We start from the raw sequence: 993,629 nt of genomic DNA, 5'->3' as shown, positions 1-993,629 counted from the left end.
CGGCTTCTGGTCTCTAGGGCAGGTGCAGACCAGCGTGGGGAGGGAGGGCCGTGGAAAGAGGAGGCCCCATGGTGGTGCCTCCCTCCTCCTGCTTGGAAAGGCTCCTCCAGGCCCCAGCCCTTGCTGTCCCAACAGGAGGGCATTCTGGGGCCATGCCAGGGTGCGATGGCTGAAGGGGAGGAGTTGGCTGGACAGGGGTCTGGTGGCTGTGGGGCCTCCCCATGGGGCCCCTGCTAACCGTCCGGCCCTCCTCACCCATGGGCAGGGGCTCATAGAGGAGAGAGGCAGAGGCAGGAAGGAGAGCAGCGGACTGTGCTCATCCCTCAGCTAGGCCTGTCCCCTCCAGGCTGCGGCCAGGACCGCACAGCCCCCACCGAACACAGGTGCGGGACGTCCGCCAGGCTTCTAGATTGTTTCCAGATTGCTGCTGAGTTTGTTTCAACAGCAGATGCGGAAGCCCGGCTGCTGCCACCGCATCCCAGTGCCCTTCCAAAGCCACCTGCTGCGGACAGAAGCAGTTTCATACACAGAGGATTCCAGAACAACCAGAGGCGAGCCCTGGACAGGGAGAGCAGGAGGGGCTCTGCGCACGGGCTTGGCTGGCAGTCGGTAGGTGTTCACCAGGGCAAGGGCAAGGGGGGCACTCTTGCCGGGGAGCTGTGCAGGCAGAGGTGGGCAAGGGCAGAGCCGTGTCCACAGGGACCCACTGGGAGCTGCCATCTCACACAGAGACAGGGTCCTGCCAACTCTGGATGCAGGCAGACTGGAGCTGGGGGAAGCCAGGAGAAGGAGATGGAGACAGATGTTTGCAGGTAGAGAGAGATCCAGGTCATCTTTTCATGAAAAAACCCAGCTTCATTGAGATATAATTCATATACAATGAACTGCACCTACTTCAAGTGTACCATTTGGTAAGTTCTCCCATCTACACTCCTGAAACTGTCCTCACATCAGATACCGAACATCTCCATCATCACCCTCAAAGGGTTCTTCAAGCCCCATTAGATACTCCCTCTCTCCCGCCCCGCCCCCATCCCAGGCAGCCTCCCATCTTTCTGTCGCCATAGATCAGTTTGCATTTTCTAGAGCTGTAGATGAATGGGTCACGTGGAATGTGTTCTTTTGGTCCGGCTTCTTGAGTTCCGCAGTTATTTTGAGATTCGTGTCTCTGTGTGGTCGTGGTTTGTTCCTCTCTTGCTGAGTGGTATCCACTGTATTCTTCAGCTCCTGCGGGAGCCTTGAAAACCAAAAGCCACAATCACATCAACACCCAGCAGCCTGGAAGCGCCGGGAGTGGCAGATCGGGGTTGGAGCTCCTTCGAAGGCTTAATCCTGAGAACTGTCGTTATTTCGCCGTCTGGCGGTTCCCTGGAGAACCCTACTTGCAAGCCTGCCCTCATTTGACCTGCCTGGGAGCTCCCCCCGTAAGAAAAGCCTTTTTCTCAAGGGGATTTGTCAAAAATGATGTGGAAGAAATTGCCTAATTTCATGGCTGAGGAGGCACATGGCCGTTGGAGCAGACACTGGGCTCACCAAAAGGCTTAGGAGGAAAAACTGGGCGGTGAAAAGTGCAGAGGTGCGTTCAGAGGCTCCAACGTGTTCCCGGGCTCCTAGGAGGCCGTGCACGTTCCCAGGCACCCGGGAGGCTGTGCACATTCCTGGGCTGTGGAAGTGCTCAGCAAGGACCTGGGGCAGCTGAGATCTCACCTCTGGGTGACCTTGACGCTCTGAGCAGCAGAAAGTGCAGGCTAGGGCAGAGATGCTGCTGGTCTGGCTGAGTGTTTAAGGTACCCCCATCACCCCACAGAGCCCTTGGCAAGGACTGGGAAGCTCTGGCGTCGAAGGCCATCTCTGTCCAATCATTAGCCACCCACCGCACTGCTGAATGGAGTTTGCAGGGTCCACACACAACACAGAAAGCAGACTCCAGAATTAGTCCAGAGAAGTCACTAACCAAACAAAACTGCAGCCACAAAACCTGGGTAAAGGGAGAATCTGATTTCCACAGTAGCCACATTATGTTACCTAAAATGTCCAGTTATTAACAAAAACTTACCAGACATGCAAATAAACAAAAAATTATGGCCCATGCACAGGGGAGAAATCAACAGAAACCTCCTGAAATATCCCAGAGACTGGATTTATTAGACAGAGACGTTAAATCTGTTGTTTAAAACATGCTAAATAAACTAAAGGAAAGCATGTCTAAAGAATTAAAATATGAGGACGATGATCTCACTGCATAGCACCTCTGCGTCTGCAGGCCAGAGCCACCCCACCCTCCAAAAGTTGCCTGCAAACAGCTACCAGATTAGAAATCGGTCTGAGGAGGCACTAGGAGCCCCCTCAAGTCCAAGGGAGCTGGAATGAAAGCAGCAGTCAGCCTGGCCTCCGAGGAGGCGGTGGCTTCAGGCAGAGGGGGCAGTCCTCAGGCACTGTTGAGCTGGGCACACCCTGCTTTAAGGATAGATCCAAAAGAACAGAAATGACAAAGAGCCCGGCGCAGTGGCTCACATTTGTAATCGCAGTCACTCAGAAGGCCGAGGCAGGAGGATTGCTTGAGGCTAAGAGTTTGAGACCAGCCTGAACAACGTAGTGAGAACCTGTCTCTCCAAAATAATAATAATAATAATAATAATAATAGTAATAATAAGCTAGGCTTGATCCTGTAGTCTTAGCTACTTGGGAGGTTGAGGCGGGAGATCTCCTGAGCTCAGGAGTTCATCAAGGCTGCTGTGAGCTATGGCCACGCCACTGTACTCCAGCCTGGGTGACAGAGCGGAAAAAAAAAAGGGGGGAGTTGGGTATTGGGTGTGGGATGGAACCTGGAAAGGCACAGCCTTTGTACACCGTGCAGGGCTCTGGGGACAGTCGAGAGATTGCCACTCTGTCTGCTGCTGTGACGAGTCACTGCCCACAGCCCTGGGGATGACGATCCTGCCTGGTCAGCCCTGCCCTGTCTGCCTGAAGGTGCCGGAGCAGCCTGAGGGCGGGGTTCTCCTCTTGTTTGGTCTCTCCCTCAGGGGATGCTTCCAGAGGGGCTACTGGTCTCAGGAGCAGCCTGGCAGCCTGGCAGCCTCACCCCCAGCCTGCATGGCCCGCAGGACATTTGCTTTCTCTTATCAAGACCAGCCCTGTGAACAGAGCCAAGTGCTTCGTGTGGGCGCCTGGCAACTGAGCCACCCTGCTGGCTGCCACGCTCTCCCTGTGCTCCGTCTGCAGTGACAGGGGAGGGACTCCACCAACCCACACAGGCCCGATGGTGAGAGGTGACAACCTGCTAGCAGCCCTCGCTGGCTCTCGGCGCCTCCTCGGCCTCGACGTCCGCTCTGGCCGCTCGAGGAGCCCTTCGGCCCGCCGCTGAGCTATGAGGGCCCCTCTCTGGGGCTGGCCGAGGCCGGAGCCGGCTCCCTCTGCTCCCGGGGAAGTGTGAAAAGAGAGGCGCGGGCGGGAGCCAGGGGTGCGCGCGGCGCTCCTGGGCCGGCGCGGGTTCCGGGTGGACGCGGGCCCGCGGGCCCCAGCACTAGGCGTGCCCGGCTGGCGCCTGCTGGGCTTGATTGGAGGCTGGGTCCCGTGCGTGGACCGCCGTTCCCTCTTCACGGGGTCGTTGGCCACGATGGCGGGTCTCCGTCTTTCTCGCTTCCCCTCTTTTCCTCTTGGTTGTCGGGGACGAGCTCCCTCTGGGCTGCCGGAGTACCTGGGCTAGGTGCCGCAGAGTCCCCGGCGAGTGACAGTAAGAGGTGAAGCGGGCTGGGCTGCCGGGACAGGTGAGGACTTGGAGAACTTTTCTGTCTAGCTAAAGGATTGTAAACACACCAATCAGCGATCTGTGTCTAGCTAAAGGTTTGTAAACGCACCAATCAGCACTCTGTCAAAACGGACCAATCAGCTCTCTGTAAAATGGACAGATCAGCGCTCTGTAAAATGGACCAATCAGGTCTCTGTAAAATGGACCAATCAGCAGGATGTGGGTGGAGCCAAATAAGGGAATGAAAGCAGGCCACCGGAGCCTCGGAGAGGCAACCGTTTGGGGTACTCTTCCACACTGTGGCAGCTTTGTTCTTTTGCTCTTTGCAGTAAGTTTTGCTGTTGCTTACTCTTTGGGTCTGCACTGCCTTTATGAACTGTAACACTGACCATGGAGGTCTGCAGCTTCACTCCTCAAGCCAGCAAGACCAGGAGCCCACTGGGAGGAGGAATGAACAACTCTGGACACGCCACCCTTAAGAGCTGTAACACTCACCGCGACGGTCTGCAGCTTCACTCCTGAAGTCAGCGAGACCACAAACCCACCAGAAGGAAGAAAATCCGGACACATCTGAACATCTGAGGGAACTCCGCACACACCATCTTTAAGAACTGTAACACTCACCACGAGGGCCCGTGGCTTCATTCTTGAAGTCAGCAAGACCAAGAACCCACCAATTCTGGACACAACAGGACACACACATGGGAGGGGGAGGCCAGAGGGAAACCTAGCTGGCTTGGGGTGGGAATTTGAATCCCTGAGCCCATCTTCTTCTTTCACCACTTTGTCCGGTGACATTAGGACCAACCAACCAATGCCATTATATTTCTTAGTTTACAAGAAAATGTTTGAAGTTCTCATGCACAGAATCACTTAGCTTCTTGCTTTTTACAAGTGGTTGATTAGGAGTATTCAATACAGATTTTGTGTATCACTATAAACAGTTCACAGCATGGACTACTGGTGTTCTCTTTACTAACTGAAATGGTGTCATTAGCACCTTTAAATCTAATCCATTTAGAGAGCCAGTTCCGGAAACCTCAGAACCAGTTTGGAAAACTTCCGTTCTTCTGAAGCCATTTTTGGAACCACATCTGTGCTAGGTTCTCCAGGGAAACAGAACCAATATGTTTTATTTACTATGGGGACTGGCTCATATGATTCTGGAGGCCTAGAAGTCCCTCCCTCTCAAGATGTGCTGTCAGCAAGCTGCAGAACCAGGAAAGCTGGTGGTGTCAGAGTCTGAAGGCCTGAGAACTGGGTGGGGAGTGGGACAGACTAAGGGGCCTTTAGTCTCTGGGTTGGTGTGGTCCCCACAGGTGAGCCTTTCGTGGAGAAGGGTGGAGAGGGGATCTGGAAGGGCCAATAGAAGATACTCAGCACTAAGAGACCTTTGGACTCAGACCAGAACTTACACCATTCATTCATTCAGTCGGTGAAAATGTATTGACCACTGTATCAACCAGGATTGTGACACAAAAACAGATGGCACACTCAAAAGAGGATAATTCAAGAAGGGCTTCTTTAAGGGACTATTTCCCAAGATGGGAATGGAGGGGAACCTGCAGGGCTAGTGTCCTACCCTCCAGCAGGCAGCAGCTAATTCCTGAGGGGATAAGGACGTGGTTGCGAGGACATGGAGGGAAAGTTCTACAGAGGAGGCACAGTGGGCTTCAGGAACACCCTGCTTGAGAGGCCTGTGAGAGGTGGGGAATCAATACCTGACCTCGCTCTCCTTCCATCTCTCCCCAACCCACAGGGGTTGGTGTGGGCCCCACAGGCGAGCCTCCCGGGGAGAGAAGTGGAGAGAGGACCTGGAGGGCCAGTAGAAGGTATGCACACAAGTATCTACAAGGCACCAGGCATTTTTTGAGCATTTGGGATTTGTCAGCAAACAAGTCAGACAAAAAACCTTGCTCTGGTGGAGGGAACATTCTAGCAAAGGAAGGCAAATGACAAGCAGTAAGTACAATAATCAAGTAAAATAGATACCAGGTTAGAGAGTGATAAATGCGATGGGAAAAAATACAGCAGGTGAAGGAGGTTGGAGAGTAGGGGGTGGAGGGCCCACGCAGCACTTGTCCTTCACCCTGGAGGGGATCTGTTACATGCCCCAGATTGCTGGTCCCCTAGAAATGTTACTGAGGCAGCCTCTGCATTTTTGCAGGGATTGTTTTCTACTGTTTGACATTCACGTAACCTCCTAACGCTGTCTGGGGAAGATGCTACCCCCTGCTCTCCCCGTCTTTCCTGCACTCTCAGCAATGGGATGGGCTGACTGATGCCCTGTGGGCTGGAAAGCTGACCACAGTTGCTGCAGACCAGACCCCCTCACATAGTGAGTGCTGGGCTGAGGAATCCAGGAGAGCCCGAGGGGGGACACTGAAGGTGTATCGTTGGCCCTGCCAGCTGCAAGTGAACTGCTTCTGATGAATTTTAATAGGGAGAAAGAAGTATTTGCTAAGAATGGCAATCCTGATGCTCAGCCTTCAACTCATCTTGTTATTAATACCATCAATATCCCATGAGGCTCATAAAACGAGTCTTTCTTCTTGGAAACATGACCAAGATTGGGCAAACGTCTCCAACATGACTTTCAGCAACGGAAAACTAAGAGTCAAAGGCATTTATTACCGGAATGCCGACATTTGCTCTCGACATCGCGTAACCTCAGCAGGCCTAACTCTGCAGGACCTTCAGCTATGGTGTAATTTGAGGTCAGTGGCCAGAGGACAGATCCCGTCTACATTATGAGTGAAGCGGAGAGCTACTGCAGGGTTCTGAGCAGAGTCCTAATTTATATTTTAGAAGAATCATCATGGCTCCTAGATTAGGAATAAAACGAAGGGGCCCAGGGATGGAAACGATGAGTCCAGTTGGGTTACTGCAAAGATCCAGGCCAGAAATCCAGGCACAGTGGCACACACCTGAGTCCCAGATAATTCCACCTACTGGTCCTGCTCTGTGGCCTACTGGTCCGAGTCCAGCCCCGACTGATTTCTGGGCCTGTAATGTCTAAAAACGCTCCCTGCTGATGTTTTGCAAGTGACTGTGTTACTTGAAGGCAGTTCCTAGGATAAACTAGTCGCTTTATCATTACAGAATCATTCACTGAGCATCAACTATGTAACCAGCATTGGGTTGGGTGCCAGAGATCCAAAGCTAAGACACCAAAACCTGCTCTCCAGGAAACGAGAGGCTGAGAAGAGGGCCAGCAGGTGTCTGTCAGTACTTGGAGCCGTGAGAGCAGGGAGTGGGTGCTGGGCTGAGGAACCAGAGGTAATGGCCCTGGGGACGCCCGGGAAGAGATGAGTTTTGAGGCAAAGGTAAGTCCCGGGAAGCCAGGGGGTGAAGGAGACCCATGGTGTGAGGAAGGGCTCCCATAGAAAGGATGCGCTGGCAGGGTCCCCAGGCTTCCTGTGTGGAGCTGGACTCTGGAAGCACTGAGTGAACGGGAACCCAGGCTGCAGGAGAGTCTCCACTTTGGCCCGAGGGTTACTGTGAAAAGTGCAGATGTCCCAGGAGCCCTATCAGGGAGTTTACGTCATTAATCTGATCTTGTATCCATTAAAAATATATCCTAGTGTCTATCATATTTAGGCCCTGGATTACCCTGGAATATGTTCAGGACGCCTGTTTTAGAGATTCTAATGATTTAAATATTGGTAAATTTTTAAACTAAGTATTTTCTGTTAGGCTTTTAAACACTAAGAATACTAAGATTTTAGGTATGAAAGCATTTACCTTCAGCTTTAGTGGTTAAATTTTGGTAAGAATTGGAAAATCATTCAGGGATCCCTGACTTAACAATTACGTGGATCATTTCAGGCATCAGTAAGGAAAAGTTAACATGAAGAAAACAACCTAAGCGCACACATTAAGAAATAAGCAGAAAGTGCTAGCAATGAGATGCTTTTCAGCTCTCACGTTTTACTGAGCAGTGCAAAGTCAAATTGAAAAACAGGAAATGACATATTACGAAATAGACATATAAAATTTAATTCCTTTGGTTTAAAATACATCTTCAATGATACAATTAAAAATAACACGCAAGACAAAATCAACTTCATAAAAAATACAAAAGTTATATGACCCATATCCCATATCTTATCTTAGAAAACCAGCAATTTAGTTCCCATACTTCATTAGAATACTTTAACCTAAGACTGTAACTACCAGTCCATTTACACGAATGACCTAGTCTAGTTCCCTGAACCTAAAGATACCCGTGACTTTGTTATAAAATTACATATTTTAGTATTTTTATATACTTAAATGTGTACAAAATGTTCCCCTGCCATAGTAACATATTTTTGTGAATTCATGAATGTTTTCTAGAATTGTTAACATACAAGATAATCAAAGCACGAAGGCTCTGATGCGTGATAAAATAATCATTTCTCAAAACAGGAAGATGAGAACTGCATTTCGAGTTGTATCACTTGGTACGCAATACTTGCAATCTGTGTGCTGTAATTACAGTGTTTCTTCACTCTAAGTGCATCTGACTGATACTAGCATAACAAAAGACGTGATTGCAGTAGTGTTTTTCTTTTACTTCATTTGTTAAACAGTGCAGAAATCCAAATAACAACATTCTCAACAGCAAACAGAATCTCTGTCATTTGAGAAGGTTTTGCTATGCTACAGAATGCCTGTGTTTGGAAAAACAGAGAAAAAGGTTTTTAGCGGGTTCCACTAAGCACAGTATTCTATCTGCTTGGTATACACGATCAAAAAATAACTTAACCTTTGTCTAGGGAAAGTCTTTAAGGTAGCTCTTACTGCATATCTTCACTATATGTACACAGACACCATATTTATATATTATATATTTATATAAGACATGTATGTACACATTTACAGACCTTCAAAAATATATTGCACTTATATACAATGCAGCTTTATCTTAACTGATTTCATACTGTAACCCATTAAAATTCTTCATGAGAAAGGCAGTTGATATGTCCGAGAAAGTCGCAAAGGAAGATTTCAGTAACATGCCCTGTTTAGTAAACATCTGGTGGAGAGTGAGAGGGTAAGGGAGAGAGGGCTCCCCCCGTACTCTTCAGGTGCGCTCCCGCTAACGTGAGGCAGTGGAGTTGTACTGAATTCAGGCAAGGGCACGAAATCCTTAAAGCCAAGCCTATCGCCTTTTCTGACTTCTGCTAGCGAGCAGGCCCACGACACTGTAGGCACAAGGCAGAGATCCCAATATTTTGATAAATAACGTAGCAGATGTCCTAAAGCTTCCCAGAGACTCTGTTAACTCTTGGAATAAAGTTTTCACTTTAAATCCTGTATATATCAGGAAATTCAAACATAATGGTATATGGATTTCTCTTTCATCTGAAAAACACCAATGCAATAGATTAAATGCTACCACCAAGCCAGATGCAGCCCCGCCTCCAACCTGCAAGGAACCCATTCCCTCGACATAGACCTGTGCTGGCGACATGGCTGACTGGGGTTACCTGCAGTTGCCAAACCGTAAGATCTAGAAACACCTGCACTGAACTCCTGGGGAGCTGTGGCCCGCAGGCCTTTAGATCTCCGTCAGGGTGAGCTTGTAAGACCCCCCGGCTTCTTCAATCTGCAGCTGGAAGGTGTCCTCATTGGAGTAATGCTTCACAATGTTGTCGTCCATGTTCACCAGGATCCTGGATGGGGGGGGACAAGACCAACCAACTTCACTGCCACTTGGTCCTGGAGTCAGACCTAGATTGACCTGTTAGCTCTCCCACTTACTAGTTGCAGCATGTGAGGCAAATTATTTAAATCTCCTTAAGCCTCAACTTCCTCATCTATAAAATGGGGATAATAATAGTACCCATCTTATAGGATTGCTGAGAGAATTGAGTTAGGAGGAAATCAGGTGATATATTTATATCATAGCATTTGGAAAATGAAATATACTGGCTTATTTATGATTATTATTTCCAGCATGTATTTCATAGTTGTCACTTGGTAAATGGTACTTGGCTCATACCTGTGATGCCAGCACTTTGGGACGCTGAGGCAGGAGAATCACTTGAGCCCAAGAGTTTGAGACCAGCCTGGATAACATAGCAAGATCCCATTTCTACAGAAAAATTTTAAAAACTAGCTGGACATGGTGGTACATGCCTGTAGTCCCTGCTACTTGGGAAGCTGAGGTGAAAGGATGGCCTGAGCCCAGGAGTTCAAGGCTACAGTGAGCTCTGATTGCACCACTGTACTCCAGCCTGGGCGATAGAGTGAAACCATCTCTAAATGAATAAAGCAAAAGCACATCAATAACACTAACTTACATGATGTGAAGTCACAGCCCCCTGACAAATTACACACTCCAGCAAGTGAGCCTCAAAGTTTAAATGAACTACTATTATCAAACAAAAAATAAAGAATACAAAAACAAGAAAATAAACAAAAATAAATTAACTACTATTAAGTCCAACTCTTTCCACTAGAACCATCTAGAAATTTCCCATTAGAATTTGTTTTAAAACTAAGCCAAAAAATTCTTATGCTAGCCACTGCTTATCCATGCCAAACATCATAGACAGACAAAAAAGAACTAAAAATACTAATTTCTAGACAAAGCAGCAACGTGACATAACTTGGAAATAGGATCCTGAGCAGGAGGGTAGAGCAGGGCATGGGCTGCAGAGGCAGGGAATACCAACCATGGCCCCGAAAAGCCTCTTGAACTCTGAGCCTCAGCCGCCTGTCTATAAATATAAACAAGCCCTGAGACCAGCTCAGAAAGAAGACGTGAAGACCAAGCGCAGCACCGTGGGACGTGCCCAACCCAGTGCCCGGCTCCAACGGGCTCGACACACGGAGGTGCTGCCCTGGCCATCCTCAGTGGCGCTGGCCACACACCCTGGAGTGTGGAGCCATGGCACTGCTGCCAGGCATGTGGAGGGCAAAGAAGGTGACTTGGAGAAACAATACACAAAGATCTCCTCAAGGCAGATCAATTTTATCTAAGTAATTTCGTATATAATTTAGAAAAGCCACATTCCAGCACCCAGGTTTCTTTGGCTGCTTCTGGACTGGGCACGATGCACACGTGTCACACTGGCACAGGGTGTGTGTCACTGGCACAGGAGGGTGTCACTAGCATGCACGGTGTGTTACATGGTGCTGGGGGGTGTCAACAGCACTGGGGGGTGCGTCACACTAGCACTGCGGGGGGCATCAGCACTTTCCGAGGTACACAGGACGCAGTGGCTGCTTACCCCTTTTTACACTTCTTGAATATTTTCCCAATCTTGTCATGGGGAACATCGTATTTGTCTGAGATCTAAAAGAGGAAAGAAAAATAATTACAAAACCCTGTATCAAGGCTTTAGAAACCAAACAACAAATATATATATATGTATATATATGTGTACATATATATACGTATATATATGTGTACATATATATACGTATATATATATGTGTACATATATATACGTATATATATGTGTGTACATATATATACGTATATATGTGTGTACATATATATACGTATATATGTGTGTACATATATACGTATATATGTGTGTACATATATATGTATATATATGTGTGTACATATATATGTATATATATGTGTACATATATATGTATATGTATATGTGTACATATATATGTATATGTGTACATATATATGTATATATATATGTGTACATATATATGTACATATGTATATATATACATGTACACACATATATACATATGTATATATACGTATATATATGTATATATATACGTATATATATGTATATATACGTATATATATGTATATATATACGTATATATATGTATATATATACACACACACACACACACACACACATGCATAGTCACTCGACTTTTTGTTTTTCAAAAACGCAGACACAAAGACATGGAAAAGCCCCAGCTCGTGTGCTGGGGGCCTCCAGCTCTCCTCAGCCCGGCTGCCCCTCACTGTAATGAGCTTCTGGGGAGCTGTGGCTGTCTTCCTTTCGGGACATAGAGGCTATTTTTAATATTTTTAAAGAGAATGGGTGAATTGCTCCAAGGACAAACAGCTGATTCACTCTAGATCAAACGTTACACTTGTCATCCAGACCATCCTCAGGCTGGCATCACCAGCTTCACCTCAAGCCACAGAGCAAAGCTCAAGGTGGCACTGAGAAACAGAGCCTCAGGTGGCAAACGTGCAGATCCTGCCAACCTTCCAAACACGTGTTTCAGACCAGACCCCAGCTCCAAGTTCTCACCACACAAACCCTTTTTCTTTTCTGTACGAGTGGATGATAATACTTTGTGTTCTGACATGTAAGACCTGTCATGAGTTCCTCGTGAGCCATGAACAGTTATGCTGGCCCAGTAATTCTGCATCCTCTTTACTCTCCTCTTTCCCTGTAATCAGAATTTGCATGTTTTTTGTTTGTTTGTTTTTTGTTGTTTTTTTTTTTTTGAGACGGAGTCTTGCTATGCCAGGCTGGAGTACAGTGGCGGGATCTCAGCTCACTACAACCTCCACCTCCCTGGTTCAAGTGATTCTCCTGCCTCAGCCTCCCGAGTAGCTGGGATTACAGGCGCCTGCCACCAAGCCTGGCTAATTTTTTGTATTTTTAGTAGAGACAGGGTTTCTCCATGTTGGCCAGGCTGGTCTCGAACTCCTGACCTCAGGTGATCCTCCTGCCTCTGCCTCCCAAAGTGCTGGGATTACAGGTGTGAGCCACCGCACCTGGCCAGTTTGCATGATTCTTAAGACATGATGAAGGGTCATCAAAAGGCAAGAAAAGAGAAACCCAGGGGACATCCTAGGAGGCAGGAAGTGACAGTGGGAACGGCGCTGCCTGTGCTGTGGGCAGGCAGGGATGCACTGAGTGACACCCGTGGACTTGGGGCGCCTGGCTGAGAGACCGCACAGCAGCTCCCCAAACCCACGCCCCATCTCCCTGCTTTATTAATCTTCATGGCACTCATCAGTACCTGAAAAATGACCTCAACTTCTTTGCTTATTTTGGTGTCTGTGTCTTCCTAACTACAAAATAAACTCCATTCAGCACTGTGTCACTGACGCGCATAACTCCAGTGCCCGCCACAGTGCCTGGCATGAAGCAAGCCCTTTATCAAGATGTGTTAAATGAATTCAACACACTACAGTCATCAGAGGGAGCTGGGGGAGATGCTTTTAGCCCAATTATGGACACACTTTGAGCTTAAAGATCTCTACGGTCTCTAGGAGACAGGCTGGTAAATATCTGCACTCAGTGCTGATGACATGCGTTTTTCCAGTGCACAGCTGGAACGGGAAATTAACACAGCAGCCTTCCATGTTTCCTCTCTTACTGATATCCCCACAGGGAGCATGGGGTCAGTTTATTCCAGCCTCGTGCTGAGATCCTCGTAAGATGGACTTACGGCCATCACTGGTTACACGTCTACTTTCTCTGCAATAGGCTGTAGTGAGGTCTTGATGCAAGTTCAGTAATTTCCTAGGATTGGGAGTTTTAAAGGTAGACTGAGGAGCCACTGTTTTTATGTATGAAGTTTTTAAGATTGTACTTGATTAAAAATCACTTTTGTTAGCTTCTAAGTGGCTTGCTAAATGGCAATCTCCCTTTAACCACGTATATAAAAATTAAACATTTCATAGGCCATCACAGATGCATTCACTTCAGTGGAACAGGTGTGACTGAGTGACTGTGTGAGTTAAGACCCCTGGGTGAGGATAAAATGTGGGACGCACGACGACTCGAGAAAGGTGTCAGGGATTCCAGAAGGTCTGACAAAGGATTTGGATCATCTGATAAAGTGTTTCAATGAAATCCTATGTACTTGTCCTTTCATTTTGTACAGGGGATTACAGAGTTGATCCTACTTACAGCTTCCATCAAGCCCTTCAAAGATGGGGTTTTGAGCATCAGGGCATCAAAGACTTCTTCTGACTCCTTTCGAACGTAGAGCAGCACTAATCAATCCCCAACCAGGAATAAGGAAGGGAAAAGAGAGGAAAAAAAGGATACAGTTCACATGAGCAAAAGAGGAAAACAGACCACGGTACCAGCTAAAATAAAAACCACATTCACATCAAGGATGACAAGCATCAGCCAATATCAATTCTGTCTTAAGGAACACAGGTTTCAGCTTCTCTGAACTTTGCTCTAAGTCCTAGCTCAAGCTAGATGTCAGTCTGATGGAAGAATTCCCAAGCAAGTGAAACTGGGAAAAATGTGCTTGAACCATTTATGCTTTTGATAGATTCTGAACTCACTTCTGATTTAAAACTCCCACTAAGAAATGGAAACGAACACACCTCTCTTTGGTTCTTCTATCCGGGCCAGCTTGGTAGAAGGAGGGACAGCAAAGTCATCTTCTGTGCCGTACGGCCCCCTTTTCAAGACAGAGCTGCAGTGATCCAAAATATGCCGTTAGTGATTCAACTTAACCAGCTGCATCAACATTAAGGTGTTTTAGAGCCTGTCATGGAACTAGATTTAAAATGACTTTCATTCTTTATCTGGTCCAGCTTCCTTATTTGTGGATGAAAAATCAGGCTAAAGGAAGATCCTGACTCCAGGGCTCATGGATATTTACAGGCAGACATGGGACCACACTCAGGTTCCCTGCAGGTATCTGCACTCTCATCAGATAAAGCTGCCTTCTCGAAGATGAGGCGCTTTGGTTTTTTTTTTTTTTTGTGAGACAGGGTCTCATTCTGTTGCTCAGGCTGGAGTGCAGTGGTGCAATCATGGATCACGGCTCACTGCAGCCTCAACCGCCCAGGCCCAAGCAATCCTTCCACCTCAGCCTCCCAAGTGGCGCACACCACCACACCCAACTAATTTTTTTATTTTTGTAGAGATGGGTTCTCCCTATGTTGCCCAGGATGTTCTCAAATTCCTGGGCTCAAGCGATCTTCCTACCTTGGCCTCCCAAAGTGCTGGAATTATAGGCATGATCCACCACGCCTGGCTGTCTGGTGCTTCTTTTCAGGAAACACTCTATGGAGGAGGCAGGATCTGAGATAACCTTGTACAGGCAGTGACAAAGGAGATGATGTTTCAAAACACTGAGGAAGTGTGAGCAGGAAAATGCAGGGCCAGCCTGGCTCAAACAGAATGGCCCACAGGAAGCCATATCTAGAAATTTCGGGAAGCCGACTCTACCGTGAATGTCCTGATCATTCAGCTCTAAGGAATTAAATTTTACATGGCAGAGAAGAGGGAATAGTTGAAAGGTCTGTGAGACTGAGTGTGGTACCCAAAGTGTGTTGGTACCCAAAGTGTGTGGTCAAGACTGGAGGGGACCCCAGGACCTTCAAGCAGAAAAACCAGGGGAAGGAGGCTGGTATAATCCGAGCACAGGATTCCACAGGTTTAAAATATGGTGGTATCATGGAAGCCAAAAGGTGAGAACAGACCAAGGAGAGTCTGAGGAGAGAAAAACTCAGATCGAACGAACGCCTGGCTACCAGGGGCACCTGGCATGGAGGGTCCAGCAGGTGGTGTCACGGCAAGCAAGAGAAGAGGTAGATAACTGAAAGTGAAGGGAGGGAGTGCTGGATTTGGAGCAGAATGGCCACTTCAGGAGCAGGGGCTGAGCCTCCGAGACTCTGCCACCTCAGTTCCTAACACACAGCAGCCGTCTAGTGAAAGTGCCGGCAGGACTCAAGCCTGAAACACTAAGAATCAAAGGGGCAGTGCAGGCCTCGCCTTCAAAGAGAGGCACGATGGGTAACGTGTGGGGCATGAATGTCCCCAGTATGACGGTTTAAGCCCTGGGAATGGATGGAAGATGAGGGAAGAGGGATGCTGAGGAATGAACTTCCCATGGAAATCTTGGCTCTCTCCATCAGGATGCACCTTTCTGAGGGCAGATAACAGAAAGAGGGAGGCTGAGGCGGGAGGATTGCCTGAGACCAGGATCTCTACAATAATAATAATAATAATAATAATAATAATAATAATAATAATTAGATGGGTGTGGTGGCATGTGCCTGTAGTCCCACCTACTCAGGAGTCTGAGGCAGGAGGATCACTTAAGCCCAGAAGCTCAAGGCTGCAGTGAGCTGTGACTGCACCCCTGCACTCCTACATGGGCCTCAGAGCAAGACCCTGTCTCTAAAAGTAAAATGAAATAAAAACAAAAAGAATCTTTGCCTTGTTGAAAAAGTCCCAGAGCCATCAAGAAGGTTCTGATAGCCCAAAGAGGGGTAGCGTCAGCCCCCCTCCACTAGGCAGCATGAGTAGGGGGCTGCCCGGCACAGGAAGGCAGAGCCCAATTCTGGGACAACCTGAGCATCAAAGTAAATGACTAATGAATCACAGCTTATTGAATAAAACAGGAAACTATGAGTTCATACTGATAGCAATAAATGAACGAGTAAACTGAAAGTTTGATGGGGAATGAGATATTTACAAAGCTACAATGCACCTCCCCAGACAACACTTACTATAAAAGGAGCCACTTTGCAGTGGAGAAGCTGGCAGATACCAGCTTAATCAAGTGACCAAAGAACACCATTAGTAACAGATAAACTGACATCAAGCGCCATCTGCTAGGACACACGGAGAACCCAGCCTGGCCTCTATGACATCCCTGCCAGGCCTGGAATCTAACCATGAGAGAGCAGCAGACACACGCAAACTAAGAAGAGTCTACAAAACAGCTGGTTGTAATCTTCAAAAATATTTGGTCAGAAAAGTTAAGGAGTGGCTTAGTTCTAGACTGAAGAAGATCAACAAACATGACAAACAACTACAATGTGTGATCCTGAACTGGATCCTTTTTTGCTATAAAGGACATTATTGGTGCTAATGAAGCAATGTTAATATTCTAATCTTGACTGTGACACAGGAGGATGTCCTTGTTGGTAGGAAATATATACCACGATATTCAGGAGTGATGGGCCATCAGGCTGGCAACTTATCCTTGATGGCTCAGGGAAAAATGAGTTCTTTGTACTGTACTTGCAGTTTTTCTACAAGTTTGAAATCATTTCCATTATTAAAACAAAACAAAACAAAACATAAATCTTACCCTTCACCCTCCAATTCTTCAGAGGCAATGGGAAGGACCTAAGACCAAAGGAATAGATTGCTTTTCAAATGTATGCTCAAAATGTTTGGCCATAAATGAATTATTCCTAAAATGGAAATAATTTTGAATTTCACCAATCTAATATAAAATCCTTTAGCCTTAGTTTTCAATAACAGATTCTTACAGATGTCTTGAACTCCTTTAACTCAGTGGTTGGGCCAAATCTGGTCTAAAGCCAGTTCATGTAAATAAAGTCTTTACTGAAACAAAGCCACGCTCATTCATTCACATGCTGCTTATGGCCATGTGTGCACTAGTTCGGCAGCACTGAGCAGCACAGTGGAGACCACGGGGCCCCAAAAGCTGAAAACCTTTACGGCCCAGCCCTTCACAAAAACAGTGTGCTAACCCCTGCTCACCTCCAGCTTCCCATTAGAAACTAAATGTACTGGCCATGGCCCCAAGAACTCTGACGAATCTTTAGTCCTTATAAATCTGTCCACAAAGTGCATGAAAGACTGTCTTTTTGATATTTATTTGCACTCAGCATAAAACCATGCTTCATTCTACTGAAGTTTCTATCCCTTGTAAGCCTTTGCCACAAAACAGGGCGTGACCATTTTTTAAAATTTAGTTTTAGTTGCCAAGACATGGCCATTGGTAACTACACGTGGCAAGGACGGCTCAGTAACTGGAACTGTGAGAAAAGCCTTCGGATGTTCTTATGTTATAAGAGCTCCTTAACCTAGGTATTGCCCCAAGTTAAGTTTAAAAAGATGACAGGCTCAAACTCCAAATTATGCTACTATTCTAGAATCTTTTAAATGAGCTAGGATATGTAGGTATGAAGAACGAACGAATGAATGAATGAATACAAACAGAATAAAGCTGACAGGCTGCACTGCACCTTGAAATCAGCGATGCTTACCATTTTTATTGCACGGGCATCATGTCACCCCAGCAGAATATTCCAAAGAGCTGACTAACTGGTCAAACCTCACTCAATTTTGGCTTCTGTTTCCCATGAATAATGCCAAAGAATTTCCTTTTGCCATGCCTTCCTTCCTGGTAACCTCCCCTGGGATCCTGGTTACCTACATGAGTGCCCCGCTGCAAGTTGGCAAAGTGCACGTCAGGAATGAAGAGGACAGGCTGAGTATCGAGATCAATGAAGGGTTTGAAAACTGTGATATCCATTCGCTTGTGAGAGGGAAGCAGTGGCACTTTAACATCAGAAACTGAAAAAAAAAAAAATTAAAAAAGAGGAAGCCAAGGTCAAAGGATTACATACAGACTGGATGCAGGCCACAGAGTGCTCGCCTCTGAGTAAGATACTCCAAGTGTAGCACTCTGTAAGATACAACAGGGCACGCTGCCTGCCTAAGAATCCCAGTTTATGTAAAGGAATTTGTTGTGTGTATTTCCACTAAAATCAACTGAATGTCTTATCAAATCAAAAGGGAAAAGGTATCTTCAAACACACACAGACGCATATCCACAGAAGATTTGCGACAGAGGCAGAGCGTATTTAGTTTTCATTGGAAAGGCTAAAATGTATAATTGTGTAAACATAATTTGGAAGAAATTTCACCTCAGCTGTCCTCATTAAATAATTTACATTCCAACACTCATGGACCCATTGACTTCAGAACATATCAAGAAACTCGACAATGAGGTGAAGTGTAAGCATGCCCATCCAATTTTTAATTTAGTAAGTTAGAGACTCCATCTTCCCCAATGATCTGGCTGGCCCTGAAGTACTCAGTAATGAGGTCTCCTAGTTAGTCAGCTGCTCTCTGAAGTGTCACTGGGAGTTTGTACTTTGATACCAGTAGGAGAATCCTGACTAAGGTGTTGCAGGGCAAATGTCTGCTGAGCCAGACAGACCATTCAAAAGAGCTGCCAGAAGCCCATGTACTACAGATGGAACCCTACAGGCACAGAACAGCACTTTCTTCATTTTAGATACAAGATTTTGTGAATATGAATACTGGTCACAATTAAAAAAAAAAGAAAACAAAGCCTTCCTGGTGAAATGTCCAAACAGAAGCCCTATAGATTCTGCAAATATTAAAATACTATACTTTAGATACAAAATATGATCTTACTTGGAGTTAAGACATCTTGAATTCTCAAGACCATTATTATTACTTTAAAAAATCTAGATAAGTCCCAATTTTAACAGTGATTCATGCAGAACGTGTTGTCATTTTTCAAGACTGGAAACAGAAGTCTGAACTAGAACTGAGAGCCAAAAACGCTGAGGTCGGGAAAACCCAGGGATCTATCCTGTAGTCCCCAGGAAAACCCCTCCCGCTGAGCTGGCATCTGCTGCTGATCTGAGGAAGAGGCAGTGCCACACTGCAGAACAGGAAGAACACCCACTGTCTTCTGCGTGCAAACTCCAGCCACCATTCTCAATGGAAAAGGTCTGAAGCTTGCCGGGAACATTTCTACTTACAGGCATTCACCTGGGAGCTGGGGTCAGGACACTTGCCTTTTCTTTTGCTTTGCTTTCGTTCTTCATCCCTGATTTTCCGCTCAGCTCCCTGTAGGTTAAGAGAAGACAAGATATGATTCTGTTTTCCAATCTTCTTTAAAATATTTAACTCTTATCCTGACCAATGGAAGAAGAAGCCTTTCTCCCTTCTCTGGACAGGAACCCCATTACTTACTATATTCATGAGGCTTATCATAGTAGTTTCTTCTAAAAAGATTAGTCTTAAAATTATTTTTAATTCTATGAAATCACAGGGAACAACATTTATTTGAAAAACAAATAAAGCAAAATTCCGGCCGGAAGCGGTAGCTCATGCCTGTAATCCCAGCACTTTGGGAGGCCGAGGTGGGTGGATCATTTGAGGTCAGGAGTTCGAGACCAGCCTGGCCAACATGGTGAAACCCCACCTCTACTAAAAATACAAAAATTAGCCAGGCGTGGTAGCGGGCACCTGTAGTCCCAGCTACTTGGGAGGCTGAGGCAGGAGAACTGCTTGAACCCCTGAGAGGTGGAGGTTGCAGTGAGCTGAGATCACACCACTGCACTCCAGCCTGGGTGACAAAGCGAAACTCTGTCTCAAAAAAAAAAAGCAAAATTTCTCCTTATAATGGATGTGGTCGTGTTAAATGAAAGCTGAGAAAATCTGTGAGTATACCACATGCCTGCAAAGACACAAGGGTATTTTCCCTTTGTCCAGTAGGAAAAGGAAATGAAAGAAAAAACCCAAGTTGGCCCTACTCTTGAGTATACTCTCCTATATGGCCAAGGTTATCACTGAAGGCTGTGATTCAGTCCAAGGGCCTGGTATCAACCATGTGGCAGATCTAACCAAGCAGAATTCACAAAGTGAAGATGGAACTAGAAATATGCATCATCACTTAAAAGAGAACAAGTGGGCTGGGCGCGGTGGCTCACGCTTGTAATCCCAGCATTTTGGGAGGCCGAGGTGGGTGGATCCCTTGAGGCCAGGAGTTCACGACCAGCCTGGCCAACATGGGAAACCCTGTCTCCATTAAAAATACAAAAAATTTAGCCGGGCGTGGTGATGCATGCCTGTAATCCCAGCTACTCGGGAGGCTGAGGCAGGAGAATCAGTTGAACCTGGGAGGTAGAGATTGCGGTGAGCTGGGATCGCACCACTGTACTCCAGTCTGGGTGACAGAGTGAGACTCCCTCAAAGAAAAAAGAGAAAAAGTGTACTCAGAGTCCTAGAAAAAGACACTCGTGTACTCTGTATATCAACTGCTCAAAGACCGATAGTACCATGCAGCTGAACCCACAACAACAAAGTTCAAAAGAACCATATTAGTAACAAACACGGCCCAAAATCAGGCAATGAAGCATATTTAAAAACATTACATTTAATCATTTTGCTTGACTTATTGGAATTAATTTCTGGATGGTACAGATTTCTTTACATAGTGCTCCAGTTAAGGATGAACTGGTAGCTTATTTTTCTGTTAAATAAATTTGCTGAGAGCAAAAAGAGGCAATAAAAATCCCACTGATCTTATTAGCATTATTATATAATAAGGACCACATTTTAAAAACAGAATATAAAACCACCTTCTGCCTTTTCTAGAAGGTGGTAGCATACTAACATAGTAAATATACAACCTGCTTATAAAAATTGCTATGTAACATTGACACAACAGTCCCTCCCTGACACAGAAAAACAGGTAAATATCCCCAATCTCCTAGCCATTATTGTATGAAGTTGGTCTGGGTCTCTCTGTCCCTTCTAACAAGTCTAACCATAACTTCATTCTGATGATAAACACCACCCTCCTCCAAAAGGTGGAGGGTGCAGTCCTATTACAAAATAGGACTGTCCCTCCTTATTTATCTGTGTATCTATAAAGAATAAGGTATTTCTGTTTCTACATAACATGGAGTAACACAGATCAGATTTACCCTCCACCCTGAAACAACAACAAAAACCAGACGAAATGCAGAAACAAGAACGAGAAGGCCCTGACCAGCAGGCAACTAAAGAACAGTGATCCCTGGGAGACAGGAACCCGCGGCAAGTCCTCAAACCATGCTGGCTGCTGCCTTCAGAGTTCCCAGGCCATGGCATGGGAATTCTCATGTATTCTCAGTCCAGGTGCCCAGGTTTGAGGAGACAGAGCTGGAAGTCCACAGAGACCAAGGCAGCAGGACAAAGTACCAAAGAGGAAAGAGCTCCGAGATCTTCAGTGAGCCCCACTCCAGTACGTGGCCGGGTACCAACAGGTACACAGGTACCAGGAAGCTGCCCAAGGCTGGGGGTCAGGGTTGGGAACTGACATCCGAAAAGATTAGAGAAACAGTGCCCGAAACTCACACAGAGCCAGAAACAGTACCTGTTCCCACCATATGGGATGGACTGGAAATCCCTGTCATGAGGATTATTACAAGGAAGTAATGTGAGAAAACTTGTAATGAGCAGGGCACTTGGTAGAATATTCAGAAAAATCCTGCTCAGGAGCGCGGGATGATTAGCCTTACACTGAGCACAGCTCCAGATCCGCCTAGCAAATCATAGACATAAGATCTTAACGAGCAGATGGTTTCCGAGCAACTTAACCAGATTTCAGGACAAAATTCAAGGAGATTCACAATAATACAAAAATGTCGAGCACCCAGGAAGGTGAAAATCACCAAAATGCCACACAAAGAGTAAACATCATCCAAAAAATCCAAAAAAGGCCTCAGGCTCATTCACTGTGCTCAGCCACTGTGCTTTGTGTACCTGATGCAAAAGCCAGGGTGACAGACCAGGCCTCTGACAGCAAACATACTTCCAGTTACCTAGCCCCTCTAAAAATCTCAATAAAAGACAAGCTCCCTTAATAGGATGAAAAGAACTGCCCCCGTCCCCTGCCAAAAATAGGTCCAATATTTTTGAGTAGGAAAAACTCAAGATCTTGCTGTCTTAGTTCAATGGAATGTCCACTCATCCACGGTTGCTCCCCAGTTTCGAGCCAGCACAAACTTTCCCCTCAAGACTCGACGCACCTTCCAGACTCTCCCTGCATTGAATCCAGCTCAGCCCCTGGCTCTGCACTGGGCAAAAGTAAGCCTCTCTTCTCCAGATAAAAAAAGAGCCACACCAGGGAAAACAGGTCATGCAGAGATCCCTCTGGGCCCTGCACTTTTTCTTCTTGCCTCCCTGTGGCTGTAGAGAAGAATCCGCACCTCTCCTTCCCCATGCTTATTGAAGGGCCTTTGGGGAAGAGGGCTGTGAAGGCACAGCACTTTGTGATTCAGCCACTCGGACACAGCTAAGGAAGAGCTCCCGTGCAGGGGTGACTGCCTACACTTCCAGCAGCTGGGCTCAGAGGGTCCTGTGTGCACCTCCTTTACTTATCAGACATGCCCAACAAAACGTACTTATCAACCCTTCTAATCTATCAGTTAAAACGTAATTTCAAAAATCTCTACATAATGTGTCTTTGCAAGGCCAAAACAATAATTAAAAGCTATTTTAGGCCAGGCATGGTGGCTCACACCTGTAATCCCAGCACTTTGGGAAGCCAAAGTGGGCGCATCACATGAGGCCAGGAATTCAAGACCAGCCTGGCCAACCTGGCGAAACCCTGTTTCTATACAAAAATTAGCCAGGTGTGGTGGGTGTGCATCTGTAATCCCAGCTACTGGAGAGGCTGAGGCACAAGAATCATTTGAACCCGGGAAGCAGAGGCTGCAGTGAGCCGAGACTGCGCCACTGCACTCCAGCATGGGCGACAGCACCAGACTCTGTCTCAAAAAAAAAAAAAAGCTGTTTTACATTTTGGGAAGCCAAGATGGGAGGATCACTTGAGGACCGGAGTTCAAGACCAGCATGGGAAACATGGCAGGACCCCCATCTCCACAAGAAAATTAAAAATTAGCTGGGTGTGATGGGATGTGCCTGTAGTCCCAACTACTCAGGAGACTGAGTTTGGGGGATCGCTTGAGCCCAGGAGGTTGAGGCTACAGTGAGCAGTGATTGCACCACTAAATTCCAGCCTGGATGACAGAGTGAGACCTCATCTCTGATAAAGGCTGGGCGCGGTGGCTCACACCTGTAATCCTAGCACTGTGGGAGGCTGAGGTGGGCAGATTACCTGAGCTCAGGAGTTGGAGACCAGCCTGGGGAACATGGCGAAACCCTGTCTCTACTAAAAATACAAAAAACTAGCCGGCCGTGGTGGTGTGCACCTGTAATCCCAGCTACTGGGAAGGCTGGGGCACAAGAATTGCTTGAACCCAGAAGGCAGAATTGCAGTGAGCCGAGATTGCACCACTTCACTCCAGCCTGGGAGACAGAGGGAGACTCTGTCTCAACAATAAATAAATAAATAAATAAAAATAATTTTAAAAGTTATTCTATATTAGCAGCTATATTCTCATTTTGACATTAAATATTAAAGAGACCCTGGTCTTTTTCCATGAGTGTGTCTCAAACACTTGTTCCAAGCATCCCTGCCGATCTTACCTTGTCACAGAAGACCTTGATCTGGCAGTAGGCCCGGTGCACAGGCTTGTTGCTGCGGTTGTTGTAACTATAGGTATCAACTTGAATGTTAAGAGGCAACCCCTTCACTCCCTTCTGGGAAGAGAAATCTGTGCTTAAGCAGTTCACAGAGATGAAAACCTGCCAAGGGAAGAGAAGGTTCCATAAGCAACAGGCACCAAGTCAAACCTAGCACAGCTCATGAAAATATTAACATCACTGAAATTACTCAAGTCTATTTTAAATGAGAAGCTCAGCTTCTCATTTTTTAAAAAAGGGTTTTTAAAAAGAGGTGATCAGGGGTTTATTTTAAAACTGCTTTTGGTCATAGAAATAGCAGACCTTAAAGAGGAGGAAGAGTCGGCAGCTCTGAACCTCTGCTTATGTTCCCTTCCAGAATCCCTATTTAATATCAGCTAGGACAGGGGAAGAGGCTGGTTAGCTTTCCTGATGTCATTTTCCAAAGTTACCAATAGCATAGCTCCCTCTGCAGCTGTTCTGTAACTTAGTAAAAACTTCCTAGGAATCCACCTATATTTGCGTTGACACCACCTCTTAGGATAACCTGTAGTACTCTGTGTCCTCATATTTTAGAACTTATGACATCAGTGTTCCTCTAATCCACAATTTTTATAAGATTCCAATAAAGTTCTCTCTCAATCTTTGCCCATGCAGACTAAACAGTCCTCATTTCTTTCCAGTTTGTTCTTATTAACCTTTTGGTTATCAAATCACATTGGGCCCAGTGTTCAAGGGATGATTTGTAATTTACAATTATTTCCATACTCCTTTCTAGGTATGGAAATATCAGTGCAAGGGTCTTTTATTTAAACATAACTGGATTCTTTACATGCCCAGATTAAACCTAAGACAAAAGTGGTAACGTTTGTTAATAGGCTGAGAACTTAACGATCACTAAACACCCAGGAATGTGTTCCTCATTCAAGAAGTTCCACACAGATGTGGTCAAAACTCCCTAGAATAACCCGGGAAGATGTTATGCTGGTGGGTCTATTTCCATGAGAGAAACGAAGAATCCAATTCCTTAAGCAACAGTTCTACTATTCAATCATGAAATTACTTCAGAGAAACTGTCTAAACCAGACTTTGAGCTTCTCAACCCACAGTTTCAAAAGTCTGCTTTCCTATCAGTGCCCAAGCCACCACTTCCCACAGGAGCAATTTTTTTTTTTTTTTTTGAGACAGTCTGGCTCTGTCACCCAGGCTGGAGTGTGGTGGTGTGATCTCAGCTCACTGCAACCTTTGCCTTCTGGATTCAAGCCATGCTCCCACCTCAGCCTTCCAACTAGCTGGGATCACAGGTGTGCGCCACCACGCCCAGGTAATTTTTGTATTTTTTTTTTTTTTAGAGACAGGGTTCCACTATGTTGCCCAGGCTGGTCTCCAACTCCTGAGCTCAAGCAATCCTACCATCTTGGCCTCCCAAAGTGCTGGGATTACAGGCAGGAGCTACCACACTCAGCCCACAAGAACAATATTTAAAGATGACTTCCAAGTGCAGTAGGTTAGCACCGGCTACACTCACTCCAGCTGCTAGCATGTGCCTGAGCAATGCACTAAGCCGGCGAGAACCCATCCAGGGGGATCCCCCACCTTCGAAATGGAAGGCAGGAGATGTCACACCCTTCTCTCCTGGGCTCCAAATCAGTTATCTCCCGCACATTTTCTCAAAAGTTAAAATAAGCTGAGTCACATTATGAATATGACATTGGAAGCTGCTACTTAAGAGGAACCCAGTGTACAGCAAATAAACATGTGCCATTTCCCCACTATTTTTATCACTGTGGATTTTAAAAATGTTTTTGAGCTCCCTTTCAACTAGTTTTAGAATTTACTGCGGATGCATGTGCACCACATAGTGGACATTATTGGAATTACAGTTTTTAAAACTAAGACTGGCCCATTTCAGACCCTTCAACCCCGTGAGCTGACAGGGGAAGATTCCTTCTAGCCCCTGGGTCAACAGCCAAGAATGGGTCCACCACAAGCAGCACTGGGTGTCACTGGCTGAACTAGGGCAGATGGGGAAAAATTTAAGTTATAATGGGGTTGGGGGGCAGCTATAGTAACTTTTTTTTTTTGAGATGAAGTTTTGCTCTTGTTGCCCAGGCTGGAGTGCAATGGCGCAATCTCGGCTCACAGCAACCCTGCAACCTCCGCCTCCCGGGTTCAAGCGATTCTCCTGCCCCAGCCTCCTGGGTAGCCAGGATTACAGGCTTGCACCACCACACCTGGCTAATTTTGTATTTTTAGTAGAGACAGGGTTTCACTATATTGGCCAGGCTGGTCTCGAACTCCTGACCTCATGATCCGCCCACCTCGGCCTCCCAAAGTGCTCAGATTACAGGTGTGAGTCACCACTCCCGGCCACATTTTTTTTTTTAAACACTTCAAGTACAATCTCTAAATCCACAAATCAGAGGTAAGGAGAGTCTGTGGAATGCATTCAGGTTTAAAAAAAAAAAAAGTCCATGCAAACAACTAAGCAAAGTAACCAAACCACCATATATTTTTCAATTTACAACCAATGGAAAATCCGAATTTTTTCTGTCATTCTAGGCCACGTGGCTCAATTCCTAGTTCAAAAACAGCTGCCTGGGAAAGTTCGACTTCATCCTCACGATTCCAGGAAGTGATATTCCCTTTACAAGAAGATTTCACAGTAATCCAACCCGAAACCTAACCTCCCCTTGCTTCCCAGTTTCAAGTTTCTATTCAAAAAAGAAATGAGCAGGGGCCAAATCCCAGGATCGGGGCAAACATGGAGCTTTGGCACAGCTTTGCCCATGCTGGTGTGCATTCATGATGATTTGCAGTCTCTTACTGATATACATTTCTCTCTTATTCTAAAAAATCAATTCTTCCCAAACTTGGCAGTTTTCTAAATGTATTAAAGAAAGTTGACAATGGTCCTAATTCAGCATTAAAAAAAAAATGCTACCTTGCCTAGATAAATACACAAACATCCCAGGAGAAGGTGACAAAGCTGTGAAACGTAAGCACTGCAGGCCAGGAACATGAGAGACAAGAACAGTGGGCCGAAGATGCCAAAGAGAAGATGGGGCCGGTGCTCACGATGCCCCTGCTCTTAGGAAAGGATCCCAGGTAAGAACACAGATGATCAAGGGGATATGCTGGTGTGGAGGGGACATACGTGCCGGGTTTAACCCTCAACCAAAGTCTACAAGGGGAGCCACATGCACAGCCGCTTAGGTCTGAACATCAAAGCATTTGAGCTGGCCCCTAACTAAGCACTGCGACCCAGTGCAAGGGTCCTTACCTGTCAAAGGGCAGGGTGAGTTCGTGGATCTCTAGATGACTACCTCTGGACGTCTATGATTATATACTTATATTGACAAAGGATGAATCCTATATCCATACTGTTTTTACTGGTGACAATAATTTTGTGTAATACATTTACCTATCAACTTTTTATAAGTCATATTAGTTTAAAAATACCAAGTAAGTTGCCAGTTAAAGTCATCACAATAACTACTTATGTAAAACTTAAGAATCTCATACGGCAATGGCTCTCAAAGTGTGATGCCAGGAGCATCAGCACGAGGGAACTTGTTGGAAATGAAGATCCTGGTGCCCACCCCAGACTCACTGAATCCGAAAACTCAGGGAGAGTGAAGCGGGAGGTTAACAAGCTCTCCAGCTAATTCTATGCACACTAAAGTTTCAGAATCCTGTCTGTACAACAGTGCCTCACAACTCTGACTGAATTAGAATCGCCTGGCAGGACTTTAAAACATACGGATGTCAGATGTCCTGGCTACACCCCAGAGATTCTGATTTCATTGTCCTGGAATGGGTTTGAGATGCTGGGACTGTTTTTTTTGGTGCTTCCTACCAAATTCGAGTAATTCGAGTGATTGGCCAAGATAGAAACCACTGCGGTAACGTGATTAGTCTTCTAGCTGCTTATACACTGTGATCCACAAAAGGTCTACCTTGGCTCCAAAACTCTGAGATTATTAAAGCAAGTTCCAATACATGGTTTCCTTTCCTTAAAGAGTTAAGATATTTTTATATGTATTTATATGTATGCCAGCAAGTTTTTAACATTAAACAAAATTTTTACAGAGGCATAGCCCTATCAAATAAGAATATTCATGTAATCAAAAGAAAGATCTAGGTTAAAGCCATTTTGTTCAACCCTGCTATTCAATAAGGTCATGCAAATCCTCAAATACTCAAGAGTTCTTAAGATATTAACCACAAAAATAAACAAGTACACACACATTAAACTCTCCCGCTTATTTTTATTACTCATGTTATGTTTGATTTCATAGGGATTTGCATTTGTGGATGAACTTGTGTGTTCAGCTGAAGGCTGAAGTTGTAACTCTGAACCACAGGACAAAGCATGATGTGATGTCTTCCTCACTAAATGGCAATGTCCTTGAGAAGACCCTGTCTTAATCATCTCTGTGTCTCACGCCTGGCTCATAACATATGCTTATTGCATGCTTTTAATAAAAGGAGGAAAATGCATACTGGGTAGTAAGTAAGTATAGCTAAGAATAAATAAAATGTAGATATATAAAATATCTTTTCATACCCTTATCTAAATCAGAAGCGACTATTTTTCTGTAAAGGGCCCGACATTATTTTCACATCCGTAGGTCATATGCAACTACTCGACTCTGCAGTAATAGTGTAAAAGCAGCCACGGATATGAGTGTGGTCGTGTTTCGATAAAACTTGATTTATATAAGCAGGCACCTAGCTGGCCCGCGCCTCAGAGCTGTCGTCTGCTGACCAGTGATCTAAACCATCCTCTAAGTTGCTTGGACATTAATTTATCCTTACATCATCACGATGGAGTAAATAGGGAGGAGGTGTATTTCCCTGTTTGTAATTGAGTATTTCCACTTTCCGCATAAGCGACTTCCTGGCAAGACATCCAGTGTGTGCTGTGCCCATGTGTCACTCGCCTGTGGAAACACACTGTCCCTATCAGCCCAGCCCACACTCATGGAGGGGACCAGGTAAGTTCTGAGGGAGAAGTGCAGCTTCCGGGGAGCTTTATGGTCAGGAGGGTGGCCTTCTTTAGTCTGCAACTGAACAGTTTTGTTTAATGTTAAAAAGCTGCTGGCATACACATATGGCGAGTGTAGAAACACAAGCCAGAGCTCTCCCTTGGGTCCAGTGGGAGCAACAAGATGGGCACACTTTGTTCCTCAGTTTTAACACTTCCCATGGATTCTACCTAATGGGCAGCCCCGAGTGAGCAAGACCACAGGGCTGTTCACCCAAATCCAGGTAAAACCAGGCTCGGACCATTCCTATCCTGCAGACAAATTATCACTGTGATTACAGAAAACACTCCACTATCTTTACAGAGGATGGGAAAGAGGTAAAAAGTAAGATGAATGAGCACACATCCAACTCCTCCTCTATAAAACATACAGGAATGCACGCACACTTAAAAAGCCCCATTTCAGAATCGGAGTAGGCTGAATGATTTACAACCTTCCTTCTCTAGAAAGATGTGAAGATCTCTGACATAAAACTTTAAGAATTCAAAAGATGACCTTTTCTGTTTTCATACTTCCTTCCCAATTATTTTGAGAGAAAACATTTGTATTCAAATAATTAGAACATTAATCTCAAAAGATGAGCAACTACTATTCCCACCCAAATTATTGGAAGAGAAAAAAACTAACCACAAACATAAACTGCTGAACAGGCCAAGGTGCTCTACAAGATTCCTTTTTAAATGTCTAGCCCATTTTTCTAAGGACAGTTCCTCATTCCTGACCAAGAATTTATGCACTTAGAATGTTTCAAAATATTTAATTCTTTTTTTTTTTTTGGTTTTCAAACCTCAGTTTGAAAATGAGAGGAAAACAAAATAAAATGATTTACATAATCAAAGGATTAACTGATACAGACTTTTATTCTAAATGCTCACAAGCACAGAAACCAACAAGAAATCAGATCTTGAACGAATTTATAATGATTCTTCCAGGAAGCACCGCGGCAGCCACATAAGCGCTGTTCACACCTGGCTGCGTCTGCCAAGTTAGTCCTCAAAGAGAAAACAAGGAGGAAAAAGACAAAAAAAAAACAAACCACCAAACCCAGTGTGCTCAAAACACAGATCACCATCAGAGGTTCATTTCACAGCAGGTATAGGGAAAGTAACTGAGAATCAATTTTATAAAACCCCCAACACACCCACTCCTTTCGAGCTTTTATCAACACCACAAACCAAGACACAATTCCAGTAAAGCTTGCTAACTGTCTAGTCTAAAGAGAGTAGTCAGGAACGTGAACTTTAACAAGTGAATTTAATTTGTGGAGAGAAATTATAGAAATATTTTTAAATCTCCTAATTCACAGAAAAGAATGCATGAACAAAGCACTTGGAGTCCATGAGTCAAAAGTTACAAAAACATCAAGTGGTGAAGTTAGGAGCTAAGGGATGCAAATGTTTAATACATATCAGGGTATTTTTCATGAACTAGCAAAAAGGCTGTTGCTCTTTAAAAATTACCACAATGACAGTAATACTCATTCTGTATTATCATTCACCTATAAGAAAATAATCCAACATCCAAATATTAGTCTTAATTTTTTTTTCCACTGAGAAATTTAGGTAGAATTTTACATGGTTTTGTAACGTTGCTGCTATAATGCTGAAAATAATTTCCATAAGACTTTCATAATATAGTTTGCTCAACTGAGTAGAATAAAACAATTTCAAAATTTGAGCACTGGCCAGGCAGTGGCTCACACCTGTATGTGGGAGGATTGCTTGAGTCCAGGAGTTTGAGACCACCCTGGGCAACATAGCGAGACCCTGTCTCTAAAACAGAAAATAAAATAAATTAGCTGGGCATGGTGGTGTGCACCTGTAGTCCCAGCTACTTGGGAGGCCAAGGCGGGAGTATGGCTTGAGCCTAGGAGGTAGAGGCTGCAGTGAGCTGTGTCATGCCACTGCACTCCAGCCTGGGCAACAGAGTGAGACCCTGTCTTTAGAGTAAAAAAAAAAAAAAGATTGAACATTTAGATCCATTAAGACTAATATGAAGCAACTTTATGACAGTTTGGATAAGGTTTCCTTTTTTTTTTTTTTTTGAGAGAGAGTCTTGCCCAGGCTGGAATGCAGTGGCGCGATCTCGGCTCACTGCAACCTCCACCTCCCGGGTTCAAGCGATTCTCGTGCCTCAGCCTCCTGAGTAGCTAGGATTACAGGCGCGCACCACTACATCTGGCTAATTTTTGAATTTTGTTTTTTGAGAGGGAGTTTTGCACTTGTTGCCTAGGCTGGAGTGCAATGGCGCGATCTCAGCTCACTGAAACCTCCGCCTCCCGGGTTGAAGTGATTCTCCTGCCTCAGCCTCCCATGTAGCTGGGATTACAGGTGCCCGTCACCACACATGGCTAATCTTTGTATTTTTAGTAGAGACGGGGCGTCACCATGTTGGCCAGGCTGGTCTCAAACTCCTGACCTCAGGTGATCCATCTGCCTCGGCCTCCCAAAGTGCTGGGATTACAGGCATGAGCCACCATGCCCGGCTGGTTTCCTTTTTAAAGACCTGATTTTCAAACTAAAATAGAGTAAGTTCATAAGACCAAGTGAGATGTCACAGGTGCTCATCGAGGCAGCATCATCTCAGTGCTTGGGAAAATGAAAGAGCCTAGCTAGGAAAAACCACTAATAGCCTTCAATGGTTCTCTGCAGTGTGAAGGCAGGAATCCAAATTCTCAAGGCCTTCCAAAATCCAGCTCCAAATGTCCATTCTCGTTCACATCTCCTTTACAGGCACTTCCAAACTCTGGGGATCTTCATTTTCTCTGCCCCTGAATTTTAAAATACCCTTTCCTCCATCGTCTACTGACATACATTTCCCTTATGGATAAAGATCCAGCACCAACGGATACACCCTTTCTCATCACCATCCCCTCATCTGCCCAAAGGGAATCCCTCACACTCTCAGCTGTGTCCACTGCACTCTATGTACAGCTCCCTTTTACCACTTACCAAGTTGGACTAAGTAGCTTTTTCCTTCCCTCAAACTCCCTGTGAGGACAGATGATATGGTTTGGCTGTGTCCCCACCCAAATCTCATCTTGAATTGTAGCTCCCATAACTCCCACGTGTTGAGGGAGGGACCCTGTGGGAGATAACTGAATCATGGGGGCGATTTCCCCCATACTGTTCTCGTGGTAGTGAATAAGTCCCATGAGATCTGATGGTTTTATAAGGGGTTTCCCCTTTTGCTTGGCTCTCATTCTCTCTCGCCGGCCGCCATGGAGGACGTGGCTTTCGCCTTCCGCCATGATTTTGAGGCCTCCCCAGCCACATGGAACTGTGAGTCCATTAAATCTCTTTTTATTTATAAATTACCCAGTCTCGGGTATGTCTTTATCAGCAGCATGAAAATGGACTAATACACCAGACTATGAGATTCTTTAGGGAAATGGCCACTTCTCTATACTCTCATTGCCTCGGTCAAGGTCATCACCTGGATCAAGGACACGGAGGGCGGAGTGAGAACCTTAACATTCACCTCTGTTTAACTCCTGTCCCTGTAACACTGCAGTTAGTAAGTTCCCTAGGTCCCTTGAAGGCAGGGATGTTGTTCATTTTAAAAATTTATTCCAGCTGGATGTGGTGGCTCATGCCTGTTAATCCCAGCACTTTGGGAGGCCGAGGCGGGCGGATCACTTGAGGCCAGGAATTTGAGACCAGCCTGGCCAACATGGTGAAACCCTGTCTCTAACAAAAATATAAAAACTTAGCTGAGTGAGGTGGCGCATGCCTGTAATCCCAGTTAGTCGGGAGGCTGAGGCACGAGAATTGCTTGATCCCCGGAGGCGGAGGTTGCAGTGAGCTGAGATCATGCCACTGCACTCCAGCCTGAGTGACAGAGCAAGACTTCGTCTGAAAAAAAAAATTTCTTCCAGTGTTTATTATTATCTGTTATTAAATGGTACTGAATTAAATACTAGTAATGAGAGACAGAAAAACGATGGGCATACAAAATCTACATACTGTCTCCAAATCTTATTTCAACAAGTTTCAAATCCTCATAAAACTTATAAATACATAACAGTGCCCCCACCAAATAAACACAAACAATAAAAAGAGCTAATATAAAGTTACAGAAATTAAACATTTTCTTCCAACCTCTAGTAGAGGACCCCCTAAACAATAAAATGGCTACAAATCAGGCAATGAAATGAAAAAGAGACAGATTGCTTAATATTAGGCAATTGCCAAATATTAGTGTCACTTCAGAATCTTAATAATGTATTCCTAAACATTTGCAGTAGCTTACCACAGTCTATGTGAAAAAGACAACATTCCTTAGCATTCAAGCTATTTATGTGACTCCAATCCACCTTTCCAGCCATACTTTGTACCCCACCTGTAACAGTATTTCCCAAATGTGAATACTACACACATCCTCTTTAAAAGGCAAAAGTTGCTTCACCCCTAAAAATATACCCAGATCTGAGTCTGAGAAATGCCACTCTATTCAAATGACTGCAAAACGTCTGATCACCCAGCACCCCAAGACCTCATGTGGCCTTTATCTGGCCTCAACCCCAAACCTAAGCGCACACCCTGGCACTGACGTCTCCTGGCAGCATTTGACTCTGGTGGCATGCAGGATACGCTTCTGACTAAAAAGTCTCATCACTGACTTGAAAACACATTACACAGCCTCAAAGAACCTCCAACCCCAAGACCCTTGGGGTCACAACATTACACAGCCTCAACGAACCTCCAACCCCAAGACCCTTGGTCCACAGACCCCATGGATTGGAGACAAGCTCCTTGCGAGGGCACCCCAGGGCCTTCCTCTGCAGTCCCCACCACTCCTGGCTCAGAAGACATCAAAGGTCACAGCTCATTCTGGGTTCTGCATGCCAGCCTGGTTCCCACTATCCTTTAGGAACCCCCACCACCACCCCCGCCGAGGGTCACTTGAGAAGTGTGACGAATCTTCCTATTCCAAGTGAGGTTCCCTTCCTTCGTGTCACCTGCAACCCTACGCTTACTAGAGTGCAATCCTCCCACTGAGTTCTGAGTTTTGGGTCATGGATTACTCATCTTTCCATTCCAAGAGCATCTTGGCAGTGCCTGGCCAATAAGAAATACACGTTTCCTGGACGAATGACTCACTTTCCTGAACTCCAGCCAAATAAAACTACATGCTGCTGTGGTATTTGTGCTACTTTTATACCATTCTTTGACCCTCAAAAACACCTATGAAATTGGTACTATTTTGGACCCATTTTACAGATGAGGAAACCAAGACTTAGAGGTTAGGTAACTTGTCCAAATCCACAAGTTATTTGTGTTTATTATTTTTTGTTTTTTTGTTTTTTGAGACAGAGTTTTTTTTCTTGTTGCCCAGGCTGGAATGCAATGGTGCAATCTCGGCTCACTGCAACCTCCAACTCCTGGGTTCAAGCGATTTTCCTGCCTCAGTCTCCCAAGTAGCTGAGATTACAGGCACGCATCACCACACTCAGATAATTTTTTTTTTTTTTTGTATTTACTAGAGACGGAGTTTCACCACGTTGGTCAGGCTGGTCTCGAACTCCTGATCTCAGGTGATACACCCGTCTCGGCCTCCCAAAGCGCTGGGATTACCGGCAAGAGCCACCGCGCCCGGCCTGTGTTTATATCTTTCTTTTAAGCTGACTTGAACTCCTAGGTCATCTGGGTAGAATCCAAAATGCCAAGCAGTATTTTACACATACTGAACAGTAAATATTTGCTGAATACTTAAGTTGACTATTTATATCCCCTGAATCATTTCAGAAAAGATTATGGTATTTAGAGACTGCCTGAGATACACTGAGATATACAAGGTAAGTGCCAGGGTAGAGATAAACCCACCTCACAGGCTATGACCTGGTTTTCTATTGTGTGTATTCACTTTTAGTTTTCAATTGCTATCTCCAGTGACTATCTTTCTGTTACAGAAGCTGCAGGTACCTAACAATTTTTATTTGACAAATACAGGTTTATCCCTTCAATGGTGCATTTACAGATGTGGTAATGTCTGTGACTTCAGACTCCTCTGTGACTTAGGGCTGCAGAAGACAAGTCTGCAGCTGTTGCTTCTGTACTACACAGGCCTTAGAAGGTGAAAGCACCTCCTCGGACTAAGCTGTTCCAGCTGCCCCTTTTCCACTTACATTCACAACAGCGACTCTATGAGGGGAAAGATAAGGAAAAAGAAATACGACCCAATCAAACATCTTTTGCAAAAATATTCTGCAGCTCCAGCAAAGACTTTGGGGATTCCCTCAGCTGAAAGTCCACTTCCCTGGAAATCTTAAGAGCATGTTTTTACCCTCACTTACAATATGGACCAGAATACACAGTGTAATCTCCTCTGAGGTCAGGCTTTATGCTTCAGTCATTTTCTTATTCCTCTGCAGTGCTTACATAGAGAAGTGCAACGAACAATTCGCTCAATGAATGAATGTATAGTTCGGGAAGCTGACTCCCTGCAACATGACTTCCTAAGCCAGTTCTTCCACAGGGTAGCAACAGAGTGATCACCTTGCATAGAATTTCCTGGATGTTAGAAAACAGTCAAATTGGTCAATAATGAGACAGAGAAAATAAAAACTTTGAGGAAGTGTTTTGCTTTTGTGAATCAGAGGGTGATCCACAGCAGGCTTCTGGAAGCACCAGCCCGTAGAGCTGAGTGCCTGCTGGCCCACATCAGTATCGCCTGCTGTCATGTGTGTATTATCACGCCCAACTCAAAAGCTTCAAGTGAGTTCCAACTGCCTGGTAAATATATCAAGAAAATATCTGCTAGAAGGAAGAAAAGAAAAAAGTAATGTAGGTGGATTTAACTGTGGAAGATGCTTCAGAAAGTTGGTCACCGAAAAAAGTTTTACATTCCCAAAATGCACTTATCCTCACTGCCTACCCTAAAAACATTCACCTTTCACGAGAATATCACAAAGCACGTAGTCTCTGGCTTTCAATATCTTTGAACTCAAGAGACAGTGTCAAGCTGTGATTGAGCCTCAGGCTTTGAAGATATAGATGGCAAAAGACACACAGTTAAACAGGTGACAAAGCCAAGGCCAGGACCCAAGTCTCCTGACTCCAACCTCAAGGCTCTTTTCTCAAAACCACACTGCCACAGTGACGGATAGAGAGCCAGAGAAGCACCTTGTGGAAAAATTGTTTGGTGAAGTAGATGAACTTAGAGAAAAGGGCGAACCCCAAACGGTTCTGAGCAGGTTGTTTTTTGGTCATGAGGCATGAAATTAAAGGTCTCTACATTTCGAACCAAATAGCTAGGCTGTTCCAAACTTCCTGTTTGACTTCACATAAGTCATGAGTCCAGCTGGTGATGTGGCTCCATGAGACAGTAGCAGCGGTCGTGGACACAGGCCCAGTTGCCTCTGGGAGTCTTTATCATTTTAACCCATCTTAGTATTTATTTAAATTCAACTTAGTCAAATTCCGACATATCATTTCAGAAAGTAACCTATCTACTAAATTGAATGTAGAAACCCTAGGGAAATTTCTAATTTAATTCTCTAAATCAGTCAAAAAGATTGCTCTAAGACAGTTCATAGAAATCTAACAATCAAAATTAAAATGTGAGGTCCATAATGTAGTTTATTCTAACTCCGAATCCAACAGCACTAAAGAGAATGAAATCACCATTTTCTAAGACATTTATATACAGTTATAGAATTCAACTGAAGTCAGTAGAGTGGGAAATAGTTTAAACTAACAAATCAAAGTTGAATTAGCCAGGAACATTTTACTAAGTAATGATACAGCAGACACTTAATCATCATAGCATTCCTTCCCCAACCCAAAATAAACAAACAAACACTGATGACCTTCCTTCTCTCTGGGCTTTGTGGTCCCCTGCTAGTCCTCCATGTGTGCGGGCTCCATTAATTCGTGAGGCCCAAGAAGGTACTGGGGACTGAGTCACAGACTCAGAAGCAGAACCCATTCCCACTGAGAGAACCCCAACACGCCTGCTCTGATGGTGGGAGGAGACCAGCCTCTCCCAGGGCAGAATGCTACCCCCCAAGAAATAAAAGACTTTCAGCGGCAGCCAGCATTTGTGTTATTTCTCAGGCTATCCAATCACCATCAAGGGAAAAGAAAAAGAATTGGCAGGAGGCGGGCAGGGAGGACAGAGATGTGGGAATAGAGAGGCACTAACTTGAAATCTTCCCACATCTATGTGGGGCGTTTCCCTGAAGAAAAACAAAGACGAGTCAGCAGCCTGGCTGTTGCCTCAGCACCACCTTCCCACACCGCCCACATGTGGGCTTGGTTTCTGTGGAGTGCAGGGAGCCAGGGAAAAAGTCACAGAGATAAAAAGACAGACAGAAAAAAAAACCACTCTGGAGGTACCTGCACACGGTTCTCCCCTGTGTCACGGTCCTGTAAGCAGGAGCTGGTGAACCTAAGGACACTTGGCATATACAGTGATTTGGCACCTGTTGTTCCAAACAAGTACAATGTTTGCTCTGAAATATGCAGAACTGGATGCAGGTGTGACACAAGGCACACAGGCCACATTCCATCCTCACCAGGCACGGAACACGGCAGGCAGGCCCATGGGCCAGAAAGGAAGATCTGGCGGGCAGGCTGCCTTCCAATCAGAAGTTCTCTTTCATTTACAAGGAAAAGCTAAAAGCAAAATCCCTAAGTTAATGTAGGGAGTGCCCTGTATTTACTAAAGGATTGAGGGTCTTGTGGGCAGAAGAGCTCCACATAAAAGAAATCTGAACTCCAAGCCCCCATGCCGCCTTGAAATTGCTATGCTGGGTAAGTTCAGTTACTACTAATAATGGCAGGTCACAGTCCAGCTCTCTGCTTTAGTTTCCGAGTAGCAAAACTGGTCGAAAAGACAGTTTGAGAAAGCTACCACCGACAGAATTTCCAGGAAGGACCTAGGAGAAGGAGGGTTAAGGTGACAAGCTGTCAAAAAAGAAAGTTCTATAGAGGAGTCAATTGTTTCTTGACAGTGACAGGGTGGAGGAAGGGGAAAAATTTGACCAAAAAAAAAAAAAAAGAAAAAGGAATTCAAGTGACAGCCCAGATGCAGGCTACATAGACATGGGTGCTTGAAACCTGTTTCACAAAACGCAAGTTTCACTACCAAACTAAAGCTTTCTTCAGCTGCCAAGTCCCTCCCTGGTCCAGAGACAGCTTCCACTTGGCCCTTACCCTCCGGCCTGCGCGATGACAAATGTACGCTTCTGTTACCTGTGGATTCCAAGTTCTGCCATGGTTCGATGTACTTATTTTACATCTGCATGGAACATGTTTTCAAGCCAAAGTCCAACAGACTTAGCTTTAAAAAAAAATTAGAAGTTTCTAGGAGAAATCATCCTCACAATCACCCCCAGAACAGCAGCTTCGTCAAAGCAAAATGTCCAATTGCTAAATAAAGACTTTATTCTGTATCAGCTAATTAAAGGCATTCTCTACAAATTTCCAATCAAGGAAGTTTTCTTGTTATTTCCAATACCGGTCAAGCTACAACTCTAAAGACTATTCATTCCCTATAAAGGAATGTGACTATCTCGATTCTGGTACAAAAACATTTCATTGTTTATTTTAATAGCTATGTATTGCTAAACTGCATAAGAAAAAATCCCTGGGATCAAACGAATCTCAATTCAGATGCCTCCACAGCTATACCTTGAGTTTTCCTTGGGGTCTTAAGGATAGAAATGCATGAATAATCCATCTCAGTCTAGTTAGCTTCGTAATCTGCCGAGACACTAAAAGCCTCTTCTCCTTCATTTTAAAAGTAACAGTGCTTCCTGACATCTTTTTCTATTTAGGCCAGGGAGTATGCCCTTTAGTTTTAAATCTCCTGCCTACATTTGCAATCGCAAGTAGGATGTTTGACTCACTTCTCTCCCCGCTCCTTCCTCCCATCACACTGGAAATTTAAAGTTGTGAAACAAACCAAACCTGTCCCTGCCTAATGGAACCACACGTGGCAACACCTTATTTTAATGGCAGACTTGACGGGTGCTTCACTAGAATGGAATTCTGATAAATGCAAGCAATATGTTCAGTCCAAACAAACTGAAAATTATTCTCATAATGAATTCCAAATATTATGCTTAGACAAAACAACAAACTTATTAAACTCATAAACCTGCATCCCACAAGCAGAAAGACTTACATTCAGGTTACCAGGATGGTTACACCCCTCTTTTACAGAATGGACTCTACAAGCCTCAATAATCCCTCACCAAGAACTCCATCAGCTTTTGCTGAGACAAGGAGACAAAACAGAGAGATACCGGTTTCCCATCCAAACACAGGCTCCCTCATGGAAAAGCTTCTTGGTACTTAGCTGGGCTCCAAATTCTACTTTAATCCTCTTTCCTTTGTAACATGAGCCTTTCCATGACATAAACCATTTGGCTCTAAAGGACAATCCTTCCAAAGGCCTCGGAGTTCCTTCTTATAGCTGATAGATTATAATGAAAAGCACAGCGTCCTCTGTTCTGACAGGGTTTTCTTCCCCCAGGGAACAAGGCGCTCTGATTTTGTCCTGTCTCTGACTGCCCCTTCCCCTTCTCCACAGGCTGAGACAGCACACTGAAGGGAAAAAATGGACGGGGACTGAACTGGGAAGAGACAAAAGTATGTTGAAATTGGCTCTGGCACACCCAGAGATAAGATCACGCCATCAAGAAAAAGACGAAGTTCCATCTCTCTGCGAGCAACCTGCTCACAAACTGGGACAAAGAGCTTCCTTCCGAAGGTTTGATAAAGACTTTCCAAAGCAACCAAGTTCCAAAAACAGTTCTTCAGGAGAAATGCCCAAATCTCCAGGGTGTTTTAGCGTGGAATGCACAACACAGTAAAACCAAGTCAGACTCTACATCTATCTACTTCTCTGACGCCACTTACTCCAGCAGGAGCTTGGCACGTGTCTGGCAGAAAGTTCTTGCTGTTAACTATTTTTAAAATTAAATGTGTGAATGAAAGCTACAACATAATTCACCTTACAGTGTAAGGATTTAGATGTTACCACTGGAAAAACCTCTTATTTTATATTCCCAGGATTCATTACATCCTTTAAAAGTGTGCTTACTGGCTGGGCACGGTGGCTCATGCCTGTAATCCCAGCACTTTGGGAGGCCGAGGCAGGTGGATCACGAGGTCAGGAGATCGAGACCATCCTGGCTAACACGGTGAAACCCCGTCTCTACTAAAAATACAAAAAAATTAGCCGGGCATGGTGGCGGACGCCTGTAGTCCCAGCTACTCGGGAGGCTGAGACAGGAGAATGGCGTGAACCTGGGAGGCGGAGCTTGCAGTGAGTCAAGATAGCGCCACTGCAGTCCAGCCTGGGCGAAAGAGTGAGACTCCATCTCAAAAAAAAAAAAAAAAAAGTGTGCTAACTATTCATGAAGGTCATACCTATGCACAGATGATCAGAGAAATCCTGCAATTTCCTTTGACCGCAGCTGTTTTCCCATCTGCCATACTGGGTAGCTGACTCTCTCAAAGGTGTCCCTACACCACCCCCAGACATCCCCTCCTTTAGTGCCTACTGGCTCACAGGCCTCCCTCAGAGCTGGCTGGTTTTCACTGGATTCCAATACAGCAGCTTTTTAGTTTATAATTTCTCCTCTGTGCTTAAATGTTACTCATCCAACTCAAACGTTATAATATAATCCAACATAAATTATTTCTTACTAGCAAAGGTGTTCTTATTTATATTAGTGAGTCCATAATGTTGCTCTATTAATAGTAATACCTACATTTTTAAGTAATCTTCCCTGTCAAGAATGTTTTCTATCCATTTCAAGGTCTAGAGTTTAGCTTCCTCAGAAGGCCTCATTTGGATGTCCAAGCACCAAGCACGTAATAGCATGGAGTACTGGGTGCTTTTTATGGGTGCTGGGCAGGCAGCCATGCCCCACTAACTATGGACATAGGTGAGGCACCTTAGCACAGCACCTAGCATATAACAGGCATTCAAAGAAGTTAATTCTCTCTCCCTAACTTCTTTTTCCTCTGTTTATTTTAGATCTTCAGGCTTCGAGAGGCCCTTGCTTCTTATCACTCAGCAAATCTCAATGCTGTTGTAGACTCTTAAGATTTACAACTCAGGCAAGAAATTACACTCTAGGCCAAGATGCGCAGTCCATTCAGTTCAGCCTATTCTAAACTCGCTTGTTTTGGAAATACTGAAATTGTTGCAGAACAAATAGCCCCAATTTATAAATTGCGTTCCCAAAGTTCATTTTTAAAGTGGGATAAAAACATTTTTCCTAAGAAAACATGATGTCATATTTAAGATCTCAGGCTGTCCCCACAAATGGGGACACTTATGCCACTATCTACCTGGCCTGCGGAACTAGTGGCAGGAGCCTAGATCCAGCCCACGCCTTGTCCACAGCAGGCTCTCGGATATGTGCTGGGCTCAGTTCTGAATTCCTGCAAAGCTGCATCGCTGGCTCCAGAGAAAATGTTGATCCAGCTGAGTCTATGTGTATCTTTCTCCCATCTCGCTGTATGCACCCCTCCCCTCAGCTCCTAGGCCTCTCTTCTGCAGGAGACCAGTGCCCTCATCTTGTCCTGCAAATCCTAAACTTCAGCATCTTACCAAAGCTCCATCTTTTAATGCTTCAAAGGCAATTGCTTCTTCTCTCTGCAAAAATTACCTCAAGCAGCTAATCTCAGCTGTGCATCAGGAAGAATACTGATTATTTCACAATGAAATGTGAACGCCTCATGGCCTTTAACCTGTCCAGAGACCTCTGACTCTTAACTACCCAAACAAATCTAATTTTGTGGAAGGACAATAAAAGGAATGAAATACGTCTACACAGCAGACAAATCCCACTAAGGGCCTGTTTCTGAGACATTTCTGCTTTTCAAAAAGCAACTTCCTTCTCTTCCACCACTTTGAAAACGAACAAATTTTCACAAGTTCCAAAACTTCCGAAAGTTTCCATGACAATGGCAGACATATGTTTATGGTGATGAATGGAGTGCACACAGGGCCAGTGTAAGATAGGTCCTAGCTTCGTCAGTGTTTTTCCCAAAGTGGAATGTAAGCCAAAGCATTCACAATTCAACCCAAAACATCCTCAAACTATCATCATTTCCAAACGGAGAAGCAGAAGCTACAGGTAAGATTCAGATGTTGACAGATTTTCAGTTTTACTCATCCTGGCATGGCCAAAAGGGTACATTAGAGATCACTAAAAGGGGAGGGGAGGAAATGCCACATAGCTCCAATAAACCCTTATGTTTGTGAGGGAGAAAGAACTGGAAATCATATTAACAAATACCACATAAATATGTACAATTATTATGTGCCAAGTATAAATCTTACAATTAAAAAAAGAAATCAACAAATGCATCCTAAATGAGAACAAGAAAGTGGGCAAAGAAAGTAGATATTTTCAGAAAACAGTAAAAAAAAAAACCAACTATACAGGATTCTGCATGTACACTTGTTCACTCTTGCTGCCCTGAGGCATTAATTACTTTAAGAATAAAAACAGAAAACATCAAGTTGGCCAGGGAAAGCAAAAAACCTCGATACTTAATTAGAACACATGCTTGAAGTTGCTGCCTGATATCAGCTTCAAAAAGACAGCAGCCTCATTAAGAAATGGCACAACACCCTTCTGGCGGCAGGCAAAGGCTTAAAATCACGTCAGTGCTGGGGGTCTGAAAGGGGAAATGAAACTGAGTTTACCTACATCAATTAGCAATGCTATTAAGGCTACTTAAGCCACTCCTCCAACAATATTTCTAATACAAATATGCTGCAGGCCTTCAGAATAAAACAAGCCATTATCCCTACCCGTCATCTTGGCTTTCATTACTCCCACCCCAAAGAGTGACACATCAAACAAACAAAGCGCCCTGCCCATGCGCTGGGCCTTTCGGCCAAGATCTCCAAGCCTATGACAAGCGCTTATTAATCCTGACCACACCCAACGAAGAAGAGCTGGCCACTCTAACCTCGTGACTCTCCTGGGGGATCAAGGGGAAAGGACTGAGCTAGTGAACTGAGGGACTAACCCAAGGTCATGGATAAGTTGGAAAAGGGAACTCAGGACTTATGGGCTCTTTATCGCCTCCTCCACAATTTCTCAGTGAGGCCCCAATGGCAAACAGCAAGTAACACTCCAGTTTGCTTTAAGAATAAAAGCATCCTGGGGCACAAGGCCAATACTTTTCATAGGCTGTTCGTAGTAGCCAGTGGACTGAGTCCTATTATGATATTTAATTTCAAAACAACTGTAACAACAATTATATAAAATGGAAAGTTTCTCTATTTATTGCTTAGCCAAGCAACAAACTCCGGACTATGCAGCCACCTGACAATTGTATGTGACTGAGGTGGTTGGCAGGAAAACCCTTCTAAAGCCACAATCACCTAAAGCTTCCTCACTGCCTGGTGGGCCCAACTGCCTAGAGTCTGCAGCCTGAAAGGCACATGTTTGTCTTGGACATGATGACAACGATAAGAAAGAAAAGCAATTATAATACAAGCAGAACATGGCTCTCAAGACCCAGTCACATGATTTTCAAAAGCATTCTGGGGCAGGATAAAATGAAACCCTAATAGTCAGCACCTAATACAGTGTCTTATTCTAAAAGTTACTAAAATTCTTATTGAATAAATAAAAGAAAAAGTAAAAAACAGAGACTGAGAAAGGACAAGAAGATGAACATCACTTCTTTCTACCAGGTCTCTGAGAGAATGCTATACCTAATATTGTAAGGAAAACTAAAGATCAGTCTTCTGTTAACAACTGTCTGAAAAATCACCTATGTTTCTATTGAGTTTTTTTTTTCTTTTTTTTGGGGGGGACAGGGTCTCACTCTGTTGCCTAGGCTGGAGTGCAGTGGCGTGATCTCAGCTCACTGTAACCCCCGTCTCCCGGGTTCAAGCGATTCTCCTGCCTCAACCTCCAGAGTAGCTGGGATTAGAAGCGTGTGCCACCACGCCTGGCTACTTTTTGTATTTTTAGTAGAGACAGGGTTTCACCATGTTGGCCAGGCTGGTCTCAAACTCCTGGCCTCAAGTGACCCACCCGCCGCAGCCTCCCAAAGTGCTGGGATTACAAGTGTGAGCCACCACTTCTGGCCTCTATTCAGTTTCTTGAGCTCCCAGTTTTTAAAGTAATCCAAAGAAAGAAAGAAATACAGGAACTCTAATAATTGAGTGGAGAAGGATCACACTCACAGGGAAGAAGGCAGGGGCAAGGCAGAAAGGACTTAGGAATATGCTGAATTTTTCTTCAAGGGCACAAAAATTCCCATTAGAGTCGCCCACAAGGAGTAACTCTAGCCAATTAGAGTTACTCCAACTGAACTGGAGGCAACTCTTCAATGGGAAAAGCCCAAGACAGAAGAATCTTAACACAGAGTCATATTTACAAGGTGATGATATGAAACAGAGTACTACTAATAATCACTTATATTTAAGAGCCTTTCTCAAAGCCACTCCAACAGTTTGATGGGCATTGTTTCATTACTCCTTACACCTCCTTCAATAGAGGGAGGAGACAGATATCACCTCCACTGTGCAAATGAGGAAATGAGGCAAAGCAAATGAGGAGTCAGACTCAAGGCTGAACAGGCAGGAGTGGCAGAGTGCAACTTAATCTCAATGTTTCACACACTGGACTCTGTGCAAAGGATGGCAACAAAAATGATCTGTTTTGGAGGAGGGGAGAATAAAAAGGGAAGAGGATAGTTTCATAACACCTGAGAATGAAACACATAAAACTGTGAAAAAAAAAAAAATCAGTTGTCAAATCATTAAACTCCTCCCATTTCTCAAATGGCTGGACATAAGGCGCCCAGACCTCACCACCCACCTTTGCTTCATCGTTGATGTCCCATGTGAAGGAAATGGCGTTATACGCAATCTCCTCGATGTTACTGATAGTGTTGAAGCTTTCTTTATAGTCAGCTACAGGAAGCGGTGGAAGAGAAAATGAAAACTCATGAGTCTTAGTTTCAACATGGGATCCCAGCAGTTCAAAATAAGATCTAGTTTTTAGCATTATCACCTCTGGACAATTTAAATTAACATTTTGTTCGATTAGAAGAAGTTCAAAATACGAAGAAAAAGAATCACAGAGTTTTTGTAATAGAGGCAAGCTTAGACATATTTAATTCAATCTCATTATGTCACAATTAGGAAATTTAAGTCTAAAAAGTTTAAATAACAGTCCCAAGGTCACAAAACTACTCTGTAGAACCAAGATTAGAACTGAGTTCTCATTCTCCTGAAAAGGAAACAAGAGCATTACAAAAGGTAAAGAAAAAAAGTAACACTAATATTAAACAGCCATCTGTGATACAGACAATGGTTTTACATGAAAATTACATACATGGCAAGAACAGAGGTCTGTGTAACGCTACTTCAGTAAATACAGATTTGCACAGGTTTGCCACTACAGCCCACAGAGAGGTTAGTTACACGGTTTAGCACGTGACTAGGGAAGACTGTTAGGCAACTGCACAGCAGCAATATCTTTCTTTTACTTGTTTTTTTCTCTACCTCCATCATCTCCAAATAATAATCAGAATCTTTTAAAGAAGATATTACCCCTTAAAGCAATTGCAGACTGAACAGTGGGGACATTCTCAGGTTAGCCAGCTACATGGCTTCTGGCCCTAGTGTCCTGTGGAAAGCCACCACGTGGGCACATGTCCCATTACTGCATGGGAGCAATGGTGAGAGCACTGGTTCCAGGAGGCCGAGGACAGTGTTTGGAACAGATCAGTAGCTGGCATAAAAATTCAAATGCTTTCGGCAGGAAGCTGATCACTGCCAAAAATAATTGGATTTAGAAAACTGGATGGCTGCACCTCTGGGAATAAAAGCGGGCTCTTGAGCTGCTTACCTATGTCAATGCATCTTTGTTTAGCGGTGTGCTGCCGGGAGTGCCAGTACTTCCAATGCCTTAACTGATCTTCTCTGCTTTTGTCTTCAGCAAAAACCACCATGATCACACTCTGTGAAAGAGAATGCATTACAACATAAAGACACTAAAGGGTGAGTATGTTTTGGAAAACGTATTTAGTACTATATTTTACAGTGAAGGCTTAAAGCTGCAATTTCAGGCGGTCATTCAGAGCTGCTTCAGACCTGGAAATGTTAGGCTCTGACTAGCTTTCCTAGAGAACAGGACTAAGAGCAGAACTTACTCGAACTTTGCTGATGGGATGATGGATTCCTTCACTGCTGCTCACCTCCTTCAAGGTGATGGGATAGAACTGGCCTTTGTTCAGGTACGTCATGGTACTGTCTCCTGGCTTCTGTCGAAGTGATTTTGAAGCTTCTAGGGTATATTCAAAGTTGTTCCTAAAGGACAAAAAAAGTCACAGGTCTCTAAATCTACTCTCGTGGAAGCTTGCTATACATCATATTATAAATAGCATTTGCTATCTTTTTCACTTAAAGAAAATCTGAAACAAAAGTACTCAGCAGCTAAAAATTCTCAAGTCTCTCAGAGGTGGAAGTACAAATTGCCGATTAAAAATTCTATGATGTGATGGATGTCAGTAATCGGACATCCTGAGTTTGAGGGCTCGAGATATTAAAGATACTGATAGGTGGAAAGGACTTTGGAAGGAACTTCTCACAAGACATGCTGCCAATCTGATATTTATCCAGCAGAGGTTTCAGACAGGTGGCTGGTGTTCCTCTGACTAAATTCCTTTTGGCCTATATAGCATTTTTTTGTTGTTCCTACTTGTAATTTAAATGTCTTTAATAGGCAGGCACTCCACAATTCTCGACATTACCTATTACCTAACACTACCACTCATATATGCCCCTAAAGTTGTTTAAGAACCTTCCCAGGCCACGGCTCAGCAGATTACACCTATTTTTGTAACTAAAGTTTTATTAGCACATAGCCACATCATTTGTTTACACATTACCTATGGCTGCTTTTGCACAATGGCAGACCGGGGTAGTTGCAAAAATATACAGAGGTTGTATGGCCCACAAAGCCTGAAATATTTACTCTCTGAGTCTTTACAGAAAAAGTTAGCTGACCCCTATCCTAAACCCTAAAGGTATTTCCATTTGGGACTCCTGCATCTTGAGGCAGATCTATAAGGGAAGTCTCAATTCCCATAAAATCTTAGACACTTTTAAAACTGTAAAATATAACACATGTAAAAAACACATAAAACAAAATATGAGTTCCTAATTAACTTGGAAAATATTCATACTCCCAGAGTGAGATACAATTTTGTGAGGTCAAAAGAAAGTTGTCAGCTCAGAAAAAAGTTGACTTCATTTATTTTATCATTAGTGAGGCTGATTTTAAAAAAAAAAAGCTTTTATCACTTGATATTACTCCTAAATTCTCACCTAATTATATATATTTGGCAACAGAAAGGACCTCAGAGACCTAATTTAATCCCCTCATCTCTCCTATTAGATTCCATTCTACTACCATCACATAAAGAATCCAAAAGAAAGAAAAAGCACCAACACCAAGAATTAAGGAAACTTGAAACATAGTTCAAAGAGTTCAAAATTAAAAGCACTGAAGCAGATGTCCTCTACCCAAGACTGTACCACAGTAAAAGTAGTAAGATAAGGGGAAAGCCTGCTAAAGCCACCTTTGATTTATCAAGTTAACAAGAAAGGAATAAGTTATAAAAGCTGCAAATTAAAAATCAAATTAAAAGACATCTATTACCCAGAAACACTGTCAAAAACATAGTCCTCTGAATTCATGCCAGGCATCCGCAGACTGAGATCCGAGGGGAAGAAAACCTGAAATATCAATGTGATAAGCCACAACTATTTAACTGGTTATCATGCTTACTAAAGACCAAGCTCTGGTACCGCATAAAAGTATGTGGCTTACAGCAACCCACTATCCTTTCCATATTTATTTTTGAGTAAAAATTTTGATTCTACAAATACTTAAAAAATTAAAACAGAGAAAATATCCACTTTTATATGCCACTCAAGTAAATTACAACAAGCTGTGTAGGTACTCCCACTAAGTGCTTCTGACTCACGACCCCCTTTTCTGTCTTTCACACACATCCCAACTCTGTTCAAACACTAGGACCTGCAACCAAAATTTCATGACTTTTAAAAGTCACCCTATCATTATACCAAGTTAAGACACAGCATCAAGTTCACACCACAGCTGAAGAGATGTGGTGCATTTTCTCAGGAAAGGCTAACATTCTGCCCCTAACTCCATACGCAGAGATGGATGCTCTTTACCCCACCAAGTCACTAAGTATGGTTTCTAACACCTTTAGTCCCTAACTTTTAGCTGAGTGAGGTATTCATCACCATAAAACCCCCAGAACTATTTGGAATTAATTTGTAAACCTCACACAATGCATTTGTGCTCTCCCTGACTACATTACCAACCAAGAAACACCAAGCAAAGATATAATAACTCATTTTATATGAGCTCCAGGGAGCTTGTTTGGCACTGGGAGAAGTGCTGAAAACAGACTAGGAGAATCTACCTGTGGTCAACAGAAGATTATGTATGGGGTTCTCTTTCTCCAGCAAATCCCTTAGCTGAAATCATAATTGTTAACTCAGCTGCTGGTAAGATTAGCCTTGCATCCTTGATAATAACTTCTGGTTGTATAGGTTTAGTTTACAAATTATACCCATGGGCCTTTTCTCTTAAAAAAAAAATCTTTTATTCCTAATCCATTCATTTCAGGCTGAGTTTCATGCTTACATAACAAGGAAAAGGTGGAACCCAATACTTATACAAACACGCAGGCGTCTTAGGAAGATGTTTTTGTTTCCTTACCTCCTGAACGCCTTCCTTGAAGGTCTCTGAGAAGGTCGAGTCTGGAGTTCGCCTTTGAGCATTTGGGGCTTGAGCACCAGAGCTGAACTGGTCAGTATTGAGATTCCGATCGAAAACCACCACCCGCTCAGTGGGCTCAGGATGATACACTGCTGGGGGGATTCCCACAGCGAAGCCATGTGGCTGGGTTTCTGTCTTGATGGAGTGGGTAGGCATCGTTGCTATGGAGACAGTGACTGTCGTATCTGGAGCTGTCAGATGGCCTCTCTTATCAATGCCCAGCTGGTTGCCATGGGGAAGGACAATGTTAAATGGCACATTTTTCAGTACTTGCACTCTGTTTTCTCCAGCAGAGATGAGGGGCTGCTCTGTCACAATTGGTATGCTGTTTCTTTAAGAAAAGAAAACTGCTTTCAAACGCGATGCTGATGTAGTTCTTTGACAATTTTTATTTTCCTAATGGCATTGGGCTGTTGGGTCCTGTGCAATAACACTTGACAGAATAAACAGAAAACATCAAAACTACCCATTACTAGATAAAGGGAAAAAGGCTTTCTGGTTATCGGTCAAATAAAATCCAAACCTATTAAGTAAAATTTCATTCGAAATACTAAGGGCTCAGAGCTCTCCTCTAACAAGCTTTACTTTCCATAATCCTAAAAACAATTACTGTGTTTTACTAGAAACCTGAAGCTATGCGATCTGATCAACTGGGGTTACAGCATAGACGCCAGGGTCAAATTGCCTGGGTTCAAGTTCTGTGTCACCTGAGCAAGTTACTTCATCTCTTAGTAACTGAATCCTCATCTGCAAAATGGGGACAATAATGGCATCCATTCTCATCAGGTTGAGATGAGATGATACACTAAAAGGTGTATAATAATGCCTGACACACAGTCTTCAAGAAGTATGAGCTATTATTACTTGGTCACCACTTTTCCTACCACCTATGCCATTTGGCTTTCTCCTTTTTTTTTTTTTAATTTTTTATTTTTTTGAGACAGAGTCTTGCCCTTATGGCCCAGGCTGGTGTGCAATGGCGTGATCTAGGCTCACTGCAACCTCCGCCTCCCGGGTTCAAGCGATTCTCCCACCTCAGCCTCCCGAGTAGCTGGGATTACAGGCGCACGCCACCACACTTGGCTAATTTTTGTATTTTTAGTAGAGACTGGGTTTTACCATGTTGGCCAGGCTGGTCTCGAACTCCTGACCTCAGGTGATCCACCTGCCTCAGCCTCCCAAAGCGCTGCGATTACAGGCATGAGCCACTGTGCCGGGCCTGGCTTTCTCTTTCACCCAAGAAAACCTATTGTTACATTGCATCAGTAGACACATCTGCTTTTTATAAAATTAAATTTTGGTTTGATAAATAATTTGAGCAATACAAGATGATTTCCAGTGGGTAAAATGAATGAATTTTCAAAGCCCCCAGAAATCATATAGGCTGAAGCTTCAAGAAACAGGCAAATTGAGAATTCTGTACATTTCAAGATCAATAAAACTGTTTGAACCCTGAACCATAAATTCACTCCCAGGAATTTATCCTAAAACGGAAAAAGTCTAGAAAGTTGTTCCTTAAGACTTCTTAATAGTGAAAACTAGATATAGCAGCAATTGTAAGGATATTTACAGTTTGCTTCAGAATGTTCCAGCAAAAATAAATAAAATAAAAACATGAATTAATCTCAAAGTTGAAGAAGAGGGAAGAACAAATCAAACAAGAGGAATTGTGTTGATAACTGTTGAGGCTGGTCATGGATACATGTGGGCTTATACTGTTTTTCTATTTTTATTATGTTTGAAAATGCCCATAATGAAAAGTAAAAGATAAAAGCCACAAGTCCTCTTCCAAAGGATAATTATGAAGATTAAAATACAGAGAAAATGTTTATGAAACAAACTAAGTAGAAGAAAGTACACTACCAAATCCTATCTGTGAACACAACTACGCTACATAAAATTTGCATACACATCAAAACAATGAATAAAGCAATCATCACGATAATGGGATACTGGGTGATGATCATTCTTCCTTTAAATATGTTTCATTCCTTGATTGATAATAAAACACAAGACAATTTAAAAGGTGTCTTTTTAAAGTTTTTCATGGCTAGCCAAACGTTAATTAAATTTTCTGAAAGTTTTAATCTAAAATATTTCACAAATAATTTCAACAGGAATTTGAATACAATTTAACTTGCTTTATTCAATTTTACTCAGGCAGTTGTTCAAGAGTCACTGGTGCTTAATTTTTTTAATAGACCACTGCCACACATCCTTCTAAAGAAAACCTCAAAAACAAATAAGCAAATACTGAAGTTATTACTAAAACTATCCCTTTGGAGGAGGAGAATGTTAGTGCTTTCATCCTAGAAAAGGCAACTACTACGCCCAAAGAAAAAAGGAAATTTCAGAGCAACAGAGGCAAATCAGTGATGAAATCTGAATTTAGATAGTAAGAGTCCAACTTACCTATCTCTTTCACTAGTGGTTGTTCATTTAAACAAACTCCCATTTTGCTGTTACAGAAACGTGGCATTTCCCCCTGCACTCTTTATGCTGTTAGGCACTGAATGTTACCTTTTGCTGTGATCTGGCTCAGGGTGCTCCACCTCTGGCTTTGCTGTTGATGACCTTCTCTCTCTTGGAACCTGATATTAGCACACATGAAAAGAATTTAGCTCTTATCCAGTGAAGTGCAGTTTACCCAAAGATACAGCCTTTTATTTTTCAGTAAATTCAATCATTCATTTATCTACTGGTTGCCTAGCAAACACCAGGCTATGGGGACACACAAATTATAATATCTGCCCTCAACGAGCTTAAAATCTAGTCACCCATCTGGTTGATATGTAAAAAGCAACTGTTATTGAGTTGCCAAATAAACTCAGGGCATGATAAATTTATTTTGTCATGGAGTTTGGGTCTCATCTCTTAAAAAAAAAATACCTCCGCTGGCCACAGCTGGTGGCTCATGTCTGTAATCCCAGCCACTTTGGGAGGCCAAGGTGGGAGGATTGTTTGAGCCCAGGAGTTCAAGACCAGCCTGGGCAACACAGTGAAACTCATTTCTACAAAAAAAATTTTAAAATTAGCCAGGCGTGGTAGCATGTGCCTGTAGTCTCAGCTACACAAGAGAGACTGCGGTGAGAAGATCGCTTCAGCCCGGAGGCAGAGGTTACAGTGAGCAGAGATTGCGCCACTGCACTCTGGCCTGGGCGATAGAGCAAGACCCTTCCTGACTCAAAAAAAAAAAAAAAAAGAAAAAAAGAAATACCTCTGCCCTGGTTTTACTCGTTTATCTACACAACATTAGAGAAGAAGCTACTGAAAACACAACGGAGCTCTTCCAACTTTCTCAGTGCTCTTTCCTACCACCCTCCATTCAGATCAAATGCAAAAGCAGAAGGAACAGCCATGTTAACCCTTCATTTCTTCTAAGATCCAAATGAGGGCTTCATATGATCACTGTCTTTAGATACGCTGGGATTCATACGTCCATCACCCAAAGGACAAGTCTAACTCAGTGTTCTATTCCTTTTTTGGTTCTTTTCTTTGCAAGGGAAGTGAAAAGTAGGCAAATGTTAGTGAGTGTCCTGTAGAAATAACTCAACTGAGATTTAACCCCATTGCGCACTCCAAAATGGCTAAGGTGCTTAAAAATGGCTTTCAGCGTGAAAATTCTATTCCTGCATCCTTGTTTTCACCATTAAAGACAAAACACTGCTGGCCAGGCGCGGTGGCTCACGCCTGTAATCCCAGCACTTTGGGAGGCCGAGGCGGGTGGATCACAAGGTCAAGAGATCGAGACCATCCTGGCCAACATGTTAAAACCCCGTCTCTACTAAAAACACAAAAAATTAGCTGGGCATGGTGGCACACGCCTGCAGTCCTAGCTACTCGGGAGGCTGAGGCAGGAGAATTGCTTGAACCCAGGAGGCAGAGGCTGCAGTAAGTTGAGACTGCGCCACTGCACTCCAGCCTGGGCGACAGAGCGAGACTCTGTATCAAAAAAAAAAAAAATACTGCTTCATGTATTAACAATATGCTTTTCAAGCTTTATCAAAATTATTATGTAATAATGACTGATGCTTATACAGCCAAAGACCTGAAACAAATAATTCAGTTTATTTGAAAAAGAAAATAGGCCAGGCACAGTGGCTCACGTCCGTAATCCTAATACTTTGGGAGGCTAAGGCAGGAAGATTACCTGAGGCCAGGAATTTGAGACCAGCCTGGGCAACATAGTGAGACTCCTCTCTACAAAAAATTTTAAAATTAGCCAGGCATGACCTATAATCCTAGTTACTCAGGAAGCTGAGGCAGGAGAATCAGTCAACCCCAGGAGGTTGAGGTTGCAGTGAGCTATGACTGCACCACCACACTTCAGCGTGGGCAAGAGCGAGACTCTGCTTCTATTAAAAAAAAAAAAAAGAAGAAGAAGAAGAAGAAAATAAATTTACACCTATCACAAGAAGTCTGACAAGTAAGTACCACTAAAATTGTCACCCTTCATGGACAGACATGAGGATTTACATGCTTCTGAGACGCAGGAGTAGTACACCTAGTGTTATCACACGGGCCTTTCTGGCACAAAACTTGTACCAACGAGTTTCTCCCATTCTCAAAAGTTTCAGTTAAAAATATGTAACTTCATAATTAATGTTTTAGGAACTTAATTTATAGTAAGTCAATAAAACAAGCTATAAGAACAGATATATAATAATTTCCACTTCAAAGGAACTCTTCATGGCTATGTTTCCCTGGTAAGAGTTTCTTCTAGCATCATTAGTTATTACACAAGTTTCTGCTCATATTCAAAGAAAAAAGAGCTTACCTCAATCCCTCAGCCCCAACTTAGTTAGACGCATGGCCTCATACTAGGAAATAATCACCCCATTTTTTTTTTTTGAGATAGGGTCTGTCTCTGTCACCCAGGCTGGAGTGTAGTGATATGGCATGATCTCAGCTCACTGCAGCCTCCAACTCCCAGGCTTAAGTGATCCTCCCACCTCAGCCTCCTAAGTAGCTGAGACTATAGGCATGTGTACTAACCGGCTAATTTCTGTATTTTTTTATTTATTTATTTTTGGTAGAGACAGGGCCTCATCATGTTGCTCAGGCTAATCACCCTAATTTTAATAATAAAACTATCTCCTAGGCTTCTTTCACCTCTGTATTTCTTGTATTAAGGAAAGAATACAGTGCCAGAATGTAGCCAATGGCTAGCAACTGGCGATTCTGGGTAAAGGTATTCAGGAATTAATTATCCTCTTATTTTAAGTTTTATGCAGGTTTGAAAGTTTTTAAAACAAAAAGATAGCAAAAATAAACTGTAAAAAATATACACTACATTCATGAGAAGACACTGTCATTAAGAAGCTTCTGGTAATCCCAAACAGATCCTGTTTTTATACAGGTACTGATGACAACACAATGATTACACAGGTTAGTCACACAGAGTGACAATGAGACAAAGGCCCTGTGGCAAAGCTGTGCTTCAACTCAGTCTGCTGTTTTAAGTAGCACCCTAAAGACGTAGCCACCCCCAAATGTGTGTTTCTGGTCAGAAGGAAGAATGGAGAGGTGAATCCAGAAGGAGAGCGGTATGCACGCTGCATTAGAAAGACAGTGGCCTCGGCCATGGACCAGACTAGGGCCCCAGATGCACACATCCTAGCTGTGACCTCTGAGTGAGAAGTCGCACGCAGGCTGGTAACATGTCTAGCATAATAGTGGCAGCTAGTGTTATCAGGACAATGATGATGAGACAAATCAGTAGTGTCACTTCCAGATAATGAAAATCATGTAAAATTCCATGCAGAGTATAGATTATATTTAATTAAGAGTACTCCAAATCTCTAGAAACAGGCAACAAAACATATCCTGATCTTGGAACTGGACAGTCCTAGACTACAGAATATGATTTCAAAGGCTCTGTAGTATCATTTAGGGAAAGGAAATCATCCTGACTACCCAGGAACAAAGGTGAAAAGGTAAATGACCCCTGCCCACTTTCCATGGCACTAAGAACCACCTTCAGTGAGATGCTCAAACCCAAGAAGGCACATCTAGCATCTTCTTTTACGGTAGCTTCACCTTCTGGATAGAGCCACAGCAGCTGACCGCTTTGCATGTTTTAAAAACAACCCTTTGATTCTACAATCACAGATTTTTAGCTTCGAATCACAGTAAGTCAAAGTACTCATTAAACTATTTATAGTCACTACAGAAGCAACTTGCATGGCATTCTACCAGCAAATGTCTGTTTCTATGCTGCTGAATCAAGTGCATTGGAGACTGCTGTTAAGGGTTTTAAAGGCAGGCAAACCCACCTTGTAGTAGTCATAGAGCAGGCCCAGCGCAGCGGCGCTGTCTTCATCTCCATTGATGCTCATCATCGCTTTGGTCGCTGCAGTGAGAGGGTTTTCCAGGAAGGATTTCCAGGCCTCATCCTCACTAGTGTAGGACCGCCGCTGTGGATAAAGTGCTTCATTCTGAAGAACCAACACTGGCCGTTTGCTTCAGAGAAATTAAAAAAAAAACAAAAACACACACTTTTCTACTGCAAGGTATCATAAGCTACCAATTCCTTGACATTCCTATAAAATAGCCTATTGTTTCATCAATGACCCTAGGAAGTCAAATTAAGACAAGACCAGAAGACAAACCACGTAAGTGCAGACCAATGGGTCCCACAGTAAGACATAAAGTATCTAGGCAGCCAGAGAACTGGCAGTTCACCTACACGTGGAACCCAGGGTATACTATTTGGCAAAAAAGCGAAACAAAACCATCCCCGAGAAAATGCCAGGCTATTCAAATACTTTCCATAAACAAACACAAGGACACAGTAAAGAAAAGAGAATACTTGTTCTCTTCCAACACACAATCAGGACTGTCCCCTCTTGAGAAGAGCGTGTGCCGTTCATCACACTGCTACATGTTATTCCCTCTTTCTACTGTGGCTGCCATGCCTTAAAAATTCCTACCTGAACACAGTGGGGAGGGGAGAAGCAGCAGAAAGAAAAAGGGATCCTTCACGCAATCCTCCAGGGTATATGAGAAAGCCAGAATATTCTACTGATTACCAGCAGATTGAGCATGGAATGTGGCCAAAGGGGACTGTAAATCAATAAAGAGGCATAATTTTCTGGCATGGGAGTTAACTGTTTATCTTAGAGATAAACACTTAAGGATATCCAACAATAAATGAAGCCACTGAACAAAAAGTTTTAAAAAAAATAGGTGGGAAAATCTGGCTTTTAAAAAATCTTTGCTAGTTTTCCACATTGCACAAGAACTGTTTCATTTTAACACTGTAGTTTGGTGGGAAAAATCCAAAAAAATCAATGGCGATCTTAGTGAAACCTTACAGAAGATTTAATTTAAAAGATTAAAGCAAACATTACTAATTCCAAAAACTTGAAATGTAAACAGTCTCAACAACTGTTCGGTTGGTACTATTTAATAAGTCAATAAAGAGAAAAAATGGAACACTGACTCTAGCAAAACAAAGCAGTTTATTTTCAAGGAGAAAAATAAATTTTAAATGTTTGGAACTCCTCTGAATTATTACAATTCTAACAAGCAAATTGAAGGACTGGCTCTCATTGCAACACACAAATGAAATATGTAAATGGCCTAAAGGTGACCTGCCTATTTTAAAAGTGAATGTAGAAAGACTGATTATCTTTTCAAGTAATCAACAAAGGTTAGCGTTTGGGAGTCACCCAGGGCCTTTAAGAACAGATACAGATTTAGAAAAAGGAGAACATCTTCAAAAAAGGGGAAAAAAATCCAACAATGTATCCTCAGTCAAAATGAAGTGTTATTTGAAAGCCAATGTTTTTACTCACGTTTTGGCATAAACGTTACATTTGGTAAGAAAGTCTTGAGGTGGTATACTATTTTAACACAAAACAAACATAAAAGACTGTTCAAAGCCAGCAGATCATTTGTCTAAAAATGGAGAAGATTGCTTACACAAATCTCAACTTTAAAGAAAATAAAGAAATATACAAAGTGGCATTCCCTGAGCCATCAGGACCAGAGTACAACAGCTACTGAACGGCTGGTGCCATGGACTGATTGACTGATGTACTGCTAAGCTATAATTAATAGCGTAATAGCTACTTCCAGAAGACTATGACAGCACTTGGCTGTTCAATTCCCTTAATGCTAGTTTTCAACTTCCCTTCTTCTCCCACCCACATCCCAAATTTGTACAAGCAATAGAAAACAGAGAAAGAAATGGCTTTATGTTTGGAATCACCCTGAAGGTGTTTCATATTTCCAAAGCCTGCCTAAGGCCAAAATGTTAGCTTTGGAAAATTTGCCTTATCTAAACTATACGTCAAGAAATAAACACAAAACCAGTTGCCTTTCTTAGTCCACTTCCTCATGACAGTCAGGAAGTAGGCTTCAGTCGCCGAAGGCTCATCATCACTTTCAGGTGAGCCTTAAACTCCGCGTCTGCGATCTCTCAGACTTCTGAAATATGTTTCAGGCAATAATTTAACTGCATATTCTACAACATAAGAGTAATCCATTTAAGATACTCCATACAAAATATCTATCTCATCCAGAAAAAGAACACACTGACAAAAACCGATCCTTCACAAATAACTAAGAAACTGGGAGGGGTACCTATCTGCCTTAAACTTCCTGATCTGAAATATACTGACTGGCCTGGTGCGATTTCCCTGTTTTTTCTTTAGTAAGTTTTTAAAATTTTTAGGACAATTTTATATTTTCAGAAAAGCTGCAAAGAAAATACAGAAAACTCCCTCGCCCAGTTAATCCCCCATGCCTTATTACACTACCACCTCACATTTGTCGAAATACGCTTTTAAATCACACACTCTAAAAAGCATATTAGCTTGTACAGTACTTTCTCGTTTAACACCCGGATTTCAAAGTTTCATCCTCTTGATTCTCTCGAGCACTAAAAACACGGTAATCTGTAATTACCATCAATGATGCAAGTGGCAAAATAACTCCTACAGCCGTTTTCCCACTCATGCCGCCAGCCAGGGAAAAGAAAACGCCCGGACATCGGGGCACTTCAACCTTTCCCTACATTTCTGTTTTGGAGGTTCCAGCAGGTCGCCGAGTGACGAGCCTGAGACCACAGATTACCTGGAGAAGTCCACCTGTCCCGACGCGGCGCGAGCCCCACCAGGCTCCCGAGGCCGACCGGGCAGGAGAGGGGGGCGGGGAGGCCCGGGGGCGTTGGCTGCGCCCCGACCTCGCGCCGCACCCGACCGCGCCGGGGGCCCGGACCCCAAGGTGCGCGCCCGAGGGGACCCAACCTGGCCGCGGAGGAGGGGAGGAGGGTGGCCCCTCCGGTGTCGAGTTTCCCCGAGGACAGGGTCTCTCCTCCCGAGGCTCCGACCGAACAAAGAGCACGGCAGGGCTAAGGGGCAAAGGCCGTGGCGGCGTGGAGTGGACAGCGGCCCCCGGCTCGCGCCCCGCGCCCGCCCGCCCGCGCGGCCTCGGGTCTGCGCCCGGCTCGCTCGCTGCAGGTGCGGCCCCTCAGCGCGGCCCCCCCGCGGCGGCCGGACTCCTGCGCCTCACTCACTTGTCGTACTCCTGTGTCATCGCGCCCGCTCGCCGCTGCCGGGCCGCAGAACTGGACTTTCGGGTTGGGACAGTACACCCGATCCGGGGGGAGGAGGCGGCGGCGGCGGCTGCGGGTCCGGAGCGGCGGCCCCGACGGGTTGGGTTTGCTTTTCTCGCTCTGAGCCGGCTCCGCGCGGGCTGCGCGCACTGGGCGCCGGGCTCGGCCGCTCATTGGCTGGCGATGCGCCGGCTGGGGGCGAGGCCTCGGGGCTGGGAGGCCGGTCGCGCCTCCTGATTGGTCGGCGAGAAGAGCGCCGGGGCGGGGCTGACGGGGACGAGCGGCGCGGGGCGGGGGGCGGGGGCCGCGCGTTCCGCGAGGTTGCGCCCGGGACTGCGCTCCCGGGGCTGCGCGCCCGACTCGCGGCCGTACGCGCCTGCCCTGACAGGAGAGGGAGCGCTGCGGCTGCGGCGCGCACCCGCCAACCTCCGCGCGCACCGAGAGCGCCCCCGCTCGCGCCCCGCCACCGCCCCCGCCGCCCCCGCCGTCCCCGCCGTCCCCGGCCATCCCCTTCGCGACGAGCCCCGGCCGTACAGCCGCCTCCTTCTTCGCTCACTCAGGCCTCCGCGCCCCGTGCCCACATTGCCCGCTGTTCCGGCCCCAGCGCCCCGCGCTGCCCCTGCGCTCGCCCGGCGGGGGCGCCTCTGCCGGTCGCCGCGCTCCCCGGTCGCGCGTCTCACCTCTCGGTTCTCGCAGGCTGTCACGCCCGAGTCCCGTGGCTTCCCCCGAGAGCCGTCTCCGGAATGTCCCTTCTCCTGGCCCACCGCGGCCGCGCGCTTTTAGGATTTCTTGCCCTCGCAGCTCCCGCGGTCCCCTCGGCGGCAGTCCCTGGGGCTCCGCGATGTCTGTGCCCCGCAGCCTCCCGGGCGCCACTTCCCCGCGCGGCCGCCCCACGCTGCCCGTGCAGTCGCGCGCCCCGGGCCGGCCCCGGGCACCACTCCACCGCGACGGCCCCCACTTGTCCTTCCCGAGCTGCCGTCTTTCCCAGGGTCCGCTCACTGAGTCCCCACATGCCCAGCGTCGGACCTGACCCTCGGACAGGCGCGGCCCCAGACGCCGGGGACAGGGCAGTCAACAGAACAGACACAACTCCTCGCCTTCCTAGTTGGGGTAACGGGCAATACAAAAACAAGTAAATGGTGTGGCTGGTTGGAAGGTAAAGCAGGCAGGCCCTGGGGAGGCGGGGAGGAGCGAGGCTTTCAGGCTTGAAGGAGATGAGGGGCCACGAAGGTGGGACTGTACCTGAGGCAGGGACCCTGGTGTGTTTTGTGACCCTTGAGGAGACCCGGGTGGCTGGTGGGGCACAGGGAGGCGGGAGCTGCGGTCAGAGATAGTGGGCGCAGGGGAGCGGATTGAGCAGGGCCTTGCCGGCTTCCGTAAGGACTGTGGCTTTCCCTCTGGGCTAGGTGGGGACGCCTTGGAGGGGCTTGGAGCAGGGTAGTGACAGGGTCTCACATTTTAAAATAGTTCTCTGCTGCTGCGTGGTGGGGACCAGGTAGGAGGCCATTGCCATGATGCAGGCCGAGGGCAATAGAGTGAGGTGGTGGGAAGTGGCCGAATTCTGGATATGCTTTGAAGGTGGGACCAGCAGGATTGTCTGAAAATTGGATATGGGGTGTGAGAGAAAGAGAGAATCAAGGATGACTACAGCGTTTCCAGCTGGGCAACTGGAGGAATGATTTGCCATCCCCTGGGATACAGAAGACCTGGGGCATAGAAGATTTGGGGGAGAACGAGAGTCTGTTTTGGACGTGCTAAGCTCAAGATGTATGGGAGATAAAAATCCATGAATCAGGTGGGCTCCTGGGTACGAGGCTGGAGTGCAAGGGAGAAGTCTGGGCTGAAGCTCACATCTGGGCGCCGCCCACGTCTAGAGGCCATTTAAAGCCATGAGAAGGCAGGAAGGAAAGAGGATGGGACCCATGCTGGATCCAGGAGCCTCCGACACAGAAAGGCTGGGAGGAAGAGCCAGTGGAGGAGACAGAAGACGGGGACACCGAGGTCGGAAGCAATGGAAGCGTGGAAGCCAAGGGAAGGAGGTGAAGTGAGGAGCAGCATGAGGTCACAGGGCCCTCCTGCAGCCAGCAGTCCCTCCTCTGTGCCCTGGTCCAAGGCCTTCAGGGACCGGAATCGGCAGCCTCACTTGAGACCGCCCTTCGCAGTTTCTGTCCTCTGACCCCGGGCCCAGCACTGGATCCATGCAGCCTGTTGTTTGTTCTTACCACTAGTTTCCTGTTTAAATCATTTATTATTTTTTTCTTTTCCTTTTTTTTTTTTTTTTTTTTTTTGAGGCGGAATCTCCCTCTGTTGCCCAGGCTGGAGTGCAGTGCCGTGATCTCAGCTTACTGCAACCTCTGCCTCCTGGGTTCAAGCGACTCTCCTGCCTCAGCCTCCCAAGTAGCTAGGATCACAGGCGCCCACCACCACGCTCGGCTAATTTTTCTATTTTTAGTAGAGATGGGGTTTCACTAAGTTGACCAGGCAGGTCTCAAACTCCTGACCTCAGGCAATCTGCCCGCCTCGGCCTCTCAAAGTGCTGGGATTACAGGCATGAGTCACCGCGCCCTGCCAAATCAATTATGTTTTCTAAGCACGCTAATTTAAGAAAAATGCTAGTCAATAACAGCACAGATGGTCCCAAATAGGGTACAAGTCATCAGGGTGGTGCCAAAGTGACTGACTTGGGAACAGTGTCCCTCTACCTGCCTTTCTTCTATTTCCTCTGACCCGGCTCCACACTGCCACTGGAGTGGCCTTTATAAAACACAGATTTCTTGTCACTCAGTTATACTCACCATAAAGTCCACACTCCTGAGCTCAGCCTCCCCTTGGCGGCCCAGCACTTCCCTTACTGCTCACTCCCAAGCACCGTCCCCGCATTCCCTGCTCCTTCCCTCCATGCTTGGCCCACTCCACTCAACTTCCAGCCTGGCTCATTTCCTCCAGGTGGCCTTCCCAACCCTCTAGGCTGGACAAGGTGTCCTGTGGGATCCACAGCGCCTTCTGCATTGCCCATCACCATGTTTGTCTTATGGGCTTTCCTGTTTGTGTCTGTCTCCACCAAGTGTGAGCTTTTCCAGAGAGGGCAGCGGTTGTACCACCTTCATTTTTATGTTCCTGGTGCCTGGTATATACATAGAAAATATCCAGCAAATGTCTACTGAATGGATGCAGTCCTCTGCAGGCATGCGTTCTGCGCCCAGTCTCCTCCCTTCTGTAGCATAGCTAGGGCTCTTTTAAATGACCCCCCCCACCGTTGCAGAAGATGAAAGTCCTTGAGCCTAATACATGGTAGGCACAAAATAAATAGGGGATGAATGAAGAAATATCCAATCATAAAGCCAAAAACAAGAACAGGAAGAGCCTGAGGTTATTAGACCATAGCTGTAGTAATTAAAAACATTGGGTCTATTTTGTCAATTTGAATATGGGATTGTTTAGTTTGTCTCTAATAGCTCTCTAAAACAGAAATGAAAATCTCTATCTATGACCTGTTGCCATGAACCCTGTTTATTTCATTTTATTTTATCTGAGACAGGGTCTCACTGTGTTACTCAGGCTGGAGTGCAGTGGCACCATCACAGCTCACCGCAGCCTTGACTTCCCAGGCTCAAGTGATTCTCCCACCTCAGCCTCCTGAGTAGCTGGGGCTACACGTGCACACCACCACACCTGGCTAGTGTGTATGTGTGTGTGTGTGTATGTTTTGTAGAGACAGGGTCTCACCATATTGCCCAGGCTGGTCTTGAACTCCTGTGCTCCAACGATCCTCCCATCCTCCCAGCCTCCCAAAGTGCTGGGATTACAGATGTGAACCACCATGCCTGGCCTACCCTCTTCATTTTTAAGTTCTTTACTATTTGTTTAAATTATTAAAGTAATATATGCACATAGTTTTTATGGAAGAAAAAATGCTGGGCGTGCTGGCTCACGCCTGTAATCCCAGAGCTTTGGGAGGCCGATGTGGGCAGATCACCTGAGGTCAGGGGTTTGAGACCAGCCTGGCCAACATGGTGAAACCCCATCTCTAACAAAAATACAAAAATTAGCCGGGCATGGTGGTGGGTATCTGTATTCCCAGCTACTCGGGAGGCTGAGGCAGGAGAATCGCTTGAACCCAGAAGGCGGAGGTTGCAGTGAGCCAAGATCGCGCCACTGCACTCCAGCCTGGGTGACAACAAGACTCCATCTCAAAAATAAAAAAAGATAGAAAGGGATTAGGAACGGGACAAAGAAAGGAGAAAGGAAGAAATTGAAGCTCTGCAGAAGGATACAGAATGCAGTCCCTGGCCTCCTCCATTCCCAGCCCCTAATCCTTGAGACAACCACTGTGAACAATTTGTGTTGATCTTTCCAGATATCTTCTGTCTGTACAAGCACTCACATGGTTTATTTTCTTAGACAAATGGGATTCGGACTGCACAATCTTCCACAGCTTGCTTGTTTTTCCTTTCTATGGTTTAAACATTTTCCACATCAGCACATAGAAATCTAGTTCACTTTAAAAAATGGCTGTATGGTGTTTCCTTGAATGGCTATATGATAACTTGAATGTATTGGTGAGCAATTAGGGTTTTTTCCCCTAGCTTTTCTTAATTACAAACATTCACAATAACACATTCCTCTAACTACATTTTTGCACACTTGATCAGGTATTGCCATAGGATAAATTCCTAGAATCGGAGTTACTGAGAAAAGGGAATGCACAGCTGCCATTTGGTTTTTTGTTTGTTTGTTTTTTGAGATGGAGTTTGGCTCTTGTTGCCCAGGCTGGAATGCAGTGATGCAATCTCTGCTCACTGCAACCTCCACGTCCCGGGTTCAAGTGATTCTCAAGCCTCAGCCTCCAGAGTAGCTGGGATTACCAGTACCTGCCACCACACCCGGCTAATTTTTGTATTATTAGTAGAGATGGTGTTTTGCCATGTTAGCCAGGCTGGTCTCACACTCCTGACCTCAGGTGATCCACCCATCTCGGCCTCCCAGAGTGCTGGGATTACAGGCATGAGCCACTGCCACCGCACCTGGCCTGCAGCTGCCATTTTCCTGGCTCTTGCCGGATTGTTTTCCAAAAGGCTGCTCTTATTTAGATTCCTACCACAGAATATCAGACTGCCTACCGTGCCGCACCCTAGACAACCGTGGGCAACATTGAAGTTTGCTTGGCTAGTCTATTCGATGAAAAATGGGATCTCGTTGTTTTGAATTGCTTTTTTTTTTAAGTTATGAGTGAGGTTTTTCATCTTTTTATTTGTTTGGCAATAATCTTTTTAAACTCAAAGGTAGTGTTTTTTCAAAGAAAGAGGATCTTTGAAGGTACCTTCCCAAGCCATGAGTTTCAGAGTAGAGAACTAATTTGGGACCCCCGCTCCCATTGGAGACCATATGGTACGGTACTAACAGGCTCATGGGTGCATTGAGTGGGGTTGGGAGGTGGCTAGTAGATTTAGAGTTACAAGACCTGGGTTCTAGTCCAGGTTCTTCTATTGACCAGCAGGGTGATCTCAGTAGAGTCACTGCACCCCTGTCACAGAGTTCTCTGAGCGCGTCCTGAATCTCAGGCACCTGGCATTGCCTGTGCTTTTCCTCTCTCCCTTGCCACCCAAGTTACATCTTTAGTGGCCAACTTCAAATGCCAGCTCTTCCAGGAACCCTTCCCATCCCAGTAGGAGGACTCCCCAAGCACCTCCGCTGTCCTTCGTGAAGCCACTCATCGCAAGTGGCTCTGCCTTTACTTGACTCAGTTCCGCACAATTCCGAGGGAGGAACTGAGGCAGATACAGATTCACATGCCAGGGCTGCCTCTGATTTTTATCTTTAGTCTACTTCGCTGCCAGTCCTTGCTTTTCTTATCTGTAAAACATGGAAAATACATCAAGAGACGTGGAGTTAACTATGAATAAAGTACTTAAAGACTCACACAATGCCTGGCAGACAGACGCTGGCAGATGGCGTTCATCTTCTTTAAAGACTAGGCAGTAGGAACCCTGTCCAATTCCTCCACATCCTTGTTGGTTGGACATGTTACCTAATCCATGTGTGGAATTCCCCACATTCAGGGACTTCAGCCCTGATGAAACAGCCCATATTGAAGGGACATCTCAGGGGGCTGAAAGATGATGGCAGAGCCTTCACCCTGACATCCAAGCACCTGTCCCCCCAGTTCATCAGAACCCGGGGTCTCAAGGTCGTGCCAGTGCGAGATGAAAGTCTTTCCACTCCGGAGAAACTGGTGTGGGAGGCAGGGAGTGTAAAATCTCCACCCTCACCACCAGCTCTGTGACAAAGTTTCTTACCCTCTGAGCCTCACTTTCCTCAGCTGTGGGATACGGGATAATCATTCCTATCACCAAAGGTTGTGTTTGTTTTGGTTTAAGAAAAGTATCTCAGACAATGCCAGGCACATTTCAGGAACTAGGTCAATATTAAACTTTCCACCTCCCCATTTTCCCTCACTGTAGCATAAGCTGCTTAAGGGACAAAAACTATATCTCATATTTTTAAAACGTCCTCATCATCTGGCATAGAGACAAGCATATGGTAGATGATCAACAATTACTGTAGTTATTCAGGATGATAATGACATGTACCTTCTTTTGGCAGAATTCAGTGCTCAATGTGATCACATACCTGAGCTCATTTGATTCTTAAAACAACCCTTGGAAGTAGACAGGGTTCTACCCACCTTGTAGATGGAGAAACAAAGTCCAGAGAGATCAAATAACGCAATTCAGTCTCATAGTCAATAAGTTTGGGACTAGAACCCAGATATCTTGTTTCCAAACCCCGTATTTTCCTTCTAGTGGTGGTACTGCCAATGGGTGGGTGTTTCTGCATGAGATTTTGGGTTCAGCCCACAGCACTCATTACAGAGCACCTGGACACGTGGCAGCCGTGGCAGGTGCTAGTGACAGTGTCTGGCTCAGAAGATGGCATTTGATTACTCTCTAAGTTGATTCTCAAACTTAGAGAACACACTGACTGTGGATTAGCTCTCGGTTGTTTGGTATCCACAGGCTCTGTTTTCCTGTGTCTTCCGTGACACTGTCTTGAGCGTGCTTGCTTATGAAGGTTTGACACCCGTCCCCACCATACCTGCCTGCCACTGCCAGGATGACTGGAGTCTCAGGTGAGTCTTGTCAAATACTTGGGACTTGACCCAGACCCAGTTGCCAAGAAGCCAGCAGCCAGCTCTCCCTGTTTCAGAATGTAGGCAGAAGCAGCTATGTCATGTTGGGTGTCACCCACTTGTTGGCAGCTAGAAGAACCTAGGTCTCTCACATTCTTTTCCTGTGGCTTCACTGTAGAGTGATCATTCCAAGGGAGGCTCAATAGTTGCAACACAGTTACCAAAAAGCCCTGGGCTCAAGCGCCCTGGCCTTAACCTCCAGTGAACCTCTCTTGCTTCTGACTGACACCGAGTGGGGTGGAGCCATTTGGCTCAATGCCATTTCAAGCAAACACCCCAAACAGGGGAGCTGAGAGGCTGTGGTGAGGCTTGCTGGCTCACAGGTGCATATTTCACTCTTTGAAGAAAGGGTTATTAATGATCAAACATCTCTATTATAAAATAATGTCCATTTAAAATTGTTGGAGCTGCTGGGTGTGGTGGCTCACGCCTGTAATCCCAGCACTTAGGGAAGCCAAGGCAGGTGGATCACCCGAGGTCAGGAGTTCAAGACCATCCAGCCTGATCAACATGGTGAAACCCCGTCTCTACTAAAAATACAAAAATTAGCCGGGCATGGTGGTACATGCCTGTAATCCTAGCTACTTGGGAGGCTGAGGCAGGAGAATCACTTGAACCTGAGAAGCGGAGGTTGCAGTGAGCCAAGATCGCGCCATTGCACTCCAGCCCGGGCGACAAGAGTGAAACTCCATCTTAAAAAAAAAAAAATTGTTGGAGCATCTCACCACATTTTAGTACAAGAGAGATTTATCTTTGCTTTATAGGTAGGGAAAAAGCAAAGAGGGATTAAATCATCCAGCCAAAATTGACATTTTATTAACTGTGTTTTTACAGTAATCCCTCCCCAGCTGCCAGCTCCCTTACTTGAAGTCTGAGCCTTTTGCAACCCATGTTGATATGTCTTTTCTAAACCATGATATTACTGATTTCAATATCTGTACTTTTGAGTTGATTCCCGTAGTATTAATATAGTCACTGATTTTAACATTAATTTTAACTTAAAGGTTTTGTTTTAATCTGCTGTGACCAAATCTGGAATCACTATAGCTGTAAATAAGTAGATTTATCTAGTATGTTAAATGAACAAATGTAAAATGTTCCATACAGCACAGGAGCTTTCAAATCAGTGGGCATCACTGTTGGTGATGATTAGAAAAAGGAAGAGCTAGAGGCTGAAAAAAGGTAAAGGGAAAAATCAGGAGTTTTTTTTTTTTTCTGAGACCGAGTCTAGCTCTGTCGCGCAGGCTGGAGTACAGTGGCACGATCTTGGCTCACTGCAACCTCCGCCTCTTGGGTTCAAGCAATTCTCCTGCCTCAGCCTCCCAAGTAGCTGGGATTACAGGCGCCTGCCACCACGCCCAGCTAATTTTTGTATTTTTAGTAGAGACGGGGTTTCACTGTGTTGGCCAGGCTTGTCTTGAACTCCTGACCTCAGGTGATCCGCCGGCCTTGACCTCCCAAAGTTGCTGGGATTACAAGCGTGACAAGCGTGAACCACCGTGCCTGGCCAAATCAGGAGAATTTTGTGATAAGCATCAGAGGGAAAAGAAGGGAAGCAGGTCTTGGAGTTTTGGGATTGCTCTTCAGGAGTGGCAGAGACTTGTGTGTGTTGGGCCTGAAATTATCATGGGCACAACCATGCTCTCCTGGTTTAGAACTGGGGAGCTCCTTGAGCATTATTTACTTAGGTATTGTGGTCCTTTTAATAAAAGTTCCTCAAGGCATCATAAAACCTCAAGTTACTCTGCTCTGGGGCCATTATGGGGATCAGCAGACGGCAGGCACTAACTGACACGAAATTAGAGAGCTGTTCGTGTAGATGGAGGACCAGGTAACATGCAAAAGCCAAATCTTAGTATGCATAGGATTCTTAATAAAGCTAAATAAATGTAGTCATCGCATTGAAAATGCAGAGAAGAGCAAACCTGGAAAGTTTCTGATGAGCTGGTAAGTGGAAATTAATTGTATAAAACTTGTAATTACAAACTAGATGTGTAACATTTCCTAGATATGCTTCTTTGGTATGTGGCCTCTATTATCATTGTGATATTTTTCCTGTAAGATCTCAAGTTTCTTAATCTTAAAATCTACCAAGCTGTCAGGTTGGGGAGGGAGCGCTAACAGTAGTGCCTACCTGCCCTGTGGGTACTGGCATCTGTGTGCACAGAAAGCTCATGGGCCAGCACAAGGAGGCTCCATCTAGAGACCCAGGCATGTGGCACAGACGGTGCATGCCCTTACGGAGGTCTGAGCTCTGTGCTCGGAAACCATGAACTCTGCTTGGGGAGCTGAGGTAGGGAGGGTTGAAGGGAGATGGCATAGAGCAAGAGTCCTAAAGGAAGAAGAGAGAGAAGGACATTTCTGATAGAGCATACAACACAGGCAAAGGCCTCAGGGTGTGAGAGGCCATGGCTTGCCTGAGATCGAGGGCGCAAGGCAGGGCGGGGGATGGGAAAAGTGTTGGGGCCACACTCTGATAGCTCAACCAGAACACACTGTCTCTTGCCTCTAGGCAACAGGAGCCTTGGGAGGATGCTGCATATTGTGGGGGTGGGGGGGGTGGGGGGTGGGTTTAGACCCGATTTGGGAAAATAACTGGCAGAGGGGCAATGTGTGTTGGAGGGGAGAGAGCTTTGCAGCTCCTGGGAGAACACGAGGAGCGCCAGAGCTGGGCAGTGACTGTCGAAGGAGGGCGGAGTCCAGAGGTGCTTGGTGGTAGAAAGTCAGCGAAGTGAGGATGAGATTTGGAGGTGACAGGGAGGGAGGGGCTGGAGATTTATGACTTGGCGCAATTAGGTGGACGGGGCTGTCACTGAGTCAGGGAAGGCAGAGGAAGAACAGGTTTGGGGTGGAGGCATGGAGGAGGGGTGGTGAGGATATATGCTAGTTGTAAATGATCTAGTTTTCTTCTGAGCAGCTTTTGGGCTCCTTAGATTCCAAACTGACATCACCAGGGGTTGAGTCTTGGTGAGGCAGCACGGTAGGCTGGCCAAGCCCACAGACTTCAGCCAACAGCCTGGAATCAGAGCCCGGCTCCATGCTTACCAACACGGCCCTGGGGATGTAATTGAACCTCTGTGTGTCTCCAGGTCGTCCTTTGTACAATATTACAGGACCGTAGGGCTGCTAAAAGTATGGATAAAAGAGTCCATACATGTGAAATGCCTGGCCCACTCTAAGCACTATATAAATATTTGATATGGCCACAGGAATGCCAGGGGCGAAACTTAGGCCCATTTCCTCCTTCTGTCTTCAAATAACTTCAGTTTGACTCAAAACCAACATTTGTAGGCAGACAACTGAGCCCATTCACAGAATGGTGAAATCACTGAATAGTGAAAACAGTACAGCAGTAGCTGATCAGAAAGTGGGAAGCTTTTTGTAATTTTCCCCTTTCTCATCACTACTTTCATCAAAGCATTTACTGAACATCTGTTGGATTTAGGGTTCTGTAGGAGCCATGTCTCACGAAAGCCTGTCTAGTTAGTAAACCAGGACACACATAAGCAGGCTATGATAATGTCAAAAATAGGCTGTGCTGTAGGTGCGGAGGAATTGAAGAAAGTGAGTGGAGACAGAATGATCTGAGGGGTGCAGGATCCTGGGTCCCTACCCTTCCTGGGCAGCAGTGGGAGATGGGAGGGCGTGATAGAGCTGGGTTCTAAGAGGCCATTCCACAGCTCTGACCCTTGGGCTGTGGTGAGGAGGGGCAGGCGAAACCAACATTACTGACTTTACTACCTGATTCCCATTCCACATGAGGGCCGTGGGCTGCACTTAGCACGGGGCAATTGCAACAAAACAAAACAACAAAAAACAAAACCAGTTTTAGAGCGGAAGAGCTGACCCTGTGAACTGCTGTGGCAGGATGGACAGTGGAGGGGGAAGAGGCACAGAGCCCACCTCCCTACCCCCGGGGGCTCTGGGGCCGGAGCAGGTGACCGCTTGGGACCAGAGGAGCCTTTCCAGGGAGATTTTTATTCTGGTGTCAGTTGCTAAGGAGAGAAAGGTAAAAATAAGTATTCATGTTTTACAACATTTTCTTATCCTCGAACATGGCAAAGAATACATTTTTTTCCTACTTTAAACCTTGGGGGGAGTTTTAAAAATTCAGGACCACCTTTTTCATTGTAGGTAATGTTTAACTTACTTACTTAATTTAAATTAATGTGGACAACAATGGTGACAAAAGGCAACTGCGTTTAAGTGGTATTCTAACTAAAAATTCCTTTGGGAGTGTCTGCAAGTCACCCAGTTCAACGCAAATATCCATAAAACATGTACTAATTGTCCCAGAAGGGAATGATTGTTTCAGAAGGGCAGAAGGCCAACTGAGCTGAAATACCAGGTTCTTAATTTATAAAGTCAATAAAAGCACTCTTTTGTAAGCTCTTCTGAAGTCATAGCATATTATCAGGTAAGTCTGGCACTAAAGCTCTTTATGCTTAAATACTTCACAAGGGCACGAAACAAGGGAACATACACTTAGAGCTGCTTGAATTCGTTTTGTGAGAGACTTAATACTGTGTGAATTTACTCAGCTTTCAGGAACACAGAGGCATTTTAATTTTTTTAAAAAGTCACCAGCTACATACTCAAGATAAAAACACACACTCTTAACTACCTGCAGTTTATAATAATCCACAGAACTTTTACAGCAGGCCTACTTTGGAAACTGTATTCAAGGTCTTGCTGAAGATTCGGGAAATCATGCTCCTTTCTTATTTAAACAATATGTTGTCTTCTTGTGTGAATAGAGGGATGAATTAATACTCCTTTTTTTTTCTAGGTGGCTTTGTGCCAATGGAGGGAAAAAGAAAGATAACAAGGAACTAGACACTGTGGGTGAACTCCTGGCCTCCTGCTGCGAGGCGCCTGAGGACCCTGGGCTCTCCCTCCTCGGTTTGGGCTTCAGAGGACCCTGGGCTCTCCCTCCTCGGTTTGGGCTTCAGAAGGTGGCTCCACTTCTGGGTGGCAGTGACAGGCAGACCTGCTGAGAGCCCAGAGAGAAATACTACCCTGCAGGGAGATAAGGTCATCAACCTGCCACCACTGGTATATTCCCATAATAATGTCCACTGGTCCCAGTCGAGAGGCACCCACTCCTTTTCCTCTTGTCTAACACAGGAGTCTCGAGCTGCCTAAAGAAACCCATTTTTGGGAAGAGGATTAAAAACAAACAAACAAACAACAAAACTGTGCTCCAAATGTATATAACCCTGTAGATTAATGAAACATTTGGGCCAAAGTTCTGTATTCTCATAGGCAAAGACTCTCATAGTATTAATATATTCACTGATTTTAAATTATTTTTAACTTAAAGGTTTTGTTTTAATCTGCTGTGATGAAATCTTGGATCACTATAGCTGTAAATGAGTAGATTTATCTAGATATGTTAAATGAACAAATGTAAAATGTTCGATACAGCACAGGTGCTTAATAAGTTGGCTTCAGAGCCGTGTTTTTCCAACATGTTCTGATGATCCAAGTTTGATACTTAAGACAATTAAAAACAAGAAATTTAACTTAGTTTCAGCACATGTATGGTATATATATTTGTATGGCTATGAGCTTAGGCTGGTCGTAGACATAAGACAATTGAAGCACTCTTTTCCACAGGTATCGGCCGCATTCTGTTTCACTCCCTATAAGCATTTGATTTTGCACTACAGGTATTACTGAGACCATGTGGAATCTCACTTAGTTTTATTTCCCTTTAGGGTAGTTGCCTAAATCATAAAATTATGCTTCACTGTAGTGGTAGGAAATCTAATTTATTTATTTATAAGATGGAGTCTCATTCTGTTGCCCAGGCTAGAGTGCAGTGGCATGATCTCAGCTCACTGCAACCTCTGCCTCCTGGGTTCAAGCGATTCTCCTGCCTCAGCCTCTCAAGTAGCTGGGATTACAGGCACCTGCCACAAACTCTCAGCAAATTTTTGTATTTTTAGTAGAGACAGGGTTTCACTATGTTGGCCAGGCTGATCTTCAACTCCTGACCTCAAGTGATGCACCCACCTTGGCCTCCCAAAGTGCTGGGATAACAGGCATGAGCCACCCTGTGCCCACACCTGGCCAAGAAATAATCTAATTTTTTTAAAAAGACATAAAATGTGTTCATGAAAGAGATTCCACCCAAATCAACACATAAATCACTCTAGTGGCAAAGTAGTTTATTTATTATGTTTCCTTAAAGGAGATTAAGACTCGACTCCTCTCCCAGCCGGGGCAGCCCGGGAACTCAGCGCCCCCCTCCAGTGGTGCCCAGAGCCTCCCAGCGCCATGTCCATCTCTCTTCCTCTTGGCATCCATTGTGGCACTCAGCCCACCTCTGCCTCATTTCATGATTGTGTGCTTTTGTAGTTTAGAAACAGCTGCGGCAAGCATTTAGGTAAAGGCCTCAAGCAGACAACCTACAGGGTGCTCCGTGTCAGTGCAGGTGCCTGGGCAGAGAAGCTGCGGCACAGCTGCAGAGGTGGCCCTGGGGGTGGCGGGGGCCTCTGCTATCAGGAGGATGTGGAAGGCCACTGTGGGGCAGCCCTGCACGGGACAGAGGGCTTTTGGGACCACGGGAACTGAGAGGAGCCGTTAGGAGGGGGTCACGGGCTGCAAGTTCCACAGTGGGGCCCTGTTGTCCCAGCCAGCAGAAGCACCAGTGACTGTCCCACCCTGGAGCCTGGAGCGAACCAGAGGACTTGTTAAAACAGATTGTTGGACCCACACTGTGTTTCTGGATTGGGAGTCAGGAGTAGGCCTGAGAATGTGCATTTCTAATGAGTGCCCAGGTAATGCTGATGTCACTGGTCCAGGGACCACACTTTGAGAACCAATGTGATAATCAAGAAATGTCTTTTGAATCAAATTTACTAAAATATTCATAAACCTTTCTCCACCCGAAGGATGCAAACGAAAGGGAGACACAGAGACTGTCAAAGCTATAGGCAGTCTGCAGGTGATGATTTTATTTTTTTAAATGTGGTTTGGAATCTGGAGTCTGAGACCTGGACCCAAATCTCACCACAGCTTTGTGCTGGCTGAGCACCCTGGGAAGGAAGGTAACTTCACAGCGGAACCCCTAGCCCCACACCTATTATCTAAAGACGATTGCATGGCCCCCAGAACAGTGGGGACTGAATTTCGTATGGCAGGACCTCATCTGAATATACAGTAGGTGCTCAATACGTGCTATTACCCTCTTCCCTTTTTGGCAGTAGACAGATAAGCTTTTTCTATGACTGATACCATTTTTAGATGTGAAAACACTGACTCCTAGAGAGTAACATTTCATCACTAGCCTTCAATGGTAATTCATACAATTGGAAATGCATGGAAAGCCATATTTTTCACTTCCTTCTCCTCTCTTGTTAATCTTATCTCATATTCATGGGTGGCCCAAAACTTTTCATAGCTTTGAGCGCTCTGTCCCAATATTTTTAAGTACATGGAACTTGTTAGCAACTTTGATTTTTTTATTCAAAGGAAGTGCCATAACACTTCAAATCATGTCAATTCCATGACACTCATCTTCAAAAAAGATCTTTCAGTTCAAATCTTAGAAAGCAAGTTTTTAAATTATAAAAGATATGCTTCTTATATTCTCCAAATCCTGCTCCTGAACAGGGATATTGTTTCAATAGTTTGTTCCTTTTTCACAGCTGAGCAGTGTTTCATTGTATGGATATCCACCATGTGTTTATCCATTCACCTGCTGATGGCTGTTTGGGTTGTTTTCCCTTTTTTTTGCTATTCCAAATAAAGTTGCTATGAATATTTGTATACAAGTCTTTGTGTGGAAACATGCTTTTATTTTTCTTGGGTAGACACCTAGTAGTGGAATGGCTGGGTCACATGGTAGGTCTAATTTTCACTTTTAAGAAACTACCAAACCAGGCTGGGCGCAGTGGCTCACATCTGTAATTCCAGCACTTTGGGAGACAGAGGTGGGAGGATCACCTGAGGTCACGAGTTCAAGACCATCCTGAGCAGCATAGCAAGACCCCATCATCTTTACAAAAAAATAAAATGTCTATTGAATCAAATTTACTTAATATTCACAAACTTTTCTCCACCGGAAGGATGTGAAGAAGGGGAGACAGAGACTGTTAAAGCTATAGGCAGTCTGCAGGTGATTTTTTTTTTTTTAATGTGGTTTGGAATCTGGAGTCGGAGACTTGGGCCCAAATCTCACCACAGCTTTGTGCTGGCTGAGCATCCTGTATATAATTTAAATCAATGTGTAAGTCTCATTATAAAAAGTTACAAAAATTAGGCTGGGCACGGTGGCTCACGCCTGTAATCCCAGCACTTTAGGAGGCCAAGGCGGGTGGATCACGAGGTCAGATCGAGACCATCCTGGCTAACACGGTGAAACCCCATCTCTACTAAAAATTCAAAAATTAGCTGGCGTGGTGGTGGGCGCCTGTAGTCCCAGCTACTCAGGAGGCTGAGGCAGGAGAATGGCATGAAGCCGGGAGGCGGGGCTTGCAGTGAGCCGAGATCGTGCCACTGCACTCCAGCCTGGGCGACAGAGTGAGACTCTGTCTCAAAAAAAAAAAAAAAGTTGCAAAAATTAAAAAATATTAAAAGTTGTAGTCAGCCAGGCGTGGTGGCTCATACCTGTAATCCCAGCACTTTGGGAGGCTGAGGTGGGAGGATCACTTGAGCCGAGAATTTCAAGACTAGCCTAGGCAACATACTGAGACCTCTGTCTCTACAAAAAATAAAAAATTTAGCTGGATATGATGGCACATGCCTGTGGTCTCAGCTAGTCAGGCTCAGGAGGAGCATTTGAGCCAGGGAGTCAAAGCTGCAGTGAGCCAAGGTCACACCACTGTACTCCAGCCTGGGTGACACAGCAAGACCCTGTCTCAAAAAAAAAAAAAAAAAAAAAAAAAAAAAGAAAAGAAAAAAGAAAACCTTACAATAAGTGAAACAGGTAGAGAGTAACAAAATACATTCAATTCAAAATGAACTCTCTAACCACTGCTCACATCCCCACTACGGTGTACTCATCAGAGTAGTCAGTGATACTTTTATGATATACGTTGGATCACATCATTCTTTTGTTTAAAAATTTCCAGTGGCTTCCTGTGACATTTGAGAAAAAAGCCAACCGTGGTAAGGTCATCCTTACCGTGACCTCAGAGCAACCTCTACCATCCCACCTGCCCATCTGCTCTCCCTCTCCCCTTTATCCACAGTGCTCCAGCCACTCTGGACACCCTGCCAGTCCTTGACTGCATCCAGCATGCCCCTGCTCAGAACCTCTGCACATCTTTCCTCTGCCTGGGCTGATCTCCCCCTGGATGGCTGCATGGCTGCTCGTGCTACTGTGTTCCAGGCAAGTTGGTCTCTGCTCTAATGCCACTGCCCCAGAGGATCCTCCCTCAGCCGCCCTTTAAAAAATGGCCTACCTTATCATTTATCTTTTCTTGCTTTTTCTTCATTGTACTTAATTCCCTCAAAAATAATATATATTTTTACTATCAGCTTTCACCTAGTTGGAACCTATGATCTTTAAAGGTGGGGGTCTTGTTCAGTGCTGTATCCCCAGTGCTTAGAACATGCCTGAACACAGGAGTTGCTATCTGTTGCATGCATAAATGAACTCAGAACAAGAATGCCTGATTTTCCAATGTCCATACCAGGTTTTACACATCTTTATAATCTTTGCCAATCCAGTATGTGGGAAACAGTATTCATTTCAATTTGTATTTCTTGAGTATAAGTGAGGTCGAGTATCCTATGATGTTTTTTGGCTTGGCCTTCAGAAAACTAATTTTTCTTTTCTTTTTTTTTTTTTTGAGACAGAGTCTTGCACTGTCACCCAGGCTGCAGTGCAGTGGCGCAATCTCGGCTCACTGCAAGCTCCGCCTCCTAGGTTAACGCCATTCTCCTGCCTCAGCCTCCTGAGTAGCTGGGACTACAGGCGCCCGCCACCATGCCCGGCTAATTTTTTGTATTTTTAGTAGAGACGGGGTTTCACCATGTTAGCTAGGATGGTCTCGATCTCCTGACCTCGTGATCCGCCCACCTCGGCCTCCCAAAGTGCTGGGATTACAGGTGTGAGCCACCGCGCCCGGCCTCAGAAAACTAATTTTTCATATCCCTTACTCAGTTTGCTTTTTTCCTTTTGCTTTGCAAGAGCTATTGATACATTAAAGAAATTATTTCTTTGTCCACCATATGCTGCAAAAATTGACTTTGCCATTCCAAGATCATCAAAGCATTCATATTTGTTTTCTACTAATACTTTTATATTTTTACATATGAAAGATTATGTTTAGATCTTTGATCCATCTGGGATTTACTCTGGGGCATAAAGAATAATGAAGGGATCTAGTTTAAAAAATAAATTTAGCTTTAAAATACGATGAGTATACATTTCTGGATACAATTATACAATTTGCTATTGTTTTAACTTTCTCTTAGAATGTTCATACTCTGAAAAATAAAATCAAATGAAGCTCACCTGCTTTACAATATACATTTTTCTAAGCACACTTGATATATATGTAAATATGTGTCAGAGTCTATACATATATATGCAGTATTTTCCACAATTCTCTGGAATGTTATATTAAAATCTGATGTTATTATCACTATTAAAATATTTTTCCAGAAAGTTTCTATTTCATTTTCTCAATGTCGTCTCACTTTCTTGGATCTTGATTTCTTTCTTTTTACACTGTATTTTTTCTCAAAAAGTTTCTTCTCAACTAAGCTCACTTCTTCATGGAGAAGGGAAGTCTTTATTCTGAGCAGGAAGGAGAAGAGATTTAGTATAAACTGATAACTCAGAGAATAATTTGATTCTTCATAGGTTGTCACATGTGTACAATAGCTAGAAGGGAAAAAGAAAAAAGAATTTATCTTTAGATGGTAACCAAGAAATGCACACACTAACCCCTGAACATCCCCCCAAATAACTTAGCAAATATATATGGTTAGGCTTAAAACAGGACCCTGAGCTGGAAGGAAACTTAGAAGAATTTGTTAACTCCTTAACTGCACAAAGGAAAACATGTTCACACTGTCCATGGCCACCACACAAGGGCCACAGGTGGTGCTAAGAGCTGGTCCTTCAACTCTTTGCTCAAAGTTTCTTCACTCCAGATGGGCCACCACTCCACTTTCTTACCATGGTCAAGGCAAACAAAAGCACACAGGGAGAGATTCTGAACATATTTCTAAAACAAACTAAAGAAAACAAATAATTCCTGACTTCCACCCAAAATAAGACACTAGACTTTATAATGTAGCTTGCAATACTATATGTATTGTGAGAGAAGAGTTTACCAAGCAATTTCCATTATTTTAAAATAGGAAAGCCTTCCGTTACAAGATGGCTGAACAGGAACAGCTCTGGTCTGCAGCTCCCAGCATGATCAGAAGACGGGTGATTTCTGCATTTCCAGCTGAGGTACCTGGTTCATCTCACTGGGACTGGCTGCACAGTGGGTGCAGCCCACGGAGGGTGAGCCGAAGCAGGGCGGGGCATCACCTCACCTGGGAAGGGATTTCCCTTTCCTAGCCAAGGGAAGCCATGACAGACTGTACCTGGAAAATCGGGACACTCCCACCCAAATACTGCGCTTTTCCAATGGTCTTAGCAAACGGCACACCAGGAGATTATAACCTGAGCCTGGCTCAGCTGGTCCCTCGCCCACGGAGCCTTGCTCACTGCTAGTGCAGCAGTCTGAGATTGACCTGCGAGGCAGCAGCCTGGCAGGCGGAGGGGCGTCCACCATTGCTGAGGCTTGAGTAGGTAAACAAAGCGGTCAGGAAGCTCAAACCGGGCAGAGCCCACTGCAGCTCAGCAAGGCCTGCTGCCTCTGTAAACTACACCTCTGGGGGCAGCACACAGCTGAACAAAAGGCAGCAGAAACTTCTGCAGACTTAAACGTCCCTGTCTGACAGCTCTGAAGAAAGCAGTGGTTCTCACAGCATGGTGTTTGAGCTCTGAGAACAGACAGACTGCCTCCTCAAGTGGGTCCCTGACCCCCGTGCAGCCTAACTGGGAGACACCTCCCAGTAAGGGCCGACTGACACCTCATACAGGCAGGTGCCCCCTGGGACAAAGCTTCCAGAGGAAGGATCAGGCAGCAATATTTGCTGTTCTGCAGCCTCCACTGGTGATACCCAGGCAAACAGGGTCTGGAGTGGACTTCCAGCAAACTCCAACAGACCTGCAGCTGAGGGACCTGACTGTTAGAAGGAAAACTAACAAACAGAAAGGAGTAGCATCAACATCAACAAAAAGGACATCCACAACAAAACCTCATCTGTAGGTCACCAACATCAGAGACCAAAGGTAGATAAAACCACAAAGGTGGGGAGAAACCAGAGCAGAAAAGCTGAAAATTCTAAAAACTGGAGCACTTCTTCTCCTCCAAAGGATTGCAGCTCCTTGCCAGCAACGGAACAAAGCTGGATGGAGAATGACTTTGACGAGCTGACAGAAGTAGGCTTCAGAAGGTCGGCAATAACAAACTTTTCTGAGCTAAAGGCAGATGTTCAAACCCATCGCAAGGAAGCTAAAAACCTTGAAAAAAGATTAGACGAATGGCTAACTAGAACAAACAGCGTAGAGAAGACCTTAAATGATCTGATGGAGCTGAAAACCATGGCATGAGAACTATGTGACACATGCACAAGCTTCAATAGCCGATTCGATCAAGTGGAAGAAAGGGTATCAGTGATTGAAGATCAAATTAATGAAATAAAGTAAGAGAGAAGTTTAGAGAAAAAAGTAAAAAGAAACAAACAAAGCCTCCAAGAAATATGGGACTATGTGAAAAGACCAAATCTACATTTGATTAGTGTACCTGAAAGTGACGGGGAGAATGGAACCAAGTTGGAAAACACTCTGCAGGATATTATCCAGGAGAACTTCCCCAACCTAGCAAGGCAGGCCAACATTCAACTTCAGGAAATACAGAGAACACCACACAAAGATACTCCTTGAGAAGAGCAACCCAAGACACATAACTGTCAGATTCACCAAGGTTGAAATGAAGGAAAAAATGTTAAGGGCAGTCAGAGAGAAAGGTCGGTTACCCACAAAGGGAAGCCCATCAGACTAACAGCTGATCTCTCGGCAGAAACTCTACAAGCCAGAAGAAAGCGGGGGACAATATTCAACATTCTTAAAGAAAAGAATTTTCAACCCAGAATTTCATATCCAGCCAAACTAAGCTTCATAAGTGGAGGAGAAATAAAATCCTTTACAGACAAGCAAATGCTGAGAGATTCTGTCACCACCAGGCCTGCCTTACAAGAGCTCCTGAAGGAAGCACTAAACATGGAAAGGAGCAACCGGTATCAGCCGCTGCAAAAACATGCCAAATTGTAAAGACCATCAAGGCTAGGAAGAAACTGCATTAACTAATAGGCAAAATAACCAGCTAACATCATAATGACAGGATCAAATTCACACATAACAATATTAACCTTAAATGTAAATGGGCTAAATGCCCCAATTAAAAGACACAGACTGGCAAATTGGATAAAGAGTCAAGACCCATCAGTGTGCTGTATTCAGGAGACCCATCTCACATGCAGAGACACACATGGGCTCAAAAAAAAGGGATGGAGGAAGATCTACCAAGCAAATAGAAAGCAAAAATAGCATGGGTTGCAATCCTAGTCTCTGATAAAACAGACTTTAAACCAACAAAGATCAAAAGAAATAAAGAAGGCCATTACATAATGGTAAAGGGATCAATTCAACAAGAAGAGCTAACTATCCTAAATATATAGGCACCCAATACAGGAGCACTCAGATTCATAAAGCAAGTCCTCAGAGACCTACAAAGACTTAGACTCCCACACAATAATAATGGGAGACTTTTAACAACCCACTGTCAGTATTAGACAGATTAACGAGACAGAAGGTTAACAAGGATAGATATCCAGGACTTGAACTCAGCTCTGCACCAAGTGGACCTAATAGACATCTATAGAACTCTCCACCCCAAATCAACAGAATATACATTCTTCTCAGCACCACATCACACTTACTCCAAAATTGACCACATAGTTGGAAGTAAAGCACTCCTCAGCAAATGTAAAAGAACAGAAATCACAACAAATGGTCTCTCAGACCACAGTGCAATCAAATTAGAACTCAGGATTAAGAAACTCACTCAAAACCGCACAACTACTTGGAAACTGAACAACCTGTTCCTGAATGACTATGGGGTAAATAACGAAATAAAGATGTACTTTGAAACCAATGAGAACAAAGACACAACATACCAGAATCTCTGGGACACATTTAAAGCAGTGTGTAGAGGGAAGTTTATAGCACTAAATGCCCACAAGAGAAAGCAGGAAAGATCTAAAATCGACATCTTAACATCACAATTAAAAGAACTAGAGAAGCATGAGCAAACAAATTCAAAAGCTAGCAGAAGGCAAGACATAACTAAGATCAGAGGAGAACTGAAGGAGATACAGACACAAAAAACCCTTAAAAAAATCAATGAATCCGGGAGCTGGTTTTTTGAAAAGATGAAAAAAATTGATAGACCGCTAGCAAGACTAATAAAGAAGAAAAGAGAAGAATCAAATAGATGCAATGATAAAGGGGATATCACCACCGATCCCACAGAAATACAAACTACCATCAGAGAATACTATAAATACCTCTATGCAAATAAACTAGAAAATCTAGAAAAAATGAATAAATTCCTGGACATGTACACCTTTCCAAGACTAAGCCAGGAAGAAGCTGAATCTCTGAATAGACCAATAACAGGTTCTGAAATTGAGGCAATAATTAATAGCTTACCAACCAAAAAAAGTCCAGGACCAGACGGATTCACAGCCGAACTCATCAGAGGTACAACAAGGAGCTGGTACCATTCCTTCTGAAACTATTCCAATCAACAGAAAAAAGAGGGAATCCTCCCTAACTCATTTTTATGAGGCCAGCATCATCCTGATACCAAAGCCTGGCAGAGACACAACAAAAAAAGAGAATTTTAGATCAATATCCTTGATGAACATTGATACAAAAATCCTCAATAAAATACTGGAAAACTGAATCCAGCAGCACATCAAAAAGCTTATCCACCACGATCAAGTCGGCTTCATCCCTGGGATGGAAGGCTGGTTCAACATACGCAAATCAATAACATAATCCATCACATAAACAGAACCAAAGGCCAGGCACGGTGGCTCGCGCCTGTAATCCCAGCACTTTGGGAGGCTGACGTGGGTGGATCACGAGGTCAGGAGATTGAGACCGTCTTGGCTAACACGGTGAAACCCCGTCTTTACTAAAAATACAAAAACTTAGCCAGGTGTGGAGGCGGGCACCTGTAGTCCCAGCTACACAGGAGGCTGAGGTAGGAGAATGGCGTGAACCCGGGAGGCGGAGGTTGCAGTCAGCCGAGATTGTGCCACTGCACTCCAGCCTGGGCGACAGAGCGAGACTCCGTCTCTAAACAACAACAACAACAACAACAACAACAACAAACAGAACCAATGACAAAACCACCTGATTATCTCAATAGATGCAGAAGAGGCCTTCGACAAAATTCAACAGCCCTTCATGCTAAAAACTCTCAATAAACTAGGTACTGATGGAACATATCTCAAAACAATAAGAGCTATTTATGAGAAACCCACAGCCAATATCATACTGAATGGGCAAAAACTGGAAGCATTCCCTTTGAAAACTGGCACAAGACAGGGATGCCCTCTCTCACCACTCCTATTCAACATAGTGTTGGAAGTTCTGGCCAGGGCAATCAGGCAGGAGAAAGAAATAAAAGGTATTCAATTAGGAGAAGAGGAAGTCAAATTGTCCCTGTTTGTACATGACATGATTGTATATTCAGAAAACCCCATCATCTCAGCCCAAAATCTCCTTAAGCTGATAAGCAACTTCAGCAAAGTCTCAGGATACAAAATCAATGTGCAAAAATCACAAGCATTCCTTTACACCAATAACAGACAAACAGAGAGCTAAATCATGAGTGAACTCCCATTCACAATTGCTACAAAAAGAATAAAATACCTAGGAATCCAACTTACAAGGGATGTGAAGGATCTCTTCAAGGAGAACTACAAACCACTGCTCAACGAAATAAAAGAGGACACAAACAAATGGAAGAACATTCCATGGTCATGGATAGGAACAATCAATATCGTGAAAATGGCCATGCTGCTTAAGGTAATTTATAGATTCAATGCCATCCCCATCAAGCTACCAATGACTTTCTTCACAGAACTGGAAAAAACTAAAGTTCATATGGAACCAAAAAAGAGCCCGCATTGCCAAAACAATCCTAAGCAAAAAGAACAAAGCTGGAGGCATTACACTACCTGACTTCAAATTATACTACAAGGCTACAGTAACCAAAACAGCATGGTACTGGTACCAAAACAGAGATATAGACCAATGGAACAGAACAGAGGCCTCAGAAATAACACCACACATCTACAACCATCTGATCTTTGACAAACCTGACAAAAACAAGAAGTGGGGAAACGATTCCCTATTTAATAAACGGTGTTGGGAAAACTGGCTAGCCATATGTAGAAAGCTGAAACTGGATCCCTTCCTTACACCTTATACAAAAATTAATTCAAGATGGATTAAAGACTTACATGTTAGACCTAAAACCATAAAAACCCTAGAAGAAAACCTAGGCAATACCATTCAGGACATAGGCATGGGCAAGGACTTCATGACTAAAACACCAAAAGCAATGGCAACAAAAGCCAAAATAGACAAATGGGACCTAATTAAACTAACAAGCTTCTGCACAGCAAAAGAAACTACCATCAGAGTGAACAACTTACAGAATGGGAGAAAATTTTTTCAATCTACCCATCTGACAAAGGGCTAATATCCAGAATCTACAAAGAACTTAAACAAATTTACAAGAAAAAAACAACCCCATCAAAAAGTGAGCAAAGGATATGAACAGACACTTCTCAAAAGAAGACATTTATGCAGCCAACAGACACATGAAAAAATGCTCATCATCACTGGCCATCAGAGAAATGCAAATCAAAACCACAATGAGATACCATCTCACACCAGTTAGAATGGCAATCAATAAAAAGTCAGGAAACAACAGGTGCTGGAGAGGATGTGAAGAAACAGGAATGCTTTCACACTATTGGTAGGACTGTAAACTAGTTCAACCATTGTGGAAGACAGTGTGGCAATTCCTCAAGGATCTAGAACTAGAAATACAGTTTGACCCAGTGATCCCCTTACTGAGTATATACCCAAAGGATTATAAATCATGCTACTATAAAGACACATGCACATGTATGTTTGCTGTGGCACTATTCACAATAGCAAAGACTTGGAACCAACCCAAATGTCCTTCAATGATAGACTGGATTAAGAAAATGTGGCACATATACACCATGGAATACTATGCAGCTATAAAAAAGGATGAGTTCATGACCTTTGCAGGGACATGAATGAAGCTGGAAACCATCATTCTGAGCAAACTATCACAAGGACAGAAAACCAAACACCATATGTTCTCACTCATAAGTGGGAATTGAACAATGAGAACACTTGGACACAGGGCGGGGAACATCACACACTGGGGCCTGTCGTGGGGTGGGGGCAGGGGGAGGGACAACATTAGGAGAAATACCTAATGTAAATGACCAGTTGATGGGTACAGCAAACCAACATGGCACATGTATCTATGTAACAAACCTGTAGGTTGTGCACATGTACCCTAGAACTTAAAGTATATATATAAAAAAAAAGTTAAACCTGAATCTGATCAAATCTCTAACTAATGTTAACTGCCAATCTCTCTTTTTTTTTTTTTTTTTTGAGACAGAGTCTCACCCCGCTGACTGCAACCTCTGCCTCCCAGGTTCAAGTGATTCTCCTGCCTCAGCCCCCCAAGTAGCTGGGACTACAGGCATGCACCACCATGCCCGGCTAATTTTTGTATTTTTAGTAGAGATGGGGTTTCACCATGTTGGCCAGTCTGGTCTCGAACTCCTGACCTCAGGTGATCCACCCACCTCAGCCTCCCAAAGTGTTGAGATTACAGGCATGAGCCACCGCACCTGGCCATAACTGCCAATCTCAAACTAACTACATCAACATATAGGCTATCCAGGGATAGAGGAAGAGGTTAGATGGCATCATATGGCACTGTCTATACACAAAATCTGGACTATGAGAAATTGTATGGGACACATGACCAGGATTACTCAGTAAGTACATTGTAAGAAGAAAAAAGAGAGAGATAAAGAGGTGGGGCCTTAAGAACTGAAACACTTATGAGCCATGTCAACCACTTGCAATATATGGGCCTGATTTGGATTCTGAGTTAAACTCATTTAAAAAATTTTATGACAATAGGGAAAAATCTAATCACTGACTGCATATTGGAGAATATTAAGAAATGACTTAATTTTTTATATCTGATTAATGGTATTATGGTTTTACTTTAAAAAATATGATGTTTGAGATCTGTTTCCAAATAATGGGGGGCAGAGGGGTAGAGTAAGCTGGAGCCTGGGTGAAGCAAGTCTTGCCATGTCACAGTTGCTGAGATTGAGTGACAGAGACGGGGGGTTCTTTATACTACTCTACTTCTGAGTATACCAGAAATTTCCCATTATCAACTTTAAAAAGCAAGTAAAGAAATAACATATAGAAGCTATAGACATTGAGATATTATGATTTACATAATATATACGGCCCTAAATTCCTGAATGTCTATGTTTGCACCATAAAACTCTGCCACTTGGTTGGGCACAGTGGCTCATGCCTGTAATCCCAACACTTTGGGAGGCCGAGGCGGGCAGATCACGAGGTCAGGAGTTTGAGACCAGCCTGACTAACATGATGAAACCCCGTCTCTACTAAAAATACAAAAATTAGCCAGGGGTGGTAGCGCATGTCTGTAGTAGCAGCCACTCGGGAGGCTGAGGCACAAGAATCGCTTGAACCCAGGGAGGTCGCAGTGAGCCAAGATTGTGTCACTGCACTCTAGCCTGGGTGACAGAACGAGCTTCTGTCTCAAAAAAAAAACAAACACCCCAAAACAAAAAAACCCAAAACCAATCAACCAACCAAACAAAACCCTCTGCCACCCATTAGCTGTGACTATGGGTAACTACTCTTGGTTCTCTCATCTGTAAAACGGAAAAAAATAACAGTACTTACACTTTTCTTTTTTTTGAGACGGAGTCTCACTCTGTCACCCAGGCTGGAGTGCAGTGGCACAATCTTGGCTCACTGCAAGCTCCGCCTCCCGGGTTCATGCCATTCTCCTACCTCAGCCTCCTGAGTAGCTGGGACTACAGGCATGCACCACCATGCCCGGCTAATTTTTTGTATTTTAGTAGAGATGGGGTTTCACCATGTTGGCCAGGATGGTCTCGATCTCCTGACCTCGTAATCCGCCCACCTCGGCCTCCCAAAGTGCTGGGATTACAGGTGTGAGCCACCCTGCCCGGCCTGAGTACTGTTTTTTCACTATAGTTTAAAAAAATAGTTAAAAAATAATTTTTAAAAAATTAAAATCACATTTTTGTGGGGCTGCCAAAGCACTTCCATTTCCTGTGGAATACAACTAAAGACCACTGCTCTGCCTCATCTGTGGAACTCCCAGGGAGGTGACGGCCACCACCTACAAGAAGTCAGGTCTTCTGACCTAGCCAACTGTTATAACAATTGGAGGAATAGTAAGGGCATTTCAATTCATTGAAATTGTTAACTCTGCCTCAGCTAGGAAGAATAAACAGCCTCCCATACCTGAAGTACTCTTGTGGCCTTTCTCTGCTTAGTTCCCAAGCTCTGAGTGTTTTCACAATTTTACAGCAAATGTTTTGTTTCTTCTGAACACTCAGAAATGAGTCCTTCTGCCTAACAAAATTCGATACATAGCTAAATATTTGCTCTCATAAGCATCACTTTTCATTGTAATCATTTTCAATGGTTGTCTTAGAGCATATTCGGCATATTTTAGCCTTTACAATGATATTATTACAGTTGCCTGTTTTTATTGTAGAAACATTAGAAAACATGCTAATAAAACCCACCACGAAGGCACACAGCGTCTTAGGACAGGTGCTGTGCTGAAGCAGGGATGTGGTCCCCTTATTTAGTGGCATGGAGCCATGAACTTCAGGCTCTGCGACTGGAGCTCTGTCTGCTTTGGATTCTGATGTTGGCTCCCCTATTGTTGTCAAAGGGTGTCATTTATGTTTGCCGTCAAGATGTCTATCAGCAGAGTGCTTCTCAGACCTCTCCTTTTGTTTCTTTGATGATGAGGAGTTTGGAAATCAGACAACTCAGCCTAAGGGCAGAGTCAGGGGCTCTGAGCGAGGGGCTAAGGGGCTCTCTGAGAAAAAAGGCTGAGTTTTAGTCACGGTCTCTGTGGCATTTTTACTGCCCAGCTGAAGCCTTTTTTGCTTCCTCTGCAGTTCTAGGCTCTGGTCTAGAACAGGTAAGGTTGACAGATAAGTTTGGTGCCTAAAGTCATGGTATCACTGAAACTTCATACAGTTAGAATTTAGTTTTATACTTCATGCAGAGAAAAAAATCTCAGCAGTTTCATCGCTGACTATACTAAGCTCTATGTATAACTCACTGCATTATACTGCAGTATTAAATCTGAGATAATCCACAATCCACCCTCCTGCCCTGTGAAAAAGCACAAAGGTACGGATCACGACATAAGCTGCTCAGGACCAACTCTGCAGCTGGAGGAGGCAGGGCATGGCACACCATGTCTTCACTTGGAGTTGTGGGCAAGCACTCTTCACTGGGGACTATAACTCTTTCTCCTCTTCAGGATAAAATCTGAAAATCATTGACATGACCAATGCAAAGGAATCGATTACCTCAGACATGGCGCTGACCCTGGGTTGGGGTTCTGGCCTTTCCCCGTGGCTGCTATTAAGCAGTGCCACTCTTAAATCAATTTTTTTTTTTTTGAGACAGAGTTTCGCTCTTGTTGCCCAGGCTGGAGTGCAATGGCGTGATCTCGGCTCACTGCAACCTCCACCTCCTGGGTTCAAGTGATTCGCCTGCCTCAGCCTACCAAGTAGCTGGGATTACAGGCATGCGCCACCACATCCAGCTAATTTTGTATTTTTAGTAGAGACAGGGGTTTCTCCATGTTGGTCAGGCTGGTCTCGAACTCCAGACCTCAGGTGATCTGCCCGCCTTGGCCTCCCAAAGTGCTGGGATTACAGGTGTGAACCACCGTGCCCGGCCAACAGTGCCACTCTTTAATCGTTGTAGATGCAGCTCAACTTTTTTTTTAAGCAGCAAATCTTAATATAGACAACTTTATCATCTCCCACTGTATTTTCTACAGTTCAATTATCTTTGATTGATACCAACTTAAGAAATAATTTTTTTTTTTTTTTTTTTGAGATGGAGTCTTGCTCTGTCGCCCAGGCTGGAGTGCAGTGGTGTGCTCTCAGCTCACTGCAACCAATGCCTCCCGGGTTCAAGTGATTCTCATGCCTCAGCCTCCCGAGTAGATTATACACGTGCACCACCACACCCGGCTAATTTTGTATTTTTAGTAGAGGCAGGGTTTTGCCATGTTGGCTAGGTTGGTCTCGAACTCCTGGACTCAAGTGATCCACCTGCCTCAGCCTCCCTAAGTGCTAGGATTACAGGTGGAGCCACCAAGCCCAGACCAGGAAATAACATTAGTTAACAGAAAATTAGCTTTGTTTAAAATAATAATGGTCATACTTATGTTTGATTGAGTACTTACTATGTGACACACATCAAATACCTCATTCAATTCTCACAAGAACTTGGGGTAGGCCCTATTTTCCATTCATTCATTCAATAAATACTTGGTGGGCACCTAGTCTGTGCTAGGCCCTGGTCTAGCCGCTGGGATTTTTCATTAAATAAAACAGAGTCCTCCTTACATTCTAGTAGTCCTTACATTCTCAAGGCCCTTACATTCTAGTGTGGGGAGATGGATAAATAAGCAAAATAAATATATAATAATATATTCTATTAAATAGTGATGAAAACTACAAAGAAAAATGAAATAGGCCAGGGGACAGAGAATAATGAGGGGTGTTGGGGGAATGATTGGTGCTATTTTAGGCAGGATGGCTGAGAAAAATCTCTCCAAGGAAGTGAAATTTGAGCAAAAACCTGAAAGAAGTGAGCCCATGTGGATACATGGGGGAAAGAACATTCTAGGCAGGAGGCAGAGCAGGTACAAAGGCCCATGTGGGGAGTGTCTGGTAAGCTCAAGGAGCAGCTGGGAGGTCACTCTGAACATAGGGTGACAGCAAGGAGGTCAGAGGACAGCAGAGGGAAGGTCAAGAGGGCCGTGTTGGCTCCACAATGTTTTTTGGGTCTTCCTTTCAATGAGATGGGAGCCACTGAAGGTTTTGAGAAGAGGAAAAGATCAGTATTATCCCCACATTTACAACTGGGTCAGCACAGCTGTAGAGAAGTGAGTAACCTTCCTACAATTAGCAAGTGGCAGACTTAGGATAGAAACAGCCCGATTCTATGATTCTATAGCAAGTCCTCTTAGCTACTAGAAAATTTCCTCTTGGGCAATTTCTATGTCAATATGGGGATGAGATTACTTTAAATATAGTCACAATGAGAAAAGCCTTTATGCTTTTATTTTTCACACGTTAATTACTGAGAACTTTAGTGAGGGAATATTAGTCTAGTCTTTTTATTTTTAACAGGAAGACACTGAAAGGTAAAGTAACTTCAAAGTCACAGAACTATTTTATTGAATGGCCTTTTCGCTATTATTATATAAAACGGAACTAAAAGTTAAAATAGGCAAGGAGAAAAAAACTTCATGGCATAGCCTGAATCTTTTTAGTTTTTCTCCTCAAACTTTATTATAAAAAATTTCAATCATACAGCAAAGTTGAAAGAATTTTATGGTAAACACCTGTATACCCCACTGATTATCTCTGTAATTTTTAATCCATATACTCCTCTCTACAGCTATTAAGACACTACAGAAGGAAAGTGGGGAAAACATACTCTTATTAAAAAAATCTTCTCTTCAAGTGGACTTGGAAAACAAACTTCCTGAGTTACCTTTGTATCTATCTAGGACTTAGGATAATGACTTATTTTTATCAAGTACTCAAAAAATACTTTTGGAGTTGATTTTCAGTACAATTAAAGAAAAACGAATGTGCTCTGGGGAGTAATATGTTCTTCACTATCTACTGCCTGAGGAAATTTTCTGAGTCATATGAAAATAGATGGCTGGGCGCAGTGGCTCACACCTGTAATCCCAGCACTTTGGGAGGCTGGGGCAGGAGGACTGCTTGAGCTCAGGCATTTGAGACCAACCTGGGCAGCATAGGGAGACCCTCGTCTCTGCAAAAAATAAAAAATTAGCTGGGTATGGTGGTGCACACGTGTAGTTCCAGCTACTTGGAAGGCTGAGGTGGGAGGATTGCTTGAGCCTAGGAAGTTGAGGCTGCAGTGAGCCATTATCGTGCCACTGTACTCCAGCTTGGGTGACACAGCAAGACCTCATAAATTACTTAAGAATTTACACTGTATTATTCCAATATCGACCGTTTATAGGGAATATATAACTCTTCTGAAAAAATAAAGCAAAAATAAGAAGGCAGCCTATTACTAAGCCGGAAGTCTAAGAGCCAGTATGCCACAGAGCCGATCATTAATTAAACCTGATGAAGTCAAAAGCCTGTGTCTTACTATTTAGACATACAAGTTTTCCACTATGTCCTACACAGATTCCTCTCCTCAGTGCAGCTTCCCATCTTTAGTCCTATTTTATCCAGACCCAATAACCATAAAAGCGCGTGTTGTTTTCTAGACTTCACATGCCCACACTCGACAGATACGAGGACAGAACATAAAACATGAAATCAAGGGGACAAAGTTGAATGAAGATCAGAGTATTTCACTGACCAAGTATCTCCCTGCAGATTTTTTATTAGTTGTAAGGGGAAACATAGTAACTACACTGTGGAAAAACGACACAGCACCTTGACTGGGTGATCACTATTAACACCTGAGGGGCAAATGGACCCCCCGCCCCCCGCCCCAGTCTACAGACGCCATACCCTGAGAAATGATACCCTGAGGAGGACACGGCACTTGTTTTGGCCAGGGATGCAGAACCTGAATCTAAACATGAGGAACCATCACAACCATACTCAGAAACATTGTGTAACATCACTGACATTTCTGAAAAATACAGCTCAATGTCATGAAAGACAAAGAAAGGCTGAGGGACAATCAGATTAAAGGAGACCGAAGAGATAAAATCAATCAATGCCATACCTACTCCTGAACTTGATCCTGCTATAAAAGGACACTGGGGGTCTAATGAGAAAATTGGAATATGGACTGTGGGTGAGATAAAGGTATCGTATCAGTATTAAGTTTCCTGAGTTTGATAACTGTACTGTGGTCACTTAAGAGAATATCCTTATTTTTAGGAAATACTTAAGGAAGTATTAAGAGGTAGAAAGACATGATAAAGGTAACTGACTCAGAGAAGTGATATGTACTAAAAAATACAGCACATTCTCCTGATCAGCATTTACAGCCACTTCTATTGCTTGCCTGCCACACTGCAGGTTAATTTAGCTAGAGGGGATAGTTTGTGCTAATTGCCCTGTATCCTCTTTCTTGATTTTTACCAGCTTTCCTAGAACTCCTACACAAGACTCAATGTATAATTCTGATTTTCGTGACTTTAAGCTCACCAGCTTCTAATTCCAACAAAAAACCTATCTGGCTCTTATACAGTCAACTACTTCAATTATATGTGACTTTTTCTAAAAGCATTATTACCATCTGCAGAATTTCTGTGTACTAAGCCAATATAATGAATTCTTAGTCAGCAGTGATTGGCCTTTCTCTTTCAGGACTCCCTGAAGGCTGTGTCCATGGAAACACGTTCTATCAGTGTCCTCTTCAGTCCAGTTGAACTGAAAACTTGAAGGGCTTTTTTTTCCAGCAGTTGCTGTTGACTCGACCAGTGTGCTAAATTGTTTCTGTAGATTCACCACCATTTCTGGAACCGGAGAAAAAAAGGAAACAAAATAACAAGTAATGTTAAATCACAAATAAAGCCTGGAATTTACTTGATAGGAATGTACCAATATTGGTTCCTTAGTTTTCGCAGATGTACCACAGTAATGTAACAGGATAACGTTAAGGGAAAATGAAACTGGATGAGGTGCATGGGGGAAACCTTACTTCAAAAAGAATGTACAGTCTAAAAGGAATTCTATAAGCAAAGAATTTCCAAAATCATAACGATTTAGGATTTTAGATTTTGGCAGGAACTGAGGCTCTGTTTTGAAGAACGACATATTCCTGAAGTAGATTCCTGCAGAGATTTCTTGCAGAGTATGATGCTCCTTTGGATGTACATGTGCCCTGGAACATTTGTTTAAAAAAAGTAAAAAACTTAAGCATTCAACATTTCAAGTCCAGATATTTAATTTTTCTACAACTGTGTTGCTACTTGGTATTAAAAAGACAAAATTTGACTTACCTCTTTTTTTATATGCTACTGGTTTGTCGACAAATGAGTAGTAGAGTGGCTTTTCACTTTTCCACAGGTACCTGTACAAGGTAAAGAAACAGCTGGAGCAGGACGGAGATGAAACGGACATAAACACATTGTCTGAAGCACTATCTGAGATTTCTGATATTTCGTTATAGCTCTGGCTTGGAATGGCCTACTGGCACATGTCTATATTGCCTATTGAACTTAGGCCCTAGAAGGAACCACTGACCAACAGCCCAGGCCAAGAGAATGGTGTGCTCCTCTCAAAAGCCACCCAGATGCTGTGACATCTTGAAGAAGCTATTAATTATACAAAAAACATAGAAACTGTTTCCTTCACCATAAATTTCCCTTGCTGCTCATTCTCATAAAGTGAAGCTACCTCAGAAACAACTGTTCCTCATTGCCTTTGTCCCAATGCCTTTTTGCTGAGAGTTGTTAGTAGTACTTCTGATTCTGATAACTTACACACAGTGAACAGTAAATGCGTCTCTCTGGCATCTGATGCCAGGAAATCTATTCTATTCCTGGTGTAAAGGAGAGGAAAAGACTGGATTCCAGGATGACACAGTCCCAGTAGTCCCTGTTCTGACTCAGCCTATTCTTGCCAAGGGAAGGATGGCCAGGGAGTTTCCACTGTAAAATGGGGATCCTGGATTGCTCTGGCTCTTGGGGTTCCCTCCAGGACAAACACTAAGAGCCATCTAAGGTTCCTACAGATGAGGGTGATCAGTTCCAGACTCCAAAAGGAAGTGACATGTTCTATTTCTAGTTCTAGTGGCTGTTGCTAAACTTTGCCAAGCAGACGCTGCTGCTCTGGAACAAAGACAACAAGGTTCATTCTTGGTCTCATTTTTATTATTTCTGTGTTCCCTAGAGCAGAGAACTTTCATAACTTATAATAATTTTAAAAATCCACCTTCTTCTTAATCCCAGGCCATTTTCTTATTTTGAAAGACACTGTGGCAACAAGAAAGAGTACTGAATCAGAAGACCTGGCTCCACCATTTTCTTTTTTTTTTTTTGAGACGGAGTCTCGCTCTGTCGCCCAGGCTGGAGTGCAGTGGTGGGATCTCGGCTCACTGCAAGCTCCGCCTCCCGGGTTCACGCCATTCTCCTGCCTCAGCCTCCCAAGTAGCTGGGACTACAGGCGCCCGCCACTACGCCCGGCTAATTTTTTGTATTTTTAGTAGAGACGGGGTTTCACCGTTTTAGCCGGGATGGTCTCAATCTCCTGACCTCGTGATCCGCCCGCCTCGGCCTCCCAAAGTGCTGGGATTACAGGCGTGAGCCACCGCGCCCGGCCGGCTCCACCATTTTCTAGTGGCATGACCTTGAATGACAAATTATGGAGGTTCTTAAAGGCAGAGACTGTCTCAGCCATCCTTATGCCCCTAGTGTTGTCAGGGAGTGGTAGAGAGTAGGAACTCATTTAAACATTTGTTGAAGAATAATTGGGTGAATAAATGAACAAAGAAATGAATTTAGCATCTCTAAACTTATCCTCTACTTTCACAGGGTTATTCTGAAGAATAAGATGCTGTATGTATTGGTTCTTTAAATCCTATACAATAATTAGAATTATTATTAGTACTTGACAAAGTGCCTGGCTAGTAGATACTCAAGAAATATCTGTGAACTTTCCAGAAAAACAGATTAAAAATAGGAAGCCAGAAATACAAATATTTTAAAAATCTGTAGCATCTATAATAATTTCTCACCATTTATTTTTAATACTAGGAAGTAATACGTATATAAAAGCACACATTTTTAACAATATTTTAGTAATATCATTTAGCAAATAATCATTTTAACCGATTTAAGAACTGATTTTTTCAAGAATTTTAAAAAATACTTGATCAAGTCAGTAAAATCATGACTATACATAAAACAGATGTTGACTTTTTATTTTGAATTTCTGCAATGATATTAAATGTTAAGAACAGAAAGGAGTCGGGCGCAGTGGCTCATGCCTGTAATCCCAGCACTTTGGGAGGCTGAGGTGGGAGGATCACCTGAGGTTGGGAGTTTGAGACCAGCCTGACCAACATGGAGAAACCCCGTCTCTTTAGTAAATACAAAATTAGTTGGGCATGGTGGCACATGCCTGTAATCTCAGCTACTTGGGAGGCTGAGGCAGAAGAACTGCTTGAACCCGGGAGGCGGAAGTTGCGGTGGGCCGAGATCGTGTCATTGCACTCCAGCACTCCAGCCTGGGCAACAAGAGCAAAAATCCATCTCAAAAAAAAAAAAAAAAAAGAACAGAAAGGAAATTTTTCTAATCATTAGGTAGCAGTAGAGATGTAATTAATGTTATACAGGAGATGGTTTCCTGAAAATCATGTGAAACTAAACTTTAGTGAACCATACCACATTTAAAATATATCAGAGAGTTTGTCATTTAATGTTATGGTAAATGAGTTAGCGATTCTTTAAAATATATTTTTTTGCCATTAATTTTCTTAAATAATAAAATCTCAAAGGATAAAGAAGTTCCCTGAACAGTCTAATCCCAATCCCTGGGCACACTCACTGTTAAACATTCCTTGTGAATACCTAATCTAAATGGAAGTTTCTTATGCATTTACAGTAAATGCCTACACAAGTGGCAATCATGCCACAGATCAAGAAAGCATTATGATGCCCTTGGGGTGATATGCCCCAAGAATGGGAAAGGTGATCTAAAATAAAAATACTCTTAAGTGTTCAGATACCTGAAATGAAAGCTTCTTCCAAAATTGACTTTACCTTGCCTGCCTTTTCTCATTACATAAAACTACAAAAGGAGACACATCACAAACCATGTTTTCCAGTTACATGTTATCTATATATTTCTCTCTTGTCTGTCTGCATATGTTTCCTCATTTTTAAAAATTAAGGTATAATTTACATTCAGTAAAATTTACTCTTTTCAGTGTAGTTCTGCTAGCACTGACAAACACATACAGTTGCATGTGTGTACTCACCACAATTACTACGTAGAACAGTTCCATCACTCCAAAATATCTCCCACATCCCTTGACAGTCAACCCTTGATCTCAGGCAACTACTGGTCTGTTTTTCTGTCCCCATAGTTTAGCCTTTTCCAGAATGTCATATAAATGGAATCATAGCATAAGTAACCTTTTGAGTCTTTCACATAGCATAATGCATTTAAGATTCACTCATATTGCTGGATGCATAAGAAGTCTGTACTGCTAAATGGTATTCCACTGTACGGATACAACAGTTTAGCTAGTCACCAGTTGAAGAACATGTGGTTTGTTGCCAGTTTTTGGCAATTATGAATGAAACCATTAGAAACATTCCTATGCAGATTTTTGTGTGAGCTTGTTTTCATTTCATTAGGGTAAATATCTAGGAGTGAAAAACACTGGATAACATAATAAATGTATGTTTAACTTTGAGAAACTGACAACTTTTCAAAATAGCGGTACCATTTTGAATTCCCACACTGGGAATGATCAGTTTTTGTTTTTGTTTTGTTTTGAACCATTCTAATTGGTATATAATGATATGTCATTGTCGTTTTAATTTGCATTTCCCTATTAATGATGTTAAACATCTTTTCACATGCCATCTTGATATCATCTTTGGTAAAACGTCTTTTCAAATATTTTGCCCATTTAAAAAAATGGAGTTTTTTTCTTATTGCCTAAAAATTCTTTATATACTCTAGATACAAATCTTTAAACGGATATGTGATTTGCATTTAATTTCTCCTCGTCTGTAGCTTCTTATTCGTTTAAGTTCTTTTGTGGAGCAGAGGTTCTTACTTCTGATGAAGTCCAATTTACCAATTTTTTTTCTTTTATAGATCATGCTTTTGGTGTCACATCTAAGAAATTTCTGCCTAACCCAAAAGGGAAGGCAAAAATTAGCAGTGAACTCAAATTAAAACCATAATGAGATATCACTATACACCAATTAGGGCATAGAGATTTTCTGCACAGGCTTAATTTTTCTCCATGTTCTTCTCAACATCTTCTATAACAGCTAGAAGTCATCAAAGTAGCCTCTTACGCTGTTTTAGGTTTTCAACTATTGTTTATTAGTGTTTTTCATAATCTCATGCATAGGAACCCATGCTCAGATATAGAAAATGTTTTAATAATTTTCATCTGACAACATGGATGATAATATTCAGAGAAACAAAGAGAAAAATTAGACATGTATGTCAACATGGGGGTGGGGAAGGGTGAAACCGACAGGTGGCCACCACGCACTGAGCTCTGGGCCTGAGCAGCAGTTGGTAGTGCTTCGCATATTACTCAGCAGTGACTCACACTGCACGTGTGTGTCAGCCCTCAGCACATACTCTAGGAAGAAGGACCTTGGAAACGGGTCCCCTCGACAGCCTCCACCTTGGGGCCCGGTACCTCCCTGGAAAGTGCCATTTTATAACCAGACTTACTTTCTTTGGCCAATAAATTATTCCCTAAAGTAGCTAAAAGCCGGTAAGTCTTAAATGTGCAACTGACATAACACTGCAATAATGAACTGGGCCTCCAAGAGCTATGTTTAAAGTGTAGGTTGGTGTCTGGCTTGGGGTAAGGAAAGCCCTGTCACCACTGAGACCCCAGGGAGGAATGGCCCCTAGGCACCCAGTCCTTAGGATCCGTCAGGACTAACCCCAGCTAGCACCACAGAAAGGAAGGCTGATTCTCCAAAATGACCTAAGACACATAACAAAATCTTGTTCCTGCTGCTATTCTTGTGCCCACTGAGAGCCACTGACTGAAGAGTCACTCCTTCTCTGATGAGGAGGCAGGGAGCCTGGTTTCCTGGGAATCCATGGGCTGTTGGGATAAATTCACCTCCACCCCTCTTCTTCATTGTGCATCAATCCTGCCTACTGAGAGGGAACCTGTCACACTTCCCTGCTATGGAAAGGATCATCTCCACAGTGCCTTTTCTACCCCAAGAGTCTGTTTTTCTATTTAAAAGCCCTCTGAAATTTAGAGGAAAAATAATCTAGTTCTACTCTCATACTGGAAAATTGGGTCTTAATTACAGTATATAAGTGGGCATTATTATGTCTATTTTACTGATGAAGAAATAGGAGCTGAACAAATTCTCATTTCAACTAATATGGGGAACCTTGATTTTTCTCAAAGGATATAAAATTACTGAGTCGAATTAGTATTACTGTAAATTTACATTAAATACAGAGATGTTACCTTTTTCTTCAAAGCCTCAAAGAGACTCAGACTCAGCAAAAGGTTAAGTAACTGGCCCATGGGCACACAGCTAGCTTGTAATGCAGACAGGATTCAAACCTAGCGCTGCTTATGCTCTCTTCTACCCTACCACAATGAGCCCACATCAGAATGACAGTTCAAAGAAAGGCAGTGACACTGGCTGAATCAAATGGACTTGCTATCTGCTTTCCTTTGTTTTAATTTTCACAGGGATCTTTATTTTGGGGGAACATTCCAATTACATATGTTGCAAGGTAACATTTGTAATCTTTTTAATATTGGGAAGCATAGATGAGAAATGACTAAATTTGAGAAAGGGGAAGAGGGAGGAGTATTAGAAATATAGGCAAGTCTCATGCAAATTATAAAAAGTTAAATTATAAAAAGTATACTGTGGTATCCTGCATTGGATCATGGAACAGAAAGAGGACATTAATAAAAACACTGGTGAAATCCACATCAAATCTAAACTTTGATTAATAGTAATGTAAAAAAGAGAAAAGTTAATTAGAGTGTAGGGCTAATATTTCCAGAAAAAAAAGTCACAATGTAGATAAGTGTATACTGATGAAGCTTCAGCTTTCAAATGTAAAGTAACAGACACAGAAGTAAGGCAGGTGCATCTAAACCAGGAAGGAGAACATACTTGGCCCTTGCTTCTTCCCATTTTTGTTTTTTCTCATCAAAAGCTTTCTTCATAATTTGGTACCACTTTCTGAAATCAAACCATGGCTTATCTGAAAGAAATAAAATCCAAGATTATTAACCAAATAAACCACACTATAATAATATACATTGTTCATCTGAGTTTTCATTAATTGACTGCACTGGGCAGTTGGTGTGAGTGTGTGATCAAGATGTAGACATTAGAGAGACAACAGAACTGAATGCAGTAAAGTATAAAAACTCACTCCTCACTCTTTCACTCCATACAGGGATTATTCTCCATTATTCTCTGGCGAAGGCAGTCTCTTTCCATGCCTAACTAAAAATCTTTTCAACTGGTCAATATGATAATTGTTTAATCCAATATGACCTTGTAGACCATACAGCCACAGAAGAGAGGAAACTACCGAAAGAACTGTAAGAACAGAGGAAAACTATAGTAATCAATAGAACTCACGGTTCTTGGACCTGGAGTAAATCACAACTTTTCTAAACCTCAATCTCCCCATCAATAATGCTGGGGGCAGGGGATGGTGATTAGCAGACAGAGCAGAGAGAAATGACAGTGATCTTTGCCCTGCTGACAGCATGGATTTATTTTGAGGCTTACAGGGAGACAGGTCAAAGCGCTCTGTTTATTCTACATGTCTACGTAGTAAATTATCATCTTTTAGCATTAGAGGGGATGTTAGAAGACAGCTAGTTCAACCTTTCACTCTACATAGAAGCCAACATGAGCAATGTACAGAAAGTAGTATTTTATTTTGCACATATTCTGGAAAGAACACACAAACTGATTGCTTCCAATAAATTCAAGCCTCTAAAACCAATGAACATAAATCCTAATGAGAACAGAACATTAAGAAACTGGAATTGAATTTAATAATCCACATATTCACCACACTTCACTGAGTTGCTCTTAGGCTAGTCACTATGTTAGGCACTAAAGATACATTAAAAGAAAAAAAAAAAAAGATATGATCCCTCCCTCCAGAAGCTCACACTTCACTTGTCTATCTGTCTATCACTTATAAAGTACTTATTAGATGCCAGATACTCTTCTAAGCACTTTACAAATATTGGCAATCTAATAGGGACAGACGTACTTAGGCCATTAGTTAGACCTCAAGGCACTAAACATCTAGCAAAAGTCTGAACAAGAGTGACTGCGGCAGGAGTTATTAGTTCTGATTTGGGAAGAGGTGAAGCATTGTGAAGTGGATAGGTGTGAAGACCAGACAGAAGAGTGGTGTTTATGCTGCATCTTCAAGAATAAAGAGGCATTTGCCAGGGACTGAACAGGAGTTGGGGTAAGAAGGAAAGAGCATTTCAGATAGAGGGACCAACAAGAGCAAAGGCTGAAAGCATCAGAATCGACAGGATGGTCACAAAGCTGCCTGTAAATTCATGATCTAGCATGGCTGGTGAGTAGAAGTTGGGAATACAAAGCAGCCTGGTCTTACATATAATACGGACTCACTGATATTTTTTAGTACCCTAGAGATACAAGTAGGTAATTATATGAAAAAACAATACTGGTACAATATACAATTTGTATACATGTGTTTATGTGTATATGTGTATTTTTCAAAGTTGTTTGCCTACATTTATTCCATCTTTTAATCTATCATCTATAACCACTTTGAATTTGAATGATAAAAAATTAAAATACCTTTTTTGTTCTTTTCATTATGCTTTTCAGCAAGATTAGACAAAGACCTGGAGATAACAATAAACAAATCAATTTATTTAGAAGTCATGTATTTGGAAAGATAAATTCTGAATTCTTCTGAGAGAAAAGTGTAGAACAGTATTTGAAATTGATACCATGTTTTAATGGAGAAGCAATCACTGAAACAGAGGAGGAGACACTATAAATACTGTCACTCTTTGTTGGCATCTGGGAGGGGTGACATATTAAGATTCCTTTACTTTCTAAAATAATCTTTGAGAACACATATTGCCAGGAGCCTAAAGGGATATAGATAGAGATTTATGAAGATACTTTAAAACTAGGAAATCAGTGGAGCAATGAGGAACATTGCTACCTAAAGAATAACAGGTATAAAACATGATCAAACAACTGACAACCAGCTGAGTCAAAGTACTGTGTAAGAAATAATTGTGACTACTAGTCAATGTTCTGTAACAATTGAGAGTCTCCATTTTTTGAGATAACATATAATTAGGTAAATACAGTACAAATTTTTTCTTTAGCTCTTTTTTTAAAGTGTCTTCATGACATTTAAAGCTTTCTTAAAAAACTAAGATCAGCACCATAAAATGTTACTTGTCATAAAATTGACGTACACTTACCACTCGAAACTGTCATCCAATAGAAAGAGCAGTTTCAATACCACCACAATGATAGCTACAGCTTGTACATCGTACTTAACAGTTTTTGCCATTTTAGCTATAGGATCAAATGTCAGAAAATCCACTTCTCCCATTCCAGTCATTTTTACCACGTGGCAAGTTAAGCTATGCATTTCATCTGAAGAACAAAACAGTAAAATGTAAATTATTTGCCAACTAGACCATCCCCAATGTATATATCCATAAAATAACCTTTATCTTAAAACACGACACTATGCAAGAACTCAGAGACCCACATTTTGTGAATAAAACATCAAAACATGGCATCCATATAGAAAAATGAATGGTAGAATCTTAAAACGGCGTATCATTCCCTATTCCGACTTCCTAAAACATCTACTATTTCTAGGACACATCCTGGCATCTGGCAGCCACATACCAGTTGTTTCATCCACATCTCTTGTCTGTGTTTCTATAGCAGTGTTTGCTCACCTAAAACTAACTCCCTTATGAGACCAAAAGCTTCTCTAGCAATGTATGTGCACTGGCTGGCATCCTGGCTAGCACACTGGAAGCCCTCAACAACTGTTTAACTAGATATATTGCTTTCCTAAAGAAATTATATGTTCAGCATAGACTACACCTATTACTCAAGACTGAATAATGTGGGACTTGGAACCAGAAAACCTAGGACCTATATTTAAGCTTTCCAATCACTAGCTTTGTGACTCTTGGATCAGAGTCACTTAGCCTCAGTTTCTTCACTTGTAAAATGGGTTATAATGAGAATAAATTGAGGTTATGTTCAAGTGAATAGACTTTGAAAACTAAACAAAAAATTTCTGTACTTCCCAATCTAAGTATGTAAGCTGTGACCACACAATTTCAAGTATGACAGCCATTTTTTATAAGAGATAATGAGCTTGCATGGAACTGAACTGAATCTTCTACATGCATTCAGTCACCATGTCCTGTTAATTCCATTCTCTCAATGTGGCATATAGTACCATGGTTGAGAATAGACTATGGAACCAAACTGCCTGGACTAGAGTCCCTGCTCCATCACTTACTAGCTCTGTGACCGTGGACATGTTATACAACCTTTCTGTGCCTCAGTTTTTAAACAATCTATCTAAAATAGGAATAAGAATAGTACCTGCTTCATAGCTGTTGTGAAGACTAAATTAATGAATATACCTAAGGCACTTGGATCAGTGCTGACTGCTTTCCAATCCATCCCCTTTCTTCCCGTCACTGTTGCTCCTTAGGCCACCCTTATAACTGCTCTCCCTTTCTCTAGTCTTACTCTCCTGTGGCCCAATCATCGTATTCCCCTGCTCTCATGAACTCACTAAAGCTTTTAGCTCCCAGCCTAATCTCCATAGTTCCCCCAAACAAGCCATATTCTCACTTGCCTCTCTGCTTTGCACAGCTACTTTTGCCCCTTTGCCTAGAAAGCCAGTTTCTTTCCCCCATTCCTCATCTCAGGCTCTGCCTGGCTGAAGCTCACTCATCTTAGAGAACTTGGTTATACCAGTGACCTCCTCTAAGAACAGACATGATACCACAGCCTCCTGTGACTGGCCCTCTTCTGAGTGCTAAAGCAGATGTCCTGGCATGTACCCTTCTATTGCACAGTTAAGGGTTTATCTTTCTGTTTCCCTCTTAAACTTGAGGGTGACTCAATCTTGTTTTATTTGTCTTCCTAACTGCTACAACCCACACATAATTCGTACTAATTACACGTTTATGATAAAGAATAAAACACAAAATTAATTTCTTTCTTGAAACATTTAAGTAAAAAAGTTTTGCTGATTAAAAAATGCTTTGTTAACATAGAAACAGAACACATATAACAATGATAATTCAAAATATCGCATCAAAGTATTTTTCTGTCTACCAGATTCTGGTAGCTTGGCTCAGGTTTTCACTTGGCTTTTATTCTTCCAACAAACATTTATTGAGCAACTAGTGTGTTCTGGGTACTTAAGACACAGACACAGTCCTCTTCCTCAAGTCCTTTTCCTAATGAGAATGCAGTATGCTACAGGCTATGACAAACATGGGATGGTGCTTTCAGGAAATGCAAACAGTCCAACAAGGCTTTAGTGTTGAATGTGAAGAGGCTGGCAGAGCCAGACAGTGCAGGTCTTTGTGAGGCAGAGAATTTGGACTATTATACTATTAAGATAATTTCAATTTACAGGTGTCACCTGAATTTACTCCTGGGCTTCATTCAGATGCAAAAAGATTAGGAGATAGAGAATTAAGCTCAATTCAACAAGCATTTACTGAGTGTCTACTAGGTACAAGATACTGTGCATTAATATAATGGAGGAAATTAGAGAAATGAATGATAGGACTCTTGCACTCAAACATGTACACTTCAAACATGGAAAAAATTAATTTTAAAATACCTTCACTAAAATTTTAACCATTATCTATATTGGGTTGTAGAAGCTACAGTCTCTTCTCAGATAATTTAAAAATCAAAACCATATTAGTATTATTATTCTAAAAAAATGACATTTCTTGAAATATTTCTCTTCTTTTAAAATTAATATCTTGGCCAGGCGTGGTGGCTCACGCCTGTAATCCCAGCAGTTTGGGAGGCCAAGGTGGGCAGATCACCTGAGGTCAGGAGATCCAGACCATCCTGGCTAACACAGTGAAACCCCATCTCTACTAAAGATACAAAAAATTAGCCAGGCGTGGTGGCGGGCGCCTGTAGTCCCAGCTACACTGGAGGCTGAGGCAGGAGAATGGTGTGAACGTGGGAGGTGGAGCTTGCAGTGAGCGGAGATCACGCCATTACACTCCAGCCTGGGTGACAGAGTGAGACTTTGTCTCAAAAAAAAAAAAAAAAAAAAAAAAAAAAAAAAAAAGAATTAAGATCTTGAACTGCTCCGCTTATGCCAAAAGTACAGACTAATAAGAAAAGCAACTGGAAGAAATGATGAGAATGGTAGCAAGAACAGTATAGGGTCTTGGAAGGGAGCAGAGGGTGGGAAGAGCACAGGCCCTGGAAGGGGAAGACTGGGTTGTAGGAATCTACTCTGCCATCTACCAGCTGAGTGTCCCTGAACTGCCCTAAGTCTCATCTGTCAAGGGGAAGCCTGCTTGCCCTCCCTTCCCACCTTCACAAAGAAGAGAATTTATATATGGGCACTTTGGAAACTTCAGAAATTACATACATGAAACAGAAATTACATAAATGATCATGAAAGCCATCAGAAACTCTATCCAGCAGGCTCGTGGGTGACAATGGGAGGAACCATAGTAGAGGGTGGAGAGTGCATCTGAGCTCATTCATGGCCATCAAAGGGGCAGCGCTTACTCAGGCAGGGTGTGTGTGACATACTTGCCGAAAGCTTTCCCCGAGCCCCAGAGGCTACCTGGTCACCTTTAAAGGCGTTGAGGAGGGGCGGCTATTGTCTCAGCATGTTTAAAACCGCTTTTAGCTTTCTGGGAACCCTAAACCCTCTCTTTGTAAAAGTGCCACATACATAGATCTCTTCTTTTTGATCAATGGCACTGCACAACTGACGGCATTACCGAGAGCAATATTTGTAATTACAAATGGCACATTCTGGAAATACTCTTGTAATCTTATGTATGGGTGGTTTGCAAACCAACTGTAAACATTTTAGAATCTACATCCTAAGGTATAGGGACTATCGTAACTTAATTTGTAGATCTATTTTTTGTTAAAAAAAAAAAAAAACAGGCCAGGCTTGGTGGCTTATGCCTGTAATCCCAGCACTTCGGGAAGTCAAGGCAGGAAGATGGCTTGAGCCTGGAGGTTCAAGACCAGCCTGGAGAACATGGCAAGACCTCATCTCTATTAAAAATAATAACAATAAAAAAAACTAGCCAGGTATGGTGGTGCGTGCCTGCAGTCTCAGCTACTCGGGAGGCTGAGGTGGGAGGATCACTGGAGCCCAGGAGTTCAAGGTTGTAATAAGCTACAATCACGCCACTGCACTTCAGCCTGGTCAACAGAGCAAGATCTTATCTTCAAAAAATCGCAAAAGCTTATTGCACTCCCCGTGCCCATTAATAAGTAATACAACTCAATATAGGATATTTATAAGATACATAAAGGTAGGAGAAGAAAAAAATAACATGTGTTACCCTAAGGTAGAAATAGCCACTTTAACATTTTGGTATATTTACTTCTAATATTTTCATGAATGTCTTCATTTTCTGTAGCTGTGGTTACGTTATACATAATTTTGTAATTTGGCTTGTTCGACTTTTTATTATAACATAAACATTTTCCATGCTTTTATGAACTCTTCATAAACATTATTTTAAAAGCTACATACCTAAAGTTCCACTGAACGTACACAACACTGTTTACATAACCCTTCCCTTTCTTTTGGATATTTGTTTCTGATTTTTCAATATTATAAATAAAGAGACTAATGACATTTATGGGTAATTTTTTTCTATATTTCAAATTATTTCTATTGAACAGACTGTGAGAAGTGAAATTTTTCTACCTCCATTTTTTATAATACTGCCTCCAAAAAGTCACTTAATAAATATCAAATGACAATAATGTCTCTCTGTATATTGTAACGGATTTATTTCTACTCCTTACGCACAGGAAATGTTAGGCAAGAAATATGGTTAAACTATAGATAACAGCCAGAAAACCTATCATCCCCTCTCTGTCCAATAATAAACACGTGACATAGATGCTTGCTTGCTATTAACCAGGCTGCATCAGTTATATTTTGATAATCCCTGGTATTCCTTCCATAACCCAGTATTCTCTCTATAAACTCAGGATTTAGAACATAAGACAGCATACAGGAACTTTCCACACTTGAGAGACCCATCAAAGAAGCAGAAAGAAAAAAAAAATCCAAAATAGTAATTCTGATCTATACAACATGTCCAAATGCAGAAATAAGATCTTCCAAATTCTGGAATCTTAAATAATTACTGATTTCTGGAATCTCAATAAGAGCCATATTCCTTAGCTTTAGAAATGTTACATTTGAAAAATTTAAATTATTTTTGTTCCTGTTTTAAAAAATATTTTTAAATTATGACAATACTTACATTTATATATGTTACTACATATTTATAGTCACATTTATAGTTACTATACATACAATTTCATATATTGCTTTTTTCACATAACACATGTATTTTACTCTCCTATTAACAATACATTCAATCACATTTTTTACATGCTTCAGCAATGGTATAGTCACACCACGTTTGTATTTTCTCTTAAGAATATAAGTCCAAAATTTCTCACATTTCTAGTCTAACAAGAAATTCAGGACTGGATTCCACCAGCAGATTCCACTGAGGTTACCTGTGTGTTGGTATACTATGAACCAGGTATAGTGAGGCTCTTTTTACATTCTATGTTTCACTGCCTTAAAGAGTTCAATATGATCTGACCAGACTTTGATCTCCATTTGTTTTATGGACTGGATATATTACCAAGCAACAAAAATGTTACCACAGATTAGCTTCTAGGATTTTTTTAAAAATTAGAATTCATTATGTAATAATAATGCCTCATGCAAATTAAAAAGTGCCGTTTTGGGATGGAGGACAGGTCATTAAAAACATATACTGAAACATTTGGTACTTTACTTGCACTTAGCAAACTTACCATAAAAATCAAACATATTCTCTCAAGCATAAATCCCTCACACCAAAACAGAACTCTTATTTCTGAAAACTCTATTTCTGAATATTGTCCCTTTAATGATTTTAAAAGGTCTGAATTATTTTAAGAAAGGATTTTGACATTAAGTTTCATGTAACCATGGACCTTTTCAGGTGGTTCTAATAGTCTGTGATTTGAAAAGATTCTATACTCTGCTTATTATTACTCTACTAGTTAAAGTGTCCCCACAATATATGTCACACACTTACCAGGGAGGTTGACTTCCATCAAGTATTTCATACACAGTATGTTGGGATGAAGATAGCAGTCTTCAGTTATGTCTGGAAAACGAGGCAAATCTAAAAATGTTCCAACTTCTACTGTTTTTTTGTAGATGTCCTCGTAGTCAGGCCAAGACTGAAATAAAAGAGAGACCATCATAGTTGCAATTTTTGCAACAAAACTTATTTTTAAAAATATGTTCTGATTTAGAATGGCTATTATTAAAAAGTAAAAAAATAACAGATGCTGGTGAAGTTGTGCAGAAAAAGGAACACTTATGCACTGCTGGCAGGAACGTAAATTAGTTCAGTCACTGTAGAAAGCAGTTTGGAGATTTCTCAAAGAACTTAAAACAGAGCTGCCATTCAAGCCAGCAAACCTATTACTGGATATATACCCAAAGGAATATGTCATTGACACATGCACGTGTGTATTCATCACAGCACTATTTACAACAGCAAAGACATGGAATCAACCTAAATGCCTACCAACAGTGGACTAGATGAAGAAATTGTCGTCTATATACACCATGGAATATTACACAGCCCTAAGAACAAGATCATGTCCTTTGCAGTGACAGGGATGGAGCTGGAGGCCATTATCTTAAGCAAATTAATGCAGTAACAAAAATCCAAATACTGCATTTCTCACTTATAAGTGGGAGCTAAACATTGAGTACACAGGCACACAAAGAAGGGAACAACAGACACAAGGGCCTACTTGAGGGTGGAGGGTGAGGATCAAAAAACTACCTTTACTGTGCTTGTTACCTGGGTGACAAGATAATCTGTACACCAAACCCCCACCACACTCAATTTACCCATGTAACAAACCTGCCCATGTGCCCCTTGAACCTAAAATCAAAGTTGGAAAGAAAAAAAAAATTTCTGATTTAGCAAGTAATATGTTCCAAGCCAAAGTATTTGGAATGCTTAAGAAAAGAAAAAGGAACAGATAAAACTAATATGCACTTACTGAATAAAATTTGGAATTTGGAGAAAAGCATGAAGGGAGAAAACCCCCATAAATCCTTAATATTTTAACTCAGCAATTTTAAGTCATAAATACTAAATGTTAAAAGCCACTAAAATTCTATTTGGCTCTTAAAACTCTTACTGGGTTTTCCCATGATATGGTAAAATCACTACTTCTTGCCTTAGAAGAATCTGGAGAAAGGATGAAAGCTACAACCCAATCAGAGTTATAATGTTGTCATGACTGCTCTGATACACAACCTCCCTCTCACCTTTCCCACCTGCACTCTCTCATTACTCTTCAAATTCATAGCTAACAAATGCGGCTCACTGTTACATAATATTCACGTGCTTTCCACATGGGAGTAACACCAGGTTTTAAGTCTAGTAGTTAAAAATCCACAATTCAACTTTATACTAAACTCGCACATATAAAAATATATAAGATTCTCTTACAAAGTTCAGAAAAGCTATGAACAAATATTAATATATTCTGTCTAGCACTTACTTTAAGAACTCGAAGTTTTTTGCATATACCATTTGTATTTTTGCAATTTATAAACATTCCTAATATTAATACTGCATGTAGTTTTTCACTTACTCATCTATTCACATAAAAAATTTAGTTTAGAGTGGCCAGGGTACGGTGGCCCACACCTGTAATCCCAGCACTTTGGGAGGCCGAGCCGGGCGGATCATGAGGTCAGGAGATTGAGACCATCCTGGCTAACACGGTGAAACCCCCTCTCTACTAAAAATACAAAAAATTAACCGGGCATGGTGGCGGGCGCCTGTAGTCCCAGCTACTTGGGAGGCTGAGGCAGGAGAATGGCGTGAACCCAGGAGGCGGAGCTTACAGTGAGCCGAGACTGCGCCACTGCACTCCAGCCTGGGCGACAGAGCCAGACTCCGTCTCAAATAAAATAAAATAAAATAAAATTTAGTTTAGAGCCTATTCTATGCAAGGAATTGTGCAAAGTACTTTGAGAAATAAAAACATGAATAAGATAATCTCAGAAATAAAAAGATGAATAAGACAATCTCCTTAAGCAGTTGACAATCGAGAAAGGAGATAGAAGGCTTGGATAAATAACTATAGTACAACACACATGTGCATGTAGGATTTCAGAAAACCAACATTTCTGATATGGTAGAACAGTATCAAAATTGAGCCTAATACAAAAATTTTGAAAATCCATTTTGCAGTATCTATTAAAGTTGAGCATATGTACCTCCTAGGTCAAGGGAATTCTACTCCTAGCTATGTATACTCAGCAGAAATGCGTATGCATGCCCATAAAAGACATGTACTAGGATGTTCATAACAACACTATTTGTGAAAACTCTAAGCTGGAAATTACTCAAATGTCCATAAATTACGTATCTAGAATAGATAAGTGAATTGTGATATAATCTCACAATAGAACAGTGTTCAGTAAGTGAATGTGCTACATGTAACAATGAATCAATCTTCAAAACATAATGTTCAAAGAAAAAAGCCAGATGCAAAAGAGAATGATTCCAGTTATATAAAGTATAAAACTCAGTAACTCTGTCCCCATCTTCTGTACTGTTAGAAGTCAGGATTTGATTACTCTAAGGGTGGGTAGGACATGACTGGAAGGGAGCACCCAGCAGAGCTCCTGGGGTGCTGGTAACGCTTCTCCATGAAGCTGGGTGCTGTGGCTGTGTTCAGGTTATGAAAATTCATCACACTGTCTATACATTTATGATGTGTAGACTTTCCTACGTGTCTATTTTACCTCAATAAAAAGTAAAAAAAAAAAAAAAAGCTTCATATATCACCTTTGTGGGAGAAATCATTGCTCAAATACAAAGGTGGAAAGACCTTAATGGTACAGGGGTATATGCTTAACGGAGACAATTACACTGTTAATTTTTAGAATTTATAACTATGCTTGATTTTACTTTGCCTGAAGCTAAAATCTTCCCTGTATTATATTTATTTTGGTACAACTATTTCAATAGCTAAACTCTTACATTTCCTTAGGAAAAATGCCTTCAGTTTATGTTATATTATCAACATATGATTGATCTGTAGCTGAAGAATACAAAGTAATTTTCTCTTAATCCAAAGTAGCAATGTGGCATTTTAAGTTTTTTTTTTAATGTTGGGATACAGTTATTCTACTTGTACACTAAAATACTATTAATTGTATTTTAATCTGTGAATTTTAAAGAGAGAAAAGAAAAACATAAGTTCTCAGTGAACTTTGAAAAGAAGGTGTCTTCCTTTTTATTTGTAAAATTAATTAATTTAGACCTCTGGTTCATTCTGCACAGAATTTGAAGCATCTTTTCAAGCTGAGACAATTTAACATTACTAATAAGATTTACAGCAATCTTAATCCTTTTAAATAATGCAGGTAAGAGATGCAATTAAGTACTTTTATCTGCAAACAAAACACTAGAGCAGTAAATGTTCCCCTTAGAAAAAAAATCATCTAAAAAATGATTTAATGGATGATAAATTCATGACAAGTATGTGTAAGGTCACTAATGAGAAGCAATTTGGTAGGCTACAAGGATTTAGCATCTTTTCAAAACTTCCACACTAAAAGCTGATACATGAAAGTCAACATCTGGTGACAAAGAGGCCACTATTCTTTCGAATATGAATTGAGGAGAAAATAATTATTAAGTGTGCATATCTACCTATCTATCCTATAGATTAGATTCCAGATTCTGCTAGTCTCAATTCAGTATTACAGATTTCATTTTTTAAAATTTCTTTTATTTTTAAACTGAACCAACTTTTCCTTTTTGAGTAACACTCAAAATATTTTTTTAAAGGTGGCTAAAGGTTTTCAATCCTATCCCATTTTCTTTTAACCAGTCTTGCCTCATTGTTATGCATTTAGGTTGTTTCCCATTTTTAAACCAGTATAAAGAATGCTATGATGAATATATGTTAGCAACATTTAAATTTGATTATAAAAATAACACATCAACATTATAGAAAATTTAGGAAATATAAAATTCTATACTAAAAGATAATAAAAATCTCTGACAACTTAGAGAAACCCTCTGTTAGGATCTGGGTGGACTTTTCTCTCAGCTCATTTGGGCACATCCATATTTATAACATTGGGATTTAAATTCAACAGCCTATTTGACATCTCTACTTGGATTATCTTTCTAGTATGTCAAACTTCTATATCCCAACATCTTCCACATCCCTAAATTTTAATCCCTCCAGCAGTGTTCCTTACCCTGTCGCAAAAAGCAAACATTTAGGAACATCCTTGACACCTCCCTTTTCTCACACACCACATTCATTCCATTCCACAGACTGTTTACTCCACCTCCAAGCCTGGTCTTCAGTGATAGTCTTTCTCATCACTTTAACAACTCTACCCCAGACCCGAACTATCAAAAACCTCCTGACAGCCCTATATCTGCTTCTAGCTCTTTGCAACTGGGAGCCAGGGTAAGATTTTATTTTATTATTATTATTATTTTTGAGACAGGGTCTCACTCTATTGCCCAGGCTGGAGTGCTGTGGCATGATCACAGCTCACTACAGCCTTGACCTCCTGGGCTCAAGTGATCCTCCTGCCTCAGCCTTCTGGGTAGGCTGAGACTATAGGCATGCACCACCACACCCAGCTAATTTTTTGTATTTTTTGTAGAGATGGAGTTTTGTCATATTGCCCAGGCTGGTCTTGAACTCCTAGGGTCATGCAATTTGCCTGCCTTGGCCTCCCAAAGTGTTGGGATTGCAGGCATGAGCCACTGCATGCAGCCCAGGGTAAGATTACAAAATGAAAATCTGGTATGTCATTCCCCTACTAAAATCCCTCTAATAGTTTACACTGCTCTTAGGCTAAGCTCCTGCCTGTCTGAGAGCTTTTGTACAAACTGGATTAGGAATATAGTTTCATCTCCTGAATTTTGACCTAACATTATGTTTTGTGAGAATTTTCTAATGCCACGAGATAGCCTGTGAGAACATTATTTTGAGTGACTGGAAAACATTCTTCTTTATGAATCCATCATTTCCTTATTACTGGATATTTATGTTAGATACACATATCATGCATCATATTAAGCAGCTAAGAAAACGTGCTTTGATAGGCTGTTTTATGATTTAGGAAAATATTCATAGTACAATGCTCAATTTTTAAAATGCAGGAGACAAATTTGTATACATGCTTCAATCCTAATTTTGCAAATATGTTTATGCACATTAAACAAGACAATCAAAAATAGCAAATGTTAATGGCATTCATGAGAAATCAGACTGTGATTTTCATCTCCTTCTTTGTACTTCTCATTATTTTCTACATTCCTTCTAATTCTGAATACATTACTTTTGTAATAAGAAAAAAACATTCAAAAATATATTGTGGTTGTCTAAAAAATTAAATATAGACTTACTATATGATCCACTAATTGCACTTCTGGAACTGAAAGCAGGGATGCGAACAAATATTTGTATACCAATGTTCCTACTGGCACTGCTCACAATAGCCAAAAGGTAGAAACGACCCAAATGTACACCAATGAATGGATGAACAAAATGTGGTATGTATGTATGTAAATGTATATATATTTTATATAAGACAAAGCTGGATATTAGCAAGTAGTATATATAGATTTTGAATGTTTTATATATATCATAGAATATTATCCAGCCTGAAAAGGAATGAAATTCTGACACGAACTACAATATAGGTGATCCTTAAAGATATTATGCTAAGTGAAGTAAGCCAGACGCCAGACACAAAAAGTCAAATGTTGTATGATTCCACACGTATGAGATACCTAAAGAAGTCAAATTCCTAGAGACAGAAAGTAGAATGGTGTTTACCAGAGGCTGGAACAAGTGGGGAATGGGAAGTTGGTGTTTAATGGGTATGAGTTTCAACGTGGGAAGATGAAAAAATTCTAGAGATGGATGGTGGTGATGGATGCACAAAAATATAAATACACTTAATACCACTGAGCTGCACACTTACAAATGGCTAAAATGGTAACTTTTATGTATATTTTGCCACCAAAAAAAGTATAAAATGGAACCTAAGTTCTCAGACAAGGTGGCAGGAGAAAAAAAAAAAGAAAAAAGGAATGTAAGTAATGTCTGTCTAAAGGAAAAAAAAAACACATGTTAAAGAGGTCATAATTAGAAGTGTAATAAAGCTGGAAATTTAAAAAATTCAGCATATATGAAATCTACAGACATTCAAAATCTATACCACTTGCTAATATCTACTTTTATCTTACACGAAACCTCTTATAAATACACTTTTGGGGGAAATACGGAGTTATTAAACTATAATTATTAAAAATGTAACACCAAGATATGTGTCTACATTTCCCAGAATAAGAAGCCTGCCAGAATCTTCTCCATTAGATACACTGTACTCTGTCAATGACTTACAGAGAGAGGAAGGATACTTCTATCTTTTCAGCCTTGATTTTCACTGTTTTCATATATGTTAAACTCACAGACCAGTTTCTCAATAGATATAGTTCCCAAACAGTTTTAAACAGAATCCTGTTTAAAACAACACATACTTAATAAGGTATAACAGCATTTTGTTTTATACTGACCCTTTGGTTATCTGCTAATTCTACCTCAAATCTTCTGTGGAACAAGGTGGAATAACAAAAGACAGACATAGAGATAAGGCTTATATAATGCACTGCTCAAAGCGTAATCTCCATCAGAATCACTTGCAAGATGCTTACGAAAAACATCTTCTTAGAGCCCACACTATACTTAACTGAATCAATTTCTGACACTGGGTCTAAGAATCTGCAGTTTAAACAAGCTCTCCAGGATATTCTTATGCATACTAAAGCCTGAGAGCCTCTAGAGATTAATGAAATTGCTATGGATCCCCAGAAAACAGAATATGCCGGTTGTAGGAAACAAAAAATAAAATGCAGAGGCTACTTTTCTTGTAGACAGGAGGAAGTGCTCAGATAGTTTTACTCTCCAAGTTTGGAAAGAGAAGCACACATACACATTCCAGTGAGGCTGAGATGATGGTAGCTGGGGGCGGGGTGGGGGGTTGGGGGAAGTGGGCCAGGAACACAAGAAAACACCAGCTGGCTTCTCTCCCTCATGCTGTCTGGGAGGGAAGAGTAGAAATGAGGGAACCTGATCATTATGTTCACTTCAACTTCCCTCAAGTAGATTTGAAACCTGTCAGGTTATTATTCTAATAAAGATTGTACAAAAAATCCCAAGCATTACATGTGGCCTACAGAGTAAGAAGGTGAACAAATCTAGAGTCAGGTTTGAAGATTCTGGGCAGATCAAAACAATCCAATAAGGCCCTCATTTGAAGGTGCTTAAGAAGTGACTGACAGCTCTGGACGAGTCTTTTTCTTCCTTCAACCAAAAGAAACCCAGTTTCACAAAGGGTGTAAGATTGCTCCAAGCAAAATGAATCATCCTGGCTAAGTGCCACGCAGTGGGTTTGGCTGACCCAGTATTACATCTTTTCTTTTTACTCATTCAGGGAGAAGATCAGAATGCTGTTGATCAACATTCAAAATATTGGAGATGTACTTCAGAACAAATTTCCAGTTTCCTCTTTATCCCTTCTTGCTGCGTCTAGTGAGGGATGATGAAATGACTAATTCTTGAGAGGACTGAGAAACACTGCCAAGGACTGTGGTAGAATAGTATCTATGTTACATATTATCTATTTTTAAACTGATCTGTAGGTTTAAAATATATCAAGAAAATCAAGGCTGAAAAGATAGAAGTAGCCCTATTTTAAGTCACTGACAGAATAAATTGTATCTAATACAGACAAGTATATCTAGACCCAATACTTTGGTTCAATCAGTGATCTGATTATTTGGTATGCTGTGAAGAGATGGTGCCCCTGAAAGGTACTAGATTTTCAGTTTATTCTACCAGGTAAACTGAAAGATTTTTGCTAGAAGTAAATAGGGCTTCAAGTCAGCACCATACTCCAGAAAGTTGAGTCACAAATGAAGCAGCAGAAGAGGCAGAGGCAGAAAAAGGAGAAGAGGGTTATCTCCAAATTAATTTAAGTAAATGAAATGAACTGGCTATCTACTTGGGCTCAGGAATCACAACTCAGAAAAAGGAGATGGCTGGAAAGACTAAAATTTAATTTGCACACCTATCTCCTCTCCTGAGCTCTGCTCTGCTCTTAAGTCAGGATAATGGCAGGAAGACTCAGACTCTCATGGCCTGCTTAGAAAAAGAAAAACCACATCAACACTCTCTGTATTCCATGTCCCTCTGCTTTAAGTGAGTTTTGCCAGATTTGTTGTTATTAAGACAGAGGGGCCACTGAAATACTAACAGAACAACTTAATGGAAAGAAAGCTCAGCTGGGATAAAGGTTTGAAAAGGGTTTTTAAAGCTTTTTTTTTTTTTTTTTTTTTTGGTTTTTAGATGTGCTCTCAACTTTCTGGAATAACAAAAATAAAACAAAACCAAACACAGAAGGAAAACAGTCCCCAGCAGCCCACACACAAAACTCCACTGGCATATCTTCATCGCCATCTCCTAGCACAATTGCACCTTTTGTCATTTCTGGTGGAGGTACAGCTGCTGAAGAAGCCAAGACTTAGCGGAGAAAGCTAAGGCATGGAAGGGGGGAAGAAAATGCTTCCTTTGTTAATGAAAAGCCGTTTCCATTTAAAAGTTTCAACATACTATAGAATAGTGAATGCACTTTTGTGAGCAATAGCAAAAAGCACACAATGAAGAAAAGCTGCCTGTCAATTAAATCAACAGTCATCTGAAGGCAACACAAACCTCCTCTTCTTGAAAAAAGAGGGAAGGAAGGGAGGGAAGCAGGGAGGGAGTGTGGACATTTACTACACTTGGCTGAGGATGTGTCTAAAAGGAATAATAAATGTGACATACAGGGCTTCTCGAGTGATACAGGTCCATTTCATTACAATAGTAAGAAATCACAAGTTTAACATGTTTTTTAAAAGACCACAAAGCTACAATAAATTGTTCCAGCATGCATTAAAAACGGAGTGCTTGGGAAAGCATTTTATTGAATTTCACAAATATTACAGCGAGTTTACTTTCCTTCGTGAAGCAATACTTTAAGACAGGTAAGGACAGGCTAGAGTTTCTGTTACACAACAGCAGGCTCCTGTGATAAACCTGATTACAATACCCTGTCAGAGGCAAACTTCCTGCTCAGCTATTTAAAAAAAAAAAAAAAAAAAAAAAGAGTGCAGTGCCTCACCCTTACTTATTCTTATTGTTGTTTTGAGGCAGATTCAACTGAGAAAAAGCTAATGCAAAGTGCACCTGTTAAACCAAACTGTTATCAAGACTCTCCATAACAAAGGAGAATTAACAAGGAATAAAACTATCAGAAGTAATGACAAAGCACTGTAATTATTTATGGAAAAAGAATAAAATGAATTCCACATGTATCATGATGCATAAATAGTTCACCTTGCATTTTTAATCTGCTAGACTTTTCTTAATGACAGTAAACCTACCATGTAGTAGAAAAAATACTTTTTTTTTTTCTTTTGAGACAGGGTCTCACTCTGTCGCCCAGGCTGTAGTGCAGTGGCACAATCACAGCTCACTGCGGCTTCCACTTTCTGGGCTCAGGTGATCCTCCCACCTCAGCCTCCTGAGTAGCTGGGACCACAGGCAGGTGCCGCCACGCCCGGCTAATTTTTGTGTTTTTTTGTAGAGCCAGAGTTTCACCATGTTGCCCAGGCTGGTCTCAAACTCTGGGGCTTAAGGGATACTCCCGCCTCAGCTTCCCAAAGTGCTGGGATTACAGGCGTAAGCCACCATGCCTAACCACAAAAAATTTTTTTTGTGTTCAAAATCTAGTCTTCTGGGAGTTTGTGGTGAACACATTGCTTTATGTGAAATATAGTCTTGGCCCTGAGGATGAGGCCTTTTTAGAAACGCGTTGTCAACTTGTACAGACAAACACAAACCTTATGAACAAATACAAAATTATGAACTGCTGACCAATGAGGATTTGCCAACTGAACAGGAGATAATAATTTGTTTTGGCCCCAGGATCAGAGCTGGTAAAAACCTATTGGAGTCCTCCTTAATATGTGCCTGTTCTCCAAACGCTCTGCTGATTGTTGCATAGCCATGTTCCAATTTCACATATCTGTGGTAATGAAGTTTAAAAGATGGTATCGAGAAGACTAGATAATCTCAAAATAATTTCTATTTGATTTTGGAAGGGTCATGTGATTACTCTTGCAGCAGATTTACCTCTGCCGTTACTCGGTTTAGTTTAGGCTAGTGTAACACCAGGTTCCCATTCTCTCCTCCTGGGAGGGACAGGTGAGGGAAGCCCCAGGTATACTGGGTACTGGGGCATACTGGCCCAGGATGAAACAAAATCACAGGTAATCCACACAAAATTATCAGCTTCACTTAGCAAACATGAGGTATGATTCTAAAAGAAATATAAATGTAGCCTCAGATACATTTTCTAGCCTGAGTAATTCACTGTTGGTTTCAGCATACTGGTAAGAATATGAACTGCTAACTTTTTCATATGAATGATACTGACACACCCATAACTCTTATTTTTAAATGTCCTTGCTAACAAGCAGAAGTTATATCCTTTATATATTTACCACTAAAATTTAATAGAATGTTTTTTCTTTAAATTTCTCTTAACCAAATGCCACTATTTAGTGGCCTTCTGATATATTGTATAATAAATATATCAGAAGCAGTCTAGAAATTTCCTACCTATGTGAGAAAAACTCCCCAACAGATCAATTTGAATTTTTCTGAAAATAGTGTTTAAACTTACTGTTTTATAGCTATTTCAAATCATGTAATCAATAAACACAGACTGAGTCCTTATTTTGTAGACGGAATTATAGTAGGTCTTATAGAATCTATAATATAGATAATAAAATAGAAGCATTAAATACGGTCTTTATGCTCAATTTACACTTTTAGTTAAGGATGTAAGACATATACAAACAAATCATGCATGACATACTGTCTTCTACTCCTCTCTTTTATAAATTCTATTTAGACAACATCCTTTAGCTGCCTTTAAAATTCTGAAAAATGCAAAAGAATACATATACTATATCTGTAAGCTATGAAGCCTGGTAATAATAAATGCCTATGAATCCACTACCCAACTTAAGAACTAAAACATTGCCAATATGGTTGTATCTACTAGTATACTTCCTCCCTATCCCATCCCTCTGTCTCTGCCTCCAGAGGTAACTAGTTTACTGAATTTTGCTCATTGTTAACTTGCCTTTTAAAAAGACAGTATTATACCATAGTATGTAGTTTTCTGAGCTTTGCCTTTTTTTTAAAGTTATGATTATTATTTGAGACAGGGTCTTGCTCTGTCGTCCAGGCTGGAGTGCAGTGGCATGAGCATAGCTCACTGCAGCCTCGACCTCCCAAGGCTCAAGCAATCTTCCCACTTCAGCCTCCCTAGTAGCTGAGACTACAGGGCGAGCCACCACGTCTAGCCTGAGCTTTGCCTTTCACACTCTATATAATGTTTCTTAGGTTCATTCACGTTGCTTGCAGCTGCAGTTCATGAATTTTCATAGTGGTTTACTGTACCATTATATGACTATATCACATTTTTTCCATTTTCCTGTTGATAGACATTTAGATTGTTTCTGGTTTTGTTTGGCTTATTTTTTCATTACCTAGCTACCTTGTTTTAGTCTTTTAAAGTACTCAGGAGTAATGGGTCAGGATGGATATAACTTATAATCAATGACGCAGAAATAAAATTACACAGATACACAAGTAGGTAGGTAGACAGATAGGAAAAATGGCACAAATGATCAAACAATGGCATAAAATGCTAACAACAGTTAACTCTGGATACAGGATATATGGGCATTCTTTGTACTACTCTTAGTTTTGCAACTTTTCTATAAATCTAAAATTATTCCAAAATAATTTTTTTAAGTGCTCTCCAAGATGTAAGTGAAAAAAAGCAAAGTGCAGTGGTTGCTACCAAGATGTAATTTCATATTATTTTCTATGCTTATATCTTCCACCAAAATCTCTAAGAAGTCTCTCTGCTTTTTTACCCTGTCCCTTCACTCAAAATTAATTTAAAAAGATGAAAGGTAAGTGTTGGCAAGGATGCAAAGAAAAGGGAACTCTTGTACATTGGTGGTGGGAATGTAAATTACTATAGCCATCATGGAAATGAAATGGAGGTTACTCAAAAAACTTAAAACAGAACTACCATATGACCCAGCAATCCTACTGCTGGATAATATCCAAAAAAAATCAAAATCAATATGTTGATGGGGTTCACTGCAGCATAACTCACAAAAGCCAAGATATGGACTCAACCTAAGTGTCCATCGATGGATGAATGTAAGAAAACGTGTACTGATATAGAATGGGAAACTATTCAGCCTTAAATTCAGAGGGAAATTCTGTCATTTGCGACACCATGGGTGAACCTAGAGGGCCCATAAGTAAAATAAGCCAGGCACAGAAAGACAAATACTGCATGATCTCACTTATATGAAGAATCTAAGGCTGGGTGAAGCTGAGGAGGGAGGGAATGCGGAGTTGTTGGTCAAAGGGTACAAAGTTTCAGAAGACAGAAGGAACAAGTTTTGAGATCTACCGCACAGCAGAGTGACTACAGTCAATAATAATGTATAGTCATGCGTAGCTGAATGACAGAGATACTTTCTGAGAAATGCATCATTGGGTAATTTCATTGTGTGAAGAGTGTACTTACACAAACCTAGATGTTACAGCCCAGTACACACCTAGGCTATATGAGATAGCCTACTACTCCCAGGTTACAAACATGTATTGCATGTTATATACTGCTGAATGCTGTAGGCAACTGTAACACAATGGCAAGTATTTATGTATCTACACATAGAAAAGGTACAGTAAAAATACAGTATAAACAAACTGTACACCTCTATAGGGCACTTACCATGAATGAAGCCTTCAAGACTGAAAGTTGCTCTGGGTGAGCCAGTGAGTGAGTGGTGAGTGAATGTGAAGGCTTACAATATTACTGCACACTACATAAATGCTGTACACTTAGGCTACACAAAATTTATAAAAAATATGCTTTCTTCAGTAATAAATTAACCTTAGCTTACTGCATCTTTTCTATATAAACTTAAAAATAATTTTAACTTTTTGACTCCTGTAATACAACTTAGTTTAAAACACATACTGTACAGCTATACAAAAATGTTTTCTTTATATCCTTATTCCATAATGTTTTTTTCTATTTTTAAAATTTTTATTTTTTGTTTTTTTACTCTTTAAACTTTTTTGTTAAAAACTAAAACACAAACATACACATTTAGCCCAGGCCTATATGGGGTTAGGGGCAATAACATGCATGGAGCTGTCATCTTCTGTGGTAACAATGCCTTCTTCTGGAATATCTCCTACGGAACCTGCCTGAGGCTGTTAACTTTTTTTTAATAAGTAGAAGAAGTACACTTTAAAGTAATGATTACAAGTATAGTAAATACATAAACCAGTAACAGTAACAGTTATTATCAAGTATTATGTACTCCAAATTATATAAATGTATTAAATTATCACATGTATCCCAGAAATAGGTACATGTATCAGGCATCAGTTAAAAAAATTAAGCATACCAAAAAAATTCTTACACCTTACAGGGAAATAAAGGTGGAGAATAAAAGAAACAGGACAGTAATTTTAAAAAAGTATTCTGTATCACACATAATTATATATGGTATACTTTTCTACCACTGGCAGTAAAGGTCTGTTTATAGAAGCATCACCACAAACACACAAGTAATGTGTTGTGCTAAGAAGTTATGAAGTCTACAACATCACTAGGTGACAGGAATTTTTCAGCTCCATTACAATCTTATTAGACCACCGTTGTATATGTGATCCATTGTTGACTGAAACAGTTATACAGCACATGACTGTATTGTATAATTTAAAGTAAGAGAGTAGGCCAGGTGCAGTAGCTCATGCCTGTAATCCCAGCACTTGGGGAGGCTGAGGCGGGTGGATCACCTGAGGTCGGGAGTTCGAGACCAGCCTGACCAACATGGAGAAACCCCATCTCTACTAAAAATACAAAAAAGTAGCCAGGATTGGTGGCGCATGCCTGTAATCCCAGCTACTTGGGAGGCTGAGGCAGGAGAATCGCTTGAACCTGGGAGGTGGAGGTTGTGGTGAGCATAGATTGTGCAATTGCACTCCAGCCTGGGCAACAAGAGGGAAACTCCGTCCCCAAAAAAAATAAAATAAGAGAGTAAATTTCAAATGTCTCACCATAAAAATGATAGGTGAGGTGACAGACATGTTAATTAGCTTGATGTAATCATTTCACATGGTAAACATATCTCAAAATATCACTGTACCCCATACATGTATTAATTATAATTTGTCAATTAAAAACAATATTACTTCAAAAAAGAAAAAAAATAGATCAACAAAAGGGATTATTACTAGGGCAGGTATTTAGGGGAAAAGATTTAAGTAAAGATCAGATTAGTGACAATATTCATGAACAGAGACTACAATTTTTTTTTAAAAAAATCCAAGAATGAGTGAGCAACAACATGCTTTCAGGCATCTGAGAAAGAACTGTTCAGGTAATACCTAAAAAGCATCTGAATACTGACTCTATTTCTAAATGTCTAAAAATTAGTATTTGGAACACTTCTGTTTCTGCCCATGAAGGATTACCAACCATGGGAACTGAGCTTCCACCGTATCCAACAGAGAACTGGAAAAAATATATGAAAGAACAGGTTCAAGCATTGGACAACAGACAGCATGGACACTAATCCCTTAGAGAAGAGAAACAAATGGCCCAGCTTACTGCCTGGAGGCAGTTTCCAAACTGCAGTGCAGTGCAAGGGTGGGAAGTGAAACAGAGCTCAGTGGTCTTGATGAGCAGAGGAGACAGGGACTGGAGTTTCTGGAAGCTGAGGTGGCTAAAATTTGCAAGCTTAGTACCACAAAGGACAAAATTGCATAGACAGAGAGATCCAGAGACCTGCAAAGGGGCCCTCTCATGTGTTTTGCTGAGTATCAATATGTGCATGTATGAGAAAATATCTGAGGCCAGGGAAAAAAATAACAGGAAAGCAGTAGAGCAAACAATTTCCAAAGCTCACGGAAGGCAAACAGCCAAAGTGCAGAGACTTCGTAATACCAGAGGCATTGGGTAGAGTCTTTAGTAGGGATACGCCTTAGTAGTGAGGCTAAAATAGTCCCAGAAAAAAAGGGACTATTAATAACAAACCACACACAACAAAACTTAAAAACAAGCTTCTAAAGGATTAAACTGTTCTTCAAGTTACTTAATTATACACTAGAACAAAAAATCTAGCACTCTACAACATAAAAATTACAATGATTGCATCTAATAAAAAAAAATTACCAGTCATGCAAAGAGGCAGGAAAATATGATACATAACCAATCAATAAAACAGACCCAGAAATAACAAAGACAATGGAATTGGCAGACAAGGGTTTTAAAACATCTATTACAAATACTGTCAATATAGCCAAGAATATAAAAGAAAACAAGAACATAATGAGAAGAGAAAGAGAAGAAATAAGACTAAAATGCAAGTTCCAGAAATGAAAAATGTAGTATCTGAAATGAAAAACACATTGAATGGGTTTAATGACACATTAGAAGATACTCAAGTAAAGATCACTGAATCTGAAGACATAACAATAGAAATTATCAAAACAAAACATAGTAAGCAGAAAGGCCAGAAAAATAAAAAGGAAAAGCCTCAGGGAGCTATGGTACCATATCAAGTGGTCTAGCATGTAATTAGTATCCCAGAAAAAGGCAAGGGGAGGCCAAAAAAATTTAAACAAATAATGGATGAAAATGTCCAAGTTTGATGAAAACTGCACACCCATAAATCTAAGGTAAATAAAACCCAAGCAGAAGGCTGGGTGCAGTGGCTCCCCACCCGTAATCCCAGCACTCTGGGAGGCCGAGGCGGGTGGATCACCTGAGGTCAGGAGTTCGAGACCAGCCTGGCCCACATGGTGAAACCCCATCTCTACTAACAATACAAATTAGCCGGGTGTGGTGGCGCATGTCTGTAATCCCAGATACTCAGGAGACTGAGGCAAGAGAATCGCTTGAACCCAGGAAGCGAAGGTTGCAGTGAGCCGGGATCATGCCACTGCACTCCAGCCTGGGCGACAAGAGCAAAAATTTGTCTTAAAAAAAAAAAAAAAAAAAAAAAAAAAAAACCAAGCAGAAGAAACATAAAGAAAACTGTGACAAGGCACATAATAATCCAATTGGTGAGATCCAGTGATAAAGAGAAAATCTTAAAAAGCAGCTAAAGGAAAAAAGGCACATTATATAAAGAACAGTAAAGATAAGAATTATAGCAGATTGACATCAGAAATTAGGCAGGCCTGAAGACAATGGAATGACATCTTTAAAGTACTGAAAAAAAGGTATGAAACTAGAATTCTATACCTACTGAAAATATCTCTCAAAAATTAAGGCAAAGTTAGGACTTTTTTTTAGAACAAGAAAAGCAACAATAATTCACTGCCAGCAGAACTGTACTACAAGAAATGTTAAAGGACGTTTTTTAGACAGAAATTGGGATCTAAATAAAAAGATTACCAGAAATGGCAAACACATAGGTAAATATAAAATGATTTTTCTCATTTTAAATCTCTTGAAAAGATAAATGATTGCTTACAGAAAAAAAAAATCCCAATGCATTAAGGTAGAAGTGAAATGTTTGACACTAAAGGATGGGAGGAGGGAAGTGGAAATACTCTGTTGTAAGGGTCTTACTCTATACAAGTAATGGTATATTATTAGTTGAGGTAGAATGAGAAAAGGTAAAGATGAATACTGTAAACCCTAGAGCAACCACAAAAAAACACAGAGAGGTATAGTTAATAAATCAACAGTGGAGATAAAATGAAATTATTAAAAAATTCTTAATTAAGCCTGGGCATCACTGCAAGACCACGTCTCTAAAAAAAATTTTTTTTTAATTAGTTGGCTGTGGGGGTATTTGCTTGTAGTCCTAGCTACTAGGGAGGCTGAGGCAAAAGGATTGCTTAAGCCCAGGAGTTTGAGGTTACAGTGAGCTACGATCATGCCACTGTACTCCAGTCTGGGTGACAGAATAAGACCCTATGCCTTAAAAAACATAAAACAAACAACAACAACAAAAAATTCTTAATTAATCCAAAAGGCAGGAAAAGAAGAAAAAAAGAAAAAACAAGAGATGAGACATGTAATAGCAAGATGGTAGATTCAAACCCAACTATACTGATAATTATGTCAAATGTAAATGGCTTAAACACACGAATTAAAAGGCAGAGATTATCAATTAGATGTTTAAAAATCAACACCCAATGACATACTAACTACCAGAAAACACTTTAAATATAAAGACACAGATAGGTCAAAAATAAAAGATTGGAAAAAGATATGCTGTGCAAACATCAATAAAAAAAACTTGGAGTGGCTATATTAGTATCAGACAAGTAGAAACAGCACGAGGAGAAAAAAGTGACATTAGATAATGATAAAGGAGTCAATTTATCAAGAAGACAAAATACTGTAAATGTTACACACCTAGTAATAGAGCTCCAGTAACAGAAGCAAAAACTGATAGGATGTGAAACAAAAGTTGCAATCATAGTTGGAGATTTCAAAACTCTTCTCTCAGTAATTGATAGGATGAGTAAAAATTAGTATTTGAATGGTTTCAGATCAAAGAGCAAGTAAACATAACTCATTTCACCTCTTAATTTACAAAACTTGTCTCAAATTGTTAAAACTTAAAAGAGGAAGGAAACAGTTTAGATGTGATACAATACTGAGAAAATAATATTTCAGGTTGAAACTGTGAATTGCCGTCAGAAATAAATGCGACTATTATAGTTGTAGGTACTTCTTACCACACTCCCCATAGGTGGGCAATATAAATCTTTTTTTTTTTGAGACAGAGTCTCACTCTGTTGCCTGGCTGGAGTGCAGTGGCACAATCTCGGCTCACTGCAACCTCCGCTTCCTGGGTTCAAGCGATTCTCCTGCCTCAGCCTCCCGAGTAGCTGGGACTAAAGCTGTGCGCCACCACGCTCAGCTAATTTTTGTATTTTTAGTAGAGACAGGGTTTCACCATATTGGCAAGGATGGTCTCAATCTCCTGACCTCGCGATCCGCCTGCCTCGGCCTCCCAAAGTGCTGGGATTACAGGCGTAAGCCACTGCGCCTGGCCGGCAATGTAAATCTTAACTGAAGGAATGAGCTAGGCTTCTGGGCAATGTAAGCCACAATGGCTATTATAGAAACAGTCTCTTAATTTGGTGTATTATATCTCTCTCTCTCTTGCAGTCCCCTAAACATTTAGTAATAATGGGATCTATTACTATTTGAAAGAACACATAGAAGAAATTTTTGAAAATAATTACTTTTAAATAGTGAAATTTGAGTGTCTATGTGAGTACATTTAAAATGAAACTAAACCTCTTAAAAAGGAAATTACTGGTTAGATACCATTTCCAAGCATATAAACTCAGCACAGGAAGCAATATCTTTTGCAAAAAGTTGAATACATGGTAACTGAAATTATAAAATACCACCATGAGAAACAAGATACATTATCCTTTCCCATATCCATGGACTTCCTCGAACCTAATTTGAGAAAACCTAGAAATGAAGGAGCGAGTATAGCTCAGAAGTAGAGCACTGGACTGCAGATCAAGAGAAAATCTAGAAATGAACACATTCAAAAGTTAACAGAATCTTAAAATGGAAACTTAATTTTCCAAAATGGTATGTCTTTTTTTTTTTGATCCAAACAGCTTGATTACCCTCTTAATCCCTATCTTGCGGGAAAAGTTTTTCCAGTCTGGAAGGGAGCCTATTGCCATTTGAATACGTCAATATGTCTGCATTTTGAATATACTACCTCAAATAATCCTCATGAAAAATCCTAATGAAGAATAGGTTTACTTATTCCCAAGTCATATTTCTTCTTAGGTTTGTTTCCTTATTGGAAAAATAAGAAAAGTGGACTAAATGATTTCCAAATTTCCCTCCAGCTTTAATAATCCATGATTCTACATAAAATATTCTGATGTCTGTTCCTGAGGAGCTTATAATTTGGTTAGTGAATTAAAGATAACATGATGATTTCAGGCACTAGGAAAATATACAAATAACCTTAACTAAGCAAAAATTATCAATATAACTTGAGTAGTGAATAGCTCTGAGAATTGCTGGAGATTAAGGGAGAGAAGGACAAAGTGGGGGGGGGCGTGGGGAGAAAGAAGGGAGACATACAGAAGAAAGACATTGTTATTAACCAAGACAAAGCTGATAGCTAATGCAAAAGTAGTAACTTAGTTCCACTAGTCGCTCTAGGAAAACTGAATAACTGTGAAGACATAAAGATTCACACCTAGAATGAGGGAACCAAACGTCCAAGCTTGCTTTCTGCTCTCCAAATCTATTGGAATTGCTCCCACTCAAGTTGTTCTAAGGGTGAAACCAGTTTTGCTGTAAAAATCTAATGCTTCTACAAATCACTCATAATGACTCACATTCAAAATAAACCATGAATTAACTACATTTATGCAATATCCTTTACAGTTTTTCATGTGGAGGATCAATTATTCTTTCTGTACCAGTGTCACCTTCTATTTGTGTCATGTATAGTTTACAAAGTTCTTTGACATCTGTGATCTCATGTGATCCCTGCTAAACCTCTGCATGATAAACAGTTCAGCTGATATCCCAATTTTACATATAAAGCAGACACCTCAGACAGACAGAATGCCTCGCCAAGGTCACACAGATGGTAATCTGACTTAGAACTACAGTATTTAGGCTTTTTACTCACTGTATCATCTTTTAGCCTGTTTGCCTACTTTTCTGCCCTTCTCACTATCCTAGTTCTCCAAAACACTTAAATAGGTTCTACGAAGATATACTAAGAATTTGTTACACTATACTTCTACAAAGTACTAATTTTGGAGCGCTGAGCCAGAAGGAAATGGACAACTAGAAATACAGTTGAATATGCATGGAACATACCATAACATTTTATCTCAGATTATTAAATATTGGCAGAATTTGCACTGAGTTAGAATGTGGGTCACTATGAATGATTTAGAGTGGGAAGCTCCTCTCTGAGGGCAGGTTGTCCTGAGAGCACAAGGATGCCCACGTCCACAGCTGTGGCTTGGGTGGCTGCAGCAGCACCCAGGGAGCTCCCACCCCAACTCAGAAGGGATGACCAGCTTTAGAGAGAAGCAACCCACTCCAGGGCCCCCTCTCTGCTGAGAGCTGGGAAGACAATGGGATGCAGAGAGGAATAACCTACTCCAGGGCCTCCTCTCTGCTGAGAGAGCTGCAAAGACAATAGGACGACCTGCCTGCAGACAGGAGCTTCCCATTCCAGAGTCTCCTTTCTGCTAGGAGCTGAACGCTCATCAGGATACCCTGGCTGCAGAAAGGAGCTGCCCGCTGTGGGAGACTGAGCTGTTCTGTCGCTCAATAAAGCTCCTCTTCATCTCGCTCACCCTCCACTTATCTGTGTACCTCATTCTTCCTGGTTGCAGGACACGAACTCAGGACGCACAGAATGGCAAGGCTAAAACAGTTGTAACACAAACAGGTCTGAAACATGCCCCTTGCTCGCCATGTTGTGGGCAAAGAGAAGGAAAGAAGAGCTGCGGTCCTTTGGGGAGTCCAGACCTGGGAGCTCCTCGAGCCAGGGCTGTGACTCCCTCTTTGAGGCCCTGTGGTTCCTGGCATCTCCAAGCTCCCAGGTACCACCGTGTTCCCCAATGCCAGCTGCGGAAACTGCTTGCAGCGCGACTGGTCCGGTCGCAGCCTCGCGGATCGCTGGCAATCATGCTGGCACCTGGAACTGCCTGCCCCGCTGCAGCAGGTGGCATATCTGACTGGCCAGACCCCATGCTTGCTCACACATCCATCACCATTCCATGCCTGACTTGCCCTTGGCAGGCATGAGACCCAGGCCGGTAGCGTGAGCCAAGCACAGCCTGCCAGGCGGAGTGGGCGAAATGAGCCTAGTGCAAAACTTGGGCAAAGATGCCACCGGCCACAAAGGTTTTCCAGCCAGAAAAACGGCACCCCAAAGATCCCGCAACAATATGACATCCTTCCTATTGCCTTTGATATTATAGCATAACTACAAAGAGAATTATTTTACAAAATATTCAGGGGCTCTATCAGCTTTGCCAGGGAGTACTCTTAATCCTTTGACATTCAAATTTTCCCTTTGGAAGCACCTATTGTGCCATCCTCATTATTGGTTTTCTCTTCTTCAACTTTAAATTCTCTGCCAGCTCTGTGTTTGTCAATGGATTTGCAAGCAGTTCTCCTACATTAATTTCAAAGATAACATGAAATGCTGAAACTTCCATAAAATTTGCAAATTCACTTTATGTCTGCATTTATTAACACTGACAGGCTGGAAAGGGATAAACCTCAACATTAAGTTGAACATCAAAGGGTATCTGAATAGAGGTTACCCTTCATCAAAGTCAGGCCACTATTAAACAGCACTTAACAAATGACTCTTACACCGCCAACAATGTCAGGGTCATGAAGTTCTATGAAAATGATTCCTTAAGTAGGTGAATGGAGGAAAATCTTTAACATTTAGTACATCAAAAAAAACTTCTGATGAGAACCAAGGGGAAATAACCTTTGAGTACCACCAATAGTGACACAAACTCATAATCAAAGGACAGAAACCCTTCCATTGGAGACATCTGAAAACAGATCTAGAAAAAGACAAACTAACATAAGTGAAGAACTTAAAATAGTACCTTTAGAAACACGGTAATAACTTTCTTCTCTTTCTTCCATAGCAATATAGTGTGCAAATAACAACAACAAAACACATATTTTATTTTTAAAAAATTGAAATTACCTAAAGGTCTCTAGATAAAAGTTCTCAAGTTTAGTCTCAACAACATACCTATCTGCAATGCACACACATCACACTACAGCTATATTTTGAGGATAACCTAAAGGATTAGAGGAATCCACATAAGGAAAATAAAAAATAATAAAATTCTACTCTTCGTTAAATTATGACTGATGTTCCATATTGGGATAAAACACAAAACACCAAATAATAAGTCAAGCAAGAAATAGAAATTATCATACCACTCTTGTGCCTTATCAGAGACTAGAAAGTAAAAAAGAAAATAACTTACCTCTATACCAAAGATTCCTCTGTCACGTCCATATAATTTCATCTGTTCTGGAAAATGCTGAAAAGCATTTATGTAAGGAATATGGTCCTCTTCAACAAACCTGTATTTTTAAAAAGAAAAAGGTTTAATGAGAGTTATATACTGATATAGCAGAGTAAATGCTTTAAGAAAAATCTCTTAATTCAAAGACAAGGTAAGAATTAGTTAAGCATATTCTATTTCCCACGATTTTAAGGATAATAAATCTAATCATATCTATTATTCTCTTTACCCATATGTTGGCCTATTTAGCCAATTACTGAATGATTCTCTTAAGTTCCTGTCTAAATAAATATGTCTAAGAAGGACTGCACACAGTGGCACATGCTTGTACCCCTAGCTATTTGGGAGGCAGCAGCAGTAAGACTGCTTGAGCCCTGGAGTTTCAGAACTGTAATCCCAGCACTTTGGGAGGCCAAGGCAAGCGGATCACGAGGTCAGGAGTCCGAGACCAGCCTGGCCAATATGGTGAAACCCCGTCTCTATTAAAAATACAAAAATTAGCTAGGCATGGTGGCTTGGCCTGTAGTCCCAGTTACTCGGGAGGCTAAGGCAGAAGAATCGCTTGAACCTGGGAGGCGGAGGTTGCAGTGAGCTAACGCCACTGCACTCCAGCCTGGGCAACAGAGCAAGACTCAGTCTCAAAAAAAAAAAAAAGTGTTCAAGAAGTGTGTATCCTACTTGTTAGTTCACCACTAGGCTTTCCAACATGGCATTCCCTGTATCCCTAGCTCCCCTCGCATGATAGGCTCCTACTCATAAATCACTCCTTCAAGGAGGTCTACCTTGATCCCCATTTTCTGTGACAGCCTACCTCCCTTGTCTACCCTTCTGTCTCCAATACCTATAATGGTACATGTTAGATGTTTGTTGCTGAAAGAACCATTAAGGAGTGGGACCTTGCCTGTTTGCTCACCACTCCACCCCAATGCCTGGTACACAGTGGATCAAATATTTTGAGTCAATTATTGAGTTTGAAGAAAATAACACATACACATAAATAGACAAATATATTTATTTAGGATTCATTAATTTAACAACAATGTATTGAATACTATATACCTAGTCCTATTCTAGACTGCAGGGAAACAGCAGTGAACAAAACAGAAGAACATTCTTGTTCCTATGGAGTTTACATTCTAGTGAGAAAAGAAAGATACAAAACAGATGAGTAAAATCTATAGTATGTTAGGTAGAGTGAAATGTTAAGGAGAAAAATAAAGGAGAACTGAGAATGAGAAATGGGGGTCTTGCAACCATGTCAAATATATACTTATACCTATATATATTTAAAATAAGAAAATTAAGGAAAGTGAGCTAAAGACAGGAATAAGTACACAAAATGCATTGCCTTGAAGAGCTGGGCTGACATTTGGCTTTCAGCTTTGTAACACTTAAAGGACAAAACTGATTCAACACTTTTTTTTTTTTAAGACAGAGTCTCACTGTCGCCCAGCCTGGAGTGCAGTGGCATGATCTCAGCTCACTGCAGCCTCCACCTCCCAGGTTCAAGTGATTTTCCTGCCTCATCCTCCCAAGTAGCTGGAATTACTTACAGGCACCCACCACCATGCCTGGCTAATTTTTGTATTTTTAGTAGAGACAGGTTTTCACCATGTTGGCCAGGCTGTTCTTAAACTCCTGACCTCAAGTGATCTGCCTGCCTTAGCCTCCCACAGTGCTGGAATTACAGAAGTGAGCCACCAGGCCCAGCCTCAAATTTAATTTCAATTAAAAATGTGTTTTAATTTTTACTCTACTGAAAGTTGAGAAATATTTACATAAAAATGGTGTTAAAGGTTCCCCAGCTAAGTTTTTATTAGTATATTTCGTTTATATGATAGTATTTATGTGCAGTAATCAGTATTTGTATTATTGTGAAATTATATTTTTGGTTTAATATTATTTTATATACAAGATGTAATGTATACCTGTCACTTTTTAAGCTGCCTAGTATTCCACTATGTTAATGTGCTCATTATTTATGTAGTCTTCACTCCTATGTGATAATACATGCCAGCACTATGTGGAGTGTTAGGAGTCTGCAGAGATAAGTAAGAGATGAAGGGTCTTCCACACTCCCACCCTAATAGGTCAGACAAACAGCCTGCACATGAGTCAGTAGAGACACTGTCTCAAGCAGCACAACAGAGGCACAGTCAGTTCTGTAGGAGCAGAGGAAGAAATGAGAGACCTGACTAGGGGAAGCAGAAATGTCCGCAAAGAGCAGGTCTTCGGCATCTGGAGTTCTAACAGTTTTTCACCATTTATAAATAGTTCTTTGAATCTCCTTTTAGAAAAGTATTTGTTTTTCCAAAAAAAAAAAAAAAAAAAAAAAAAGCTGCTTACTCAAAGTTCTGAACAATCTATTTCCCTTCCTAGGTATTATCAGCTAGTTCTCTAGATCAATCCAGGAAGTTGACAGAAAAACTGGTGTAGACTAAAAGCATCTCATATGCCTCTCCTGACCAACAGAGTTTAGCCATGTCCCCTGGAAACACTGTCTCTACTTATAATTATGTAATTTTCCAAAGTTTCAATCTATGATGGGTTAGAAATTTAGTAAACTCATCCTTTGTCTCAGATCACTGAAAAAAACCACTGCATTAGAATTAAGTCGTGTCTACCTGTAAAAACAGATCCTGAACCCAGTCACCATTACCACTGCCATAATCCAAGCCACCATCTCTTGCCTGGAGGATAGCAAAAGACCACCTGGTCTCCGTGCTTCCACCCTTCCCAGAACTCATTTTCCACAGCTGCCTGAATGATCTTTTAAAAACATCAATCAGATCGTATCTCTCCTGCTGCAATCTTCCAGGGGCTTACTCTCACACTGGAAACCCGCAGTTCCCCTGGGTATGAGGTTTCCTTCCAGAGTGATATGTCCTGAAAATAGAGACTGCACAGCTTTGCAAACTTTGAAAACATATTGAAAACCACTGAATTGTATATTTTTAAAGGGTGCATTTTATTATATATAAATTATACCTCAATTTTTAAAAATCCAAATTCCTAACTTGGTTTACAAAGACAGATATCTGCCTCTGATGATCTGTTCACTCTCATCCTCCTACTCCGCCCTAGAATTCTCTGACTCCAGTCACACGAACTCTCCTCTGCTCCTTCATCACACAGCTCTTGCTTTAGGGCTTGGCACTAGCAACCTCCTTCTACCCGGAATGCCAGTACAGCAGTCCCCACTCATCCTCTTTTTTGTGTTGCATGGTTTCAGCTACCTGTGGTCTGAAAATATACAATGGACAATTCCAGAAATAAACAAGTCATAAGTGTTAAATTGTATGCCATTCTAAAGAACATGATGAAATATCATGCCATCTCTCTCTGACCCACCTGAGATGCGGGTCCTCTCTTTGTCCAGCACAGCCAAGCTGTAGCGCCACCCAGCCATGAGTTACTTGTAGTTCATTGGCTCATTCTCAGATCTACTGTCAGAGTGTTGCAGTGCTTGCATTCAAGTACCCCTTATATTTTACTTAATAACAGCCTCAAAGCTCAAGAGTAGTAGTACCAGTACACTGTAATAATTATTCTATTTTATTATTAGGTATTGTTGTTAATCTCTTACTATGCCTAACTTATAAATTAAACTTTATCATAGGAATGTACACATAGGAAAAAACATAGTGTATATAGGGTTCCGTGCTATCTACATTCTCAGGCATCCAATGTCTTGGAACATATCTTCTGTGGTAAGTGAGGTCTATTGTACTCCTGATATTCACACTGGCTCTATTTTCATTTAAGGTGCAGAGTAAATGCCACCCTCTTGGTGAGGCCTTCCCGAATAACCAATCTAGAGTAGCCATCTAGTCATTTTCTATCATACCATCCTATTTCAATCTTCTGAATAGCCTTTCCCTGTCTGATCCTTTTCTTATTTATCAGGTTAGTGCAAAAGTAATTGTGGTTTTTGCCATTAACTGCAATGACCTTTGCACCAACCATATGTATGTGTTTGTTTTTTCCTCCTCTGGTCTTGAAATTTGTGAGAGCAAGGACTTGACCTATATGATTCACAACTGCATCGCAAGGGTCTAGATGCCAGAACAACACCTGCATATAGTAGATATTCAATACAAATTTACAGAATGAATAAGGGCTGGCTATTTTTATTCATTAATGCCATTATTGCTAGGTAGGCAGGGTCCCTTACAGGCTATTTGCAGGGTAATGAATTTATCCTAAGGACTATGGATGCTGCTAGAGGACTTAAAAAGGGAGTGACATGCACAGTGTTAAGGTATGTGGGTACTTTGGCCAGGCTAATAACATACTCCCTTAAAACTGTGTTCTTTACATATTTTTTCAAAGTTTGGCAGTGGTTCTCAAACTTTGCCATCCATAAGAATCCTCTGGGCCAGGCATGGTGGCTCATGACATAATCCCAACATTTTGGGAGGCCAAGGCAGGAGGCCAAGGTAGGAGGCTTGCTTGAGGCCAGAAGTTTGAGACCAACTTGGGCAACATCACAAGACCCCAGCTCTACGAAAAAATAAAAATAAACAATTAAAAAAAAAAAAAAAGAAGAAGAATCCCCTGAAGGGCTTATTTTAAAGCAGAGATTATCAGGTCCTACCCCAGGGTTTCTGATTCAGAAGGTGTAGGATAGGTCTAAGAATTCACATTTCGAACCAGTTCCCAAGTGATACTGAAGCTGTAAGTCAGGAGGCCACATTTTGAGAACTTATGACTTAGAGCTCTTTCTGGGAGAAAAGCAAAGGAAGAATATCAATGGTGACAGTCTCTTCTCCTATAGCCCCAAGCAACTAAGCTCTGTTCCCAAACTTGTGTATTCCACAGAGCAAAACAAAAGCCCCCTAGCTAACTAGATTTAATCTCCTTGAAGGCATTTTAGAATTCCCCTTGGTGGGGGAGGAGAGGGAAAGAGAGAGAGAGGAGAAAAGAGGGAGGGAGAGAAGAGGGGTGGGTAGTATCTTACCCCTATTATTCCAACCACATATAATATTCTCCCTGAGAAGAATTCCAGGTAAATACGACTTTCTCCACCTTGTTAGATTTCTAGGAGAGTTCTGTTAGCCCCTTATAGATCGTCCTGGGTAGGATGGCTAGCCCCTTTATCCAGCTCTAATGACATGATTAGGTTTATGTTTTTGTAAGATCCTTCTGGTTATCAGGAGGAAAATGGATAGAAATGACACAAGATTACAGACACAGAGCTCATCTGGGAGACTGTTAAGCAATCCAAATGAGGGTAGAGAGGACAGAGAGAGAGAGGGAATGCAGAGAAGAATGGTTCTGTGAGTTTTTGGACATATAACTGAGTGGACAATTGACCAACAGTGTACGTAGAGGGGAAAGAGTCAAGGATGATTCCTAGGCTTCTGGATAGGATGCAACAGGGTGGATGGCATTTACTAAGAAAGAGAACACTGGAAAAGGAGCTGGATCAAGGAGACAGATGATGAACCTCTAGTCATGCTGATTCTGAGATACCATAAAGACATCTAAGTAGCTGTGTCCAGCAGACAGCTGTATATATGAATCTATGGGTCTGGCCCTCAGTAGACAAGTCTGGGCTAGAGATATAAATTTGAGAGTCATCAGTATAGTGGTAATTAAAGCGTTGGGAAAAGATGAGATCACCCAATGGGGGCATACAAAACAAGATCAGGTTTTTAAATTAATAGTAAAATTCACTGAATCATGGGCTATCTGCTTGTAGAGTTAATCAGACCTGAGGAAAGCGTTTTTATTTGGTTGATGTGGCCAAATTCAAAGGCACTATCATCATTTACTGGAGGCATTACATTTAATCAAAGGGGCTGAGCCAATAATGACGATGATGGTGGTGATGATGAAAACAAAAACAGTAATGACTAGCACTGAGGTCTTATTATGTGCCAGACACTGCTCTACGTGCTTTCCATGTAGCGCTAATTATTGAAAGTAGTTACAACCCTATGAGGTAGTTATTATTAGCCCCATTTTACCAACGAAGAAACAAAAGCAGAGACAAATTAAATGACTTACTCAAGGTCATATAATAAATAAGTGGCAAAGCCAGGATTCAAACCCAGCAGTTTGGTTCCTAATTTGTGCTGTTAAAAGCACCCTACATATTGATTAAACCCAAATGTTACTATTCAGAACACATATAAAGCAAGGAGAAAAAAATCAGCACATAAGAATTTTGGCACGTCTATTAAGTGAGAAATTCTTACACATAAAACTGTAATTTATTCATTAACCAAAACACTCTGTAGATTATCCTGAAAAATATAAACGCTTACTATCTGGATAACACATCCTTTCAACAGTTTTGTCTTCAACTTTTCCTTACAAACATAGACAACCTATATTTTAGCTCTTAACACCAATATATGCTTTTGTGTAACTACAAATAACCATTTTGCTAATGTAAAGATCACCTGTTTATCTTTTCTTAGAAATGAAAAATATTTACTAATATTACTCAGGTACTTAAATGTCACTTTTCTCTTCAAAAGATTATATTAGATAATTAATTTTCCAATAGCCCATGTGTGGTAAGTACTATAATTTCTACTACATAAATAAGAAAATCAAGAAGATGAATTACTAGCCCAGGGGGGATTACATTTCAGAATTAGAATTCAGGCTACTCAACCTTTCCAGTTCCTTCCTCAAGTTAAGCCTTCTTATAAAAATCAAAATATCCGAAGTTTGTCTACTTAGTTCATGTAGTAACCAGCAAAAATATTATCATACAAGAGGTCTAGCTAACCTCAAAAGATCTGAAAGTGTTATTGCTTCTCTCTGCCAAAGTAAGGACAGATAACAGAAGGCAAGTGTCTGTGGCATGGTCATCTTCACGATTCCCTTCTCCTTTCGTTGTGAGTATTCAACTCCATCCAGAGATCCAGAGCAGACAGACGTTTCTTAGGAGATAAATGGAGATTTTTAAAAATCCAGTGAACTATTTGGATAACAAAAGAAAAACAGCAAAAAATCTAAACAGGCATTTTAAATATTGACATGGTTTGGCTGTGTCCTCACCCAAATCTCATCTTGAACTGTAGTTCTCATAATTCCCACGTGTCATGGGAGGGACCTGGGGAAAGTAATTGAATCATGGGGGCGGGTTTTTTCCATGCTGTTCTCATGAGAGTGAATACATCTCACGAGATCTGATAGTTTTATAAAGGGTAGTTCCCCTGCACACGCTCATCTTGCCTGCTGCCATGTAAGACGTGCCTTTGCTTCTCCTTCACCTTCTACCGTGATTGTGAGGCACTCCCAGCCATGTGGAACTGTGAGTCCATTAAACCTCTTTTTCTGTATAAATGACCCAGTCTTGGGTATTTCTTCATAGCAGTAAGAAAATGGACTAATACAATTATCTTAAAACTAGTTATAAAACCTTTACAAAGAGCAATTTGGCAATAAAGAGTAATAAAGGACTAGAATAAAATCAGCCAAAAACGTAATCATGGGATATCTGTAGGAGTGGGATGGGACAGGATTCTAAAGACGGATTTGAGCCAGGCACAGTGGCTCACGCCTGTAATCCTAGCACTTTGGGAGGCCAAGGAGGGTGGATCACTTGAGGTCAGGAGTTCGAAACCAGCCTGGTCAACATGGTGAAATCTTGTCTTTACTAAAAAATACAAAAAATTAGCCGGGTGTAGTGGTGGACGCCTGTAATCCCAGCTACTTGGGAGGCTGAGACAGGATAATTGCTTGAACCTGGGAGGTTGCAGTGAGCCGAGATCGTGCCATTGCACTCCATCCAACCTGGGTAACAGAGCAAGACTCTGTCTCCAAAAAGAAAAAAAAAAAAAGAATTTGAACGTTTGAATTTTTTAATAGTGAACATAAACCAATTTTTTAAATAAAGGAAAGGATACACAATTACAATGCACAACAAAAGATGTGTAACTGCTTTGACTCTGACCTCAACTCCCATGTCCCCTTCTCTACAAGGCCTCTCCAAAACTCCAAAACTTAGCTAGAGCAGCACCTTCTTCTATCCCCATCTTTCAGGTATCCTCTACCATATGACATTATGGTATCTTCATTCATTCACCAGATGCTTATTCATCTCATTCTTTGTGCCACTCTTCTATGTCTCAGGAAATGACAAGTGAATAATGTCTCATCTCTCTTAGAACTTATATTCTAGTAATGGGAGACAGACCAATAAACAAACAAACAAGAAATACAATTGGCAGAGCCAGGTGCCATGGTGTGCACCTGTAATCCCAGCTACTAGGGAGGATGAGACAGGAGGATCACTTGAGCCCAAGAATGCGAGACTAGCCTGGGCAACACGGAGAGACTTTCTCTAAAAAAAAAAAAATTACATTTGACAGATAGTGATGCTACATAGAAAAATAGCAATGTAGAGTCATAGTAAGTGATGGGAAGGGAAGAGAGATGCGCTACTTTATATGGGTGTCAGAGAAACCTCATTGAGAAGGTGATATTTGAGCAGAGACCTGAATTAATTCAGAAAGTAAGTCTTAAGGATGTTGGGAAGAATACCAAGTATATTAGCAGGAGTGAACTGCAGGAACAGCAAAAAGGCCAGTGTAGTGAGAGCATCATGGGATGCAACATAATATAGTTTCTACGTAAATCTACCAAGATTGTGAGGCCTCCCCAGCCATGTGGAACGATGAGTCCATTCAACCTCTTTCTCTTTATAAGAACAGAAATTTCTGAGGGAAAGTGGTGGGAATGATACTGAAGAGAGATTAAGAACTACATTATGTAGAATTTTGTAGGTCATTATTTGTACTTTGGATTTTATTCTAAGAAGTTTCTGGAGAGTTTTAAAACATGGAAGCAACAGGACCTCATTTATGTATTTAAAAAGGTCACTCCAGCTGCTGAGGGAAGAATGGAGTTACGGGAGGGCAGGAGTAGAAACAGAAGACCACTCTTCCAGGAAAGCCATGACTGGTACTTGGACTGGAGCGGTAGCATTGCAGCTGGTGAGAAATGGTTGCATTCTAGATAGATTTTAAAGGCAGAGTCAAAGGATTTGCTGATAGATTGGATGTAAAGCATGAGAGAAAAGAAAACAAGTATGATTATAAGGTTGTTGGCCTGAGCAACAAGTAGAATGCATTGCCATTTACCAAGACAAGGAAGATGGCCAAAAAAAAAAAAAAAAAAAATCCAGTTTGATGAGCGAAATCAATGTTAGAATTATGTGTGTTAAGTGTGAATCTTATTAAATACACCAACAGAAATGTTGAGTCAGCAGCTGAATATAAGAATCTATACTTTGAAGGAGAGGTGGGACTAGAGATAGGAATTTTAGTTTCAGCATATAGTTGGTGGTTGGTTAAAGCTATGGTATTAGGTGAAGTCACATAAGGAGTAAGGGTAGAAAAGCAGCAGGACTAGGAATGACCCTGAGAAGCTACACTTTCTTAAACACAAAGTCTCAAAATAACTCCTCAAAATCCCTTTCTCCAAATTCTGTAAGTCCTTTCTTCATAGCACTTATCAGTGACTAAAATGTTCTTTATTTGGTCGTTTATTGCCTATCTCCTCCTACTACAATATAAACACCCTGAAGGCGGACAGTCTTGCCACCATTATGTCCCAGTGCCCAGAACAGTCTCTAGCACAGAGTAGAAACCTGATGTGCAAATAGGCCCAACAGTTCTACTTTGAAGATTTCATCCCAGTGAAATGATTTGAAAGCCATGCAAAGGTTTCGGGTCAAGGAATGCTGTGGCAGCACTGTTTATAATATAAAAATTTAGAACAACCTAAATGCCAGGAATAGAAGTTTAATTAAGTAATTCCATGCAATGGTATACTACAAAACAATGTCCATAGAACTTTAAGATCAGTGGTTCTCAAAGTATACTCCTGGACCAGCAGTATTAGTATCACCTGAGAACGTAATGGAACTGCAAATTACTAAGGTTTAACAAGCTCTTCAGGTGATTCTGATGGATGCTAAAGTTTAAGGACCATCGGTTTTAAATGAATATATAAAGTCACAGATTTCCATAAAATAAATGTGTGTTGTGTACACACACACAATTTTTTGTATATTCCTTATAATATGTAAGGACTTCCAGTTAAGGTGGCAAATTGAAAACACGTTAGCCTCTGCTCTCTCCTGCTACAACAATTATAAAGAGAATTTTTTAAACATGTAAACCTGAGGACAAATAACATGAAAAAGGTGACAAGAACAATAAAATTTTAGAAGTCAGAAAGCATACAGATAGGTGATTATTGGCTTAGCAGTCCTGGGAAAGCTAGATTCAAAGTCAGCAGTGGGGAATATGCCAAAAAGCAGTTTTCACTGGGGATCCCTAAAGAAGGCTCAGGAATTGGAGAAACTCATACCCCTAGAAACTGGATGAAGGCAGGCCTAACACCAGGATGACTGCTTAAAATCCAGATTAAGAAGCAGTTAGACATCCAGATTCTTTTTTTTTTTTTTTTTAAGATGGAATCTCGCTCTGTTGCCCAGACTGGAGTGCAGTGGTGTGATCTCAGCTCACCACAACCTCCAACTCCCGGGTTCAAGCCACTCTCCTGCCTCAGCCTCCTGAGTAGCTGGGACTACAGGCGTGCGCCACCACACCCATCTAATTTTTTGTATTTTAGTAGAGACGGAGTTTCACTACGTTGGCCAGGATGGTCTCAATCTCCTGCCCTCGTGATCCGCCTGCGTCGGCCTCCCAAAGTGCTGGGATTACAGGCGTGAGCCACCACACCCAGCCAGACATCCAGATTCTTATCCCAAATCCATGCAGCCAAGTGATGCCCCTCCCTAGTCTTGGCCAAAAACTGGAAATTTCTTCTCCAGAGAGAAGGGTCTCTAGAATAAGGCATGCCACTCACATGCACTGTTGAGAAGTGAAAACAGGAGGCTTAAGTGAAAGTTTACATACTGAATACTAAAACAATCCCCCATTCCCCTCCGGTCTTCTTCTTCCTACCCAGTTTCCAGAACAGTGACAGCCAAGATTACAAACCCGCCAAACAGAAGACTCAAAGAGATTTCTCTGAGGAATCTGATCAGCTCGGGGGGAAAAGATTTAAAGATGATAATGCTGGGGTTCACTGAGAAAATAACCTTGCAAGCAGAGCAGAGCTGACAAGACTAACCACGGAAACAAAGCCTTTTATCAACTTTTTAGTCTCCCATGTTTAAGTAAGAATAGCTATCTTAGGCTCACTAAACATTTGAAGCCTTTCATGTAAAAAGCAGAGGCCAAAACAATCAAGTCAGGCATGAAATATCGTTAATATTCTCTGTGAAATAAAAGATGCTCCACAAAAATGAGAGGGTAATCCAGGAAAGAAGAAATGGGATGCAGAAAATAAAAAATTCCAACAAAAGAAAAATGACAGAATCTCAGGATGGTGGTAAAGAGAGATCCTGGCCAGGCACAGTAGCTTACGCCTACAATCCCAGCACTTTGGGAGGCCGAGGTGGGCAGATCACAAGGTCAGGAGATCGAGGCCATCCTGGCTAACACGATGAAACCCCGTCTCTACTAAAAATACAAAAAAAAATTAGCTGGGCATGGTGGCGGGCGCCTGTAGTCCCAGCTACTCGGGAAGATGAGACAGGAGAATGGCATGAACCCAGGAGGTGGAGCTTGCAGTGAGCCAAGATCGTGCCACTGCACTCCAGCCTGGGCAACAGAGCAAGACACCATCTCAAAAAAAAAACAACAACAAAAAAGGAGAGATCCTAAAGTCAGCCAGGCCACAGGTCTAGAGATATCATTCTAGATCAGAGCAGATCAGAGGCTCCAGGGAGACTTCTTCCAGAAGATGAAACTGATAGAATGCATAAGATATTAAGAGATTATAAGAACTGGAAGTGTGGAGATACATTAGTAATAAATTATGGATTAGTAATAAACAGAAAACTAAATAAATAACAATTATCAACTCCAAGAAAACCACAGGATATACAGAAAAAGTAATCATAGTAAGCTATACAGCTCAGTCTAAATAATGTGTATACATTTATAATAATTTAAGCAGTAAATACTGATCTAGTAAAAAATTACAGCAATTATATTGAGAAGAGAGAGAATGAGAAATGCACATGCATGTACTGGGGACTATGTGCAGATAAGGGACAGTGAGGAATGTGTGAAAGAGCTAAAACAGAATTGAATAGCTAATGTCCCAAACTAGAAATCAAGATGTAATACTAGAAGCACGTGATACGGAAATATGAAAGTCACAAAAGAGTTGAAAATGAATGCCCCTTGGGAACAGGACATTAGCTGAAGGTAGACTACAAATTTTATTTTTTTTTAAGACAAGGTTTTGCTCCGTCGGCCGGGCTAGAGTGCAGTGGGATGATCACAGCGCACTACAGCCTCGACCTCCTGGCTCAAGCACTCCAGCAACCTCAGTCACCTGAGTAGCTGGGACTGTAGGCATGCACCACCATGCCTAGCTAATTTTTATTTTTTGAGAGATGGAGGTCTCACTATGTTGCCCAGGCTGGTTTTGGACTCCTGGGTTCAACTGATCCTCCCTCCTTGGCCTCCCAAAATGCTGGGATTACAATAGGTGTAGTCCACTGCCGTGACTGGTGGACTACAACTTAAAACAATTTTTTATTTTTACGATTTTTTTATAACAAGACTTATAGAATGATTTGTAGAGTTTTGATTTAAAAATTTATTTATTATTATACTTTAAGTTTTTAAAAATTTAAAGAATGAAGAAATAATTCAAATTTTTACAAAAACAAAATAAATTCTTTCCGTATACATACATGAAGAAAAACTTTCTGGAATGATCTACAATAGCAGTAGCGGTAATTTCTAGTTGGTACAGTAACTGGTGATTTTATTTTCTTCGTGACTATCTGCATTTTATAGTTTTATATTGAGTTTCACTAATAATTACTTCTTTTTTTTTTGAGATGGAGTCTTGCTCTGTCACCTACACTGGAGTGCAGTGGTGTGATCTTGGCTCACTGAAACCTCTGCCTCCCGGTTCAAGCAATTCTGCCTCAGCCTCCCAAGAAGCTGGGACTACAGGTGCATACCACCACGCCTAGCTAATTTTTGTATTTTTAGTAGAGATGGGGTTTCTCCATGTTGGCCAGGCTGGTCTCAAACTCCTGACCTCAAGTGATCTGCTCGCCTCAGCCTCCCATAGTCCTGAGATTACAGGTGTGAGCCACTACGCCCGGCCATTGATTACTTTTAATGTAAAAACTAAAAGAAAGCTCTAGGGATCATCATTTATTAAAAAACAAATAAGCAGGCCGGGCACGGTGGTTCACACCTGTAATCCCAGCACTTTGGGAGGCTGAAGCAGGCAGATCACAAGGTCAGGAGTTTGAGACCAGTCTGACCAACATGGTGAAACCCCATCTCTACTAAAAATACAAAAATTAGCAGGGTGTGGTGGTACATGCTTGTAATCCCAGCTACTCAGGAGGCTGAGGTAGGAGAATCACGTGAACCTGGGAGGCGGAGGTTGCAGTGAGCCGAGATTGCACCACTGCACTCCAGCCTGGGTGACAGAACTAGATTCCATCTCAAAAACAAAACAAAACAAAACAAAAAAAAATAAGCAAACAAAACTGTTACACATAGGTAAACAAAACAATCATGATGCTTTAAAAGGAGCTAATATCTTCTTTCAAAAAGGTTCGATGGTTTTACAGTCATGGTCTTCTGGGAATATTTGAGCTCAGGCTTGTCTGAAAAGGTGGAGAAGAAAACTCCAGAAATTCCTTGTTGCCCAATTAGTCAATGATCCTAACACTTTACACCAAAAGTAACTTATTTGATATCTGTGTCACTGTGCAGTCCAGGAAGAGATGTGGATACACTGATAAAGGAATGAAGGCCTATATTTTAATCTTAAATACATTCCTTATTTATTTCAAGTTATGGAATTATATCAGAAAGTAAAACACACATGTAACAAGGTAAATTTTACTCAGCTTGATTTAGTCTATGCTTAGAAACTGGACATACCATCTTTGTCTATTTTACTATATGGCTACATAATAACATTTTTCTGCTACAACTTTTCTTTGAAGACGCTGAGCCCACACATATAGATCTTTCTGAAGCAGCCTCCTTCTTTCTGGATCCACTTGAACTTTATGTCCCTTTAAAATCACACACAAAAAACTCACATGGAGACAATGTGCCTTTTAAAAAATTGCGCTAAGATTTCACTTAGTTTGTCTTAGCCATATGATTCAGCAAGTCATTCTTCCTTGCTAGATTCTTCCTCGCTAGACCAAGTTCCCTTTCCTTGGATTATCAGAAGATTAGACTAAATTATTTTTAAGGGGCATAACAGCTTTAAAATTCGAAATGGTTTGGTTCTCATTTTTACCTGATTGTGATGCTTTGCTGACGGGGAAAGGTTTTCGAGTGTGGATGTCAGACTGAGACTCCGCTCCACTTTCAAGAAAAGGAGGACAGCTGACATCACTTAGCAGCTCAGGCTCACTAGCCCAGTCTGAATGACTTAGATTATCTTCTAATACCTGTTTGCAAAACAATATAAATAAAATTATTGTGTAACAGTTTTAAACAGTTAATTTCTGTGAACTTAAACAACTCCTATCACAAACACCCTAAAAGAAACCACTCTAGAAAACTGCAACTGCCTGCCAAGTCCCTTTACTTCTGAAACACGCTCCTGACAGCTCCCAGCAGTGCTTCTTGGAGAGGAGTCACAGACAAGGATGGGCGAGGAAACCGGCTGCCAGCCCTGCCATCAGGTCTCCTTCTTCCATGAACATCTCTCTTACAGCGCTAATATCTTCACCACTGAAAACATCGCGCATCAATGACCCCACACATGCTGGCTGGCTTCTTTTTACCAAACCTACCTGGGGAATTTTTGCTTTGTATCTTTGTTAATTCTGGTTCTCCTGCCTGAACTACGCCTTTTCCTCCCTCTCCCTAACTCATTACTTACTCATCATGCCATCTTTCCAACCCACTCTTCAGTGATTTCTCCTTTCCTTGAACTCCTGTAGCATATACGATTTGTAACATGTAATCAACAAGGATATACTATCTCATACTACTGTTTAACTGTTCACACATGTACTGTTGAAACAACAGAGTGTCCCTAAAAAGGTCAGCTGGCTGGCTACCTAAAGACCTCATTAGCTGACATTACCCAGGCAAACCGATCACAGTCAAAAAGCCATGATTTCAACCCTGCAGGCCAAGAAACTTGATCTTATTACAGGAAGATAAGACTAAGACTCCTGGTAAAGAGGCTCACAAGACAATGAAGCAAGAAAACCCAAAAAAACAAAAAAACAAACAAAAACCTCAGAGAATGAAGTAAGATGCTTGTGTCCTCTGTCAAGCATATCCCCTCCCTATAGGGAAGCCCTGTGAGAAGGAGGCTACACCAGAAAGCTGGCTGATGAGCATGAACACAGAGAAAACTTCCACAGGTTCCCACAGGTTACCACTGCCAGCAACTCTACCACATACTCTGCCTCTGCCTGATTCTTCTGGACGATTCAAACTCCTGTTTAAAGCCAGTTTCTCTATTTGTGCACTTGATCCCACCTCTCTGTACACTCAAAGATATCTGTTCAAAGATTCACATCTACTCTTTCTCTCCATTGCAAATTTTTCTTCTCTCCTGCATCATTCCTATCACTACACAAATATGCTATCATTTATCCCACTTTATTTAAAAATTTTTTTATTATACTTTAAGTTTTAGGGTACATGTGCACAACATGCAGGTTTCTTACATATGTATACATGTGCCATGTTGGTGTGCTGCACCCATTAACTCGTCATTTAGCATTAGGTATATCTCCTAATGCTATCCCTCCCCCCTCCACCCACCCCACAACAGTCCCCGGTATGGGATGTTCCCCTTCCTGTGTCCATGTGTTCTCATTGTTCAATTCCCACCTATGAGTGAGAACATGCGATGTTTGGTTTTTTGTCCTTGTGATAGTTTGCTCAGAATGATGGTTTCCAGCTTCACCCATGTCCCTACAAAGGACATGAATTCATCATTTTTTATGGCTGCATAGTATTCCATGGTGTGTATGTGCCACATTTTCTTAATCCAGTCTATCATTGTTGGACATTTGGGTTGGTTCCAAGTCTTTGCTATTGTGAATAGTGCCGCAATAACCATACGTGTGCATGTGTCTTTATAGCAGCATGACTTATAATCCTTTGGGTATATACCCAGTAATGGGATGGCTGGGTCAAATGGTATTTCTAGTTCTAGAACCCTGAAGAATCGCCACACTGACTTCCACAATGGTTGAACTAGTTTACAGTCCCACCAACAGTGTAAAAGTGTTCCTATTTCTCCACATCCTCTCCAGCACCTGTTGTTTCCTGACTTTTTAATGATCGCCATTCTAACTGGCGTGAGATGGTATCTCAATGTGGTTTTGATTTGCATTTCTCTGATGGCCAGTGATGATGAGCATTTTTTCATGTGTTTGTGGGCTGCATAAATGTCTTCTTTTGAGAAATGACTGTTCATACCCTTTGCCCACATTTCATGGGGTTGTTTGTTTTTTTCCTGTAAATTTGTTTGAGTTCATTGTAGATTCTGGATATTAGCCCTTTGTCAGATGAGTAGGTTGCAAAAATTTTCTCCCATTCTGTAGGTTGCCTGTTCACTCTGATGGTAGTTTCTTTTGCTGTGCAGAAGCTCTTTAGTTTAATTAGATCCCATTTGTCAATTTTGGCTTTTGTTGCCATTGCTTTTGGTGTTTTAGACATGAAGTCCTTGCCCATGCCTATGTCCTGAATGGTACTGCCTAGGTTTTCTTCTAGGGTTTTTATGGTTTTAGGTCTAACATGTAAGTCTTTAATCCATCTTGAATTAATTTTTGTATAAGGTGTAAGGAAGGGATCCAGTTTCAGCTTTCTACATATGGCTAGCCAGTTTTCCCAGCACCATTTATTAAATAGGGAATCCTTTCCCCTTTGCTTGTTTTTGTCAGGTTTGTCAAAGATCAGATAGTTGTAGATATGCAGCATTATTTCTGATGGCTCTGTTCTGTTCCATTGGTCTGTATCTCTGTTTTGGTACCAGTACCATGCTGTTTTGGTTACTGTAGCCTTGTAGTATAGTTTGAAGTCAGGTAGCGTGATGCCTCCAGCTTTGTTCTTTTGGCTTAGGATTGACTTGGCAATGAGGGCTCGTTTTTGGTTCCATGTGAACTTTAGTTTTTTCCAATTCTGCGAAGAAAGTCATTGGTAGCTTGATGGGGATAGCATTGAATCTATAAATTACCTTGGGCAGTATGGCCATTTTCACGATATTGATTCTTCCTACCCATGAGCATGGAATGTTCTTCCATTTGTTTGTATCCTCTTTTATTTCATTGAGCAGTGGTTTGTAGTTCTCCTCGAAGAGGTCCTTCGCATGCCTTGTAAGTTGGATTCCTAGGTATTTTATTCTCTTTGAAGCAACTGTGAATGGGAGTTCACTCATGATTTGGCTCTCTGTTTGTCTGTTATTGGTGTATAAGAATGCTTGTGATTTTTGCACATTGATTTTGTATCCTGAGACTTTGCTGAAGTTGCTTATCAGCTTAAGGAGATTTTGGGCTGAGACAATGGGGTTCTCTAGACATATAATCATGTCATCTGCAAACAGGGACAATTTGACTTCCTCTTTTCCTAATTGCATGCCCTTTATTTCCTTCTCCTGCCTGATTGCCCTGGCCAGAACTTCCAACACTATGTTCAATAGGAGTGGTGAGAGAGGGCATCCCTGTCTTGTGCCAGTTTTCAAAGGAAATGCTTCCAGTTTTTGTCCATTCAGTATGATATTGGCTGTGGGCTTGTCATAGATAGCTCTTATTATTTTGAGATGTGTCCCATCAATACCTAATTTATTGAGAGTTTTTAACATGAAGCGTTGTTGAATTTTGTCAAAGGCCTTTTCTGCATCTATTGAGATAATCATGTGGTTTTTGTCTTTGGTTCTGTTTATATGCTGGATTATGTTTATTGATTTTTGTATGTTGAACCAGCCTTGCATCCCAGGGATGAAGCCCACTTGATCATGGTGGATAAGCTTTTTGATGTGCTGCTGGATTCGGTTTGCCAGTATTTTATTGAGGATTTTTGCATCAATGTTCATCAAGGATATTGATCTAAAATTCTCTTTTTTTGTTGTGTCTCTGCCAGGCTTTGGTGTCAGGATGATGCTGGCCTCATAAAATGAGCTAGGGAGGATTCCCTCTTTTTCTACTGATTGGAATAGTTTCAGAAGGAATGGTACCAGCTCCTCCTTATACCTCTGGTAGAATTCGGCTGTGAATCCATCTGGTCCTGGACTTTTTTTGGTTGGTAAGCTATTAATTATTGCCTCAATTTCAGAGCCTCTTATTGGTCTATTCAGAGATTCAACTTCTTCCTGGTTTAGTTTTGGGAAGGTGTATTTGTCGAGGAATTTATTCATTTCTTCTAGATTCTCTAGTTTATTTGCGTAGAGGTGTTTATAGTAGTCTCTGATGGTAGCTGTGGGATCGGTGGTGATATTCCCTTTATCATTTTTTATTGCGTCTATTTGATTCTTCTCTCTTTTCTTCTTTATTAGTCTTGCTAGCGGTCTATCAGTTTTGTTGATCTTTTCAAAAGACCAGCTCCTGGATTCACTGATTTTTCGAAGGGTTTTTTGTGTCTCTATTTCCTACAGTTCTGCTCTGATCTTAGTTATTTCTTGTCTTCTGCTAGCTTTTGAATGTGTTTGCTCTTGTTTCTCTAGTTCTTTTAATTGTGATGTTAGGGTGTCAATTTTAGATCTTTCCTGCTTTCTCTTGTGGGCATTTAGTGCTATAAATTTCCCTCTACACACTGCTTCGAATGTGTCCCAGAGGTTCTGGTATGTTGTGTCTTTGTTCTCGTTGGTTTCAAAGAACATCTTTATTTCTGCCTTCATTTCGTTATGTACCCAGTAGTCATTCGGGAACAGGTTGTTCAGTTTCCATGTAGTTGAGCAGTTTTGAGTGAGTTTCTTAATCTTGAGTTCTAGTTTGATTGCACTGTGGTCTGAAAGACAGTTTGTTATAATTTCTGTTCTTTTACATTTGCTAAGGAGTGCTTTACTTCCAACTATGTGGTCAATTTTGGAATAGGTGTGGTGTGGTGCTGAAAATAATGTATATTCTGTTGATTTAGGATGGAGAGTTCTATAGATGTCTATTAGGTCCACTTGGTGCAGAGCTGAGTTCAATTCCTGGATATCCTTGTTAACTTTCTGTCTCATTGATCTGTCTAATGTTGACAGTGGGGTGTTAAAGTCTCCCATTATTATTGTGTGGGAGTCTAAGTCTCTTTGTGGATAACTAAGGACTTGCTTTATGAATCTGGGTGCTCCTGTATTGGGTGCATATATATTTAGGATAGTTAGCTCTTCTTGTTGCATTGATCCCTTTACCATTATGTAATGGCCACCTTTGTCTCTTTTGATCTTTGTTGGTTTAAAGTCTGTTTTATCAGAGACTAGGATTACAACCCCTGCCTTTTTTTGCTTTCCATTTGCTTGGTAGATCTTCCTCCATCCCTTTACTTTGAGCCTATGTGTGTCTCTGCATGTGAGATGGGTTTCCTGAATACAGCACACTGATGGGTCTTGACTCTTTATCCAATTTGCCAGTCTGTGTCTTTTAATTGGAGCATTTAGCCCATTTACATTTAAGGTTAATATTGTTATGTGTGAATCTGATCCTGTCATTATGATGTTATAGCTGGTTATTTTGCTCGTTAGTTGATGCAGTTTCTTCCTAGCCTTGATGGTCTTTACAATTTGGCATGTTTTTGCAGTGGCTGGTACCGGTTGTTCCTTTCCATGTTTAGTGCTTCCTTCAGGAGCTCTTTTAGGGCAGGCCTGGTGGTGACAAAATCTCTCAGCATTTGCTTGTCTGTAAAGTATTTTATTTCTCCTTCACTTATGAAGCTTAGTTTGGCTGGATATGAAATTATAGGTTGAAAATTCTTTTCTTTAAGAATGTTGAATATTGGCCCCCACTCTCTTCTGGCTTGTAGAGTTTCTGCCGAGAGATCAGCTATTAGTCTGATGGGCTTCCCTTTGTGGGTAACCCGACCTTTCTCTCTGGCTGCCCTTAACATGTTTTCCTTCATTTCAACTTTGGTGAATCTGACAATTATGTGTCTTGGAGTTGCTCTTCTCGAGGAGTATCTTTGTGGCATTCTCTGAATTTTCTGAATTTGAATGTTGGCCTGCCTTGCTAGATTGGGGAAGTTCTCCTGGATAACAACCTGTAGAGTGTTTTCCAACTTGGTTCGATTCTCCCTGTCACTTTCAGGTACACCAATAAGACGTAGATTTGGTCTTTTCACATAGTCCCATATTTCTGGGAGGCTTTGTTCGTTTCTTTTATTCTTTTTTCTCTAAACTTCTCTTCTCGCTTCATTTCATTCATTTCATCTTCCATCATGGATACACTTTCTTCCAGTTGATTGCATCAGCTAGTGAGGACTGTGCATTCCTCACGTAGTTCTTGTGCTGTGGTTTTCAGCTCCATCAGGTCCTTTAAGGACTTCTCTGCATTGGTTATTCTAGTTAGCCAATTGTCTAATTTTTTTTTCAAGGTTTTTAATCTTCTTTGCCATTGGTTTGAACTTCCTCCTTTAGCTCGGAGTAGTTTGATCTTCTGAAGCCTTCTTCTCTCGACTCGTCAATGTCATTCTCCTTCCAGCTTTGTTCTGTTGCTGGTGAAGAGCTGCGTTCCTTTGGAGGAGAGGCGTTCTGATTTTTAGAGTTTACAGTTTTTCTGCTCTGTTTTTTCTCCATCTTTGTGGTTTTATCTACCTTTGGTCTTTGATGATGGTGACGTACAGATGGGTTTTTGGTGTGGATGTCCTTTCTGTTTGTTAGTTTTCCTTCTAACAGTCAGGACCCTCAGCTGCAGGTCTGTTGGAGTTTGCTGGAGGTCCACTCCAGACCCTGTTTGCCTGGGTATCAGCAGCAGTGGCTGCAGAACAGCGGATATTGGTGAACCGCAAATGCTGCTGCCTGATCGTTCCTCTGGAAGTTTTGTCTCAGAGGAGTACCTGGCCGTGTGAGGTGTCAGACTGCCCCTACTGGGGGGTGCCTCCCAGTTAGGCTACTCAGGGATCAGGGACCCACTTGAGGAGGCAGTCTGCCCGTTCTCAGATCTCAAGCTGCATGGTGGGAGAACCACTGCTCTCTTCAAAGCTGTCAGACAGGGACATTTAAGTCTGCAGAGGTTACTGCTGCCTTTTGTTTGTCTGTGCCCTGCTCCCAGAGGTGGAGCCTACAGAGGCAGGCAGGCCTCCTTGAGCTGTGGTGGGTTCCACCCAGTTCGAGCTTCCCAGCAGCTTTGTTTACCTACTCAAGCCTCGGCAATGGCGGGCGCCCCTCCCCAGCCTCGCTGCTGCCTTGCAGTTTGATCTCAGACTGCTGTGCTAGCAATCAGCGAGGCTCCATGGGCATAGCACCCTCCAAGCCAGGTGTGGGATATAATCTCCTGGTGTGCCGTTTGTTAAGCCCGTTCGAAAAGCGCAGTATTAGGGTGGGAGCGACCTGATTTTCCAGGTGCCGTCTGTCACCCCTGTCTTTGACTAGGAAAGGGAATTCCCTGACCCCTTGCAGTTCCCGGGTGAGGCGATGCCTCGCCCTGCTTCGGCTCATGCACGGTGTGCTGCACCCGCTGTCCTGCACCCACTGTCCCGCACTCCCCAGTGAGATGAACCCAGTACTTTAGTTGGAAATGCAGAAATCACCCGTCTTCTGCGCTGCTCATGCTGGGAGCTGTAGACTGGAGCTGTTCCTATTTGGCCATCTTGGCTCCACCCCTCTATCCCACTTTTTAAAAGCTCTCCCTTGACCCCAGCAACCATGCAATTTCTTTGTACTTGTTGCAGCAAAATGCCTTGAAAAAGTCCAAATTTGTTGTCTCCAATTTCTCTCCTCTCAGTCTACCTTATATTCCATTCCAATCAAGGTTTTGATCCCACTGCTCCACTAACCACTTTGCAGCCCTCTTCCTTCTTGACCTAGTGACAGCATTTATCACAGCTGATCACTGCCCTCTTCTTGAAACACTTTGTTCCCTTGGTTTCCAGAGTGCTCATTCTCTCAGCTGTCCTCTTACTTCACATTGTTCCCAAGAATTTTTTTGCCAGTTCCTCTTTTATCCCAAACATCTTAACCGTAGAATGACCTAGGGCTAAGTTATTGGTCCTCTCTCTGTCTTCATACCTTGGTGATGTCATCCGGTCTTACAGTTTTAAATACTAGCTACTATCTTCAAATTTTAAAATGTCCCCTCCCATACCACATTTTAACATCCTAGAAATCAAGATTTATCTTACAATCACTGGCATGTCAAAATTGAATTTGTAGCACTCTTTTCTTTCTTAGCAGTACTTAAAATAATGGCGTATGTTACAAACAATAGCATGTTAGATTTCATGATTATAATATAAACTAACAGCTTCGAAATTTATGTCTCCGGCTCAGACCTCTCTCCTGAACTGCAGACTTTTACATCTAACTGCATGCTTGAAATTTCCTCTTGGATGCTGATATGGTTTGGCTCTGTGTCCCCACCCAAATCTCATCTTGAATTGTAATCCCCATGTCTGGAGGGAGGGACCTAGTGGGAGGTGACTGGATCATGGGGGCAGTTTCCCCCATGCTGTTCTTGTGATAGTGAGGGAGTTCTCATGAGATCTGACTGTTTTAAAAGTGGCATTTCCCCCTGCACACTCTCTCTCTCTTGCTGCCATGGAAGACATGCCTTGCTTCACCTTTGCTTTCCACCATGATTTAAGTTTCCTGAGGCCTTGCAGCCATGCAGAACTCTGAGCCCATTAAACCTCTTTTGTTTATAAATTACCCAGTCTCAGGTAGTATCTTCATAGTAGTGTGGAAACAAACTAATACAGGAAATTGGTACCAGGAGTGGAATACCACCATAAAGATACTGGAAAATGTGGAAGCAACTTTGGAACTGGGTAACAAGCAGGGGTTGGAACAGTTTGCAGGGCTCAGAAGAAGACAGGAAGATGAAAGAAAGTTTGGAAATTCCTAGAAACTTGTTGAATGATTGTGATCAAAATGCTGTTAGCGGCCAGGTGCGATGGCTCATGCCTATAATCTCAGCACTTTGAGAGGTGGAGGTGGGCCTGACCTGTGGTCAGGAGTTCAAGACCAGCCTGACCAACACAGTGAAACCCCATCTGTATTAAAAATACAAAAAAGTAGTTGGGCATGGTGGCATGCATCTATAGTCCCAGCTACTCGGGAGGCTAAGCCACAAAAATCGCTTGAATCCAGGAGGCGGAGGTTGCAATGAGCCAAGATGGTGCCACTGCACTCCAGCCTGCGCAACAAAGCAACACTCTATCTCAAAAAAAAAAAAAAAAAATGCTGATAGTGATATGGACAATGAAGTCCAGGCTGAAGTGGTTTCAGATGGAGATGAGGAACTTATTGGGAACTGGAGTAAAGGTTACTCTTGCTATGTTTCAGCAAAGAGACTGGTGGCATTTTGCCCCTGCCCTAGAGATCTGCAGAACTTTGAAGCTGAGAAAGATGATTCAGGGTATCTGGCAGAAATTCTAAGCAGCAAAGCATTCAAGAGGTAACCTGGCTGATCCTGAAAGCATTCAGTCATGTGTGTTCACAAAGAGATTATCTGAAACTGGAACTTTTATTTAAAAGGGAAGCAGAGCATAGAAGTTTGGAATATTTCCAGCAGGACGACAAGGTAAAAAAGGAAAACCCATTTTCTGGGGAGAAAATTCAAGCCGGCTATAGAAATTTGCATTAGTAATGAGGAGTGAATGTTAATAGTCAAGACAATGGGGAAAATGTCTCCAGGGCATGTCAGAGATCTTCGAGACAGCCCCTCCCATCACAGGCCCAGATGCCTAGGAGGGAAAAATGGTTTTACGGGCCAGGTCCAGGGCTCAGTTACTTTGTGCAGCCTCAGGATATGGCGCCCTGCATCCCAGCCACTCCAGCTCCAGCTGTGGCTAAAAGGCACCAAAGTATAGCTCAGGCCATGGCTTCAGAGGGTGCAAGCCCCAAGCTTTGGCAGCTTCCACGTGGCGATGGGCCTGTGGGTGCATAGAAGACAAGGGCTGAGGTTTGGGAACCTCTGCCTAGATTACAGAGGATGTATGGAAATGCCTGGATGTCCAGGCAGAAGTCTGATGCAGGGGCAGAGCCCTCATAGAGAACCTCTTCTAGGGCAATGCAGAGGAGAAATGTGGGGTTGGAGCCCCAACAGATTCCCACTGGAGCACTGCCTAGTGGAGCTGTGAGAAGAGGGCCATCGTCTTGCAGATCCCAGAATGGTAGAGCCACTGACATCTTGCACCATGCACTTGGAAAGCCAGACACTCAACTCTGGCCCATGAAAGCAGCCTTGGGGGCTGTACCCTGCAGAGCCATAGGAGCAAAGCTGCCCAAGACCTTGTGAAACCACCCCTTGCATCAGCATGCCTGGATGTGAGACATGGAGTCAAAGCTTATTTTGAAGCTTTAAGATTTAGTGAATGCCCTGCTGGGTTTCGGACTTGTATTGGCCCCTTTGTTTTGGCCAATTTATCCCATGTGGATTGGGAACATTTACCCAATGCCTGTAACCTCATTTCATCTTGGAAGTAACTAACTTGTTTTTGATTTTACAGGTTCATAGGCAGAAAGGACTTGCCTTGTCTCAGATCAGACTTTGGACTTGGACTTTTGAGTTAATGAGTTAATGCTGGAATGAGTTAAGACTTTGGTAGACTGTTGGGAAGGCATGATTGATTTTGCAATGTGAGAAGGACATGAGATTTGGCAGGGGGCAGGGGTGGAATGATATGGTTTGGCTCTGTCCCCATCCAAATCTCTCATCTCGAATTGTAATCCCCACATGTTGCGAGAGGGACCTGGTGAGAGGTGACTGGATCATGGGGGTGGCTTCCCCCATGCTGTTCTCATGATAGCGAGGGAGTTCTCATGCAATATGATGGTTTTTAAAGTGGCAGTTTCCCCCTGCATGGGCTTGCTCACACGCACGCACTCTCTCTGTCTCTCCTGCTGCCATGTAAGACATGCCTTACTTCCCCTCTCCTTCGGCCATGATTACATGTTTTCTAGGGCCTCCCCAACCATGTAAAACTGAGTTAATTAAACTTCTTTTGTTTAGAAATTGCCCTGTCTCAGGTAGTATTTTTATAGCAGTGTGAAAATGGACTAATAGATGCTAACAGCTGTCTCAAACTTAACATGTCCAAAATGGAACCACTGACCTTCCTGGCCCACTTACCCTTCAGCTGATGGCAACTCTTTCCTTCCAGCTGCTTAGGTCAAAATCCTTAGAGTCATCATTGACTCCTATTCCTCTCTTTCTCTCACATCCAATCCGTCAGGAAGTTCTGTTGGCTCTATCTTCAGACTTTATATAGAATCCTATCACTTATCACCTCCAGTTCTACCACCTGGTACCAGCCACCATCACTTCTCATCTACACCAGTGCTTCTCAAACTTTAGTGTACTGTGTATAGGAAGCATCTACGGACTTCTTAAAATGCGTATCTGCATTCAACTGGTCTTGGTAAGACCTGAAATTCTGCATTTCTTGCCCTAGATATCCCATGGTTTACTCTCTCACTTTCTTCATCACTTCAGCTCCCACATCAGCAAGGGCCTCCATGACCACCTTTTATTAAATAGCACCCTTCCCCAGTGTCCCCCTCTCTATATTTGCTTGTTAATTTGCTTCTTCTGCACATTTTCAGTAATTTACCTCACCCAAGATAATACAGCTCAAAAGCAGGGACCAGGCCTCTTACTGTTCTCAAAACAGTTATCTCCAAAGCACTAAGGAAATATTTAATGGATATACTTGAGAAAACTATGCTTCTAATTAAAAGTAATTGTTTCCATTTCCTTTCAAAATAGAGTATAGCTGTACTCTTGAAGTAGAAATTACCTTACTAATTCATACATCAGCTTAATATTTTACTTATTGCTTATTTATTCACCAAGATTTTAGCGTGATGCTAATATTGCTTTACACGAGAATTTACTCAACTCTAGAAAAACCTTTTTTTAAAAAAAACTTAAGTTAACCCAAAAATATTTAAATGTCAGAGAATCCCAGGTTCTGATGCATATTTTCTATGTGTTAGGCAAACTCCCAGGGCATAAATACAATCAACAAATACCTTAGATATGAAATTTTAAAGATCAGGTTCTTAGTAGTTTAGGCAATTCTTTCCTTTCTTTTTCAAAGTGTTACCTTAGAACCATATAGCATCTTCCGATTTTCTTGGGAAGTATCTCTCTCATGTATCAAGACAGTATAATGTTTCATAGTTCTATGATTATAAAATATTATCTTTTCTAGTAAATTCAAGTTATTTCTCTTGAGTTTATTTAAATTCATTATCTCATATTTTAAAACATTCTCCAAACGAACCCCTCAGGTTATTCCCCTGCCTTTTTTTTTTTTCAGTTAGCTTTCTCAGGTTGGCCCCCACAACTGCCCGCCAGGATAACATTTAACCATCACTATCCCGTACGACTTGACTACTCTAAACTTCTCATTCTTAGGATTGGTATCACATGAGGATACTGAAGGAGCTCAGAGGTTATCTCTTTTGCTCATCTCTGTAACCTACTCTTCACCCAGACCTGGGTTTCTCAGTACTGGGTCTCTCAACTCTGGATGTGAAACCTATGAGAACCCAAGCAAACAAGGAAACACTGGGCCAAATTCCCAAGCCCTTAACAAATGTGTATCAAACAGATTCAGAATCTCTTCTAGCCATATGAAGAGTAACTATAGATGGTCCCTTACTTGTGATGTTTTGACTTTACTACGGTGCAAGCAATATGCACAAAGTCAAAACTATACTTCAAGCACCCATACAACCATACTGTTTTTTACTTTCAGTAAAGTAATCAATAAATTACATGAGATATTCAACCCTTTATTATAAAATAGGTTTTGTATTTGATGACTTTTGCCCAACTGTAGTCTAATGTAAGTGTCCTGAGCATGTTCAAAGTGGGCTAGACTAAGCTATGATGTTCGGTAGGTTGGGTATATTAAATGCATTTTCTTTTTTTTTGAGACAAGTCTCACTCTGTTGCCCAGGCTGGAGTGCAGTGGTGTGATCACAGCTCACTGCAGCCTCAACCTCCTAAGCTCAAGCAATCCTCCCACCTCAGCCTCCCAAGTAGCTGGGACTATATAGGGCATGTGTCACCATGCCCAGTACGTATTTTTTAATTTTTTGTAGAGTTGGGGTCTCATTATGTTACCCAGGCCGGTCTTGAACTTCTGGGCTCAAGCAATCCTCTTGCCCTAGCCTCTCAAAGTGTTGGGATTACAGGTATGAGTCATTAACACTCAGCCTGCATTTTCAACTTAATGATAGTTTCAGCTTACAATGGGTTTATCGGGATGTGACCCCATGGCAAGGGGCATCTGTACCACACATCAAAAATTATCCAACTGGCTGGGCGCAGTGGCTCACGCCTGTAATCCCAGCACTTTGGGAGGCCGAGGAGGATGGATCATCTGCGGTCAGGAGCTCAAGATCAGCCTGGCTAACATGGTGAAACCACATCTCTACTAAAAATACAAAAATGAACCAGGTGTGGTGGCGGGCGCCTGTAATCCCAGCTACTCAGGAGGCTGAGGCAGAAGAATTGCTTGAACCAGGAAGGCAGAGGTTGCAGTGAGCCAAGATGGCGCCATTGCACTCCAGCCTGGGCAACAAGAGTGAAACTCCGTCTCAAAAAAAAACCAAACAAATGAACAAAAAAAATTATCAAACTTGCTTTTCTTAGAAGTAGAATCATCCTCGACCCCAAATAAAATGTTACATGGCACATTTATAAAGCAGTTACAAAGAAACTGCTAAAAACAGCTGGTGGATATGGGAGAATACCCAGATTTTATTTTTCTTCACATAAAGGCTTCTGAGAAGATATGATAACTGAGCTGAATCTTGAAATGCCACATAAAGTAAGTAGGTATTCCAAGCAAACAGAATAAATACATTATTAAATTAAAAATTATTTTAATAGTACAGTGATAGAAACTATCTTCTATCTAGAAAATCAACCACAAATTCCTTTATGTTTCAACTAGTCTGATAAGATGTCAAAATTAATTCCATACTGCAGGAAAAAAGTGAAGAAAAAACTTTATTCCAACGTTTAAATCAGTGACCCCGTCCTCTAGACTGTAACAGAAGCCTCTTAACTGAAAATCCTCTGACAAGCATCATAATCTCAGATACTCAAACTGGTCATGAACCCATCTTCATCTCTACATCTCAACAGACATGTTTTTTAATCCAACTTTTCAGACTTGTGACTTACCGTAGGTTTCCTTCCAGTGGTATAAACTGGGTTCTTACAATATGCCTGCTTGCTCTTCTGAAGGTAGCGCTTCCAAAAATTATGTAAAACATCGTTCTAAGGTGGAAGGGAAATGAGTGGTGGGTGATTCAGGTTATGACAACAAATGTACAGGCACATCTACACCACAGCTCTCTTGTACTTTAAATATTAACTTACATATAAATTTCCAGTAAATGTTTTATGTGGTATTCACAAGTTGAGAACAAAATCTCTGGGGTCTGTATGTAGCATCTATCAGAACATTGAGTTCCACAAAATGCACACTAGGGATTAGTATGTTGAACCAGTAGTTCTCAGGCTTAAGTGTGCATCAGAATCACCTGGAGGGCTGGTTAAGTCTTCCATCTAAATGTATTCTTACCTGCCTTTCCTTAAAAAGAATTATAATATCATCATAGTGTCAGGTACATGAGAAATGCTGAAAAAATCCTTCTTAATTTTAGATAGAGAAAGACATTAAAATCACCGAGTTGAGTCCTTTTCTTCTGCATATTAAGTAAATTAAGGATCAGAGTACAAAGCAACTGATACATGACTACACTTTTAGTTAGGGGCAAAGCTGTTACCAGGTTTACTAACCAGTCCCAAGTGATAGTGAAACTAAACAAAAAACTTTTCCGGCTGGGCACGGTGGCTCACTACTGTAATCCCCAGACTTCAAGGCAGGAGAAACTGCTTGAGCCCAGGAGTTCGAAACCAGCCTGGGCAACATGGTGAGACCTCATCTCTACAAAAAATCAAAAAGTTAGCCAGGTATGGTGGCACATGCCTGTAGTCCCAGATACTTGGGAGGCTGAGGTGGGAGGATTACTCGAGTCTAGGAGGTTGGGGCTGCAGTGAGCCATGATCAGGTCACTGCACTCCAGTCTGGGTGACAGAGCAAGACCCTGTCTGAAAAAGAAAAAAAAAAAGCAAACAGAAAGACTTTTCCATTTATTCGTCATCTACTAGGTACCAGGTATCCCTTAGCTCCAACACAATATTGTAAGACAGCTATTAGCTTCATTTTACCATTGAAGAAACTGAATAACTTGTCCAAGATTACCCAGCCATTAAGCAGAAAAACTATCAATAGGATTTGGAGTCAGTTCTGATTCTGGAGCCTGTGTACATGGCATAATGCCACTCAACTGATCAGGTCTAAACAGTTATGCTCATTGGCTAATTTCAGAAAAATTGTTTTCAGAATTAACCCCTAATGAGGTGAGCATAAAGCTACATAGGAACAAACCCTGCTACAGCTATATAGTGTAACTATATAAAACTGTTTCTAAACATTTATACATAAAATGACTATGTAAGCAGAAATCAGATCACAACCCCCCCACTATCAGCTATCATACCTAATGCAATGACTATTATGGGTTAGCCTCTGTTGCTTCATGCTTCTGAATTTTTAATTCTTAACGCCTTTCAGGGTAGGCCCAGCATCCATTTAGGCCATGCACTGAAATCGTGGTTGTTCTGTTTGGACTTGCCCCAACCACCAGTTTGAACAGCAAAGGCTCCTCTACAAATCTTTCCTTGGTGACTGCAGCCCATGTTGATCTTTCTCTGTTCTTTTTTTGCCTTTAATATCACTTATGAGGGCCAGGTGCTGGGGCTCATGCCTATAATCCTAGCACTTTGAGAGGCCGAGATGGGCAGATTGCCTGAGCTCAGGAGTTTGAGCCCAGGCTGAGCAACATGGTGAAACCCCATCTATACTAAAATAGAAAAAATTAGCTGGGTATAGCAGTGTGTGCCTGTAGTCCCAGCTACTCGGGAGGCTGAGACAGGAGAATTGCTTGAACACGGGAGGTGGAGGTTGCAGTGAGCGAAGATCATGCCAGTGCACTCCAGCCTGGGCAACAGAGCGAGACTCCGTCTCTTAAAAAAAAAAATCACTTAGCATATCACCATATAAATTCATGTCTATTCATTTCACATATGCATAAATCCCTCTCCCCAACTAGGCTGGACCTCTCAACACTTGGTTTCCAATGAAGCATATGAAGCAAGTGAACAACTTGTTGCTAAATAACTGGCTTTTTAAAGCATTCCTTAAATGACTTTTACTAGATGAAGGAATATGAAATTCAAATAATTGCAGAAATACTGTGTTGCTCCAGGAAGGCAGCAAAGTCAAAGAGTGGTCCCCAGACCAGAAGCATGGGTGTCCCATAAGAACTTGTTAGAAATGCACATTCTTGGGCTCTACTCCAGACATACTAACTCAGAAATTCGGGGATTAAGGTCCAGTGATTGGTGTTTTTTCAAGCACTCCAGGTGATTCTGATGCACTCAGGTGAACGACTGGTTTAGCATATCGCTGTCCAAAGTGCATTCTGTGGAACTCAAGTCCTGATGGACGTTATGTACATACACCAAACGATTTTGTTCTCAAATTGTGAATAACACACAGGACATTCCCTGGAAATTAAACAAGCACATTAACACACAAAAGGTACTAATAAACCCCCAAAGTTATTTGAGTTTTACTTTGTTTAACCTGTTGTTTCCTAAGTATCTGAAGACTAAAACCTTTAAATTTTTCTTTTGGATGTATTGCTTATTTACATCCTGTAGAACACACTTCCAGAACTGCTAACCTACTAAAAGGATTAAAGCAAAAACATCAGAAAAATTATTCTTCCAGTAGCCCTAGTGTTACTACTGATTTCTCCTTAGTTCCACTATAAGTCTTACTGTTCTTTAAACAAAAATATGTAAAGCTAACATCTAGTCACAAATGTACTTACCTTTAACTCTGGGCCTACTCCAAGGTTCTTTAAGGCTTCTGCTTGTTGATAAAGAATATACTGGAAACCTTCACACACATACCAATCCCAGCCTTTTTCTAAATGACAAATAGCATGTTTTAGCATATACATTCCTAATTTACTAACTTTAATGCTACTACAGTTACAATTTGTGTTTTACACATTGCGACTTGAATTTTTCTTTTTTTTTCAATTAACCCAGAACTTAGCAGCTTAGCATCTTGAATTTTTTTGTACCATTCAAGAGGGCTTCCATTCTTATATTCTCTTGTTTCCAACCTGGCAATGTGTACACAAATGCTGAAACTAAATATTTTGTATAATTTCCGATTTCAAATGTTTTCCATTATCTGTATTTTTCTGAAATATTAACCTAAGAGGCAGAAAAATGAATAGTCACCATGTTAAAAAAAAGTGAAACGAGTTTTAAAAATGTCTATTTTCCCGAACAATGCCCAGCAGAATCCTAAATGATGAACGATGCCCAGCAGAATCCTAAATGAAAGGACTAAGTCACTGCTTCCACCACTTTTCTGTTCCAACTCACAAGGGAACAGTGAACTGTTAGTGAATGAGTGAACGAATGTCACGATCTCATGATACCGGAGTATAGAAAAGGGCAGTAAGAACATTCAAAGAAAATAAACTGCTCAATGGCATTCTGCTTTTCCTGAAATGGTTCTAGGTTATAGGGAGAAAATGAAAGCAAGGTACTAATACTGATCTCAGCCTAGGTGCCAAGTGTGTGCCAGGTATCTTACGTGGGTTATTTTCTGGAATACTCAAAACTACCCTAAGAGATTGTGAAGAAACCTGCCACCACAATAGACAGAGTTACATGTTTAATGACAACTACGAGCTGAAGGAAAAGTCTGTGAAGACCCTTATGTTTTGCCCCTCACTGCTGGACAAATACTGTAACTCTTCCAAAAGCTTGTTATCAGTACTTTTTACACAGAGCTTCTGAGGTGTGTTACTGACTTCAAGATCTCTTCTCTGCAGAATGCCAGAGGACTTCAACTCTTCTCCCTTACCTGAATGTCACAAAGTCTCCCCACCTCTGCTAACTAACCCAATTCCTTCCCAGAAAGGGTCTCGAATTGTCTCAAAAGCCAATAATTTTGATGGGTCCATAAGTCGAGGAAGTTTAAACTCTTCAAGCTATATGCATATACTCCCTCTTCCTGCATACTGTTCTTAGAAACTGATAAAGTTGTATTTTAAATTTTGAGTCTGTGTTCCTATTTTCCATAATGGATGGCATTTTATTCTCATTTTACAAATGAAGAAATTAAGGGTGATGAGGTTGACTATAAGATACTTAACACCTAATATAAAGCACCTGAAGTTCCTTAAGAAATGCATGTTTAAACTACACATTTTAACTATTTAAGTAGGTCAAGGCAAAATTAATCAGGTTTTACTCCAATAAAATTTAAAAGTTAATCAGGTTTTAGCCTAATAAAAAGTCACTACTAAAGGCTAAGCAGAAACATGAGACAGCACCTAGGCAGTCACTGTTAGCATCTAAGAATGTCGGTGTATTTCACATATTTCATAAACACACACACACACACACACACACACACATATATATATATATTTTTTAATGTGTGTGTATCCTTAAAGCTATCTCATGTAGAAGAGTCCCCATTATCATCAGCCTGGTTTCAAACTTGGGGATTTGGTCCTAGCTACCTAGTCACAAAAATAAAAACCATCAGTTAGACTTTACCTAAGATCCTTCTCAACAATGGTTAATTATATGTACTCACTGGATTAATGAAATACTTTGCCTTTCAAAGCACACTCATGTTGAGGTCATTTTAAGGGAAAATAATTTTCCCAATTTTAAAAAGGTGTGTTCAAAATTCAACACAAGAAATGGATTTCTAGAAGTTGAATATCATATTTAACTCACCTAACCTAACAATTCCACGGTTGAATTATTTCAGAAAATAAGCATTTTTTCTATAAAAGCACCAGAAATAATATTCACCCACAATGAATACAGACATAGGATAGAAGAACGTATGCCAGTAGATAAAATCTGGCATTTTCTCTAGAACCTACTTAAAATTCCATTCCATGTCCTGACATCATGAAGGTGAAAGATGTGAATAAAGAATGTTAAGTACATATGAAGAAAGAACTTACCAGTATTGTTTTTTTTTTTAAGCCCCCGGTTGAGGGCTTTTATTTGGGTATTAGGAATAAGATCAGTGTTTGTAACTTCCTGATATCTCTGCAGGAAAGAGAAAAAGACCATTAAAAAAGATCGTTTTACATCCCCCTAAGCATTTTTCCAGGTATTTTCTGGAAAGTATAATAAACCAAATTGTGAGTGCCAGGACCAAGGATGGTAAAATCTTGGGAAAATTATAAACATTTAACATTCTAGTTAATGTTGATGTTGTTTTTTCATTCAAAATTTCTCAGTAACTAAAACAGTGCCTGGAATACAGTAACCATAAAGTGTTTGTTAAATGAATAACTTTTATTTTAAATCACTTTTTAACTTTTACAAACCAAGCCAAACTAAAAGTTACATCTACTCACTTTTTTCTCCACACAAAATACACTTTGGTATGAAAACAGTTTTATGTATTTTTTGTAACTGGTAATGCCTAAACTACAGACAGATTAGTTTTGGCCTACTTTTCCATGTCTTTGAATAATACTCTAAAACTGCTTTCATTTCTGAAATTATAAAAGTACGTATTACATTTTATTTTTAATCAAACTTAGAGAACTTTAGAATGACTAAAATGGTTAGTATAATTCATATCAGAGTCTTCAATCTTAACTGCTCTCAAGGGCAAATATCAAAGATTCTGGCTCTCCCACAACTAAAAATAAAGTGTTGAGTCTTTTTTTTTAAATGGGGCCACACTTTATTCCATAAAGTAGAATAAATGTTCCCATTATTGAGTCTTTTTCTTTTTTTTTTTGAGAGGGAGTTTCGCTCTCGTCGCCCAGGCTGGAGTGCAATGGTGCGATCTCTGCTCACTTCAACCTTTGCCTCCCAGGTTCAAGCAATTCTCCAGCCTCAGCCTCCTGAGCAGCTGGGATTAAAGGCATGCGCCATCACGCCTGGCTAATTTTGTATTTTTAGTAGAGACGAGGTTTCTCCACGTTGGTCAGGCTGGTCTCAAACTCCCAACCTCAGGTGATCTGCCCACCTCGGTCTCCCAAAGTGCTGGGATTACAGGCATGAGCCACCGTGCCCAGCCCCCATTATTGAGTCTTAATGCCAGAAGAAAGGTGAGGATTTTTAACCAACAGAGGACATTACTGTTTTTCTAAATTTAGAGATTTGGAATGAAATTTATCTTTAACCCTCCATAAGAATAAAAGAAATGTCTCTACCAACAGGATTTTTGGAACGTAGTCTCTCTAATCACAGAAACCATATTCAAAGCAATTTTGGTATACTGGGTTGGCCACACTGAAAACATAAGACACGTCAAAATAAATACAAAAGCCATTATCTAGCAAAGACAGTAAAACTTGCAAAGGGTAGCCAGGAAAAAAAGACTTAAAATCTGTACTAGACAAAACGTGAAAGAGCAAAAAACCTGAAAAAATGAAACATCCAAAACTAGAGCTATAATTAATTAAATTACCAAATGGCCATTATGGAATATTTACAGTCTATAAAAAATGTCTGCAAATGTTTAGATAAAAGTATTTTTCCAAGTTGTTACGGCAGAAGATTGAACAGCACTCACACATCCCTTTCTCCATTTCACACACAGGAAAAAAGAGACAAATGTAGAGATTACTGGTGATTTTAGCTTTCATCTTCACAATTTCCAAATTTTCTATAGTAAACATGCATTGCTCTTATGATCATAAAAATCTCTTACATTCACACAAGTCTAGCCTACACCTTTTTAAATATCCGTGAAACTCTTGCAAAAATATCTATTGTCTAAATTGAACAGATTTATGACCTTACATTTTTTTTTCCTGGATAAAATATACTAGGATAACATTTTGGTTCCTTTATCAATCTGGAAGGCCTTTCCCAGATTGCAGAGCGTGTCTGGAGCTTGACAGTTACATGCCAAGGAAGAGGGGGCAATAAAAGGGGCAGAAAAATAGGGCAAGTTGCACCATGACTTCCATTCTTCACAGCTGTAACTGTCTCACCTGCCATTCCCCACCCACTGTATTTCAACATCACCATCGCCACACTGCTCAGCTCCAGGGAGCCCCTACCACATTATATTCTCACAGTCCATGTGAAGAACATGCCTGGACCGCCATAAAGCCAAGAATAACTACTGAAGTTGTGCAACACGTAACTTTTTTTTCCTTTAAGCCTGTCGTCTGAAAGGAAGGCACTGAGCTAGGTTCTTGGTCTTTATAAAGATGTTGTCCACCTTCATGAACTCTACATTCTTGACAAATTACTCCACAGGAGTTGACAGTCTTCCAAATGTGGAGCTAGGGAGAAGTATTAGGATCTTTCAAACTAAAAAATGACTGCAGCAGATTTGATCAAACAGAATCAAACGGAAACAGTATCAAAATCAAAAATAGAAAAGCAATTAGTTAATGTAGTTCAATTCCTATAAAAATAGTATGCTGACTTCATCTACTAATGGCAAATACTCCATTAGACATAATCTTTCTTCACTGGGTTTACACCTGCACTATAGTACAAAAGCAACAGTGAGTAAAACTGCTAGCTCCTTACTACACAATGAGGGTGAGGACCAAACTGCACATCTGTCAGGTGCACAATCTGACACACACAGACACACACACAAAATATATCTCCATGAAACCACCACTATAATCAAGATAATAAATATCTCCATCACCCCAACAATTTCATCAAGTGAGCACATATCTTTTTAATATTCTGTATGACTAAACAGGAAGCAGAGATAAGCATTCCAGCTGCAGACTCAAGAACACTGCCTCAAGGAAAAGCACTTGTGTGACACACCTGCAAGCTCAATTCACCAGTTTTGTCAAGGGAAAATGTTTTTCCTTTTACTCATTTAATATATTTTGTCCAGGTTTTTCATTGTTTAGGGGACAAAGGTAAGTCTGGTCTCTGTTAGTCCATCTTAGCCAGAAGCAGAAGTCTACACAGTTACTTTTAATGTCCCAAATTTGCCTTTCTTAAGCCTGTATGGTGAAGGTAACATTTGTTCCTTCCTGGATCTGTAGACTTTGAGGAAATCCTTTTCCACTGAGGAGAGTCCTGGCACATTTAGCCTGTCCAGCAGCAGACTCTCTACACCCTTGATCACTTTGGTGATGCTGGCCCGAAGGTGTGTTCACCACAATAGGACCTAGCACTCACAATGTGAAGGTAGCCTCGTTTACCAAGGTTACACAGGACAATATGACAATCTCTACTTTAAGAGGCAGGTGTGATGGGTAAAATGAACACTGAAGTCAGAAGACTCACATTCAAGTCCTGGTACTTGGGTAACTTTGGCAAACTCACTCAACTTCTGAGCCCTATCAATAGGCTCTCACAGTTAGTGATGAGGAGGAAATGAGATAATGGATCCAAAAACTTTGTAATCTGTAAGGTACTATACAAAGGTAAAAGGATAACGAAGAATAATTCCAATATTCCCAACAGTCCTCAAGCTTTCTTTCTCTTTTTTAGACAGAGTCTTGCTCTGCTGCCCAGGCTGGAGTACAGTGGCGTGATCTCGTCTCACTGCAACCTCCGCCTCCTGGGTCCAAGCGATTCTCCTGCCTCAGCCTCTCAAGTAGCTGGGACTACAGGCGCATGCTACCACGCCTGGCTAATTGTTGTATTTTTAGTAGAGACGGAGTTTCCCATTGTTGGACAGACTGGTCTCAAACTCCCGACCTCAGGTGATCCACCTGCCTTAGCCTCCCAAAGTGCTGGGATTACAGGCGTAAGCCACTGCGCCCGGCCCAGTCCTCAAGTTTTCTAACATTCCATCTTCCAAACCTCTAAGCCACCATGACACATTTAAAAAAATGTAAATAAGTACTAACTGATAAAAAGAAATGCATCATCTTCTAAGTACAATTTTAATTATTTCCCTCAACCACATACTCTGAATAAGAAATCATTTATAAATGTGGCCCAACATAATTTCAAAAACTCATCCTCAATCTAATTCACAAATCCCTTAACCTATGTGTAAGTACCTAAGACCACATGCATCCTTGGAATGTTGGCATTGCATGAGTGACAAAAATCAACCCAATTCTTTGGGACTTAGACTACATATCAGGCTGAAATGGCAATTTTTAAAACATAAGCAAATTCATAAATGATATTTGTTACTTACCTCTGTAACATTGTGGCAAGAAGTGCAATAATATTTGCCTTCATCAGTAAGACCCCATGAGACAGCAGCACACTGAGTACAGCGTTCTTTAAACTCTTCCTATGGGAGAAGAGGACAGAAAAGGTGTTCCCATCAAGCCACATTCAATACATCGTACCTAAACCTTGCAGTTCTATTTAATGGGTTCCTGGCAACTTTATTAATAAAAAATCATAGACAATAAAAAATATGTCAGAGAGATTATCCGCAAACAAGGAGAGGCGCGGTATGAAACCGAATTAAACTACTGGAGAAAATTTATTGAAATATGCAGTGTGACAGGAAAAAAAAAGAAAAGGAGGTAGTAGGGGTAAACTGGAACCAAAGATGAGTAAACAAAGCTCCTTGAAAATACTGTGAGAAGATGACAAACAAGTATAGAGAAGACTTTTAAAAAATGCAAATACAATTTGGAACTCCTCCAGGACACTAAAAGCGCATACCACAGAGGAACTAGATTTGTAATGGTTTCAAGTTTCGATTTATTCACTCGGCAGCATAAGGGGTATCAACTATGTGTGTACCAGGCTTTTTACTAGGTGCTGGGGATTCAATGGTGAGCAAAACAGACCAGACATGATCCCTAGTCTGGGTATACGCTAGCTAATGGTGAGTTACAATTATTCATTTCATCAGCCTAGCATTTACAGAAGTTAGCCAACCATCATCAGTAAACATTTTTTAAGCCTCTACTATAAGACCGTACTGCTCCTGTATATACAGGCCTAATTCTCTGATCCCCAACTCTTTGGAGTTTGACTTGTTGTTAGCATTGATCTAATTATCGAGTATCATTTAATACCATCAAAGCGTGTGCCATTTGGCCGAGGGCGGGGGATCACCCCTATAATCCCAGCACTTTGCGAGGCTGAGGCAGGAAGATCGCCTGAGCCCAGGAGTTCAATACCAGTCTGGACAACATAGCGAGACCCCTGCCCCTACAAAAAATTAAAAAAAAAAAAATTAGCCGGGCTTGGTGGTGCATGTCTGTAGCCCTAGCTCATTGGAAGGCTGAGGCGGAAGGATCTCTCGAGCCCAGGATTCGAGGCTGCAGTGAGCCGTGATCGTGCCACTGTACTCCAGCCTGGGGGAAGAAGTGAGATCTTGTCTCAAAAATAAAAAACAAAAATGTGCCATTTTACGTAGTACCTAAAACAAAACAAAATGCATGCCAAATCAATTTTGGCAACTTGGTAAAGTGTTCAGTGACCCCGTACTAACACTACGATGAATGATAGCTGGACAATTTGGGGAGTTCCCAAACCCGAATTTAGAATCCCTGCTGGAGACAGTGGCAAGGATTCCCGGAGAGACCGACAGGGGTTACCCGGCGGCATCTCAGGTTCCAACCCCTGCCCCTCCCTCACCCACCCCAGCATTAAAGGGAACTTGTGGGTGGTCCAGTCTCGAGGATGAGCCCTGTGGGTGGCCACCCCACAAAACCCACAGCTTCATCCTTAAACACACCCATAACGACAAACACCACACCCTCCCTCCCCCACAACCTCGCCGAGCCAGAAACTCCAGCCTCTTTACCAAAGCCGCGCGCGCATGCGGCCGGCCAGCCCCAGTCCTTAGCCCGCCCTGCAGCCCTCCGCCCCGCCTTCCTCCAGCCGGTGGCGTCGCCGCCCCAACCCGCGGCGTCCTCCGCCGCTCCTCCTCAGCTTCTCTCTCCTCCGGCCCCGGCGATCGTGGCCCGCCAGGTGCACCGCCTCCTTACCGCCTCCTCGAGGTCCATCGCGGCGCCGCGGGAGCTTCCACAGCCGGGACCCGTTACCCGGGTAGCGAGCGCAGCTTCCGGGAAAGGCTGGAGAAGCTTCCGGCCGGAAACGCGAGATCCGCGCCTAGGATTCCGTGCGCCTGCGCGGCAGGGAAACCGCGCGCTCGGGGGCGAGGCTCCGCAAAGCTCGCAGACCCCTCGCGGACTACCTAACTTTCCTACTCTTGAGAACCAAAACCAACCAATAAGAAAGTGGGCGACGCCTACTGCTGAGTGGTTTGATCAAGCTCCGTTCCGACGATCATTCATTCCAAGACAGACTTGCTCCTCCGGCGGCACGGGGGGTCGGACAAGGCCGTGCTCGCGAGCGCGGGCTCTGTCCTCTGTGGGTTCCGCCCTCCGTGGGTTCTGCCCTCCGAGTCTCGCCCCTTGCTGGCTTTTTTAAGGGGAAGCCTCGGGGCTTGGAGGAAAGCTCACGGGCTGTGAGTTAGACCTAGGTTTCTAATCACGGCTCTCCTGCTTACTTGTGCCTCAGTTTACTCCTCTGTAAGAATTAGATGTTATCTGTGAGCCCCTTATAATTGAGTCTCCACCGGGCGTGCTGGTTCACGCCTGTAATCCTGGGGAGGCTGAGTCGGGAGGATTGCTTGAGGCCAGGAGTTGGAGACCAGCCGGGGCAACAAAGCGAGACCCCTTCTCTGCATAAGTAAATAACTGAATAAATAAATGCATGAGTGAATATAATTGAGTCTCAGTAAGTGCTCAATAAATTTAGCTCTTATTGTTTCTTCATCTAACACATTCATTCCTTGTTTTATTTATTAAACAGGAACTGGTTTGTGTCCTGGGGATTCAGCAGTGAACAAAGTAAACAAAAGTCCTTGCCTTCATGGAGATTGTATTCTGATGGGGAGAGACAAAAATAAATAAGGAAAATATGTGGTATGTTAAGTGGTGGTGAGTTCCAAGGAGAAAAATAAAGAGGAGAGGAGAATGGGAACAACAAGGTGATTTCAGTCTGAAATGTGATGTTCAAGAGAGATCTCATTGAGAAGAGGATTTTTGATATAATCGTACATCCCAAGAAGTTAGAAAAAAGATTAAACTGAAAAATAATGGGATGAAGGAAATGTTTAAAAAAGAGAAATTAATAAAAGAGAAAGCAAGCTTCGATAGGCTCCACAAAGGCTTGCTGTGGTGGCTGGTGCCTGTAATCCCATCACTGTGGGAGGCGAAGGCGGGCAGATTGCTGGAGGGCGGGAGTTGGAGACCAGCCTGCCCAACATATTGAGTCCTCATCTCTATAGGCTGGAGTACAATGGTTCAATCTCAGCTCAGTGCAGCCTCCACCTCCCAGGTTCAAGCAATTCTCCTGCCTCAGCCTCCCAAGTAGCTGGGATTATAGGCACGCGCCACGACGCCTGGCGAATTTTTGTATTTTTAGTAGAGACGGGGTTTCACCAGGTTGGCTGGGCTGATCTCGAACTCCTGACCTCAAGTGATCTGCCCACCTCGGCCTCCCAAAGTGCTAGGATTACAGGCGTGAGCCACCACGCCCAGCCTAAAAGATATTTTTTAAGAAGAGAGTCTCAACCAACTAACATTAGCTCTTTGAAAATACTAATACATTCGATAAACTCTGGAAAGATTGATCAAAAAGAAAAGAGCCCAGCTTGGTGATGCACACCTACAGTCCTAGCTACTTGGGAGGATGAGACGGGAGGTTTGCTTGAGCTCAAGGCTGCAGTGAGCTATAATCGGGCCACTGTGCTCCAGTCTGAGCAACGGAGCAAAGAAAATCAAAATAAACTGATATCAGTGGCATCACTAACCAATATGTAGGGGCATCACTGCAAATACCACAGACATTAAAAAGATCATAAGGGCATATTCTGAACAACTCTAGGCCAATAAATGTGAAAATTCCACCAATTTTTTTTTTTAAGACAGTCTTGCTCTTTCACCCAGTCTGGAGTGCAGTGGCACCATCTCAGCCCACTGCAACCTCCGCTTCCCAGGTTCAAGCAATTCTCCTGCCTCAGCCTCCTAAATAGCTGGGACTACAGGCGCCTACCACCACACCTGGCTAAGTTTTGTATTTTTAGTAGAGATGGAGTTTCACCATATTGGCCAGGCTGATCTTGAACTCCTGACCTGCCCACCTCGGCCTCCCAAAGTACTGGGGTTACAGGCATGAGCCACCACGCCTGGCCAAATTCTACCAAATTTTTAAGAAAGAAATAGGCCAGTCATGGTGGCTCACGCCTGTAATCCCACCACTTTAGGAGGCTGAGGCAGGAGAATATTTGAGGCCAGGAGTTCGAGACCAGCCTGACCAACATGACAAAACCTCGTCTCTACTAAAAATACAAAAATTAGCTGGGCATGGTGTTGCACGCCTGTAATCCTAGCTACCTGGGAGGCTGAGGCACAAGAATTGCTTGAACCTGGGAGGCAGAGGTTGCAGTGGGCCAAGATCATGCCATTGCACTCCAGCCTGGTTGATAGAGAGAGACTCTGTCTCAATAATAATAATAATTTTAAAAAGAAATAAATAACACCCATCTTATACAGATGCTTCCAAATAATGAAAAAAGAAGAGCATTTACCAGTACATTTTAGGAGACAAGCATGACCTTGACACCAAAACTTGACAAGGATATTTCAAGAAAAGTCAAAATTAAAAAGCAATTCCTCTCATAAACATACATGCAAAAGTTCCAAACAAAACATCAGTAAATTGAATGTACATCCTGTTGTACTCAGCAATATATAAATAGGATAATAAATCACAGCCAAGTTAGGTTTATTCTAGGAATGCAAGTTTGTTTAACATCGAGCCTGTAATCTCAGCATTTTGGAAGGCCAAGGTGGACAGAACACTTAAGCCCAGGAGTTTGAGATCAGCCTGGGAAACATAATGAGACCTCATTTCTGCAAAAAATTAAAAAATTAGCTGGGTGTGGTGGCACAGTCCAATAGTCCCAGGTACCTAGGAGACTGAGGTGGGAGGATCGGTTGAGGCTGCAGTGAGCTGTGGTCACGCCACTGCATTCCAGCCTACATGACAAAGCAAGACCTTTTCTCAAAATTAAAAAATGTTAAAAGAAAAAGTAGAGAAAAAAGAATAAAGATTTAAAAAATAAATAAAAGAGAAAAAAATAAATCATACAGTAATCTAGTGTGATGCAAGGATAGACCAAAAAATTGACAGAACTGAATAGAAAGTCCAGAAACGGACTCATAAGTACATATAAAATAATCTGATTTACAACAAAGCTGCTACTAAAATTCAGTGAGGAAAGAATAGCTTTTCTCCTTTTTCTTTGTTTCTTTTTTGAGATAGAGTCTTGCTCTGTTGCCCAGGCTGGAGTGCAATGGCACAATCGCGGCTCACTGCAACCTCTGCCACTCAGGTTCAAGCAATTCTCGGGCCTTAGCTTCCCAAGTAGAGGTAGCTGGGACTACAGGCATGTGCCATGACACCTGGCTAATTTTGTATTTTTTAGTAGAGATGGAATTTTGCCATGTTGGCCAGGCTGGTCTCGAACTCATAGCCTCTAGTGATCCACCCACCTCGGCCTCCCAAAGTGCTGGGATTATAGGCGTGAGCTGAAAGAATAGTTTTTCAATAAATGGTTCTGAATCAATCAGACATGCATATGAGAAAATTATTGACCCCTTTCTCACACTGTACACAAAAATTAATTCAAATAGATCCTACATGTGATAGGTAAAACCATAAAGCTTCTAGAAAAAAAAAGTGGTAAATATCTTTATGATTTGGTGTGGAATAGACTTCATCAACAGGGCACAAAAAGCACTACTCCTAAGAGAAAAGGTCATTACACTGGATTTCATTAAATTAAGAACTTCGATTCATCAGAAGACATTGTTAGGCTGAGCACAGTGGCTCACGCCTAGAACCTAGCACTTTCAGAGGCCGAGGTGGGAGGATTGCTTCAGCCCAGAAGTTCAAGATCAGCCTGGGCAACATAGAGAGATCCTATCTCTACAAAATTTTTTTAAAACTTAGTTGGGTGTGGTGGGCATGCCTGTAGTTCCAGCTACTCAGGAGGCTGGGTCGGGGGGATTGCTTCAGCCCGGGAAGTCAAGGCTGCAGTGAGCTGTGATCATGACACTTCCCTCCAGCCTGGGTGACAGAGACCCTGTCTTTAAAAAAAATTAAAAAAAAAAAGACATAATTAAAGCAAACTAAAAACTGAGAGAAGAAATTCACAATACATATTCGACAAGACATGTAACAAAGGTTTCCTACCGATCTATTAAGAAATAATAAACAATCCAGTTAAAAATAGGCAAAAAGATTTGAACAGGTATTTCATAAAAGATAACAGCTAAATGGTCAATAAATATATGAAAATGTACGCAACGTCATTACTTATCAGACAAGTACAAATTAGATCAGGCTTGGTGGCTCATGCCTATAATCCCAGGATTTTAGGAGGTCAAGGCCTTGCCTTCCACCATGATTGTGAGGCTTCCCCAGCCACATGGAACTGAATAAGTCCATTTGAACCTCCTCCTTTTGTAAATTGCCCGGTCTCGGGTATGTCTTTATCAGCAGTGTGAAAACAGACTAATGCAGTGCGTGAGAAGGGAGAGGATCTGCAGCACCATGGAGGGGTCAGCCCTAGCATAGAGGGTTCATCTGCTGCAGAACCAGGAAAGAAGGGAGAGCACGTGGGACAGCGCAGGTGCATGAGGTGGAAGGTCTGTTCTCTGAGCTTCATTGAAATGGAAGCAAGTCATCAGTTGAGAGTGGGAGTGGGGAGGGCTGTGGGAAGTTTGAGAGGAGACCAGAGGTGTAATAACTCTTGGAAATGGAAGAATGGAATCAGGAATCTAGCAAAAATTGCAAGCAGCATGAGGGCCTACTTGACATTTGCAATCATAAATATAAAGATAAGGCAGTCAAGACACCCAGCCATTCTGATGCTCACTTTGTTAAAACATTCCCTTTACCCTGAAGGGACAAATTAAGTGTATTCCCCATTTCAAAAATATCTGCCAATACTACTGACAACTACTTGTCATCCCAGGAATACTTACTTTCCTGTTTTTTAAAAAAGAAGGTAACTAGCTCATCTGTGGGTCTGGCAGGTCTTTGAAATGTTTTGCCATGAGGTATCCAAAAGCCTTCTGTGGGGACACAGGACTTTTGTGGATATTCATGCTCAGTCCAGATGACGGCGATTCCTGCGCTATATCTGCACAGTCTTGTCTTCATAAAATTGACTATATCCTGACACACTCCAGCAGTGTGCACCTTCTGCCTTTAACTTCTGCTGCCACTTGATGCTGGTGGATGAGGCGGTGGGTGAATTGCCCCCGCGGTGCTGTCAATGTCTTCTCTCAGAGCTCTTCTAGTATTCTAGGTTCTTTCATGGTTACACAGACACAATTTTTTTTTTTTTTTTTTTTTGAGATGGAGTCTCGCTCTGTCGCCCAGGCTGGAGTGCAGTGGCGCGATCTCGGCTCACTGCAAGCTCCACCTCCTGGGTTCACGCCATTCTCCTGCCTCAGCCTCCCGAGTAGCTGGGACCACAGGCACCCGCCACCACACCCGGCTAATTTTTTCTATTTTTAGTAGAGATGGGATTTCACCACGCTAGCCAGGATGGTCTCGATCTCCTGACCTCGTGATCCACCTGCCTCGGCCTCCCAGAGTGCTGGGATTACAGGCGTGAGCCACCGCGCCCGGCTACACAGACACAATTTTACCACAAAGTGTTGTTTATAAAAAGAAATGGTTTATTGTCTAGAATAGGTGTTTCCTGGTGCATCTTCCCATTACAAGTGGTTTTTTTTTTTCCCTATGTTCCATTGTGGAAATAGAATCTAGCAGCTCTCATGCAGAGACATGTTTGAAACATCTGCATCTTATCCAGCAGCATTGCAAAGCTTTGAATGGCAGACCAGTGTAATTTTTTCTAAGATGTGTCTCTTCTAAATTTTCCACACTGTTTTCTACATCTTCCGGTGGTATTTGTGACAGTATTTGTCATCTTGTCTTTTGGCCATAGTTATCATGACAGGATGATAGAAAACAGATACAAATAAAAAACAATTTTAGAGAGGACTAAAAACATTGTAAGAAAAAACACCACACAGCAAGGTATATACATATGTATAGGATGACTTGGGTGGAAGATAGTGAAGAGAATTTTTGTAGGGTCATCAGAGAGACCTCTCTGAAGAAGGGCCAGTTGAGCAGAAATGGGAATGGAGAGCTGGGCGCGGTGGCTCATGCCTGTAATCCTACACTTTGGGAGGCTGAGGCGGGTGGATCACTTGAGGTCAGGAGTTCATGACCAGCCTGGCCAACATTGTGAAACCCCATCTCTACTAAAAATACAAAAATTAGCTGGGCATGGTGACACGTGCCTGTAATCCCAGCTACTCGGGAAGCTGAGGCCAGAGAATTGCTGGAACTCAGGAGGGGGAGGTTGCAGTGAGCCGAGATTGCACCACTGCATTCCAGCCTGGGTGACAGAGCGAGACTCTGTCTCAAAAAAAAAGAAAAAGAAAAAAGAAATGGGAATGGGTGAGAGACTTGCAAGAATATGAGGGAATGAGTCTTAGGGAGATGAAAATGCCAGCTAGATGAGGACCCAATGGCCAAAGGTCTCCTGGGCCTACAGGGCTGATGTTTAGCCAATGCACCCATAGTGCCTGTTCCATTTGTTAAAATATTTACACCGGCTGTCCCCTGAAAGTCTCACCTCCTGGCCACCATCATTGGCTCCCACTGGGGAATGATGGGAAGAGAGGACAGACTCCTGGTGAGCCAACTGGTGGCCAGCCAGCCGGCTATGACTGCCTTGGACTGTCCACTTACCTCATATCTGGGTGTGGAGATTACAGCCTTCATGGGATTCGGGCTTAGAGAGAGCCAGGGAGAGAACTTCCTCAGTAGGGGCCCTACCCAGGCCCCAGCCAGGAATTGAGGGCTTCATTGGAATAGTGGATGCTCCATGACAGGAGGGAGGCTATGGGGGAAGGAAGGGACCAAGGGGATGATTTGGGGCCTGAGGACACCAGGGTGCATGGGACTCCCTCTTTTCACTGTTCTTGTTTAACCTCATCTCCGTTTAAGGGGACATGGTCGTTAAAACCCACCACACACCTTTGAGTCAAGGGTACTGACGTTGATTTTATTAATAAAGTGAGAGCTAATGCATGTTTAGCATTTTGTGAGCCAAGCACCAATCTAAATGTATTTTGCTCATTTGAAGTTATCATCATCATCATCATCACCCCATTTTACAGATGAGAAAACTGAAACAAAGAGAAGTCATTTAAAATTTATGTAAGCAGCTGAGCCAGTGAACAAAAGAAAGCAGCCTGGTGGGGACACACACCCAGTTTGAGCCACCATACTATGACCCTCTCAGGAAGGATTAGGCTCAACCTAACTAAATGTGACATTTCACCAAAGACTTTTGTGACTTAGCCAATAAAAAGATGTTGAATAACAAGCTCAGATGAAATTGGATAAGGATCCAAAAAAAATTTTAATACAATTGTTCTTAGTCCACCAGAAGCTCAGGAACAATTCATTATCATAAAAATATTGTTATTTAGAGAAATTCTCTATTTTGAGACTCTTAGTTACCTAGAAACCACTGATTTGAAGGGAAGTTACTGGAGGATTTTGGAGCATTTCCGTCTGTCAAATCATAACTCTGATTAAGTCATCATCTCATTAGTGAGAATGTATCAAACAAAAGATCATACCAACAACTTGTTTTTCTTTTTTAAACTTTTAAAAACTTTTTCGATTTTTAATTTTTGTGGGTACATAGTAAGTATACGTAGTTATGGGGCACATGAGATATTTTGTTACAGGCACACAATGCATAATCCATCATGGAAAATGAGGTATCCGTCCTCCCAAGCATTTATCCTTTCTTACAATCCTTTCTTCCAATTACACTCTCTTAGTTATTTTAAAATGCACAAGTAAATTATTATTGACTACAGTCACCCTGTTGTGCTAGCAAATACTAGGTCTTATTCATTCTTTCTATTACTTTTGTATTCATTAACCATCCCCACCTCCCTCTTCACCATTCCCTGCCCCTGACCAACTACCCTGCCCAGACTCTGATAACCAATCTTCTACTCTCTGTCTCCATAAAGTGACTTGTTTTGATTTTTAGATCCCACAAATAAGTGAGAACATGTGATGTTTGTCTTCCTGTGCCTGGCTTACTTCACTTAACATAATGACTTCCAGTTCCATTCATGTTATTACAAATGACAGGATTTCATTCTTTTGCATGGCTGAATAGTACTCCATCGTGAATATGTACCACATTTTCTTTATCCATTCATCTGGTGATGGACACTTAGGTGGCTTCTAAATCTTGGCTATTGTAAACAGTGCTGCAATAAACATGGGAGTGCAGGTATCTCTTCAATATATTGATTTCCTTTCTTTTGAGTATATACCCAGCAGTGGGATTGCTGGATCATATGGTAACTCTATTTTTAGTTTTTTGAGGAACCTCCAAACTGTTCTCCCTAATGCTTGTACTAATTTGCATCCCCATCGACAGTGTTTGAGGGTTCTCTTTTCTCTACATCCTCACCAGTGTTTGTTATTGCCTGTCTTTTGGATATAAACCATTTTAACTGGGATGAGATTGTAGGTTTTTGTTGTTGCTGTTGTTGTTGTTTGTTTGTTTGTTTGTTTTGAAACAGAGTCTTGCTCTGTTGCCCAGGCTGGAGTGCAGTGGCGCAAATTCAGCTCACTGCAACCTCCGCCTCCCAGGTTCAAGCAATTCTCCTGCCTCAGCCTCCTGAGTAGCTGGGACTACAGGCACGTGCCACCACACCCAGCTAAATTTGTATTTCTTTGGTAGAGACAGGGTTTCACCATGTTGGCCAGGATGGTCTCCATCTCTTGACCTCACGATCTGCCTGCCTTGGCCTACCAAAGTGCTGAGATTACAAGCGTGAGCCACCGCGCCCAGCCGAGATCGTGGTTTTGATTTTCATTTCTCTGATGATTGATGATGTTGCACAGTTTTTCATATACCTGTTTGCCATTTGTATGTTTTCTTTTGAGAAATGTCTATTAAAATATTTTGCCAATTTCTTTATTGGATTATTAGAATTTTTTTCCTATAGAGTTGTTTGAGCTCCTTATGTATTCTGGCTAATAATCACTTGTCAGATGGATAGTTTGCAAATATTTTCTCCCATTCTGTGGGTTGTCTCTTCACTTTGTTGATTGTTTCCTTTGCTGTGCAGAAGCTTTTTAATTTGATGTGATCCAATTTGTCCATCTTTGCTTTGGTTGCCTGTGCTTGTGGGGTATTAATCAAGAAATTTTTGCCAAGACCAATGTCCTGGAGAGTTTCCCCAATGTTTTCTTTTAGTAGTTTCATAGTTTGAGGTCTCAGATTTAAGTCTTTAATCCATTTCAATTTGATTTTTGTATGTGGTGAGAGATAGGGGTCTAGTTTTGTTCTTTATTGAAGAGACTGTCTTTTCCTCAGTGTATGTTCTAGGCCCCTTTGTCAAAAATTAGTTTGCTGTAGGTGTGTGGATTTGTTTCTGGGTTCTCTATTCTGTTCTGTTGGGCTATGTGAGTGTTTTTATGCTAATAGCATGCTATTTTGATTACAATAGCTCTGTAGTATAATTTGAAGTCAGTTAATGTGATTCCTCCAGCTTTGTCCTTTTTGCTTAGGATAGCTTTGGCATTCTGGGTCTTTTGTGGTTCCATATAAATTTTAGGACAGTTATTTCTATTTCTGTGAAGAATGTCATTGGTATTTTGATAGAGATTGCATTGAATCTGTAGATTGCTTTGGGTAGTATGGACATTTTAACAATATTGATTCTTCCAATCCATGAACATAGAGTATGCCTCCATTTTTTGGTGTCCTCGTCAATTCCTTTCATCAGTGTTTTATAGTTTACATTATAGAGATCTTTTACTTCTTTGGTTAACTCCTAGGTATTTAATTTTGTTTGAATATTGTAAATGGGATTGGTTTTTTGATTTCTTTTTCAGATTGTTCACTGTTCACACCAATTATTTCTGAAAACCAATAAATGACTTAGAGTATTAGGCTGATTTGATGTGTGCTCTGTGTTATATTAATATCATTTTGTAAGCAGTTTTTTTTTCTTTTTTTCTTTTGAGATGGAGTCTTGCTCTGTCACCCAGGCTAGAATGCAGTGGCACAATCTCGGCTTACTGCAACCTCTGCCTCCTGAGTTCCAGCGATACTCCTGCCTCAGCCTCTGGAGTAGCTGGGATTACAGGCTTGTGCCACCACGCCCAGCTAATTTTTGTATTTTTAGTAGAGACAGGGTTTCCCCATGTTGGCCAGGCCGGCCTTGAACTCCTGACCTCAAGTGATCCTCCCGCCTCGGCCTCCCAAGGTGCTGGGATTACAGGTGTAAGCCACCACACCCAGCCAGCAGCTTTATTATATAGATAAATATAGTTTGGTTCATTTGGAAAATAGAAGATAATATATTTAAAATTTTTGATTTATATAGAAACTTATATATGACTATGCATTCCTCTACCAGTTGTTAAATATGGGTATTTTGAATATTCTGTCTGGGACCATGGTTAGGTATTTTGATCTAATTCTAAGTCAGTGGAAAAGTCATTGAAGGATTTTGAGCAGAGGAATGATGCAGTCTGATTTACGCCTACTCAGGCTGACTATAAAGGATAAGGGCACAATGGAGATGAGTAATTGGGAGGCTGTACCAGGAATCCAGCCTAAAGATGTATGTGGTGCCTGTTAGGACACTAGAGAAGGGCAATGAGAAACAGATGTGTTTTGAAGGTAGAGCCAACAATGGACTGGATGTAGTTGTGAGCAAAAGAGAGGAATCAAGGATGCCATGCTGTAGTGAGTGGAGGAGACTACAAGATCACTGTGAGCAGATATTGGGGTGAAAACTCAAGATTTGGGACAAAATTTGACATGTCTATTGGAAATACAAGAGAAAATATTGAGGAGGAAGTCAACACATGAGTCTGGAATTCCAAGGAGATGTTCTGGCTGGAGATATGAATTTGGAAGTCATCAGTGTCTATGGGGAATATAAAGCCATGGACAAAGTGAAGACACCTAGGAAGTGAGGGTAGATGGCAGGTGGGAGAAGACAGCCCAGGGCTAAGTCACAGGACACCATAGCATTAGATGTCAGGGACAGCAGAAGCATCCAGCAAAGATGATGGAGAAGGAAGAGAACCAGAGGAGTGTGGTGACCGGAAGCCACATGAAGCAAGTTTCAAGAAGAAAGAAATGTCAAATGCTATTAAGAGTTTGAGTGAGTTCAGCATAGGACTCAGCAAGATACACAGCATTGACACGGTGATTTCAGGAAAGTGATAAGGATGAAAGTTTAATTGGAACAGGTTTAAGGCAGAATGGGAGGAGGGAAAGGGGACACAAGTGGTGACAACTCCCTGAAAGGGGGAGCAGAAACTTGGGCAAGAGCGGAAAGGAGCTGAAGGGAATATGAACGACTGCAGCATTTTGTATGCTAGTGGAAATCAATCGTGGGTTACGTTGGAGAGAGGCAGAATTACAGGAGTGAGCCCTTGAGTGGTGAGACGGATAGATCTGGCTCTGATGAGACCACCCCAGGGGCTGCATTATTCTTATGTGACCAGGTCACGGGAATTCAAGGAATGTGGCCACAACTCAGCTAGGCTGCATCCCTGATACCCTGATATTCAGGTGTGGCCACATTGGAGCTGGTCCCACTGCCTCCTCCTCACCCCCTGATATTGCCAACATCCCAGGACTTAGAACTCAGGACAAGTCAGCTAAAAGTTTAGCTAAAGAGGTGTGGCAATAGCTAAATGCTACCTTGAGGCAGCAGAGCAGGGTCTCTGGACTCAAGAGAGTAGATTTAAGTCCTGGCCCTCCTACTTCCCTGCTAGCTATATGGCCTGGACAAATCGCTTCAGTGAGTCTCAGTTTTCTTATCTGCAGTATGGGGGTGATAACTTTATCAAACCACCTTATGGGGCTTGAAGGCACGAATGGGATGATGGATATACAAGGGCTTTGTCAAAACTTTGTACACGGAAAAGTGAGGTATAAAGACCATAAATTGTCATTAGGCTTATTTTACCATATCATCCCCTGTTCATTCCCACAAAACAGCTTTGTGGAGGAGGCATTTCTGAAGACAAATTCCTGTGCCACTCCATTGTGGGCTGAATTTTCACTAGACTTTACGTTTTTGAAAGCTAAAGAGCAACTCTTGGCTCATTGCAAGAGCCTCCCTATTTCCTCACTGACATAAGCGTATATCACGTCAAGATCATCAGTCAAAAGGGAGGGGTAGACATATGATTATCTTCAAAGCTTTCTGGGAGCCTATTAAATGCTAATCACAAGGCACAGGGATGATCCAGAAAGCAAACATCATCCTTGCTGCTTCTCATCCACCCTCCATGTTCCTGCTAGAGAGAAGAGAGTATCCAGCACTTGCCCTCTGAATGGATCCTCCAGGCGCTCCAAGGCCTGCTGGTAGCCTGGTCTGCCCATAACTGAAACTGAAACCACTTGCAGTTTGCATAGCCCTGGGGAAGGATAAGGAGTGCGTATTTGCTAGGCACAGACTCTGTCAGGCACTGTACCAGGCCCATTACCCAAATGATCTCTTAACTGTTGTCATTAAACAGTAAAGGAAACTGAGGCTCAGGAGGACTAATCAGGTCACCCAACCAGCAAGAGGCCAAGAGGGAACTTAACTCAGTTCTGCCTGTTCCAAAGAGCCTACTTTTTCTGCTAACAGACCAAGTGCTTAATAAAGGTTTTTTTAGTGAATGAATGGATGAATGAATAAAGTACTCTGGATGCAAAATCACTTTGTCAAAGGAGCTCAACAGCCAGAAGGCACAGCCCCAATTAAACAGAAGCAAAACAACCTTCTAAGAGTGTGGCTTAAATAACTCAAGAGTTTCCCAAACTCAGGAGCGATAAGATCTCAGGCAAGTTGCAGAACCTGTTGGGGACTGGTTTATTCCATTTATAGGCTTGGGGCAAACCGGTCTTGCTCCTCCCTCCCTTCCAGGAAGGAGAGTAACAGAGCCACAGAAGTCTCATTTTAAATAAAAGTCTAGGGCTGGGCACAGTGACTCACGCCTGTAATCCCAGCACTTTGGGAGACCGAGGTGGGTGGATCACAAGGTCAGGAGTTTGAGACCAGCCTGGTCAACATGGTGAAACCCCGTCTCTAATAAAAATACAAAAATTAGCTGGGCATGTTGGTGTGTGCCTGTAGTCCCAGCTACTCAGGAGGCTGAGGCAGGAGAATCACTTGAACCTGGGAGGCGGAGGTTGCAGTGAGCCGAGATTGCGCCTCTGTACTCCAGTCTGGTGACAGAGCGAGACTCCATCTCAAACAAACAAAACAAAAAACAAACAAACAAAAAACAAGGGAGTAACCAAGAAAAGAACACATGGACCAAGATATCAGGAAGCAAGAGATCCAAAATATGGATGAACCCCCAGGATGATGGGGACTAGAAACCAGAATGACATCCACCCAGCATCCAGTCTCAACAGAATAAATGGAAGAAAGGCTGGCTCTGAGAAAGAGGTCTCTGGGAATTAGAGGAATATATGCGATGTTTGAGATAATGGAAAACATTACTGATGGAGTTGAGGCTGACTTGTTGGGGCATTAGGAAAAATTAATGGTGGGTGTGTAGAAAATCAGACAAATGAAAAAAAGGTGGCAAATGAACAACTCTAGTAAAAATGAAGAACTGAGGAAGAAAGGTGTTATGGGCATTAAGTTACTGGTTTTCTAGTGAATGACATCTGCACAATCATAATAAAGTATATCCTAACTACTGATATAACTAACACTGTTTTATAACTATATTGGGGGGATGGTGAAGAGGAAGTGGGGAGATATGGGAGATCAGAGACCTTATTCATCATTGTGGGAACTCATTCACAGTCTCAAAATGTCCATGAATATGCGAAGGAATAGGGATAACTCCAGCCCCACGACTTTAACTAACATCTATAGGACTTCCAAATTTAAGATGATGAGGGAAAAATGTTCCCACTTATTTTTTCTCTGAAAAATTACCCCAAAATAAGAAAAGTAACTAAACAGAAACACAAACTCTATCCTTGTAACAGCAGACATGGCAGTCCTGAACCTTTAAATGTGAAGCAGCTAAGTGGCTAGAGGAATGACAAAAAAGTAGACAAAGAGGAATTCAAATGTCAGCAGAAGTAGAATTTATATACAACAACATTGACCGATTTTAGGTGTACAATGATGAGTTTTGACATCTGTATACAGCAGTGCCACCAGTACCAAAAATGTAATTTTAAATTCTATACCCAATCCCGTAACTGCTAGCAACTACTGATCTGCTATCACTATAGGTTTGCCTTTTCTAGAACTTCATGTAGTGGGCGCATACAGGGAGTTGTCTTTTTTGCCTTAGTAGTGCTTTGCAATTCATCTATTTTGCTGCATGTATCAGCTCATACCTATTAATTGCTGAGTAGTATTCCACTTAGTAATTTTTCTTTATCTATTTACCAACTGATGGACATTTGGATCACTTCCAGTGGCTACTCTGAACAAAGCTGCTGTGAAAACTCAGGCACAAATCTCTGTGTAGACATGTTTTCACTACACTTGAGAAAATATTTAAGAATAGAATTTCCAAGTCATATGGTAAGTGAATAGTTAACTTTATAAGTGAATGCTAAACTTCTCTCCTTTCCTTTCCTTTCCTTTGCTTTGCTTTCCTTTCCTTTCCTGTCCTGTCCTGTCCTGTCCTCTCCTCTCCTCTCCTCCTCTTCCATCCCCTCCCCTCCCCTCCTCTCCTTTCCCTTCTTTTCTTTTTCTTCTTTTTTTTTCTTACTTTTTTTTTTTTTTTTTTTTTTTTGGGACAGCATCTCACTCTGTCCACCCAGGCTGGAGTGCAGTGGTGCAATCACGGCTCATTGCAGCCTAGCCCTCCTGGCCTCAAGCAATGCCTCTACCTCAGCCTCCTGAGTAGCTAAGACTACAGGCATGTGCCACCATGCCCAGCTAATTTTTTATTTTAATTTTTTTTTTTTTTTTTTTTTTTGTAGAGACAGGGTCTGTCTATGTTGCCTATGCTGGTCTTGAACTCCTGGGCTCAAGCGATCCTCCTGCCTCAGCCTCCCAAATGCTGAGATTACAGGCATGAGCCCTTGTGCCAGCCTAGGCTAAGCTGTTTTCTAAAATGATTGTACAGTTTTGTATTCAGCAGTGTATGAGAGTTCAAGTTGTTCCATTCTAATGCTTGGCATTATCAATCTTTTGAATGTCATCCATTTCAGTGTGTATGTAGTGGTATCTCCTTTTGGTTTAAATTTACATTTCCCTAATGACTAATGATGTTCAGCATTTTTTTCATGTGCTTATTCGACATCTGTGATTTTTTTTGATAAAATATCTGCTCAAATCTTATACACAATTTTAATTGTCTTTTATCATTACTGTGTTGTGAGAATTCTTTTTTTTTTTTTTTTTGAGACAGTCTCACTTTGTTGCCTAGGATGGAGTGCAGTGGTGTGATCTTGGCTCACTGCAACCTCTGCCTCCTGGGTTCAAGTGATTCTCCCACCTCAGCCTCTCAAGTAGCTGGGATTACAGGCACGCACCACCACACCAGGCTAATTTTCGTATTTTTAGTAGGACGGGGTTTCATCATGTTGGCCAAGCTGGTCTCAAACTCCTGACCTCAGGTGATCTGCCCACCTCAGTCTCCCAAAGGGCTGGGATTACGGGCATGAGCCACCATGCCCAGCCATGAGAATTCTTTATATATTCTGGTACAAGTCATTTATATAGTCTGGTACAAGCCAATGAGACTTGCCTTTTCATTTTCCTAATGGTGTTTTCAAAGAGCAGACATTTTAATTTTTGATGAAGTCCAAATTTGATGTAGTTTTGTATTTTCTTTTGTAGTTTTTGCTTTTTGTGCCCTATTTTTAAAATAGTTGCCTTGCCCAGGATCACTAACATTTTCTTCTGTTTTTTTTTAAAGGTTTATAATTTTAGCTCTTACATATAGTTTATGATCTGCTTCAAGTTAATTTTTGAATTGGTGTGAGGTAAGGTTAAGATTCATCTTTGTACATTGAGTCAACCAATGATTTCACTACCTTTTATTGAAAAGATTGTCTTTCCCCCCATTTAATTGTCTTGACACGTTTGCTGAAAATCAGTTGACCATATGTGTGGGTGGGTCTATTTCTGAATTTTATATTCTGTTTTATTGATCTGTATGTCAAAATTTACTTGAATACCAAACTATCTTGATTACTATTAGCTTCATAGTAAGTTTTGAAACCAGAGAGCATAACTCTTCCAATTTTGTTCCTCTTCACAATTGTTTTGGCTATTCTATGTATAAAATTTTTTAAATTTCTTATTAAATTTCTTTCTTTATTTTATTAAAATTGAGATGGGGTCTTGCTATGTTGGCCAGGCTGGTCCCAAACCTCTGGGCCCAAACAACCTTCCATCTTGGCCTCTTAAAGTGCTGGGATTACAAGTGTGAGCCACCACACCTGGTCTGCTTATTAAATTTTTTTTTTAAAAGACCTGCTAAGATGTTGAATATTATTGTATTGCATCTAGAGAATCAATTTGAGGGAGAACTAGCGTTTAAAGAATATTGAGTCTTTCAATCCATGAGTGTGGTATATCTTACCATTTACACTCACCTTCCTTCATTTCTCTCAGTAATGTTTTATAGTTTTCAGAGTATACCTATTGCACATATTTATTAAATTTATTCCTATTTCATAACTCCGTATGTGTGTGTGTGTGTGTGTGTGAGAGAGAGAGAGAGAAAGAGAGACAAAGAGAGAGAGAGAGGTTCCTTTATGTTCTGAAAGTTTAGCAAAAGAAAATTTGTTAATTAAGGATTGCGGTTAGCTGAATTCCAGTTAGGTAAGATTTTACCATATTTGGTACTCACAATAATGCCTTCAAATTATATCACACCCCATGTTCAAAAACCTTTATTGGGAAATAATCAATTTACAAAGGGAATAATTGGAAGCAACTGGATGGGCTGATTAGATAAGTGATGTTCTCTTCTTGCAGTGCAGTCATACAAATCACATTATGCAACAATGATTTTCAGATGGAGTCAGGGTGTCTTACCAGGTCAGGCAGGCGTCACGTCTCCTGCTTCTGCTCTGATCCCGGGAGCTCTATTTTTACCCATTTTGGCTCTTGAGGTCCCTAGTAAAATTTTATTTCAAACAGAGCTCCAATGAAAAAAATTTTTAAAGATCATTATTGAAAAAGAATTTTTAATGACTGAGAAAGATGATAATAGAATTATAAGCAGATTACAAAAGAATGTCTCTTATGTCCCTTTTGGGGGAAAAAAGAAGAAATACATGTATAGGAAACAATCAGGGCTGGGTGCAGTGGCTCACGCCTGTAATCCCAGCGCTTTGGGAGGCCAAGGTAGGTGGATCACAAGGTCAGGAGTTCGAGAACAGCCTGGCCAATATGGTGAAACCCCATCTCTACTAAAAATACAAAAATTAGGTGGGTGTGGTGGTGGGTACCTGTAGTCCCAGCTACTTGGGAGGCTAAGGCAGGAGAATCACTTGAACCTGGGAGGCGGAGGTTGCAGTGAGCCAAGATCGCACCACTGCACTCCAGCCTGGGTGACAGAGCAAGACTCTGTCTTAAAAAAATAAAAAAGAAAAAGAAAAAGAAAAGAAAACAATCAGAAGGCTACACATATATAAAAATATTTATAACAATTATTTCTGTGCAACTGGCTTATGAATTATTTCTAGATGTTTGTCCTCACTTGTATTTTTCTAAATATATATAGTGTAGCATGTATTATTATTCTCTCATGAAAACAGAATAAACTAAAATTCCTTAGTATGTTACTCAAACTCTCCATCATCTGACATAAAATGTTTTTCTAGACTCTTTGCTAAGCCTCAATTCATCAGGGTCACGGGTTCTAGCCTCAAAGAATTATTCACTGTTTCCTGAATACACCATATGTTCCCTGGTCCACACCATTTCAAGGGCTATGTTCTTAGTCAAGAATTCCCTAATCACGCACTACCACTTCCTATAGGAATTCAACCACTCAAAATATATATAATAAAATAAGTTAAAGCAGTAAACAATATTCAAGTATACTACACAGAGAGTATAACCAGTTAAAGAAAAAAATGCAAAGAGAAAACTGGAAGGAACGCTGTAAATAATGCATAGTGATGGCCCCTGCATACTGGGATTATAAGCTTTCTGGTTATGTGTTTGTTTGGCTTGGCAAATCACTTTACCCTCTGAGTTTTTGATTCCTTGCAGCCTGTGGTAAGGATTAAATGAGAGAACGTGAATGTGCTCTGTAAACTGTAAAGGGATGTTGGAATGTGAGCGACACATTTGAAATGTGAACTGTGTGAAGCTGTCCCCTTTGAGGCTGAGGCTCCATCACCCCACATTGTCTACCATGCCCCATTCAACAAATGGCTGCTGATTTAAATCTTACACTAATTCTGAAAATAGAGCAAAAATCCCTTTGCATCCTGAAATGTTAACAATAGACCTGAGATTTCACAAAGGTCTGTGCTCCAGAGGGCCTAGGATTTTCATCAAGATTGGATTTTCCTCTGCTGTTCCCAGGACTTGTGGCCTTCATAAGCCATCCAGTCCCCAGGCCAGTAATCCATGGACTCTGGTACAGCCCAGGGGTGCCCTTCAGTCTTATTAAAAATAGAAAACTCTAGGCCAGAGAAACACTTACACTGAAGATGGCTCTGGAGCCCTGGGCAGAGTCACTCACTCCCCACCTCTCTAAGCAAGGTGATGCCTAGAACAACCTGTGTGCAAGTCCACCTGCCCATGGCCCTTATTAACCGAACAGACTCCAGGAGCACCGAGAGGATGGCCGGCCACCACCTCCCATTCCTCAGAGGGGACACTGAAGTCACAAGTGGGGAAGCAACTTACCAAAAGCATATGCTAGTTAGTGCAGCTAGCTGGCACTGGAACCAGAGCCTACCCAAGTGTTGTTCATTTCAGCTGAGATTGCTTTAGGGAAGCAGGGATTCTACTCTGCTTGATACCCTCAGCACCAGGCACAGCCTGGCCACAGCTGGTCCCCCTGAATCTTTGCTGGACACAACTGTGCATATGGAGACATCAGCATGTCACTTTCCTTGACACCCAACTACTGCCCCCAGAAGAGATTCTTTCCAGGCTAAGAAAGACCCCGCTGCCTGTCCAGGAGTGGGGCTCAGTAAGCCATGAAGTGATTTACAAACATCGGCCACCATGGTTTATTACAGGTAGAAGCAACAGTGAAAATCACGACGGTGAGACCAAGCAAAGCAGATGGACTGAAGGACAAGGACAACTCTGCCCAGCAGAGGGAGGGGAAGCCCAGGCTGGACTCCACGTGGCCGGAGCTTCCAGGGTTGGTTTTTATTTTATTTTATTTTATTTTATTTTATTTCATCTCTTTTTGAGACGGAGTTTCGCTCTTGTCGCCCGGGCTAGAGTGCAGTGGTGCGATCTCAGCTCACTCCAACCTCCCCTTCTTGGGTTCAAGCAATTCTCTTGCCTCAGCCTCCCGAGTAGCTGGGATTACAGGTGCCCACCACCACACCCGGATAATTTTTGTATTTTTAGTAGAGACCGGGTTTGACCATATAGGCCAGGTTGCTCTTGAACTCCTGACCTCAGGTGATCCGCCCGCCTTGTTGGGATTACAGGCATGAGCCACCCTGCCTGGCCCAGGGTTGGCTTTTAAAGACAGAAATCCTTACTTTTAAAGACATCTTTGGACTTCTTTTTTTTTTTTTTTTTTTTTTTTTTGAGACGGAGTCTTACTCTGTTGCCCAGGCTGGACTGTAATGGCACAATCTCAGCTCACTGCAACCTCTGCCTCCCAGGTTCAAGCGATTCTCCTGCCTCAGCCTCCCGAATAGCTGGGATTACAGGTGCCCACCACCACGCCTGGCTAATTTTTGTATTTTTAGTAGAGACAGGATTTCATCATATTGGCCAGGCTGTTCTCGAACTCCTGACCTCAGGTGATCCACCTGCCTCAGCCTCCCAAGGTGCTGGGATTACAGGCGTGAGCCACCGCACCCAGCCGTCCTTGGACTTATAAATGCTGACTCAGGATGCTTTAGAACAGCGTAAGGCCAAACAAAATAAGTCTAACCCTGGTGTCCAGTAGTCTGCCACCTCCAGGATGGACATCTCTCTGACTGATGGCAACCGAGTCTAGGCTCTTGACACCCAACTACTGGGGCAAAACCTCTGGGGTGTGAGGGAAAGATCGCTGCCAACAGAGGGACCCGCTTCATCTGCGTAAGCCTCAGGCTCCTCATTTGCAAGACAGAAACCATAATATCTACCCGTAGGGCTGTTGGGAGGGTTAAATAAGGTGATGTAGGGGAAACCGTAAAACAATGTACCGAGTGTAAATATACAAATAATAATGTCAGTATGTAATATCTTTAAGCCACTAAGGTTAGATGATTCTGGGTTTAAGATCCACAACCCTGGCCAGGTGCCGTGGCTTAAGCCTATAATCCCAGCGCTTTGGGAGGCCGAGATGGACAGATCACTTGAGGTCAGGAGTTCAAGACCAGCCTGGCCAACGTGGTGAAACCCTGTCTCTACTAAAAGTACAAAAATTAGCCTGGTGTGGTGGCGTGTGCCTGTAATCCCAGCTACTCGAGAGACTGAGACAGGAGAATCGCTTGAACCCGGGAAGCAGAGGTTGCAATGAGCCAAGATCGCGCCATTGCATTCCATCCAGCCTGGGCAACAGAGCCCAGAGACTCCATCTCAAAAAAACAAAAACAAAAACAAAAACGAGACTATTTTGGGGGGATAAGCATTTGTGAGTTCAGAATGAACCACGTCCACATTGCAGTCTCCACATATCAGAATTTTCATACAAAGGGCACCATGTGGAAGAGAGAGAATGGAGTGTTGCCACCACAGGGCCATGTGTCTCGGGGTAAGTTCTTTCTTCTCTCTCTGGGTCTCAGTTTTTCCTCAAGAATATGAGTGATTGAACCAGCCGCCTTCCAGCTCCGAAGTTCTTAGATGTTAGCCTCCACATCAGTCCTGTTTAACAAGGGCGAAGGCAACAGATGCAGACGGGCTCCTCTGGGGTCCCATTCTGGCATTTCTGGCAGGCAGGAGAGAAAGGAACCTGACAGCCTGGAATCTTCCATGCCCTGACTCACGCCAGCTCAGCTTCACAGTGCCCGGCCTGTGCCCTGCCCTGGGCCCTTTCTACACGGACGGCTGGCACAGCAGCCAGGCCCTCATGAGCTGGTGCTGTCACGTCACAGCCCCAAGGCCTCTGCCTTGTCCCCAAGCACAGGTGACCCAGGAACAGGACTCTTTGAAGGAGTTGAGGTGGGGGCTCAGTACAGACATGGGCTGCCTTGGCCTAGGATTGACTTCTCAAATTAAAGTCAGACAGATGGGCTGCTGGTGAGGGCCTTGTGCGGCCTCCTAACACAGCAGGGGGCATCGCAGGGCAAGGGTGCTCTCCAGGTAAACAACCCACTCCTGGGATAATCCATTAATCCATTCACCCACTCAGCAGGGTGGATCCCTCACCCAATCACCTCTTAAAGGCCCCACCTCTTAATATGGAAACATTGGGGATTAAGTTTCAACATGAGTTTCGGAAGGGACAAACATACAAATCACAGCCACCTGGGTCTGTACTTAGGACCAGATCACCGGTAATAGTAATCACAGCAAAGTCATCCCTCACTGTCCATGGGGGATTGGTCCCAGGACCTTCTGTGGATACCAAAATCCATGGATGCTCAAGTCACCAATAGGAAATGGTGTAGTATTTGCATATAACCTACTCATGTCTTCTGTATACTTTAAATTATCTCAAGATGACTTATAATACCTAGTACAATGTAAGTGCTATGTAAATTGTTGTTATACTGTATTCATGTCTTTTTGGGTTTTTGTTTGTTTGTTCGTTTTGAGATAGAGCCTCATTCTGTCACCCAGGCAGGATTGCAGTGGCTTGATCTCGGCTCACTGCAAGCTCTGCCTCCTGGGTTCAAGAGATTCTTGGGCCTCACCCCAAACAGCTGGGATTATAGGCACATGCCCCCACTTCTGGCTAATTTTTTGTATTTTAAATAGAGACCGGGTTTGGCCATGTTGGCTAGGCTGGTCTCGTGCGATCCTCCTGGCCTCAAGTGATCCGCCCACCTCAGCCTCCCAGACAGCTGTGAGTACAGGCATGAGCCACTGCGACCAGCCATTTATATATATTTTTAATTGTTAAATTGTGTGGTGGCTCACACCTGTAATCCCAGCCCTTTGGGAGGCCAAGGTGGGTGGATTACCTGAGGTCAGGAGTTTGAGACCAGCATGGCCAACATGGTGAACCCCCGTCTCTACTAAAAATACAAAAAATTAGCCGGGCATGGTGGTGGGCACCCGTAATCCCAGCTACTCGGGAGGCTGAGGCAGGAGAATCCCTTGAACCTGGGAGGCAGACGTTGCAGTGAGCCGAGATCACACCACTGCACTCCAGCCTAGGCAACAAGAGAGAAATTCCATCTCAAAAAAAAAAAAAAAAAAAGAAAAATTAATAAATTGTTATTTTTTTATTTTTAAACATCTTTTTCAAATGTTTTCCATCTGCAGTTCATTGAATCCATGGATAAGGAAGGCCGACTGCCCTGGGTCCCGGCCTGCGCGCAGCGTTTCCCAAGGTGCTTCCACACACATGGTCTCCTTATAGAGTGGCCTCCCTCACCCCGAGGGGACAGTGAGGGAGACGGAGGCTCAGAGAGGCTTCCAGATTCCGCCTTAGACACAGTCATCGGGCGGGTTGGCAGCAACTGGCTTGCCGCTCCCTGAAATGCCATGAGCCGTATGTACTGTGCGCCTCCAAGGTGGCTGGCATCGTGCTTAACGCTATCTGCAGAGTCGTTCTGTCTTTACGGCACCTCCGTGGGGCATGGGTTGTTTTACTAAGGAGAAAAGCAGGAGACCGAGAAGTTGTGTAACTCGCCCACGTTCATGAAGCCACTGGGATCTGGAATCATCAATCGGATCCTTCTAAGTCCAGAGTCTGAGCTCTTACCCCTTCCCCTGCACCTGCTCCCCGCCCCCACTCCCGCCCCCACCCCCAGCTTCCTGAAGGAGCAGGGCGGTCTCTCCCAAAGCCAGCATTCCGATTCTGTGACTTCATCTGTGATTTCATCCTGGGAGTCGGTAGCAGCCCTCTTAGGTTTGCTCTCATGACCTCACCCTTTCTCTCCTAACCACTTGGCACCAACCAGCTTTCCTCCGCGTGACCTTGGGCAAGTCCTTTAACCTGGCTGGGTTGGTTCCTGGTGTATGAAGAGAGAAGAGAGGCCCACGGTGACTGCCGACACCTGGCAGGCTGATATCCAGGGCTCCTGTGTGGGCTTGTGGGTCTCCCTGGGACCAAACCCTGTGTGAAGAGCAGGCTCCAGGTTGGCTCCGTGTCAAGCAGGAGCTTGAGAACCCACAGGCCCGTGTTCTAGAAGCATATACAACCCCAGATCCGCACATACCAGCAGAGCATTAATGTCTCCCCACCACAAATGCCAAACGCTAGAGCTGAGAACGCTGGAGGGACCCTGGGATCTTTAGTGGGCCCAGCGTTGCTGCTGAGGAGGCCTGGGGACCCATGGCCGCACCGAGGTATGGTCAGGCCTGGTTCTGACATCACTCAGTTCCCCAGCTCTGTGCCCCAGCCACCCAACGGATGACACCTTGCCGAGTGTGGCGGCTCCCGGGGTTGCTCCTGTGGAACAGGGACTCCGAGCAGAAAATTCTCTGAAGGCAGGAACCACCTAGGGGTCTTGGGTCCTGAAAGGCGAACATCCTCTTTCGCCACCTCCAGGAAGCCCTTTTCAATATTTCTCACACTTGGGAGGCTAAGGCAGGAGGATAGCTTGAGCCCAGGAGGACTGAGGCTACAGTGAGCTATAATGACGCCACTGCACTCCAGCCTGGGTGCCAGAGCGAGACCTTGTCTCTTTAAAAAAAAAAACTGGGCCGGGCGCGGTGGCTCACGCCTGTAATCCCAGCACTTTCGGAGGCCGAGGCGGGTGGATCATGAGGTCAGGAGATCGAGACCATCCTGGCTAACAAGGTGAAACCCCGTCTCTACTAAAAATACAAAAAATTAGCCGGGCGCGGTGGCGGGCGCCTGTAGTCCCAGCTACTCGGGAGGCTGAGGCAGGAGAATGGCGTGAACCCGGGAAGCGGAGCTTGCAGTGAGCCGAGATTGCGCCACTGCAGTCCGCAGTCTGGCCTGGGCGACAGAGCGAGACTCCGTCTCAAAAAAAAAAAAAACAAAAAAAAAACAAAACAAAACAAAAAAAAAAACAAAAAAAAAAACTGGGGAGGGGAGGCGGGCGGGACATGTAATTTGGACATAGAAACACACAGGAAAATGCCATGTGAAGATAAACACAGATGTGGGGGATGCTTTCTGTTTTCCCCTATGGTTGATGTTTATTCAATTTATTTGTTTTGGTTTTTCTCTGTTTTAGGGATCACCCCTCCCCATACAATCTGACTGAATTTTACTTACTGAATAAGTAACACATTAACAATGTTACAAAAGTTTGTTGAAACGATGCAAAAAAGGTATACTCAGGGAAATATCCTTCTGTCCCCTTTCCCTTCTATTCCATTCCCTCCCACCTCTGTAGGTAATTAATTTCATTAGTTTCTAGTTTATCTTTCTTGTGTTTCTTTTTGCAAAAATAAACAGATTTGTATATTTTTAAAAATTTCTCTTTCTTACACAAAAAGTAACATACCACATGTGGATTTTATTTTTTCTACCTGCTAACATATTCTGAAAATAATTCCATAACAATTTATAGAGCCCTTCCTCATTCCTTTTTCAGCCGCCTTCTTAATTCACTAGGTTGCTTTAGGGGAATGGAGGCAGAAATCCAGGCGAGTTTGCCACCTTTGTAACAACAAAACCCTAATGTTCTTCTTTTCCTAATCATTGCTATTGAAATATTAAGCACCATTTATTTCCCTCCCTCCCTCCTTCCCTTCCTTCCTTCTCTTTTTTTTTCTAGCTTAAACACACATAGTAGATAGAAGTCTACTGCTTGCCAGGTCTTGGTCAAGGTGGCTGTTCCTGGGCGTGGGTAGCTTTCCTCCACTGAGTGACTCAAGGATTGAGGTTCCTCCCAGCCTCTTGCTCCACCATCCCCTATGGTCTCATCATCATCTGCAAGCAGCTGGGAGAAAAGGGTTTGTGAAGGAAGCACACTCACACCTTACTTTTCAACTAAAAAAGTCAAAGTGCACAAATCACGTACAAAAAGTGCACAAGTCATAAGTATATATCTTGTTGAACTTTAACAAAGTGAATACATCATGTAAATCACTACCCATGTTAAGAAACAGGACATTATAATATTATCATCATCCAGTCCTTACCTCCCAAAAGTAGCCAGTCTCCTGACTACCATGCATTAGTTTTGTTTGCTTTTGAACTTTATATAAATGTAGTCACAGTTTATACACACTCGGGTCTGGTTTCTTGGACTCGAGACTCATGTCATTGTGTGTAGTGGTATTAATAGTTTGCTTCCCCTTCATTGTCATATAGCACTCCATTTTATAAACATATATTCATCCATTCTCTTGTTGATGGACATATGGAAAGAGCAATGGCTGCTGAGTACTGTACTTGTTTCTTGGTACATCTGCATGCATTTCTGTTGGCTGTAAACCTAGAAGTGGACTTGCTGGCTCATAGGGTGTGCAGATATTCAATTTAGTAGACAGAGTTTTGATGTTGTTGCCCAGGCTGGAGTGCAATGGCACAATCTCGGCTCACTGCAACCTCCGCCTCCCGGGTTCAAGCGATTCTCCTGTCTCAGCCTCCTGAGTAGCTGGGATTACATGCGCCTGCCACTATGCCCAGCTATTTTTTTTGTTTTTTTAGTAGAGATGGGGTTTCACCATGTTGGCCAGGCTGGTCTCGAACTCCTGACCTCAGGTGAACCGCCTACCTCGGCCTCCCAAAGTGCTGCAATTACAGGCGTGAGCTACTCTGCCTGGCCATCTTTTTCTTCTTTTTTTTAAACTCTGGCCAGAGGAATTATAGAAGGTTCTTGAGAAGCTGGCTTTAAAAAGACCATACATAGGCCAGGCACAGTGGCTCATGCTTATAATCCCAGCACTTCGGGAGGCCGAGGCAAGAGAATGACTTCAGATCAGGAGTTCAAGATCAGCCTGAGCAACCTAGTAAGATCACCAGCTACACAAAAAATTTAAAAATTAGCCAGGCACGACGATGTTTGCCTGTAGTCCTAACTACTTGGGAGGCTGAGGTGGGAGGATTGCTTGAGCCCAGGAGGTACAGTGAGTTGTGATCGCGCCACTGCACTACAGCCTGGGCAACAGAGTAAGACCCCGTCTCAAAAATAAAAATAAAAGCCTATAAACAATGATCAGGACCAGGACTGTACTGGGGGAGAAAAGGAAAAGAAATGTCGGGGAGAGGGAGTCCACGGGCAAGATCTGCAGGCCGCAAAGTGACTGGTGGATTTTAGGAATAGTCCAGACTAGTGTGTAGGACTATAGGCCCCTGTGGATTGGACATGGGCAAGCTGTCCTTAAGAAACATCTGGCCAGGCATGGTGGCTCAGGCCTGTAATCCCAGCACTTTGGGAGGCCGAGGTGGGCAGATCACTTGAGGTCAGGAGTTCGAGACCAGCCTGGCCAACATAATGAAACCCCATCTCTACTAAAAATACAAAAAAAAAAAAAAAATTAGCCAGGCATGGCAGCTGGCGCCTGTAATCCCAACTACTTGAGAGGCTGAGGCAGGAGAATTGCTTGAACCCAGGAGGTGGAGGTTGCAGTGAGTTGAGTAGCAGAGCAAGACTCTGTCTCTCTGTCTCTCTCTCTCTCTGTCACACACACACACACACACACACACACACACACACACACGCACACACAGAGAAACATCCCAGTGTGGTTAAACCTCTGGGCCTCTTCCTGCCTCTGATTTTCATCAATGAGAATGGGAGAATATTAACTTCTCTCACAGGATACAGAGTATGTTAAGGAGTCGTAATTCATCAATGTTGTATTGGTTTTTCTCTTTCTTTCTTTCTTTCTTTTTTTTTTTATCCTTTGTTGGTGCTTTGCTGTCTGTGTGGAGGACACAGAGAGTCATAAACCACGATCTCCTCTCTTCCAGAGTTCCTTCTTGGCGTTAGAGTCATCGGCCGGCTGTGTTGTAGCCAATGTGCTGAGCTTTGCGGCTCCTGGAGCTAGCTCCCTTCCTCTCCGCTGCCTCCATGCGTGGAGGTCACTTGCTGGAACGCAGATGTGTGCAATGCCCAGAGATCCAAGTAAAATATCTCAACCGGTTCTTGTGGTTGTGGAAACACCTTTGGCTCCCAGATGGTTGACACTGACAAACAGAAGTCCCTGCTCCGTCTGACATCACGTGGCTCAGCTGCCTTCTCAAAAAGTGAGCTTCCTGTGTGGATAAGGCAGCCCCATAGCCAGCCTGGCAACAGACAGCTTCATGAGAAGGGAAAAGATGAAGACGGATTCCCGGGCGAGGCCGACAGTGAGGCCGACAGTGGATCCGCCATTCCTGCCTGAGCCTCTTCCACAGCTGTCCTTTTTAGAGGTCACCAGACCTTCCTCACACAGACCTCATGGTGCCCGCACCTGGACTCATTAGAAGGTTCTGTTGCCTTAGCTTAGTAAATTTTCATGGAGAGCTTTAAGTTTTTCTTTTTGCATGTTATCCTCATGGTTGTACTCTCCAGGGGGCTTGTTCCTTCGGTAATTATCTTTAATGACGGTATTTCCATATTGACGCGAGGTGGGTGGGGTGTTGAAGAGAGAGGGAGACTCGAGACGGTGCATTGACTCTGGATTACATTAGAGGGGTTAGATGGATGAGTGTTAGTTACATCCCAATCAGAACATTTGCACCACTAGGTTTCACCAAATGCCAATCATACTGGACTGAGCTCCTCTGCTCCTCTCCCTGAAACATTAACAAAAAGTCATTAACAAAAAGCCTTCCTGTTCTGAAGGCAAATATCTATCTATCTATCTCATCAGTCTTAGGGCTGGAAGAGATGCAGCTCTGGGCTGGCTCTGATGCGGACTTGTCACAAAGGCTTGGGTAAGTGACTTCATCTTGCTAGGGAGAAATGGTCCCTTGTCCCACGTTCAAATGGTCGCCACCTTCCAGCTATAGTAGGATCTAGGGTGGGGGCAGAGCTGAAGGCTAACCCTGGGCCAATGGGTCAACATGATGTCATGTGCATTAAGCAGGAGATTGTCCTTGGGGACCTGAGAAGACGCCTAGGGTCAAAGGAAGCTGATTTTTCTGGTTATTAGAATGGTCCCATTTCTCTGATTTCAGGGACTTCAGAAGACTTCTAGATTTGGTCTCCCCAAAGCCTGAAATGTCACTAGGGGTCACCCCCTTGACTAAGAGTTTGCTTGCTGAGGGCTCCTGTTAAAATGCTCAGCGTCACCAAGCAGGGCTGTTTGCATGCACAACGCCTGCTCATAGACGCACATTCACCTGCAAGCTTCCCTGGCTGTCTCTTAGCAGAGCCTGGACGGAATGGGATTAGGGAGGCCAATTCTGAAAGACTGAGCCTGAGGCCGGGGGACAGGACATTGGGAGGACATGTCCTTGTATGGCCTGCTAGGGAGGGTGTGGCAGACAGTGAGGACAATGGGCGGGCACGCCAGGGCAGCAGACGGTGGCCAGCTGCTCTTGGAACCGTCCCTCTCCAGCCCACCTCTTTGTACCATGCTTCAGTGCAGGACACTCTCACCTCGAATATTGCAGCAGCCCCTTCCCTGGTCTCCCGTAGCGCCTACCCCGCACTGAGGCGTCCCTGGGGAAGGGAGAGGCCAGGCGGCTGGAGTCTGCTTCCTATGGGGGCTGCCCCTGGTCTCCGGCCTTCTCCCTTCTCCTCTCCAGTCCTGCCCTCATAGGTAGCGAGAGGGGTCGAGGGCCTTTAAGAAGCTTCCCGAGATCTTCTGAATCCTCAGCAATCTCCTGCCCTGGCATTCAAGGCCTGCCTGTCTAGGATCCTGTCTCTGCAGCTCTGCCCACGTGACCGTATCCTTGGAAGAAAAAAAAAATGGGGATGCACAAAGTGACCAGCACAGGGTATTCGTGATGACCGGGGAACAGAGATTGAGAAAGCAAGAGCCTTCCTGGCAAATCTGGGTTCAGACGCGGCAGAGGTGGGTACTGTGCCTCCAACACGTTTTCACAGCTCAGTTCTCACGGAGTCCCCATCACTGGGCTGACTGAGCCCCTCATCCTGAAAGGCCAGGGGGCCTTCTTTAGCGAGGCCGTCTCGCTCTCCGGTGTCCCCCTCCGCCCTTGCTGGTTCATCCAGAGGGGCCAGGGCGCTTAGCCCTAAGTGAGGGGTTGACGGCGCCACCTGGTGGCACCGCGCCTCCATCGCGCTGAACGCTGCTGATTCCAAAGCTTCGGGGCTCAGGGTCTCTGATGGGAAGACCTCACTCTTTCAGCCTGTGTGTCCTGGCTTCCCAGGCCATGGCAGTGCTGGGGCACTTAAAGTACCTTTGGGCCTCCACACAGACTTCTAACTCAGGGTGGACAGAGGAGAGAGCATTCTGGAACCTGCTGGGCTGTCCCAACCCCATCCCCTGGGAGTTTCAGCACAGGATGCACTGGGACTGGCCAGGCCTTTGGAGGAAGGGCGTGCCCGGGGGTGAGACCACAGCCCCCACTCGCCACGGCACCCAGGGGTTCCCAGGGAGCCTGGGCAGCCTGTTGGCCAGAGCTTGGGATGGAGGCGTCCCTGGGGAAGGGAGAAGCCAGGCAGCTGGAGTCTTTGCTTCCAGGAGAACCACTGGCAGCCTTCCTGTGGGTGCTGTCCTGGGATCGGGACTGGGCCTGGGTAGCATGCGTCCTGCCAGAGAGGAGATGTGGGCAGAGTTTGGCCAGGCCACTCAGGCATCCCTTTCCTGTGGGCGGGTGGGCTTCCCTTCCTGAGCCCCAGACGTGCGAGATCATTGCCAGGACTTTCTGCCAGCAGCCATGGCAGTGATAGGACACTGAAAGCACCTTTGGGCCCCCACCAGGATGGTGGACAGGGGTCCTTGCCACCCCCTCCTCCCCCACGCTCCCCCCACAGCACTGTCTGTTCCCTGGACGCTGTGCTGAACCTCTGCTCCAGTGCTCGTCTTGGCTCCAGCCTCATAGAATCGCCTTCCCTTTCTTCCCAACCAGCTTCTTCAGCTCGTCTTGGCTCCAGCCTCATAGAATCGCATTCCCTTTCTTCCCAACCAGCTTCTTCAGCTTCTTCTTTCTTCTTCTTCTTCTTCCTCTTCCTCCTCGTCTTCCTCCTCTTCCTCTTCTTCTTCTTCCTTTTTCTGAGATGGAGTTTCACTCTTGTCGCCCAGGCTGGAGTGCAATGGTGCCATCTGGGCTCACCGCAACCTCTGCCTCCCGGGTTCAAGTGATTCTCCTGCCTCAGTCTCCTGAGTAGTTGGAATTACAAGTGCCCGCCACCACGCCCAGCTAGTTTTTGTATTTTTAGTAGAGACGGGGTTTCACCATGTTGGCCAGGCTGGTCTCGAACTCCTGACCTCAAGTGATCCGCCCACCTCTGTGTCCCAAAGTGCTGGGATTACAGGCATGAGCCACCGTGCCTGGCCTTCCATCTAGCTTTGATTCACCTCAACAAACGTTTTCCAATTCCCATGCCCTGGGCCTGGGCGACCTGAATCCGTTCCAGCCCTGTGAGCTTATGGTGATGCTGGAGAAGTCAGGCGGGTAAACAGATCCTATCAGTGAAACTGCCCTTCCCTGAGTCAGCCTAAGCCCCACTTCCTCTAGGAAACCGTCCCTGCCCCACTGTGCACAGTTGGTTTGTTTGAGAGCAGGGAGACGCCCAGCTCCAGTGGGGGCTCAACAATGCTGCCCTAGCCAGGGAGCAGACACCTCACTGCTGCCATGTGTGGAAAGTCAGGGGCAGGGGACTTCTCTGGGGTCTGGTCTGGGCCCCTATGTGTGGCCCCTCGCTAATTTCAGGCCCAAGTGGCTGGGGCAGGCACAGGGCCCTGAGAGTCTGGGGGCAGCTTCTCCGAGCTCTCAGGCTGTGAGGGCCTGAGCGGCCAGCCCTTCTCCAGGGCAGCACTGGGAAGGGTTCACAGGCTTGCCAGGTTAAGGCCCGCCACCTGCGATAATGGCCCGGATTTGGATTCTGCTACTACAAGCATAAACATGTGACAGGAGGAGGCCAACAGCGGCTAACAGAGCAGTGGCGCCCGGAGCATCTGCCGGGAACCAGCAGGACACACAGGAGGGGGACACCGGGGCTCCCGGGGGGAACTGGCCCGGCCGCCGGGGCAGGATAACAGGACTGAAACGGGTCTGCCGGTTCTCTCTGGCCAGCTGCAGGACTTCCCACCCTTTTCCCAGTCAGGGAGTGTGTGATACTGCGCCACTGCCACAGAGCACAGACTGGGGTGGCTGAGACTCCGCCATTTACTCCCTCACAGTTTGGGAGCCAGGAGGTCCAAAATCAAGACAGGGGCAGGGCCAGGCCCTCTGATATTCTGGGCAGAATCCTGCCTGCCTTTCCAGCCGCTGGCCTGGCCGGGAGCCCCCGGTGTCCTGGCCTGCAGCGGCAGTGCCTCGGCCTCTGCCTGTCCCCACGAGGCGTCTCCCTGTGTGTCACTGTCCTCATGTACCATTGTCTTCCTCTTATAAGGACAGTTGTATTGGATGACAGTCCGTCCTAATGGCCTCATCTGAACTTGATTACTCTGCAAAGATTCAGTTTCCAAATAGGTTCACCTTCACAAGTACTGGGGTCAGGACAAAAACATCTCTTTTTGGGGGGCACAATTCAACCCTGAACGGGGGAGAAACTGAGCTTTGGTGAGATGAGGGGCAGAGCCTGGCACTACGAGTTCCAAGCTTGACGTTTCTTTCCAGTCCTGAGTTTTAGCTTAAAAATTCTTGCATTTCTGCATTATTCTCTATTCTGAGTCATGTTTGCTTTAACAGGAAATACAGTATGATTTCTTCAAATCTTTGCCACTTCAACATGAAGAAACGTGTTTATCCTGTGGCTCCAAAATCTTCAATGTGTTTCTGAATTTTCTCAAGGGAATTTCTCCCCAATTAGAAAAGTATAAACCAACCTGGATTCATGTAGTTCTCATAAAAATCCAGGCTAGGCACGATGGCTCAGGCCTGTAATCCCAGCACTTTGGGAGGCTGAGGCAGGTGGATAACCTGAGGTCAGGAGTTCTAGGGCAGCTTGGCCAACATAATGAAACCCCATCTCTACTAAAAATACAAAAATCAGCCAGGCGTGGTGCACGTGCCTGTAATCCCAGCTACTCGGGAGGCTGAGGCTGGAGAAATGTTTGAACTCAGGAGGCGGAGGTTGCAGTGAGCGGAGATCACACCACTGCACGCTAGCCTGGCCGACAGAGCGAGACCCCATCTCATAAAAACAAACAAACAAACAAGCAAACAACAACCCAGTGAAGTATGCATAGTTAACAGAAGAGGAAATCGAGAGGTTAATCTGCTAAGGTCATACCTCATAGGTATAGGATAGGTATACGTAGGGGAGTCCACGTGAGAATTCAGTTCTTTTTTGGCTTATTGATCAGGTTAGGGTTTTGTTTTTTTTTTTGGAGTCTTGCTCTGTCGCCAGGCTGGAGTGCAATGGCACAATCTCGGCTCACTGCAACCCCCGTCTCCTGGGTTCAAGCGATTCTCCTGCCTCAGCCTCCCCAGTAGCTGGGATTACAGGCATGTGCCACCATGCCCAGCAAATTTTTGTATTTTTAGTAGAGACGGGGTTTCATCATGTTGGTCAGGATGGTCTCCTGACCTCGTGATCTGCCCGCCTTGGCCTCCCAAAGTGCTGGGATTATAGGCGTGAGACAACGCGCCCGGCCTGTTTTGTTTTTTACCATAAGTGCATGATGAGGGGAGATGAGGAAAGGGGAAGAGAGAGAGAGCACTGTGACCATCCCCTAGCCCAGGAGAGAGATTTGTATGCCTGTTGTGAAAAGCAGGGATGGGAATTCTGAAATAAAAACACAGTTGGACAGTTTCCCACGGAGTGGTAACATAAACCCACCCAGGCCAACCATATTCAAGTGCTGTCTATCTACCCAAACGCCCATGTCAGAAATGCCCTCCGGTGCTTCCATGTAGAAGGGAGAGAAGCACTTTTACATTTTAGTTCTGCTTGTTATTTGGAAGTTATTTTAAAGGTCATTGAAGTGGGCTTTTTGTTGTTGTTGTTGTTAACAGACAGCTGTTTCCAGCCACTGCTATGAACCCATCTAAGTGAAATTGTGAGGACTAAGGAGAGAGGCACCCATGACTGCCTTAATCCACTCCTACCCATCGTCTCTTCACCCATCCACCCATCCTTGCTGCAGACCTTTACTGGGCACCTGTGCCAGGAGACCATCACTGCCCATCAGAAGCTCATACAGGGAGAAGCAGTGGCCACAGCAGAAGGCGTCCCGGGTCCTAGAGAGCACCTGGAGAACAAGGGAGAGCTGCAGAAACCGCCCTGTCTGCATGTGTGCCCTCATGTTCTTGGGTGCATGTCTGTGTTTGTGTGTGTGTTTGCTTATGTGCATGTGCAGTGTGTGTGTGTTCGAGACAGAGCGAGACTGAGAGTGCAAGTGGGTGTAAGCACACACACCCACCCGTCAGCCCTGCCTGTCTGCTCAGAGTTTTGCCTGTCACCCGGCCACGCCCTGTGACCCCCCTCCTCGGCTGGGTGCAGCCAGGACACCTGTTGCCAGCTGCGAGCACCTGCCTGGTTGCTGCGCCCGTGTCCTGTGCATGTTCCAAGCCAGCCCCCTGGGGTAATCCAGGCCATGACTCAGGAACGTCATGTTGGGACACCCGAGACCCCCAGCCCCTGCCCTAGGGGTCAGGGCAGCAGGTCCCATCTCCCTTAGCTGGGCTGGGCCCAGGCAGCCTGTATCACTGTTTGCTCCAGAGGCTGGGTGCGTCCTGCTTGGGGGCTGTGTGAGGCCCGCTTGTTTTCACCCACAGATTCCCAGGGTTCTCAAGGCAGAGGAAAGCGACAATTAGGGCAACACCCATGTTGGTTGGATCAGAGTGAATCCCAGGCCTGCTTGGGAGGCTTTAGGCACTCAGCTCGGCCATCTCTGAGGGTAAGGGCATGTCAGCCACTCTGCTGGGGCATCTCTGTGCTCAGCACCATGTGGGCTCATCACAGACACAAGAGTGCGTCCTCTCAGAGGGAATGGTCTGGCAGGTTTTGCCTGTTTTCCTGCTCACAGGTTGAATTTCTTGGCCAGCATCCCATAGCCAGGCCAGAGCGGAGCAGGGCTGCCTGCTGCACCCAGTGGCTTCTTGTCAATCTCGGCCTCTCGTTCCCTGCCTGGGAGAGGGTCTCAGTGTGAAGGGCAGAGGGGTCTTCTGGAACCAGCCAGTGCTGTGTCGGAGAGAAAGACCAGGAGGAAATTGGAGGGGTACAGGCCTGAAACTCTCCCGCTGCCTTGCCAGGCACCCAAACCTGCTTGACCTGAGTGTCTTTCCGGCGGCGGGTGGGGGGGAGGGGGGTGGGGCGTGCTGCATCGCTTACTTTGCCTGTGTCTTAGGGGAGCCTACCCATTGCCCTCCAGCACCGGCGAACAAAGACCCCCACGGTGGCCAGGCCTGTGCGGGGTGTAAACAGTGTCCCAGGGTGTCTTGGTGTCCTCACTACTACATCCTCCACGTTCCAGAGGAGAAACTGAGGCCCGAGGACACCCAGAATTTCCCAGGGTCACACCAAGGGGAAACAGGTGACGTTGAAGTGGACACAGGGTGATGAGAGGGGTGCAGAAAAGGAGATACCCTGGCATGCCAAGCCTGGGGCTGGTTGTCCACATCCAGGAAGGTCCCTGCAAGGTTGTGGCACCTTTTCATGGCAAGCAGACGCAGCACCATGAATACCCACAGCCACTCCTAAGGGCCCCTTCATGCGGTGGCTGTGCCCAGCACTGGGCACGCAGGAACCAAGGCCCAGAGAGTTCTGGGTGGGTGGGGAGAGCTAGAGCCTTCCTTCTGGGCTCCAGGGCTTTTCAGTAGCACCACTGGCTTTCTAGAAGGTTGCTGTGTGATTGGAAACTTGTGCTTTGAGATACGATTATCTGTGTGGGGAGGAGGTTGTACTGGAGTCAGCAGTGAGGGGTGGCAGCACTAGGCCAGAAATGGATGTGGGGTCCTCTTGCGTGGAGCTGCCACTCCCCCAGCCACTCTGTCCTTACAACCAAAACCCCAAAAGGGGGCTGAGCCGGCCCTTGTGAGTGAGAGTAGAGGAGAAGGAAGGGGCTGTGGGGGGAGAGAAGCACATGGAGCTGGCCCACGTGGAGAGAGGGACCCTGGGTGGCAGGGTGGCGTTGGGGGAGATTTGCCATCAGAGTGACCTTAGTGACTGTGCCACCTCGACCCTGACCTGGGCAATGCCTGTGAGGGCACTGGGGCCCAAGGTCCCAGAGGAGCAGGGGAACTAAGATGTGGCTCTCACAGAACCTCAAATGTATCTCCAGACATCCACATATCTGCACCTGACACACATTTCTGGAACAGCTACTTGGCCAAGCACCACCAGTTTGTCTCTATGCCCCTCTTGCTGGGGAGCCCAGTCTGGGGCAAAGGAAGGCACAGGGGCATCCGCTCCAGGCTTTCCAGAATAGGCAGAACACAGAAGGGGTGCCCGCCGGACACGCGGAGGGAGGAGATGAGAAGAGTCCCCAGCGCCAGAAGGGGTGGAGACGGCCTTGCTGGGGCAGGGCCACAGGTCACCTGCTGCTGGGCTCTGGCTGCAGTGGGAAACAACCAAAGTTTTAAAAAGAGGGTGAACCTCTTAGGAAAGGAAATGACATTTATAAAGAGGTAGGGACGTGGGGGCAGGGATGATGGCCTTGGTGGCCACAGCTCTTAAACCAGTGGGGAGGAGGCAGCCACGCCAGCATGGTGAGATCCAAGCCGCAGTGACGGGGCTGCACTCGCTCCAGGTAGATTGCTCAAATGGAAGCTTCTGGATGGATAACTAAGGCAGCACAACCCCCAGTCATTGTCTGAGGGCCACCCTGGGGGATGGAGCGAGTGCAGGCCAAGTGGATGCAGGGCCCACGGCCAGTTTCCAGGGTGAGCTGCAGGGCAAGCCGTGGGAAGCCCCAGAGGCAGACGCTGAGGGATGGGCACCCCAAGAGAGTCCAGGGATCCGAGGCCACCTGGGTGGAGCCCGGACAGCGTCTACTCCAGGGAGCAAAGCTGAGGCAGGAGCCGAGGGCTTTCCAGTGGATGTGGAGACTTCGGCTTACTCCCGCACTGACTTTATCCCATTTCTGAGCCTGTCGGCACGTGTAGAGCATTTTGGGCTCAGTTTCTCTAGAGACTAACTGTGGCCTCCCATGGGGTGGGGACAGGACAGTCTCCCGGCTGCATGGAATGGGATGCCGACCGAGGGACGGGCTCTCTCTTAAAGACTTGCCACCACACCTCTCTTGTCCATGCCAGGCTTCTGGGGTCCCCTCTGCTGCAGGTGCTTCGGGAGTCTCAGTGGTTCTTCAGGGCAAAGCTGGCCCTGACCGTGTGCTGCATGCCCGGAGGTCTGACATCGGTGCTGCTGAGTGGCCTGCCGTGGTTCTCTTGGTTTCCCATCTTGCAAAGAGTCGGTGAACTCTCACCTGCTCTTGTCTCCTCGTCTCTGTGCCCTGTCCTCCTGCGGGGCTTGGGAAACCATAGGTGATAAACACATGAGCCAATCTGCCATCTCCACTGGAGCCAATGCTCTTTCTGTGTTCCCATTGGCCTGCCTAGGACTGAGGTCAGCTCCAGGGTCAGAGGCAGGACTGGAGTTGGGTTCTAACTGAGGCAGAGACAGGGCTTGGGAGAAGAAATCAAGGTGGAGGGCAGAGGCTCCAGGTCTTTGCCAGGCTCACCTCAGAAGTGGGTGTGTCAGGCTGTCCAGAGTGGAGTGCACAGAAGCTGGGGCTTTGACAAGGGCAGGGTGACCAGTCCAGGCTGGCCTCAAAGGCAAGAGCTTGACTGCAGGGCCAGCAGGCGTGTGATGTGGGTGGGCCCTAAGGAGGCTGAGGGAGAGGATAAACTGTGAAGAGCCAGCAGCCCAGAAGCTAAATGCAGGGAGGCAGAGAAGACAGGAGAGATGGAGGCTTGCAGGACCTGGTGGTTGGGGAGGGCCAGTGACCAGGTGTTTAGAAGCAGCACCTCCTGTGATTGGGGCTGAGGGTGAACTCTGCTTTCAAGCAGAGGTGGTTTGTCGTGGGTCTTCCATGATGACACCAGGTCAAGGTAGGCTGTTAGCACTGAGGCCTGTGGGAAGGCGAGGCCCGTGGGCAGAGTCCCAGAATGGGAGGAAAATGAAGACAGCCACTGCAGGGACTTGGGTGTCATTCTGAAGGAAGCCACTTAATGGTAAATGGAGCAACAACATGGTAGCCTTTCCTCTGGGGGAGCCCAGAGACAAGGGGGGTCTGGGGAGGCAGGCAGGCAGGCAGGCAGGTCAGGCCAGGGAGGGGCTGTGCCCAGCAGGGAATGGATGGCACACTCCCTCCCAGAAAGGCTGCTGCAGGGCTCAGCACTCTGAACCTTAAAAGGTTTACCCAACAGAGCCTCCAGATGCTCAGAGTCTTGCAGGCTCAGAACAAGAATTGTCAACTTGCCAAGATGAATCTGTCTCTCGGGGGAGGACCCACACAGAACAAACGTTTGTGAGTGATGTATACAATTTATGTTGAGGCATGAATGTTAGAAGAACTGACTTTTTGCATAGGCATGACCAGAGCATTTTTCTTTCTAGGAAGCAGAAGTTTGCTTGGTAAACATGGAATCGGAACATGGGAATTGGGCCACTGGGATATTCAATTGCGTCAGACCATTGTAGCTGATACTCCTGGACAGAGGGGCTTTGCCAACTGGACAGATATATGAAGTGTTGCTGACCGAGCTCCTTGCTCTGTGTGGGAGGGATCTTGCCAGCTCCAGCCTTGGTGGGTCTCCTTTTTCTGTTTCCAAGCTTAAATAAGCACTTGGCTGTTCTGATTAGCACTTTTAAAAGCTGTGTTAATAAGTTCAATTAAAATAGAAGAATCTCTCATTCTGTCATATCGGGTTTTTTTAATTGCAAACCAATAAAACTTAAATGAACTTGAGCAAAAGTTAATTTATTGGAAGGATATATGGGAGACTGTACTAGGGTTCTCAAGAGAAACAGAGACTGAAGCAGACAGACAGACTGACTTTAACAATGATCTCACACAATTGTGGGGGCTGGCAAATCTGAAATTTGGCCAGCAGGCTGGCAGGCTGAACATTCAGGCGAGTTGATGTTGCAGCTTGAGTCCAAACTCAACAGGACGGCAGGTTGGAAACTCAGGCAGGACTTCTGTGTTGCAGTCTCAAGAATTCCTTCTTCAATTTATCTATCTCCTCTCAAATTTAAGTCCTGGAGGCTGGAAGTCTGAAATCAAGGTGTCAACAGGGTTGGTTCCTTCCAAGGGCTCTGAGGGAAGGGTCTGTTCCAGGCCCCTCTCCTCAGCTTGCAGATGGCCATCTTCACCTTTATGTGGCATTTTCCATGTATATGTTCCTGTGTCCACATTTCCCCTTTCTATAAGAGCACCAGCCATATTGGATCAGGAGCCCACTTACTGTTAACTAATTACATCTGCAATGATCCTAGTTCTAAACGAGGTCACATTCTGAGGTACTGGGGTTAGAACTTCCACATATGAGTTTTGAAGGAACCATCTTAGTTTGTTCAGGCTGCTATAATAAGATACCATAAATTGAGTAGCTTATAAATAGCAGACATTTATTTCTTGCAGTTCTGGAGGCTGGGAAGTCCAAGAACAAGATGCTGGTGGATGTGGTGGCTGGTGAGGGTCTGCTTTCTGACTCATACATGGCACCTTCTAGCTGTGTCCACACTTAGTGGAAGGGGGTATGGATGAGCTCCCTTGGCCCTCTTTGATAAGGGCACTAACCCCATTCACAAGGGCTCCACACCCTTGACCTAATCACCTCCTGAAGGCCCCACGCCTTATACCATCACATTGGAGGATAAAATTTCAACATATGAATTTTGAGGGGACATAAATATTCAGAGCACAGCAAGACAAATTAAACCATAACAGGCCCAGGTGTAGTCCAGGTGCAGTGGTTCACGCCTGTAATCCCAGCACTTTGGGAGGCCAAGGCAGGCAGATCATCAGAGATCAGGAGTTCGGGACCAGCCTGGCCAACATGGTGAAATCCCATCTCTGCTAAAAATACAAAAAGTAGCTGGGTGTGGTGGTGGGCGCCTGTAATCCTAGCTACTTGGGAGGCTGAGACAGGAGAATTGCTTGAACTCGGGAGGTGGAGGTTGCAGTGAGCCGAGATTGCACCATTGCACTCCAGCCTGGAAGACTCCATCTCAAAAAAAAAAAAAAAAAAGAGTTAGCCGGGTGTGGTGGTGCACACTTGTAATCCCAGCTACTCAGAAAGCTGAGAGGCAGGAGAATCACTTGAACCCAGGAGGCAGAGGTTGCAGTGAGCTGAGATCATGCCATTGCACTCCAGCATGGACAAAAAGAGTGAAACTCCATCTCAAAAAAGAAAAACAACAACAACAAAAAAACGCCATAACGGAACATAATTCAAATAATAACAGGAACCAAGTTCAGAGGGGGCTGGAACTCAGGCTTGGGCATGGCCAACACCCAGGATAATTCCAGAGGCTTTGGAGCAGGGATCGCAACCTCTGACTCAGAGCCCAGCAATCAGGGCAGGCAGCTGTCTCTTAGCCCCTCGAGAGGACTGAGGCACCGCAGCCAGTTTCTTTGTCCCTCTTTTCAATAGCCAGACTCCAGGAGGGAGCAGTGACTGACCAGGCTGCGTAGGAGCCTGTCCCTTACCTGCAAGTGGGTGGCAGGGGCAGGGGGCAGGTGGGGAGAGAGGGCCTCGAATGGTGGTCCCACCAGACCCTCTCCTGTGTGGAAGAGGTCATTCCAATTTTGCACCCTGGGATACTGATAGGAAGAGGAAATGCAGGCAGGTAGCGAATGTGGCCAGCCCTGCTTCTTGAGTGACTCTCCCACCTCTTCCTGGATGCTTAGGTGTTGATTCCATGGCCTAATTCTCAGAGAGCACGGGCAGATGTGGATGCTGAGGTGCACAGGTATTGGAGCTGTTGCCCAACGTCTGGCTGGGAGCCAAGAAGCCCAGGTGTCCCTGACAGTGCACCTTGAACCTGGGCCCGCCGTCTTATGTGGAGCAATCGGCCAAGTGTGTGCCGAAGACCTTCCAGTCCAAATGTCTACAGTGGCTGTGTGTGCAGAGAAAGCGCTGGGCTCGGTCCCTGGAGCCGTTTCTCTAGCTCTCACATTTCTTTTTCCCCATCCTCTTGTAAGAAACTAAGGCAGTGCCCTTTCCCGGCTTCAGGGGAAGAGCTGAGGCCAGGTTTCAGGTGGGCCACGGAGGAGAAAGTACTGGGCTCTCGGGACTTCTCTCCCAGGGCCCTAGAGGATGTGGCTGGCATTCCCCCTAGGGACAGCACCCTGCGCTGCCCAGATGCCTGTCCCCTCCTTGATGGGGAACACGGAGCTTTCCTGGGCTGCTGGCCTACCAATGCCAAGAGGCTGGCCCACAGCCCCTCCAGACACAGCCAAGAGCCTTGCCTGGAGCCCAGTGTCAGCTGCAGGGCCTGGGACATTTCCGAGGAATCAGAGGCAAGGATGCCAGAGCTACGAGGAGCCTTAGATTCAGAAACAAGGCTCAGAGAAGGCAGCACCTCAGATAACTGGCTCAGAGAAGGTGGCCCCTCAAACGCTGCACAGCCAGCCCCAGGCTGATCCCATGCCAAATCCCTGTTCCCTCAACATGGCTCAAACTGGAGTCCCTCTGGATCTGTTTGGGAGTCCAAAATTATTTAGAAAGACTTTTTTTTTTTTTTTTTGAGACAAAGTCTCTCTGTCACCCAGCCTGGAGTGCAGTGGTGTGATCTCGGCTCAATGCAACCTCTGCAACCTCTGCCTCCTGGGTTCATGCGATTCTCCTGCCTCAGCCTCCCAAGCAGCTGGGATTACAGGCATGTGCCACCATGCCCAGCTAATTTTTGTATTTTCAGTAGAGTCAGGGTTTCACTATGTTGGTCAGGCTGCTTTCGAACTCCTGACCTCAAGTGATCCGCCCGCCTTGGCCTCCCAAAGTGCTGGGATTACAGGCATGAGTCACCACGCCCGGCCTAGAAAGACTTAATTGTGAGTTTGTAATCCAAGAAAATAAATCTAAAAAGAATACTATTTGCTTATTCTGATCAGGCCGACAAACCCCCAGGAGCTGTCTGGGCTCCCAAGACCTGAGCTGCCTTGAGGTTGGAACTGTTTTAACTACGGCAGGCTCAGTGAGAGAAGAGCCGAGAAGCCGGCGACGACATGGCCCAGGGATGTGGTGGGGGAAGGGGCTGCAGTTCTGCGGGCTCTGAGGTCTGCGGGTTCCAGACAGCCTCAGGCAGCTCGCAGCCCTGTGATTCATGCCTCATCTTGGCTCAGCAAATGGAGCCCCAAGCCAGAGGCAGAATTTTCTAGGCTGTGTGGCAAGAGAACTGAGTGTGCGGAGGTTGGGGGTGGGGGCTTCTGCCAAGATAGGAGGCTCTGACTTCCCCAGGGCAGCAGGAGAGCCAGGTGCCTGGATGAAGCAGGGAGCAAGGCTCCGGGAGGTGGGCCCCGGGGCAGCCCTGCTGAAGCCCACCGTTTCTCCTGGGTCTGAAATGAGTCTATTTCCCTGAAAAGCAAACTGGAAGACTCACAAAGAGGAAACGGGCCTCGAACACACACACGGCACCCTCTGCCCTAGATCCCCATGTCTGCCATGTTTCTACATCCTCCCCGGGTGCTGTCTGCCCCCACCCACTGAGAGGCCAGCTTCCGGGAGAGCTCAGGGTCAGGCAGTGCCCAGGAAGCCCACCACAGCAGCCCTTTGAGCCCAGGGTGGAGGTTGAGTCTCTGTGCTGTTGGTCACGAATTCTGTTTGGGCTTCTGCGAAGGCATGCCTTGCCCCGCCCTGGAGGTGTCGACAGAGTGGCCGGGAAATTTAGGTCAGCTCTGGGCAAGTCCCTGCAGGTGGGATCTAGTGACAGGAGAGACGGGCCTGGCTGTCAGCCGTGAGCTCTGCTGGGGACTGAGCACCCACTCGGATGACACATCCCCATTTCCTGGGCCCGCCCAGAAACCCTTCCCCTGGAGACAATGCGCTGTGAGTGGGCGTGGGAGCTGAGGAGCCCCTGGACCCAGCACTGCTGTCCGACTGCAGGCTGCCGCTTTGCCCTCATTCCCTGGGGCCTGGACCGGCTCGGCTCGTGGGGCCCCCTGCCTCTGATTCTTCAGTCAGTGACTTCTCTGAAGTGCCGGTCCAGCTGACCTGGGACCCTCTGTGGGATCTCTGCTCAAAGCACAGGCCTCCTGCTCAAAAGCCCCCTCCTCGGAGAGGCCTTCCCTGGCTCCTCAGAGCACTCCGGCCCCTCCACCCCCACCAGCTGCACCGTCCCTTGGGATGTTCACAGCACAGACACAGGCACAGTCCCGGAGGGGGTGGCTACGTTGTGTTTGTTTGATGAGGAATAAATAAATGATGTTGGGTAAACCCTCCCAGTTAGTAGACTCCTCCTCTCACCCCCTGAAAGCTTAGACTAAGGGTCTCTTAGGCTTCTGCCAGTGAGGAGTCCAAAAGGGACAAGAGGCTTCAAAAAGAGGACAAGCCCCCAGTGGACTCCACTCAAGCTGGGCTCCGAGAGGCTTAGGAGGCTTCCAGGTTCCACTGGCAGTGGGTATGAAAATCCCTTTGCTACAAGTATTCTGAAGCCATGCCTGAATTTCTCCCATTCATTCACTCATTCATTCACTCTTCATTCATTCATTCATTCATTCATTCATTCATTCATTCATGCCTGCCTGCTCATCTATGCTTGAGTGGAACAGGCCCAGCTGATGTCCTGTGTGTACCCGGCACAGCTGCCACAGCTCCCAGCCCATCCACTCTGCCAGCCCACCTGGCCCCACAGGGCCAGGCCTGCAGGTGTCCTCTCCCAGGCAGGGGGCAGAGGAGGCAGCTCACTTCAAAGGGCCCCTGGCTTTGCCTGGGTCACAGTCTGGAGCTCCCCACTAAGAGCCGAGAAGCGTGGCCCTACAGAGGGTCCCAAAGCCTGAGGAAGGGAAGATAGGGAACTGCCCAGAATTGGGTAGCACTACTTCCCCATTTTACAGACGAGGAAACTACAACTTAGAGAGAAGAGGTTTCTGGCCCAAAGTCACACAAAGTCAAAATTGGACCCTGGTCAACATGGAAGGGGAGGGAGTGGAAAAGAGATGGCAGGGGAATGGAAGGGAAGGAAGAGAAAAGAAGTCTCTGGAATCGGCATGGGAAATGAAGAGACTCCCCCAAGGCCCTGTCCTCATTTACCCTCTGCGCCTGGCCCTTCCCTGCCCTGCCGGCTGGATGTCCAGGGACCCACCCAGCCCGACCTGCTCTCTGCCGCGCTGCTCACACTCGGCTGCTGTGCGCTCCTGCCCTCTGGTGGCAAGATCTGGAAGCGCGTTGTCACTGCATCCCAGCACCTCTAGAGGGGAAACTAGGAGCAAGTCAGTTCACCACCCACTGTGTGCAAGACACTGAGCTGGAGACCTAGGGAGGAGGGAACACAGCCCCGTTTCTGAGAGTGCAAAGTTTAGGGGACAAGACAGACAGGCAAACAGACCACGGCAACACAATGAGATAGGGACTTGGCTGGGGGAAGCTCAGGTTGTTTTAAACCTAAAACAAGCAGCCCCCAAATCTATGAGGAAGAGCCTGCCTAGCAGAAGGTCCCACCATGCCCAGGAACATTTGGGCAGCACCTGCTCTGAGGGCTCTGGGCTGCCTGGCTGGGGTGGGACAGACCCAGAGTCCTTTCTGATCTGTCTGCAGCGAGAGCCCTGGAGCCAGAGGGGACCCGAGGAGGTTTGCAGGCTGTGGTCTGGGCAGGAAGGAAGGGCTGAGGTCCCCACCCTTCTTCTCCCTTTCTTAACCTAGTGCAGACCCAGCTGAAGCCAGCCTCACAGGGTTAACAAGAACTGCGGACAGTCATATAGCTATAATTAAGCATTCATCAGGCTGTACTTTGACCCACTTCCTTGTAACCAAAAGTCACGTAGCCCTAGGTACGGACAGTTCACATCCCCATGGTTCCTATTGATAGGATCTCTGACCTTAGAATCATAGGAATTTTGTTTAAGAATTGCTTAAGCAGATCCTGAATTCCATCAGAACAGCTGATGCCAACCAGCTCGAAGACCCCCACAGAGGAACGGAATCCGCGTGACAGTGAGGTTTCTTCATCTCCTTGTCCCGTGACTGCACTCTTCGACCAATCAAGGACCTCCACACTTTGACCCACTTCAAAACCCTTAAAAATTCGAGCCCCGAACTCCCTGGGGAGATGATGGATTGGGGGTTTCCTCCCATCTCCTCACTTGGTGGCCCTGCATTGATTAGACCTCTCTCTCTGCTGCAATGCGGCATCTTGCATATTGACTTCCTGCACGGGTCAGGCCATGAACCTATTACGGTTCCAGAGCTTCAGGCTGGAGAGGCAGAGTGACAAGAGGGTTCAGTAGAAGGCTGGGAGCCAGACTGCCTGGGGTCTTAACAGCAATTGCGTCCTCTGGGCTTCAGTTTTCTCTTGTGTGAAAAGGTAATAAGAACAGTGCCCACCTCTGAGGGTCGCCCTGAGGGTTAAACACACTGATACAGAGAAAGTGGGCAGAATGGTGTTTGGCCCATGGTCAGGGCTGATCATATCTGCTCTTGCCAATAATGCCAACTCACCAGCATCCAGCCCTCCTTTCTTTGGAAGAGTTTCCCATCTCACTCTCATGGCAGATAGTACCACCCAGAGTAGGTGCAGAGGCCCAGAGAGAGGAGGTGTCTCACGTGAGGTCACTGGGCGAGCAGCAACTGTGTTGAGCCTGGCACCCAGGCCTCTGGGCCTAGAGGTTGCAGCCTGGATTCCCAGCCCCCTTGTGTACCTTCTGGGCATCCCTGACTTCCGAGTCCCTGAACTGCCCTCCTCAGTGAGGAGTCTACTTTGCTACTTATTAACAGACTCTCTCACAGGACTGCTGGGCAGGTGCAGCCAGTTTCAGAGTCGCAGCATCCATAGCATTTGCTGAAGCATTGGCTACAGGCAACACCTGTATTGCATTTGTCTTCCTGGAAGATAATGAGCTCTAAAGCTTCACTGTGAAAAGTGTGGTCCCTGAGCCAGCAGCATTGGCCTCACCTGGGAGCTGGTTAGAACTGCACAATCATAGGCCCCTCCCAGACCTACAGAACTGGAATCTGCAGTTTAATGAGAGCCCCAGGCAGTATGTGTGCACCTTACCGATTGCCAGGGAAGGGTGTCTTAAGCAAATGGACTAAAGTGGGAGAATGAACTGTAGATGTGTCCACCGAGCCTGCCCTGGGCAGCACATGTGCCGGCACCCGTGCCAGGGTCTGGGAATTCTTGGGGGAGTCGGCCGAGGTCAGCGCCTTCAGGGAGTCCCCAGCTCCTGCTGTTAGCAGGTCTTCACGCGACCGCACATGCTGGCCAGACAGTGCTGGGAGGGAAGGAATAAAGGCCACGGGGGCCTGTCTGCTCGGAAGAGTCAGAATCTGGGCTGAAACTTGAGGGAAGAACCGGATAGGCCAGGCAGACGTGGGGGAGGGCCTTCCAGAAAGGGGACTCCCTGTACCAATTCCTGAGCTGGGTGTTTTCAGAGAAATGGGTACTTTGCAGACCTTACCCTAATACTTCCAGGTGCTGAGGCAAGAGTAGAATTGGAGGCCCACCTACTCTAAGTCTAAATATCTGCAAGTCATATAGCTGACAAACTATTAAATAAAATGTGTTCCAGCCTCTTATAAATATGCCTTCACAAGGATCTGGAAGGCCAGCTTTAAATTTAGTATTTTTGGACTCCTGGGAGTTCGGCACTACAACACAATGGTGTGGGGTGGGCCAGCCCCACCTGCCCCCTTCTGCTCTGTACCCTAAGTATGCACACATTCATGCATACATGCTGTGTCCCAGCCTGCCATCGTCCACATCCCCTTGTCCCACGAACAGCTGCCCCATGGGATATGCAAACCAGGTCAGCCTCAGGAGGGCAGACCCTGGGAAGAAGTTCAAGAAGGCCCTGGAAATGTGGGGAGGAGCATGGGCTCTGGGAGGGCACACCCCTTGACCTCATGAGAGGACCCCAGCTGAAGGGGCTCTGTGACGCTTAAAGTATGACACACCCTCAATTTTAAGACACATTTCAGAGACACATGTACTATATTTGCTGTCCAAAAGCCTTCTGGTTCTCTGACCATAAGAATTTGTTTAAACCTAATGTTTCATTGAATCTCTACATCAATTTGGGAATTATTAATAATAGGAACAATTTAAAATCTTCCCCATGTTGAATCTTGCAATCCATACACATAGGACGTCTTTCTGTTTATTTAGTTCTTTAATTTCTTTCAGTGAGGTTTTGTAATTTCCACGTAAAAGCCTTGCATCGTTTTGCTAAGCATTTTTATATTTGTTCCCCCTTTTACATCTTGAAAACCCTCTGTGAAGGCAGCATGGCGGTCATTATTAACCACACTGTGTAGAAGGTCAGAGAGGTTAAGAAACCTCAATTAGCAAGGGGCAATGCTGGGACTGGAGCTCTCATCCTCAGCCCCCTGGCAGAACCGGGCCTGGCCTTGCTCTGGTGAGGGTGACTTGTTCTAGCCCCTGCTATGTGTGTCCCTCTCCACCAGGACGACTGCTGAGCAGGTCCCAGCCTCCCTTCCCCCACTGACTGGAGAGAGGGGCTGGATGCTCGGGGGGTCCTCCAGGCAGGAGCAGGCAAGGGAGGGGAGCCTCTGGTTGTAACCAGGGATTCTCAGCCTTGGCTTTAATGGAAATCACCTGAGCGCTTTAAAAACTACCAGTGTCCAGACTCCACCTCAGACCAATTCAAGTCAACCTCCTACAGCCAGGGCCAGGGAACCTGTGATGATCCAAGTTGTTTAGCTGAGTGAGCAGCCAGGCTGGGAACCACAGGTGAGATGTGGGAGTTGGCTCAGTCAGTCCTGACCCATCCACGCCACCGGAGCAAGCGTTGAGGAAGGCAGGGCAGCCTGGGAGGGGAGTTCAGGTTTTATCTATTTAGAGTGTAGGTCTCTGTTGCTCAGGCTGGAGGGCAGTGGCTCAGTCATGGCTCACTGCAGCCTCAAGCTCCTGGGCTCAGGCAATCCTCCTGCCTCAACCTCTCAAGTAGCTGGGGGGACCACAAGCACGCGCTACCACTCCTGGCTAATTTTATTTTTCGTTTTTGTAGAGACAGGGTCTTGCTATGTTTCCCAGGTTGGTCTCAAACTCCTGGCCTCAAGTGATGCTCCCGCCTTGGCCTCCCAAAGCACTGGGATTACAGGCATGAGCCACTGTGCCCAGCCCAGAGCCCGGACTTTAGGCTTACACTCCAGGCTGCAGTCCCAGGTGTGAATCTCCAGGTGTGAGTCCCAGGTAAGTTCTGTGACCTTGGCTACTTCATGTCTCTGAGCCTCAACCTACCTATCTGTAAGACAGAGACAATAACACCTGCCTTGAGAGGTGGGGTCTGGTCCTCCGAGCCTAGGCTGGCCTGTGTAGGGTACAGCAAGGTGACTGTGCCAGCCTAGACTGGGCCTGGACTTTACAAGGATTGGTGGTTTCCACCTTGGTCTCTTGAAGCCAAGTTCAACCCTCAGGTGTGGAGAGGCCCTGAGAGTCCATGGAGAGGGACAAGGACCCAGTCACTTCCTCGTCCTGCTGAGCAGCCAGCATGAGGGCAGCTGTCTGAGACCTTCCAGGCCAGCCCCTCCGCCAGCTGCACACCACTTAGTGACCCCAGTCAATGCCACAAGGAGCAGAAAATTGCTCAGTCCAGCCCCACTGAATTCCTAACCCACAACATTGTGAGACTGAATAAAACGGGGCCGTGTGTTACGTGACTGGAGGGAACTGTGACATCTGTGATTGAGTCACCTTCACATCTCATACATCAGAAACCAAAGACAGGTGTGTTGACCTTTGTCCTCTGGGCACTTGCAGGCTCCCCTCCTGCCCGATGGGATGCGCCAGGGTTGTGTCCCCAACTCTGCAGCTGGCTGTTGTGGCCACAGCTGTTCAGATAGGCACCCCGGGCCCAGCTCCACTTCTGGCAAGTCTCTCCTCATTGTTCTGGGTTCATCCTGTCTGTTAGTGGGGAAGGCCTGTCCACCTTAATATTACAGAGGCTGACTGCATGGTGGGCACTGAGCTAGGCCCAGGGCACTGGGGGGCCACAGCTTGGAGAAAAACAGATGCAAACCCTCCCCCTAGAGCTTGTAACCGTGTGAGACGGACTGACGTTAAACAGGTAAAATGTAAGTACAGATGGACGCCAAAGAAGACAACAACACACTGGGGCCTTCTCGAGGGTGGAGGGAGGGAGGGAGGGCGGCGAGAAAGAAAAAACCACCTACTGTGCTTATTACCTGGGTGGCAAAATAATCCATACACCAAGCCCCCATGACACGCAATTTGCCTATATAACAAACCTGAACATGTACTCCTAAACCTAAAATACAAGTTTTTTAAGAAGTGGACAAAATGCAAATAACGCCACCATTGGCAGCTCTGAGAAGGTTGTGAAGGAAGGGCGATCTGGGGCTGAGTCTCACGGGGGCCTCGACCTGCTGCCCCAGGGGTGAGGGTGTCAGGGTGGGCTGGGCTGAGCTGAGAAAGGGGAACAGGGTTACTGGGTAGAGGGCAGAGAGTGTCCTAGGCCAGGGGAAGAGGGAGCTCAAAAGCAGTGAGGGATGGAGGAAGATGGGTGACCGGTCCAACACACACAGAGGGGAGATCAGAGATGGGGGAGAGGGTGGCAGGCAGAGCGGGAGGCCCTGCAGTGCGGTGGGCAGGGGGTGCCCTGGTGAGGGCTTGGGCCTTGGGCTTAAGGACAACAAGAAGCCATTGAAGAGCTTTAGGCCGGGGCGACCACGGCAGGTCTGTGCTCCTGACTGTCCTCTGGGTGGTCAAGGTCAAATCAGAAGGTAGATGAGAAATTGCTTTGAAAAGTACAAAATGGAATACAAATATAAGGTGCGAGTGGTATGAGGGACAGATGTCAGTGAAGGGCACGGGCTGGGAGTCCGGGGAGCTGGTTCTCCACTTAGATGCACCCCACCCCTCCCTGTGGACCTCAGCATTCCCATCTGTGGAGTGGGCGTGGCTCCAGCTCAGAAGCGCCTCACCTGGACCAGGTCTCCATGTTGGCTGCACCTGACCTCACATCCCCAGCTGCGAATAGGCTGCTTACCTGACTGCCTGTGAGGAGAGTGAGGCTGAGGGGCAGCAACTTACCCGAGCAGAGGGAGCAGGCTCAGCCCCTCACTATTTCCTGGCTCAGAAGGAGGAACAGGCAACACGCAGGGCCACAGACTTGGCCGCACTGCTGGGCTTGAGCCTGGCTCTGCCACTCCCGAGCTGTGGCACTTTGGGCTGGTTAATTAACATCTCCGTGCGTATGCGTCCTCTTTTGTGCCATGATGACAATGGTGCCTGTGTCAGTCTGTTCTCACACTGCTATAAAGAAATACCCGAGACCAGTCAAGGAAAGAGGTTTAATTGACTCACAGTTCTGCATGGCTGGGGAGGCCTCAGGAAACTTAGAATCATGGTGGAAGGAGGAGCCAACACCTTCTTCACAGGGCGGCAGGAGAGAGAGAGAGTGAGCAAAAGCAGGGAAAACTGCCCTATAAAACCATCAGGTCTCATGAGAACTCACTTGCTATCAGGAGAACAGCAGGGGGAAACTGTCCCCATGATCCAGTCACCCCCCACCCTCCCCACGTGGGGATTACAATTCAAGATGAGATTTGGGTGGGGACATAGAGCCAAGGAAGGTCAGTGCCCACCTCACAGGGCTGATGCAGAGTTTAACTGAGAGCAGCAGCTGGCACCTAGGAAGCCCCGCGTGTGCTGTTTGTCCCTTAGCCTCAGGGGGCAGGGAGGCCTTCCCCTCATGGAGAGCATGAGTCCTGTGGGGGCCCCGAGCTCTGTCCGGATGCAGCAGCTGCAGGTTATTTATTTTTGAGACAGTCTCCTCTGTCACCCAGGCTGAAGCGCAGTGGCACCATCTCAGCTCACTGCAGCCTCTGCCTCCCAGTTCAAGCAATTCTCCTGCCTCAGCCTCCTGAGTAGCTGGGACTACAGGTGCGTGCCACCACACCTGGCTAATTTTTTCTATTTTTAGTGGAGATGGGGTTTCACTGTTTGCCAGGATGGTCTCGATCTCCTGACCTCGTGATCTGCCCGCCTTGGCCTCCCAAAGTGCTGGGATTACAGGCGTGAGCCACCGCGCCCGGCCACTGCAGGTTATTTTTAACTGAGGAGGCTCTGCCAGCCCTTGCTGTGAGGTTATTTTGAGCACAGCTGCGGCTGTGCTGGGCTGTCCGGATGTTTTTGAGGAGGAAGCAGGTCCGCAGTGCGGAAGAGCCTGGGAAACCCCCTATGTCCAGAGGGTCCCCCCTTCTCCACTCTGGAAACAACAAAGCCATCTGAGGGTGGTCAAGGCGAGGCAGGATTTCCCCTTTTGGGGAGGGGCCCTCACTTCCCCCAAGGGCTTGTATATCCCGAAGCCAGGTTCGCAGGTCTGGCTGGGGGCTGGTTAGGCAGCGGAAGATCATCTTCCATGGGAATCCCAGGGCACTGTGTCCCCACCACCTTTTATTTTATTTTTTTTGCCACAGAGTCTCGCTCTGTCACCCAGGCTGGAGTGCAGTGGCACAATCTCGGTTCACTGCAACCTCTGCCTCCTGGGTTCAAGCGATTCTCTTGCCTCAGCCTCCTGTGTAGCTAGGACTACAGGTGTGTGCCACCACACTCAACTAATTTTTGTATTTTTATTAGAGATGGGTTTCACCATGTTGGTCAGGCTGGTCTCGAACTCCTGACCCCAAGTGATCCACCCACCACGACCTCCCAAAGTGTTGGGATTACAGGCATGAGCCACTGTGCCTGGGCTGTCCCTACCTTCTTTAGGTGTCACTCAGATGCCTGGACCCTGGAAACCTGGGTTGTGTCCACTCAGCCCTCCTAGCTCCACGGCTGGAGAAGGCTCAAAGTCTTGCCCAAGTTTGCCGAGTTCCCAGGACCGCTGCAGCCTCTGGGCTCTGTTCCCTCAGGAATTCTGCCCAGGTGTAAATCTCAGCCCCTCTCAGTGCTTCTCTCCTGACAAGAAGACCTCCCTGGGCAGCACTGACCACCTCCACACTGTGCAGTGGGCACAGCTGCCCAGTACTGAGGGCTCTTCCCCACCGCCCAGCCTTCTCCATCATCCCGTGCTCTGTCTCCCCCTGTTACCCTCCTCCCCCATCTCAGGGGCCTCCTCTACCCCTGCCCTGCTTAGGAACAAAAATAGCAGATTGTCCCCTTGGTCTTATGCAGAACAGCCCCCACCGTCCTGGAGGCCCAGAGCCTTGACCTGTCACCCACACCAGGCGCCACTCACAGTATTTTCTGGACAAAGACACTCCTCTCTCCCTTGCCAAGAAGAATTCTGGTGCCAGTTGCTAAAGAGATGTTTTTAAAAAATCCTTCTCACCTTGTTATATAAGTACTTGGATTTAACCTTTGTATATATTTAGTCCTTTGACTTCTCATCCTATTTGGGAGACTGCATTTGGAGACAACAAAACATAAGATAAGGGCTGTTCTCTGATTTTTGGCTGCTGTTGCCAAAATGTCCCTCTCCACCTCTCTTCATGCATTTTTTTTTTTGAGACAATCTCACCCTGTCACCCAGGCTGAAGTGCAGTGGTGCCATTTCTGCTCAATGCAACATCCATCTCCCAGGTTCAAGTGATCCTCCTGCCTCAGCCTCCTGAGTAGCTGGGAGGCGCCTGCCACCATGCCCAGCTAAATTTTGTATTTTTCTTAGTAGAGATGGAGTTTCACCATGTTGGCAAGGCTGGTCTTGAACTCCTGACCTCAAGTAATCCTCCTCGGCCTCCCAAAGTGGAGGATCACAGGCATGAGCCACCGCACCTGGCCAAAGGTGACATCTTAGACCTTACAGTGTAGAATCTGAGCACCTTAGAGTCTTAGAGATGACCTGGTCTGATGTTTGATTGATTGATTGATTTTTTTTTATTGTGGCAAAATGTATGTGTGTGTGTATATATATATACGTGTATCTATACACGTATATATATATGTATACATACATGTATATATATATACACACACACATATACATATATATACACACACACACACAGGATTTACCAGTTTAACCATGTTTACAAGTGTCCTGTTCAGTGGTGACTGATTTTTGTCGCTGAGTAAACATTTGTTCAGATGAAATCTTGAGCAGAAGCCTGATATAAAACTGATCACCATACTGCCAGCCCTGGAACCACAGCCTGAGCAAAGGCCAGCTCTTCCACCAGAGGCCAGGAGCAGGGCTGCGGAGTGCAGGTGCAGGGAGCGGGGGCTACGGCAGTGTGGCCTGTCCTCGCTGCAGCCTCATCTGGCTTCCAAGACCTCTTGGCTCCCCATCAGGCATTTGGTCCCCTCATTCTTCCCCTCTAGGACAGTCCCTGATATCCCAAGGGACCTGTGTCCTGCTTCCAGGTGCCTATCCGGTCCCCCAGACCCAAGGGGAAATCACTGCAGATGGGCAGGTGATGGGCAAGGGGGCTCTGAGCTGAGCCCGCCAGACAGGCCTAGAGAGGGAGATGTTGTTTAAAGAAATAAGAGGTGGGCCGGGCTCACACCTGTAATCCCAGCACTTTGGGAGGCCGAGGTAGGTGGAACACTTGAGGTCAGGAGTTGGAGATCAGCCTGGTCAATAAGGCAAAACACCGTCTCTACTAAAAACACAAAAATTAGCTGGGGTGTGGTGGTGCGTGCCTGTAATCCCAGCTACTTGGGAGGCTGAGGCACAAGAATCGCTGGAACCCGGGAGGTGGAAGTTGCAGTGAGCTGAGATCATGCCACTGCACTCCAACCTGGGTGACAGTGTGAGACTCTGTCTCAAAAAAAAAAAAAAAAAAAAAGACAAATACGAGATGACAAGTTCAGTGGAAAGAAGTCCCCACTGCTGGGACAGCCACTCCACAGAGCACACTTCTGAAGACTTGGCGCCCTTGTGGACCCCAGGCAACCGGGGAAACTGCATGCCCAAAACCTGGTGGGGTCTGGTTGTGGTTACACCCAGGAGAATTTCCTCTCCCCTTCAGGAATGCTTAGATTGAATGGGGACAAAGCAGCTCCACTGAACATCCATAAAACCTTGAGACATGGCCTGTTCCATGGTTCTCCCTATTTCTCATGAGTGAAAAGTAGGCCTTCTGTGAGGCCCTTTGGTCCTCTGCCCCTGCCCAGCAGATAAGCAGACACAAATGAGGGAGGGGCCTTCAGGAACAAGGACAGGGGGCAGAGAGAGAGGGGACTTTAAAGAGGGTCCTATGACCTTGTAGGCAGGCTGGGCCTGCAGGAGACAGCTAACATGAGAAGGAGGACCCTCACCTGGGGATGTGGCACTCAAGTCCCCTAGGCGGCCTCCGTGCCCTCCACATGCCCTCACGAGCTTTTGAGCACACAAGGGGTCCTGGCTGGGCCCTGCTTTGTTCCTTTAGGTTTCCTGGAGGCCCAGGAGGGCCTGAGCTGCCTCGGCCTTTCCCACTACCCCAGGGTGCTGGACATGGGATCACAGTCCATTTGAGCAGTGGCCAGAGTAAGCGACAAGAAGGCACGGGCTCATGGAGCCTGGCCTCCGCTCTCCAGCCCATGGCGGACTGCCCTGGTGGCTGGGCACTTGTTTGGGCTTCCATGTGGTCAGTTGTAGTCAATAGGACACTGGCAAACACGGGCAGAGCTGCGGGGCCCCTTGTTGCTGAGGAGGGCCTGCTGACGGCCAGTGTGTGTCCTTCCAGCTGGGCCTGGGGCTGCTGTGCCATGCTCTGCTGGCGTGGTCTGAAAGATGAGGCTCAGGGCTCTAGGTTTGCTTGGAAGATTCTGGTAAATGCTGCTATGATTGACTTTATGTAAAGACCAGACATACTTTAAAAAGGGAAAAAGAACTAGCCAAGAGACTTTCCGCCTGAGTCGAAGAGTCAAGTCAGGGAGCAGCTTGGAGCGATGCCACAGGTGGGGAGCCCACGATCCCCTGCCATGGAGGTCAGGCCCCTGAAGTTACAAACTCTTGGCAGCACTTGATAAACATGTGGCAGTTCTGCCTTTTCACTTGATGATGAGGGAGAACCTCTAGAAAAAAAATAGATAATGACCCCCAAACCTTCATTCCATGTGGTGACGTGGACTCACCTTGGTGCACAGACAGGACCCCTGAATGATGCATTGAAATCCCACAAATCCCAAGTGACTGATGCCAAACACATCCTGAAAGCATCTCCGAATAATATGGAATGACTTCTAAAGAAAATACCAATGGTTTGGTTAAAAACCTTCATCTTCACTCTTCTTCAGGAAAACCTGAAACTGCTGAATTAGTTCCTTTTGCATTGCTATGAAGGAATACCTGAGGCTGGGTAATTTATAAAGAAAAGAGTTTGGGAGGCCAAAGCAGGCGGATCATGAGGTCAGGAGTTTGAGACCAGCCTGGCCAACATGGTGAAACCCTGTCTCTACTGAAAAAAAAAAAAAAATTAGCCAAGCATGATGGCGGGCACCTGTAATCCCAGCTACTTGGGAGGCTGAGGCAGGAGAATTGCTTGAACTAGAAGGTGGAGGTTGCAGTAAGCTGAGATCTCACGACTGCACTCCAGCCTGGGTGACAGAGCAGGACTCTGTCAAAAAAAAAAAAAGAAAAGAGGTTTATTTGGCTCACAGTTCTGCAGGCTGAACAGGAAGCACAATGCCAGCATCTGCTGCTGGTGAGGCTTCAGGAAGCTTCCAGTCATAGTGGAAGGTGAAGAGGGAGCTAGTGTGTCACATGGCAAGAGCAGATGCAAGAGAGAGAGGGGAGAGGCCAGGCTCTTTTAAACAATGAGATCTGGTAGGAACTCATAGAGTGAGAACTCAGTAATTACTGCAAGGACAGCACCGAGCCATTCATAAGGGATCCGCCTCCAAGACCCAAACCCCTCCCTCCAGGCCCACCTTTAACACAGGGGATCACATTTCAACATGAGATTTGCAGGGAGGAAACATCCAGATCAGGCCGAGCACGGTGGCTCACACCTGTAATCCCAGTATTTTGGGAGGCCGAGGTGGGTGGATCCCCTGAGGTCGGGAGTTCAAGACCAGCCTGGCCAACATGGTGAAGCCCCGTCTCTACTAAAAACACAAAAAGTAGCCAGACGTGGTAGCTGGTGCCTGTAATCCCAGCTACTTGGGAGGCTGAGGCAGGAGAATCACTTGAACCCAGGAGGCAGAGGTTGCAGTGAGCCGAGATCAAGCCACTGCACTCCAGCCTGGGCAACAGAGCAAAACTCCATCTCAAAAAACAAACAACCCCAAAAAACATCCAGATCATACCAACTGTTCTCCCCAGCAACTACAGCACAGAAGGCGAGAGGACAGGAACGAAGGCATGAAGGCACGGAGAGAAGGCTTGGAAACCAGAACATACACATGGGACAGGATGCGGTGACAGAGAGCCCGTAGAGACCTCTGACTGAACGGTGCTGGAGATAAGCTGTCATGCTCGCTTTAGAGAAGATCGCAGCTTGGAATCAGACAGAAAGAGGGCATTGGAAAATGGAGACCAAGACAATCCGTCAGAAAATGATTTGAAGAAACGATCAATGCGGTTAGCTTAGACGATTCTTTAAGAAGGCTTGAGGGAGAAAAGCCAGATAAAAGCCACGTGAAGAAAATCAAACAAACGAAGCGCTTCCAGTTAAAATGAAGAGTCTGCAAACTGAGCCAGCATCTTTGCAGTCTGCAAGGCCACAGCTTGCAAGTGAGACTCAGAGGCTTTAGGCGAAACTCCCCAACCTGCCTGCCCTCCATAAGAACATCAGGAGAAACTCGCAGAAAAGTCATCGAAGAGGAAATTTACTGCTTAGAAATGGAGAAGACACTTTCCAGTGCGCCTGAAAGCGTCAGCCACACACCCGAGAAGCGCGACTCTGCAGAAAGATGCCCAAGACCTTGGGAAGAACCTGGAGGGAACCGCCTCCTCCTACGGAAACCACTCAAGAAAGGTGGCTGGAGGAGGCGGAGCTTGTAGTGAGCCGAGATCGCGCCGCTGCACTCCAGTCTGGGCGACAGAGCGACTCCGTCTCAAAAAAAAAAAAAAAAAAAAAAAAAAAAAAAAAAAAAAAAAAGGTGGCTGGCAGCTCTTTCCACGGAGAAAAAGCTCATTAAACTAAGAAATGAAAGTGACTGCAGTAGAGAGAAACTGGGGGAAGCGGAGTTTAAGTTCTAGCATTTCCCGAAGGGCCCTTTGTCCCTGCACGGCCCTGGATGACTGGGGACCTGGGCATCATCAGGTCCCCAGGGAGGAGGTGGGCCAAGCTGTGAGGGTTCTCAGACCCAGAGCCACATGCAGGCATAACTCAGCGTTCACAGCAGCTGGCCCCGCAGCAGAGGATGTTTGCCTGTTTTTTCCCTTTAAAAGTAATTTTGAGCTGGGTGCGGTGGTTCACGCCTGTAATCCCAGCACTTTGGAAGGCCGAGGTGGGCGGATCACCTGAGGTCAGGAGTTCAAGACCAGCCTGGTCAACATGGTGAAACTCCATCTCTACTAAAAATACAAAAATTAGCTGGGCGTGGTGGCGCATGCCTGTAATTCCAGCTACTTGGGAGGCCGAGGCACAAGAATCGCTTGAACCTGGGAGACGGAGGTTGCAGCGAGGCGAGATCACACCACGGCACTCCAGCCTGGGTGACAGAGCAAGACTCTGTCTCAAAAAAACAAAACTGTATTTCCTAAAATAGTGTTCTTTATATATTTGATAACTTTTTGAAAAAGAGATGAGGTCTCGCTCTGTCGCTAAGGCTGAAGTGCAGTGGTACCATCATAGCTCACTGTAACCTCAAACTTCTGGGCTCAAGAGAACCTCTCGCCTTAGCCCCCTGAGTAGCTGGAACTGCAGGCATGTGCCACCACACCCAGCTAACTTTTTTGTTTTTTGTAGATACAGGGTCTTGTTATGTTGCCCAGGCTGGTCTCGAACTCCTGTGCCCAAGGAATCCTTCTGTCTGCCTCAGAATCCCAAAGTGCTGGGATTACAGTCATGAGCCACTGCGCCTGGCCCATGTACTTGATGATTTTAATATAATCCTTGTAAATACATTTTTTTCATTGGCCCTCTGGAATGAAATAGTTAAGTATGGTAATTTGATTGAGACAAAAGATCCACTGTTGTACTTAATCTTAGCCAAAAGGCCGAGAAGTGATAAAAGGTCCTCTATGGCTTAAACCATAATTGAACTTTGACATGCCCAGATGGAGACAGGAGAAACCATAAAGAACATTTCTATATGCTATGCACTGTTATCAGAACTACATAAAACACCCTAATATTTACCTCAAAAGAGTTTTGCAAACCGTACCAAAAAAAAAAAACCCAAAAGATACTCCTAACTGAACCTATCAGTAGTTTTATTCATTTTTCAACAAATTCATAGGCTAAAGGAGTTAACATTTTCCTACCATTACTTTCTTGTTTTAAGTTTCTTTTTTAAAAATAAACATTATTCTGCTTATAGTATTCTTTGTCACTTAAATGCTTAAAAATTGTATACAATAGAAGAGTTCCCTAGAAAAAAAAAATAAATATCATTTTCAGGCCCACAGTGTCCGCTGAGGGTGCCATGGAGTCCTTCAAGGGCCTTTCCCCAGGTTTAATATAATCCTTCCAGTTGGAGAAACAGAGAAAAAGTAATTTTCTAAAGGAACACAGCAAATACAAGCATACCTTGGATATATTACAGGTTCAGTTCCAGACTACTGCACTAAAGCAAGTATCGTAAAGTAAGGCCCACGATGTTTTTGGTTTCCCAATGCATATAATAGTTATGTTTACAGTGTACCAGAGTCTATTAAGTGTACAAGAGTATTGATAGCATTGTGTCTAAAAAACCTAATGTACATTAATTTACACATATGTGGTTGGGCGCAATGGCTCATGCCTGTAATCCCAACATTTTGGGAGGCCGAGGTAGGCAGATCACTGAGGTCAGGAGATGGAGACTAGCCTGACCAACATGGTGAAACCCCATCTCTACTAAAAATACAAAAATTAGCCAGGTGTGGTGGTGTACGCCTGTAGTCCCAGCTACTTGGGAATGAATATTCCAGATCCTTTGTTGTCATTTCAACAATGTCCATGGTGTCTTCATCAGGGGGAGATTTTGTCTCAAGAAGCCACTTTCTCTGCTCATCCATAAGGAGCAACTCCTCATCCACTCAAGTTTTATCATGAGATCACTCACGGCTTCAGGCTCCACCTCTTATTCTAGTTCTCTCTCTTTTTTTCTTTTTCAACTTTTCTTTTAGATTTAGGGGCCACGTGTGCAGGTTTGTTACTTGGGTACTTTGCATGATGCTGAGGTCTGGGGCATGACTGATCCCGTCACCTGGGCACTGAGCATAATACCCAACATTTTTCAACACTTGTCCCCTTCCCTCTTTCCCCCGTCTAGTAGTTCCCAGTATCCATTAGTACTTTTATGTCCATGAGTACCCGATAATTAGTTCCCACTTGTAAGTGAGAACATGCAGTATGTGGTTTTTGTTCCCACATTTATTTGCTTAGAATCTAGTTCTCTTGCTGTTTCCACCACATGAAGCAGTTACTTCATCCACTGAGCCCCTCAAAGTCATCCACAAGGGGAGGAATTAACTTTTTCCAAACTCTTGTTCATGTTGATATTTTGACCTCCTCCAATAAATCATGAATGTTCCTAATAGCATCTAGAATGGTGAATCCTTTCCAGAAAGTTTCCAGTATATTTTGCCCAGATCCATCAGAGGATTTACTATCTATGGCAGCTATGACAGCTATAGCCTTATGAAAAGGATTTCTTAACTAATTCCACTTGAAAGTTGAAATTACTCCTTGATCTTGGGCTGCAGAATGGATGTTGTGTTAGCAGATATGAAAACAACACTAATTTCCCGTACATCTCCATCAAACCTCTTGGTGTATCTCCATCAAAGACTAGGTACATTGTCAATGAACAGTAATGTTTTGAAAGGAATCTTTTTTTCTGAGCAGTAGGTCTTAAGAGTGGGCTTAAAATAGTCAATAAACGATGCTGTAAACAGAGGTGCTGTCATCCAGGCTTGAGTGTTTCATTCACAGAGCACAGACAGAGTAGATTCAGCATAATTCTTAATGACCCTAGCATTTTTGGGATGGTAAACAAACATTGGTTTCAACTTAAAGTTACCAGCTGCATTATCCCCTAACAAGGCAGGCAGCCTGTCCTCCAGAGTTTTGCAGCCAGGCATTGACTTGTCCTTTTTAGCTATGAAAGTCCTAGATGGTATCTTCTTCTAATAGAAGGCTGTTTCATTTACATTGAAAACCTGTTGTTTGGTGGAGCCCCCTTCATCAAGGATGGTAGCTGGATCTTCTGGATGACTTGCTATAGCTTCTTCACCAGCACTTGCGGCTTCACTGTGCACTTTTATGTTCTGGCTTCTTTCCTTCAACCTTGATAGGGTTTGGATTTGTGTCCCTACCCAAATCTCATGTCGAATTGGAGGAGGGGCCTGGTGGGAGGTGATTGGATCATGGGGAAAGATTTTCCCCCTCCTGTTCTCTTGATAGTGAGTGAGTTCTCATGAGATCTGATGGTTTAAAAGTGTGTGGCACTTCCCCCCGGCTCTGTCTCTCCTGCCAACATGTGAAGAAGGCCCTTGCTTCCCGTTCGCCTTCTGCCATGATTGTCAGTTTCCTGAGGCCTCCTGATCATGCTCCCTGTTAATCCTGTGGAACTGTGAGTCAATCAAACCTCTTTTCTTCATAAATTACCCAGTCTCAGGTAGTTGTTTACAGTAGTGTGAGAACGGACTAATACAAACCTTACGAACCAACCTCTACTAGCTTCAAGCTCTTCTTCTGCAGCTTCCTCACCCCTCTCAGCCTTCATAGAGAGTTAGGTCCTTGCTCTGGATTAGGCTGTGGCTTCAGGGAAGGTTGTGGCTGGTTTGAGCTTCTATCCAGGCTACTAAAACTTTCTCCCTTTTGGCAATAAGTCTGCTTTGCTTTCTTATTATCCATATGTTCACTGGAGTAGCACTTTTAATTTCCTTCAAGAACTTCTTTTTCTCTGCCTTCACAACTGGGCTGTTTGGCACAAGAGGCCAGGCTTTCAGCCTTTCTCAGCTTTCAGTGTGCCTTCCTCACTAGCTTCATCATGTCTAGCTGTTGAAGTAAAGTGAGAGACTGACTTTTCACTTGAACACTCAGAGGCCATTGTAAGGTTGTTAATTTGCCTAATTTCAATATTTGTTGTGTCTCAGGGAATAAGGAGAACCAGGGAGAGGGAGAAAGAGAAGAAGTGAGAGAGAGAGAGATGGGGGAATGGCTGGTCAGTGGAGCAGTGAGAACATATGCCATTCATTAATCAAATTCACCATCTTATATGGGCACGATTCATGGTGCCCCAAAACAATTACAGTAGTAACATCAAATAACACCAAAGGTTGCTGATCACAGGTCAACAGAGCAGATATAATAATAAGGAAAAAGTTTGAAATATTGCGAGAATTACCAAAAGGTGGCGTGAGACACAGGGTTAGCAGGTGCTGTTGGAAGGATGGTGCCGATAGGCCTGCTTGACACAGCATTGCCACAAACCTTCAATTTGTAAAAACTGCACAGTATCTGAGGTCCAATAGAGTAAGCAGTGCCTGCAATCACGGCACAGACATGAGAACCCAGGCTTCTTTTTCCCAGCCCAGCAAGGGTGGCTTTGCGCTGTGAGTTTCCTGAGAAGAAGGCTTCTCTGCTCCTATCTGTGATTCTAAGAAGATTTAATCAGCTTCCTGGTAATTTCCGAAGTGAGTAAGAAGAGCCTCTTGTTTCTACCTGTTTGCAGCCTGGCGTGCTGTTACCTTGGCAACAGCTGTCACCAGGAACCTCAGCTCCTTCTGGCATGTCACATCCTTTATTGCCGACATCAGTGTGCCTGGGTCAAGGGTAAAGTGGTGTGGGCCTCCCAGGTCCAGTGTGGGGGACCTTCCGCTAAGAACTGCTTATTTATAACCCACAGAAAATTTGCCCTAAAAACAGGACTTCCGTGCTCACCCAGATGATTTTCTTTTTATATTCTACAGGGGTTAGTAGAGAGGCTCTTGCCATTTGAAGAGGTTGCTTTTCTTTCTTACCAGTCAGTAGTAGCTTGAGATTTTAAAACTGAGTTGTTGGCCGGGTGAGGTGGCTCACGCCTGCAATCCCAGCACTTTGGGAGGCCGAGGCGGGCACATCACCTGAGGTCAGGAGACCAGCCTGGCCAACATGGTGAAACCCCGTCTCTACTAAAAATACAAAAATTAGCTGGGCGTGGTGGTGCGTGCCTGTAATCCCAGCTACTCCGGAGGCTGAGGCAGGAGAATCGCTTGAACCCGGGAGCTGGAGGTTGCAGTGAGCCGAGATCACTCCACTGCACTCCAGCCTGTGCAACAGAGTGAGACTCTGTCTCAAAAAAAAAAAAAAACAACAACAAAAACAAAAAAAAAAAACAAAAAACAGATGTTCAGATCCAGTGGGAAACCCACCCCACCTCATTATATGGACAAGGATAGTAAAACTCAGAGAGGAGAACTGACATGCTCAAAGTCCACGTAATGTATTGATGCAATGCAGGACTTGAACTTGGCTGAAGTCCTGGTTGCCTTTAGGGGTTGGCGTTACCGCAGGTTTGGCTTGATGACAGTAACATCACGTAGAAACCCTCATCGCAGTGGATGGGCACAGGCTTGCTTCTGGACTCTATTAGTGATGGAGACATATTCTGGGGCTGCCTGAGTCATCTTCCGGGAACCCCATTTTCCTGGCGCCCAGTACTCCCTTTCCACACCTCCCAGCCGCCAACCAGGGGTTGGAAATCGGGAGTCTACAAGGGTCAGGCAGGGGACAAAACCAAGTGACATGGACTGGCTGGGGACAGTCGAGCTGGCTCCTCTAGCCGCTGGGCCCACACCCCATGTCTGCCTGTCCCTGCTTGGCCTGTGCGATGCCTGAGGCTAGAGGTCTGAGGTCTGAGATCTGCTGTCCCTTAGCCCTGTCAGGTTCAAGGTCCTTCCTTCTCACAGGAACCTCCTTCACTTTCACCAGTGCTATAGGAACCCCCTGAGGTCTGGCTGTGCCTCCCAACCCATCCTGGGCCCGGTCCATCTGTCCAGCAGCCTCTGTTACAAGGGCACGGCCCCTGTCCCCTCAGAACCTCCTAACTCCAGGTGGGATCACCTGGGAGCCAGGGAAGACCCGAGGCAGACAAACCCGGGTCATCCCTGCATCTAATCACCGACAGAGCAGAGCACTCTCATGCTAAAGCAGAAGGTCCCAGGCAAGCCTGGATGAGTGGTCACTCTAACTCTAGTCTTAGAATAAATACCTGTAAACAGCAGTTCAGGGACCAAAAGCCAGCCTGCCATGTCTTTTATATAGCCAGCTGCCTGAAAATGGTTGCTACATTTTTAAATAGTTGAAAAAAATCAAAACAGGAACGTTTCATAACGTGAAAGTTATATGAAGTGCAAATTCCAGGACCGATAAAGTTTTATTGAATCACAGCCATGTTCGCTCACTTTTGTGTTTCAACAGCAGTGTTGAGGAGTTGCAATCGAGACCACAAGCCTGCTGACCACAAACCCACTGACCTAAAAGATTCCCTACCCAGCCCTCAGCAGAAACATGTGCCAACCCCTAAAAGTTCTCTGTGCTCTGAAAAGTGAACTTTCAGTCTCAAAGTGAAGACCTTTTACTTGGCACAGGGTAGAAACCTCACCTCCTTCTCTGAAGCCATGAACTCATTCCTCACTTTGGAGATGGGAGGCTGCAAAGAAACACGATTTGAAAGCAAATTGCAAATCCATCTTGTTAATGTCTTCAGCATATTGTAGCCATTATACAGACAGGCAAACAAAAACCACGCAAGCTGAATAAAACCGTCTGTGGCCAAATGCGGCTCGCGAGTCCCTAGCACGCAGACTCTGGGCTTCATGAGCTTCTCCGGCTTCTCCTCCTGACTCCAGGGCTCTGCCAGCTGGAGCCAATGCCTCTTCCTGCCTCAGCTTCCCCGGCTCTCTAGCATCCTGCTCAGGCCACACACGCCTCCTCACCAGCCTGCCTTTGAGAGCAACTGTGGCCTGGAGGGAGGCGTGGCCTTGGGGCCACAGGTTTAAGTTCTGCACCAGCTGCAGCTTACTAGAACGGGGCTTTGGGCTCCAGCAGGTACCCATAGGGGTGGCTTCCTGGCCCAGCAATTCCCTCTCCTAGCCATCACAGGCAGAGGCAGGCTGGGTCTGGATTTCCCTTTCCAGTGAGTTTGGGATCCAGGTTCATGGAGCCTGGGACTTGCATGGAGCCTCCACCAGGCAGGTGCCCTGAGAGAAGGGCAGGAACTTCTTGCTTCACTGATCCACCCAGAGCCTCCGTGTTTCCTGCTTCCTGTGAGTGGTCGCTCAGCACTTTGATCCTGTGAGCTGGGACAGTATCTTTTCATACATTTTCTGGGTTTTTTGTGGGTTTTTTTTTTTTGCTAAAGCTGATGTCTGTTTCTCGCTACTCTAACAACACTTAACACATATAATAATAGTCGGATACATACTTGTATCAATTTCCTATTGCTGCTGTCACAGTTACCACAAATTTCATGGTTTTAAGCCACTAATTTGTTATTTTGCAAGACACATTTACTATCTTATAGTTCTGGAGGTCAGAAGTCCGCAGCAGGTCTCCCCGGGCAACAACTGGGGCACCAGCAGGCCATCTTCCTTCCGGAGACTCTGCGGGGAGGCTGGTTCCTTGCCTTTTCCCACTTCTGAGGTTGCCCCGGTCCTTGGCTCATGGCCCTCCCTCCATCTTCAAAGCCGTTTCTTATAGCCATCGTCAACCCCCACCACCCCACCCCATGCCACTCCCTGAATCCAGGCAGATTCTGTAGTTGCTCTGGCCAGTGAGAGGCAGCCAAGAGAAGGCGGGTGGTGGCCGGGCCGGGCCTCGGGAGGCCAGCAGCTTCCACTACCTCCTCTCGTGCTCTCTGGGAGCCCTGATCCACTCCAGGAGGAGGCCAGTCGTCTTGCACTGTCAGGGACATCATTTTCAAACAAACAATAGATGTGTATCAGGGCTCGTGCCCAGACTTTTTTACTATGTGTGCTATAGTGTGGCCCCTCTGGGGGAGACTGGAAGGGAAAGGAGGTTGGTAGTGAGGGGATTGGCAGAGGGTGAGCTAATGAACTCTGTCCTCCTCATAAAAATGAGCCTGCTATGGCTTCTGAGCAGCAGGGAGCTAATGGCTGTGGCTGGGCAGAAGGTCGCTTAGGAGGGTGGGCTGCGTGGACAGGAAGGGAGTGAGGCCGACAGCAGCAGGGAAGCCAGGCAGGGGCTTCAGCGGGTGCTGTCTGGGATTTGGAGACATCTGTAGGGAGGAGGCTGGGAACAGCAGTGCTTGTTCCCGAGGGTCTGTGATTCTGATATTCTGTGATGCTAAACACCGTGTCTCCATAGTGCTCTGATCTGGTGATTTGCAGAACCTCTCGCCCAGCAATTCTCAAATCCTCTGATTCATGCAGTGCTGACCCAGCCCATTTGGTTCCTGCCAACCCCTGGCCGGCCCACGACTTCCCCAAGAAGCTGAGGAAAGGCTCCATTTTTATTTATTTTCTTTTTCTATTCAGTCAGGCAGGTGTTAGGGGGAGCCCTACCTTCCACCCAGGATGCCCAGATCGGGAGGATCCAGGTCAGGAAGGTCTGGAGGTAGGTTGGAGTAACTGGGAGTGTTTGCCCGTGTGGGTGACCGTGTGTGTCCATGTGTGACTGTGTGTGTCCATGTGTGCTTGCATGGGCCCATGTGTGCCCCGAGTGTGCCCAAGTGGGCCTGTGTATGCCCATGTTGTGCCCACATGAGCTCGTGTGCCCCGAATGTGCCCATGTGTGCCTTTGTATGCCTGTGTGTGTGCCCACGTGAGCCTGTGTGTGCCTGCATGTGCCCATGTGTGCCCATGTGTGCCCATGTGTGCCCGCATGTGCCTGTGCACCCATGGGCTGAGTGAACTGCCGACTCCTGCCGAGGTGGAGAGGAGAGCTCCACCTTGAGGAGAGGAGCTGGCAGTGCTGCCTGGCCTGGGACTGTCAGCCACTTCTTCAGCCTCATGCCCTGGAATGGCTTGCCTGAGACTGTGGTCTCACATTAGGACCCTCTAGAGACTGAGCACGTGGAGTGGAAACTTGGAGTGCCTTTCCTTAAGCCACAAGCCATATGCCATAGTTACCCACTGAGTGTCATCATCTCCACAGTTGACAAAAGGCATGAGGGACATGGGAGACAAGCAGGGTGGCCTTGGATTAGTAAGACAGGGAGCGGTGGGTGAGGGAGAGGTAATGCCAGGGAGCAGGGCCACTAAGGACAGAGCTGAGGGCACGGACAGGGCCAAAGGCAAGGCCAAGGACAGGGCCAAGGGCAGAGCCAAGGACAAGGACAAGGACATAGTCAAGGGCAGGGCCAAGACAGGGACAGAGCCAAGGGCAGGGACAGGACCAAAGGCAAAGCCAAGGACAGGGCCAAGGGCAGAGTCAAGGACAAGACCAAGGGCAGGGTGCATTTAAAAGGGGAGGAAACATTCAGCAGAAGCTGGGGCCTTTTGAAGGTAAATTGTAAAGGGACTCAGGTAGACCTGGCTTAATTCTGCCCCATACCTGACTCTGGGTTACCTCTGCCAGTCCTCACCCTCTGTAGGGCTCCATGTCCCCACTTAGAAGTGAGAAGCCTGAATCAGGGGACTTCTGAAGGCCCTGCTGACTCTCCTGATCCCTGGTCCCCCGAGGTGGGGTCTCCTCCTCCGCCACCCTCTCAGCACCAGCTCCCGGGGGGACGCCCTGCCATGCCAGGGCATTGTGAGGTCCAGACAGGAAACAGGCAGAGCCTTCGCCCTGTGCCTGGGATACTTGCTGCCAGCTGCTGGGGCTCTTTCCAGGCCTTGGGTGACCCTCTCTGCCCTGCCAGCCTCCTTGCAAGGGGAGGCTACTTCTGAGATGGTCCTAGGAGAGGAGGAGGTAGCGTGGGAGGGGTGCCATGCCCACCTCCACTCAGAGCCCTCTTCTGGCTGCTCCTTGGCCCACCTTGGGGGGTTGGCGAGCTCTTCTGAGAAGGAGATACTGTGGGTGACAACCATGGCCGTTGTTGGTTATGAGAGGTGGGGGTATGATGCAGCATCCATCCATCTGTCTATCCATCCATCCATCCATCCATCCATCCATCCATCCACCCACCCACCCATCCATCCACCCATCCATCCATCCACCCACCCACCCATCCATCCACCCATTCATCCATCCATCCATGCATTCAGCATTTATTAAGTACCTATGGTGTCTATAGAGAGCATAGCACCCTCCGTGGATGAGTCTACACCCTTATCCTGCCTGTTATTCTTCTTTGAGTCGTCGTTCATCTGTCCACTGTGTCCCCCATTAGAATATTCACTTATACAGGCTTTGTCTTTTTTGATAAATGCCTAAAGTCAGGCCTGGCGCTTTTTTTATGACTAACACGTAAGTGTACATTTTTAAGCCTGGCATTTAATAGATGCTCAAATGTATTTCTTCCATGTACAAATTTAACCCTCCTCCCCTCAGTACTCCTGGGAATTAAACTCAATTATAGATAAGGAACCAGGCTCGGAGAGGCAAAGTGCTTGCTCACGTTTCACAGCCACAGTGTGGTGGCAGGAGAAGCCAGGTTTCCAGATCTGGGCCTCACCCTTTCCACCACTCCACACTTCATGGCCAGGGCAGGGGGGGCAGAGTCACCTCTGGCTGGCTGTGAGGTGGGCTTCCTGGAGCAGGGGCCGTGGACAGGTGGTTGAAGGGTGCTGCTCCCCAGCTGGGAAGGAGTGGGGAGGACAGCCAGGCTGAGGGGACATCTCTAGCCAAGGCTGGGGGGCAGGATGGTGTATCTGGCCTCCAGGAGGGAGGAGGGAGGCAGTGCAAGATCCAACCAAGCCCTGCCAGCCTTCCCCGGAGCCACGAGCAGTCCTCAGTCCCTGCCGTTATGCACTGAGTCTGACTTGTCCCTGTGAAAGTAACCAACAGCAAGACCTGTCCCCAAACACCTTGGGCTTAAAATGCTTTATCCCAGGCTGCTGTGCCCAGGAGCACCTCTACTGTGCAACGGGGAGCCCCTCCAACCCCCTGCAGGCCCAGAGGAAGGGCTGGTTCAGCCAGGCCTGGGGGTCGGCAGGTCTGGGCTCCCCGCTTGCTCTATCCCAACCTGCTGTGTAGGCTGAACTTTCCCCTTCTCTCCCTGGAGCTCAGAGTCCCCATGGATCATCAGCATGGCTTCTGCAGCCCTTCGTTGCCGTGGAACTCTAGTGGCCTCACCCAAAGCTGACACCCCTGTGGCATTTCATGGCATCCGAGGCGTTTTTCACATTTGACACTGGCCCTCTGACCATCCCAATGGCTCCATGAAAGGGGCTGGCTGAGGTTAGAGATCTCCCTACCTCAGGTGAGGAAACGGAGGTTTGAGGGAGACAAAGTCATTGCCCCACGTGTCTGGGTTGGTCCATGGCAGGTCCTTGTCTGGAACTCTCACTTGTCCCATGGCAGTGAGGACTCATCCCACAGTGGAGAGCAGGCAGAATGGCGACACGTTCCGTTTCCTGAGACCCCGACCAGGACCCACCTCTGAGGTCCTGTTGTGCCCCCTCCCCGAGGGACTCATCCTGGCCAAGGAAGAGAAAGGAAAAAGGACACCCCCAAAATACATTGCAAATGATGTCCCCCTTTCTCTTATCTAAACCTCACCTTTCTGTTTGGGCCGACTCACTCACAGGCGGCCTGCAGGCTTCCGGACAGAAGTGGCTGAAGCCAGCCCTCAGGTCCACTCTGTCTGGCACCGGGGAAGAACACGGAGGGTGACTTACAATCTGACCTCATTTTTAGGAGACACTTTTCTTTTTCTCTTTTCTTTTCTTTTTTTTTTTTTTTTTGGAGACGGAGTCTTGCTCTATCGCCCAAGCTGGAGTGCAGTGGTGTGATCTCAGCTCACTGCAACCTCTGCTCACTCGGCTCACTGCAATTCTCCTGCCTCAGCCTCCCAAGTAGCTGGGATTACATGTGTGCGCCACCATGCCCGGCTAATTTTTTTGTATTTTAGTAGAGACGGGGTTTCACCATCTTGGCCAGGCTGGTCTTGAACTCCTGAGCTCAGGCAATCTGCCTGCCTTGGGGTCCCAAGAGATTTTTCTTTTTAACCCAGTGAAGATGATTGTGCCTGGAGCTAGGTATTGGGGCATGCTGGGTGTGGGGTTGGCATCTTGGTTTGGGGGCTTTTTAGACGCTAGGACAGCAAGCTTGGTCTCTTCTGGGGCCAGGTGGGAACTTGCTGTCTCTGCCTAGGTGAGCTCAGGTGCTGTCCCCACAGCAAACCTGCAAAGCCCCATTTTTCCTGAAGGAGAAAACTCAAGTTCAGAAGGGAAAAGTCAGTTGTCTGAAGATACACAGCTAACACGTGGAAACTGGGATCCCAAGCAGTCCTGTGTAGACGTCCTTCTGCCATCCCCACTCCTGCTGCCGTAGTCACTGCCTTTAAGGACCACAGAGATGAGCCCTGGGACCGGAGTCACGGGCAGGAGAGTGGATCTCGGGGACTGGAACTGCAGACTCTGCCCCTCAGTCCAGGCCCAGGCTCTCAGAATGACGTGTTCTCCCGGGAGAAGTGGGACGGCCTCCGCGTGAGCTCCCTCCTTCCTGCTCCAACTGCTCCTTAGCCTTTTGGTAGAAGTCAGAGTCCTCGGGAAGCTTTCCTGGGGCCAGGCCAGTTGCCTCTGCAGTGGCTTCTGCGGGTAGAGATGGGATGACCACATCTTGCCTCCTGGGGAATGACCCCTGAGCCTCTCTTATGGGTTGAATTGTGTCTCCCAATTCCCATGTTGACATTCTAACCCCCTGGAAGTCCGAATGTGACTGTATTTGGAAACAGGGTCATTGCAGATGTGATTTGTGAAGATGAGGCCACTCTGGAGTAGGGTGGGCCCTTACCCACTATGACCTATGACCAGTGTCCTTATTTTTATAGGACATTTGGACACAGACACAGGCCATGTGAGCATGAAGGCAGAGACTGGGAGATGCATCTAGAAGCCAAGGAACGTGGAAGATGGCCAGCAAACTGCCAGACACAGAGGGAGAGGCCTGGAGCAGTCTCCCTTATAGCCCCAGGAGGAACCAACCCTGTTTGCACGTTGCTGTTGGACTTCTGGCCTCCAGAACTGGGAGACAACACGTTTTGGTGGCTTAAGCCACCAACGATATTCATGCAGCCCCTGTGGAGGTCAAGGGATTTGTTCCAGAGCTCTGGGCAAGTCACTTTGCTTTTTGAGGCTTCCTAGCCTGTAAAGTGGGGAGTGGCAGCTGTCTGCAGCTGTCAAGATCAAATGAGGTAAAGAAGTCTGAAGAGAGGGGAGGCGGAGACGCTGACCTCCATTTCTGCCCTGCTTCTGCCACTCCCTAGCTCATGGCCACTTGCCCGCTACTTAATAATAGTAGTTACCTCCCAGGATGGTTTGGGACCAGCGGCGTTATTTGATAGAAATCACCTGGAGAGCAGCAGCGCTCCCCAGAGTTTTGCAGTTCTTGTTCATGACAGAGCCCAGCGGAGGGTCCAAGCGTGAGGGAGGAACGTCAAGGGCAGTGTGGCGGGTGCAGGAGCTGGAGGGGGCTTGGGGTTTGGTGGTTGACCTTCGACCTTCTCCAACAGAGATGCAAATGTTACAGATGGGGTCTGGGGACAGCCAAGTGGGGAGAGGTGGACTGGAGTTGAGTGTGCTCTGGTTTGGAAGTGAGACCTTGACTTGTGGTGGCCTCACCCTGTTTGGGTGACATCTCTGTTCAGAGCTAAGCCCCAGGGACACATGGCAAGGAAGACAGATGGGAGTGGTGGCAGTCGGGAGCCTCGGCGAGATTCTATCTGGTGCTGGGCTGGAGCCGGGGAATGGGACCTTCTTCTGACAGCTCTCTGGCTGCTTCCGATGGAAAAGAAGCTGATCTGTGCGATGCGGGCTTGGTAAGATACCGAGGAACAAGGGGCGGGAATGCTGCAGAGCACGGTGGGGAGGGAGAGCCCCTGACTGGCTGTGTTTTGGGGAACTGATCCAGATTTTCAAAGCCACAAGATCACCCCAACGGCAAGGAGTAGGCTGGTGTGTCCCAGCTTTCCCTCCCCAGCCCTTTCTTCTCACACCTCTTGGCGATTTGGTTTTCTTTCCTTTCTCTAAGGCCTGTCTTTGAAAGATGGAAATGTCCATAAGTTGGGGGTCTACGGTGTGTCCGGTCTGGGGACAGAGATGGGACCCCCCAGAGACACCGAATGCAGGATTCTTTCGACATCTCCAAGAGGTGCTGCTGTAAGACCCCCGTGTGCCCGGGAGGAAAGAGAAGCTGGTGGACTTGGGGAACCACCCGAGTCTTGTGGGAACAGCGGTGCGCTGACCACCCATCTGAGGGCTAGGTGCAGACTGGCCTAAGGCAGGGGGGAGGCTCCAGGATGACGGTCACTTGTCATTTCTCCGTCGGAGGCTCGGGGCTTGCGGCCTCTGCTTCACAGCTGCTGCCACAAGCAGGACGCTTCAGAGGCCCAGGCCCTACCTCTGCGCCCACCTGCCACTTTCAAAAGAAATCTAGAGTGAAAGGAAGAGAGTTTCTATTTTTGATGAGACACCAGTGAAATGGAGGCTTTTTAAATAATTAAAATCCAGAATACATTATTTATTCAGGTCGGATATGAAGCTGCCTTTCCTTTTAGGAACATCAGCCCCACCCGCACATTGTCACTCATTTCCTTGTACCCTGGCAAGTCATTCACCCTATCTGGACCTCAGTGCTCTCCTCTGTAAAATGGGTGGAACACCAGGCAGGGGGTTGGGCTCTAAGGGCTTCCAGGGTCTAGAGCAGCCCAAAGACCCAGCCAAAGCGGGCCTCCTCCAGGAAGCCCTCCCACCTTCCCTTTGTGCTTCTGCAGCACTCTGCCATCCCCTGTCAAAGCTCTCACCACCTCCATGGCTTCACGCTTACACACCTGTCTTCCCACCAGAGTCTGAGCTCCTTGAGTTCTGGGACCGAGTTGGATGAATTTCCACATCCCCAGGCCCAGCACAGGGTGGGGCGTAGAGTCTCAGTGATTGTTGAATGAATGAATGAATGAATGAATGAGGCTCCAGTGTTTGAGCGAATGTGGCTTCTTCACCCTGCTGGGAGGCCTGGGTTTGGGAAGCTTCCCCTAAGTGTAGCTGGCCACTCATCCCTGGGAATTCTGAGATGATTTTCCCTCTGAGGACTCAGCTGGGGAGGGAAGACATAGGTTACCATGGCAACAGATTTTTTTTTTCCTGCCGGAGCAAACATTTCTACAGAAACCTCAAGAGATGCCAGCCAGTGCGGGGCGCTGCCTGTTTCTCCCACGCCCTCCCTGGCCTCTGAGCCCAGAGCTGGCCCTTCTCACTGGGTTTCTCAAAGCTGCCCACTGTAAGGCTGTGCCTGAGACCTAGGTCAGCCTTGGCCTCACATCCCCCGCCCCGTGCAGGCCCTCCCACCGGTCTGTTCACAGCCCAGGCTGTCAGCAGTGGGGGAGCCAGGCCCAGAGAGGGGAGCCATAGGGTGCCCTCTCCCAGCCCAGACAGGCTTCCTCTGCCATCCACCAGTGCCCTCCACCTCAAACCCAGGTGACAGCGCCTTCTTCCCCCTCCCCCATTCACAGGGCCCCGGGAGGCTACCAGGGGGCCACCTAGAGGAGCTGGGAGGGGTGGGGGTCCTCTGGAGAGGGGCAAGGTCTCTGAGCTCAGATCCTGCCAGCTCAGACCCATGGACCTCGGGTCCTGCTGGATCCCGTCTGGGACCCTGGGGTGGGAGGCCCCAGGAACAAAACTCAGAGAGGCCTTGTGACTTTCCCCAGGACACACAGCGAGTGAGGGAGGAGGCAGGAGTTGAGCCCCGGTTTCTCTGGAGACAAGGCCCAGCCTCTGCCTCCTGTCCTGCCAGGCTAGACTCCACCTTCCACTGCCTGGAAACAGGGGACAGATGGCCCCTTCTGGAAGCACTGGGGGTGCAGAGTGCCTCGCGAGCACTGAAGGTGTTGAGGGTCTGGCTCATGCCCTGCACTGCCCGTGTGTGGACTGCAGCGTGGAAACAGTGCTCAGAGAGGCTCCGTGGCCTTGCCCCAGCTCGCAAGTGGTGGCGTAGGACGCCGATGTCAGTGCTGTCGGGCTCTGTGACACTGTGCTATCTGTCCACGCCCCTGGACCGTCTTATTGAAGACAGGCAAGGAGGAGAGAACAGGGAAGGCGGAGGGGTGAGTGGCTGGTGGGACCACAGCCCAGGCCAGGGCCGGGGCAGGGAGCAGGGGAGGGCCTTTGACACCAGGCAGCTCCCTCCCAGAGGCCATAGGCACATGGAAGGGTGAGGCCGGGAGAAGCAGTTGAGCTCAGTGGCCCAAAGCAGGGACTCTGGGACCTGCCAGACAAGAGTCAAATCCCAGCTCCACCTCTTCCCAGGGTTCGTTTGCACTTGGGACAGCTGTTTCTTTCTGATCACAGCTTTCTCACTTGTAAAATGGGGAGAGCATTCAGTGGCTCCACCTGGCGGTGTATGAGGATGAATGAGACGGATGCATTTGAGGGCTGCTCTGGGGGAGGCCGCTGCTCTTTCGTGATTTGAATCCCATGCAGTCCCTGGGCTCCTCTGCCGCTCTTGCCTCTCTGTATCCCGGTACTTGGCCCTTAGCAGGCACTCCCAGGAGCTGCTGGAACAGGCTGAGTCCTGGCGCTTATCCGAGCTGTCTTGTTTGCACGTGCTCGTCTCCCACCCACTCACTGGTGAGCTCCGCAAGAGTGTACTTCTCTCCGTCCCTGGAGCGCCACGGCGTGCTGGTGCATAGTAAGCATCTGTCCATGTCTGTCCAGTTGAATTTCTTGAGAGTCATTTGACCTTCTCAGCAGCTCTGGAGGTAGGTCGATCAGGGTTCCTCATCCCATTTCACAGATGTGAAGACCCAGGTTGAGATTCACTGGGCAGGTTGCTCATGGTCCCAGAGTTGGTCGACAGGGACAGGCATCCTGATTTACTGTTTGACTCCCAGTCCTCTGTGATTCCCATTCCACTAGGCTGCAAAGGAGGGACCAGTGGAAAAGAAAGAGAGGTCAGGTGATGCCAGGAGGTGGGGAGAATCAGCTAGACCCTCCTCAGCCGTTTTCCTAAAACCAGCCACGATCCTTAGCTCCCCGCCTCTGCTTGCCCTCCCTGATAGCTTTGCCTTGGCTGTGAGCTCAGCACAGTTGCTGGTGGGGGACAGGAGTGGGAGTGAGTGGCACTGATGGGGGAGGCAGAGGCCCCATAGTCTGTGCTCCCAGCCAAGACCACAAATTCATGACCATTCCAGAGCTCCTCAGCTTCACCCCCACCTCAAGAGCCCCCCCGCTCCCATCCTGGAGCCTCCAGCACTGCCCAGTCCCTCCTGAGATCTGTGGATCTGCGGGCTCAGCAGCCGCCCACACGGAGCTCGCCTGCAGTGCTGCCTCTCTGGCTGTCATCTCCATGGCAACGCCCACCACCCCCGCTCAGGGCCACTGTGCTCTGCGCACCTGAGCCTGACCTTCCTTTCCAGCTGCCCATTTGAGTGCGGGGGGGACACCCACGCACCTGCTCAGGCCAAGACTCAGAGCCCACTCACATGCCTGCCCCCACCCACAGGTCAGAGTGGCAGCATGTGGGCATACACAGGTGTGTGTGGGGGGGGGCATGGGTGTTAAACACACCAACACCTCATTCGAGTCCTTGAGCTTCTGTGAGAGTCTCTGGCACCTGGGGGCCGCCAGCGATGACTAAATGTGTGTGGTATCTGTGTCCCCGGTATGGGTTTGCTTTTGTCAGTGTGCCTGTGCCTCTTGGGGCCTGTGGTGCTTCCTGAGTGTCTGTCTGTATCCCTGGCAGAGTGGCGGAGGCACGGGGGCACCTCCCTGTGTTTGTCAGAGAGGCGGGATGGCAGCCCCTTTTTTTCCACTTCCCCAACGACAGGAACATGACCTGGCTTTGGCCCACTTTCTAGGGACATCCAGGCCCAGCAGTGGCTGAAGGAGACGACTTGGGAGCCATCTTTGCTGGGCTCTCCTCAGGGCAAACAGCTCACCAAGGGCACAATGAGCTTTGGCCCTGGGATCCACGGCATTTTCTCCCAAGGCGCTACCCTGATTCCATTTTCCTAATCAACGAAGGGGAGCCACAGAGGGCCACGGGCAGCACTACAGGGTGCAAGAAGCGTCGTCTCATTCTGTTAACAGCTGGCCGTGCCCCCTTGCACGGGACACAGCTTCCCTGCCTGGTAATGATTCCTTATGAACTCCAGTTCCGACTGTCCAGAAGTCCATCAAATGGTGATTGGCTAAATACTCAGTTCTTTTGACACGAGCCGCCTCCTCTCATCCTCATAATGGCCTCAGCCTCGTGGGCTGTCTCATTCTCCCCAGCTGAGAAGGAGGGAGCCGAAGTGCTGAGGAGTGAGGCCGCAGGGGACGCTGTGGAGACAGGATTCAGCTCCCAAGCCTTTGCTCTTCTCCTGCCTGCTCCCTCCAGCGCTCTGCTCACCTGCCTCTCGGGCCAGATTGGGCCCTCTGTGCTGGCTGCTGCCGCCCAGCCAAACCCCTCCCAATCGCCCTCAGCCACCAAGGCCAGGTGTTGGGGCAGGGAGGGGTGAGCAGTGGCGAAGGGCACCAGCTGCTGTGCTGGGAGGCCCCTGCTTGCCCTTTGCTACCGACAGGGCTTGAGATCAAGGGGAAAGTATCAGAAGGGAAAGGCAAAAGGCAGGCAAAGCTGTCCGGCTCCTCCTGGCTGGTGGGGAATGATGCATTGAGTTCTGAGATCAAGGGCTTCATTAGGGATCAGGCCAGGCATGTAGGACAACATAAGACCAAGGTCCTCAGAGTTGGATTCAAGGAGGTGGGAAAGAGAAGGAGGGGAGCCCCGGCTGACAGGTACAGGGACTGGGGTTCAGAGGCCGGCTCTCCTGTTCCACGAGGAGCACAAGGTGTGTGTATTCACGCATGCGTTCACACAAAAAGGGGAACTCGTCAAGTCCAACTCACTCACAGATACCCTCTGCAATGTCAGAACAATAACCGAGGCACGACCTTGCGTCGAGAGCTCAGGGTGGGAGGGACCGATCCTTCCCTAGGGGATGGGGGAGCCACAGACCAGGGAGGTCAGAAGAGGAGGGAGCACGCGAGCTACTTGTGGACGTGGTGGGGGACCTGGAGGGTCCACACACCGGGGCAGAGAGCTCCAGGCTGAAGGACGGCACAAGCAGAGGCAGGGGGCTGACAGAGCTGAGGCAGGTGGGTGAGAGGGGACCTGGCTCTGAAGCACAAGCAGAGCTTCTCAGATCTCGGGGACCTTCCTGACTCAGCAGAGTTGGGGGGCCTGAGCCTCTGCATTTCTAACAGGCTCTCAGGTGATGCTGATGTGCTGGTTTAGGGACCACACTTTGAGCTGCAAGGGTGTGGGCTGAGATGTCAGACTGTCTGGGTTTGAATTTGGATCTGTCCCCTGTTGTCTGTGCTAGTGGGCAAGTGATGACCTCCTCCTCCTGCCTGAGTTCCCTCACTTATAATATGCAGATAATCATAATAATAATGCTTACTTCAAGGGGGTGATTGTGGGGACGAAGAGGCAAATACAGTTGACTTTTGAACAACAGCGGGGATTAGGGGACACTGGCCCCCACCCCCATGGAGTTGAATATCCATGTGAAGGCTGGCGCAGTGGTTCACACCTGTAATCCCAGCACTTTGGGAGGCTGAGGTGAGAGGATCACTTGAGCCCAGGAGTTGAAGACCAGCCTAGGCAACATAGGGAGACCCTGTCTCTACAAACAGTAGAATAAAAACACTCTGGTATGGTGGCATGCGCCTGTAGTTCCAGCTTCTCAGGAGGTTGAGGTGAGAGAATTGCTTGAGCCCAGAAGGTCGAGGCTGCAGGGGGCCATGATTATGCCACTGCTCTCCAGCCCGGGTGACAGAGGGAGACCCTGTCTCAAAAAAAAAAAAAATCCATATATAACCTTAGACTCCCCCGAAAGTTAACTAATAGCCTACTGTTGACTACAAACCTTACTGATAACATAAACAGTTGATTAATACATACTTTATACAGTATATATAATATATATACACCGTATTCTTACAATACAGTAAGTTAGAGAGGAGAAAATGTTATTAAGAAAATCATCAGGAAGAGAAAACATGCTCACCATTCATTAAGGGGAAGTAGATTCATCTTTGCTGTGTTCATATTGAGTAGGCTGAGGAGGGGGAGGAAGAGGAGGGGTTGGTCTTGCTGTCTCAGGGGTGGCAGAGGCAGAAGAGGTAGAGGAGATGGGAGGGGAGGCAGGGAGGGGAGGCAGGAAGGGCGAGTGTATAGTATAACATTGATGGAGAAAAATCTGTGCATAAGTGGACCCGTATTGTTCAAGGGTCAACTGTGTATGTAAAAACACTCAGATCAGGGCTTGAGAAATGTGTTATTGTTCTAAAACGCTAGGCTGAAGAAGACCTGCTTTTTGGCTGAGGAATGGGTCACTGTTGAGTTTTAAGCAGGGCAGTGATGCAAGCAAAGTCTCCTTTAAAAGAATGTCTGTGGACAGTGTTGGGAACCGAGTGGGAGGTGGGGGACAAGCCTGGGAGGTGTGAACAAGTCAGGGCCCTGCTCCAGGAGCGGGAGGAAGCAACAAGCCTGGGCCACGGGGGCAGGGCTGGTGGAGTACAGACACTGCTGGCTCAGCTCTAACTGGAGTGGGCCCAGGGCTGGCCGGCCGCTCTGCACCCTATAGGGAACCTTCTGGGCTGGGGAGGGAGCCCCCGCCTGCGGGGCTGCTGCTGCGTGGTCACTGTGCTGACATGCCCAGCCTGGGGGCAGGTTTCTGCGGCTTGCTGGGCCCTGCACCATTTCCCAGTCCTCAGCCTCCTGGGCCTGCAGCCTCAGGTCGGCCCAGCTCAACTCTCCTGCCAGGAGCTTCCCCGACTTCCTCAGAAGAGAAGAAATCTTCCTCTGAGGTGCCCTGGTGTGTGAGCGTGTGTGCATGTGGGTGTGTAGAGGCAGGTGTGTGTGTACAGATGTGAGGGTATGTGCACACATAAGCATATGTACATGTGTGAGGGTGTATACGTGTGTGAGGATGTGCACACACGTAACAGTACACACCCTTACACATGCACACACAAGGCCCCCGTGTGCCCCAGCTGCCGGCCCATATTCACTCTTTGAGGAGAGGCTCTGTAGTGTTCAGACTTAATTTCTAGGAAATTACTTCCCTGTCTGCCTGTGGACTTTGAATTGAGAGATTCCAGTTCGCCAGGCAAGCCCAGCATGTGACCCTCTGCAAGGCAACAGCCCCTGTGTCCTTTAGGGGGTGCACTTACTCATATGTCCTCCCGCCCCCTCTAGGTTCCCACCAGAGGTAGGGACAGTCAGGGAGGGCCACATACTCTTGGCAGGCCACTGTGGGCACTGCCCTTCACTCAGAGAAAGCTTCCTTTGCTGCTTCCATTGGGGTGATTTCCTAAATGAGGGACTGCTTGGGAGGAGGAGTTCAAGGCAAACGTTCTACTCCTGGGATTTCTGAAACATCTGTTAGAGGGTCACTTCTCAGTCTACAGAAGATAGGGAAAATGCCACTTCACACCAACCCCAGAACCATGGGCTGGGGTTGGATGTGTCCAACCACCTCTGTTCAGGAGGTTCACCTACCCAACGTGCGGCCACCCAGCCTCTGCTAAAACTCCTGCCTGTTGGCTGCCTCTTCCCAGGAAACCCCATCCACTAGCAGATACCTGCTAGAAAAAAACTTGCCAAAATTTGCATTCAGGCATCTTTCATTTGTTTGTCCTAGTTCTGACCTTGGTTCTCCACACCCTATATGACAAATGTGTCTTTCTGCCAAATCTTCTTCCCTTCTTCTGCCAAAATTTATCTAATTCTTTCAGCCCTTGAGTGTAGAGCCTGATTTTACTGTCCAGGGGACTTCTTCAGGCATCCTACTGTTTGCTGAGGTCACACCAAAACTGTCACCCTCCAAATGTGGTCTTTCCCCCAATTTGGGGCTTGATTCTTCTGCAGCCTGTTGACTCTGTTGAACTTTGAGTCAACTGGAGACCAAGACTGCAGATCTTCTGTCTGCTGGCTTCACTGGGACCTTCTCAGCTGCAATGAACACAGATGCCAGGCTGAGGGATTGTATTCTCATGATATGGACTTTCTGAATAAGGGGGCAGAAATGTGACTGGGCTTCAGGAACAAATGAAGCAGGGTTCTAGTTGCCTCTCTTTTCTCTTGCTTTTCTCTGCACCTTCCTTCTCGCTGAGTCTGTCTCCCAGCCAGCCTCCTCCACTTCGGGGTCACAAGACAAAACACAGCCACAGTGTCTCCGTAGCTGATGTGCTATGCTCAAGCCACCTGGAGACGCCTGGAATCTGTAAGCCCCAATTCCAAAATCATCAGGAAGGTTCTCTGGCCCAGTTCGGGTCTCTTGCCCACCTTGCACCAATGAGCCACCTGCTGTGGTTGTGGCTGCTGAGTAAAACTGGGAGAAACACGCTCATCTGTGCAAACCCAAACAATGGACTCAGAGGACAAAGAACAGCAAAAGTGAGACTTTTAATAGAGGTCTTGCAAGATCGGGTGGCCAGTAGGCAGGCACATCTGGGGCAGCTACAGCAGGTAATTTATCTCCTAGCACACAAGTCCCTCCCCCAGTTCCTCATGGTTGAGTACTGTGGGGTGACAATCTTCCTGGATGTTGCCTAAGTGCCATTATCCCCCTTATAAGGTTATACCCTGTCCTCTTCCCCTCTTAAGTTTCAATTTCCCAATAATAGAACTTTCTTCCCTTTTATGGGCTGACCCCTCTTCTACATTCTGTTTGTTTATCAAGACCTTCCAGGTGCATGAGCTGTGCCATTTGTTACATTCACGGGCTGGCTGCCAGTGCTTAGATTTATCATGCCTTGAAAGTGGACCATTTAAAATGTTTTCTGACAAAACCCTATGCAGACAGGGGTAGGTAAGAAGAAGCTTCCAGGGAAGCATTGCTGGGCAATCTTGAATCTTGATTACTTTGTCCAAACAATGTATTACCCTTTCCAGTTCTGTGTCTTTTGCCAATTTGTTGAGTGGTCTGCATGCTACACCTTCATCTTGGCTATCAGCAAAAATGTTGAATAGAACAGAGTTGAGGAGAGATCTTCTACCCCTCACTTAACATTTCCTACCAGGGGGACATGTGTCTGCTAAGTAAACCATTTGATAATGATTAGTCAGACTACAGAGCCCTGCTTAGCTGGCGATAATACAGCCATAATGACACAGGGCAGTGTGGAAATGACGTGGCACTATGGAAAATGCTTAGCATGTAGCAACGGAAAAAAGTGGCATACAAAATTAAATCATGAATATACAGGGGAAAAAAGAGAGGCTAGAAATATTTTTAAAAGACAGGTAACATGAACTATATTTAGGTAGCACAGCAGGCAGAATTCTGAAAGAGGGCTGCTTATGGGTTTTGGCCAGCCTGGATGAGATAACCTTGACTCCAGCTGGCAGGACGAGCCGCCTGTGCAGAGATCTGTCTCTTACAGCACCTGCAGGGATTCGCTGGGAATAACTGCACGCAAGCCCAGGAGGAGGCATAGGTAGAGTTAACATGGCCATGAATGTGTACAAGGTGCTAGGAATGGAATAGAGTGAGTTTGGTTATTAATTCCTGCAATTCCCTTCCAAAGCACCAAAGGCAAGGCAGCCAGTGTGGTAAAGGGAGTATTTTCCATCCTGTCTGCAGCCCTGTGCTGCTCAGCCAAATCTCGCTGACCCCTTCCCTGGGGTGTTTCATTCTCCTCATGTCCAGGGCCCTAGCGAGCCCACAGGGTCTGTCTGTGTGACTTAGAGAAGGATGCCCCTTCTGGACAGACGCAACACCATGGGCACACAGTGTGGTGAGCGGCAGGCATGCTGGAATCTAGCCCTCGCTCACCTTTCAGCTGGATGTCCTTGCACAGTGGACAACATGCACAACCGTATGTGCTGGCCCTGCCCATGTACCACACGATCTGCTCAGAAAACCTGGAAAATGCCTGATCCTGGCACAAAGCACAGCCCTTTAGTCCCAGTTCTTCGCCAGGTGATTTCCTCCAGGCCTTAGTCTTCCCGGACAAGGCCTTAGGCTTTAACAGTGGGGAAGGCCTTCTGGTGCTGCAGCCCCTGGGCGACTGCTCTCTGGGGTGAGGGCCCAGCCAGCAAGCCCATGACCATAGGACTGAGGACATCCCTTCCCCTGTACCCACCTTAGTCACCTCCCACCCGGCACTAGTGGGTCCTCACCAATTTTATTTGAATTGAGCCTAGTTCATTCTGGAGGTTGAGACTAAACATCCTTATTGAGCAGGTGTCTTGGAGACCCCCGAAGGCCACAGGCTTATTTTTGCCCCAAGAGTGCAGTAAGATCCTAAAATTGAAGTGATCTTTCTTGCCCTCCTAGACTGACTAAAAGTCCTGGTGGAGACAGGCTGAGGAGTCCTGCACTTACGTCTGAATGTTCTGTTAGTTGGGTTTTCACATTCAGAGTACACTGTGGAGATAATCACCTTCTAGCTTTCTGGAAACTTCCTAGGTTTACTCCCTGGTGCATTGCTCCTCCAAGTTATAATTCTAGAAACTCATTCCTTTGCCTTTGGCAATAATAACCCAGATCCCGGGACTCCAAATGGAAAAGAACAGGCTGCATTTCCAGACTTCTGGTGTGGAGGGGGAAGCCAGACAGAATCATTCTGGCTGTGAGCTGCAGCGGTGCTGTCCATGCCAGGCCAAATGCATCAATCCCTAATGATGACTTGAAGCGTTATTAGGATCCAGGTGACCTCGTCATCACAATCCTCTCTGAGCGGTAAAACTGGAAAAAAAAAATAAGGCAGATTGTGCTTGGGACTAGGGAGCCCCTGAGACGAGTTACACCCAGCACTTCCAATGTCTGGGAGCCCCCAGGAAGCACCCTTTGGAGAAAGCGTAAGTCAGTTCCCTAAAAGGAACTAAAGATGTGTTCCATCCCACTGTGCAAACCAAATTAATGCTGCATGCTGAAGGCCTTCCTTGCCAAGATAGAGGTGGATTTCTATTAGTCACTGAGGGCCATTTGCCTGGATGCAAATGGCCTTGCTGAGCTGGTGCGATGTCCAGCTGGGGGTTTTGGGGAGCAGTCAGCCCCGTGCATGTGTATTTAATAGTCATCAGGGCTTTCTCTTTTGGCTTCGAGGCTAAGCTTATTATCCAAGGAACAAATGGAATATGAAGGCTGCCTCAGCACCGCCAGAGCCCATTAGGAGATGTGCTATGAAGCAAAGGCGGCGCGTTGACAGGGCTGCAGAGAAAGAACTTGGAAGCAGAGGCAGGAAAGGGAGGGCGGCTTCCGTCCCAGCATCCCTGAAATGGCTTGCTGTGAGTTCAGCAAGCCACACTGACACCACGCACCTTCCCCGTGCCTGGAGCTCATCTGCAAACAGATTATCTTGCAGACAGAACCTCCAAAGGGCCCTGTCATCCTACAGCACATCGTCATTCTCACTCAGAAGCAGGGGACGTGGGGCCTTTTGTCTAACACTCAACAACATAAACGTCTGTTTTCTGTTTTTCTCCCCTCTACTCTTTAGACAATAAACAAGAACCATCTGACATTTTTCTTAGCTTGTATATTTCAAACTCAATCCACCTTAAGCATCCTACCTGACCCTCCCCAACCCTCCTTCCCTCCCGTGTTCTCTTTCCCTTTGGAGTCCTTACAAACTCTCCCTCTAGTTCGATGGTTCAGAGAAGACTGAGAGCTGGGCCTGGGCCTTGAAAACTTCCCAGTGGTTTTCTACTGCACTCACACCCTCAGGCACCTGGTGGGGTAGATCCCACCTTTTCGATGTCCCCTTCTCTCCACCGCGGCCACCTACTCAGACCACTTGCGCTTTGCACCTGGAGCATGACAGTAGTCTCCTAACTGTCCCTGACCACAAGCCACACCCTCTGCCATCTTTCCTCTGTTTGCTGCCAGAATGATGTTTCTGAAATACACAAGAGACCTTGTGGCTATCTTTCTCCCTCCCTCTCTCTACCCCTGCTTTCCTCCCGCCTCTACCCTCCTCTACTCCCTCTTTCTACCCCTGCTTTCCTCCCGCCTCTACCCTCCTCTAGTCCTTCTTTCTACCCCTGCTTTCCTCCCGCCTCTACCCTCCTCTACTTTCTAAGCATCTGCTATGACCAGCCATTGTTCTAGGTTTACAGATCTACAGGGTGGGGCAAGAAGACATCATATCCTCTGTCTTTTGGAGATCATAGAAACATTTGCTCTGGGGAAATGCTAAGTAGCAACCTACACCATTAATTGTTTAAAAACGACTGTGACTCAGTGCCAGGAAGAAGACTTTGTAAAAGGTAATGTGAAAATGTTTTCCCTGCTCAGAATCTTCCAGTGGGATGAACATGATGTGTCAATGCAAGCTTATTATTGTAACAAATGTACAACTCTGGTGGGGGCAGGGGCTCTATGGGAACTCTCTGTACCTTCTGCTCAATTTTGCTGTAAACCTAAAACTGCTCTTTATAAAAGGTCTTCTTTTTTTAAGTCTCCCAGTGGCTCAGCATACAAAACCCATGACAGAGGGCTGGGCTGAGCTTTTCCCACATCCACTGTGTTCCCTAAGGTCCGTCTCCGCAAACCACTCCTTGTTTGAGTACCCAATGCTCCCGTGCCCCAGTTCCTTCAACAGCCTCTCTCTACTTCCTGCATCTTCTTTTCCTTCCCTTGGCTACCTTCTCCTTTGAGAAACTCAGATGTCACCTCCTCCAAGAAGCCCTCCCTGATATAACCAGGCTGGATTAGGTGCCTCCCCTCTGTGCTCCCAGACCTCCCTCTGCCTGTCACTGTCATTGCATCACCTTGTAACTGTACATATCTGCCACTGCCACCAACTCCCACTGAACTAAGAGTGCCCTTAAATAGGGACAAACAGAATCTTTTAGCATAGTTACTGAAACACATGTAGGCTTCAGTAAATGAATGGATGCAAAATAAAGCTAATAGTATCTGGTTAGAAAAATAGATATCTTTGAGTTTTTACTAAAGTTCTAGGGATTGCAAGAATGAGCTTCCTGCCTACCTTTGCCTCTAACAGCAATGCTGCAGTTGAACCTGACAACCTGTTACCATGATGTAGAGAAGCCAATGCAACAGAAGAGAGTAATGTTTAATCTAGTCTTTGTGACTTGGCTCTCGTATCACTAAAAATTGTATTTGTGATAAGTAAATAAGAGTCATTAAACATCAAATGCAATTTAAGTGCTCCGGAAGGCATGCTCCTGGGTTTCAAAACCTCTGTGGATGTAAAGAACCCCCTAGAATAGGAGTTGGACAGTCCTGGGCTCCTGGTCAACTCCCACACTCAGTCCTTAAGGTGGAGGTCACATTGTGCTCCCTCACAGGTGGTCCAATGAGACCATGTGGGTGGAAGCACTTTGTAAACATAGGGGCTCAACAAATGCTAAATGTCACTCATGAAATTGCATCCTAAAGCAAATAAATAAGCACACTTCTTTTGTCTAAATAGCTATGTGTAGCCTTGGAGTTCTGGCTAGGGAGTCACCCAACCCCTGGTTTTGCCCCTTGTGGCAACATCTGAGATGCTGGATACAAAGTTGGATACAAAGCAGGGTGGGGTCTGTTCTGTAAAGAGCTACAGGCAGCTGAGGGCTCAGAACGGTGGACACTGTTGGAGAGACCAGAGAGGTGAAGTGAGGAGACTCCCTTCCTTCTTTCTTTCTTTTCCAGAACCCACATTGACCAGAGACTTTGCAGCCAGCTCACCCCTCCAAATCCCCGCCCTGGAGTCCCTGACCCAGGAATTTCTGCATCAGGCTGCTCAAACCTGAATTTGACAAAATTTCAAAGCGCTGTATCTTTATGTTGATAAGACAACGGATAAAGTGCCATACTTGGAACCTAGATCACTCAATGTTGCCTGTAGCTGAGTCCACTTCTGTCACTCACCCTGCATTGCCCTGCCAGGAGCAAGGGAGAGAAAGCCAGCCAGAAGGCATGGGCATGGGCTCAAATCTGGCTTCTCCTGTGGCCACTGTGAAAGTTGATCATACAAAGGTCACTGTTGTCATAGCCAAGCAGAGTTATGAGACCACAGGAAAAAGCACTTGGACCACGTAACATTGCTCCAAGAGTATAACTGTCTCCAACCCTGGCTGCTGGAACAAGTGTTGCAACCTGAAACCGGTTTGATCTAATAGCTACAGAAACAACCTGCGGAAATCTAAGACTAGTTTCACCCACTCACCAATCAGAGCTTGCCGGATCCCCAAAACGTTGCTAGTGCTAATGAACTTGCTTTCCTAACAATCCATAACATTTCTCATTTTTATGAAACCTACAACCTTCTCTTTGCTCTTTGGACATACTGAAGACCACCCAGTCTGTGTGTATGCCCCAAACTGAAATTCTTGCTCCCCAAATAAAACATTTTAAACTTAGAGATTTGTCTGTATATTTTATTTGACTTTGACAGCACCAGGGGCTCCGGCACAAATCTCCTCCTTCAAGCCCTTTTCTACACAGTCCCGTGGGTCTACCCTGAAAGAAGCCTGATGACGGCTCAAAGACACAATGTTACTGGGAGGTAAATTCAGGATTACTTGACCGAATGGCCCACCCGAGGTCACGGAGGCTGCTGGAGGAACAGAAAATGGTCTTCACCAAGTGAAGCATTGTCGGTCTTGGCCTGTGTCTGGCTGGAGAATGTTAAAATTCTGGGGACACAACAGAAAAGGCACAGTTGTGGGGACCAGGCCAATGTCAGCGTGAGAACTGGCTCCATCCCCCTCCCATGAACCAGCTCTGCGGCCAAGGCAGGTCTGCATTTCCTGGTCTGTGACACGGAGTCAGTAACATTGCCTACTTCCCGGGGCTATTTCCAGAGAAGTGAGGGAATGGGTGTGGAACGCCTGCCATCTGCGGAGCCCCGCATGAAACGTCTCTGTCTTTCCAGCCAGCCCTGAGCCAGGGAAGGGACTGGAAGCACAGCGGGTGGCTGAGGCGGGCTTTCGGCAGCTTACCCCCAGCCTTGCCCCTCCCCGCCTGCTGAAACACAATCTATGGTTGTCGCCTTCCTGGAGATGTTAGCCGCCCCCTCCAGAGGTGGTTCCAAATCTATTTCTCATTTGGCTGATTTAGGAGAGGCTGCGAATCGGTCGCTATGGTTTCTTTATTTTCTCCTGACAGCTTAGGAATCATTTTTCCAATTATTCCCAGGGGAGGAAAAAGAAGTGGAGGAAGCCAGTGTTTGGAATGAGGGGAAGCTCACGGATCTGAAATGCAACCTCTTCTGCAGGAGACCCGGCACAGCTACCGGGACCCATCACCTCCCTGTAGGAACCCCGCCCAGCCCCCTCCAGCCAGCCCTGCGTGGTTGTGGCCCCACTGCAGAAACGCCTCCGCTTAACACTCCAGCCTCTCTTCTATTCGGTCAGGCCACAGCTGCTGACTTTGTGCCTGCTGTAGCAACCCCGAGCCCCCAAATAAACCCTCCCTCCCAGGGTGGCCTCTCTACGGGGGGAGACAGACGGTGACCAAAAGCTATCAGTTAAATGCACAAACAGGACTTAGAGGGTGGAAAGTGACAAGAAGAGAAATATGGCAGGAAAAAGGGGTGGGGGTGAAATTTTACACAGAGCCATGGGGAAGGCTGCTGAGGAGGACCTGCAGGAGTGGGGGGCTCCCAGACAGGAACTGTGGCCCACTGCACGGATATGGGCAAGTTTGGAAGGGAATGAGCCACTCCAAGCCTCAGCCTTGGCCAGCCATTCTCAGGTCCAGGCAGGAAAGATGCCAGCAGTCCCACATCAGCTGAGGTGTTCAAACACAGTGGTGTCCCCTAAGCAGGGAGACTGCAGAGGGGATTCAAGCCCTGGGCAGGGGGCTAAAGTAGGCCAATCCTGGTTCTGCAACTGTCCCTGGCCCAGCAGCTTGTTGGCTGTGTAGCGTCTCAGGCACTCCCTAAAGGTCAAGGAGTCTTGGCCGAGACTTCGGCTCACCCCAGCCCAGCTTCTGCTCCTGGCCGGGAATGGTGTTTCCTAACCACACGTCCATGGAGCAGGAAGGTACGCCTCCACCCGCTCCCATTCCTTCTCCACAGCTTGCCACAGGGCAGTGCTGGGTTTAGTTCCTCTCCTTATTTAGAGCTGGGGCGTATCAGGTGTGCAGCTGGACAGGTACCAGCCAAGGCAGAGAATGCAAGTCAGCCACGGGTGGCATGTCGGGAAGCACCAGAAGGTGCCAACTTTGGCATCCAGGGCCTTCCTGGACCTGCTGAAATTTGGTCTAAATGTGCTCTTGTACCCGTGTGGAAGGGCTCAGTGCAGCCTGGGTCTGGGATTTCAGGGAGCAGAGTATGATTCTGGATGGGTGATTTAGCCGCAAGTGAGAGTTTTTACTGAGCCCAGCAATGGGCAGAGCATGGTTCTGGGGGTGGCTGGCTTGGGGGCGACACAGACAGGTAAACCAGTTGTCCGTGTGAGTGGAGGGGGCAGAAGTTGATAAGAGCAGGGAGTGACGGGCAGGGGGGTCTGGGAGCTCATTTCTCATAATTAGGTGTTTTCATGGTAGCTTTGTGCTGCCGCCGACAGAACCCCTTGTTGGGATGAACTTGTAGTGGGATGATATTTTAATCTCCCATATTCTGTTAGTTTGCCAGAGCTGCCCTAACAAAGTACCACAAACTAGGTGGCTTGAAACAATAGAAATTCACTGCCTTGCAGTTCTGCAAGCCAAAAGTCTCTGATCAAGGTGTGAGCAGGGATGGTTCCTGCTGGGGCTGTGACGGAGACTCTATTCCAGGCCTCCCCAGCTCTGGGTGGTTTTCTGGCCACCTTTGGCATTCCTGGGCTTCTAGACACGTCACCTCAATCTCTGCCTTCGTGTCCACGTGGCGGTCTCCCTGTGTGTGTGTCTGTGTCAAAATTTCCCCTTTTTATAAGGATACATTCATATTGGATCAGGGCCCACCCTACTCCAGTATGACATCATCTTAACTTATCACATCGGCAATGACCTAGTTCCAAATAAGGGTCCTTCGGAGGCACCGGGGGTTAGGACTTTGTATTCGTTTGCGGGACTGCTATAACAAAGTACTGCAGACCCAGGGGCTTAAACAATAGAAATGCATTTCTGCCAGTTCTGGAAGCTGGAAGTCCACGACCAAGGGGTCCGCAGGGCTGGTTTCTTCCGAGGCTTCTCTCCTTGGCTTGCAGAGGAACGTCTCCTCCCCGTGTCTTCACCTGGCCTTTCCTCCGGGCATGGCTATGTCCATATCTTCCCTTCTCGTAAGGACTCCAGGCAGATGGGATTACAGCCCACCCACATGACCTCATTTTAACTTAATTACACTACTTCTTTAAAGGCCCTTTCTCCAAATGCAGTCACATCCTGAGGTACAGGGGTTAGGGCTTCAACATATGGATTTTGGAGAAACACAATTCAGGTCATAAGACTTCAACATATCTTTTTGGGGGAAACAGTTCAACTCATAACACACACTGTGAAGCAGTTTTATCTCTTGCTGCAAACATTTCCTCAGCTCCCATTCTGTGCTGGGCCCCGTGCTAGAAGCCGGGGGAGCCGTAGCATCACCCTTCCAGGAGCCCCGTCTGCAATGGGTGACAGACCAGTCGTGACTGTAGCTCGTGTGACAGCTGCCAAACTAGAGGCTCAAGGGTGAGGGGCTGGGAGAGCTGAGAGGAGCCACACTCGCTCTGTGGGGAAGTGAGGCAGGAAAAGGTAACTGGACAAGGCTGACTGGGAGGTGGCCAGACCAGCAGGAGGGTGGGGGTGTTTCAGGCAGGGGGGCCACACTTGCAGACGCTCAGAAGCACCAGGGAGCCTGGCACATTCCGGAAACTGCAGCTGCTTCCTCCGAACCTTCTGGGCATCTGCGAGGCCCTCCTGACCTGGATCCCTAGCACCCCGACCCAGTTCTGTGAAGCGTGTCTCTGGGCGCTCCTGAAGGCAGGACTGAGAGCTCCTGTCCCTCCCCTTGCTCCGTTTCCATGTTCTGGGAGGAAAGAATGAATGGAAGTTGCGAGAAACTGGGCTCACATGTTCAGCAGTCGGCATTGACTGAACAGTCCTGTGCCAGGTGCCTCACTTGCCTTGCATTTTTTTTTTCAGTGTAAATCCACCCTTTATTGCCTCCAAAAAGATATTTTCTACAGCTTTACCCAGGTATAACTGACATTTAATGAAGCAGTACAATTTGATGAGTTTGACATGTCTACACCTGTGAAACCGCCCCCTGAAGCCATGTGCCCCTCTGTCGCCCGTCCCTCCTGCCCCTGCCCACCCTCTCTCTCCAGACAGACTCTGATCTGCCTCTGTCACTGTGATGAGTGTGCATTTTCTAGAAACATCTGAATGGAATCATTCTTCACACACTCTTCTCCCATCTAGTATAAGGAGGTGACGTGGAACTTTCTGAGAAATGGTCAAACTGTTTTCCAAGGGGGCTATGCTGTTTTCCGTTCCCGCCAGAGAGGAGTGGGGAGGTCAGGGGGGCAGCTGCCGTTCCGGCCAGCACTGATTGTCTGTCACTGTCGCCGTGGGCGTGTGGTGGCATCTCACTGTGGCTTTCATTTGCATTTCCTGGTGGCGAATGACTCCGAGGTTTGGTTCTCACGGCCTGCCCGTGAGGTAGGAGGTGTTGGCCCAGTTTCCCAGGGAGGAGGCTCAGGAGCAGAGCCATGGGGTAACCTGCCCGAGGCCACCCCGCCCCGAATGGGAGAACCGAAGCTGTCCCTGTTGCTCACCTTCTTCTTTCCTGAGCTGGTAGATCTCTTGTGACCCCATTAACTCTGAGCCCCACCGGGTGTCCGGTCAGGGCAAGGGACAAGCTGAGGGAGGAAGAAGGAGCCGCCAGCTTCCCCGCCCCAGGCTCTCTGTCTTCAAAAGCAGCAAACACGCCCGGCCCTCAGCATGGAGCCTGGCCAGGGGCCCCTTCTTTTCTATCAGCCTCAAGTCACTAGACGCCCATAGCGCGCTCCTCTTCTCTTCTATCAGCAGGAGCAGAGTCCCCCAGCGAAGTCTCCCCGCTCCCCACAGAGCCCCTCCAGCCCGGCTCCCTCATCCCTGGAGAGGATCCCAATCTCCTCAGAACTCACCCTCCCACGGCTGCCTCTGCTGTGGGGACTCCCGAGGCTGTGGACAAGTGGCTGGAGGCACCCCCCGTCGGAGGGGCGGGTGGCAGGAGCGCCTCTGGGGCGGGGCAGCCACCTGGGGAAGAAAAGGGGGGGCCACGGGGCCCTTGGGTGCCCGGCCCGCCCCATACACAAGGCCAGCTTCCCTCTTAGCACACAGGGCTGTGTCCCTGACACAGATTAACCAGACCCCAGAGCGGGGGAGTTGATGGCTCTGAGATAAGCTTGTGCCCCCCACCCCAAGTCATGGTGTCAAATCTAACTTAAGGGGTTTCTCAGCCAAAATGCCGTTTGCCACCAGGACTGTCCCAACAAAGGACTTTCCCTCTCCCCTTGGCTACTCTTTCTCTTGGTCTTGGTCCTTATCGCGATCCTCAGCAGCACAGGCAGGCTGTGTGTGTGTGTGTGTGTGTGTGTGTCTGCACTTGCACACGTGGTGTGCCAGCAGCTGCGGAGTCATTTGGGCCTGAGTTCTACGACTGAATCCTGTTCCCCTGCGAGGCTTTGTCCCGTTAATGAACTCTCTGTGATTCATTTCACTTCTCTGCATAATGGGCATGACACAGCCTGGAAGTTGGGCGTGATAAGTCAGTTAAAGGGGAAGTGTCATGTCCAGAGCCTCTGCCTGAGCCTGCACCAAGCAGGCACCTCCACAGGTTTTCTCCCCACTTGTGCCCCTTACTTTTGCCCTGGCCTGCGTCCTGAGCCAAGGGACGGAAGGGAAGGTCTGTGGGTCGGTTCCAGGCGGGGGTAGAGCCCTGAGCTGATGAGGGTTCTGAGCCTGGGGTCCACCCTGACAGTGGAGAACCTGCAATGCTGGGCCAGGAGCCTGAACTTCAGGCTGCCAAAAGTAGAGTAACTCAGCAGGGGCGAGTTCCCAGGGCCCGTGTCCCCTTCCTTCTCCTCACCTCCAATAGCAAAGGGAGGGGTCAGCGGCTGCCCGCCTGTGATAAATCCGAGAAGGAGCCCGGCCAGCCCAGATGTAGAAAACGGCCGACTTGCTCTCGGAGTTTTGTAGCTGCTTTGACTAAAAGCAGCATCACCCCCACCACACCCCAGTGCAGAGAAGTGAACCAGCGCTGAGTCACAAAGCACAGCCCCAAACCTGCCCTGGGCCACAGCCCGCCCACCGCACCCCCAGCTTCCTGAGGTTGGGTCATGGGAGCAGAGACCTGAGAGATGAGGAGGTGCATTGAGGTCTGGGAGGAGCATGCTAAGCCCATGGGATGGCAAGAGCAAAGTCCCCCAGCAAAGGACAAGAGAGCGGCCAGGGCAGCCGTGCCCGAGACTGAGCCTGGAGGGTGATGGGCAGCAGGGACTGTCCGGAGCCTTGTTGGCCAAGGATGAGTTCAGTTCTCATCTGAAAGCCACCAGAAGGTTTTAGGCTGGGGAAGGGCAGGATCTCATGCTTTAGAAAGGCACTGCTGGCTGGGCGCCGTGGCTCATGCCTGTAATCTCAGCACTTTGGGAGGCCAAGGCGGGCGGATCACGAGGTCAGGAGTTCGAGACCAGCCTGACCAACATGATGAAATCCCATCTCCACTAAAAATACAAAAAAAATTAGCTGGGCATGGTGGCACGCGCCTGTAATCCCAGCTACTCAAGAGGCTGAGGCAGGAGAATCGCTCGAACACAGGAGGCGGAGGTTGCAGTGAACCAAGATCACACCACTGCACTCCAGCCTGGGTGACAGAGCAAGATTCCGTCTCAGAAAAAAAAAAAGGAAAGAAAGAAAGGAAGGAAGGAAGGCACTGCTGGCTGCGTGGTGGAAACCAGTCTGCTGGAGGGCAAGAGTGGAAGAGGCCATTGCAGTCACTCAGGCCAGCGGAGACGTGGGTCTGGCCGGGCCACGGCAGTGGAGGCGGGAGGAGCGTAGGGTGCAGGGTGCATATTCTGGCTGCAGAGCGGGGTTTCTTGGGGCGCTGCTACCGACATTTTGGACTGGAAGACACTTCACTGTGGGGTCTGGCCTGTGCACTGTAGGGTATTTAGAAGCATCCCTGGCCCCAATCCACTAGAAACCCATAGCCCTACCCACCCCCAATTATGACAATAAAACATGTCTCCAGACATTGCCAAATGTGCCCTGGGGGCCACGGTCCCTCTGGGCTGAGAACCACTGCTGCAGAGCCTGCAGAACTCAGGGCTAGATTGTGCATGGATTTGGAGCGAAAGAGAGAAAACAAGCACCACCAGGGGTTTCTCATCTCAGCAATTAAGTGGGGCAGTTACTGAGTTCAGGAAGCCTTGGAGCCAACGGCCGCTGTCAGGTTGAACACTGGAAAACAACATTGGAAACTACAGTCTGGAGCTCAGGGAGTATCTGGGTTGAAGGGAGAGACGGGAATGTTGCTGGGGTGCAGCTCTCCAGGGACAGAGTGTGGACGGAGAAGAGCCAAAGAGACAGCTCCAATGTCACAGCCTCAGAAAGAGCGGACACCAGGCCAGTGGGCCTCACAGGAGCCAGGGGAGACACTTGCAGGAGCAGGAGCAGGAGCGGTCTGCTGGGTCAGATGCGGGGATGTCTGAGTAGCATGCGGACAGTGAGCTGGGTGAGGAAGGAGGGAAAAGCTAAGCCCCTTCCCAGCTGCAGGCTTCCTACCTGCAGCAAGCTCAAGACAGCAGAGGCAAGAAGACTTCATTTTCACTCAAATTCAGGACGGGACATTTAACCTTCCTGCAGTGAGACAGTTTTTATTAACTAAGAGCAACCAGAAACGTAATAGGATTGCCTGAGTTTGCAGCAGTGGCCGAGAAGAGGTGATTCCCCTGACTAAATCAGGACAGAGGAAGGAGTTGCTTTGTGATTTGATCCTGAAAGTGCTGCTAATTCAACGCATTGGCCACATTTGGTCTGTAGGCACAAGGCCAGGGTTGAGAGAGCTGCTGATGGGGGACCTGTGATGGCCTGGAGCCCAGCCCAGCCTGTCAGCTGTAGGTGGGACTTCCCAGACCCGTCCAACCCAAAGCTCCACCACAGAGAGGAGACAGCCATGAACTTGAGTACAGGTAAAACAAAGCAGAATTAGTGAGTGCTACCATCAACCTACATGCTGAACACTGGGGAGAATAGAGGAGGAAGCCACGAGTCTGACAGGGGTGAGGAAGGGTGGAAACCAAGGAGGGCTGCTCTGAGGAGGTGACACTTAAACTGGGCCTTGAAGGGAGAATTTCAACAAGCAGAGAAAGGAAATCATTTTTTGTGAGTTTTTAGGGTACTCCCTCCAGTAACTCCCCTCTCCCCCAACTCAAATGGACTATTGTGATATGGCCAGAACAAAGCTAGGCACTTTCTTATCTAGATTTTTCCATTTCACATGCAAAAGAGAAAAAAAAAATCACCTCTGATTTTTCTCCTTGGGATGTTTCATTCTAAAAAACTAATTCATTCAACATTTATTTATTAAGCACCAACTACATACCAGGCACGATTAGCATTCTGTGTTTTAACTCACTTATCCTCCGTAGTCCATGGAGGTGCGTACCAGTATTATCCCCATTTTACAGATGAAGCAACTGATGGACAGAGAGATTAAGTAACTTGCCCAAAGTCTCACAGCAAGTACCTGCAGAGCTGGGATTTGGGCCCAACTCTAATAGTTGGGGTCCAGAGTCTGAGAGCTGCACCATTACTGTCCGTGGCCCTTTCTTTCATGGAAAACTCAGGGCGATTGGCCATTTGCAAAGGAGGAAGAAAATGCACCTGCCGCTTCTTTGATCATCTTCCATGAACAGGTGCAATACTTCCCCGGGTCTGAGGCCAGTTCCTCAGTTCATTCATCCCACCTGTTCCATGAACAGGTGCAATACTTCCCCAGTTCATTCCATGCCACCACAACTGGCTTCATGGCTCTAGTTTGTGGTCAAAGCATCTGCTCCCACCACTTCTGGGGCTAAACTGGGAAAAGCGAAAGCCAATGTAGCAGGCCTGGGGCAAGGGCTGATCTCTCCTGGAAACCAGGAGACAGCTTGGAGAGCTTGGGCTCCAGACAGGTATCTATCACAGGCCAGTTGGGCTTCCCTTGCAGAACCTATGGGAACCTGCAGGATGAATTAGCTAAAACTCCCCGTGGCCACTCCAATGCTAAAAGCCATATAGCTGGTCCTCTCAGCCTCCCGTGACTTCTCTCTTGTCCACATGCCCCGCTGGGTCCTCCCAGCCACCCGTGCCCTGCCATGCAATCAGGCGTCCAGCTCCTGCTGACCTTCCTGTCTCCCCTCCATCACCTTATTTCAGGTCCTCAGCATTTCTCACCCAAGCAGTTGCAATAACTTCCTAACCAGTTTCCCAGTCTCCAGGCCTGCCACCCCCTAACTCCCAATTCATTTCTTAAAGTGAAGCTTTATTGTACAGCTTCCCCTCTGAAGAAACTTTGGTGGCTCCCCAATATCCTACTGAAATAAGTATAAACTGCTCAACTTGGCAATCAAGCTCGCGTTCATCCATCCCAGGCCACCAGCCCCCTCTCTTACTGATCCCCTCCACCTCCTCTGATCTGTCCTTACCCATCCCCTTGCTGCCCCTACCCCCCACGATCAGCCCCACAGCTTTCTCTCCACCTCTCCATGTCTGAATCTGTTATGATCCAGCTCAAGAAAGACTTCTTGGACCATCCTAGATGAAAGCAATCACTTGCTTTGAATTTCTGAGGCTCCTTTCATCAGGTATATATTGCCTTGTTTGATTCTCCAGACACCCATGAGTTGCCTAATGCCACCCTGGTGTTCTTCTCCCTGCCCTACATAGGCTGGGCACAGAGGCAGTGAGAACAGCATGACACAGGCTTTGGGACCACCAAGCTCTAGCTCTGTCATTTGCAAACAGCTTTACCTGGAGTAAGTCTTGAAATACCTCCTGTAACATTTCCTCTTCTGTTAAGTAGGAATAGAAAACTACTTCCCACGCTCTACGAGAATTAAATGGGGGCAATGCATGTAAATGCTCAACAAATGACTAGGACGAGAAGGGAAGGCCCAAGGCAGATAACCTCCCCTCTGTTCTTTCACATTCGCATCTATAGTTTCACAGGGTTTTTTTCCTCCTAGTAAAATTAGATCCTGACACATATTCAAGGAACACTCTGCAGCTGTTTCTCCAAGAACAGAGAGCCTGGGGATGCCCCATCTTCAGCCCATCAAGCCCCAAGTGCTTAGTCACCTGCTTAGCCCAGACATGAGGGATGCCATAAAGAAAAGCAAACAATAACACACCCGTGACAAAGCCATTTACTAAATTAGTAGGGGCAGGGAGCATACAACCCTGAAAGAGCGATTAAACCTTGCATTTGCTCCAAGCCTATTCCTTTTCCACATCTGCATTTGCCAGGTCATCTCTTCCTGACAGTCTTATCCTTTTTGTGCCATGGACCCCTTTGGTAGTTTGGTGGCTGCCAATAATGAATCAAATAAAATAATACATAGAATTACTGTCTTAATCTGTATTCTGTTGCTACAACAGAATATCACAGACTGGGTAATTTGTTTTTTTAAAGAAAGGTTATTTAGCTCACCGTTCTGGAGGCTAGGAAGTCCAAGAACATGGCACCAGCCCTTGGCGAGGGCCTTTGTGCTGCATGACGATGCATCCCAGCAAAGGACATGGTGACAGAGCAAGAGCAAGATAGCCAGAGAGCTCCATTTTATAACAAAATCACTCCTGTGATAATGAACCTACTCCTATGATAGTGACATTGATCCATTCATAAAGGCAAAGCCCTCATGAATCCATTAATCCATTCAAGAGGGCAAAGGGATTAGGTTTCTAAAGCCCTAACTTCTGGGGGACACATTCAAAACATAGCAATTATGAAATAAACCAGCTACTATATGTTGAAAGACAGTGGCTCATGCCCTTAATCCCAGCACTTTGGGAACCTGAGGCGAGAGGATCACTTAAGCCCAAGAATTCAAGGTTGCAGTGAGCTGTGATCACACTGCACTCCAGCTGGCAACAAAGTGAGACCCTGTCTCCGTACATACATACATACATACATACATAAAATATATTTCTGAAAAGCTGAGGAGTCTGTGAGAATTGAAATTAAGTAGGCAGGGTTTATCCTCAAGCCTGATGTGACTTCTGTCTGAGTTGTAGAATAAGGGGCCACGTTTAAAACTAAGTAAGAACTAACAGGCAGCTTCATAAACATTTCAGAATCCCGTGACCCATGAAGTGAAGTGAATTGACTCTCTGGGGGTAGGGGAGGGGTCTCTGAAGATGCTGTGACCATCAGCCACATCTTCCCCAGGGCTGGGGGCATGAGCAGCCTTGGCCAAGCGGGGGGACATCCCAGTGCCAGGCCCTGGGATAGAGACACAAACCCACTGTGACACCTTTCACTCCAACAGACCTGCTGCATTCTGTGCTGTGCAGGGCCAGCTTCATGCCCATGTGACCTGCAGAGTTGTACAGAGCCCCGCACTTCCAAGGCTCCTGTAATTAGTTTAATGTTGTCATCATGTTAAAAAAATTTTTTTTATTTTTTGAGATGGGGTCTTTCCGTCGCCCAGGCTGGAGTGCAGTGGTGCAATCATGGCTCACTGCAGCCTCCACCTCCCCAGCTCAAGTAACCCTCCCTCCTCAGCCTCCCAAGTAGCTGGGACTACAGGTACATGCCAACACACCCAGCTAATTTTTAAATTTTTTGTTGAAATGGAGTCTCACTCACTACATCGCCCAGGCTGGTCTCAAACTCCTGGACTCAAGTGATCCTCCCACCTTAGCCTCCCAAAGCACTGAGATTACAGGCATGAGCCACTGAGCCCTGCCAAAATTCCTAATAATTTTTGAACAAGGGGCCACACATTTCATTTGGCACTGGGCCTCCCAAACTGTGTAGCCTGGTCCTGATGCCATGACAGGAGGTTTGCCTTGTGGGTCACAGGAGGAACACTCTGCCTTCCAGAACCCCTGAGATCAGGGGGGGCAGGTTAACATGAGGACGGGTCCTTTGGATAACTGGCTGAGCCTCCCCAGGTGAGAGTTCCACACCAAGGACTTAGGACTAGGCCTAGGACTAAAATGGTAATTAGTACGAGAGCTGTGCTTATTATTAATTTGAGGTTGTTTGTTTGGAAAGCTCATGGTAAAGGCAACAGTAGGGCGATGTCTAGATCAAAGAAGAGGAATGTAATGGCCACCAGGAAAAACTTTATAGAAAAGGGGGGTTGCCTGGATTATCTGGCACTGCCCCAGGAAAAGCTTGGGAGCAGATGGCTCTCCCACCCCCACTCAGAGTAGACGACAACTCCTTGGGCTGCCCAGACTGAGGGAAATGTCACTTAAGAGTGGCCAGGCCTCTCTGCTTGGATTCTATGCTCCAGGGGGGCGCCCAGTGATCCCATTTCCCGGCCCTCACAGCCTGCTCTTGGAGTGTGGACTCAACTCAGTAAATACAGCCACAGTGATGGGATGTCACTTCTGAGGTTAGGTTATAAAGGACACAGCAGCTTCTGTTTTAGTGGCACTGTCACTTGCTCATTACCAAATCACTTACTCTGGGGAGTCAACTGCCCTGGAGACACCTATGTGGAGTCTGGAGGTGGCTGGGGGTCCTTGGGGGCCCTAGCCAACAGCCATCCTGGAACTGAGGACACCAGCCACCAGCCATGGGAGTTCCCCATCTTAGAAATGGATCCTCCGGCCTTCCGGGATTTCAATGATGCAGATCTAGCCAACGACTTGACTGCAGCCTCGCAGGAGAGTCCGAGCCAGAGGTACCAGCTAAGCTGGGCTTCCGACCCTCAGAAATTGTGTAAGATCATAAAGCTGTTGTAAGCTGCTAGGTTTTGGGGTACTCACTATGGGTCCATAGGTAATGCATCAGCCTCCAATTTCTCACTGCCCTACCCCCACCCCCAGCGGTCCTGAGCCCCTAGAAGAAGAGCCGGGACGTGATCCACGTGGTCACTCCAGCATGGCCAAGCACAGGCAAGCATCTGCAGACTTCTGGAAGGAATTGCGGCGAAGCATCTTCGAAGGATGTTAGAGGCCCCCAGGTGAAGATAGAACCAGAGGATAGGATTTGCTTCAGTAAAGGTGATTGGGATCATTGTTTTCTTCTTCAGGTGCTCTGGCCAGGGAAAAGATGAAATTCACACCTGTTATATTCACTTATCAGCTTAATTCTCTCCAGGTAAATATTATGAAGTTGTAATATGATCCTGTGGCCCCTGTTCAAGAATTTCGGCTCATGCCTGTAATCTCAACACTTTGGAAGGCCAAGGTGGCAGGATCACTTGAACGAGACTCTGTCACTATAAAAAAATTTTTAAATTAGGTGGGTGTGATGGTGTGCAGCTATAGTCCCAGCTACTCTGGAGGCTGAGGTGGGAGGATTGCTTGAGCCCAGGAGATCAAGGCTTATCTAATATTTACAAAGCACCTACTAAGTACCATGCACCTAATCCTTATAAAAGCCCTGGGAGGTGAAATTGCCAATCTCATTTTTGGATGAAGAAACTGAAGTCAGAGGACAAGGAAGTTGCCAGGGTTGCAAAGCTAGTGAGTGGTCCAAAAGGAATGCACACCCAATGTGCCCTGATTCCCAGTTCTAGGCCTTTCCATGGCACTGTGCTTCTTCACACAGTGGGTGTGGGGAGGAAAGGGGATGGCGGTAACAGGGGGAGGCACCACTTCTCTAAGGTGGTGGGAAGGGAGAGACATTTCTGGATTCATGAGGACACCTGTTGGCTTTCTCCTTGGACCCTTTCCCCTCCTGCTGCAAAATAGACAGGACACTCACAGGGGACCAAGAGTCAGGGCAGCCACCAGCGCCAATGGTGCTGCCTGCAGAAGGGGCTGAGCTGGGCTAAAGGCCCCACTGAGGTGGCCCAGGGAGTGACCTTGAAGATAGAAGTCGGCAGAAGAGGGGGATGGGGAGGACTGTGGTGGGGAAAAGACAGACCTTTGTTCTCAGGTGCTCCAGGAGGGATAACAGGACTGTGAGGTGCGGTGACAGGAAGGCAGGGTCGCAGGCAGGGTCACAGGCAGCATAGCTGTCGGCTTTCCAAAAATCAGAGCTGCCTGTAGACAGGCTCCCCTGGAGGCGGGAGCTCCTGTGGCAGGTGTGGACTCCAGCTTGCACAGCCTCCTGCCGGGATTGCAGAGGGGTCACCCTCCAGTGGGACAGGCTTCCAACATTCTTCAGACACTTTCTTAACATTTTATGAAACCATTTTATTACAAAGCCTCACATGATCATGATTAGGCTTTTAGTATCCGTAATTGAGAAAATGTGCAAGAATGAAAAGCCACTATAAATTTCACATTGCCTTTCCAAGGATATATTTTATTGAATATGACAGCATCTGCAGATGTGTTTAAAATGGTCATAAGTACAGGGCAAGGCTTGGACTGGGGCCAATCCTCCGTCGGGCAGAGAATCATGGGGCAAAGGACCTGGTGGTGAACACCTCCCCCACTAGACCAGTAGCCGGGTGGCTTGGGGCTGCATCTCTGCTGAGTCCCTGAGCAGATCAAGACCGGCTTCAGTTCCTGTCCCGGTGCCAGAGGACCCCTCCTACAGCAGCCTGCCCCAGGAGAAGAGTTCTTCCTGCAGGAAGTTCATGGTTCCCAGGCAACCCTCAACAAAGCCGGATCCCTGCAGATGACCCCTCTCAGCCTGCCCACCCAGAAAGGGAGCCCACAGCCCCTGGACTGGCCACCCCCACCATCGTCCGACCTGCTGAGGGATGTGATGAGAACAACTGTTTTACACTGAGGCCTTGTCACATGCCAGGTGCCTTGTCAAGCTCTTTGCATGCAGTAGCTGATTTACACCTCCATTACCTGGGTAGGATTATTCACCTCATTCTACCGACATGGAAACTGAGGCACAGAGAGGCTACGTTACCTGCCCAAGGGAATATAACTAATAAATAGCAAAGCTAAGGTTTTCATTCAGACACAGACAACTCTGGAGCCTGTGCTGTTCATCTCTAGGCAGGAATAAACTAAGAATTTGGGGCGTTTTATGCTGCAAGTATTGAAAAGCCTAAAACTCCCCAACCCAGTGGACATTCCCTGTGGCTGCTGTGAGGAGGAACCACAAACTGAATGGCTTAGAACAGCACAAACGTGTCCCCTCACACACTGGAGGCTAGAAATCTGACATAGGAATGTCAACGGGGCTGTGATCCTGCTGAAGGCTCTAGGGGAGGACCCTTCCTGACTTTTGTAGCTTCTGGTGTCATCAGCAGCCGCTGGCATTCCCTGGTTTGCAGGTGCCTCACTTCAGTCTCTGCCTCCCTGTGTGGCTCTCTCCCTGGTGTGTGGTGTCTCTGTCTCTTCTCCTCTTCATATGACATCAATCTTTTTTGGAGTTAGGGTCTGCCTTACTCCAGTATGACTCCATCTTCACTAATCACATCTGCAATGACCCTATTTCCAAATAAGGTCACACTCTGAGGTTCATGAAGAACATGAATTCTGGGGGGACGCTATGCAATCCAATGCACCCAACAATATCATTCAAGATAAAAATAGTCAACAACTTTATAAGAAGTGTAAGAAAAGTCCAGAAGGCTTCTAATTTTTTTCCTATGATGAATTTGATTTTTAAAAACAATTTTTGGTCAGGTGTGGTGGCTCATGCCTGTAATTGCAGCATTTGGGAGGCCGAGGCAGGAGGATCACTTGAGGCCAGGAGTTTGAGACTAGCTGGGGCAACATGGCAAAACCCTGTCTCTACTAAAAATACAAAAATTAGCTGGGCGTGGTGGTGCGCACCTGTAGTCCCAGCTACTCGGGAGGCTGAGACAGGACAATCCCTTGAACCCAGGAGGCGGAGGATGCAGTGAGCCGGGATCTAGCAAATGAACTCCAGTCTGGGTGACAGAACTCCGTCTCAAAAAAACCCAAACAATTTTTGTCAGGAAAAAAAATGTTTTCACTGTTGTTGCTGGCCTTGCTGGTGCCCTAAGCGCATGCTCACTCAGCCTCTTGGAAGCCATCATGGAGGAATGGTGACACTCAAGAAAGTGTGTCCTCTCAGTGAGCAGCCCCAGGCAGGGGCGGTAGAGCAGTTTCCACAGCCCCTCTTCCTGGGACCCCGCTCGTCCCAGCACCACTTGGCCTCATTGAGGACTGCTGTCCTGGCTTTCTCACTGTTCACATGTTGCCAGCAAAGCTGCCAGCTCTCTCAGACCCCACGTGTGGCTGCAGACCCCTGGCCCCAGCTGGACATCTGGAACTTAGGACCAAGACATGTCAGTTCAGTCTTAACTAATAACTTGAATGGAGAAGCTGCATTTTTTTTTTTTTTTTTTTGAGACAGAGTTTCGCTCTTGTCACCCAGGCTGGAGTGCAGTGGTGAGATCTCGGCTCACTGCAACCTCCACTTCCTGGGTTCAAGTGATTCCCCTGCCTCAGCCTCCCGAGTAGCTGGGACTACAGGCGCCTGCCACCATGCCCGGCTAATTTTTTGTATTTTTAGTAGAGACAGCGTTTCACCATGTTGGCCAGGCTGCTCTTGAACTCCTGAAGTCAGGTGATCCACCTGCCTCAGCCTCCCAAAGCGTTGGGATTACGAGAAGCTAAATTTTGGGAGCAGTGGTGACTACATGTCATGCCACATGGACAGAGAAGGAGGAAAATCTCATCTCCAGGAAAAGAAAAATGCAGATTCACAAAGAGAAGCCAGGATGAGACTCAGGTGGAGCCGAACCATGAGTTCCCATTGCTCCTGAAAGCCAGCTCAGTTCTTACCCTCAGATTCTGGGAGACACCCCCAAATCCTTACAAGAATTCCCCTTTGCAGTTTGAAGATGGATTTCTGGAACCTGTAACTAAAATAGTCCCAACAACTGACCCCACCCATAAACCAAGCACAGGTGCAGGCCAGAGGCACAGCTGAGTGCCTCCTCCAAGTGGCATCTCCAGTGACCTTACACTGGTTCCTGAGATGGCCCCAAGTGAAGTACAGCAAAGGAAACCTCAGGACAAGACATGTCCCGATCCATCACTGGAGCCTGAGGTCCTCTTTCTGGTTAAACACGTGAGGCAGGTGCTACTCTTCTCCTTCCTGTATGGATGAGAAGGGCTCAAAGGGTTAAGTAACATGATTGAGGTAACACCAAGGTGAGTACATTTGCCTTAGTCCATTTGCATTGCCATAAAGGATATACCTGAGCCTGGGTAACTTATAAAGAAAAGAGGTTTCTTTGGCTCATGGTTCTGCAGACTGTACAACAAGCATGGTGCCAGCATCTGCCTCTGGTGAGGGCTTCAGGCTGCTTCCACTCATGGCAGAAGGCAAAGGGAAGCCGGTATGTGTAAGAATCACATGGGGAGAGGGAAAGCCAGAGAGAGGAGGAGGAGGTTCCAGGCTCTTTAAACAACCAGCCTTTGAGGGAACTAATAGACCAAGAACCTACTCATTATAACAAGGACAAGGACAGTACCAAGACCTTCATGAGGGATTTGTCCCCATGACCCAAACACCTCCCATAGGCCCCCACCTCCAGTATCGGGGATCAAATTTCAACATGAGGTTTCGGGAGACAAATATCCAAACCACAGTAGCATTACAGCCAGAATTCCAAGTGTGGCTGACTCCAGCCGGTGTATCTGTTGTTGTTCACACGTTACACCCATGAGTCGTCATCCATGCCACCTACTACCAGTGGACAATGACCTCGTGGTGCATGTACCCTCAGTGATCCATCTGGCCACTGCAGAGACAGGTGAGCTTGAAAAGGGGCCACCATGGCCACAAATCAGAAAATGCAGGATCACAAATGGAATTGTGGGATACAATTCTTTGGCATAGAAAGGGCCAGGCAAAATTATGACACAGTGCATTAATAATTAATTAGTGCTTAATCAGGAGCTCTACATAGCAGTTCATTACCCAAGGACACTCCCCATTATAACTGTAGCAAATGGGTCTGGGCAGGCAGCCCTGCCAGCCTCTTTTGAGGCTCACCAGTGACTTTGAGGCTCCCCTTCCAGGGCTGAGGTCACTAACCTCCCCTAGACCTGGCGACCAGTAGCTGGTGTAAGAGGTCCCCAAGAACAGGGGTGATCTGACTCACCCTGGAGAAATTTAAGACACGCTGGGAAGGCAGAGCCCTTGCTTAAAAATAACTCCTCAGATTTCTGCAGTGGCGGTACCATAGCCAATGAGGTTTGCCTGAGACATGATTATTGCTAATTGAAAACTTTTCCCTATAGCTTGTCATGACAACTTGAAATATAATTGGCATCGAGAATTTTTGAGACTCTCTACAGAGGCTGAACAACCAAAAAAACATAAAAATTTAACTCCTCCTCAGCTTCACTTTGGCACAATGCCAGAAGGACCTCTATTAAGTTGTGCACATTTGTGCAGCCCCCCACCCCCCAACTTCAAATACAAATGCCCATCAGGGAGCTAAAACCTTCTGCATTCGTTGGTTGGAGGAGTCCCCACTAGGGTATGAGTGTTGAGGGTGTAGGGGCAGGAACCACATGTGAGTCGTTGTTGTATTTGCCACACTATGTGACAGGTGGGTGGATGGATAGATGGGTGGATGGGTGGGTGGGTGGGTGGGTGGGTGGGTGGATGGGTGAATAGATGGGTGGATGGGTGGGTGGATGGGTGGATGGATGGGTGGATGGATGGGTGGATGGGTGGGTGAATGGATGGGTGGGTGGGTGGGTAGATGGATGGATGGATGGGTGGGTGGATGGATGGGTGGGTGGGTGGGTGGATGGATGAGTGGATGGATGGTAGGATGGATGGATGGGTGGGTGGATGGATGGGTGGGTGGATGGGTAGATGGATGGATGGATGGATGGATGGGTGGGTGGGTGGGTGGATGGATGAGTGGATGAATGGATGGATGGGTGGGTGGGTTGATGGAGAGACAGGAGTGAAAAATACACAACAGAGGGAGAGGAAAATCACAGTCTATCCTTGCTTGTTTCCAGCAAAGAAGAACGTAGCTCCTGACTGGCTGCCACATATGTGTCTGAGCAGCGAGTTCCAGGGACCTTCTCAGTGATGCCGATGGCCTCTCCAGGCAAATAGCGCAGGCCTGGCCGGTATCCAGAAGGAACTCCAGGCTGCCTCTCCTTCCCGGACGCACACCCTCCCCTGGGGAAAGACCCCAGACAGAGCCCGCGGGGCCTACAAATAGCAGAGTCCCTGGCTCTGAGCACAGGCAACGGAGAGGGGACGGGAAACGGGACTCGGGCGCCAAGTCACTCCCCTGCCTCGCCCTGGCGGAAGGGCAGGCGTCACACCTCTAGGAGGAAGGCAGATGTGAGAGGGCTGAGCCCTTCCGGGGGCTCAGAGGATCAAAGGCACTGACATCCTAAGAGAATTGGAAACCAGAAACAGGGCCGGGCGCGGTAGCGCACGCCTGTAATCCCAGCACTTTGGGAGGCCGAGGCGGGCGGATCACGACAGAGCGAGACTCCGTATCAAAAAAAAAAAAAAGAAAAAACAAAATAGAAACCGGAAACAGGATGAGCTGGGTCTGCAGAAGCGGCGTGTGGGACCCATTCCCCGCAAGGGCTTTGTGGATAGGAACCCAGCACAGACTTCCCTCTTATCAACAGGACCGAGGCATGAGAACACGAGGGTCAGCCTGGGCTCCCTGACCGCAGTCTCCTCAGAAGGGAGTCTGGACAGCGAGTCTTGCCTCTGCTGCTCCTCTGGGGCCTCCTGATGCCTGGCAGGGAGAGGAGCCACCGTGTGAGGGTTTCTGAAATTAAACTGTTCTCAGAGTCGCAGCTGTCAGGAAGGGACAGCAAGAGCCAGCTGACAGGAGCCTGAATCTTTCCAACGCAATCCATCTAGGATGGGAAAAGAAAGACCAATTTCCAGCCTTGCCAGACTCCTAGGGATGGGCTGAGCATGCAGACTCTGTCACTCACCAGCCGCTGACCTTGGCCAAGCACCTCATTGTCTCTGAGTCTTGGTTTCCTTATTCATAAAACGATAAAAGTCCTGATCTCACAAGGCTGATGTGGGAGCCAGAAATAGCGATGCTGTGTGACAGGCCCGCAACCCTTCCAGTTCCTCTCCCTCACCAGCAAGCCAGAGGCCTGTTTTATTCAGGGTTTCTGGCAGCCACATGCTTCAGGAGAAGCAGGACTCCCTGGGAGCCTAGCACAGTGTCTTGATTGGTCTAAGCCAGTCACGGTGACCCAGTGATTAGTTTATGAACGGGCGTGTAACTTCATTCTGACTAACAAGACACGAGAGGAAGTGTCTGGATGAATTTGGGGAAAGTTTCCCTTACTCTTAAAAAAAGAGCTATAAAGAAGGGGCTTTCTCTCTTTCTGACCTTTGGGTGTGGTTGGGTGAGAACATGATACTTAGAACTGCTGCAGCCATATTGTGACATAAAGGGATAATACCCAACATAAAAGCCAAGAGGCTAACGATGGCAGAGTGTCGAGATGAAAAGAAGCCAAGTCCTTGGTGACAGCCTTGAGCGGTTGAATTAATTTCCCTTGGGATGTCCCCAACTTGAGACATCTCATTAAGTGAGAGAATGCTGTCCCAAGGTCAGAGACACGGGACAGTGGGGGTCAGGGGCAAAGGCTCTAGAGCTTGACTGCCCAATCCACCACCACTACTACTGAGGACTTTTGGCTTGTTTATTTTCTCTCTCTTCTCAGTTTCCTCATCTGTGAAATGGGGATGGTGATAATAACCGTATCTGGTTTATGAGATCATTGTGAGGATTTAAGGGGTTAATGTGTAGAAAGTATTCAAATCGCGTCTGGCACATGGTAAGTGTCATGTAAGTGTCAGCTATGACTATTGCAAGCCATTTTGACTTTTTCTGTTATTTATATCTCAAAGTATCCTCTTAAAGTCCTCATGGAATAGGTGCTTGGTCAGTAGTAGCTGTGTGTTCACAAGTTTCTGGGCTGAACAACTGTGTGCGCCACTGTATGTGCACAGAGATAGTACTAATGCAAATGTCCCAAGGAGCTTCTCGAGTGGACATCACTGGACTCCTGCACCCCATCCCCAAGGGGAGCTTCTGCAGGAGGGGAATAAGCAGAAAGCAGGAGAAGGCATTCCAAAGTGCCTGGTGGGGACTGGGGGAGTGGAAGTGGGGGGCACTAGGAGGAGTGGGGAGTACCAGAGGAAGTGGGGGGCACTAGGGGGAGTGGGAGGTACTAGGGGGAGTCAGGGGTACTAGAGGGAATGGGGGTACTAGGAGGAGTGGGGGGCACTGGGGGAGTGGGAGGTACTGGGGGAGTAGGGGGCACTAGAAGGAGTGGGGGTTACTAGGACGAGTGGGGGTACTAGAGGGAGTAGGGGGTACTAGGGGGAGTGGGGGATAGTGGGGGAGCCAGGGGTACTAGAGGAAGTGAGGGGTTACTGGGGGAGTGAGGAGTACTAGAGGGAGTAGGGCACTAGGGGGAGTAGGGGGTACTAGAGGAAGTGGGGGGTACTAGGGTGAGTAGGGCACTAGGGGGAGTTGTGGGACATTTGGACAGAGGCCAAATGCACAAAACCTATTCCAGAAAGAGCCAATACACTGGCTCAGCTGAAGAAGAGCCTGGGGATGGAAGAGCAAGGAGAGACAGTCCCGGAAGTGCAGGCAAGGCTGAGAACGGGCCGGCCTCGAATGATGAAGCGTTAGGATTCCGTCTTACAGGGCAGCAACACCAAAGGTTTCTGAGCAGGGCAGCCTCGGCAGTGTGGCTCAGGGGAAGAGCTGCTCACCATCTGCATTCATCTGCTCAGGCTGCCATAATACAACACCACAGGCTGGGAGCTTAGGCAACAGAAATCTATTTCCAAACCAGTCCTATTGGATTAGGTAACTGAGGTCACACTTATAACCGCCATTAACATTAGTTACCTCCATAAAGGCCCTATCTCCAAATACAGTCAGTCCTGGGTAGGATCTTCAATGCGTGCATTTGGGAGACAATTTGGTCCACAGCACCATCACTCTTTGGGATGAGCTCTAGAGGTGGATGTGGGAAACAGACACCGAATAGGAAGCTGCTGTCTTAGCCCAGGTGCAGAAAGAAGGAGGGGGCTTCTGAAGGCAGAAGGCAGCAGTAGACACAGAAAGGAAGGTGAGCATAAGAGCTGCTGAGAGGGAGGAATCTCCTCACACAGTTCAACACAGTAACTGCTATGTGACCCAGCAATTCCACTCCCAAGTATCTACCCAAAAGAATGAAAATTAGGGACCCACACAGGTACTTGTACACTCACGTTCATAGCAGCATTATTGACCATAGCAAAACAACCCAAATGTCCTTCAACAGATGAATGGATACACGAAACGTGGCATATTCACATAATGGAATATCATTCAGCCATAAAAAGGCATGGAATTCTGACACATGCTAGAATGTACATAAACCTTGAAAAGGTAGGGACAGAAAGGGGTGATCCCCTTTCTCCCCATCATAAAGGGTCACAGCCAACACCCCTACAACAAAAAGCATGTTAACAAGAGAAAATCATAACAAAGGTATTATGTGCACAGATGTGCAAGAGTGTTTACAAAACATGAACTCGAAGAGGGACCAGATGGTTGAGGCTTAATGCCCTCTTCATAACAGAGAGGGGAGTGGGGAAATGACTAGGCCCAATGCTCAGACAATGGTTAGTAATTGATTCTCTTTCAGAGCTAGATGGGACAAGTTACAGGAAGGTGAGAGGCAGAGCTGCACAGGAACAAATGTCTTACTGTGCAGATAAAGATCTCCAGGTGATCTCTGGGGTGAGCTTCCTTCCTTGAAGACAAGGACTCAATGTTTTCATTTCTACATCCTCAGAGTTGGTGCAGGTCCTGGCATGGGTGGACCTCTGCAGTTGCTTAATGGATCCATATAATCCAACTAAATTCATACAAGGGCAGGCCCAGCAGGTGTTCCAACAGAGTCAGTAGGGGACGTGCTAGATGAGCATAAGGAAGTTAAAGAAAGTTTCTCCAGAAAAGATAATAGTGACATTGTAGTTTCTTGGAAGAGGTGCCATTTGCCCCAGGCCTTGAAATATGACAGTCATGTGGGATAAAATTATGATACAACATCCCCTATTTAGGGGTCAGGCTTCTTCCCCTAAACTACTTCTGCAGTTTTGCCCCTCAAGCTTGATGATAGGTATTTCTGAAGTTGCAGAGAACTGTTCAGTATTAGAGCAAATCCATCCCACACTTCTTCCCAGAGCACCCAGAAAACAAAGACCGCCTTGGTGGAGGGGAGGTCTAGGAAGAGGGAATGGACAGGGACATGGGTCCCCTAAACAAGGCAGAGTGAGCTTCTGGAAACATGAACCTGCTCACATCACCCCTCTCTTCTCTCCCCCTTGCCTGTGCCTGAGTCATAAACCCTTGGCCTAACATTTGAGGTTCTTTACCATCTGGCTTGTTTTGGCCTCTCCATTCCAGCACCACCCTGCCCCAAACCACAAAGCCCCATCAGACCACTTCCCCACTTTGGCAAACATGCTAAGCTCTTCTGTGTCTCTGCACTTCATCGTGTTATTCCCTTAGCTTACAATGCTTTTCCCCACCTCCTTTACACCTGAAAACCCTACTTGTTCTTCAAGTTCCTCCTCTGTAGTCCTATTTTGATGCCAAGTCCATTCCTGTTTCGTCTGGGCTTCCCCAGGCTTTCTTTACCTCTCTCTAACTCCATTATGACACCTGACATCTATCATTTGATCTGCCATATGAGGCTTAGTTGGTTCCCTGTCTCTGTCCTCACTAGATCCTGAGAACCTTCAGGGAAGGATAATGTTTTCTTCATCTTTTAGTCCCCAGCACAGTACCTGGTACATAGTGGGTGCTCAGTGAAACTGCCAACACATTGAATGGAGCTCCCCCAGACACACAATATGGGAGACAAGCCCTTTGAGAATGCTGCTGGGGGTGTGATTGTAAAAGAATCACACAGGGGGTCTTGGAGTATAATCATTAAGTCTGAAGATAGATAGAATATATTTGAAAGGGTATTCTAGAAAATCAGTAACAGTAGTTGCTGCGGGGAAGGAGAGCTGGTGACCAGGATAAGAGGGAAGTTAATTTTCACTCAATACTTATTTAAATTTTTACCATGTGAGTAGGTTTGTAGTTTATTTTGAATTTTCTTTGAAGACAATTATGTAATTTGTGAATAATGGCAATTTTTTTCTTTCTAGTGTTTACATGTTTTATTTTAATATTTTTATTATACTAAGACTCCATGAAATCCAAAATAGAAATAGTGATAAAGGTCATATTGTCTGTTTTCTCATTTTTAAATAAATATTCTTATCATTTCTTTCGGTTAATATTTTACTTACATCTTTAAACATCCTTTTACTTTTGACTTTGTTCTTATGTTGTTAATAAATCTCTTCTAACCACCATTTTTTCAGCCATTCCAATGATCTTTGTCTTTTATCCAGATAATTTAGTCTGTTTACATTTATTGGGAAATAATTGACATATTTGAATCATTCCTACCATCTTATTTTGTGCTTTCTAATCATCCCACTTATTCTGTTGGGTTTTTTCCCTCTTTCTTACCTTCTTTTGTATTGTATTGATTGATTTTCTTATTCCATTTTTTCCCCTTCTGGTTTGGAAGTTTACACACCAATTATTACCCTTTTGGTACTTATCTAGATATTTTGATATGCATAATTTCTGAAATAGAATCTAAAATTAATCGGCTAGGCACAGTGGCTCATGCCTGTAATCCCAGCACTTTGCGGGGGTGAGGTGAGTGGATCACCTGGGGTCAGGAGTTCCAGACCAGCCTCAGTAACATGGCGAAACCCCGTCTCTCCCAAAAATACAAAAATCAGCCAGGTGTGGTGGTGCACGCCTGTAATCCCAGCTACTCCAGAGGCTGAGGTAGGAGGATCGCTTGAACCTGGGAGGCGGAGGTTGCAGTGAGCTGAGATCATGCCACTGCACTCCAGCCTGGGAGACAGCACAAGGCTCCATCTCAAAAAATAATAATAAATTAATTAATGAAATGAAATGAAATTATTCAACATTTTTATCATCTTCCCAAACAACAAAATAACCTCAGAATGGTTAGAATTTTCTTATTCAGCCTAAATACTATTGCTGAGCAGTATATTAGGCCTATGTTTTTAGTTTTTAAAACTTCACACATTGGATACTATAATAATAATAATTATTATTATTTTGAGAGAGGGTCTCATTCTGTCTCCCAGGTTGGAATGCAGTGGCGCAATCATTGCTCACTGCAACCTCAGGCTCACGCAATCCTTCCATCTCAGCCTCTTGAGTAGCTGGCGCTACAGGTGTGCAACACCATGCCTGGCTAATTTTTGTATTTTTTGTAGAGACGGGATTTTGCCATGTTGCCCAGGCTGGTCTCAAACTCCTGGGCTCAAGTGATCCACCCACCTTGGCCTCCCAAAGTGCTGGGATTACAGGCATGAGCCACCATGCCCTGCCTGGTATTATAATTATGATTTTTAGTCAATATTTGTTTATATTTACCCAAAAGTTTATCATTTTCCTTGTTTTTCACTTCTGCTTGTATCTCAGATCTTCTTTCTGGGATCATTTTCCCTCTCTTAAAGTATATGCCTAGTTTAGAAGTCCTTTTAATGAGAACCGTAATGAACTATTTCCTTTATTCACTGAAATGTAATTATTTTCCTGCTTTCTCAAAAGCTAGGTTCACTGGGCATAATTTCTAGGCTGGCAGTTATTTTCTCTCTGCACTTTAAGATGTATTTTGTTGTCTTCTGGCTTCCACTGTTGCCACTGACATGTCAGCTTTCCATCTAATCATTACTTCTTCGAAGGTAATCTGCTTGCTTTGAAGATCTTGCCTTTGACATCCTGAAACTTTGCGATGATATGTCCAAGAGTGTATTTATTTTTATTTATCTTCATTATTGGATCTAAGGATTTGTGTCTTTCATTACTCCTGGAAAAGTTCTCAGCCCATTGTTTATTTGCTTCTCTTGCCTTCCCTCTATTCTTTCCTGGAACTCCTATTAAATGTGTATTAGACCTGCCGGCTCCATCACTCAAATCTTACTTTCCTTTTCATACCTTTTCCTTTCATTTTTCTCCTCTGGGCTACATTATATCTCTAGTGCTACTCTATAGAGCTCAGATCTATTCTCCTGTTCATAAATTTTCTCGTTACCTGAATCTAACTGCTGATTTCTGTTGAGTTTCTAACTTCAATTCTTATGTTTTTTATTTCTAGAAGTTCTATTTGGTTATTTTTAACATTTTTTGGTAATTATTTATTTATTTTTATTTCTTTAAACACATCAACCATAGGTATGAGCTGAATAAAAGATCAAAATTTTAGAAATAAATAAATAAAAATAAATTCAAACAAAATGGACCAGGCACAGTGGCTCATGCCTGTAATCCTAGCACTTTGGGAGGCCAAGGTGAGCAGACTGCTTAAATCCAGGAGTTCGAGACCAGCCTTGGAGACATGGCAAAAACCTGCCTCTACAAAAATACAAAAATTAGCCAGGCATGGTGGTGTGCACCTGTAGTCCCAGCTACTTGGGAGGCTGAGGTAGGAGGATCACTTGACCCAGGACACAGAGGTTGCAATGAGCCGAGATCACATCACTGCACTCCAGCCTGAGTGACAGAGCAAGACCCTCTCTCTCTCTCTCTCAAAAAACAAACAAACAAACAAAAAAAAACCAAAACACTCAGCGCTACCTGTTTTGTATTCCATGTCTGGTATTTCCAATATGTGCAGTCTTAAGGGTCTGGTTCTGTAACTGACTTTTCTGCTTACTTGTTTGGCATGTGTCTTGGGATTTTTAGTTGACAGCTCATATTCCTTAGAACTTTATCTATGGAAATCCATTGAGGCCTGGCTTTAAGTGCTTTTCCCTCAGATAGGATTCATGTTTGCTTCTGCCAGGCGTTGGAACTCATGCTATCTGTGTGGCCTGAAAAACCCAAAGCCAAACATTCACTTAAAGCAGCAACAGGATTTTTGTTTAAAAGGCAGCTGGGGCCGGGCGCAGTGGCTCATGCCTGTAATCCCAGCACTTTGGGAGGCCGAGGCGGGCAGATCACGACGTCAGGAGATCGAGACCATCCTGGCTAACACGATGAAATCCCGTCTCCACTAAAAATACAAACAATTAGCCGGGTGTGGTGGTGGGCGCCTGTAGTCCCAGCTACTCGGGAGGCTGAGGCAGGAGAATGGCATGAACCTGGGAGGCAGAGCTTGCAGTGAGCAGAGATCGCGCCACTGCACTCCAGCCTGGGCGACAGAGCGAGACTCTGTCTCAAAAAAAAAAAAAAAAAAAAAAAAGGCAGCTAGAAGGAAAAAAAAAAAAGTGGCAGTAGGTTGCTAGAATTCTGGCCCTAAACCTGAGTGAGATTTGGGGCTTATGCTACAAATTTTCAGCAGACAATTTTTCTTTTTTTCCCCTAAAGCCAGAGTCCAGGCACAGACAGGCAAGAGTCCCAAACACCTTTCTTGGAAGTGCTGGTGGTGGCTTTATGCTGGGGGTGGGTCTCCAATGTGACCTTCCACCTCGAATCAGTCTCTGGTATCCCTCCTATGTGACCCAGTATCTGCCCAGGCAAACCCCAGCCTCAGTGACCACTTTTCTCTCTGGATTTCTGTTTTCTTGACTTTCTGGCCTCCAGTGACGTTTTCCACCTTTCTGCCAATTTGGCCCTGCTTTTTCAAGGGTTTCCCCCCAATTTGATCTAGGATTTGTGTGCATTCTGGCATCTAGACTCTCATGTTTGTCTTTAGAAATAAATGGTTTCAGCTGGGCACAGTGGCTCACACCTGTAATCCCGGCACTTTGAGAAGCTGAGGAGGGAGGATCACCTGAGCTCAGGAGTTCGAGATCACCCTGGTCAACATGGTGAAAAACCCCGTCTCTACTAAAAATACAAAAATTTGCCGGGCATGGTGGTGTGTGCTGTAGTCCCAGCTACCTGGGAGGCTGAGGCAGGAGAATTGCTTGAACCTGGGAGGCTATTGCAGTGAGCCGAGATCGCACCGCTGCACTCCAGCCTGGGAGACAGAGTGAGACTCTGAAAAAAAAGAAGGGAAGGAAAGGAAAGGGAAGGGGAGGGGAGGGGAGGGGAGGGGAGGGGAGGGGAGGGAAGGGAAGGGAAGGGAAGGGAAGGGAAGGGAAGGGAAGGGAAGGGAAGGGAAGGGAAGGGAAGGGAAGGGAAGGGAAGGGAAGGGAAGGGAAGGTTTCTAAATCAGGTTGGAAGGGTCTGAGGTAAAAGCCACTAATCCTAAGATTCACGAGCAAGAGTGTATGCCCGGGGGTGGATGCTGGCTGGACGAGCTTCTCCTGAACAGATATCCAGGTGGCTGCGCAGCCTGATCTCTGTGCTCTTCTCCAGCCAGGGCATGGCCTTGGAGGGCCCTGGGAGCCCCAGGGCAGTAGGAGGAGACTTATCTGGAGTTTCAAGGACACTCACATAAGGAAGACTCTCAGAGCCAAGTACCTAACAGAAGGCTGCCTCCATGAAAACAAAGAGGGGGTCAGAATAGGTTACCGTCCAGGCAAAACAGAAGAAGATCTTGGGAGCCAGGGTTGTAAGTGGAGGATTGGAGAGGAAGGGGATCAAAGAAGGAGCCGCTCAGAAGCAACGTGTCAGGAGTATCAGAGAGTGGCCCTGTACCTACCTGTATCAAGAGTGCGCACTGCTGGCCGTGAGTGATTCCGTGGCACGCAGTGCATGGGAGGTCCAGCCTTGTTTAAACGGCCGTGGTCAGACCAGAACCGAGATTGTCATGCAAGCTGGTTCCATTAGCAGATCCAAGGTGCCACAGAACTGGAATGGCGGTAGGATTAGCCAATCCTCAGCTGGAACCAAAATAGGGGACGGAGCCCAAATAAAAAAGGCTTGGTTTCCTGAGGGCCCGGAGCCCCCCGAGAGAACCACTCTAACATTGAAGTGCGAGAGTGGATACACCGGGAGCTGTAAGGGGAGCTGGGAGCAGGGCCCACCCCTGTCCTCCTGTGAGCTGCAGCTGATGAAGCCATGTAGCGTGAAGGGGCCACTGCAAGGGTCCCCAGCAGCCATAGAGTCTGCAGGAGAGGCATGCCTTGTCCAGGAGCCTTCTTAGGCTCACAGAAGACAATGTACGGAGAGGTCCCACAGCAGCACCCCTGGCCAGTCCCCAGCCCTGGACTCAAGACTCGCAAGCATCAAAGTTGCAGACAGGAAGCTTCTGGCAGACTGTCCACCCTGCAGGGAGCCTCAGAGGTTCATTTCTTTGCAAGGCAAAGAAGGAAGAACGTGGCTCTAAGCCTGCTCTGCACCTTTCATTCTCCCCCATCATCCACCGATACATTTATAAGGGATAAAAAAGGCTAAACTGTGATTGACTCTGAAAGTAGAAAATGAAATTTCCTTAAATCCACCTGTATTGCCAGCACTGGAAAGATCAAGCCACATGCAATCAAGGAAATATTACACTAACTTTGCTGGGAAGAAGGGAAGAAGACGATGAAGGGGGATGCCCAGCAACACCTCTTGCAGACTGGGAATCATTCAACAGCAGAACATTTCAGAGGTGATGGAATTTTAGGGCCAGGCTGTTTCTGAGTCACCCAGTTCAATACCTTCGACTGCCATGTGGGAAAAGTGAAGCCCAGAGAAGTGAAGTTTCTCAGTGACTCAAAGTTACTTGGGGGCATCTAGCCCAACCCTTTCATTTCTTAGGCGAGGAAACTGAGGCTGCAAAAGATTTGCCTCAGACAGTTCAGCAGCCTGGGGCACAGCATGACCAGGCCTCCTAATCTGATTCTCTTTCTTCTTTGTGTCCCATCCCAGAATTACCAATCTTCCTGTATGATTGAGACATCAATCCACAAGTGCCTGTGTCTCCTTCTCCACGATATCCAGAGAGTATCACAACCAGTGACATCCAAGACTGTCACAACCAGGAATAACAGCCCCCTCAGTTTTCTGGTGAACTTTTCCATGTTTTCAAAACTCTGCATTGATGCAGTGGTTTTACAACATCAGAATTATATGTTTTCAGGAGCCACTCTTACAAAACATGCAATTTTAAGAGGAACATTGGTTGTAAGCATTAACAATTATCCCCGATCCAATTAGGAAGCAGAGCTTGGCTCCAGGACAAGCCAAGATTGCTAAACCTTCATGACAAATTTGCATAAACACCCTCCTTTTAAATGAAGATGAAAAAGAAAGCCCAGGCTTCACATGGCAGGCTTTGCTTCAACATAAGCCTCACAGAATCTCGGCTCTAATTTGTTTCTCTTCCAGCTATACCAGCTCTTTGCAGAGATCAAGAGGCAGATTTTTGGAGCCAGAGCTGGTTCTTAATGGGTCTCCAATCTCAGATTCAGTCTCAGACCCTGACAGACGCTGTGTGTGTCCCTGGTCCATAATCTGGCCAGTGGTTTCTGGGCAAGGAAGAGCAGGAGGAAACAGCCCATTGCCGGGGACCCAGGCAGTGTACTCCCAGACTCAAGGAAAGGAGCACCTGGGACTAGGACACCAGGGTGGATGATGACCAAATGGCTAATCTGAGCCTATGCAGGAAGGACCCAAACGGAGTTGGCAAAAGACCGGAGCAAGAACATGTTCTTTGGTTTTATGCTGAACTGGGTTCAAATTATTGGCCAAGGCCTGTGTATTGGCCTGTGACCATGGACAAGTTGCCTAACCTCCCTGAGGCCTTATTCGGCTCATCTGTTAATTAGCACTAGCAATAGACACCGCAGGCCTGCTGTAATGATAGAGACAGTAGAGGCCTTGCCACTGGGAGGGTGGACAGAATGACTTAGGGGAGAGTGGGGTGGCTAAATCTCTCCAAGTCTGGAAATTAGTGAACTCAGCTATGGTGACACTAGAATTCTCAACTTGCTCGGCACTTGACCTGGAGTCTGCCTTCCTCACTGGGGCTCTCTGCTCCAAACACATCTGAGCACAACGTCCCCGCCAGCCAGATTTGGCGCTGCTCTGATGGGGATCAAACATCAGACTGTTTTTAGAGGGCAGCAGTGTATTGGATTAGAAAGAGCCCTGAGCTGGACGCAGTGGCTCACGCCTGTAATCCCGGCACTTTGGGAGGCCGAGGTGGGTGGATCACCTGAGGTCAGGAGTTCGAGACCAGCCTGGCCAACATGGTGAAACCCTGTCTCTACTAAAAATACAAAAATTAGCCGGGCGTGGTGGTGGGCACCTGTAATCCCAGCTACTTAGGAGGCTGAGACAGGAGAATAACTTGAACCCGGGAGGCAGAGGTTGCAGTGAGCCGATACCATGTCACTGCACTCCAGCCTGGGTGATAGAATGAGACTCCGTCTCAAAAAAAAAAAAAAAAAAAATTCCTGAAGGTGGGGTTGAAGACCAGGGGTGAGCTCCTCTCTGGTCTTCAGAGCTGTCACTACAGCCTGGCATTTCCCATCTTTGGGGCTCATGCTTAGTTTGTCTAGAACAGTGGTTCTCAGCGCCAGCTGCACGTTAGAATTACTTGAGGAACTTTAGAAGGATGTCCATGTCAGGTCTCACCCCCAGATATTTTGATTTATCTGGTCTGGGGTGGGGTCCAGATGTGGGTATCTCTTCAAAGATTCTCAGGTGATTCTGCAGCCAGCTTAGGGAACCCCAAGACTGAATGTTCTCCAAAGTCTCTGCCTTGCAGGCATCCCCTTCAGTGCTGCTCGGGGGAACCTATGGTCAGAGCACAGGTCATTCCGCTGTCTTGCTGTGCGGCCTTGGAAAGTCATGCCCCCTTTCTGGGCATTAGCTTATCCCATCTGGTAATGGGGAGTGGGGACACTAGGGTCTCTTTCTGATTTCAAATTAGGTGAATCTGAGTCTTGCAGCTTTGTGATCCAGAGACCCAGACACCTGCTACTAGGAAGATTCTCCAGAACTGAGCTCCACGAGGCCCCAGCTCGGTTTCCCTTGGGAACCCAAGCCTGGGAGATTTGGTAGACTCCATACTCTGTGGCTTCTAAGACAGGCTTGAGCAAAGAACTCCAGTTGCTCCTTTCCTTGAGTCTGGGAGGACACTTCCTGGGTCTCTGGCATGGGCTGTTGCATAATAAAGCAGTTTAAGCCATAAACTTCCTTGTGTTCACCTGCCTTTCTTTTTTTCTTTTTCTTTTTTCTTTTTTTTTTGAGACAAGGTCTGGCTCTGTCGCCCAGGCTGGAGTGCAGTGGCACGATCTCGGTTCACTTCAACCTCCACCTCCCAAGCTCAAGGGATCCTCCCATCTCAGCCTCCCGAGTAGCTGGGACTACAGGCTGTGCCACCACACCTGGCTAAGTTTTTGTATTTTTAGTAGAGATGGGGTTTCTCCATGTTGTCCAGGCTGGTCTTGAACTCCTCGGCCAATCTGCCTTGGCCTTCCAAAGTGCTGGGATTATAGGTGTGAGCCACCGTGCCTGGCCTTGTCTGCATTTCCTGATGAGGAAATGAGTATCTCTGAGTACAAATATGAGATACATAGAAGATAAAGAAAATGCTGCTGGAGGACTGACTTGGGCCTTTGGACAACTCACTTCTCTGGGCCCCAGTTTCCCTCTTGACACAACAAAGAGAGATTTCCAGCCACCATGAGGAGGAGGCAATGCATGTAAAGTGCTTGGCACATAACACATGTTCAACTAATACTCACCACTGCAATTTTATGACCGACTGCTATCTCTCAGGGCCAATTGATTGATGGATGGATCTCTTTCTTCTTTTTAATTTATTTATTTATTTATTTATTTATTTATTTATTTATTATACTTTAAGTTTTAGGGTACATGTGCACACTGTGCAGGTTAGTTACATATGTATACATGTGCCATGCTGGTGCGCTGCACCCACTAACTCGTCATCTAGCATTAGGTATATCTCCCAGTGCTATCCCTCCCCCCTTCTTTCTTCTTTTCTTTCATTTACAGCTTTATTGAGATATAATCGATATCAAATAAACTGCACACATTTAAAGTGTACAATTTGATGAGCTTGGGCATATGTGTACACCCATGATCCAGTGATTCTTAAACATTGTTCTTAAAGCCCATTACATGTTTTCAGCATTTGACATTTCCAAGCACGTGTTTATTCTGGAGGTGGCCAGAGTGAACATCCCATCCTAGCGTTAACAGGAAAGTCCTGATCCCAGGCAAGTGGGGACAGCAGGTCACTCAAGGGGCCGAACATGTCTAAGTTGTCACAGAGAAGGAGGCATAAAGTGAGCAGAACCGTAAGGTGTGTGACTCTGGACTATCACTCGCCACTATATGCCTCGGTCTCCCCATCTGTAAAATGAGCGGCCTAGACTAGATAGTCCAGGTCTAACGTCTCTTCCAAGTGTGGCATTCTGTAATCCATTGGAAAGGGATTGCAGGGATGGCCATACCTGGGCATAGGGAGCTGGCTTTCCAGATGAGTACAGTGGCATGAGTGAAGGGGAGCGAGGAACTAGGCATCGGAAAACGCAGCAGGAACTTGTCAAGCATTAGTAACATAGGGCACGCCTCCTGAGAACACTGAGAGGCACGTACCACTAACTGCTCTACAGATGAAGAAACTGAGGCTCAGAGAGGTTGAGTCACTTGGATGCAGCTGTGTTAACTCCGCGTGGAAGCCTTGCACTTTGACCCAGACCCGTTTGCCTGCACTAAGCCAGCGGACCATGCTACAGAAATAATGAGCGACCGTTACCGAGCCCTGCCTTGCTGCAGGAGCCGTTCCAAACAGTTACAGGTGTGAACTCAGCTAATCCTCATAAGCAGTCCTGGGAGGCGAGTGGTATTACTATCCCCATGTTACAGATGAGGAAATGAGCACGGAGAAGTTAAACAGCTTGGCCAAGGCCACACAGCAAGAGAAAGAGCTGGATTCAAACTCCAGCAGGCTGGATTCAGAGCTTGGCCCTCGACTCCTGGCCGCACTGCTTCCCTGGGCAAATGAGAAAGTCCACCCGGCTCTGGAGAAGGCAAAGTGGAAAGGCAGTGAGGCAGGGTGGGTCTTTCGCTCGACAAGGCCTTAGTTCCCTGTGGGGCTGTGCGTGAGGTTTAGAAGTGCTGGAGTAACTCAAAGGTAAGTTAGAAATGGTTTCAAAATGTATCATGAGCAGTGCTGCTGGACGCATTCTTGGACGTGTCTCTTGGTGAACATGCAAGGGTGTTCCTACCGAGTGCAGATGTGGGAGTGGAACAGCTGGGGCGTAGGCACGCACAGGTTCCACTTGGGAGGTGCCTGGGCAAGGCTGCCCTGAAAGGCTGGGGTTTGGGTGGAGGCAGTGAGGGGGCAGCCAGGGAGAGGTCTGGACATCCGCGTGCTCGAGGAAGGGCAAGGTTGCCAGTGTGCCTGCAGGAAATGAAGGGGAGGGGGTTCAAGAGGTGAGGGGTTAAGGTGACTCAAGGTGACTCTAGGCTTTTGGCCTGAGCTTAGTGCAGGAAGGACCTTGTCAGGGTGAGCTCAGTGGTGCAGCTCTAGACGTGGTGAGTTTGAAATGCCTGTTAGACGCCCAGGTCGGGCTCTTGAGGACACTGTTGGAAACATGAGCCTGGCGTTCAGGGAAGGGGCTGGGCTGGGGTCTCTGAGTGCAGATAAAAAAAAAATAACAGCACATGTACATGCAAATGGGAAGAATCCACTCGGTGGGGGAAATGCAGGATGCAGTGGGGAGGGGAGGGACTGGGGGCTGGTACGAATCTGTGTCTTGGGAAGGAGCATGGACAGCCCCTCTGGAGGAAGGAGAGCGTCAGGTGCAGATGCGGGCGAGCGTGAAGACATGCGAGGGGGCCAAGGCCAAGTCACCTAGGGGAGCTGAAGGGCATTAGGGACATGCAGGGCTGCTGGGCAACTCAAGGGTTCAGTGGTTGGGAAGTCAGCTGGAATTTGAGTTCAGTGGTGGTTGCTGTCGCTGGTAATGGCAAGGTTAGGTTTTGATAATGGGAATGGAGACGACAGTGGGGTTCATTCATTCAACAAATACAGATGAAGCATCTTCTATTCATCACACCTCTGCTAGACCCTGGGTTCTAAGTGGGGAACGAAATAGACTTATTAGTTTATTAAGTTCAGAATTTTCTGTTACATAAATTTCCATTAATCACAGGTTAGTATTGTACTAACAACTGCCATTTATCGAATGATTGCCACATGTCAGGTTCTAAGCTAAGCAAATGTTCATGTTCATACTTTATCTCATTTAATTTTTATACCAAAAAGTTTTCACTTTCAAAGTTTTACAACATAGTTGGGCATTTGACTAGGACTACTTAAAGGTGATTTCTAGTTCACCTATTTTTTCAGATAGAAGTGGGAGTGGATTAAAAAGTCAATGAAGGAAGCCAGGTACAGTGCCACACATCAGTAGTACCCTCTATGTCCCGGCTTCTCCAGCCAGGTTCCCGGGCCATCACCCCAAGACTGAGAGCTTCTCTGGTTCTGAGGCTTTGGACTTGCACTGAGCCATGCTGCCAGCATCCCAGGGTCTCCAGCTTGCAGACAGCCTGTCATGGGACTTCTCAGCCTCCATAACTGTGAGGCAATTCCCCTAACAAATCCCTTCCCATCTATCTATCTATCCACCCAGTCATATGTCATTTAACAGGGATACAGTCTGAGAAATGGGTCCTTCAGCGATTTTGTTGTTTGGCGAATGTCAGAGTACACTTACACTTGCCTATAGGGCATAGCCTACTACACACCCAGGCTGTATGGTAGAGCCTGTTTCTCCTAGGCTACAAACCTGTATAGCATGTTATTGTACTGAATACTGTAGCAATTGGAACACCATGAATGGTATTTGTGTATCTAAACACATCTAAACATAGAAAAGGTACAGTAACAATACAGTAATTTTATGGAAGCACTATGATTTTATGGGAGCACCGTCGTATATACAGTCCGTGGTTGACTGAAATACTGGTACGCAACGTATGACTGTATATCCCCTAGGTTCTGTTTCTCGGGAGAACCCTAATACACCCCTGGATTTTTATTTTCCATTCCTCTTACCATCAGTGAAGTGAGCATCTTGTCATATATTTCAAAGCCACCTACGTTCCCTTTGGGGAGAACCATTTGTTAATAACCAGTACCCAATTTCCTATTGGTTGTTAGTGTTTTTCTTAATGAGTTGTAGGGGCTCTTGTGATTATTTATTTTTAGCATTTATTCATTATTTCATCCATTTAGTTACATTTTTCTAAAGCTTTTTTTTTTGGCTGTATATAATAAAAACAAGGCCCTTCATTTTATTGAAAAGTTGAGCCTCAAGTTGCTCGATTGTGTAATGAGGATGGAAGCATGTGGGCTCATGGGCCCAGGGGCATCAGCCTCTTACTCACCTCTGGGTAACAGTTCCTCTCTCCCTTTTGCTCCTCCAATCCTTGCCCCACTCATTTCCATTTTGTCCTTCTTTTTCTTTTTTTTTTTTTAATTTTTGAGATGGAGTTTCGCTCTTGTCACCTGGGCTAGAGTACAGTGGTGCAATCTCGGCTCACTGCAACCTCTGTCGCCCAGGTTCAAGCGATTCTCCTGCCTCAGCCTCCCACATAGCTGGGATTATAGGCATGCACCACCACGCCCGGCTAATTTTTGTATTTTTAGTAGAGACGGGGTTTCACCATGTTGGTCAGGCTGGTCTCAAACTCCTGACCTCAGGTGATCCACCTGCCTCAGCTTCCCAAAGCACTGGGATCACGGGCCTGAGCCACCGCACCCGGCCTCATTTTGTCCTTTTAACCCTTCTGATGCCTTTGTAACCCTCTCCCCATGTTAAACTCCTCCGAAGTGCCTAATGGTTTCTGACTCCCTGGACACTGACAGACACACTCACCATGACCAGAAGGTGCTCTGAGGTTTGGCCCTTGCTTCTGACTTCATCTGCTACCTTTTGGCCCCTTAGTTTAAATACTACCTCCTTTGAGAGGCCAGTCCTTACCATACTACTACCCAGGTAGGTTTACCCCACAGACACATTAATCTCTTACTCTTGTCAAAAGACAAAATTACCATGAATTTAGTGAAAGATCTCAATTGGCTTTATTTGTGATTCTAGAATCAAGCAACACAGTATTCCATGAAACAGAGTACGTGTTCTGATGTGCTGAGTGGAGGTTGGCTTTATAGACAGAAAGGGCTGAAGAAAGCAGACACAGAGGACAAAAAGTGGACTGGTCATTTCAAAGTCCCTGTCCTTGTAAGATGGGGACAGGGAGACAGAACAATAGGAAATTAACTTATTTGTTAACTTCAGCCAGGCTACCTTTTTATGTGTAAGGATTAAAATAGAGGGAACTTTATGATCATGTCAGTGGAAGATTGAAACTAGCCTGTTTGGGAAGTTGGCTGTCACCTCTCTGCTGATTTCTTGAGCGGTCAGATAACAACTTAGTTTCAGTTTGGTGATGCGGGACTTCAGCCTGGGTGACTCCACTTTGATGTTTAGTCTGGCCTGTGGGGTCCTCGTACAGGAGCTTAGTTCAAGTCAATGGCCTTCCATAACTTTTGTTTAGCGCTCCACGCCCTGTGCCTCCCCTTCCCTGCGCATCTTGCAGTTTGTAATATTTTATTTTATCTTTCCTTGGCTTCCTGGCAAACCCTGCATAAACTATAAAGTCCGTGAGAGCAGAGACAATGTCTGTCTGCTTCATCATTGAATCCCTGGGACCTAGAATGACTCCCGACACGCAGTAGGTGTCAGGCAGTCTAATGACTTAGACAAAACGTTCCAGATGGTGAAGATAAATTGAGATCATGGACAGGCAAATCCTGAACATACGCAACAGACCATTTGGATATTTCTTTTATCATCATTATTATTGGTCTTGCTTTATTTCTTTCAAATCTTTCCACGTCCCCACCTTATAAGGACAGTAACTTCGAAATGGCCATGGAAGGATTTGAAAGGAACTAGGTCCTTCCAGACCTAATGACTCCTTCAAAGATTGGAGACATTGGTTTTTTTTTTTTTTCCTAGGGACTTCATTTGCAAGGGAGCACACCTCGTCAGTGCTGAGCAGGGGGAGGCAGCTGCAACCCAGGTTGCTATGGCAATACCTGGCCGATGGAGCGTGGAGCCATGTCTGCCTAGAAACCCAGCCCGCTGGGGTGGGCCGCCCTCATGTCTGTGGCAGCTTTAGGGTAACACAAGGACTTGTCCATATACTTTAGGTGTGGTGAGCCAGGGAGCTGCAAGCTCCCAGGGAAGCCAGGCCCCTGGCCTGTGGTCCTCAAGGCTGTATGTGTGGCTCTCTGACAAACAAGAACAAAACATCTGTGCTTGGCCATTAGCGAACCATGAGCAAATACAGAAGGAAGGTGAAGACCTGAGATCAAATCACTTGCTGAGTACCCAGTTGCCCCAAGGAGAGCAGGCAGTGGCAAATGCCCCAGGCTGAATCCTACCCCCACCTGCTTTTGTAAATAAAGTTTTATTGGAACACAGCCACATCCATTGATCACATATCGTCTCTGACTACTTTTGTGCCACCACAGCAGAGACTGCATGGGCCACAAAACCTAAAAGATTTCCTGTCTAGAGCTTTCCAGGAAAAATTTATGGACCCCTAGTTGTGACGGGTTTTAAAGTGAGGAAAGGGAAGAGACCTGAGATAATTTATATGGCCTTCTACCGGGGCTTGTTTTTCATTTTATATTTTTATTATTTATTATTATTTTTTTGGAGAAGGAGTTTTGCTCTTGTCACCCAGGCTGGAGTGTAATGGCATTATCTCAGCTCACTGCAGCCTCCGCCTCCCGGGTTCAAGCAATTCTCCTGCCTCAGCCTCCTGAGTAGCTGGAATTACAGGCGTCCGCCATCATGCCCAGCTAATTTTTTGTATTTTTAGAAGAGATGAGGTTTCACCATGTTGGCCAGGCTGTTCTTGAACTCCTGACCTCAGGTGACCCACCCGCCTCGCCCTCCCAAAGTACTGGAATCACAGGCATGAGCCACTGTGCCCGGCCTCATTTTTAATTTTTTTAACATTCATCCAGTGCTGCTTTGTGGCAAGTTCTTTTTAACGCATGATCCCATTTACTTTTCACAACCGCTCCATTTTACAGACAAGAATAACTGCAGTTGCCAGAGTTAGCAAATATTGCATGCAACATTCTTATACTAAAAAACTATTTATTGTTTATCTGAAATTCAGATTTTTGTTTGTTTGTTTGTTTTAGGCAGAATCTCGTTCTGTCACCCAGGCGGGAGTGCAGTGTCGTGATCTCGGCTCACTGCAATCTCCACCTCCTGGATCAGGTTATTCTCCTGCCTCAGCCTCCTGAGTAGCTGGGATTACAGGCGCCCGCCACCACGCCCAGCTAATTTTTGCGTTTTTAGTAGAGACGGGGTTTTGCCCTGTTGCCCAGACTGGTCTCGAACTCCTGTCCTCAGGTGATCCACCCACCTCAGCCTCCCAAAGTGCTGGTATTACAGGCGTGAGTACCGCGCCTGGCCTGAAATTCAAATTTAACTAAACATCCTGTATTTGATCTGGCCTCCCTATTAATGACACAATCAAGGTCACACAACCAGTAAGTGGAAAAGCCATCATTACACCCAGGACTTAAAGCCCTTCGTTAAAAATATTACCATAAGCACAGGCAGGCTGTGAAGAAGTCACTAGCTTAGAGGGCAGAATGAGAATGCAGGGTCTACCGTGCAGCAGCTGTGACTGGGGTGGGCAGGGCATCCAGCTTTTCCAAGCTTTGGCATGCGTCACCCATGAAGTGGGATGATCAGCTCCCTCTCCCATATCTCACTGATTAAAAATAATAATAAATCTCGACCAGGTGTGGTGGCTCACACCTGTAATTCCAGCACTTTGGGAGGCCGAGGCGGGCGGATCATCTTAGGTCGGGAGTTCGAGACCAGCCTGACCAATATGGTGAAACCCCGTCTCTACTAAAAATACAAAATTAGCTGGGCGTGGTGGCGCATGCCTGTAATCCCAGCTACTCGGAAGGCTGAGGCAGGAGAATCGCTTAAATCTGGGAGGCGGAGGCTGTGGTGAGCTGAGATTGCGCCATTGCATTCCAGCCTGGGCAAAATCAGAGTGAAACTCCATCTCAAATAATAATAATAATAATAATAATAATAATAATAAACCTCTCTAGCTCTCTGAAGGATGACAGCGTATGAGAGAAAATGTCTGGGGGCCTATGGAGATTTTGCTGAGGAAGTCTCTAGTTATTGAGAAATGGCTCCTATTCTCCAAAAACATCAGGAAAAACTTTTTCTGAGAGAATTCTTCCTCTTTCAAGTCCACAGGGCCAACAGCAGCATCTGCCTGGATAACCACACAGATGTGGGCTCAGCCCTTCTTCCTTGGCTGCTGTCAGATTCTAAGTTAGAAACCCCTCGAGTAGGAAGGCTGGAGCTCCCCGGCCCCAAGGTCACCCCCAGGAGTGGTCCAGGGCCAGAGATGAATTGGAAGGCCTCGCTTCCCTCTTCCCCTCCCTCTGACCTCTGTGGTGGAAAGCTAATATGGTTTGACTGTGTCCCCACCCAAAACTCATCTTGAATTGTAGCTTCCATAATTCCCATGTGTTGTGGGAGGGACCTGGTGGGAGATAATTTGAATCGTGATGGCAGTTTCCCCCATACTGTTCTCATGGACGTGAATAAGTCTCACGAGATCTGATGGCTTTCCTTATCAGGGATTTCTCCTTTTGTATCTTTTCATTTTCTCTTGCCGCCGCCATGTGAGAAGTGCCTTTCACCTCCTGCCATAATTCTGAGGCCTCTCCAGCCATGTGGAACTTTAAGTCCAATTAAACCTCTTTCTCTTCCCAGTCTCAAGTATGTCTTTATCAGCAGTGTGAAAATGGACTAATACAGAAGCCTTCAGGCTCCGCCTTGCCCTCTGCAGCTGGGGCCTCAGAGAACCCTGGTGGGTGCAATGAGTCCCTTGGGATTCTGCTTGGCAAAACCACCAGCGTGGTTTTCCTCCATCATAATCAATCCTAAGCTCCTCAGTGTGGCATCCAAGTCCCTTCAAGACCCTGACCCCACATTGCTTCCCAGGGCCACCTACTGCCACCCACCTCCATTCCAGACAGTCTCCCCAGAGGAGCTGGGGAGGGGTGGGGACCCTTTCACCTTCCTGTATTTTTCTGGGAAATAACTTTCCCACCTTCTCCATTCATCAAAGGCCTCTCTGGACCCCAGCATCCAACCCCTGAGTCCCCCTCTCCCAGCCACTTAAACCCCTTCCTCTCTGCTGTGTACCTTTTGTGTGGGCCTTTGATCATTCTGTCCTATGTGTCTGTCCATCTCCCTCTTTTGTTTTATTTTATTTTAATTGAGACAGAGTCTTGCTCTGTCACCCAGGCTGGAGTGCAATGATGTGATCTCTGCTCACTGCAACCTTCGCCTCCTGGGTTCAAGCAATTCTCCTGCCTCAGCCTTCCAAGTAGCTGGGACTACAGGCACCTGCCACCACGCCCGGCTAATTTGTTTCTATTTTTAGTAGAGACAGGGTTTTGCCATGTTGGCCAGACTGGTCTGGAACTCCTGACCTCAGGTGATCCACCTGCCCCCACCTCCCAAATTGCTGGGATTACAGCCGTGAGCCACCACGCCCAGTCCATCTTCCTCTTTAAACTGCGTGCTGCACAAGGTTGGTTTATCCATCTGTGTGTCCACCCAGAAACTAGCATCCAGGGCCTTGTCCACTGTGAGTGCTGAATGGAACCACCCTGCCAAAGCAACACTCTCTCTCTCAGAAGGGCAGATTTAGCTGAAAACACATCTTCAAGTTAGAATGCCTCCCACAATCCTCAACAAAGCTGGTGGGAGGAGGATGCCCCCTTGGACTGTGGTGCAGAGAGGGTTGTATGGGATTGAGGGTCTGGGCTGGGGCAGACACTTTGCAAACATTATCTCAGGACTCCTCCTAGCAACCCCATTGTCATTACAGTATTATTACCCCATTTTACAGATGAGCCACTGAGGCCATGGAATAAATTACTCCAAGACAGGAGCCCAAAAATTAGGAGAGCCCTAGTCTTGCCTGAGGTTCTCTTGCCCAAGACAGCCACCCTCTCCCTCACAAGGCCCTACAAGGTGGATAAGACCAGAGCTGGTCATGGCATCCCCCACTACCACTTATTTTTTTTGGAGACAGAGTCTAGTTTCATCACCCAGGCTGGAGTGCAGTGGCATGATCATGGCTCACTGCAGCCTTGACCTCCTGGGCTCAAGGGATCCTCCTACCTCAGCCTCCCGAGTAGCTGGGACTACAGGCGCATGCCACCATGCCCAGCTAATTTTTTTCTTCTTTTTTCCTCTTATGTATAGAGACAGGGTCTCACTATGTTACCCAGGCTTGTCTCAAACTCCTGGGTTCAAGCGATCCTCCCACCTTAGCTTTCCAAAGTGCACGCATTTTCATTTTTATGATAAGGAAACTAAGGCTTACAGAGGTGACCTCTGTGCCTCCTCCCATAGCCAGTAAGGGGTGGAGTGAAGACTTACCAGCACCTGGCACAAGATACTTGTCCCAAAACATTGGTGACAGAGACTTAGTGAATGTATAACGAATCAGCTGTGACTTCTGTGCTCTGCCAACATTCCACATCTCGGGGGCTTCTGGTTCATGCAGCCCTCATTCCAGAACTCAGTGCCCTCAGAGCCTGTCAGAAACCCAAGGTGCTAAAGGAAACCATGTCTCCTGGGCTGTGCACCCCAAATCCAACATGCATTTCCCTCAAATCCAGAAAGGCTCTGAGCCAGGCCAGAGTTTCAAGTCAGGGGCCATCGAATCCACAGCCCTGTTGAGGGCCTGCTCTGACTGAGGCAGGGCCAGGTGCTGCTGCTAACAACGGTCTCACCCACCTGCTGGGATGGGCAGAGCATGGACTTGCTTCCACTGGGATGCAGGGAAAGCAATTGAGTCTCCGAGGCATTAAATAACTCAAAGCCCTGCTCCTGGTAAGGGGCAGAGCCTGTGTTCTTTCTTCATGCTGCAACACCGTAGGTGACCAAATAAAATTAGGTTTAAACCCAGTGCCGGGGCACGCAGGACAGGATATCATCAAACATTGCCCGTGTTTGTAACAAACAGAAATCTTCCCACAACCATGGCTGTCTCCCTCATCTCCTTCCCTGGGCTGGAGAGCATCACCAAATAGCCATGCGGTCATCCTATGGACACCTGCACACACATGCAAATGATGATTCAGGAGTTCGATTGCCAACTTGTCCATACTAAATTCTCCTGTTCTGTGCCAAGGATATCACACTGAAGTATTTGGATACCTATCATTGGCCCCCCTAAAAACCCCCACATGTAAGCCGTTCCCCATTCTCTCTCCATAACAGTGCATATCAGGAAATGGTGGGCGAGATAGATACATCACTGGCTTTGCAGTCAAGGACGCTTGTTCAAAGAGAACAAGAAACTTGCATACCAGCCCGAGAAGTTAATTGTGCGAGCACTTTTACATCCACCCTTCCCACAAGTACTGCTGCTTATCACACTCCTAGTGCATTCCTCAAGCAACCCTAGAGGAGGTGGGACAGGAAACACTCTCCCAATCTGGAGGTTGGAGAAACAGACTCAACAAGGCAACCTGATTTTCCCAAAGTCCCTCAGCCAGTAAGGAACGCAGGCAGGGCAGGCTCAAGGCCCTGAATTCCTGCTCTTCCAGTCAGAGCTGCAATCCCTTAAATTCACATGGACCAAACCATGGCTTCCAGAGGCCACGGAGCAGCTAGGAGGATGGGCAGGACGTTGCAGAGCTCTCGACAGCCAGACTGTGTCCAATGAGTCCTAATGAGCCCGGTTTAAATAGCACTCCAGAGAGTGTGGAAGGCCCCTACTCAGAAGCACTCCAGCCCCGGAAGAGACATACCTGGAAGTTCTGGTTCTCTAGGGAACCAGAGAGAACACCCTGTACCAAGCGTACACCACTTCCCATCAGCCACTTACTGGCGCACATCAAGTGCTGAGAGCTTGGGCTTTGGAACCAGGCACATCTGATTCACACCCAGCTCCCCTGGCCAGCCGCGGGCCCCTTTCCCATCACCCGAGCTCTCCCTGCTTCGAGTGAGGACTGAAGAAGAGAGCGTGGCGGAGGCCCCAGTACTGGGAAGCGCTCACCCATGAGAACCTTTACAGACTTTCCCATGACATATGCTTAACATGCTCACTGCAGATAAAGTACAAAATAAAGATAAGGGGAAAAAAGCCATAAAAGTCTTACCACCCATAATCTTACCACCCAGCTGCCCACTTAACATATTTGTGAACATCCTGCTAGACGTGTGTGTGTGCGTGCGTGTGCACTCTCTAACAGCACTGTGGTGATCTTAAGTAATCCCTCAAAAGGTGCCTTGGTTTTTTTGCCCTATAATTCTGTCGGTTATGTTCAATTATTCACTATTACAGACAGAGCTATTAGGAGTGAACAATCTTGTAGCTAAAGCTTTGAGCATTTTCTAATTTCATACATTTTTCTTAGAAATAAAACTTCTGTGGCAAATGTGCTTTTGTGACTTTTGATATATATTGCCGTATTTTCTTTTTTAGAGATAAGGTCTCACTCTCTTGCCCAGGCTGGAGTGCAGTGACACAATCATGGCTCACTGCAGCCTCAAATTCCTGGGCTCAATGATCCTCCTGCCTCAGCCTCCCAAGTAGCTGGGACCACAGGCGTGCACCACCATGCCCAGCTAATTTTTAATTTTTGTAGAGATTCGGGGTGGGGGGTCTCGCTATGTTGCCCATGCTGGTCTCAAACTCCTGAGCTCAGAGGATCCACCGACTTTGGCCTCCCAAAGTGCTGGGATCATAGGCGTGAGCCACCATGCCCGGCCCTATATTGCCATATTTACAGTCTTCTTGATTTCATAGCCAAAGCATTGTGTTTTCCTATTATTTTAACATGAATTTTTAATCATTAATGAGGTTAAGTTTCTGTAGGAATGCTTATTGTATGTTTACACTTTTTTTTTTTTGAGATGGACTCTCGCTCTGTCACCCAAGATGGAGGGCAGTGGCGTGATCTTGGCTTACAGCAACCTCCACTTTCTGGGTTCAAGCGATTCTCCTGCCTCAGCCTCCCAACTAGCTGGGATTACAGGAATACGCCACCACACCCGGTTAATTTTTGTATTTTTTTAGTAAAGATGGGGTTTCACCATGTTGGCCAGGCTGGTCTTGAACTCCTGACCTCAGGTAATCTGCCCACCTTGGCCTCCCAAAGTGCTGGGATTACAGGTGTGAGACACCATGCCCGGCCTATATTTACACTTCTTATCTTGGGTCTGTTGTCCATTTTTTTCTGTTGGAATATTTTTCCTGATTTATTTTTTAGTAAGTGTTCTTTTATATTAAGTATACAAGCCCATTAGCTATTATATGTGAGGCAAATATTCTCCTATTTTTATTTTTAGTGGTAACAATAATAATACCTCTCTCTGTCCAAGAAGCTATGCCTGAAACTAGGATTTTACCTACTGTGTTTGGTAAAGGTAGAATTTGAAATAGCTCATGTGGAATCACAAAGCCCAGTGTTGAGACTTATACTAGGAGCCAAAGACTGGCCAGGCTGTGTGTGTGTGTGTGTGTGTGTGTGTGTGTGTGTGTGTGTGTCTGTGTGTTGTGTGTAGTGTGTGTTGTGTTGTGTGTGTGTGTGTGCTTAAGTCACCAGGTCAGATTATCTAGATTTTATTTTATTTTATTTTATTTTAATTTTTTGTAGAGATGAGGTCTCACTGTGTTGCTCAGGCTCGTCTCGAACTCCTGGGCTCAAGTGATCTTCCCGCCTCAGCCTCCCAAACTGCTGCGATTATTGACATGAGACATAGCTCCTGGCTAAGATTACCTAGATTTCAAAAGATAAACACAAGGTAAGACAGAACTCATCCACCAATGCCCACCGGTTGTTAGATCTCATCATGTCTGCCTCACATGTAAGGTTTTTCCGCCAATTATGTTTTCTTTTGAAGTCATAACTTTGCTGATCACACACGGTAGTCCGGATTTCCTAATCTGACATCTAATTTTGCAAACCTTAACTAAAAATATAAAATAAAATCTGTGTTTGACTTAGGAAATCTTTTTTTACTTAGGAAAGCATTTTATTGCATATATTCTTTTTTGATACAACATCTTAGTGAAGTAACCAGGAAATAAACTATTTGTCCTCATTTTATAGATGGGTAAAATGAGGCTCGGGGAATAGAATTATCAATGCAAGGTCATTAAGGGGTGGAGACTACACTCAAACCCTGACATTCTGACTCCAACTCTGAAAGATTCTTCGTGAGCCCACAGTGGTTTGGGGCCCAGGAGCAGAGCCAGAAACACTCGCTGCTTACAACCAGGTGATTGGGCTGCTCAGCGCTGGGGCCTCATTTCTCTGTCTGCATTATCTCTGCAGCATTAGCTAAAGTAAAACACCCACGTGGGCATCAGGGATCAGTGACACTGTGTCACTGCAGTAGGCTTGTCCTGTCCTGGCCAACGCCATCAGTGTGGTAGGGAGTCACCCACTCTTGAGCTAATGGGGCCACATCCCCGAAGTCGGCCTCCGAACGGTCATCCGTGGACACCCATCTCCGCAGCACCTCTCAACAGTGACAGTTCTCATCTCTGTCACAAGTGTCTCTGGATGATTTCCTGTCATTTTCTGCATGAGCGTGTGGGTAAATGCTTCCACTTTCAATCACTTTGAGCTTGTTGACAAGTGGCTTGAATCTTCTTTGTTCATCCATCAAAAAGTTGTCAAACCCTTCCCTGTGCCATGCATTTTGTGGCCTGATGGGGATGGAGAAAAAAAAAAAAAAAGGTGAGAATCCTGGCTCCTCAGGAGCCTTCTGTCTAGCAAAAGACACATATGAGCAGGGTCCCAGGAGAGGAGGGAGCAATCAAGAAAGCTGAGCTTCCCAGCGGTGATGTTGGACTGAGCACTGCAGAATGAATAGGAGCTGGCCAGAGGGAGAAGAGGGAAAGGCTCAAGGGAATGGCCCAGGCAAAAGCATAGTTACAGGAGTGAGGCTTGGTGTGATGGTGGGACGAGCATCCGGCTGGGGGTGAAGCAGGAGCTAGACTGGGGGCTGCAGGTTGTGAAGAGCCCCAGGTGCCAGGCTGGGGAGCTGCTTTTATCCTGTCCTCCCAGTCACTCCTGCATGGGGGGCAGGTCAGATGTGACTTAGCTGCTGACCTCAGGGCACACATAGGACAAGGGAAGGAAAGAGCTGACCACTGGCATCCTCCCATGGTACTGGCATCCAAAATGGATCACTCTGGCTGAGAAATTCCCCTGCTTCTGCAGTCACAGCGGGCGGTGCCAGGGCTCAGGGGTGCTGATGCAGTGGCCCAAACCACCCAACATGGTGGCCGATTCCCATTTTCCCTGGGCCTTCAAGGTATGAGCAGGATGGTGTCTACCTCGCAGGCCGGAAGTCTTCCCCTGTGGGACTAGAAAAGCATCTCTGCTGCCTTGGGGTTGATTTTTTTCCCCTGCTATCTAATCAACTTGCTGCTCCACAACTGATTCAAATTATTTCTCAGCCCTAGGTCAGGCTCTTGCCTCACTTTCAGACCATGGCAGACATTGCTCCACACTCAGGGCTAATCCTAATCTTGCTACCCCACTGTGTGACTGGCTTCCATAATCACAATCGTAATAGCCGTAAGGGTAACACCTGCCTTTCCTGAGGGCTTCCTCTGTGCCAAGCGCCACACTAGAACGGTTCACCGTGCTCGTGGCCACTGTGCTCCCCTGCCTCCCGCTCGTTCTCCCTCCACCCTGGGCTACTGTTACCCAGCAATGGGCTTGCTGCCTGAAGCACACAGAGGCCAATATTATGGCACTGGCTTTTGAGACAAGCAAAAGCTTTATTGTGAGCTGGCTTGCAAGGAGACAGGAGGCAACACCCAAATCTGTCTCCCTGAGCTGGGGTCTGGGGTCGGGATTTATAGGCAGAGAGTAACAGTGAAAGAGAGAGGAAGGTGCAAAGAAGCATGATCTGATAGGTTCATGCAAAGAGGCCGTGACAGGTCCTTGGCTCTTGGCCAGGTGCAGTGGCTCACGCCTGTAATCTCAGCACTTTGGGAGGCTGAGGCGGGCGGATCACTTGAGGTCCGGAGTTTGAAACCAGCCTGGCCAACATGGTGAAACCCAGTCTCTACTAAAAATACAAAAATTATCCAGGCATGCTGGTGGGTGCCTGTAATCCCAGCTACTTGGGAGGCTGAGGCAGGAGGATCGCTTGAACCCAGGAGGCGGAGGCTGAAGTGAGCTAAGCTTGACCCACTGCACTCCAGCACTTCGGCAACAAAGCGAGACTCTGTCTCAAAAAAAAAAAAAAAAGGTTCTCGACTCTTAAGTCTGTGCAGCAACAAAAGAGGGCAGCAACAAAAGAGGGCACGCCGGGCTTCCTCATTCGGTCCCCATTCCTGGATCCTAGTACTTAGTTTCCACCTGTGGTTAACTTTTTCCATTCCAGCCGGCTCTGGGGTCATGAGTCAGGCACACTTAGTTCATCTGGGCATGCTCAGGTTACCTGCCTTGCAACCTGGGGCTGTTTCAACAGAAAAACAACTCATCATTTTGTTACTGATAAAGTTGAGCCAAATTGGACTGGTTCTGCAATTAACCTGCCTTCTACTAATGATGTGGCTTTTGAGGCCCTGTACAATCCAGTGCTTTGTCAACTAAGCCAAAATTCAAATCTGAATCAGTTGAGATATTGGGTTTGGCTGTGTAGGTGTAACAGATGTTCAGAGTACCAGCAATTTAAACAAGATGCAAGACTTTCCCTCCCACATAGAAGTCTAAGAAGGCACGGCGCCTCTGCACTGCAAAGCCAGCAGGGACCCAGCCTCCTTCTGTCTTATTGCTCTGCCACCCCCAAGGTGTCGCCTCCTCACGGAGTCCATGAAGGAGCACTGCCACCACGTCCCTCTGAGGGCATGCAATCCAGGAGTTGCAGGGTTCACTTGCATTCAGATCTTATGGACCAGGCCTAGCAGTGACGCTGCAGCTAGCTGCAAGGGAGCCTGGGAAACGTAGTCTTCATTCCAGGAGACTGGGTAAAATTCCTTCACTGTGGAAGAAACAGCGAACAGATGCTGGGGTTCAGCTAGCAGTCCTTTCACCACTGTTTTTCTGTGTGGGTTGTTTCTGATCTTCCAAAATGCAGACACCCAGATGGCATTGGCCACTTGAGAGATGTGATCAGGGCAAGGCCAGTGAGGAAGAATGCAGCAGGGGTTGGGGGAGGCTGGGAGAGCCATCAGCCCACGATGCGGGCCTGGCCCTGGGTGAAGGAAAGAGGGAAGGAAGGAAGGTTGTGTGCAAGGGTGTCACAGAGCAATGCAGTTCTGAGCTCAGCAAGACAGCCAGGGATCCTCCAGCCAAAGTCTTCCATCACAGCAAGCCTGCATCTCCCACCTTTCCTCCGTGTCTCTGCCAGGCCAAGCCATGGACTAGGAGTAGCCCAGGGGAGGCGTAGCCTCATGGAAATGGGCTTCCAAGGGCAGCAGCAGGGCTGCTGGTCACTGTCGCTCCCACAGTCAGAGTTCTGAGAGGCCTCGCTCACGGCCCCTGCACTGAGTAACCTGGGCCAAGCTGCTTCATTTTTAAGCCTCCTATTTCCTCAACTATAAAGTGGGGGTAGTAATTTCTAACTCACAGTGTGGGCGTTTGAGATCATATCTGTGAGTTTATTTCTATGCCAAGCACACATGAAGCTCTCAAACATTGACTGCTGTTATTATTGTTGTCAATGGTGATGTCATTGTCATTATTGTATATTGAAGGCTCTCAGGCAGTGGACAGGTGTGAGCAGAGCTGTGCATTAGAAACGGTCCCATGGCACTCAACTTGCCTCAGTCTCTTCCCTCGGCCCTCTGGGAGTATCGGTAACTCTCAAAAACAAGTCCCCTCCCTCTTTCTGAAATGACTTGCCAGAAAGGGCCCAGGCAGCAAGATGTATAAAACAGAACTGGAAATGGAAAACTCAAGGCCAGGGGAGGGGGCAGGAGGAGCCACACAGGGTCTCTCAGCTTCAGCAGGCACCAGGCACCGTGGCTCCGTGCGTCCCAGCAGCATCCCAGCCTCCCAGGGGCTGCCTCCTGCCTCAGGCCCTGTGGGAGGGTCACAGGTTTGTGGGAAGTGGTTTCTCTTTCCAAAACTGCTGACTAATAAGGGGCATTAAAAGAAGCGTGGGCCAGGCGCTGTGGCTCACTCCTGTAATCCCAGAACTTTGGGAGGCCAAGGCAGGCGAATCACTTGAGGCCAGGAGTTCGAGACCAGCCTGGCCAACATGGTGAAACCCTGTCTCGACTAAAAACACAAAAATTAGCTGGGCATGGTAGCGCATGCCTGTAGTCCCAGCTACTCGGGAGGCTGAGGCAGCAGAATCACTTGAACCCAGGAAGCAGATGTTGCAGTGAGCCGAGATTGCACCACTGCACTCCAGCCTGGGTGACAGAGCAAGACTCCGTCTCAAATGGTTTTTAATGTCCTTTTTGCCTAAGGAAAAAACATCAAATACTGCAACCATAGAGCAAGACTTTTGTCTCTTGTACGCACTAATTTACTCGTTAAACATTTATTAGTGCCCACTGGATGTCAGGCATGGGGAAAACAGAAAATGCGACACAGCCTCCACTTTGCAAGCTTTGGCCGGGCATGACTCAAGCCCACAGGGGAGCCTCAGCCTGGGTGGTTTCACAGCCAACTCCCATGGAGCCCCTCCACAAGGGCCCTTCAGGGTCTGTCATCCAACCATGTGTTGGTCCTTCCATCACTAGGCCCTCCTGGTCCTGTTCCTTCTCTGTGAGTGAGATGGGCAGCCGTTATTGCAGAGTCTGAGCTTTAAAAGGGTCACTGTGTCTATGATGGGAATAGTCTGGAAGGCAGAGGGGAGGGCAGAGTTAGGAGGTGGTGATCCCAGGGAGGAAGCTAGAGGGAGCAGCATGGAGGTGGAGATGAGGTTGAATCCTAGACACATGCTGAAGGTACAGCCAACAGGGTTACACATCTGTCTTCGAGCTCCCCAGGCCTGCAGACAAAGGCTCGTTCCTGCCACAGAAGGCAGCACTGACGGGGGTGGGGGCACTGCCACGTCCTGAGCCTGCAGCCTCCCCATCATGACACCCCATCATGACAGCCCTCCGGGTGGCCAGAGTGACCCCTTTCATTTGGACTTTGATTTATTGCCCCCTGGAGATAACATCTTCTGCTTAAAAAGGAGATTAATTGGAAATGCTCGTGTTTAGAGTACAAATCTTTTTTTTTTTTTGAGACAGAATCTTGCTCCGTTGCCCAGGCTGGAGTGCAGTGGTGTGATCTCAGCTCACTGCAACCTCCGCCTCCCGGGTTCAAGCAATTCTCCTGTCTCAGCCTCCCAAGTAACTGGGACTACAGGCGCCTGCCACCACACCTGGCTAATTTTGTATTTTAGTAGAGACGGGGGTTTCACCTTGTTGGTCAGGCTGGTCTTGAACTCCTGACCTCAGGAGATCCACCCGCCTCGGCCTCCGAAAGTGCTGGGATTACAGGCATGAGCCACTGTGCCTGGCCGAGTGCAAATCATTTTATTTAAAGACATTCCAGATGAAAGCCAGTGCAGACAACAGTGGTGTTCTTGCCTCAGCTGAGCAGCCTCTGTTCTTTGCAAACAGAGCTGGTTCGGATTTCTCTGGATGTGTTTGGTTTTGCCCGTGCTGACACTTCACCCCTGTGAATCCTGCAGGGCTGCTCCTGAGCCAGCCACCTCCATTTACACAACAGTTCCATGGAAAACCTGAGAGGCGACTGCAAATACACACGCACACACACACACACAAGGTGCAGAATGTTTTCCCTGACTGATCATTAGCTTATTTCTGTGCGTGTGTACACTGTGTTAGAAAAAGCATTTGACTTGATATAACAGCATCTGCTTTTGAATTTTGTCTTTACCATGACCTTTAATGTCTCTGGCGAGACATTAAATTCTCAGAGCCTCAGTTTTTGCAGTTGTCTAGTGGGGCTAGGTGGGCTGCTGTATGCATTAAACTGGAAGAGATCATGCTTGTGAGGCCTGGCCCAGATGGCAGTGAGTGAATGCCTGGTATGTTTATCCTCCTTTGGGAAATTGATCAGCTATTCTTCTTTTGGTTTGGGAATACATTTTGGAAAATGTTGGCCTAAATGTAAAAGTCATTCCTCCATCATGCATGCATTCAGGACAGGAAGCACTGATCCATCACCTACTGAGTGATTGGTCACAACCTTGGAAGGTCATGACCAACATGACCTTTCCATGTTGAGGAAACAAGAAAGGCACTGTCTTACCTTTTGGGGCTTCAAGGTGTAGTGGGGGCAGAAGACGAATGACCAGCCTTTGCCCAGCCCCCTCAGTTAGCCTCACACTGCTCCAGTGCAACAGTCCTGAAATGCAAAGCTCACCCACCAGCTTGGCTTACACTCTGCATGGCTCCCTAGGACCTCACAGTCAAGCCTTTGCTGACCTCAAGCCGTCGGGGCTCTGGCCCCCACTGGCCCTCCAGACCCAAATCCTCCTTGCCCTTCACCCTCCTGCAGAACCTCGCCTCTAGAACACACCCTCTGTGTCCTTGCGTGTAAATCCCCTTGAACTGCCTGTGGGCCTCTGACCACCCAGCTTGGATTCCTCCTCCCTTCCTGCACAATCTCACCCTTTCCTACGTGTCCCTTAGACCCATCACAGGCCCTGATGTTTGTTAGGGACATGTCTCTTGCTGGGGACCCCTTGAGGGCAGGGCCTATGTTTTATTCATTTTGATTCCCCAGGGCAAAGCCCAGGGCCTGGCACAGGTGCTCAATCAATTCATTTGAATTGTACATTTGCTTTAAGAAACCGCCTTCTTACTTTATTTTATTTTGTTTTATTTATTTTTCTGAGACAGAGTCTCACTCTGTCGGCCAGGCTGGAGTGCAGTGGTGCAATCTTGGCTCACTGCAAACTCCACCTCCCAGGTTCAAGTGATTCTCCTGCCTCAGCCTCCTGAGTAACTGGGATTACAGGTGCCCACCACCACACCCAGCTAATTTTTGTATTTTTAGTAGAGACGAGGTCTCGATCTCTAGACCTTGTGATCTGCCCACCTCGGCCTCCCGAATTGCTGGGATTACAGGCGTGAGCCACCGCACCCGGCCAATATAAATTTTTTTTAAAGCGATTCTTACCTGGGGATAGTACTGCCCTTACCTTAGGAGGCATTTGGAGCTATGTGAGGGCATTTAATTTTTTAGTTTTGGTGTCATAGTGACCGGGGGTGTTACTGATATTTAGTACCCATGCTAAATATTTCGAAATGGGTAAGATGCACAATTTTAAAATTATCCCACTCAAAATGCCAAATAGCACCTGTATTAGTCTGTTCTCACACTGCTAATAAAGACATACCCGAGACTGGGTAATTTATTAAGGAAAGAGATTTAATGGACTCACAGTTCCACATGGCTGGGGAGGCCTCACACTCATGGCAGAAGGCAAAGGAGAAGCAAAGGCATGCTTTACATTGCGGCAGGCAAGACGCATGTGCAGAGGAACTGCTCTTTATAAAACCACCAGATCTTGTGAGATCTATTCACTATCACGAGAACAGCACAGGAAAGACTCGCCCCCCTGATTCAATCACTTTCCATTGGGTATTTCCCACGACATATGGGAATTATGTGAGCTACAATTCCAGATGAGATTTGGGTGGGGACACAGCTAAACCATATCAGCACCCCACCGAGTTAGCCTGTTGGCCTGACCATCATCCCCGTTTGACATCTGGTGAAGCTGAGGCTGGTGAACTCATTCGGCTAAAAAGTGGAGGAAGTAAACTGTTGCTCTCTGCATCCCATGGCTATGGGGTGTCCTCATGGAAAGAGGCTCTAGATGTAAGGACGTGGAAAAAGCGGTTTTCTCCCTTGCTTTATCCCTACCTGCTGCCCCCATCAGAAGAGCCAGGCTCTGTCCTATGCCACAGAAGGTTGCATTACAGCCTCGCTCCTCCCTGACCTTTGTTTCCTTAACAGCCTGAATGAGCTGGGGAGCCCATGTGCTATGTCTTCTGGAGCGGAGGGGAGGGGGCTTCAGGCGCCTAGGGAGCAGGTGAAGAGCCAATCAGGCCATATGACTGGCAGGTCCTCAACCTGCCTGATGACAATGATGCTGAGGAGGGGAGGCTGGGCTCAGGGTCCAGGGTCTCTGGTCATCAATCACCCCCAGGCCCCAGGCTACAGGCTCAGAAGCAGCAAGTTCTCCTCAGGGCCTGAGGTTGGAGCTGGGGCAGTGGGTGTCTTAGCAGGAACCAGCTTGGATTTTGCACATTACAGGGGGTATAGGGAAGGGAAGAACCAAGGAATAACTGATACTACAAGTCCCCCAAATGGCAGGATGTAGGGGGCAGGAATTTGATTTTTTTTTTTTTTTTTTTTGGTTTTTGAGACGGAGTCTCGCTCTGTTGCCCAGGCTGGAGTGCATTGGTGTGATCTCGGCTCACTGCAAGCTCCGCCTCCCGGGTTCACGCCATTCTCCTGCCTCAGCCTCCTGAGTAGCTGGGACTCCAGGCGCCCACCACTACGCCTGGCTTTTTTTTGTATTTTTAGTAGAGACAGGGTTTCACAGTGTTAGCCAGGACAGTCTCGATCTCCTGACCTCGTGATCCACCTGCCTTGGCCTCCCAAAGTGCTGGGATTACAGGCGTGAACCCCTGCACCCAGCCGGGAATGGGATTTAATTTGATTTAGGAATATACATAGCCATGTACCCTAGAGAGTCACACATGAGCCTGCTACTGGACAGACAGGGAGCACGGGCAGGGAGTAGGGGGCCTTGCCCAGGCCACAGCCAGAGAAAGCTGGGGTCTCATCTCCCTCCCCACTTTCCAGCCACCATCCCCCACAACAGCAAGGCAGGCCCACATTTCTGAGGTCTGATTTTGTCGAAGCCTCAGATATTCTCTAGAAATGTCAACAAATGCCCCTGGAAAACCACCCTCCCTCTCCTGTCTCCAGGAACCCAGGGCTTACCAAGAGGAAGTTACATGCGCTCACTCATTGACCTCACCTACTCCAGCAGGGGGTGGAGATTAAGACCAGAGAAGTTCCTCAGCTTGCCCAAGCCTCCAAAGGTCAAAGGCTAGCAGTGAGTCAGACTCAGATCCAGGCTTCTGGGCTCCCAGGTCTGGCCCCTCTGCTGCCCCAGCCTCCACTGCTGGGCAGCTGAGGTCTCCCAGAGTCCAGGGTGAGCAGAGCCAAGTGGGAGGGTTTCAAGCTCTCTAGCTGTCAATTGCCATTTGTACTTCCCCACCTGATCACCGCACTCTAGATAGGTAAACTGCATCCCTGCATCCCTAGAGGGTGACAGTAACTGCCAAAATAGGGAGCAGTGGGGTGGCGGGGGATGCTCAGGGACCATGACACATGGGTGGTGACCATCAACCACCAAATATCCCCTGGAACAAGTTGTAAGAACTCAGTGCCAAGAGACATCAGTGGGTGGCACTGAGGAACCAGAGGTGATGAGCTCACCCCAGGCAGTACCTCCCACCCAGATGAGCAAAGCCACACTGTAAAAGTGGCGAGTGCATCCGAGGGTTTCTCAAGCTGACTAGGACACAAGGGAAACCAGCCAAAACCCCCAAGCCGGGCGTGGTAGGTGTTGGCAGCCCGGAGGTGGGGAGTGGTGGTGGCAGGATGCCTCGTTTCCCAGGCAACACAGTGGAAACTGTCCCACAAACACCAACCAGGGGGGTGGGGGGGCACAGAAGGGTGGGCAGGGCTGACATCTGAGACGGGAATCTGCTTAGCTACTGCCAGAGGCCTGCCTCCTCTGAGTGCCTGGGGCCCTGGCCCCACCTCCGGGGATGCTCTCTGTTGGCTGGGTTCTGCACGTATTTATTCTTTCACTCAGTAAATGTTTACTGAGCCCCAGTGTAGACTGTAGTGGGAGAGCATGGGCTCTAAAGTCAGAAAGACTGGGGTCTGGATCTCAGCTGTGATGCTTCCAGTTATGTGCCCTTGCAGGCTACATCGCCGCTCTGAGCCTCAATGTTCTCATCTGAAGAATGGGAATTATTCTACCACATTCAAAGGTTGCCATAAGTATGAAATAGGAGAGTAGATGGCAGATAGTCAGTATTCAGTGGATGCAGCTATTATTGCCTGGCTCCATGCCAGACACAAGTTAGGTCAACTGGGGTGGGTGACTAGGGGAAGGCAGACATGGAAATGTATTAGATGCACTCCTGCCCTTGGGAAGCTCTCCTAGCCTATCGGGTGGAGGAGCCTGACTAGAGTCCTAAATTAGGTGAGTAGAACATCTGGAGAGCCATGGTAGAGATGAGCAAAGTGCTGGGGAGCACCTAGGAGAACCCCAACTGGGGGGTTGGGAAAGGTGTTGAAAAAGCATTTCGGTTAAACTTCATCAGACAAGAAATGAGTAGGAAAGGCATTCCAGGCAGAGAGAACAATGTGTACAAAGGCAGGAAGGCAAAACCTCAGCATGGGTTGGAAGGACAGCAAGTAGATCAACTGAGATAAAGCCTAGGGTAAATGATTTTGATAGTGCCACAGGGACTTGGGGAAAGACAGGAGAGAGAAGATGGCCAAAAATAGGCAGGGATTAGATGATAAAGGACCATTTGACTGAACACTTTGATAACTTTTTAACAGAGGAGTTACACAGGATTGAATTTAGAAAGACCACTCTCTTAAACCAGAAGTGTATTGATCGTGCATATATAGACCTACAGAGCAGTAAAACAGAATCGAGTTCAGGAAAATACGCATGCATATATAGGAACTGGATTTATGACAGAATGGCGTCATACATCAGAGAGGAAAGGACATACTATTCAATAAATGGTATTGAAGCAATTAGTTATCTATATGAAATAATGTATAATTATATCCCTCCCTCACACCATATCCAAAAATAAATTCAAGACCTAAATGTGACAAAAATACTGTAAAATAATTAGAAGAAAATTTAAATCAAGCATAGACTTGTAGTTTCACTACAAGGCTTTTTCTCTGACCTGAGCTGTCTTCTATTTTGGGGGAATCACTACATCCATTGAAGACAATATTTATGACATTGGCATAGACAAAATATACTTAAATCAGACACCAGAAGCAAAAATTATAGGCTAAAAAAATTATCAAATTTGACCACATCAGAATTTAAAACTTCATATAAATAGCTAATTGCTTCAATACCATTTATCAAATAGTATGTCCTTTCCTCTCTGATGTATGATGCCATTCTATCGTAAACTCAGTTCCCATATATGCACAGGTCTTTTCTCTGTTTTATTGCTCTGTGGATCTATATATGCTCTATCAATACACTTCTGGTTTAAGAGAGAGGTCTTTCAAAATTCAACCCTGTGTAACTCCCCTGTTCAAAAGTCACCGATAAAAGACACCATAGACAAAATTAAAACATAAGTATTGATTGGAGGAAAATATATGCAAAACATGATAGACAAAGGATTGGTATCAAGGATGTTTAAAGAACTCCCATAAAATAACAAGGAACAGACAAATGGGCAAAATATATGACTAGGTAATTTACAGTAGAAGAAACCCAAATGGGTTTACTCAACAGAATTAGGAATCAGAAACAGGCAAATTACAACAAGATACCACGGTCACCCATCAGATTAGCAAAACAAAGTCTAACAACATCAAGTGTTGGAAAGGTTGAGGGAAATGGGTCTTCCCATATACAATGGATGGGAGTGTAAATTGACACCATCATTTTGGAGGGCAATTCAGCAGTATCTAGGGAAACTGCAAGTGTAACCCAGCAAGGCTCCTTCTAGGTGTTTAGATAAATGCTTGTACCTGAGTACACAAGGCAACAGGTATGAGGGGGTGATCACAGTGTTGTCTGTAATAGGGAAGAACTGGAAACCATGTACATAACCATCAATAGGAGAAGGCATAAATAAATTGTGAAATGGTCCTGCAGAGGGATTCCAGACAGTAGTTCGGGGGATAGACTAGGGTTATGCGAGCACAAATAAGAGTAGATCTCAAGATGTAACAAAGAATGGATGCGCATGAAACACACTAATCTCACAGCACCAGTCTGTCACATAGGTAGTAATGAAGAGAAAGGAATAAACTGGAAATGGAAGCTGGGAGTTGACAAACAGAGGAGGTGATGTGAACTAGCACAGTGGAATCAGTTCCCTCAGTGGAAACTAGAGTCTCAGGATTCCAGACTGGGAAGGAGCCTCTGAGGGTCCATGATCCAAAACTCTCCTTTTCCAGACTCCCTATTTCCCACTCATCCTCATAGATGCCCAGGCTTTTTCTCTGACCTGAGCTGTCTTCTATTTTGGGGGAATCACTACACATATTGAAGACAAGAGGACTGACCCTCGAAGAAACCAAGATGGCAGCAAAGGTAGTTCCCAGTCTAGGCAGCGAGTTGTAGTAATCAAGGACATATTGAGGCCCTACCATTAGCCCAGCATTGAGATTTTAGATTGAGTTATAAAGATGGGCAAGGTAGATAAGATGTAAAACAGAACAGAGATTGCCAAGCATGAGGAAGCACAAGGGAAGTGCAAGTTTCAGCAGGTCTGGAGAGGAACCCAGGAATCTGTGTTTTTAAAACACACTTAAAGTTATTCTGTTCTAAGTAGTCCACAAACCTTATTTTAGAAAAAATGTCATAGCATACTGGCGCTGAGAGGAACTTAGAGAATGTCCAATCCGATGTCCTAATTACAAGTGAGAAAACGGAGAACTAGAGAACTGACTTGTCAAAGAAAGCTAAAAAGCTACCTTAGTGGAATACGAAGAGGAACACTGATATTAAACCCTATCCTACCTCAAGTATAGACCCAGAAGGCACTTCACCTACATTGTCTCAATTCTCCCAACAATTGAGGCTCAGAAAAGTTAAGTAAGTTGTCCAAGATCTCTTAGCCAGACAGCAGTGGGGCCAAACTCATACCTAGCTTCATCAGACTCCAAAGGCTAAAAAGTCTTTCCAAAGGAAGCACAAAGGCAAGAAATTGACTTATTTTCATAAGGTTTCACCAAAAGAGAAGTGCTAGAGTTTCCATTTCCTCTCCTAGTCTTTTTACTTTTTCATGTTGGAGGGGTGGGTAGAAGAAGGTTTGGAGTTGTTCTCACTCTTCGGTGAACCTTTCCAATCGCCCGTGTTCCAGCAGGGTTCAGCCCAACCTCAGGCCAAAGCCCACAGAACCATCTGGAAAAGTGCAGGTCTGGAAACCTCCTCAGTCAGCCTTTTTTAAAAAAACTTAAGACCTGATGAGTCACTGTGGAACCAGTCACAGATAGGCATGTGCCTTCTTCAGATGCCTTGGTCCGTGGCTGTAGGGAACGTTCTCTGCAGAAGTGTAGATCAGAAGTCCCCCCAGGTGGGCCCATGATGATGCATACAGCTCGAGAACACACGGTTCTGCCCCGGGCCACTCAGTGTGTCACTCGGGATGCTGAACAATGTGAGATCCTGGCTCCAAGGTAGTTATGTTCCCCAAACATACTGTTCGTTATCTCCTCACTTCTGTGCACACCTTTGAACACCTTCTGCTGCAGATGTCCTTTCTCCTCCAGTTGGTGAACGCCTGCCCCTCCCCTATGGTCCATATAGAATAGCTCCTTGTATAGTCACGTGACCATACTGACGTATGCTTGGGGCAACTGGTGAAAATAAGCTTTAGCTAAATAACTTTGATGAAGATCTAGACAAACAGAGCAGGACAGACAGAACCGGGTCAGTCCAAGGATAGGACTCCTGGATGAGTAAACCATTACTCTATCAACCCTCTTCAGGGACATCGCAAAAAGAACAGTGTCTTGCACTGACTAAGCAGCCTGGGACAAGTCTCTTTCCCTCTCTGAACCCCCGAATCCCCTCTTTAAAATGGGGACACTGGGGCCGGGCGCAGTGGCTCATGCCTGTTGTAATCCCAGCACTTTGGGAGGCCAAGGTGGGTGGATCACCTGAGGTCAGGAGTTCGAGACCGGCCTGGCCAACATGGTGAAACCCCTTCTCTACTAAAAATACAGAAATTAGCTAGGCGTGGTGGCGGGTGATACCAGCTACTTGGGAGGCTGAGACAGTAGAATCGCTTGAACCTGGGAGGCAGAGGTTGCGATGAGCCAAGATTGTGCCACTGCACTCCAGCCTGGGCAACAAGAGTGAAATTCCATCCCAATAAATAAATAAATAAATAAATAAATAAATAAATAAAAATTGGGATACTGGATGTTTCTTACAGGTCCCCCAGCTCTGACAACTTTATGGCTTCATGACTCTGGGTCCCCTTTCTCTTCTCCTGAGGGTCATCTGGTGCCCTGGAGAGTGTATGTCCCCACCTGTTGATGCCGGCACTGGCCTCTGCCCTCACTGGCCTCAGCCTAAGGTGGGGCTCACTCTGCTTGGTTTTCTAGTTTCTCCTCTTGGTGTCCCCTCCCTCGGTCTTCTGGAACACTCAGCTGTGGAACGCTCGGCAAGCAGGGATCTCTCAGGCCCTTATCTTGCTGTTCCTACCATGCCACCCTGTCTCCCTGCCATCCTGCTCCATGACAGCACAGAGGCCCTGCACAGCCCTCTCCTCCCAGAGTCCCAGACAGCGTGCAGAGCACCTGCTCAACCTACCTGGGGTCTGTGCTGCTCCCACCCTCACCCTCGCCAGCCTTCTGACCCTTCTCTCAGGGACTCACAATAGCAACCCACTTACTTCCTTTTCAGACTCTCTCTAAACTCTTTCCCCCAGCCTGAAAAGGCGCTCACCATCTCTCTGTGATGGAAAAACCACTGGGTGGTTCGTGGCGTGAACTCTGTGCTCTGAGGCCTTTGGACTTTGTTCATAATATTGAAACCAGGCTGCTGGGGAAGGTGGCAGACAGAACATCTCATTTCACTCCCTCCCAAAAGTCCACCAGAATGATAGTAAACAGATTCACACACACACACACATATGCACAGACATACATCCAACCACACACATGCACACACATACGTGCACACACACAAATAACAGGAGAGCAGACCACGATGTTTGCAAGCAGATGGAAGAATGGTAACAGACTTAGCAGGCCCCAGAAAGCAAAATCTCCAACCCACACTAGAGAAAATTGAGAACCAACTAGATGCACACCTTGGAATTCTCAAGAAATCAACAGTATCAAGAACCTCTGGCACTCAAGTAAACGGGTTACTAAAATAAGGAGGATTGACTCAAAGGATCCAGAAAAGTAGTTGAGTCCCAAGGTCCCCTCTTCACTCATGAGCACCTGCCCTTTCCCTCCCCAGGAGAAGATTGGAGGTCTCTTCTCAGGAGAAGAGTAAAAGTGGTTCTTGGGATTGGGGGATGCAGGCACAGTTGAGGACATACACTCTCACCACAGATGGCAGGTTTAAGCGAATACATGAATGCTGAATGCTCAGACCACTGCCCCCATAGCAGACCTGAGGTCTGAAGCTGGGTCTTTGCCTCGGTGAAGAGACTGGAAATGTCTTCTCTAGAGAACTGAGCCACGGAGTGCACCTTTCCTCATTAGGCATTCAGACACACACCAGACCTCATCTCTGGGACATTTCAGAATACTGTGGACAAACAGAAGATCCTGCAAGCTTCCAGAGACGGGAACAGGTCACTTTCCAAAAGCTAGGAAGTAGAATGGGCTTCATTTCTTTTTCTTTTCCTGTTTTTTGAAACAGAGTCTCGCTCTGTCATCCAGGCTGGAGTACAGAGGTGCGATCTCAGCTCCCTGCAACCTCCACCTCCCGGGTTCAAGTGATTCTCATGCCTCAGCTTCCCAGAGTAGCTGGGATTATAGGTGTGCATCACCACGCCCAGCTAATTTTTGTATTTTTAGTAGAGATGGGGTATCGCCATGTTGCCCAGACTGGTCTTGAACTCCTCACCTCAAGTGATCCACCAGCCCTGACCTCCCAAACTACTGGGATTACAGGCTACCACACCCAGCCCAGAATGGGCTTGATATCCTATAGCAACCCTGGAAACTAAAAGATAGGAGAGCAATGACTTTGGAATTCAAGGGATACTGGTTTATGATCTAGAATGCTACAAATAGCTAACCTATTCATCAGGGAGAGGTTAGAACAGGACACGTTCAGACACACAAGGACCCAAAAGGCTTACCTGCAATGACTCCGTTCTCGGGAAACCTCTAGAGAATGCCCCCCTTTAAAAGGAGGGGTAACCCAAGAAAGAGTCACTGGGCACAGAAAACAAGCACCCCCGCATGGAAAGGCAGCTGAGGGTGGTCCCTAGATGAGGCACAGGCAGATGCTGGGATGACAGGTGCGCTCTGGACACAGGGCGCAGGTAGGAAAGTGCCTGGAGAGACTGACCATTTCAGGAAGATGAACCTAGCAGTGCCTGGTACATTGGAATGTCTCGAGAGGACCTTGAGACAACTGGTGAAAAGTTTGGAGTTGAATTGGTGATAAGCACACAGAAAATTAAACCATAAAAAGACAATTATTAACTTCAAGGATAACAAAAATTTGAGTAGAGAAGGAAAACTAGTCATGATATTTACTATATTTTTTAACTGATCTAAAGTATTTCCATGGCTTAATGACATATGGTGGCTATGAATCTAACCAAAATTATATCATAATTCCATAGGGATGAAAGAGTGTAGGAAGGTGTATAGCAGATGCACCTGACAGCAATAACTCAAGCACACCCTGAGAGTGACCCTGTGTGTGTTCTGCATTCTGAGCTAAGGAATCTTGGAGTGGCCAACCTGAAAATTCCCTCCTTATCTATAAATGGCATCTGAACCCCTGGTCCGTTCCTTTGAACACAGGTTGTACAAGGAATCGAGAAGCCCTTTGTTTTGGGTTAAATGAAGGTTGCTAGGTGGAGGTTGCTAAGTGAAAATGCTACATAAACTGCACGCTTTTTACAAACAGTAGCAGTTCTCCTGTCCAGCTGCCACTCCTGAACTGTCCTGTAGGTAAGCCCTCAATAAACCCTACGTTTCGTTCACTGGATCCGGGTCTCTTCTTTGGCCTCCTGGACACGGTGTGGTACCATCCCTTAGAGACAACAGGGGTTCGGCCTGACTGAAGGATTCACATGTGTAGGGGTAGCAGAGGGTGGAAAATGAGCTTAATTTCCACCTTCCAGAATGAGAAGTCAGTGATGGGGTCCACACTGAAAAATTAAAAAGTGATTATGCAGCCGGGCGGGTGGCTCATATCCCAACACTTTGGGAGGTGGAGGTGGGTGGGTCACCTGAGGTCAGGAGTTTGAGACCAGCCTGGCCAACATGGTGAAACCCCATCTCTACTAAAAATACAAAAAAAATTAGCCAGGCGTGGTGGTGGGCGCCTGTAATCCCAGCTACTTGAACGTTGAGGCAGGAGAATCGTTTGAATCCAGGAGGCAGAGGTTGCAGTGAGCCAAGATCGCGCCATTAAACTCCAGCCTGGGTGACAAGAGCGAGACTCCGTCTAAAAAAAAAAAAAAAAAAGTAATTATGCAAGCCTGTCTTCTAGAGATAGACAGGCATCCCGATAATCAGCTAAAAACACTTTGGGAGGCCGAGGTGGACGGATCTCTTGAGCTCAGGAGTTCAAGACCAGCCTGGGCAACATGGCAAGACGACCATCTCTACTAAAAATACAAAAATAAATTCGCTGGGAGTGGTCGCGCATGCCAGTGGTCCCGGCTACTTGGGGGACTGAGGCAGGAGGGTCGCTTGAGTCTGGAAGGTCGAGGCTGCAGTGAGCTGTGTTCAAAGCGAGACCCTGTCTTAAAAAAAACCAAACAACAAAAAAATCAGTAAGCAAAGTGAAAGAGGCTACTTCAAGGAGGGAAATAGGGAGCAGGGGCAGGAACTGCTGTTGTGTTTCTACAAGACACCTTCTAGAGCTATTCTCTTTAATATATGTGCATAAAACACAAAGGAAAAGGAGAAAAGAGGGTGGTGGCCCTCACTTCTGTCTTTGCTCCGTGAGAACAGTTGCATTCCTACATGGAAAGCTCTTGGGGAACCCGAGGGGCACGGGCAGATTGACTGGAGTCCAACTTCAGAGCCGGAGTCTCTGGCATACAAGCTTTCTAGTGGCAGCCAACAGCGCGGAGGCCCACGACCAGTGAGAATGAAGCCCCTGAGCCTGGCCCCGCAGCGCCAGCCCCTGACCAAGCTAAGCATACGAGGCCACTCAGCACAGGACGTGTAGGTTCTGTCCCAGTGATGGAAACTGCATGGTTCCAGTCTCTCTTCCCGGGGAAGGGGGCACCACGCAGTCCGGCGAAGTGCAATTCCCCCCACCCTGCCCACCCCAGCCCCGAGCACCGGCTTGGCACCCACTGGGTGCTCTGAACATTGGCAAATGCATGTCATGGACAAAACACTGAGCTCTCAAATTTGGTATGTGTGGCCGGGCACGGTGGCTCACACCTGTAATCCCAGCACTTTGGGAGGCTAAGGCAGGTGGATCACCTGAGGTCAGGAGTTCAAGACCAGCCTGGCCAACATGGTGAAACCCCGTCTCTACTCAAATTACCAACAAAATTAACTGAGCGTGGTGCCAGGCACCTGTAGTCCCAGCTATTCAAGAGGCTGAGGCAGGAGAATCGCTTGAACCAGGGAGGCGGAGGTTGCAGTGAGCTGAGATAGTGCCATTGCACTCCAGCCTGCGCAACAGAGTAAGACTCCGTCTCAAAAGAAAAAATAATAAAATAAAATTGGTATGTGTGTCTTTTTCCTCTGGTCCTCACATCTTCCATGTAAAGGAGATGGATTTTTTTTTCATATTCCTTTCTTCAGACAAGATAAAGGGGTGTTTTTATTTTTTTCAAAGCCAATATTGAGAGTCCAGAAGATGAAACAATGTCCCAAGGTTGTAGGGCTCCTGCTTGTGGAGGTGAGATGTTCTCAAACTCACTGTGCTGGCCCTCACCTGACCACAGCAAGCCCGGCTTCCTTTCACGTCACCTTTCATTCCTGCTTCTCGGAGGCCTCACAGAAGCCGCCCACGGAGAGGCAGGGGTGGGAGGCCACGGAGCACTCGAAGACTTGGGCAGCGCTGGCACAGGACAGTGCAGTGAAATGGGACACACGGACCTGAAATGGGATGACCAGCGTGCCAGCCTTTGTCCCTGCAGTGGCTGCACACAACGATTCACCTTCGTGACTGTTTCAGAAAGCAATTTAGGAAAGCCTGCGAGAAACTGGGTCAATGTGCAGGCCTGAGTGATGACAGGCCCAGGTTTTCCTTGGGAGAAAATTCTCCTGCAGGGACCCAGCTGACGAGGGGTCCAGGGTAAGCATGAATCTACGCGGATCAAGCCCTCAGCAGGATTAGGCTTGTCACTCACACAATCTGTAGGTGTATTTGTGGGATGAGGAGACCTGGAAACTGAGGCTCAGACATGCCAAGTTACCTGCCTAGGAAGTGGACAGCGCCCAAGCTTCTTCCACCAGAGCACAAGGACCAACCCAAGCGGGGTTCCTGGGAGTCAGAGCTTCCGAAGGTGGCTTGTCCTGGACTCTCATCTGCAGCATACCCAAGACTAAAAAATGAGCTGATTCAAGGGAGGGTGTTAGCCGGGTGGCGGGCCCGCGGGGAGCCCGGTATTTTTAGCCATTTTGTCATACAGACCAGGATGGAGAGATGAGAAACCGCAGGGACTGGCACAGGCCTCAGGATGAACTCACGAGGCCCAAAATAGGAGGAGCCCAGCCTCCTGATGCCTGTCCAGGCCTCTGTGCTGAGTCAACCACAGAAGTGCCAGTTGCTTTCTTGCTTTCTTTTTTTCTGGGGCCCCAAATCTCTTTTAGAAGGTATTAAATCAAAGAGAGATTGAGCTAGAAGGAAACTTAAAAGATTTTAGTGTCTAAGCCCTTTCTTTGACAAATGAGGCTAAAAGAGGGGGAGTTTCCTGTAAAGTACTGGCAGGACCCTCACCCTAGGCCCCTTGACCACACCCTGTCTCTGCACCATCGCAGGGCAGAGGGCCGAGGTGGAGTGTGGAGGGCGTGGCCCCGCCGTTAGAAAGCCCTGGGCGTGGATTCCGTCTCGTTGCTCACAAGCTTGGCAGCTTCCAACTACCGCTTTGCTTTCTCTGTGATGCTCATTTCTCAAATCGGGATATTGCGGATTTTTGAGAGATTCCAAGGGGACAACATACAAACATGACTTCTCGTCCTCTTCCTGTTCCACCAACTTCAGGGAATTGGGAGGAAGGAGATCTAACAAGCTGCTGTAGGAGTCCCCGGTAGAACCCTTCCAGCAGCCATTCCCTCCCTCCTCCCCCCAGGAGAACCTGATTGTGTCCAGCATCCTCTCCCCCTGGCCAAGTGCTTCGGGAGGTGGTCAGCGCCCAGCACCAGGGTGCGAGTAAGACGATCCTCAGCCACTTGCCGGCCAATCAGAAATGAAAGGGAATCTGCTGGGGCAAATGGTCCCCGGACGTTGTCATGCATATGTGACATCTGGGCCTAGGGCAGCTTTGCCAGGAAGGGCCTCAACCTGAGGGCTAAGGACAGCAGAGAAGAAAAAAGTAAAGAACTGGAGTCCATGGCTCTGGACTGCTTGTCACGTGAGATCACAGATTGCTCACCCTCTAAGCCATTCCCCTTGGAGGCTTTTGATATTCGAAGCCCACCCAGATCATTCTCACTGCAATGGATGAGTCTGAACAGAAGTACAGTTTTATTTTTAATGCCAAGGCTAACTCAGGACTGAACTCTCCTTGAGGCCCTTTCAAAAGATGGTGCAATTTCATTAATCCAGCAGTCTCCTTGGTCATGCAAAGTTCCTGACCATCCTGGTGCTCCCGATGTGCCTGTGTGTTCGTCTGTGTTGCACTTGGATCCCGAAGTCAGGTGTCCCAGTGATGTCAAAAGAAACTGTGAGGCCAGGCACAGTGCTCATGCCTGTAATCCCAGCACTTTGGGAGGCCAAGGCAGGCAGATCACCTGAGGTCAGGAGTTCGAGACCAGTCTGGCCAACATGGTAAAACCCCACCTCTACTAAAAATACAAAAATTAGCGGGGTGTAGTGGTGAGCACCTGTAGTCCCAGCTACTTGGGAGGCTGAGACAGAATTGCTTGAACCCAGGAGGCGGAGGTTGCAGTGAGCTGAGATCACACCACTGCACTCCAGCCTGGGCAACAGAGCCAGACTCCATCTCAAAAAAAAAAAAAAAAAAAAAAAAGAAGAAGAAAAATTGGAGGGACTGTTTGTTCACTGCCTCCTGAGAGCTTCACGTGACCTCTGGGGGCACACCACCAGAGTCTGTGTCCCACCCTCCCTCGTGGGTCAGGTCTGGCTGTGGGGAGCCTGCATTTGTCCCTCCCAGTGGCAGCCAGGCCTGGGCTTTCTCCTCAAACTGTCTCCCTGCCCCTTGGCCCTTTCACACTGAACCACAGAGTTTAATCTGGAAGAGGGGCTAGAGAGAGGGACTGTGAAGATGGTGGCCAAGCCAGGTGAGGCAATGGTGGGAGGGAGGGAGATGGGTGACAAGATTCAATTCCTGAACTGTCAAAGGTGAGGTCTCTGCTGGTCTCAGGACTCCATTCTCGGCTCTAAAGACCCAGGCAAGCAGATGTCATTTGAAGGCCAGAAATTTGGGAAGACATAAAATCAATATTTATTGAGCAACTACTGTGTTCCAGGAACCATCCTTTATGAATGAGGTTGCTATGCTATCCCCATTTTACAGGTGATGAGACTGAGGCTCAGAGGGTGGAGAGCACCAAATCGAGCATCAAATCCAGGTCAGAAATCTGGTGGGTTTAGCTCCGAAGCCTGTGCTTTCCACAGCACCGACTGCCCTCAGGCGTCACATTAAGGACGCACAGAGTAAACTGGACTCATGACAGCTTTCATGTGAGAGCGATCTCACTGCACTTGGCTTTTTAGTAAGAGGCAAAAGATTTATATGATCTGAAGAGAAACCTTTTTTAGGAAAATTAAGCACGATGGGTTCCATGTGCCTCCCTACTGGGAAGAGCGAGGCTGCTGGCTGCAGTGGGTGGGTGGCTCTTTTCCTGGACGGGTCCTGCTTCTCATCACTCTGCTAGGCTAGGGGGAGCCCCAGGCTCTGCTACCTCCACTCCCGCCATCACTAGCTGGTCCCCACCACCAACCCAGGAAGGGAAGCTTATTGGAATAGCACAGTATGTCTGTGTATGCAAGTGGTTTTGTGTGTGTGTGTGTGTGTCTGTGTGTAGCTAAAACTCAAGTCTTGGTTGAGGAGGGAGTGAAACTAAAAGGTCTGTATATTTATTTGACTAGGCCCAAGTGGGGATGTGTACGTGGGTGTGTGTGTGCTGGTGTGTGTGTAACCTAATGTTGTTTGTGTCCATGAGGCTGAATTTCAACTCAGGATCCTGCATCCCAGCTCCTTCTGGCCAGCATGAGGAGGCTGGCGTAACTGGGGAGGAATCTGCTAGGACTCGCTGTGAAGCTACACTGGTTTCCTCTCAGATGGATCTGGACTGGTCTGGATGAGCCACAGATTCTGAATCCCCCAGGGGCCGCATTTCCTTCCTATAATCCCTTTCTGTTGTTAGACCGCGCGAGTGAAATCAGATTGAGGCTGATTTGCAGGAAGCACCTGAAACAAAATATTCCGAGGTTGCCTCAGGACCTGCCTGGGGTCCTGGGGTGTCAGGGCCACAGAGTCCACAAAGGAGCCAAAGGGACTAAGCTGCACTCTTCCTGCCTGGGGCCAAGGCCTGAGCACCCCCTTCTCACACTGCCTCCCCACTGCCCTCCACCAGGAAAGACCTCACCAACAGGAGCTCAAGGAGCGTGAACACCAAGGGGGCACACAGCATTTATTTTTCCTGTCCCTCTCAGTTGTCGTTTGTGAAGGAACACTGGAGCCAGTGCTTCCCCACTCTTGCCCTCGCTTTTGTTTTTTGTTTTTTTGGAGACGGAGTTTCACTCTTGTTGCCCAGACTGGAGTGTAATGGCATGATCTTGGCTCACCACAACCTCAGCCTCAGCCTCCCGGGTTCAAGCAATTCTCCTGCCTCAGCCTCCCGGGTTCAAGCAATTCTCCTGCCTCAGCCTCCTGAGTAGCTGGGATTACAGGCATGCGCCACCACACCTGGCTAATTTTGTATGTTTAGTAGAGACGGGGGTTTCTCCATGTTGGTCAGGCTGGTCTCGAACTCCCGACCTCAAGTGATCCACCCACCTTGGCCTCCCAAAGTGCTGGGATTACAGGTGTGAGCCACCGTGCCCAGCCTTGCCCTCGCTCTTAATGACCCCCAAGCTCTATCTATAACAGGGACGAAGAAGTCCATCTTGTTAACAAAAGTTTGAGCCTCCATCTCCTTCCCAGAAACCCCCCTACCTTCCCCTTCTCAGGCCTAGGAAGGCCTCGCGGCAAGTGGAAGGGGTACTCCTCTGAGTGTTGGGGCCTCTGTCCCTCATCAGCAGCATCTCTGGCCAGCCAGTCAGCTTCCTAAGTCCTTGTTCTTCATTTGTGAGCAGAGCTAAGGTTTACTCCTAGCTCGCTAGATGCAGCCTCTCATGCCTGCAATCCCAGTGTTTTGAGAGGCCAAGGCGGGAGGATCGCTTGAGGCCAGTTCAAGACTAGCCTGGGCAATTTGACGAGACGCCCTCTACAAAAAATCGAAAAAACTCCGTGGTGGTTCATGCCTGTAGTCCTAGCTACTGAGGAGCATCACTTGAGCCCAGGAGTTCAAGGGTGCAGTGAGCTATGATCATACCACTGCAGTCCTCCTGCCGTAGACCCTGTCTCTAAAAATAAAAATAAAATGAAAAAAAAAAAAAAAAAGAATGTGGATCCAACTCCTGGGAAGTAGAAGCTGTTGGCGTTAGAACTTTGCCCACCTTTTCTCTATCATGTATGTAAAACATCTTTTTCTTTCATTATCTGCACATATTTTATTCTGGTTATTATTTACATATCTTTTTCCATTATGTACTTGCAACGTTCCTGAATCCTTTTATTTAAGATGTAAATAGCATACAGTGGGTTTAAAAAAAACAAATAGTTTCACGATTTTTGTCTTTTGTAACAAGATTATCTAGGCCGGGCACAGTGGATCGTGCCTGTAATCCCAGCACTTTGGGAGGCCAAGGTGGGCGGATCCCTTGAGGTCGGGAGTTTGAGACCAGCCTGGTCAACATGGAAACCCCGTCTCCACTAAAAATACAAAAATTAGCTGGCTTGATTGTGCATGCTTGTAATCCCAGCTACTCAGGAGGCTGAGGCAGAAGAATCATTTGAACCCAGGAGGTGGAGCTTGCAGTGAGCCGAGATCGTGCCATCGCACCCCAGCCTGAGCGGCAGAGCAAGACTCTATCTCAAAAAAACCAAACAAACAAAAAAAGACAAGATTATCTAATCTATTTACATTTTACATAATTTCTGATATATTTCTATTTAAATATACCATTTTTGTGATAATGGTATTTTAGTATTATAATTTTAAAGTCTTTAATAAAAATACACTCTACAATGTTTATGAATAAAATAACATGATGTCTGAGATTTGTTTTAAAATACTTTAGGAAAAAGTGTGAAAGATAAATGAAACTAGACTGTTAAGTATTAGAATAATGGATGCATAAGGTTCATTATACTATTCTGTATATTTTGTTTTTATTTATTTAGAGACAGGGTCTCAATCTGTTGCCCACGCTGAAATGCAGTGTTACGGTCATAGCTCACGGCAACCTCGAGCTGCTGGGATCAAGCAATCCTCCTGCCTCAGGCTCCAAAGTAGCTAGACTACAGGCCTATACCACCATACCTGGCTAATTTTGATTTAATTTAATTTTTTTTTTCAGAGACAAGGTTTTACAGTGTTGCCCAGGCTAGTCTCAAACTCCTGGGCTTCAGCAATCTTCCTACCTCAATCTTCCAAAATGTCCGGATTACTGGTGTGAGGTACCATGCCTGGCCTATTTTTGTGGTACTTAATTTCCTGTAATAAAAAGTGTTTTTTAATCTGCCTTTTTTTTTTTTTTTTAAAGAAATGGAGTGTTGCTATATTACCCAGGCCGGAGTGCAGTTGCTATTCACACGCACAGTCATGGCACATGCTATAGCCTGGAACTCTTGGGCTCAAGGGATCCTCCTGCCTCAGCCATTAAGTAGTACATACTACAGGTGTATGCCACCGCACCTGGCCACCTGGCTCTCTATCTTTATACTTTCTAGTTGTCCTGCCTATTTTATGTTTCTTTTTCTCTCATATCTAGCCTTCTCTTAGATTGATTATTTTTTAGCATTCTACTTTTCCCTTTTATTCATTTGGAAGTTACATACACTGTTTCCATTTATTCAGAGTTTACTGTTGAAATTGCAACATGCATTCTTAGCTTAACCAAGTCTAACATTAATCAATATTTTAGCCCTCCCCTCTCCATTTAACTGCATTTATTCCTCCCTCAACTTATCTGCAACTGTTTTCATGTATTTTAATTCTATTTTTAAGCCCTTCAGGACATTATGATCATTGCCTAGTGTAGTCTGTGTTCATTTAGATTTATTCACACATTCACCAGTTTCTTTGTTCCTCATTTCCTTTTGTACCACAGACTTTCCAACTGGAATTATCCTTTTTCTAACTGAAGTACATCCTTTAGAATTTAAGTCTTTGTGTGACAAACTCTCTCAACTGTCCTTGTATGAAACTGTCTTTATTTCTGAAAGACGTTTGTGTGGAGTGTGGGAGTCTAAGTTAGCAATTATTGCCAGCCCGTTGAATTGTTATCTTGGGCTTCTAGAGTTGCTTTGAGAAGTCAGCTCTCAGTCCCTCTGGCTCGTGTGCATTTTTCTCTCTAGCTACTTCCCAGGTTATCACTTTCTGGTGGTTTTTCTGAAGTTTCACGGTGACGTATTGCAGTGTAGATTTCATTTTATTTATCCAGTTTAGGATTCACTGTGATTCTTTAATTTGCGGATCGATGCCTTTTATTAGTTCCACAAAATTCTCAGCCATGATCTCCTCAAATATCACCTCTGCCACATTGTCTTTCTCTTCTCTTTCTAGGCTTTCAGCCTATATTGGGCTTTTTCGCTCTATATCTCTTGCCTTGTCACTGGAATCTTCCATCTTTTTGTCTTTCCATGCTGCACTCCGGAAACGTTTTTCTAACCTATTTTACAATTCACTAATATATCTCTTCTGCTATGTACAAACTGCTATGAAATCCGTCCTTTTGGTTTTTATTTCAATTATTGCATTTTATTATTTCTACAAGTTCTATGAGGTTCTTTCTCAAATTTTCTATGTGACTTCTGAAAGATTCCTATTGCCTAAAGAATCTTCAAGCCTGCATTTGATTTTGTTAGTCACTATAGCTTCTAATACTCTGGTTCTTGCCTATTTTCTGTGAGAGCCTAATTGTCTGTGACAGGTCTGCTCATTGTATTCAAAAGGAATAATTTGCCACCCATTGATAAAGACGCCTCCCCAAAGAGGATATATATTTGTTCCTTCTAGGCACCAGGTTCAAGGCTTGAGAGTTTCTGACCCAGGTGAGGCAGGAGAATACGGTCTGGAGGCAGGGAACCTAAGGCGGGTTCACACTGATTTCCCAGAACTGAATCAAAAGGAAAAACTCCTTTTTGTAACCCCTCTCCCCTTTTTCTGCCTCACAGATGAAAAATGAAAATACTTCTGACTGGTCCCTTCCTGCGACCAATGAGACTGGTCGTGGGCCTAGTCTTAATTTGCATAGGGGTATAACTTTGTAACTTCATTTCAGCTTCTGATTGGTCGCTTCCACGACCAATCAGACTGGTTGTGGGCCACTACTTCATTTACATAGGGTGTAAACCAAGTAACCAATGGGAAACCTCTAGAGGGTATTTAAACCCCAGAAAAGTCTATAACCCCCCACTCTTGCGTGCTGATTATTGGAGTGTTCTCGGTCTGTGGGGCGTACTTTTGTTTCAATAAATCTGTGCTTTTGTTGCTTCATTCTTTCATTGCTTTGTTTTTGCGTTTTGTCTAATTTTTTGTTCAAAATGCCAAGAACCTGGACAACTCGTAGTCAAGACTCTCCACTAGTAACACAGGGGTTTTTCCATTTACAGATTTTAATTCTATATTTCTCATCTTGAGAATCTTAGGTTCTAATTTTCTGGTTTTAGCAAATGACCTCAGAGAAAGAGCATTCTAATTCTGGCTTACTTCTCTGAACGAATGTTCCCTTCATTTTTGATGTGGTGGTTTCTTGGTGTCTTAATATTTCTTTAATGCTTTCATCAAGACACGTCTTACTCATATTTTTTAGTTTCTTTCAGTAGGAAGATTGTTCCAAATAGCCTGTCAACCATCCTGGAAATTAGAAGTGTTTTTGAATTTTAGACTCTAGATTATAAAATCCTCATATTAGAGCAGTGCTTCACAAACTTTAATGTGCATAAACATTACATTGGGATTTTTTTTTTTTTTTTGAGACAGTCTCACTCTGTAGCCCAGGCTGGAGTGCAGTGGCACCATCTCCACTCACCGTAACCTGCGCCTGTCAGGTTCAAGCAATTCTCTTCCCTCAGCCTCCGGAGTAGCTGGGATTACAGGCATGTGACACCACGCCCAGCTCATTTTTGTATTTTTTTTTTTTTTTTAGTTGAGATGGGGTTTCACCATGTTGGCTAGGCTGGTCTTGAACTCATGGCCTCAAGTGATCCACCTGCCTCGGCCTCCCAAAATGTTAGGATTACAGGCGTGAGCCACTGCGCCCGGCCAGTATCTTCTTAAAATGTGTATCCTGACTTAGCCTGGGGTAAGAAATCATGAATTTGCATCCTTAACAAGCTACAGATGCTGTTGGTCTTACTGCTTCATGGACCACTACTCTGCGTGGGAAAGCAATAAGGGACATTTTCCCAGAAAAATTGGGAATCTCTAAGTTTGTTAAACAGTGCTTCCGAGTTTCCTAAATAGGTGTTATAAAATTTAAGCACTTTACTCTCTTTTTTCCTTGTTTGAAGTCTATTGATTCAAATTTACACTTAATTTTAACAAATCTATTTACCTGATTTCCTAGAACACAAAAGAGTAGGAGTGTGTGTGTGTTTGTTGGGTAGAGGAGGGTCTGCCAGAGACAGGGACATAGATAATTGTCAGAGATATCTGGTCCCTGAATGACTCTTAAGCTACCTGTTCTGGCTAAAGCAGGGTCAAGTGTTACGACCAGCCTCCAGGTCTGACAATGCATTATCTGTAGCAATTGTTTTCAATTTTTTGGTCTCAGGACATCTTTACATTCTTAAAAAGTATCAAAAAATCCAAAGAGCTTTTAATTATGCAGGTTATATCTATCAATATTTACCATACTGGAAATTAAAATAGATAAAAGTTTTAAAACGTATGTTTATTAATGAATTGAAAATAATGCCAGGCATGGTGGCTCATGCCTGTAATCCCAGCACTTTGGGAGGGTGAGGCAGGCAGATCACCCGATCTCAGGAGTTTGAGACCAGACTGGAGAACATGGTGAAACCCCATCTCTACAAAAAATACAAAAATTAGCCAGGCATAGTGGTACCCACCTGTTGTCCCAGCTACTTGGGGAGGCTGGAGTGGGAGGATCATTTGAGCCCAAGAGGTGGAGGCCGCAGTTAGCAGCAATCACGCCACTGCACTCCAGCCTGGGTGAGAGAAAAAAAAGACGAAGAGGAAATAATGATTATCCACTACACATTAATATACCTTCTGAAATATAATTGTATTTTTCAAAACAAAAATAAATTTCCTGAGAAGAGTGGCACTGTTTTACAGTTGGAAAACCTGTACCTGCTTTTAAATTCAATCCATTGTGATATTTTGGTTTGTTTGCAGAATTTAAAGAATAGCTAGGCCGGGCACAGTGGCTCACCCCTGTCATCCCAGCACTTTGGGAGGCTGAGGCGGGCAGATCACCTGAGGTCAGGAGTTTGAGACCAGCCTGACCAATGTAGTGAAACCCCATCTCTACGACAAATACAAAAATAACTGGGTGTGGTGGCGGGCGCCTGTAGTCCTAGCTACTCGGGAGGCTGAGACAGGAGGATAGATTCAATCCAGGAGGCGGAGGTTGCAGTGAGCCGAGATTGTGCCACTGCACAAAGCAAGACTCCGTCTCAAAAAAAAAAAAAGGGTAGTTTCTTAGAGGTAGTTGCAGTGGAGAATCTGAGTTCCATCAATGAACTTTTTATGCTTGGTTACATTAAAATCCATTATTTTATCTGCTACTTTCAATGCATCTCTTACCCATGCATGATTTTGTAACATAATGCATTTGTTATTTGCAAAGTATTGGTTCACTGAGTGATATAGAGCGTCCAAATGTTGATATGTTTCATCATACAATATTAAAAAACAGGCCGGGCACGTTGGCGCACGCCTGTCATCCCAGCACTTTGGGAGGCCGAGGCGAGTGGATCACTTGAGGTCAGGAGTTCGAGATCAGCCTGGCCAACATAGTGAAACCCCATCTCTACCAAAAATATAAAAAATTGGCCAGCTGTGGTGGCACGCACCTATAATCCCAGCTACTTGAGAGGCTGAGGCAGGAGAATCGCTTAGACCCGGGAGGCGGAGGTTCCAGTGAGCTGAGATCACGCCACTGCACTCCAGCCTGGGCAACAAGAGTGAGACTCCATCTCAAAAAAAATAAAAAACAAAAACCACACTCATTCATCTTTACCCATGGCTCATCGTTGTTTAAGTACTGGGAGGCTTAGCTGAAGGTGGCAGATACAAATTTTCTAAATTCTAATTTTTCAGTTGAAAACTCAATTTGGTTTTTTTGCCAACAAATGCTGTCAGTTGTTTTCCTTGAAGCAACAGCCTCCTCGGTTGATTTTGTGGAAATGTTTGTCAAACATCTAAGTGGGAATAAGCAGCACTTGTTTGTCAGTTGTCCTTTGCAAGTAAAAACGACACTCCCTGAAAAACGCTGCTAGTTCAGCCTGCACCTGCGTGATGCAAGTGCTTTTCTTCAAATGTCGCATGTGATCACTTCCCAGTTCCTCGTGCAGAATATTAAAAGGACATGTACTCAAAGGTTGAGATTTTATAAAATTAGTAATTTCTACAGCTTCACCAAGGACATTCTTTCTGTTCTTTTTTTGAGTCTGTGTTTGCCAGGTGATGAGGAGCACAGTGACTGCTAGAGCAGCCTGGGGCCTCTGCCCCGATCCATGCCGAGGTGCCAGCAGTTTACACACCATCGCTTTTGTACTATCAGTGCAAAGGCCACCTCGGTGAACAGGGCACGACAGCTCAGTATTATTATATTATAGAGATAATTTTGACCTTGAGGACTCCTTGAAGGGTTTTGGATTCCGCTAGGGTTTCAAGGACCACCATTTGAAAGCCAGTCCAGCTAAGATTTTAAAACCCTACTAGGCCGGGTGCAGTGGCTCACACCTGTAATCCCAGCACTTTGGGAGGCTGAGGCGGGGGGATCACTTGAGCCCAGGAGTTTGTGACCAGCCTAGGTAATATAATGAGGCTCTGTCTCTACAAAAAAATTTAAAAATTAGCCAGGCGTGGTGGCACGTGCCTGTGTGCCTAGCTACTTGAGAGGCTAGGTGGGAGGATTGCTAGAACCTGGGAAGTTGAGACTACAGTGAGTCGTGATCACGCCACTGCACTCCAGCCTGGGTGACAGAGTGAGACCCTGTCTCAAAACAATAATAAATAAATAAATAAATCTTACTATAAGATATTTCATAACCCTTGGAAACAAGGAAGTGGAGCTGTATATCCTCACGTGGAACTTTTTCTAAGTCAAATTTAATATGTAAAAGTAAAAATTTAAACAAGCAAGTAATGGGACAATAGTATTTTATGTACTATGACATCACATTTGTGTTTGTGTTTGTGTATGTGTATGTGTGTGATGTATAACATACTGTTAGTAATTTCTTTTGGGGAGCTTCAAGGTTTTGTTGTTTTGTTTTTTGGGTTTTTTTGAGACAGAATCTTGCTGTCGCCCAGGCTGGAGTGCAATGGCGCGATCTCGGTTCACTGCAACCTCCACTTCCCAGGTTCAAGCGATTCTCCTCCTCAGCCTCCCGAGTAGCTGGGATTACAGGCACCACGCCTGTGCCACCACACCTGGCTAATTTTTGTATTTTTAGTAGGGGCGGGGTTTCACCATGTTGGTGAGGCTGGTCTCCAACTCCTGACCTCAGGTGATCCTCCCGCCTTGGCCTCCCAGAGTGCTGGGATTACAGTCGTGAGCCACCGTGCCCGGCCTCAAGTTTTTACTTTATATGTCTGTATCCATCTACTAGAATAATGTATTCATATGTTGTTTCATTCAATGACTCAACAATTTTTAAAAATGAAACAAAGAGAGAGGAAAGAGCCCATTCTCTCAGCTTAATGGCTCCTTCCTTCAGGCCTGGGCCCATGGCAGGCAGAGGAGGAAGCCATCACCACATTTGTTTCCTGGGGAGGGACTGGGGAGGGAGTGTGGGCACTGAACCGGTCTCTGAGGAGTGTGGCTTGGGGAGCCTTGAAGAGATCAGGCAAATGCACACGTTCTGCCGCCAAGGCTTTTACCAAACAGCCCAGTTTTCTCCCTAGGTGGGAGCAGAAGAAGAAGGGAATGCTTTTACTTCTTTTTGTTTATATTTGTAGCAATCTGCAATAAAGGAGGTGAAATAACTGCTTTTTTTTTTTTTTTGAGACAGCTTGCTCTGTCACCCAGCTTAGAGCACAGTGGTGCAATCACGGCTCACTGTAGCTGTGACATTGCAGGCTAAAGTATTCCTCACACCTCAGCCTCCTGCGTAGCTGGGACCATGGGCACGTGCCACCACGCGCAGCTAATTTTTTACACAACTTTTTGTAAAGACGGGTTCTCACTGTGTTGCCCAGGCTGGTCTCAAACTTCTGGGCTCAAGTGATCCTCCCACCTTGGCCTCCCAAAGTGCTGGGATTACAGGTGTGAGCCACCATGCCTGGCCTGAAGTAACTTCTACCTCAGGATGGCTGTGGTGGCTGAGGGTAGGCTGGGAAGGGCTGGGCCTGAACTACTGTCTGTGGGAGAAAGGTCTTGGGGGCAGGCCTGTGGCTGGAAGGAATTATAGTGCAGCAGATGGAGCTGAGGCCTGCAGGAGCCTCAGGGAGAGAGGGTTGAACTGCTGGCCCTCCTCCTTCAAGGTTAGGAGATCTCAGGCAACTGGCTTCCTCTCCCTGACTCTTGGCTTCCTGGTTTGTAAAAGGGGATATAACACAACTCGCAAAATATTGTTGGTGAACAGTAAAGGAAATAATGTGCAGGGGATCAAGCAGAGTCTAGCACATAGCACTCATTCAATGGGAGTATGATCCTAAGAATAAGTGTTAATCAGGCAAAATGTAGGGGAAGATGCTATGGACTGAACGCCTGTGTCCCCCCAAAAATCCATATGTTGAAAACTGTTCTGTGGCAGGCAGATCTATGCAAACCTACCCCTAAAGGCAAGGGGAGCTGAGAGGCCAAAGAAAGAGGCTGACAAAATCCAGTTTCTCAGAAAGAAACATCTAATAGAGGCTTAGGAACAGAAGGCATGTCTTGGGCAAGATGGTGGATCTCCAAGTCCTTATCATCTCCCAGACCCAGGGCCTATGTACCATAAAGAAAGGATATATGTGCTTCAGAAAGAGTTTGCCTGTGTGGAGGATTTACAGTAAACAGTAGATAAAGCAGAAATCTTAGAGGCATTCCTGGAACTGGAATTAATCAGAAGTCAACATGGCAGACTAGCATCCAAGATGGAGTTGCTTCAGCGCCTACAAAACCTAATCTCCAATGTGATGGCATTAGGTGGAGAGTCCTATGGGAGATGATTAGGTCATGAGGGCAGAACCCTCAAGAATGAGATTAATGCCCTTATAAAAGAGGCCCCAGAGAGGTGCCTTCCCCTTTCTACCATGTGAGGACACGTCTATGAATCAGAAAGCAGGTCCTCACCAAACACCAAATCTACCTTGACCTTGGACTTCCCAGACCCCAGATCTGTGAGAAATGAATTTCTGTTGTGTATAAGCCACCCAGTTAATGGCCTTGTATTACAGCAGATAATACAGCAGATAGACTAAGACAGAAGGGTCCCACTGGGGTACTGTCACTGACATGCCACTTTGCGGGAGGCCAGCAAGAAGAGTGGCAGGGACTGGGGCTCCAGGAACAAGTGTGTGGTTCAGACACAGAATTATAGCACCTGTGGAGGTGGAAAGGTGAGAGCTGGAGTGTCCCAGAGCATGAGGCAGGTCAGCAGGAAAGAGCCCAGGCCCAGGCCCAGGAAATGAGGCAGGGTCCTATGACCCAAGCAAGAGAACTCGGCAGGCAGCCTATCGTGGGCTTGTGGCAGGCAGGGCTGGACAGACCTGTGCAGGCACCCACATGTTCTCTCAGCCTGAAGGCAGGAATGCTGCCCCTCTTCCCCAAGTTCCATGCACTCAGTCCAGGGCCTGAAGGAATGGATGAAGGACCCCACGAGGTTGCAGTCCCACCACATGCTACAGCCAGGGTGTTGGGCACAACTTTTAGGACTCTTTCAGCCTCGGATCTGATGGGTCCTATGGACTGGGCTGGGCTGTGCCTCCTGTCATGTGCAGTGTCTTAGTCTGTTCCAGCTGCTATAACAAAATATCATAGGCTTGTAAACAATAGAAATTTTGTCCTCACAGTTCTAGAACCTGGGAAGTCCAAGATTAAGGTGCTGGTAGACTCAGTGCCTGGAGAGGACCCACTTCCTGGTTCATAGACAGCTATCTTCTCATTGTGTTCTCACATGGTGGAAGGGGCAAGGCAGCTCTCTGGGGTCTCTTCTCTAAGGGCACTAATCACATCGTGAGGGTGTGGTCTCATGATGTAATCACCTACTAAAGGCCCCACCTCCAAGTACCATCATTTCAGCAGTTAGATTTCAACATATGAATTTTGGGGGAAACACAGACTTTCAGGCCATAGATGGAGGAAGGCCTGGAAGCAGGCACTGGGATGGGCTTGGTTTTCAGGGTGTCTTACGTCTGCGTGGGCCTGAGACATGGGAGCTGGGCTTTGAGGCATGGGTGTGATATGGTCTGACTCTGTATCCCCACCCAAATCTCATCTTGAATTGTAATCCTAATTGTAATCTCCACATATTGGGGGAGGTGATTAGATCATAGGGCGGTCCCCCCGTGCTGTCCTCGTGACAGTGAATGAGTTTTCATAAGATCTGAGGTTTTATAGGGGGCTTTTCTCGCTTTTGCTCTGCACTTCTCTCTCCTGCCGCCATGTGAAGGAGGACGTGTTTGCTTCCCCTTTCCTCGTGATTGTAAATTTCCTGAGGCCTTCGCAGCCATGTGAAACTGTGAGTCAATTAAACCTCGTTCCTTTATAAATTACCTAGTCTTGGGCATTCCTTACAACAGCATGAGAACGAACTAATACAGGTGGTGCTTGGCAGAACTCAAGAACTTAGTAGAATATCAGCCTACTGAGAAGTCCAAATCACAAATCCTGCTTTCAATTTCAGTGAGGAAGTAATATTACCTAACATAAAATAATAATAAAAATAATATGACTGTGTATATTCTAAAATATGGTACAATTAATGAGAGCTATAGGAATTTGTTTATTCTTTTATTTACTCGTATCTTTTAATGAGCGTATCTGCTCAGAAGCCAGGACAAGATTGTTAAATGTGACTACTAAATTTATATTTAAAACTTTTATGAGGCAAAAATAAATAAATAAGAAATAAGAAGAAATAATATACAACAAACTGGGGGGGAAGAGATTTTATACATATATATATATATATATATATATATATATATATGTATGTATGTATACAGGCTAATTTCATTAAAATCTAAAGGACCTAGGCAAATCAATATGAAAGCGAAAAATACCAAATAGGACAATGAGCAAAGGATATTGTAACTAAGTAGTTCACTGAAAAAGAAATACAAATGACCAATGATAACATTTTAAAAATACAACTTTTCTCAAATTAGTGCCAGTCAGAAGAGTGAATTGTATTCTTCAGACTAGTAAAAATTACAAAGGTGACTACATTGTGTTGGCAAGAGTTTCTGGAAAAAGACTCCTGCCCTGTGCTTGGAGTTTGATTTGTTGCCACCTTTTCGGAGACCTTTGACAAATTCTAAATGCCCTTTCTATGTCCTACCAATTTCATTTCTAGAAATTTGTCCTATACCCATGTACAAAAGCAAATAGGTGCATATAAAAAGAGATTATAACAGCCAGGTGCGGTGGCTCAGGCCTGTAATCCCAGCACTTTGGGAGGCTGAGGTGGGTGGATCACCTGAGGGCAGGAGTTTGAGACCAGCCTGGCCAACATGGTGAAACCCTGTCTCTACTAAAAATACAAAAATTAGCTAGGCGTGATGGCAGGCAGCTGTAATCAATCCCAGCTACTCGGGAGGCTGAGGCAGGAGAATTGTTTGAACCCGGGAGGTGAAGGTTGCAGTGAGCTGAGATAGAGCCACTGCACTCCAATCTGGGCAACAGAGTGAGACCCTGTCTCCAAAAAAAAAAAAAGAAAAAAAAAGAGAGATAGAGAGAGAGGGGATGCGGATACAGCACTGTCTAAAATAGAAAAAAAGCAATTTAAAATGTGAGATTGTTTAAATAGACTTTTCTAGACTTCTATTATGGTATATTATGCATCGATAGATTAATGTAGATCTATACATGTTGCCATGGAAAGTTTTAAAAGCTATATTGCTGGCCAGGCCAGGCATGGTGGCTCACACTTGTAATCCCAGCACTTTGGGAGGCCGAAGCAGGAGGATCACTTAAGGTCAGGAGTTCAAGACCAGCCTGGCCAACATGGTTAAACCCCATCTCTACTAAAAATACAAAAAATTAGAGAGGCATGGTGGTGGACAACTGTAATCCCAGCTACTCAGGAGGCTGAGGCAGGAGAATCGCTTGAACCCAGGAAGCAGAGGTTGCACTGTACCTCTGCACTCTAGCCTGGGCAACAGAGGGAGACTCCATCTCAAAAAAATAAAATAAAGCTCAATTGCTGGACAGGCATGGTGGCTCACCTATAATCCCAACTACTCAGGAGGCTGAGGTGGGAGGATCACTCAAAGCCAGGAGCTCAAGGCTATAGTGAGCTATGATTGCACCACTGCACTTCAGCCTGAGTGATAAAGCAAGACTCTGCCTCTTAAAAAAAAAAAAAAAGATACATTGCTAAAGTGAAAAGGGCAAGCATGGGACAGCGTGGCTTATATGGTCCTGTGCATATGCTTATGTGCTCGGTGCCTGAGTGCACATGTAGTATGGTCATTCAGGCGTAGTCAATATCTAGAAGACTGCTTTCCTCGTGTATGTGGATGCCTCTGAAGAATGAGATTGAGAAGTGGCAGGAAACTTTTATTCATTTTTTGCCTTAGACCCTTCTGCAATGTTGGAATTACTTTTAAACCAGTTTAAAATTGTTACTGAGCATCTAATCCATACCTAGTGTCGTGTTGTGCCCTGCAAGTACAAAGATAAAATTCACATTCACTGGCCTCCAGCAGACCCCACGTCACGAGGACAGAAGTGTAGAAGAATAGGTCAGGCACAACATGTTAAATGTGACAGTGCAAGCTCGGTTTTCAGGGACGGGAGGCAGGGTCCGGCACCACTTTTTGGAGGAGCTGATATGTGAGCTCTGAAGGCTCTACTGAGCCATTGAGGCAGAGGGCAGGTGGAGGACCCCAGGCTAAAAGAAGAACTGGCACCAGGGTGCAGAGCCCCACAAGCAGGTCGCTTGGGGGTCCCCAGGTAGTTTGCCATGGCTGACATGTGGTGACTGTGGGCATGCGGTGAGAGGCAGGTCTGTAGACAGGGGCAGAGCACATAGGGCTCTGGGGTCCTCCTGTCTTCCTGCAGGAGTGGGCAGTCATTTGTGGCTGCAGTCAAAGTGGTGGCTTCTTGGAAAAGAAGAAGCTTCTGGCAGCTTCTGGCACCTTCTAGGATTGTTTGTGCAGGATCTCAAATTCTCTCTCTTTCTTGGTTGGCTTTTAACAAATCTTCCTGTGATGGGGAGTGTGTGAACGGCTGGAGAGCAGAGGAGCTGGAAGCTGAGACCAGGTCATCTGAATCACTCCTTTGTAGAGGGTGCATGTTTTCCCGACAGACTCCTCTCTGTTGTAAGTGAAAATTGCTGAGGGAGTGCGCTCCTGGGTGTGCTATAACAATCCCCTCGGGGTCCTGGCTGTGAAGATGCACTGTGCTGCTTCTCACAGCTATCCGGGAAGCCAGAGCTGTGCAGTTTCCCAAGGCCCCGCCCTGCGACCTCCCCGCCATAGAGTAAGGATGGGGACAGAAGAGACAGCAACACGTTTGCAAATCTGTGATTCTTGTTTCTTAATTTCCGTCTGTGTTTATAACCAAGCTCACTGAAGGAATAGATCAAGGATGATGTCAGCAAGCCTGGGGAGTTTGACTACTTAGTCATCCTCAAGGAAATGGGGCATTTGGTTAATTGAATTCTGTGGCTCAGATTGAGTTACCACGGTGACAAAGGATAGATGTGCCAGAGCCGAAAGCATTGAGACATTAAAAGACTATACTTAACACTCCATGCTGGGGATTCAGTCTTTCTGGGAGAATTCAAAAGGAACCAAGTAGCTGGCAAAGCCTGATTCACTGTAATGGGCATCAGTTTCACTGCCCAAGATTTTGGAGGTAAGAGGTTCTGGAGTTTGGATCGAGTCAATGGCCTCAGGCAAGCATTGGCCCAAAACCCTTCACTGGCTCCTCAAATAGGATTAACGGGTTTAAGAAAAAAAATGTCCAGTTAAATTTGAATTTCAGATACACAATGAATACTCTTTTAGCATAAGTATGTTCATGCAAATATCCATTGTGTTTCTGAAATTTGAATTTAACTGAGCATTCTTTATTTGATCCCGCAACCCAATCCCAAAGTCTACAATTTAAAGCATCAGTTCTGGCATCCAGTTCGCCAGGGTTTAGCCCCTTCCTAACTTTTCCCTCCCAAAACTTCATTTCCCACTCCCTGTTCCCTTATTTGTACCAGTTTAGCGTCCACACAAATTCAACTACCTCCCACACAGCAGGTTGTCTTTTGCTTTCTTGCCCTTGGTTCTTTGCCAACTTGTTCCCCTTCACTTTCAATTCTAAGTGAGTGGGTACTATAACATCCTTGACCCCAGGAGGACAGAGCCTCTCTCCTTTTTAAATATCTTTAATATCTTCTTGAATGAGCTTCTGTCATTATAGAGGGCACTTACTGCTTGGTCTGCCTGACACCTCCTCCCTTCTGGGAAGCATGCCTTCTTGGGGGAACCGCTCCTCCTCTGACTCTAACCCTTTGATTTTAGCAGGAGCTTCCCAACTTGTTTTATTTATTTATTTATTTATTTTATTATACTTTAAGTTTTAGGGTACATGTGCACAACGTGCAGGTTAGTTACATATGTATACATGTGCCATGTTGGTGTGCTGCACCCAGTAACTCATCATTTAACATTAGGTATATCTCCAAATGCTATCCCTCCCCGCTCCACCCACCCTACAACAGGCCATGACTCTGCCCCTGGTCACAGATGACTGGCCCAGAGGTGGACACCTGATCCAAGCCAGGTCCTATTAGATCCTTCTCCAGGCATTCTTAATATCTCATTTTGTCTGGCACTCAGTTCAGATAACATCCCAATGCCTGTACTGGGCATTGAGCCAGAATCACCATTCTTATCCAAAACATAATCTTTTTATGTGTTAGGATCTATCTATAGTCTAAATTAGCATCTCACCTAAGGACACTCACCCCCGTGTGACTGTGGCGATAGAATAGAAGAGGCCACAATATAACAGGATAAGCCCTGGTCTGGGAGTCCAGAGAGAGACCTGAGCTCTAGTGGCAGCTCGGCCACTAAATTTCTGCAGGACTTATCATCCCAGCCGACTGCAAGCCCCGAGGGCAGGACCACCTCTTATCCTTCTCTCCAGCCTCAGCACGCACACTGGGTAGGTGTTAGATAAATGGTTGACAATGATGGTGATCATGGTGATGGCAACAATGACATGGCATGACTGCTGTTCCCTGGACCTCAGCTTTCTGGGTTTTTTTTTTTTTTTTTAGAGTTCTGTTGCCTATGCTGGAGTGCAATGGCATGATCATAGCTCACTGTAGCCTCACACTCCTGAGTAGTTACCACCTCCCGAGCAGTTACAACTACAGGTGTGCACCACCACACCTGGCTAATTTCTCTCTCTCTTTTTTTTTTTTTTTTTTTTTTTTTTTGGTAGAGATGGGTCTCACTATGTTGCCCAGGCCAGTCTCAAACTCCTGGCCTCAAGGGATCCTCCCACCTGAGCCCTTTCAAAGTGCTGGGATTACAGGTGTAAGCCACCACACCCAGCCTAAATGTTCTCAATAAAACCCCAAATTAAATACTTAATGTGGCTCTCTCTTTTTTTTTTTTTTTGAGACAGGGTCTCGTTCTGTCACCCAGGCTGGAGTGCAGTGGTGCAATCTCAGCTGACTGCAACCTCCGCCTTCTGGGTTCAAGCAATTCTCCTGGCTCAGCCCCTCAAGTAGTTGGAACTATAGGCATGAGCCACTATGTCTGGCTAATTTTCATATTTTTAGTAGAGACGAGGTTTCACCGTGTTGGCCAGACTGGTCTTGAACTCCTAACCTCAAGTGACCTACCTACCTCAGCCTCCCAAATTGCTGGGATTACAGGCGTGAGCCACCACACCTGGTCTGCTCTTCAAAAGAAAGACTGTCAGGAGAAAGAGAAGACAAGCCACAGGCTGGGAGAAAATGTCTGCATAAGGCACTTCTGATTAAAAACCGTTATCTAAAATATACAAAGAACTCTTAAAACTCAACAGTAAGAAAATGAACAACCCAACTAAATAATGGGAAAAAGACTCAAACAGGCTGGGCACAGTGGCTGATGCCTGTAATCCCAGCACTTTGGGAGGCCGAGGCAGGTGGATCACTTGAGGTCAGGAGTTCGAGACTAGCCTGGCCAAAATGGTGAAACCCTGTCTCTACTAAAAATACAAAAATTGGCCAGGCGTGGTGGTGGGTGTCTGTAGTCCCAGCTACTCAGGAGGCTGAGGCAGGAGAATTGCTTGAACCCAGGAGGTAGAGGTTGCAGTGAGTTGAGATGGCACCATTGCACTCCAGCCTGGACAACAGAGCAAGACTCCATCTCAAAAAAAAAAAAAACATACAGACCCCTCACCAAAGATGTACAGGTGGAAAAATAAGTGTATGAGAAGATGCTCGACATCATACATCCTTAGGGAATTACAAATTAAAACAACGAGATACCACTACACGCCTATTAGCACGGCCCAAATCCAAAACACTGGCAACACCAAATGCTGATGGGGATGTAGAGTAACAGGAACATGGGAGTGCAAACTGGTACAGCCACTTTGGAAAACAGTTTGGGTTTTTTTTACAAAACGAAACATACAATCACGCTACTTGGTAGTTACCCAAACAATTGAAAACTTATGTCCACCCAAAAACTTGCACAAGAATGTTTAGAGCAGGCTGGGCACGTGGCTCATGCATGTAATCCCAGCACTTTGGCAGGCCGAGGCGGGCGGATTGTTTGAGGCCAGGAGTTCGAGACCAGCCTGGCCAACATGGTGAAACCCCGTCTCTACTAAAAATACAAAAAATTAGCTGGGCATGGTGGCATATGCCTGTAATCCCAGCTACTCGGGAGGCTGAGGCAGGAGAGTCACTTGAACCTAGGAGATGGAAGTTGCAATGACCTGAGATCATGCCACTGCACTCCAGCCTGGGCGACAGAGTGAGACTCCCTCCGTCTCAAAAATAATAATAAAAGAATGTTTGGAGCAGATTTATTCATAGTTGCCAAAACTTGGAAACATCCCAGATGTCCTTTAATAGGTGAATGGATAAACTGTGGTATATCCACACAATGGAATATTATTCAGTGCTTTAAAAAAAAGAGCTATCAAGCTGCATGGAGGAAAATTAAATGCATATTACTAAGTGAATGAATCCAAGCTGAAAAGGCTACTTACGGTACAATTCCAACTATATGACATTCTGGAAAAGGCAAAACTATGCAGACAGTAAAAAGATCGGTGGTTGCCCGGGGTTTGAGGGAAGAAAGGGATGAATAGACGGAGCAAGGAGGATTTTTAGGACAGTGAAACTATTCTGTATGATGTCATAATGGTGGATACTGTCATTATACAGCTGCCAAAACACATACCCTAATGTAAGCTATGGACTGTGAGTGATAATAGGGTGTCAATATTGGTTCATCAATTGTAACAACCTCTTTGGTGCAGAATGTTGATGGTCTTTGCAGGAACAGGTATATGGGAACTCTCTGTACCTTCAGCTCAATTTTGCTGTGAGTCTAAACTGCTCTAAAAAATAAAAGTCTCTCTCTATAACAATATGTATACTTAATATGGAATTGATATGGGGTGGGGTTACAATTTTTTTTTTTTTTTTTTGAGACCTGTCTCGCTCCGTCTCCCAAGCTGGAGTGCCGTAGTGCAATCACAGCTCACTGCAGCCTTGACCTCCCGGGTTCAAGGGATCCTCCCACCTCAGCTTCTCAAGTAGCTGGGACCACAGGTGCCTGCCACCACGCCTGGCTAATTTTTTTTTTTTTAAAGACAGGATCTTGTTATGTTGCCCAGGCTTGTCTCAAACTCTTGGACTCAAGCAATCCTCCCACTTCAGTCTCTCAAAGTGCTGGAATTACAGGTGTGAACCATCACACCCGGCCGGGGCTACAATATTCTTAAAACAAGGTAGTCCAGGAATAGACTCTGCGTAATAATCATTTTTCGCCTTCCTGTTTACTAAATCTACATATTGTATAAACTTTTTTTTCTTTTTGAGACAGTCTTGCTCTGTCTCCCAGGCTGGAGTGCAGTGGCACGCTTGGCTCACTGCAAGCTCTGCCTCCCAGGTTCAAGCAATTCTTCTGCCTCAGCCTCCCAAGTAGCTGGGATTACAGGTTTGCGCCACCACACCCAGCTAATTGTTGTATTTTTAGTAGAGATGGGGTTTCACCATGTTGGCCAGGCTGGTCTCAAACTCCTGGCCTCAAATGATCCACCCGCCTCGGCCTCCCAAAGTGCTGGGATTACAGGTGTGAGCCACTGCGCCCGGCCTACACCTTGTACAAACTTCTATCATTGGAGTGATCACATAGATCTTTATCCAACTGAGGTATGCATAATATTAGGAGTATGTGAAAAGATTTTAGGTGATACACAAATGAATGTTTTTATTCTACTATTTATTTTAAAATGTATCAGACTAAATATGGGTAACATATATAGTATTGATAGGAAGTTTTCCTTTAAGATAAAGAATGTATTGAGAAAATGATAAATAGTGCAGGGAGCACTGAGGTGGCCTGACACACAAATAGAAATATGGCCCCCCCAAAAAAATCCAGGAAAGGGAAACATAGAGAATGGGTTTGTTTTGCAAATGCTGCTGAGTGGCAACCACCTGGTTACGCACCAGGGAATTTGTAGGCCACCCCAAGCCTCTCTCATCTGCCCTTTACAAGGAAGGCCTTTTGTGTATTTAGGGGGTTGATATGCAATGTGTTGGTGTCACTTTATAAAATCAATACATTTTAGGAAAGTTGCACTTAAATTGAACTGTTACAAAGCAAAAATTCATAGTGAAGGCTGGGCCTGCTGGCTCATGCCTGTAATCCCAGCATTTTGGGAGGTCGAGGCAGGCAGATCACTTGAGGTCAGGAGTTCAAGACCAGCCTGGCCAACATGGTAAAACCCTGTCTCTACTAAAAATACAAAAATTAGCTGGGCATGGTGGCGTAAGCCTGTAATCCCAGCTACTTGGAGGCTGAGGCAGGAGAATCTCTTGAACCTGGGGGTTGGAGGTTGCAGTGAGCTGAGATTGCGCCACTGCACTCCAGCCTGGGAGACAGAGCGAGACTCTATTTTCTCAAAAAAAATAAAACTAAAAAATGAAATAAATAAATTTAAAAAAATCATAGTGATGCTTACTATTCACTGGCTACTAAAGTGGCTTAAAAAAAATGACAGGCCAGGCACAGTGGCTCACGCCTGTAATGCCAGTATTTTGGGAGGCCAAGGCAGGCGGATCACGAGGTCAGGAGATCAAGACCATCCTTCCTAACACGGTGAAACCCTGTCTCTACTAAAAATACAAAAAAAAAAAAAAAATTAGCCGGGCATGGTGGTGGGCGCCTATAGTCCCAGCTACTCGGGAGGCTGAGGCAGGAGAATGGCATGAACACGGGAGGCTGAGCTTGCAGTGAGCCGAGATGCCCACTGCACTGCAGCCTGGGTGACAGAGCGAGACTCCATCTCAAAAAAAAAAAAAAAAAGACAGGGGCTGTGAGAAATCCATCAGCTACTTTGTGTCACATCCAGAAAATAACTAATGGCTCCACCCCAGGGCTACAGCTGCCCAGAAGGGTATTATGAAGGATTAAAGAGTATCAAGGCAGTAATTCTAATTCAAGACTCACAGTGCCTTAAATCTGTCATAATGAGAAATGAAAACTTCTATTTCAGTATGCTGACAAGAAGGCTTGGAGACATATTCTCAGAAAGAGGCAGAAATCTGAAGTCCAGGAGTAGAAGCTCAGCTGGGGGTCAGAGCGAGGTTGGGCGGGGGCCAGACAAAGATGGGGGCGGCAGAAGCCAACAAGTCCAGGCAGTTGAGGCAGAGGGGCCTCAGAAGCCTAAGTCGGTGCTCAAAATACATATCATTCACTTTTTCCTCAAGAGTGAATGAATGGGCCTGGCGGGTGTTTCTGTTACACAGAAGCCTTCATCTTGACGATCTGTCTGGGCTTTCAGAAGATTTTGTGAAATGTTCTGCCAGTATTTACTCAGCTGCATGAACCTCTTTACTTTTTAAGTAAACATCTTTTAGATTCAAGAGTAAATGAAACCTTAGGGAGTCAAAGCAAGCAGGCAGAAGATTGCAAATCTGCTGATTGCAGTCTCCTATCTATATGTTCAAAATCAAGAACTGGCTCCAGGTAGCTATCCAGCCCTGGAGCTTAAGTCACCATGACTGGATGCAGCTGGGCCTGGGTGCTACTTCAGTGTCTCCACCCAGGTGTCAAGTTCTGCGCCAACAGCCCCCAACCAGGAGTCTGCCAGGCAGCAAACCCAATTCTCCTACTCAGGCTGGCACTAGCCCAAGAAAAGAGAATGCAGGGCAATCATGAGCAGGGACAAGGCATGGCCTTTTCCAACAGAGTCCACCCTTCCAGGCTCCTCTCTAGAAAGCAAAGTAGAGCCAGGACATGTCTTTGCCTGAACACTCCTTCAGAGGTTCTTGCATTTTGGACAACTGCAGTTGGATCCCAGAGTTCACTTGCAGAAAATGGAACCCAGGCTACAGAATGAACTGTTCAGAGGCACCCAGGCTCAGAAACATACATAGAAAATGAAAAGATCTTTCTGGATATAAACATACATGTAAAATAAAAATATCACTCCAGATATAAAAATACCACTCCACCCAGCACTTTGGGAGGCCAAGAACGGCGGATCACCTAAGGTCAGGAGTTCGAGACAAGCTTGGCCAATTTGGCGAAACCCCGTCTTTATTAAAAATACAAAAATTAGCCGGGCACGGTGGCGGGTGCCTGTAATCACAGCTACTCGGGAGGCTGAGGCAGGAGAATCACTGGAACCCGGGAGACAGAGGTTGCAGTGAGCCGAGATCATTCCACTGCATTCTCCAGCCTGGGTGACAGAGGAAGACTCTGTCTAAAAAACAACAACAACAAAAACAAACAAACAACAACAACAACAAAAAACACTCCGGAGGGAGTCTAGAGTTCAAAGCCAATTTCACCCGCTAGGTGCTACTTCAATCCCTAACTGAGCATGTCTGGCATAGTCTTCCCTGGTTCTGGTCCAGATGAACTTTTCTCATCATTCTCTTTGTGCTTGAGTTATTTTCAGCCTCACAAGCTCTGTGATATTACAGCCATTTGTTGGTGTCAACAACAGTGAGCGCAGAGAGGTCTCATTCTCTCTGTCTGCAGAGTCCCATGTCAACAGCACAGACTCAACCCACTGTCCTGTCACTCTGGATGTTCCTGTGTCCATTTGTTCCTGCAGGGTTCACATGAAGCTGAAATGGTGGTGTCTTTCTCCAGGCACTCTCTACCCATGGGAACAAGTCTGAAAATCTTCCTCTATGAATGTCTGTTACATCTGCAGAGGTTGGAAGATATTTTTATAGACCTCTTTGGCTTTAAGCAGGGAAGATACATTCTGGAATTAAGTGGGAGACCCTCCCTGACCTATGATTTCTTCCTGTGTTCCCTTATCAAATTGTCTCGTCTTTGGGACAGTTAGGGTTAGGAACCGTCCCCATTCCTTTTCTGCCTCACTAGGGTTTTGTAGTGCTGCCGTTTCCTATCGCGATCAACTGGGATATCCTCTCTGCACCAGCCCATGTGGTCCCAGCAAGAAACTGAAGACCCTTGGTCAAATCTCCCCTGTGGGAGAGACTCCTCCACACACCCAGACCCCACAGTGAACATTTGGAGGTTCATCAGGTGAGCTGTTTCTATCAATGAAATGGTTCCTGAAAAGTTGTATGTAAGTAACATTTTTATAAATTGAAAATCTGACAGGAACCCTGCAGATAGTCTATTTAGATTTAAATATACCTTGTTGTACAAATGCTTAATCCCTCTATATTTTAGGTTTTGTGAATTGTGTTTTTCTAATAGCGTTTTATTTGTTTGTTTGTTTTGAGACGATGTCTCGCTCTGTCGTCCACGCTGGAGTGCAGTGATACCATCTCAGCTCACTGCAACCTCCACCTCCCGGGTTCCAGCAATTCTCCTGCCTCAGCCTCCAGCGTAGCTGGGATTACAAGCATGCCCCACCATGCCCAGCTAATTTTTGTATTTTTAGTAGAGACGGAGGTTTCACCATGTTGGCTAGGCTGGTCTCGAACTCCTGACCTCAGGTGGTCCACCTGCCTTGGCCTCCCAAAGTGCTAGGATTACAGGCACGAGCCACTGCGCCTGGCTTAATAGTGCATGGTCTTAAAGAGGAAACCTTCTCTAGAGACAAGGCCATCAGTGTCCACTGGAAGCAAAGCCAGGCCCCAGCTGGAGGAGACAGCCTGTCTGAGTGCAAGAGGCTGGGAGACCGAGTAGGAGAGAAGAGATATGTCCCCTACCTCCCAGCCCGAAGGAACCTGTCCTCACCCTGAGGGGGCCAGTCCTTAATCTATGAGGACTTGTCATCAGCCCACCTGAGATATGTAGACAACATGACATGGCCTTTCCATACACTGAGGAGACCAGTCCTCAGCCTGGAGAATGTATTTCTATATTTCTTTGTCTCAAGTAGCCTGTGAGCTATTAAAGTCCCCAGCTCAAGACCATATGCTACTCATCTTTGTGCCCCTTCTGGGCGCAGTGCCCAGGGAATATTGTTGGAGTTCCCCCAGCTTCTTCGGTAATTTCCACTTTCCCTGGGACATACCCATGAGGACACACATCTGCATTCTTTCCAATTTTCACCCTTTTTCTTTGCAGGTCTCACCTCTGGACCAAAGGTCCATAAGTTGTTGTTGTTAAGAATTTCTCCAACGTCTTTTTTCTTGAGGAGCAGTTTCCAGGTCCAGTTCAACAAATACTTACTGTATGTCTATAACTGAATGCAAGGGATGGGGCTACTCGCTATGAAGGTACAAACCAATAGTGGAAGTATCGCCCGCCCCGTCCCACCTAGAGTCTGTTAGGAAAACAGAGGGGATGCTTCCCTATGCTGCAGAGATACCCCCAGGGAAGATGACCTTAGTTCACACAGAGCCCCCTGGGGACAGGATATTGACGTGGCCATTGCATCCCAGGCTCTGATCCAAGGTAAGCCCTTGACATTGACTCACACAGCTGAGATCCTGAGACTGCCGGACTAGCTGGTCACTAACGTGTGAGCTGTAGGCCGAAAGAGGACTCGCATACTGGAATGTTTAGATCAACCAGTCAACACCCCTAGGGGTGTCCACATGGAAGACAAATGTCAGTGAAAGGCAGGAGCCAGAGACTGAGCTGGTGTCATCCACAACGACTGCCACAGCCACTCACTTCCCCCTGCAGGGACAGGTTACCCTGGGGACCATGGGGTCATATCACCTGGTCAGGGCCAGGGACATGCTGCCTGGACATGGCTCTGCAGTCCGGGTTAACCCTTCACTTCCACTGGCACATTTTCTTTTTCCTTTCTTTCTTTCTTTTTTTTTTGACATGACGTCTCACTCTATCGCCCAGGCTGGAGTGCAGTGGTGTGATCTCGGCTCACTGCAACCTCCGCCTCCCAGGTTCAAGCAATTCTCCTGCCTCAGCCTCCCAAGTAGCTGGGACTACAGGTATGTGCCACCACGCCCAGCTAATATTTGTATTTTTTAGTAGAGATGAGATTTCACCATATTGGCCAGGCTGGTCTCGAACTCCTGACCTTGTGATCCACCTGCCTCGGCCTCCCAAAGTGCTGGGATTACAGGCGTGAACCACTGCGCCTGGCCCACATTTTCTTATTTAATCTATTAGGAGTACTGATTCGTTAATTAAGTCAGTAAGTCCTTCTCCTCCTGCTCCTTTTCTGGAAGACATTTTGCCTTTGAAGTGGATTTTATCTATCATGCACTGCCTAACTAGCTTGACTCTTGGTCTCTGGACATGTCTCCAGACATGTCTCCCAGTCACCAATGGGCCACCTCCAAGGCAGGACCTCCATTGTGCCAACTCAACAAAGCAGGCTGGGCTACGTGTCCAATAAGTGCTGTGGAACAGCAGAAGGGAGAGCCTTTACTCAGCTCATCCAAAGAACTTCATGGAACGGGTGGGATTGGTACAGGTTTTGGAGGATGCTGGAATTTGAATAGGCAGAAAGAAGAGGGAGGTGGTATATTTAGGTGAGCAAAGACTTGGAAGAAGGCAAGAAGAAAGAGGGGACAGGCCTGCTAAGGAGAAAGCTATGAAGGAGAATCTGGGGAGGTTAGAGCCAAAGGAGCTCATGCAATGGCAACGGGGAGCCATGGAAGGCTTTTGGGCGGGAGTGACACGATCAAAGTATGATTTTAGGAAAACTAAGCTGGCAGTGGAAGAAGAGTCTGGTTTTAGGCAGATCAAATGCCAAGTAAAAGATTCCCAGAATAGAATTATAAATAGAGTTTCCACAAATACAAAAACTCTTGCCCTAGTTCACCCTAGCATCTATCTGTCTGTGGAGGGGGATCAGAATTTGTCATAAATGGAACTCCAAGAGAAGGGTAAAAAGGTAATATTGTGTTGCTATATTCAAAAATAGCATTAAGCAGCAAAAACACATTTTGCAAGCCAGACTGTTACCTAAAGAAAGGATCCCCCAAGTTTCTTTCTTCCTTCGGCGTGTCAGCATGTGGGCTTGGAGGACTCAGCCCACAGAGTTCCCCTGCAGTGCATAGGAGAGATCCCACTTCATCATTAAAGCTTAGCTGGAAGCAGAATGAAGGAAGATATGATGTAGGAGAAGTAAATGAAAAGCCCACATTTTTTCTGGCTTGGTAGATGGAGGAGAGAGAAAAAAGAGAGTGAGGAGACAAAGCAGGCAGGTGTGGGACCCCCCGTATCCCTGTCAAGGCTTGCACTGGGACAGGGAAAGGGAGCATTAAATAAGTTCAAGGTTGACGTCAAGGACAGATGATCACATGATCATATCCAGTCTGCCTGCCATGGCAGGATGAGGTGTCTCATGGCAGAAGCTGGGGAGGGCAGCTGGGCAAGAGGGCAGGGGCAGGACAGGGCAGACACTCAGGGGCTTCCCTAATCACGTAAGGGAAGACCAGGTCACAAGGCACTCCAGCCTCAGATGTCAGTGGGGCAAGAGGAATTCAGGTGGGTCAAACTCATCACCCAGGGAACAGAGTGGGAGTGGACACCATCATCGAGGACTACAAGTGTTTGCTGTTGCTGTAAGCAAATGTAAACCCTTCTCTGATACCACCAGACACCATCTTGAAGCCAGAAGAGGTGAAGGACAGGCAGTCTTAGAGACTGAGTATCTGTATCCAAATGCAAGACAGTTTCCTAAAGAGGCCAATTCAGTGAACAGATGGAACCATGTTTAAACAAGATGGAATATAGAATTAATTTTTTCCACTAATCAGTGGGTGGGGGTGGGTGGACCTCAGGAGAACAGACCATGTTAAAGATGGAAAATTTTTAAATTGCACTCACTTTCCCCTGCACATCAGAGTGGCAGTGAGTTACATTTTGCTCTACCAAAGTATGAACTAGGTAGAAGAGACAGGAAGCTATGGGGTCAGAAAACTGGGCCAACATTTGGCTATGCCCTCAAATTGTACCTAGAAAACCCAATAATCTTACAGAATGTGGTGAACCTGTGCATGTCTCGTTTCTGCTAAAGCCGCTGTTAATAAGAACATCTGTCTCTCCCTCTGAGATGAAGCAGGGTTACAGGTGGCAAACGTCCAGCACTAATTAGCACTCTGCAATAAGCAGCTCTCCATCTTGAGGGGTAACGTCCCTATCTCTCCCCATCTCATGCCTCAGCTCTCAAAGAAACAAGCCCATAAACTGGGGATGGATCAACACTTCACAACCCGTATCATCATGCAGTGTGCAGCTCTTGTGTATATCCTAGTGGAAGCTGAGTTTGTTGGCTAATAGGATACAAGACAGGAAGAGCTTAGAATCAAGGGTCCAGTAGACAGAGGAGTAGGCAAGACCGTCTCTATTACTTTCTCCTCTGAGACTGAGGACAAGTCACACAAATGTGGTCAGAAACTCATGTTCTGAGAACTGAGAGAGCCAGCGGTAGGAGAGTCATTTTTAGTTGCAAAGAAACATTGCAGTGGATTGAACTGATGAGAGACAGGCTGCTTGCTGGAGTCTCAGCAACCAGCTTTTCTGAAAGGAAAGAGAGGTGGGTGACCACACTGCCAGCACCTTCTCCTGACTGTCTTGCATTTGCTCCTCCGTCATTGGAACCTGATAACCAATTCTTCGTATAGTAAGGGGATACTACTGAAGTTTTCAGTATTGTTAACATCAATCAAAACAGTTGTTATGTTGCCTTCTTATATGTACATTGAAAAGCTTACTGCATTTATTTTCAATGTGAAGGGTACGTGATAGCAACCTTAAAGGAAAAAAAAAGTTTAAAAATCAAAATCACCCATAATCCCAATATTCTAACTCAAAACAGCCTTTTCCTGTTTTGCACATTACCTTCCACATCCACACTTGCTTTACAACCTTGTAATCAAGTGTATAGACAGTATGGTATTCCCCTTTTGTTTTCATTAATGATATGTCAAAAGCATTTTCCCACATTTTCATAAAAATGATTAATAATGGGGCTGGGCACGGTGGCTCACATCTGTAATCCCAGCACTTTGGGAGGCCAAGGTGGGCAGATCACTTGAGGTCAGGAGTTTGAGACCAGCCTGGCCAACCTGGTGAAACCCCATCTCTACTAAAAATACAAAAAATAGCCAGGCATGATGGCACGCGCCTGTAATCCCAGCCACTCAGGAGGCTGAGACAGGAGAATCACTTGAACCCGGGTGGTGGAGGTTGCAGTGAGCCGAGATCGCACCACTGCACTCCAGCCTGGGCAACAGAGCGAGAATCTGTCTCAAAAAAAAAAAAAAAAGATGAATAATGGCTACAATCTATTTCCTCATATGTCATATCATGATTTACACCATGTGTTTTCTAAGTTCAAAGCAGAGGCTCTGTCCCACCTACCACTGTGGCCACCACGGTGCTCTGTCATAATGGAACCTCAACAGACCTGTCAGGACATCATGTCCAAGATCAATAATCAATAGCATGACAGCATCAGTATTCATCTTGGCCTTTGTCAGCCTCCAAGGTTTCCCGCCTCATCCCACAGCTGCCTCCACCTATTAATAAGGTCTCTCCTCCCTCAGCCCATTTCCTACACAGAAGTGGAAATCCCAGGTAGGCACACTGGCTCACACTTGGCAATCCCAGCACTTTGGGAGGCCGAGGCAGGAGGATCACTTAAATTCAGGAGTTCAAGACCAGTCTGGGCAACATAGTGAGACCCTGTCTCTATAAAAAATAAAAATAAAAAAGTATCCAAGTGCAGTGGTGCATACCTGTAGTCCTAACTACTCGGGAGGCCAAGGCAGGAGGATCGCTTGAGGCCAGGAGGTCAAGGCTGCAGTAAGCCATGTTTGTGCCACTGCACTCCAGCCTGGGCAACAGAGTGAGGCCTTGTCTCTGGGGGGAAACCCTAGAGGCCCACCACAGTCCCAGCCCCTTCCAGGCAGGCCTGAAAGGAACGGCAACCACAGAGCCACGGATGGTTCCAGAGGGCTGCAGCAGCGGAACAGCAAGCCCCACTGCCCTGTGTTCCGAATTGGTCACAGCCGTGTCCGTTCGTGTTGTGGCCCTGGCCAAGGCTGTGGTCATTGCCCAGTTCTCAGCTCCTGTTTATTTCCCACGCCTGTCTCTGCAGCCCTCTGGCAAGTCTAAGGGCTACCCAATATACTGTCAATAAATCTCTTTTCTATGTCAACTAGCCTGAGTCTGTTTCTGTTTCTGTTGTTTGCAGAGACAACAGAAACAGACTAGTTCAATCCTCATTTTCTATTCCTATCAAAGTCTGTCCAAGAGAGAACTGAAAATCTATTTCCACTGAGGCAGAAAAGTACTCTCTCTCATTCATACAAAGCTTTACTACATACAATATTCTTTTTTCATTATGCATGCTGTCTTTTGATTTGTCAAGTCGAAGCATTATAACTTACCTATATGTATTATGTTCAACTAAAAGATAAGAAAAATAGGGCCCAGAGTGGCTCAGTGAATGATCCAGGGTCACACAGTAAATCATCGAGTCTTCTAATTCGAAATTCCGAGCTATCTTCACTTATCAGGCTACCTCCCACTTCAACAGGCTCGATTTCAGGCATTGCAGGATGGCAGGAAACTAACTGGGGGTAGGGAGAGGGAATACAGAATGGGGGAGGCTTCTCAGATGGAGAAATTAGAAGGAGTAGGCATATAGAACAAGCAGTGATTTCTGCCAGTTGAGGGGGAAAGAAGTCTTGGAGACACATTCACATGCATACACTCACACACTCACACTCACACACACTCACCCGGCTTACACGCCCTCTCTGCTTTTCCATTACGATGTGCTAAGCCTCCCATGAATTGGTGAGCAGCCACCCAGTCCGGCAAAGCACACCTTTGATGAGCTTCTATTTCTGTGACACTAAGTATTCCATCCTGTGGACTTGAAAACCTAACACCCTCAGTTGAAATGACTCACACATTGAGACCCTGGTGAGGTAGAGGGAACGAGTTTGGTATGAGGGCAGCCAGACCCCCGCCTCCTGCTGCTGAACGACCCTCGCGCTACCTGCAGGCGGGAATTCAACCAGCTTTGGAAAGGTTCAGACATAAATGCAGGGAGCAGCCCCGAACAGGTGACAAAGAAACGTGAGAGGTAGGCCCCTGACTGTGTGAGGCAGACCCCTAGCATTGTAAGGCTGAAATCACAGAAGACGAGTAGAGGCCCCTCCCACAGATCCACTGCCACTGACGGAATAGCGGGCTCCGCCGGGCCCACGCAACACAGTGGGAAGCACACAGCAGTGCCGGAGACGCCAACGTGCCAAAACGAGAAAGCGAGGAAGCTGCATCCAGCTGAGCTCTGGAGCTAACCATGATTTATTAGACACAGGAAGGTGTCTTAGCTTGGGTTCCATCGAGAGAAGAGCCTGGGACCGGGATTTGGGAGCAGGTCATTTATTTGGGAGATGGTCTCAGGAAGGAGTGTGGGAGGGTGAAAACCCAGAAGAAAAGACAATGAGTGTGTGTTACTGACAAAGGGTGGGCACCCTGTTTTAATACATGAATGATGAAGATTAAGTATAATGTATGGTAATAAATAATAATAATAATAAAGGCCCACAAAGGATGGTTACTATTGTGGGTAATAGAGGCTCAGTCTTGCTGGGGATCCTCTGAAGAACCATGCAGAATGTACCTCAGAGTTATCCGACCAGAGGATGGGGAAGTTGGAGAATGTAGGTACCACTGGGTTTTTTGTTTGTGTGTGTGTGTGTGTGTGTTTTTGAGATGGAGTCTCGCTCTGTTGCCCAGGCTGGAGTGCAGTGGCACCATCTCTGCTCATTGCAACCTCCACCTCCTGGGTTCAAACGATTCTCCTGCCTCAGCCTCCCAAGTAGCTGGGATTACAAGGATGTGCCACCACGCCTGGCTAAATTTTGTATTTTTAGTAGAGACAGGGTTTCACCATGTTGGCCAGGCTGGTCTCAAACTCCTGGCCTCAAGTGATCTACCCACCTTGGCCTCTCAAAGTGCTGGGATTACAGGTGTGAGCCACCATGCTCAGCCCCATTGGATTTTTCTTTTTGTTTTTTTTTGTTCTTTGTTTTGTTTTGAGACAGAGTCTCACTCTGTGGCCCAGGCTGGAATGCAGTGGTGCAATCACCGCTCATTGCAGCCTCAACTTCCTGGGCTCAAAGGATCCTCCTGCCTCAGCCTCCTGAGTAGCTGGGACTACCGGCACATGCCACCATGCCCAGCTAATTTTTAATTTTTTTTGTAAAGGCAAGGTCTTATTATGTTGCCCAGGCTGGTCTGGAACTCTTGAGTTCAAGTGATCCTCCCACCTCGGCCTCCTAAAGTCTGGGATTACAGGCATGAGCCGCTGTGCCCAGCCATTTCATTGGTTAATGGTTGTCCTGGGAGCGTTAGTCCTTCCCCCATTACCTCCCTCTCCCGACGAACACACACGATGTTCAGGAGAAAACCATGAGTCAGTGAAGCAGAATAACAGCTGCAGTGCTTAACGTGGGGCCACAATTTCCAGAATGTAAGCAATGCTGAAACCAGGCATGCCCAGGCAGTGTGGCATGCAAACCTCTGCTACCCCGGGATGGAGGAGTGTGCTCAATGTCACCGTGGGGATGCCATCAGCCAAATCCAAACAACTGTGGAAAATGTCTGCAGGACTCATGGCCTGGTTTCTTCCACAATTAAATGGCATTTAAAAAAACAAAAACAAAAAAAAGAAGGGGAACAGACATAAGAAACATACCCATCCAACACCACACTTACTCTTTTAAGGATCCTAATTTGAACAAACCAACAGTAAAAAGACTGTTTTGAGACAACTGAGGAAAACGGAATGTGGCCTACATGTGGGATAATATTAAGAAACTTATTGGCTGGGCGCAGTGGCTCATGCCTGTAATCTCAGCACTTTGAGAGGCCAAGATGGGAAGATCACTGGAGCCCAGGAGTTTGAGAACAGCTTGGACAACGTAGGGAGACCCTGTCTCTACAAAAAATTTAAAAATTAGCTGGGCGTGGTGGCATGTGCCTGTGGTCCCAGCTACTCAGAAGACTGAGGTGGGAGGATTGCTTAAGCCCAGGAGGTCGAGGTTGCAGCGAGCTGTGATGCTCCAGCCTAGGCGACAGAGCAAGACGCCATTTCCCCCCACCCACCCCCCTCAAAAAAGAAAAAGAAATATATTCTGTTAGGTCTGAGAATGGCATGTAGTTGAGTTTGTTTTTTTGAAGTCCTTTCCTATTAGAAATCTATACTGAAATCTTGATGGATGAAATTACATGATGACTGAGATTTGCTTTAAAAGACTCTAGCAAAAAAAAAAATGTTGGTGCGAGTGTAGATGAACTAAAAATAGCAAAATGATGATCATTGTTGAAGCTGGGTGGTAGGTATAATATGGTAGTATGCAATTTTCTCTACTTTTATGAGAAATGTCTATAAACAAGGTTACATTTGGGAAAAAAAAGGAAAGCAATAATAGGCTCCAGGAGGCATCATCTATCCACTGCTCGTTTACTGAGTAGCTTTTTTGCGTGTTCAAAGATGAGTGAGACAATCTCTACCCTCTGTGAGCAGAAGGTGGAGGGACAAAGAGGAGTTAAGTCCTCAAGCCTTGCGTGCAGTTAAGAAACAATACCACACCACCCCTGGAGGCCACCTCGCAGCAGTGATTAACCAACTTCCATGGCAGTAACATTGACAGTGAGTGCTGGATGGAGTCTGCACTGGAGAAGAGAGAAAAGGTGTGGGGCTTCACACCTTCCCCCATTCTGGAGCCTACAGCTTAATCGCCTGTATTAAAACCTTCCTTCTAAACCCTCATTTTTATAAAATCCAATTTGATTTCTGATTCTTAACATTCCTGTACGTTCAGTCAGCTAATACACTTAAATACTGTTATTAGTGTTTTGAGAACTCCTAGAAGAAGCAGAATTGGGTGGTTAGGGGTTGAACAGAGAGGCAGGAGAGAAGTAGAAACTTTGTTTTGGGAAGGCTGGAAGTGGGAAAGTTAGGTCAGAATTCCACAGGGCCTTGGCATCGGGCTCATGCCTAACAGGAAGGAGGAAGCAAGCTCTCAAGATGGGGTTAGGGTCCCATTAGTTTCTGCAAAGCTTTGCACAGAGTCATGTGGTACCCCCGGCCTGGGGCCAAGGGCACTGAGCAGGTTCTCCTGCAAGTGCCGTTCGAGCCAAAGTGATCAGGAAGAGCTTCTTCCATCAAGGACACCCAGGCAACTCTGTCTCTGATCCCCAGACTGAAAGGGGGGGAGTCATCACAGTTCAACTTAGTTAAACATTTTTGAACTTGACTGTGTGTCAGGCCACACACTGGCCCTGGAGCTACGGAGACCAAGTAGGCACTTTCTCTTTGTCAAGGTTCTTTGATTGTAAACAACAGAAGCGACCTCCGGATGTGAGAGAACTCACAGTCCTAATGGAAAAGCTGAAGAACCAAGCTTCAGAGAGGACAGACACCAGAGGAGCTCTGGGGACTTAGGGGACAGAAGCCATAGCATAGGCTCCAGTCATGTTCAGCCTTTTTGTCACCCCACTCAAATCCAGATACCGGGGAAGAGACTTCTAGAGGGACCATCAGAAGCATGCTTGGTGGCAGATGTGCTACCCCTCAATAAGAAAGGTGTTTTGTTTATTTGGTTTTTGTTTTGAGATGGAGTCTTGCTCTGTCTTCTAGGCTCACTGCAACCTCTGCCTCCCAGGCTCAAGTGATTTTCGTGCCTCAGCACCCCAAGTAGCTGGGACTACAGGCGTGCACCACCACACGCAGCTAATTTTTGTATTTTTAGCAGAGATGGGGTTTCGCCATGTTGGCCAGGATGGTCTCAAACTCCCGACCTCAAGTCTATCCGCCGATCTCGACCTCCTGAAGTGCTGGGATTACAGGCGTGAGCCACCGTGCGCAGCCAATAAGAAAGTTTTTAAAAAGGGAAGTCATTATCCACTCCTCTCAGTCAGATGCATTGGCTTCTGGCTGTCTGGGTTGTCTAGAAGCAGATTCCGTGCAGGCTGAGCACAGCAGGGAAAGGGCTCCGTTAGATGGGGGTTGAGTCTTTGTTTCACACTGACTCATCCCTGCATCCTGAGGCTGTTGACTGTGTAGACTCAGCCCTGGCATAGGTGAACTGGGGTCAGGCCTGTGGTTCTCACTTGTAAATCTGAGATAATCTATAAATGGTTTTCTCTCTGGTTTTCTTTCCCAGTAGAAGCGGTTCTTTTGTTTTGTTTCTTGTTCTTTGTTTTGTTTTTTTTGTTTTTTTTTGGAGACAGAGTCTCACACTGTCACCCAGGCTGGAGTGCAATGGTGCAATCTCGGCCCACTGCAACCTCCGCCTCCGGGTTCAAGCGATTCTCCTGCCTCAGCCTCCTGAGTAGATGGGACTATAAGCGCACGCCACCACGACCAGCTAATTTTTTATATTTTTAGCAGAGACAGTATTTCACTATGTTGGCCAGGCTGGTCTCGAACTCCTGACTTCATGATCTGCCCACCTCAGCCTCCTAAAGTGCTGGGATTACAGGCATGAGCCACCACACCCAGCCTAGTAGAAGCAGTTCTTACAGAAAAGTTTCTATTTGCAAGAGAGGTGACTCAAAACTTGATAATTGATTTTGTTTTGCTGTAAATGTCTTTAAACATTTTTAAAAACCCTCTAGAACTTTGGAGGGGGAGGCTTCCCTGCCTGGGGCTGCAGACTGTGGTGGGGGCTGCCAGTCACATCAGTGGGGGCTGGGCACACCCAGGACCCTCCAAGGGCTCATTTCTTACCCCAGGGTCAGGGTAAGCATCTTTGGTGACCACAGTCAAGGTGGGCTGGAGCCATAGGTTCTATTTTATTCTGAAACATGCCTGTGAAGTGCACCCGGCCTGGGGAGTTGGAATTACTCATGCCCAGTCAGTCAGCTACTGAAGATAAAAATCAGAACAAAAACTAAAGATGCTTGGGGTTGTGGCGTGGTTGAATAGCTAAGTCACACTTCATCTTCTTCCACTCTCAGCTCAAAGATCGAAGGAAGACCAGAGTCTGACAGTCATCGAGTCTGACGCACTCCCACTGCAGCAAAAGTTTGAATTCCCCTCTCCAGCATTCTGGCCACCGAGTGGTCCCTGCTGTCCTTGAGGGTCTTTGGTGACAAGGAACTCACCTTCCAGGGAAGCCTCTTCCACCCTGGGACAATTCAGATTATGAAAGGACACTCAGATACAGAGCTGAAACTCTCTACCTAATTGTTCCTTTTGGGTTTCACAGAAAAAAAGAAAAAAAAATTTTTTTTTGAGACAGGGTCTGGCTCTGTCACCCAGGCTGGAGTGCAGTGGCATGCTGTCAGCTCACTGCAACCTCCGCCTCTCTGGCTCAAGCAATTCTCGGGCCTCAGCCTCCCAAGCTGGGACTACAGGCACACCCCACCCCACCCAGCTGATTTGTTGTATTTTCAGTAGAGATGGGGTTTCGCCATGTTGGCCAGCCTGGTCTCGAACTCCTGGCCTCAAGTTGATCTGCCCACCTCAGCCTCCCAAAGTTCTGGGATTACAGTTGTGAGCCACCATGCCTGGCTGGGAAAAAATTTTTTTTGTTCTTCTTTCAATGGACAGTTCTTCGAATATCTGATAACAGTTTTCAGAGTCTCCTCCAAGCTATAGCCTCAGTCCTTCAGGTAACCCCTGTGACGTGTCTCGAACCTCCCCAGCAGCCCTAGTGGCTCCCTCTGCATGCAGTCCAGGCTGTCCCCATCTCTCTTAAAGCCTGTGAGCACAAAAGTCCAGTTTTCCGGGTAAGCAGCCTGTGGCTGCTAATACTGCATGGTGCTTGGCATCACGTAGGCAGCCATAGCACTGTGGAAGAAAGGAGAGAAGTGGAGTAGAGAAGACAGGAGGGAGAGTGGGAAAGAAAGGGAAGATGAAAGAAAAGGAAGGAGGGAGGGTAGATGGCTTTCAGCCAACATCTGCATGTCACTTCTAGCAGAGTTGCTGCTGTTGCCGTCTCCCCTGCCTGGGCTGGGCTGGACTGGGCTGTCCCAGACCCTGTCCCCAGATGCCCCCACAAACTTGCTGCTATTCAAAAGGCTGGCTCTCATGGAGTCCTCAGCATACCTGCTCCTGCTCCTTCTCCTGGAGAACTGGGCCCTGGAGAGAGCACAGCACACAGAGGCAGCTAGGAAAGCTGACAGCCTCCCCGCCCCATTCAGCACCGTACCCCAGTACTTAGAGCTGGGGCCCCAGGAGGGATGCAGAGGTCCAAGTTTGGGCTCCAGAAGCTGCTGGCCCAAGGCAGTCAGTGGCTGCTCTGGTTCCAGTTGTGTACACACTTCAGAACTCACCCCCAAGCTTCCACAGCACTTTCTAGGGCCAAGAGAAAACAGACAGGAAGATGTAGTGGAATGATGACCAGGTGCATTTTCACTAACAGGACACTTTCGTACTCATGATCTCATTCAGTCTCACTGGGACCTTTATCTTCTCATTTCACGTATATATAAGCAAAGGATCAGAGAGGCTTGCCCAAGGTTAATCTCAGTATCATTCAGAGAACTATAGTTCTATAGAGTCACACACACACAACGCAATCTCTATCTCACATCATTCTCTCCTCTCCCCAGTCCTAGTACATAGATGTTGTTCTTACTTTCAGAGATAGAAACTGACGACCAGAGATTTAGGTTAGCGGCCCAAGGTCACACAGCTAGTGACTATCTCAGAATAAAACTCCTGGTTGTTCAGGCTAACATCCATGCTGTGTCCACTTGATTTATATGGGAGGTTTCCTCCCATACAAATAAAACACCCCATTGAGATAACAATACGAATAATCTGTATGAAAAGTCTGTTCTGTTCTGTTCTTACGCTAACTCCTTAGTCTGTAGAAACAAAGCAGTTCACAGACACCCAATAGAAGCAATGAAAGCATCTCCCATTGTCTTTTCCACCACGTGCTCCTAAGAGGAAAACTGATGGGCCAACAAAGATTGGCCCCAAGCACGGAATCTCCATGAAAGAACAATGCTTTTTTAAAAAGGCATCATAAGCAGAATACAAAATTATAGGTTCACTGTGTTACCACGGAGGAGGATGAAATGCATATGGAAATAGACAAAGGCTGGAAGGGAAATGCAAACATTCAATCAGTCCAATGGCAAAGGGATGGTTTATTTTTCTTTCTTAAAAATGTATTTAATGACTTTATCATATTTGTGCAATAACAAAAAAGACTCTCATATAATGCACAAATATTCATAATCTGAAATACAGAAGACCTCCAAGCAGTGGTATAAACCTAAGCTGCAGCTGCCGGAGTCCCTGGGATATTGCTGCTTGGTTGACCATGTTCGACCTTGACCAGTTCCGTTAACAGTCACCATAGAGATGGAGAAGAGAGAGAGGCGGAGCAGTCTTTCCACCATGCAGTCTGGCTGACTGCTTGTTACTATAACATTTTGAATACAGACTGTTCCCTACATCTCTGTTTTTGTAGAGCCTTGTCTTCAAGTCAGAGTTCATTAAATTCTGCTGACTTCCCAGAGCACCTACTATGTGCTGGGCCCCAGATATACAAGAATAGTAGGCTAGGTCCCTACCTAGTGACAGCTCATAGCAGGCTCAGTTCTTGGTGGTTTTTGGAGCCTGTGGAGGGTGAAGCATCATACGCTCCCAAACTGCTTCAAAACTTAAAAATAATAGAACCCATAATGTACCCTCTAAGTCTCCAAATCTTGCTAAGTAATTGCTAACCTTGCTAAGTAATTGCTAAGGCTTTTTCTTTTCTTTTCTTTTCCTTCTTTTTTTTTTGGCTCACTAGACAGGACACGAGATATGTATATTTCATTTTTATCCCTAGACTGTATCACCAACTTCTGGAGAACAGAGGCTGTGTTTAATTACCTATATTCCTGGCATAGGGCCTAGCACTGGCCACCTGCTGAGCAGTACGGACTCAGTGTTTGCTGAATATACTGAGCATCCAGAATGAACTCTGCACTGTGCTCCTGAATGAAAGAGTGAATGGATGGGTGCATGGATGGATGGGGCACTAGTTGGAGGGTGGAAGGATGGATGGATGGATGGATAGATAGGTCGATGAGTGAATGGATGAATAGGTGGATGGGTGATTGGGTGGATGGATGGATGGGGGTATGCATGGTGTGAGGTTGGATAGATGGATGGATAGATGGATGAGTAGATGGATGAATAGGTGGATGGGTGGATGGATGGATGAATGGATGGATAGATGGATGAGTGGATGGATGAATAGGTGGATAGGTGGATGGATGGATGGATGAATGGATGGATGGATGGATGGATGGATGGATGGATGGATGGTTAGATGGATGAGTGGATGGATGAATAGGTGGATGGGTGGATGGGTGGATGGGTGGATGGATGATGGAAGGATGGATGAATGGATGGATGGATGGATGGATGGAGAGTAAGTCACTGCATCAAGATACAGATGCACAAGTTGGGAAACAGGAGGAAAGTTTAATCAAGAACTATTCACGAAGCGGAGGAAAATGTTTATGGCAATCAGTAATGGATGCAGTTCCCTGGGGTAAGAAACAGAAGGAGCAGTTACCACCCCTAGTCCTGAGGGACAAAGGGAAAAAAATAATGACCAGAACCCAAAGAGAGGAACTGACCAGAGAGGAAGCATCAGGGAGAGGGAAGTAGGCAGGTCACACATACAATGTGTGGCCTTTTCCTACTGACTTTTTTCTTTTCTTTTTTTTTTTTTTGATTATACTTTAAGTTCTAGGGTACATGTGCACAATGTGCAGGTTTGTTACATATATATACACGTGCCATGTTGGTGTGCTGCACCCATTAAGTCATCATTTACATTAGGTATATCTCCTAATGCTATCCCTCCCCGCTCCCCCGACCCCACAACAGGCCCTGGTGTGTGATGTTCCCCACTGTGTCCAAATGTTCTTATTGTTCAATTCCCACCTATGAGTGAGAACATGCGGTGTTTGGTTTTCTGTCCTTGCGACAGTTTGGTCAAGATGATGATTTCCAGCTTCATCCATGTCCCTACAAAGAACATGAACTCACCCCTTTTTATGGCTGCATAGTGTTCCATGGTGTATATGAGACACATTTTCTTAATCCAGTCTATCATTGATGGACATTTGGTTTGGTTCCAAGTCTTCGCTATTGTGAATAGTGCCGCAATAAACATACAAGTGTATGTGTCTTTATAGCAGCATGATTTATAATCCTCTGGGTATGTACCCAGTAATGGGATGGCTGGGTCAAATGGTATTTCTAGTTCTAGATCCTTGAGGAATCGCCACACTGTCTTCCACAATGGTTGAACTAGTTTACAGTCCCACCAACAGTGTAAAAGTGTTCCTATTTCTCCACATCCTCTCCAGCACCTGTTGTTTCCTGACTTTTTAATGTTTGCCATTCTAACTGGTGTGAGATGGTATCTCATTGTGGTTTTGACTTGCACCTCTCTGATGGCCAGTGATGATGAGCATTTTTTCATGTGTCTGTTGGCTGCATAAATGTCTTCTTTTGAGAAGTGTCTGCCCATATCCTTTGCCCACTTTTTGATGGGGTTGTTTGATTTTTTTCTTGTACATTTGTTTATTTGTAGATTCTGGATATTAGCCCTTTGCCCACTGACTTTTTTCGTGTAGCATAATGTCTTCAAGGTTTATGCATGTTGCATTTTATTTCCTTTGTTGTCTAATAGCATTCCATCCTGTCGATCTTGTTTATCTGGAATGCATTATGGATGCTGCTATGAGCATTTGTGTGCAAGTTTTTGTGTGTACATATGTTTTCATTTCTCTTGGAAATATATGCAGCGGTGGAATGGCAGGGTCATGTGGTAACTCTGTTTAGCCTTTTGAGGAACTGCTAGACAATTTTCCAGCCACTGTTAAGTGTCTGCCCCAGTTAACATTCTCACCAGCAGCACACAAGGGCTCCAGTGCCTCCACATCCTCATCAACACATTATGATCTGTCTTTTTGATATGTAGCTGTCTTTTGATGCATCCTAGTGGGTGTGAAGTGGTGTCTCATTGTAGGTTTCATTTGCATTTCCCTGAGAGCTAATGGCAAACATAGTTTTGCCTTGTTACTTCATCTGCAGCAGTGTCAGTAAAAGACAGTGTGTTAGGTTTGGAGGGAACTTGGATGTCACTGCTCCAACTTTGTCATTTTCTAGATGGGAAAACGAAGGCTCAGAGCAGACCAGGGGCTTGCCCACATTCACGCAATCAGTCAGGGGAAACCCTGGGGGTAGGGCTCAGGTTTTCTGACCCTTAGACTGTGACTTCTTTCTCTGTCATCTGGATCAGAGGACAGGTGCTATGCCCCTCCAGTGCTGTCCCCACCCTTCTTCACCCTGCACTACGCCCAGAGAGGCTGGGGCATACCAGCTACATCAATGCATCCCTTGCCCTCTAGTTTCTTTCTTTCTTTCTTTCTTTTTTTTTTTTTTGAGATGGAGTCTCACTCTCTCTCCTGGGCTGGAGTGCAGTGGTGTGATCTCAACTCACTGCAACCTCCATCTCCCAGGTTCAAGTGATTCACCTGCCTCAGCTTCCCGAGTAATTGGGACTACAGGTGCGCACCACCATGCCCAGTTACTTTTTGTATTTTTAGTAGAGATGGGGTTTCACCATGTTGGCCAGGCTGGTCTCGAACTCCTGACCTCAGATGATCCACCCACCTGGGCCTCCCAAAGTGCTGGGATTACAGGTGTGAGCCACCGTGCCTGGCCCTGGTTTCTTTCTTTTTTTTTTTTTTCTTTTTCTTTTCCTTTTTTTTGAGGCGGAGTCTCGCTCTGTTGCCCAGGCTGGAGTGCAGTGGCACCATCTCAGCTCACTGCAACCTCCACCTGCCAAGCTCAGCACCAGCACACCCTGCTAATTTTTGTATTTTTTGTAGAGACAGAGTTTCACCATGTTGCCCAGGCTGGACTTGAACTCTTGGCCTCCCAAAGCGCTGGGATTACAGGAATGAACCACGGCACCCGGCCGCCCTCTAGTTTCTTATGGGGTTCAGCCAGTGGAAGGCACCAGCTAGAGACTGGCATGCAGGAAGTGCTGAGGCTGTGTGACCTGGTTCCCTTGAGGGTGGACCAAAGAGTGAAGACAGGCTGGGAGGGAGACTTGGTCAGGTGAGCAGCCAGCCAGCAGGAGCCTCTTTCAGAGGAAGATGTGGGTTTATTTATCTCTCTTGCTCTCTCTTATGCAGAAAGCTCTTCACTGCTGCTCAGCCCTGGAGAGGGGGAGGAGGGGCAAAGCTCCCCCGAACCCCACACCCCCTCGCAAGTGATTGCTAATATTTATCATGTGTTTGCCAAGTGCCAGGACAATAGCAAACACCTCAAAGGCATTAGCTCATTTTATATTTGCAGGAACCCTAGGAGGCAAGTCCAGTTTCCAGATGAGGACGTTCAGGTGTGGAAGGAGTAGCTGTCAAGGTCACGCAGCAATGCAGGTGCAGTCGGTGGCAGGACCAGACATAGAAACTCCTGTTTTGGCACAATCCAGACTCCATTCTTCACCCCGCCCCCAACCCTGCATTCTGCTGCAGCGCCAGGCTGTGCCACCGAGAGGTCACCATCTGTAGCACCCACCTGGCTGCCTCGAGGTCTAGAGTCCTGGGACTGTGACGGGACCAGGTACCAGCTGGGAGGCAGGCCATCCATAAAGGCCTAATGGGAGCTGAGCAGGCCTCACTGGGCATGGAAAACAGCCCTCCCTACTGCGTCACGGGTCACTGTTGCACCTGGGGAGGGAGGAAATCCAGGTGTGTTATACTCGCGGCACATCTCAATGCAGACTCATCACGTTTCAAGCGTTCAATAGCCACGTGTGCTTAGTGGCTACCATGTTAGTGCATTTTGAAATGAAATTTCATAATAAATTTTTAATAATAAAGGCTCAGGAAAAGCAGGTAACCTTCCCAAGGTCACATAACTGGAAATGGCAGCATTGAGGTGTGAACCTTGCCTGTCTGACACCAGACCTGGGCATTGCCCACTACCCCACACAACGAGGGGCCTCAGGGTGCAGATCTGGGTGTGGTTTGGAACATCGCATCCTGCACTGCCTGGCCAGAGGGGCTGCCTGCTGACTTCCAGCTCAGCCTCCCGGTTATGAAGATAGCACTCAGCGGGTACGGGGTGGGGTAGGGAGGCAGAAAGATGCAGTCTGTATGTCCTGCAGGGAGGACTTGCACCCAAAAAGCCAAGGGATCCCTAGCGGTTGAGGCTGTAACCCAGAGACAATCAGTCATTTTCTGCCACTCATTCCTGTCTCAGCAAAGCCCACCTGGTTGCAGGGCCCAGCCCTCCCCGGGAAAGCCAGGAGCATGCTGTTTCCAAACTCCCAATATTTGCCGTCCTTGCAAACCAATAAGGCCGCAGCTCGCAAAGAATGCTGATGGAATCAGTGGCATCTGAAGGTGACTTTGAAAAAGAACAGGAGTACTGCTGAAACAGCTCACTCAATGACAGGGACATCAATGAGAGAACTAGAGAGGGATCAATACCCTGAAGGTGAACCGTTTGCAAACTGGAACCACTATTGAGCAACTGACAAGCCAGCCTCAGAAGTGGGCAACCACAGGAACATAAAGGGAGGTGCTTACAAGCCCCCAAACCCATCTTTTTTTTCAAGCAGAGAATTCTGCTTATGCACGTGTGATGGAAGTCTCTTTACCAAATCATGAGTCTCTTTGATTTTCAGAGCTTCAAAAGAGATCCTGGATTCCTTTGACCTGAGTATCATTTCACATACCACTTCAGGTCTCAATAAATAAGAAATGGTTTCAGTTCTGAAGGGCCTGCTTTACCACATAGTGCAAGGGTCTGGAACCAGAGCCAGGACTGGGAAATTGAGAGATCTGGATTCAAGTCTTGGTTCTGCCATTAACCAACTGGGAGCTCTCAGATACCACATTTACCTAGTCTGAGCTGCAGTTTCCCCTTCTATAAAGTGGGTCCAGATGACATGTGGTGTCCAAGGTGTGCCCATTCCTTGGTGACAAGGGGGAATAAGGATTGCTGGGAGAATTCGAAGAAAAATATCTCGCATATAGAAGGAGCTTAATAAGTGATTGTAAATTGAATGAAGGTAACAGGTAAATTCTAGATCCCTCTGGGCTCCATTTACCATTTTTTGTGTTGTCACTCCCACCCACCTCCTCTGCCCCATCTCTCACTTTCCCTCCCTGGTACTTGAAGCTCCCAGCATTATCTCCCTGTTTGTATCTTCCTGCGCATGCTGCTTTTCATGTCTTTGCATATGCCGTTTCTCCTGCCTCAAATTCCCTTCCATCCTGCACTGGCTTGCCTAACCCTTATTCATTCTTTAAAACCCAAGGTAGGTGTCATTTACTCCTGACCTCCCTTCCTGCACATTATGAGTGAGTTTCCATTCCCAAACAGCATTGATCTCTTCTTCTCTGGGGCTGCCTCAGCACTGTGGAGACTTTTTTCCCTTTGTGTACAGAATTGTACTGTAATTGATTTTTATCCCCACTGAACTGGGACTCCCCAAGGGCAGGGACTCCTTGTTCCTCATTGTGGCCCCAGCCTGGGACCATGCTCAGGAAGATGGGTATGGTTCTAACATGCCTCACAGCACCTTATTCCTCTGAGAAGGCCCGAGGATGTGCCGGACATCCTATCTGGGGGGGCTTTGGTCCCCTGAAGAATCCAGGCTGTCCTATATCCGGGAGATCCCTTCCCCAAACACTCCCCAGAGATACGTTCTCCCTGCAACTAAACACGAGGCTGGCTCTACGGGGGCTGGGCGCTGGCGAGAGCCTGGTGAGGAGCCCTCTTTACAGCCAGGACACACCAAGCCCTCCCTTCCTCTTCTTCCTCCATTGCTGCCATTATCCATTAAAGCAGCACTGCCCCAGAGGACCAGGAGAGCCGGAGGAGTAGACAGATTATAGGGAGTTCTCCTCCACCCATTCCCTCTCCTCCCCTCTAGCTCTCTTTCTCCTTTAAAAAAAACATTTGTGGGCAGCTTACCATGGGATCCACATTACTTATCACAGCTGCTTGGGATACAGAAACCAACATCACAGCCCCTGCCTTGGGAGAGCTCATGGGCTAGTGGGAGGAAGCACAGAAGGAAACGCATGGTTGCAAGGGACGGCAGGAAATGCAATGCTGAGGTCCACCAGGTGCCAGCATGCAATGAGAGAGCAAGGGGCAGGGCGAGGGCAGACACTGTGCAGATGGTGCCCTGTCCCGGCCCTCGCTGAACAGGGGAGGGAGCTTGAAGAACAGCCTGCACCCTTGGTGGGCTGCCTCTGCCGCGCCTCTTCTCTGGGTGTCTCCTGAACCTTGCAAAAGCACAGTGGTGGGCAGTGGTGGCCCTAGGGTCAGGGCTGTTTGGAAAAGAGTCGGAGAAAATTTAGAAGAGGAGAACCTTGGTTTTTTTTGTTGTTTTTTTTTGAGATGGAGTCTCGCTCTGTCGCCCAGGCTGGAGTGCAGTGGCGCCATCTCAGCTCACTGCAAGCTCCGCCTCCCAGGTTCACGCCGTTCTCCTGCCTCAGCCTCCCAAGTAGCTGGGACTACAGGCGCCCACCACCATGCCTGGCTAATTTTTTGTAATTTTAGTAGAGACGGGGTTTCACTGTGTTAGCCAGGATGATCTCGATCTCCTGACCTCATGATCCACCCGCCTCGGCCTCCCAAAGTGCTGGGATTACAGGCATGAGCCACCGCGCCCGGCCGAGAACCTTGGTCTTAAAGGATGAGTGGACCCTTGTCAGTAACAAAGAGTGGGACATTCCAGGTAGAGGGAAGAGCATGATGCAGGGAGGGAGGAGGGCGGAAGAGGGGCTGGTGAACAGGGGGACTGCCAGAGAAAGTGGAGCGGCGGGCAAGGACCAGGACTGGGGGCCTGATGCCACGCCCAGGGGTTTAATTATCCTGGGCAGGTGAAAAGCCATGGAAGGGGTGCATATGCGGGAGTGACATCATCTGCCTCTCCTTCCACTTATGTCTCCCAGAACCTCTAGGCTCTCTGTAGGTAGAGCCACAAACACTACTCACGTGCCATGTGTTGAGTTTCTCAGCCTCCTCAGGATTAGCCCGAGCAGCACTTCACTCTCCTGAAGCAGCCACGTCCTCGCACAGCTTTTCTCGCTGGGAACCCATCAATGCAGCTCTGCAGTGCACTGAGTCTGAACCCCACTGCCAGGAGTGACAGTCAAAATACCTCACCTCCCACCCAACGTGGCAGAGTCCCAGCAGCAGCAGAGCTGGAGGCCCCCACCCACCACCCCCAGGGCTGGGCCAGGCATTGACCCTTTCATTGCTAGATCAGGGTGTGGAGAGTTTATAGGGTTCCAGGAAAGAATGGGAGCGACAGGAGGGCATGCACGATGCTTGAGGACAGCAGCTCTTTACTCATGGGAGCACCTATTTCAGTATGTTCACAACCCACACACCTGTCCAGGGCACACACCGTCCACATCGGCCCTTAGGTAAAGACCTGGAAGAGATGCTTCCTGAAGTTCCTTCCAGCAATGACAGGGAGGCCCCTAATCCAAGTGACGGAGGGCTCAAAGTGAGACTAAACAAGACTTTGAACTGGAAGGCACTTTTGTTGGTCAGTTACTGTAGCGCAGTTACTTCTACGCTAACCAAGAGAATGACTCTGTACTTGAAACTCTGGCCAGCGATGAACTCACTTTCGAAGAACTCTGGAGTACACAGTGGTTTTCCTGCCTATGCTTTTTCACAAAAGCTGTCAGGAGCCTAGAATTCCGCACCAGGAAATACAGACAAATATTTGCTATCATCAGAAACCTGTAAAACCGGTCACCAAGTGAAGAGCATGTGTGAACAGGGTCTCTGATGAGACATTGGTCCCTGCAAGGCCTGCTGGATACTCACTTTTCAATCATCATCAGTTGGCCACACTGGAATCCAGGCAGCCACGCACATACAGCATGCACTGATGGCAGGCAGCCCCAAGCGGTGTCTCACTTACTTGAAACGAGGAATTAGGCCTGGCAGGTGACTAAGTTGGAATTTCTGAGGTTAATGATCTAGATTAAATAATTTGTGCTACAAAAGATGCTTGAAATTAATATTTGTTGAATATCTACTATGCATTCAACACTCTGTTAGGTGCTGGGAGAAACACAGTCTCTGCCTTCAAGTTGGGGAACTACCATGGCACATGGTGAACAATAAATTGCTTTTCAACAACACTGAAAAATGTAAAGGACCCTAAAAATATACGGTGATATAAAATCTCAAGCCTCACAACCAAAGTAACTTCCAAATAGATGTTTATCTTCATGAGCAATTTCTAAACGCACCTTGAAGCTTTTTCCATCAACAAATATTTGACTCTCCTACCAATCAGTCAATTGGGTACGTGCCCAGCCCTGTGGATTGTTGCCTACAAAGCCAATGATTTTAAACTACACACTGCGAAGAAGAAACACACATGGGTTCTCTCTTGGGTAGGGAGAGCCTAGCCCTGTGGGAACAGTCCGGGCTAGAGCCGTTTCCTCTTGTGTGGGTTTCCAAGATGCCTCCAATCCACGCACCTTCACTCTAGCACCTGTGTCTCTTCTCAATCAACAGACTTCACGTTGGCCCACTCTGTGTTTCAAATACAGATGTCAGCCCTGCACCTAATCACAGCCCAGCAGCCCCCTCAGAACTCAGTGGTGTCCCTCAGCCTGGCCTCCCACAGGGAAAGTCCCATTATCTGAGGCTCTAGACAAGATTCTGTACCCAGAACACAGCTTTCAAGAGGGCACCCAAAGGGGAGCTCCGCGTGGCAAGGAAGGCTCTGAGGCTCAGAGAGGGGGGCAGAGGAGCTTCAGGGATGGGTCTATGGCCTGAGAGAGGAGAGAGGAGAGGGTCTCACCCCTTCTCTACCTCCGGTGCGCCCAGATTCAGAGGAGATTTGGGCAATCACGGGGGTAGAAAAGGAAACCGCACAGCTGCTAAGGAAGACTAGGCAGGGTGATCTGGGACCAGAGTAAGTTGGGAGAAGTGAGAAAGGAAGAGAATGAGGCTGGCGGAAATGTCACGCTCCAGAAAAGCTGAGGCTGAGTCTACAGGGACAGGGGAGGCCCCGCAGGGAGGGTGGGACACTCTCTTCAGAACAACCAGGAATGGACAGTTCCATCTCCCTCTCAAGAACAACTGCACGCCGGGCACAGTGGCTCACGCCTGCAATCCCAGCACTTTGGGAGGCCGAGGCGGGCGGATCACGAGGTCAGGAGATCGAGACCATCCTGGCTAACATGGTGAAACCTCGTCTCTACTGAAAATACAAAAAAATTAGCCGGGCGCAGTGGCTCACTCCTGCAATCCCAGCACTTTGGGAGGCAGAAGCGGGCGGATCACGAGGTCAGGAGATTGAGACCATCCTGGCTAACACAGTGAAACGCCGTCTCTACTAAAAATATGAAAAATTAGTCGGGCATGGTGGCAGTTGCCTGTAATCCCAGCTACTCAGGAGCCTGAGGAAAGAGAATGGCATGAACCCGGGAGGCGGAGCTTGCAGTGAGCGGAGATCGCACCACTGCACTCCAGCCTGGGGGACAGAGTGAGACTCCATCTCAAAAAAAAAAAAAAAAAAAAAAAAAAGAACAACTGCAAAGCGCAGGGCGTCAGGGCTGAATGAGTCTTTGGAGATAATGATGATGATCAGTGTTATCATAACAGACAGCAGCAACCACTATGAACTGAGCACTCACTGTGGGTCACACGCTGCACAGGGCTTTACACAAAGCATCTCATTTAATCCTCACAGCAACCGCTGTGCTAAAGAGGAAACAGAGATGCAAAGAAGTTAAGCCGCTCTCCCAGGGTCACCGAGTTCGTGGCTGACTGGACTGGAACCCAGGTCTTCTGATCACTTCAGATCCTGTGTTTAGTCAGCTGTCTTTTGAATGCAAGCTTCAGATAATTTTTCTTAGCACAGGATCTGTTCTGAATTGTCATTGCTCATTTTATGACCATAAACTACTTTTGTAAATGATTTCTCTTTTATAAAATGGATTAGAGCATGCAATGGTCAAATTTGCCCTAAAGTCCTCTCACACATCTTACGGGAATGATATGGGAGGATGTCCTTCACCATCTAAATAGGCTGTAATTTTGAAATATTTATGAATTGATAGGATCAGAGGATTATGTAAAACTCCTGTACGATCATAATCGCCTCTCTGTCTCACACAAGAATGGGTGTGGGGGTTAACATTGTGAAAATAAAATAGAAAAAGACGGCTCAGGCTGAGTGCAGTGGCTCACGTCTGTAATCCCAGCATTTTGGGAGGCCAAGGCGGGCAGATCACTTGAGGCCAGGAGTTCAAAACCAGTCTGGCCAAGATGTCGAAATCCTGTCTCTACTAAAAATACAAAAATTAGCTGGGCATGGTGGCACGTGCCTGTAGTCCCAGCTACTCAGGAGGCTGAGGCAGGAGAATTGCTTGAACCCAGGAGGCGGAGGTGGCAGTGAGCCCAGATCACGCCACTGCACTCCAGCCTGGGCAACAGAGTGAGACTCTGTCTCAAAAACATAAAAAAAAATAAAAATAAAAAGATGCCTTGGAGTGACCTTGGATGCCTCTTGACTTCCGCATCTAATCAATATCTCTGCAATCTCTCTCACCACCCTCCTGCACACCCCCCCACCCCACTGCCACTGTCATCATCACCTCTGAAGTTCTCTGCAGCCGCCTCCTACCCCAAATCCTCCAACCTATCCTTTACAATGTAGCTAGGGGGACTTTTCTTAAAAATCCCATCAGGTGCCCCTCGGGCTTAAAAGCATTGATGATAGAGACAGAAAGTAGGATGGTGGCAGTTGCCAGGAACTAGGGGGAGGGTAGCATCGGAGGTTAGTGTTAAATGGGTGCAGTTTCAGTTTTACAAGATGAAAGAGTTCTGGAGATGGATGGTGGTGCTGGCTGCACAGCATTTTGAATGCATTTAGTGCCACTGGACTGTACACTTAAAAAGGGTTTACATGGTAAATTTTATGTTATGTATGTTATCACAATAAAAAATCAATTTAAAAAGTATCTGATAATTTCTAATGGTCTCAGGATACAATGTCTTTTCCTCAGGGAGATACTCAAGGGTCCGAAGAATGTGGTTTCAGGCCAGGCGCAGTGACTCATACCTGTAATCCCAGCACTTTTGGAGGCTGAGGAAGGAGAATCGCTTGAGGCCAGGAGCTTGAGACCAGCCTGGGCAACATAGCAAGACCTCTGTCTCTACAAAAATAAGAAAATAAAACAAAATGTAAAACTCAATGGGTTAAAAAAAAACTCAGAAGGTTTTAAAGATTGGGGTAAAAGGAATGTGGTCCCAATCTTTTGTTTTGTTTTGTTTGAGACGGAGTCTCGCTCTTCGCCCAGGTTGGAGTGCAGTGGCGTGATCTCAGCTCACTGCAACCTCCGCCTCCCAAGTTCAAGTGATTCTCCTGCCTCAGCCTTCCAAGTAGCTGGGATTACAGGCACCCACGACCACGCCCGGCTAATTCTTGTATTTTTAGTAGAGATGGGGGTTTCACCATCTTGGCCAGGCTGGTCTCGAACTCCTGACGTCGTGATCCACCCACCTCGGCCTCCCAAAGTGCTGGGATTACAAGCGTGAGCCACCGTGCCCAGCCGTGTGGTCCCAATCTTCAGCAACAACCTCACCTCCCACCTCCTTGCCTGCTGCCCACATGCACACCATATCCCAACAAATCTGTTCCAAAATCGCCACGCCTTCTCATGACTCCTTGCCCTGTACATGCTGTTCCTTCTCTCTGGGATGCACCTCTCCCTCTACCAATGGCTGGGAACATCTTAAGACCCATTTAAATAAGTCATCTCCTCTGCAAAGCCTTCACACCTCCACACACTTGGCACCCGATGTGACCTTCTTCTCAAAGGCACAGGCCATGTCTTTGTCCCCTAGGTCTCCCCAAGGCCTAGCAGACACTCAGTGAATGTTTATTAACTGTTTAATGAATACGAGTTTTGTCCTCATCCTGGGGGAGCTTGACAAGACCTACATAAATGAAGTAATTCATTTCTAAAAAGTGTGATGCAATCTAGAGGTAGAATCGCAACTTCAACAAGAGAGAGATCTTTGTGGGTCACGGAGGAGGGCAAGTCTGGGGAGGGAAAAGCCTTCCAGGTAGGGACATCAATGACAGCAAAGCTCCCCCAACCTTTTCCAGAGAGAGAAAGATGAGATCCAGGCTAAGGCTTTTCCCAGGCTCCAGCTTTTGCACACTGTCCATGCATGGCTTTTGCTTTTTTTTTTCTGCCACGTAGACTGGAAACCCAAGTATAACTGCAGGGGATGTGCTATTTTCAGGCTGCCCAGCCTCTGAAGCCCCTTCCTTTGTTGGAAGAATTCCCCGCTTTATGAACCTTAGTGGGAAGTGGAGCCCACTTTTCACTTTGAAAGGTGTACATTCCAGATACTTACTCCCCCTAGCTTATCTTGAACCTTGGCGTGGCACGTGACTCGGACCTGGCCAGACACCACAGCCAGGATTTTGAATCTGGAGTGAATGACCCAAAGCAGCAGGGACTGTGGAGAATTCCTTTGTGGGGCAGCAGCAAGGCTTAGTGTCATGGATTTCAAATGAGAGTAGAGGGTCCTGGACCGTGTCGGCGTCCAGGTTCCAGGACCTGGTGCCACGGAGTCAGTGCAGCATGGTCTGATGTCTGCTGTTCAGTGGCAGAAGCAACAGGGATCTCCCTGGGAGAGGTCTGCAGGGTGATTTTGGCCATTGGTTCTAGCTGCACACCCTCCCAGCGCCTGCTCATTCGATAAGCCTGCTTCACCAGCCTTCCTCACAATCAGTAAGAAGTAATAGTCTTATATTCAAATCCACTAGAGTTGGTTTCTTTCGCTTGCAAATAAGGACTCTGATATAGTAATTAATACAGACCAAGCAAGGCCCCTGGAATTCAGGAAAGGGAAGGAAAATATGCATTTTCTGAGCATCTACTAGGTGCTTACTAGTGTTCTACAAAATTCAGCTAATGTTCCTAGATGTGCTTTTTTCCTGGATGCTTTGAGGATCTTGGAGTGATAATTTCATCTGTGCTGCCCAGACCTCTGAGAGTGCAGGGGCTGTCAGAGCCCTGCTTCATCAGCATCATTTCCAGGCCGAGGTTTCAGCATCAGCCTCCAGATCCCAGCCCTGGCAGGGACAGCTTATATGGCAGCTACAACTGTCCAGCAAAGACCCAAGACTGCCTGCTTTGGCCTGGTGAGCTAAATCCTCATTTCACTAACTTCTTGCGTTTTTTATTTTAATCTCTCTCATTTGGTCTCATGTCCTAAATCTCTTGGCTCAAGAAGCGACAAGTTGCTACCTTTTGTCCTCTATTTCAGGAAGTTTGTGTGACGGTTGTAGCAGCTGGATTCCGTCTGAACACATTCCAGCAATTTGTCTGCTGCAGGATCCTTCAGAGTGAGGCTGGCCACATCAGTCTGGTCAGCTGCATCTCTGAGTTTCAGAACCAGGATCAGGGAGTGTGGCTGGGATCGTTTGCATCAATTATAGCAATTGCTGTCCCTAGGCAGAGAGCATCTCATATTAATAGCTGAGTGGGTTGGCAAAACTCCTTTTTTTTCCAGAGGTGACTTTTGATATAACAAACTTTTATGTATTTTGTCTAGATGAATGAGGGCCCCAAATATCTTACCTGGGTTTTCCCTGGTTTAAGGAAATCCAGAAGAGAAATCATCCAAATAAATCAGCGTGATTGATCACATTCAAAAGGGTTCTTTTCTCTCTCTGCAAAAGGTTTCTTCACTGGGTTCTCTTAACTGTCAGGCCTTCTGGTGCAGTTGAGAATTTGTTTACAGAACTGGACATGACTAAGGGGAAGGAGGGCGGTCAGGGGCTGCCTGGATCTTCCAGCCCCTCCCAGCTAGAGTCACGGGTGCCTCCAGCTGTGTGCTGGAGCCTGGCCAGAGCCTGAAGCTGTCCTGACCAGCAGCCTCAGCTCTGTCCTTTGGGCACTGTGCACTGGCCTATGGACTCCTCCTTCCATCCTTTGTGAATTCGTGCATTTGGCCATTGCTTTCTTGGCACCCAGCGTATCTGCCAAGCACTCTGCTAGGCACTGGGGCTACACAGGCAAATCACATGGACGTAGCACGCCCTCTCTGAGATACCTTCAGCTATTGGACAAGTGGACCAGGGGAAGCAACATCAAGTAACTACCTGCTTGGGGAATCCAGGATGGGGGAGCTCACCTAGCTGAGAGGGGCTCAGAGCCCTAGAACACCCCATGGAGAAAGTGCCATTTCCTTGAAGACCTGAGAGATGAGCAGGTAGCCAGGGGAAGATGGCAGCAGAGCAAAGCCCAGAAGAGGCTGAAGCAGAGAGAAGGAATGGAGCCAGGAGAGAAGACAGGAGAGGAGTGGGGGAGCTCCTCACCAGCCTTCCTCCGTGGAGCTTCCTAACAACCCTGCGGGGTAGGACTCTTACTACCATCATCCCCATTTTATAAATGGGGAAACTGAGGCACAGAGCGGCCAGCTGACCTGCCCAAAGTCACATATCTTGTGAGTAGTGCAGCCATGATTTGAACCCAGGTCATCTGGCTCCTGAGTCCAACCACCATGCTGAGCTGCAGCTGAGTAACGGTGAAGGGTTTTAAGTCACAAAGCAAAATGAAGGTCACACTTGCACTTTTCACAGAGCTGCTCCTGCTGAAGGGGTTGAGGGTAGCACAGTGAGTCTCCCAGCATGGCCTGTGCTTTTAAAGTGCCCATGTGCTTGGTGCTGAGCTGGTTAGGGCAGGAGGGGGAGAGGCAGAAGAGTCCTCTGCACCATGGCTGCCTAGCTCTCCTGGCTGGTCACATTCCGACATTGTATCCAGATCCACCTTTTCGGGAGTCAGCCCTGTCCAAAAGCAATTCCAGCACAAACAGAAACACCTGTGCCTTCCTCCCCTTTCCCAGGGGCCCCTCCACTGGGCAGCAGGAAGGATGGAAACACAGACTGGCATGACCTCAGTTGCTGTCCCCACAGGGGTCCCTTTCACTCCATAGCCTTCTGGTGCCTGAGCCCACACTCATGTTTCCCTTCTCTCAACTCCCATAGCACTTATTGTGAGAAGCACACAATCAACTCCTGTGTGCATTGTTCTCTAGCTGTTTTGTGGTCATTCATCTCTTCAACTATCTCGAATTGTCTGGAGATGAGTCATAATTAGGGAGATGATTATGTACCAAAACTTAAAAAAATCCCAACTCTCATATATGTCCAGAGAGACAGAGAGAGAAGGTATATGTCTACATATAATATGAAGCAAAAAATATGAAATATAATGACCATTTTTTTTGTGATGATTAAGGCTAATTGCTGCGTACCTAGGGCCTGCCTGGGATATATGGGCCATGTACCCCGATGCTAACTGGCCCTGGCCTCTCCAGGTTTTTCATGAGCTCTTTATGGGTTTGTTGTCTCTGCCTTGTCCACTGATTGCCTTGCATAGACCATAGATATGGGCTCCTCAAAGCCCTAGCTGTTACTCTACTCAAAATCATCTGCGGAAATGTGGAGTAGATTTCAGATGAAGTGTCGGGACTAATTCTGCTCCCACCTTCTAAGTAACCACTTCTAGACTGCTGTGGACCAGGAAACCTGGTAACTGAACATCTTGCAACTGAAGAGAAAGGGGATCTTCCCTGCCTTTGCTGACCTCCAGGTTAGGCACCCACCTCTGTGCTCTCGGTCAAGCTCCTTCTAAGCACAGACTGTATCTTAATCATGCTGGAAACCCCAGCCCTTAGGACAGCATCTGGCACGTTGAAGATCTTTAAATATTTTGTGGAATGAATTAGCAGGAAATTGAGTCTGAGTGAGGGCCTGGAGAACACTCCTCTACGTCTTGCATGTGTGAGCATCAGTGTGTGATCTTGCGACAGCTTTCTGATGGCTCAGGGACCTTCTGTTCTGGCTTGAAGGTTCTGGGTGTATTCTTCCGAGCAGATGCAATCCTGTATCTACGGAACATCTGCTGAAGACACAGCTCTGCCTTGCGTGCTTTCCTTCTGTGACTTTACTATTCTAGTGACTCTGCATATGGTTGGGCACATACTAAGCACACAATGCCAATGGTCAGCATTATTGGAAATGCGTCCTGAATGGTCTGGATCCACTCTCCAAACAAGCCTTCACTGAATGCCTTCCGTGGCCCAGTAAAGTCACCAGGGACATGGAGGTCAGATGTAACTTCTCCCACTGGGAGGTAGCAGTCTGATGGTGGCAGTGGGAGAGGAGGGGAACCATGTAGACAATTAAAGGGAACAGACAAGGGACAAGAAGGCACCTCTTTCGCTGCTGGATGTGTCGAGCGTAAAAACAGAGCCTTCCGTATGAAAATAAAATCAGTTGCTGACTCAGGGGTAGATACATATTCATCCACCCACCAACCTCAAATAACTAAACATTGTTCCCAGGCCAGCAAACACTGGAGCTTCTGTCTTCCATTGCAGGTAGCACAGATTCTTGTTTGTTGTAGTAGAAGATAAAAATCAGACAGACCTGTTTTTAAGTCTTTACTCTAAAGTTTACCAATTGGGATAGGTAATTGAACCTCTCTGAGCATCAGTTTAGTCAGCCAGTGGGAACTATAATACCTAAGTTTACCCAGCTGTTGAGCGTTCACCGAATACAAGATAACAAACAAACAATCAAACAAACAAACCCTTACCCTCAAGAGGCTCATGGTCTGGTAAGGGAGAGAAGAGAGACTGATATGTTGCAGACATACATTAAAAGCTATTAAAAGATATCCATATCTGGCCAGGCGTGGTGGCTAACGCCTGTATTCCCAGCCACTTTGGGAAGTCAAGGTGGGCAGATCACCTGAGGTCAGGGGTTCAAGACCAGCCTGACCAACATGGTGAAACCCCATCTCTACCAAAAATACAAAAATTAGCCAGGCGTGGTGGCATGTGCCTGTAGTCCCAGCTACTTAGGAGGCTGAGGCAGAAGAATTGCTTGAACCCGGGAAGTAAAGGTTGCAGTGAGCCGAGATGATGCCACTGCACTCCAGCCTGGGCAACAGAGTGAGGCTCCATTTAAAAAAAAAAAAAAAAGATATCTATATCATTTGTTGGGTAAAAAAAAAAAAGGTTACTAAATGCATTCAACAGAATACACACATGTATTTATATGTATGTGTACGTGTGTAGAGAGAGAGATTTATTATAAGGAATCTGCTCACACAGTTATGGATGCTGGCAAGTTCAAAACCTGCAGGCCAGCAGGCTGTAGACCCAGGAGAGCTCACGTTCCCTCTCTAGTTCTAAAGGCATCTATGGGGGACCCAGGAAGGGCCGGCGCTTCGGATGGAGTCTGAAGGCAGTCTGCTGGAGAATTCCCTCTTGCTCAAATAAGGATGCTCTTTGTGTGTTCTTTTCAGGTTTCTGATTTGATGAGGCCCACCCACATTAGGGAGTGCAAACTGCTTATTCAAAGTCTACCGATTTAGGCCAGGCACAGTGGCCCATGCCTGTAATCCTAGCACTTTGGGAGGCCGAGGCAGGTGGATCACTTGAGGTCAGGAGTTCAAGACCAGCCTGGCCAACGTGATGAAACCCTGTCTCTACTAAAAATACAAAAATTATCCAGGTGTGGTGGTTCACGCCTATAATTCCAGCCACTCGGGAGGCTGAGGCAGGAGAATCGCTTGAACCAGGGAGGTGGAGGCTGCAGTGAGCCAAGATCACACCACTGCACTCCAGCCTGGGTGACAGAGCGAGACTCTGTCTCAAAAAACAAAACCAAAAAAAACACCACCAACAACAAAGCCCACCGATTTAAATGTTACACCCTCAAAGAAACACCCAGAATAGTGTTTGACTAAGTATCTGGGCATTGTGACCCACCAAGTTGACACATGCAACTAACCATCACCCTGAACAAAGTGAATCAAGTTTCAAACTAAGGAATATGTAGAAAAACTTTCTTGACCAGGCTCCCTTGATTTCCCTGCCTGTGTGTGACTCTACGAAACCTCATTTAGCACCCACAGGCCAGAGTTGGGGGGCAACTTTCTCTGCCCACTGCACAGAAGCACCAATAATAATTATATGAAGAGTTTGGGTGAAAAGTCCCACTCAGATGTTTGCTTGTCACTAAACTAGCTGCCATATGGCAGGAAAGGAAGAAGTTTCTGGTGATCCACTGGTCTGAGCAAATAAATCACTGAAACGATTTATGAGAGTGAGCTTAACCTGAAGGACTCATTCATTCTGAAATGTACATGGAATGTAGCCATTCTGTAGACCATTAACTGCACTAATTACAACAATGATTCAAGAGATAAGCTTTCACTAAACATTTAATAAAGTTCTAAGGCTCCTTGCAGCAGGATAGCATCCTGCCAGCGCCGTACCCCACCTCCAAGCAGAGGGAAAGAAGGAAAGAAGAAAACACTACTTATGGAACACTTGCTATATGCTCAGCATTTCCCTATGTGACAGCTCATCTAATCTCCAAACAACTCTTTGATGTAGCGATGATGATGATGATTTTTGAGACAGGGTCTCACTCTGTTGCCTAGGCTGGAGTGCAGTGGTGCAATCATGGCTCATGCCAGCCTCGACCTTCTGGCCTCAGGCGATCCTCCCATGTTCAGCCTCCCGGGTAGCTGGGACTACACGCATACGCCATCACACCCAGCTAATTTTTATGTTTTTTGTAGAGACAGGTTTTTGACATGTTGCCTACACTGGTCTGGAACTCTTGGGCTCAAGCAATCCACCCACCCCGACCTCCCAAAGTGTTGGGATTACAGACATGAGCCACTGTGCCCAGCTGGGATTATTTTTATAGATTACAGGTAGAGAGAATTGAGTTTCAGAGAAGATCAAGGTATCCAAGGTCAAATCACATATAAATAGCAGGGCTGAATTTAGGGTCTTCTGGCTCCATGTTAATGTGCTCCTTTTTGTTCCAGGAGCTTCTTCATACCAGGTAACTTAGAAAAAATAATAAGAACTTCATAAATAAAGTAATAATTTCTCAGTACTCCCTTTGCTAGCTGTCTGTTCCTTGCACTTCTTCCCAGTATGTTGGATGTGATGCTTAACAGGTTTCACATTTATTAGGGTGAAGCTCCTAGAAGACAGAGGCTGGTCTGATCCATCCTAGGATCTCTACAGCATCTAGCAGAGATCTGGGGAGACTTGGTGAGGCAGCCTCAGCAGTGGTTAAAAAGATGGGCTTTGGCACCCAAACTGCATGGGGTCCATATCCAAGGTTCTGCCGCTCTCTAGCTGTGTGGCCCTGTACGTCATGCTTGACCACCCTGTGCCTTAATTTCCTTGTCTGTGAAATAGAGATAGTGAGTATAATAACACCTACTTTGTAGTTGCATTAAGCAGATTGGATAAGTTAATTCTTGCAAAAGACTTAAAATAGTGCTTGACATATGCAATCACTCAACACAGGTTAGCTCTTTCTGTGTCCAGGGACTTCAAGTTCCCAGAGCCTTGTTTCTCTCCAACCCGAGTTCTTTCAGGCACAGAAGCCTTTAGCTATGTAGAGGGTCCTCTGAATCTTCCTAAAATGCAATTTTATACTGTGTTATTGGTTGGAAGCAGTTTTTACCCATGATTCCAGATGATTGCAACTAGATGAGTTGGTGTTCAATAAATATTTGATTGAATGAAAGCAGAAATTTCAGAGACTAAGGTACAGAAAGCAGCAAAAACTTGCCCAAGGTCACTGGGGGAGACCACAGCACAGCCTAGACTTTCTGACAAAGAATTTAGTGTGCTTGCTCCTTCTGGTAGTCCCTCTCTACCACAGAGGTTCCATCCCCTGACAATTTCCTCTCCTGGGTCTCTATCCCCCATCCACCTCCACTGGCTTCTCCCCTTGCCCGGGTTGCCTCTAATTTTGGTGAGCTTGAAATTCACTGGTCATACAGAAGGCATTTTATCTGACCTTCCACATGCAAATTCTTTCCATTGGGATTTCTCGGTGTCCAGCTCCACCCCAGCCCACAGGGCCATAAACACTCATGTGTCTGTAGCGGGGCCCCAGGGATTCCAGAAATAACAGCAGGGCCCTCCATTAGAAGGCTGGAACATAGTAAGGCATTTCTGCATTAAGACACAGGCCCTTTCCAATCCAGGCCGCTCCTGTCTGTCAAAGCACAAAGCAACCTTCACAAGTCAGGACAGGGAGGGGCAGTCAAGAGGGAGTCTGAATTTCTGGAAAGTCGGCACCTTCTCCTCCCATCTGTCTGCACTCTCAAATCTCCCATTCTAGAGATTCTCCGGATTTGCTCCAGTCTCCACTCAGAATGGGAAATTCTTTATGATCCATTCTCCTTAGACCTGCTGGAATCGGGATCATAGCAGCGTGAACCCAGAGGGCAATTCTCATCTTAAGATGGCACAGGGACCACGCGCCAGACGGGCAGGGCAGCCACCCTACCTGGATGGAGTTAGGGAACTGGGGAAGTGCAAGGAGAGACAGGAGTGGTTTAAGAGGAAAGGGAGCTGCCAGGGATGACCCTGAATGGGAGGGGCCTGGGGGAATCTTTCTCGCTTCAGCAGGGTGTTCCCCAGGAGGAGAAAATCAGAAATCAACATCCAGGGAGAGGATTTCAGCTTTTCAAGTGACCTCTCACAAATAATACCAGAAACAAAAGCGTGTGCACATGTGACAACGATGTGAAAAATGATGTATTTAGGTGCATAACCTGGAAAGCCTAAAAGATACATAAAAATTGCTTTTTTTTTGCGGGGAGAGATGTTATGGGCAGGGTTTTTTTTTGCGGGGGTGGGAAGGGGTAGTAATAGGTGTTTTCCTGCAAATTGTGCTTAATGTCATTTCTCATTTTAAAGAAAACCACAATACTTGGCATTGTCACAGAAACTCCCCTGGATCTTCTGGGACCTACCTTTTCACAAGGGAATTTTTTGTTTTAGGATGCCCATCTGAAAACTTGAATTTATCATGTAAATGCCATACTGAAGACACCGTCTCCAGAATCAATTCTTCTTTAATGGGGATGCGGTTTGCTTAATTCGGAGCCCTAATGGCAACGTCATTAAGGTCTGGGTTTAGTGTCTTGGGATCCAAACCTTTGTCACGGATAGAAAGGTGGAGGAAAGAAAGGCCCCCGTGCTCTAAAACAGCTGAATATGTCACCCTCCGAAGTCCAGCCTCGGCCAGAGCCCGTGAGATGCAATGCACCATCCGCAGCGGGAGACGCAGCCGCCGCCTAGGAGGTCGTGCGCGCCTCTGGGTCTCGTGCCGCACCCAGAAGTGCCGGGGTGGCGGGGAGGCTGAGGGGAGTTGGTAACGGCATCGCCATGGCAACAGTGACGTCCTTTTACCCTGGATCTAATTGGAGGAAACCCCGTGGCCGAAGCCGCAGCCTGCCGGCCAACCGAACTTCCCCGTACCGACCCACCCTCCTAGCCTCCGCGTTCCCTCCCGCTCCGCCCCCCTCGCCCCCTTCCGCGCGCTCGGTCCTCATTGGCCAGCGGCGCGCTGGGGGCGGGACTCTCGGGAGAAGCTCGGCGCATCATTGGGCGGTGGACCGCCCCTCGGCCCCGGGGTAGGCTGACACGGGAGGGTCCTCAGCTAAAGCCAAAAGCAGATCAAAGTGGTGGGACTCGCGTCGCGGCCGCGGAGACGTGAAGGTGAGCGCCTGGGTCGGCCCGCGGGCTTCCTCCGGCCGCGCTCGGATTGAGGGCCGGGCGGAGGTGCCGCCCTTGAGAGCAGCCGGTTGTCGATGCCGCTCCCCTCAGGGACGGCTCCGGGCGGGAAGGTGCGGGGCCAACGGTCGCTTCCATCTTGGGCCGGCCGGGCGGGGGTGGCGGGAGCGGCCGCGGCTCGGGCTCCCTGCGCGCGGGGCCTCCGCGCCGCCCCCGCCTCCTCCAGCCGCGGGCCGCGGCCTCCCCGGGTGCCCAGCGGGGGAGGGGGCGGGGGAGAGGGAAATTCAAGCGGCCGCGTGTGCGGGAGACAAAAGCGGGCGGCGGGCCGCATTGTCTGACGGCGCTCCCTCTCTGCTTTTTGTTCTCGCCTCGCCGCCCCGCCCCTCCGCAGCTCTCGAGGCTCCTCCCGCTGCGGGTCGGCGCTCGCCCTCGCTCTCCTCGCCCTCCGCCCCGGCCCCGGCCCCGCGCCCGCCATGGAGAAGACTGAGCTGATCCAGAAGGCCAAGCTGGCCGAGCAGGCCGAGCGCTACGACGACATGGCCACCTGCATGAAGGCAGTGACCGAGCAGGGCGCCGAGCTGTCCAACGAGGAGCGCAACCTGCTCTCCGTGGCCTACAAGAACGTGGTCGGGGGCCGCAGGTCCGCCTGGAGGGTCATCTCTAGCATCGAGCAGAAGACCGACACCTCCGACAAGAAGTTGCAGCTGATTAAGGACTATCGGGAGAAAGTGGAGTCCGAGCTGAGATCCATCTGCACCACGGTGCTGGTGAGTCCTCGGCGCGGGGAGCAGGGGAGGCCTTTTGTGAGATGCTTTTCATTGAGAGTTTCGCGGGCACGGAAACAAACGTGAGCCGGGGCTTGCCGGACTGTCTGCTGGGGTGGAGGGTTTTAGGTGAGCCCTGACTTCCCTACTGTGTCCCTCCGGTTGTTGAGACTCAAGAAGCCGCTTTTCCAAGGATAAGTCCTTTTTTTTCGCCCCAGATGCTGGGTAGCTACCAAACGATGGAACTTGGAAACATCCAAGTAGGTCTCTGCGAGACTGAAAGGCGTTTTTAAGTTTCTTGTGCGGGGAGACTGCGTCCTGAGATCTGTGAGCCCTTTAAATGTATTCAGTCGGTTCACAAGCTTCAGGCAGTTGAAAGAAGGCGCAGGCACCTTTTTGTTACAGACAATGTAGTAGGGATTTTTTCCCAAACCCAGTAATGGAAATTTACTTAGAAAATCTGAACAGATACTTTATTTTTCAAGTAAGAGTATCTGTTGTGCTCCCCCCCACCCCCCATAAACAGGAGAGGAGGGGAGTTCGGGAAATGTGAAAAGGACACAGCTGTATCTGAAGAACACAATGTCCTGGTAAATTTCAACATTTAATAACATTTCCTTGCTGTTGCACACCTGTGCTTAAACACTAGTGTTGAAGTGAATTCGTTTCCAGTGTGGAGCAGACAAGGAAAGCTTTCCAGGTTTTGAACTGTCCAGTCTTAGCAAGGACGATTGTTGGGTGGAGTAGGTGGCTGCTGTGATTCACCCTTATTAGTGAGAGAGAACATTTTTAGCTTTGTCATTCCATGGATCTTTTGATCCGTAGGATAAGTTTTTAAAACTGAAATACCAGCATTATATCCAGGAGTGTTTTTAAATGTTTCAGTGCTGCCAAGAGTCATTTCTATGAATAAAATGGGAAATAATCTCATATGGTTTGCCTTTTAAGTGTCACTTTTACAAGAGGCCTACTTATTTTTGATGTGTTTGTGCACATCATATTTTAGGTGGGCTTTGATAGACAAGCATACTAGACTGGGGATTTTTCAAAAGGGAATGGAAGAAATAATTTCTCCCTGGCCTCCTCCCCCACCCCCACCCCCCAAGCCGCCTTTCTTCATCTCATCAGAATGGTGGGGCAGGGAATATGTTCCCCACCCCTTGTTTAAAAAAAAAAAATCCACGAAACTTTTTTAACCTATCTATTTTTCTAATACGATGACAGGCGATCCGGACAAAATCATGGCTGATGGAAATAACTGGTAAAGAGGCAAAGAAAGTAATGCAGACAGTGTGTACTAAAGTGGAGAAAACTTAAGATTATTTACTTTATGAAGTCAAAACTTCGTTGTATTCTTCCGTGTGCTCTTAGCTTCCAGTCCCTGCTTGGCATTGAAGAAGCACTTGTAAAAGCTTTTTGGACTGAATTGCTCGTATTAAAAAATTTTGCCAACTTGAAAGTAGTGGTAGACTTCAACTTGAGTAACATATGGTAATGGCTGTTAACAGCATTATCTGTTACCAAGGGAAGACTCATAAGAATTCCATATGTTAAGGTTTTCTATGTATGTATTTTGGATACTCTTACAGCATATTTCATTTCTGTTCAGTTTATTGCTTTTCAATTAGTTACCTTGAAGCAATTCAGAATCACCGCGTGATTTTTCTTGTTCTCGAGCAAGGTGACTCTGAGCCAAAGGAATATTCGTTTTATTTTGTGGCTCTTATAAATTCTGCTTTTTATGATGGCGTAAGTCGGGGAAGAGTTTTGCTTAGTTGATACGTAGCTTGAGAGAGAGACCAGGTGTTATTAGAATAGAACTTTCATACAGACCATTTCAATGGGGACAACCCCTGAATTTAGGACAGTCTCTTTTATATACTGAGAAGACATAGAATAGTTTAGTTTGATGAATCCGAGACACCAAGGCATAAATGAAATATTCATAAAATGGCTTAAGAGGCTAACTGGGGCTTGGTGGCCAACCTATAAAAAATATCTTGGGAAAGCACTTCTTCAAGTTGGCAACTGTATTGAGAGCTTTCTGTGTGCCAGGCACTGTGCTCTGAGCAATATGGGGAGGAACAAAACAGAACCGTGGATTTTGCCCTCTGATGATTTATAATTTAGAGAGCATGTGAGAGATACACAAACATAAATACCACAATATTCCCATCAGATGGTTAATGAACACAATGCTATGTAGTCTGAAGGAAATAGAAACCTTTGAAAAGGCTTCACAAAGATACCGTTTTTTTGGGGTGAACGTTGAGGGAAGAGGCTGGCGGAGGTGTCAGTATTAAAGGAATATCCGGGGTAGGGCTTGTTCGGGGAACAGTGTGTCGGTGTGGCTGGAGCAGAGTTCATGTGCAGAGTTGCTGCAGGAGACAAGCCTGGAAAGGAAGGCAGCCATCATCATTTATAGAAGATTGGAGTAAGGGGGGTTTCTTCATTTGGTTCATGGGAAACTGGTTTTTTTAAAGTTTTATTTATTTATTGTAGAGATGGGATCTTGTTACACCCAGGCTGGTCTTGAACTTCTGGCCTCAAGCAGTCCTCATGACTTGGCCTCCCAGAGTCCTGGGATTACAGATGTCAGCACCACTGTACATGTAGCAGCATCTAGAATTCGTGGTTTGAGGGCTGACTAACCAGTCTGTGATCTGAACTGACAGATAAGGAAGTTATAAGACAAGTGATAATTGATGAGTTAGTAATTTAATAAGGAGTCTAGGAAAGTAGAGTAACACCTAAAGTTTTTGAACATGCGTGCTAACATAGGGTTTTCTTTTTTTCCTTTGGTGAACAGGAAGAAAGATTTGGTGTGGAGGAGGTGAGACTAACTTGGTAATTATAGAAGACTAGTTAAAGTAACATGAAGGATAGCTAAATTTTTGGTAGAAAAGAGCAGATATTCTCAGCCTCCTCCCTTTCATAGAGTAGGTTGGGGCAGAATTACTTAAACCATGTATTCAAAATAACTGTGTGAACAACTCTCAACCCTTTTGATAATCACGGTATTGAAAGAGGTTACTGAACCGTGGAAGCACAAAAAAATGTTAAAATCCAAGAGTAAAGAACTATAAGTGAACCAAACTCTCTAAGATGAGGGGAGTTAAGATTTCATCCAGTTAGAGCTGTCTCTCAGTGTCATTGTAAAACCGAAGACTTTGGGCTTAACTTTCTAAGTCTCTTCGAGTTCTCATGGTTTGGGGCTGTAGAGTAATGCAGGTCCTAGCCATTCTGCTCTGCTCTGACATCCTTCCACCTCTTAAATGAGTAGTTTTTAAAGTCCAGATTGAAGAATACATGACAGGTTGAAAACTGGTGACTTTAGGGAAATGGCTTCAGAAAGAAGTGAGGCAGAAGTCATTGGTGATCTTACTGAGTGTTGGCAAGAGCAAAATTTAGACACAAAAAAACTGGGCTTTGGCTGGATGTGGTGGCTCATGCCTGTAATCCCAGCACATTGGGAGGCCAAGGCTGGTGGATCACCTGAGGTCAGGAGTTGGAGACTAGCCTGGCCAACATGGTGAAACCCCGTCTCTACTAAAAATACAAAAAAATTAGCCAGGCGTGGTGGCACATGCCTGTAGTTCCAGCTACTCGGGAGGCCGAGGCAGGAGAATCACCTGAATCTGGGAGGCGAAGGTTGCAGTGAGCCGAGATGTGCCACTGCACTCCAGCCTGGGCCACAGAGCGAGACTCTGAAAACAAAAACAAAACCCTGGGCTTAAATATTACAGGTAAGATGTTTAGGAGTCATTAAGAAGAACTTGGATGTGAGGGAAGGGCAAATGGAAAAAGTTAGAGGGGTTCACAAAGCTCTTCTGGGACTTGGGAACAAAATCTGTCATTTACAAAGTCAGTGACCTTGGAATAAGAACCAGGCAGTTTGAGTGTATACAAGATAATTTCTATCTTAGACATCATATTATCCTCTCCTGTACATCAGTTCTAGTAGAATTTCAGTAAATTACTTCAGCATAATGCATAAACAATTTCAGAAACTAAAGTGCATATCGCAATTTTTAAAAATGAGAGTTAAAATAGTATGTAGGGAATCTCTGGAAGTTGTCTGTCTTAGTGTAAAAGCTTTGTAACCTTAATTGAGTAGTATGCTTGAATTTAGTTGTGTTTAAATTTAATCTCAATAAAAAATGTCTTACGCTGCTCATTATTTTTTAGTAAGACTGATATGTTTTTCTTCATAGTTAATGAATCTGAATGTGATTTTATTGACACAGTGGAAAAAGTATGGGCTCTGAATCAATTTTTGAATCGTTGCTCCATTACCTTTTATTTTCGTGGACTCTGGCAAATTTCTTAATCCCTCAGACTCTCTCTCTTCTGTAAATTGATGATGGTGCCTGCCTTTATGGGCTTGTAGTTAGAATAATGGCTCATAATTAACATTTACCAGGTATTCACTGCACACTAAACACTATTTTAAGCACTTTATACTCACTTTGCTCCCCTAAGGTAGGTTGATAGTATCTCTGTTTCAGAGTTGAGGAAAATGAGGCATAAAGAAGTTAGTAATGTGGTCAAGATTACAAAGCTAGTAAGTGTTAAGAGCAAGGATTTTAACCCAAGTGGTGTAACTGCTTATGACATGAAACACAGTAGGCCCTAAGTACATGGCAGCTCACTTAAGACCATGGTGTGAATTTCTGTTTTGAGGAATTTGTGCATTTTAATAAATATAAGACATTAATGCTTCTAACGAGGAAGGTAGACCTGTGATGGGCAAAACTCCTAGTCTGTAATATTGAAGACTTTCTTATACACACAATAGTGTAATAAGATTTAAAAACTCATTGACGTTGTGGGTTTTGCCCTTAGATTGTAGGCTGCTTAAAGGCAAGAGTTTTGGGGGGTTTGGGTTTTTTTTTTTTTTGTGATGGAGTCTTGCTCTGCCACCCAGGCTGGGGTACAGTGGCGCCATCTCAGCTCACTGCAACCTCTGTCTCCCGGGTTTAAGCAATTCTCCTGCCTCAGCCTCCCGAGTAGCTGGGATTACAGGCATGCACCACCATGCCTGGCTAATTTTTTGTATTTTTGGTAGAGATGTGCCCCAGCCAAGGTTTTTGTTGTTGTTTTTTAAAGAATGAAATGGGCTGGGCATGGTGGCTCACGCCTGTAATCCTGGCACTTTGGGAGGCCGAGGCAGGTGGATCACCTGAGGTCAGGAGTTCGAGACCAGCCTAGGCAACATGATAAAACCCCATCTCTACTAAAAATACAAAAAATTAGCCTGGCGTAGTGGCGGGCACCTGTAATCCCAGTTACTTGGGAGGCTGAGGCAAATTGCTACAATCGGGGAGACAGAGGTTGCAGTGAGGCGAGATTGTGCCATTGCACTCCAGCCTAGGCGACAGAGCGAAACTCTTGTCTCAAAAAAAAAAAAGAGTGAAATAGAATATTGTAAGTTTAAGGTTAGGTTCGTGTCACTCAACCAGGTGATTTTACCCACTCCCCACTGCCCCCAGCGGAATTTTGGCAACATCTGGAGACCTTTTGGGTTAAGACTTGAGGAAGGAAGGTGCTGCTCACGTCTAGTGGGTAGAGAGGCCTGAATGCTACTAAACATCATGCGGTGCACAGGACACTCCCCAACGAAGACCCCAGCCCCCCCCATGCCAATAATGCCAAGGTTGAGATGCCTTGGATTAGTCCATAAATAAAATGAGCTGTATTAAGTTGTATTGGATTGTGTCATGCTGTCCTTTGGCTTCTTCCTAACGTGTTGATATCTTACCTGAACCTCTTGTCTAGCTAGACTTGTCATTTTTCCCCTTGTCATTATTGTGTGTATGCTGTTCAAACTCTACAGTTCACCTTACTGAAACTTATTCAGTGGGTCCTATTTTTTGTTTGGTTTGATTTGATTTGTTTTTATTTTTGAGACAGAGTCTGGCTCTGTGGCCTAGGCTGGAGTGCAGTTGCGCCATCTGGGCTCACTGCAACCTCCACCTCCCGGGCTCGAGCCATCCTCCCACCTCAGCATCCGGAGTAGCTGGGACTACAGGCACTTGCCACTATGCCTGGCTAATTTTTGTATTTTTTGTAGAGATGAAGTTTTGCCATGTTGCCCAGGCTGGTCTTGAACTCCTGAGCTCAAGCAATCCACCCAGAGTGCTGAGATTACAGGCGTGAACCACTGTGTCTGGCCGGGTCCTATATTTTCAAAGTGCCACTTCTTCATAGTTGTCTCCAAAGCCCTGAGCTCTTTTAAAGACTTCGCACAGACTGCAATTATATTGAAATCTATTAGATGCAGTGAAAATTGATGAACGGCAAATCTCCTCCCCTCCTTCATAGTAGCTTGGCATATGTGGTTCAGACTTTTTAAATTTAATTTTATTTATTTATTTATTTATTTTGTTGAGACAGAGTTTTGCTCTTGTTGCCCAGGCTAGAGTGCAGTGGCGCAATCTTGGTTCACCTCAACCTCTGCCTCCGGGTTCAAGCAATTCTCCTGTGTCAGCCTCACAAGTAGTTGGGATTACAGGCATGCACCACCACACCCGGCTAATTTTGTATTTTTAGTAGAGACGAGGTTTCTCCGTGTTGGTCAGGTTGGTCTCAAACTCCCGACCTCAGGTGATCCTCCCGCCTCGGCTTCCCAAAGTGCTGGGATTATAGGCGTGAGCCACTGCACCCGGCCGTGGTTCAGACTTTTAATGCAGTGGTGAACACTGTCAACAATTTTTCTCCAAACAACCCCTGGGAAGAAGATCGTTGTTGCATGCTTTATGCTAGGATTTACTTAAGTTCTCGAAGTGGAATTTCCAAATCAAAAGATGTGCGGTTTTTTCCAGATAGCCTTCTGAAAAGGTATGTGTATACACTGTCATCAGCAGTGGTTGAGAAGGTCATTCATTTCCCCTAACCCTTTCCAGCACAAGCAAGTTTTTAAGGCTAACAAAAATCTGGTGACCAGAAGGTTTAACGTCTTATCTCCTTGTTCAGTATTGGATGTATGAGGACCACCTCCCTTCTCACAAAGGACTGCTTAAGAAAACTAGTATTTTTAAGTCTCATGTAGTTTCATTTAGAACATGATACCATAGCATGGGATTAGTTCAGTCAAGGTGTTGCTTTGGCAGTTGGGAAATCTGGTTGGCTATGGTAATGTTCTCTATTTTTATCATTAAGACCAGTTTTTGTATTTAACACTAATCCTTTCCAAATGGCAACAGAAAACGTATCTGAATTCATACCACTGACTTTCTGGATATCAGGGAGGTGGTAGAGAGACATCATTTAAAAGATGTGAAGAGAAGCAAAGTTTATCCATTGCTACTTTAATTAAACTCTTAATCCATAGATAAGTCAGTGATAAATATGATAAATTACTAGATTTGAAACTATTGTTTGCATATTGAGTATTTAAAGACAAAATGATGATAATACCTAGGACTTCAGAGTAATTGGGGGAATACAGATGAAACAGGAGTGTCTATGAATTAATATAGTTGCAGCTGGCTTTAATTGGAATTCATTGTACTATTCTTTGTTCTCCTGTGTACCTTTAAAATTCCCTATTATAAGTTTTTCCTCCCCTAGAAATTCCACTCTTAGGTGTTTACGCAAGAGGGAATGATGCATGGGGCCAAGGCGCATAGGTACAAAAATGTTAATAACAGCTTTATTCTAAGAGCAGAAAACTAGAAATAATCCACTAGTAGGAAAATTGATAAACACTGATGTATTCATAAATGGAATACTATTCAGCATTAAAATGAATGGACCACTGATACTACAATATGATTGAATTTCAAAAACATGCTAGGTGAAAGAAACTTTGCATGAAAAAGTACATAGTGTATGTGATTCCATTTATATGAAATTTTAGAACAAACACAACCTGTTTATGGTAGGAAAAAAAATCAGGAATAATGGCCTCTGTGGGAGAATAGGCAGAGATTGGGAAGGGGCAGGCTTCTGGGATAATTGTATTTTTTTTTTTTTTTAATACTTTAAGTTCTGGGATACAAGTGCAGGACGTGCAGGTTTCTTTCATAGGTATACATGTGCCATGGTGGTTTGCTGCACCCATCAGCCCGTCATCTACATTAGGTATTTCTCCAATGCTATTCCTCCCCTAGCCCCCGACGCCCTGACAGTCCCCGCTGTGTGATGTTCCCCTCCTTGTGTCCATGTGTTCTCATTGTTCAACTCCCACTTGTAAGTGAAAACATGCGGTGCTTGGTTTTCTGTTCCTGTGTTAGTTTGCTGAGAATGATGGTTTCCAGCTTCATCTATGTCCTTGCAAAGGACATGAACTCATCCTTTTTATGGTTGCATAGTATTCCATGGTGTATATATGCCACATTTTCTTGATCCAGTTTATCGTTGATGGGCATTTGGGTTGGTTCCAAGTCTTTGCTATTGTGAATAGTGCTGCAATAAACGTATGTGTGCATGTGTCTTTATAGTAGAATGGATAATTGTATTCTTTAGTTGATATGGGTTTGGGTTTTATACATTTGTCAAAACTCAGCAAATGTACACCCAAGATTTGTGCATTTTGTATGTAAATTTTGCTTTGAAAAAAAACTAGTGATATGCCTGTACTTATGTCTTCAGCTTGTAACTGCTAGAAATGTATGGGTATCTGAAAAAGCAAGTATGGCAAAAGGTTAATGGTAAGATCCAGGTGGTGGATATGTGGGGGTGTTCACTGTAATTGTTGGTTGCCATGTATTGGGGGTTATGATATTTCACATCACTGGTTGAGTGTCTTTAATACATATAGCAAGAAGATAGTGTGTAGCCTGTGTCTTGTTATCCTCAAGATACGAGAATGTATAGAACGGTATTGATCCCCACTTAGGAGACATCACTGGCACCATCACTTTTTTGTTTGGGTGATGAGTGCTAAGTAGATTGATGGAGTTACCAGATGCTGTGTAAGACGTCTTAATTGGCCATACTCTGGGACAGTGGTTCACAAATTTGATCTCAGGACCCCTTTTTAGAAAATAAAATAACTTTAACAAAAAATTGAATGAGAATAGCGGCATTGCATTTCATTCAACCTATTGTAGTATTCCACCTCCTGTAGCTTCTGGAAAACTCCACTTGTGAGAAAATGACAGTGGAAAAAAAGCAAATATCTTAGACTTATGAAAGTGGTTTTACTTTGTCTCCTCTCCACCCCACAAAGGATATAGGGGAGACCTCTAGGGGTTCCCAGACTATACTTTGCCCTATGAGAATTTAATTACTGAAGTTAATAGTAGAACTGCTGTTCTACGAGAATTTTATTACTGTGTTTGGGTGATTGAGCAGTTTATTTTCTGAGTAGTCATCATATGTGGTGATAATGGAATTTGTAAAACCTTCCCCACCCTTCCCATTTCTCTGCCCCTGCACCCCATCTTATCCCTAGGAATATAGGTTTGAAGACCAGGAAAATCACAGATGTGATAATGAAGAAAGGAGAATAGTTGATATTAGACATTGGGTAATAAAAGTCCCTGTTAATTCCTGGAAACCAGCTAAAGATCTGGTATGTTGGAATGTCTTTCTGCTTTCTTGTGTTGAGAAGGATAATATGAAGTTAATAATCTCTTAACTTGCCCCTCCCAATACCTGACCAAAAAGCAGAGTTGACATCCATGAAAAATATGGATAATGGTCTTTCAGAGCTGGTTGCATTTAAGTTTTAAAAATACACAGCTTTTGGAGGCAGTAAGTCAGGTTAGCTGTTAACCAGCATTGGTCAAAGTATTTATCAGTGAAACTTGTCTTCATACCAACCTTTGATTGTCAGTTTACATGTTTTTCTATCCAGATGAGTAGTATTTCATGATCTCTTTGTCATCTGGATTTTTACTACAGTATCCAGTTGGGTTTGGCACAGTGTGGTACTAAATACATATTCTGTACGATACTCTTCATTTGAACATTCTGTCTCCTGTACCTTTGCTACAGGCTTTACTTAGAGAAATGGAAAAATAATGGTGCAAGTGGTGAGACCATGATGATAAGAACTTACATAAATTTAAATGCTTTCTTAAAGGATGGTCATAGATTGTGAACGTCATGTCGCGGTGATTGGAGGAAATAAATGGAGAAGTGTGTGAAAATGCTTTAAAGCCATAAGCTATATGGATCATCAGATTAGACATTTTATTCCTGAATAACTCTTACTGCTGTTGTTCTTCAATAATTAGTACTCCATTTTCCCTCTTGTTTTGTACATTCCACCAAACATTACTTGAATGCAGCTCACAGGATTTTTGCTCTTAAAAGCTACAGTTGTTAAACCTCTGCAGTTAAACATATTTATACTAGGTGTTCTGATCTTTCAGCCTGGTACTGTTTCCAGTCATTTGGGAATATACTTTTTAGATCTTCAGTGCTAGTGTTTGCCCTCTTGGGATTCTGATGGATAAGAGGTTGGAAAGGTTACATTACGGATTTAAAATACTCTTGATTATTTGGTGCCTGATTGCAGAGACCACCATTTGGAAGGATAGAATATCCCATTAAATATAGCTATGCTCTGTGGAAGTTACTTTTTACATAATTAAATTTTTAATATATTTTTAATTTTTTTACATGTAACTCTTTGTTTTTTTGTGTATGTTTTTTTTTGGTGAGACAAGGTCTCCCTCTGTCTCCCAGGCTGGAATGTAGTGGCACGATCTCAGTTCACTGCAACCTCTGCCTCCTGGGCTGAAGTGCACATATAACATTTAAACATTTAATACCTTTTTTTGGTATTACTGTATTTATTGTTAGGGTTTTTCATGCCTTATTTCTTGCTGTTTTAAATAGTACAGTGTACACTGATGCAGTTTGAATAACTCAGCAGGTAGGATTTAAGGTTGTATACCTCTATTTTGTTGTTGACGATCAGCTGTACATCTCTGGAAGGTGATCCTTCTTATACAGATACCAAAAAGCACTTAGTGATTTATTTTTTGTCCAGGACAGGTTTCTGAACATTTCTGCTTGTAATCAAAATGGCCTGGTAAATGTTTATAAACTTATTTTAGCTATTGATGAAACTACTGTAGTTTTCTTTTAAGTTTATATCAGGATACCAAAGCAACATATTTAGCCCCCACGTCTGTTGAGTCTTTAAAGGACCTACTAAGATTATTAGTATAGATTCTCAAATATTATTTTTTCAGAAGGATGTATTCCTCTTTTTTGCTGTGGTAGTAGAATTTGTAATTAGAGTTTATGGAGAAAAAGGACTAAGGGGAAGGGTGGAGGTCACAAATTTATAAAAGCCCTGAACTATTTCTCATTTAACACGTATTCTCTGATCATTTTTTCTAGTGTGTTATTTTTGTTTGTTGTTTTGAACATCTGAAATAAACATAGGCTGGGCAGGGTGGCTCACACCTATAACCCTAGCAATTTGGGAGGCTAACACGGGAGGATTGCTTGAGTCCAGGAATTCGAGACCAGCCCTGGCAACAAAGTGTGAGACCCTGTCTCTACCAAAAAAAAAAAAAAAAATCAAAACAGTGGCTGGGGATGTGGTATGTGCCTGTGAGCTAACTGGCGGTTGAGGCAAGAGGGTCTCTTAAGCCCAGGAGGTTTAGGCTGCAGTGATCCGTCTTCCTGCCACTTCACTCAAGCCTGGGTGACAGACCTAGTCTCTGTCTCAAAAAAGAAAATGAAACAAAGACAACTCTAAAGAGTATAGGCACATATATTGAAAAGTCATAGTGATGATTGCTACACAAATAATTTCCCTCTTTAGAATTAATTTCTCTAAGGAAACTTATCTCCTTTCCTTAAGTTTCAAAGAAATGTTTACAAAATAATTTGGCTTAGTTGCAGATACTATCCTTGTTAGAGAAGCTATCTTGTTTTTTGTTGTCCTTATGTAAAAACTTGGAGTGTCAGTTTACATATATTTTAAAATTAAATATAATTCAAATACCATAAATTTTACCTTTTTAAATATGATTCTGTGGTTTTTAGTTTATTCACAAAGTTGTGCAGCCATCATTATTAATTCCAGAACGTTTTCATTACCACAAATTCTATATCCATTAATAGTCATTCACTATCTTCCCTTACCTCAGCTCCTGACAACTACTAATCTGCTTTCTATCCCTATAGATTTGCCTCTTCTGGACATTTCATATAAACAGAATCATATAATATGTAGTGTTTTGTGTCTGGCTTCTTTCACTTAGCCTAATGCCCTCAAGGTTTATTTGTGTTGTAGCTTGCATCAGAACTTTTTTTTTTTTTTGGCAGAGGGTCTCACTCTGTCACCCAAGCTGGAGTACAATGGCACGGTCATGACTCACTGCATCCTCAAACTCCTGGGCTCAAGGGATCCTCCTACTTCAGCCTCCCAAATAGCTGGGATTACAGATGTGCACCACCACCCTCAGCTGATTTTTTAGAGATGGGGTCTCACTTTGTTGTCCACGCTGGTCTCAAACTCCTGGGCCAGATGATCCTCCTGCATGGCCTCCCAGAGTGCTGGAATTACAAGTGTGAGCCACCACACCTAACCTTTTTTAAATAAAACTCTTATAGTGTGGTAAGATAACACGTAACATAAAAGTTAGCGTTTTAACCCTTCTTAAGCTACAGTTCAGTGGTATTAAGTACATTCATTTTGTCGTGCAATGCAACCAGCAACCATCGTCTGCAACTCTTCATCTTGCAAAACTGAAACTCTATACCCATTAAACAGAAGCTCTCCATTCCCCGCTGGCAACCACCATTCTACTTTCTATGAATTTGACTACTCTAGGTACCTCATATAAGTGGAATTATAGAATAGTTGTCTTTTTGTGTCTAGCTTATTTCATTTTGCATAATGTTTATGTTGAAACATGTATCAGAATTTTGTGCTTCTTTTTGTGGCTGAATAATATTACACTGTATAGAAATACTACTTTTTTTGGACGGACGTGGTGGCTCACACCTGTAATCACAGCACTTTGGGAGGCCGAGGCGGGCGGATCACGAGGTCAGGAGATGGAGACCATCTTGGCTAACATGGTGAAACCCCGTCTCTACTAAAAAAAAAAAAAAAATTAGCCGGGCGTAGTGGCAGGCACCTGTAGTCCCAGCTACTCGGGAGGCTGAGGCAGGAGAATGGCGTGAACCCAGGAGGCGGAGCTTGCAGTGAGCCGAGATCACTCCACTGCACTCCAGCCTGGGCAACAGAGTAAGACTCTGTCTCCAAATACAAAACAAAACAAAACAAAGTACTACTTTTTAAAAATCTTTTGTCCATCGATGGACATATTTGGGTTGCTTCTACCTTTAGGCTGTTAAGAATAATGCTGCTGTGAGAATTTGCTTGGGCATGTTTTCATTTCTCTTGTGTATATACCCATTTAATGTTTTAGGAACTGCCAGATTGTTTTCCGAAGTGGCTGTACTATCTTACATTCCCACCACAGTGTAAGAGAGTTCCAGTTTCTCTACATCCTCACCAATCCTGGTGGATATGAAATGGTATCATGTACTTATTGGCCTTTAGTATATGCTCTTTGGAGAAATGTCTGTTCAGATCCTTTGCTTGTTTTAAAATTGGGTTATTTGTGTTTTTATCATTGGGTTGTAATCTTTTTTTTTTTTAAATATATTATGGATACTAGACCTTTATCAGATAGATGATTTGCAAATGTTTTTCTCCCGTTCTGTGGATTGTCTTGTTAGTGTCCTTTGAAGCAGAAACATTGTTAATTTTGAAGTCCTTTTTTTTTTTTTTTGGTTGCTTATGTTTTTGGTATAAGATCTAAGAAACCATTGCCTAGTCCAAGGTCATGAAGATATATACTTATGATTTCTTCTAAGTTTTATCATTTTAGCTCCTGTGTTTAGGTCTTTAGTCCATTTTGAGTTCCTTTTTGCATATGGAGTGAGGAAAAGGTCCAATTTTATTCTTTTGCATGTGGATATCCAATTGCCCTGGCACCATTTGTTGAAATAACAATTCATTTATCCTTGATCTGAAATTCTCACACTTATAGAAAATATAATCAGATCTAATTGGGTATAAGGAAAACTCATGATTTCTGTGGTTCCTGTGTTCTAGCCAAGTTGACAGCGCTGTATTTTGTTTCCATTACTCTACTGTAATGTATTCCCTCTCCCTTTCTGCACGCTGAAATCACACCCATCCTACGAAATGCAATTTGGGTACTATTACGTTCTATAGTTACAAATTATAGCTTGTTAATACTTTTCAATTCTGTTACCTAGCACCATCCAGTGTGCAGTTATGGGTAGATAAGACATGAGTAAGGAAATTGTAAGGAAATTGAGGCATGTTAATTTACTCAGTTCCACAGCTAGTTAGCTGTGAAACTCAAATTCCCCTTTTCTAGAATCGTGTTCTTTGAGTTCTCCTACTGCCTTTCATTGTAGAGCCCTCCTTTACAGGACCCTGTTCTTCTGAGATCATCTCTCCTTTCTCTGAATTCCCTTGTGTGTAAGTGGGGAAGAATCTAGGCTTTAAATATATATGCCCTTCAACCAGTGTGCTCCCTTTTATCTGTTTTAATATATACTGGTATTGCTCATAAAGACTTGGGGAAGGAATAATTACTGCTTCTTCACTCAATCATTACCATGTAACATGGAGTTTGGGTTCCCTAAGAGGACCTCTGAGACCTTCCAGCATTTTTCTTCAGCCTCTTTTCTCACTCATTGTTCCCTCTGTCCTCCAACCACATGAAACTACCTGTGGTTCTTTCCTATATTGCCCACTTTCTTACCTTTGCTCTAGTTCTTTTTTTTTTTTTCTTTTTATTATTTTCTGAATTGAAAAAAATTCTTTTTAAGACTAGTCAAGTGCAGTAGTGAGAAAGGGGGAAGAGTAGAACAAGGAGTTTGATTTGGTAACTGAATGAACAATCAAGATAACTCCTTACCTTCGGACCAGCCTGCTCTAATTTTTTACCCTCTGTAATAATATGTGATTATGTTTATATAGTGTCTTCTTTTTCACCAAGTTTGGTAATGAGATCCAGTTCAGTTCTATATTGTCTGGAGTTTACCGGTTTCCTAAGTTGCTCTTGTGACTGCTAGCAAAGTAAATTATGCCCAATTCAGATCAGTATTGGTAAGCTGTAAGGACATAAGAATAAGGACTTCATCTTTATTTTTTCCTCTATGTACTGTTAAACACTACTTCATGTCCAGGGTTTTTATGTTGTCCCTGGGGGTTCATTTGAATATGATCAGTAACTCATATAAGTTTAGTTGTAAATGCGAAATAATTTTCTTAACCATAGGCTCTTAAATTCCTGTTGACTCTATTCTTCCCTTTGTACCCCATAACAGAGCTGATAGACTAGAGGCAGGAAGGGGTTGTATATACTTCAGCTGCAGAGATAAATGTATATGGCATGTGTTAGTTATAAATGGAAAAGTTAGCCTGCAAATAATGACGTAATTTCTATAACGTAGTAGTGGCTTAATTCAGTTTGCCATAGACTTAGGCAAAGCTCAAATCAAAGTATACTTGTGTCCTTGCTAGTATAAACCATTTTCTATCTTTAGTAGTCTTCTTAGGATATAGCAAAACTTGACCCATATATACTAAGCTAGCAAGGCAATTTTGACCTATTTTTGTTTAATGCAACATCCTTTTATTAGGTATCAGGATGTCTGTCCATTTTGATTACTTTATGACCAGACCAAGATTTGACTTTTGCCCCCCATTTTAAGGAAAGTTCTTTGTTTCTTCTTTATGATTTGTCCTTTTCCTCCACAAATTAATGGCTAAAAAACAGATGCCTTTCCCAAATCAGTAGCTAAAACAGCTTGTGGATGCTAGTAAATTGTAAATTCTCTAAGGGGAAGAAAGTGTGTATAGACTTTGGCGTTTATTTGCCTTGATTCTTTTTGTAGCACTGTCCTGGAAATGTTGTTAAATGATGGTGATGTATGTGTAATTGTTTTTAATGCAGATTGACAGATTTGGAATGTAGTATGTGTCACCAGTGGAAGTATTAAACTTTTCTTCCAAACCTGAATATCCTGGGAATCTTGGAGCAGAAGGTAGAACATTTTATATTGCGGTTATGGCCACTCAGTATCCAGCTTCTAAAATGTGGGGATATAGCATAGGAGCCCAGAGACTGGACATTATGTTTATTGCTAATAGCATCTGGAATTGGTTAGGCTGCATTGGATGAAGTGAAGGAACAAACACTCTGATTTTCTCTAATACTGTCACATTGCAGCTCACCCATACCCTTACTTTATTGCCTCATGACTTGTCAGAGGCTACCATCTTTCTGTTAGGTATCTTCACCACTGCAGTCACAGCACCTCAGTACCTGAGTTGGAAGACAGGGTGAACATTTTTCCTCAACTACATCTTTATTTTTTTTACGTGGTTAATTGTTTGGGGCAGGGGCAAGGTAATACTGTGCTCACAAAAAGGCTGTCCCTTTCCCTGTAAGACACCACTGTGCTATAGCAGATGTTGATAGCAATATTACTGTATGTAATTTTGCCTGGGTTGTGGGATGGTGGTGGCTAGAGATCAGATGGACTGGGAAAAGATGTCGAGAAATATTTGGGTCATGGAGATAATGCTGCTTCTCTTTGTATTTAGAGTCTTGGATTCTCTTCATCTGCTGCTTCCCTTTCTCTTTTGCCTGTTTATCCTGTGGGTTTTAGCTCCTTATTTTCTTTAGCCCACAAAAATAATAAACCACTTGATTGCATAAGCCTACCCTTAGGCTTGTATTTGCTTTCACTATAACTACAGTGGCACATATCCCACTGAGTGTGAGGAGCCCATATTCTCTGACATCATGACAACTTATTGTTTAATTCATGACATTAATTTGGCAAATATTCCAGTTAATGTTGGGTTTTATGCCTTTTTTGTTCCTTTTAGACTTAAATCTCAAAAGTTTGAAAACTTTTTATGTGATGTGATTTTTAGTCTGCACAAATACTGATGTTAATCCTTTTTCATCCAGAAAAGCAAATTCACATTAATGAGTGCTCCATATGAAGGCCCAATAACACTTTTTAAAAAAAATATTTTTGAAGGATTTTCCCTCTTCTTATCAGGATAAGGAAGAGGTAGTAGGGTGCTAGACGAGTAAAATAGTGTACATTCATGGTTGAGGGTTTGTCCCTCCCTCATCCTGTTGGCTCTATGTCTAATTTGTTGGTCTGTTGAGAGAGGAGCTGCAAGGATTAAGTCAGGCAAAGAGACATGATCGAGCCATGTTTATTGTTTGTTGGTAAATGTACAGGAGGACCCAAATTACCACTAGAAGATTGAGTGGTGAACACAGAAATCAACAAGAGGCTGTAGTTGGATGACCTTCATGACCAGTCACTCTAATAGTGCTGCATCTAGCCTCAGTGTAGCTGCCTTACTGTTGAAAGACTGTACTCATGGGCTCGGGTGGCTTTATCTTTGAGTAGTGCTGGAGATACTTAGTGTTGCTTTTTAAACTTTCCTCCCAATACCTGCTGTATTCCTAGCATCCTGACATGAAGAATACTTGCATATGTTACTTCTTAGAGTGCCACTTAGGTTTTTGGGAGGCACCTTGTTGTTGCTCCACACTCCTCCTACTGGTCCAGAAAAGGTTATAATAGACATAAGGTTGATGTCAGTCAGGACAATGCTTCCCAACTCCTTTTGTGTAATGGCACACAGAATAACAATCTTTGTATAGTACAGAGGAAAATGGATTTCTCACCCTGCTGTGGTGGTTACTAAGGGGATCAATATCTCTTTACCATTTAAATTACCTGGAAGCTCTAGGTTAGGGTCTGATTCTGCAGGACCTTGAGTCTGCAGAACAATGTCTGGCTTTAAGTTTATCCTTTAACAGGCCATTGGGGGTTTTGAGAAGGAGTTAACGTGCCCGCAATGGAATTTAAGATTAATCTGGCAGCAAGGTGTAAACTGGATCCGAGAAAGAGGAACCCAAAAACCTGGTAGATCAGTTAGATTATTGGAGCAGTTGAGGTGAAATGATACAGTTAACTTGGGTAATAGAAATAGGAATGAGACTGAGAAGATAGATTTTCAAAAATACTGTGACACTGTGAAAAGGTGAAATCAGTAGGACTTTGGCAATTTGTGGTGGAATGGGAAATGGAGAGTGAAAACTCAGAGGTAGTGTGGATGAACGTAGGTGGCTGGGAGATCAGAGGGTGAGGGAATAATTGGTAGAAATAAGTAATGTAAGTATAGAAACAGGGATGGGCGCAGTGGCTCACGCCTGTAATTCCAGCGCTTTGGGAGGCCAAGGCGGGTAGATCACATGAGCCCAGGAGTTTGAGACCAGCCTGGCCAACATGGCCAAACCTCATCTGCTAAAAATACGAAAATTAGCTGGGCGTGGTGGTGCACACCTGTAATCCCAGCTACTCGGGTGGCTGAGGCACGAGAATCGCTTGAACCCGGGAGGCAGAGGTTGTAGTGAGCTGACATCGCACCACTGCATTCCAGCCTCTGGGTGACACAGTGAGACCTAGCCTCAAAAAAAGAGTATAGAAACAGGTTTGGGATCTAGTAGATATACATATTTCAAAATATGTAAGGATACTAAGCCATGTAACACTACAGAGAAGTTAGGAGTGTGTATGTGTTGGGGGGTATTTCCCAAAAGATGGAGCGGGAGGGTTAGCATTACTCTTGTGAGTTTACTGCAATTCATGGTGTGGCCTTTAGCTTTGTGAGCTATACCAGGGTGGAGCAATCTTTCAAGCCTAGATCCACAGTGATCAAGCTCATGCGACTGGTGCATAAAACCAGGAAAGTTAGCTTATTCATTTACAGTGAGCCATAACTAGCACAAAGATTGCAGTACTGTGTTGACATGACTAGTATGTTCTCTTTCAGGAGGCAGATAGACTCACGTAGGAATCAAGACATAATCATTAAATTGTTTAGTAAGTGTGGTATGACAGAGAAGAGTTGGATGCTGCTCAAATGTTGAATGACCATCGTCTCCACAGTAGGGGGTAGATTTGTTAGTGCACTGATTGTGGTTCACACTTTTTTAGACTGTACATTGGATCCTTCAGTGTCCTTATGTATCAAACCCGGACAAGAAAATATCTTTTCTTTCAGTGGCTCTAAAGAGAAGGGAAATATATGTTCTCAAAGTATACTATGCTTACTTGTCTGAGAAAAGTTTCCAAATCAGTCTTGACTTCCTGGAGAAAACTACTTCCAGGGGCTTGGGTGACTAAATATAGAAGGCAGGGAGAATGAGTCCAAAGAAAGAGTAGGGTGACTCCTAGGTTTCTGCCTAGGGCTACTGAGTACTTTTCCTAAGACAGAAAATCGAGTAGGGGAGCAGAATCAATAGTAGATCGTGTCAGGAAGGTAAATTTAATTTTTAAAAAATGAGTAGGCAGGGTGCGGTGGCTCATGCCTGTAACCCCAGCACTTTCCGAGGCCGAGGCAGACGGATCACCTCAGGTTGGGAGTTCGAGACCAGCCTGACCAACATGGAGAAACCCCGTCTCTATTAAAGATACAAAATTAGCCGGGCATGGTGGCGCATGCCTGTAATCCCAGCTACTTGGAAAGCTGAGGCAGGAGAATCGTTTGAACCCAGGAGGTGGAGGTTGCAGTGAGCCGAGATTGCGCCGTTGCACTCCAGCCTGGGCAAGAAGAATGAAACTCTGTCTCAAAAAAAAGAGTAAAGTTTAAAGTTCCAGTGGTCCATCCAGATGTTAATATATGTCGGAGGCACTTGGTATGGTATGTAAGAGAAAGATTTGTGTCATGCTGTATGACACAATTGAGGGTTATGTACCAAGCAGAGTTTGTGTTAACTCATTTAATCTTCACAACAACCCTATGAATTAAGAACTGTCAGTAACTGTTTTACAGATGAAGAAACTGAGATACAACTAGGTAAGGAGCAAATTTGTGAGTTATTAGCATGTAGATATTGGTTAAATCATACCAGTGAAATGGACCCATGTCGTCTTGTCATTTACCTTAAGATAGATACTGGGCTGTTGAAATATTTAGGATCCTTGATTATTCTAGTGAAACATTTTCTTCTGGAGCAAATAATCAATACTTCAGTTGTCAGATTTTAGAAAGTATGGTCTTAAAAGGCAGACACTTGGTAGATTAAGGGGGAAAAAATCATGTAACTGTCCTCCAAAATTAAGATAATCCTCTGAAAGAGATGCGGGAAACACGTGTCCTCTTCATACTTCTTTGCTTTAATAGCCAACTCAGTCCTTTACAGTACTCTTATTTTGGACTGTTAATACTCTAATTGATGACTTCTTTTATTCCATTACTTCTTCCTTCCCACTCTAAAAAAGTTTCTTTTAGTAATGATCTGTGAGTGGGAACTTCTGTCTTTCTGGAAACGTCTTTATGTTTTTGCACTGTTTTTGTGTGGTGCTTTAATTGGTTACAGAATTCTAGTTGACAGTTGTTTTTCTCCGCACTTTGAAGATACTTACTTGATTGTTTTCTGATGAAAAATCAGCTGTCATATTGTTGTTTCTTCCTTTATGGTAATGTGTCATTTCTCTGGTTGCTTTTAAGAATTTTCTTGTCTTTGGCATTCTGCAATTTTACCATGATCTAGGTATGATTTTTTTTTATCTTGCTTGGGATTTATTGTGCTTTTCCTATCTCAAGGTATTTATCCCATTACTGGAAGTCTCGGCCATTATCCCAGAATAACATCTCATCTTCATTCTTTCTGTTCTCTCCTGAAATAGCTGTTGGCTATTACCTTAGACCTTCTCTTTCTATTCGCATCTTATAATTTTTCCACTTTTTTTGTCTTATTCTTTATTCTGTATTCTGAGTAATTTATTCAAATATGCCTTTTGTTGTATTAATTTTCTTTGTCCATCTCCAATTTTAAAGTTGTTTTCATTTTTTTTTATTCTAAAAGCCCTTCCGCTTCTCCCACCTCCAAGCTGCCTTTTAAAATTCACTGTATATATGGTTCATTTCTCCTGGCTTCTGTTTTTCTTTTAAAATCTTTTTGATTGTTTTAGTCAGGAAAAATTTCAAACTTAGGTAGAGGTGAAGAAAATCCTGTAGTAACCCTATGTATCCAGCCTCAACATCTTTAAAAGATTATTTAATTATTTTCAGCATATTTATGTTTTATTATACACAGTTTTAAAGCTCTTGGGAACTGACTATCCTGTTTGTGTCTGCTGACGCCTCATGATAGAGAATCCGTCCCTTGAGTATTTTTGTTATTTTTGTTTGTTTGTTTGTTTGTTTGTTTGATTTGGAGTCTTGCTCTGTTGCTCAGGCTGGAGTGCAGTGGTACAATCTCAGCTCACTGCAAACCTGTACCTCCTGGGTTCAAGTGATCTTCCTGCCTCAGCCTCCTGAGTAGCTGGGATTACAGGCACCCGCCAACACGCCTGGCTAATTTTTGTAGGGACGGGGTTTCGCCATGTTGGCCAGGCTGGTTTCGAACTCCTGACCTCAAGTGATCCACCCACCTCGGCCTCCCAAAATGTTGGGATTACAGGCGTGAGCCATCGCACCCAGCCTGTTATTTTTAATAGCGTGGATGTTGCTTTTTTTTATGGCACTTGTGTGTACCTTAGATTGTGAGAATCTCTCTGTTTACACAGTAGTTTTGATTATTTGTGCTGGGCACACTGTGCTCCAGCCCATTTTTAACATTTTCAGCTTGTGTTTTCATACATCATGCATGAAATAAACGTTTGACTAGCACCTGCACAGAAGAACATAGGTTCGAGTTTCTGCTTTTTATGGGAGACTGCACCCCCAAAAACCCAGGAAGTAGATTTCTGGCTACTTCTCAGCGATGACAAAGTTTTTCTAGGGTCCTCACCCTCCTCCACACTGTTGTTGTGTTGTAAACTTTCACTTATTGCTGTAGCTTTCTTTCCTCCTATCTAGCGCCTCGATGTATTTCCCCTCTTTTCTTTGAAGCTCTACTGTATGTTTTTTCTATTTTTATTTAAAGTATTTCTACTTAGCATTTAGATTATTTTTAGTAGAAGAGGGAGGTATTCTCCGTAAGCTCAGTCTCACTGTGTTGCCGGAACCAGAAAGTCATGTTTCTGTGAATCTATTTTAAGGTTGTGAGTCACACATTTCTTAAGTACTCCATACTGAAAGTGAATGCAGTGTGTTTTAATCTGATATACTGCTCTTTATTGCTCTAAAATTAGTAACATTTGGCCAGGCTCGGTGGCTCACGCCTGTAATACCAGCACTTTGGGAGGCTGAGGTGGGCGGATTACGTCAGGAGTTCGAGACCAGCCTGGCTGACATGGCGAAAACCCCGTCTCTACTAAAAATACAAGAAATAGCCAGGCGTGGTAGCTGGTACCTGTAGTCCCAGCTACTTGGGAGGCTGAGGCAGGAGAATTGCTTGAACCCAGGAGGCAGAGGTTGCAGTGAGCCGAGATTATGCCACTGCACTCCAGCCTGGGTGACAGACTGAGACTCTGTCTCAAAAAAAAAAAAAAAAAAGAGGAAGAATTTAGTAACCTTTAAAATGTGTTACCATTTCATATGGTCAGGTAGACAATAAACACAAATTCAGACTTGCATTTCAACTAAAAGTCTCCTCTTTGTCTATTTTATTTGTGCTGAAATCACAGTCATATTCACTTGCGTTTCTCATGTCGGTCAGAAGTGTTGGTACTGTTTTATCTGATTTAATGTAATAGAAAAATGCCAGGTACGATGGCTCACGCCTGTAATCCTAGCACTTTGGGAAGCCGAGGGGGGTGGATCACGAGGTCAGGAGTTCGAGATTAGCCTAGCCAGCATGGTGAAATTCAGTCTACTAAAAATACAAAAAAAAAAAAAATTAGCTGGGCATGGTGGTATGTGCCTGTTAGTCCCAGCTACTCGAGCGGCTGAGGCAGGAGAATCACTTGAACCTGGGAGGTGGACGTTGCAGTGAGCCGAGATCACACCACTGCACTCCAGCCTGGGCAACAGAGCAAAACCCTGTCTCAAAAAAAAAAAGAAAAAAAAAAGTAATAGAAAAATATTAGGCCAGGCGTGTGGCTCACGCCTGTAATCCCAGCACTTTGGAAGGCCAAGATGGGCGGATCACAGGTCAGGAGTTCGAGACCAGCATGACCAACATGGTGAAACCCCATCTCTACTAAAATACAAAAATTAGCCGGGTATGGTGTCGCGCACGTGTAATCCCAGCTACTTGGGAGGCTGAGGCGGGAGAATCGCTTGAACCCGGGAGGTGGAGGTTGCAGTGAGCCAAGATTATGCTACTGCACTGCAGCCTGGGCGACAGAGTGAGACTCTGTCTCAAAAAAAAAAAAAAGAAAAATATTAAATGCAGTTGTGTTGCCAGACAGGCTGTTTACATATAGTTTCATCTGAGAGACAGCTAAAAAATGAACTAATTAGTATATAGAGTTCCTACAAAGCAGTAAGGAAAAACTCATTAGGAAAAGGGCAAAGGATATACACTCACCAACATGGTGAAACCCCTTCTCTAGTAAAAATACAGAAATTAGCCCAGTGTGGCGGCATGTGCCTGTAATCCCAGCTACTCAGGAGGCTGAGGCAGGATAATGGCGTGAACCTGAGTGGCGGAGGTTGCAGTGAGCCGATATCACACCACTGCACTCCAGGCTGGGCAACAGAGCGAGACTCCGTCTCAAAAAATATACACACACACACACAGACAGATGTTCACCTGCATTTATGATAAGGAAAAATGCTAATAAAACTGTAGTAAGGTATTTTTCACCCATTAGATTGGAAAAGGTTTTTTATTTTTATTTTTATTTTTATTTTTATTTTAGTAGAGACGGGGTTTCACCGTGTTTCCCAGGCTGGTCACAAACTCCTGAGCTCAGGCAGTCTGCCTGCCTTGGCCTCCCAAAGTGCTGGGATTACAGGCATGAGCCACCAAGCCTGGCCGGAAAAGGTGTTTAAAGTTTGTTACACACTGGGTTCAGAAAGATGTTGAGAAATGGGAACATTTATGCATTGCTAGTGGGAGTATAAATTGAAATTAACTCCAGGAAGGACAGTTTAACAATTTATCTTGTGGATCAAGTGTACATTTGGTGCATAGTTGGAAATACCAAGATTGGAAGCAGCTTAAGTGTTCCTCAGAGGAAGCTAAATAAATAATTAGGGTGCCCATACAGTAGAATACTGTACATATAGTGTTATATATAGAATGAGGCAGCTATTAAATATATGGACATGGAATTATCTCAGAGCGCTTACTAAATGGAAAAGCTAAGGTGTAGAATAATGTGTAGTGTGCTAACATGAGGGAGAGGGGAACATACATAGATTTTAAATGTTTTGAATCCTTAAAAGAATGTACAAGAGGCTGGGCGCGGTGGCTCAAGCCTGTAATCGCAGCATTTTGGGAGGCCACAGCGGGCAGATCACTTGAGTCAGGAGTTGGAGACCAGCCTGGCCAACATGGTGAAAACCCCCCTCTACCAAAAAAAAAAAAAAATTAGCCGGTCATGGTGGTGCACACCTGTAGTCCCAGCTACTGGGGAGGCTGAGGTGGGAGAATTGCCTGAACCCGGGAAGCAGAGGTTGCAGTGAGCCGAGATCGCACCACTGCACTCCAGCATGGGCGATGCATTGAGACCCTGTCTCAGAAACAAAACAACAACAACAAAAAGAATGTACAAGAAACTAGTAAATGATGGCTGCCTTGGGCAGGGGACAAGAATTGGACATATCAAGTGAGGATTTTTTTAAAAAAGTATTCCCTGAAGGAGCTTAGAAACAGAGCAGAGGCTGGGGTGTGGTGGCCTCATGCCTGTAATCCCAGCACTTTGAGAGGCTGACGTGGGAGGATCACTTGAGCTCAGTAGTTACCAGCCTGGGTAAAATGGCAAAACCCCATCTCTACAAAAAAATACAAAAATTAGCCAGATGTGGTGGTATGCGCCTGTGGTCCCAGCTACTTGGGAGGCTGAGGTGGGAGGATTACTCGAGCCTAGAAGTTGCTGCTGCAGTGAGCTGAGATGATGCCACTGTATTCTAGCATGAGCAACAGAGTGAGACCCTGTCTCAAAAAAAAAAAAAAAAGAGAGAACAGAATGGGGAAACTATCATTTTTTCTTAGGAATTTTTGAGTAGTCTTAACCTATTACACATTATGACTTTGATCAAAATAAATAAAATAATTCACATATCATTTCAAAGTAGTATTCTGTATGAAATTCCACTTCTGTTGCATCCATTTCAACATGTTGCCAGGCCATGGCTGATGTTCATTTGACAAATAATGAGTCCTACTATGTGATAGACACTGTGCTACATTTTGTGAATGAAAAATAACTGAGAAAACATTTTTATTGAGTTCATCTGCTTAAGAGTTTGCCGTTTTGGTTTAGTGCTTCAGAATTACTGTAGATTCTTAAAACTGGAGAATTTTTTTTTATTATAACCATCGCTCTGTATCTGAGGGGAATTGGTTTCAGCACCTCCTTGAATACTGAAATCCACACATACGCAAGTTCCTTCTTCAGCCCTCTGGAACCTGTGGGTTCAAAAAGCCGGCCCTCCTTACATGCAGGTTTTGCGTCTCCTTAATACTGTGTTTGTGATCCATGTTTGGTTGTGGTTGTAGAACCTGCTGATAGGGAGGCCTGACTGGAAAAAATCCGTAGAAAAGTGGACCCATAAAGTTCAAACCTGTGTTCAAGGGTCAAATGTGTTTTGTAGAAGAGGAGATGAAACTGAGGAACTTGATCTAAACTCATACTCTAAAACCAAATTACTGGCCCAGTGCTTATTCCACTGAGTCAGTCAAATATAATTCATAGTGAATACTGTGAAATATTGGTGTCTTTAGTTCTCTTTGTGATTGAAATTTCTTTCTTTTATAAAGAAAGTCACCTTCAGTGACTTTCTACATCTTAGTGCAGATAAACCTTTTCAAATGCCAGTCTTCGCCTTGGAATACCTTTTCCCCCCGTATTTTCTGTCTCTCGTTTGTTACCTTAAGAAAAATTCTTCTAACTCCATAATTAAATAATTATTTTTTATTTTGAGCTCCCATAGCACTTGTATATACCCGTTCTCTCAGTGTTTCTGCTCAGGTGGGGAGCGTAGCACTGACTTTGGACAGAGGTCAGTGGTGCTACACATCCTTTAACACATAGGAGCCCAGGCCTGTGTAAGGAATTGTCCAGCTGTTCTTTCAGTTAGGTAAAAAACTTAGAGGAGCTATCTGAGGCCAAAGCCTAATTTGGCTTTACATTTAAAGACAAAGTTTTAGTTTATGGGTTTTGTTGTTGTTGAGATGGAGTGTCACTCTGTCGTCCAGGCTGGAGTGCAGTGGCGTGATCTCAGCTCACTGTGACCTCCTCCTCCTGGGTTAAAGAGATTCCCTTGCCTCAGCCTCCCAAGTAGCTGGGATTACAGGTGTACACCACCACGCCCAGCTAGTTTTTTAGTATTTTTAATAGAGGGGAGTTTCACCATGCTAGCCAGGCTGCTCTCGAACTCCTGACCGCGAATGATCCATCTGCCTCAGCCTCCCGAAGTGTTGGGATTACCAGGTGTGAGCCACCATGCCTGGCCTATTTTATGGTTTTAATAACATACAGAATTAACCAGGAATGCATCTACTGTGTAAAAATCAAGGAAAGCCAGGCATGGTGGCTCATGCCCGTAATCACAGCACTTTGGGAGGCTGAGGCAGGAGGATCATCTGAGGTCAGGAGTTTGAGACCAGCCTGGCCAACATGGAGAAACCCCGTCTCTTCTAAAAAAAAATTAGAAAAATTAGCCAGGCATGATTATGCGTGCCTGTAATCCCAGTTACTCGGGAGGCTGAGGCTCAAGAATTGCTTGAACCTGGGAAGTTGGGGTTGCAGTGAGCTGAGATCGTGTCACTGCACTTCAGCCCGGGCAACAGAGCGAGACTCCAGCTCAAAAAAAAAAAAAAAAATTCAAGGGAGAATTGTACTTTGTTTTGCTTGTAACTTGACTGGTCAGGCCATTCATGATATTTGAACAGATTGTAAGTCTGTATTTGAAGGTTGTTTGTTGTTGTTGATTCTTAGAGGCAGATATCTGACTACGTTGTGTTTATACTTTAGCTATATGAATGTTTACCTATTGAAAATACTGTTTTATTAAAAATTACTTTGTTCCTTATACCTTAGGAGATAAATGTACATTTTAAAAGTGTTCCTCAGTCAGGTGAGGTGGCTTATGCCTGTAAGTTCAACACTTGGGGAGGCCGAAGCAGGAGGATCACTTGAGGCCAGAAGTTCAAGACCAGCCTAGGCAACATAGCAAGACTGTGTCCCTACTATATATATATATATATATATATATATATATATATATATATTTTTTTTTTTTTTTTTTTTTTTTTTTTTTTTTTAAATTAGGCATGGTGGTTCACACCTGTAATCCCAGCATTTTGGGAGGCTGAGGCAGGAGGACCACTTGAGCCTAGGAGTTACCAGTCTGTGCAAGATGATGAGACCCTGTCTCTCCAAAATATAAAAACAATTAGCTGGGCGTGGTAGCCTGTGCCTATAGTAGGGCTAAGGTGGGAGGATCCCTTGAGTCCAGGAGTTCAAGGATGCAGTAAGCTGTGATCACTGCACTGCACTCCGTTCCAGGCTGGGGGAGACAGCTGGGTGGTGGGACTCACCTGTACTCCTAGCTACTCAGGAGTAGCTGTTTAAAAAAAAAATGTGCGTAGGTGTATTATTAGCTACTAGTTTCATTTTAACTTAGTTAAGGAGGCATAAAATGTTATTAAAGGACTTATTTTTATTTATTTATTTATTGAGACAGGGTCTTGCTCTGTCACCCAGGCTGGAGTGCAGTGGTGTGATCATAGGTCACTGCAGCCTTGAACATCTGGGTACAAACAACCCTCCTAAGTAGCTGGGACTTACAGGCATGAGGCACCATGCCTGGCTAATTTTTTAATTTTTGGTAGAGACAAGATCATGCTTAGCTGCCCAGACTAATCTGGAACTCCTGGCTACAAGTGATCCTCATTCCTTGGCCTCCCAAAGTGCCGGAATTTTAGGCATGAGCCACCACACCTGGCCAGGAGTTATTATATTAAAGGATAAGTGAATAGAGGAGGAGGGAAAGGATATTTACAAATTAAAAGCTCTAATGTATCATTACTAAAGTTGCTTTATTTTTTGGCATTACTGAGGTTAATATTATGGTTCGTTGTCTGAATTAGTATCTGTTCATTTGATATATAGACAACTTTTTGTTTTTATTAATCTTAAGAACCAGCCAGGCATGGTGGCTCATGCCTGTAATCCCAGCACTTTGGGAGGCCGAGGCAGGCAAATCATCTGAGGTCAGGAGATCGAGACCACCCTGGCCAACACAGCAAAACCCCGTCTGCTAAAAATACAAAAAGAAATTAGCCGAGCAAGGTGGTGAGTACCTGTAATCCCAGCTACACAGGAGGCTGAGGCCGGAGAATCGCTTGAACCCGGGAGGCAGAGGTTGCAATGAGCTAAGATCACACCACTGCACTCCAACCTGGGTGACAGAGTGAGATTCTGTCTCAAAAAAAAAAAAACAATCTTAAGAACTGCTCTTAGTTATGGATGGCATCACGTGTGTGGTTCTCAGTGTATGCCTAAGGAAGTTTTATTACCTTTTATATGAACGTTAAATGGTACACCAGGATGATTCATTTTTTACCTTTTAAGTATTGAAGTAATAATTTTGAATTATAATATTTTTTGTTTGTTTGTTTTTTTGAGGTGGAGTTTCACTCTTGTTGTCCAGGCTGGAATGCAGTGGTGCAATTCTGGCTCACTGCTCACTGCAACCTCTGCCTCCTGGGTTCAAGCAGTTCTGCCTCAGCCTCCCGAGTAGCTGGGATTACAGGCGTGCGCCACCACACCCAGCTAATTTTTGTATTATTAGTAGAGACGGGGTTTCACCATGTTGGCCAGGCTGGTCTCAAACCCTTGACTTCAGGTGATCCACCCACCATGGCTTCCCAAAGTGCTGGGATTACAGGCTTGAGCCACCATGACCGGCCTGAATTATAATATTAATGTCTTATCTACAGGATGACCACACAATGTCTTCCAAAGTGGGATATTTCTAAGAATGAAAATAAATAGCATTAATAATTGCAGATTTGGTTGTAGACCACCACAATTGAGTGAATTATCTCAATAAAGCAAGTCACAGAAATTTTTGGTTCCCTACAGTGTATAAAAGTCATGCTTACACTATACTGTAGTCTGTTAAGTGCACAATAGCATTTTGTCTAAAAACCAGCGTATGTACCTTAAATAGAAAATACTTAATTGCCAAGAAATCGATCATCTAAGCCTTTAGAAGTCCTTATCTTTTTGCTGGTGGAGGGTCTTGCCTCCATGTTGATGGTTGCTGACTGGTTGGGGGTGGCCGTGGCAATTGCTTAAAATAAGACAACAGTGAAGTTTGCTGCATCAGTTTGTGCTTCCTTTCACAAAAGATTTTTCTTTTTTCTTTTTTCTTTTTTTTTGAGACAGAGTTTCGCTCTTGTTGCCCAGGCTGGAGTGCAATGGCGCGACCTCGGCTCACCACAACCTCTGCCTCCCGGGTTCAATCAATTCTCCTTCTTTAGCCTCCCAAGTAGCTGGGATTACAGGCATGCACCACCACACCCAACTAATTTTGTATTTTTAGTAGAGATGGGGTTTCTCCATGTTGGTCAGGCTGGTCTTGAACTCCTGACCTCAGGTGATCTGCCCGCTTGGGCCTCTCAAGTGCTGGGATTATAGGCATGAGTCACCACACCCGGCCCTCAAACGATTTTTCTATAGCATGTGATGCTGTTTGATGCCATCTCAGCTAGAATAGAATTTCTTTCAAAATCAGAGGCAATCCTCTCAAACCCTGCCACTGCTCTATCAACTAAGTTTATGCAGTGTTTTCAGTCCTTTGTTGTCATTTCAACGGTGTTAATGGCATCTTCACCAGAAGTAGATCCTTCTCAAGAAACCACTTTCTTTGCTCATCCATGAGAAGCAAGTTCTCATCTGTTCAAGTTTTAACATGAGTTTGCAGCAATTCAGTCACATCTTCAGGCTCCATTTCTAATTCTAGTATTTCTCTTCCTGTTTCTACCACATCTGCAGGTGGAAGATTTCCACTGAAATCTTAAAAGTCCTCAAAGTCATTCATGAGAGTAGAAATCAGCTTCTTCCAAACTGTTGTTAATGTTAATATTTTGACTTCTTCCCATGAATCACAAATCTTCTTAATGGCATCTAGAATGGTGAATCCTTTCTAGGTGGTTTTCAATTTATTTTCCCAGATCTGTCAGAAGAACCACTGTCTATGACAGCTATGGCCTTACGAAATGTATTTCTTAAATAATTCCACTTGAAAGTTGAAATTACTCCTTGATCTATGGGCTGCAGAATGGATGTTGTTTTATGTGAGCAGGCATGAAAACAGCATTAATCTTGTACATCTCCCTCAGAGCTCTTTGGTAAACAGGTGCTGCATTGTCAATGAGCAATTATAATTTGAAAGGAATCTTTTTTTTCTGAGCAGTAGGTCTCAACAATGGACTTAAAATATTCAGTGAAGCATTTTGTAAACAGATGCCGTCATCCAGGCTTGGTTGGTTGTTCCATTTGTAGAGTGCAGGCAGAGTAGATTTAGCATAATTCTTAAGGACCCTAGGATTTTTGGAATGCTAAATGAGCATTGGCTTCATCTTAAAGTCACCAGCTGCAATTAGCTCTGAAGAGTCAGCCTTCCTTTAAAGCCAGATACTGACCTCCTATGAAAGTACTTGATGGCATCTTCTGGTATGAGGCTGTTTCCTCTACATTGGAAATATGGTATTTTGTGTAGCCATCTTCATTCATCAGTGATATTAGCTAGATCTTCTGGATAACTTACTGCAGCTCTACATTCGCACTTGTACCTTCAGCTTGTACTTTTATGTTCTGGAGGTGACTTCTTTCGGTCAACCTCATGAATCAACCTCTCCTAGCTTCAAATTTTTCTTATGCAGCTTCCTTACTTCTCTCAGCCTTCACTGAATTGAAGAGAATTAAGGCCTTGCTCTGGATTAGGCTTTGATTTAAAGGAATGTTGTGGCTGGCCTCAGCTTCTATTCAGACCACATAAAGTTTTCTCCATATCATCAATAAGTCTGTTTTGCTTTCTTATCATTTGTGTGTTCACTGGGGTAGCACTTTTAATTTCCTTCAAGAGCTCTTTCTTTGCACTTACGACATTGCTGTTTGGTACAAGAGGCCCAGCTTTAGCTTGTCTTGGCTTTCGACATGCCTTCCTCACTAAGTTTAATTATTTCTAGCTTTTGTAAGTAAGAGACATGTAACTCATCTTTTCACTTGAACACTTAATTAAAGGCCATTGTAGGGTTATTAATTGGTCTAATTTTAATATTTTTGTGTCTCAGGGAATAGGTAAGCCAGAGGAGACAGAAGAGATTGGGAGCACCCCATTGTTGGAGCAGTCAGAACAGACACAGCATATATCGATTAAGTTTACCATCTTGTGTGGGCATGCATTCTGGTACCCCAAAACAATTACAGTAGTAACGTTAATGACCACCGATCACAGATTGCCATAGCAGATAAAATAATCATAAAAAGTTTGAAATATTGGGAGAATTACCAAAATGTGCCACAGAGACATGAAGTTGAGCACACGCTGGTGGAAATTGGCTCTGATAGACATGCTTGATTCAGTGTTGCTACAAACCTTCAATTGGTTAAAACAACAAAAACACACCACAGTATCTGCAAAAGAGCAGTAGAGCAAAAGACAATAAAATGAGATCTGTCTGCTAGGACAGTGGGCTTAAACTGGAATGGTCCTGGGCAGCCAGGTCACATGGTCACTTTACTACTCCAGTATACCTCATTGTTAAAATGTGGTTGTAGAGGTTTGGAATTTGGTATAGGATTAAATGAAAAGTTTTAACCTTGTGGATACAAGGATGTAAGGATCTGATTAGGCTTTGCAACTTGAGTTTGACTGATGTCTTCTGTGTGGTGTCCGCTAAATCCCACAGCATATAGGATCAGTCGCATTGGTTATAAGGTTTGCTTCTGGCTGGGTGCGGTGGCTCATGCCTGTAATCCCAACATTGGGAGGCCAAGGCAGGCGGACCACCTGAAGTCGGGAGTTTGAGACCAGCCTGACCAACATGGAGAAACCTTGTCTCTACTAAAAAAAAAAAAAAAAAAAAAAAAAAAATAGCCCGGCATGGTGGTGCATGCCTGTAGTCCCAGTTACTCGGGAGGCTGAGGCAGGAGAATTGCTTGAACCTGGGAGGCAGAGGTTGCGGTGAGCCGAGATCATGCCATTGCACTCCAGCCTGGGCGAGATCGCACCATTGCACTCCAGCCTGGGCAACAAGAGTGAAACTCTGTCTCAATAAAAAAAAAAAAAAGGTTTGCTTCTATCTCTGAAAATTTTTACTTCATTCCATACTTCATTTTTTTGAAAATGAACTTAACATGGGCACCAGAATGGGGTTGATTCATCATTCTTGGATTCTAAGTCTTAACAATTTTTTTTTCTTTTTCTTTTTTTTTTTTTTTTTTTGAGACGGAGTTTCGCTCTTTTGCCCAGGCAGGTGATCTTGTCTCACTGCAACCCTCTGCCTTTCAGTTTCAAGCGATTCTCCTGCCTCAGCCTCCCGAGTAGCTGGGATTACAGGTGCCTGCCACCACGCCTGGCTAATTTTTGTATTTTTAGTAGCGACGGGGTTTCACCGTGTTGGCCAGGGTGGTCTCGAACTCCTGACCTCGTGATCCGCCCACCCCGGCCTCCCAAAGTGCTGGCATTATAGGCGTGAGCCACTGTGTCTGCCCCAACAATTCTTAGAGTAACATTTAAAAATAACACAAGGACACTTGACTGTTTAATGCATTCATTTTATTAATGATCGAAAATATTTCCATAGATGAATTGATGTTATATGATCAACTTGGATTAAGTCTTAGGTGATTCACTGCCTCCTTGGTTAAGGCAACAAATCCTTTATGAGATTTAATTCTAACAGGTATAGTCATAAAATGGTAGTTTCTGAGACCAGAGACCTTTAGATCATAATAGTCTCATCACATAGTTACAGAGACAGACACTTGAGAAGGTGTGATTTCCTACAAGATTATAGAGCTAACGATAGTATAAAAGTTCCACAAATTACAATCTAATTTCTAAAACTCATATATTCTGACACATAACACAGAGTTACTCTGTCCCTTTTTTGTTTTACTGATTAAATCTCTAAGCTGGGCACCGTGGCTCAGGCCTGTAATCCTAGCACTTTGGGAGACTGAAGAGGGCGGATCCCTTGAGGTCAGGAGTTCGAGACCAGCCATGGTGAAACCCTATCCCAGTTACTTGGGGAGGCTGAGGCCAAAGAATCGCTTGAACCGGGAGGCGAAGGATGCAGGTGAGCTGAGATTGAGCCACTGCGCTTCAGTCTGGGTTGGCAGAGTGAGACTCGGTCTCAAGGGGGAAAAAAAAAATCTCTAGCTTAGATTTGGCTTTATCTTTCTTAGAAATGCTCCATTTTAGGGTCTATTAATATGCTGGTTAACTGATAATATAGAAATAATGACTGATATGTGTATCCTAAAGTTAGAGATTCAGCATGTTAATAGTGTGTTTGCTAATGAACCTCAGTAAACTATTAGGAAAATGAAACTTCTTAGAACATTTTTTTGCTTCCTGTTATTTTGCGTGTATTTTAAGGCTTTTCATAACAGTTACCTACTCTTTCTTCAATAGAGTAGCTTATTTACTCTGTAAAATGGAAATCGCTTATAAATGAATTTAGAATTAAAAGATTAATTTGTTGAGTGTTACAGAATTTTGCCACTGAAACCAAATAAATTATTTTGAAAAAGTGGTTGAAGTGACGGTAGGATTGTTTTATACAATAGTTAACTCTTGAAGATCGTATGGGGGTTTTGTTGTTCTTCTGGAAGCCTTTTTTTCCTAAGATATGGGGGTGGGGGAAAGGAGGAATAGTTACTGTTCTAAATTTGCATTAATATTATTTCTCAACAGTTTCATTTCTTATATTATTCTTTATAGCTTTTGTGTTATAGTCTATTGTTCCCATCCTATTTTTCTAAGATTAAACTTATTCTGAGTTCCTTTAGCATTTCCTAAAGCAACCTCTATAATAACTTACATTCTTTCCTTTCACTTTCCTTGTTTCTTTGGTCTAGAGTGTTCCAAATTACTAGTTCATCTTTTATTGTGGGTAGTACATTGACCTCTTAGTTTTCAAATTCTCAAAAAGGAACACACTACCATCCACATTTTACCCTCAGTCAAGTAACACTGTCAGCACCAGAGGGACCTTCAGTCTTAGCCCACCAAAACTCCCAAGATAATAAAATTTGCTAACGAGTTTACAAGGGGGAGCTCCTGCTTAATTGATAAGAATAACGTACAGAAGAAATCAGTGGGGGAACATCTAACTATACTCCCGTCTGGTGACTTTTTTTTTTTTTTTTTTTTTGAGATGGAATTTTGCTCTTGTTGCCCAGGCTGGAGTGCAATATCTCAGCTCACTGGAACTTCTGCCTCCTGGGTTCAAGCAGTTCTCCTGTGTCAGCCTCCCAAATAGCTGGGATTACAGGCATGTGTCACCATACCCGGCTAATTTTGTATTTTTAGTAGAAATGGGGTTTCACCGTGGTGGTCAGGCTGGTCTTGAACTCCTGACCTCAAGTGATCCACCCATCTCGGCCTCCCAAAGTGCTGGGATAACAGGCATGAGTCACGGCACCTGGCCCTCGCTCCTGACTTCTGGGAAAGACTTTCAGGGAGTTATGTGTCAGTTTGGGGTTTTTGGTCTCTGATCCGTGTTTTTTACAATAATTTTAAAATATTATACATTTATAGGCTATATTCTATCTGGCATTAATAATATTTGGTATTGATAATACAGATACAGACTTGATTATTTGGGAAAGACATGAAGCAGACTCCATTATGTCTTTTAGTTGAGCTAAAGTATACATCTTTACTACTGATAGTATATGGAAAGACGGAACTATTCTGTACCTGTTGTTTCCTTCACAGAGAGCTAGTGGCATCTGACAAAGAACCATGATACCTGGCTGAAACTCCAGGATGGAAGTAATGCCCAAGTCACTTTGTAAAAGCCCAACACTGTAAATCATACGTAATGGTTATATGCAAACTAGTAGTCAAAGTTAATAATTTTAGAAAGAAGAGGTTAGCTCATAAGTGGCTGTGTTGTAATGAATGCAGTAGCTGTTTGGCAGCTTTCTGAATCCTTGGAAGGCCCTTTGTCCACAGTCCTTGAGAACACCCACACATCTAGCATGAGTGACTCAGGAGAGACTAGTGCTAGAATGGAAATTTCTCTCTTCCCTACTCCTCACCCTAAGCCATTGTTCTAGTCAGACTTTTCTCAGCCCCTGCTCTTACAAATCTACCACAGTTAACAGAGCACTAGGTCTTAAAGGTACTGAGTAGCTTTTTTTGTGACCATAAATAATATCTTCACCAGAGCTGGCATCTTTTTGGAGATCCTGTGGAATTTCATTGTAACTGACTGACTCACTTGGAGGAACAAGAAAAGTGAGAGGCATCTTACTTTACATTAGAGTTCCTTGGTGTGGGTACAGGCAGAGGTGGTATTTCTCTCGGTATAAATACTATGTTTGCCTTCTTTGATACTACTTCTCAGAATCCACTCATTTAAAGATACCAATGACTGAGTCAGTTTGAGATCTAGAACTTTTTTTGTGACTATCTCACTATTGCCTCCTACCCTCCTCCTTCCACCACAACCCTAAATTCAGTTCATAAAAATAGTTTTTAAATTGAAAGTCATCCATAATACATGAAAATGGTAATAGAGGAAAAAGTTAAAGTAATATAATTTTTTAAGATTCGAGTGTCTCAGTTTATTAAAAAACTATTAAAATTATATTGGTGATGTTGAGCACAATAAATTCTGAAAAACTGATTTGTCTGTTGTTTTTACAGTTAAGAGTGTAGTGATACTGGAGCAGCACTTGTCACAGTTGCCTTTAATTTGGGTGTGGCCCTAATGACCTCTTTTGCCACACTCCTGGCTCAGCAACTTTCCAACTTGAGCCACAATTTTGATACTCATGACTTCTATAATGCATAAACTTCTGAGACTTCGATACATAATTTTATACTAATTTTTTGTGCGTGCGTGTGTGTGTGTGTGTGTGTGTGTTTTAACTTCCTCTGGCCTCAGGCCCTTAAAAAAGTGTGTGTGTGTGTGTGTGTATATATATATATATATATTTTTTTTAATCTATTTAAAATATTTTTTCAATTAAAGGATTTTTAATGTTTTTCTGGTTTTTTTCTTTTAGAGACAGACAGGATCTCTTTTGCTCTGTCTCCCAGGCTGGAATGCAGTGGCACGATCATGGCTCACTGCAGCCTCCACCCCCGGGGTTTAAGCCTTCCTTCTGCCTCAGCCTTCCAAGTAGCTGGGATTACAGGTGTATGCCACCACACCTAATTTTTTTAAAATTCTTTGTAGAGACAGGGTCCCATTATGTTGCCCAGGCTGGTCTCAAACTCCTGGGCTCTCAGGCAATCCTCTTGCCTCTGCCTCTACTTCCCAGAGTGCTTGGATGGTAGGTGTGAGCTGTTGTACGCAGCCTCTGTTTATTTTCTTTAAAAATAACTTATGGGCCAGGCGCAGTGGCTCACGCCTGTAATCCCAGTACTTTGGGAGGCCGAGGTGGGCAGATCACTTGAGGTCAGGAGTTTGAGACCAGCCTGGTCAACATGGTGAAACCCTGTCTCTACTAAAAATACAAAAGTAAGCTGGGCGTGGTGGTGTGCGCCTGTAGTCCCAGCTGCTCGGGAGGCTGAGGCAGGAGAATCATTTGAGAATCACCACTGCACTCTAGCCTGGGCAACAGAGTGAGACTTTGTCTCAAAAAAAAAAAAAAAAAAAAAGACATGGATGCAGTGATTGCATTTTGTTAGACCACTTTTAGTCAGATAAACAAGAAGAAAGTTCTTGGTTAGAATTGTATATTTTTAAATTTATAAACAGCCTTCCTTTTCTTTAGCAGTTATGTGAATTTGACTCAACCTTACTTGTTAATTCTCCAGACTTGCCAACTTGGTATCATGGATGGTATTTTATATAATATTAACTGAGCGTATCTGTGGTTATTTTTCCAAAATGTAAAAAGGATCTTCTCTCTTCCCTGCTTTAAAACGTTCACTAGTTTCACTTTTCCTAGAGCAGTGCTTTTCAAACTGTGTACCTAGGCTGATACTAGCTAACATTTACTGAGTACTTAACATGTGACACTATTCCAGGCTTTGACATCTGTTACTGGTTTTATTCTCAAAACAAACCAATGAAGTAGGTATTAGTATCTTAACATTTTTATGAGAATTTCATTTTGCTTTGTAATATTTAATACAAAAAAGCTTTTTTTGTTTTTGTTTTTGTTTTTTGAGATGGAGTCCACACTGTCACCCGGGCTGCAGTGCAGTAGCATGATCTCGGCTCACTGCAACCTCCACCTCCCAGGTTCAAGCAATTCTCCTGCCTCAGCCTCCTGAGTAGCTGGGATTACAGGTGCCCACCATCACGCTTGGCTAATTTTTTGTATTTTTAGTAGAGACGGGGTTTCATTATGTTGGCCAGGCTGGTCTCGAACTCCTGACCTTGTTATCTGCCCGCCTTGGCATCCTAAAGTGCTGGGATTACAGCCGTGAGCCACCGCGCCCGGCCCTAAAAAGGTTTTTAAATGGATGACCTAGCATCAAGAAAAATGGAATCTAAGAAGATTTCTATCATATTTGTCTTTTGTGACTTTTTATACTCCAAGGCATAGCATACCATGTACTAGAAGTGAAAATTTCTTTGTATGAAATTAGGGACAAAAGACATACTCAAGAACTTTTTTAAAAAAATAATTAGATTTCGTAGACCTAAAATTATTCTTTTAAATTGCTGTGCAAGTTTCTAAACCTCTTACTCTCGATTCCTGTATTTACCTCATTTTAGATGGATACTTGAATGCAAAGGGCACTGAGTAGCACTATTCTCCCTCGTACTTGATGTTTTAAACATTTTGTTTCCCGTCCCTAAAATGAGTGCACATCCCTGTTTTCTGTTTGGTGCATTTCTACTTTTCCTTCTTCATGCCTCAAATACTCTTTCCCTGGGAAGCCTGTCTTAACTGGAGGCCATCTCCAGCAGAGCTACTCCATCTGTGTGCTTCCTTAGCACCGTATTCACATCTTTCTTAGTTCTTGGTATGTAGTTGGTGTACTTACAGACGGTGAGCTTCTTGAGGGCAGGGGCCTGATTTTAAGTCTTCTCTATATCCGTTATAGCACCTAGCAGGTATGAGTAAATGTTGAATGAATGGATGAGTGAACAGATAGGCTGTTTCAAATTACAATGTTTGGTGTAATCTAGAATCTAGCCTTACCATTAGAAACTATAGGCTACATCATTTAAAGCCTCCCAGGGCAACTAGTGGCAACAACCTAACCCCTGCTCTAAGAACATGCTTCAAGTCCAGGCTGGTATGGTATAGTATTACTGTAGTAGTAAATGATTGAAATGCCCGCTAGGCAGAAGTTTTATCATTTAATGATAATGCACAGTAGGCAGAAGTTTAGTGCCTAATGTTCTGTCTTATTTATTTCAGGAATTGTTGGATAAATATTTAATAGCCAATGCAACTAATCCAGAGAGTAAGGTCTTCTATCTGAAAATGAAGGGTGATTACTTCCGGTACCTTGCTGAAGTTGCGTGTGGTGATGATCGAAAACGTAAGTTTATTTGTTATATGGGCAAAAGTAGAATATAAAAAAAAGAAATGGGGATAAATGGGACACTATGACAGTATACGTAGTCTTCAGGCTCTTTGTGACTTAATAATTGAATGTATGTCAAGAAAATTAGTATTACCTTATGTTCTCAAAAATGAAAATTGGATTATAAATTTACATCACATGCTCTTTAAAAAAATTAAGCTCATCTGTGAACTCTGTAATCTCATATGGTATTATTTAAAACAGGATTAATCTTTTATGCTTTTTAGAATTTTGGTTCACCATATTTTTAGCTCCAGAGTTTTTTGTGTAAACTTTATGAGTGATTCTGCATTTCACATGGCCTTTCTATTATGCCTTAAAACTTCAGATCACTGGAAATTACATACAGAACGTGGAAACAGGTTGTTGTGCTTTTGCTGTTTGTCATATTCATTATCGTCTATTTTAAGGGGTCATAACATTGACTGCTAATTACATATAATCAGATTTCTGAGGAGAGGTGAAATGAGTGTGTTATTGCTGGTGTATAACTTGCTCCAACTTCACAGTAAGTTTGAATGACTCATGGTTAGGTTTTACTTGAGAAGGTTGAATATACAGGAACTGTTGATTAATCAAGTAGTGGTCATAAAAATAGATTTTAGTATTAAATACCTTTTTTTTTTAACCTAGACTATCATAGAAAACATGGATATGAGAAAAAGTGACCGAATTGCCTAACTTGATAATAAAAAAGTGAAGTGAATTTATTTGCAGTGAATGTCTCTTGGGATACTGGCAGCTGAATATAAGATAGATCTCATTAAATTTAGTGTATGTGCTTGCTACCAGATTTATCAAGTTCTAGGTATTAGAAGTGTCAGTCCTTATTTTTTCCAGTAAGTTTGTTGTTTTGTTCTTAATTTTGCCCTGTCTACAAAGATATACCCCTACAAATAGTTACTATGATCTGAAAATGAGAGTTTTGCCATCCTAAATATCAGTGTAACTGAATATATAAAGAGAACTTGTACCTGAGAAACTGTTATACCTTGCTATAACAAAATCTATATACTAAACTTACTTATTCTGTTACTGATGTGTAATTTCTGTTGCCATGAAGGTAAGCAGAATTGGACATGATACGGGCACGGAACTGTACATTTAAGTATCAGAAAGCCAAAGAGAAGTATTTGGGAGATTGAGACATAGCTGTAGCTTTAACCTGATTTAACCCTTAGGAGCTCATTGGCACTTTCAGGTCTCACACGTAGTCCTGTGTACATTCTGATAGGCTGCGATTCATAGATAGGCTGTCTTTATAGCCTAATTGCTGAGACACTGGTGCTTCCTAATTTGCCAAGCTGCAAGAACTTCTTATTGCATGTGGGCTGTACCAGTCAGGGATTAGATCAATAAATGTGCCATTTCAGAGGAAAGAAAATGAACATAATTCAGGTCATAAAGGGATAGCTTAATTCTCTTACGTCAGTATCTCTAAAGCTGTAATAGGCCAGTGGCCTCATACAGAAAACTACCCTTTTCAAAACATGGGTATAATCAGATTAGTGTTGGTAATACTGAACATTTTTTGAAGGGGGAGTAACATTTTAATTAGGCTAGTAATCAAACTCTGGTCAGAGCAGATTTTGTCCTATTTATTGAAACTTTTATATTGCCTTTCAAATAATACCACTTGATACTAAGAATCAGTATTTCTGCAAATCAGAAAAATAGAGATTTTGGTGTTGATGATCTTTGTAAAGTTTACATTATTTAGGGAAAGGGTATTCCAGTCAAATTATTATTATTATTATTAATTTTGAATGGAGTTTTGCTCTTGTTGCCCAGGTTGAAGTGCAATGGCGCGATCTTGGCTCACCGTAAGCTCCGCCTCCCGGGTTCAAGTGAGGCTTGTGCCTAGCCTCCCAAGTAGCTGGGATTACAGGCATGCATCACCACTCCCATCTAATTTTTGTATTATTAGTAGAGACGGGGTTTCTCCATGTTGGTAAGGCTGGTCTTGTACCTCCAACCTCAGGTGATCTGCCTGCCTCAGCCTCCCAAAGTGTTAGGATTACAGGCGTGAGCCACTGTAAATTATTCCAGTCAAATTATTTTTAATTGCTGCATTTCCAAGTAATAGAATTAAAAGACATAAAATAAGAAAATAGTTTTAGCCTAGGTATGGAAAAAAGTCTGATTTACTATAATATCTCATGTTTTTTTTCCATTAAGCTGTTTATATGTAAGCAACATTCTAAACTGGTTTTTTGTTTTGTTTGTTTGTTTGAGACAAACTGTCACTGAGGTTGGGAGTGCAGCAGCATGATCTTGGCTCACTGCAGCTTCAACCTCCTGGGCTCAAGGGGTCCTCCCACCTCAGCCTCCCAAGTAGCTAGAGCTACAGGCACGCACTACCATGCCTAGCTATTTTTTATTATTATTATTTTTTGTAGAGACAGGGATAAGATCTCCCTGTGTTGCCCAGGCTGGTCTTGAACTCTTCAGGTTCAAGTGATCCCCCTGCCTCACCTTCCCAAAGTGTTGGGATTAGAGGCATGAGCCACTGCACCTGGCCATAAACAAGTTCTTAAATACCCAGTACACAATATTGTTTTTGTTTGTTTGTTTTTGACACAGAGTATCGTTCTGTTGCCCAAGCTGGAGTGCAGTGGTGTGATGTCGGCTCACTGCAACCTCAGCCTCCCAGGTTCAAGCGATTCTCATGCCTCAGCCTCCTGAGTAGCTGGGATTACAGATGCCCGCCATCACGCCTGGCTAATTTTTGTATTTTTAGTAGAGATGGGGTTTCGCCATGTTGGCTAGACTGGTCTTGAACTCCTGATCTCAAGTGATCCACCCACCTCGGCCTCCCAAAGTGCTGGGATTATAGGCGTGAGCCACCGCGCCTGGCCACGATAATGTTTTTTGTTAGCTACCATGATTTTAAAAGACCCATACAGAGAAAAAATCTTGGTTCTACCAAGAGCTAGTAGCATATGTTCAAGTTGTTAATGTACTGTGTACTGGATGGTTATTTTTAATATTGCACTTCTTATTTTTCGCTCTTCACAGAAACGATAGATAATTCCCAAGGAGCTTACCAAGAGGCATTTGATATAAGCAAGAAAGAGATGCAACCCACACACCCAATCCGCCTGGGGCTTGCTCTTAACTTTTCTGTATTTTACTATGAGATTCTTAATAACCCAGAGCTTGCCTGCACGCTGGCTAAAACGGTAAGATGTGTGTCCAGGAAATACGTACTTTAGCTACAGTTATTTGAGATACCAGGTATGTTAATTTATAGGTATTTTACTTGGATACCCAGGGATGATTTCTACTATATTTATTTTGAAATCTCCTCTTTTTCTTCCCATCATGATTACCTACTCCTACCCCTGACACCTTACTCTACCCTATGATTATAAGCAGTGATGTGCCTACAGAGCATACTGAGCAGAGTAATCAAAGAAGGATAAATGATGTTAAGAAGGAAACATAAAAGATTAGAAAGTCATGCCTGCCAGGTTTGGTTACTAGAATAGCTGTGCATCAGCCACATTCCTCAAAGTGGCTCAAAACGAGAGAATAAAGAGGACCCTGTAGAGATAAGTACTACTTAACTGGAAAGAAGTCTGTTAAGCATTGCTGCTGTTCCGTTGTCCTGTGAAAGAACCAAGACATGCTTGTTTACTAAGTGTATAGTTTTATAAAATTCCAGTCATACTCATAAGTTCTTAAACTGGGAGTGTGAGAGAATGGTTCTGTTGAGTTTGTTGATGGTAGAACATAAGGTGGGTGTTCACTTATTTTGTAAAAATGGTTTGTAATTGTAGAATAACCAGTTTTCGTCAATGCACATATTTTACCATGGATATTAATATTTATCAGGCTTTTGATGAGGCCATTGCTGAACTTGATACACTGAATGAAGACTCATACAAAGACAGCACCCTCATCATGCAGTTGCTTAGAGACAACCTAACAGTGAGTTGTTTACTCTTTTAATTTTATTTTCTTTTCAGAAACAAAAGTATTTATATTTTATTTTGGACTTCGTGTCTTTTAGGGAAGATACATACGAGCTGAAAGTATGAGATACGTGTTAGTATTTTATGGGACGAACATTATTTTGTAGGCAGGTTTTCAAGTTGAATAGGCATTTTATCAGACCTTCCTGAGAAGGTTCTAACATGATAGGAACTCAATATTAATATTACTATTTCATTGGGATGAAGATGTTGATAAATTATGTTAATAAAGAGCTTATCAAGTTTCAATATTTTGGGGCAAATCAGCTATAGCCAGTTAGGGACTATCTAAATATCTACGCTTTCTTAAAATCACAGGAAGTACCTTGTTCTAATAAAAGTTTACTTTGTGAATTGTGCATGATGTTCTACAAGCATTTAGGGAGTAAACCTATACCTAAACTTACTCCTTCTCTGCTTCTAGGCAAAAGCTTCTGTTTTGTTTGTCTTTTTCTCCCTGCTTCTTAGATAGGCAATTGATAAAGGAAGTAATCAAGAAAAAGTACAGCTTAAGCTTTACTTTAACATTCTTTTGTAGGTTCAAGTAAATTTGATAGGTAAAATCTTAGACTTCACAGAAGGAAAAAGAAGGGAACAAATCTTTTAATATAGATCTCGTCCTCCCAGCCCCCTAGTTTGGTGCTTTATCATTTACTAGATAGGATTTTTTAAATATTAGCACCATGTCTATTCAATTTTGCTGAATAGGGTAATTATGAATCCACTGAAAGGGGAACGAAGACCCTGCATTTCTAGCCATGAGAAGTGCCTGTGGTTGTGAGGGGACAATGGAAGATGATCAGCAAATAGTTCTACAGAGGAAGAGCAAATTAGGCAGTTATACCTCTTCCCAGATGTATACCTTGGAGCTAACTATCTTTTAATCGGTTTTGTTTTGTTATCTCTATTATGGAGACAGGTCTTTGGGGGATTTTGTTTTGTTTGTTTTTATTTAGTATCTTCATAATAATCTAAGGATTATGTAAGATTCTGGCTTTTCTGAAATTAACACTAATGTCTTGCTGTTGGTCTAATAAAGTGCAATTATAGTCAATAAATACTGACTTCTCTTCTTCACTTCATCTTCCTATCCTAAAATCAGAGAGATCCTGGAAGATCCACTTAGTTTTAACATTCTGTCTAATTCAAGAACCCTGTCTATACATGCACACATTGCTTCCCTGTAGCTTCCATCACCCACTTCTATTTAATTCTTGGAGAAACACAAAGTAAGTCTGCTTTTCCTATAGTTTAGCCCTTCACACACTTGAAAATTGTTAACCATGATTGTGGCTTTTTCCTCCCTGTGAAAATGTTTTGCTTTATTAGTCTGTAATAATAATGCAGTAGTGCTTTCAAGAAGAGCATTGGGCTGCTGGGAATAGAGACTATCACTTTGCTTATTCTGAAAGTAGAGTGCCTTTTTAAAAAAGTTTCTCTTTTTTTTTTTTTTTTTTGAGAAAGGATCTCACCCTGTTGCCTAGGCTGGAGTGCAGTGTCATAATCATGGATCACTCCAGCCTCAACCTCCTGGATTCAAGCAGTCCTCCTGCCTCAGCCTCCTGAGTAGTTAGGACTGTAGGCACACACCACCCCGTACCTGGCCAATTTTGTTTTTGAAATTTTTTGTAGACGTGGGATCTTGCTATGTTGTCCAGGCTGTTGAACTCCTGGCCTCATGCGATCTTCTCATCTTGGCCTCCCTACGTGCTGAGATTACAGGCGTGAGCCACTGTGCCTGGCCAAATGCTTTTTAAATAAAAAGGAAGCTATAAAACCATGCTCCAGTGGTATATGTATGTATGTATGTATGTCATTTTGTAAGTGCATAGTGAAAGGTCTGCAAGGATGTACTTTGGGAAGGTGATGGTCTTTGGGGTTTTGAGAGAGAACTTCAGTCTTAGTCAAGATCTCCATTGTTTGAGGAATTTACTACTCTTGTAGTTAATTTTGATATAACAATACTACTTAGTGTAATTGCCTAATCTAGAAATAGTAACTTAATATGATTCTTCTTTTTCTAGCTTTGGACATCAGACAGTGCAGGAGAAGAATGTGATGCGGCAGAAGGGGCTGAAAACTAAATCCATACAGGGTGTCATCCTTCTTTCCTTCAAGAAACCTTTTTACACATCTCCATTCCTTATTCCACTTGGATTTCCTATAGCAAAGAAACCCATTCATGTGTATGGAATCAACTGTTTATAGTCTTTTCACACTGCAGCTTTGGGAAAACTTCATTCCTTGATTTGTGTTTGTCTTGGCCTTCCTGGTGTGCAGTACTGCTGTAGAAAAGTATTAATAGCTTCATTTCATATAAACATAAGTAACTCCCAAACACTTATGTAGAGGACTAAAAATGTATCTGGTATTTAAGTAATCTGAACCAGTTCTGCAAGTGACTGTGTTTTGTATTACTGTGAAAATAAGAAAATGTAGTTAATTACAATTTAAAGAGTATTCCACATAACTTCTTAATTTCTACATTCCCTCCCTTACTCTTCGGGGGTTTCCTTTCAGTAAGCAACTTTTCCATGCTCTTAATGTATTCCTTTTTAGTAGGAATCCGGAAGTATTAGATTGAATGGAAAAGCACTTGCCATCTCTGTCTAGGGGTCACAAATTGAAATGGCTCCTGTATCACATACGGAGGTCTTGTGTATCTGTGGCAACAGGGAGTTTCCTTATTCACTCTTTATTTGCTGCTGTTTAAGTTGCCAACCTCCCCTCCCAATAAAAATTCACTTACACCTCCTGCCTTTGTAGTTCTGGTATTCACTTTACTATGTGATAGAAGTAGCATGTTGCTGCCAGAATACAAGCATTGCTTTTGGCAAATTAAAGTGCATGTCATTTCTTAATACACTAGAAAGGGGAAATAAATTAAAGTACACAAGTCCAAGTCTAAAACTTTAGTACTTTTCCATGCAGATTTGTGCACATGTGAGAGGGTGTCCAGTTTGTCTAGTGATTGTTATTTAGAGAGTTGGACCACTATTGTGTGTTGCTAATCATTGACTGTAGTCCCAAAAAAGCCTTGTGAAAATGTTATGCCCTATGTAACAGCAGAGTAACATAAAATAAAAGTACATTTTATAAACCATTTACTATGGCTTTGTAACAATTGCATACCCATATTTTAAGGGACAGGTGAATTTACTACTTTCTAAAGTTTATTGATACTTCCCTTTTATGTAAAATGTAGTAGTGATACCTATATTTCCACATTGTGCATTGTGACACACTTGTCTAGGGATGCCTGGAAGTGTATAAAATTGGACTGCATTTCTTAGAGTGTTTTACTATAGATCAGTCTCATGGGCCATCTCTTCCTCAGATGTAAATGATATCTGGTTAAGTGTTATATGGAATAAAGTGGACATTTTAAAACTAGCAAAGTTAATTATGTGATTGTGAGTGCCTTGGCTGTTATTAGAATTGTGCTTCAGTGGATATTCAAAAGGAATGTAAGAGTTCAGACACAGATACTCCTCAACTTAAAATGGGGCTACACCCTGATAAACCCATTGCAAGTTGAAAATACGAAGTCAAAACTGCACTGAATACACCTGACCTAATGAACATTATAGCTTAACCTATCCTACATTAAATGTGCCCAGAACACTTAGCCCTACAGTTGGGCAAAATCAAAGAACATGAAGCCTACTTTATACTAAAGCGTTGGATCTCTCAGGTAATTTGTTGAACACTGAAAGTGAAAACCATTGATTGTATAGGTACTTGAAGTATGCTTTCTACTGAATGCCTGTCATTTCCACACCATTGTAAAGTCAAAAAATTAAGTTGGGGACTCTATGCTTCTGTTTGTAAACATTCAATCTTACTATTAGTGAGTTCAAAATAATTTTGGTTTTATAGTATCACAATAGCTATTATTTTACTAACCAATCTCAGATTAGTAAAATAACTGAGACTGAATGACTTGAGAACTGATTTTTAAGTCAGAAGATAATCTGAAAAAATAGCTATGTAGGATTCTTCTTGATCCTAAAATGTGAATATGAAACAAGGCTTCATTTATAGTTGTTTTCTTTTCTTTTCTTTTTTCCCTTTTTTTTTTTTTTTTTTTTTTTTGAGACAGAGTTTCACTCTGTTGCCCAGGCTAAGAGTGCAGTGGTGCGATCTTGGCTCACCACAACCTCCGCCTTCTGGGTTCAACAGATTCTCCTGCCTCAGCCTCCCGAGTAGCTGGGATTACAGGCACCCGCCACCACACCCGGCTAATTTTTTTTATTTTTAGTAGAGACGGGGTTTCACCATGTTGGCCAGGCTGGTCTTGAACTCCTGACCTCAGGTGATCCACCTGCCTGAGCTTCCCAAAATGCTAGGATTACAGGCATGAGCCACCACGCCCGACCTATACTTGTTTTCTAAGGGGAAATGAAAAGGCAGAATTCAGTAGGACTCTGGTATCCCAAAATTTAAATCAGGACACTACTTTTTAAATAAAAATCATAGTAAAAATAACATTTTGAATTGAGAAAAAATGATCATTTCTTAAGACCAGTAAAATGGTATGTGCTGAGTAATGAATTATGTTATCAAAGTGGCCTTAAAGAATAGATTATTTTCTAGCCAGGCGCGTTGGCTCATGCCTGTAATCCCAGCACTATGGGAGGCTGAGGCGGGCAGATCATTTGAGGTCAGGAGGTCAAGACCAGCCTGGCCAATATGGTGAAACCCTGTCTCTATTAAAAATACAAAAATTAGGCTGGGCACAGTGGCTCACACCTGTAATCCCAGCACTTTGGGAGGTTGAGGCGGGTGGATCACTTGAGGTCAGGAGTTCAAGACCAGCCTGGCCAACATAGTGAAACGCCATCTCTACTGAAAATACAAAAAAATGGCTGGGTGCAGTGGCTCACGCCTGTCATCCCAGCACTTTGGGAAGCCGAGGTGGGTGGATCACAAGGTCAGGAGTTTGAGACCAGCCTGGCCAACATGGTTAAACCCCATCTCTACTAAAAATAGAAGAAAAGTAGTGAGGCATGGTGGTGGGCACCTGTAATCCCAGCTACTCAGGAGGCTGAGGTAGGAGAATTGCTTGAACCTGGGAGGCAGAGGTTGCAGTGAGCCGAGATCGCGCCACAGCACTCCAGCCTGGGTGACAGAGCAAGACTCCGTCTTGGGGGAAAAAAAATAGCCAGGTGTGGTGGCACATGCCTGTAATCCCAGCTACTCAGGAGGCTGAGGCAGGAGAATCACTTGAGTCTGCAGGGCAGAGGTTGCAGTGAGCTGAGATTGTGCCACTGCACTCCAGCCTGGGTGACAGGAAGACTCTGTCTCAAAAAATAATGAAAATAAAAATTCAAAAATTAGCCAGCCTTGGTGGTATAGGCCTGTAATCCCAGCTACTTGGGAGGCTGAGGCAGCAGAATCGCTTGAATCTGGGAGGCGGAGGTTGCAGTGAGCGGAGATCACGCCACTGCACTCCAGCCTGGGTGACAGAGCAAGACTGTCTCAAAAAAGAAAAAAAAAAAAAAAGATTATTCTCAGCATTTAGTCCCAACTTGAAACGTCTCCTTGCTTTAGAAAAGCTCTGCATCTTTTAAAAGCGGGCTCAGCCTGTGGTATCTCCTTTGGACTGCTTTTTGGGCTTCCTTGCACTAGAGGAAGAGGATATAGAATACCGCTAAGAACTCAGTAGGAGAGAGGACACCTTTCCTGAGGAAAAGAGTGTAAGTAAAGTTTTGGGATGGGGGGAGGATTTAAATCTATCAGCTTTGTCTTTAAGTTTTTAAATTATTTTCTGAGATCAGAAATTTTAAATATTGCACCTATTTTGTAGTTAGAACTTGGCAGTTTTTTCTTAATGGCATTTAGGTAGATATTAATAATAATTTTTTAAATTGCATTCTAACAGAATAGAATCGAGAGATTTTTATTTCAACATATTTGTACATTCATTTGTTAATCTTTGGTTGGCAAAGATCAGTAAGTTCTTTTGACACGGTTGGTAGAATATACTCATACCTTGTAGCTTAAATATGTATCAGTAGAGACTTCTTAAAAAATGGTGAAAATATTAGGAAGGCCATTTAAAGATGCATAAAAACTACAACTGAAGAGTAAAATAATTTGAGAAGATCAGAATCTTGGTCACTGATTTTGAGATGGGCTAATTTTTAGGAGTTGAGTCATTCAGAAATATTAGGCCTATTACAGACGAACAGACGTGACTTTTTGTCCAATGATGAGTCTCACTGTAGGTTCATGTCATTAGATATATTTTAAAAGTAACAATCATTCTTTATGGTTTAGAAAGACTTTCACTTTAAACTGATGAAGGCAATTTTGCATGTTTACTTTTTTTTTTTTTTTTTTTTTGAGACGGAGTTTCACTCTTGTTGCCCAGGCTGGAGTGCAATGGCACAAACTCAGCTCACTGCAGCCTCTACCTCACGGGTTCAAACGATTCTCCTCCCTCAGCCTCCTGAGTAGCTGGGATTACAGGTGCCCTCCACCGCGCATGGCTAATTTTTGTAGTTTTAGTAGAGATGGGGTTTCGCCATGTTGGCCAGGCTGGTCTTGAACTTGTGACCTCAGGTGATCTGCCCACCTTGGCCCCCCAAAGTGCTGAGATTACAGGTGTGAGCCACCGCGCCTGACTGCAATTTTGCATGTTTTATTCTGCCTTATATCTCTATCACTCTCCCATGTAGAATTTGTATTTGGTAAGCTTTGCCTTCTCTGGAATTAATGTTATTTAGCTAAACAGTTTACGTGTAGCAAGAACTGCATATACAGCAGTGATTTTTACTGTATCTTTTGTGTTCAGCAAATATTTAGTGTTGTTGAAATTGCCTACAGTAGTTAGTACGGTAACGTGCTGTACGTGTTTGTAGCCTAGGAATATAGGCTTTACTACATAGCCTAGGTGTGTAGTAGGCTCTGCCATGTACTTGTGTAAGTACATCCTGTGATATTTGCACAACGATGAAGTCGCCTAACGAGGCGTTTTTCAGAACATACTCCTGTTAAGTGACACCACTGTGTAGATGTCAAGATCATCATGAAATCGAATTTGGGGCAAACTTGCCAGTTTACTCCTTAACCCACACTTCATTTTAAAGTGGCTATGCTGGCCAAGCACTGTGGCTCGTGCCTGTAATCCCAGCACTTCAGGAGACCGAGGTGGGTGGACTGCTTGAGCCTAGGAGTTTGAGACCAGCCGGGCAACATGGCAAAACCCATCTCTACAAAAAATACAAAAATTAGCGGGGCATAGTGGTGCACGCCTGTGGTCCTCGCTATTCAGGGGGCTGAGGTGGGAAGATTGCTTAAGCCCGAAAGATTGAGGCTGCAGTGTGCCACTGCACTCCAGCCTGAGCAACAGAATGAGACAGTGTCTCAAAAAAAAAAAATTTCTATGCCAGCTAGGTGCAGTGGCATGACCCTGTTGTCCCAGCTATGCTGAGGTAGGAAGATCACTTGAGCCCAGGAGTTTGGGGCTGTGGTGCTTGATGATCATGCCTGTGAATAGCTACTGCACTCCAGCTTGAGCAATGCAAAGAGACCCTGTCTCTTTCAGAAGAAAAAAAAAGAAAAGGTTATGCCTTCAGAGCTAATGCTTTGGAGGTGGCAAGTAATAATACCCGGGAGGAAATGCTGGAAACTGCCCCTAAAATTATAACACCTTAGCATGTTTATACAGCCCTTTTAGTTAGAAGGAACCAAGGTTTATTGAAGTCTTTTTGGATACCTGGTCATGTACTATGCACATTCATATTTAATCATCTCAAGTGCCCTTAAGTGACAGAACATCTGATCAGAAAAAAATGAAATTATGGCTGGGTGTGGTGGCTCACGCCTGTAATCCCAGCACTTTGGGAGGCCGAGGCGGGCGGATCATGAGGTCAGGAGATCGAGACCATCCTGGCTAACACGGTGAATCCCCGTCTCTACTAAAAATACAAAAAAAATTAGCCGGGCATGGTGGCAGGCTCCTGTAGTCTCAGCTACTCGGGACGCTGAGGCAGGAGAATGGCGTGAACCCGGCAGGTGGAGCTTGCAGTGAGCTGAGATCACACCACTGTACTGCAGCCTGGGCGACAAAGCGAGACTCCGTCTCAAAAAAAAAGAAATGAAATTATTAGCTCAAAGTTATGTATGTGAGCCTTGTGCCATGGCTCACGCCTATAATCCCAGTACTTTGGGACGCCAAGGCAGGTGGATCTTTTGAGCCCGGGAGTTTGAGACCAGTGGACAACATGGCAAAACCCTGCCTCTACAAAAATACTAGCCAGGCATGGTGATGCACGCCTGTAGTCCCAGCTGCTTGCCAGACTGAGGTGGGAGGATCACCTGAGCCCGGGAGGTCAAGGCTGTGATAAGCTGTGATTGCACCACTGCAGTCCAGCCCCAGTGATAGAGTGAGACCCTGTCCTAAAACAAAAACATTTATGTACGTGTCTATTAGGTAGCCAACTAGAGGTTGAACTCAAGACGCCATACCAAGTTAATTTCTGTGCCACTATTGCCTGCTGTGAGTACTTCACCATCCTTACTATGGCAAGTAAATAACGCTATTCTTTTTTTTTTTCTAGCATCTTTGGAGATGATTTTTGTTTTTCTTTTCTTTGACTTTCCCCTTAGTCTGTCAGTTTTGCCCTTTGGGGAAAACCTCAAAAGGGGCAGTGTTACAACATCCTGGGCCTAACTCTCATCTTACGATTATAGAAATGAGCCCAAAGAGACTGCAGACTTGGCCAAGGTCCTAGCAACTAGCTAGTGTTTGGCCTGAAACTAGACAAGAATCAGAGGCAAATAACTCCAAATCTCAATCTCTACTGGCTAAATTAAAAAGAATTCTTAATGAAAATTGTTTTTTTTCCTTGCCACTCAGAAAATGAAGGCTTTAGTTCATATTTATCTGGTAAGTTTTTTTTTTTTTTAAGGCATGAGCCCTCTAGTTACTTTCTGAAAGTAAGGAAATAAGCATTTATCATCCAGCATTGCTTGTCACATTTATTTTACATGCTTTACACCAAAGGCCCTTATATAATCAATGTTATTTGCATGCTCAATGCTGCAATATAGTGGAAAGGCCATCAGCCAGGGTCCCGGGCCAATCTTCCCACTCACTGGCAAGCTACACGGAATCTTGGGGCCAGCATCTTCACTTCTTAATAGGCATGTTTTTTAGGCATCCTCACAAATAAAACTCAGTTTGATAACAAAGTTTTATTAGAAGGTTTCTCTTGATTTCTGGAGGGGGAAACTGAAGCACCGAAGTTAGTGACATGACCTAGGACTTGGGCTTCATAGCCAAGTAGCGGTGTCAGGATTTGAACCTGGGCAGTCCTACTTCAAAGTTAGTACTCTTAGCAACTGTGTTATGTTGCCTTTTTTTTTTTTTTTTTAAGATTACAGCAATTGATCAGTGCTTTTTAACCTCTAGTCATGACCAACTGGTAACAAACTTCATGGGTGACAGCCAACTTTTTTAATAGAAGGGAAAATATGTAGCATGTTATAAGGGAAATAATACTTTGTGAAACCAATTTCAGTTTATACATGTATGAAAAGTGGGTTGTGATGTCAAATTGATTTCAAATAAGTTTGAAAGCCATTTCTTATGGATGGTCTTAAAGATTTCTGCAATCCATCTCCTAGGACTGTAAGTTGGTCATAATTTTACTGTTGTGAATAATTCCAGAAGTTTTTTTCATGATGGCATTGTTGAGTCTCTTCCACCTACAGCACTGTGACAATTTCTACTTCAGAATTTGCTGAGCCATGAGTATCCCTTAATGCCCTTCAGAAGAAAGGGGAGACTTCCACTTTTGAGAGTGATATTTTCATTACACATTACTGAATGGGTTATGCAGAGTTTAACTTTCTTATCTGTTCTTTGTCCTCAGACACTATTTCTGCAACATATCATAGCCTGGGCCTCCACAGAAGCCATGGTGGAGTTAGAATTTATTCAGCTAGCAAAGAGGCTAATAAGGGCTTTCTTGGGATACGAATTATTAAGTAGGCTTGAAACTGGGTTGAGCCCTGAGTAAAAGTCAGGCAATACAACGGGCCTTACTACACTAGGCTCCTAAATTCTTTTGAGCTGTAACACAGTTTCTTCAGGAATATCTGGGGTTCTTACTCAAGTGCTTATCAAAAGAGTTGTTTAATTACTGTAATTTTAGCTAAAGACTTTAGGAATTTTCTTGCTGATTTGACATGTGAAATTGCATACTGTAGACTTGCAATGCTAGGCTGTGGCAAGCTGGCTTAATTCATTTTATTTGGATGTTTACTTTGCTCTTGCTTATGACGTGCTACTGAGGGCAGTAGCTGCCACTGCTAACTAGGCTACTTAGGATGCCCTGTCATGGTTATTTTTTTTTTAATAGTAGAAACTTGCCCATGTAAAAGAACTACACATTTTGCCAGGCACGGTGGCTCATGTCTGTAATCCCAACAGTTTGGGAGGCCGAGGCAGGCAGATACCTGAGGTCAGGAGTTCGAGACCAGCTGGCCAACATGGTGAAACTCCGCCTCTACTAAAAATACAAAAATTAGCCAGGCGTAGTGGCATGCATCTGTCGTCCCAGCTACTCAGGAGACTGAGGCAGGAGAGTGGCGTGAACCTGGGAGGTGGAGCTTGCCGTGAGCCAAGATCGCACCACTGCACTCCAGCCTGGGTGACAGGGCAAGACTCCGTCTCAAAAAAAAAAAAAAAAAAAGAAAAAGAAAGAAAGAAAGAAATAATTGGCCGGGCGCGGTGGCTCACACCTGTAATCCCAGCACTTTGGGAGGCCGAAGTGGGCAGATCAGAAAGTCAGGAGATCAAGACCAGTCTGGCCAATATGGTGAAACCCTGTCTCTACTAAAAATACAAAAATTAGCCAGGCATGGTGGCAGGTGCCTGTAGTCCCAGCTACTCAGGAAGCTGAGGCAGGAGAATTGCTTGAACCCGGGAGGTGGAGGTTGTAGTGAGCCGAGATCACGCCACTGCACTCCAGCCTGGGTGACAGGGCAAGACTGTCTCAAAAAAAAAAAAAAAAAAAAAAAAGACACATTTTTCTTCCTGTGACAGCTTACACTTGAGGATGTATAGATAACAATGTTGAAAACTAGAAAAAGTCCCGGGTGCGGTGGCTCACGCTTATAATCCCAGCACTTTGGGAGGCCGAGGCGGGCAGATCACCTGAGGTCAGCCTGGCGAACATGGTGAAACCCCCGTCTCTATAAAAAAAAATAAAAAATTAGCCAGTGTGGTGGCAGGTGCCTGTAATCACAGCTACTTGGGAGGCTGAGACAGGAGAATTGCTTGAACCCGGGGGGCGGAGGTTGCAGTGAGCCGAGATTGTGCCATTGCACTCCAGCCCTGGCAACAAGAGTGAAACTCCGTCTCCAAAAAAAAAGAAAACTAGAAAAAGTTTAAGTCCAACTGAGATTTAACTTCCAGTGTAGCCTGGTTTTCTTTCTCCTGTCAGAGGTATAGAGGAGTTAAAGCACTGAATTAAGCTAGATTAACCTTCACTTTCCTGTGGAAGTGTGTACTGGAAGCTGGCATTCATTGCAAAGATCTCTGCTATTCAGTAATCTTGTGGGCTCTACTCTCCACCATTGTATGGGAGTAACTCAGGTCCTTTAGTCCTTGAAGGAAGCCAGACTATTTGTTTCTCATTTTCTACTGACATTACCAGGTTTTTTACCTATCTGAAATTTGTTCTGAGAGTTCTTTCTCCATTCTAGCCCTGTGGGTCTTTAGATAAGGCTCTGTGTTTCAGCCATGTCGCCATGCCATTCTCCTTGACAGGTGGTGCTTTTTTGGGGGGGGTTGGGGAGGAGGGTAGAGACAAGGTCTCACTATGTTGCCCAGGGTGGTCTTGAACTCCTGGCCTTAAGCAGTCTTCCCACCTCGGCCTCCCAAAGTGCTGGGATTACAGATGTGAGCTACTGTACCCAGCCTGTGTATGTGATGTTCTTTCAGTTATTCCGGAACTTGGTACGCACCTTGGAGGATTCATTGGCAAGATTTTGGAGACCACTGTGTTCTAATACTGGTGGCAACATCACAACTTGGGAGCTAGGAAAATAAATGGGACAAGATTATTAACGCTTTTTGGAGCTAGACTTGTCTATTCCCACAACTATGTAACATGAGAGATTGTGTGATCTAGAGATAGAAAGGACCAGCCAGAAACTGGGTGCAGTGGCTCATGCCTGTAATCCCAGCACTTTGGGAGGCCAAGGCAGGCGGATCACTTGAGGTCAGGATTTCGAGACCAGCCTGGCCAACATGGTGAAACCCCGTTTCTACTAGAAATACAAAAGTTAGCTGGGCATGGTGGCGTGCACCTGTAATCCCAGCTGCTTGGGAGGCTGAGGCAGGAGAATTGCCTGAACCTGGGAGGCGGAGGTTGCAGTGAGCCGAGATCGTGCCACTGCACTCCAGCCTGGGTAACAGAGCGAGACTCCATCTCAAAAAAAAAAGAGAAAGAAAACCAGCCTAGAAGTCAAAGATCTGGCTTCCATGGTCATTCACATACTTGTTAAATATATTGAGCGCTTGTTATGAGTCAGGGACTGAAGTAGGTACCAGAACTTTAAACTTCACTACTTTATAGCTATGGCTTTAATCTCACTGAGTTTCTGTTTTACCTTTTACAGATAAAAGGTGGACAATCTATCTAGCCTGCAAGCCAATGTGTGAAAGTATTTCCAAGTGTAAAGGGCTGTGGAATGTATGTAGTGGAACACTCAAGTGGGAAGGAAGTTAGCAGGATAGCCTAATTTTGGAACTAGAAAGTTCTAATAAAGTGAAACCAGTCTTGTGGATAAGAAAATCAACAACACTGAGCAGACCTATTGCCCTAGATTTTCAAGGGCATAGTCACAAAAAGAAAATGACGGTGTAACTTGGGAATGCGAAGTTAAAAAAAAAAAAAGACAATTAAGCTGTGGTTTTGCTTCTAATTAGCACTCTCTGATGGAATACAATGGGAAAGGTCATTCTGTTGAAATAAGTAAAGAAAAATCAGGACCCAGAGAACAAGTGCTAAAAGGAAATGCCTTTGACCAAAAACTCAGTCACTTACCAGCAGTTAAGTCTTGACTAAGGAGTTTTGATTCAGTAAGTCTGAGGTAGGGCCCCATAGAGCATTTGTATTTTTAACAAATTGATGCTGATGCTGCTGATCAGGACCTGGTACTTTGAGAACCACTGCTTTAAGGAAGCCTCAATAATGAAGGCCAAAGTAAAGATCGGGTGAGTTTCACAGCAGAGTAGTAAAAATAAGTCAGAGGGCTGGTTGTGTCTGTAGTCCCAGCTACCAGCCACTAGGGAGGCTGAGGTGGGAGGATCATGAGGCCAGGAGTTCAAGGCTACCCTGCACTATGATAGTGCCTATGAATAGCCACTGTACTCCAGCCTGGGCAACATAGCGAGACCTCATCCCAAAAAATAAAAATAAGTCAAAGGATTTTGGGTCTGAGTCCAGCACAGTGTTGAAATCTGTGCCCGAGGGTCTTCCTCTTCACCAACTGAAATTAATCGGGATATATATATATGTAACAGCATAGGTGGCTCGTGTTAACTCTGTCCCCACCCCCTTTATTTAGTCACTGCCCATGTTGACTCTTTTGTATTAAAGTAAAAATACAGTTTTATTCAAATCCTGACCAGATAGATTTCGTGATGTGAAAAGATGCCAATGAGATGAGTTTGAGAACTGGTCCTTAAGGTCTGTAGTAAAGAGGCCAGGGATCTGACTGGCAGAGAAATATGAGGTCAGACATCTGCATTTAGTATTCATGTGAGGTCAGTGTTGATGGAGATTAGCCTAAAGCTTGAGACAGGAAACCAGGGATATATACAGAGGATGGGCAGGAGGCTCAGCAACTTGTTTGGGCATCATGTGAGCTGGCTAATGGTTGTAAAGGTCAGGTGAGTCAAAGTAAGAACCCAACTGTCCTATTGCAAGTTAGAGCATTTGAGTTCATTCCCTCTATTCCTCTTCACTGGTCCCTCCAGTTTCTACATGGTTGATTTAAAGCAAACATGAAAAAGCTTTCACTCTTTTTTTAAAGACATAATAGTAATAATATGTAGGCATTTAGTATTGTGTTGATGCATTTCATTTGTTTTTAGGGTTCAGGGCTGTAGAGAAAGAATCAGCAGAAAACTATTTCAGGCCAAACCACAAGTGTTTCTTGCAGGGGAACAGATAACCTGAAGTGATCTCTGCAAGTCTTGCTTAAATTTCCAGTAGATGGCATAGTGAAAAGGGTAGAGAAGTAGCATTTTAGTCTTTGTTGGCCATTTCCAATCCTGTGTTTGGCAGCAAAGCATTTGAAGACATAAAAGAGTTGGCCTTGCCTCTCAAGTTTATAGTGTGGGGAGACAAAATGAACACATGGGACATCACACACGCTAAAACTCAATGCCCGTTCCATGGCGGCAGCTCAGATGCAATCCAGGAATGAAACATACACAGTTTGTAAAGAGAACTGTCAGTTTCAGAATGGGAGAAGAGTGCATCCTGGAGGAACGCGTAAGAAGTAGGATGATTCAAATAGCATAGTATGTTGTCCAGGAGTTTTTTTTAACCACCTGCTACTAGGAGTTCCCAAAGTAATAGGAACTTCCTTAGATGGTTGTTAATGAAGGGAAATGAAGTCAGATGTCTCTGGATTTGAATCTTGACTCTTCATAGTTGAGTAACTTTGGACAAGTCCCCTAATCTGTAAAACAGGCATAATGTTTCAAAGGATCGTTATAAGACTATATGAGATCATTTACGCATTTTGCATGCAACAGATATTTGATGATGACAGCCATCAGGCTAGGTGAACAGAACAGAAGGACCCTGTGCCTAGCACGTAATAGGAACTCAGTAGATACCTCCTAAATGTACCAGGTTGTTTCATGCCTTTATAGTATTTTAGTTCTTTTTATTCTTTTTTCTTTTTTTCTTTTTCAGATGGAGTCTCGCTCTGTTGCCCAGGCTGGAGTGCAGTGGTGTGATCTTGGCTCACTGCAACCTCTGCCTCCCGGGTTCAAGTGATTCTCCTGCCTCAGCCTCCCGAGTAGCTGGGATTACAGGTGTGTGCCACCACGCCCAGCTAATTTTTGTATTTTTGGTAGAGATGGGGTTTCACCATGTTGGTCAGGCTGGTCTCGAACTCCTGACCTCATGATCTGCCTGCCTCGTCCTCCCAAAGTGTTGGGATTACAGGTGTGAGCCATGGCAACCGGTCTTTAATTCTTTATTATGCGGTAATTTATTTTTCTTTGCTGAAACATTTCAAAGCAAATAACACATTATGTTCTCTCATTACTACATAATTCAGCATACATTGCTAAAGAAATATGCAGCCTGGCACAGTGGTTCACGCCTGTAATCCCAGCACTTTGGGAGGCCAAGCTTAGTGGATCACCTGAGGTCAGGAGTTTGAGACCAGCCTGACCAACATGGTGAAACAAATATGTATATAAATATATTTATATAGCTGGGCGTGGTGGTGCACACCTGTAATCCCAGCTACTCGGGAGGCTGAGGCAGGAGAATCACTTGAATCCGGAAGGTGGAGGTTGCAGTGAGCCGAGATCACACCACTGCACTCCAGCCTGGGCGACAGAGCAAGAATCCATCTCAAAAAGAAAAAAAGAAAAAAAATTAAAATACTATAAAGGCATGAAACAACCAGGTACATTTAGGAGGTATCTACTGAGCTCCTATTATGTGCTAGGCACAGGGTCCTTCTGTTCTGTTCACCTAGCCTGATGGCTGTCATCATCAAATATTTGTTGCATGCAAAATGCGTAAATGATCTCATATAGTCCTATAACAATCCTTTGAAGCATTATGCCTATTTTACAGATTAGGGGACTTGTCCAAAGTTACTCAACTATGAAGAGTCAAGATTCAAATCCGGGAGACGGAGGTTACAATGAGCCGAGATCGTGCCACTGCACTCTAGCCTGGGCAACAGAGCAAGACTCCATCTTAAAATAAATTGGGAGACCGAGGTGGGTGGATCACGAGGTCAGGAGTTCGAGATGAGCCTGACCAACATGGTGAAACCCCGTCTCTACTAAAAATACAAAAATTAGGCGTGTGCCTGTAATCCCAGCTACTCAGGAGGCTGAGGCAGGAGAATTGTTGGAACCCAGGATGCGGAGGTTACAGTGAGCTGAGATCGTGCCACTGCACTCCAGCCTGGGCAACAGAGTGAGACTCCATCTCAAAAAAAAAAAAAAAAGCTAGATTGGTACATTTCCCTGCCTCAAAAAGAAATGCCTGAGAAATGGATTCTCATGAAGTTCACTTTGATATTAGTCTCCCTTACTAGTGATGGTTTTGCAAAATTAAAGATCTTTAGGAGATGATTGGAGGGCTTCACCAGAGATAGGATCTGATTCTTTACAGCTTGGTCCCTGTAGTGCTATTCAAGTTATTTCTCATCCTTTTCCTGTTTTCAGATCAATTGGCTGTAGGACTTAAAGTTAGAAGGAACTCTAGTGGACACTGCTGATATTTGCCTACTGAACATCTGAAAACTTTGTTCCCCCGTGCTGTTGTATGAGTCTTAGCAGGAGACAGAGCCAGAGTCCCATCACCTGGCCATTGGAATGCAGGCTTGTGAACTAAGTTCAGCTGACTGGATGCTCCCACCCAGGACTCAGAATCCTGAGGGAAGGGATAAAAAAGGCAGGAATGTTTGAGGATATACTCTTGGTGATATGGACAGTCCAGTGGTGTCTAGAAGGCTGTATTTCACGGTAGCAGTGCTGGTGGTGATGTCCTTCCAGACCACTGGGCATGGCTTTGGCTGAGTCTCCACTACCCATTTCCCATGACTCCTGTTTTCTGAGTCTGGTGTTTCAGCTTTCTCATCAATTATGTGAACTGCTAGATAGCCTTCCAGTAAGCTCTTTTTCTGCTTAGCGTGAATTGGTTCCTTTTGTGCATGACTAGAAGGCCTTAAGTGATAAAGGGTTTGGAAGATTTGGCTTGCCCTTGACTTCTGAATTTTCAGCCAAGAATTCCTTCCTGCTGTCCAGATAGCAGAATGAGCAGCTTCCCTAAAGTGAAGGAAAGCCTATTGCTAACATATTCCATCCTAAGCGAAGAAACTTCCTGATTGCTTGGGGGGAGATATTACTTCTAATGTAATAATGGGTACTAATGATTTTCTTCTGAGTCCTTTATAGGTTAAAATCAGATGAAGAGAGCTTATATACCCAAATTAAGCTGCGCCACCCCCCTACTTTCTGGGGTTTTTTGTTTTGTTTTGTTTTCTTTGTTTTTGGGTATTTTTTTTTTTTTTTTGAGACTGAGTCTCACTCTGTCACCCAGGCTGGAGTGCAGTGGCATGATCTCGGCTCACTGCAACCTTTGCCTCCCAGGTTCAAGCGATTCTCATGCCTCAGCCTCCCGAGTACCTGGGATTACAGGCACCTGCCACCATGCCCGGCTTATTTTTTGTATTTTTAGTAGAGATGGGGTTTCATGATGTTGTCCAGGCTGGTCTCAAACTCCTGACCTCAAGTGATCTGCCCACTTTGGCCTCCCAAAGTGCTGGGATTACAGGCGTGAGCCACCGTGCCGGGCCAGGGTTTTTTGTTTGTTTTGAGGCAGGGTACAGCTCTGTCACCCAGGTTGGAGTGCAGTGGTTCACAGCTCACTGCAACCTCCACCTGCTGAGCTAAAGTGATCCTCCCACCTCAGCCTCCCGAGTAGCTGGAACTACAGGCTCACACCATCACACCTGGCTAATTTTTGTGTTTTTTATAGAGATGAGGTTTTGCCATGTTGCCCAGGCTGGTCTCAAATTCTTGAGCCCAAGCGATCCATCCACCTTGGCCTCCCGAAATGCTGGGATTACAGGCATAAGCCACCATGACTGGCCTCATCCACCTACTTTCTTAAAGGCAAATATCCCTCTACCTCACAAAGAGTTAAGAGCTCTCATCTGTGTAGGAAAGCATTGTGCCCTCTCATGTCTCCCAAAATAGATGTCTAATTTCTTTGAATTTTGCCTTAAATGCTCAACTTGAATGCCTCGTTATTGAGACACTGGAGGTGGCAATTAGTGAATGACTAGCCTTCCAGCTGCTCCTTTTGAGTATATTGTGCTGGGTGGATGATCCTGTTACCAGCAAATGTTGGATTGCAAACTCATCTGTCAGGTGGCAATCAAAAACTAGCCTGGAGGCCTGGGCACAATAGCTTACACCTGTAATCCCAGCACTTTGGAATGCCAAGACAGGAGGATCGCTTGATCTCAGGGGTTCAAGACCAGCCTAGGCAACATAGTAAGACCCCTGTATCTACAAAATATAGAAAACAGCCAGGCCTAGTGGCATGCGCCTGTAGTCCCAGCTACTCAGGTGGTGGGGGGATCACTTAAGCCGGGGAGTTCCAGGCTACAGTGAGCTGTGATCATACTATTGCACTCCAGTTTGGGTGACAGAGCAAGACAGTTTCTTTTAAAAAAAAAAACAAAAAAAAACTAGCCTGGGCTGGGCATAGTGGCTCATATCTGTAATCTCAGCAATTTGGGAGGCCAAGGTGAGAGGATCACTTGAGGCCAGGAGTTTGAGACCAGCCTGGTCAACATGGCAAGACCCTGTCTCTACCAAAAAAAGAAGTAAAATAAAAATACTAACCTGCCTCTGACAGGGCCTGCCTGAAGAGATGCCACTGTTTAGGCAGTTGAGCCCTGGACTGGAAACCAGAAGGTCTGGGCTGTCATTCCTGCCCCTAACTTGCAGTGTGCTTTGGGAAAATCCCTGAGTCTCTTTTTCTGTAAACTCCAGGAAGACATAGGGTTCTACTAGACGGTTCAGGAGTGCTTCAAACCCAATAGCTCTGTAGACTCCAGGAAGACATAGGGTTCTACTAGACGGTTCAGGAGTGCTTCAAACCCAATAGCTCTGTAGACTCCAGGAAGACATAGGGTTCCATGAGAGGGTTCAGGAGTGCTTCAAACCCAATAGCTCTGTTTTCATCCATTTTATACAATACGATCCTGCAAAAGATTTATTTTGCAGATAGGGTACTATAGCTAAAAGAAAAAAACCCCAAAACACAAGAGCTTGAAAACATCATCGGACTAGATGGCAACCACATTCCTCTGTATATTTCAAATTCGCATCTATGTTATTAACTGAAGTTTTTATTTTTATTATAATTTTTTTTGAGATGGGTTCTTGCTATGTTGCCCAGGCTAATCTTGAACTCCTGGGCTCAAGCAATCCTTCTGCCTCAGCCTCCCTAAGTGCTGGGATTACAGGTGTGAGCCACTGTGCCCAGCCTAACTGAAGTTTTTATTTTTTATTTTTATTTTTTGAGACACAGTTTCGCTCTGTTGCCCAGGCTGGGGTGCAGTGGTGCGATCTCAGCTCACTGCAAGCTCCGCCTCCTGGGTTCACGCCATTCTCCTGCCTCAGCCTCCCCGAGTAACTGGGACTGCAAGTGCCTGCTACCACGCCTGGCTAATTTTTTTGTATTTTTAGTAGAGACAGGGTTTCACTGTGTTAGCCAGGATGGTCTTGATCTCCTGACCTCGTGATCTGCCCACCTCGGCCTCCCAAAGTGCTGGGATTACAGGTGTGAGCTACCGCGCCCGGCCCTGAAGTTTTTAATGGATGTATGCTTTCAAATTATTTATTGAACAAAGCAGAATGTAAATAATCAATATATAACTAGATAGATATGATGAGCAAACATTGCAGGCTGCCCATGATACCAATAATGAGCCAACGTTGTGATTCTGCACTAACTTACTTGTCTTTCAGAGTAAGCCAATAAATAAATGGTAATGTTCCCCCAACGTAACCTCTTTATATTCTGGTTCTTCAAGGTGATCAGTCCTTTGGAAGCAAAGCACAGAACTGCGTAGTGACCACACATATCAGAATTAGGGAACTTCTGACTCACACCTGTAATCCCAGCACTTTGGGAGGCTGAGGCCAGAGGACTGCTTGAGCCCAGGAGTTCAAGACCAGTCTGCGCAACATGGCAAAACCTCATGGTGGCATGTGCCTGTAGTCCCTGCTACTCTGTGGGCTGAGGTGGGAGGATCGCTTGAGCGCAGGAGGTCGAGGCTGCAGTAAACCATGTTCATACCACTGCATTCCAGCCTGGGCAACAAAGTGAGACCCTGTCTCAGAAAACAAAACAAAACAGAATTAGAGGACTTCTAAGCTCTATATTAAGCAGAGAGGCACACTGGCTGGGCAGTTCTTACTCGTTTTGCATACATAATCTGAACAGTATGGAAGCAAGAGTGCTTTTTTCTGTAGTCCAGGTTTTAAGATGTTTTCATAAGCAGATCTCATTGATCAGGATCCTAGAGCCTGCCCTCTGGGCTCCCAGTCGGAGTGCCACTGTTAGCTTGTAGCCTGTAAACTCTGGGGACATTTTTCACAATAGCTGCAATGTGAATGCCACCGTCCTCAAGGCAGGGGGTCTAGAGTAGCAGGTTAGCAGGTTCTTTTTTTTTTTTTTTTTTTTGAGATAGGGTTGCATTCTGTCACCCAGGATGGAGTGCAGTGGCACGATCTCAGCTCACTGCAGCCTCGACCTCTCAGGCTCAAGTGATCCTCCTGCCTCAGCCTCCTGAGTAGCTGTGACCACAGGCATCCACCACCACGCCCAGATTTTTGTAGATAAAAAATCTACAAAAATTTTTTTATTTTTTGTAGAGACAGGGTCTCACTATGTCTGGTCTTGAACTCCTGGGGTTAAGTGACCCTCCTGCCTCGGCCTCTCAAAGTACTGGGATTATAGTCATGAGCCACTGTGTCCAGCCCAGATTCTTTTTTTTTCTTTCTTTTTTTTTTTGAGACGGAGTCTTGGTCTGTCTGTTGTCCAGGCTGGAGTGCAGTGGTGCAATCTTGGTTCACTGCAACTTTTGCCTCCCGGGTTCAAGCGATTCTCCTGCCTCAGCCTCCCGAGCAGCTGGGGTTACAGGCACATGACACCACATCCAGTTAATTTTTTTTTTTTTTTTTGAGAAGGGGTTTTGCTCTTGTTGCCCAGGCTGGAGTACAATGGCGCCATCTCAGCTCACTGCAACCTCTGCTTCCCGGGTTCATGTGATTCTCCTGCCTCAGCCTCCTGAGTAGCTGAGATTATAGGCATGTGGCATCACGCCCTGCTCATTTTGTATTTTTAGTAGAGACAGGGTTTCTCCATGTTAGGCTGGTCTCGAACTCCCAACCTCAGGTGATCTGCCTGCCTCGGCCTCCCAAAGTGTTGAGATTACAGGCGTGAGCCACTGTGCCCAGCCAATTTTTGTATTTTTAGTACAGACAGTTTCACCTTGTTAGCCAGGTTGGTCTTGAACTTCTGACCTCAAGTGATACACCCACCTTGGCCTCCCAGAGTACTGGGATTATAGGTGTGAGCCACCGTGCCCGGCCCTGGCCCTGGACCTGGCCCCGTTTCTTAACAACCTGATAACCTCCTCTTTTTCCTAAGCGAGGTGGGTAAATGATCCATTCTTGTATAAGGATGGGTTTACCTGTCATCAGGCAGGACTCGCCAAGCCTAAATTTGTTTCTTGACTTAATAAACTTATTGAGCATTAACTATGGGCGGGGCACAACTCCACTGGGTTCCAACCAACATCTCTCTGGAAAATTACTGAGCAGTTTCAAAGATATAAAAGCCACTTACCCCAAGATCCTGACACTTTCCGTTTAGGGCCTTGATTACCCAGGGCTTTGCTGCTTTTCTTTCAGTCTCTCGCCGTGTGATCTCTTGGTCATCTTATGACTCACAAGAGGCTCCCTGCCAATGGGCAGGACCAGGGAGAGGAGAGAAGGAAAGCAGGCCAGGCACACAGCTACTTATTAGTAGCCTTGGCAAAGTGAGTGAGGAGGTTAAATTGCTGGGCTAGGTTGAAAATTGGGAATTACTTGTGGATTTTATTGTTTTCCCTCTAGCAAGGATAAACTGAAATTTGCCAAAAAGCAAAGAACAAATCATTCAAAACTGTTAACGAGTTACTATATTTTCCTGGGACAGATTCATAAAATAAGGTTCTTTAAATGGAGTCAGTCCAATACCAAGCTTTCTCTTGACAGTATGTCTGGCCCAGGACAAGGAGGACTTTACCCCAGGCTAAGAACAGAAGCAAAGAACATGGGGAGAGAGGAGCAGCATACATTTGGGTCCAAACCTACTGTGACTTGGTCTCAAGTCTTCATGGAGAAAACTGGATCAGGTGAAGAAGAAGAATTAAATCAGGCCAGGCACAGTGGCTCATGCCTGTGATCCCAGCACTTTAGGAGGCCAAGGCGGGAGGATTGCTTGAGCCCAGGAGTTTGAGAACAACCTGGGCAACAAGGCAAGACCCTATCTCTATAAAAAAATTAAAAAATTGGCTGGGTGCAGTGGCTCACGCCTGTAATCCCAGCACTTTGGGAGGCTGAGGTGGGTGGATCACCTGAGGTCGGGAGTTTGAGACCAACTTGGCCAACATGGTGAAACCCCATCTCTACTAAAAAAAAATATATATATATATACACACACAAAAATTAGCTGGATGTGGTGGTGCGCCTGTAATCCCAGCTACTCAGGAGGCTGAGGCAGGAGAATGGGGTGAACCTGGGAGGCAGAGGCTGCAGTGAGCTGAGATCACGCCACTGCACTCCAGCCTGGGCAACAGGGCGAGACTCCATCTCAAAAAAAAAAAAATTAGCTGGGCCTGGTAGCACGTGCCTGTGGTTACAGCTACTCAGGAGGCTGAGGTGGGAGGATCACTGAGCTCGGGAGGTCGAGGCTGCAGTGAGCCATGTTCACACCACTGCACTCCAGCCTGGGTGACAGAGCTAGACCCTGTCTCAAAAACAAAAAAGAATAATGATTAAATCACAAGAGATTTACTATCAGAACTCAGAAGTAGCCAGGAATAGAAAAAGATGTAATTTTACAGTCTCCCTGCTCTCTGCTGGTTACCTGACTCCATCACCCTATGTAAGAATGGCTTTGAAGGACCAAATATTTGCATAATTGACAGCTTGATTTTGGACTCTGGCCTCCAGAACTGTGACAAAATAAATGGGATCTTTAAAAGACTAAGACTACTAAAAAATGGTGCAGACCTGCAATCTACAAATCAGAATGTTCAGATGCCAGTGAGTAGAACGTTCAGATGCCAGTGAAGGATGCTTAGGTTTTTCATAGCTGGATACATAGAGCAAGGATATTCCAGGCAAGAGGAATTTCAGGAGAAAAGGCAGAAGGGCAGAAGGGGAGGTAACCTTAGGCTGTGTTCCATAAGCATTGTAATATTTTCTTAGCGCTGCTGTGATAAGTTGTCACAAACTGGATAGCTTAAAATAAGATAAATGGCCAGGTGCGGTGGCTCCACCTGTAATCCTAGCACTTTGGGAGGCCGCAGTGGGGTAGATTGCTTAAGCTCAGGAGCTTGAGACTAGCCTGGGCAACATGGGAAACCTTGTCTCTACCAAAACTAAAAAAACTACCCAGGCGTGGTGGCTGGCATGTGCCTGTAGTCCCTGCTACTCAGGAGGCTGAGGTGGGGGTATTGCTGGAGCCCAGGAAATCGAGGCTGCAGTGAGCCGAGATGGCGCCACTGCACTCCAGCCTGGGTGACAGAGCGAGAGAACCTGTCTCAAAAAAACAAAACAAACAAACCAAAAAATAAAAAATAAAAATAAATAAAATAAAAACCAAGAGAAATTTATTCTCTCCGTTCTAGAGGCCAGAAGTCCAAAATCAGGGTGTCTGCAGGGCCATGCTCCCTCTGAAGGCCCAGGGGAAGAGTCTTTTCCTTGCCTCTTCCTGGCTTCTGGTGTCGTGGCGCTCTTTGGTGTTCAGTTTGTAGGTGTATAACTCTAATCTCTGCATCCATCATCTCACGGTGCTCTCTCTGTGTGTCTCTGTGTCACTTCTCTTCTTACAGGGACATCAGTCATTGGATTTAGGGCCCAGCCTAATCCAGTATGACCTCATCTTAACTTGATTACATCTGCAAAGACCCTGTTTCCAAATAAGATCACATTCATAATACCAGGGGTTAGGACTTGAACTTATTTTCTTGGGCAGGGGAGACACAATTCTGCCGCTATAAGCATTAAATTGTCTAATTTATTTAGATGAGGGAAATTGTGAGGTATCTGGCTGTATGTCAGATAATGATATTTGTTTCATAAATAACTGTTAACTGCCTTAGGCAGAACACTTATTTGATATGGAAGGTAGTAGGGTCCTCACCTTTACGAACTTGTGCTTTGGTAGAAAATACCAAAATACCATCAAGAAGCAACAATGCAAGATAAAATGAAGGACGGGCTATAAAAGAACCAAGAAAAAGCCCATGGATAGGAGACATTTAGCTGGTGTTATGGAAGACAGGTAGAGGTACTGGTGGAGAGGAAGCAGAGGTAAGAAAGTCACTTCAGGTATTATGGGAATGATAGGGACTAGTTCAAAGGAGAGAGAGTGAGGGATTGAGCTGGACAGTTTCCTTTAACACCACTAAGTATATTAACTATTGCTTCTGCAGAGTTTTTGTTTTTTTTTTTTTAAGTGTAGTAGCAGTGTCTCAGCTCACTGCGACCTCTGCCTTCCAGGTTCAAGTGATTCTCCTGCCTCAGCCTCCCAAGTAGCTTGGATTACAGGCACATGCTGCCACGCCTGGCTGATTTTTGTATTTTTAGTAGAGACGGGGTTTCACCATGTTGCCCAGGATGGTCTTGAACTCCTGACCTCAGGTGATCCACCTGCCTCAGCCTCCCAAAGTGCTAGGATTACAGGCGTGAGCCACCGTGCCCAGCCGAGAATGAAATATTTAAAATAGCTTTATTTGACCTAAAGAGTATAACAGTAATGTGACTAAATGCAATGTAGTATCCTGGGTTAGATCCTAGAACAGAAAAAGGACATTAGTGACAAAATTGCAGTCCAATTAGTGGCTTCCAGGGACTGGGAGGAGGGGGAAAGGTGGTTTAATGGGTATGGGGTTTCCTTTTGGGGTGATTAAAATGTTCTGGAATCAGATGGTGGTGATGATTGCACAGCACTGTAAATGTATTGAATGTTGATGGTAAATTTTGTGTTATGTGTATTTTATCATAATTTTAAATTTAATTTAATTATCTATTTTGAGACAGGGTTTCACTCTGTTGCCCAGGCTGGAGTGCAGTGGCACAAACATGGCTCACTGCAGCCTTGACTTCCTGGGCTCAAGTGATCTTCCTGCCTCAGCCTCAGCCTCTTGAGTAGCTGGGACCACAGGCATGTGCCACCATGCCTGGCTAATTTTTTTTATTTGTTGCCCAGGCTGATCTTGAACTCCTGGGCTCAAGCAATCCCTCCTTAGCCTGCCAATGTGCTGGGATTATAGGAGTAAGCCACTGTGCCTGGCCCCAAAATTTCTTAAAGACCGTAAGGCACATTAAAAAATAAAAAAATCCGGCCAGTGTGGTGGCTCACACCTGTAATCCCAACACTTGGGAGGCAGAGGCAGGCAGATCATCTGAAGTCAGGAGTTTGAGACCAGTCTAGCCAATATGGTGAAACCCCATCTCTACTGAAAATACAAAAATTAGCCGGCCATGGTGGCACAAGCCTGCAGTCCCAGCTATTTGGGAGGCTGAGGCAGGAGAATCACTTGAACCCGGGAGAAGGAGGTTGCAGTGAGCCAAGATCGCACCACTGCACTACAGCCTGGGTGACAGAGCAAGACTCCGTCTCAAAAAAAAAAAAAAAATCCAAATGTCTGCAGTTTAGTTACTAGTATTGTACCAGTATTATTTTTTTAGTTTAACAAACATACCATGATCATCATGGTCAACATTTAGGAAGCTGGGTGAAACAGGAACTCCATACTATCTTTGCAACTTTTCGGTAAATCTGAAATTTTTCTAAAATGAAAATTTATTTTAAAAAGTTAATGTGGGCCAGGCGTGATAGCTCACACCTATAATCCCTGCACTTTGGGAGGCTGAGGTGGGCAGATCATCTGAGGCCAGGAATTCAAGACCAGCCTGGGCAACATGGTGGAACCCCATCTCCACTGTTATACAAATATAAAAATTAGTTGGGCATGGTGGTGCACGCCTGTAGTCCCAGCTACTCGGGAGGCTGAGGCACAAGCAATCGCTTGAACCCAGAAGACAGGGGTTGTAGTCAGCCGAGATTGTGCTACTGCATTCCACCCTGGGTGGCAGACCGAGACCCCATCTCAAAAAAAACACAAACCCAAAAAGTTAACGTGAAAAAAATCCATGATCCTTATTTTTCCTGATGCATTTGGGTGTTTGTGTGTTTATATATATCTATCTTTTAGAGTATAATTTCTTTGAGGCCAAAGGTATAATGTGTATCTCTTTGGTATAATTCTTAAAATATTAGTAAAATTTTCAGAATTTAAACATTGAACAATCAAGTTCGGTTTTTCTGAAGAGCCCTAAGTAGAACAGCTTTTCAATTAAGGTCTCTGGCTGCTGTGGAACTGGAGGGTAATTGGTGAGAGTCTCCTCTCTGGGGCCTGTCAACCCAAGAGTAATGACTTCTGGCCACTTCAGACCTGAGGTAATTTCAAACCAGCACAAGTTTCCATTTGTTCTCTTTATCTAGTCTGCTCTCTAAGTTCAGTTATTCATGTGGTTCAATTACCCCGAGATCTCAAGGGAGAGAGGCAGGGATTTAAGAAGGAAAAGAACAGACACAGCTCCATATTTTATGTGGCATACAATATGTAGGATGTATGATACTTCTGCACACAATGGTGGTTCATATCAGTGGGATGTGGTGGCTCACACCTGTAATCCTAGCACCTTAGGAGGCCGAGGTGGGTGGATCGCTTGAGCCCAGGAATTCGAGACCAACCTGGGCAACATGGTGAAACCCTGTCTCTAAAAAAAAAAAAGAAAGAAAGGAGACTTTATAACAATTAAAAAAAATTCCCCCCAAAATCATCTGTTCATCAGTGAGGATCTGCAGATGTCTCTGCTTTGTCCCATGCATATTTGTCATTTTTCTAAAAGGTTGATTTTGCCCGGGCACGGTGGCTTATGCCTGTAATCCCAGCACTTTGGGAGGCCGAGGTGGGCGGATCATGAGGTCAAGAGATTGAAACCATCCTGGACAATATGGTGAAACCCCGTCTCTACTAAAAATACAAAAATTAGCTGGGCGTGGTGGCGCATGCCTGTAGTCCCAGCTACTCGGGAGGCTGAGGCAGGAGAATCACTTGAACCCGGGAGGCGGAGGTTGCAGTGAGCTGAGATCGCGCCACTGCACTCCAGCCTGGCGACAGAGCAAGACTCCGTCTCAAAAAAAAAAAAAAAAAAAAGGTTGATTTTTTCTAAAATGGGTTAAAATTTCTTAACCAAAACCTTAGAAATTAGAGTTCTTGGCACATGACTTTGTATAAAGTCCTATTTTTCATTAAGTGGCATCTGTTGTCTTATTTGTGGGTTGACTCATACTTAAAGCGACTGCTTTCCACAGATTTGTTCATCAGCAAAAAAGCATACAAATGCAGGAATAATTACCATTTTAGAAACAGTGAGGATGGCTCTATCCATCTATAAAAACTGGTGGGGTTGGTGTAAGACAAAATTGGCTAATAAGAGAAATAGAGCTAGAGAAATAGATAGAAGGAAACAAAACACCCAGCCAGAACCAGTTAGTTCTCTGGTCATTTAGACAAGGTTTTACTGGTACTTGTGTGGGTTTGGTAGTTAACTGCAGAACCATATGTGGCTCATGTGTTTAATAACTGCAAATGTTTACTCTTAAATTCACTTGCGGTATCTAAATTATGAATAATTAATTCCACAGCATGGGATTGGGGAACCTCAGGAAATATTTTTAATTATCTTTATTAAATCCTAAATTAAAAGCATCACTTCAGGTGTTAAGAACCCAGGATCCCATCAACTTGTTTACGTATTTTTTTGAACAGATGATAGTGGCTGTGTAACAAATTACCCCTAATTTAGGAGCTTTAGAACCACGAACACTTATCTCCCAGCTTCTGAGGCTGAGGAATCTGGGAGTAGCTTAGTTATAGTCAGATGGTAGGTCAGGGGCTGCAGTGATCTTAAAGCTTGCCTGGGGCTGAATTCCTTCCAAGCTCACTCACATAGTCTTTGGCAGCTCCTTGGTGTTTGTTGGCTGCTGACCTGTTCTATTGGACCTCTCCATAGTTTTCCTGAGTGTTCTCATGACATGAAAGCTGGCTTCCCCCAGAGTGTGTGATTCAAGAGGAAACAAGCAAGCAAGAGAGCACCTGAGATGGAGGACAGAGTTTCTTGTGTCCTAACCTCAGAAGTGACATCACTTCGGCTGCATGCTAGTGGTCACAGACCAACTATGGCCCAGTGTAGAAGAGGAAGCAGGCATCATTGGGGGCCATCTTGGAGGCTGGGCTACCACTGTGGCTGTCAAATCTTTGAGGTATTTATACTCTATTGGAAAACTTTAAAATAATGACCTAACAGCTTTAATTTTAAATGTCAGTATTTATGCTGAAAGTTTCATAATTTGCTACTACTACGCTAATGATGAAAAACTTTAAAGATACACCTAGGGGGTATATAGTTGTTTTTTTTTTTGAGATGGAGTCTCCCTCTGTCGCCCAGGCTGGAGTGCAGTGGCGCTATCTCGGCTCATTGCAACCCCCACCTCCAGGGTTCAAGTGATTCTCCTGCCTCAGCCTCCCAAGTAGCTTGGACTACAGGCACGTGCCACTGCGCTGGCTAATTTTTTGTATTTTTAGTAGAGACGGGGTTTCACCGTGTTAGCCAGGATGGTCTTGATCTCCTGACCTCGTGATCCGCCTGCCTCGGCCTCCCAAAGTGCTGGGATTACAGGTGTGAGCCACCACGTCTGGCCAGGGGGTATATAGTTTTAAAAAATTATTTTGGTGCTGAGTGCAGTGGCTCATACCTGTAATCCCAGCACTCTGGGAGGCCAGGAGTTTGAGATCAGCCTGAGGAACATAGCGAGACTCCACTTCTATAAAAAAAATGTAAAGATTAGCCAGGTGTGGTGGTGCATGCCTGTGGTCCCAGCTACTGAGGAGGGTGAGGCTGGAGGATTGCTTGAGCCCAGGAGGTCGAGACTGCAGTGAGCTGTGATTGTGTCACGGTACTCCATCCTTGGCTGCAGAGCCAGACCGTCTCAAAAGATAAAAGAGCCGGGCGCGGTGGCTCATGCCTGTAATCCCAGCACTTTGGAGGCCAAGGCGGGCAGATCACGAGGTCAGGAGATCCAGACCAGTCTGGCCAACATGGTGAAACCCTGTCTCTACTGAAAATACAAAAATTAGCTGGGCATGGTGGCGCACAACTGTAGTCCCACCTACTTGGGAGGCTGAGGCAGGAGAATCCCTTGAACCTGGGAGGCAGAAGCTGCAGTGAGCCAAGATCATGCCACTGCACTCCAGCCTGGCAACAGAGCAAGACTCCGTCTCAAAAAAAAAAAAAAAAAAAAAAAAAGATAAACTAATTAATCTATCCAGTGCCCCTCTTACCATATTCCTTTGGCTCTTTATCTCCCCCACGTGGTGCTCTTTTATCTTAAAAGTATGCACAATTGATAAATGAAAGATGAACTGCAAATTGGAATAATTTGGGTCCTGATTTGTGAATTGAAAAGATTACTTGAAATTTGGAATGTCCCTGGAAATCTAGGACTTCTGGTTATTCAGGCCAGGCGCGGTGGCTCACGCTTATAATCCTGGCACTTTGGGAGGCCGAGGCGGGTGGATCACCTAAGGTCAGGAGTTTGAGACCAGCCTGGCCAACGTGGTGAAATGCCATCTCTACTAAAAATACAAAAATTAGCTGGGCGTGGTGGCGGGCGCCTGTAATCCCAGTTACTTGGGAGGCTGAGACAGGAGAATCGCTTAAACCTAGGAGGTGTTCAGTCGGTTGTAGTGGGCCAAGATCACGCCATTGCACTCCAGCCTGGGCAATAAGAGCGAAACTCTTTCCCCCACCACCCCCCCCCAAAAAAAAGAAAAGAAAATGGATCGGGATTTTTTTTTTAAACGGCATTTACTAAACAGCTAAGTACCTTCTATGAGCAAGGCACTGTACAAGAGCTGTTGGGGATACCAAAATAATACAATCTACGATCTACTAAAGTTACAAGCCGGACATTATGGTGACTGGATGTTCAGAAAAGAAACCAGATGACATTATTATGGTACACCAAAAAAGCCCCCCAAAAACCGTACTCAACTGTCACATTCTTATGGAATACAATTTTTACAGATTGTATACAATTTGCATGTGAAATTCTGCTTACTTTTTGACTAGGTATGCCACTAATGGGTATGTTTAATAAAGATATTTTATACTTCAGATGTACAGACCAGGTCCGGTTAATTTTAGCCAACAATGTATTGTTGAAAAAGACGCTGATATTTTACTGCGGCAAACCACCATTAACATAAATTTTAACCACAGTTTGAGTATTTTATTAGGAATAAGCCTTGAAACTTGAATAGGACTAGTATTCCTAACAATTTACCGTTTCATAATAAAGGCTGTCTCACTCTTAAGTGGAAAACGTATTATGTCCTACTTTTATAAACTTTGGTTGAACTAAATAAAACAGCAACATGTACCCAACGTTTTTAGACTGTTTTATTCAGTACCATAAACATTCACTAAACTATACAGAGCTAAAATCATGCAAAAGATTGCAAAACAAACTGCCTTGGGAAATTTCCAGTCTAAGCTAAATGGACCAAGTATAGGATTGAATTTTAAGAAGTTGGTGGGAAGATTCCAGCTCTTGTACTCACAGGTAAGGTCCTAGGATTCTATTTGTTGAAGTGTCTGCAGACCCTCTCCCTACAGCAGGGGCGTGGAGCAAATGTGCATTCAGGAAGTGCTTATTAGTCCCCCCAAAACCTTTTTCGTGACGACAGACGGATGGAGGCCTCAGACGACTCCGGCAGTAGGACCCTGAACCAAATGCCTGAGCTGCGCTCGAAAGGCTCGTCTCGCAGGAGCTGGCGAGTGGCACGGGCTTCGGTGGCCGGGCTCGGGGCTCGGGGCTCGGGGCCCGGGGCCGGGGGGGGCGGGGGGTCCGTGCCCAGGGCACTCTGTGGCTCGATTCATGTCCCCGCCCTCCCACCTGAGCACACTGGGCAGAGAGCCTGCGGCATCGGGCCAGTCGCGCCTCCTCGTCCGCCCTGGGCAGGTCGCTGGGCCCCAGGCCGCTTTCTACAGCTCCTTTAATAAAATGGACAGCAGGGGTCCTAACCAGACGTGGGCATCAAGACAAAGGAGGCGGCCAGACGCGCTTGAGGGCCTGCTCGCTAGCTCCCGCCCCCCCATTCCGCGGTCACCCGGGGACAGAGGCCAGGCCGGACTGGGTGGAGTTGGGACTCATACGTCTGCGTCCAGGAAGGCGCCGGGCGAGCCCCAGCTAGACGTGACGGGCGGGGCCGAACACGGCAGCGGACCAGAGGCCCGCGGCGCACCGGCGTGGGGCGGGGCAAGCGGAGCCTCCCGGGATGCCGCGCGGCAGCCGGCTTCCGGCTGTGGGTGGTGCGGGGGACAGCGGCGGCCGGAAGCTGGCTGAGCCGGCCTTTGGTAACGCCACCTGCACTTCTGGGGGCGTCGAGCCTGGCGGTAGAATCTTCCCAGTAGGCGGCGCGGGAGGGAAAAGAGGATTGAGGGGCTAGGCCGGGCGGATCCCGTCCTCCCCCGATGTGAGCAGTTTTCCGAAACCCCGTCAGGCGAAGGCTGCCCAGAGAGGTGGAGTCGGTAGCGGGGCCGGGAACATGAGGCAGTCTCTCCTATTCCTGACCAGCGTGGTTCCTTTCGTGCTGGCGCCGCGACCTCCGGATGACCCGGGCTTCGGCCCCCACCAGAGACTCGGTAAAGACCCAGGGGAGTTGGCTTAGGCCGGCGCCTGGAGCGCTCGTTTGAGGGAAGAGCAGGGGAGCTGGGTCTATCAGGTGTTTGGGGGCGGGGTATTGGCGATGGTGGCGCGTCCCTAAGTTTTCAGTGTAGAAGGGGGTGTGGCTCTCGGAGTTTGGGGAAAGAATAAAGGAGATGGGCCTGTCTCTGAGTGGGAAAGGGCTACTGGACGGGCTCCATGTAGTGACTGAGCGCCTGAGAGGGGTTTGCTCCCTAGCTTTGTGTTCGGGGAGGGTGTTGGGAAAGCGGTAAGGAGTAGGGTGGCTGGATCTTGTTTGGAGAGGGAGATGTGGTCAGGGTTCTTGCCTTAGTAGGGAACAAATCTAGTGTTGTGTGTTCCTACCAGAGCCAGAAAGGAAGGGCCCAAAGCTCCAGAATTCTTCCTGGTCCTCGAAGGAGGGAACTAGAATTTCTGCTGTAGGAGGTACTTATGCAGTAATCTCGTTGGGAGGCGGAGACTGGAGTTGGAGTCTTAAGAGTTGTGTTTTTGCGAACATCCTAAGCACGTTCTTGGTTATTTCAATTGTAGCTTATTGGAGGTGCTTGGGAGATGGGGGGAGGCGGAAACCTGGTAAGCCAACTCGTGATGCTGCCACTATGAATGCTTTCCTTGCACTTTTAAACAAAGAAATTATCAAGAGTGACGAGTTTGATGAATTTAGAGGCTAGAAAGTAGAGGGTTCCTATTTCATTAGATTTTCCAGAGAGATTGGATTTTAAGGATGGAGATGCATTAAGGGATCTGAACTTTGGTGGAAGTAAGTTTGCGTGAACTTTTAGTGTATTTTAAAATCCTTTTATCTTTCAAAAATTGACGTGTAAGATACTTTAATTAGTAATAAAGTGTGAAATAATGTTTTCCCAGTGTGTGAAATTGTAGGCTTGCATGGTTGTACTGGTTCCCAAATTTCACCATGATACCATGTGTAGTATTTTTTTTCTTTATATTTAGTGGACAGAAATTGTAATGGATTGGTATGGATACTAAAGGTGTTGAGAGTGTTATCACTTGAACAGCTGTCTTATGATTCTTTCCGATTGAAATGGATTACAAGTGACTAATGAAAGGCAAGGGATCTTGTTAGGAAGTGCTGAGAAGTGGTAAGTCAGTACAAATTGAAGGACATTTTGAGGTAGGATTGTGGTTAGGATGGAGGGATAGGGTAAGGGTCTTCATTTTAAGGATAAATGTTAGTAAAAAGAATAAATATGTATTTTGAGATATTAAAATTATATTTGCACCACCCTGACACAACTGTTTCACTTATGTTATTAATCTGTTGTTCGTAGGTAAAAATAAGCATGAGTCCCAAGGAAGCATACAGTTTAAAGAGAAACATTACTTTCTAGATCAATTCATAACATTTGCAGATCGTAAGGTTTTTTAGACCATTTTTTTTTTCCAAGACAGAGTCTTGCTCTGTTGCCCAGGCTGGAGTGCAGTGGCGCGATCTCAGCTCACTGCAACCTCCGCCTCCCGGGGTTCAAGCAGTTCACCTGCCTTAGCCTCCTGAGTAGCTGGGATTACAGGCATGTGCCACCACGCCCAGCTAATTTTTGTATTCCTAGTAGAGACGGGGTTTCACCATGTTGGCCAGGCTGGTCTAGAACTCTTGACCTCGTGATCCGCCCACCTGGGCCTCCCTAAGTGCTGGGATTACAGGCATGAACCACCGCTCCTGGCCCATGTGTTTGTTTTTTATTTGCAAAATGCAGACCACCTGTGCCAGAAGAATGCATAGACTTTTCTTTTTTCTTTTCTTTTCTTTTTCTTTCTTTTTTTTTTTTTTTGAGGCAGTGTTTTGCTCTTGTTGCCCAGGCTGGAGTGCAATGGCGTCATCTCAGCTCACCACAACCTCCGCCTCCCGGGTTCAAGCAATTCTCCTGCCTCAGCCTCCCAAGTAGCTGGGATTACAGGCATGTGCCACCACGTCCGGCTAATTTTTTGTATTTTTAGTAGAGATGGGGTTTCTCCATGTTATTCAGGCTGGTCTCGAACTCCTGACCTCAGGTGATCAGCACACCTCGGCCTCCCAAAGTGCTGGGATTAAAGGCTTGAGCCACCAGGCCCGGCCTCTTTTTTTTTTTTTAAACGAAATATTTGAAGGACACACAAGTATTATACGTGGCATTGGAAATACAAAGATCAGACGATATCCATCTTCAAATGGTTATAGCATAGGGAAATAGACATTCATTTAGGACACTTCTAAAACAGCATAGAGGAGAGTGCTAGAGTACGTTATAGCAAGTGTTATCACCAAATGAATCTTAGAGATCAAGTCTAGTTTTCAAATAAAGGAGGAGGAAAATGAGTCTCAGGAAGATGCTGTCAGTTGTCAATGATGAACATAGGCCTTGTGGGTATTTTTCTTTTGAAGAATGACTTTTTTTTTCAGTTTGTTTGACAGCTTACAATATAATTTGTTACTTAACCTTACCATTAGATTGAGTTGGTCAAGACTAGCAAATAGTTTCATAGTTGAAAAACATGCTTTATTATTTATTTTTTATGTTTATTGTCCTACAAATACTACTATATTGCAGTACTCAATATCGATTAGGCATATGACAACATTTTTCTGAAAGGCAAAAAATACCTAATAAAATGAAGCCTGGTTTTTAGAGTCCTCTATGGGTCACCAAAAATGATTTCAATTGAACTGTTATGAATTGCATAATTTAGGAAAGTTATGAGTCATATGAGCTTAGTCATGATGATATCTTGTTGAAGTTGCAGCTGGGGTGTATAAGTCTCACTTTGATTTCAAAATCGTTTTCCCTTTGTGTTACTTTTAATAAAAGAGGATGTAGTGGGTGGGAGGAAAAAATATAGGTCACAGATGAGGGATGAGAAAGTTTGTATCTGAAACATGTATTTTCAAATTTACCTTGAGGTTATTGGCATGGGGATTCTCCATATTGCAGTGCTGATTTCATTATTGACAGCACCATTTTACTCAGTATTTTGACATCTGGCTTTCTCTTTTGATGTTAATTTTGCTTACTGGCTGCATTCCTTTGAAACCTAAATGCTTAACTGCCCTAACTGCTCCAAGGGAGATTTAATGTAACTCTGCTTTATATTAGTCTAAGAGATAAACCATATTTCAAGAGTAGAATGGAGAGGAATTAAGCAGATAATTGTGATGGGGAAACTGGAGAGATCCTTTTGACTTTCACAGGATTTCCTAGAACATTAAATATAGGTTTCCTCCAAGGCCAATTGTGGTTGATTTTTGGATCCTTCACCATTTTCTATTTGTGAGATAATAAGTGTATACAGCTGGAAGTGTAATGTGAAGAAAGTCTGAAAAAGATTGATAGGAAAGGAGGACAGGAATGGGCTTCATTGAGGTAACGGAAGTGAAATGAAAGGCTTTTCATATATGGGTTGAGCATCCCTAATCTGAAATGCTCCAAAATTTGAAACTTTTTGAATGCTGGCATGACAGCACACATTACCCCTAACACACGATTTTTTCACTGTTAGTGGTATATTTTTTACTGTGTAGTACTTATGTGTGAATAGGTATAACAAAACGATTACTTATTGTAGCATGTAAAATCAGTCAGGAATGATGGTGATGCCAGACAACCACAGATTATTTATGTGGGTGGCCGAGACAGTGACACCTTTGCTTTCGAATGCTTCGTTGTACACAAACTTTTTTTCATGCAAAAAAAGTTACTTAAAAATATTGTTTAGGCCAGGCGCGGTGGCTCATGCCTGTAATCCCAGCACTTTGGGAGGCCGAGCTGGGTGGATCACGAGGTCAGGAGATCGAGACCATCCTGGCTAACATGGTGAAACCCTGTCTGTACTAAAAATACAAAAAATTAGCCAGGTGTGGTAGCAGGCGCCTGTAGTCCCAGCTACTCGGGAGGCTGAGGCAGGAGAATGGTGTGAACCTGGGAGGTGGAGCTTGCAGTGAGCCGAGATCGCGCCACTGCACTCCAGCCTGGGCGACAGAGCAAGACTCCATCTCAAAGTAAGTGAATAAATGAAACATAAATGAATTTTATATTTAGACTTGGGTCCCATCCCCAAGATACCTCATTATGTATATGCAAATATTTCAAAATTTAAAAAATTCTGATGAATGAAACACTTCTGGTCTCAAGCATTTTGGATAAGGGATGCTCAATCTGTATCTCTTTATTTACTCCTAAAATCAGCCAAGGAAATGGGCATCTCTCCGTTCCCCCCCTTCCTTTTTTTTTTTTCTTTGTTGTTACATGAGTTGTACTGGTTTCACTTCATTTGACAGTGTTCTGCTAATGACTAGACGTGTATCTCTGACCTGGACTTGTTCTCTGGAGTTCATATTCAGCTGCCCATTTGGCACTTCAAATATAACATGTCCAAAATTAGTTACCTTTTTTTTTTTTTTGAGACAGAGTCTCACTGTCACCCAGGCTGGAGCGCAGTGGCGCAATCTTGGCTTACTGCAACCTCCACTTCCCAGGTTCAAGTGATTCTCGTGCCTCAGCCTCACGAATAGCTGGGATTACAGGTGTCCCCCACCACGCCTGGCTAATTTTTTTTTTTTTTTTTTTTTTGTATTTTTAGTAGAGATGGGGTTTCATCATATTGGACAGGCCTGTGTTGAACTCCTGACCTCTGGTGATCCACCTGCCTCAGCCTCCCAAAGTGCTGGGATTACAGACGTGAACCACTGCCCCAGCCAGTTACCTATTCTTTTGATTACAAGAATGAGTAGCTGGACACAGTGGCTTACACCTATAGTCCCAGCACTTTGGGAGGCTGAGGCCGGCGGATGACTTGAGGCCAGGAGTTCAAGACCAGCTTGACCAACATGGTGAAACCTGTCTCTACTAAAAATACAAAAATTAGCCAGGCGTGGTGGTGCGTGCCTGTAATCCCAGCTACTGGGGAGACTGAGGCAGGAGAATTGCTTGAACCCGGGAGGCAGAGGTTGCAGTGTGCCAAGGTTGAGCCACTGCAGTGCAGCCTGGGCAGCAGAGTGAGACTCCATCTCAAAAAAAAAAAAAAAAAAAAAAAAGAATGAGTATCGGATACAGGTTTAGCCTAGGACTAGGCAGGGCTGCTGGTAATTGTGGAAGTAGTCTCATTGCCTAACCTGAAACTTGCATCCTGGTTACTGGTCTTGCTGGAGAGTCTTGGCTCAGGTTACGTCCCAGGTCTGTTGAGGAGCTCTTGATAGGGAATTAGTTGAAGCAGCTCATACTCTATCCTCCTTTACTGGTATAAATCCATAAAATTGTTTAGTTCCCAGGCTCTGGGGTCCCTGGCCTAGCAGAGAGCACTGCTCCCTTTTTCTCATTCCTTAGTCCCAACAACCCGCACCTGACACTTACTACACGTGGCCTGCTTCCCTGTCCTGTGTGTTTTGGGGGGTGCTGAAGAGGAAGGCTCCTGTGTCTTCAGCACAAACACAATAAACACTTCACAGCAGTACTGGCTTTATGTTTTCCATTTCTGATATCAGAAGTAGGAGCATGACATTGATAGTGTCATTTTGGGGGAACTTTTCGTACTTCATGCAGCAGAGCAGTGAAGAGTGAGCTGAGTGCCTTGGGGTTCTGCAGTACACTCTCAAGTAGTATTTTAGGAAAATGCAATTTGCTGAAAAAATAAAAGAAATTAATGTAAAAAATCCACAAGCTGGGCGCGGTGGCTCACGACTGTCATCTCAGCATTTTGGAAAGCTAAGGGGGAAGGATCACTTGAGCCCAGGAGTTTGAGACCAGGCTGGGCAACATGGCAAGACCTTGTCTCTACAAAAAAATAGAAACAAAAATTAGCCAGGTGCGGTGGCATGTGCCTGTGGTCCCAGCCACCCGGAGGATTGCTCATGCCCAGGAGGTTGAGGCTGCAGTGAGTGGTGATTGTGCCCTGCACTCTAGCCTGAGCAACAGAGCGAGACCCTGTCTCAAAAACAAAACAAAACAAAAACCCACACGTTTCCAGAACCTTCTCATATAACACTTTATTTACATTGTTCTTAAATACGTGTGGGACGGTTATATACATACCACTATACTTATGTGTATATATGTTGATATACACACAAAATTATATACATAATTTTTGTTTGTTTGTTTTTGAGATGGAGTCTCACTCTATCACCTAGGCTGGAGTGCAGTGGCGTGATCTCAGCTCACTCACTGCAACCTCTGCCACCCGGGTTCAAGCGATTCTCCTGCCTCAGGCTTCTGAGTAGCTGGGATTACAGGTGCCTGCCACCGCGCCTGGCTAATTTTTGTATTTTTAGTAGAGACTGGGTTTTACCATGTTGGCCAGGCTGGTCTTGAACTCCCACCCTTGTGATCCACCCACCTCGGCCTCCCAAAGTGCTGGGATTACAGGTGTGAGCCACTGTGACCTGCCATATACATAATTTTTTAAAGTTTCACGATTAGTTTTAGCTTAAAAATGTCAGCTCTGGGCTTAATGAAGAAAATATGGATATACTTTATGTCAATGCATTAAAGTGAATGGCCATAAAAGCTTATCCCAGAGACAAAACAATTCAGATATAAGAGAAGTGGGAGAGTGGAAGGTTTATCTAATCTTCTGTAGGCAACTCCACAGCTACAACCAGAAGGCCATTTTGTTACAGGCCTGAAAGCCCCGTTTTCTTTTTATTCTTCTTTGAAACCTTTAGAAGGAACAAAGTATTGGCTACTTTTTACCGCTGATGTCAGTGTTAAGAATCTTGTGATAACATAGATTTACTCTCCCTGCTGAAAATCACTATGTGGCTCATCAGTAACACAACTAGACATGATGACTTAATGCAAAGGAAGTCCTATGTAAATGAGCAATGAAATTGCAACTGTGTATAAGGAACAAAATAGAATATGAAACTCCAGAATCTTTTGTTTTCATTTCTGTTTCTCCCAAGGCTCTATCATTCAAAACTCCAGAATCTTTCAGCATGCAATTGTCTCCTGATATCAGCCCCTCTCTTGTTTTGTTTTCTTTTTTTTTTTTTTAATCACAGTGAGCCACAACCTAGGAGTCTTTTAGTGGTTTCTACTTGGTTTGCTCTGCAGCCTACCAGCAGATTTCCTACATTCCGGTCTTGTTCCCCTCTAGCCCATTCTCCACACTGCAGTCATAATGAAATTTCTTTCTTTTTTGGGGGGGATGGAGTCTCACTCTGTCACCCAGGTTGGAGTGCAGTGGCATGATCTCGGCTCACTGCCACCTTTGCCTCCTGGGTTCAAGCGATTCTCATGCCTCAGCCTCCCAAGTAGCTGAGATTATACGCACCTGCTACCACGCCCAGCTAATCTTGTATTTTTAGCAGAGACAGGGTTTTGCCACGTTGGCCAGGCTGGTCTCTAACTCCTGACCTCAAGTGATCGCCCACCTTGGCTTTCTCTCTCTTTTTTTTTTTTTGGATTTTGAGACAGGATCTGGCCTCGTTGCCTAGGCTGGAGTGCAGTGGCACGATATCAGCTCACTGCAACCTCTGCCTCCTGAGCTCAAGCCATCCTCCCACCTCAGCCTCCTGAGCAGCTGGGACTGCAGGTGTACACCACCACGCCTGGCTAATTTTTGTATTTTATTTTATTTATTTTTTTGGTAGAGACGGGGTTTTGCTGTGTTGCCCAAGCTTGTCTTGAACTCCTGGGGCTCAAGCGATCTACCCATCTTGGCCTCCCAAGGTGCTGGGATGACAGGCATGAGCCACCACAGCTGGCCTATAATGAAATTTCCAACTTACAGCTATTGCCATTATCCAAAGCCCAGAATCCCTGATTTCCTTCCATAGCCCTTCATGGCCTGACCAGTGCCTGACTCTCCAGCCTCACACTTCATATTCTCTCTGTACTGCTCTGCACTGTAGCCTCATTGAGTTGCTTTCACGTCTTTAAGTGTTGTGTTCTATTTTTTGTGGAATTCAGCATATGTTATGCCCTTGACCTAAGGCCTCTCCTTTCTTTTCCTTCTCTGGGGTGCTGCCTCATCCTTCTGGTCTTCAAAACCGTTTCCCTGGGAAAACATCTTTGACTCAGCAGGCAGGGATCATGCCCCTGCTGTGTCTGTGCATAACTTTCTGTGGCTACTTCTGTCTTGGTCTGTGATGTACTTTATAATAATTTTGGTCTTTCCTCCAGTGTCACAATACTGGAAGTCTGTTTCTTTTTCTCTGTGTTGTATCCTTAGTGCCTGAAAGGTAGGAGGTTCTCAATAAATATTTGTTAAATAATCAAGTAAATGGAGTCTGGTGGAAAAGAGAAAAAATAAGTGTAGAATGTGTGTGCAAGAAAGGAGGGGTAGGGGGATGAAAAAGATAACAAAAGCACATAACAAAACAACAAAAAGCAAAAACAACAAAAAATGCAGATGACAAAAAAGATAACAAAATGATGACTGCTGTGGCAACTTGTAGAAAGTAAGGAAGGTGCTCTCATTCTAGAGAGAAGTAGGCAGCCATTGTAGTTTTTTAAAGAGAGAATATGGGCTGGGCTCTGTGGCCCACGCCTGTAATCCCAGCACTTTGGGAGGCCGAAGTGGGTGGATCACGAGGTCAAGAGATCAAGACCATCCTGGCCAACACAGTGAAACCCCTTCTCTACTAAAAATACAAAAATTAGCTGGATAGGTGGTGTGCACCTGTAGTCCCAGCTACTTGGGAGGCTGAGACAGGAGAATCGCTTGAACCCAGGAGGCGGAGGTTGCAGTGAGCTGAGATCACGCCACTGCATTCCAGCCTGGCGACAGAGTGAGACTCCATTTCAAAAAAAAAAAAAGAATATGGCCAGACACTGAGCTGAGATAGACAGTGCGGCAGTGTCTGGTATTAACTGTAATAAACTCTACTGTCAGAAGCAGGTGGTTTATACTTAAGTTTATTGAGAGAATTGGATATGGATAAGAGATAAACTCTTGGGAAATGGGGAGAAATATAAATTCTGTTGTAAAGCCTGTAAAAAATTGAGATTACTAGTGGTTAGAATTTTGGAAGTGAAGTGCAGTGAAATATTGAGTACCTGAGAGGTTACTTGTTAGTGAAAACACAATAGCAGTAGTACGTAGCTACAGTTTGGCTCCAAAGGAAGAACTGTTTTTACTATAGTTTGTAATGGCTTCAGAATCTTCAATTTGAGATATCCAGTTATTAAAAGAGAATCAATTGCAGTTGAAATGCATTAGTTAAGTATTTTAAAGTGCTTTAGCAAGCTACATTTAAAAAGTGCTTATTATAGAAAATATACCCAAAATAACCAATGATGTTACTGTCTTGTGCTTATTTTTTCTAGACCTATTTTTATACATAGTTAAGATTATACAATATGAATATTTCTGAAATCTATATTTAACATTATAACATATGTATTTTTCCATGTTCTTTCTTTTTTTTTTTTTTTGAGACTGGGTCTCATCCTGTCACCCAGGCTGGAGTGCAGTGGTGCTATCTTGGCTTACTGCAGCCTTGACCTCCTGGGCTCAAGTGATCCTCCCGCCTGAACCTTCTGAGTAGCTGAGACTACAAGCACATGCCACCATGCCTGGCTAATTTTATTTTTACTTTTTGGAGAGATGAGGGTCTCACTATTTTGCCCAGGCTGGTCTCGAACTCCTTGGGTCAAGCAATTCTCTCACCTTGACCTCCCAAAGTGCTGGGATTACAGGAGCGAGCCACCGCCCTCAGCCCCATGTTCTTAAAAACCTTTTGTGAACGACATTTAAAATAGTTGCAGATTTTTTCCCCTGTCTTTGGAAGTGTTACAACATCCAACCATTTCACAGTTACTAATTTACCATCATTCTGGTTTTTGTCCTTGAAAATAAGGCAAGGCTGAATAATGAACATCTTTGTGGCTAAAGTTTTTTTCTTTACTTTGAGTTGTTACCTTCCTTTAGCTTAGTTCAGTGGTTTTTTCTTTTTCTTTTTTGAGATGGAGTCTTGCCTTGTTGCCCAGGCTGGAGAGTAGTGGTGTGATCTCGGCTCACTGCAACCTCCGCCTCCCAGGTTCAAGCAGTTCTCTTGCCTCAGCCTACCGAGTAGCTGGGATTATAGGCGTCTGCTGCCATGCCCAGCTAATTTTTTGTATTTTTAGTAGAGACAGGGTTTTGCCATGTTGGCCAGGCTGGTCTTGAACTCCTGACCTCAGGTGATCCACCCGCCTCTGCCTCTCCAAGTGCTGGGATTACAAGTGTGAGCCACCATGCCCAGCCAGTTCAGTGATTTTCATATTTGAGTGTGTCAGCCTTGCCTGGAAGCCTTGTTAAACACAGACTATTGGATCCCACTGGGCGGATTTCTGTTTGAGCAGGTCTGAGGGGAGACCTGAGCATTTGCATTTTTAACAAATTCCCAGTTGATGATGATGCTGCTGGTTTGGGAACTACACTTTGAGAACTACTGGGCTATATTATTGACAATGAAACTATAATGTTGAGGTTAAGTTCCTAAGTCAGTAGGAGTGATTATGATCTTGAATGAAACTGAGTTCATGTACCAACCTGTATCAGGGAAATTGAAGAACTAAAGGACCATATTGCATTTCAGCACTGAGAATTCGTGCAGTTTGTGAACATGTGAGTGCTGATATGTGCAAGGTTTTTGCTGAGTATTGTGAGGCAAGGATGTTGTAATGAATAAAAAATAGCCCTTTTTGGCTTTTTTTTTCTTCTTTTGAGATGGAGTCTTGCTCTGTCGCCAGGCTGGAGTGCAGTGATGTGATCTCAGCTCACTGCAACTTCCGCCTCCCAGGTTCAAGCGATTCTTCTGCCTCAGCCTCATGAGTAGCTGGGACTACAGGTGCCCGCCACCACGCCTGGCTAATTTTTTGTATTTTGGTAGAGACTGGGTTTCACCATGTTTGCCAGGATGGTCTCCATCTCCTGACCTTGTGATCCCCCTGCCTTGGCCTCCCAAAGTGCTGGGATTACAGGCGTGAGCCACCGTGCCCAGCCCGGCCTTTTTTCCCCCGCCTAGAGATGGAGTCTTGCTCTGTCGCCCAGGCTAGAGTGTAGTGGTGCAATCTCAGCTCCCTGCAACATCTGCCTCCTGGGTTCAAGCGATTCTCCTGCCTCAAACTAGCTGGGATTACAGGCATGCACCACCATGCCCGGCTAATTTTGTATTTTTAGTAGAGACAGGGTTTCACCATGTTAATCAGGCTGGTCTGGAACTCCTGGCTTCAGGTGATCCTTGGCCTCCCAAAGTGCTGGGATTACAGGTGTGAGCCACCATGCATGGCCTCATTTGGGAAACTTTTGATATCAGAATCTTAGGTTTTTCATTAGAGATTGTCAGATTTCCATATTCCTCTGGAAGGTAAAGGCCTAATTGCTAGCATTCTGGAAGCCAGTTAGGGTAGGAGGGTAGGAGGGTAGGGTATTGGGTAGAGGATAAAGAAGGGGTTTGGGAAAGGTGGGGGGTGTCTCTTGGCAGTTGTATGGTTAAATTGAGTTTTTGTTTTATTTAGTGATATGTGTTTTTTGGGTACATGTGATATTTTGATACCTGTGTATAATATGTAGTGATCAAATCAGGGTGATTGGGATACCCATCATTTGAAACATCTTTTCTGTGTTAGGAATATTACAAGTCTTCTAGCTGTTTTGAAGTATACAATAAATTGTTAACTATAATTTCTGTACTGTACTATCAAATATTAGAACTTACTAATCAAACTGTATTTTTGTAACACTAACCACTTTCTGTTCATCTCCACCACTCCCACTTCCCTTCTCAGCCTCTGGTAACCACCATTCTGCTGTCTACCTCCACGAGATCCACTTTTTTAGCTTCCACACATGAGTAAGAGTCTTTCTTTTAAAACTGGTTTTGTGAGCATATTTAACATCAGTAGCAATAAACTTGTATTTTAAGCTCCTGTTGCTGTATTTTGAGGACCTTCTAAGTCCATTGGAAGGATTTTGAATACCATAGTGTCTGCAGTGATAGTTGTTGAAAGAAAGGGAAGGCATCAGTGCAAATATTTTTAGACAGTTTTTAAAGAGACTCAAGTCACCCAATTTGTCTTCTAAAAATCCTGATTTTGGAAGAGGCAGTGGAGTTTCTGTTGATAAAAAATGATTTATAGTTTGTGCTTGGCACTTCCTAATGGATTACATCAGGAAAGATTTATTGTCTGGCACTCTCATTTTAACGATACTACAATTGATTATTAGGTTTAGATGCTAATACCTTTTTTACCTTTATTTCAGAGAAGCTTGATTCTTTGCTCTCAGACTACGATATTCTCTCTTTATCTAATATCCAGCAGCATTCGGTAAGAAAAAGAGATCTACAGACTTCAACACATGTAGAAACACTACTAACTTTTTCAGCTTTGAAAAGGTAATTTGAATTATTCATGGAATAATGTTGGGGCACTGGGGGCTTGGTTTGGCAAAAACAAAAAAGTAAGGGTATCTACTGAAATCTTGGGAAATTACATTTTAAAGATTTGTAATTAATTTCCAGTATAATGCTTATTCTAAAATTCATACTGGGGCTGGGTGCAGTGGCTCACGCCTATAATCCGAGCACTTTGGGGGGCCAAGACATGTGGATTGCTTGAGCTCAGGAGTTTGCCCAAGCTCAGCCTGGGCAACATGGCAAAACCCCGTCTCTACTAAAAGTACAAAAATTAGGCATGGTGACACGTGCCTGTAATCCCAGCTACTTGGGAGGCTGAGGCAGGAGAATCACTTGAACCAGGGAGGTGGAGGCTGCACTAGCCGAGATGGTGCCACTGCACTCCAGACTGGGCAACAGAGTGAGACTCTGTCTCAAAAAATAAATAAATAAAATAAATAAAGTTCATACTGATGAGTATTTTTAAAAAAGTAAATAGATATTGCAGAGGTGTTAATGATGGTAACGATGTTTAGAAAATTCTAACATAATTTAAATTAATTGAATGCTTATAAAACCTTTTGTTTTTGGTGCTACTTTATAACCATCAATCATGTGCTAAATATTATCTTTATATATGAAGAGATAAAGATTTTGTTCAGGACCCCACAGCCTGGTGGTGAGCTGGGTCTAGATTTTACTGTTCTATTTATTTATTTAGCTAACTAGTTACTTAGTTTCCAGGATTCTTTAACCTGCTTCATATTTATTTATTTTTAAAAACAGGGTCTTGCCATGTTGCCAAGGCTGATCTTGAACTTCTGGGCTCAGGTGGTCTTTCCATCTTGGCCTCCCAAAGTGCTGGGATTACAGGTGTGAGCCACCATGCCTGGCCCAAATTTAATATTCTTTCTACATTGAGTTCCTCTTACTTCTTAGCATAAATTGATGGATATGTTCTATTTCAGTAGTAATTTTAATACCACGTATTGTTTTGCACATTGAAATGTTAAATAATTGCAGGCCTCTTTTTAAAGTCTTTAGGAAGCTTTATTCAGTATCAAAAAACAGACACATGGAGAATTGACTGAATTATTCTTTATTTATTTATTTTTTTGAGAGTCTTGCTCTGTCGTCCAGGCTGGAGTGCAGTTGTGTGATCTTGGCTCACTGCAACCTCTGCCTCCTGGGTTCAAGCGATTCTTGTGCCTCAGCCTCTCAAGTAGCTGGGACTACAGGTGCACAGCACCACGCCTGGGTGATTTTTGTTATTTTTAGTAGAGACAGAGTTTCACCATGTTGGCCAGGCTGGTCTTGAACTCCTCACCTCAAGTGATCCACGATCTCGGCCTCCCAAAGTGCTGGGATTACAGACAGGGGCCACTGCATCTGGCCATCTTTATTCTTTATATAGGACAAGCCTTCTCAACTATGTTAAAAAATAAAAGGAATATGTGCGTCTGGTTTAAAAAACAAGCCATGGAGGATATGCAAAGTTTTTACTTCTAACTCAGTTAGACTTCTCAGACCCAGAGAGGTTTCCTTTGTAAACTTCCAATTTTTTGTTTTGTTTTGTTTTTTGTTTTTTGAGACAGAGTTTTTGCTCTTGTCGCCCAGACTGGAGTGCAATGGCACGATCTTAGCTCACTGAAGCCTCCACCTCTCGGGTTCAAGCAGTTCTCCTGCCTCAGCTTCCCGAGTAGCTGGGATTACAGGAGCCCACTGCCATGCTCAGCTAATTTTTGTATTTTTAGTAGAGATGAGGTTTCACCATGTTGGCCAGGATGGTCTTGAACTCCTGACCTCAGGTGATCCACCTGCCTCAGGCTCCCAATGTGATGGGATTACAGGTGTGAGCCACCGTGCCCGACCCAAAATATTTTAATGCATGTTTTTTGCCTATAGGTCTCTGTGTGTGTATAGGTGATATAGATAGCATATTTACCTCATTTTAAACAGCTGCATAAATATTCCTATTGCATAGAATTGTAACAACATACTGACTAATACACTACAGATGGATATTGTTTAACCAAAGTGATTTTTTTAATACAACAAACAGTGCTCTAGTGAGTATCTTTGTAAATGTGTACCTTGATGAGGTGTTTTTATAGGATATATTCCTGGAAGGAGAATTACTGGGTCAAGGATATGTATACTATGTTTATTGATATTGCTCTTTCCTCCCAAAGAGATTTGACAAATTTATTCTTCCAGCAGCAATATATGAGTTTACCTGTTTCCTGTTATCTTTGCCAATAGTAGGTTTATCAGCCTTTAACTGTCACCCCTCTAAAGGGCATGGCATTTTATAGTTGTTTTGATTTTCATTTTGTGTGACATTGAGCATCTTTTTATATATTTGTAAGTAATTTGTTTTATATTTCTGTAAACTGCCTTTTTATCTCTTTTGACTATTTTTCTATTGAATTTGTCTTTCTAACTACTGAATTGTAGCAGTGCTTAGTATATTAAGGAGATTGGTTCATTGTCATGTGGTTATTTTAGGCAAATTTTTAATGCAAATTAATTTTTCCTAGCTATTGCAATTATCCTTAGGTTATTTTTTAATGACTTCTTTTTATTCGATTTTATGTCAGAATATTATAGTATTGGTTATTAGCTTTCAACTTACACCAAATTTGAGCAGATTGGTAATATTAATAGCTACAGTTAATCAGGTACTTATTTTCTGTAATTTACTGGCATTTTACATAAGTTATCTCTAAAAGTGATTCCTTTTTTGAAGGAACAAAAAAAAAAAAATTAAGGCTTAGACAGCTTAGTAACTTGCCCAAGATTACTCAGCTAGTAAATGACAGATACAAGATTTGAACAAAGGTTGGACTCCAAAACTTGTGTTATTTCTGCTATACTGGTGGAGAGTTTGGTGAAGAAGTGGATATAGTAGCAAGAAATAAGTAGGAGCGAAGGAAGAGTGAGGAAACTATAAAATGAAAAGAACTCAAAGTTTAGCTTTTTGGGTTTCTTTGGATTTGAAGTGGCCTGTAGAATCCGTATTCTAGAGGCAAAAACTTCCATAGCCTTACATATTTCTCTTTCAAGTTTCGTAGATGACATTGATTCCCTAAGAAAATATTAAATCGTAGCCACTTGTTATCTTTTCTCTGTGTAAGAAAGCAGGGAAGTATGTAATTTATTTTACAAAGTTTCCATACTAAATATTTAATGGGAAATTTATCTAACAGTCTATGGAATTTTATACCAGGTGTTTTAAAATAGGTTATTTCCTTTAATCCCCAAAACCGTTCAGTTATTAGGTGATATTATTTCCATTTGTAGATAAATACTTAGGATTCAAAGATTGAGGCCAAGGTCGGACAGTGAGTAAATGAAAGTAGGACTTAAGCCAAGTTTGTCAGACTCCAAAGCCCATACCCTTTCTTTTCTATCATATTGCGTCATTAAAGTTTAAAACAAGAACAAAAACAAAGATAGCTGAAGTAATCAGTTTGTATCAGGGCTGAATTAACTCTATGAAACCCCTCATTACTTGATGGTAAATGAGAAGATTCCGTTTTTCGATAGCAGTGGAAGGCAAAGTAATTTAAACCAAGATCATTGCATTAAATTTGGATGTAACTATTAGAGGTTGAAAAAGCATAGAAACACTGAGAGGTTGTATGAAGAGTTGAAGTAACTTAAGAAAAAAAGAAACTTGTTTAAAATTTGCCTTACAAGTTTCATTTCCTTTTTGTTATAAATCAAGAAATTATCAGCTAGGCGTGGTGACTCACACATGTAATCCCAGCACTTTGGGAGGCCGAGCTGGATGGATCATGAGGTCATGAGGTCAGGAGATCGAGACCATCCTGGCTAACACGGTGAAACCCCGTCTCTACTAAAAATACAAAAAATTAGCCAGGCGTGGTAGCAGGCGCCTGTAGTCCCAGCTATTTGGGAGGCTGAGGCAGGGGAATGGCGTGAACCCAGGAGGTGGAGCTTGCAGTTAGCCGAGATTGCGCCACTGCACTCCAGCCTGGGCGACAGAGTGAGACTCCGTCTCAAAAAAAAAAAAAAATCAAGAAATTATCTTATTTTTAAATAACGAAAAAGCTGCGGAGTATATACTGTTTTGATACTTTTTTGATGTTGCCTGAATTTTTTTGGAAAAAGTTAAATGTTTCTCCTAAAAGTGAAATATATCAGATTACTTGAGAAGGTCTAGAACTGATAAAGAAATGAAAGTGATATACCTGACTAAATGGACCATTAAAAATGGTTAGGGTAATAATGTTAATTCAAACTGGTTAGCTGGTCTTTAGTTACTGTAAATTCTTAAGTCAAAAGTCAGAAAGATAAAACGTTAAAGAAATCTGTAAGAAAATGACTTCACATAATTTTGGGAGGATAAAGTAAAAGAAATTTTGACATTCTGTTGGACGTTTTATAACTCAAAAGCTAATATTGGAAAATCAAAAAACATGAATTTTATAATCGCTTGGTCTTTATCTTTAGAAAAGATTCTTAATGTAGCAAATGAAAAATGCAATTCCACTGATTTCTTTCTGAAAAGAACATTAAGTAATGTTGCAACTCTTAGCTTTAAAACAAAATAATAAGACATTTATAATAAGTATGCTTTTGAAAGTTCTCAGCATAACTGGAGGGAAAAATCATAACTGAGAATGTGTGGGAAGATATGTTTTAGGATAGCAGAAGAAAATGTTCCAAGGATTTACGAAATAATGTTCTATTGTCTTTTCCCTTTGACCATTAAAAAACCACAAGCAAACTAAAATTACCTTGTTATGCTCAAAAAGTTAAAAATATTTGTTGCCATGGAGATAGTCCCAGTCTAGATTTCTTTCCGGTAGTTTAAAGACTTTTGCAATCCCATGGGGAAGTAATATATTTTCAGTACAACAGCTGACAAAATTTGTTTCTGTGGGTGAGATGAATAATATACCTTTCTTTGTCTTTGGTGTTCATGGACACATTGAAAGACTATAAATAATACTTGAGAAAGTCTTGCTCACCACTCCTAGTTTTCATGTAAGGATGGAAAGTCATAGAAAACAAAAAGAATAGTAAGCCAATTAAAGAACTGGACTGAAACTCAACAAAAAGAATAGTAAGCCCACTAAAGAACTGAAGTGTATACCCCCTCCCCTCTCCTCCCCTCCCTTCCCCTCCCCTCCCTTCCCCTCCCTTCCCCTTCCCTTCCCCTCTCTTCCCCCTCCCCTTCCCCTCTCCTCCCCCTCTCCTCCCCTCTCCTCCCCCTCTCCTCCCCTCCCCTCCCCTCCCCTCCCCTCTTTTCCTGTCTTCTGGTGCCAATGGAGTCTATATTCTAATGTCTGTCTTAGATACCTTGTATTTATTTTCCTAACTGTAATTGTGGGTTACTTTTTTGCAAGATATGTTGTTTTGAGGAGGAAAAAAAGCACGAGTACTTTTTTTTTTTCTTATTTTGAGCGGGAGTCTCGCGCTGTCAACCAGGCTGGCGATCTCGGCTCACAGCAGGCTCCGCCTCCCGGGTTCACTCCATTCTCCTGCCTCAGCCTCCCAAGTAGCTGGGACTATAGGCACCCGCCACCATGCCTGGCTAATTTTTGTATTTTTAGTAGAGATGGGGTTTCGCTGTGTTAGCCAGGATGGTCTCGATCTCCTGACCTCGTGATCCGCCCAGCTCAACCTCCCAAAGTGCTGGGATTACAGGCGTGAGCCACTACGCACGGCCGCATGAGTACTTTTAAATATAGAAAGCAGCATTTATTAATTTTGCACAGCAATAAGAATTTTCTCATAGTCCACCCAGCTTGATAGAGACAGCATAGTACAGGGTTTTGAAATAAACCAGGTTTATTTCCCAGTTTCACCATTTACTAGCTGTGTAACTTTGAGTAGGTTGATTAGCTTCCAAGCCTCAATTTGTACTTGTGTGAAGTGGGGATAATAGATGCATAGTACCTAACACCAAGTAGGTGTTCAATAAATGGTATATAATAGGATTAGTTTTTGATAATAATTTTTTTAGATAATCAGGATTCCAACTTAACTACGCAGTCATGTGTGTTTCCTTATTCTTCAGTGTTTTCCAGGAGAGATGAATGTATAAGTTCTTTGAATATCTTTACCCTAGTGTGAGTTTATTGTGATCTGCTGTTTTTATAGCTAAATAAATTAGTTCATTTGTCGTTACAGGAGATATATTGCTCTAAGTACCTAATAAGACTTTAGTTGTAACTTGCATAGTGTTTTATTAATGTCAATGCTTCTGGCTTTTTAAGAAAGTTTAATTATGTGAAAATGAGACTTAAAATTTGTGTGCTTAGAGTAAAATATGAATGCATTTTTCTTCAGGCATTTTAAATTATACCTGACATCAAGTACTGAACGTTTTTCACAAAATTTCAAGGTCGTGGTGGTGGATGGTAAAAACGAAAGCGAGTACACTGTAAAATGGCAGGACTTCTTCACTGGACACGTGGTTGGTTAGTATGGAGCTTGTTGGTTTGCCCCTGTGTCTGGTGTATTAGGTCTCCAAATCTAACTTGATTGCATATTCTTTTCTGGTGCAGGATAGTGGGGACGGGGTGTCATAGAAGTGCTATTCTTTGACTTTTCTTTGAGGTATATAAGTTTAGAGGCAGGAACATTCTAATAGAAGGAAATGAGTATTATCTAAATGTCATACTAGCTGGCTGGTTTAATGATTAAAATTAAATTCTTCTTAAGTGATAGGAATTTAACCTTTCTTTTCCTCAGTGACTGTAAGCTTTCTTTATGATATTTTAAACAGGGAAGCTTGGAGATAAAATACTTGGTGATCCTATTACGTATGTATTTGAGAAAATTTATCAAACAAGCAATTGCAGTTTACTTTTTGACCTTTTTCTGCAATGAGAAAAAAAAATGTCATTGAAATCCACAAATAGTATAGTTCCTAGGCCTGTACATTCTAAATCATGCTTTCTGTCTCTCTTAGTTCTTCCTTTACCTAGAAGTAGATAAAATTATTCCAGAAGAAAATCTTAGCAGTTTTGTTTGTTTTGGGAAAGGGATAGGTTTCAAGTGACTAAACTTGAGGCTACCCCTTAGGAGTTGAGATTATCTAGCTTCTTTCTGGAGCCTTTGTTTCTTGTTTTGCAGAGCTCTCACAGTACTAGGCAAATTCCACCCTGAAGGATTTAATTTTTATTGAGAGTAATGCATAGTTTCTTATTTGATGTAAGTATTTTTAAATAATAATTTTTTTTTTCTCTTAAGGTGAGCCTGACTCTAGGGTTCTAGCCCACATAAGAGATGATGATGTTATAATCAGAATCAACACAGATGGGGCCGAATATAACATAGAGGTAAATTTATATGTGAATTTTTTTTCAGTAGCTTATATCTCTGATTTTCAAAAAGCTGCTCAGTTCTGCAAAGGTGAAAAGTAATTATACTTATTTCTTTCCTCTTCGTATTTGAAGTTTTTTACTAGGAAAGTAGACTTTTTAAAAAAGGATAATCTCTAAGAAGCTGTGTTATGATACACCCTGTATTTCTAAGTACCATAATTGAGAGAGTTACATGTGGGATGGATAATAGGAAGAGAAAACTTTCTTTCCCTCCTGACTCATTTTTTAATTCTTTCTCAAATAATAAATGTAAACATCCTCAGAAATGAAAAGTGAAGTATTATTTTTCAATTTCTCTGTTTTTCTGCTAGACACACTGGAAATGCTAGATCAATGAAAGGTGGTAGTTCATAGTCTGAGAAGTTAAAGAGGAAGCTAGGAAAGTCAGGCTGTGGTCACTCTTCCATTGAAAGAGTAGCAATAGAAATCAAGACCACAGTGGCTGCATTGGTTAAGACACATATCTATCTGTCAGATATTAGTCTACAAAACAAAACGTTTCCTCATAATTGTGAATTGAAGTTGATTCTGTGTTTCCTGAAAAATGAGAAGACTCTGGGTGGTGGTGGTGATATCACTAAAATAGATCACCTGTGGGAAAACTGAGTAAGATTGGTCAAAATGAAATGTTCAGGTGTATTTGAGTGCTTAATAGGGGTAAAACAGTCTGCTGGAGCTATATATACTATATGTTTTAATTATATCCAATCTACATGACTGTTAGTCCTTTGACTGTCCATTATTGTGAAAAAGAAACCTATGGCCTTGCAGTATGTTATAGTTTGTTAATGTTTAAGCTATTTAATGTCAATGTTTTGAGGAGTCTGGCCTACCAGAAAGAGTCAGAAATTTAGTAGAAAGTAAAGGAACTAATATTATAAATGCATTCATTCTAGAATAGGCAAAGCATCACTGGAATGTCTTAAATTTGCCTGTTCTTTCAAATCAATTTATTTTTTAAGAATACCTTTATTTTAAAATATATGCTCATTGCAAAATTCGGAAAATAGATTATCTGTACTTGGACAGATAACTACTATTGACATTTTGACAGACATCCTTCCAAATTTTTTTTTCTATGTGTAAATACACAAATAAATATAGTTATACCCACTATTTTTTCCTGCAAAACTAGGACCATACAATATGTACAGTTTGTCTTCACACATTTTTCGTTTAACAATATGATTATGAACCTTTTCGTGTTAATATAGATCTAAATTAGGGTTTTGTTTGTTTGTTTGTTTGTTTTTTGAGACGGAGTCTTGCTCTGTCACCCAGGCTAGAGTGCAATGGCGTGATCTTGGCTCACTATAACCTCTGCCTCCCCGGTTCAGGCGATTCTCCTGCCTTAGCCTCCCAAGTAGCTGGGACTGCAGGTGTGCGCCATGATGTCCGGCTAATTTTTTTTCTTTTTTTTGAGATGGAGTATCACTCTGTCACTCAGGCTAGAGTGCACTGGCGTGGTCTCGGCTCACTGCAACCTCTGGCTCCTGGGTTCAGGCGGTTCTCCCGCCTTAGACCCTTGAGTAGCTCAGACTACAGGCACATGCTACCTCACCTGGCTAATTTTTGTATTTTTAGTAGAGACGGGGTTTCACCATGTTGGCCAGGATGGTCTCGATCTCCTGACCTCATGATCTGCCAGCCTCGGCCTCTGAAAAGTGCTGGGATTATAGGCGTGAGCCACTGTGCCTGGCCTCAACTGTTTTGTTTCTAACTTTTGAAATAAAAGGTATTGTAGTGAACAGCCTTGGGCACACCTTTTGGTGCATGTGTTTAGTTGGAATAGTCTGGATGATAGGTAATAGTCTGGGAAGTTAAATGAAGAAACTGTAGGAAGCTCTGTCTAGGCTGTGCGAGGGCTTCAGATAAACTCCCATAGCTGAGTAGCTTAACACAAGCAAAGTTTTTTCTTACTCTCCTGTGGCTTGATGTGGGTTAGGTGGTTCTCCTCTACTTTGTGGCTTTGACTTTTGGACACATGTCCTCTGTAGTTCTCACAGAAAGAAAACAGAGCTAGAGAATTATACAGGATATTAAGGGCCAGGCTTGGAAATGGCCTTCCGTTCAATACATTCTAGAACACTTTATCTCTGACCTGCTACAAAGGAGAATGGAAAAGATAGTCGTAATTTGAGCTCAGAAAGAGAAAATAGTGTGGTAAATGCACAGCATTGTTTTTGCTGCAGTGCATATGTCTGCTTATTTCCTTAGAATAATTTATTCTTTTTTGTTTTTTTGAGACTGAGTCTCACTCTGTTACCAGGCTGGAGTGCAGTGGCGTGATCTCAGCTCACTGCAGACTCTGCCTCCTGGGTTCAAGCCATTCTCCTGCCTCAGCCTCCCGAGTAGCTGGGATTACAGGTGCGCACCACCACACCCAGCTAATTTTTGTATTTTTGGTAGAGACAGGGTTTCACAATGTTGGCCAGGATGGTCTCGATCTCCTGACCTCATGATCTGCCAGCCTCGGCCTCTGAAAGTGCTGAGATTAAAGGCGTGAGCCACTGTGCCTGGCCAGCTTATTAATTCTTAAGCCAAAATATGTGTCTTTAGGATCCAAGTTAAATTTGCTCAGATTACATTTTTTTTTTTTTAAGATGGCATCTCGCCCTGTCACCCAGACTGGAGTGCAATGGCGCGATCTCGGCTCACCACATCCTCTGCCTCCCAGGTTAAAGCGATTCTCCTGCCTCAGTCCCTTGAGTAGCTGGAATTACAGGCGTGTGCCACCATGCCCCGTTAATTTTTGTAGTTTTAGTAGAGATGGGGTTTCACTGTGTTGGCCAGGCTGGTCTTGAACTCCTGACCTCGTGATCTGCCCATCTTGGCCTCCCAAAGTGCTGAGATTATAGGCATGAGCCACCACGCCCAGCTAGATTACTCATTTTTTTCAAATACTTCCTTTTGGAAAAATAGGAATTCTGTTTCCATCCATACCTTTGTTTCACTAAGTACAAAAATGAGTATAACTAATATTTCATTGTAAGATATTTACTTAGCCAGGCACAGTGGCTCACACTTGTAATCAGCACTTTGGGAGGCTGAGGCGGGTGGACTGCTTGAGCCCAGGAATTTGAGACCAGCCCAGGCAATATAGGGAGACCTTGTCTCTACTCCTCCACAAAAAAAAAAAAAAAAAAAAAATTAGCTGGGCATGGTGGCACATGCCTGTGGTCTCAGCTACTTAGAATGCTGAAGCAGTAGGATCAGTTGAATTCGGAAGGCGGAGACTGCAGTGAGCTGAGATTGTACTGCTGCACTCCAGCCTGGGTGACAGAGCGAGACCCTATCTCACACATACACACACACAAAGATGTTTACTTACAAGTATACTCATCAGATACCTTGAGGGACTTTTGCATGAAATTAATAATGTTTATTGAAAAAATGATTTACTACTTACAGGGGTGATTTTCATACTCTTTATAATTCTTTTGATACTTTTATAGTTCATAAGTGTGGTGATTGGCTGTTCACACACACATATGAGATGTACCACCCTAGAACCTTGTTACAATGTTAGCACATTACCAGTCTGACATGAAAAAAAATAATTCTTTACACTTACCTTGATGCAAAAACATTGTCTATCTGCACTAATATCTTAGGAATATAAGTGAGCAGGAAAAAATATATATCTTATTTTTAACACATCATCATTAAATATTTTGTTTATGACAGTCTTACTTGGTCACTCAGGCTGAAGTGCAGTGGTGCCATCATAGCTCACTGCAGCCTTGACCTCCTGGGCTCAAACAATCCCTCTTTTCTGCCTCCTGAGTAGCTGGGACTACAGGTGCATGCCACCATGCCCAACTAATTTGTTAAATTTTTGTAGAGTGTATCAGATTTTTGATGAGGTCTCACTGTGTTGCCCAGGCTGATCTCAAATGTCTGACTGTAAGCAATCCTCTTGCTTGGCCTCCCAAAGTGCTGGGATTACAGGTGTGAGCCACTGTGCGCAGCCGTTAAATATTTTAAACCGTCACTGACTTTACCATAGCTTACTATTTATATAAATAATCCTGGGTTAAACTTGCATAGTGAGATAATATTTCCCCCAACTTTTATTTATTTATTTGAGATGGAGTCTTGCTCTGTCGCCCAGGCTGGAGTGCAGTGGCGCAATCTCGGCTCACTGCAGTCTCCGCCTCCCAGGTTCAAGCATTTCTCCTGCCTCAGCCTCCCAAGTAGCTGGGATTACAGGCACACGCCACTGTGCCCGGCTAGTTTTTATATTTTTGGTAGAGACAGGGTTTTGCCACGTTGGCCAGGCTGGTCTTGAACTCCTGGTCTCAGGTGATCCACCCGCGTCGGCCTCCCAAGGTGCTGGGATTACAGGCATGAGCCACTGCATCCGGCCTAATTTTTGTATTTTTAGTAGAGACGGGGTTTCACCATGTTAGTGAGGCTGGTCTTGAACTTCTGACCTTGTGATCTGCCCACCTCGGCCTCCCAAAGTGCTGGGATGACAGACGTGAGCCACCATGCTTGGCCTCCCCCAGCTTCTAGTTTTAAAAATGTTCAGCTGGTGCAGTGGCTCATGCCTGTCATCCCAGCACTTTGGGAAGCTGAGGTGGGTGGATCACTTCAGGCCAGGAGTTCGAGGCCAGCCTGGCCAACATGGTGAAACCTCGTCTCTACTAAAAATACAAAAATTAGCCAGGCTTGGTGGCTTGCGCCCGTAATCCCAACTGCTCGGGAGGCCTAGGTGGGAGAATCGCTTGAACCTGGGAGACAGAGGTTGCAGTGAGCTGAGATCGCTCCACTGTACTCCAATGTGGGTGACAGGGTGAAACTCTGTCTCAGAAAAAAATAAAAAAGAAAATGTGCAAATCTACAGAAAGATTAAAAAGTACCCTGTAGTTACAGAAAGATTTTTTTAAAAAATACCCTGTAGCCCTTAAACAATTTCTAACATAATGTCCTGTTAGCTTTCTCTCTTTTTTTCGTGAATCATATGAAAATCATTTGCAAACATCATGACCCTTCACCCCTAAATACTTCTGTATGCATCCTTAGGAATAAAGGCACTCTTTTCTATAGCTGTAATAAAAGTAACATACCTGAGAAAATGACAAGAATTCTACAATATTATCTAATAATCATGCCATAGTCAAAATCTCTAGTCATCCTCAAAATCTCCTTTGTAGATTTTTTTTGGTTTTCCAGTCCAGGATCCAATCCAGTTTTCTGCCTTTTAGTCAATTACTCATCAAATTATTTTTTCCAGCAACTTACTAGTAATAATGGTAATAGCCTTAGCTTTTATTAATAACAACCACTTTTCTTTTGAAATGTTAATATAAAACTAGATTTATTACCTACATAATCTTCATAATCTTCAAGTTAGGTATTATCACTACTTTACCTAATGAGGGAGGTTATGCTCAGGGTACTTGTCCAAGGCACATAGTGAGGTATGGTTGAGGTTTGAACTCAGATATATCTGATCCCAAAGCCAGCTGTCTTTTTCTGTGCTGGACTGACTATACTAGGAAACAATCAATGTGAACTTAGAAATGTTTGACCCAAAAGAAAAAAAATTTCACTCCTATTCATAGGCTAAATGAACTTTACTAAATATGGAAGATTCCTGTAGCCCGGAAGTTGGGTTAGTTAACTTTTGAGATCTCTGCCAACCCTGAAATTCTGTAACCCTTGTTTCTTACATCTGCCTCATACATGGATTACCAAAGATGTATATGCATATAATATTTAACAGTTTTATTGAGATAAAATTCACATACTATATTATTCACCCACTTAATGTATACAATTTTGTAGTTTTGTGTGTGTGTGTGTGTGTGTGTATTTTTGAGATGGAGTCTCACTCTGTCACCCAGGCTGGAGTGCAGTGGCACGATCACTGCAACCTCTGCCTCCTGGGTTCAAGTGATTCTGTGGCCTCAGCCTGTTGAGTAGCTGGGATTACAGGCGCCCACCACCATGCCCGGCTGATTTTTGTGTTTCAGTAGAGATGGGGTTTCACCGTGTTGGTCAGGCTGTTCTCGAACTCCTGGACTCAAGTTATCTGCCCACCATGGCCTCCCCAAAGTGCTGAGATTACAGGCGTGAGCCATCGCGCCCGGCAGTTTTCGTATATTGATGGAGTTGTGCAAACACCACCTCATTCAATTTTAGAACATTTTTATCACCTGAAAAAGAAACGCTGTATCCTTTAGCCATACTTCCCCCTTCCTCCCTAACTCCCCCAGCTCTAGGCAACCAGGGATCTACTGTCTATTTAGATTTGTCTGTTTGGGTCATCTCATATAAATGGAATTACATAACATGTCTTTTGTGTGTGGCTTCAATTTTTTTATTTTTTTGAGATGGAGTCTTGCTCTGTCACCCAGGCTGGAGTGCAGTGGCATGATCTCAGCTCACTGCAACTTTTGCCTCCTGGGTTCAACTGATTCTCTTGCCTCAGCCTCCCAGGTAGCTGGGATTACAGGCTCCTGCCACCATGCCTGACTAATTTTTGTATTTTTTACTAGAGTCGGGGTTTCACTATGTTGGCCAGGCTGTTCTCAAACTCCTGACCTCAAGTGATCCACCTGCCTCGGCCTCCCGAAGTGCTGGGATTAAAGACATGAGCCACCACGCCCAGCCTGTGTGTGGCTTCTTTCACTTAGAATAATGTTTCCAAGGTTCATCTGTGTTGTAGCATGTATCTGTATCTTATTTATTTTTATTGCTGAATAGTATTCCATTGTATGGATAAACTGCATTTTGTTTATTCATTGATTAGTTGTTGATGGACATTTGGGTTGTTTCCACTTTTTAGCTATATTTACATTACTGCTTGTGTTTTCATTTCTCTTGGTTATATACTAGGAGCAGAATTGCTGGGTCATATGGTACTTCTACTTTTAACCTTTGAGGACCTGCCAGACTGTTTTCTAAAGTGGTTTTACCATTTTACATTCTCATCAGCATATGTGAGGGTTCTGGATTTCTCTACATCCTCACCAGTATTTGTCTTTGATCATAGTCATCCTAGTGGGTATACAGGGGTGTCTCATTGTGGGGGTTTTTTTCCCCATTGGGGTTTTGATTTGCATTTCCCTGATGGAGATAAATATATTTTTTGTGTGTCCCCCCACAAACTGCCTGGTTCTGATGAGACCAGTGTTCTTACAGAGAATAACTTTGCTTTGAAACAAAACAAACAAACAGCCTTTTGACTTGGGTAACCTTTGGAGTATGTTAATTGTGATTTACTCTGGCCTTGTAACATTGTAAGTGGAGATTTTGTTTAAAAACTGCGTTCGCTGAAACAAGTAATAAGGTTCAGACCTATTGTTACAAGTTCTGAGTTTTCTTTCATATAAATATGTTTGTTCTTTTGTGTGGATAAAACCTAACGTGGCAAAAAGGTGTCAAACACCTAAGTATTAAGGAAACTAAAATGAAAATGCTGCATGAACAGAAACCTTGTCCAATTTTCATTACTATAGCACCATCACCTATAACAGTGCCAGTGTACAGTAGATATTACATAATATTTTTGAATGAATGAGTGGAAAATGATATGCATTTTTCTCTTCTGCATCCTCTGAAAGATTTCACAACGTGCAAAGTATGTAAGGCTTTATTTATATACAGATAAAATAATCAGAGTTTATAATCTATGTATTTACTTTCCTGCATAGAAACTCCATATGATTAAAAATTGAGATTATTTATTTTAATAACATGACTAATCAGTTTACTTAACCTAGAAATGAATGTTATCTAAGAACAAGCAAAGAATGTTAGAAGAATTTAGTGTTTAGGAATTATTATTGTTTTCCATCTCAGTCGTATATATTTTCTGTTTTAGCCACTTTGGAGATTTGTTAATGATACCAAAGACAAAAGAATGTTAGTTTATAAATCTGAAGATATCAAGAATGTTTCACGTTTGCAGTCTCCAAAAGTGTGTGGTTATTTAAAAGTGGATAATGAAGAGTTGCTCCCAAAAGGGTTAGTAGACAGAGAACCACCTGAAGGTAAGACTTAAAGAGTGTATTTCAAATAAGAAACAAACATACTACAATTGACTTCAGTAGGGGTGGTTGTTATTTGTTAAAAAATAACATGATTGTCAAGTAACTATAGTATTTGGCATGAAAATAAGAGGTTTGTTCCAGAAATTTTCATCTTCTTTTGTTTATAATGTAAGAGTTGAAAACTCTGGAAAATAATGGGAACAACAGAGATTAGACTTTAAAAAAGATTAGGGAAAAGGGAAATGGAGTGATCTGAGGGAAAATATTCCTGCAGATATTTAGAAATGATAAAATAATATGGTGGAAAGACAATCTTTAGAGTTTATAAGAAATTAATTGGTAGTAGGAGGGACCTATATATATACTGCTTAGAATACAAGAAGGTTATATCCATCTTGGGACAATCCATTTAGGGTCATTTAAAAAACGTAACCATCTTGGAATTTTACTGCCCAAAACACCTCTGGTTAGGTTTTTTGTTTTGTTTTGTTTTGTTTTGTTTGCAGCGCGATCTCGGCTCACTGCAACCTTTGACTTCCAGGTTCAGGTGATTCTCCTGCCTCAGACTCCTGAGTAGCTGGATTATAGGCATGTGCCACCAGGCCTGGCTAATTTTTGTATTTTTAGTGGAGATGGGGTTTCACCATGTTGGTCAGGCTGTTCTCAAACTCCTGGCCTCAAGTGATCTGCCCACCTCAGCCTCCCAAAGTGTTGGGATTACAGGCGTGCACCAACATGCCCGGCCAAAGACGGTTATGTTATTAAAATTATATATTAGCATTTTAATATATAAATAAAGAAATTCTTAATTTATTTCACAAGAAAGTTGTCCTATTAAACTAATTTTCAATGTGAATATCTTGACATTTTTACTGTTACATTGGTTAATTCATAAACTTCTTGTTGTAGAATATGACTGACAGCTTCATAGCCCAGCATTAGGTGACTGTTTTACTCTGTTGAGCACTATTTATTTATTTATTTATTTAGAGATGAAGTCTCACTTTTGTCGCCCTGGCTTGAGTGCAATGGCACAATCTTGGCTCACTGCAACCTCCGCACCCTGGGTTGAAGTGATTCTCCTGCCTCAGCCTTACAAGTAGCTGGGATTACAGGCGGGTGCCACCATATCTGGCTAATTTTTGTATTTTTAATAGAGATGGGGTTTCATCATGTTGGCCAGGCTGGTCTCGAACTCCCGTCCTCAGGTGATTCACCCACCTTGGCCTCGCAAAGTGCTGGGATTACAGGCCTGAGCCAACATGCCCGGCCTTACTCTGTTGAGCACTTTTTAAAGTTTCTGTATTGGAAAAATTAAAGAGGCACTTGTCCTTGGTTTTGAATTCTACAGTGTTTTAACTTTATGTTACTTTTCACTTTTCTGTCTTCCTCCAAATTATTTTTTGTTGTTGTTCAGAATCCTTTAGTGATATTAAGCTCACATAATGTTTGTTTCAAAAATATGTTAGATTTAAAGTGTTACCATAAAACTCCTTGTTTTGGTGAATTTTGATTTAATAGTGCATACAAATTCATATTAGAGCTTGTTCATCGAGTGAAAAGAAGAGCTGACCCAGATCCCATGAAGAACACGTGTAAATTATTGGTGGTAGCAGATCATCGCTTCTACAGATACATGGGCAGAGGGGAAGAGAGTACAACTACAAATTACTTAGTAAGTATTTGATATTGCATCGAGTAATTGAAAAAAAAATTTGGGTGGGTACATTCCATGAAACTTAATGCAACCAGATCTGTTCCAGATACTCTGTTATTTCCCTAAAATATTTGAGGGATATTCTCTGAGGTTTTTATGTTACTGTATGGAAATTATAGTTTCAAATTTGTGACAACCCATTTTACCCTTGAACTAATATTTTCTGCATGTTAGAATTTATGCATATAGGGTTTGGGAGAGGTTATAATGTAGTCCTTCCTCCTTGATATAAGTGAGTTCTTTAAAAACATCACTGCTATCATGGTAGTGAACCTGTGGTGTCACATGTGAATGTAAAAATATGTATTTGCATGAACCCATGTTTTTCTTTTGCTTATATGTATATTTCAGAGAGGAAGGCGAGTTTTGTTTGTCATGTTAAAGACCTAATCATTGGACTTCACTTGAAATAGGTGGGACTTTCATGGTCATAACTAGTTCTAGGGCACAGAAGTGAAGGAAAGATGTAAGAAGTGATGATACTGGATTTTTAAGTATGAACTATTATGATTTTTGAAGTCTGGGGAATCATTTTTCATTGACATTTTTTGCTAGTGTGACTTCATTCGTCATGATTACTTGGCACTGACCAAAATGTTGTTACTGAGGGAATAATGGAGAATGCAGCTATTCATGAAGCAAGAAGAAGCTGGTGCAGTAAAGATGTCTTTCTCATTGCCTTGCTTTTCCCATGCTGTCCATTTTATTCATACCCTCCCAACTTCTTTCCCTTCCCTTTCATGTCAAGTGGATTTTTTTTTTTTTTTTTCAACACAGAGTCTCACTGTGTCGCCCAGGCTGGAGTGCAGTGGCACAATCTCAGCTCACTGCAACCCCCACCTCCTGGGTTCAAGCAATTCTCCTGCCTCAGCATCACAAGTAGCTGGAATTACAGGCGTGAACCACAGCACTCGGCCCCATATCAAGTGAATTTATTATGAGGCTAGTAAGAGTCACTGTGATTCTTGTTCCTAAATAAGAGAGATTTTTACTTTAAAAAGCTTCTCTCTTAATCTGGGTTTTATATTAAGGGGCTCCTCTTATTTTACTTCTTTGTTCATTGCACTATAAATATGAATATAATGAGAGATCTAGTCTTAAAAATTGTATTTTTTTACAACTTCTTAGGCATAACTTGTTTCACAGTTGCTAGAACAAACCTCATCAACCCAGTTTTTGAACAGTAGAATATTCTCTTTGAGAAAAAGATAGGTAATTAGCATTTTGTTCTTTCTCATGTCATTTTCCTTGGAAACTATACTGCCTTCCTTCTCCAGTTTTCCCAAATCAGAGAACAAAAGAAGGAGGGTTGCTGAAATGAACCTTGTTCTTTCTGGCTGTCTTCTTACCCATTCCTCAGTGCTGAACTTTTTGGGGTGAGAGTGGGGGAATAGGGTTGGCAGTTGTCTGCCACGGCCCCTTACTTGTTTCTGGGGAAGACATTCGAGGTACTCACCAAGAGATAGAGTGAAGATGGAATTCTTTTTAGAAGGGAATACAGTTGACCCAGGAACAGTGCGGGGGTGTGGTTAGAAGCACTGACCTTCTTCCCTCTGCAGTCGAAAATCCTCACGTGACTTTTTTTTTTTAAGGCTCTGTCGCCCAGGCCGGAGTGCAGTGGTGAAATCATAGCTTGCTGCAGCCTCTATTGCCCGGGCCAAAGCAATCTTCCCACCTCAGCCTCCTCTAGCTGGGACAACAGGTGTTCACCCTTCCTGGCTAAGTTTTTTGATTTTTAGTAGAGATGGAGAATTTCCCAGGATGGTCTCAAACTTCTAAGCTTAAGCAATCCTCCTGCCTCAGCCTCCCAAGGTGCTGGGATTACAGGCATGAGCCACTATGCCCGGCCACTGTATAACTTTGATTCTCCAAAAATTTAACTACTAATAGTCTACTGTTGACCAGAAGCCTTACCAATAAAATAAGTTGATTAACACATTTTTAAAATATGTATTATTACTGTGTTCTTACAATCAAGTAAGCTAGAGAAAGGAAAATGTTATGATGAAAATCATAAAAAAAAAAAAAAGCCCGGCATGGTGGTGTGTGCCTGTAGTCTTCTGTTACTCAGGAGGCTGAGGTGAGAGGATTGCTTGAGTCCAGAAATTCAGGCTGTAGTGAGCTATGATCGTGCCGCTGTACTGCACCCCTGGTGACAGAGCAAGACCTTGTCTCTTGAAAAAAAAAAAAGAAAATCATAAGGAAGAGAAAAATACATTTACTATTCACTAAGTGGAAGTGGATCATCATAATGGTCTTCATGTTGAGTAGGCTGAGGAGGAAGAGGAAGAGTTGATCATATTGTCTCTGGTGACAGAGGCTCAAGGAAATCCATATGTAAGTGGACACTTGAAGTTCAAATCTGTTGTTCAAGGGTCAACTGTATTTCAGGTATACTGATTGACTTTTAAATTTAATTTTTATTATTGGCTGAAACGGTAGTTTTAAAAAAGCCTGTTACTTGTCATTTTGGTTCCATGTGCAATTGAGTACCTGAAATTTAGGTTAAACTATACCATTGTTTTATTCTGGTAACAGCACTTTAAGTTTGGGGCCAAAGGTTGGGAATACTCTGATACAGTAACATCTCAATGCTAGTTTTTGCGAAAGTAGAAACTTTTGCAATGGCCTCTAAACTGAGATTTTTTCTTTCCCCATAGATTTTATATTGCATTGCCAGGAGAGGTAAAGAGTTACATAATGTCTTTTTTCTTTTTTAAATACACACAGATAGAGCTAATTGACAGAGTTGATGACATCTATCGGAACACTTCATGGGATAATGCAGGTTTTAAAGGCTATGGAATACAGATAGAGCAGGTATTTATCAATAGATATGGCTTATATTACTTAAGTTTTGTAATGTAAATATTTGTCACTTGTATTCAAAACCTAAAAACTTGTCCTTAACAATAATTGTAAATAAGTTTTCTCAGATGCCAATGATTTTTTATGATGAATTGTGCAGTATTTTTGATGTTAATTAGTTCTAGATTGTGAAGTTTTCTGTCCTTAGTCTCGCTTTAGGTAGAAAGCCTTTTATGCTGCTGTGCTTTGTTCCTTCTTTGAATTCATGGCCTTTATATTCTCTGTAGTTTTCTTCCCCCCTCCGATTATGCTTAAGTCTTTAGTTAAAACTCTGGCATGCACCATTGAATCCTTAGTCAGAAAATTTACTAAAAAATACTGTGTACCTTTGCAAGGCTGTATTTATATATACAGAACCTTTAGGTTCTTTCCTCTCAGATATCTCCTTCTGATTTCTTGTAATCTGTTAACAGAGTGTGTCTAGTAATGTTATATTAATGTCATCTTAATAATAGCTCATATTAAAAGTTATTTCAAATTGCTAGGACTAATTAAAAAGGCTTCTGACAAAGGGTATTGCTTTGGGCAGAGAGACATTTTGATATGTAAATTATATAAATTGTTATCTCTATTTTTTTCCAAGCTTTTTGTAGTAAACCATATTTTTATAAGTTATATAGTATAGAATTTAGAGGTTGAAAAAATTTTTAAAAATCATTCACCATGTTTATAAATGTTAAACTTTGATATTACTTGTATAAAACTAAGAGAATTATTTTTCCCTTTTCATTCTCTTTCACTGTTACGCATTTTCTTTTTAAGTTATTATTTGAATAGGTAACATGTACACAGTACAAAAGCCAGTGAAAAGTAAGTCTCTGCAGCCTGTTTATTGTCAAACCAGTTCCTTTCCCCAAAGACATTCATGTCACTAGTTTCATATGTATCTTTCTAGAGATGTCGTATGCAGGTATAGTGTATGTATATGTCTGTATTTGACACAACGGTGCTATGCAGTACACTTTTACACCTTGCTTTTTCATTTCACAGTATGTTGGAGAGTACTTCATGTTCATGCATGTAAAGCTGCTTCACTTGTTTTATTATAAATAGCTGCATCATGTTTGAGTTTCAGGGAACCTGTAAATTTTCTTTTTGCTTTAGGCATTTGGAACCAGTCGAAGAAACAGGAATAATATAGGAGATTAAAACATTAACTTCTTTACATCTGATGAAGGATGGATTGGAGGGTGTGGTTTAGATGTGTATCATGGTGGGCTTCTAAGTAGTTCTATCCCAGATTTGACCTTGACCAGCCACCATCAAAACTGCAGAGTCCACCCCAGTAAACTTACCACACAGTGGCAGAGGAGACCAGAATGGGCCTTCTCTGCAGGCAGGCAGGCAGGCAGGCAGGCAGAGAGACTCACAGAAACTCTGAGCTGAGCATGGTTTCCTTCTTTATCTCACACTTACTAATGGGAGCCTTTGTTACTTTTTTTTTTCTTCTTTGCAGGTTTAATATGAATTTGTCTGAAATGCCTGTATAAGGAGAAGACTCTATTCTTAGCCTTTTATTCCTTTGATGCACAAAGAGATGTATATTTTATTATTCTTTCCTGAGTTGTCGACTGTAGTCGTAATAAATATTTTAGGCTCCTGTAACCCAAGTTCTTATTTTTTCAAAATAAACATGGAGGATATGAAAATTTAAGAGTACATTTATAATATTATAAATAATTCATTGACATATGTTTTCCATACCATATGCTTCTCTGTTTGTTTCAAACATTGAATATTGGTACTGAAGAATTTATGAATTTTGGTTTTAAAATGTTTTTTTTCTAGAACGATTCTTTTTTTGAACAGATAAAATAATGCAGTATTCAGAGCCTTCTGACTTATTTTGGAAGTGTTCTAAGTATATGATCTCTTTAAGTATAGATTCGCATTCTCAAGTCTCCACAAGAGGTAAAACCTGGTGAAAAGCACTACAACATGGCAAAAAGTTACCCAAATGAAGAAAAGGATGCTTGGGATGTGAAGATGTTGCTAGAGGTAGGTCTTAGAATCCTGGATATGGTGCTAACACCACTTTGTCATTTCTGATATGTGGATTGTATGTGTTTTAATGAAGGAGCATGTTAGAAAAGATGGACACCCAGAAGCAGTCTCCTCCAGCTGATCCAGCAGTAACCCCATCCCATGTAGCAGCATAGACAACAAATAACAAAAACTCTATGAAAAAGAAAAACGCTATAAAGCAATGCTTCCTTTTTTTTTTTTTTTTTTTTTTGAGACAGAGTTTCACTCTTGTTGCCCTGGCTGGAGGGCAATGGCGTGATCTTGGCTCACCGCAACCTCCATCTCCCAGGTTCAAGAGATTCTCCTGCCTCAGCCTCCCAAGTAGCTAGGATTATAGGCATGCACCACCACGGCCGGCTAATTTTTGTATTTTTAGTAGAGACAGGGTTTCTCCATGTTGGTCAGGCTGGTCTTGAACTCCCGACCTCAGATGATCCGTCTGCCTCGGCCTCCCAAAGTGCTGGGATTACAAGTGTGAGCCACCATGCCCGGCCAAAGCAGTGCGTCTTAACCTTAATATCTTTGAGGATCTAATGAGACAATCAGTGGATCTTCTCTAGAAAATAACATGGATACCCAATATATAGAGTTTTTGCACACTGTTTCATTAGTTCTGCACACTTAGTTCAGCTCTCTCTGAAGCTTATCAATTTATCTTTTAGGGCAGTAATTATCAAACAGGTTATGAACATGTATTGGAGAGTAGAAATATAGCTTGGAGATCTGAAAGTTCTCTACAGGAATTTAAAATTTTTGTGTTTTTATTCTGGCGATTAATCTAAAGATGGCTAACTTAATCATTTTATGTCATTTGGAGTCTTGCCGTATAACAGGGTGCTGCCATGTGATTCCAGTGTCTTGAGTTTGTGTGTGCTATTACTTTGGTGTAGAATGACTTTATATGAAGCGATAGTTTTTATCTTTTAATGTGTTGGCAAGTTTATTAGTTTCTTGTTGTTGCTTTAATTATCACAAGTGGAGCAGCTTAGAACAACACTTATTTATCCCATAGTTTGCATGGGCTAGTCCAGGTATGGTGTGGCTCATCTGGATTCTTGTTTAGGGTCTCATGAGGCTGAAATCAAGTTTTCAAAGCTTCAATAGAATTAAAGGATATTATAACTATTCATCCAGATGGAGAAGCATAATGTGCAGCACCTGTGTGGTACTCATTCATACCTTGTCTAATTTGATCTGCTGAGCACCCTGAGAGGTTGGTTGAGACAGCATCCTTGTGAGGAGGCTCAGCAAGTGTTACTGTTTATTCCAGCTGACATGACAAAGCAGCATAGGCTGGGGGACTTAAACAACAGAAGTTTGGGTTTTCACAGTTCTGGAAGCTGGAAGTCCAAAATCAAGGGGTCAGCAGGGTTGATTTCTTCTGAGGCCAAGGTACTTGTGGTGTAGATGCTGTCTTCTCCCTGTGTTCTCACATGGTCCTTCCCTCAGTGTGTGTGTATATTCTGATCTCCTTATCAGGACACCAGCCATATTGGATTAAGGCCCACCCATATGACCTCAGTGTACCTTAATTACCTCCTTAAGGGCCCTGTTTCCAGATAGAGTCACATTCTGGGGTACTGTTGAGGGTTAGGACTTCAACATTTGAATTGTGGGGTGGCACAATTCAGCCAGTAGCAGGAAGATTAAATGACTTGTCTGATTAGTCATACAACTGGTGATGGCAGAGGTTGAATTGAGCACAGATCTCCTGACTCCTAGAACAGCTGAACCACTGCGCCTGTCTGCTTTTCTGTGAGCCTCCAGACAGCCCATGGCAGGGGAGGAACCAAAGAGAAAAATGACTTATGTTGACAGATGGTCCTCTCCAGTTTTCTTCCCTAAGCCTCCTAGAATATTCTTAGAAGCCTCATCCTTTTACCACGGAACTATCAGAATCCCCATGTAACCACACTTCATTCCTCATATAGGGCTCTCTGGCCTCTCATTTAAAGCATTTTAAACATTGAGGGTTTTGGCTAGGCATGGTGGTTCATGCCTGTAATCCCAGCACTTTGGGAGGCTGAGGATGAGGCAGTGGATTGTTTGAGCCCAGGAGTTCAAGGCTAGCTTGGGCAACATGTTGTACAAAAAATACAAAAATTAGCCGGGCATGGTGAGGCACGCCTTTGGTACCAGCTTCTTGGGAGGCTGAGGTGGGAGGTTCACTTGAGCCTGGGAGGTCGAGGCTGCAGTGAGCTGTGATTGCGTCACTGCATTCCAGCCTAGGTGACACAGCGAGACCCTGTCTCAAGCAAAATAAATCAAACCCCCCCCCCAAATTAAGGTTTTTTTAAACTTGGAGACGCTGGACGGTTATGGTAGAGGTTTTTAAAGTAATGTATGAAGCCCTTTTAAATTAAGAAAAAAAAAATCCTCTCAAACCTGCAGTGTTGATTTAAATGGATGTAAAATCTTTATTTTAGTAACATAAAACTGGGTATGTATGCTTTTCTATAAGTGTATATTTATATAAATGACAATATATTATGAAGCTCAAAAAAGTTTAAGATTAAAATTTCTATAAAACCAATTGAATCCTTGAAATACTTGAGAGGGATCTGTTTTGGCCTGGAGTGCTGCAATCCCCTTATCGAATTGGAGCATCTCTAGTCCTGGGCTGTATGTCTTCAGAACAGCCCTCGGAGGAGCAGTGAGTTAGTTCTGAAGAGCTGGAGCAAGCTCCCGAACTATTCCCTTTTGTGTCCCTTGTCAGATGACAGTGTGTGCCTCTCACCTGTGCAGGTGGAGAAGCACTTTAGGGAAAGAGCAAAGCACTGCACGAGGTTGTGATTGCTGGTGCTGAGCTGCATGCCATCATAGTTCTGTTCTGGAATGTTTAGTTGATTTAGATTACATCTTTTAGTCTGATGTAATTGTTAATCTAAGAATGCTTTTTTTTTTTTTTTTTTTTTTGGTCTTTCAAAGCAATTTAGCTTTGATATAGCTGAGGAAGCATCTAAAGTTTGCTTGGCACACCTTTTCACATACCAAGATTTTGATATGGGAACTCTTGGATTAGCTTATGTTGGCTCTCCCAGAGCAAACAGCCATGGAGGTGTTTGTCCAAAGGGTAAGTTTTTCCATTTCTTGTGTGAATATGCTGCTGGGATTATTAAGATGATTGGATTATATTATAATTCTGTATTTAATAAGCAATTTATCTCTGTTTCCTTTTGACTTTAGCTTATTATAGCCCAGTTGGGAAGAAAAATATCTATTTGAATAGTGGTTTGACGAGCACAAAGAATTATGGTAAAACCATCCTTACAAAGGTATGTTCTTTTATTTCTAAAAGAATAGTGTTAGAGTTTATTGTAGTAGAACCTCAGTTATATATTTATGTAGGTATTTTTTTAAAAAATGTAATATATACTGTTTTTTAAATTTCTGCCTAAATAAAATTTATGTATTTTTGTGGGATATATGAAAATTAAAGCATAAAGAAGAAAATAAAAATGGCCTGTCAGCCTTCTTTTGAAACATGTGAGGACCACTGCTTTTCTCGAACCCTCTGTCCTGGACCCCTCTGACCTGCAGCAACTCTTAGAGCTCCCTGTCTCCTAGTCCTGCAGTGCAGCTGTCATTCAAGGCATCCCACACCCTCTTATTTTCAGAACCCCATGGTCTCCCTCTTTCTCAGTGCCATCATTTTGGTGTAGTGTATCTTGCAGGAGCTTCCTAAGAAAACGTAGATGACCTGCATATTGTTGGGATTTCATATATCTGAAAATGTCTTTATTCCACTCTTAAGCCTGATTGATAATTTTGGCTGAGTATATTCTTAGTTCTCATGTTCTCTATGGTCTTCTGTGCATGTTGCTTCTAAAGAATCTGAAGTCATTTTGAGTTCTTATCTTTGTTTGTCACCTGTTTTTTTCTCTGGAATATCTTAAGATCTTGTTTTTCTCCAGCTATGTCTGTTAAAATGTGTTTGACTACAAATAACAGAAAATTAAATAAGCAGTGGTTTAAATAAGGGGTTTATTTGTCTCAGTCAACAAGAAGTTCAGGGATAGCATTTTCTGGGTGGTACAGCAACTCAGAGGTACCCTCAGTGGCTCAAGAACAAGCAGGAAGTCTTTGTCCTCATGGATGTCACCTCATGGTTTTAAGATGGTTCTCTTCTGTGTTGGAGAAAGGAGGAGAAAGAGAACATGGCTAGCCTAGTCTGGCCCTTCTAAAAAGCTTCTCTGGAGGCCCCATCCTGGCTTTTGTTTATATGTTACTGGACAGCACTGGGTCCCGTGGCTGCCCTTAGCCTCAACGGAATGTGGAAAGCTGGCTATTTTAGCTGAGTATATTGCTGTCCTGGGCAAAATTAGGGCTCATTAAGTAAGGAAGAAGGGGAGAGAGATGTTGGTAGGACATATTAGTATCTGATATACTGATTTTTAATTTTTATTTAATTTTTATTTTTTTTGAGACAGAGTCTTGCTCTGTGGCCCAGTCTGGAGGGCAGTGGCACCATCTTGGCTCACTGTAACCTCTGCCTTCTGGGTTCAAGCAGTTCTCCTGCTTCAACCTCCTGAGTAGTTGGGATTACAAGCACCTGTCACCACGCCTGGCTAATTTTTGTATTTTTGTTTTAGAGACAGGGTTTCACCATGTTGGCCAGGCTGGTCTCATGAACCCCTGACCTCAAGTGATCCACTCACCTTGGCTTCCTAAAGGGCTGGTTGGTATACTGATTTTTTGACTATGATGTTATACTTGGTGTAGGGTATGGGAAAACATTTGCAAAAGACACATCTGAGAAAAGACTGCTATCTGAAATATACAAAGAGGCCGGGCATGGTGGCTCATTCCTATAATCTTCGGCACTTTGGGAGGCCGAGGCAGGAGAATCACTTGAGCCCAGGAGTTTGAAACTAACCTGGGCAAGATGGTCAGACCCTGTCTCTACAAAATTAAAAATAAATAAATAAATAAAAATTTCCATATGTATAAAGAACTGTTAAAATTCAACAATAAGAAAATGAACAACCTAATTTAAAAACAGACAAAAGAGCAGAACAGATACCTCCAAAGATATACAGATAGCAGAGAAGCATATGAAAAGATGCTCAGCGTCATATGTCATTAGGAAATTGCAAATTAACAATGAAGCTGGTTGTAGGGGTACATGCCTGTAGTCCCAGTTGCTTGGGAGGCTGAGGTGGGAGGATTGCTCGAGCCCAGGAGTTTGAGACCCATCCTGGGCAACATTAGTGAGATCCTATTTCTATAAAAAACTTTAAGAAACCCAACAACAATGTGCTATTACTAGTAGCTTATTAGAATGGCTAAAATCCCAAACACTGGCAACACAATTCCAACAAGGCTATGGAGCAACAGGAACTCTCATTAATTGCTAGTGGGAATGCAAAAATGGAACAGCCACTTTGGAAGGCAGTTGGCAGTTTCTTTTCTTTTTCTTTTTTCTTTTTTTTTTTTTTTTGGAGACGGAGTTTCACTCTTGTCACCCAGGCTGGAGTGCAATGGCGCCATCTCGGCTCACTGCAACCTCTGCCTCCCAGGTTTAAGCAATTCTGCCTCAGTCTCCTGAGTAGCTGGGATTACAGGTGCCCGCTGCCACTCCCAGCTAATTTTTGTATTTTTAGTAGAGATGGGGTTTCACCATGTTGTCCAGGCTGGTCTCGAACTCCTGACCTCAGGTGATCCGCCTGCTTCAGCCTCCCAAAGTGCTGGGATTACGGGTGTGAGCCACTACGCCCAGCCATAAGAATGTTTATGGCAGCTTAATTCATAATTGATAAAACTTGGAAGCAACCAAGATATCCTTTAGTTGGTAAATGGATAAACTGGCACATCCATAAAATGAGAAAAAAATAAAAAGCTATTAAGCCATGAAAAGACATAGAGGAACCTTAAAAGCATACTACTAAGTAAAATAAGCCAGTCTGAAAGGCTACATACTATATGATTCCAAATATATGACATTCTAGAAAAGACAAAACCATGCAGACTATAAAATGATCAGTGATTGCTAGATGCTGGGGGAGGGAGGGATGAATAGGTGGAGAGCAGGGTAATTACTCTGTATGATACTTCAACAGTCAGTATAAGACATTATGCATTTGTTGAAACACATAGAATATACAGCACAAAGAGTGGACCCTAACATAAACTGTGGACTTTGGGTGATTTAAAAACAGGTGGTGGCAGGAGCCTATAGTCCCAGCTACGCGGGAGGATCACTTGAGGCCAAGAGTTAGAGGCTGTAGTGTGATAAATGCAACTGTGAATACCCGCTACATTCCAGCCTGAGCAACTTAGCGAGATCCTCCTTTTCTTTTTTGAGATGGAGTCTCGCTGTGTCTCCCATGCTGGAGTGCAATGGCATGATCTTGGCTCACTGCAAGCTCTGTCTCCTGGGTTCATGCCATTCTCTTGCCTCAGCCTCCCAAGTAGCTGGGACTACAGGCACCCCCACCACCACGCCCGGCTAATTTTTTGTATTTTTAGTAGAGACGGGGTTTCACTGTGTTAGCCAGGATGGTCTCAATCTCCTGACCTTGTGATCTGCCCGCCTTGGCCTCCCAAAGTGTTGGAATTACAGGCGTGAGCCACCGTGCCTGGCCTGAGACCCTGTCTCTTTTTATTTATATATATATATATATATATATATATATATATATATATATATATATATATTTATATTTTAAATTTAAGTTCTAGGATACATGTGCACAACGTGCAGGTTTGTTACATATGTATACATGTGCCATGTTGGTGTGCTGCACCCATTAACTCGTCATTTACATTAGGTATATCTCCTAATGCTATCCCTTCCCCCTTCCCCCTCCCCCCACCCCACGACAGGCACCGGTGTGTGATGTTCCCCTTCCTGTGTCCAAGTGTTCTCATTGTTCAATTCCCACCTTTGAGTGAGAACATGCGGTGTTTGGCTTTTGTCCTTGCGATAGTTTGCTGAGAATGATGGTTTCCAGCTTCATCCATGTCCCTACGAAGGACATGAACTCATCCTTTTTTATGGCTGCATAGTATTCCATGGTGTATATGTGCCACATTTTCTTAATCCAGTCTATCATTGTTGGACAATGTTGAACAATAATGTAGAGTGGTATGAGAAAAGAAAAAGACACTAATTAGCTTTTGGGAATCTTTTAATTTCTTTTTTTCTTTTCTTTTTTTTTTTTTTGAGATGGAGTTTTCTCTTGTTGCCCAGGCTGGAGTGCAATGGTGTGATCTTGGCTCACTGCAACCTCCGCCTCCCGGATTCAAGCAATTCTCCTGCCTCTTTCTCCTGAGCAGCTGGGATTACAGGCATGCGCCATCACGACCAGCTAATTTTGTATTTTTAGTAGAGATGGGGTTTCTTCATGTTGGTCAGGCTGGCTCTCAGGTGATCCGTCTGCCTCGGCCTCCCAAACTGCTGGATTACAGGCGTGAGCCACCGTGCTTGGCCTTAATTTCTAAATTTATTTTTTTCTTATGGTACTTTGTTTTAGGGGAAAAAATCTCTCAAACTGTGTTTTCCCTCTATTCTCACATCACAACCATCATCATCAACACAGAAGACTTGTGTGACCAGACCAAACGTGTGGGGATTTCCCCCTACATATCAAGCAGTAGACATCAGCTAGGTGTCCTCCAATTCAATTCAAACACTCTCCACCCGGAAATAGTATCAGATCTCACAGTTTGAGGGCCCAGTCCCACAAGACTGACTGTTCCCTCCTCCCCACCAGTTACAAGTCTGAGCCTCCAGAACTTCTGACCAACTGGCTTCAAGTTGGGGTTTCCACATTCTCCTCTTTGGGTCTGATTAATTTGCTTAAGTGGCTCACAGAACTCAGGGAAAAGCTTAACTTAGTTTATGGGTTTATTACATAGGATATTTTAAAGGATACAAAGAAGCTGGGTGCGGTGGCTCACGCCTGTAATCCCAGCACTTTGGGAGGCCGAGGTGGGTAGATACCTGAGGTCAGGAGTTTGAGACCAGCCTGACCAACATGGTGAAACCTCGTCTCTACTAAAAATACAAAAATTAGCCAGGTGTGGTGGTGCATGCCTATAATCTCAGCCACTCGGGAGGCTGAGGCAGGAGAAGTGCTTGAACCTGGGAGGCAGAGATTGCAGTGAGCTGAGATTGCGCCACTGTACTGGTCAACAGAGGGAGTCTTTGTCTCAAAAAATAAAAAAAAAAGAAAGGATACAAAGAAATAGCCAAATGAAGGGATACATAGGGCGAGGTCTGGAAGGGTCCCGAGTACAGGAGCTTCTGTCCCCATGGAGTTGGGATGTACCTCCCTCCTGGCACACGAATGAGTTTTGCACCTTCCTGTCAACCTCCATGTATTCAAAATGCTCTCTGGAAGCTCTCTGAATCCTGTTTTTTGAGATTTTATGGAGGCTTCATTACATAAGCACGAATGACAACTGTGTAGAAATGTGATTGGACAAAATGGGTATGTTCTCATACTAACCGACTGAGTGGGGAAGCCCACCAAGGCCTGTCCAGATTCTCCTTGACCTCTCTGTGCAGCATTCCTCCCTCCACAGTAAAGGGCAGGACCCTCTCTAGAATGAGAATGAGAATGAGGATCTCTGGACCCACAATCAGATTAGAGTCTTGCCTTGGATCAGGTAAAAGGAGGACAGGAGAAGGTCAGAGAGAGAGATTCTGTTTCCTGAGGATTGCTCCTGAGCCCTAAAGCACCCCAACATTATAACAGAAGACCGTAACCAGGGCTACGGAGGGTTGTAAGCCAGGAGCCATGGACAGAAACATACATGTGTGTACAGTAGCTCACGCTTTTACTTTTTTGGAGTCACAACTTCTTAATGGCTTGATTTCATGACATATTTTCTTTGGTCTTCCAGAACTTTCCTCTTAAAAAAACACAGCAAAAAAACAAAATTTGATTTGAAATTTTTGAGATTTTTTTTTAAGAGTCATTAGCAAATCCACTAATGAATTTTCCCCAAGCAGTTAGGAGATATTTCTCTTCATTACACCTTTGGGATTTGAGTGCTTTTGCTAAAAATTTAAGTTTTTTTTCCCACTACGGTTTTAATATGAACATGTGGAAAGACTTCTTGTATAGAAAAATGACTTGCAAAATATTATTTTTTCAGGTTCTATGGAGTGATTTCCCCCCCTTAGGAAAAAAGAACTCAGGAATTTTAAGTTTATATGTATATATATTTATTTTATTTTATTTTATTTATTTATTTTAAGACAGACTCTCACTCTTTTGCCCAGGCTGGGGGTTCAGTGGCCTATCTCGGCTCACAGCAACCTCCGCCTCCTGGGTTCAAGCAATTCTTCTGGCTCAGCCTCCCAAATAGCTGCGATTACAGGCGCCCACCACAATGCCTGGCTAGGTTTTATATTTTTAGTAGAGACAGGGTTTCACCATGTTGGCCAGTCTGGTCTGGAACTCCTGACCTCAAGTGATCCAGCTGCCTTGGCCTCCCAAAGTGCTGGAATTCCAGGCGTGAGCCACTGTGCCTGGCCTTTAAGTTTGATATTTTATTCAGATAAATATGGAAAAAAAATTTTAGCTTTATTGGCAAAATTTATTATTCATATAGAAATCATCTGATAATCTGATAGATTAAGTACAGCCCTGCAACTGGATTCTAATAAACCAAGTCCTCTAGGTCATTAAGATTGTTATTGGACATGAATTCAGTCATTGAGAAAATAAAACATTGTTTTGTTGTTCCTCAGTTGTGGTTTTTGTTTTTTTTTTAAGATAGAGTTTCACTCTTGTTGCCTAGGCTGGAGTGCAATGGCATGATCTCAGCTCACTGCAACCTCCGCCTCCTGGGTTCAAGTGATTTTCCTGTCTCAGCCTCCCGAGTAGCCGGGATTACAGGCGTGCGCCACCACACCCAGCTAATTTTTTGTATTTTTAGTAGAGATGGGGTTTTACTATGTTGGCCAGGCTGGTCTCGAACTCCTGACCTCAGGCGATCAACCCACCTTGGCCTCCCAAAGTGCTGGGATTACAGGTGTGAGCCACTGCGCCTATCCGTACTGTTTTTTTTACCCCTTGCTTTTTTTTTCCTTTCTGCTGAGATGCTTTAGGTTTTAACAGACATGTGATTGGGCCGAGGGGCATGTGAGGAGGCTGGACAATTAACTACAGTTAGCTTATTGCATTTATCAGCACCAGATTGTGTGTGGTTGAAATGGCCAAGGTTTGATGTTTTGTTATGAATGTTCCAGTATATCTTATAAATTACATTTTCTTAAATTGATTTGTTACTACTTACAATAATGTTTGATAGTATTAAATAAAATCCTACTTATTCTGTTAAATTCATATAATTGGTAGAAGAATCATAGTCCGGTTATTACTCTTTTTTGAGACAAAGTCTTACTCTGTCACCCAGGCTGGAGTGCAGTGGTGTGATCATAGATCACTGTAGCCTCAGCCTCCTGGGTTCAGGTGATACTCTCACCTCAGCCTCCCAAGTAGCTGGGACCACAGGTGTGCACCACCATGCCTGGCTAATTTTTTTTTTTTTTTTTTTGAGACGAAGTCTCGCCCTGTCTCCCAGGCTGGAGTGCAATGGCGTGATCTCAGCTCACTGCAACCTCCGCCCCCTGGGTTCAAGCAGTTCTCCTGCCTCAGCCTCCCGAGTAGTTGAGATTACAGGCGCGTGCCTCCATGCCCAGCTAATTTTTGTATTTTTAGTAGAGACAGGGTTTCACCATGTTGGCCAGGCTGGTCTCGAACTCCTGACCTCGTGATCCACCTGCCTCAGCCTCCCAAAGTGCTGGGATTACAGGCGTGAGCCACCATGCCTAGCCCACCTGGTTAATATTTTTTATTATTTTTGTAGAGATAGGGTCTCCCTGTGTTACCCAGGCTGGCCTCAAACTCCTAGAGTAAAGTAATCCTCCCATCTCAGCCTCCTAAAGTGCTGGTATTATAAGCATGCAGTTCTTATTCTCTTGTTGATCTGATTATAAGGCTCTATTTAAGACAGCATAGGCCCAACTGGCAGAAGTAGGTGATGGCTGGATATTGAGAAATAATGTTTTCTTTGCATGATCCTTAAGGAAGCTGACCTGGTTACAACTCATGAATTGGGACATAATTTTGGAGCAGAACATGATCCGGATGGTCTAGCAGAATGTGCCCCGAATGAGGACCAGGGAGGGAAATATGTCATGTATCCCATAGCTGTGAGTGGCGATCACGAGAACAATAAGGTATGTGTGTGTCGAGAATTTTTTATGTGGTTTGGAAAGAGGCTGTGTATAATGATCATAATGAGAGCTCAGAAACGTATTCCATTCCTAGGCGTTTCCCTAGGGATGGATGTGCAAATTACAAAGTACCTTGAAACGTGGTTGTGTGTTTTGGGGTGAAGCACGGTTCATCTAAATCTGGTTAAAACTATCATTTGGACTTTGTTGTCAAGCTTAATGGTGTAGATTTGAGCTCTAGGAAAAATTACTAATAATAATGGCTTTTTTTGGAGTTCTGGATTTCAGGGTCTGGTGGGCTCAGGCTTTATGTTAAAAATTTGTCATTTCATTTACAAGTTGTCATTCATTTTAACTCTACAATTTACATGTACAGTTTACACGTTTTTATTAACTTTTGCAGTTAAACACATAGTTTGCCTGACTACAAGCCTCATGGGAGAAAGGCCCTTCCTTGTCTGTCTTATTCATAGCTCTATCTTATTCATAGCTCTATCTCCAGTGCCTAGTAGGAGTATCTGGCATGTAACAAATATTTGTTGAATAATTAATGGAATCATTTACTATTGGGGGTTTCTGATAGAGAATACTAGTTGATTTGTGATACTGTAAAACACTTTCAGAGACTTTAAGAGTGCCGTGACTAACTCTTAGAGTCTGAACTAAAAGTTGTGTTAATAAATATCTGGTTCTTTCATTTTATTTGAAGTTAAACAGCATAAAGCAGTGTGAGGAAAACAATAGTTGCACTGCTGAGTTAAAGAGGGTCGGTGGGGAGAGCTTAAAGGAGTCTGATTCTAATCACAAAAGATTGTGAAGTATTTGTCCTGACTCCTATTTTGAGCTTGGCTGTGGGCTAATGTGCAAGCCTTCCCTGGACACAGAGGGCAAGATTACTTCTGCTTTTCCCTGGCTCTGACACCCTGCTTTCTGAAATTTCTGCCTCCTGTTCTTTTTGTGATCTTTGATTGTTGCATCTCATTTTTTTTTGGCTTTTTATGTATATTTTCTGCATCTCATTTTCTTTGGCTGTTATGTGTAAACAGTTCCTCTGTTACTTTGCATGTTATGTTTTATTTTTCCTCTGCTTGACAACTTGTGCCAGAGAAACATTTTTCTACCCCTTTTTGTCTACTCTTCCAACCTGTCAAACTGTTGAATTTTCCTTCTCTTTTCATAGTCTCTGCATTTCTAATCATGTTCACTATAGTTCAGTGCTGCCCAATAGAACTTTCTGCTGCGGGGCGGGGGATGTTTTGTGTCTGCTCTGCCCAGTATAGTAGCCACTAGCCCAGTGGAGCAATTGAAATGTGGCTAGAAACTGAGGAACTGAATTGTAAATTCTATTTTATTTAAATTTTTAATAATGTTTGCCTGTGATGGGAGACGGGAATGGGCATTAACTGTAAAAGGACATGAGTGAGATTACTGGAAGGATGGAAATGTCCTAAAATTGACTTATAGCAATGGTTTCAACACTTGGTAAAGTTATTAGAAATCACTGAGTTATATACTTGAAATGGATCAATTTTGTGATATGTGAAATATGTCTTAATAAAGTTGTTAATAAGCCAACAAACAAAAACAGCAGTGTGGGAGCAGAGGAAAAGTAGCGCGGATGTAGAGGAGCTGTGAAGTCATAAGTTGATTATTGTTGAAGCTGGTGAGGGGCACGGGGGCATTCATGATACCATCCTGTCTACTTCATAGATGCTTGAATATTTCTGTAATAGAAACTGTAAAATATGTGACTAGGAACAAAATTTAAGTAGCCACATATGGTTGGTGGCTACCATATTGCATACTGTTTCTCTAAGTAATAGGTCATATGCTTCTTGGTTATGAGGATAGTGTCAGAACTTGGGAGCAAAATGTTTTACTTTGCAGACTGCCTGGGTGGACATGCATGCTGCTGACTCTTCCTGCTGCCAGTTCTGGGGCTCTTCAAAACAGCCCTGTAAGAACTTGCCAGTGAGGCATGGTGGCTCACACCTGTAATCCCAGCACTTTGAGAGGCCGAGGTGGGCAGATCACTTGAGCCTAGGAGTTCAGGATCAGCCTGGACAACATGTGAAACTCCATCTCTACAGAAAATACAAAAATTAGCTGGGCATAGAAGCACATGCTTGTAGTCCCAGCTACTCAGGAGGCTAAGGTAGGAGGAACCCGGGGAGTTCAAGGCGGCAGTGAGCCAAGGTTGTGCTACTACACTCCAGCCTGGATGACAGAGTGAGACTTTATCTCAAAAAAAGGAAAAAGAAAAAAAAGAACTTGCTAATGAGAATGGGGCCTGGGAAGAACTTTTTTTTTCTGGAGCTGCCAGTCTGTATCAATGAAGAACAATTTATTTATTTTGTCCTGAGCACATCATATTTAGTCTGTGTTTTTCTAGTTTGGTTGCCCAAGTAGGAGTCCCCTTGTAAGAAGATAATGTGCATCTTCTATGTTTTATTTATTTATTATTATTTATTATGATTTTTTGAGTGGAGTCTCACTCTGTCGCCCAGGCTGGAGTGCAGTGGTGTGATCTCTGCTCACTGCAACCTCCACCTCCCAGGTTCAAGCGATTCTCCTGCCTTAGCCTCCTGAGTAGCTGGGGTTACAGGTGCATGCCACCACACCTGGCCAATTTTTGTAGTTTTAGTAGGATGGGGTTTCACCATGTTGGCCAGGTTGGTCAACTGACTGGTCAACAAACTCCTGACCTCAGGTGATCCACCTGCCTCGACCTCTCAAAGTGCTGGGATTACAGGCATGAGCTGCTGTGCCCAGCCTATGTTTTAAATGAATTCCTTAATAAAAATATTTTTAACTGATGAAAAGGGCTTACAGGACAAAAATAAAGTAGTTCCTTGACCTAGAAAGACAGAACCCATCACCCTCTACTAGGCAAGCCTATGAAGAGCAGTTTGCCACAGGTGGACTTCTCTGTGGACAGATGACATTAGTGAAAAGGAATGTAGGACCTTTGAGATTGTAACTTCTTAGGAAGGTTTGCTGAACGGAAGAGGAAGTCTTATGACAAGGATGCAAACAGAAGCTGCCAGATCTTCAGGGATGTGTAGGCAGAAAGCCAGAGTTGCGGGTTGGTCCTTTTATCGTTAGTGCTCTCCAGCTGCTTGGGAGTTGTAACTCTGACAAATCAGTGAAGAGGTCTTCTTATCTGTTCACTGTGAATTTTAACTCCATTTTAACCTGATAAAATGGAACCCAGAGATACATGATGTTGATGAATAAACCCACCAAAATGACAACTGCCTGAGGCCCCGATTAGAATAACCAGACCCCTTAGACATCTGTACTGTAACGACAGATTTGGGCCGGGCGCGGTGGCTCACGCCTGTAATCCCAGCACTTTGGAGACCGAGGTGGGCAGATCATGAGGTCAAGAGATCGAGACCATCCTGGTCAACATGGTGAAACCCTGTTTCTACAAAAAATACAAAAATTAGCTGGGCGTGGTGGCATGCACCTGTAGTCCTAGCTACTCAGGAGGCTGAGGCAGAAGAATCACTTGAACCCGGGAGGCGGAGGTTACAATAAGCCAAGATTGTGCCTCTGTAGTCCAGCCTGGTGACAGAGCAAGACTCCATCTAAAAAAAAAAAAAAAAAAAAAAAAAAACAGATTTGAAGATGTTTTTTAAAAAGCCAGTTAGTATTTCTGTGTAAGATGAGGTCTTTGCTATCTTTCTGAAAGTAGCTCCTTTGGTGTCTGATTTGGTGGTTACAGGCACCTTTGGAGGGTCTCATACACTTGGCTCTCAGGGGCTTCATGATTGTTGTCTGGGGTGAAAGTGAAGCCATTTTGGCATCTGCAGAGCACTTTGGAGACCCCGACCTAAGAAGTAACTATGCTCAGTTTTCCCTAAGCCTCTTCTTTTTTTGATAACTTCAGGAGGTCTGGAAAATGACCGCAGTTTTAGAGCTCCTGATAAAACCCTCAGCCTTAAAAGGGAGTTATCCTAGTGGTTCTGTACTCCAGGGTGGGAAGGTAGTGTAGAGACTTTTTGAGACACTGGTCTTGCTGGTTGATGAAAATGTTTAGGTAACAATTGGGGATTTAATTTATATAAAATGTACTATTATGCCTATTACTAAGCTCAAATATTTAAACAACTTTAAACTTGGATCATCCATATAAGTAGCCAAAGAAGGAGAAGAAACCCCTTCTCCTGCATTTCTGAATTGTTTTGTCTGGGACAACATTAACCTACAGAGGTTCTTAATTCTTGTCACTGCATGAGTGGCATGCCTGAGGTGAGGAGATTTCAAGTCTGATGGAGCTACGAGCTCTCTGTTGTGCTATTCTGCTTGTCCTTAAGTGGGCTTTGACTGGGATGTTTGGTCTCAGTATTTGTATAGCTTGCTTACCTTCGTAAGAAGAATTATAGATCCTTAACCAAGTTCACATCAGCCATTTAGCATTCTATGGAGGGAGGTTCCCAGTTCCATATCAGTGGCCTTTGGAGGAGACTGTGGTGGCCTTGCCATAACTCCAGGGTGGCTCTGATGGTGGTTTTACATTAAGAGTTTGTCTCTAGAGAAGACACAAACATTGCATGGGAATACATTTTTATGATATTATTTTGGGTCCTTATTGCCTTTTTTCTCTCAAGATGTTTTCAAACTGCAGTAAACAATCAATCTATAAGACCATTGAAAGTAAGGCCCAGGAGTGTTTTCAAGAACGCAGCAATAAAGTTTGTGGGAACTCGAGGGTGGATGAAGGAGAAGAGTGTGATCCTGGCATCATGTATCTGAACAACGACACCTGCTGCAACAGCGACTGCACGTTGAAGGAAGGTGTCCAGTGCAGGTGAGGAGTCTCTCCACAGGGATTTTGGGAAGTTGGTATAACAAGATGTCCAAAATAAGAGAAGACTGAACTTGCAGGGGCTTTAGAATCAACTGAAAGGGGTGTGAGTGTGTTTGTTTACATCTACCTCTTTTGCCCTTCACAGCAAGAAATTGCTTTCTGGGCCTGGCACGGTGGCTCACTCCTGTCATCCCAGCACTCTGGGAGGCTGAGGTGGGAGAAATGCTTGAGAACAGCCTGGGCAACATAGTGAGACACTATCTCTTAAAAAACAAAAAACAAATAAGAAAAGAAGAAGCTTTCTGGAAAGCAGTGTGACATTATGTAACAAAATCCTTGACCTTGCATGCTCCTTGGTTTAGCAGTCCTATAGTTAAAAGAATCTTTTTTTTTTTTTTTTTTCCTGAGACAGAGTCTTGCTCTGTCGCCAGGCTGGAGTGCAGTGGCGCGATCTTGGCTTACTGCAATCTTTGTCTCCCGGGTTCAAGTGATTCCCCTGCCTTAGCCTCCTGAGTAGTGGGACTACAGGCACGCACCACCATGCCCGGCTAATTTTTTGTATTAGTAGAGACGAGGTTTCACTACGGTGGCCAGGATGGTCTCCAACTCCTGACCTTGTGATCCATCCACCTTGGCCTCCCAAAGTGCTGGGATTACAGGTGTGAGGCACCGTGCCTGGCAAAATAATCTTTTTTATTTAATTTAATTTATTTATTTATTTTGAGACGGCGTCTCGCTCTGTTGCCAGGCTGGAGTGCAGTGGCGCGATCTCAGCGCACTGCAATCTCCGCCTCCCAGGTTCAAGCGATTCCCCTGCCTCAGCCTCCCCAATAACTGGGACTACAGGTACGCACCATCACGCCTGGCTGATTTTTTGTATTTTAGTAGAGACGGAGTTTTAGCATGTTGGCCAGGATGGTCTCGATCTCCTGACTTCATGATCTGCCCACCTTGGCCTCCCAAAGTGCTGGGATTACAGAGGGGAGCCACCGTGCCTGGCCTTTATTTTCTTTTTGAGACAGGGTCTCAGTCTGTTGCCCAAGATGGAGTGCAGTGGCATGATCATGGCTCACTGCAGCCTCAACCTCCCAGGCTCAATCAGTCCTTCCACCTCAGCCTCCCGGATAGACAGGACTACAGGTGTGTGCCACCTGGCTAATTTTTTTTGTATTTTTTATAGAGATGGGGTTTTGCCATGTTGCCCAAGCTTGTTGTAAAGTCCTGGGCTCAAGTGATCCACCCTTCTAAGCCTCCTAAAGTGTGGAGATTCTAGGTATGAGGCACCATGCCTGGCCCAAATAATCTTTTATTTCTTTTTTTTTTTTTTTGAGACGGAGTCTTGCTCTGTCGCCCAGGCTGGAGTGCAGTGGCGTGATCTTGGCTCACTGCAACCTCCGCCTCCTGGGTTCAAGCCATTCCCCTGCCTCAGCCTCCCCAGTAGCTGGGATTACAGTGTGCACCACCACGCCCAGCTAATTTTTGTGTTTTTAGTAGAGATGGGGTTTCACCATGTTGGCCAGGCTGGTCTCGAACTCCTGACTTCGTGATCTGCCTGCCTCAGCCTCCCAAAGTGTTGGGATTACAGGCGTGAGCCACTGCTCCTGGCTGCCCAAAGAATCTTTTGGGCAACAGAGATAAGATTTAACAAGGGTATAAGATTTAACAAGGTTTTTTTATGGCTACATCCTAATAGCAAAATTTTGGAAACAATCAAAATGACAGTCTTGGGATATGAATGTTATCATGATTCTATATACTGGAATAGTGTGGAGGAAGTAGGTTACAAGTTAGAAAGTTACCCAGGTTTTCATTTTTTATATACACTGATAGACCAGTGCCTGGCTTAGAAGTAAAAGGGTTAAACTTCAGTTTTCTGGTGAATAATTGAGATTTAACTGGATACAGTGCATATTAACGCTGTAAATACTGATGGGGAGTAGAGTTCTGGCTGCCGAGTGTCTTAGCTATGGATTGCCTTGTGGCCCCACCTTGTCTTTTTTTTTTTTCCTTGTCTTTTTTTTTTTTTTTGAGAGAGTCTCGCCCTGTTGACCAGGCTGGAGTGCAGTGGCGCGATCTTGGCTCACCGCAACCTCTGCCTTCCAGGTTCAAGCTATTCTCCTGCCTTAGCCTCCCGAGTAGCTGGGATTACAGGCATGTAGCACCATGCCCGGCTAATTTTTTGTATCTTTAGTAGAGACGGAGTTTCACCATGTTGGCCAGGCTGGTCTCAAACCCCTAACCTCGTGGTCCACCTGCCTCATCTTTTTTTTTTTTTTTTTTTTTTTTGAGACAGAATTTCTCTCTTGTTGCCTAGGCTGGAGTGCAGTGGTGCGATCTCGGCTCACTGCAACCTCTGTCTCCGGGGTCCAGGCGATTCTCCTGCCTCAGCCTTCTAAGTAGCTGGGATTACAGGAGCGCACCACCACGCCCAGCTAATTTTTGTATTTTTAGTAGAGATGGGGTTTCACCATGTTGGCCAGGCTCATCTCGAACTCTCCTGACCTCAGGTGATCCACCCACCTCGGCCTCCCAAAGTGTTGGGTTGGGATTATAGGTGTGAGCCACCTCGCCCAGCCCATCTTGTCTTTTTTAAATTAATGCGTTAAATGAATGAAAACCAAGGGCACCAAGATGTTTCACAGGTGATTGCTGTGTTCCCATTCTTTTCTCCTATAGTGTGGCATTTATGTGACCTCACGCACATTAGGAAGGGACAAAGTGTGTGCAGGTAGCTCTAGCAGCGGAGATGTCTGATGATGTAGGAGTGGGTGACGGAGCCAGGAGGTCTTCCCCGGTGATCTTCAGGTCACTGTAACGTAACTGTAGCGTTTGATTTGATATGGGGCCATAATTTGAATTGCTCTGTTCCTGTCTGCTGTTCTTCTCCAGTGACAGGAACAGTCCTTGCTGTAAAAACTGTCAGTTTGAGACTGCCCAGAAGAAGTGCCAGGAGGCGATTAATGCTACTTGCAAAGGCGTGTCCTACTGCACAGGTTCGTGTTCTTGTTGCTTCCTTGGAATGCTGTGGGTCAAGTGTGTGTGTGTCTTTGAAAAACAAGATTATGTTTTGTTCAGATGAGAGACACCTTATTTTTAATCTCATATGCCGGGTTGAGTTTCTGGCACTCCTTAGTTTGTGACACTTGGCTTTGGTGGGTTTAAGACCTGTTTCTATTTCTCTTTCATTTCCATCACTCTCCTCTTTCTCCTCACAGACATCCACTCTACTGTGGTTAATATTTGCCTGGATATGTGTATATCCTTGAAAGATCATATAGTGTTATTTTGTGCATGTATGTGTTTTTAATGTGCCAAAATGATATTCTACCTTAAATTTACTTTTAAAAAATTCAGTATCATGTTTTAAAGAATTACCCATATTGTGCTACAGATAATATAACAAGGTTTTTAATGGCTACATCCTAATAGCAAAATTTTGGAAACAATCAAAATGACAATCTTGGGATAATGAATGTTATCATGAATCTATGCACTGGAATAGTGTGGAGGAAGCAGGATACAAGTTAGAAGGGTAACCAGTTTTTCTATATGTATCTATATGTATTTCACTGTTGGGGACACCTACATATTGTTTAGTTATATGATTGGCTGTGTTTTACTTACAAGTCACCAAGTGGTAGCTACTTCCATTGCCTTCATCCCCTTGATATTCCAGATAGGACACAGATCACATCCTCCTACGTCCCTTCAGGAACCTGTGTGTTTCTCTGGGTACTGAGGAGTGTCATTGTGTAGTCACAGAGGCAGGATGTGCTGGTCTCTAGAGCACCACTGCTAGGTTGCCTGTGTCTGAGGACTCCTTATCCTGACGTTCTGGCCAACGCTTGGAATTACCCTGCTGTCCTATTAGCATGATGAGTATAAAGTAATCTCTTGTTCTTACTTTTTTTTTTAACAGCCCTTGTCCTAATGCACTTACTTACATTTTTCTTGAGCATCTCTTTATATTTTTCAGCTATTCAGATTTCTCCTGTGAATAGCCAGTTCATATATTTGGTTCATTTTTTAAAAATTGGGTTTCATGTTATTTCACTACTGTGAATTTGGAGGAGTTCTTATGTAATCATCCATTTGGGCATACGTCTCCTATCTGTTGCCATTCTCAGAACAGAAATCTTTAACGTAATCAAATCCATCATTTTGTTGTGTGTGTGTATTTTTTAAACACATGGTTCAGAAAAGCCATGGCGGATGGTTAAAAAGATATTTTCCACAGCTGCTTCTATTAGCTTCATAAGTTGTCCTTTTACATTCAGGACTTGAATCTTTCTGGAGCTAACCTTTCCAGGTGTCCAGTATCTTTTGTTCGGTCAATTGTTGCTTTAAAAATTTCAAAGCTATGTTATTACTAGGTATATAAACGGACATATCTCTACATCTTTATCTGCTGTTCCTTACCAGTATATAATGTTCCTTTTTTACCCTTGCGATGTTTTTTGACTTAAATTGTCAAAAAGCAATATTCAGTTTGCTATTCTAGTTTTTTTGTTCCTCTGATATATCTATCTGTCCCATTCTTATATTTTTCAAAATTTGTCTCTCTTGGTTGGTTGGTTTGATTTTGTAATAGCTTTATTGATACATAATTCACACTCATGTAGTTTGCCCATTTAAAGTGTACAGTTTAATGATTTTTAGTATATTCAGATTTATGCAGTCATCACAATTAATTTTAGAACATTTACATTACTCCAGAAAGAAACCCTGTATCCTTTAGCTATGATCCTCCAATCCCCCCATTCCCCACAACTCAGAGCAACCACTAACCACCCTATTCTTTATGGAGTTGTCTGTTTTGAACATTTCATATAAATGGAATTATACAATATGGTTTCGTGACCACATATTGTATGACTGGCTTCTTTCACTGAACATAGCATTTTTAAGGTTCATGTATGTTGTAGCATGTATCAGTACTTCATGTACTTTTATTGCTGGGTAAATTCCATTGCATGGATATGCCACATTTTGTTTATTCATTCATTGGTTGATAGACATTTGGGTTGCTTCCACTTTTTTGCTATAACAAATAATGCTGCTGTGAACATTTATCTATGAGTTTTTGTGTGGACAGTTCCTTTGGATATTATTCAGGAATAGAATTTCTGGGTCATGTGGTAACTATGCTTAATCTTTTGAGGAGCTGTCAGACTGTTTTCCAAAATGGCTACACCATTTTACAGTCTCAGCAGCATTGTATGAGGGTCCCAGCTTCTCCATATCCTCACCAACACTTGTTATCTTTTTTATTGTAACTATCCTAGGTTTTGTGATAAGGATGCAAACAGAAAGCTGGAGGTCTTCAGGGACCTAGTGAATGAAGTTGTGTCCTATTTTGGCTTGATTTTGGTTTTCCGTGTGCATAGTATGACATGTTGCCCATGTTTTTATCTTTTGGGATCTGTCACTATCACATTACTTTGCCAAATGTTAGGAACCTGATGGCCCGGCACAGTGGCTCACACCTGTAATCCTAGCACTTTGGGAGGCCGAGGTGGGCAGATCACGAGATCAGGAGATCGAGACCATCCTGGCTAACACGGTGAAACCCTGTGTCTACTAAAAGATACAAAAAATTAGCTGGGCGTGGTGGCGGGCGCCTGTAGTCCCAGCTACTTGGGAGGCTGAGGCAGGAGAATGGCGTGAACCCGGGAGGCGGAGCTTGCAGTGAGCCGAGATCACGCCACTGCACTCCAGCCTGGGCAACAGAGCAAGACTCCATCTCAAAAAAAAACCAAAAAAACAAATGTTAGGAACCTGAATATCTAAATCAAGCTTTAAAGAAGCATTTGCTAGCTATGCTCAATGTTTCATCTTCACTGTAATAATAAAATAGATTGAGAAAAATGCTTTCTTTTAAATAAACGTAAGTAAAACAATTTGAAAACGTTTGTTCTTATCAAACAGCCTTTTGTTCCCTTGATATTTTATACAAAATAGTAGATAGCAGAGGATAAGTTCCTGATAAGGAATCAGTATTTTCTAGCAGGAAAAGCTAGAGAACAACAACCTCAAAAAAAAAAAAAAAAAAGAAGAAGAAAGAAAAAAAGCAATTAGCATTTCACAACCAGCAGCAGCAGCATCACCTGGGAGCTTATTAGAAATGGAAATTGTCAGTCCCCTCCCTGGATCTACTGCATCAAAAAATGTGGGAAGGGAGGCCAGCAGTCTGTGCTGTGTAACCTTCTGTCAGGTGATTTCCATGCATGCTAAACTTTGGGGACCATGCTAGATAGATGATACCATTTTCAGAATTATTTTCCTACCTGTCTAATACTCTGACTTTAGTCTTTTAAGAACAGATGCTCAACAGATATTTATTGAGCATTTTTTAATGTATCAGGGCAGTATCATATACCAAAAATACAATAATGATCCACAATATAAACCTTCCCTGAGCTCACTGGACATCATACTTTCAGTAATAGTTTGTTAAATGACTGTTGACATGATGAATGCCCAGTGCTCATGAAAGGTTTTATGAGAACCAGAGGCAAAGTGCCTGGTTATCTGTTGGGTACTTAATAAACCATCACTTTTGTTTGAAACTGGCCAGATTTTCTGTACATTTTGTGTTACTGCTCTGAAACCCTCTAAGTCAGAATTCTTTTGATTGGCTTCATTCTTCAGCTGAAAGGCCAGTCCAGAGCTGTGGATATATAGTCCATTGCTTTCATAAAGTGTTTTTTTTCTCCTCCTCTATTTGTGTTGACTTTTAGCTACTTGTGCTATTCATTTTCCAGAATGATTCACTCATTCCATCCTGTCTCTCCCAGTTTAACTTTCTTTGGTGGGTTTTCTTTGGCATTATTGGCCTGGGCACAGTGGCTCATGCCTATCATTCCAGCACTTGGAAGGCCAAGGTGGGAGGATCCCTTGAGCCCAGCAGTTTTACACCAGCATGGTCAACACAGGGAGATCTCGTCTCTCAAAAAAAAAGAAAGAAAATTAGCCAGGTATGGTGGCGTACGCCTGAAATCCTAGGTACTTGTGAGGCTGAGGCAGGAGGATTGCCGGAACCTAGGAGTTTGAGGCTGCAGTAAGCTATGATCACACCCCTGCCTTCCAGCCTGGGTGACAGACTGAGACCCTGTCTCAAAAGAAAAATAAAAAGAATAATTGATTTATTTAAGAAATATTTGTAGTATACCTATAATATGATAGGGATTGGAGATAACTTAATAGATTTGATCATTGCTGTCATGGGGCTTTCCAGTCTAGTAGAGGGAAAACAGAAAATAACATTAAATATATATATATAAATTGCAAAACATATGCAATGAAGGAGAGAAGGAGTGTGATAGTGCATAATGGAAGTGGGAGGCCACATCAACTTAGCATCCTCAGGGATATCTCAGAAAACCTTTGAGACAAAACTTAATCCATAAGAAAAGCCAGCTAATTGCCCCAAAAGAGTGGAAACACCAGCATTCCAGGTAGAAGGAATAGTATCTGTTAATATTGAAGGAACTGAATGGAGGTTGTCATAGCCAAAGCAGTGGGCTGTGGGAGAGTTGTGTGCGATGAAGTCAGGGCCAGATAGGGAAGGCCGTGGAGTTCTTTTAAGCCTTCATACAAAGTTTGCAATTTATTCTAAGTAATAGCACATAGGATATTCTTTTATATATGACTGTGAGATGCAGAAGTGGAGACCATGCATTCTAACTGGGGCTTGGGAGGCCAGGGACTCATGCAGCCTAGCCTGGCACATAGCCAGGCACTCCCATTTAAATGCTGATTGCTGGTGAGATGCAGGCTCTTGTCCTAGCTCTGTAGGTCACTTTTTGCTTTTGCAAGGTAAGATGCTCACTTGTATGAGAAACAGCGTATTATGCACCTGTAGAACTGGTGGACCTGTGACTCATTCTTTTTGTTATGACTGGTGTTTGCTTCCAGGTAATAGCAGTGAGTGCCCGCCTCCAGGAAATGCTGAAGATGACACTGTTTGCTTGGATCTTGGCAAGTGTAAGGATGGGAAATGCATCCCTTTCTGCGAGAGGGAACAGCAGCTGGAGTCCTGTGCATGTAATGGTGAGCAGTTTTATTCCCAGTCCAGCAGCAGGAGAAAACATGGCCTTTGTCTGCCAGGCTCCCTTCCTCCATTTGGAGGTTGTGCGAATGACAGCAGTGGTGAGATCCAAGCCGAGGATGAGGGGATGGGGAAGGGCAGGGTGGTGTCTGGAGACAGGCATCTCTGCATGCAGATCCACCATACCTGGGAGACCTATCCTGTTGGTGTTTCTTCTTGCTGCAGTTTCAGGCCATATGGCAGGCTTTGAGGTGGGAGAGGAGGGAATTTTGTTGGGGGTGAGTGGGTGGGTAGGTAGAGGTGTGTCCTAGCCTTCCTCTGCTCCATATCATACAAACCACAAAAGCAGCAGTAGCTATCTACATTACATTGGCATGGAACTAGGATACTCCTGCAACAACTCCACCAGAGAGAGCTGATTCCAGGACCTAACCCCACTAGATGAGGATTTTTGCAGTTATCAAGAAGGCTGGGTCTGCTCCCCTCTGATCTCTTAGAGCAGCCTGGGGCAGGAGCCTCTCTCCTGCTGGCCTGTCAGTTTTCCTTAGGTTTCTGTGCTATTTTGGAACCCCTGGGTTTGAGGGCATCCTCATGGACTGGTCAGGGACTGGCTGGACTCTGCTTCCCACCCCACTTAAACCATGGGAGTCGATGAGGGAGTTCTCTTGCTTTCAAAATAGACAGAGAGCCAGGTGTGGTGACTCACACCTGTAATCCCATCACTTTGGGAGGCCGAGGTGGGCAGATCACTTGAGGTCAGGAGTTTGAGAGCAGCTTGGTCAACATGGCAAAACGCTGTCTCTACTAAAAATAAAAAAAATTAGCCGGGTGTGGTAGCGTACACCTGTAATCCCAGCTGCTAGGGAGGCTGAGGCAGGAGAATTGCTTGAACCCAGGGGGCGGAGGTTGCTGTGAGCTGAGATTGCGCCGCTACACTCTAGCCTGGGCAACAGAGCGAGACTCCATTTCAAATAAATAAATAAATAAGTAAAAAATAAAATAAATAAAAGACAAAGAACCCGGTAGTTAAATAAAATCACTGGGTTGGAAGCTCACCATCCATACAGTGGAGTGAGGAACTCTTCCAAGTTCAATAATGTGTAGGTAAAGAAGATAGGTTGAGGGCAGTGTCTCACATCTATAATCCCAGCACTTTGGGAGGCCAAGGTGGGTGGATCACTTGAGCTCAGGAGTTGTTTGAGACCAGCCTGGGCAACATTGTGAAACCTCACCTCTTAAAAAAAAAAAAAAAAAAGGTAACACGTAGCAGATGCCAAATAAATCTGTTGTGTTGAATGCCAAGAGGCTTGGGGTGCTCTGGAAGGACAGAGCCCGACACAGTAAAAGTCCAAGAAATATTTTATAAATTAGTGAATGATGAAAAGGTTTTCTTTTTTTTTTTTTGAGATGGAGTCTCACTCTCGCCCAGGCTGGAGTGCAGTGGCGCGATCTCAGGTCACCGCAGCCTCCGCCTCCCGGGTTCAAGTGATTCTCGTGCCTCAGCCTCCTGAGTAGCTGGGACTACAGGCAAGCACCACCACATCTGGCTAATTTTTTTTATTTTTAGTAGAGATGGGGTCTTGCCATGTTGGCCAGGCTGTTCTCGAACTCCTGGCCTCAAGTGATCTGTCCGCCTTGGCCTCCCAAAGTGCTGGGATTACAAGCGAGAGCCACTGCTCCCGGCCTTTTCTGAAAAGGTTTTCTTTTTGCTTGTTTTTGTGTTCTAGTTGATTTCTTTTTCTCCTAAGTATGGTTTAATTTTCTGGCATTTCTGCCATTCTTATGTATGCCCACATGGCTCACAGATGCCCGGTGTTTTATCCTGTGACCTGTCAGAGCTGTTCTTGGGAGGAGTTGTGGAGCTTTGGCTGCAGGGCTCATGCTCCTGGGGTCACTGAGCTCCCCACCCAAGGGTGGACAGTTGTGTCCCAGCTGCTCTCGCTTTCAGGGAGCCAGTGTGGGCCCTGAGGGGCACACTTTAGACTGAAAAACCAAGGATTGAAGTCAGCAGGGTGACAAGAAAGTTGGGACAAAGGGAAGCATTTAGAAGAGCATTGTGAGGGGCTTGAAGGGGAGAGAATAGTTAGACTTTGAAGAGAGGTCTTGAATCTAGAATGGATTTTTCTCTGCATTTTTTTTTAAACCTTGTGGCCTCTGTCACTGAAGGCTGAGGAGTGTGACCTCAGAAACTACTCCTTGGTGGGGGCTATGGATAGTATTAGCTATTTAAATAAAAAATAAATGTGATTTCTTACCTCTTTGGGAGCATGGTCAGGGAGGAAAGAGGAGGCAGGAGGAGAGGCAGGTCTCAGAACAATCCAGCTGTCAATGCGTGTTCTCTGTTCCAGAAACTGACAACTCCTGCAAGGTGTGCTGCAGGGACCTTTCTGGCCGCTGTGTGCCCTATGTCGATGCTGAACAAAAGAACTTATTTTTGAGGAAAGGAAAGCCCTGTACAGTAGGATTTTGTGACATGAATGTGAGTATTTATGTACAGCTTTTTCTGTAACAGCCAGATAGGAAGTTTTTATTTTGTAAGTACTTGATTTTGCAGATGAAAACAAATCAAAACACAAGTGGGGCTACATCCTTCTGGCCCATTGTTATCTACGGGTATTACTTAGGAGGAGAAGACGGAGTGCTTTCAGGTCCCTGCCTGTAGTTTCCTTCTGTGGTGGGAGGCTTTGAGCCCAGAGACTGAGAAGGACTGGGGTGGGGACTTTATGGTAAAGTTGGTTGGTTTCAGGCAGTGGGTCCTAATTATGTTTTCCTAGATTACTTACAGAACTGACTAAGATTGCAAAATTATTCAGGGTGTGATTTTGAAACAGGTGCTGAATGAGTAGGAAAGACCTAGAAGGCTGCTTGACTTACTTAAGCCAGACCCTTTTGTTCTCTAGAGAAGCATAATTTTTCTCATGCAGAATGATGGGAGAGGGTTTTAAGATTTACGAGGCTTCACAGGGAGTCTGGCTGTGTTGTTCACTGTCCACTGTGTATGTGTAGAGTCCTTACTGGAATGCCTCATCTTTAGCAAACTGGTTTCCTTGATTTTTGTCTCCTGGTAATTCTAAATCACTTGTAAAAATGGAGTAATTATGAAAGTGTTAATGACAGATGTTCTACTTTCTTGGGTACTCATTACGCGGAAGTTATTGCCTTGTGTCAAAGATGGGAAAACGTTTGATTTTAATGAAGCCCTTTACATGTCAGTTATTTTTATAAAGCTACATTGCTTCTGAATACATTGTGTTTGGGAATGATGCTGTATGTATGTTTTTTCTTCATAGGGCAAATGTGAGAAACGAGTACAGGATGTAATTGAACGATTTTGGGATTTCATTGACCAGCTGAGCATCAATACTTTTGGTAGGTGATTTCCCCAGATTACTTACTGAGAGCTGAGTCAATTTCTGTGATGACATTAGAAAAGTGTGCTTTCAGAGTGATGTGCTTTAATTCTGCAGTAGAAGGTGGAACTATTCACAGCTTTAGTTATGAAACAACTTTGTTGGCTAGAATAAAATGAACTCATAGATAGTCTGTCCCCGTGGAGCTTGGATGCACAGATTTTCTGACAAGGGAAATAAAGTCAAAATACTGGCTTCCTTCTTTACCCAAAAATATCCATGTGATTAGCATAAGCATAGTTTAATGCTATAGACTGAATCCTGATTGATGTAAGAGTGTTTATTTGACTGAATGCTATATACTGAATCCTGCTTGATGTAAAAGTGAGCCTCATATTTTGCAGAAGCAGGGTATATCATGTTGTCACGAGTCCATAATTTAATCACAAAAATAATATCCAGGTAACAAAAACTTTGTCTTCTTAAGCATTTACTAGTAGTAGCATTCCATATTAATCTGTTGACACAGCTACTCCAGGTAACATGTTGAATATTCTGCAATCTCTTCCTGTCAGCCAGTATATGAGGGCTATTTCTTTAAAAGCACTTGGTATGGAGAGATGGTGTGGTGTAATACAGGCAGCACAGACATTCTGCTCTCGGTAGTATGTCTAGCCAGCAGCTCTGGCATTTGACACAATGGTAATATCCTAAGAGCATTTCACTTTAGATTTGTGAAGTACTTGGTCAAGACATTAACTGTTTGGAATTGTTCACAGGAAAGTTTTTAGCAGACAACATCGTTGGGTCTGTCCTGGTTTTCTCCTTGATATTTTGGATTCCTTTCAGCATTCTTGTCCATTGTGTGGTAAGTCATCAACTTTTAAGTAATTAAATGTTTTATTTAAATTTTGATCAACTCCAACCATGTAATCTCTGGAAAAGGTAAAACTTGTTCTTAGCAAAGTTTGGCCTGATATTTCCAATAGCTTTTTTTGTTGTTATTCCTAGGGGAACATGTCTTGTAGAAAGCTTAACTAATGGTCTTTTAAAAAAAATACTATTTTTGTGTGTTGGTGTTTTAATATATAAATTTCTTAGGAATTTTATACTTTTAAGCATAGGAGACTGTTTAACTGGATTTGTCCAGGTCCTTTGATGAGTAAAGCCCTTATTGAAGAGCATTTTCAGGCTGACTTCGTTGCAATAGAGCAAATATCAAACATCGGCATTTCAGATGTTCCCCATATATCATGTAGATTATTGGCAGCAGATGGCTATGTCTTCAGCCTTCTGCACAAATAGGATGTAGGGACTGGGGCCCAGCTGTCATATAGAGTATTTACATCTTCCCCAAAAAATAAGAGTAAGCAGTCTTTTCTGTTCTCATTCAGAATCAGTAACAGCTACAAGTTGAATTGGGCTTTGACTAAGGAACTCCTGGTCCTTTATAAATTTGAGGCCCTTTTTCATAAATGTTCTTACGAATCCATTCACTTGCATCTGTGGGGAATGGGGATTTGTCTGCTGTAGAGATGAGAAAGTCACACCCAGGCTTCCAGACTTGTTTTCCCAAACTCTTTCATAGTGGCCTTCCTATGAGCATTTAAAAATTCCAGCACAACTCTGATGACAAAGGAGTTTTTCCTACTGCCTCCTTCCTTTCCTTTCCTGCTGGCTTCTCCTGCCTAGGGGCCATCTCACAGAGCAGCTCTTCCTCAGGGTGGTGAGCATGATGGGTATAGGAAGATCTCTAGGGAGCACTTGTGCTGAAGAAAGCTGAAGGTGACGTGCTTGAAGCTTTGACAGATGTCTCTGGATGACAGTGCCATCCATCACGATTGCTTCTATTGGAGGATGGAACCTATTTTGTTTACAGGGAAGTTGCACATGTGGACAAGGCACGACCCTTGATTTCAGAGCAAAGCCTCCGATAGGAGGGAGGGCCATGGCTTGTTTTTGGTCATAGAATGCATTGATGGCACCCAGACAGGAAGCCTAGTCCTGGATTCTTGGTCCTTGCCCTCTGTCACCTATTATGCTTCAGCCACAGGCAGGGATGGGGCAGCAGATGGCCATGTGGTTAGCCTTCTGCAGAAGTAGGATGTAGGGATTGAGGCCCAGTTCCTCCAGCAGAGCATGGTCCACAGAAACTGTGGAGACAGCTAAGAGAGTGAGGCCATGGGCCGGGGCAGTGCGAAGAATGCTGCAGGCCCAGCCACCTGGGTCTTCCTACCAGTTGCCCTTCCAGTCAGTGCGGTCCTGGTGTACCCAGCATCTGGGACATTTGTCATTTCATGCACAGGAAGATGCCTTTATTATTCCCCTGCCCACAGAGGGATAAATTTCTCAGAAAACATAGCACTTAAACCTTGCCTCTTTCTGTACTTAACGCCAAAATGTATTTCCTTTGAGTGCAAAGGAAACACTTCTAGACTGGTGGCATAACTAAAGCTTGGGTGAGAAATGGATTGTCATCTGTTGAGCCTGCTATCACTTTCTACAACTCAGGTTCTAAGTTCTTCAGTTAGTGTTAGGAATAGCCTGTGATGAAATAGTACTCACTAACTGAATTGTATTTGTAGGGAATGACCTTCTTGCTGTTTCTTTCTAGGATAAGAAATTGGATAAACAGTATGAATCTCTGTCTCTGTTTCACCCCAGTGTAAGTATACCATATGAAAGAAACATAATCTTCGCCTGGTCTGAGGCCCTGTTAGGCAAAGACCTTCACCTGACCCAGCAAGAGCTTTCACTGGCTGATGGAAGGTCATGTTGCAGCAGGAAGGGTCTAGGTTGGAATGTTTACCCTTCTGACAACAGTGATGGTGAACTTCGATTAGTTGCATGGATGGACATTTAAAGAGCTGTGCTGTCCCCTTCCCAAGCCATAAGGAGTGATTTAGCCATTCAACACTTAGTTAATATTTTGAGTTCAATTTCTCTCTTGGGATCTTACCTTGAGAGGTTTGAATCCTCTTTTGGGTCTTCAAATGGTAAGTAAGTTTTCAGGATGCTTGAAAGCTAGTAATTACTGTTTTTGCCATTAAAAGTAATGGCATTAATTACTTTTGCACCAACCTAGTATTTTTTAGTCACTTAGGTTGAGTGAGCCTCACCTAGCACTTTTTTCTTAGCATCACAGTGCCAACAGAATAAGAGGCTGTTTGATGGGTAAGGGTGGAGCTGTGAGGACCTCCGATTCATCTTTTATTCCTATCAATCAATTGAACCCATGTCTTTGCAGAACGTCGAAATGCTGAGCAGCATGGATTCTGCATCGGTTCGCATTATCAAACCCTTTCCTGCGCCCCAGACTCCAGGCCGCCTGCAGCCTGCCCCTGTGATCCCTTCGGCGCCAGCAGCTCCAAAACTGGACCACCAGAGAATGGACACCATCCAGGAAGACCCCAGCACAGACTCACATATGGACGAGGATGGGTTTGAGAAGGACCCCTTCCCAAATAGCAGCACAGCTGCCAAGTCATTTGAGGATCTCACGGACCATCCGGTCACCAGAAGTGAAAAGGCTGCCTCCTTTAAACTGCAGCGTCAGAATCGTGTTGACAGCAAAGAAACAGAGTGCTAATTTAGTTCTCAGCTCTTCTGACTTAAGTGTGCAAAATATTTTTATAGATTTGACCTACAAATCAATCACAGCTTGTATTTTGTGAAGACTGGGAAGTGACTTAGCAGATGCTGGTCATGTGTTTGAACTTCCTGCAGGTAAACAGTTCTTGTGTGGTTTGGCCCTTCTCCTTTTGAAAAGGTAAGGTGAAGGTGAATCTAGCTTATTTTGAGGCTTTCAGGTTTTAGTTTTTAAAATATCTTTTGACCTGTGGTGCAAAAGCAGAAAATACAGCTGGATTGGGTTATGAATATTTACGTTTTTGTAAATTAATCTTTTATATTGATAACAGCACTGACTAGGGAAATGATCAGTTTTTTTTTATACACTGTAATGAACCGCTGAATATGAGGCATTTGGCATTTATTTGTGATGACAACTGGAATAGTTTTTTTTTTTTTTTTTTTTTTTTGCCTTCAACTAAAAACAAAGGAGATAAATCTAGTATACATTGTCTCTAAATTGTGGGTCTATTTCTAGTTATTACCCAGAGTTTTTATGTAGCAGGGAAAATATATATCTAAATTTAGAAATCATTTGGGTTAATATGGCTCTTCATAATTCTAAGACTAATGCTCTCTAGAAACCTAACCACCTACCTTACAGTGAGGGCTATACATGGTAGCCAGTTGAATTTATGGAATCTACCAACTGTTTAGGGCCCTGATTTGCTGGGCAGTTTTTCTGTATTTTATAAGTATCTTCATGTATCCCTGTTACTGATAGGGATACATGCTCTTAGAAAATTCACTATTGGCTGGGAGTGGTGGCTCATGCCTGTAATCCCAGCACTTGGAGAGGCTGAGGTTGCGCCACTACACTCCAGCCTGGGTGACAGAGTGAGACTCTGCCTCAAAAAAAAAAAAAAAAAAAAAAAATTCACTATCTACAAACCTAGAATATTTAAAATACAAAGATTGCCTGTTTTCAAACACTATTGAATAAGAGGGTGAGATATTTCTTAACAACAACAACAACAAAAAAAACAGGTTGTTTTGAATGTGATGAGCCAGCCAGGAGATAGAATACTACCTGCCCTTAGGGTTGGGGGCTGTCCCCACAAGACTTGATACTTCAGAAACCCTTTTTATTGACCCACAAGCAGATATTTGAATTACTTCTTACTTTATTGCTCCAGGATTCTGGATGGGCTGCATTTACTGTGTGAAGGATAAAAATCATTAGCCTGGATTCTGATTTCTATAAATTGCCATTAAAAGCTTTTTTTCCCCTAAGAACTGAAATGTGCTCACCAGCCAAAACATTTTAACTTGTAAATTTTGAGGGCAGTTAACCAAACCTGTGACTAATCATATCTCCTCCTACCCCCCATTTCCAAGGACATTTGTTACTCAGATACTTGTTATACTAATACTTGAACTTGTACCTTATGGTATTTGCTATCTTTTAACTAGTCATGATATTCTTATACTTTAGTTACACTTTTGGAATTTGATACAAGGTTGAGTGGGGTGTGTGGGTGTATGTATGAGTGAAACAGTTCTCAAAAGAATGTAAGAAAAACCATTTTTATAAAATTGTGACTTTTTAAAAACATAGTCTTTGTCATTTATAGAATTAACAAGCTGCTCAGGGTATATTTTATAGCTGTAGCACTGATATCTGCATTAATAAATACTGTCGAAACACAATGGACCTAAGTATAAAACTTCCCTGAAAAATCATCTAATACTTTTATTATTAATATCAGTGGCAAAGGTTTAAGCCTGAGGAAAAAAGCGTACCTCTACGTATTGACAACTTTGAGTTCTGTAGATAACAAGCAGATTTGGGTCTCCTGTGATTGGCTAATGGTCTCCATCTCCCAGCAGACTTAATTCAGGTTTTGCTTCTGCTACATCCCGCCAGTAAGGAAGCAGCAAAGGTAGAGAAGAGACCTTTTTCTCTATCAAAGGCCAGAGATGCGAGAACAAAAATTCATTCCCCTTTGGAGACAAATGTAGTCCATCTGATAAATAAGATGAGAAGTCCTAGAAGGGAGAGAAATCGGTTAAAGGTGGGTAACTGGCCACGTGTGGTAGCTCACCCCTGTCATTCCAACACTTTGGGGCCGAGGATTACTGGAAGACAGGAGTTTGAGACCCTGTCTCTACAAAAAATTTTAAAAATACAAAAATTAGCTGGGTGTGGTGGCAAACACCTGTATTCCCACCTACTTGGGAGGCGAAGATGGGAGGATCACTTAAGCCCAGGAGTTGGAGGCTACAGTGAGGTATCATTGCACCACTGAGTTCCAGCCTGGGTGATAGACTGTCTCCCCCCACAGCGCGCGCGCGCGCGCGCACACACACACACACACACACACACACACACACACACACACACACAAAAAGGCCGGGGAGGGAGGGTATAACTTTTCTAAATGCCAGTGTGTACCATTCTCTCATTTGTGGCCCTGCGACAGAAATATCACCAGCCCCTTTCATTGTAGGCATCTGACCAGAGGTGTCTTGGACTACAGTAGCACTGATGTGCTATTTACGTAGGTGTTTGAACACACAGAGAACCCTGACTAGTGCTATAGTGCTGTCTCCATATTATAGAATTGAGTTTCATGAAAGTCACTCACCATTAAGTGAGCTGGGACCTCATTCCAGGTCTTCTGAATCATATGACATGATTCTCAGGTTATTTGAAAGAACCTTAACAGGTAAATATGGCCTATTAACGTAATCAGCAAAAATGAAAAATTTGGTATTAGGAGTGTTCAGGGGCCCCATGAGTCAATATTGTTTTTGACTCTAGGCAGGTTTTTAGGCAGAAAGAACTTCTACCATCTAACCTAGAACAGTAATTGCTGGGACACAGGAGTCCAGTCTCCCTCCCATTGCCCTGAACTCAAGAGTACATATTTAAAAAGATACACATATTTTTGGAGACAGGGTCTTGCTTTGCTGCCCAGGCTGGAGTGCAGTGACATGATCATGGCTCACTGCAGCCTCAACCTCCTGGGCTCAAGCGATCTTTCTAACCTCAGCCCCCTGAGCAGCTGGGACTACAGGCACGTGCCACCATACCTGGCTACCTGGCTAATTTTTGTGCTTTTTGTAGAGATGGGTCTCTCATTATGTTGCCCAGGCTGGTTTTGAACTCCTAGGCTCAAGCAATACTCCCACCTTGGCCTCACAAAGTATTGGGATCACAGGCATGAGCAGCCATACCAGGCCCTGAACTATAAGAATTTTACCCATACAGCCATTTCTTTCTTGGGGAAGAATCTCACTAGCCAAGAGCTCTGTTAGAATCTGGGTGGCCAACTAGCTTATGTGACTTTTTTTTTTTTTTTTGAGCTAGAGTCTCACTCTTGTTGCCCAGGCTAGAGAACGATGGCACAGTCTCGGCCTAATTCAACCTCTGCCTCCCGGGTTCAGGTGATTCTCCTGCCTCAGCCTCCCAAGTAGCTGGGATTACAGGTGACTGCCACCACGCCTGGCTAATTTTTGTATTTTTAAGTAGAGATGGGGTTTCAACATGTTGGCCAGGCTGGTCTCGAACTCCTGACCTCAGGTGATCCACCTGCCTCAGCCTCCCGAAATGTTGGGATGATAGGCATGAGCCACCGCGCCCGGCCTTATGTGACTTTTAATAGACCAGAAATTTAGATGCTATCATATAATAGTAGCACTTCTTCTTCGGCCTTGGTTTTCTCATCTAGGCAGTTTGAGATGAGATGATCTCTAAGGACGACCCTCTCAGTTTTGTATTAAATTGAAAAAGACATGTGAGCAAAACTAGCCCAATAGTTTGCAGTTTCCTTTCCTAGACAACAGAACTCTAGATGTCGACCCTTTTGGCACTCAAGCTGCCAAGGCCCCTCCTAATCTGGAATTCTGGAAGGTTCCAGTACTCCAGGGTTTCAGAGGAAGACTAGAGGCCTAGGGTCCAGATCTGCTTAGGCTCTCAGGGCCTCCAAAGGTGACTGGTGACTCGGCATCCACGTGGTAGTATGACTTTCCCACTGGTGACCATTTTCCCTATTACAGATGGATAATAAATGTGTAGGTCATTGGAACGATTGGTATGGATTAATATTTAGGGGAGAGGAAAAAGTTGGCACTTGGGTTAGTTTCTTGGCTGTTTTCTATGTTGCTTTGTCCAAGTAGCCTAAACCTAACAGCTAGGAATAGAGGAAACCGGTGAGGCTGTGAGTCTTCCCGTTTGTCCAAAGAGCTTCCCGCACACTGGATCCTTCCTTCCCTTGAGTACTTCAAATATCATCAGTCCCGTCCAAGCTTTCTCTCTGGATCCCAGCATAGCAATGAAGTAGCCTTTAATGTGCCCTACTGAACAAGCTCTTTACAAAAGAGTAGCACAAGGTCACAGAAAAATTAAAAAAGACCAGTGCCTGTCTGCCCCTCTTCACCAGTATCTGTGTGGAACCTGAATTTAGCCATACCTTTCCTTGCCCTAACCTCTGGCCACCATGGACCTGTTCTGTTACTGCAGTCTTGCCTTTTTTTGGGGGGTGGGCTGGGGAGGGTGAGACAGTCTCCCTGTATCCTCCAGACCGGAGTGCAGTGGTGTGACCTCTGCCTCCCGGGTTCAAGCGATTCTCACACCTCAGCCTCCTGGGTAGCTGGGATTACAGGCGCGCTCCACCATGCCCAGCTAATTTTTGTATTTTTAGTAGAGACAGGGTTTCGCCATGTTGGCCAGGCTGGTCTTGAACTCCTGAACTCAGGTGATCCACCTGCCTTGGCCTCCCAAAGTGATGGGATTACAGGTGTGAGCCACCACACCCAGCCCAAGTCTTGCCTTTTTGAGACACCAAAACAGATGGACTCATGTAGTAAGTAGCCTTCAGAGACCAGCTTCCTTCCCTCAGTGAAGCGCCTCGAGAGTCACCCACGTTGCTGCGCTTGTCAGTTCCTCCTCTTTATTGCCGAGTAGTATCCCATTCCACGGACACACCAGTTTCCCTATTCATCACAGAAGGACACTGGCGTGTTTCCAGCAGGTAGGAATAATGCTGCTGTCAACAGTTACACCCAGGTTCTGTGTGAACATAGTTTTCATTTCTCTAGGGCAGATAACCCAGGAGTGGACTGCCAGGTCCTCCCTAAGTGTATGTGTGACTGCGTCAGAAACCAGCTGTCTCCTGAGTCAGTGCACCATTCCATGGGACCTGCTTTTTACCTTTTATATTTGTGCTTTCAGGCTTTAAAACAAAGTAACTTAATTAGAACTACATATCTCAAACAGTTTTATTAGCCAATACTGTATTTAAATTCATTGTTTTACCTATTAACAAGTTTTAGCTTTCTGCCATTCTCTGTATGAAAGAAGAACTTGGCCTGGACGTTCATAAATATGAGCCATGTGTTGCTCATTGATGTCACTGCGCACTAACTCCTAGCCAAGGAGCCTGGCTGAATTAAGCTGCTGGGCTTGTGAGCCATCCTGGAACCTCCATTCCTCCCCTCCCCCAAGCCTGTTTGTTTTCATTGGCTAAAGGGATGACTGTCTTAGCTAAGCAGGGCCTTTCTAGGGAAAGCTGCTGCACACACACCTGGTTTACTTCTGTGTGATCCTATTTACCCCGAGAGGACCGAGCAAGCCACCGTACCTGGCTGTCCTGCATCAGGGTCCACAGGTCAAGTACGTCAGTCCCACAGTCTTGGGCCACTTGTAAACACGCATTGGCATATTCACCAACAACAGAGTTCAGGCGATTTAGTTTGCAACCTATTGAAGAGAAGAAATAGAGGTGGCAGTTGGTAAACCCAAGTGCTGGCCCTTGTGTAAGTTCTGCTCCACTCATCTAGACAGTTTCAAAATGCCATTAAATATTGACCCCACTTGGGCCAGCCCCGGGGTTTAGGGTATATGTTGATGAGCCTTGCAGGTTACTGGTGTGCTGCTCTACCCAGCAGAGGACAAGGTGCAGTGGGAAGAAGGAGCCTTCAGTGGTAACCGGAATCTTCTGAGGCGCCAGGGAGGATGTTCTAGAGGACACCTTGAACAGAGGCAGAGAGGCAGGAAAGGCCCAGGAGGGCTGGGCTGCTTGGAGAGTGCCGGCTGCAGGAGCTGGGCTGGGGGCTGGTAAGGGCTGCACTAGTAGGAAATGCCAGGCCATGGAAGCTGAACGCTGCGCTGACACCGCTGGCTTCTTACATGTAACAGCTGGACCGCAACACAGCAAAATCATTTGTCGGCTTTAGACAAAGAGACCTTCGTTTTGATGCCTACAATTTTCACTAAATAGCGGTGTGCCTGAACAGCTTAACCGTCCTGAAGCTTTCTGCATTCTTATGATGACAGTGCCTACCTAGTTGCAGGAATATTGGCAGGATTAAGAGACTAAACACCAGCAAAGCAGCTAGCACAGAACGATTGAGTGTATCTAACACAAGTGCAGGCTGCCTCATCCTCCCAGGGAGCTGCACCAGGGAAGGCTGGAGTGCAGTATCTGGGGATTGTGCTAGGTTGGTTTGGAAGGTGGGGCTGGGGCTAGGGGAGAAGGCTCAGGAGGCTGCAAACAGGACAGTGAGGGCTGGCGAGAGGCGGACTACAGAATGGTATTAAAGAGAAAGCATGAGGATATGGGCAACTGGATGCGGGCCACAGGAGGACCTATGCTGGCCCAGGCTCTACATCACAGCGAAGAAACTATTCACCAGCTTTGATTCATACTTGGGATCAATTGTTTATAAAATTCACCTAGATTATAACTAGCTACCCCATCCCTACAAAAAAATTTAAAAAATTAGCTGAGCATGGTTGCACATGCCTGTGGTTCCAGCTACTTGGGAGGCTGAGGCAAGAAGATCACCTGAGCCCAGAGGTGGAGGCTGCAGTGAGCTATGAGTAATCCACTGCCCTACACAGCCTGGGTGACACAGCAAGACCATCTCAAAAAATAACCTGCTGAATTTCTAGGGGACCAGTTATTGAGATGTGACCCCTCCTCTACCTGCTTTGCCCATCACTGACCTTTTAAAAAGTCTGCATTGGGCTACATTCAAGGCTAGAAAGGGGAAATGAAATTAAACATTCAGAATTTCATATATATTATTTTCCTGGGAAACAGTAGACAAAAAGAAGTCTAAACAGCTTCTGTGGACCATGCTATGTAACATTTTTCCCCTTTTGTTAAAGCCAAGATGACACTGCCCCCCAAAGCAGTTAGGGCTGCAGGCCCAGAAGCAAGCTGGGGCTCTGAAGTTGTCTCCAGGGGAGCTTTGTGGGCCTTAAACACCTCCCCTTCCCTGCAGAACACTCTGGTGTCTCATGCACAGCAATAGGGCCCCTCTGCCCTGATGTGATGCCCAGAACCTACTGTCACCACGTCCCGCAGGCTGGGGTTTCTCCCCGTTTGTCTGTGCCTCCGGTGTGTGGCACCCCTTGGCATATGCTGTTTGTGACTTGAGAACGCATTGGATCCTTCTCTAAGGATGACAGGCCCTTTGAGAGCAAGGGACATAGCTACAACCCCACTCAACAGTAAACTCATACAACAGTAAGGACTTGAGCTGTGAAGTCACACTTGCTGGATTTGATTCCTGGTTGTGTTGCTGGCTGTGTGATCTTGGGCCGGTTACTTAGCCTCTCTAAGACTCCATTTCTCCACTGGTAAAGTAGGGACAATAACAGCCTTCCATGAAGTTGTGGTATGTGTGCTGTGGTGTGTGTAAGAAACATCTGGAGTGCTGAAAATGGGTCCAGAAATCTACCTAAAAATCCCAGTTAACTCAGAGTCAGACCACACTTTGAGAAATAGCTGTTCTGTGTTGCAAAGCCAGTCATTTGTCCTAGAATGTTGAGTTCTGGGCAGCTTAGAAAACTTCCAGTCCAGGAACGGTGGCTCACGCCTGTAATCCCAGCACTTTGGGAGGCTGAGTCGGGCAGATTACCTGAGGTCAGGAGTTCGAGACCAGCCTGGCCAACATGGTGAAACCCGTCTCTACTAAAAATGCAAAAATTAGCCGGGCGTGGTGGTGCACACCCATAATCCCAGCTACTCAGGAGGCTGAGGCAGAATTGCTTGAGCCCAGGAGGCAAAGGTTGCAGTGAGCCGAGATCGTGCCACTGCACTCCAGCCTGGCTGACAGAGCCAGACTCTATCTCCAAAAAAAAAAAAAAAAGAGAACTTCCATAATGCACATTTTCAACATTAACATACAGCTGACCCTTGAACAACACAGGTTTGAACCGTGAAGGTCCACTTATGTGCAGAGGTTTTTCAGTCAAAGGTGGATTGAAAACACAGCACTTGAGGGATGTGAAACCCAAGTATATGGAGTGCTGGCGACTCCTATCTGATCATTCCTACCCCCAGCTTCTGTGGACCAGTAAAAAGCCCCAGGTGTGGACTTCCAAGTCAAGGCACATCAGCATCAGCCCCCGCAGGCCGAGCACCACAGCTCTACACAGATCTCAGTGGCCTTCATGTGCACCCTGGAGTCTGGTAACTGTAAAGGTCAGCAGATGCCAGGCCCGCGGTTCCCTCCTGACTATCCAAAGCCAGAATCCCTTTTCTAGGTCAAAAAAGGTCTCAGGTATAACATAATGGAAGCTATAATTTAATAATTTTGGATTGAAAACAGACTGAAATGGACATACCGAGCCCCTAAGAAACAGAAGCCCCAGGCAGGAAACCACTGTCCTATCAGAGTTCCTCCCTCAGCATTCCTATCCAGATTTGCCGAGATTGGCTGTGGTTTGTTTACCTTGTATGATGCACTGTTCTTCCCAGGCTGTTTCACAAAGTGGGGTCGGCGTGATGAGAATGACTCGATTCTCAGGGATGTCCACGGACTTCAGGTACTGCACCATGCTCTTTAGGTTCGCAGCGTACTCCTCCAGGGGAATGTGCTGCTTGGGATTCTCATCTGCTCAAGAGAAACATGAGTCCTCACCAGATGCATATTTATTATAAGTGACAATTCAGGTGAACACACTTCTGCAAATGCCTGTTATTCATGATGTCACTGGGGGGATTGTTTAACACCAAGGACACAAAGAGAAGGTTTTCTCCTTATGAATTAAAATGTATAGTTCTTCATAAAACAAGACTTCAAAGGCTCTAACTAGGGGCACCGTAAGTACTCTTGTCTTTTCGTCACTAGTATCCAGATGGTTATTACATCAATTAGGTTGAATTTGTAAAGAAATTAAAGAGCCCACCCTGTTGGGTGAGACGGCCTAGGTTCAAATCCTGGCTTTGTCACTCCTCGCCACAGAACCGCAGATAAATACTTAGACTTTCTGTACCTCATTGGGAAAATGAAGATAATAAGGTCTCCCTCCTAGGACTGAAAATCAAAACAGCTAAGAGTTTACAGCACTGAGAGCAGTGTGCCTTCACAAAGCAAGCACTCAGTCTAAACAAATGGCACCCACGAATACTACTATTATTGCAAAGGAGTATTTTCTAGATAGGCTCTCACTGAAGTATTACAAGGGTCATTGTTTACCATTTGCTAACCACATGTAAGTACAGTATAAAGGAAAAAAGTCACCAATGTTCCTACCACCCAGAAAACCACTGTTGGCATTTGGATGTATATCTTTCCGGTCTTTTCATGAAGATACATACACTTTTAAAAAAATGAGTTTGCACTGAAGATTATATTCACACTGAAGACTTCATATTTTGCTTTTCTCTACAAATTGTTTTAGAGACAGGTTCTCGCTCCATCACCTAGGCTGGAGTGTAGTGTGATCACAGCTCACTGTAACCTTGAACTCCTGGGGCCAAGCGACCCTCCCACACCTCAGCTTCCTAAGTACTGGGACTACAGGCACGCAACACCACACTAGGCAAACTTTGTTGTTATTGAGACAGAGTCTCACTCTGTTGCCCAGGCTGGTCTCAAACTCCTGGCCTGGCCTCCAGTGTTGGGATTACAGGCATGAGCCACCACGCCTGGCTCACATAACATATTATGAGCTTTTCTGTGTCCATAAATAGTTTGCAAAAAAATGAAATTTAGTTGTAGGGTGACCACATGATGTTTCCGTACTGTACAGCTTGTAATCTACTGTTATATATAAATAGCAATACACGGCCAGGTGCGGTTGCTCATGCCTGAAATCCTAGCACTTTGGGAGGCCGAGGCAGGTGGATCACCTGAGGTCAGGAGTTCAAGACCAGCCTGACCAACATGGGGAAACCCTGTCTCTACTAAAAATACAAAAATTAGCCAGGCGTGGTGGCGAGCGCCTATAATCCCAGCTACTCGGGAGGCTGAAGCAGGAGAATCATTTGAACCTGGGAGGTGGAGGTTACAGTGAGCCGAGACCGTATCACTTCATTCCAGCCTAGGCAAGAGTGTGAAACTGTCAAAAAAAAAAAAAAAAAAAAAAAAAAAAAAAAAAAGCAATACACAGAAATCTCCGCACACACATCTGGCTGCGTATCTGAATATTTCCTTAGGTTGAATTTCTACACGTGGGCCGTCCCTTGGCGCATATTGCCACACAGCTTTCCAGAGGATCACAAGCTATTCTCTCACCAGGAATGTAAGAGTTCCAATCTTATTTCATGCGTGTCAGCTGTAAGTATTACTGCTTCATATTGCTTTTCTGAGTCAAAAAATCAAAATACCTTGTTTTAATTGGCATTTTTTGATAAGTTTTCACACATTTTCAAATATGTATTTGCTGTTAAATTTCGCCTTTTATCTATTCCTGTCCTTTGCCTACATTTTCTATTGGAGTTGGTATTTTTCTTATTGATTTCTACACTAAAGACATTACTCTCTTGTCTGCCACATTTTGCAGATATTTTCCTTAACACATCATTTTCTTCTTCAGTTTTTTCGCAGCCTATTTTATTTCATAAACCTGTTTTTCCTCTGTGGCTTCCTCCACTGCTCTTATACTTAGGAAGTGTTTTTTCCTTATGCTAAATTTGATAAAAATTTATCTTTTTAAAAAATTCTGTTTTGAGTTTTCTTATGGTTTTTGGTACAAGATAGAAAGTGAAGATTAATTTCTTCCCAAATATAATGGTTAGTGTGCAGTCTCCACCGATACCTGTCATCTACGTAATCTTTCTCCTAGAGAGCAAGAATTCCTCTTACTGCAGTTGGTGTTCCTTCATGTCCAGCCTCAACTCAGAGGTCTCCTACGGTGTGCCCGTGAATAGCAGACCACAGCACTTCTGTGACACAAGTAGGGTAACAAAAGAAATCTCTGGAAGGTGACTACCTAACTTCCCAAAACAAAGGCTGATTTTTCTCGTCGATAGCACGCAGAAGGCTTTTTTCAAGAGTAGAAGGGGAAGAAAGGCCTCTTACATGGCTAGCTTTCCTCTAGTCACAGCAGCAATTCTTCAGCAGTCAAGGAGAGACCATCTCCTTTTCCAAACCCACGTTCACCATTGCCCAGGATTCAAGCCTAACTGAGGTCAGGGTGGCTGCTGCCCTGACATATCCCTCCCTAAGACACGCCACCAGCTGCCATCAGTGTGATGCAAGCCACAAGGTATCCTTAAGCTTTCTGCTGCCAAATGCATCAACTAAAGAGAACACATTACAAACTTAGCATAGCACTAACAGACTCTAGAAAATATTTAACTGTTTGCAAGATTAGGACTGCCAGCAACCAAGGTATGTAGAAACTGAGTCAAGAATAAAATCCACCAGTGTTAAAGCCAGGAATACATATAAACAACATAAGTTTGGCAAAACTGTATCTATTGGGAGAAAGTAAACAGTTGAAAAAAGTATATTAAATGCAAGTTTGCTGTAACATAAAAATGATTAAAAGTGAGCTAGAAGAACATCAAAAATGCTTTTACCTTTTAGTGCACTGTCATTGGCCCCAAAGAAAATTGTAACTGCTACTGGGATGTCCAAACTGTTTCCTTTCCTGATTAATCTTGGAAGGATAATTTTGGCCCACCTGGTATTGTAACCTGAAAATCCACGATTCAGAACATCACATTTTCTGAAACGAAAAATTTTAAAAAGATGAATTGTGGGCAAGAAGTGTTTATGGTCGCAGTAACCGGCCTTTAGTGAGGGTGTGCTCTCTGGGATTCTAAACCCGTCACGTGTCTCTGAGCCACCCCCAGGTTTCACTTTGATAGGAGCAAGAACATAGCTGAAGCATGCTAATCTTAAGCCATTCAAAGATACAGGTAAATACACCATACTCCTCCGTGAGAGAAGTAATTATATATAAAGGGGCTGTGATGAAGTCTACAGACTACCTGACTTCAAGCATGGTATAGTGAGGTGCTTTTAAAATGGAGTTCACAACAGATAGATAATCTGAGCAAGTATCTCAGGTAAAAAGTCACTAATATCCTGGAACTTAAATAGTTTAGTTTGGTTTATATTTAAACAGTCTATAGAATATTTGAGATTTCTGGTTTTGATTAAATAGTTTTAGTAAATACATTCGTTGTGTTTCAACTTAAACCGGTTAATACTTTTTGTTTCCTTCTTAAAAACAGTTGGATTCACAGTACTGTAGGTGTAATGGGGGAAAAAAAAAAAAAAGCCGGGTTGCCTGGATTTGTTTCTCGGCTCCCTGTGTGACTAGGCGTGACCCTGGGCACGCTGTGCTCCTTCCTCACATGTAAAGTGAGGAGAATCCCAGTTAAGGATTCGCATCAGGCAGTAGGTTTGAAACCCCTCAGAGAATACCAGTCACATAAGAGGGACTCTTTTTTTCTTAGTCTTGGTAAAATGATATGATTTGGGATTTGCTTCAGAATAATCCATAGGAGGGATGGATGGGCTCATTTCACTCTTTGCTTCTGTAGATATTTAAAGTTGTCCATAAAGTTTTCTTAAAATGACGCCTGGGGTTCAACTTATGATTAGTAAATCAATATGGTTCATTTTGCTGTATTCACATTCCCATACATGCATAACCAAGCAGAGAAGCTGGGGCACCCGCGGAGAACTGCAGGCCACAGCGTCAGGCAGCGGCTCCAAAGCAGCACAAGGGGACACTTTCTGACACTGCTCAAAGTTCTCAGGTGGCATTTATAAACTGCAGAACCACCACCGAAACTCAGCCTTATTTCTAAGAGATTGTTTGTGTGTGTAATGATTATAAAATGCGACTAGCCATTTTACAGAGTGAAATCACAATACTTTAATGAAGTGCTGGGCTGGGTGTGGTAGCGAGTGCCTGTTGGTCCCAGCTACTCAGGAGGCTGAGGTGATGATGCCTTCAGCCCCAGAGGTGGAGGCTGCAGTGAGCCCTGATCACACTGCTGCACTCAAGCCTGTGTGACAGAGTTGTCAGGCCTCTGAGCCCAAGCTAAGCCGTCATAACCTGTTACCTGCACGTATACATCCAGGTGGCCTGGAGCAACTGAAGAACCACAAAAGGAGTGAAACAGCCAGTTCCTGCCTTAACTGATGACATTCCACCATTGTGATTTGTTCCTGCCCCACCCTAACTAATCAATCGACCTTGTGGCATTCCTCCCCTGGACAATGAGTCTCAGGAGCTCCCCACAGAGCACCTTGTGACCCCCTTCCCCTGCTAACAATAGATAACCACCTTTAACTGTAATTTTCCACTACCTACCCAAATCCTATAGTACTGCCCTACCCATCTCCCTTTGCTCTTTTCAGACTCAGCCCACTTGCACCCAAGTGAATAAACAGCCTTGTTGCTCACACAAAGCCTGTTTGGTGGTCTCTTCACGTGGACGCGCCTAACAAGAGACCCTGTCGCAAAACAAAAACCACCAAAAACCAAAACAAAGTGCGGTAGAATTGTGACAAGGTGAGTCTTAAGTCATGGCAGCACTTCAAAAAAAGGCAAAGTAGCTTCCTACCAGTGTGGTGTAGCAGTGAAACTGCAAGTTCTGCAGTCATAGCAGCTGGACTTGGATCTGTCTGCCCCTGACTAGGGAAGAGGCCTTGGCCATTTCCTTGATTTGTCTGAGTCTACCCAGCCATCAGTGCTCAACCCTAAAATATCTAATTGGTCAGACTGAGTGAAGAGTAAATGTTTTCTGTTCCTTCTCCTATATACTGATTAGGGGAGGCAAGCAAAATTAATAAAGGAGGAATGTTCTGTTCAGAACTATCCTTCATCCATAAGACGGATCCCTAAGACATTTTCCATCCATAAGAACTCAAGTATCGGAAACCATTCTCACCTGACCAGCCTGTCAGCCAGCGATGCTCCCCATCCACCCTGCTGGAAGGAAAACTGGAGGAAGAAAAGCCCATTATTACTACTAATGACTGTAACCGGGCATCTCAGCGAGGGCAGTTCTGATTGGCAACTTCTGTTTTCTCGGCGCTCCCTTCTTGGCTTTGATTGCTTCACTCCAGGAGGTCATTTTGGGGATTACAGGTAAGTACACCTGGCAGCACTTTAGCAGAGGGGGATTTTTCTCTATCAAAAGCTAAACAGCCTGTATTCCCAGCACTTTGGGAGGCCAAGGCGGGCGGATCACATGAGGTCTCGAGTTCGAGACCAGCCTGGTCAACATGGCGAAACCCCGTCTCTACTAAAATTACAAAAATTAGCCCGGTGTGGTGGCGCACGTCTATAATCCCAGCTACTCGGGAGGCTGAGGCAGGAGAAACGCTTGAATCCGGGAGGCGGAGCTTGCAGTGAGCCGAGATCGCGCTACTGCACTCCAGTCTGGGCGACAGAGCGAGACTCCGTCTCAAAAAAAGAAAAAAAGAAAAAAAAAAAAAAGCTAAACAGAAATCTAAGTTCAGGAAATAAAGTCAAAGGTCAGTGAGGAAATGAAGGCCACACCGCCTCACTGCTTTGCTGGTTACCGAGCTGAGGGTGAACACTTTTTCATACACATTCCCATGGAATTCGGCAGCTCTGACTGCCCCATATGCCTAAACATAATGTTACCAGTTACTGGCGTATACACAAAAGCCTGGTGAAGCAAGTCCTGTCTGAGAAGAGGACACACACAGGAATGGAATTTCTACTCCCTCCCCGAAGTAAGAACCTGCATTTAGAAGACCGTTCCCTTCATGGGAGGTGAGATGATCTTGGATGAACGGATGGTCCTTTTCTACCTAATTCCTGAAGGCGTTTTACTTCCAAGGTCAACCCCTAACGGCCCCACCTGTGCCCGCAGGGAATGGGGCGAGAGAGCTCCTGGCGCCTCTGCCCGGAGCTGGCCGCGGGGCCTCCTGGGACACAGCGCGCGGTCGCCCGCGGCCGCTAACCCGGACCCGGAGGGGAAAGGCCGCTGCCCAGGAGGGCGCTGAGGGGAAGACCGCGCATCTCGACCCGGGTGGGAGGCGGCGCGGGGCGGGCAGCGCGGCCGGGTCCCCTCGCGTCTGTGCCTGGAGCCCGGGCTCTCGCGGACGCCGTCGTGACCTCCGGGACGCCGCGGGCCCGGAAGGCGCAGCCACTGGGGGACCCGCCACTCCTCCGGTGTCTCCACGGGCGTGGCCAGGCCTCCGGCCCAGCCGTCTCGGGCGCCGAAGAGGACGGCGAGGAGCCTCGGCCTGCTCGGCAGCGACCCCGCAGGGAGGCCGGGGCGGGAGGCCGAGCGTCGGGGCGGCCGTACCTGGGTGATGGAGTCCCCGAAGAGCAACAAGCGAGGCCAGAGCAGGGCACTCCCGCAGCCCGCGGCCTCGCACAGCGCCATGGAGCAGCCGGGCGGGGCGGGGCGGGGCCGCCAGCCACGAGAGGCGCCTGCGCAGTGGCCGCCCGTGGGTTGCGGGAGCCGGGCTCGTGGGCACCCACGCAGTCACTTTGGTGACGCGCGAAGGTCGTTGCCCCTTGGAGTCCGTTTGCAAGAAGCTCGGCCTCCGCGCTTGCTCACCCACAGCAAGGCTGCCCCCAGGGAGTCCGGAGCCCGCGTCCCGCTGCGTGGTTCCCGGAAGAAAAGCGGTTGGGGGCCCTTCTAAGCCCACCCCGCGCTCCGCGGGCGCAGGTGCGTTCGGCAAAGGGCAGGAGTGTGACCTCAGGACGCGCGGCGGGAAGCACAGCTGGCTCTCGGTGGGGCGGAGGGCTGCTCCAGGCCCCCCTGGAAGAGGTCGTGGGATGCGCGCGCGGCCTCCTGCGCCCAGCGTCACTCTGGAGGGCCTGTAACACCCACGAGGACGCAGGCACTGCGGAAACCCTGGCAGTACCTCGTGGTTCTGCGAATGACAAGGGAAAGCAGCTGCACCTTCAGTGCGCGCGCAGCCGGCCGCTTTTCTTTTTCCCGCCGTGGGGTGGATGCGCAGATGCAGAACCCCGCGGACACGGAGCACTGACTAACTTCCAAGGGATTCACCTGTTAAAACGTGGTTGTAATGCAACGTTCTTACCTCAACTGTGCAATGAAGTTCGGCAGCCGAGCTAAAAACGAACGGGTGGGAAGGATGCCTTGAAATCACGGAGCTGTAGATGAGTAACAGAAGGGCCAGGGGCGCCGGCGCAGAGGCCGACCCCGCTCCCTGGGGCGGGGCGATGGGCGTAGAGCATGACTTTCTTTAGGTTGCTCGTCCCAAGCTCGCTTGGATCACCTGGGGGAGCTTTACAACTAAGATCCAACCTAGGGCCCTCATTCCAGCCGGACTAACTCACCTCCTGGTGGCAGGACTTGGGCACAGGTGCACTTGTGATGCACCCCACGTGATTCCCACGGGTAGCCCAGATTGAGAGCCCCTGCTAGAGCAAGCAAAGGTGCCTGGACTTCATCTTTATCACAAGGACTTCATTAAGGCCTTCAAGCAGCAGAGGCTTGAGGCCAGGTCTGTTCCAGGAATCAGCTATAGGGGAGGAGATGGAGGTGGTTGCAGGAATTCAGAGGGGAGAGTAGACTTGGACTCGAACAGCAGCAGTGGAGATGAAGACAGAAAAGATTCAAGTGCAACTTAGAATCCTTATTATTAACTCAAATTGGTTACCCCAGAGGAGAGGGTAACCAGCAGCGGTTGCTATCGGCAGATCTTGATGGTTTCAATGGGAGCTGCACATACATGCCTGGAAGAAGAATCCAAAATTCTAAAATAATGGGCAGTTGATCTAGTAGTTAGTTCTAGAATAATGGACAAATTAATTAGCAATTTAGCAGTATTCAGGCTGTTGAAATAAAGGCCATTTGACATTAAAAGTAAACAGGCTCCCCCAGAGAAACGAATGCATTTTATTTTAGGTAACAAAAGTAGAGTCAAGTATTTTTTCAAAGTTCATATACAGGCACAGTCTCAGTGAACTGGCGTCAGGGCCTCGTACAGTCTCTGTGCAGCCAGCTCCACCATTTCTCGGAGGGATTCATCGTCTTCACTTCCCTCTTCACATTCTACAGTCTGAAAGTGAGGCACAAACAAGACTGTTAGAATTAAGTCTATAATGATTATATAGAAGATAAATGAATACTCTTTAAAAAAACCATCATCTCATAAAAAATTAGCCAGCTGTGGTGGCGTGTGCCTGTGGTCCCAGATAAGAGTCTGAGGTGGGAGGATCACTGAGCCGGGAAGGTTGAGGCTGCAGTGAGCTGTGACTGCACCACTGCACTCCAGCCTGGGCGGCACTGCGAGACCGGGTCTCAAACTAAAAAAAAGAACAATCATCTGTGTGTGCAGAGGTCATGGTGGGACTGATTACCATGAAACAGAACGGCCGCCCTACACACTTGTGGGCGTGCAGTGCTTCCTGACAGCAGCACGGTCCTAATTAGTGATGACTTGAGGCTGGGGTGAAAGACTGGGGAAAGTCTAGTAAACTACATTTACATCAAAGCCCACAGTTTGATCTAGTAAATGATACTCCAGGGAAGTTCATCTATGCCACACAAATTACTTGGCAAGGAATGGATGTGGCTATCTACTCAACATTTGGTACTGAATTTGACTGAAACTCACTAATAATCTTCTAGTTGCTTCTTTTTTTTTTTTTTTTTGAGACAGAATCTCGCTCTGTCGCCCAGGCTGGAGTGCAGTGATGTGATCTCAGCTCACTGCAACCTCTGTCTCTTGGGTTAAGGTGATTCCTGGGTTCTCCTGCCTTAGCCTCCCAAGTAGCTGGGATTACAGGCACACCACCACGCCTGGGTAATTTTTGTATTTTTAGTAGAGATGGGGTTTCATCATGTTGGCCAGGCTGGTCTCAAACTCTTGACCTCAGATGATCCACCCACCTTGACCTCCCAAAGTGTTGGGATTACAGGCGTGAACCACCACGCCTGGCCTCTAGTTCTTTTTTTTTTTTTTTTTGGAGACAGAGTCTCGCTCTATCATCCAGGCTGGAGTGCAGTAATGTGATCTTGGCTCACTGCAACCTCTGCCTCCCTGTTTCAAGCAATTCTCCTGCCTCAGCCTCCTGAGTAGCTGGGACTACAGGCAGCTGCCGCCATTCCCGGCTAATTTTTTTTGTATTTTTTAGTAGAGATGGGGTTTAACTGTGTTGCCCGGGCTGGTTTTGAACTGTTTGGAAAATCCACTTGGATCTTGCTGGTGCAAACAGAAGAGCGGCTTCTTTAAAAAATGGAGAGTCAACTAGATGCCAAACTAGAGAAGGGATGAGGTGAACTAAGCTGTATTATGGAAGAGGACAGCAATGGAGTGGCATACACGCGAACCTTGTACTATGCAGTAACCCGGAAAAACACGGAAAACTTCAACCATAATAATATAAAAAGAACAATGTGAAAAAAATGTTGGAAACACTGGAAGCAAATGCCAATATGCAACAGTAGACTGTTGAGTGTGAGAGCACAGATTATTTATGCCTTCACTTTATTTCCCAAATGTCTTGAAACGTAGGAAAGAGCAGCTACATACCCGTGTCTCCAAGTTAAGGTTGGCAGTTTTCCCGTCCACTGTGACGCTAAGAATAGAGTCATCCTTTACACTTACACAGTCTTCTCCAAATATGTCCCTGAAAATAAGCAGAAATGCAGGATTAGTGAAAATGCCCGGCTTTATATATTTGAGGAAAAAATAAAACTGAAGATAGGTCCTAGTTCTAAAGCAGAATACTGTATTTACTTTTTTTCTTTTTTTTTTTGAGATGGAGTCTTGCTCTGTGGCCCAGGCTGGAGCGCAGTGGCACAATCTTGGCTCACTACAACCTCCGCCTCCCGGATTCAAGTGATTCTCCTGCCTCAGCCTCCCTAGTAGCTGGGATTACAGGTGTGCACCACCACAGCCAGCTAATTTTTGTATTTTTAGTAGAGTCAGGGTTTCACCATGTTGGCCAGGCTGGTCTTGAACTCCTAGCCTCAAGTGATCCACCTGCCTTGGCCTCCCAAAGTGTTGGGATTACAGGCAGGAGTCACCATGCCCAGCCTGTATTTACTTTTGAGACAAGCTTCTTATTTGCCTTGATACAGCTTATTAAGTTTATAAAACAGGGAAAATACACAGCTTTATTCAAGAATGATCTATTCAGCAGGCATCATGCTAGGTGGTTTATATACATTATCTTAACCTATAATTTTAGTAAGGATCCCCTTTTACATGTGAAGAAAACAAGACACAGAAGTTAAGTGATTTGCTTAAAGCCTCACAGCTAGTAAACAGCTGAGCCGGCATTCAAATCCAGGTATCTAGGTTTAAATGGCTCCCAAGCCCACTAGCTGTGCACTCCTACTTTAATTAAACTTGGTATTTATTGAGCATCTTCTGTGTGGCAGATTCCTTCTGTGCTAGTAGCTGGGGATAAAGAAGGCACTAAGACATTGCCTCTGTCATCGAGAGAAACAGTTTTGATGGTTAATTTCAACATCGTCCCCATTGGTACAGAGGTGTTAGGAAACAGCAGTCCACCAGCAGGCTGAATGCAGGTAAGAAAGGCAGGCAGTGACTCTAAACAACCCATGGACCATGGTCAGCCTAGGACAGTTAAGCACTGACAACACTGTATTAAGCGGGGGAAGTGGGGAGTGGGAATCAACTCCTTGCATCTTCAGGCAGTTACTGCTCATCATATGTGTGAATAAACTTAGGTGGGACCCTAGCACAAAGGAAAAGATTATATTTTATTTTATTTATTTATTTTGAGACGGAGTCTTGCTTGTTGCCCAGGCTGGAGTGCAGTGTCCCGATCTCGGCCCACTGCAACCTCTGCCTCCTGGTTTAAGCAATTCTCCTCCCTCAGCCTCCTGAGTAGTTGGGATTACAAGCACCCACCACCACACCTGGCTCATTTTTGTATTTTTAGTAGGGGTATTTTGGATGGGGTTTTGCCATGTTGGCCAGGCTGGTCTCGAACCCCTAACCTCAAGTGATCCACCTGCCTTGGCTTCCCAAAGTGCTGGGATTACAGGTGTGGGTCACCACACCCAGCCAAAAAAATTATATTTTAAACACAGAAATGTATTCAAAAGGATAGGAAAAAAGGTTCCATTTTCATGTGATCCACTGTTGGCTTCTCTGAAGAAACCAATACATCTACTCCTATCTAATCCTAAGTGTTTAAACAACTGGGGAAATAGCTGCATTTTTAAGGGTACGATTGGCTTTGAAGTTTAAGGACATGGGAACCTCCCATTCCTGGCCGAATGGAAGCTGTCTCATACTCCTGTTCCTCAGAGTTGAATAGTTCTGGTGTGTTTGTGGGAGGTGAGGGAGAGGGAGGGGAGGCGGGAGGAGTGGTGTCAGGAGGACAGGGAAGAAGGCCAGAGTGAAAGTCCAGTGGAAGGGCCGCAGCCTCCCGCAGACTGCCCTCCCCACGGCTCCTGAGGACCAGCCACAGCAATGTGAACTTCCATTCTGCACCCCGACTGCAGCACGTGGGAGAGCGGGGCCAGTCCAGGGCCACACGGGTTTTCTATTCTTGTAGAGCCCCAGGGAACAGGGCCGCCAACAGAACTATTGTAGTCAAGTCCCTGGTCAGCAACACCCACCTTCTACAATAGGGCTGTTTAACCGGGGGTCCCAGGATAGCCTGTGGGGAGGGGGTTGTCTAACCTCCTTGAAATCAAAGGTAAAACTGCATATATGTGTGTCCCCTGCCCCCGCCCCACAGCCTTACCTGACTGCCAAAGGGGTGAAGGATCTAAAAATGATTAAGATACTCAGACTTCAACGCTGGCAGACTTGAGCCCTCTGCAAAATGAGTTAAGAGAACCAGAGGCTCCAGGGGTGGGAACCAGTAAAATCTCTGGCCTTTTCAACGGCCATGGTAATCACTGTGCCTGCACTGTTGGCTGGTTTTGTATGAGGAATGCTCTTTAAAATCAAAATGACAACACAGAGAATACTGTTTTGAAGATGTATGACAACTTCTATAAACAAAGTCATCATTTAAAGTCTATCATTTTTTTTTAAAGCCACTAAACTGCTGCTTTAGTGGGCCGGGCACGGGGGTTCACACCTCTAATCCCAGCACTTTGGGAGACCAAGGCAGGTGGCTCATGAGGTCAGGAGTTCGTGACCAGCCTGGCCAATATGGTGAAACCCTGTCCCTACTAAAAATACAAAAATTAGCTGGGTGTGGTGGGCATGCGCCTATAGTCCCACTTGCTCGGGAGGTTGAGGCAGGAGAATCGCTTGAACCCGAGAGGTGGAGGTTGCAGTGAGCTGAGATTGTGCCACTGCACTCCAGCCTGGGCGACAGAGTGAGACTCCGTCTCAAAAAAAAAAAAAAAAAAAAAAAAAGGTCAGTGTAGAATTTTGGGGAAAGAAAGGAAGGAACAGAAATGTTAGCATAAAAGCCTTCTAAACTAGCAGGCCACCTTACTTTGTTAAACCGTTTCATGGGGCAAGGGCTCACATCTGTAATTCCAGCATTTTGGGAAGCCAAGGCAGGAGGATCCCTTGAGCCCAGGAATTTGAGACCAGCCTGGGCAACATAGGAAGTCCCTGTCTCTCCAGAAAAATAAAATTAGCTGGGCATGGTGTTGCGAGCCTGTGATCCCAGCTACTTGGGAGGCTGAGGCGGATTGCTCGAGCCTGGGAGTCAAGGCTGCAATGAGCCAAGATCATGCCACTGTATTCCAGTCTGGGCAATGGAGCAAGACTCTATCTCCCAAAAATAGAAATAAAATAAAATAAAATAAAAAGAAATACTTAGTTTAAAGTTAATTCATCGCTTACAGACTAAGAAGAGTCTAGAAGAACACCATTTTACAAAGAATTCACATTTAACAAGTAAATATATAAAATAATTCTTGAAGATACAGTAACATTCAGCTAAGATTTTTGAACTTGTCCTTGATGAGAATGTTTTAACGCTTGCTAACTGTGCCAGCCCTGTGCCAGCATCCTGAAGCACTGTATTAAATGAAACACAAACGGCTGACCTAGCAGGTCACAGGTGAGTGCAGAGCTGGCAGGGAACGGTTCCAGCCCCTCTCTTTCCTAACAGAGAAGCAGGCCTCCGAGCATGGCAGTGGCCTGGCCAGAGCCACGCCCCAGTCCTTGAAGGAGTCAGAGCCGAATCCAGGGCTCCTTCCGGCCGCTGTCACTGTCTTGTTGAGAAATAATGGGTGAAAAACTTACTGGAGCATGATCTCCAACCTCTTGCTGTAAACGTGCATTTCTAATTTTTTAGAAACCTTCTGTACTGCACCTGGGAAAAAAAAAAGCGACAGAGAGTTCAGTTTCTAAATTCCTATTCAGAATAATTTCCAAATCAATAATCAGAATCTGGTTACTGATAAGTTAAAGTGAATAACTATGGAATCCTTAAAGTGACAAGCAGGGATTTGTATTATTTGCCTGCTAAAGGAAATGGATATTTTCATCATTTAATTTCATGTTCTTTTTATGTGTATTTAAAAAAAATTTTCTATTACATCTTTTCACCCTTTCTCCAATATTTCATGTTCTTATTAAAGAACCACAAAATGACACTTAATATTATTTTTAGTTTTATTTCCCACATTTCTTAAACTTTACATTTATGACCACGGGCAATTAACTCCAGGAATTCTAGGGACATATTCAAGCTCAAAGATCTGTGAAGTCTTTTATCTAAAATGTGATATAAATTTAGCTTTCTATTAGATATAATTATTTTAATAAAAATTAATATTTAAAATGACTTGCCCATTAAATTACTCAGCTTTCCTTCCAAAACAAATCTGACAGCTTGGGAAAATGGGCCCCCCTTAATCTGGAGTTTCAGGCATGCTCTGACCCCTCATTCAACAACTCAGTGCATCAACAGTAGCAAAAGAGTGCAGAGCTCACAGTCTGGCACTTCCTCAGAAAGTTAAACAGTGAGCATTTGACCTAGTAATTCTACTCCTAGGTACAGATCCAAGAGAAATGAAAACATATGTCTGCAGAAAAACTTACATCCAAATCTCCACGGTAGCACTATTCATAAAACCCATAAAATAGAAACAACCGAAGTATCCATTAACAGATGAATGGATAAACAAAATGTGTTGTGTCCATACAATGGGAAATTATTTGGCCATAAAAAGGAAGGAAGTACCAATTTATGTGACAACACGGATGAAACTTGAACACAGCATAGTGAAGGAAACCAGTCATCAAAGGCTATATATTGTATGATTCCATTTATCTGAAACGCTGAGAACAGGCAAATCCAGGGAGGCAGGAAGTAGATTAGTGGTTGCTTTGAGTTGGTGAGAATATAGAGATTGGGGCATCATACGTAAGGGATATGGGGTTCCTTTTCGGAGGTGTGCATTTATTTATTTATTTATTTAGAGACAGGGTCTTGCACTGTTGCCCAGGATGGACTGTAGTGGTATGATCACGGCTCACTGTAGCCTTCACCTCTGTGCTCTGGTGATCCTCTCACCTCAGCCTCCCAGGTAGCTGGGACTACATGCATGCATCACCATGCCCAGCTAATTTTGTGTGTGTGCGCGTGTGTGCGCGTGTGCGTGTGTGCGCGTGCGTGTGTGTGCGCGTGTGTGCGAGTGCGTGGGTGTGTGCGTGTGTGTGTGCGCGCGCGCGCGTGTGTGCGTGCGTCTGTGTGCGTGCGTCAGTGTGCGTGTGCATGCGTCTGTGTGCGCACGTGTGTGCGTGCGTCTTTGTGTGCGTGTGTGCGCGTGCGTGCGCGCACGTGTGTGTGTGCGTGCGTGTGTGCGCGTGTGTGTGTGAGCGCGTGTGTGTGTGCGTGTAGAGACAGGGTTTTAGCATGTTGCCCAAGTTGGTCTCAAACTCCTGGGTTCAAGCAATCTGCTCCCCTGTGCCTCCCAAAGTGCTGGGATTACAGGTGTGAGCCACCATGTCTGGCCTGGTGTGATGTAAATGTTTTAAAGTTGATTGTGGTGATGGTTGTACAACTCTGAATATGCTAAAAAATCATTGAATTCTACACTTTATATGGATGAATTGTATGGTATGTGAATTATGTATCAATAATGCTGTTACAAAGAGTAGTGCAGAATTTTAAAATCCTTCAGACAACACACACACACACACCCCATATATATGGATATTGTCATCATTTCATTTCATGTTCATAACAGACTTCACTTTACAAAAGGGCTATCAGAATATAATGAAGAGAAGGCAACCTTGGTGGCATTTGATTGGGATTGAACAGACTAAGATAGGAAGTGAAGGCCAGCTGAGCTCTTAGAAGGATGGGGGGCCTTAAGAGTTGAAAGCTGGGCTGGCCCAAATGTGAAAATCTCAAGTTTGGATGGGAAGAAGTCAGTTTGATAAATAATAAATATACATAACCAATTTCCTCTTTTATATATTTTTTATATATAAACGCGCGCGCGTGTGTGTGTGTGTGTGTGTGTATGATATGGGGGAAAATACCAGAAATAATCTTATGGCCTCACCTATAAACAGGAAAATATAATATAAGACTGTAATTTCTTTCTTCTTTTTTTCCCTTAGAAACAATGTCTCGCTCTGTTGCCCAGGCTGGAGTGCGGTGGTGCAATCATAGCTCACTGTAACCTTGAACTCCTGGGCTCAAGTGATCCTCTCATCTCAGCCTCTCAAGTAGCTAGGCCTGTACGTGTGTGCTACCGTGCCTGGCTAAGACTCTGTCATTTCAAAGAGACTTCAAAAATTATGATTTCTTCAATGCACTTTCAATTTCCCAGCCCAAGTAATTACTTTCTCATGTAACACTATGACTTTTTAAAATATTGTATCATGTAAGTGTAGCTTTATTAACTCACTTCTGCACTCCCACATACCTATTTCAATCTACTCTACGGAAAAGACTCAACTTGTCATTTCTCCTAAACTATTCTAGAATTCAAACCATACTTCATCTAATTCTTTTTAATTCGTGAATTTCAATTGTATATACAACTAACTACTCGCCTGTAATCCCAGCACTTTGGGAGGCTGAGAAGGGAAGACTGCTTGAGCCCAGGAGTTGGAGACCAGCCTTGGCAACATAGCAAGACCCCATCTCCATTAAAAAAAAATAGTAAGCCCAGGTGCAGTGGCTCACACCTGGAATCCTAGCACTCTGGGAGGCCAAGGTGGGCAGATCTCTTGAGCTCAGGCATTTGAGACTAGCCTAGGCCACATGGTGAAACCCTGTCTCTATAAAAATAGAAAAATTAGCCAGGCGTGGTGATGTGCGTCTATAGTCCCAGCTACTTGTGGGGGCTGAGGTGGGAGGACCACTTGAGCCCAGGAGGTCGAGGCTGCAGTGAGCTGAGATTGCACCACTGTACTCAAGTCTGCGACACAGTGAGACCCTGTCTCAAAAAATAAAATAAAGTAAAATAAAAATAAAAATATTAAAAAAACACAAAAACAAAAAACTAACCAGGTGCTAGCCAAGAAAACTATATAACAGAATTTTATACTTTAATTATAATCATTAGTTTCATTAATTACTAAAATAAGCACTTAATTGACATGTAAAAACAATCTCACAAAATATATTACAAAATAAATATCTAGGCTATGAAACTATCAAAAGAAACTTTCCAAAGTTTACGTGTGTATATATATGTATATATATATTTGCAAATTCCTGCATTAATATTTAGACAAACTCATCAGACACGAGATCATATTAAACACAGAACTATACAATCAGACAGGTATACCTGTCCTTAGTAGGTCTGTGTGTCAAAACAGGACACACACATGCTGAAAACAGGTGCCATGTAAAATAGAAGAATGTTATGGAATATAAAAACAAAATAATGTATTTTGAAAATATATAAGATTTCCCCTTTGGTTAAGAATGGGGACACATAAATTGTGGTTGGTTAGACACACACACACACACACACACATACACCACAGATACAAATACAAGTTGTGTTTCCAGAATCTGGACTGAAGTGTCAGGAGGCTAAGAAATGAAAAGGGAGAAAAATGCCATCAAGGAAGAATCGGATTGTTTCACAGAGGTGCCTTGAGAAGAGGGCAACTTTTTCTGTAAATGGCCAGATGGCATTCTAGGCTTTGTAAACCACAGGGTCGCTGTTGCAATGACTCAGTTCTGCTGCTGTAGCAGGAAAGAGGCATCAGAGATGATGAACCAGTGCGCACGGCTGTGTTTCGGTAACACTATACTTACCAAAGCAGGCGGGCTAGGTGTGGCTTGTGGGCCACAGTCGCTGACTCTGCTCTAAATGTGAAAATCCCAAGTTTGGATAGGAAGAAGTCAGTTCGATAAATAATAAATATACAGAATCAACTTCCTCATGAGCAGCATAAGTGTCACATGTACCAGTTCTTGCAATACTTGTCACCTTTGAAAGGAGCAAGTGCTACTTATTAAAACCTGTCACTTAGCCCCACGAGTGACAACTGTCCATGCTGACATATCACATACATACCCTGGATCATTATCTTAAAGTTCATCCTGTCTGTTCTCTTTCTGTCACCACTTACAGCTAATCCAACAGGAAATACTGCTGGCTTTATTAGAACACCTCCAGAATCCAGCACTTTGCGATATCCCCATGACTTCCACCCTAATCTGAGCCACTGTCTGCCACCTGGATGACTGAAGAAGCTCCCAGCTGGAGCCTCTGCTTTCTTGCTTGCCCTCCTAACAGTACTTTCAGCAAGCACCACGGCAGTCCTTTAAAAACTCCGTCAGATCCTGTCTCAGCCCCGCTCAAAGCTCTGCAGCATAGCCTCATTTTACTCACACTGAAAGTCTGAGGTCCTTACAATAGCCAACAAGACCCTATGGGATCTGCCCAACTCCAAACCCTATCAGGAAGCCCTGGGACATGCCAGAATGTCAGATCCTTGGAGGGGGCAGATCTGTTTGCTTTGTTCACTGATGTTTCCTAAGCACTTTGAGGCATGCCTGCTGGGGAGCAGGTGCTCAGTAAACATCTGTCAAATGAATGTTAATGAAAATATGCAAACACTTCATCATCCCAGAGGAATATAAAACCTCATTCTCCATAAACTACAAAATGGGGAAGAACTAAGAAACACAAGGCACCCAGCCAGCTGAACAAATGCTAAATACACGGAACACACGGAAACAGCCCAGTTCTAACCTGTCTGCAATGAACCTCTGCTGAAATGGCCACAGGCTAACCAAAGGAAGGAATGTTTTTATTATTAGCATAAGAGGGATTACTAATAATATAGTGATAATTAATTTAAATTCAATTACTGCAGATCAGAGTAAAGGTACATTTCATTTTGGACCGGAGCATTAAGAGAAATAATCAAGATAAAGGCAAACCAACCTATGACAGGTCATGTATTCCTTCCCGTATAAAACACACACGAGCTATGTGGAGATTATCTGTCATACCACAGCACCTCTTGTTTTTCAGCATCACCGCTAGGCAGAGCCCTCATCAGAACAGCAGATGACATCCTGACAACATCTCTGTGATCCCTCCTCTGCCACATGGAAAACAGGCTGGCAGAGCTCAGACACTAAACATCACCAAAGACCTTGTAGTCACACAACATCCTAACCGGCCTAAAAAAGTGCCATTTTTGCATAGAAACTTCATTTTTCAGAAAAGTATATCAATTTCTAATTAGTTGACTATATTACAAAAAAGACTTCATTTTATAAAAGGGCTATCAGAAATATAGTGAAGAGAAAGCAACCCTGGTGGCATTTGATTTGAACTGAACAGACTAAGATAGGAAGTGAAGGCCAGCTGTGCTCTTAGAAGGATGGGGGCCTTACAGCTGAAAGCTGCGTGGCCCAAAGCCCTGGGCGTGATTCTGCTCTCCGCACCTAACCCTCTTCCCCACGTCACCGTTCCTAACTTCTGTACCACTACTTACTCATGATCTTTTAAAAGATCCTCCTAGGCCCGGCACGGTGGCTGAAGCCTGTAATCCCAGCACCTTGGGAGGTCAACACAGGCGGATCACGAGGTCAGGAGTTTGAGACCAGCCCGACCAACATGGAGAAACCCCGTCCCTACTAAAAATACAAAAATTAGCCGGGCATGGTGGCACACGCCTCTAATCCCAGCTACTCAGGAGGCTGAGGCAGGAGAATCGCTTGAACCCGGGAGGCAGAGGTTGCAGTGAGCCGAGATGGTGCCACTGTACTCCAGCCTGGGCGACAGAGCAGAGACTCCATCTCTAGATAAATTTAAAAAAAAAAAAAAAAAAAAAAAAGATCCTCCTTCCCACCCTGCACACCTTTATTTTTACCACCTAAGATAAGTAAGACAAAAACAATTTTTTTTTTTGAGATGGAGTATTGCTCTGTCACCCAGGCTGAAATGCAGTGGTGTGATCTCTGTTCACTGCAACCTCCGCCCCCCGGTTTCAAGCAATTTTCGCCCCTCAGCCTCCTGAATAGCTGGCTGGGATTACAGGCACCTGCCAGCACCCCTGGCTAATTTTTTTTGCATTTTTAGAAAAGATGGGGTTTCACCATGTTGGCCAGGCTGGTCTCAGACTCCTGACCTTAAGGGATCCACCCACCTCAGTCTCCCAAAGTGCTAGGATTACAAGTGTGAGCCACCGTGCCCAACTGTAAGAGAAAATTGACAATTGCATTTTTTCTGTCAATATGTTTCTACCCCAGGATTAAGACTGTGACACTGAGCATCATGTAAGAATCTTGCGGCATTCTTCTGTGGCTTATATAAATGCGTTGTGGCTTATATATATGCACAGCTGTCTCCTGTGTTACATGCACATGGGAGGAGCCATTTCCCATGAGTTAATTCAACTAAAACAAGTTATCAAATGATGTCCAAATGATCATTTTTACAATTACTGAAAGCAAATTCAAATGCTTACCAGTGACTCAAATGAATAACAGATTTAGATTGTCTAAGTATTTATTTGTTTGTATTATAGATGCAGCATAAGAAATGAATTACAAAGTAGTCTGCTCAACTTTTTTCTCATGAAATCAAAGAACTAACTAACTGTATATTTTCAAGGAACAATAATATTCTCTGAGAGTCCAGGATCTAATGGTGTGTGAAGGGTAAAGGCTGAGGCTTCCCAGAATACTTCCCGTATGGTCACTTCCCCCAGCACAGCACACAGGACTACTCCATATGCCGGAGACTCACAGCTCAAAACATGTAAAGAGCTGGGTACAGTGGCTTATGCCTGTAGTCTCAGCCACTCAGGAGGCTGACGTGAGAGGATCATTTGAGCCCCAGGCATTTGAGAGCAGCCTGGGCAACAAAGCAAGACTTTGTCTCAAAAAAAAAAAAAAAGAAAGAAAGAAAGAAAAAAAAGACATATATTATGCTGACTTAAGTATAAAATAGAATCAAAGAAGTAACACAAAAATATCTTCACTGTTTTCTCTGGTTGCAAATTGTCCCATAGGGAGATTCAATTCTATTCAACAAATTTTATTAAACATGAAGATAGTAGCATATCTTCCTAATCTACTGGCTCAATTCATCAATATTTTGAAATTTCTGACTCAATTATTTTTATTATTTTTTATTTATTTATTTTTGAGACGGAGTCTTGCTCTGTCGCCCAGGCTGGAGTGCAGTGGCGTGATCTCGGCTCACTGCAAACTCTGCCTCCTGTGTTCACGCCATTCTCCTGCCTCAGCCTCCCGAGTAGCTGGGACTACAGGTGCCCGCCACCATGCCCAGCTAATTTTTTGTATTTTTAGTAGAGACGAGGTTTCACCGTGTTAGCCAGGATGGTCTCGATCTCCTGACCTTGTGATCCGTGCGCCCGGCCTGACTCAATTATTTTTAAGAGGACTGTTTCTAAAAGGATTTTATCTTAGTCTTAATTGCAGCCAGGTTTTTGCAGTATGAGTGAAGAGCCAGGACAAAAATAAGCAAAATACTAACAACATGCATTGCTGTGTGTATTTTATATCTTAAAGATTACATAGAAATGATCAAGTTTGTTAGGAGTCTATGTACTGCCTTTTAGTTCACAGAAACATAAGAAAAATGAAAGAAAGGATAAAAATGAGTGGCTGGGCGCAGTGGCTCACACTTGTAATCCCAGCACTTTGGAAGGCTGAGGCGGGCGGATCACGAGGTCAGGAGTTCAAGACCAGCCTGACCAACACAGTGAAACCCCACCTCTACTAAAAATACAAAAATTAGCTGGGTGTGGTGGCAGGCATCTATAATCCCAACACCTTGGGAGGCTGAGGCAGGAGAATTGCTTGAACCTGGGAAGTGGAGGATGCAGTGAGCTGAGATCGTGCCACTGCACTCCAGCCTGGATGACAGAGCTAGTATCCGTCTCCAAAAAAAAAAAAAAAAAAAAAAAAAAAAGGATAAAAATGAACTCTTACCTTTTCTTATTTTGGGATTTGACTGAACTTCCAATATCACAGTTGTTACTGTATCTGCATACATATCATTAGAAGGGTTTGCCAGCCACTGGAAAGCAAAAGGCAGAATTAGGAAGTGACCTACCTAGGGTGACCAACCACAAAGGCTACAACTACAACCCACCAAACCATGGACTGTACATATGGAACTACTGCTTCTAGCATTTTCAATGAAATTAACTGACTCATTGTTTACTGAAATTAATAATACTATAGTCCTCTAATTTTCTGTAAACAAAAGTAAATGGTACTGAGCACTTCCTTTCGACACAGTGTTTTATAGGCATTATCATTTAATTTTCATAACAGCACGATTAATTTCATTTTATAAAAGAGAAAACTGACTTAAAAGTAACTTGCACAGGATAATTACTGGTGCTGGGACTGAACTCAAATTCCTAATGCTTATATTTAGTATAGTATATGACTACAGACAGAATGCGAAGAGGGTAATTTTTTTTTTTTTTGAGATGGAATTTTGCTCCCATTGCCCAGGCTGGAGTGCAATGGCGTGATCTTGGCTCACTGCAACCTCTGCCTCCCAGGTTCAAGTAATTCTGCTGCCTCAGCCTCCCAAGTAGCTGGGATTACAGGTATGTGCCACCACGCCTGGCTAATTTTATATTTTTAGTAGAGACAGGGTTTCTCCATGTTGGTCAGCCTGGTCTCTAACTCCCGACCTCAGGTGATCCGCCCACCTCGGCCTCCCAAAGTGCTGGGATTACAGGCATGAGCCACCGCGCCCGGCCAAGAGGGTAATATTTTTAAATATTTACTTTTGCTTCTCACACTAAGCCTCAGATCCCCTGGCTTTTGTTCCTAGGGTACAATCTCTGACATGTTTACCCTAGGAACAAAAATATATTATCTACTATGTAAGTATAAATGAATGAATGAATGAATGAATGAATTATAGAGGCAGGGTCTTGCTGTATTACCCAGGCTGGTCTTGAACTCCTGGGTTCAAGTGATCTGCCCACCTTGGCCTCCCAAGGTGCTAGGATTACAGGTGTGAGCCATCATACACAGCCTCTAATAGTATTTGGTAGAATGAGCTAAATTAATGTCTCCAATAACTTCCCCCTTTTTCTGATATTAACATTTTATATATTGTTCTATGTAACTTCATGTTTATAGATAACTACTCCTTTTCACTTTCTTTCTTTTTTTTCTTTTGAGACAGCGTCTCGCTCTGTCACTCAGGTTGGAGTGCAGTGGCGTGATCCTGGCTCACTGCAACCTCTGTTTCCCAGATGCAAGTGATTCTCCTGCCTCAGCCTTCCAAGTAGTTGGGATTTTAGGTGCCTGCCACCACGTCTGGCTAATTTTTGTATTTTTAGTAGAGACGGGTTTTCACCATGTTGGCTAGGGTGGTCTCGAACTCCTGATCTCAGGTGATTCACCTGCCTTGGCCTCCCAAAGTGCTGGGATTACAGCTGTGAGCCACTGGGCCTGGCCTGACACTTTCTTTAGTTGCTTTTAGCCTTATGAATCAAATTTAGACTTAAATCACAGAATTGCATCGGGACCAAAGCTGACAAATCTTTTTTGTTTTAAAAATAGAATGTATGCGAGGCGGGTGGATCACTTGAGGTCAGGAGTTCAAGACCATCCTGGCCAATGTGGTGAAACCCCATCTCTAACTAAAAATACAAAAATTAGCTGGGCATGGTGGCATGCACCTGTATAGTCCCAGCTAGTCAGGAGGCTGAGGCAGAAGAATCGTTTGAACCTAGGAGGTGGAGGTTGCAGTGAGCTGAGATCACCCCACTGCACTCCAGCCTGGGTGACAGAGTAAGACTCTGTCTCAAAAAAAGAAAAAAAAAATTAGAATGTATGAATGAAATAGTTCACCATCTACCTTGGCAATTTATATACAATTCTACCTTGGGGCATAGCAGTAGACAAGGTACCTCCCTGGACTATTCAATGATAGGACTCACTTTGAAAGTCCTTCTTTAAACTTAATAGGTGCCAATCTATCAAAATCAACCATGTAATTCCTTTGGTATCTGTCTTCCAAACTCCACAAGGTGGAGTTTAAAATTCTAATAGGAACCATATCACTTAATTTAATAATTTCTATCCTTTCCAGATTTGGGTCACTTTATTGTTGTTTATTTGAATCTTCAAAATTCTGCTCTTTTAACGAGTGGTACCTAAGTTTGTTTTAATTTAACAGAATTAAATTTTTACCTTAAGAATTGTAAAACCTTCTGATATAACTAAAGACATCCTGGAGTACCACAAAATCAGGTAAGACTTATAGGAAAGGACTATATTTATCACACATACTAAATAAGAACCCTTAATTTATTATTAGGTTTTTTTGTGACTACATAGAAAATGCTCAGCTACTTAATTATACTTAATGCTGATCCTTAAAACCACACACACACACACACACACACACACACACACACACACACACATATACTTTCCAACAATATTCTTTTTCTAATTGGGAAGAAACTAATTTTCTCTACAATTGTTCATGAACTCTTTTTAAAACTTTTTTCCCCTCATTGTTTAGGTAAATGATCTTTTCTTACTTCTAATACCACCATGCCTGGTTCTTGTATTACAGTAATATTTTTGAACACTTTCAGAGCAGGTTTTTCTTGAATTTCTAATTCTTCCACATCACCTGAAAGAAAGACATAACTATAAGATGTATATACTTTTCTGATAATCTTCCAGAGACCATTCGTTTGTTTATAGAGACAGCTAAAATAAAGCAGCTACACAATTAAAAAGTTAGTAACTCATTTGTATAGTCAATTTTTAAACAGCAAAGTACAGCAACGGAAAGGTCTGAACATGTATTGCAAACATTCAACTAGATAGCATTTACCCTGGACATCAAACATTTTATCAGTGGCAAACTTAAGTGATGCTCAAACATCTATCTTTTGTATACAAGAGATTTAGCCTTCCACTAGCATCTTAACATATAACATAAAATTTGTCAATTGTTGCCAGCTAGTTTCATCTACCTTCTGTCTTCGTAAGCGTCAACATTCTACAGCGGAATTCTATTGTTGAAGAGACTTTTCTGGTCTTTCTAGCATCCTCTTAATCAAGGACAGTTCAGACATATTTTATTAACCTTCTATGTTATGACAGATTATCCTAGTGCAAGGTTCCAAGGTTTAAAAAAAAGATTCTTTCTACTGGTTTATTTTATGGTGGTACTTCATGAGTCATGAAGAGCGTTACTGATGGAAAATGTATTTTGTAATATGAAGTATTCTTGCTCTATCAGAAAGTCTACACCTTTTAATTTAGTCACGGCCCCTCATGATGTTAATATACAAAATCTCGAACTCAAATGGTCTAATAATGAAAGCAGACTAGGTTTATTTTCTCACTGGCCTTTGGCCAGTGGTCATGAACTCTTATAAAACCTGCTGTATAGACTGGTATCAATAGAACCAGAAAAATTATTTTCACTGATCAAAGAAAAGAAACAGATAAAATTTTAGGTATGGTCAAGGAAAATAGATTTCAAACATAAGGAACAAAGACTACTAAATTTTAATTGGGTCAAAGATAAGTATTATGGAATTAAAAAAAATTTGAGTATATTTTCTTTTTTAATTTTTTTTAAGTTTTTATTTTTTTCCCAGGACCGTCAGGCAAGAATATGAGTGTATATTCTAAAATTTCACATAAAGGCAATAATAACATGATCACACATATTTATAAAACTTACACAATTCTGAGACAATTATCAAAATTAAGTAACATTCTTTTCTAGATAGAAAATTATCTTACTAAAAGACAGAAAACAATGAAATGAATTTCAGTACACACACACACCTGTCAATTTCTGCAGCTGGTAACAGAGCAAATTAAAGGGACCAGTATATGGAATGGCTTGGGTCTGCTTCACCGTGCTCATGGCCAGGTCAGTATAATCTGAAGAGAAAATGAGAAGAGACTTGAAGAAATACTAGTCCTACAAAACACATACCAGGAGCAAAGAAAAAAGAAATAAAAGCAAGTAAATGTGAACATGTTTTTCAGAAAGCTAACAAGATGCTCCTTAATTTGGTACCACCTTACATTTCCCCACTGATCTCCCTATGTCCCTACCTCTCCCCTTCAGTTAACTTCTGCTCCAGCTGTAAGAAAGCACCTTATGGCCAGGCGCGGTGGCTCATGCCTGTAATCCCAGCACTTTGGGAAGCCGAGGCAGGTGGATCACGAGATCAGGAGTTCAAGACCAGCCTGGCCAAGATTGTGAAACACCGTCTCTACTACAAATACAAAAATTAGCTAGGCGTGGTAGCGCATGCCTGTAGTCCTAGCTACTCGGGAGGCTGAGGCAGAGAATTGCTTGAACCCAGGAGGCAGAGGCAGAAGTGAGCCGAGATCGTGCCACTGCACTCTAGCCTGGGCAACAGAGCAAGACTTCATCTCAGAAAAAAAAAAAAAAAAAGCACCTCATGTCCCCAAACATACCAGGTTCTTGGATGCCACAGAGCTGGTATGCCAGCTGTCATCTGCCTTCTTTCCTTGGTAACTCCCAACAATCTTTCACCACCTGGCACAAGGGCTACCTAATTTACAAAGCTTTTTCCAGCTCCTGAGGTGCACAGTTTCTCTTCACATATGTATCATGAGCTTCTATATGCCACTGAGCAATACTGGGATTAGCTCTTCCCAAGACTGCTTCCCTCATTAGACAGATTTCAAGGGCTGGGACTATGTGGCATAAGAGTAAGAGCTCGGGCCCGGCGCAGTGGCTCACGCCTGTAATCCCAGCACTTTGGGAGGCCTAGGCAGGTGGATCACGAGGTCAGGAGATCGAGACCATCCTGGCTAACACGGTGAAACCCCGTCTCTACTAAAAATACAAAAAATTAGCCGGGCATGGTGGCAGGCGCCTGTAGTCCCAGCTACTTGGGAGGCTGAGGCAGGAGAATGGCATGAACCCGGGAGGTGGAGCTTGCAGTAAGCAGAGACGGCACGCCACTGCACTCCAGCCTGGGAGACAGAGTGAGACTCCATCTCAAAAAAAAAAAAAAAAAAAAAGAGTATAAGAGCTCACTAACTCAGAATGAAGGCACAAGTCAGACAGTGACCTATGATGCTATGAAAACTGACAGCAGGGCAATCTCACAGGTAAATACCTCACCACTGCTGCTATTTCTTTCTTTCTTTTTTGAGACAGAGTCTCGCACTGTTGCCCGGGTTGGAGTGCAATGGCGTGATCTCGGCTCACTGTAACCTCTGCCTCCTGCATTCAAGCAACTCTCTTGCCACAGCCTCCCAAGTAGCTGGGACTACAGGCACATGCCACCACACCCAGCTAATTTTTGTATTTTTAGTAGAGATGGGGTTTTACCACGTTGGCCAGGATGGTCTCGAACTCCTGACCTTGTGATCTGCCCACCTCGACCTCCCAAAGTGCTGGGATTACAGGCGTGAGCCACCGTGCCGGGCCACTGCTATTTTTTATTCCTGCATAAAGCACATATAATGTATTAGTACCATGTAAATCACCTTGAGCATAGTATTTACTCGAAAATAATACCATATTCATTGGAAAATGACTTATTGATGGCTCAGTAAATTTATAAAGACAAAGAATGCATATGGAAATGTGTATCAACTATGGGAAAAAAGCAATTTACAAACTTAAATGTAATCTTATTAGTTTTGTGCAATTTTTCCTTTTTTTTGAGATGGAGTCTTGCTGTGTCACTAGGCTGGAATGCAGTGGCATTATCTCAGCTCACTGCAACCTCCACCTCCCACTTTCAAGCAATTCTCCTGCCTCAGCCTCCTGAGTAGCTGGGACCACAGGCACGTGCCACCACATACAGCTAATTTTTGTATTTTTAGTAGAGACGGGGATTCACCATGTTGGTCAGGATGGTCTCGATCTCTTGACCTCGTGATCCACCTGCCTCGGCTTCTCAAAGTGCTGGGATTACAGGCGTGAGCTACTGCACCCTGCCCAATTTTTCATTTTTCTCTATAATGAGCTTCAATGTATACACACACATTAGAGGCATCAGTTATATAGTTGGTGTTACTTATTTGGATGTTGAAAGTTTCAATGTAATGAAAAAATTAGGCTTTACATTAATACTTTTTTGCTTTTAAAGAAATTATACAAGTTTTTGTTCCTACTCCTTTTGGAATGGTGAAGGAATACAAAGGCCCTGCAAGTGATGTAAAGGTCATAAAAAACTGAAATGCTTATGCAAAGGTCATAAAAACCAAACGGCTTCTCTGGGGAATCCAAAGTCACTTCAGAAAATAAAAGCCCACAAGTCTGTTGTAGAGGGTAGAAAACAAGGTGAACTCAGAAATGAACTTATGTTTCCAAAGATGAAGAAAGTGATTTCACCAATAATTTCAATCTTTCAGTAGTTCATGGGAGGTGTTTTTCTCTCCCCACAAAGCTAATTAGCTAACTTGCCTCATTCCTTTTTTATTATTTGTCTATTACATAACATTAGGCCACAAGGTGAAGAGAAGTTTTCATAGATTTTCTTTCAGTGCTAAGGTGAAGTTGGATTTGACATTTAATAGTATACTTACTGGACAGGTCGCAAGGAGAAAGTATGTGATAATTAAAGTTTCTTTTAACAAGTATTCCTGAGACCCGCTGGCCTTGTTCTGGTTTTTTGTCTGCTAAAAATCCCATAACCTGTAAAAAAAAAATACTTGAAGAAAATAGAACCTGGTAAAATGCAGTTTTTCAGGTAATAAAATGCAGTTCATCATAATGAAGACCATAACACCTTTGAACTATGAAAACAACATATGGATTTAACCACGAAAAACATAAAATGTTTGATATCTCTATGATGAGGGCAGTTGCATTGCTACCAATGTCAAAGGGAAGAGTCACAGTGGCAGATCTGGCACAGTTCAGTTCTAATCAGTTCAACAAGCAAGTAACTTACTAGGTGCCGGGGCTTAAGAAAGCTCTCACTAGCTGCACTGCAGTAGGGAAGGCCGGGAAGTCCCCGTGAAACGCACACATGCACTCCCTCAGGCTGGCTGCAAACTCATAACAGAGAGTGAGGCCCACTGATACAAACCTGGGAGGCTGTGGTACACCTAACACTAAAAGCAGCAGCAGCGGCTTTGAATAAAAAGGTCAATAAAAACAGGTTATGGGTGAGCTCATACATTGAGGGAGAAACATTTTTAAGAGAATAAAATAACAACCATTTAAAAACAAAAATACTACAAACGTGAAACCCACTATTCTTTTTTTTTTTTTTTTTTGAGACAGTGTCTCACTGTCGCCAGGCTGGAGTGCAATGGCACAATCTCAGCTCACTGCAACCTCTGCCTCCCGGGTTCAAGCGATTCTCCCACCTCAGCCTCCCAAGTAGCTGGGATTACAGGCACCTACCACCATGCCCGGCTAATTTTTCTATTTTTAGTAGAAATGGGGCTTCACCACATTGGCCAGGCTGGTCTTGAACTCCTGACCTCAGATGATCTGCCCACCTCGGCCTCCCAAAGTGTTGGAATTACATGCGTGAGCCATGACACCCAGCCCCACTATTCATTTTTAAAAAGTTTCATTTATGGCCGGGCATGGTGGCTCACGCCCATAATCCCAGCATTTTGGGAGGCCAAGGCAGGCGGATCATGAGGTCACGAGATTGAGACCATCCTGGCCAATATAATGAAACCCCGTCTCTACTAAAAATACAAAAAACTAGCTGGCCGTGGTGGCGGGCGCCTGTAGTCCCAGCTACTCGGGAGGCTGAGGCAGGAGAATGGCGTGAACCTGGGAGGCGGAGCTTGCAGTGAGCTGAGATCGCGCCACTGCACTCCAGCCTGGAGACAGAGCGAGACTTTTTCTCAAAAAAAAAAAAAAAAAAAGTTTCATTTATTTATTTTTCTGAGACAGTCTTGCTCTGTCACCCAGGCTGGAATGCAGTGGTGCGATCATCGCTCACCATGTGCGCCACCATGCCTGGCTTATTTTTGTATTTTTTGTAGAGATGGAGTTTCACTATGTTGCCCATGCTGATCTTCAATTCCTGAGCTTAAGGGATCTGCCTGCTATGGCCTCCCAAGGTGCTGGGATTACAGGCGAGAGCCACCAAGCCTGGCTGAAACCCAGTATTCTTAAATATAACTTCTCTCAACTGCAAATAAATGAGCTCAAAGGAATAAAGGTAGTGTGTTCCATACTTGTTTGCCTTTAAGCAAGTAAGGGCAAACAGCAACCAGGCAGTGCTATATTTGTTCTCATAATTATAAACACAGAGGGTTGTATTTCACAGTATTTCCTAGGGTTATTTTCTCCTTAATTGTAGGTAGCTTTCAGAAAAGAACCTTTGCTCCTAGGAGACTAATTTTAATACAGTGATGTACTTGAGAGAGAAAAATAACTAAAGGTAATGATTTTAAATCATTAAAATTATGGGTGAGAAACAGAACACTCCGATAAGAAACCCAACTTTTCCTGAACTCAGTTCAATTCATCTTCTAAACTGTCTGACTGCAAAACTTTTTTTTTCTCCCCACATATCCACCACCAGCAGAGTATGTGAAATACAGTTCTAGATTCTCAACTGAGTATATTTTTCTACAGGTATAAGAAAAATACTATTAAATCGGCCCCTGAAAAGTTTTGTGGACAGTAAGACTCAGGAGTAACTACGACTATTTACAACAAAAACCTCATACCCTAAGTTTTGCTAATTTCTTTTTTTCCTCCAATTCACCTTCAAGAAAGGATATTCATTAGCGTCTGCAGGTTTGGCTCATTATGTATTAAAAGTGTGTCGTAAAGTTGCTTTTTTAAGACGGAGTCTTGCTCTGTTGCTCAGGCTGGAGTGCAGTGGCATGATCTCGGCTCACTGCAACCTCCGCCTCCCAGGTTCAAGCGATTCTCCTGCCTCAGCCTCCCGAGTGGCTGGGACTGCAGTTGCGCACAACCACGACTGGCTAATTTTCGTATCTTTAGTAGAGACAGGGTTTCTCCATGTTGGCCAGGCTGGTCTCGAACTCCTGATCTCAGATGATTTGTCCGCCTCAGCCTCCCAAAGTCCTGGGATTATGGGCGTGAGCCACAGCACCTGGCCCATATGTTGATACTTAAACCTTCAACTAAATCATTAAAAGTTTGAGCCTCAGACTGGGCACGGTGGGTCACGCCTGTAATCCCAGCACTTTGGGAGGCCAAGGCACGTGGATCATTTGAGGTCAGGAGTTCGAGACCAGCCTGGCCAATGTGGTGAAACACTGTCTCTACTAAAAATACAAAAAAAATTAGCCGGGCGTGGTGGTGGGCACCTGTGATCCCAGCTAATCAGGAGGCTGAGGTAGGAGAATTCCATGAACCTGGGAGGCGGAGGTTGCAGTGAGCCGAGATGGCACCATTGCACTCCAGCCTGGGCGACAGAGCAAGACTCCTTCTAAAAAAAAAAAAAAAAAAAAAAATTTGTGCCTGTAGTCCTAGCTACTTGGGAGGCTGAGAGGGGAGGATCAGCTGAGCCTAGGGAGGTCGAGGCTGCAGTAAGTCATGAATGCACCACTGCACTCCAGCCTCGGCAACAGAGTGTGACCCCATCTCAAAACAAAAAAACAGAACATGGGAGTTGCACATATCTCTTCAACATAATGATTTCAATTCCTTTTTAAAAATTTAAAATTATATATGTAATTTTTAAAAAGTTTCTCTTAGAAGTATTTCTAAACGAGTTGTGATCAACAGAAGTAAAGATGCAGACTTCTGACAGCATCCCTCTAAAAAGCCAGCTCAGGCTTTCCTTAACTATTTCAACTTTAAATTCTGAAAATGTTACATTTCACTCTCAAAAATGATTAATTCTTTTTTTATTTTTTTGAGACAAGGTCTTGCTCTGTCACCCAGGCTGGAGTGCCGTGACAGGACAATGGCTCACTGTAGCCTCAACCTCTGGAGCTCAAGCCATCCTCCCACCTCAGCCTCCCAGGTAGTTGGGACTACAGGAGCATGCCACTGCACCCAGCTAATTTTTGTATTTTTCGTAGAGACTGGGTTTCACCACGTTGCCGAGCCTGGTCTTGAACTCCTGAGCTAAAGCGATTCGCCTGACTTGGCCTCCCAAAGTCCTGGGATTACAGGAGTGAGCCACCGTGCCCAGCCTTGATTACTTCTTTTTTGTTTGTTTGTTTGTTTTGAGACACAGTCTCACTCTGTCACTCAGGCTGGAGTGCATTGGCGCGATCGCAGCTCACCGCAACCTCCATCTCTCAGGTTCGATCTCAGCTCACTACAACCTCCACCTCCTGGGTTCAAGGGATTCTCCCGCCTCAACCTCCCAAGTAGCTGGGATTACAGGCACCTGCGACCACACCCAGCTAATTTTTTTATTTTATTTTTATTTTTGGTAGAGCCGGGGTTTTACCATGTTGGCCAGGTTGGTCTCCAACTCCTGACCTCAAGTGATCCACACACCTTGGCCTCCCAAAGTGCTGGGATTATAGGCAGGAACCACCGTGTCCGGCCGATTAATTTTTAAAGAGAAAATGTTTCATATATTCCATCATATCTACACAAACATATATGTTTAGAGATATGAGCCTATCTTCAGATTCTCAGGGAGAATGACAAGAGGTGGACACAAGGCTATACTGGCTACAGTAACAAACAGTAACAAACAGTTCTTTACCCTCAGATGTGGGTAGGAAAAGCAAGTGGGGATATGGATTAAAGAGCTATGAGATTCAGCTGCATTAAGATCTAATCTAGGCCGGGCACGGTGGCTCACGCCTGTAATCCCAGCACTTTGGGAGGCGGAGGTGGGTGGATCACGTGGTCAAGAGATCAAGACCATCCTGGCCAACGTGGTGAAACCCCATCTCTACTAAAGATGCAAACATTAGCTGGGCGTGGTGGCGCGCACCTGTAATCCCAGCTACTCAGGAGGCTGAGGCAGGAGAATCGCTGGAACCCAGGAGGCGGAGGTTGCAGTGAGCCGAGATCGCACCATTGCACTCCAGCCTGGTGACAGAGCGAGACTCCGTCTCACACACACACACACAAAAAATCTAATCTAGCTGAACATTTTCCACCTGAAGAAATGAATGCACAGAACCAAAAGAAGCCAAAAAGGATAAGGATAAAATTCCTGTAGTGTAACAAGTAGACAGAAATAAGCATATTCTTTTGACTAAAGATCTATTTTCTTAAGAAGTACAGTCTTTCCTGAAGAAAAAACATGGATTGGACAGACAGGAACCATAACCTTTTACCTTGGCTAGTTTTTCTCCTCTGAAGTTTAAGGTCACTGCTTCTGTATTCCGAGGATTATGAACCTCTATGTGAACTTCATCGTTATCTTCATATTCTCGAATCAGTGCTGCTTTCAATCTGGCCATTTCATTCTGTTCTCCATGGACTAAAATCTACATAGAATAAATGTTAAAAGAATATATGGAAACATCATTCAGCTTAATCATGGTCCTTAAGTTGAATTAAATATATGAAATATATTTAATATATGAAATAGAGACATACTTGGAAGTTATGAAACTTTACTACTTTTAAGGACCTCCAGCCGATTCAACTTGTATACACATATTCATTCTGTTTGATCCTTATGTGGTACTATTTGAACAAAGAGTAAAGAAACTTCTTTTCTACTCCAGTCTTTGCCACTAATGAGATACACGCCTTTTCCATGTTTCACTGCTTCTATGTTCACAGTTGTAAAGGGCTGACTTCTGTAGTCTCTTCTAGTTTTAAATGCCTATGACTCTTGTACAAAACTATTGCTACCCTACTGTCTTAGAAAACACCCATGGTTCTCTTTTTTCTCTTTTTGTGAGATGGAGTCTTGCTCTGTCGCCCAGGCTGGAGGGTAGCAGTGGTGTGATCTCAGCTCACTGCAGCCTCTACCTCCTGAGTTCAAGCGATTCTCCTGCCTGAGCCTCCCGAGTAGCTGGCACTATAGGTACACGCCACTATGCCTGGCTAATTTTTTGTATTTTTAGTAGAGACGGGGTTTTACCATGTTGGTCAGGCTGGTCTCGAACTCTTGACACCCACCTTGGCCTCCCAAAGTGCTGGGATTACAGGCTTGAGCCACTGTGCCTGGCCTACCTCATATATTGATATATTTTTGGAGACAGGGTCTCACTCTGTTGCGCAGGCTGGAGTCCAGTGATGTGATCATGGCTCACTGCAGCCTCAACCTCCAGGGATCAAGCAATCCTCCTGCCTCAGCCTCCCACGTAGCTGGGACTACAGGCACACGCCACCATGCCCGGCTAATATTTGTATTTTTTGTAGAGACACGGTCTCACATATTGCCCAAGGTGGTCTTGAACTCCTGGGCTCAAGTGATCTGCCCATCTTGGCCTCCCAAAATGCTAGGATTATAGGCGTGAGCCACTGTACCTATCCTAATAAAATATTTCAGAACCAAATGGAACATTTTATTACTTTATATATTTCTTTATTTAAAGAGAGTCTTGCTCTGTTGCCCAGGTTGGAGTGCAGTGGCATAATCTTGGCTCACCGTGGCCTCAATCTCCCAGGCTTATACAATCCTCCCACCTTAGCCACCCAGGTAGCTGGGACTACAGGCATGAGCCACCATGCTTGGCTAGTTTTATTTTATTCTTGTAGAGACAAGGTCTCACTATGTTGTCTAGGCTGGTCTCAAACTTCTGGGCAGTCTTTCCACCTCAGCCTTGCAGAGTGGTACGATTACAGGCATGAGCCACTGTGCTCAGCCCCAAATGGAATATTTTAGAGGGTATTTACAACAACAGCATTAGCTACCAGTCCCTTTCCATTCACTTTTGTAACTTCTATCTTACAAGACAGATTGTTCTTTTTTTTTTGAGACAGTCTTACTCTGCCACCCAGGCTGGAGTGCAGTGTCGTGATCTTGGCTCACTGCAGCCTCTGCCTCGAGGGTTCAAGGGATTCTCATGCCTCAGCCTCCAAGTAGCTGGGATACAGGTGTGAACCACCATGCCTACCTAATTTTTATACTTTTTTTTTTTTTTTTTTTTGAGACCGAGTCTCGCTCCGTCGCCCAGGCTAGAGTCTAGTGGCGTGATCTCGGCTCACTGCAAGCTCCGCCTCCCAGGTTCACGCCATTCTCCTGCCTCGGCCTCCCGAGTAGCTGGGACTACAGGCACCTGCCACCACACCCGTCTAATTTTTTTGTATTTTTAGTAGAGACGGGGTTTCACCGTGTTAGCCAGGATGGTCTCCATCTCCTGACCTCGTGATCTGCTCGCCTTGGCCTCCCAAAATGCTGGGATTACAGGCATGAGCCACCGTGCCCTGCCTAATTTTTATACTTTTAGTAGAGATGGGGTTTCACTATGTTGGCCAGGCTGGTCTCGAACTCCTGGCCTCAAGTGATCCACCCACATCGGCCTCCCAAAGTGCTGGGACTGCAGCCCGGCCAAGATAGATTGTTCTTAGCCTCTCACATGTGGTAGATGGCTTGTGGCTGGGCATAGCCAGCACCAGCACGTGGCAGGGGCTTACTGCTTGCTGGGGAAGGGCCTGGGCCTGGCTGCCTGAACAGAATCCTGGTGCTGCTGCTTATTTAAGCTGTGTAACCTTGACCAAGTGATTTCACACCTCAGTTGTCTCATCTGCAGAACAGCTGTCGGTCATGAAGATTAAGCAAGTCAGTTCATATAAAACACATATACAGTGTCCGGCACATGGTAAATAATCAATGTTAGCTAGTATTCATTACTACCACCAACACTACTAGTATTGCAATTTTATCCTGCAGCTATACTTTTGCTGGAGCTGGTTATCACAAGAAAATGAGCATGAAGTTCAACCCAGGAACTTAAACTGTCAGCAGAAGTAGAACCAGGAGAGTGACAGGATGAAATGGGGCTGAGGATGAGGTGGTGACACCACACAAAAGAGCAATTCGGCTTTTCCTCCCTGGCTTGGAAATCTGGGGGAGTGTTCATGCACACAGACAATAAGAAACACCTGGGAGGAGCCTACTCTGTGACTAAACCCTACACACTGTGATGCTATAGACAGGAGAGTGATTTTTCTTGACCAAATAATCTGCTCATTAAGGGCCAGTGGCAAATACCTGTGAGGCCTATCATGCTAGAAAAAACTCAAAAACGAACAAAAGACTGCATGAAAAGGTGCTCAACATCATTAGTCATTAGAGAAATGAAAATAAAAACCACAACGAGATACCACTTCACATTTGCTGTAAAGTGACACAACCCGAGTGTCCACCCACAGGTGAATGGATAAACAACATGTGGTCTACATATAACGGACCATGACTTCGGCATGAAGTGCTGATACATGCCACAACATGATGAACCTTGAAAACATCATAGGCATTATGATTCCTCTTATATGAAATACCTAGAATAGTCAAATTCATAGAAACAGAAAGTAGATTTGAGATTACCAGGGTTGGCGGAAGGGAATGGGGAGTTACTGTGTAACGGTACAGAGTTTCTGCTTGGAGTGATGAAAAGCTGTGAAAATAGACAGTGGTGATGGTTGTACAACACTGTGAATATAATTAATGCCACTGGTTTGTACACTTAAAAATGGTTAAAACTGCAAATTTTATGTTAGATATTTTACCACAGTAAAACGTATTTAAAAAACAACAAGCAAGGCCAGGTGCAGTGGCTCATGCCTGTAATCCTAGCACTTTGGGAGGCCGAGGCGGGCAGATCACCTGAGGTCAGGAGTTTGAGAACAGCCTGGCCAACATGGTGAAAACCTGTCTCTACTACAAATACAAAAATTAGCTGGGCGTGGTGGCACGTGCCTGTAATCCCAGCTACCCGGAAGGCTGAGGCAGGAGAATTGCTTTAACCCAGGAGGCAGAAGCTGCAGTGAGCTGAGATTGGCGCCACTGCACTCCAGCCTAGGCAACAGAGCAAGACTTCATCCAAACAAACAAACAAACAAACAAACCAAAAAACACCCCAAACAACAAGCAAACAAACAAAACTAACAAAAGGCCATTTCTCCTGCTTTCCAATACATTTGGAAAGGGCACGTCATCTATTTTCTATGGACACATGCTTCATTAGTGTTCTTCTAATTAAAAATACACACTTTTTTCAGCTTACCCCTCCTTTCCAATTCCATCAAAATATCTAACTTATTTTTAATAAGTTACACGATACTTAAAAATATAAGTAAGTCGGCCGGGTGCAGTGGCTCGCGCCTGTAATCCCAGCACTTTGGGAGGCCGAGGCGGGTGTATCATGAAGTCAGGAGTTCAAGACCAGCCCGGCCAAGACGGTGAAACCCCATCTCTACTAAAAATACAAAAATTAGCCGGGTGTGGTGGTGGGCACCTGTAATCCCAGTTACTCAGGAGGCTGAAGCAGAGAGCTGCTTGAACCCGGGAGGCGGAGTTGCAGTCAGCCTGGGTGACAGAGCAAGACTCCGCCTCAAAAAAAAAAAAAATATATATATATATATATAATATATATATTAAGCATTTACTATGTGCCAGGCACCATATTAAGTGCTTTAGATATGTTCTTTCACTTCATCCTTACAATAACCTTATGAGCTATTATTCCTATTTACAAATGAGGTACAGAGAGGTTAAGTAACTTGCCAAGGGTTACATAGTAAGTAAGAGATGGAGCTGGCATTCCAAATGAGCAGTCATACTCCAAGCCTGGCTCTTAAATTATTGGAGAGGCAGCAGAAAATAACAGAAAAACATTAGGATTGGGGTTGGTAGGTCTGAGTCAGTCAGTTCTGGAGAAAGGGGGCAGCTTGCTGAAATCAAAGGGGAGTTGTAAAGGCCAAATCCGAGTGCATGTGAAAGGCTCTGCTCAGGGGGTGTCGCATTAGTAGGTGATGATGCCTGCTTTGTGAACTGCCTGCTGCACAGTTTCCTGGGTATGCACTTTTTTTCCCTTTAATACAATAAATGAAATTCATAGACTAACCACATGAGGCGGTTTCAAAGCACGAATAAATTCACTGGTTTGCTGGTAATCCGTGTGAGCTGAGAAAGAAATGTAATCAACAGACATTTTCAGTGGTAACTTCTGTCCAGACATAGTAGTGATTTCTTCAGGTTCAGACATGATGTGCTGTGGAAAATAAAGAAAAATAACAAAACAAACTACCCAGTTATAATCGTAAAGGTACATTTTCATTTTTTTCATGCAGTCATAAATTCATGTTAAATTTAGGACCTTACGCACAAAATCATTCTAATATAACTGACTCAGTAAATATCAAATACTCATGTTCTCAATCAAGCAAACATTTAATGAGAAAAGTAAACAAATTAACTAAAACTCATCTATCTGGAGTGCTGGCAGTGAGAATCATAACTCTTATGCTTAGAAAGACAAACCTGTATTCCCAACTATTCTTGTGCTCTCCAAAGTCATTTCCTAGATATGTGGATATATTTCTATTCTGAAAATCTTTGTTTTTTCAAATAGGGTCTCACTTTGTCACCCAGGCTGAAATGCAGTGTGCGATCTCAGCTCACTGCAGCCTCGACCTCCTGGGTTCAAGCAAGCCTCCTGCCTCAGTCCCCCAACTAGCTAGGACTACAGGCACGTGCCACCACACCTGGCTAATTTTTGTATTTTTTGTAGAGATGGGATTTCTCCATGTTGCCCAAGCTGGTCCCCAACTCCTGAGCTCAAGTGATCCACCTGCTGTGGCCTCCTGAAGTGCTAGGATTACAGATGTGAGGCACTGTGCCAGGCCTGGAAATTTTTTTTTTCTTTTTTTTTTGGAGATGGAGTCTTGCTCCGTCACCCAGATTGGAGTGCAGTGGCGCCAATCTCGGCTGACTGCAACCTCCGCCTCCAGTTTCAAGCAATTCTCCCTGCCTCAGCCTCCCGAGTAGCTGGGATTACAGGCATACGCCACCACGCCCAGCTAATTTTTTGTATTTTTAGTAGAGACGGGGTTTCGCCATGTTGGCCAGGCTGGTCTCGAACTCCTGACCTCAGGTGATCCGCCCGCCTTGGCCTCCCAAAGTACTGGGATTACAGGTGTGAGCCACTGCACCCAGCCTGGAAATCTATTTTAAATACAACATTGTCACTAAAGAACTTTATAGAATAAGGTAAAGTAATAAAGATTATCAAAGAATCATATCATATTTTTAAAAATAAAATAGAGGATGAGAATGTGATGCCTGGATGCTCAGAAACTGCCTCCCAAGTTCTGCATATATTTTCTACAATTTCTACATCCCTAAGAGCTGAAAATCAATGTTTCATAATAGTAGAAAGTGGTCAACCCAAACACATTCTACAGCTTTTTAAGATCATATGTATTAGTCAACCTCTTCTTCATGAGAGGACGGAGAGTATTCACGTGTTTGTCTCAAACAGGTTCCTGTCCATTCTTCTCTACTTGCAACCAGATGAGCATTTCTCAAACTTTAATGTGTATATCAATCACCTGGGACCTCATTATGCCATTCAGTGTCTGCATAATTCTACATCCTACGCACATCTCTAGCTACCTATTCCCGTCCTCATTTTTAAAAATCAAAACTTGTATTATTTGAAGAACTACTTCAGTGCAAAAACCTGTGAGGACCGTGCCACCTCCGTGATTCTGAATAGGAATAACACAACAGCCTATGACTGTAACTGACCTTGGCAAGTGTCCCTTCTACACAGTATCCCGCTATAATGACACCATTCCTCTTATCAGTACACCAGCTTTCAAATAATTCTCTGGATAAGCCACTTTGCATCATGCCTGGGGAGGCCATTACAACACTGGGACCAATGTCATCAAAATGATCCATGCTCTAAGAGAGAAAACAGAATGGGAAAAGTATGTTAGCTACCAGCAGCTGACAAAGCATTCTTTCTTTTTAAAGAATAACAAAAGGCTAAGAGATTAATCACATCACTGAAAGAGCCTTCACAAGATCTGTAAACATTTTAAGTTCAGTTGCCAAATTCCTAAACAGTTTAGGCTAGGAATGGTAGAAAAACCAAGTAATAAAAAGCGGTAAGTTCACCCCGATCTTCAAAACCTTCTGTTGGTAGCTAGAGGGCCATCAGAACCATCAGGACCATCTTCAGCGCCTAGCAGGCAGGCAGAAAAGTAAAAGGAAGAGTCAAATGGGTCTTGATCTACCCAAGACACAACTCTGAAAAAATATTCCCAAAGACTCACAATAGCTTTGCATGCTCCATGCATGTTTTGAGCTGGCCTGGAAATCAAAAGGTTTAACATTGTTCTAGGGAGAACTTGTCTACAATCCTTAAGCAGTTAACTTAAAATAAATACTTTATGAACAAAGCCTATTTACAACTGGAAGTCCACTTTTAAATTATTTCGGATATCAATTATTTTATTATGATTCAAGCATCGAGTTAAACAGTATTTTTTAAATTAAATAAAATCAGATTTTATTGAATGCTTCCAGAAAAGTATATAAAAATTTTCATATATAGAATTTGCAGCACTAATCAAAAAGATGATTTGGTTTGAGTGAGAAGAGAAACTTAAATACATAATACAAAATATTTTTCTCCTCAGAACTTTTTATGCCTACGGCAAAAGAGATGAGTATTATAAATACTGAGAACACATGGCTACTTGGGGCAAGTGGCAAAATCTGTTGAAGCAGAAAAAGAATGTCAGCTGCTGAAGTTTTGATTTTCTGCAGAAAAACGACACCTGTTGAGAAGCGGTAAGACTCCAGCAAGAGGAATTCAGCCAGAGTCACTGACAAGCACTGCCTACGATTTTTATTTTATTTTGATAGAGACAGGGTCTCACTATCTTGCCCAGGCCGGTCTCAAACTCCTGAGTTCTAGTGATCCTCCTGCCTTAGACTCCCAAAGTGCTAAATTACAGCTGTGAGCCATCACTCACGGCCTCGTACCTCCTACTACTAATGACTGATTTGGTTTTATCCATCCTTGTCTTTCTTCCACAAGCACTCACCTTGAGGTTACTAATGTGTTTGAAAACAAAGGGATTATTGATGTTGATCTGTTTGCGGATTTTGTCATTCATGGCATTTACATATGTCTGGTACACTGCCATACACTTCTTGGCCAAAGATGATGCATAGTATATTGGAATGTCATGTAGTTCTGGGTGATTCTGCCAGTACTCATCTAGAGAGATTTTGCAAGAAACAAACATCACTTTGTTAGATGGGGTAAACAGTTCAAATAACAAATGATACACACAGAACAAGAAATGATACACATACAACCAAGAAATAAAGCACACAACTATATTTTAAAGAGTTTAAGCAAAATTATCCTGGTTGTAACTAACTTAAATTTACAAAACCAAAACTTATTTCTAAATAGTGCATGACCTAAAAAGAATGCTATGATCATAGTCCAAAGATGTGGAGGCTTTTAAACATGACTCAGTATAAGTTTACACTGAAGTCTATAACTTACTACCATAATAAGACACTAAATAATACATTTTTATTTAAATGTATTAGAAAAGTGTACTAGAAAAAATTCTGTGATGGTTTTAAAAATGTATTATTAATATTTCAAACAGATTTATTGAGTGCTAATTACAAAAGAGAATTGCCAAGAGTTAACCGATTTTGAACACTTAAAAAAAAAGTATAGTCATATTATGCTATTATTGTTTGTTTTTGTTTGTGTTTTACACCCAGGCTGTCGACTAGCCTTGAGGGTAGTGGTATGATCATGGCTCATGGCAGCCTCAACCTCTCAGGTTCAAGTGATCCTTCCACCTCAGCCTTCTGAGCTGTGACTACAGGAGTGTGCTACCATACTTGGCTAATTTTTTTTTTTTGAGACTGGGTCTCATTATGTTTCCCAGGCTGGTCTCAAACTCTGGACTTAAGTGATCCTCCTGCCCAGCTTCCCAAAGTGCTGGGATTACAGGCATGAGTCACCACACTCAGCCATGCTTGTATTTTTAAAAACCTACTAACCAGTTTCTGATAATTAAAGAAAGCAGTGGGTAATATACCGTCAAAAGACTTATGTTAAGGGAAAAGCCCTCATTAAATCCCAAAATTTTATCAGGGTAGTATGGCTGAAAGACACCCTTTATTCTAATAGGTGCCTCTGCAGTTTGAAAATGTATTATATGCCTATTATATAATTTACATCTGTAATTTCTTTTTTTTTTTTTTTTGAGATGGAGTCTCACTCTGTCGCCCAGGCTGCAGTGCAGTGGCGCGATCTCCGCTCACTGCAAGTTCCGCCTCCCGGGTTCATGCCATTCTCCTGCCTCAACCTCCAGAGTAGCTGGGACTACAGGCGCTGGCCACCATGCCTGGCTAATTTTTTGTATTTTTAGTACAGACGGGGTTTCACCAATTTACATCTATAATTTCTAATTTTCAAAACAACTTACGAAGACTTATCACCATTTTAACTAGCAAACTAAGGGTAAAAAAAAAGGCTGATTATTGTGTGAATGTTATTCTTCCATTTGATGTATCAATGATAATTTTATATGAGGACAAAGACTTTCTGTCACATGCATTACAAATTTCCTGCTTTGTCTTCTAGTTTATCCCATTCATGATTTATTACTCTTATGATTTCTTAGATACCCTAAAGCGGACTACATCCCACAATCATGCCACCATTTCTTGGTTTGTTGTGCGTGTTTTTATGAATAAACTCTGAATATTAAAAAAAGTTAAATAATTTGCCCAAGGTCATATGGCTCTAGCCATATGATAGATTTCATCTGAAACACAGATAAGATTTGAAAGCAGCTGTTCTTTCTATTATACTACATTACAAGGGAGAATTGAAGGAAAAAGGGCAACCAGTTGCAAAGAACAGACGGTAGAATTGCCAGATAAAAATATCAAATACTCAGTTAAATTTGAATTTTAGGTGAACAACAAAAGATTTTTAGTATAAGAATATATACTAACGAGACCAGCCTGGCCAATGTGGTGAAACCTCGTCTCTACTAAAAATACAAAAATTAGCTAGGATCCCAGCTACTCAGGAGGCTGAGGCAGGAGAATAGCTTGAACCCGGGAGGCAGACGTTGTGGTGAGCCGAGATCGCGCCAAGCCGAGATAGCGCCACCACACTCCAGCCTGGGTGACAGGGTGAGACTGTCTCAAAAAAAAAAAAAAAAAAAGAATATATATTAAATATTTGGTACACTTATACTAAAACATTATTCATTATTTATCTGAACCTAAAATTTAATGAGTTGTCCTCTAGTTTTATTTGCTAAATCTGGCAACCCAATTTGATGGTGGCAACATTGTTTCAACTTCCTAACTTCTCTGTTCTTCATCTTACAGGTTACGAAGACTTTGATTTCAAGACTTCTAAGGACGAATTTGACTTGCAGTTAGGAAGGAGGACCAATCAAGATCAAAAGACTGAATTAGATTCGGATTTGGGAAATTCAGCTTCTAGAAGTCCTATCTATTACAGATTTCCTTTTCATCTGGGGTCATTTCTTCCAACTTTCCTTCTGTTTTCCTTTTCAGTGTGACAGGGATACTATTTTTTCTCCTCCTCACCAAGATGGCAGAACAGAGAGGATGAGCTAAGATGCAAGTGTTTCTAGTGCTTCGCACAGAGGTGACACTCATGCAAAGCACCCATTTTATTATTTGCTTTTTTTTGAGACAGGGTCTCATTGTGTCGCCCACCCTGGAGTGCAGTGGCACAATCTTGGCTCACTGCAACCTCTACCTCCCAGGCTCAAGTGATACTCCTACCTCAGTCTCCCAGGTAGCTGGGACAACAGGCGTGTATCACCACGTCCAGCTAATTCTTTGTATTTTTTGTAGAGACAGGGTCTTGCCTTGTTGCCCAGGCTGATCTTAAATTCCTGGGCTCAAGTGATCTTCCGCCCTTAGCCTCTCAAGGTGCTGGAATTAGGGATTACAGTCGTGAGCCACTATGCCTGGCTGTAAAGTACCTTCTTTTATTCTTCAATAAGAGTGCTCTTCCCAACTAGAATCACCGAATGTGAGGTAGAAGGGATCATGAAGTACAAATGTATGCTAAAAAGTAACAACCATTGTTTCTCTTATTACAAAAAATTATACATGCTCACTGAAGTACTTGTAAAATGGAGAAAAGCAGAAAACAAAAAATATCATCCATATCCTCACTATCCAGATTTAGTAGCTTTTCAGTCATTTGTGTGTGCATTTTTTACCTAACTAGGATCAGAGTACATATAGTTTTTTTTTTGTTGTTGTTTGTTTGTTTGTTTTGAGACAGTCTCCCTCTGTCACCGAGGCTGGAGTGCAGTGGTGCAATCTCGGCTCACTGCAACCTCTGCCTCCCAGGCTCAAGCAATTCTCATGCCCCAGCCTCCAGAAAAGCTGGAACTACAGGTGTGTGCCACCACACCTGGCTCATTTTTCTATTTTTGGTAGAGACGAGGTTTCACCATGATGGCCAGGCTGGTCTTGAACTCCTGGCCTCAAGTGATCTGCCCACCTCAGCCTCCCTAAGTGCTAGGATTACAGGCGTGAGCCACCACGTCCAGCCCAGAGTAAATATAGTTTTGAACTCTACTTTTTTGGTTGACTTAATATATTATGTGCAAAGTATGTAATTACTCATCTGTAACACAATTTTTTCCTACAATGCTATATTTACTCACATATTTCTTTGAAAATACTAAAATGATGAATACCTTTCCTGACAAAATTTTCTGTACATCTCATTTATTTCCCAGAAGCGGAACTGCTGGCCAAAGGGTACACATATTTTAAGACTTCTGATGGCAACCGGAAGGGGTCGCCAGTTCACATTCCCAACAGCAGTGCATGAGAGTTGCTGTTTTCCTGGGCTATTCCTAGATCCAAATCCCTATTATTATTATTATTATTATTTTTTGAGATGGAGTCTCGCTCTGTCGCCCAGGCTGGAGTGCAGTGGCGCAATCTCGGCTCACTACAACCTCCACCTCCCAGGTTCAAGCAATTCTCTGCCTCAGCCTCCTGAGTAGCTGGGATTACAGGCATCTGTCACTGTGCCCGGCTAATTTTTGTATTTTTAGTAGAGATGGGGTTTCACCATCTTGGTCAGGCTGGTCTTGAACTCCTGATCTCGTGATCTCCCCACCTCAGCCTCCCAAAGTGCTGGGATTACAGGCGTGAGCCACCGCGCCCGGCCCCAAATCTCTATTTTTAAATGAAGAAAACTGAAGTCCAGAACGGTGGAATGACTCATCCAAGACCACATTATTATCTTGATAAAATGACAAGATTTTGATCATCGCCTAAATACAAAGGAAATGGCATACCTAGAATCAAGAGCAGCTCCTGAGCCCTTCCAAGAGCAAAGACAGGAATGAGACCCCTGCCTCCTCTGTTTACAATATCGTGGACAGTGTTACAGAATCTTGCTTCTCGCTCTTCACGTTTCTCATGGATATGGGTCCCATAAGTAGATTCCTAAATAATACATTAGAAGTGTGAGACTAAGACCAATGATCCTCCAAGAATTCAAAAGTTAAACATCAATGAAATACTGAGGGGCTAAGCAATTCACTTCTCCATTAGCATGTCATTTACTCGAACATGTGTTGTCATAATAGTAATTGGGAAGAGCAAGCAAGAATGCTAGAATTCAGGCCCAGCGTGGTGGCTCACACCTGTAATCCCAGCACTTTGGGAAGCCAAGGTGGGTGGATCACCTGAGGTCAGCAGTTTGAGACCAGCCTGGCCAACATGGTGAAACCCTGTCTCTACTAAAAATACAAAAATAAGCTGGGCGTGGTGGTGGGCGCCTGTAATCCCAGCTACTCCGGAGGCTGAGGCAGGAGAGCTGTTTGAACCCAGGAGGAGGAGGTTGCAGTGAGCCGAGATCGCACCATTGCACTCCAGCCTGGGCGACAGAGCAAGACTCCATCTCAAAAAAATAAAATTTAACAACAACAACAAAAAGAGGCCGGGCATGGTGGCTCATGCCTGTAATCCCAGCATTTTGGAAGGCCGAGGCGGGTGGATCACCTGAGGTCAGGAGTCCAGTCTGACCAACAGGATGAAACCCCGTCTCTACTAAAAATACAAAAATTAGCTGGGCATGGTGGCGCATGCCTTATAATCCCAGCTAGTCAGGAGGCTGAGGCAGGAGAATCACTTGAACCTGGGAGGCAGTGGTTGCAGTGAGCCGAGATCATGCCATTGCAGTCGCTCACTCCAGAGTGAGACTCCATCTCAAAAAAAAAAAAAAAGAATGCTAGAATTCAAATCTAAGAACTTTTTATAAAATGAAATAGTCCAAAACTGTATCTTCTTCCCATGTCCTTTTTTAACCATTTTGCTTTCCATTAGGAAGAAAAAGGTTATTTCTCCCACCTCTGATAAGTCAAAGCTTTTAAAATAGAAACAGATGTTGTTTCTTATACTTCTGTTTAAGAATATCCTTAAAGTCTTACTAGGTATGGTCCACTGACCAGAAGATTGACATCCCTTGGGAGCTTATCAGAAGCGCAAAATCTCAGACCCCAGCCCAGATGTACTGAATCAGAATTTGTATCTTAGCAATATCATCAGATGATTATAAGCATATTAAAATTTGAAGCACTGCTCTAAAGTATGGTACTATGAAAATAGCTACTTTTTCTGAGGGTTCAAAAAATAAATCTTCCCTTAAATTAAGTTTATATGCTGGGCATACCATGAGCAGAGTCCAATCTAATCTGCTCACATGTTGCTTATGGACAGCAGTATGTACTGGCCCACATGCCTGGGCAGCTGGGGAACATGGTAGGTGGTGGAGGAGAAACAGACAACTCTTCCTCCTTGAACCACATACACCTGATGTTCTTATATACACCAAAAGCTTGCAAGATTTCTCTCCCAACCCCTGACTCTACAGTCAGCAACACACATCCCAAGCTGCCCCCAAAGAGCTTCTGTACACAGTTCATTTTTTTTGCTCCCCTGGGACTTGCAACCTAGTAGGCAGACATGACACACAAAGATAAACAAAACGATAAGTTAGCATGGACTAAGGGCCTGAGGATAGTCACCATGGCAAAGGCAGTGAGGTCACACCATTTTAAAATGACCCGTAAGATGTTCTTCTACATATTCTCATCTAGAAATATATATTTAGAAGACAGAGAGAGGGCATAGCCAGTAAAAATGATCCTGCCCAGAGACAGCCTGCTGATCCTGCCCAGAGGCAGCCTGGCATCTCTGATATTAGACTAGAGTTAATGCATTTAACAGCAAGAAAGTGAAACTGCACTACAAAAAGAAGCACCTGCCCCAATTTTTTTTTTTTTTGAGACTGAGTCTTGCTTTGTAGCCCAGGCTCGAGTGCAGCAGCGTGATCTTGGCTCACTGCAACCTCCACCTTCTGGGTTCAAGTGATTCTTGTGCCTCAGCCTCCCAGGTAACTGCACCACCACACCCAGCTAATTTTTGTATTTTTTTAGTAGAGATGGGTTTTCACTGTGTTGGCCAAGGTGGTCTCTAACTCCTGGCCTTAAGTGATCTGCCCACCTCAGCCTCCCAAAGCGCTAGGATTACAGGTGTGAGCCACCGTGCCCGGCCACCAGTTTTCTTATATTTTAAAAAAGGTAAGTTTATATCCAATAACATATTATGAAAGTGAGATCACAGTATTATTTTCCAAAAGAAAAAAAATCTGCTTACATTACATTGATTACAATATAGTATATTAATACTTACAATGATAAGAATATCAGGCTTAATATTAGGAATTTCAGCTGCCATTAAGTGCCTATCTTCTTGTCTTGAGAAATCACCAGTGTACAAAAGCTGTGAAAAAGATAAAACTAGAAAGTTAGGATTTGGGGAAGGCTTCATTTTGCTAGTGAATAGATTAAACTCATGAAATCCAAAAGTGCAGTTACAGTTTTTAAGTCTAAAACTGATGAAATTTACATGCAGTGCTTGTGTCCAATTCAAAATGTGTAGTTCAGTCAGTAAACGGTTCAGTGCTTCAATTATTTCCTCTAGTAAATGGGAATAATCTATTCCCAGTATCATCTCACAATGATAACCTATATAACATTAATCCACTTGAGAAGTGCTCTGAACTTCTTAGAGAAAAAGGGCATGCAGACAAGGAAAGGAGTGCACTGAGGTACATGGTCTAAAACCGGAGATAAAATCATAAGAGGGTCTGCATCAAATTCCAAGAGAATTCACATCTGCATTTGTGCTACTTATTTTTTGTGCCCTGGAGCAAACTGCAAGAATAAGTGATTTAGTGATATACTTTACAATTCAATGTCTAAAAGTTCCAAATGTATAAGCAGCTGTGAAAAATTTAGGACGTGACACTAGAGCATTGGTTCTCTGGCTGACGTTAGAATCACCTAGCAAACTCGAAAAGGAAAAGGCCAAGCTGCGCCTCCAGATTTTGATTCAACAGTTATTTTCAGCAGCTCCCTAAGTGAGTCTTATTTGCAGCCTGAGTTCAGAGCGGCTGCTCTGGAGTCTGGAAAGCCAGCGGCCCACCCACGTTGTCAGAAGTTCAAGGCTTCCCCAAAGATCTTTCCTAATTAACCCCTTTCACTCTTGCAGTCCACCCTGCTTAGGGGCTTACCTGTGAATTCTAAGACATCAGGGGGACATGAATATCAAATTGTGTTTTAATTTTAAACGAATGCAGCCACAAAGACACCTCTTCCCTAACCAGTTTTCTAAAGCAAACGGAATCCTATGGTGTCAGGGAATCACTTTTTGAGATGTTTATTTTACTCTTTTCTCAGTCTTTAAAAATTTTTTTTTCCTCAGTCTTGATAAAGAAAGTATTGTAATGGAGGTAGGAACTGCAATATTTAAAAGGAACAAGCGTTAACTGTATTTTTATCTTATGTTTCCGTGTTCTGACACTTTGCAAGTCTTAGGGAATTTTTTTTTTTAATAGTACTTGGTGGCACAAAGCTCTGTACTGATTTCTCTGGGGAGAAAAGCGCCACAGCCAGAGGGTACCTTCACGCCTGCGATCTCAATCATGAACATGGCGGCTCCTAGGACGTGACCTGCATGGTAACACCAAAACTTGATTCCCGCAACTTCCTTAACTTCATGAAAGTTGATAGTTTCAATTTTGTCCATGCTTTCTTCCAAATCTGTCTCGGTATACAGCATGTCGTCTGCTGATATGTTACTAAATTTTGAAAGATGCCAGCAAAAACAATTAAGAGTCAGATTTTTTAAAAAGCCTTTGAACACAAAGAAATTGTGGATAACATCTCCATGAAGATATTTCTTTAAAATATACTGTATGAATCATGTATTTAAAATTTCTCAGATATTTTGTGTATTTTTTTTTTACTCTATTGTGTGTATAGCTACAAAACTTGATTTTAAACAAACCACACAGGAAATTAAGACACTGAGCTCAAAGTACTCTCAATTTTCAATAATACATACAATAAATTAAGACAAAATACTCTTTAGGATAGTACTTCTCAAACTTTTTTCCCACCCCAACACTCCTGAAAGATATAACACACTCACATACATTGAACCATGGCAGATATTTCTCACATTAGGATGAGAAAAGATTTTTCTACAAAGTCTAGCACAACCTTTCTCCTGAAAATTATGTTAATGTACTTACAAAAAAGCAAGAGAGAACAGTGGTTAAGGACGCTGACTCTGGAGCCAGATTGTTTGGGTTCAAATCCTTGCTCTGTCTCTTACTGTGACGATTTTAGGCAAATAACCTAACCTCGCTGTGCCTCAGTTTCATCATCTATAAAATGGAATTTATAATAGAACCTACATCATGAGTTGGTGTGAAGATTAAATATATTTATCTCCCGGCTGGGTGCGGTGGCTCAACCCTGTAATCCCAGCACTCTGGGAGGCCAAGACAGACAGATCACCTGAGGTCAGGAGTTCAAGACCAGGCTGGCCAACATGGTAAAACCCCGTCTCTACTAAAAATACAAAAATTAGCCAGGCGTGGTGGTATGCACTGTGTGCCTGTAATCCTAGCTACTGGGGAGGCTGAGACATGAGAATTGCCTGAACCCGGGAGCAGAGGTTGCAGTGAGCTAAGATAGCGCCACTGCACTCCAGCCTGGTCAACAGCACAAGACTCCGTCTCAAAAAAAAAAGAAAAAAAAAAAGAAAAAAAAAATATGTATATTTATTTATCTTTGTGTGAAGTTAATATACATTAGGAATTTAGGATTGGGCCTAGTATGTGGTAAGCATTATTGAAGTGTTAACGAGTGTTACCACAATTAAGCATAACTCTTCCAATCCAGCCTAATGAAGTTTTAAAAGGACACAAAAAGCTATATAAAGACTTCAAGGCCAGGCCAGTGGCTCATGCCTGTAATCCCAGCACTCTGGGAGGCCAAGGCAGGAGGATCACTGGAGCCCAGGAGTTTGAGACTAGCCTGGGCAACATAAGACCCTATCTCTTCAAAAAACAAAAAACTCTGCTGGGTGTGGTGGCACACACCTGTAGTCTCAGCTGCTCAGGAGGCTGAGGTGGAAGGACTGCTTGAGCCCAGGTGGCTGAGGCTGCAGTGAGCTGTGATCACACCACTGCACTCCAGCCTGGATGACAGAGCAAGATCCTGTCTCAAAAAAACCTTCAAGGTCAGGAAGGTGCTAGAAACACAATAGGTTTCAATGACCTTGTTAATGAATGATGAAATTACTGATATCCTTATACATGAAAAGGGAGCACCTCATTTTAAAACACAAAATGGTCCATATCTTGAACCATACATGCCATATAGAGCCAAAGTCGTGTATAATCTAATAAAGTAATTTACCTAACTTTGACATAATCAGAAAGAAGCCATCTATAAATAGCTTTTGTGGCATGAGTCATAAATGTTCTTCCTTTGAAACTTGTCTTCTGTAGAAACCAGGGCAGAGCTCCACAGTGATCCAAATGGAAACTTAAAAAGAAAGAGGCTGCATTAATTCTTAAAATTATTATCCATCAGATACCATGTAATGAAACTGTTGCTTACTGTACAAAACAAGTTTTATATAAACAACTATGTGCTGATACTTTCAGAAAAACCAAGAGTAGGTATGTGTAGAAGGAAGAAGTAATGCATACAGTTCTAAAATGGAGGAAAGATGTTTAAAGTATTGTTTTTAAACAGCAAAAAACTTTATTAGTGAATTAGGGAGGAAGAAGAATATCCCAAGCCTACTCCTGGCAGCCAGAATTACAGCAAACATTTTAACAGAATAAAGTTGAAACATGGATATCTCCCTGAGGTCACTGTCTTGTCACATTTTTCTATATGAACTCTATTTAAAAATAGTTTCAATAAAGGTGAAATGGCGTTCTTATAGAAGAATGTGATAAAACAGTGACCTCAAGGAGATATCCTGGAAAAGGGCTTTCTTAGTCTCAAGTTTTACAATGATTCAAGTTCTGTACTATCTCCTTCTCACATACTCACTGAACTTATACATAGAGGTAGGTAAGTTTTTCATAGCAAACTTCTCTAGCCTGTGATGACATTACGGAGTGTTGGTTTAGACTCAGATGTCTGCAATATGCTTCCTAGCAGAAAACACTCTTTTAAAAAACCAAACTCTCAAAATCTAGTAAAGAATGATCTTGATAGTAAAAGTCCGTGAAAAAGTGTCATTAATAAAGGGAAAAACTTACTGACTAATTAATAGGAGATCAATCTCAGCTGGGTCAATTAAATCAATATAAGGAAGAGCATCCATTCCTTCTAGGCCAGGGTGGATCCCACAGTCGAGCTGAAAGAAACAGGAAAAGAGATCACAATCTCCTGCACATTTTATTAAAATTCATTCGGCAAATAGGCAATAATTCTAGTTCCATCACCCATATACTCAAGATGGACTCCAGGCACTAGCACTTGGAACATGATTCTTATTAAATGTGGCAAATATGCCATTAACAATTCTAACTTCCCAACAAATTTAAAATATAGCTCACATTTAGGGGTCACAGGATGCAAAGTACAAAACAGCTTCTTTCCAGCTACTTTTGGTCGTCATTCTAACAACGAATTAAATCTTTTTCAAAAACTTTGATATCAGATTAAAATTTTAAAAGTTTATAGATTTACTACTACCAGATCGACTCTCGTGAGAAGATAATAATTAGAAATGGGAAACTTACCTGATCAGGGTAATTTAAATATTTTAAGGCATTAGGGAACAAATTCTTAAGACTCAGTCATTAAAGTTACTTATTTTTATGGCGTTACTACCAAATTAACAAAACAGATGACTAAAAGGATGACTATGTCTGACCTATACATGTTCTTTTCAGATTGGGAGGAGTTGAGAAGAAAGAGGAATCAAAGGAATCTGAGACACAGAACTGACTTTCTAATGAGTACCTTAGAAACTATCTCCTCTAACCCCTCTACCTTTCAGGCTTAGAGAAGCAAAGTGACTTGGCCAAGGCCGGCAGCCCCAGTGGGACCTGGGGATCCAAGCTTCTAGGCCAAGGCTTGATCCCCACATGCTGGAGGCGGCTAGAGCTCTCAGTGTGTTCAGAGTGCTTGGGCCCTTGGGATCTTCCACTGGGGGTGGGGCAGTTAGGCTGGCTCAACCCTTCAGGAGTGGAAGAGGGACTTTGAAGAGGTAACAGTTCAACAGATCTAGCTGACAATTTTACAGTCATAGAATATATCTTCTTAATCAACTAAATTACTAAGTAGAAGTGTGTATTAGTTTTTCTCATTAACACTATACAGCATAGATTACATGTACTATAACATTTTTCTGGGAGCTAAAAAGATAACTAGTCTATGAGAAAAGACTAACACCCAATACAGACAGAGCCATACTATTAAACTGAGTACAAAAATAGTAATTACCATTATTTTTCTTCCTTTGAACTCGAGAATAATACATGATCTTCCTACTTCTTGCCCAGCTCCACTGTAAATATTCAAGGGGAGAAAAAGAAGGATTAAAAAAAATCAAAACCAAGTCCAATAAACTTACACTTTTTTACAATGTACACTACATGCCATCTGATGACAGCACCTCACTGAAAAATTCTGAGACGTAAGAGAGTTCTACAAAATCACAAAGACAGGGAAGAACAGTGTCCACATGAGAACAGATGAAAACTGATCCTTGGGAGTCCAGGGATCTTGCAGTTCTTAAAATTAAGAGAGAAGGCGGTACAGATCCAAGAAGCCCAAAGGTTTGGGCTTGATTTAAATTCAATTTTCTGAATTTTAGGATTAAATTATAATGTATTTAAAATGTAAACTAGCAGTTACGCAGATTATATAATAATACTTCTAGAATTAGCACTTAAGTAGAAAGCCATAAGCATTTCAACACTGTCATCTTCTTTAAGATCATAATGTGTATTTGCCAAATGGCTTAAATTTAAATGGCCGGGTGCGGTGGCTCACGCCTGTAATCCCAGCACTTTGGGAGGCCGAGGCAGGCAGATCACGAGATCAGGATATCGAGACCCATCCTGGCTAACACGGTGAAACCCCGTCTCTACTAAAAATACAAAAAATTAGCCAGGCGTGGTGGCGGACACCTGTAGTCCCAGCTACTCGGGAGGCTGAGGCAGGAGAATGGTGTGAACCCAGGAGGCGGAGCTTGCAGTGAGCTGAGATCGCGCCACTGCGCTCCAGCCTGGGCAACAGAGCGAGACTCTGCCTCAAAAAAAAAAAAAAAAAATTTTTTTTTTTAAAATACTTATTCATACTGTGAATTTCAATCACTTTTTCTTCTACTTTCTGTTATTTCAGCATATTTTATACCAACTACTTACATAATTTTTGTTTCTTCTTAATAATTTCAGCCATAATTTGCAATGGTCACAAGGCACACTTTAAGTTAAACCTCATCTTTCAAATCCCTCACCTTCTTTGATGCCTTTTCCCAACCATTCTAGCTCACAATCCACTCACTCACTCAACATTAAGCAGCTTCTATTTGCCAAGCACTGGATTAAGTGCCTAGGACATGGAAATGCCTTACAGGGACCCTGACCTCAAGGAACTCAGTCAGATGGACATGCAATGGATCTATCCCCAAACTGAGATCCTACCTCCAAACAGGTGTTGATACAGAAGATCAAACAACTGTGGATGAGAGCCGCCATAAATTCCTGGCCTTCCACTTTTTAAACATTTTTTATTTGTAATTATTGTGGATACCCTGGCCTTCCACTTTAACTGGCCCTCAATGTTGCCTGGCTGTTTTCTCCATTTCATTTCCATATCAACTATTTTCAAACTTTCTTCCCTTTCCCAAATTTTCCAACCTTCTATCCTCTTCTTCACTTGAGGCATGGGCCATCTTCTGCATCAAAAAAATAAACAGTCCATTTGTAAATTTCCTCAACTTCATGTTGGTACAATAATTAAGAATACATGTACCAACAGGGTACCAACCTGCCCACATCTGTCTCCTTCTATTTCTCCTCTATAGATAGAATAGACCTCTCTTTCCACAATGAAACTTTCCACCATTCTACTCTACGTACTCCCTCCCTCCTTCTGAGGAACTCAACACTGCTGTGTCATTGACATTTTCCTCACTGTCTGCTCTTTACCATCCAATCCAAATTTAAACATACTACAGCCATGTTCATCCCCAAATTAAAATCCCTTGACTCTAAGCTCCTTTAGTTCCCACTTTATTCTTTCCCCAGACCACCTCCCAGGGCAGTGGACCCTCTTGTACTTCCTCACCTTCTACTCGCTCCTCAATTCGCTATACTCTGGCTTTTACCAATCACTTTTCTGAAACTGTCCTTGCTGCTCAGTAGTCATTTCAGTCTTTTTTTTTTTTTTGAGACAAGGTCCCCCTATGTTGCCCAGTCTGGCCTTCAACTCCTGGGCTCAAGTGATCCTCCCGCCTCAGCCTCCCAAGTAGCTGGAACTATAGGTGTCAGTCCCTATCTTGTTCTCTTGGCAGCCGTTGTCACTCCTAAGGAGTACCTGCTCCTTCCTCAAGCACCTCTCCCTTGGCTTCTCTGACCTGATGCTCTCATCTTGTCTTGCTGGCTTTCCTGTTTCCTTCACATATTCAGCCACCTCTGCCTACCCTTTAAATGTTGATATTCCGAGGGTTTGCTCCTTGGCCAACTTCTCAATCTTCATTCTCATCTTTCTGACATGCTAAGGACTTCCAAGCCTGTATTTGTAACCCAGATTGTTCTTCTGAATTCTAGACCTTTAATACATACACGTGACACTAGGTATCTCTACTAGGATCTCTCCCGGGACTTCATATTCAAGATGCCAAACTAGTTTCCACCACATGCCCCGTACTTGCTCTACTTTCTTCCTGAAATGCTTTGTCTTCAGATATTGATGTGGTTGGCTCCTTTGTATCATTTGGGTCTCAGTTCCAACGTCACCTTCTCAGATGCTTTCCCTTGACTACCTCCTCTAATTTGCCCTTCACAGCAAGCCACAACCCAGCATCAGTTATCTTAATACAACTACATGAAGTTATTGTACCTACTTATGTCTTCTTTCAGGCTACTAAATGAAAGCTTCCTAAGAACAGAGGCATTGTCCATCTTATTCACTGCTGTATTGCTACAGTACCTGGCATGTAGCACATCACAAAAAATACTTATTGAATGAACAAAACTCCTCAATTTTGAACCTTGGAAAGATTATGCTAAATGAAAGATGCCAGAGACAAAAGAGTATGTATTGTATGATCACACTTACATGAAATGTCCAGAACAGGCAAATCTATAAAGAAGTAGATTAGTGGTTGCTTAGGGCTGGAGAGGTAGTGGGGATTGTCTATGACTGCTAATGAATACAAGGTATCTCTTGGGAGTGATGAAAATGTGCTGGAATTAGAGAGAGGTGATGGTTGTATAACTCTATGTTAAGAACGACTGAATTATACTCTTTAAATGAGTTGTATGGTATGTAAATTGTGAGTTGTATGGTATGTAAACTGTATCTCAATAAAGCTGTTACGAAACAACCAAATTCCCAAATTTACTCCAGAGTTGCCCCATCTCTTATACTCCTTGAGTGAATAACACTACCCTTTCCCAACTGCCAAACTTAGGAATCTGATCATAACATCCTCTCTGCCCTGCCTTCCCTCCCCACAACCACCCTTCCAGATACAGCTGATCAGCCACAAAATCCTGAAGATCTCATTTGCATACTCTCTCACACTCACATCACTCACTACAGGCTCTCGTCAGCTAGACTTAGAATCTTTCAATATCTCACTGAATCTGCTCTACTCAATCCATGCTTTTATTCATCCATGCTTTTATTCATCTGCTACACTGCTGCCAGGAGAGATTTTCCTAAAACATAATTCCCACAATATCCATGCTTGCTTAATAGCCTTCGCTGGCTCCCTGTAATTGACTTGATAAAGGTCCAAACTCCTGTGTATACGAGGTGCTTCCTAAACTGGACCTCAACTGCCTGTCGCTTCATCTGCTAACTCAACTCTTTAGCTACAGCCATGAGGAATCTGGCCACAAGCTGTGACCACTCTCACTTTCATATGTGCCACTTCCACTGCCTAGAACATCCTGGGCCCCCCAGTCTTTAACTCCTACTCATTCTTTAGGACTCAGCTCAGGCATCACATTTTTCAGGATCCACGAGGTATCCTTTTTTCCTCAATCTGTCAGAAATCCCTTTTCCATACTTTCACAGTGCTCAGTGCAATGCCTGCCTGCGTTCTTAGATTAGCTATTATTTACAAAGCACCTACCGCGATGTTCACTCTTCAAGTTTTATCTTATTTCCATATGAGAAAACGGGTTCAGTGAGATTGTTGTCCTACTAATTGGTCAAGTAGATAATGGACTTCAGGTCTGACTTCAAAGTAATAGTCTCCTATTATTCCAAAGTATCTCTCCAATATTTCCCACTGTGCACTGTAATTCTCTCCAAAAGAGCGAGAGCAATTAACTGGGCCCTCTGTTGCGTCTATATCCCCATGTGTGGTGCTTGACACTTGCTCAGTGTTTGCTCATCACAGGAAGACATGACAGGTGTGAACTAAGCAGAAGGAAACGGACTATGTCCCAAGCAGGTGCTCAATGAAGCCTTACTGAATGATTGTGTAAAGGAGATACTTTCTACCTTTTGGAAAGCGTATATTCATGTTGTGCCAACTAGTATCTAACAATAAACATGTTGTGGGTTCGAAATGCTCATCTGTAGGAATTCAAGTTCTCTACATTTGCATCTCCCCTTCAGCAGCATTCCCGACTGATGAGGATCGTGTCCACTGAAAGGCCACTCTCCTTATGGACAGTCGAGGGCTGAGTTTTTGTCCCTAACACCTCTGCACTTTCTCTTCTCCAGCTTTACACCTTCCTTATTCTACTAGGGCCTGAGCTGAGAAGATCGAAACTCACGGCAAGTCCCTAATATTTTCTAACTTCTGGCACATGTGAAGCCCTGGTGTTAAGAAACAGACTTAATTCTTCCCTGCACGGCTGTAGCCTCATTCAGGTCCTCCTCTCATCCTGTCGGTCATAAGCTTCACCGGCTCCCTCACAGCTTGCCCTGACGCGCAGAGATCCGTGCTTGTGCTAAGTGAAAACGCTTCTTAGCGTGTACGAAAGCGAGCGGTGGCCCCGTAAAACTTTTTTTTTTCCGACTCCAACATACCCTCCCCTGAAACTGATGAAAAAGCAAAATCCCGTTCACTCTATAGCAGGCCCCTTCCGATCAACGGTCCTCCAACCCCTCGAGCCTGAGAAGCCTGGCCCGCAAGCGCGGACCAAAGGCAGGCTGCCGGGGTAGGTGGGAGCGCGGGCGACGGAGGAGGCCAGTCTCCGGTTACCCCTCGCGCCCCTCACAGCCCGTGGCTTCATTCCCTCTCTCGCTGGTCCCTTACAGGGGTCGGATCAGCAGCTGGTCGCTCTCCTCAGCAGGAATCGCAGACATCCCGAAAGTGTGAGGGCGAAGCGGGGGTGAGGAACAGGTCGCCGGGGTCTTCCTAAATTGGAAGCACAGCCACCGGTAAATAAAAAAGGAAGAACCCCATTCACCAAGAGCACAACTTCCGTCACTCCGGAGCCCGCGGCACTAGACTCCTCCCCTCGACTTCCGGTCGGGGGACGCCGCTCGCGAGGCTTCCCACCACTTGGGGTCTTGGAACCGGGGGTAGGACGTCAGGACTGCGCCTGCGCATAGTCTTGGAGGCGCGGCCCGGCGGACGTGGGCAGGAGGGCTGGAAAAGCCGGCGCTGGAGCGGGAACGGGAGTAGCTGCCTGGGCGCCAAAGGCCGCGGCACTCCCACGCGGACCCCGAAGTCCGCAACCCGGGGATGGGCCCGCGGCTGCGAGGTGAGCGCCCAGCCCTCGTCCCGCTTGGGGCCGAGCTCGCGGAGGCCTGACGGGAACACGGTCCCGAGAGCGGCGCGGACGGCCAGGAAGGATGGGTGGGGCCGCGGGGCGGGCGGAGGAGGGATGCCTGGGCTCGGGCTTGGTTCCGGGCGGGGCCGCGCTCCCGGGGCGCGGGTGGAGGAGCTTGGAACCACGCAGATCGGGCGTGGGCTTGCGGACTGCAGCTTCCCGAGCCGCTGTCGCCCCGGAGGGGCGGCAAGGCGGGCGGCCGCGGGCCGTTTCCTTGCCTCTTCCTCTGCCCCGCTTCGGCCGCCTCCCGCCTCTCAGGGTCGGGGTTGTCTGTCCCCTTCGCTGTCACATCCTCCGCACCCAGCGCTTGGAAGGTGCTCCATCACGGTGACAGACAGGTGCCAAGCAGGCTGGCGTCTGGGAGGAACTTCGGAGCCGGCTCTCCCTAGGCCCCGAGCTTGGCCGCATCCGTCCTTACTCTGGTGACCCTGGGCAGGTCACTGACTCTTCGGGCGCTTTGGCATCCTCGTTTGAAAGGGGCTGTTATCCTGCAGCCTTGCTGGTCGGTGAGGGTGAGGGTGAGAGGGATCTGTGCACCTAGCACCGTGCATGGCACGTGGTAGGCGTTTGGTACATGGGAATCGCTGTTGGGGTGTCACCTCCCCAGAAAGTTCTCGGCTTCAGTAAGCGCGTCCCCTGCCAGGCGCCCTGGCAATGCAGAGGAGTCACCGAGCTCCGCCTTTGACCAGCGTGCAGCTGGGAGAGTGAGATCAGAGACCACAGCAGATCGTGGCGCTGTGATCAGGGGGTACACTCAAGCTGTGGGTCCCTTACCCCAGCCTTGAGATCCCAGGAAGGCCTGCAGCCTGAAACGGGCCTTGAAAGGTAAGAAGTAGCCAAGTGCCTGACAGGTGAAGGACGTCCCGGGCGGTGCAAAGCAGGGGCGCGTGGAGCATCGCGCTGAGAACCAGGAGCAGCTTTGCCTTGCTGAGATCAATGAACTGTGCCCGGGTTGTGGAGGATGGAAGTGGAAAGGTGATTAGGAGCTGGGTCCTGGAGGACCTGGCGTGTCGTGCTGAAGAACGTTGACTTTGGTCTCTGACTTTGGAGAACCAGTGAAAGATTTTCAGCAGGCTAGTGGCATTAGATTCATGTTTGAAAGAAATCATTTTAATCGTTTTGGCTGCAGTGTGGGGGTAGATTTAAAGTGTTAGGGAATCCAGTAGGACAAGGTCCCTTATCCACGAAATATCCTTGGGTTTGTGAATTCCTTAAATTCATGCCAAACTTTGTATGGATGTGCATTTTTATAGGGTGAGGATCCATCACATTCATCAGTTTCTAAAAAAATAGTGTCTGTGCCCATGGTTTAGGATGACGGGGGCCCTGGTGGAGAGCTGGCTCAGAGAGCTCTTCAGGTGGGGTATACAGTGGGTCTTGGTGCCAGATTGGATGTGGGGCCTGAAGGACAGCAAGGAAATCATGATTTTCTGGCTTCCTCCAGCAATAATAGAATCTCCTGACAGGGAGAGGAGAGGAGAGGAGCAGATCTGGAGGGGAGGATGATGGGTTCAGCTTGAGACATCTTTGCATTTGATGAGCCTGCGGAGCATCCAATCGCCAATCAGGATCATTGGCCTCATTTTGATGCATGAATAATTTTTTTTTTTTTTTTTTGAGACGGAGTCTCGCTCTTTCGTCCAGGCTGGAGTGCAGTGGCGCGATCTCGGCTCACTGCAAGCTCCGCCTCCCGGGTTCACGCCATTCTCCTGCCTCAGGCTCCTGAGTAGCTGGGACTACAGGCGCCCACCACCACGCACAGCCAATTTTTTGTATTTTTAGTAGAGACGGGGTTTCACCATGTTAGCCAGGATGGTCTCGATCTCCTGACCTCGTGATCCGCCCGACTTGGCCTCCCAAAGTGCTGGGATTACAGGCGTGAGCCACCCATGAATAATTTTGAGGCAAGAATGATTTGCTTGAGAACATGCATCAAAATTGCAGCAGATATCAAAGACTTTAATAAATGCTGCTTTTTCCTAAGCCGCTGGGTTGATGATGAAAAGAAAGCCTTAAGGAGTTGCTAAGGCATTGTCGTGTCATGATTTTCATATCAAGGGATTTGAGGAGACACTTCAGGATTCCACTGACAGTAGAATCACATTTTGTTTTTAAAATAAGTTTTGATTTAAAATTCAAATCATATTTAAAATTGTTACCTATATATAAATATGTATTTATATATACTTAAGTATCTGATGTTTAAATATGTTACACATCAACATTTTAACCCGTGAGCGCCATTAACATGGCACTTTATGCTGCTACGTTAACCTAGTTTCGTGCAGGCCTTGGAATAAGGCTCTCCTGCCATCTCTCACTGACAAGTGTCCTGTGCTGGTAAGGTTCCCCTTTGCAGCAATCACCCGCAGTCTTCTTCCAACACATCTCTCACTTTTTACCCTTATCCAGTGGAGTTAGTTCGCTATCTGGCAGCCAGGGTCATCGTTTAAAAAACAGAAGACACCTGATTGTGTCGCTAAACTGCTTTTTAAAAGCCTCCATTCCAGAAGATCACAGCAGATAAGCAAAAAATAAATAAAAAGCCTTCAGAGTATTCCTCTTAAACTAAAGTCCACTGTTACCGCGGCCTGCCTGGCCTTCTGTGGCACTTTGGGCCCATTGCTGTCCTCCTGCTCCCGGACAGCCTTGACTGTTCCCTCGGGCCCCTCTCCACCCGCACGGCATTGCCTCCAGGCTATTTATGGCTGCCCGCACTTCTTTCAGAAAAAGAGCTACAGCATCTTTTTCTGAAATACCCACCCCTTCCTTCCATTAGTCTGTGTCTCCTCAACTTGTGTTAGTTTTCCTCATAGCAGTGGTTTCCTAATAATATGTTTCATGTGTGTTTTTCTTGTTGGTCTGTCTACTCTCGCTAAGAACAGGCTCCCTGAGGTCAGGGGCTCTGTTTGGTTCACTGATGCATCCCCGACACCTGGTAGGTGCTCACTGACTATCCAGGAATGAATGAATAAATCAGATTTTCCTGGTACCCCACAAATAAAGCAAAAATATAGAAGTAAATTGGATGATGAGGCTGATTAAAAAGCTTGGGCTCAGTGGTCAGACTTGGGCAAGTGGCCTAATGTCGTCCCCTAGTAAGTGGACTTAGAGTGGGGTCTCCAAATACGGAGAATCTTTGGGTTGCAGCAGGAGCTTTCACTGACTGCTGCGTGAGTTGCTCGTTCTTTTTCCTTCATCAGGTGCGTAGTTTCTCTGAAAAGCATCACCCAGGTCAGAATGAAAGGAAACTCTCTGTGCAGACCGCTGTATGTGGGACCTTTGAAGACAGTCAAATAGTGTTCAATTCTATAGTAAGCAGATTTTCTTGTTCTCTCTGGAGAATACAGTTTTTGGTAAAAAATTGATCAGGTTATCTTATTCATAAATCGTCTTGAGAGGCAGGTCACAGTTCCCTCATCTGTAAAAGGCAGATTACAGCCCACCTTCTGTGAGCCCCTTGAGGGAGAGCTTAGAGCCCTGCAGAGTGTGTGGCATATGGTATGCCCTTAAAAAGCATCAGTAGAGCAAATGGATATGTCACAAGGTTATCATGAGGCTATGACAGTAGAACTGTCCCGGGAGTTCTGTGAGCTGTGCAGCTTCATGTAGGTTAGTTAATTTGCCAAGTATAGTATATGCTGTCCTTATGCAACTGGCAAGGATGAATCTTAGTTTCCAATGCATTTATTATTATTAATTTCAAAAAAAGAAATATGTAACACAGACTCTGGGAGGCAAGGTCATCTCCTTAACTACGCTTAATAGAGAGGGGAGGTGAGGTGCTGGCACCTGGGAATGTCTTTGTGTCAGCTTTTACTTAAAGGTATTTCAAAACTTCAAGAAAAATGCACATTTCTGAGAGGTGTGTATATCTTAGCCCTACCAAGTATAGAATGTGAAACTGAGAGGGTTACTGAATCTTAGTATCTCGACTGAAAAGCCAATGTGTCATAGTATATTTTGCTAAAATCTTGACTCAATTGAAGAGAAGTAAGGCCCTTAAAATTTTGAGAACTAGGTGACGTGTCTGAAAATTTTGAGAAAAGTGCTTTTCACACCTGTAGGACAAGAAGGTTTCTGCCTTTTTTGCTTATTGGGTTAACTTTCTATAATTTAATAGGAAAGAATGAAAAGGAATAGTATCCAAGGGAAAAGTTAATTGATGATTTTTATTTCTATTTTGCATAAAGTGATTTAATGTTGCATTTCCTGATGTAACTGTAACCAATATCAAAGTTGCTTTTCCTGGCTGGGCATGGTGGCTCACAGCTGTAATCCCAGCACTTTGGGAGGCCAAGGCGGGAGGATCGCCTGAGAGCAGGAGTTTGAGACCAGCCTGGCCAACATGGCAAGATCCTGTCTCTACAAAAAATGAAATTAGCTGGGTGTAGTGGCACATGCCTGTAGTCCCAGCTACTCGGGGAGGCTGAGGTGTGAGGTCAAGACTGCAGAGCCATGTTTGTGCCACTGCACTCCAGCCTGGGTAAGAGCAAGACTCTGTCTCTTAAAAAAAAAAAAAAAAAAGTTGCTTTTCCCGATGTAACTGTTACCAATATTTGTTTTTTCAGGGGATCTTCTCTGGATCAAGCAATGGTGGTGAAAAATGTTTCGCAAGGGCAAAAAACGACACAGTAGTAGCAGTTCCCAAAGTAGCGAAATCAGTACTAAGAGCAAGGTAGGGAAATGGAATTTGGAACAGAATCATAAAGCAGGGAGAGTTTTGTTTCTTCTAGCTGATATTGTATGGAGGATACTGACCGTGGGCAGATCTCCTGATAATCTTCAAACTAGTGTGTTTTAACATTTACTTTTTGCACTAGAGATGCATTCTATGCTTGGCTTCATTTTGTCTGTTCTGGTAGGTTTTCTGAAATTCTTAAATCCATTAAACTAGATGGGACATGACCTATGAATGGTTTCGTTGAAATAAGCACTGATTTAAAAAATTTTTAAATGATAGAAATTGCAGGCATTAAGGGGCTGGGCCTCTTGAATTCTAGGGTTTGTGGTGTGCATAATTACTTTTACTTAAGAGTGAGATTGGCAGATAGCTGTATACCAGAGAGTTTTTGAATGCTGTTGGAAGGTAAGCGTGGATTTAATTCATGCAAAACAAACCGTTGAGGAGCTATTCAACTGGCAACTTTTGTCTCAAGTAATAAAGTGATTTCATTTTGACTGACAGATAATTTTTCAATATAAGAGTATAAAGATAGCTGCATTATATTTGTTCTAGGTTTTTGACACCAATTTTGTTGGTGTTTAGAAGAATGGCAATTTTATTTCTACCTCCTGGACAATGGCACGTGAACACTCATTCATTCACCGAGTATTTGTTGAGCATGGCTGTGTGCCAAACTCTGTTTAAGGGGCATAAAATAGAGCAGTTAGGGAGAGGGAAGAAATTCCTGGCCTCAGAGCTTCCATTTCAGTTGGGGGAGAAAATAATGAATAAATAAGTAAAATATAGAGTTTCAGATGGTGGAAACTAACACGGGGGGAAGAAACTACAGGAATGGAGGGGGTGGGAGATTGGGAGAGGGGCAGTATTCAACAGTCTGGTAGAAAAGGTCTTATTTTCAGGCCGGGCACGGTGGCTCATGCCTGTAATCCCAGCACTTTGGGAGGCCAAGGCAGGCAGATCACCTGAGGTCAGGAGTTTGAGACCAACCTGGCCAACATGGTGAAACCCCATCTCTGCTAAAAATACAAAAATTAGCCTGGTGTGGTGGCACACACCTGTAGTCCCAGCTACTTGGGAGGCTGAGACAGGAGAGTTGCTTGAACCAGGAGTCGAAGGTTGCAGTGAGCTGAGATCACACCACTGGACTCCAGCCTGGGTGACAGAGCAAGATTCCGTCTCAAAAAAAAAAGAAAAGAAAAGGTCTTATTTATTTTTTTCTGCCCCTCCTCCCGAGAAAAGGCCTTGTTTTCTTGGTGGCATTTGAGCAGGGGCCTACAGGAGAAGTGGGGCCATGATAAGATCTGGAAGGATCGCAGTTTAGGGAGAGGAGAGAGCAAAGGCCCATGGGAGGAGTGAGCCTGTGTGTTTGGGGGACAGCAGGGAGACCAGCGTGGCCTGGGCGAGGCAGGTGCAGGTGTTGTGAAGACCTGGGCTTTTACTCTGAGAGTAAAGCAGGGGGCGCCTGGGGCCAGGGAGTGACAGAATATTATATAAGTTTTGTTGGGGGTCACTTTGGCCACTGTGAGCAGGGAAAGGGCAGGAGCAGAGAGACTGCCGGGGAGGATGTGGTAAGAACCTGAGAGATGATGGGGGCTTGGACGGGGTGTGAAGGAAGCGCTGAAACCTCAGGTTCTGCAGAGAGTTTGAGGTGGCACTCATGGGACCCATGGATCGATGATGATGGCTTGTGGAGTATGAGGAAAAGAGAGTTATCGAAGCTTAAACCCTTAACATACCAGGTGCTGTGGGAGGCAGAAAAAGTGATTCATTCCAGGTGTTTCTACCTGGATGCCAGATACCATTTGAGACATGATTGACACCCAGAGACAGTGAATAATTCAGAAAACATGAAGGTGCGTGAGGTAATGACAGATACTGCTTGAGGGATTCAGAGACTGGGGAGGTTGTAGGCCTAAAGTTGTGGAGGAAGTCGTATTAGTTGGAGTTCTCCAGAGAACCAGTAGGATGTGTTTATATCCTAGAGATTTTGATGTATTTTCAAGGTTTATTTTGAAGAATTGGCTGATGTGACTGTGGGGGCTGCAAGTCTGCAATCTGCAGGGCGGGCTGAAGACCCCTGGGAGTGGGAGTGGGAGTGGCAGCTTGAGCCCAAAGGCAGCCTGGAGGCAGCTGGAGGCAGACTCTTCTCCTTGGGAGCCTGAGTCATTTTCCTTTAAGGCCTTCACCTGCTTGGATGAGGCCCGCCCACACGGTGGAGGGTCCTCTGCTGTACTCCATGTCTGCTGGTGTAGACGTTAATCTCATTTAAAGAAACACCTTCACGGCAATGTCTAGACTTGTATTTGACCAAGTATCTGGGTACTTAGCCCAGAGAAGTTGATATATAAAATTAACCATCACAGAAGTCTTCCCAAAAAAAAGCAGGTAGTGAATGAGACCTTAAAATATACGGGTCAAATAGGCATAAATGAGGAAGGGGGTTAGACATCCCAGGCACAGGCAGGAAGCTGGAGGCTGAGTCGGGTCAATGAGTGAGTGAGTGGGATGGGATGGGATGCCGTGACTCAACAGCCTTTTCATGATTTTCCACCCTTGCGAATGCTCTAATTTTAAAGTTGTGTGTTCACTCAGTCCCAGGACCGGGGTGAGGCACAGCACAGAAGGAGGCGTCTCGCAGGGTCGCACAAGGCCCCCTCAGGAGATGCCTCCCTAGACCTTTCATCCCGGGTGCCTGCCGGGCCTCCCATGTGCCACATGTGCCACGCTGTTAAATAACAGCCACATGTGAATGAGACAAAGACACACGACTGCCACTCAGTTTCCAGTCAGGGCAGGGTAAGCTGGCTTATCTCAGCTGAGCTGGTGGCCTTGTAACCAGAAGCACAGAAAGCTGACATTGTAGGAGTCCTGTGCAGCCTTAGAATGGGGAAACGAACCATGTTCTTGGAAGTTTTTGAACTCCTGGAGCTGCTCAACACAGAACCTCCCTACTGCCACTTCCTCAGCCTTAAGCGTGGGGACCCTACAGGGAAATCTCATCTGTGTGGCCCAATGTCTTGTTTTATTTTTATTTTTGGAGACGGAGCCTCACTCTGTCGCCCAGGCTGGAGTGCAGTGGTGTGATCTCGGCTTACTGCAACCTCTGCCTGTGGGTTCAAGCGATTCTCCTGCCTCAGCCTGCCAAATAGCTGGGACTACAGGCATGTGCCACCAAGCCTGGCTAATTTTTGTATTGTTGTGTTTTTTTTTGTGTGTGTGTTTTTGTTTGTTTGTTTTGAGATGGAGTTTCACTCTTGTTGCCCAGGCTGGAGTGCAGTGGCGTGATCTTGGCTCACTGCAACCTCCACCTCCTGGGTTCAAGCTATTCTCCTGCCTCAGCCTCCCGAGTAGCTAGGATTATAAGTGCCCGCCACCATGCCCAGCTAATTTTTGTATTTTTGGTAGAGACGGGGTTTTACCATGTTGGCCAGGCTGGTCTCGAACTCCTGACCTCAGGTGATCCACCCACGTCAGCCTCCCAAAGTGCTGGGATTACAGGCGTGAGCCACCACACCCAGCCATATTTTTTTTTTTAAGTAGAGACGGGGTTTCACCATGTTGGCCAGGCTGGTTTCGAACTCCTGTCCTCAGGTGATCCACCCGCCTCAGCCTCCCAAAGTACTGAGATTACAGGTGTCAGCCACTGTGCCCGGCCAGAGACTATTATTTCTAAAGAAATTGGGAGTGTAGCTCTGAGGAACAACTCCCTTTACATGTGATTCTATTTTGCTCAACAGTTTTGTTGTTTTTTTGGTGGCAGTTCACATGATAGTCTGCTCTGTCCTGCCAGTTAGCCTCTGAATTCCTGCTGCAGGCCAGACACTAGTCAGAATAATTGCAGAAGCACTGGACCAGAGACCTAGAATTAGAGACCTAGGTTTGAGATTGGAGCCATTTACTAGATGTGACCTTGGATAAGTCACTAAAGTCTCAGTCTCCTTCCTCATTTAGTAAGCGGGGATCATGGTCCTTGCCTGGCTTTCTGCACAGGGTTTGTTTTGGGTTCAGTGGAACTCATGTGAAAGCAAGGCAGAGATGTTCGCAAGAATATTCATAGAAGGCATCTTGTAAGGAGGTGGCGGTAATGGCTTCGATTTAAATCGACTAAGAATATTGCCACCGCATTTATCCGATATTATGTCATGGGACGAACGAACAGTTGGGATTATGTGGTTTTTTTTTTGAAGTTTGTTACAGAATTTGTCTTAAGAAAAATCTGCACAGTCGATATGCCTGAATAATTGACATGGTTTTGTATGTGTCAGCTCAACTCTAATAAATGATGTGAATGGGTTAGAGGACTTTAGAGAAGACAGGGCTGCTTCAGTGGAGGTTTTTTACTTGTTTTTCTGTTTCTCAGTCTGTGGATTCTAGCCTTGGGGGTCTTTCACGATCCAGCACTGTGGCCAGCCTCGACACAGATTCCACCAAAAGCTCAGGTACATAAAAGGGTTGGATCATTGATTGTCTGCGCTTTTCATTGATGTTCACGTGGTTTTACTGGGGTAGCACAATGAGTTCTTCAGTATTTGTGGCTTTCTTCCTCTCCTTTGCCACTTTTGACAAGAGTTTAGAAGTGGACCAAGATTTGGCGGGACGTGGGCTGAGGGTGTGGTGTGATTGGGGGAAACCACATAGCCTTTGGAGATTGGCACAGGCACATGGGCAAAATGGAAGTTTCAAAATAGTTTTTTAAGAAATGGGGTGGCAATAAATACATACACCTACTATGTACCCACAAAAATTAAAAATAAAATGGAAAGAAATGGGGTGGCAGAAGATGAATTCCATTGGACTTATGTTGTCTATGGGGAATAGGGCAAATATCTTGGTGATTAAAGGGCTAAGGAGCCTTTCATTTACTCCAAGGAACCCAGAGATTCACCAGCTCATGACCACCACCAACACAAGTAATTAAGGGGAGGATCTGTCCCAGACCCTTGTAGATATTTATGCAGCTGCCCGAAATTAGTAGATCTTAGAAACAGGCTGGGTGCGTTGGCTCACGACTGTAATCCCAGCACTTCGGGGGTCCAAGGCAGGTGGATCACCTGAGGTCAGGAGTTTGAGACTAGCCTGGCCAACATGGTGAAACCCCATCTCTACTAAAAATACAAAAAATTAGCCGGGCGTGGTGGCGCATGCTTGTAATCCCAGCTACTTGGGAGGCTGAGGCAGGAGAATTGCTTGAAACCAGAGGCAGAGGTTGCAGTGAGCTGAGAATCGCACCACTGCACTCCAACCTGGGTGACAGAATAAGACTCCATCTCAAAAAAAAGAAAAAAAAAGAAATCAAGAGGTGGTTTCTAACCTTAGCTCCCTAAGTAGCTGGCGGCTAACTGGAAATATATTCATTTTCTTGTCTAAATTCCTCTTTCTCCCTTCAGGAACCTGTCCTAGTGAATCTGTAACAGAAAATGTTGGAGCATTAGGTCCATTGTCTTTCCTGCCAGATGCCTTTAAAATTATGAAAGTTGTGGACATCTTTTTGTTACATAACCTAAAAGTAATCATATAGTATTTCCTTAATATGGTTGAGGTTATAAGTCGTTTGTAGGAGTTTTTGTGTTGGCTGGATGTTGCGGCACACACAGCTCTTCAACCGTTGCTGTTACGTTAAGAGAATTTCTGCCTGGCATTATTCCATCGACATTAAAAAGACAAACTATGTGGTCTTTCTGATGGAACGATAGAGGAAGAGTAGGCTTCCTGAATGAGGAAAGCAAGCTAACATGGTAGGCCAGGCACAGTGGCTCATGCCTGTAATTCCAGCACTTTGGGAGGCCAAGATGGTAGGATCGCTTGAGCCCAGGAGTTCAAGACCAGCCTGGGCAACGTAGTGAGACCCTCTCTCTAAGGGGAAAAAAAATGGTGAAGAGGGAGAAAGAACCAAAAGTAAATACCATGCGTCATAAAGGTAATCATTATGTAGTAACCTTTTCTTTACTGTTTGTTTTGAAGGGAAGGTTAATATATTTATTCCTATTATTGAGACCTTTGTATACTATATTTAGTATACCATGAGTCACTGAGGAAAAGGTTAGTGAAATTTTAAGTTCTTCCCCATTACATAAAAATATTGTGTATTATAAAATTTGTAATTAGTGGTTATGTTCTAATGACAGTCTGGTTTTTATTTGGGAAGGGACTGAGGATACTCTGTAATGCAGATATTTCTTCTTAAGTCTTACCACTTTTCTTTCATCTTCAGGACAAAGCAACAATAATTCAGATACCTGTGCAGAATTTCGAATAAAATATGTTGGTGCCATTGAGAAACTGAAACTCTCCGAGGGAAAAGGCCTTGAAGGGCCATTAGACCTGATAAATTATATAGACGTTGCCCAGGTAAAAAAAAAAAATTCCGTAACTCTCTGGTTATGAGAGTCTGGGGAGCCAACTCATGGCTTTGGGGCAAAATGCTCACTCCTCGGGTCCACTGGGTGCCGCTCCGCTTGCTCTCGACTGAAGTCCCCGCATCACCACCGCACATGTGCGTGAGCGCTGAGCTGCATGGGAACACAGGCGCTGTTCCTCCCTTCAAACACGGTACTTTTTTTTTTTTTTTTTTTTTGAGACCAAGTTTCGCTTTTGTTGCCCAGGCTGGAGTACAGTGGTGCAATCTCGGCTCACTGTAATCTCCGCCTCCCGGCTTCAAGCAATTCTCCTGCCTCAGCCTCTCAAGTAGCTGGGATTACAGGCGCCCGCCACCATGCCCGGCTAATTTTGTATTTTCAGTAGAGACAGGGTTTTTCCATGTTGGTCAGGCTGGTCTTGAACTCCCGACCTCAGGTGATCTTCCCGCCTTGGCCTCCCAAAGTGCTGGTATTATAGGCGTGAGCCACTGTGGCCGGCCCACAGTACTTTTTAATACTTGTTTTTCTTTTTTTTTTTGAGATGGAGTCTCGGTCTGTCGCCCAGGCTGGAGTGCAGTGGTGCAATCTCGGCTCTCTGCAACCTCTGCCTTCCGGGTTTAAGCGATTCTCCTGCCTCAGCTTCCTGAGTAGCTGGGACTACAGGCGCATGCTGCCACGGCCCAGATAATTTTTTGTATTTTAGTAGAGATGGGGTTTCACTGTGTTGCCCAGGCTAGTTGTGAATTCCTGACCTCACCTGATCCACCTGCCTCGGCCTCCCAAAGCGCTGGGATTACAGGCCTGAGCCCTTGTGCCCGGCCTATTAATACTTTTTTATGGGGCTGATCAATCCTATTTAAATGAGGAGCTGGTTGCGGTGACTGGTTATATTCCATAGATTCTTCTTTTAAAATAATCTGGCAAAACCTTACCGTACCACCATCAGACCAGTTCTGTCTCTCAATAATCTAATTCATAATGATGTCCACCTAACATATCTGTTTATTCATGCAAGGTTTCCAACAAGAATTGAGATGAGGTGGGTTTCAAAAAGATAAAATCAAGAAGATAAAAAATCATCATCATGAAGGAAAATTAAGAATGAAAATTAAATCAAAAGTATAAGATATATAAACGTGAAATGTTATAAAATCTGTACCCTTGCCAATGGTGGAAGTACATGAGCCAAAAGAGTGAATTCGGTAATGAGAGAAAAAAAAAGAAAGTAAATTGCTTCTGGAGTTTCTAGAAAATGAAATTACATTTTTATGTGCGCATTAAAAGAGGGATATTAACTGCAATACCAAGATTCCTTAACTTCAGAGAGTGTTAAGAATGTGTACTCTCTTAAATCACAGAGAATGAGAATATGAAATACAGCGTGGCAGGGCATGGTGGCTCACGTCTGTAATCCCAGCATTTTGGGGGAGGCAGAGTAGGGGGATCACCTGAACCCAGGAGTTCAAAGCCAGCCTGGGCAACACAGTGAAACCTCATTTCTACAAAAAAAACAATTTTAATTGCTGAGTACAGTGGCTCATGCCTGTAATCCCAGCACTTTGGGAGGCCAAGGGGGGCAGATCACTTGAGGCCAAGAGTTCAAGACCAGCCTGGCCAATATGGCAAAACCCTGTCTCTACTAAAAATACAAAAATTAGCTGGGTGTGGTGGTGCATGCCTATAATCCCAGCTACTCGGGAGGCTGAGGTTGAACTGCTTGCTTGAACTCAGGAGGCAGAGGCTGCAGTGAGCCAAGATTGTGCCACTGCACTCCAGCCCTGGGTGACACAGTGAGACTGTCTCAAACAAAACAAAACACCAGCCTGGGCAAGACCCCCATCTCTACAAAACATTTTAAAAAATCAGCTGAGTGTGGTGTTATGCACTGGTAGTCCCAGATACTCAGAAGGCCAAGGCAGGGGGATTCCTTGAGCCCAGGAAGTCAAAGTTGCAGTGAGCCATCATTGTACCACTGCACTCCAGCCTGGGTGACAGAACAGTAAGACTGTCTCAAAAAAAACCTGAAATGAAGTTTCATATCTTTATGAAAGTAAAGGAAGATACTTCTGTCTGAAGGACATCAGTGAATCTAAATTGCCATTTAAGAGAGAACTCGGGCTGGGCGCGGTGGCTCAGGCCTATAATTCCAGCACTTTGGGAGGCCGAGGTGGGTGAATCATGAGGTCAGGAGATAGAGACCATCCTGGCTAACACGGTGAAACTCCATCTCTACTAAAAATACAAAAAAATTAGTTGGGTGTGGTGGCGCATGCCTGTAATCCCAGCTACTCGGGAGACTGAGGCAGGAGAATCGCTTGAACCCAGGAGGTGGAGGTTGCAGTGAGCCGAGATCGCGCCATTGCACTCCAGCCTGGGCAACAAGAGCAGAACTCCGTCTCAAAAAAAAAAAAAAAAAAAAGAACTCACGGTAGTTTGGACAAGTATAATTACTTTCCAGCATTTAGTTGGGAATATAAAGTCATTCCAACAAACTACATTAAGTCCTCACGTAACCTCATTGATTGGTTCTTGGAAAACCACCTAGATTAGTTCCTCCAAGTAACTCGTTTTTCAAGGTCATTTTGTTATAATGTTTTATGATGTTGATGAGAAAAAAAAATGGTTTTGTTATATGCGTGATTTCGCTTAAAGTTGTAGTTCCAAGAACGAGCCGCAACGTTCAGTGTGGTCTTAACCATAAAAGCTACAACCAGTCTAAGTGTTGTACTGAAAGATTAATAATTCTTCCCCTCAAAAATACACTAGCATTATTTTCATTCCTATAAGGACTACTAAATTTCTCATATCACCATAGAATTTTTGCTTGCTAAAATTCCAGTATTGACAATAGCTTGACTATTATCCCATACCGTGGTTCTTGGAATTGCTTTAAACCCACTGTGGGAAGCGATTGGCAAGCGGGTACTGTAACATTGTGAGGACCCAAGAAGTAAGGTATTGGGATGCAGCTTATTTACTGTAATGTCTTTAATGTGGGCGAGTGGTTCCACAAAACCATTGACAGTACAGAACATCCATAGGTTGCCAACAGCGTCTTACGTTAGGGAAGACGAAGTAGGTGGTATTCCGGTCTGGGAGCCGAGACCGGATCGTCCGCCAGGGAAGCTGTCAGGGATTATCTGCGGTTCCTGAGTAGCTGAAAACCCCAATTCATGTTTTTGTGAGTGGAGTAACTGCTCATCAGCAGCACTTGCCAGCCCGAAGCCCTGAGGCGTGGCATCACCAGACACGCCTTCCCATCTGGGCAGGATATGTGGGCTCTGCTTCCTGATCATCCCACACGCTAACACTGGTCTATGCTGTGGAAATGAAGATCTTCATTTTTCTCATGTAGGTATTTTAACATCAGCAGGTTTTGTGAGAAGCAGCTCAGTGTGTAATTAGGATTAACTCCAAGACAAACAATATGCATGAAAGGGATGGATGTGAATTTTGCTCAGAGTTGTGGGCTGTAAAAATGCGGCTGGGCACAGTGGCTCATGCCTGTAATGCCAGCACTTTGGGAGGCCAACTTGGGAGAGTTACCTGAGGCCAAGAAGAGTTCAAGACCAGCCTAAGGCAACATAGTGAGATCCCACCTCGATTTAAAAATAAATAAATTGGCCCACATGGTGGCTCATGCCTGTAATCCCTGCACTTTGGGAGGTTATGGTGGGTGGATCACTTAAGGTCAGGAGTTCGAGACCAGCCTGGCCAACATGATGAAACCCCATCTGTACTAAAAATACGAAAATTAGCCGGATGTGCTCACTTGAACCAAGGAGGCAGACGTTGCAACGAGCTGAGATCATGCCACTGCACTATAGCCTGGGCGACAGAGTGAGACTCTGTCTCAAAAATAAAAATAACCTTTTTGTAAATGGGGGGAAATGTTTCTTCTGCCTCTGGGAGAGAGACTCTTGCCTGGCTAATGTGTACCCCACATTCTTTAAAGGGTTTGGGCTTGCGATGGCCAGATACTCAAAGTGACTAGTCAGACTTAAGACTATTATGTAATTTTAATCTTTATCATGGAATTTATTTTTACTTTAAAGCAAGATGGAAAGTTGCCTTTTGTTCCTCCGGAGGAAGAATTTATTATGGGAGTTTCCAAGTATGGCATAAAAGTATCAACATCAGATCAATATGTAAGTAATATAATTTATTAAGAAAACTATGTTTTAGATAACAGGGAATTCAGGCCATTAAGAGCCCCCTTATAATTAGGGCCACTCCTGTTTGCAGAGTGATTGGTTTGTAAACATTCCTGGCAGTTGGTCTTAAACGTGACCAATTTCTTAAGGTGAATAGGGGCTTCCTTTTCTCTCCTGTGTTGGAAGGGCCCATGCAACCTGCCCCCCCCACCCCCAAACACACAGATGGCTCCGAATGCATTTTCAACTAAGGGCCCCTCATCAATTAAGAGCAGCTGTCAGCTTGGACGGTGGGCACAGACACTGGGATAGTCAGTTTAGATCACTGCACTCCTGGCTTGCTGGGATCTGAAGGCATTGCCCGAGACTGAGCATACAGGACATCCCTTGGGGTGAGAAACCTATGGATATGCTGTTTCAAGCCTCACTCTGCCTGGGAGGGTGTGTCATCAGGACTGACAAACATTTGAGAGTCCTGATCTCTCGGAATCTTTCCTGACTTCTGCAGGATGTTTTGCACAGGCATGCTCTCTACTTAATAATCCGGATGGTGTGTTACGATGACGGTCTGGGGGCGGGAAAAAGCTTACTGGCTCTGAAGACCACAGATGCAAGCAATGAGGAATACAGCCTGTGGGTTTATCAGTGCAACAGCCTGGTGAGACTTCGTTACTTTGGTTAGCTGCTTGCCCATCAAGTCGCAACACCCAGGGACTACTGTTTTTGAAGGCTGAAGAAATACAATCCATTATATATGGAATATCTTGGCCTGGGGATAGTGAATGAATATTAGGCCGGAGGTCAGCCGGCTGGCAAGACAGTGCAGGTTTGTGAAATATTTGTTAGGGCCAGTGGCAGCACTCGCTTGTGCCGGGATTTAAAAGGTAAACAAAGCAGCTGAGGAAAAATGTATCCTCCAGGGGCCGAAGGCTTCTTCCATTTCCGAACGTTGTTGCCCTCCTAGACTGCGTGATCAGCCTTTGCAGGCTGCAGTCGCTGTTTGCTTTCCTCTGAAGGAGGGCAGAAAGGGCCCACGTGCAGGGAAGCTCATAGTATGGGTTCCACTGACCCAGGCAGGCATGTGTGGTCGGCTTGCTTAGGAGAGGTCTTAAGAGGGTCAGGTGTGTGCCTCTGCTAGCCAAATTAAGTTCACGAAGAGACAGATGAATGTTGCTCTTACTCTATCTTTCATGTAATGTAGGAACAAGCACAAGCCATTTGCAAGGTTTTATCCACCGCTTTTGACTCTGTATTAACATCTGAGAAACCCTGAATCCTGCAATCAAGTAGAAGTCAACTTCATCTGAAAGTTCAGCTGTTTTCAAACTGCAATGCTGAAATGTTATGCAAATAATGAAGTTATCCCTTGCTCTAGATTTTCTGAAGAAAATGGATTGTGTAAAATGCTGATCATTTGTTTATTAAAATGTGTCCTATTACACAGTGAGTTAACTCTCAATGAAGTCATCTATTTTCTGGGCTAAAAAACTTCATTTGTCTTTTTCAACTTCTAATAAGCTTAACCTAAGTGTCACAGAAGCCTAGGTGTCACAGAGGTCCACTCAGTGACAAACACACACTGAAGGCCTGAGGAAGACGAGATGTCACAGAGGTCCACTCAGTGACAAACACACACTGAAGGCCTGAGGAAGACTAGATGTCACAGAGGTCCACTCAGTGACAAACACACACTGAAGGCCTGAGGAAGACGAGATGTCACAGAGGTCCACTCAGTGACAAACACACACTGAAGGCCTGAGGAAGACTAGATGTCACAGAGGTCCACTCAGTGACAAACACACACTGAAGGCCTGAGGAAGACGAGATGTCACAGAGGTCCACTCAGTGACAAACACACACTGAAGGCCTGAGGAAGACGAGATGTCACAGAGGTCCACTCAGTGACAAACACACACTGAAGGCCTGAGGAAGACTAGATGTCACAGAGGTCCACTCAGTGACAAACACACACTGAAGGCCTGAGGAAGACGAGATGTCACAGAGGTCCACTCAGTGACAAACACACACTGAAGGCCTGAGGAAGACGAGATGTCACAGAGGTCCACTCAGTGACACACACTGAAGGCCTGAGGAAGACTGAGGACATGGGCTCAGTGGTGGCTTCCCAGTCATGGTATCACTGGCATGGACCTCTGTCCGGCAGAGGTGTGGACTGGAGACCAGGATTCATGCTGGTCTGGAACAGTGACATTGCCAACTTAAGACACACAAAGCAGATTTTCAGAAGTGTCTGGTCAAGATAACATGCTGGCCAACCACAATTCCTAGAGTTAAGAGAACCTTAAAAGATTACCGCTCATGCTAAAAGTATGTAAAGATCCCATGTACAGTATGATAGTGTACTTTTTTTAAAGGACTGTCAATATACAAAACTTTAAAGATTAAAAACATTAAAAATAAAACCATGTCCATTTAAAAGTATTTTATTTTTTTCCAGTCAAATGACTAGTTAACAAGAAGAGTAAACTTATTAAACATGCTCTAATTATAAATCACTGCATTAAGGACAATGAAAATAATCAATTTCGGTTATACAATATATACAGTTGTGCTGCAACCAAAGTAATCAGGTGAATGAACTGAATATCATACATCTCAAAATAGCATCCTAAGCTGCATATTATGTTATCCACCCCTTAACAGATCACACAGTTACTCTTAGTCTGTGTACATGTTCTGAGCCATCATCCCAGATCTGATGGAGAATGGCATGCAAAATGCCAGAATCCTGCAGCTGCAGTTCATGAAACATAAACTTTAAATATAAATAGATATCTACAATGTTTTTCTTTCTCTTAGTTGCTTTTTTAATTTGCAAGGAGCAAATAACTAAGAAAGGATATTAGCAGGGTCGTTAATATAATTTCTCCTCTGGTAAGAGTACTATTAGTTACTGCACAATAGCACCAAATTGTAGACTGGAAAAATATTTCCTAGGTATTTATGTACCAGTGAACCTGACAGATTAGTTTGGGACTGGAGTTCTAATGTTGATATGAATCAACTTTATTCCTTATATAGCTGGCACCAGGTGGTCAAAAGGCTGACTATAAAATACAGATGCAGGAGGATTGTTAAAATAGACATAAGTGCACTGTGCAAAATACATCTGTTTACTTAAATCTATGAGAAAATTAAATGAAGGGTTCAAACAGAAATTAACAATTAGTGAAAACAGATGTAGTGCTTTAAAAAAAAACAAAAACAAAAAACTACAGATATAACACATTTTTACCCGGAACTTTGAAAGGTAAAAAGCGATTGCTATACAACATCATAAAACATTCCAGTTTGTTCTGTCTTCCTTTATAACAAAAACAAAAAGTACAATGCCAAAAAAAAAAAAAACTCTACACAGTCTTGCATAATAAAGACAAGCTGCTTCAATCAAATGCACCATCACAACAAATGCAGTTAACAGCATTGCTGCCTCACTTTCCAAGCCTATATGCAAATTTATTCCTTTACTTTTGTTAAAAGTCCAAGTGGGTATCATATGCCTATTTATTCTCAGAGTGCCAAAATTTCCAATATTCCTACTATGAATCTTACCCTCGCAATTACTAAATAGAGGTATGACAGTCAAGTTCATTAAACGAATGAGTTTTGGTTTTATAATAGACAACCTAATCCTCTACTACCACCCCAAGTAGCTTAAGAATGATATGATGGCCTGAAACAGTAAAAAGTGGGATGTTTGGGAGTATTACCTGGGACCTATATATTTCTGATATGTTCTTGATTATAAACAGATGGACAGATTCAATTTCAAGACAGTGTGACTACCATTCCTGTTGGAGTATTATAGAAATACAAGACACTAAACTGAGTAAACATTCTCCTGGGCTAGAAGGGAAGGCAGTGGTACACTCAGTAGGAAACAGCAAGTGATGTGTTAATACAGCATGGTCTGCGCCACAGAATTCTACTGTGTACAGTTGCTTTCTGTGTGACTCAGGAAGTTCAAGAAGGCAAATTCCAAAACACCTAAAGCATATAAACTAATTTAAAAGAACTGTTTTGCAATCCATCATCCTTAGTTTTTAACCAAATTCAGGAAATGCAGTTTTATATAACCTGGAACAGAATGAACTGTAGTTACCCTACGTTGTCATAAACCATCAGTAGTTTTGTTAAGTATGATTGTTCACAACAGGTTATACATACATGCAGAATATAATGATAGCTGCAACCTCACAAATTAGGGCTAGAAAGTACAATGCTAATGTGTAAATTTCCAAGTTGCTTTTTAAACACTGGGTGGATTTCAAAGGAATGTGTGTCTTTAAAGGTGAACTGATGGCATTTTATCGAGAAAGTTCAGAGCTGGGCTATGGACTTCTGAAGCAGCAGTTCACTGGCCGCCTAAAATAATAATTGTGATAAAGGTCACCAACTCCAGAACTGGGCCAAGGAATGCAGGAAGAATTTATTCATTAATGCAAACATTTTTAGGTTTAGCTAATTCCGTAGAGGCAGGATCTTGATTATGTATAATAGTTAAAATAACTTTTCAGTTCACCTGTTGGGAAATTCAGTTTTTCCTAATAAATGCATAGCAATGTTTCATGAAAACCACAAATTATAAAAACAATTACTGATATGTAAAAATTGCCTCTGAGTTTTTAAAACAGAGCAGTGGCATTAGAGAACATGGGCTGCCATACAAACAGTTCATGAAACTGGTTATCTGGCAAGAGTTTTGGTACCAATAACGAAACAGGAACATAACTGTTAATGCTTTTGTTCAGTAGCAATTCAGTCAGCGATAAAGTGCACAAATGACACCGGGAATGCGCCTTTGCGACCAGGATCTCCATCAATGTGGCCAATCTGAAATGGAGAAAAGTGTAGGTTGTTATTAAAATTCCAAATGTTGGTGGAAACTTTGAAGAGCATTACATAGAGCGTTTGGTGAAGAAAAGCAAGATTGGTTCAGAAGACTCTTCCGACAAGGAATTACTTAGGTAAAACATCCAAATGATTTTTGTCCGTTTTTCCTCACCACATTTCAAATAGTGCAGGCCTCTCCCGTGTAAGGAGCTCTTCCCAGCCATGTCCCAGATGTTCGCTCGTGGGGATGGCCACCCCCACCTGTTCTTGGGAGGCACACAGGTCAGCTGTCTGACCACTACTTCCCACTTGCCATTTTTCAATGAATGAATGAATGAATGAACTGAGTGTCACAAGTTTGTGAGCTGCAACGTCACCTAAAGTGGCAAAGGTATAAGTTGGCCCCATTTCAATGAGTTAAGTACTTGTGGAAGGCTTCACTCTATCCACTTATGTTCCCTCTTGGGTAGATACATAAATTATATCCAAATATGATCTCAAGAGTGTAAATGATGTAGGCAAATAAAAGGCTAAAAACAGCCAAAATATGAATGGTGGGCTTTTTGTGGAGTGGGTGGGGGGTGCTGTGGTTATGGGCAACTTCTGTTTTCTTCTTTATGCCTCTATTTTCCAGTTTTGGAAATGAGCAGGTATTTTCCACATGGCTAAGCCTGTGGTCAGGTTGGCGCCCCTTCCGGATGGTGGGTTGTGGGCAACTGTGGGAGCTGGCTGGTTCCCGAGTAGCTGGGATTACAGGTGCCTGCCACCACACCTAGCTAATTTTTTGTATTTTTAGTAGAGAACCATGTTGGCCAGGCTGGTCTCGAACTCCTGACCTCAAGTGTTCCGCCTGCCTCGGCCTCCCAAAGTGCTGGGATTATGGGCGTGAGCCACCGCGCCCAGGCCACAGACACTTTCAATCCATTAAGGGCAAACGAGGCCACAGGAAAGACCGGTGAACCCAGCTCTGCCAAATGAAGGCAGTGCTGCCTGGCCCTGAGAGCTCACAGCGCCTCTGGAGGCTGAAGACATGCAGTTTAAACACTAGTGGGAGTTCTGGGAGGGACAGTGACTAAAGACAGTGTCCAAACTCCTCGCACTCGACAAAGAAGTTCCCCTAAATCCTGTGAGTTCCCAGCTGAACTGTCTGCTCTGAGCTCAGTTGCGGAGCTGTGCCACTTGCGTCTACTGTGTGGTGGGCTCAGCCTGGGGCTTTCTGTCCACGCCCCATTCAAGCCGGTTCATCCACCGCCCTCACTGTCTGCAGCTGCCGCTTAGTGGGTGCTCACAAGATCACCTGCACCAGACTGTGTGTGTGTGACCTCCCTGTCACAGATGATCCCACTAATGCTTAAAGATAAAAGCAACCTGCCCCAAGCCACCAGCCCCTGAGTGGCCAAGTCTGAATTCTTAGGTGGCCGGCACTCATCTTGCTCCCACACCCTGCTGGACGCCTGGGCGGCCACAGCTTGTTTCAGGACCAGACTCAGGCCTGGGGCTCTGCGCTCTAGGTCAGCTCTCTCCAGACACCCGATTCCACTAATCCAGCAATGGGGGGTGATGACCTAGAAACTCAAGACCTCAAAATGAAGGAGTGTCATTTCAGGCCCTCATGAGTGCTGTGGAAACTGCACCCTAACAGGGGAGGAAGCCACCCTGGGGAATAATCAGGCCTGCTCAGAAGGGGGTGTCCATGGAGGAAGCAGCTCCTGAGGATGCTAAGGGGCGGAGGCACCAGGAACTACATCTGGACTGCTCAGGCTGAGAAAACCTCACCTGCAAGCCCGTCTCTCCAGCCAGGTGGGCAGGGACGTGGCTCAGCCCCCAGGAACCTCCCAGGCCCACCCTTGACTCACCCACCACTCCTGGTCCTCCTCCCCGTCCACGATGATCACATCCCCCTCGGAGAAGGTGAGCTCATCGGGGTTGTCAGCCACACAGTTATAGAGCGCTTTCACCCGCTTAGGCTTCAACTTGGTCTGGGTCAGGAGAGGGAACAACGGTTAGTGTGGCTGCAGGCCTCAGCTCTCAGGGCAGAGAGCTCAAGCACCCTGCCTTCCCCGGTCTCAGGAGTCCCGTACCTAGGCCTGAGAAGCCTGCAGATGCCAAGGTGGGGCAGGTCAGTGCAGCTCAGGAGCCAGGGAGAGAAAAGGGAAGAGCTCCCCACCAAGCAGAGAGAAGGGGCCAAGGGCTGGGAAACGAAGCGGCCGGGGCAGGGTACTCTGAGTGGGCCCATTGTGGAGCTGCGGCAGGAGGGCCAAACCCACCAGCTGCCCAGATCCAAGCAGTCAGGTACCAAGAAGAGCCCCGCCCTGCCCCAGCCAGGGGAAGAGGGGAAGACTTGCTTCCCCTGAGCCCTTGTGAAACCACCTGCACCCCCCTGGCTAGAGCAGAGAGGCAGGAAAGGGGGCTCGTCACTTACTGCCTGCGACTTCCTAGGCATGGGTGCAGGGGGCTGCAGGACCATAGCATTGGACAGAGGACCCAGAGCTTCCGTTGCAGAGAGATCCACTGTAGGGCAAAAATGAAGCAGCTTAAGACATCCCATCAATCACAGCCATGAGATGTAAACAATGTACAAGCCACAGGGTGTGTCTGAAAGCAGGTTTCCCCAGGTGTTCCGATCTGTTGAGGGGAAAGGGAACCTTCTGACTTGGATGCAGACCTTGGAGAGCTTGTGTGGCAGCGAGTGTCCCCCAGTGAGCCTGCCATGTCAGCAGGAGGGGACAGGTGAGGGGCCCCAGGACTGAGCTGCTCAGGAGCAGGGGTCTCAGAGGCCGAGGGAGGAGGGAGGATGGCAGGAGGGAGGAGGGAGGAGGAAGGCAGGGAGGAGGGTGAGAGGAGGGGAGGGGAAGGGAGGGGTGGAGGAAGGCAGGTGGCGGGGGAGGAAGGCATGAGATGGGGGAGGGAGGGGGAGAGGAGGAGAAGGGAGCAGAGGAAGGCAGGAGTGGGGGAGGAAGGAAGGAAGGAGGGAAGGAAGGAGAGGAAGAGGGCAGGAGGGGAAGGGGGCAGGAGGGGAGGGGGCAGGAGGGGAGGGGGCAGGAGGGGAGGGGGCAGGAGGGCTGTGGAATGGCAGACAGCTGGGCCCTCCCTCAGTCCTGACCACCTGGCAGGAAACATCCCCCACATTGCCCCCATGGACCAAGCAGAAACAAACTCAGTCCCAAATTAAATAATTACCAGGTCCTCTCGGTTGGCCTTTGTTGGTCAGTGGGGTGGACTTGTCAGCCCTACAAAGACAGGGAAAAAGTAGATTTACTGCTACCGGAGGGCACCTGCCCCTTTCTCATCCCCTTTTATCAGAGAACCTTCTGAGTTCAAGCTCAGAGTGTGTGAGGTGGTTTCCTCCACTGTCACTTAGCTGTCTCTTTTTTATGGGAAAAGGAAGAATGAGAGGCCCTGAGGAAAGTGCTAAATTCAACGTTTCTGATCCTAAAACCAGGGCTTTTCCAGAGCACTCTGTCCACGTGAGCCTGCCACCGATGGCCAGGGTCTGGAGTGATGCTGGGCACTGGCCACTGGCCCCGCCCCGAGTCTGCTCAGCCCCTTCCCTGCCTTGGTCCCATCACATGAAAGGGCAGGGCTGAACCTTAACCTCAGGCCCAGATGGCTTTGCCAGGACGGGTCCGAGCACTCTGGGTCAGCGCTGTCCATGCCTCTGCCGTCCCTGCTTCTGGGAACCAATGTGGCTGACCACGGGCTCAAGCCCCATCCATGAACCTCTGGGCCAGCACACCCCAAAGCCACAAGGTAGAAACACATGAGTGAGGAAGTAGTTCTCAGGGCTGGCAGAGAGGGGTCCCTCATCTCGAACCTGCCACCTGGCAGCCCTGGATAAATGGGTTCTGGAGAGTCAGCATTTTCATCTGCAAAAGGTGTGACACAAGATCCGTCAACTCCAGAGCTAAGGACCAGTGCCAGTGGCTTCAGCTCCCCGGTGGATCTCCTGGACCTAGCATAAAGCCAGGCACAGGACGGGGGCTGGAGAAGCAGAAGAGGAAGACCAGGGAGGAAGGGAAGGGGAAGGCAAGGATGGGATTCTTTCCACTGTACGCTCCCGTCTGTCGACACTCCCTTCGCTGCTCGGAATGAACCCTGTCTGGCCTCAATGCTTGCAGTCCCAGAATGAAGGGAGAGAAAACATCACATGGGTTTTGCTCATACGCTGAAGGAACTGAAAAGGAACTTTGTTTTATTCCATAAAACAAAGACCCCTCCCATTTGACCAGTCTAGCCATTTGTTTTCCATCTGTGTCTCTGGGTGTAAATGTCTCTGCAGACATCACTACACTGACCTGGCTGACCCCCTGGCCGGCAGTCATCCCTAACTACAGAACACTCGCAGGGAAGGCCTGATCCTCTGAGACAGCAGTGAGCAGACTTTTTCTTTAAAGAGGCAGATAGTAAACTTTTTAGGCTTTGTGAATTTTTTTTTTTTTTTTTTGAGATGGAGTCTTGCACTGTCACCCGGGTTAGAGTGCAGTGGCACAATCTCGGCTCACTGCAACCTCTGCCACCCGGGTTCAAGCAATTCTCCTGCCTCAGCCTCCCGAGTAGCTGGAATTACAGGTGTGCACCACCACGCACAGCAAATTTTTTGTATTTTCAGTAGAGACGGGGTTTCACCATGTGGGCCAGGCTGGTCTCAAACTCCTGACCTCAGGTGATCTGCCCACCTCGGCCTCCCAAAGTGCTAGGATTACGGGTGTGAGCCACTGTGCCTGGCCTTTGTGTTTGTTTTTTGAGTCAGGGTCCTGCCCTATTACCCAAGCTCGAGTGCAGTGCGGCAATCAGTTCACCGCAGCCTCGGAACTCCTGGGGTCAAGTGATCCTCCCGCTTCAGCCTCCTGAGTAGTTGGGACTACAGGTGCACGCCACCATGCTTGGCTAACTTTCAAAATTTTTTGTAAAGACATGGTCTCACTATGTTTTCCAGCCTGGTCTCGAACTCCTAGTCTCAAGCAATCCTCCTGCCTCGGCCTCCCAAAGCTCTGGGATTATAGGTGTGAGCCACTGCACCCAGCTGGTTTTGTGGATTCTAGCATCTCTGTTTCAAGTATTCAACTCTGCCACTGTGGTGTGAAAGCAGCCCCAGACTACATAAAAAAACAGGTGTGGCTAATGTTCCAATAATATTTTCTGAGTGCTGAAGTGAATCTCACACAATTTTCATGTGCCACAAAATATCCTTTTGAGGCCGGGCGCAGTGGCTCACGCCTGTAATCCCAGCACTTTGGGAGGCCGAGGCGGGCGGATCATGAGGTCAGGAGATCGAGACCATCTTGGCTAACATGCTGAAACCTCATCTCTACTAAAAATACAAAAAATTAGCCGGGCGTGGTGGCGGGCGCCTGTAGTCCCAGCTACTCAGGAGGCTGAGGCAGGAGAATGGCGTGAACCCGGGAGGCGGAGCTTGCAATGAGCAGAGATCGAGCCACTGCACTCCAGCCTGGGCGACAGAGCGAGACTCCGTCTCAAAAAAAAAAAAAAAAAAAAAAAAAATATATATATATATATATATATATCCTTTTGATTTTTTTTTCCCAACCAATTACAAATATAAAAGCCATTCTTAGTTCTTAGCTCATGGCCCTAAAAAACAGGCAGCAGGCTGGATGTGGCCTGTGAGCCATAGTTTGCTGACTCCTACCCTAAGAGAACAGGTGTGAAAATTCACATTTATCCCAGAGACAAAATCACCGGTGGTGGGGAAGGGATAGCATCCTTCACAAGGAGGGCGTACCGGTGTGTTCCTTTACAGTCAGAACTCCACTGGGCGCTGACGACATGGCTCCGTCCATCCCCGTCTGTCCCGGGTAGCCCTAACCTCACTTGCCCTGCTTCCCTTTTTCCTGCCAGTCAGATGTGAAACCAGGTAAAATTGTGTTCCAGAGGAAACCTGTCCAGCTCCCGCCAGCTAGAACGCTTCTGAGAACAAGGAACCTGCACCTCACAGCTGACAACCACGGTTCTCAGAGTCCCAATAACTGCTGGGAGCTGACGGCTCCTTAGCCAGGACTTCAACACGTGATTTGTTTCTCTCGAAAAACAGCAGCATGGAAAGCGTAAATCCCAGGGAGTCATAAGGGAAGGCAGAAGAGAGCCCAGAAGCCAAGAGAAGCATGGCCTGTGGCCACTTTGGTATAGAGGCAGAAATAATTAGCACTGGAAAGCCCATTTATTACAGCATAATTCAGTAGCTGTTTAAGACTAGGAGGGCACAGATATGCATATTTTATTTTTATTTTTTTGAGACGGAGTCTGGCTCTGTTGCCCAGGCTGGAGTGCAGTGGTGTGATCTTGGCTCACTGCAACCTCCACCTCCTGGGTTCAAGTGATTCTCCTGCCTCTGCCTCCCGAGTAGCTGGGATTACAGGTGTGTGCCATCATGCCCGGCTAATTTTTGTAATTTTAGTAGAGATAGGGTTTTGCCATGTTGGCCATGCAGGTCTTGAACTCTTGGCTTCAAGTGATCCACCCACCTTGGCCTCCCAAAGTGCTGGGATTGTAGGTGTGAGCCACTGTGCCCAGCCCTGCATGTTATATTTTAGAAAGTTATCTTGCAAAGTAGCATTTAAAAAGTTTTGGGAGTCTTCTGGTTAAAATGGCAGATTTAAGTACATTTACTTCCATTTCTTTCCAAGGAAAAGGATTTTTAAAAATTAAACCTAAAAGAGGTGAGGCGCAGTGCCTCATGCCTGTAATCCCAGTACTCTGAAAGGCCAAGGTGGGAGGACTGCTTGAGCCCAGGAGTTCGAGACCAGCCTGGGCAACATAAGGAGACCCCCACCTCTACAAAATATAAAAATAAATTAACCGGGCATGGTGGTGCGTGCCTGTGGTCCCAGCTATGCGGAGGCTGAGGTGGGAGGATCACCTGGGCCCAGGAGGTCGAGGCTGCGGTGAACCGTGATCACACCACTGTACTCCAGCCTGGGCAACAGAGTGAAAGATAAATCACAGTCAACCTAGTTGATCTCAGGAATGGAATCCCACTCCAGCAGTGAGGAAGGCCCTGAAATGCTCCTATCTGTAGTCCTGAAGTGTCCTCAGAAGGCTCAGGACCCTCTGGAAGGGGAGAAAGGCAAGGTAGTATGCAGAAGAATTAGCCAAAAATCTGTCTGAGGAGCTCCTGAACCCCTGGAATCTCGCCCCAGCTCTGAGTAGCCTTAGCCGCTGCCCTGCCCAACCTACTAAGGACAGGAAGCTTCTATTCTTGGAGAGGGCAAAACGGACGGTGTCTGGATGGGGGATACCAGGTGCGGCTATTGGGAATATCTTGAAAAACAGAGGGACTAAGTAAAAGTTTAACTTTATTTCTCTACTCCTAAAAAACTTCAGGGATGGGCTGGGCACAGTGGCTCAAGCCTGTAATCCCAGCACTTTGGGAGGCCGAGGAGGGCAGATCACGAGGTCAGGAGATTGAGACCATCCTGGCTAACCCGGTGAAACCCCATCTCTACTAAAAATATAAAAAATTGGCCAGGCGTGGTGGTGGGCACCTGTAGTCCCAGCTACTTGGGAGGCTGAGGCAGGAGAATGGTGTGAACCTGGGAAGCGGAACTTGCAGTGAGCCAAGATCGCGCCACCGCACTCCAGCCTGGGCGACAGAGCAAGACTCCATCTCAAAAAAAAAAAAAAAAAAAAAAAAAAAAAAAGAAAAAAAACACAAGAAAAACAAAACAAAACAAAACAAAAAAACAAAAACACAGTAGTGCAGGGATTACAGATGTGGGCCATGGTGCCTAGTCTCCAAATTCTTTATTTTTTTATTTTTGAGATGGAGTTTCATTCTTGTTGCCCAGGCTGGAGTACAATGACGTGATCTCAGCTCCCTGCAACCTCCGCCTCCTGGGTTCAAGGGATTCTCCTGCCTCAGCCTCCTGAGTAGCTGGGATTACAGGTGCATGCCACCATGCCCAGCTAATTTTTTTGTATTTTTAGTAGAGGTGGGGTTTTGCCATGTTGGCCAGGCTGGTCTCAAACTCTGGACCTCAGGTGATCCGCCCACCTTGGTCTCCCAAAGTACTGGGATTACAGGCGTGAGCCATGGCGCCTGGCCCCAAATTCTTTATTGAGAGGTGGAACTGATGACTTCCTTGTGCCACTCCACAGTCCTCTCTGCCCCGACTGTGTCTGAGCTTGTAACTGAGCAGTGACGTATGGCGGAAGTCATTCCGTGCCAGCTTCCAGGGCCAGGCCTCTCTCTGGGGACCTGTCCGTGGACCCAGCCACCGTGATATGAGGAAGCCCATGCCAGGGACATGTAGGTGTTCTGGTCACAGCCCAGCTGAGGCTCTGGCTGACAGGCAGCGTCAGCTACCACGGGGGGCGTGAAGAGACTCTGACCGTAACCCCCAGCCAACGAGTCACCTCCTGTGTCCAACCACCCCCAGGCTTCGAGTCCTTTCAGCGAAGGCTCCAGACACTGTGGAGAAAAGACGAAGACCCCACAGTACCATCCAAATTCCTGACAATCTGTCAGCAGAATAAACTGGCTGTGCCTCATGTCTGTCAGTCTGGTGTGGTTTGTTACTAGAACAACTGAAATCAGAGATGTCAATGTGAACTCATGGATTTCAATACAGAAATATACGGAATAGAGAGATAAGTGGTGTATGTATGTATCCATGTACATGTGCGTATATTTCCAAGTTCTAACAGCTCAGAGGGCCTGTGTGGGAGCAGTGACTCTCCACCTAGCCCCCAGAACTTGGCCTCTAAATATCATTTCCACTAAAAGGAACCATTTCCCACCATAAAGATCCAGATTAAGAGCCACGAACTGGGGCCTGGTGCAGTGGCTCACGCCTGTAATCCCAGCACTTTGGGAGGCCGAGGCAGGTGGATCACGAGGTCAGGAGATCGAGACCATCCTGGCTAACACGGCGAAACCTCGTCTCTACTAGAAATACAAAAAATTAGCCAGGCGTGGTGGGAGGCACCTGTAGTCCCAGCTACTCGGGAGGCTCAGGCAGGAGAATGGCAAGAACCCTGGAGGCAGAGCTTGCAGTGAGCCGAGATCACGCCACTGCACTCCAGCCTGGGTGACAGAGCTAGACTCAGTCTCAAAAAAAAAAAAAAAAAAAAAAAGCCACAAACTAGACCCATCTGCAACAAGGGGCATTATTTGGACAAACAGCTAAGCTTGACCTGGGTCTAAGGATTGGGTGGTGTTTCTACATCCGTGTTAATTTCCTGATTTTGCAGGTGGTATTGTGTGAGGTAGGACAATGTCCTTGTTTGTGGGAAATCCACGCCTCACACCACAGAGGGTCTATGTGTTCAAAACAACCTTGGGAAAATAGAAAACAGAAACAGAGACCACCTGGGGGGTGAGCAGCAAATAGAACCCAGAAGCCTTGTGTGTTGAGGACACTTTGTCTGAATTCATTCTGTGGACTTAAAATGTACATTTGTAAGACATTTTTACAGTCTAAAAATCCTCCAGTTATTTTTAAGACCCTTCAGCCCCGATGAATTAGTTATGTGGCGCCCACGCTGGAGTAGGAGCCCTGGGGATTGCAAACATTCCTGCAGAGCCCTGGGCAGGTGAGGTCAGAGGGCAGGAGCACGGATGGCCGAGCTGGCTGGGGGTGGCTTACCCCGGCGCAGGCTTCTTCTGCGGGAGGCGGCTGGGCGGCTGTGGGGGCAGAGGTGGGGGCCTGATCTGTGAGATCCCAGGCGGGGCAGGCTTGCTCGGCTGGCTCAAGGCTTCCATTACGCTGGGCGTCTTGGCAACGGGTGGGGGCGGCGTGGGGGTCAGGGGATCTGCGGAGGACAGGGAGAGACGTGCAGAGGGTCAGCCGCCAGGCTTCCCACTCAGGCCTCCTCACTGGAGGCTTTTCTGAGAAGGGCTTCAGTTTTTTATTGCTATTTCCTAAGGAAAAACCTGCTGCTATTTCCTTGCCAGTTTTCAGAAAACCATTCACAGGGAGGAAGCAGGGAGTCCTTTCCAAACTAATAAGGAAGCTGGGAGCCTAAAGTTAGGATGACAATTTTTCTATCAGCCTGTGAGTGAGTATTTTCTCAGCTAGAACTCCCTGGGGGAAAGCCAGCAGTTTCCTGCTCTCCACTCAAAGACCCAACAGCAGGAGGCCGGGGCCCTCAGCTCTGCCCGGGGAAGCAGGGCCTGCTTTGCACATCGACTGACCTGTGGCCAAAGGGATGAGGCCCTACCCACTTCATCGGGCTGCTGGGCAGGGTGGATCTGAGGAGAGATGGGAGCTACTAACTTAGTAACGGCTCCTCAGTCTCCGGAGTGGGTGGGTGAAGAGCTTTCTTAGTGTCTACGTTTTACAGACAAGGAGGCTGAGGCCCACGGAGGGGAAGAGCTCTCGTCAAGGGTGGCAGAGCTGGTAAGACCTGGAGGGAGGCTGTGAGTCCAAGTCTCCTTCCTCCGTCTCTCCTCCCTTGATAGGCATTAAGCCCTCTCTAAATGTCGGGCTTATCATACTGGGCCTCAGGATGGGTAACACATAAGGCGCTGGGTTTCCCTCTGCCAGGAAAAGCCAGGAAGAATGAGGCCTTCAGCTACACAGAGAGGAAACTGGCGTGGGGAAACATGAAGGGATCCAGCTTATGATCTTTCTTTTTATCATTATTGTTTCCTTTTTCCAATTTAAAGGAAAACTCAAAAGTCTGACTCTAGCACACAAATGCAGCCCCTGGACCACCAGACGGAGAGGCAGGAAAGTGGTTCCTTCTGGCCTTTGGTGTGTTCGCCTTGGAAACCTCTGAAGACCCTCCCAGACCCACTGCTCCCGGCTCTGCTGCCGGCATGTGCACACATGGCACTGACTCTAGCTGGGGCTGGGCTGCTTTTAATTTTAACTTACTCTAAGGAAGTCACGAGCACCTCGGCTCTAGAATTCTCATGCTCTGGAAGCAATGAAGCCCAGAGATGCTGGACTCCCCACTCCAGGGCTGCTGCAGCAGGAGACAGGGCAGCATCCAGGGCTCGCTTCTCTGATCCAGTGAAAAAAGACTTTAGTTCTGTACACTGGAGAAAAACTTCTTCCTAAAAACCTCCTCCCGCTTCTTTACCCAAGGTTTTCAGGACTTTCAACCACATGTTGATATTAAAGAAAACATGCCAGGCTGGGCGTGGTGGCCCACACCTGTAATCCCAGCACTTTGGGAGGACAAGGCGGGTGGATCACTTGAGCCCAGGAATTCGAGCCTGGGCAACATAGCAAAACCCTGTCTCTACAAAAAATACGCTTGCACCAATAATCCCAGCTACTCAGGAGGCTAAGGCAGGAGGATCCCTTGAACCCAGGAGTTGGAGGCTGCAGTGAGCCATGATTGTGCCACTGCACTCCAGCCTGGGGGACAAAGAGAGACCCTGTCTTAAAAAGAAAAACAAGGCTGGGCACCATGGATCATGCCTGTAATCCCAGAACTCTGGGAGGCTGAGGCAGGTGGATCACCTGAGGTCAGGAGTTCGAGACCAGGCTGGCCAACATGGTGAAACCCCATCTCTACTAAAAATACAAAAAAAAAAAAAAAATAGCTGAGCATGGTGGCAGGCTCCTGTAATCCCAGCTACCTGGGAGGCTGAGGCAGGACGATCTCTTGAACCCGGGAGGCAGAGGTTGCAGCAAGCCAAGATTGTGCCATTGCATCCAGCCTGGGCGATGGAGTGAGACTCTGTCTCAAAAAAAAAAAAAAAAAGAAAAAGAAAAGAAAAACAAAAAGCCAGATTCTAATCCAAGTGACTGTCCCCAAAATATTGAAAATCACCAAATGGCCAAAGGAAAAAGAAACCCTGGGGTACTGTGTAAAGGAGGAAATGTTGCTGAAATGCTTTGGAAGACAGAGGAAGGGAGTGAGGAAGCTACTTGGTGGTGCAGTGTGGGGACAGGCAGGGGTTTGCAGCTGTGACGAAGGAGGCTGGGGGAGCTGAGAGCCCTGCACAAGAGCCACAGGGAGCCATACAACACGGGGCACTTGGCACGTGTCTGTGCTGGCAGCTGTGTGGCTCCAGAGAGCACCCCCCGCCATCCAGATCTACAAAGCCCACGGGCAAGAAAGGAAAAAGGAAAAAAACGTACTGGTAGATGTCACGCGAAGAGGGGGCAGCGGTGGATGGACAGCTGGCGGATCTGACGAAGATCGCTGCCGGCTTCCACCGTCCACACTTACAGAGTTTGTCTTCCACAGGGTGTTAGCAGAGGAGGCTGTCTGAACTGAACCCACACGCATGCACACAGACGCATGCACGCACACATACACGTGCACACACGAACAAAAACAGAAACAGAACACTGCGTTATTGATCCTCCCCCTTATGAAACGGTCAGTATGACCCTTCTACCTAGAACCCTCAATGCTTTTACTCCTGTCTCCGGCATGTGGAAGATAGACACTGATACTCGCGAAACCGAAGAGGCTCCAAGGACTATTCTCAGCAGGTTTTCTCAATCCATGAAATTTAAAATTCCTGAGTTTATTTATCAAATATCAGTATCATTTGAAGAAGGAAATAAACAGTCACAATGTTCTCTTGCGAACACTGCACTTGGAGCTTCTGGAACTTCTGCTCCTCTCCACCCTCCCACCGACTCCTTCCCATGGGCTGTGGGAGTCACCACCATGTGAAGAGGAACACCGTGTGCCCAGCTGGCACAGGTTGGGGGCAGAGTGCAAATCAGACACTAGAGGAGGGGCTCTCTCTCCCTCCCTCCCGCAAACATATTTCTGGCTGGAAGCAGACACAGATGACACCAATCAGGTTCAGGTGACCCACAAGAGATGGCATTTTCCAGGTCACAAGCCCTTCTTCTGCCTCACAAACCTCCAAGCTCAGGTGCACAGGGCCCAGGTGCTAGGTGTGACCCCATGTTGGAGGCTGTGCACGGCCTGTAGGGCAAAGGCTAGGCCTAGAAATGGGCCAGGCCACTGGGTCCAGAGGAAGCCTTCGAGCTCCTCCCCTGGGGAGCCAGGTCCGCCCCAAATGCAAGGCTGACACTGTCAACTCCATTTGCTATTTATCTGCATGTGAGAATTCCATCCAAGACCACATGTGGGCTACACAGAGAATGGTGGAGATGGCAGGTAAGGGGTATGACCTACATTACTGGAAGAAGAAATGATGCTAGGGACAGGAACGGCAAAAAGAAAAAGGAAAAAAAATCAAAACCCTTGAATTCCAAGACTTCGGGAAACCAGGAGATTAAGAGTTTACCCCTCCATGACCCAGTGGAACAAAATAAAATCTTTCCTCCCGTGACACACACAGTCAGCAAAAGCCACTGCTGGGAAGGAGGATGATCAAAATCATCTTGATTGTGGGCCGTAGAAAATTGATGCCTGCCTGCAGGATCTGGGAGAGGCGGGGAGAAAGCCGCACCCACCCTGGGCCCCGACCAGCCAGCCTGGGGGTTTGACAGGGAGGAGATGCGACTGTGTGGCTTCATCTTGTAGCTGCCTTCTGTGCTCAGGGACGTCCTCATCAAGCCAGGGATGGACGCGGTCTGGGATGTGGGCTGTGTGGGGACAGCAAGCAGCTGGCTTCTGGGCCTGCCTGGGGGAAGGTCTGCTCTCAGCAGGTTTGTTCTTCGGGGTATGACTCAGTGACTCACATGACAGGTTCACTGTCACTTCTCTGGGCCTCCCTGAATGACAGGGGCAGAGCCGTGTGAGGGTCTGTGAGACACCCAGGACGGCAGGGAAGATGGGCCCAGCAGCACAGCCGAGTGTACGTGCAGCACAAAGCTGCAGCCGTCTGCTCAGCCCTGGGCCAGGTCTCCCGGCCTCAGCCACCCTCACGCACCGACCCAGCCTGCCCAGCTAGCAGCTACCACATAAGGACAGTTTGGGATGTATTTGGGGACGTGGGCTCCACTCCATCAGCGGCTCACAGCGGCCACAATGCCTGGATACATGCTCTGTGCAGACTCTTGTCCTTCCTGGGCCCCCCGCCCCGCATCAAAGTCTCAGCAGCCTCCTTCATGTGGGAAACCCTCTGAAGGCCATGGCCACGACTGGAGCTCAGCCCAGAGCTGAGTGGGTCACTCGCCGGACCTGCCTTCAAGAAGCACCGTAGCCAGCTGCTCTTCAGGAATGAACAAATTACTTAACTTCTGAGAGCTTTGGTTTGCGTATTTCTAAAAACAGAAAGTGTCACCTGTTGAGTCAAAACCTCCAGGTTACAGCTGAGGTAAGAAAAGCATGCTTTTTGCCCTAAGACACTGGTAGGCCCACAGGGCTGGTTTTGTATTTTACAATTAGGCCGAGCATCGTTCCCCAATATCTTTTATGGGGATCATGGGTAAGAAGTAATCGCAGGGGCCATGAGCTGGACCAGATGAAGGCAGAAGAGAAATAAAAAGGAAGAATGAAGGCCTGGGAAGGAGTGGAGAAAGGTAAACAGAAGGGTGCAGAGGGGAGACCTGAAGGAGTGTGTCTTTTGGCCCAGCCCCGGGAGCCCAGTTGGCCACCTCAGGCTGCCCTGGGGGAGTTCCCATGTTACCCAAGCCAGGCAGATGCCACAACTCTGCCCAGAATAAGAGTCAAATCAAGAGACTCTACCACCATCTGGCCTGATAAGAATGATGGAATCCCTTTAGGAAGCAAACAGAAAATAACTACAAAACAAAAGAGCCCAAAGGTCACTGAGTTGGAGGCAGGGCAGCTGCAAACTTCCCAAACCACAAAACAAGACCCTCTATATATTCACAGGGATGACGGACAGCTTCATACCTTTGCCAACATTCCGTGGAGGAAGCGGGGGGGCGCTGGTGGTGCTGGGGGCTGCAGGCTGGGCGGGAGGTGGGCTGCCACTCAGGAGGGCTCCGTAAGTCTCATTCTGCAAGATGCTGGGCATGAAAGCCCTCTGCTTCTCCTTGGCAAGGTTTGCAGCATCTCTGGCCAAAGATACAGCGTTAGACTGAAGCTGGTTGGAGCCCAGCTGGTAGAAGCTGATGGGCCGGTCTTCCCGCCGGTTGGGACTGGGCTGCAGGAGAACATTGGGGCAGAGGCGTGTGAGACAAATATGAACTGCTCCTGGTGATAACATTCAACACAGGGGTGAAAACCTCACTGACACCAACTCTGCTGGGCCTGGTACCATTTGAGCTCTCAACTGTTGCCTGAGAGCTACAAGTTGCGTGAGAGCTGCAAGAGTGAAAATTCACTCCTCCTTGTGTCTCGTGAAGGAAACACACACTGATATGGTTTGGCTTTGTGTCCCCACCCAAATCTCACCTCGAATTGTAATCTTCACTTGTCGAGGGAAGGAGGTGACTGGATCATGGCAGCGGTTCCCCTCTGCTGTTCTTGGGATAGTGAGTTCTCACAAGACCTAATGGTTTTATAAGGCAGTTTTCCCTGCTCTCGCTTGCTCTCTCTCCTGCCACCCTGTGAAGAGGTGCCTGCTTCCCCTTCTGCCATGATTGTATGTTTCCCAGCCATGTGGAGGTGTGAGTGAATTAGACCTCTTTCTTTTATAAACTACCCAGTCTCAGGTATTTCTTTACAGCAGTGTAAGAACTGACTAGTAAACACACACATACCAAAAAATCTGTTAATTACAGGTTAAAATTCTCCATTCTGTGATGGATTTAAAATATAAGCTATTTATCTTATGAGTCGAAGTTATCTCAACCTAAGTCAGCATTTTCCCTGAAGTTCCCCTTCCCAAACATGCCTTCTTATGCTACCCCACAGGGTGGCCAGCTCTGGCCAGCCCGCTGCACTCAATCTCCAACAGCTATATGGCTCATTCAGCAGAGATCGATGTTTTCCTCCCATATGAACAGGAGCTCCTGAGATTCCTCCAAATTAGGGTTAGCAAACAGTGGCCTATGGACTACCACCTGTTTTTTGTCAGTAAAGTTTTATTGGAACATAGCCATGTCCTGTCATTTAGATACTGTCTAAGGCTGCTTTTGAGCCATCCTGGCAGAGCTGAGTAATTGTTAACATGGACTGTGACGCTTTAGGCCCGTAGAGCTTAAAATATTTACTATCTGGCCCTTTAAGAGTTTGGCCACCCCTGCTCCCCCCTGAAGGTTATATGGTTTTTTTTTTTTTTGAGACAGAGTCTCTCTCTGTTGCCCAGGCTGGAATGCAGTGGCGCAATCCCAGCTCACTGCAAGCTCCGCCTCCCGGGTTTACGCCATTCTCCTGCCTCAGCCTCCTGAGTAGCTGGGACTACAGGCGCCCCCCCACCCACCACCAAGCCCGGCTAATTTTTTTGTATTTTTTAGTAGAGACGGGGTTTCACCGTGTTAGCCAAGATGGTCTCAATCTCCTGACCTCGTGATCCGCCCGCCTCAGCCTCCCAAAGTGCTGGGATTACAGGCGTGAGCCCCCGCGCTCGGCCGGTCATGTGCTTTCTTGGAAGTGAATGCATGGAATGATGACTCAGGTAACTTAGACCTAACTTCTATTTCAAATGCCAGCTTCATTAAACTAGGTATGATTGTGAGCAAATGACTCAACCTTGCTGACCACATTCTTGTCTGTTCACTGGATATGACGAGTGCTTTTCTAGCACAATGCCAGGTGCTTAGCAGGTGCTCAGTATGAACTGTGGCAGCCCTGCCTCTCCCTCACAGGACCACCAACCCTTTCTAGGTTCTGGACAAACCAATGGTTCAAACCCAGCTCAGGTGTGCAGAACTAAGCACCCAGTGGTTCTTCACACATATTTCTAAATTGCAAAGCCCACGGCTGCTGTCTGCTGAGAATCAGGTGAGCAGCGTGGATGAGTCTTAGGACTCCACACCAGCCCCTGCTCTTGTGCTTTTCCTTGGACTATGCAACCTGCTTCATCACTGCTCATCAAATGGGAATGTGGCATCTGACCGCTTGATGAAGAGGCAGGCTGGGGCAGACTGCTTCCAGCTTTTTTTTTTTAAGGCAGGTTAAGTATGAAATCAGTCAACTCTTCTCACTTTGACAGTGTTTTGTAGCTAACTCAGTGAAGTAATTTCTTATTCTGTATTCTAAGAAGCAGTTAAGTATGGATGTTAACTCCATGAGCAGACAGTCCAACAGGTTTCAGAAATGCCATCTGGTTACCTACTGACCTATCCATCCATCTAATTAGATATCCTCAATACACATCAGAACATTAATGCATTACAGAAAAAAAAAAAAGCCAAACCATGAAAATGTGTTTAATGTGGCATTTGCCACTAATTCAGCACAGAGCACATTCCAGACATGCCTCGAAGCACCATGCTGAAGGACAGATGGAAGTGGGTCGCGGCTAGGAGCCAGGGCTTTGGGTCACAAGGCCTAAGTCTGACTCTCAGCTCCAAGTCCTGCGTGAAGGCAGCAACCTTCCTGGGGCTCACCCCTGCGTATGAAGCAGTGAGGATGGTAAGAAGGGAGCTGGAGGAGGAGGCAAGAGCCTTCGTGCAGTCCCAAGCCTGCCTCTAAATAGCTGCTTCACTTTGGCCAAGTCAACTTTTCTCTTGAGGCTTCAATATCCCAAACTGATAAAGGAAGGGGTTGGACCCAGTGAGCTCTAAAGGTCGTCTGATGATTTCAGTTGATGTTTTTATAAGATCAACCAGGAGAATGTGATCACCTAGACTGGGGGAAATCTGGCTCTTTATGACATGACTCCATAGCAAGAGACCTTCCTCTAAATCCACTGGAATCAACCCCCCCGCCACACACACCTTTCCTTTGTAGCAAAAGGCTGCCTATAAGTACATAATTAGCCATTCCTTTAAATTAATGGGTGCAGGAGCTGGGAGACAGGAGATGGTAGTGGGAAGGGTAAAACCAAGAGCCTACTGAGATCAATGAAAGCATAAAGTAAGCTACATTTTCATTTCTATAAAACAGCTTTCTGCCTTAATTACAGATTAGGACCCACACTGTTCTGGATGAAGCTGATCAAAACTCTTAATGGTTAGCAACCTGGCACAGACCTGCAATTTCTCATCCATGTCGTCATCACTTTCATCCAGGTCTTCGTGGAGTAGTCGCCATTCATATTCAACGTGAACGTGAGAATTAAATCTTCCAGATAAGGCTTGGGTCAGCTGAGAGAACAGAGGGATGGTCAGTGCTGTTGCTCATACACTCGGCCATGCATCTGGACCCACTGAAGTGTGCAGGCAGGAGGCCTGCCTTCTAGTCCAAGGCAAATGCATGGAAATCTCTGGGTCTCAGGTGAAGCCCCCGCCCCTCTGCCTACTTCACAGCGTAACCTTGAAACTCAAAGCTGGTATGTCCCAGCAAAGGCTTTGTAAACTGTATTAGTTTTCATCCACAGTTCCCGGCTCGTAACTCTCAAATCCCTTGTTACAGTCTTCGGTTATAACATGGAGTGTTAAGGCCTCAGGAGACAGAATCTCTCTGAACTTCTCCTGCCCCAAGGCAGGACTCTTATCGTCCCCCACTTTTCTGACTGTGGGTCTTAAGGCCCTCCCCAGAGAGGGTCTCACCCTGTACCCTGGGGGAAGAGATGCTGACACCAAGAAGCTTCCATAAAAATCAAAGAGGACTGGTTCTCGAGCTTCAGGATGGCAAACCACACAGAGGGTCCTGGAGGGTGGCACCCAGGGAGGGCATGGAACCCCCATGTCCCCTCCCCCACACCTTGCCCTACGCACCTCTCTATCTGTATGCTTTGCAATATCCTTTATAATAAACCAGTAAACACAAGTGTCTCCCTGAGTTCTATGAGCCACTCCAGCAAATTATTCAAACCCAAAGAGGGGGCTGTGGGAACCCCAACTTGAAGCCGGTTGGTCAGAAGTTCTGGAGGTTGATTTGTGACTGGTGTCTGGGGTGGAAGACAGTCTTGGGGACTGAGCCCCCAGCCTGTGGGATCTAACACTACCTCCAAGTAGATAGTGTCTAATTGAACTGGAGGACAGCCAGCTGGTGTCTGCTGCTTGTGAAACCGCCTTTACAAGAACATGGTAGTGAAAAAAGTCTAGCATGGCTGACTCCATCTTGCTTCTGGCCTCACAGGCTGGCTGTCCTCCCTTATTCCTGGGCACAGGCCAAGCTAACCATGGGAAGAATTTAGTTTGTGGTGTAAGTTTGAATCAAGGATGGTAATAGTCCCTCCCTAAAACTGACTCTGTTCTTTTCTTTTTAATTAATTTATTTTTTTATTATACTTTAAGTTCTAGGGTACATGTGCACAACGTGCAGATTTGTTACATACGTACAAATGTGCCATGTTGGTGTGCTGCACCCATTAACTCATCATTTACATTAAGTATATCTCCTGATGCTATCCCTCCCCCGTCTCCCCACCCCATGACAGGCCCCGGTTTGTGATGTTCCCCGCCCTGTGTCCAAGTGTTCTCACTGTTCAGTTCCCACCTATGAGTGAGAACGTGCGGTGTTTGGTTTTCTGTCCTTGCAATAATTTGCTCAGAATGATGGTTTCCAGTTTCATTCATGTCCCTACAAAGGACATGAACTCATCCTTTTTTATGGCTGCACAGTATTGCACGGTGTATATGTGCCACATTTTCTTAATCCAGTCTATCACTGACAGACATTTGGGTTGGTTCCAAGTCTCTCTGCTATTGTGAATAGTGCCGCAATAAACATACGTGTGCATGTGAAAACTGACTCTGTTCTTGTTAGGGAACTTGAAAGTGCCTTTGGAAGACTAATGAAAGGCCTCAAGATTAGGATTATGGGAAGGGTCTGAATTCTGCTAAAATGTAGGTGCAGCTTGCCTCTCTATTAATGTAATTGTTTACCATCCAGTGGAGTGGCTCACACCTGTAATCCCAGCATTTTGGGAAGCTGAGGCAGGAGGACTGCTTGAGCCAGGAGTTTGAGACCAGCCCAGGCAACATAGCGAGACCCCATCACTACAAAAAATTTAAAAACTTTTTTAGCCAGGCGTGGTGGCATGCATCTGTAGTCTCAGCTACTCGGGAGGCTGAGGTGAGAGGATCGCTTGAGCTCAGGAGTTTGAGGCTGTCCACAAGCACGCCATTGCACTCCAACCTGGGCAACAGAGAGACACTGTCTTTTTTTAAAAAAATTGTTTACTGCACCAGAGGCCACGATACTTGTGACTTCCCCAATTGATCCTATAGATAACATATCCTAAGACTGATCTTTTGAGATATTTTTTCAGACTTTTGCATCCTGGTGACCAACTGACTCCACTGAACCTGACTCATGACTCAAACAGTCCCGTGGCCCCCCCGAGATGATATGCAGTGGACAAGGGCTGTTTCTCATACTCTTATGATTTCACTCCCAACCAATCAGCAGCACCCATTTCCTAGCCCTCTTGCCCATCCAACCATCCTTGAAAAACCCTAACCTCTGAGCCTTTGTGGGGACACAGTTGAGTAATAATTCCTGTCCTCCCACCGCTCAGCCAGCTTGCCATAATTAAACTCTTTCTCTGCTGCAATCACACTGTCTCATGAATTGGGTTTAATCTATGCAGCAGGCAAGAAGAACCTGTCAGGCGACTACAATTGGTGTATGGGGTCGGGGGAGAACCCCACACCTTTGGTCACAGCAGTCTGCTTCTGTATTGCTTGTTGTGACAACAGTGTAACCGTACAGAAAAAACAGGGCTAGAGTTTTCCCCAAAACAACAGGCAAAGGATATTTGAGATCTAAAGGATGCTGATCAGCCTGCAAGTATCCATACTCCATATGGGAGAAAGCTCAACCCCAGGAGAATGAATGTGCTCATTCACTGTAAACCCAGCCTTTTCAACCAGGATGAGAGAATTAAACGCTGTAGAAAATGATCTGTGTGGCTATTTTCTCAGTTCTCTCAAGGAAGGTAGATAGCTAGTTCCGTTCTACATGTGCAGAAGAGAAGTTAATTCGTTACACACTATGGGTGTCTCAGGACCTCAGGGCTTAATTTCCCCCATAACCAGATAGTAGCTACATGACCCTGGCCAAGTCACTTAACTTTCCTGTGCCTGTGTCCTCATCTGTAAAATGAGGACAACAGCAGAAACTATGTCATAAGGTAGCTATGAAGATTAAATGAGACAGGTCAGGTGTGGTGGCTCACGCCTATAATCCCAGCACTTTGGGAGGCCAAGGCGGGTGGATTGCTTGAGGTCAGGAGTTCAAGACCAGCCTGACCAATATGGTGAAACCCCGTCTCTATTAAAAATATAAAAATTAGCTGGGCGTGGTGGCAGGTGCCTGTAATCCGAGTTACTCAGGAGGCTGAGGCAGAAGAATTGCTTAAACCTGGGAGGCGGAGGTTGCAGTGAACAGAGATCATGTCACTGCACTCCAGCCTGGGTGACAGAGTAAGACTCCATCTCAAAAAAAAAAAAAAAAAAAAAGATTAAATGAGCTCGTGGATGTACAGTGCTTAGAAAGAGGACCTGTTACTTATCTTACACTTGTATAGCATTTATTATTAATAGTTCTTTTTTTTCTCCCCCAGGCTGGTGCGCATTGGCATAATCATGGCTCACTGTAGTCTTGAACTCCTAAGCTCAAGTCCATTCTCCCACCTCAACTTCCCCAGTAGCTGGGACTGCAGGTGCGTGCCACCACACCCAGCTAATTCGAAACGTTTTTGTGGAGATGGCGTGTTGCTCTGTTGCCCAGGCTGGAGTGCAGTGACACCATTATGGCTCACTGTAGCTTTGAACTCCTGGTCTCAAAGTGATCCTCCTACCTTAGCCTCCTGGGTAACTGGGGCTACAGGCATGCTCCACCATGCGTTGCTAGTTTTTAAATCATTTGCAGAGACAGAGTCTCACTATGTTGCCAGGCTGATCTCGAATTCCTGGCCTCAAGCCATCATCCCCTGCCTTAGCCTCCCAAAGCTTTGGGATTACAAGGCGTGAGTCACTGTGCCTGGCCTTAATCTATTTACTGAGCGCTGTGTGTCAACTGCTTTACAGCATTTGATAATAATTCTCACAACAACCTTATATACTGGTATAACTGACTGCACTGTAGAAATAAGGAAACAGCCTAAGAGAGTTTCCTTCCCAAGCCAAGCTGGGGAGCCCCCGGCAAGGCCAGGGCTGCCTGGCCTGGTGGGCTCTTTCTACTGTCTACATTGTCTTTTCTTCCAGAACAGGAAAAGATGGTATTGAGCAACCCACATGATCTGGGGCTGAGGAACAAAGAAAGGAGGTTGGCCTTGATGTCCTGCAAAGTAGCAAGTAAACAGCTTACGGAGGCCAGAGAGCAGGCCCTTGTGGTGGCCTCGGGCCTCTGTTCCAGTTGTCCCACCACAGCAGTGATGTTACCAACACGGCCAACCAGCAAACACTGACTCACACCCCAAGTCTCACTGCGAGGGGTGGGTCCCCCTAGGTTTCCCTGTAGACTCCCTAGCATACCTTCTCCAAGGCAGGCTGATTCTCGGCTCATCCCATCAGAAACACTGAGCTCTGCTCAGGACACTGGTTCACAGCAAACCCTGCCCAAGGAGGACAGGCTTGGCTCCCTGTCCCGTGACAGGTGCCCCACCCCGTCCTTGTGGTGGGAGACTCACCAGCTCCTCACAGTGCTCGTGCTTGAGGCGCTTGGCAATGTCCAGCGGAGTCTCTCCTGACTCGTTTGCTAAAATTCAAGGGCGAGCAAAGGAGGCGTTAAGGCAAAACCCAGCAAAGGCCTGACATCCAGGACAATTTTTAAAAGGAACAGAAAGGCAGCACTAAATTAAATTGGGCCTGGTTAATGAAATCCACAGTGAGTTTGACCTAGTCGAGGCTGAATGTATCTTGTAATTGTATAGAACTACAGCTAAATACAGAAGGTAAAACTTTAAAAGATGAAGTTTGAACTAATCAAGAAACTAAAACTGGCCAGGCGCAGTGGCTCACGCCTGTAATCCCAGCACTTTGGGAGGCAGAGGTGGGTGGATCATTTGAGGTCAGGAGTTCGAGACCAGCCTGGCCAACATGGTGAAACCCCGTCTCTACTAAAAATATAAAGATTAGCCAGGCGTGGTGGCACATGCCTGTGGTCCCAGCTACTCAGGAGGCTGAGGCAGAAGAATCGCTTGAACCTGGGAGGCAGAGGTTGCAGTGAGCCGAGATTGTGCCACTGCACTCTAGCCTTGGTGACAGAGCGAGACTCTGCCTCAAAAAAAACAAAAAACAAAAACAAAAACAAAAACTGTTGAAGCAGCCACCTAATTAAAATCCACATCCAAACTGTAACTCATTGAATAAAGCGATTCATCATAAACCTCTAACGAAAAGCACTGCTCACCTATTTCCATGCACTGCAATATAACAAACTTTTAAACCTTCTCTCAAGCAGTCTATAAACCCTGAAAGTATATACTTTATTTATTTTTTTTTTTTTGAGATGGAGTCTTGCTCTGTTGCCAGGCTGGAGTGCAATGGTGCAATCTCAGCTCACTGCAACCTCCGCCTCCCGGGTTCAAGTGATTCTCCTGCCTCAGCCTCCCAAGTAGCTGGGCCTACAGGTGCGCGCCACCATACCCGGCTAATTTTTGTATTTTTAGTGGAGACAGGGTTTCACCATGTTGGCCAGATGGTCTCGATCTCTTGACCTCGTGAGCCACTGCACCCGGCCTATAATTTCTTCTAAATAAGCCTCAGTCAATGAGGTCTGATTATTAGTTTTTTAATGATAAGCACGGCTCTCAGGCAGATGTGTGTCTTTTTTCTATTCTTTCCTCTTTATTTAACAGTCCTTCAAAAATACTTCCTCCTGAGGGGACAACAGCTGGATGCTCTCAAGGCACAACTGTGCCTTGGCTGTTGGCATGTCGGGGTCCTCGAGAGAGGGAGGGACCGGGGCCAAGTAACAACCAGGGCCCTTCATGGAGGAAGCAGTGGTGCAAATGAAAGGAGAGGGCAGTAAACAGCATCTCCCCCTGTAATCCGTCTAAACCCAGAGCCAAGAAAGGGGCCAAGTGTGGCCTCAGGTGGGGGTGAGTAGACTCAGGGTATGTGAACAGGTCAAAATTCCCCAACCTTGTCCAAATTCACCTGGCATCCGTGAGAGCTGCAAGACCCACCCTTTGCTTGTCTTATGATCTGTAAAATGCCTGTAAACGCGCCCAAAGTCTAAGTAACAGATGGTGAATGCGGCCTCGTGGAACAGGCAGGGAGAGGCTCTTTCTCATTAGCGGTAGGTTCTCCTTCTCTTTGGCACTAACAAGAGCCCACAGGGTTGGCCCTGTTTCCAAGAGCAGCGCTTGGATGGCAGACAGGAGGCAGAGGCCAGGGTGCAGCTGAGCCCACCCCCGGGGCCCGGGCCCACTCACCTATCTCGATGGAGGCCTTCCCCCGCAGGAGCAACTTGAGGCACTCGGCATTGTCGGTCAGGCAGCAGTAGTGCAGGGCTGTGCTGCCTTTCCCTGTCTGTTTATCCAGGTTCCCACTGCCCGAGAACAGGAACAGAGAGAGAGCATAGTGTGTCACAGGCTGGACGACCAGGGACTGCCCGGCAGGGAGCCTGGGCTACGGGCACAGGAAAGGCAGACAGTCCCCGAGTGAACGGTTTCTGTAAATCATCGCCAAGGTGGTGGGACCTGGCACCGTCCCTGCCTACATGGCTGGGGAAGCCTTAGCAGAAGGTCATCAGGGAAATAACACGATGATGGCAGAAGAGGTCAAAAGGGGAGGGGGGCATCCCTGTTGTTGCTGAGCATGTGGGGCCAAGGTGGGGCAGTGCACTACCGGGGTGAACCTAGAGCCCAGCGTCCTTCTCACGTCCCACTGGCTGCGCCGAGGCTGCTGTGCTAGGCCGGCCAGCTGTGCTGGATGCAGGGCCTCTGGATGCCTGTGTGACTCATCCATCCTGTCCCACGGGAGGACGGAGGCTGAGCTTTTCTCTATCATTATTTGATATTCCCTCCAGGAAAGGGAAAAGTCACTTTCCCAAAGCCCAGAGTCCCCAGGCTCCTCGGCCTGTTTGCCCTGGGAATACCCTCTGAAAACAGGCTAAAGGGGAATCTTGAGATTTTCAAAAGTTCTTCCAACATATCACAAGACCAGGTCACCCACAAAAGGTGCTCAGGCTTGGCAGACATGGGACAGGCCCTCAATCCTAGCAAACATGGCCACTGTCACATTCTGAGGAGGGGCAGTGAGCTTTGTGCCCCTGCACAAAGTGGAGACAGAAAGGCGATCTCAGGAAGTGGCACCTGCTGCTTCCATGAGAAGGAAACCAATTACATTTTCAATATCAAAAAAGGAGTTTCTTTTTCACCAAATTGTGGGCATGGGGAGCGGGGGGTGTGTTTCATTTTCAGAATTCTCCCCCACTTTTGTCCTCCTTCCACTCTGGAAAAAAAGAAACTGGGACCTTCCCTCTCCTGCCCCCTGAAAATGTGCATGGAGGGAGAGGCATCACGCAGCTATCAACCAAATGTTTACGAAACCCCTGCTGCGTTCTAGGAGCCGGGCTGGCACTCAGAGATGGGGCATCAGGGCAGCTTCCACCACGAGTCCAGTGAACTCAGCCTCCTCAGGAAGAAGCTGCAGGTCTTGGGGTTGACCACCCCACACTCCCCTACTTTCTGGCCATTTCTTCACTCCTCTGCTCAGAAATGGGAGGAAAAAGCAGAGGACACAAAATGCAAACTATCCCATGGCTTTTGCATTTTGGAATTTTCCATTTCCTTTGGAGCAATTTCTGTGGCTTTTAACAGCACCTCCTCCTCCTCCAGTACACACATGGCTCAAACCACGATCAGGGAGTCAAAATACACGTTGAGGGGTCTTGAAGTCCAGCCTTCAGCTGCCAGGCAGGTAACACATGACTGAAGCAATATGCCCCAAACCACGGGGACTCCCAGATCTGTGGTAAACTGCCTGTGCACATCTCTAAAGGCCATTTCTAATCAAAGCATAAAAACAACTTCTCGACCCAAACAAAACACCCATAATCCAGTGCTCTGGTTTCTAATCTCTGGCTCAGACCATGGCTAATGTGTGGATCCCTCCTTGCCTGCTACCTCCCTACTGCTCAGGACACTGCTTGCGCAGTACGATGACCTGGCTCACAGGATGAGGCGAGGACGGCCCCTGTGCACAGAGGGTGGTCATGGGGTCCCCAAGTTCAGTAGCCATATCTACTTGGTGTCTCCCTGAGTACCAGACACTAGAAGTTGGACCCTGCAATTACCACAAAAGAGTTTCTAGTGCTTTTTTAAAGGATTGCCATGGAGTACCTCACACCTGGCAGTCCTTTTTCTGTCTTTAATTCATGTTTAGAACTGGGAAGGTTCTCCTGACAACACATCAGAAGCGATGAGGCAGCGTCCGATTCCTTCCCCAGAAATACCAAGGAGAAAACGAGTGCCTCCCTTAATTTCAGAACACCTACCTGTTCTGAACTAAAAAGTCTACAATGTGAAGAGAGGTTCGATCCACGGATCTGACTGCAAGGTGGAGGGCCGTTTCATCCGGCTCCTGAAAAACCAAACAAAGGCATTCCAGAATTCTAATGGGAGCATTCAATTCTGTGTCCAACACCGGTGAAATCGTGTACAACTCTTCCAAAAGTCTTTTATCTTTCCCTTCGAGAAACTTATCTCTTACATAGAGTCTCTTTAATCTCTACACAAGCTCTTTGCCCTTGGGAACGTGCAATTTGGAGATTCGTCCTGTTTCTCCTGACTCCATGGGAAATAAATGAGAAGTTCAGGAGTTTCATTTCTAAGTCCTCTCAATCGACCTGTCCCCATCCCTGCATCAGCACCACAAGGCAGATCCCTGCCTGCAAGCAAGAATCTTGTTCAAAGGATCCAGGAAGGTCCCCCAGGCCACCTACAATCCAATCTCTTTACCTGCTCCTTGAGTAGAAACATATGTTTCTTAAGCAGGCTTAAAGTTTTGCGTTCTACACTTACAGACAAGGCTACGAATGCTAATAACTGCACTGTCTCCAACTCATACTGGGGATTCCCCAACTCCACTGCCTTTTCTGAAAGTACACCTGGCAGGTGGGGGAGAAGAGATGAACAAGGATTGTTTCAGCAGGTGGGTGGGTGAGAGAACCAGAGGAGAAGGACAGATACAGAAGACAGGAGGTGAGGGCAAAGGAAGGTGCTTCCCAGGCCGCCTGCCCTGCCTGCTGGGCCCTCTGGCGGCAGCACAGCTCAGTGCTGGGCACCCTCCACACTGCATTGGTGGGCATGAGTTCTTTCTGGGGATGGGGAGAGAGTGGGACCAGCTCAGAGCCTGCACGGACATGCCTGTTACCAAGAGAAAGATGCTGCAGCCGTGAGGCATCCTTGCTGATAGGCAGCCAGCCCAGTCCTGAGGTCAGGAGGTTCCAGGGGACCAAATGTGCATCTACAGGGTATTTGTGGACCAGAATCTGGACACATGCCACCCCACTTGGGTGCTGGTATGTTACTGCAAACCCACTCCAGCTGGATGCCCACCCTCTCAAGACAGCTCCCCCAGGAAAGGAGGGGTCTTGCTCCTACTCTATTCCCTCTGAGGGGGAGCACAGTGGGGTGTGGGTTCCAGGGAACCGCCCCTCTCAGAGAGCTTCTCTCGTTAGCATGAAGCTCAGGTTAAACCTGCTTGCAGATGAGGGGTCCCTCTCAGGCTGCCTAGCTTCTGAGATGTCTTCTCCTCCACCTGGAGATGGGTTTTCTTTCCAGAGCTGGCATTACATTTTTGGTGTAAGAATAAACCACTAGGTGGGTACAAAGTTTTAGACAAGGAGAATAAATCCTGCAGATCTACTACAAAGCCTGGTGACTCCAGGTAAGACTACATAGCGTCTATTTCAAAACTGAGTCGATTTTAAATGTGCTCTCCATTAAAAATGGATGAGCCTGTGAGGTAATGGATATGTTAGCTAGCTTGATGTAATCATTCCATGATGTAAACATAGATCAAAAACATCACAGCATACCCCATGAACATAGATACAATTATTTTCCTACTGAAAAGAAAAAACCCTAGTTTATTCTACCCCAGTACCCCTCTCCGTGCCGTCTTCCTCTGGAGAATTACCCAGCTTTGGTCAGTACTGCTGATTCCACAGACCTGCCACAGTGCCCCAGTTTTCCTTTTTTTTTGAGACAAGGTCTCACTCTGTCGGCCAGGCTGGAGTCCAGTGGCACAATCACGGCTCACTGGAGTTTCAAATTTCTGGGCTCAACCGATTCCTCTCACCCCAGCCTCCTGAGTAGCTGGGACTACAAATGTACACCACCATGCCTGGCCAATTTTACTTTTTTTTTTTTTTTTTTTTGTAGAGATGGGGCCTCCCTATGGTGCCCAGGCTGATCTCAAACTCCTGAGCTCAAAGGATCCTCCGCCTTGGCCTCCTGAAGTAAAGTACTGGATCCCAGGCATGAGCCACCGTGGCCGGCCTTTTTTTTTTTTTTAAAGTAGCAACAACCCACACTCTTACATGTCCGTTGGCCAGTGGGATTTTTTCCGTAAGATCCACACCATCAGCATAAGCTTGGAGCAATCCAAAAATATCTCTCGTTTTGACGGCCTCGCAAAGACTGTGAAGCTTCGCCGCGTTATCCGCGTGCTTCTTCCTTGCGTATCTCCTCTCGATGTACTTGGCTGTGATGTAGTCCTTTCTTGCATTCCTGAAACCAAACGTAATTGCCTTGCAAATCATGAAGGGCTTCTACCCGCCGTCCGGCCTCCCTTTGTCTAAGGCCATGTTAACGGTTCCTGCGCCATGTCCCTGGTAAGCACCGCTGGCCCCGAAACACAAAGCGGGAGTGGCCGCCATGTGGTTCTACGGCTGCACTGGTCTTCACTGCGACCTCCTGGGAACTGGCCAGGGGGACAACTCCCCATGTTCTCTCAGCCCACCCGCCTCTCTGCCTTGTCTCCCTCCCCTCACTCCTAAGTTCTGTGATCTGACCTCACTGTCGCCCTCGTCACCTCCACACCCTTCTTATTCAGGTCCTTCCAATCCGCATGCCCTGCGCCTCCTCCCCCAGGAAGGCCCTGCCCCTGCCCTCCATGCAGCCCTGGCCAACCTCTGTTCCAACATTCTCTACATGAAGGCCTGCCTGCCTCACTGCCCGACAGGCCCATGAGCTCCTTGGGGCATGGACTATGACCTCTTTTTTGTAGGCACCATGCCTGGTATGAAAGGCACTATCAGATGAACTGAAATGAAATGGCAGTCCTCTTTGTGTTCTACTTTCTGGCCTTTATGTGGCAACATGCTCAGACTCCGCCCCATCCAAAGAGCCTACAGAAGCAGGAACAAAAGGGGGCCAAAGAAGCCTGAGTTCAAATCCCACTCCCACCACACACTGCTGCTTTGAACTTGAATAAGTATTTCATCTCTCTAGACTTGTAAGTCTGACTTGCGAAAATGCACACAATACATCCTCACAGTAGCACCATGAGACGTATGTGCGTCAACACACCTGCAGCACACACAGTGGGTCCCGGGCCTTGGAAAGACCCAGTGAACTTACAAGAGGGAGAGCGAAACAGCAGCTCACTGGTCACAGAGTACATGCATTTTACAATCCCAATTCTGAAGGTTGAGGGTCACTGCCCAGGGACTCTTTGAATCTTGAGAATCAGGCAAGAGCCAGGCAGGGGCAGATCAGTTGCATCCATTTGTAACACAGCACTGCCTACAATCTGAGGACAAATGCGGCTGCTCCCCTTCGAGCTGGAGTCCCCGCACGGTTCCCTCCTGACCTCCGCTCTCTCACTCAGCTGACTATGGCAAGGGGCCATGGCTGCTGGAGCAGTTGTTGACTTTTCTGTACCTGCCCTAAATCCCCGTGGAACAACTGGCCCCCCAGAAGGGGAGCCTGAGCTCCCTGGACATGCCACTGGAGGCAGGGAGTAGAGATCCTGTCTACCCTGGGGTCCCTTGAAGATGGGCCAGCCTAAGATGAGAAGCCATTACTCCCACAGCACCCAGACGGAACTGAGTGGGCAGAGGTCTCTTGCCAGCGTCTGCCAGGCCTCAAATCTGCTTGTCCTTGGGTGCATGTGGCTCCTGGACACGCCGCAGCGTGAGGCTGGCTGGTGCAGCTGGAGAGGAAATCACGCCCCAGGGTGCCCGTTCCACCTGAGCAGGCAGCATGCTTCACAGCCCAGGAAGGACTTCCAGGGGCACCTGGTGAACTTGTGCTCTGGCACTTTTATCACACTGCCTCCCTCCTGCTCCGGCTCCAGTTCTGCCCGCTCTACAGGGCCTAGGTTAAGGCGGGTGCCTCAACGTCCCCCGGCACATGCTCCCCGTCCACACAGCGCTAACCCGTGCACTGAGCTCACTGCGGTGCTGGCTGACTTGTGTGTGAGATACGTGGTCTCAGTGGGTTCCCTCAACAGTGCCATGAGTTTTCATCTCCACCTGTAGGCACAACAGGCCCTCGAATAACAGCATTTTGTTATAATGTTAAGAAAAAAATCAATTCCCAGGCAGGGTCCCTGTCTGTGTGGAGTCCACCTGGGTTTTCTCTGGGCACTCCGGTTTCCCCCACATCCCAAAGCTGTGCACGTTCGGCTAACTGCTGTGTCTCAAAGGCCCCACTGCGACTGAGTGTGGACGTGGGTGTGACTGCGTCCCACAGTGGGACGGGGTCCTGTTCAGGGCTTGTTCCCACCCTGGACTTCAGCTGCCAGGACATGCTCCAGCCACCTCTGACCCTGAACTGGAATAAGTGGGTGAATCATTATCTTACTGGTTTTTATGATCTTTCTTTATCCCACTTAGTAGCCAGAATCTTTCTTAAATGTATGCATCGCTCATATTTCAATGTTTAATATTAGAAGTGTTCTGGGCCTTTATTCAAAAGTTTGGTGATGTTCTCATGATCAGAAATACATGGTAGGAACTGAACTCTGGTTTACATCAATTGGCATAGGGTAAAACTGGTTTCTTATACATCATTTTGCTTAAAGTCACAGGTTTCCAGAAACCTTTGAGTTTCTGGAACATTCAGGATTTACTGTACACTGAAGTCCATAAAGGGAAACTGGATTCTGTTTCCTCAGGCAGCTGGTGGGCCTACAAGGGAAGACCCATTTTATTCCTGCAGGTTCTCCTCTTAGGGCCTCCAGCACAGTGTGACACCCAGGGAGATGCTCCATTCCTGGCCTGGCGAGTGTCATGGTGGGCAGCCCATTTAATGATGTAAATGCCTCTTCTGACAGGCAGTTAGACTGGACAGTTGTCCAGTTTCATGCACTTTCAATCATCACTGTGGGACAATCATTACTGCGACCTCCACAGGAAAGGGATAGAGAGAAAGTGGACTTCCTTTACTTGTTTTTTAATGTATTTACTCATCTGCCCAGGGCTTGGAGGCCCCGAAGGCAGCTCCTACACAAACATGGGCACAGGTCTGTTTAACTCCACACATGCCCCCTGGTTTTGTGAAGGAGGTTTGCTTTGCTAATGTGATCCCTCAGATGGGGTTTCACCGTGTTAGCCAGGATGGTCTCGATCTCCTGACCTCGTGATCCGCCCACCTCGGCCTCCCAAAGTGCTGGGATTACAGGCGTGAGCCACCGCGCCCGGCCCTCCCTCTTTTTTTTAATGACAGGCTTTTGCAGAAAAACAATTAACATAATGATACATTTGGTGTTCAGAGGAGGGGCTCTCCTTACACTTCTCAAGGACAGGGTGTGTATAATGGTCCCAAGTCACAGGGAGAAACAGTTCTGGCTCCTGTGAGCAAATACAAGCCTAGCTTCCCTGCTCCACCTCCCCCAGTTACACGTCCCTGACACCCCCAAGATCCGTCTTGGGATTCACAGGCCACTAGAGGGTGTCCTTGGTTTCCCCTTCAACAGATTTATCTGCAGATGGTGTGCTGTTCTGAAATAAAGCTAGAAGCAGTGTATTCCTTTTCATCTGGAAGTAAAATACTAGCTTATTTAAGCAGGCACAGAGCTGGGAGTACTTGTTTGACTCGCTGATTCATTAAATAGTCACTGGTTCACCAGAAGCAACATATTACGGTGGGAAAAACCAAAATGAGTAAGAAGTAATTCATCAGAAAAATATATGTAAATGCCTGAGTATACTATGAAGTGGGATGAAATGTTTTAAAATAGAGCCAAATGCTATAGGAGCACAGAGCCAAGAAAGTAATTTCAGTTGAGAAGGAATGGAAGTAGCTGATGTTTCGCCATCACACGGGTCATCCGCCCTCATTTTGAAAAAAGCCCGGGGTTGGGGGATGTAAATTTCTTTTTCAACAGTGCCAAGGCTGGAGGAGGGCTACAGTGCAGACAGAACGTTCATACTGAAGGGTTCCACATTGACAGTGTTCATTTTTTAGAATCGCCTAGCCCCAGAACAACCAAATGCCCTGCTTTCGTTAGGTACCCCTGGTGCTTGGAAGAAACGACACACACTTTGTTCAGAACTGACCGATATGACAGCATTACAGGGTGCTGGTACCGTCAGTGTGAGATGAAGCAGCTGAAAGAGCAGGTGTCAACTGCACAGCAGGAGATGACCTCGCCATGCTGGATTCACGACGTTTCCTTCACCAAGCGGGACCCTCAGGCTCGCCCAGGAAGAGCTCCTTCACCTTGAGTAACTCTCCACTGAAACTTAACTGGAGAGGAACCTCATTTTCAGGGTGTATGGAATCAATGCAGGGTACAGATGTGACTTCTGTCACCCACAGGAAGAAGAGCAAGCAGGGCAGCTAATGTCAACCAGGCACTAAAACTAAGCACCACATGTCTGACCCCATCATCCCGCTCATGCCCCCAATGCCTCTGTGAGGGGGAACGTTATCTCCCTTTTTTTATTACAGAGCTTAGGCTCAGAGAAGTTAAACAATCTGCCGGTGTCCCATGGCTCAGATAAGGACTGAGATATCTATGTCCCTACTGCCTCTCTAGGTTTGGGTAAAAATATAGATTTGAAACTTAGATCCTCATCAAGAGAGGATGATCACATTGTCAACCTCATGCCTGGTATGTAAAACCACACGTTATCCAATTCTCAAGGAAATGCGACACCACAAACACTTGTTACAGGATTCAAACATAAACTGACTTTAATCCAACAACAACTAAATCGCTCACCTGAGATACCTGATACCTGAAAGACTGTAATGCACATGGTCCCTGTTCACTCCCTCGCAATGTTCTGGCTCTTTCACTGTATCAAGTTACATCAGCAAAACGCAGAAAGAATACAGGTCCTGCAATCTCCGTTTCTCAAAGACATGCCACACAAAATGGTTAAAAAAAATCTAGGCCAGGTACAGTGGCTCATGTCTGTAATCCCAGCACTTTGGGAGGCCAAGGTGGGCAGATCACGAGGTCAGGAGTTCAAGACCAGCCTGACCAACATGGTGAAACCCCATCTCTACTAAAGATACAAAAAATTAGCTGGGTGTGGTGGCATGTGCCTGTCCCAGCTACTCAGGAGGCTGAGGCAGGAGAATCACTCGAACCCAGGAGGCGGATGCTGCAGTGAGCCGAGATCACATCATTGCACTCCAGCCTGGGCAAGAGGTCTTGAAGGGGAAAAAAAAATCTAAATTCTCTCCCTTTACAAAGGGTCCATACACTACCACCTATTTGTGAAACCACCCTTAAAGACATTGTTCACTGTTGCTCACTGTCCTTTGGGAAGACTCGTGTCATTAATTCTACTTCAGGCTTATTCCACAGAAAATGCTGTTTCTGTAAATGAATTTTTAAATACTTTTTCTTATCACATATTTTTCATTTTTCTCTGTCCTGCCAGGACACGCTGACCCAGCCTCACCACTCAAATGCAGGTGCTCTGTTAACTGGCCCAGTAGCCTCTCTCCTTCCTTCCGTCTGTTTCACTTTGCATCACAACAAAACAGGTAAACCACCCATGTCCCCCTATAGACATAAGAGCCATAATACTAAACAGAGCTGAAGTCTAAGGCGAGCCGGACACCCACTGCCCGAACCCATGGGTCTCCCTGTCCACCTCTTCTCGAAGACTAGTGTGACATGGCCACTGACACTCTGATAAGATGGGCAAGAACATTCCCTGTTGTCAGCTCTGCACCAGTAGACACAAAAGCTTCTCCGCTGGCCAGGCACGGTGCCTCACGCCTGTAATCCCAGCACTTTGGGAGGCTGCAGCGAGTGGATCACCTGAGGTCAGGAGTTCGAGTCCAGCCTGGCCAACATGGTGAAACTCTGTCTCTACTAAAAATATAAAAATTAGCCAGGCGTGGTGGCATGTGCCTATAATCCCAGCTACTTGGGAGGCTGAGGCAGAAGAATCGCTTGAACCTGGGAGGCAGAGGTTGCAGTGAGCCGAGATCGTGCCACTGCACTCCAGCCTGGGTAACAAGAGTGAAACTCCGTCTCCCAGAAAAAAAAAAAAAAGCTTCTCCGTCAAGTTGTGTATCAACAATAACACAAACACAAACATTTTTTGAAGGAAGTAACACATTCCACATTTGCAAGGAGGCAAGGACGTTGGCAAGAAGGACGCTACATAATCACATATCTACCACAACCAGCCATCTCGGTGGCTCAGGATTATGCAGAGAGACCAAGACGGGGAAGTGACTCAACAGAACAGACAGCACAGGTGAAAAGTCCAGGGTCTTCCACCCACCAGTGGCGAGTGAGGCTCTCTACATACCCGCTGCACACACGCACAGCATCTGCGAAACCTGCCTGCTTTTGGCTTCTTCCTAAAAAAATTTCTATTTGGTCACCCAAAAGGTTAAAGTGACTAAGAAAACCCAACATAGGCTGATTTATTCCCTAAAGAAGCAACGATGGATGCACCCAAAACTTCTTATTCCCCTGCCTCCCGGGGCTCGGGCAAAGGCAAACCTTTACTCAGCAAATGAGAATAGCCAGTCCCATACTTACATGTCGCTGCCTGGGTTGGGTTTGACTGAGTCCTCAGCTGGTAGGCAACATTCCATGATCTCATTAAAGCCTGCATTCCCAATATTCTTGGCGAGCTGCAAAAATGAAAGTCTATTTCAGGATACTCAATTATTAATACATTCTACTGCTACACATTACCCATCCCCATCTGATGATTTATTTAATGGCCACTAAGAAATAGAGCAATAAAGTGGTTTGCCTTTAATGAAGATGGACAAAACCCAAAGCCCAAAGGTACCCATAAAATTAAAGATAAGAAGCGGCATGCCTATTACAGAGACGCATTGTCATAAAACGCGCTCTGGATAGAGTACAGACAGAGACAGGGAGAACCAGTAACTTGGTCCAATGTGAATTTCCATCCTTACCCACTCCTCCCAATGACCTGTGCCTCAACCAAAGTGAATCTATTTCACATCCTCAAACAACCTTTACTTATGCCAGCTATGAGGTAGTTCTGGTAGAGTGAAGCGGCACTGAGCCAGGAAAGCTAAGACTCAGGTTCAAATCACAGCTCCATTACCGGCTGTGTGACCACAGGCAAGTCAGTTTCCCTGAGCGGCAGAGTTTTCATCAGTAAAATGGGATGATACCTATACTTCTGGGTTGATAAAATTTAGGTGAAAACAGTAAACTGAAACACTAAAAATGTAATATATTAGCTCCAGATGTAAGGTCTTTACTTGCCAATCAATCTTCTGACATGTTAAACATTAAATTAACACATTCTTTTTTTTGAGACAGTGTCTTGCTCTGTTGCCCAGGCCGAAGTGCAGTGGCATGATCATGGCTTAATGCAACCTTGCCCTCCCCAGGCTCAGGTGACCCTCCTACCTCAGGTTCCCAAGCAGCGGGGACTATAGGCACACGCCACCACGCCCAGCTGATTTTTGTATTGTTTGTAGAGATGGGGTTTCACCATGTTGCCCAGGCTGGTCTCGAACTCCTGGGCTCATGCAATCCGGCCACCTCAGCCTCCCAAAGTGCTGGGATTACAGGCGTGAGCCGCTGCGCCTGGCCAGGTCAGATTCTTAAACGTTTAATGAAATAATACCAAAAGGGAGCACCAAGCTCAGTGCTTTGAGAAAACATATTTTCATTTCCATGTTCTGCTGGGGAGTCAGTGACGCTTGTGATATTTCTGCTCTCTATTGATTATGCAGGCAGGCCAGGCATGGTGGCTCACACCTGTATTCCTACCACTTTGGGAGGCCGAGGCGGGTGGATCGGCTGAGCTCAGGAGTTCGAGACTAGCCTGGGCAACAAGGTGAAACCCCATCTCTACTAAAATACAAAAGAAATTAGCCAGGCATGGCGGCGTGCACCTGTAGTCCCAGCTACTCAGGAGGCTGAGACAGGAGAATTGCTTGAATCCAGGAGGTGAAGATTGCAGTGAGCCGAGATCACACCACTGGACTCCAGCCTGGGCGACAGAGTGAGACTCCATCTCTACAAAAAAAAAAAAAAAAAATTATGCAGGCAAAGGAGTTAACAAACATGCTTTGGGAGAGGCTGCTGCAGCCTGAAATCGGGTCTATCTCTTGTAGGGAACTGACTGAAGGAGAGCCCAAGAGGTCTGGGTTAGATACACTGGAACTTCCTGGCGGCAAATAACATCAAACGGTGAAATGGGCTAGTGGGCTAGTGGAGGATGCAGACGCAATTTTTTAAAAACAGAAGAATTATGTGGGGTAGCCTAATAGCTGGATGATGAGCTTTCCTAATTCAACCCGGCCCTTGACACGTGGAAAAAGCTTTTTCTAGGCGGCCCAAAGCATAAAACATTAACCAACTCCACCTCCTTGCTCAGTCCTGGCTCTGGGACCTCAAGCCATCAGTCAGGAGGCAAAAGCCTAGAGGCTGCGTTGCAATTTTCCCAGGGACAACAGAATGGTCAGGTGGCACACCACTTAAGGTGACAGGTACCTATGCACCAGGAAGCTAATGCCCTGTGAAGGGTTTCTCAGGCAGCTGGTGTCAGATCCAGGACTGAACCCCAATGTCAGAGCGCCTGGTTTATAGCCAGGCAGCATACAATCCAAGCAGGACACTGTCCCCAGGTGAGCACAATGGTTTTCCCAAGTTGAGTGACAAAAATCACTGTGGCCCCCTCTATGAGCCAGGGGCCAACCACCCTGATGCCTCCTAGTTTGTGTTAAGCAGATGGGGGTGGGGAGATGGGAGGAGGAGAATTCCCCAGGAATCGAAGAGCTGCTTCCCTTCTGCTTGGACTTGGCTGGTTAACTGAGAGACAGCTGGTCCAGGGAGCCACCGCATCCATGTGTCACACTCATCCAATGCTAGAGAAACGTGCTACCTTGCAGTTCTGCCAAGTTCCAGTTTACGTTTCAGCCCATAGAGAACCCCTCCAGACCCATCGACAAAAGCAAAGCATTTGCAAATGGAGGCTGCAGGTGCCAGCAGGACAGGCAGGCAGAAACCAAGGGGGCAGGAAGGTGGCTGTCGACCTGAGCCCTGGCATCTCCTGCTTCTCACTGGCACCCAGAAGGAATTTGTGGGCTGCACTGAGGCAGAAATTGAGCCAGACTGGATGGAGGAGAGGAGGGAGTGTTTAAGTTCTGTATCACCCAGGGTAGCTCAGCCCAGTCCGTCGCCCTTCCTGTGGCCTCAGGAGCACACTCTGAGCCCCTCGTCTGTGCTGGGCATGAGGCATGAGGCACCCTCCTGCTCTATGGCAGCTCACTTCAACAAGGTAGCGATGAGTCAATAAGAAGCCCTGGAAAAGAAGTTCATCCTGAACACTATGAGGACAGCGGCACCAGGCCCAGATGAGCAGAGCAGTCCCTTGGCCAGGAGGCCCCTTTTCTTGGCACTCACCATACGGGGGAGTCGTCTGTGTGTGGGCATCTCCCTCCCTGATGGCCACACCCAGGACAGAGACACAGAATCACACACCTGTACGTCCTTAGCACCTACCTGAGCAGGGCCCACTGAGCCAAAATGAAGCTTTAGGTTTTATCTGGACATTGTTTTGAGAGTTTGGGGTGGGGCAGGGAAACCTCCTGTCCTGTTTTCATGTCTCCATGAGGAAGGACAACAATTGCTGTGACATTCTTCTCTGACTCACCCCAGGAGAGAACAGGCAAGTGAGAGAAACCAGACTTCCCTGACCGCTGAGCTCAGGAGACCCCAAGGTCAGCTCCTCCCTGATGTTAACTGGGCCCCTTGGATCCCCGAAGGGTGGAGGGCCTGAAGAGTGCAGTCCAGCTCTAAAGTACAGAGGGTAAAGGCCCAGACAAGGGAAGGGGCTTGACCAAACTGCTGCCTCCAAAGCAAAGAGCACAAAAGGACACTCTGGTGTGCAGGGAAAAAGTTTACATATGATGTCTTTACCTGACCCTTTAAAAGCTCTATTTTTGATGTAGTTTACAAAGTATGTATTTCTTAGTAAGTGTAGGTACATCATATGTAAGTAAGTACATGCTTTGGTGCTCAATTTTTTCTGATAGACTTTGTGGTTTAAAAAATGTTCAGAATCTTGGCTTTAAAAAAAAAGGCTAAAACACAGGCTCTGGAGTCTGATAGTTGGAATGTAAATCCTGCACTGGGTAAGTTTCTTAACCTCTCTGGTCTTTTTTTAAAAATGGAGCTCTCCATTTAGGTTAGATAATACAGTGTACGTAGAACACCTACAACAATGCCTGGAGCATAACAGTTCCTCCGTAAATGACCACTGATAGTCAATTTCCTGTTGCCCTAAGCAATTGCTTTTAGTATCTGGGTGGCACATTTCAGTCCTAGGTGAACTTAGAAGACAGTTGTAAGTCGTTAAGTTCTTCGTCTTTGAGGAGCTTTCCTCTCCACATGCTCTCTTTCAGATCAGACTGTGTGTTGACCCGCTTTAACATTTGACAGCTTATTAACAACCGTATGAGAACAGAAATAGAAGAAAGTCAAGAAACAGAAAGCTGAGTCAGTAAATATTTGGTAATGCTCTTGATGCCTGTTTTTTAATTTGATGTTTTTTTGTTTTGAGACAGGGTCTTACTCTGTCACCCAGGCTGGAGAGCAGTGGCACAATCTCAGTTCACTATAGCCAACCTCCTGGGCTCAGGTGATTCTCCCACCTCAGCCTCCCTGATAGCTAGGACCACAGGCATGTACTACCATACTCAGCTAACTTTTTTTTTTTTGTAGAGATGGGGTTTTGCCATGTGGCCCAGGTTGGTCTTGAACTCATGGGCTCAAGTGATCTGCCTGCCTCAGCCTCCCAAAGTGCTGGAGCTATAGGTGTGAACCACTGCGCCTGGTCTCATAAGATTTTTAAATGACTGACTCAAATTCAATTTCAGAATATCAAGAATTCCTTTATTAACTTCATGTATGATAGTGAAATTGATCATGATAGTAGTACCCTAGTACCAGTGATACTGTTTTTCATATGACCTGAAAAATCAAAGCTGAAATCATGATCTTCTACATTAAGAAGGAAATTTATCTTTTTAAAATCTGTGTTTACCAGAAAGTTTTTCCCAAAGTAGGTTTGCTTTAGAATCTAAAGATATTAAGCTGGTGTGTGCTAAAGTAGTTAAGATGACATGATTCCCCAGAACTAATTAATAATTCAATTATGCAACTTCCATTCCATTGGAAAAGAAGTAATGCTAGGCTGCAGGCGGTTCATGCCTATAATCCCAGCACTTTGGGAAGCCGAGGCTGGAAGACCACTTAAGCCCAGGAATTCCAGATTAGCCTGGCCAATATAGTGAGACCCTGTCTCTATGGAAAAATTTTAAAAAATTAGCTGGGCATGGTGGCACATGCCTATAGTCCCAGCTACCCAGAAGGATTGCATGAGCCTGGGAGGTAGAGGCTGCACTGAACCGAGATGGCACCACTGCACTCCAGCCTGGGCGACAGAGCAAGAACCTGTCAAAAAAAAGAGAAAGAGAAGACCTACAAATGACCAACAGGTATATGTATGAAAAAGTACACAGCATTAATCATACAAATCATCAGGGAAATGCAAATTAAAACCACGATCATCTCACACCTGTTAGAATGGCTTTTATCAAAAAGACAAAAGATAGCAAGTGTTGGCAGGGATGTGGAGAAAAGGGAAGGCTTGCACACTGGGTGGGAATGTAAATTATTATAATACAACCATTATAGAAAATGGTTATGGAGGTTCCTCGAAAAACTAGAACCACCATATAACCCACTTCTGGGTATTTACCCAAAAGATCTGAAATCAGTTTGTTGAAGACACGTCTTCACCATCTTGTTTACTGCAGCACTATTCACAATAGTCGAGATAGGGAATCAACCTAAATGCCACCAATGGACGAATGGATTTTAAAAATGTGGTATATATACATAATGGAATACTATTCGACCTGAAAAAAAGGACATTCTGTCATTTGTGACAACATGGATGAACCTGAAGGACATTATACTAAGTGAAATAAGCCAGGCAAAGAAAGACAAATCCTGCAAGATCTCATTTATATGCAAAATCTAAAAAAGCTGAACTCATAGAAGTAGAGAGCAGAACTATGGTTACCAGGGGTTGGGGGTGGGCATGTTGGTCAAAGCATGCAAAATTTCAGTTAGGATGAATAAAGTCTAGGGATCTAGTGTACAACACAGTGACTCTACTTAATAATAACGTACTGTATACTTAAAAATTTTGTTTTGAGACAGTCTCACTCTGTTGCCCAGGCTGGAGTGCAGTGGCAAGATCACAGTTCACTGTAGCCTCAACTTCCTGGGTGCTCAGGTGATCCTCCTGCCTCAGCCTCCCAAGTAGCTGGGACCACAGGTACTTGCCACCACTCCCAGCTAGTTTTAAAAAATTATTTGTAGAGATGGAGGTCTCCCTATGTTGGTCAGGCTGGTCTTGAACTCCCAGACTCAAACAATCTTCTCACCTCAGCCTCCCAAAGTACTGGGATTACAGGCGCCGGCCACCACACCAGGCTCAAGAGAGTAGATTTTAAGTGTTCTCACCACAAAACATAAGCATGTGAGGTGACAGATATGTTAACTAGCTTGATTTAGTCACACCCAATGTATACAACATACTAAAACATCATGTTGTACACTATAAATACATGCAATAAAAAATTAATTAAAAAAATAAAATCCTTTGCTGTCACAGCATGTCACCCTGAAACAGAGGCTGTTCTATTTACCCAAAAGAGGAGAGATGCTACTCCTGTGAGAGAACCTGTCCAGGCTGCACCCACCACTCTCCTTTCACAAGGCACCAAGGGGCCTAATGAACACTCACTATACAATAAAACATACTTCAATAAGCAAGTCAGCCGAGGCCCTGCATGGCATGCAACTCTGAATTGGAAAGGTTCGTAAGAACAGACAACCAGACAGACCATGCATGGCCTCCCTGGGGGTTCACATGCTAGCACATGGGGACCATTTTTCTGAAAGGATTTTGTTAAAGGAGATAACAATGATAACTAATACTTTATGGTTCTTAACGGTGTGTCAGACATAATTCTAAATACACACACACACACACACACACACACACACACACACACGCAGAGAAAGAGATAAGATAAAGAGGTAAAAAGACTTCAGGAAATCCTTCATCCCAGTACCTGATTGTCTAAGCAAAATAAAACAATCTGGATACTTTTAAAAGGCTTGAGGCCAAGCGCAGTGGCTCACACCTGTAATCCCAGCATTTTGGGAGGCCAAAGCAGGAGGATCACTTGGGTCCAGGAGTTCGAGACCAGCCTGGACATGGCGAAAGACCATCTCTACCAAAAATGCAAAACTTAGCCAGGCGTGGTAGCACTTGCCTGTAGTCTCAGCTACTGAGGAGGCTGAGGTGGGAGGATTGCTTGAACCCAGGAGGCAGAGGTTGCAGTGAGCTAAGATTGTGCTACTGGACTCCAGCCTGGGTCATGGAGTGAGACCCTGTCAAAAAAAGAAAAGGAAAAGGAAAAGAAAAGAAAGGAAGGAAAGAAAGAAAGAAAAAAGAAAAGAAAAGAAAGAAAGAAGCCTTGAAATTTCCAAGCTTTGCCAATGAATACTAACACCTGACACCCTACGTACTGCTTAACTGAAGGGCTAAGGAATAAGGTTTAGAGCCACGACACCATGACCACACTCCTAGCATACAAAAAATGGATTGGGGGAGCCGTGGGGAGATGTCCACCTCCTGTGAACCACAGAGGACCAGCCAGAGCTCAGGGAAAGCAGGGTTGAAGGGAGTAAATCCTACACAATTCACTGCTGTCTCTACTTTTCCTGATAACCACTGAGGAAAAAAGACTTGGGTAAGGGAGAGTTTAAAACTCTGGAAGCAATTAGATTTTGAAAATATCTGCAGACATTGATTAAGCAGGCACTGGCTGATTTCTCATTGTGGGTGACAGCCAACCAAACTTTAAACTCCTACAAGAATGCAGATGGAGGCTCTGGGAGACAGAAATGGAGAATTTAACCAGGCATTAGAAGTCACCTCATCGTTTCATCAAGACAGAACAACATATTCCTTTCACCTTTCTTTGGCATTTTCTTCTTTAGTAGGCAACTCAGTCTCATGAAGAACATGAAATTTCTGAGACACATTTAAAAAATTATAACAGATGGTGGGGTCGGGCTCCTACCAGCTCATATGAGTCAACTGTTAAAATTTCAGGAATTTTGCAAGCCAACTGTTAAGCACTGCTACTATTAAAAATTATGCTATATAAACTCATAATTATGTTACATTAATAACAAGTATATACTCAAAACTCATCACTTCCTAATTATACTGCATTTTACTATTGTCCATGTTCATGAAGTTATTTACATCCACTGTGTTTGCATAGTGAATGTACTATATAATGAACATCTTTTTCCAACTTCACATTGAGTAATTCACTTAGGTAGCTTGAAATTGGCCATTGTGGGAGTATTTACACCATGAGAACAGGCAGGTTGCAAACCAGGGTTCTTTTTTCTCCAGAGTTGACTGTTAAACATTTGTTGGGGACGGTGATAGGGAAGGACAGTAGAGATGTTTAAATGTTTATCATCTAGCAAGACAACCCACTAAAATGCCAATTTGTGTCCCAGGCTCGTCAAAGGTTTAAGTGTGAGGTCTGGTATCAGATTAAAGAGGCCCACACCCCAGATCTGTCACCTTAAAAGCTTCATAACCCTAGGCATACTGAAACATTCTAAGCCTCAGTTTCCTCCTCTGTAAAATGGGGATAATATACCAAGGTCATCAGGTTGTTACTGGAGATCAAATGAGCCTAGTATATATAAAGTGGCCTGCAAAATACATAGTACAAAATAAACAATTATTACATCATCTTGAATCACTTAACACTTTCCATTGTTTTAAGAAAATCAGTAAAAGAAACAACTGCCATAGTTCACCAGTGTTTACTGAAAAGTACTTTGTGCTTCTTTGAAAATGTACCATGACAACCTCCAATCTATGCCATCATCAGTTATCCAAGAGATACCACATGTACACCTGTGCACCTCTCTAAGCTGTAGGTTACGTGCATTATTACATGAACAATAATTGCTGTATGTAACCAGGAAGGCACTGTTTGGAGTTCCTTAGTTTTACATTTTAAGTGAGTCTAGCTTAGTTTTAAACTGTAAGTAACTAAGGATGTTACTAACTAGGCTGCCAGGATCCACTGTAGTTTCTCCCAACTCTGTCTTTCAAGACCATAAAGGAATTCCTAGAAAGACTGGAAAGGTTTGACAAGAGAGTTCAAAATGCATTCGAAGTTCAGACACACTGGATTCGAAGTCATCAATAAGACTGATGGCCCCTTGAGAGGAACATGGTCCACAACTATTGATTTTCTGTCAAGACTATTGCTCTTGACGTTAAATTCCCTACATGTAAACTTTTAAATTCAACATTAAAATCAATGCCAATCACTATCTACTTACTGTTTACTGTCAACATCCAGCTATCCCAGGAGAGAATTCAAGAACTGCTTTCTAGGGAAGACAGTCATGAAAGCTCATGTATTAGGTGGCCAGAAGCACCCTGTCTGATGGACCTTGTGGGACTACAGTCTCGATACTCTTGAAAGCCACTTCACAGAAAATGCTTCTGTCTCCTCCTATCTCTATCACATGGCTTAAGTGTTACCACTGAACCAAGAATGAAAGACTTAAGAAACAAAGGCAGTAAAAATGAAGACCAATATCTCCCCCCATGGGGGACAATCTGGGGTAGGGAGAAGTCGGAGGCTTGAGGCAAGTTGTCACCACAGCCTTGTCAGAAATCGCTGGTGATAAGGGAAAACAAGTACTTTCCTGTCTTTAGACGTTGCATTCCACATCTGTCTAATGGATGGGGTGAGCTGGTCTATGTCACCATCTTACTCCATTTCTGTAGAATCTCACACCACTCTCAATGCTCCTGTTTTGGTTTCACTCCCCTTTATTCATTTAAGAATAAAGTTTTGCAACAAGAAGTGCCCTCAACCACAAGTAGCTAAAAATGAAGAATTATCAATGAGTTTCTAATTATCCAAACCAATCTGGCAACATATCAACAACCACTAGCTTACCAAAATGGATTAGAATGCCAAAAGTAAAATTTAGCTTACAGCTCATTTGTTTCCAATCTGAAATCAAGGATTTAAAAATTACCAGCAGCTCAGATGTTCCCAGTACATCTAAGGTCAGGGACTGCATCCTGGAATAATGAACCCCCAGCTCTCGGTGGATTCCGGAACACTCGATGCAGGTCAGGATGCCCAGGTTGGTGGAAAGCCATGTAGGATCTGCCAAAGAGAACAGGGCAGATTTGAGCTTCCAGTAAAAAAGAGGGTCAGGAGTCACATCTTTCTTCCTGCATAGTTACTGAACAAGCAGTTCTGAGCATGAGCATTTTCTGATCCTTAACACAGCTGGAAACTTTGTCCATAATTACCACCAATTTACATGCAATACCCAAATATGCACACATCTACTCTCCCTCTTCTTCCCTCTCTCTCCATCTCCCCATCCTTCCATTCATGTGACAGGTGCTGTGTGTGCAAAAATAAACAGGACACACTCCAGTGACCAAGGGCTCCTCAATGGCTGGTGGTGAAAACACACCATGCCCATCACCAACTTGGTCACACTAGCAGAATGGAGCAAGAGGAAAACAATGAGACCAGCCAAAGTCTACTTGTAAAAGGGGAATAGGCTTAAAACATATGCATCTACAGATGCTGATAATAACAGAGAACGTACTATGTACATAAGATATGCTGTGTTCAGCATGCTGGTAGTAGCAATAACAGTTTGTGTTGTTAAGAGCTTCAGCAATCACAGAGCACTTTTGTATCAAATCTAAGAGTTCCATGAGATGACCAGGGCAGGGATTTTTATCTCACTATATGGCAGAGACAGCTTTGCGATGCTCAGGCTCGAGGTCGCCAGGGAGTGCAGAGCAGACTGTGGCCCTGCCTCTACCTGAGTTCAAAGCCACGTTTTCCCCTCACAGCTCGGCTACTCACTAACATGACCTACCATACATTTAGCAGATGATAGGGACCCACAAAATGCTTGACAGATGAATGTGGAATTTGCTAAAAATGGGAAATTAAAAATAAGATGTCCTTGAGTACATCATCACAACCCATAAATACAATTCTCTTCAGAACTGTTTGTTGCCCTGAGAAACTCACGGCAGGTAAATATCGCAACTTTAGTCAGTAGGAAATCATGAAGTTATTTTTTAAATGTTCAAGTTATTAAAAATGTTATCCATGTTGGAAAACCTTCTTGGCGTCTGTGTCTGCACTTGTGTAGGACGACTCCACTGTATTTGTGCTTTGCGGAGGTACAAGCATCCATTTAGGTGACTCTACATCATTTTTATATTACCCACACTGTCTTGGCATTTTAAAATAATGAGTACATACCTTTGAGTTCTTTATCAAAGCGTATGAAACACCCAAATCATAGACTGTCTTTACCCTTTCTCAAGAAAGACCATGATTCACTACTTATCACCCCCTACCTCATCTCCTGCCAAAAACGTATTTTCGGGTTTTTTGTTTGTTTGTTTTAAATACAGTCTCGTTCTGTTGCCCAGGCTGGAGTGCAGTGGCGTGATCTCAGCTCACTGCAACCTCTGCCACCTGGATTCGAGTGATTCTCCTGCCTCAGCCTCCTATGTAGCTGGGACTACATGTGCGCACTACCACGCCGGGCTAATTATGGTATTTTTAATAGAGACGAGTTTTCACCATGTTGGCCAGGCTGGTCTTGAACTCCTGACCTCAAGTGATCCGCCCGCCTCAGTCTTCCAAAGTGCCGGGATTACAGGCATGAGTCACTGCACCCAGTCGGTATTCTTTTTTTTTTTTTAATGGATCCAAGGCCAAATACAGTCTTCAGGGTCATGGGAACCTAAAGGTAATTCTCAACTGTCCACTCTTATTTTGGTTGTGTTTGGTTTTTTAAGAAAAATTGTCATAGAATTAGAGGAATGAAAAGGGGATTAACCATTCTAGCCAAGCCTCCATCTTTTTCATTTTATAAATGTTCAGAAAATGCACCTGTGTAGTCCCCGACCCCCACTCCCCACCATTGTGTCTCAATTAGAATAAGCAAATTCCTTAAATCACATCCTACTATAAAGCCCCTAATATGCTTTATCAAAATGTAAAAATAAAATCTTATTTCACAGAATGTGTCAGCTGAAAGGGTCCTGTCCCTTCACTTTACAGACAGGAAAATCGATGTTTAACAAAGCAAGTGGCTCTCCCAGGGTCACAGAGCCAGACAGCGGCTTAAAGCTACTTCAGAAGTTCTGCAAAGTAGGATAAAGGGAGAAGAGAGCAGATTCCAAGCAAGGAAGCCCATCCACATGCAGCCTCTCAGCCCACATGACCTTGAGTTCACTCTCACTGTACCCTTCAGTTTTCATTTCTCAAAAAGCATTTCAAACTTTGCAGCTCTGTCAAACCCTCTTTACTCAGTCCTGCTCTGGGGCCCGGCAGGCAAACATCTTCCCGCCCCTCTCCCCTGCCGCGGTCTGCACAGTTCATTAAGCATTTGTGTAATGGGATGAACTCAGGCTGAGCTGCACTTAATTTCGTGTTTGAAATGAAAGTGAAAATCAATGAACGGATTCTGTGAATCAGAATGGGATTGAAATGTCCTAGAGCCCAGGGTCGGGTGGGGTCCCTGGGTCACCTGGCGCCCCACAGTCACAGCAGACGTCATTGCCCGTCATCCTCTGCACTTCTGAGATGATCTCCTTTGTCAGTTCTTGGACGATGTTATTTTCTCCAGTATTGTCATCCCCCTTAAATGCATTGTTTAAAGCTTCTTCTTTGCTATTTTGCAGCACAGACATCCATCTAGAAAAACAAGAGCAACGCTGTGTTAAATTCCACAAACAACGGCTGAGTCCAGCCCAAAGTCCCACCACCATGTAACTTACATTTGACATTCCTGTTCATCTTCAGCTTGAAAGTGGTAAGTTCTGTCATCTGCATAGCAAGAGGAATTTCAACTGTGAGCCCAGACAGCAATCCATACACAATTCCAAAAGAAAATAGTTTCTAATTAGCCTCTGGAATAATCTTAGCTCTCTGTTACGAAATTACTGATTTGTATAAAATCAGGCACTCCCTCATATCCTCCAAATGTCTGCCTTCACCAACGGTGGCATTCTAATGCAAAATAAACCTGCCCTTTCCCTCATTCAAGTTTTAAAAGACGCCGCTTCTAAAAACTGAAGCTATTCAATGAAAACCATCACTATCCTCTCAATAGCTTCATTTTAACTCACTACAGAGTTGGCCCCCAAAAAGTAATTGTTCAAGCCCTTTGAATAATAAAAACCTTTTTTAAAAAGAATATCTTAGAAGTTTTCTGGCTTTCTCAGAAAAAGATTAGTATGAGAAATTCTAAGAATAATATGCTTTGAGAATCAAATACTAGAAATGTAGCTAAATCAAGAGGAGTGTGTTAAATAATGGTCGAATATAAAATCCTACACTTACATACTGCTGGTGTCAGCACAGTTTTACAAGTGTTTTGCCAGGCTGTGGACCTGTGTGTGTGTGCAGCAGGGAGGCGGCTGTGTGGGATGTGGCAGCATCATTCTGTGCTGCTCTTGCCAAAAACATATAACCTCAATCCACTCATGAGAAAACACTAGAGAAATCCAAATTAAGGGGAGTCTGACCAAAAAACAGGTCAATACTCTTTAAGAAGGCATCATGAAAAACAAGTGAGACTACAGAACCGATACAGACTGCAAGAGACCAGGATAAAATCACAACTAAATGTAACATGGGGTTCTGGATAGAATTCTGGAACAGAAAAAAGGACATTTGGGGGAAAACTGGTAAAATCTGAGTAAGATTTTTAGTTAATAGCATCAAACCAATGTTTCCTGGTTTTGATAACTACATAAATATGATTGGATAACATGTACCACGGACTACTGGATAACTGTATTAAGATGTTAACAGAAGGGAAAGCTAGGGGAGGGATATATGGATATTCTCTGTCTAAAAGCAGTCTAAAACCAAAGCAAAAAATAAAATTATATTTAATAAAGAAAAGCAGGGGCAGGGGAATCCAGCTTTTGCAGATGGCAGAATGATGACAAGTACCAATTCTCTTCTTAGGGAAACACAACGAACATCTGTGCTCCTAAAAGTGAGTGGACACGCCACCTCTCTGTAGTGGTGTTTACTCCTGAAAGCACGTTGGTTCTTAGAACAACTCTTGGTAAGTGACTGGGTGAGGGCTGAAGCCTAGAGAGGCTAAGCTGCAAAAAACAAGCATAGCCAGCAGCAGAACTTGGTTCCTGGACTTCTGGCCCGACCACTTTCTACAACACCATGGCATCTTTTTCTTTTTCTTTTTTTTTTTTTTTTGAGACGGAGTCTCACTCTGCTGCCCAGGTTGGAGTGGAGTGGTGCAAACGTGCAGTGCACAGCTCGCTGCAGCCTCAATCTCCCAGGCTCAAGCGATCTTCCCACCTCAGCCTCCCAAAGTACTGAGATGACAGGCGTGGGCCACCGCACCTGGCCAATTTCTGCATTCTGACGTGTAAAAACTGCACAAGCAGGAGGCAAACCTCTGAGGAAAAACTTCAAGCAAGAATCCCCTCCACTACACTCTCTTTAAAGATGCTACAAATAAGCGGACGGCTTCCAGAGCTTCAGCCGTGAGGGAGAAGAGCAGGAGGAGACAGAGGGGGCGATCGGAGCACTCAGGTGCTGGTGGCCAGTGAAGGGCAGCTTGTGGCCAGGGCTCTGGCTCTACTGGCCGCTAACCTGCCATGTGGACCTGGAAGGTCATTGACTCCCTCTGGCTCCATCCTACTCAGGGGACTCACTTGGGTCACCTCACAATTCTACTGTTCCTTCCATCCCTCCCAGGGTGCCTATGGGGTTCGCGGATAATGGCTCAGGACTTGAATTTGCTATGAGTGGGGTCGGTCTGCAGGCAATGGATTAGATGAGCTCCCAGAAGGGCCGGCCTTGCCACAGAACCATCCTCCTAGAAAAGCCCATGCTCATTTACATCTTTTTCTTTTTTTAAAGAGACAAGGTCTCCCTCTATTACCCAGGCTACAGTGCAGTGGCACAATCACAGCTCACTGCAGCCTCAAACTCCTGGACTCAAGTGATCCCCCCACCTCAGCCTCCCAAGTAGCTTGGACTATAGGTGTGAGCCACTGCCCCTGGCCCCAATTCCACCTTCATGAGAATGGGAAGCCCCTGTTTAGGAGCAAGGATGGTAAAGGAACATCTTGTAGGAAGTAACTGCAACCAGCCAGCCAGTCTATTGCTCTTCTGAGTTCTCTGGGCAGATTCCAAGATGAACTGACCAGATGAGGAAGAGGAGGAATGGGTGACCATGGAGTGCCTGGCAGATGCACACAGAAAATATCACCCTCACTGCCTCAATGCATGTGCCTCCACTTGACTTCCCCAACTGCCCAAATGTCTTTTTTTTTTTTTAGACAGTCTTGCTGTGTTGTCCAAGCTGGAGTGCAATGGCACGAACACAACTCACTGCAACCTCAACCTCCTGAACTCAAGCGATCCTCCCATCTCAGCTCCCTGAGTAGCTGGGACCAAAGGCACATGTCACCATACTGCACTATTTTTAAATTTTTTGTAGGTCTTGCTATGTTGCCCAGTCTGGTCTCGAACTCCTGACCTCAAGCAATCCTCCCACCTTGGCCTCCCAAAGTGCTTGCATTACAGGCATGAGCCACTGCCTGGCCCACCCAGGCAGTTCAAAAGCATCTTGAGAGTTCAAAAGCATCTTGGTGATACTCATCCCATGAGGCTGGTGAGGAAGTAGAGGAGGAATCTGAGAGGGGTGAAGACAGATGCTCCTCAATCAGCCAGAATCAGGTCTTGACCCCATGTCCCTCACCTTCTCAGGATGTTCATCAAATCACGGCTTATACTGCAGCCAGGTTTCCTGTGATGACTCTCTGGGGTATCTGGCCAGTTTTCAACCCAAACCCACATACCCCTGCACAAACCATTTTCACTACAGATACTCATAGGAAGGCACCTTTTGAAAACTCACTGAGGATGAAGAATTTGCAGGACTGGAATTCATTTTACCCACTGGAAGACAAGCAGGGAAGGAGGAGGGATGAGAGCTCTTTTCAAAGATGACAATGGACTCTAGCAAACTCACGACACTGCCCCCAACTGGGCTCAGCAAACCTGTCTGGGCATCACAGGCTACAAGTCCTTCCTGAAGATGTTTCAATGCATCAGGCTGCAGCAAAGACACTGGCAGGATCTTGGTAAATATCAGTTGGCCACAGAGCTTGTGTGTGGCCAGATTCACAGAGGACTGCATTCCCACACGTGTAAGGGCTGCAGTAACTCACACCCAGAAGGGAGGCATGCACACTTGCCGTCTACTGATCCTCCCTGCTGCCTGCTGTGTTGTAAAAAGGTGGAGGCTGGGAATACATTGGAGCAAGTGCTTCTGCACATATGGCATCTAGCAGGGTCTCCCTGTGGAGCATGCTGGAGGGGCCTAGGGCAGTTGAGGGAAGAAGTCCCTACACCCACCTCCAGGTGATAGGTTCACTATTATTGCTTATGAGTTAAGGATGGGCATTTTAACGCATGGCTTCTTGTGTGTTACTAGTTCAGAAAACAGAAAGGCCTAAAACCCTGAGTTAGCCCCAGCCACTGGCAGACATCAGATTACACCATCAGGTTTTCTGAAACTCTTCAATTCAAGCCTTTTTTGCTAGCTAGACACAGGTATCCCAGCAGTGGTGTGTGTGTTTGTGTGTGTGTGTGTGTGTGTGTGTGTGTGTGTGTTTGTGTGTGTTTTAAAGAGTTAGGGTCTTGCTATGTTACCAAGGCTGGACGTCTACTCCTGAGCTTGGGTGATCCTCCTACCTCAGCCTCCCGAGTAGCTGGGACTACAGGATCACACCACCACACCTGGCTTGCAATCACATTTTAAACTCTGGCCAGTACTCAGCATTTTATAACATCTTGTATGAATGAAAGGCAAGCTTTGATGAGAATCTGTGGACCTTACTAGACTGAGTCAGGATGGGTGTTTGACACAGGATAAAGTCCATTTTATTTTACAAATCAGTCTAGAGTCTGAAGAACAGAATAAATGGTACTGGAACCCTCTGCACATATCACAGTGCTCAACCCTCCCCAGAGATTCACACAGAGGGTATGAGAAGGGGAACAGGGAGGATAAGAGCAAGCCATTGTGGGTGAGGTGGAGTGATAATTACCCGCAGTTTGCTGGGAGCGCTGAATCACATAACAAGTGACTTCCTAGCCCTCAATAATACAGGTCAACTGACATTTGAAAAGGTAGCCATCTCCCACTCAGGGGTACTGAGGCACAGAGAACAGCACCGCCTTCCTACAGTACACAGTCCGGCGTGGTCCTCTGCAAATGTAACTCTTGCACCCAAATCCCTAGTGACTGCCTCTTCAAAGGGGAGACTGGCCCTTTCTTCCCCTAGACTCTAACCCTGCCACACAGAACTACCTAGGAAAAAAGGTTTATCTTATTTTCTTTTAGACATCATGGGCCCTTTAATTTAGGGGGTGCTGAGTAAACATTCACCACAATGGATGGTTCTGTGGGGATTCTTTTGTGAACGCCACAAAAAGGAAAAGCACAGAGAAGCAGAAAGACTATTCCTGTGGTGAGGAAGAAAAACAATTTCAAACACTGAAGTTTCAAGGGACCTGTTGAAGACCCTCATTTTAGCATTTCTAACATCACCCAAATTATGTAAGTTCTTGAAAACAGAATTGTCCTCCTTCTCTCTTTTTCAAGTGAAGGAGTTTTAGGCTTGTGGGCTTCTCTTGTAGGATCTCCCTATTTAGGAACAGGAATGCTGAGGCTCAGAGAGCCAGGTAATGTCTCAGGACTACAGTGCCCCCAAGGAGCAGGGCCAGCCCTCAAAGTCAAACTCTCAACTAGAAAGGCTGGCAAGCCAGCAGTTACTAATGGAACACAAAGCACGCATATCACTAGAAAAAGGGTATGTCTCTTCAAAAACCAATTCTTCCGAATGCAGTGTTTGAAATGTGAAGGACGCCCCAGAGGAGAGCATAAGACAACGTCTCTATGGCGCGGCATCTCAGAGGGAGCCTTACGTGAAATGAGGTCAAAGCACTTCTTCTCCTCAGGGTTGGTCTTCACCTGGCAGGTTAGCAGGTTGAGCTTTGCAGGAGGCCGGTTAGCCTGTTTAAAAGCAAAAAACAACAAAAAAGGTTGGGGTTGGGTGGAAGGAATGGAAAATCATACAGTATCAATCCTCACGAGATACAGCAACAGCAAGCTCTTCACTAGTTTGCAAAGGTGGCCTTCAGACTTGACAGAGGAAGGCTTGACTGGGACAAGTTACAGAGGCCTTTGAACTTCATCTCCACAGAGGGCAACTGCCTCCCTGCAAGGGCACCTTGGTGGTCTACACAAACCCACCTGGACAAGAGGACAAGCGATGCCAGCTTTGAGGCTGCTGGCAGTGGGTGCCTTCAGATCAAGATATTGCATGGCTAAGCCCAAAACATTCAGTTCTGATTCCTACCGACAACACAGTTGATTTGCCAGGTAACTTGGGCACCCAGCTCAATTTCTGGTGATCTTAAAAGCGTTTTTTCTTAGCATAAACCTCACTTCCAGTGAAGGTAATTTCACAGTACAAAAATGGCAGAGAAATTATTTTCCTACTGTTTGAAGTGGTGACAGATAACAGACTCACATTCCTAAATGCCAACCATCACTGTCACTTAAGTTTCAACAAAACATACTTCATTCACATCTGTAACCCCCAAACCCTCTCCCCCACACACGACACCAAGCGATCACAACATACTTTCATCAGAGGTGTATGAAAAATGGCTATTTTATTACAGTTTCAAAAAAAAGATCATACTTAGTCCAAGAAAGCAAAGGACTGAGGGTAAGAAGATAATTTCAGAAACAAAAATTTCGAACAGCAGAATACCTCTTAGAAATCTTGGAGGAATATCCAAATGGGAGTGGGCTTATCTTACCCACCTACCAAGCTGCTAAAGGAAAGATCAAATAAGAATGTCTTAAACTTCCATCGTTCTTGGGCCCCACTTCCCTTGGCCACCGGTCACTTCAAGATGAAAAAAACCTGAATTTGGGATTAATCCAGATACATACACATATGCATCTACACCTGGACAGACCTGTGAAACCCTCAAGCACTTACAGGCCCAGCAGCTTCCTTCCAGTAAGTCTACAGAGTTAGGGTGGGAGAGTTGAACCCATCCTTGCAGCGTGAAGGATTTGGGTTAATAAATGTAAGTTTGGACTAGTGAAAGTCAGATAAAGTCAGATAAACAGGGTTGTACTAGACTCTCCTGGTTCGTGGCTGTGTTGGTCTTTTCCTCTACAGGTTAGTCAGATATTCTCCATAATCTGTAGATATCTCAGAGAATTCCTGGATCGTCAGAAATCAGTATTAGAAGATACCAAGCTCTGCCTAATCTTGTAAATCTGGACACTTTCAAGTGAAAGCACCACTGATCGTGGATTGTTACCAATCGGATTACCTAACTTATCCAGGAACCAATACAGCAAATGATCTATTTCTAGAAACATGGTTACAAAACATGTATGCAACCAAGTACTTTAACACGGGTGTACACCCACCCATACGTAGCCTGTGTCTATTCTGTTACCTCCCTGTGATGACACAACTGTACACGTGCAAATTTTAGGGCTACTTCCAAATTGTGGGGTCTTAGATATAGGAATAACTCCTATATCTAAGGTTTGTGTGCTTTGATAAATACAGAAGCACCTTCATGGACAAAATAATGACTTTGAATAACAATAGCTACATTTACTCAGCTATTTTTATTATATACCTATACAAGGCAGGCACTGTTCTAAACATTTTTCATGAAATAATTCATTTAATTTTCCTAACTGCCCTTTGAGGTAGGAACTACACCAATTTTGTAGCTAAAGACACTGGCCCGGACAGACCAAATAATCTGGTTGAGGTTATACAGCTAGGGAGCGGGGAAGCTAGGATTCCAACAAGTCAGGCTGGCTCCAGGGCTCGGGGCTCAACTGCCACCCTCCCTGTCCTCGACGTGGGTATCCATGGAAGGCGGTTGCTTGCCTGGACTTATCTTTAAGAGCAGCAAAGAACCACAACTTAAATTACTACAACTCATTCTCCCTCCCCACCTCCACCTTGCAGTCTTCCTTTTTCCCTGTGATACGGGGAAAGGTGTTCGTTCTTAACTACTATCAAAGATAGATTTCTCACTTCGCAGCATACCACAAAATAGAGAAAAATATTCAGCACCTTTGTTTGAAGTAGGAATAATTTATGAAGACATAAATGTGCCTACATATTAAAAAATGACAACCATAAGAATGGGTCCACAAAACACACAAGTTGATCTTAAGCAATATCACCAGCAGTTCTGTTTTACATTAATAACTGTTTGCTATTCAGGTTAAATATTAAGTACATAGATTAAGTATTAGCAAACAGTAAAGCTATTAGAAAAATTTATGGGAGAAAATTCTATCCATTAAAATCCTTCCCTGTTGCAATTTGGAAAAATACAGTGTCACCTGGGCGCAGTAGCTCACGCCTGTAATCCCAGCACTTTGGGAGGCTGAGGCAGGTAGATCACCTGAGATCAGGAGTTCCAGATCAGCCTGACCTGGCTGATTTAGTAGAGATTTTTAGTCTCTACTAAAAATACAAAAATTAGCTGGGCATGGTGGCATGCACCTGCAGTCCCAGCTACTTGGGAGGCTGAGGCAGGAGAACTGCTTGAACCCAGGAGGCAGAGGTCACAGTGAGCCATCCAGCCTGGGCAACACAGCGAGACTCCGTCTCAAAAAGAAAAAAACAAACAAACAAACAAACAAACAGACAAAAAAGTGTCATCAGTTAATTGAGATACAGAACGGTTTCATCTAATTCACAAAATACCAGTATTTTCTTGAGAATTTAATTTGAGAAGCCCTAGTTTAGTAGAAAACTTGGGAAGGAATGGTAAAAAAAAGATGCAACAGCTTTAGAGTTTGCCATGCAGGCAGAGATTATCAGTGATTCTCCATTCTAATCGTGCCGTTCTATTTTTTCCCGATTTGTCAGGCTTTTAGAAGGAAGGTGTTTTCTTCTTTCTTCATGACTGATCATTTTTTAAAATTTTAGATTGTGTAAGAGCCAGTGGACATTCCTTCCAGTGTAACACAGTCCCCAGCCCTCAGTGGTGTGGCAATCCTGCGAATCTGGCAAAGAGGATATCTAATTAGAGTTATTTTGTCTCAAGGATCACTTCTTCCTAGGGCCAGAAAACAGACTTGGCTAAGAAGGAAATTCAACTCGGGCTTTGAACGAATCTCCCGGATGTTATCCTCAATCCTCTGCTCCAATCAGAATACAACAACTTCATTTCCCAGAGGCTGCCAGCTTCCTGGGAAGGGTTTTCCTACCAGTGTAAATACACCCTGTGTGCTTCCATTTCTTAAAGACCTGCTTCGCAGCTATGTGCCAGGCTCTGCTCTTAGACTTCCACTTAATCAAGTCTTTGGAAATGTGCCCTTTTTTCCTGACTGTAAACGAGCACACTCAGGAGCTGCTGGCCAAACAGGTGAGCTGCACAAGAAATCAAGTCAAAACCAAACCAAACCAAAAGGGCATCTCTCAATTCTCTTTCTTGGTATGGGTGAACTCACTTCCCCACATGCAACCTCTCTGTAGACGCAGTCATACAGAGGGGTCCTCTGGATTCTGACTTCCAGAGCACGCAGGGAAATAGGGAAAAGGTGAGAAAAGGAACACTCAGCCACTGAACGGAGGGCTGGAAAACTACTTTATTTTTCTGCATGGCAGCGAGGAAGTGAATCAAGACAGCCCCACCTACCACCCCTGCAGGATGTAGGCGGCGATGGCTGCTAAAGGCAGGAGGAGACCTCTGGAAGTGGAGATTCCCTGGAGAGGGTTTTCCCCTCCAAACACAAAGCACCTATTAAATATGCACACGCTGTGTGACAAGCTGAGTTCTCAGCATCCCAGTAATGCCGGTTATAACCGTACTATCTGCCAAAAACTGGGGCAACCCATCCAAATTTAAAGACAACTAAGCCTCCACATCTTTTGAGAGGAAGCTCAAGCTATGGAAGTGACTCGAAGTGAAGTTTATGCTGTCAGCAAAGGATTACCAGACCTGTTTTCCAGCTGCCATGGAAAGAGCCACTCACTGGCTTAAGCTGAGGCCTGGATCTAGGGGAACTCTCAATGAAGCAAATATGCCCCTTGACTTCAGAGCTGTAAAAGCATGAACTAGAACTTAGTTGTATGACAGTTTCTGCACTGAGGCAGTCAATCGGAGTTCAAACAAACAGCGAGTGGACACCAATTCGAAAGCAAACCACAGAACCACAGGTGTTGAGATCTGGAAGGTATTTAGAAGGGTGCCTAGTCTCATCTAATCTAACATTCCTAATATTAAAGACAGTGATAGCTGGATAAATTTGCTTCCCTTGGTCTACAGAACTCATACCCTCACATCCACGCATGGAAAGAATGGCTTTTTTTTTTTTTTTTGAGATGGAGTCTTGCTCTGTCTCCCAGGCTGGAGTGCAGTGGCGTGATATCGGCTCACCACAAACTCTGCCTCCTGCGTTTAAGCAATTCTCCTGCCTCAAGCAATTCTCTCCTCCCAAGTTGCTGGGATACAGGCATGCACCACCATGCCTGGCTAATTTTTGCATTTTTAGTAAAGACAGGATTTTTGCCATGTTGGCCAGGCTGGCCTCGAACCTGACCTCAGCTGATCTGCCCGCCTCGGCCTCCCTAAGCGCTAGGATTACAGGCTTGAGCCACTGCACCTGCCCATAATGTCCCATTAAGATCCATACTGCATGGCCCTGGGGTCGCGGGGGCAGGGGGAGTACGGTGGTGATCACATGACCAGTGAAAGCTGGGTTTTGAAAATAGAAAATGACCTTCATTTCCAAGTTCAGAGACACATTCAAACCCCTAGACCAGAGGTCACCGAGAATCCCTCCACTGGGTATATACTATTCTAGCTCCTCTCTCCCTTTCTAAATCGAAGTTGGCAAAAACAAAGGCACCCCCAGAGGAACACAATCCTTGCTGCTGTGACATGCTTCGGCTGGGGTTTTACTCTATTCCCTTATGAACCTCAGGGCCGTTTCTCTGGACCCCATGTTGAGTGATGACATTTCTATAGGGGCCAGAAAAGCCCCTCTGAGCTCCTGCCCAGCTCTGCCTTCACCAGGGACTGGAGGGACAAGGGGCAGGAAAGACGGTTACTATCATCCACTCACACGCCCAAGGCTGCTGGCTTGCATGCACTACTAGGCCTCTGCTTGGGGAATGGGAATGCAAACAACCCTCAGCATCTCTCTAGCAACAAAAAGGCAACGACCTCGGCCTTGAGATGTTACCAAAGCTGTCTACCAGCCCATGTGGTTATCACCAGCTCTAGTCATGCCAGGTGAGGCAATAGTATGTATAACGCTGCCATGGAAAGAACAGTGTGGTGTGCAGGGCTGTGTCTGTGATCCAAGTTCCTGGCCTCTGAAAGCTAGATTGGTAAGGAACTTTATCCTGACCGGCTTTTCATAAGCTCAACATAGAGGGCTCCGTTTTTTCTTGCATAGACTCTGATAAACAGGATGATGGAAAGAGGCCTTAAAGTTGGGCACCATATGTTAAGATTTCAATAATAAAATCACTGAGATGTCTTTTCTCATGGATTTCTGGTCCCCAGAGTCCTGCCCATTTTTTTCTCTTAATGGAAAAGTAGAAATCTTCCTAAGTGAGATGTTTGATTTCCAGAGACAAAGAGAGCTGGGGGAGCAGTTTGCTGTTCTGTGCTTTCTGGAGTCACAGGCTTCTAAATAAAGACAACCTGGCTTATCAGTTACTCCTGACTCTGCTAGGGAGTGGAAGATAACAAGGACAAGACTCCATCTGGCTAAAATAAAAAATAAAAATTAAAATTAAAATTAAAAAAAAAAAAACATAAACAGGCTGCAGGTGCACCAAATCAAGACGGAGGCCAGCAAGCGTTTCTGACAGGGAAATTCTCTAAGACACATCCTTAATACCATCACACACGGAGAACAACTCCTGCCCTCTAACTTCAGAAAGTCCTCCAACACCAACCTCACCTAATACAGCAGACACCATGGATTAAAAGAGAATACTTACGGTACCATGGGATATGGTCAGAAAACCATTTTTAACTGAACATTTCCTTTTCTGCCACACTTTTCGGATCCTTGTGGATAAGTGGGAGAAACAATAAGAGTTTAGACATTTTGGACACAAGATAACGAACGTACATTTAAACTCTAGCCACACCCCCTCACGTACCCGTCACTCTTCTTGTAGAGGCTGCCGTTCCGCTCGGTCCCATGTTCCTTGTTTCCCTGAGGCTGATGTAAGCTATAAGCTGTGCTCTGACGAATTTGGGAGTCCTAAAAAATGGTGAAGAGTGTGTTTTTAATCTTGTCCAGGTCCTAATTTTTAGAAAAGCAGTACACAAAGGAAACTTATGCCTAATGTGTTTTTTTTTTAACAACAACAAAAATTGGAGAAATTTCCCTTTCTCAACACAGCAAAAAAGGGACATCAGATTCTGCTCTAGGAACTGATAAATGCCATCTATCAGGCTGGAGAAGGAAATGTCAGGAAACCAATATTCCCAAACTGGCTGAAGGAATGAGCCCTGGAAGTTTCCAGGTTTTATTTCATTACGAGCCTTAACCCCCTGACAGTGACATGAGGCTCCCACTACGGCCACAGTAGCCCTCGAGGAGGGAGGTGATGCAGTGAGTGGAAAGGCAGGGGTTTCCAAGCAAAACGACAAAACCAGCTTTCTGTCCCTTACTACAGAACCATCACATAAGCTCTCAGCCTCAGTTCCCTTCTTGGGCAATAAGAAAAGAATACCCAGTAAGGCCAATAAACAGTAAGGACTCAATAGGATCACACATGTGAACATCAACAAGTATTGCAAAAATCTTCACTTCCTCCCTCCACCAATCTTGAGTAAGGGGGGTCTGACCCTGACCAAGGGAGCTTAATCATAGGTAAACCATCCACATGGTCAGCTGAGAATCTGATTGAATCTACCACAGTTGGGAAATTCCAGCCTATCAGCTTCTTAGGGTAAGCGAGGACTAGCAATGAACACCCAGGGCCCAAGTCCAGTGTCTGGCATCCAACAGGTGGCTCAACTGGTGTTTAACAAATGATATCAGGCTGGGCGCAGTGGCTTATGCCTGTAATCCCAACATCTGGGGAGACCAAGGTGGGCGGATGGCTTGAGCCCAGGAGTTCAAGACCAGCTTAGGCAACATAGCAAGACCTCGTTTCTACAAAAAATACAAAAATTAGCTAGGTATGGTGGCAGGCGCTGGTAGTCCCAGGTATGCGGGAGGCTGAAGCAGGAGGACTGCTTGAGCCTGGGAGATCGAGGTTGCAGTGAGTCATGATAGCACCACTGCACTCCAACCTCAGTGACAGAGCGAGACCTTGTCTCAAAAAAACAAAAACCAAACAAAACAAACAGTAGCAGACACTCTGAGTTGAGAGTAGGAGGCCACCAGTGCCAGTGCAGGAAATTCTATTTCCCTGAGACTTAAAGGAAACGAGAGGGGAGCAAGATGTGAACCAAGTGTTCACAGGTCAACCAGGAAAGGGCCGAGGGCTGCTCGTAGGTGTTTAATGAGAACGCCTATCCAGTTCATTCCATAATGGGAGAAACAGGGACACAATGAAAATAAGTGGTTTGCTCCAGGTGCAGAGCTCCTTAAAGCAAGAGCAGAGAGTGGAATGGAATCCTGCCTTCCACTCTGAGGCTCCTTCCATTACACCATCTTCTTTCCCCACAGAACATCCTCAGAGTCTAGGGCCACTCTCATCATTGCCACTGAGCAGCTCACCATCCTTGGAGAACGAAGCACATCCCCAAACGATGAAAGAACTAACGCAGGAAAATCAGTGTGATGGAAGCTGAGAACAAGAGCACTCAGGAACTGAAGAGTCAAAGGGAGAAAAGCACAGGAAAAAGCGAGTTTTAAACATGAAGGCAAGAACTGGCACAGAATCAGGGTAGGATCTTCAAGGCAAAGTGGATAGTACACAGAAGACACAGGGAGGTCACGGTCACGTGGTCAGCACCCAGGGAAGCTAGACAAATACTGCATCTGAGGCAGTAAGGCCCAGGGGTGGACAAGACGGGCTGGAGTCAGAGTTTCGACTGCATCCCAAGGCACAGGCAGCCTCTTGGATTTCTGAGTTTGAAAAAAGATTCTGAAGCACAAAACTTTTTAATTTTAATGAAGTCCCATTTACCTACTGTTTCATTTGTCACTTGTACTGTAAGGGTGCTATCTAAGAAACTATTGCCTAATCCAAGGTCATGAAGATTTATACTTATAAATCTCTTCCAAGAGGTTTATAGTCTCAGCTCTCATTTAGCTCTTTGACTCATTTTGAATTAATTGTGATTATGGTGTGAGGTAAGGGACCAAGTTCCTTCTTTGCTTGTGGCTATCCAGCTGCCCCAGCACAATTTGTTGAAAAGACTACTCCTTCTCCATTGCCTTGGCACCCTTGTTAAAAATAAATCATCTCTAAATGTAAGGATTTATTTCTGGACTCTCAGCTCTATTTCATTGGTCTATATGTCTCTCCTTATGCCAGTACCACACTGTCTTGATTATTACAGCTTTGTGGTAAGTTCAGAAATCAGGAAATGTGAATCCTCCAACTTTGTTCTTCTTTTTCAGGATTGTTTTGACGATTCTGGGTCCTTTGCGTTTCCACATGAACTTCAGGATCAGCTTGTCAATTTCTGCACAAAGGCAGCTGGGATTTCTGATGGGGACTGCACTGAATGTGTAGATCAATTAGGGGAGTACTGTTATCTTCACAATAAGTCTTCCAACCCATGCACATGAGTGTCTAGCACTGACTTTTTAAACTCTGCCAAAAAAGAAAAACCAAAAAACTCCACGTGAGCAATCAGTAACATGCGGAGGCACTCTCCATTACTGAACTGACAACCAACCCTGAAACAAGCAGAGCCCAGGAGGGGAGAAATGAACTCATTTCCACAGAAAGTTCACACAGCACTTGAGCCTCTGGATAAACTAGGGCACACACGCATTCATGGGATGAGGATGGTCCCAGCTTCCACATTTTCTCAGAAGGGCGGAACATCGGCACCAAAATTTAGAGCAAATCCAGCTTTCAACGTTGCTGAGAACAATGCTGTGGAAGGAATGTGGAGAAATACTGCTCACCTGTACAGCGTCTCTGTGAAAGACTAAAAATAAACCTGTCAGGAGACTCAACTGCACAACCAAGAAATACGTCTATTGATTTGGGGGAGAAAAAAAGCCCTGCACAAAGTAAGTGGTGAAATCATGTGACAACACCGCTAACACTGTTCGTGCCGCGCATATTAATCAGAGCGATTTTCAGGTCTCACGAACAGGATAAGGGACATTCTTCTCAACAGAATCAGACCCTATGCCAGAAGGTGACAATGAAATCACCCTGTTTTATTCTTTTCTTTAGGCCAATTGAAGCATGCAGGCAAATCTGAATTAAGCTGGCCTATTAAACTTCACATTTGTAAAAAAGAGGAATATAATCTGTTTAACATAAAATTGAAACTGTTTTAGTGCGAATTACTTCAGTATCCTCTAGGTGACTCCCAGGCGACCCCGTAACAATAGCCTTTGTTAGCCTGTACAAAACGCCTGACCAGGTGAAGGCCTGACAGAGAAAACCGGCCCTTTCACATGACCAAGGTTCTGACTTTTAGAATACTATGCAAGGAAAAAGAACCTCTCCTTCTGGAGAGAAGAATAACATAAAAAGTAAGAGAGGCCAGGGCGGTCCATGTTGCCCCAATTCCTGGAGACTCCAATGTACTCTCCACTTTCCTAAGAGAGACGAAGACAACCTAAACTCGACTGACAAAGCCTCAACGTGCAGGGACTGTTTGTGTGCCTGAGTATGCAGGGTAGGTGGGCACTTGGTGGAACCTCAAAAGGCTTTCATGAAATTCTATCAGTGTCCAACATCCTCTGTCCTGTGACACCCAGACAAGTTCTCAGAGCTCAGGCATCATCCTTGATCTTAACTTTTCTGTGGCCCTATGAAGTATTAGCCATTGGGTCTGGCCAACACAGAATCTGCCCAGATGACCAGTAGAATCCTTGAGCTGTCTAAGACTCTAAAGACTCTAGGATAGCTTAAAAACTGACATTTTGCCCACTTCTTAGAAAGTCAGTGTCCAGACAATTCCTGTGATTGACAAGCTTGTCGAGGAGTCATTTTTGGAAGCTTAAAATTTCTCTGCCCAGGAGGGCTGTGATGTCCAATTCATTCCCCCATCTTCTGAAGATATGACAGGTATGTCCACCCACATGGGCACAACTGGGAGCTGGAAGCCTTGCTGAGCCAAGCACTGAGCCATGGTCTAAGAACAATGCTTTCAAATATCGTTACCACCTATTCTCCATTATTTAAGGGTAATTTTTAAAAGACTCCGGAGAACCAGTTTGACATGGAATAGATCAGGGTCAAATCCTGGCTCTGATGCCACTGTGTGAGCCCAGCAAGGGCACTTATCCTCTCTCTCTCACAGAATAAAGTTGCAGACATGGCTGGCCGGGCGCGGTGGCTCATGCCTGTAATCCCAGCACTTTGGGAGGCGGAGGCGGGCAGATCACGAGGTCAGGAGCTCGAGACCAGCCTGGCCAACATGGTGAAACCCCGTCTCTACTAAAACTACAAAAATTAGCCAGGCGTGGTGGCGCGTACCTGTAATCCCAGCTAATTGGGAGGCTGAGACAGAAGAATCACTTGAACCCAGGAGGCAGAGGTTACAGTGAGCCAAGATTGCACCACTGCACTCCAGCCTAGACGACAGAGGGAGATTCTGTCTCAAACAAACAAACAAAAAGCTGCAGACATGGGCAAACATTGCCTACCCTGTAAAGTGGCTTGTAAGGATCGTTGGCCACACTTGTAAAGTGCCTGGAAAACCTGAAAAGTGAGGTAAACAGGAAATGCCCTGCAATGGATAGGAACAGGTCCCTCCTCCCCTAGAGTGAATGTGGAATGTGACGCAGGCTGGACACAGAGAGGTGGGTGAGAGGCAGGTGAGGCTGGAAGGCCTGGGTCAGGAGTAAGAGGAGAAGCCTAGAGCTGGGTATGACAGCATCTTGAGTCAGATAGTGAAGAAGGAAGAGGGGCAAGAGCCATGAAGACATAGGGCCAGAGGACGGACCAACAAGGAGGCTAAGGGATATGTCACACACAACGACAGCAGCAGTATCCATTCCTGTTGAACCTCTAAGAGCGCGACACCATGAGGGAAGGGAATTTGGTCACTACGGTATCTTTACCACCTAGGAGCTCAGTATTTGTTGAATGAACTATTAAGATAGTTTATTAATATTTATTAAGATTATTAATAAATAATTTTACTATTATTAAGATAATATGGTAAGTGCTCTACAGAAATTATCTCTTAGATCTCCTGAAAACTCTGAGGTTGGCTGTATTATTCCTATTTGACAGACGGGGAGACCATGACATGGAGAGGTCCAGGAACCTGCCCAGTGTCACAGGGCAGGGTAGGAAGTGGGAGACCCAGGATTCAAATGCCAAGATCCATGCTCTTCTGCTCTGCTAGACAGCTCCCCAGGCAACCCCGTCCTAGTCAGAAGCTGTCCTCTCCACCAGCCTCACCTGCTGGGACTCTGCTAACTCCTGCCCCGTCCCCAGTTTTTTGTTTTTGTTTTGGAGATGAGGTCATGCTCTGCTGCCCAGGCTGGAGTGCAGCAGTGCGATTTTGGCTCACTGCAACCTCCACCTCCCAGGCTCAAGGGATCCTCTCACCTCAGCCTCCCGGGTAGCTGGGACTACACGTGCATGTCACTACAACTGGCCAATTTTTTTGACTTTTGGTAGAGATGGAATCTCACTATGTTGGCCAGGATGGTCTTGAACTCCTGGACTCAAGCAATCCACCTGCCTTGGCCTCCCAAAGTGCTGGGACTATAGCTGTGAGCCACCATGCCTGGCCTGCCAACTCCTAATCATCCTTCTAAGCTCCATCCCAGGTATCACAGCCTTTGGGAAGTCATCCCTGATGGCACCTGCCCAGCCCGCACTGGGCAGACACTGCTTCCTGGAGCTGATGTCCACGAGTGCTCTCATTACACTGCACCCCAATTGCTTCTCTGTCCCCACCCCCAGAGCATGATCCCCTGAAGAGATGATAACCTGATCCATCTTGTTCTGTTGTGTTTGTGGAGTGCTGGCTTAGGGTAACAGTGGAAGAAAGGGTAGCTGGATGTGTGAATCAACAAACGAGTCCTCCACTGAGGGTGACATGGAGGCCAGAGCCAGGCTACCTAGCAGCTTGGCAGGAGAGGCAGGCAGGTGGCCCCTGGCAGAGATCTCTGTGATGAAGGCCAGATTTGGGCATGTAAGATACGCGAACCCAGAGGCAGAAGAAAATTATGGCTGTGGTGGACCTTGGCTGCCTGGGTGGCACAAACTGTTCTATCACATCCTACTAGACAGGATGCTTGAAAAAGAGGGAGCAAGAGAAAGAGAGAGAGAGAGAGATAGAGACAGACAGAGAGAGATAGACAGACACAGACAGACAGAGAGAGAGAGAGAGAGCAACCATACTTGAGATCTGCAGAGTGGAAAACCATGGTGGTTTCAGCACTCAGACCTGTGAGACCATGCCCCAGAGCCTGATCCTCCCCATAGAAGCACACAAGTCTGGGTTCTCCACATCAAACAGCAGAGAGAGCCTGCACACAAGTGATGAGGCTTTGGGACTCCGCCAGCACCCCAACAGGGTCCATCCTGGCAGAACACCATCGGATGGACGACGTGGGATGGGGAAGGCAGGAGGCGAGGCTGACGGGGAGAGAGCTCAACCAAAGATGAGCAGTGCCAACGAGTTTAACTGTGTAAATAGGATCTTCTCCAAAAATCAAACACTATGGTACATAGTTCGATCCTCATTGTATAATATTGCACTATGGGTGGTCACTGCACAATTTTTCAACTTTTCTCCAAGTATGAAAACCTTCACAAAGAAAAATAATGGAAATACCAAAGAGTAGTATTCTCCTTACAGAGAGCAGAAAATATCAAGAACAAAACATGAATGGCCAGTGATTGGGAGGTGTGAGGTCACCGGGACCAGAACGGCACAAGCTCCACACTAAAACAAAGCTGCAGGGTCACAAGGAAACAGCAGCACGAAGCTACCACACTGGAATGGCCACTCTTCATTCCTTCAATAACTGATGCTTGGGATTTACAGGAAGAGAATGAGGAGCACTGGCTTCTACCAACCATCAAGGCAGTTTCTTTGGGGCATGTTACTTAATTTCTATCAACTGTTATTACACAGGGAGGGTTAGAATTTTTATAACACTGAATAAAAATCCTCTTAACACCTTCAGTTGTCTAAGTCACAGAAGAAAATCCAACCAAAGGGAATGACGGCCTAAACAATAATGACCAAATGATCAATTCTTATTGCAAATTTGAGGTATACAAGATGGAACCCCCATCATAAAAATCATTTTAAAACAGAAAATTTAGCATTTTCACATCTGCTTATTACTTGCAACTGTGTTCAAAGATTGTCCAACTTGCTGAATGCCATCACCTAAAAGCAACGCAGAGCATGATACACAGAAAACACAACACGCCCACAACTAGGAGACTGTTGAGTTAGGTCTTGACAAGGAGCCAACTGGGCAGACAGCCAAAGAAGAATAGTAAAGGAGGTTCATTTGATCCCTCTGTGCAATCAGGGGCAGATGGGCTGGTTAACAAAAAACAACAAACTATAAAGAACTTCTGGTCTGTGCTGGTAAATTTGTTATTACTTTCCTGCGAAGCTGTAAATAACCAGTTCTCTCACAACAGCCCGTTTTCCCAAACCTCCTAATTCTGCACAGGCAAAGCAAACACAGCCTTTGCACTGTGCCCAGAGGGCCATTTGGCCCCAGCAGCTGCTCTGCCTTATTTTAAACCTGAGCTTTGCTTCATGGGTTGGATCTTCCTTCTTAGACAAAGGCAGTTCTCGATCATTTCCAACGGTGCGCTGGGGAGCAGCCACCTTGGACGGCATTCTGGCTCCTGCCCTCGCACTACCTCCTCCTCGTTACCGCTAGCCCACTATTTTCTCCTTACGCCAAGTTTTTTTTCCTTTTTTTGCTTATTGGGAATATCAAAGCGTCAGGGCCTACATTCTCTAGACTAGGAGGAAGTCACCATGTTGTAGGTCCTTTCTAGCACTAAATATAACCTTGCTCTGCCAGTGTCTCACTTAGTTGACCCATGTTTACCAAAATCCTACTAAATGAGCGCTGTGGCACTACAGTGTGATGGAAGAATGGCTCAGAAGGCAGGGTGGCATCCTCAGGCTGCTCGAGGTCCAGCTGGTGAAAAGCCATCTGTGCACTTAAGGCACAACCAACACTCAAAAAGAGGAATAGGCTGTGATTCAAATGGGGCATTCAAACAGGATGTGCTCTGTGAACTCAGATCACTGTGGGCTGGGGTGATCAGAGGCAGCGCTCCAGAGGTGGGGCTTCAGAGGGACTAGAGAGATGTGTAGAATTCAGCCACTCAGGGGAGAGAAAGGGAGGGAGGGAGGGACCTGCTTCATCTTCATAAAGGAACAGCAGCAAAAGTGTAAACTGTAAACCCAGAAAATGTCCACTTCCCTAATATTTATGCAAACTCTTCAGCCTTTAATAAAGTCTACAACAATGAAAGGTGAGGGGTTAAAATAAAAAATGCTACTAACCATTAATATATAAAAGGAATATATATATGTATGTTCACGAATAAAACATGCAAAATTCTGCAATTTATTAAAATACTGAACTACTTACTCTCCTAGACTTCGGTCACAAAAGGTAAACGCATTTGGGAGAAAAACAACAATATTCAGTTATAGTACAAGAACTTACAATAAAATAGAGCTCACCAAACTGCCAACAGGGAACTTTATGCTGTCAAGTAGTTTAGCAATTTCTCTAAAATCACTAGATATATGTTTAGATACATTCCTTTTATTAACAAGGAAATGGATTTATACTAAATTCACATTATGATACCCACATTGTAGTGAAAATATAGTAAAATTATCTTTAAAACTTACTTTTTAATGGCTTTTTAAAAACAAGTCCCCACAACACAAACTGTCCCTGCTGACGTGTTAGCACACAGAGACGTCATTACAGAAAGAGGGGAAGTAAGAGAACTAAGGATTTCTGCCTGTCATGATGGAGGCAGCTGTAAGAAAAGCTCATGCCTCATATTTTATAGAACACAATCTCAGGGCTGGCAGAGCCCCAGCTGGTCCCCTGCTACGTGCCTAGGCCTAAAGGGGCAGAGTCCACGTATGTCAGGGTAGGGAAATGACACAGGGCCAGGTACAGGATAAATAGCACAAATGACACATGGTCTCTGTGACGAAGCCACTGAGAGCTCCTTATCTAGCAACTGACAGAGCACAGGGTTTATACACCGCCATTAAGGCCATGCATGTAGTAAATGCTTCCTCCTGAAATAAACATATTTTAAAAGATGGTTTTATAGAACTAAATTGCAAGAATACATTAAATGTTTTACTGGTGCCTGACACAGCCCGAGTGAACTGTGAGCTCCTAGAAGACATGAACTTCATGTTCTTCAGACCCAAAGCCTCCAAGAATGGGGTGAAAACTGCAATCTTTCAAAATTAAATCCCCTCACCTCTTTCTGTTCAACCTGCAATGCGGATTTCAAAATATCTCGAAGCTGTATCAACTGCCTTCTTTCTTCATCCTGGGCCTGTTTGATCTTTAAAAACACACACACACAACAGAACCAATCAGAAAATTAAGACTGAGGTACAGTGAAACGTTGGTGCTCATGGGGCCATTTCCACACAATGCGACAACTGCCTCCCTCGCTGGTCAAACCTTCCCTCCCACCAAGACAGAGGACAGGCGTGGGAACGCCACACTCCACGTGGGCGGCACGGCATGAAAACACAGGATTACACAGAAGTGACATTTAGATGAAAATGTCTGTTGCATTAAGATGGTTTTAAACCACAGTGGGAGGGAAGCTACTCACCGTGTGAAGATCCGTAGACAGCGTTTCAATGGAAGGTTTGAGGCTTTCCACGGCTTTGAGTCCATCCTGAAAAAAACTAGCAGGAAAAAGAAGAAACAGAGATGACATTTCACAAAGGAAAAAATAATTTTGTCAGACAGATTAAAAACTTCTTTAAAGTGACTGAAGTCATTATGTAACTCCTGGGGGAAAAGACTGTATGAACAGAACCTTAAAATATCAGGCAAACCAAGAATAAAATGACACTCAAAATTAGCAGGAGCGAACAGAAAAGGAAATGCAATAAGCTTAAGTATTTGAGATTTTTCTCGACCCATATAAAATGAGGCCTTGAGTTTCAGTTTATAACGGGAGAGGTTCTGCATCTGAAGCCAGAAAGGCCATGGGGCGCAAGTGGAAGACACTGAAGAATGTGCCGCAACAGGCGACCGCGACATGGAAAAGAAAAGGAATGCAGAGGCCGGGTGCTGTGGCTCATGCCTATAATCCCAGGGTGAGGGACTTGGGGAGGCCAAGGTGGGAGGATCACTAGAGACCAGGAGTTCCAGACCAGCTGGCCAACATAGCAAAACCCCTAAAAATACTCTATTAAAAATACAAAAAAAAAAAAAACAAATACAAAAATACAAAAAGCTACTACTCGGGAGGCTGAGGCACAAGAATTGTTTGAACCCAGGAGGTGGAGGTTGCAGTGAGCCGAGATCATGCCACTGCATTCTGGCCTGGCGACAGAGTGAGACTGTCTCCCAAAAAAAAAAAAAAAAAAAAAAAAAAGGAGAAAGACAGAGACAGAGAGAGAGAGAAATAATGCAGAAAAGAACCAACCAAGCAGCTTTGGTGGCCACACTGTGTCTGCGGGGTAGGAAACCGTGGGTAGAGAACTTGAGATCAAATATCAAGAGGAATTTTTTATTTTAAGGCTGAGAACTCAATGCTGTGAGGTCACCTATAACAAGTGATTCAGGAAATACAACAGAGGCTGGACAAGTTTTTCTGCTGGAGCCATGGGCTGGTGTTCAGTGCTGCCTCTGGAGGGTGCTGTGTGTAACCCTTTTGAGAGGAATGAAGAACGGGCATTTCCACGAGCTAAGGAGAAAGTTCTAACCTGTAATGAGGCCTGATGCAGCTCCAGCCTCAATCCACACCATTCCACCCTCTTCATTCACTCAGTTCCAGACATACCGGCCTTTTCTCCCTTCCTCCATGACCACCAAGTTCTCCTGCCCCTGGCCCTCTGCATTCTGTTTCTTCTCTCTAAAGCCTTCTCCTAAGGTGTGTCTGCTTCACCTGGCTGATTCCCACTCATTCTTCAAGTTTTAGGTTAAACATCCCCGGTTAGTGAGGCCTTCCATAATCCCCTACAAGTTATTCCCCTATAAGAGGCCTTCTTATACTTTCTCAGAGCATTTTGTATTTTGCTTCAAAACACTTGCTGTAACTGCAATTATGTATTCATTAGTGTGATTGTTTAAAACAGAATTCCCTCATTAGATATGAAGTTCTAGGAGACACAAAGTACCCGCAAAGTTTGGTGTATTTCAAGCACATGCCATTTATTGAATGAATAACTTAATGAAGGATGGACTGTCACCAACTTTAGCCAGTTTATTAGATACCAAGGAGACTATCTTTAAAAAGTGATCTGGGTTTCACATATGTCATGTGAGGTGATGTTTACTTCTTTTAAACTCAGCAGTAGCTCTATGGGTGTTTCTCAGACCAAATGCGTCACACACAGAAGGCGCCGTGAAAACACTGCAGCGTGGCCTTTAATGCAGCAACTCCAAGGAGGAAGGAGAGGGACACACAGGCCGTGGGGCATGAACTCTGACCAGTGTTTATTAGGAGTCACAGAGGTCAGGATGCTAGAATGTTTTCATTCACCTTTAGACAGACACATCATTCTTTATTTTATACTCTTGTTCCTGTATTTTAATACGTTTTTTTCTGAATATAGAATATGTTTCTGAACTCATCTAATTCTTGTATTTTATTTACGTGTTTTTCTTTATGTAACTATTTTCTTAATCATTTCAAATTCTTGTGAAATAGATAGGAGGACAGAGATCTCTAAGATCTAAGATAAGGAGTAGGAAAAATATTACAGGTGATAAATGCAAAACCACCCAGGGAGAGGGAGCAGGTGTACAGCTCCAAGAATCTTTGCGACCTGGCAATTCTCCCTACGGTCAGACAGAGAGCGAGAGTGAGAGCGCGTGAGCATGAGCCCCGTAGTGGAATCAAGTGCTCAGAGACTTCTCGTCAGGATGCTGTTTCCAGCATGACGATGAATGGTGTACTTGGAATAACAATATGAATTTGGATTTAGATTTAGATTTCATCTCTGTAATAGCCCAGCCAATCTTCACCATCCACCTACCTGGAAAATCTCCTCCCTCTGATTTTTCAAAGTGCTGACCTTCCCGTACCCTCCTTGAGGTGTGTCTTGGCACCCAGACGCCCCTTCAAAGTGCAGTCAGCCCTGGCGTCAGGAGAAGCTTCAAGAAAAGGAACACTATTCCTTCTCCGCTGGCTGCTGTCCCTATGACAGTCCTAACTACATAGCCCCAGAAAATTTTCTTAAGTTGAGCCCATTAACACTTTTCCAAGCTTCACAGAACTTTTACCATCAACATTACCCAATCAAATTTTGTTGTCTATTAAACATTTTCTAGCCTGCCTCACCAGGCTAGAAGGGGTGTATTTCTATCCTTTAAAATACACCCACTTAGAGGCAATTATCAAACCCACCAAGCAGAGTAGCTCCTTTCTTCTCTGGGCCCCACACACCGTGCCAGGGCCCCTCCTGCAGCCTTCACGCCACCACATTCCAATGCGGTGTCTGCTGATGGGGTCTGTCTGTGACACCCGCCCCTCCCTCCTCTGCAAGCTTCTGCAGCATCCGGGGCTGAGCCTTATCTTGACCATGCATTCCAAGTTCACTGAGCAACAGCTGGTCACAGTGGTTTCCAGCAGGTATTGGCTCAAAGAACAAGTCAATTCAACATTCATCACCACCTTTCAAACCATGGTTGTATTTTTTTTGAAAAAAAAAAATCGCTCTGTCGCCCAGGCTGGGGTGCAGCAGCATGATCTCAGCTCACTGCAACCTCCGCCTCTTGGGTTCAAGTGATTCTCCAGCCTCAGTCTCCCGAGTAGCCGGGACTACAGGTGTGCACTACCGCATCCGGCTAATTTTTGTATTTTTAGTAGAGACCAGGTTTCACCATGTTGGCCAGGCTGGTCTTGAACTCCTGACCTCAGGTGATCCGCCCCCCTTGGCCTCCCAAAGTGCTGGGATTTCAGGCATGAGCCACCATGCCTTGCCAAACCATGGCTGTCTTTATTTTATAATGTTATAATGCCCTACTTCTAGATTCCGCTAGAGTACAGGATCTTCAATGTTCAGGAGCAAAGACTAATAAGACAAGTTTTCAAGATATTCCAGGAAAGAGGTAGAGATGAAAATTCCTTCCTTAAATGAAATAAAAATAAAAGAACACGAAGTATTCTTTAAGAACACTTAAAGCGAGAAGAAAAAGCAAAATAACGCATATCTACGTAGTTCCAAGGGTCAACAGCCAAACCTGAGCCCTGGAATCTGGTTTACACAGTGGCCTCTTCACCCTGGCGGAGCACAGCAGTGTGCAGAGGCCCGCGTGTACCCAGCAGGGCACAGCACCCAGCAGGCAAAGCTGTGCCCTTGGGGGCGAGAAGCGGAAACTGGGCGTGTGTGGTGGGGGAATGAGAGGCGCTCCCACACGTGGAAACACGCACGGCTGCGAGCTCTTACTCTGCAGCTGAGTTGCTCGAGCTCCACGTTGTACCCTCCAGAATGTGAATTGAGAAAGTCAAAGCTGCCTGACTGATTTGAAGAGCAGGCAGCGTACACACTCTCTCTCATATCCAAAAACGAAGTAATGGAAGATTCATATTTTTAAAGGTTACTGGGATCATGTCCATAAAAGGCCAACTACTTCACTTTTCCACAAGTGGTCTGTTGCTACCCAACTGACTGGTTTGGGCAAAATAAAGGGGCGGGGGAAGGAAATCCCAGAATAGCTTCTTCTTAAAAATAAAATATCAGCAAGGAAGCGACCCACTTCCTAAATTGCCTGACATAAGAACTGTAGAAGTAATTTGCATGCTCATCACAAAGTAAGAATTTTGAGTCTCCATAAAATAATTCATCTTGAAAACTATATAATTGCAAGGTCTTTTCCACCAAGTAGAGATGAGCTCTCTTTTTATATTTTTTAATATAAATTCATGGGGTACAAGTGCAGTTTTGTTATAGGCCTGGTGGTCAACTTAGGGCTTTTAGGGTATCCATCACCAGAATAACATACATTGTACCTACTAAGTATTAATAATTTCTCATCATCCCCACTCCCTTCACCCTCCTGAGACTCTGCTGTCACTCTACTCTCTACATCCATGGGTATGCCTTTCTTAGCACCCACTTAGGAGTGGGAACATGCGATATTTGTCTTTCTGCGGCTGGCTTGTTTCACTTAAGATAATGACTTTCAGTTCTATCCCTATTGCTGCAAAAGACATGATTTCACTCTTCTTTTTTTTAAATGGCTGAAGCTCTCTTTTAACTTTGGATGAACCACTCAGCACATCCTCCTTTGCCGCCTGACCTCAAGTGCTTTAGAAATGCAACATCATCAAAGCTGTATTAAGAATTCCAAAGCAGAGCTCAGTTCAATTCCACAGTGCAATTCACTGCTGCAAATACGTGCCAGGTAAATGTGCCACACACTGTAGATATAAAACAAATAAATGGCATGGCCCCTTCCTTAAGAGCATATAGTTCAGTGGCACAGAGACACAAGGAAGATGTCATCATGGAGACAAGCAGACGGTGTGGTGGCAACACAGGAGGAAGAAAAGGAATTCCAAAAGGAAGAAGCATCGCAAAGCAGGAATGATCCATAAGCTGGGTCCTAGGAGGAACAGAAGACAGGGAGGGCACAAAGGAAAGAGGCCTTCTAGGAAAAGAAACAATTCTGTACAAAGGTAGGCTGCTGGTGGCACAGCCTGCTCTGGGAAGGTAAGCAGACAGGCATGGCAATTCCACAAGGAAAAGATTTCTTGTCAGTCCACACCTTCCACTCCCGCTGTCACGAAGCCAGGTGGGCCATCGTCATCTCTGGTCTGCACAGGGACAGGAGCTGTGTACACAAGCAATTGCCCACATCCACCCTTGTCCTGTTTGGTTCCTTCTCCACAACACACAGAGTAATCTTGTTACAGCCGAGAAGCTTCCTGAAGCTGCTTCTAACCAACACCACTGTCTCTCTCCCCATCACTGTTTTGCCTTTTCATAAACTCAGTTAAATATTGGCTCGTGTTTCCTACTTGCCTCCCCCATGAGACCCCAGGGTCCGTGAAGGCAAGAACTTTGTTTTCCTCCTTACTGCATCACCAAAACCCCTAATAGCGCCTGGCAGATCACAGGAGTGCATACAAATGGTCCTCTGCTTCAATTTCTTCAAGAGCTTCCCAACATATTTGGGATAAAATCTAAAAACTTTTGCAAGATGTCTGGGGCCATCCACATCCCTAAGGCTTTTCCATGCAGTTTCGTTTCACGCCACTCTCCTTTTTCACTGAGCTTATGTCACCTTGGCCTTTTTCCTGCCTTAAGACCTAGACCCTGCCTGGAATGTTCTTCCCCCACTCCTTATCTGCCGGCTCCTACTCATACTTTAGATCTCAGATCCATGTCTCCTCAGAGAGGCCTGCAGCTCATTCAAGAAACAGCCGAGTACCTACTGTGTTCCGGGCACTGTGTGCTGGCTGTTGGAGACTGTATCAGGGAACAAAATAGAAAAACAAAAAACAAAAAACTCTACCCTAAATCTTTATCTAAATCAGGTCCCTGTATTATATTCTTTCTTAGATTCCTATACTTTAAAACAATTTTGTAAACATCTAATTAGAAATTTGTCTCTTTCAGTCTAACTTCCCTACTTGACTCTTTGAGTAGGAACTATGCCAGCACTGTACATCACTGTGTCTCTCGCCTCTGGTCCAGCACCTGACATGTGTGTTGGGTGGGTGAGTGAAGGAGCCAGAGGCCTGTCTATATCAGTGACTGGGGGTCGAGGAGCAGAAGCCAGGTCAGAGACGTGGGTCAGACTGAAGTACTGACACAGATGGCAAAGCTGAGTACTTGAGCAGCCCCTGCACGTGGAATCCTCTCCTTCTCCTCTACTAACATCTTCCTTTGCTCATCACAGTCATTGGCTCCACAGGATAATATATAAAAGTGTTTTCTTATTTTAAAACACTGCATTAACATCGTATCATTTCTCTTTTAACAAACATCTGAGAGTTGCGGAATAGGTCAAATGAGTTTGTCCCTCTACAAAAAGAGCCAAAAATAAATATATCTGGCAATTACTACAGATTTTTTATGTTGTATATATGCTTTTATTTTTAATTAAGATATAATCCCTAAGCCATAAAGCCATAAAATTCATCCTTTTAAAGTGATTTTTAGTAAATTCACAAAGTTGTGCAATCATTAGCACTCACTTCTGGAATATTTTCAATATCCCACAAAGAAACCCTATACCCGTTAGCAGCCATTTCCCATTTCCTTCTTCCTCCAAGCTGCGGCAATCACTCACCTGCTTTCTGTCTCTGTGGATGTACTTATTCCTGACCTTCCAAATAAATGGGATCATACAGTACATGGCCTCTTGTGTCTGGCTTCCTTCATTGAACGTGTTCTCAATGTTTACCCGTGTTGTCGCATGAGTCAGCACCTCATTCCCTTTACTATAGACTTCTAAGTGGTGTTTATTTCCTATGAGCTATCTATAGATCTACCAGAAGTTGCCACACATGAACAAACATTTAAGATAACATAACAGAGAAGAACTTACTTGCATTGGGCATGAAAGTATTTGATCAGATTCTGAAGTAAATCTACTCCCTTTTTAATCTTGATTTCGTTGACCTTCAGCAGATACTGTTGAACAATGAAAAGGAAATGTCATGGAAGTAAGCAGAATACGAGTTTAAAAGGAGCTTCTGAGGACTGAGATGATTTCTTCTACTTCTTTGGCATCTTTTACAATGCGTAGAGTGCATGATCGACACTTAGTATCGCCTGGATTCCGTAACCGTTTCTTTATTTTGGGGCCATATGAATTATCTGACAGTCAGATAATTAAATATTGAAGTGCCAAAAACTCCTAATAATAAGACAGTCTATCCTGGCCTGCTAGGAGAAATCTTCACTCTAGCTACATGGAAGACTATGGATGGTTCAAATAAATGGGATTTCTAACCATCTCAAACACACTCCTGCCCAAGGTCCCTTACTTTAGGAACAATAACTGCTAACGTATTGTAGCTGAGATGCTTGGCATCATGTCTCTCGTCCTGAGACATTTCCCTTACAAGGAAAATAATGTGATTGTTGGAAAAAAACAAAGTTTAATTGAAATGAATTAAAGCTATTTTTAACTTGGAGAATTCATTAGTGACCACGAAGCTATCAGAAAGCCTCAGGGAGCTACAAAACCAGTGTCAGGAAATAGAAGGACTTCATGAGTCCCCATCCCCTCCGCTGTCAGAAGATGATCTCTGAAATGGAATGTCCCCTGGAAAAGCTGCTGATTCATGCCCTGGCTCTCAGCTGTAAAGGATGGGCGGGGGTGGGGTAGGGGTACCCAAGTTCAGTTGCTGGCTGAGGTCTCTCTGCAGCCCAAGGAGGAGGTGGAAAGCTGCTGTGAAACTGTAAGCTACAAATTGTCCTTCTGCCTGTAACAACCACCTATAGGTCCTTCTTTCCCTCTTTCTTTTTGATATTAAATATTTGGTAATGTATCAAATTTTTAAACGTATGTACATTTTGACCTAGAAATTCTACTCCCAGGAATTTATTCTAAGAAGATAACCACAAAAGTTTACAAAGATGAACAGAAAAGAAGATACACTGCTATCCTGTTTATAAAAGTAAACAATGGCAACAGTCCAAACCTAATGAGTGGGAAATTAACATATGGTGCATCCATACAGAAAATACTGTGCGGCCACTAAGCCAATAAAACCCAAAATTTCTGACATGGACATCAACATACTAGAGAGTGAAAATAGGTTATAAAGCATCAGCAGCGAAAGATCTACTTATACGATTTTTTTTGAATGTATACATAGGGACATATAAAGATGTTTACTTAAATGTCAAAGTGGTTATCTTTGGATAAGTAAAATTTGGGGGCGATTTTTAATTCCTTTTATATATATTTTCTTATATTAACCAATTTTCTTTAAAAGTATATACTATTTTTACAATCAGCAACAGAGGATCTTCTCACGCCTTCTCCGCTCACAGAAGGTCTGTACTACCTATTTGACATACTGAATTTCTTTATTAAATGAATTTTGAAGAAAGGGCTCCATAGCTTTAAAATAAAAGCCTGAAAGCCACTCTTCTGGATTAGATCCTGGGCAACTCAAATTTTAAACACCTAAACAACAGCAAGCACTTAAAGCTTGAGAACTTCAGTTTGGGGAAACAGTCAAATAATTTTAAAGTCATGTTTGTTTGTTTGTTTGTTTTTGTTTTTTTGTAGAGACAAGGTCTCACCATGTTGCCCAGGCTGGTCTTGAACTCCTGGGCTCAAGGAATCCTCCCACCTCAGCCTCCCAAAGTGCTGGGATTGCAGGTGTGAGCCACCCTGCCCGGCCTTTTAACATGATTTTAATGCAGGCAATCTAATTCACTTCAGAGTTGGATTCTCAAGGAACTGTTTTTCAAATGATCTTTCTCACCCATGGAAAGAAAGGCCTTCACGGCCCATGACTATCTGGCCAACTTCTACACTCTTCATCAGATGTCTTCTCCTGTGAAAACTGTGAGTTTACTGTTAGATAAGCCCACCTCTGCTTTTATGCATGCATATAGTACAGCTCTCACTCAACTGTGAAACATTAGTGCCTGACCCCTCCAAGTGCCAGCTCTGCAGAGCCAGGACCCAGCACTACCTGAGGACTGCTCGAAAGATGGCTCAAGTCTATGACTTAGAGGCATCATCTACACAGTGTATTTCCATTAAAATAAATGACTTAGTCAGTTCACAGGATCAATTCACCTGGATACAGAAGAGAAGTAGTAACCAGTGCAAGGTGCATACCACAGGAAGCAACGACAGAGCCAAGTGGGGAACCAATTACTCCTCAAGTCATGGCTATGACCTTCACATACTACTTGAATGTCAAAATTCAGTACGCATTTTAAGTAGTCTTAAAGTGTTTAGGTAAATAGATGTCTACTTTACTAACCAAAAAGAGCATGACCTGAACACAAACACCCCTTTCCAAATTCATTCTTTGTAAAACACTACTACTTAATTTCACCCTGATTGTTTGTAAAATGCTACTACAGTACTTAATTAGAAACAATACCCTTACAGAAGCAGGATTGAGAAAAACAAAAACAAAAACCAATACTTTGTGCTTGTATAACACACAGCAGTTTCCTAGTCCCTGTCTCATGCTGTCTCGCTGATTTCTCTGCCACTCTATGAGGTAGGCCAGGAAGGTGGTATTATACATGGTATGTGCTTTTCTTTTGAGAATGCAACCTCTTACACTACACATGATATGTGTTTACAAAAAAATGTGTATAAAAACATCCATTCTCCTGTCTATAAGAACCCTTTAAGTTTAATTAAAGGCTTTATCTTGAGAATTCATTTCATCAAGTGAATATTTAAAAATATTTGCTTGTTTTTCATCTAGTGAATATCTCTAAACATTCTCTCAATGAAAAACAAGGCGGTAAAGGAGGAATCAAGGAGCAAAAGACACGAGACAGACATAAAAAAAAGTAAAATAACAGAAGTAAATCCAATCATATCAATAGTAACATTCAACGTTAATGGATTAAACAATCCAATCGAAAGGCAGAGATTGTCAAACTGATAAGAAAAACATGATCCAGCTATATATATTATCTATAAGTGATACACTTCAGATTCACAGGTTGAATGTAAAAGGGTGCAAATAGTAACCAAAAGAGCTGGAGTGGTGATATGGTTTCAATGTGTCCCCTAAAAGTTCACATGTTGGAAACTGGGTCCCCAATGCAGCAGTGTTGAGTGGTAGAACCTTTGGGAGGTCACTGCATGAGTGGATTAATCCATTCATGGATTACTGGGGGAGTGGTACAATTATGAGAAGAGTGTGTCTGCTATTAAAAAGCCAGTTTGGCTGTCTCTTGTGAGGCCCCCACCATGTGATGTCCTGCACTGACTTAGGACTCTGCAGAGCGCCCACCAGCAAGAAGGTCCTCACCAGATGCAGCCCCTCAACCTTGGACTTGGCAGCCTCCAGAACTGGGAAATTTCTTTTCTTTATAAATTACCCATTCTCAGGTATTCAGTTATAGCAACAGAAAACAGGCTAAGATAAGTAGATATTCTAACATTAGACAAAATGGACTTAACTTTCAACTGCCACCCTGATTCCTGGGACTGATTCCTCTCTGCTGACCACTTAAGAGTCTGCTCTGGGAATAAAAACTCATTTAAATACATTTCTAAGATATATGTATTTATAAGGGTTAAGCTCCTGCTACAATTAACAAACATACATTCCAAAATCAGAAAGTGCCTTCTGGATTAGCTTTGTTGTTGATTGCTCAGAGGGAATTAAGAGCTGGCCAATGCCAGTTTCAGTGCCTGTCACAAACATCACCCACACATTGTGTACATTTGAAACCTAAGTTTGCACTGCTATGAGAGGGAAACAAATACCATCCAGTGCAAGGGAGCTTCGCTGGCACTGCCAGGAGGAATTAACCCCAGGCAGAGGTGGCAGCTGTTTCCATGTGCCATTTGTATACACGTACCTGGCAAGCAAGGCACAAAAATAAAAAATCTGTGAGCAAAGGCCTTCATAATCCATGGTCTCTGATCTCAGAGAAATGCTCTGAGAGTGTCCATCCTGCTGTCTCCGCCTCACTAAGGGAAGGGCTGAGGCTGCGGGTGGAATGGAGTGGAGCAGAGAGGCGCTCCCCAGGCCACCTGGGCCTTCGGGCTAGATGAGTGCCCCCGCCTGAGCAGGTGAGGTCTAGCAGGAAGTCAAAACAGGTGACTGGACTTCCCATCCACTCACAGACACTGACACAGGCCATGGTCTGTCATCGCTGTATGTTGTTTTCAGCTGACTTCTCACCCTCCCACAAGCCAGTCACTGACTCCATTGGTACAAGGGAACTCAGAGATCTCATTTAAATACACCCAAGGAATAAATATTTTAGCAAGAGTACGTACGTGAAGCCAGAAAGAACATTCTAGACATTTAGTGGTTTTTCTCTACTTTTAAGAAAATGTTGGTGTTAAAGTAACCTAATTCTACCCTCCAGGAGGCTAACGCTTCCCTAGTAAAAGAAATGTCAACACAGGGGCAAAGGGAGTCCAGCAATGCATGTGGTGTTTTCTCTGAAGCCGCTGGTACCGGTGAGATGCTCCCACAGGTGAGGGCAGAGCCGGCACAGCCTGGGCTGTAGGACCTGCCTTCACCACCGCCTTACCTCGCACATCTGTAGCTGGAAGAAGCGCCTCTCCTTTTCCATCTCTTCGGCAATTTCCGCTCCGCTTATTTCAGTCCGAATCATCCCATGGAGCTTGGCGTGTTCCTTTTTCTCCTTTTCTATCTTGGTTCTACGTGTGAAAGCAAGGATACATCAAGATGCCTGTTGGCACAGAACTCAACGGGACAGCCTTGAAGCCACCCCAGTACCCAGCCTGGCGAGACCAACGCTCACCACACGTTTCAGCACAGGCAGCCTCTCAACTCCCTCAAAAGGAAAATGGGTGTCCTCACGAAGATGTCAAACCGGGTCTTCCCACTTACTCAACAAGTATTTCCTAGGCACCTGCTTTGAGTCAGGTATGGGTCAGAGGAGGTAGGAAGTCTGCACAGGGCTTGGAGGGCTCCTTTGGCATCAGCATTCAGAGCCTTCCTGCCCTCTAGTAACCCAAGGGCACCGTCTGACTCTTCCCTACCCACTGTTTCTCCTCCTGGACTTCCTCCCTAGTCTCTGTCATCACCTCCTCACTCAGTGAAGCCAGGCCAGCTCTCTGCCTTGACCTACAACACCGCTCATCACTGTAGAAGACGACCAACCACCTTTCCATGCTGTCGGCTTAATTATCCTTTCTACATTCATCTTGTGCCTAACCTGTATTACCTAAATGTCGAGTGTGCAGTTCAGGGTAAAAACTGACCAATGAGCACATCCAAAGAAGAGCCACCAGGGTAATCGTGGCTGCTAAGGTGGGCTTGAAATAGCCGTGAGTTTTTATTCTGGAGAAAAGGAGACTAAACAAAACCAACAGAAAGCACTCAAAAAACAGAAAGGGCTGCCATGAAGACAAGGGAAGCAGCTCTTTCTGTAGAGCCTGAAGTAGACACCAGAAGACCCAAGTAGCATGTTCTTTCAAAGGCATCCAGTGATGAAATGGGCTACTCAGGGTTCCAGAGGGCTCCCTGTCATTAGGGCAAGGAGGACTAGAGTGTTTAAGAAGAGGCAAGAAATGTGATTTCTCTGTGTGTCCTGCACTGTGTAGGTTCTCAATAATTTGAAGGAGTGAATGAGTGAAAAATAAACACACAGGAGACCCTTTGGGAGGGATGTTGTTGTTTAATGAGTCTATGCATCCGGAAAGGAGTGTGACTGGAGGGTCCCTGGGACTAGAATTATACAACTCCAAGGTGTCGCTGACACTCCTTCACAGGCAAGAGACCGTCCAGACACTGGTCATTTCTCTTAATAATCAGGTATGGGACTACTGCCCAGGAATTTTAAAGACATCTAAAACCTATTATGGTTGTTACATATCACAAAACCTCTTGGGATAAATGAATCTCCCACATTAATAAAGAATTATTTCCTTTATTTATCCTACAATTACTTCAAGTTTAAAGGGTGCTGCTCCCTCCTCCTAAATTCTAGGGTTTTGTGAGGAATTCTGTCCCCATCCTACCCATGTGTGTCTCGATTTTACAGAATTTGATGTTATCCTTCTTCCAAACCTTTTCTTTTCAGAACCAGATGACTCTCTCAGGCACTCTTCTTCAGAAAGCCCTTTCTGCCCTTGGTCTAGTCACACACAGGACCATTTCCTATCAGCCACAGAGACGGGCAGCAAGGGAGGCTGAGTGAAGTGGGAAAGCTGCTTCCTGGCCTGGCTCAATTACTCTTACTGGCTGACAAGCAGAAACCACTGACTCTTGGTTTTCCCTCTGCAAAGCAGGAATCCGCTGGTCCCTTCCCATTTATTTCACCCAACTGGCACACAAATAAAGGATGCTGACGGACCAGGGATCCTGGGTGGGGGCCTCCCTGGGCTGAATGGACCTGCAGGGTTCTCTAGTCAACACTCTGCCTGTGCTTCTGAATGAATGTACACCATCAATGAAACTCCAGAACTCGGGGCCAAGCAACCTCGGGTATGGAAATGTAAGATTCCCATGGATAGAAGGAGTATCAAAGGTGTGGGGCTCACTGATTTGAGCTTTGTGATCCTTCACCACTGGAAAGATATCCTGAGCTATTTTTTTTTTAAACAATCTAATGAAATACTTGTACTTAGATTTGAAATGACTTCCTCATAACACCTTTTAGTTTAACAGATAGCTTCATATGGAAGTTTCTATTTCCATTCAGAGCACTCCAAGACACAGAGATTACAAAGTAAACACCACATTTCATATCTTTCCAGTATTTAAAATAATTGAAGCCATTATTCCCCCCATAATTACTTGCTTGATCAATTCCCTGTAGCTCGACTCTCTCTACTCTAGGGATGAGAAACTGTGATTGGGGAAGTTACAACTGCCTGAAGTCAACCAACAGAGTCTTGTCTATTGGTTGACTTCGGGTCAGGAAACCAATTCTACTTCTTGTAGAAACCGTAGTTCACATCCAAGAATCAATTCTCCATTCTTCAGGTTATTTTTTGGCAGATGAATCTGAAGGAGACAGGTATTGAACCCTCTTTCTAAAACCAAGGGAACTGGTATTTCAGAGAAACACAGATACAAAGCTAAGCAGCTTTCACAAATCACCAGGAAGATGAAGTCTGAAAACTGCCCTGCTATCAAAAACAGTAACGGAATGGACAAAGTGTTTAAAAACAAAAACAGAAAGAAATACCTCCTAAGAGAAATTGGTCTTAACTTCCCTCAATGAACTTTCCTGAAAATAACATCCTATAACCACTATGACATCTTAGACAAAGGAACAGAAGAAAACAGATTAGAAGAAGAAGACAGCATCACCAAACACATCTGTCATCAAAATGAACCACAGCAACATGGCTGATAAACATTCTTTTCTGGATTAAGGTTTATTTGGACAATCCCTTTAAGCAATACGAGGTTGGTTTAAATTTGAAATCCCAAATTACCTATACGTAAATTTAAAAACGAGAACACTCACATTTTTGTTTCATAGTCCTTCCAAGCTTTATCAAAAGGCTTTTTCAGATCCTGTAAACAAAGAATAATAAATTAGGCAAGACTAATCATTCACTTCTGTGCAAGATAAACTTACTTATCCCTGTACTAGCCCTGAAAGGAGCATTAATTTCTGCAATAAATGACGTATGTAATCCCACGAAAAATAAAGAACCAAGAGTACATGCTTTTAAGTAGACCAGTGGTGGCATTTCCTTTCTTTCTCTTAAAATAATATAGAATATACTAAATGTACACAAAAGCAAGGTGCTGCCACCCAGTTATGACACTCTTGGGCCACCTTGTGTCACCTGTGCCCTACTCCCTGCCCTGGGCCTAATCTGAAAGTAAATCCTGAAAGACAACCTTTCATCTGCAAATACTTCAGGATGTCTCTCTAAAAGAAAGGAACTCTAATTGATAGATGAATCTCATCACATCTAACCCTGCTTTAAGCCCAACGACAGAAATAGAAAGGCCGCCACATCCTCCTAGGGTCTCTTACTGCTCTTCCGTGTGCAATTCAGGACTTCATACACTCTGGTAAAGCCTGCCTCAAAAACTACTGAGCCACTGGAAATTCTATTGAATGGTCCTCACCTATTTATGCTCCCTTCAAAGGGGTTCTTCAGGGAGACAGAAATCTTTTTGTTGTTGCTGTTGACTACTTTTTGGCTTTTCAATGGCCTCAGGTAAGGCCCAAGTGCCACAGCCTGGCACACAAGTCCCTGCACGAACTGGCTCCTCCTGCACCCTGGCAGCCTGACATGCAGCACTGAGCCCTGCTCCCTGTGCGCACCTGCGCCTTTCCTCTGCCTGGGATGCCTTCCCGCCCGTGAGTTGGGCTAACTCCGCTGACCTGTTCTCCAAGCCCCTGAAGGCTCGATGGGGAATGTGTCTGAACAGCTCTCTCCGGGCACACTCTGTGAAGGAGACCCTGAGAGGCCTCTGTAGAGGTCCTGGAGATGGGTCAAGACTGGGTTTCCAGTCATCCCCGATGGGACCCAGGAATCGTGCGCAGATCCAAAGAATTTGAGTCTCCCGAGAAGGCAGCCACAATCACGTCCCTTCCGTGGTGCACGTCTGTCAGGGCTGGCGATGCGCAGGGGCAGCGCGCTGCCTGGCAAACGCGCCTCTAGCCCTGTCCGCTGCCCCCGAAACAGCTCCTGGCCTGCGTGCTCATGAGCAAACGCCCCTCCAGCCCCGTCTGCTGCCCCCTTAAACAGCTCCTGGCCTGCGTGCTTATGGTGGCTAGGCATGTCCTAAACAGCCAACATCCTCTGAAGGACAGAGAGACAAAGTTGGCTCATGCCTGACGACTGCGACCTTCCCAGCAGGAAAATACACCCTTGCTAGGATCCTTTCCCAGTGCTAAATGGGCAACGTGCCAGCTAGAAAGCCCGACTCCTCCCACAGGTTTCCCTGCTCCCTGGAGAGACCGAAACTCTTTACTTTTTCCAAAATAGCAGTTTTCTTTCCCTTCCCAGTCTCCTCCCCTCACCAACTTTGTTGTGCCAACAGGACGGCCAGAAAGGCCAGAAGTCACCACCTTTTTGGCTGAAAGGTGGTCCCAAGATGGCAAATCAGAGGAAGCTGAGATAAAAGAGCCATCCTATCGTCCCAATGAGAACGTACTGGCGTGGCTGCTGCCCGGCAGGCCAAGCTACTGTGACTCTACATGGTGTAAAAGCTGCCCCTGGTGTCACAGTGTCAATGTCATACCCCTTTCACTCCTTTCAGGTCCCCCTTCAGCAAACTGTCCAAAGGGAAGGAGATTATGTTGTTCATATTCTGAATCTAAAAAACAAAAACAAAAGGAGATTCTTATTCAGCTTCCTTGTGAATCTAAAGTAAGGACAGCAAGGACATTAGAGAGAACATTTGATAATGATTCACCTCCACCTAAAACCTGGCCGGTGCATGTACTGTGCCTTATTCAGTCATACATTCTTTGTAACAATTTCATCTTACAAATGAATAGAGGGCTAATGAAAAGTCTAGGTCTGTATATATTTCACAGTAACAATCTTATATTGTTATGCTAGAAAGTTTGTAAAGAGACAATCATTGCAGTGAAGAAAAAATATTTCAAAACATTCAATGACAGAATTACGTCGAAAGCCTAGAATAAAAGGAAACCCCCACTTCTGACTCTCAATCACGGCTCCACCCATAAGCTGGACTGTACTGGGGTTGGTGCTCTGGGCCCCAGGCCCCAGTCTCCACAGCAAGCTCCAAGCAGGGGAAACAAAGGCAGAGTCTTCTGTCTGCTGCAAAGGCACACGAGCGAATGCTGGGTGCGAATGAGAAAAGACGTGTGTGTGTTGGGGACGGAGAGTGTGTGTCAATGAGTGTGTACGACTGAGTGAGGGTGTTGTGGGTGTGTAAAGGTGTGACTGTGCTTGAGTATAAGAGTGAATGCACATGAGGGTGTATGTGAGTGAATGTGGGTATGAGTGATCGTGTAGGTGTGTGAGGGAGCATGTTAAGGGACTAAGGGTGTGATTGTGTGAGTGTGTGAATGCGATTGTGTATGGGTGTGTGAGGGTGTGATTGTGTACGGATGTGAGTGTGAGTGTGGATGTGAGTGTGAATGTGATTGTGTATGGGTGTGTGTGGGCGTGTGAGGGTTTCAGGATGTGATTATGGATGTGAGTGATTGTGTAAGTGTGTAAATGTGTGTATGGGTGTGTGTGGGTGTGATTGTGGATGTGAGTGCGTGAATGTGATTGTGTACGGGTGTGTGGGTGTGTGAGAGTGTGATTGTGGATGTGAGAGATTGTGTGGATTTGAGTGTGGGGTGTGATTGTGGGGGTGTAAGTGGGTGTGTAAGGGTGTAAGTGACTGAGTATAAGGTGAATGCACATGTGTGTGTGAGAATGTGAGTATGTGTAGGTGTGTGAGGGAGCATGTGTGTGTTTGAGGGTGTGTGTGTGGATGTGAGTTGGGGGTGAATGTGAATGATTGTGTGAGGGTGTGTGTGAGTGAAGATATGATTGTGTGAGTGGATGTGGGGGGCTGTGATTGTGAGGGTGTGAGGGTGTGGATATGAGTGTGTGTGATGCACGGGGTGTGTATGAGTGTGGTTGTGTGATTGTGTGAGTGTGGATGTGAGTGGGTGTGATTGCGTGGGGTGTGTGTTGAGTGTGGTGAGAGTGTGGATGTGAGTGGGTGTGATTGGGATGTGTGTTGTGTGGTTGTGATTGCGTGGGGTATGAGTGTGGTTGAGTGTGTGTGTGGATGTGATTTTGTGTGGTTGTGTGGAGTGTGGATGTGAGTGATTGGGAATGATTGCATGTTGTGTGAGTGTGGTTGTGAGAGTGTATGAGAGTGGACATGAGAGGGTGTGACGGGGGGTGTGTGGGAGGGTGTGAGAGTGAGGGTGTGATTGTGAGGGGGTGTGTGTTGGGGGGGTGTTGCTAGGCAAAGGAGATAAAAGGGAACAGGAAGGGCAAGAGCCTTGGTGCCCCCATTCTTCTCCCTGAAGCAAGAAGGCAGGAGAGTGGGGACACACACCGTCCGCATGGATTAAATTGGGTGGAATGGAAGCCTCCTAACCAACAGGTACACGAGGAGCAAGCAAGTCTCCGTGACAGCAGTTCAAATGCGAGTCAACTCAAGATGCGAAACTTCAGTCAGGAAGAGCCTTCAAGTACGGACTCAGAGCCCTGAGCCTGAAAAGATTCCCTCCCTCAAGTGGAAAACGAGCTCGAAACCCACTTTCGCACTTCCCAGGCTTGGACCACTCCCCTGAATCAACCCAAGGGCCAGTTCCCACTGCTGGGCCCCTGTGGCTTCTGTGACACTCTGGGCTTCTAGATTACAGGCCCAGAGAAGGAGAAGGACGAGAAGAGGGACTTGGGACCTTATGTATTCATTCATACCATCAAGCAAAGGAAAGTTTTATTTTTAGTATAATTATCTTAAATAGGAAGATAAAATGGCACCACTTTTAAAGCAATATGGCATCCGATTTCTATACACCATTCAGTGTACTAATTTTTTTTTCTTTTTTTTTGAAACAGGGTCTCACTGTGTCGCCCAGGTTGGAGGGCACTTCAGCCTCAACTTCTTGAGCTCAGGCGATCCTCCCACCTTAGCCTCCTGAGTAGCTGGGACTATAGGCACGGGCCAACATGCTTGGCTAATTTTTTTTTTGTAGTTTTTGTAGACAGGGTTTCACTGTGTTGCTCAGGCTAGTCTTGAACTCCTAGACTTAAGCAATCTGCCCTCCTCGGCCTCTCAAAGTGCTGGGATTACAGGCATGAGCCACCACGCCTGGACTAAATTTTACATTAGAAACAGAAATGTACTTGGAAAACACTGGTAAGGTGTATAATAACGTCTGCATCCACAGCCAATTCTGCTAAATAAATGATCAATTAATGACTGTCATTTCAGAAATAAACTTTTTTGGGGAACTTTTGCCCTAGGATTAAACAACTCAACATTTCTCACGTACCTGGCCTTCCTCCAAGGTACAATGTCATCAGCTATGTCTTGCTAAGATCAGCCTTAAGCATTAAATTTTTAAATGCTGAAAAGCGCAGTTTAAGGTGCGGTCTTAGGAACGACTGGAAGGAACAAGGACAAACAGAAGGCCGTGCTGATGAGTAACCTACGACAGCAAGCACGCCTAGATTTCCACTGTCATTGACAGTCCTGGCAGCCAGACAGGTGAGTGAGGAATGAAACTCCCGTCACAGTTCCCGCCTCCAGGGCCACATTTCCCTCTACTTGCAGGCAGCCCCAAGTATGCAGCCAGCTCTCCTTCCTCCAATGCTCTTCCTTCCTACAAAGCCCTCTCTCCCACCCTCCTCACTTGCTTGACACCCAAGAGTCATCTCTGACCCCAGTGCTGCCACCCAGCCGTGCGGCACGCTTCTCAACAAATTCCAGGTCTTAACCCTACATACGCAGACCCGTCTTCCAACATTCCCTCCATGCCATTCTCACGTCCACTGCCTTGGCTGCGCCTCACTGCTCCTTCTCAGGACTAAGGCTATGGCTTCCCCTGCTCCCTGCTGCCGCTTCCTAGTCTCTGCCTGCCCCACTCCCCGCTTCAGGGCTATGGCAGGCTTGTCTGGGGTTGTGTCCCTAATAAAGACTAAACTACTTATTCCTGCATTTCACACTCTCCACAATCCATCCTTATTTTCCATGTTTCATCTTCATATTTCTCCAAACTGAACTCTCTCCTTCCCTGATTCTACGCATGTGCTCAATTTGTTCTATTCGACGGAAACGTCTTCCCTATCCCTGCTGTTCAAAGCCTTCTCATCCATCAGGAGTTACTCAAACGCCACCTTCTCTACTAAGCAACCCCAGCAGAATGTGATCCCTCCCTCCCCCAGATCCTCCAATATTTTCTTTTCTATTTTTTTTTTTTTTTTTTTTTGAGATGGAGTCTCACCCAGGCTGGAGTGCAGTGGCGTGATCTCGGCTCACCGCAACCTCTGCTTTCCAGGTTCAAGTGATCCTCCCGCCTCAGCCTCCCGAGTTGCTGGGATTACAAGCACCCACAACCATGCCTGGCTTTTTGTATTTTTAGTAGAGACGGGGTTTCACCATGTTGGTCAGGCTGGTCTCAAACTCCTGACCTCAAGTGATCCACCTGCCTCGGCCTCCCAAAGACCTGGGATTACAGGTATGAGCCACTACACCCAGCCCCTTTTCTAAATGTTTTAAGGCACTTGGCAGGCTCTTCTCGTGTTCATCTTAGTGATCTCACACACTAAGTTCTAAAGGGTAGCATCCACCTTTATTGTATTTTATATTTACCAGAGCTCTTAGCATGGGGCTTGGCCTAGAATAGAGGCTTAAAAATTATTGATGGAAGAAATCAGTATACTGAAATATTTTTTTGGGCATCGAATATGTGAAAGACAGAATCTACAGGGGCTTCAGATAAAATGTTAGTTCTATTAACACCTTAAACCAAACATAATATAGCAAATGCATGTGTGAATTCATTCATTCAAGTGATTTATTGAGCACCTATTTTGCATACAGCAACAGTAGGTAAATTTACAAAGGAGGCTGAGTGTGGTGGCTCATGCCTGTAATTCCAGCACTTTGGGAGGCCGAGGCAGGCAGATCACCTGAGGTCAGGAGTTCGAGACCAGCCTGACCAACACGGCAAAACCCCATCTCTATTAAAAATACAAAAATGAGCCAGGCGAGGTGGCGCACGCCTGTAATCCTAGCTACTCGGGAGGCTGAGGCAGGAGAATCACTTGAATCCAGGAGGCGGAGGTTGCAGTGAGCCAAGATGACACCACTGCACTCCAGCCTAGGTAACAGAGCGAGACTTTTGTCTCAAAAATAAAATAAAATAAATTTACAAAGGTAAATGAAACACGATGCCTGCCCTTTCAGAGGAAGAATTATGTACATACACACCAAGAATGTAAAATTCTAAGAATACCACATAGTAGCATATTTTACACTGCACAGATACTAATGGCTCCTCATTGATGAAAGGTGAGAAAACAGTGACTTAGGTTTTAGGTGGTCAGGCCAGCTGGCCTGGGCTTGGGAAGAAGGAAGGGTAACTGTCCCAGTTACTAACCCCTGAGATGCTCACTGCCCACTCATCTACACGATCATACAAAACCACAATCAGAGTCACCGGCGCAGGTCAATTTGGTCCTGAACCCTGCCTGGCTGGGAGCCAATGCTGTGCGGTCTAGAACAAGGCACGTGCAAGAAAGAAGGCAGCCTACAGGGAGGATTAGAGTCGCTGTCCGGCAGCTGGCGGGGGCAGCGCCAAAGGCACCAGAACCATCCAGTGATAAGGTGGGTTGTGGGGAAGAAAGTTAAAAGTGTCCACAAGTTAAAATTCACATTTCTAAAGAGAATCTTAGGTTTTTCATGAAGCGGGAGTACACACATGAACATGAATGTACACGAGTGAGTGGGAAAAACAAGATTCTCTGCAGCAGAGAAAAAGAAATTCATCACAATTTGGTTTATCCATCTATTTTGAGATTATTCGTTATTTAATTCCAATAAGAACTTAGGTGCTGTTAATAATAGATTAGGGTGAGAAGAGATCAACTATGCTTTGGGACCTACAGCAAAAACATTCAAGTGGAGAAGAGTGAACACTCCACGGACATGCAGACCCACTTGGTCGGCTTGCTTTCGTTCTTCGTTCATTTCAGCAGTGAGTGTGACCTCTGGATGCTGGGAACAGGGCCCGCAGCCTAGTGGGCAATGAGACACTCAACAACCAATTGCAGCTTTTTTTTTTATTTTTTAAGACACAGTTTCACTCTGTTGCCCAGGCGGGTGTGCAGTGGCACGATCTTGGCTCACTGCAACCTCCACCTCCCAGGTTCAAGTGATTCCTCTGCCTCAGCCTCCCAGGTAGCTGGGATTACAGGCACACGCCACCATGCCATGCCCAGCTAATTTTTGTATTATTAGTAGAGACGGGGTTTCATCATGTTGGCCAGGCTGCAAGGACAGCTCTGATGACCACTGTAAAGGAGCCACATGTGGCCGCAGTGGTGGCAGGAGAGGGGGGTGTACGGATGAGTTAGGAAACAAAAACAAGCTAGTGAGGACCTCAGTCCTCAGACAGCCTCTCCCCTCGGGTGAATGGGGAGACACGCCCCATGTTTAGGTAAGTAAACTACCAAGTGGAAACTCTGAGAGCCAGGAATGAGACACCATGGAACTTCAAGGAAAACACATTATTTCTAGCCTAGATACCAGAGGAGCCAGGACTGAGACATCATGGAACTTCCATGAAGAGAACATTATTTCTAGCCTGGATACCAGGGAAATCTCTGTTAAGCAGTGGATGTGAGACAGACCTTCAAAAGATGGGGCATCGTGAGGTGGGGGCAGGGGTAGACTGGGCAAAAGGAATGGCATAGAGGGTGGTCGAAGTGCTGGTGTGGGCCCTGCCAGCCGTGGCAGTCGAGGAGTCAGCAGAAGGCAGCAGCTGGAGAGAGAGAAGCCTGGTGCCAGGTCAATGAGGGGGATTCTGGTTTCATTCACGGTTTTTCTCTTTGGAATTATTTAAATTATCCAAAATAGGAAACTATTACTTTTCTAATCAGAAAATAAATTATTATAATAGAGATTGAAAAGTAGATCAGTGGTTGCCTGGAGCAAAGGGGAAGATGGGATTAACTGTAAAAGAACATGAGGGTCCTTAAGGGGAGAAGAAAATGTCCTAAAACGGATTTGAGGTGATGGTTGCACCACTTGGTAAAGTTACTGGAAATCACTGATGTGTACACTTGAAATGGGTGATTTTTATAATACATAAAATATGCTTAACAAAGGTGTTTACTTTTTAAAGAAAATCTCACAAATATAAATAGAATCCCCATCGATGGCTTCACTAATAAAGCTTCCAGACTCCTGGACATCAGCCTGCTTGCCTCTGCCTTTCCATGCTTGGTGTATGCAATCCACACAGCACACACGCCTGGTGGCTCAGGGAGAATTTCCCAGGACATGGCCACTCTGGTCTCTGTCTGGGCCAGAGAACAAGTGCGTGGGGGCCAGACGCGCTTCTCGGCAGGTGTGCCCTGCAGCCTGAGTGGCGGGCAGGCTCTGGGCTTCCTCTGTGTGTCCAGCAGCCTCAGGCCCGCAGCCGAACGAGCCATCCTCGAGTTCTGGCCGAGAGGGACGGAAACCACAGCCAGAAGATGATTACATATCCCTTGTGCTCAGGCAGCTCCAGTCTCAATTTATGAGTAATGACATTTTCATGCTCTATGGGAAGAATTACATTATCCCTGGGTAACCCAACCAGAATATTTTCCTTAGCACCAAGAAAGCATAGGGCTTTCTCTTATGTTCTGACTCACTTTTAACAAATATATTATGTAAAATGGCTTTTTAAAACATCGAGTGCAACCTGAATACAAATTATTAATCTTAATCACTGCTATTAACGTTGGACCAACAAGCAGGCAAACTTTTTTTTTCTTTTTTTTTTTGAGAGAGTGCCTCTCACCCAGGATGGAGCACAGTGGGGCTCCAGTGATCCTCCCACCTCTGCCTCCCGAGTAGCTGGGACCACAGGCATGAGCCACCATGCCTGGCTAATTTTTTTATTTTTATTTTTTGTCAAGACAGGGTCTCCCCATGTTGCCAACGCTGGTCTCAAACTTCTGGGCTCAAGCAACCTACCCACCTCAGCCTCCCAAAGTGCTGGGACTATAGGCATGAGCCACCACACCCAGCCCAGGCAATCTTTCAAAATAACAATCCTTCCTTTCCCCACCCCTACTTCCTGTCTTAGCTTTTCCCCCCGAGTTCACTTGGATATGTCTGACAAGGTAAGTAAGTAGTCAAAGGTCTGTGATCTCACAAGTAGAAATAAAATGATTCAGTCAGTGGGGCAGGCAGCACATAGAGCTATTAGATATAAAGAACAAAATCATTATGCTAATGTCACAGCTGATGAGCAAACAAAGATAGGCCAGAAGGCACAGAGGAGGGGAACAGAGCCAGCCAAACAGCCATCTCTTCACAATGTCCTTCCTAATATTTTTTATTTTTTGGTGGGGGTGGATGGTGGTGGTGGGGATCTTAAAATTCCTTGCCTGTAGATCTGTCACTTTCTACTTTCCCCCACCCTTCAGTTCACAGGTCACCCTCTCTGTTCTCTGGCCACTGATCAACAGCTGCTGATCCAGCCAAAGTGTGGAGGTGCAGCCCCACCCCAGGGAGCTGCAGTGCTGCCTTCTGACTTAGGCAGTGAGTAATTCTGCTTTGTCAAATGATCTTGCCCAAAGGGATCCCATCTAGAAGCCTGAAGCTAGACAGGATTCTTACATCATAGCTATTTTTAAGGAGCAGCCAAAGGTCACTGGGCAGAATCTTTCCAGCTCTAGCCTCAAAGGTCTAGAAAATAACAGGTCTTCCCAGGGCTCACCTCCAAAACCCTTAACAGAATCCAACTCTCTTCGAGGATAATCAGCTTTTCCTTTAAAAAGCCATTTTGTTACCATGTAATATACAATATGGCCAAAGGATCTTACCTGAGGCTTGCCTGCATCATGTCACTTATTTGAATATGCCCAATTTATGAGAAACTTGAGAGGTAGAAAAGACGCTTTGAAATGTGGGGAGATTTTAATTCGAGCAAATGCTGCTCAGTCATAAGAGTTAAATAGGAAAAAGCACAGCTTCAGAGAAAGCAAACCACCTATTCACCTTCTGCACAGGCCAAGCAACACCTTGTCTAAGGGTGGGCAGTTGTAGAAAGACCTCACACCTCATTGTATCAATTAAGAGCATTCTTAGCAGAGGCTGCAGCATTAACAAGGGTATCAGAGTGTGAAACAGCCTTCCAGTGCTGGAAGCTTCCAGCCACCTCCAGGAGCCAGAGCTCACGGCCTACAACATGTGTGTGAGGCAGGCATTGAAGAGCGGAAAGTGGGCTTTGGACCTGTGATGTCCCACAGGACAGATAATAGCTACATGCCCCTCTTCACATTTAAATTGATTAAACTTAAATGAAGTTAAAAATTGAGTTCCTCAGTTGCCCTAGCCACATTTCAAATGCAATAGTCACATGTGGCTAGAGACTTGCTAGACTCAGTAAAGCAGATACACACTATTCCCATCAACGCAAACAGTTCTATTGGGCACCAACACTTTGGACAAATGGCTTTTGAAAAGTTTTAAGCAGCTTTATTGAAGTGTCACGGACAGACAATAAACCACACACATTTAAAGTATGACTTGATATGCTATGACACATGGATATTCCTATGAAGCTATCACCAAAATCCAGACTGGGAAAGTACCCTCTCACCCCAAGAGGATGTTTTCTTGTGCCCCTTTTGCAACCCCAGCTCCTTACCCCCAAGTCTCTGGCAACCCCTGATCTGCTTCTTTGCCAGAGAACACTGCACTTTCCGGAATTTTATATACGGTATCTGGAATCATCCCGCATGTACGCCTTTTCATCTGGCTTCTTGCATCATGATTTTGGGACTGCGCATGACTGTGCGATTCATTCATGTAGTTGCGTGTACCAGTAGTTCACTTCTTTTTCTTGGCCAGCACTGTTCCATCATATGGCTACACTGCCGTCTAGCCAGACACCTGCTGATGGACATTTGAGTTGTTTCCAGTTTGGGGGATACTACGGATACCACAAATAAAGATGCCATGATCATTTGTGGGATGGAGACTCTTTCAAATAGTGTCAGAAAGGCCTTTTTATAAGGTGGTCTTGGAGCAGAGCGCAAAGGAGGCGGGGCAGAGAGCCACATGAGGACCTGGGGGAAGTGCGCTCTGGGCCAACGGGACTCTAACACAAAGGTCCTGGGGCAGGAGTATGACTGGCAGGTTCAAAGGACAGCTCTCTGTTCTTTCTAAAGGCCGCTTATCTGAAAGAACGGGTATCCAGGCAGAAAGTATTTTTGAGAAGCACAAGGTACTGACTAAAATGGCCTGAATAAACCACCAGATGACACAGGGCCCTTTAATCCCATTCAACCCTTGCAATTACTCTGAGAAGTATGTGCCGTGACCCCCATTTTGCAGGTATGGCAACAGAGGCTTGAGTCATCCACGTTGCCTCCAAATCACACAACTATTAGCAGCGGAGTTGGCTAGAACAGTGAAGCCAGAGCTCTTCCTCTCAGCTCACTATTAAAGACGGCTGGACTGAAACTCCTGCTGGCACAGGGCAAGATGGTTTACACCTGCCAGGCCAGGCTAAGCTAAGCTGAGGCTGGGCACATGCTGCCATCCTAGATGCTGTCTCCATCGAAAAGCCCTCCTGTTCCCTTTTACACAGAGCAGCCCGTCAGGTACATACAAGGAAACTCTAAACAGGAAAATCACTGATGTGGTTTGGGTCTGTGTCCCCGCTCAAACCTCATGTCCAATTGCAGTCCCCAGTGTTGGAGCTGGGGCCTGGTGGGAGATGACTCAATCACGGGGGTGAAGTTCTCACGACTGGTTTGGCATCATGCCCCTTGGTACTGTGTAGCAAGTGAGTTTAAAAGTGTGTGGCACCTCCCGCCTCATTCTTGCCCCTGCCCACGGCCATGCGAAGTGCTGGCTCCCCCTTCACCTTCTGCCATGATTGTAAGTTTCCTGAGGCCTCCCCAGAAGCCGAGCAGAGCAGATGCTGCCATGCTTCCTCTACAGCCTGTGGAACCGTAAGCCAATTAAACATATGTTATATATGTGTGTGTTATATATGTGTTATATATATGTTACCCAGTCTCAGATATGTCTTTATAGCAGTGCAAGAACAGACTAATACAATCATCTAGGCCACTTTTGTTTTTGGTGTCAGTGAACAGATCCCCTGGGCCACAGAATTGCCTTGAGGTCTATCATACACACATGCATGCACACGTACACATATGCATGCACACAGACAAGCACACGTATGCACACACTCCCGTCTATGCACTCTCACACAGGGCCCTCCTGAACAGATGCGCCCAGCCCGTCCCTGGCAGCACAGTCGCTGTTTAATTAAAAAGGAGAAGGGGGAGCCCATGCTGATCCTAAGTGTTTAACACAAACTGAAAGATCAAAACCAGCCAGCTGCCAAAAACACATTGGCAACTTTCACACCAGAACAAGGAGGAAAATCGCTGACCTGGTTTCTGCTCTTAATGCTGCTTCTCTGGCAGTCAACAGCTCTGATCTTTCAGGCTCTAAGTGGAGAGAAAACTGGGCCCTCTGCCCCCTTCTCCACTAGAATAAAGGATAAGCTTGGACATGTCAGTCAGCCACCAACAACCACACTGACACCAGCTGAAGGCCGGTTCTGGGAGCCGGAGGGCAGCACTGGAGAACCCAGGACTCAGGCACCCAAAACTACTTCTAAAACCGGGTGATGGTAAAACATTTGCTGAAGCCATCAACCAGAAATGAAAGTACTTTTTCAAATGTATTACCTCCAAGAATCCAGGTTTAGGAAGTAGCTCTGACCTCCACAGGACCTGGGGCACCTGAAGTCTCCATCTCGCCAAGGGTGAGAGTCGGAAGCACTGGACCCAGGCTGTCCTTGGGGCAGTGGTTCTCAGTGTGGCTCCTGACCAGCAAGGCCAGCGTGACTAGGAACAGGAAATGCAAAACCCTGGGCCCTATCCCAGACCTGCGGAATCAGAAACTCTAGGGGAAGTCCAACAGGTGTGGTCTAACAAGCCACGCAGGCGATGCTGATGCACTCCAGCTGGAGAGCCACAACCCTGCAGGTGAGGTGTGGAGGCTGGGGCTGCGCATTTCTAACAATTCCGGTGCTGCTGGTGCAGCTGGCCCAGGGGCTGCACTTGGAGGACCTCTGCTCCAGGGCAGTGCTGCTCAAGCTTGACTGCCTGCTATTGCCTGGGGCTCCTACACACTAAGATTCTGGCTTTGCAGGCCTCCGAGAGGCTGGAATTCTAAGAAGCCCCAGGCGATTCCAGTGATGCTCTGTGGATGTCCGGCCAGGGCCCCTGGGGCACCAATGGTACAAACCCTGCCCACATGCCTTCTAAGCTGGAACCTGGAGTATATGGGCACTGATATGGGGTGCCAGGCTTCAGATTTTAAGCAATGATTACCAAACGGCTGAAAGTTCCCAAAGAAGGAGGAATGCAAACAAGCACATGCTGAATTTCTATCAATTCGCTGACAATTCCCTCAGCGAGCCAGGAGCAGAGGCTTGACTCCTGGCTGGGCTCATCAACCCGAGGACAAAGGGGCACAGGATCTCCACAGCTCACAGCCCCCCATTTTCCTTCTCATCAACCTTGAGCTTCCAGCTCCTTCCCTGGGGCCCAGAAACAGGCTCAAGCCCCTCTCACCCTAGGAACCCTTCCCACCTGCTTTCCTCTTCCGTTATCAACCCTTCTTAGAACAGTGAACACCTGTGGTCCCTATGCCTCCACCTGCAGCAGCCGCTCTTCTGCCTTTAAGAAAGTCTGGGAAACGTCCCTGAGGCCCCTCGCAGGCACCCAAGCCGACACGGCTGCTCTTCTGCATCCCTGCTGCGGATGTGGCTCCCCGACCTCCTTCACTCACAACCCCCACTACTACAGCCCTCCCACCCGGTATCTCTATCCCCTACAGCCCCACCAGGCCATATCTCCACCCCCAGTACTACAACTCTCCACGTGGTATATACACCCTCCTGCAGCGCTTCCACTCCCTCTCTACACCCCTAGAGCCCCTCCACCCCATGTCTACACCCCCACTACGCCAGCCCCTCCACCAATATATACACCCCTCACAGCCCCTACCCCCATAACCCCACCCCCTACAGCCTCTCTACCTCATATCGATACTCTCCCACAGCCCCTCCATCCCATATCTACCACCCCACTACTACAGCCTCTACACCAATATCTATACCCCACTACTACAGCCCCTCCACCAATATCTGTACCCCACTATTACAGCCCCTCCACCAATATCTATACCCCACTACTCCAGCCTGTCAACCAATATCTATACCCCACTACTACAGCCTCTACACCAATATCTATACCCCACTATTACAGCCCCTCCACCAATATCTATACGTCACTACTCCAGCCCCTCCAATATCTATACCTCACTACTACAGCCCCTCCACCAATATCTATACCCCACTACTACAGCCTCTCCACCAATATCTATACCCCACTACTACAGCCTCTCCACCAATATCTATACCCCACTATTACAGCCCCTCCACCAATATGTATACCCCACTACTCCAGCCTGTCCACCAATATCTATACCTCACTACTCCAGACCCTCCAATATCTATACCTCACTACTACAGCCCCTCCACCAATATCTGTACCCCACTATTACAGCCCCTCCACCAATATCTATACCCCACTACTACAGCCTCTCCACCAATATCTATACCCCACTACTACAGCCTCTACACCAATATCTATACCCCACTACTACAGCCTCTCCACCAATATCTATACCCCACTATTACAGCCCCTCCACCAATATCTATACCTCACTGCTCCAGCCCCTCCAATATCTATACCCCACTACTACAGCCCCTCCACCAACATCTATACCCCACTACTACAGCCTCTACACCAACATCTATACCCCACTATTACAGCCCCTCCACCAATATGTATACCCCACTACTGCAGCCTGTCAACCAATATCTATACCTCACTACTCCAGACCCTCCAATATCTATACCTCACTACTCCAGCCCCTCCACCAATATCTATACCCCACTATTACAACCCCCTCCACCAATATCTGTACCCCACTATTACAGCCCCTCACCAGTATCTATACCCCACTATTACGGCCCCTCCACCAATATCTATACCTCACTACACTAGCCCCTCCACCAATATCTTTACCCCACTACTCCAGCTTGTCCACCAATATCTATACCCCACTATTACAACCCCCTCCGCCAATATCTATACCTCACTACTCCAGCCTCTCCACTAACATCTACACCCCACTACTCCAGCCTGTCCACCAATATCTATACCCCACTATTACAACCTCCTCCACCAATATCTACACCCCACTCGTCCAGCCCCTCCACCAATATCTATACCTCACTACTCCAGCCCCTCCACCAATATCTATACCCCACTATTACAACCCCCTCCACCAATACCTATACCCCACTAGTCCAGCCCCTCCACCAATATCTATACCCCACTATTACACCCCCTCCACCAATATCTATACCTCAATACTACAACCCCTCCACCAATATCTATACTCCACTACTCCAGCCTCTCCACCAATATCTATACTCCCAAGACTACAGCCTCTCCACCCTGTATCTACACCCCCACAACTGCAGCCCTCCCACCTATGTACATCCCCCTACAGCCCTCCCACCTGTATCTACACCCCCCCTACAGCCCCTCCACCGCATATCTACACCCCCTACAGCCCTTCCACCCCCTATCTACATCCCCACTAGAGCCATTCCACACAGTACCTTGTAGATTTGGCAAACAATTTTTTTCTAAGTTTGAGGTCACCTACATCGTGGCAGTTGTCCCTTTAATAGCCAGCAATTAAGAAAACACACAATGACAAAAACAAAAACAAACCCTGTTTTAGGTTCATTAATACTTTCAAACAGAAACAGCATGTCCTACACACATTTGACAATTGTGAAGAAACTGATTTCTAAACCTTGCAAGCAGGCTTGTGTGCAGATGGACAAGTGCCATACTGCAGTGCCCCTCCACCCTCAGGGATCCAGGGAAGCAGGGACCCAGGGCTCAGGGCGGGGAGTCACTGCTCCCTGCTTCCAATGCTGTACCCTCAGGGCTCCGCAGGCTGCCAGTGGCTGTCCCGGCACATGTCTTCTAATAAAAGCATCTGTGTCCCCTGCCCAGGCAGGAGTTGCCAGAGGTCACCGCCCCATACAGCACCAGCGCATGGATAGCACCCAGCAGGTGCCCAGTCCTCGTCTCTGTGAGTTCTCCCTCCCACGCCCAAGGCCTCACCATGCTATCTTTGCCCAATATGGCTTCTCCCACTTTCTCTGTATGGGGGTTACCGTATCACAGCATTCCCTCCCAACCCCAAAAAGAAACAGTATCCAAGTCCAATGGAAATCTATTATGTGGCTATGCCACAACCAAAATGTAGATATCTGACACCAGCCTTATTTGTTCATTGTCTCGATCAAACAATGTGCTTTTGTTTTTGGTTAGAGATTTGTGAGTATAGAACATAGCTTAGCGTTGAAGTCTTTTGGGTCTTAGATAAGGAATTTCCAACTATAAATGAGGCCATGCCAAAATCTAAATGGCAGAGGTTTCTAGGGGCCCAAAGCGACTGTCAGCAAGTCCATCAAGGTACTCTCTCTCCCCTCCTCACTCAAAGCCCTAGCCCTCAAGCCCTCCTCAAGCGAAGCCTATGGACTCCTAATTTGCACCCAAGTCTAACAAGCCAAGTCACCTTGCTCTTCAGCTCGCAGCATCGTGAAACAGAGACCTTAGAGGCACCCAAGCACTGACAGCAGGAAAAAGGGCAACCAATAGAAAAAGTGTCAGAATATTAAAAAGCAAATGTCAGAAACGGACACCTAATAATAGTCCAGGACTAATCCAAGGGCGGATATTCCCACGTACCCCAAGCCACTGGGGATGTCTCTAGATTTCAGCATAGTTCATTAGTTTATGTCTAAAACAGTGACTTAAATCTTCCTCCCAAAAAGATGATACTATGATCATTGCTCTTGTTTAATTAAAAAACAAAGTAAGACATTTAAGAATCTAAGACATTTGCAATACAAGAAGTTAGGAGAAAGTCTATGGAAGTACTGAGGGTGAGGACCTCTGGTAGCAAGATGTCTATATTGAGTGACGAGACAAGCCTTACTAATATGGACAATCAGCTCACACTTAACCTAAGCCTGACAGCACTGGGCAGAGTCCTGCTGTACTAGTACCAATGCAGCCAAGCCAGGATGCCCCTCTGCCAGGTGCAGCACATATGAGAAAGCCACAAACTACTGCTTGTCCCAACAGAACCTTACTACCTCCCTAGTAAGGTTAGCTATAATGTCTTCTGACCAGGCGTGGTGGCTCACACCTGTAATCCCAGTACTTTGGTATTACAGGTGGTGGCTCACACCTGTAATCCCAGTACTTTGGGAGACCCAGGCGGGTGGATCACTTGAGGTCAGGAGTTCGAGACCAGCCTGGCCAACATGGAGAAACCCCGTCTGTACTAAAAATACAAAACTTAGCTGGGTGTGGTGGCTCGCGCCTATAATCCCAGCTACTTGGGAGGCTGAGGCACAAGAATAGCTGGAACCCGGGAGGCGGAGGCTGCAGTGAGCCAAGATCGTGCCACTGCACTCTAGCTTGGGCGACACAGTGAGACTCTGTTTCAAACAAACAAACAAAAAAAGTTGGCCAGGCATGGTGGCTCATGCCTGCAATCCTAGCACTTTGGGAGGCCGAGGTGGGCAGATCACGAGGTCAGGAATTCAAGACCAGCCTGGCCAATACAGTCAAACTCCGTCTCTGCTAAAAATATAAAAATTAGCTGGGCATGGTGGCACGTGCCTGTAGTCCCAGCTACTCGGGAGGCTGAGGCAGAAGGATCGCTTGAACGCGAGAGGCAGAGGCTGCAGTGAGCCAAGACTGCACCACTGCGCTCCAGCCTGGGCGACAGAGCGAGACTCCGTCTCAAAAAAAAAAAAAAAAAAAAAGGCTTCTAACTCACATCATCTGTGTTTGGGAAAAAAAAAAAAAAAAAGGCCGGGCGCGGTGGCTCACGCCTGTAATCCCTGCACTTTGGGAGGCCAAGGCGGGTGGATCACGAGGTCAGGAGATCGAGACCATCCTGGCTAACGTGGTGAAACCCCATCTCTACTAAAAATACCAAAAACTAGCCGGGCATGGCGGTGGGCACCTGTAGTCCCAGCTACATGTGAGGCTGAGGCAGGAGAATGGCATGAACCTGGGAGGCAGAGCTTGCAGAGAGCTGAGATTGTGCCACTGCACTCCAGCCTGGACAACAGAACGAGACTCCGTCTCAAAAAAAAAAAAAAAAAAAAAGATGATGGATACACACGTTGCTTGGTAGAGCTTTCCATTTCCTCTATCAACATGGGTGAGGGAAAACTCCTTAGCCCAGGGTCACCTCAGATCTCATGCTGCAACTCTGTCCTCTCCTCAGCACCCATTGGCTCCTGCTTTCAATGGATGCTGATCTTCATGTGGAGCGGGTTCTGCAGACCGTGAGGACATCTTTCACTAACAATCCTCTAACACTGGAGACAGAGACTACATATCTGTAACAAACCTTTCAGAAACCTGCCCTGAAATGCAGCCTTTCATTAGAAAGCCACTTCTCAGCACAGAGGTGGCCCTTGGAGTCTTTCCAGGATTCTCACATCCATTGGGGAAGAGGAAAAGAACCCCTGAAACTAGGCTGACTTCATAAGCACTTTAATTTCACACATGTCACATTTCTGGAGCCGTCTGGTTTTCCCTTTCATCCTGCATCACCGCAGAGAAAATTCACAGACTTCTGCAGGTGAGAATCTCACCCATTAGTAAGAAAATCTTGCTTTATATTAAGCTGGCATTTCTCTGGAGATCTTCCAACTGCTTTATAAACATTCTTTCACGCCTCCAAGCAGGTAGGTGGTAATTGTTATTCTTTCTGGACAAGAGGTAGCACTGTGAGTCTTAGCCAGACAGAACTGAAATGTTTTAAATGCCCGAGGGAAAGCAAAAGCAAGGCTTGGAAGATATGAGATAAGCCAGATGTGACCAAAAACAGGAAGAAGAATGGTGCACAAAATTCCAAAAAAGGAGACTTCCGCCATAATCCGCTCCCCATTTGCCCAGCTTTGCAGGAGCCGCCACTGGGCCTTCCTCTGGCTGTGCAGCTTCCACACCGGCGCTGGCCTGGAAAACCAGGCATGGTGAGTGCTAATTTTGGCTCATGTAAGAAATTTTCTCTCTCTTTGATCTTTGCCAGGAAATAGGATCAACAATCCGACTTCCATAAAGTGCAAGTTGAAACTTGAACCCTTATGATCAGTCAAGAAGGTGACAAGAGGCCATGGTTCCTTTAAATGTCACAATGACAACAACTTGGGTTTGGAGTGTTAATACCTGGGTTTGAATCCCAACTCTGTCCCTCACTAGCTAAGGGCCCTGTAAGTGACTGTGTGCCTTAAGAGGATGGTGATACAAACTATCCTGCACAGCTGCCAAGAGGAATAAATGAAACAGAGTATCCTTCATGCATAGCCCAGTGATTGCTACACCGGTGGGTGCTCATCAAATCACTGCCACAGATACCTTTATTGATACCTTTACTCTCTGTAGAAAGCTGGACAGCAACTAGGACCTGCAGTGATATGTGAAGTATTAAAAACTGGCAAAGCCACAGGGTGGTGAGCAATGTACCAGCTGTAACATGCAGGCCCTGCTCTGCTTTCTGCTTTTGCAGGAAATTTTATAAAGGAGAAGGAGGGATTCCTTTTATTTAACTATGCAGCTGCCCTTTTGTTAACTGAGACAAGTTAGTTTCGTCCGGATTCCATGGTGTGGAGTGCTCCAAGTGGGCCTGCCTAGGCAAGGACTCTGAGCCTCCCAAGAGAGATATTAGCTGCTGCTTCTTTTGTTTTTGAGACAGGGTCTCACTCTCTGTCGCCCAGGTGGAGTACAGGGGCGTGATGTCAGCTCACTGCAATCTCCGCTTCCTGGGCTTAAGCAATTCTTCAGCCTCAGCCTCCCGAGTAGCAGGGACTACAGCCGTGAGCCACCACGCCTGGCTAAGTTTTGTATTTTTTTGTAGAAACAGGGGTTCCCCATGTTGCCCAGGCTGGTCTTGAACTCCTGGGTTCAAAGCAACCCGCCCACCTTGGCCTCCCAAAGTGCTGGGATGACACATGTGAGCCACTGTGCCGGGCCAGATATTAGCTCTTCAAACCATTCAGGGCCTCAGTTATCTAATCTGTAAAGTGGGGATGACATTGACTGACCTTATGGGATTGTCATAAGAATTAAGTAAGCTATCCTGTGTAAGAGTCACCGGCTGGCTATAATCTATCCACACAATCAGGTATGGTATTATTATCTCCATGTTACAGCTGAGACAATCCAGGTCTAGATATCAGCTGAATAAAGGTAAAAGGGCAGTCTGGGAGTGAGAAGCAGAACCCGGGCCTCCACCCGTCTCCTACGTCGTCAGCCGTCCTGGGCTGGCTGCTTTCTAGGCCCCCTGCTTGGCAGCCCCGCTGGGACTTCCCTTCGCCATGATCCTCTTGGAATTCCCTTCCACTGCTTGCTTTCCTGTGTTGGGTCCTGTTTCCTGACTCTCAATTTCTTCTTTCTTGGCTTTTCCCTTCATTTTACTAAAACACATCCTTTAGGAGTTTCAGAGAAATGACACATGGGAGCCAAAGTTTTTAAGCCTTGCATGTCTGAAAATATCTTTAATTCTACTCTCGTCTTTGATTGGCTGGGCATCATTCCAGGCTGAGTTAGTTTCCTCACGATTTTAATGGCATTGCTCCATGCCATAACGTTTCCAGTGCTGCTGCTGAGAAGTTCACCACCATTCTGATTCTGAATCCTCCGGCTGCTGTCTGGAAGCTTTTAAGATCTTTTGCAAGTTCACACAGGGATGCCTCAGGGTAGGTCTTTTCCCTTATTGCGCTGGGTACTTGTGAGCCTCTCAACTTGGAGACTCTTCCGTTCCATTTTTAGAAATTGCCTTTAGATTTGTTGCATTGATGACAACCTTCTCTCTTTCTAAAACACCTGCCAGTTGGATGCTGGGCCTTGAGAATTAATCCTCGTCTTTTATCTATTTCCCACTTTTTGGTCTTTTTGATCTATTTTCTGAGAGATTTCCTCTACTCCAGCCCTTCCTGTTGGATTTTTAATGTTATATTTTCTTACCATAGTTGTGTCCCTGGCCTTCTTTCATAGCATGCTGCATCCCAGTCTTCCCGTACGTTCATTTTTCTGCTATTTCTGGTCTCCCTCATGCTGGAGGCTGCTCATCTGTACTGAAGTGTGAGGCACCAGGAAGCTAACAGGCAGCTCTGTGTGCATGGAAAGGGCTTATCCACCCAGGTGCGGGGAGAGCAGGCAGCCAACTGACTTTTCTACCAGGAGACGCCCTCCATGGCAGCATCTACGGATCTTTACCCTGGGCCCATGCAGTTTCTCCAGTTTAAAAAAAATCTCCACTCTTTCCCGACCTGGTGATGAGACCCCACCATGCATGCCTGCCAGTGTCCAGGGCATGGGGCTGAGGCAGGGCGAGGGCTCCACTGCTGAGCAGGTGGGCCGCCACTCTAGGATAAGGATGAAGGGGGATGAGCTTGACCAAAGCCCCAGGGGATTTCAAATTCCTCTAAGTGAAAAGCTCGAGCAGAGAAACAGTTTTTTACTTTTACCATTTCCTACAGAAATGTTCATAAGTGAAGACGGGGAGAAAGAGCAAGGGCCCGAGTGCTCCTGCTCTTCCCCTTCCCATTAGGAACTCACATGTGATGCTCCCTCATTTCTCCCCTTCTAAGGCCGGTCTCCCAAAACCACTGTCATCACCATCTCAGGAATGAGCTATGTTTTTCACTTGTTATGAGCTTCCTAACAGAGGACACGAAAAAGATGCTGTTGTGTGTGGCCTACAGAGAAAGCATTACTGAGTTCTTGACCTGGCCTTCCCTGACCTTTAGGAGAAACTGGAGAAGAAAAACAGGAAAGAAAAGCTGGAGCGATCCCAGGGTCCATTCCACCCGGGCAGGGTCCCAAACAGCCCTCTTGGGCTGCCCACTTCTTCAAAATGTTGTCCCCATCACGAGGATAGCACAGAGCTGCCAGGCACAAGAAAGGCGCAATTCACCCACAGCACCAAGCAGCAGCCACAGGCAGCAGGCACCAGCACCGCATTCCCACGGCTGAAAACCGAGGCATTGCTCTCAGTCCTGCTTTTTTTTAGGTTCTACACTTGGGAGCACAAAAGGCCTTTAAATATTCATGGTAATTTCTGTGCTTTGATTACAGGTTACCTTGCTGTGTAAGATGGGCCTGAAACATATTTATTAAATATTATAAGCTTAAATGCCTACTATAATTACCAGAAGGAGAGTAGTCTACACAGTTTAGAAACTGTTAAAAATTCAAGTCAGAGGCCCTTAAGAAGACGAATGCATTTACCCATTTTGTCCCATAGCTGTGTACATTTAAATTGCAGAGCTGAATTTTAAGTCTTGTTAAAGTAAAAATTACAATTTTAAACTTTATTCCAAACTGACCCAATGTGTATAAAAACATAATTCTTTTGGGTACCCAAGGAACTATGAAATGCATTCCTAGTTTATCAAACAAACCATAACTATCCTCTACTGAGCCACTTTCCCAACTGAAGTAACCGCAGCATTTCATACACAGAGCTGCTTACCAGGTTTTTGAAAAGTGCTGTCAACTCCTTTGTAAACACTGAGAACTTCAGGAACGCACTTCCTAAATCTGGGTCATCTCTGCATACACAGTTGCCGCCAAACTTCTCCAGAGCCTGGGTGTACTGCTCTTCATTTTCCACGTGAGCTGCAACAGAATGACGGAGGTGCTGTGAGTCTCAGGCATGCCACCCTCACTCCCCACCAGGTTCTTCTCGGTTGTGAATAACACTGAACACATCAGCAGAAGAAAAATCTGAGAAAAGTCAAGCTGCACCAGGAACAGAAATAGCTTCGTTATCCCAACAACAACCCGTGGTGCCGGCAACAGATCCCAAAGAACAAGTGTGGTATGCAAGAGGGGAAGCCCTTGCCCACGTCCAGTGGTCCTCAGCATATCAGATGAGATGGCCAAGGACACACAACATTTCCACCTCTCCGAGGACTCTTCCTTCACCAAATGATGGCACAACTCACCAGACTCAGCCCCCTCCCAGAAACTCAACCACAGATGCCCCATTCCTCTCTAGCCTGCAGCCCAGGACTCTGATTCAGAGCCCCACACAGCAGCTCCTTCTCCTTTTAATACAGCAACAGCAGTGGTCTTTGCAGCTCCAGTGCCTCTGCTCAGGATGCAGCCTCTACCCAGGGGCCCTTCCCTCCCAAACTCCTCTGCATCCTACAGACTCATGCTTCCTCCAGGAAGCCTTCCATGACTCTGCCCTACACCCTGGGTATTTCATTGGCACCTCTCCTATCCTTGCACTCAGCATGTTATATTGAAATAGTCTGGCAAATGTGTTCCCCATACATCGGATGTGCTTAGAGTTGACAGACTAAGTTGTATTCATCTTCGACGAAGTCGTGTGCCTGAAATATTAGACAACACACATGTTGTTTGAGCAGAAAAAACATACCAGGTGCTTACATCTCATGGCATTTTACTATCATTAGGCCTCAAAGTAGCACCTGAAAGAGTGAAAATCTGGACTCTGGGTCTCTGGCACAGTGGTTCTCAATCCCTGCTGGACGCCAAATGCATGCATGGATTTTCACCAAACTCTAGACACCACCGTCCCATCTCAGACCTCTGATTTAAACCGTGGGTAGGAATGGGGGAGGGGACACAGGTGATTCTGGTAAATTAATGTGGTTGAATATAATTCCCTCACTTCTAGGTCAGGCACTTTCAAAGGAAACCAGCCAGTCTATAATAAAACAACTTCTATCTGCATGGCTACCTAATTTCTATGTTTTCATCAGTTCAACTGGAAATATAACACAACTATTTACAGGCACAACAGGGCAGCCAGACCTGCGGTGTGAACCTGGATGTGAACTCCACCAGAGACAGCCTTAGTGCTGCAGCTCCTCCACCAAGGGACAGATCCTGAAAGCCCCTCTGTAGCTCCCGAATTCCTTCTCGGGGAAATGAGACCACTGTCAGCTAACGCCAATGGCTAGGCTGGGCCTGACAATGTGGGAAAACGAGGGAACATTTGTTCCTGGAGGGCAGTCCTGGACCCTGAGCCAATCCCTATGACCTATGAATGGTCTGCTCACCCATCCTATGGGGGAAGCACCATGTCTTTGACCTCCAGTGGCATTTGGGGGACTAGAGGGTTCTAATGGGGATCTAGCAGACACAAAAGAAAACTCACTTCACTGTTTGAGTCCTTTTTCTTTTTTAACATTCCAGTAAAGAGCCTGAGAGTTCTAGATAAATTAAATGAATTTCTGAGACCAGATTCAGCAAACAAATTCTGACAGAAACATACATGTGCACACACACACACCCGCAAACGCAGCTCCTCAGGAGCCCTCAGAAGATCTAGGTTCCAGTCCTATGTCCACCTGTAAATATCTGTATGACCTTGGTAAGTCACAGTGACGCTGGGCCTGCGGCGTCAGCTACATAAAGGATAAAAACCTGCTGGGAGATGCTCTCAAGGTCAGAGGAAGAATGAAAGAATCAGGTAAAGAGACTCAGTTTACCACACTTGGCGCATAACCAATAACACTAACAAAAGTAACAGCAGCAACAGGCGTCACTTATTCAAAGCACAAACTTCACATATATTTTTTCTAAACTTCGTAAGACATGTATTATTTCTCATAACACTATTAGGCAATTAGGGCTCAAAGAGATCAAATAATTCATCCAAGGAAACACAGAAAGTGGCAGAGCTGGGATTCAAACCCAAATTTTCTGATTCCAAAGTCCACTCTCCTACTCTACTACACGATGTTTGTTTTCATCGTTAAAAAGTTTACCTTGTCAAACAAAAGTATCTAATTTTTAGATTTTTAAAATCCAGTTTCACAGATGGATCAATAATTCCTTCTGTTTTACTCTATTTATAATTCTAGAGTGTGGTTAACAGTGAAGGATAGGTCCTTTCAAACCACATACTATTTTTAAACTATCTCAAAATTAGCGGTCAAGACATGGGCAGTTTAGTTTCATTGGGTTCAGGAAGGGGGCTGGTGGCCACAGGCAGGCATCTGTCACTACACACTGTCTACTGCATGACAGAAACAGGAACGCAACCTCCATGGTCCTGCTTACTCCCTCGCTCGCTGCTTTCTGAGCCATGGGTCTTTCAAGAGATGACAAAGGAGGGGAGCTGGGCCGTGGTGTCCTCCTTCACGGTGCTGGGCAATGAATGCAAAGCCCAGCAGGAGAGAAGCTGAAGACTCTATGCAGCCTCGTGGTGTCCCTCAAACCAAGAGGAGGACTGGACCTCAGTGTTGCTCTAAGTGAACACCCAAAGGGAAGGGACTTCGTATAAAGGTCAACGCCTACTAGGTGGCTTGTAAGTCTTTTGTTCAGTTTAACCTGAGCACTAAGAGTTGGCTATTATTATCCCTATTTTCTTCTGAATCAAGTGCAGTTCAGAGAGTCATGTCACCTGCCCCAGACCATAGAGTTGGTAGGAGGATCGGTGCACTTTATGGACCACGCAGGCTGCCTCCAGCCCTTGGTCCTCCAGCCCTTGGTAGGAGAGAGGAGCCGGCCTTCTCACTGATAGTAGACTTTATGTTCCAGCACCAAGAAATACAAAAGCACTCCTTATCATCCCTCCTTCTGGGCTCCTCAACTGACTACCTGGTGTAGGTTAAGTTTTTTTCTTTTTAAAAAAATTAGTGGCCGGACACGGTGGCTCACACCTGTAATCCCAGCACTTTGGGAGGCCGAGACAGGTGCATCACCTGAGGTCTGGAGTTTGAGACCAGCCTGGCCAACATGATGAAACGCTGTCTCTACTAAAAATACAAAAATTAGCCAGGCATGGTGGCACATGCCTGTAATTCCAGCTACTCGGGAGGCTGAGGCAGGAGAATCACTTGAACCTAGAAAGCGGAGGTTGCAGTGGGCAGAGATCGCACCACTGCACTCTAGCCTGGGCAAAAGAGCAAGACTCTATTCTCAAAAAAAAAAAAAAAAAAATTCTTGTCCTTATACATCTTCTAAACGATGTATTGATCCCCAGCAACCCCAAGGTGATCAATTAGTTCTTTGGCTCATCATCACCATCATCATCTCATGGATTTACGTTTACAGTGCTTTCATCCACTGCAATCAGCACTGTCTTCTGATGCTCACACTGTACCAGTTGAGGTCAGTGGGAATCTTTGTGCACTGGCCTAGTTGGGGATTTTTAGATGTATTTTTCATCCTGCAAATGAACTTGAAGCTTCCTGCTGAAGCCCATAAGCCCCGTGTCTTCCTCTAACACCTAGCACGGTGCCCACCACGACAACAGCCATCCCTCCATGATTAACATGGCACTGACTGACCCACTGCTGCAGATCACCCCAAGGTGAAGATTTTCCTACTAGAGAACAGAAAATCATTCAGTGCCTTTGTTTTTCTTTTGCCAAAAACAACCTTAAAACAGGAACCTAAAATAAATAGCTTGGGAATAAAGTTTCTGGAAAGATCTCAAACTGGGTCTATCAGCTTTTATTTACAGAATTGTGAAAGCTGTTCTTCTAAAAAGAGCTCACACTCTCACCTCCCCCTTGTTCAAATGTATCTTAAACTCTAATTCTCATTAATGATCCAGATCCAATAATCACTGACCTGGGAGGGACTTTGGAAAATAAGAATCTGAGTCACAGAGACCATGCTAGGACAAGACTTCGTTTCTTCTCAATTCTAAGCCATCACCCCTTTATCTCCCCCACCTCACTGCACGAAACCCATCAATCCCTGCAAAAGGATGAACTGAGAGACTCTGGCAGAGAAATCGATCATGAAGCCAGCATGCATGTGTACATACAGAGTTTAGAGGCAATGACTAGGTTTTGTTGTGTGCTTTTTAGTTTACTGGATTCTGTTATTTAAAAAAACTGGTATCAAGGAGAAGGCCCAGTGCAAATTGTTTCAGCAAAAATTGCTGGATACAAAAAGGACAAGAATGGCTCCTTTGCGCCCCCTCTACGGGCCACACATGTAGATACGGCTCTTGACAGGTCAGTGTGGCCCACAGCACAGTGAGGAAGCAAGCCACCAACACAGCACTGCCAGAGGATGGGCGTCCCCCAGCCAACTCACCTTCAATCACCTCCTTTTTCATCTCAAACATAAAACTTACTATTTCCAGCCCGGCAACAGGGATGTGACGGTATGCTGGGGTGAGATACAAGGACACATATGCTCATGGCTGGGATGAATGCCTGGGGAAAGATATGTCAGTCTATGCACTGATCACTTACAATGCATCAGGCAATGTGCTAGGCGCTGAGGACTCAGATGGCAAGGAGACATTGAACTGGGGCTCCAAGGACAGGTAAGACTTGTCGAGTAGAGAAGGAGCAGATCACAGAAACAGACAGGCATTAGCCCCAGGGGAATACCAGGGAGTCCTATGTGTTCCCACTGTTAATACTTTCTCTGTTTTTCTTTTGTTTTTGTTTTTGTTTTGAGATAGAATCTCACTCTGTCACCCAGACTAGAGTGCAGTGGTGCAATCTCGGCTCACTGCAACCTCCAACTCCTGGGTTCAAGTGATTCTCCTGCCTCAGCCTCCCGAGTAGCTGAGACTACAGGCGCACACCACCACTTCTGGCTAATTTTTGTATTTTTAGTAGAGATGGGGTTTCACCATATTGGCCAGGCTGGTCTTGAACTCCTGATCTCATGATCCACCCTCCTCAGCCTCCCAAAGCCACCACGCCCAGCCTACTTTCTCTGTTTTAAAGCCCCTGTCTGCATCCAGCTCTCAACTCTCAAAATCGCCACAGGGCAGCACAGGTCTCATTGTCCCCACCTCCTCAGGGCTGCTATACTCACTGCTGAGTCCTTTCATTCCATGGATCCTGAAAGATGACCTAGTCTAAACATGGAAACCAAAGCTCAGAGAGGGTGATGACTTGCTCAAGGTCACACAGTGAGTTTGCAGCAGAGCTGGAACAAGAACTCGGGTTTCCTGACTCTGAGTCCAGTGCTCTTCCTCCCACAGCAAAAACCGTTTCTTCATTTGCTAATGACATTGTCGCTATCTTCAGCTCTTAGCCTAGATAAGAGCTAAGAGCTGAAGACAGCGACAATGTACAACCTTCCAGTCAAGTGCATGTACCATTAACCTGAACACCAAGTGCTGTCACCAGCATAACAGAACGAAGGCAGGGTGCACCAGCCTTATGGCTACCCAGCCCCAGCCTCCTTGCTGACCCAACAAAGACCCTCCAAACCCCTGCTCCAGGCCAGACCACAGGCCACTTGGGAATCAGGCAGAGGGAAAAGCACTTGCTGACACCCCACATTCCAACCTTCCATGCAGACAGCTCGGCGAAGGGAGCGTTTAAGGAGAGACATATGTTCTCTATGGCAGCAGCCTGGTGGAGACTCTCCCTAGACGGATGACATGACGATTACTACTCAAATGTGTGTCACGACACGAATGTTGTGATGTTGTGCACAACTCTGCACAGTGGAGACCATTTCCTCCGGCTGTCGGCTGTACATGCCACCTGTTTCCGACCTCACTTGTGGCGCATGATCTCATGGGAATGCAATTTCTTCAAATCAAACATCATCCCTGTTTCTTAACAGGGTCTCTACTTAGTGGACATCTCGTGAGAGAGAACCATTTTCAGAACTTTATTTCTAGAATCATCCCAACTAAACGGCTGAAAACATATTTTCATTTCCAATTTACTAATGTGTATCATTCTTCTGGATAATCCCACTTCCAGAAATCTATCCTAAGGAAATAATCAAGGTGATCAGAGATGTGTGTACAGAACATTTATAAAGAGTGAAAATTTAAAATGTGTTAAGTTCCAACAATATGAAAATGGTTAAATTAACAGTATTTCTACAAAATGGAATATTATGTTGGCTTTTAAAATCATGATATAGGAATATGGTAGGAGCAGAAAGCCAAGTTTAAAAAAGGGAGGACATAAAATTAGATATTTAGTCTCAATTTTGCAAAAAGTGAAATGTAGAGAGGAGGTTGAAAAGATAATACATCAAAATGCTAACAGTGGTGGGGAAAACTGAGCACTTGCTAGCAGTCAATAAACTGTCATATGCAAGGCTGTTATATACTAGGTCCCAGGCCAAGTGCTTTCTAGATGTTATTTTATTCTCCTCTGAGTGGACAAGGAAACAGACTGTCAGAGTGTGAACAAGCCCAGGATCCTGCAACTTCTAAGAGGCAGAGCTGTGTTCCAAGTCGCAGTGGGCCTCAGACCCAGCGCTCACCTGAGCCTCTGCTGGTTATAAAGATACTGAGATCCTGCCAGGCTCAAGACTTGCTTGCTTTAGTGCTTTTCTGAACTTTCCAAATTTTCTAAACTAAGCTTATCTTAGCTTTATAATAACAACGTAAGGAATAAATAAAACTTTAAAAAGAAATCTGAAGCACCAGCTCTAATGGCTAGATTGTTACAGTGCTCTGTGCCTGTGCCTATTAAGAACATTAGGCCAGGTGCAGTGGCTCACGCCTGTAATCCCAGCACTTTGGGAGGCCGAGATGGGCAGATCTCTTGAGGTCAGGAGTTCAAGACCAGCCTGGCCAACAGGGCGAAACCCAATCTTTAATAAAAATACAAAAATTAGCCAGGAGTGGTGGCAGGTGTCTGTAATCCCAGCTCCTCAGGAGGCTGAGGCATGAGAATCACTTCAACCCAGGAGGCAGAGGTTGCAGTGAGCCGAGATCGTGCCACTGTGCACTCCAGCCTGGGTGACACAGCGAGACTCCATCTCAAAAGAAAATAAATAAATAAATAAATAAATAACATTAGAATATGTCTTTCTCTCCCAAAGCTTTCCCTGGACAAGGTGACGGGAGGGACACAGCCTTCGGAACTGAGTATACCTGTATCATCTTTGACAAGACAGAAGTAGCCACAACCAGAAGGGGTTGAACAAGAATGTCCTCCCTATTCATAACCCCTGAGAGCTCCCGTGCAGGATGAGCAACTGGAAGGATGCCTCTCACCGGCTTCTTCCTGCCACTTCCTCCGCCTTCTCCAACACCCCGGGCTTGTTCCACTTTCAATACCCATTTCCATCATCTTTCCTAGGAAGTCCCTTGGAATGTGATTCCTCAAGAAACAGCCAGTCTTTGTGGATGGTACCCCAGGATGTATCTAGTCTGGTTGTGTTCAGCACAGGCAGCTAGCAATGGAGTTCACTAATCAGGCCAAGGTGTGCGCTATTAAAATACAAAACCTGTTGTCTATGATCATCCCATCCTCTTTGATCCTGCCTTATATTAATGATCCCATCCTTCCAGTGATGTTCAAATGAGTTCAAAGTCTGTGTGAATAACTAAACGTCACCCCAATGACCTCCCTGTGAAGCTCCTACTGCTTGTAGGAGTACACTTGGAAGGCAGGTGAGAGGGTGAAGAGTGGAGACTGGGCTACTGCATATTTTTTTTTATGTTGATGGTTTCTGTCCCTTTAGGCTTTAGAGTACAGAATGTATCCGCATTTACTTTTATTCATTCATTGTGTGCTTCCATTACGGGTCAAGAATATTTCTGGTTACTAAAGAATAAAATCCAATCACACTGAAAGTCTATTCTCCAGCAAGCACTAATGAACACAAAGATTCATCAAACAGAGCCCCTACCCTCAAGAAGCAAGCATCCAATAAGTGAGAAAGACTCAGCCCATCAGTTCAGTGCAGCGACACAAAGGCAAGAAACAAAATGAGCTCTGGGGAATTCAAGGCGCTTGGTGTGTCCAGAGCATGGGGAAGGGCTGGAGAGTCAGGCAGGAGCCAGAGATGAGGAACTTCATCCCAGGTAACGGAGAGCAGCCAAAAGGCTTCTAAGAGATCTGCATTCAAGAAAGATAATAAACCTTGGTACCTGCCAACACACAACTTAGCAAGACAAAGATAAACATGCGAAAACAATCCACTGTGATGTAAATTACACGAGGTGGAAACACAGCACTCTATGGGGAAAGGAGTACATTTTCTGGGGGCTGGTAACAGAAAAGGCTTCTTGGAGCAGATGACATTTAGAGGAATTTCCTCATTGAAAATGTAGTATGGCATGAGATTAAAACTGAGCTACCAGCTGCTTGACTCACCCTAGACTCTCCTTAACCAGAGAGCTGCTTCCCTCCTAGGGGTGCTCTGAGACCAAATCAGGGAAGGAGAAGGGGGTTGGAGGTGGTGGGAAGGGGGTTTCACTAAAAAACTTGCAGGGCTCTCCTTTAGCCTGGAGACAGGCTACCCCAAGGTGTCTGGGGTTCAAAGCCAAGAGGTGAATTCAACATTTGTTGTATGGGGAGTACAAGCTATTAGAAATTTTACTCCCAATTATATTCACATCCTTTAATGGAGGAAGAGTTCATGTTGGCAAAGCAATCTGACTCGCTACATTACAGAATGTGCATTTTGCCAGGGTAAGCAGCTTTCAGCCCTTCATTTTTGCCACGTCATACCCCATGACCCCACGCTCACCACAGTGATGACTTAAAAACACACGCTGCCCCCACCCAACTCCATGGAGGGCACAGCCCCTGGGAAGCAAGCTGACTCCTGTGGTTTCACGAGATCCTGGAGCCTCACCCTCAGGGACAAGCAGCCCTTGGAAAGTACATGGTCTCTAAAGCCTCAGATAGTAGCTACCATGAACACTGTGGAGATGACATACGTGTAGAAATATCTTTCATCCTTACAACTCTGCAGGATTTTACAGATGAGGAAACAGATGAAGTCATCGTGTTGATTTGGTAGAAGATTTAAGCTCAAGGTCTGAGCTTTTTTGCTTGGTAGGTTGGGTTTGCGGACAGGTTTATGGGGGTATGGGCATCCCAAACAGTGTATGCAAAATTATGTAAAGGTACCTTTTCCTGGAGGGATCATCCAAAACAGCCTTCTTATTTTTACTGATGTCTATGATAACCAAAAGATTAAAGAACCACTGATGAAACTGCAGCCCCATGTCTTACAGATGCATGCGGCCAGCAGGTTGGCCCACAGACTGGCTGACTATAAAAGCCAGCCAAATTAAATAGCAGATACCTCTGAACCAAAGTATGATTCATGCCAACACTTGGACGTTAGTTAAGTCACAGACCTCTGTGTTCCTTCAGAGGTACCCTCCTTCCATGACTAATGCAGTGGTCACTGCGGACAGGATTCCACAAGTCACCATCTAAATTCCAATCATTGTTGTTAGCCAGCAGCGGGGAGAAGGCTGGACTCCAGAGTCTCACAACTGGAAGACATCTCCAGGGCCTTCGAGCCCACGTCCTCACCTCCCTCTATAACTTCCTCAGAGACAGAGGCCGTCCACCCGCTGCAGGAACCTTCCAACCACCAGCTCGCCGCTCAGTCTGCTCACCCAGTTATCCTCTCCCTCATATCTGAGTCAAGGCTTGCTCTTGTGAAAGCCTCCTCTAGAGAGGAACAAATACTATGTCTACCTTCCTCAGCCAGAGAAAGCCCTTCATGTACGCCCTCTCCTGCCCCTTCCGAAACCAGGAGCCCCGCGTCCTTCAGATATCCGTCCTACAAGGAGGTTTCTCCATCCCTAAGGTTTTCAGGTTCTTCTTTAAATGCTGCTCTTACAACTAAATAATGAAACAACAACCTTATTTATAAGCACCAAAGACTTCACTGAGGTCATGTGTGGCTCACCTTTGGGGCATGTGCCACGTACTGGCTCACACTGACCCTGTAATCAACCAAAACCACCTGGAATTTTTCAGAAGGACTACGATGGCTCAGCCAGGTGGCACGTAGGGTGTTCCCCACGTTGCTGCTTGTTTTCTCCACCGTGTGCCCCCAGCAACTTCCCGCCTCAGCACCAGGCAGCATGCCGCAGCAGTCAGAAGCAGAGACGGGACGCTCACCTGGTTTTGAATCTCAGCTCCTCCAACTGTTGGCTAGATGACACTGGCAGATCACTACTCAGTGCCTCTGTGAGCTCATCTGTCAATGGACAGGACCCAACTCACAAGGCTGTAAGGATGGAATTCACATAAAGTTTTTATTTAGCTTTATAATACAAATATTCTAACAAATACCTCATGAGTATTTATTACCACTATGCTTCTACCCTCGTTTGTGAATATCAATAAAAATATTCTTTATCATCATTTATCATCTATTCCTTTTTAATCACACACGGTGTACATAAATTTTGCATCCTGAATTTTATTGCTGAAGATTTCATCACAAGCATTTCTCTTCCTGTTGCTGTATAAACATAATTCCAGCAAGCAGCTAAATCCTAATTCAGCTATATATAGGAGGCATCCAATTTCTCACTTTGATAAGCAGTGCAACAACAAAGTGAACATCTTTGTGCATGGATCTCCTTCCACAAAAAGATTGTTATTTTTCTTGATGTGTACCACCAAACTGCTTTCCAGAAACTCTGCGTGCATGTTTTCAGTGCCACAACAATGGAGCAGAGTACTAGTTACTGTAAGCTTGCCAAACAGTAAAGATTATTCTGATTTTGTTATTTTCTCATGTAACAGGTAGAAATCAGATACAGTATATATATATATATTTTTTTTTTTCCTTTTTTAAAAAAAATCCTTTTCCTTTTTTTCTGTTTTGGAGACAGGGTCTCACTCTGTCACCCAGGATGAAGTGCAGTGGTGCAGTTTCAGCTCACTGCAGCCTCAACCTCCCAGGTTCATGTAATCTTCCTGCCTCACCCTCCCAAACAGCTGGGACTACAGGCATACACCATCATGCCCAGCTAATTTTTGTATTTTTTTGTAGAGGCAGGGTTTCGCCATGTTGCCTAGGCTGGTCTTCAACTCCTGAGCTCAAGCGATCCATCTGCCTCAGCCTCCCAAAGTGCTAGGATTACAGGCGTGAGTCACCGTGCCCAGCCAGTATCTTCTTAATGCACAGTGAAACTTCATTTCCTCAACTATTATATATATTTGTTCTGAACTGCCCTGTTCTAATTGATAATATCTACAATAGAAATAGTTTTCTGTATGAATTTGAAGTGTATTTTAATATCATATTCCAATTAACACTGCAAACAACAGGCAGGAACACACACACAAAGTTGTTGTATTCTCATTTTCTTTTGTATGTGGGAGATGGTAAGGATTTGAGGGAAAATCAGCATTTCTTTGTACTTTCAAGAATGTGATAATTTTCTAGGATATTCTGATTGAGGGTAGGAATATCACTCTCGATAAGAATGTTCTAACAAGTCCTTATGACAGAATAATTCTAGAGAAGTGAAAATGAAAATCTTCTGTTGCTTCCTTCTTGATAGAGATGAATTTTTCCACCCACTGATATGTCAAACAGCTAAAAATGTTAGCTTCAACTTCCTGGGGTGTGGAAGGAACACCTTTGGGCTGAGCCAGAGCTTGGGAAATTTTAGACAAGTAAGAGTTTAAAATAAATAAGCAATCCATCACTGAGTGGCAAACAGTTTCTCATAAATCATTATGACAACTGCTTTTGGAAACCCAAGCTAAGACTCTCCAGAAAATACAGCTGGCTGGGTTGCCATCATTTTGAAGACTGGGAGCAAACATAATGCACTGACTATTGTGGAAGAAGACTACTGTTTTGTATACACGTGGGACATGCAGATACCCTTTTGTCCCAGTTCAGTGTTTGAAGTGGGGATGGGGGGTTCTGAGGTAGGATTCTCAAAGTCCAGTGCCGTCACCTGGGAGCTTTTTCAATTAGCAAATAAAATACTCAGGCTCCAACCCTGACCTGCTGAACCAGAAACTCAATCCCTATTTTAACAAGACCCCGGGGTATTCTGATACTCTCTCCAGTTTATAACCACTGCTCTAATGCAGGGATTCAAAAACTTTTTCCTAGAAAGTCAGAGAGTAAATATTTAAGCAGGGCACTAACCCCATCATGAGGGCCCCACTCTCATGCCCTCATCTAAAGCTAATTACTTCCCAAAGGCCCCATCTCCAGAGACCATCACACTGTGGGTTGCTGAGGCAATACTGAGGTTATTGTGCAGGTAACGATGGTAAGAAACCATTCTTAGCTTTCAGGCTGTGAAAACACAGGTGTCTGGCCACAGTTTTCCAGCCTCCATTGTAAGGCATCTTAAATCTTCCTTCTACATAAATCCATATAAATCCTCAAAGAATAGAATACAGGGCCTGTCGTAACACACACCACTTACATCTAAAATTGTAAGTTCACCCCTCCTACACTAAGAAAGCAGTGTAAGTACATACAGCAGGAACCTGATAATGTATAAACACTCAGTATTTACTGGGCACCTATTACCCGCCCACACCCATGGCAGCCACTGCAAGGAACACACAGGAGGTATGTCACAGCTGTCACACTTACCACGTGTATGTCCAGAACCATGCATGGCACTTTTTCATGTTATCTCACTTAATCTTCACTAGCAATCCTATGACCTATTAAATTCCCATTTTACACATGAGGAAATTGAGGCTCAGAAAGGTAAAATAATCGTCCTAATGTCACAGGCTTTTTGAGTGGCATTGCTAGCTTTTAATCAAGGGTTCTTGGATTCTAATACCTACGTCTTCTTTATCCTAAATGACACCATCTCCCAGAATTGGTCTTTCACCTCAAGGGCTTCTAATTAACTGAGAAAAGATCAACAGATACAAAACTACTAGAGAACAATCAGGAGCAATATTTAAAGTGTTAACAGTGCCTGCATGTTAGGTACCCTTTAATTTGTAGCTGAACAAAACAGTGGAAACTGATTCAACCTCCAAATCCTAAGAATTCAGGAGAGGTGTGGTAGACAGAATAACGTCTCCTCCACCACCAGATGCCCACCTCCTAATCCCTGGAACTTGTGAGTACGTTATGCTACTTGGCAAAGAGGAATTGAAATTGTGGATGAAATACAGTTGCTAATCAGCTGAACTTGAGATGGGGAGATTATCTGGATTATCTGGATGAGGCCAATGTCATCACAAGGGTCCTTATATGTAGAAGAGGGAGGCAGAAGAGTCAGTGTTTGCTATGGGACTGAATTGCGTCCCTTCCCCCAGATTCATATATTAAAGCCCTAATCCCCAAGGCAATGGTGTCTGGAGATGGGGCCATCGGGAAGCATAATAATTAGGTTTAGATGAGGTCAAGTGGGTGAGGCCCTCCTGATGGCATTAGGGTCCTTATAAGAGGAGAAAGTGGACATCTTGCTTTCTCTCGCTGCCATGTGAGGGTACAGGGAGAAGGCAGCTGTCTGCAAGCCAGGAAGGAGAGGAGAGCCCTCACCAGAACCCATCCACACTGACACCCTGATCTTGGACTTCCCAGCCCCCAGGCCTGTGAGAAAATAAATTTCTGTTGTTTAACCCACCAATCTATGGTATTTTGTTATAGCAGCCCGAGCCATCTAAGTGTCAGAGCAATGCAGTGTGAGAAAGACACCACCGGCCATGACCAGCTTTGAAGATGGAAGGGAGCCGTGAGCTAAGGAATGCAGGTGGCCTCTAGGAGCAGGAAAAGGACACCGATTTCCCCTGAAGCCTCAGGGAAGGAGCCCTGTTAACATCTTCATTTTAGCCCAGTGAGACCCATGTCGGGTTTCCCATGGCCGAACTGAAAGATAACTTTGTGCCATTTTAAGCCAACTCATTTTATGGTAATTTGTTACAACAGCAATAAGAAACTATTACAGGGAGGCCGAGGCTGGTGGATCACTTGAGGTCAGAAGCTCGAGATCAGCCTAGCCAGCATGATGAAAACCCATCTCCACTAAAATTACAAAAATTAGTTGGGTGTGGTGGTAGACACCTGTAATCCCAGCTACTTGGGAGGCTGAGGCAGGAAAATCACTTGAACCCAGGAGGCGGAGGCTGCAGTGAGCCGAGATCATGCCACTGCACTCCAGCCTGGGCAACAGAGTGAAGCACCATCTCAAAAAAAGAGAGGAAAAAAAAAAGAATCTATTACAAGAGAGTCAAAGAGGGCTACGCTGAAGTCAAAGAGAGCTAAGGCTTGATGAAAATGGGTGGGGAAGCAAGGGCAGGTCCCCTGCAGGTGACTGGGATGGGGGAGTCCGTTTACAGACTGGGTGGGGCTGTGCAAAGACACAGAAGTACAGCTGGCACACACTCAGGAAGCAGTGACAGGCCAGCAGCCTGCAGTGAGGGACACTGGTACAGAGATGGGTCAAATGGGGCCAATCTGTGACAAATCAGGAAAGCAGGCAGGAAATCTTGGTCCCAAAGAAATTAAGAAACATGAGACAAGACAAGGAATATGGCAGTATGAAGCATAAATGCTAATTTATTCTCACTGTTCTTTCAATCGTACATAAAATGAGCGCTCTTCCTATACAGGAATTGCCTTTGGTCTTTATTCTCGTGATCAAAACACTATGGGGACTTCTCCTTTGGAACCAGCTGCCTTCAGAGCCCATGACTGTAGTTACAGTGCACCGAAGCCAACTGTGGTCGCTGGCACTCAGTCCCTTCTTGAATATGCCTGACTTATTTCTGACATCTAGTTCTAAAAAAATTTAATCTATCCTTAGACTTCTCTACTAAATATATGCAAAAGAACGTGCTACTAAAAGCAGTTCTAAAGAGTTCTAAAGACACTGTGAATGATGTCATCAACATGACAGGAGAAAGTATCACGTTTCCTCAGGTGACTTCTTTGCAGTAGACAACGCTTGTTCCGAAATAAAGATTTCAGGATCAGGCTCTGGTTTTAGGACTTAGGACTTTTCAGGACTCAGACTCATGACCTTAGAATAACTCAAACTTGGCATGACATAATAGATGGCTAAAGGATGACAAAAATAGGAGACCCCCTCCAAGGTCACATGCCAGGCTGTTATGTGCGGGGCCTCAAAAAGGACATGAGCCCAAGGAGCTACGTTAAAATCCCAGCCCTGTCACTGTAGAGCTTTGTGACTTTGAACAAACTTCTCAACTTCCTTGGACCTCAGTTTTCTTTCATAAAGTGGCAAATGCTATTTTAAGCAAACAGCAGAGCATGAGCAGAGGGAAGAAGGCATAAAACGTGGCTCTCTGGGGAAAACTGCAAGTTATTTCAAAGAAGGGCACAGAGGAGTCCAGGTGGGGAGGGTCGGGACAGGTGGCCTGAGTCCAGGCAATGCACAAGAGCTCGGAACTCATCTGGTGCTCTGCAGTATTTACTCACCTGAGGCTCACAGTGGGGTGATCAGGGGAGGCAGTGACAGTTTCATCGACAGATGAATTGGGAAAGGGTTAAGAACGATAACCACTCACAATCCACATTACTAGCACATTAAAATCTTTGGATGGATCTGTGGTAAGAGAACCATCTTTATCCCAATTGCCCTAAAATTCTGAAGCCCACAGAGGCCTTCCTTCTCTCTCCCATGCTCTGGAACTGACTTCCACGAACTTCAAAGAGGGTGATGAAAAAATGCTATAGAGTTTTAGGCAGAGAAGTAACACCAGTGGGGTTGCATTTTAGCAAACGACGCTTGGGGGTGGTTAGAAATAGGAATGAGGTTTGTGGTACACGCTCAGCAATATAGGTCAGCATGGCAAATTAGACAGAGGTGCTGTTAAATTCCTGCAGGCCAGCTTCCTGACACCGAAGCACTAGCGCCTTCTCCCTTCAAATGCAGGGCTGTTTATAAGCTGTACTGCCAGCCACTGGGCCAGCCTTGGGAGTCACACAAGTCTCTCCTCCAGACGAGCAGCAGCTACACAGCCAGTGTTTGCATAAGACACAGATTATTTCATTTTTATTTCTGATAAGAGCAACCTTTTCAACATATGACTATAAAATCATTTTTGAGTCTGACCAGAATATCAAATATCCCTCAAGTTATAAACTCAAAAAGTCCAAGTGAACGCAGTAAAAAAAAAAAAAATCTTCCAAGATACTTTTTGAAATCTGGTGCTTGTCAATGAAACTGGGCGTACCATTTCTTAGTGACTCACTGAAGTCTTCAAGATGTCACCCGTGTGACAGACACACTGAAGGCATGGTGGCTTTGAAACAGAGTGGGCCACTCACTGCACACAACCCTGACACAGCAGTAAGACCATCAGGGTCTGAGCTCCAGCTGCACAGACATCTTGGGAACACCCAGAACTCTCTGATTTGCAGGTTACTCATTTGTATAAGGAGAATCAGTTGTTGACAAGATTAGCACAATGTACAGAAAGCACAAGATACACAGTAAGTGTTCAAAAAAATCAAAACTATCATTATTGCTCCCTGCCCCACACTTAATCCAGGTAAAAAAGCTAGAGACGGATGGCCACCTTCTGTATCAGTTTTAGAAAAGGCCTGTCAATTTCCGCTGCTGTAATTCTGACTGGGGTTGGGGTGAATCTTCAGATCAGTTTGGGGAGGCCTGACACTAACAGTGGTGACTCTTCTAACCCCTGTGCATCACATATTTCTCATTTAGGTCTTCTTTCATTTTGGTCAGCAGCGTTTTGTACTTGTTGATGTAGGATTCCTGTGCGTCTTCTGTTAAATTTGTTCCTAAATACACTTGGCAATGCTCAACTGTAACATTATCCTGCACCTGGGATTTCCTGCTAGATTCTTCCCGATTGTGGCTTGCACAGCTCTCATGGGGGGAGAATCAAGAGCGGCAACTGGAGCTTGTGCCCGCCCTATTGTAACTGGTGGGGGCGGTGGGGGGGAGCAGGTGGAATGTGTACTTCCAGGCTCTTCCCCTTCCCTCCTGACACCACGACCATCTAAGGCACTCCCTGTCCTCCTGTTCCAATCACCCCTTTCACTAAAGAAAGACACCACGAGGGTGAGGGGACACAGTATAGATGAAGGGACCTGACTACTTCAGTGGGAGCAGACCCCAGGCCCCTCCTCCTCCCACCCTGTCACCCAAACTCTATCTGCACCTGAGCACGGGCAAGCTCCCCTGAGCAACCCATCAGCCCTGTTTCAGTCTCTCAGGGACTCCTCACAGTTCCTAGCCCTGCAAGGATGCCACCTTTTTGTTGCTGAATGAAACTATATAGTCACTTAACGACTTTTAAAAAATATTTTGTATCACTCGTAGGATTTGTACAAGGGAAGGTATGCTACAGGTGACCTACTTGTCATCTTTAAGCCAAAAGTTGCATGGGTTTAAAAAATATATATGTGTAAATATATATGTGTAAAAAATATGTATGTGTAAATCTAGATCAAATATTACTTTATGTTTGTCTATTTATTCATTTTCTTCCTATACTAGAAAAGGCAAGACTGGGTAAAAGAGAAACGGAAAGGGCACTGTGACACAATTAACAGCAAAAACCAAATGACAGAGGCAGGAATGAATCCAGGCCCCCATCAGCCAGGCTGACAAAGTGGGTACGTGCAGGACGATGCTCCAGAAAACAGGAAGTGCAACGTGGGACAGACAGCACGGAGGATGACAGGGGATGACAGGGGACGAAATCCCACACCTGAATCAGACGACTGGCAAAACAAAACATACTTCTGAAAAAGAAACATCCCAGCTCACCTCTGTGATCTGCATGCCCCGATAAAGGAGTCTAGCTGGCTCATTTGTTAATGGTCATCAATATTACGGTACCAGGACTTCAAATGCGACATTTTCCACACAGAAACCTCTAGGGAAGGATGTATACTCACCCAGCCCAGAGCTGTTGATTGCTTTCACGGATTTCTTCATTTTGTAAAGAACCATCCGGTCCACGTCCAAAGCCTAAAATGTAGAGAATACAGTCATTAAACCGTGTCTGTGCTGAGACCACGCTAGCAGCGAGCACCACGTTGAGTGCCACTCTGATTGCCTCTGCCAGGTCCCTAGGCACCTGTTTCTGGGAGACAAGCCTCCTCTGCCAGGTCCCTCGGCACCTGTTTCTGGGAGACAAGCCCTCAGTGTGGTGTGGAAGACTGGTTTCCAAATGGCACTAAGCAGAAGTTTGTTGGCAATTACTGAAAACCAACTCCTCCTCCTGCAGCATGCAAGCTGTCTCCTGCCCACAGCACCTGCTGGACGTGAGCCCTCTGCAGCGAAGTGAATTACTCCAGCCGAACCCTCCGTTCTCCTTGGTTACCAGCAAGGCTCCAGGATGCCCCTGCCTGCCAGGGACTCCTATCGTGCCTGCACCCCTTCCCCCTATAGAGCCCTAACAAGGTGGAGGCAACCCCACTCTGGATTTGGAAAAACCCAAATATCATTAGCTTGTAAGCTGTGTTAGAAGACGGGTCCTATTGCTTCCCGAGCCTCAGATTTCTTCTCCAGAAACCAGCAGGAACAATACCCACTTTGCAGGGTTGAATAATTAGATAGAGGTACTCTCATATATAATATTCAGCAAATGTTTATAGACCAGCTACTACACGGCAGTTGTCTATGGCACTCACAATGTCCAGCACATAGGAGGCGCTCAAACAGTTATCTGTTCAACGACTAATCACACCTGGAAATTTAATTACACCTTGACTTTCACAACAGATACAAAGGTAAAAAGTCCTTTGTTCTTTTTCTTTTTTTTTTTTTTTTGAGAAGGGGTCTCGCTCTGTCACCCAGGCTAGAGTGCAGTGGCACGATCTTGGCTCACTGCAGCCTCTGCCTCCTGGGTTCAAGCAATTCTCCTGCCTCAGCCTCCCAAGTAGCTGGGATTACAGGGGTATGCCACCATGCCCAGCTAATTTTTGCATTTTTAGTAGAGACGGGGTTTCACCATGTTAGACAGGATGGTCTCAAACTCCTGACCTCAGGGGATCCACCTGCCTCAACCTCCCAACATGCTGGGTAAAAAGTCCTTTTAACCCACTTAAACAACATAGAAAAGCAAAGGGTGACTTGTGACTGGAGGGAGACAACATTTGTGAACTGGGATAGCGATGCCAATCACAGGCTATCCTATGAAAACTAAATGAAGCACCCTGCCCTACAGCTACTGGCACATAATAACTACTGCTATTGAGTGTCCATTATTACCCCATGTGAGTTTAGATCATAAAAACCTGCAACAACCTATCATCAGAAACACAGCACAGCTCCTCAGAGCAATGGATTCTGGACTTCCAGCCTTCCTGAAATCACCTTTTGAACCAGTTTTCAATAGCAGAATCGTAAGCCCTGGTTCTAATGCCACAATGATAATTTTATTGGATGCTAAAAACAGACATGATTAGTGCTGGCAATTTTAAATGGAAAAATGATCACAAGGCACCAGACATTTGACAGAGTGGCTGCAATACAAAGAGAAGTTATAATCATGTCATTATACATTTGTCCAAGCCCATGGAATGTACAAGAGTGAGCCCTAAGGTGAAGTAAAGATATAGGTGAGAGTGATGTGTCCCTGTCGGTTCACTGAGGGTCACCAGCATACCACTTGTAGTGCGGGATGTTAACAAAGGAGGAGGCTATGCATGTCAAGGGGAACGGGTATTTGGAAAGTTTCTGTATTTTCCATTCAATTTTGTTGTGAACCTAAAACTAAAAATGTTTATTTAAATAAAAAAGGCATTCTTTCCTGCCATACTAAAGAGTAGAGAGTTACCGATACAAGATAATCAAGATTTCTTATATGGAGTTAACTCGTATTTTCCCAAGTGGTTATCTCTGATCCATTCCTACCTTCCTTCAAGATACAAAAGGGGACTTGGAAACAGTAAATAACTCAGGACAATCATAATTAAATTATCTTTCTCTTGCAGTCTCATCACTTTTCCTCCCCAGTCTTCCAGCCGCAGACTCGCGGGACCTAGGCCAGGCTCAGCCAGCACCAGTGGGCAGACTGAGGTTGTGCTCAGGGCTGTGCCAGAAACACCAGTTCGCGAAGCTTAGACCACATGTCAGACAGCACAGCTCTCACACATAGAGGTGCCAGTTCACGGTGCTCCTCAGAGCTCTAAGTTCCCCATCCCAGGAGAGGGGCCATTCTTGAAAAGCACATTTGATCTGTGACCGTGCAGCCTAGCACTCTCGCAGAATCTGGGCCGGCTCCAGGCTTTGCCATTGGCTCCAGCAGGATCTGATCCACACTCATAATATTAATAAAAGCCACTCCTCTTTCTAAGCCTCCCCACAGACAGTGGAAGACACCCATGTCAGCCTGTCAGGCTCTCTGGAAGCATTAGAAGTCAGCCACCATTCTTACTAAGCACCTTCCATGGGCCAGCAAGTGTAAAGGGAGAAAACACCTCACGAATAAAGAAGAAAGAGACCATGCGCAGTGGCTCATGCCTGTAATCCCAACACTTTGAGAGGTCGAGGTGGGAGGATCACTTGAGGTCAGGAGTTCGAGGCCAGCCTAGCCAACATGGTGAAACCCTGTCTCTACTAAAAATACAAAAATTAGCCGGGCGTGTTGGTGGGTGTGCCTGTAATCCCAGCTACTCAGGAGGCTGAGGCAAAAGAATCGCTTGAACCTGGGAGGTGGAGGTTGCAGTGAGCCAAGATTGTGCCGCTACACTCCAGCCTGGGCAACAGGGTGAGACTCTGTCTCAAAAAGAAAAAAAAGAGAAAAAAAAGATGACACAGGAAGGCTTGAGGGGCAGGTCCCAGCCCAGGCACTATAAGGCTTCCTGGTGTTCTCAGAATAACATCTTTAGCAAGCTTTAAAAATCTGATCATCTGAGCTCTGCCTGCTTCTCTGGCATCAGCTCCTCATATTCTCCATCACTTTCACATGTACCCCAAGCTTCCATCATAATGAGCTACCTGTGGCTCCCCCTCCCCCTGCTGTCTTCCCAGCCCGTGCACACACTCCTCTCTCCTGAGAAGGCCTCTGATGCCTTGCCACCTCCACGATAGGGTGGCAGGTACTCATCTCAGCTTTTCCCATAATGCCCTGTGCTTAGCATTTCATTGGATAAAATGGTGTGAGCACCTTCTACCTGCAAGGTATTACTGACACAATGGTGAGGAAAACAGGACAAGGCAATGCCTGTGCCTTCTTGGAATTCACAACTCACAAAAGATAATCACCTAGAGAAACACAAATTAACGATGAAAACAGGAGCCCAGGACTTACTACGTGCACAGAACTGCTTTTTTAACTTGTCCAGCTCTGCCTCTAGGCCACAGCCATCCACTACAGCAGCTACCAGCACGTGTCTACGGAGCACCTGAAATGTGGCTAAGTGCCACGTTAAAACAATATTGTGGACATCTTAGGTTATAGAAAATATCAACAAAATTAATCGTACCGCCTCTTTTTAGTTTTTTTAATGCTTTCCTCTAAGGTCAGTCACTGATATTTGTTCATTGTATCCCCAGTGCCTACCAGAGAGCTTGCCACAGAACAGGACTCAAGAAGCAGCTCAGGAAAGGATGATGAGCCCAAAATGCAGGGGCTCAAGTGCCAGGCAACAGTGCTTCCCAGAGGGGAAACGGGAGCTGTGCTTGAAGGTTACTCAGGCCACAGGGAGGGTAATGGATCAGGGCAGGCAGGAAGTGCATTCAGGGAGAGGCTACGCAAAGAAGAGGGAACTGGCTGGAACCCATGGTTCAAAAGCCATTCAGGGCTAAAGCTGGGCAGTAGCCGTTCTGGAAAAGCCAGCCAGGGAGATCTGTGCTGTCTCTCTCAACCAGATTTCAGCCCTCCTGCCTCTGATACTCCCACAGATGACAGAGTGATCTTGTGTCTACAGGAGTTTGGGTCAACCGTGCTAAGAACACAAGGACTAGGCTGGATGCGGTAGCTCACACCTACTATAATACCAGTGCTTTGGGAGGCCAAGGTGGGAAGAATGTTTGAGACCAGGAGCTTGAGACCAGCCTGGCCAACAGTGACACCCTGTCTCTACAAAAAATAAAAATAAGTTAGCCGGGCATGGGAACATGCACCTGTAATCCCAGGCTGAGGAGGGAGGATCACTTAAATCCAGAAGTTGGAGGCTGCAGCGAACCATGATTGCGCCACTGCCCTATAGCCTGGGTGACAGACAGACCCTGTCTCTTAAAAAAAAAAAAAAAACAGACAAATGAAAAAACAAAACATGGGACTGGAAGCGGTGGTAAACTTCAATGTAAAAGGCTGCTCACAGACAACATACCTTAATAACACAATTGAACTCTGACAAATTTCCTCCCATATTATGTCATGGGACACACCCGTCCCTGATCATTTACTGCATAAAACTCTTGAAAAAATAGGTCACCATATGGAATCTTCTACCTTTGTTACCAAAGAGGAAGTAGTGCTTCCTGAACTCAGGGATGAGTGCATAAACTTGCTTTTCTACAATCTGTTAAACAGATTAGAAATAAAGGTGAGGTAGGTGGAAGAGGTAATTTTTAATTAAAATTGCAAGTGGGAAAAGCAATTACCTCCCTATTCAGAAACACACCCTTCATTATGGTGCATATTTATAGACAATTAAAATTAAACTTGGTCAGGACGAGAAGCTAGAATGATTGTTTAAGATTGAGTGTTAGGCTGGACGCGGTGGCTCATGCCTGTAATCCCAGCACTTTGGGAGGCCGAGATGGCCGGATTACTTGAAGTCAGAAGTTCCAGACCAGCCTGCACAACATGGTAAAACTCCGATTCTACTAAAAATACAAAAATTAGCTGGGCATGGTGGTGCATGCCCATAATCCCAGCTACTCAGGAGGCTGAGGCAGGAGAATCGCTTGAACCTGGGGGACAAAGGTTGCAGTGAGCGGAGATCACACCACTGTACTCCAGCTTGGGTGACAAAATGAGACTCTGTCTCAAAAAAAAAAAAAAAAAAAAAGATTGAATGCTAGAAACAGTCTTATGCCAACTATATATAAAAACAGCACTGGAAGTCCTAGCTAGAGATTAGACAAGAGAAAGAAATAAAGGGCCTCCAAATTGGAAGGATGAAGTTGAATTAGCCTTGTTTGCAGATGATGTGATCTTATATTTGGAAAAACCTAAAGATGCCATCATAAAAACTATCAGAACTGAAAAAACTACCTTTGCAAAAATTATAACTGAGATAATTATTACAGTGAAAGAGATCTGACATAACTGACTCCATCCTGTTTCTAACCTCCAAGCTGTCCTTGTTCATTCCTGGGCCTAGGCTGAACTAACTTTGGGAGGAACTTACAGTTTAGCTTTGAAACAAAGATGACAATGGCCCTTTCCCAAAATAAACCCCTCTTCCTGCCTGGGGACTAGACAGCCTTTGCAGGACTAATAAATTAGCCACAAGTTTAGAAATTATGGTTTAGGAGTCATGCAGCTGGAGGCTGCATAACATCACTATTGTAAAACATAATATCAGCACTTGAGATATTTTGCAGACCCTGTATTCACTGGATCAGCTGACACCACCCAGATCAATAAACTGGCTCATCTGGTCCTGTGGCCCCCACCCAGGAACTGACTCAACACAAAACGACAGTTTTGACTGCCTATGAGTTCATCTCCGACCCAACCAATCAGCACTCCCAACTCACTGGCCCTGACCCACCAAATTATCCTTAAAAACTCTGATCCCCGAATGCTCCAGGAGACTGATTCGAATAATAATAAAATTCCAGTTTCCTGCACAGCTGGCTCTGCGTGAATTACTCTTCCTCTACTGCAGTTCCCCTGTCTTGATAAATCAGCTTGGTCTAGGCAGCAGCGGGCAAGGTGAACCCATTGGGTGGTTACACTGATAGATAAATTCAGTAAAGTTGCAGGATACAAAATCAACATACAAAAATTAGTAGCATTTCTATATGCCAACAGTGAACAATCTGAAAAAGCAATCAAGAAAATAATCCCATTTACAATAGCTACAAATAAAATTAAATACCTAGGAATTAACCAAAGAAGTACAGGATCTCTACAGCGAAAACTATAAAACGATGATGTAAGAAATTGAAGAGGACACCAAAAAAAATGAAGATATTCCATATTTGTGGACTGGAAGAATCAATATTGTTAAAATGTCCATACTACCCAGAACGATTTACAGATTCAATGCAATCTCTATCAAAATACCAATGCTTTTCTTCACAGAAATAGAAAAAATAACCCTAAGATTTATATAGAACCACAAAAGACCCAGAATAGCCAAAGCTATTCTAAGCAAAAAGAACAAAACTGGAGGAACCACATTACCTTACTTAAATTATACTATAGAGCTATAGTAGCCAAAACAGTATGGTACTGGCATAAAAACAGACACATAGACTAATGGAATAGAGAACCCAGAAATAAATCCATACATTTACAGTGAACTCATTTTTTACAAATGTGCCAAGAACATACACTGGGGAAAGGACAATTTTTTCAATAAATTGTGCTGGGAAGACTAAATATCCATGCTCAGAAGAATAAAACTAGACCTCTATCTTTCACCATACACAAAAATCAAACCAAAATGGATTAAAGACTTAAATCTATGACCTCAAACTATGAAACTCCTATAAGAAATGGAGAAACTGCAGGACACTGGTCTGGGCAAAGAATTCTTGAGTAATGCCCCACAAGCACAGGCAACCAAAGCAAAAACAGATAAATGGGATCATATCAAGTTAAAAAGCTTCTGCACAGCAAAGGAAACAATCAACAAAGTGAAGAGACAACCCACAAAATGGGAGAAAATATTTGCAAACTATCCATCTGACAAGGAATTAATAACCAAAATATGTAAGAAGCTCAAACAACTCTATAGGAAAAAATCTAATGATCCAATTTTAAAAAGGGCAAAAGATATAAATAGACATATCTCCAAAGAAGACATACAAATGGCAAACAGGCATACAAAAAGGTGTTCAACATCATTGATCATCCGAGCAATGCAAATCAAAACTACAATGATATAATCTCACCCCAGTTAAAATGGTTTATAGGCAAAAGGCAGGCAATAACAAATGCTTGTGGGGATGTGGAGAAAAGGGAACCCCTGTACACTATTGGTGGGAATGTAAATTAGTACAACCACTATGGAGAACAGTATGGAGGTTCCTCAAAAAACTAAAAATAGAGCTATGATATGATCCAGCAATTCCACTGCTGTGTACATACCCAAAAGAAAGGAAATCAGTATACTAAAGAGGTACCTGCTCTCCCGTGTTTACTGCAGCACTGTTCACAATGGCCAAGATTTGGAAACAATCTAAGTGTCCACTAACAGAAGAATGAATAAAGAAAATGTGGTACCTATACACAATGGAGTACTATTCAGCCATAAAAAAGAATGAGATCCTGTCAGCTGCAATGATGTGGATGGAAATAGAGGTTATTATGTTAAGGGAAATAAGCCACGTACAGAAAGACAAACACTCCATGTTTTCAATTATTTGTGGGAGCTAAAAAAAAAAATTAAAACCACCCCAGTCACTGAGCCACTGCCGAGGACTCAGCAGCCTCCCCCTTGGGCCCCGTCGCTTCCCTACTTTCCGTACCCTCTGCCCGCCGTCTTCCGCAGACCATTTCCACCGAGAAAAAGAAATTGGATCGTATGTCCACTATCCAGAACCTCCACTATTTAAACTCCTTTGCTGATGCAAGTAAGGGTGATGACCTGCTTCCTGCTGGCACTGAGGATTATATCCATATAAGAATTCAACAGAGAAACGGCAGGAAGGCCCTTACTACTGTCCAAGGGATCGCTGATGATTACACCAAAAAGAAACCAGTGAAGGCGTTTAAGAAGTTTGCCTGCAATGGTACTGTAATTGAGCATCCAGAATATGGAGAAGTAATTCAGCTACAGGGTGACAGGTGCAAGAACATATATTATGCCAGTTCCTCGTAGAGCTTGGACTGGCTAAGGACGATCAGCTGAAGATTCATGGGGTTTAAATGCTTGTGGCTCACTGTAGTTTAAGTGAGGATTTCCTTGCAATGAGTAGAATTTCCCTTCTGTCCCTTGTCACAAGTTTAAAAACCTCACAGCTTGTATAATGTAACCATTTGGGGTCCGCTTTTAACTTGGACTAGTGTAACTCCTTCATGAAATAAACTGAAAAGAGCCATAAAAAAAAATGAAAACAGGGCCGGGCGCGGTGGCTCACGCCTGTAATCCCAGCACTTTGGGAGGCCGAGGCAGGTGGATCACGAGGTCACGAGATCGAGACTATCCTGGCTAACACGGTGAAACCCCGTCTCTACTAAAAATACAAAAAAATTAGCCGGGCGTAGTGGCGGGCACCTGTAGTCCCAGCTACTCGGGAGGCTGAGGCAGGAGAATGGCGTGAACCCGGGAGGCGGGGCTTGCAGTGAGCCGAGATCGCGCCACTGCACTCCAGCCTGGGCGACGGAGCGAGACTCCGTCTCAAAAAAAAAAAAAAAAAAAAAAAAATGAAAACAATTGAACTCATGGAGACTGACAGTAGAAGGATGGTTACCAGAGGCTGGGAAGGGTAGGTGGGGTGGAAGTGGGGATGGTAAATGGGTACAAAAATATAGGTGGACAGAATGAATAAGATCTAGTATTTGATAGAAACAGGGTGACAAAGGTCAACAATAATTTATTGTACATTTAAAAATAACTAAGAGAGTATAATTGAGATGTAACACAAAAGAAGGCTAAATGCTTTGAGGTGATGGAAGCCCCATTTACCCTAATGTGATTATTATGCACTGCATGCCTGTATCAAAATATCCCATGTACCCCATAAAAATATATACCACGTACCCACAATAATCAAAAATTTAAAAAAAAATACTGAAATCTTAGAGCAACAAAAAATAACAAAGCTTGAGTCTCGAGGAAGCAAAGATGTCTACCCATCAGGCTGAGAATTCTAACCAGACCCAGGCTCTCAACTACCATGCTCCCCAAACGAAAACTCCACTCCAGCTCAGAGCGGGGGAAAAGCAACTTTCACGGGAACTTATGTGTAAAAAACACAAACAAAGGCAAGAACCGAAGAGACCCCAAGACAGGAGCAGGGCCTGCACTGCAGCTGCCGCCTGGCCAGACCTCATTAATTCTCAGGGGCCAGGTGGAAGCTGACCTTCAGTTTGTCAAACAAGTTTTACAGAGTGAACTTATCACAAAAACCAGAGAGGGGGATGTGTCCCAAATATTTCTGAGGAAAACTACTGTTTCAAACCACTTTAAAAGCATCTGTTTGGAGTTCCCAAACTCTTCTATAGGTTCCTCTCAAGTTACCGAGGGGCCTCTTCCAATCTCTGCTGCTCAGCTGAGCTGGAGCCAGGACAGGGGACGGGGACAGTGTGTGGGGACAGTGGGGACGGTGCACACTGTGGGTAAGGGAAGTCCACCACAGGAGAGACCACCACAAAGCTGTTCACTCATTTTCCACACCTGTGCTGTCCAACAGGGTAGCCACAGAGGAATGTTTCTATAAAGATTCATTCAAATTTCAAATTCAGTTCCTCAGGCCTTGCCACCTTCTGCAAGAGCTACAGCCACCCAGGCAGCACAGTGGCCTCTGAATGTCCCCAACCCCATGCTTCTCTTCCTCCGTTCATGGGCCCCACTGTACCGCCTGAGGGCGGTGCCACCACCTCTGGGGTCACCCGGAGGCCCTGGCCATGGTTCCCCCGTGGGCTCAGCATCAACATCACCCCATGGCCACCCTCCTCCATGTGGGGGCTCCTCTACCTCTTCTTGGTCCCCCACAGAACCCTACAGGGCCTCCATCCTGTGTCACCACAGGCTGAATGGTGCGGGCCAAGCCCACTATCTGAGGAGATGACCTGGCTCAGGGTGGGCACACACGGCCTGCGGGACAGCTTTTATCCAACCGTGAGCTAAGGGTGTTTCCAGACGAACATTTCCAATGAATGCAAGGACAGGGTCACAGGAAAGACCAACTGAACCCAAATTAATTAAGATAAATGTTATGCGCGCCCCCTCCCCCCCGCAAAATAATTCCTCTCTTCCCCTTAGGAGACCTGCATTACCAAAAAATTGTACTCCATTATTATTTTTATATTTTGAATTTCATTAATAAAAAATTTGTAGATATTTATCACCTCTCTTATGTAAGTACCTACATACCGCCTTGAGGCCCGCCAAACCTAAAATATTTACTATCTCTGGCCCCTCACAGAAAAGGTTTGCTGAGCCCTGGCCTCAAGGATCCATGCAAAATGCCCCTCCCACAGCACCAGCGGCCCCTGCACCCCACTCCTCCCAGCCCTGACAGGGAGCCCACACTGCAGGCAGCACAGCACCGGTTTGTCCCCAGCACCCTGAGTTCTCAATGCGAACCAGCAGGGGTGGGAAGAGGCTGGCTTCCTTCTTAGAACCCGAAGATGCTGCCCTGGGGAGAGCAGAGGCCTGCAGCACTCAGGCAGCCCTAGCATGCTCCGCTCTCCCGTCCTATCTCCTCTCCCCTCGTTCCACGGACGAAAGGCCAGCCTGAGAAGAAGGGACATTTCTGAAAGACAGTAGACAAAACAAAAAACAAAACACACCCAGGTCCGTGCCCCCAGGGTGGCTTTGCCAAGAAGAGTCAGACAGACATTCAGATGGCAGCTTTGTCTCACCACGCATTCGACTCTTCAGAAAGTAACAGAGAGCATTAATGACAGTGTCAAATATTTCCAGAAGCCTTTTGGGAAGCGTAGACTTGCACTGTGACCTGTGGGCTCCGTTTAAAGCCAGAGCAATAACGAACCTCCCCCCTTGTGGGAATAAAGCCAGGCCTGAAGAATAGCAGGTGTCGCTAAGAATTAAGATCAAATAGACGTCTGAGCTAAGTCACAGCTGAGGAAAGTGTGTGCCTAAGGACAGATGAGAAGGGCGTGTTTTGGTATTATCTTAAAAAATTAAAATTACTCAGAGTAAATATACATCCACAACAGAAGACATGGACAGGCTGTCCTAACACTCCTCAAAACAGCCCCCAACTGGATAAACCGAAATGTCGATGGTAAAATGAATAAACTGATGATGGACATTCGTACAACAGAATGCTACACAGCAACGGAAGAGAACAAACTTACCCCACAACACAAGTGAACTTGACAAAAATGTTGAGCAAAAGAATACATGCAGTATAAAAAGTTCAAAAACAGGCCAAACTAAATTGTTTATGTTTAGGGATATACACCTTGTTGGCAAACTACAAACTGAGGCAAGCTGAGGGCTGCAGTCAGGGCAGGGGAAGCTTCTGAGGGCGTTACGATGGGACAGGCCTGCGGGGCGCGCTTGGAGTGCTGGCCAAAACCAGGCTTTATAATCATTCTTTTTTTTTTTTTTTTTTTTTTTTTGAGATAGAGTCTTGCTCTGTTGCTCAGGCTGGAGTACAGTGGTGCATTCTCGACTCACTACAACCTCTGCCTCCTGGGTTCAAGCGATTCTCAGGCCTCAGCCTTCTGAGTAGCTGGAACTACAGGTGTGCACTACTACGCCCAGCTAATTTCTGTATTTTTAGTAGAGACGGGGGTTTCACCATGTTAGGCAGGTTGGTCTCGAACTCCCGGCCTCAAGTGATCCACCCACCTTGACCTCCCAAAGTGCTGGGATTACAGGCATGAGAAACTGCACGTGGCCTTCATAATCATTCTTTAAATGTCATTTGTATCAATAGCAAAGACATGGAATCAACCCAGGTACCCATCAACAGTGGATTGGATAAAGAAAATGTGGTACATATACACCATGGAATATGACGCAGCCATAAAAAAGAACTAAATCATGTCCTCTGCAGCAACATGGATGCAGCTGCAGGCCCTAATCCTAAGCAAATCAACACAGGAACAAAAAAACAAACACTGCATGTTCTCACTTATAAGTGGGAGCTAAATGTTGAGTACTCATGACATAAAGAAACAAACAATAGAAACTGGGGACTACTAGAGAGCGGAGAGATGTGGAGAGAGGCTGAAAAACTAACTGTTGGGTACTATGCTCAGTACCTGGGTGATGGGATCAATCATGCCCCAAAACTCAGCATCATGCAATATATCCCACGTAGCAAACCTACACATGTACCCCCCGATCTAAAATAAAAGTTGAATTTTTTAAAAAAATCTCATTGAAAAAATTTTTAATGCTATGTGTGTGTATATATAAGATATATTATTAAGAATACAAGTAAAATTAAAGCATCTTTTAAAGAAAAGAAATTAGAGTTGGCGAAAGAACCAGAAAATGTTGCCAAAATGAAAGTGAACTTCAGGAGTAATTTATTAGCCTAGCATGTTGGTTGACCACAGGAAGCAAAAGGGACTTAGGAATCCCTTAGTACCATTTCTAAACCATCAGAGAGAAGCTAGAGACAGAGGAAACTGAATGCAGGTCGGCCAGCTCAGGCCTCGGGCTTTTCTCCCCAGCATCAGGCGCTTCCCACTAACTCTGGGAGGTGGTTTTGGGCAATCTTACTAAACTACTTACTTAATCCATCTTACAAATAACTGTTTTTCTGAGCTCCTAAAGTAGCAACTTTGACGGCAGCAAACATAAGAGAAACACTTCTTTCATTTTTCTCCTAGATGGCTTCCTTTCTGAGATTCCATTCCCATCTTGACTAGAACGGGGTGGTGGCAGAGTTCACACCTCTGCAGAGGAAGGCTAGCCTGGGTAACAAGGTGCACCCAGACCTGCAGGCCCCCCAGCAGTGAGGGAAGCTGGCCTGTGTACATGCAGACGCCCACCACCCGCACAGGAACAGCACTGAGGACAAAACACAAGTAAGGCAGCTCTGCAGAAGATGAAAAGGCAACTGGCACAGTGGCTCATGCTTGTAACCCCAACACTTTGGAAGGCTGAGGTGGGCAGACCACTTGAGCCTAAGCATTTCAGACAGGCCTAGGCAACACAGTGAGACCCCATCTCTACAAAAAGTAAAAAAATTAGCCGGGTGTGGTGGTAGGTGCCTGTGGTCCCAGTTACTGGTGAGGCTGAAGCAGGAGGATCACTTGAGTCTGGGAAGTCGAGGCTGCAGTGGGCTATGACTGTGCCACTGAACTCTAGCCTGGGCAACAGAGTGAGATCCTGTGTCCAAAAAAAAAAAAAAAAGATAAAAAGGCAATCGTTTTTATAAAAATTCCAATTTCAGAAATAGAAAATTACAAGCTTATGGGCTGGGTGTGGTGGCTCACACCTGTAATCCCAACACTTTGGGAGGCCAAGGCAGGGGGTGGGGGGGTGGATCACTTGAGGTCAGGAGTTCAAGACCAGCCTGGCTAACATGGTGAAACCCCGCTTCTACTAAAAATACAAAAAATTAGCTGGGCATGGTGGCACGCGCCTGTAATCCCAGCTACTCGGGAGGCTGAGGCAGGAGAATCACTTGAACCGGGGAGGTGGAGGTTGCAGTGAGTCAAGATCGTGCCATTGCACTCCAGCTTTGGCAACAAGAGTGAAACTCCGTCTCAAAAAAATAAATACATAAATGAAAATCACAAGCTTGTTTATTAAATCCATTACACGCACAGACACACACACACACACAAATTGTAAAAGCAAAGAAAAAAATACTTATAAAAGAGGATAGACAAGTGATATATCAAACACTTAAAACTCTGTATATAAAGATACAGAAAGAAAATAATCATTGTTGTCTTAGGAAAAGTTGGAGGAATTTTTTGTTTTCCCACTTTTAAACTATCATTAACATGAATACATTATTTGATAATTTTTTCGAATTAAAGAAAATGAAAAGTACTATCCTATACTTTGTTACCCTTTTCTCTTCTCCTCCCATCAAGCAGGGTATTGAGGTCTTTAACTCTGAGCACAAAAATGTGTCAAAGGGACAGATTAAACAATAAAACAAAAATACTCAAAACTGTAGTCCCTCGGTCTCCATGGGGGATTAATTCCGGGATTCCGTTGAATTCCAAAATCCAAGGATGCTCAATTCGTAATGTAGAATGTTGTCATATTTGCATGTAACCTACACACATCCTCCCACATGCTTTAAATCATCTCTAGATTACTTATATCTAATGCAATGTAAATGCTATGTAAACAGTTGTTACACTGTATTTTTAAAAATTTGTATTTTTCATTATTTATTTATTTTTTTGAGATAGGATCTCACTTTGTCCCCCAGGCTGAAGTGCAGTGGTGTGATCACGGCTCACTGCAGCCTCCACCTCCCGGGCTCAAGTGATCCTCTTGCCTCAGCGTCCTGAGTAGCTGGGAGCACAGGCACATGCCACCACACCCGGCTAATTTTCAAATTTTTTGCAGAGACGTCTCCCTATGTTGCCCAGGCTGGTCTCAAACTCCTGGGCTCAAGTGATTCCCCTGTCTCAGCCTCCCAAAGTGCTAGGATTAGAGGCATAAGGCATTGTGTCTGGCCAAAATTTGTATTTTTTAAATTGCTGTATTAGTTTTTATTGGATATTTTTTCTTGAATATTTTCCCCTTGAGACCCTATGTGACTGAACACGAGGATGCAAAACCCACAAGTGCAGAGGGCCAATGGTACACAGGGAGAAAAAAACTCTGGAAGAGGCAAAGGACTTAGTTATAGCGCGCACCTAGATGAGGAGAGAAGACGGTGACAGGAGACTGAGTTTTCGCTATCACCTGAAAACTTTACCACAAGGATATATTCACGTATGACTTGCATGGGAAAGATTAATAAATGATGAGCGAGAAGACAGCTCTGGGTGTACAGAGGAACAGCACATGAATACAGCCTGCTGGGCTGAATCACTGTCTCCAACACCCTGTGCATCAGCCACAGTGGCCGTCAGAGCTGGGGACTCATAATGAGAACAGCAGAGGCCCGGACACACTGGAAATGCCATCCAAGGAAGGAAGGTTCCTGATGGGGAAGGGGACAGTGGTGACGCCAGCACGGGCCCCCCCAGTCTCTGGAAGACATGCCTGCAGAAGCAAAACCTTTTCCCAAGGCCAAATACTAAAATATACCTCCCTCCTTCCCCACAAGTTGTTTCTGCAAAGAAGTTCCAGCAGTACTTGTGTTTATTATTATTATTATTATTATTATTATTTTTTTGAGACAGGGTCTCACTCACTGCCCAGGGTGGAGTGCAGTGGTGTGATCTTGGCTCACTGCAACCTCTCTTTCCAAGGCTCAAGTGATCCTCCCACCTCAGCCTTCTGAGTAGCTGGGACTACAGGTGCATACCACCATACCTGGTTAATTTTTGTATTTTTAGTAAAGATGAGGTTTCCTTAGGTTGGCCAGGCTGGTATTGAACTCCTGACCTCAACTGATCCGCCCGCCTTGGCCTCCTAAAGTGCTGGGATTACAGGTGTGAGACACGGCACCTGGCCTTCTAGCAGTACTTTTAAAAGGGAAAAAAATGGAGAAAAAAATACTTAACCTATTATAGAAGAACCAGGCAAACTGTGCCCTCAGCTGATGACCTCCAGACGGCCGTCAACTGTGCCTGAAGTGGACGGTGTCATGCGGTATGAACAGATAAGTGAGAAAAGAACCCATGTAGCTCTAAACCCACACACACTATGAAAAAACGACGCATGAACAACGAGAGGCTGCAGCCTCCTGCAGTTTAAGGAAGCAGCGCCCACAGGCACTCCCGGGAGGTCTGTGCCTCGGAGGCTTCGGTGGGAGCGCCCCATGGCTTTCATGGGCTTCGCCAGGATCCCTATCTTAGAGAAACGGAAACAGATGACAGTAAACTCCAATTCTGTCAAAAGGCTTCACATCCTGACTTTTATTTAGGGGGAAGAAAAGTCCTAGAGACTTTTCTGGGAGCTCTGGGGGAGTGAGAAAGGAAAAGCCACATTTTGGCAAGATCACCACTGCACAGCAGCAGCACAAACACGGCAGCGTGGGGCAGCTCTGGGCAGGACCCCCCCAGCCAGCCTGGTGCCCTGCTTTGGGGAGAGCCACAGTGGCACAAGGGGGCCTGGCCTGGGGTTCCCTGACACCCACATTACTGAGCTGTGGCCCCTGGGAATGGCAGGAGAGCAGACTCGAGGTAGAAAATGGACTAGCTCAGGAAAAGAATCACAAACAAGAGGGGACATGACACCAGAAGGTGCTGGGCACATTACTGACAGGCAGCAGGGACACCGAGACAGTGGAAAGCCAGCATGCAGCCACGGCCTGGGCCAGGCCCTCCAGCCGTGGCGATGCAGAAGGCAGCCGAGCTCAGAGTCTGGGAAGGTGACCTTCAGCTGGGCGTGAGGTCAGCCTTCCACATCTTCCCAGTCCCAGAAGACAATGGAATCCTAAGCCAGGCTGATTTCCCCAGGAAACGAGGCTCAAGCCACATGAACTTCACTTTAGTCAAATAAACAGGGGAGAGGAGATGTAAGATAGCCGAGTTTTCTTTCTGAACCCCGCGTGAAAGAGACTGAGGACTTTGATTCCTGAGGCCATGGAGGTCAGCCTGGAGACGCCATCATCACACCGTGTGCTGGGGCTTCTGTCCCAGTCGGCATGCCAGGCTCTGCCATCCAACTGGGCTGCCACTGCTGTCCACTAGCGGTCACATTTGTGTGCTGTGTTCCTTTAAAAAGTACACCTTGTGACTGTGAACAGAGGCTTTAAGGAATGGATGCATTAAAAATGAGAAAACCCAGTGCTGGATCCCTTTGGAGACAAGTGCATCAGTTACAAATCACTGGTTCTGGATTCTGGAATGAGACTGACTTGGTTCTAAACCAGGCTCCAATTACTAGCCGCGTGACCTCAAAAACGGACTCCACCTCACTGACTTCTGTTTCTTCATCTATAAATTGGGAATAACAATACCTGCCTCACAGGAGATCACCAATGCTTATGTGTCTGCCATACAGTCAGCACTCAATATCTAATAGTGATTACCAGTGTCCTCCAGTTCTCGGAGAGGCTAGGTGTAAACTACGCCAATTAAAGTGGCCGTTAAGAAGACGCTGTTACCCCAGGACCGTCTCAGTCATTACGACAAATACTTTTCAGGTCTGATAATGTTTAGAATGAGAAAAAAATCTCTAAGAACAAAAAGACTTTACAGCTTATACCAGCCTTTCATTTCCACTAATACATTTTTTTTTCCATCAACATTTAAATTTTTCAAAACTTCATACAGGCATGATGGCACGCGCCTATCATTCCCAGCTACTGAGGAGGCTGAGGCAGGAGGATCGCTTGAGCCCAGGAGTTTGAGTCCAGCCTGGGCAACGTAGCAACACCCTGTCTCTAAAAACATTGTTTTTCAAAACTTTTCCTGGTGTGCTCAGGTGTTTCTGACTCCCCACGGGGAGGGGCACATGGCAAATGGTGGGGTGAGGCGCTCTGGTCCAACTGGCCTCTCTCTTGAACACTGAGGGTTAAAGGAGCAGGGCATGAAACCCCAGGTCTTAAGTGCAGGGGTGAGTAGGAGTGGCCACCGGGGTGTCCACCCATCCCCTCCTCACCTACCCTGACTGAGGTAACCCCAGGTCTGCCCCTCTCCCACCTGGGACACCACCAGCGGGGCCTCTCCCCTGCATGTGGCAGTCCAGCCAGAAGGAACTCTGCCCCCTCCCTCCTACACTCGGCCACACTGTTAAAGGTTGGGGGCAGCACTGGGCAACCTCCAAAGCTCCCAAAGTGCTCCCAGGGAAAGAAAGGCCTACTGTGCCACTCAGCTCAGCTCACTAGCATTTGAGATAAATACTTTTAAGTTACCAAGGCAGCAGTAGGTGTGTACTCTAAAATCACACCTAGGGCCCAACTCCAACTACCATACAGCAATTTACACTCCACAGAGCACTTTTACTTCCATTATCTTTACTGCAATATTTACAACCACTTGTGAAATCACCACCTCTTTCCCCAGCTTAAAGGAGAAGAAACTGACTCAAAGAGTTTAAGTGACTTGTCCAAAATCATGTGTTTGGCTTTGAACCGATGAAATGCTGGGAGAGCTCCAGCCAATGGAGGGAGGACGGAAGGCAGCTTCCAGAGCTGTGCTCCCCCTCCCACTTCCCAACAGCCTCACTTCCAGAGCCAGAAGCGCTGGCTTTCTCTAACATTTGGGGAAAATAACCACCCGGCATTACCCCTGCTTTCTCTAAACCCTGTTCCACTAACCCCAGCCCAGCTACAGGCAAGGGGGCTGCTACTTCCACACCAAGAGTGCTGTCCACCCCTTCACCAAGAAAGCTGCCAGTGGCTCTCCTCCACACAAGCCAGCTCCTGCCACCCCAAGGGGCTGTCATACGGCTCCCAGCACACTAGCATTTGAAGTTCACCAGGGGCACAAGAATCTAAAGTTCACCAGGGACACAGGCACAACCCCCCTAACCACCCTGGGTAACCAATTCCTTGTTTCAGAATCTTCTGAAGGGCCAGGGTGGCGGAGAAGCAGATAGAGTAGGGGCAGGGTCATCATTTGCATGTGTCCAGGTTACACAATCCGGGGCTCTTCCTGGGCTTTTCAGAGGGAAAATTAAAACCCTGCTATCTTTAGTCTTTCATTTCTCCATCTTCAACTTCTCAGTTCCTGTTTCCCATCCAAAAGACTTGACCCCATTCCCCTATGGTAGAATGGGAAGCAGGGAGGAGAAAAACCCAGAATAGGGAAGGGAGAAGAAAGGCAGGAAGGAACCACCAGGATTGCTGGGGCCCTGCACAAAGCCAACCTCTGTATGCAGCAGAGATTGTTTTCTAAAAAAGGAGTGTGACGATGCAAACAAGGTCATGTGCCTTTTAGAGCCTGGCCAGCCCCGTGCCCCTCTCCAGCTTCTCCCACACAGAGGTCATGGGCCCCGCTCCACCCGCAGCTCCTACCCCAAAATTGGTCATCTCTAGGCATGAACCTTTCATTTTTCTACAATCCAAGCAGTGAGGTGATGGGAGAGGGGGAATGAGCTGAGGGAGGGCCCGAAGGTGCACAGGGATCAGCCAGGCATCCTTCCCGCCCCCAGCAGCAGATTCTGGATCCCACCTCATCCTCATGACCCAGGCTTACTGCGGGAGTCACTGCTACAGATGAAGACCATGAGCTTTCATTCCCACATCTCCACACACAAATTACTTGATCACCTGGGCCTCAGTGTTCCTATCCTTAAAATGCGGGCAGTAATAGCTACTCAATACAGTGATTGTTGCCTTGACAGTTGGAGAGTCCCCAGGTTGGTGGAGGACCTTTCCCCTCCCACCTCCATAGCAGAGCCATCAGGCCATCAGACTGGTGCCTGACTCGGGGAGAGGCCAGCCTGCCTGGGGCCTTGTAAGTGGGGTTCCTCAACCACAGAGTTTCCCAGATAGGGGAGGGGGCGATGCGCAGACACTGGACAGCCATTCCCAATTTTAGACCTGGGTTCCATACTCGGCTCCACTTAGCCCAAGGACTATGCAGGACACTGCAGGGGCTCATCAGGGTGCAAGGGAGCTGAGGAGACATGGGGGGCATTTAGCATCGGCCTCCATCCCTGGCCCCAGATGTGCAGGGCTACTTTGCCTGTCGGCCTCAGATGAGTTCATCTGAAGATCTCTGCGCTAAAACACACACACAAGGCTGGGTTCTGCTGCCCTCAATGGAAAGCAGTCCACCCACTGGTGCCACACTCCCAACAGCGGTCCAGCCTCGGGGCAGGGGGCCTGAGAGCGCCAAGGAGCAAGGTGGAGACAGAGGCGAGGGCCAAAGAGATGCAGATGGTGCTGTTCATTTTTGTTCCTTAAGGTTTTGGGCTGAAAACTGTGCCCTCTGATAGCATCCACCTACCAGGGAGCAGGAGTACAAGAGGAGGACTTGAGAGGTACAAGCCAGGCTGAGGGGTGGGAGCCTGCAGAGAGGGGCACCCCAGCCTGGGCAGCCTGGCAGGAGAGCAGGGCGCAGGAAGCGGGGGCAGACGCAAGGAAGGGCAGGGTCCCTGCCACTGCAGGATGGCGCAGAAGGGAGGGGAAGTGCAGCAACAGGCAGGGATGGCGGCCCTTGGCTGTGCTGCTAGGGTCAGCAAAGGCCATTTATTCTCAGCGTTGAGGGATGAATGTTTCTCCCCAAGGAAGGGCTTCAGCCCATTAGTTTTACTTTCTTTGTTTGTTTTCCATCCAAAGAAAAGAAAATTTGAAACCCCAGCTAACAGAACAAGAGAGGAAGCGAGGGGAAGGGCTCCCTGGGCAGCAGCAAGTAAGGGGAAGAGGCTGAACCTCCGTCCCACGGGCTGGACCACGGCCCAGAGCAATTCCCTTCCCTGCTAAGGGGACAGTCAGGCCTGCAGACACCACAGAGAAAGGCCGAAGAGCAGGCCCAGGGTCCTGGTCTGGCCCCGCGAAACTGGCTGCAATCCGAGGAATATCACTGGAGGGCTGCAGACCCCAGTCTGTAATCAGGAGCATGGACCTACAGACTCTAAAATGCTGAGTCCTAAAAGCAAAGACTACATGTAATGCTGCTATGTTTAGTTTGAGAAGTGAAGAGGAGAGAGAGCGAGAGAAATAAATAAGTAAAAGTGAAGATCATCTGTTTCTCAGCCAGAATGCTGTCTGCTCTGAAGCTGATCTGTGGAATATTTACTGTTCCTCAAGAGATCTAAAGAAGTTGCAACAGCCACAAGAGAGTCAGCAGCTTCCGGGGGTTTCGCCTGCTCAAGCCACACTGCCCCAGGACCCGGGAAGGTTTGCATTTGTTGTGGGGACTGAAAATCATGCATTGTGCAAAATGAGAAGATGAGTGTGGCGGCGGGGGCACCATGGAGACTGTCACCTACTCGGATTGGGGCCTTAGGTGAGCCACTTCTCCTCTGAGCTTCTAGATACAAAATTCTATGAAAGTACCACCTTTAAAACAGCTTGCATTTTAGTTATCTTTCCAAGAAGGAAATCTTACAATTACATTCAAACATATGTGAGGTATTTTTTAAAGGAAAGTAAGACTCCTGACCAAAAGTCTCAAAAAAAAAAAAAAAAAACAACTACTGATTACTATCAATACTGTGAATAGCATTTATTTCAACTTTACAAATAAATAGCTGGTAATCATAGAAATTTTTTTTTTTTTTTGAGATGAAGTATCGCTCTGTCACCCAGCCAGGCGTGAGCCCCCACACCTGGCCAAAGGTAATTTTTAATGAAGAATTCCACTGCATTTCCCTGGCTTAGATTTCTCAAAATAGATGGAAAGAAATGAAATGTGTATGTCCGTATATCCTACCCCAAAGTCAGGGTACAAATGTGATGATACCAGCACTGGTTGTGGGGGTAGCAGTAATAACAGGCTTCCAACTGCACAGCACTTCTAAAAGTGCTTTCACACAGATTATGGCACATGACTCTCCAACCTGGGCAGTTGGTAACACAGGCAATATTATTGCAACAACATAGAAAGTAACACTCACAAAGGTATTTTTCCAAGGCCACATAGGTAAGGATAAACCAAAATGCCACCTTTGTATTCTCTTTTTTTGCTTAAAAACCACTTTCAGGCCAGGCACCGTGGCTCACATCTGTAATCCCAGCACTTTGGGAGGCCGAGGCGGGCGGATCACTTGAGGTCACAAGGAGATCAAGACCAGCCTAGCCAACGTGGTGAAACCCCATCTCTACCAAAAATACAAAAAAATTAGCCGGGCATGGTGGCGTGAGTTTGTACTCCCAGCTACTCGGGAGGCTGAGGCAGGAGAATAGCTTGAACCTGGGAAACGAAGGTTGACGTGAATGGAGATCGTGCCACTGCACTCCAGCCTGAGTGACAGAGAGAAACCTTGTCTCAAAAACAAAACAAAACAACCACACTTTCACATTCTCCTAGCCTGTTCTTTCCGACATCATGTACTGGTTCATTAGTTTGTTCAAGGTAATCTCCTGTTAAAAAGTTAAGAAACAATAAACCAAGAAAATAAAGCTATTTTAATTTTGCAGGGAAAAGTTTTAGGCACCTATGGTCATTCCATAATGCTTACTAAGTAGGTATATCCTTCCTACCACTGTTTGAGACTACTATAAAACAGTCCCTGCTTTCAGACTTCAAATTTCCCAAGGCAATTGAGACTTTTCATTAGCTGAACCCTAAGGAACAAGGACAAACTGTCACTCCTTCAGGATGGGGGCCCGCACCTTCTGATTTTTGAATCTCCAGCACCAGTGGAATGCCCGACACGTGTAAACACTCCACGAACATGGAATGAATGAAACCATCCTCTGCTGCTCTTTAGTTTCTACCAAACGCCCTGTGACAGGCTGTTAGGGAAAGACACCCTGGAGCAGGTAACACAGGCACATCCTGAAGAAAGTGACAGGCTGTTAGCAGGCAGGAGGCACTCCAGCCAAGGACTTGGAATGAGTCCATCAGCTGTGCTGCCCCCTCCCAGCCCTTGGCTGCAGCAGGAGGATCAGGAAGGAGAGGAACAAGGACTGAGGGTGGACAGGACAAGCGGCTAAGAGACAGTCATACTGACTCTCGGTCAGTGCTTTTTTAAAACCCAACTCCTCTGTCACACAGAGGAAATGGATTAAAAAGGTCTCTTGCTGGAATACAAATTGCTCAAATGCATACCATCACATCCCCAAAATGGAATCAATGAGAACACTGAGGCTGTTTTCATTCATTTGAAATTGGCAGTTGGATGCCAGTGGCCTGCACTTTCATTTCAATACTCTTCCAGTTACACAAGACAGAGACAATTCTGATTTGCACATGTAAATAGAAACAGATGGCCACATTCTTTTTTAAAAACAAAATCCAAAAGCTTTGGAATAGTAAGAAATTTGTTTCAACTCTCTACCACTAACAACATCTAATATCTCCTTGCAGTCCTTATCTCAGATATGTTAGACAAGAAGCATCTGAAACATATATTGACTGCTCAGCCCATGGACAGCATCATCATTGGCACAGCATGTTAAACGCTAATTTCTTTATGTACAGTTGACACTGCCGCTTTGCCTGACATTTAAGTGAAGGCAGCACATGCATATACACCCTCGTGCTAAACTCCAACTTTTAACATCCTGGCGCCCACTGACATGCTAATTTTTTATCTTCATCACCCCAAGCTGGCACATGGTTGGCACTCAATAAATATTCATTAAATGAATTAATTGGGCTGCCAGAATTACTTGCTTTCTTTTTTTTTTTTTTTTTTTGCAGGGGACCCTAGAATAGTTTTTCTCCTGCCATTTCTATGAATGTCTGAACGTGCAAATATGTCAATGACTAGGGAAAATATAGTGACGCACTGGTCATTCTACAACTTTAAGTCTACACAGGTTCCTTCATCAAAACAGGGCATTAAAAACAACTAAGCTATAGAGCCAGATCACTGGAGGTACTGTAGTTTATAACCTGCTTATAAACCCCAGTTCTTAAGTCCCTCAATGCCTAGCATGCTACCTACCAATACGCATACAAATAAATCAGACGATCTTGTGCCCCCCAGCCCAATGTTTACCAAGACTTCAAAATGTTCTGGTGAGATCACCTCCCTGCTATGTGATGCAAACATCAGAGTATAAATCTTTTCAGAAAACTTTTTAACAACTGTTGGAAATTTTAAAGATAAAAGCAATACAGGTCAAGCAGACCCCTGAAGAACCTCTGGAGCACCACATGGTGCTGGCACCAGCTCTGCCCCCGACTCCCTTCATCAACTCAGGCACCTCCCTTCACCTCTGTAAAGCTAGGTGGCTTGAACTCCATAATCTCTGACGACACCATCTGCCGAATCCACGGCAAGGACACACAGAACCAGAGAGGCTACTTCATTAAGCTGCAGTGTGCATTTACATCAAATCAACCATTCCATAGTAACAAGGCAATATGAGGCCATCTTTTTAAAATTCCATAGGAGAATTTAAGTAAATTGCTAGATCCTTCCAGTTTTTTCTGTGTGAATGATTTATCCCAGCTTCTAGGAATATGTGCAATATTATTCCACAGAGCACATCTTTCAGAATCTTGTTTCAGATTATTGTTACTTAAATAGTCCATTTCTCCTGAACAGCCCTTCAGGTAAGAGACATTCAATACTCATTAGAATCTCTACTCTCATGATGCATTGTATGATCTGAGAACCAACTTACATGGTACAAGTATAGACACATAACATCAAAGAAGATACACAATGGCCAAGATTCTGGTTTCATTAGTTACCAGGGAAATATAAATTAAACCACAATAAGATTCCATTACACACCCAGTAAAATGGCTGATAATGCCAAGCACCGATGAGGAAGTGAAGGAACTGGAACTCTCATACGTGGTTAGTGGAAATGAAAAATGATGCAGCCACTTTGGAAAATGGGATGGCAGCATTTGATAAAGTTAAACACACACTTAGCACACAACACGGCAATTGCACTCTCAGGTATTTCCCGAAGTCAAAATATAAAACGTGTCTACCTACACAAAGACTTGTAGTCAAATGTTCATAGAAGCTTTATCCATAATAGCCAAAAACTGGAAAGAACCCAAATGCCCATCACTTGGTGAACTGATAACAAGTAGTACCGCTTATCTTCAGGGAATACATTCCAAGACTCCCAGTGGATGCCTGAAACCAGACAGTACCAAATCCTGTATATACTGGGTTTTTTTTTTCTATACACACATACCTCTGATAAAGTTTAGTTTATAGGCCGGGGACGGTGGCTCAAACCTGTAATCCCAGCACTTTGGGAGGCTGAGGTGGGTAGATCACTTGGGGTCAGGAGTTCGAGACCAGCCTGACCAACATGGTAAAACCCCGTCTCTACTAAAAAAAAAAAAAAAAAAAAAAAAAATCCAAAAATTAGCTGGGGGTAGTGGTGCATGCCTGTAATCCCAGCTACTTGGGAGGCTGAGGCAGGAGAATTGCTTGAACCCGGGAGACAGAGGTTGCAATGAGCTGGGATGATGCCACTGCACTCCAGCCTAGGCAACAGAGTAAGACTCTGCCTCCAAAAAAAAAAAAAAAAGTTTAGTTTATAAATTAGGCACATTAATTAGGATTAACAACAATGACTAATAGAATAATTATAACAATATACTATATATATGCATACACACACACGTGTATATATATATATATATATTTTTTTTTTTTTTTTTTTTTTTTTTTTTGAGACAGTCTCCCTCTGTTCCCCAGGCTGGAGTGCAGTGCAGTGGTGCAATCTCTGCTCACTGCAGCCTCTGCCTCCTGGCTTCAAGCAATTCTCCTGCCTCAGCCTCCTGAGTAACTGGGACTACAGGAACGTGCCACCACGCCCGGCTAATTTTTGTATTTTTAGTAGAGACGGGGTTTCACTATATTGGCCAGGCTGGTCTCGAACTCCCAACCTTGTGATCCACCCACCTCGCCCTCCCAAAGTGCTGGGATTACAGACATGAGCCACCGTGCCCGGCCAACAATATACTGTAATAAAAGTTATGTGAATGTGGTCTCTTTCTCAAAATATCTCGTTGTATGTACTATTTTCGGACCTGGGATGACTTCAGGTAACTGAAACCTTGGAGAGTAAAATGCAGCTAAGGGGGAACTTACTCTGTATCCATACAACAGAACATTATTCAGCAATGCAAAGGAGTGGTCTAAAGATACATGTAACATTGTAATCTCCAGGGCACTAGGTCAAGCAAAAGCAATCATACACAAAAGGTTACATACCCTATCATTCCATTTATACGGAATTCTAAGAAAGGCAAAATTGTAAGGACAGAAAGCAGCGCAGAGATGACAGGAGGCAGGAATGGGGGAACCAACTGAAGAGGGGAGTTCTGCGTGACGGCACTCTGCTACGTTACATCTGTAGGGTGCTTAGACGATTTCACAAAACCCACTAAACTGCACATTTAAAACGTGAATTTTGGCCGGGCACAGTGGTTCATGCCTGTAATCCTAGCACTTTGGGAAGCCAACGCGGGCGGATCACCTGAGGTCAGGAGTTGGAGACCAGCCTGGCCAACATGGTGAATCTCTGTCTCTACTAAAAATACAAAAATTAGCCAGGTGTGGTGGCGGGCACCTGTAATCCCAGCTACTCAGGAGGCTGACGCACGAGAATCGCTTGAACCCAGGAAGCAGAGGTTGCAGTGAGCCAATATCGCGCCATTGCACTCCAGCCTGGGTGACAAGAGTGAAACTGTTTAAAAAAACAGAAACAAAAACAAAAACTGGTGAATTTTATTGTTTGCAGAGTAGACCTCAATTCAGCTGACTTTAAAAACTTTTTAAAAAACAACAAAAAACGACTTTCGTTTCTTTGTTGCCTCGGGATTGGCTTGGGCTTAGGGATGCACGGGCAGCTTTTGAGGGCTGCAGTGAACAACTAAATAGTCAAGATGCTTGGTGTAGGACCAGTGATTGGGCCCACGCACTATCTGCTTGTGTTCCTAAATTCTTTTTTTTTTTTTTTTTGAGACGGAGTCTCGCTTTGTCGCGAGGCTGGAGTGCAGTGGCGCGATCTCGGCTCACTGCAAGCTCCGCCTCCTGGGTTCATGCCATTCTCCTGCCTCAGCCTCCCGAGTAGCTGGGATTACAGGCGCCCGCCACCACGCCTGGCTAATTTTTTTGTATTTTTAGTAGAGACAGGGTTTCACCGTGTTAGCCAGGATGGTCTCGATCTCCTGACCTCGTGATCTGCCCGCCTCAACCTCCCTAAGTGCTGGGATTACAGGCGTGAGCCACTGCACCCGGCCGTGTTCCTAAATTCTTTAACTGTCTTCCGAAGGCTTTTTTTGGGGGGCGGGGGTGTTAGGGGAATAGGGTCTCACTTTGTCGCCCAGGCTGGAATGCAGTGGTGTGATCTCAGCACACTGCAACCTCCACCTCCTGGGTTTAAGCGATTCTCCTGCCGTAGCCTCCTGAGTAGCTGGGCGTGTGCCACCATGCCCAGCTAATTTTCTGTATTTTTAGTAAAGATGGGGTTTTGCTATGTTGCCCAGCCTGGTCTTGAACTCCTGGCCAAAAGTGATCCACCCATCTCGACCTCTCAAAGTGCTGGGATTACAGGCAAGAGCCACTGCGCACAGCCCCAAAGGCCTTATTTAAAATGACTCTTCCTACAGTCCCTGGTTCATCAATTACTCTCAGTTGTCATCTGCTCTTTGACCTTCAAGGCTGAGTGGCCTCACTCCAATGCAGTCCTAGCAGCTGGTGTCAGGCACGCCTGCCCTCCCTGGCCTGAGTGACCTCTCTCCAAGGCACCTCACAGTGTGTGTTAACGGCTTTTGTGACACGAAGGCTCTCCTTCCAGCATTTCCCAGAGGGAAGGTTTTGTACAGGCTAACACTCTAACACCTACTGGCCAGTACTTCCCAAGTACATCTGATTTATTTCAAATAACTGATGAACTAAATTCAATGAGCTACAGATGATAATTAAAAAAAAAAAATTAAGGAAAGAAAAAAAAAAGCAATGTGGGCACAGGCTTCTCATTCCTAAAGCTCCCTGTCAGTGGCCTCAGGCCCATCTCTGCTCCATCCATCACTGCCAGAAAACTCACATTCAGTCTTCCTTCCTGGCAGCTGTTCCTCACCCTCAGCCACAGCCACCTTCCCCTTGCGTCATTCCTGAAGGCATTCCATTTGCCACGCTGATGTCCTCCAGCCACTCCACTTCCTCATCACAAAACCGAAGGTCCCCAGGAAAGACCCCATGAATTCAACAAGGTGCGCCCCCCAGCTGCTCCCTTCCCCTTCTCCCAAGGGTCACTGAGTCCCCAACTCACCAGCTGGGATGGAGGGAAAAGGAAAGTCAGATGAGGTAATGCGTTTTAGTAAAGTGTAAAATGCACGTTATCTTTACTTATTAAGCATACAAAACCCACCCGACGGACATCAGGGATTAGCTGTTCTGCTTCGAGCTTCTCAATTTCTCCACATGCTTTGCGCCCAGACCCACTGAGCAGCCAGACTCAACCAGATTCCCCAGGTCTGGGCCCCCACAGGGAGGGCAGGTCCCCTAAGGCTGTTACACGTGAGTACCAAGCAGATGGAGCCCAGAAGATGGGAAGGAGTGGGACGAAGTCAAATGCCAGCCCCACCCTCACAACCTCAGTCCCCTTCTCTGTAAGACAAGTGACTAGAGGGAAAGCCACAGGGCCCACCTCTACTTGCGGACTAAACTCCTGATGTGACAACGCTCTGGCCACGTTCCTCCTTTCAAAATCTCCTTCGCGATCTGTTTACCAGCCCTCCACGCTCCACTCCCGTCCACTTATTCCCTGAAGAACCTGTGGGTTTCCACACCTCAGTGTGTTTTCTCACCTCTAATCTGTCTCCAATTCAAACTCTACAGACCTTTCAAGATCCACCCAAATGCCACCTCCTTGGTGAGCCTGCCCACTCCGGGTTCCCATCTTATCTCTGTAAGAAATTGACTTTCACCACGCCTCGTTTCATAGTTCACTGTTTTAAGTTCCCCGGGAGCAAGCCCCGAGTCTTGTCTATTTCTGTATTTCCACCATGGTGGGCTCAGCACTTTGCTCACAGATGGCCCATGGTGGCCTGTGCTGAATCACATCCCTAGGACCCCGCAGGTATAGCTTAATTCCACAAGGCAGATTAACAGGAAGACTGCAACATCTCAGGGGCTGAGACACCTCCGCTCCACCCTGGCTCTGATTCAGAGCTCCTGAGCTCCACAGCCTACTCCTGTTCCTCTCTGGGTGCTCACTGCTTTCTGCTTCCAACCTTGTCCGATAGTTACTTGTGGCCTCGGCTTAAATGAAAGAGCACACCACACTGCATTTGCCCTGGGGGCCGTGCAATGTGCCCTGTATCCTTTTGTACCCTCTGTGGAATGGGAAAACACTTTTACACCTCCCAAGGCTTAAGTGATTAAAGATCTGGGGTCCCAATTCCCACCCAAGGGCCACATGTCTGGCATCCTGCATCCCCACTCCCATCTTTAAAGTCATGCATGGCACCTGGGGCACCGCGAGAACTCCAGGAGCCCTAGGGACAGCTGTGTATTCACATGTCGTGTTCTTTCCCCTCTTTCCCTGGTGCCTAGGCAGGAAGTCTGTGGTTAAATACCATTTGCTGAATTATTAGTAATAATTACCATGTGTGTAACATTCCTTACAGTTTGTGGAGTTTTATCCAACAAATGTTACATGACCACTTTGTGTCAGGCAGCGTGTTAAATGCTAAAAATGATCCTGGCAGTTTCTGCCCCCAAGGAGATCATGGGTATTATTTTAGCTTTATGAAACCCTACAAAGCAATTGAGGTAGGTATTATTTTCCTCATGTTACAGATGATAAAACTGAAACTCAAGTGAGTAAGTAAATATTCCAAGTAAGAAAATGGAAAGAAGGGAAGAGTTGTATACCCAGATTTGACCCCAAGCCCTGCCTTCCTTCCACATGGCATGTAGCCTTTTGATGGGCAGGAGACGGTGGCCCAATGTTCCTACATACTTCTCACAGATCCTGAGCAGGACCAGCCCAAAACAAAAATCTGGAAGCCTAGCAGAGTGTTTTCAGGGTAGCCTCTCTCTAATCATGCCCCTCGGTCATCCTCTGCAGTATCCCCACACGGCCCTGCCCTCCTCTGGGGGTGGCAGTGCATGCAGCTCCCCCGCCAGCCCGGGCATGCCTGCCTGCAGCTCCAGGAGACCCGTGCCAGCAATCTCAGCCCAGCGCCCAGTCTCACTCAGGCTGTGAACTTTCTGTCCACACGACAGTGTGGGTGCTCCACCCTGCTAAGTCATGGCTATGCAGTCTATGTGATGGGTCAGCCTGGCATTTCCTTCCCAGGAATTATTCACAGGACATCAGCAATTCCTCCTACAGGGCAATCTTTGCAAGCTCCTAGGGGTTGTCTGGAGCAGGCATGGCGTCATGAGAGTCCCTCAAATTACTCCCCATCAGAGCAAAGAACAAGCCCAAGTGAGGGGCTCAAGTTCATCAGAATGAAACCCATTAGACACTACAATCATCAGAGAAATGAACATATATGGGGAAGGCATTGCTGTCCTCTCTAGAGACGTGAGGGCAGAATGGGGCAGACAGACAGGCCACGGGCAGGCTGAGCCACAGACAAAGTTCACTCCAAGTTCACTCCACATTCAAGGTGGAGTTTGAGGCTAAAGCTCGCAGCAGGAAGAACAAGACATGAGGCCATTGCTGTCTGACAGAGGAAAGAAACTGGAGCTAAGGAGGCCCCAAGAGGGCCAGCCTAGCTCCACCACAGACTGGCTGTGTGGCCTCAGCCACAAGACAGCCTCTCAGCCCCTACATGCCCAGCCCAGCCACAAAACATGCAATTTGTCCAGGAGAATGCTAAAATAAAATCTCCTCTAGACCTAAAATTCTAGCATCCTATGTATTCGGGTTGGGAGGAATTTACGCAAGTTAAAGGACAGCATTATTTTACACAAATTACCTCCTTCTGGATTTGGGGACATGGAGAGCTTCCATGACAGGTAGACACAGAGCCAGCCTCGTTGCCACCTAACACTGAGCTCACATCAGAGTCGACATCAGGAAGACTTCAGAGACACTAAAAAACTAGGTTCAGGGACAGGGTCCCTGGCCATAAAGAACTGCCATCTAATTGAAATATACAACCTACATGTCAAATGGTGTAAGGAAATTTACCAAATGGCTGGTAGATAGGAGTGAAAGTTACAAGCAGAGTAAACAGTAGAAGCAGTGAATTCCCATGCCCAGCCAGGGCCTGGGTATCTAAGACCTCACCGTCAGCGTCTTGCCTAGTTCTAGGTGTGTTTATTCTGAACACACCTCTGAGGTTTTACAGAGGAAGAAACCGAGACCCAAAACGCTGACTCTCACTGGGGTCAACTAGCAAGGAGGTGGCAGAATAAACAAGAGGCACACCCTGGACTGCGACTCCAAAGCCCGTGTTCTATCCTCTCTACGCTGGCATTTTCCCCATGCTTGAAAAATAAAGAGCTACACATACACTAATTACCCAGAAGAAAAAAAAAAATGACACCAAGATACCAAAGGGTTTTCTAAAAACCATCTTGGTTATAAAACAGATTTTGTATTTTCCTCTTTTATTAACAAATGCTGAATATAATTTGGCTTAAATACTCAGTATTGTTGGGAGCACCAAAGATTCCCACTCGGAACACAGGCCTGCGTGGCCTCCGTGGTTAGCGTGGGATGCAGAACTGCTGGCCACCACACTGATGGCCCTGCTCTGCTGAGTTCGTCTTCTGGGTCACCTGCCATCTCTTGCTGCTGTCAGCCGCCCCCCTTCCATCAGCCACCCCTTCTCCACCTAGCGTCTGTCCCAGACTCGAGGACAGCTGAGCTCCAAGGCCTTTTCTGTTGACTTCCAGTTCCTGGACATGTTCCAGATGGCAGAGGTTGCTAAAAGTCTGACCTCTGGATAAGTGGAGCATAATTATGCCTGAGAGCTGGGAGGATACATCATAAAGAGGTTATCAGTGTGGGGGGCAGAGGAGGAGAGCGGGAAATAGGGCCAAAAAGTGGCAGTTTCCTGGATCAGCTGAGTTTAGCAGCAGATTTTAAACCCGAGGCACATGAAGTTTAAAGACAGAGACTATCTAAGGATAGGAACTGTTAGCAAGTGCAAAAAATAACAGAAATAGCTTCTGCATTCACTGAACACCTACTCCGCGTCTGGCACCAGCCTAGGCGCTTTCTAAACGCTGTTTCACTTAATTAATGACTGAGTATCATTCCCAAATTTCAGAATGAGGAATCTGAGGACCAAAGACATCTGAGCTAGTGAGCAGCAGAGGTAGGATCTGAACCCTGGAACCCACTGCCCATCCACATGGCTGCCTTAAAAACCCTTCTATAATAACAGACGCAGCGAGCAAATCCACAGAAGCACTCAAATCAAAAAGCTAGACGATGGACCGAAAGCAGCGCATGAGGTAATAAGGTCCATGAGGGCAATATCCTATTAGGCAGGCAAATTGCTAAACTGATTCGCCTCGTGCAAATGAGGACCGGGGACCGTCTGGGACTCCCTAGGCATCTGCGGACTGGGAGCAGTTCCAAGACAGCAGCCTCTGGTGAAGGGCAAGTCAGTCTCCTTAATTGAGGAGCGAAGAGTTCATCCTCATTAGGATTTCCAGCTGCTGCCACCCCAATACCAGATCCATGCAGCTTGTGCCGTCAAAACTCACGAGCAGACAGACTGCTGTCAGGAAGAAGACCTTTCTCCTCAATTAAAAATATTACTGGACAGGCTGGCCACAGTGGCTCACACCTATAATCCCAGCATTTTAGAGGCTAAGGCAGGCAGACTGCATGAGCCCAGGAGTTCAAGGCCATCCTGGACAACACAGACCCCATCTCTACAAAAACATTAAAAAATCAGCTGGGTGTGGTAGTATATACCGTGGCCCCAGCTACATGGGAGGCTGAAGTAGGAGGATAGCTTGAGTCCAGGAGGTCAAGGCTGCAGTGAGCCAAGATCATGCCACTGCACTCCAGCCTGATGATGGAGCAAGACTCTGTCTCAAACAAAACAAAAAACCTGGACAATTTCTCCACATGCAGCAGTACACAGGCTTGTGTAGAAGCCAGGAGTATCCCAGGAATGAGCCTCTCCCACATCGAGCCACAATGGATTAAACCATTTAGATGTGACAAGAAAGATCAAGAGCATTAAGGAAAAAAGGAAAGAAAGTTGTAGTAAAGATGACTAAATTGAAGACCTCTCACGGTTCTCTTTATTCTGAATGCAGGATGCAACTTTATGCACAGGTGAATGATTACAATTTTCACACAGGTGGGGCTGGGCGTGGTGGCTCATGCCTGTAATCCTGGCATGGGAGGCCAAGGCTGATTGTTTGAGCCCAGGAGTTCAAAACCAGTCTGGGCAATATGGTGATACTCCGTCTCTACAAAAAATTGTTTTAAAAAATTAGCCAGGCATGTTAGCGCACACCTGTAGCTCCAGCTACTTGGGAGAACAAGGCAGGAGGATCACTGAGTCCAGGAGGTCGAGGCTGCAGTGGGCCATGATCTGCACTCCAGTCTAGGTAACAGAGCAAGACCCTGTCTGTAAAAAATTTAAAAATAAAATAAAATTTTCACACTAGTTTGCTCAGTGTAATAAGTGGTTACTGAGAAGTCAGGTGAAATGAAAAGTTGGTTCCGTCCACCTGTTTTAAATGTCTAAGGAGTACGGGTTTGGAGAAACCATACAGAGAATCCCCATTCATTTTTTCACTCAAATGTAAAGAGTTGCCTGAAGTCAAGCAGCTGATCAGGGATAAAGCCAACACTCCCAAACCAGGGCTCCTGCCAGTCAACACAGAGCTCCTTCCCCCAACGGGGTCACACCACCCTCCTGTCCTTTTCACAGAACCTTCTAAACTTAGATAGCCATCCCCATCGTATGCTTGTTTTTAAGGTTTTAATTATTATATAATCAAATGTGGGGCTCACTCCTCTTGCATCCAAGCCCCACAACAACAATAACAAACTATTTATTGAGAACAAGTTCTGTCCCAGGCACTGCTCTGGGCACTGGGGATCTGGTGGCGAAGAAAACAAAGGCTCTGTCCCCCAGGAGCATCCATGACACTCTAGTGGAGGCAGACGACGAACCGACTAATGCATGGCACACAGCGTCAGACTGCAGAGACGGGAGGAAGGAAAGCAAGCAGAATCCTGCAAGCGCCCCCAGGCCCAGATTTCTGTGTGCTCTGTTCACAAACGCAGCACCAGCACCCAGTAGGTATTTTCTGACTGAAGAAACAAAGAGAAAGAGTGGTGCTCTTTTAGATTCAGAAGTCAGGAAGATGTATAGTGATATTCGAGCAACACACACCAAAAAGACTCAGAAACTAAGTGTAGGTTACAGAAGGTAACGTCATCACTTTGAGAAATGACCAACAGTAAATGTATGACTAATCTTTTAGGGTTTGTTTTTATAGAACCCTCCACACCTAGCACAGTGAATGCCCCCAAGTAAGCACAGAGCCGAAGAAGTGGCCAGGCAGGCTGGCTCCGTGTCAGGCAGCCCCCACCCACCCCAGGTGTCTCCAGAGCCCATTCAAATGCAACAGCCACGGCAGCAACACACTGGCACTGACAATTCGATAGTCACACCAACACCCTCCTCAACAAAGCCATTGCTAGCTGTGGTTCTCAAACCAGAAGCTCCTGTGTGGGAGGAGCCCAGCTCTCTGCATCCAAAATCAAGCTACAAGTTCCTGGAATCTCTATTAATAACAATATTATTCTTACCGCAGTCCTACAAAGTGGGTATCAAAGTGACTTGCCCAAGGCCACACTACCAGTAAGAGGTAAAAGTTCACAACCAAACCTAGGCCTGCATGATTCAGACTTTTACCTTTTATATGACGGGAGGACTTCAAGTAGTGCTGGCTAAAAGCAACTGAGCTCACACACCATCGTGTCACCCTGTCAAATAAGCAATTATTCTCCGCAGAAAGGCTAAGTAACTAAGTTTTCTTAGACTCAAATCATAAAAACCATAAAACCATGATTTTTATGATGCCTCAGAAAGGATCTAATGAAAAGGGTTTGCCTTCACATCATGTATTCTCATATACTGTAAATAAATCCACATTAAATCCATCTCCTGTTCTTCCTACAAACACTTCTGGGTACCTGGGAAGGTGCTCAGGGAAGAGTCCCTAAGTGTCACTGGCACTGGGCTGCAATGGTAGTAAAAGCCCAGGTTAGTGATTCTGTCCTTCAGTCCAGTAAGTGCCAGGCCACTGAGGCACAGGAGCTTAATGCGAAGTGCTTCTGAACTAAGTTTGGTATTTAAGTTTGTGTCAAGCTCTTCCCGTGGACATTAACTGTGTCGCACACTCTGTGCTAGGAGCTACGCATGTGTTCTCATCAAGGGTTCTCTGTTCTGTTCACACCGTGAAACTCAAAAACTTCTTTCAGGGTTTTACAGAATCCACTTTGCTTAGATTAACATCCACTTAATCTTCCAAAGACAAGCATTTTAACTTATTCCTAATCTCAGTGTACCTTGCTAAGGTACTGTATGGTGGAAAGTCTGAACATATTCAAATTCTTTTTATTGTTGTTGTTTTGAGACAGGGTCTCACTCTGTCACATAGGCTGGAGTGCAGTGGCGCGATCTTGGCTCACTGCAACCTCCACCTCCCGGGTTCAAGTGATTATTTCACCTCAGCCTCCCCAGTAGCTCAGACCACAGGTGCGTGCCACCAAATTTTTGTGGGGTTTTTTTGGTAGAGAAGGGGTTTCACCATGTTGCCCAGACTGGTCTCCCAAAGTGCTAGGATTATAGGCCGCCCACCTCGGCCTCCCAAAGTGCTGGGATTATCGTTATGAGCCAACGTGCCCAGCTGATATTCAAATTATTTTAATGATGAGTTTATATACATATCATGTTCCCACTAATTCCCAAAAGAAAACTTCATATACATATTTCATAAAAACTAACACACACACAGCACATTTATTCTGGGGAGGGAACAAAAATTGCTGGCTATTTTTACTACACTATTTCCTAATTACTTATATCGGTCCCTCACAACTAAACTGTGAGTCCTGGAAGGCCCATATTTAGAATCCTCAGCAACTAGCATAGTAAATAAGCAAAGTGCTACTGAATAAATGAGCAGATGAATGAGTGACTACGTACCAGAATGCCCTGGTTATACATGCATTCTGCCTCAACTTAATCTAGGTAAGATAAAACAAGCTTCTGTAAGTGGAAACGCTATCTCATTCTCCAATCTCCCTGCAAATACAGTTATATCTTTGGTTTCCACCAAACTAGACCTAGGAAGTATTTTAATACAATTCATCTGCCTGACGTACAGAAAGCAGATATTGTAAGCAAAGTTGTATTTTAACAGTTACTTCTCTGACTCAGTCACATTTTCCGTCTGAGTTCCTAAACAACAGTGATTGTAATCTATGGACAAAAATGCACATTATAAAAAAAATCTTTAGGCCGGGCACGGTGGCTCATGCCTGTAATCCCAGCACTTTGCGAGGCCGAGGTGGGTGGATCACGAGGTCAGGAGATCGAGACCATCCTGGCTAACACAGTGAAACCCCATCTCTACTAAAAATACAAAAAATTAGCTGGGCGTGGTGGCGGGTGCCTGTAGTCCCAGCTACTTGGGAGGCTGAGGCAGGAGAATGGCGTGAACCCGGGAGGCGGAGCTTGCAGTGAGCTGAGGTTGTGCCACTGCACTCCAGCCTGGGCGACAGAGCAAGACTCCGTCTCAAAAAAACAAAACAAAACAAAACAAAAAATCTTCAAGGCTCACTAGGGCAAAACATTCCTGTTCTTGGAAAGTGAAGTACACATCTTTGTTAATCCGTATGCTTCTTCTCCCGATAATACTTAAAGCCATCATGCAGGGTAGGCCAAAATAAAGAAAGCACACAACGCTGCTTATGCCTCTTTTTTTGAGCAAAAATTTGTTGTTACTGGGCCTCAGTTATATCAAAGCAGGAGCTAATGTGCACCAATGTCTTACACCCAATGGTCTGAACACGTGTAATAGTCTCACCTGACAATCATCGGACAATCAAAACCTACTTCCCCAGCATCATGCTTCCCCAGACGGCAATTTTCCTCCATAAAGGAGGTGAGAAAAGAAAGAAAAGTTGGAACAGTAAAGGAAACAGAAAAAATGGGATAAAATGATGATCAGCTGAGGATTCTCTCCTTGAATCCATCCTGAGGAAGCAAAGGCCTCTGGACTGCGTTCCTTTGAAAGGTGATCCCGCGACCAGCTATCAGCCCCAGCAGTTTCAGGATGAAGACTCAGGGAACAGAGCCCACACACCGCCCAATACAAGATGTCAACTTCAAGCCAGGCTGAGGGCACCGCAAGTGCCCATCCCTGTCAAGCTAGACACAGCAGCTAGAGTATGGTACTGGGTCTATCACAGTTTGTAGCATCCAATTCCTCTAGGTGTGACCCTACCAGAAGAAAAGGCTTCTAGAAGCAGATCACTAGAGGTTACAGTGAAACCTTAGTGCACTTATTCAACAAACATTTACCAAGCACCACCAGTGTGCTGGCACAAGGCTAGGTGATGGAAGAGCTCCTGACAGTGTCAGCAAGGAACTGAATCTGCACTTCCCATGGACCAGGTCAGATCTCTATCTGTAAACCGCCAAAGCATGCGCCCCTAAGATCACGGTCCAAAGAATGCCTACCATCACTGTCTGGCCAAATAAAAAAAAAGTTTCATTCCAGCACAGAGCACAGACCTCCCCCCTCTCTTCCAAGATAGCAAACACAACGAACGCCTGTGAGGTACATGTTATGCCTTCTCCTCCTTGCTTCACATGAGGAAACTAGTGCTCGAAGAAGCTAACCAACTTGCCCAGAAGTACAGTTACCAAGTAGTAAAACCAGGTGTGAAATTCACATGTGTCCGCCTGATAACAAAGTTCTTAATCTGTCTAACATGCTCCCCTAAACTTATTGGGACCCTAACATGTGCAACCATGTAATCCTCCACCTGCCAGGTCCTGAGTTCTCTTCTCACTTATTAGATTCAACCTTTCAGGTCCAGATCAAAATGCCATCCCTTTCCTTCTCCTCGCTTTCCTTGACTTAGCACAGTGTCTGGCATATACTCACTAATGTTGGAGGAGTTGAAAATATACATATCCACAATAGGAAAATTACAGTACATATCTTTGGTGAGGCATGAACATTTACTTAAAGCAATTAGTTTTTTGTTGTTGTTTGAGCCTGGTTTGAGACTCCAGGCTGGAGTGCAGTGGTGCGATCACGGCGCCACCATGCCTGGGTAAAAGATGGGGTTTCGCCATGTTTCCCAGGCTGGTCTCGAACTCCTGGGCTCAAGTGATCCTCCTGCTTCTTTGGCCTCCCAGTGTGCTGGGATTATAGGCATGAGCCACCACACCCAGCCAGTTTGATTTTCATGTATGTATGTACATCCCCAACCCTGATATGGATAAGGAACTCATAATCGCACCAGTTTAGCATGCAAAGTGGTAATAGGACAATGACTTCCCAGAAAACCTCTCACCAAAAACTATCAGGAAAACAAAGAATTAATGTTCTACATGCACAACAGTTCAACCAAAATTCTGCAGCATTACTTAATACTGACAAAATATCTTCCAGCACACATGCTAAATTAAGAAAGATTGTATCCTAAAAGATAAATATGTGAGCTAATAATATTTCATCTTAGAATGTGTTTTTGGACTCATCCAGATACAGTACTACCCTCTTATCCACAGTTTCATTTTCCACAGTTTCCACTAACCACAGTCCAAAAATATTCCACAGAAAAGTCCAGAAATAAGCAATTCATAACTTTTAAATTGCTTGCTGTTCTATGTCAAGAGATGAAATCTCACACCGTCCTGCCTCCCACGCGGGACGTGACTCCTCCCTTTGTCTGGCAGAACCACAAGGTCCATGCTACCTGCCCATGAGTCACCTAGTAGCTGCCTAGGTTATGAGATGATTGTCCCAGTATTGCAGAGCCTGTGTTCAAGTAACCCTTATTTTTTACATAATAATGGTCCCAGAGCACAAGAACCCTAGATGCTGGTAATGCAGATATGCCAAGGAGAAATCATACAGCACTTCCTTTAAGTAAAAAGATGAAACTCCTTGACTTAAGGAAAAATTCCTATGCTGAGGTTGCTAAGATCTAAGGGAAAAGTGGGTCTTCTATTCATGAAATGGTAAAGAAGAAAAAAATAAACTCATGCTAGCTTTGCCTTCACATCTCAAACTGCAAAAGCTACGGCCGTGGTGCGTGGCAAGTGCTTAGTTATGATGGAAAAATCATTAACTTTTGGGAGGGGCTGGGCACGGTGGCTCACACCTGAAACCTCAGCACTCTGGGAGGCCAAGGCAGGTGAATCGCTCCAGTCCAGGAGTTTGAGACCAGCCTGGGAAACATGGAGAAACCCCATCTCTACAAAAAATTAGCTTGGCATGGTGGTGCATGCCTGTGATCCCAGCTACCGGGGAGGTGGATGTGGGAGGATCACCTGGGCCCAGGAAATGGTGGCTGCAGTGAGCCGTGATGGCGCCACTGCACTCCAGCCTGGGTGACAGAGTGAGACCCTGTCTCAAATAAAAAAAAAAAAAAAAAAAAAATTATGGGAGGAAGACATGACATGAACAGAGACATGTCGTGATTGAAGGCAAACTAGTTCAATATTAGCTGGCTGCAGGCATCCACCGAGGGTCTTGGAACATACCCCCCAGGGATAATGGGGCTTCAGTATTTAGATAAGTCTGTGAAGATCAACTGTGAAAATCTTATCTACATTGCTCTAAGAAGTTGACTAGTTTTTTCACCCTGACTTAATTTCTTTCCATAAACCACCCCAAAAGTAGCAGGACAGGGAAAAGAATTCAACTTAGAAACAGAAGACCTCCTTCTTACCAGCTACAAGGCCTTGGGAAAGTCACTTAAACATGACAAAAACTCATCTCTACAAAAAAATTACTGGGGCATGGTGGTGTGCACCTGGAGTCCAAGCTACTCAAGAGGCTGAGGTGGGTGGATCACTTGAGCCCAGAAAGGCCAAGGCTGCAGTGAGCCGTGACCACTCCACTGACCAGCCTGGGCGACACAGTGAGGCCTCATCTAAAACAAAAAAAAAAAGATGCTGCCATTACAGTGGTTTCAACAACAACGACAACAACAAAAAACAATGGTTTTGTGCCCCTTAGATGGGTCCAAATGGCCGGCACATAAATGGTGCTCGGTTAATATTAGGGGAAATGGGACTCATTTCTCTTACCTTCCAAGAAGCTGGACCTCAATTTTCTCATTCATAAAATAAAGAAAATGGTACCTACACCTATGGGTTATAAGAAGTAATGAGTTCAGGCTACAGAAGAGTTTGTTATTATCTCCCCCCACCACCACCCCTCCATCACCACACACATGATTTCATTCTACCCAAAATATAATGAAAGAGTAAAAAGGTCAACAATCATAATTAAACAAATCAGCCCCACAGGAGTGACTACACAGCCTAGCTGCTGTCAATAACTGAATGTACTATATCCTTATGAAGTGCAGAACAGCTAATCCTCAAATCCCAACATGATGACACCAAATCTGTGCTTACCCCACACATAAGGCTTCCACACCAAAGAGTAGTTGCAGTGTTAAAAATGTAATTCACCACACTAACAAGCTAAAAAAGGGAAACCATATGGTCATCTCAGTCAGTGCGGAAAAAGCATCTGATGAAATTAAACACCCATTCATGACAAAAAAACCAGCAAACTAGGAACAGAAGGCAACCCACTAACAGGCAGCTACAAAGCGCTTGCTGCTAACGCCACGGGACAGAGAGGGGCTGGGAGGGATGGGCAGGAGGCCACTCTTTCTCTACCCCTCCAGGCTGCGGGAGGCCCAGGGAACACAGTACAGCAAGAGAAAGCAGGAGCAGGCAAACAGATCAGGAAGGAAGGAGGCAAACAGCGTTCACAGAAGACAAAATCATCTATGTAGAAATGCCAGGCAATCTACAAAAAAGCCACCAGAACCACCAAGTCAGTCAGGTTAGCAAGAGGGAAGCTTTCGGGGTGTTTTAGGTCATAATGGTGGGGATTACACAACTGTACATTTGTAAGATTCATCAAAGTGTACTCTTAGGGTAAATTTCATTGTATGTAAATTATGCCACCAAAAAAAAACTGGCCAAAAAGGGAAACAAACACCTTATTACTCCTGAACTCACAGGCTGTTGCCTCAGCCTCTCCTCCCCATGCAAACAAAACACTGTACTTAAACCAGTGCTATGGTTTTCCATCTCCAGGGAGACCTGTACACCAGAAAAGACCCTTGAGAAAGACATTTCCAGTAAGACAAGGGATGGAGCAGCCCCCATGGGAAGGTGGATGAAAGTGATCTGGATTCTGCACAGGCTGGTAAGACAATGCTTTTTCAAGCGGATGTGGCTGTAGCTCAGCAAAGCTGTGGACAATTTGTTTACAAAAGCCTGGAGTATTGTCAAATATCAAGCGGTTCCCCTAAGTCCAGCTCTCTGGTGTTACAGATGGGGAAACTGAGGCTCCAGAAAGAGGAACTAAGTTGCCCAAGATATAACATAAGAGTGTCTACCAAAGACTAGAGGAGCTGAGGTTTTAAAAACAGAACAAATACAAGGAACCAGCATACAATCTAAACCTGTCATCTGTGTGCACCATCAATAAGCTCATCCGTGTGAAGATCAGTAGGTAGCGGGTCAGCTAACAGTGTTAGTAAGTGCTCACCCTAAATTCAAACCCCAGCAGTCGGAGGCCAGAGCCATGGCTCCTCCCACACACTGACCACCTCCCTGTGGAAGAGGGAAACCCCAGTCCACACATGTGAGACACGCCAGCCCACGGATCCACACACTGGAGCCACAGGTCAGACACAGAATGCCACTCACCTCTAACATCTTTACCTCACCTCAGGGCTCTTCTGAATTGGGACAGAGATCATACTCTCAAAATCATGGGAAGAGATGGGATCATCTCACTGGTTTTCCTCAAGACAACTGCTCTGCAAATCAAAAGAAGAAACATGGGCACCTACTGTATACAATGTACTCCACCAGGTGAGCAAGAAAAGACTCAGTCTCCTGGTCGCTCAGAATCTAGCCTTCAACCAGAGCAGGCCAGGCACGGTGGCTCATGCCTGTAATCCCAGCACTTTGAGGGGCCGAGGCAGGAGGATCTCTTGAGCCCAGGAGTTTGAGACCAGCCTGGGCAACATACTGAGACCCTCATCTCTACAAAAAATAAAAATAAAAGTAATTAGCCAGGCATGGTGGCATGTACCTGTAGTCCCAGCTACTTGGGAGGCTAAGATGGGAAGATTGCTGGAGCCTAGGAGGTCGAGGCTGCAGCGAGCTGAGATCATGCCACTGCATCCCAGCCTGGGCAACAAAGCAAGAATCTGTCAAAAAAAAAAAAAAAAAGACCAAAAGACCCAGTGGGTGCTTCCTAAATTTCAGAAAATAGGCAGAACCATCTTAATCTTTTCAAAGGTATCAATTATGTTTTCATCTAAAAGTCACAATGTAAATGAGAAATGTCCTAATCCAGCCTCAGGAGTTGAGGCCCTGTTAAACTTTTCCATTTTCACTTTTTGAAAAGCAAAAGTCAGAAAGCAACATTAACCATCAAAATGTGTACAAAACAGGGCTTTTTTTTTTAACTCTCTTTTTTTAAAAAAGCTTCCACTCACTCAAGCCAGAAACCAGTGTTTTCCTGGATTCCCAGCCCGCACAGCCAAGAGGTCAGAGACTTGTCCCTCTTGCCTATTTCTCCAAGCTGTTCCTGCCTTCCCCTCCCCTTGGCCATGGCCTCAACTTGGACCTCGTCCTGCCTTCACTAGCCCCTGCCTGGTCCGCCTGCCCGTCTCCGTACCCCAGCCCTGCCTGGTACCCACACCAGCCTCGGGGGGGATCTTTCTGACACTCAGATATTGCCCTGTCCTTGTCCCATTCACTCAAAAAAGAAACCTGAAGTAGACAACACACAGCACCTTTGCTCCAACACAGGAAAGGAGAAAGAGAAAGAAAAGCAAGAAAAAAAAAATTTAACTGTGCTGACAAATAATTATAGTTCCAAATTTAAAGGCAGGATCTTTAAAAAACAAAAAAGTAAAATGCACTGTCTGTGTCTCTCATACATACACACAACCACCTACACATACATACATACAATAACAGATAACAGTTGCTTTTAATTTTTTAAATTTTATCAAGTTTTTATTTCCCTTTGCCTCTCCGGTAAAAAATCCTCTTTAGACATTAAGAATGTTTATACAGACAATTATAAAACTAAATTAAGTTCAAGCTCTTTACATCAGTACAGAGACAATTTTAATTTTATTAATCTTCATAAAAGTAAGATATCAAAATATACACCCTAAAAAGTTCATCTGGCATACTGCACAACACAGGTTAAAAAACAGAAAAAAATAATACAGGCAAGGATAAGAATATGTCAGGAATATAAGAGGATCAGCATTTCAATCTAACTCTTTGAAGATGTCGACGAACTTAATATATTCAAGTGGCCCGAAATGATCTTTACTTCGTGGCACTTGATTACCTACAAGCCTCTGCTTATGAAACATCCAGGTCAACTTCATACTGCAAAACTTACAGAGAGACTCAGGCCCACCAAGAGCAGGAAACAGGGGCCCCAAAGCAGTCCAGGTGCCAAGGACATCCCTTTGTCCCTCCCTGACCGGCCCTCCAAGTCCACCATCACCTGAAGCCTTTTGACCCAGCGTTTCTCAACATCAGGCCCGGACACACTTGGGACAAGGTACTTCTTTGTGGTGGGTGCAGTCCTGGGCACTGTGGGATGTGTAGTAGCATCCTGGCCTCCACCCACCAGATGCCACCAGCACCCCAGTCCCCAGTCCTGGCAGATCAAACATGACTCCGGACCTTGCCAGAAGTCCCCTGGGAGGCTAAACTGCCAGGTGGAGCAGCTCCATCTGCCTAAGCCCACTGCCCTTGCCATTCATGGGAAGGCATTGCCGGCTGCATCCACCAACCAAGTTCTCCGAGTTCTACCCTCAGGGTTCAGACATCTAAAACAACAGCAGCCTGACCACTTCTTACATGTTCCCATCACAGCTGCCAGGCCATGCGGCTCACTCTGCCCTACCCAGCCCGACACCTCAGCTGTCAGCCACTCCTGGCCCCGAGACGTGGTCTGAACTCCCCTGCCTCCCGCACGCTACCACAGCAGCTCACGTGCCCCAGCTCCAGTTCTCCCTCCTCCATTTCTCTTTACTTCACTCCCTTCACTCCCTAATGTACTGGGCTTTCCAATCAGCCCACCAAGGAGCCTCCGGCCATACAAGACAGAACTGCTGCAGGATGATTTACACATCCGGCCTCTGCTGGAATGAACAACATCTGAACTCTGCGAGTGAAATAACAGCAAGCCATGAGGAAAATCAGAGCCCTGGAAAGGGAAGGGCTGGGGTGCCACCCACCAGGGCTGGGTCCTGAGAGGCAAGGCTGCCTTGGCTACCTCTTAAAAAGAAAACAACTCTGCCCGGGGCAGCTGGCACAAGCTCCATCCCTGCCACACTGGTGCACAGGACGACCAGCCATCTGTGTGGTCCAAAAGGTCATCTAACTCATCAGGTTCAAAACTACAGGCCCCATCTCTAACTCGATTAATTCTACCATTAGTCACTCTGTAGCCACACACAGATCCCCGCCTACAACAGGACAGGAAAAGCTCCAGTTGGCATATGTCGGGCGGGGACAGTGAAACACGGCACTTGGAGAAATTCAGCTCGTCTGGAGACACAGGTGAGAGGCAGAGCAAGCAGAAGGCTGGGCCGTCTACTCCTTGCACCAGTCATCATTAGGAGTCAACTCCATGCCATTCTCAAATTCCTCTCTTATCACTTCCCCAAACAGGATGTGTTCAATTGGTGAGTCATGAAAAATAGGGTATTTCTAGAAATCCACTGGAAGGAAGGTGTGGGAGAACATTTCTAAAGAGTGAGAACAAAGAGACAATATGCAAAGCCACTGAAGCATTCGCAAGGCCGGAAGTGGGCTCCAGGCTGGGCCCCTGTGCATCGGCCCCAGAGTGGCTGACCAGACTTTATTCCACCTGCCCCCAGCTCAATTCAACAGTCCAACCAACTGAACCCTGAGTAAATCCATCTTCCTTCACCTTGGCTCTACCTACTCATTTTAACTGATTAGAAACAGCCCAGCTTCTGGATCCACACAATGGGGATAGTGCCCACTTCCCCAGGTGGCTGTGAAGTCCCAGATGTCCCATCTGTCCCCTCCCTGGTCTTTCATGACAATGTCCCAGCTGCCCCAGCAGGAAGTGATCTCTCCCTGCTTCTGAGCTCCTCCTATTATCAAGGCCCCTGCAAGGCCACGCGCCGCCATTACCTTGTTCTGGTGCAATCTGTGTGCTGTCTCCTCTCCCTCCACTAGCCAGAGCCCCAGCCATGCGACAGGCTCTGGCTAAATGTTCTCCCCGGGTTTTCTCACTGAATTCTCACACCAGCCTGTCTCTAGGCAGTCTGGTTATTGCTGCCTCCCATTTTACAGTTTAGGAAGCTCAAGCTTAGGAAGCTGAGAGGCAGCACAAATAGCGTCAAGAAGAAAAATGAACTCGAGCCAGAGTGCCCAGGCTTTGTGACTTCTCTGCTCAGTGACCCAGGGAACATTGCTTCACCTCTGTGAACCACTCCCCTCTTCCTTTTTTTTTTTTTTTTTTTTTGAGACATAGCTTCGCTCTGTCACCCAGGCTGGAGTGCAGTGGTGCGATCTTGACTCACTGCAACCTCCGCCTCCCGGGTTCAAGCAATTCTCATGCCTCAGCCTCCCGAGTAGCTGGGATTACAGGTGCCTGTCACCACGACCAGCTAATTTTTATATTTTTAGTAAAGATGGGGTTTCACCGTGTTGGCCAAGCTGGTCTCAAACTCCTGACCTCAGGTGATCCACCCACCCCAGCCTCCCAAAGTGCTGGGATTACAGGCGTGAGCCACCATGCCCAGCCCACTCCCCTCTTCTTTAAACATGGGGATGATGACAGTACCTAGCCACAGGGTTGTTGTAAGGATTAAATCCATTTAACATGTGTTAAGCACTTACTGCCTGGCACACAGTAAGTGCAATATAAGTGTTTGTTAAACACAAATGAGTAAATGAGCATATTTGCCCATGGCCACACAGGTATCAATTAGCAAAACCTATATCTGAGTCCAGGTCCAGCTGGCTTCAAAGCAGATGCTCTAATCACTACATAGGCTAAGCTATAACGAGAGGTCCTGAAGGGAATGAACCATTTCTTATCCATCTCTGCATTTCCTGCAAAGTGTATTGGTCCCAAGCCACCATACAACTTTTGTAAGTGTTACTTAAAAAGTAAAATCTGAAGAATTTACAAAAAGCTTTCTCTGAAAAGAGATTATAAAACACTAAAGAACTACCAGAGCCCATAAAGGAAAATAGCACAAAAAGCATAAAGGCCTCTCATCAAGGTAACCTTCTCATCTGGACCTTCCATTCTGAGGATGTTTATTCTGGAGACCTCAACATAGTACGGCTTCGCAATTCCTTCACTATCTGATAGACTCTTCAAAGTCCCGGCATAATACCAGCCTTCATTATAATTGTCACACAGACATCGATCACTATCACCAAAGCAACCACCAGGGTTAACCTCCCAGCCCTCCTGGACAGTAATTAGATGACTCAAACTGTCTCAAAGCCGTATCTCTGTATCTCTCTACCACAAAACTACTTTGGTCCCACTGAGCAAAAAAAACACAGAGCACAGACTGGCAGCATTCTCCATTCCTAAGAGGCAGCAATTTGGAAATAATAAAGGAAATCCTTGGATTCCTGCTGGCAATAGATACAGAACAAAACTGCAGCTGGGAACACGTCTAACGTGGAATTCCTTCTTCCAGAAGGGCAAGGCAGCCCCTCTGTACAAGGGCACAAACATATTTTTACTTTTTTAAGGATTTACACTCACTAATTCAACTTTCGAACCATTACCCTCTAAGAATCAAGTCCCCATGGCCAGAGAAACAAGCTTTCTATGAACCAATGACACCAGAGCTCCGGCAACAGCATGTCTCACTCCCTGCAATCTAAGCTGTAGTTGCCTGTCAGTTTTATTCATTCAACAAACACATATTAAACATATATGATGTGTCCAGTGCAATTCTGGGTGCTGAGGATGCATCACTAAGTAAGAGTCAAAAATCCCTGCCCCCAGGAAGCTTATGATCTAATGGGGAGAAGGGGAGATAGAAAATAAATTAAAAATATGACAAGTTATGTGCTAAGTGAGGTGGTTAAACAAATCAGACAAGTTCTCTGCACTTCCAAGATCATAGTTTGTCAAAGACAGACAGTAAATAACAGATACAGACAGTATAATGTGGACAGTCAGCTGCGAAAGGGGTACGGGGGCACAAAGCCAGCAGAGGAGGGCCCTCTAATGTGGCCTCCAAGGAAGGGGCACTGGGCTGAACTTCACAGAACAGGCAGGGAGATACGAAGAGCAGGGCGACTCTACAAACAGAGGGACCACCTGTGTAAAAGGATCGGGCGCAGGGCAGTGAGGCGTGTTGACACAGAGGACAGGCATGGATGAGATGGGGTGGGAGGGAGGCAGGGGCCAGGTCAACAAAGGAGAAGGACCCAGAGTCTGGTTACTTTCCAAAAGGTCAGGGAAGCCACCAACGTGTCTTCAGCTGAGAAGCTAAAGAGCAAATCTTTAAGACAATCACCATGACCTCAGTGGGAGCAGAGGCTGTTGAATGCTCTGGCTGACAAATGACAGGGGCACCCACTGCAGCTGGAGGAATGGAGAGAAGGGGCCAGATCAAGAGAGATGGAAGCAGGAGCTTCACTCACAGGACAAGATGGGCAACTGGAGCAAGCCAGGCAGACTTATGGTTGCCACTTCCCAAAGTGTCCGCTGGGTCAAGTGGGTGGGAGGGGCACAGCCCAGCTCTCAGTCCTCACCTGCTGCAGGGAAGGGCCAGGCTGCCAGGTGACAGAGCTAAAACCTCAAGGATGGCATGCGAGACGGCACAGAGAGGAGAGTCTCCAAAGGAAGGCATGGCACAAGGGCTCCAACTAGCAGAAGGACCATGGGAACACAGCATGCAGATGCCAGGGACACCCAAGGGCCAGGCAGACAGACAGGCCCGCTGCTGTGCAGGAGTCTATGAGCAAGAACAGGGCCCTCTGACAGGAGGAAGAACAGGCAGGCGCAGGCTAGGGGTGTGGCGGCACCCGGGCATCTCAATGGGCATGCACACACAACAGAGCTGGCCTCCGGGAGGTGGCAGCTATGTAACATGACCAGCGACTGCTCACTGGCATCTCAGCGAACGGGTAGCAGGTACCGAGTCATGACGCAAACCCAAGTCTGTCAAAGCCCAGGCTGTTGCCTCCATACCAGATGCTAAAACTGGGTCTTAAAGTTAGATGTGACCTGACTTAAGCCCTAGAGCAAGTTCCTCCTGGCTGAGGTCAGAGGCAAGCTTGGCTGGGGAGAGGAAGAGGGCAGAGCCTGAAAACCTGGTGAGGAGTCAAGGAAACTGTCACCTGCTCCCTGGAGGTGACAAGGTCCTGGCTACAGGAGGGAGTGAAGGGAAAGGATTCACCCCAGCAAACCCTTCCAGCAGAGAGAAACACCCAGCCACTGCCTTTCCCCCATCCATCCTGCTGGCAGGAAGCACAAATTCCTCTTGCCCAGGCTGGCATAAGAAGAAAAAGGAAGGAAGTGGCCTGGGGAAAGTGACCGACATAGAACCGCAAAGCAGCCGAGCCTGGGCAGCATCTCCCCGCCAGAAACAGGCAGGGGTTTGTGCTGCCAGGAAGCAAGAAGCTGGACTGTGCCCTGCCATGGAACCAGCCCAGGGCCTCCCTCACACACCTCCAAGGTCACACAGGACCCCCTGGCCCATGCTCCTGTGCAGGCAGACCCCATCTCTGGGCTTTGTTGCTATTAAAGACATTGCTGCTCCCAAACCACTGTTTTCATCAAAACCCTTATAAATCTGGTCTGCTTAAAAGGGCTTCTCCAGTGATTAGAAAATGCAGGCGTTTTCCTAACAACCTTCCTTCAAAAGGTGAAACAACGTCCTTGCCTTGCACATATCTGCTCTTACTCCCAGCTGTGATGGAAAACATGGACCGTCCTCCTCGCCAAGCAGCTCAGGGGATGCAGGCACCTCATCCAGCATCTCAGTTCTGGGGGAACCCAGGTCTGCACACAGATACTGCTCCTTCCCTCCCACACCCCTCCTGCAGGAGGCTGAGTCTGCCCAGGGAAAGCAGCTTGCAGTCCAGCTGTGGGGCTGACCACTGGGGAATCAGTCTCAGCACAGTTTTTGCCTGCAGGTTCCAGGCCCTGGGCTCAGGCTGTGGCTTCCAGAAACCTCGGCTTGGGAAACTCGCCTGCCAGAGTCACGGCTGCACTGCTCAGTCTTGTAACACAGGCTCGCAGTGGCAGCAGGCCCACGCAGCCCCTCTGGGTCCCCAACACTGGTCCTCTGGGTCCCTGGCCAGACCCTGAGCAAACAAGCCCTGTTCACTCCTGAAGGTTATGACTGATTTGGTGTTGCCAATAGCAACTGCCTCTGTATCCTGACACATTTATCACACCATATGGTAATCAGCTGTTTACATATGTGTTTATTCTGAAACTGTGAGTGCCTAGAAATCCAGGACTCCCTCTTTACTGACATCAGCAAATGCCCCAGTGTCTGGGACCTTTAATGCAGTATGTAAAAGAAGCAAACATCATCATCTCTTCTTGCAGAATTCATGAAGCTGTTCTCAACCAGCAGCTTCTTTACCTCTTGAGCAAGGCTAGGACCTTCCTTGCTCCATACACAAACACACATCTCTACCCCAGCCCACACTGACAACCGCCAGGGCTGCAGAAATCAGCATCACTCCAGGCCCACAAATGCCCCCAACAGCCTGGCCCACCCACAATTTACAGGGGACAGGAGGGGCACACACCTCCAGGGCCAGGCACTTGCTTCATGTTCTCCAGACAGCCTGTCTCCCCCTCTTAGGCTCAGGCACTTTGTCCCCCTGCAGAATGCTCTCTCCAGTCTCCCTTTGCTATCAACTACTCCATCACTTACTCAACCAATTCCCTCCAGTGCTCTGTGTGCCCAGCCCCGTGCCTAACGCAGGCAATCCTGGCTCCCTAACACCTGCATGTCCTTCCAGGCTCGACTGAGATTCAGGCTCCTACAGAAAAGCAGCCAGCTCAATGCTGGCCACAACCGCTCCGCTCCTCCCTAGACACATGCTGGGCCTCTCCTGCCAGGCCAGCAGTGCCCAAGGGGGACGGCTATTTCTCCTGTCTCCTTTGTAGCTGCCCCTGGTTCCCAGCTCAGTGAGAGGCTGGATGCACAGTACTCAGGTTGGTTCATCGACAGGGGAAATCCCTCAGTCCAGGCTCAAGTGAGGTCAAAGGGTGAAGACAACAGAGGTGGGGCTGAGGCTCACTGTGGCGGGCACCACTGAGCAAAGTCCAGTCCAGGGGTCAGCATCCCCAGGGCAACTGCGAAGTCCACCATGGAAGCAGCACCGGCCACCTGCCCCGCCACCAGCCCTGCAGGTATGCCCTACTATCTTTAAATCTGTTGGGTTTCTTTGTTCCTGAAGTTAAGTGTGATGATGCGGGGGGGGCTCCACATCTGTACAGATGTTTAGTACATCTGTACTAAAACTCCGCTTCTCTGCCGAGTCCTGTCTCTATCCTGATTGTCCACTTTCCGCCCCTAGCCTTCAACTGCCAGATCCCTACGTGGTAACAAGGCAGGTGTGGCTTTCGGAATGGAGCCCGGCAGCACTCCCTCCTGAGATACCGGATCTTCCACCTCTGGGGAGTTGGCCCGTGAGGGGTGCTTGAAGCTGCTGGAAATGTCACAGAAATTTGACAGGAAATAGGACTATCAACACACTTCACTATTGTGACAATAAAACTAAAATTTCAGTTATATAGCATTATTTAGGAAGAGTGCCGTTCATAATTTCTTGGCCAACTGAGCAGCATACATTTACATATATTAGGTATCACCAGAAATAATTTGCATTTGGGTATGCCAGTTCACATACGCATTCTGCTGTCCCTTGAGAGTCTGAGAAATTCAATGATCCAGAGGCACCACAGTTTCTTGCCTCTGTGACGGCCAGATGGAAAGAGACCATTCATTTGTATATCACACATGAACTCTGCTCAGGAAGATGGGGGCCGCTCACTCTGCCAAGCATAACAAAAATACATCAACTATCAGCTCCCAAATGGGTTTACTCCTCCTGTGGCCACCCAATCACTCTTCCCCAAAGAAAGAGACCAAAGACCAAATACCAAAACATAGCAACCAAAAGGAATGCGAAAAAACAGGGAATGTGATTATAGACTCAAAGACTGGGAACCACTTAGCCATCATCTCAAATCTTTCTCTTCTCAAGGATAACACCAAGTGAGTAGGCAGGATGTGAAAAAAAGAAATATGCATTGTAACTGGAATACTCACCATGACAGATGACATAAGTATATTTTTAACACTGAAGGAAGATATGATTCTCTCAAAAGGATGATTCATTCCAATGATAAATAATTCAAGATTATTACTTCTTCAAGGTTATATGGCCAAAGAGTATGTCCCTATCAACCATACACCATGAATTATGTCTCACACTAAAATTCCAGAATTCTTAAAACCTCATATTAAAAGATTCACCCCCATTCCATTTCAATTATAATTATAGATACACTCATAATGTTATCTAGACTATCCTCTCCGATCTCGCTGCTATTATCTGGTTATTATAAATAAGCAGTACCTTTTGCTGGAACAGCTAATACCACTAGTATTAACAGTAACCAGTACTATTAACTCTCTTCTGATGTAACATGCAAATATTTCTAAGTTATCTGTCCTCACTAGTCATTTCCAAAGAAAGTAACATGCAACAAACAATGCATATATGAACCTTGAAATCCCTTTTCAAATGAAGAGGCTGGTCAAAGAAGTTTCTAAGCACATAGAATCTTTGTATATGCACGTGTACTCACAAATACCTTACCCACATATTTTTTTAACTCAATAAAACGGTTACTGAGGACCTCCCAAATACTCAGCTGGTTCTGGGTTACAGAAAGATCATTCATTGAACAAGAGCTGTAAGATCCTGGTTAAAGTCTCAGGGCTACTACTTACCAATTATCTTATTTTACAGAGCCGTTAAACCTCTGTGATGCTGTTTCTCAGCTGTAAAATGTGCATGAGCCCTGTCCCACCCGAATAGCGTTTGAAAATAGCCAAGTATAAATACAAATGAGAGCTTATTTTAAAAAAAGAAAAAAGAGATCCTGCCCTCAGGAGTTTGCAGTTCGGTTTTAGGAAATAAGAACACAAACACAGGAAACAAGTCCACCGTGTAAATGGTGAACTTGCTTTAGAGGAGGCTCACTGCTGAACGACACTGAGGGAGGGTCAGCACAACACTCATGCGTCAGGCACTGCAGGGCACAGGGGCGCACAACCCCAAGTCCCCCACTTCACAGAGCACATGCCCTTAGGATTGGGGGCTGAGGGTACAGCAGAGGCCAAGTGCCCTGAAAATGTAGGAAGTGGGGATAATGGAGGAAGTGGAGATAATGGAGGCTGCTAGTGAGAAATGAAGACTTCTCAAGCACAGCAGGGCTGGAGACGCCGGATGGCAGATGAGCAGGATTCCAGAGCCACAGGAGAGGAGGATCTGAAATACTCTCTCACACATACTTCCTTCTCGCCAGGGAGCAGGACCCGAACACCTGGACTGGATCTGAGCTCCCTTACCCTTCTGGCTGGGCGACACCTCTGCTCCACTGACAACAGCCTATCCCAGGCCCATGGTGCACCCCTCCAGCATGCAGGAGAAGGGAATGCCTCCTGACTGACCAAGGAAGCCACCTGCAATCTCTCTCCAGACCTCCCGCCTTTCTGGTCCCTGGGTGAGTGCTGGGAGAGAGATCACACACCGATGATGTTAGGCCAGGGAAGAGCACACCGTTTGCTAGATTGCCAATGTTTTGAGTGGACGGACGGCGTGTTCTTTGTTTTTCCAGGCTCCCTGTGACCTGTTTCCCAAGTCCTCCCCTCCAGGGCTTAAGAGGGAAGAAGAAGTGACATAGGACAGTCCTCCCCACGGCAGCCTGAAAGGACCTTTGTGCAGAGGCCAGCATCCAGAGCAGGACAACCTCAGTGAGGCTTCCTCCCAACTCCCCCTTTACCACAAAGCCCTTCAGCAAGCTGGACTTTAAAATTACAGAATCCCCAAGCTGGAAGGTGCCCTTGAAGTCATTATGGAACATCCTCAGATCAAGAAATGAGGCAAAGGTATTTGGGGAAATAAAAGCTCAAGAGGGGCGGAAAGTAGACCCATGCCGAGTTCTGCATGGCCTCAGGGAGGTGACCCCGCTCCCTGCAATAGGCATTTTGGCAATTACTGTGCATAAGGGTACACAGCCATACAGTGTGCTTTACAGAAAACAGACACTGAATGAATAAATAAGTGGGTGATCTTTTATTTGTAAATGGTAGGTTCCTTAAAAGTAGAGATAAGATTGGATTTTTAAGAGTTTTATTATAATGTTGATTTCTGGTGTACAGCATTATCGTCTACGTGGCCAGCCAGCTGTGGGACTTCAAACAACTGACCTTCTGAGCCCCTCTTACGTGCCCCAGGGTGAGACTAGCTCGCATGAGGCAGCACACAGGACACAACCTCCGCCTTCAAGGAGCTTATCCAATGTCATCTCCTCCCTGGCAGAACCATTGTTTCTCCTTTCCTCCAGCTCATGGGCGCCTTCCAGGCAGGAACTCCGCAGAACCCACGGCCTGGTATGGAGCAGTTGCTCTATGAAAGGAGGAAGGGAAGGGGGAAGGCCGGCCTGAGTGTGCCAGCCACACACCAACCAACCCTGGTGACAGCACAAACTAGAAGATGAGGAGTTGCCACTTAACTTCCCTGGAATACGTCCCTTCCTTTGTATTCCCTATGCCCTAATCCAGACCCCTACAACCACTTCCCACGGCAGTGGCCAATGCTTCCTATTGGTCTCCCTGCCCCTAACCTTTCCAGCCTGCTCCATCTCCCCCAGGATCCCAAACCATGCCAGGCCAGACTTCCTAAGCCCAGCTATGCTCATGTCACTCCCCTACGCAAAAGCCCTTAATATTTCCCCACAACCTTCTGAATCAATTTCCAACTGACATGCTCAGCCCTCCATAATCCAGCTCTGACCCACCTGTCACCTGGACTTACTCATGACCTCAGAGGTAAAATCGGGACCACAGAGGAAAAGGTGAAAGTACTTGCTTTCATTTAGTATACATTTCCTGGGGAAGAAAAGGCTGCTTCTACCAGCAGCAGGTCCCTGGGTCACCATACCAAGCAGAATGTCTAAACAGGGCCATGCGTCCTACAGACCACTAGACAAGTGTCTTTAAGGTTCCTCACAACTCAGTATTCTGGCCTAGCTGAGACAGACTCTGGGACAGAGTAGATCTGTGAGACAGATCTACCCACACTCACTCAGAGCTCTAACCAGGCTTGGGACAACTTTTTCTATAAAGGAGCAGATGATAAATATTTTAGACTTTGCAGGTTGCATATACACGGTCTCTGTTGCATCTTCTTCTGGGATTTTGTTTACAACCCCTAAAAACCATAAACACCATTTTTAGCTTACACTTTTTGCATACAAAAACAGGCTGGAGCTTTGCTGACCCTGCCCTGACCAAACAGGGACAACCCTGGGTACCCTGAACCCCATCTGCAATGTTCCAACTTACGCACCTTGACTCAAGCTAGCCCTCCCATGCCCTCCTTTGGTGAGACTCCCACTCTACAGAAGACAAGAGAAGCCAGGACCACAGCCCAGCATGCAAGGAGCCTGACAGCTGTGGGCACGACCACTGTGCTTCCCAGATGTAGAGCACTCTGCTTCTGAGCACAGACATCCCAGGTCTGTCCCAAAGATGGATCAATGGATGGACAGAGACAGATAAATGGACAGATGGATGGATAAAAAAGGACACATAAAGTGAGTCAAAAACTAATTGCTTCAAGAATTCAGAAATTTGTTCTGATAAATGAGGAGTGTTAGGGAAGGTTCTACAGAAGAAAGGATATGATTATGTTTTTCAAAGAAGAAATCAGATATTAATTGGGATGGTTTATAGAGTGGAGATTTCGATCATCCTTAGAAGATTTTCCTGCTTCTCTAATTGTTTCAAAGGATGACACGACAACCTTGATTTTGCAAACCAAAATGGATTTATTTCCAGGCATACAGCAATCCTTTGAAAGAAAAAGGTATGAAATCACAAATCAACAAGATTAGCTGGACCTTGACAATCAACAAACATTTTCTGAGAATTATGTATGCTAGGCATCATGTTGGGATTCAAAGAGAAGTAATACCTAGTCCCAACCCTAGGCACACTCAGTCTGGTGTGGGGGTTTCAGAGGAAAACTAAGAACTGCAAACAGGGGGATCTCTGGATTTGGAAGCTTCCTGACCCCAAAAAGGAAGCGCCAGAGTATTCAGAGGTCAAGCAGGAAGCCTCTTGCTCGGCACCAGTCACTCACTAGGCAATCCTCCCTTCCCTCGCACTGCTCAGCAATGGTTGTCCTCACATTAGGCTACGTGTCCCAGAAAATTCCACCAAGGCCCAAATTCCATACTAAATGCTTCATTTGGGCCAACATTAAATGAAGGAATTGTTCTACAGAAATTAATTTTCTCAGTGAACTCAAGCTCATCAAAATTTATAAAGCAAAGTTCAAAAACTATTTTCATGGATACTATCCTCAGTGGATTACGTGCATCCCAGCGCACCAAATCAGAGGACGCTGATTTTGACTATTCTTAATGACCAACCTAACATCAATAAACATGCTCTGCTGTGGCTTAGTGAGACCTGCAAGGATTCCAGAGTAGAAGGGGGCCCCCACCCTTCTAAGCTGGTCTAACTCCTCTCTTCCCCTCCCTCCCATTGGCCTTAGCTGTAGGGCACTGGGTCTCTGTTGTTCCTATTTCACAACATGGTCTTTTCTGGAAGCCTGAGGATGACATGGCCCTGACCTACAGGGAAACAAAATGGGCTATAATTTATAGTAGCTTACTTTCTACTTCATTGGGGGTCATTTTGTTTACTTCCAGGTCTAATGTACGCCCTATGGCTGCCAGGTTATTCCAGCTAATAGTACATTTTCCTTTGGAAAAAAAAATTAACAAATTTCTGAAATACACATTTGCTGACACTGTTACTCCCTAATTTACACCAAAATCTAACAAAGCATCAGAACCCTATAGCATTTCATGGCATATTAGGGGCAAAAATGAAGCCTGCATGTTCCAGATAAGGCCTTACTGGCTTAGTATACAGATGCTTGAAGGATCCAAGAAGGTTCATAAATTAAAAGAGCAAATAAAACAGGGCCCTTAAGAGATTTCCTATCAGCTATGACTAAAGCAATTTTGTCATAAGATCAATCAAATCTCCTTTACTTCGCTTTGACCATAAAGAGAACTGTGCACTTCCAAAATTAAGCTCCTTCCAACATTGCTATAGAAGATAATAAATCAATTTTAAAATATAGAACAATAAACCCAGTTCTAGAAAATTGAGGGGAGTCAGAGTGGTAGGAAAGGAGGCCAACTTTAAATGTCATCACCAAAGCAGTCGCTTGCAAGTGTGACTTGAGAGATGCAGGAAGGCCTCTGCCTAAAATCCCAAATTAAAGTGGGACTCTTGAGTCTCCTCTGGATGGAACAGGATCTTTTAAAGAGAAAACACAGGCCTTGGAGGGTCTGGAAATAGACCAAGGCAATGAAAGTCAAGAGAAAACAAAGAGGAAAAAAGTGAGGAGGAGAGGAGAATTTTAAGCTTTGGACACTGATTAGGTTCCAGCATAAGCATCCCAGTCCCCAAGGAAAAGGTGGGACCAGGAGTGTAGACAATGGAAGGAAGGAAGATGGGAAAAGGTGAACGGCCATTTCTCCTACCCATGATTTTTACTGTGGGTGATTCCTGCTAGCGAACACACCCACCGGCACCTCTTCCAAATCAAAAGTATGCAACCTGGCAGGCTGCGACCAAGGCAAACCAAAGCTACGGGTTCTGACAGCCCGATGCTCCAGTAGTAAACACACCTCATTCCTATTTGCCAAAAAACAAAAACAAGAGAATTTACAAGGTGAGAAGAAAACCAGGAATCTCAATAATTACCTTTTGTCAAGAAGTGAGCAGTCTCCTGTGGGGACCAAATCAAGGCAATGTTGATAGAAAGCAACCAAAACACCAGCCACACTCACCAGCAGAAACAGCAGCTTGGAAAGGGTTTGCGGTTGCAGAGAACACACGAGGCCTGGCTCTAAGCCTCCTGAGTGACTACCAAGCACCGTGGCCAGACAAGGCAAATATCTAAAACCCATTTACAAATGCAAAAACATTTCCACTAACTTCCTTTGCAACTAAAGACCAAGCAAGCAAATCTTCCTATTTTCTCAACATGCCCAGAGGCCAAATAAAGAATAAAACAAATTAAATACAAGAAACTGCAGCTTACATAAAAACTGATTTTTAATACCGAAGTTCATCAATAAAGTTACTGAGCACCTATTCTGTGCAAATCATTGGGAATTTAAAGATGATTAAGAACTGATCCAGCAATCAGATAAGAAAAAGCAATAGGCCAGCGCGGTGGCTCACGCCTCTAATCCCAGCACTTTGGGAGGCCGAGGCGGGCAGATCACGAGATCAGGAGATCAAGACCATGGTGAAACCCCATCTCTGCTAAAAATACAAAAAAAAAAAAATTAGCCAGGCGTGGTGGCGGGCACCTGTAGTCCCAGCTACTCGGGAGGCTGAGGCAGGAGAATGGCGTGAACCTGGGAGGCAGAGCTTGCAGTGAGCCGAGATGGCGCCATGCACTCCAGCCTGGGCGACAGAGCGAGACTCCGTCTCAAAAAAACAAAAAAAAGAAATAAAAGGTGCTCAGCTTATTAAAGAATAAACAAAACTGTCTCTATTTGCAGATGATATTTTGCATATTAAAAATCCTAAGGAATACACATACAAATACACAAAACTATAAAAGCCAATAAACAAATTCAGCAAATTGTAGGCCATAAGATCAATATACAAAAAGTAACCATATTTCTATACACTAGCAATGAATAATCCAGAAATGAAATTAAGAAAACAATTCCACTCACATCAAAAAGAATAAAGTACTTAGGAATAAATTTAACAGAAGAAGTGTAAGATTTGTACATTGAAAACTACAAAACATTACTGAAAGAAATTAAAGACAAGAAAATGAGGCCAGGTGCAGTGGCTCATGCCTGCAATCCCAGCACTTTGGGAGGCCAATGTTGCAGTGAGCCAAGATTGCACCATTGCACTCCAGCCTGGGCAACAGAGGAAAATTCCGTCTCAAAAAAAAAAAAAAAAGAAAAGAAAAGAAAATGAAAAAAACTTCCAAGTTCATAGATAGAAGAGGTTATGATAGATTGTTAAGATGTCTATACTCCCCAAATTGAACTACAGTGTCAACATAACCTCAATGAAAATCTCAGCTGGCTTTTTTGCAGGAATTGAAAAGTTGATCCTAAAATTCATATGGAAATGCAAGGGAGCCTCAATAGCCAAAACAATCTTGGGAAAAAAAAACAAAGTTGAAAGACTCACACTTCCTGATTTCCAAACATACCATAAGGCCTACAGTTAATTAAGGCTTTATGGTACTAGCATAAAGGATAGGCATAAAGATCAATGGAACAGAACTGAGGGTCCAGAAATAAACTCATATATCAGAAGTAAATCAACTTTTAAAAAGGATGCCAAGAGAATTCAAGAAGAAAAGTCTTCCCAAGAAATGGTGCCAGGACAACTAGATATATCCATATGCAAAAGAATGAAGTTGGACCCCTACCTCACATCATATACAAATATTAACTCAAAATGGATCAAAGACCTAAATGTAAGAACTGAAACTATAAAACAGAATATAGGTGTAAATCTTTGTGACTGTATTATGCAACCAAAGGAAAAATGACTATTCTGGATGTCATCAAAATTAAAAAATTTGTCCTTTGAAGGACACCATCAAATGAGTGAAAAAACAATCTACAAAATGGAAATTATTACTTGCAAATTATATATCTGATCTGGGTCTAATGTTCAGATTACAACTCAACAATAAAAAGACAAATAATCCAATATAAACATGGCAAAGGATTTGAATAGATAGTTCTCCAAAGAAGATACACACAGCCATGGGCATATAAAACAACACTCAAAATCATTAGTCATCCATCAGAGAAACACAAATCAAACCCACCACTTCACACCCACTAAGATGGGTGTAATAAAAAAGACAAACATAACAAGTGTTGTCAAGGATGTGGAGAAATCAGAACCCTTACACATGGCTGGTAAGAATGTCAAGTGGTGCAGCCTCTTTGGCAAACAGTTTGGCAGCTCCTCAAAAAGTTAAACTGACTTTAAAAAGTTTAAGTTTAAAAAGTTAAAGTGACTTAGCAATTCCACTCCTAGGTATATACCCAAGAGAAGTGAAAACATATGTCTACACAAAAATTTATACAAGAATATTCACAGGATTATTCATAATAGCCTAAAAGTGGAGGCAACCCAAATGTCCATCAACTGATGAATGAATAAACAAAATGTATCATACACATTTGATAGAATATTATTCAGCCATAAAAAGAAATAAAGTACAAATCCATGTTATGATTTGGATGAATCTTAAAAACATTAGGCTACATAAAGGAAGCCAGACACAAAAGGCCACATATTGTTTGATTCCATATATGAAACAACCAGAATAGGCAAATCCATAGAGACAGAAAGTAGATGAGTGACTGCCAAGGACTCGGGTACAGGTGACTAGGGAATGACTCCTAATGGGTATGGGGTTTCTTTTTGGTGATGAAAATGATCTGGAATTAAATAGTGGTGATGGCTACACAACTTTGTGAGTACACTAAAAACCTCTTAGTTGGACACTTTAAAATGGTGAATTTTATGGTAAGTGAATTCTATGGTATGTGAATTCTATCTCAATTTTTTTTTAAAAAAGCAACAACAATAAGAAATAAGTTTCTCAGGATGCTATAGAAAGGTTTTTTCAAAAATAAATAATTCAACTTGAAGATATGATTCAGCAATGATGTTGTCTTTTCAGGACTATCAACTAGCCATTCCTGGCTGATTTTTGTTCCTGTAATTTATTCCAGGGACTTTTCACATCCAGTATATATGAATACAAAGAACTATGGAATTTTTAGGTCAGGGAGGATGGTCAGAGAACATCTAGTCCAAATCTCTCATGTTACAGACCAGATACACAGTTAACTGGCTCAAGGTCACAATAAGGTTGACCTTACAACTCCAATCCCGCTCTCCTAACTCCCTGGCTAGGTCTTTCTGCTCCACAACATAAACACAACCGAATCACAGGGCAAATGTGAAAATCACTGCTTCACACTAGAGAGCACATCTTCCAATGATGAGAACACTGGTTCCCCACAAAATCTAGGAAGCTCGCTGGATATAAGAAAATCAGTATTTTCTTGAAGTTCAACAGTCCACATTACTCAATGACCACAAAACCCCATGATCATCACTAACACAACCTGCTTTTCACCAGAGAAGCAAAGCACAACAAAGTTTTAATTAAGAGACCAACGAAAGCAGCAAAGACTGCAAAAAATACTGCTCTGAGGCAAGACAGATGGCAAACAACACGGCCTCATTCGGCCCAATCTCAAACCAGCAAGGCACCCATTGGGATTCCAGCTCAAGTACCAACCACCACATCAACTCCAGTGATATCTCCAAGGAGGGAATCTTTAAAGAAGGGGATGAAAGAGGTAACGTTCACTCTTAGCTCTAACTTCTTGAAAAGTATAAATATAAATAGTCAAGATAAAGAAAAAAACAGAGACGACAGCCAAAAAAAGCAAGGGTGGCAAGAGGCAGGGGAAGTGTTGCAGACAGCAGCAGACATGGAAGGTCAAGAGCTGGAAAGACTGGACTCATCGCATCCAACCCTCCATGTTACAAATGACGCAACTGAGGCAGGACCAGTGAAGTCACCTGCTCCAAGGTCCAAGAGCTGACAACAGATTCAGGCTATCAGGGGAATACAGTACAAGGCCTCAACATTCTCCCTTCCTTTCAAAACCTCTCCAAAGTCCTCTGTTAACAGGGAGCTGACTCCTCTCCACCCAAGTCTGCCTAGACACGCCACATCCATGATTCACCCTTCAGTGGCAGCCTCAAAATACAGATTTGCTGAAACGAAGGGAATACTCTATGGGTCTGGGTGGCTCCTAGTCCTTGTCACACAGTGACAGTGTTCTTGGCCCCTCAGCTCTAAGGAGGCCAATTGGTCAAGGTCAAGTTAATAAACACTTCTGATGTTAAGTGCCTCCCCAGGAGTTAGTGTCTGATGACCTCCAGGCAATCACATTCAGTGACAATGGGGACTGCAGGTGATCAACAACCATCATTAACCTGCACTAAGGAAACTCACAGGAACACCTACAGAGAAATCTTCCCAGGCAACAGAGAGCCCAGCAGGAGACTGACAGGTGGGGCATTAAAAGATCAAGAAGAGTAGGACCTCCTCCACAGCACTGGGATTCTTACTCTATCAAATGCTGGTTGTGGGATGTGGAACCTGGAGGCATGTCACTATAGGACTAACCTCAGGACTGTTGAGGGGATCAAATCATCAATTTAAAACACAGCACAGTCCTTAATACAGAATTAAAGCTCAGAGAAATGAAATTAAAGCATTGTCATCATTATTTTTTCATGTAAAAAAAAAAAAAAGCCAGGCGTGGTGGCTCACACCTGTAATCCCAGCACTTTGGGAAGCCGAGGTGGGTGCCTCACGAGGTCAGGAGATCAAGACCATCCTGGCTAACACAGTGAAACCCCGTCTCTACTAAAAATACCAAAAATTAGCCGGGCGTGGTGGCAGGCGCCTGTAGTCCCAGCTACTCGGGAGGCGGAGACAGAAGAATGGCGTGAACCCAGGAGGCGGAGCTTGCAGTGAGCCGAGATTGTGCCACCGCACTCCAGCCTGGGTGGCAGAGCGAAGACTCCGTCTCAAAAAAAAAAACAAAAAACAAAAACATACCTCTAAGAAGAACATGATTTCTTCTGAGAAGCTGGGGAAAGAGGTCCCGACAATCCTGACTGCCTGGCTAGAATCCTAAAAGACAAGTGAATTCATCATGAGAGGGAACTGTCTTCATCAACTGCCTGATTTTATTGACAAAGCCATCTTCAGCATGGAGTGGAAAAATGACATCGTTATTAACACTGTTAGCAGGGAAGGCCTCCTGCCAGGGTGTGAGCAATGCCCCTGGCCACTCTGCTCCGTGGGGCTGGGCATGTCAGCAGAGCAGTGAGGAGAGGAAAGAAGAACAATTTCTGCAGCAAGGAGGACAGATGAGGCAAACAGGAAACGAGAAGCAACAAGGATTTGCCAGAAGCACCCACTCGAGCAATGCAATAGCTGCAACTTTCTAACACTAACAGCAAGGGAGGGCATGCTGGCCACAGAGGCTGCAACACCAAGGGCCTTGGTGGGCACGGGCTCTACAGAGGCTGTTGGCTGCTAAAAGAAATAGCAGACTCTGGTGTCAAAATGCTTGATTTGAATGAATCCTGGCTTCATCACCTCCAAGCTCCATGAACTTGGTACCGTGGCCTAATTTTGCTGGCCCCTATAGCATTTTGATAATAACTAAATGAGTTAATAATTGATATATGTAAAGAATTTAAAGCATATCTGGCACATAATAAGTGCCCCATAAATGTTAGAAAAGACAAGGGGGAGGCTGGGCACGGTGGTTCACGCCTATAATACCAGCACTTTGGGAGGGCAAGGCAGGAGGATCACTTGAGTCCAGGAGTTCAAGACCAGCCATGACATGGTGAAACCTTCTCTACAAAAAAATACAAAAATTAATCAGGGACCGGGCATGGTGGCTCACACTTGCAATCCCAGCACTTTGGGAGGCCAAGGTGGGTGGATCACTTGAGGTCAGGAGTTCGAGACCAGCCTGCCCAACATGGCAAAACCCCGTCTCTACTAAAAATACAAAAATTAGCTGGGTGTGGTGGTTGGCACCTGTAATCCCAGCTACTCAGGAGGCTGAGGCACAAGAATCACTTGAACCTGGGAGGCAGAGATTGCAGTGAGCTGAGATGGCACCACTGCAGTCCAGCCTGGGTGACAGAGTGAGACACCGTCTCAAAAAAAAAAAAAAAAAAAAAAAAATTAAACAGGCATGGTGGGGCACACCTGTAGTCCCAGCTACACAGGAGGCTGAGGCAGGAGGATCGCTTGAGCCCAGGAGGTCAAGGCTGTGGTGAGCCAAGATCACACCACTGCACTCAAGCCTGGGCAACAGAGCCAGACCCTGTCTCAGAAAAAAAAAAAAAAAAAAAATATGAACTGACATTGACTTCACCCACACTCTGGATATCCCCAACACACTCTTGCAACAGCAGCAGCATTTCAAATCCATACCCTCACTGAAAATAACACACACTGCAAAGTCTCCCTTAAAATTCTGGGTAGGTGGTGCCCATGAATCTTCTGGTGCTTCACAATGGAACTTGCCCTGCAGAGTCAAAGGCAGTACATGCCGTGTGACACAAACAAGAAAGGCACAAATAGGAGAGCTGGGTTGTAGGACCTACCCAGCTCAGAATCCTAATTACAGGACTCAGAAGGTCCAATGTGCAGCTCTGCTGAACTCTTGAGGCATGCACAAGTATATGAACTGACCTGTGGGATCAGATGAGAAGCTGCCAAGCCATAACCCTGAAAGAACAGAGGGCACCCCACGGATGTAAAACCACAGTGGATGGCTCCCCGCCAAGAGCGCTTCTAAACACCTTTAGCGCCTCATAATTCTAACACTGGCCTAGGGTGCAACTCTTCTCAGCTAGACTCTTAGAACCAATTCATGGCAAGGACAGTATAATAATTATGAAATATAATAATTATATTTAACAAACAGAGTGGTTAAAGAATCCATCACTCCAAAAAAAAAAAAAAAACTAGCTAAACAAATCTTACCATCAAGCCTGGAATTCTCTGTCTGAATCCAGGGGGTCCATAAACTTGGATTGGAAAAAAAAAATTATCTGTATTTTCATTAGGGTCTAACTGAAATTTATCGTATCTTTCAATTACAAATGTAAGCAACACATGGTAATATTATCAATACTTGCAATAAAAGATATGAACATTACATTATCTTTATTAGAAATATCTCGTATTGTTTATATTCATCAATACCTCAAAATTAAGGTATTTGTTAGACCCACCAGTAAATCTTGTTATTAAATGCTTTAGTAAAGAAGCATTATGAGCATGGTAAAAATTTTTAAAATATTCTCCTAACTGAATTTCAATATACAGTCGTGCTCCACATAGTGACATTTCAGTCAACAATGAACCACACAGACGACCTCTCATAAGATTATAAGAGGGATTTTTACTGTCTTTTCTATGTTTAGATACACAAATACCACACATAAATACTGTAACTGTGTCGCAGTTACCACGGTATTCAACACAGTGGCATGCTGTAAGGTTTGCAGCCTAGGAGCAATAGGCTCTTAATATATAGCCTAGGTGCCTGCATGCCATCTGGGTGTGTGTAAGTGCACTCTAGGATGTTCGCACAATGAAGAAATCTTAACGATGCATGTTCGTCATTAAGCAATGCATGACTGTGATTAGTTTCCTTCGGAATCTTATTTTGTTCTCTGCATTAAAACATTTTTCTGAAGAGGCAGATCACCTTCGCCAGAGTGTCAAAGGGAGCCATGGCACAAACAAGGTTAAAAGGATGAAACAGAACTGCACATAAAACATGAGACTATTAAGTGCTTTCTAAGGAAGGAGCTAGTCCTGTTCACTTTTTTTTTTTTTTTTTTTTTAGACGTCCAGGCCATCCTGTCCACTTTTACATCCCTGGCACCTGGCAGTGACAACATACGGTAGGGGCCCAATATACATTTATGAGTGAAGAAACTAAATCAGTCAAATCCCTTCATAGAAATGACCATCATCATAAAAATACAGCCCAAGTATTCCAGCTCGGGTTGGTAGTCTGTTTATTCCAAGACATTGTTGACATGATAAAAACGATAATGGTATAAAAGCACCTGGAAAGGCAGCCGGGCGCAGCGGCTCACGCCTATAATCCCAGCACTTTGTGAGGCCGAGGTGGGCGGATCACCTGAGGTCAGGAGTTCAAGACCAGCCTGGCCAACATGGTGAAACCCCATCTCTACTAGTAATACAAAAATCAGCCGGGCATGGTGGCAGTCACCTGTAATCCCAGCTGCTCAGGAGGCTGAGGCAGGAGAATCCCCCTTGAACTCGAGAGGCAGAGGTTGCAGTGAACCGAGATCGCACCACTGCACTCCAGCCTGGGTAACCGAGCAAGACTCCACCTCAAACAAAATAAAAAAGAAAAAGAAAAGAAAAAAAGTACCTGGAAGGGCCCTAGCAATCCACTTGGAGGCCACATTACACAGAAAAGGCGTAAGCAAAGGAGGTAGGTTCATATCACGGAACGTCACCTCTCTTTAGTAGGGAAAGAAAGAGGAGTGTTTGGGGAGCTGAAATGGGGATAGCATCCCAGGCATCTGACAATGCCCATAAGTATCACCTGCTGTAGTCTGCATAGAAACAGCAGAGGGTCGCATGAGCAGATCCCTCAGTCTCAGTCTATGCAGCCATGCTTCTCTCTTTCCCTGGGCCCCAGTCTATGCAGCTATGCTTCAATCTTTCCTTGATTGACCCTGGAACTGGTCCCAACACAAGTCCTATAACCAGTCACATCAAGCAGCACAGAGCTGGCCTGGATTCTGACACTAAGTAGCTCTAGACAGCAACAGCTTCACCATGGGGATGCTGGAAGGTCTGTTCAGGGGGCTTGGATGAACTGAGCTTGGCTGTTGCCCTGTTTGGGGCAGGAGTTCTATTGGGTCTACCTCTATGCCACTAGCACACAATAATGACAATCCATCAGTAGGTTTGGACCCCTCTTCTTGTACAATGGACCTCAATCAGGCCACTTACCACCACCCCCCCTGCTACCTCCTCATCCAAGACCTCTTGCCTAGATGACTGCAATAGCCCCTCACCCCACAACTGGTCTCCCTCTTTCCTTTCATGCCCTGCTAGTCTGTTTTCCCTAGAACCACAGTGAAGTCTTTAAAATGGATATCGGACCATGTTATTCCCTGCTCAAAACCCTTCAACAGCTTCCCATCACACTAGAACAAAATCCAAATTCCTTCCCCAAGATGGACAAGGCCCTCTGTGACCTGGCACTGCCCACCCCTCTGCCCGTCTCTCATCCTTCTCTTCCTCGCCCACTCCTCCCCACACACCCTGACCTTCCTTCAGTCCTTCCATGATCCCGCCCATTGGCATTTCAGGGCCTTTTCCCAAGCTGTTCTATTCCCACATCTTCTGTGGCTGGCTTCCTCTCTGCATTCCAGCCTGCTCAAATGTCACCTCTGCAGAGAGGCTTTTCCTGATTTCGGTTTCCTGATCTCCAGAACCACTTTCTATCCCCATGTTATGCATGACTTTCCTTTACAGCACGTATCAACTGCCTAAGGTTGTTACGTAACTGTCTGTTTATCAGTGATTATCAACCCTATTTGGGAGGAGGCTTTAAAAAATGCCAAGGCTCGAAGCCCCACCCAGACTAATTTAAGTCAGAATTTTAGGGAGTGGAGCCAGGCAGCTCTGCTTCACAAACGCCCAAGCAACTCCAGTGTGCAGCCGGGGTTCCGTCTCGAACAGTGCTTCGCAAGCTCTCACGTGCCTGTGGTGTACGTGGAGATGCTGTAAAAATTGTCCTGGGTGGAACCCGGGGCTCTGCATTTCAGCAAGTTTCCAGGTGATGGCTCTCCCGGTGGTTGCTGAGCCAATATGGTAGCCACCAGCCACGTGTGGCTACTGAGTACTTGCAATGTGGCGGCTGAGAGCTGGATTTGTCTTAGGCTGCCTCATCAGACAGTGCGGGCCTGGAATGCATGTATATGCTCCACAAAGGAAGGCACCGGTGCCTGGAAACGTGGGGTGCATGGGAAGAATTGAGGATCACCCCAAATTCTTGGTCTGAGCAGCCCTCTAGAGACCAGGTGACTGTGAAAATCCTACCGCAGACGCCGAGCTGGCCACCACCTCAGGAGTAGATCAATATTTACCTAAGGCAGGGAGGCAGGTACAGAAGACCAGAATGAACCAGCTTAGTGCCTTAGCATTTGGTAACCCACAGGTAACTGCCTGGACTTCAAGACTCAACGGTACGACATCATATAAGGCCCTCCCTCACCACAGCCCCACGCCCTGGGACCACCTGCACCCTTGCACATCCACAGGACTCCAAGCATTCCTACAGATGTGGTCCTCAGATTTTACTGCACTGATTTGTTTACAGGATTCTGTTCCTCTTGCTGGACTGTAGGTCCCTCCAAAGAGAGGACATATTCTTCTTGGTGTTCTATTCCTGCCACCTCACACACAGCCCAGCACACTGAAGGACTCAGGAATCCTGAGTGCATGGCAGGACCTGGAACCCGTGAGGAGTGGCATCAGTACTTCTACTCTTGAGCCTAAGAAAGAAACTGAATTCAGCATTCACCAGGGGGCAGGGAGGAAGGCTCACATATGAAGAGAAAATGGCTGCTTCCTTAAGTGATTCAAAATTTTCTGAAATTCAAATTTCAGAACACAGTTTAAAAGGTGGCCCTGTTTGACCCATCAAGGCTCACTTCCAAAAACATGAATGCTCTGGGCAAGAAGGTGATGTCCTTCTGAAGACAGCAATAATCTGTTCTGGGGACTTGGAGGAACTGTTTTTCAAACAAGTCACAAAGGGCTAACATTCAGAATCACATTCTTGCCAAAAAGCACGTAGCCCTGGTTCCCACTGTTGCTGCTAGGAGGGGTCTGGTCCCATGGACGGCAGGGCCCCTGGGAGCCTGCAGGCCCAGATGCTCACCCCACCCCTGCAGTTAGAACCCTGTGCTTATGACAGCAATGGGATTGCCAAGGTAACCAAGGACAACAAAGTAGAGAATTATGGCCCCGGAAGGAAGTAGATTAAATTTTAATACTTACAAGTCAACATCAAATTTATTTTTAAAACTACATCAATGCCAAATACGTAAGGCAGAATGGATGGTGCTATAAAGGAGGGTCTAACTAAAAACATGAATATTCCAAATATGTATACAATTTTTCCCTATTTTGAGAATATTTCAAAGTGCCCAGAGGCTCGAAGAAACGAAAAAAAAAGAAGAAAAAAAAGGAACAAAAAACCCTTACTTTTCAAATTTCTGCCACAACTGCTTATTTTTTCCATTATTTCCAAAAGCACAGGGCAGACTCTGGTTGCAGCACCAGACTTTGCTAAGTTTGCTAAAATTGTACAAAATGATGACTTGAACCAGAGAAGGTGGTCAAGTGAAAAATTATAAAATACAGGTATGCTCTCACCAGCTGCCAGGACAACAAACTTTTTTTTTTTTTTTTGAGACGCAGTTTCACTCTTGTTGCCCAGGCTGGAGTGCAATGGCACGATCTCGACTCACCGCAACCTCTACCTCTTGGGTTCAAGTGATTCTCCTGCCTCAGCCTCCCAAGTAGCTGGGATTACAGGCATGCGCCACCACACCCAGCTAATTTTGTATTTTTAGTAGAGACAGGGTTTCTCCATGTTGGTCAGGCTGGTTTCGAACTCCTGACCCCAAGTGATCTGCCCGCCTTGGCCTCCCAAACTGCTGGGATTACAGGCGTGAGCCACCGCACCTGGCCTGACAACAAACTTTTAAAAAATACACATGGGTCACCTGTAATCCCAGCACTTTGGGAGGCCAAGGCGGGCGGATCACAAGGTCAGGAGATCTAGACCATCGACCATCCTGGCTAACACGGTGAAACCCCATCTCTACTAAAAATACAGAAAATTAGCCGGGCATGGTGGCGGGCACCTGTAGTCCCAGCTACTCGGGAGGCTGAGGCAGGAGAATGGCATGAACCTGGGAGGCGGGGCTTGCAGTGAGTGGGGATCGAGCCACTGCACTCCAGCCTGGGCGACAGAGCGAGACTCCATCTCAAAAAAAAAAACACATGGGTTAACAGATACACGGTAGTGTTTCATTCACTCACCCATTCAGCCATTCATCCATTTCCCTGACACTTCCCCCCATGTAAATCCCATCCTCACTCCAAAAGCCCTCACTGGGGCCTGTGGACTCACTAACTATATAATCTGGTAACTAATTGTCTGGCAGCTTCTGTGCTATGTACTATCTTCCTAAACCCTCACCACAATCCTCTGAAGTTGATAGGTATTATTAACCAGACTTTAAAGCTGAGGAAAATAAGAAAATGTTAGGCATCTCACTCAAGTTCACTCAGCTGGCAAGCTGTAGAGCCTGAACTTGAACCCAGGTCAATCTGACAAAGGAGTAATTTAGAGAATTCGGCATTAAGAAAAGTAACAGGAAGCAGCATGGTTTCTGAAAACAGCAGGAGCCAAGTTCAAAGTCCACTTCAGAGCTCTATAACCTTTGGCAAATTACTTAACCTCTCTGAGCCTCAATTTCCTCGCCTATAAAGCAGAGATAAGGACTGAATTCAATACCTGTGAGTTTCATAGTACAGGATAAGGGCCCAACAGTTACTATAATAATATTCCAGCAACAAGTATGCAAATCAAAACAGCACATTTTAATTGTAAAATGATTCTTTGGCAGATAGAACCTACATTGGAAATAACAGATTCAAAAAGGTTAATCAGTTTAAAATTAGTTTGCTGGCCGGGTGTGGTGGCTCACGCCTGTAATCCCAGCACTGTGGGAGGCTGAGGCAGGTGGATCACCTGAGGTCAGGAGTTCGAGACCAGCCTGACCAACATGGTGAAACCCCATCTCTACTAAATACAAAAAATTAGCTGTGCATGGTGGCGCATGCCTGTAATCCCAGCTACTTGGGAGGCTGAGGCAGGAGAATCGCTTGAACCTGGGAGGCAGAGGATGCAGTGAGCCAAGATTGTGCCATTGCACTCCAGCCTGGGCAACAAGAGCAAAACTCCGTAACAAATAAATAAATAAATATAAAATTAGTTTGCTAGTTCCGTGATTCATTTGTTTAAACATAAGACCAAGAGCTTGCAAATTTTATTTATTTGTTAAATGAGTAACTTTATGTCATGATACCCTCTCATGTTTCGTCTCAGTATGAGAAGATTTTTGTTTAAAACCAAAATACTGTACACATCAATTGTTATTAAACCATACATAGAACAAGTTTTGGTAATAGACACGAACATTAGACACCTGGGAAAGAGCATTATTTAAAGAAATCCACATTGATTTACCTCAGAAAGTGAACAACTTTCAAATTTAGTTATAAAACCAAGCTCACACATACCATCATCATAGCATGTATGTAGATTTGCTTAAAGTGAAATAAACCTGAAATGATTTTAATTTTTCCATTTTGAGACTTGAACCAATTCTTGGGCTTAGACGGCAGCATGAAGCAAGCTTGCAATTTAATGAAATGACCAAATCCAGTCTCTTTGTAATCTGCTCAGTAACTGAGCTCTAGGGTAATCTCCTGCACAGCATACAAAAAGAGCTTTGGAATTATACACTGTAAACTAAAATTAATCAGAGAAAGGTATGCCAATTTTAATAGCAATTCTTGTTTGCTTGGCTTTCCAACATCTGCCAGTGTTAATAATATTTAACTGACAAACTGCAGTGGGGAAAAGCAACAGAACTTTAAACATAATCAAGCTTTCTAAAGAAAGACATCATGCACAATGCTTCCTTCCCTTAAGAAATATTCAGCTACCTTTTTGGTTGCAATCATTCCATAAACATTATTAATGGTGTATTCTCAAAACACCGTGCTTTTTAACTGGCACTTAGGAAAAAATTTCATTCACCCATCCCCATCTGCCTCATTTGAAGGCATCATCTGTAAGCCTTGCTGCTAAAAGTAGAATTAAGTGATCTGGGGAATCACCGAATTCATAGGAAAGGTTTACATGCAGCTCTCTTCCGCCAAATTAAATGGAGAGAAGGAAGGCTACCCAAGTTATATTAACAGGATTCAGAATGCTGAATGTTACTTTTGACTCCCTTTTATTGACTGTTTACAGCTACAAAGAAAAAATTTTTCCATTAAGGGAAAACATTCTGGATTTTTTTTCAAGCAATTCCTAATAGCAGATGCTTTGTTCAAATGGGAAAAAAAAAAAAAAACCAGAAAAAAAAAATAACGCCATTGCTTCATTTAAAGCTCTTTGGTGACACCCACCCCCCCACCCACACACACACTCCTGCTAGCCCAGGCGTCTTCTGCTAAAACACCTGCAATACCCAATTTTAAAACTGTAACCTGACATCCTGGCCCAGAGACATTTAATCACAGATTCACTATTGCCACACGTGTGACTTGTAAACCTATTCTGAGCCGAGCAGAGTGCTAAGCACTTCACACAGTCTCTGATCCTGGAAAGGATGCATTACTAATCCCGTTTGATGGGTAAGGAAAAGGAGGACTGCAGGTGAGGATGTGCCTCAAACCACAGCCAACGGTGGCCCCTGGACTCACAGACTCTGCCCCTTTCCCCACGGCTTTAATTTTCAACCAAGCTTCTTCGTTCCTACGTGTTCCTCTCCCCAGGACCTGGAGAGCGTACTGCTTAGCAGCTAGGCGTGATGACTTTGCACCTTGAGAGCACTTTACTAAAACCAGGCCTTTTCCAGGTTGAGGGGGAAGGGCGGCATTCCGGGTTCAAGCAGGTGAGACCCAGGTAACCGGGGAGCGGCTCCTGGAGGCTTCTTGGACCCAGAAGCGCCGACTCTCACACACCTTGCCCGCAGTTCCTTCTCCGGGCACGGGTGGAGCGCAGCCAGGCCGCCCTGGCTGAGGCGGGCACGCCTTCCCGGGCAGCCCGGGATGCCCCGGACCCGCGGACCCGAGGGTGGGGGCCCTGCGGCGCTCGGGGGCTGCGGCGGGGAGCTCGGAGCGCGGAGCTGCCCCCGCCGGTCCACTTCAAGAACAAGTTGATAAGGTCCGCACCGGGTACCAAAGACCCCGGGCGGCGGCGGGCGGCGGCGGGCAGCGGGATCCCCCGCTCGCCGCGGACCCCGACTCTGGACAAAGTTGGCCGCGCTGCGGGGAAAAGACCAGGCCGCGGAACCCCGCGAGGGCCACGAGGCCGAGAGAGGGGAGGTCTTAAAGAGGCCCAAGGTGGCCATCACCCATCTCCTCCGAGCCACCTAGGCGGGAACAAAGGGCTTCTGTCTCGGGCAGGGTTGGCCCGGCCGCGTCCGGCTTCGGAGCAAAGAAAGTTTTCTCGGGATGCGGATGCGGGAGCGGCGGGCGGGGCTGGGGCGCGGGATACCTGCGGCCGGAGCCGCCGCGCAGGCCGCCTCACCTCCTCGATGGCCGCCACAGTGTTCCGGCACTGCGCCGTGCGGGTGGTGAAGCTGGAGGCCGTGGGCGCCTTGTAGTCCTCATGGGTCTCGGCCACGAATTCCGACACGGAGATCTGGTCCGGCATCGCCTCGGCGCGAGGGCGCTGGCGCACAGCCGCAGGGGCGCCGCCGCCTCAACTGCCGCAGCAGGCTCCGACCGCCGCTCGGACACCGCCGCTGCCGCCGCCGCTCCGGCCCGCGGACAAAGGGGAGCGCCGGGCGCGGGAGCCGCGCGGGGCCTGGCGGCGGAGCAGGGGCGGCGCGCAGCCCCGCGCAGCTCGGCCGGTCCGCCCGCCTGCGCGCCGAGGGCTCCGAGTCCGCTGCCGCCGCGTCCTCTCAGAGCGAGCCCCGAGGCGGGCGCGCACAGCCGGCGGGAACTACCCGCCACCCAGCCGCGGGCCCCGACGCCTCCCGCGGAGAGGGGCGGGTCCGGGCCGGGGGCGGCGGCCGGCCGGGCGTGGGGCGGGGCGGCGGGAGGACCGGGCCGCCAATCGGCGCGCTCGCCGCTGCCGCGCCGCCGGGAAGCGGATCCCGCAGGAAGGAAGGCGGCGCGCGCCCCGGCCCGCCGAGCCGTTCCTGGCCGCCGCGCGCCGCATTGTCTCGGCGTTCCGGGCCCCGCGCGCCGCGCCCATGCCCCGCCCCCAGCCGGCCCGAGGCCCCGACTCCGACCCGCTGCCCGCGAGGGTGCGTGTGGAGGTGCGCCCCGCCGGAGTCCGGCCTTGTGCGCGCCAACCGCCCCCCGCCCACGGCGCGGAGCACCTCTGGGCTCCCCACTTGAACGGCGGGCCGCGCCGGCCCATGAGGAAAGCGGGGTGCGGAGCTCGCCCCCTGCCGGAGGATGCGCTCCGCCGGCGGGCACCCTGCGGGGACCACAGCCGGACGCCAGAAGTGACCTGACCGTGAATGTGCGCTTTGCGTGCAGTCATTGCATCGTCGCAGGCCTAGGAGACAGATGAAGAGATGGGTGCTTATTTTATATAGGGGACACAGTGTGCCCAAGAGCACAAGATAAACGGCCGGGTGGGGATTCAAACCCATGTTCCCTGACTCAAGTGTGAGTGCTTCAGAGCGGTGAGGGGCCCCTACTAAAAGTCCCAGTCGCGTTTCCTAGGCTGCCCAATGATAGGTATTCTCGGTTATAGTTTTAGGGTACTAGGCCAGGACCCACCCTGGGAAGGCTGCTGAACGCCCTGAAGTGGTATTCCCGCAGGCAGAGGAGGGAACCGAGGGGGTGCAGGAGGAGGAGGAGGGGGAGAACGTGCTACAGCAGCCAGCCAACCTCACACAAAACCGGGCCAGTAAAGGGTTCGAACTGGTACCGATTTTTATTTACAGCTCTTAAGGAAATTCTCGGTTATACTGAAAAATCCAGAAGCTCTGAAGATACCAGTCAAATAAAATCACACCCTATAACTCTACACCAGACTTGTGGCATGGTTTCTGTAGCTGCCAGCGGTAAAACCAAGAGAAACTTTACAAAAACCTTTTGTGCATCTGAAAAGGAGGAAGTGTGAGAGACACTGGAAATTCAATATGTCAGACAAAGCCGTCTCCTGACACTGCAGGACAGTAGACCAGTCAAACAATCTTTTTAAAGCCCCCATGTAAGAAGTTGCTATATGAGGTGGCAGCTTGGGTCAGACATTATGTATGGCCTTTGGTATTTTAGTAGCACTGCATGTAAAATTTAACTTTCTAAAATCGCTGTATTCGTGGATAGCTTTTATCATTGCACTAGACAACAAGTTACAATTTAAAAATTGTATCTGTTTCTTTTTATGTTTTTTGATCCTTTTGGTGTCTGAAGTTTTCCTCTATTTGCAACCTTCTACAATTCATGTTTTGTGTTTATTATTTATATTAATACATCCTCTCCAACACCAGGCAGATTCTGTTCCCGCCTACCTAGTTTCCCAGCTACAGTTTTTGACATGAGGGAATATGCTGAATAACTTTTCAAGTCTTGATTTGTAGAGGGCTGGTCTCTATGAGGCTATGAGGGATCTAAGAAAGAAAGTCGGGTTTTTCCTTGATGTCTAGTACAGCATTAACCAGACTAATCAATACTTCTACAAGGACAAAGTTAAGCTTGGTATTCTCTGTTCTCTCTTTATATACAACTCCGGTTCTTGTTTCTTTTAGTTTAATTTTGCAGATACAGGAAGCTTTAGTAGCCTCAAAAAAATAAAATTGCAAAGCTGTGTTGCATTGCAAGGCTGGTGGAAAACAACAATTAGTTACCAAGTTCATTGGTGGCCTAAAGAGGATACCAAATTGGTAGAATGCTAGAGCCATTTATTCCTCCATCATCCCTTAGAAATCTAACTTGCCTACTGCATAAGCCTAGAATTAAAGCAAGACCAGAGCAAAACATAGCTAATGCCTTTCTGAGATTAATATAAGAATGAGTAGCTTCCAATAAATAACAATAAAATTAAAGTTCAACATGGATCAAGGAAACACTCTACACATACTCATTTTTTTAAATGCATCAAGAGAAGAAGAGTATGCTGGTAATGTCCTTACAGGCCTATACTTCCTTAACCAGAATTACTAAAAATCCCTGAAAATGTAGCTTTACAAATAGTTCTTAATAGTAAAATTCATCTGAAATGAACTGATGTGAGGCTATGTGTGGTCTTGTTTATCCTACCTCATGTGAATATGTATGTTTTGCTGCAAAATATAAACATGGTTGATTATGAAGTATTGCCCCAGACCCTACTGGGGGTAATTAGGAATATGTTATTATATGCAATGTGTTACCTTTCTAAAATCCGAAAATTTCTGAATCCACACATATCTGGCCCTTGGGGTTTCAGTAAGAGATTGTAGGCCTGTATTATTTTTTTTTAAAAAAAAAGGCGAAGAAAAAGGAGGAAGGAAGAAGGAGAAGGAAAGGAAGAGGAAAAGGAGAGAACGAAAACGTGATGTTAAAGACATCGTTTCCAGAGAAGAGACTCTCCTCCCAAAAATGAAATTTTTAGCGGCCCAGTGAGATTGGCCAACAGCCCATTTTCCAAAGGAATCTTCTGCCTCTAGTAGTTCACAAGAACCTGGGATTTATCACTCTCAGATCAAGGTGTAAAATATGTTCTTGACTCTGAAATTTGCTTGAGGGTTGGCTGGTTTACACAAGACTTGTCCAGTTCACTTGCTATTAACTTGTAAATGATTACTCTTGGAATGGGCAAATATGTGCTTTGAAAGAACTATGGTAAGAAATAGTAACAACAACCTAAAAACCCTGGTGATGTGAACATGGAAGTATAACTGAAAGTTTCTTTTCGTAACTTAATAATACTCTGCCCAAAATCGTGTTGCTGAAGGGACCCATTTATCCCCAAAGTGAGAGAAGATTGAGTACATTTACCACAGTTATCTCACTTTAGCACCCAGAAACTATTTTACAAATGAAAACTTGGGTTTTGGTAATAAATTGCTTCTCTGTGATAAGTAAGCTAGCCTCCCTAGGCCGGGCGCAGTGGCTCACTCCTGTAATCCCAGCACTTTGGGAGGCCGAGGCGGGCGGATCACGAGGTCAGGAGATCGAGACCATCCTGGCTAACACGGTGAAACCCCGTCTCTACTAAAAATCCAAAAAATTAGCCGGGCTTGGTGGTGGGCACCTGTAGTCCCAGCTACTCAGGAGGCTGAGGCAGGAGAATGGCCTAAACCCAGGAGGCGGAGCTTGCAGTGAGCTGAGATCCGGCCACTGCACTCCAACCTGGGCGACAGAGCGAGACTCTGTCTCAAAAAAAAAAAAAAAGAAAAAGAAATAAAGCTAGCCTCCCTAAAGAGTGTAGCTTGGACTAGCTAATTTCTAAGGCGCCTCCCCGTCCTGGTGTCCTGGTGTTCGTGCTGCCATTTTCTGTGTTTTATGTTAGTTTAGACACAAGAGAGAAAAATGCCACAAAGCATTGCTAAACATTAGTACTGAGACTCTAATTATTGTCCTAGACTTTTGAGAATGAGGCATGTTTTAGATGCCATTGGGAGCTAAATTTTTGAGAAAGTGGTCATTTTGTTAAGATGGTAGATTTAGATAACAAGCAGATTTATTCATTGCTAACTTTACAGATAACTTGAGGCCTGTTCATTTTTTTATTTTAACAAAGCAGTTTGAATAGATGACACACTCATTGCTGAACTGGAAAGAGAGTAATAGGTAAATTAAATATGATCAGTCATATACGGGAGTCACTTGTGCTGGCTCCAGAGACCTGATTCTTCAATTTTCAGGAATTTTGCAAGTTGGTTGTATCTCTTCTCTATGGTAGAAATATTATATCATGGTGTGCTAGTGAACATCTCTTCCCAACTCCATGTTCTGGTAGTTTGAGATTGTCCATGGTAGAGTATTTACAGCAGGAAAATTGGCAAATGATAAAAATCAAGGCCTGATTTATTGTTTTGTTGATTGTCTAACTTAATAAACTTAATGCAGTTATAGAGAAAGTATCATTCATGCGGATTAGACTTAAAGGTGTGTCAGGTCTACAGCCATCGCATTGTAAATAATGAAATTTTTGAGGAAATACCCTTCTAATATTTACAAACTAGTACATGATTGAGTAAAAAGGTCACTCATGTCATTGACAGATGAATAAAGTTATAGCATGCATCTTCACTGTTTCAGTTTTGTCTTATTAACATAAACAAAAAAGTCAACTAAATTCAGGTTGGAACTACACTCATTTGTTTTTTTTTTTTTTTTTTTTTTGAGACGGAGTCTCGCTCTGTTGCCCAGGCCGGACTGCGGACTGCAGTGGCGCAATCTCGGCTCACTGCAAGCTCCGCTTCCCGGGTTCACGCCATTCTCCTGCCTCAGCCTCCCGAGTAGCTGGGACTACAGGCGCCGCCACCGCGCCCGGCTAATTTTTTGTATTTTTAGTAGAGACGGGGTTTCACCTTGTTAGCCAGGATGGTCTCGATCTCCTGACCTCGTGATCCACCCGCCTCGGCCTCCCAAAGTGCTGGGATTACAGGCGTGAGCCACCGCGCCCGGCCTACACTCATTTGTTAATGACATGAGCAACTTTGCTGAGCTGGGCAATAATCAAGCATTTATTTATAGTCTTATTTTGTCAAATTGTGGTTGAATTGCAGACACAGATTGGCTATGAATGAAAGCATTTGGCCAAAATCAATGAAACCATTCTGTGAGAATCAATTAACTATATGGAATTTACACTAAAGAGTAGTGTGTAATTTGTAATTACTCATAAATTGTGTGCTACACATTTTTTAAATCAGTAAAAGTTAAAATAAACGTATTTACTTATGTTCACACATACACCTTTTCAGAGAGTAGATTGTTGAACATTGACCAGCCCACTTCTGAGTATAATTGTATCATCCTTGTCCAGAGTCAGGGCATTGGAACTTCCAGCTCTGAGTCACTCTTATGGACTTAAAACACATACAGGATAAAATCTCAGTAAATTGGACTATATGAGCAAAGGAACTTGTGTTAATAAAAAGTATTTGTCTTTGAGTTATTAAGAAAATGCCATGTGTTGTTTTCAAGTACTCAGAACAACACAACCCAGTACCGACAGAGGGTGTGGTTTGTTTTAATGAAAGAGCAAAAAAGAGTTTAATAAGCACTCTGTATGTAAATAAGTTTCTCTAAAGCTTTTAAAGTGCATGCAATAATTTATCTTCTTGAGTCAACTCAGTCTCTTCCGCCTCCACGAAGACCCATTCTTAATTTTGCAAGGCCCCCTCTTAGTTGGTGCAGAAGTCCACTTGTGTCTTATCTGGATATGTTCTCCCTGGGCTAAAGAATGTCCAGTGGTTTCCGTTTGGCCCCTAGATAAGGTTTAAACTCCTTCGTCACAGTTTGTTCCAGCCTTTTCCCCAACTTCCTTGACCCTGGCCCTCCCCACACCATATTTTGACCCAGGGATCTGCAAACTGTGGCCCAGGGGCCAAATATAGTTCACAACCTGTTTTTGTAGTGTTTGTGAGCTGAGAATGGTTTTGACACTGTTTAATGGTTGAAGAAAATGAGAAGAAGAAGAATATTTCATGACGTGTGAAAATTACATGGAACTCAAATTTGAGTGATTATAAAGTTTCGGCAGCACCACACCATTCTTTTACCTCTTATCCACGGCAGCGGAGTTGAGTAGTTTCGACAGACGTCAAATGGCCCCCACACCTAAAATATTTGCAATACTATATGGCTCTTCATAGAAAAAGTTTGCCAGCCCCACTTTCACCACACCAAGCTTGCCATGTTTCCCAGCTCACAGTGCCCTTGCGTGCCATTAAGTTGAATGCAGTCTCCCTGCCTTTCATCTGTTTCCCAGAGGGCAAGTTAACTCACCATTCACTGAGCACATTATGGATTTCCTTGTCCGTGACCCCTCATGGGGACTCCTCTGCCTGGAGCACTCTTCCTCTTGTCCATCTGGCAAACTTCTGGTCCTCTTTCAGGATCGAACCCAAATCTCCCCTCCAGACATCATTTCTGAAGTCTCTGGGTAAAACTCTGAGTTCCCCCTGCTTCCACAGTGCTTTACACATAGCCTAGCGCTGTTGTGAGGGGATAGAGTCAGGAGCACGCTGTGAAGTGCCACCCCTGCCCTTCCTCCCTGCCTGTGCACATCAGCATCCTCTCTATTCTCATTGGCATGTGAAGTAATTGTTGTAGCCAATTAATGATTCAGACGAGATGGGCGCATTCATTTCATTGAACTGGTAAGTCTCAACTTCACTCTGGAAATACAATGCTTCTCTTGCCCCAGAGCACTGGATGCTTGCATTATACAAATGTTCACATTAGATCATGACTAAAACATCTGTTTTCTCAGCTCACTGCAGTCACTAGGCTCCTGGGAGAAGGGGAGGTGTTTTATTTATCTTTGTATCTCTAGCTCCAAAACAGAGCAGGCAGGCACACAGTAGGTGCTCCATAAATGTTCATATAATTGAATTGCAGGGAGGTGCTAATCCTTCAGCATACAAAATGAGAGAAGACATGTTAATTCAGCATAAGGAAAAGCCATTGGTTTAAGATATGTGAAGGCACAGTGGTTTCTTTTCCCCCCATGATGGGGGTCTTCTCTCCACTCAAGTATTCTGTTAAAAATATGTTTATAGACAGAATGCAAGCAGTGGTTGGGAGGGCAGTGGTGATTGGATTGGGTCCCTTGCCCCACTACAGACTGAAATCTTTTTCCCTCTACATCAGGAGCCTCAGTTCGGTTCCAGTTTCAGTATGGTGGTGGCGTGACACCGTCACATATGAGCTAAGGACTCCTGTCGCCTCAACCCTTGCTACTTGAAGTGTGGTCCCCAGATCAGCTGCACTGGCATCACCTGGGAGCCAGGTAGAAGTGCAGAACCTTGGACCTGCTGAATCAGAGCCTGATCTTCAGCAAGATCCTCAGGCAATGTGTTTGCACTTTACAATTTGAGAAGCATTGTTCTAGTATACGTATGGATACAGCATAAGCGAGGAGTTGATATTCCCACTTGTCAGAAGCAGTGTTCCAAGTTAGGTAAACTATACTGATAGGACTCAATAAAACCTGAAGGGTTAAGGTTTTTTCTGGTCCTAAGATTTAGGAAAGTTCCTTTCATTTCTGAAGTGCCATGTTGTAATATACTCTGTCTAGCTGTACTGCGTTTCTCATTAATTCAACTAATATTTACTAAATACCTAGTATATGCCAAGCGCTGTCCTCGAAACTAGGATGTAGTAATTGAACAAGCCAGAGAAGGTGGTAGGTGCTTTAGAACTTAGATCTAGCAGGGGAAGGCAGGTAGTAAGTAAATACACAACTAAAATAATGTCACATAAGTCCTATTGAGGGAAATGAAGCAGAAGGATGGAATAAAGAATATCCTGGTAGGGTAAAGTAGCTACATCCAAGAGGACAATCAGGAAAGGCTTCTGGGAGGAAGTGACATTTGAGCTGAGTCCAGAATGAGGAGGAGCAGCTGAGTGCAAATCAGAGAGGAGAGTGTTACAAAGCAACAGCAAATGCAAAGTCTCTGAAGCAGGAGTTAAGTAGACCTTGTGAGAAGAAGGTCAGAGCAGTGGGAGCTCTGGGAGCAAGGGAGCAATGGCTGTGGCCGGGAGCTGATGCTGAAGAGGTGGACAGGACCCAGAGGGTGCAGAATCTCAAAATCTTCTTGGGTGTGTTGTTTGGTTTGTTTGTTTGTTTGTTTGTTTGTCTGTTTTTAGAGACAGGGTCTCGCTCTGTCTCCCAGGCTGGAGTGCAGTGGCGCGATCACGCCTCACTGCCGCCTCGACCTCCTTCTCGATCTCCTCCTTGGATGTGTTTTTTACAAGCAGAGGGCCAGCATGATTTGTTTCACACTTTATAAAAGGTCATGTTGGCTGCACCTGGAGAAATGATTATAGAGGGGCAAGTGTAAAGGCAAAACAGTAAAATAAAATACTAATTCACAATAGATAAATTGGACTTCAAAAATAACACTTTTGTCCTACAAAGGACACATCAAGGAAGTGGAAAAAAAACACTCACAGATTTTAAAGAAATATTTTTTGGGTTTTCTTTGGTTTTTTCTTTTTGGGTTTTGTTTGTTTGTTTGTTTTTTTTTTTTTTGAGACAGGGTCTCGCCCTGTTGCCCAGGCTGGAGTGCAGTGGTGCAATCATGGCTCACTGCAGCCTCGACCTCCCTGGGCTCAGGTGATCCTCCCACCTCAGCCTCCCAAGTAGCTGGGACTACAGGCATACGCCACCATGCCTGGCTAATTTGTTTTATACTTTTTAGAGAGACAGGAGTTATACCATGTTGTCCAGGCTGGTCTCAAACTCCTGGGCTCAAGCAATCCTCCTGCCTCGACCTCCCAAAGTGCTGGGATTACAGGCATGAGCCACTGTGCCAGGCCATAATGAAATATTTGTAAATAAGATATCTGATAAGGGACTTGTATCTAGAATAAAGAACGCTTACAACTCAATAATAAAAGGCTACTCAATTTTAAAATGGGCAAATAATTCAAATAGACGTTTCTCCAAAGATGATATACAAATCGCTAGGCACACGAAAAGATGCCCAACATCATTAGTCATCAGGGAAAGGCAAATCCAAACCACAATGTGATACCATGTCACACCCACTAGGATGGTGATATGGTTTGGCTGTGTCCCCACCCAAATCTCATCTTGAATTGTAGCTCCCATAATTCCCATGTGTCGTGGGAGGGACCCAGTGGGAGATAATTTAATCATGGAGGAGGTTTCCCCTATACTGTTCTCATGGTAGTGAATAATGGTTTTTTGGGGTTTTTTTGTTTTTGTTTTTGGGATGGAGTCTCACTCTGTTGCTAGTTTGGAGTGCAATGGTGTGATCTTGGTTCACTGCAACTTCTGACTCTCTGTTTCTAGCCATTCTCCTGCCTCAGCCTCCTGAGGAGCTGGGATTACAGGCGCCCACCACCATGCCCAGCTAATTTTTCTATTTTTAGTAGAGACAGCGTTTCACCATGTTGGCCAGGATGGTCTTGATCTCCTGACCTGGTGATCAGCCTGCCTCAGCCTCCCAAACTGCTGGGATTATAGGCATGAGCCACTGCCCCCGGCTGAGATCTGATGGTTTTACATGGGGAAACCCCCTTCGCGTGGGTCTCCTTCTCGCTTGCCTGCTGCCGTGTAAGATGTGCCTTTTGCCTTCCACCATGATTGCGAGGCCTCCCCAGCTACATGGAACTGTGAGTCCATTAAACCTCTTTTTCTTTATAAATTACCCAGTCTCGGGTATGTCTTTATCAGCACCGTAAAAACAGACTAATACAGACGACTAGAATAAAACAGACAATAACAAGTGTTGCTGAAGATGCAGAGAAACTGGTATCCTCACATGCTGCCAGTGGGAGTGCACAATGGTGCAGCCACTTTGGAAAACAGTCTGAGACTTGCTCAAACGTTTAAACATAGAGTTATTGTATGACTTAGCGTTTCACTGCTAGGTATATACCAAGAGAAATGAGAACACATGTTACCACAACAACTTGTTCACGAATGTCAACAGCAGCATTATTCATAATAGCCCAACAGTGGAAACAACCCAAATGATCATGAACTGATGAATGGGTGAACAAAATGTGGTATAGTTTCCTGGGGACCATAACAAACCACTAGAAACTGGGGGCTTAAACAGCCTGCATTTATTGTCTCCGTACTGGAAGCTGAGAGTGAGAGACCAAGGTGTAGACAGAGTCAGTTCCTCCAGAGGCTGCGAAGGAGGCTCTGTTCCAGGCCCCTGTCCCAGCTTCTGGTGTTTTTCTGGCCATCTTTGTCATTCTTCAGCTTGTAGACTTATCACCCAGAGCCTGCCTTCATCTGCACTTGGCATGCTCGCTGTGTGCATGTCTGTGTCCAAATTTCCCCTTTTTATAAGGACACCAGTCATGTTGGATTAGGGACTCACTCTTCCAGTATGACATCATCTTAACTAATTACATCTGCAACTATTTCCAAATAAAGTCACAGTCTGAGGCATTAGGCATTAGAATTTCAACATATGAGTTGGGGGGCATAATTCAACCCATAAAATAATGGAATATTATATGGCTATTAAAGGGAATGAAGTACTGATACAAGGATGAACTTTGAAAACATTGTATTCAGTGAAAGAAGCCAGTCACAGAATATCACATACTATATGACTCCATTTATATTAAGTGTCTAGAATAAGCAAATCTGTAGAGACAGAAAGTAGATTAGTGGTTGCTCAGGGCAGGGAAGGGGATGGAGGAATAACAGGGTAAGAGATAAAGGGTTTTTTGGGTGACGAAAATCTTCTAAAATTGATTGCAGTAATGGTTTTACAATTCTGTGAATATGTTGAAAACCCTTAAGTTGCACACTTTTTTATTTTATATTATTTTACCTTTGAGACAGGGTCTTGCTCTGTCACCGAGGCAGGAGTGCAGTGGCACAGTCATGGCTCACTGCAGCCTCTACCCCCATGAGCACACGGGATCCTTCCCCCCGAGTCTCCCAAAGTGCTGGACTACAAGGGCGCGCCACCACACTTGGACAATTTTTAAAACTTTTCGTACAGATAGGGTCTCACTGTGTTGCTCAGGCTAGTCTTGAACTCCTGGGCTCAAGAGATCCTCCCACCTCAGCATCCCAAAGTGCTGAGATTACAGGCATGAGCCACTGTGCCCAGCCAAGTTGTACACTTTAAATGGTGGAATTACATGGTGTATGAATTATATCTCAATAAAGCTGAGATAAACAAAAAAAAAACTCTACAAATTAGTGTTTAAAAAAGTGTTAAGGACTAAAAAAGTAAAAAACAAATGTATGGACTCAGAGTTTGGAGCTCGAGTTCAAATCATGGCCCTGCCACCTTCTCTTACCTTGAGTGAGTTGCTCTGGGAGGCTTCACTTCTTCATTGGAAAGATGGAATGAGAGAAGAAAGGTACTATCACATATCTAGCAGGGTTCATAAAGGAATTAGAGATTATCTAAGTAAGATAAGAGTTACTTATTTTAGAATTAGAGATTGTCTAAGTAAAAATGCCTGACACATAATAGTTGCTCAAAAAATATATTATTAATCATACATTTTATATTCCCACTCTTGAAAACATAGTGGATTCTCTGGGCACAGTGGCTCTCACCTGTAATCTCAGCACTTTGGGAGGCCGAGGCGGGTGGATCACTTGAGTTCAGGAGTTCCAGATCAGCCGGACCAACATGGTGAAACTCCATCTCTACTAAAAAAAATACTAAATTAGCCTGGCCTGGTGGTACGTGCCTGTAATCCCAGCTACTTGAGAGGCTGAGGCAGGAGAATTGCCTGAACCCAGGAGGTGCAGTTTTCAGTGAGCCGAGATCCTGCCATTGCACTCCAGCCTGGGCAACAAGAGCGAAATTCCATCTCAAACAAAACAAAACAAAACAAAACCCCCCCAAAAAAAAACAAAACAACACAACACATAGTGTGAATCTATAACTAATAAATCTTTATTTGGTCATAAAAAAAAAAAAGATCAGCCAGACATGGTGGCTCACACTTGTAATCCCAGCACTTTGGGAGGCCAAGGTGGGCAGATCACCTGAGGTCAGGAGTTGGAGACCAGCCTACTAACATGGAGAAGCCCCGTCTCTACTAAAAATACAAAATTACCAGGGCGTGATGGCACATCTCTGTAACCCCAGCTACTAGGGAGGCTAGGGCAGGAGAATCACTTGAACCTGAGAGGCAGAGGTTGCAATGAGCCGAGATTGTGCCATTGCACTCCAGCCTGGGCAACAAGAGCAAAACTCCATCTCAAAAAAAAAAAAAAAAAAAAAAAAAAAAAAGTCAAGAAATAGCAGATGCTGGTGAGGCTGTGGAGAAATAAGAACACTTTCACACTGTTGGTGGGAATGTAAATTAGCTCAACCACTGTGGAAGAGAGTGTGGGAATTCCTCAAACACCTAGAACCAGAAATGTTATTTGACCCAGCAATGCTATTACTGGGTATATACCCAAAAAAATATAAATTATTCTGTTATAAAGATACATGCACATGTATGTTCATTGCAGCACTGTTCACAGCAGCAAAGACATAGAATCACCCCAAATGCCTATGAATGATACACTGGATAAAGAAAATGTGGTATAGATACACCACAGAATACTATGCAGCCATAAAAAGGAAAAAGATCATGTCCTTTGCAGGGACATGGATGGAGCTTGAAGCCATTATTCTTAAGAAATTACCACAGGAACAGAAAACCAAATACCATGTGTTCTCACTTATTAGTGGGAGCTGAACAATGAGAATACATGGACATGGGGAGGGGAACAACACACACTTGGACCTGTTGGGTGGGGTGGGGGTGGGAGGAGGGAGAGCATCAGGATAAGTAGCTAATGCATGTGGGGCTTAATTCCTAGGTGATGTGTTGATAGGTGCAGCAAACCACCATGACACACGTTTACCTATGTAACAAACCTGCATGTCCTGTATATATATCCCAGAACTTAAATTAAAAAAAAAAAATAAGGCTCTTTTAATACCTCTCAGAAAGCAAACTCCCAAAATGGAGCTAAACCATAGAGGAAAAACATATTCCCTGGCATTATTCATGCCACAGGAGGACCCAGCTCTGCTACTTTTCCACCTCTGACGTCTCTTCTCCCGACTTTTGTTTTTATTCCTTGAGCTGGTAATTGAAGCTGTCAGAGAAGGCTCATGCCAGTCAGTATTTCGTTGATGAATTCCAGCTGGGACTAAAGAGTGCTGCTGAGTTGGAGGGAGGGAGAGAGAGAGAGAGAGAGAGAGAGAGAGAGAAAGAGAGAGAGAGAGAGAGAGAGAGAGAGAGAGAGAGAAGGCCCCTTGGGAATGAGCCCACGCTCTGAGGCAGTGGGATGTGAGTATCCAGCCCATTCGGTGATTAACTCTGTGTCCAGCAAGGTTTTCCTGCCCATCCATTTGAGGTGCTGGCCTGAGTCAGCATGTGCCTGAAGAGTGGAGTGAAGACAGAAAGCCGCCTGGAGAATACGTAGCTGAAATGAGGTTGGGATACACGGAGATTCCTGCCACAGGGCTAAGCATATCCTGGTGCTTTGAGGAGGAAATTAGAAAGAAATATTGCGCTGGTCACAGGTCTCTTAGGAGAGTCCATTTGGACATCTCCATCACAAAGCCTGGAGCCCTACAGTCGAATAATATACAGGAACCCAATTCAAAGCTGTCATTCAGAGATGATGCCGTGTGCACATGCCAGACACTGTACTAGACTCTGGGAACACGGGGCTGAGGGTGTAATGGTGTCTGCAGAGGTGCTGGGCCTTCATGCCGCCTCACAGAGAGGGGAACACAGAAACAAATGACCTTCAGAGAGGCATTTCTCTATCCCATAGAACAGGGGTCCAACATAACCCAGAGACAGACACCCTGAGCCAACTGGACTATCTGCCACTTGGTGCCATAGTGATCTGGATATCCAGGGCTGTTAAAGCTTCCTCCAAATTAGCTTTTCTCCTAACTCTCTAGACTAATTTATTTCATCCGGTCACTAAGTCCCCAAATGGGTCTATCCCAACAGACCTCTCGTGATAACGTAATCTGAGAAGCTACAGCCTGACTTAGAACATACTACTGAGGGATGATCTCCTGAACTCTGAATCCCCCACCTCCCAAGCCTGTTCTGGGAGCTGCTTTCTTTCCCCAGAGCTCTCCTCGCTGCTATCCTCATGCTGAGCACAGGTCTCTCCTAGTCCCAGGTCCCTGCAGTCACACAGGCCAGCATCATCTCCTCCCCATTGTGGTGGTTGCTCACCTGTTGGGGGTATGGTGAGAATGACCATGGGCTAGGCCCGCCCCCCTCTACCATCATTCCTAGGCTCAAAAGCATTGCTGACACTTGCCCAATTGTAAGGATCTCCGGGACCCCTGGTAAAGTCCAGGTTCCAGATGGCCCTGGCACAGAACTGTCTTTAGGGGAGGGGATTGGAAATCTGTATTTTTAATATGTGCTTGGGAGATTTTAGAGAAAGCAAGTCTACACAGCTTCATCTAGCATTTTAGAGGAGAAATTCAAAACCAAGGATTAGGCCAGGCACAGTGGCTCACACCTGTAATCTTAGCACTTTGGGAGGTGGGCAAATCGCTTGAACCCAGGAGTTCAAGACCAGCCTGGGCAACATGGTGAAACCCCATTCCTACAAAGAATACAAAAATTAGCCAGGCATGGTGGTGCACACCTATGGTCCCAGCTACTTGGGAGGCTAAGAAGTGGGAGGATCACTTGAGCCCGGGAGGTGGAGACTACAGTGAGCTGTGATGGCACCACTGCAGTTCAGCTTGGGTGACAGAGTGAGACCCTATCTCAAAAAAAAAAAAAAAAAAAAAAGGACTTTGGGCCGGGCGTGGTGGCTTACGCCTGTAATCCCAGCAGTTTGGGAGGCTGAGGCGGGCGGATCAAAAGGTCAGGAGATTGAGACCATCCTGGATAACGCTGTGAAACCCCATTTCTACTAAAAATACAAAAATTAGCCAGGCGTGGTAGAGGGCGCCTGTAGTCCCAGCTACTCGGGAGGCTGAGGCAGGAGAATGGCGTGACCCCGAGAGGTGGAGCTTGCAGTGAGCCAAGATTGCGCCACTGCACTCCAGCCTGGGCGACAGAGCAAGACTCTGTCTCAAAAAAAAAAAAAAAAAAAAGGACTTTGAATTTCTTTCCAGGTCTGTGAATGTGTGGGGCGAATCTTAGAGGTGAGTGGGTTTGTAAGTGAGCAGGCGCCTTCTTAGAGCACTTGCTCTTTCACATCTCTGGGGAACCACTTGCAGAGTTGTGATCAGAGAGCAAAAAGTTCCCAAGGGATCTGTAAGTGCCCAACATTCACTCTGAAAGTGCTTGCCTAACCGCCACACAGAGAGTGGTTGGTTGGCCTGTAGGATTTGGAGCTGTGGATGTTTCCTGCCTCTAAGCAGAAGTAATAACCCTTAGTCATATAAGAGACCTAGTCATGGCTCGAAACAGAGACTTCATTTTCTCAGTTCTGCGGAATTCCCAAAGTCTGCAAGGCCATGTGTGTGACTCTCTTTGCAAAGAGTTTGGGAGTTGTTTTCTTTTAACTTGGTTGGAGAGCAGCATTTAGTGAATGCTTCTGGGCAGCCCAGGGGTCAGATATCAGACCCCCGACAAGAGTGGGCCCCCCTGGGATTTGGAGCCATGCACTTTTCCTCCAAAGGTTGCTTTCTCTGTTGGTGTTTTTAAAACAGGGCTACACCCCGTTATGTTTGCTCCAGTGTCCCTTCCTTTCTCTCCTGGACTCTCCCAGTCTGTTCGGGGTTCTCAGCCAAAGTTGACCTCACTGGCCGCCTCTGCATTGCATCTTGGTGAGTCCCACTTGCAAATGCCAAGAAGTGAGCTGTGCAGTTTGTTCAGGCCCTGTTCACATTTTCCATATGGCCCTGAGCATAACAACTCTGCGCCTGGGCCTCCGGTCTGCACCCGGGTCCTGTCCTGAACTCTCCAGTGGGCAGAGCCCAGAATGTGGCAAGAAGGTCCCTGGCCGGGCCAGACCTGTGGAAACGGCTGGTTGGGCACACTGGATCAGTCTGAGTATGCTGGAGACAGGGCATGGAAAAGCCGTGACCAAGGGATTCCATGGCAGGATTGCCAGCAAATCAATGCCCCCTTTGTGCCCCATTCCATAATATGACACAGCAATCCAGCCTGGGGCTGGCAGAAGCAAAGAGCATGCCTTCCACATGCATCCCCACCACTGTGCATCAGATAGAAAGCTGCTGATACCCTAATAGGGTGGGATTGGGCCCTTGGCTGAGTGGATCTCAGCCCACTTGACTCGCAAGCTGGACTACCAGGGGTTCTATACTTCCCAAGTCTAAGACTCCCTCAGCAGGGCACAAGACCCCACAGATACTCCAGCTTCTTTGCTCAAAAAGGCTAACCAGAAGAAGTAGAAAACATGGTTTTCTTTGATTGAGACCCCAGCGAGTGCCAACCCAAAGTCAACTGATCATTTGCAGCATGCTTCTGTGATTTAATTTGCTCTTCTTCCTCATCTAGTTGTCCAACCAGAAACCTTGGCACCATCCTGAAGTCCTTCTCCTCCCTCATCCTGCAAATCTAGTCAGTCACCAGGTCCTGATGATTCTACTTACATAGTACCCACAGAGCTGCTCCCTGCCCTTGATTCTCCCCTCATCCCTCATCAATTCAGGCCCTCACTCTTTTTTTGTGAATACAGCGGCACAACAAATCTTCTTATCTCCAGCCTAGACAACTCTCCAATCCATCCTGTTTACGTGGGTGCCATAATTATCTTTCAAAAAGTGATTATTCAAAAATGCAAATCTAGTATGGCACTCGCTTAAAAATCTTTCAATGGCTCCCCGCAGTCTGTGAATGAAATCCCAATTCCTCAGTGTGCTATATAAGGCCCTTTGCAGTCCAGACTGCTTAACGGTTCAGCCTAATTTCTCAACAAATGTCGAATATACCCACAGATACAGTCATGCCTAACACATTCATTCATTCATTCTCAATTCCTGTTATGCATCAGATCCTGTGCTAGCTCTGAGAATCCAGGGATGAGCAAGAGAGCCACAGTCCCTGAGCCCCTAGAGCCAGCAATCCAGAGTGAGAGCAGACTCTAACAAGAAGGTACAATTAAGTTCAAGTTCAGTGGGTGAACACGTGGGGGCTATTGCCTTGCCTGAGTCCAGGGAGGGCTCTGATCCAGATGAACAAGGGATCCCTGATGACTATGAGCTGGAAGTTGGTGGTGAGAGACAGTGTGTGCAGAGTCAAAGGGGAGAGAGAGCTTCACCTAAGCTAGACTTTACCCAAGCTAGTGGAGAGCCGCAGAACCATTTCAGGCAGATTCGCCTTCTCAAAATCTCTCTCTGGCTGCGGTTTGGGGAACAGGTCGAACCACGTGTAGCTTCCCATATTGTGTGCATTCTTTCACAGAACCCTGAGCACAAGCCCTTCCATCCTTCTAGAGGCTCTCTGCCCCTTGTGTATCTGTGAATTCTTTCCCATCTTCCAAGAGTCAGCTAGAAATCATTACAATTCCTATGCCACCCCTTCCCCTCTGCCTGCGTCCAGCTGGGCACATCAAGACCTACATGATTCCCTGCATTTCATGTCTTCTCTCTCCGTGGGAGGAGTCCTATTTCATCCTAGACCTGGAAGTCTTGCGGGGGCTCCATTGTCCCTAGATGCTTGTGTTTTTCACACAGTACATTTCAGAAAATAGGCTCCTGAAGGAGAAGAGGACTTGTAAGCATCCTTCTGATCTTTCGTGGTGGGAAAACCCTTGGCTTTGTACCTAAGTTTGGGCAAAGGCCTGATCAGGAAGGAAACCTAAACTTATTTTTTTTTTTGAGACAAGTTCTCACTGTGTCATCCAGGCTGGAGTACAGTGGTACGATCATAGCTCACTGCACCTTGAACTCCTGGGCTTAAGGGATCCTCCTGCCTCAGCCTCCCAAGTAGCTGGGATTATAGGCACACACCACCACCCCTGGCTAATTTTTTTGTTTTTGTAAAGATGGGGTTTGCCGTGTTACCCATGCTGATCTCAAACTCATGAGCTCAAGCAATCCATCCACCTCATCCTCCTAAAGTGCTAGGATTACAGGCGTAAGCACCACACCCAGCCAGGAAGCCTAAACTACTGATGGCTCCGTGAACAGGCTCATGGTAGGTTACATAGGCTGTGCGGTGCATAGCTCGGGGCACCCTTCCCATCAGAGTCATTGTCCAGCTGCAGATCAATTAGGCTTTGGTGGGGCCTGGGGTGCAGATGGCAGTGGAGTGTCTGGAGGAAGGGGTGCCTTCTCCCAATCACACAAATAGCTCAGTATGAACTGGAAACAGTGAAGATGCTCGGTGGGTTTGATAAACTGAATAGGGTGTGTCTTTGATAACGATGTAAGAAACTTGGTTTAGTTTATAATTTGTAAGTAGCTTCTAGCAGTTTTCAGTTAGGATTAACTGACTTAAGGAAGAGTGGGCTTATTTTTTTGGAAAGGGTCTTAGTATTGGCCAGAGAGAGGTGTTTACTTCATGTCATCTATGCCATACTGCAGGCTAATGATCTGGTCCCTTGCGAGCAGCGAATGCATTTGCTGAGGTTACAAGCAGTTTTTGTTCCTATGTACAAATTAGTGAAAACTGAGATTCATTTCATTCATTCATTCAATCCTTCATTCATTCACTCAACATATTTAGGGAGCATCTTTTTTTGTGCCTGGAAATGTGCTATTTGTTTTATACATATCATATGCCTACAAAGCCCTTATTATACATGTATTTATTGTAATTCCTATTGCACAGCTTAATAAACTAAATTGAAAAGTACATCGGCCACTTAGATAGGATTTGGAAATACAGAAAAAGGATGAGATCTCCTCTCTCTACAACCCCGCGATGGAGGTTCTAAAAGCTGCTCTTGAACTTTAAGCCCTAGAAGGATGCAAACATCAAGAGGTGGTAAAAAGGAAGAGAAGAGCAGCCAGATTTAATCATGCTTAGATCTCTCTTGGCACAGACCATACATAAGCCATGGCCCCTGCCCCAATGGGCAGCAATTTAAGAGGCAAACAAGTGGCCCCACACTATCCAAGCATACACAAGGTAGGAGGGCATGAAATTAGCACAGCAACATCCAGGATCAAAAGCAATGTTTGATTTTATCTTCATAGGCAATAAAATGTGAAGCATATTCTTTGGCAGCAGTCAGAAAGGCAGACTGCTGGCTTTTTGTAATTCTTTGAAGGTTTATAGCATGTCAGTTATCATAGCACTTTTGACAATGGAGACTTCATATCTTGAGGTGGGCCAGGTGAGTGTGCAAAATGAAATGTGGTTAGAATATTAAGGCTTGTGACAGAGTACTTGGCCCTCAAGCTGTTCTGACTCTTCCAAATACATTCAGTTCAAGAATGCATCTCTGGTTTCTATTCCTGGTCACTCGGGAAATGACTCCTTGTCTGTAGGTATTTGTTTTGCATGAAACCAATTATGATCGTGTTTCTCATGTGTAGACATCATTATTATGAGTGCAGTTTTAGTTCAGTCCAGTATATTTATGTCTATGGGGCTAGTTTCTTGTAATTCAAATTATTATTATTTTTCTGAGATAGGGTCTCACACTGTTGCTTAGGATGGAGTACAGTGGCGTGATCATGGCTCACTGCAGCCTTGACCTCCCTGGGCTCACGTGATCCTCCCATCTCAGCCTCCCGGGTAGCTGGGACTACAGATGTGCACCTCCACACCCAGATAATTTTTGTATTTTTGCCTATGCTTGTCTCAAACTCCTGGGCTCAAGCAATCCTCCCAGTTCAGCCTCTCAAAGTACTGGGATTATAGGCATGAGCCCCCATATCCGGCCTGTAATTCAAATTTATCACACTTTCAAAAATACTTCTCACCTAAGATTGCTTTATATTTTATTCTTTTTTTTTTTTTTTTTTTTTTGAGATGGAGTCTCACTCCGTTGCCCAGGCTAGAGTGCAGTGGCGCGATCTCGGCTTGCTGCAACCTCCGCCTCCCGGGTTCAAGCAATTCTCCTGCCTCAGCCTCCTGAGTGGCTGGGATTACAGATGAATGCCATCATGCCTGGCTAATTTTTGTATTTTTTAGTAGAGATGGGGTTTTGCCATGTTGTCCAGGCTGGTCTTGAACTCTTGACCTCAGGTGATCTGCCCACCTCGGCCTCCCAAAGTGCTGGGTTTACAGGCCTGAGTCACCGTGCCCAGCCTATATTTCATAGCTATCTGTTGAATTTAGTTTGATATGTGAATAAACGATCACTGACTATATCCTGATGATTATCCCTTCAAGGTAAATAACCTCTTATGCTTGATAGTTCTTATAAAAAGTGCTAACAGTTTTGCTTCGGTCTGGAGAAGGTGTGGGCTAAGAGAGACCAGATGGTTTAGTGGAAGATTTTTAAATGCTGGAAAAAGACAGTTGTGGAAGCTCCTCTGTCTTCAGAAAGCAGCTTTCTTTTTTTATTTTTTTAGACAGAGTCTTGCTCTGTCACTCAGGCTAGAGTGCAGTGGTGTGATCTCGGCTAACTGCCACCTCCACCTCCCGGGTTCAAGCGATTCTTGTGCTTCAGCCTCCTGAGTAACTGGGACTACAGGTGTGCACCACCATGCCCAGCTAATTTTTTAAATTTTTTCTTTAGTAGAGATGAGGTCTTGCTATGTTGGCCAGACTGGTCTTGAACTCTCGACCTCAAGCGATCCACCCACCTTGGCCTCCCAAAGTGCTGGGATTATAGGGGATTATAGACGTGAACCACCACACCTGACCCAGGAAGTGTTTTTTGGTTTGTTTGTTTGTTTGTTTGTTTTGAGACGGAGTCTCACTCTGTCTCCCAGGCTGGAGTGCAGTGGCACAATCTAGGCTTACTGCAAGCTCCACCTCCCGGGTTCACGCCATTCTCCTGCCTCGGCCTCCTGAGTAGCTGGGACTACAGACGCCTGCCACCACGCTTGGCTAATTTTTTTGTATTTTTGGTAGAGATGGGTTTCACCATGTTAGCCAGGATGGTCTTGATCTCCTGACTTCGTGATCCGTCCGCCTTGGCCTCCCAAAGTGCTGGGATTACAGGCGTGAGCCACCGCGCCCGGCCAGAAGTGTTCTTGAAGTGACATGACTTTAGGATAGGAGAACACCTGCAGTGAGAACCAGGAAACGGCCCTAGAGAAGACAGACCATGGTTTCCTACGGAAGAGTCTTTCAATCACTTGGTTCCAAAACCGTTTCTTCCTGCCATGTTGGCAACGAGACTGGTCCCTCTCAGCTTGCAGAGAACAAGACCAGACAGATGGATCCCTGAGAAGTCACTTGAATAGGAGGAGAGACGTGCTGGTCAAGGTGAGGTCAGTGCTATCATGTGGCCAGCTGTCATCTGACTGCTGGCTGGAATAGCCAGGTAACCAGGTGGACATTGTGCCCAGAGAGAAAGCCCAGGTCCGTAAAATCATCGGCTTAGTGGCTGTGCGGGAAGGATGAGGACTTTCCAGGAATAAGATGGCTGAGAAAATAATAAACGAAGCCAAAGCTACCACTTTTAACCACAAAAGAGCAACATTGCATCTTTATCTAAAACTATAGGCACAGTTTATTCTTGTCGATTCCTTAGAATCTGTTTTGGGGTCAAATATTTCTGGATAATAAAGGGGGAAGAAGTAACATTTGTGAGCACCTACCATGTGCTAGGTGCTTGATTTGCATTCTTTTTTCTTTAATGATTTTTTTTTCGAGACGGAGTCTTGCTCTGTCGCCCAGGCTGGAGTGAAGCGGCATGATCTCAGCTCACTGAAGCCTCTGCCTCCTGGGTTCAAGTAATTCTCCTGCCTCAGTCTCCTGGGTAGCTGAGACCACAGGCATGTGCCACCATGCCCGGCAATTTTTGTTGTTTTTAGTAGTGACAGGGTTTCGCCATGTTGGCCAGGCTGGTCTTGAACTCACAACCTCAAGTGATCCTCAAGCCTCAGCCTCCCAAAGTGCTGGGATTATAGGCATGAGCCACTGTGCCCAGCCTGTAAGGCATGATTTTTTGCCTCCATTTTATAGATGAAGAAACTGTGTCTCCATGAGGTAAAGTCCCCCCCAGCTACTGAAGGGCAGAGCTTGGGCCACCATGCACTCCCCACTGTGCTGGTGCCTTTCTGTGAACAATCTTTGCTAAATCAGACTCTAGTGGCCCCATGCAACAGTGGAGACCCTGCCTTCAATGCCAACAGTAAGGCCACACCCATGCCAAAGTCATGTGTCCCTTTAAGTTTCTTGAAATATGTGACCGAGCATTCAAACTAAACCAGCTCCACGTCACACCTTACCTGTCACAAAAGGAAAAAAAAACATTCATGGATGGGAAGAGAGAGTAGCCAGCTGTATTCTATCCACCTACGGGAAGGACATGCCAGAATTCGTCTAGGGTTCGTACCCTTGAGGCAGACACTTGAGACCTCCTCACCAAGTTACCCCCTGTGAACACCTAGCCAGGAAAAAGGATCCTGCCCCTGAACTATGACTTCTCCCCAGAAAGGAGCCGGTGAGTGGACGTTGCCTTGCAGCCCAGCCCTCCTCCCCTTCCGGCTCATGCAATGTCCAAGAAAGGATATCTTTGAGAAAGATGAAAGGTCAGTGAGTTGGAGTCTAGAAATCAAGGGGGTGGTTTTCTGGACTAACTACAATGGCGCGTGATCTCACCTGCCAGGGCTATTCCAGCCCCCCCGCTGACAAGTCCACTGCGCAGGGACGGGACCCACACAGGCCTTCACTGGCATCAGGGAAACACATCTTTCTCCTCCCAGGCTGTAAAGTTCTGGGTTTTCGCTATTCTGTCATGAGCCCAGATTATTCAGGGAAAGCCACAGTCTGGAGAGAAGACCCTGGAATGGGCACAGAGGTGACGCGTGGGCTGCCGCAGAGCCAGCCGTTTGGGGCCCATGTGGGAAGCCAGACTCCAGGCCCCGGGAAGGATCAGGCAGCCAGGAACAGCATGGCCAGGGAGGCAGCATCAAAGCCTGGCAAGGTCTTTGCCAAGGACCTGCTAATAGCTTCCGTCTATCATCCGGGGAAATGATTTCTGGGACTAGATAATTGACTTCTGTTCTTTGTGACAGATGAAGTTTTAAAACGCCGGAGTCCATGCCTGTCTCTTTCATTACTGACGGGTTTTGCCTTGGGAGGGCAGGTCAGCGGCAGGCAGGGAGAACGTGTGCCCGGGCTTCCTTCTCTGTGCGGGGGAGGGGCGGGGCCCGTCAGAGACCCGAGCAGTTACCTCCATCATTTAGACCCCAAATTCCGGGGAAAATTTGATGATCCCAAGGTTCTAATCCGAAGAGTTGCCATTACTTATACTCACACAGATGTTTGTCTTTCTTTCTTTCCTTTTCTCTTTCTTTCCTTTCTTTCTTTCCTTTTCTCTTTCTTTCTTTCCTTTTCTGTTTCTTTCTTTCTTTCCTTTCTTTCTTTCCTTTTCTCTTTCTTTCTTTCCTTTTTTTCTTTTCTCTTTTCTTTCTCTTTCTCGCTGTCTCTCTCTTTCTTTTCTTTCTTTCTTTCTCGCTGTCTCTCTCTCTTTCTTTTCTTTCTTTCTTTCCTTTTTTCTTTCTTTTCTTTCTTTCTTTCTTTCTTTCTTTCTTTCTTTCTTTCTTTCTTTCTCTTTCTCGCTGTCTCTCTCTCTTTTTTTCTTTCTTTCTTTCTTTCTTTCTTTCTTTTTTGAGACAGGCTGTCTCTCTGTCACCCAGGCTGGACTGCAGTTGCACTATCTTAGCTCACTGCAACCTCCGCCTCGTGGGCTCAAGCCATCCTCCCACCTCAGCCCCCCAAATATCTGGGACCACAGGCGCACACCACCACGCCCATTGTATTAGTCCGTTTTCACTGTGCTGATAAAGACATACCTGAGACTGGGCAATTTACAAAAGAAAGAGGTTTAATGGACTCAGCTCCACATGGCTGGGGAGGCCTCACAATCATGGCAGAAGGTGAAAGTCATGTCTTACACGGCGGCTGACAAAGAGAAAGCTTGTGCAGGGGAACTCCTCTTTATAAAACCATCAGATTTCGTGAGACTTATCCACTATCACGAGAACAGCACATGATTCAATTATCTCCCACCTGGTCCCTTCCACAACACATGGGAATTGTGGGAGCTACAATTCAAGATGCGATTTGGGTGGGGACACAGACAAACCATATCACCTGTCTAATCTTCTTTTGTATTTTTTAGTAGAGATGGGGTTTTGCCATGTTGCCCAGGCTGGTCTTGAACTCCTGGCCTCAAACAATCCACCTGCCTTGGCCTCCCAAAGTGCTGGGATTGCAGGTGTGAGCCACTGTGTCCAGCTAACACAGAGTTTTTTTTTTCTCATTTGTTTGCTTTAATGCTTTTACAGTTTGTCAATTTTTATCTCAGCTGTAATAACCAACATGTACGTGACATGTTATGGTTTACAAAACTTCACTTGGTCATCTTGTGAGTTAAGCCAAGGAAGGAGTGCCTTGTTATCCCCTCTGAAATTCAGAAAGGTGAAGTGATGCGCTCAGCACCACAGAGCACAGAAAGAGCAGGGCTGGAGCCGGGCACGGGGGCTCATGCCTATAACCCCAGTGCTTTGGGAGGCTGCAGAGGGGTGAATAGCTCAAGTCTAGGCATTTTAGACCAGCCTTGGCAACATAGCAAAATGCCATGTATACAAAAAAGTACAAAAAGTTAGCTGGGCATGATGCTGTGCACCTCTGGTCCTAGCTACCAGAGATCCTGAGGTGGGAGGATCACTTGAGCCCTGGAGGTTGACGCTACAGTGAGCCATGATTGAGCCACTGCACTCCAGCCTGGGCAACAGAGCAAGACCCTGTATCAGAAAAAAAAAAAAAAAAAAAAAGCAGAATTGGGACTCAAATCCAGTCTTCTGGATCTGAACCACTGTCCTAAACACCATCCCTCCTAAGCAACAACTTGTGAACACAGTGGCATTGCTTACTACTTTTTAAACCAATGTCTGAACTCGACGTGTCTAAGCTAAACTCACCTCCTCCTCTCCACCCCTCAACCCACTTCTCTCCTGGCATCCCCATTGCTGCTCAAGGTGCCCCCTTCAAGATGTCCTTAAATTGTTCCCTCCCTTCCCTCTGCTCCACATCCAATCGGTCACCTCTTCCCTCATCTTCCTTTCAGGCTGATCCTCCAGGATGCCCTCACTTTCCTGTCCTATTTTCCTGCTCAGCTCAGCCCCGTCTCACAGCTGGTCTCTCCCAGCCACCCCTGAAAGCTGTCCCCACCTCAGTACCATCTACCTGGGACACCTGTACACCAGCACAGCCGACTCTACCTTCCAACAACATGATTTTCGCCACTATCTTGAATTAAGCGCCTTATGTTAACTAGAATTTAACAGTGTTGTATACATAATCAGCCGTCAAAAATAATTTACTGAATGAAATTTGACGGTGGGTTTCTCAGGAGCAGGGGTCACGCAGTGTGATGTTTACTGGTGGACACCCATGATCCAGCCCCATGCAGATGTCCATACTCGTCAAATGGGTACTGGCTGATCAGATACATCAAAGGATGCCACCTGTCTATTCAAGCCTTCCAGGGCTCCCCTCTTCCTGCTAAGTCAATGCATGGACTGCTGAGCTTCTCTTTCAATTTACTTTATCAAATACCTCTGTATTAGTCAGGGTTCTTGCATTTTGAGAAATTAAAAACCCAATTCTAAAGACCTCAACCACCATAAAGGGAATTTATTGGCTTGCATAACTAAGAAGCGTAAATATCGGGAAGGGGGTCCATTGAGCCAGTGGGTTTGTAGCAGGCTGCCACATCCTAGGGTGTCTGTTCTCATGCTGCTAATAAAGACACCTGAGAATGGGTAATTTATAAAGGAAAGAGGTTTAATGGACTCACAGTTCCACATGGCTGGGGAAGCCTCACAATGATGAAGAAGGCAGAGGAGAAGCTAAGGCATGTTTTACATGGTGGCAGGCAAGAGGGTGTGTGCAGGGGAACTGCCCTTTATAAAACCATCAGATCTCATAAGACATTCATTACCATGAAAACAGTATGGGGAAGCCATCCCCATGATTCGATTATCTCCACCTGGCCCCACCCTTGACACGTGGAGGTTATTACAATTCAAGGTGAGATTTGGGTGGGGACACAGACAAACCATATCTATGCCTGAGGCAAGATCTGGAGCTAGGCAAAGTCAAGTGGGAGGTGAAGAAGCAGAGATGATGGGGAGGAGTGGGAGCAACTGATAGGAGTGTGAGGTCAATCCTTGGGTCCTGATTTTTCTGCAGTCCCCACGTGTTTGTATGAGCAGGGTGGGTCCATTTGTGGCAGCCACAATGGGTCCTGGTGGGTGTTCAGGGCTAAGGCTAGGACTGCTCAATCTGGAATCTGGAGGTGGGCGAAGGGAGGTGTTTGACAGTGCCTTATGGAAGTAGAATTGGTCAGGAACTTCCATCCTGCAAGAGAGCTATTTTCAGGTAACCCCAGCCCTCCACCCAGTGAAAATTATGTCCTTCCTTTTGAGAAGCCAGAGTTCAAGAACATCAGGGCTGCTGCCCTGAATAACTTTCTGTTATGCCTGAAATTGGGAACCTGCACCAGAGAGCTGTTTCCTGTGTCTTTCACTGTTATAACTTTGTCGTTGGTTCCTTCTTATCAACAACATGGGGTTTCTCCAATTTGTAGAGAATGAAGAGAAGTGGTGCAGGGTTGATGCAAACTGGCCTAGCTGCGAGGAAATGTGTGCATCCCCAGGACACAGAGCCAGGCCCTGGGGTTACAAAGCCAACGCAGTGTAAGCACCAAGAAATTAGTAACAACTGTAACCGCTCCAGGCACCTGCCAGTGTGCTGCCTGCGGTTCAATGCTGATGGATTCTCGTTGGTTAGTTGTGTGTTGTGTGTTGTGTACATGTGTATTAGGAACCCATGTATGTGTGTATGTGTAGGGGTGGAGGCACTACCAATATCAATTCAGACCATTTTCACAATAAACCGCCATGTCCTACAGGCCTGCTGGATCCTTGCGTGCCTTTTTTTGCTACTCCACCCAACATTGCAGAGGTGGAAGAGCTTCCTGAAGCCTGGGAGGGTCAGGGGAGGCCCATGGAAGTTGTGTGGCACTCCCCTGGGACTCAGATCCAGCTCATGTTTATTGAGGGCCTGCCCCAGTGACTAATCCTCCCACAACAGTGCTGGGGAGGCATTAGTGACTCAGGAAGGATATGGGACTTGTCCAAGGGCACACAGATTCCAACACGGGAGGTGCTTTTTCCACCACGCGGAGCCCAGACTCTGTGGCCAGACTACCTGGTTTGCACCCCAGCTAGGCACTTGCTAGCTGTGTGGACTTGGGCAAGTTACTTACTATCTCTGTGTCTGGGTTCTTCATCAAGGAATTACTTACTATGTTTAGCACAGAATAAATGCTATGTAAATGAACGCTTATCTTCTTAAGATGATTACATCACATGCTTCTGAAAATGATTTCCTCAGAAAAACAACATACTAGAAGAACACGAAGGCTGTTTTCAAATGGAACCTCAGTAAGATTAATCGTCTTGGGAAAATTGGCCTTCTCTTTCCTGCCTTGGTCAGTACGTCCCTTTCCAGGGGGCCCCTGTCTGGGACAAGGTCCTCATGGAGAAGGTCAGCCGAAGAGCTTCGCAGCTTTGCCCTCGTTGGCCTGAATTAGATGGTCTGATGGCTGCTTGGAAAAATGCACTGCATTTTTTATGTATTTTCCCCATCAAAACACGTCTGTTTCGTTCTCTTTTAAAGGGCGTCCATGAGTCATTTGGCAGGAACAAAGAAGCTTCAGTTTGCAACTTCCGTGGGGATACAGTTTAAACAGTGTGGGCTCACGTGGTTTTTTTTAAAATCTGAAAACATGCCTTAGAGGTGCCTTAAGCACCTGATGGCAGCTGTTCTCTCTTGACAGCTGGATTCCAAATGTAAATATTATTTGTCAGAACGTATCAGAATCATTTGCATGCAGATGTAGACAGCCATCCCACGGGTGTGCCGGGGAGGCGGGTCCAAGGCCCTTTCTGCTTGTTCAGTCTGGTGGAACACAGTGCGGTTTCCTAGACTGGTTCACTGCTGTGTTTCATAAGGAGCTCAAAAGCCAGGCCAGCATCATTTCTCTTCCTGAAGGCAACCCTCCAACTGTCCCACTCAATCCCAAAGTCATCAGCATGAGGCAGGAACCTGAGGCCAGGGGCCTGGGAGGAGAAGAGCAGGGAGTGAAGTCCCACAGGTCCCCTGAGCCCTGACACCTTCTCCCCTCAGCACCCCAAACCCAACCTGTCTGGGAGCAGACTCCCCTCCCTCAACTCCCGGGTGCACCTGTCACCTGTCCACACACAGCCACACACTGGGGGCTGGAACATGGGGTGAAGTGCACAGAGTTGGATTTGGGTACATGCCACTTCCTCTCTAGCAACTGGGGAGGTTACTTCACTTCTCTGCATCAGTTTCAGCTACCTCATAGGGTTGCTGTGAGAATTAGATTAAGTAAAGTGCTGTAAACCAAAAAGAAAACTCTAAATTCTAAGCCCCATAACTCTCTGAATGAGCCCCTCCTGTCAGCCAGGGGCCTTCCAAAGTCAACCTGAAAAACCAGTTCAGGCTGTGACAGGAATGTGGGGCTGGATATGCCTCATTACACCCTCCTCCCTTTTGGAATTACTGATAGAACACACTCTAAGTCTGATAAGAAACATTTACAATCTAGTCCCTCTAAAGCCTGCTCCCTGGAGGCTGCCTCTGCATAATGGGAACTTGGTCTCCACAACCCCTTATCTTAACCCAGACATTCCTTTCTATTGATTCTAGGTCTTTGGACAATAACTTGCCTTTTCGAATTGAACCAGTGTACATCTTACATGTACTGACTGATGCCTATGTCTCCCTAAAATGTATAAAACCAAGTTGTAATCCAGCCACCTTAGGCATGTGTTCTCAGCACCTCTTGAGGGCTGTGTCATGGGCATTGTTCACTGAGATTAGCTCAGAATAAATCTCTTCAAATATTTCACAGAGTTTCACTCTTTTTGTCAACAGCACTAACCCACATAATAAATGCTCATAGTAAATGCTCAGCACGTTACCTGTCATTGTCAATCAGTCAGTAAGTCCCATTGTCGCTTTCCTGAGTTACTACTCGGGACTTTCAACAGAGCTCCTCATTCTCATCCGATTTCAATCCATCCTCAACTTGGTTACAAGAGTTAGCTCCCTACATTCTTTTTTTTTTTTTTTTTTTTTTTTTTTTTGAGATAGAGTCTCGCTCTGTCACCCAGGCTGGAGTACAGTGGCGTGATCTCGGCTCACTGCAACCTCTGCTTCCCGGGTTCAAGCGATTCTCCTGCCTCAGCCTCCTGAGTAGCTGGGATTACAGGCACGTGCCACCGCACCTGGCTAATTTTTGTATTTTTAGTAGAGACGGGGTTTCACCACGTTGGTCAGGCTGGTCTTGAACTCCTGACCTCGTGATCCACCCACCTTGGCCTCCCAAAGTGCTGGGATTACAGGCGTGAGCCACTGCACCCGGCCGGGGTAGCTCCCTGAATTCTTATGTGACTCTGAATCTCCTTAAAACCCTCCATCCATTTCCCATTGCTTCAGGATAAAAACATAAGCATAAGATGAGAAAAAGCAGTGAGAATCCATTAACATTTGCCAGACCACAATAAACTGTGTTTTCTTGAGTTCAGTGATGCGATCTTGGCTCATTGCAACCTCGACCACCTGGTCTCAAGTGATCCTCCCACCTCAGCCTCCTGAGTAGCAGGGACTACAGGCAAGCGCCACAATGCCCAGCTAATTTTTGTATTTTTTGTAGAGACGGGAGTCTCCCTATGTTGCCCAGGCTGGTCTTGAACCCCTGGGCTCAAGTATCCTCCCTCCTTGGCCTTCCATAGAACTGGGATTCCAGGCATGAACCACCATGCCCAGCCCTTCTTATTTTTGTGTAGCAGAAATATAATGTAGTGAAGAGAGCATAAGTTTTGGAGCCCAACAGATGAACGTTGGAATCCCTCCCCTGCCACTTACTGTCTATGTGATTTGGGCAAAATACTTAAGATCCCTGAGCCTCAATTTGATTTTCTGAGGCCAGGCATGGGAGTTCGCACCTGTAATCCCAGCACTTTGGGAGGCTGAGGTGGGCGGATTGCTTGAGCTCAGGAGTTTGAGACCAGGCTGGACAATATGGCAAAACCCCATTTCTACCAAAAATACAAAAAATTAGTCAGACATGGTGGTGCACATCTGTGGTCCCAGCTACTCAGAAGGCGGAGGCAGGAGGATCACTTGAGCCTGGGAGGCAGAGGTTACAGTGAGCCGAGATTGCACTACTGCACTCCAGCCTGGGTGACAGAGCAAGACCCCATCTCAAAAAACAAAACAATTTGCTTTTCTGTAAAATGGATCAAGGATTTAACTTGGCAACTCTGATGTTTAGATGAGACAATATATGTACAGTGCATCAAATGATATTAACTAATTCTTTCTCCTCTGGTACTGACAGAATGACCACCTCCTTTCCTTTATCAAACTTAGTATATCTGCTGCTCAGGCCAAAAGCTTCTCACGGCCTGCTCCTACTGACAGAGCTGCATGCCTACTGAACCTGTTTATACCAGTAGTGCTGGTTATTTTAATTACACAGCTTAATGATACATATGTGACCAATGAAATAGAGTTATCTTGAAACAACAACTTTATTTTAGATAAAAGACTTACTAAGGGTGAATTAGTATTTGCAAAACTCTAAGCAGACGTGGAAATTCTAATCAGGTACAACAACTCAAAATATGGGTGAATGAATGTATATTTTAAATTAAAATAATATGTTTAAGACTAGGCAAAAAATTGTTTATGATTATCTACCCCCACATGGCAGACTGAACACCCACTGGTCTTGACCCCATTATAAATGCACCCAGCATCACATTTGAAGTTTTGTGTTTGTGTCTGAAGATCCTTACCACAAGCTAGGATTAGGTTGAATTGCATATACCCAAAAACTTAGGTAAGATTAGCTTAAGTAATGCAATTATATTTCTCTTTCTCATAAAGGAAGTCTAGACGTGCGTGACTCCCTGGTGTCATCAAGGAGCCAGACTCTTATTTTTTTGCATCCTTAGCACGTGGCTCATTTTCTCCAGGCTTCTTCTTGGGTCCAAGGTGGCTGCAAGAATTCCAGTCGTTACATCCTTGTTTCAAGCAACAGGAAGAAGGAAGGCAGTAGAAGGGAAAATCATTCCCCTACCTTTATAAAGATGTGAACTTCAATCTCTTCTTTCTGTTGGCAATATGGCCAACTAAAAATCCAAGTTCTCTGGGCCAGACATGGTTGCTAACACCTGTAATCCCAGCACTTTGGGAGGCCAGAGAGAGTGGGTCGCTTGAGGCCAGGAGTTTGAGGCTAGCCTGGCCAACATGATGAAACCCCGTCTCTACTAAAAATACAAAAACTAGCCGGGTGTGGTGGCAGGCACCTATAATCCCAGCTGCTCAGGAGGCAGAGGCAGGAGAATTGCTGGAAACTGGAAGGCGGAAGTTGCAGGGAGCTGAGATCATGCCACTGCACTCCAGCCTGGGCAACAGAGAAAGACTCTGTCTCAATAATAATAATAATAATAATAATAATAATAATAATAATAATAATAATCCAGGTTATCTTAATTAGGAGAAAGCAGAAAATGGATATGAAGGCAGGCAATTAGCAGTCTCTGCCACATAGCTTTATCCCCACTTTGCAGGGAGGAAACTGAAGCTCAGAGAGGAAGTGTCACACAGCTGGTAAGTGGCAGCGCTGAAGTTCACATGCAGATCAGCTGAAATGCCTGAGAGTCAGAAACATTCTGCTGGTGTCGAGTGTCCACTAAGGCAGCACTTAAGCACCAGTCTGAGTCACACATCCCTTAGAAATCTGTATGCTTAAGGCACTAAATTCTGCCCACTTCAGAGCTCATATAAGAGCCCTGAGATGGCTGGAGGTCATATTTGTCCGTGCCAGGTTTTTAATTGGTTTCCATTTTTGAAAAATGGTCACAGCTGCTTTAGCCACGACTGTGCCATGGTTCTTCAAAGCAGTTTCTTGTTCCATGAAGACAGAATTGTCAGAGGAAAGAGTCTTGAAGTTTGAGTTGGAACATTATTAATCCATGAGATCACCTTGCTGGATGTAAATCAGTGGTTCCCAGCTGTGGGGGATTTGGAGTGTCACAACTGGGAGAGAGTGCCCTAGAATCTAGCGGGAGGGGCCGAGGATGTGGTTACATGTCATACGATGCACAGGACAGGCCCCATGTTTGTAATGTCGAGGTAGAGAGGACCGTTTGAACTAATTGAGCTTAAGTAACGTGGCATCTGCTCTTTTTATTTTTTATTTTTGAGACAGAGTCTCACTCTGTCTCCTCCCAGGCCGTAGTGCAGTGGCATGATCTCGGCTCACTGTAACCTCCGCCTCCTGGCTTCAAGTGATTCTTCTGCCTCGGCTTTTAGAGTAGCCAGGATTACAGGTGCACGCCACCATGCCCAGTTAATTTTTGTAGTTTTAGTAGAGACAGGGTTTCACCATGTTGGCCAGGCTGGTCTCAAACTCCTGACTTCAAGTGATCCTCCTTCCTCCACCTCCCAAAGTGCTGGGATTACAGGCGTGAGCCACCATGCCTGGCCACATCTGCTCTTTTATATAGACGTACCAATAAGAATCTTGGGGCCTGGGTCTTCTCCTTTCTCTTAATGTTTCTGCCTTTGGCTACGGGAGAAAGTGGTCCTGCACAACGCTAAGTACTGAATGTATGTTCTGTTGATGGCCATGATCGGTAATCACACTAACAATGATACCGGTTCACATCAATCACCAAGTCCTTCTTGAGCAGCTTCAATCCACTGAACGGGAACTTAGTGATCAGCCAAGTCAGGATGGCAAATCCATGGCATCTCGGGCGACCTGGCCTGCCAGCCCCAAGTGTGGAAAACCTTCGACTTAATCAGAGCATTTTTGTAGAGCCCAAAGGCAGCCTCAGAATTCTTCTAAACCCAGCAAGCAATCCAGGGAACACCCACCCAGGATCATCGATGGCATGAAATGTGGGACCGATGTGCCTTCCCTCTTTCGGTTCACCCCATCGATGGCTTGCTAAAAACAGTGCCAAGCTAAAACTAGAACCAAGGTTTTTTAACTTTCAGTCCACTGCCCTTGTCACTGCCCCAGGGTTAGGGTCTGTAAGTCATTTAACATCTGTTAGGGTTGAATCATGTCCCTCAGAAAAATCTATGTTGGAGTCCTAAGCTCCAGACCCTGACAATGTGACCTTATTCAGAAAGGGTCCTTAAAGAGGTAATCGAGTTAAAATGAGATCATTAGGGTGGATTCTCATCCAATACAACTGGCGTCCTTATAAAAAGGGGAGCTTTGGACACAGAGACGGGCATGTCCAGAGGGAAGACAGGAGAGAAGCCCAGGTTCTCTCTGAGATTCTCTCAGAACCCTCAGAAGGACCCAACCCTATTGACACCTTGATCTTGGACTTCTAGCATGCAGGCTTGGGAGACAATACATTTTTACAGTTTAAGCCACCCAGTTTTTGGTACTTTTTTACAGGAGCCCTGGCAAACTAATACAACATTAATCAATGGAGCAGTCTTCCTTAACAAAAACTATTGTTATTCTAGATATGTTGATTTTCATTGCCGTGAGCTTCTCTGATTTTTTCAATATTGTTTTTTGTTTATCCAGGGTTTTGTTTGATATTTATTTACATTTTTTTCTTTCTTTCTTTTTTCTTTCTTTCTTTTTTTTTTTTTTGAGATGGAGTCTTGCTCTGTTGCAAGGCTGGAGTGCAGTGGCGGATCTTGGCTCACTGCAACCTCTGCCTCCTGGGTTCAAGCAATTCTCTGCCTCAGCTTCCCGAGTAGCTGGGATTACAGGCGCCTGCAACCACGCCTGGATAATTTTTTTGTATTTTTAGTAGAGACGGGGTTTCACCGTCTTGGCCAGGCTAGTCTTGAACTCCTGACCTCGTAATCCACCCGTCTCGACCTCCAAAGTGCTGGGATTACAGGTGTAAGCCACCGTGCCCGGCCTTCTTTTCTTTTCTTTTTGAGACAGAGTCTTGCTCTGTCACCTAGACTGGAGTGCAATGGCGGGACCTCAGTTCACTGAAACCTCCACCTTCCAGGTTCAAGCAATTCTCCTCACTCAGCCTCCCAAGTAGCTGGGAATACAGGTGCCTGCCACCATGCCCAGTTAATTTTTTGTATTTTTAGCAGAGACGGAGTTTTACCATGTTGCCCAGGCTGGTCTCGAACTCCTGACCTCAGGTGATCCTCCTGACTCGGCCTTCCAAAGTGCTGGGATTACAGGTGTGAGCCACCGTGCCTGGCCTTATTTACATTCTTTACTAGGTATTAGTATAGAGCAATTTTTATTATCTTAACAGCTAGCACCAGAATTTCTTTTGCTCGAGTGAATTGTGTTTGGGAAAATATTTTGATAAACCTTCCCATCTCCCCATCCCCGAGCAACCACTGGTCTGCTTTCTGTCACTATAGACCAGTTTGCATTTTCTGAAATTCTACATAAATGGGATTATATGGTAGGTACTCTTTTCTGATCTGGCTTTTACATTTGGCATAATTATTCTGAAATTCATCCGTGTTGTTGTGTGTTATCTATAGTTCATTCCTTTTTACTGTTGAATAGTTTTCCTTTGCATGGGTTCGTCACAATTTGTTTATCTATTCATCTATTGGTGGACCTTTGGGTGGTTCCAGAGTTTCACTATTACAAATAAAGCTGCTGTGAACATTATTGGAGAGGCCTTTGTATGGACATATGCTTCCATTCTCTTGGTAAATACTTAGGAGGAGAATGGTTGGATCATCTTTTCTTGTGCTTATCTGCTGTCTATATGTCTTCTTTGGTGAAGTGTCTAAGTCTTTTGCCCTTTTAAAAATTTGGGTTATCATTTTCTTATGATTGAGTTTTGAGAGTTTGTGTATATATTCAAGATACCAGTCCTTCATCAGATATTTAATTTGCAAGTATTTTCTCCTAGTCCATGGATTACCTTTTCATCTCTTAATAGTGTGTTGCTAAGAACAGTAGTATTTTGATAAAGTACAATTTATCAACATGTTCTTTTATGGATTGTGCCTGTCATGTGTATTGACGAAATCTTTGCCTAATCAAAGGTCATGATGACTTTCTTCTGTCTTCTTCTATACATTTTACAGTATTAGGTTGTATACCTTAGTTTATGATTGAGGCCATTTTGGGGCCAGGTGTGATGGCTCACATCTGTAATCCCACCACTTTGAGAGGCCGGGGCAGGCGGGTCGCTTGAGGCCAGGAGTTCAAGACCAGACTAGGCAACATAGTGAGAAGCCCCCATCTCCATAAACAAACAAACAAACAAACAAAAACCAAAAACATAATCCATTTTGGGTTAATTTTTGTTTACGGTGTGAGATATGAACTGAAGTTTATTATTTTGCCTATTAATATCCAGTTGTACCAGCACCATTTTTTGAAATGACAACTGAATTTTGCCTATAGGAAAAAATATTTGACAAGTATGCCTGGATCTATTTCTGGACTCTTTATTTTGTTTCACGGATCTGTCTTGATGTCAGTACCACAGTCTTGATAACTGTAACTTTATAATAAGTCAAATATTTGCAAGTCCTACTTTGTTCTTTTTCAAAGTTGTTTTTGCTATTCTAGGTTCTTTGCATTTCCATATGAATTCTTGAATCAACTTGTTAATTTCTACAAAAAGACACTGATCTCAAGAGACTCCTGATGCCCAGGTGCCCCTTCAGGGTGGAGGCATTCATTCCCAGCTGCTGGGGTAACCGCCTAACAGGTTCACCTTGTGCGCTGCCTAGACAGAGTTGATTTATCAAGACGGGGGAACTGCAATGGAGAAAGAGTAATTCACGCAGAGCCAGCTGTGCAGAGGACTGGAGTTTTATTATTACTCAAATAAGTCTCCTCAAGAATTTGGGGATCAGAGTTTTTAAGGATAATTTGGTGGGTAGGGGCTCGGAAAGTGGGGAGTGCTTATTGGTTGGGTTGGAGATGGAATCACAGGGGGTCGAAGTGAATTTTTCTTGCTGTCTTCACTTCCTGAGTAGGATCGCAGAACTGGTTGAGCCAGATTACTGGTCTGGGTGGTGTCAGCTGGTGCATCAAGTGCAGGGTCTGAAAAATATCTCAAGAACTGATCTTAGGTTTTACAACAGTGATGTCATTCCCAGGAGCAATTTGGGGAAGTTCAGACTCTTGCGGCTAGAGGCTGCATGGACCTTAAGCTGTAATTTATAATCTTGTATCCAATTTGTTAGTCCTACAAAGGCAGACTGGTCCCCCAGGCAAGAAGGGGGAAAGGGCTATTATCAATTTTGGGAAAGGGCTAGTATCAATTTTGTTTCAGAGTTAAAGTAGAAACTAAATTCCTTCCCAAGGTTAGTTCTGCCTACGCCCAGGAATAAACAAAGGCAGCTTAAAGGTTAGAAGCAAGGTGGAGCCAATTAGGTCTCACCTCTTTCACTGTTATAATTTCCTCATTTATAATTTTTGCAAAGGCGGTTTCATTGAGGGCAGTAGAGGCTGGCTGCACTCAGCTGAATCCTTCAGATATCGCCCTCAAAGAAGTCCTTCTCGCCCAAGGATATGCCCCTTTTTGGGGCAGCACATGTCCCATTATTGGTGAATGAAAGGGGTACATACTCTTGGTCCTCTTTTCTCAGAGGTCAGACGTTGTCAAAGGGCCATCCCGATTCTAGGGCTCTCTGTGGAGACCTGGGATTGGCTGAAATCTCTCTGTGACTCCATCCTACATCACAGCAGAACTCCTCTGCCCAGCCCTGCTTCCTTCGCTACCTTACAAGGCGATGGTCCCTGGGGTACTCGCTACTAACCCTCGTCCATGAGAATGTTTGTATGTTATGTCTGTATGGATATGATGAATGCCTTATGTGTGTATATAAGTATCTACACAAGGTATACATAGGTACAATGTATTCCATACAACGGATGCTGCATGTATGTATGTATGTATTGCACACAGTGTATACACACATATCATGCATTACATATGAGGAATGCTGTAAGTCATTAGGGCTTAATTCACTGACATCCTGGTTGAGAAGCACTGCCTTGGGTGTGTGCACCCACTTTTCTGGTCTAGAAAGTCTATCTGAGGACTGTCCAGGAACTCATGCCCAGCCCTCTGACTCAGATCTGCTGCCCTTGGGGCTCATCCTTGGGTGCTCCATAGCTCCTCTGTACTGCACTTTTCCTCGGCGGTTCCTTCTGTCAGAGGCGTTTGAACTAGAGCGACTCCATCTTGTATAAGGGCTGGGTAAAATAAGGCTGAGACCTACTGGGCTGCATTCCCAGGAGGTTAAGCATTCTAAGTCACAGGATGAGACAGGAGGTCAGCACAAGGTACAGGTCACAAGGACCTTGTTGATAAAACAGGTTGTGGTAAAGAAGCCGGTCAAAACCCACTAAAACCCACCCAAACCGAGATTGTGATGAAAGTGACCTCTGGTTGTTCTCACTGGTCATTATACGCTAATTATAATGATTAGCATGCTAAGAGACACTCCCACCAACACCACCACAGTTTACAAAAGCCGTGGCAATATGAGGAAGTTACCCTATATGGTCTAAAAGGGGGAGGAACCCTCAGTTCCGGGAATTGCCCATCCTTTTCCTGGAAAACTCATGAATAATCCACCCCTTGTTTAGCATATAATCAAGAAATAATCATAAAAAATAGGCAACCATCAGCCCTCAGGGGCTGCTCTGCCTATGGAGTAGCCATTCTTTTGTTCCTTTACTTTCTTAATAAACTTGCTTTGACTTTATGGATTTGCCTAGAATTCTTTCTTGCACGAGAATCCAAGAACTCTCCCTTGGGGTCTGGATGGGGACCCCTTTCCAGTAACATCTCCTCAAATGCTCTTCTGCCCCTTGCGCTCCTCCCGCCTCCTCCCCAGCTGCTGCCTTAGGCACCTGGCCTGCAGCATCAAGACTGTCCTTCCAGGGCTCCTCAGCCACTCATTCTTCTCACTGACTGCAGGGGGGACTGTTTCTCTAACCCCAGGAGACCTTGCTGAGTTGGCAGAAAGGGACTGGCTCCTGACAGCATCAGCAAGAGAACTTCCCTCTGGAAACAAAACACACCCATTTCCATGGTGTGTCCTGTTTTTTCTATTCTGAAGAGGCAGCGCCAAACCCTATGGAGAACAGCGAAATGCATTCTTTGAACTTCTGCTTTTAAGCATTTAATGCCCACCACAAGTGGGTTTCACCATCACTTAAGGAGAAGATTAAAGAAAGTACTTCAACAACTAACTTATGGCCTAGATGCAAATAACTTGTTTGTTGAGCAGGAATTTCTGGTGGTCTGGGCTGGCCAAACTCCTGATTTCTATCCAGATGCTTAGATCATGGTCTTGGGGTGTCGAGTATCTTGACATTCCTAGACAAAAATCAGCTCAAGAAAAATGTCTTAAGGTAAAGAGAATGCTCAGAATTTCCACCTCTCTGGCTATCTCATGGGAAAATAAATAGCCTAGATTAAATATGAAAAGCATATTTCCTTCAGTGTCATAAGAGTCATCAGAGTGATCTCTTTAGATTTTTCAAATGTTGGTCAACTCATGGGGAACTATGTAAAGTGTTGCATGTGCTGGTATTTTGGAAGTCAAAGTTGACAGCACAATCCAGAGAATGCGGTCCTTCCAGTGACTTTGCGGCTAATGATGTGCTGAGTGACACAGGCTGGAAGGCACTGACCTGCTGTTGCGCTGAATATTGACAGAGGGTCAGTGGACAGAGCTGAAAGCACAGCGCTGGGATGAATGGCTCCTGCTCTGCAAACAGACACTGTTGATAAAAGGGAGGCAGAACCGCAAGTGGCTGACAGCTTTCATTAAACCCTAGAGCTGGAAGCAGACTGAAAGGTGACTGTGTCCTCAGGGCACTGGTGTTTAGTGACTTTCCCAAAGTCTGGCCAGAGACTTTTCACTTTATGGATTTGCCTTGAATTCTTTCTTGCACAACATCCAAGAACGCTCTCTTGGGGTCTGGATGGGGACCCCTTTCAGGTAACACCTCCTCACCTGCTTTTTTGCCTCTTGCGCTCCTCCCTGCCTGCCCCTCAGCTGCTGCCCTAGGCTTTGCAGCAGAGCCACGGTGAGAACTGGACCTGCTGCCTCGCCCTGGGCACCCAGCTCTGGATGTTGATTGGCTCCTTAGTTATCAACAGCCAGCTGTGCCCAGGCAGGCTATACAAGGTCACAAAGGTTAAATAGGCCATGGAGGAAGCACGGCAGAGGCTCGGGTCCTTTTCCTGACTAACTGTCCCACGTCCTTGATTCGTGGCCCCTGGGAAGTCAGTCACCAGGCAGAGGGATGCTCTAGCTGACATTAAGATGAATGGATTGACCACTAACTCATCGTGTGGCTTCGGGCAAATCACATCACCTCTCCAAGTCTCAGGTTCTTTATCTGTAAATGAAAACACTGGTTGAAGATGTTGCTCCAGACATCCAACCCTTGCTTTCACAAGGAATGCAGTTTTCCTTATAGCTGTGCCGTTGACCTTCCTCCACATGCAAACCGAGAAGGGTGTGTGTGACAACCCATGTCCTAGCCCTGTTTTCCGAAGCTTCGGGTGTCACACATTGTGGAATTCTCAGGGCAAAAGGCACTTGTCTTTTGTTTTTCTGTGCTATGCAGTGTCTTTAGCATGGAGAGGAGTCTCTTCACTAGATAGTGGGCGAGGGCTACCTGTCTTCTGTGTTCTATCATCCCCGACTTCCCCACCTTGCCCTGCCCCATTTGAATCTTAAAATGCCGTAAGTGCAGCTGACCCGAGGGCCAGGGGAGAAATAGCTACACGAGCCCAAACCAGAAGCAGCTGGGATCTGTCTGCTGGGCTGTGATTCATGCCAGCAGTGTAGGATGGGGACTCAGGAGAGCTGGGTTCTAGTTTGTTTCTGTTGCTTCCTCATCTGAGCAAGGCTCTCCGCCCAGCTGAGCTTCATTCTCCCTCTGAAACCTCAGAAGAATCAGCTCTCTGGATGCCCAGGTCTTGGGCCTCCTGTCCCTCAGATCCCTTTGCGGCTCTTCCCTCTCTTCCGGGTCACAGAGTGGGCCTGAGGCCTGCAGGCGGGGTACCCAGGCTCAGCATTCCCTGGCTTCTGGAGGCTCTTGGCCAGTGGGAAGCTCTGGGAGGAGACAGAAGGAGTAAGAAGGTGGAAGCCCGGCTACTTCTCCCTCGGCTCTGCCTCCAACTGCAGCTGGGCAGGCCTGCCATGGCCCCAGTATCTACCACATGACCCCAGCCCTGGGCTCAGCTGATGTCACCTCTCACCTAGGGTGACAGTGGCTTCCTGCTGTTGCCTCACTGTCTGCCTGCCAGCTCAGCTCCTCCATCTTCTATTCCTGGTGGAGCCTGGACAACCACAAGACCCACACTCCCAGAGTCAGTGCTCTGTGTCTTCTAGAATCTTCTGTTCCCCACATTTTCTCATTTGAAAGTGAAAGTTTTGTGCTTGGTGATCTTCAGTCTGTTTCCAAACACGCGAGCTCTGCACCTGTAACAAGTCCTTTAGGCCCATGCAGTGGGGGTTAAATTCACCATTTAGTCCAGTGATTCCCAAACTTGCCTGAAGAGCTCATTAACAATGCAGGAATACAGGCTCCAAACCCTCGGACTACAAAGCAGTCTCTGGGGTAAGGCCCAAGAATCTGACATTTATCAAGCATCTCAGGAGATTCTAGTGCAGGCATTCTGCTGCCCATTCTTTTTTTTTTTTTTTTTTTTTGAGATGGAATTTCACTCTGTCCTACAGGCTGGAGTGCAGTGGTGCCATCTTGGCTCGCTGCAACCTCTGCCTCCCAGGCTCAAGTGAGTCTTCTGCCTCAGCCTCCTAGGTAGCTGGGACTACAGGCGTGCGCCACCACCATGCCCAGCTAATTCTTGTATTTTTAGTAGAGACAGGGTTTCACTATATTGTCCAGGCTGGTCTCGAACTCCTGACCTCGTGATCTGCCTGCCTCGGCCTCCCAAAGTGCTGGGATTACAGGCGTGAGCCACTGTGCCCGGACTTGCTGCCCATTCTTATGGTGCCTGTGGCTCCGGTTTATTGAATAAACCTCAGAGACTGCAGAAAGAGCCAGGTGCTGCTCCTCGGTCATGCCCTGTGGCTGGATGGCACTGTGAAGTGTCAGCCACATTTTTTTTCTTAACCTTCCTCTGACTCTTGCACCCAGCAGGTGCTTTGAAGCAAACAGAATCCAAATCTGGCTGATGGGAGCAGAACAAGACTTCTTTGTAGGCAATGGGATGACTCACAGAATCTCCAGAAGGGCTGGTGCGCCAGGCCCAGACAGTACACAGCCGGAGCCATATCCCAACTGCAAAACAGCAACAGTCCTCCAGGACACTCAACCCCTGGTTCTGGCCACAGGCCGCTGGCTACACCAGGATGCCACCATTAGGGTAGAGATTTGATCCCATAGTTAGCTGTTGCCACTGCCAGAGAGCTCTTTGCTCATTTCATTATGAATTTCCAATTCAAGATCAAGGCTACATGTAATGCACTGGCCTCAAGCGAGGCTGGGGAAGTGAGTATCTGGCATTTTTAGCTTCTAGAAGCAGAAGAGGGCTTTTCTCACATGAAGACCCATAGGCGGGAAATTCTGTAAATATAGGAAGGGGGTTCAGCCGCAAGAACAAAAAGAAAGACAATTGTCTGCTGCGTGAACCTTGCTTCACATCCCTCCCCCCGACTGCCTGGTTCACCTTCTGGAGAGAAGGCTTCCGTGGCTCCAAGAGGAAGTTGTTATAGCAGAACCCGAGAACAGGGGATGAAATTCTTGGTTTTAAAACTGTGAATTTTTTTGGCTCTGGACCCATGTTAGAATCTTCTGGGAGACTTTTTTTTTTTTTTTTTTTTTTTGAGACAGAGTCTCACTCTGTCACCCAGGCTGGAGTGCAGTGGCGTGATCTCGGCTCACTGCAAACTCCACCCCCCAGGTTCAAGCAATTCTCCTACCTCAGTCTCCTGAGTAGCTGGGATTACAGGCGCCCGCCACCACACCTGGCTAATTTTTGTATTTTTAGTAGACTCAGGGTTTCACCATCTTGGTCAGGCTGGTCTTGAACTCCTGACCTCATGATCCACCCTCCTCAGCCTCTCAAAGTGCTGGGATTACAGGCGTGAGCCACCGCGCCCAGCCTCTCCTGGGAGATTTAAAAAAATATCCATCCCTGGCCAGACGTGGTGGCTCATGCCTGTAAACCCAGCACTTTGGGAGGCCGAGGCGGACGGATCACAAGGTCAGGAGATCAAGACCATCCTGGCTAACACGGTGAAACCCTGTCTCTACTAAAAAAAACACAAAAAATTAGCCAGGCGTGGTGGCGGGCGCCTGTAGTCCCAGCTACTCGGGAGGCTGAGGCAGGAGCACGGTGTGAACCCGGGAGGCGGAGCTTGCAGTGAGCGGAGATGCACCGCTGCACTCCAGCCTGGGCAACAGAGCGAGACTCTGTCTCTAAATAAATAAATAAATAAATAAATAAATATAAAAAATAAAAAATAAAGAATACCCATCCTTGGCCTAGCACAAACCAATTGAATCAGAATCTCTGGAGCTGGGGCCTGGATGCCAGTATGTTTTGTTTTGTTTTGTTCTAATCTCCCCAAGTGATACTGACATGCGTCAGGGCTAGGAGTCACTGCTGTAAAGTCTGAGAAGCTATGAGCAAGGTGTAAGACAGGGCGGGAGGGTTTAGAATCACATGTGATTAGGCAGAAGTGCTTCCCCCACCCTCCTGGCACACTGGAGAGGGGTCCTGAGCTGGTGGAGAGGGGAGACCCAAGAAGGGGGAACAGGAGGGGGCATGGGGTGGGCCTGACTCTGCCCTCCTCAGGCTGGGCCCCAGGGCTGGGTAGGGGTTGCAGGAAACTTCAGATAAGCTAATGATTGAGGGCAGAGGGTTCTGCTTGGAGCTGCCTGGTCGCCTTCCAGTGCTGCCCCTGCCCCGGGGCACTGGGAGCAGCCAAAGGCTTTTCCTCTTGTGACTGAGCCAGGCTCAGTCTGGATGCCAAAATAAGCCATACCTGAGGCTCCTATGGCCTGGAACGAGGAATGTGGTAGGGACCTCAGGACTGGTGGCCTGATGGGTGGGGCCACAGGAGGTGGCAGATTCTGGAGCCAGAATGCAAGAGCTTGAATCCAGAACCCACCACTTATAGGTCTGTGACTCGGGCAAATTACATAACCTCTCTGTGCCTCATTCTCCTCATCTGTGAAATGGGACTAATACTGTCCCCACCCCGATAAGGTTGTTTTGAGGGTTACCTGGATGGGTATCTGAAGCACCAAGCACCATGTTCAGGAGATACACCGTTAGCTCTGTATGGGAGCATCCTACAGAAATACACACATGGGCATGCAGACGTCTTTACGGATGCCAGCCCAGGGGGAACCAGATGCAACCCCCATGCCCTAATGCCAAAAATGCCCCAGGGAGAAGAGCTGCAACTCTAGGGAGAAAGTGGGGAGCAGAAACACATACATTGTCTAATTTTATCATGAGTCAACTGAGAAACTTTTGAATTGGCAAGATTTTATTTTCTGTGACTAAGAGGAATGGGAGCTAAAGATAGAAACTAAGTCTAGCTCCAAAAAACTAAAGAAAGAACCATTTTGCATACCTGAGTATAGGGCTTAAAAAAATGCCTATTTTTGTATATTTTATAGCTCTGGAGCTATAAACTTCCAGGAGACTTTCTTGGGTCATCACAAACACAACACGTCATTGGTGTCTTAGTGCATTTTCTGTTGCTATTAGGTTGGTGCTTTTTATGCCATTAAAAAAAAAAGTATGGCAAAAACAGGCTGGGCGCGGTGGCTAATGCCTTTAATCCCAGCACTTTCAGAGGCCGAGGCGGGTGGATCACTTGAGGCCAGGAGTTTGAGACCCTCTGGCCAACATGGTGAAACCCTGTCTCTATGAAAAATACAAAAATGAGCTGGGCGTGGTGGTGGATGCCTGTAGTCCCAGCTACTCAGAAGGCTGAGGCAGGTGAATCGCTCGAACCCCGGAGGTGGACGTTGTAGTGAGCTGAGATCATGCCATTGCACTCCAGCTTGGGCAAGACAGAACGAGACTCCCTCTCAAAAAAGAAAAAAAGAAAAAAAAGTATGACAAAAACTGCAATTACTTTTGCACCAACCTAATATAACTGAAGACCTGAGACTGGGTAATTTGTAAAGAAAAGGAACGTATTTCTTTTCTTTTCTTTTTTTTTTTTTTGAGATGGAATCTCGCTCTGTCACCCAGGCTGGAGTGCAGTGGCGTGATCTCGGCTCACTGCAAGCTCTGCCTCCTGGGTTCATGCCATTCTCCTACCTCAGCCTCCCAAGTAGCTGGGACTACAGGCGCCCACTACCATGCCCGGCTAATTTTTTGTAATTTTAGTAGAGACGGGGTTTCACCGTGTTAGCCAGGATGGTCTTGATCTCCTAACTTTGTGATCCACCCGCCTCGGCCTCCCAAAGTACTGAGATTACAGGTGTGAGCCACGGCCCCCGGCCGAATGTATTTCTTATAGTTATGGAGGCTGGGAAGTCAGAGGTTGAGGGGCCACATCTGGTGAGGTCCAAGTTCAACGTGAGTTTCGGAGGGGACAAACATTCAAACCACAGCATTCTGGTGTAGGAAAATATTGAAGTTTGTTCACTGCCATGTTCTCTTAATAAAGCAAAATCTTATATGTGACTAAAATATCCAACCACAAGATAATGTCTAAAAAAATTCTAGTTTATGAATATGCAGCCTGTTAAAAATGATCATTTTAAAGAGTATATATAAACCTCGAAGTATTTTATGGTATACATTTTTTTTTTTTTTTTTGAGACAGAGTTTCACTCTTGTTGCCCAGGCTGGAGTGCAGTGGCACGATCTCAGCTCATTGCAGCATGTGCCTCCTGGGTTCAAGCGATTCTCCTGCCTCAGCCTCCCAAATAGCTGAGATTACAGGCGCTCACCACCACACTCAGCTAATTTTTATATTTCAGTATTTTTATATTTCACCATGTTGGTCTGGCTGGTCTCAAACTCCTGACCTCAGGTGATCCATCCACCTCGGCCTCCTAAAGTGCTGGGATTATAGGTGTGAGCCACCGCACCCAGCCAAGTATACAATTTTAGAAACAGACTGCAAAAATGTAAGTATGATGTGATGGGAACCACATGGTTGGCAAAGAATGGAAGACATACGAAGGGGAATATAGTTTTTGTATTAGGACAGTGAGGTTACGACTATTGCCTCAACATGTTAATGTATGTTGTTTTTGAAAGAAACAAGTCCTTCAGGCTCTGGTCCTATCTGCATTAAAACACATCATATGGACTGCGGTGGGACATTCTTGACATTTGAAGTCCCTCGTAGGAGGACTCCGATGGGGGCTGCGGCCAACTGTCCTCAGCAGCCTGGACAGTGACTCTGCAGGACCCTAGGGTGGTTGCCACCCCTTCTCTGCAGTGCCTGGGGCAAAGATGCTCTACCAGAAGCTACTACTGCCAGCACAGAATAAACATGCCATCCCCAATCAGTGGAGAAGTTTGGACTGTTTTATAAGGATGTCAGGGAAATTAGCAGGGGAAATGAGCTATCCATGTAGAAAAGATAAAATCTGATTTTGGTCTTATGTTGGGTTTCTCACACATGGATCCTGAGCTGAGGATTTGTGAGCAGGTGAGTATACATATATTTTTTTGTTTGTTTGTTTGTTTTTGTTTTTTTTGAGACGAAGTCTCGCTCTGCTGCCCAGGCTGGAGTGCAGTGGCATGATCTTGGCTCACTGCAACATCCACTTCCTGGGTTCGAGATTCTCCTGCCTCAGCCTCCCAAGTAGCTGGGACTACAGGTGCCCGCCACTACGCCCAGCTAATTTTTTGTATTTTTAGTAGAGACGGGGTTTCACCACGTTGGCCAGGCTGGTCTGGAACTCCTGACCTCGTGATCCACCCGCCTCGGACTCCCAAAGTGCTAGGATTACAGGCGTGAGCAACCATGCCCGGCCGAGCAGGTGAATTTTTAAGAAGTGCTCCCAGTGAAAGTCAGCAGGGGAGTAGGGAAGTGAGGCTGGGAAGGGACAAGGCCAGGCAAGGATGTAGAATCAGCGAAGTCCTGTGGAGGGCAGCTGTGGCTCAGTCCTCAGGGCAGCCTAGGGGCAGCATAAATCCCATCCAAGTTTGTTACAAGCAGAGATCAGGGTGTAAGTTACTTATCCCCTGCACAGGTTGTTTGTAAGGCTTTCCCTGGGGGACATAAACTCAGCTCTTCCAGGTCTCAGCATGTTGGCACAGTGACAGCCTCTGTCACAGTCTCTGCCTTGCATCATAAACAAAAAATAGATTTTAAATAAATGAGGGGTTTAAATGTGAAAAGTAACTATAAAATCATAAGATGAAATATTTTAAAAAATTTTGTGTGGGGAAAGTTTTTAAAAGAATAAATCATTAAGAAAAGAATCTAGTAAAAAATGAAAAAATAACATAATAAGCATAATAGAATATGAAAAAGACATACGCAACATTAAAATGACCAATAGTATTGTTAAAAACTGCTCCTCTCCACCAGTAAAAATGCAAATTACAATAATAATGAGAGACTATTTTTAAACCTATAATATTGGAAAAAAATTTTTTTAGTGAATTATATTAACTATTGGAGAGTTTATAGGGAAATGATCATTCTTATGCAGTCTTGTGGGAGTGTATATTGGTACAAAGTTTTTGGAAGGCAATTTTGCAATATCTATCAAAATTTCAAATGTGTATGTCTTTTGCATAGCAATTGTACTTTTATGAATGAGTAATAAAAATACATGCGTAAGTGAGCAAAAAATCTATCTAATATGTGTACATATGCACTGATATTATAAAGTGTAATATAGAATATACAAAAGCTTATGTATACTAATGTATATGTGTATACTAATATTAATAGATATATATATTTTTGAGACAGAGTCTGACTCTGTCGCCCAGGCTGAAGTGCAGTGGTGGGATCTTAGCTCATTGTAGCATCTACCTCCCAAGTTCAAGCAATTCTCCTGCCTCAGCCTCCTGAATAGCTGGGATTACAGGTGTGAACCACCACGCCCAGCTAATTTTTGTATTTTTTGTTAGAGAGAGGGTTTCACCATGTTGGCCAGGCTGGTCTCGAACTCCTGACCTGAAGTGATCCACCTGCCTAGGCCTCCCAAAGTACTGGGATTACAGGCGGGAGCCACCATGCCCGGCCTTCATAGACTTTTTTTTTTTTTTTTTTTTTTTTTGAGACGGAGTCTCACTCTGTTGCCCAGGCTGGAGTGCAATGGCATGATCTCAGCTCACTGCAACCTCCACCTCCCGAGTTCAAGCAAGTCTCCTACCTCAGCCTCCCGAGTAGCTGGGATTACAGGCACCTGCCGGCTAGTTTTTGTCTTTTCAGTAGAAACGGGATTTCATCATGTTGGCCAGGCTGGTCTGGAACTCCTGACCCCAGGTGACCTCCCTGCTCAGCCTTCCACAGTGCTGGGATTGCAGGCGTGAGCCACTGTGCCCAGCCAATAGATTTTTATAGTAGCAAAATATTTTACATTAATGAGTAACAACAGAAAAATAGTTAAATCAATTATTATATATTTACCTAATGGAATGTGATTGAGCCAGTGAAGTAATACCAATCTAGGTGTACAACAGTTTATTCTAATTCTGTTTTCTGAAAGCTATTAACTACTGTAATGAGATATTACTGCACATCTATCAGAATGATTAAGGTAAAAATGGCACCATCCAATGCTGGTGAGAATGCACGGAAACTGGATGTCTCAGACATTGCTGCAGGAATATAAAATGGTACAGCCACCTTAGAAGACAGTTTGGCAGGTTTTTTTTTTTTTTTTAACTATTCATGCATTTACCATATGACCCAGCAATTGCACTCCTGGGCATTTATCCCAGAGAAACGAAAACTTATATTCACACATAATCCTGTGCACAAACATTCAGAGCAACTTTATTTGTAATAGTCCCAGACAGGAATTAGCTGAGATGTTCTTCAACGGGTGAATGCTTAAACAAGCTGTGACACATGCATGCTATAGAATGCTAGTCAGCAGTGAAAAGGAACAAACCTGCTGGCACACGCAGCAACTTGGATGGGCCTCTAGAGAATTCTGCTGGAAAAAAAAAATTCCATCTTTGCTGCTCTGCCTATGGAATAGCCATTCTTTTATTCTTTTACTTTCTTCCTTTTTTTTTTTTTTTTTGGAGACAGAGTCTCACTCTGTCACCCAGGCTGGAGTGCAGTGGCTCACTGCAACCTCCGCCTCCTGCATTCAAGCGATTCTCCTGCCTCAGCCTCCCAAGTAGCTAGGACTACAGGTGCCTGCCACTATGCCCGGCTAATTTTTGTATTTTTAGTAGAGACGGGGTTTCACTATGTTGGCCAGGCTGGTCTTGAACCCCTGACATCAGGTGATCTATCTGCCCGCCTCGGCCTCCTACAGTGCTGGGATTACAGACGTGAGCCACTGCGCCCAGGCTATTCCTTTACTTTCTTAATAAACTTGCTTTCACTTAAACAAAACAAAACAAAACATACTAAAAAAGGATGGGGGAGGGGTTGGGGGGGAGGTTGGTGTGGTTATTAATAACCTCTTTAAAGAGGCAAAAGAAGGATCCTTTGGGGCTGGAAGTGTCCAGTATCCTGACTCCGGAGGTGGGTACATGACATAGAAAGGTGAGAAGATTGTATAGAACTTAATATGCACCCATACTCATGCCAGTGAAGACAAGTGAACCTGGGAAAACTTGACAAAGATCAGTGGGTTGGATGAAGGGCCGTAGCCTGGTTGGGGACATTGCGCTACAGTTTTGTGAAATGTTGCCATTGGGGGAAACAACCAAGGCATCTTTCACACTGCCTGTGAATCTTCTCTCATCTCAATAAAATTTCAATTAAAAAAGCTATTAGCAATAACATATGTTGATATGTTTATATTTGCATAGCAACATGTTTGAGAGTGAAGATCAGGCAGTTAGTGGTTATTTCTGAGATATAGGATCAAAGGGGAATTCTTAATTTTATACAAGTTGTGCTTAAATTTTTCCAAGGGTAATTTATTTTTGTAATTAAAAACAAGGTTTGTGTAAAAAGTAAATAAACCATTTTGCATTCATAGCAAGGTTACTGGAGTCTAGCCCAGTAGATTAACAAATGAGTCTAGTTTGTTGCAAGAATGACAAGGCAGAGATTTCAATTGCAAAGGAGGGCTTCCAGGTTCCTGGGATTACTGCACACCTCCACCTGGGTTAGTGCCAGGTGGCTTTGGAATAACAGTCGTAGACAGCACCAAAGGCTCAAAGGATGCTTGTATTTCATGAGTGAGAAGTAGTCGCTTGTCTTCGTTCTTCTAATCTCACATCCCTGAAATCTTCCAGATTATTCAGTTATTTATTGGTTAAATCGGTGTACTCGTTTTTCTGTCTTGTCAGTGTGTTTCATGTTGACTGTCAGCCCCTCCCCTCCCATGCCAGTCTAGCCCCAAACAACCTCATTCACCCCACCTGGGCCAGGCCCCTCACTTCCCCTAAACATCACATTTCCTTTCTGCCAGAGACGCTTACTCAGGTGGTTCTCTCTGCCTGGAAGCTCTTACCATCCTTCAAAGCCAGCTCCTCTGTGAAATATGGGACCCGCTCCTTCTGTCGGATTGTGCTCTCCTTTGAATTCCCATGAGCACTTTGATCCTGCCTGGGTCTGTAAGACATAGAGGAGGGTCAAGTCTGCAGGGCATGTGGGCTGCTGGATGGAAACTTCCAGTACTTAGTTCTCAGCTCCCAGGGGAAGGAAGGCCAAGGTACTGAGGCCCAGGTGGAGCTTCAGTACCCACTCAGGCTACAACTGAGATGTGCAAAGGAAATACAGTTTTTATTTGGTGTAATCTGAACTAACAGGGTCTTTCTGTCCCATCATGCCTTTGCAGGAAAATCTAGTTCAACTCTTCTTGCTTTGATATCTTGAGCTAAGAATTTCCCCTGGTACATCTTATCTTTGCCAAGTGGAAGGAGCTTTATATATTTCTAGAAGTGCTCAGGAAGGTACGATTATCCTAATAGGTAGAGAGTGTGGTGATACTGTATCACTCCTCTAAGGCACTGTGGCACTTTTGCAAGTCTCTGCCACCCATCTACACACCCATACACCCAAACACCCATTCCTCCACCCATCCACCCATTCACCCATCCACCCACCCATACACCAAAACACCCATTCCTCCACCCACCCACCCATTCACGCATCCACCCACCTACCCATCCATCATCCATCCATCCTTCCACCCATCCATCCGTCCATCCCACCTGTCCATCCACCCATCCATCTACCCATTTACCCATCCTCCCATCTACCCATCCATTCATCCAACCATTTACCTGTCCGTTTGTCTATCTATCCAAGCATTCACCTACCCATCCACCCATCTACCCATCAATCCATCCATCCATCCATCCATCCATCTACCTGTCCATCTACCCATCCATCTACCCACCCACCTATCTACCTTTCCATTCATCCAACCAACTACCTGCCCATTCGTCCATCTATACAATCATCCACCCACCCACACATCCCATTCATCCAACCAACCATCCATCCACACTGTTATGTCTTTGCTACTGCAGAGCTTTGTTTGTGACAAGTTTTGGGATCAGGCCGGTGTGCAAAAACAACTGTAGTTCACATTTTCCCAAATCACTCAAAACAAACGACATGATACTTTCTTCTGTCCATTGGGATGAACTCCAGAAGAAGCATTTTTTTTTTTGCTATGCATACTGGTTTTTATTTAATGGGAATGCTCCCTGTTTTTGTCACTGCCTGTGGCACATGGGCAGAGTGTGCTGGTTCATACCAACTGGGGGCAGGACCAAGGATGCTGTCTTCAGCCACCTCCTCAAATTCCAGTGCATGGCCAAGTTTGGAAACCACTATCTGAGTATTGTTTCCAAGGGCCACTTATGGTCATATTGGCAATCTTTGGAGAGGAGTATTGGGTCATGTGCTGGTAAATGTTTAAGAACATCTCTCCCTGGAACCAGCCCTGATGTGAAGCATTTTCCATTGCTGTGGCATAAATACTCCCACAATGACCAATTTCATGCTACCCACCCGCCAAGCATGGAGTTGGGAGAGAGGAAGATCACTGCCTCCGGCAAGTCACTGTGTGCTGGGACTGTCCCAGGGCCCCCTTTGAGATTCCTTTTTAGGCTTCCAGGCCTGCCTGTGAGGTCTGAGGGAAGGAGACGTCCTGGAAATTAACCTGTAGCAGCTGGTCAGTGCCAAAGGAGTCAGTGGAAGAGCCAGTTACGGATGATGGGTCCAGGATTGAGGCAAAACATCTGGGATTTGTGATCTCCCCCCTCAATGACCATTCTGCAAGCTCCAAGACAAAGCTTTTGTTCCTGTTATGAGAATTCTCCCCAAGGAGGGAGGGCTGCCCTCCCGCTCCCCACTCCAACCCGAGGGTGGAATAGGAGGAGCCCAGCTTCTGTGGACTTCGAGGAACTAATAGGTATGGAGATTAGATTCCACGCCAGGTGCTGGGCTAGGGCATTAGTGGGTTATTTCTTAGTCCTACTGATGATTCTGTGAGGAGGCATTAGTGCATGGGGCTAGGGAAGCTGAGGGATGAGCCCTGGGTTGCCTGGCTGGTGGGACAGGTGATGTCCCAGAGAGTTTAATTGAGGGGCTGTTCACAAAGGACATAAAGGAAAGCAGATGCAGGGACACACCCAGGGCATTGTAGACTCCAGGGCTAGGGCCAGCCTGGCTCATGAGGGGCAGGCAGGGAGCAGTTATCAGAACCTGGGAAGCAAGACCTGTGTAGAAAAGGCCACCATCAAGGAGACACAGCCAGCTCACAGTGACCCACAGGACATCTATTTCCTGATCTCACTTCCTTCCTCCCTCCAATCTCCCACCTGGGATCCTCATTGGCTAAACCCAAGCAGAAGCCAGAAAACCAGAGAGACCGGGCTAGCCTCCGTGGGCAGAGAGTAAGATAGAGCGGGGCGTGGTGACTCACACCTATAATCCCGCACTTTGGGAGGCCGAGGCGGGTGGATTACGAGGTCAGGACCGGCCTGGCCAAGATGGTGAAACCCCGTCTCCAATAAAAATACAAAAAAATTAGCTGGGCATGGTGGAGGGCATCTGTAATCTCAGCTACTCAGGAGGATGAGGCAGAGAATTGCTTGAACCCGGGAGGTGGAGCTCGCAGTGAGCCGAGATTGCACCACTGCACTCCAGCCTGGGCCGCAGAGCAAGATGCCATCTCAAAAAAAAAAAAAAAAAAAAAGTAGAGCAGGTGGAGAAGGACTCAGGAGCAGAGCACACAGCTACATGGAGAGAGCCCTACCTTGGAGGCTAATTATCTTTGTGACCTTGGGCAAGTCTCTTCTTCGTTGCAGGCCTCAATTTTCCTGTATGTGACAAAGGTTGAGCAAGATGCTTTCTAATAATCTTTTCCTATTTAATATTCTATTATCATCTCAATGCCTCCTTAATGTAATATTGTTTGGCTACTCCCTTTTCAGTTTCTTGAGATTGAATTTGGCTGCAATTAACAGATAATACAAATAATAGTAGCTTAAAGAAGATTGGGCTGTATGTTTTCCTTAGGCAAAATAAGTCCAGGAGAGTGTGGACCCAAATGGACTTGGCAGCCGGTCAGAAACCCATTCTCCCTCTATCCTTCCTTACAGCCATCCCTGGCATGGGTTTGTTGCCCTTTGTGGTCACAGAATGGCTGCGGGAGTTCCAGCCATCATGTCCCTGTTCCAGGAAGAAAGAAGGGAAAGGTTAAAGGGCAGAAGAGGATTTCCTAGAAGCTTCACCCAAGATCTTCCATTTAATCTCCTTTTAAAAACTGTGTAAGAGGCCCACATGGCATTGCTGAGTGGCTGGGAAATTTAGCTTTTTAGCAGGACACATTGCTTCCTTGAATTGAATCTGGGTTCGGTTATAAGGAAGAAAGGAAGAACGATTATTAACTTGGTCTTTCTCAATCCCTGCCGCAAGATACTAGCCCAGAAGAGAAGACAAAGGCCATTAATAGCCAGCAAGAGAAAAGGACTCAACACCCAGGACTTTGTTTACTCCCCAGCAGGTGCCAGTGTGCCCTGGTGATGAGTTATGGGCCAAGCATCTGGGAGAAGCTACTGGCTCCTCATGAACCCCTGGTTTCGGCTGGCACCCTGCCTCCTGAGTGATTTCCACATGGTCGCTCTGCCCCATATCTGATCCATCAAGCTTGGCACTCTGAATATCTCCACCTCTCCCTCTCTAGGACAACAAGGCGTTGCACAATGGGAAACTATGCGAATGAAATTGCTTTATTTCTTGATTTTAAAGCATTTGACTTGTTGATTTTAAAAGTGACCTACAAAAGAGCACAGCTTAACAAAATGAAATGGATCTCTTCTCTCTGGCTTTAGATAGATTTATTTCACACTGGCACCAGACAGATCAGAAGCCGTAGGGTGGAGACTGAGGTGGAGTGGAGAACACAGCCGGCATTCTTTCCAGGAAGCGGTTGGAGCCAAACCCCATGGGAGAATTGATCTGATCCAACTTTTAACTAATTGATGAATTGCTGTCGATGGTCCATTCATTAAAACGCACTCTTAGCACCGATGGAGTCGTAAAACTGCCAAAGCCCAGCATGAGGGTGGAGGATGCCTCCCTGGAGGAAGTGGGTGGCTCTTGCACCGGGGGAGGGTTGGAATTGGGGGGGGACAGGAAACAGGACCTGGCAGGGCTGCTTTCCCAAAGACAGGGACGGGGCGGGCGGGGAGGAGAGAAAACCCTGTCTGACTCTTAGTCCAATTGGATAACGGATTTAGCATCCCTGAAGCCCTCTTCTGCAAATGGAGATGGCAGTTCCACCCGACAGGATTAAATTACACAGTGTATGCATATTGCTGCTGCAGAGCAGAGTGCGTAGGGGATTTGCAAAAGGCCGCTCATCACGACTGAATGTGGGGATTGAGCTGACAAGGAAAACGCAGGGGTCAGGCCATGTCCACAGAGAGGTGTTCTGTGAGTGTTGCTCCCCTGGCCTCGTAGAGAAGCAAAGTTCATATAGACTTGTTTGGGGCTCAGATTATGCCCTGAAAAAGACATCCCTGTACTCGTCAGGAGAAGTTTGCTTAAGGATGTTTCTTTCTTTCCTTCCTTCCTTTCTTCCTTCCTTCCTTCTTCTTTTTTTTTTTTTTTTAGTTTCGCTCTTGTTGCCCAGACTGGAGTGCAATGGTGCAATCTCAGCTCCCTGCAACTTCCACCTCCCAGGTTCAAGCGATTTTCCTGCCTCAGCCTCCCAAGTAGCTGGGATTACAGGCATGCACCACCATGCCTGGCTAATTTTTTGTATTTTTAGTAGAGTTGGGGTTTCACCATGTTGGTCAGGCTGGTCTCGAACTCCGGACCTTAGCTGATCCACCTGCCTCAGCCTCCCAAAGTGTTGGGATTACAGGCATGAGCCACTGCACCTGGCCAGGGATGTTTTCTATTATTAATCTTGTTTCCCTAATTGAGTTAAAGCAGCTGAGCTATTTAGTTAGTAGGCATCCTCTATATTATGACCAGGCCTTGGGAACGATAACAGGATGAGAGGGAAAACCCTTCCTTCTGTTTTCTTTTCCTTACCCTTGGGGAGCTGGAGCTGTCAGAAGGTAGGGAGTGTCCCTGGAAGAGGCAGAGTACCCTGTGAGGGCCATCTAGGGTGAGGAGCATTGCTGCGGACCCATCCTGACCAGGCCACGCCTGTGAGGAAGGTAATCCCTACTCCCCAGGCTCTGCTCAGACAAGAAATCCCACTGTACCCCCCGCTAATTCCAACCCTCCCCAGACTCAAAGGGATGCCTTTAGAGAACCAGAAAGAATAGGGGACAGGTGATCGGTGCCATTTCCTTTACTGATTGCAGCACTCAAACACACAATCCTCGTTTCCTGATGAGCGTAATACATGGAAAAGGGGCCAGTAGGTGGAGAAGGAGGTAAATTGGGCTCTGGGGTATGTGTGCTGTGTGTACAGCAAGAGCATGGAGCATTGGTCTCTGCGGGTTCTCAGGAGCTCCCAGGATCCATCCATCATGAATCAGTTGATGCTTAGTCCCAGGTGGAGGCTGGCATGTGAGGGACAAGGCATCATGGCTGTCCTGTTCCTCCTACTTCCGTGACTTCTCGTCTAGAGAGAAGGCCCAATCTTTTACTCCTTTAAATTATATCTGCATATTTACTGAAGAGATGATATGTTCACTTGGTTCAATTTTTTTTTTTTTTTGAGATGGAGTCTCACTCTCGTCGCCCATGCTCGAGTATGGTGGCACAATCTCAGCTCACCGCAACCTCTGCCTCCCGGGTTCAAGTGATTCTCCTGCCTCAGCCTCCCGAGTAGCTGGGATTACAGGCATGCACCACCACACCCAGCTAATGTTTGTATTTTTAGTAGAGATGGGGTTTCACCATGTTGGCCAGGCTGGACTCGAACTCCTGACCTCAAGTGATCCGCCCCTCTCGGCCTCCCAAAGTGCTGGGATTACAGGTGTGAGCCACCACGCTTGGCCTAGTTCAATGTTTCAAAAGCCCGAGTCCAGAGTGAAGTCTCTCTCTCACCTTAATTCTCAGCGACCTTAATGATCCCCGGTTCCCTCCCCGCAACACCCAGTATGACCAGCTTCCTAGGCCTTCTTTCAGGGATGTTTATGTGTTTTTTCCCACTTGTTGGTCACTATGGCTACATAACAGATTACCCTAAAATGTTGTAGCTTAGCGTTTATGATCCCACAGCTCCTGTGGGTCAGGAACGCGGTGGGCTTAGCTGGGCCCTCCAGCTCAGGGTCTCTCGCTGGCTACAGTCAGGGGGAAGCTGGGGCAACAACCGCTCCACACTCACTCAGGTGGCAGCCACAGCGGCCGCCGCAGGTCCCCACAGAATGTAGACATCGGTTTGTTGCCTCTTGGGCCTCTCCACAGGCATTCCCTCAGCGTGAGCAGGGACACAGGCGAGAGAGAGCAAGAGTGAAGCCACCGTCAGTGTGTAACCTGGTCTAAGAAGTGACATCCCCTCACCTTTACACGAGGGTGTCAGCTCCAAGAGGCCAGGGTCTACGGGTCTTTTTGGTGAAGTGTCATTTCATCCCTGGAGTTTGCCCCTGGGGTTCCACATGGTTTTCCAGCCAGTGTTGGGGCTCAGGTGGGGCCATCGAGAGCCGCTGAACTCTCATCCTCTCCAGGTCCCGCCAGCCACCTCTCAGCGAGGCCCCGAGGGGCCAGCAGCCCTAAGCGGAGCCACAGAGCCCATGGCTGGCTCTTCTCCAGACCAGGCTTATCTGACCTTCCCCAAAGCCCCCGAGGGGTGCCAGGGCCACACCACAGCCAGCTGCAAGGGGACAGAAAGGCAGTTTGCCTCAGCAGCCATCAGAGTCTGTCTCCCTGGGGTGAGAGGGACTGATGGGGACCCTCCTAGAACCAGAATTCTAGGGGTCAGCATAGTGAGGAGTGGTGGGAAAGGTGTGGACCAAGTTCCGTTCAGATGGGTTTGGGATTGACCCGCCCAACACTGTCCCCACCTGGCTGTGTGACCCTGGGCAAGTCGTTCAACCTCTCTGAGCCACTGTTTCTTTATCTATAGAATCAATAAAAAAAAAATCTTTATCAAAGAGACCCATCCCAGAGGACTGCTGAGGTGACTCAGTGAAGTGACGAGCATAGAAATGCCTGGTGTGGTGTCTAGGAAAGGAGAGGCAAGCCCAGCCTGCTCCACCGCCTCATGGAGCCTACGTCGTTCAGAACCCTGCTCTGCCCCACAGAGCGCACTGCCCCGGAGTGTGATTTTATATTCATTGCAGCCAGCCCCCTTCTTGGCCTCCAGTTTCCAATTTCCACGCTGGAGCATGAGCTCTGAGGCCAGGGGCCATTTTTGGCACAGCCTTGATCATTGCCTGCCCACAGGGTGCTCTAGGAATTCTTGCGGAGTTGACAAAAGCTGGTTCCCTTTCCATTGACAAACTTGGCTCCTTTCCTTCCCACCCAAACACCCCGCACTGGCTGCTGGAACAGTCAACGCGTCCCGGGCACTGAGGACTCCCTGCATGCCATCGGCCTGAGGCCCTCACACGGTATCCCAGCAAGTCCCCATGGCGTCTTGGAGGAGGCGCTATTGATCCCATTACACAGACAAGAAACCGGGGCCCTGGGGGCTTAAGTAAATTGCCCCATGCCACACTATTTGTAAGTAAGAAAGCCAGGATCCCTGGCCTATTCCAGACTGAGGTCAAACTTACCACCTCCAAATCATTGTCTCCCCAGGTTGAATCCTCTTCTCCCCACCTTAGGTTGCTCATCGAAGTGTCATTTTCTCTGGAGCTGACCTGATGGGGGTGTGGGGAGCCCACTGATGGGGTTGTGATACTGGGGGGCAGGAAGGAGCTGGTCGGCCCTGTCCAGGTCCACACAGAGCCCAGAGCCGCTGAACGTCACCAGGATCCCCCCAGCCAGGGGCTGCCCTGGAGATGGGAAAGTGGCCCAGGGGTTTTGTCCAATGATCGTCACCTGCTCTTTACAGGCAGGCACCTGTCCTGGGTTGCTCTTCCCGAGGGTGGCTTGGCTTGACTGTCCCCCAAACAAGAGTGGCATAAACAACCGGGCAACCCCCCGAATTTCCCAGTCGGGCAATCAGCAGAGCCGCAGGAGCAGCAGCTGAGGCGGGTGCAGGCCCTAGGACTCCCCGGCCTGGGTGGCAGCAGTTGCAAGCCGGGTGCTTGCTGGAGCCAGGGCAAGCCCCTGACCCTTCCCTGTCCCTCACTCTTGGTGTCATCTGAAGGGCTGTGTGGGGACTGTCATTCCCAGCCAGTGCAGCCAGCACTCTTGCAGATTAGGCGCTAAAAGACCAGTCCAGCCTGGGTTGTGTGCAGCAGGAATATGTGGGAAGTCCCCATTTCCAAGTCACCTCCCCAGGCTATGGCAACTCATGTTGACCGTCTGAGGAGCAGAGTTAAGCATTTGGCATTCATTTTGTGCCAAGGAAGATTGCTCTGGGCAGTGGCTCTGCTTGGCATGAACTTCAGCGTTGGCAGCATGTGCCCATGCCTTGGTTCATTCATTGAATGGTTGTTCACTAGCTGTGTGGTCTTGGACACCTTACCTAATTTCTTCAAATGTCTTTACCTGTAAAAGGAGGATATTAAAGGTTCCAACCACATAGGGTTATAAAATTGTGATAATGCAATAATGCTTGTAAAGTGCTTAGCACGATGCCTGGCGCGTAGTCAGTGCTTGGGAAATCTTTGTGATGATCGAGCACTTGCTGGCCACCTCCACGTGCCAGGGAAACAGAAAGGAGGGAGGTGATTGGAACCCTGGTTTTTTTTTTTCTTTTTGAGACAGAGTCTCGCTCTGTCACCAGGCTGGAGTGCAGTGGCACGATCTTGGCTCACTGCAACCTCTGCCTCCCTGGTTCAAGCGATTCTCCTGCCTCAGCCTTTTGAGTAGCTGGGACTACAGGCACCCACCACCACATCCAGCTAATTTTTGTATTTTTAGTAGAGATGTGGTTTCACCTTGTTGACCAGGATGCTTTCAATCTCTTGACTTAGTGATCTGCCCGCCTCGGCCTCCCAAAGTGCTGGGATTACAAGTGTGAGCCACCACGCCCGGCCGGATCCCCGCTTTTAATGAGTTCCCTGAGTAAATGCAGAAGCAGGTGTGGAACCCCCTCACTGTAGCAAAGTGATAAGTGCTGCAAGGGACCACAGAGGAGGGAGGAACCAGCTGCCAGGGAAGGTCAGGTCAGGAAGCCCCCAGAGATGGTGCCATCGCAGCTGAGACTCTGTAGTGTGCTGGTGGGGGCACCTGGAGAATGGAGCTCAGACAGAAGTGGCTTTCCCCTGGCCCCCACCCTGGCTTGGCCGAGGGGAAAGGAGCACAAGGCAGCAGCCAGAACTGAACTCTGCTGCCAGAATGGTGGCGGGGAAAGCAAGGCTCCTCATCAAGACAAGGTCAAGGGGATGTGGCTGGTGGGTCCCAGAAGAGTCACTGAGCAGGAGTGTGGGCCGGGGACGGAAGAGCAGAAAACTCAAGAAGAACACAGGGGGTTCCCATGTCATCACCTGAGGCAGGGGCCTTGTCTGTGGCTTGGGGTACCTGCTTTGCAGGGGCCATGTGAGCACACAGCTGCCTTTAGAGGACCAGGGACAGGGTAGGCCAGCAGAGGCAGAGGTAAGAACAAGAAGCAAAGGAACCCCTGAAAATCAGAAGCCACCATGGAAAAGGGGGCAAAGGATATGGACAGGTAATTTATAGATTTCCCCAAATCAAACAAGCATATCAAGAGATGCCCAAATTAGTAATCAGAGAACTGTATTGTACATTAAGACAATAATGAGGTATTATCTTAAGGCCACTCGACTGGAAACACTCAGAAACCTGAGGACGGACGGGAGGAAATAAAGGACGGGCCTTCCAGTGCGAATGTAACTGTCCTTCTAGGGGCAGCTGTGAAATCAAGCACAGGTTTATTCTGTGACCCAGTTGTTCTACTCCCGGGAATAGTTCTCAAAGAAATTCTCACCTAAGGGGCATATACAAATTCATGCCCTGCAGCTTTGTTTGAGATGGTGTCAATTTAAAAGCAATCCAGGAAAATAGATGCATGAAACGGTTTTAATCCATACTTTGGAGAACTGCGCAGCAATGAGAATTAAATGAGTTGTGCAAAGAGCAAAAGGAATGTGTCTTAAACTAAACAGTGTTTAGAGAAAATGGTCAAAAAAATGTAATATATAAAACAACACCATTTATAGGCATTAAAACACACACAAAAACTTGGCAACACGTATTTCACAAGACCCAGATGAAAGATACATGTTAACACAGGTAGCATTATTGCCTTTGGGAAGAAGGGAAATGGGAGTGGTCGGCAGAAATGAAAGAGATAACATTGATTATTAAAAAGATGGGGTCTTGCATGGGGCACTGACGGCGTTGAGGAATATGAGGAACTCAGCCTCATGCACCTGAAGTATAAAGAAAAACATGAAAAAGCATGGCGTGTTTGGGAGCCTTTTGTGCCAGTTGCCCAAACGCAGGGTGGGTAGGAAGGTGTACGGTGAGGCTGCAGGGGAAGGCGGGGGTCAGATCCTGCAGGCTGTGGGTGGCAGGTCACCAGGGGCCACTGACATTCTTACATTGTTGAATGATGCCATCAGATGTGGAGGATGGATGGGAGCCAGGAGACCAGTTACAGATCCAGGTCAGGGGTTGGCTAGCTTTCTCTGGCAAGGGCCAGAGAGCCAATATTTGGCCTAAGACAGTGGCCTGTGGGTCTTGGTGCAGAGTATTGGGTCTGGGTGGTGGCAATTGGAAAAGGAGAGATGGGGCCAGGTATGAATGCCGCCGGGGGATGGAATTGGCCAGACTTGGGGGATGGGGAGGGGGTGGTGATTCCCAGGTTTTGGGGAACTAGGATGGTGAGTGGTTCAACCAGGTGTCAACCAGGACAGGAAATCCAGGGGGAGAAGGTGGGTTTGAGGGTGAGGGTTCATTTCTAGACTTGTTGAATATGAACACTTGTGGGGCGTCTGAGAGACGTTCAGTGATGAGCATCCGACAGTCAACTCTGAAGAACAGATTTGAGGTCGGCTGCAAATGCAACAGGGACAGTGGCACACACATGGCTGGTGCCCACCAATGTTTGTTCCCCACGTCCTCCATCCCAGCCCGGGTCTCTTTGTGCCTGGGGGGGGGGGGCCTGCCCCACTCCCAGCAAGGAGGGCCCTGTTTGATGGAGCCGTTCCATTCCCCATGGTCACTGGCTTGGCGTTGGGCACATGGCCCAAGAGGTCCAGTCGAGGTGAACGTCAGGAGTCTTGGTCAAAATCCTGGGCTGGGAGGGTTTTTTCTTTCTTTTTTACTTTCTCTGATTACGGTCGTCTGTGGGTGTGAAGCCTGAAGTCGCCATCGGGTTGCCATCCTGCTACCAGGCACGTGTGAGGCCAGGCCCTGAAGGAGGGCATGGCGGAAGGTGGGATTCCTGTCTCTCCCGCCCTTTGGAGGGGTGGAGAGAAGCAGCTGAACTACGGGTGCCCGGAGGCGCTCAGAGCCCATCAAAGTGCAGCGCTCCCGCTGGCTCCCTCCACCACGCTGGCCTCAGCCCCCCCGCAGGCTTCGTCAGCTCCCACCTGGCGCCGCCTCCAGGCTACTCTGTACCCCTCTGTCCCCTGAGCTGACACAAGTCAGCTTTCTCCAGCCGGCTCTCATCCGGGCTGCACTCCACTTACCAGAGCCTTCCTGAAATGACCACGACAAACGCTTGTGTTACCAAATCATGGAGGCGGCACTCACTGTGTTCTGGACACAGTGCTAAACACGCTCTACAGAGACTAACTCAATTCACCGTTGTTGTGTAAGCGGGTAAGTGCTATAATTGTACCCATTTTATGGCTGAGAAGACTGAGGTATGTGAGGCTAGATAACTTGCCCAAGGTCACAGGTAGCAAGTGGCAGCACTAGGGTTTACACCCTCACTCCCAAATCATTTTGCTCTTCAGACTAAAACACTCCTCTGCTCAATCTAGATGGTTCCCCTCACTTTGTCACCAAGAACCTTGTGGGGTGGGCGTGGTTTCTCCCACTTCATGTAGGAAGAAACGGAGGCTTGGAGAGGGTAATGACTCGTTGGAGGTCACGTGGATGCTAGTGGTGGCGCAGCTGAGATTTGAACTGTCTCCAAATTCCAGACTCCCCTGTTGCATCATCTAGTGCCTGAGAAATTTAGGCACAAGTTTGGGAACAAAAACTCCGGATTGCAGAAAATGGCCAAGTAGGAGAGAACTGTGGCCGGGGAAGCCCAGCCCCATGAGGAGGTAGAAATCAGACAGGAGGGAGGCCTGAGCTGGTGGGGGCTGCAGGTGGTCAGGGACCAGGTTGGGTCCACCATGCCTGGAACATGGAGCTGTGCACTGTGCCGGTTGCCAGTTTAATATCTCATGTGTGTGTGTATGTGTGTGTGTGTGTGTTGTGAATGGAAAATAAATCTCAGCACCCCAAAATCACTAGGCCAAAGGGAAAAGTCAAACAGAGAACTGCATCAGGCAAACCTGCCTCCTATTTGATTCCTAAATAAGATAGCTACAAAGATTAAAAAAAAAAAAAGCTACATGCCTACATACCTCCATCACAATTTCCCACAAGGAAATTCCTTGTGGACGGCAAAACCCTAAAACAGTTCTGTTGAATTTCAGCCTGGCAACGTAAATTGATAGCTTGTCTTCCTAGGTGTGGGAAAAGGACAGAACTCGGTGTTCCCTCTGCTCACCGGAGACAAATGCATATCTGATGGCTTCTTCTGCCCTATTTTAAAATAAAAACGCAGGTTCACTGAGTCAGACTAAGGCCTAAGTGACTATTCCTCTACTCCGTCCTCCCACGTAAATTGTGTATTCAATGAAAGGCTGATCAAAGACCCAAAATAACCTTTTGTTTCTTATCTACCCATGACCTGGAAGTTCCCCCAACTTCAAGTTGTCCTGCCTTAGGGGAGCGAACCAATGTACATCTTACATATATTGATTGATGTCTCGTGTCTCCCTAAAATGTATGAAAGCAAGCTGTGCCCCCACCACTTGGGTACATGACCTCAGGGCCTCCTGAGGCTGTAACATGGGTGTGTCTTTAACACTGGCAAAATAAACTTTCCAGATTGATTGGGTGTCTCAGACACTTTTAGGTTCACAGTGTGTGGTGTGTGTGTGTGGTGTGTGTGGTGTGTGTGTGGGGGGTGTGTGTGTGTGTGTGTGGTGTGTGTGTGATGTGTGTGGTGTGTGTGTGTGGTGTTATGCAATTTATCATGTGATTTGTGTAATCATTGTTATTTACTGGTCTATATGTTCAGTAATGGTGTCTTAGGAACATCTTTGCTTTTTGTTTTGTTTTGTTTTTTGAGATGGAGTCTTGCTCTGTGGCCCAGGCTGGAGTGCAGTGGTACAATCTTGGCTCACTGTAACCTCCGCCTCCCGGGTTCAAGCGATTCTCCTGCCTCAGCCTCCCAAGTAGCTGGGATTACAGGTGTGCGCCACTATGCCCGGCTAATTTTTTGTATTTTTAGTACAGATGGGGTTTCACCATGTTGGCCAGGCTGGTCTTGAACTCCTGACCTCAGGTGATCCATCCACCCGCCTCAGACTCCCAAAGTGCTGGGATTACAGGCGTGAGCTACTGCACCCGGCCTTAGGGGCATCCTTGATAGAGGCTTAAGGCCATGGACTTGAATGAGATTTCCCAGGAGAAGGTGCAGACAGAAAAGGAGGCGGCTTGGGTGGAATGCCAGACAGAAGAGGGACTTTGCTCTGGCCCCCGGAAGAAGCTTCGTGGAGGAGAAGGGTCTATGAGGGGAGGAGACCCCAGAATCCCCTACAAGGGAGGCATCTGGGGCCTGCCCAGCCCTGCTCTTGGGACCCTCTGACCTGGGCTTTCCAGACAGGTCCGTTTTCAAACCCTCTGCTCATGGCTCCCGTACGCCATCAGCCCCAGAATGCCAGCATTTAGGTGCCTAAGCTACACTTCCTAGAAAGCCGTTTGCCTCTGGAATGCTTTGCTAGGTCATGTGTACTGAATTTGGGCTGGAAAAATGTAGCTATATTTGTAAAATATGTCAGTAAGATTGAACACCTGTAGCCAAGCTTGCAGGAGGGACCCCGAAGTCACTGCTGCCAGGCTGGACACGGGGGGCCTTTTGCACCCCCAGCACAGGGCCTGGCACACAAGCCACACTCCGTTGTGAAGCTCGGTTGTTTGTGGTCAAATTCTACACTTTTGGCATCTTTTTTTCAACGAGCGGGAGCACAGCTGTGCGGCGTCTCCTAAAAGCCTTGGCGAGTTAACTCCTACGGAAGTAGGGAAAACGCTTTTCCCCAAGGGGGAGAGAGGTGCACTATTTCTGGAGTAAAAATTTCATGCTCTGTATATTTTTGTTCAGACGTTTGAGCATGAGTTCCTCCGTCTGCGAACTCTGAGTTTGAGGATTCTGAGTCACAGCCCCAGACACGCGCCCGGTGGAAAACGCCCCAGTCCCTCGCGGGGCAGAGGCGGCGCCGGGAACGGTGCGGCAGCACCCCCTGGTGGCGAATGTCGATGCTGCGCCCCGAGGAAGGAAGGCCGGGGAAGCCCTCCTTAGGAGAGGCCCTGCTTGTTACCCCACCCTCCAAAGGCACGCGGCTTACCAGCCTCAGAGGCTCCCAGCTCCACCCTCTCAGCCAGTCTGGAGAGAGCCTGGTGTGACGGAAGGCGGTGTGGACCTAGGAGATAGGGACCGACACTTAGGGTTCCCTGCTGTTTGCGCATCAGGGAATGTGCTGATGAGGACTCAGAGGTGAATGAACCCTAACCCTAGGCCCGGCGCGGTGGCTCACGCCTGTAATCCCGGCACTTTGGGAGACTGAGGTGGGCGGATCACCTGAGGTCAGGAGTTCAAGATCAGCCTAGCCAACATGGTGAAACCCCTTCTGTACTAAAAATAAAAAGAATTAGCCGGGCATGGTGGCGCACGCTTGTAATCCCAGCAACTCGGGAGGCTGAGGTAGGAGAATTGCTTGAAGCCGGGAGGCAAAGGTTGCAGTGAGTCGAGATCGCGCCATTGCATTTCAGCCTGGGCAAGAGCGAAGCTTCGTCTCAAAAAAAAAAAAAAAAAAAAAGAGATGAATGCGATGAATGCACACCCTGGGCTCCGACATCTGCAGGCTCACGTGCTGAGGGGAAGGCAGACCAAGACCATAAGGACCAGAGCTAGAGATTCGGGGCTCAGTAGCGTGGGGTTCTGGCTTTGTCCCCTATCAGCTGTGGGACTGAGGGCAAGCTGCTTAAGCCCTCAGAGACTCAGCTTTTTCATATGTAAACAGGGAAACAGGGCTAATAATTAGTACTTGGCGTAACTATTGTTAAGATACAGTATGTGAAATGAGAGGTACATAATAGATTCACTAAATGGAAGGTAATTATACTTCTTATTCATGTCATAACAACTGATCTGGCAAAGAAGCGAGTACTGGGAGATGAGGGCATGGTTAGGAAAGTCTTCATCAATGGGGAGACATTTCAGCTGGGTTTTGAAGGATGACTAGGAGTTTTCCAATCAAAGGGGGAAGGGCCTCTAGATGGGGGAACTGTGTGTACAAAGGCATAGTGGTAAGAAGTGCTATAGTGCATTTGGAGAGCTGTAAATAGTTCGGTAAATAGTTCAGCAGGTGTAGCTGAAACTGGCCAGGTGAATTTGATCAGAATCTCTGAGAGCAGGTTACAGGAATCTGTGTTTGATAAGAAGTTTCCCAGGAGATTCTGAGGCTGACTTCCCACAGGCCTAAAGTCTGGAAACCCATTGCTGTACCTGACATTCTGCACAATTCTCTCTAATCTGAACCACAACCCAGCAAGATAGAGGTTATTTGTCCTTATTTTACACAGCAGAAAGCCAAGACTCAGAGAGGTAAAGCGACTTGCCCAGGATCACACAGCTAAGGTAAGCCAAGATTCAATCCCTGGTCAGGTTGACTTCAAACCCCATCCACACAGTGAGTGCCCAGTAAAAGCCAGCGATGACCCTCCCTGCCGACGCTCTACAGGCTGGACCCCCAGGTGTGTTGATCCTGTTTCCCTGACTCCATCCTGTTAGGAGTCTGAGGGAAGAGGGGGTTGGGGCCAGGGAAGCACCTCCTGTGGGCCAGATTTCAATGCCACGTAGAGAAGTTTCCCTGGTTAGAATTGCTCATTGGAGGAGGAGAGTCCTGCTCTTCTCAGGAATTTGCCAGAGATAGTTTTGTGGGCGTGTGTGTGTAATTTTTAAAAAATCTAAAATAATCTCTGACTTAAGAAGAGCTTCCACTGCAGCACAAATCATGCATTTTTTCCTGAACCATTTGGGGGTAAATTGTCAACACTTGCTCCCTAATACTCCACCTCCAATACTCCATCACCCCAAATACTCCCATGTACTTCCTGCAAATATGGACTTTCTCCTACATGGTCGGTCAGAACAACCTTCACTCACAACTCAAGTTCGCAGGGCGCGTTGCTGCTGTTCAAGTCTCCCCAGTGGTCTGATGATTTCTTCACAGTGAATGCACCCAGTTCAAAATGGTATGTGGCTTCTGGTTGTCACATCTCCTTAGTCTCCTAGAGTCTGAAGCTGAGCTCAGTCTTTACTTGACTTTCATGGCCTTGACACTTTCGAAGATTAAGGGCCAGTTATTCTGTGGGCTGTGCCGCCACTTGAGAGACTGCTGCCCCCTGGGGATTTGATTTGCGTTATCTGTCTTGGCAGGAACACCTCAGAAGTGCTATTCCACTGGACAGGATTTCAATTTGCCCTATTTAAGCATTGTCTTTTTTTTTTTTTTTTTTTGATGGAGTCTCACTCTGTCACCCAGGCTGCAGTACAGTGGCATGATCTCGGCTCACTGCAACCTCTGCCTTCTGGGTGCAAGTGATTCTCCTACGTCAGCTTCCTGAATAGTTGGGATTACAGAAGTGCACCACCATGCCTGGCTAATTTTTGTAGTTTTAGTAGATATGGGGTTTCACCATGTTGGCCGGGCTGGTCTCAAACTCCTGATCTCAGGTGATCTGCCCTCCTCTGCCTCCCAAAGTGCTGGGATTACATGCCTGAGCCGCTGTGCCTGGCCCTGGCTTGCTTCTTCTAAAACTCTCTTCCACTCCAGGTTCCCCGAAGCCTCGAGCACCCCATCCGGGACCCCCTGGAGCCTCCCCTCCCTCTGCTTACTGCCCCCACCACCCACCTCCCTCCACGTGCTGTAGAAACCTCCCTGACAAGCTGTGGCAGCACAGGGCCAGCTGCCCAGCAAGTTCCCCTGTCCCTCCTGGGGTCACCCAGACTTTACTCTCCTGGGGCTGTCTTTCCCACTTCGAGGTGGAGGAGTCCCTGATTAATTAAGGGTTCTGGCCCTTTGGAATTCATCTGTAGAGTTGCAAATGGACTGCTGGGGCCATATGAGAACCCTGTGATCCTGGGGACGTCACTCAGTGCCCCATCCCCTGATCTCCCTCGGATTCATCTTTCCCTCAGTGCTGGTGGCCAAGCAGGCGCTGCCAGAAATCCCTAGGTGTCCAGGAGGTGGCGCTGCGGGGTCAGAACCTGCACCCTTTCATGCGAATGCAGCTCAGAGAGGGGAGAGTGCAGGGGCAAAGGGAGGGGTGGGGGCTGCGAACTAGAGGCTGTGCAGTCCCCTGGAAGCATTCTGCGTGTGCACGTATGTGTTAGCAAACACCTACATACATACCAGCAAGTGCACATACCCACACATCCATACCAGTACACACACACATCATATATACTAGTAAATAGATACGGGTACACACACATGTATATACCTCTATATATGCACACGCATACATACTAGTATATGTATACACACATACATGCATGATAGTCTACACACACATATACCAGTATATATACACATATATGCAAACCAGTAAATATCTATATGTAATATATATACACGGAAACATGTAGCAGTTCATTGTATCCTCTATGTGAACATGTGTGCACACATCCTAGATGCATATCTGTGCATAGGCACACACAGGTCTGCACATACGTGTGTGCATGTGTACGCACTAGGCCCTGGAGTTTGGGCCACTGACTTCTGCCTCTGAGGCTCGGGACGGCAGCAGCTTCTCCCCCATCACACAGGCCGACTCCAGATCTCCATTCTCCTCCCAGATCTTTTTTTTTTTTTTTGGATCACAGGTGGGCAGGATGGTGGCCTCACCTGATGCAGTGCACACCTCCAACAGGCATCAGATGGAATGCACTGGGAGCAAGATTCTCATAGCAATGACAAAGATCCCCAACACCGTCCACCACGCAGCCGTACGTATGTGTCCTCAGATTTCATGCGGGGCAACTGTGGTTTTCCCCTGAAAGAAGCACCACTGATCCCTGCACAGGAGGGGCGCTGGGGGAAGGGCTTTGAAACAGAGAGGGGAGCCTGGCTCCCACCCTGGCCCAGCGGGGGAGCCTGAGGGTGGGGGTTCTGAACACAGTGTGGGGCTGTGACTGGGCAGCCCTAAGAAGCATGGTCAGTGTGCCATGCTCTGTTCCCAGGGGACTCGATGTTGTGGGTCCAGTTGAGGCGGAGAGGAGCCAGGAAGACAGGACAGGCCAGCTCCTTGCCTGGTGGCTGAGGATTTCTGGTTGTGAGCTTGGGGGACTTCGCAGGGCCGGAGGGGGAGGGTACCTTTCCTAACAGCGACACCCTGTGGTGTTGGCCGCTGCAACAGACACTCAGGTGACTTGTCTGTCTCCTTGAGATGCTGTGACCAGGGCTTGACCTTTGGACTGAGAGAGCATCCGCTGGGCCGGGGGTCTTGGAGTTATTTGGAAGGAGGACCCTGAGATTTCTTTGAGAGATGACCTAATTCAAGAAGCAAGAGGACATGACCTCGCTTCATGCTCCAAGCAGCTGACCTTGGAATCTGGTTATAAATGCGTCTGTGCCTTTCTTGGACAAAGCAGTTTTTGCTTCTGTGTGTGTGTGTGTGTGTGTGTGTGTGTGTGTGTGTGTCTGTCCACTGGCCCAGGGGAGTGTTCCATCCTCAGGTCCCTGAAGCATATCCCAGCAGGGCAGGGTTGGTCCCAAAGGCCACGTGGGCTGCATGATGACCAACTGGCCCTGTGCGCCTGTGGAGCGAGGGAGGAGAAATGGCCAAGCTCAGCTGAGCACACCCGGCCTGAGGGCCCAGGTGTGCCCTGAGAGTCGAGGGCAGATGTAGGGGGGAGTTGGGCCTTTTTAATCATAGAAGCAATGGCCCGCCTGCCACAGTCAATGCTAAGCTCCTCAAACATCTTGCAAGCTGCTTGCTCAGGCCTCCGACTCAGGATTGAACTACATGTGGCACACTCCCGCTACAAAGAAGCCCACATCCTGGCTGTTCCGGAACATTCCTCAGCCTCGCTGGGTGTAACTGTTAAAGGCGCAGTGTGGACGGCGGCTTGTCCTTTCCACTGAAAGAAGGAACAGGTGTCAGGGCTGGAGGGAGCTCACTCGAGGCAGGTGCCTTTCGGTTACCTGGGTTTCCTGCACCTCTCTTCTTGCAGCATTTGCCTCTGGACGCGTGGCCTTGAGCCTGGCCCCTCGAGTTTATCCCAGCGCTTGGTGACGAGACCCCACATACTGCACAGGAGGACAGGCAGAGGGTCAGCCAGAGCGTGGGATGTGGAAGTGCCACCTCCCTTTGCAGGCTGTGTGTCTTCGGGTAAGTAATCAGCTTCTCTGAGCCCCCCTTCCATCTCTGTCAAATGTGGACGAATGATGCCTGCACTTTGTCCCCGTGAGGCTGTCAGGAGGCACCCTGGTGTGGGTGGGAGGGCTTGGTAAACAGCAGGCTGTGCATCTGGTGTTGGTCATCAGGCTCAGGGCTGAGTACACAGCCAGGAGAGCTCACCAGGCCTGGGATGGGGCCAGCTGCATGGAGCTGCTGCCCTGTGGCCCTGCAAAGCCCCTCTTGGCACCGCCGCCGATGTTGACATCTGCAGATGCCACCTTCTAGAAAGTTCCCCTTCCCCAACATGTCCGGAGTCCTCAAGGGATGTGATACTTTCAGTTCCGCTGTACGGCTTGTTTTGAAAATGAAATTGCTCCAATTGCTCCAATAGCAATTCCCAATTGCTAGAGTAGGGAACAATTGGAGCATAACGTGAGTTTCAAAGTTCACATTCGCTCTGCACAATTTTGTCCTCAGAAACACCAGGCGAATGCAGAGAATGGCACCTGGCTGACCAGAACCTAGGAACACACAACCACACCCGTGCACGCACCCTAGGAACACACAACCCCACCCTCGCACACACCCTAGGAACACACAACCCCACCCATGCACCCTCCAGCCCTCCGTTCACAGGGTGTGTTAGGAGTCACATCCACATCCATCCAGCTCTGGTGCTAGAATGCCCCCCCAATTCCAGATCACCCAGCTCACAACCCCAACGCCCACTTCCTCAAACAAGCCTCAAGTCTTTTTAAAGGAAAACACCATATTAATTTTAGTATGTATGTATTTCTTAACCATTTAACATGTAAAACTGTGCTATCTTTTTTTTTTTTTTTTTTTGAGACAGAGTTTCATTCTTGTTGCCCAGGCTGGAGTGCAGTGGCGCGATCTCGGCTCACTGCAACCTCCGCTTCCTGGGTTCAAGCACTTCTCCTGCCTCAGCCTCCTGAGTAGCTGGGATTACAGGTGGCTGCCACCATGCCCAGCGAATTTTTGTATTTTTAGTAGAGATGGGGTTTTGCCATGTTGGCCAGGCTGGTCTCGAACTCCTGACCTCAGGTGATCCACCCACCTTGGCCTCCCAAAGTACTGGGATTACAGGCATGAGCCATTGCGCCCGGCCTGTGCTATCATTTTTATTAGGTTCCAGTCTTTTGTAAATGTCTTGCTGACGAAGCCCCTAACTCTATCTCCCTCATAGCCTGCTGGGTCATCTCACATGAGTTTGCAGAGTGCAGGGATTTTTAGGGATGTCTGCTTCGCAGCATAACAGAACGGACTATTTGTGAATCTGTGGACTGGCCCCGGGTCTCTGCTTCTGCCAGAGCTGTGGGTGAGGCCACCCGGGTGTCAGGACCCTGCCATAGGCAGTGCCGGCTGTGCAAATGTTTGTGCGTACACCTGTTGCTTGCGTTACTGATGTCCATGGGGAAGCAGTGGCAGTTCTCCTACACCAAGTGTGGGTGCCCTCTGATTTACGGGGGCTCATTCACTGAATCGTCACAGCAGCCCCAGAAGGCTGGTACTAATAATATCTTTGCTTTAAGATGAGAAAACCATTTCACAGACAAGTTAGGAAACTTGAGGTCTCATAGCCAGGAATCAGAGGAGTCCAGCTTTGAGCCGCCCTCCTGGACGACGCTGCCTCCCCCTGTACTGGGATGGGCAGGCTGCTTCTGCAAAGGACCAAATAGTCTTCTCAGCTCTGTGAGTCATGAGCTCTCTATTGCAGATTCCTTTGCAGCACAAAAGCAGCCACAGGCCCTTGCAAACGCATTGGCAAGGCTGTGTGAGGACACGCTTTTGTTTATGGACACCAAACTTTGAATTCCTTATCATTTTTATGCATCACAAAATGTTATTCTTTTGATTTTTTTCAACAATTAAAATAACATAAAGACCATTCTTGGCTTATGGATCGTACACAAATAGATGGTAGGCTGGGTTTGGCCCATGGTCATAATTTGCCTGCATAGATCCCTGCTCTAGAGTGAGAGAATTGGTTAAAAGGGTTCCAACGTTTGAATGGCTCTCGAAATGTTCTGGAAATGAAACCATGGGGCTTGCACACATTTACATTGTTAGCAGGATTTTGATGTTCCAGTTTCACCACAATTTCATGCTTATTATTGTTATTATTATTTTTTGAGATGGAGTCTCACTCTGTCACCCAGGCTAGAGTGCAGTGGCATGATCTGAGCTCACTGCAACCTCCACCTCCTGGGTTCAAGTGATTCTCTTACCTCAGCCTCCAAGTAGCTGGGATTACAGGTGCACACCACCACGCCCAGCTAATTTTTGTATTTTTAGTAGAGATGGGGTTTCGCCATGTTGGTCAGGCTGGTCTTGAACTCCTGACCTCGGGTGATCTGCCCACCTTGGCCTCCCAAAGTGCTAGGATTATAGGCATGAGCCGCTGCACCCAGTCCATGCTAATTATTTTTAATGCTTGTTAATGTATCAGTTATAAAATAAAGCCTTTCCCTCTGTTTTATTGGACTGATACATGTACATAGTTGTAAAATTAAAATAGTTACAGCACTTCTAACAAAAACAACTATACCTGCCTCACACCTTCTCACCTGAATTTCACTCTTTAGAGATAAGCATTTTCAACTATTTTAACTTTGCTGGGATTCCCCCATATTGCTTGCTTGCTTGCTTTTTTTTGTGACAGGGTCTGGCTCTGTTGCCCAGGCTGGAGTGCAGTGGGGCAATCACAGCTCACTACAGTCTTGACTTCTTGGGCTCAAGTGATCCTCCCGTCTCAGCCTCCCAAGTAGCTGGAATTATAGGTATGTGCCACCATACCTGGCTAACTTTTGTATTTTTTATAGAGACGAAGTCTCACTGTGTTGCCCAGGCTGGTCTCAAAATCCTGGCCTCAAGTGATCTGCCTGCCTCAGCCTCCCAAAATGCTGGGATTACAGGTGTGAGCCACTGCACCCAGCCTCCCCACATATTTCTAATAATGTGTTTCAGTACTTTTTCTTGACTCTTTCCCCCTGTTTTAGACATTATCTATTGCCTTCCTACTAATGAAGTTTCCTTGTACATGAAGAGGCACAGGGAAATTCACCCTGAAGTTGGCTCCCTGGTGTAATGAGTATTTTGACTTAAAAATTCTTCAAGATAAATATACTGGAAGAGACTTCTCCCTGATCTAGGTAAAGACCTGATGGACCCACCAAGGAGAACTGTTGTCCCCCGCACCCCCTCTCGCTTCTCAATCCTCTGTCTCTCCCCAAGCACAGGATGAAGTTGTTGTCTGCAGTTCCTTTATGTTGCGGGAAGTCAGGGACCCCGAATGGAGGGACCGGCTGGAGCTGTGGCAGAGGAACATAAATTGTGAAGATTTCATGGACATTTGTCAGTTCCCAAATAATACTCTTATAATTTCTTACACCTGTCTTACTTTAATCTCTTAATCCTGTTGTCTTCGTAAGCTGAGGATGTACGTCACCTCAGGACCACTGTTGTGTTAACTGCACCAATTGATTGTAAAACATGTGTGTTTGAACAATATGAAATCAGTGCACCTTGAAAAAGAACAGAATAACAGCGATTTTCAGGGAACAAGGGAAGACAACCATAAGGTCTGACTGCCTGTGGGGTCGGGCAAAATAGAGCCATATTTTTCTTCTTGCAGAGAGCCTATAAATGGATGTGCAAGTAGGGAAGATATTGCTAAAATCTTTTCCTAACAAGGATTAATACTCTGGGAAAGAAATGCATTCCTGGGGGAAGGTCTATAAATGGCCGCTCTGAGAATGTCTGTCTTATGCAGTTGAGATAAGGACTGAAATACGTCCTGGTCTCCTGCAGCACCCTCAGCCTTACTAGGGTGGGGGGAAACCCCGCCCTGGTAAATTTGAGGTCAGACCAGTTCTCTGCTCTCGAACCCTGTTTTCTGTTGTTTAAGATGTTTATCAAGACAATACGTGCACTGCTGAACATAGACCCTTATCAGTAATTTTGCTTTTGCTCTTTGCCTTGTGATCTTTGCTTTTGCCTTTTGCTTTGTGATCTTTGTTCTCCTTTTTGCCCTTTGAAGCATGTGATCTTTGTGACCTACTCCCTGTTCTTGCACCCCCTCCGCTTTTGAAATCCTTAATAAAACTTGCTGGCTTTAAGGCTCAAGTGGGCATCACGGTCCTACCGATATGTGATGTCACCCCCGGAGGCCCAGCTGTAAAATTCCTCTCTTTGTACTCTTTCTCTTTATTTCTCAGCTGGCCGACACTTATGGAAAATAGAAAGAACCTATGTTGAAATATTGGGAGCTGGTTCCCCCGATACCTTTACCTGCCTAAACTCCGAACCCACCAAAGAATAAAGCAATGATCTTTGGTCTCCTCCCTGGGTTTTCATTCACTGAACTCATATTGCAAGAACAAAGCCTGAAGTCCGCCAACACACCTGGACAGACTTGTCATGAACCATTGTCTGCTCTTCAGGCCCTACAGAATTTGTCCCAGGCCATTGTATGTTCTTCAAATCCTGTATTCCAGGGTTCTCCAGCCCCTGGACCATGGACTGGTACTGGTCCATGGCTTGTTAGGAACTGGGCCAGACAGCAGGAGGTGAGTGGTGCGCGAGCCAGCAAAGCTTCATCTGTATTTACAGCTGCTCCTCGTTGCTCACGTTACTGCCTGAGCTCTGCCTCCTGTCGGGTCAGCAGTGGCATTAGATTCTCATAGGAGCATGAGCCCTATTGTGAACTGCGCATATGAGGGATCTAGGCTGTGTACTCCTTATGAGAATCTAATGCCTGATGATCTGTCACTGTCTCCCATCTCCCCCATATAGGACCATCTAGTTGCAAGAAAACAAGCTCAGGGCTCCTACATGATGGTGAGTTGTACAATTATTTCATTATATATTACAATGTAATAATAATAGAAATAAAGTGCACAGTAAATGTAATGAGCTTGAATCATCCCCAAATTATCCCCATCCCCTGTCCACGAAATTGGTCCCTGGTGCCAAAAAGGTTGGGGATCGCTGCTGTATTCCCCTAAAAATCATTTATTATCCTCCTAAAATCATCCATATTTCCCTATCTCCCTTTCCTCTAAGAAGTAGGGTACGTAAGCATTTGTACCCCATTGAGTATCAAATTTGTATGCCATTTCTCCTATTTAAAGAACAATTGTAGGCCAGGCATGGTGGCTCATGCCTGTAATCCTGGCACTTTGGGAGGCCAAGGTGGGTGGATCACTTGAGCTCAGGAGTTTGAGACTAGCCTGGCCAACATGGTGAAACCCCGTCTCTACTAAAAATACAAAAGTTAGTGTGGCAGGCGCCTGTAGTCCCAGCTACTTGGGAAGCTGAAGCAAAAGAATTGCTTTAACCTGGGAGGTGGAGGTTGCAGTGAGCGGAGATCGTGCCACTGCACTCCAGCCTGGGCAACAGAGTGAGACTCCACCTCAAAAAAAACCAAAATAAAACAAACAAACAAAAAAAAAAACAAATAAAAAAAACCAATTGTAGAGATGGGGTATTGTTATGTTGCCCAGGCTGGTCTCAAACTCCTGGCCTCAGGCCATCTTCCCTCCTTGGCCTCCACTACACCAGGCCTCCATTTCTATCAGTCTGCTTTTTGTGAGCTGATTTTTCAGCAAACATTCAGAGGGCAAAGGGGAAGTCTCCCCATGGTCCATATAGGCACCTTCTTTCATCCCCCTCCCCATCTTCCCAATATTTTAATATATAGATAAATCAATGCTTACATTATCACGATCAGGTAAGTATTCTTCATAGCTGAGCCATGGTGTTTTCTGTACTAGGCTCCAACAGACCAACCCAAAGTAGAGTCACTCATGCTGTTTCCACGTCATGAAGCTAAAACCTAAGCTGTTTACTTGTCTCCTGAAATAATTGCCTTCTATTTTGTTTGATTGTTTACTCAGTTTCCTACATACCTAACAATAATCAGTTTCAAAACTATCCAACAAAACTTTAAAACTCTTCTTTCTTTTTTTTTTTTTAAGATGGAGTCTCGCTCTGTTGCCCAGGCTGGAGTGCAGTGGTGCGATCTCGGCTCACTGCAGCCTCCACCTCCCAGGTTCAAGCAATTCTCCTGGCTTAGCCTCCCAAATAGTTGGGAGCTTTAGGTGCCTGCCACCACGCCCAGCTAATTTGTGTATTTTTAGTAGAGACAGGGTTTTGCCATGTTGGCCAGGCTGGTCTTGAACTCCTGCCCTCAAATGATCCACCCACCTTGGCCTCCCAAAGGGCAGGGATTACAGGCGTGAGCCACTGTGCCCAGTAAAACTCTTCTTTTTACTCACTGTGCAAGGCACTTAATTTTGTTTTAAACCTATAATCCATATCCTATCATTTGGAGACATTTTCTTGAATAACTTATTTGATGATTTTTTTTCCTGCATTTTTTTTGGGGGGGGATCTTGTTTTATTTGGACCTTGTACCAAATGTCTTCTGTTTCCTTTTCTAGAACTTTCCCCCTCTCTGCCCTCCTTTTTTTTGGTGTCCTCTTCAATTTCCATCATCAGTGTTTTATAGTTTTTATTATAGAAATATTTCACTTCTTTGGTTAGTTAATTCCCTGGTGTTTAATTTTATTTGTGGCTGTTGTAATGGGATTACATTTTAAATTTATTTTTCCGATTGTTTGCTATTGGCAAATAGAAATCCTACTGATTTTTGCATGTTAATTTTGTATCTTGCAACTTTACTGATCAGTTTTAATAGTTTTCTCGTGGAGTTAATTATATTATCTCTGTATTTTTAGGTCTGTTGGAAAATTTAGATGATAAGTTTTTAAAAAGACTGAGGAATATCTGCTTTTGACAGTGGCAGACTAGGTTGTTTTAGGCTGAACTTCCAATGTGAACAAAAAACAATGGAATACACACACACCCACGTACACACATGCACACATGCACATGCACACACACTACATGCATGCACCCACACACACGCATGCACACATATGCATGCACACACACATACACGCATGTACACATGCACACACACACACACAGAGGGAAATCCAGAGAGGAGAGCCTGGCATCGGTCCCTCCTTTTACTTGGGGGTGATTTTAATTCAAAAGTAGGCTGGGTCCGGTGGCTCATGCCTGTAATCCCAGCACTCTGGGAGGCCGAGGCAGGCAGATCACCTGAGTTCAGGAGTTCGAGACCAGCCTGCCCAACATGGCAAAACCCCGCCTCTTCTAAAAATACAAAAAATTAGCTGGGCATCGTGGCGGGCGCCTGTAATCCCAGCTACTTGGGAGGCTGAGACAGGAGAATCACTTGAACCTGGGAGGTGGAGGTTGCGGTGAGCAGAGATCACACCAGTGCACTCCAGCTTGGGCGACAAGAGTGAAACTCCATCTCAAAAAACAAAAAAACAAAAAACCCCACAGAAGTAGTGGTTTGAAAGAGTGAAGCTGAGCAAAGATTTATCAGATGCTTGGGGCTGGAAGAGAAAAAATTAGATTTCAAGGCCCATCCAGGAGGGTCCTGGTAAGTATCCCAGACTTTCGTGGCGCCCTGAAGAACCACACTCCAGTAGCGAAGACTGAACAGAAATAACCCAGCTCTTAGAAAGAACCATGGCCACCACCAAATCTTTTAAGTCCTTGACTGGGTTAGGACCTGGGTTCCTAAACAAAACTCCAAGGCACCGCAGGACGCCCAGTGAGCTCACAGGGTGCAGTGGGATGTTTGAAAATTTTGAGGAGTCTGGCCTGGCGGCCTGCAGTCCCAGCCACGTGGGAGGTTGAGGTGGGAGGATCACTTGAGCCCCCAGGAATTTGAGGTCAGCCTGGGCTGCATAGCAACACCTTGTCTCTAAAAAAAATTTAATTTAATTTAAAAAATCTTTTTTTTTGAGGGAAGAACATTAACCTCTGTCAGACATAACATGAACTTCTTTTTTAAACTTATTATCTATTTATTTATTTGTGTTGATTTTTCATTATTTCTTCAGAACAGAATGAACTCCTATCTTGAGGTAGTTCCCAGTGTCAACTAAGATTGTGGGACTGTCCTCTGAATGACTTCGTGTCTTTGCAGAGCTTCGCTTCCAGCAGTCGCTGTGATAGAGACTTTGAGCTACGTGGAGATCCGTGTGGAGCTGGAAGTGAAGATGATGGCGTCCAATCCACCTCCAAGGCTTAAAAAGTTGTGCAGCGCCCAACGGACACCACATTCCATTGGGAAGTGATTATGGTAGTATGGTAGTTTAAGAATGAAACAAAATATTTTTAATTTATGGGGATCATTTTTTGAATGTCTACTAAGTTGTTAGAATATGAATACTTCAGTTGTTTGTACTTAACTGTCTAATACATGGAACCTCTATCTATTTCTTTTGGCCTAGGAGGGCCGTGAAAAAATTAGGGGGACACTCAAGGTGTTGTCACTGGAGACAGTTTGGGAGCCCCTGGATTATGATGATCAGAGATTGCTTGCTACCTTCTAGCAGCAAAAAGAAATCCTGCTGGGCATGGTGGCTCACGCCTATAGTCCCAGCACTTTGGGAGGCTGAGGCCAGTGGATCACTTGAGGTCAGGAGTTGGAGACCAGCCTGGCCAACATGGTGAAACCCCATCTCTACTAAAAATACAAAAATTAGCTGGATGTGGTGGCTTGTGCCTGTAATCCCAGCTACTGGGGAGGCTGAGGCAGGAGAATGGCTTGAACTCAGGAGTTGGAGGTTGCAGTGAGCCGAGATCACACCACTGCACTCCAGCCTGGGCAACAGAGCAAGACTCCGTCTCAAAAAAAAAAATTCCTTTCTGGATAAAAATAACAGTTCAGAGTCTCAAATTATCTCTATCATTTTCCACACACAGTGCTTGGCAGTCAATAAATGGGCTCTGGAGTAAGAAAAAGACAAGACAGGGGTGAAAACCTGGGAGAAAAATCAGACAATCAGACAATAGAAACAGACCCACGAGGATCCTGATCATGGAATTATCCATGATGAATGCGATCAAGGATGAAAAGGCAAGATTAAGAATTTTTGGCAGAGAACTGGAAAGTATAAAAAAAGAACCAAGTGGAAATTCTGTGAAAAGTGAAAAGTACAGAAACTGAAAATACCGCTGGTGGGTCTGATAGCAGGAAATGTACAAATGAAAGGCATAGAAGAAAATAGTCTGGACAGAAGCACAGAGAGACAAGAGGGGGGAATCGCAGGGTAGAGTTTAAAGAAAATATGGGATAGAATGAAAAGAGCAAACATACCTATAATTGGGGTCACAAAACAGGAGGAGAAAAAATGTGGCAGAAGCAATATTTAAAAACTGAGAGTTCACCAACACTGACAAAAGGCATTCAGGTGTAGATATAATCATCCTTACAAACTCCGCCAGGGAACCTCCTGAGAAAAGAAGCCCCTGCCGTTACTGAGGTGATGGTTATGATCCATTATATTCTCCCTCCCCACACCTGCGCCCTGTGCTTTTGTTGCCCTTAGTACACTTTGCCCTTTTTTTTCTTTTTTTTTTGATGGAGACTCACTCTGTTGCCCAGGCTGGAGTGCAGGAGCGATCTCGGCTCACTGCAACCTCTGCCTCCCGGGTTCAAGCAATTCCCCTGCTTCAGCCTCCCAAGTAGCTGGGACTACAGGCACACGCCGCCACGCCTGGCTAATTTTTTGTATTTTAGTAGAGATAGGGTTTCACCATGTTGGCCAGGATGGTCTCGATTTCCTGACCTTGTGATCTGCCCGCCTCAGCCTCCCAAAGTGCTGGGATTATGGGCGTGAGACACCACGCTTGGCCACTTTGTCCTCATATTTATTTATTTTTTGTACTTCTTAAAAATTTTTTTAATTAAAAAAAAAATAGAGACAGGGTCTTTCTATGTTGCCCAGACTAGTTTTGAACTCCTGGGCTCAAGTGATCCTCCTGCCTTGGCATCCCAAAGTGCTGGGACTACAGACATGAGCCTGTCCTCATATTTACTGATGAGTGTATTAGTGCTATAATGATATGTAGCAAATAACTCCAAAACATATTGGCTTAAAACCACATAATTACTTATCATGTGCCATGGTGTCCTTGGTTTAGGTGTCAGGAGAGGTTTAGCTGGGTGGTTCTGGCCTCTCAGGAGGCTGCAGCTGGGCCAGCTGTCAACCAGGGAGGCGGTTCACTGAAGGCTGAGCTGGGCCTTGTAGGTCCTCTTCCAAGGTGGCAAGTTGGTGCTGGCGATCGACAGGAGGCCTCAGTTTCCCTTCGCAAGGGTCTTGCCATGGGGCTGCTTGCATGTCTTCGTGGTGTGGCAGCCAGCTTCCTCCAGAACGAGTGAGCCTGGAGTCAGAGGCAGAGGCCAGGATGCCTTTGTGACCTTGATGTGAAGGTCACACACTAGCATGTCTACCGAGTTGTGTTGGTCACATAGGTCAGTCTTTTTTTTGAGACGGTCTTGCTTGATTGCCCAGGCTAGAGTGCAGCTAGATCAGCTAGGGGCTTGATCATGGCTCACTGCAGCCTTGACCTCTCAGGCTCAAGGGATCCTCCCGTCTCAGTCTTCCAAGTAACTGGGACCACAGGCATGCGCCACCATGCTTGGCTACTTAATTTTTTTTTTTTTTTTTAGAGATAGGGTCTTGCTCTATGGCCCAGGCTGGCTTTGAATTTATTTTTATATTATTGTGGTAAAATATATATCACAAACCATGCCATGCTAATCCTTTTCAGATGTGCAATTCAGTGGTGTGAATTATATTCACAATGTACAACCATCACTACATCTACTTCCAAAACCTTCCCACCACTCCATGTAGAAACTCTGTATCCATTAATCAATAACTCCCATTCCCCCATCTCTCCCCATCCCTGGTAGCCCCTAATCTGCTTTCTGTCTCTGTGAATTCTGCCTATTCTAGGAACCTCATTTAAGTAGAATCCTGTGGTTTTTGTCCTTTAGTGCCTGTGTTATTTCACTCAACATAATGTTTCCGAAGTTCCTCCATGTTGTAACATGTGTCAGCATTTTGTTCCTTTTCATAGCTGAGTGCTATTCCATTGTATGGACATACCACATCTCCTCCATCCATTCATCGGTTGATAGGCCAGCCCCACATCAACAAGAGATGCAACTCCATGGGGTTGTGAACATCACCAGGATGTGGGGCTCACTGGGGGCCATCCTAGGGGACGGCTGCCCTAGTAGATTTTGTGTTCAAAGCCAAGTCTCCACTAGAATTTCACCTTCACGGGGTCAAGAACCCAGTCTGCATTTTTACCCCAGTTCGCAGCAGAGGGCCTGACATGAAGCAGATGTGCAGTTGAGGAGGCAGCCCACTCACTGGGGAGCTGCAGAGGGAGACGGTGCTGGTTGCTGGGGTCCAGGAAGCTTCTGGAATGAAGGAACAACAGAACTAGGTAAATTTGACTTGAGTGACAATTTGACTTTTGGGGACAAGATGAGAATGTGACCAAAGTCAGCATATGTAGAGATGGAAAGGACCCCAGAGATCATCCAGGCCAACACCCTTGTTACGTTTCAGGTAAAGAGGTGCGTCCATTTCCTGGGGCTGCCGTGGCAAAGTGCCGCTCACCGGGTGGCTTCGTGCACTTGAAATGTGCTCTCACACAGCTCTGGAGGCCAGAGGCCTGAGATCAAGGTGTTGGCAGGGTTGCTTCCTTCTACAGCCACCCAGGCTACGGCTGGGCCAGCTGTCAGCCAGGGAGGCGGCCACCTGAAGGCTGAGCTGGGCCTGGTGTGTCCTCTTCCAAGGTGGCAAGTGGTGCTGGGATTATCTAGCCCAGGCCTCCCTCCCGGCTTCTGGTGGCCTGATGGGCATCTTCCATGTTCCTTGGCCTGTGGAAACATCACTCCAGTCTCTGCCTCCACCGTCACATGTGTCTCTTCATCTCTCTTATAAGGACACTAGTCATATTGGGTTAGAGGTCCACACTGCTCCAGTATGACCTCATCTTAATTTAACTAATTACATCTGCAACAACTCTATATTTTCCGTTTTTTTTTTTTTTTTTTTTTTTTTTTTTGAGACAGAGTCTCATTCTTTCACCTAGGCCGGAGTGCAGTGGTACAATCTTGGCTCACTGCAACCTCCGCCTCCTGGGTTCAAGCAATTCTCGTGCCTCAGCATCCTGAATAGCTGGGACTATAGGCGTGCACCACCATGCCCGGCTAATTTTTATACTTTTTAGTAGAGTTGGGGTTTCACCATGTTGGCCAGGATGGTCTTGAATTACTGGCCTCAATTGATCTGCCTGCCTCAGTCTCCCAAAGTGCTAGGATTACAGGTGTGAGCCACCGCCTGTATTTTCCCCTTCCTCACTCCCTTCTTTCCTTCCTTCCTTCCTTTCTCTCCCTCTTTCTCTCTCTCTCTCCCTCTCCCTCTCCCTCTCTCTCTCTCTCTCTCCTTTCTTTGATGGAGTCTTGCTCTGTCACCCAGGCTGGAGTGCAATGGTGTGATCTTGGCTCACTGCCACCTCCGCCTCCTGGGTTCAAGTGATTCTCCTACCTCAGCCTCCTGATAGCTGGGATTACAGGCACCTGCTACCACACACAGCTAATTTTTGTAGTTTTAGTAGAGATAGGGTTTCACCATGTTGGCCAGGCTGGTCTTGAACTCCTGACCTTAGGTGATCCGCCCGCCTTCGCCTCCCAAAGTGCTGGGATTACAGGTATGAGCCACCATGCCTGGTCTATATTTTCAAAGAAGGTCACATTCTGAGGTACTGGGGGGTAGGACTTCAACATATCTTTTTTTGGGGGAAACACAGTTCAAGCCATAAGAAAGAGAATGTGCCCTGTTTAAATCTCACAGCTAATTCATCAGGTCTTTGGAAGACCCAGGACTCACTTCTGTCTGCCTCTGATGTCTAATTAATACCAAATTCTCTTCCTTATTCATGAAATTCTAGCAGGGTCTGGCTTCTCTGCCATTCCTGTGTACCTATTATTCAGAAAAAGTAAGGCTCGCGTGGCAGATGGAAAGAAAGATCAGCCAGTTGTCACTGTAGTGTGTTGTTTTCTGCAAGACAGCCATAGGTGCCACAAACAAGGAGACAAAACAGTTGCTTAAGAAAAATGCAGCTCTGACAGCCCTGCCAACGAGCCCTCTGGCTTTACGTAGACATTTCCACTCCATGGCACCCGGAGAGTGTTAATGGATCTGTGTGTTGCTGCGCTGAACCCTGGCAAGGGCGACGGTTTCTCAGACAAAGAAGGTGGCTGCAGTGTCAGCCAAGAGATTGCAAATCTGCAAAGTCGGAAATGCTGAAGGATGCTGGGTCAGCCATCCCGAGAGATGCGTGTCCACACGGCAGGTGGCTGGATGTGGGGTCAGGGCAGGCTCACAGCCTGACCAGGAGAGTTTGTTTCTTGTTTGAGCCAGACGGTAGGGTTACTTAGATGTCTGCTCTGCACTGGGCGTTTGTGTGACAGGGACGAGGGGCAGGCTGGCTTCAGGAACATGTGACTGTGCAGTCACAGCCACACAGGGACTGGTGCGTGGAAGGGCCCTGAGCTGGCTTTGATCCTCTGCTGTCACTGTCTTCATGATATTCGAAGAAGGGGCTTGCATTTTCATTTTGTACTTGGCCCTGCAAATTATATAGTAGGTCCTGACAAGGCCTCTGTCTTGGTTTCCTGTCCTCATTGCTTGATTATTTGTGAGGCAGGCGGTGCCTCTGACAGTCTTAAGCCCATGCTTTGATGTCTCAGAGAACCCATAGCCAGAGGAAGACACGAGGCTGGAGGTCAGGACCCCCATAGGCTTGAGTTTCAACATTGCCAGCAACTTTAGTAGCTACAAGATCTTGGGCAGGGCATTTAGCCTGTGTGGGACTCAGTTTCTTCATCTGTAAAAAGGACATGCTAATAACAGCCCTACCAAACTCACAGAATTGCTATGAGAGTTACTTCTTGAGAGTAAGGACTCAACTTCTCCATTTTGTACCTGTGTGAAATTCCGCCCAGCATCCTGCATTTAGGAACAGTGCCTACTTGATGATTTAAAACATGAGATAATGGGGGAAACCTCTCAGGCAAAGCATCAGAAATGATGGACTGGCATTATGTTTTCTCATAACACGCTGACGTCTTGTGCAAATCTGCCATCTGGACACTGCTGCTAAGAGGGAGACAGAGCCTGCTCACTTTGGGACATGTCCTTGAAAGCGTCCCGCTGTGGGTACATGGAACGCTGAGACATCCTACATGAGCGCTCTCCTCTGTCGCTGAACTTTAACTATCCAGCCCATCCCTTGGAGTGGCATCATGTTTGTCATAGCAGTGACCACCTTTGTGAATGCAAACCATGTGTGAGAGTTTATTTCATTCTCATCACAGCCCTATTATTCTTACTCCATTTGACAGATGAGGCTCTGTCTCAGGGGACCTGTTCCCATCCCACAGCCGAGAGGTGGCAGAGTCAAGGCTGGAACCCGGGTCTGTCTGGTAGCACAGTCTGGAGTCCTGTGACCTGGGCTGGACACGCCTCTGTGAAGTGTGCTCCCTGGGCTTGGCTCTCACTAGGGGTGTTCACTAGGGGTCACTCAGCAAGTTTGCCTAAGATGGCCAGTTTCTTGGGTTTTAGCCTCCCACGTTTCTAGAGGCTTCTTAGAGACTGCCAGTAACTGTGCCATCCCCTCGGAGGGTCTAGGAAGCCTCATCATTTGTTTGTTATTTGGGTAACAGCTTGATTGAGATATAATTCACATGCCATACAATGAAGTCATTTAAAGTGTACAATTTACTGGTTCTTACTGTATTTGGAGTTGTGCAAGTATGACCTCGTTTCATTTTAGAACATTTTCATCACCCCAAAGAGAAACCTCATGCCTATCACAGTCTCTCCCCATTCCCCTCGCCGTGCAACCACGAATCTACTTTTTTCTCTGTGGATTTGCTAATTCAGAATCCTTCATATCAACGGTTCACACAATATGGGGCCTTCTATGTCTGGTGTCTTTTGTAGCATAACGTCGTCAGCGTTCATCTATGCCGTTGTGCGTGTCAGCACTTCCTTCCTCTCTAAGGCCGAATCACGTTCTGTCGCATGGATGGACCACATTTCGTTTATCCAGTCATCAGTTGATGGACTTGGGGCTATGATGAATCGTGCTGCCATGAACATTTGTGTACTGGTTTTGATGTGGATATGCATTTTCGTTTATGATTCATTTTTATATGATTGCTTTCTAGAAGCCAAATATGGTCTCTGGAGGACTCTCATGGAAGACGCTGAGTAAACCAGAAACAAGTTTGGGCTCAAGTTTCTTGTCTGTAAGACAGGTCTGGGAAGAGCAGTGTGTGTGTGTTTGTGTGTGTGTTTCTGTGTATGTGCATGGAGAGGACAGGTGTGTGTCTTTCTGTTTGTCCAGTGGGGCAAGGGTTGGGGGGGTGTCTAGTCAGGAGGGGAGCTGGAGAGGCACTCACAACAGAAGGAAACTCTTGGAGGAGGAGTGATGGATAGTCGACCCCTCTCCTCTCCTCTCTCACCTCCTTTTTGCTGAGCTGGTGAAAGCTACAGGTGAGGAGGGTTTAAGGGAATTTGAGCACAGGCCTCAGCTTGGCCCAGTTTGACTTGGAAAGAGGATGTGGAATCACCCATCAGTAGGTCAGCCAGCAGGGATTGCCTCCCTGTTGCCCCCATGGTCCTATTTCAACAGCAGTCTGGAATGGCCCCTGAATCTATAGAGTGTGGCGCTGCTGCCAGAGACCTCCCCTGGAGAGCAGGAAGATGTAATGGTTCCATCTTTCACCGTCCGCCATGTTTCAGGATGACAGACATATCTGGCTCTTATAGGAGTGATTCTAATTTGGTGAAAATCATCTGGATTCTTCAAACACAGCTTGGCACCGTGGAAGGAGGAAAAGCTGTGAGGTTGGACAGGCCTGACTCAAGCCCTGGATCAGTCACTCATTAGTGCCCATTAGCATGACTCTTAGTAGGTCACTTACCCTCTGTAAGCCTCATTCTTTTCATCTGTCAAGTGAGGATAATGGTTCTTATTGGTAGGATTGTTGAGGGCACCAGATGATGAGCACTAACTGCTTGTAGAGTCAACAGTCAATGAATGGTCACTGGTTATGGTAGAAAAATGCTGAGTGGCCGGGCATGGTGGCTCATACCTGTAATCCCAGAACTTTGGGAGGTTAAAGCGGGTGGATTGTTTGAGCCCAGGAGTTTGAGACCAGCCTGGGCAACATGGCAAAACCCTGTCTCTACAAAAAATAGAAAAAATAGCTGGGCATGGTGGTACTTGCCAGTAGTCCCAGCTGCTTGGGAGCTGAGGTGGGAGGATCACCTGAGCCTGAGGAGATTGAGGCTGCGGTGAGCCGTGATGGTGCCACTGCACTCCAGTGTACAGAGAGAGACCCTGTCTCAGAAAAAAAAAAGACAATGCCGAGGGACCTGCTTAAGACACACCTGCTCTGCTGGGTCAGTCTCACCTGACCTGTGGGCAGAAGGCAGAGAATGAGGTTTCTTCTGCTTTTCAATGGACACATCTCTTCCACCGGTGATCCTTCCGCTGCATCTCCATAAACCCGTGCATCTCCAGGGGACTCTGCATTTTAACTTGATGAGGTTTAGTAAGTTTTATTGCATGTCTGAGCCACATTTGATTTGTTTACAAATAGTTATCAGCACATACTGACCCATTTTCTAGGCCTGCCTCTCTCATGGGTATAGAGAAGGCAAAGTATTGGAAAGGTGTATATGCAAACGCTCTTCACAAATGGATTTGAGACTGGGGGAAAAATTGACTCAAGGGTCTGCCGATGTGGGTTTCAGTTTTGATGTCACTACTATTTTTTTATTTTTACTTTTTTATTTTTATTTTTTTTGAGATGGAGTCTCACTTGTTGCCCAGGCTGGAGTGCAGTGGTGCAATCTCAGCTCACTGCAACCTCCTCTTCCCAGGTTCAAGCAATTCTCCTGCCTCAGCTTCCTGAGTAGTTGGGATTACAGGCATGCACCACCATGTCCAGCTAACTTTTATATTTTTAGTAGAGGCTGGGTTTCACCTTGCTGGCCAGGCTGGTCTCGAACTCCTGACGACCTCAGGTGATCTGCCTGCCTTGGCCTCCCAAAATGCTGGGATTACAGGTGTGAGCCACTGTGCCCGGCCGCTGCTGCTATTTCAGGAAAGTCAAGCAATCTTTGAATCATAGTTTCCTTGCATTGGTAAAATAAGGGAGTTGAATTAAGTGGTTTTTAAGATCCCTCACCAGTCCTAACTCTCTAGAAGAATTCAGGGTGACTTTTTGGTGCAGGCAGTCCTCTGCTGCACAGGTCCACATCTGTCTTCCTTCCACAGAGGGTGGGACACACAGCCTGGCATATGGGACACACTGTTTAGACCTCCCGATTTCAGGTCTTAATTACTCAGTGTTCACATTTTCCTTCCACTGTTGGCTTTCTCTCCACATATGATGAAACTCCATGGTCAGCACTGGAAGAGGCGAGAGGCGTTTTCATCTGGATGTGGGTGAAGGGTGGACAAGGTAACAGCACTGGGAAACTTTTTCTCCTTCTCATTGAGCACAGTGTGAATGTCTATGTCACTTCATTTGCTTTTAATTTCTATTAAGGAAATTTTAAACATACGCAAAGGTAGAGAGAAGAGTGTGATGAATGTCAAATACTCATTGCCCAACTTGAAGAGTTATTAACATTTTCCCACCTTGTCTCTTGTCCATCTTGTCAGCCATCTATCCTCCTCTTCCAACACACTTTATTTTTATTTACTTTTATTTCATTTCATTTCAATTTCTTTTCTTTTCTTTTCTTTTTTTTTTGAGATGAATTTTCACTCTTGTTGCCCAGGCTGGAGTGCAATGGCGTGTTCTCGGCTCACTGCAACTTCCGCCTCCCGGGTTCAGGTGATTCTTCTGCTTCATCCTCCCAAGTAGCTGGGATTACAGGTGTCTGCCATTACTCCAGGCTAATTTTTTTTTTTTTTTTGTATTTTTAGTAGAGACAGGGTTTCACTCTATTGGCCAGACTGGTCTCGAACTCCTGACCTCAGGTGATCCACCGGCCTAGGCCTCCCAAAGTGCTGGGATTACACGCGTGAGCCACCGTGCCCAAGCTGATTCCATTTTCTTTTATTGCAAACCTTAGGCATCTTATCAGTTCACCTGTAGTTCAGGATATATCTCCAATGAACATATATTATAAAATATATGTCTGTTATATAATATATACTTTATATAACCATATAAATATAGTATATATACATTATATAATGTAGAATGTCAGATACATTATAACTCTAATGTCATTATTACTCCTAACAAATTTAACAGTGTTATTTGTACCCAGTCCATATTCAAACTTCACTGGGGTGTTTTAAAAACTGTCCAAATTGTGAAGAATTGGTTGGCCTATCCAATTATTTATTCATCCATTCATTCATTCAACTGATACTATGACGTCTTTAACTTGGCCAGGTCTTACAGGAGCTCATTTTTGTATAGGGAAGACAAACAAATTCACAATTGTAAAATAGTGGGATAAATGCAGAGTAGAGTTTGGTACAAGGCATGACCATGTCACAAAGAAGGGCACAATCAGTTCTGTGGGAGGTTGGGGGGGTGCGGTCATGGAGGGCTTCAAGCAGGATGAGGATCATGGGCTGAAGTTGGAAGCCTGGCCAGGTGCTGGGAGCGGGCGATGGAGGAAGAATGCGCTAGAGAAAGTGTGGGAAACGTGTGGGCACTTAGCACCGTGAAATAGCACCAGGCAATGTCTGCTTAACTAATATGATGCCAGGTGCTTTTCTGAGTCAGTGAACAAAATTGACAGAAATCCCTAACCTGGCAGAGCTTATATTCTTGTGGGGGAGGACTGACAATAACATAATAAATGAATATATACAGCATGTCAAAAATAAGGGCTATGGAAAAGAAAAACACAGACAAACAAGGGACGGGGTGAAGAGGGCTGGGGTGTTTCGCAAGTTAACACAGGATGGTTAGGGTAGGGTGGCAGAAAATGAACAGGGGCTCACAGTTCCCTTTTTCCTTCCTTTGCACACAAGGTCATGTTTCTCAGCCTTCTGCACCGTTAGACTGGGACAATCGGCCTGGGGTCTGGTGAATAGAATGTAGATGGAAGTAATGCATGCCACGTCCAGGCCTGGGCGTCATGTCCTGAGTGTTCTTTCTCCTCCCTCCACCATGACCTCGGCTGTCACATACTGGAGATGAGATAACACAGCCCAGCTCCCAGAGTCACCAGTTAAGAACTGCATTACAGGCCGGGCGTGGTGGCTAACGCCTGTAATCCCAGCACTTTAGGAGGCCAAGGCAGGTGGATCACCTGAGATCAGGAGTTCGAGACCAGCCTGACCAATGTGGTGAAACCCTGTCTCTACTAAAAATACAAAAATTAGCTGGGCATGGTGGCGCACACCTGTAATCCCAGCTACTCAGGAGGCTGAGGCAGGAGAATCGCTGGAAGCTGGGAGGCAGGGGTTGCGGTGAGCTGAGATTGTGCCACAGCACTCCAGCCAGGCGACACAGAGTGAGACTCAGTCTCAAAAAAAAAAAAAAAAAAAAAAAAAGAGAGAACTGCATTACAAACCCTGAGTGTGAAGCTAACGTACACATCAAAGTTGCTGTCTACCCTCCTACCAATATCTGCCCACTCTATGACCCTCTTTCCATCTTTTCTTCTCTGTGTGTGTGTGTTTAAGGAGTTAACATCTTCAATATATAAAGAGTTCATAAAAATCAACAAGAAAAATATTAACCCTCTGTAAGAAAAATGAGTAAAGAACTTACAAAGTTGGCCAGGTGCAGTGGCTCATTCCTGTAATCCCAGCACTTTGGGAGGCTGAGGCGGGCAGATCACGAGGTCAGGAGATCAAGACCATCCTGGCTAACATGGTGAAAACTCGTCTCTACTAAAAGTACAAAAAAGATTAGCTGGGTGTGGTGGTGGGTGCCTGTAGTCCCAGCTACTCAGGAGGCTGAGACAGGAGAATCTCTTGAACCCGGGAGGCGGAGGTTGCAGTGAGCCGACATCCCACCACTGCACTCCAGCCTGGGCGACAGAGTGAGAGTCTGTCTCAAAAAAGAACTTACAAAGTAAAACAACATATAGACGTAATAGAAATATCCAAAAAACTCTATATATGTTCTACAGTTTCAAGTAAATAGAATCATAGAAGTCAGAAATCAGTACATAGAAAAACTGTGACTTCATTATTAATGAAATGCTACCACCAAATACATTTTTTTGCAAGCTGGCTATGTTTTTGAAATGAATATATGCAGTATTGCTGAGGCTGCAATGAAATACTTCCTACACATTGCTGATGAAAGCATGCATTGGTAAAACCTTTCTGGAAGAAAAGTTAGCAATATTTTCTAATAATTTTTAAGAGCCTTAAACACGTTTCTGCTTGGTGCAATGGCTCATGCCTGTAATCCTTGTGCTTTGGGAGGCCAAGTTGGAAGGATCGCTTGAGGCCAGGAGTTCAAGACCAGCCTGGGCAACATAGCAAGACACTATCTCTACCAAAAAAAAAAAAATTAGCCAGGCATGGTGGTGTGCACCTGTAGTCCTAGCTACTCTAGAGGCTGAGGTGGGAGGATTGCTTGAGCCCAGGAGATGGAGGCTGCAATGAGTTGTGACTGCGCCACTGCACTCCAGCCTTGGTGACAGAGCAAAACCCTGTCTCAAAAAGACAAATAACCAACAACAACAAACAACCTGTTCCTGCCTTTTGACCTCATTGATAAGACTTTCAGGAGTTTAAATAAGCAGAGATGTATTCAACAATCTATGCATACAACAACAGATTTCCATAAGTTTTTAAAGAAATCGAAGTATCTTTATACTTTTGGCTGAGATAAAAAATTCACATTTTTCCAGTTGGCATGTGTTACTTTTATCATTAACAACTCATTACAAGTCTTTAAAAGACTGTTTTCTTTTTCTTCTACTGTGTTTTGTAGCTTCTTCTCAGAGCCAGGACAATGAGGACAGGCTGAGGGATGTCAGACCATAGCCTTGTCTCCCGCGGGCCAGGCAGAGCATCCCAGGACACCCACCTTCACAGTGAGCACTGTCCTTCATGAACAATTCACCGATTAACAACCTCGGGCCCCAGGAAGTTACACTGTGCCCAAGTTCTTCCGGAGGCCACAACAATAAATCCAAGCCACCGCTAATGTTATTTATAAGCTGTGGGATTAAAACAGAAAAAAATCAATTAATTAAGATTAGCCCTTTATCGAGACTGTTAGCATCTTACTTTCTCAGAACCGAGACCATGTAAGTGACCAATTCTTCTCTAAGAGAATGAAAGAGTTTGCCATTTTTACTGTAATAAAAGGTTTTCACTCAGATGGATTCAAAATGGTCTTAGTCTAAGAGATAAAGCCTAAAAGAATGCTTTATTCTCTAAGAAAAACCACCTCTTATATCACAATGGTCAAGCTATGCCAGTAAGCTGAGTCTCAGTTTCTACGTTTATAAAATGAGAAAAATACTACTTGCTCCACAGGGCCATTGTGAAGATGAAATGGGAGAACACAAGGCAAAGACCTGATGCAGGGCCTAGGACATGGAAGTCCCCAGCAAAGATTTCCTCCTTCCTTGGGACAAGGCAGTACTGAACAGTACAGAAAGGAGAATGAAAAGTAGGAAGAAGAAATTAAGATCTTGAAGCAGTCACACAAAACAGAATCCCAAAGTAATATAACCAAAAGGGATTTAGGTGTGTTTTACAGAAAATGTTTAAGAGGGATGATTGGAAAGTATTATGTAGATATATTTGTGTATGATATGCTTCTGCAATAGATACAGTCAGAATTTGGAATCAGAATTTCTGGGCTCCAGGAATTACTATTTTAATTTTTTCTACCAAAGTTTAGTTTCTTCTACTCCAGAATTTCATACAAATCGAATCATATGACCGGGCATGGTAGCTCACACCTAAAATCCTGGCACTTTGGGAGGCCAAGACAGGAGGGATTGCTTGCACCTAGGAGTTCGAGACCAGCCTAGGCAACATAATGAGACCCTGTCTCTACAAAAACATTAGCCTGGCATGGTGGCATGCATTTGTACTCCCAGCTACTTGGGAAGCTGAAGCGGGAGGATCACTTGAGCCCGAGAGGTTGAGGCTGCAGTGAGCTGTGATTGCACCACTGCACTCCAGCCTGGGCAACAAGGCAAGACCCTGTATAAAAAAAAAAGAGAGAGAGAGAGAGAGAAATTATAAAGCATAAAGTGTGAAATCTTTTGCATAAGGCCTCTTTTACCAGCATGGTGATTTTGCAATTCATCCGTGTTATTGCATGTACCAGTGGGTGGCTCTTTCTATTGCTGAGACGTATTTCATTGCATGGATATACCACAATTTGTTTATCCCCAATGGACATTTGGGCTCTTTCCAGTATTTGGAAATTATAGATAAATAGATAAAACTGCTACTAATATTTTTGTTCAAGTCTTTTTGTGAACCAGACTTTTTTTACTTTAATAGATAAGTCATGTTACCTTTAAATTGTCATCATTTCCATATGTTTAATAGCTGGTGAGGCTGTGCATTTTTCCCTCTGATGATAATCCCATTTCTTGAGTGCTGGCTATAGTGACAGGTGCTCTAATTTGTCCTCATGAGAATCCTGCAAAGTGGATGTAATCATATCTATATTAGTCTGTTTTCACACTGCTGATAAAGTCATGCCTCAGACTGGGCAATTTACAAAGGAAACAGGCTTAATTGGACTTACAGTTCGACGTGACTGGGGAAGCCTCACAATCATGGCAGAAGGCAAGGAGGAGCAAGTCACATCTCAACATGGATGGCAGCAGGCAAAGAGAGAGAGCTTGTGCAGGGGAACTGCTCTTTTTAAAGCCATCAGATCTCGTGAGACTTATTCACTATCACAAGAACAGCACGAGAAAGCCCCGCCCCCATGATTCAATTACCACTGGGTCCCTCCCACAACACGTGGAAATTGAAGATGAGATTTGGGTGGGGACACAGCCAAACCATATAAATATCCATTTTCCATAAGAAGGGAGAGGCACAGGCTCATCAAGCAAGTTGGGTGTGTGGACTCTGAATTATTACTGAAGCTGGGCTCACTCTAGGCCACACTGTGGCTCCCTTGGGCTGTGACAATGGCTCCTGAGCAAACCAGTTGAACTCATCCTTTGCTCACTTCCTGGAAAGGCATCTAGACCTGCACATTATACATTTCTACCAATTTTAATCATTTGCAGTTAGATTGGTGATATATTTTTCTCAATTCTGTTGTTTTCCTTTAATACATCTTTTGCTATATTTTGTTGCATAAACATTTATTTATTCAGACCCAACTATTTTGTCTGATGACAAGCTCAATTTTTCAAGAGCCAGAAATTTATCTTTGCTCCACTGCTAGAATAAATCTGCAGTTCTGCTTTCTTATTTTTAATGTTTTTTGTGTTTTGCTTTCTGACATATTGGATATGCAGCCACATACCTATGGGAAGTATCTGCTCAATAAATCGCAAAATGGAAATGTGACTTCTGTTTTATACCTGGGAAATAGATGCCAAGATAATCGAACCTGTTTCCTGAAGCTGTATGGGAAGGCCAGTAGGGGAACTTGATTCTTAGTTCACTGTTTTTAGCCCTCAGCAGGGTCTACCTTGGCCCCTGACCACCCCTAGAGGAGGAGCTGTGTTCACCACACTCCGCTTAGAATGGAGCTCTCTGAGAGAAGTGCTGAGAATTACAGAGCATGGGTTCCGGTGCAGGCTTCATTCTTCCTCCTTCTTTACTTCTCTCCTACTTTCTTTCAAGTTTAAAGTTTTAACGATTTCTAAAGTCAACAAAGGACAAACACGCTCAGAGCTGGAAGGAACCTCATAGTCATTCATCCTTTTATCTGGCAAACACTGGCTGAGCTAGGTCTTGTGGGGCCCCAGTCTAGAAAGGCTAGGTCCAGTCCGAATCTATTGAGGGAAATGGACATCGAGACAGAAGGAGAGTAAGGGGATAGAGATTCCTCCAGGGATTAGGGCTGGGGCCCTGGGGCTTCACTCACCCCAACCAACCAGGGGGGCCAAGAAGTGTGCCCTGAGGAGGTGGGGCCCGGGCCAGGCTGGAGGCTGAGCCTCGGGGTCTGGGTGTTGGGTGGAGTGAGCTAGCACAGGAAAACTCCTCCATCCCCCAGGGACACAGCCCCAGGCCAGGCAGGGAGATGAGAAAGGGCCAGTGGGGCGGGTGAGCTTAGGAGCAGTCACTGGAGCTCTTCCCTCTAGGGAGGCGGGGCGGGAAGATGATGCAGGGAGGATGGGAAGGATGCAGGGAGGATGGGAAGGATGCAGGGAGGATGGGAAGGATGCAGGGAGGATGGGAAGGATGCAGGGAGGATGGGAAAGATGCAGGGAGGATGGGAAGATGATGCAGGGAGGATGGGAAGGCCATGTGGGCCTCTCATCTTGCACAGAAGCTCACGGTTCTCCTGGGTAGGGGGAGGGGAGTGGCGTGGCTTACGCCTGGGCTGTAGGAAGAACATTCTGGCTACAGAGGGGAGGGTAAGTTTGAGGAAAATATGGAGAAATGGACATGATTTGAACCATAATAGCTACAGATGTTAAGGCCCAAACTAGGGTAACAGTAAGAATGAAGAGAATAATTGTTTAGGAAGTAAAATCAGCAGGACTTGGGGATAGATTCAGTAATGTGGAGGGGGGTAGAAAGCAAGAGTGAATCCCACACGGGATAGGATGCTGGGGGGGCCTTCTGAGTAAGGAAATGGGAGAAAGTTGCAAATTTGGGGGAAAGATGATTATTTCTATTTTTGACATTCAAGTTTCAGGGTGACTGCAGGCCACGAGGTGGTGACCTCCAAAAGGGAGCTGGATCTTAGAGGGGACGTCTCATCCTGAGATGCATCCTGGGAGCCATCAGCAAATGTGTGGAGGTTCAGTCAGTTGACGTTTGAATTATCCCAGGAGAGTGAGGAGGGGAAGGAGAGAGGGCCAAAGACAGACCCTTCCCTAAGGAGGGGGCAAATGAAAGAAGTGGGAGACTTAGAAGACAGTCTAAGATGTGGGAGGAAAGCAAGAGAGACCACGGAACCTCGTGCAATCGCCCGTTACCCAGAGAGCTGCACGCAGCCGTGACAGGAGGAAAGAGGACTGCAAGCAGGACTGTTTCAGGGAGTGGGGCGTGGCGGGGTGGAGCACAGTTCAGATTGCAGGCAACTGAGTCACAAATAAGAGAAGCTGGAGGTGTAGACCAGAGCGTAGACTTTTAAGAGGTTCGAACAAAAAGCGGAGGAAAGATGATGGGGTGATGACTCTGGAGGGTTAAGGTTGGTCAAGAGCTGAGCCACCTGAAGAGCAGGGCCTGGAGCTGGAGGGGAAGGCCGGTGAGACAGGATCCGGGGAGAGGCTCAGTCAGGGCTGACTCAGGCGGCTGGGAGCTGAGCCCGGGTGGGCTGGCTGTTGACACATTGCAGGCTCGGAGGGGTGGGGGGTACTCGATGACTCAGCGTTCTCAGCTGATCCGGAGGGAGAGCGGCAGAGATGAGGGTGCGTGTGTGGAGGGTGAGATGGCTCCAGGCATGAGTGGGAGAAGCTGAGCCAGGAAAAAGACCAGGCAGTGGCGTGGGCACTGCCACTCACCTCCCTGGGCTGCAGTCCTCACAGCTGCGTGATGGGTAGAGAGGCAGAGAAGGGAGATGGTAGTGTGGTTGGTGCAAACCTCTGTCCTCAAACTCTTATGAGCAAGGAATAACAATCACACAGATAAAAGTGCAGCACCTACTCTTCTACCAGGACTTATTCTCAATATTTTGCATAATACCCACTTAAGCTACACAGGCTGGTGCTAGTAGTATACCACTTTGTGGATGAGAAAATGGCACAGGGAGATTCAGAAGCTTGCCCAAAGCCACCAGCTCCTAGATGGAGGAGCCATGGTACAAACTCAGGCTGGCCAGCCCCAGAGCCCACGCACTGTGCCATCGTGCTGCCTTCCTTCACTTTTTTTTATTTTTAAATTATTGTTATTATTATTATTATTATTTTGAGGCAGAGTCTTACTCTGTTGCCCGGGCTGGAGTGCAGTGGCTCACTGCAACCTCTGCCTCCAGGGTTCAAGCAATTCTCCTGCCTCAGCCTCCCGAGTAGCTGGGATTACAGGTGTGTGCCGCCACACCTGGCTAGTTTTAGTAGAGACGGGGTTTCACCCTGTTGGTCTTAAATTCCTGACCTCAGATGATCCACCCGCCTTGGCCTCCCAAAGTGCTGGGGTTACAGGTGTGAGCCACCGTGCCCAGCGAGCTCTCCTTCATTTTTCTTACTGAACTGGTCTAAATGCCGACTTTGGTCCCCATTCCATTAGGTGGCAGGAGGTTGACCTCAAATGAGTCAGGCCTTCTTCCTGGACCTCCCTGTGGATGCCTCTAGCCTCCTTTCCCACGGCTACAGCTGAGTCCCAGAAAACTTGCTGAGGGCCAGGCCCCCGGGGTGGGGGATGTTTTCAGGGAGAGGGGGATGAGTGTGTACTGGTGGGGGGCCCATGGTGTGCTGAGACATTCTCTACCCCTGCAGGCCTCAGCTGTGGCCTCCTCACCCCTGACTGCAGGTTCTGGCAGTAGAGTTGAGCTCCCTTGCGCCCCTCTTGGTGCTCTGTGAACGTTTCCCTCTTCCGCTGCCTTCCCTGGAGTTCTGGAAGCTCTTACCCTTGCTGCCTCACCCTGTGCGCAGGCCACATCAGCTGCCCCGGCCCTTCACTGAGCTGGGCAAAGGGGGCGCTGTCTTGCTACCTTCCCGGGATGAACCTGGGAACAGGCCTCTGTTCACCTCTGTTGTGGGATTCTTTCATCGTATTTGGGATTTCTAGCATGATGCTCCCTGAACACCCTTTTAAGTCAGGGTTAAATTAAAAGTTCTGGGCAAAGAAAAAAGATTTGTGATCTCTCAGGCCCACTCTCAGCCTAAATAGGCTGTCCTTTGCCACAGTGGAGCCACAGGCTGCTCTTGGCTCCCTGCTGCTGCCTGGCTCTGGGAGGCCTGGAAAGGCCCTGAGCCTCTTGCACGCTCAGAGGCAGAGTGGTCTGAGGACGGCAGCTCAGGCTGCAGAACTTCCAGGGGCCTGAGGTGGCAGCTCTGGGGCTGGGCACTCCTGGAATAACAGCCAGACCTCGGCTCCCGGGAACCTGGCCTGACCTAGAGAGCAGGCCGCCATCTCTGCAGGCACAGAAGGGGCCCTGGAGGCCATCAGGGCAGATGCCTGGAGATGGGGGTCAGTGGGGGTGTGTGTGTGGACAGAACACTACCTGGTGACTGTGAATCCAAGCCTCCACCTTCTTCACAATCGGCAGATATTCTAGAACCTAGTAGAATCTCAGGCCTGATAGGATCTGTCCTGGTTCTGGAATGTTTAAGTTGTTCTAGTGAAAGGTATCTCAATTCAGAGGTACCCGAATTAGAGGTACCCACTTATGGGTGGGTAAATTACTGCAAGAGAAGGCAAGTCCCCTGTGTCCCACCCTGTCTGACAGTGCCACCTGCAGTCCCAACCCCGGCGCCCCAACTCTCACCCAGCCTGTGCTCTCTGCAGGGGATGGAGCCACAGAGCACTCTGCTCTGGGAGGGCAGGGGCAAGGTCACGAGACCGCAGGGCTGGGCCTTCGGCGCTCGACAGGTTCCAAGCACCCACACCTGACCTGCTGACCAGAGCCACTAGAAAGCATAGGTCCCCCTCGCATGCAGGTCCACCCCAGGTCCCCCCCAGGTCACCCTCTGTACCAGGAGTCCGGCTCCCCTGTTGTCCCCTGTACAACCAGACTCATTCCCTTTGCTCATGCCCTTCCCCTTCAAGGAATGCTCTCCGACTGGAAAAAGCCTAACAGACGGCAGGTACAAAACTGGTGAAATTATAATCCTGGGCTTTGATGCATTTTATTACTTTTGCTATTACAGGCATAGTCCTACGTCCCTAGCTGTGCTAATAGATCACATTTTAAAGTAACAGAATAGTCACCTGTGAAACCACCACCCAGCCTGAAAGCTGGGCCTTAGCAAGAGCTGACATCAGCTGTGTGGCCTACCCCATCCCATTCCCTCCCTAGTGCTTCCCTGGGCTGCAGGGAGCTATCCCAAGATAGCTGTCACCCCGAATCCTGTGTGCCTCCTTTCTGTGTTTTCCTTTTTTTTTTGAGACAGGATCTTTCTCTATTACCCAGGCTGGAGTGCAGTGGCACGATCACAGCTCACTGCAGCCTTGACCTTCCAGGCTCAAGCAATCCTCTCGCTTCAGCCTCCTAAGTAGCTGGGACTTCAGGCACATGCCAGCACACCTGGCTAATTTTTGTATTTTTTGTAGAGACGAGGTTTCGCTATATTGTCCAGGGTGGTCTTGAACTCCTGGGCTCAAGTGATCTAACTGCCTCGGCCTACCTAAGTGCTGGGATTCCAGGCATGAGCCACAGCTCCTGGCCTATTTTCCTATCCTGTCCTCTCATCTTACCTATTCCTTGGAGTCCTAAAATGTGTATATTATATTTGACATCTCTTTGCCTTCTTTGAGAGGGTGTCATGCTGTTTGTACTCTTTTGGGACTTACTTTTCTCACTTAGTAGTAAGTTGATAAGCATTGTCCATATTGCTAGGGTGGCCGTAATTCCTCTCTTTGGACGCTGTCTGATACTCCATGGTGTGAACACACCTGTTTATCCATTCTTCTGTTGGTGGGCGTTTGAACAGTCCTGCTGTGAATATTTTTGTGTAAGAGTTTTCTGAAGTGTATACCTACGAGTGGAATTGCTGGGTGGTGGTGTACAGGAATGTACCCCTGGGGGTTGTTCAGCTATTTTCCTGAGTGGGTGACTCATTTACACTCCCACGGCCAACAGGTAGACAACCTACACACCCACCTCTTCCCCAGCACACAGCATCATCAGCCTTCTCCATTTGTGCCACTATAGTGAGGATAAAGTGGCATCTAACTGTGTCCTCTTCCACTCCCAGCACATCTGTGCTGCAAGACCCAGTTCATGAATGACCTTGCCCAAGAAGCCCTCGGTGACCAGCACACCTGTTGCCACTCACTGTTGGATGTTTTCTGCTACCTCCCCATGGGGTTCTTCACTTCTTAACATCACAGGACATCACATTTTTTTTTCTAACTCTACCATTGGATGCAAGCACAGTGTGTTGTACATAGTAGATCCTCCAATCTATCATTGCTGTTTGAATAAGGCAGAATTCTTGTTTATACAGATCAAGGAAGTCACTCGCCATCTGTGAGGGAGGCAGCGGAGCCCCAGAGGCACTGGGGAGAGGCAGCTGGGCCTCGAGCTTGTGGTTGCAGATTGGAGCTGGCCAGGTGAGACCCTAATTAGCCACTCTCTGAAGGCCTCACAGCCGCAGCTGTTTGGAGTGACTGCTCCCGGCAGGCCGGGAGCCAGGCCTCTGGGGTCTGAGCAGTGTCACGGGTCAGCTAATGTTTTGCCCAGAAGGCACAGACTTTGTCTTCTGTCTGGAGGGGATGAAATCACCGGCTCATTATGAGGCCTGCTCCGGTCACAGCACCATCTTCACAGGCAGCAAGGAACTCTAGCCTCAGCTCTCACACATTGGAAGCTCTTGCAGTGAGTGCCAGTCTGTGACTACAGGCATACAGCACCACCCCACATGCCAAGACACCCCATGTGCCATGTGCCAGGCAAGATAGGGGCTGCAGTAGCCTGCCAGCATGGGGTCCGGGGACTTGGGCAGGGGTGCAGGGCACTACTGCTTATTAAAGCCTGCCTGGCGAGGGCTTTGCCTCTCAGGAGAAAGCTGGAGACTCGAGGGAGACAAGGACTTGGCCAGAAGGCCTGAGCCCCACCCTGCTGCTTGCCCCGGTTAACTGGAGGCTTTTTGTCAAGTGCTTCCGCCTTCCACTGGAGGCCGAGGGAGCTGCCCCACTGTGGGCTCAGGTCCAGAGCACGTGACAGAAAACAGGTGGGGAGAAGGAGAGGGGCCCTTCAGATTTTGCTCCTCTAAACCTGTGTTCCGCCGTGTGAGTCACTGGCCGGTCTCCTGCCCTGGCCTGTTTTCCGTGGCTCCCTGCAGCCCAGGGAAGCACTAACAAGCATCCCCCTAACCATGGTCCAAGGCCCTGCTATTGATCTAAGCAGTGATCCCTTCCCTTGCCACAGGTCTGTGCATTTTCAAGGTGTGTTTCCATCCAATATTCCACTTCATCTGCCCTATGTTTGTTCATCACAAGCTTCCTTATGGGTTCCCTGTTTGTGCTACTTCTGCTGGAGTTCATTTCTTGACCTCTGACGCAATTCTCCTCCTTGGGCCCATCCTTCTTCCTGTCCTGAGGACAGGCATCGTGGCAAGTCAGCCAGGGGGTGCCTAGACTATTTTCCATGCAAAGCGAAGGGACTTCATGTCCCAACAACGCAGAAGAGGCTGAAGTTATATGCACACAGTGGACACCTGTTATGCGGTTATCTGCTCAATCTATTCTAGGTGCTCCTGAATGCTTTCATCCATTTAAGGAACATTTACGGCACTGTGAGAGAGGATGCCAAGGATACCAAGAGACCTGCCAAGGATACCAAGGATGCCAAGAGATCTGATGCATAGTCTTACCCTCAATGGGCTTACAAAGTACTGGGGGGAGACTCCGATCCGGCCGCTGCCATGTTGGCCACCAAGGGTATGGGTTTGGTGGCCTCTGAGCAAAATGCCTGCCTTTGGCAGGGAGACGGACCTAGCTCTGCTGCTGACCAGCAGTGTGGCATTGGCCAACCATCCTAAACTTCTTGCATCCTTATCCATAAAGGGCAACACGAGAGCTATCATTTACCACCTGCCTGCAGGGTTTCAGCTGTTTCACAGTCATTACTATAGGGAATTCTCACAACACACTGAAGCCAGTATTATTTCCATTTAACAGACGGGAAAACTGAAGCTCCAGTAAGCAAGTAGCTTGCCCCGTTCACTCAGTAAGTGGCTGAGGACAGAACTAAATCCAGCAATGTTTGGCTTCTAAACCCGAGTTCTTTCCATTCCTGGATTCTGCCTCACAGGCCTGTTGTGAAGATTAAATGAGATTTTTAACGCAAAATGCCCAGAACAAAGGCTGGATGGCAGCAGTGTCCTGGTGAGAAGTAGCTACTGTGATCCTGAAGGGTGTCCTCCCTCCACCCATCGCTCCCCCCACAGCACCACGCACCTCCCACGTGAAACATGGGGGCTGGTTTTCTCCTTGCAGTAATTAACACATGTGCCAGTGTGTTTATGGAAAATAGCTCACTCTGTGTCTTTCATCTCTAAGAACCCAATCATGTTTGGCAAGCAGACTCCCAGATGCAAGGCCAGGTTCTCTCAGCTAAACAAAGGAGAGGAAATTATGCAGGAAATTCTGACAAAGAAAGCAATTACTCTGGTCTGACATCCATGGGCTACTCGTGCCAACACGGGGCCTTTTTGTCTAAATTACCTGGGGATGTGTCTGCATGCACCCAGGCACGCTCAGTTATTTTTCTGACTGGCTCTTTCACCAGGTGGGTGTCCGTCTGCCATCACCCTCCTCCCGCACACCTGGGGCAGCAGGTACCTGGGGGGTCAGGCCTGAGCCGGGTGGGCAGCTTCAGTTCCCCTGTAAGGGCACACGGCTGTCTGGGGAAGTGGGGAAATATCTAGAGCCCCTCCTCATCCCCAAAACTTCTGTGGTTGTGCCAGCGGTGGGGTCTCTCTCCTTTCCTTTCCTGAAGTCTTTTTCCCTGCTGTGGTTCTCCTGGCTCTTCCGACCACCCCAGGTGCCCACCTGTCCTGGTGGGCCATTAATCCCTCCTGGGGATGATCTGGCTGGGACATTTCAGTAACGATAATGCCGCTTACGTCTCTGCAACACTTGGCGTTCACATCCATTATCTCATCTAATCTGCACGACAGCACGTGAGACAGGCATTAGCGTTGCCATTTTAGGTGGAAAAAATGAGAAAGAAAGAGAATGAGTTTATCCAGGTCACCAGGCCGGTAAGGGCAGAGCCAGCACCCACACAAGGAGGAAACCCAGGGCTAGGCTGCCTGGCTCCTGGGCTGGTTCTCCCTCCACCACCGTGTCCTAGACTACTTGAGAAAGCATCGAAGACCCGTGAAGGAGTGAATTTTTAGTGGAGGAATTTCCGGCCCCCATGAGAAGACATGGGGAGTTGGTTTTGGATGTGTGAGTCCTTCCAGAAACTTATCAAATTATACCTCCCAGGCAGCTGCCTTCTTACGGGGTGGAGCTGGGCGGGGCACAGGTCTCATCTCCCCAAACAAGATACCATCCCCTTGCAGGGCTTTGGAATCTGGGCAGTATTTGGAGATGCAGATAGAAATCCACATGAGCTGGATGCACATCCTGACAACAGCAATCTTGTTTGACATCTTCCAGGGCAGAGATGCTGTGCTGAGATGGAAGCGGTGGCAGCTGAAACCTGGATAATTAGAGCCGGCCGAACACCTTTTGACAAGGATCATAAAGACTTTTGCAAACATTAATTAATGTCCCCACCCGGTGAAGAAAGAGCAACTTATTTTCCAAGTGCATCAAGGGAAGGCCTAGGCAATAAGGTGGTGGCTTCACTCCCCACCACACCCCGAGTCAGCCTCCCTTCGCTTCTCACAGCCACCCCAAAGCGGCCCGAGTCACCCAGTGAGCCTCTCGGCCTTGAGCTGTGCTGTCCGGCTGCTGCTCCCGTCCGTCTTCCACACTCGGGAGAGATTTCAGTCCCAGCTTGCCTCTTTGTAGAGACCCTGGGGACAAATGTATAGGGTTGGGCTGCTTGTCTCCGTACCCCTTTCCTTTATTTATTTATTTAGAGACAGAGTCTCGCTCTGTTGCCCAGGCTGGAGTGCAATGGCACGATCTCGGCTCACTGCAACCTCTGCCTCCCGGGTTCAAGTGATTCTCGTGTCTCAGCCTCCCGAGTAGCTGGGATTACAAGTGTACACCATCAGGCCTGGCTAATTTTTGTATTTTTAGTAGAGATGGGGTTTCACCATGTTGGCCAGGCTGGTCTCGAACTCCTGACCTCAGGTGATCCACCCACCTCGGCCCCACAAAGTGCTGGGATTACAGGCGTGCGCCATCGCGCCCGGCCCCCTTTCCTTTTATTTGTTTCCTTCTGCAGTCACTGGTGGAGAATTTACCCCATCCACTCACCTGGGTGCTGGAAACGGTGAGGGCTTGGTGATGTAATAGGGTTCGTGTGGTTTTACCGCCAAATGAATTTCTCCTGGTCATTGTTGGGGCTCCAAGAGAATGACCTTCTTTTCCATGTCCCGCACCTCAGTCTCCTCCAAAGCTGAAGACTCTGGAATTGCGACCCATGCACTTTGTAAACTGTAAAGTGTCACATGGGTGTCAGTTTCAATTACTATTCCCCTGCTCTTATCGGAATTACTTCTCAATTCTTTGTGCTGCATACCCGTGGAATTGCGTGATGGTTTAAGACACCATAAAATAGTACACTAAAGTAAGAGAAAGACAGAAATATGAAATGACAATACTAAAGGTAAAATATTTTAGAAAGTTGCTACCTGTGCAGTGCTAAGTGACTCGCTGCCTGGAGGGCTTCTTGTGACATACCTGTATTTAGGTTTCGTGACTTGTCATTTGTTCACTCCTTCCACAAGCGTTTGTTGAGTGTTGCGAGGGGCGGGGCAGAGTCAGGCCCCAGGGTAGGGTAGTCAGACCCAGAACAGGCCACTCAGCCTCAGTAGACAGAGAGACCAGGGGTTACCTGTGGTCAATCAGGGAGGGGACAGGCGCTGTCTTCCCTCTCCCTATTTTCTAAATTAGTGCATCCACTTCCTGTGGCTTTTCCACCTCGCTCCCGTGAGTTTAAATGTGCTGAAAGCTCAGGCCCGGTCTCTAATTTTCAGGTCCTGATGGATTTTCAACAATAAGCTGAAAGGCTCTTTCAGATTCCAATTTCTTAGTGAGAAAAAAAGCCAAAGCCAAACAATTCCTAAAATGGCAAAAACCAGTTCTCCCAGTGCCCCAGCGGGCCTGCTGGGCCGTTCACCTTTGCTTTCAAACATCCAGTTCCGAGGCAGACGCGAAACCCTGCACCCTCCAGCTTGGCTCCCTCAGGCCTGGACCCCCCCTGACACCCACATGAAAGAGGAAAAGAGGCGCTTCCCCATCTCTGCACAGCTCACCATCAGAGATCCGAGCTGCTCGGCCCTCTCCCCTCACCCTGGGCTCCCCTTTTTGCCCTGTTCCAAAGCTTCCCGCCTTCGATCTCATAAGGCGGCCACCTGGCCCCTCAGCCCCATGTGTGGCTTTGACCTTCACTCGCTCCTTGGTCACAGTCCCAGGCTCCATCTGGTTTGAGCTGACCTGTGTGAATGCCCCACCCAGCGAGTGGCTCGCCCAGTCATGTGTCACCCCATGCCTGCCTGCTGGGCAAGTGATACCAGCTCAAACGCGGGCAGACCTGTCTGCTTTTCTTGTGGTTCTCTCTGCTCAGCACTGGCCTGCTTCCTGTGGGCAGCATCACTCTCCTTCATGAGTGCCCATCCCTGGGCTGCTCTCACTGGACGATAGAGTGCAGGCTTCTGCTGTAACCACTGAATTCCACCTCCGTTTCCAACCGGCCGTGTTGACTATTCCCAGAAGTTTCCCCAAATGAACTCTGACCGCATCAAAGGGAGTTTACAAAACAGGGTCAAAGCTTCATACGCCTTGGGTCTTTCTTGTCACACTCAACTAAAACAGAGTCCAGAGGTTGCGGGTAAAGCGCTTGAGGCACAAGACGTTCCTTCAAGCATACGATTCTCTGCAGACCTGGCTGCTGGAACTGCCAGGTGTAACCTGAAACCAGTTTTATCTAACAGCCACTGGAACAACCTGCTGAAATCTAACACCATCACCCACAAATCAGTGTTCGCCAGCATCCCCAAAACCTTACTAGTGCCAAGGAACTTTATTTCAAAACAATACACAGCATTTCTCCTCTTCATAAAACCTCCAAACTTCTCTGTTCTTTGGACATACGAGAGGCCACCGTTCTGTGTCTATCCCCCGAACTGCAGTTGTTGCTTCCCAAATAAAACATGTTAAACTCAGAGATTTATCTCTATGTTTTATTTAACTTCAAAACGGTAATGTAGTCTTGCTGCAGCGTCAATGACACACTAGTGAAATATTAGTGTCCGTGTTTTCACAGCCTCCTTTCGATAATGATATTAGCTAGCATCTATGGATGCTTACTCCAAATCAGGCAGGGAGATATTTTACCTGCATGATATCATGGAAGTCTCATAAGAACCCTTCTGAGGGAGATTCTGTGATTATCTTTTCTTTACATGTGAGAAAACAGAGGCCTAAAGAGGTTTGGTTAATTACCCAGAATCACACTGCTTGTAAGTGAGAATGTCTGGATGCGGCCCGGGAGGTCAGCCCCTGCCGTGCTGTGGGCCACTGTCTTAATCTGTTTCATTTCCGGCACTTTTTCTCCTTGAAGTAAACTTGCTAGGCCCTGTCTTCATGGTACCCTCTACAGGGGCAATTCATCGAGGTCTTTGATGGCTTAACACCAAGTAAGAACTAGTGGGGAGTGAAAGGAGGCAGCCCCGTCCTGGGGAATTTGAGTGGCGCTGGGTAAGAGGAGGGCTTGGGAGCCCTTCAGATCCTCTGCATCAGTGACTGTCTTTCTGTTCTGCCCTCTGAAGGCTGGTAATGATTAGATTCTCTGGAAACAAACGGAGTGGCATGAATCTGGATCCTGTCTCATCTCTGACATGTATCACCTGTGGAGCATTGGAAAATTACCTCTTCACTCTGGGCCTCAGTTTTCTCATCTGCCAAATGGCATGATAATTTGTACATGGGTCATTGTAAGGATACAAATACAATACATTGTGAGAATAATACATTGTAAGGTTAAATGAGACGAACAGAGTGAGAGCGCTCAGTGGACTATAATGTACTGAGTGAATGTCACGAGGATAATTCTTTGTTATTGGGAGATTCATGTGAGGATACTGTTTAAGATGCGATCTCACGGTTGCCCCTTGCCCTTGGCATTTCTCTATGTACTTGGCACCGTTAGGAGCTGCAGGTAGGCCAGAGTGTGATCATTACCTCCCCAAAGGGAATGAGCAGAGCAGGGTAGAGGAAAATAAGGGGGGGACTTTTTTGGTTTTCAAAAGTCTAGGCCCTTTCATGGGGAACCTTCTGGGTTGAGGGAGATGCTCTGTATATTGTTCAAACTGAGTGCTTAAGATCTGTGCATTTTCTTTTTTTGAGATAGAGTCTCACTCTGTTGCCCAGGCTGGAGTACAGTGGCACAATCTCAACTCACTGCAACCTCCACCTCCCAGGTTTGAGCGATTCTCCTCCCTCAGCCTCTTGAGTAGCTAGGATTACAGGCACGTGCCACCATGCCCAGCTAATTTTTGTATTTTTAGTAGAGACAGAATGTCACTGTGTTGGCCAGGCTGATCTTGAACTCCTGACCTCAAGTGATCTGCCCGCCTCGGCCTCCCAAAGTGCTGGGATTACAGGCATGAGCCACTGCACCCAGCCGCATTTTCTTCTATATAAATGACACCTAAAAACACAAAACAAACACAGGTGTTTAGAGGAACAGAAAGGACTCAGGGCATAGGCAACATATGTAACAGAAAATGTGGGATGAGAAGATATGGTGAAGGGCAAGCCTTTCTCGCCTCCTCCCAGGCGAGGGGTTGGAGAATCAGAATGCAAGAGTGGTGCTTGCATGCTCAGGTTCTAGAGAAAACAGGCTGCGCAGCCCATTCCCCAGGCTGCGTGCCTCAGGGACGTCCCAAATCCCAAAGAAGCTTGGAGGCTCCAACCCTTAGAAGTCATGGCTTCTAGGAGAAGAAATGTTATGATATGCCCAAGTGGACTGAGCCTTTGTCCACCTCCCACCGCGCAGGAGCTGCTGAATCACGCTCCTGGGTCCGAGAGTAACACTGAGAATAACTGAGAGGACAGCGACCAGGGGAGGGCCTTGTGGACAAACTGTGTGGATGCTTGGCTGCAGGTCAGGCGGGACAGCGGAAGTTTCTGTTAATAACACAAGTTGAAACTAGCATGTGAAGATGACGGTGAAGATGAGACGTCCCCTTTCCCAAAGCTCAGAACTATGTAATGCTTGCCACCATCACCCTGCCCCTGGAACTTACCTAGAACCCCAGAGAAAAGAAGACAGGGGAACTCCAATATGACTGAGATTAGTAGTGAATGCCCCAGGAGAGGGAGCTAGTAATATAGAAAAATAAAGTCATATTTTTTGCATAGTTATTTTTATTATTATTTTTTTTGAGACAGGGTCTCATTCTGTTGCCCAGGCTGGAGTGCAGAGGCATGATCATGGCTTACTGCAACCTTGACCTCCTAGGCTCAAGTGATCCTCCCATCTCAGCCTCCCTAGTAGCTGGGACCACAGGTGTGCACCACCATGTCCAGCTAATTTTTTTATTTTTAGTAGAGATGGGGTCTCACTATGTTGTCCAGGCTGGTCTCCAAGTCCTAAGCTCAAGTGATTCTCCCACCTCCCAAAGTGTTGGGATTACAGGCGTAAGCCACCACACCTGGCATGCATATTCATGTTTGATTTCTGAGAGTTGCACCACTTCACAAAATTTTCTTAGCTATAGTTTCAAATCATGTAATCTACAGAGAGGGTCTCTGCAAGGTCCTAAAAGTGCTCTTAGAATGCACACAATTAATTTTAAATGGAAGCCTGAATGCTACATGAAGCGTTTTCAGAGTTAAGAAAGAGGTGTTTCCATTAAGTATGTTTGCCATCTAAAAGTCTTGGTAATGACCTTCTGTATTTCTTTGTGATACTTGCTTCAACCTAACACAATGGTTTTATAATCTAGGACTTTGAGGACTGTGTATTATTACCCTAGATTTTCTTAATTAATGGAAGTATCTTGGAACATTTGCTTCCTCTATAGGAACATCCTTTCTTTTCCTATCCCAAGCCTCTCCCAGGAACCATTGCTGAACTTGTCTTCCCTAGGGAGGGCTAATGACAGAAGATGCCTGCTGGCTGCCCACCGCAATGCCTGGGCCAGTTTCCAGCTGCCGAAGACCCTTCTTCAGCATATTATGTTGGTTGATGTCAATGTCAGGGGAACGGGGCATGTGACAGGAGAACGGTGTAGGGGCAGCCCTGGATCAACCATTAGAGAATCTTGCAAAGATCAAAAACAAACACACAAAAGGAGCCGAATCATTTAAAAGTCTTAGTCACACAAACGAAACCAACCCACAGCAAAGCAACCAAGCCGAACACCAAGGTCAGGAGCACGGCTTGTTGGTTAAAGCAGCTGCAAGTGTGGCTGTCTGTGCTCTGCCTGTGGAGAAGTCACCCACCCACTCTGAATCTGTGTTCTCCCCTTCAAAATGGACACGAATCACATCCTCCTCCTAGTGTGATTACAAGGGTTAAATGAGGAAAGCACTTTGTGTCTAGAATTACTTAAGGGAGGAAGACATTTTGTGTCTAAAACTACTTAAGGATGTAAGGAGAATACCAAGAGCCAGACCAGATTTGTTTTCTGTGATTTTAGGGGTGTTAAGCCCCTTCCCTTCAGGTGTCAGTTAACCCTTTAGAAGTCCCTCTGGGGGGGAGATATTTTGGGGGTAGCCATTCCAACTGCTTTGGAAAATCTGGTCTTCAAGTGTTTCATTTATATGGAAAAGGGGATCTTATTTCTAAATATCTTCAAGCTTCTGGCTTTTGTTCTCATCCATTCATTCAACACACATTCTCTCACCGGTCTGGGACCACGGAGCCTCCATTTGTTAAACTATCCCTGTCCCAGACTCTGAAACCCACTGAGTCCTCAACAAGAGGTGTATAGGGAGGCCCAGGCCAGCCCTGCTCAGTGTCAGCGCCCTTGAAGGGCCAGAGATCTGGCCCACGCTCCAGTCCAGGAGGCCAGCACTGCCCACGCCGGTCGGGAGGTGACTACATACAAATTCTGACCGGCAACATCACGAAGCACAAAGTGGGGACGCCAGGGTCAGCTTTAGAGCCCTCGGCTGTGCTTGGGGCCAGAGCCAAGAAAGCAAAGGACCTACTGCTGGGTGTGGGGAGGAGAGGGAAGGTGCCTGCACTGAGCACAGACCCCCTGGTCAGCTGCAGGTGTGCCATGTGGGAGAGGGTCAGCCTCGCCCAGACACAGAGGTTTGGGGCCCACCCTCAGTGGGGAGTCTTGCAACTGATCCTCCTTTGACCTTGACACTGTACTTCTCCAAGAACTGGCTTGTGATGGTCCTACTGCTCCCCCAAAGGGCTGCCTGTTCGGTCCCTGGGTCCCTCTTTTCCCTGTGCCTTTCCTGATACTGGTGTATGTGCCCAGAAACCTGTCAGCTACCATCGGCCTTATCCCTGTTTGGACAAATTCCCAGGATCCTGGTTTTGTTCTGACTAATGAGACTTATGTCTTGCCCCCTGTGGACAGATTTCCAGGCTTCAGATCCTCTGGTGAGTCCCTGCCTCCTGGACCCACCATCAGGGTTGTCCTGGGCTCACAGTTCCACCATCCCACCGCCCCACGTTTGTGGTTTATTCCTCGCACGCCCCGTTAGTCCCGTGCACAGAGCTCACTGCTCTTGCCCTTTATAACTCTGAACACAACTGTGTATCTGTGCTTATTATTCAGGTCTTTCCTACTAAACCGTCCACTTCCTGAGAACAAGGGCTAATGTCAATTCTCTTTTCTCTACTGTTGATTTCTTAGTGCCTAGTACAAAGAACATTTGTTGAATGAGTGAATGGATAATCATGAGTAAATTAATGTACATCCACCCTTATTTTCTAAAAAGTAATGGTAGGCAGCTTCCTTGCACATCTATTATTTTCCTTGATTGTTGGACAACCAAGGGTTAGAATCCTTTAAAGATGAGAGAATAGAGGCCCAGAGTGTTCATGATTCCACAGGCATAAGGCTACAAGGCATGGACTAGCCATTGTAACCCCTGCAGGCAAGTCTTGGGGGTGGGCAGACACACACACACACACACAAATACACACATCACATATACATATACACATATATATACACATACACACAAATACACACATCACATATACATATACACATATATACACATACACGCAAATACACATACACACACAAATACATCACATACATACACATACATATACACATACACAAATACATAGATATACAGACACACACACACGCACGTGTGCACGTGGAGAGGATGGAATGGGCTGGGCACGCATGCAGGCCACTGTACTATAAATAGTGGCAGTCATGACCCTCCCCACAGCTCTGGGAGATGCTTGTGGAGCAGGGAGCATTGAGCTTGACATTCTTGACATTTCGGTGTCCACAAACCATGGTGACCACGTAATCACAGTCGCAACACAGTCCCCGGGGGCTGCTGGACAGGCTGAAGTCTTGTTGGGGAAGTTTCTGGGCACTTGGAGAAGGGGCCCTGCCAGTCCCACAGCCTCCCTGGGGGCTTCCAGGCTCCCCCTGCCTCCCTGCCACCCAGTCCCCACTGAGTCTGCCAGGCCTTCCCTCCGACTGATCACCAAAAGGCCGTTTTCCATATCTGCGTCTCACGCAGCTGTGCAGGTAGAATACCAACAAGAACCCCGCTCCTTCAGGGATAATGGGAAAGTTCATGTGGCTTAAGTCGCTCTCCCTGGCCTGCTCGCCCTCCGAGAAGAGGGCGTGGGTGGTCTTTAGCTCCTGGCACTCCGGCTCCGCTGAGCCCCTGCCCCCACCCCTGCTGGCACAGCTGGCCCTGCAGCAGCCCCTGCCACTGCGCCCCCACCCTCCCGCTCCACACCCGGCTTCTGAGCCTGCTCAGAGCCCTCGGCTTTGGTGTCTGTTGCCACCCTCCCCGCCCTTGACCTGAAGACCCTCTCAGTCAGAGTAGCAGGGTCATCCTTGGGGAGGCAGTGGGAGGTCATCTCCGTGTGCCTGTCCTGGCCCAAGTGTCACCTGCTTGGGCACTTTCTGGGCATATCAGAGCCGCCTCAGCACGTTCAGCAGCCCGGGCTGAGTGACGGGTCCCTTGCCTGTGGTGTTTGGTGGCATCTCTGATGACATCTCATAGCGCCCTTGTTGTCTGTGAGGAGTGAGAAGCCAGCTCCTGGGGGGAGCCAAGGGATCTGGGGGAGCCGGCCTGACCGGCCTGCCTGGACCATTCCCTTCCCACAGCCCTGTGGCTGTGCGGGGGCCCCCTGGGGCAGGCCACTGAGCGGAACTCCAGGAGGGAGCGATGGCTCTGATGGGACCCCAGATGGAGGAGACCACTGTGGGGCCGGGTATGTGTCTGCCTGTGCCACCAAGGGAAAACCCTGCCTCTCTGCGGGCCGCAGCTGATTCCTCAGTGTGGAGAGGCCCTGGCCCAGACACCTCTCTGATCCCCTCCCTTGGCGATGTTAACCTGATTTGCTCTGTTCCCACAAGGCGAGTCTCCCAGGAAATGGGGGAGACCAGCAGTGTGTCTGGCCTCTCTGCCACTTCCTTCTGAGTTCCTTCTCCTCCCCTCCCTCACTTCAGAGGTCACTCTCTAGGGATCTGACCCTGAGGCCTGAGCACCCCTTTATCATCGCGCAGAGCTACTGGCACCGTGAGGGTGGGCCCTGCCCAACCAGCAAGCAGGCCCCGGGGTGGTTCTGAGGCCCTGGTCGGGCCTCCTGTGGGGCTGGCTGGGCCCCTCAGGCCCCTCTGGACGGGGCGGGCCTGCTTAGGAGATGCGTGCCCCGCCCCCCATCAGCTTCCTCCTCTTTCTTGCCCCTTGAGCTTCTCCACAGGGTGGGGGCAGCAGAGGCCATGCGCTTCCCGGGCTCAATGAGCTGTGGGCTTTTTGGAGACTGTTTGTTATTTCGCTTCCTGGCGGTTCTGCCAAGCGCCCTCCGGCCTCCGGCGCCGCCAGGCAGGTTCATCTAAGGATTCTGAACGCTGCTGCCGCCCTCTCCGGAATATCAAGCAGGCCTGGGCGGCCGCAGGGAGCACTTCCCGATCTCTCAGCTGTCAGCCCGACAGGGGCAGGGTGGTGGCAGGGGTGGTGGCAGGGGTGGTGGCAGGGGTGGTGGTGTGTGTGTATGTGGAGGACCCGGGGGCAGGGGCACTGGCGCTTCCCAAACCCAAATCCAGACCACGTCAGGGCAGCATTAGGGCTACAGGCGTGGGCTGGATTCTGTCTACTTGCATGGTTTCAGCCTGCAGAGTTTAAAAAGGCATGAATGACAAGAATAACAGGCAGAAGTGTTCATTCTCGGGGAATGGGCAGTTCCACCTACGGGCCCACCTGTCTCCATCCACCAGAGGCTCGGGGAGAGCTGTGCACACGGCACCGGCCAGCGCCAGCGTCCTTCCTGCCCCACTCCCCTAACTGCAGAGAAGGATATCCAAGTTCCCAAAGCAGCTGCGTTTCTCTGACGTTTCCCAACGTAGCTTTAGGATCTGTGCAGAGTCTGCATCCTACTCTTGAACGTACCCATGTTTGCTATTCTATAGAAGGACTGTTTTCAGTCACCGACTGACCAGTTAAGGTACTGGTTTCACCTCAAATCTTTGAGTGAAGTTAACCCCTCAGGAAGATACACATCCACTCTCTGGCCTGGCTCCCCAAATCCGCAGGGCACATAGGTACCTTCGTTTGAGAAGCAAGAGAAGAACATATATTATTATTACTATTATTTTTTGAGACAGGGTCTCACTCTGTTGGCCAGGCTGGAGTGCAGTGGCACAATCTCAGCTCATTGCAACCTCCGCCTCCCGGGCTCAAGCAATTCTCTTGCCTCAGCCTCTCGAGTAGCTGGGATTACAGGCATGCGCCACCATGCCCAGCTAATTTTTGTATTTTTAGTAGAAACGGGGTTTCACCATGTTGGCCAGGCTGGTCTCGAACTCCTGACCTCAGGTAATCTGCCCACCTCAGCCTCCCAATGTGCTGGGATTACAGGCGTTAGCCACTGTGCCTGGCTAGTATTATTTTCTTTAGAAGGCTCAAGAATCATCATATTCCACTATATCATTATTCATACCGACTTGCTGTACAAATTTGTATGTACCACCAAGCCTCCAGTGCATCCTTTTCTCCTGCTGCTGTGGGACTCTGCACCATTGGTTTTCAATGTATAGCTGAAGGTTTGGAGCATGAGTGTGAATTCTCCCATGAGGAGGCCTGCTTTCAGCAAGTGTTAGTTCTGTGCACACCAGAGCAGGAATGAGAGATTTAAGGAGATGGTTCAGGGTTTGGACTACATGCCCTGAGTTGGAGGGGCAGACCTCCAACTCTCACAAAGGAGGACTTCAGGGTCACAGAGAACTGCCAAGAGTGCTGGCAGGTCAGGAGCCCCGCCTGCTGGGTAGCCGCGCACTTCTGCAGCTCCACAGCAGGAGCCAAGCATCCCGTCAGGAGGAAGCCAGCGGAGCCTGGGTTGCTTGAGCTGCTCTAGTTCTGAGACCCTGCTCTGGCACCGCGCAGCTCCGAACGTCACCGATCCACATGATGTGTGTGGAGGGTTCTAGCCAGGGTCTTAGCGCTCAGTAAGTATGTGGTCAACCCGAGCCTGAATCCAGTAGTCAGGTGACTGTGGTGGGCGTGAGGTGGGAAGAAGGGTTGGGCTTCGTTTCAATGACTACTCAACTGGCAGTTGCACAGAGTCACTGCTGGGAAGTCAAGCCCACCAAGATGCAGGTGGTGGGCACACGACAGTGTGGGCAGACGCAGGGGCATGAGGTCCTGGCACACTGGCTCATGTGGCAGGGTGCAGACGGTCAGGCGGATATGGGGGAGAGGAGGCTGGGTGGGGGCAGGGGCAGGAGCTGGGCCGTGGAGGCCTGGTACTCATCGTGCTTGGAGTTTGAGGCTCATCCTGAAGGTTCTGAGATGCCAGTGGGAAATTTGAAGTGGAGGAGTTTTATGGCTAGATTTTAGTTCAGGATGAGCCCCTGGCTCAGTTTGGAGAGGATGAATTAGCGGGAAGGAAGACCAGGGGCAGGAAGCCAGCTACAAAGGTGTTGCAGCAACGTGGGTGAGAGACGGTGGGGGTTTCAAGGCTAAGAAAAGAGGCCTCAGAGTGGGTGTTATGGTCAACAGCTCCAGGACTGGTGCAACACATCTTTTTGATATTGTTCTCTTTTTTCCTTCCTCCCTCCCTGCCTCTCTCTCTCTCTTTCTTTCTCTTCCTTTTCTTCCTCTTTCTTTCTCTTTCGCTCTCTTTCTTTCCTCTTTCTCTCTTTCTTTCTCTCTTTCTTTCTTTCTTTCCTTCTTTCTTTCTTTCTCTCTTTCTTTCTTTCTTTCTTTCTCTCTTTCTTTCTTTCTGTCTCTCTCTCTCTCTCTCTTTTTCTTTTTTGAGACAAGCTCTCACTCTGTCGCCTAGGCTGAAAAGTGCAGTGTGATCACAACTCACTGCAGCCTTGAACTCCTGCACTCAAGCTGTCCTCCTGCCTCAGTCCCCCAAGTAGCTGGGACTGCAGGCTGGTGCCACCACACCTGGCTAATAGTATTATTTCTCTAATTTGATGTGACTCTTTTTTTAATGAGAAAGTATGGTGGGGTTATTGTTTTTAATTTTTAACATCTTTGAAGAGCTCTAGTTCCCCTCCCTCTTGGGTGGGGAAGAAAGTCGTGAATACCAGGGCTATAAGCTCCACTCTCTAGCCATGACAAGCCAGGGACAAGATGCTGTGTCCCTCAGGGATTACATCACAGCCCAGAGTTAAAATTTAACTTATCAGTAGTAGCTGCAAGGCTAGCTCTCAGTTTCCCCAGCCAAGACCTCCTGATTTGCCTCATTTCTGGGAGTACCTGGGGCTTAACACATTCTCCCAGGGAAGTTCAAGAGAACTGCAAGATTCAGGTCCATGGGGGCAGCACACTCCTCAAACCAGAAGTAATATGACCCCTGGCAATCTCAGAGCCAGTGACCCCTGGCAATCTCACCTTAGAACCCAAGAGGTAGACTGAGACTCAGCTCTACAAAGGCAGGGACCTTCCCCACAGTCAGAACTGCACCTCCAACATCCAACACAGTGCCCGGTGGCAATGACTGCTCACAGATAATGGCCAGATGAATGAATGAATAAACAACATGCCTGGAAAAGACAGTTGACATAATTCATATCCACAGACAAAAGGAAAAAAACTCTATGATCATCTCAATAAATGCAGGAAAAGTATGTGACAAAATTCAGCTTCCATTTATGACAAAAACCCTCAGCCAAATAGGAACCGAAAGAAATTGTTCAACCTCAAGCTATCGTACTAATATCAGACAAAGTAGACGGTACTAACAGCCAAATAGGAACTGAAAGAAATTGTTCAACCTCAAGCTATCGTACTAATATCAGACAAAGTAGACGGTAAGTCCAGAATTGTTAGAGTTAAAGAGGGGCATCATAATGACCAAATATTCAATTCAGCAGGAAGATGTAATAATTTAAAAATGTGTGCTCCTTAATAACATAGCTTCAAATTATATGAAGCAAACATGGACAGACTATAAAGAGAAATCAACAAATTCATAATTAGAGTAGGACAATTTAACAAATCTTTTAGTAAGTGACAGAATACATAGGTGAACATCAGAACAGATATAGGTGATTTGAAAAACGTGTTTAACAAACTTGATCTAGATGACCTAGAATGTTGTACCCTAAGAGCTGCAGATACTCATTGAGTTCAAGTGCATACAGACCTTCCTATAGAATGTAATCATACACTGAGTCATAAAACAAGTATTTTAAAATGTCAAAGAATTTAAATCACACAGACTATATTCTTTTATTATTAAGCTAGGAAATAACAAAAAGATGACTGGAAAATTCCAATGTGTTTCTGGAAATTTAAAAATACACTTCTAGACAAACCACAGGTTAAAGATAAAATGACAGTGGAAATTAGAATGTATTTTGAACTGAATTAAAATGTAAATATTCAAAATATAAATTTGTGAGGTATAACCGAACTTATGCTTACATGGAGATATATTGAAAAAAGGCTAAAAATAAATAATCTAAGAAGTTAGAGTCTGGATGTGGTGGCAAGCACCTGTAATCTCAGCTACTTGGGAGGCTGAGGCATGAGAATTGCTTGAATCTGGGAGGCGGAGGTTGCAGTGAGCTGAGATTGTGCCACTGCACTCCAGCCTGGGCAGCAAGAACGAAACTCCGTCTCAAAATAAATAAATAAATAAATAAAAAATTGCCGAATGTTGTGGCAGGCACCTGTAATCCCAGCTACTTGGGAGGCTGAGGCAGAAGAATCACTTGAACCCTGGAGGTGGAGGTTGCAATGAGCCAAGATCGCACCACTGCACTCCAGCTGGGTGACAAGAGCGAGACCCCATCTCAAAAAAAAGAAGTTAGAAAAAGAACTACAAATTAAATCCAAAGAAAGTAGAAGAAAATAAATAGTAAAGAGATGAGTAAATCTTCATTAAATACAAAACAAATTTACAATAGAGGATGAACAAAACCAAAATTGGTTATTTGGAAACACTAATTGATAAATTCCTGATAGGCTGATAAAAAAGAACAGAGGTAGCACAAATAACTGTATCTGGAATGAAAACGATGATTGCTAGAAATATTTTAAAGGCATTTTTTTAAAAAATAAGAGGACATTGGCCGGGTGTGGTGGCTCACGCCTGTAATCCCAGCACTTTGGGAGGCTGAGGCGGGCGGATCACGAGGTCAGGAGATCGAGACCATCCTGGCTAACACAGTGAAACCCCGTCTCTACTAAAAATACAAAAAATTAGGTGGGCGTGGTGGTGGGCGCCTATAGTCTCAGCTACTTGGGAGACTGAGGCAGGAGAATGGCCTGAACCCGGGAGGTGGAGCTTGCAGTGAGCCGAGATCATGCCACTGCATTCCAGCCTGGGCGACAGAGCAAGACTCCATCTCAAAAAAAGAAAAAAAATTAAAATTAAAAAAAATAAGAGGACATTATTAGCAACTTTATGCCAGTAAATTTGGAAGTTTTGATGAAATGTATAAATTCCTAGAAAAGTAAAAGTTACCAGAATGGACACAAGAATAAATAGAAAATCTTAATAATTAAATACAGCATTTAAAAACCTTCCCATGGCCAGGCGCAGTGGCTCACGCCTATAATCCCAGCACTTTGGGAGGCTGAGGCAGGTGGATCACGAGGTCAGGAGTTCGAAACCAGCCTGGCCAATGTGGAGAAGCCCCATCTCAACTAAAAATACAAAAATTAGCTCGGTGTGGTGGTGCGCACCTGTAGTCCCAGCTACTCAGGAGGCTGAGGCAGAAGAATCACTTGAACCCAGGAGGCAAAGGTTGCAGTGAGCCAAGATCGTGCCACTGCACTCCAGCCTGGGTGACAGAGCGAGACTCCATCTCAAAAAAATAAAATAAAATAAAAAAATAAAAACCTTCCCATAAAGAATAATCCAGATCCAGATGGCTTCTTAAGTGAATGCTACTAAACATTTATGAAAGAAATATCATCAATTTTACATAACTCTTAGAAAACAGAGAAAAGATTCCTCAAGATTTCTATGACACCAGAAGAACCTGATTCCCAAATTTGATAAAAACATTACAAGAAAGGAAAATTAGAGACCCATTTAATTCAAAGAGATAAATGCAAAGATCCTAAGTAAAATATTAGCAAACCAAAATAAAGTATTATGTAAAAAACAGAATACATCACAACCAAATTGGATTTATTCCAGGAAAGCAAAGTTGATTCATCATTGAATAGTTCTATTTTCTTTTTCTTTTGTTTTTTGAGGCAGAGTCTCACTCTGTTGCCTAGGCTGCAGTGCAGTGGTGAGGCCTTGGCTCACTGCAACCTCTGTCGCCCGGGTTTAAGCAATTCTCCTGCCTCAGCCTCTCAAGTAGCTGGGATTACAGGCGCCTGCCACCCCGCCCGGCTAATTTTTGTGTTTTGAGTAGAGACAGGGTTTCACCATCTTGGCCAGGCTGGTCTTGAACTTCAGACCACGTGATCCACCTGCCTTGGCCTCTCAAAGTGCCGGGATTACAGGTGGGAGTCACAGCGCCCAGCATCATTGAATAATTCTTTACCACATTAATGGAATAAAGAAGAAAAACACAGTTTTCTCAATAAATGTGGGAACAGCATGTGATAAAATGCAACATGCATTAATAAAACAATTCTTAGCACTGGTAATAGAAGGGAACTTCCTTAATCCAATAAAAATGTATTTATTTTTAAAATCCACAGCACGTGTATAAAGGTGAATTTTTGTAAATGTTTCTTCTAAGAACAGAATAAGACAGAGACAGATAAACTATTAGATTTAATAAGTGAATTTAGGCTGGGAGCAGTGGCTCACACCTGTAATCCCAGCACTTCGGGAGGCCAAAGCGGGTGGATCACCTGAGGTCAGGAGTTTGAGACCAGCCTGGGCAACATGGTGAAACCCCATCTGTACTAAAAATACAAAAATAAGCCAGATTTGGTGGTGGGCATCTGTAATCCCAGCTACTCAGGAGGCTGAGACATGAGAATTGCTTGAACCCAGGAGGCAGAGGTTGCAGTGAGCCGAGATTGCGCCACTGCACTCCAGCCTGGGTGACAGAGCGAGACTCCATCTAAAAAAAAAAAAAGTGAATTTAGCAAAGTTGTTGGAAACAGCCAATTAACAAAAATCAGTTGTATAAAACTACAATTATGAATTACATTTTAAAAGATAAAACTTAAACATCTTACCTAACAAATAATTTTGTTAGAAATAAATCTAACAAACATCTTCAAGAATTCTATGCTGAAAACGACAAAACATTATTAAAAATATAAAAGAAAGCCTGCAGGGTGGCTCACGCCTGTAATCCCAGCACTTTGGGAGGCCAAAGCGGGCAGATCACCTGAGGTCGGGAATTCGAGACCAGACTGGCCAACATGGGGAAACCCTCTCTCTACTGAAAATACAAAAATTAGCTGGGCGTGGTGGTGAACCCCTGTAATCCTAGCTACTCAGGAGGCTGAGGCACGAGAATCTCTTGAACCCAAGAGGTAGAGGTTGCAGTGAACTGAGATATTGCCACTGCACTCCAGCCTGGGCAACAGAGTAAGACTCTGTCTCTAAGTAAATAAATAATAAAAATATAAAAGAAGACCTAAATAAATGGAGAGATGTTTGTGGACTAAAAGTTCAATTATCTCAAGATGTCAGTTCTCAAATTGATCTATTCCAATGCAATGCAATCTCAATAAAAATCCAGTAGGTATTTTGCAAAAATGCAAAGTTGATTCTAAAAGTTATATGATAATGCAAAAGGTCTCAAATAACCAAGCAATTTTTGAAAAAGAACAAAATTGAAAGGATTTCTCAACTGGATGCCAAGCCTTCGGAAAGACTTCAAGGTGGTATTGACACAGGAGAGGCAAATAGATGATCAGAACAAAACAGAAAGTCCACAAGACCCACACATACAGGAACACTTGATTGGTGTCAAAAGCACCACAGCAGAGCAGCGGGAGACAGGATGGCTTTTCAACAAACGGTGATGGGTAAAATACAATGAAACCTGGTCACTACCTTACACCACACATAAGAATCCATTCCATAAGTAGAAGAAGCCAGACACAAAAGGCCACATTTTGTATGATTCTCATTTGCATGAAAGCTTAAAAATTGGCGAAACCAAGATGTGGTGTTAGAAGCCAGGATAATGGTTACCTTTGGGAAGGAGTGATGGGTAGTTGTGGAAAGGGCCGTGAGCACAGCTTCTGGGGTTACATGAGTGGTTACACGAGTGTATTCACTTTGTGACAACTCACCAAACTGTACATTGAAAGTATGCACATTTTTCTCTATACATGTTATATTTTAATTTAAAGTTAAAATTTTTTGACCTTGCCACTTACAGCTTCATAATGGTGGAGAAGTTATATAATTTTCCTAGGCCTCCTTTTTATTTTTTATTTTTTTGTAGAATGGGGATTATAATAATCTCCACTTTGTAGGTTGTGAGAATAAATATGTTTCATAAATAAGCACTTTGTTCAGTGACTGGCCCATACTGGAGGCTTGATAAATGTTCCATGTTATTAGCTGCTAAGGTCATTTAGATAGTGGTGGAACTGGGATTAAAATTAATCCAGACAAATATGTTTTCTATCACATATCCTCTGGCACAGGGCTGCTTATTAGCTGGGCTTGAATGGAATGCTGGATTTAAATAGCATTTGCTATGAGTTATCATAAATCGTCTTCATTCTCAATTTTATATTTTGCAAAATGTCAAGTGTATTAATTCCTCCCTCTTCTCAATTCCTATGAGTATACTTTGGAATCTCAAGTATTTTAGCGTATCTCTTCCCACTAAAGATGAAAGTACATTCTAAATAGTCCAATCACCATGTTAGAAAACTGTTTAGAATTGTTGGCTCCATCAGGGCCCCAAGAGGGAGAAGAACATCCGGCTGACCTGGGGGCTGTGGCCAGGGTTGCCCAGCCACTAATCACCTTTCAAATGACTGTGTTTATAGAAGAGCATTGTAGAGCGTGGCTCCCTTGAATCAGATTGTAACCAAGACCTCATTAAGCGGCACAGAGAAAAAAAAAGTTAAAGGACACATTAGTTTCCAAAAGGAATGTTTGGAAAAGTACTCGAAGATGAAGCAGCTGAAAAAAGAACTGTGTGTCTTATTAATTAGCACATCAACAGACTTCTGTCCCGTGGATTTGATCACAGTGAATGCACTTTTGGATGTGAATCAGCAGTTCTTGAATCTTAATGAAACCAGTCGGCAAGAGTTAATCACAGCTGGTTCCTGAGCTTATGTGTAATTAAAATATCCAGCCAAAAGAGAATGTCTTAAAAAAAAGGATAGTTTATCACTTTATCATTTTTAAGAGTGTGAGTTAAGTATTTTGTGATATAAAATTTTGAAGGCAGACTGCAAACATCTAAGTACCATATGATGGCACCAACGTGGAAGTGTTTATACACGGCAAAGAATGGAAGACATATACAGTGGGGAAAATCGTTATGGTATTAGGATAGTGAGGTTAGGACTGCTGACTAAAATTTTACTTTAATGCTATTGTGTTGTCTGTATTTATTTACTTATTTTCTTGAGACAGGATCTCTCTCTGTCACCCAGGCTGGAATGCAGTGGCGCAATCTCGGCTCACTGGAACCTCTGCCTCCTGGGCTCAAGTGATTCCCCGACCTCAGCCTCCCAAGTATCTGGGACCACAGGCACATGCTACCATGCCCGGCTAATTTTTGTATTTCTGTAGGAACAGTGTTTCACCATGTTGCCCAGGCTGGTGTCAAACTCCTGGGCTCAAGTGATCTGTGCCCCCTTGGCCTCCTAAAGTTCTGGGATTACAGGCATGAACCACAGTGCTTGGCCAAATGTTATTGTGTGTTTTGTTTTACTTTTTAAAATAAAACAATCTTTAGAGGGGCCCTGGTTTCTTGTTCGTCTTTGATGTACATCTTACTGTCCCATACTGATAGTAAAAGTCACTGAAAAAGCACTTCCTCCAGCATGATTTGTTGATTAGATAACACAGCTAACATCTATGCAGACATTGTAGTTAAAATCTAAGGTCAGTGAATTGAAAAGTGAATCTTCTGGATAAATTATTCACAGTTTTATTTATATTAATTTCTACTCCACCTCCATTGTAAGAGGATATAAAGACTGCAGAATTTTCTAATATGGATAGTTAATTCTTTAGGTATTAGCAGTAACCATGTGTGCCCGAATTTAAGTATATCTACAGTTGTAAAGTCTACTTTATTTAATGTGGAATTGTTATTTTTACCTAAAATAAGTAAGGCTTTTAAACATGGATATACTGTAGCATGGCCAGAAATAGAACTAAAACTAGATTCCCTTGTACAGAACTTAACAGTTAAGAAGAAAAAGAGGGGGTGGAAAGGCATAGGTCTCCTTCCAAAAGCATCGTTATCCAGAGGAAGGAGCTTTCTAATTGCACCTGACATCATAAGGGACAAAACATTTGAACTCCTGGGTAGTTTCTAACAAAATACTGAGATTACTTTTGTTTTTCTCTCATATCCTAGTTTGAGTTCGTTCTGAGTTTTTACTCAACATATTTAATGAGATATAGATGCCATGTCACTGTGGGTAGCTCTTACATATTAGAAGTTCATTCATTCCCTTAGCTGGCTAACAAATCCCAGGGAGCTAAATTGCATAATGCAATGCCTAGCATTTCATTGCTGACATCCACTTAGCCTGAAATCTCTTGTTGGTCATGAGGAGGAACAGAATATAGTCACAGCCATGGTCAGTAAACTTCTGTGTATTTTGTCTCGGCCACTGTTGGATTGCTTGAGCCCAGGAGTTTGAGACCAGCCTGGGCAACATAGTGAAACCCCATCTCTACAAAAAAGCAAATTTAAAAAAGCTGTCCTGGTGCAGTAGCTCAGGCTTGTAGTCCCAGATACTTGGGAGGTTGAGGTGGGTGGATTGCTTGGGCCTGGGAGGTAGAGGCTGCAGTGAGTCACGATCGTGCCACTGCCCTCCAGCCTGGGCAACAGAGCGAGAGCCTGTCTCAAAAAAAAAAAAAAAAAAAAAGATTCCATTCATCTGAACTGGACCCATCTAGATCTCAAACATATTTTTGCATGGCCCTGTTTATAAACAACTTGATTAAAGATGTATTACAAGTTTCATGGGCCATATAACTTTTAATGATTTATCAACAAAGATTTAGAATCATTGGTAGAAAAGAGAGGCTTGTCTTTGTGAATCCTGCAGTTAGGGCACGTGAGGAGTCTTCGTAATGTCTGGCCACCATCTCTTCCTGCTCAGGTCCAGGAGCCATCGTGTCAAGTTCTTTATTGTCAGATGTGCCTTGGCTGGGTAGTTTCACATTTCTCATTATGAGGAAAAAGTAGCAACGCTGTTATTGCTCTCAATGCTGTGGCTTTTTGGGACCTGTTAATATTGAAACTATAGATCAACTTGCCTCTGGAGTTCCCTGATGTCATTTGTTTCACGCTAGGTGCATCATTACTAGGACACCGCATCCTCCATCATGGCCCTGGTGAATATTGGCTTCCAATGTCTCCCTAAAGGCTGTCACCATAATTCGTTTATGATGACCACAAATGCAAGTCTCGCCCAGAGTGTGCGGGAAAATGTTTTCTGGTCATCTTAAACTTACTGTCTAAGGTTTTGCAGCCATGTCTTCTCTTGATTACCTTATGCCATGATTACCGCATTCCTAGAATATGGTCTCTTTCAGTGCTGACCTCACCGTTTCCTTTCACAAACCATCACTAGTGGGGAGGCTAGGCGAGGGGCAAAGAGTGATCCTATTCACCCAGAGAAGGTCCATTCCTCATCAGGCACACTTCCCTACCACATGGCATAGCTTAAGACCAACCTATGAAAACAAATGTCACCACATGATCAGAGGCAACAGAGTACATCATTCCTAAAATGGAGGCAAAAGAGGACATTGATCAGAAGGGCTGTTGACAATGTGGAACAAAGGCCTCAAAGGCCCTTGGAGGAGAGAGGTACTGTTCTCCCTAGAGAATTGCCCTACACGTGGTACAGACCTGCAGAGAGAATGGAGTGGCTGCCCTGGCTGCCAGCCACAGCAGGTGCACAGGTAAAGAACACCACCACCCCCTGCCATCCATGATGCTGTAGACCAGGAGCCAACAGACTATATGTGGTTGGAACATAGAAAGGCATGAGCCAACCTATGGGCATACAGATGTGGTTCAAGCACAAGTGCCTGCCATGTGCTTAGTAGTTCAGAGCCCTGAGCTTGTCCTGTGTCCAGTGCAAGTGCGAATCAACCAAAGTCAGCACGTCAGCACAGCACCATTCTGGTCACCCATCTCAGGATCCCATGAAACATTGCGCTGGCCAGCTAGAGCGGTCTATTTTTTGTGCTGTTGTCCTAGAACTTGGGCCCTGGGGGACAACACCTTCAATATGAGTCTTGACGCTCCACAGGGCATCTGGTCAACCTCACATGCAGGCTGGAGGGTTGAAGAGCAATCTGAAGGGAAGAAATGAGGACAGGGCCCACACTATCCCTGGTCCAGGCTCGGGGCATTCTTCTTGGTTAGCTCTGCATATCCCGATCAGTCCCAGGCACTGAGGGGACAGAAAACTTTGAAGAAGGCACTGCAAAGCATGGAGTCCCTAGAGGCTCAGGTAAGGGCTCCATTTGACCAGATCTAAGTGCAGTACTTGCTGCAGTTTCCTTGTAACTGGACTCCCAACCCACACATGCATGTATTGTCACTAAACACTGGGTGTTTGCTAATGGTGTTCCCTCTGCCTGATAGCCCTTCCTGCCATCCCAGCCTTTACCCGGACAACCCTTATCATGATTTAAGATCCAGCTCAGGCATCATTGTCTTCACCAAGCCTCCCCTAAACCCTCAGCCTGGGTGAGGCACCTCCTCCTCTGTGTTTTCCTTCATCACTGCACTCAAACCACCACGTGGTATCCTAACAGTGTCTGTGTCTGTTTTCCCAAGTAATTGGTGATCTCCTTAAGGTCAGAGATTGTTTGTATTCATCTTTGTATTTTTACTCACCTGCAGAGTAATGGATAGATAATTGGTGTTCGACAAAATGCCTGCTGAATAATAAGTGACTAAAGGAATGTGTGAAGGGCATGAAACTCCTTAGTAATAATTATAAGGGTATTTGCACAGACCCATTATCATTTTGAAACATCTAATTTTAAAGGTTTCTTCCCCAGTAAACATGATGTACCTTTCAGCTCTCATTATCCCTACTTGAATTGTCCTGGGTTTGGGAACTTCCTACTGCAGTCCCTTCCATGGCTTTTTCCTATATAGAATGTACATTATGCCATCAAGACAGTGATTGCCATACTGTCAGTGGGCAATACATCAATCATTATTGTTGGAAGACTTGAATTTTAATTTCTCTTTATAGTGGGCTATTTTTCAGCCCAAACACTCCTAATAAAAACAACTAAAAATGTTAGGTAAATTATTATTGGGCACCATTTTTTTTTAACCCAGCACATACTGAAGCAAGCAACACGTGTGGGAACCATCTGAAAAACAGACAACAAAAACAAATCTGGGAACACTTGAAATTATTGGACATGGACTATAAAATAACTGTGCTTACTGTGGTGGGTTGAATCATGGCTCCTCAAAGATGTCCACATCCTAGTCTCTGGAACCTGTGAAAATGTTACTTTATATAGTAAAAGGAACTTTGTGGATATGATAAAATGAATGATTTTGAGATTGGAGAGATTATTCTGGATTATCCAAGTAGGCTCATTGTAATCACAGGTGTTCTATAAGAGAAAGGCAAGAAGATGTGAGAGAAAAAAATGTAAGTATGTAAGCAAAAGTCAGAGAGGAGATAAGATCTTACACTTCTGACTTTGAAAATGGGGGAAGGGCTCACAAGCCTAGGCATGTACATGGCTTCAGGAAGCTACAAAAGGAAAGGAAATGGATTCTCCCCTAGATCCTCCAGAAGAAAGCAAGGTCTTTCAATACCTTGATTTTAGCCCAGTGAAACTGATTTCAAAATCCTGACCTCTAGAACTTTAAGATAATAAATTTGTGTTGTTTTAAACCACTAAGTTTGTAGTAACTTGTTATAGGAGTAATAGGAAACTAATACATTTATTATGTTTAAAAAAGTAAAGATTAGCTTAAAGATATCTCGGAAAAGATGAAACTACTGTTAGATTTCAAAAATAACTAAATAGTACTTCTAGAGATTAAAAAGACAATAGCCAACATTTAAAACTCAGTGGATGGGTTCAATAGCCAATTCAACACAGCTGAAGAGAGAATTGATGACCTGGAAGTTAAATCAGAAGATATCTAGGATGCAGCAAAGAGAGACAAAAAGATATACAGTAAGTTAGAGAGGCTAACATGATAAAGTCTAAATTTAATCAGAGTCAAGAAGGAAAAGAGTGGATGGAAAAAGAGAGTATCTCAAGAGGTATGGGTGCCTTTCTCACTTTCCACCGTCTTGGTGACTGCTCTTGGTTGGGGGCCATCCCACACCTAGGCAGGAAGATGGTAGCCACAAAGAAGATGAAAAAGTCACTGGAGTTGATCAACTCTAGTTATGAAAAGTAGAAAGTACATGCTGGGGTACAAGCAGACTCTGAAGTTGATCAGACAAGGCAAAGTGAAATTGGTCATCCTCTCTAACAACTGCCCAGCTTTGAGGAAATCCAAAATAGAGTACTATGAAATGTTGGCCGGACTGGTGTCCATCACTACAGTGACAATAATATTGAATTGGGCACAGCATGTGGAAAATACTACAGAGTATGCTCACTGGCTCTCATTGATCCAGGTGATTCTCATATTAGAAGCATGCCAGAATAGACTAGTGGGAAGTATACTATGCAAAATTTTTCTTTTTTCTTTTCTTTTTTTTTTTTTAAGACAGAGTCTCGCTCTGTCACCCAGGCTGGAGTGCAGTGGCGCGATCTCGGCTCACTGCAAGCTCCGTCTCCCGGGTTCACACCATTCTCCTGCCTCAGCCTCCTGAGTAGCTGGGACTACAGGCGCCCACCACCATGCCCAGCTAATTTTTTGTATTTTTAGTAGAGACGGGGTTTCGTCGTGTTAGCCAGGATGGTCTCGATCTCCTGACCTCTTGATCCACCCGCCTCGGCCTCCTAAAGTGCTGGGATTACAGGTTTGAGCCATCGCGCCCGGCCTCAAAATTTTTCTTTAATAAAACTTGCCAGAGCTTGTTTTTAAAACATTTTTAAAAAGGAGTATTGGCTGAAATTTTCTACTGCCAATGAACAACATCAATGTGCAGATTTAAGAATCCCAATCAATCCTGGATATTTTGGGGTGGCTTTATAGAGGCAATATAGCATAGTGGTCTAGAACAAAGATTTTTAAAGTTTGTAAGCATTATTGAATTCTAGTTTTGCCACTTATTAGCTACGTAGTTTTGGGCAAGTAAATTGACGTCTCTGAGCCTCCATCTCCTGATATATTAAAATAGGGATAGTATCTGATTTATTGGTTGGTTATGAGGAATAAATATGTATAAATGTGATTAGCATAGTAATAGGTCCAAAGTAATATGCAGCACATAATTGGTGATATTTTCAGTAGTGTTCAAAGGAAATTTTCTCATGATGAGTTGAAGTCTGCTTTCCGATAATTTCCATTCATTCATCTTTTATTGTTTTTAGACAGGGTCTCCCTCTGTCTCCCAGGCTGGAGAGCAGTGGCATGATCTCTGCTCGCTGCAACTTCCACCTCCCAGGCTCAAGCAATCCTCCCACCTCAGCCTCCTGAGTATTTAGGACCACAAGCAGGGATCACCACACCTGGCTAATTTTTGTATTTTTGTAGAGACGGGGTTTTGCCATGTTGCCCAGGCTGGTCTTGAACTCCTGGGCTCAAGCGATCCTACCGCCTCGGCCTCCCAAAGTGCTAAGATTACAGGCGTGTGCCACCACACCTAGCCTCCACTCATTCACCTTAATTCTGATTTCTGGAGAAGCACAGAACAGGTCTGCTTCCTAGTATATCTACACATTCAGTCTTTAACTTTTTATAGCTTGGTAACTGCAGAAGAGCAGGGCCAGGTGAACATCAGGACTCCCTGACACTGGTCATGATAAGCCAGTGTTTCATATAGTTGCAATAATTTTCTTGGCAGTGTGGAATCTCTCAAAGACAACTGGGAGTCTAAGAATTCTAGAGTGTGAGAGCAGCAGTTGGGTGTTAGAATCCAGCAAGCTCATTCTGCAGGTGAAGAATAGGAGGTGCAGGGAGTGGAAGTGACTTAGCTAGACTCAACTGGTGGTTGAGCCATCCACCTGCCTCAGCCCCCAAAAGTGCTGGGATTATAGGCGTGAGCCACCATGCCTGGCCTCTGCTCTGTATTTAGAGTAGACTTTACATCTGCCTGGTCAACCAGACCATGATCCAGGGCGCAACATATATTTTCTTTGTAGCTTGATGATGGATTTTCTAAATTTGAAAATCCTTTCATTTTAATTTCCAAAAGTCCTTTCTAAATTTAACTGAATTTGTATAGTGCTTTTTGGCTCTTCCAAGAATTCCCTTCCCATGGGAGTTGCTTTAAGTGGGCCTGGTGCTCATTCACTTGCTGACGTTTCTGACTCCGCAAGCCTCCATTTTTTAATTTGCCTGAGTTTCACCACTTCCTTTTATCAAGTTCTCCTGGTTTTGTTTGTTTGTTTGTTTTGAGACAGAGTCTCACTTTGTTGCCCAGGCTAGAGTGCAGTGGCACGATCTCAGCTCACTGCAACCTCCGCCTCCCAAGTTCAAGCAATTCTCCTGCCTCAGCCTCCTGAGTAGCTGGAACTACAGGCACACACCACCACGCCTGGCTAATTTTTGTATTTTTAGTAGAGACAGGGTTTCACCATGTTGCCCAGGCTGGTCTCAAAGTCCCGACCTCAAGTGATCCACCTGCTTCGGCCTCCCAAAGTGTTGGGAGCTCCCAAGAGCCACCTTGCCCAGCCTCAATTCCCTTCTGAACTCTATATTCATTTATGTGTTTCATATATTCATATTATTTGCCTTATTTCTTTCTTTTTTTTTTTTTTGAGATGGAGAGATGGAGTCTCACTCTGTCGCCAGGCTGGAGTATAGTGGCACGATCTTGGCCCACTGCAACCTCTGTCTCCTGGGTTCAAGTGATTCTTCTGCCTCAGTCTCCTGAGTAGCTGGGAATACAGGCGCCCACCACCACGTCCAGCTAATTTTCGTATTTTTAGTAGAGACGGGGTTTTGCCATGTTTGCCAGGATGGTCTTGATCTCTTGACCTCGTGATCTGCCTGCCTCGGCCTCCCAAAGTGCTGGGATTACAGGCATGAGCTACCGCGCCCGGCCACCTTGCCTTAATTCTTAGCAAGTTAAATTATTTGCTCTTAAAAGTGGGCTTGATGGGGAGGAGATAAACCACAGCAATATTCTTTTTTTTTTTTTGAGACAGGGTCTCGCCCTGTTACCCAGGCTGGAGTGTAGTGGTGTGCTCTTGGCTCACTGCAGCCTCAACCTCCCAACCCCAGGTGATCCTCCCGCCTCCCGATCCTTCCGAGTAGCTGGGACCACAGGTGCACACCACCATGCCCAGATCATTTTTTGTGTTTTTGGTAGAGATGGGTCTTGCTATGTTGCCCAGGCTGGGTCCCAGCAATATTCTACCAGCAATTCAGTAACGTGTAAGCACCACCCACTTTCGCGTGCTTCTCAAACCCCCACTGATCAGCTGAAGCACAACATATGCCTCTCTCAAGGTGTGAGCCTTTATGAAGACTGGCTATTTTATCTCCACGCTTTTTTATGTCCTAATAATAGTGGCTGAATTATCTGGGAAGCTTATACACATTCCTAGCCTATTAGGGCATACATCCTCCCAAGATGGCCATTTATTTAGGCTTTTAATGTCTCTGTTTATAGAATGCAACTTCGGTGTTTAGGACCTAATAGCTTTTGAATTACTCTAGGCTTCATGAAAACAGCACCATTTCATTTTTACCACCATTTTCTGAAATATGCTGGTAAAAATGAAATGGTGCTCTTTTCGTGAATCGAGTTAACTGGGGTCGCACTGTCGGTAGTACAAGTTCCATACAGCCAGGACTGGGAGGAATAATTTATGTCTTTTTTTTTCCACAGGAAAAATATAGGCCTTTCAATGCTGTAAGAGAAATTTTGTTTAATGCATAGGAAATTACTTTGGCATACAACCCAAAACTATCTGTGGAATAATTTTCAGTATCACTCATGATAATTTTTAATGTGTCAAAGTGGAAAATTGGACTCACAACCCTTGGAAAGCCTCCTGTCTGAGAACTTTTGAAAGCAGCACTGGAATGAGGTGAATGTGTAACTATGCTTCATGTCAGACCCGTCCTGCCATCTTCTGAACTTGCTGGTCACGTGAACTGGCTTGTTCTGTGAATTTCATGTTGTGGTGCCATCAAGGTTAGTAGAGTGAGGGTTGGTGGAGCCAGCTGGCTTATTCAGTAAACATCTGCCTTTCTGAAAGGAAAAGAGAGTGAAGAGGCTCATTCCTTGTGTGCTTGTGAATTTCAAATGGGCTGCCTACAGACATTGTCTACAGCATGTGGCCTAAACAGCCAGGATGAAGGAAAAATTCTCCTGCAAAATCCCTAACCTGAGATCCAATAGCCTGAAACAGTTCAGTCTTTTCCCCACTGTCGTCTAAACCTCCAGACATGTTATCACAAAGGGACAGCAATGTGATTGATGGACACAGTAATAAGAGGTTATAAACTTAATTTAATGGCAAAGGGTAAAAAATTGCATAGAGGTTATGATATAAGGCAGAAGCTAAACAGATTCCCAGAACCCCAAGGGCTAACCAGCTAATAATATCACTGCCCAGCCTGAGGACTCCACCGGGGAAAAGTAGCTTGTCTTTGCCATTCACGTGGGGAAGCCATGATTTAAATTCTCATCCCCCTGTGCCCACGTGCACCTGACTTTGGGGACTGTTTACATGCCTCCCTCCTCACCAGATGCAAGGGATTGGTACAAAACACACCCAGCACATACAGCCTGTTTACTGTGGCTGAATTAATCAAAAGTCAATTCTCTGCACAACTTATCATATCATACCACTGAGCAGAACTAGACCTCAGGCTGGAGGTCCATTCCTGTATGTCAGTAGAAATCATTTCCCTGTTGTCAAAAGACAAAATTAGAACAAATTCAGTTTAAAATATATAGATATTTTTGATTGAGACAGGGTATCCCTCTGTTGCCCAGGCTGAAGTGGAATGGCGCAATCATGGCTCACCGCAGTCTTGACCTCCTGGGCTCAAGTGATCCTCCCACCTCGGCGTCCCGAGTAGCTGGGACTATGTGTGTGTGCCAGCACACCTGGATACTTTTTTTATTTTTTATTTTTTTAGTTTTTTTAGAGATGAGGTTTTGTCATGTTGTCCGGGCTGGTCTTGAACTCCTAGGCTCAAGTGATCTGCCTGCCTTAACTAACCAAAGTGCTGGGATTATAGGCATGAGCCAACACACCCAGTTGTCTTAAAAATCTTTTTTAAGATCTGGCATTTATTTGCAATTCTACAATTGGGGCAACACCTCATTCTATAAGATAGAGTGTTTCGATGAGCCAAGCACAGGAGATTGGCTTTATAGACAGAAAAGGCCTAAGAAAACAGAAACAGAAAACAAAAAGCAGATTGGTAATTGCAAAGTTACTCTTCCTTGTAAAGCAGAGGGAACTTCTTTACCATGTTGATTCAAACTGGCCTGTTTGGGGATTTGGCTATTATCTTTCTCTGTCTCCTGATTTTTTGGAAGGTCAGATAAACAACTTAGTTTCAGTTGGAAACTCCAGCGTGAGTCACCCCAGTTTGGTTTGGTCTGTTGAATCTAGTGCAGGAGCTCAGTTCTATCCTAGAGCCTCCTATAAATTGTACTGAACACTATCAAATCCCTTTTGGGCAGCAGAGCACCTGTAGCCTAAAGGATTCAGATCATTCTGAACTGAGGGATGGGGCTGTAGGGGCAGAAAGGGACAATTTCTTTCCTCCCCATTTATAAGGGCCACACCCAACATACTAATACCAAAGACAGGTTAACAAGAGAAAAGCGCAAGTTTATTTGATCATAGTTTTACAAGACGTGTGAGCCTTCAGAATGAGTGACCAAAAGATACAGGGAAAATGATCTATTTTTATGCTTTAGTTCAATGAAGTACAGACAGGCGTGTAGAAAGGGGATTGGACAGGAAGGCTATGGTCTAATGCTAATAGACTGACGGGGGAGACCCAGCGAGGCCTGTCTGTTCAGATTCTCCGTGGCCCCTCTGTGCAGAATTCCTTCCTCTCTGGTATGGGGAAGGACCCTTCTGGGATGAGGGTCTTAATTTCTTTATGGCCAGTATCACACAGAAAGGCAAAGGGGTTAGGGATTCAAGTCATAGTTTTGGACTTTATGGCTGGCGTTGGGGGAAAGGGGTTTTGGTTTTTATGACCCACCCTGGGGAAGAGGGATTCTGGTTCCTATTGCTTGCCTCAGGACAGAATCAGGGACGAGGGACAGGAGGGCAGGAGAAGGTCAGGGAGAGACTTTGTGTCTGAGGCTGCTTCTTAGGCCTTTACTTAGAGTGTCATTTTTCTGGGCCCCAGCAGGGCCAAAATGTCTTTGCTCTGTCCCTTCAACATACAGTCAAAAGGAGCTGGAGTATTCGAGGCTCTAGTTTCTATCCCCAAAACACATCCCTGTCTCCTTTTCCTTGGGAAGGCCACTGCTCAGCTTCTTTTGATAAAAGCACAGGACAGAGACAGCCATCAAGATGTCAAATAGCTACAACTGCTATGGCTGCCAGGCAGTAGATAAACCTGAGTAAGAAGATTTCACCCACAGATACTGAGTCCTTAAGGCAGAGGGGATATTACTAAATAACCCTTTCAGTTGTGACCGCCAGCTCAGGTTTTGAGGCAGCTAGGGGTGAACCCGGTCTGCATGGACAACTGCTGGACACCAGGCTAGCTGTGAAACAACTCGTGTAGAAATGTAGCTTTCACTCTTGGGAGAAGGATGACCTCATTACCAACTTCAAAGGATGGGGTATAATGACTGATCCAGTCTCGTGATGTGCCAACCCCTGTAATCAGGGGTGTGAGTCTGTTACCATGGGAGGGTAAGAGAGGCGTTCCAGGCAGAGAATAGCCATCAGGTGTGGGTGGAATTCGAAGCCTGTTTTTCTGCCTGCAAACATGGCAGGTGTCCATTTCCATATGAATCCACAAGGACAACATATCACCTGGTGTAGGGTATTCTCATTATCTGAGCAATCATTATTCAAGTCACCACAGTTTTTTGTTTGTTAGTTGGTTTGTTTGTTTTTGAGATAGAGTTTTACTCTTGTCGCCCAGGCTAGAGTGTAATGGCACGATCTTGGCTCACTTCAACCCCTGCCTCCCGGGTTCAAGCGATTCTCCTGCCTCAGCCTCTGGAGTAGACTGCCACCATGCCCAGGTAATTTTTGTATTTTTAGTAGAGACAGGGTTTCAACAGGTTGGTCAGGCTGGTCTCAAACTCCTGACCTCAGGTGATCCACCTGCCTTGGCCTCCCAAGGGGCTGGGATTATAGGCGTGAACCACTGTGCCCAGCCGTCACCACAGTTTTTGTTGTTTTTAATTAATTATTTTTACAATTTCAGCTTTTATTTTAGACATGGGGTACCTGTGCAGGCTTGTTACCTGGATATATTGCACCCAGGCAGGATGCATTGTACCCAATAGGTAGTTTTTAAACCCATGCTTCCCCCACCTTCCTCTCTAGTAACACATGGTGTCTATTGTTCCCATGTGCCACCATTTTTTAAAGACTATACCAGGAAGCCTTTTTTTGTTACATGAGGAAATATTCATTAAAGAACTGACCACCTGTGAAATCAGTCCCCATTCAAATGTCACTCCAAATGTCAGATGAACACTAGTTAAAAGTGTCTAGATTTTGTTGCTTATTTCCTAACACCGTAAGTAAACAGGTGTGCCGACTGAGGTTACCAGGTGAAGTTAATAAACCTCTTAAGGTCTGCAGTGCTGTAGAATGCCAGTTTTATTTTTGGCTTTGCCACTAACTAGCTTTGTGAACTTTCACAAGTTACTCCTCTTCCCTGGGCCTCAGTTTCCTCATCCACAAAGCTTAGAAGTTAAAACAGATCAGTATTTTGAATCTAGTTGGACACTAAACTCACCTGGGGGGAGGTTTAATATGTGTTTTCTTTTAAAAGCTCAGAGTGCCCCTCCCTTGTTCAACTAAATCAGAATCTCAGGAGGTGCAGCCCTAACAGGTGCAGAGTTCAGATTCCCCAGGTGATTCGAATTCAGTTAAGAGTAGAAATCAACTGGCTGGGCGTGGTGGCTCACACCTGTAATCCCAGCACTTTGGGAGGCCGAGGCAAGCAGATCACCTGAGGTCAGGAGTTTGAGGCCAGCCTGGCCAATATGATGAAACCCCGTCTCTACTAAAAATACAAAAATTAGCTGTGCATGGTGGTGGGCACCTGTCATCCCAGCTACTCTGGAGGCTGAGGCAGGAGAATTGCTTGAACCCAGGAGGTGGAGGCTGTGGTGAGCCAAGATCGCACCATCACACTCCAGCCTGCGCAATGAGCAAAACTCCGACTAAAAAAAAAATGAAAAAAATAAAGAGTAGAAATCATGGAACGTGGGGATTCTTAACATTCATTCCATGTGTATTATTATTTGTTTTTCTCACAGCTTAGCTTTAGTCCTAGGGATATGTATAGGTGCAAAGGAAGTGTTTCTATAACCCCATCCCATTCCTATTAGGTTTTAAGCCTTTTTCATAAATAGCTTTCTGAGAAACAGTAAAGTCTTTGGGGAAAAAACACACCACCCCTGTTTTTGCCACATTTGCTGTGAACACAGCATTCTCACCTCACACAAATCCATGTTCCAGAGAAACAGGGTGCTGCTGCCTTCCCAGAGAAATGTCCCACAGCTGCTGCGACTAAAAGGAGGTGACAGACAGAAAAGGAACAGATATGGCAACCGTCTGGATTGAAATAATCTTTGGGCTTTTCTTGGCCAAGGTCAGCCTTGGGGTTCCCATGTTGTCTAACTCCTCTGCGTTGTCCAAAATGGCCTGAAGAACTTCTGAACATGGACAATTGTCCAGCCCAGTCAGGTCCAAGGCCACCGCTGCTTGGGCTGTGCCATCCGCTTGACCTGGGCACCAGCCAACTCCAGGCATGTTTTCCTGTTTTCTTGGTAGAGCGTGCAGGTCATTAGCCTGAAATATTGGACTGCCATCTTTTTTCCCTCTTGGAAAATGAGACTGTTTTAAGATTATTTGCAGAGGAATTGAAATAAATTGAGTGATAAAGATTTCACAACAGCTGCTTGTCATGATTAATTATCACAGAGAGTCTGGGTGACAAAGATGCTCTCCTTGGCCACATTTTAGTCAAGCTCCTCTGAGCCCTGTTTTCAATGAGGCTTTGTTCTTGACCTTGTCTTCGGCTTGCCTGGACCAGTTTTAGCAGGAAATCCAGATTCATTGCCCCTAGTCCTTCAGCTAAATCCCTCTGTTAATAATCAATAACAATAAAGCAGCAAATATTTATAAGCCTCCCACTACAATGTCTGTTTTATGCTCAGAAGTCATATTGTATTAGTTTGCTAAGGCTACTATAAACAAGTACCATAGACTGGGTGCCTACAGTATATGTATATATACCATATGGTGGATCCACAGAAGAAATCTATTCTGTCACCATCTAGAGGCTGAGTCTGAGATCAGGGTATCCACAGGGTTGGCTTCCTCCGAGGCCTCTCTCCTGAGCTTGTAGGTGGCTTTCTCCCTGTGTCTTCACGTGGGGGTTTCTCTGGGTCTGTGTCCTAATCTCCCCTTCTTAAAATAACACCTGGCATATTGGATCAAGCCCACCCGAATGACTTTATTTGAACTTCATTACTTATGTGAAGACCCTATCTCCAAATAAGGTCACAGTCAGGTACTAGGGGTCTGGACTTCAACACATGAATGGTGGGCGGTGGGGGGATAGGGGGGCGATTCAGCCCATAACATATTGGTAGCATAGAGATGTATTTGTAATTTGATGTAGGATGGAGATCTATTGATATTTATCTTCAATTTGTTTTTGTTGCTATCGACCCATCTGGAAGAAATGAAATACTTTCTCTCATCCTCTGGAAGCCTGAGCTCTCCTTTCCCTGGGAGGGAGAGCCACTTGTTTGCTTTACTGTTTGAAAGAATAGAAGAGGATATTCCAGGACTGAGTTGGACACCCTAGAAATGATTCATTCAGAGTTTTGTGTTTAAAAGGTCTATGCCCTGAAGGGGATTTGCTGTATGTCCAAGAAAGGAAGGACTTAGAGTCTGGAGATTAAGGATTTAGGAAGGGAATGGTTTTGTGAAGTGGATTCTTTGAGGCTGGGAAGGGCAAGCAGGAAGTAGGGTGTTTAGGAAAGAGGACCTCCCTTGATCAACTGAATCAGAATCTCAGGGGGTGCAGCCCTAACACGTGCAGAGTTCAAATTCCCACGATGATTTGAATCCAGTTAAGAGTGGAAATCGACTGGCCAGGCGCGGTGGCTCACACTTTCCTCCCTCCCTCCCTCCCTCCCTCCTTCTTTCCTTCCTTCCTTCCTTCCTTCCTTCCTTCCTTCCTTCCTTCCTTCCTTCCTTCCGTCTCTTTCTTTCTTTTCTTTTCTTTTTTTTTTTTTCTGACACAGCGTCTTACTATTTTGATTTCAAACTCCTGGGCTCAAGTGAGCCTCCCACGTCAGCCTCCTGAGTAGCTGGGACTGCAGGGGTGCTCCTCTGCACCGGCCCATTCTCCTTTTCTTGCATGTAAGGATAGAACCTCTGAGTGTTAGCAGGGCACATGGCCACCCAACTAGACCCTACAATTCCAAGCCTTCTTACAGCTAGGTGTGGCCACGTGACTAAGCCTGAGCAGACAGGACGTGAACAGGAGTGCTCTGAATGGCCTCTGAGTCATCCTCTCTGAGACAAAGTGAAATGACCTGAAGTTTCTCTCTCCTCATCTCCAATAGGCCAGAGCATGAACATGAATGGAGGTGAGTCAGCTTCAACCGTGCCATGAGGACCTCACCCTAGGAGGTGGCAGAGACACCGGAGGAATGGAACCCAAGTCATGGAATAACCTCACATTGCAGAGCCACCTTGCTAATCTTGGACTGCTCACCTCTGGACTATCACTGGAGAAATAAATACACTTTTAAGTTGTTAAAGCCACTGTGTTTTAGAATCTTTTTATTACAGCAGCTTACCCATATCTTATACCTAGCAAGTAAGAGCTTGAGTCAAACTTTCTATAGTGAAGAAATTCAAATCAATTATACATGCTGATAAAGAATGCTAAAACAACTTCTTCCTTTAAAGAATCTGTTATAATTGATTTTATTTTAAAATCCATGAGAACCTTTAAGTAAATTATATTTCAGTGAGGGATGGCATCTTCTTTAGGACTATGAAAGCTTTTGTATATGAAAATCTTTTTGGTAGAGGGAGGATAACACTTTTTTTTTTTTTTTTGAGGCAATCTCGCTCTGTCACCCAGGCTGAAGTGCAGTGGCCCAATTTGGCTCAATGCAACCTCTGCCTCCCATGTTCAAGTGATTCTTGTGCCTCAGCCTCCTGAGTAGCTGGGATTACAGGTGTGCACCACCATGCCCAGCTAATTCTTTGTATTTTTAGTACAGACAGAGTTTTGCTATGTTGGCCAGGATGGTCTCGAACTCCTTGCCTTAAGTGATCTGCCTGCCTTGGCCTCTCAAAGTGCTGGGACCACAAGTGTGAGCCACCATACCTAGCCACGTTATGCTTTTTTTTTTTTTAATTAATACACTGTGGAAAACTTGAAAATTAAAAAATGAGTAAGAAGAAAAGTAAAATCAACTCAGTGGAACCCATCATCAGTATTTCGTGTTATATTCTTCAGGCTTCATTCTATACATACAGGGAATTTTATTTTTGAAATTGGATCATCTGCATATACGGAATTGCATACTGCTTTATTCCCTGTAACCTCATAGCATGAGTATACTGTATTTCAAAATCAGTAGAAATCCTTGGAAAACATATTTTCTTCTAGTTTCATATTTTTTCTCATGGCTAGTTTGCATTTTGTTTGACCATGGCCTTTTACTGAACATTTAGGTTGTATCCTAGTGTCTTTGCTATTATACATTGCAGTGACAGTCTATAATGGACAGGTGTCAAAGATGTAGAACATCTTTGAACACCATTCCTATATTTGGATAACTTGGTAATTTCCCACTTTCTGAGTTCTACCTTTGCAAGGCAGAAGCCAGAAGACTCTCATTCACAGATGCCTTTGGGCTACAGTTACAAACTTGGGACATAGATTCAGATACACCCAGTGACACAGCCTCAGAGGAGGTGGGTGACATAAGTAGGTCACCATGCACAGGGGTGTGTGTGGGTTGCCTGGCAGGGGTGGAAGAGGCAGCATATGGATTTCAAGGGCTGTGGTGGAAGAACACCTGTGTGCAGACCTCATGTTGAGCAATAGTGTCTGTCACATTTTGCTAGAGCAGTTTCTACGGCACAGTGGGCATTATTCCTGGCAGTGAGCCACAGGGCCTAGGATTTAGTGCTCCCAAAGATGAGTTCTCTGAGCTTTCTGCTATCCTGTAATAACGTCACATTTGGTTTAAATAGCCAGAGTAAATTTTGCTGAAGAGGATGTGAATCAACAAGAACTCTCATTCATCACTGATGGGAATGCAAAATGTTGCAGCTACCTAGGAAAACATTTTGGCAGCTTCTTACGAAGCTAAACGTGGTCTTACCTTGGGATCCACTAATCACACTCTTGGGTATTTACCCAATTGATTTGAAGACTCATATCCACACATGTACATGAATGTTTATAGCAGATTCATCTAAAACTGGGAGCAACCAATGGCTTTCAGCAGCTAAATAGATAAACATAGTATGGTATATTTATACAATGGAATGCTATTCTGAAATAAAAGGGAATGCATTGTTATGCCATGCAAAGATGTGGATGAATCTTAAAGGAATATTACTAAATGAAAGAAACCAGTCTGAAAAAGTGATATATAACTCTACGTATATTCTGGAAAGGCGAAACTGTAGAGATGGTAAAGAGATCAGTGGTTGTCAAGGATTCAAGTGGGTTGGGAGAGTTTAAAAAGATGAAGCACAAAGGATGTTTTTAGGGCAGTGAAAATATCCTGTATTATACTGTAATGATGGATACATGATATTATGAATTTGTCAAAACTCATGGGGCTGTACAATGCAAAAAATGGACTTTGATATATGCAAAAATCATTTAATAGATCATGGGATCTCAAGATGGAATACAGAATGTAAGAAAAAGAATATAACCATAATACATGTATACGAAGGAATTTCACTGAAGGGCTGGAGGAAACAGGTGGTGATCTAAGTAACTCTGGAAACAAGTGGAGTATCTATGAATAAAGGCAAAGGGAACTGTACATAAATACTGTATTCTTGTTGATAAAGTTGTTTCCTATAGGGGTAGGGTAATAATTCTGATACTTCTATCCATGTATACTGGAATTGAATGATTGAATAAGTAGATGACATAATGGGAGCCAGGTTTCTCACTGTTAGAGTGGGAATTTACAGATAAGTAAGGGGAGGAGGCTAGAATGATCCCTGGGGTATTAGAGTAGAGTTGGAGACATCAGTATGAACTTATGTTTAGCTTAATATTAATACAGATTGTTACATACAGAAATATTTATAGCTAAATGTATTTACATAGTTTAGTATACATACATGTATTTCCTTGCTCTGTTGGCTGAGAAAGACCCTAGTAGTAATGAGCATACTTAGTGCCCAGATATTGGTTTCTAATACCATTTTTCAAAAAAAGGATTCCTAGGGGGATTCTAAGGGGAGAGGGCTCGTTCTAGAACTGGGCAGAAATATACAAGATGATTCTGGAGTATCTGATAATGCTAGAAAACAAGGAAGTAATAAAAATAAAAGCAAAAAACCCACATTGATGGGGGTATGTCATAGTGACATAGGAGCCAACTGAAAGAGCCCCCAATGTCCAAAGCTGGAATAATTTGAGCAAGAAAATAAATAAAGTAACATTGGATTATAACCCTATGTATAAAATAAATATCCATGGATCCATACTGATATAAGTAAATGGTCGAATAAACAAGAGACAAATCTTCTGTGCAGAAGAATTCCAAATAGTTACATACATATATATATATAGCCCTCAAAGAGGTGGAGCATAACTTCCTACTCTGTAATTGTGGGCTGCATAGAGTGACTTTCTTCTAAAGAGTACAGCATGGAAACAGGAAAAAAGGGCAATTTTATAGTGGAGAAACTTGACAAACAAAACCTCAGCCAGGTGAGCAAGGTCAACATCAACCATGATAAATCATGTTTATGGTATGTATCCTTGATACGATGTGATGAAAATGACATTTTACTTGTATTGTCTTCCTCCCCAAAACCTAAAACCCCAGTCTAATCATGTAAAAAAAAAATGAGACAAATCTCACTTGAGTGACAGTACACAAAATGTCTGACCAGATCTTAAAACTTTTAAGGACTTTAAAAACAAGGGAAGTCTGATAAGTTTTCAGAGCAAAGAGGAGCTTAAGGACACAGGACAATTAAATATGTATAATGTGGTATCCTGGGTGGAATCCTGGAATAGAAACAGGACATTAGGTAAAAGCTAAGAAAATATGAATACAATATAGACTTGGTTAATAATATTATGTCAATATTGGTTCACTAATTGTGACAAACGTACCTTACTAATGTATGGTATTAATGGGGGAAACTGTGTGGGGTATATGGGAACCTTCTGTACTATCTTTATAATTTTTCAGTATATATAAAACTCCTCTAAAATAAAAGTTTATTTAAAAACAAAAATACACTTGTATGTTGCTGGTACTCATCCCATCAAAGTGTTGCAGTAGCTAGTGTTTAATTTATATTTGGGACATAGGTGATGTCTGCAAGATGGTGGAATAGGAGCTTTCTACCATCATCTCCCTGCAGAAGCATCAATTTTGACAATTACCCATGGACCTCTGTGAGAGTCTGAGTCCAGCAGAGATGTTCCAGCATACCATTGGAGCAAAAAATTCGAGAATAGATGCATTGAAGAGGGTAAGAAAAACAGTTTCACTTTACCCACATCACCTCTTCTCCAAGTGAGCACCCAACTCCCCCAGCCATGCAGGATGGTACCCAAGAGGCTCACTTCTTTCTCATCTCATCCAGAGGTAATCAGTACAGCTGAGTGGCCAGAAACACGGGAAGAGAGGTCAGGGACCCTATTGAGTGCTATGTGGAGTCTATTAGGAAGCCAACTACCAGCCACTTAGAACATTTCACCTGTGGACCCCCCACCTCAGCTGACCCACATCATCCCAAATGCTCCACATACCTTATCCCTCCCCCGGCAGGTTGGCTCCCTGAGTGTCCCCTGCAGATGGGAAGTGCAAGTGTGTCATATAGACCACCAGCTTGACTCTGCAGGATTGGGAGAAGGCACACAAACTTGAACATTTCGGAGCACTGCCCTAGGGAAAACAAACAGGAGGCTCTCAATCCCTGGCCTGGCTTTATGGGATCAAAACAAGGCCTATGACCCTAAGAATTTCTGCCTCATTTGTACAGGGAACAAGAGGTGTGGAGCAGATGCATTCATAGAAAAGGTCTAGAATCCCTAGCTCAGCTGATTGGTGAAGGCATTTCTCTCTCAAAGCCAGTCAGTAAAGACTGGAAGGGTAACTGATTCTTCTTCAGTGCAAAGAGAGCAATATAAGACTTCAAGAAACATGAAAAAAATCAAGGAAACATGACTCTACCAAAGGAAGACAATAATATTTCAGTAGCCAACCCCAAAGAAATGGAGATCTATGAATTGCCTACAAAGAATTTGAAGTAATTGTTATAAGGAATCTCAGTGAGCTACAAGAGAACACAGATAGACAAATCAACAAAAAATCAGAAAAACTAACACATGAACAAAATGAGAAGTTTAATTTAAAAAAAGAGAAATCATAAAACAAGAACTAAACAGAAATTCTGGAGCTAAAGAATACAGTGAATGAAATGAAAATGCACATCAAGTGAAAAAATGGGTTATTGGCTCTGGTTTAATATGCAGCGTTTTTCTTTTTATAATGGCTTATAACATGTGGTGCATCTTACCATTAATGAATCTTAGATTTGATTAAATACAATATCACCTTTTAAAAGTGTTTAAAAACTGATGGAAAAAAGATTTGTAATTTAAATTTGTAATTTTCTTTTGGGGATTAGTATCTTTCTTATTTGTACACTCTTTTAATACATTAGTAATATTAATTCTTCACCCCTCCTTCATGAGAAATATTTTATCCAATTTTTTTTTTTGCCTTTTAGTTTTGATTATGGTGTTTCATTATAGAGGGTCTTTCCTAGAACTTCCCACCAAGCAGGCTTTCATGGTTGGTGGGTTTTTGTTAAATGATTCCCAGGGAGCAGAGTTGAGGGAAGAATGGTGGACAGGGAAGGAGGGGAAGCCAGCACAAGGATGTGTTGTTGTGTTGACTGTGTAAGAACAAATACAAATTTAAAATAAGGGGCTTAGTTCTGTCTGTTGAAAATGAGGAAAGGGATTTTTCTTCCCTACCCCCTTTTCTTAGACACCTTTCCTTAGAAAATTTATAATTGTAAATTTATATTTTCCTCTCCTCAAAATGTATCCCTTATTAGACTAGATTGGGCTTTAGTCAGCTGGCCATTTTTGTTTTCAGCTTTATGATCCAGGAAGCTTGAGAGCCATCTTCTTGAAATGCAAATATCAAAAGAGATATCTCCTCTATCTCCTTTGGGAGGATAGGAGCCTAATTTTGGTGGGCACCTTGCTCTAATTTTCAAAACTGTCTCATGTTATAAACATATAAGAAATTAATTTTTCCACTGGATAAAGCTAATAAGCTAACCTAGATGGTTACCACAATTACCAGATGAATTTAAGAGGATGAACTACATGTGGCAAATGGTGCTGTCAAGTCCTTTTACTTGAGGATGATTTATTGTTTATCTTGAGAACATGTATGTGATGGGTCGTATATGCTTGGGTACATAAAGAGGTGAGCATTATTTCTGCCTTTGCAATCCTTATGGATTGCCGGTGATGCGCATGATATTCTAGTTTGTTTCTTATTCATTAGTAAAGGTGTTTTCTTCCTATATTACCACTGTAGAGAAGATTTCTGGTTTGGGAGATTTTGATTTTAATTATATTTCCCCAACAGCTACCACTAGAGGCAACCAGCTCCCAGTCTCATGGGATCACGACATGTGAGGATCATGAGACCTTTGAGGGAATGCATCTCAGGACTTTGCACAAGGTTCAAAGGGAGAAGCATGTATTTATTGGCTCCTGTACCCCACTGGTCTAGTGGAGTGTTAAGCCCCCACACTTGTGGGCTGTGCATGCCTGAATGAAGAGATTCTCACAGTTCTCGCCCACCAGCAAGTGATAGGCAGGAAGCGGGAGGTGAGACATGTGGGTGCTTTAGGTAAGACTTTGTCAGATGGTACCTGTGTGAAGCTAGTCAAAACGAGGGCAAAGTTGGTCTCTGCTGCAGTGGCTTGAGGAAGATGATTTGAAGTAGAGAATGAGGGGTGCCTGGCACACGTAGGCTTGTTTGTTTGCTTTTGAAGTAATAAAAATCTTAGAGTAGGTTTTTCTTTGACCTAGGATGCCACAATTTAACAACTGATGTTTCCTTATTTGGTAATGCTGCCTCTCAAGTATTTACTTACAAATGACACCAAGATGGTGATGGAGAAGCAAAAGAGCAGGAGTTAATCTACTACAGCATTGCATAGGATTTTAGAGTTTCTGTGTGCCTCAGAGAACACAGAATCTCGGTGCTGGAGGACACCATAAGCATCATCCAGGCATGGCATCGATCTGAAAGATGGATTCCCTTTTCAATAACCCATCACTTCTATCATTGGCTCTTTGCTGCCAGAGTTCTTTGGTGACAAAGGATTCCAAGTGATGGTAATGACAATGGTCTCCGTCTAATGTTAGTGTTTAAATTATTTTTTAATGTCACTAGAAAATTGAACAAGTAAAATATTTAGGGTATCATGCCAAGTAAACATTAAATTAGATAAAATAAATTTATAATAATATTAGTGTCTTGCTGCATGGATAAGGAAACCAGATATGTCTTATTTAAATAGACCAAACTATAGAACATCAAGATCAGCTGTTGCACAGCACAATGAGATAGATGTTATATAAATATATTCCATCAACTATAACGAGGGGTTGAATGTTTGCCACAAAAATAAAATAACATCACTCTGAGCTGAACATATTAAAGAAAACATGAATAAAAATATTCAAACAATGAAAAATAACCCTGCACCTACAGTGCATCAGCAGTAGAATTGCTTAAAGGAGGCTTGAATGAATTGATATCAGCTACTTTCATAAAAGAGAAGAAAGAAAAAGACTGTTAAAGAGAAATGCTCTGTACTTCTGAGACTGTGCTGCGCTATGTGTTCTTAGAGAAACCTAAGACATCAGTGGGAGTTGTCAAGCGTAGAACTGTTGCAGCAGAGATGCAGTGAGGCTGACAATATACCAGCCGAGAAAACCCAAATTACAGCTAAGTTAGACAAACAAATGATAAGGAGGCCTGTAAAATGGACCACTCTAGATAGCTGAATTAGATCCAGTCTAGTGATAATATTGGTACCAAAGAAATCAGAAACTGCAGTTAAGAAAACTATTAAAGAAAACATTCCAGGCATGTAAGACAGTTTATTTCTTGATATTTCTTTTTTTCTTCTTTCTTTCTTTCTTTTTTTCTTTCTCTCTCTCCTTCCTTCCTCTTTCTCTCTCTTTCTTCCTTCCACTCTCTCTTTCCTTTCTTTCTCTTCTTTCTTTCTCTTTCTTTCCTTCTTTCTTTCTTCTTTTTTCTTTCTTTCTCTTTCTTTTTTCTTTCTTTCTCTTTCTTTCTTTTTCTTTCTTCCTTTCTATCTTTCTCTCTCTCTCTCTCCTACCTTCCTTCCTCTTTCTCTCTCTTCCTTCCTTCCTTCCTCTCTCTCTCTTTCCTTCCTCTTCTTCCTTTCTCTTTCTTTCCTTCCTCCCTCCCTCCCTCCCTCCCTTTCCCTTCCTTCCCTTTCCTTCCTTCCTTCCTTCTTTCCTTCTTTCCTTCCTTCCTTCTTTCTTTCCTTCCTTCCTTCTTGCCTTCCTTCCTTCTTTCCTTCTTTCTTTCTTTCCTCCTTTTCTTTCTTTCTTGAAACAGGGTCTCACTTTGTTGCTCAGGCTGGAGTGCAGTGGTGCAATCATAGCCCACTGCAGCCTCCTATTCCTAGGCTTCAGCGATTCTCCCATCTGAGTCCCAAGTAGCTGGGACAATAGGCCTGCACCACCATGCCTGGCTAATTAAAAAAATTTTTTTTCGTAAAGATGGGGTCTCACCATGCTTCCCAGGCTGGTCTCACTCACTCCTGGGCTCAAGTGATCCTCCCACCTCAGCCTCTCAAAGTGCTGAGATTACAGGCGTGAACCACTGTGCCTGGCTGAGAGGGGTCTTTCTGAATGGAACAGAGGGAAGCAGGATTATTGTTCTGAGAGGATGGAGGGCCAGATTGAGAAATTAATTTCATACCTCTCAGGATTTTATCAGCTAATTTCCTGTGTCTAAAGCTAATGCCATGCTTAGAAAAAAATGGACATTCTGGCAAATGGCCTGGAGCTACCCATGTGATATGGGGAAATTTAGAACCTGAATCCCCTAAACTCTTCAAAGCTTCTTCCATTTGGAACTGGGATGCAATGTGAGATTATCACAAGGGCGAAGTCCTAAACCCGCATAACTCATTATTCCCCAGCAACGTTCTTAGGCTAACACTGTCAAGAGAAGGAGAGGCTGGGTGCGGTGGCTCACACCTGTAATCCCAGCACTTTGGGAGACCGAGGCGGATGGATCACCTGAGGTCAGGAGTTTGAGAACAGCCTGACCAACATGGCAAAACCCCGTCTCTACTAAAAATACAGAAATTAGCCAGGTGTGGTGGCGCGTGCCTGTAATCCCAGCTACTCAGGAGGCTGAGGCAGGAGAATTGCTGGAACCCGGGAGGCAGAGGAGGCAGAGGTTGCAGTGAGCCAAGATCTCACCACTGCACTCCAGCCTGGGTGACAGAGCAAGACTCCGTCTCAAAAAAAAAAAAAAAAAAAAAAAAGAGAGAGAAGGAGAATGCTGGTAACTGATCGAAGACCAAGATTGCTGAGTCACAGGAGCCAAGAAAACATGGTCACCTTGTTGCTGTTTCTAAGAAGCCTAAAAACATAACAATAACAACATAGTTAAAAAGTGTTCCTTTTTTTTTTTTTGCATTTGCCATGCATAAGTCTTTTGCATGCTCTATTTACAAATGACTTTATGTGAGCACTTTTATTACCATTTTATAGATGTGGAAAGAGGGTGAGAGAGTTAAAACTTGTACAAGATTGCATAATTAAGAAGTGCCAAGCTTCCAAAACAGGTCAATCTGACTTCAGAGCCTATATTCTTTCTTTCTTTTCTTTTCTTTTTTTTTTTTTTTTTTGAGACAGAGTCTTGCTCTTGTCACCTGGACTGGAGTGCAAGGCTTGATCTTGGCTCACTGCAGCCTACACCACCAGGGCTCAAGTGATTCGCCTGCCTCAGCCTCCTGAGTAGCTGGGATTACAGGCATGTACCACCACGCCTGGCTAATTTTTGTATTTTTAGTAGAGACAGGGTTTCGCCATGTTGGCCAGGCTGGTCTCAAACTCCTGGCCTTAGGTGATCTGCCCGCCTCAGCCTCCCAAAGTGCTGGGATTACAGGCATAAGCCACCTTGCCTATACTCTTAACCATTACATTACATGGCCCACTCAGGCTTTTGAATATGGAGAGTCTCAAATCCAGGTGATGAAATCACTGACATTGCGTATAACAGAGTCTCCCCAGATGAAACTGACAGACATCCCACTCTGGTTCCCTAGGATTTGCTTCCCCAGAAAAAAAAAACAACCCAGTCCTGGTGAAAAGAGATCCTTGCCGGTTTAAATAGAAAATTTCAGCCTCTTTAGCCATCCCCCACCCAGCTGCAAAGAATGAGGGCAATCAGCAGACGAGATCTGCCAGGAATATGTCCAGACACAGGCACACAAACAGACACGCACACACACTTCCCAAGCCAAAGAGCAGTTCTTTACTTCATAATTCTCCTTTCAGATGTGGTATTTAAGCAAACCAGGAAAAGCAAATCTTCCTAGTGGCCAGAACATGCTGGGGAAGAGAAGCTCGACAAACTGATGCTTAGGGGATTTTCTGGCTCAAACCAAGGGCCAGTGTATGGTACTGCTAAAGATCTCTTCCTCCATGGCCGCCCTCCCTTTTCTAAATGGGGGTATTTGTTGTGTTACCTTGTTTTTCTTCCCGAGAAAAGTCAGAAGTTATATATACTACATTTGCAGAACATAATCTAATTTTAAGATGCTCAAGGTCATCTAGTTTGATTAAATTTAATCATCTATCAAAACACATTATCTATTACTACCAAGTGTGCCCGTTTGCTAGGGCTGCCGTAACAAAGTGTCACAGGCTAGGGGGCTTAGACAACAGAATTTTATTTTCTCCCAGTTCTGGAGGCTAGATGTCCGAGATCAAGGTGGTGGCAGGGCTGGTTTCTTGGAGGCCTCTCTCCTTAACTTGCAGAGGGTCATCTTCTCCCAGTGTGCCCACATGGCCTTCCCTCCGTCATATCTGCATCTTAATCTCCTCTTCTTATAAAGAAGCTCATTAACATGAAGGCCTACCCTAAATACCTTATTTTAACTTAATTATTTCTTTAAAGAACTATTTCCAAATAAGGTCACATGCTGAGGGACTAGGGATTCGTACTTCCATATATGAATTTGGGGGAACACAATTCAGCCCATAACACAAAGCAAGATTTCTATGATAGTCTGACTCCATTTCCGATGTGTGACTGCTGGTACATTTCATGCCCCACACCATTCTGCCCCACATCTGGGCAAGCTGATCAGAAAGCTCACATGCTCCCTCATTTGGCACTGGCAGCAAGTTCAAACAACATAAGCCCCAGCCCATACGTGGGCATCCTCACCTCTGGCTCAGCCTCGAACCGCAATGAAAAACCAAGCCAATCTCCTTTCCCTGCTCTCTCAAGCCATTGCTGTACCTGCCTGGGAGCCTGCCCTGCTCTTCCCAGAAAGCCTCATTATGTGAGTGACAACTCTCAATATCCTCTTGGAGTGTGTGTGGTGTCATCAGTCTCAACATCCAAACCAAATTTTGCAAAGGAGAGTTCCATCCTACTGCTAAAGGATGACCCAAAGAGTTTGCTTCGAATATATGACTAAGATAATACTTACAAAATCAACTATATAATTCATAATGTTAACATAAAACATATCATCATTTTATTTATTTATTAAACTTTTGAAGAGTGCTGGTCAAAAGTTTCAGTTATTTTTATCAGTATGGGTTCATGGATATTTATTTTATGAGTTATAACTCATTGCTACCATTATTTATTTTGTTGCTCAAATTGTTCCAGATTTGAGTTTGAATATTTGGATTTAGTTTATTTTAGAGTAGAGGTCTTGCTCTGTTGTCCAGGCTGGAGTTCATGGCATGATCATAGCTCACTCTAACCTCGAACTCCCAGGCTCAAGCAATCCTCTTGTCTCAGCCTCCCAAGTAGCTGGGACTACAGGCATGCAGCTAATTTTGTAATTAAAAAAAAAAAGCCTTTTTTTTTTTTTCTTGTAGAGACAAGGTCTTACCATGTTGCCCAGGCTGATCTTGAATTCTTGGGCTCAAGAGATCTTCCCATCTCAGCCCCCAAAGGGCTGGGATTACAGGCATAAGCCAACCCACCTGGCCCATATAATTCTTTTCACAGATGTCAAGAATCAATCTCTTCTTGACTAAAAACAAGTATATAAAAATAATAGGAATGAAGTATTCATTTCTTTACATTAAAGAATATATGTTTAAAACCAACTCAGCATTATACTTAGTGGAAAATACTAGCACCACTCCTCTTTAAATATAGGAACAAAGGTGAGATGTAGCCTATCATCACCCTCTTTAGTAAGTGTTTGTGCCAGTTATGAAGCCATTGTCTCTCAGCTCTAAGCCTACTTTTCCTTGTCCTGCTCTGTGACGGTGGGGCTGAGACTGCAGAAAGCATCCCTTTTTTGCCAGATGGCTCCATGTTAGGGTCTATCAGTAGAGGCACTACATGGGATTGGGAGGTGGGAACAGAGGGAAGGGAGTCGGTCCTTCCTGTTTTGCTCTTCCTGTTGGTTTGTCCTAGCAATGACTTTTCACTCCAGCAGTAGTGGTTGGTCCAATCTCCAGCTTTCTTCCTGATACATGCAGAGCCAACCTCAGCACACTCATTTAGAGATAGCCTACGTCTCTCCTCAGAATTCTGGGTCCCACTCTGCAAAACTTCTCCCCAGACTCCTGAGATAGCAGCAGCTGATGATGATGCTCCTTACTTAGAGGCCTGGAGCCCAACTCTGTAGATCCTCCTCCAAGTTTCTAGGTTCCAATTACTCCAATCTCTTCCCTTTATTCCCCCAGCTTCTTCCTGCAGTTGTAATCTCTATATTACCTCAGTGTTATCTTTTTGCATTCTTCATCCTTCAATGAAAATTTAACCAAAGGCAATCTTTGTGTTAAATTCTTTCTGTGGTTTCTGTTTTTCTGACTAGACCATGGCTGATACGGTATTATAAGTGCTAGACATAGCTACTTAAGAGTAAAAATAAATAAGAGCTATAAACATAAGAAAGGAAAGAAGCTATCATTTTATTTTATTTTAATTTATTTATTTTTTTTTTTATTTTTTGAAACTGAGTCTCGCTGTATCACCCAGGCTAGAGTGCAGTGGTGTGATCTCATCACACGGCAACCTCCACCTCCTGGGTTCAAGCGATTCTCATGACTCAGACTTTCCAGTAGCTGGGATTACACCCGCCACCACACCCGGATAATTTTTGTGTTTTTAGTAGAGATGGAGTTTCACCATGTTGGCCAGGCTCGTCTTGAACTCCTGACCTCAAGTGATCCGCCCACCTCTGCCTCCTGAAGTGTTGGGATTACATGTGTGAGCCACTGTGCCCAGTCAGAAACTATCATTTTAAACACAACTAATTTGAAGAAAATATACCAGAAAGTGAAAAAAAAATTTAAAAAGACTATAAAAGCTGCAGGAAAAGAAAAGTCTAAAAAATATTTTTGTTCTTATATATTTGATATACAATTAGAAAATACAATATAAAAGTCCAAATCACAGCAGCACAGAAAATATAAAGGGAGAAAGAGATTTTAAAAACCTCACCACATTAATAACAACCACTACAGCAGCAACGACAACAAACTCCTATTTAAACTGAGCCTGCAAACCAAAATTCCAAAACACAGAGAGAAATGCCAAGAAAGTTATCCAGCAAAATCAATAATGAAAATATCTCTCATAATTTCATATCATATGAAGTTAATTTTATGAAATAGAAGAAGTCTCTTAAAATGTTTAGCATCTACAAAGAGATAACTGAAGGAATAACATTAATATTTAAATACTTAAAAATTATTAAATAAAAGCTAGCAGAAATGATAAAGAAATAGGTTCTTATTTTAAAAGTGCTAATTGGAAAACTGAGAAAGAGAATTTTTTAGTTAAACGTACAGAGTAAACTCTAGAGGGATACTGTCAAAAAAAAATTCCATGAATTGACAGTTATTACAGAGGAGTTCACCTGGAATAAATCACAAAGAGGCAAAGGCATAAAAATATGAAATAACAATAACCATGGAGGATAAACTGACAAGCTAAAATACATGTCTCATATGAGTTCCCAAAGAAGAATTTTGAAGAACCAGCAGAGAAGAAATAAATAAAACAACAGTGGCTGAAAATTTTCTAAAATGAAGAAATAAGCACAACCTCGGATTAAAAGTACACTCTGAATAATTTGCAGGCTAATTAAAAACAAATTCATTTCTAAACACACAAGAGCAAAAGTGTAGGATATTCAGGATAAAGAGAAAAACCTGAGAAGTTACCAGAGAATTACTAAGGTATCAAAAAGTGTTCACTTTCAATTTTATACCTAGTTATATAACCATTCTTAACTGGGCTTACAATTAGGACATTTTTCAGACTATACAACTCTACAACAAGTAATATGAGAATATAACACCATAGTAGAAACACAACTTCTGAGAGATGAGACGGGCTATAAGAAGCAAAGATGAGCAAAGAAAGTGATATATAAATATATATATATAAATATATGTATATATATATATATATATATATATATATTTTTTTTTTTTTTTTTTTTTTTTTTTTTGAGACAGGGTTGCCCAGGCTGGAGGGCAATCGTGTGATCTCCACTCACTGCAACCTCCACCTCCTGGGCTCAGACCATCCTCCTACTTCTGCCTGTTGAGTAACCAGGAATATAGGCCTGCACCACCATGCCTAGCTAACTTTTTAAAAATATTTTTGGTAGAGATGGGGTTGGTAGAGACAGAGTTTCACCATGTTGCCCAGGCTGGTCTTGAACTCCTGAGCTCAAGTGATCTTCCCACCTCGGTGAAAGTGATAAATTTTTAATAAATTTAAATAACTTGGAAAGATAGTGATTACTATTTTTTTGTAAAAAAGTAGAAAAACAATGACAAAGTGAATGCAGGGTTAAAATTTTGAAATAACTGTACACTGTATTAGAGAAATTCATAGTTAAATATTTACGTCAAAAAGTAAGCACAATCACTAACAGAATAGAAATGCAATTGACATCAATACCAGTAGAAAAAAAGATAATGGATTTTTTTTTTTTTTGAGACAGAGTTTTGCTCTTATTGCCCAGGCTGGAGTGCAATGGCATGATCTCGGCTCACCTCAACCTCTGCCTCCTGGGTTCAAGCAATTCTCCTGCCTTAGCCTCCTGAGTAGCTGGGATTACAGGCATGTGCCACCACACCCGGCTAATTTTGTATTTTTAGTAGAGATGGGGTCTCTCCATGTTGGTCAGGCTGGTCTCCAACTCTCGACCTCAGGTGATCTGCCTGTCTTGGCCTCCCAAAGTGCTGGGATTACAGGCATGAGCCACCATGCCCAGCCAATAACGGAATTATTAAAAACTTATTTTAACAGAAGGCAGGTAAGAAGAAAAAATAATGAAGCCAAGAAAAATGACAAATGGAAATCCAGACCTCTGAGGAAGGAGCGCTGCTCAGCTGGAGCTGGGATCTTTGAGCTTTGACTAGGGGATGAGAAGAGACAATAGAGCTGGTTCTGCAGGCATTGGAAAAATTGCAAACTGGATCAAGATACTTCCGGAAGGAACTACTGCTGTTAGGGTGAGGAAGTATCTTTGGGATAACATTCACAGGAACAGAAAGCTGACAGTAAGTCACACAGGAAGTAGAAAGGAAGTCATATAGGAAGTAGACAGGAAGTCACACGGGAAGTAGACAGGAAGTAGACAGGAAGTCACAGGAAGCAAGTTGGAAGAAATAAATCCCTTCTTTCCTTCCAGATTTATAAACTTCCGCTGGTACCCCTATTGATGGAGTCAAACATGGAGCTGTTGGCAAAGCAGAAATGTCGTTTGCAGAGTTTGAGCCCCAGTATCACAAAGCAGAATGTAAAAGCCTGAATTTCAAGCTAATGGATAATAACCCAACAATTGGCACACATGTTTCTTCACTCTGTTTCTTCCAGCACTATTTAATGAATTATTGTCTTGTCCCCATAGGTTTTTTTTTTTTTATGGTGAAAAACAACTTACAAGCAGAAGATACTATGACTTTACTGAAAATACTCATAACAATCTTTCATGTAAGGACTTTACTGGCTATTCCTTTACAGTGCTTTACTTTGCTGAACTTGTACATACACCAAGTCAATTTACAGTTGGGGAAAAGCCTTGTAACTATTAAATCCTCCGAACTCACCTTCCAACTCCCAAGTACATAGGGGTTATGTCACCATCCTAAGGATGTTATGGGGACATTAAAATGACAAATGTGCTAACTAATGTCAAAGATAGACATGGTTATATAAAATTTAAAAATGAAAAAAAAAACCAGAAGACAACATCTTAGGTGTCCCTTATATATGATAATGTAGATTTTATAGATGTACATGAAAGGATTGGAAGTAAAATTAGAATAGTGTAAATTAAATTGAAATAAGTCATTGCAGCTCAATGTTCCATTTTTTCTTCCCATAAAATTATGCAAGTTCATGATTGTTTTTTAGTGGAAAAAATGTGAGAAAATTTGCTCATTCATGTTTCCCAAACTGCTTCTCTCTCTAATCTCCATGTCCCTTTTAATGTTTTTTTTTTGTATCTTCTTTGAACAAATAAAGTAATGTTGGTTTTGTCTGACTTATACCCCCAGCTTTTTAAACATTTTATGCTTTTACAGCTGCTTATTCTAATATTCACAGACTGAGTGGAGTTCACCCTCTGAATTAATTCTCAAAATAAGATTGAGATGTACAACTGAAGAAAATTCACTATAAAAACGATGACTATCCATCATATAGTGTATTGTTGGCTCCCTTGGTTTTTAAAAGTAATAACATTGCCTGACTTTGTCCTGCTTTGTGCAGAATAAGACACAATGAAGGTATTTTGTGTGCTGACAATAAAACATAGTGGAGAGGAAAATGAAAAAGCTGCTCCTGGGAAAATGTTTTCCTTCAGTAGGAAACTCTTTGTCCTTGGTTGCAGGAGCACAGAGAGAACACAGACATGAAGACCCAGTTCTTCTCCCAATCACAAACATGCCTTTGGCACTGATCAAGGTACCCCAAGGAATGAGGACTGAGACAAAAGACTGTTGAATTAGGATGATCTCAATTTTTCTTTTACTGCACTCAAGGCTGTTTAATAAATATTGTTGCAACCAACCTCTTTTTCTGCATCATTTCTTTTGTTCTTCTCTTTATTTTTCCATACATTTTAAAGGAGGGTTATTCTAAGAGTTTAATTCAATATAACAACTATTTATAAGGGAATTATTATGTGAAAGATATTCCAAGTTCTCTAAAAAAATTTCTTTTCCCTTTTAAGCTAGCTTGAGTTTATTATATGTAGCCAAATAATCCTAACATGCATGCTCATTTCTTGTAAAACCAAGTTTAGACTCCTAAGAACTGTTCAGAGCTCTATCTAACCCAGCCTTTATTCACTTTCTGAACCTTATTCCTTATTGCTTCTTAATTAAAACCTTTCTCTGACCAGCCTGCTGGCCTCTGTATTTGTAAACCCACCCGGCTCATTCCCCTACCAACCACAGCTTTGCGCATTTCAGTCTTACCTTCACTGTTTGTTCCCTTTTTAAACCCCAGCTGTCTTTCAAAACCCACTTATTTCAAAACTCTCCTTCACAGTGATTACTCTTCTTTGGATTATCTGTGGCCTTTCCTGTTTGTCCAATTTATTTGGCATTTGTCCTACACATTCATGAATCATTATTGCTTTTTTTCTGTGTATGAATAAAATTATAAGATCCATGGGCTCAGAAACCACATGTTTTGCTTGTGTTCTAAAGGAGAAGCAGAAACACTTTCTCATTCACTACTGCTGCCAGGTCACTTGCAAAAATTACACCCAAATAGGAGATTCCCCTTTTGCTCTGAGAAGTGAAGCTAACCCTTACACTCATTCACTAAATCCATGTTTATTGAGCACATTGCAAGTGCCAGGTACTGGCAACACGGATACACAAAGGGATCCGCCCTTGCAGGCCTCATAGCTGACTGCGGCACAAACAGGTCACATGGAGCCTTGTGCAGAGCCCAGAGTGTTTGGAACTTGGTCTTCAGGTGACCGATGGTGAGAAAGTACTGAGCTGACAGAGAGGGAGAGCATTCAAGAGTCCAGTCTTCAGTTGCACGTGTTCTGTGAAACCAGCAAAGCCCCACACCTGTTGATACTTTAGAGGGGATAGATACACAGCTTGCTCCAGAATATGCTTTCTTCTAGAATTTGAGTTCAGCTGAGATACAGACACAGAACCCAGCCTGATGGAGATAACAACTTGAATGCTGCAAAAAACCAGAATGAGGGTGTGACCTAGGTTTGTGGCAAGAGGAAATGCTATCATTCCTCTGAAATAAACTTACCCCACCAGTGGGAGGCCTCACCTACAGACAACATCAGCCCAACTAAGCTCACTGCATACCAGGAAGCAAACCGGGCTCTAAGGAAAATCAGCTTCTAACCCAGGTGAGAACTTTCAGAGAAACAGAGAAGATACTTCATAGTTCCCACACTCTGCTTCTGGAACCCCCGATGCATAATGTCATCTCCATCTTTCTCTCTGGGACTCTGGGGAGTCACAGAAGCAATGTCTGTCAACATGCTGCCATCTGGGAAGGCATCTGGAGGGGTGGGGAGTGAGAGAAAGCTCTGAAGGGCAATGTCATAGGAAATGCAAAATGACTTGGGTTTAAATGCCACTTCTGTCATTTATTCACTATAAAACTCTGTAAATAATTTCACTGAATGTCATTTTCCTCTTCTGTAAAATGGGAATTTTACTTCATAAGGTTTTCATTAAAAATGTACCTGGTATATTACAGATCTCAAAAAGTGCTTCTAAAATTTTTATTTTAAAGGTGACTTTTGGGGCCAGGTGCAGTGGCTTACGTCTGTAATCCCAGCATTTTGGGAGGCTGAGACGGGTGGATTGCTTGAGTCGGGGAGTTTGAGACCAGCCTGGGTAACCAGGTGAAACCCCGTCTCTACAAAAAACACAGAAATTAGCTGAGTGTGGTGGTGCACGCCTGTGGTCCCAGGTACTTGGGAGGCTGAGGCGGGAGGATCGCCTGAGCCTGGGCAGTCGAAGCTCCAGTGAGCCGTAATGGTGACACAGAGCAAGATCCTGTCTCAAAAAAAGGATGCTTTTTGGGTTTCTAACTTACCTCCTAATTAAGTAAATAATTTGTTGCCTAGTAATAAAAAGATAAAAGCAATAATTTGCTACAAAGGGGACATTGTTGATACTATGTCTATATATTCAAGCTTAGGGGAAAGAGTGAAAACACATCTAATTTGGTTTAATTTCTCCTCAGCACCCGATAAAATGTAAGTATTTGGGAGTTGCTGGGATGCGGACAGTTGATAGCAAATACATTTAAAATTATAGAAGTGCGGCTGGGCGCCGTGGCTCCCTGTAATCCCAGCACTTTGGGAGGCTGAGGTGGGTGGATCATGAGGTCAGGAGTTCAAGACCAGCCTGGCCAAGATGGTGAAACCCCATCTCTACTAAAAATACAAGAATTAGCCAGGCATGGTGGTGGGCACCTGTAATCCCAGCTACTCGGGAGGCTGAGGCAGAGAATTGCTTGAACCCGGGAGGCAGAAGTTGCAGTGAGCTGAGATTGCGCCACTGCACTTCAGCCTAGGCGGCAGAGTGAGACTCCATCACAAAAAATAAATAAATAAATAAATAAATAAATAAATAAATAAATACAGAAGTGCACAGATCTTATGGATTTGTCCAAATTTCATCCTGTAATACTGAATATTTTAGAAATTTCAGACGTGTTGACTTAATGTGGCATCAGAGGGATGGGTAGTCCTTATGGTGTGCAATCATCACCTGGAATGCCACACTGTCCTTCTCCTACATTGAACTCCAGGGTATGATTATTCCATGTGTGCCTACCCTCCTGTGTTAATTACTGTGATGGATTGTTTCACTCTCTGAGATGACATTCCTTTAATTTTTTTTCCAACAGAAAAACATAAAACTACTCAGTAGGAACAAGGAGCATTCTGTTAACAGAATATTTAATAATTGCTTTTGATATTTAACTCGATACTTATAATACCATTTAAATAAGCAGTCTCTGAATAAAACTACCGGTTTAAATTCAGGTAAATAAGGTAGCACGTAAAGCAATAAGATAATTTCGAAACCAGGAAAAAAGAAAATTGGTGATTTGCAATAGCAAAGACATGGAATCAACCCACGTGGCCATCAGTGATGGACTGAATAAATAAAGTGTGGTACATATACACCATGAAATACTACGCAGTCATAAAAAAGATCAAAATCACGTCCTTTGCAGCACCATGGATGCAAGCTGGAGGCGATTATCCTAAGCAAACTAATGCAGAAACAGAAAACCAAATACCACATGTTCTCACTTAGAAGTGGGAGCTAAACCTTGGGTGCACATGGACATAAAGATGGGATCCATGGACACTGGGGAATGTAAGAGGGGTGGGAGAGGAGGCAGGGGCTTCAAAACTACTGGTTGGGTACTATATTCACTACCTGGGTGACAAGTTCAATCGTGGTCCAAACCTCAGCATCACACAACATACCCATGTAACAAACCTGCATGTTTACTCCCTGAATCTAAAGTAAAAGTTAATAAAATAAAATAAAACTGGTGCTCTGTTGATTGAGAAATTAACAGCATCTTTATTTTATTCAACAAGATCTATTGACCGTCATGTGACCTCATGTAACCTCAAAGGAATCACACTCAAAAGCAGGAAACACACATACAAATAGGGACTTTCCAGAGAGAGACAGAGTCCCTGAATCACATCCATTTTTTGAGGTTCCTGATGTACCACAAATAAATAAATTAATTAAATAGTTATAGTTGGGAAACATGATTATAAAAATGGTAGTAGACTTTAAATGTTTGCACTTAACAACAGAAGTGGCGTGATGGAAAACTTCTTTTAATCCTGTCAGTGCATCTCGTAGCTATTTATATAACCTAGTCAGAGATAACATCCAACAGCTGACTCGGAGGCCCTTTGTAAATAGGCCCTGATATGCACAGATAATGCAAGGGCTCAGCCCTGGTCTTAGCGGCCACTTTTGCAAGCAAGATCTACAAGATTTCCGCTGACTGGAGTACTTTGGGTCTGTGTTTACGTGGGCCAAAAGAAACGAAGAGATGAGATGAATATCTGGCTAATTCAGGTAACATCCTCCTCCCCGAACATTACTTTTAAAGAAAAAGCGAGAGGCTTGAGCTGGAATGAGGAGAGATGGATGTAGAATAAGACAACTGTGCACCGGCCTACATGAACAGCTGTGGCCCCAACCATATCACACCTCATGCCTCTGCCTAGCTGCTTTTGTGATGCAGGCCCCCAAAGCCACACTGTGTCCCCATCCCACAGGTTGGACTCTCACCCACACATCTCTTCCCCCTAGAGTTTGGGACACCAGAGAGCCAGGCTGCCTGGCAGCTGGAGTCACTAGGATCCCTAGTCTACGCGGGAAGAGAGACAACTCTGGCTGTGGTCAACTCGATTTGAATCCTGTCTCCAGAACATGTGGCCTTCGTTGCTTCATCTCTACATTTCAGTGTCCTAAACTGTAAAATGGGGATAACCGCAATTGTAGCCACCTTACCAAGTTGAGGCGATGAACCCTAGATTGTGTAGCTCCTCGTACGTGTTTTCTCAAAGGTGGTGGTGTGTGGTGAGACACCCACAACTAGTTTGAGCACTCACTGATGATTCTTGCCTAAATCAATTATTGGTATGATAGTTGCAAAATGGCAACCAAGTTCAGCATTCTCTCTAAACTTATTAATTATACTAGAAGATCTTTCCATTCTTCCATTCTCTTGTGTACTTATTTTTGTTTAATCAGTGTGGATTAACGGATTCTTATTTTACCCAACGGGTTATAATCCATTATTATTATTATTGATCTTGACGCTCACGTTTCCCCAGACTTTGATCAGTGAGAGCTTCTGCAAGCTGTTCCCCATGTCCTTTGAATGTATCCTTTTTTTTTTGAGTACTTTTTTATTTGTTATGGCATAACAAAGCATTCCAGGCTCATAGTACATTTTCCCTGCCCCACTCTTATAATTGGCTTTTTTTTTTTTTTTTTTTTGGAGAAGTGCTGCTTCTTTTTACTGGGAAACAGTATATAGAATCTGACATCTGGGTGCTAGGCATGTTTATTGCTTTTGGGTATCATTGTTTCTAGGCCGTTTCAGCAGAAAAAACTAGAGAATACACACAAATATTCACAAATGTAATTATATCTATACAGTATTTAGAAACCATGAATTCCAATTCAACACCGCAAGGCTCTTCTTAGCCTTTTACCATTATGTATTAATATTTTCCTTCTCAACGTCATCAATACGTGTACTCATTTGTTCACTCCTACATACATAGCAAGTTGTTTAGAATTGCTAGCCCACAACACTGCTAAAATAAGCCCTACTTAAATACAGTTCAAGATTTGCTTGCAATAGGCTTTTTCCTTGTAGTCGAAATACTGTGTTAAAAAGTTCCTCAGGGTGAGTTTATTTTTTAAAAACAAAGTTATTTGTGTTAGTTCCCCTCCCTTTTACTGTAGTCACGCTCTCTATTTTAAATACCATTGAGTTCATTTGTTTCTGTTTGTGTTACATCTTAGGACTTCCCCTCCTCCATCTTATTGACATAGTTTAATTTAATTTTATTTAATTTTGGTGTATGTAAACATTAATGTGGTTCTGGAAGTCCATACTATACAAAGAGATATTCTTTTCACAAAAATAAGCTAATATATATATATATATATATATATATATATATATATATATGTCTAACATCTATATCTGTATGTCTTTCATACACAAAAGATACCAATATATGTACTCCTTTGTTCTTTTATTATTATTATTATTTTGCTTAACAACATGCCGTAGAAATGATTCCATATCAGTTCAGATATATTCCTTATTTTTTATAGCTGCATAGTGCTCCATTGTGTGGATATACCATACAGAGTTTTAATGGATTTTCACATCTCACTTTATCTTTGCAATGCCCTGTGAGGGAGAATGTATGTTATTATCCCCATTTCATAGTTGAGAAAATAGATTCAGAGAGGTAACTGATGAGTACTGACAGGGTGGGAGCTGAGACTCAGTCTTGAGTTTGAGGCCAGCCCTCCTCTGACTGCTGTGCTGTTAGTCTCGAGATCTCTCATCCCTCTATGGCAGTGGTCCCCAACCGTTTTGGCACCAGGGACCGATTTCATGGAAGATAATTTTTCCAGGGGCTGCGGGATGGTTGCGGGATGAAACTGTTCTGCCTCATATCGGGGCATTAGTTAGATTCTTATAAGGAACGCGCAACCCAGGTCCCTCACATGCACAGTTCACAGTAGGGTATGTGCTCTTATGAGACTCTAAGGCTGCCACTGATCTGACAGGAGACGGAGCTCAGGCAGTAATGCTCGCTGGCCCGCGCTGTGTGGCCTCTTGCTGTGTGGCCTGGTTCCTAACAGCCCACGGATCAGTATCCGTCCGTGGCTTGGGGGTTGGGGGTTGGGGACCCCAGTCTACACCTTAAGGTAATTCAGTGTTTGTGGGCTAGTCTGGAATGGTGACCACTATTTATAGTGTCTCTAGGTTTAATTGTAATAATAATGTGTTCTGAGTTCTAAACAATCATTAAAACAAAATTTAGTAAAGTATCCTACATCAGGGTCCTGAGTATGTTCCAGCTTGGTAATTTAAGAGGAGTTAGTAAAGGACCTTGTTGTTGCAGGGAAGTAGAAATTAGAACAATAGTGAGACACTATTTCCTAACCATCAGATTGGCCACAATTAACAAGCCTGACTATACCAAGTGTTGAAGAGGACATAAAAAAATAGAAATGCTTATATACTATTGATGGGAGTATGGATTCAGTCAATCACTTTGGAGAACAATTTGGCAATATTTTAGAAATTTAAGACTATACATAGCTTTAATGTAATTAACATATAGTGGGTTTATTAGTGATTTTTAAATAAGTTAACATATATTTTAAGATTTTCTCAGTTTTAATCTCTACTATGATAAGTGTTGATAGCTATAACACACATACACAAATTTCACTGTGTTCCTAAATAAACGTCGGCAGGATGAAGAGGTACTGAGACAAAAATGTCTTCAAACTGCCGTCCTAGAGAAATGCTGAAATATGCACATAAGGAGAATTGTTTAAAAACATTGTCAGATTGTTGATAATAGTGAAAATGTGAACACAAACGTCCACCACGAGAGCATAGACAAATGGAGTGCTGTATATTCATACAATGGAATTTTATATAGAAACTAAAATGAATCAACTTGGATAAATCTCAAAAACCATGCTGCATGAACAAAACAAGTCGTAGAATGTTGCATGGAGTATGACATATTTTCTTTAACTTAAAAAATTTGCAAACGTGCAGTGGCTCATGCCTATAATCCCAGCACTTTGGGAGATTGAGGCAGGTGAATTGCTTGGGCTTAGGAATTCGAGACCAGCCTGGGCAACATGGTGAAACCCCATCTCTATCAAAAATAAAAAATCTTAGCCAGGCGTGGTGGTACACATCTGTGGTCCCAGACTTGGGAGGCTGAGGTGGGAGGATCACTTCAACCTGGGGGGTGGAGGTTGCAGTGAGCTGAGATCACACCACTGCAAACCAGCCTGGATGGCAGAGTTGCAAAACAATTTCATGTAACATGTAACATGCATACATCCATGTATGTGTAATGAAAGCTTAAAAACACTCCTGGGAATGATGTATTCCAACTTCAAGATAGAAGGCTTCAACTCTATTATATGATGTTTTAAAAAAGATATATCTGAGATAAATATGCGAAAATATTAAGATTTTGTGGGGGTATAAAGGTAATGGTTACTATTCTATGTATTTGAAATACAGAAGAGGAAGGAAGAAGAGAATGAAGGTTACTTAGATAATTATTGGAGATGGAATAATTATCTGAACAGATTATCAAAGATCCCTTGAAGCAAGAAGAAAGAGCACACAATAATATGAAATCATGCTGTGGAAGATTCTAGGTTCTTTGAGAAGGAAGGAAGGAAGGTTGTTGAAGTACTTAATAAAAAGTCAGAAGAAGGAAATGAATATTTATTGGATGGTTCTTACGTGGTTGACACTATCTCATACAATATTTTACTCAACCTATAAAGAACCCAGCAAGGTGTAATACATAGCTTTTGGGATAATAATACATTATCTCAAATTTACAGACGAGCAAATCAGAGCTCAGAGGGGTGGCCCAGGGTAAGTACACAGAGGAAGCCGACTTTGAGTCCAGGTCTTCTTGACTCAAGAGAGCTTTGCACTATTCGATTCTATGTGTGCCTCCTAAGGAGAAGAGAACACAAAGAGAAGAGATTAGAGGAGACAGCATTTCTCTTTAATGATACTTCGTATTTACGGTAACTGAGGGGTTCAAAGAATTCTAGAGCCATCACGAATTAATTCTCATAAATTATGCTGACTGTATATGAGAACCTTTACGAAACATGAAGTTTCATCATGATCAAGCAATTTCCCCTCGATTAGGACATTAGTTGCAATGTGTGGAATATAATTCTGTTTTTGTTTAGCAGAATAAAATAATCACACTGATCACATCTGCCTTTTGGGGGAATCTTGATCTTGTTTTTTTCTTTGAACCATGATTCATTTCATTTTGAACCAATGAATGAATGAAAAAGACATTTGTCGAGCACTTTTCTGTGCTGTGCTAAATGCCTTCTTACACATGACCTCATGCAATCATCACAGCAATTGTTTGAGGGTTTTTTTTTATCACCCCCATTTTATAGATGAAGCAATGAAGGCTCGGAAGTCAGAAGAGACTTACTCAGAGTGACCCAGCAAGGGGTGCACATGCTGTTTCCAACTCAGGCCTATCTGGCTTTTTCATGTTATGCTTTTGGACAATTGTTAACCAACCATTCTTAGGATAAGACCTTAAGCTGACTTTGAAATACTTGTAAATTCTTAGGGGCTGCAAAGCTCTCCTTTGTGAGGAGAAACCAAGTGAGAGCCACACTGCCTGCTGCTCATTGAAGGCTTCCAACAAGCGCTTTGCACGCTGCCCACATATTTTGCTGGCATTGCCCCTTCTTGATGAACCATCGCCTGCTGCTTTAGAAGCCAGGCTTAAGCAATAGTGGAATTATTCATATTATTACTATTGTAATGGTAGTCATTTCAAGCATGAATTCAAAATGTTTACTTTTATTGAAGTAATAGTGGTACATAGTTAAATGTTTCCAAAAGGCTTAAAACGTTCATAATCAAAGAGAACAGTCCCTTGCCTATCTTCCCTCCACAGTCCTGTTCCCAGAAGGAACTGCTGTAACCTTCTGGTTGTGCCTTCAGCAATATAGCTCCACGTTTAAAAATAATTTGCAAACCTGCATTCTTTTGATCCATAAATTTTAGACAGAATGCACTGAGGTTCAATAGTGGTAGACAAGGATTTAGCTCTGTTATCATCCCTCCCATCCTTCCATCTTCCTAATATTTTTTCTTTCTTTTTGAGATGGAGTCTCACTCTGTTGCCCAGGCTGGAGTGCAGTGGCACGATCTTGGCTCACTGCAACCTCTGCCTCCTGGGTTCAAGCAATTCTCTGCCTCAGCCTCCCGAGTAGCTGGGATTACAGGTGCCCACCACCATGCCCGGCTAATTTTTGTATTTTTAGTAGAGACGGGGTTTCACCATGTTGACCAGGCTGGTCTTGAACTCCTGACCTCGTGATCCACCCGCCTTGGCCTCCTAAAGTGCTGGGATTACAGGCATGAGCCACTGTACTCGGCCAATTTATTTTATTTTATTTTATTATTATTATTATACTTTAAGTTTTAGGATACATGTGCACAACATGCAGGTTTGTTACATATGTATACATGTGCCATGTTGGTGTGCTGCACCCATTAACTCGTCATTTAGCATTAGGTATATCTCCCAATGCTATCCCTCCCCCCTCCCCCAACCCCACAACAGTCACTGAAGTGTGATGTTCCCCTTCCTGTGTCCATGTGTTCTCATTGTTCAATTCCCACCTATGAGTGAGAACATGCAGTGTTTGGTTTTTTGTCCTTGTGATAGTTTGCTGAGAATGATGGTTTCCAGTTTCATCCATGTCCCTACAAAGGACATGAACTCTTCATTTTTTATGGCTGGTAGTATTCCATGGTGTATGTGTGCCACATTTTCTTAATCCAGTCTACCGTTGTTGGACATTTGGGTTGGTTCCAAGTCTTTGCTATTGTGAATAGTGCCGCAATAAACATACGTGTGCATGTGTCTTTATAGCAGCATGATTTATAATCCTTTGGGTATATACCCAGTAATGGGATGGCTGGGTCAAATGGTATTTCTAGTTCGAGATCCCTGAGGAATCGCCGCACTGACTTCCACAATGGCTGAACTAGTTTACAGTCCCACCAACAGTGTAAAAGTGTACCTGTTTCTCCACATCCTCTCCAGCACCTGTTGTTTCCTGACTTTTTAATGATCGCCATTCTAACTGGTGTGAGCTGGTATCTCACTGTGGTTTTGATTTGCATTTCTCTGATGGCCAGTGATGATGAGCATTTTTTCATGTGTCTTTTGGCTGCATAAATGTCTTCTTTTGAGAAGTGTCTGTTCATATCCTTCGCCCATTTTTTGATGGGGTTGTTTGTTTTTTTCTTGTAAATTTGTTTGAGTTCATTGTAGATTCTGGATATTAGCCCTTTGTTAGATGAGTAGGTTGGGAAAATTTTCTCCCATTTTGTAGGTTGCCTGTTCACTCTGATGGTAGTTTCTTTTGCTGTGCAGAAGCTCTTTAGTTTAATTAGATCCCATTTGTCAATTTTGGCTTTTGTTGCCATTGCTTTTGGTGTTTTAGACATGAAGTCCTTGCCCATGCCTATGTCCTGAATGGTATTGCCTAGGTTTTCTTCTAGGGTTTTTATGGTTTTCGGTCTAACATTTAAGTCTTTAATCCATCTTGAATTAATTTTTGTATAAGGTGTAAGGAAGGGATCCAGTTTCAGCTTTCTACATATGGCTAGCCAGTTTTCCCAGCACCATTTATTAAATAGGGAATCCTTTCCCAATTTCTTGTTATTGTCAGGTTTGTCAAAGATCAGATGGTTGTAGATATGAGGCATTATCTCTGAGGGCTCTGTTCTGTTCCATTGATCTATATCTCTGTTTTAGTACCAGTACCATGCTGTTTTGGTTACTGTAGCCTTCTAGTATAGTTTGAAGTCAGGTAGCGTGATGCCTCCAGCTTTGTTCTTTTGGCTTAGGATTGACTTGGCAATGCGGGCTCTTTTTTGGTTCCACATGAACTTTAAAGTAGTTTTTTCCAATTCTGTGAAGAAAGTCATTGGTAGCTTGATGGGGATGGCATTGAATCTATAAATTACCTTGGGCAGTATGGCCATTTTCACGATATTGATTCTTCCTACCCATGAGCATGGAATGTTCTTCCATTTGTTGGTATCCTCTTTTATTTCATTGAGCAGTGGTTTGTAGTTCTCCTTGAAGAGGTCCTTCACATCCCTTGTAAATTGGATTCCTAGGTATTTTATTCTCTTTGAAGCAATTGTGAATGGGAGTTCACTCATGATTTGGCTCTCTGTTTGTCTGTTATTGGTGTATAAGAATGCTTGTGATTTTTGTACATTGATTTTGTATCCTGAGACTTTGCTGAAGTTGCTTATCAGCTTAAGGAGATTTTGGGCTGAGACGATGGGGATTTCTAAATATACAATTATGTTATCTGCAAACAGGGACAATTTGACTTCCTCTTTTCCTAATTGAATGCCCTTTATTTCCTTCTCCTGCCTAATTGCCCTGGCCAGAACTTCCAACACTATGTTGAATAGGAGTGGTGAGAGAGGGCATCCCTGTCTTGTGCCAGTTTTCAAAGGGAATGCTTCCAGTTTTTGCCCATTAAGTATGATATTGGCTGTGGGTTTGTCATAGATAGCTCTTATTATTTTGAGATACATCCCATCAATACCTAATTTATTGAGAGTTTTTAGCATGAAGGGCTGTTGAATTTTGTCAAAGGCCTTTTCTGCATCTATTGAGATAATCATGTGGTTTTTGTCTTTGGTTCTGTTTATATGCTGGATTACATTTATTGATTTGTGTATGTTGAACCAGCCTTGCATCCCAGGGATAAAGCCCACTTGATCATGGTGGATAAGCTTTTTGATGTGCTGCTGGATTCGGTTTGCCAGTATTTTATTGAGGATTTTTGCATCGATGTTCATCAGGGATATTGGTCTAAAATTCTCTTTTTTTGTTGTGTCTCTGCCAGGCTTTGGTATCAGAATGATGCTGGCCTCATAAAATGAGTTAGGGAGGATTCCCTCTTTTTCTATTGATTGGAATAGTTTCAGAAGGAATGGTACCAGCTCCTCCTTGTACCTCTGGTAGAATTCGGCTGTGAATCCATCTGGTCCTGGACTTTTTTTGGTTGGTAAGCTATTGATTATTGCCACAATATCAGAGCCTGTTATTAGTCTATTCAGAGATTCAACTTCTTCCTGGTTTAGTCTTGGGAGGGTGTATGTGTCGAGGAATTCATCCATTTCTTCTAGATTTTCTAGTTTATTTGTGTAGAGGTGTTTGTAGTATTCTCTGATGGTAGTTTGTATTTCTGTGGGATCGGTGGTGATATCCCCTTTATCATTTTTCATTGCATCTATTTGATTCTTCTCTCTTTTCTTCTTTATTAGTCTTGCTAGCGGTCTATCGATTTTGTTGATCTTTTCAAAAAACCAGCTCCTGGATTCATTAATTTTTTGGAGGGTTTTTTGTGTCTCTATTTCCTTCAGTTCTGCTCTGATTTTAGTTATTTCTTGCCTTCGGCTAGCTTTTGAATGTGTTTGCTCTTGCTTGTCTAGTTCTTTTAATTGTGATGTTAGGGTGTCAAATTTGGATCTTTCCTGCTTTCTCTTGTGGGCATTTAGTGCTATAAATTTCCCTCTACACACTGCTTTGAATGTGTCCCAGAGATTCTGGTATGTTGTGTCTTTGTTCTCGTTGGTTTCAAAGAACATCTTTATTTCTGCCTTCATTTCGTTATGTATCCAGTAGTCATTCAGGAGCAGGTTGTTCAGTTTCCATGTAGTTGAGCAGTTTTGAGTGAGTTTCTTAGTCTTGAGTTCTAGTTTGATTGCACTGGGGTCTGAGAGACGGTTTGTTATAATTTCTATTCTTTTACATTTGCTGAGGAGTGCTTTACTTCCAACTATGTGGTCAGTTTTGGAATAGGTGTGGTGTGGTGCTGAAAAAAATGTGTATTCTGTTGATTTGGGGTGGAGAGTTCTCTAGATGTCTGTTAGGTCCGCTTGGTGCAGAGCTGAGTTCAATTCCTGGGTATCCTTGTTAACTTTCTGTCTTGTTGATCTGTCTAATGTTGACAGTGGGGTGTTAAAGTCTCCCATTATTATTGTGTGGGAGTCTAAGTCTCTTTGTAGGTCACTCAGGACTTGCTTTATGAATCTGGGTGCTCCTGTATTGGGTGCATACATATTTAGGATAGTTAGCTCTTCTTGTTGAATTGATCCCTTTACCATTATGTAATGGCCTTCTTTGTCTCTTTTGATCTTTGTTGGTTTAAAGTCTGTTTTATCAGAGACTAGGATTGCAAGCCCTGCCTTTTTTTGTTTTCCATTTGCTTGGTAGATCTTCCTCCATCCCTTTATTTTGAGCCTATGCGTGTCTCTGCACATGAGATGGGTTTCCTGAATACAGCACACTGATGGGTCTTGACTCTTTATCCAATTTGCCAGTCTGTGTCTTTTAAATGGAGCATTTAGCCCATTTACATTTAAAGTTAATATTGTTATGTGTGTATTTGATCCTGTCATTATGATGTTAGCTGGTTATTTTGCTCATTAGTTGATGCAGTTTCTTCCTAGCCTTGATGGTCTTTACATTTTGGTATGTTTTTGCAGTGGCTGGTACCGGTTGTTCCTCTCCATGTTTAGTGCTTCCTTTAGGAGCTCTTTTAGGGCAGGCCTGGTGATGACAAAATCTCTCAGCATTTGCTTGTCTGTAAAGTATTTTATTTCTCCTTCACTTATGAAGCTTAGTTTGGCTGGATATGAAATTCTGGGTTGAAAATTCTTTTCTTTAAGAATGTTGAATATTGGCCCCCACTCTCTTCTGGCTTGTAGAGTTTCTGCCGAGAGATCCGCTGTTAGTCTGATGGGCTTCCCTTTGTGGGTAACCCGACCTTTCTCTCTGGCTGCCCTTAACATTTTTTCTTTCATTTCAACTTTGGTGAATCTGACAATTATGTGCCTTGGAGTTGCTCTTCTCCAGGAGTATCTTTGTGGCGTTCTCTGTATTTCCTGAATCTGAATGTTGGCCTGCCTTGCTAGGTTGGGGAAGTTCTCCTGGATAATATCCTGCAGAGTGTTTTCCAACTTGTTTCCATTCTCCCCGTCATTTTCAGGTACACCAATCAGACGTAGATTTGGTGTTTTCACATAGTCCCATATTTCTTGGAGGCTTTGTTCGTTTCTTTTTATTCTTTTTTCTCAAAACTTTCCTTCTCGCTTCATTTCATTCATTTCGTCTTCCATCACTGATACTCTTTCTTCCAGTTGATTGCATCGGCTCCTGAGGCTTCTGCATTCTTCACGTAGTTCTTGAGCCTTGGCTTTCAGCTCCATCAGCTCCTTTAAGGACTTCTCTGCATTGGTTATTCTAGTTATCCATTTGTCTAATTTTTTTTCAAAGTTTTTAACTTCTTTGCCATTGGTTTGAATTTCCTCCTGTAGCTCAGAGTAGTTTGATTGTCTGAAGTCTTTTTCTCTCAGCTCGTCAAAGTCATTTTCCATCCAGCTTTGTTCCATTGCTGGTGAGGAGCTGCGTTCCTTTGGAGGAGGAGAGGCGCTCTGCTTTTTAGAGTTTCCAGTTTTTCTGCTCTGTTTTTTTCCCCATCTTTGTGGTTTTATCTACCTTTGGTCTTTGATGATGGTGACGTACAGAAGGGTTTTTGGTGTGAATGTCCTTTCTGTTTGTTAGTTTTCCTTCTAACAGACAGGACCCTCAGCTGCAGGTCTGTTGGATTTTGCTAGAGGTCCACTCCAGACACTGTTTGCCTGGGTATCAGCAGTGGTGGCTGTAGAACAGCGGATCTTGGTGAACCGCAAATGCTGCTGCCTGATCATTCCTCTGGAAGTTTTGTCTCAGAGGAGTACCCGGCCATGTGAGGTGTCAGTCTTCCCCTACTGGGGGGTGCCTCCCAGTTAGGCTGCTCGGGGGTCAAGGACCCACTTGAGGAGGCAGTCTGCCTGTTCTCAGATCTCCAGCTGCATGCTGGGAGAACCACTGCTCTCTTCAAAGCTGTCAGACAGGGACATTTAAGTCTGCAGAGGTTACTGCTGTCTTTTAGTTTGTCTGTGCCCTGCCCCCAGAGGTGGAGCCTACACAGGCAGGCAGGCCTCCTTGAGCTGTGGTGGGCTCCATCCAGTTGAAGCTTCCCGGCTGCTTTGTTTACCTAATCAAGCCTGGGCAATGGTGGGCACCCCTCCCCCAGCCTTGCTGCTGCCTTGCAGTTTGATCTCAGAGTGCTGTGCTAGCAATCAGCGAGACTCTGTGGGCGTAGGACCCTCCGAGCCAGGTGCGGGATATAATCTCCTGGTGTGCCGTTTTTTAAGCCTGTTGGAAAAGCGCAGTATTAGGGTGGGAGTGACCTGATTTTCCAGGTGCCGTCTGTCACCCCTTTCTTTGACTAGGAAAGGGAACTCCCTGACCCCTTGCGCTTCCCAAGTGAGGCAATGCTTCACCCTGCTTCAGCTCGTGATGGTGCGCTGCACCTGCTGTCCTGCACCCACTGTCTGGCACTCCCTAGTGAGATGAACCCGATACCTCAGATGGAAATGCAGAAATCACCCGTCTTCCATGTCACTCAGGCTGGGAGCTGTAGACCAGAGCTCTTCATATTCGGCCATCTTGGCTCCACCTACCCAATTTTTTATATGTAAGTTTTGTTGAGAAATAATTCACATACTATGCAACTCACCCTTTTGAAGTCTACAATTCAGTGGTTTTTAGTATATTCACAGAGATATACAACTATCACCACTTCCAGTTTTAGATCATTTTCATCACCCCAACAAGAAACATTGTACCCCTTAGCAGTCACTCCCCATTCTTCCCTCCTTTCAGCCCTAGGCACCCACTCATCTACTTTCAGTCTCCATGGATTTGCCTGTTCTGGACTTTTCATATAAATAGAATCAAACAATATGTGGCTCTGTCTGTATGGCTTCTTTCACTGATCATAACATTTTCAAGGTTCATTCATGTATCAGAATTTTATTCCTTTCTACAACTCAGTAATATTCCATTGCACAGATACACTACATTTTTGTTTATCCATTCATCAGTTGATGAGCATTTGGCTCTGATATGGTTTGGCTGTGTCCCCACCGAAATCTCATCTTGAATTGTAGCTCCCATAATTCCCAGGTGTTGTAGGAGGAACCAGGTGCAAGGTAATTGAATTATGAGGGCGGGTCTTTCCCATGCTGTTGTTGTGATAGTCAATTAGTCTCATGAGACCTGATGGTTTTATAAAGGGGAGTTGCCGGGCACAGCTCTCTCTTGCCTGCTGCCATGTAAGGCGTCCCTTTGTTCTTCCTTCGTCTTCCACCATGATTGTGAGGCCTCCCCAGCCATGTGGAGCTGTGAGTCCATTAAATGTTTTTTCTTTTATAAATTATCCAGTGTCAGGTATGTCTTTATTAGCAGTGTGAGAATGAACTAATACAGGCTCATTTCCTCTTTTTGGCTATTTCAAATATTACTGCTATGAACATTTGTGTACGGGTTTTTGTGTGAGCATATGTTTTCAATTCTCTTGGATATATACCTAGGAGTGAAATTGCTGGGTCATACATTAACTATGTTTAACTTTTTGTGGAACTGCCAAACTGTTTTCCACAGCAGCTGTACCATTTTATATTCCAACTTGCAATGAATGAAGGTTCCAATTTCTCCATGTCTTTGCCAGCACTAGTCTGTCTTTTTTTTAAAATCTAATCTTCTCTTGTATATGCAGTGGTATCTCACCATGGTTTTGATTTTCATTTCCTTAATGACAATGATGGTGAGCATCTTTTCATGTGCTTATCGGCCACTTATATATTTCTTTGGAGAAATGTCTATTCATCTCCCTTACTCATTTTTAAATTGGATTACTTGTGTTTTGTTATGAATTGTATGAGTTGTAAGACTTCTTTATATATTCTAGTTACAAGTCCGTTATTAGAGAAATTATTTGTAAATATTTTCTCCCATCCTGTAAATTGTCTTATTCTGTAAATAGCAATTTATAGAATGGGAGAAAATATTTGTAAATAATTTATCTGATAATAATGTTATTTTGTTGTTTCTTGAGGCACACAAGCTTTTAAAATTTTGATGTAATCCAATTTATCTATTTTTTCTTCTGTTGTTTGTGCTTTTGTGTTATATCTTAGAAACCTTGGCTTAATCCAAGATTGTAAGAGCTTATAATTTTAGCCCTTATATTTAGGTCTATGAACAATTTCCACTTAATTTTTCTTGTATATGGTATTAGGAAGGAGGTCCAAGTTTATTCTCTTATATGTGTATATCCAATTGTCCCAGAACAATTTGTTGTAAACCTTACATAGTTTTACAACAAATTGTTATTACATCCCTATTCAGTATTTACACTCTTATGTATGTGTAAATGTATTCTGTGGTGAGCCAAACAGTATAGTTATTGTTTCCTTTCTTGTAAAAAAAAAAACAAAACAAAACCCACAAATCTTGCTTTTCCAAGAGTTAACAATAGCCTCATTGCCTCATTTTAATTGTTGCTGTTTCTTTAATTTCCTTGAACTTATGCCTGTATCTTTCCATATTCTCCAATAATCTCTCCTTTCACAAGGGCAAACCTATCAGTTGATGTATCATTTCCCAATTTCTTCTGGAGACATTCCTTTGGGGTGTCTGTTTCCCTGCACCAATCTACACTTCTTGCTCCTAAGAATAATTCCTACTCAAACTCTCTGCAGAACTCTGATTGCTTAGACACATAATCTCCTTGTCGCGTTTGTTAGTTAGTTTGCTTGTTTTTTGTTGGAGATGCTCCTTGAGCCCTCACTCCTCTTGTTCCTGTCTATGTTGGCTAGGACATCTCTTCAATGAGTCTCAGAATTACCATTGCCTCTCTCTTGTCTGTTGGTTCCTGGATCTAGTTTCTCCTCTGTTTTAATTTACTCCCTCATTTTGCTGGACTACAGACTCCGGGAACTTTCTGAGAAAATGCACAGGAAATTGTTATTTTTTACTTTATGTGATTCTTTATTTCTGCCCTCACATAAGTAGTTTGGCTGGGATTAGAATTCAAGTTTAGAAATCCTCTTCACTCAGCACTTTAAAGGCATTCTTCCACTGCCTTCTGGCTTTCAGTGCTGCTTTTGAGAAATCTGTGCCATTCTGATGTGTGGTCTGAGTCCTTGGTATCTGCTCCATTTCATCTCTCCAAAAGTTTTTTTTTTTTTTTGAGACGGAGTCTCGCTCTGTCGCCCAGGCTGGAGTGCAGTGGCTGATCTTAGCTCACTGCAAGCTCCGCCTCCCGGGTTCACGCCATTCTCCTGCCTCGGCCTCCCAGGTAGCTGGGACTACAGGGGCCCGCCACCACCCCCAGCTAAATTTTTTGTATTTTTAGTAGAGGCGGGGTTTCACCGTGTTAGCCAGGATGGTCTCAATCTCCCGACCTTGTGATCCGCCCGCCTCGGCCTCCCAAAGTGCTGGGATTATAGGTGTGAGCCACTGCGCCTGGCCCTTCATCTCTCCAAAAGTTGTTATGACCCGATATTCTGAACTTTCATTATAAAATGTATTGTTGTGAATTTGGTGTATATTGTGCTGAATACCTAATGACTCCTTTCATTCAGGGACCAATGTGTTTTATTATTATTTAATTAATTTATTTATTTATTTTGAGACAGAGTCTTGCTCTGTTGCCCAGGCTGTAGTGTAACTGTATGATGTCACCTCACTGCAACCTCCGCCTCCCAGGTTCAAGAAATTCTCCTGCCTCAGCCTCCTGAGTAGCTGGGATTACAGGCCCACACCACCATGCCAGGCTAATTTTTTTTTTTTGTATTTTTAGTAGAGATAGGGTTTCACCATGTTGGCTAGGCTGGTCTCGAACTCCTGACCTCAGGTGAACCACCCGCCTCAGCCTCCCAAAGTGCTGGGATTATAGACGCGAGCCACCACGCCCAGCTGACCAATGTGTTTTAGTTTGAGGAAATTTCTTTATGTTACTTCTCTAATAATTTCCTCCTCACTCTTTTCTCTTTGTAGAATTTCTGTTATCCAGATGTTGGACATCCCAGATGATCTCTTACATTTCTTACTCTTCTTCTCTTCTTGTCCATCTTTATCTCTTCATTTTCCTTTTAGAGGGATTTCTTCAACTTTATCTTCCAGTCCTTCCACTGATATGAAACACATTTTTTTTTTTTTAGACGGAGTTTTGCTCTTGTTGCCGAGGTTGGAGGGCAGTGGTGCACTCTCGGCTCACTGCAACCTCCGCCTCCCAGGTTCAAGCAATTCTCCTGCCTCAGCCTCCCAAGTAGCTGGGATTACAGGCATACACCACCACGCCAAGCTCATTTTTTTGTACTTTTAGTAGAGACGAGGTTTCTCCATGTTGGTCAGGCTGGTTGCAAACTCCTGACCTCAGGTGATCCACTCACCTCGGCATCCCAAAGTGCTGGGATTACAGGCGTGAGCCACCGCGCCCAGACTATTAAACACATTTTTAGGCTATTTTTAATTCCCAAGAGTTGAAATCTTTCTTGTTTCTCTATGTCTGTTTTAAAAGATTAAATTTCTGTTCTTGTTTTGTGGATACAATATCTTTTCTCATCTCTCCAAGGATATTAACATGTTATATCTTCATGTTAAAATTGACTTATTTCCTCATTTCCTCTAACCTGTAAGGTTGAAGTTACTTCTATAACATAGCTGGCCCAGAGAACAATGCTACCTCCAAAAAGCAGACAATCAAAAGAAAGATTGTTATCCAACTGTTTTAATTGCACCCTTACTAATAGATCAGATGTATTTGGATGATGTTTTTCTTTTTTTTTTTTTCTTGGTTAGCTTTTAGCTTCATGTTTTCATGTGGAAACATTTCCTCAAATGTCCAGCAACCCTCAGATCTCATATTTAAGAGTGAGACACAGAAAAACTGAATGGAAGGGGGTGTGTGTGTGTGTGTGTGTGTGCACATGCTTGCACCTGCGTGCGTGCATGCTAGGGTGGGGTAGGCCTGGGAGTAGGAGTTGTGGATGGTTGGGCCTCACCACAGTGTAATCAGGTGGCAAGCTATTTTTTGTGGGGGATGTGGGGGGAAGAGCAAAATACCTATATCTACACTTTTTGCTAGAGTGGCTGAATTTCCCAGTAAAGAACCATCTAGTCTCCTGTGAAGAACAGCAGGGAGTAGCTAGAGAGTTCTGCTAAAACAGTGCTCATTGGGAAGTTTGAAAAAACACAAATAGATCCTCAGGTGCCCCCTTGCCCCTATCCACCCGGTTGACAGGGGCTCCGGACTCTAGGATACCACACACAGGGGAAGGTGGGGGTAATTGATTAAAATCTGTACACTGCATGATTACAAGCCCCACCCCCATTTCCTGAGCAGTTCTCAGAACAGCAGCAGCCAGATGGCTCACAGCTCCCTGACTCCCCGCCACCTCTGGCATTCGGTTCCTGGGTCCTTCCCAATGCTCTGCAGGGAAGCAGGGCTATTTCGCACCACTATCCCCTTCCAAGTCTCACCTTTCTCCACACTGCTAAGGAACCAACACTCCTCTCTGCATTATCAGGCTTCATATATTAAGGTTTGGGGTTTCAGAAATCTCTTGACTTTATGAAAGATGGGATTTGTGTTTCCAATTTTTATTTTCCTTTGTTCGTTTCTGGGTAATTTTCAAGAGGAGAAGGAGGTAGGAATGTATTTTAGTTTACCATCTTAAAACAGGAAATTCCCTGCCGAATTGTTTTCTAGTGTTTCCTAAAGTGAGGAGACTGGCAAAAGAGAATAGAGGCCCAATGGAAGAAAATCAGTATACAAAAAGCTGTGAATTTTCTGGTGTCTATTTTCAAGACTATGTTAGCATAAGTGACAGTCACACAACCAGTGTAATGAGTAAATACAGGATTTTATCCTCCTGGGAGAGCAGTCTAGCACATTTCACAAATCTTTCTTGAATCAGAAATCACTCTGAACTACAGGTGAAAATGCCACTGGGTTTTCAGTTATCTCGGGCAGAGTTCCACATTGTAGCAAAAAGAGACAGATCTTTCTGAGTCTTTTGAGTCGCAAACAAACTCCTGAAAACTGATGACATCTGAAACATAGAATGAAGTACTTGGAAGGTCAGATAGTATTATAGACAGGAAAACCTCAAAAGCTAGAGTTTAAAATGACTGTCCCAAATAATCAATAAAACTTGGCAAACAAACTGGCAAGGAGAAAGAGGCTGTGTAATTCAACAAAGCATTTAGACAAGCAGGGCTGCTTTATGGCTTTCTGGCATGCAGAATCCATTCAAGTGCCAGCTTTCTCTACAGGTTTGAGAATTATTTCTCTTGGTATAATAGTTTGAGTTTCCAAAGTAGTCCAGATGGTAGCATAATGTGTCTCCAAATATCATCCACTTAAAACCATGGATTATAGTTATTATTTAATTAGGGTATTGGTTAGCCTCATACATTCATTTCAGAGATAATATTTGCAGGCTTCATCGAGATAATCTCACCTACTTAGTAAACCTTGCAGTTCCCTTGCCTATTTACAGACTTTTTGTACTAAGAAATGTGTGTGAGCTTCAGACTCATGCCAGTAAAAGTGACTTTTGCAGCTTTGTCCCCATCAGAACAGATCCGTGATGTCACTTCCTAAGTTAGTCAAGACGTCTCTAGGGATTCTATGTGCTTTACGAGGAAATTGTCCAAAGGCAGAATTATATATATATGGTGTGTGTGTGTATGTGTGTGTATTTATATATATGTGTGTGTGTGATCCAGAAAGATCTGTCTCTTTTTGCGGCAATATGGAACTCTGCCCGAGATAACTGAAAACCCAGTGGCATTTTCACCTGCAGTTCAGAGTGATTTCTGATTCAAGGAAGATTTGTCGAATGTGCTTGACTGCTCTCCAAGGAGGATAAAATCCTGTATTTACTCATTTTACTGGTTGTGTGACTGTCATAGTCTAAAAACTAAATTTTCTATAGGAATGCCATAAACATAACTTGACCCATGAGATAAACACTTTACATATGATGCAGCCAGGGTGCTGAGCTATGTTGAGATACTGGATGGCAGATGCTACACAATTTGGATTTGGAAGAAGGTTAGAATGATTATACTTCCATAACATAGCTGGCCCAGAGAAAAATTCTACCTCTAAAAAGTATCTAACCAAAAGGGAAGAATGTTTATCCAACTGTTTTTAATTGTATCCTTAAGAATATATCAGACACCTCTGGGTGATATTTTTCTTTTCTGTCTTTCTATATTTCCACATATTATATAATGTCTATGTATTTCCTTCATAATTGCATTAGGATAATGAATTCTGCTTTGAATCCCTTATAATTCAAAAGATATCAATGAATTTTTGGGAATTTACAACAGTAAATATTTCTGATACACTCACAGAGAGTAAAACAAATGATCATCATCTAGTTAAAAATAACAAGAAGTTCCTCTGATGTTTAACTTAGTCATTCTACCCTCAATTATGTGATGATTTCCTAAAGGTAAATATTAGAAACCTCATCTTCTCTCCAGACACTTATGAAAGAGAAAATCACATACTCTATAGAACATACACTGCCCCACCTTCATAAGAAAATCAAATGTTCTCCTTTAACCAGAGTCTTTCATCTTTCAGATCATATTTTGAGGGTCAGATTCTGAACTGTATCTTGGAATTTCCCCTGACCCTTTTCTTGGTGAGATTCCAAATTGGCAGGAAAGATTTTGTTTGTTAACCACCAAGTAATTATTTCTTCATAAGGCTCACGAGAGAAGGAATGTCTATTCCCCCTTCTTTGGAGAGGCACCTTCAAGAAAGATTCAAACCCATTACACAAGGGATGGAAAAATCCACAGACGCATGAGACTTGAATCTGGCAGGAGCACAAGACGCCTTTGAGATATTAGATTTTCCAGTTGCATTGCCTAGCAGAGTGAGAGCTGCCAAACTTGGAGAGACCAGTATGTTTTTAGTATATGTGAATACCGTATTGTTCACAGGATTGACCAAGGCTGGGGAAGTCCTATGTTGCAGATGAAAGAATATCTTGTGAAATATTTAGGTCTTGGACCAATTGCTGTAGATTGTATATAAAATTTTGGGAAAAAATCCCTAAATACAATTAGAGCTCTGTGCCTTTGACATGAACCTATCAAAATCTGCTACTCTGAATCCTCTTAGATATTGTCGGAAAAGAGCACTGTGTTAGGAGTCAGACCTTCAGGCTCTGGTCCCATCTTTGTTGTGTACTGTGTAGCAATGGGTTCTAACTTAGTTTCCTCATCTATAAAATGGGAATAATAATTCCCGGCTACTTAATAAGTTTAATAATCATGAGATGATACATTTAAAAGCATTTCACAAATTATAACATGTTATAAACACATAAGGAATTATTAGTAAACATACTGCATGTGAAAGAATTTTCAATTGTGTCAAAAATCTTATACAAATACTATTATTGTGCCCTTTACTAGTTGTATTATCAAAGCTTGAGAATCCAGAGAGCGTTTCCTACCGCTCTACCTGCTAAAGCCAAGGTAATAAACTCTGTAAAAGGTGTGGTCCTTGGGGACTTGTCCCATGCTGGTTACATCATTGGGGAGCGCCACGTGGCATGGTGGGAAGAATGCCTGACTTGGATCAGGAGACCTCAAGTTGCACCTGAATTTGGTTTGCCAACTCCTTATGTAACCTTTAGGAAGTTGCTGAGCCTTGATTTCTTTGTCTCTAACGAGGGGTTGAAATAGATAACCTCTGCGTTCTTATCCAGTTATAAAATTCTATTATATTATAATTGCCTAAAGTATCAATTGCCTTTCAGGGTTCACTAGAGTGATTCAGTCTTTGTGCCACACATTATATGAGGGGCTGCGAGTGAAACTGTCCTGAGCTACCAAAACACAGGATTAGGGAGAGGTATTTTTGTTTTACTGCCCAGAGTTGACCCGGCACAGCTGGGTGCCCACTAACTATAATAGTAAACAACCTAGGAGCTCTCATAAAATTAATAACCACCAACGGTCCTACCTGCAGGGCTAGCGAGGCATGATTTGTTGTCATGGTGTTCCTAGGGGCAGCTAAAGGATAAACCTATACCAGGGGACCTGACTTCATTGCTTTAAAATTACCACCTGCCTTGGAGGGGAGTTGTAAGCCCTAAATCCCCAGGGAATTGAGGAATTAAATCAACCATTTTTGAAAATTAGATTTTTTTTGAAGCTGTTCATAAGCCAAAGCCATTTAACATAAAAAAATTTGCTTTTTTTTTTTTTTTTTTTTTTCTGAGACAGGGTCTTGCTCTGTCTTCAGGCTGGAGTGCAGTGGCACGATCCTAGCTCACTGTAACCTCTAACTCCTGGGCTCAAGACATCCTCCTGCCTCAGCCTTCTAAGTAGCTGGGATTACAGGCACATGCTACTATATCCAGTTAATTTTTTTTGTATTTTTAGTAGAGACGGAGTTTCACCGTATTGGCCACGCTGGTATCGAACTCCTGACCTCAAGTGATCCGCCTGCCTCGGCCCTACATTTGTAAAACATGTAACTTTGAGCTAGACTTCATTTGGGAGGGTTTAGTACAATAAGGTATTACAAACCAACCTCCCGATCATTTGAATAAGTGAAGTAGATCATTTCACTTTATGAAGTAGAATTGTTGGCATTCACTATCTGAATGCTAAATAGATGATTTTGACTTTGAGGTAACTGATAACACGCTGTTCTTCTAGGAAGGAACCAAGAGTATAAGCAGCTTCTAGAAGCCAGTTCTGCGATACAATAAATTCCTGCCATCAGCACATAAAATGGTGCTTTTGTCTTTTTATCTTGTGTTCAAAAACAGACTGATATACCTCTGATCGGACCTGGGCTAAGTTGATAACATGGAAATGGTAAAGAAGAAACATTTTTTCATTTTATTAATGATAAAGGAATTGACAAAATGACAGATGAGTTGGAGAATTTGGAAGGTGTCAAAGGTTGAGTTAGTATAGAAATTTTCTGGAAGTGTGGAGAAGTGGAGAATCGAGCATTTCCAGTACAATGAGCCTGGTTTTCTAAGTGTGAAGTTTCAGGCATCACAGAGACATTCAAATGCAGATATTCCAGAGGAGAGTTGAGATACGATAAAATAAATACCAAACATTTCCCCATCTCTGTCTCCTCGGGGTCATTCTGCTGCCATCAACCATCCCACGTGCTTAGAAAAAAGATAAATACTTCAAAGACGCAACATCTTTGCTTTTCCCAGCTACCTCTTCTCAGGCAAATCTTCTTTCTCACTATGCCCACCATAATCCAGTTCAAATAGTTTGTTAAAATGCACCTCCATGCTATGAAGGAAGTTAGACGGTATCACTCTAAAAGTTGAACGAGGCCGGGCACAGTGGCTCATGCCTGTAATCCCAGCACTTTGGGAGGCCGAGGCAGGTGGATCATCTGAGGTCAGGAGTTCAACACCAGCTTGGCCAACATGGCGAAACGCTGTCTCCACTAAAAATACAAAAAATTAGCAGGGCGTGGTGGCATGGGTCTTCAGGCCCAGCTACTCGGGAGGCTGAGACAGGAGAATTGCTTGAACCCAGGAGGTGGAGGTTGCAATGATCTGAGATTGCTCCACTGCACTCCAGCCTGAGCAACAGAGTGAGATTCCATCTCAGAATAAATAAATAAATAAATAAATAAATAAAATAAAATAAAAATTAAAAGTTGAACAATATACTGGATGCTGTGGTATAGTGTTGAGAGCTTAGACTCTGAAGGTGAATGTTTCTTGAATCCTAGCTCTACAGTCTACCAAAGGCATGGCCATGGTCAAGTTAGCCTGGCTGAACCTCAGTTTTCTTCTCTGTAAAATGTGTGTAACAAAAATTCCCCACAGTGATTAAATGAGATAGTTCATGAAAAGTGCGCAGCCTAGGTCCCGGCACATGGTAAACATCCAGTAAATGGGAGCAAGTATATCCCACGAGTTCTACTTGTCCCACACTTAGCCCAGGAGATGCATTCCTGGAAGTGGGAACTGTAAGTAAACCAGCACCGTTAGGGATTGTGGGCAGTATTGCATATTCCCTGTGAAGATGAGTTCTGGAATTATACATCAGCAACCGCTCTTTTGTTCTCTTCAAACCCTTAGAAGTCACTGCGTGCTCAGGCCATGGGCATCTCCAGCCACTATTCATGTACTTGATCATTCCTCCCAGGCTACTTTACGATACCCTTGAAGATTTTACAGGACTTCTAACGATCCTTAATTACCTGCTTATCATTAAGCTCTCTCCACTCCACCATATTTTTCCTCCTCAATATAAAACTTGATTTTAGTTTTGTTTTGTTTTTTGCTTTTTGAGATGGAGTTTTGCTCCTGTTGCCCAGGCTGGAGTGCAATGGCGTGATCTTGGCTCGCTGCAACCTCCACCTTCCAGGTCCAAGCCATTCTCCTGCCTCAGCCTCCCGAGTAGCTGGGATTACAGGCGCCCTCCACCACACCCAGCTAATTTTTGTATTTTTACTAGAGATGGGGTTTCACCACGTTGGCCAGTCTGGTCTCGAGCTCCTGACCTCAGGTGATCCGCCCACTTTGGCTTCCCATATTGCTGGGATTACAGGTGTGAGCCACAGTGCTGGCCTAAAACTTGATTTTTGACATCCAGCTTGAAATGCTTCCATGACACTTTGGAAATAGGTGCAGCACTGACCCCATTTGTGAGCAAATGTGTTCACCAGAACATGAAATATTGGCAGAAGGCAAGATCACAGCCATGTCATGAGCAGATAGGCGAGCACATTTCAAAATAAGGAAATCTCCTTGACGGGCAGAGTGCCATGGAGTCCCTATCGTGTTGTAAGTTACATAGATGTTTGGGGATGGACAGGGATAAGGTGAGTCAGTGTGGTACGAGGGGAGATTGAAAGAGGAGGCTGCCCTCAGCCACGTCCTAAACCAAAGGGTTTCCCCAGAACATGATTCACATTAGAAAAGGACCCCAAATTCAAAAAGGACTGGGAAACCCTGGATAAATAGTAGGGCTCTCAAGATACTAAAGACTGAAAGTAAAGAAACCCTTCTGGCTCTGTTAAACCCATACTTTCCTGAGTATACAGACCACAGAACACTTTTTGGTGCAATAAGTAGAAAACCCGCACCAAATACCCGCTTGCAGGCACTTCCTGCCCCACTGCAATTTGGTCAGATGATTGTCCTTCTCCTGGACCTTGATCCTGATGGTTACAGTCCTTGTAATTAACACACATTACTTCTACCTCTACCTCCAAATGAACTACCATTTTAACCATTTTTTGTTTTCTTGTTAGACCAGAATCCTTTCTCTTTGAGTCTCAGGTATATTCTAATTGTCATCAGTTCCACTAATCTGCATAGCTATGACTTTATAGATATTATTTCTTATGGCAATAGAGCATCGATTTTATTTCTTGGAGCAGTGCTGTCCAGTAGAATTTCCCATGATGACGAAAATGGAAATCTCTCCCCTCTCTCTCTCCGCTGTATCCAGTACTCTAGCACTAGCCATGGGGAACTATTGAGCACTTTATGTGGCTAGTGCAACTGAATCTTAGTAGAATGGATTTTTTTATTTTAATCAATTTGAATTTCGATAGCCACATGTGGGTAATCACTCTCATATTGGAAAATGTAATTGTTGGGAAAACTCCCTGCCAGAACAGAAAACTGCCCTCTTTAAGCAGAGAGCAAGCTCAGACCAAAGAAAGACGTAGACCACTCCGGTCTGGGAGGTCGTCAAAGATTTATTCAGGGGGAACTTACATGTGAGGCAGTCCAGGGTGGCAGCAAGACAAGGCAGATCTTGCAATGCATGCTGTCTGTTCTCTTACACCATGAAAAGAAAAGGGAAAGGGGAAAAAAGTCACTGATGGTGTGTCAAACCTTGTGGCTGTTTTCCTAATCTATTTACTTTCTACTTAAAGGGATTGTTTGAGTTCCCTACAATCTGGACAACATTCCTAAACAGGGCTGTTTCAGGGGGAAGCAGTTATCTTGTTCCACCGGTTGCTCTATCCTACAACTCACACTGTGGCCACATACCCAGAATACATTTTCACAACAGCAATCTTAGTGGATCCTGTATACGTACGTATCTGATCCAGGAGAGAAACAAGATAATAGTTAGAAGTCACGTGAATCAGATAAAGCCACAATAACCCCTACAAGGCACAAAACATTGCTCATCACCAATCATCTCTTCAAAATACATCATGTTGAATATTCTCTTGATGTACCATTTGTATAATTTTAAACAACAAGAGCATAGATAATTTTTTGTATAATATAGCGTATAATATAGAGAAAAAGCACTATTGGAGTATAATAAATGAAACCACTTATTGGAAAAGCTAATATTAATTAGACTAAAGATAATTTTTGGAAAGATACACTTTAAATAATGATGGAAAGGTTGGAAATAACCTCCAGGGATATTCAATGTGGATCCACTCTGATGTAAAATTGACTTTCAAATGTTCCAGTGGAAAAAGCCAAATCTGAAAAATAAGAAATCTATATGACCAAAGTATTTTCGTGTGTCTATGGCCAATTCCAGAGTGGAGGGGGCAGCCTCCCCTCTGGTGAGAGTGCAATGCAGACGCCTCAGTGTTCACGAAAGGGTGCTCTGCTGCTTACGTATCTGGCAATGGGAGCATGTGGCTTTCCCTTCAGTTACAATATTGGTTATCTGACCTTCAGCTACATGTTAGAGACTCAACTTATGAACTGTCTGAATATAGCTCATTTCAAAACTCCAGCTGAGACAAATGTCATTTGCCAAGGACCCTGTTCCTTGAAGTTCCCTGAGTTTTAGCCCTGTGTCAAGATGAGTCTCTAGAAAGCTTGGACCCAACCTGTATTCCCTTCATCACAGAAGAAAAACTTCGCAGCATGGCTCAGCTTCATAAGAAACAGTCACGAGTAGAACTTTTGGGCCATTCTTGTGAGACTGGGGGGACACTGTCCGGCGTGCTACTTACTAAATCCACCCACTTGAGAAGTTGCTCACAGACAGGAGAGCCAGAAAACAATTGTTTCATGATGGACTGGAGTGTTTCATTTTCTAAGACACTGAAAAATATGTAATCAGTGTGTTTCCCTCTTTGTCTTCATCCCCAAGAAACTCAGAGCCAATTATGTGCTTATTTGCAGATTTTCTCAGCCCAAGATTTATTTATTTATTTATTTATTTATTTATTTATTTATTTATTTCTTCTTCTTCTTTTTAACAAGGCCTTTTTTTTTTCACTTCCAACATCTGGAGAAAACACATAAGGAAATGTTAATAAATAGTTACAGGAATTGATAACATTGAAATATATGTACTTCCTTATAGAGGGAAAAATAATCAGAAAAGATAGAATCTTTTAAATCAGTTTTACACAAAGAATACCAAAAAATTTAATCATAAAAACAATCTCATTTAAGAGGATTCAGTTTACTTCCTTTCCTAGGGTCAACCAAATAACTAATGTCAAATCCCCAAAGCACATAGGTACAATATTTCCTCACAAAAGAATGACCTAGGATTTCAATGTTCAAATTTTCAAATTTTCCACTTTTTGAAAAAATTGTGTTATATTTAGATTCAGGAGCCCATGTGCATGTTTGTTACATGGTTATATTGTGTCATGGTGGGATTGGGCCTCTAGTATACTCATCACCCAAACAGCGAACATTGTACCCAATAAGTAATTTTTTAACCCTCACCTCCTCAACCCTCCCCACTTTTGGAGTCCCCAGTGTCTAGTGTCTATTATTTCCATCTTTTTGTCCCTGTGTACCCACTAGTTCACTCTCACTTTTAAGTGAGAACATGAAGTATTTGATTTTCTGTTTCTGAGTTAGTTCACTTAACATAATGGCCTCCAGCTCCATCCATGTTGCTGCAAAGGACATGATGTCATTCCTTTTTATGGCTGCATAGTATCCCATGGTGTATATATACCACATTTTCTTCATCCAGTCAACCGTTGATGGACACATAGGTTGGTTCCATGACTTTGCTATTGTGAATATTGCTGTGTGACGAATATACAAGTGCAGATGTCTTTTTTATGTAATGATTTCTTTTCCTTTGGGTAGATACCCAGGCATAGGATTAATAGGATTGCTGGGTCAAATGGTAGTTCTATTTTTAGTTATTTGAAAAATTTCCATACTGTTTTCCATAGAGATTGAACTAATTTACATTCCCACCAACAGTGTATAAATGTTCCCTTTTCTCTACATCCACACCAATATCTATTGTTTTTTGACTGTTCAGTAATAGCCATTCTGACTGGAGTAAGATGATATCTCATTGTGGTTTTAATTTGCATTTCTCTGATGATTAGTGACATTGAGCATTTTTTCATGTGTTGTTTTCAGCCCAAGATTTCTTTTTTTATTTTTTTAATTTTATTTTTTTTATTTCAATAGGTTTTTTGGGGAACAGGTGGTGTTTGGTTACATGGATAAGTTCTATAGTGGTGATTTCCGAGATTTTGGTGCACCCCTCACCTGAGCAGGGTACACTTTTACCCCTCACCCCCCTCCCACCCTTCTCCCTGAGTCCCCAAATTCCATCATATCACTCTTGTACTTTTGCATCCTCATAGCTTAGCTCCCACTTCTAAGTGGTGTCTGCCACCATGCCCAACTAATTTTTGTATTTTTAGTAGAGATGGGATTTCACCATGTTGATCAGGCTGGTCTTGAACTCCTGACCTCAGGTGATTCACCCACCTTGGCCTCCCAAAGTGCTGGGATTACAGCCGTGAGCCACCACGCCCGGCCCAAAAAGATTTTTTATAGGATTAAAAGGACCATCAAGTTTATGATGTTTCTACATAAAGTTATATTCTGACATCTTTGCTGAACAGCATTCAAATATGGCCAGACAGTTTGTATCTCTGGCATTCTTAAAGTGCTGCCATGCCTCTATTATGCACTTCATATGATAATGATCTGTTAGCATCTAACTTTGAGCTCCTGAAGGGAAGGGCTATGTCTTATTTCATTTTCCCACTAGTGGTCCATAGCACAGTATTTTTTGCACACTAAATAAAAAATGGATTTTCAGGAAGATCATTTTCCTCATTTGCCACTTTAATCAATATTCTATTTATGTTGAAATACAGTACTGGTTGTTTTGTTGCTGTTGTTATTCTGCCCTTACCAAAAATGGGAAACAATGTTATAAAGAATCAAAAAAAGAATAATCAAATTCCTTTCCCTAGCTACCTACCTTTCTGCCCCCAATCTCTGATTTTTCAAGCTTTCCTTATGGATAATTTCTTCTTAAAAAATCATTACTATGTATCTACCTTGGAACTTGTCCAGATCCTCAATTTTATTTAGTTTGGAATTTTAAATTTTTGTTTTTTAAGATACCTGTATAAATTATTCCAATAACTTTTGAATATTTATCTTCATCTTTCATGTTGACAACTTTCATTCAATGTAGTGAACAAGAATTTATTGATCACTGAGGGCACTGTTCTGTTAGAGGTCAAATAAAATTCACATAAGTCTTTCTCATTCAGCTATCTGAAAATCCCCATTTTTTCCTTCGTATGTTGGAACTTAAAAACTACTAATTTACTTGCAGAAATGGAAAGGGTAAAAGGAGGGTGTGGTTGACTGCAAAGATGGCCAACAAGAATCCTGCCCATCCCTATGCATGCATGCTTCTCCTTCTACCAAGAGGTGCAGTGCATTTCTCCTCCCTTGAGATTGGACTAACCTGTGACATTTTGATCAATGAAGTGACACTGTACTAGTTCTAAGCCAAGGGGGTAAAAAGTCTGGCAGCCTTCTACTTTCTTTCTCTTGGATCCCTGAACCACAATGTGAGGAAGCCAGGCTATCCTGTTGGACAGAGAGGCCGCATGGAGGAACACTGTGGTGCCCCAGCCAACAGGCAGTGCCATGGTCCCAGATATATGAGTCAGGCCATCTGGCAACCTCTAGCCTTAATTCAGCCCAGCTGCCACCATGTGAATCAGAGAGAAAACATTCCACTGAGAGTTGCCCCAACTGAAGATCCACAGAATGGTTAAGTCAATATGTTTGGGGATAGTTTGTTACACAGCTGTAGAAAACTGATATAAAGGAGGTGTGGTGGTTAAATCATAGGTGTCAATGTGACTGGGTTAAAGGATGCTCAGATGGCAGGCAAAACATTGCTTCTGGGTTAGTCTGTGAGGGTATTTCCAGAAGTGATCAGTATTTGAGTCAATAGACCCAGTAAAAAGCCTCCTCTCTCACCAATTGGGCTGACATCATCCACTCCATTAAGGGTCCAAATAGAAGAAAAAGGCAGAGGAAGGGTGAAATCTCTCTCCTTCCTGAGCCAGGACATCCATTTTCTCCTGCCCTCAGACATTGGTGCTCCTGGTTCTGAGGCCTTTGGACTCAGACACACTGGCTTCCCTGGGTCTCAAGCTTGAGGGCAGACCATGGGACTTCTTGGCCTTCACAGTCATTTGAACCAATTCCCATAATAAATCTCCTTTTGTATATCTCTGTGTATTCCATTGGTTCTGTTACTCTGAAGAACCCTGATTAATCTAGAAGGAAAAGGGAAACCCTTTCCCTGTGCTTAGCATCTATATTCCTTTTCTGCATATGCTACAATGCTAGTTTCTATTCTCCCTACCTATCAAAATTCTACCCGTCTTTAGAAACTATACAAAGATCCAAGTATAGGAGATTGTGTTTTTCCAGATTATTTCCTCCCCCAGAACTAAGGCACAGTATCTTCAAGATGAGTCTGGAACTTATTGTTCCAGAAGTGGTCCATGCGCTAGGAAGTAAGAAAGCATGCCCACACACACACAAATTATAGGGACATTCAAGGGGATCTCACTGGCCAAATCTGTTACCATTTGCCACCAAAATTAAAAAGTACAGTAATGAATTATAAATAATACAGGAATTCATGAGTTTAGACCAATAATAAATATATATGAAAGAAAAGGAGGAAGAAGGAAAAAAGAGAGAAGGATATGTTGATAGATGATAGACAGGTAGATAGATAAATAGGTAGATAGATAGATAAACAGATAGATAGATAGATATAGAGGAGAAGGAGGGAGAATGAGGTAGGTCTCTTGCTTATACCAAAATGTCAAAGCCAAATGGAAACTATGGTGGGAGCGTTGGAGTTGGAAAATCCTAATTTTGTAACCATCACGTTCAATGTTGGCTCCAGCAATTAACAGCTGCTAAGTGTAAGGGAAATATTGATGAGAAGCAAGATATTTGTAAGTTCTTAATGTGCCAGTCTCTAATAAAACTCATTATTGGTTACAAGGGAGAAAAATAAATCATAACTATAGACTGGAAAGATCAGACAACACCTTAACTAGATGATCAAAATAAGCATCGCCTATGAAGGACAGGTGGATATCATGTGCTACCAGATGCGATACCCTGAAAAGAACACAACCTTGCCTGTGCCGTCTTCTGGCCAAGAACACATAAACCCAGTGTAACCACAAAGGAACAGCAGATAAGCACAAATAAGTACTGTTATCATGGTAAAAATAGTGGGAACTAAAACCATAGTCTCCAAAAGCGTCAGTGTCATGAAGGTCAAAGAAAGCCTGTGGTTTCAAGGAGGCTAAAGAGCCTCAATAACAAATGCAATATTTGACCTGGATCCTGTACTGGGAAAAGCGCCTTAAAAAATGCTACTAGATGAAGGGAAAAAATCGGAAAATGGATTATAGATTGATAGATTAGAGAAATGCGTTATGTATCAATATAATTTATGAAGTTGATAACTGTACTGTGGTTATTTAAGAAAAAATCCTAACCTTAAAAAATATACATTGAAGTATTTAGTGGTAATGGGCCATAATGTATGTAACTTACCCTTAAATAATTTTTTTAAAGTGTGTGTAAAAGAAATAAATAAATAAAGAGCAAGCATCTATGATAAAGCAAATGAGGTAAAATGTTAACAACCGGTGAATCCAAATCTGGATAAAGGGTATACAAATGTTCCTTGTACTATTTTTATTTTCGTAATTATTTTAAGGCTGAAATTATTTTCAAACAAAAGTTAAGAAGTTCTACCATTCTAAGATATAGCCCATGAAACTGTTTAATTCTCAAACCTAAATCATCTCCCCTTTCTAAATCCCACAGCGCTTTACTGTTTTGTTTGTTTTTGTTTTTGTTTAATTATCACGTACAGCCTTGTGTTGTTGGTTGTCGCAGGTTGTTTGGGGTGTAGAAGTCTGGATTTTGCCTTCTTGGTTTCATAGGAAGTCCTCCGCATGCTCTTTGTAACTCTCTCGTGTCCCTTGTAGAATGCTGGCACAGGGCAGGTGCTCTGCATGGGGTTTGGAAAGCTCTGGGTACCAAGATTTGGCTTAAAGTCTTTGCTCTGCCACTCAATTGCTCTGTGAACTTGGCAAACTAACATAAGTCTCTGTGCCTCAGTTTTCCTGTTTGTTAAATTGGAGGGCAGTAGGTGGCTTTTCCTGTTCTAAAATCAGTGGTTCAGTATTTGTGTGGTTATGTTTCAGCAGTTTAATGTTCTAGATGAAAATGTAAACAATTTTGGGTTAGGAAACCATTTTGAGATTTTTTTTTTTTTTGACAGAGGCTAGCTCTGTTGCCCAGGCTGGAGTGCAATGGCACCATCTCAGCTTACTGCAACCTCCACCTCCCTGGTTCAAGTGATTCTCCTGCCTCAGCCTCCTGAGTAGCTGGGATTACAGGCATGCACCACCACACCTAGCTAATTTTTATATTTTTAGTAGAAATGGGGTTTCACCATGTTGGCCAGGCTGGTCTGAAACTCCTGACCTCAGGTGATCTGCCCGCTTTGGCCTCCCAAGTGCTAGGATTACAGGCTTGAGCCACTGCGCCCAGCCAATTTTGAGATTTTTAATGTGTGTATATATGTCAATTGATATGATAACAGGTTTCAGCTATTAAAAAAGATTCAACAGCATGGCACTACATTGAGTTTCATAGAGACTGCGCCAGGAGCCCACGAGAGCCGGATGGGCATGGGGCGAGGCTGTGCCTTGCCAAGGAAACATAACTAACTATGGGCAAAGGCGATCCTAAAAAGCCGAGAGGCAGAATGTCATCACAGGCATCCTTTGTGCAAACTGGCCAGGAGGAGCACAAGAAGCAGCACCCAGATGGTTCCGTCAGCTTCTCAGAGCCTTCTAAGAAGTGCTCAGGGAAGTGGAAGGTCACGTCAGCTAAAGAGAAAGCAAAATCTGAGGACATGGCACAGGCAGACCAGGCCTGTGAAATGAAAGCGAAATGAAACCTACATCCCTCCCAAAGGAGAAATAAAAAAGAAGCTCCGGGATCCCAATGCATTCAAGAGGCCTCCTTCGGCCTTTTTCTTGTTCTGGACTCCAACATTAAAGGAGAACATCCTGGTGTGTCCATTGGTGATGTTGTAAAGAAACAGAGAGGTGTAGAATAACAGTGCTGCTGGTGAAAGGCAATCTTGTAAAAAGAAGACTGCAAAGCTGAAGGAAAAATACAAAAACGATATTGCTTATTGCTGCATACTCAGCTAAAGGAAAACTGGATGCAGCAGGAAAAAAAAGAGTCATCACGACTGAAAAAAGCAAAGAAGGAAGAGGAGGAAGATGAAAAGGATGATGAGGAGGAGGAAGATGAAGAAGATGATGATGACTAAGTTGGTTTTAGTGCAGTTTTTCCTTGTCTATAAAGCATTTAACCACCCCGTACATAATTCACTCCTTTTAAAGAAAAAAACTCTGAAATATAAGGCTGTGTAAGATTTGTTTTTAAACTGTACAGTGTCTTTTTTTGTACAGTTACATTACCAAATATGTCTTTAAATAACCCTGTCTTGGTGGTATTTTCAATAGCCACTAGCCTTGCCTGGTACAGTATGGGGATTGTAAATTGACAGGCAAATGTAAAGCAAGTCCTTGTTGGTGTACAGAACAAATTAGTTATATACAGGGATGGTAGCTTTTTCATCTTCAGTTGTCTCTGATGCAGCTTATAGGAAATAATTGTTGTTCTGTTAGCATTGTTGTTCTGAATACCACTCTATAATTGCAAAAAAAAAAAAAAGTTGCAGCTGTTTTGTTGACATTCCAAACGCTCCTAAGTTAAAAAAAAAAAAACAATAATTTTGGGGGGGTGTCCAAGAGTCTTAGAAGTGACATTTTGCACATATTTGTTGAACCATTCATAGATCCTTTCCTTATTTCATTTGACGAAATTTTTCTGTACCATAGATGTCGTGATAATGACTTTGGATAGAGGCACAGACAAGCTGAGACCCGGGACCCCAGACGCTTGGGTTGTCTTTTTCAGCGGTTAAGCTGGTTTTATATCAGTCTGTCCACACTCCACCCGTTTCCCTTGTGGCTCATGAAATACATTTGCAAGATACTTGGTGAAGGTAATTAAGTGTGCCCTGGGTTCCTGGAAGTTTAAAGTTCATTTAATAATTCTTCATTTCTTATGTCTTACCTTATTTTTGCCACTAATGATTTTGAACAAAGGCCCATAGAGTTTCAATCTTTTTTCTCCCTCCCCTTCAGGGCTAAAAATTGCAGAAATATAGTGAGAGAGTAATCAAAATTGTGTTTTCACATTGAAGCTATAAGAAGAAGTCTGGTTCAAATACACATTTTGTTACTGAAATATGAAAATAATGGGGGATTGGTGTCGTGGTTCACACCTGTAATCCCAGTGCTTTGGGAGGCCCAGACAGGAGGGTAACTTGAGGCCAGAAGTTCAGACCAGCCTGGGCAACAGGAAGAGACCCCGTCTCTACAAAAAAGAAAATTAAAAGCTTAGCCAGGCACTGTGGTGCCTACCTGTAGTCCCGGCTACTCAGGAGTCTGTGGCTGGAGGATCACTTGAGCCCAGGAGTTTGAAGTTACAGTGAGCTATGATTGTGCTACTGCATTTCAGCCTGGGCAACAGAGGAAGGGCAAAAAAAAAAAAAAAAAAAAAAAAAAAAAAAAAAGAAAAAGAAAAAAATAAACAAAATAGTGGACATAAAAGGAGTCCTTCTCTTTCATTGATTAAAGTAAGTTCTCTTTTAATTTGACCACTATTTTACACCTATTTAATGTACTATCACATCAAATTTTTAAAAGATTTCAGCTGTTTTTGAAAAGATTCAACCCACTGATGTAGGAATAAAATGTACCTTATGTTCTATTTATGATCTTTAGAAACATTTTAGATAATAAAAATTGTGTTGGAGCACCATGCTTCCCAATTGTCAGACCTTTCAGAGTGTGTATTAGAATGAAGTGGAAGTGGCATGTGCGTGGTGGTTAAACGTGATAAATGAGGTTTGTAGTTCACAGAAACGCTGTTCGATATGTTTCTATAATCTCCTCAGTAAACATAAAGATACTCCACTCTTTGGAGACCTGACATTTTTGTTCACTCTGATATTCCCAGTGATTAACACAGTATCTGATATTTTAGGAACTCAATAAATATTTTGTGAATAAATGAATCAGTGAATAATAATCAATACTTAGAGAAATTTTACTTTAATAAATTTTACATGCATTTAAAACTATTCTCCAGCAACTGAATGAGCCATCTGGTTAT

General features: G+C 45.0%; 8 protein-coding genes, 14 long non-coding RNA genes, 1 other non-coding gene and 4 pseudogenes across 131 annotated transcripts, besides 101 other annotated features; 15 read left to right on the top strand and 12 right to left on the bottom strand.

The window, feature by feature from the left end:
• The first annotated feature begins 6,500 nt into the window (after positions 1-6,500).
• LOC124905970 (uncharacterized) lies at positions 6,501-17,026 on the top strand. The gene is made up of 2 exons (XR_007086207.1): positions 6,501-7,074; positions 13,574-17,026. It is a non-coding gene; the product is annotated as an uncharacterized LOC124905970 (long non-coding RNA).
• Positions 7,724-58,308, bottom strand: GRHL1 (grainyhead like transcription factor 1). 8 transcript variants are annotated; one of them, XM_006711882.4, is made up of 16 exons: positions 58,148-58,308; positions 54,900-55,086; positions 51,145-51,215; positions 48,565-48,955; positions 47,470-47,546; positions 45,959-46,115; positions 45,655-45,766; positions 44,620-44,714; positions 23,719-23,877; positions 19,218-19,305; positions 17,855-17,994; positions 16,757-16,794; positions 14,031-14,122; positions 13,600-13,685; positions 10,972-11,036; positions 7,724-9,408 (listed from the first exon to the last, which is right to left on the bottom strand). In XM_006711882.4, the coding sequence occupies exons 1-16, from the start codon at positions 58,165-58,167 to the stop codon at positions 9,294-9,296; spliced, it is 1,893 nt and encodes a 630-aa protein (XP_006711945.1). In that variant the 5' UTR covers positions 58,168-58,308; the 3' UTR covers positions 7,724-9,293. The 8 variants fall into 8 exon arrangements, 7 of the variants coding, with proteins under 7 accessions (XP_006711945.1, NP_937825.2, XP_047299973.1 ...); NM_198182.3 differs by having other exon boundaries at positions 19,254-19,305; XM_047444017.1 differs by lacking the exon at positions 58,148-58,308 and adding an exon at positions 57,706-58,089 and having other exon boundaries at positions 19,254-19,305.
• Positions 44,257-44,356: a silencer, noted in NCBI's record as "silent region_11149". NCBI's record gives its function as "represses an Ori minimal core promoter by ATAC-STARR-seq in GM12878 lymphoblastoid cells {active_cell/tissue: GM12878}" and the evidence as "EXISTENCE:reporter gene assay evidence [ECO:0000049][PMID:35858748]".
• Positions 58,018-58,557: a silencer, noted in NCBI's record as "silent region_11148". NCBI's record gives its function as "represses an Ori minimal core promoter by ATAC-STARR-seq in GM12878 lymphoblastoid cells {active_cell/tissue: GM12878}" and the evidence as "EXISTENCE:reporter gene assay evidence [ECO:0000049][PMID:35858748]".
• Positions 58,648-58,697: a silencer, noted in NCBI's record as "silent region_11147". NCBI's record gives its function as "represses an Ori minimal core promoter by ATAC-STARR-seq in GM12878 lymphoblastoid cells {active_cell/tissue: GM12878}" and the evidence as "EXISTENCE:reporter gene assay evidence [ECO:0000049][PMID:35858748]".
• Positions 58,798-58,847: a silencer, noted in NCBI's record as "silent region_11146". NCBI's record gives its function as "represses an Ori minimal core promoter by ATAC-STARR-seq in GM12878 lymphoblastoid cells {active_cell/tissue: GM12878}" and the evidence as "EXISTENCE:reporter gene assay evidence [ECO:0000049][PMID:35858748]".
• Positions 58,998-59,077: a silencer, noted in NCBI's record as "silent region_11145". NCBI's record gives its function as "represses an Ori minimal core promoter by ATAC-STARR-seq in GM12878 lymphoblastoid cells {active_cell/tissue: GM12878}" and the evidence as "EXISTENCE:reporter gene assay evidence [ECO:0000049][PMID:35858748]".
• LOC105373422 (uncharacterized) lies at positions 59,148-70,563 on the top strand. The gene is made up of 3 exons (XR_922784.4): positions 59,148-59,296; positions 65,203-65,315; positions 70,165-70,563. It is a non-coding gene; the product is annotated as an uncharacterized LOC105373422 (long non-coding RNA).
• Positions 68,753-69,253: an enhancer, noted in NCBI's record as "H3K4me1 hESC enhancer chr2:10080877-10081377 (GRCh37/hg19 assembly coordinates)". NCBI's record gives its function as "activates a minimal SCP1, AML or CMV promoter by ChIP-STARR-seq in primed H9 embryonic stem cells {active_cell/tissue: H9 hESC(primed)}" and the evidence as "EXISTENCE:reporter gene assay evidence [ECO:0000049][PMID:30033119]".
• Positions 71,406-71,745: a silencer, noted in NCBI's record as "fragment chr2:10078385-10078724 (GRCh37/hg19 assembly coordinates)". NCBI's record gives its function as "represses an EF-1alpha promoter that drives an FKBP-Casp9 reporter gene in an ReSE screen in K562 erythroleukemia cells {active_cell/tissue: K562}" and the evidence as "EXISTENCE:reporter gene assay evidence [ECO:0000049][PMID:32094911]".
• Positions 75,585-166,559, bottom strand: TAF1B (TATA-box binding protein associated factor, RNA polymerase I subunit B). 5 transcript variants are annotated; one of them, NM_001318976.1, is given in 15 exon segments: positions 75,585-76,218; positions 90,181-90,403; positions 90,890-90,960; positions 96,752-96,842; positions 98,444-98,490; positions 99,088-99,265; positions 104,995-105,142; positions 127,196-127,295; positions 141,572-141,725; positions 155,580-155,675; positions 158,363-158,460; positions 160,541-160,628; positions 163,815-163,944; positions 164,683-164,781; positions 166,442-166,559. In NM_001318976.1, coding segments are annotated over 8 exon segments (1,002 nt in total). In that variant the 5' UTR covers positions 127,238-127,295; positions 141,572-141,725; positions 155,580-155,675; positions 158,363-158,460; positions 160,541-160,628; positions 163,815-163,944; positions 164,683-164,781; positions 166,442-166,559; the 3' UTR covers positions 75,585-76,016.
• Positions 76,753-76,958: a silencer, noted in NCBI's record as "fragment chr2:10073172-10073377 (GRCh37/hg19 assembly coordinates)". NCBI's record gives its function as "represses an EF-1alpha promoter that drives an FKBP-Casp9 reporter gene in an ReSE screen in phorbol 12-myristate 13-acetate-treated (for megakaryocytic differentiation) K562 erythroleukemia cells {active_cell/tissue: K562(+PMA)}" and the evidence as "EXISTENCE:reporter gene assay evidence [ECO:0000049][PMID:32094911]".
• Positions 92,072-92,573: an enhancer, noted in NCBI's record as "H3K4me1 hESC enhancer chr2:10057557-10058058 (GRCh37/hg19 assembly coordinates)". NCBI's record gives its function as "activates a minimal SCP1, AML or CMV promoter by ChIP-STARR-seq in primed H9 embryonic stem cells {active_cell/tissue: H9 hESC(primed)}" and the evidence as "EXISTENCE:reporter gene assay evidence [ECO:0000049][PMID:30033119]".
• Positions 166,167-166,246: a silencer, noted in NCBI's record as "silent region_11144". NCBI's record gives its function as "represses an Ori minimal core promoter by ATAC-STARR-seq in GM12878 lymphoblastoid cells {active_cell/tissue: GM12878}" and the evidence as "EXISTENCE:reporter gene assay evidence [ECO:0000049][PMID:35858748]".
• Positions 175,180-175,388: a silencer, noted in NCBI's record as "fragment chr2:9974742-9974950 (GRCh37/hg19 assembly coordinates)". NCBI's record gives its function as "represses an EF-1alpha promoter that drives an FKBP-Casp9 reporter gene in an ReSE screen in phorbol 12-myristate 13-acetate-treated (for megakaryocytic differentiation) K562 erythroleukemia cells {active_cell/tissue: K562(+PMA)}" and the evidence as "EXISTENCE:reporter gene assay evidence [ECO:0000049][PMID:32094911]".
• Positions 179,390-179,929: an enhancer, noted in NCBI's record as "H3K27ac-H3K4me1 hESC enhancer chr2:9970201-9970740 (GRCh37/hg19 assembly coordinates)". NCBI's record gives its function as "activates a minimal SCP1, AML or CMV promoter by ChIP-STARR-seq in naive H9 embryonic stem cells {active_cell/tissue: H9 hESC(naive)}" and the evidence as "EXISTENCE:reporter gene assay evidence [ECO:0000049][PMID:30033119]".
• Positions 188,806-189,709: an enhancer, noted in NCBI's record as "H3K27ac-H3K4me1 hESC enhancer chr2:9960421-9961324 (GRCh37/hg19 assembly coordinates)". NCBI's record gives its function as "activates a minimal SCP1, AML or CMV promoter by ChIP-STARR-seq in naive H9 embryonic stem cells {active_cell/tissue: H9 hESC(naive)}" and the evidence as "EXISTENCE:reporter gene assay evidence [ECO:0000049][PMID:30033119]".
• Positions 188,806-190,234: a biological region, named in NCBI's record as "MED14-independent group 3 enhancer GRCh37_chr2:9959896-9961095".
• Positions 189,035-190,234: an enhancer, noted in NCBI's record as "MED14-independent group 3 enhancer chr2:9959896-9961095 (GRCh37/hg19 assembly coordinates)". NCBI's record gives its function as "activates an origin of replication core promoter dependent on BRD2, BRD4, P300/CBP and CDK7 cofactors, and independent of MED14, by STARR-seq in HCT116 cells {active_cell/tissue: HCT116}" and the evidence as "EXISTENCE:reporter gene assay evidence [ECO:0000049][PMID:35650434]".
• LOC105373421 (uncharacterized) lies at positions 195,284-204,691 on the top strand. Of its 3 annotated transcripts, none has more exons than XR_007086206.1 (3): positions 195,284-195,781; positions 199,854-204,307; positions 204,397-204,691. It is a non-coding gene; the product is annotated as an uncharacterized LOC105373421 (long non-coding RNA). The 3 variants fall into 3 exon arrangements; XR_922782.3 differs by lacking the exon at positions 195,284-195,781 and having other exon boundaries at positions 203,739-203,888; positions 204,207-204,307; XR_922783.2 differs by lacking the exon at positions 195,284-195,781 and having other exon boundaries at positions 203,739-203,888; positions 204,194-204,307.
• Positions 200,059-200,559: an enhancer, noted in NCBI's record as "H3K27ac hESC enhancer chr2:9949571-9950071 (GRCh37/hg19 assembly coordinates)". NCBI's record gives its function as "activates a minimal SCP1, AML or CMV promoter by ChIP-STARR-seq in primed H9 embryonic stem cells {active_cell/tissue: H9 hESC(primed)}" and the evidence as "EXISTENCE:reporter gene assay evidence [ECO:0000049][PMID:30033119]".
• Positions 208,514-209,349: an enhancer, noted in NCBI's record as "H3K27ac-H3K4me1 hESC enhancer chr2:9940781-9941616 (GRCh37/hg19 assembly coordinates)". NCBI's record gives its function as "activates a minimal SCP1, AML or CMV promoter by ChIP-STARR-seq in naive H9 embryonic stem cells {active_cell/tissue: H9 hESC(naive)}" and the evidence as "EXISTENCE:reporter gene assay evidence [ECO:0000049][PMID:30033119]".
• Positions 208,887-209,181: a silencer, noted in NCBI's record as "tiled region #9983; K562 Repressive non-DNase unmatched - State 8:EnhW". NCBI's record gives its function as "represses a minimal TATA promoter and a strong SV40 promoter by Sharpr-MPRA in K562 cells {active_cell/tissue: K562}" and the evidence as "EXISTENCE:reporter gene assay evidence [ECO:0000049][PMID:27701403]".
• Positions 209,350-210,185: an enhancer, noted in NCBI's record as "H3K4me1 hESC enhancer chr2:9939945-9940780 (GRCh37/hg19 assembly coordinates)". NCBI's record gives its function as "activates a minimal SCP1, AML or CMV promoter by ChIP-STARR-seq in naive H9 embryonic stem cells {active_cell/tissue: H9 hESC(naive)}" and the evidence as "EXISTENCE:reporter gene assay evidence [ECO:0000049][PMID:30033119]".
• Positions 216,965-217,154: an enhancer, noted in NCBI's record as "active region_15295". NCBI's record gives its function as "activates an Ori minimal core promoter by ATAC-STARR-seq in GM12878 lymphoblastoid cells {active_cell/tissue: GM12878}" and the evidence as "EXISTENCE:reporter gene assay evidence [ECO:0000049][PMID:35858748]".
• LOC100996549 (uncharacterized) lies at positions 230,009-251,411 on the top strand. Its single transcript, XR_241267.4, has 3 exons — positions 230,009-231,560; positions 235,882-236,868; positions 250,702-251,411. It is a non-coding gene; the product is annotated as an uncharacterized LOC100996549 (long non-coding RNA).
• Positions 230,052-230,101: a silencer, noted in NCBI's record as "silent region_11143". NCBI's record gives its function as "represses an Ori minimal core promoter by ATAC-STARR-seq in GM12878 lymphoblastoid cells {active_cell/tissue: GM12878}" and the evidence as "EXISTENCE:reporter gene assay evidence [ECO:0000049][PMID:35858748]".
• Positions 230,132-230,271: a silencer, noted in NCBI's record as "silent region_11142". NCBI's record gives its function as "represses an Ori minimal core promoter by ATAC-STARR-seq in GM12878 lymphoblastoid cells {active_cell/tissue: GM12878}" and the evidence as "EXISTENCE:reporter gene assay evidence [ECO:0000049][PMID:35858748]".
• Positions 231,844-231,973: a silencer, noted in NCBI's record as "silent region_11141". NCBI's record gives its function as "represses an Ori minimal core promoter by ATAC-STARR-seq in GM12878 lymphoblastoid cells {active_cell/tissue: GM12878}" and the evidence as "EXISTENCE:reporter gene assay evidence [ECO:0000049][PMID:35858748]".
• Positions 237,957-238,884: an enhancer, noted in NCBI's record as "H3K27ac-H3K4me1 hESC enhancer chr2:9911246-9912173 (GRCh37/hg19 assembly coordinates)". NCBI's record gives its function as "activates a minimal SCP1, AML or CMV promoter by ChIP-STARR-seq in primed H9 embryonic stem cells {active_cell/tissue: H9 hESC(primed)}" and the evidence as "EXISTENCE:reporter gene assay evidence [ECO:0000049][PMID:30033119]".
• Positions 238,885-239,813: an enhancer, noted in NCBI's record as "H3K27ac-H3K4me1 hESC enhancer chr2:9910317-9911245 (GRCh37/hg19 assembly coordinates)". NCBI's record gives its function as "activates a minimal SCP1, AML or CMV promoter by ChIP-STARR-seq in naive and primed H9 embryonic stem cells {active_cell/tissue: H9 hESC(naive and primed)}" and the evidence as "EXISTENCE:reporter gene assay evidence [ECO:0000049][PMID:30033119]".
• Positions 240,516-240,625: a silencer, noted in NCBI's record as "silent region_11140". NCBI's record gives its function as "represses an Ori minimal core promoter by ATAC-STARR-seq in GM12878 lymphoblastoid cells {active_cell/tissue: GM12878}" and the evidence as "EXISTENCE:reporter gene assay evidence [ECO:0000049][PMID:35858748]".
• Positions 243,678-244,228: an enhancer, noted in NCBI's record as "H3K27ac-H3K4me1 hESC enhancer chr2:9905902-9906452 (GRCh37/hg19 assembly coordinates)". NCBI's record gives its function as "activates a minimal SCP1, AML or CMV promoter by ChIP-STARR-seq in naive H9 embryonic stem cells {active_cell/tissue: H9 hESC(naive)}" and the evidence as "EXISTENCE:reporter gene assay evidence [ECO:0000049][PMID:30033119]".
• Positions 246,047-246,341: an enhancer, noted in NCBI's record as "tiled region #12215; HepG2 Activating non-DNase unmatched - State 20:ReprD". NCBI's record gives its function as "activates a minimal TATA promoter and a strong SV40 promoter by Sharpr-MPRA in HepG2 cells {active_cell/tissue: HepG2}" and the evidence as "EXISTENCE:reporter gene assay evidence [ECO:0000049][PMID:27701403]".
• Positions 252,241-252,763: an enhancer, noted in NCBI's record as "H3K4me1 hESC enhancer chr2:9897367-9897889 (GRCh37/hg19 assembly coordinates)". NCBI's record gives its function as "activates a minimal SCP1, AML or CMV promoter by ChIP-STARR-seq in naive H9 embryonic stem cells {active_cell/tissue: H9 hESC(naive)}" and the evidence as "EXISTENCE:reporter gene assay evidence [ECO:0000049][PMID:30033119]".
• Positions 252,764-253,286: an enhancer, noted in NCBI's record as "H3K4me1 hESC enhancer chr2:9896844-9897366 (GRCh37/hg19 assembly coordinates)". NCBI's record gives its function as "activates a minimal SCP1, AML or CMV promoter by ChIP-STARR-seq in naive H9 embryonic stem cells {active_cell/tissue: H9 hESC(naive)}" and the evidence as "EXISTENCE:reporter gene assay evidence [ECO:0000049][PMID:30033119]".
• LOC124905969 (uncharacterized) lies at positions 255,148-257,169 on the bottom strand. Of its 2 annotated transcripts, XR_007086205.1 has the most exons (3): positions 257,033-257,169; positions 255,738-256,200; positions 255,148-255,610 (listed from the first exon to the last, which is right to left on the bottom strand). It is a non-coding gene; the product is annotated as an uncharacterized LOC124905969 (long non-coding RNA). The 2 variants fall into 2 exon arrangements; XR_007086204.1 differs by having other exon boundaries at positions 255,148-256,200.
• Positions 255,314-255,463: an enhancer, noted in NCBI's record as "active region_15294". NCBI's record gives its function as "activates an Ori minimal core promoter by ATAC-STARR-seq in GM12878 lymphoblastoid cells {active_cell/tissue: GM12878}" and the evidence as "EXISTENCE:reporter gene assay evidence [ECO:0000049][PMID:35858748]".
• Positions 255,314-256,147: a biological region, named in NCBI's record as "H3K4me1 hESC enhancer GRCh37_chr2:9893983-9894769".
• Positions 255,361-256,147: an enhancer, noted in NCBI's record as "H3K4me1 hESC enhancer chr2:9893983-9894769 (GRCh37/hg19 assembly coordinates)". NCBI's record gives its function as "activates a minimal SCP1, AML or CMV promoter by ChIP-STARR-seq in naive H9 embryonic stem cells {active_cell/tissue: H9 hESC(naive)}" and the evidence as "EXISTENCE:reporter gene assay evidence [ECO:0000049][PMID:30033119]".
• Positions 256,148-256,934: an enhancer, noted in NCBI's record as "H3K4me1 hESC enhancer chr2:9893196-9893982 (GRCh37/hg19 assembly coordinates)". NCBI's record gives its function as "activates a minimal SCP1, AML or CMV promoter by ChIP-STARR-seq in naive H9 embryonic stem cells {active_cell/tissue: H9 hESC(naive)}" and the evidence as "EXISTENCE:reporter gene assay evidence [ECO:0000049][PMID:30033119]".
• Positions 258,827-258,896: an enhancer, noted in NCBI's record as "active region_15293". NCBI's record gives its function as "activates an Ori minimal core promoter by ATAC-STARR-seq in GM12878 lymphoblastoid cells {active_cell/tissue: GM12878}" and the evidence as "EXISTENCE:reporter gene assay evidence [ECO:0000049][PMID:35858748]".
• Positions 259,197-259,276: an enhancer, noted in NCBI's record as "active region_15292". NCBI's record gives its function as "activates an Ori minimal core promoter by ATAC-STARR-seq in GM12878 lymphoblastoid cells {active_cell/tissue: GM12878}" and the evidence as "EXISTENCE:reporter gene assay evidence [ECO:0000049][PMID:35858748]".
• Positions 261,124-261,203: an enhancer, noted in NCBI's record as "active region_15291". NCBI's record gives its function as "activates an Ori minimal core promoter by ATAC-STARR-seq in GM12878 lymphoblastoid cells {active_cell/tissue: GM12878}" and the evidence as "EXISTENCE:reporter gene assay evidence [ECO:0000049][PMID:35858748]".
• RNU4-73P (RNA, U4 small nuclear 73, pseudogene) lies at positions 269,218-269,358 on the top strand (annotated as a pseudogene).
• Positions 271,416-271,515: an enhancer, noted in NCBI's record as "active region_15290". NCBI's record gives its function as "activates an Ori minimal core promoter by ATAC-STARR-seq in GM12878 lymphoblastoid cells {active_cell/tissue: GM12878}" and the evidence as "EXISTENCE:reporter gene assay evidence [ECO:0000049][PMID:35858748]".
• Positions 296,702-371,256, bottom strand: LOC105373418 (uncharacterized). 9 transcript variants are annotated; one of them, NR_187864.1, is made up of 5 exons: positions 371,080-371,256; positions 370,747-370,949; positions 368,544-368,637; positions 360,998-361,149; positions 296,702-297,797 (listed from the first exon to the last, which is right to left on the bottom strand). It is a non-coding gene; the product is annotated as an uncharacterized LOC105373418 (long non-coding RNA). The 9 variants fall into 9 exon arrangements; NR_187862.1 differs by lacking the exon at positions 360,998-361,149; NR_187866.1 differs by lacking the exon at positions 370,747-370,949.
• Positions 316,843-316,902: an enhancer, noted in NCBI's record as "active region_15289". NCBI's record gives its function as "activates an Ori minimal core promoter by ATAC-STARR-seq in GM12878 lymphoblastoid cells {active_cell/tissue: GM12878}" and the evidence as "EXISTENCE:reporter gene assay evidence [ECO:0000049][PMID:35858748]".
• Positions 317,056-317,855: an enhancer, noted in NCBI's record as "NANOG-H3K4me1 hESC enhancer chr2:9832275-9833074 (GRCh37/hg19 assembly coordinates)". NCBI's record gives its function as "activates a minimal SCP1, AML or CMV promoter by ChIP-STARR-seq in naive H9 embryonic stem cells {active_cell/tissue: H9 hESC(naive)}" and the evidence as "EXISTENCE:reporter gene assay evidence [ECO:0000049][PMID:30033119]".
• On the bottom strand, positions 348,718-349,524 carry LOC105373419 (uncharacterized). The gene is made up of 2 exons (XR_922779.2): positions 349,164-349,524; positions 348,718-348,995 (listed from the first exon to the last, which is right to left on the bottom strand). It is a non-coding gene; the product is annotated as an uncharacterized LOC105373419 (long non-coding RNA).
• Positions 351,754-352,314: an enhancer, noted in NCBI's record as "NANOG hESC enhancer chr2:9797816-9798376 (GRCh37/hg19 assembly coordinates)". NCBI's record gives its function as "activates a minimal SCP1, AML or CMV promoter by ChIP-STARR-seq in naive H9 embryonic stem cells {active_cell/tissue: H9 hESC(naive)}" and the evidence as "EXISTENCE:reporter gene assay evidence [ECO:0000049][PMID:30033119]".
• Positions 353,043-353,212: an enhancer, noted in NCBI's record as "active region_15288". NCBI's record gives its function as "activates an Ori minimal core promoter by ATAC-STARR-seq in GM12878 lymphoblastoid cells {active_cell/tissue: GM12878}" and the evidence as "EXISTENCE:reporter gene assay evidence [ECO:0000049][PMID:35858748]".
• Positions 353,170-353,671: an enhancer, noted in NCBI's record as "H3K27ac hESC enhancer chr2:9796459-9796960 (GRCh37/hg19 assembly coordinates)". NCBI's record gives its function as "activates a minimal SCP1, AML or CMV promoter by ChIP-STARR-seq in naive H9 embryonic stem cells {active_cell/tissue: H9 hESC(naive)}" and the evidence as "EXISTENCE:reporter gene assay evidence [ECO:0000049][PMID:30033119]".
• Positions 353,723-353,822: an enhancer, noted in NCBI's record as "active region_15287". NCBI's record gives its function as "activates an Ori minimal core promoter by ATAC-STARR-seq in GM12878 lymphoblastoid cells {active_cell/tissue: GM12878}" and the evidence as "EXISTENCE:reporter gene assay evidence [ECO:0000049][PMID:35858748]".
• Positions 354,453-354,692: an enhancer, noted in NCBI's record as "active region_15286". NCBI's record gives its function as "activates an Ori minimal core promoter by ATAC-STARR-seq in GM12878 lymphoblastoid cells {active_cell/tissue: GM12878}" and the evidence as "EXISTENCE:reporter gene assay evidence [ECO:0000049][PMID:35858748]".
• Positions 355,016-355,125: an enhancer, noted in NCBI's record as "active region_15285". NCBI's record gives its function as "activates an Ori minimal core promoter by ATAC-STARR-seq in GM12878 lymphoblastoid cells {active_cell/tissue: GM12878}" and the evidence as "EXISTENCE:reporter gene assay evidence [ECO:0000049][PMID:35858748]".
• Positions 359,108-359,689: an enhancer, noted in NCBI's record as "NANOG hESC enhancer chr2:9790441-9791022 (GRCh37/hg19 assembly coordinates)". NCBI's record gives its function as "activates a minimal SCP1, AML or CMV promoter by ChIP-STARR-seq in naive H9 embryonic stem cells {active_cell/tissue: H9 hESC(naive)}" and the evidence as "EXISTENCE:reporter gene assay evidence [ECO:0000049][PMID:30033119]".
• Positions 360,421-360,930: an enhancer, noted in NCBI's record as "H3K4me1 hESC enhancer chr2:9789200-9789709 (GRCh37/hg19 assembly coordinates)". NCBI's record gives its function as "activates a minimal SCP1, AML or CMV promoter by ChIP-STARR-seq in primed H9 embryonic stem cells {active_cell/tissue: H9 hESC(primed)}" and the evidence as "EXISTENCE:reporter gene assay evidence [ECO:0000049][PMID:30033119]".
• Positions 368,179-368,228: an enhancer, noted in NCBI's record as "active region_15284". NCBI's record gives its function as "activates an Ori minimal core promoter by ATAC-STARR-seq in GM12878 lymphoblastoid cells {active_cell/tissue: GM12878}" and the evidence as "EXISTENCE:reporter gene assay evidence [ECO:0000049][PMID:35858748]".
• Positions 378,683-378,852: a silencer, noted in NCBI's record as "silent region_11139". NCBI's record gives its function as "represses an Ori minimal core promoter by ATAC-STARR-seq in GM12878 lymphoblastoid cells {active_cell/tissue: GM12878}" and the evidence as "EXISTENCE:reporter gene assay evidence [ECO:0000049][PMID:35858748]".
• Positions 378,903-379,002: a silencer, noted in NCBI's record as "silent region_11138". NCBI's record gives its function as "represses an Ori minimal core promoter by ATAC-STARR-seq in GM12878 lymphoblastoid cells {active_cell/tissue: GM12878}" and the evidence as "EXISTENCE:reporter gene assay evidence [ECO:0000049][PMID:35858748]".
• On the top strand, positions 379,004-426,034 carry YWHAQ (tyrosine 3-monooxygenase/tryptophan 5-monooxygenase activation protein theta). The gene is made up of 6 exons (NM_006826.4): positions 379,004-379,060; positions 379,467-379,842; positions 418,486-418,609; positions 421,673-421,836; positions 422,492-422,587; positions 424,656-426,034. Exons 2-6 carry the CDS (start codon positions 379,549-379,551, stop codon positions 424,713-424,715), a joined length of 738 nt encoding a protein of 245 aa, NP_006817.1. The 5' UTR covers positions 379,004-379,060; positions 379,467-379,548; the 3' UTR covers positions 424,716-426,034.
• Positions 379,203-379,552: a silencer, noted in NCBI's record as "silent region_11137". NCBI's record gives its function as "represses an Ori minimal core promoter by ATAC-STARR-seq in GM12878 lymphoblastoid cells {active_cell/tissue: GM12878}" and the evidence as "EXISTENCE:reporter gene assay evidence [ECO:0000049][PMID:35858748]".
• Positions 379,516-380,418: an enhancer, noted in NCBI's record as "H3K27ac hESC enhancer chr2:9769712-9770614 (GRCh37/hg19 assembly coordinates)". NCBI's record gives its function as "activates a minimal SCP1, AML or CMV promoter by ChIP-STARR-seq in naive H9 embryonic stem cells {active_cell/tissue: H9 hESC(naive)}" and the evidence as "EXISTENCE:reporter gene assay evidence [ECO:0000049][PMID:30033119]".
• Positions 379,673-379,772: an enhancer, noted in NCBI's record as "active region_15283". NCBI's record gives its function as "activates an Ori minimal core promoter by ATAC-STARR-seq in GM12878 lymphoblastoid cells {active_cell/tissue: GM12878}" and the evidence as "EXISTENCE:reporter gene assay evidence [ECO:0000049][PMID:35858748]".
• Positions 401,786-401,835: an enhancer, noted in NCBI's record as "active region_15282". NCBI's record gives its function as "activates an Ori minimal core promoter by ATAC-STARR-seq in GM12878 lymphoblastoid cells {active_cell/tissue: GM12878}" and the evidence as "EXISTENCE:reporter gene assay evidence [ECO:0000049][PMID:35858748]".
• Positions 401,956-402,055: an enhancer, noted in NCBI's record as "active region_15281". NCBI's record gives its function as "activates an Ori minimal core promoter by ATAC-STARR-seq in GM12878 lymphoblastoid cells {active_cell/tissue: GM12878}" and the evidence as "EXISTENCE:reporter gene assay evidence [ECO:0000049][PMID:35858748]".
• Positions 402,106-402,185: an enhancer, noted in NCBI's record as "active region_15280". NCBI's record gives its function as "activates an Ori minimal core promoter by ATAC-STARR-seq in GM12878 lymphoblastoid cells {active_cell/tissue: GM12878}" and the evidence as "EXISTENCE:reporter gene assay evidence [ECO:0000049][PMID:35858748]".
• A 5,572-nt stretch (positions 426,035-431,606) lies between the features above and the next one.
• LOC101929643 (uncharacterized) lies at positions 431,607-444,919 on the bottom strand. Of its 3 annotated transcripts, XR_001739277.1 has the most exons (4): positions 444,291-444,919; positions 441,275-441,636; positions 434,614-434,686; positions 433,809-433,839 (listed from the first exon to the last, which is right to left on the bottom strand). It is a non-coding gene; the product is annotated as an uncharacterized LOC101929643 (long non-coding RNA). The 3 variants fall into 3 exon arrangements; XR_241266.4 differs by having other exon boundaries at positions 431,607-437,343; XR_922777.3 differs by having other exon boundaries at positions 431,607-434,686.
• Positions 453,247-453,541: a silencer, noted in NCBI's record as "tiled region #1969; K562 Repressive non-DNase unmatched - State 1:Tss". NCBI's record gives its function as "represses a minimal TATA promoter and a strong SV40 promoter by Sharpr-MPRA in K562 cells {active_cell/tissue: K562}" and the evidence as "EXISTENCE:reporter gene assay evidence [ECO:0000049][PMID:27701403]".
• Positions 453,513-453,732: a silencer, noted in NCBI's record as "silent region_11136". NCBI's record gives its function as "represses an Ori minimal core promoter by ATAC-STARR-seq in GM12878 lymphoblastoid cells {active_cell/tissue: GM12878}" and the evidence as "EXISTENCE:reporter gene assay evidence [ECO:0000049][PMID:35858748]".
• Positions 453,963-454,252: a silencer, noted in NCBI's record as "silent region_11135". NCBI's record gives its function as "represses an Ori minimal core promoter by ATAC-STARR-seq in GM12878 lymphoblastoid cells {active_cell/tissue: GM12878}" and the evidence as "EXISTENCE:reporter gene assay evidence [ECO:0000049][PMID:35858748]".
• On the top strand, positions 454,171-521,515 carry ADAM17 (ADAM metallopeptidase domain 17). Of its 6 annotated transcripts, XM_047445610.1 has the most exons (20): positions 454,171-454,492; positions 466,241-466,305; positions 466,716-466,848; positions 473,173-473,303; positions 474,079-474,167; positions 482,047-482,215; positions 483,757-483,890; positions 486,663-486,752; positions 488,685-488,798; positions 491,754-491,898; positions 492,012-492,100; positions 499,870-500,022; positions 504,636-504,835; positions 507,725-507,828; positions 512,753-512,887; positions 515,234-515,364; positions 516,176-516,254; positions 517,015-517,103; positions 518,850-518,900; positions 519,483-521,515. In XM_047445610.1, the coding sequence occupies exons 2-20, from the start codon at positions 466,302-466,304 to the stop codon at positions 519,822-519,824; spliced, it is 2,382 nt and encodes a 793-aa protein (XP_047301566.1). In that variant the 5' UTR covers positions 454,171-454,492; positions 466,241-466,301; the 3' UTR covers positions 519,825-521,515. The 6 variants fall into 6 exon arrangements, with proteins under 6 accessions (XP_047301566.1, NP_003174.3, NP_001369706.1 ...); NM_003183.6 differs by lacking the exon at positions 466,241-466,305; NM_001382777.1 differs by lacking the exon at positions 466,241-466,305 and having other exon boundaries at positions 483,737-483,890.
• Positions 454,867-455,161: a silencer, noted in NCBI's record as "tiled region #4047; K562 Repressive DNase matched - State 2:TssF". NCBI's record gives its function as "represses a minimal TATA promoter and a strong SV40 promoter by Sharpr-MPRA in K562 cells {active_cell/tissue: K562}" and the evidence as "EXISTENCE:reporter gene assay evidence [ECO:0000049][PMID:27701403]".
• Positions 468,047-468,226: an enhancer, noted in NCBI's record as "active region_15279". NCBI's record gives its function as "activates an Ori minimal core promoter by ATAC-STARR-seq in GM12878 lymphoblastoid cells {active_cell/tissue: GM12878}" and the evidence as "EXISTENCE:reporter gene assay evidence [ECO:0000049][PMID:35858748]".
• On the top strand, positions 477,656-477,759 carry LOC124906162 (small nucleolar RNA U13). The gene has a single exon (XR_007088750.1). It is a non-coding gene; the product is annotated as a small nucleolar RNA U13 (small nucleolar RNA).
• IAH1 (isoamyl acetate hydrolyzing esterase 1 (putative)) lies at positions 497,593-536,189 on the bottom strand. 20 transcript variants are annotated; one of them, XR_001738721.2, is made up of 10 exons: positions 535,354-535,450; positions 533,962-534,014; positions 531,631-531,779; positions 528,554-528,715; positions 525,451-525,569; positions 521,609-521,854; positions 515,141-515,299; positions 504,391-504,556; positions 503,492-503,612; positions 500,391-503,214 (listed from the first exon to the last, which is right to left on the bottom strand). XR_001738721.2 is itself a non-coding variant. In NM_001039613.3 (6 exons), exons 1-6 carry the CDS (start codon positions 535,432-535,434, stop codon positions 521,672-521,674), a joined length of 747 nt encoding a protein of 248 aa, NP_001034702.1. In that variant the 5' UTR covers positions 535,435-535,450; the 3' UTR covers positions 520,259-521,671. The 20 variants fall into 20 exon arrangements, 5 of the variants coding, with proteins under 5 accessions (NP_001034702.1, NP_001307792.1, NP_001307787.1 ...); XR_007073106.1 differs by lacking the exons at positions 500,391-503,214; positions 503,492-503,612 and adding an exon at positions 497,593-497,684; XR_001738723.2 differs by lacking the exons at positions 503,492-503,612; positions 533,962-534,014 and adding an exon at positions 497,593-497,684 and having other exon boundaries at positions 502,986-503,214.
• Positions 533,831-534,391: an enhancer, noted in NCBI's record as "OCT4-NANOG hESC enhancer chr2:9615739-9616299 (GRCh37/hg19 assembly coordinates)". NCBI's record gives its function as "activates a minimal SCP1, AML or CMV promoter by ChIP-STARR-seq in naive and primed H9 embryonic stem cells {active_cell/tissue: H9 hESC(naive and primed)}" and the evidence as "EXISTENCE:reporter gene assay evidence [ECO:0000049][PMID:30033119]".
• Positions 534,872-535,639: an enhancer, noted in NCBI's record as "H3K27ac-H3K4me1 hESC enhancer chr2:9614491-9615258 (GRCh37/hg19 assembly coordinates)". NCBI's record gives its function as "activates a minimal SCP1, AML or CMV promoter by ChIP-STARR-seq in naive H9 embryonic stem cells {active_cell/tissue: H9 hESC(naive)}" and the evidence as "EXISTENCE:reporter gene assay evidence [ECO:0000049][PMID:30033119]".
• Positions 534,872-535,678: a biological region, named in NCBI's record as "H3K27ac-H3K4me1 hESC enhancer GRCh37_chr2:9614491-9615258".
• Positions 534,909-535,678: a silencer, noted in NCBI's record as "silent region_11134". NCBI's record gives its function as "represses an Ori minimal core promoter by ATAC-STARR-seq in GM12878 lymphoblastoid cells {active_cell/tissue: GM12878}" and the evidence as "EXISTENCE:reporter gene assay evidence [ECO:0000049][PMID:35858748]".
• Positions 536,190-536,899: 710 nt separating the features above from the next.
• Positions 536,900-586,347, bottom strand: CPSF3 (cleavage and polyadenylation specific factor 3). 6 transcript variants are annotated; one of them, NM_001321836.2, is made up of 19 exons: positions 585,949-586,347; positions 583,379-583,468; positions 581,173-581,236; positions 579,981-580,078; positions 579,121-579,249; positions 577,313-577,490; positions 576,041-576,130; positions 573,640-573,790; positions 569,335-569,510; positions 568,025-568,183; positions 566,340-566,486; positions 561,651-561,803; positions 556,980-557,088; positions 554,244-554,342; positions 552,974-553,068; positions 550,383-550,470; positions 542,225-542,294; positions 538,562-538,658; positions 536,900-537,085 (listed from the first exon to the last, which is right to left on the bottom strand). In NM_001321836.2, the coding sequence occupies exons 2-19, from the start codon at positions 583,438-583,440 to the stop codon at positions 536,984-536,986; spliced, it is 2,067 nt and encodes a 688-aa protein (NP_001308765.1). In that variant the 5' UTR covers positions 583,441-583,468; positions 585,949-586,347; the 3' UTR covers positions 536,900-536,983. The 6 variants fall into 6 exon arrangements, with proteins under 6 accessions (NP_001308765.1, NP_001308763.1, NP_001308762.1 ...); NM_001321834.2 differs by lacking the exon at positions 583,379-583,468 and having other exon boundaries at positions 585,041-586,347; NM_001321833.2 differs by lacking the exon at positions 583,379-583,468.
• Positions 586,111-586,160: an enhancer, noted in NCBI's record as "active region_15278". NCBI's record gives its function as "activates an Ori minimal core promoter by ATAC-STARR-seq in GM12878 lymphoblastoid cells {active_cell/tissue: GM12878}" and the evidence as "EXISTENCE:reporter gene assay evidence [ECO:0000049][PMID:35858748]".
• Positions 586,201-586,250: an enhancer, noted in NCBI's record as "active region_15277". NCBI's record gives its function as "activates an Ori minimal core promoter by ATAC-STARR-seq in GM12878 lymphoblastoid cells {active_cell/tissue: GM12878}" and the evidence as "EXISTENCE:reporter gene assay evidence [ECO:0000049][PMID:35858748]".
• On the top strand, positions 586,432-606,526 carry ITGB1BP1 (integrin subunit beta 1 binding protein 1). Of its 27 annotated transcripts, none has more exons than NM_001369746.1 (8): positions 586,432-586,628; positions 589,901-590,011; positions 591,269-591,375; positions 595,745-595,823; positions 597,596-597,732; positions 601,796-601,888; positions 602,403-602,552; positions 603,096-604,320. In NM_001369746.1, the coding sequence occupies exons 3-8, from the start codon at positions 591,304-591,306 to the stop codon at positions 603,165-603,167; spliced, it is 603 nt and encodes a 200-aa protein (NP_001356675.1). In that variant the 5' UTR covers positions 586,432-586,628; positions 589,901-590,011; positions 591,269-591,303; the 3' UTR covers positions 603,168-604,320. The 27 variants fall into 27 exon arrangements, 20 of the variants coding, with proteins under 20 accessions (NP_001356675.1, NP_001356678.1, NP_004754.1 ...); NM_001369749.2 differs by having other exon boundaries at positions 586,473-586,723; positions 603,096-606,526; NM_001369745.1 differs by lacking the exon at positions 586,432-586,628 and adding an exon at positions 586,825-587,035.
• Positions 586,681-586,980: a silencer, noted in NCBI's record as "silent region_11133". NCBI's record gives its function as "represses an Ori minimal core promoter by ATAC-STARR-seq in GM12878 lymphoblastoid cells {active_cell/tissue: GM12878}" and the evidence as "EXISTENCE:reporter gene assay evidence [ECO:0000049][PMID:35858748]".
• Positions 587,121-587,170: an enhancer, noted in NCBI's record as "active region_15276". NCBI's record gives its function as "activates an Ori minimal core promoter by ATAC-STARR-seq in GM12878 lymphoblastoid cells {active_cell/tissue: GM12878}" and the evidence as "EXISTENCE:reporter gene assay evidence [ECO:0000049][PMID:35858748]".
• Positions 587,164-588,022: an enhancer, noted in NCBI's record as "H3K27ac-H3K4me1 hESC enhancer chr2:9562108-9562966 (GRCh37/hg19 assembly coordinates)". NCBI's record gives its function as "activates a minimal SCP1, AML or CMV promoter by ChIP-STARR-seq in primed H9 embryonic stem cells {active_cell/tissue: H9 hESC(primed)}" and the evidence as "EXISTENCE:reporter gene assay evidence [ECO:0000049][PMID:30033119]".
• ASAP2 (ArfGAP with SH3 domain, ankyrin repeat and PH domain 2) lies at positions 604,323-803,189 on the bottom strand. 22 transcript variants are annotated; one of them, XM_011510406.3, is made up of 30 exons: positions 802,771-803,189; positions 772,076-772,168; positions 730,612-730,684; positions 712,556-712,701; positions 691,403-691,477; positions 689,664-689,713; positions 686,751-686,880; positions 682,090-682,175; positions 675,188-675,263; positions 674,822-674,908; positions 673,957-673,965; positions 665,366-665,469; positions 665,201-665,270; positions 659,106-659,193; positions 653,906-653,954; positions 653,656-653,822; positions 651,112-651,245; positions 641,482-641,576; positions 635,057-635,246; positions 633,008-633,093; positions 630,942-631,057; positions 629,193-629,260; positions 624,643-624,756; positions 621,455-621,707; positions 618,805-618,939; positions 616,354-616,519; positions 609,929-609,978; positions 609,171-609,259; positions 608,605-608,727; positions 604,323-606,748 (listed from the first exon to the last, which is right to left on the bottom strand). In XM_011510406.3, exons 2-30 carry the CDS (start codon positions 772,106-772,108, stop codon positions 606,674-606,676), a joined length of 2,937 nt encoding a protein of 978 aa, XP_011508708.1. In that variant the 5' UTR covers positions 772,109-772,168; positions 802,771-803,189; the 3' UTR covers positions 604,323-606,673. The 22 variants fall into 22 exon arrangements, with proteins under 22 accessions (XP_011508708.1, XP_011508705.1, XP_006711961.1 ...); XM_011510403.4 differs by lacking the exon at positions 772,076-772,168 and having other exon boundaries at positions 802,738-803,189; XM_006711898.2 differs by lacking the exon at positions 772,076-772,168.
• Positions 608,894-609,457: an enhancer, noted in NCBI's record as "H3K27ac-H3K4me1 hESC enhancer chr2:9540673-9541236 (GRCh37/hg19 assembly coordinates)". NCBI's record gives its function as "activates a minimal SCP1, AML or CMV promoter by ChIP-STARR-seq in naive H9 embryonic stem cells {active_cell/tissue: H9 hESC(naive)}" and the evidence as "EXISTENCE:reporter gene assay evidence [ECO:0000049][PMID:30033119]".
• Positions 615,876-616,513: an enhancer, noted in NCBI's record as "H3K27ac-H3K4me1 hESC enhancer chr2:9533617-9534254 (GRCh37/hg19 assembly coordinates)". NCBI's record gives its function as "activates a minimal SCP1, AML or CMV promoter by ChIP-STARR-seq in naive H9 embryonic stem cells {active_cell/tissue: H9 hESC(naive)}" and the evidence as "EXISTENCE:reporter gene assay evidence [ECO:0000049][PMID:30033119]".
• Positions 616,514-617,151: an enhancer, noted in NCBI's record as "H3K27ac-H3K4me1 hESC enhancer chr2:9532979-9533616 (GRCh37/hg19 assembly coordinates)". NCBI's record gives its function as "activates a minimal SCP1, AML or CMV promoter by ChIP-STARR-seq in naive and primed H9 embryonic stem cells {active_cell/tissue: H9 hESC(naive and primed)}" and the evidence as "EXISTENCE:reporter gene assay evidence [ECO:0000049][PMID:30033119]".
• Positions 621,813-625,381, top strand: LOC124907730 (uncharacterized). Its single transcript, XR_007086203.1, has 2 exons — positions 621,813-623,123; positions 624,576-625,381. It is a non-coding gene; the product is annotated as an uncharacterized LOC124907730 (long non-coding RNA).
• Positions 630,689-631,273: an enhancer, noted in NCBI's record as "H3K27ac-H3K4me1 hESC enhancer chr2:9518857-9519441 (GRCh37/hg19 assembly coordinates)". NCBI's record gives its function as "activates a minimal SCP1, AML or CMV promoter by ChIP-STARR-seq in primed H9 embryonic stem cells {active_cell/tissue: H9 hESC(primed)}" and the evidence as "EXISTENCE:reporter gene assay evidence [ECO:0000049][PMID:30033119]".
• Positions 635,438-635,986: an enhancer, noted in NCBI's record as "H3K27ac-H3K4me1 hESC enhancer chr2:9514144-9514692 (GRCh37/hg19 assembly coordinates)". NCBI's record gives its function as "activates a minimal SCP1, AML or CMV promoter by ChIP-STARR-seq in primed H9 embryonic stem cells {active_cell/tissue: H9 hESC(primed)}" and the evidence as "EXISTENCE:reporter gene assay evidence [ECO:0000049][PMID:30033119]".
• Positions 635,987-636,535: an enhancer, noted in NCBI's record as "H3K27ac-H3K4me1 hESC enhancer chr2:9513595-9514143 (GRCh37/hg19 assembly coordinates)". NCBI's record gives its function as "activates a minimal SCP1, AML or CMV promoter by ChIP-STARR-seq in primed H9 embryonic stem cells {active_cell/tissue: H9 hESC(primed)}" and the evidence as "EXISTENCE:reporter gene assay evidence [ECO:0000049][PMID:30033119]".
• Positions 644,527-644,821: an enhancer, noted in NCBI's record as "tiled region #10317; K562 Activating DNase unmatched - State 8:EnhW, and HepG2 Activating DNase matched - State 5:Enh". NCBI's record gives its function as "activates a minimal TATA promoter and a strong SV40 promoter by Sharpr-MPRA in K562 cells, with weaker activity in HepG2 cells {active_cell/tissue: K562 | HepG2}" and the evidence as "EXISTENCE:reporter gene assay evidence [ECO:0000049][PMID:27701403]".
• Positions 652,948-654,147: an enhancer, noted in NCBI's record as "BRD4-independent group 4 enhancer chr2:9495983-9497182 (GRCh37/hg19 assembly coordinates)". NCBI's record gives its function as "activates an origin of replication core promoter dependent on BRD2, P300/CBP, MED14 and CDK7 cofactors, and independent of BRD4, by STARR-seq in HCT116 cells {active_cell/tissue: HCT116}" and the evidence as "EXISTENCE:reporter gene assay evidence [ECO:0000049][PMID:35650434]".
• Positions 709,850-710,349: an enhancer, noted in NCBI's record as "H3K4me1 hESC enhancer chr2:9439781-9440280 (GRCh37/hg19 assembly coordinates)". NCBI's record gives its function as "activates a minimal SCP1, AML or CMV promoter by ChIP-STARR-seq in naive H9 embryonic stem cells {active_cell/tissue: H9 hESC(naive)}" and the evidence as "EXISTENCE:reporter gene assay evidence [ECO:0000049][PMID:30033119]".
• Positions 721,508-722,707: an enhancer, noted in NCBI's record as "CDK7 strongly-dependent group 2 enhancer chr2:9427423-9428622 (GRCh37/hg19 assembly coordinates)". NCBI's record gives its function as "activates an origin of replication core promoter dependent on BRD2, BRD4, P300/CBP, MED14 and CDK7 cofactors, with strong dependence on CDK7, by STARR-seq in HCT116 cells {active_cell/tissue: HCT116}" and the evidence as "EXISTENCE:reporter gene assay evidence [ECO:0000049][PMID:35650434]".
• EIF1P7 (eukaryotic translation initiation factor 1 pseudogene 7) lies at positions 738,243-738,890 on the top strand (annotated as a pseudogene).
• Positions 774,407-775,606: an enhancer, noted in NCBI's record as "P300/CBP strongly-dependent group 1 enhancer chr2:9374524-9375723 (GRCh37/hg19 assembly coordinates)". NCBI's record gives its function as "activates an origin of replication core promoter dependent on BRD2, BRD4, P300/CBP, MED14 and CDK7 cofactors, with strong dependence on P300/CBP, by STARR-seq in HCT116 cells {active_cell/tissue: HCT116}" and the evidence as "EXISTENCE:reporter gene assay evidence [ECO:0000049][PMID:35650434]".
• Positions 774,714-775,339: an enhancer, noted in NCBI's record as "H3K27ac-H3K4me1 hESC enhancer chr2:9374791-9375416 (GRCh37/hg19 assembly coordinates)". NCBI's record gives its function as "activates a minimal SCP1, AML or CMV promoter by ChIP-STARR-seq in primed H9 embryonic stem cells {active_cell/tissue: H9 hESC(primed)}" and the evidence as "EXISTENCE:reporter gene assay evidence [ECO:0000049][PMID:30033119]".
• Positions 777,821-778,375: an enhancer, noted in NCBI's record as "H3K4me1 hESC enhancer chr2:9371755-9372309 (GRCh37/hg19 assembly coordinates)". NCBI's record gives its function as "activates a minimal SCP1, AML or CMV promoter by ChIP-STARR-seq in primed H9 embryonic stem cells {active_cell/tissue: H9 hESC(primed)}" and the evidence as "EXISTENCE:reporter gene assay evidence [ECO:0000049][PMID:30033119]".
• Positions 778,376-778,932: an enhancer, noted in NCBI's record as "H3K4me1 hESC enhancer chr2:9371198-9371754 (GRCh37/hg19 assembly coordinates)". NCBI's record gives its function as "activates a minimal SCP1, AML or CMV promoter by ChIP-STARR-seq in primed H9 embryonic stem cells {active_cell/tissue: H9 hESC(primed)}" and the evidence as "EXISTENCE:reporter gene assay evidence [ECO:0000049][PMID:30033119]".
• Positions 783,227-783,521: a silencer, noted in NCBI's record as "tiled region #15524; HepG2 Repressive non-DNase unmatched - State 10:DNaseD". NCBI's record gives its function as "represses a minimal TATA promoter and a strong SV40 promoter by Sharpr-MPRA in HepG2 cells {active_cell/tissue: HepG2}" and the evidence as "EXISTENCE:reporter gene assay evidence [ECO:0000049][PMID:27701403]".
• Positions 791,308-792,182: an enhancer, noted in NCBI's record as "OCT4-NANOG-H3K4me1 hESC enhancer chr2:9357948-9358822 (GRCh37/hg19 assembly coordinates)". NCBI's record gives its function as "activates a minimal SCP1, AML or CMV promoter by ChIP-STARR-seq in naive H9 embryonic stem cells {active_cell/tissue: H9 hESC(naive)}" and the evidence as "EXISTENCE:reporter gene assay evidence [ECO:0000049][PMID:30033119]".
• Positions 802,177-803,107: an enhancer, noted in NCBI's record as "H3K27ac hESC enhancer chr2:9347023-9347953 (GRCh37/hg19 assembly coordinates)". NCBI's record gives its function as "activates a minimal SCP1, AML or CMV promoter by ChIP-STARR-seq in primed H9 embryonic stem cells {active_cell/tissue: H9 hESC(primed)}" and the evidence as "EXISTENCE:reporter gene assay evidence [ECO:0000049][PMID:30033119]".
• Positions 803,108-804,040: an enhancer, noted in NCBI's record as "H3K27ac hESC enhancer chr2:9346090-9347022 (GRCh37/hg19 assembly coordinates)". NCBI's record gives its function as "activates a minimal SCP1, AML or CMV promoter by ChIP-STARR-seq in naive H9 embryonic stem cells {active_cell/tissue: H9 hESC(naive)}" and the evidence as "EXISTENCE:reporter gene assay evidence [ECO:0000049][PMID:30033119]".
• Positions 803,400-803,659: a silencer, noted in NCBI's record as "silent region_11132". NCBI's record gives its function as "represses an Ori minimal core promoter by ATAC-STARR-seq in GM12878 lymphoblastoid cells {active_cell/tissue: GM12878}" and the evidence as "EXISTENCE:reporter gene assay evidence [ECO:0000049][PMID:35858748]".
• Positions 803,470-803,653: a silencer, noted in NCBI's record as "fragment chr2:9346477-9346660 (GRCh37/hg19 assembly coordinates)". NCBI's record gives its function as "represses an EF-1alpha promoter that drives an FKBP-Casp9 reporter gene in an ReSE screen in K562 erythroleukemia cells {active_cell/tissue: K562}" and the evidence as "EXISTENCE:reporter gene assay evidence [ECO:0000049][PMID:32094911]".
• Positions 829,255-830,454: an enhancer, noted in NCBI's record as "P300/CBP strongly-dependent group 1 enhancer chr2:9319676-9320875 (GRCh37/hg19 assembly coordinates)". NCBI's record gives its function as "activates an origin of replication core promoter dependent on BRD2, BRD4, P300/CBP, MED14 and CDK7 cofactors, with strong dependence on P300/CBP, by STARR-seq in HCT116 cells {active_cell/tissue: HCT116}" and the evidence as "EXISTENCE:reporter gene assay evidence [ECO:0000049][PMID:35650434]".
• Positions 859,526-860,445: an enhancer, noted in NCBI's record as "H3K27ac-H3K4me1 hESC enhancer chr2:9289685-9290604 (GRCh37/hg19 assembly coordinates)". NCBI's record gives its function as "activates a minimal SCP1, AML or CMV promoter by ChIP-STARR-seq in naive H9 embryonic stem cells {active_cell/tissue: H9 hESC(naive)}" and the evidence as "EXISTENCE:reporter gene assay evidence [ECO:0000049][PMID:30033119]".
• On the top strand, positions 864,091-874,981 carry LOC105373417 (uncharacterized). 2 transcript variants are annotated; one of them, XR_922775.1, is made up of 4 exons: positions 864,091-864,398; positions 870,748-870,870; positions 872,098-872,255; positions 874,948-874,981. It is a non-coding gene; the product is annotated as an uncharacterized LOC105373417 (long non-coding RNA). The 2 variants fall into 2 exon arrangements; XR_922776.2 differs by lacking the exon at positions 864,091-864,398 and adding an exon at positions 868,180-868,497.
• Positions 866,886-866,965: an enhancer, noted in NCBI's record as "active region_15275". NCBI's record gives its function as "activates an Ori minimal core promoter by ATAC-STARR-seq in GM12878 lymphoblastoid cells {active_cell/tissue: GM12878}" and the evidence as "EXISTENCE:reporter gene assay evidence [ECO:0000049][PMID:35858748]".
• Positions 867,082-867,979: an enhancer, noted in NCBI's record as "H3K4me1 hESC enhancer chr2:9282151-9283048 (GRCh37/hg19 assembly coordinates)". NCBI's record gives its function as "activates a minimal SCP1, AML or CMV promoter by ChIP-STARR-seq in naive H9 embryonic stem cells {active_cell/tissue: H9 hESC(naive)}" and the evidence as "EXISTENCE:reporter gene assay evidence [ECO:0000049][PMID:30033119]".
• Positions 869,798-870,298: an enhancer, noted in NCBI's record as "H3K4me1 hESC enhancer chr2:9279832-9280332 (GRCh37/hg19 assembly coordinates)". NCBI's record gives its function as "activates a minimal SCP1, AML or CMV promoter by ChIP-STARR-seq in naive H9 embryonic stem cells {active_cell/tissue: H9 hESC(naive)}" and the evidence as "EXISTENCE:reporter gene assay evidence [ECO:0000049][PMID:30033119]".
• Positions 880,334-880,494: a silencer, noted in NCBI's record as "fragment chr2:9269636-9269796 (GRCh37/hg19 assembly coordinates)". NCBI's record gives its function as "represses an EF-1alpha promoter that drives an FKBP-Casp9 reporter gene in an ReSE screen in phorbol 12-myristate 13-acetate-treated (for megakaryocytic differentiation) K562 erythroleukemia cells {active_cell/tissue: K562(+PMA)}" and the evidence as "EXISTENCE:reporter gene assay evidence [ECO:0000049][PMID:32094911]".
• LOC105373415 (uncharacterized) lies at positions 882,858-894,235 on the top strand. 2 transcript variants are annotated; one of them, XR_922770.1, is made up of 4 exons: positions 882,858-883,634; positions 889,684-889,737; positions 893,200-893,302; positions 893,751-894,235. It is a non-coding gene; the product is annotated as an uncharacterized LOC105373415 (long non-coding RNA). The 2 variants fall into 2 exon arrangements; XR_007086202.1 differs by lacking the exon at positions 893,751-894,235 and having other exon boundaries at positions 893,200-893,742.
• Positions 892,326-899,587, bottom strand: LOC105373416 (uncharacterized). Of its 3 annotated transcripts, none has more exons than XR_922772.4 (3): positions 899,536-899,587; positions 894,749-894,876; positions 892,326-893,428 (listed from the first exon to the last, which is right to left on the bottom strand). It is a non-coding gene; the product is annotated as an uncharacterized LOC105373416 (long non-coding RNA). The 3 variants fall into 3 exon arrangements; XR_922771.3 differs by lacking the exon at positions 899,536-899,587 and adding an exon at positions 898,830-899,516; XR_922773.4 differs by lacking the exon at positions 899,536-899,587 and adding an exon at positions 897,586-898,118.
• Positions 897,242-897,769: an enhancer, noted in NCBI's record as "H3K4me1 hESC enhancer chr2:9252361-9252888 (GRCh37/hg19 assembly coordinates)". NCBI's record gives its function as "activates a minimal SCP1, AML or CMV promoter by ChIP-STARR-seq in naive H9 embryonic stem cells {active_cell/tissue: H9 hESC(naive)}" and the evidence as "EXISTENCE:reporter gene assay evidence [ECO:0000049][PMID:30033119]".
• A 554-nt stretch (positions 899,588-900,141) lies between the features above and the next one.
• Positions 900,142-907,417, bottom strand: LOC105373414 (uncharacterized). Of its 5 annotated transcripts, NR_187861.1 has the most exons (6): positions 905,841-907,417; positions 905,415-905,722; positions 904,463-905,005; positions 904,029-904,145; positions 903,435-903,590; positions 900,142-903,290 (listed from the first exon to the last, which is right to left on the bottom strand). It is a non-coding gene; the product is annotated as an uncharacterized LOC105373414 (long non-coding RNA). The 5 variants fall into 5 exon arrangements; NR_187858.1 differs by having other exon boundaries at positions 900,142-905,005; positions 905,415-905,594; positions 905,841-905,994; positions 906,694-907,417; NR_187857.1 differs by having other exon boundaries at positions 900,142-905,005.
• Positions 904,348-905,547: an enhancer, noted in NCBI's record as "BRD4-independent group 4 enhancer chr2:9244583-9245782 (GRCh37/hg19 assembly coordinates)". NCBI's record gives its function as "activates an origin of replication core promoter dependent on BRD2, P300/CBP, MED14 and CDK7 cofactors, and independent of BRD4, by STARR-seq in HCT116 cells {active_cell/tissue: HCT116}" and the evidence as "EXISTENCE:reporter gene assay evidence [ECO:0000049][PMID:35650434]".
• Positions 928,206-928,608, top strand: RPL30P3 (ribosomal protein L30 pseudogene 3; annotated as a pseudogene).
• Positions 937,858-939,057: an enhancer, noted in NCBI's record as "P300/CBP strongly-dependent group 1 enhancer chr2:9211073-9212272 (GRCh37/hg19 assembly coordinates)". NCBI's record gives its function as "activates an origin of replication core promoter dependent on BRD2, BRD4, P300/CBP, MED14 and CDK7 cofactors, with strong dependence on P300/CBP, by STARR-seq in HCT116 cells {active_cell/tissue: HCT116}" and the evidence as "EXISTENCE:reporter gene assay evidence [ECO:0000049][PMID:35650434]".
• Positions 947,987-948,281: an enhancer, noted in NCBI's record as "tiled region #12758; K562 Activating DNase matched - State 8:EnhW". NCBI's record gives its function as "activates a minimal TATA promoter and a strong SV40 promoter by Sharpr-MPRA in K562 cells {active_cell/tissue: K562}" and the evidence as "EXISTENCE:reporter gene assay evidence [ECO:0000049][PMID:27701403]".
• On the bottom strand, positions 963,781-983,893 carry LOC124907729 (uncharacterized). Its single transcript, XR_007086200.1, has 2 exons — positions 983,814-983,893; positions 963,781-964,034 (listed from the first exon to the last, which is right to left on the bottom strand). It is a non-coding gene; the product is annotated as an uncharacterized LOC124907729 (long non-coding RNA).
• On the top strand, positions 990,997-991,938 carry HMGB1P25 (high mobility group box 1 pseudogene 25; annotated as a pseudogene).
• Positions 991,939-993,629: the final 1,691 nt, after the last annotated feature.

The sequence above is a fragment of the Homo sapiens genome, chromosome 2 (assembly GCF_000001405.40).
Source record: "Homo sapiens chromosome 2, GRCh38.p14 Primary Assembly".
NCBI classification, from domain to species: domain Eukaryota; kingdom Metazoa; phylum Chordata; class Mammalia; order Primates; family Hominidae; genus Homo; species Homo sapiens.
The sequence above is the reverse complement of the archived record's forward strand: the minus strand, read 5'-3'. Positions and strand labels throughout refer to the sequence as shown.

Coding starts and splice junctions, on each gene's coding strand:
- CPSF3 (NM_001321836.2), bottom strand. CDS start 583,440: ATGAGAATGAAGATTGAGAAGTTGGCCAAGGAGCAAACCCTCGGAATA. Junction 581,237..583,378: donor GGAATATCAACATTTAAAGG/GTAGGCAGAGGT, acceptor GAATATTTACAG/TGGAGCTGGGCAAGAAGTAG. Junction 576,131..577,312: donor TTGAGATCGCAGGCGTGAAG/GTACCCTCTGGC, acceptor TCTTTTTCACAG/CTTTTGTACACTGGTGATTT.
- TAF1B (NM_005680.3), bottom strand. Junction 105,143..127,195: donor GAGGAATCTTTGGTATAGAG/GTAAGTTATTTT, acceptor CTTTTATTTCAG/TCTTGGCCTGACTACGAGGA. Junction 76,219..90,180: donor ACACAGAAATTCTGCAGATG/GTAATAATGCTT, acceptor TTTCCCTTCTAG/CTATTGTACACATGTGACAA.
- ADAM17 (NM_003183.6), top strand. CDS start 454,396: ATGAGGCAGTCTCTCCTATTCCTGACCAGCGTGGTTCCTTTCGTGCTG. Junction 500,023..504,635: donor GCGATCACGAGAACAATAAG/GTATGTGTGTGT, acceptor TTTTCTCTCAAG/ATGTTTTCAAACTGCAGTAA. Junction 515,365..516,175: donor TAGGATTTTGTGACATGAAT/GTGAGTATTTAT, acceptor TTTTCTTCATAG/GGCAAATGTGAGAAACGAGT.
- ITGB1BP1 (NM_004763.5), top strand. CDS start 591,304: ATGTTTCGCAAGGGCAAAAAACGACACAGTAGTAGCAGTTCCCAAAGT. Junction 591,376..595,744: donor AAATCAGTACTAAGAGCAAG/GTAGGGAAATGG, acceptor TCTGTTTCTCAG/TCTGTGGATTCTAGCCTTGG. Junction 597,733..601,795: donor ATTATATAGACGTTGCCCAG/GTAAAAAAAAAA, acceptor TTTACTTTAAAG/CAAGATGGAAAGTTGCCTTT.
- ASAP2 (XM_011510403.4), bottom strand. CDS start 802,896: ATGCCGGACCAGATCTCCGTGTCGGAATTCGTGGCCGAGACCCATGAG. Junction 675,264..682,089: donor TACTTTCATGCCCAATGCAA/GTAAGTTCTTCT, acceptor TTTTCCTGCTAG/TTTTTTTCAGGATGGACTCA. Junction 635,247..641,481: donor CCCAACCCAGGCAGCGACAT/GTAAGTATGGGA, acceptor GTTTGGTTTCAG/GAATGCAAGAAAGGACTACA.
- YWHAQ (NM_006826.4), top strand. CDS start 379,549: ATGGAGAAGACTGAGCTGATCCAGAAGGCCAAGCTGGCCGAGCAGGCC. Junction 379,843..418,485: donor CCATCTGCACCACGGTGCTG/GTGAGTCCTCGG, acceptor TATTTATTTCAG/GAATTGTTGGATAAATATTT. Junction 422,588..424,655: donor TGCTTAGAGACAACCTAACA/GTGAGTTGTTTA, acceptor TTCTTTTTCTAG/CTTTGGACATCAGACAGTGC.
- GRHL1 (XM_006711882.4), bottom strand. CDS start 58,167: ATGACACAGGAGTACGACAA. Junction 51,216..54,899: donor TGCTCTATGACTACTACAAG/GTGGGTTTGCCT, acceptor TGCTAATATCAG/GTTCCAAGAGAGAGAAGGTC. Junction 14,123..16,756: donor GAAGAATTGGAGGGTGAAGG/GTAAGATTTATG, acceptor GGATCACTGCAG/CTCTGTCTTGAAAAGGGGGC.
- IAH1 (NM_001039613.3), bottom strand. CDS start 535,434: ATGGCGCTGTGCGAGGCCGCGGGCTGCGGGAGTGCCCTGCTCTGGCCT. Junction 534,015..535,353: donor TCGGGGACTCCATCACCCAG/GTACGGCCGCCC, acceptor TTCTTCCTCCAG/TTTTCCTTCCAGCAGGGTGG. Junction 525,570..528,553: donor AGAACAGTGCATCATACAAG/GTAAACAAACCA, acceptor TCTCTTCAATAG/GTTGCAAACTAAATCGCCTG.